Below are 1153433 nucleotides of genomic sequence, written 5' to 3'. Positions count from 1 at the left end.
GGCGATCCCTCTCGCTTATGTGGTCGAGTTGGGATCTGACGACTAACTGGCACAATCTCACACAACCCTACTTCATCGAACGCCGTTGGTAAAGAAGCAAGTGTGTAGGAGCCAGACGATACTAAATACCCATCCTACTTGGTTGGCATTGTACAAAACTATATATGAGAGAGTTAGTTCTGAAAATGTATTGCGAGAGTTCGGCTACGTGCCCGGTACTGGGAATTTGGTTTCATCAGTACCCGCTAAGCTGCGGAGGACGACGGAGGTCCTTCGTAGCTTAGTAGGCACACTGTCTACGTACTGGTTTCGTGGGATCAAACCCCACCGAAGTTCTGTAAATCAATCTCCGTAATGGAGGCAGTTATCGAAGAATAGATGTTTTGACCCCATCTTGGTATATGTTTGTAGTCAAAGTAGTTCTTGTTGTTGTCGAGCTCCAGATAGTCATGAAATAGAGTCAAGGTCGATGGATCAACCTTCTTAATGAAGGCAGTTATTTGAAAAAAAGAAGTGGTGAGACCCCTTCTTGGTATATGTTTGTATTTTAAGTAGTTATTTTCATTGTCGTGAGCTCGTAGCAAGGCAAAATACGTGAATGGAATCCGTATTTTTGTCGAAGAGACTTACAAACTTATTAATAGGTACTTATAAATGATTCATAATAAGCTACAGGCAGTGAAGGGTTAGGCAAAATCAGGGTAGACAAAATCTGGGAGTGACAACATCGGTCAACCTCATCTGAGTGAATGTACGCATTCCTAGTACAGTAGCCGTTCGATAACTGCAACGCACTCTAGACGTCAAACGGTTGTAATCGACGTAGGCAATAAAGTCATCTAAATTGCGCTGCTGTCATTGAGTCTGACATCGGTGAAGTTTAGCGGTCCGATAACTGTAAAACTGTTGCAACTATCGAATTGCAGTTAAAAAGCATTGCAGTTAAATGACTTGCAGTTATCGAACGCTCTGTAGTTTTTGCCATGGTACTAGGTAGTCTATGAACTATATAGGAATGATCTGATCAACCAGAACGGAAGGCTTGGTATATGTTTGCATTTCAAGTAGTTCAAGTTGTCATTAGCTCTGGGAAGTTATTGAAGAATAAACAAGATGTGAAACTTCATCTTGATATATAGCATTCAAGTATTATGTTCTTGTTGTTGTTGGTTCCAGGTAGTATACAAACTTCATTCATATCCTCATATAAAGTTGTCTATTTTTGAAATGTTCACACCACCGTTGAGGGGCGCACAACTGCTGCTTGGATTTAGTGCTGCGTCGCAGCATGCGAAATAATAAAATTGACAGTTGTGCGTTATCGATCGAGTGGTGTGCCTCAAAACGCGAGCACTTTGAAACTTGATTCGTGAGAGGTCTCAATCTATTTTAATATGGTATGATCTTTGCGATATAGCTGTTCCTCACGTTCGCTGAAGTGTATCTTCCAATTTATTTACATTTTTCGATTCGATTCCGTAGAGTGACTTTAAAGACCTCTAGATATTCGTAGTAGAGTCTTACTCCATAAATTTCTAGGATGACCATTAGCATATGCCATGAACGCTTTTATTCTAGAACCCCAAAGGCATGTACCAAATTTAAAACAGGCTCTGGTGTATATCCTAATGCCTTACTCCAGGGTTTTCCTGGATGATCATGAACATTTGAAATGGGTGCATTCTATTCTACGTACCATAAAGGCATGTATAACTATTCAAATAGGCCGAAAGAGCTCTGGTTACGCGTGAAGTTCCTGAGGATTGTTCAAGTGCAATGAAAGCGGTATATTCTATGTACCACAATTGCTGCCAATTTTGAAACAATCCGAAAGGTATCTGGTTACGCGTGAAGATCCTGAGGCCTATTCTAAAATTTTCTTGGAAGACCATAAAGACCATGGTTATGAGTGTAGACCTTAAGGCCTTACTCCAGAGATTTCTTGGATGACTCGGAACATATACTGTGAACGCATTCTATGCTAAGTACCACAAAGAGCATGTATCATTTGAATTTGCATAATAGGCCTTTGGTTACGCGAGTAGATCTTTAGGCTTACTCCAGAGATTTCTCGGATGACTAAGACCTCATTTCAGGGATTTTGCATTACACGAAGCATATACTGTGAACACCTTCAATTCTAAGAAGCGCAAAGAGCTTGTAGCATATTGAAACTGGTTGAATGGCCTTTGGTTACGCGTGTAGACTCTTAAGCCTTACTCAAAGATTTCTTGTATAACCATGGGCATAAGCTGTAAACATTGACAATGAGCAAAAGTATATGAGTTTCTGTTTCAAAACTGTCAAAATTATCCAAATCGTTGAAAATTGTGAAGTTAGGTCTGTTCACAAATTACGTAACGCTTCTGGGGAGGGGAGGTCCAATCAGTTATACTTTGTTACACTAAAAGGTGGGGAGGGAGGTACTCAAATGATACGTAACGCGAATAAAATTAATTTGAACGTCTTTTTTAATCACTTATTGAAGTAATAGCTGTTTATCGTTATCGTATATTAGTAATTATCGAAATCAAGCATGCTGACATAGGGACTGATATGCGTAAAATACTGAATATTGTTTTTCGACCACAGTTGCAAACTATGTAAATGGTTATGATCGCAAATTCTATTTTCGTTTTACTAGCTGCATTCTTGATATCGTTGATTTTTAATCATGTGCGTCCCTATTCTAGTGTTCAAAAATACAAAACCAAATGATTCAGAAGGCAAAAAAATCTGCCTTTAAATTTTACAGTTACGCGTTATATGGGGAGGAGGTTCAAAAACGTTACTTTTTGTTACGAGGGGAGGAGGGGTCAAAACTGATTTTGCGTTACGTAATTTGTAACAGACCTATGAGAATATCAATTTAGTGGAACACGGGTACCCTGTCGGCCATCCACGTGTGTTTTTTTTGTTGGCCGCATAAGGGTTAATAACTCAACAGTCTGGTGCAAGATACAATCATCATTTATCACACCAAACCATTAAATCTTCGGTAAAGTACCGCAATTCGCTACAATGATAAAAGGAGAACATCGACGAAGAGCAGGTTTGTGATAAAACAAGTTTCTTATAAAAAACGATAAACATGTTGATTTTAGGATGCACAACAAGCCTTTCATCAACTATTGGGTTTCTTAGCACAGGAAGAATATCTAAAATTGAAAAGATTAATCTGAACAGCCAATAGGGTCTGATAGGAGAGACTGGGCAGACTTGATCCACTTTTCTCATTTTCGATGTATCTCAGCGATGCACATCTTCAAAATTTTGGGAAGCTTCATCCCATTTATATAATATCATATCCTTTCCGTCGAAAATTGCATCATATTTTATTGCTCACCTGATTCTTTGGCTTATTTAAGGTAAACTTTCTCTCTTCAACTCTCTCTCAATCCTTCATTCAGGCCTTAGGCCTTAAGGCCTAACAAGCCTATTTTAAAAATCCAAAACAAAAGTTGAAAAAATGCTGCACATGTGAACCGGTCTGAAAAATTCACCCGCTGTTCGTTCAAGATCGTTAGTGCGAATGTTAGTTATCCCAATCTTGAAAAACCCAATCAAGAATGTTAGCCCAATCTTGAAAAACAACGCTTTTTAAATATTTTGTTTTAAATTTAAAAAAAAAATACTTAGAGGCGTCAAAAAATATGGGTTCTTTGGGAAAGTTGACTTTAGATAAAATAAGAATCGATTTAGCAAGTTAAAAATTTTGACGGAAAGGTCAATTAGCTACTGGTGGAATGCCAAAGAGCAGCGAGTAGTATATTGGCGAAGTTTCAGAGATCATTTTCCAAGATCCGTAATTTCATTTCCGCCATGAACAAAGCATCATCCGACTTATACATAGAGCTTCATTCAAAATAGTCAATAGTTTCAAAATAGTTGAAAATAGTAATTTTGCGAGAAAAAGTGACTTTAGTGACTTGAGGTCGAAAATAGGGACTTTTAGTGACTTGCCGAAAAAGTGACCAAGTCACTAAAAGTGACCCGCTACCAGGCCTGCGTTACTCGTAAGCACTTTCTCTAAGGGTCCAATATCGAATCGACATTTACGTTAATGTCTCGCGTAACTTTTCAAAGGATCTAAGTAAATTTTTTCATGAATTATTGAATAGCAATCAAGAGCAACATGAAAGCTTTTGATTGCAGTACTCAAATTAATTCACGAAAAAAATGTTACTTAGGTCCTTTTGAAAAGTTAAGCGAGATGTGTTTCTGGATTTTCATATCTTGTCACGCTTTCACCTTATTTGTATGCATCAGGAAGTTCTTCTGATTGTATTAAGTTCGAAAACATAGGTTTAATTGTTTAAAGATATTAAACATTCCTGTTCAATTAGACTATATCCGTTTCGAAAAAGACTGAAGTATTTTAGAATTACATCAAAATGAGCACATGTACACAAATCCGGCCAATGCAATTTTGAACGATAATTCTTTCGAATATCTTCGAATTAATCACAAGGTATGGCACAAAACAGTTGACCAAATTACTATGAAGCTTTTTGCTCTCGCTAAACAATATTGTAGAGTGCTGTCAATACGATACACCGCGCGGCTGTTGTAATGTTTCCAAAAGCGCATTTGCACAAGATTCCATGCGCGTTCCACATTCGAAAGGAACAACGGCACCTTAGGAAATGCCGTAATGTTATCTCCCCATCAGAATCGAGTATACGGGCAGCAAAAAGCGCGTTACGTCGTTTCCTGTGGGGATCGCTGCGTGTACTTTTGAGCAAATGTGTTAATATAATCCTGTAGCAGATAGATATAAAATTAAAGAATCTGACAGAAAAATCTACATAGCATTCGAATTTGGTGAATGCAACTTAGGCAACATTCGCACTCACATCGAAGATTGTATTAAAGAAATATTTTTATAATCCTCACAAGATCTGCAAATCTTGTTCCATTTAATTTTTTGGAGATTCTCTCTTCGAACTCTTTTGTGATTGTCTGGTGTTTAATTAGAATGTTATATTTTTTGGATAAAAAAAACTATTTTAGATTTAGAAACATTCCTGTTTGTGTCAGAAAACATTTCTCTTGCAGCACAATTCAGAACGATTTGGTTGCTTCACGAGTCTCTCCACAATAAAGCCGCTTCCTAACGTGAGCAAGAAAGCGGACGAATGAGTGATAAACTTAGTCAAACATTTTCAATAGCAACCCATGCGCGCAGTGCTTTAAATCGCGTTAGAAAAATACATCTCACCAGCAGGGGCCATGCCCCCTCCCTATCCCTTGAACGAGACTCTAGTTACGCCAATGGCAACCACCCGCGGACGACCGCCGCTTGATCAACAGACGCCGGATTATGTTTTATACTAGGTATAAAGAAACTTCTCTGTTAAAAATCATATGCATAAGGATACAAATAAAACCAGGCAAATTACACAAAAATGAATTTGAGTCTTCCGAAGACGTCAAAACTCTATAACGATGATAATTTTGAGTTATCCAGTTATGTTAGGATTTCCCAGATCCGGTGTGGGAAGGCCCGCACTGAGTGTATGGGGGTCCTTAACAGGTGCTAAGCTCATTTTATCTGCAACGCGTTCGTCCTGAAACCGAACGCTAACTTCGGATCCAAAAGGCCCCAGCAATTCGTTTCAGAAATGGCACAATGTTGCTGGTTTTAGCTGGACGATTGAGACTATGCCTAAGAATGGTACGTTCTTATAACTTTCACTTCTCCATCATTACATTTACATACATGGGTACAGTAATTTCTAAATGTTGTGGAAGATTTTGATGTGAAAAAGGTACTGGAGATAATGGGACTCGAACCCACGACCCTCAGTACGCTAGCTGGTGCCTTTAACCAACAAAGCTACGAACGACCTCCTTCGGCCTTCGCATCTTAACGCTACTGAATGAGTCCGAGATTCTAAATTGGGCATCATACGGCCTTTTGTATGGTTTGAGGTTGGCATTGGCACCCAATAGGTTCCATTTATCCTGCGTTCGCTTTTTGGTACCAAGTTTTTGTTTTGGTCATGGAAAATGAGTTTGTACCTGTTAAACTTTTGGCGATCTTCGATTTAATTAATCTTAATATTTCAATCACTGCGGAGAACGAAAAAGTGTCAAAATACGCTTTTCGAATGTTATTATATTGCTGTTGCTTTTAAATATATTTGGAATCTATGATATCCATTTCATTTCAGTTGTGTGATTGTGGGGTTCCTTAGCCCCTCGAGTTGTCGGACAAGGTATGCTGCTTAATACTTCACTGAGGTTAGAAATTGAGTTTTATATTTCAACCTAAAATTAATTCGTATACTTGTGAGATAAGACAAGAAAGGAATGACCGAATACCGAGTTGGGATATTCCCCTGCAACCAATTTCAAACATATGAGATTTGATGGCTTTTTAAAGCATGCAATTTGCATAATGAGAAAATAATATACAGGAGTGGTGCATTCTCATCGTCACTTTGCTCTCTTCTTGTCCTATAGGTTTTGCGTGCATTCTGCACATCAATGCCGAGTGGTTTTATTTATTTTGATTCTTCCTAAAACGGATGCTACAAAAGAAATTGGAATGATTGACTGGACTGATGGCTTGAGGTATCCAATCATTATTTAATCACAGATATGCAGACATGGCCTTTTTTAACATTTTACAGGCTAATCATGAGACATCTGTATATGGAGGCCCATATACAGATGTGCTCGACTTCGTTAGCGGCAGTATAGCTTATCCCAATAGATCTTCCGCAAAGATAAGTAGTTTTGAATTGAATATTAAAGTTAAAGTACATTAAATACAACTTGAGCTTTTGTTGGCTCTTATGGGCAAAGGGAGATCCATCTACCCAACGTGTGAGGTTGTATACTATTTCGCCGAAAACATTTCGCGGTACGACATTTCGCGGAATGTATCAACTCTCCGAAACACATTTCGGAATGAACTCTTTTCCGAAAGACATTTCGCGGAATGTACCTTTCACCGAAAATCGTTCCGGAATGCCATTTGGCGAATCTAAGAATAATTATCATTCAAATATTTAACGATTTCTGCTTAATTACATGAAATGCAGGCCATTTTTTGATCTTATACAAACTCGAACCGACCTGTACCGAGAATTTTTGATTCGTAAACCCGTACTGAACCGAACCCAAATAATTTAATTATTTAAGCCGCACAAAAATTGTCCCCGGAAAATTCAACTAGATATTTTCTGTGTGTCTTAATTGGAAAAAGTGTCAGCCCAAACAAAGAACTAACTCAAATTAACAAAACTGAATAAAATAATTTTCAGTATTTTATTTTTAAGCCGTACCGGACCCGAACCCGATATTGTACTATTTTTCAAACCTGAATCCGACCCAAACAAATCGGGTTCGGGTTCGATTCGCTGGTGAGTTTCAAAACCTGAAACCCCACCATATCTACTGCCCGGTATAAGACGAAAGGAGTTACAGTCTCTCTTCAAAGAACACTCTCCCGGTATAAGGCGAAAGGAGAAGTAACGCCTTCTTTAAATGGATGCATCTGCCTGGTATAAGGCGAAGGGGCAATGCCTTCTTTAAATGGATGCCTTTGTAGTATAAGGCGAAAGGAGTTGATAATGCCTTCTTTAAAAGAATGCGTCTGCCCGGTTTAAGCGAAGGCATAGTAACGCCCACTTTAAATGGTATAAGGCGATATGGGCTGATAATGTTCTTTAAAAGAATGTGTCTGCCCGGTATAAGGCAAAGGCAGAGGTAACGCCTTCTTTAAATGGATGCATCTGCCCGGTATAAGGCGAAATGAGTTGATAATGCCTCGCAAGTAATAATTCTAGGAATGCTGAATGAACAAAGGCTATTATTATTAATATTCCGCGAAATGATGCATTCCGCGAAATGGTGCATTCCGCGAAATGGTACATTCCGCCAAAAGTCATTCGGCGAAAAGGTACAAACCGCCAAATGTCGTACCGCGAAAAGTTACAAATTGCCAAATGTTATTCCGCGAAATGTTCAACCGCGGAACTGAATTCCGCGAAATAGTTTTCGGTGAAATGTTATACAATCAACATGTAATGTTATATAGAAGATGCCGAATTTGAGTCATGTTTCTCTACGATATTCTAGTTTGAGTAAAATAAAATACGTTTGAGTAACGGGTGGGTTGAATTTTATCAAGGGAGTAAAAGCAAAGTACGTTCTCATCAGCACCTTTTGCAATTTGATAGACTTTTTGACTTATTCCACGAAAAGAAGGAAATATGTTGATATAAACCCAAAGTCTGGTGCTTCGGTTTATCAACATCATAACGCCATTTAACAAAATATAGCCCCTTGCCAACTAAGATTTGTTTTGGATTGGAAAATTTGAAATTATTCTCATTCGGTTTGCGATTAGAGTCTGCATATGAGTTTGTTTTAGTTTTGCCTTCGCCATACAACAAAGTTGTGACGGAGGCTGCAACTAGCAGCACCGGAGTCTCCCCAGCTGTGACAGGGTACAGCCCTATCAGCACGCTCGGCAGGGAACCATCCGGGATGCGGGTGGTCGCCGAGCAACTCGATGATATCATAGTTCGCGAACGTAAGGCAGAACATCAGTAATAAACTGAAACAGAACCTTTGGATGCTTGTCTTGCGACTCGAACAGCCTGGCTTTATCAGGCGGGTGGTGGGAAGAGAGAAGGCCGACAAAGGTGCTCAAACCGATGCCTTCTCCTTCCTTGGAGGAGCAACATGACCCAAGAGGCGATTAATGCCTTTACAGCTAATGAAGAAAGACTGCGCCAACCCGAAACGGCTCAGGCAGCAACTGGGGGCGCTCAGAGACCAAACGACGAACCGTAAAGGTCAAACGTCGTCTGGGTGGGAAGATCGGGGTGCAGAGGAGCCCGCAGGACGTCGACCCGAGAAGGTGGCTTCTCGGCCCAAAAAGGGTACCAGCCAGTCTGTGCCAGTGGTAAATGGTAAATGAGAAAATCCCTGGCAGTTGGTCAGTAGGGCAAACCGGAAGTCGAACGCATCTCGACCCGCAAAGAAGCTAAGGACAGAGGCGAGGCTTTGTTGGTGAAAACTGATAAGGCAAAGTACGCTGAAGTCCAATCGATGCGGCGGCCGAAAAACTTTCGGCGCTGGGTCAGGACGGCGAAGTGGTCAGACGCACCAAGACCGGTGAAATGATTGGTTCTGACACGGAGCGCAGGCTAGTGGGACTGACTAGGAAGCTGGCCCAAGAGGCTTGGGTGACGACGCCGGTGAGGTCGTTGGGGCGGAAGTGACCCTTCAGTGCAAGCAACTGGACGAGGTCACGAACGCGGACGACGTCGTCTCTGCCGTTAGAGACAGTGCGGTACAGAGGTCGACAAGACCTCTGTACGCCTGTCGGTCCCTTTGGCACGCAGGTAGCTCACCTTAGGTTACCGTTGCGGAAGCCAAAGGTAGGAGGAAAGTTGAAGATCGGCTGGTCAGTATGCCGCGAACAAAACTCAGCCCTTCAGTGGAGGTGCTATCGTCGTTGAGTTGGACAAGTCCTACAACTGAAGGCCGACCGTAGCAACCTGTGTCGTCGTTGTGGTGAGGAGGCGCATGAAGTGATGACAAAGTGCCTATTGCGCCAGCAAAAGCAAGCCTGCAACCACGTTATGGGTGAGTCTCGTGTCCCATCGAGAAAAATAAGATAGCCGTGCAAGCAACACAGCTAAATCTTAACCGCACTGTGCAATTGCCCAGCCGCTGCTGAGACAGTCGGTCTCGGAGTCGAGGACTAGTCGCCTCCTGTCGACCGCAACGTCCCTGTTGATAACGCAGCATGTGCTCACTCATCTGTAAAAACAAATTCTCTGATTTTTCCAGGTTGTTGCAGTATTTTTCTAAATATATAATAATAATTTCGTCTCATCGAATTTACTTTTCAATATAGCGTTCAAGATTGATCATCGTGTCGTGGAAGAGGCTTTGTGCATTTTAAGAAGGAGACAGCGAGGATTGACCTAGAGATGATCGTTTCATCAACGTGGTACTGGATGGTAAAAATTTAAAAGTAGAAGAGCTGTGTACCTTGAAACCTAGTGACGTGCGATAATGATGTTACCCGAGATTAAAATGCGTTTTGCAGTGGGTAGGGTTTATTACGTACTTCGTGATCAGCTTAAGTCCAGTAATCTGCGAGCGGTAAACGGAATTTGATTTTTCCTTTGGCTTTATACGCTGCAAACATGGACGTTAAGGGGCTGATCGGTGAGCTTTCGAGTATTCGAGCGTAAGGTGCTGGACTAAACAGAAGAATGGCATCTGGCCAGCAATATACAGGTTTATGGGCTGATATTATGTTTATACAACACGCAACCAAGATGGGCTGGACACGTGTTCATGGAAGAGCACGCGAAATAATATTCAGTAGAGAATTTGAGAACGTAGGCTTGTGGAAGACCACGATGGCTATTTGCAGTAGAAGAGGACCTGAGGGCACTGAACTTCAGAGCGACTGAAAGCGATTGGCCCAGCATCGAGCCCAATGGAGGAGGATACTTCATTCGGCGTACAATACTCGGAGGGAAACTATAAAATGGTGTGTGAGACGCATGGAACCATGAAGCAATACGTAACTGAACGAAGCATGATTAAGCAAACTTGTTAGGAAGAGGACCATTTCCGCGTCGAATAGTGTAAATTAATGCGTCTCAAGTTTTACGTGTTGTTTACTTTTCATTATTTTTTTCTGTGCATGTACCGTTTTTGAATTTGCTCGATAGACCTTTGGTAACTTTAGCAGACCATAAGATCTTATTCCAGGGTTTTTTTGATGACTGAGGCACTTACTCCAGGGGGTTTTGGAGAACCAGGAATATATACCAGAACACTGACTATTCTGTAAGAAGCTGGCAAATGAGTATGCATATATTTGAAACTGCTATTGATAGTCCTTCGGTTACGATATGTGTTAACGAACTCTTAAGCTGCTTACTTTCAGAGATTTCTTGGATAACTATGGACAAAAACTGCAGTCCCTGATAATGGGCAAAAAAGTATATTAGTTTCTGTTTTAAAACTGTCAAAATTTATCAAAATCGGCTGAAAATTGTTAAAGAGATTATGAAAATATCAATTTAGTGGAACTTACGGGCACCTGTCGGCCATCCACGTGGTAAAAAAATCAGATGCCCCTCCCCATCGTCCTCCTCCTCACTGTATCAACGTGATTTTCTCTAGATGGGCCTTACATTTATGGAGTTCTTAGATGTCACCGAAGTTTCAGGCTTTCAGCTATAAAAAATTCATTGAAATATCTTACCACTTGAATTTGAAAAAGGAACACGGGTACCCACGTCGGCACGTATAAGGGTTAACGAAGTTATGATTCCCAGCGCGTGATATTTTTGGTAAAATCAAAAATATTTATTTTCAAATCAGAAATAATGGATAGATTGCATCTATGATTGCACTGCATTCGAAATTGAAAGGCGATACTTTAAATACGTATGGGATCCCCAAGTAATTTTTGCTGTAAGAACATGAGAAAATAAAGGCCATTTCTTCCCTCCCAACATCCACTTCGATCAATATTTTGGAAATTTTTAAAATATATTGTGATGATAATTTATACATTTTGAAATAGCACAAATGTGAAAAGATTCTTCAATTCGATTTCAACTTCCAAATTTCGTTGTAACTGAATTTTCCCGCGATAATTTTGTTTCGTTTTCTATCAAAACGATCCGTACTGATGTCTCCTTTCGCACTAAAAATCCAAAACTGCTTAAATTTCCTATAGCAAATTGCACGTCTTCATAAAAGTAGGTGTTCAGCTTAGTCATTCAGTGGATTGTAATTTTTCCCACTCATTCTCACGCAATAATAACGTTAAAAATAATCATTCTACCGAGAAGAGAATGTTTTATTCAGATTCACGCAGATTTCTGCCTAGGAAATGTTTTCGGGGAAGAAGAAAAGCAGGTGTTATATGAGTAATAATAAATAACCATGTTTCGCTCACTTCCAGTAGCGCAAACGTTTAGTTTGCTCGCAGGACTACTCATAGTTTTTAGCAGTCCTTCTTTTGACTGGATATTTGTGTAAAAAATATCCTTGGGATAAAAGAAGAGGGCAAAAGTTGGCGTGAACGGGATTTTCTTTTCTTTTTCTGGAGTTCTCGTTAGCAAGAGAGAGTGGTGAGTGAAGATGGTTTCCGCCACAAATTTACGAAAAAAAAATTCTTCTCTCGACTCAAGAAACTAGCTTAATTTAGTCTCATCGAGATCGTAGTAAATCCGAAACTTAAAGTCACTATTTGGTCACTTTTCTGGCAACTAGAAAGTCACTATTTGGTCCTTTTTTCGTCAGCTTTTGGTCACTAAAGTCACTATTTTGATGCAGCAATGGTCGCTACCAGCCCTGGTAACGGCTTATATCTAAGGGCAGAAGTTTGAAACATGAAACCACTGTTTCCTGAATCGTCAAATCAATCAAGTACCTAGAGCCAGACCAGGACACAAGAGACTTCTCCGGCAATCCCAGGGTCGGCTAACTACTGGGTAATCAAGGGTTTTTCGCGGTAAACAAAAACTAACACCGGGAACTTTCACTTTCCTTGTATAATTTTATTTTTCCTATTTGTGGCGTGTGCGTGTTGTTCTGTGTTATCAAATTGTAAGTTAATTTATTAAGTGTGACCTATTTTTAATGTTGGTACCGGTACATACCGCTGGTACTCTCGATGTTGAGGCCGGAATAGCCGGCACAGCGACTCCAGTCCAACTGTGCGGCCAGAATTCTCGCCAGAATGACGAGGCGGGTGGCGATGGACGATCGTCGTCCGACGGGACCAGCAGGCGTTAAGCTGGACAATGGCGGGCAGGCGTCTTCCCTCGTAGGCGCGATCGGTCGGCCGTGGCTTAGCCACCTTGGACGGCCGAGAGGGAAATTCCTCCTTGACTATTAGAGCCTACGGCCAGAGGAAACGTCCGGTGAAGGACGTCACAATCCTTGACGGATTAGGCGCGGGAGCTGGACGGAAAAGCAGTCCGAAAACGTCGTAGAAAAAGAGACGTAGGAAAAGAGAGGTCCTAATGGACACAAGAATTAACTTCAAGTTCCACAGTACAGGGTTCAGAATTACCTGAACTCTTTTTTCCCTGAGTTCACACTCAGCTCCTGCTAGAAAAAAGGGGTGCGGTTTCACTTGAAATTCCTGCACTTCACTTCCACTCTCACAGCACACAGACGCCTGATATACTAAGAGGCCGAAATTGGGCAATGGCTACTCTTACTCATCCAACATGGCATTCTTCCAAGCATGATGCCATGTTGGATATTTTATAGCACCCTCATGTTATTACAGCGGTACCAAATCCTTAAGCTTCTGTGGTAGTTCTGCTGGCATTACACGAGAAACGTGAAGGCTCCGACAAAACAACATGACAACAAAACGAAAATCAACAATTTGTAACCAAACGGTTACAAACAAACGGAAATCACACTATACCATGGATAAGAGTCTTTTTTATGAAGTACAGTATCCACCTCGCTAGTCCGACGACTCGTTAGTCCGGATCTCGCTAATTCGGAATTTTCCGGATTAAAAAGTATCAACACCCATTTAAACACATTATGCTGTCAGTTTTCAAATTTGTGCTGTGATTTTGTTTCTGGTTCATTTGTATGGATTTGACAGTCGGATTAACGAGAGAAACCCCGATAGTCCGGCAATACATTTATCGGATCAGCGGGGGTATACTGTAGTGATTTAAAATAAGTTGTTGATTAACGTCCTAAAATTGCAACTTTCTGATAACCCCTCCAAATGCTCACATTTTGAATACTCTCAATTTAATCCAATTTTTATGTTCCGTTGGTTCAATGATCTAATTTCATTGTCATGCATTAATAAGAAGAATATTGTGTATACATGCTCAAATTTTTAACGAACACGAACATGCACGATTTCAAGAGTAACGCATTATAACGCTTACCTTCTTGAACAAACTGATCTCATGAAAATTTCATTAAAATATCATTTTTTTGCGACTAGAATACTAGTCAAACAAATGCAGAACATATTTATTTTTTGAAGCTAGTCAAGGAATAGCATTGCATTGGCATTTCCGGAACGGCATTGATTTGGTGATTGGAAATGAAATTGGACAGAAAATAGCCCTTCGGAAGCACAAGCGTGCGTCGCCTTTTGGTGTGCGGGCCCTCATACAAATCCCGGACAAAACTGGAGATTGGCGTTCAAAAACTTCACCAGGGAGTAATTTTGAAACGTTGAATTCATTTTGAGTGTTAAAAATGGTTATCCGACATATTTTTATGTTATTCAAGGGCTTCCTGCAAGCCCAGGCCCCAGGATCTAGAACAAAGACAGCGCCCTCATCTCTTAACAAGTGCACCAGTCAATTTCCCGCTTTGGCGCAGCTTATGCGCATTTCACCACACTAACCACCGGAAAGTAGACAAAAAAACAATACACAGTATAAAATGGAATGTTACAGCATGTATGCTGTAAACAAAAGAACTCCGTTCTATTTGACTCATTTTGCATCACTTTTTAAAAATTACAGTTCGTCGTTACTATGGAGCTTGTATTCAATATTGCTTACTACAAGAAAAAGTTGGTTGTAAAATTATAGGCTATTGAACACAAAAACATGCGTTCAAATATTTCCAAGGCGTGAAATTTTCAAAATATGGGCTTCACCAATGTTTGTACAAGATAAAGTTTACCCGAGATAAATTTACTTCAAAGCAGAAAACAAGAATAAAATTTTTCACACCCACCGCCAAAGACCACTGATTCCATATAATGTTCATTAGTCACCACGCAGTTGCATTTCGCTATTTTGACATACACAGTTAAAAATTCTGAAAATTACACGCTGTGGAAATAATTTAACGCATAATTTTTAAGACGAGTTAAATAACTCGTGGAATTAAATGGAGTTACTTAACTCGTCTTTAGACGGTTGAATACATTCCATTAAAAGAGCTGTAAAATATTTTGTGTGTTCAATAACTTTTAAATTTACATCCAACTTTTTCTTTGTAGGCCGCAAGCTCCATAGTAACGACGACCTGTAACTTTAAAAAGTGCTTTGGAAAAATGAGTCGAATCAGAGGAGCCTTTTTGTTACATCATACGCTGCAACATTTTTATACTGTGTAGATTCATACTATTTTCTCTTCAATGGTGGTCATGGGCAGAACTGATTTAATTCTAACAAAGTACCTATCCATTTCACTAAGTGCAATAAAGCTAATGCCACCGAGATAGTCCATTTTTGCAATCAACCCTTTCTTTTCAAAAAATGATTTTCTTTCCCCAAATGCGCCTTTCTTATAAATAACAGCAACCTAACGCTTGTCCGAACCTTGCTTAGTTATCCGATGGCCACTCGATAAATTTCGCTAAGACGCCATCATTTAGAATACATTTTTAATCATCGCCTCTTGTGGCGTGGAGCCACAACCGACGTAATTGTTGTATCTCAACCCTTCTCCCACATAAAAAACGGGGTCCTGAAAATAAACCGATTTTATTTTTTACAGCACTCCACACATAATAGCAAATATTTTTCACTTGAAAGACAGTGCAGTGTCTTTCCATTGAGTGGGACTGTTCCAATCTTTGCACACGCGAATAGACGCCTGCACCTGCTCTGCCTTCTAGGAGGGAGTCGTCAGTGTAACACACATTGCTGTCCGATACACTTCTCTCTAAATAGCCAGATGTCCACTCATCCTGCGAAGGGATGTGTTTTTAATGTCCTATATGGTAAACTACTAACGAGTATGATTACTTGGAGCAAGGACAGTTGTTTCCCAATTAACCACAATCGTGTTGAACTGCGGTTTACAGAATTCTCTTCCATGAAGCCGAGTACCTGTAATTAATAAGTACACGAAAATGCTTCTTGTTTGATATGTATCTACATATGTGTAGTGGCCCTGTCGAAAAGAATTGTTAGAGCCTCTGTGGGACTCGAAGGGAACGTACCAGTCATTGCGATCAGGCACATCCAAGATGGCCTACTTGAATTGCCTCCACACAAGACATCCTTAAGCCGAAATTGGTCGTAAAACTGTTGTGTAAATCCTTTTGATATATTTAGGTTAAGGAGCTCAATTTTTTGGCAAGGGTTCGTTGGCATTGGCCGAAAGTCAAACACGGCACTCTTAATATTAGGTGTCCAGGAAAGCTTGGAATCAAGAATGAGTCTCACATACCAACCTTCATCTACCTGAAGAGCGTTTGGCTTTTGCATCAGGTTTGTTTGATCAATGTTTGATAGTCGACGGCAAATCCATAAGTAGAAAAACCGGCATTATTGAGAAGTCGTAATCGCGTCGCGACCAGACGCGTTTTGCGGGACGCTGTATTGTTCAACTTCGTTTTACAACTTTACTACAATTCAAACAGCCTTACAAATACATTTCCAATTTTTTGGGCAATACAATCTATGCGATATGCACTTTGAGATCCAGTTTCAAGCCAAAGTGACGCAATCCCGGTAGGCGTCCCACAATTCGCAGGACGAAGGCTGGTCACATTACGTATATCCAACGACATTTTATAAAAGTGGAGATTATATTTTTATAGACGAATTTCGCGCCAACTCGACCAGCGGTTGGCAGCACCATCTCAGAATTGAATGAAACTTGGTGGGCATGAAGATATGGTATTTTCTAAGCCACTCTGCATACTTAGTTTTTCAAAATTGTCCAAGAGTAACATTTGTTGATGAGGGGCCTAATTTTTTCAGGGATTTTTTAGTAAATCGATGTAACTCTAAAATGACAAGACCTACAAAAAAGTGTTGTATGGCGGACTGTCAAGTGAAATTCCCAGAAGTTTTTTGGAAAATATCCAAAAATAAAATACCGATTTCTACACTGAAAAAATTAGTTTTGAAAATTAAAATCGATATTACAAAAAACCTCATCTCAGAAATCGATGGAAATTTTTTCTGCAGATAGGTATTTTAATTATCTAACTTTTCTAGAATAATGTTCCTGTGACATATTTAAGGAAAAAAAGTGTGTCTAGCAAAAACTTTTTTCATGTCCATATTGAGTGAAAATTTATCAGCGTGTGTTATGCCTACAGCGCCAATTATAGGTTCGGCAGCCTATCATCAACCAACGACACATTTTGGAAGTATAAAAATTGTTTTTAGGAAGCAATTTAGCATAATTCTAACATTAATGTGGACCAACATTTGAAAAAGGCGTATATTTTCCTAAGTTTGCTTATGTCAATGTTACACACAAATGACCTAGATTTTACAAAATTGTGATGTTTGATGGACTATTGTAAATTTGTCTGAACTATGAAGTCTGAAACATAAAAGAGCGTTTCGTTCACCGAGAAAATAAATTAATGAATGTAAAGATTAAAATTGGTTTAGCAAAAAAAAATGGAGGTCGATTTTTTTTATCAGATAAACATTTTGATTCCAAACGATGAAGCTCGGTAGGTAATTTCGCACATTTCGCACGGTAAACGCACATTTAAAGAATAATACATTTTCCGCATTTTTAAATTGTTTTCTTCAATTTTATTTGTTACTACATTTAATTCTTATTTCTACTTGAATACTCATTAATTTGCAAACTTAGTCGAACACCTTTGGGTCTTCATCTGAATTGGAATATTTTTTAGCCAGGATTTTATTATGAGCGATTGGTATAAAAGAATGAAGCTTTTGTGTGCCAATTATAGTTTTTGCTTTTTTGAAAAATTCATCAAACTCTTGTTGTGTACCGCCGTCGGGGGTGACAATGGGTCAAATGGGGGTGAGAATGGGTCACTGTTTCAACTACTTAGAATGCTTGTAAAATGGATGTATCTGAGGACAAGAAGACAAAAATATAAGAAACCTGATAAGAAAATTATTTTGAGCTTTTTAGTGGAATGTCTTCACTTATCCTAAGACGAGTTTATACCATCCCATTGAATTCCACCACTTAATTGTATCTTGACAGATACGTATTTCGAGACCTTTAAGAGACCTTTTTGAACAATTTTGCTCTACGACCACTACATGCTTGCGGTGAGAGCGATGACCCATTCTCACCCCAGACCCATTGCCACCCCGGTGGCGGTATTTCTCATTCGTAATATAACAGAAATGTAATATAGTGATATTTTTGTTTGATTGAAAACGTGCCTATTCGCCCATTCGTACAACTCCCGAGGAGTGTTGATACTATTTCCATAATCTTTGGCAAGAGTTGCTCGTTTGTGTGCCACCAATAGCTTTGCAAGAGCGATGTTGTGCGATGTTGTAAAAAAAAGTGCCATTCTGCTTCTAAGCCATGTTTTAAATTTAAAATACACAGACTTGCAAAGTTCCTTTTTTTATAATGTGCTGCAGCTCACCCAGAAACAAAAGCAATTTTGTAAAATCGTTCGACTGTTTCAAAAAGGTCTATTAATTTTGAAATGAATAAGTGAACAGCTTTTGTGTCATGAGTCATTAACTTCTGATTAATAAAGCTAACGTTTTCTAATTAACCGTTTCTTTTAAAGTAAACTTTGAATGGATGTATTGTTGCCTGCGAATTATTCCAACCTTCAGCAGCATTTTGGATAATGAATGAATAATTTTCAGAGAAATCTAACAGTTCAAGTGTATTGCTGTTTGCAAATAATGTCATAAGTCATAAGTTTATCAATTTTTTCAATAAAATACGATACAAAATCATCTACAGGCTTTATAACGGTCTCTAAATTACACCGTTCAGTGGTTAGCCTTTGCTGAAAACAACATCTTCTTTTCCACTATTACAATTAAATATCACTTCAGTTTCGTTTCGGCAACATTACCCGTTTTCAAAGTAATTATTTTTTTGTAATTGTTTTTAAGTTACTTCGATACAAAAAGTCAAATTAAACATAAACCCTTTTCAAATGTTGGTCCACAATTATGTTAGATTATGCTAAATTGCTCCCCAAACAAATTTTTATACGTCCAAAATGTGTCGTTGGTTGATAATAGGTTGCTGAACCTAAATTTGGCGCTGTAGGCATAAAACACGCTGATAAATTTTCACACAATATGGACATGAAAAAAGTTTTTGTTAGAAAAACTTTTTTCCTTAAATATGTCACAGGAACATTATTCTCAGAAAAGTTAGATAATTAAAATACCTATCTGCAGAAAAATCTCATCGATTTCTGAGATGAGGTTTTTGTAATATCGATTTTAATTTTTTAAAGTTAATATTTTTCAGTGTAGAAATCGATATTTTATTTTTGGATATTTTCCAAAAACTTCTAAAATTTCACGACAGTCCGCCATACAACACTTTGTTGTAGGACTTGTCATTTTAGAGTTACATCGATTTATAAAAAATCCATTAAAAAAATTAGGCCCTCATCAAATGTTACTCTTGACAATTTTTGAAAAACTAAGTATGCAGAGTAGCTTAGAAATACCATATCTTTATGCCCACCAAGTTTCATTCGAATCTGATATGGTGCTGCCAGCCCCATAGAAGGGTTGGCGCGAAATTCGTCTATATTTCGAAATCAGACACGCCCTCATTCCGAACACTTGATCTATCTATGCCGTTTTCGTTCGCAGTTTCTAAGTCATATCTGGGATACTGAATGAGTAAGGCGTGTTCGCTCGTGTCGATAATAAGTTTAGTTGACCAAGATCGAACTTACATAGTACACAGAGTACAGTTCGATTTCTATACCACAATTTCAATAAAGCTGAAGGAACCTGAAGGAATAAAATAGACCTCATCTCGCGGTTCTTAGTTTCTTACCCAGCAACTCTTATCCCTACCTCCCCGTGGTGCTGGCCGGGATACGAGCAACCCTAGGGAAGATCGGGTAACCACCCCCGGTGGGAACTATGGTCGTATGCTGACAGGAAAGGGGGGGGGGGTGCTAGACTTGAATCAACAGGATACACAATACACAATACACAGTCGAGAATGTTAGCCGTTAATACGCTTTTACTTCGTTGTTTTCTTCCACAATCAATTGCACAAATCAACAGTGCACATATTGAGTTTTTCTACATCCACGAAGATTTTTTAACTTGTCCGATGATCTAATGTTCTTCACTGCAATTTTCTTTCATGCCTGCTTGTCCTTCATATCGTATCTGCTCTTGTATTTCATAACATGTACCCAAAGCAATAACAACGGAATACGAAGGATTGTGGTGAAAATTGATTTGTTTCTTATTATTGTGATGTTTTCAGTAGTGATTATGCATGATTACAATAAAAAACGACACAGATTAAGTCGAAATCGTTCTTAGAGAAAATATCATTAATTTCCGAACATGTTGTTAATAAAGGAAGACGAGCTCGGTGGTCTATTGGCTACCTCTTCTGCCTTATAAGCAAGAGGTCGTGGGTTCAATTCCAGGCTCGTCCCTTTCCTACGTTTCTATCTTAGTTCTTTCTGTGTTTCACGTTCTACCTAAACGATTCCTACTTTATAACATAATCCCAAAAAACCTCCCGTGGCATCTATGAGAGGTCGTAGAGTTCTCTGCATCTTTCTTAAGTAGGTGTCCAACTAACCATCCTTCCCCTTCCTCAGCATTCGCAAGGACGTGGCCAGGACAGATCTCGACTATTGGAGGGTGCATTGCTTCCATCTAAGAGATAGTGATTAGTCCCAAATCAATATCTGTGGTAACGGATGAAAGTTATGCTACTCTCATACAATAGTCTTGGCTTGTACCACCTACGAATTTGTGCGAATTGCTCAATGCTAATGCTAATATTATTAATAAAGGAATATACCTACTTTGGACGCCAGGATTTTTTGAGCAGGATTCTTCTCCCAATCCCTTGCAATATCTTGGATTTCGTATTTCACATGATTTTTCAAACATAAACTACAAGCTTTTCATAGTATGCAAATGATGAAATATACATGTAGGTCCGTAAGAATTTTCGCAAAACCGTGAAAAAATCTTTATTAAAAAGAGCGTCAGAAACTTTACGGCCTCTGCGGCCTAAATAAAAGTGTGTAGTCATAATATTACTTTCTTGGCTGATAAGAAAAAGCAGTTACATTCATTTGTGCCAAAAAAATCAAGTCCTTTTTTTCTCAGATCTCTAAAGTGCGGCATCTCACCCGGATTTGTATATAATAATGGAAAGTTACGTAATTTATACCTGTGATAATAATAAGATCGGTTTTGTTGTTTGTAAATCTGATTAATTATTATATCACATTTATTTAATTATCTTAAAGATAAATCGTCAAGCTCCAACCTTTGTAGGGGTATGTGGCGGGACCATCATCAAGAGTCACTACTTATCAAATAAAAGAATAAGTAAGAATATAAAACAGAAGAAAGCTAGGTAAAAAGAATCAAATGGCCACTATGTGTGTACTCATTGTACAAGATAGGCAAAAATCTGGAGCATGAAAAAAACTTCCTTGATAATGAACCAAAATGCAAACGCATGTATGCACACTGATTGAGTGGAATCTAAACTAAGTAAAATGCCCCGTCCTCGCCGCCTTAATTGCGCGTGACTTCATCATCTTCCTTCCTGTACCCAGCGACAGTAATGACGTGACCCAGTTGAGATTTATCGCACCGAGAACCAACCGCGCCGCAAGAATCTAATTTCAGCCGTTACGAAGCCGGAAAGTGAAGGCGTTCTATTATGTCGTTACCCGGCTCTAATCATCAATCGCGCCAGGAAAACTGTGTAACATTGTTGTAATTAATATCAAAGTTTGCTCCATACTTACGATTTGAAGCTCGTCTAATCAACGGCCTACATCAACAGTCACAGTTCGCTATCATCCAGGACAAGTTTGTTTTTGGTTACGACACCCGAAATTTACCAGATTTCGGTTCGCCACATCGCAGAACCGGCTTCTGTCGCCCCCACAGCGCACAAGTTGCAAGCCATCAGTCCAAATCCAGATGAAAGGTCCGGCGACAACTGACTTCATTCATGGATTTTGCAGTGTCATAAAAAATCAGTTATTGGCTGGTGGTAGTTGTCGGCCGCGTTTCTTTTTATCTTGATTCATTGATCCGCATGGCTGGGAGTTTGAAGCGGTTTTGTGAATTCAAGAATAAGATTCTTTCTGTTGGTGGTTCACCGTTGTTGGAGGTCCCGCAGATAAGGCGCATGATGCAGACAAGAATGTATTATGCGCTCTTAGATTATATGCACTCTGCTTCACGATGCTCCATGTCCCTTGGTTTGCACTCCGATAATTTGTTTGCGTCACTTGACGCAAAATCATTGGCGTAGTTAGAGAAAATAAATGCCAGTACTACATCTAAAAAAGTGACGTATACGCCATTTTCCAAAAAATGGTGTTAACGAGTAGTACTCATCAAACTCTTTAACAGGAAAATGACAAACTTGCATGTTGTAAATTGGCGTTAACGTTATTTTCTTAGATTATGGCAGTATTGTACATTGTTGAATCGATTGAAAACAGCCCGGTGGCATCCCTATCTCACACAATAGGTTTGTTTTGCCGCCAACATTACGCGACCGTATCCCACTGACAATTTTACACTGAGATGTTGGCTGCAAAAACATGGCGTCGTGCCACCCACCTGATTGAAAATCGTTGATTTCCTGTAATATTTTCACTGAATTTCATCCCAAGAAAAAATCTTACTACACTAATGATCAGAAAAGCAATAATCGTGTACTCGTTTGATGTTACATAACCCATTGAGTAAGATCGGTCATTCCACTCCGTCAGTTAATTAATTTCTTTCGCGTATTCGTCGGATGGGTGTTTCATCTCCAGCTGCTGATCTGCTTTTTACATCCTCGAGTAATTTGCGAAGATTAGTACTACGATGGTCTCTGCTTAACTCAACAAGCCGAAGCATATTTGCGTAACGATTCATGGTTGATTTCCGGTTTTTATCATCATTCGCGACCGCACTAGGAAGTGGCGTTCTTTTGTACTCCGCTTATCAACAAGCTGTTGGATTCTATAAGGACGGGGTGCACACATTTATTAGGGCGACACGTGTGGTCAAGATTTCTATACATTAATTGTAGCACACGACTTCGCATATGACTAAATAATTCATTTGAATATTAGAATAATATGAGTTCCAAAGTTATTATCGCATTTGTACAAATGTACTGGAACAGCCTTGTCTCTCGCTTTCAAAGAAGCAAAGTGATTTTATCTATTTGGTGATAGGTACAAGTATTCACTGGTGTTATCGATTACAATTATCGAAATTTTAACTACCAGATCATCTGCAATAAGCAAATTGTTGAACAACATTAATTAGAAATAAAAAGTTAGCTTAGTTCTCCCTTCAGCTCTAATTAATGGCTGGCATACGTATTTATCCAAACTCAAGATTAAAGATGGTTTAAGTTAATGAAAATGTTATTTCACAATTTCTGCTTGCTTGTTTACTTTCAACAAACCTCAATAGGAACCGAATTTATCACATGCTGCAGCATCATGCATGTACCGTTTCGACTCAACTCCCGAACATGACTCATATTCCGTACTGATGACCAAGATTGCAAACGAATTCAAGTTCCTATGGAAAAAAATAAACGAATGAAGATAAAATAACCATTCAAAAGCGAGTGTTCGGAATTTTAGTCAAAACGGTAGCAGCCTACCTACATAACGCATTTCTTACAGAGTTGCGACCATACTGCCCGGTCGTTGCCAAACTGGATTACATCATAAACACGAAAGTTCCGCTTCCAATGGCAATCATGCTCGCGGGAATTGTTTATCCTATTTAACCGCGGGAAACTAAAAATAAATCAAACACCCATATACCTAACGGCAACCAACGACCGAATGTTTAAATGAAAGGAAAATCAATCGGATCGTTTCATTGGATACGATTCCGTAGAATTGGTTTTGCATTCGGAGAAAACCGTTTTGGTTCTTTGGTCGAGAGAGATGTACATGAACAATATCGTCAAATTGTCCACCGCATTATCGACGAATGTAACATGACACATCGATTCAATATCGAACAACTAGACACACATCGTGAGATTTTTGAACGAAATTATGTAAGATTTTAAAGATTAAGAACAAGCCTCCCGCAATCCAAAACTAAATACACTCGCGTTTTCAAAGGCACCCCATTCAAAACGGGAGCGCTACTCACAACTGTCATCATTTGCTGTGTCGCAGCATGCGTGGAATAATAAAAATGACAGTTGTGCGTGGCTTCCGTTTTGAATGGGGTGCCCTTGAAAACGCGGGTGCATTTAGTTTTGGATTCCCGGAAGCTTGTTCTTGAAAGCGCGTTTATCTTTCGATGGATTTTTGAGATTTATATATCAATCGATTCGGAAACTCTCCACCACCGTAGAACTATTTAAAAATTCAATTCTTTCCTAACTTAGTACACTCAACCCTCTTTTTAAGGCACTTTTTTATACGTCACTTCGTTTTACGGCCATCTTTTTACGGCATGAGTTTTAGACAATATGGTCATGCAAAAGTAAACCTCTTGGAAAGCACACTTCGAAACCCAAAGAACTAAGTAGCTGTTTTGCATCTTCAACAATTCCGTCATCCGAGAATTCCCTGGAATCTGCACGCGAAACCAAGACCTTAAAATCTACACACATGACCAAAGGGCTAATATCTCTTTTAAAAACTGGTTCATGTCCTATTCGATCTATTGAACCAAATTGGGTACGCCTCCAATAGCTATTCCTTTCCAGATCATAAAAGAATTCCCTAGAGTAAAGGCCTTAAAGTCTACACGCGCAACCAAAAGGCTGTTATCTATTTTTTATAAATGGTTCATGCTCTATTCCATCAGTTCATCCAAGAATTCCCCGGAGTATGGGCCTTGAAGTCTACACGCGTAACCAAAAGGCCCAAAATGGTTCATGTCATATTCATCTAGTGAACCGAATTGGATATGCCTTCAATAGCTGTTCCTTTCCGGTTCATCTAAGAATTCTCTGGAGTATAGGCCTTGTAGTATGCACGCGTAACCAAAAGACTGATATCCCCTTTTAAAAAATTAACCAAATTGGATACGCCTACAAAAGCTAAATAAATAAAACTTGCGACACCGCCAGCATAGTGGGAATGACATAGTAAAAAAAAACTACATGGGACAACTATGCTTGGCACGGCAGTATAAGCCTATAAGAGCACAAATTGTGAGAACCACAGCTCCTATGGGGATGAAACATCCGTAGATCGTTTGCTTATTTATTAATTATTACGCTAGATTTGAATTTTTGATAATAGGGGGACCCTCCTTAGCCGTGCGGTAAGATGCGCGACTACAAAGCAAGACCATGCTGAGGGTAGTTGGGTTCGATTCGCGGTGCCGGTCTAGGCAATTTTCGGATTGGAAATTGTCTCGACTTCCCTGGGCATAAAAGTATCATCGTGCTAGCCTCATGTTATACGAATGCAAAAATGGTAACCTGGCTTAGAAACCTCGTAGTTAATAACTGTGGAAGTGCTTAATGAACACTAAGCTGCGAGGCGGCTCTGTCCCAGTGTGGGGATGTAATGCCAATAGGAAGGAAGGAAGGAAGGGTAGAAAATTGTGTGGTGAATTTAAAATTCACTACATGGCTTGGTTGTATAATCACCTTAAAAATTGTTCATTTCCTATTCGATCTAGTGAACCGAATTGGATATGCACTCAATATCTGTTTCTTTCCTTGAAGTCTACACGCATAACCAAAGTGATGTTCTTCTTCTTCATTGGTTTGACATTGCATCCCCCACTGGGACATTGCCGCCTCGCAGCTTAGTGTTCAGTAAGCTCTTCCACAGTTATTAACTGCGAGGTTTCTAAGCCGTTACCATTTTTATGACCAGGGAAGTCGAGAAAATTTATAACCCGAAAATTTCCTAGATCGGATCGGGAATTGAACCCAGCCACCATCAGCATAGTTCTGCTTTGTAGCCACACATCTTACCACACGACTAAGGAGGGCCTCAACTAAAAGGCTATTATCTCTTTTATTAATTATTCATGTCCTATTCGATCTAGTGAACCAAATTGGATACACCGTGAATAGTTGTTCCTTTCCAGTTCATCCAAGAATTCCCTGCAGTATAGGCCTTAACACTTTCAGGGCAACTTTTTTCACATTGATGTAAGGTACAGATTTGGGGTTTTCCGCTCGATGCTGCAAAAACTATTATAGAAAGCACTAAAAAGGTGAAGATCAAAAGGATGTCCAAATTGTTCTGGAGTACATATCCTCGAATGCATCAGAACTACAGTTCTTTTAGGTTCACAAGAAAGTCCTAGAAACCCTAACGATTGAAGTACTTGATCATCCAAGTCCGTGTATGCAGAACAAATCACAGGTTAACCTCATTGCTATTGTGCATTTTGACTCAAGATTATTTTGGAGCACATTGGATCTCATGTTCATAAAAATATGGATCATATGCTTATTACACCGCACAGATAGAAAAATCCACTGAAATTTACGCTAAAAGTCATGCACATAAATGGAACGCCATTATTAGCGTAATTCCATACGGGATGTAGCCTAAATGTATACAATATTCGACGTGAATCGTCAATATTGCATACAAGTTGTAAGCAATCTTGTTAGCAAGAGGACAATTTCAGCGTAGAATAGCGTAAATTTTCGCATGTCAAGTTTTACGCGCTGTTTATTTTTCATTACTTTTTCTGTGCGGATTGGGAAAATACCGATGATGAGGATATTGCGATAGTCCTGATTGATCTGGAAGATATTATGAACTAAACTCAAGAATATTTCGGAGTGCCTTGAAGATCCCGTTTTCACGATAATTGGGTTTGCATGATGCGTAAATACCTATTGAACAGGAATGGAGGTATACCGACGATAAGTACATTGCAAAAACCTAGGTTGGTCCGGTAGATACCGTTAGCTGAGCTCCAGAACATTTTGGAGTACCTTGAGCATCTCGTATTCAAACAATTGATTGATCTGGTAGATATCATGGGCTGAACTCCAAAACGTTTTGGAGTGCCTTGAGCATCTCGTATTCAAAAAATAGGCTTCTCAAGACGCGTATTAGGGTTCCTAGTACCGGCCCCTTTTTGTAGTACCGGTACTGCGGTACTGAGAAAGTCCAGTACCGGTAGTACCGGGAAAATACCGGTACTAGAGTATTTTTATTGATGTTAGATTTTGATCAGTATAATTTGATCTCTTTACTTAAAAATTTAGAATGACTTAGATGCACGTTCAGTCATGTATAATTTTCTGTTTTCTGCGAGTGGTAATGGCCGCCAACTCACCCGCGGATTTGTTTCCGATTTGACATTTGTAGAGGTCAACTTCACCTGCTATTCCGAGCATTTTATCCAAAGCGTTAAATAAGAAGGTGTTGATGAAATAGGTCTACACCGTCTTATTTACTTCATTGCTGAGATTCGGTGTTGGTAGAATCATACTCAGACCTCAGTCATCGAGGCTTCATGCTCGAGCTAACTCGCTTACGATTATGTAAGGAGAGCATCGCGCTTGAGTTTCTCGGATAGAATCTCATCGCTCATTCGTGTTGTGTTGTCTGCACATGACTGCTTTAAAAAGCTCCTGCAGATGTTCGGGTTCGCAGATTTTGCGGAGTGCCCGGAATGTGTAGGTGAGGTAGAATCGACAGAGCATGTGATGTTTGCATGCCCACTGCTTCTCAGCGGTATGGCTACAACCCCGGACAACCTCGTTGAGAGGATGTGTCGGGAAGAGGTTATATGGAATGCGTTGAACACAGCGTCTCAACAGATTATGTCAAAACTACAGGGATAGTGACGTCTTGAACAAAACCAGCAGCTGCGGTAGAGACTACTGTGATGCAGTGAACACCATGGTCCCCCCAACAACAAAAACGTTACGGGTGGGCTGCGGGGACCTCCATATGTAGATATAGAGGTCATTCATGCGTGGCGTTTATTGTCGGGGTGCTCGTCTTCTACGCGAGTTTATGATACAGACCGAAAGGTTACGATCACAGCTTTCAATCGACGGGTGGTGAGGTTATCACCCTTGAAGTCGATGTTGTGTTATAACGTCGAGTGCGTTAGCATAGGCGTGAGCGTTCTCAATAGTCCTCCCCTGATGTATTGCTTGATTGCGGGCTAGGGGATACGGACTGGCGAAAGGGTTTTGGTTTTAGTGGGTCGGGTGATTCTATCCCCACACTACCTGAGTTAACCTCCTCAGGTGTCTGTTTGCAGATTTCCGTTTACCCTTGCTCAAGAAAAAAAAAATGTCATACTTCTCACTGTGAAAAGGGAGTAGTGCGAAGTGACTAGTGAAACGTCTAACTTCTCACTTCGCACCACTCACTTCACTGACATCTCACTACTCACATCTCACTCCTTATTCCTCACATCTCACTGTAAAAAGTGCGAAGTGAGAAGTGAGTAGTGAGACTTCTTACTTCTCACTTCGCACTACTCACTTTTCACAATGAGAAAAGGGAAATAGGTAGTGAGAAGTGAGACGTCTCAATTTTCACACCTCATTTCTCACTTTTCAAATAATGACATATTCGGCCAATTGACCTGTTTGGCCAAATGACTTATTCGGTCGGATGAATTTCGGCCAGATGGGTTTTGGCCTAGTGGCATTCGGCCGAATGGGTTTCGGCCAAACGACCCTTCCTCATTTCTTAGAGAGTCTGTGCGAAAACCGAGTAAGTTTATTCATTTTTGGCTGTGATACATCGGAAATCAGAAAAGGGGAAGAAGCCTCGCCAGTCTCCCCTATGTGAACTATGAGCTCGAAAGATGTAGCCAAAAAAACATTTCTTATACGCAAACACACACTAAAGAAAACTATTTTTTCGGAATGTCTAATTCACGAGAAAGGCACTAACACCGCAAAGTGGATTGATCAGGATTCTTTTTTATTCCTTCTTCCTATCTCCTAGCTCCTTCTTCCTTTCTGCAAAAAACCCCATGCGTACACTTTCACTAAATTCATTTCCTGAAAAACACTTATCTCTTGCATGCTAATGACTTTCCACTCCTCATATATTCGTCTCCTTAGGATAAAAAACATGTGTACCAAATTTGGATGAAATCAATCAATTATTGAATACATCTTTTCTCTATTCTACAGGTTTGTAACCGAACGGCTTGTGACTGCAAAGGCCTCAAAGGAGCGCTCGGTCAAATTGGACCCCATGGTGTTCCCGGAGCAGCCGGCTTACCCGGAGATTTCGGCCCCGACGGTCCACCAGGTTACTTAGGCGACAGAGGCCCACGTGGCGAATATGGCCCCATGGGAGAGACGGGCTACAGAGTAAGTTGACGCTGCATAACTTCGAGTTGTTAGATGATTCGAGACATAAGGAGTTTTCTTTTAGGGGGACTCCGGCGAGCGAGGACCAGTTGGATATCCAGGCATTCCAGGTTTGCCCGGTGATGATGGACCTCGAGGTCCTCGAGGTATTGATGGGTGCAACGGAACCGATGGTGCTATGGGTATTCCTGGGTTGCCTGGTTGGCCTGGAGATCGTGGTCAACCAGGATTGCAAGGACCTGCAGGTTTTCGTGGTGATTCTGGCGAAGGTGGTATCAATTCTAAGGGAACAAAAGGAGCAATGGGAGAGCCTGGAATTCCGGGTCCAAAAGGCCCTCTTGGTTTCAAAGGACCCCTTGGACTTCGAGGATATGATGGAGATAACGGAATCGATGGAGGTACTGGTTACAAAGGAGATTTAGGAGACGTAGGCGAAACATCAATTGCATTTTGCCCTGGAGAACCAGGTGAACTCGGTGAGCCTTATCACTATTTTTCCAGTAAAAATTCTTCGGTGTTACATGGTATCAAGGGTGTAAGAGGCGATCGTGGAATGGATGGTCTCAATGGATTGCCAGGAAGAAAAGGTGAAGCTGGACCATACGGAGAACGAGGTTTAAAAGGTTTCAAAGGTGAAGAAGGCAATGTTGGAGATCGTGGAAAACAAGGTAAAGATGGTCCACCGGGTCCTGCAGGAGATAAGGGAGAAAAAGGTGCTCCTGGGTATGCTGGATGGGATGGAGAAGTCGGAGATAAAGGTGAACTAGGAGACGAAGGTATCTCTGGTATTCCAGGACCACAGGGTGTAAGGGGCCCACCTGGAGTGTACGATCCTACTCTAGCACCTATCATTGTTGGTCCTGTAGGGCCACAGGGAGATGTTGGACCACATGGAAATCAAGGATTAGCTGGCATACCAGGTGATCCTGGTAAGCGGGGAATGATGGGAATCCAAGGGCCTTCGGGTGATCCAGGTATAGAAGGAGCACGTGGAAAAACAGGCTCCACGATAACAGGGCAACGAGGTGATGATGGTGAAAGTGGGCCTCGCGGTTTAGCTGGAATTAGAGGCATTTCAGGTCCACCGGGACCTACAGGTCCAAAGGGTTACCCAGGAAGAAACCTTCAAGGAGAGAAAGGTGAACCGGGCTTACCGGGTCTTAACGGCGAATTCGGAGAAAAGGGAGAACAAGGTGAACTTGGCGAAACAGGAGACAAAGGTTTACCAGGAATTGGTTACAACATAACTGGACCACCTGGACCCGATGGCATTCCCGGATTGCCAGGACCTGTAGGAGATGCTGGATGGAACGAATTTGCCGGACAAAAAGGAGACAAAGGCTTCCGCGGTGAAGATTGTGGTGTTTGTTCTCCAGGCCCCCGTGGACTGAAAGGTGATGGTGGTGATATCGGACGTCCTGGCTGGGAAGGCTTTGATGGAAATCGAGGTCTACCTGGTCCCAGAGGACCGAAAGGAGCCGCTGGAAAAGTTGGAATAAAAGGAATTCAAGGATTGAAGGGTATGAAACACATAGATACATCTGTAATCATAATTCCATGAATATTCATTTATAGGTAATGACGGTGAGGACGGTGAACCTGGATGGCGTGGCGCAAAAGGTCAAAAAGGAATTAGGCATATCATTGGCAGCATTGTCAAAATATTCGGCGACAAAGGTGAAAAGGGTACTCGAGGTGATCAAGGAGAAAAAGGAGATACAGGACTTTATGGATATCCTGGATTTATGGGTGAACCTGGCGAGCCTGGTGAGCTTGGTGATGATGGAAATCCTGGCTATAGAGGACGTGATGGTGCGCCAGGGTTGCCCGGTCGTGACGGTGTCCATGGCAGAGATGCTGTGTTCAATCAATACACCGTGTGGTCTTTGCGAGGTACTCCAGGAGGACCAGGTGACAGGTATGGTATACTAAGGATAATAGGATAACTCAAAAACTTAAAAATCCAATGACTTCACAAATTGCAGAGGGGTAAAAGGTGAACCAGGTGACCAAGGAAACCGCGGAGAACCGGGTGCTGAGGCAGAATTCTATGCAGAAGCTGGTGATAAGGGTGTTCGAGGAGAACCAGGAGACGAAGGATTCCAAGGCGAAAAAGGTTACAGAGGAGAAATTGGCGAAGAAGGCTCACGTGGATTCGATGGGTTACCTGGTTTCCAGGGTGATACCATTCAAGGCCAAATGGGTTACAAAGGTTACTTTGGTATGCCTGGCGACCATGGCTTGCAAGGTGAGGAAGGTAAACCTGGTATGCCTGGCGTTGATGGTCCTGCTGGGTTACCTGGTTTGAAAGGTCAACGTGGTGATCCGGGAAGAGCTGTCTTATTTGGAGAAATGGGAGAAGAAGGTGAAGCCGGCTATTTCGGAGAATTTGGCGATAAAGGTTACAGAGGACCAGATGGATATCGAGGATCACCAGGCATAGTTGGACCCAAAGGCGAAAAGGGTAATGATGGATTAGTAGGACGAGTTGGTCTACCTGGTAACAAAGGTATGTTCGGTGACGTAATTTATGGAGATAGAGGGGCACCAGGAGCTCCTGGAACTCCAGGAAGCTCTGCTCCTTATGGAGATAAAGGCGAGCGTGGTGAATCTGGAAATGAAGGTCCACAAGGCCCTAAGGGAGAAGTAGGTGATATTGGCCGAGATGGACTTCCAGGATACTCCGGTGACGATGGAGAGCCAGGTGACTTTGGTCAACGTGGACTTAACGGGTATATGGGTGAAGAAGGATTCCAAGGTGAACGCGGTGAAATCGGAGACCAAGGTAATCCCGGTATTACCGGTCGTCGAGGTTACCCAGGTGTGAGAGGAGAAAAGGGTGAATTTGGTGATGATGGTGATATTGGCTTCGCTGGTAGACCTGGTCGTAATGGTACTAAAGGTGGACGAGGTGACTTGGGATTGCCTGGAGAAAGAGGGCTCAAAGGTGCCCCATCATTTAGTGGATTAAAAGGAGATGTTGGTATATATGGTTTACATGGACCACCCGGCTTAGATGGGGCTGTAGGATTGCCTGGATTGAAGGGTGAAGAAGGAGCGGCTGGCGTAGTAATTGATGGTTATCCCGGCTTAAAAGGTCCAAAAGGAGCTCCAGGATATAATGGGTTACCTGGAAGGCCTGGCTCGAAGGGTGAACGAGGTGACGAAGGCACTCTGGGACAAAAAGGTATCCAAGGTGATAAAGGACGAGATGGATTCGCAGGAATCCCTGGCAGACGAGGTAAAGATGGTCCTCGAGGATTGCCAGGACCTCGAGGTCTGTTTGGAAGCAGAGGTGAACAAGGTGAAGAAGGAGAAGTAGGATATTTTGGATTCGTTGGTGAAAAGGGAGAGCGTGGAGACGTTGGGCGGATTGGTTCATCTGGATTGCAAGGTCTTCAAGGAGAGCAAGGTTATCCAGGTTTACCTGGAGAGCTGTTTTATAAAACACCGGAAAAAGGAGATCGAGGTGAAACAGGATATGTTGGATTGGAAGGTATGCCGGGCTTCCCTGGTCTTAAAGGTCGCCAGGGTTACCCAGGTGAGAAAGGAGATCCAGGTCTACAAGGTGAGCCAGGTTTTGCTGGTAGGAATGGTTTGGATGGTCTCAAAGGACAACAAGGAGAACTGGGTTACAAAGGACCGAGAGGCACGTTGGTTACTCCTCCAGAAAAGGGTGATCAAGGTGACTCTGGCTATGATGGATTCCCAGGGCGCTTTGGAATCCGAGGAAGTAAAGGGGCTCCCGGCGATTATGGAGACGATGGTCCACCAGGTCCAAGAGGCATGATTGGATTTGTGAGTGGTTCATTCAAAGGCCGTAAAGGAGAAATTGGCTTTGAAGGTGCGCCTGGTATGGATGGTTTACTTGGGTTACCTGGACCACCAGGCCCCTTAGGATCTCCAGGTGATAAGGGATTACCTGGAAGCATTGGTCTGTCTATACGTGGAATTAAAGGAGAACAAGGAGAAGATGGATTGATTGGTCTTGATGGCATGCCCGGTCCACAAGGTTTCATTGGAGATGTTGGTCCGTTGGGACGTCCAGGTCTCCGTGGTTTACCCGGAATTAAAGGAGAATTTGGAGAAATAGGAGAAGAAGGTTATTTTGGCCGACTAGGGCTTAAAGGCGTAAAAGGAGAACGAGGAGATCCTATTGTACTTGATAACTGGAGGCCAAACCAACCCGGTGACCGTGGTGCATCAGGTAATAAAGGTACTCCTGGTGATGAAGGTGATATGGGACCTCTAGGATATCCAGGGCTGATTGGTCTTAAGGGAGAAAGAGGTCTACAAGGTGCTGTCGGTGAAGAGGGGCAAATCGGATTCAAAGGAGAAGCGGGATTCCAAGGGGCTCCAGGTCGCGACGGTCTGGATGGTTTTCCGGGATCGCGTGGAGAATATGGTGACCCTGCTCCACCCCCACCACCAGCAAAGAGCCGAGGATATATATTTACTAAGCATTCACAGTCGGTGCATATTCCGGAGTGCCCTCTAAATACTGCTAAATTATGGGACGGCTACTCTCTGGTTAGTGTTATCGGAAGCAGTAGAACTGTGGGGCAGGATTTGGGATCGGCTGGGTCGTGTTTGCGGAAGTTCAGCACTATGCCGTATATGTTCTGCGACGTAAACAATGTGTGTAACTACGCAGCGAACAATGATGACAGTATATGGTTGGCGTCTCCCGAACCCATGCCAATGTCTATGGCACCGATGAAAGCCCGCGAAGTCGAAAAATATATTTCGAGATGTGCTGTTTGTGAGACAACAACTCGAGTGATTTCAATTCACAGTCAAACGATGGCTATTCCAGATTGTCCAGGAGGCTGGGAAGAATTGTGGATAGGTTACAGCTATGTGATGGTAGGTTTAATGCGAAAATTCAGTGCTTGACATATATTTAACTTTTTACTACATTACAGCACACAACTGATAATAGCGGTGGCTTCGGTATGGATTTGACTTCTCCAGGATCATGTCTGGAGGAGTTCCGTGCGCAACCGGTGATCGAATGTCACGGTCATGGAACGTGCAACTTCTATGACGGAATCACATCATTCTGGTTGACGATTATTGAAAATGGAGAAGAATTCAACCAGCCGAAACAGCGAACGCTCAAGGCTGATCAAACCAGCATGATAAGCCGGTTTGTACATTTATAATACTATTATCTCCTAAATCAAAGTTCTAAAATATTCTTTTAACTATAGGTGCATCGTTTGCCGCCGAAAGGCCGGATTCTTACGAGTGCTTTCGGAAGGTTCAATCGGAGCATCTGCTCTACGGCGTCCGGATATCGCCACGGTTCCGAAGCCTTATTATCCACCTCCTCCTCCAGCGCAACCACCCAGACGACGAGTGAGACCAGGAGGCCGTTTGCGAAACCGACATCAGGGCTAGATTGTTTTCTATAAATTTAGTCACTAGAGAAGAACTTTACGTCAATAGCTATCAACAACGAATTTAGTGCTGTTATTTGTGCCATTGTTGTTCGTCTCGATCGCATCTACTGCCTCATAGCAAATTTCATTGGTTTGCTCAACAAATACTACCAGCACAACAGCGATATTTATGAAATTTTAACGAATAGCACTACCCTTTAACACCCGAAACTATTAATGTCTACGTAATAATATGAACTATGCTAAGATAATGCGATACCAAAAATAAAGGGGAAAAAGTACGTTTTCAGGTTAAGTCACTTTGCTAAAATGCTTAAGTTAACCCGTTAAATTAGTTTCATTGTACATTTTGTTATTGAACTGCCAAAAGTGTATTTAACGTTAAGGTATACTCATCCGCCAACTTTCCAAGTGACTTTTGATCATTCTTTACTCTTTAGTGTATACAGCACCAATTTACCAGTTCACTGGGAAGTTCGTTCTTTAGCAGCAGTAAACGATTGAAGTGTAAATGTGAGATATACGAATAAATTTTCGAAACTAATGTAATAACGTATTTTGAGATGACATTTCAATTTGAAGGGTCTCGTATCTTCGCTTAATTTCAATACTTGCTATCTATACTCAGTGGGTATTACCCGTTAAGCATAAGTATTTTTTTTATGTCTTTATTAGGGAGACTTTCAGCCCGAGGCCTAAGCATAAGTACATTAAGGGCCAATTTCTTCACCTTCGCTTAACTCTTAAGCGGTGCTTACCCATACGTTTAAACCTGGCTTAAGGCTTAAGCGGAGGTGAAGAAATGGGACCTAAGCATAATGTACGATAGACATAGTGGACGTTAGGCATAAGACGCATACCAAGTTCATACCAACTGCTGTTATCGAGGTTGTCGCTTCTGCTGATTTATCTCGTAACTCAGACAATTTCGAAATTCCCACCCCACATATCGGAGCTCGGATAATTTGCTTTTCGGAACACGGAGAATTTTCATCAGAAAGTGGAAAAAATACTTCTCGGATCTCTGACAATTTATATCGTAGAACACGCTTAATCTGTAACTCGAAGTCCGATCATTTTGCTTCTATGAACTCGGACAATTTGCTTTTCGGTAATTAGAACAAATTAATGGAATAGGCTTTCATCCACGTTCGATTCCCGATATGTTATTTTGGAAGGTAAAAAAATATCATTGAATAGATAGAGACAGAGAGTTCGCGATTGAACATGTTTTTTATCATACGCAGATCCGGGCGTTAGGTTCTGTTTTGTGCGGTCGGACAGTAAATCAATTATTTCGCGATTAAAAGTGGTTCTTACAGCACAAGACACGGATCCGGTCATTTAGCTCTGTTCTTTACAGTCGGAAAGAAAATCAATTAGTGAGTGATTGAACGTGTTTCGTTTTGGACGCGGATCCGGGCGTTTAGTTCTGTTTTGTGCATCCGGAAAGAAAATTAATTAGTTTGCGATTGATCGTGTTTCGTATCAGAGGCGGATCCAGGCGTGTATCTCTGTTTTGTGCGGTTGGAAAGTAAATCGATTAGTTCGTGATTTAACGTATTTCGTATCAGACGCGTAGCCGGGCGTTTAGCTCTGTTTTGTGCGATCAGTAAATAAATCAATTAGTTCACGATTTATCGTGTTTCGTATCAGACACAGAGCCGGGCGTTTGGTTTTATTTTGTGCAAACGGAAAGTAAATCAATTAGTTTTCAATTGAACGTGTTTCGAGTTCTGCTTTGTTATGGTCTGAGAGTATGAGCATTATGACCGCACAATTCGTAGTTGCTACTCCGTGATTGACTGAACTTGCGAAATTGTACAAAGAACACAATGAATGGGGCTTGGGATTAGCTACCCATTCCCAGTGTACACGTTTCGGGAGCTCAAATATTTAAAGTCAATAAAGGCGCCGGCCACGTCCTTACGATCATATAGGAATGAAAGGATTGTTAGTCCGACTCTCGTTGCTACTAGAGACCGAGTATACCTCTGCATCTCCACGATTCGGATAGGATATCGTTTTAGACACAAACGATAATTTATCTGGATTCAATTTGGTAAGCGATGCGATCTATGGGATGGGAAATAACACTAAATAATCTCTTGCATTTCTCTAGAAGTAAGTAAGTAAAATAGTCTGAACTATGGCTTAAAACTATATGGATTACTACAGGAAATTCTTCTGTGTTGAGCAGGAAAATTCTTCGAAGTATTCTATAAAAACTTTTGAAAAAATTTCGAAATTTCCACTTGGATTTTATTACAGATTCTACTAGAATATCTTTTGGTTTTCGTCGGAAACTTCTTTAGAGTGATTCTTTAGAATTTTCACGAAAAAATTATGTCGCAATTTAATGGGGAATTCCCCGAAATTTCCACGAGAAACCCTTTACTGGAGATTTTCTGGGAAATTCCCAGGAAATTTTTCTTAATTTCGGAAATTCTTCGGAATGTTCGCGAGGAATTCTTTGGATAGATAAGCGAAATTTTCGAAATGTCCATGGGAAATTCTTCGTATATTTCACGGCAATTTCTTCGGAAGTACTATTGCGAATTCTTTGGACTAAACAATGGAAAATCTTCGGAATTTCTAGAGTAACTATTGAAAATTTCCACAAGAAATTATTTGAATTTCTCACCAAAAACTTTTTGAGTTTCCGCAAAAAAAAATGCAATTTTTGTAAGAAAGCTTTCGTATTTTCGTGAAAAATTATTCGATTTTTTTACGAGAAATTCATCAAAACTACAACTGAAAATTCTCTATAATTTATACCCCAAATTATTCGGAAAAGTCTTTGGAGTATAGCCATTTTTTTAAAGATTTTTTTTTTCAATTTCCTCATGAATTGTTCCAAATCTGCAAGAATGTAGGAAACCATTCTAAAATTTCACGGGAAATATTTCGGAATGTCCATTTAAACTTAAAATTATCTCGGGAAAAAATTCCAAATTTTCACGGAAATTTACTCGGAATATTAACGGGAATAGTTTTGGAATTTATAAGGAAATTCTTTCGATTTCAACGGATGATTATTCAATGGGATATTACATGGAATTTTCAAGAAAAGCATCGGAATTTTCACGGAGAGTTCTTTGAAATATTAGGGTAACCGTACCCTTAGTGGAGGTAGCATCAATAGTGGAGGAAGTCGGGTTTTAAGGAGATTTGTCATATTTATACACTTTACGATGGTTTTAGTTGATGCGTCGTGCTTTAAATATCCTGTTAAATGCAACTTATCTTAATATTTCGGTTGAAAAACTATTGAAAACAATGATTTTCCTTAACTCTTTTGCACCTATAGTGGCGCAACTGTACCAATAGGGGCGAGTCTCATAAGAAACCAATGGATAACACCACTATGGGAACCAAAATTAATTTTTACCGCCATTAAAGGAACAGTGTACAAATAGTGGTGCAAGCAATATTTGGTAATTGTTGATGTTAAACGACATCTATCTCATTTTTGTTATCAATTTTTTTAGTTTATCTATTGACAAAGATAATAAAGCTGTTAATTTCTCATAATCATCAATTTAAAAAAAATATTTTCTTGGGTGGATCTACTAAAACCTCCACTATTGGTACCGTTACCCTACCGGGAAGCTTTAAAGATTATTAATCGGGATTTTCTACGAAAATTTCCACGAAAAACTTATTGGAATGTAGACTTGACATTCTCGGAATTTCAACTCGAAATTTTTCGAAATTCTGAAAATTCCTCGGGTTTCTACAAACTTGAACCGGCGTGGAGAATTATAGGTCAGATACGTGACAGACTTTTAGCTGTGGCGCGCCGATGCAAAAGTATTGGTAGCGGTGGTGCACACCTCAAGGAGGAGTAGAATTCAACAGAAACTAAATTGATTGATTTTGAGATTTGGTATCAGGAGCTGTGGACAGAGGATTAAATTGGATTTCAATTTTGATTGTCCAATCGCATATGATATTTGGTAAAATATGGAAAAGTCTACGTAGACTTCAAGGTGGTGGGGGAGGGGTTTCGGAAAAGTCTATAAAGTCTATAAAGTCTTGCAAAAAAATCTGGAAAGATCCCTAAAAAAAACAATAATGAACCTTGCACATAGCTGCTTTATAAATTGTTTTTCAAAAAAAGTCTACGTACACTTTTTGTAAACCCCCCCGTCCCCCTTCGTAGACTAACGTAGACTTTTTCGAAACCCCTCCCTCCCCCTCAAGAGTCTACGTGGTTTATGGACAGCCCCTAATATGAGTTAAAAGTTAAAACATGCACGTCCGGTGGCATATGAAAACGGAGGAGATTCGCGTTTTGGACGACCGCACGGAAGCTCAGCACTCTGTACTCACTTGCTCGATAGCTACAGTAAACTATTGAAGAACGCGCTTTTTCTTTTTCGACCGCGCACGATATGCGCATGAGCCACCGAACACAAGATAGACATTTTATTCCTTTCCCGACGACTTAAACACGCACTGTACTTACTTGTTCGATAGCTACTCTTATTACCGGGCGCGCAATGCAGACACAATAATTCGGCAGATCGCGCGATCGTTCTGATTAACTTTATCACCGGTCGCGCAATCCGAGTTCTGCTTTATTCTGGTGAGTAAATTGATTGAAAAGTAATCACACAGAGAAATTTCTCTGTGGTAATCACTTTAGTGCGCGTTTGCTTGTGTTTTCTATCGGACGCAGAATGATCGTGCGATCATCGTGAAATACTTTGACATGGCTTCGCACAAAATAATTATTTGGTCGCATACCAAAGCGACTTTCTATAGATTACCTTCTCATCTAACCGACCATCACTGTCGAACACATTTTTCTCTCCTAATCCTAAATTGACTGTGAGGACGTGGACGGTATCGTTATTGGTCTTGAATTAATGAAATTCCAAAGCATGTACAGTGTTAACAGTTTTATAACCCCAAGACAAGACACACGTTCACACGGACGCTGGATAGTTGCGAGCTCATCTACGCAAGTACAAGGTAGTAATACGAGTACCGTTAACTGGGGGGAAGATGATCATTTTCAAGACAAAACATGCAATAACAATGTGTGTTTACATTTTAAATCGAAACAAATATTTTCAAAACATGTACTGCTATACGTTGCAATAATCAACAACTTTAGTTTTCTGAATCGCATTCGCATTCGCAAAATAAATTAAATTATCACACATTTTTTGAGTAATCTGGTTTGGGGTGAAGTTGATCAAGACAGCTCTACTAAAATCATTATGACCTAGTAGTCAAAATACACTAGGGTATTTGTATGAATGTTGAATTTACTACGTAAAGAAGTCTACGAAGTCAATATTTGAAACGAAAATAGCGTCATTTATGACTATCTCTCTCTTTCTTCCACAAAATATATTTTCATGATTATTATCGAAAAACTCGGATTTCTACCTAGCGGTAACATTACTTGAATGGAGAATATTGTTGACTACCGTTTCATAAAAAAAATTGGCACTTTTGATTGACACATCAAATGATCATCTTCACCTCAATGATCATCTTCCCCCCAGTTGACGGTAAATACATTGACGTAAATAAGAGAGGCATAGGAAAAAATAAGCCCTCCCAATCAATTTTCAACATATACCATAACGAATTACTGAACATTTTTGAAGAATTATCTCCCATATTCACCATATCATAATGAAATGAGTGGAAAACAAATGAGCTTGTTTCTTATTTCAGATGCAGTCAAAGACATGTGGTCGACCATCACTGACAATAGTGGAAGTTTTCCAGCAGACTTCCGCTTGCCAAGCAGTGATAATCTCCCCAATTCCTATCAGCATGCGAGAAGGATTCTCATCAGAATCCGAGAGGAATTCTCATCAGAATCCGAAAACAATGCTAATTGGAATCTCTAAAAAAAAATCTTTCAAAATAAACGAAGCATTCCATGCGGAATCCAGAAGAATTCACACTGGATTGCTTTCGGTATCGTTAAGGAATACCCTTGGGATTCTGTGGGGGATATCCTTCATAATCCATGGAGGATTTGCTTCTGAAACTCTCGTTGATTTGCTTCGGAATTTCTCCGGAGTCGTTCGAAGATTTGTTTCGGAATCGTTCGGAGATTTGCTTCGGAATTCCTTGACGATTTGTTTCAGAATACTTCGACGATTTGTTACATAATCCCCTGAATGTTCAATGAGTCTCTCGACGTTTTTCCTCGAAATCCTTTGACGATCGGAATCCCCCTGACGATTTGCTTCGAAATCCTTTGATGATTTGCTCCAGAATCGCTGGAGGATTCTTTATGGAATCCCTGGACGATTAATTTGCGTCGGGATCCCTAGATAGATTGCTTCGAAATTCTTCGACGATTTGCTTCTACATCCCTGGAACATTGCCTACGAAATCTCTAAAGATTCAGTTGGAATTCCTGGTTGGAACTCCTGGAACATTCCCGTCGAACTCCCTGAAGGATCCCGTCGACATCTCAGGAGGATTTGGAATCCCTAGAACATTCTCTTCCTGGAACATTCCTGTTGGAATCCCTGGTTGATAGCATTCAGAACCCCTGGAGGTTCCCTTCGGTATGCTAGGAGGATTTCCTTCAAAATCTCTAGACTATTTTCCGTCGGAATCGCTAGAACATTCCTGTCGGAATCACTAAAGGATTATCATCAAAATCTTCTATATAATAAAACTCAAAGGTGCAGCCCAATCGGGTTGTACGCAAAGGTGACGTAGAACTAAGTAGCTGTATAGGTAATATACATATTTTCGTTTTGAACCCAGAATGAATCTGTTTTCGTTGTTTATCCTGTGCTCATGAGATTGAGTTAGCATTACGAACCTTAGTGTATGTAATGTAATATTATTTCAAATTACCCCAATACTTATTTATTTTGCATAAGTATGTTCGCGAATTTTGAATCTTTACGTTTTTACAGGAGAATATGATGCAAAATGCCCATACCACTCAATAATCCAACATGATACAATCATGAAAAAATAGAGAAAAAATTAACCAACTATAAATTAAAACTATTTTACACTCGATTCCATACTTTAAACATAAAAATGTTCAACTTATTTGCTCAATTCTTCAGAATACTACTTGCACAAGGTACTGTCTATGCCTTTGTTCGTTTTATATCATTTTCACCCTCGGAATTGTTTATGTTGCATTCGCAGTGCACTCGTATTGGTGACTCAGAAAATATGTGACAAAGATGGCGTAGCTTGTCATCCCCGTGATCAAAACACAATACGATACATGCGATTGAACTTCTTTGTTGACGTTAAATTGGTATTAGTTAGGTTTACATTAAAATGATTATTTTGTGTAATTATCAGTAGACTGCAGGATTTGAAAAATTCAGGGGGAGAAGGTGGAGCACTGAATCCCTACCCCAACATGTGCGACATCTGGATTTGGTTCTAAACTGTAAACAACAGTGTTAATTCTTTACCACCTTTTTGTTATGGCGAGGCAATTTTTATGCACACTTTTGTTTTCGATATTTTATCAAAATTAAACACTCAATCATGCAGCAATATAACGATGTGGTATGCTTGAGATACCTGCATGATTATAGGGACTCGAAAAAGAATTTATTTGCAGTAACTTACCGAATATAAAAATGTTCACATTAACGATTGCGCCCTAACTCCGGTTCTAAGCTTCGATGCAGAGTACACGAGCTTTGTTCGCCAGTGACAGGCGTATGAGGACCTTGGAAAAATTATCGCCGATGATAGGGTAAAATGCCCAATAGTGGACCCCCTAGTAGCGGAATTTTACTCTTCCTGTCATAAGGCTTAGAAATGTTCAACATATTAACTCTGCTTGATATCTAACAACAAGCTCTGCATCCCCTCTTCACGATACATACATAAAACACCCAAATACACGACGTTATTCGTTGAAATTAGCATTTTAAAGTCTAACTGAATTCGCCCTATACTAGACCTCTTGGGGGTCCATAATAGGAAATTGCTTCCCTATAATTGACACTTCATTTGATTTTCATGTCCCGTTTCGGGACGTTCTTCTTCCCTATTATGAACCCCCCAAAATATTCCTATAATGGACACTCTCGTGTTTATTTTTTATAGAATTGTAAAAAATCATCTAATTTGAGTTTCCATAGCATTTCCAATGCATGTAATCAAATCATAGGACTGTAAGGTAGGTTTTCCCGATAGAGTTTCATAGCAAAATGTTGACATTGTGCAATAATAATGCAAAAATGGCTGGAGTGTCCACTATTGGTTGGGGGTCCACTATAGGTCACTTTACCCTAACTCGCCTGCTTTTTACACCTGAGAAGTTATCAAATGATAATTACAATAATTATCGTATGAGAATGATTCAGCACAACCCTGGCGGATAGTGTACCGCGGTGGTCATTTGGTGGTCATCCTATGGAGGAAGCCAGAGTAGACGCGACGAAGAAGTTTGAAAGTTTATTGATAAAAATCATTATTCCTTCGCGTGAGTTGCGTCGGACTTTGCGTTTACTCCGGCAGATATCTAGGAATCAGCAAAACCGACCCGAATAAAGTTTACCAGAACGCATCCACTGCAGCAGTGAATAAGATTCCAAGTCCCTCTTCTTCTTCTTCTTCTACTTTTTCTTCTTCCTTATTGTTCATTAAGTATGTTCATTAAGCATTAAGCACTTCCACAGTTGCTTTGTAGCCGCGCGTCTTACCGTCTTACTGGCATCGACGCAATAGACGTAAGCGAGAAGCTGCCGTCAAACGCCCAAAGCTTTCGTTAGTTAGCAGAAACGAACTGCACCTTAGCTAAAATCCATGTAAGTTGCATTAATTTGACTTCTATGCTGGCTTGAGGTCTCGAGTTAGCCTTGTGAACAAAGGCTCAGAAACCGGAAATGACGAGATCGATTCTTGATCCGGTCTAGGATGTTTTGGGTGGGTGGGTTTTTATAGTGTATCCATTGCATTTGCCACACAAGATACATACTAATGCAATGGCGGGCATAGAAAGCTTTCAATTAATAATTAACGAATTGCTAATAGATTAGTAATAAGTTGAAAAGCAGGCAAAGTTCCAGTTGGAATGTATTGCTATGGAAGAAGAAGTTTGCGATGCACTTATGAGATTGACTGATTTACCGAAAACCGATTGCTGAACTGTTAGCAAGTTTTCAATAGTAAATAATTATCATACATAAATATTGTAACACACTGGAGTAGGTTTTTACGCGGAAGATATGGGCCGCGTAAATTAAAACAACGTAAAAAACCGCGTAAGTCCCAAAATATGAACTGAATGAACCACGGAAATTTCGAAATTCGAGTGAAAAAAATAGCATAAAAAGCGATTCGTGTAGAAAGAACCGCGTAAAAAACGACTTCAGGAATAAAGCGTTGACTCATCCTTGATCGAATGGTCCAAAAATATTGAAAACCCATCGAAAAGCGGCTGAGATACTAACGTTCAAAGTCTATCATATTTTCGTGACGGTCTCGTGATTTTCGCAATCGTAAAGTGTACCCCAATATAGAAAAGACAGACGTAGTCCTACGTCAAAAATGAAATGGTCTGCGTTCGTATCCGCATAACTCGAAAACGGCTGGATGGATTTTCTCCATTCCTTCAGCAAATATGTCCGTTATCGTTTCCGACTGGTTTATATGACATTTCCCCAGTTAAAAATTATTAGTAAAGTTGTGTAAATCATGAAAAACTAAAATAAGGATTCGTATGGAAGTTTCGCAAGGGGAGTTTGCAACGCGCATTTTCGCCTACTATGCAGGACAACGCCTGCCGGGCCAACTAGTATAGAATATTTATGAAATTAGTAAAAATTTCCATTGGCTACCGGTGGGAACCTGACGGCAATTATCGGCTGGTAAACAAACAAACTTCGATACTGTGGGCTACAACGGAAAGCACGTGCTTGAGAAAAGAGAATATGGATGAGTGTGACTGATCTGCAATTGCCTTAGGTGGTTGGACCATATTTATCTCATTACTACTAAACATAGCTTAATGAGGTGGTAAAATGTTCGAGAATTTTGAAAAGTCAAAATAGAGAAAAAGAAAATAGATGAAGGGGCTACACGGGTAAAAATCCGTTCCCGGAAATGAGAAAATAATTCATGATTTCATGAATCCAATGTGTTTGTGTTATGAAAATACACTATGAATATAAATCATGATTTCATGATTTATTTTCGCGTAACGCAACCAATGCGTTACGATTTGGTTGTTGAGATCGAAAAATAAAAAAAAAAGTTCAACAGGGGTTTTGAACTCGAGTACACCGAGTGAGAGTCCGGCGTGCTACCTTTCAGCCGTTCTCACTTCTTGGGAAGGGAGTGTTCGAAGTATAACCGGTTATGCATTTTGTCGACTGTTGAAGATTGCGCAGTACCATGAATAATGTTCCTGAAATCATGAATTATAATCATGATTTCATGAACTGGCATGATTCATGATTTCATGATTTTTTATTCATGATTGTGGGTATGCATTTGTTTCCGTGTATAGCACTCCCTAGGCATCGGGACTAGTTACGCCAATGCATCTATAACATCCGAGAAATTGTGTTCGTCGATCAGCAGGTGTCGCCACTCGAATGTTGCAAGGTGTGTTTGCGGATATCCATTTACTCTCTAGCAGCAGCAAAAGTCACAAGTCGCAGACCATTATCGTTGGTAGCGGAATAAAGGCTTTCCGAACCAATGACAGAGCGATAAAAGCTTTCTCTCTCGATCTGCGCGATTGTTGACAATCTTTACATCGTGTGTTGGGCACTTTCCATAGACAGGCACTCATAGAACGCATCCTTCACTACATCAGGCTTATCGTTCGTTGCGGATGCTTATCAGACCGTAGTTGAAAAATTTTCCCTTCATTCTCAAAACGCTTATCGGCTCCCATTGGATTATCCGCTTCATCTACTTCCCGATCACGATGAAGCCAATTCCTTCTGCTCTGCCACCGTCGCTAGATTAGATGTGGTACTTGTATGAAGTATTTGCGATGAAGTCCACCGCTTGGAATTCACGTTCTCCAGTTTGGGCCACCGTATTTCCTGGATTGCTGCCACGTTCACGCCGACCTTCCGCAGCTCAGGAGCCAGTAGCCCAACACGTGGGGGTCCATTCAAAGTTCTCACGTTTCAAGATCCGTATTTACAATCGTTGTCCTTTATTCGTAGCCGGGTCTGTTGTCGTTGAATCTATCCGTTAGCTCTACTTTTGCCTTTTTTGGTAACTGTACAATCTTCAGGTAGGCTACCTCACCAGGTATCGCTACCTACACCACCTGGAAGGGGCATTCTCGATGCTGACACGATGCAGCAAAATGTACACAGAATTAAAGTTGCTTATGGATGTGGCTTTCTCAAACTGCCTTGAAAAAGGCCGAATACATTCGGCCGAAACGTCGGGTACTTTCAAAATCTAGCCGTTTTGAATATCCTCAGACAGACAAAGCCACATGATTAAGTAACTTACACGCGGAGCTTAACCCGAGCGGCCTCAAAACTTGTCACAAAAACATTTGAATTTGTTTAGCCCCCATCCTTGAGGAGGTCAAATGCATCTCTTATACTGGTGCGAATTCCATACGCTGGGATGGTGGGGCTGGGTACTTTGGATTCTAGCATAGATAATACCGAATTGTGAACACCACAGACATTACAGGATATACCCAAACATGGTGTGAGAGTCGCGTAGGTCCGGTTCGGAACCGAGAGACAACCTGCTAGTCCCTCAGATTAAGTAAGTCAGCCCAACCGGATGTAGTCCGCTTGATTTTACGTGGTGGTGAATGCTCTCCAGTTGCTGCCCCACTTTTTCCACGTTGTTGATTTTCGATGCCAGCAAGGAAGTCCACCGTGGTGTTGCCAGGTCTGTAGTGCCCTGAGATCCAGGAAATCGTCGTATTCGGGCGCTTGATTACGAGAATGTTCTATATTCAGAATTGCTGTGATTACCTACTCACTCTGCAGTGTAGAAATAACACTGGCTGAATTAGTCAGGATAAGGACCAGTTTACTTGATAGGTACCTAGCAGCAATAAAGACCGCAGCAGCTTCACCAGAGAAAATGTTAAGTCTGTTTGCAAAGTTGAGTATGTTCCAGTGACCCCGATACCAACACCACGGCCTGAAACCGACCCGTCCATAAACCTTTGTTTCTTCTATGTGCCGCTGAGTTCTTCCCTCTTCGAAAATGTTGAGCTTAGGAAATAAAAGCTGTGGCTGTAGATGAGGGCTTTGCTTTCCTTGACCCGTTCCACTGGGAGGAGACCACGCCAGCCATTTTTCGTAGGATCCGGTCTCGCGGTCTCGTTGGACAAGTAGTTGGATCATATAATCTCCGTATATGGTTGCGACGAAAGAGGCGGCTTTGACCAGGTTCGGATTAGGTTCACTCTAGTTCTGCAGCTGACCTTGACTTCGCGAAAATGCGGAAGTATGGTGCGACCCCTGTCAATAAAGATTCCGATCACCCTGTTGGAGATGGAGCTCATATGAAACTGAAGTATTTGAAAACACAATTTGTTTTAATTTACCTAGACTAAATAGATTGGGCTTACCCTAAAAATTGTATTAAAAATTGAGCTACACACATTATTGTCAACCCACCAGACACATTACCAGATATTATTAGAATGAAGTTTAGTTTGAACTCGACACTGATCCTGAACACACGGTCGTATAGTCGCTCTAGCGAAAGAAGATCCAACAAAAGGGTGCATCTGTCGTTAATGTATTCCCCGTTCTGTTCGCCAGGTCGTTCGTTTACCCTAAGCCAAAATCCGTTGAATTGTGTTCCCGACAGTGAAACCACGTTAAACTCCTAGTGAGAGGTTGTGCGCATTGACAAATTGCGCCAACACACCCCTTTACTACTTGAGACTATCTTAGACTTACGGGGTTGCTCTCAAGCCTCAAGGCGGATCAACAACTCCCGGTTAATAGCTCAGTAACATGAGACCCCTGAACTGTGTCGCAGGGCCGGCATGCTACTGGGTAATTCGGAGGGGCTACGCGGAACAACGGGTGTAGAAACTGCGTTATTTAAATTTTTGTTATTTAAATATTGCACTTGTGTAATGGAATTGTGTTGTTGGGTATGACTATGGACGTTTATTGAGAAAATCTAATTAGTAGGATAACAATTTATTGGGACTATTGTGGGTTTGATTTGTTCGGGGTGATTATCCGTTGTTCGGTACGTACCGGGGTTTTTCTGGACGACGATGGCGAGCGCTCGCAGCAGACGGTGAGTTGGTTGTCGACGACGGCTTGGTAGGAAGATGGCGGGTTGGTAGCTTGATCGACTCGGGACGATGGCGGGGTCGCGGGATGCCTCGATTGGTCGAGATGGCGGCTTGCCACTCTCTGGACGCTATCGATGAAGCTTCGGCGTGCCCTTCGTTGACTCAATCGACGGACCACGGACGAGACCGTATTGGCCGCGCCGAGAAGGGTACTCTCCGGCGGAACTGTGCCGGAAATCCTTTGTGATTAGACCAAGATCCAACGCGGACGTTGACTCAGTCGATTGTGCTGCGTGAGGTCGCTAATCTAGCGAATTATACAAACGAACAAAAGGTCCTACGGACCAGAATAGTTTTAAAACTCTTCCTCCTGGCTTTACTGGTAGTCCTAGTTACCTGAACGAACTATTAGGGGCCACAAGATGTCGTTCACTGCTATTTAAAAATCACTGAGGCACTATAGAGGCACTCTCACTCACGGCTTACTTGCACGGACGCCAGTTTGCTAATCAGCAATTATCTTTACCCCAGAGGTATGCAGACCTTTTTCTTTTCCATGGAGTTTTCCGCCCAATCGTCCATCCTTCCATTATCCTTACCCACTCCTTCCATGTCGACCAACATGTCCTTCTCCTCCTTTTACCACAGTAGACCAACATGACCCATTCAATCCTTCTTTAATTGGTTTTACAATTCTCACATTAACATTTTTCACATTACAAATTAATAACAATGTTTACACAACTAACTTTTACATTTGATTTTCGACTAATCCTACTTATTTTACACAATTTATATTAAACAAACACAACAGTTTCTAAACAAGACACAAATTGAAATTAAATCTAAGAGATATGTAACTGAACGGTTACATACTTTTAGGTTGGCGATCGGATGTTCTCCCAATTGAATTATCGGTCCGGATAGCTGATGTCTCCTTCCGCACGTCCGTACGAGGATGTCAACGACGACAACCAACAAATTGCCGTCGACGTAAATGAAAATATAAATGTTTGATGAAACCAGAGCGTAAAATATTCATTTTCATAAAGCTACTTCAGTCCGAATTTTGACTAACATCGCATGACAAAACATAGAATGAAATAGTCAGACGACTACTCCACGAACTCATTCATTCGACTGTCACTGAGTGTGTTTACTATGTGCAGAAAAAACATAATTGGCTTTGTTTATATTGATGTTTACCGTTGAAAGTGCCTCACAGATGCAAATCGGATTCAGTTCTATGTGATAAATTACTTCACTCATTTAAAACATGTTTAGATTTCAGATAATTTATCAATTTGTAGAATGTGTATAAATATTCAATGACTAATATTCAATCGAATATTGACAGTCCAGTGCTGACTTTGAATGCGCCTGAAAGTTAGCTGACAAGTGAAGAAAGGTGGACTTCACCAAAAAATTTCGATTATTTTACACTCTGGATGAAACACGTCGTTCATGGCGACGAGGACAAACGGAACATTGGAGTATGCCGATTTCCTTCTGATAAGCCCTCGAAGCTTCATTTACAAAAAAAAAACCTGTGATAAGTCGAGGAACACAAGGTCCGCGTGTTTGCCCTCTTCGACGCGGCGTCCGGAAATCGAATCTGCTGCATGCTTCTAATTTCTCCCGTTGTCGGCGGATCACTAACCCGTCGACGCCCTTGTACAAACGATAGGTCAGCGAGATTGGCCGGTATTTCAATACGTTCCGGGAAGAAACGCTGATTTCCGTAGTTGAGCTAACTAGATTTCGCCTCCACTCACTCGTCCAGGTAGTTTTGGCCAGACCAGGCTTGGTTTAAAATATTTAGAAAAAGGTTTTATCAGTGGAAGGGATGTTTTTCAGCATGGGACTCCCTATCCCATCTGGGCGAAAGGATTTCCCACTACTCCCTATAGTGGCCACACATTCATTTAAAAGAAACCCTGGCAATATGGTTATCAAAATTCTTGGAATTGCTCCGGAAACATGTGTTCCATGTAGTTGAGACCATAGGATGGATATCAACCGGAATAGTCATTCTGGAACAGGTTCCCGAAGGGCCTTAAGTGGCCAAAAACTCATTAAAAAGAAATCCTGGCAATGGGAATAAAAATTCTTGTAATTATTTTAGAAGCATGTTTTCCAAGAAGTTGAGACTGTAGGATGGATGACAACCGGAACGGTCATCTTGGAACAGGTTTCCGTGAGGCCTAAAGTGGCCACAAACTCATTTAGAAGAGAACCTGGCATCAAAATTCTTGGAATTGTTTCGGAAACATGTTTTTCCAAGAAGGTGGGACCGATGCTGGGTAATTAGGCCGAACGGACATTAGGCCGGAAAATAGGATAAGTATCAACATTTTTGAACCTGTTCCAGGATAACCAGTCCGTTGTCAAATCCCATGGTACAATTACTCATCAGATCATGCTTCCGAAACAATTTCATGAATTTTGATACCCATATTGCCAGGGTTTCTTCAGAACTAGTATGTGGCCACTTAAGGCCCCACGGGAACCTGTTCCAGGATGACCAGTCCGTTGTCAAACCATCCTATGGCCTAAAAACACTAAAGATAATGCTTCCGAAACAATTTCATGAACTTTGATGCCCATATTGTAAGGGTTTCTTCAGAATGAGTTTGTGGCCACTTTAGGCCCCACTGGAACCTGTTTCCGGAATAACCGTTCCGGAATTAAATAAAAAGATGTCCCAGTAACATGGTTAAGTTATATTCTTTTAATTTCCAACGAAGTTCATCAGTCATGACGCAAGAAATCTTTATTTGGTTGACTATCTTCAATTTATACAAACTTTGGGACTTGGCCCAGTAAATCCGAAATTCCGGTAACCAGGTAATCCAAATCGGTTGTATGTAACATGTCGAATCGTATAGCGGGTAAGTTCTGAATCCGTAGCAACCAAAATTGTCAAAATCGGTGGAAAACTGACAATGTTATGATCATTTTAAGTCCATTGGTACCCAGGGTTAAAGAGAGCGAAGGATAAAGGCTGTTCAAACGGGGAATTCGGTTAATCTCGGAAGTTTGCCAGAATGGATATGGCCTGGCCATATATGGCTGCAACGGTCCGCTGAAACTCGGCTGAGTCATCGCTAACCGAAACTGAAGCGGCGAAGTAGGATAAAATGACCTATTATGGAGGGGTTAAGCACCGTGTCAAAACAAAATTGATCTCATTTTTTTTTAATTACCTGTTGGTCTTTTTCCGTATTGCTGTAGTCGAATAGGATGCTCGTTAACTATAGTTTCGTAAATATTACGTCAATTGTACTGAACTTATGTTGTTTTGTTTTTATCACAATGAAAACAAACTACCGCAATACCTAATATGACGCAGTTGCCTATCGTTGCGATATTTTTTAAAGGTCAGTCCTATTGTTGCGGTATTGCATGCAATTCATTTGGAGAGCGATACCACAACAATATAGGACATTAGCACTACCGCAATATAAATAGGCTCAAAGCATTCAAATGTTTAATGAAAAATGTTGATTTTTCATCGTTTTGTACGGAATTTTGCCAAACAAAAGCTGTTCTAGTGGTTAATTCGAAGAGTTTTAGCGTATCCACAATTGTTTTTAATGCTATTATATCCAGAATGACCTATTTTAACACTACCGCAACATTGGGACACACCACACCGATAGGAAGTTTTACCCTAGGTATTATCCGAGAGTGTTGGCATTCTCGGGTTGATTGAATATGTTTCGACCAGGCATGTCGAGGTGTATGGAAGAAGATCTGCGCTTACGATTGAGAGAGTTAACTTTCCTCCATAGTTCGGTTGACGGAGTCTAGAAAATCCTCCCATTGTTTCCTCTTGCCTTTTTGTACGACTGACCTGCATTCACAGTGTTTCTATTTCTCTCTAAGTGTCTGCAACGCACTTACCTTCTTTGGATGACCAACAGCAAGCCTTCTGAGCACTCAGAGGGCCTATCTTCTCGCTTTTAACACGCGAAGCTTCAGCTACGTAACAGAAAATCATAAAAATACAACGTGCTCACAAATTATCTGTCATCGATTTCAAATTCGCCTGCAATAAACCAAAACCAGCTATGAGAAGTAATGTACGAAAACGTTTTACCAGACAAACTGACATATTTGGTCCTATGGCTGGCTACGTGCCATTATGCACCGAGCGGAATAGCAAATACTTTTTTCGAACAGTACCTCAACCTCACGTGCCCACCAGAGTAAACGCGACCACGCAATGCGACGCGGAACGACAGTGCAATTTGACAGTTTATTGATAACAATTGTTATTCCTTTGTGTGAATCGCGTCGCATCCCATCGCACGTCGCGTTTACTCTAGCGAGTTCCTTAGCCTGTTACCTTCTTTATAAGTTACCCATTCATTGTTAGTATGAATTGATTCTGGATTATGTTGTCTGTGTAGGTCTATTCACAATCATTCATTCAAGCAGAAATGGATATCATCTCAAATAAAAACTACGAAGTCATTATTCAAACCGAATCAAATACACTTAAATAAAGGTCATCCATGCGGACTGGCTAATTCGGCTTGCTCAATCGGTTCATGTTACATGGTTGACTCAAATTTTCGTACATTTGCATTTCCATGACACATGCTGCAAAAAGGCGTGAATAATTATTTTCATTAATTCTAAGATACTGAAAGTTCAGTTTACATTCCTCATTCAAAATTTATGTTTGCACAAAAATATGTTCTGTTTCCATAGAATAGTGTTGTTAAATTATTCAATATTCTTAAATTTGTGCACGTACGATACTAGCTGATGTGTATCTATCGCCACGTGCTTACCTAAACCTTAAATTCATTTTTCTACTATGTCCAATTGTCATGCCTCTGTGCTGGGCTATCTTTGACTGCGAAATAATTAATTTACTTAATAGCTACCAAATACTTCTCGATTCATAGAAAAATAAACATCATACATTTTCATTCTTTGATTCAAATGCTTCCTTTCGTTTGTACACAGGCTCTTTCTTCATTCTCCACATCCGTTTCCGGTTCGTATTGCACACTCGATGGCCCATTGAATGTTTTTCACATTTCCTTCATTATTATATTTATCATTTGTAAGACCCTAATCAGCATCATTCCCAAGGACTTAATCTGTGGAGTGAAGTGTGGGTCAACGTTTAAGTAGTTTTGCCGCAGGCTGGTTGTATGTTCGCCTAACACAAATACACATTAGTTTATGGATTAAATATTCTTTCGTACAACTATTGTTTTTCATTTGCTCTACATGATAATATGTTGAAGCGGATACGAATAAGTTTCATAACGCATCAGAACTCCGATTCAGTATGGCACAGACCCCAATTCAGTCGGTCTGATTGGAGTACAATTCTTCACGAGATTTTCGTTTTACACTAGATTTAAATACATTAACCATGTGCGTATTGTGAGTGAAAAAGGTTCAACAAACTAAAAGTTAAATCACAGAAATAACGGCTGCTGCTTGGTGAGTAAGGAACGAAAGACTGCCTGTAACATAAGTATGGATAATATTTACGAGGAATGTGTAAATAACAATGAGTAAGAACTGAGCATTTTCAACTGGGAAAGGGAAATCAACAGCCCATTCGGTTATCATTCCGCCTAATATCACTGGTAGAACTAAATTGATTTGACTTACATATATTAGATTCGTCTTATAACTGTATATGACGAACGCTTTCCTATACACATCAGAAATAACCTTCATTTCAACCTACATATACACCCTGGAACTAGCTTCCGATATCGCTTCTTATCCATGTCTTACATCCTAAAAGCAAATTTTGAATCTATTCGAATTTTGCCGATTGTAGTTTACGTTTGTGCTCTGTTTTGGGACATCTATTGCTGCTACTTGGGATTTTAACATATGACACATTCATGATCTTAATAGAGTTTGGTCAGCAAGGTTTTATACATTTTCTTTTGCCCAACTACTGATAGTGTAGATCCCGATGTGCAAATCTCTATTTCAAAAATTCATCTGAGCTTTATACTGAGTCCTAATTTGTAATTTATCTCTCGAGTGAGTGGCTATGCGGCATAAAATGAGCGCAACGTGGTGCCAAACCTTGAAGCACGTGAGCAGGGCATACATCCTGTATAGGCCAAAAAACATGAGGAGTTCTGGGGCTAGATCATCTGCCAGGAGGCGGTCGATTTTGCAGATGTCAAGAGAGACGAGAAGACCAAACGTGAAGCCAGATTCAAGAACAGGAATAATATAAATCCCTGTTGGTATCCCGTGTCCACGATTCGCAATTGAAGCTTTATTTTTTTCGAACCCAAGTTTACCCAAGAAAACTTTACAAGTTTTCGAACCCAAAGGCATGACCAGACGGATGAATTTGAAACGGCAAATTATAGCATTGCGTTTTGATTCCGGCGCAATGAAGGACCAGTTCTTGGAATTCGATCATCTTGTGAGATAATATCGTAGAACAGAAGCTGTGCTTGATAGTTTAGACGATATTTGTCAGATTCTATTCCACTGAGGCCGGCTGATCCCGCCGTCCCGTCAGCACCCAAAACAATGCCGAAGAAGAACTTGTCCTTGCAATTTGTTAAGTGCAGGCCTGGTGGCCGAGGAGATAAAGCAGCGAGGAAGAAATGGGATGGTGTGGCCTTTTCCAGTTCGTGAAATCAACAGAAGGAAAAAGAACTTCAAATGTTTTGGATGTTACGAAGGGCACGAGCGGTCCAACTGTCCAACTGCCAACGGAATCAGCAGCAAGACAAAGGAAACAGCGATCGAATGCGAACGTGCCCAAGTAACCAAAAGTTCCTTTAAGAGTACGTTATTCGCTTAGTCAGCTTCACTGAGCTGCTTAAGCGAAAAACGCACTCTTAAAGGAACTTTTGGTTACTTGGATGGCGCACAACAGACCTGCGTTGTTTGTTGCTTTGGCTAATGGAAGAGAAGTTTCCGAACGACGGCCGTACAGTGCTTTGTGGGCCATTGAATGATTATATTTTTGTGGGGTTGAAGCCACTGGAGACGCCTGTGGAAATTGCAGTAATTAGCTTAAGGACAAGCCTCCCGGAATCCAAAATTCATCTACGCGATCAATCGAAGTAGCTCGTGACGTCGTTTCTGTGGAGTCGCCAAATTCAGAATCGCGAACAAGGATAAAAGGATTGAGAAGAGTGTTTGAATTTGTAAGCCATGATCACGGCACACAAAAAACATTACTGGTTTAGCTCGTATGTAAACATTTAATTTGAATGTATACATGTGACCAAGGTCCTTTCGTATGTATAGGTTAAACGACTTTGTCAGTAGATGGGAATAACCAGCGCGGGGGGGGGAGCATTAATTTTCAGTGCAAAAAAAAACAAACGAGCATAACTTCTTCTTCTTATTGGCATTACATCCCCACACTGGGGCAGAGCCGCCTCGCAGCTTAGTGTTCATTGAGCACTTCCACAGTTATTAACTGCGAGGTTTCTAAGCCAGGTTACCATTTTTGCATTTGTATATCATGAGGCTAACACGATGATACTTTTATACCCAGGGAAGTCGAGACAATTTCCAATCCGAAAATTGTCTAGACCGGCACCGGGAATTGAACCCAGCCACCCTCAGCATGGTATTGCTTTGTAGCCGCGCCTCTTACCGCACGGCTAAGGAGGGCCCCGAGCATAAATTCCATACAAAAATCCAAGATGGCTGAATGGGGGATATTGACAAGTCAGAACTCCCCCCAATAAATGCATCCTGCGTGTGACGTAAGTACTCTCTTCGCACAAGCTGAACTGGGACGATGCTCTACGGTCTCAGCATGCTTACTTTTGCACTCTTTGCACTCTTTTGCTTTCGTAAGGAACCCTTCCAAACGGAATCTCGCGAAGCCTTTTAGGCTTCTGAACGGAATTCTTTTTGGGCTCCAAACATAATCTTTTTAGGATTCCATTCATTCCGTTCGAAAGCCCAAAAATATTCCATTCAGGAACCCAAAATAATTCCATTCGGATGTTCAAAAATATCTTCGTTTGTGAGTTTTAAAGACTTTCTTCGTTGCTTCTGATTTCCTTAAGGAATTATGGAAGCTTCCGAACGTAATTCTTCTGGGTTTACGAAAGGAGTTTCTTCGAGCTTCTGAACGAAATTCTTTTGGACTTCCGAGCGGAATCATATTGGACTCCCGAACAAAATCATTTTGGGGTTCCGAGCGGAATCTTTTTAGGTTTTCGAACGGAATCCTTTTGGACTTTCGAAAGAAATATTTTTGAGCTTTAGTTTGAAGCCTTCGGGGCTTCTGATCATTCTTTTTCTGCTTCTGGATTTTGTCAGTCCATGAGGAATCGGAACCTAGAAGAGTTTCGCTCGGAGGACCAAAATATCTCGACACCCAACAGAAATCCGTTTTGTTCTTTGGGTTGATTATGAAGGCTTTCTAAAGGAATTCTTTTATGCTTCTAAACGAAATACTTTAGGGCTTCCGATTGGAATACTTTCGGGCCTCCAAAATAGAATTTTTTGGGCTTACGAACCGATATATAACTTTCGAATAAAATTATGTCGGGCCTCCAAACGGAATCAATTTAGACCCTCCAAATATTTTTGTACCTCCGAGTGGAGCCGTCTGGGCTTCTGAATAGAATCTTTTTCTGCTTCTATATTGCGAATACCGAACAGAGTCCTTTTAGGATTCCGAACAGAATATTTTTGGAACTTTTTTCGGAAGCCCAGAACGATTCCGTTCGGAAATCAAAAATGATTTTGTTCAGAAGCGCTAAAGGATTCGGTTTGAAAGCCTAAAATAGTCCCATTCAGAATTCTGAAAGACCTCCGTTCAAAAGATCGAACATTCCGATCGGAATTATTCCTTTTACGTATCTTCTCCGAACCGAATTCTTTTGGGCTTCCCATTCGAATTCTTTCGGACATGCGAACAGAATTCTTTTCAGTTATAAAAGTACATATTATCAAAACTTATTCCAACTTTTTGATTATTGACATATCGATATTCTACATTGTAAAAAGTACAGTTTTGAATAATTTTCTAATTCTTGTACCACATAAACCCCATACAGACAAAAACAGACTTTTTTTTATAAGATTGACACATATGCAGAGCTTAAAATATTCATCTTCATGAAGCAACTTCGGCCCGAATTTTGACAAACATCGCATGAATATTCAAAACATAGAATGACATAGTCAGACGACTAATCTTCGAAATGATTCATTCGACTGTCACTGAGTGTGTTTACCATGTGCAGAAAAAACATAATTAGCATTGTTTATGTTGATGTTTACCGTTGAAAGTGCCTCGCGGATGAAAATCGGATTCAGTCCTGTGTGATAAATCACTTTACTCATTTGAAACGTATTCAGATTTCAGATAATTAATCAATTTGTAAAATGTGCATAAATATTCAATGACTAATATTCAACTGAATATTGACTGTCCAGAGCCGACTATGAATGTGTCGGAAGTGAACTGACAAATGAAGAAAAATGGACTTCACCAAAAAATTTCGATTATTTTACACTCTGCACATATGTACTTATAAAAATTGAATCTGGCATCCGTGGAAGCCAGTTGTCGTGAAAAAGCTCGCGAAGATGAACACTACACGAGTTTGACCGAAAATGAGAATGATACTTTGTAACCCGGTGAAGATGGGCAGCCACTTTGTATCGAGGTAAGCGAGGCTAGTTGCTAAAGGATTATCCTGAAGCGTGGTTTCGACTATTCGGAAAGCTATTCTCCGGTAGCTCGGCTGGACACGCTGTGGACAGTACTGGCGATAATGAATTGTGAAGGAATGGTCATCCATCAAATGGACGTTAAGACGGCCTTCCTAAACGGTAAACTGGCAGAAGAAATTTATATGCAGCAGCCAGAGGGTTTCAGTCAGAAAGCAAATCTTGTATGCCGTTTGAAACGATCGCTTTGCGGGCTAAAGCAAACATCGAGGCAATGGAACGAATGATTCGACGCATTTGTCAAGCAACTAGGATTCAAGAGAAGCTACAATGATCTTTGCCTTTACATCCAAGAGAAGCTTGTGCATAGATGGTCAATTTGGGTGAAGTCTGTAATTTTCTTGGGATGAAGATCGACGGAGACGTAGAGCAGAAAGCCATGCGCATCAGCCAGCGTTATTACATGGACCGTTATTTTTAAATAGAGGACTGTCGTCCGATATCTACGCCAATGGAGAGCCACTTGAAGCTAGCGAGAAGAACTTTGAAGCCCTACCGTGAGATGGTAGGCATCGCTCACTTCGAAACCGGATTTGGCTTCAACCGCAAACTACTTCAGTTTTAGGTCTGTCCAACCAATGACCACTGGAATCATCTACGAAGAGTTCTGTGTGGTACTAGCTCAGAATGAATGAATGAATAACTTGAGTGAACACTCACCGTGAGACTCTCCATAATCATCAAAGCAATCTATGTGTTACCTTACTTCAATCAGTTTCTAAACGTCAAGCAGGCAAGACGTACATAAATAGTGTCGGCACAGATTGATTCCTTTTCGTTGGTATTTAGGCACGCACAAGATCTCCGATACATGTCGATCGATATCGGTAGTAGTCTTCAAGGTATTCGGCTCTTGCGTCAGTTGGACATCTAGGAAGCAACCGACTGCGTCTCTATCGTGGCCCTATGCAGTGTTGAGTGCCACAATCATTGGCTTACCCGTGTCTTGCGTGATTTGAAGTGGTCGTCAAGTGAACCAACCCTATTCTTCGAGGACAATCGGTCCGCCATCAAGATCACATCCAACCTCAAAGTCTCGGGCCGATTGACACATGTTGATGTCAACCATTTCTATGTACGGGAGCTTGTAGAGAAAGGCTGCATCAAGATGAACTATTTTCCTTCCAAGATACAGCAAGCAGATATTTTGATAAAAAGTTCACCGGCTCCAGCATTCAGAAATCTTCGTGCTAGTCTATGAGTTGGTAACTGCCATGTTTAAGCGAGTGTGTTAAGTCTGCAAGCCTTGATGCTTTATGCCCCACGGATAGTATTTTCTCGACTACAGCTTTGAATTCTGCGACTGTTGAACGTCTCGCGCTTTTTGCTAACGTATGTATCTCAACAGTAGGAAAAATAAAGAACGCGTTTTGGTTTTACTCCGCAAATGTTCCGGGTTTTATTGTCGTGTCCGTTCCAGACCATAATAATACTTTAGTACGTCCCATCTACTTAAATAGTGATACACTGAATGGCAGCAATTACCAAACTGCTGAACGCCACATATAAGATACTTTTTCAAATGTTATTCCTATACCGTTGACCAACACCAATTATAAGAGTGATCTTGGCACAGTACCAGTAGTTAATTCGTTAATTCATGGGCGAACGCTTCAGTATGGATCAGATGTCGGCCGTACGCAATTTAAAAATAATGTGGCACACTTTCAATAGGATTTTAATCCATTTTTATATTTTTTTTTTTTTTTCAAATAAATCAGAAATTCTTTACGGTAATTACTATCTGTAAATGGAATGTAGGTACCTACATATTTTTACTCTGAGACCCATTCTACCCAACAGTAATTATGATCGAAACATTGCAAACTAAAATATACTTATTAAGACCATTAATACAGATAGAAAAATCCCTGAACAGCAATCGAGTCCACTAATTTTGAAACTAAAGAATAATAGCCCTGAATTTCATCCTTTAGCTAAATATATCCCTGTCTACGATTAAATAACTTACTTTCTGACAACACTTCCATCAGGGTTCCGACAACTTGTTCAATCTTAGGAGCACATGATACTCACTCACGAAATTTTTCACCGAGAATTCGTTTTGTGTAAATAAGAAACGGTCTATGTGAGTGACAAAACTGAAGAACTGAACATGAAATTGTATACAAAAGCATAACTAATACAAAGGAAAAACTCACCATGATATGTCAAACATGGACTTGTTTTCCCTCGTACACTTCGCCACATCCTAGCAAGCGTGTTTGTCCATCCTGTTATCTATTTGTGAAATCTTTCGAAATTAGACCTTTTCTTATGGATTTTAAAAATTTAAAAGAACGAATCTGTGATTGTAAAATCCTAATATGTTGTGAATAATATAAAACGAACGTGCTCACCAACTTCCTAACAAAGTTGCAGTCTAAAATTCACAGCTGCAATTTACGCTGAATTTCCCATTGCTCAACAGCATTTGATTTCGTCTCGTCTAAGCAACAAAAAGGAACCCTGTCATTCATACCCGAGAACGATAAACCTAAAATCATCGAATTCCTGTCCTTTCTAAAATCTCATCCATCATTCTTCACAAAACCATTCTCTAAAAACTCTTCACCTCATCTGTTGTCACTTCTCGAACCACGATGCCTATTTACATCACTACATCTTGAATGCATACTAACATCAGATCGCATCGTCATATATTAATATGTCTTTTTATTTCGCTGATACTGCAACAGTTTCTTATCCTAACACTGAGATACACATTCTACAATTCAATAAATATAATTTTACATAGTGCAAACATAGGAATGCAATGTATGCATGCTTTTCATCTGCATCGCATCCTTTATCACTACACAGCAATATTTTTTTTTGGTATTGTACCTTATTTTGCATGCCGTTAACCAGCAATTGCAAAAATGACTAGATTGTTACTCGATCAGCCAACATTTGACTAACCATGGATCGATGCGCTGATCCGATGGATCGTTTTAGTGGCTTCAATAAATAAAAAAAATACTTCTTTTGTTCTTAACTCAGTCTACATAGTGACTAGAAGCATTTAGTCGACAAAAAAGCGCATTAATCAACAAGTCGTTGTTAAATGCCAGCAACAATGCATCTTAAAATTCGACATCTAGATTTAAGCAAACGAAAAACAAGTCAAAGCATCTTGTGAAGACACATCCGACTAACATTAAACTATGACTAGTTTGGACAACTAAAACGAGTTCGTATTTCTCAAGTACGGCTTCGACATCAACAGAAAATACCTTTACCATAATAATCAATAATAAATAAATAAATAAATAGAATTACCTATCAAAATAACAACATTAAAAAATAGCACTAGAGTTGCACCGACGGCCGCAGATAATTGGTTCGGTGCCAAACCATTTAGAACAGATAGTAATCGATCAGGTGCTGATCCATCGGCGTCACCGGGGTGCTGCAATCGGACAGCGCGTCCGCCAGATAGTTGGTGATGCAGTACGGGAGATTCAGTCTGTCCAGTTTTTCGCGGGTCTTGATGTGCTTGATGATGATCGCCCGACAGCGGTCCTGCAGGTTCACGAAATCGCGGCGCGATTCCGTCAGCACCATCTCCGTTTTGGCGGCCGTCGAGCAGACGATCGGGTACAGGGGCTCGCGGATCTGGAATGAGAAAATAGGTGAATTTTTGCTTACGTTAATAAAAGAGCAAAATTTTCAGATTTTTTAATATTGATAGAGCAATTTTGTATACCTATGTCAATATTTTATACATAATTTTTTTGAGCTCTGGTTGGGTAGACGAATGTAACCACCTCGGGAAATTTCCAATATTCTTAATACGAAATCCAGTGATATTTCAAAATGCTACAAATTTTCTTATACAAGGCATTATTGAAATCTAACACAGTCAAAAGCATCATTTTCTACGTTCTTCAAGCGATACCGATTTGGCTCAGCTTCGATCTCAAATGGAACAAATTTAAAACACGTGAATAAGCAATGTATCAAAAAGCTTCAAATATACCATACATATATTAATTATTTGCCATATTTATACTGTCAAGTAACCACCACAGTAGTACTTGAAGACTCTCATATATATTACACTAGCAGACCCGACGAACTTAGTCTCGCCTAAAATTGCTCAATTATCTGATTTTTTGTTGCATTCGCAATTTATTAGACGGTCAATAAATCTATTCTCTAAGGGCCAATTTCTTCACCTTCGCTTAACTCTTAAGCGGTGCTTACCCATACGTTTAAACCTGGTTTAAGGCCTAAGCGGAGGTGAAGAAATCGGCCCTAAGAGGGTAAAAGGGGTTTCGAACTGCGATAGAAACATTTCTTGTCAATAAAAACCTCCACGTGCCAGTTTTTTTTTTTTCAATTTGCTTGATTACTTCTCGAGTTCTTTAGACATTTGGGCTTCAATTTTAAGGAAGAGCTCTTACCCACCCTTCGTTCGTTACAAGAACTTTTTCTTGCCCAAAAAACCCCGGTTTACGAGATTTAAGTAGTTTCCGAGTCTAAAAGGGTCAAACAGACAGGCCGAAATTAATTTTTATGTATATAGATTCACTTACCTCATTCAACCCCCGAAAGGCAATCCCTAGGCAGACTTCGTCTTTGTAGTACGTTAACGTGCCGGCAATTCCGTCAAACAGAATCCCAATCTTAGTAGCCTGATTTTCCTTGAAGCGTTTGGTATAGTTTCGCGCCGTGCCAGCGTGCCACAGAAGTCCTTTGTGCGAGAGGCCCCATCCGTTCTTATCTTCACCGAGTAGGTTAGTGAAGGCATTCACGTGCAACCGAGCCTTTTTGGTTCCGATTCCAAACATCATACTGGAAAGAAAGGGAAAATAGTTTATCAGTTCATAAGTACCGAAAGCATGTCACTTGATTTGAAGTACACTGACCCACGCACCACACACACACACACACACACACACACACACACACACACACACACACACACACACACACACACACACACACACACACACACACACACACACACACACACACACACACGGGCGTCTCGCAAAAAGGCGCCGCCTACAAGAAGTTGGCGGAGGAAGTCCTAGGCGAGACGGTCAAGGTGAGGGCACTCACGACGGAGGTGAATCTAAGGGTTAAAGACCTGGACGAGATCACCGAAGTCGAAGAGCTCGTCACGGCACTGCGGCGACAGTGTGAAGTGGAGGCGTCCACCGCAGCCGTTCGGCTACGGAAAGGTCCAGCAGGGACACAGGTAGCATTGGTTCGGCTACCTGCAGTTGACGCCTCCAAGGTAGTCAAGTTAGGGAGCGTCAAGGTGGGGTGGTCGGTATGCCCTGTGGGCATATACGAGCAACCCGAAGTTTGCTTCAAGTGCCTGGAACCGGGGCACAAGCAATGGGACTGCAAAGGCCCTGACAGAAGCAAGCTCTGTCGACGCTGCGGATTGGAGGGACATAAGGCACAATGCTGCACGAACCCTCCCAACTGTTTGATCTGTTCCAGCAAAGCTGCGAACAGCAAGCACCCCATGGGGTCGACGTTACGTTCTGGAGCCCTGGCCAAACGAGTAGTTCGAACTGGAGGGTAGATGATGGCTACACTCACAGCGACCACCTGACGGTTCGCTACAGTATCGACTATACGACCAGCATTCAGCGGACGGAAGAAGGGGCGAGGCCTAGTCCTCATATGTGGAAGACATCATACTTCGACGACGAGGTGTTTAAGGAAGCGCTCCGCCGCGAGCACAATACTCTCGGTCTGAGTGGCGAGCAGCTGGTAACAGTACTCTCGCGTGCATGCGATGCCACCATGCCTAGGAAAGTCCACCCTAGGAATGGGAGACCACCGGCTTACTGGTGGACTCAAGCAATTGCGAACCTGCGCCGCGCCTGCCTACGGGCAAGGAGGCGGATGCAGCGAGCACGCACAGAAGAGGAGCGTGTTGAACGACGGGTGGCGTTCGTGGCTGCTAGAGCCGCTCTGAAGACTGAGATTAGATCAAGCAAAAAATCCTGCTTCGAGGGCCTGTGTCAAAGTGCCAACGCGAATCCATGGGGTGACGCCTACAGGGTCGTAATGGCCAAGACACGTGGGGCGATGGCCCCTACAGAGCGGTCTCCAGAGATGCTGGAGAGGATCATCGCGGGGCTCTTCCCACGTCACGACCCAAGCCCCTGGCCTCCCTTCGTGGAGCTGCCAGGAGCCAGGGTGGCCGACGAGGGAAGAGTAACTGTGGCGGAACTTGCGGGGATTGCACAGTCCCTTAGTGTAGGTAAGGCGCCAGGACCGGATGGTATTCCGAACCTGGCCATTAAAGCGGCCATTGCCGAGGCTCCCGAGATGTTCAGATCTGTCATGCAGAGATGGCTAGACGAGGGAGTCTTCCCTGAAGCATGGAAAAGGCAGAGCTTGGTCCTATTGCCAAAGGCGGGAAAACCACCGGGGGATCCGTCGGCATATAGACCAATATGCCTGCTTGATATGGCGGGGAAGGTGCTCGAGAAGATCATCCTCAACAGGTTGTTGATACGCACGGAGGGTGCGGATGGTCTATCGAGTAACCAGTTTGGCTTCCGAAAGGGTAAGTCGACCGTAGACGCTATCTTGTCGGTTACCAAATCCGCGGAGATAGCTATCCAGCGTAAGAGGGGGAGTTCGCTATTGTGCACTAGTGACTCTCGACGTGAGGAATGCTTTCAATAGTGCCAGCTGGGCAGCTATTGCAGATGCGCTCCTGCGTCTTGAATTCCCAGTACCTGTACAAGATTCTCGGAAGCTACTTCCAGAATCGAGTACTGGTATACGACACGGAGGCGGGTCGGAAGTGTGTTGACATAACCTCAGGGGTTCCGCAAGGTTCCATACTGGGTCCGGTGTTATGGAACGTCATGTACGACGGTGTCTTGAGGTTGAAGTTCCCGGTGGGCGTGGTAATCGTTGGCTTCGCTGACGATATTACGCTGGAGGTCTACGGCGAATCGATCGAAGAGGTGGAGTTGACTGCAGCCCACTCGATCGCAATTGTGGAGGAGTGGATGAGTTCCAGGAAGTTAGAACTGGCTCACCACAAGACTGAGGTGGTTGATGTTAACAACCGAAAGTCGGAGCAGCAAGCGGTGATAAGGGCAGGCAATTGCACGATCACCTCTGAACGCTCAATCAAACTCTTGGGGGTAATAATCGACGATAAGCTCACCTTTGGTAGCCACGTCAATTACGCCTGCAAGCGTGCCTCCACAGCTATAGTGGCATTGTCCCGGATGATGTCCAATAGCTCTGCGGTTTATGCCAGCAAGCGCAAGCTTCTGGCTAGCGTTGCTCTGTCCATACTGAGGTATGGGGGCCAGCTTGGGGCACGGCCCTGCGTATTAACTGCTACAGAACGAAGTTAGAAAGTACGTATAGGCTCATGTGCCTAAGAGTTGCGAGCGCGTACCGTACCGTGTCGCACGATGCACTCTGCGTCATCACCGGTATGATGCCTATTGACATCGTTATCGGTGAAGACATAGAGTGCTTTGAAATGCGCGGCACGAGAGGCATCCGCAGGACTGTCAGGTTGGCCTCAATGGTCAAATGGCAGCGTGCGTGGGACAGTTCCACTAAGGGTAGATGGACACATAGGTTGATACCGGAGATAGGTACGTGGGTCAAGAGGCGCCATGGACAAATCACTTTCCACCTGACCCAGGTCCTTGCAGGCCATGGTTGCTTCAGACAGTACCTACACCGGTTCGGACACTCGGCCTCGCCCGAGTGTCCGGTGTGCGTTGGTTTAGAGGAAACGGCGGAACACGTGTTGTTCGTGTGCCCGCGTTTTCGCACAATGCGTGACCACATGCTTGCCACATGTGGTCTGGACACTACCCCGGACAACCTAGTTCGGAGGATGTGTAAAGATGAAGTTGGCTGGAACGCCGTTTTATCGGCTATCGTCCAAATCGTCTCGGAGCTACACAGAAGGTGGCGCGTGGACTCGAGGGATGGCTAGTTCAGGCGCAAATAAGAGGTGGTCCAAGGGTTCGGAGTCGGCTTCATGGGTCATACCGGTGCCCTGTGGTCGAACTCGATCCTTTTATCGAACAAGTGGCCGCGTGAAAAACAACATGGTATCGTCGCTTTCGCGGCGTCGGTCAACCGGGCGGGTTCCGAGCCCGAGGATGGAAAGGGGTCCTCGTCAAGGCTGGGGCAGGCGTAGGCACCGCGTCGGCAAGTCCCTCTGTGTGCTGGCGAATAGGCCCTATCGCAGAAAGGTCAATTTGGGGTGCACGCGGCATCATCATTCTTGATACCAGTCGTGCAGAGGGAAGCAGGCGCGAAGTCGACCCTGCCCACCTTCCGAGGACATAGGGCGTGCTTAGGCCACCTGGAAAGCCGGCAATGCGCTGGCACGATACCATGGTGTTCTTCTAAAAAAGCGAGTCACGATGTTCGATGCTGCAAGGACACGCAGCTAACCTCGAGGGTGCGTTATGCACTGGCCCCCCTTTGAAACATTACTTTCTGGTTGTACCGAAGGGACGATGAGCTTGGCGGCAATGGAAACGGTTTAGCTGGTCGGGGATGCAGTCCTGCCTCCCTCATTGGAGGTGGCCCCTAACCCAGCACTTCCTGGTCAACCCAGGATGTCTGTTGAGCAGATTCCCCCTCCATTGTTTAGGAAGAAGAAAAAAATACACACACACACAAACACACACACACACACACACACACACACACACACACACACACACACACACTGGGGGCAGCAGGGACTTTGCTCCAACGGAGCAGACACAAAAACGGGGGAGACAGTCTCCAGGGGATGAGCTCCCTGGGGCCGCTCCAATACGCGGAGGGTTACTTCCCCGAACAAGGGTAGTGGGGCTGGGAAGCTGAACCCCGGCCAGGTACCTCCAAAACCAGGGGAGGAAGGACCTGGATGACGCATCCTGGACCCTGGTCAAGAACAAGAGGAAACCGAAGACGTCAAGGGCCGAAAAGAAGGCGCAGGCGAATGAGGGTAGCAAGAAGTCTAGGGTAGGCACCAATCGCTCCAGGGGCAATGCCCTAGTCATCAAAACGAACGAGGCCAAGTACTCGGACGTCTTGAAGGCGATGAGGAGTGACGTCAAGCTCGGTGAACTCGGCGCCGACGTACGTCGAATAAGACGAACCCGGACGGGCGAGATGATCCTCGAGCTGAAGCGCGGAGTCTCGCAAAAGGGCGCCGCCTACAAGAAGTTGGTGGAGGAAGTCCTAGGCGAGACGGTCAAGGTGAGGGCACTCACGACGGAGGTTAATCTAAAGATTGAAGACCTGGACGAGATCACCGAAGTCGAAGAGCTCGTCACAGCACTGCGGCGACAGTTTGAAGTGGAGACGCCCACCGCAGCCGTTCGGCTACGGAAAGGTCCGGCAGGGACACAGGTAGCATTGGTTCGGCTGTCTGCAGCAGACGCGTCCAAGGTAGTCAAGTTAGGGAGCGTCAACGTGGGATGGTCGGTGTGCCCTGTGGGCATATATGAGCAACCCGAAGTTTGCTTCAAGTGCCTGGAACCGGGGCACAAGCAATGGGACTGCAAAGGCCCTGACAGAAGCAAGCTCTGTCGCCGCTGCGAATTCGAGGGACATAAGACACAATGCTGCACGAACCCTCCCAACTGTTTGATTTGTTACAGCAAAGTTGCGAACAGCAAGCACCCCATGGGGGGTTCGATGTGCCCGGCGTTTAAGCGTGCTGCAAAATCACAGTGCAGGTAACGCAGCTGGCTTGCTCGGCCTCGCCAGGTGTGCCCACGTTTTCGCGCAATGCGTGACCACATGCTTGCCACATGTGGTCTGGACCAGTGGTGCGAATTCTCAGTATCAGTGACTGAAATTTGTTGGATATTGATACCATTTCCTCTTCACACTCACTTCATAGCAGTGAAAACTGAAAATGATTAGCAGCAACAATCAAAGATAAAGTAAACAAAAGACCTCTCTTCTCACTGCACACGCAGCCCGCAGTGACAGTCCATTCAGTTCACTCGCTGCTGCATGAATGCGACGGCCCTATATAAATGCATGGGTGAATACTATCACTTGAAAGACAATGACAGGAAATTTGTGCCGAATGATCATCAGATTCAGCCCGCTGTTGGCAAACCGAGTTTGCTAAGCTACTCCTGCTTTGTCTTGCTGACTGAAAGGCACCGTCATAGGCAAAGAGGAGCAGAGAAAAATACAAAACAAAAGAATCACACTCAGCAGGCATTGTTGATAAATTGCACCACTGGTCTGGACACTACCCCGGACAACCTAGTTCGGAGGATGTGTAAAGATGAAGTTGGCTGGAACGCCGTTTTATCGGCTATCGCCCAAATCGTCTCGGAGCTACACAGAAGGTGGCTCGTGGACTCAAGAATGGCTAGTTCAGACGCAAATAAGAGCTGGTCCAAGGGATCGGAGTCGGCTTCATGGGTCATACCGGTGGTCATGCTCTGTGGTCGAACTCGATCCTTTTATCGAACAAGTGGCCGCGCGAAGAACAACATGGTATCGTCGCTTTCGCGGCGTCGGTCAACCGGGCGGGTTCCAAGCCCGAGGACGGAAAGGGGTCCTCGTCAAGACTGGGGCAGGCGTAGACACCGCGTCGGCAAGTCCCTCTGTGTGTTGGCGAATTGACCCTGTCGCAGAGAGGTCAATTCGGGGTTCACGCGGCATCATCATTCTTGATACCAGTCGTGCAGAGGGAAGCAGGCGCGAAGTCGACCCTTCCCACCTTCCGAGGACATAGGGCGTGGTAAGGCCACCTGGACAGCCGGCAACGCGCTGGCACGATACCATGGTGTTCTTCTAAAAAAGCGAGTCACGATGTTCGGTGCTGCAAGGACACGCAGCTAACCTCGAGGGTGCGTTGTGCACTGGCCCCCCTTTGAAGCATTACTTTCTGGTTGTACCGAAGGGACTATGGGCTTGGCGGCAATGGAAACGGTTTAGCGGGTCGGGGATGTAGTCCTGCCTCCCTCGTTTGCTGTTGGAGGTAGTACCTAACCCCGCACTTCCTGGACAACCCAGAGCAGATTCCCCCTCCATTGCTTAGGAAGAAAAAAAAACACACACACACACACATATTTAAGAGAAAACTATTCTTTTCAGTTTCGCGTGAAATATCTTCATGTCTATTTCCAAAATTGTTCATAAATAGTTAGTGTGCTCTTATGAGCTCTCAAATTTCTCGGTTCTACAAATTAAAAAAAAAACTCAATTTTATTAGTGCCGCAATCCCCAAAGCCAACATTATAAACCGAAACATATCCGAATGCGGCTTTATAACTTCCCACGAACTCATTCACTACTAGTGACTGACGACGGAAGACTTTGTAGGTGGTATTTAGGGTGGTGATCGCTTGAATTCCATTTCTCCGGTAGCAGTTTTGTTTCCCAGATTCTCACTATCAGTCCGTCAAGAGGCTCCCATCCTTATCACTGCACATCTCGGCTCGCGACACAAAGCCTTTGTGGGATGCGTAAAGCTTCTGATAGAACTTATGTCTTTCTTGAGAACGGCCAAGCGGCTCTGTTTCCTTCTGAAGCATTCCACGTTCTGTCGGGTCCCTTGATGCAGGGCGATAGCCTTCTCCTTTAGAATCTGTTTGCACTCTTCGTCGAATCAATCGCTACGTCGACTTCGTCCCACATACCACATACGTTGCTCTCCGCAGGATCGTTAATGGCTGCTTTAACTTTACTCCAGCGGTCCTCAAGAGAGGAACCCATTGAGCCCACCCTCCTCTGGCAATACTGCTTCGAGATGCTGCGCGTATGCAGTGGCGACGTCAGGTTGCTTCAGTCCTTCAGTCGTTCCGCTGCGGCCGTCGGTACTGAACGTGACGGGTGGTTTTGGGAGATAGATTTGATGTTAGCGCCACGATATGTCCTGATGGCAATAATGTCGGAGAAGTGCCGTCCATCAATCAGAACGTGGTCAATTTGTGATTCTGTCTGCAGTAGTGATCTCCAGGTGTACCGCTACGGAAGGCCAAAAAGTCGGGCAGTAATCCGGCGAAAGTGGTGCTCGACAACGATCCGACGGGAACAAGTAGACGAGGTGCGCATTGATCAGGTGGAAGACCATTTCAGGACCCTCTGTAGATTTCACGGTTGGCGACGTGCAGCCATCGACCGAATTGTATGGAGGAGACTTTCATGTACTGCACAGGTATGTTAATCTGAACACTTTTTAATTCAATTTGTTGATTTTAAAGTCGTTCATATTAAAATGGTTGAAACATCATTTAGCACGTGAGATAGAGAAAAAATTGAGCCAGAATAGAGCCAGAATATAGCCAGAGAGCAGCCAAAAACCAGGGGTGACATTGCGCATCTCGAATCGAATCACTCGATTCGTAAGTTTTTCGATTCGTTTCGAAAAAATTGCGGCATTATGTATTTCGTTCGACTTCATTCAGTCGCAGTACAAGATTTCGAATGGTGTTGTACTAGTTCAATCGAGTATGTTCTGTCAAACGGAATGTAAACAGAGAGAATAAGAGATAGCTGTCTCCGTGTTTAGTATGCCGCCTGCAGAGAGACAACCTTCAGCGCATGGCGAATGTGAGTAAACAGAGAGAATAAGAGTAATTTCATCTGCGTGTAGTATGTTGCCTGTTGGATAGGCATCCTTCATGGCATGAATTGACAGTTAATTTATAAACAAGCAAATTGTGCTCGATGACTTTAAAAAGCAATATTATTTATTGAGCAGTTGCAACCGATTAAAACATTATGCCGATACGACATGTTTTGTAAATTGAGATATTGTTACGACACAAATTATAAGTTTTATGTTTATTCGAATTTATGCCACAGATCCAATTTTGAGCTAAATAATTTAAAGCTAAAGAAGGATTCGATAATAAATTACTTTGATGTTTCTATGTGTTTTAGTTAAATGCACTTGAGTCATCTCATGCGCGTTTTTTTTTATTTAACTCATTTATTTTTACGTAGATTGTGGAATAAACACGTTTTTACGCAGATTTTCCTCATGGATTTTTCACGCGGTTTATCGAAATCGTCAAGAAATTCGTGAAAACTTCGAAAAACCGATTTTAGTTGAAGTCGTTTTTACGCGGATTTCGGGATAGGTAATTAGAAATTGCATATTGTCAGGGAACTGTAAAAGTAGGTATACTTATGACATTGTTTTCCTCAAGAAACAATAATAAAACATTTATTCTCTTCTCGTAGAGAAATAATAACAAATTATAATTAAAAACCTACAGCAAGAAATGACTCTCGAACAACATTCGAAAGCTAAAAAGGTGACGAGTGTTTTTCATTCGACTTGAGTCGTTTTTCAGTGTGCTATCGAGCATCCATAATGCCAAAACATCTCGTTATTCTTGTACCTCCTCGAGCATACTCGAACGATGAGTCGTTTTCGAGATCGAATCGAAACCCGTAATGCCAAACATGTTCGACTCGATAGAATTACGTTCGAATCGAGATGCACAATGCCACCCCAGTTTATCTGATGCTCATAGAGTAACTAGAGGTTCAAATTAAGTAAAGGTAAAGTTAAGCTGTGGCACGATGGGGCACGTGACCCACCAAATCGAATATTTTTTTACTTTAATTACATACGCCAAAATGGTTTTGAAAAAAAATGTTTTCCTAGAATTTTGATTAAATGCGCTGATCAAATACTATCAGAACATCCACCGGAGGTTAAAGTTCACATCTATGGAAATGTTTGTATCCTACCAGTCGCTGGGAATAACGAAACTTTACAATTAATCTTTAACAAGTCTGCAAGTTTAGGACTGAACCAAATTAATCATTTAAAAACAACCAAAATTGCTATTTGAGCTTTTTGTTGGCAAATACTTATAAAGATTTATTTGTAACAGAATCTCTAAATCCATTGTGGAAAAATGAAGCGTTCCACACGGCAATCGAATTTTTATTATTCATACATGACCAACAAAGACTAAACGACTGTGAGTATGAGGATGTCTTTGAGTACAATTTAGCGAATTATGAAAATATTCGAGGTAGGTTAAGCAGTGTAAACTGGCAAATAGTTTAAGGAAAGGAAGAAAATGTCAAAACAGCTGTTACTGCTTTTTACAGATTATTATCTGAAATAATTTCACAACAAATTCCACTAAAGCGAAAACGACGTTATAACAATTATAAAAACCCATTTTGGTATAACCGACAAATTAAGAACTTAAGAAATCGCAAGCAAAAGGCACACAAAATTTACAAAAATCATAACAGTAATGAAAATTTATTAAACTACTTGGACTTATGCAATCAGCTGAATTACGCTATCAGAGACGCTTTTGAAGGTTACAGTTCAAAAACTGAGAGCGAAATGAAGTCCTGTCCAAAGAACTTTTTTAATTACGTAAAAACTAAACTAAGAACTAGTAACTTTCCATCAATTATGCACCTTGACGGAAAAGTTGGAGATAGCTCGGAAAAGAACTGTAATCATTTTTCAGATTTTTTCCAAGAAACCTATTCTACAATTTCTGAAAATGATCGCGACCGCGACTATTTTGCATTTTTTCAGACTTATCAAATCATATAGGAGTAAATCAGCTTCAAGTCCAGGATATTTTGCAGGCGCTTAGAAGTTCAGACGCCTCGAAAAGTCATGGCCCTGATGGAATCACTCCTTTATTTATGAAAACCCTAGCGACGGAACTAACCGCTCCATTGTTTTGTTTTGCACTATAATCTAGAGAATTCCCAAAAATATGGGAAAAAAATCATTGTCAATACCCATTTTCAAATCTAGCAAAAAATCAGACATCCCAAGCAGCACAAGTCTAGTGAAACTGGTTGCAGCAACCTAATTGTGACTAAATCTGGTCACATATAAGTTACTGTGATCCATGTGTAATATGTGTGCTGCTCCGAATAGGTAATTATCGTGGAAAAGCCATTATCTCTTGTATTCCAAAACTGTTTGAGGCCATTGTAAACGAAATATTGTTCCAACAAGTAAAACACCGAATTGCAGACGAGCAGCATGGCTTCTTTAAAAGTGCAGCAATTATCAACCTGGGGTACATGTACCCCTGGGGGTACCTCGGACAAAAATGCATAATAGCGGATGAATAACAATTTTAATCAAAACTCATTGATAAAGTTTTTATTGTTTTAATTTTTTTTATTTCAAAACTTTGTCTTGTACATAATATGCATGGCGATCAGTAAATCATGGACTATTGAATCCTGCCCTCTAGAATCTGTACAATGGATAAAAGGGCAGTAAGACAAAAGATCAAAAGGGCAAAAGCTCGAATGAACAAGTATTAAAAATCTTCTCTGCAATCTTTAGTATACCTGATCAAAACAGAATGTTAAATAATATGTTAAGAATATGATTCTTAAATAAAATCTAGAGTCTACAAATTCAGGGGCCTCCATTTGGGAGACATGAAGACTTTTTCCCGAAAAGCTCAGTTGCTTCGTTGCGAGAGAATTGGATGCATCCTTCTACGCTTCTCGGAAGCCTCCTTCCAAGCAGCTCGGAGGACTCCTTTCAAGAGGTTCGGAAGCCTTTTTTCAAGAGTTTCGGAAGCCTTCAAGAGGAAGCTTCCCTTCAAGTGACACGGAACCCTCATTTTGAGAGGTTCAGAAACTATATTTTAAGAGGCCCGAAAGCCTTCTTTGAAGCTTTTTTTAAAAACTTTATTTTTTTCTGCTTCTTTTAAAAGCCTCGGAAGTATCTTTTCAAGGGGCTCTGGAGACATTCTTCAAACCAAACCGAGCCCTAGTTTAATCTATTGTGGTAATAAGGATTCATTGTATTTAGTCCTCGCTACCAATTGCAGTCTCTGAAATATAACAAAATTATCTTTATCCAGCAGCTGGTTAAAAGGCTCGAGTTTCCTCCGTTTGAGGCTAAACTGTATGCAGCGGAAGTAACTTTTCAAGCACCTAGTATAAAAAAAACTAAAATTCTTGTTACTGAACAGATTCTTTAGCTAGAAATGGTTTTGTAGACAGAGCTAAACCCCGGGTTTGTAGCTTTCCTGATGATATTCTAGAAGGAAGGCGAGGATGTGGCTAAGGCTCCGGCAAAATAACAGTATTACTGTTCTATGTTTTCAAGAAAAGATTGATAAGGGGCGCGCCTTCAATGAGATTATTCTCTTTGCAGGGTCTAAATAGCGGGACCTTGTCATGATCCTCTTGAAAAAACGAAACAAAAACTGTATCGAAACCGATACTGCATTGCTCGACGTGCACTTATACATTAAGGATACTTGGAAGCCTTCTTTATAGAGGCCTGGAAGTATTCTTTTAAGCTTTCTTTTTTACGCTTTCTCTTTTTTCTCTTCTTTTAAAATGCTCGGAAAGCTCTTTTCAAACGGCTCAGAAGGCTCCTTTCAAATGGCTCGGAAGCCATCCCTAAACGAGGCTCGGAATTCTTCTTCAAGAGGCTTGGAACCGTACTCTCGAAAGGCTCAGAAGCGTCCTTTCAAGATGCTCAGAATCCTCATTTTAAATGGCTCGAAAGCCTTCTTTCAAGGGCCTCAGAAACATTTTTTAATTTTGTTTTCATCCAGAAGGCTCGGAAGGCTTACAAAAGGCTCGGAAGCCTCCTTCTTTCAAAAGGCTCGAAGCCTTCCTTTCAGAGGCCCGGAATTATTTTTTTAAGACGCTTGAAAGCCCCCATTCAAGATACTCCGAAGCATCCTTTTGAATGGCTTGCAAGCTTTCTTTTAAAAGGTTTAAAAGACTTTTTTAAATGCTCGGAAGGCTCCTTTCAAGAGGCTCGGAAGCGTCGAATCAAGATACTCCAATGCCTCCATTTAAGTGGCTAAAGAGCCGCCATTCAAGGGGCTTGGAAGGCTCAAAAGTTTTTATTCAAGATACTCCGAACCCTCTTTTCAGGGGCTCAAAAGCCGCCATTCAATAAGCTCGGAAGACTCTTTTCAAGACGCTGGAAAATGGATTGGGGTTGGAAAATAACAAAGCGTGTCTGGAAGACCGCTGGAAAATGGATTGTGGTTTGAAAAATCACAACGCGTGTCTGGAAGATCGCTGGAAAATGGATTGTGGTTTGGAAAATCACAAAGCGCGTCTGGAAGACCGCTGGAAAATGGATTGTGGTTTGGAAAATCACAAAGCGCGTCTGGGAGACTGCTGGAAAATGGATTGTGGTTTGTAAAACCACAAAGCGCGTCTGGAAGACCGCTGGAAAATGGATTGTGGTTTGGAAAATCACAAAGCGCGTCTGGGAGACTGCTGGAAAATGGATTGTGGTTTGGAAAATCACAAAGCATGGGAGACCGCTGGTTTGTGGTTTGCAATACCACAAGGCGTGTCTGGGAGACTGCCGAGAAAAAAAATTGACAATCTAGAAAATCTCAAGGTGGGTCATGGAAGCATTTATTTTGGTTAAAATAAATTTAGTTTGAAATGCATAACTTAGCGACTTTAGTGTACATGAGACTACCAGTTAAGCTAGTTTTAACGAAATCTGAGAGATAAGGAGGTCTATCGCATGCTACAAAGTTGTTTGGAAGGCTTAATATATTATCTTGAAGTTGAAGAATTGAAGAATTTGAATAAAATTAAGTTCGCGTTAGATTGAACAAACCATTATGAATTGCTTCATATCCCATCATTATATTACTTTGAATGGATTGGAAATGATTTGGAATTCGAACGGATTTGGAATAGATTTTGGTTGGATTTGATTGGATATGGATTAGATTTTGATTAGATTTGATTTAGATTTGGATTAGAATTGCATTTGATTGAATTTGGATTTGGAACATATTTAGATTGGATTTAGATCGGATTTGGATTAGATTTTGATTTCAGTGGATTTGGAAAGGATGTGGAACGGATTTGAATTGAATGAGGAATGGATTTGGATTGGATTTAGATAGGATTTGGATTAGATTTTGTTTGGATTTGGATTTGATTGGAATGGATTTGAATTGGATTTGGATTAGATTTGAATTGGATTTGATTTAGATTTGGATTAGAATTGCATTTGATTGGATTTGGATTTGGAACGGATTTAGATTGGATTAGGATTGGATGTTGATTGGATTTGGATTGAATGTAGCTTGGATTTTTATTAGCATTGGATTGGATTTGATTGGATTTCATTGTATTTGACAAAATCTCAAAATTTATTGTTCTCCATTCACTACATAGATCCAAATCTAATGGCTGTGATAGATTTGTGGGACAAAATAGGGACAAAATAATGAATCAAGATTCGTCTTTCGCAACCCATCATTGATCAGCCCACGAACTCCCTGGGAGTCGCGGCCCACAGTTTGGGAACACATGTTCTAAGCGGTTGTTAGCAAGTTCAACATCGATATGTTGAAGGTCAGCTTGCTGGTATTACTGTATATGAAGCTGATAGTTGGATTTAATGAACGGTATAAGATATTTAGATAATTGCTACAATTTAAAATGTTTTTTGTGAGATCAATTACCAATTTAGTTTAACATTTTAATGATACAACGTATTGACTTGCATTTCGTTGTTATGCGATTGAAAACCACGATGATCATACAAGTTTATTTTGGAGTTCAGTTTTCAAAGGAAATCATCGGTTTCTCAAAAGCAATATGTTAATCTTCGTCTCGCGTAAATAACTTTAAAAAATCAATGCGTTCCATGCTAGAGGATTTTTTTTGCCTTTTTTAAGGAGAGAAGAAGGGAAATGTGGGGTTTGAGTATATTACCATCAGCGTGTGATTATACATTAACACCACAGCATGTCGATCAGTGCGCAGCAAGCCATGACTCATCCTCTACACTCCAAATAATCTAAACGTTGTTTCCACCTGAATTTTCAGGTACATTTTACGTGCACACGTAGCTGCAAATGCTTCAGAAAAATTCAGGTGAAACTTACGTGTCCGGTGAATTCTATCCAAAACTCAGGTAGAACTTACCTGATTTTCACGTAGAATGAAATTTCTATCGGAAAATCAGGTAAAAGTTACGTGAATTTCAGGTGGAAAAAACCTACGTATTTTTTCAGGTGGAAAGAACGTGCAGATTTTTTTGGGTGTACTGGTCAGACCTCCGTGGCGTGCACACGCACCCACGGAGAGCTGCTGTCACAACAATTCGCTCCAACCATTTGGGGCCACACAGCTTCCTTTAAGGTGGATCGAAAACCGCCTTTCAAGAGGCTCGGAAGCCTTCTTTCAATACGCTCGGAAGCCTCCAATAATCAAAAAAGTTCTGTAGGAAGTATGAATTTACTTTGAATTGCGTAGTTTCAAAGAAAATAAAAATTTTAGTCAATATTATGGAGAGCCAAATGTTTCGTTAGGCTTTTCCATTTTTCATTTTAGATCCATTTTTCATATATCTTAAGAGCTACGATTATTTTCATTTACAGCAAAAAAAATATAGGGGGTACCTCAATTAATGCAAAAGCTCGAAGGGCTTCTTCTCAAGAAAAAGGTTAAAAAATTGAAAAAAAAACTGGAATTGAGCCTGGACTCCTTCAATGGCTTGAATCCTACTTAACTAATCGCCAATTAATTATAAAATTTAACAACAATAGATCAAAACACATTCAAGTTACTTTCGGTGTTCCCAGGGCTCTCATTTGGAACCCCTATTATTCATAATATATGTAAACGACATTTCCTTTATTCTCGACAAACTTAAAGTACAACCTATGCAGATGATATGAAGCTCTTTTTGGAAATAGGGAACAAAGATGACCTTAACATTGGAAAACTTTTTTTCGGGGTGGGGACCTTTGGAAAAAACAATGATTTTTCAACAATTCCGAAATGCAATGTCCAATCGAGCCAATTTTCAATAGCAAACAATTGAACCGCATTCCCCGTCGAATGCAACTTGGTGCAAGTAAATCGGGTAATGCTATGTTCCAAAAAGTGAGTCTACAAAATTGGACAAAGCCTGGAATGTTGGGGGCTCAACCCTCAAATGAAAGCTTAGGGTATAACAAAAGAAAAATTGTTCTACAACTCTGGGAAATGACGTTTAGGGGTAGCTTCGACACATTTTATGAAAAAAGTGCATTTTTTGTAGGTAACATCGAAAAAACGGTATATCAGAAAAAATCAATGAAACCCATCCATTTTATATTTTTTACATTTAACCTCGGACCTATACTTTATGGTAAGACATTAATACGGCATGTTTTAGCTCCATATATTTTTCACTGATGCTTTAAATGCCCTGAATTGATGAATTTTTCTATATATTTTTCAATTATTGCATCCAAAATAGGTATCCATAATAATGTATATATAGAAAGATATAGGAATTTTATAACGAACATTTTGCTAAAAATAGTAACCTTCTATCTCTATTCGTTTAAAAGTCATCCACGTTTTACTGCAGATTGGAAAAACACTTTTTGCAATTCTGGATCATAATACCTGGTATTACAGTTCGTGATTAAGTCAAGAAACGCCTTCTTTTCCATACCAACGAAATAAGTGCTTTAATTACCATTACAGCACTCAAATAAGTTGCATAAAATTAATTATACACTCATTTGAGTGCTATAATGGGCACCCAACAATGAAACAGCAGTAACAAAAATACGATTTGCTTAATTAGTCTGGATGAGTGTTCAAATTGTTTGATGGATATCATTTCAAAACTATCCAAAGGTAGATTCAGATTCGTTTTATGGGTTGTTGAGCTGTGGAATATTTCTTGATAACATGGAAATTAATTGCTTTCTGTTCCAAACGTTCCAACGTTCAAACATTGAAAAAGCGTCGGAAAATTGCAATGGTTTCTTTTGTTAACGATATAGTTTCGCAGCGTATTGATTCAACAAATATTTTATCGAAATTAAATTTCTACATACCATCTCGACAACTGCGCCATCGACAAATATTTTCAACTAATCACTGTCGCACAAACTATGCCAAATTCGGACCGGTCAATCAGATGATGGCCATCTATAATCAACACTACGAAACTATTGTCTTCTCAATGTATCGGCAGAACCTAAAAAAATATTTTCTCACGATCTGAAACCTACACATGTTAAAATTACATTGCAAAATTATGCACTATTTAACCAGTCTATTTTTATTTTTATACATTACTAGCAGACCCGACGAACTTTGTTTCGTCTAAAATTGATTTATTCTCTGATTAGTTCTCGAGTTATGCAGAAATTTTTGGTTCATTTGTATGGGAGCCCCCCTTTCTAGAAGGAGGAGAGGTTTCAAACCCCCACAGAAACATATCTTCCCTTCCAAAACCTCCATATGCCAAATTTGGTTCCATTTGCTTTATTAATTCTCGAGATGAAAGTGGTGTTTCATTTGTATGGGAGCCCCCCCCCCCCACCTTTCCAAAGAGAGGAGGGGTCTCGAACTATTTTAAGAACCTTCCTTGGCCCAAAAAAGCTCTACATACAAATTTTCACGCCGATCGGTTCAGTACTTTCCGAGTCTATAAGGTTCAGACAGACAGAAATTCATTTTTATGTATATAAATAGAAGAAGAAGAAGAAGAAGAAGATAATAACGTATTTAAAAAGCATAAAAAACATGTATACGGTACTAGTTTACGTCGGTTGACGAAATAAATAAGTAAATTTAAAAATATGAGGTGTACCTATTAATGTGGGACAAAGTGTACAATGATTGTAGTACTGAAGTACAGTAAGTTAACATGTTTCCAAGGAATTTGATTCATTTCATCACTCACAAAACCAAAATATATGCTATTAAAAATAATCCATTCACAACAACAAGTGTTGCACACCCCACTTCTTCCGCTGAAACAGACAACAAAAACCCAACTTAATTCACCGAGTGGCGATACTGCCTTTCTCGCATTTAGCCAAGACACCAACCTTATATGGCGCTTATATAATTCGATTCCATTTTCTTAATAACTTTTAAACGCAATGGTCGATCGTTTTCAAATTCAATAGTGATCAACAAGGCTTTGTCCCCTGTCGATGGCAACTTGTTGCGAGAAAATCGGTTAAGAATAACTATATGAAAAATTGGCTAATGTTTTTCGGTTTTCGTGTGCACACACACACACACATACACACGGACAGACAGACATTTGTTCAGTTCGACGAGCTGAGTCGATTGGTATATAACATCATGGGTCTCCGAGACTTCTATAAAAAGTTCGATTTTGGAGTGAAATGATAGCCTTTCGGTACAACTTTGTTGTACGAGAAAGGCAAAACTGTCGTCATCCTATCGATTTTCCTATTTTCTCCCTATTCCGCTTTCCATCACAACACCACACATCATTCACACAAACACATGCCAACCCGCGTGAAGAAGCATTGCACGCTCATGCTTTCCATCCTTATAATTAGGGAATTTTCTACTCACCTCGTCCCGAACACCCGCTGCGACACACTTAGCTCCCAGTAGTAGCGCCCATTGTTGAGCACCCGAGTGCCCCGAATCCCGGCCGTGCCCTTGCTCCAGTTCGGGTGAAAGTGCACCGTCCGATTGTTGGTGCCACTGAGCCACACCTCCTTCGAGCGGTCCCGCTTGCTCCAGCTCCACTTATCCTCGCAGCCATTTTGCAGAGGCCTCTCCCCTCGGTAGTGGTTGTTGTTATCTTCGCTTGCCGAAGCTGATGTCGCCGCCGCTGCCGCCGCTTCCGCTAGTTCGTTATCCATCTCAGGACGGCTGGAAGCGGTACCGCCGGCAGCCGATCCTGGTTCTCCTGTGGAGCCGGGACCATTACTGGACAAAACGGGACCGCGCGCCGTCACTCTCGCATGGTTACTTGTTCCGACACCGGAAGTGGTAGAGCTGCTCGACGAGCTCGAGCTAGACCCGTGCTGGTTTTGGGTATGAGTGCTGGAGTTACTGCCACGGTTGTCCTGAATGGTCATTGGTGCTCGGTTCGGGAGAGTTGATAATTTAATTCTACGGAAGAAGGAATTCTCTCTAAGCCATTTCATTCAATGAGTATCACCCTAGCAGCCAAAGGTTTCCGTTGCGACAAGTGGTTTTTCACTCTTTCTCCCTCCGAATGGACGTTTGAGTTTGTGCTGGGAAAACGGAAGGTCAGCGAACTTTTATCAATGGAGGATTTAATTCCACTTAAATGCTGGGGTGGTAAAGATCGATTAATGATAATATTTCGATCCGTAATCTGACGAACGTCTATTTTGGTTGACTGGGTAATTCAATTACTATTTTCTATGGTGTCTAACTAGGTGCGTCACGTTTTTAGGCTCTCTTCCATGGGTTTCGCTCAATAGTAGGACTTTCCGTAGCTATCTCTAGCGCCCAGTAATTGTTGCTGCAGCTGTTCGTTGCGGAGACGCCGAGATCGTCTTGGGCGTACCAGCAGGTCCTTATCGTTGTAATAGATTTTATGGTTGCCAACCGTTCGGGATCGATATCGGTTCCCACCGTGCTTACCACCGTTCTCCAGGTGGTTATTATTCGGATGAATCAGGAACGAGTTGTAACAACGCAAAACCAATTTGTTAAAAAATACGCAAATGTTTTTCAAAAACAGCAAAATCAGTATCAAAGTCATACGAATATCCTTTCGTGCGTGGCTGCCACTCGTTTCGGAACAGGATCAACTGGAACTCCTATCGGTTGTGGATGGGAAAACATTATCCTTTCATTCAATTGCCAGGACACGGTGTGCTGAGAAGCAAATATTATTTGATTTTTACGGAGCTCACTGTTTTACGTGATAAAACCGACGCATTTAAATGACATCAATTCTTAGTTTTTGTCAATATATTTCACTAAATATTTATGAAGTGCAGAAGATATTTACACACTCAAGCCTTAGGGAGACTTTCAGCCCAAGGCTGGCTCGTCTCGAAATTTGAGTTGACAGCAGCAAAAAAACTTTGGTTTTAAAGCTTTGCAGCAAAATGTTGATGTAGAAAAGTGACGTATACGCCATTTTCCTAAAAGTAGTAGTACTCATTGAGCTCTTTAACAGAAAAATGGAAAACATGCATGTTGTAATGCGAGAAAGGAAAAGTGAGCAGAGAGAATAAGAAATAAGAAAAGTAAAATTAGAAGTGAAAAGTGTCAAATGAGTAGTGTAGTGAGTAGAGAGAATGAGACGCGAGAAGTGAAAACGGAAAAATGAAAAGTGAGAGTGAGAAAAGAAAAGTGAAAAGTGACTAATGAAAAGTGAAAAATGAGAACTGAGAAATGAATTGTGAGAAAGTGAAGAAGTGAATAGTGATAAGTAAGAAGTGAGTATAAGAAGTGAGAAGTGAGCAGTGAGAATAAGAAGTAAGAAGTGTAAAATTAGAATTGAGAAGTGAGAAATTAGTTGTGTGGTGAGTAGTGAGAATGAGACGTGAGAAAAGAAAAATGAGAAGTAAAAAGTGTGAAGTGAGGAGTGAGAAAAGAAGTGAAAAATGAGTTGTGTGAAGAAATTAATAGTGAGAAGTGAGAAGTGGGAATTGGAAATGAGAAGTAAGAAGAATAAAGTGAGAAATTAATAGTAAGAAGTGAAAAGTGAAAAGTCACTTACTAATTCTTACTCACTCACTCATTCTCACTCACTCATCCTCACTCACTCACCAACTTACTCAATCCCACTCAATCACTTAATCTTACTCACTCTCTCTCACCCACACACTCTCGCTCACTCACACAATCTCACACTCACTCATGCTCATACACACAATCTCCCACATACACACTCATTCTCACTCACTAAATCTCACACATACACACTCACTCACTAGTTCTCATCCACTCACACACTCAATCACTCATTCATCCATTCACTCATTCACTCTCACTCACTTACTAACACTTTGACTCACTCACTTCCACCCTCACCCTCACTCGCTTACTCACTCTCACTCACACGCTCACTCATTTTGTTTTTCTCACTCTCCCACTCAATCTCTCTCATGTACTCTCTCCCTTCATCTCGCTAAATCTCCCTTTTTTCGCTATCTTTTCCTCTTGTCTCTCGTATGTGTTTGTATAAAGAAATCCGAATTAAAACCCAGAAGTGTAAACTGAAGCACGGGCGCGGATTCGCAGATTATCAAAACCCGAAGCAAAATCCTGAAGTGTAAGCCCAATCACGGTAAATGTTTTGACAGTGGAGACTTATCGGCAGAAAAATTTCCCTAAGAATTTCCCTAAGAAATTCCTTCGAAAATTCTTCTAGGAACTTCTCCGGACATTCCTCTCGGAACTCTTCCTTTAATTCCTCCGGGATTACTTCCAGGAAATTCTCCGGGTATACCTCCAAACATTCAATAGCGAAATCATTCCAATCTGGAATTCTTTTCGCAATTACTTCAAAATATCCTTCAAGAAATCCTCTAGAAATATCTTCATGAATTTCTCCTGGAATTCGTCTAAGTATTTCTCCAGAAATTCTTACAGGTACTTTTCGGGAGTTTCTTCATGTACTTCTCCAGGAATTTCTCCAGGAGATTTTCCACGGAAAGGTATTAGAATTCCTTCCGGACTTCACTCGGAATTCACACGGATATCTGAGTTCTTCCAGAAATTTCTTTGGAACAATCCGAAAATCCTCTTCAGCAATTTATTTGGGAATACTTTCATGATTTCATCTGGGAATTTCTGCATTAATTCCTCCTGGTATTTTTCTGGGAATTCCTTCAGATATTTTTTCGGAAATTCCTTGAGGAACTTCTCTAAGAATTATTTCAGGACTTCCATGTGGGAATTCCTCCGGAAGTGCTTGTGGGAGTTCCTCCGGGAGTTCTTCCAGGAGTTTTTCCAATGAATTCTCCGGTAATACCTCCAGGAACTTCACGATAATTGGCAGGAATTTCACGGGAAATGGGATTTCGGCAGTTCCTTCAGCAATATTTTTTCTCTTCCTCTAAAGTATTCCACCGGATGTTCCTCTGAAGTTCCACCTCCAGAAGTTCCTCGGAGAATTTCTCTGGGAGTTCTTACGAGAATTCCTCCGGGAGGTTCTTTTAAGAATTCTTCCAGGAGTTCCTCCTGAAATTCTTACGGAACTTCATCCTAGAATTCTTACGAGAGTTCCTCCAGGATTTCCTCTGGAAATTCTTCCTGTAGTTCTTCAATAAATTCCTCCAGAAGTTCCACCGGCAGTTCCTCCGAGAATTCCTCTGATAATTTCTCCGGGAATTCCTATAGAAAATCCCCCGGGAGTTCCTCCGTAAATTACTCTGGGAGTTCCTTTTCAGAGAAACACCCGGAGAAACTGCCGGTGAAACTCCCGGAGGGGAATTTTCTGGAAGAATTTCTGAAGAAACTTCCGGGAGAATTTTCAAAGGAATCCCGGAGAAACTACCAGAAGCATTCTCGGAAACAAGAGAATTCGTCTTATAGACAAATCTCGTCTAGCTGAAACCTTGTTGGGGTTTGTAGCTGGACCATCATCATCATCATCAGAGGACCTCCCGGAGAGTTCCCTGAGGAGCTCGCTAAGAAATTCCTGAAGAAGCCTAAATAAATTCCAATTCTGCCGAAATTCCCGGAAGAATTTTCAGAGGAACTGCCGAATTTCTGTATAAATTTCCGGTGAAATTCCTGAAGGAATTCTTTGAAATTTTCACAAGAAATTATTCGAAACAATTTACGGAAAATTTTATAGAATTTACACAAGAAATTCGAAGGTTTTTCGTGAAATTCTCAGGAATATTTACTGGCAATTCTGCAGAATTTCCACGGAATATTCTTATTCTTAAAAACTATGGGAAACAGCACGAAGTTATCTGAATTATTGCAGGGATTTCTGCAGAACTTATGAAGAAGTTCGTGAAGATTTTGTTGGAGTAAATAATGGTGGAATTTTCGGATCAATTCCCGGCAAAATTTATGGTGGAATTCCTGAAGACACTGGCGAAGAAGTTGCTGGAGGCATTCCTAAAGAATCCCTGATAGAATTTCGGATAGAATGCTAGGAGCAATTGTCGAAGGAATCCCTGGAGAAAGCTTGCATACTAATTTTTCTGCCTATTTTATAATAAATATTATTTCAGAGAGGATTTGTTTAGAAATTCAGATGTATGGTTCTAGTTTTCCTAAACTTATGGAGGATTTTTATAATAATTGTTATAGCCGATTTTATATTCTTTCTGAATACTAAGTTCGTTAATATTTTTCTCACTTTATTTGAAAATATCTGATGAGCAATAAATCATGCATTTTTAAATCCATTATTGTTTTAATCGTTATTGTTTCGATTTGGTTTGGTTTTGGTTTCATAATATTCATGTGTGTTTATAAAACTACTATAAAACTACGATTTAGAAGACCAAAAAAGCTGAACATAATTTGGTCAAACGACCCTTTCCCGAAAAAATATACACAGTAAAAATAATTTAAATTTACATGTAACGTAATTTATAACATAACCGAAAAAAATATAACACAATTTAAAATGTGATGTATTTTTCCATTCAATATAACTGAAATCCTATCCTATGAACAAATAAAATATTTTTACGTTTGATTCATTTGATTTTTCAGTGTAGATATAAAAATGAATCACAAGTGACTTAATTTTAAGCTTCCATTTTAATTTTCCATCATATTCGTTTGAATTTTACAGGTCTTTCATTGTATTTTTTGTGCTACTGCTTCAGCTCTTATTGACGTTTGATTTCATAAGTGTCGGCAGCCATTTCGCATTGTGCATGTTTTTGAAACGAGGTAATGAAAAATAGTAAAAATGTCGAATAAAATTGAGTGCGCGTGTGGGAATCTAAGTGGAAACCTTGTGGATTTTTTGCAACATATTCGCATCCATCGAAATTCTGGTTATTTCAAGTGTCCGATGGATAATTGTGCGATTATATTCAAGTCTTACTCGTCCTTCCGGAGGCATCTTCGGCAGCGTCATGGCTCAAAAATCATGGTCCAGTTCGAAAATGTACCATTGCTTCGTGTGACTTCCAAGAGACGGAAATCAAAAGAATTTTAAAACATGCCCAGAATCATATATCCAAAGGTCAGCCTGTATACTGCCCTTTTAGATGTCCGCGAAGAAAGCCTTTTGCGACGTTCAATAGTTTGAGGTTACATAACCTCTACGCTCATAAGTTCGATCTCAAACAACTGCGGAACATTCCAGTAACTCCAGTGATTGGTACCAGTTCTGTTCAGCCAGAAAAAATCACGATGTCTATGAAAAAGTGACGATGTCTATGAAAAAAGTGACGAAAACGAAAACGAAACAACTGAGAATGCTTCATTTTCAGTGGAAAGAATAGTGTCGTGCCTTTTTTTGAAACTTCTTACAAAGCATCATGTAACGGAAGTAGCCATACAGGAAATCGTTGATTCTCTAAGTGAAATTTCCAACGTTCAGAATAAATACACTAAACACAAAATCACTGAAATGGTAAATCAGTTGGATTTAACCGAAGTATCCAAACTACGATTATTAGATTCGGTTTGCGATTCGATCAAAAAACCCAAAAATACACAAATCAGCTCCTAATAAATCAGCCGAAAATTATATAAAAGTTCATTTAATCATCGTACAATGTTCTGTGAAATTGTTCTGTAGCATACCAACTGCCGTTTTTGCAATTCTGAGGTCAATCGAGCAATCAGAACCAATTTCCAGATCGAATGAGTGACGGAGGTGTATTTTCCTATACATTTTGGCTGAAATCCCCATACAAACTTCAAATCAAATGCGCCAGCTTATGCAACAAGCGATTGAGCTGAAATTTTCAGAGATTGATTTTCTCACCCAAAGACACAATCCTAGGGGGTGCCCCGTGGAATTAGACAACATTTTTTTCTCCCCATAGTAATCTGGGCCAGTCTACATGCTGCATTTGACTTTGATCACCTTCCTGTGTCATTTGAAATCTCACAAGAATCCATTTAAAATGAAAACAGCTCTACTTTTAGTTATCATAGAGCTGATTGAGATTTGTATAAATCGATAGGAATTTTGATGTCGATATTCTCGGTATCTTCAGCTTACTGATCCATCTTGAAATGTGAGGCGAAGGCAATACCAAAGAACTCGCGATCCCGCTTTGAAAGTTATGTGGCGAGATTTGCAAAATGATCCCTGTTGGATCCCTGTTTGAAACCCTTTTGGAAGTTAACGAAAATTCTTTTAAAAAGAACCTCAAAAGCCAATTCCAATGCTTAAAGAGGGATATAAAGTTTTATTAACAAATGGCAAAAAGGCTCAAAAACTTTCTCACCAGTTTGAGAGTGCCCATAATTTTAGTTTAGGTCTCACTAGGATCAGATCACACGGAGGTCCGAAGACATTCTTATCAAAAAACTTCCTGAGAGTTCTTTATCTTTTTTGGTTAATTTATTTAACAAATGTTTTCAATTGGCATACTTCCCTGATAAATGGAAAAACGCCAAAGTTGTTCCAATTTTGAAGCGGGACAAAATCCAGCTGAGGCTTCTAGTTATCGCCCAATCAGTTTGCTTTCTTCAATTTAATTCGGCTCAACAAATCTGAAGGATATTCGACTGGAGTTGCCCTTCTTGATATATAGAAAGCATTTGACAGTGTTTGGTATGAAGGTTTGATTGTAAAATGTAAAATGAATTTTAATTTTCCTCTGTACATTATTAAACTGATCCAAAATTATTTATCAGATCGCTCACTGCAGGTAAACTATCAGAATACTGGAGCATACTGGGGCCCATATCGTATAACATTTTTACTTCTAACTTACCTGATTTACCACCAGGGTGTCAAAAATCTTTGTTTGCAGATGGCACGGGCCTTTCAGCCAAAGGGCGAAGCCATCGTATCATTTGTAGTAGATTGCAAACAAGTTTGGACATTTTCCCCACTTACTTGCAAAAATGGAAAATTTCCCCGAATGCTTCCATAACTCATTATAGTTTTCCCACATAAGCTAAGAGCGTCTTATTTGAAGCCTTCTAGCAGACTGTGTCTGTCACTATGAATGGGGTTCCAATCAATTGGTCTAGCGAAGCTAAATATTTAGGACTCAAAAATCACATTGAAGCCATTCAAGCCAAATGTAACAAATATATTAAATGTTTACGTCCACTTATAAACAAAAAAAACTTTTATTAATTTTTAGATTAGCCATGTTGTATCCTGTGCCAATATGAACAAGTTACTGCAATACCAGAAAGAAGGCACCTCAGGCACTATTCTGTAGTTGCCTCCGTGGTATAGTACAAATGAACTTTATTATCGAATTTCTAATATTGAGACATTGCAACAAATGTCCAATAAAATAATATCCAATGTTAGACAAAAAGCGTTGCAATTTTCTATTGCAACGATTAGCTCCTTGTACCCTTAGTATAAATTAGGTTCAGTTTAGGAGTTAAAAACTTTGTAATTCCTTCAAAGGAAAATACCTAACTGCAAGAGGCAATAATTAAATGTAATTAATTAAATTAAAAATGTATCATAGCAAATAAGGATAATAGTGTTAAGAAAACACGAAACACCTAGTTTAAGAGATGAATGCATGTATTAGATAATTAGAAAATAAATTTAGTTAAAAAAGAAGTTCGTGTCTGTAAAACCTGTAAAATATTTTAAGTGATGATTTCATCCATCATTGATTTAACGAAACAGCGACCTATATTAGTTCCTTTTTGAACGAATTTCACGTGAAAACATATAATCTCGATGTAATTTTAATAATATTCACTTCTCAGTACAGCGTAAGAAATACACTCCCATACGCCAGGACAAATGTTTACACAAAGCAACTAGAAGTGACGAACCGACGACGTCACAGGGGGTGGAAAGCGATAAAGATGATACGGAAGACGGAAGCCCGGAGAGAAGGATAACGGCTACTGCGCCGACGCGCGCCTGATGAATGCGACCGACGACATCTTGGAAATTTCAAAAATCCTTTTTCTTTCAGACGATTTTCTTCAGGTAGAGATTCACCAATTTAACACTTTAAGTTCGAGTCAAAAATTGATAACTGTGTCACGCACCGTCCCCGGGCCGGCGCTACCGGGTTCACCGAAACACTACGAGGACGAAACACGGCCCAACCGATGTTGAATGGGGTTTTTTTCCCCGGAGCACTGTATAGTTCCCCAAAGTCCAGCCTCGGTGCGATGCAATCAGTGTTCGCTGTGTCCGTTCACTGTGCCACCCTCCTAAAGACTGACAACGCGACAACCGAGGCGCGGAGTTGAGAACGGCCGTATTTGCAAATAGCTACGTGGAAAATCGTACACGGGGGTGAAGTGGAATACAGGAGCATAAGAAAATGCGAACAACGTCGCGACGGCGGGTTGAGGCGCTAGACGCGTTTAAGCACAATGAAAACGTGGCACGTGTTTGCGATGTATTGGTGCCAGGATTGAGAAATGTCCTGAGGGTAGTTGGCTGACTTGATAATTTTGTTCATGCAAGTGAAGTTGGGGTTGGACTCGCCTGTATCAGCAAAACGCACACCCGGACCATGCAAAATAGTTTCGCTGTCGATATAACCGAGGGTTCGAGTTTGTATAACATAAAATCTCAGCTGATATATGTAATAGAGCTATTAATTGCTACTCAGTCGGCACTAGATCGGTTATAAAGTGGTATAAGACATTGATATGAGGCGATGTTGTGCTTGTCGGGTGGAATAAAATGGTTCAGTTAATCTATTGAAAAAGGACCAATAAAGGTACCGAATCGTCGGATCAGAGTCACCTACTAATGCAAGTTATTTGGAATTATCGATGGAAAATTTTCGGAATTTCTAAAGCAATTGTTGAAAATTTCCACGAGAAATTATTTGAATTTCCCACCACAAAAAAATATATTCGCATTTTTTGTGAAAAAGTCTTTGTAATTTGTTTGAAATTTTTACAAGAAATTCATTAACATTTGAATTGAAAATTCTCAATAATTTACACCGAAAATTATTCGGAAAAGTCTTTGGAATGTTCATAGGATTTTTTTTAAATTACCCCAGAAAATTGCTCCGAAATATCAAGAACGTAGGAAACCATTCTATATTTTCACGGGAAATATTTTAGAATGTTCAATAAAATTGCCTCGGGAAATAATTTACTCGTAATATTAACGTGAATACGGATGACTATATTTCTTCAAACCAATAACGATATTCAATTCCAAACATGAGCGAAGTTAGGACCACTTTTGCGCGAAATTAAGAACCATCCTATTAATTTTCATGCGCGAAATAAGGAGCATACAACGGTCTCAGATTCATACCGCAATTTTTTTTATATAGCTGCAAAATTTGCAAGTAATATTTTTTTGAGAACCTAGAATCATGCTACTGCGTGATGCAGTAGCAAATGTTCCCAAATGGACACTACAAGTTTTTCTATGAACGTTTCAACTTTGTCAGATCTTAAGTGCGCGAAATTAGGGTACTTCACGGTATATTGATCTAAAATAGAGACAAATGGAATCTAATTTTATTTTCAGACTCCAATATTTAAAACGAGATAAAACTACTCAACTTCCCACGGCGATTGAACGTGTAAACTGTAAAGTGATAAATTAATTGCCTACCAATAGGCGGATTTCTTGGGTTGAGTGACAACAAAACGAATGATAACGGACTGTACGTCAAGTTGCCTATCTATCAGACGCTCGTGGGATTGAATATCTATTGTAACATAGTTAGTAACTATCATAACGCTGGTAGTAGGTACCTACTCGTTAATCGTTATTTCCAGAGACCTCGATAATTAATTCAGAACTAACTAAATCGGTCATTGATTTGAATGAAACTCAATAGCTTAAAATAATAACATATATTTCGCATTATAAATGCTTTATGTAAAACTAATCGTGTTTAATACCTTAAAAATAAGTGAGATTTATATGGTAGTAATAGTAAATTTAAACACATACATGCAAAGAAGTGGTCTATTTGTGTCTAAAAGCATGCTAATATTTGCTATCTAATTTCCACTGAATAAATTTTTGAAATCCCTTTAAATTAGGGTGGTCTAACCGGTAATACCGAAACCGGTAATACCGGTATTAGCGGTCAATTTTGAGTACCGAAAATACTGGTTTAAGAGACGGAAAATACCGGTATTTTCGGTATTTCTAATTTTGTTGTGTGTATAAAACATCTCGAATAGTTTTCAGTTAAGCTAAAGATTCGCCGGGCCCCAAACACTTACAACAATTGAATGCGCGCATGATTGAACATTTGCACAAGTAAGCATCATAGACGACATTCACGCTACCGCAAAAATCGATCATCATCGTAATTAAGCATATAGGGGAAGTGGGGGTAGCACGCCCATAGGGGTTAAAACGCGCCACCCCTGAATAAGGTTAAATATCCCTATTTTGATAATTTTCAATAGTCTATACGATAAAGCAATGAAAAATATTGCCATTGGATACATATATTTCATGATTTTTCTCTAGTTATACATGAAAAACTCGAAAAAACGATTTTTGCGTGTTTTGATGCAATTCTAGCTCGGTGGAATTTAGTCTTTCTGTCGCTGTTATACATTGATAAATTAATAATTGAGCCATGAGCCATGCTGCTTACTCGTGTTCTTTATGTTCCACACGAAATCGTCGTCAAAAATGGTTTTAAAACGATTTTATGGGCCTTCAAACTTCTGAGGTCGGTGTGGGGCATTACGCCCATGCTCATTTCGTATGACCGAAACAGCTGAAACATTGGGTTAATTGCCTTAATGTAGGCAATTAAAATGAAAATCATTACGATAAGCACATGCGCGTTTTAACCCATCCACTGGCGCATCTCACCCCGCATGGTTTCAAAATCATTTTTTTTCGGGTGCTTTTTAAAAATCAAATTTCTGTGCAATAAAATGGACAATTAGATATCTGTTATCGGTAGTCAGTCGCAGATATGCTGTTCTTCAGTATGCGCTGATGAAAACTGGCTGAAATGGTGGTTTTCATTGATAAAAATGGCATTTTCCTTAACGTGGGCGTCCTACCCCCAGTTCCCCTATGCTGCTCTATTATTTTAGCCATTTGTCAAATTTCCAATGGACGAATTTCGCGCCAACTCGACCAGCGGTTGGCAGCACCATCTCAGAATCGAGTGAAACTTGGTGGGCATAGAGATATGGTATTTCTAAGCCACTCTGCATACTTAGTTTTTCAAAAATTGTCAAGAGTAACATTTGATGAGGGCCTAATTTTTTTTCATTGATTTTTAAAAAATCTATGAAACTCTAAAATGACAAGACCTACAAAAAAGTGTTGTATGGCGGACTGTCGTGAAATTCCCTGAAGTTTTTTGGAAAAATATCCAAAAAATGAAAAATCGATTTCTACACTGAAAAAAAATAGTTTTAAAAATTAAAATCGGTATTACAAAAAAACCTCATCTCAGAAATCGATGAAATTTTTTCTGCAGATAGGTATTTAAATTATCTAACTTTTCTGGGAATAATGTTCCTGTGACATATTTAAGGAAAAAAAGTTTTTCTAACAAAAACTTTTTTCATGTCCATATTGAGTGAAAATTTATCAGCGTGTTTTATGCATACAGCGCCAAATATAGGTTCAGCAGCCTATCATCAACCAACGACACATTTTGGACGTATAAAAATTTGTTTAGGAAGCAATTTCTAACATTAATGTGGACCAACATTTGAAAAAGGCGTATATTTTCCTAGATTTCTTATATCAATAATACACACAAATGACCAGATTTACAAAATTGTGATGTTTGATGGACTATTGTAAATTTGACTGTAAAATCTGAAACATAAAAGAGCGTTTCGTTCACCGAGATAATAAATCAATGAATATAAAGATTAAAATTGGTTTAGCAAAAAAATACTCATTAATTTGTAAATTTACTCGAACAATTTGTAGACATTTGGGTCTTCATCTGAGTTGGAATATTTTTTAGCCAGGATTTTATTATGAGCGATTGGTATAAAATAATGAAACTTTTGTGTGCCAGTTATAGTTTTTGCTTTTTTGAATAGTTCATCAAACTCTTCTGCCATTGTTGAGTATTGCTCATACGAGATATAACAGAAACGTAATTTATAGATATATTTCTGTCTGATTGTGTTACTGCCCATTCGTACAACTCCCGAGGAGTCTTAATAGTATTTCCATAATCTTCGGCAAGACTTGCTCGTTTTGCCATTCGTTTGAGAGAGTCACCAATTATTGGTGGCGATGTTGTCAAATCGACCGTTTTCAACCCTCTCCTCCAACCCTCCTTCAAACTTTTTATATCAATCATTTTAAAATTGTGTATGGATTGTCACACTTATGTAATTCATGGATGTTCATTTAGGTAAGCAGAGTTTAGATTCAGTTAACAACTTCAGCAAAACTAAATTGTTAGTAGTGACCACGGCGACCCCTTCTAGCTTTCAGAGGAAATTTCCCAAATTATCTTTAAATTTTTAACATTCAGATAATTTTAAGATGCATAGTATTACATACCGATCGTCCATGATCGGCGAATTGAGGTGATGTCTGTGTTTTTGAGTGCAAAAAATCTAACCAATTTTGCGGTACTTATCCTTATCCTTATTTGCTTCCAACTGCTTGCATTTAATGAGAAATCCTGTTTCTTATTGAAGCATATTGTTTTGTATTGATAATTTCATTTATCGGACAATTGACTCAAAAGAAATAAAGGCAAACATACTATTTTTTGTACAAAAAACTTAAAAAGTCTAGCTATTTTATTGGCACCTATTCTTAACCATCAAGTTGCAATGCTTCAAGACTGAATCGGACTATAGACTCAAAAGTTTTGGCAAGCATACTATTTTTCCATATTACACCAGAAAGTCACCGATACCGCTAGGTGGATTAATCAATGTTTTTCTCAAATAAATTCTGACTACACCACTGCGAATAAAATAAAACATAAGTTTTTGTCATTTAATTGCAAATTTGATTTTTTTGTGGTGATTCGATTATCCGGAGTGAAAATAAAATCGATACTCCGGATAATCGAGTCACTTCAATTTCGTTTCGGCAACATTAGCCCGTTTTCAAAGCAATTATTCGTTTTTTTTTGTAAACTCAATTGTTTTTAAACTACTTCGATACAAAAAGCCAAAGAAAATATAAACCCTTTTCAAATGTTGGTCCACAAATATGTTGGATTATGATAAATTGCTTCCTAAACAAATTTTTATACGTCCAAAATGTGTCGTTGGTTTATGATAGGCTGCTGAACCTATATTTGGCGCTGTAGGCATAAAACACGCTTATAAATTTTCACTCAATATGGACATGGAAAAAGTTTTTGTCAGAAAAACTTTTTTTCCTTAAATATGTCACAGGAACATTATTCCCAGAAAAGTTAGATAATTTAAATACCTATCTACAGAAAAAATTTCATCGATTTCTAAGATGAGGTTTTTTTGTAATATCGATTTTAATTTTTAAACTAATTTTTCAGTGTAGAAATATTTTTTTATTTTTGGATATTTTTCCAAAAACTTCAGAAATTTCACGACAGTCCGCGATACAGCACTTTTTTGTAAGTCTTTTCATTTTTGAGTAACATCGATTTTTGAAAAAATAAATGATAAAAAGTTAGGCCCTTATCAAATGTTACTCTTGACAATTTTGAAAACTAAGTATGCAGAGTGGCTTTGAAATACCATATCTTTATGCCCACCAAGTTTCATTCGATTCTGAGATGGTGCTGCCAGCCCCATAGAAGGGTTGGCGCGAAATTCGTCAATGACTTTTTTCTTTAATGAAATTGTGAAAACGGTAAGTGCTGTAGTAGTTCTCTTCCGGAGATCAAAATATATCCGTTCTGAATTCGGAAAAGAACTTGTCTTGGCAGCTGACACCAAGTTTCAGGGGGCCGTACATAAAACTTTGTTCGATTTGAAGCTGCAATCCAAACTTATGTTCTGTGGCTATGATTTTTGTTTTCGGTAGGTGAAATAATTCAAGCCTTCGAACCTGTTCAACCTGCTGTAGAACTATTATGTCGTCGTGGTATTTATCAATTAAAGCCACATTAATTGCCGCCGTTACGATGGTCTCAAAGAACAAATTCAAGAGACGATAAGAAAACGCTTATTTGTTTCTTTTCTGAATTATTCTGCAGAAAAATAATTAATCAGACATGATTTTGGCATTTTCTTAAAGACATCCATTTTTGATTAAGCAAGTGGACGAGATCTTGAAGTGTCTAATCATTTGTGCATCAGAGGCAGAATGCGTAGGCAATGCACAATGGTCCCAAAGTCGAATCTAGCAAGACAAAAATGTTTGCGCCAAAACTATTAGTTTTAGATATATAGTGTCTTTGGGAAAAAAATTTCATATTTTTTGATGATTTTTTTCCATGTAGTGAAATTAGGGTGGTACCTATATTTCAGAAGTTCATAATATCAACTTTTTAATTTTTCGGTAAAGACTTGTGCAATGTTCCACAAAGTTGTAGAGCAATGAATTTTGAGCAACTTTGCCGAAGAAACCATTTTTCTATCACTTATGGTTCACAAGTTATGAGCTTTTTCAATAAATACGTTAGGGCGGTCCCTAAAAATCGGTATTCTTCACATAACTTTTCATACATTCATTTCTCGCATAAACTTTGTTGCGAGCACTTTTAGGACTTTGGAAGACGCACATTTTTGTTAAAGAACCATGGATTTATCTCTTATAACAAAAAAGTTATTCGAGTTTTTGTATGAAAAACGTGTTTTTTTCATATGCGTATATTTCAAAATGGAGCAAACCGATTTTCAATCTATTGGTTCTATTCGAAAGCTCGCACTTTTCTGCGTTTATGGTGGAAAAATTGAGAGAGCGTTTTTTGTTTAAAGCGTTTTATTTCATTTTGAAAAAAATATGTTTTTATTCGAAAAACGGCTATAACATGATAAATAAACGAGATAGGTCCATGGGTCTTTAACAAAAAGATGTGCCTTTAGAAGTTCTAAATGTGGTCCATACAAAGTAGCCCTCAAAAATCAATACATAAAAATATATTTAAAAAAACGGTTTTCGTAAGGAAATAAACGTTAGATCGGTCAAAGTAGGCTGGTCGACAGAGCGTATGATTTGTTTTCTACGTTATTGTGCCTTGCAACATAATTTCAACTTTCGTGATAATTTTCCAAAGCTCTCATAGATGTGAACAATTTCTCCGCAGTACAAATAGCACGTGCTATCCAAGCATTGCTATTCAAGCATCCTAGCACCACGTGGCGGCCAAATTTGAAAAAATATCGAAATAGTTTTTTTATCTGGAGGTATGTTTTTCTTAGGCGACTATCTGGCGTATTTCCGTTGCGACCAAAAATGAGCGGAAGAGTTGTTTTTTTTGTGAGCGGTACAGTACATGGTTCATTAACAAATTACATAATGCCGAAAAAGACAATTTTCAACCCCCACCCACCCCTTTTTACAACTTTGATCTCGTGCTTGATGAAGATGTGCGCCGTTTCAAGGTTTTCCGTTCCGGAATTTCTCCTGGTGTACCTACTTAGCCAAGTTTGTTGCGTTCAAGAAATGCTCTTTTTTCTATTACTTACCTTCCATAACATTTCGAACTTTAATGCAAACCTCTGAGCTTTTCACACCTGATTAAGATTTGCTTTTCACGTAATAGTAAAAAAACATTTCAGTAACTTACCACCGGTTATTCTCACTTTCTCCCACTGGCGATAGCGAAAAAAATCTAATCAAAACAAGGTAGGCGTGTAACAAAGGCTATACTTCAAAAGTGACGTACTTTTAACCCTACATATCCAACAGAAAACCAACCATTAGGGTCTCGCCGACATTTCTCACCAACACGAACGCACGGTTGTGGTTGCAAACAGAGTCTATTATATAGAGTTGCGCAAAGAGGATCTTCTTACACTTATTCTGAATAATCTTCTTGTTATTCTGTTTGCAACTTTCATTTTTGTTCAACCCTTAAAGTGACTTCACGGGAGTGTTCACTGCTAAAGCTTTTTAATTCGATAACCAAGTCACCCACAGAGTGCAAACATGTGAGTTTCTTGTTGCTACTTTATTGGGGGGTGTATTGAAGTTTTTTGAAGCTGTTTCTAGAACAAATCTAATACATTTCAATTCATGCGTTTTAATTCGCCAGAATAATCATTAGGCGATAACAATACTTCCACCTTACCAACAAGCATTTGTTTACTTTGCTCGATAGGTAGACGGTTTGACAGTTCAATAGGTAGATTTGGCTTCACTCTTTGCGTAACTCTATATCAGTCTACGGAGGGTCCGCAAGTCATCTTCCACCTGATCGATCCACCTTGCCCGCTGCGCACCTCGCCTTCTTGTGCCCGTCGGATCGTTGTCGAGAACCATTTTCACCGGGTTACTGTCCGACATTCTGGCTACGTGCCCGGCCCATCGCAGTCGTCCGATTTTCGCGGTGTGAACGATGGATGGTTCTCCCAACAGCTGATGCAATTCGTGGTTCATTCGCCTCCTCCACGTACCGTCCGCCATCTGCACCCCACCATAGATGGTACGCAGCACTTTCCTTTCGAAAACTCCAAGTGCGCGTTGGTCCTCCACGAGCATCGTCCAGGTCTCGTGTCCGTAGAGGACTACCGGTCTAATGAGCGTTTTGTAGATTGTCAGTTTGGTACGGCGGCGAACTCTATTCGATCGGAGCGTCTTGCGGAGTCCAAAGTACGTACGATTTCCAGCCACTATGCGCCTCCGAATTTCTCTGCTGGTGTCATTTTCGGCAGTCACCAGTGAGCCCAAGTACACAAATTCTTCTACCACTTCGATTTCGTCACCACCGATGCAAACTCGCGGTGGGTGGCTCACATTGTCTTCTCTTGAACCTTTCCTATCATGTACTTCGTCTTCGACGTGTTGATGACTAGTCCGATCCGCTTAGCTTCCCTCTTCAGTCTGATGTAGGCTTCCTCCATCTTCTCAAAGTTACGTGCCATAATATCTATGTCGTCGGCGAAACCAAATAGCTGGACGGACTTATTGAAAATTGTACCACTCGTGTTAATCCCTGCTCTTCGTATTACCTTCCAAAGCGATGTTGAATAGCAAACACGAAAGACCATCACCTTGCCGTAACCCTCTGCGGGTTTCGAAGGGACTCGAGAATGCCCCTGAAACTCGAACTACGCACATCACCCGATCCATCGTCGCCTTGATCAACCGTATCAGTTTATCCGGAAAACCGTGTTCGTGCATTAGCTGCCATAGCTGGTCCCGATCGATTGTATCATATGCGGCTTTGAAGTCGATGAATAGATGATGTGTGGGCACGTTGTATTCGCGGCATTTCTGCAGTACTTGGCGAATGGCGAACACCTGGTCCGTGGTGGAGCGTTCGCCCATAAAACCCGCCTGGTACTGCCCCACGAACTCCCTTGCAGTTGGTGCTAGTCGACGGCTTAAAATTTGGGAGAGTACCTTGTAGGCGGCGTTCAGCAATGTGATTGCGCGGTAGTTGCTACAATCCAGCTTATCGCCCTTTTTGTAGATGGGACACACGACACCTTCCATCCACTCCTGCGGCAAAACTTCCTCCTCCCAAATCTTGGTAATGACCCAGTGCAGCGCTCTAGCCAGTGCCTCACCACCGTGTTTAAATAGCTCTCCTGGTAGTTGGTCAACCCCAGGGGCTTTGTTGTTCTTCAATCGGCCAATCTCCTCCTGGATTTCCTGGAGATCCGGAGCCGGGAAGATGATGTCCTGCGCGCGTTCTCTCAGGTCCATCACCATACCGCCATCTTCGTCTGCCACATCGCCATTCAGGTGTTCTTCGTAGTGCTGCCACCACCTTTGGATCACCTCACGCTCGTTCGTAAGAAGGTTCCCGTTTATGTCCTTACACATATCAGGCTGTGGCACGTGGCCCTTACGTGAACGGTTTAACTTCTCATAGAACTTTCGTGTGTTATTAGCGCGGTACAGTTGCTCCGTTTCTTCACGGTCTCGATCTTCCTGCTGGCGCTTTTTCCTCCGGAAAATCGAGTTTTGTCTGTTCCGCGCCTGTTTATATCGTGCCTCGTTCGCCCTCGTGCGGTGTTGCAGCAATCTCGCCCATGCTGCATTCTTCTCTTCCACTAACTGCTCACATTCGCCGTCATACCAGTCGTTTCTCTGATCCGGGGGCACCGTTCCAAGTGCAGCGGTTGCGGTGCTACCAATGGCGGATCGAATATCTCTCCAGCCATCTTCAAGAGACGCTGCGCCTAGCTGCTCTTCCGTTGGAAGTGCCACTTCTAGCTGCTGCGCGTATTCTTGGGCTAGTCTACCGTCTCGTAGCCGCCCGATATTAAGCCGCGGCGTCCGACTTCGACGCGTGTTGTACACCGTCGAGAGTTTTGAGCGCAGGCATACTGCAACGAGGTAGTGGTCGGATTCAATATTCGCACTGCGGTAAGTGCGGACGTTCGTGATGTCGGAGAAGAATTTACCGTCGATTAGAACGTGGTCGATTTGGTTTTCCGTTTCTTGGTTAGGTGATTTCCATGTGGCCTTGTGGATATTTTTGCGGGGAAAGAAGGTGCTTCGGACTACCATTCCGCGGGAGGCTGCGAAGTTTATGCATCGTTGGCCGTTGTCATTCGATACGGTGTGCAGACTATCCGATCCGATGACCGGTCTATACATTTCCTTCCTTCCTACCTGTGCGTTTATGTCACCGATGACGATTTTAACGTCCCGCAGTGGGCATCCATCGTATGTCTGCTCCAGCTGTGCGTAGAACGCTTCTTTCTCGTCGTCGGGTCTCCCTTCGTGTGGGCAGTGCACGTTGATGATGCTATAGTTGAAGAAACGGCCTTTAATCATCAGCTTGCACATCCTTGCGTTGATTGGCTGCCACCCAATCACGCGTTGGCGCATCTTACCCAGCACTATGAAGCCGGTTCTCAGCTCGTTGGTGGTTCCACAGCTTTGGTAGAAGGTAGCCGCTCGATGCCCGCTTTTCCACACTTTCTGTCCTGTCCAGCAAATCTCCTGCAGCGCCACGACGTCGAAGTTGCGGGGATGTAATTCATCGTAGATCATCCTGTCGCAACCTGCGAAACCTAGCGACTTGCAATTCCATGTTCCAAGCTTCCAATCGTGATCCTGTATTCGTCGCCTAGGTCTTTGCCGATTATATCGAGTCGCATTATCTCTTATATTGTTCGTAATGATTGGTTTTCTAGGCGGCTTATTGGGCCAGCGCAAACCTCCTGTCTCGTCGGAGGGCCGTCGTGTCAGGGCTGTTTAGCGTCCCACCTAACACCAGGACTTGGGCTTGTGCGCTTTGAGCGGCACACGGTCGCTTTGGTGGGGCCTACTTGCGGAGGTTACCCCAATACTCCCATCAATATCTCCGCAGCCATGTCCATTTTTAAAACGATGACCAATAGCAATTTTGTGATCGATAGCAGAAAACAGAATCAAAATCCGATGCAAGACTGCTGAGCAGTCTAACAAAACCATCAGACGTATCAAATATTTACTGTTGAAACAATTCGATGAAGGTTGAAAGGTGGAAAATTTGATGGTGCGCTAATACAGACATCATGGGAGGGAAAGGATCCAAGGAATTTCTTTTAGTTTCCTAGTTTTCTCAAAATAATAGACTGTTTTTCCTGTTGGAAGATAAATTGTGATTTTTAGATATTATGCCTCACCAATCCAACAACAATGTTTTCTAATTGTTATTTTGAAATTTCCTGCTATTAATTCTTTCTTTTCCTTATTTTGCTTCGAAATGAAAATATTCACTGTCCTTTTTTTCACACTCTTCAGCACATCAACAAACGTTCAGCGTGAACACCCTTCCGTGCAACGTTCTCCTCTTACAAATTTACTGCTTATTCTCCTTGGCGCCTTGCAGAGCTTGAGTCATGTACAGCTTAGCCAACGATTGCGAACAGAATTGTGAAATGTGCTGAGCGTAGGTATTGATTTGACCGGAAACGATCATCGGGTTCAAACGCGACGGAACCGGCAGCGGTCGGAACAGTTTCTGGACCTCATCCTCCGGTACAGTGGTTTCTCCCTTGGCTAAACGGACTGCGTTCTCCTGCGCGTGCTTGGCCAACATTCGATGCTTGTCCTAGAAAAAGATACAAAACGTTCAGTAGGGTGAGCATGACTTCTATTTAAAGATTTGACAATATGACCCGATTATATCAAGTTTTTAACCCTATTTTGTGAAAATTTATTTTTGAAAATTTTTTTTTTTCGTGAATACCGCATATAACAATGATTGACTCCTGTACTGCTTATGATCGAATTTTTGTAACAATCGATATGGAAGAAATCTCGCGCTTAGTTTCATAGGGGCGTAACTGTATAGATCGATTTCTCTTCGTCGATGTTTTCTTTTTAATATTGTACCGAATTGCGCTAGTTTTTTGATGATTTAAAGGCCTGGTGTGATAAAGGATGGTTGTATCTTGCACCAGAATCAATAATCACGGTTGAAGCTTTTGAAACAATTGAGATATTAGCAAAATATAAAATCGATTAAAAGAAATCGATCAATACAGTTACGCCCCTACGAAACTAACCGCGAGAAATGGAGCTTTCAAGTTCGTGATATGCATCAGTATGGAACTCTAATTAATAAAATCTAATTATTAATATAATGTAATAAAATTCCTCATCGCGTTTGAAGTTTGTATGGAAATAAGTAGGGGAAAACGTATACTTTTGCTTTTTTACTCCTAGAGGTTTCAGTTCATCATAAACCAAGTTGCACATTGCGTTGAAGTATAACCCAAAGAATGCCGAAGAACTTTGCTGAAGAAAGTACGTTGCTGTAACGCCCTTAAACATAATTATAACGCTTCGAAGTTGTGTTAACATAATTGATCTTATAGGGCTGGGAAGATAATTGAAGTTATTCGGAATAATTTATAAATCTAAAAATCCGTACAAAAAAGAAGAAGACTTTTGCCCTCTAACAACCATAGGCTACAAGGTAGTGCTGTCAGAAACATTGATTTCTTGTACACTGTTTGAACAATCCATCTTCGAGCGTTATAACATGTTTTGTAGACGTTTCAGCAACATACGTTCTTCAGCAAAATCGTTCGGCATCCCTCAAACTAAGGGAACGGATCGGCACTTCATCCCATAGTTCCTATTTCCAGCCCATCAAAAACAAAGCAATGAAAAGGAATTTGGTTTGTTTCTTATTTTTGAATTTTTTTCCACCAGTGAGCACGCTTGTTAGCAAAAAAAGCGACGAGATTAATGCTGTATTTCTTTATTTTGTGATGAGATGAATATATGTTCAGTGAGATGGAAAACGGAACAGTTCTCCTATATGCAAAGGTATTAAATGACGTGAATGGCGATAAATTGGATCCGATAGGAGCAAAAATGTAAGAAAATTCGTTTTCCTATTATACTAATCTACATTTAAATTTCAAACGCGATGCGGAAAGCGGAGCCCCAAACAATCGAGCCCTTTTTTTGCATAATTGATTGGGGTCACAAAACGAGTAAGAAAAAACTTGATCTCACTTGATTGGATGGAGTTTGCGTTTTTTCCATTCAACTGCTCCCACTCTAATAAGCAGTGTATACTTGTGAAGGATTTTGTAATCATTTTCGACAAGAGATAATGGATACCGTTCACGCATTTTGCCTTTCCAAGGCATAAACTGATTCATATTATTGTGAAATAAATTTAAAAAATTGAAAATAAAAAAACGTTTTTGTCACATGCCCTATTTTATCACCCCAAAATTCATCAGGGGATCATGATATCGGTATAATACTGCATATTGTAAATACACCCAGGTTTTTTTACACGGTTTGGTTTTAGTCGTTTAAGACCTTCAGCGTCAATTAAACAATAAGTTAACCCCACGAAAAAAAAATCCCAAAAAATCAAAGAAAATTCAGGGGGTATTTAAAAAGCTGCGAAAGCTCAGGTTAACCGAGAAATTAATGACTTCCAACCGTGTAAAAAACCTGGGTGTACAACAATACAAATATAAACAATATTTGTTCTGTCTTACCTGCTCCTGACGAATAACAGTTTGCTGATACTTGTTGAACTTGTTCGCCTCCTGGTTGAGCTCATCAACGCGATCCATCAGACAGCGCAAGTGATTTTCCAGCACGGATGCAGTTCCGAGGTCCAAAAAGTGCGTTCCTTCCTCCTCGGGAACCATTTCCGTCATCTCCGACATCATGATGTTACAGAGAGCCGAATTCTTGATCACAATTGGAATTTCGATGAACAGATTCTCGTAACCAACCTTCAGGTTGCGCAGTGCTTCCGGGGTAAATTTCTCCTCCTTGTACATAGCAATGGCCTGCGGTGTTAGCCGATAGGCCTTCAATGTCAGAAACCCGCGGGCCGATTTTTGCGTATCGTAAATCACCACGACGGATTCCTCGATGCTGGTCTGATAGTGATACTGCGATTCCAACAACGGCAACGACAGGAAGTTGCCAACATCGGCGCTTTGGTACCACCCAACATGGAAGTGATCCACATTAACCAACCGCAAACGACGCATCATATTGAGTTGGTACTCTTCCTCGTCGATTGTCTCATCCGACGATTTTGGAAACGGGAAACAGTTGGTGATCTCTAAACGATCGTCCACCACCAATCCCAGCAGGGCACCCTGAGCTACGTCCATTCCACTCAGTGATTCTTCATGACAGTGCTTTACCATCTTCATCGCAGCCTAAAAGTAAAATTATTTGTTATAGCGGCATCAGAATTTACGGCTTGGTATCAGGAGTGTTAAAACGCCAAAGTGTCAACCAAGATGACAAGGGTGCTACGCGTGGTAGAGTAGGGATAGTTTAAAAGCACGATTTCCGTCAAGACATTACGATTGAGCCGCGCAAAACTATCATAAACTGTTGAATAATACTTAATATTGAAGATTTAGCTTACCAGGCCATCGCACTGGACGTACGAGATGGTATTATCGGAATCTTGCGCCGGACGACGATTTTGTACACGACTCGCCATTTTTTAACACACGAAAGAGGAATGAAATGAATGACAGACAAAAATTAATGATGACATATGACAGTTCGTTAATGACTTTTCGCATGCTTTGGTTTTAATGAACATCAACTGTGGTTTTTAAATTGTTTTACGCACACGAACAAAAATTCTCGCGTGATTTTTGAAAACGTCGTAAGTCCAAAAGAGAGGTTCTTTGTTTACTTTCTTTTTCGATTACGAAGCCATAATATTGCGCATAAATCCCAAAATTTTATTCCCACCTTTGGGTTTCCGCGCCAAGCACTCAGCGCCAGACTCGGCGACAAGGGGAAAGTTATAGAGTTGGTAACCCTGATTTTTGACAATTACTGTCGAATGTTTGTGTGAGTGCACCGATGTCAAAAAATAGATTTTTTTATTGTCATATGCAAGTTTTGACAGTATTATTTATGTATGAGTGAAAAACATGTACAAAAGGTCTATCGGAGAAGGAAGGTCAAACGGCTTAAACTCACCACCGGTAATCTTGCTCTTAAGACCTTTACAAATGTGCCTCTAGAAATCGTCACGGCCGAGTACAGGGATGCCAGACATACAGACATTTGGTATTTATACAGACATTTGGTTTTGCATACAGACATCATACAGATTACAGACATTATACAGACTTTTGATTGAAGTTACAGACTTTTACAGACATTCAGTTTTCGAAAACTTTGGTCTGCCAAACAGAACCCTATTGGGCTTCCAATCAAACCATTTTGAGTTGGGGCTCCGTAAGGATTTCTATAAGGTTTCTAAACGGTATCATTTTGGAATTCCGAGCGGAGCCTTTCAGGCTTCTGAACGGGATTCCTTTGTTGACATGAAGTAGTGATAGCCCTCTGATTTGCAAAAGTACTAGGGTGTCTATACCCCCTGGTTATGAAGATGCCAGCTGTATTGTATCACAGAGAACAGACATGGAGGCTCGAACAACATTTCTTGCAAAACATGTGTAAACAAACTAACCGAACCTCAACGCCATCGACGTCGGCATTGCAAATCACAGTCTCATTTTGACAACAAGATGGCGCTGGTATGCTCTTGCATGCATAACGACACTAGCGCACAACGGCATTTTTTGATGACGCTAGCGCTGATTATGCACGGGATAACGGCGACATTCCGAAGTTATTTCAAAATGAACAGTAAAAAGTTATCACAACATAGCGAGTGCAGCTTCAACGTCTGTTCTCTGTGATTGTATGTTTGATTATGAATGCATACGGAAATTTGACGAAGCATAACTTGTTGTGTGTATTTGTGTATATTGTTTGTTATGATTATCATGATTATCAGTCCGTACTATTTTTTGAACGATTAAAGACGTAAGAGAGTAGCCGATGGTCGTTAATTATTTTTCTTCCGAATCACGCTAGTTTCCCGACGGAAATTGTCCGAGTTCTTGAATGTTCGGTCTCGTATTTTTTGAGAAATCCATCATCCTTTTGGGTTCCAAACAGAATCCTTTTGGAATTGCAAACGAATAGATTCTTTGATTCCTTCCGAAAACCTTAAAATATTCCATTCAGAATACCAAAATTCAAAATGATTCCGTATGAAAGCCCAAAAAATTTCATTAGGATGCCTAAAAGATATCCGTTCGTACGGATACAGAGTTATGTGAACTGATGGGATTCTGAACATAATCATTCTAGAATCCCGAACGGTATATTTTAGGTCTTCCGAAAGGAATCCTTTTGGACTTTCCAAAGAAATATTTCTAGACTTTTGACTGGGCCGTACTGGGCTTCTAATAAATCTTTTTCTGCTTCTGGACAAGGTATTCCCATTAGAGTACTTAAGGGATTCCCTATCGAAGCCCCAAAAGAATTTTGTTCGGAGCTGCAAAAGGAATCGATTCAAAAATCCAGGAGAGCTCTTTCCGAAAGCCAAAAAGGGCTACGTCCAGAAAACCAAAAAAAATCTCGGTTCGTAAATCCAACTAAGTCTTTTCTCTGGGTTTCCAAACGACATTATTTGGGATTCTGGAAGAAATTCTTTTATATTTCTGAACGAAATTCTTTTGGGCTTCCAAAACAGAATCCTTTTCCGAACGGAACCTTGTTGGGTTTCTGAATGAAATTATTTTGGAATTTACTACTAGACTTTCGAAAGGAATACTTTTGGAATTCCGAGTGGAGTCGAGATTTTTCTTCTCATCCTGTACAAGGGATATCCTTTTGGGATTCCGAAGTCTTAAAAGATTTCTTTTGAAAGCCAAAAGTATTTTCGAAGTTCGAAAGCGCAAAAAGAGTTCCGCTCGAAAGCCCAAAAAAGACCCAAGGTTCTCCGTCTGTAAACCCAAAAGATGTCCGTTCCGTTCGTTGGATCTCCAAACGGATTTATTCCTTCTGTGCCTCTTCTTCGAACCAAACTCTTTCGAACTTTCCAACGAATTTTCAGTTAGGAAATTGCGTAAATATTATCATATCATGCTAACGTAACAATGAACATATTGATAAGAACATTATACCGCTTGATTGTAACTTTACAGTAACTTCAAGAATAAGTATTTCGAGCTCAACATCAACCTTACTTGTTTCCAATATCTCGTACTTGACACGACTAAGTCTTACACCGACTTTTTGATTATTGAAACATCGATATTCTACGTTGTCAAAAGTGCATAATTTTTGAAGAATTTTATGATTCCTGTACCTTCTTAACTCTATACAGACAAATACAGACATTTTGCTTAAATTGATACAGACTTATAAATATTGTATCTGGCATCCCTGGGCCGAGAAGGTGGGAAATTGATCTGCATGGACCAAAATGTCACTTTTACTTGCGGAATAATCGAGCAGACTATTTTTCCGAAAGTAAAGTGCCAGCTCCCATTAGTTTGCGTGGAAACCTTACAAATTCCATTTTTGATTTTTGTTCTTTTCAGGGGGATACTGTTGAAGAAATTTCATTTCAATTTTTTACTTTTCCAATTCTTACTTACTTACTTATGGATCCTGTACACCTCCGGTGGTGCAAAGGGCCGACTTAAAAGATCTCCATCCTGAGCGTTGGCCGGCTATCGCTTTAACCTGTTGCCAGATTAGATTTCGGTCGACTTCTTTTATTTCTTTATTGAGGCTTCGCCGCCATGAACCTCTGGGTCTGCCTCTTCTGCGATGTCCCGCTGGGTTCCAGTCTAATGCTTGTTTACAGATTTCGTTTCCACCCCTACGTAGAGTGTGGCCGACCCAGCCCCACTTCCGATCCCGAATTTCTGTTGCTATCGGCCTCTGGTGACAACGACGATGGAGCTCGTTGTTTGAGATCCAGTTGTGAGGCCACCAGGTCCGAATTATATACCGCAGGCATCTGTTAATGAACACCTGCAGCCGTTGAGTGTTCTCCACTGATACACACCATGTTTCGCTAGCGTATAACAGCACAGATTTCACGTTAGTGTTGAAAATTCATATTTTGGTGCGTTCACTTATCTGCCTGTTTTTTCCAGATATTTCTTAAACTCGCAAAGGCAGCCCTTGCTTTCTTGATTCGTGCGCCTATGTCGATCTTGGTACCGCCGTTTGGCTACCAAGATATTGGAAGCTTTCAACATTCTCCACTGGTTGCCCGGCTACTGTGAAACTGGAAGGAGTCACCGTGTTTACATCCAACGATTTGGTTTTGTTGACGTTGATGACTAAACCTGCCGAAGAGGAGCGCTCGGCAAGGTCGTTGAGCTTACTCTGCATATCAGAGCGCCGTTGCGCGAGGACTGCAACCTCATCCACCAATTCGAAGTCATTTAGGTGCTCCATGGTTATAGGCTACCATAACAGCCCGCGGTTTGGTTCACGGTCAATCGCATCTACCAGAATCTCGTCGATTACGATGAGGAACAGTAACGGTGATAGAATACATCCTTGCCTCACACCAGCTACGATCCGGATAGCGTCGGACAATACCCCATTGTGCAGCACTCTACACGAGAAGGTCTCGTACTGTGCCTCGATGATGCCGATGATTTTCTCAGGAACTCCCTTGCATCTCAGGGCGCCCCACATATTCTCGTGATTGAGACGGTCGAAAGCTTTTTCGTAGTCAATGTATACCAAGTAGAGGGACTCTTGGAATTCGTTGACCTGCTCCAGAATGATGCTGAGCGTGACAATATGGTCCACAAAGGATCTTCCGGCACGGAATCCGGCTTGCTGCCGCCGGAGAGTCACATCGATCTTCTCCTGAATCCGGGCTAGGATAATTTTGCATAGAACTTTGAGAACGGTACACAGCAACATAATGCCTCGCCAGTTATCGCATACAGTCAGGTCACCCTTTTTGGGCACCTTCACTAAGATACCTTGCATCCAGTCAACCGGGAAAGTTGCGGTGTCCCAGATATTACGAAATAAACGATGCAGTAGTTGAGCGGATGTCATGGGGTCAGCTTTGAGCATCTCGGCTGATATGCGGTCGACCCCTGGGGCTTTATTCGATTTCATGCTTTGGATGGCTGTTTGAATCTCTAGCAGTGATGGAGCTTCGGTATTGATGCGTGTTATACGTCGGATCCTAAGCAGATCATGCCGAGGTGGTGATGGCCTGGCTGGCACTTGAAAAAGTTGTTCGAAGTGCTCGAACTAGCGTTTCAGCTGGTCAGTTGGGTCGGTCAATAACTGATCATTCGCGTCTTTCACAGGCATCGTTGCATTCATCTTCGCCCCGCTTAAGCGTCGTGAGATATCGTAGAGGAGGCAAATGTCCCCGGTTGCGGTGGCTCTCTCTCCTTCGTCGGCCAGAGAGACTTTTCCAATTGGGTCCTAAAGCCCTACCTCGTTTATGGTTGCAAACGATAGTGCATCGGTCAAGAATACTTGAACCGATGTTATAAAAATTCTGGTAAAATTCTAAATCAGTATAAATAATATTTTTGTGTTTAATACATGTTGAAGCAAATTTTGGCCTGTGCAACATTTCAGAACGAATCAACCATCATCCCAAAACGTCAGGCCCATATATTAACTGTCAAAGGTTGAGTCAAGTGCCCTGCGGTGTTTTGTTAGTGCGATTGAATCATATTATTCCGTACGTCAAACAAGACTGAAAATGTCGAGAAAGCATTTTTCACCGATTTTTTAATTTCAAATTAAACAATGTTCCTTTCGATGTTTGAGTCAAAGGAAAAACTGACGCGTTTAGGATGATTAACTTCGTCGTTCCCTGAAAGAAAATCGAATTACGATTCTTCATTTTAGGACCCAATTCAGTAAACGGAATTTAACATGGGATTTGGTTAGAAAAGGGAATTTCTTTTAAGGTGAAGGTGGGTTGAGTACCAAAACAAAGCTTTGAAAGTATTGGTACAATACAAACTGTCATATACTGTAGTAGTATTGGTGTCATATTTATGAAAAAACAAAGAATATTAGTAGGGTGGTTCAAAAAACGACCCAGCTCCACCACGCTCACTTGATTCTGTCCCATGCTCCGAGTGTCCTCCAAAAGCCGATTTGAACAAAAATTGATTGAGAACAAGTTTGAACGATTTAAGTTTGTATGAAAACTATTATGGGAAACTAAACCATTCATTACACTGGCTACAGCTCCTCCCCTCCAAACGCTGGCGAAAAGAGAACCCACATAGTTGAAAGCGACATTCCAAAGACTTCACTGAACGCACCTTAGGAAAGATCCGTTGAAATAGCATTTTATACTCCGCTCACCCCCATGTCACACTTTTTGTATGAAGTATCTAGCTATTTTGTTGAATTACACAAACACAATGTCAGCGGAAGGGAAACGGCAAATTTGACGGAAAATATATGGGCTAACTGTCAAATTTGCCGTTTCCGTTTCTGTTCCGCCGACATTGTATTTGGGGCTTTATTATCATGCTAAAGATTTGCAACCTCGATTAAAATCGACTCCCAACTATTGGAACGTCCATTTAATATGCATTGTCTAAGGAGTTAAAGCTCTTGAATTTCATCCAGTCATATGGTCTTCCCCTCACCAGCGCCCAATCACGGAGTGCCACAATCAGAATAATGTAAAATTCAACCTCGCCATATCAACTGCCATACAAACCTGAAACAACCTGAGCACGGTAAGCCCCTATTCAAACCAACCGAAACCAGCGAACGACACCCAAAATATGAAACATAATCGACTGAGCGCGGCGGAGCAAAATCAGTTTTGAGCCACCCTGTTTATTAGTTTACTGCTATCGGTACCGGTGTTTACATTCGCTCCGCGATCAGTTTTTAGTCGTTTTTTTTCGATCAAAAATAGCAGTTTATATTAAGTTTTCGCGTCAAACAAGTGACTGATTTCATAAAGTGATGTTTCATTTGCATTTCATCAACATTTCGGGGTGCTCATGTGCGGAGAAGTGTGTGAAAAAATTAATTTTTTAATGCCCTTTGAGAAGAAGTGAAGTGCAGTGATAAACCAAAAAAATCGCGGACGGCAGTTAAATTGGCACGAAACTGCTGGTTTAGGCTATATTTCAAGCCGAAATGCATAGGACTTTTTGAAGAAACATGTTAATTATCACGGGAAGTACATAAATATACTGTGAACAGGTTAGTAATCTGAATATTATACTTTTGTTCGATGCTGTTCGATGCATTCGAATGTTGGTGGGAGAGGAGTGCGGGAGGTGTGGGGTTGACCCGTGGAAGGTCCGGTGCCATATTGACTGCCATCGTGGTACTCTTCCAACTATGTCCTTAACACGATACCAACTTCAAATGTGTAAAATGTATCCGCAGTATTGTATACAAATAGCACGTGCTATCAAAGCACTCATCGTCAGAATCCGGCCAAATTTTCAAAAATAACAAAGAAGCTTTTTATCTGAAGGTATGTTTTTCTTAGGCAACTATCTGGCGCTTATTTTTCGTTGCGACTTTAAATAAGCGGGGGAGTAGATTTTTTATGAGCGGTACAATAATATTGAAATAATATTATTCATGAAAAAAATGTTACTTAGGTCCTTTTGAAAAGTTAATCGAGATTTAACACCGAAATCCGGATTTCGAGCGTTTAGATTATTTTCAGTGTATTACAAATCAACTGTGTATTTGTGAAGTGCAACAAGTTATTTCGCCAAATATTTTATTTATCATTTTTCATCTGCGTATCATAAAAGCGCTGATACATGAATAATTATCATTCCATGAATAGACCAATGCAAGATCTTGATCTAACCTCACTTATTTGACAGTTCACAGAGCTTGTTTACAAGGTGTTAGAAGAAAAATCGATGAGGAGAAAATTAAAATTCATATTTTTAGTTTAAAATTGCTGCGATCCGAATATTTCAATGATATTCTTTGCATTCAGCATGAAATCAATCGCAAAGGACATCTACATGCGAATAAAATGACGAAACAATTTTATCGGAAGCTTCGCCAGAGGCTAAGTCCCGGTGAAAAAGCTCTGTGAACTGTCAACCTACGTCATCATGCACTGGTCTATAGAAATTGAACAATTTTATCGATTCGTTGAATGGTTTATTTCTATTTGGAAATTAATCAATAAAAACTGTAATGATATACCTATAATAAAAAAAAGTTGCCTCGTGCGTGACTCGTTTGCGAATGATCATCAGTTGACGGGAAATTCGGAAAGAGTTTGTAGAATTTCCTCGCGATTAGCAACACTGCATTTGCATCATCCGATCCCTCCACTGAAAATAATCGACACTCTCGATCAAAATGTCCTCACCCATTGAACTAAAGTGCTCATGTTTCTTTAAATTGAAATGTGTTTCTGTTGTATATCAATATTTCTACACTTTAAATTCAACGTATTCGACGCTTCGAAATACTGTTTTAAGTCACCCTTTGATATCGAGTTTGTTATTCTTAAATTGAATGTGAAAAACACTTTGATTCGCCCTACTGGACTGTTACAGCGATTTCCAAGTGCAAAACACTTTCGATAAACCTGTTTTGATGTGATGACTCTCACTTTGATGTCAACGGCAAAACAAATTCGATCGAAAGTGTTTTACACTTTAAGTTCACTGTGATAGACACTACCGGGAAAAGCAGCATTGTTGATTAATTTATTACAAAATGGATGTCAGCACATCTATTCCCATACGCAAAATTTTGATTTAAATCGCTTAATCAAGTCTATAAATCTATAGATCTGGTATATGGTTCGCAATAATGCGTCAGATCAATACGTTGTGTTACAACAGGTAAGTACAATCTCATATGAATACGTTATAAAGCGAATTTAGTGTTGAAAATTTCTCTGTTGAAAATTGAAGCTAGAATACAGAGAAATCGCAATTTGTCTCACTTTTGCTGTAGCAAATATTACAAGTGCATATTTTTGATTTTGATTCTTTCCAGAAAACATCATTATTATAAAAAAAATCGGCATGAACTGCAAACTAGCAAACGGCGGTTGAACGAGGTACCGGATCTTCACCATCTTTTGTAGCTGCTGCTTTCAAACGTATAGGAAACATTCTTAGATAATTATCAAGGCCGAACAAGATAAATTGGTAGATTTAAATGTAAAAGGTAACGAAGGTAATTTAGCTGGATGTCTTAGTTCCGTAGCTGTGAATATTAAGCCCCCCTATGCAGCGGAACGGCAGGATTTGATAGTTAGCTCAAACATTTTCTGTCAAATCTTGCCGTTCCGCTGAATTGCGTTTGAGGCTTAGCAATCATGTAACGAATACAAAGTGAATAAGATTTTTTTTTTAAATAAAAGATTCAAATAAATCCAATAAATTTGTTTCAATAAAAATGTCATTTCTAATTCAAATGGACCTAATTTTTAATTTAATTCAAAATCATTTGAATGAGATGGTCGAGTCCTTTGCATTCCAAGAGTTTCACATTTCAATTCAAAAAGAAAAAAACTTTATTTTTACAACTGGGAACCCTTAGTTTGAAAGTGTTTTGCGTTTGGATTTGAAATGGGGCACGCTCGATTTTTCTAAAGTGTTTTGCCCTTCAATTCGAGAGGCTTCGACCAGTGGGACGGATTAAAGTGTACAGCACTTTATAGGAGCGTGTATATTTTTTTGCGTGTCCGATCCGATCGGATTTTGAAAGAAAGTGGTAGAGTGAAAGTAAACGTCAAAGCTGATTATTGAAAAATATAGCTCTCGGGAAAAAATTGGAATATTCTGGTTACGCAGAACTGGTGAAACGTGTAAATCCAATTAAGGATCCATTCGAGCCCAGGATAGCATTGCTAGTGCGTAAAATCGCAGTGATATTCACAATGTGGCACACTTTCAGCAGAAAATATTTCTCCTTGCTTACGGTCCTCTGTGTGGGCTTCGTCCTACTGAGCTTGGCACCGGCCAGCGGAAGTGCCGAAAAGGAGATACCAATCACCAAGTTTAGCCAGAATGTCGGAGGCTACGGTGCGACGATGACTTTCATGTACTGGTGAGTGAATAAGACGGGTTTAGTATCCGGTGTTTGATTTATTTCTTATCTATTGTCTCTCATGACCCTCATGACGTGTTTTATCTGATGGAAAAGAACATCCATCCACAGTTATCACTGGCTTTTCTCATACATACCTACATATTGTCCAATTTTGTTATTAATTAAATTCTGAATTCAGGCCTACCAGGCCACAGATAGATCAATAAATCAATTATGCTATGCTGGTTGAAAAGATGCGAACCATACTAATAAGCCAATGATCACAATTACAATATTTACAGCTACTCTTGTGGCTATCGGAAAGCTTTCGACGAGTACTATAACATCATCCACGAGAAATATCCAGAAATTACGATCCGTGGGGGTAACTATGACCCACCCGGTTTCAACATGTACCTCTCGAAGATCCTGCTCGTCACGAAGCTGCTGATGATTATTGCTCTTGTCTCCAACTTCGATCTGTTTGGATTTCTGCGCCAACCGATGCCGTCCTGGTGGCGCTGGTGCACGGATAACAAGATATACGCATGTATGTTGGTGTTCTTCCTCGGAAACATGCTGGAAGCGCAGGTTTGTATACGGTTTTCTTTGAAATAAAAATGAGAGAAATACTAATCGTGCTTTTTCTTCCCAGCTTATATCATCCGGAGCATTCGAAATAGCTCTGAACGACGTGCCAGTTTGGTCGAAGTTAGAGACAGGCCGCATTCCTGCTCCTCAGGAGCTGTTCCAAATCATCGATAGTCATCTGCAGTTCTCCGACAAGATCGAGCAGAATCCTGATTTTGTGAAATAGGTTCGTTTCCTTTTGTTTTAGTCACTCATTGTAAAATTAGTTCGAACTTTAAGTTGAATGACTTTCCATTATTTTCACTGTACTAGTCCGTAAATATTCAACAAAAACCATAAGCAATCTTGCAATATTCTTATTTTGGTGTTTCTTAGTGACTGATAATTAAATTGTTTTGTGGTGTTTAAACCTCAACTCGGAGGCTTAATGTGTATTGTTTTATAATTGGGAACCAACTATTTCACAAAATAGACAAACATTTTTAAAAATTACCAAATAAAAACATAAAAGGTGAAACACATAAATTGAATGTAATTTGAAACGTTTAGGTCGTTATGTCATTAGGCTACCTCCTGGTTCAGGAAGATTGTAAGGAATAAAATTTTGGTAGCATACTTGATAGAACATTGTAATCAATGGAACGAGGGAATGCAAAAATCAAACGAAATATTCAAGAATAAAGAAATTATGAGAATGATAAGTCTTATTTTTTTACGTATATGTATGTATCCAGGTTGCGGATGGAAAAGAGAGTAAATAACAATGAATACTTTGATACGGTTTTCGTTAAAGTAGAAACGACAATAACGCTCATACATGAAGTCACTCGAAAGGTTAATCAGAAATGTACCTACAACGATCTTCAACACACAGAAAATTAACTTAAGGTGTTCCCTAACTGTCGCTGTCAGCATCTAGGCGCTAACGTATAGATATGTGCGAAAAGGCAGCATCTAATACAAGTTTTCTCAACAGTAGGAACATTTCGAAAAACTTTTGGGTATTATTTAATATTGAGGAAGGTATACGCTACTACGCCTACCAGGTCATTTTTCATAAAGGCGCCTAACTTCGAGAAATCAATTCTTAGAGTAAGATCAGTAGTGATTCAGTATCATTGCAAATTTTCGAAGACTGTTCTAGTTTTAATCTGAAGCAACATAGAACAAAGTCGCTTGTTTTCCCAGCAGTATTTTATCATGTTTGATTTTTTTTAGATAATTAGAATAGTTACGTTGCAAAATATGTCTCTATTTCGGTTCATAGCTGCACGTTACCAACCACATAGTCACGGGCGGTTCGCAAATAATCTTTTACCTGATCGATCCATTCTGCTCGCTGCGCAGCACACCTTCTTATACCCATCGGATCTCCCAAATTACCATCCATCTTTCAAAGACTTCAAGCTCTCAAAAGCTACGAAATGAATCAAATACAGTGGCTGGTTTCCTACCAGCCGCTGCCAGCACCAGGCGCTAACGTATATGTGAAAAATAGCCAGCATGAGTTAACCATCCGAAGTTTGTATGGCGAAAGGCATCTAACGCGGGTTTTCTCAACAGTTGAAACTTCCAACGACAAACTATTTGGTACCAGTTATGTAGGAAGGTGTCCGCTACTACGCCTACCAAATATTTTTTCGATTAAGGTGCTCATTTTCGAGATATTAAACATTAGATGCTTTTCGCCATACTGATTTCCAAAAGTTAACTCCTAGTGTGCCGCTGTAAGCACGCTCAAAACAGGCGATTCATTCTTCACGCACATTCTGACAGTTTCTTACGGCAGTATAAAAACAAAATAGGCACTGGGTGATACTGTACCTAGGTACATCAATTTAAAAATGCTTATTAAAAGAATAAAACATATTTCAAAATCATGGTTTTGCTTTATCTACAGCGGCCTAATCGCTGATGTTTTCTAGATCGTTGAAATTTGGCGTTCGTTGATTCAACGTTTAAAGATCTTCATCGCTCACCAATGGGGGACAACTGAGCGAGGCAAATCACTTGATAACCTAACAATGAGTGTTGTTATCACACGCTGTTAAAAAAATCTTTTCAGACATTAGTAAAATTAAGTCCGCTATGAGAATGGAACTCTGATATACTGCATGGGAGGCTTTGATACTTTCTCTTTTCCATCCCAGCAGCTTGATACCATACCAAGTTTGGCTTGGCGAACTCTGTTGCTCGTTGTTTATGACCCGTTTACATATGAGCTAGTTCTAGCGGACAATCCACTGTCCGACAATACTAGCACGAAATTAGCATAATGTAATGGCCCGTTTACATATTCGCTAGTTCTAGCGGACAATGCACTATCCGACAATACTAGCGCTATATTAGCACAATGTAAACGCTTATTAGCGAGGACAATTCCTGTTTACATTGGGCTAATATCGCGCTAGTATTGTCGGATAGTGCATTGTCCGCTAGAACTAGCGAACATGTAATGGCCCGTTTACATATGAGCTAGTTCTAGCGGACATTGCACTGTCCGACAATACTAGCTCGATATTAGCATAATGTAAACACTATTAGCACATGACAATTCCTGTTTACATTATGCTAATTTCGCGCTAGTATTGTCGGACAGTGCATTGTCCGCTAGAACTAGCCTATATGTAAACGGGCCATAAACGGGCTATAAACAGGAATTGTCCTCGCTAATAAGCGTTTACATTATGCTAATTTCGTGCTAGTATTGTCGGACAGTGCATTGTCCGCTAGAACTAGCGTATATGTAAACGGGCCATTACGCAGCAACGATTCGCTCATAATCGTTGTTTGGTATCCATCTGAGCAAGGCTGTTCACTCACTGGCATAGGATGCTATGAATGAATTAGATCAATGCTCGTCCGCTTCAATACGCTAATGGCTCGTTTACATATAGGCTAGTTCTAGCGGACAATGCACTGTCCGACAATACTAGCTCGATATTAGCATAATGTAAACACTATTAGCACATGACAATTCCTGTTTACATTATGCTAATTTCGCGCTAGTATTCTCAGACAGTGCATTGTCCGCTAGAACTAGCTCATATGTAAACGGGCCATAAGAGAAGAATGAATTCTGTCATCAAAAGAAAAAGTAGAATCATGAAAAAAAATTCACAGCGAGGTATGGGATGCAGCTCTCAAAATAATTTTCAAAATTTCAAAATGATTTTTATTTACAAATAATTTGTAGCGTGAGGTTAGAAATTTGATTATCTACATTATACATATATTAATTTGATTGTTAATGGCCATGAAGTTTTTTCTTGAAATGATTCCGGAGATGGCAGTACTTTTAATGTTTATTGAATTTCCAATCCAGCCTAATAAATCATTTTCAAAAAAATCTCTGTTTGTAATTTTTAAAATTATTTTCAATTCCATTGGCTATACCTTGCCATGTTAAATTTCAGTGATTCTACTTTTCCTCTGATGACAGCGTTCATCCACTTCTCCTCGCGAATGCCTGGTGTCGACATCCGTCGAATATCTGAATTATCATGGACTGGAAACTCACAACCACAAGTACGTCCAGTAGGAACATGTGGCTCTAGTGATATTTACATAATCAATGTACCACACTCTAAATAATCCTCATGTCATATCCACCTGAAAAAACTGATATTTTTGGAAGAAATGTCGATTGTTACTTGACGTTAGTAATATTCACCTGAAATTCACGCCACAATTACTAAAGAAAATAGGTGAATATAACTGTGTGTGTATGTACACAATTTGAATGAGTTTGTGTTAGTGTTACAGCTTGCGTTACGTGATATTCAGGTAAGAAAAAAAATCAAAATGGCGTCGAGTGCGGATTTAATAAATAACCTTCTGACGGATTTGCAATTTCCACGCATTTTACTGCAAAAATTGGACGGTAATTCATGTTTATATTAAGCAAATCAATTATAATATTACTTATTTCAGTTTTAGATTCTGGAATAGGTATACTAAGCCTTATAACTATTTCTGAAGAACAGTTAAGAGATTATTTACGACTTTTGGATCTGGAAGACACTGATTTTGATTCATCATACTACTACGAGCTCTTGCAGTCCTGGAGAGTTCGAAATGTAAGAATATTTGAAAAATTATCGTTTTATGTTTACGTTCAAGTGTGGTTTTTTGTTCCCACAGAAGCCAGCTATACAGCGCTTAGTGAATTGGTGCATATACAAAGATTTTGCAGCGGAACCACCTGCAACTCCGAAGGAAATCATTGACCCACCAGTCGATGTTTCTTGCCGAGCGCCCTGTCAATCCACAGCGTCGGTAATTCGCACTGACATACTCACAGAAAAACAGATTTTTCAGGCCGCAGCGTCCGATACAGCTTTAGTGCCACTGGACATTTCAAGTGGGAACTGTTTTGTGAAATCGACATTACCTGCAGCCGAGGAAGAAAGAATTATTTCGCCATCATCTGGTCAAGCTACTTCTCGACTTAGCCCACCAGCAATCAATCAGATTTCCGTAGGAGAACAATCGCAGCCCTTGTCGTTAATACTATCTGAAAATCGTGCACCGATCGAGAATCTAAGTTCGAACTATTTTGTCATTGGATTAACAGAACCATCGCCAGAAGCTCCCGACTCGACTTGCCAACTCGTCCCGTCAGCGGTTCGTCCTCAAGTATCTGCAGTAGGACAGTCACAGGCACAGCACATAGCACAAGCGCTCTCTGAGAATGTTGTTGAAATCATGTTACACGAGGGTTCATTGTATTTGATAGCACAAATGTGGCGCGTAGGGCAATACAACGAACATTTCTTAGCATATCCAGCCATAAATAGGGTCAAGTTAGTCGAGCTAATTGGTATTGATGTTTTCGACAGCCAGCCCATATCACTGCATCGTATTGATAATTCATATAAGTTTAGAGTTAAGAATAATTATAATGACAATTTTTAAAACGTGTATAATAAATAGAAAACATAATGTATGTCCGTTGAAATTTCCAATATTCAATATTGCCCTCTAATTGGAAAAGGAGTTTTCACGTTTTTTATGCATCCAATTTAATGTGACAGCTCACAAACAAAACTAAATTTTTATTTTGTAGTGATCGATTCATCCTTTGAATTAAAGAGCTCCGCATATAGGATACGATTGCGTTTGACAAATTTCTCATGGGAAAATTGTCAAACGCAAACGTATGCTATGTGCAAGGCTCTTAATAAAGTGCATCGAAATTACGCAAATGACTCCCCCAATTAGTGGGCAGTTAGTGATTTATGTTTTATTTATTTTAAAATCTAGTACAATTTACTGAAAATGCTTTTTAGACATACTGGAATACCAGGTAAAACTTACCGGTAATCATGTAGTTTTTACTAAAAGTTCACGTAATCTGTACGTAGAAATCACGTCAGCTTCACCTAATCGATCACGTAACTATTTCAAACTTTCACGCCATTGGTACGGGGAAATCCAGTCAGATTCACCTGACTTTCCACGTAACTCGTCAGAGCTAAAAAAATTTGAGGTTACGTATCATTCAGGTCAATCTTACGTGAAAAGTATGGTGGATGAGAATAACATTTATTTTCAGGTAAATATGAAGTGAAGATTATTTTGAGTGCAAAAATTCGTATCCGAATCGTTTCTTTTGTCCGTTTCGTTCTGTATATCGAGCTCACATTTAGATAAAGAGAGGCCCCTATGTACTCAGAAGTCGATTGCTTTGTTCAATTTATTTTATTCGAAAACTTCAATTTTAATTTCAATACAATCTGCCACCAACACAATATGCAACACGAAGTTTGAACTTGATTAAAAAAAATGGAAGGGATGTTCAATTTTGATACACATAAGTGCTGTCCAATGAGAGCTTGAAGTAGCTCGAAGTTTCTCCCTGTCCTGCTCTTGCCCATTTGTTGACAAAAAAGAACGAGCAGGACGGGAACAACTTCGAGCTGCTCATTGGACAGCACTATAGTTAAGTTTGCAATTTAACGTGTTTTTATGATATATTGCGAAAAAAGATTCGGCTGCCGATGGGACTTGAACCCACACTATTGCATTATGTACACGGACGTATGATCAATTATACAACAGCTACCCTTGCGAAAAGTTGTTCCATAACCAGCCAATAACGATGGGATATCAGTCAATGAATCGACTACTTTGAGCGTGCTTACAGCGGCACACAAGGAGTTAACTTTCTGAAATCAGTATGGCGAAAGGCATCTAAGGTTCGATTTCTCAAAATTAAGCACTTTAATCGAAAAAATATTTGGTATGCGTAGTAGCGGACACCATCCCTCATAACCGGTACCAAATAGTTTTTCATGAAAAGTTCCTAATTTTAAGAAAACCAGCGTTAGATGTCTTTCGCCATACAAATTTCTGGCGGTTAACTCTTGCTGGCTATTTTGTGCATATACTATAGCGCCTGGATGTGGCTGCGGCTAGTAGAAAATCAGCCACTGCCAATAATTCATTCCCCGTATCCATCTGCTTTGGCAACATTTCACACCTTTTCTCTCTACACTGAGAAAAAAATGTGACAATTGTCCACACCACACAATGTCGGTAGATGCGGGTTTCCCACCCCTCATCAATGATTCTGGAGGAGGGATTTCCAACTACATAGACTGAATATACGCTGGAGCATGTTTGCCTTCGTATATGGACCCGTTCGGCAAGCGCATGGGAAGTTAGCTATATTGAAAATGGAATCAGTAGACGGTAGCGCACGGTAGCATGCCTGATCATCCTTTTGTGGTAAGGCAATCAATCGAAAAATTCATCAACGGTAGGATAGAGGGACCTTTTTCCGAAGCGCAGAGACGTTCTTTCGCGCTCTTCTTCTTCTTCTTATTGGCATTACATCCCCACACTGGGATAGAGCCGCCTCGCAGCTTAGTGTTCATTAAGCACTTCCACAGTTATTAACTGCGAGGTTTCTAAGCCAGGTTACCATTTTTGCATTCGTATATCATGAGGCTAACAACGATGATACTTTTATGCCCAGGGAAGTCGAGACAATTTCCAATCCGAAAATTACCTAGACCGGCACCGGGAATCGAACCCAGCCACCCTCAGCATGGTCTTGCTTTGTAGCCGCGCGTCTTACCGCACGGCTAAGGAGGGCCCCTCTTTCGCGCTCAAAGGACCCGAATAGAAATAAATGGTACGCCGAATGGTTAATATTATTGGCATTCCATTCCACATGTAATCATGTTAAACTGTATGATACTTGTACAATTATATGCAATTATATGATTGACAGAAATAAAACCACGATCATATATAATAATTTGCAGATTATACATGTTATAATTAGGATTACCTGATATCATATTATTGTATACGTATCTCACCATAAATAATTTAGCTATTCACCAACACAGAAATGAAGTTGTTTCTTTTTCAGTGTGATAGTGACAAACGCATCGACAAGAGATCCAACTGCCATTCAAGTTTTTTTTCGAAGTTAATGGCGGTGTGCAATGTGTTTGTGCGAAAGAAAACCTAAAATTAAACGGATTATAATGCATGTAAGTATGAACTATATTATACAAAAAATTGAATAATATATCTTTATTGTTTATTTCCAGAAATTTCAACCTCATACCGGGAAACAGTACGCCATTGCGCGAGCGGATGTGGTTGAGCAGCGAAAAAACGAAGGTGAGAATAGTTTATGATGGGCTTAATAACCATGTAATATAAATTCAGCGGCGTTCTAATTATTCCATGGGGCATGCTTATCAAGAAATTGGGGCATGAAAAATGCACATCCAGGACTGATTTCAAGCTGGTATTCATTGTTTTCTTTGATTTCTTACAGGAACATGCAGCACCATCGAAATCTGCGAAGAGGCACTGATGATAATATCAACATTTCAATATGATATAAGATGGTAAATAATAATTATATAAGAAGATGGGAAATTAAATATAAATAAAACTTCACCTGTCATAAGACGAGTTTAAACAATCCCATTGAATTCCACCACTTAATTGTATCCTGACAGATACGTATTTCGACCTCAACAGTAAGGCCGTCTTCAGTGTCTTGTACTTGTTAATTTGATAAACACACTGTGATAATAATTTGATTTGATAAATTAATTGTTCACAGTGTGTACAAGACACTGAAGACGGCCTTACTGTTGAGGTCGAAATACGTATCTGTCAGGATACAATTAAGTGGTGGAATTCAATGGGATTGTTTAAACTTGTCTTATGACAGGTGAAAACATTCCACTAAAAAGCTCAAAATAATTTTCTTATCAAAATAAAACTTGTTTGATGATCATTTATTTATTATAAACTGAGAAAAAACCTTCTTAATTATCATATCCAGTATCGTAGTTCGTAGAATAATATTATACAACCTATAATACGGTTATCATATAATTAAATAATTATTACACGCTTTTCAATCTGGATTAAACACTGAATAATTATTTGGTCCGGAATTCGTTTTACGAAATCTCATACTACTAATCTTCTTTGTTAAAATCGATTATACTCCGAATCATTGCAAGAAAAAGAAATAATGATAAGCTAATGATATCTGGTAAAATCGCCCAATAAAAATATATGAAAAAATTGGCCTTTTTGAATGGTAACGATACTTAACGGCCCATTGAGTGTATCATCTAAAATCAAATTATTATAGACGCTATCGTGAATATTATTCGTAGTATAATTATTGTTTGATACTTTTTATGATTCCATTAAAAATTCCATTACAATTCGCTGTAATCAAAAAACGATAACTAGAAAAATAGATGTATAATATCATTCTATTCGGGGAGTAAACAGCATATCGATAAACTGCTCTCCATGACCCACTTAAATGATGGCACAATGGTTAAAGTAACCCTTCATCCAGGACTGAATCCTACCCCTTGTGTAATAAGTTGCCAGGCGCTTTTGAAGATCCACGGGGAAGAAGAAATATTGGTATGCTTGAAGGACCAAAACATAATTGATGTTAAACGTATTACCCAGAAGACCAACGAGGGCAGAGAACTAACTCCCACGGTAATACTCACCGTCAGTGGAACAACACGCCCCGAACACATAGATATTGGTTATATGAGAATTAAGACTCGGTCATGCCCATGATGTGCTACCAATGTTGCCAATTCGGTCATGCTAAGGCAAGATGCAAGCAGGAAAACATGACGTGTGGTAATTGTGGTCAGCTACACGTCGATGGGGAACGGTGAACCAATGCTACTTATTGTACACGTTGCAAATCCGACGGCCATGCAATAAGAAGCAGAAGGTGCCCTGCATACCAATCGGAAGATGCTATCCAGCACATAAGGGTTGACCAAGGCATCCAATATCACGAAGCAAGGAAGATCTTTGAGGCAAATATCGGTGTCCGCTCTTTGGCTGGCGTTGCTTCTTTTGGTAAGGATATTAGTTTATCAGACCTCAAAGCCCAAGTTGATACACTCTCTAGCTAAATGACTGAAAAGATGCGACGATTCGGGTACTCCAGACTTCATCACATGGTCTTGGTCACTTCCAGCGTGTGATTGCTTTGATCTCGGCAATCTATTTGAGTTCTCATATCGGAGTGGAGAATGAAACGCTGTCTTAAATGATCATCCTTGTCAATGCTTCTCCCTTCGTAATCCCTTCTACATTTCTACAATGTATCCCACAAAGCACATTGGAGTCCAAAATCTCAACAAGCAAAATCAAGAAGACGTTTCAAATAACAGAAATCAACAACCGCAGCAGTCACCTATTGAATTCGGAGCTCAAATACCCGATGAAGCTGATGGCCATAGTCAGCCAGGATCAAGAATCTCTCATCAGTTCTTGTTAGCCGCCTCCAAAATAAAAGTTAATGAATGCTCTATCGGGTCGCGTGATAACTCTCCTCCATAAGGATTTCCAGGAAGAAAATGTCAAACACATTCATGCACGAAATGGGTCGCGTGGTAACCTCACTCTCCCCCATGTGGACATCGATGGACAGGAACAATTAAACCCGTTATACCAGCAGAATATCCCAAGCTTACCGGAACCGAAGGCCAACTCCCGGTGTTCGTCAGCAAGTGCAGTTGGGAGACGATTATTAACCAATGCTATCCCATCTAAAATCAAGGATTTGGTGGTTATAAACGCTATCCCACTAGATGCTCTAACGGATTCCCAGAAATACGACTCATGGCAGGCGAATGGTCCCAATATTGAAACACCCGTTGCCGGTATGCAAATGGTCACCATTCGACATAGGGTAGTCCTAAAGTTAACACCAGAGGATCAACTTTAATGCTAGTAGTAGAGGCATTGAATTTCATGGTCCTCAACGACGGTTCAATTACATACACCAGTGTGCAAAGAGAATCCTCAAGGGCTCCGCACATAGGATACGTTTGTGTTGCGTTTGACAGTTTTCCCATGGGAAATGTCTCAAACGCAACGCAAACGTATCCTATCTGCGGGGCTCTTCAGTTGATGTATCTTTCGCCAGTGCAAATATGGTCAACAGATTGCTCTGGAACGCTGAGGATGACACCATGGGCAGTGATCACGCAGATCAAAATGGAAATATAACCAAGCCGATAGGACTCTCTTCCGGGAGTCCGTGACTGATTCGCTGTTGAATTCGCACGGAAACAAAATCCAAGGCTTCGTAGAATCTCTTCACCGAGCAGCTCTATCCGCAATTCCCTGATAAAGTCACGCAGAGAAAATCTACCTTTTTGAACTAAAAAATAAAATTATTGAAATATTTTTTAAACCCAAATATTTTATTTTTAAAATCAAAACTGAAATAGGGGGAATGACGGCTTTGGCAGGTTTTGTTCTATTATTGGCAGGGGGGTTTTTTATGACTGACTAGGCTCAAATTTGGCCTAAACATTCTTTGCAAATCAAAGAATATTGTGGTCAAATTTCATAAAATTTGGTCGACAAAAACCACCTGCCAGTAATAGAACAAAACCTGCCAAAGCCGTCTTTCCCCCTATATTTAATTCAAAAATTTTCATTGTTGTTTCTAATGCAATCCAGTAATCATTAATCCAGTATATTATAAACTAGTTTGTGGAGTAAATATTTGAAAAAAAAAATACAAATATAATTATTTTAATTTTATTTTCCACACGAAGCCTACCCAAAAATAAAATAATTGATAATCACAAGACATTTTATATAACATTCAAAATAAATTTTTGATTACAATATTTATTTTTGTTGAATTTAAGAAAAATATTGTTGAAAGCAAAAATTTTTCTTTTTGGATTAAAAATGTTTTTTGTACAAACAAAAAAATATATTGTAAATTCAACAATTTTTATTTTGAGTGCTGTTTTGGAACATTGTAGAAACAACAATATTTTTCGTCTAATCAAATCTGATTTTTTGTTGAATTCAACAAATAAAATTATTAGCCGGGGAACAATAATTATTTTTGTTGTTTTTATACATAATATCATTGAGTTTAAAAAACATTTCTCTGCGTGTAGTAATATAGTATGATAAAGTAGTAAAACAGTAAAGTATCCGCAATTCCCTGATAAAACCAGCTCCAAACCAGGAACTAAATCACTACAGTGGTGGTCACCCGATATCAAGGCTGCAGTGAAGGCTAGAAGAAAGGCTTTGAGGAGGGCAAAACGACTTTCGATGGAAGGAACGCGCTGACTTCAGAGCCAAGCGAAACGAATGTCGCCAAATAATCCGTGATGCTAAAAACGCAAACTGGGAAAATTTTCATAACAGCATTAATGCCAATCAAACGACTAGCGACCTTTTAACAAAGTCAATTCTTTGAGTGGTAAGCGCAAATGCCGCGGAATGGCAATAAAGTTAAACGGAACGATTACACGGGATCCGGACACCTAATGCAATGGGAGAATACTTCGCATCTCTCTCAGCACTCGAAGGACACGATGAACGTTTTTGTCGTATTAAACAAATATCTGCAACCTCTCTGAACGACATCCAAATATTGGAAGATGTAGAGTGTTCAGAGATTAGTCAGCCATTCGCTTTGACCAAATCTAACGGACGATCAAAAAATTACCCCCGGTTGGCAAGATTACATTAGTGCGGCATCTTAACGATTAATGGGAAAGTAACTGTATCCCGAACAGTTGGAAACACAGCCTGGTTGTCCCAATCCAGAAACATGGCACATCCGGTAGAGAGACCAAAGATTTTAGGCCGGTCTCGCTCACGAATTGTATCGATACAGATTGCAGATCTACAAAGTGATGGAGAGGATAGTAAATCGCCGGCTAATTCATTACTAGGAAAATAACGACTATATTAACCATCGTCAGTACGCCTTCCGACCCGGACACGGGGCGGGCACATATTTTGCTACCCTTAATTAAGTACTTACTCCGAGATGCCAATGAAGCTGAACAGCACGCAGAACTTGCCACGTTGGATATAGCAAAGGCTTACAATCGAGCCTGGATGCCCGATGTCTGAGCCCAGCTACAAGAATTGGGCCTCAGGGGACATATTATGCACTTCCTAAAATTTTTTCTTCAGAATCGTTCTTTCCAAGTATGCATTGGAAACAACCGCTCGAATCACTTTCGAGAAGAAACAGGCGAGCCACAGGGGTCGGTCATAACCGTCACCCTGTTTCTCGTTCGAATGAACGGAGCACATATTTCGAAACCTGCCAAAAGAAAAACATATATTTGTATTTGTATATTTGTAATGACATCGTCCTGCTCATTGTGGGATGCACAGTAAAAGCTCTTAGAAGAAAACTTAAGGCAGCCTTGAATGTAGTGTTGCGGTGGACCACCTCCGTAGGCTTTCTCCTGAGTGTGGAAAAATGAGCCTACACGCACGTATGTCCGTCCAATAATCGTGTTCTTCATTCTTCTATTCACATCGATGGTAACATCCTGCCTTTTAGAAAATCGATTCGAGTCCTGGGGGTACACGGATAGATCGACATCTATCCTTCAACGAAAATTTCAACATACAACGAATTAAAGGAGAAATGCCAATCTAGACTCAATCTACTACGAACGCTCACCAAAAGACATCATGAAACGAATCGATCGGATGCGCGTTAGCAAGGCGGCGATCGATTCCCGACTAACATATGGCATCGAATTGACCTGTCTAGCATCCGACAAGTTGATAAGCAAGCTGGCCCCCGTTTACCCTTCCCTCTACTCCGGGAATGACAGCCTGCGTAGAAAGTGGAAGACTACCCTTCGATAAGTTTATCACCTCCATTATATGTAAAAGACCCGTTGGCTTCGTCGAAAAAACTACTGGATCACTGGAAGGAGTTTCCCTCCTGGAGGAGGCGAACAGACTCCTGAGAATCTCTGTCAACCAAGAGCTCCCGCCGGTAGCTGAAGTCTGCTTGTCGACATGGCAATTAAAAACAAGCTCAAGGGCGGATCCATCTCTTTGGCGCTAGTGAGATCCGTACTGGAATTACAACATTCAAAATATGTCAATCATTAAATTCACTATACGGATGGATCTCGAGTGGAAGGGAACGGTGGATTATGAGTATCGGACGCATCATCGGGTATTTCCTATCAACTTCCAGTTCCATGTACCATTTTTTCCGCCAGTGTCCTGACTCTTTGAAACAGCTAAACATCCCTGGATTCAGGAAATCCAGAAGTTGGCACCTAGCGGAACAGCTTTCATTTGGATCCCAGGACACTGCGGAGGGAAAGGCAGTGAAAACGCAGATACCCTTGCCGGGGTCGGCAGATCAGCAAGACTTTATACTAGAGAAGCTCCAGCGCAAGATATAAAAAACTGGATCATGAAAGAGATCATAGATAGGTGGAATATAGAATGGCTGCAATCAGGAATGCACTTCATTCGACGGAGCAAAGGAGAAACAATGCCAATAAATGGAATGTGTGGAATTTTTGCAGTGTAGAAACACATGTTTGTGATTCAAACGCATCCGACTGTTGTTCGTGGTTGTTCTATTCTGATGCACATTAGGGTCTCGCCGACATTTCTCACCAACACGAACGCAGGTTCGTGGTTGCAAACAATCCCATTTGATTTTGCCGTGACAGCTGCTCGTGGTTGCAAACAAACCGAGTAAAAGTGTGAGTGAAACGTGCGTGTACGTACACGATCGCTGAAAACCTAATAGTTGGGTAAAGAGAAAAGGTGTGAAATGTTGCCAAATCAGATTTGATGGATACGGGGAATTGATTGATATCCCATCGTTATTAGCTGGTTATGGAACAACTTCTTGCAAGGGCAGCTGTTGTATAATTGGTAATACGTCCGTGTAATTAATGGAATAGTGTGGGTTGTTAAAGTCCCACCGGCAGCCGAATCTTTTCTCGCAATATCTCATAAAAAAAACAACGTTTTGTGCTGACGTGTGGCTCTATCGCAATGACAGCCCAGCTGTCATGATGGATCCCCACACGGAAGAAATAAACTACCCAATAGTGAGTTTAATTCACCCAACCTCGAATATCCGTACGGGAAGCCAAAATTGACTAAGTAGGGTCGAAGTAGTTTGCCTTTACTCCCTGTTAAAAAAAAGTACCCAACGAAAAATTTATTTACCCAAATGTAAGTTTAATTCACTCAATTTCGACCTCAGGTAATAAAACTCAAAATTGGCTTCCCGTATTGAACTGGCGTCGTTGGATTGTTTGGCTCTTTTGTTTTTGACAACAAAAGAAAGAGTGGATGAAAGAGAAGAGAAAAAATAACTCAAAAGTAAGTTTAAAAATACACAATTTTAGGTACTTTTTTTCTTCCGTGCAGTGGTAAAGCAAGGATGCTGACCGATTGAGGCCGTGCTCCCAGTTCTGCTCCATTCGACCCAACCATTACCCAATCATGTGTTTTTTCCAAATTCTTATAGGGTATAACCCCCCCCCCCCCCCTTATAGGGTATACCCCAGTATAATATGAATCTATAAAATACGGCAGACTTCAGTGAGTTGGTCATTTAGTGCGAATGTCGTAAGAAAGAATAGTGAAAACAATATTCAACAGAGAACCAGATAGGGGCCGGCGACTTCATAGAAGTCCAGGAACACGCTGGCTGCACGCGGTGGAATCGGACCTGAGGACCCTGAACGTTCGGGAAAACTAGAGGAACATCGCCCAAGACCGACGATTATGGAGCTCTACAATACGCCAGGCATAGGTGTATCGACGCTGTAGCCAACTAGGTATCCAGGCAGGTATACCCCCTACGCGACTATGTCCAAGGGCTTTACGACCCCTCCACAAGTGACTGCGAGTAAGGGGCCCTGCTTAGGAGGTGGTGGGCTTAGGAAGTGGGCTCTGCCAAACTTCTTCCAAAAGCCACAAATATCCGCAAAGCAACCGTATGCCGCTTGAAGCGCACGAGCCCAACGGGAGTGCCAATCGGACCATCAGGATCGATGCCAGTAAGATCCTGATTATGGCATACTAGCTGCATGTTATTGTATTGTGCTTTGAATATTGTAATACTGTGAAGCTAGGGCCGGTAGTCTACCTGGACATTCTATTCTCCTAGTAGGGACGGGTGACACCGACCTGGAACGGCGAATAGTCTAATGGTCAGGTTGTCTTCCGTCCCATAAAACCATGGCGGGTCTGTCACACAGTTGTCAAACTGCGTGGGGTAAGCTCAGATGCTCTTTCCTGACTATCGCTGATCTGGCTCGGAACACGAAATTGTCAACCCTCGCATGGCCTCCCTGCATGCCGCATGGTATGCATAGATAACCATGGGATCAATAAGGCGACTACACCAGGATTCAACAGCAGCCCCAAAGGTGGACCCTACAGCAATGATTCTTTCAACAAAATAAAAAAAAGCAGACGGAGGTGATAATGTGGTCTTTGTTATTAGCATGAGCAAACAAGTGGTAGCTTTTCTGGGACCACCATGATGAGTTCAGCTCCGATATCATCTTTACCAGCTGTTGAATGACATACTTAACTTTGCTCAAGGTATGAGCGGGTTGCTTTAGTCCGCTAAACAGTCGTAGCTGTCTCTTCCGCTTCCTTAATAGACCTTCATCCTTGTACATCTCGGCTCGCTGCACGAAGCCTTTCCGGAATGCGTTGACTTTCTGATAGAGCTTGCGTGTTTCTTGAGAATGGCTCAGCTGTTCCATCCCCTCGTACCCCGCTTCTTACAGGTGGCGTTTTTTCTCCTGAAAGAGGCGGTTCTACTGTCTATGTTTCCGTCTATAGCGTTCCACGTGATGCCGGATCCTTATTTACAATGCGACCGCTCGCGCTACGCCGTTCTTCTCCAGAATCTGTCTGCACTTTTCGAGATGCGAATAATTCACACCAATCGTTCCTTCCCACATACTCAACGTTGCTTGCCGTTGCATCGCTAATGTCTGCTGTACTCCAGCAGTTTTCGAAAGGGGCCTCATCGAGCTCATCCTCTTCCGGCATAGCTGTTTCGAGATACTGTGCGTAAGCAGTGGCGACGACATGGTTGCATTAGTCGCTCTATGTCGTACCGAGGCGAGCGTCGGTTCCGACAAGTCTTCATCTTCTTTTTATTGGCATTACATCCCCACACTGGAACAGAGCCGCCTCGCAGTTTAGTGTTCATTAAACACTTCCACAGTTATTAACTTATTAACGAGGTTTCTAAGCCAGGTTACCATTTTTGCATTCGTATATCATGAGGCTAATACGATGATACTTTTATGCCCAGCGGAGTCGAGACAATTTGCCAAAGACAAGACAAGACAAAGTGCCATCCATCAACCAGTTTGTGATTCTTTCTTTCTGCGCGCGCGGAAGAAGGTGCTATAAAAGGCCATATTCTTGAAGGTGGCGACATCAATTAGGGACTATCCACAAAGTACGTCGCACCTCTACGGGAGAGGGGGGGCTCAAAGCAGCGTGACGATCCTTACAAAAAAATAGAGGTTTGTTACAAAAAGCGTGACGAAGGGGGTGGGAGCTGGAAATCGCCAATTCTTGGGTGACGTATTTTATGGATCTTCCCTTAGTCGTAGGCCGTTCGTCAGCCGGTGGGCGCTGACCATTCTTATAGGCGAACTACACGATTCCTGGCGAGCGATGAGCGATCAAATCTCTCATACGAGTGCCGCGTAGAATGCGTCCTTATCATCACCAGTGCTTCCGGAGTAAGGGATATGAACGTTGATTATGCTGAAGTTGATAAACCGGCCTTGCTCCTCAACCTGCACATTCTTCTATTGATTGGTCTACAACAAACACTTTGCAAATACTAACATCAATAATATCGATATAATCGGATCAAATTTATCGATATGATATCCGATATCGCTTGATACAATATCGACTGATATCTTCTTAAAACATAATTTTAATTTAGAAGAGTATTCATATGCGGAACAATTATAACTAGGCGTGGGCGCTTTTCAATTAGGCCGGAACAAATATTATTATATTTTTCTATCACCGCCCCCTCGATTTTTGTAGCTTCATTTTTATTATTCGAGGGGCAAATTTAAAATTAGATTGGAAAAATAAATAAAATATTGAGCTAATCTCAGAAAATTATTTAAGAAAACTGATGAGTTTTACGATTTTATCAATTTGAGTACCCATTTTTTTTACCACCCCCCTTCGTTATCCAGAGACCAACATCGCAAAAAAAGGAATTTATATTTGTACCGGTCTTATAGAAGTTGCCTACATTATATGTTTTATCGGATATCGAACCGATATTCCGTGGATTTCGATTTGCCGTGGATTTTTCTTTTAAGAAAAGGTTTTCTGGTGGCAGCTGCAATAAACAGGGATCTTTTTGGTCAGTTTACTCCACTGTATAGCTACTAGTCTACTTGTTGAGGACATGTGATATCCAAAAGAAAGACGTTTATAGCGTACTCTATACATTTATGCTTTGTTCAGAAACAAGTAGTTACAACAATTTTGTTTGCAAATCACACTTGCTTATTAAAGACTACTGATTGCTAATATTTACTAATGATGTTCGAATGTGTACACAAAAGTCTAGTCATAGTTAAGATGATGTTCTTCTACGCAATTCACTCAAGAAATTTGGTGTATAGTATATGGTAAATTAATCCTCTTTATAGGGTGAAAAAAGATAAAATTTAGAATTCATTCTTATCTATTAAGAACAGTTGTGGTATAATAAAAATAGTCACAATATGACAATGTTAATATTTTGAAACATCATGGTCAATCTAATATCAGAAAATGTTGTTAATTATATAAACTACCTGAATCGAAAAACACTTAAATATTTATTCGTTAAATTACAACATCGCTGAGCAACTATCACAAAGTAGACTATTGTTCGACCCCTTTAGTTTAATGTGTACATAGTTTGTGTTACGTGATAAGGTACGCAGCTTAACTTAAGAGGGAAATTAAACAAAGGATTGAAAGGAAAAGCTCCGCTGACGCACGCTTCGAAACAACGGAAGGGGTGTTTTCGAGACATGAGCTAATTTTATGCGTGAGGGAGACGCGCCGGAATCAGATCTTACCTGCAAAATGAGTCGAAGACTTCGACCAACCGTTGCCGATGAGCTGATTGTTCCGGTACCAGTTGGAGTGGGACTTTTTCTTTGCCATCATGAATCGTCGCAAGAGAGGAATCAAACTGTAGCAAGCTACGACACACTTCCGAATGGCACTTTTCCGCTGCACGGTGGAGGGCGGTTTTTCCATCACTGTCCTGGATAGATGGGTCCGCTTTTCGCGATAGGAGAAGGTTGACGATTTCACTGTGTCCTATGAAAACATTGAGATGAACATTGCATACAATAAAAAAAATTAAGTCACTCACCCATCATTGCGGCTCTATGCAGCGCGGTCACGCCTCCGTGGGTTTGTTCGTTTACTCCGATACCTGCATCGAGCAATACCCGACAAATTATCAGATGGCCACTTCGGGCAGCATAATGAAGTGCAGTATAGCCTGAGTTGTCCTTGACGTGCAACTGCCCTTTATCAATCAGCGATCTTAGTTTGTTTTCGTCATTATCAATAGCTGCAATTGGATGTTTTTTAGTATGATTAAGAATAAATTAAATAGAACCTTTTTTCCACCAAGTATTACGGAATATTATGAACAAATACCTGCAGTCCAAATCCCTCGCTCAAACTCCAGCTCATCCAACGATTGCGACGCGGTGGTTGTTTTACTGCAGTTGCATTGATGTTGCCGCTGCTGATGATGATCTCCGTGCTGCTGGTCGTGGTGGAGATGACGATCCGTTGGTGGCATCACGTGGCTTGTGAGATTTGACTCCGTTGGTCTTTGGCAGCGGCGATGGCTTCGTGTAAGATGAAAATAGGCAACAAGTTCAATTAGACACGGGGTGACGACGCTACACAGCGGGATGCGAATAATTCACACAACACACTAATAGGTAGATAGGTACTATGCAGAGGTGTTACACAAGACTACGTTCTGTTCAAAGAAGATTGTTATTGCGCAGAGAAGATTAAAAGCTGGGTTGCTCCAGTGTTGCTTGATGGCCTTAAATTAAAGGATCCACATCTAGGGTGGTCACCTATCGATTGCTTATGCGTGTTTGCAAACAATTTAAACTATACACAATATAGGGCTCTCTACAGCTCGCGCTGCAGTGTCCATACGACTTCCGCCTCGCCGGTGCTCGAGATAACCTTGTAGCCCAGCTGGGCCAGCGAGTTGATGATCAGAGATGGAGCCACCTTGATGACCACCCCGTTGTCGATGGGAATTGAACTAATCTGAAAGCGTTTCGACAGGGCCTGGACCTCGTCCGTGGAGCAACCGAAGATGGAACTATCCCGGGCGTACAGCGATCCTTTCACGAACACGTACGCATAGGTGCCCTCTGACGGTAGTATCGGAATCGGTACCGTCACCAGGTTGTTCGTGAGGGAGTTCTGATTCGTGGTCGAATTTGGCGATTCCATCTTACAAAACGTACAAAATCACACACGTAGTGGTTATTCAAAGGGTTGCCACAATAGAAATCGGGTCCGTTTGTAAAGTACCGAGAGGGGGGGTTTCCACTAAATACTAGCACCACCACCTTTTTGTCTACTCCGGTACGTCAATCTTATTGCTGGGTGGGTAGTTATTCACCTCGCGGTCAAAGTTTGCCAGGTTATCACGCTCGACGATGGCGGACGAAGTTTCACTAGCGAATGGTTCCGGATCGTGAAACTCCTTGCGCATAGTCCACATATACTCGTTGTAGTCCTGTTTGACCGCAGTCGATGACGAGGCGACCACGCGGTATCCTAGTACCTGAAACGAGGGAAAACAAAAATACTGGGATGAAAATTGTGGTAAAGGGGTGTTCTAAATATGTATCAAATTCTACTACTTTAGGTTCTTTCTCCTAAACTCTTAGCCATTATTGATTCTGTTTAACGTTTAACATTAAATTTTCTCTGTGATTGAATACCCGAAGGAATTCGGATTGGGCGTAAACTGCTGAAATAAATGCGTAAAACACAGCTGTTTTGAGCGTAATTGTAAATTGGGAAAGGTAACATATTTAACGAGAGTTGAGCAATAATTTCATACCCGATAAACTGAAAACAAAGCCTATTTACTAGTCATTATCCCCAATGATGAAAATGGTATCAGTATTGGCTACCACTTATGCTATACACCCCCGGAAATAATTATAACGCATTCGCTGATTTTCATAAAAAATGGTCATGTTTGATGATCAAAAGCTCGATTTCTAGCATCCCGGCCTAAAATGACCTAATTTTATAATTAATGATTGTTTTGCATACAAATGTTTACTGAAAAGGCTAGTGGCTTTATTTATTTAATTATTTCCTACTAAAACGTGCCTTTTCAGTTAACATTTGTATGCAGAACAACCATACAAAAAACAATCAATAATTCCAGCGTTTAATTACACCAATTATTTCGATATCTTTGCAGATACGAATTTCGACCACAACTGTGTGGTCGTCTTCAGTGTCTCGTACTTGACTCGACCGTCTTAGACGGTTGAATACATTCCACTAAAAAGAGCTTAACATATTTTTTCTGAATCAATAATTGAAAATTTAGGTTTGACTAAGATACCAGAAATGTCCTCAATCTAATCGCTAGAAATCGAGATTTTGTGCTTCAAACATGACCTTTTTGTATGAAAATCATCTAATGCAACAACACGCAACGCAAGAGCTGCAATGGCCTTCTTATCTACATAGTTGCGATTTGGCCACGCAGGCTCCGCCTACTATACGACGTTAGTACAGACGGGTGATCGTTCAAACCTGAGTTTGTGCAATGTTCCAGGCACACTGTCATTTTAACACGCTGACACGTCGCACCTTTCAGACGTACCCTAAACCAGATACAGTTGGGAGGAGCTGCTGGACATGTTTCGGAAAGTTAATACAGTAGAAGCATCAGAAGTATATTAACACGCTAGAGGCCCTGTTACTCCGTACCGCATTTGTGATCAACATGATTCAACCAAAGTTACATCGTAATATCTTCTCTACATCTTGTCTTTCTCTCACTCTTCTTTTCACATTTCTTTTCTCTCTTCTTCCTCTCCATCTTATCTATCGGTGCAGATTCCAGCGATACAGTCTGAGATCTACTCTAGTCGAAAACTTCCGTCCTGGTTAAAAAAGAGCTGTGAAATATCAGCGCTTTCGTCTACGTGGATCGACTGTTGGGGAAAAGGATGCAACGATAAGCTCTGGAAATGTATGAATACACCTGTACTTGCCTGTGGGGCACTTTGCCCCACAGTACTAGCTGCTGTCGAAACCATTACACTACAGGGTGACCACTCTTGCCGACAAAATAAATTCCCGGGTTTTTCCGGTTTTCCCGGTAGGTTTTCCAAAATTTTCCCGGAAAAGCCTGATAATGTTTTGAGCACTCTAGTCCATGTTACGTGAAAAATGTATTTTATTTGAACGAAGAAAATAGTTTCTTGGTATGCATATACAATGTTCAATATCTTTTGTAAGTATCGATTAAGTTATTTTATAATAAGCATTGCGCTCTAACATTCCAACAGACTGCTGTAAAAGACTTTAACTGCTGCTTCGTCCAAAAAGCTTTTTGAGATATTGATTGTGGTCTAGAACCTATATGTGGCTAGCTCTGAGGTAGCCTCTATCCATCTCTGGCCATGCTCTATGAAAATAACAAAAACCGCACATGTAGGAAAAAATATAAAAATATTTCAACATGGTTAATTGATGAGTCATTTATCCATTTTTATCTAAATAATGTTCATATGCCTAATTGTTTCTCTGCCTTTTTCATTGATAGTCAAACAGTACCAACAGCCTGTTTGCTCTACCAGTCTTTTGCTGTAAAAAGGCAAGCGAGGACTTCATTTTCAATCAAACTTGAGCTTGAGCTTCTTGAGCTTTATTGACTGACCATGACCATGATCAGATCAGCTGTTCTTGCACAGAGAACAACAGATGTTTTGCTAGGGAAGGGGAGGAATTGATGTTGTATTCACTGACCCACTGCAAACCGATTATACCTCTGCAATTGCCACTAGTTCATGCGGAATTTTATAGATTTTTTTTTTTGGGTGAGGTTGGCGGGCAGAGGTTCGTCTTGGTTCACGAGTTGCCAGTGTGGTAGGAGAAAGCTATTGATGGAATTTTAATTGGATATAGGAAGCTAGCATTCCGATCATTTTCAATTCTAGCAGTTACTGCTAAAATAGTCAATTTGAAGATGTAGGATAGAAATGGAAACGGTATGGAAGTCCATTTCCTGTTCTAGCGATTGTAAGCAGTGCTAGTGTCTTGTCCAAGATTGGTGAGATTTTACGCGTTTTGTATTCGTGTAAATTGCAAAAAAAGGAAAATAATCGTGGTAAGTAGTTAAGTGTAAAATGTCCCTGCTCCCACGAACCTTACGAACGCAGCCAACACTACACTGTCCCATGAAAGGACGACAGTGATACCGCTACTCACCACCAGGGACGCCTAGAAAGACATCGAATGGGCGGCCATGGGGGTGGCGAATTGGGTGGTCAGCATGTGGCGGAATTCATGGGCGACAACGGGTCAACGGTCAGAGGCTTGGGGTCAACGGTCACAAGAACGACAAATCATTAGCCTGGTGATTGTCGAAAGGAAAGGTTGAATTGAGAGGCTGAAAAAGTTATTAAGCTAGCAGAGAAAAGTTATAGAAGTTGGAAAATTGAAGAAGTTGGTAGAAGAGAAAGTTAAAAGGAGTTAGTGTAAAAGACTGGACATCTAGGACCTCGCGGTTTTTGTTTTAAAAACCCCCTTGTGATTTCCCATAAATGCCATTCTGGGAAAGCCGTTACACAACCCGATACCTGCTTTAGTGATGTGTGTTGACCTAGTACTCCAAAAACCCAGGATTTTCCAGCACGTCTACGGACTGCTGAAGCCTTGAGTCCGTTATCATACTTGAGGAGCGCAGGACATAGACAGAGGGTCCACAAGAAGTAACATATACTTTTGGAATATAAATTTAATATAAATTTGAAAGAATGTAAATTTGAGGAAATTCCCGGTAACATGTTCAAATTCCCGTGTTTTTCCCGGTTTTCCCGGATTCCCGGGTGAGTGGCCACCCTGACACTAGTTCGCCAATACCGACAACAGCCAGCATTGGGGATGCGCTTTGTGTAATGCTGTTTCGGTTACGTCCTTATCCAGGCGAGAAAACGGTTCCGGTTTGATGATGACCTGTAATTTTGGCAAGGCAGTATCTGTGTACAGATGAATAGTTCGAGTACTGACCTGTAGGAGGCCAGTGCCCCACAGTACCAGCCGTTACCGAAACTACTACACCATTGATTCCAGATACACCGGCAACAGCCGGTACTGGGGAAAAGCTTTGTGTAGTGCAGGGCTGCCCAACGTACGGCCCGTGGGCCGAATGCGGCCCTCGGCTCCATTTTTTGTGGCCCGCGGCATGTAAGAAAAATAACCTCATAATTGGCCCACCAGCTTTTCTACCTGTCTTCAGAAATTTTTTTTTCATTATTCTTTATTCAATATGTAAGTTTTAAATTAAATCTCGCGCTGCAAAATTATTAATTTTAATTTGAAACGAAAAATAATATTTACACAATTTGAAATGATTGCATAAGCGACCCCAAGACACAATAGGTTGATGTGGAACACGCGTTTTCAATACAGATTGGTCAAAGTAGTTTATGTTCACGTTGAAAAAGGATAGCCTCTTTGCCTAATTTGTTCGGAAAATTTTGCTATATTGAAGAATAAAATCTGAATCCAATTTCTATGAAATATGATATTTGAAAGGGCCCAGGTAGGAAACAAAAGTTGATAGAAATTCAAAGGTTTCATTTTAAATTTCCATTCATTGGTTCAAATTATTGGTACAATGAATTATAGAAGCAACAAACTCTTTTTACTCGAGCTAATACGAAGTCAGAAAATCAGCGGAAAATCAATTGCGGTTAGCAAGATTTTGGCAATACGGATGAATTTGTTCCAGGACGGAAAAAATGTTGAGGAATGTATTTCGGTTGTTGTTGACATCGTGTCCAAAGGAAACAGCCTCCTTCTGTAACATAGTTTGCGTGGAACACGGGGAAGAGTAAAAGTTATCGCAGAAGATTTGAAATCTATGTAACGTGAAAAAGTCATCAGCTTCATATGTTACTCTCTCGCAACCGATTAAAATACCGTCGTGAAAAACGTGGCAAAGGTGGCTGTCTTCATGGTCATTTTTGAATGACAGAAAAATTGGCAACTTTATTCCCAATGCAGGGAACAACTAACGGGGAAAACCTGAGGGCTGTAAAGACCTGTGTAAAGGAACTTTTTTCTCCTTCGAAAACTAAAGTGACCTTACGATTGATAGAACACCAGCAATGACAAGAAAGAACAATGGCGTTGTGTTGTGACAATTCTAAGCAAGGAAAAGCATTCACATAGGTATGGCGATATGTCCCTTCCATTCCATATTTACCAAAAGAATCGATATGCGAAAACGATCAATATTCCTCAAGTATTGACGATCGTTTTTTAGACAATCAACTTTATCAACGTTAGGGAACTCAACCCCCACCAATTATAAATAATGTTGACGGAAATGGAAACCGAATACGGAGACTTGCTGTATTATTGTGAATTTCATTCACTTAGCCTTGATATCATCCTTGAGAGATTTTATCCTTTTGGAAATGACTTGAAATCTGGTACATTTCTCTCATCCTGTTGAAAACAGTGCAAATCTGTTCAATATGCTGGTAAAGTATTGAAATTTCCAATTTTTAACATCCGGTAAACGGTGTGAGTAGATTACCTTAATGTTTCAAATAGATCTCTAATGCAACGACAAAACAAAATAAACAAAAGATTGTTTTAACGCAATTAAATCGTGTTTAGTTTTTCTAGAAAATGAAAATATATTTTTTTGAAAATAATGAAAAAGTTATGAACCAAATATTTTCTGGCCCGCCAGCAAATATGAATTCTAAAAATTGGCCCGTGGCTTGAAAAGGTTGGGCAGGCCTGGTGTAGTGCGATGCGATGTTGGGGAGTAAAACTATCGAAGACCTTGATTAGGGTTTTTCTCCGGTATCTCCGACTCCTCGAAGTCCATTGTCGTGAGGTGGTGGGTGACTGTTTTTTGGCGACGGGCTTGGCTCTGGTGATGTGGCCGGTTTTTGAGTAATGTATTTCGGAGCTCTTCCACGCTTTGTCTCCTGAACGGCTGGGGAGTTATTCCTGGATCGAGTGATGGGGCCTGTCGTTGTGTAGGTTGGTCGTTATTCATGTACGGTTTTTCTTGGCTGAATGTTTCGCTAGTATGGCTCTGTTTTACTTGACCAGCTTGTTACTTCGTTTGTCTGATAAAGGCATGCATTTGATCTATCCGCTTATCTTTTCGTCTTCTCGTAGTTTGTAAATTTCCCCGTCTTTTCGTGTCATGACCGCTTCGAGCTCCTTTAGCCTTTTCTCGAAAGTATTCTGTTGCGCTGTTGCCTGCACATAGCTACCTCCTACATGCTGTTCGGCTCGTTTTCTAGCATCCGGAAAGCTTAAGTTATCACGAACTTTAATTTTGATGACCTCTATTTCCTTTTTGTAAACCGGGCACTGGCGATTGGTCGGTCGATGGTTTCCTTTACAATTCCGACAGAATTATGCTTCGTTGCACTCTTCCTCCCCGTAGAAATTGCCAGAACAGTTAAAGCAGCGTTGCGGTTCAGGGCATCGGACGCGAGTGTGGCCGTAGCTGAAGCATCCAAAGCAAAGCATCAGATCCGGGAAGTATGGACGAGTGGCAACACGCAGAAGGCCTACGTTGATATACTCCGGGTAGATTGTCTTATTGAACGAAAGTATCTCGTTCAAGGTAATCCGCTGGACACGGATGACATTTTCCTTGGTCAGTTCCGCCAGAATATCTTTCTCTTCCATGTGGATCACGTCGTAGCAGGAGATGACGCACCGGCTGACGTTAAACTTCAATGGAGCAACTTCTATTTCAGTTCCGTCGATTAATTTTGTTTGCTTTAGCAGCTTAACAACTTGAATGGGGTCACGGACACTTAGAGTGTACTTGGTCCCTTGCGCATCAGTTTTGGCATTCTCAATTTGACCAGCACATGCCTCTACGGACGTCTATCCGATTACGAGGGGTTTTTCGGGAGTGGGATTTCATTGTTTCCGGTTAGCTGCAAAAATGTCAACTTGCCGAATTTATTCGTCTGGTCCATAAAATTCGGTAGTGTGCGTTTTACGGACCCGCCTGGGTCGCCACTTCTGTCGTCCTCCGCAGCTCAAAAGGCTACCATTTTTAAAACCAACTTTTTCACATGTATTGTTTCTGTGCAATGCCAACCGAGTAGGAGTATTTAGTTATGTCTGGCATCCACACACAGCTTCGTGTCTTATGTATTGATTTGGTTTGCATATTCTCAAGAACGAAAATTGGGCAACTATGAAGAAAAGCAAGAACATCTTACCGCCTTGAACAAACATGTTGATCACAGGATTTGGAGAACCATTAACAATAACTTATGCATCTACTGTTGATAGGGACACGGCAGGTATTTTCGTCTGTTCGTCATAGTCTTGAAAACCAATAAAAGAGACGCTTTTTTGTAAAACTCATACGTACCAAATCGTAAGCTCAGGAGAAACGTTCTAGCAAATGAACGTTGCTTTCGTTGGTTTTAGAGCCCCTACGACGATGGACGGAAATACCTGCCGTGTCCCTACCACACGTTTGAACACACCGTTCGAGACCCATTGGAACACGACGCCTAGACGACAGTGATGTTATGGTAGAATGCTGTCTGTTTTAAATAGTTTTATAGGCAGATTTAATCCGGAAGTTGAGCGCTAGCTCTTCTGCAGCTCCAGTGACCCATTTCGGACTGCCTGGATTTCCATGACCATTATCATTTTTTGCTACCATTATCAAATGGATAATGAATCCATAAACAAACTCCCGGATTATTCAATTCAGCGCGTATTTAATTTTCATTTAGGAAACATATAGTAAGAACAAAATGAAACAATTTTAAGAAATTATGTAATCCATTGCCAAAAAATTGGGAAAGACTCTTAGTTCCCATGCAGCACGTTGCTGTATGCCTATCCGGTGGTTCAAGAAACCTAAAACCGGAAAAACCTAGACGTACCACCAGATAAAATAAAAACTTTAGAATATAAAAAAAGAGACAAAAAATCGCTGTCAGATAGAAGATTCATGAAATATGCAAAACTATCTACTTCCTATGGATGGAAACTTGACATCGATCCGTCACATATTGTCCTTTGAGTGTGCGGGACAAACCAATAGACGCAATAGCCGTACTCTATCAATTTGAATCATTGTAGCATCACACAGTACTTCCGGAATTCATCATCTAGCCACTGCAACCCAGTCGTCAAATTATTCACCGGGACGCACAATCGATACTAGCTGTAAGGAAGCCCCTATTCCTCTAAGCGCAGTCGAGCTCCCGCTGCCAGCAACCAGCAGCCGTCCCGGTCCTGCGTCTAAGTTGGGAGACGGAGTCTTCCGAAATCCTATAACCGGCAAGAACAATCAGTTACCAGTATCTTCTGTATCTAAGAGCGTTCCGATTTCCAGTATTGCTACACCATCTCCACGCCAGTTCAACTGCTTGTTACCGGATGTTTCCAGTGATAGCCGTGCGGTTCCAGAATCTCCGTATATCTTGATATACTACCAGAACATCAGCGGGATCAATAGTTCTCTTGCCAATTATCATTTGGCCCTTAGCGATGGCTGCTATGACGTCTATGCCTTCACTGAAACCTGGCTCAACAATGATACCACCGTAAATCAACTCTCCGACCTTACGAGGTGAACCCGCCCAGGGCCGAAAACCTCATTTATAAAGATAATAATAATAACAACTCTCCGACGAATCATACTGCGTTTATCGGTAAGGTAGGTCATCTTCTAACAGTAACAAAAACACTTGAGGGGTGTTCTGTTAGCTGTTCGCTCCTGCTTCAAATCTCGCTTAGTAAGTCCTCCTGACAACTCGTCGGTTAAGCAATTGTGGGTCGCTGTAGCTACTGCTGATTCATACACTCGCTACACTCTCTTCATTTGCGTTTTTTACATCCCTCTCGATCGAATCAATGATGCGTTGATCGACAGTCACCTCGCTGCGCTTAACTGGTTGGTCTCGCAATCAGGACCAAGGGACAAAATGATTCCCCTTGGTGATTTCAACTTGAGCACAATCAATTGGCAGCGCCATAAGTCGGGTTTTCTCTTCCCGATTGCTTCGAGATCCCTGATAGGCCAGACGTCTCGTTTGCTGCTTGACGTGTATTGGCAGATAAAAGTGTGGTTAAAAACAAACGATCATCATTCGATGAATTGATGATAGACGCGTTCTATGCCCTGATGCACTGTTTCTTGTGTTTAAAGTGGCATAAAATGTTTAATAATGAAAACCCTGCTTTGATTCTCACAATTGAAGTGATAGGAGAGCGTAAATTTTGATTCCAGTTAATGTAATGCCAGTAAAAAGAAGAAGCACAGCTGGACTGAACCAGATGAATGAGTATTGAGAACTCCGCGAGAGCTGTGCGGTTATGCAGGCCCCATCACCGCTCGTCAAGATTGTCATCATCCTCCCGTAAAAATGCAACGCAAGATAAAACCGCTCCGTAGCTTGCACGAACTATCTTAAAGCATTTCATACGACTTTTACAAGGCCAATTTTAACGGTATAAATGCCTTTTTTGCTCAACATGACTGGGATGCGGCTCTTCGAGATTCTGACGTCAACCTAAGCTGCTTCGACCATGTGAAACATATTACTTTACGCCATGGACCAGTTTGTTCCCGTGAGATTCATACCAGAACCGGCCTGGTCTAATTCTCATCTTAAAAGTCTGAAAAGAGTGAACCGTGCGGCCCTCAGACTACACAGCAAGTATTGTACGGACCCTACAGAAGCTAGCTATATCGAGGCCAACTCCGAATATCAGGAACTCTCTATAACGCCTTTCAAAATAGTTTGCAAAGTCGTTTCAAGAATAATCAAAAAAGTTGTTGGCGAAATAATCTGGATTGGCCTTAACGATGACTAACGGTTTATCCGAAGCCCAAACTACCAACGACATTGCTAATTTGTTCCGTACTCAATTCAGTAGTGTATTTACTAATGAATATCTCGACCCGCAAGATGTAGTTATTGCCACCAGGACTGTTCCCAGTCTTCTTGCCTCTAGGCAGCCATTGGTCATCACAAACGATTCATTAATAGCTGCTAGTAAGAAATTGAAATCCTCCACGGGATGCGGCCCAGACGGTATCCCATCGCTTGTTATTAAACATTGCGCAGAGTCCCTTGTCAGGCTGCTTACTGCAGTATTCAACCTCTCGTTGACTTCCGGGGTGTTTCCGGTTTGCTGGAAGCAGTCATATGCATTTCCAGTTTTCAAAAGGGCTGCAAGAGGATCGTATCAAACTACCGGGGAATAGCTGCGCTGTGCGCCGTTTCCAAGCTATTTGAGTTTATTGCTCTTGGCGAACTGACTTCAAGCCAAGCCCATTATATTTCAAACGACTAGCACGTGTTTGTGCCCAAACGTTCAACAACCACTAACCTAGCGTGCTTTACTTTCTTTGTAATAAGACAAATAGAGAGTAGCCATTAGGTGGATGCAATCTAAACAGATCTTTCTGCTGCATTCGACAAAATAAATCACCAGATTGCCATAGCAAAATTTGACAAATTAGGCATAAATAACGCTCTGCTCAGTTGGCTCTAATCTATTTCATAAATATTCTGTCTATCTCCAATGAAATAAAAATGCAACATTCCTTCAGGGATTCCGACGGGAATCCTCCAAGGATTCCGATGAGAATCCTTTAGTGATTTTGACGGGAATTTTCCAAGCATACCGAAGGGAACCTTCAGGGATTCTGAAGGGATTCCGACGGGAATGTTCCAGGGGTTCCAATGAGAATCTTTTAGGGTCGAATGATTTCGAAGCAATTCGTCGAGGGATTCCGATCGTCGAAAGATTCCGATGCAAAACATTGAGGGATTTCGAAGCAAAACTTCGAGAAACTTTAAGGGATTTGGGATTCCGAAGCAACTCTCCGAACGACTTCGAAACGTGGATTATGAAGGGTATCCTCTACAGATTCCCAAAGGTATCCCTTAACGATACCGAAAGGAATCCAGTGTGAATTCTTCTGCATTCCGGTTGAAATATTTCGATGATTTTGAACGGAATTCTTTAGAGATTCCAATTAAAAATTTTCTCAAAAAAAGAGAAACAAGCTCATTTGTCTTCCACACATTTCATTATGATGGGGTGGATATGGGATATACCGTGAGCGTGCCTTATTCTGCGCTGTTCCTAATTCTGCGCACATTGACAGTAAAACATTTTTTAAATTTTATTTATGTTGGGAATTTATTGTTGTCATGGGCAGATAATCTATTTTCTATATAATAAAAATGAGTTGAGTTTTCCTTCCTGACGATTTAACTCGCCAACGAACGGGTTGACCGATTTACAAGATTTTTTCCCTAATCGATTCGTTTTGGGATCCGCAAGGTTTGTATATAGGGGAAATGACGGCTTTGGCAGGTTTTGTTCTATTATTGTCAGGGGGGTTTTCTGTAACCAATTATGCTCAAATTTGGCCCAAACATTCTTCACATATCAAAGACTATTGTGGAAAATTTCATAAAATTCATAAACCCCCCTGACAATAATAGAACAAAACCTGCCAAAGCTGTTATTGGTGAAATATAAAAAATCATTAAAATACAATTTTAGGTCAGCTGTTGAGAAAAACAAAACAAACGCATTGATCTAGAGTGGGGTGCTGCAAATAAGTTCATTGTGACATTTGCAACACCCGGGCAAAGCTGAGTATTTTCCGCTAGTAAGGCATTGATTACGAGAATATCAAGAAAAACAAAATCGGTAAAATCGGAAAATGTCAAAAAATGGCCTCCTTAGCAGCTGCTTAGCAGCAGTGCTAAAACGTTCGTAAGCAAAATATTCTCGAATTTGATCAAACAAAGATTTGGACTCTTTTTTTAAAGCTTAGTGTAAATGTAGATTATTTGCTGCTTCAATATGATGAAAATCGGCTTTCAGAGTATAACGGCTTTCTATCTTATAGAAAGCAATTTATGTTGCGCAGAATATGACACAAAATTTACTTCCTGTTTCTAATTGTCCGCGCGGGCCCGGATTATGAACACAAATAGGACATCGCAACTGTTTTGGCAAGGGAACATATTTTAAAATGTTGGAATGAAAAAAGAAGTGGAATAAAATGCGATGATAAATTATCCGGAAAAAATACAAGGGACATCTGCAACTTGGCCTTGCGCACCACAGCTCCGCTAAGTGTTTTTTTTCCTTCGAGGTATCTAATCGAAATGTGTATATCACGTGGCTAGTACGAATAATTTTCCCTGTAAAATCGACATAATTTTCCACTTGAAAATTTGCTAGGCCGGACTGGGATTCCGACACTTATAAGCAATATTAGTATTTATGTAGGACTGGTCTTATTATTCGCGTTGGATTACATTTATTTCCATTCCATATGAATATTCGATTTGATTGGAATATACAAATCGGACAGTGGCGTAGCCACGGGGGTGGTTTTGGGCATAAAACCCCCCCCAAAGACAAAATTTTTGGAAGAAAAATTTTTTTTCGAAAAAAAAATTGTTCAGAAAACCCCCCCCAGACCAATTTTCTGGCTACGCCACTGAAATCGGATAATAGTCTTGAAAAATGAATAAGTTTTTTGTGCACATACACGCACACACAAACATCATCTCAATTCATCGCAGCTGAGTCGATTGGGTTTGGGTTATTTATATTAAAGTTCGTATTGACGCGGACTTATACTTAGCGTACAAGTACGTTAAAACGTTGTAGTCAGATGGACTTTAAGAAGCCAATAAACATCCCAATAAACAATTTAATCTGAATAAGCCTGATTAGCGAAATAAGCTCTTCATCAGCTTCTAATGTATGTTAGGATGGCACTAAAAACGTGCAATAATGAAATATTTTATTTACGCCAATGCAGGTGGAATAATTTTTTAAATGATCTGCAATATATGAAGATTTATAATGATAAATGTGCGCAATTGCAGCATATTAGGCCAAAGTTTGAGCCCTATACCCTATTACAATTTAAATGATACAGTTTATTTGATATTAAACACATCTGCCTTAATTGCTACAGTGGGTTCAGGTTGCATAATTAAACTTCTTGTACCAGCATAGCTGAAAAATGCTAGCGTGTCAAGCCTCAACTAACTGAGCCGCAGTTAAAGCTCATGTTCGTGCCTAGTTTTGCATGCTATTTTTATGATACATGTGAAACATAAGATAAGAGAAGAGTACCTTAAACACAACACTTATTCGTACCGGTGCTAAACGTTTGAACAATTGAAGCAGCTGATCAGCGAAGATGAAGCAACGAAATATTTCACATACGCAGACTGGCCCTGCCGATCTGAACGATGCTGATGGAAGAGTCTGGGACGAATCGAATGAAGAGTAACTTAGGCAAGTCATTACCCCAGAATTTGAAACGAACGCCATATGATTTCTTAGAATGGGAATTGATGTGCAGTACCCACTTGAACGAACTCACCTCTAGTGCAGTCAATATCACACACGGATGCTGCAGATAGACGATCGTAGACTCATCACTGTATCCACCGCAAGGAAATCGGTTCAGCTGCTCGAGATCGGCCGCTGAAAAAAAAATACATGTTTGGTAAAAACGAACCATCTTAATTAAAGGTAAAGATTAATTATCGGGATATAAATCTTACTATACATATAGTTAAGGGACACCGATGTATATAACATTTTATCCACCTCTATATAGCAAGTACAAGTGCCTAATTAACACCACTTGAATTGACTGAATGCCATTCAATTTAGCTAATAGGAATTTGAATCCCGAACCTACCTTTCAATCCCGAGACCAGCACTCGAAACGGGTACTTGTGGCTGTAGGAAGCTAGATTACCGCGTATCAGAATGTATGGCATTGAAGTTCAATCTGAAACGAGGCGAAAAGAATGTGGGAAATGTAGTAAGAACCATTGAGTGTTAGAGAAAGTGAAAAAACGACCAAATTTGGACATAAAAGATGGCAGAGGAGGAAACCCAATAGTTGGGTAATTAGGCTCTTTATTCATGATTCGATGCGTGAAACCGGTTCCGCCGCGATGCGATGATTGGCGTGGGTGTGTTTCTGCCGGCGATAAAAATGTATTGTGCACATATTATATAGGTATATGCATATATTTTTAGAACCACTGACAAGCTAATATTGCAGCGATACATCGAAAGGCGTGAAACAAGGTTGGGCTTGAATGACAATTGCTTCCGAGCAAAGGGTACAAACTGTGAAAAAAATTGTTTAAATTATGTTCCATTTTTAGCTTATTTTCGAGATTTTCAGAAAATCCACATATTTTATTCCAAGAACGGATTCAGAAAAAAAAAATTAACTTGCGGTACGAGAATTTCAAAAGTATTCAAAATATTCTTTAACAAAACGACCTTACAAAATTCTATAGATTTCTTTGTGCAAAAATGCTATATAGATTACCAAAGTGAACAACTGAGAAGATGCTCTCGAAAATACCAAAAGGTGTGCTGCAATTGCGATTTTTTTTTCTGTGAATTTGAATTTTTCCATTAAAGAGGAAGCAAGGCTATGCAAACAATGTTTCGAATTTACGGTTATATGAAGTTCTGTAGTAGTAGCGCGATAAACTCGAGGAAGTGGGATCGGGAGAACGGTAAAAATAAATATTCGTCTTCAACGATGTTGGTTGTTGAACATAATCCGGTTCGTAACCAGCCAAATCTGGAAATCAAATCTGCTAGAATCCTGTCGGGTTTGTGGCAAACTGAAAGATTTGGGAAATATGTAACACAGTATGACTACGTACACAGGATACAGTTTTTCAAATGGTAAGATAGCAAGAACCTTGCACCTAGCTCTATGGAGCCATGTGATTAGTGAACAAGACTTTAGAGGGAGGTATCTTGCAAATTGTAGAAAACAAAAGCGTTCAATGTAGGGTAAGACGGTATAATATGCCCCCCCTAAGGCAACTCCTCGATAACTTTTTACTTTTCAACGCAATTTATGCAAACTTTGTGTTATTTGGCAGCCCAGGAAGTCGCAAATGCATTGCCCGTGAGTAGTCATATAAAAATATTACAGATTACACGTAATAAAGCTTTTTTTAAAAGTCGTGAAAAAATGAATTTCAAAAAGTTCCTGGGCAATACGCCCCACCTTAACCAAAGAAGTTTCATAGCCCTTCATTAGTATTTTATCAATCCCATAACAAAAAGGCTACAAATCCTTATGCGCTTGACATTAAAAAACCAACGTAGGTCCATTTAAGCAGGTGTGAATTACATTTCCATATTTTCCATACAATTTGGAAGCAACTGCTGCAGGCTCGCTGCCCTTGTGTTCAGTTGGTAAGGGCATATCGTCCTGCCTACACTGGGGCGTTTTGGCCAGTGAAACATGTTTTCGAAAATCGTTACATTTTTGAAGATGGAAGCAATTTTATATCATATTAACCACTGACGTGGACTTACTTTTGAATATCTTCTCAATCTTAATCGAACAGGAATGCAGCGGACAGCCCAATCAGCGAGACGATAGAACGGAATCACCTTGGGACTTTGCGCGTAATAAAAGAAAAGAAACCTATTCGAAAACTGAACTTTATTTCGCGACGGTTTACATTTGAATGAATTGAAACGTGTTACTTTTTTTCTTGACGATGTAGGTAGGTTGATATCCCTTTAGTACATAGGCGGCGAACGGAAAAATGTCACCCCCATCTACACTTCCAACACTCCTCCTGGACATTTTACTCTATCATTGGTTAGCCTGTTCTGCTTTGTTCAACAAGCCGGTCATTTCTGCAAATTTTCTCTGTTTCACAGCACATAACGGTTTCGTCAGAATGTCTGCGGTCATTTCCTCCGAAGAACAGTATAGCAAAGCCACTACACCTGTCTCTACCAGGTCCTTGGTGAAGTAAAAGCGCGTGTCAATATGCTTCGACCTTCTATATAGCCACTCCTTTTTGACAAAATCGATACAGCTTCTGTTGTCCTCCAGTATCACTGTTGGACCGTTTCCTCTAACAGACGCCTCAGCCAGACCACCTCCTTACATGCCTCGGATAACGCAAAATAATCCATACTAAATAATGATACGCTTGCCTGCTTACGACTTGCCCAGCAAACAGTTGCACCTCCCTGTTGAAAAAGATATCCGGTGTTGGATTTCCGGTCGAGTGTATCTCCGCTCCAGTCAGCATCATTGTATCCGATCAACGTAGCCGGTCCGCTTCTTTTTGTTGCCAAACACAGCTTGTAGTGACTCGTTTTGACCAAATACCAGACGACGCGCTTGTCGACGCGTACTTGCCCAGACAACCTCAGTCGTACAGCTCACTTGGCGACTTAAGATAGAAACAGTTACGGCGATATCAGGTCGCGTATTCACTGTCACATAAAGTAGCGCTCCTACGAGATTGTGATAGAGTCGGTAGTCGTCCAGTTTCTTGCTTCCTTCGCGACTGCGATAGTATCCAATATCGATCGGAACACTCGAAACTTTAACATTTTCCAGACCGAAGAAACGAACTGCTAGTCTTTTAATGTAAGCTTCTTGGTCCAAACTGTAGTAGTAGCCGTTGTTCTTGGTCACACGAACTCCCAGGAAGTGACTCACTTCTCCAAGTGATGCACTATGGGGCCTTCCCATACAAACTAGCGGACAAAAATATTTTCTTCATTTTTTCGAGCTTATAAAATGTTTTTAATGTTGTCATAACAGGAAAATATTGTTAAGTATCAATTCCAGCCATTTCGCGACTAACTTTTGAAAAGGGCTTAATATTTTGACTCTTTTATCAATAATGTATATACATTTCCAAACGCCCTCCTTAGCCGTGCGGTAAGACGCGCGGCTACAAAGCAAGACCATGCTGAGGATGGCTGGGTTCGATTCCCGGTGCCGGTCTAGGCAATTTTCGGATTGGAAATTGTCTCAACTTCCCTGGGCATGCAAGTATCATCGTGTTAGCCTCATGATATACGAATGCAAAAATGGTAATCTGGCTTAGAAACCTCGCAGTTAATAACTGTGGAAGTGCTTAATGAACACTTAGCTGCGAGGCGGCTCTGTCCCAGTATGGGGATGTAATGCCAATAAGAAGAAGAAGAACATTTCCAAACGACATCGAATTTTTATTCACAAAATATCAAGAACAAATAGGGAAGAACGTTTATTAATATTAGAATATTGAAATTTGTGTTGCAATGATGCACACTAAGGAAAGATAGACAAGTTTTAGAGCACAAGCGTTTTGTTTTTTCAAATTGTGTTTTCTCAAAATGGCGTACCACCATATTGTTATGCTCAGCCGCTGCCAATAGGATTCGAAAAGTTGTTAAAGTGGCAACTGGCGCAAACACCGCATCATAGTCAACGACGATTCGATGCGAGAAACCTTTTGCCCACGTGCCATTTTTTAGAAGAGATTTGTACTCAGCAGTTATTGCCACTTTCCAAAGGTCCTGTTCCGAACCACTAACCGCTAGCTTGTCGATTCTTCGCGCACAGCCTTCGCAACATCAAAATCGTCAAATCGCTTGAGAAGCACACCACTTGTGCTTAGTTTCGTGTGTGCTAGCTCAAGCTCACAAGCTTGCGCGTTGTCCCACTCGGGTTCATCATCCCATCCTTAAAACTCCTCCTCATTGCTCGCTTGCATCTCCTCCTCATACACGGCTTCTCGATAGAAACTTGGAAATCCAGTTCAACATGATACTCATTATTGCCAGGAACCGGATCACAAGACGACAATGATCTATCTCCAAGTTCTATAAATCGCGCATCGCGACTTATTGTTATTCCATTGGGCGTCGGGTTTTCGGGTCCAATAATCTGTCGATTTTTCGATCGTCGCAGTAGCCGACGAAAAGTAGCCGTTTAGCCTCGCTGTCCAGCTTGAAACAATTATTGTCCGGAATGTGAACGAATGCTCAATGAAGGTTTCTGGCCGAACCATATTTCGTATGGAGTGCTTTCAACTTGCTTTGTTTGGTAATGGTAACGTCAGACTGGGCAGCTTGTTTGGCCGTGGGTCCACCTTACGACTGCAAGTGGTTTTCAAAAATCGATTTGGTCAAAGCATTTCATCAAGTACTGTTGGCAGAGGGTTCCAGATTCATAACCACTTTCGCAACGCATCAGGGGTATTATCGATATAAAAGATTGACCTTCGGAATGAACTGCGCATCCGAGGTCTTTCAAAGCATCATTGAGCGTATTCTGAAGGGAATCAAAGGTGTGCGGGTCTTTATAGATGACATAATGATATTCGCGCCAACAAAAGAACAGCATGACGACACGCTACGTAAGGTTATGGATCGCCTAGATGAGTTCGGAGTCACCATTAATCCGAAAAAGTGCGAGTTTGGTAAGTCGGAGGTAACCTTCATGGGACACGTGCTTTCGGCGGAAGGTATCAAGCCAACGTTGGATAAGGTGGATACAATTCGCAGTCTTCGAGAGCCTAACACTGTTGAAGAAGTACGCAGCTTTTTAGGAACCATCACGTACCTAGGAAGATTCATACCCAATCTTTCTACAATGACCACTCCACTTCGCCAGTTATTGCGTAGGGATTCAAAGTTCGTATGGAGCCTTCCACAACAAGAAGCATTTCAAAAAATTAAGGATGTACTAGTGAAACCGAAGTCACTAGGGTACTATTCTCCGCATGACAAAACAATTTTGATTGCAGACGCCAGTCCGACAGGCCTTGGAGGTGTCCTTTTGCAGGAGAAGGATGGAGTAAAAAGAGTAATATGCTATTTAAGTAAAGGTCTTCCCGATGCTGAGAAGTCGTACGCCCAAAACGAGAAAGAAGCTCTGGCGTTAGTGTGGGCAACTGAACGACTTCAAATCTACCTAAGGGGAATGGAATTTTTGCTATTAACGGATCATGAACCACTTAAAGTGATATTCGGCCCAGGTCACGCCTCTTGTCCGAGGATTGAAAGGTGGGCAATGAGGCTGCAGTCTTTCCGTTTTCAAATTATTCACATTCCAGGGAAAGTGAATATTGCAGATTCACTATCAAGGTTACCGAAATTTAAGGACTGCACAACATATGATCGTGTCGGGGAAGAAACAATACTTGCCATATTGGAGAACGCGAAACCTGTTGCAATGACCATCAAAGATGTTCTGAAACACACGGAAAATGACTCAACGCTGTCGGAGGTCAAGGAAGCCATTCGTACCGGCCAATGGAACCCTGCAGTTAAGAAATATGTACCGTTTAAAGAAGAACTTTATTGCTGTGGCAGTATGTTGCTACGAGGTGAGCGTTTGGTAATACCATTGACTCTACAAAAGCGTGTATTACGCCTGGCACATATTGGTCATCCAGGGATTGAACGATCGAAACAGCGTTTGAGGGCAAAAGTGTGGTGGCCATCGATGGATAAGGACGTTGAGAAAGCAGTTAAGAATTGCTTGGATTGCCAAATAGTCGGAAAGCTGGCACCACCGGAGCCAATGGAAGTACGCCAATTGCCAAAAAATCCATGGGAGGTTTTACATATGGATATGCTAGGTCCCTTGCCCACCGGCGAGTCATTGCTGGTAATCATTGATCCATACAGTCGATACAAGGCAATTGAAGTCTTGAAACAAACGACTTTGAATGACATTATTAACAAATTGCGTCCGTTATTCATGAAGTTGGGAATTCCATGTGTATTGATAACGGATAATGCCAGAAATTTCTCGAGTAAAGCGATGGCGGACTTCTGCGGCGAGTTTGATATAAAGCTTCGTCATACTACGCCATATTGGCCGCAGGCGAATGGCGAGGTTGAACGCCAAAATAGAAGCATCTTGAAGATTCTGAGAATCGCCGAGCTGAATAAGTCAAACTGGAAGCGAGACCTAGAAGAATACAATTACGTGTATGCTCTGACGCCTCATCCTGCAACAGGATACTCACCGGCGGAAATACTGTTTGGCAGAAAGTTCCGCGATTGGATTCCGCATCTATTTCAAATGAATCATGTTAAGGACGCAGAAGTCAAAGACAACGACAAGGCCTACAAGACCAACTCCAAGACATACTACGATGAAAAAAAAAGGAACTGTGCACGGCATACAAAAAACAAGGCAAGCTCATCACGTATGTAAACATTCAGTTTGAATGTAAACATGTGACGTCACTGCTATCTTCGCACAAGCTGGACCGAGACGATGCTCTACGGTCGCAGCATGCTTACTTTTGTACTCCAACATGTGGCGATAAAATATGCGTCACATTGGAAGTGTCATTTTTCTAACGAGCCTACCTTGTTTTCTGTATACCGTGGAACTGTGCATTCAAATCTCGAAGTTGGTAATAAAGTCCTCATGAAGAATTTAAATCCAGCGAATAAGCTAGCAGCAAACTTCCACCCAGAGCCAGCTATAGTTGTTCAAAAGCAGGGAAATTCTGTGCTCGTTGAAACGCCAGCAGGTGAGAGATATCGGCGAAACTCGTCTCATCTTAAGAAGGTGCTTGATGAAGATCGTAATGTGTCCGACAATGATGATCAGGCTGCGGAGCTAAATGACGAGCAAATTGAATGGACAACTCCTCAATCAACCCCTCCAAATCAACAACGTGATGCAACTGAATCAGATCAGCAGTGTTACGGGTCTGCTATCAATTTTAAGGGCATCATTGTTCCTGTTAACAGAAAGCCTCGACGGAATGCCAGGAAGCCATTACGGTTTGATGACTATGTTCTCGATCTGAACCAAATGACGAAGTAACGAGCTTACAGAAAGGGAAATTTGTTATGTTTTCTTGGGTTGCGGTATAACCTGAATCCGCCCCTGGGTAACAGAGGTAAGGAAGGAGAGCAGTGTACAACAAAAAAAGAAAAAGAATAAAAGCGTGATTTGTAACTTCGTATTAAATTCGTATTTTATTTCGGTAATTAAAGTGTAGTTCTAACAGGCATAATTTCGATTAGATCTTCAATTCATAATGAATATTTAAATCGATAAAACCTAAGGTTTGAGCCATATACCATATACCACTGCTCCTACACGGTTAGAAAAAAGTACCTAATATTAGGTACTTTTCACTCAAATCGGGGGTTCAGTGCGGGAACTCAAAATTAAGTAGTTTTTTCTTGAAATTAAGTGAAATTCACCTAATATTAAGTAAAATATACTTAATTTTAGATAGAAACTATTCAAAAGTTAGGTAAATTTCACTCAACTTTTGTAAACATGAGATTACTCAACGTTGGGTTCCACACTTTAATGCCCTTGTTGAGTGGTTTTGCTCTTCATTTTATGACAACAAAGGGAAGAGGGAGGGAGATGCAAGAGAAAAAAAGTACCTAAAATTAGGTACTTTTTTCTAACCGTGTAGAGCTTTTCGTCCAAAATACGATACTTCAAGCATAATTTTTCATAAGGACGTATGTAACAAAAGTAAACAAAACGAGGTTTTTAATACAACATGACAATCACACGCGACTTTATATAATACGCATCGATTCTACTGATGTTAGATCTTAAAATTCTTTAATTTAATCTTTTTGCGAATCGACGTATGTAGAATTTTCTATTTTTGAAGTCTCATTGTTACATACGTCGCTTTAATATATGAGAACTAAGAGCGACCTATGTACCAAAAAAGCAAAACAAAACAAAACTGCAGTTGCGTCAATCGTGCACTATGGAAAACCGGCCAATGTACAGCGACGTATGTACAGTATACCGGTGTATGTATAATTTTATCGTTTTTCACAGGGAATTTGAATTAACTGAGCTATGACGTGAAGCACGCTTATTAAGTACCATGTATTGATGCATGCCAGTGGAAAAAAATATTGAAAAAAGTTTTAGTTTTAGAAAAAGTTTTGCCAACTTTCTGCAAAGGATTTCTCGAATCCCCATAAATGTTACATACGTCGTTATGAAAAATTATGCTTGACTTCTTCCAACCGAAACACTGAGCCCATAACCAAACTAAGTATTAGTGTGAGGTGAGCATCAAAGTATATTCTTGCACAATAGAGATGAGTGACGCTTAGCGCTCACACACTAATGTCCAATTCAGCATATGTAAATACAGGTTTGTTTTCCTTCTGCTCATAACCTCAAAATTGATCAGGTCATCACAATGATTGCAAAGGAGTCAAAGTGATGGAAGAGAATGATTTGAGCTATTTTCAAAATGAGCTAAAGACAATCGCATGGAGACAATTTGATAGCGTCGGTAGACCGTCGTCGACTCGTAAAACTTCTTTGCTGATAATTGTGTGTTGATTTAACCCTTAAATGCGCAATGTTGTTTTAAAACAACAAACCGAAAATACCTTTAATGTTAATGATTTTAATGGTTGTTTACGTTAAAAATATTTTCGGCGATTTCTAAAAAAATCGCCTTGCGCCTTTAAGGGTTAAGAGGTTTATTTTTCCAATGTGTAGTTTTCTTTCCACAATGCACCATTATTTTTGTAATTAACTTTTTCTTCACATAACATGCTGGTCCTGAAAAGACCCGATTTTCTTTTCACAATGCGCCTTTCTAATCACTAGCAGCAAGCCAAGGATGTTATCGATCATTTAGTAATTTGCGTTCGATCATTTAGTAGTTTGTCAATAATTCATTCCAATAATAATGTTGATCTTCTAGCTCTAGCACAACGGCGCTGTGATATGCAGAGTAAGCTGAACGATCTGGCCGAACGCTGCTCTGCAGCGGATCTCACTATAAACGCCAACAAGACCATACCGGAGCATGTCTATACAAATTCCGCTCTAAAGCCTCAGATTTTATATTTAGAGCAATATACATTTCAGCAAAAATATAGGAACAGTCAAACGTTATGGCTGCATCAAAAAATATTCATTGAAAAGTTTAGTCAAATTACATGCAGATGACAATTTACTGTTCTCCATAGCTAGTAATAATAACATGTATGATCCGAAAGATAAAAAAAAATCGTACAATAAAGAGAAGAGAGGCATTTTTTCAAATATTGCATCGGCCTAAATAAAGTTAAAAACAAATTGTCTTAAACTGTAATACTGAGTTGACAAGAACTTGTCTCCAGACTTCGTTTCTTGTTCTTCTTCTTTTTAAATGGCTCTACATGCCAACTGGAATTTGACCAGCTTTTCAAGTATAGTATTCTATTAGCATTTCCTTAGTTATTAATTGAAAGCAAGCGGGCATAGAACCGCCATTCATACTCATGCCCACTATGCCCAGGGTGTCGCAAGGCTACTGGAGACTCCAGTGATGCTATAGCATTTATATTTACATTTAGTCAAATTCAAGTGAATTAATCTTTGTTTATTATACCCAGCCACAAACAAGCAACGATAAACTGCAACCTGGCATTTGAAAACAGCAAATCTCGCAACTGTTCTGGTTATAAATTTAAATCCCATCTCATCAACGAAAACCAAACAACTCCAGACACTGTGCACCGTTCACAGCACAATGCGACTATACTTGCCCGGCCTAGTCGGCGCCGTCTTGTGAACGTCAGCCAACAGCTTGTAATGAAAATAGTGCATCCACCTGTCTCAATATTGAATCGCCGCATTCATTGGAGCTTCGTTCATTCGCTGTAACTCCCAAATTTTAGTTCCTTTGTATTAAGACTGTAGCCACTCTGCCGGAACGAGAAGTAACTTGATAGGTATAAGCAACAGCTGAAGATTACAGCGCGTAGAAAATAAACGCTTGTACACCACAAAGCGCTCATCAGATTACAGGTTTATGCTAATTTACCATTAAAACTGTTTGCGCCGTAGTTCGCAGACAGTCCGGGCCCCGAGTATTAGGTTACACAATGTGACACGGTCATCACTTCACACGCAGCACAGTGACCGAACGCTGGGCAAAATCTTCCTTTTCACTTTTCTGTCACAAAACCAAATCACGCATAATCACTGGCGGATAGAAATCAATGAATTTGAGGCATTGCGGCATAAAGAAGCATATAAGGCGTATATAGGCATAGCATATAAGTAGCTTATAAGGTTAACCCTCAGAAGATGGTATGGCGAAAGCGGTGGAGGACATTTAAACGCAAGTTTCTCAAAAGTCTCGAGAAAATGTTTGGAACCAGGTACCAGCTGGTCGCTACTACGCTTTGCAAACATTGTCTCGAAGAAGGTAAATTTGATGAAATTTAACCACAGATGAGATGTCAACTGATTCCAAATTACTACAAATGTGTTGCTCCAAATTAAAATTAATCATTGACTTATAGCGAATTCGTCAACGACGAAACTCCAGAATAATCCACCTAGCGGTACATAATGAAGCCTTTCTCCTGTATTATAAAATGTAATGAGAAAAAACACATAAGTGAGGTCAAAATTACACTTTAGGGAGATAGATTAAATTATTTCTATCAGTTCACATTTATTTGCGTTCATTTGAATGCATTCCAGTAGTTAAAAAAAACTTATGAAAAAAAACTTTCCAAGCGGAAAAAGCGAGATGAAACAATATTTTTTAATAACAATAGAACACAAAGCCCGAATCCACGTAGAATGCAACCTAATGCGAGCGAATCGGAAAAGGCTCAGTACCAAAAAGTGTGTCTTACATTTTTTTTTGTACACACACACATACAGACATCGCCTCAATTCGCCGAGTTGAGTTGATTTATATATAACACTCCGAGCCTTCTATCAAAAGTTCGGTTTTGGATTGATCCTATAGCCTTTATGTGTACTTAGTATACGAGAAAGGCAAAACTCCAGCTTTTGATGAAATCGTGGCATACAACATCATTAGAATTTGTAAAGATAAAGTACTTTCCGTCAGTATGTCTTGCGAAACATTTGGTCAAAATGTCGGTACGCAATGATCGATCTTATTCGTTTTGAATAGCGAAGAAATGACCAAAAACCACATCCAAAGCAGTTGTGTTGCATATTATAATATACATACAAATATACGACAGCAGCACATTTCGTCATTTTCTGTACAATTGTGGGTCTTTTCCATGTACGCGAAAAGCAAAAATGTCATCAAGATGGTCCACTAACATGTAACAAGCTCGCAATCCGAACGTTTGGCAGCCCACTATCGTGCCATACTGCTTCCTCCCGGAATGGGCCAGTCGTGTAGCTTACACACAAATAAATTTTGTTTAAACAACATGCTGCTTCTAATATTCTATAAACTGTAGCATTTTGTGCATTTACCATTCCCTGCGGTGAAGATTTGATATTTACACTGACTGACTTGCCCACCCGCGTCGTTGGACTTACTTTTGGCAAAAGGCCACAAAATTTAATCAATTATTCACGACGATCGATCAAACACCAAATGTGGTGGGCAGGCTATAAAACTCCCAAGTTGGCACAAATTAGGGCACGTTAACTTCGTTGATCCCACGCGAGTTCAGTACTTTGGTAATTAATCAATCACAATCACACGGATGCAGCGACGGGAAAGGGAGGGCGAAATTAGCTACAGGAAACTGCACCAGGATCACACGAAACCGAAATCGACGCACGCGTCACGAAACTAAACAAAACCAAACGTATACGGCGGTGGGTGATAGTCTACTGCTGAATTGAACCAACCGACGATAATGGAGAAGCCCCAATCCAAGGCGATGTACGCTTCCAATACACCTGAGCGAGAGAAGCGTTTGCATTTGAACCTGTTCTGCCTGACTCAACAGTAAACAACCAAGTTGAACTGGGGAACATGTTTGGCTCTCTCGTGCGCAAAAGAAATCGAAAAGCAATGAGTTCACTTTTAAAACAAAAGATGTGTTTTAAAACAAATGGGGACTATGTCATTGCTCGATTTGTTTGCAACAAATTACATTCAATGTAAAATTAAGTTTTATTTCTTGCTACGCTAAACGTACTATAAAACTGTTATTTACAGAAACTCCAAAATTGACTATACCGGAACGGGAATCAAACCCAGAACTTACTTACTTACCTTCAGCATGGTCCTGCTTTGCAGTCGTGCATCTGACCGCTAGGGTAAAGAAAGCCCTGGTATAAGGTACTAATTGATTAATCTCACTTAAAATGCGATTAATCGTATTTTGATGACCTTCAGCTGTAAGCAAATCATATATGACCCACAAGTCAATCAGGTAGCATAACCATTAGGTGGATAGATCGAGGTTTTTAAAAAAGTTACCTGTTGGGTCGAATGTTGTTTTGGTCAGTTTGCACGCCACCACGAACACGGGCGTGGAGTCTCTCCCGTTCTCTCTCTCTCCGCTCGTTCGTGACTTCCACATGTTTGTTATGCATTATCGTCATAGTGATACATTTTATACGCGACCGCTTCCATACTCTTTTAGATGGACGAGGTAGAAGTAATGGTGGCCAGTAGGTGCAACTATCCTCTATATCCAACACAAGCAAATGAAAATGGGCAAAGCATGTGCTGACCCCCGGTTATTGCAGAGTTTCAAATAGCACAGATATAGATTTCAGATGTGCTGCTTTCAGTATTCCAACCAAATAGCAGTATCATGAAGCTCTTTTTACAAAAGGACGATGCGGTTTACGTCCCTCTTTTTACCAAAGTGGATACTACTTCAATAGCTGTTCGTTTCCAGTTCATCCAAGAATTCCCTGGAGTATAGGCCTTAGTGTCTGCACTCGTAACCAAAGGGTTGATATCTTTTTCCGGAAATGGTTCATGCCCTATTTGATCTATTTAACCACATTGGATACACCTTCAACAAATGTTCCATTTCATGTCATCTATGAATTCCATGAAGCATGAGTCTTAAGGCCAACGCGAGGAGTTTAAGGACAGTTTTCTTTTTTAACAATGGTTTGTGCCCTTTTTGATTCAAAGAGTCAAATTGCCGATCCCTTCAGCAAATTTCATCGAAGAATTCCCTGGAGTACATGACTTCAGTTTTACACGCATAGCCAGAAGTCTCCAATAACTTTAAAAAAATGTTTGATACTCTTGAAATTCATAGAAGAAAAAAACTATACACCTTCAACTATTGCATCCCAGTTCAATCAAAAATTCCCTAAGAGCTGTTAACCTTTTTGATCGTTTATGCTGACAATTTATCGCTAGGGTTTGCAAAAATTGCTCTCAATAGATAACGAACAACGATAATGATGATGATGATGATGATGAACAATGTTGATGATGTTGAAATGCATCATCAGAACCAATGCTCCTCGCGTTTGGAGCTTTTTTAAAAAAATCGTGAGCCATAGCCTGCCGATTCAGTTCTTTATAATGACTGCTTGCAAAACAAGCCCCTCGCGTTATGGTACATGATATCGTAAATGTATTCAGAGATGATAAGTGAAAAACTTTTTCATTCTATTTTGGATTCAATCCCTGTTAATTGCATATTATTCGACAACTCGGCCGTACGAAAATCTTTTTTTTTTGTTAAATATCTTGGCTGCTTTGCGATGTCTTGGAGGGACTCTAACCCTCAACCTCCTACTCTCTAGTTAAGCGTGATAACCCATTCACAGCAGATAGCAAGGACTTGATGATCTCTCCCCAGGCCATCTGCGAGTTGTAGGGCTTGCATAGGATGTGGTGGGGTTTGACAGTGGGCCCTGGTAAATTCCTATAAAAAGCTGCATGTATCCGCAAGTAAGCCCCGCCAAAGCGACCGTGTGCCGCTCGAAGTGCACAAGCCCAAGTCCTGGTGTCAGGTGGGACACAAAACAGACCTGACACGACGGCCCTCCGACGAGACAGGAGGTTTGCGCAGGCCCAATATGCCGCCGGGAAAACCAATAATTACAAACATAAGATTTAATATAAGAGATAATACGACTCGATATAATCGGCAACGACCTAGTCGACGAATAAAGGATCACGATTGGAAGCTTGGAACATGGAACTGCAAGTCGCTAGGCTTCGCAGGTTGCGACAGGATAATCTACGATGAATTACATCCCCGCAACTTCGACGCCGTAGTGCTACAGGAAAGCTGCTCGACAGGACAGAAAGTGTGGAATAGCGGGCATCGAGCGGCTACCTTCTACCAAAGCTGTGGCACCATCAACGAGCTGGGAACCGGCTTCATAGTGCTGGGTAAAATGCGCCAACGTGTGATTGGGTGGTAGCCAATGAATGCAAGGATGTGCAAGCTGAGGATAAAAGGCCGTTTCTTCAACTATAGCATGTTCAACGTGCACTGCCCAAACGAAGGGAGACCCGACGACGAGAAAGAAGCGTTCTATGCACAGCTGGAGCAGACATACGATGGATGCCCACTGCGGGACGTCAAAATCGTCATCGGTGACATGCACGCTCAGGTAGGAAGGGAGGAAATGTATAGACCGGTCTCGGACCGGATAGTCTGCATAACGTATCGAATGACAACGGCCAACGATGCATAAACTTTGCAGCCTCCCGCGGAATAGTAGTCCGAAGCACTTTCTTCCCCCGCAAGAATATCCACAATTCCACATGGAGATCACCTAACCAAGAAACGAAAAACCAAATCGACCAAGTTCTAATAGACGGTAAATTCTTCTCCGATATCACGAACGTACGCACTTACCGCAGTGCGAATATTGAATCCGACCACTACCTCGAAGCAGTATGTGCAGTATGTGTATGCGCTCAAAACTCTCGACGGTGTACACCACGCGTCGGAGTCGTCCGCCGCGCCTAAACATTGGGCGGCTACAAGACGGTAGACTAGCCCAAGACTACGCGCAGCAGCTGGAAGTGGCACTTCCAACGGAAGAGCAGCTAGGCGCAGCATCTCTTGAAGATGGCTGGAGAGATATTCGATTCGGCACTAGGCACGGTTCCTCCCGGTTCAGAAAAACGATTGATATGGACGAGATTGCTGCAACACAGCACGAGGGCGAACAAGGCACGATACAAACGGGCGCGGAACAGACAAAACTCGATTTTTCGGAGGAAAAAGCGCCAGCAGGAAGATCGAGACCGTGAAAAGGCGTAGCAACTGTACCGAGCTAATACCACACGAAAGTTCTATGAGAAGCTAAACCGTTCACGTAAGGGCCACGTGTCACAGCCCGATATGTGTAAGAACATTAACGGGAATATTCGTACGAACGAGCGCGAGGTGATCCAAAGGTGGCGGCAGCACTATGAAGAGCACATGAATGGCGATGTGGCAGACAACGGTGGCGGTATGGTAATGAACCTAGGAGCACGCGCGCAGGACATAGCTAGACCAACATTTGAAAAGGGCGGAACAGCCAAAATGTAAACATTGCAGTTTTTCGTTTAAATGCATAGAATATGGTGTAAACTAGCCCATAGTAATGGAAAAATAATATTTTCTATCAGTAAAAGTTATTTTGAGATTCTTGAAAAAATGGCGTATTTCCATCCTGATTTTATTCACCAAACAAGGTTCTTACGCTATTCTTACAAAAGCATAGGAACTTAACGAAATTGGTGTGGATAAGATAGTTTTTACTTTATCCTTCATATTGAGTCAATATTTATTGCATTTTCAATGATATTTCTTGTAATAATGAGTATTTTAATGAGAAATACGAAACAAGGATTTCCTACCTTTTACTGGAGCTGTTGCTGTAACGGCGCGTACATCAGCCTGTTGAAAGGTTTAGAGTGGAAATACGATTTTCAAAAATAATCAGATGCAGGCTCCCGTGAGAGTTCTGTACCTATAAATTTTTGTTCAATGTGTACACTGGAATAGCATAGTAGTGATTAGATACCATGTTTGTTTCCAATAAACCTTAATAATACATAAAATCATAATTAAATAGATTTTATTAATTTCTTTTTTGGTTCCTTACTGGAAACCTAACAAAAGCGCATTTTCGTCATGAAATCTTAGAAATGTATCTAAATAGCTGCTTTGCGCACATGTAACATAAAATTATTTGGAAACAGATCTTCTTCAGTCAGGTTATGTAAAATGAATTTTTACATCGTTTCTAATGCTTTTCAGTGAGTGGATCAGTACGTTGAGGCAAGCTTTACGATCAATTATTTGAGACACGTTCATTAAGAATCAGTCACCCTAAGAAGTGATTCTTTATATGCTTTTTATACCAGTTTAATTTGAATTAGTAACATCAATTTTATAACGATATAAAAATTCAAAGGTGCAAGTGTACGCAAAGGTGATGCAGAACCACGTAGCTATATGTAATGGATATTATTTGTAATTTTAGTTTGTGAGTCTTTAGTACAATGGTATTTTACTCTTCTCAAAATTTCAGCATTAAGCCTCGGTATCGTTGCGTTTGAATTTTCTGCTGCAACCACTTCCAACAACCGTAATCGATGCTGAAGGTTTACGGCTGCAAACTGAGGAATAGAATTAAACTTGTTGTTGCATTAATTTGACTTCTAGGTTTGGTTGATTTACCGAAACCGATTGCGAAACTGTTAGAAAATTAACAATAGTAAATAATTATAGATATTATTCATTACATTGGATATGAAGCATTGACTCTTCCTTGATCGAATGGTCCAAGAAAATAGAAAATCCATCGAGAATCGGCTGAGATATTAACATTCAAGTCTATCATATTTCCGTGACGTTTTTCGATTTTTCGCAATCATGAAATGTACCCCAATATAGAAAATACAGACGTGGTCCCAAATCAAAACTGTTTTCTCCTAATCTATGATGAGAAGCTTTGAAATTAATGTTTTAATTAGTTTATTTCTTGAGAATAACTTGCCACGCAATTCGAGCGGTACAGAAAATACCAAAAGTAGGCAACGCGAAACGTTGGGCGGAACAACACAGGCAGTTGGTAACAGGACTAATTTCCATGGCGTATTTCCAGTGATACTTTGATTTTGGGCGTTAAGCATGTAATTTCCATTTATGAAGCCAATATGCACTTAGCTGCATATTTTGGCACAGCACATTGAAGAGAAAGGTGGTTTTCATCTATAATATGCAAAAAAATCAATTTTTATTGAATATTCACTAAATAGGAATTGATTTTAAAGCTTAAAATTTGGCAAACCATTTTCTCGGTTTCAAGTTAATAGAATTCCGCCCTTTTCAAATGTTGGTCTAGATAGGACTTCCGGCTCCGAATCTCCAGGAAATCCAGGAGGAGATCGGCCGGCTGAAAAACATCAAAGCCCCTGGAGTTGGGAGAGCTGTTTAAACACGGTGGTGAAGCACTGGCTAGAGCGCTGCACTGGGTGATTACCAAGGTTTGGGAGGATGAGGTTCTGCCGCAGGAGTGGATGGAAGGTGTCGTGTGTCCCATCTACAAAAAGGGCGATAAGCTGGATTGTAGCAAGTACCGCGCAATCACAATGCTGAACGCCGCCTACAAGGTACTCTCCCAAATGTTATGCCGCCGAATAACACCAATTACAAGAGAGTTCGTGGGGGCAGTATCAGGCGGGATTTATGGGTGAACGCTCTAAAACAGATCAGGTGTTCGCCGTACGCCAGGTATTGCAGAAATGCCGCGAATACAACGTGCCCACGCATCATCTATTTATCGACTTCAAAGCCGCATATGACACAATCGATCGGGACCTGCTATGGCGGCTTATGCACGAACACGAATTTCCGGATAAACTGACACGGTTGATCAAGGCGACGATGTATCGGGTGATGTGCGTAGTTCGAGTTTCAGAGGCATTCTCTAGTCCCTTCGAAACGCACAGAGCGTTACGGCAAGGTGATGGTCTTTCGTGTCTGCTATTCAACATCGCTTTGGAGGGAGTAATACGAAGGGCAGGGATTGACACGAGTGGTACGATTTTCACGAAGTACGTCCTGTTATTTGGTTTCGCCGACGACATTGATATTATGGCACGTAACTTTGAGAGGATGGAGGAAGCCTACAGCAGACTGAAAAACGAAGCTAAACGGATTGGACTAGTCAAGACCTCGAGTTTGTATTGGTGGTGACGAAATCGAGGTGGTTGAAGAATTCGTGTAATTGGACTCACTAGTGACCGCCGATAACGATACCAGCAGAGAAATTCGAAGACGTGTCATGGCAGGAAATCGTACGTACTTTGGACTCCGCAAAAAGCTCCGATCGAATAGAGTTGCAAATTGAATATCTTTCGGAAGCTTGAATTGCCCAATCGAAGATCTTTCTGGAAATTTGTTTGAAATTTGCCATTTTTTATACGACTTTTGATCTCTTTCCAAACAATCTTCAAGAAATTCTCCAGCTTCAGAGAGCTCAAAGAAATCCAATAAATTTCGTTAAAAAATCATACAGATTTTCAGGTATTAACGTGGACGCCGAGAAACCTTCATTGGCTCTCAAGTATACTTACCGAGTACAAATTCTTATTAACCCTCTGTGGGATTTTTAAAAATAGTCACGGACTACTAGCAATCCTCCAGATATTCAGGAATACAATCCCAACATTCTACTCACATAAGCTCAGATAAATTTATTCAGTACTTACAGGAAGACACTAACTACTGCAATACTTCAAATACTTAAATCTCTGCCGACGCTGCGGATTGGAGGGACATAAGGCACAATGCTGCTCGAACCCTCCCAATTGTTTGATTTGTTCCAGCAAAGCTGTGAACAGCAAGCACCCCATGGGGGATTCGAAGTGCCCGGCGTTTAATCGTGCTGCAAAATCACAGTGCAGGTAACGCAGCTGGCTTGCTCGGCCACGCCCGAGTGTTTGGTGTGCGCAGGTTTAGAGGAAACGGCGGAACACGTGTTGTTCGTGTGCCCACATTTTCGCGCAATGCGCAACCACATGCTTGCCACATGACGTACCTGCAAGGACACGCAGCTAACCTCGAGGGTGCGTTGTGCACTGTCCCCTCTTTGAAGCATTACTTTCTGGTTGTACTAAAGGGACTATGGGCTTGGCGGCAATGGAAACGGTTTAGCGGGTCGGGGATGTAGTCCTGCCTCCCTCGTTTGCTGTTGGAGGTGATCCCTAACCCCGCACTTCCTGGACAACCCTGGATGTCTGTTGAGCAGATTCCCCCTCCATTGCTTAGGAAGAAAAGAAAAACACACGCACACACACAACACACAGACATCACCTCAATTCGTCGAACTGAGTCGATTGGTATATAACACTATGGGTCTCTATAAAGTTTGGCAATATACGAGAAAGGCAAAAAAACCATCTGAAATTTACCGCTGTTTATGTTTATGAACGACCAAAACTTTCGAACGAATGCGATTAAAATTGTATTTGAGACCAGTGATGGGAAATGTCAAAAAAATGTCATGGCATTGCTATTACTAATTTCTTAATAACTTTTTTCAAAATTCATTTACAGTTCGGATTTTTCGATTAACATGTAGTACTTAAACGGTCCTAGAACTTTGTCGAACAGATCATCGTTCTAAATACAAATTATAAGCCATGTGAGCGAGATTTAAAAAATGTCACGAAATGTCATGCCATTAATGTCATTTGATACTAATTCGGCTCTCACGGCACCAATATCGTATTTAGAGAAATTACCTGTTAGAACAAATTTTCGGGTCCTTTAAGAGCTACATGTTTATATGGAAAAAATAATTGTAAATTACTTGTGAGAAAAGTTATTAGCAAGTTAGTCCCATGACATCGATATGATATTTCCCGTCACTGTTTGAGACTACTAATACGGGAACAATTACACAAGAAAAATTATTATTAGGTATTAATTTATTGCCATATTGAATAAGGATAACCAAGGATTATATCGCATAATGTCATGCATGCAGGGCAGATCTTAAGGCACTAATGGGCATTTTAGTGAGCCCTCATTAGCTATTTTTTTCGTCGAAACACCATGAAGTGTATCAGAAATTGAAAAGATGAATCTAAATCGCCAACAATTCAGAAGATACAGTAGAGAAAGTTTTTTAAAAATATAAGAAATCAGCAGAATTCCTTGTGCCCATCCTACTTCGTTAACTATATACGAATTCAAAAACTGGGGCATAAAATTTCTTGAATTAATCACTGTTCAAAATCCAATAAGAACACCGAGCTAAACGACTGTTCAAGTTTCAGAACGAATTTGAAGTCACGAGGAAGTTAAGAGCAACTTCCGTGCCAAAAAGGAATATTGTGGTCATTCAGTTCGTCATTTCATTTCTGCCATGAACAATTCATCATTCGACGGATACAACGCGAAGCATCACATCTTATAAATATGTTTCTTTTATTCCAGGACGATATACCTTATGAAATTCAGTCAAAAGTTATAAAAAAATTGAAAATAGTGACTTTTTGTGAGTTTCCACCTATTCTACGAACGTAAAAATCAGTTATTCGGGTCGGAATTCGCGCTGATTATGCGCGCTGATGCTATGCCCCATGAAACAAAAGACTTCACATTGCCCCACTAATCATTATTCATGTAGAGTTCATTCACAAATTACATAACGCTAACCCCCACCCAACCCCCTCTGCCAGACACCCTTCCACCCCTTAAAGCGTTATGTAATTTGTGAACGGGCCCGTAAGCCAGAATGGGAAGAACATACCAAACTCCAATGCGTAACGTCGATGCGGTGGCTCGATCCAGCAAAGAGCGTGTGAAGCTAAACCTCATGAAATTCTCCGGAAGAAACCAAAAAACTAGAGTAAACAGTAAGTCGCTTTCCTTGAGATTAGCTCGTAGCACAACAAGCGTAGCTACAACTCGTTTGTATACGGAAAGGTTAGAATAGTGCTAAAATTTGCAAAACGTTAAATCCACCGCGAATGATGTCATTCCTTCTATCGTGGACGCTAGTTTGACCTTCGTACGGTCGAGCCGAAGCGAGTGTAATGTTTGGATACACGACTCGTTGTCGTCTGGTTTGCGATTGGGTCCACAGTTGGGGAGTTAATTAGCTGCTCGTCGAAGAGTGATAACACGTAGACCGTGCTGTGTATGGAACGATTCGGAGCGTGTACAAAGCATATTAACAAAATGCCTGGCGTTCTTTATTACAGACAGTGCATCTTTTTCAGTTTGTCTTTGATGGAAAAGAAAACAACGAACCTGTCGCTTACAATTATCATACGATGCGTTAATGATGGAATGCAACCGCATTCTTATTGTAATTGATACTCTAGAAAATAGTACCACAACATACACCTCGGTGACAAAATGCCACTCTAAACCCCCTAGGAGAGGTTGTTAAACTTTAATGAAGTTGACCAGTAGTGGCACAGGATAAACAAGTATATATCAGTGGGTAATGCTGCTAGCTGATAGCCAACGTCCGCCCGGTTTTCAATCGATAATAATTATAACATCCGGTCCTCTTGGTAGACTGCCAAGAGCTAAGGAAGAACATGCGTAACTGATGGCGACAAAAGGGCTGGTTGTTTTTTCTTGAGTTTCATACAGGGCTTTAGATATTTTTTGGATCTATATATAATATATTATATATTCATTACAAAGTACAACATATTTCCGAATGAATCACAGTACGCTCTTATTATCGGAGATTTGAACAAGAAAAACATTGTGCTTACGTTGAAATGAGTAGATAACTGGACCAACTGGACGATTTACATTTCACATACACACTGTTTTCTCACACGATGAAGAGAAAGAGTGGAATTAAAACATGAAACAGAAATCAATAGCCGTATATTTTTTTCAATTTCAGTAATTCATTAAATTTATTTCCAACCTTAGCGCGCCATGTATTCCAAAACACACTTAATTTGCTTGTGATGATTTTTGATCCTCCACACTAGAAACCAATGAAAATGTGGGTATTAAGTACTAAAATGCCAGTATTCGGAACATTAGTCATGTTCGAAATTCGAGTATAAATGAAAACAGGATTTTTTTCTATTTTTTCAACTGTCACTTTTTAGTTTGTTATAGAGATTGGACGCGCAAATATATTTAACTGTTGTTGCTACTTCATGATGAATCACCTGATTTGAACATTCTTTTGAGCAACAACAGCCATGGCTTCGAATAATTAAAATTTGTTTTTAGTTTCAAAAAGGCGATTTTAATTTTAACCTTGAATTTTAAATCGATTTTGCTTTTTCATGGATTATTATACTACATATAGCCATCTCATGTGATCAGCAAAAAGTACATTCTGTGATTACACTCGTGGAACGAATAAAATAAAAGAAGAACGTCCAGTAGATTGGTGTAAAAGGGATTGTGTGACAATAACTCCAATATAAGTCTAAGATTCCTTTATCCTAAAAATTTGAAAAGTTTGTTTAAAATAAATATTTAAAAGAGTTGCCATATTAATTTCTAAAAATCTAAAAGGTGTTCTTGTATTATATTCGAAGTGGATTTATTAGCTTGAAGATATGTTTTGTAATAAATAACTTGCATTGTAGAAACCTTTGCTAAACGATGGGAATACGTTGTAATACATTGATTGATTGGTTGCAAAGTTGGTTTGTATCACTGAGTTAGTTTTAAGCTACGTAAAAGCCCTTTTGATTCAAAATTTATTCCATAATAGGTATTCATCTACAGTATCACCATTCGCAACAAGCAACAACTGCACGCTTAAAATCAATAACACAGAGATGTGTTTGCATCACACAAAACGGACCTAATGTGGAACATCCTCTAAATGAGCGACAGTTACACAGGCACAAAAAAGCCTCGTACGGTCGTGATAACGGTCCTTTTCAACATGTAAACGTTTGTACAGATTCCTTGTTTCATGAGGAACCAAATACTGTTGAAAATATTGAAATCCTAGCTTCAATAAAACCACACGAGCTATTTTTGTGGCTGTGTAACTATCGCTCATCTAGGGGATGTTCCACATTAGGTCCGTTTTGTGTGATGCAAACACATCTCTGTGTTATTGATTTTAAGCGTGTGGATATTGGAGTTAAATGACCTTGAATTGTCAAGCCTGAGAGAAATATCCCACGAAAACAATCATGCAGCTATTCAAACCAAAACCCACACTCCGCTCGCGATGTGATCCACTGAGAATCAGCAGCTAGCGAGCGAACGAATATCTGAAAATTAGGTCAGAGGTAGGCTCCAACACAAGGACATTGCCATTATTCGAATGATGGATTAATAAAGGGAATGCTACAGAAGCATTGAGTCAGCATTGAATTGGGACTAATAATTTAGTATTAGAAACACACGAATTCGCGCGATAAGATATCAGCTTCATGTATTGATAAAACACTGCGAAAATAAAAATATGATTGATTGACTTACCTTTTGATTTGATGAATCAAGCGATTGGTGGCATAGTCCGAAGAATGCCAGCCAATTTGTATGTAGAGAAAAACGTAGTCAGCAGCTGAAAAATCTAGATTCCTAACTTTTAACACTTGCTTTCAGACAATCACAAACAATCAGAAACACCAAAATCATTCACTTCACAACCGGAATTTTTCGAGCCGGATAATCGATTTTTCCACAGCCTTGAAGGTGCGACGTCGAGAACCGTCCGTCTGTTTTCCGTTTCCAAACCGCGATGAATGGAGAATGATTGCTCTGCGGGAATGACCGACCGGACCGAAGAATGACGACGTTTTGTTTTGATTGTTGCCAACGTTGTTGCTGGTGTTGTTGTTGGTGGTGGTTTCTTGCATGCAAGTTTACTGTCGCGTTTGCTGTCTGTCAAAGCTGCTCCTAGTGAAACAGACATGGAAGCGTGATAGACTGTGCTAGAAGAATAAAGAAACGCTGTTATCCAGAGAAAAAGTAGAATCATGAAAAAATAGTTTCACAGCAAGATATTTATGGGTCTACCTACGATTTTAAAAATCATTCTAGAAACAATAAATTGATTTCTATATGCTCATATATATAGCTCATATTACAATTTTAGACTTTTGACTTTGACATAATGATTTTGACCCTATAGGGCTACCTCTTTGTTTTCGATATACGAAGGTACATTTCAGAATTCGAAAAAAAGTGACCATGACGAAAAAATTATATAATACATATTATATATTATATATTATATTAAATTTTAAATTGCTCGACGAGATTACACGTTTCATAGAAAGTGTGTTTCGTATAAGAAATATGTTACCTTGCCAAATGGAATTTTATCATCAAATCGAGTGACAATGAAGTAGAACCAAATTATTCCTCCTACAAAGTCATAATCTTCACATTAAAATGGAAGGAAGTTAAGTCGAAGCCATCATCGTTTTGGCGGTTCATTGACAGCAGGAAGAACTCGCAGCAGCTTCCTTCGGAAATGTCATTTGGCGACGTTACTTCCAGCGGCATCTAAAGCAGCTGAACTTTTTGCCAGTTTCTTCAAATCTGTGTATAACGTTGCGTCTCCTCTAAACTCAGTTGGCGCTATAGACTTACTTCAATCGTACTACATCAATTTCCCACGCCCGATATTCTCTACTGCAGAAATAGTAAGCGCATTGAGCCCTATTGATCCATCAAAGGGCCCTGGTCCGGATAAACTGCCGCCAAGCTTTATTCATAACTGCTCCGATGTGCTGGGACTTCCAGTTTGTCTTCTGTTCAACTTGTCTCTAATGGAACGTACACACGGTCAAGCAGTTCGACCAACATTGACTCCACCTCCCGTTTATTCAAACATTCATCAATTTTTATCAACACCGACACGAACAATCAATTTATTCGACCAACAATATCACACACGAACGACCGAAGCGCCAACTCGAGCACCAACCATCAAAAAATATATGGGGGTTTGTGCAACTTCACTACAAATGCTCAAACATGTTCGGCGAACCTTGACTCCACCCCCGACAACTCAAACCAAAATCAAACCGTTTTAATTTTTTCCAACCGAGCCGCCAACTGTCAAATGGTTGTTCGAACAACTTCACACACGTTCCAACAAAGCAGCAACCGAAGCGTTTTCTTGGGGGTGGAGTCAATGTTCGTCGAACTGCTTGACTGGTGTGTACGTAGCATAACGCAGGGCATCTTCCCAGATGCGTGGAAGCTATCCGCAGTTACTCCAATACACAAAACGGGTAGCATTCATAATGTTGAAAATTACCGTCCCATATCAATATTGTGCTGGCGGGCGTAGACGTTGGTGCTCATCATCCATGAAAGGCTGTATTCGGCTGCTGTCCCTATCATTTCTGAATATCAGCATGGATTTGTAAAAAAAAAAGTTCAACAGTGACAAATCTCATGACATACACCAGTATGTTGAACTCAAGCCTAGAAAAACGATGTCAAGTGGACACTGGACAGTATATATATAGATTTTTCGAAAGCATTTTATAGAGTACCGCACATTTTGTTGCTTAGGAAGCTTGACCGCTCTGGATTTCCTGATTGGATTATCGAATGGCTCTGTTCATACTTGACTAGAAGATCCGCCTTTGTCAAACTAGGTGCTGAAAAGTCAGACACATTAATGACGCGATCCAGATGATCGCAAGGTAGCCACCTTGGTCCGCTGCTTTTCATAATTTTTGTCAACGATTTGTGTGACCGACTTCGACTACGCTGACGATCTAAAAAAATTTCGAATAGTATCTTCGCTTGTCTACTGCTCTGCTCTACAGCATGATCTCGATACCATAGCCCAATGGCGTGTGCTGAATGGCATGGATTTGAATTCCAAAAAGTGCAAAATCATCAGTTTCAACAGAACAAGGACGCAAATCGATTTCAACTACTCAGATCAGATGGAATTTCACTGAATCGCGTCTCTTCCATCAATGATCTTGGCGTAAGAATGGACAAAAAACTCAATTTCAACGAGCATATATCTGTGACCACCGCCAAAGCTTTTGCAGTGCTTGGTTTCATTCGTCGCAACGGCGCGGAATTCAACGACGTGTATGCTTTAAAAAGTTTGTACAGCTGTCTTGTTCGCAGCGTACTTGAATATGCCGTACCAGTTTGGGCACCGTTCCATGAAGTGCAGTCAGCCCGTATCGAACGAGTTCAACGTAGTTTTTTTCGGTTCGCCCTCAGGAGGTTGCACTGGACCAATCATTTGCGATTACCACATTACGAGAATCGTTTTCAGCTAATACACTTGGAACCGCTCCGCCAAAGACGTGCATATTTGCAGAGGATGATCGCCTTTGACCTGCTAAGACACTGGCTGGACTGTGATGAGCTACTACAGCGTTTCACCTGTCAGCGGCAACTATTTTGGACTAGAAGACATACTTCCGTTTTCGGCCAGAACCATCCGCTAGAAAGATGTATTAACCTTCTCAATGATTTTGATTTTGAAGTTAACAGAACTTCCTTTTAAAATAGAATTAGGCGTCTACTAGATGTAAGTTAATTTTAGAAGCAACAGTCTGTACATTGACGAATACATAGACGGAGGGGTGGCCATTTTTCCGGGCACCACTATATACCCCTGGGGAGTGACGGATTACAATTATTACAATCACTCGACCATTGAGAAGCCCCTCAATTCGAATCACGTCAGTTTGACAACAGTTGTCATTTCCATTTTTGTTTACCTCTGATGGTGTTTCTGATTCAAACATCAGTAGATCACCGAAATCGACCACAAGAAATTTCGTTAATTTAAATAGCAGTGCGGTTGGAATTGCAAATGCCTTGTAGGTATTATCAGGGTATTATATGCCGACAAAAATGAACATGGTAAGATACCCTTATACCCGTAAGATACCTTTATTTATCAGTGATATTTATTTTTGCTATGTATAACAGAATACTACATGGTTCGGCGCAGCAAAAAACCGGAGGTGATCCGATGGTGCACCTCGGTATCGGAAATTGGTGTCACCGGCGTGTGCAACTGGGGCGTCTACGAGAACGGGGTCTACTGGGAGGAGTGCTATTGTGCCCAGGATGGCTGCAACCATGCGGCGAAATCTGTCACCATTTCAGCTGTGAGCCTTGTGTGCCTTATAGGTTTAAGTTTTATGTTCAGACAAATGTTCGCCTAACGGTTTCTCTGTTAAGTACAAACAGCACAAACTGAAAGCCAACAAAATGCATTCCATTTTATCTGATAGAACGACAACTCAGGGAAATTTTACCCGTTGTTTATACACACCTGACTCCGTCCAGAGTATTTTGTTTAAAGAGTGATTGATTGATTGAGTGACGAATGATTGATTGGGTTGTTAAGGCTCCGTCAGACGTTGCAAGCAAATCACTCGTGCGAGCGAATGATTTCTGAGAGCACTCGCAATTGCAGTCACACGTAGCAATTTTTTACTGTAAGCAAATGACAGATTTACTCTCATGCAAATATAAACAAAAACGAAAAACTTGTTTTTCGGCCACAAAATCTAATTTCATTCCTATTTTTGCAGTGCAACACTGCCACCTGAAAACGTTTTCAATTTTGCGAGCGAAAAAATTGCTAGTGCTGCACTAGCAAGCGCAATTTCGTTTCTGCGAGTTGAAAATTTTTAACGCTTAGCAGTCACACATTGCAAGCGAGCGTTTGCTTACGAGTTGTCATTTGTTTGCATGCAATCACTTTCAGTGTAGTCAGACAGGAAATTTTTTGACAGTTGTCGCTTTCTGCGAGCAAAATGCTCGTTGCGAGTGATTTGCTTGCAACGTCTGACGGCACCTTTAGTTGATGGAATGATTGATTGAATAATTGGGTTGATTAATTTATTGATAGTTGATTGAATGACTGATAGATTAATTGATTGATTGAGATGATTGTTGGTTGAGTGATTAATTGATCGGGTTGATTGCTTGGCTTGATCGATTGTTTGAATGATTCATTGATTGATTGATAAATTAATTAAAATGGTTGATTGATTGATTGTGTCTATTGGTTGATTGAACGATTGATATATTGATTGGGTTGATTAATTGATTGATTAGTTGGTTTGATTGATTGATTCATTGCGTTTGTTGATTGAGACCCCCCCTCTCCCACAAGTGCTTACGTAATTAGTGAACGGCGCCTATCATAAACAAAATCATTCGAATACTTAAAAAATAAAAATAAATGATGTTCTCCTCACCAAAATAATAGTGTTAACAGGATATTTTATTCATTTGAATTTAAAATTAAATAAAACGAGCTTGAAGCCAAACATAAATTATACTCAAATAAATAAGATTAATTATAAATTATAATGAATTTGGATGAATTGATAAAATAATTCAAAATAAAACTTATATTTAATTGAAATTGTCTAAATATGGGTAATATTAAATATAAATATATAAATTTTGCTTGTTTTGGTTTGAAAAAAAAAATCAAGAAAAATAAAAAATATTTTAAAAAATATATAAATATCAAACAATAATTTTATTGTTGTTAATACGCATGTTCTACATATTCATTGAATAGAGCGAGTTATTTTGTTGATTGATGATTGGCTATTACTGCATTACCAGCAGTTGGGAGACTCATCATTAATGGCAATACAGGATCTGATGGTATCAATGTCAGGCGAACTGGAATATCATTCAGTTCCTTAGTTGGAAGATCAATCGCAGCAAGCACCGAATCACGTAAACTGACAATAAAAGGATCACCAGGATCCAATAATATATAATATATAGTGACAGCTTGACCCATGATGGCTGCGCCGGATAGTGCCGGATGTTATTCGATCGATCGGTCAAACCGTTGCGACCGGCCGCACCAAGACCTGGAAAATATAATCAAATCGTCAATGAATTATTGGCAGTGGTTGATATTCTACCCGCCGCTGCCACATCCAAGCGCTTTAGTATATGCGCAAAATAGCTAGCATGAGTTAACCGCCAGAAATTTGTATGGCGAAAGACATCTAACGCGGGTTTTCTCGAAACTAGAAACTTTTCATGAAAAAATATTTGGTACCGGTTATGTAGGAAGGTGTCCGCTACTACGCCTACCAAATATTTTTTTCGATAAAGGTGCCTAATTTTGAGAAATCGAACCTTAGATGCCTTTCGCCATACTGGTTTTAGAAAGTTAACTCCTAGTGTGCCGCTGTAAGCACGCTCAAAGCAGGCGATTCATTATGCCATCTAATAATTAAATTTCAATGAATCGACTGCTTTGAGCGTGCTTACAGCGGCACACTAGGAGTTAACTTTCTGAAATCAGTATGGCGAAAGGCATCTAAGGTTCGATTTCTCAAAATTAAGCACTTTAATCGAAAAAATATTTGGTAGGTGTAGTAGCGGACACCATCCCTCATAACCGATACCAAATAGTTTTTCATGAAAAGTTCCTAATTTTGAGAAAACCAGCGTTAGATGTCTTTCGCCATACAAATTTCTGGCGGTTAACTCTTGCTGGCTATTTTGTACATATACTATACTGCCGTTATACGCATATTTGTCCCATGTTTGCTGGGATTCCTTATGTACATGGGACAATTATGCGTAGAACGGCAGTATAGCGCCTGGATGTGGCTGCGGCGAGTAGAAAACCAGCCACTGCCAATAATTCATTATCTAAATAACCTACCAAACTTCAAAGTCTGCGATAGCAACATCAAATACCAGCCCTTGATGCAAAACGGAATATCAGCCTCCCCTTTCGCGTCTCGTTACATTTCCATCTTGCGATTTCTACATCTTGAACGGCCCGTTGTATGATTTTGTCTCCTTTTCCAGTTTATTCGATCAATAAATAGATCGATCACCATTCACCATCACCATTCAGGTCACCATTATACAGTCACTTCCACGAGGATGATCCGGTTACGACAAGTGAGGCAGCATGTAAATAGTATCGAGTATCGAGAAGATCTCTATGTTGGAGTTGTCGGAAAAGTGATTTTTTCTACGACTGGTTGAAGCTTTTAACAACACAACGTACAACTTTATCGGCCTTCGGAGTTTTGCAGTATACTAATGTGCTGGGTCTTTGGCTGCACACGCACAGAAGCGGTCGTCCGAATTCCACGTTGTGAGATGAGAAAATGGCTTCTGCTGTGGAATGTACGCTAATCTAGAATCCGTTGTGGATTGTAACGAAGAACTGTGCATGACCACCGCTTGGAATTCTGTGACAAAAAAAATATTATTAATTTTGAGATAGCGGTAGTGTATCATAATTGAGTTTTACCTGTGAATATGTCGAGTGCGTTGGTACCGGTTGTCTTCTGCAAATATCGAAAATCTGGAAGCCCAGTAGAGGGGTTGGGAGGACTGCTGTGCTTCTTCGTGCATTCTCCGAAAATATTCAATACACACGAGAGTACACTTTGTACGGTACTAGCATGCGCCCTGCACCCCTGCACTGTCCTGGCAACCTCCAGCTGCGGAATTATGAAGTTTAAAATTTTACCGTTTTGGTGATTTAACTGGCCGACCGGTTTTTCTGAATGCTGAAAGACAATCATTCAAGCTCTTTAGTCTGAAACAAGCAATAAATATAAATGAAAGAATGCGTCGAGATTCATTGGTATATGGAGAATGACTGTTTGGGCCTACGTGTCCCCAGCGTTCATGACTCAGTCGTATTCAAATCAAATAACGATGGGCGGAAATAGCGGTGGTGCCCAAATAGTCTCTCATTAGATAATAAACCAAAGGTATTACTTACCAGAAACGAGAATAGCACGGGCGTTTTTTTTGCACTCAGCTGCTTCACTTATCATCATAGACAAGGATTGCAAGGATATTTAGATTTCAGCAGCAAGTGTTACTGGTACCTACGTTTGATATCGGGTGCAGGAAGATGTGACGGAGGGTTGGTGTCATCAGAGCCAGTGAGGACCAGCTCGTGCGACTGCTGATCGACTAACGGATAATGTAAATATGATGGTGTTTTGTGTTGAAGCAACATGACGTCTGATAATTCCGGTGTTCCCTGATAAATATGAGGCAAATAGCACTCGCTCGATAACTATGGACGCTGTTGTGATGGGAAATACTCCGACAAGTGTAGTTCGTCTGCTGACGGTTGTGGTGCCAGTACAAATCATATTATGAAATTAACGCAGTGGGTTGATCAATAACTGTTTTCTTGGTTCCGGGTAAACCGTCATATCATGATTGACTTCCATAACCTCCTCCTCAACAGTGCTCAAAAGAGCAACTTCCACCCGATGTAAAATGTGGAGACCGATCCGTCTCAACGTCTCCGTCTCGGACTTTTAGTATCGGCTATTTCTTCTCAGTTAGCGGAAGGGTTTTCTAATTTCCTGCTTTCGGTGCTGGAAGATCCGAATCGTGTCTTAAGACGAGTATCGGAAGAACTTGTTTCCGGATGTCGTTGTCGTATGTTGCGGATTTTCCTTGTTGTCGGATGTTCCCCGATTTTCAACACCCTGCACTAACAGTAGCATATTTAAACTTCACTTTAAACAAACCTTCACCGGAAGCCTCGCCGGAAGCAAACAGCGGAAAATAACAAAAGATCCTTGGTGCAATCCATCGTCTCCATTTTTAATCTATAGATTTTTTAAAAATAATAAACATAACAAATGATACTTTCAGCAAAATATTCTACTTACCTACAATAAAACACAAAAGATAAAGATATTTAAGAGCATCTCCACGGGAGTCACCATCTGGGTCCCTATCGCTATTTCCGGGCCCTATATAGCGACCCACTTCTACACCGGTAGTATCTAAACGGGAATGTAAAATGAGAACGCAACTCAAAATTAGCCGTGAGTTTCCAAATATAGCGCCCCATACTGGGTTGCTAAATTTCTATACAGGGTTGCAATTCTGTGAAACGTCACTTTAGTATTGATAAAAATTGCAGAAAATCTGTTTTTCTTTTTCAGAACAATTTTCAAACTAGTTAGGGCCCACGATGCCCACGTAGCGTTTTTTCAAGCTGCGTGTACACCGCGTCCACTCAGCTTCAAATGTAGTCGTGCACACGTATATGTGTGCATTACTCAATTTGATGCTGGGTACCTTACGTGACGCGGCGTGCACGCAGCTTGAAAACCGCTACGTGGACATTGGGCCTTAAAAGTCGTCGTATCCGTGGAGTGCACACAATGGCACGATCTGAACTCGAGAATGGCATTTATGTAGGTAGTAGTCAGTACTGTATCAATGAAGTACAAAGTATTTAACTTACCATAATCTATTTGTTCTTCAACAACACCAGTATCAACGGTCATGTCGCTGCTTAAAAGTTCGATGTACTGTGACTCGTAATCCAATACGTTGTCCTCCACTGCGGTGGGGTTCAGCGTTTTGATAGTGGGAACCGCATGCTTTTGTAATCTAATTTTCATAGAATTAGAAAATGTTGAGTAAAACAAAAAAAAAACACGTACCACCAAATATTTTACTCACCCTAAAGATACGATCAATGGATTCTTAAATGCTGTCCTCTCAAAGTGCTTTGAGCATACATGCCGGAACTTGAACACATCCTTGCTTTGTCCTGCTTCACGCATTTCCACCTGATCACAGAAATGAAGCCACTGCGTTAACCTTTAAAAAATAAATACACTGAAATTAATCCACACGCTTAAATATCATTTCGTAGCACAATAAATCATTTTTTCTATGAAATATAGACGAATTCGAGAAGTAAAAATAAAAAAAAACATACAATGGTGAGAAACAACAAAATCCTTCATGTTGAAGTATACGGCGGCGATTTGAAATTTCCCGCGTATAAAATTTAAAAAATGAAATGAGTACCATATCAATTATTGTCTTAATCAAAGATAATCTTGGAATAATTTTTCTTGTACTCTTGTACCATGGTACAAGTACCACAGGTGTGTCCTTAGTATAAATATCGAGAAAAATGGAATCAGCGGAAAAAGTCAATGTTTACGTTTGAAACTTTCACTCTTATGAAACAACAATGTCGTATCTTTCCATGACGTTGTCCTCAAATTTTCTTAACTGCTTAATATTTGGTGCTCTCAGATACATATTCAATTACAGAGTACTTACGTGCCAGGATCGTTCGGAAATCCGTAAAATGAAACCGTATCTCCGGTTCGGCTTCCGCAGCCGTGCACCACACATTTTTTGCCAATTTTTCGGTGACGATGACAAGAGCGAACAGCGAACCAGGTTCCGGTCAAATAAATCCTCTCCGATTTTTTATAATGGAAGCGGCTCTCATTTACTACACCCCGCACAAAGAAACATATCAATTTTGATACGGATTAATATTTATTTATGCGTCGATTCAAAACCGAAACGACGACGCAAGGTGAGGGAGAAAAACAATCAGACAAACTGTCAAAACGTCGAGAGGGGTAAGTCAGCGCTCGTAAAATATTTATGTAATTCGTCACCCACGAGGGGTATTTTCTTCAAAATGAAGAAGAAGACATGGTGCCCGATTTCCTGATGGCTTTGTACCGGACATTTCGGTCTATGTATTCGTCAATGGTCTGTACATCATAGTTAAATAAATAAAAAGTACACGATGCTCAAAAACTGCTCTGACCCGCCTTATATTATAATTACAATTCAATATTAGCTATTCATTATCGCAATATGTAGTGCAAAGATCGAAAAAAAATCCTTTGAATTTTACTGAAATTCATCGATTTGTAATTCTTTCAACTCCCTCGTTCAATCCGCTAAGGTTTACAAACAACCATGCGTTCACCGTTTATTTATCAGGGAAGTGTGCCATTTTGCACCATACCTTGCATTTTGCTACACGCCCTGTTTTTAAGCATATTTTTAATGCTTTTGAGGGCAATTTCTTCACCAATCGTATAGTACATAGGCGGTGCATATCCAATAAATACCTATACGCTTAAACCGAGTTTAACGCCTGAGCGGAAGTGAAAAAAATTCGTCAAATTTGATTAACTCTTAAGCGATGCTTAGCCATAGAGTTAAACCTGGTTTAGGGAAATTAGCTGAGGTAGAATAATTAGATGAATATCTACAAGAGTTGTTGCAAGAATTGCAGGCAAAATCTTTGGGTTGTTTTTAAGGCTGTTCGGCCACATTGAGAGTTGACGTAAAGTCAATGTCAACTTCTCTCCCCGAATAGCCAAGATAGCTGTGTGGTGTCGGCAGCCAGTTATCTGGCTAAGAATAACGCTACGGATTGCCTGTTCCGGTGGTAGAAGTCCACCATACAGGTGACCCCAAATTCTTGGTGTGATGCGGCTTTATGCTTACCGTGCCTACGAATGAATGGTTAGGGGGGTCTAAAAAGAACCTACCCAGTCAACATTTTGATACGTATAACAATTGATATACGTCATCATATAAAAACAATGCATGTTGTATTTAATGCACACAATCGCTATATACCTCCTAAAGTGGAGGCCATATACGTGCTAAACAACGACTTTCCCGAGTTTTCGTAATCATTAATACGATCCTGTGGACATAAAAAAATAATTTAAAAAAAACAACCCTGGTTCGAACATTTAACCTCTGGATCTGAAGGCATATGCTCTATCCCTGTGCTACTCAGCAACTCTTGAAAAGCAACAGAATTTTGACAATCATAATGTAGATAAAAATCTATTAATAACAAAAGCTTCAACGCTTTAGTATACGATACATATTACATTAATACGATTCTAGTACCGTTATAACCGCTAACGGAGCCTGTGAAGCACCAGGACACCCTTCACAGTATCTAGCCCTTACTGCGCTAACCGGAGCTATGGCGTAGTTGACTTTTTGCTTCTCCGAAATAATCGGCTACTCTTATTCAATCTCAACTTGAGGTTAAATAAGGGTGGGATTATGAGCATGTTTTTATTTAGTTTTTCAACAAATTGTCACCTATATGGATTCGCTTTATGCGTTATACACATTGTACTCTGTGTTTCGTCTTCGACTTTCTTGATAAGATACCAATTTGGTTTCATCGTTGCTGTTCATATTAATGCTGAAGTTGTGGAGTGCATTATCTTAATTTGCAATGGCTTCAGTTAAGATAGCTCAAATCAATCTTCAGCATAAAAGAACAGCAACGATTAATCTTTGTAGACTTATGCAAAATGGCAAATCCCAAGTGGCTTTGGTGCAGGAACCCTATTTTCGCAAGGTAGCTTCTACCTAGGTAACCTAGTGAACCCGGTTTTGCTGCTTTCAGTAAAGAAATGGCAAACTCTCGATCAATGCCGCGTGCATGTGTGCTTGTTAACAATGCTATTGTTGCTACACTTATCTCTGAACTAACAACCAGAGATGTATGTGCTGTCACAATTGATGCAACTGGCGGAACCCCCGTCAGGAAATACGTCTATTGTTCGGTTTATCTACCACATGATGAACCATCCCCTACGGATGCTTTCAAACGAGTTGTCCCAGTAAACCAGGCATCGTATATGAGAAGACAAATTTTATCGCATATATTCCTATATTCTGTCACAGTTGTATATGTCTACTTATAAAGATGGTCAAAATATGATTACTATCGTTTATAATTCCTGCGTGCGGAATATTTACGATTGCTTCCTTAAAAGTCATAAAACGATATAAACAATATCAGTTTTATCGGATAAAATCGCAAATGTCGTTTATGCATACGCGTATGTCCATGCAAATCGTACACCGATGTGCATTGAACGTATATGACTTCTTGATTCATCTCGTTGATCTCTGAACCTGATCATTATAATAATTTCATTATTACTTACATCATTCCATCCGATTTTCCTAGGAGCTGATTATTACTGCTATTATACTGCCAATTATTATCACTACAATCACTCCCGACAATGAATAAATCAACTAGAACAGAAATAAAATACCAAATAATAAACGCTCGAGGGTAAACACCGTGAAATGGAAGATGATACTGATTTGACAGTTCATCATCTTTTATATGTGGACGGAATCGTTAGCTACGCTGCGCAATCGTATTTAGGTATAAACGTTATCGGGTTTATCATAGGTTGTTTCCAGTAGCGATTCAAGCCACATATGTACGCACAGCAACACGGTACTAGAATCGTATTAATGTAATATGTATCGTATACTAAAGCGTTGAAGCTTTTGTTATTAATAGATTTTCATCTACATTATGATTGTCAAAATTCTGTTGCTTTTCAAGAGTTGCTGAGTAGCACAGGGATAGAGCATATGCCTTCAGATCCAGAGGTTAAATGTTCGAACCAGGGTTTTTTTTTTATTATTTTTTTATGTCCACAGGATCGTATTAATGATTACGAAAACTCGGGAAAGTCGTTGTTTAGCACGTATATGGCCTCCACTTTAGGAGGTATATAGCGATTGTGTGCATTAAATACAACATGCATTGTTTTTATATGATGACGTATATCAATTGTTATACGTATCAAAATGTTGACTGGGGTCATATATTGCACTTCAAAAGGCCTTCCGCTAATTGTCGGCAGTGATGCTAATGCTCATCACATCATCTGGGGTAGCTCGGATATCAATCTGAGAGGCTCCAGCTTGATGGAATACTTAAGTAGTACCGAACTTAGTTTACTTAACATAGGCAATCGCCCAACCTTTATGGTATCTAATAGAGCAGAAGTGTTAGACATAACCCTTTGCTCCAATAGAATCAGTCACGAATTGACGAATTGGCATGTGTCAGATGAGGAATCGATATCTGACCATCGCTACATCTACTTTGATCATTTGAATGTTACTTCGCAGACCTTGCGTTTTAGAAATCCCCGTTCAACAAACTGGGATCTTTACACAAAGTTGCTCTCTACCAAATTTCATGGATATCTACCTTCAATAGAAACTCCTACCGACTTGGATGATGCAGTTGATACTACAACGTTGCACATCGTGGAAGCTTTCGAAGAAGCTTGCCCTTTACGTTCTGTAAAAACCTCAAGAGGAACCCCTTGGTGGAATTCCGATTTGGCTAAGCTAAGGAAGCAGTGCAGAAGGAGTTGGAACAGACGCCATTCAGCAGGGACGGATTCTTTCAAGTTGGCTCGTAAAGCTTACAAGAAGGCTCTACGATCTGCTGAACGATCCGGCTGGAAAAACCTTTGTGCAAATGTTTCCAATTTGAGTGAAGCCAGTCGATTGAATAAAATTCTTGCGAGATCCAAGGATTTCCAAGTTGGCGAAATTCGCAAGCCAAATGGCGACTACACTTCTTCTGATGAAGAATCGTTAGAGCACTTATTTGATACGCACTTCCCTGGATGTGTCGATATAACATCTTCGGATGATCCTGATGTCTTTTCATGTAGCTATGGGTCTTGGGCTCAAGCACGTATAATCATAACTACTGAATCGATTCAATGGGCACTTAACAGTTTTGCTCCTACAAATCTCCAGGGAGGATGGGATTTATCCCGTTCTACTTCAGAAAGGTTTTGAACATATCAAACATGTTTTGAAAAAGCTTTCAGTATGCAGTTTTGCTACTGGGTATATTCCCATATCCTGGCGGGATGTCACTGTAAAGTTTATCCCAAAAGGAGGACGTGCTTCGTATGAAGAAGCGAAGAGTTTTAGACCCATCAGTCTGACCTCATTTCTTCTAAAATGCTTAGAACGTATTATCGATCATCACATTCGTGATGACTGTTTGACAAACATGCCTCTTCATGTTAATCAACATGCTTACCAATCTGGAAAGTCCACCGTGACTCTTCTACACAAGGTTGTGTACGATATCGAGAAAGCATTCGCTCAAAAGCAATCGTGCTTGGGTGCTTTCTTAGATATTGAAGGTGCTTTCGACAACGTGTCTTTCGATGCAATATTGGAAGCCGCACGTTGTCATGGGCTAACTAATATTATTACCAAATGGATTCACCAGATGCTTAAAAACCGACATCTCTACTCGACATTACGTCAAGCAGCGATTAGGAAATTAAGTGTCTGCGGATGCCCTCAAGGGGGAGTATTATCTCCACTTTTGTGGAATCTCGTTGCAGATACGCTATTGAGGTTACTCAATAATGGCGGTTTCCTACCTATGGTTTTGCCGACGACTATCTTACATTGATAGTGGGTTTGTGCATTACTACCTTATTCGACCTGATGCAAAATGCTCTTCAGGTAGTTGAAAGTTGGTGTCGCCAATATGGCCTTTCGGTCAATCCGAATAAAACATCTATTGTTCTTTTCAAGGAAAAACGTAATCGTAATGGTATTCGTCCATTACATCTTTTTGGTTCTGAAATCAATGTAACTGATCAAGTAAAGTATGTGGGTCTAATTTTGGATTCAAAGCTTTCCTGGACTCCTAACATTGAGTTCAGAATCAAAAAACGTGTATAACTTTCGGCCAATGCCGACGAACCTTTAGTAAAACTTGGGGTCTTAAACCCAAATATATCAAATGGATTTACACAACAGTTGTACGACCAATTTTGGCTTATGGATGTCTTGTGTGGTGGCAAAAGGGGGAAGTGAGGACAATTCAGTCTAAATTAGGCCATCTTCAAAGGATGTGCCTAATGGCAATGACTGGTGCGTTCTCTTCAACTCCCACGGCTGCTCTCGAAGTTCTCTTCGACGTGGCCCCACTACACATACATCTCAAACAAGACAGCATTGTTTGTTACACTGACGGCTCCCTCCTCGAAGGTAGAGCAGGTGCAGGCGTCTATTCGCGTGAGCTGAGATTGGAACAGTCACACTCACTGGGTACACACTGCACTGTCTTTTAAGCGGAAATATTTGCCATCATGTGTGGAGTGCAATCTGCACTGCAGCAACGCATTATGGGCAAAGTAATATACTTCTGTTCAGATAGCCAAGCAGCTATTAAAGCTCTCGCCTCGGCCAACTCAAGGTCGAAGTTAGTAATCGCATGTCGAACTCAAATTGAGGAACTGAATTCAGTAAATACTTTACACCTTATATGGGTACCTGGCCATTCTTCCATAGCTGGAAACGAATTGGCTGATGAGTTAGCTCGTAATGGAGCATCGCATGACTTTATTGGCCCTGAGCCAGCTATTCCAATATCCAAGTGTTGGGTGAAGCTTTTGATCAACTCTTGGGCTGTCACTCAGCACAAATGGCATTGGAGTAGTCTGGATTCATGTCATCAAACAAAATTGTACATCCGGGAGCCATCTCCGGTAGTAGCAAGCTATTTAGCTAATCTGTCTAAACAGAATTGCAGTGTCTTAGTCAAGGCCTTGACAGGTCACTGCCGACTGAACTATCACATGGCAAATATTCAACGCGTTGAATCATCTGTTTGTGATAGTTGTGAATCCGATTATGGAACTTCTTATCATCTAATATGTAACTGCCCAGTCTATGCACAATTGCGCTTCCAAATATTTGGTAAACACTTACTTAGTGAAATTGACTTCAGAAACCTGAACCTTCAGAGTATTTTGTTGTTCATAACCCGTTGTGGTAAGGAGCTATAAGCTCTTGTACGCTAATGCGTTGTATGCCCTCTTCAAGGGCCCTTTTCCAAACATTCCCTTCGTTCTCCCATCCACATTCCTTTCCTTTTGTTCACTTCCTTTTCCGTCAGGTGTGTGATGAAAAAGGCTGTGAATGGCACAAATCTCCCAAATTGAGGTGAACGTGCCTCTGGAGCCGACGTTCTGATACCTGATACCTGGTTTAGGGAAATTAGCTGAGGTAGAATAATTAGATGAATATCTACAAGAGTTGTTGCAAGAATTGCAGGCAAAATCTTTGGGTTGTTTATTGAAACCCGTCGCGCAAGGGGCAGATTTTGGAGAAATTTCCGGTAAAATGATGAATTTCAAAAAGTTCAATATGTAAGTTTAAGAAAAAAAAGAAATTCTTTGGTAGAAAAACGCAAATGAAACATTTGGAGGAATTAATAAAACTGCATAAAGATGTATTGTGATGCAACCTAAGGATAATTTTTATAACGAATTACTTTCTTTAGAATGTCGTTTTGTTTGATGATTGGATGAGTGAGATGAATAAATAATCGGGTTGTATGAATTCCTAAACGGACTTATTTTCGGCATAATTAGTTCAATTTCATATGTCAATTATATATTTCACTTTATTCATGCATCTTTCTGAACATATGTTCTTTTTCAATGTTTGTACTTATCTCACTGACAGATAAGTTGTAATAATAATAATCATAATAATGAAATTGATTCTCATGACTGTTTGACTTTAGAAGGAGTGGAAGGTAAAACGGACAAAACTTGAATGTCTGATTCGATAAAGCTTTGCGTGGAAGATATTAGAATGTGTAAGCTTTTCTATTCCTGAATGTATCTTAAGAAAGGATCATATCGAAAGATTGAAAAACTTCTAGGTCTACCTGATTATTTGTCCGTTTTACCCATACTTCTTCGCATTGTGACAAGTGGAATACACCTTTTCATTACTTTTTTTTTCAACAAGCGCTATCGGCTTTATGATCGGAGTTCTGTTGTTCGATTTTTTTTTAATAATTACTTTCATCCCAACAGAAAACAACTCTCATCTACTATGATCTGATTATGACACACCGATTTTGCACCAAAACATCACATTTTCGTTTTCATACTGATGGGTCTGGGGTTTTTCCGGTTCAGTGTTTCGAGTCTGTCGTATCAGCGATTATAAGTTGGGAAACTTACGCCCAGTAATAATGGTATCCAGTGCTATTGCCAATGTTTGATTTTTACGAATGCCAAAAGGATAAAACAGATTTGAAAACATCTATAGAAAAAGTATTTGCATTTAAAAGATATAAAAAACCTCAAATGCAGAATTTTTTAATGACATCGATGTGCGTGACTTATAGTTGATACATATCTTGTCTCGTTCAATACTCGACTTTCGACAGTTGATTTTTGAAGAATAGAAATTGTTAACACCAGTTGCTTGTAACGGATAAGACACCCTAAGATTTTTAATGTGTATGCACATTCGGGATAGGGGAATAGTCGATATTGGAAAAAAAGATAGTCTGTGTTTCATAACCTTACTACATATGTACAAGTCGGTGTTGGAAACTGTTTTGGACAACTGGCTTACCTCCGACGAGGAGGAATTAATCCCTATTATGCTGATTGTGTCTGACTGTTCAGAATTGTGTCAAAAAATCTCAGAATTTCATGTAGGGACACGGCAGGTATTTCCGTCCATCGTCGTAGCGGCTAAAATCAACGAAAGCAAAGTCAATTTACTAGAACTCCACTATAGCAAAACGTTTCTCTTGATCCTGACTTTACGATTTGGTACGGATGAGTTTGGCAAAAAAAGTACTTTTTTTATTGGTTTTAGAGATTATGACGAAAAGACGAAAATGGCTGTCTTAACCCTACGAAAATTTTCCAACTATTGAATAGCTACAATCGACGCCTATTGTCAAACACCTCATGATGAAAACATGTTCAACTATGGACGAATTTCCACAATTCTAACAATTATAAAGATTTTTAGAATTCAACAAATGGAAGAAATTCCTTGAAATTCTGAGATATTTTGAGCCATTTTGTACCATTACAATGAATCAATGTTCTCTAATTCAACACTTTCAAGCTGTGGCTGACTTCTTTGTAACCAAATTTTAAACTGGAAAAAGTTTGCATCTGCCTTTTGCGACTTTAATTTGGTATTTTTGATTAAGCTTTTACTTATCGATGAACAAGTTTGTGTTTAATTTCCTGCATTTTGTTTTTCACACATCTCGTGAATGAAGAATCGATTTTCAATCAAGATAAGTACATCTATCGGTGCCTTAGTATCTACAACAGTGTAGTGTGATAATATTTGCTGTAATTTCAGTTTTGTATTTTTTGTTACATTGTAAACCTATCTAGCATTATTATTATAATCTACCAAACTAACCTCATTCAACGTTATTCACTATTTAGATCACTAACTTTACAATTTTCGGTTGCACGATCGTGTTCAAATGGCAGATGCAAGCCCTAACAAACAATGATGCCATGAATTTACATTCAGAAATTGAGTTACGGAAAAACTCCAATTCAGACACCGTCATTGGTATCTCACTTATACTAACCTGGATTCACTGAGCCTATTATTTAGTCACTAACAGGTTGAATCAGAATAATACACAACAATTTACGACTGCTGATTGAGTCATTGTATTTCCTCACTAAAATATCACGTTGGTTGCATGTAATTACATAATTAATCTCGTCTTTCTCGAAACATTACACCTTATTTAGTGACGTTTTCCATTCGCTATGTTGTTTCCATTCTTATTTTCAACACATGTTAATTACACTTTTGAGACGCCCGTATTTTCCACTACTGTACACACTTATGATTTTTTTTTCCGAATGTGTTTCAACAGATATGGTTATGCTTGATGAATGCATGAGTCTTAAAACGTCCACCAAGAATATTCTTCAATACATTTTTACCAGAATTTACAGGAAAGAAACAATAAGTTGAATACGCTGTGATCTGTTAAACACATGGTAAAAACTAGCAGTTGCGTCTCCTAACATTACTGGTTTTCGTGTTCGACGAAACAAAAACGGATTTTTTTATATCTGATCGAAAATGAACGGAACGGAATAGCTGATCATGCTTAAATATGAATTTGTTGAACAGGTAGTTTGAGATTAAAGAATTGCCACTGAATGGAATTGAAACATCAAGAATGATATTAGATGTTATGATACAAATCTACATCGTGTTGAATGCGATTTGGTTGTGAATGCGATAAATATCAAATCACTTGCAGGCTTTGTCCTGCGGTGCTCAAGACGAATGGAATGAAGAAGAGCTTCTTGCAATTACTTCACGAATTAAATTTTTGAAAAGCAAACTGAAAATTGTTTTTTATTTATATAGATAGAAGCTACACAGAATTACTATCTTTACCTTAAGTTGTTTAGCCAAACAGTTTTTTTTATTTAGTCGTAAATCAAATGAAAAAGTCTTAAAAAGTGAAAATGGGTAGTTGCTGAAATAATGAAGCAATCTTTGATTATGAAGTTTTATTAATAGTAATCTCGGGCAAGTCCAATGATCTACAGTGTTTATAGAATTTTCAAGATTTTGTATGCTATACGGAGCAACAAAGTATTGAAGAGTAATATGCTATCCAGAGTAACAAAGTAATAAGCGTTTGTTGGCCTTAGAGGAACGGCTCAATCATCGAATGTCTGACATTTAACGACTAAGTATTAAAAATTTCATTTCTTTTAATTTACAATTTCATTCAATTGAAATTTATTTAATGATTTTCTTTGAAAGCTAAACCTTTGTGGTAGAACCAGGTAATTGAAGCAACGTTCTTTCCAAACAGCAGAAATGTGAAATTCTCAAAGGGTAAGCGATAACGCTTGGAGCCGAGTCGTTCATGAAGACAAACACAAACATGAAAAATCGTATTTTTTACCATATTCACAACCATATGGACGCAAAATAAATTGCGCTTTATTCAACGACAATGACTTCTGTTTATGTGACTAATTTCAAACGTTTAGAAACTTACACTTTAATGCATATGGTCAAACAGTTACCGTTAATTATGAGCGATAATATGTCATTCCGGTGAAAAACACACCTATGGCTGTCAGCACGCCGATTGATTGTTATAAAACTGATTTCTTCTGGGCACAGCGAATGTACTACCACGTTTGACAAAAGTTCACAATTATATAGAAATCGCATGTAATGCAAATGTGATTCGGACAAATGGTACACTAATGGTGGTGAAGGGCGTAAGAGTGCATAAAATTCCATTATTTGCGCCCTGTATCATTCCACTCAAAACAGTCAACGAATAGGCGCTGGTAAAACAGAATCTCAAATATTTACGTAGTGTTTTCTATACATACTATCTTCGTTAGTTTGCAGCTTTTTTAATTGTTACAATTTTTTGGTTTACACTATTTGCAATTTTTCATTCTTAAAATTATCATCATTTTCTCAATCTATGATGAACCTGATAGCCTAAAGTATTTTTTTAAACTCATAAATTTCACCTAAAATTATTTGGATACTCTTGGATTGCAACGAAATCATTTGCTCGCGTTCTCGCGTTAAAAAAAGGATTTTAACTAATCGCTTATCATACACAGGTGTAAATTATTGCTAACAGTTGCTTTTAATAAAAAAAATGGATACTGGCAGGGAAAACGTGTCATCGACGTTGTTACCCCCGTTTTCCCGGATCGACTGATTAAAAATCAATTACGAGATATAGTTCGCAATTTCAGTATTGACCTAACCCTAGAGCTGTGAACGGTTGTTCTTTGTTCTTACACACTTTACAATCAGTTTTGTTTGTTCGTATGTATGCATGCTTAACATAAACTAACGTGATTTCATAATAATTGCTAGACTATTCATTACATGTGTGTAATCCATGATTGACCTTGACCGGTGGTAGCGCGGGGATGAGTGCGAAAAATAAGGACAGAAAATTAGTGATGTGTACTTCATGGCCTAGTCTTAGTTTTGCTACGTGGCCCTTTCCGCTTGGTAGGCTTTGCTGGCGAACGAAACGAATTTCCTTCTCTCCCGGAGCCTACACCGACGCCTGTGACTTGGCAACATGCACGACGAATGAAGAAATTGTAAAAATGGAGTTCGAGGGGATGTTTAAAAGGAAATGCATCCTTTACAGTAACTGCGTGTATGTGAGGGGGAAGTATGTGTAGAAAGAACCTCCGCGGTTGGGTTGCTCCTCTCTGTCCGAAGAATTACATCACATCCGGGTGGTTATCGTTGTGGTTGAACCGTAACGTTTCTTCGAAGATTAATCGCTTCAATGTCTCCTTGGGCAGGTCGTCCAGCTCCATGGCAATGCGGAATGGTTCCTCGGCTACGGGCTACGGAAAACGACAGCGAAGAAAGAAAAGCAGTATACACATTAGTTCGAACGACTCTCATGATTAATGGTTGTTGAAAAGTTTATATTCGCACGCCTATGACGAGATGGGTCACGTTCATTGTTCCGAACGAATGTGGTCAGAGTTTTTCCAATAACTGTCAACTGCCGCTGATTAGGACAGAGCTTAATTCCCAGAACGCGACTAGTAACTGGTTATGATAAAGAACTAGACGAAAGCCATTTATACAGAAAATTGTTAAAGTTAGCGTTTCATACTGGGCAAGTACCGATTGGCGGTCGATTTTCATTTCAACCGCACTATAAAATAGTTCTTTCCATAGAACCACTACAATTGATTTAATAAAACCGAACGAAAAAGCCAACCAAGCGAATTTGATAAGCCACTGATTGGTTCGAGTGGTACAGCCCATTCCCCGCTGTTGTGCATCAGCATGCTGCTCTACAGAAACTCGACGCCAAGCATTTTCACCAGTCAACCCATTATGGTATCCTTACTGTTTCGTTTCTCTCAAAATGCACTTGAAAGCACTGCAAACAGAGACAGTTGAACGGTGAAGATCCCTCAAGCCATGGAAGATACAATCAGTGGCACTCTTCACTGAAAGTGAGTAGAACAAATCGTTGCATCATCGAATTCCTGAAGGGCAGTAGCAGCAACTAATGGAGGAGCACATCGCTACACCGCCCTCGATGTCAGTCAGTCCATCAGTCCTTTAGTTGGAGACTCATAGATATAAACGGGTTGTTTCGACGTTGTCAGTTTGTCACTGGTCTTCCTTATGTTGAATGCAAAAGGCAGAAGGCATGAAACCTAATGGAAATTTATTTCAGACGCAATGACAACTAGGTATAGGAAAATCTCCAGTGGACCCCTTTAAGAATTGAAAAAAATCTTTGAAAACATTATCAAAATTAGTTTATATTTCGCAAATTTATACTAATTTGAATTTTAACAATTCTTTGGTTATTTAATTTTTTTGTCGAACTCTTGTAACCAAGTGGGGTGAGAATTTAGTATTGTCTGGCAGTTAGGGAGCATTCCCATCAGTGTCTGGCAGTGTCCAGGATCAATGCCCGGCATTAAGCAAAAGGTAAGAAGTATCATTAGCGAGGTGCCTTCTCCCCTTCTACTTGTAGGAGACATGAACGCCAACCACCGAAAGTGGGGTGTTTGTAGATCCGATACCCGTTGCGTCCTTTGCTAAAAATGGAGGTTGTCTCTGATCTCTACGGAAGCAACCACTACCCAATCCATGTCACTGCGAGCGCCTGTCCAGCAGCTATATACTAAATCGTCTCTGATTCAGGCAGATGATTTTTTAAATGCACGTAAGGCGACTCTTATTTTGTCCCTAATACAGTTGGCAATACCGCCCCAAGTCGACGTTAATCCAAAGATTTATATCCTTTCGATCACAATTACTGTGAATCTCTTCAGGTTATTAATGTGAATAGTCTAAAGTTATAAAAAAGCCTTGGTAAATAACAATTTGTGCTGAATAAAAAAAAAATGCTTCAAACCTTAAATTATGTAACTACAAAATTATGAGAAAAATCGAATTTCAACTAAGCCATCTTAAAATCAATAGTTCAAGAACAAGTGAGGTTGTCAAAGAGCGTTTTTCAGTTGTATAGCCCTTTTACATGATTGTTAACCGTCCCTCGTAATAATAATGTGAATATAATACTCATTTAAGTTGTAATCAACGTTGGCCTTATTATGCCACACTAGGACGAAAAAAGAGTTCAAAAGTAACGATAAATACTTCAAACCATGATACATATTTCAAACGATTCTAACTCGCTGGCAAGTTTTTATCAATTGATAATTTAAAATGTTAATCGACATCGATTTTTTTGAAAGTTCGATTTTCCCATTCCTGCTAAGAGCATTGGAGAACTACAAGCAAAATCACTACGAATGTCCTACGATTATCCAAGATGCCAAAAGGAAGTAGTGGAACTTTCTCAACTTCATCAATCTGCCCCAATTTAAGGCCGTGGATCTTCCCCCACGGCAGCATTTTTGACGTACCATATAAAAAAAATGTAATCGTCTATAAAATGCAAAGCAATCGTCTAAATTTGGTCTCTAGAAATTCTTTAGAATGGTTTTCAAAAAACATCCAATTCATAAATTGTTTCGGGTATTCCTTCGGATACCATCGGAAATTCCATAACCTCGGAAATTTCTCCAGTAATAATTCTTCCGGAATTTTCAGCAAAAATCCCTTCAAATCTCCTGAAGCCATTTTCGACATTAAATTTGTCCAAGAATATCTTTGGACATGCCTCCAAGTATTTTTTTGGAATTTAGTCTAGGGATTTTTCCAGAAAATCGTCTGGAAATTACTTCGGAGATAAATCAGGCAAGAAAATTCATAGAGGCAATAATGGAAAAATCGAAAATTTCTTCTGAAATTTCTTCACGAATTCTTTTAGAAATTTCTTCAGAGATTCTTTTAGAAAATTTCTTTAGGAATTCCTTTTAAATCCCTATATAAAAATTTCTTCGGAAATACACGAGAAACTTCCTCCAGGAAATCCTTCGTAATTTTTATTTTTTTTTTCTTTATTTAGGGGAAACCGCCAAATGTTGAACGGCTAATTTTGCCGCCTATTGTTGAACTCCCACAAGAAATGCATGTGCGCTCAACAACAGGCGAAGAAATTAGCCGTTCAACATTTGGCGAATTACCCTATGTGAATTTTTAAATTTTTAAGTACTTCACTCGTCAAGAGTACCAAGGCCAGGGGTTCCCTCAGGTTCAACCGTGGGACCTTCCAATGGCAAATTTTAATTCAAATGAACTTAATATTATCATTTTAAAACTTTATACTAACACTTTAAAATTTGAGTAGAAGTGGTTAATGACTAAAAGTTGTCAACGAGAGGAAACTATGACGTAACATAACAGACAATGAATGAGAATGATCCAACTACAAGAAAGAAAGTACGGAGAATCGAAGTAAACCATGGTAGCCATAAAATAGGTCCAGGTGACGTTGAGTGCGCTGCTCTCCGAAGCTAATTTAAATGGCTTGAGGTAGGAGACTCACCCCGAATGTCGCGGTCAAGCCTCTTATTTCCTCTGGCCATCCGAATTCGAAATGGAAATGAAATTTCGAAGTTGTTCAATATATCCGAATGTAGTTACAAGTATACAGAACGCCTGAGAATGAATTCAACAATATCAGAATGCTGGATATCAACTTTACCCGCTGACCTTGTTGAATTCGGTGGTTAATGTTGCGAGGGACTCAGAACCCGGGTCACCCGGTCACTGGAGGGGTGGGGACTTATAGTCTTGGGGTAACCAAGGAATGCACGAAAGTCTCGAGTATTGGCAACTTGCTCCCAAGACCCGAGCAGCACAAGTTAGACAAAAATTGTTGCACCAACTTGATTGTGACATGTGTGGAACATGTGTGCTGCTAGGGGATTGATCTCGGAGTCCCAGTGCAGCCGTTAAATTAGTTTATTTGGACCCCCATGTTTTAAGAAAGATATGAGGGCGACGGTGCTAGCAGCGTCGTCGGATAGTGCATCCCTGATGCTAGCCAGTATCCCGTAGGTATCCCTGAGAGCCTGATATTTGGGGCATCGACAGACATAATGTTCCACGGTGTTGCGAACATCACAGACGCGAACAGACACACTAAGATGCTTCGTATCCAGGGGTACTTAGGCTCGTCGCTCTTGAGTGCGGAAATGATGCTGGCAGAGTCGGACAGGACGAAGATGTGTTTCCTTGATGGCGATGAACGCCACGGCTGCTTCGGCCAAAAAGATGGTGCACACATTCGGGAGGCTGTTTGACACAGTGAAGCCGGCCCCGGTGACCCCAATGCCGACTTAACGGCCCGACACCGACCCATCCGTAAACCTGTGTTCATTGTTGGGGAAATCTCTGTTAAGCAGCTCGGCCACCGACTTTCTAGAAGCCATTGAATTGTCACCCCTGCGGGAGTTGCTAGCTATGGAGCTATTTATAGTGGCTGTTGAAGAGTGCCAGCTCCTCAGACCGACGCCAGATATCATGCGCAGTATCCGGTCCCCTTCAGTTAGGAGAAGGATCCTATAGTCTCCGGAAGTGACAGCGGCGAATGAGGCCGGTTGGCGGCAGATGTCCGCCAGCGCACGGTGTCAAAAAGGCAAGATGCCTGCCTCAGTATAGGCAGACTTGGCTGGTGTTGAGGGTAACAGTCCTGAGGCGGCACGAACGTAGAAATTAAAAGTCGGTGACAGAGTTTTGACGAGGTTACGGTGGGCGATACAGGTCAGTTCCAGGCCATAGAATAGGCGGCTATCAATGATAGCCTTTTCGATCTTTAGCTGGAGCTTCCTGTTATTGGTTTGATGAGGCTTAGACAAGGTCCGAACCAGGTTGACTCTGGTCCGACAACTTACTTTGACTTCGCGGAAGTGCGGAAGGAACGAGAATTCCGAGAATTTTCACATTTTTTTGTTGGGGATGTGTTGGTCACAAAATTTAAGGCTTGGTCTAGATAGTTGATGTTTCTACCTGCAGACGTGTCCTCGTAAGCATTTGCTGGCTGTCAAAGTAAAACCTACTGAGTTAGCCCAACGGAGGAAATTTCGAAGAAATTTTTAGAAGATTTCACAGACAAAAATCAAGAATTTCGGAAATACGTTCAAGAGTTCCTTCGGAATTTCCTGAAAGAAATTCCAGCAGAATTACGGGAGCCGATGGTATGGAATACCTGGAAGAATTTTTGGAAGTATTGCTGAAGGAATTCCTGAATGACATTCCGAAGGGGTTTCTAAAATAATCCTTAAACAAGTTTTTAAACGAATTTTCGAAAGAATTCATTAAGGAATTTTTGAAGGTATTTCTAGATTTATTTGCAAAGGATTTTTAAAGAAATTCTTTCAGGACAGAGGAGAAATTCACGATGGAACTCTGAAAGAATTTGCGAAGGTATATCTGGGTGACCAGCCGTTTTTTTAGGTAATTTATGTTAATAAAAACTAATTCTTGGGGGAGGCTTTTCCGAACGAACTTTTGAATAAATTCATGAAATATCAACCAGAATGATTTGACCTTCCTAAAGATTTTGTTTATTGGCTACGCAAAATTTGAACAACAATGACCAAATGCTTTCGTTTTTACACAGCACAAAGCCATAAATGGTCGGGGCTCTGCCAAAACGCATCAAACGGCTTATTGACTGACTTGTGATATTTTTATCACAAAAGTAAAACGGAAATCATTTCATATTAGTTCAAGCATACATTTGTTGTAGAATGTACTTATTTACTGGTCAATTAAATTAATCATTAGTTGGCCGATCGGCCACTCGTGGCGCGCGCTTTGGATTTGCTCTAGTTTGACGTTTGCTCACTACCACCATCTCATTCGTGATTTGCTTAACTAAATGAAATCAACATAATATGGTCGGGGTTCAGCCAAATCACACCAAGCGCCAATAGAAAAATTCCATTTTTTTTTATAAAGTTTTCGTGTAACAGATGCAATTAATTACGAATCGCATCAGACATCGTTCGACGCCATAGCTGAGGATATTTTACAACAAATGTACGCATGAATTGAAATAAAATACTTTCCATTTGCCTTTTGCGAATAAAATATCACAAGTCAGTCTAAAAGCCGCTTGGTGCGGTTTAGTTGAACCCCGACCATATATCGAGTGAATGTTCAATGTGTTATGTCTGTGGTTGAATACTATATTTCTTAGAGAGTCTGTGTGGAAATCGCGTATGTTTATTTATTTTTGGCTGTGATACATCGGAAATCAGAAAAAGGGATCAGTCTCCCCTACTGAAGAAATTTTCGAAGCAACTCCTGTAGTAAATTCCTAAGGAATTCTCAAGAATATCCGAAGAAGTGTGATGACTGAAATCCCGATATTTTTGTTTTTTTTTGGCAAGTTTTAATTCCAGATTCAAAACAGGGTTTTGTTTTACTGCTGTCCGAATTTTCAAAGGACTTTCCGGAGAAAAATCATTGGCGGAATTCCCGAAAGAATTCCTTTAGATGTTTAGATGTTAGATGGATTTTTTTGGAGGAGTTCCTAACGGAAATTTCAAAGGATTTCCTGAAAAAAATCCGTAAGGAATTTCTAGAAAATTTTCGAAGAAATTCTCAAAAATAACTTCCAAAGGAAATTTACGAAGGATTCATAAAAGAAATTCTGAAGAGATCCCCGAAAGAATGCGCAAAGGAAATTACTAAGGAATTTCAAAAGGAATCTCCGAAGGTTTAAAGGAATTTCTGTAAGAGTTGCTAAATAAATCCAAAAGAATAACCGGAATGCCTAAAAGAATTCTTGAAAGAAACCCTGGAGAAAGTTCTAAAGAAATTCCACAGGAAAATTTCAAGATTTTTTTCCTAGAGTTTCCAAAGGGATTTCTAGGTAAAGTTCTTAAAATTTTTTTCGAAGAAATTCCTAAAGGAATCTCCAAAAGAAATCCTATTTTTATCCGTAGGTGTTGTAGGTACTAAAAAAAACCTAAAAGAAGGATCTTTCAAATTTTCCCTCTAAATCCTTCTTTAAATTTTCGAAGGAATATTATGAGGAAATACCTTGCGAAATTTCTTCGAAAATTCCTTTAGAAATTCCCTCGGAAATGCGTCTAGAGACTCCATCGAGAATTCCTTTGCCAATTCTTTTAAGAATTTCTTCCGAAATTCTTTCTACTTAAAATTCTTTCAGTTCTTTGGTAATTCTTTTAGAAATTCCATTGGAAATTTGATTGAAGCCTCTTCAGAAATTCCAGCAAGAATACCTAGTGCAATTATTTCAGGAAAACTTTCCAACTTTATCCGGATAAATTTACATGGGCCTCTTCAGAGGATTTTCCAAAGGAATCCCTGGAGGAATGTAAAAAGGAGTTAATGATGTAATTTTCTAAATTATTCCTGGAGAGAATTCCTGGAGTTGAAAGAATTTCTTAAGAATCTTCTAAAGAAATTATCGAAGAAGTTCCTGGAGAAATTTCAGAATGAATTCTCAAACAATTTTTTAAAGCAAAACCTTAAGGATTTCGGAAAGATTTTGCAAAGAAATTTCCAAAGGAGTTATTTCAGAAGGAATTCCTATAACATGATCCCCTTTTTGTTCATGGGGATCGGATCCTGCTCACGATGATCAGCGTCAGAATCCTCCTATTTGGCTATGGTAAACTGGCACGGAGCAAGAGCTAGAACTCCTCCACAACCCACATACACCGCTCCATTTCGAGGTGCCGTGTTGTACGGTCACCGAGCTGCTAAACATCGAGTTTAGGAAACCGGTAATCTTTCGCTGAAGTCATTTTAAAATTCACGGAAATAAATGGAAAAAAAATAGAAGATGACACTGTCAGTATTTTTGTTAGAGCTTGAGCATGATTGTCAGAATGCAAGTCAATGTATGGAAGGGGGAGGAAATTATTATAGCTTCATAGTCGGCTATTCGCCTACTTGTGTAGTGTATCTTTAATATTACCTTCATTTTTTCAAATGGCCTAGATAGCCGTGTAGTGTCGGTAGCCTATCAATCGGCTAAGAATAACGCTGCGGATTATCTGTTCCGATGGTAAAAGTCCATCATACAGGTGACCCCTAATTTACGGTGTCAAGCTTTCCGTGCCTAAGAATGAATGGTTAGGGGGATCTAACAAGAACCTAACCTCCTACGGAGCCTGTGGAGTATTAGGGCGCTCTTCACAGTATTCAGCCCGAAAAAAACCTTTTCTTTCTTCAAGGGAAATGGTTTGGGTAGTGGACGTTCCTCGACAGAGGTTATGCCGAACATTGAAGGCTACTCTGTTGAAATTAGTTATGAATACAGTAATAGCAACATGCGAATTATTTGCGTTCATAGCCAACTATCAACTCTTCGCCCCAAAAGGGTTTAAATTTTCAAGCAACTATTTTGGTAATTAAATCGTGCTATGAAAGGAAGGCAGTATTACAAGTGCATCTCTTATAGGGTGATGCGCTTTGCGCAATCTGCTGTTGTAAAATGAATTGATAAATCTTTTCATTCTTCAGTGTCTACTCTCATTTATTATGGATATTCACTGATAAACTACATCAGTTCAACCAATGGTGAAAAGCTTCCAGTCGCATTACATTGTCTTATTATTCTTTATATTACACGTTCACTATTTTCGTATCCTAAGGATTGTGTTCGTGTATTCAGTTGGCGACGAATGAGTACACTTTGCTCTTCCAACATCAATTCCACGATTGACTTACTGTCTTATCGTTGTATTTTTTTTCTATCTTTCAACATTTCATTGAAACTTTACTGGATACACCTTCCTGTGGTCGGCAGTTACGCTGGATTAGATTCTGTTGCAAACTATAACTAAAACCACATGTATTCATGTTAATTTATACAAAAGTACATGGATACTTGGTTTATATATTGTACGAAAAGTTTTTTTTTCTTCATTTTGAGAAATGGCTCTTCAAACGAAGTATGAATTAGTTTCTCCATGTAATCTTGTTTTTAGTGTTTCGCACACTTTTGCTATTTCAGAACAGCAGTACAGCATAAGGCTGAAAAAAGAAAATCAGCGAAGCCTTTTGTCTATTCGAGATTAATTCGATGTTTGAACTTAATTGTTCCTGAGTAATATTTGATTAATTAGGCTCTGCTGTCATTGAATCAAGATCTCTCGATTCTTCGAATACATGCGTAATACTGCACTTTGCAGTGATTGACACAGCCAACCAGAGATACCATGATAGGCAGCTTCTATTGATTCTTGTGATAACTTATTAGTTTGCTCCTTGAGCACTCTAATGTTCTATAACGTTATACTTTTTTTAACTGACGTTCCGATAAGTTTGTTGCGGTAATCTTCCGCTGAAGTCATTTTAAAATTCACGAAAATAAAGGGAAAAATAGAAAATAACACTGGCAGTATTTTTGTTATAGAGCTTGAGCATGATTGTCAGAATGCCAGAAAGTCAATATGGGGAATGGTGAAAAAATGATGATGCAATCCACTCGCCAACTGCAAGTCGAATATACCTCTGCACTTGCCACAAGTTCATGCGGAATTTATCGGAATTTTTGGGTTCGGTTCGACGGGCTGAGTTTCGCCTTGGTTAACGAACTGCCAATGTGATAGTAGAAAAAGCAATTGATGGGATTTCTAATTTTATGTAGGAAACGAGCTTTTTTCGTTCACTATTCTAGCACTTACTGCTAGAATAGTCAAGTTGAAGGTATAGGAAATAAATAGAAACGGTATGGAAGTCCATTTCCAGTTCTAGAGATTGCTAGAAAATGAAAAATACAGAGAAAGGTACAAAGTAGAAGAATAGATTTTTTGTGGATTTCTCGCTTAACTTTTCAAAAGGACCTAAGTAACATTTTTTCATGAATTAATTTGAATAGCGCAATCAACAGAAAAACATGAAAGCTTTTGATTTCAGTACTCAAATTAATTCATGAAAAAAATGTTACTTAGGTGCTTTTGAAAAGTTAAGCGAGATTTGTTTGTTGGGTCAACTTAAAGTTTCATTAAATCTAAGGGCCAGAAACAAGAAAAAACAAACAGCACAGAAAACGACTTCAGTGTACGCCCAAATCACGCCCCAAATTGCTATCTTCATCTAAATTATCTTACTTCCAACCCATACCCATAATTCCCATTTGCAGTTCCTTCTTATTAAAAGTGAAACATACAATGTAATCATATTCACGCCTCTTAAACCATTGGGTGTCCTCCGCTTCTCAGCCATAAGTTACACGGCTTGAAATCAAACCCCTGTTGAAGAGAGCTTGGTTCAAGTTCCGGTACAATTAGTGAAACTATCAGCACATCAGTACCAGTCTCACTTCTTTTAGTACATTCAAGTAATCGATATATAACATATAAGAGGTTTTGGGTATTGACATCCGGATAAATGATGGTTCAAAGGCGGATCCTAATAGGATTACAACCACCCCATGGGATCAGCCACTGAATGCAACCGATAATTTGTGCAATATATTATATCATAAGCCATCATTATCGGAGCTCACTAAAGCGGAAGTCGCCAAATCGAGTACTCTTTCAACAAGCTCTCACACAAGACAGGCATATATGACCCCATCTTGACTAGCGATCCAGAGTCACCAGATTGAATGCGAGAAATCTGACTCTCTTCAGGCAATATAGTTTCCACAAATGGTAACCCTAAAGCGCCGTTTTTCTCCAAGAAGAACGAGTGCAAGAGCGCAATCACATCCCTTCTGTTCGTGAAATGGAAGCGAAGTTTCTTCCTCCTACCACGGCACGTCACCGATGGGTTCCTAATCCGTGTCGTAATATTATTGGATGGTTAGCGAAGTCATTCTCGTGCGCTCATATGTTATCGCACAACGACCAAGCCCAGTGGAACGAGCATCATTATGATGATTAGCATATCATCAGCAGCCAACTTACCTCATCGGCGGGATCGTAGTACTGTTCGAGGTACGGATGCGCCAGTGCTTCCTCCACCGAAATTCGATTATGCGGGTTGAAGGTGAGCATTTTTCCGAGCAGGTCCAGTGCGTTCTGGTCGGCGTTCGGGAACAACCGGGACCACGGAACCTTCGGCTTATAGGGCAACGACTGCAGATAGCTGCGGGCTTTCTCGTTGATGATGCACTCGAGGTCCTCCTGGGAGGGCGATCCCAGCACGCCCAGAATGTGGTTCAACTGGTCCAGGTAGTGCTTGCCGGGGAAGATGGGCCGGTTGCTGAGCATCTCCGCCAGTATGCAGCCAACCGACCAGATGTCGATGGATTTGGTGTACCCCTGCGGAAGCAATTCAAACGATTACGATGATTAATGCGAACATGAAGCGCGAGTGCGTTTACCTTGGAATTGAGCATGATTTCCGGCGCTCGGTACCATCTGGTGGCAACGTACTCTGTCAGGAAACCGGTGTGGTCATGCTCCGGGTCAGCCACTCGTGCGAGGCCGAAATCACAAATCTATTTTCGAAATAAAAACATTATTGATAATGTGTGAATCAGACCAGTGGTCGGTGTGTTTTATGTGCAAATTAATGAACAAAGCGACGATATTAATCTACTCGGTACATATTGCTCCAGCTGTGATGGAATTTATTATAGTGAATCATTTAGAGCAGCTGGGTGTCATAATCAGAAAGCAAACAAATAAATTACATCCTTCATTAAATAAAGGTATCAGCTCTATGGAATGTGATTATTTGGATAGACTTTTTGGGGCATGAAGCCCGGGTAGCTCAGTCGGTAGAGCGTTGGACTTTTAATCCAACGGTCTAGGGTTCAAGTCCCTATTCGGGCGGGTATTTTTTTAATGTATTTATTATGTATGGTTTTATGAATCTATATTTGATCTACTCTCGATAGCATATTTGAAAAAACATTTTTAGGTGGGTTTTGAGCTATAGCTTATATGTATTTAAATTATCTCTATAATTTCACTCACTGTCGAAATATCTCAGATAAGCCTATGTAGGAAAGTTGTGATTAGTTCAAAGTAATTAATTTATTTGATACCATTACTCTCTAAATCTCGATTAATTTGGATTTTCTCAATTATGGGATTATAGCCAGATAACTTATTAAAAGATTTTAAACTGAGCAAAATTTTAAATGTATGTAACTCGATATACCTCAACATGTCTTGATTTTTGTGCACCACTTACCTTTAAATCACAAGTCGTATTAAGCAGCAGATTGCTTGGTTTCAGATCTCGGTGTAGCACGTTCGCCGAGTGGATGTATTTGAGACCGCGCAAAATTTGGTACAGGAAATAGCAGATGTGATCGTTACTAAGTCTCTGTGCAGGCGGAGAAAAACAAAGGAAAGAAAAATAAATCCAATCAGTTCGTTTGTTCTTTGTGATAGTGAATGAAAATATGGTGTTGGAAATATGGTAGGAAAATGAGGAAAAGTAAAAGGCTTTTGCTCTGTAACCGGAAATAATAACATAATGAAACGAAATACGACAACATGGCTTAGAAAGAGGCTTGGTGTTTCGACTTTTTTTATAATATAATGGATAATTCAATGGGAACATAACTATTTGTAAAGCTAAACGCCTGGGTTGACACTCGTGCACTGGTTACAACACGGAGTGATAGACTAATAGAATACACTTATACTATACTATACAGTCGAAGTAATGTAGATCCTTAAATATTCAGAAGAGGAAAATGCAGGGCGGTTACAAACTGAGCAAATTTCAATCCGCGAAATCCGCGACTAACAAAATGAAATCCGCGACGGCAAAAACAAATCCGCGACCAGCATAAATAATTACTCAAAACCACATTTCAATGCGAAACATCAATACATTTACTTTTAATCTATCGACATTAAGAACAATAGAAAAAAACAAAATACATAGTTTTGCAATGACATAGTTGACGTATCAATAATAGGTATCATCATGTTACAAAACATCAATGTTCAACGTAAAGGTTGCCAGAAATAAAAAAGTATCATGGAATTCGGAATAAAAGAAACTAGAAATTTCAAATGATTTATACGAACGAACAGGACGAACATGATTTATGTTGATCATAAATCTTGTACGATTCTCCAGAGAGATTCGAAAACCGTACCCAATAAACCTTGGAGAACTATCTGACAAAAGGGTGCAGGTACGGACAGAAACGACTGTAAGATCTGCTGACTTTGACTCTGATCATCTTCCTGTGACGTTTGAAATCTCACAAGATGTCATTAACAATCTAATCAGCTCTTTTATTTATCATAGATAAATAATGAAATTTGTATAAAACTATGAATTCTTATGTTGGAATTGGAAATGAATCATTTGTTTGAGAAACTGCATAAGTCCATTTTACACAATTTCGAGAAAACAACAAAAAACTGTTTTTGGACAAATTGGCACCGAATCTGCGATTTCTTCGATACAGATCAATAGTTTTTGGCAAAACACAACACCCTGGGGCACTTCTGGTGCAAAAACTGTAAGCAGTACTCCACAATTGCTCTTCAAAGTGCGTGGACATATGTAGTTTCTCAAACAAAAGAAAAAAATTTCATACATTCCTGAACAACATTTTTTTTTCGAATTTTTTGCCAGAATACGTATTTTTGGACGAGGATTCAGAATATATAAAAATCTCCTTTTGGCCAAAAATGTTACATATGCAGTTTCTCAAACAAACGGTTCAAATGGAATTTTTATTTTTTACGATAGGAATTTTGATGTTGATATTCCTCTCGATACCAAAAGAGATATTGATAATGCTCTCGTATCTTTGACAAATTTAATTGTCGAAGCCAGAGGGCATTACGAAGTGAGATCTATTACTGGAAAATTTAAAAATATGAAAGCCCCGGGTGATGATGGTATTTTCTACATACTTATCAAAAAACTTCCTGAAAGCTCTTCATCCTTTTTGGTTAATTTATTTAACAAATGTTTTCAATTGGCATACTTCCCAGATAAATGGAAACACTCCAAAGTTGTTCCAATATTTAAGTCAGACAAAAACCCATCTGATGCCTCTAGTTATCGCCCAATCAGTTTGCTTTCTTCAATAAGCAAACTGTTTGAAAAGATTATTTTAAATATAATGATGGTTCATATTAATGACAATTCTATTTTTGCTGATGAGCAATTTGGTTTTCGCCATGGGCATTCAACCACTCATCAGTTATTAAGAGTTACGAATTTAATTCGACTCAACAAATCTGAAAGATATTCGACTGGAGTTGCTCTTCTTGATATAGAGAAAGCGTTTGACAGTGTTTGGTATGAAGGTTCGATTGTAAAATTGATGAATTTTAATTTTCCTCTGTACAATATTAAACTGATCCAAAATTATTATCAGATCGCTCACTGCAGGTAAACTATCAGAATTCTAAATCTGATAGATTACCTGTAGGAGCTGGTGTTCTCCAAAGCAGCATACTGGGTCCCATATTGTATAACATTTTTACTTCTGATTTACCTGATTTACCACCAGGGTGTCAAAAATCTTTGTTTTTAGATGACACGGGCCTTTCAGCCAAAGGGCGAACCCTTCGTGTCATTTGTGGTAGATTGCAAAAAAGTTTGAATATTTTCTTTACTTGTAAAACTGCAAAATTTTCCCGAATGCTTCCAAAACTCAGCTTATAATTTTTCCATGTAAGCCGAGAGCTTCTTATTTGAAACCTTTTAGCAGACATATTGTCACTATGAATGGGGTTCCATTCCAATTAATTGGTCTAGCGAAGCTAAATAATTTAGGACTTCTGCTAAATCAAAAATTAACTTTAAAAATCAAATTGAAGGCATTCATGCCAAATGTAATAAATATATTAAGTGTCTCACACATTTGAACCGGTGCCAGCGAAAGTGGTACATAAACCATTTTTGTCAATTTTGAGTTTTTTACACCAACTACACTATTTGCAAATATCTAGTAAGGAAATAACGAAAAAGAGATTTTTGGCAACTAAAATTGGAGATATGCACATTTTATTTTCTGGTATATATCACAATGGCCATTTCGTTGCTAGAAAAAGTGGTACATGTACAATTCCACCCACTAAAATCAGCTTATTTAAAAGAAAATTCGGCAACATAACTGTTTTCACAACAGATTTTAATCCTATTTTCAATTTGAAGATAGCTTACTCCTGTTTAGAATTATTTCAAAAATGTACATGTACCACTTTTACTGTCAACGTTTTTCGGTTTCTGTTTCCTTTTGTTCCCAATAATATTGGTACATGTGCAATTTGCTTCAATAAACTTGGAATTTGTCATAAACTTCGCTTATGTTTCACTACTACCTATAGGCGCATCAGTCATAACATGTTGGTACAGTTTAGTTGCGAAAAATTGCAAATATGAATTTATTATTCGATGTTTTTGGGAAAATGCGTCTCCTGAAAAATTTACTCAATGTAAGTGGTACATGTTACGATGGCACCGGTTCATTTATAAACAGACAAATAAAACTTTGTCTTAAGATCAAATTTTTGATTTACAAACAAATTTTTAGACCAGCCCTGTTGTATGCTGTGCCAATATGGACTAGTTGCTGCAAAACCAGTAGAAGGCACTTCAGAGAATTCAAAACAAAAATATCAATGTTATTTTGCCAATACTTCATCGTAGACGTCTTTGGAGCATTTCGTTGATTGACATTCAGTCGAATGGCATTTGGTCAAATGACATTTCGTCGAAAGGACGTTTAGTCAAAAGGACATATGGTCGAATAGAAATAGTTTTTTTATTCTTTTCATTGATAATCTTTCTTTCACTCAATATTTTACAGCTCATAAAAAAAATGTACTCTTACGATTATTTATAGTCGCAACGAAAAATAAGCGTCAAATAGTCGCCTAAGGAAAACATTCATCCAGAAAAAAAGCTACTTTGATATTTTAGAAAATTTGGCCGTCATGTGAAGGATTCTGGTAACGAATGCTTTGGTACGTGTTATTTGTACTGCGGATAAATTTTACACATCGGTGAGAGCCTTGAGAAATGATAACGAAAGTTGTCATTTTGTTGCAAGGCACAATATTTGTACAATAATTAGCTCTGTATAAAATGCACTTCAAACTATTCGACGTAATGTCTTTCCGACCTAGTGTCATTTGACGAAACATCATTGGACCGAATATCTTTATAGATTCATCGTTGTTGGTTGGAGGGGTTCGCCAAAGTCAATATCCTGTCTGGAACATTCACCGTTTTCGTTTGTTTTATTATTATTTTTTAAAACCCATCATTCTTTGGACAATATTGGAGCAATAATTCAGTTACTTTTTAAAACACCGTAATAAATAATTTATTTTTTAAACTATTATTATGTAAAGTTCCTTTCTTTGAAATATGCATTCGACAGAACGTAATTCGACTAAATGTATCAAGAATATTCATTCGAAATTCCGCTTTCGACCAAATGTTCTTTCAACCAAACGTCATTCGACCGAATAGGGGAAACTGGATACACATGATCCCCACTTTTTGTTTAGCATATTTCTCGATGTAACATGCACAGATTTGCACGCTTCTAGATGGACTTGATAAAGAATTGAATTAGCTTTTCAAAAACGTCATTGGAAGCAATTATTTGTTCATGAAAGTAACCAAAAAATCGATTTTGCTGAAATATAGAATATTTGGCATTTTCAAAACTTGCGGGAGACTTGATCCCCATATAGGGGGAAATTGATCCCGTTATGAGCTGAACATGTATAGGTTCTTCCAAGTCTAATGAAAGGACGAATTGGTCTAGCATCAAATCCTAACAATTCTTCATAGTCTGTCGTAATAGCAGTCGTGCGAAAATTAAATAATGTTGGTATTAAGTAAGGCAAGTATTTTGATTCTCGAATAGAGTAATAGTGACAGATAGAATGTCTGCTATAGCAACAAAATTGGCATAGTGATGATGATTCATCTGCAAACCATTCACTCCATTAAAAGACAGTGGTCATATCACGACAACCATGATGTGCCCAAGAGGATCTCGTTTTGTGATTGATACAATTATGATTCTAAAAATGGTTGATCGATACATAAATATATCTTTGTAATTTTATTAAATCTCTGAAAATTGGTCACACTGCGAATGCCATGGCCAATGGTAAATATCCCTGAGTATCTGTTTTGAGATCAATAAAAAACTTGTGATACATCGAGATCGCCAGACTATTTACTACCAATACCACAACCGTAACCATACCAGGATGGTGACTTCATACATCAATATGGTACTGTCACGCATCATCATTTTTATAGTGTGTGTTATTATTACACAAATGCGATTTCTCCTAAACAACTGAATAAAAGTTGTTGAATGGGCCTATTATTGAAAAATTCTTTAAGAAGATTTACAAATAAATGGTGATTGTAAGCAAACTTCTCCTTGTTCAAACGGAAAGAATTTAGTACCAGATTGAACAATACTGATTTTAAGCCCTGTGATTTGTTGAGTATTTTGAAAGCCTAATTTATACATTTTTTCATAGAAAATAATGTTAAAATGCATTTAATAAAACTAATCAAAAATAAGTATGTTCAATTACATTTTGTTAGGGTTAATGAAATAAGGCTATTGAGAAATTCAAATAGCGCGTGTATCGTCTGATTGACAAAATTAAAGAGAAATTAAATTTATTTATACTTTTTAACTAGAAAAGAATTTTAACAGATCGATTAGTTACATATACAATATACAACAAACGCCTTAATATATGCTATTTCGGGATCAAGTGTGACCAAACTGTGGGGGATCAAGTGTGTCCATGTTGAGTATTTATCTTGTTTTGTTTTTGTATTCAATGGAAAATAAGCAATAGTTAATTGAATGAATTTATTCAATTCTACAATAATAAAACTTTGTCCAGTAAAAATTTGGTACGTTTTGGTTGGACATATTCAAAGTTATTAAACTTTTCTCTTTTGAAGAAAAAAAGGATTGAGAATGCTCAAATAATAAAACCTCTCTAAAACCCATATACATGAAGTAACTAATATCAAATGTTACTCAGATTCAATAATCTATCTAACGGATCCGTTTGCACATATCACTGGTATGAAAATGTGATTAGTTTTCGAGAAAACAGGGGGGGATCATGTGTGTCCAGTTTCCCCTATAGGAAGATTTTTCAAACTAAAATTTGATTTCGATTGAATGACTATTCGACCAAATTTCCATTCGACGTAGTGTTCTTTCGACCAAACGTCATTCGACCAAATGCCATACGTCTCTAGTGGACCAAAAAATGTATGTAGGAAGATTCTTCAATCTAAAATTTGATTTCGACTATATGTCCATTCGACCAAATGTCCATTAAACGTAATGTCCTTTCGACCAAATGTCATTCGACGAAATAGTTCTTCTTCTTCAATGGCTCTACATTCCAACTTGAACTTGGCCGGCTTTTCAACTCAGTATTCTATTAGCATTTCCACAATTATTAATTGAAAGCTTTCTATGCCCACCAATGCATGAGTATGTATCTTGTGTTGCAAGTGGAATCGATACACTATGCCCAGGGTATCGAGAATGTTTCCAACCCGAAAACATCCGGACCGAGAATCGAACTCGCCATCTCCGGATTGGCAATTCTACGCCTTTGCTCACAAGGCTACTGGAGACCCCAGTCGAAATGGTATAGATACCGATAGGATATTAGGATATTTGGCCGAATAGGACATTTTGCTGAATAGGACATTTGGCCGAATAGGACACTTGAAAAGTGAGAAATGAGGTGTGAGAAGTGAGACGTCTTACTACTCACTTCTCATTCCTTACTATTTACTGTAAAAAGTGAGAAGTGACAATTGAGTAATGAGACGTTTCACTTCTCACTTCGCACTACCCACTTTTTACAGTAAAAAGTTTCTCACTGTAAAAAGTGAGAAGCGCGAAGTTAGTAATGAGACGTCTCACTTCGCGCTTCTAACTTTTCACAGAGAGAAGTGAAAAATGAGGAGTTAGAAGTGAGATGCCTCACTCTTCATTTTCCACGTATGACGGTGAAAAGTGAGTAGTGCGAAGTGAGAAGTTAGACGTGTCATCACTCACTTGTCACTTCTCACTTTTTACAGTGAGCAATGAGAAATGAGAAGTAAGTAGTGAGACGTCTCACTTCTCACTCCTCATTTCTCACTTTTCAAGTGGCATGTTCGGTAAAATGTCCTATTCAGCCAAATGTCCTATTGGGCCAAATGTCCCATTCGGGCGAATGTCCATTTCGGCCAAATGAACCTTTCGACCAAATGACCCTTTCGGCCAAATTACCTTTTCGGCTAAATGACCATTTCGGCCAAATGACCCTTTCATCCAAATGACTTTCGGCCTAACGATCTTTTCGGCCAAATGGTATATTGGGCCAAACAACTTTCGGCCTAGTGCCCTTCCCCGTTTTGGCACATTCGTCCTACGATGGGTGGTAGTGTCTAATTTTCACACCCTTCTAACATGCACTCCTCTCCGCTACGAACCATGGACACGTGCACAAAATGTGCTCAGCCGTTTTTGTCACTTCTGGACTTCTCGGACTGGCCTGTACAGGGACGACCTGAAGTATTGCAAAATAAGTCAAAGTTCAGCTCTTCATGACATCTGTAAATGCAGATCGACACACTTGTGATTAGGCGGTGGTGTGTCCACCTGCACTTGGTCAAATGGTCCCTTCCCCTTTGCCATTTGGCTGCCTTAATATTAATCCGTGAGCATTAACGGTGCCTCTTAAGGCGTGGCACTCCTCGTTTTCCATCAATTTAATGATCATAAAGCCCGCGAGTACGCATTTTGCTCGGCAAAAAAAAACAAATTTTCGCAATTGTTTTAAATTTCTGGAGAACTTTCGAAAGAATTTCTTGAAGCTTTTTCGTTAGAAATTTGTTGCGATTTTAGAGAATTTTAAATAGGAGTTTATTCGGAAATTCCATTTAAAATACTATCGGAAAGTTCTCTGGGAAATTACTTCAGAAATTATTTTAAAAAGAAGGAAGAATTTCATCAGATTTTTATTCAAAGCTTTCTTGGAAAAATTGTCTGCAAATTTTCCGAAAACATCTGCAGGAATAACTTTGAAAGTTTTTTTTATTTAAGGTTGGTTCATAGTTCGAAAAACGGTGTCATGGGATTTGGTCCCCCATGTATTTTCAAAGGGGCAGGAATTTCCCAAATCCCAAATCCCTTAAATCCCGCCCCTTTAAAAATGCATGGGGTTCAAATCACGTGACATGTTTTCTGGCCCGGCTTCAAATCATACGGTAATTTTAGGGAAGTTTTTCTAAAATTGCTGCAGGAGTTCTTTCGAATTTTATGAATTTTATAATAGTTTCTGATGAAAATTATAAGGGACTTTCCAACATCTCCAATTTAATTCCCGAAGAAATTTCTGAAAGAACTCATGAATGAATTTGCGAAGGAACTCCTTTTGGAGTTTCCAAAAGATTTCCAAATATTTTTTTATGGAAATAATAATAATATCTACGACAAAACCATATTTTGCAAAGGAATTTCTAATTCCCGACAGTGTTGGGAAAAACTCAAAATCTCAAAACTCAAGAACGATTCAAATCACGCGTGAGTTGAAACGCACCCAACTCAGCACATAAAAAATCATGCATGAGTTGAATCATCCATTTGAATCATCGTAGGTTTTCTTTTGTTCTCCTTCGTAAAATAACAGTAAATTAACGTTTAACACATAGAACAATGGATAATCTTGCGTGTGTAAACAATAAATTTCCCCCAAATTGATTATAAACGCTTTTTAGAGCGAAATGATTTTTTGGGAAATGAGTGAAATGATCATTATTTTAAAATGCGATGATTCATTATTTTAAAATCGCAAACGAGTTAGTTCGCGCGGGAGCGCTCAATGATTTGAGCTCAATCGGACATGACTTAGGGGTGCCTAAAATTCATCAAAGTTTTGAAATTTTCACTCATGAAAATTTTTCCAAGGGGGGACCAAAGGAAAAGTCGAATATCGAATTTTTGTTTTTGATGCCAAATGACTTAAAAATGCAAGAAACGTTGAGATCTGATGTTATTTAAAAAATTTGAAAAAAAATCGATTTTTTCTCTTAGAACATTTTTGGGACTTTTTCAGATGATGAAAAAAATTTTCATCGAATTTTAACACCGGACGATGCACAAACGTTTTTGTAGCCAAAAATATCCCCCTCTGCAAAATTTGAGCTAAATCGGAGATGATTTATGGTTGCTCAATTCAATCAAAACTTTTTTTTCTCACAAGCGGGAGATAATTTTTCTGTTTTTTGATGCCAAAGGACTTAAAAAAGTATGCAACTTCGAGAATTTTTTTTAAAAGGATCGACTGTTTTGGGACTTCGAAAAAAAAAATCTTATGGCGAAAACAATTTTTCATCGAATTTAAAAACCGGACGTTACGCAAACATTTCCTAAGCCCTTAAATATGCCCCTATGCAAAATTTTAGTTAAATTAAACATTAACATTAAAGTCACTTTGTTGGCTTTTTTCACAAGTTTTGGTTGGATCTGATACATTTTCCGCGTCGAATTTTGTTTTTTTTTTGGGTTTGTTCTTCTTCAAAGGTACTGGTCGAGATAGTTTCTGTAAGGTACAGTTCATTCGTGTCTCCAGGATTCTCATCTATCTCCTCAAAGTCACTGCATGAAATAGTATTTGTGGGTTTACGTGTATTCGTTTTTTGATTGTTGGTCCATTGTTGCTGTTCTTGCAAGTAGCGCATTGCTTGCTTTTCCAACGTGTTCTTCGGTTTACACTTCTGAGGCATTCCACGGGGGCATGTCAGTCGATCCTGAGCGACCATTTCGAAAATATTTGAAACTCTGCACAGTTTTTCAATTTCATCTAAATCGTCATTTTTCGATATCAAATCTTCATATTGAGTCACGACTAACTTTTCAAAAGGGTGTACATATGTGAAAATGGTTCAAAAATATTTAAAAAGCTGCACAGCAAAAACGGAATGTTCGATTGTTATGATTTTTTCAGCAAAGTTAGACAACTAAATGGTGATTCTTAAGAAAACGTGCACAGTAAAAAAAAAATTTTTTTGCCTTTAAAAATATAATTTTTGTCACAAAAACTCAAATATCTCAAAACCCTATCTTTTTTCGAACGTAATTTTTTTAGGGAAAACGGTCCATTATATTAGCTATCTACCATAAAAATTTGGTGATGGTAAACTAATAAACAAAAAAGTTATGACATTTCAAAAATTTCACAATTTTCACATTTAATAAAAAAAAAATTTTTTCTGTGTAAGTTATTTCGAGAATTGCAGTTTGATGCAGATTTTATTGTTAAGGGACGTGATTTAAACAAGTTGTTTTCATGATATTTTGATTTAATTATTCATAGCATCTATAAGAAACTTAGACACGATCCAGTGTTGTGATCAAAAGTATTGATAGTGTCATAATTTTCATTGCACGTGACTGGCGAAAAATTCTTTTAATAGTGTTGAAACCTGTGGATAATAACGTTGATAGAAACATATCAGAAATGTTATTTTAAGACAAAAGCTGCAAAATCAAAGATTTATATACACGTGTACGTCTATAGTTTACCTGCAAAAATATACCTCTTAGAGAATAGACTTTATGATCGGGAGGAAACGGGTATCTTCAACAACAACAAATGCATGATAGGTACATACCATGACAATGCTCACGAAAAGCAAAAAATTACTACTACTAAGGTTGTTAAAGATCTTATAGTAATTTTTTTCTTCAGTCAGGCAAATGACACCAAACTAGTCAGTAAAAACTTAAAAGTGATTTTGTTTATTGAAATATTACGAACAACATGAGTAGCCGCTTTCTCAACTGTTGTAGGCCGTTTGATGGAAAAAAGTGTTCAAAAGAGTTACGAAATCTCACCGAAAGCACCATAGATAAACTGAAAGCGACTGGTTATGCTCCAATGTCCACATTGAATACAAATTTACGCATTTGCACGTCCTGCCGTCTAAACGTTGACAAAAGAGCAATCTGTATATCATCGGTTGAGCAGAGCGCAGGAAGTTCGAAAACGACAGCAACTGAGGAATTGCCAGATGTATCGACAACAACTGAGGAATTACCAGAAGTATTAAGTGCTGAGAGCCTTGCCACCGTACCATCAGCGAAATCTGTTTCAACAAATCAATCGGAAGATGAGTGTATCCAAAAGGTCAACATCGAACGCTTTAACGAGGGCATAGCTGGGATAAAAGTGACCTGATTAAATGGAGTAAGATGGACTACGTTTATTACCCGGAGAAAAAATACCGTGAAATAAACGAAGCTGTACGAAGAAACCTCTTCAAATTAGGACCTGATGATGTGGAAAATACAGACTACGATTAGGTAATTATAAATATGAAGGAAAGGTTCTCGAATGCAGCCACGACAAGGAAAGAAAAATTATTGATTTTGTCGATGCTGCCAAGTTCGTGGTCTATTCAGGATGCCATTGATGAGTTCAAAACCAATAGAAATACAGTAAAAGAGGCAAAACAATTAAAGAATAACCGTCTTTCAACCAAAAATACTAGGTCTAGTACTGCATTAACAGATGAGACAAAAGAAATAGTAGTTCAATATTTTGAAGATGATGAAGTAAGTCGAGCTATGCCTGGTCAAAAAGATTATGTATCAGTAAAAAGATGGAAAGCGTCAAGCAATCCAAAAACGATTAATGATGACGACTTTGAAAGAAGCGTACACACGCTTCAAGGAAATTCACGATAATATTAAAATAGGTTTTTCCTCATTTGCAAGCCTTCGGCCAAGGCAATGTAAGCTTCTTTCCAATTCAGGAACACATAATGTGTGTGTGCACAACCCATGAGAATATTAATCTTATTTTACATAGTTTGAAAAGAATCAATTTAACAAAGGATATTAAAATGTTAACTGGTAGTCTTTTGTGTGAAAATACAACATCAAATTGCTATCTACGATCTTGTTCGGATTGTCCAGATTCTTCATCATTGGAAAATACTTTATTCGCTGAGTTTGAAGAAAAATATATTGATCAGTTATCATTTGAGCAATGGGTGACCACGGATAGGTGTGACATAGAAACTATTGTAAAACCTGTAGATGAGTTTGTGTCATATTTTTGCTTGAAATTAGAAAGTTTAATCCTCACGATTTCATTAAAACAGAACAATCCAGCTTTTTTAAAAATACGAAAAATACATTACAAAATGGTGAATTTTTAGTCATTTGTGATTTTTCTGAAAATTACAGCTTTGTATTGCAAGATGAAGTGCAGTCCCATCACTGGAACGTACAACAAGCTACAATTCATCCATTCGTTATTTATTTTAATGGAAGTACGCAAATTGAACACTTAAGTTTTATTATAATTTCCGAAGATTTAAGACACGATTCAGTATCCGTAAACTTGTTCATTGAAAAAATGATTAACTTTTACGCGTTGATAAGCATAAAGAAGTCAAAAAGATATATTTCATGTCTGATGGAGCAGCGTCGCAGTACAAAAATCGTAAGAATTTTTCGAGCCTATGTCAATTTAAATCAATGTACGGAATTGATGCAGAATGGCATTTTTTGCTACATCACATGGCAAAGGTCCTTGTGATGCTATTGGAGGAACAATAAAGCGCATGGCCACAAGAGCAAGTTTAGCCAAAGAACGTGAGCATCCAATTAAAACTGCGAAAGAACTTTTTGATTGGGCAAATCGTAGAAAAGAAAAAGATTTAACCAAATTATCATTTTGTTTTACTACTACTGAAGAGTACGAAATAAAGGCTTCAGAGCTCAGCGAGCAATTTAATAACGCGAAAACGATCCAAGGAACCCAAAAATTTCACTGTTTCATTCCATTGTCGGAAAATAAAATTAAAGCAAAACTATACTCAAACTGTGCTGATAATAATTCAAAAGTGCTCGATATTTTAAAAAAATTGAATAAAAATAAATAAAAAATAAGTATTAATAAACTGTTTTCATGATATCATAACCCATACCAAAATTCAAACCCAAACTCTTAGAGTTTCTATAACAACATTGTGTAACTGCCACATTTAATTTAATACTTAGGATAATATTAATTCATTTTTATTTAGTTATACATATAATATTTATACATATAATATACATAATATCGATGAATACATAAATATGGAATATCATACAAACAACTTGTTTAACTCACGCAAGGCCCTTAACAATAGTATCAGCATCAAACTGCGATTCTTGAAAAAAAAAATACACGGAAATTTTTTTTTGTTTACTATATGTGAAAATTGTGAAATGTTTGAAATGTCATAACTTTTTTGTTTATTAGTTTACCATCACCAAATTTTTATGGTAGATAGCTAATATAATGGACCGTTTTCCCTAAAAAAAACTACGTTCGAAAAAAGATAGGGTTTTGAGATATTTGAGTTTTTGTGACAAAAATGATATTTTTAAAGGCAAAAAAAATTTTTTTTTACTTTGCACATTTTCTTAAGAATCACCATTTAGTTGTCTAACTTTGCTGAAAAAATCATAACAATCGAACATTCCGTTTTTGCTGTGCAGCTTCTTAAATATTTTTGAACCATTTTCACATACACCCTTTTGAAAAGTTAGTCGTGACTCAATATGAAGATTTGATATCGAAAAATGACGATTTAGATGAAATTGAAAAACTGTGCAAAGTTTCAACTCAATAGAAAATCATGAATTAAAAATTTTCTTAAATTTTGATGCTGTTGCTTGGAATCGCTCTTCTTGCAGATATCGAATAAATCTCCCATCGAATCAGAAAAGTATTGTCTCTTCTCAAACTCAGTCGTCAACATTAGCAGCCTATTTTTCTGTAGATCTCTCCAATTTTTATGGCAACGCAAAATTTTAAATTCAATTGCCCTATTACCAATCACTTGATTAATTTGTTTTCCTTTCCATACAGCTATCAACGCTTCTGTTGTTATTTGCGCACTTTGTTTCTCAGCTCGCAAATGAAACATGAACTTACGAAGAACTTCACCATACGACGGCAAATTAGATGACTTGGGAAACAATGGCAAATATTTCCCAACAAACAAGATATCCTTTCATTTTATGAAAAATAATAATAATAAACAGTGTGACTGCTCTCACTTCTAAAGTTCAAAAAAATACTGGTAATGGGAAAACCTAGAATGGAAAAAAATAAAGCTTTGCAAGGTTAAAAAATTTCAAACTTCCGTTTACTTCCACTATAATCACTAATGTATCATCAGATACGTATTTCGTTTTCTACTTGAAAACTTCTTCAGTGTTTTGTTATCGACTGAAGAAAAACATTGATTTCTAACTTTAAATATGGAGTACAGGTACAAAAGGTATGAATTATGTGGGTACAATTAGGGCATGTCACTTGGATCGGTTCGTCATCGTCTTGTGGTTAGTAATTTAAAGAGCCAGGTGAATCCGTTTCCTTGATCTTTGTTTAGTAAGTTTAATTGTTTTTGTTTGTAAATTTCTAAGCTTTCTGCTACGTAAGTTTCCAAGGATTTTGGATGTGTCTGAGAATTGATATGTTGTCTTTAGTTAAATGGCGATCTTCGAAAAATATATGTTCTGCTACTTTTGATTTGAAATGATAATGTAAACCTTTTTCTGTGTCTTTGGTTGCTTTTGTGACTTCTGCCAAATGTTCTTTGAAATTTGGCAGAAGTCACAAATGCAACCAAAGACAATACTATAAATACAATAATAAAAAATGAATCAGAAATATGATGAGTATGCCATATTTAGAAAACTTCTTTGAGAGAATTTATATGTATAGCAAAAAACACTTCAATAGCTCGGTGAACATAATCAATTGACGACATGACGTTGTTGCATGTAATCTTTATTTTGAGGGGGTGTGGTCGATGTACATTCATGAAATTATTATGTAAGGAACAATTCAAATCTGTTGGAATGATTGAACCAATATTACGGGCTTTAACTTTCTGCAAAAAAAAAATAATCTTGAAATAAATTTAAGTGATCATTTTCCTCCATCAGCAGATAAAAATTCTTGGCATAATATTAATTATTCATGGCAAAGATGTTGCGCAGCCTACAGAAGAAAATTTATTCGTTTTTCCTACGGTAGCTGCCACACCGCCTGAGAAACACGTGGAACCATGCCTAACTTCCTGTAGGTAGAGTAAATGGGCTTGTAGTTGATTGAAATATTTAAAAATTAATCGAATGCTCTCGTTATTTTTCAAACGATCCCGAGTAATAAATGGGATAATATTTTTGGGTGCTTTCTATCTTCCTCCACTTTGTTGTGAGTATTGCGCAAGTATTTGTTGTAAGTATTAATTCATTGCAATGAAGGTTCGTCGCTCGTCGACGCTTGGAAAAATTAAACGAGACTCCGTTCGTTGGTTTCAGCGGAAAATATTTGCTTTAATCGTACCCGTGAAACGCGCAAAAATTAAAGTAATTTAGTGACGGTTGCAATGAACGCAACTGAAGCGCGATCTACCCTACTGCCGGCCTCAAATGGATTAATTAAAATGTTGTCGGACGCAACGTCTCGAAAACTTCCAGATGATGCACAATAATTGTAGCTTTGGCTACTGTTGAATATTCTACTCCTAAGAAATAACTTTTTGCCATTTGCCAACAGCCTTGAGTTTCATTACGACGTTAATGGAACTACTGAATTTTCGCAGCATTTGGACTTTTGTTGAGGAAAGGGAGAGAGGTGAATAATGTCAGTTTGGTACAGCGATACGGAGGAAAAAAATTAAATCAATCGTCAGCTATATAATAAGAGGGTACACCAAATGATTGAAATGTTTAGGCTAAAGCTGTTTTGTTACAGTTTCAAAAGTATTATTTTTTATTCATGCCATCGGAGCTGAAATCTGATAACAAAAGATATGTGCGTTGGCCGGTTTGTGAAACGAATATTTAACCAAGCAAGAAACAACTACCTGGGGTACAATAGACTCCTGTTCGAACGAAACGTAAGCTCGAACGCAGAATAAATGATCTTCGAAGGCGGAGACGAGCCAGCCTCGGGCTGAAAGTCTCCTTAATAAAGACACAAAAAAAAAAAAAGATCTTCGAAGAAATCCGAAGCAATATTGGGTATTTGATAACTCCTAAACAAATAAAATTGACTGCCATTGGAAATTTTAAGATTGTTCAGCTGTCCCGTTACGCTGGGATATGGATACTCTGAAGTAGTACGTAACGGTGTAAATCCGGTCATATCGCCAGACTCAGTTCAACTCTGAATCTGACACTATGACGTTCCAAAACCCCCAAGGTACATGGGGACTGTCCCTACCGCTATTGACACCTCGAGGCATGTCAATGGAGTGTTAGGGTGAGCACCCAAATAAAGCTCACTTGGGGCGAGTGACATTTAGAAAAGCTGCTTCGGCGGCAGGGTGGTAGTGAGTTGAATCCACACACCCACAGTGAGGCAAAAGTGGTGCACGGGGAGTGTCCCCAATTCGGTATGTCAACGCTATGGGTCTCCGAGCCTCCTATAAAAAGTTTGTTTTTGAGCGAACATATGGCCTTTACGTATACTTTGTATACGAGAAAGGCAAAAAGGGATCATATCTTCCCGATATATCGCCGTATATCGCGAAAGGGTGTACTTTATTCAGATATTGCCTCCCAATAATGCTTGTCGACGAGAGTAGTTGAATTGCTCCTCAAACTTGGACAAATGCTGTTCGAGCTACTAAGTAGTTGCTAGGGATTTCAAATTGTTCACCAGTAGGAATAGTTATGACTGTCACATAAGCAACAAAACAGCACACGACGTGAAAATAAACATAAGCGCACTTCTGTTTTCATTTTATCTTGAGGGCTTTATGTTCTGCTACTGCTATGTGTTGCTGCTGCTTAGGTGCCTCCCGGCGCCTACAGCTAGAAACATGAAACCGATGAATTATTCAAAAATTTCAGTGCTTTTGTTTCGGTCGGTAAATACAATACACGTAAGGCACAAAATGGAAAGCCCAGAGGTGAACTTTTTTTCGAAGTTTTCATCTGGCCTACTGACGCTCAAAGACTCAGACACTCATGCCCAGAGTGCTGCTGGCAGACAACAACCGAGAGGAAAATGATGGAAAATTTACGGAAACAAAGGAAAATAAACAAATACAAAAACAGCACAGCAACTCCGAAACTGCCTCCCGGGCTAGGGTAGAGAATCGCAATTCAGGATTGAATGGCCGAACGTAAGGGATGGGTATTGGAATGAGGGAGAAAAGGAGTGATTTTTTCCCGGCCCCTTTCGCCCCACCACTGCTGGGGCGGGTTTCGACCGACACTCACCTGTGTTTTCAGCAGTTTGTATAGATCAGTCTCCATTAAACACTGAACAATATATACATCTTTCATCTGTTCTATACTAGGCACCCGCAGGATATCTCTTATGTCTATGATCTGTGAAAGAGAAAAGGTGGAAATAGAAACGACTATTAGTATTACGGTAGTTTTTTATGTGTTACGGAGGTTTTGGTGTTATGTAGTGCAGGTGAATGAAGACCCCTCGATTTTATATATTAAAACAAACAGGGTGAGTTGATAAAATTATAATCTAATAATCATTACAAACTGTTTTGAATATACGAACATTTTAAATTTAATGAAAGAGCAATATTTTTCAATGGCTCAACCTGTTACAAAACGTGAGCAAACGAATATTCCATAGAGACGCATGATGAATAGCAGGAAATAACGAAATCTACTGATTTACCGAAGCACAATCAGGAACAGATTTTCCTGGCACGTATTTTTGGTTGCATCTCTGGAATATTAAATCACTTCACCGGAATAGATCGATTAGCATTCAGACACAGGTGCGTTTCTAAAACGGGACAATTAGTCAACTTAACCTGCCAACCTACAGTTACAAATATAGCAGTGATCTCTCATTGTCATTGGCTGATTTCCATTTTAATTAATTCTCACACTCTAAATTTAGCTCTGCTTTACATCATTGCAGTGACCCACGAGGGTGAACCATTTCCGCCAGAATTAGGTGAAGATTTTCGAAATAATCTCCGCCATTTGTTCCAGTCTTGGCTTCGCACCAACTTGTAATCATTGAAGACAGCATTTTTCGGAAGCCTGGCTGCTGATGGTATCCCTTGTTTAATCCATTTCTCATTCTTAATTACCCTCCAGGCAAAACAAAAATGAACGTTGAATGCCTTTTGATGAGCTAACGATGCTGCCATGATGGGAGGGAACTGTGGTTGGGTCGGGGTGGGTACGACAACGGACCTATGTCAGGATGTGCGTCGTTTGGTATCGCATTAGAAGCGATCTTTTCTGCTGGAGTTTGAGACGGTAAAAGTTTGAAAAATTTCCCTTTTCAACGGATAAGATAATATGTCAACGCATATTATTTCGTTGAGAAAATCACGTGACAAAGGAAACAGATGTACAATAGAAAATGAATAAACTCTCGCGTAACTTTCTGAAAACCCAGATTGATCCACCTAGCAGTGATTGTGCCTTTCTCATACATTATTGAACACAAACCAAGCCGGAAAATTAGTTGAAATGCTGAATTATTTGTGAGTGTATTTTCAAAAGTTCTAAGTAAAGTAGTATTAGTAATTATTATAGTAAAGTATTATTCGAGTTTTTTTTATTATGCTTTAAAGCTGCAGAAGCGTTATGGCGTTATGAACGTAACTTGCATGCTATCAAAGCTTGTGTTGCATTTGTTGTACTCAAGTCTTGTACTAAAGCGAGTAGAAGAGCTTGCATGGGTTGATTCTACAAGGCATTTTATAGCATATTATGAGTTATTTACAATGTATTATAATTATTTGAATATTTAGTTTTTTTTGAAATGCGCAACCGTTATGAAATTCAATTGTGATCAACTATGCTTTATACTTTGTCGATTGCAACTTGCTGCCAGAGAATCGATTGAGAATTACTATGTGAAAAATTGGCTAATGTTTTTTATGGCACATGTGCACACACACACACACACACATACACACGGACAGACAGACATTTACTCAGTTCGTCATTTTTTTTTCTTCCTAAACAATGGAGGGGGAATCTGCTCAACAGACATCCTGGGTTGACCAGGAAGTGCGGGGTTAGGGATTACCGAGGGAGGCAGGACTACATTCCCGACCCGCTAAACCGTTTCCATTGCCGCCAAGCCCATAGTCCCTTCGGTACAACCAGAAATGCTTCAAAGGGGGGCCAGTGCACAACGCACCCTCGAGGTTAGCTGCGTGTCCTTGCAGCACCGAACATCGTAACTCACTTTTTTAGAAGAACACCATGGTATCGTGCCAGCGCGTTGCCGGCTTTCCAGGTGGCCTTACCACGCCCTATGTCCTCGGAAGGTGGGCAGGGTCGACTTCGCGCCTGCTTCCCTCTGCACGACTGGTATCAAGAATGATGATGCCGCGTGCACCCCAAATTGACCTTTCTGCGATAGGGCCTATTCGCCAGCACACAGAGGAACTTGCCGACGCGGTGCCTACGCCTGCCCCAGCCTTGACGAGGACCCCTTTTCGTCCTCGGGCTCGGAACCCGCCCGCTTGACCAACGCCGCGAAAGCGACGATACCATGTTGTTCTTCGCGCGGCCACTTGTTCGGTAAAAGGATCGAGTTCGACCACAGAGCATGACCACCGGTATGACCCATGAAGCCGGCTCCGATCCCTTGGACCACCTCTTATTTGCGCCTGAACTAGCCATCCTTGAGTCCACGCGCCACCTTCTATGTAGCTCCGAGGCGATTTGGGCGATAGCCGATAAAACGGCGTTCCAGCTAACTTCATCTTTACACACATCCTCCGAACTAGGTTGTCCGGGGTAGTGTGCAGACCACATGTGGCAAGCATGTGGTCACGCATTGCGCGAAAACGTGAGCACACGAACAACACGTGTTCCGCCGTTTCCTCTAAACCTGCGCACACCAAACACTCGGGCGAGGCCGAGCAAGCCAGCTGCGTTACCTGCATTTTGATTTTGCAGCACGCTTAAACGCCGGGCACATCAAACCCCCCATGGGGTGCTTGCTGTTCACAGCTTTGCTGGAACAAATCAAACAATTGGGATGGTTCGTGCAGCATTATGCCTTATGTCCCTCTAATCCGCAGCGTCGGCAGAGGTTGCTTCTGTCAGGGCCTTTGCAGTCCCATTGCTTGTGCCCCGGTTCCAGGCACTTGAAGCAAACTTCGGGTTGCTCGTGTATGCGCACAGGGCATACCGACCATCCCACTTTGACGCTCCCTAACTTGACTACCTTGGAGGCGTCCGCTGCAGATAGCCGAACCAATGCTACCTGCGTCCCTGCCGGACCTTTCCGTAGCCGAACGGCTGCGGTGGGCGTCTCCACTTCACACTGTCGCCGCAGTGCCGTGACGAGCTCTTCGACTTCGGTGATCTCGTCCAGGTCTTTAACCCTTAGATTCACCTCCGTCGTGAGTGCCCTCACCTTGACCGTCTCGCCTAGGACTTCCTCCGCCAACTTCTTGTAGGCGGCGCCCTTTTGCGAGACGCCCCGCTTCAGCTCGAGGATCATCTCGCCCATCCGGGTACGTCTTATTCGACGTACGTCGGCGCCGAGTTCACCGAGCTTGACGTCACTCCTCATCGCCTTCAAGACGTCCGAGTACTTAGCCTCGTCCACCGTGATGACTAGGGCATCGCCCCTGGAGCGATTGGCGCCTACCCTAGACTTCTTGCTACCCTCATTCGCCTGGGCCTTCTTTTCGGCCCTTGACGTCTTCGGTTTCCTCTTGTTCTTGACCAGGGTCCAGGAGGCGTCATCTCTATATCCCTGGTCTGGTGCGGCTGAGAACTTTCAGCCTGCCGTAACCCCTTGCCACCGTCTTTCCTGAGTGGACGGACCTTTCCAGGTCCTTCCTCCCCCGGTTTTGGAGGTACCTGGCCGGGGTTCAGCTTCCCAGCCCCACTACCCTTGTTCGGGGTAGTAACCCTCCACGTTTTGGAGCGTCCCCCAGGGAGCTCATCCCCTGGAGACTGTCTCCCTCGTTTTTGTGTCTGCTCCGTTGGAACAGTCACCCCCGACGTACCCGCAAATACTTGAGCCTCAGTCTGGGTAGACTTTGGCACCACCGTCTTCGCTGGCACGCCTTCGGTCGATTCGACCTTGCCCGAGTCCGCGATGCCTTGGGCCTCAGTCTGGGTAGACCTCGACTCCACCGATTTCACGGGTTTACACTTGGCCGTCCCAGTTCGTCAAGCGGAGTCCATTGGTATATAACACTATGGGTCTCTGAGCCTTCTATAAAAAGTTCGATTTTGGAGTGAAATGATAGCCTTTCGGTACAACTTTGTTGTACGAGAAAGGCAAAAAGGGCGTAAGTAGCAAAGAATTCTATTATTTATTATTTCCCAGATTAAGACCGGAGTGGCCTGTGCAGTAAATAAAAGTCTTCTCCATTCAACTCGGTCCATGGCTGGATGTCGCCAGCCCCGCAATCTGCAGAGGGTACGCAAATCGTCTTCCACCTGAACGATCCACCTTGCTCGCTGCGCACCTTGCCCTTCTTGTGCCCATCGGAACGTTGTCAAGAACCATATTTACCGGGTTATTGTCCGACATTCTGACTACGTCGAAGTCTTTCGATTATCACGGTGTGAACGATGGATGCACACTTCGAAAAGAACTACGTGTAACATTATGTCATTTAAGACCGATAAATGCAAGCCAATTAAAGGACACATTATTGCGTTCAAAATTAGTTTTACAAGGCCTTACAATCTGCAGTTGGAATCGTAGCCGAGGCTTAAGGACAGACGTGTTTTTTGACAGCAAATTTATTTTTCGCTGTTGTCAGACATTTTTCATGACTAGCAAACACCTTCAATTTCTCCATAATATTATTTCTCAGTCGTATTCATATATTTAACCATATAACCAAACCATATAATCTTATGAATATTCAGCGAGCTTGTCTAATCTAACTTTCATGCAACTTCAAGGAAATTAATTTTACCAAATTTGTAGCACACAGATTCTTTCTCCAAACCAAAAGGAAAAACGGCAAACGACCGCAATTTTGTTACCAATCTGCATTTTTTTGGCATGTTTAAGTTGTTTTTTTGTGTTAGAGTTACAGTACGAAATTTAAATATGCGTAAAACAAAGTTTTTGTCACTTACGCCCCATTGTGTTTGACCCACTCAATCTTTATTTTTGGTTTTCCCAATGTGGACTTTCTTCCTTTTGATTTGTCCTCTAGAAAGGCATAGACCACGATTGATTCATCTTGATTTATCTCATTAGTTGGCAATTGAACCGTTTGTTTGAGAAACTGCATATGTAACATTTTTGGCCAAAATTAGATTTTTATATATTTTGAATAAAAATACGTATTCTGGCAAAAAATACGAAAAAAAATTTTGTTCAGGAATGTATGAAAAAAAATTGTTTGTTTGAGAAACTACATATGTCCACGCACTTTGAAGAGCAATTATGGAGTACTGCTTACAGTTTTTGCATTGAAAGTGTCCCAGGGTGTTGAGTTTTGCTGAAAACTATTGATCTGTGTCGAATAAATCGAAAGGTTCGGTGCCAATTTGTCCAAAAACAGTTTTTTGTTGTTTTCTCGAAATTGTAAATGGACTTATGCAGTTTCTCAAACAAATGATTCAATTTTGTTTCCCTTTTGTTCTCACTCGATTCTAATTTTTTTCCATATTGTAAAGCTAGGGCATGTGTCAAAGCCATAGATGATTTGATCTACTCAACATTTCATCCTCTACAGTCTACACCTAGCTACAACAGAGGATTGACGTTTATCGTATTCAATTATGGATATATTTCTTTTTTTCAAATAGGCGTAACTGTGTTTGACCTTGAAATTTGAAATGGCTAATACTCTCTCAATTCAGCATATTTCATTCAGCTTACGGTACTACCAGATAGATCGGAATCTATTCCTTCTGTTGAGCACATAAGTTCACCAAAATAGTTGAATGAATGAGCACAGTCGTCGTTCCAAAAATCAAGCTTAGAATCATGTACGCCCATTTGAAAAAAGTTCCTAGATTTGTTTTGTGTAACCAAAAACTGTGGGCTGCAAAATGATGGGTTGACATCAAGGAAGGAGCGCCCAACAGAGCTCTGGTCCCCACAAGTCCCTATCTCACGCTTCAACGGGTCGTCCGATGACAAAAGACCGCCAGCTAAGGGTTGTGTACTTAGCTGGTAGTGCAGCCTAGGCACTGTTGTCCTTCTGTCATCAGCTAGAGTGACAAGGTACGCCTCGAGCGTCTGTTCACCAGGAGGTGCGGCTCAAACAGCCTCTGCCTGGTACCCAGCGGCTGATTAACGAAATGCTGTATCGCGTCAGCTATACCTAAGGTGGCAGCCCCATCATCGCGATGTAGGTAACGCGACCCCGGTAAGGTAGCTTACTGAAGCCTCTCAAATACCACGAAAAATGGAGATAGAAGAAAAAGAGAACGTTATTTTTGGCAACCGACCCGGCAACGAAATAAGGACTATGATTGGAAACTCGGTACCTGGAATGTCAGGACCCTAAATGAACCTGGACGAGTGAGCTTTCTGGCTCGTGAACTGCAGAAGGTTGGAGTGAACGTGGCTGCTATTCAAGAAGTTCGATGGCCTAGATCCGGAGAACGTGAATTCCGAGCCGTGGACCCCACGACCAATACTGCATTCAAGTATAACATCTATCACAGCGGCGGTGAAAAAGCAGAGCATGGAGTTGGTTTCGTAGTGATGGGCAAACAGATGAAGCGAGTGATGCGGTGGAAACCCATTAGCGAACGAATCTGTGTGTTGAGGATACGGGACAAATTCTTCAATTACAGCCTAATCAACGTTTACGTACCGACAAACGATAAATCCGACGACGTGAAGGACACGTTTTATGAATGTCTTGATAAAGCCTATGGAGAGTGCCCAAAGCATGACGTGAAAATTGTTATCGGAGACGCCACCGCTCAGGTCGGTAGAGAGGACTTTTTCCGTCCCATAATCGGTAGGGAGAGCCTTCACTCCGCTACCAATGACAACGGCCTACGGCTAGTAAATTTTGCTGCTGCCAGAGGGATGGCCATCAGTAGCACCTACTTTGCACGAAAGAACATCCGAAAGCACACCTGGAGACACCCAAATGGTGAAACTTGCAACCAGATAGACCATGTTCTGGTGGATGGGCGCCATTTCTCGGATGTTATCGATGTGCGGACATTCAGAGGTCCGAACATTGACTCTGATCACTACCTCGTTGTCAGTAAAATTCGATCACGGTTGTCAACTGTATCGAACGAAAAATCAGAGCGAACGATGCGTTACAATATCCAGCGATTGTCGGCGGAAGGAGTAACGGCTGAGTACCGCCAGAAGCTCGACGAACGGATAAGTGCAATCAACGTTAGCGACAACATCAACGATCTATGGGAGTCGATCCATGGAGCGATGAGCACAACAGCACGAGAAGTGGTAGGCACTGCACAGAGGCGACCCAGGACGGGTTGGTTCGATGTGGAGTGTCAGAGAGTGACAGACGAGAAGAACGTTGCCAGAAGCCGGATGTTGGTGTCGGGTACCCGATCGAATAGAGATCGGTACAAGGAAGCAAGAGCAGCCGAAAAACGAACCCACCCACGAAGAACAAGTTATTAGTGAGGCGCAGGAAAAAATGGAGCAGAACGATATGCGGAGGTTTTATGAGTCTGTCAATGGCATGCGGAGAAAGACAGCGCCATCTCCCGTCATGTGCAACGACCAACAAGGGAATTTGCTGACAGATAAAACTGAAGTGGCTGCCAGGTAGAAGCAACACTTCGAGACGAGACTTTGTTGAATGGAGGAAGTGACGGTGCATCGGTGAACAGAATAAATATTGGCGACGATGGACAAGCTGTGGAGTCACCTACACTAGATGAGGTTAAAAAAGCTGTTAAAGAGCTGAAAAACAATAAGGCTGCGGGGAAGGACCAGCTCCCGGCTGAACTTCTCAAACATGGTAGTGAGCAGCTTTATGAAGTTCTGCACCATATTATGTCGAAAATATGGGAAGACGAGGAAATGCCTGCTAGCTGGTTGGCCGGCCTCATTTCCCCTCTCTTTAAGACTGGAGTGCGCCAATTACCGAGGAATAAACCTCCTTAATTCGGCGTACGAAATTATGTCCCGTATTCTGTTCAACAGATTGAGACCGCTTGAAGAGTCCTTCGTCGGCGAATACCAAGCAGGTTTTCGTGAGGGCCGATAAACGACGGATCAAATGTTTACCCTGAGACAAATCCTTGATAAATTCCGGGAGTACAACTTGCAGACACATCATCTGTTTATTGATTTCAAGGCGGCGTACGATTCAGTGAAACGGAATGAGTTATGGCAAATTATGCTTGACAGTGGCGTAGCCAGAAAATTGGTCTGGGGGGGGTTTTCCGAACATTTTTTTTTTCGAAAAACAAAATTTCTTCTGAAAATTTTGTCTCTGGGGGGGGTTTTATGCCCAAAACCACCCCCCTGGCTACGCCACTGATGCTTGAACATGGTTTTCCGGCGAAACTGATACGGCTGATTCGTATAACGTTGGACGGGTTCGAAATCAAGCTTAAGGGTTGCGGATGAAATATCGACGTCATTTGTTACCTTAGATGGATTAAAGCAGGGTGATGCACTCTCGAATCTACTGTTCAATATAGCCCTCGAGGGAACGATTAGGAGAGCTGATGTGTAAAGAAGCGGTACCATTATCACAAAATCGCATATGCTCCTGGGATTTGCGGACGATATCGATATTATCGGAATTGATCGCCGTGCCGTGGAAGAGGCTTTTGTGCCTTTTAAGAGGGAGACAGCGAGGATTGGACTCACGATCAATACCAGCAAAACGAAGTACATGATCGCTGGCAATCAACGTGGGTTCATTAGTGGTGGTGGTAGCGAAATGGTGCTGGATGGTGAAAAATTTGAAGTGGTAGAAGAATTTGTGTATCTTGGAACATTAGTGACGTGCGATAATGATGTTACCCGCGAGGTGAAAAGGCGTATTGCAGCAGCAAACAGGATTTATTACGGACTTCGTAACCAGCTTAAGTCCCGTAGTCTGCAAGCGAAAACAAAACTCATGTACCTTATACGAAATGGGCAATTGCGAAATTGTTTGATTCTTATACAAAAAATGTAAGATCACAAACAAAATAGTGTAAGAAGCTTTTAGAATTATAAGATCTTATACAATATTTGTATACGAATCTAGCATTTTTGCATATGTCTAGCTCTTATACAGATTGCGATAGGTTCTTATATAGAATACGCCGGTTGGGTGTAAAGACATGTTGAAAACAAGAATCTGCGTCGAAGGATTTCAATAATGATGGCTATTGATCTAATTCAAAGTTGAAATTTATTAGTCTAATCACGTCAAACAATTCCATAAAACTATCGATAGACTCAAGAATTTATATATCTTGATCTGAATACGTTCGGAGTTAGTTTTTTCTTGATGCGACTTGGTCTAATCGTTTTTCCTACCTTTTATCCATTCTCTCTTGAAATTCATTTAAAGCCAGTAGTTATTTTAAACCACCGACCAAGCCACACTAGAGTTGCTCTAATGACGATTCCGAAGGTCATTCGATCCACTCCAAAGTAGGGTTCTTCTTGAGACTACGTAATCCAATCCGATAGTAATCCAACCATTGTCCGGCACACTTGAGAGATAGATTTTATTTGCCTAGTGCGTGAATTCACCACAAGGAGGTCTGGATTTTTCTGGATTCTGGCAGGGTTGAGAAAAATCAAATTTTCATAAATTCGAGGATGATCAAACTCACCCGCGATCTTAATTTTAAATTATCAAGTGATAAAAACTCGCCAGCGATTAAGAATCGTTTGAAAATCGTATCTTGATTTGAAGCACTGACCGTGCGACACGGTACGGTACGCGCTCGCAACTCTTAGGCACATGAGCCTATACGTACTTTCTAACTTCGTTCTGTAGCAGTTAATACGCAGCGCCGTGCCCCAAGCTGGCCCCATACCTCAGTATGGACAGAACAACGCTAGCCAGAAGCTTGCACTTGCAGAGCTATTGGACATCATCCGGGACAATGCCACTATATCTGTGGAGGCACGCTTGCAGGCGTAATTGACGTGGCTACCAAAGGTGAGCTTATCGTCGATCATTACCCCCAAGGGTTTGATGGAGCGTTCAGAGGTTACCTCGCAGTTGCCTGCCCTTATCATCGCTTGTTGCTCCGACTTTCGGTTGTTAACAACAACCACCTCAGTCTTGTGGTGAATTAGTTCTAACTTCCTGGAACTCATCCACTCCTGCACAATTCCGATCGAGTAAGTGACTCCACCTCTTCGATCGATTCGCCGTAGACCTCCAGCGTAATATCGTCAGCGAAGCCGACGATTACCACACTTCCGAGAATCTTGTACAGGTACTCTGGAATTCCAAGACGCACTATTGAATGCATTCCTCACGTCGAGAGTCACTACTGCACAATAGCGAACTCCCCTCCTCTAACGCTGGATAGCTATCTCCGCGGATTTGGTAACCGGCACGATAGCGTCTACGGTCGACTTACCCTTTCGGAAGCCAAACTGGTTAGTCGATAGACCATCCGTACCCTCCATGCGTATCAACAAGCTGTTGAGGATGATCTTCTCAAGCACCTTCCCCGCCGTATCAAGCAGGCATATTGGTCTATATGCCGACGGATCCCCCGATGGTTTTCCCGCCATCTCTGCATGACAGATCTGAACATCTCGGGAACCTCAGCAATGGCCGCTTTGATGGCCAGGTTCGGAATACCATCCGGTCCAGGCGCCTTACCTAAGGGACTGTACAATCCTCGCAAGTTCCGCCACAGTTACTCTTCCGTAGTCGGCAGCTCCACAAAGTGAGGCCAGGGATTTGGGTCATGACGTGGGAAGAGCCCCGCGATGTTCCTCTCCAGGATCTCTGGAGACCGCTCTGTGGGGGCCATCGCCCCACATGTCTTGGCCATTACAACCCTATATGCGTCACTCCATGGATTCGCGTTGGCAATTTGACACAGGCCCTCGAAGCAGGCTTGTTTGCTTGATCTAATCTCAGTCTTCAGTGCGGCTCTAGCAGCCACGAACGCCACCCCAAGATTTTTTTATGTACAGGTTATCCGACTTGTCAATATCCCCCACTCAGCCATCTTGGATTTTTGTATGGAATTTATGCTCGTTTGTTCACGTTTTGTACAGAAAATGTATGTTTCCCCCCCGCGCTGGTTATTCCAATCTACTGACAAAGTCGGATAACCTGTACATAAAAAAAATCTTGCGCCACCCGTCGTTCAACACGCTCCTCTTCTGTGCGTGCTCACTGCATCCGCCTCCGTTCTCGTAGTCAGTCGCGGCGCAGGTTTGCAATTGCTTGAGTCCACCAGTAAGCCGGTGGCCTCCCATTCCTAGGGTGGACTTTCCTAGGCATGGTGGCATCGCTTACACGCGAGAGTACTGTTACCAGCTGCGTGCCGCTCAGACCGAGAGTATTGGGCTCGCGGCGGAGCGCTTCCTTAAACACCTCGTCGTCGAAGTACGAATGCTGGTCGTATAGTCGATACTGTAGCGAACCGCCACTATGAGAAGCATCTGATGGCTCAAATTCGGTATCTAATGACAGAACAGTGATGTCAATATATTATTTGTTTTAGGTGTCTGAATCAAATATGATACAATGTTATGTTATATTCGGATATGTGTCTTTGCTGATTACGTCAACTTGAAGGGTTGCGTCACCTATAAAATTGATAACATTCAGCGCAATCATTACCTTACCGGTAAACTTGTAACCTGTTTCACATTCAGTTGCTGGGTAAAAGCCTTATCCCTTTAGGTACATGGAGTACCAATGGAAACAATTAATCCAGCATTTACCCTGTCGTTGTCAAAACCAATCTCTCGTATTCTACGGGTTATAAAACCAGGACGATGCGAACGGAAGATCTGCATTATTGTGAACTTTTCGACATTTCAAAATACGAATTTCGTTTTGGTTTAAGAAAGACTGCAGAGTATTTTTTTTGACAGCATCAATTCATTCATCGAAGTTTAGTTAGTTATTTCTGTCTTCCTATTTTCTTCCGCGGAAATATTCGAATTCATAATGAAACATTGAATAATTCTATTCTGCTACCACTTTTAATTATAGCGAAGACCTGTGTTCCCTCCACTGATTTTTCAACTACTAGAGAAGGGATCACCTTCTCCATAGCACATTCATTCGCAATAGTGTACCGCACACAGTGCCTATAAGATAGACAAGTTTAAATCAATTTCCCCCGGAGATGAACGTACGTCACAGATTGAAAAATACCTGGAAGCGCCTTGTACGCAATGGTTGCTTCAGTGCGTTGCCATTTGGCAGCGGCAACATGTCGTATGGTATGACCTAGGATGGTGGCAGTTGAAAAATGTTATTTATTTTCTATTACGCCACTTATTTTGCCATTTTGCAAAGCGGCAAGTCCCAGCAGCAGTGGTCTCAGGTGTGACAAAAAATGCAAAGTTTGTGATTGCAAAATAAAAATTAACGATTTTTATGGATTACCCAACAAATTGTGGAGATTCCACAGCGCAACTATAAAGCCCATTAGCTTTTCCAAAATTTATTTGCAGAAGTCATTTTCAATGAATTCCTAAATACATTCATGTATGAAATATTTTACCTTCCTAGCTAACTGATATTACAGTCGCTTCTTCACATCTTGATATTGAAGGAACCATCATAGGGGGAAATCGAGGAATGGAAGGAAATGTCGTTTCCTATTGTTGATATGTTTGTTATCGTCCAAAGATGGTCTAGTAGCCTAAATATTGAGTGAGAATTCTGAAAAAAATAGGATCAGAACCCATCGAGATAGATTGAAAGGACTGAGCAAACCATAGACATAGAGAGAGATATCGAGATATAGAACATCGAGATGTAGAGAGTCGACTGTATTTTTATTTTTTATTTTTTCAGAAAACTTTGTACTTTGGAGGAAATTCACGTGAGATATCTTTTGGATGAATTTTGGATACTGTCGTCTTCACCAATTTTATCAATGTTCAAATTTAGTTCTCAATTTTCAATGAGAAGCTACCACTGTGCGCCGGAAACGTGACAGCCTGGCGGAATCGGATGACTTCCAATCGAAATTTCTAATTTATCCACACTCCAGAGATTGCAGAGCTGGCTGGGTCTGAAGTGTCCGCCGGGTTCATTTCACGGTACGACTTGACAAACCAAATCGTCGAGATGTGTCAAGTTCAAGCGTGTCGGCTCGGTTTCGTTGCTTGCCGTTGAGCGACGTCATGACACGCTCGGACCGACAGAGGCCCGGAAACGGAATTGAATTAAAACTATGCTCCTGCTGGCTGAGACTGGCGGTAAGTGCTGTTCGAGTGGATGGGTGAGTTTGCGTTTCGAAATGCTTTTGCCGCATAAATGTGATCCTTTTGAATTATGATGTGCTCTATTTTTAAATCCATGGCGTAAAAACCTCGAGGTGACGCACCACTCAGAGCCTGGTATCACAAAGAAACTGCTAATCATCGAGTTGAATTTAAAAAATTGACATGTAGTTTGAACTAATTTGTCAGCAACGGTAAGATGAGTTTCAGACGGGTAAACATCCGTTTAGATTAAAATTTGCTGCAGAAAATCTGCAAAATAACTTCATTGGGCTTTAATACTGGGGCTGGGGTAGACTCCGCAGTCGAGTTTAATCTGGCTAAAAGCATCAATAATTCCCTGTGATACTGTTGCGCACTTTAAAACGTAATCTTCACACCCGCATGATGGGCACGGCTGACATTATTCGCGCGACAGAACCATCGGCACATGATGGATCATAAAATGGTGAAATTTAATTTACGCTCGTAAACGTGTGTTCATGATAACGCATTAACGCACTCCAGGCTAGGATCACCATGAAATTCCAACCGGTACAAGGAATACATCAAATTTTATTCGCACTCGCGCACTTTTCGTTACGAGGAATTTAATCCCCCATTTGTTCCACAGGATCATTGACATGTAACCACTACGTAAATGTGACGACTGCACGTTTTATTCTGTGGTTGAATTATTCAATTTGCTACTCGTAGAATGAGTTCCATGTAATTCAATTTTATTTGCCACGCTGTTAGCAAACTGTAAAATGTGATGAATTTGATAAACAAAAGTGTATTTAAAGTTTTCTATTATTTTTTATCAGTCAATCGTTTTTTGTTGTAAAATCGGCATTGAAGTACAAAAGTACAAAAGAGAGTACTATAAAAATACGACGAATAGTTATGTCCATCAATGCCTGTTTCATGAAAAACCTAACCGTTTTGATGTACAGACTGTTTTTTCAATGAGATGTACAGTGGTGTTCGGAATAATAGCAGCAAAGGACGATCGTTTTTTGACCTTAGAATAGAAAAGTTCTTATACATCAATTTCCATTTTACCTGTTTTTTGTCTTTATTTTATTCTATCTGCTTCTATTATAGATCATTAGGTTATAATATTAATCTTAATGAAAGAGCTGCCATTAAAAACGGGTTCGAACACACATACTCATAATCAAATACACTAATTTATGAACAAAAAAGAACTGGAATAAAAAGCTGGGCGTTGTTAAAAAAAAGCCACTTCACTTCTATTAGGAATGTTCATCGGAAACGTCTCCTACACCATCACGCTAATCTGCGTTTCTACCATTCTCAACTGATTCCTCCATAATCCAGAAATCGCTCAAACCTGGCACCCAACGGAAACAGTCAGTTGATTGAATTTTGATGCATTTCAAATTAAGCCTCTGTATTATTCTGAAGCTTCCACGTAGTCTTACGCAGAGCTGTCCAAGTGTGATGGTTGCTCGAGAAACGAGTAAGTTCCAGTCTTTAGTTTGTATCTTGCAGCTGAGCCCACAGCGAACCATGTCCATCCGGCGAAACTCTATCTCTGCCTTGTTGGATTTAGATACCACCATAACATAGTACGCAATACAGAGATGAGTTCGTACATTCGTAAGCTAGTTTCCATCACCCATGTCCATGTAGATTCCGTGACACAAGATAAACTGCTTTTCACATCTTGCAGATGGTGATTTCAATCTGCTACTGGGAAAGATTATTATTTGGATGAAAAACAAGTACGTGTAACTGGCATTTGATTGTTTTTAAATCTTTTTAGTATCTGAAGGCAATCTAGCCAAAAATGTGTAGCAGATTGTTTTTCATAACGGTCCGAATTGAAAAATCAGATGGAAAGTAAAAACACCTCAAACAACAGGCATTCCCATCATTTTTCACGGTTCGATTATGCAGAAATCGTAAGACGTACTCCAAAAAAACTTGTTTGAACTTAACTACAGAACTTACCATCGTACTAAATTTAGTTTGGTATAAAAAATAATGCCTGATGTTGTAATTATTTCCGTTGATGTATAGATAAATATTGTTTTCTTACATTCTAATACCTCTTATATAGAGCAACAGCTATGCTGCCGCTAACCGCAAGTCAAGCACATCTGTATATGGAGGCCCATATGGTGCAGGATAGGATTCCACGAATTCAAGGATCATTTAATTTGAATCCTTCCTGGATGAGTTGAAATCTTTACATACTTCAGTGTCTCTTTACCCAGAAATTATCAGCTTTGTTCAACTGGTGAAAACTTATTCTGATGAATCATCAATTATCTAAAACATTCTCGATAAAAGTATTTCGTGAAAATATAAAAAGCAAGCAACGAAAGCTAGAACAGAAATGCATCATCACGTTAAAATTAGCATTTTGGGTTTGATCCACGGTGCCTTCATCGGACACGGCTCAAGCAGAAGTTACTCCATTGCTAGCGATGGCTTTTCCGTGAATTGCCAAAACAGACACCAGCGTCACACAAATGATAACAACTTCTTTGAAAATGTTTTCTTTTGGAAATCCTGCTTCAAGCGAAGAGGACAGCGCGAAGCTGCTCTTTTCGCATTTAGTCTACCATGATGCCATGTGATTACGATGTTCCACGAATGGAAAATTACATTTCGCTATGTAATACCTTCTCGGAACTAGGCGGATGTGCGAAAGGAGAAGGCAACCGATTAAACTATGAGATTTGTTTTTACTACCGTAAGGGTTTGGGCCGAAGGGTTTCAGGTTATCATGAATTGTTTTCCACAAGCAGGGTTAATGGACATATAAAAAACTTTGGATAAAAGGATTTTTTTAAGACATCGCCAGCTTTGAAAAATTATAACACTAGAACGAAGCATCATAGAAACTAAATATTTTGGTTAAAACGCCAGCGTATTTTCTAGACCAGCAGCTCTCAACCTTTTTCTTGAAAGGACCCGCCTGTTTTTCACTGTAAATTAAAATTTGCATTACTTTCAAGATAAATGCAAAACGGACCTGAGAACTGTCCAAAAATATGTATGAAATGTTCTTTATTTCATGAAACTTTTCAATTCAGCTTACGTTTATACATCAAGCTTCCTACAGTACTTTGAGGAGTCTTCCAAGCCTTTTAAATGAAGGCTTCCGAGCCTCGTAAAGGGAGGCTTCCAAACCTCTTGAAAAAAATACTCCGAGCCTTTCGAAAGAAAGTTTCCGAGCCTCTTGAAAATAGGCTTCCAAGTCGTATTTAAAGGAGACTCCTGTGCCTCTTAAAAAGAGGTTTCTGAGCATCTTGAAAGCAGGATTCCAGGATACCTCTTGAAGGGATGCTTTCATACTTCTTAGTAGGAGGCTTTCGAGTCTCTTTCCTTTTTTAAAAAGAGACTTCCGAGCCTCTTGAAAGGAGGCTTCCGAGCCACTTGTAAGGAGGCTTCCGAGCCACTTGTAAGGAGGCTTCCGAGCCTCTTGAAAGGAGGCTTCCGAGCCTCTTGAAAGGAGGCTTCCGAGCCTCTTGAAAGGAGGCTTCCGAGCCTCTTGAAAGGAGGCTTCCGAGCCTCTTGAAAGGAGGATCTCGAGCCTCTTGAAAGGAGGCTTCCGAGCCTCTTGAAAGGAGGCTTCCGAGCCTCTTGAAAGGAGGCTTCCGAGCCTCTTGAAAGGAGGCTTCCGAGCCTCTTGAAAGGAGGCTTCCGAGCCTCTTGAAAGGAGGCTTCCGAGCCTCTTGAAAGGAGGCTTCCGAGCCTCTTGAAAGGAGGCTTCTAGAGCCTCTTGAAAGGAGGCTTCTAGAGCCTCTTGAAAGGAGGCTTCTAGAGCCTCTTGAAAGGAGGCTTCTAGAGCCTCTTGAAAGGAGGCTTCTAGAGCCTCTTGAAAGGAGGCTTCCGGGCCTCTTGAAAGAAGGCTTCCAGAGCCTCTTGAAAGGAGGCTTCTGAGCCTCTTGAAAGGAGGCTTCTGAGCCTCTTGAAAGGAGGCTTCCGAGCCTCTTGAAAGGAGGCTTCCGAGCCTCTTGAAAGGAGGCTTCCGAGCCTCTTAAAGGAGGCTTCCGAGCCTCTTGAAAGGAGGCTTCCGAGCCTCTTGAAAGGAGGCTTCCGAGCCTCTTGAAAGGAAGCTTCCGAGCCTCTTGAAAGGAGCCTTCCAAGCCTCTTGAAAGGAGGCTTCCGAGCCTCTTGAAAGGAGGCTTCCGAGCCTCTTGAAAGGAGGCTTCCAAGCCTCTTGAAAGGAGGCTTCCAAGCCTCTTGAAAGGAGGCTTCCAAGCCTCTTGAAAGGAGGCTTCCGAGCCTCTTGAAAGGAGGCATCCTAGCCTCTTGAAAGGAGGCTTCCGAGCCTCTTGAAAGGAAGCTTCCGAGCCTCTTGAAAGGAAGCTTCCGAGCCTCTTGAAAGGAGGCTTCCGAGCCTCTTGAAAGGAGGCTTCCGAGCCTCTTGAAAGGAGGCTTCCGAGCCTCTTGAAAGGAGACTTCCGAGCCTCTTGAAAGGAGGCTTCCGAGCCTCTTGAAAGGAGGCTTCCGAGCCTCTTGAAAGGAGGCTTCCGAGCCTCTTGAAAGGAGGCTTCCGAGCGTCTTGAAAGGAGGCTTCCGAGCCCCTTGAGAGGAGGCTTCCGAGCCTCTTGAAAGGAGGCTTCCAAGCCTCTTGAAAGGAGAATTCCGAGCCTTTTGAAAGGAGGCTTCCGAGCCTCTTGAAAGGAAGCTTCCGAGCCTCTTGAAAAGAGGCTTCCGAGCCTCTTGAAAGGAGGCTTCCAGGCCTCTTGAAAAGAGGCTTCCAAGCCTCTTGAAAGGAGCCTTCCAAGCCTCTTGAAAGGAGGCTTCCAAGCCTCTTGAAAGGAGGCTTCCAAGCCTCTTGAAAGGAGGCTTCCGAGCCTCGTGAAAGGAGGCTTCTGAGCCTCTTGAAAGGAGGCTTCAGAGCCTCTTGAAAGGAGGCTTGAGCCTCTTGAAAGGAGGCTTCTGAGCCTCTTGAAAGGAGGCTTCTGAGCCTCTTGAAAGGAGGCTTGAGCCTCTTGAAAGGAGGCTTCTGAGCCTCTTGAAAGGAGGCTTCCAGCCTCTTGAAAGGAGGCTTCTGAGCCTCTTGAAAGGAGGCTTCGAGCCTCTTGAAAGGAGGCTTCCAGGCCTCTTGAAAGGAGGCTTCTGAGCCTCTTGAAAGGAGGCTTCCAGGCCTCTTGAAAGGAGGCTCTGAGCCTCTTGAAAGGAGGCTTCCTGAGCCTCTTGAAAGGAGGCTTCTGAGCCTCTTGAAAGGAGGCTTCTGAGCCTCTTAAAGGAGGCTTCCAGGCCTCTTGAAAGGAGGCTTCTGAGCCTCTTGAAAGGAGGCTTCTGAGCCTCTTGAAAGGAGGCTTCTGAGCCTCTTGAAAGGAGGCTCTGAGCCTCTTGAAAGGAGGCTTCTAAGCCTCTTGAAAGGAGGCTTCCAAGCCTCTTGAAAGGAGGCTTCCGAGCCTCTTGAAAGGAGGCTTCCGAGCCTCTTGAAAAAAGGCTTCTGAACCTCTTGAAAGGAGGCTTCCCAGCCTCTTGAAAAGAGGCTTCCGAGCCTCTTGAAAGGAGGCTTCTGAGCCTCTTAAAAGGAGGCTTCCGAGCCTCTTGAAAGGAGGCTTCTGAGCCACTTGAAAGGAGGCTTCTGAGCTTCTTGAAACGAGGTTTCTGAGGCTCTGGAAAGGATGCTTCCGAGTCTCTTTAAAGGAGGCTTCCGAACCTCTTGAAAGCAGGCTTCTGAGCCTCTTGAAATGAAGCTTTTGAGCCTCTTGAAATTATGCTTCCGAGCCTCTTAAAAAAGGCTTCCGAGCCTCTTGAAAGGAGGCTCCCGAGTCTCTTGAAAGGAGGCTTCCGAGCCTCTTGAAAGGAGGCTTCCGAGCCTCTTGAAAGGAGGCTTCCGAGCCTCTTGAAAGGAGGCTTCCGAGCCTCTTGAAAGAAGGCTTCCGAGTCTCTTGAAAGGAGGCTTCCGAGCCTTTTGAAAGGAGGCTTTCGAGCCTCTTAAAAGGAGGCTTCCGAGCTTCTTGAAAGGAGGCTTCCGAGCCTCTTCAAAAAAGGACCGAGCCGAGGCTTCCGAGCCTCTTGACAGAAGGCTTCCGATCCTCTTGAAAGGAAGCTTCCGACCCTTTTGAGAGGAGGCTTCCGAACCTCTTGAAAGAAGGCTTCCGAACATCCTGAAAGGAGGCTTCCGAGCCTCTTGAAAGGAGGCTTCCAAGCTTCTTGCAATGAAGCTATTGAGCTTTTCAGAAAAAGGTTTTCACGTCTCTTTAATGGAGTACAGTAATTTCCCGATTTCCCCGTGAAAGTTATTTCATGAAAATCAATGTTGTTTGTGGTATTATTTACGAAAATAAAAAGAATGACAATTTTTTTTGGGGTGACAAAATCGGGTCGAAAAAGTGACAGAATCGGGTCGAAAACGTAATAAATTCGAGGGTAGACAAAATCGGGGAATGACAAAATCGGGTCAACACTGTATTTCGAACCATTAGATTCCATATTATAGTTCAGAAACATATTCTTATCATATTATTCAACATTTTGTCTCGATCAGGTAGATAACAATTAAATTTTTTTAAATTTATCTATTCTACGTTTTGTTCTTTTGATCTCTTGTCCCATAGCCCTTCATACACTGCACAATGGGAAAAAATCAATATCTCGGTTCGGTACCGGCGGATGGCGGATTACACTGAAATTTTGATTCAGATTCACTGCACAAAGCTGCAAGACCTCGTTTTACCCCAATGTCTCTTATTTGTTATGTAATTTGTCAAGAAGTAACAAACATTCGACAAAACATGACACATTTGTCCTCAAATCTAGCCAAAATCGTGTTTTGTGAGCTCTGTCTACTGCACGATGTTGGGAATTGAGATCTTGCTGATTTTACCCCACGTTCTCATATTGCTCAAGTTGCTTACTAATAACCTCACATTAAAGCTATGTCCATTTAGAATCCGGAATAATCAAACCATCTGTATCTCGGTAACGGATTGACGTACAAATAAGGTTTATACATCAAAACAAGGGTAATTCACTGTACTTTAAGAAAAAAAACATTGATACAAATCATTTTTTCTTGTTTCTAGTGAAAATTCGCACCTTCTTCTTTATTCCTCTTATCAAAAGTTGCACACCTCCGGAGTCAACTTCCTTGGCACATTTGTTCCACATTTTGATCATCTGAGTCGCGTCCAGAGCTGTTTTTCCACTTTTGCCACTTTTCTTAAGCTTCAGTTTCATTACTGCCCAAAATGTCTCGATAGGCCGGAGCTGTGGGCAGTTGCGAGGATTTATGTTTTTATCGATGAAATCTTCGTTATTATCGCGGTACCACTGGATGACTTCCCGACTGTAGTGGCAACTCGCCAAATCATGCCAAAACTTCACGGGACCTTTATGGGCTTTATGGAAGGTCGACTGCGGTTTTTGAGACATTCCTCCTTGTACAGCTTCGAGTCCATCGTCTTATTCGTCACAAACACTTAGGTCTTTGCTCCACAGCTGCATATCCCTTGCCAAAATCATCTGTTTTTTTGCAAGTTTGTCCAAAAAGCAAACTTAAACTTCGCAGGAACTACTCCTCGTGCCGTCGCCGAATTTTTGGCTAGCAAGCTGTCCGAAATCCATTTTGACGCAGTTTCTATCGTCGATGAGCAGGATTATCAACGTGGGTGTGCAGATTTTTTTCTCTCCTTTCGGCTTCCATCTGGAATAATTTTTGACACGCTGCACGAAACTTCGTAAAATTTATATCATAGCAAGAGGGCGCCTAGGTAAATAAAGCGCTGTAAAAGAATTCTTGCAGCGGCCACTTTCCGTGCCGCTGCAATACAATAAATGATTCCGGATTCTAAATGGACATAGCTTTACTAGTTTAATCTAGAATTTTCCAGGGAATCGAGTGGAGCTATTTTTGCAAATCGGACGACTAAATAAGCTAAAATATTACTCATTGTACCCCACTTTCTAAATATTTCTCAAAAGGCCAAGGTCTTCCGGAAGCATAACAAATAAGGGGCAGTATGGTAAAAGGTCTTGTAGCTTCGTGCAGTGAACTTAACAACCTTTGCACAATTCTCCAGAAAGGGATTTGTTTCAAAATTTCAGCGCAATCCGCCCGTACCGAACCAAGATATTGAATTTGTTCGTGTTATGGACATTTCTTTCCCATTATGCACTGTGTTGGTTGGGGTCAGCAGGGTTCAGCAGTCTTTCATTTACTGATCGCCATATATGTATAATGCAAAGTTTAAGAAACAAAAATTATTAGAACATTATCAAAAGTTTTCATTCAAATTAATATCCGAGATACCCCTGAGGGCCACTGTTCTAGACTGGAGATTAACTGGAGAAAGTGCTTGCCATAAGACGAGTTTGTACAATCCCATTTAATTTCACCACATAATTGTACCTTGACAGATACGTATTTCGACCTCTATAGTAAGGTCGTCTTCTGTGTCTCGTACTTGACTCGAAGTACGAAACACTAAAAACGACCTTACTGTTGAGGTCGAAATACGTATCTGTCAAGGTACAACAAAGTGGTGGAATTAAATGGGATTGTACAAACTCGTCTTATGACAAGTGAAGACATTCCACTAAAAAGCTCAAAATAATTTTCTTAATAAAATGGAGAAAGTGCTCCAAAAATGTTTCATGATAAAAATAAATTGTAAAGATAATCCGGAAAAATATCAATAAAATCGTCTAAGACGAATTAAGTACTGTCCATTTAATTCCACCAGTTAATTTTCGTTATCTTTGCAGATACGTATTTCGAGTCGAGTCAAGTACAAGACACTGAAGACGACCACACAGTTGTGGTCGAAATACGTATCTGCAAAGATAACGAAAATTAACTGGTGGAATTAAATGGACAGTACTTAATTTGTCTTAGACGGTTTAATACATTCCACTAAAAGAGATTAATATATTTTTCTATCAATAAAATATTTCTTATAAAAGAATTACCAAAAAACTAAAAACTTTCAAAACTTTTATTAGACACATAGGAATATATAGGAAATGTTTAATTTATAATTTTACTTGTACTAGCTTCTACCCCACTTTGCTACGCCTCAATGATAGTTACACTTTCAAGCCAAATTTTTTTCCAGGCGGTATGGCACTGTATTATTGATATATTTTTCATTTGTTTTCATGATTGAAAATTTAAAAATAACAACACAAGTTGAAAAATTGCTTGGTCATCCAAACTGTCCTTGATTCTAGAACTTGCATCCAAAACATCTTCGAGAAGATCAACAGATAAGCTAGAATGATTTTGGAATATCCTGGGTCATTCAAACTATTTTTGAGTTCAGAACATGCAATCTACAGTCACAAAACTAGATATTTTCTTAACTCAGACAGACAGACAGACAGACATACAGACAGACAGACATACAGACAGACAGACAGACAGATAGATAGATAGACCGTGTTCACAATATGCATTTAATTGGGTCAAATCCGGTCTAGGAGTTTGGGTTGGAAATTTTCTCGATTTCCCTGAGTATAAAAGTATCATCGTGCTAGCCTTATGATATACAAATGGGAAAATGGTAACTTTGCTTAGAAACCTCGCGGTTAATAACTGTGGAAGAGCTTAATGCTAAGCTGCGAGGCGACAATGTTCCAGTGGGGATGTTATGCCATTGAAGAAGAATATGGCTTTCCTTTTATAAACAGAATCAGCAAAAGTTCTGCGCTAGTGCTACATCAAACTTGACGGTTCGATAATTTCATCCGACATTTGCCATACAGCAAAATATTTTACTTCGGAGAAAATATAAAAATATCTACTCCTGTAAAGTTTAAACCTCTCCAATTTTCATCCGAATTCGTCCTTTCGACATCCCTCTAATTCGCTTTCGATAATCGATGACGATTTCCACAGATCCCGCCTCTGTCAGTGCTTGAAATTCAATTTGCTAGCTTCTCCCCATCTATCCACATGATGATGATGGCTCAAAGCGATCCATCTCGTGTGCCGCACAGCTCACCAAAGCATATAATCGATAATAATTTGATCTGCTAGGTTAACTTCTACACACCATCAGCATCATCATCGTTATTGGCCATCGCCGAGCGCAAACAAGGCTTTTCCAAGCTCATATTCTACCTATTCCCTCCCTTGGTAGCTGGATATATAAAGCATAACGTTATTTCAAGCTGCACATAGGAGTACTGTGGTCAACTTTCTGGTCAAAAGATTAAAAGTTACTGCTAGGTTCCTCAATGTGTGGAGCAATATTTGTTTGTCATCTAAAAATGGATGTTTCTACAAAAAATCTTCATGTAAAAATGAATGTATGGAAAATGATTCGAAACGGTAATTCTTCGTTCGGAAAACTGTATTGATTGGTCAGTTTTTAAACCGTCAACCCTCTGTGCCCTTCCATCGTTAGCAAATGCACCATCAGACCTCACAATCCGACACGAACCGAAAGCGTCGTTTTCCATTCGAACATATATGATCTTGAAGAATTTGCATATTGGCTTCATGTCGATTTCGTGCAGTTAGCGTTAGCTGAGAAATCGTCCGATGCCGACACTGGCTGGAGACGAATTCCAACCGACGACATGTTGAAATTGAATTGATAGCTCGGAGAGAGGTGGAAAGTAAACTTGAAAATTGAATTCACGCTTAAAATCAATAACACAGAGATGTGTTTGCATCACACAAAACGGACCTAATGTGGAACATCCCCTAGATGAGCGACAGTTACACAGGCACAAAAATGCCTCGTACGGTCGTGATAACGGTCCTTTTCAACATGTAAACGTTTGTACAGATTCCTTGTTTCATGAGGAACCAAATACTGTTGAAAATATTGAAATTCAAGCTTCAATAAAACCACACGAGCTGTTTTTGTGGCTGTGTAACTATCGCTCATCTAGGGGATGTTCCGCATTAGGTCCGTTTTGTGTGATGCAAACACATCTCTGTGTTATTGATTTTAAGCGTGAAAAGTTAAGACGAGAGAAAGGATGCGACGAAACAAACGGACGGATGACAATGTGCACGTGCTGAGCCAATCAGGTGGAAGCAGAGATTGTGGTCCGACGTTGGCGGACAGATGTAGCGGAGGATTGATGATGGCAAAAGTTGCAGCTTTTCCAAGTGGATCAAGCTAAGCAAACTGACTGAAGCCCAGTCAGACCAGTTTGGATATGGATTATGAGAGTTGAGCATGTTGAATAAATATTTGAATTTTGGAAATGGATATTTTTATGGAGCAAAATCGAATAGAATGGAACATATATGGGGAATAGGATTAACTAGATTGGATAAATCGCATGAAAAAAAACGGAATTGCCATTTGGAGCTGATTGCTTTATCCAGACACGAAATGTATGTATGTTTTCATTTATAGCCTATTATTGGAAAAGACGATGTTTAAACAAAGTGAATAGGAAACGCTAACTGCTAACAATAATATCAACAAGATTGCAGCCACAACACACAAGCTAACTTATTTTTTTTTAATATCGTAGCTAGTTACGTGACACATTTACAATTCGAGCTGATTCGCCATCATAACTGGGAATGGATCTCATGCTGTTCAGAATATTATTAGCATTCACCCTTCTCTGTTTGGGATTGACAGTTCAATTCAAATGTCAAATACTGAGCTAACTGAAGCGACGAACTTTTCATAAATGAACCAGAATCAGAAATGAGAAAGTGCAAAATGTTCCATAAATCATAACCAATAAAGCAAATTAATTTGATAACACGATCAGCATTTGAAATTTTATCGGGAAGTCCATGGGTCGCAATGGCAGTTCGAAGCCACATAAAGTGAATTGTGTCTGTCGTTTGTTGATGGATGGGAAAATTCCAGAACTATTTCGAATGCTTCCCTTTGGAATTTTTCCGGAATAAGTGGAAGTTATTTGTACACATGATGTAGAACAGCAAACGATTCCGACAATTCGAACTGTTCAGCCTCAGGAGAGGAGTGTTTTTCAGAGAAATGTCTACGAACAGATGGAGACGCATGGTGCACTTTCAGTTCAGAAAAATCAGACGTTCTCTGAAAGCATGCACTGTGGGATTTCTACATAGAGGAACTGTTCGGCACTTCATCTCATAGCTCCCATTTTCATCCCATCAAAAACAAATCGATGAAAAGGTATTTGATTTGTTTCGTACTCGTGTGATTTTTTTCAGCAGTGAGCACATTTGTTAGCAAAAAGAAGTAACGAGATTGGTGTTGTATTTCTCTGTTTTGCGATGAGATGAATATATGTTCAGTGAGATGGAAAACGGAACAGCTCCCCTACGTCGATTCGTATTTTCGTTAGTTTGTTAATCAATTAATTCGTTGATATAGTAAGTTTGTTAATTCGTTACTTCGTTAATTTCCTATTTCATTAATTGGCTGATTTGATAATTGATCATAAGTAAATCCATAAATTCGAAATCTCGTTAATTCGACAGCTCGTTGACTCGTCAGTTCGTTGATTCGTGAATTCGTGAATTTGTTTATTTGATTAATTCGTTAACTCGATAACTCATCAACACGTTAGATCGTTAATTCATTTGATCGTTAATTCTAAAAATCGTCAAATCGATAATTCGATTCTCAATTTGTCAATTCTTCAATTTATCAGTTGAACAATTTGTTAACCCATCAAATCATCAATTGGTCAATTCGGGAATACGTTAATTCGTCAATTCTTCAATTCTTCAGTTCGACAATTTATCAATTTGTCAATTCTACAATTTATCAATTTGTCAATTCGACAATTCGATAGTTCGCGAGTTAGCCAAATCTCCAATTAGTCAATTCGTTAAATAGTCAACTATGAAGCAACAACAGTATTCCTTCTGATTCTTCGTCTACATGTACAGCTATATATGTGGCCAAAGAATCAGAACGAGTAAATTTTGACTGTTACGCCCTTTTAAAATGTTGGTCTAGAATTAATCAATTTGTGAATTCATAAATTATTTAATTAGTAAGTTTGACAATTTGTGAATTTGTAAATGCGTAAATTCGTCAATTTGCAAATTCGTAAGCTCGTATTTTCGATAATTCATAACTTCGTAAAATAGTGAATTTGTCCATTACTAAACTCGTGAATTTGTTAAATTGTTTAAAAAATTCGCCACTTCGTCAATACAAAAACTCGTCATTTCGCTATTTTTTAATCAACCAATTCGCCAATAAGGCAATTAGACAATTAGGAAATTCGTCATCATGTCAATTATCACTTTGGCAATTCGTCAATTTGTAAATTCATAAATTCACGAATTCGTCAATTCATTAATTCGTAAATTCGCATTGTCGTAAATTAATAAATTCGTAAATCGTAGATTCGTAAAATCGTGAATTTTTTAATTCGTCAATTAATCAGATCGTCAATTCATCAATTCGTCAATTCAACAGTTCGTAAATTCGTCAAATTCGCAACTTTGTCAATACATTAACTCGACGATTCGCCAATTCTTCAATTATTCAATTAGTCAATAAGGCAATTAGACAGTAAGTGAATTATGAAATTCGTAAAATCATCAATTCATCACTTTGTTAATTCGTCAATTCGTAAATTCGTAAATTCGTGAATTCGTAAATTTGTCAATTTGTAAATTCATAAATTTATTAATTCGTAAATTCGCATTTTCGTAAATTTCTTAAATTCGTAATTCGTTAATTCGTTAAATCGTGAATTTGTCAATTCAACAGTTCGTCAATGCGCCAATTCTCCAAATAGTCAATATGTCAAGAATTCGTGAATTAGTCAATCAATGAGTTAGTCAGTTCGTGAATTCATAAATTCGTTATTCGTAAAATCATGAATTCGTTTTTTTTTAATTCGCGTGTTCGTAATTTCTATGTTTGTTAATTTATAAAACTTGGAATTCGTAAATTTGTGAATTTGTCAATTCGATAATTATTTAATTCGTAAATTCGTGAATTTAAACTTCGTTTATTCTCTAATTCGTGAACGAATCATTAATCCATTAATTCGTTAAAAAACGAAAATTTCTTGAAAAAAATTCAACTTGTTACTTTATTGATTCATTTATTCGATAACTCGTTAGCTTATTATTTCACTAATTCGAAAGTACCACAATTCAATAATTCGACATTTTTGCATTCTACATCCCTGTAATTCAACAACTAATTCATTTCTTACTACGTTAATTCGTCAATTCATTAATTCATTGATTTATTGATTCGTTAATTTGCTTATTTGTTAGTTCCTTGGTTCATCAATTTGTTGTTTCGTTAATCTGTTATTTAAATAAGTTTTTTTTATCCTTAATTCGTGCAATGTTTAATTCAATTATTCATACATCCCTTCAATCTACATATATTTTTGCTTTATACATCTAAATAACCTCCCTATCCCGATATATGCATATCACGATGCGTTCTGGTTATATTTTGTTTGGGATTCTCTCTCCCTATTTTGGTATATTAAAATTTCTAAGCAATTAGACCACATTGGGACAATAACAACAAACACATCAAAAACAAGAAATGACATTTGTTATGGCTACTTCTCATAAGACGAGTTCGTACAATTCCCTTAATTTCCACCACTTGATTGTACCTTTGACAGATACGTATTTCGACCTCAACAGTAAGGCCGTCTTCAGTGTCTCGTTTTTGACTTGACTTTTACGACAAGAATAATTCATAATTGAATCATTTGTTTGAGAAACTGCATAAGTCCATTTTACACTATTTCGAGAAAACAACAAAAAACTGTTTTCTGAACAAATTTGCACCGAATCTTTCGATTTCTTCAATACAGATCAATAGTTTTTGGCAAAACTCAATACTCTGGGACATTTTCAGTGCAAAAAATCTAAGCAGTATTCCACAATTGCTCTTCAAAGTACGTGGACATATGTAGTTTCTCAAACAAACGAATTTTTTTTCATACATTCCTGAACAAAATTTTTTTTTCGTATTTTTTGCCAGAATACGTATTTTTGGACGAGGATTCAGAATATATAAAAATCTCATTTTGGCCAAAAATGTTACATATGCAGTTTCTCAAACAAACGGTTCAATTTGATAGCTAGTTGATTCGTTGATTGGTCAATTCGTTTATTTATTTATTCATCAATTTATTAAATCGTCAATTCGTGGTTTCGAAAATTCTCGAATTCGTGAATTCGAAAACTCGTGAATTCGGCAATTTGTCAATTCTAAGTGATGAACTTCATTCAGTAAAAAATCACTATAATAGTTGAAAAAATTGTCAATTCGTTAAATCCTTAAATCGCCAAATCATAAATTGTAAATTCGTCAGTTCGTTAACTCGTCAATTCGTAAATTCATGAACTCGAACATTTGTAACAATTCATCAAATCGTCGATTCGTCAATTAATCAGATCGTCATTTCGTCAATTCAAAAGTTCGTGAATTCGTCAATTCGTAGATTCGTGAACTCGGAAATTTGTTAATTAAAAAAAACCGTAAGTTCAAGAATTCGTCAATTAGTGACTAAGTCAATTCGTAAATTAAACAATTCGTCAATTAGCCAATACCTCAAATTATCTTTTAGTCAATTCGTAAATTCGTAAATTCGTCAATTCATCGATAAGTAAATTAATTAGTCAGTTCGTTAATTCATTATTCGTGCATTCGGAAATTCGTAAAATAAGAGTTCAGTGCGTGATCTCTCATGTTTCGGACAGCAGAACGATCGCGCGGTCGGCCGAATTATTGTGTTCTACATTGCGCGGCCGGTAATAAAATTAATCAGTTCAGTGCGTGATCTCTCATGTTTCGGACAGCAGAACGATCGCGCGGTCGGCCGAATTATTGTGTTCTGCATTGCGCGGCCGGTAATAAAAATAATTAGTTCAGTGCGTGATCTCTCATGTTTCGGACAGCAGAACGACCGCGCGGTCGGCCGAATTATTGTGTTCTGCATTGCGCGGCCGGTAATAAAAATAATTAGTTCAGTGCGTGATCTCTCATGTTTCGGACAGCAGAACGATCGCGCGGTCGGCCGAATTATTGTGTTCTGCATTGCGCGGCCGGTAATAAAAATAATTAGTTCAGTGCGTGATCTCTCATGTTTCGGACAGCAGAACGATCGCGCGGTCGGCCGAATTATTGTGTTCTGCATTGCGCGGCCGGTAATAAAAATAATTAGTTCAGTGCGTGATCTCTCATGTTTCGGACAGCAGAACGATCGCGCGGTCGGCCGAATTATTGAGTTCTACATTGCGCGGCCGGTAATAAAATTAATCAGTTCAGTGCGTGATCTCTCATGTTTCGGACAGCAGAACGATCGCGCGGTCGGCCGAATTATTGTGTTCTGCATTGCGCGGCCGGTAATAAAATTAATCAGTTCAGTGCGTGGTCTCTCTTGTTTCGAAGCGGGCTTGGTAGTCATATGGCTACTTCTTCTGCCTCATACGCAGGAGGTCGTGAATTCAATCCCAGGTCCGTTCCATTCTCCTACTTTGTATCCTTTATTTCTCATGTTCTAGCAATCGCTAGAACTGGAAATGGACTTCCATACCGTTTCCATTACTATTCCTATACCTTCAATTTGAGTATTCTAACAGTAATCTGCTAGAATTGGAAATGAACTTATAGAGCTCGTTTCCTACATCCAATTAGAAATTCCATCAGTTACCTTCTCCTATCTATCACATTGGCAGCTCGTTAACCAAGACGGACCTCTGCCTCTCCATCCTAACCCAGAAATTCCAACAAATTCCGCATGAACTCGTGGCAAGTGCAGAGGTATATTCGGCTTGCAGTGGGCGAGTGATTGCATCATCATTTCCTCCCCCTTCCCTACATTGACTTGCATTCTGACGTGGCAGGCGCCAGTATGACCTAACAAATGAGATCACCAGTACTTGTACATTGAAGATGTGTGCTAGTCCCAAGCAAACATCTGTTGGTTCCCTGTGCAAGAACAGCTGATCTGGTCATAATGGAGTAGCAACTACGAGCAGTCAATCAAGCTCAAGCTCAAGCTCAAGCATTCGGAAATTCGTAAAATAATAAATTATCATTTTAACTATGCCAATTTATCATTTTGACTATTCGTCAATTCGTAAATTCGTAGATTCGTGAATTTGTCAATTTGTCAATTCGTAATGCAGCGGTTCTCAACCTTTTTCTCGAGAGGTACCCCTTCGAACTTTTTAATTAAGCAACATTTTTTTAAGCAATGATTGAGGTATCCCCTCTCGGGTACTTTAGGTACGGGTCAACATGGGTCAACACGGGCTTAGGTACGGGTCTTGAAAAAATAATTCCGAACCCCTTGAGGGTATTTTTCGAGTCACTTAAAAGGAGGCTCCTTTTGCATCTTGAAAGGACGTTTCTGAACCTCTTGAAAGGAGGCTTCCAAACCTCTTGAAAGAATTCCGAGCTTCTTGAAGCGAGGCTACTAAACCTCTTGAAAGGAGGCATCCGAGCCTCTTAAAAGGAGGCTTACGACCCTCTTGAAAGGAGGCAACCTAACCACGTGAAAGGAGTCTTCCGAACCTCTTAAAAAGGGGCTTCCAAGCCTCTTGAAAAGGGGCTTCCAAGCCTCTTAAAAAGAGGCTTTTGAACTTCTTGAAAGGAAGCTTCTGGGCCTCTTGAAAGGAGGCTTCCGAGCCTCTTGAAAGGAGGCTTCCGAGCCTCTGGAAAGGAGGCTTCCGAGCCTCTTGAAAGGAGGCTTCCGAGCTTCTTGAAAGGAGGCTTCCGAGCCTCTTGAAAGGAGGCTTCCGAGCCTCTTGAAAGGAGGCTTCCGAGCCTCTCGAAAGGAGGCTTCGAGCCTCGAAAGGAGGCTTCTGAGCCTCTCGAAAGGAGGCTTCTGAGCCTCTTGAAAGGAGGCTTCCGAGCCTCTAGAAAAGAAGGCTTCCGAGCCGCTTGAAAGAAGGCTTCCGAGCCTCTTGAAAGGAGGTTTCCTAGCCTCTTGAGAGGAGGCTCTGAGCCTCTTGAAAGGAGGCTTCTGAGCCTCTTGAAAGGAGGCCTGAGCCTCTTGAAAGGAGGCTTCCAGGCCTCTTGAAAGGAGGCTTCTGAGCCTCTTGAAAGGAGGCTTGAGCCTCTTGAAAGGAGGCCTGAGCCTCTTGAAAGGAGGCTTCTGAGCCTCTTGAAAGGAGGCTTCCGAGCCTCTTGAAAGGAGGCTTGAGCCTCTTGAAAGGAGGCTTCCTGAGCCTCTTGAAAGGAGGCTTCTGAGCCTCTTGAAAGGAGGCTTCTGAGCCTCTTGAAAGGAGGCTCTGAGCCTCTTGAAAGGAGGCTTCTGAGCCTCTTGAAAGGAGGCTTCCTGAGCCTCTTGAAAGGAGGCTTCTGAGCCTCTTGAAAGGAGGCTTCCGAGCCTCTTGAAAGGAGGCTTCCGAGCCTCTTGAAAGGAGGCTTCCGAGCCTCTTGAAAGGAGGCTTCCGAGCCTCTTGAAAGGAGGCTTCCGAGCCTCTTGAAAGGAGGCTTCCGAGCCTCTTGAAAGGAGGCTTCCGAGCCTCTTGAAAGGAGGCTTCCGAGCCTCTTGAAAGGAGGCTTCCGAGCCTCTTGAAAGGAGGCTTCCGAGCCTCTTGAAAGCAGTCTTCAAAAGTTCCTTTGCAATTCGTTGCATTGATGCAAAATCCAAGGAGCAGGAGAATGAATGCTCCCTATGTGTCAAGTAATCATTGCTTTGATGCACTTGCATCATTTTGTAAAATACAGCATCATTGATTTGATTCCTTTCATTGGATTCTAGGCAAAGGCAAACATGTGGTACGTATTATTAGTAACCGGTTTGCTTTCCACTTCGTTGTTACGTCGCGAAGACGATTGTTGTTAGCAACTGGATGTTTTGTCATATTTTGCTTCTGTAAAAGGAAATTACATTTGAAATAAAATGAGAGGTCAGAGAACCAAAACTTCAATGAATTGGGTTGAGAAATTAATTACCCTACTTGTTTACATTATATAACTCTTTTATTACAATAGCATTAGGTTTCATCCAACAGATAGTATCGCCGTAATCGAAATCAAAATTTCATTACGATGAGCTCTATAGATTTGGTGCTCGGAAGGTTGTTGTCTACATTTTTCGCTGCTGCTGTCAGTTAGAAGTTTTTTTTTTTCGTCAAAATAAACAGTTAGTACGCTCATTCGACACAGCATTACCACGACGTGTGTCCTAACACTTGAATCATATCCATATAATAAAGCATAAAAAACGAAAAAGTTCGACGGAAGAATCAAACTTTCACTCAAGAGATTGACACAATTGAATATGACATCACTAGCCATATAACCACATAGCCACCTTTGAGTTCCATACTTTCAATGGGCAATTTGATGCTTCGATTTACGATTCGGTAGGTCATCGCCTGAAATGATTTGAATGAATGATGCGATATTTCCAATCAAGTGTGCAAAGGAGCAATTGAAAGCGAGGATGTATTTTTTTTTCCAATTTAAATCATTTTTTCAAAGCTTGCTTTTGCGAATCATTCTGAAAAGAGGATGCTCTTTGAAGACTGCTTGAAAGGAGGCTTCTGAGCCTCTTGAAAGGACGCTTCCGAGCCTCTTGAAAGGACGCTTCCGAGCCTCTTGAAAGGACGCTTCCGAGCCTCTTGAAAGGACGCTTCCGAGCCTCTTGAAAGGACGCTTCCGAGCCTCTTGAAAGGAGGCTTCCGAGCCTCTTGAAAGGAGGCTTCCGAGCCATTTGAAAGGAGGCTTCCGAGCCTCTTGAAAGGAGGCTTCCGAGCCTCTTGAAAGGAGGCTTCCGAGCCTCTTGAAAGGAGGCTTCTGAGCCTTTTTAAAGGAGGCTTCTGAGCCTATTGAAAGGAGGCTTCTGAGCCTCTTGAAAGGAGGCTTCTGAGCCTCTTAAAAGGAGGCTTCTGAGCCTCTTAAAAGGAGGCTTCCGAGCCTCTTGAAAGGAGGCTTCCGAGCCTCTTGAAAGGAGGCTTCCGAGCCTCTTGAAAGGAGGCTTCCGAGCCTCTTGAAAGAAGGCTTCCGAGCCTCTTGAAAGAAGACTTCCGAGCCTCTTGAAAGGAAGGTAGGAATCAATCGGCTTTGATTTATTGATCGCATTGAATATTATGTACAAGACAAAATTTTGAAATAAAGAATACACAATTATTAAAACTTTATCAATGAGTTTTGATTGGAATTGTTATACGTCCGCCATTACGCATTTTTGTCCGAGGTACCCCCTAGGGTCAGCGAAGGTACCCCCAGGGGTATATGTACCCCAGGTTGAGAACCGCTGAATTAATGAATTCAAGAATTCGTAAACTCATTAATTCGCCAATTCATCAATATATAAATTAACATGTTCGTAAATTCATAAACACGTAAATTCGTGAATTCATCAATTCGAAAATTAGTGAACTCGTCAAATAGTTGATTCACCAATTTGTCAATTCATAGATTCGTGAATTCGTTAATTCGTAGTTTTTTGAACTCGAAAATTTGTAAGAAGAAGAAGAATTTGTCAATTAGTCAAATAGAGAATTAGTCAATTCGTAAAGTCATCAATTCGTTTATTAGTCAATTCGTCAAATCATAAATTCGTCAATTTGTCGATTCGAAGGTTCATAAATTAGTAAGTTCGTTACTTCGTTATTTCATAAATTCGTAAATTTGTAAATCGTAAATCCGCAAATTTGTTGATTTATCCGACCAGTTAGTAACACATGTTGATATCACAATTATATCAATATGAGTTACAAATAACAATATCTACAATAATTTTGTTATGAATTTTCCCGCATGAAGAAAAGAATATTCCATGATCGCCATAACATGATTATAGCACAATGTGATATAATAATTATAAATAGCAATACTTCTAACACAACCAGTGATAACTCTGTTCTTTTCAATAACATAATTTGTAATTATTTAATTATTTTCCTTACTTTTCATGTAACACATCGAGTTATATTTTTGTTCAATTGACAACATATTTTGGAACGTTTTTGTTTTTGGAAGACTATGAAGAGATAATTCTTAGAGCTATCATCATTGAGCGATGAAGCTCTACAATCTACATGTACTCTAAATTATCTTTGGAATTTGACCGCTTTTTACGAGATAGCATCTATCAATAAACTTTTTAAATACCACCTGATTTTTTTTTTAGATTTTACTGGATTTTTAATGGGGTTATCTAAATGCTATAATACGTGCTATAATGTGCTATAATGCTATAATGATTATCAAAAAAAAACCTATACGGAAATATTTAAAGGAATGTTATCAAATAGATAAAAGTTTGACTCGATCTTCTCCTGATGCTAATTTGTTTTTTTATTATAATATATACCATTTTGGGGCGCAATATTTAACGCAACATTCGAACAGATTAAAACTCACAAATCCACTTCGACATCGAAGCAAATAAGATTCCGGAAAAACTTTTGAAGGTTAATCTCCGTGTTTTGGCTTCTCCCTCAACTTGAAAACTTCCACTCGTTCCGCACGCTTTATTCAATTTCCAAGTTAGACAATTCATCATTCCACCTGACCCCACACTCCGGAAAAGAACTAGAGCAGATTTACATAAACGAACTTCGTTTCGTACCCCGGCCAAAGTGTCCATCCCGTTCCCGGAAATTACGATCAGTGGTTTGGAGCGAAATGTGGTGGGCAAATATTTATTTAACCATCATCGTCATCAACTTACGTTCTCGTGTCTGAACCGGGTGAGGATTTTGATTTCCCGTAACGTTCTCTGACAGTAGGTCTGGTGCTCGAAGGGGGATATTTTTTTGATGGCAACCTTTGTCTTTGTCACAGTGTCCACGGCAGATCTGAAAAAAAAGAGGATAGACGTGCAGAGCGGTTAGTTTGGTGCGGCTTACCGGTGACCATAAGGACTTGATGGAATCATACTGAATCAAAATGTAAACTAATTGCCAAATCAAATAGGAGAGGCGATTACTTAGGCACGTTCTGTTCTATTATTGGCAGAAGAAAATTACCTTCCACAGCCATCGTCACATCTGTTACTGTAATATTTACCAATATGTAAATCCATGAAAAATATAAACACCCAGAAAAAGACATCAGCATACCAACATCATCATGCTTATTTATCTCAGGGACGGGACATGTTTATGATGGGAGCATTAGATATGGCGTAATAATTGCTCTGCGGTGACCAACTAGCCCAATGGCGCAGGAAGTTAGCCAGTTCGTTGGGTTCGGGATCGGGTCAGAGAACAGATGCTAGGCAAAACGAGTAACTTTGTTATCCAATTTACCGTAGTGGAGAGGGTTCACCTATCGCAGGAAAATGCGAAAGGAAAGGTGAGATTCGAAAGACTTGAAAAGAGCAAGTGACACCTTTGCTATCCCTTGCTTGGGGCTAACAGAAACTTTGTGAAGTGGAAATGCGATTAAAACTAAACGACTTAGAGTTCTCTTAGGGTGGGGATAATGGAGAGTTGAAAACAATATAATATCTATGGTAATAAGACGCTTGGGACTTTCTTCAACAGGGAAAATTCAGTGATAAATTATTTGTTTGATTATGATGCCGTGAAGTATCGCAAATTGGCTCACTATTTTTTTCAGGAAGTTGCACCAGTTCGTGCAAATCTTGAATTGGCCTCTTTCCACGAACGATAATCAATGTTTGGCATCGCAAACTCATGAATGAGCACGCATTGCACGAAATGTATACAACACATGGAACCATATCAAGTGCTCTTCAGAAACCGTACAGCACGCGCAACTGTTTCGTTCGGAGAAAGGATATGCGCAAATATGCGTTGTTAACACTGACTGGCTGTGCAGTGCATCGACCAAAGAAAGTAAGCTTCCTGGGTGCCTCCGTTATCGACTGAGCCACTGGCATCGGCACCCCAGAAGGGAAGGATGAAATCTTGCTTCGATTGCAAATGCAATCGACAATAGCCTGGTTGGGACTCGATAGTGCGCAAACACAATACATATTGCAAAATATTGACTGAATAAATCCCCTCCAAGTAGTTCCATTCAACAGAGCGTCTCGATAGAAATATACGCAATCTGCAGTATTATCATTCGATTGCAATTGCACCTCGCGTGGATAGTGTGAATTATTGTGTGGGAAGTTCTGCATGTTTGGAGTGCACTCGTGGTGCAAAGAATCTATTTACTACGTACAATATTTGAATGCATAAGCTTCTTTGCTTTGGTAGCTGAAACTACAACATTGTTTGTGTTTTTACAGTATCCGTATTATGTCTAATAGGTTTAGGAGCGGAAGTATTCTGGCGCTACAGTTCAAGACCATGGTGAACTTTTGTGGCATCTTATCAAATAATACCCGTTGCCTGATTTGATTGAAAGCCAGTGCCTTTCCATTATTAGGGGAAGATGCTCCAAAACGACCTACACACACCCCCACCAAAAAAAAAGCAAAACGCCTTATTGGTATTCCCTAATATTTCTTGTTTTTGAGAAGTTTGTAACAAAACTAGACCTAAAATTATGTAGGTTAGGCGAAAAAAGTGTCAAAATAATCGAAAGAAAGGTAGGACAAAAACCGAAATTTTCCACATTTTGATAAAACATCTAACATTTTGGCGAGGCAGTGGGACTAACCTACAATGTACTACGCGTCTCCACGCACTATCCATACCGGCATTCTGATTCGCCAACGCATGGTGCGTTGTTCCCTAGGAGCTGCTGGATAAAAGAGTTTTCCGACAACAAAATTGCACCACTTTTCTATTTTTTCTTTCCACAATTATTGTAGGACAAAATTTCAACAATGTCCTTTAAATTACTTCGAAGATAAATCCAGATTATTTTTGAATATCTCAAAAGATTCATAGAAGGAAATCGAAGAAAATTTCGAAAATACGGAAATTCCTTTGCAATTTAAAAAAAATATTAATATTTAATTTTAGAAAATTCTTTTAAATTCCTTCGACAATTTCGACGGAAATACCTAAGAAAAATCCTTCGGATATTTCTTCAGGACTACCCACATACATTATTTTACAAAGTATCGACTTATTTTAAATTTCCAGGATAATGAAAAATACGTTAAATAAACACATAACATTTCGCAGCAGCTTTCACGGTTTTATGTTATACATGTTGCAAATTATTTTATTTATTTTTGAAATAAGGTATAAATAAATTTGAAGGGTAAATAGGAAATCGATAATTATAGAAGTGGTTGCCATTATAAGAGCAGAGTAATCAGATAAGCGAATAATCAGCAGAAACGTTGTTTTTACAAAAGCCGGTTGTCACTAATTCTGAAACTATAAAGATTTAATAGTTCATTAAATGCTTAACTTCTCTCTTGGCTCACTTTACGCAGTTTCAAACATTACGAACTTTAAGTAATTAACTGGGAAAGCATCCGGAAGTTCTTTGAAATGTTTCTCTTGGAACATCTTTGGATATTCTAATCAAATTCCCAGGAATTCTTTAGGAGTTTTCTTCACGAGTTCCTTCAAAAATTCGTCGTTATAATATCTTGAAAAAATCACCAAGGTGTTATCTCAGAAATTCATCCTTGAGGAATTCTTTAGGAAGTACATTTGGATTTTTTTCAGGCATTCTATCAGGGATTCATTCTAAAACTCTTCCGGGAATTCTCAGGAATGAATCCATAAATTTCATATAGGAAAACCTTAGTTACCTTGAGAAATTTTTTCGGATATTTTTTTAAAAATAATACGAAGGAAACCTTTGGAAATACCTTCGGAGTTCCTTCGAGTTCCTACTGAAGTTCCTTTAGATATTCTTCAAAAAATTCCTTCGGAAATTATTTCTGGAAATCCTCCGAACCCTCGGAAATTCTGTTCTTTCGGAAATTTCCTAATAAATTTTTAAAGGAGTTCCCAAATAAATTCAAAAGAAAATTCAGAAAGTATTCCTGAAAGATTCCTCCGGAAATTCTCCCGGAAATTCCGTTAAACATGCTTTCAAAAGTTCCATCGAAAATTCTTTTAGGAATTCCATCGAAATTTCCGAAAAAACTACTATAGGAGTTCTTCGGAAATTCTTTTAATATTTACTTCAGAAATTCCTTTAGAAATTACTTTCGAAAATTATTTCAGGAAATTCTAAATGACTTTCAGAAGGGATTTTTTATTTAAAGCAATATCCGAAAGAGTTCCTGAACTAATTTTCCACTGAATTCTTGAAAGAATATCCAATGGAATTCCTGAAGGAAAATCCGGAGAAAAAAATCCGTATGGAAATTCTAAGCGAATATCTGGAGAAGAAACTTAGAAGGAATTTCTGGATTTTATTAGGAATTTTCTAAATTAATTTCAAGTAAATCTTCAACTTTCATTTTCTCATTTTCTTTTCTGCGGGAAGTATTCCAAAAAGAATTTCTGTCGCATTGCTGACAAAATTCTGGAAGAATTTTTGATGATATTTTCCAAAGAGAACCTGAAAGGATTTCCGACAGAATTCCTAAAAAAATTCCAGACATAATTCTTAAGATATTTCTAAATACCTCCTCACTCACTGCTGGCCTATGACATATGCATTATTTATTTTTGCATAACATACGACTCCTCAATTGAACCTTTGAATAAATTATGTAAAAACAACATGTTTATATTTTCACTTGCTGATTTCCCTGATATTTCCAGGTTGACAATAATTCCCTGATAATTCCAGGTTTTCTAGGTTTTTCCATGTAGTCGACACCCTGTTTAAGAAACACCTTCAGTATTCCTTTAGGAGAAAGCCTTCGGAAATTTAATTAATTCTTTTGAGAACTCTTCAGTCCAGGAATTCAGTCTAGGAATAATTTATAAAAAAATTTTAAAAAAGAATTTTTTAAAAAAATTTTGAAAAAGGAGAATTTTAAAAAAAAAGAGGAGTTTCCAAAAGAGTTCTTGGGCAAATTTTTGAAGAAATTTTCGAAAGAATTCCTTAAGAAATATCAGGAGGTATTACTAGATTTATTTGCGGAGCATTTTTAAATAAATTTCTTGAGAAATTTTACAATGAATCAGCATTGGCGTAAATAAGGGGGGGCCGGGGGGGGCCTGGCCCCCTCCAGACATACTTCTGGCCCCCCCCAGAAAATTTTGAAAAGTAATTCCAACTTCAGTTTTTTTCATTTACATATTTCCTACATATTTCTTGATTTTGATTATGAATTCTATAAACATATTTTTTGGTGCGTTATCACATCTATGACCATTTGTTCAGCAAAGCATCGAAATATTTAAGTTGGACCCCCGGGAACATTTTCTCGATTTTTAAGCTAAAGTTGCTAGCTTAAAATATAATAAATTTGTTCTGCTTTTGTTTGACTAGTATCCTGGTCGCAGAAACATAAAAACATAATTGTATTAAAATATAAATATTTCTGTTCTATTAAACTACCATCCGCTTCAAAAAAGACTGAAGCAACTACATCAAAATGAGCACATGTACACAAATCCGGTCAATGAAATTTCGAACGACCATTCTTTCGAAAATCTTCGAGTTAATCGCAAGGTATGCCGCAAAACAGTTGATCAAATTCTTATGGAGCTTTTTGCTCTCGCTATATAATTCTGGCACAGAAAGATATAATATTATAAAACTTAAGAATCTTTGGTACAATGACAGAAAAATCAACAACGCATTTCATTGAAAGTATTAGGACAAAACTTAGGCAACCTTCGCACTCACAACAGAGATTGCATTAAAGAAATATTTTTATAATCCTCAAATATCTTGTTCCATTTAATTTTTTGGCGATTTCATAAGGATCATCCGAAAACTCTTTTGTGCCTGATTTAGTTAGAATTTGTTTTTTAGGATAAAAAAATTTGATTTAGAAACCAGTTCGTCTCAGAAAACATTTCTTTTGCAGCACAATTCAGATCGATTTGGTTGCTTTTCAAGTCTCTTTGATTTTTGCAGAGAAATCTCTCACCTATTCAGAAAACCATAATAATAAAACCTCTTCCTAACGTCAATAACTACTACAATAATTTTATGACTCATGAAATTTATGACTCATAAAAACACTTTAGGATTCCAAATTTGTGTTCATCGGTACTTAACTATTTCAGCACATAGCATACATTTTGGAATTGCATGAATACTTATATTGATTATGACAAAATTTCGTGGAATTTATTCCACATCTAAAGAGTTTCAAAAATTTCAAGTTTCAAAAAAATCGAGATCTTTATGCATTAAGTAATCATGGAAATGCTTGAAAACTTTCAGAAATATACTCATATCGAATTTCATTTATAGATAAATCGAAGAAGATTCTCGAATCTTAGATTACACACTTATCCACATTTAGTAACATGGAGAAGACAAGTTAACACCAGGGTTGTAAATATTCGGCAGCACTGGATGAAGGTGATGTTTTTTTATATCATTTTTTATTTTCTTCCTGCTTTGAAATCAACCTCACATTCCCGGAGAGGCAGAAAAGTAAACAACAGAACTCACATCACCCATAGCGCCACGAAGATGAAATTTACCACAGCAAAATGTACACATTCACCCAGCAAATTGAAAAAATTCACCACGCGTTTAAATGGGCCACTCACAGTCATACGGTAAGGCGCGAACTGAGCAGCTTGTCAGAGCGACTTGCGAGTGGCTGAATGCGAAATTGAATAGTCGGTGTTGGAAATGATTTTTCGGCTGCACCCAGTCGCACTCACCACGGCGGCGATGAAGGTGACAGCAGATTTTACTGAGATCCATGTTTTTCACTGCATTGACTGTGAAATATTTCTACCCTGGTTGACACAGACACAGCGTTTTGAAGCAATCATAGCATCATTGGAAATCAATTGTATTATTCGCGATTTTTTTATGTTAGTTCTAGGACGAATGAGCGATAAACTTAGTCAAACAATTTCTATTGCAATCCATGGGCACAGTGCTTTAAATCGGCTTTGAAAATTACATCCCACCAGCTGGTGCCATGCCCCCCCCCCTAGACCGAGACTCTAGTTACGCCTATGTGAATCAGTAGAGGAATTCCCGTGTTTTTAAAGGTATGCCTGAAAGATCTTCTGAATGACTAACCGAATTAACTCCTGGAGGTATTTTTTACGAAAAAATGTATGGAGGATTTTCCGAACGAACTTTTGGATGAATACTGGAGAAATTTCCGAAGAGGTGAATTCTCAAGGATTTCTTGAGAATATCCGAAGAGATATGATGATGGTTGAACTGCAATTCCGAGATTATTGAGTTTCTCGATATTATTTTGAAGATTTTAAATAAAAATATGTATTCAAATTTTGAAAAAAAAAAAACATAAATAATCATATTTTATTTGAAAAGTTCTTTTAATTAACCTCTCCTGTCAAAAATGTTATTTCGTTTTATTATCTCGTTTTATTATTATTACGTTGTGCATCTGTCAATATTTTAGCTTATATCTTCTTCAACACCTTCCTGTCATTCATTGATTCTTTTATGATCTTTAATTTCTTCTCAGTCTATTTTCAGTTCTTCAGACTTATTATACCTTGACCATATTCTGAGTGTAGTGTATTATAATTGATTTGTAAATTTCTCATGTCGTTACACATCCTGATCTTTTTCTAGCATTGTACTTTATTTGTTTATTAGTTTAGTTTATTTATATGTAAGCAACGTATGACCAGAGATTGGCTGCTGATTGTCTGCATGGAGTTGGACATAATTGCTCACACTCGACACCGGGTCGACAAGTCTTTAGACAAAACTTGAGACGTTTTTATAAAATTATCGATCAAGCATTTTCTTTAGAATTCCGAAAGCTGCCACGAAATGCTATTAGCTTTTTCTCGGAGCGTAGATTACTGCTTTCCATCATCACTTCCTGGAAGACATATAGGCCTGACATTAAAAAAAAATCTTGTTTCTATAGGGTAAATGTCTATTTTTGGACCACTAGAGGAAGTGCACTTCTATTCACATTATACTGTTGACAAGGCCGGATAGTTCCTTAAATTATAATTCCAAAATATTTTTTTAATTCACGTACAAATGGCTCTACGGACGCCGCCGATATTAGAAAAAAAAACCAGCTGAATACTTCGGAATTCAATTGAAACAACAGCACACACTTTCATGAAAAAATGTTGATTGAACTAGCTGTTTTCCAACGTTACACAAAAATACCTATGCATATCATGTTTTTGTTTAATGTTTTACACTAAAATGAATGTACATGATTTAATAAAATGAATACATGGTGATTTTAAACTCCGAAATTTATGAGCATGAGCATGAACATTATGACAGTACAATTCGTAGTTGCTACTCCGTGATTGACTAGAACTTGCGGAATTCCACAGAGAACACAATAAATGGTGCTCGGGACTAGCTACCCATTCTCAATGTACACGTTTCGGGAGCTCAAATATTAAAAGCCAGTAACGGCACCGGCCACGTCCTTACGGACATATAGGAAGGGAAGGATTGTTAATCCAACTCTCGTTGCTACTAGAGACCGAGTATACCTCTGCATCTCCACGATTGTCTTGGGATAGGATATCGTTTTAGTTACAAAGGATAATTTATCTGCATTCACTTTGGTAAGTGATGCGATCTATGGGATGGGAAATAACAATAATTCGCTGTCTCGCCACGAGAAAAAAGTTAAACCATGAAAACTGAGGAGAATCGCGTTTTGAACGACCGAACGGACGTGCAGCACTCTGTACTGTTTTACCGTTTTAAATTTACGTAAATTTTCATAGATTAAGACGTTTTAATCTTTTTAAGCAAAATCAAGTGTAAATAAGTTTTTGAAGTTATTTTTTATTAGTTGAGTCTAATAGTTTCAACGTGTCGTCTATTTTAGTTGAATTTAATATTTGTAGCTTTTGACGTTTTTTTCTTTTTAAGTAAAATAATGTTCATATTCAAATTAAATTCGATACGTGTCAACGAGAAAGCAATTCGTCGACATGGTTTGTGTAATTTCGGTCAAAATTTATTAATGGCGTAATTTTCTAAATTATTCATGGAGGAAATTTCTGGAGTGGAAAGAATTTTCAGAAGAAATGTTCACAGAAGTTTCTGGAGAAACTTCAGAATGATTTCTAGAAGAAATTTCCAAAAGGAAAAACGTGAAAAATTTCCGAAGATTTGCGAAGGAACTTCTGAAGGAATTTCAAAAGGTATTTCAGAAGGAATTCTTACTGAATTTACGATGGAATTTCCAATAGAATTTCCGGTGAATTACCTATTAAAATTTCCAAACAAATTCCTATATTTCTCCAAAAAATCCTTTGAAAATAACTCCAAGAATTCCTCCGGAGGTTTCCACTCCAAAATTAACAAAAATTGGCGGAAAATCAGTTTTTCTCAGAAAAATTTGGCGTAGGTGAAATGTCCCGATCTCCATCTCACTAAACATATATTCATCTCATCTCAAAACAAAGAAATACATCATCAATTTCGTCACTTCTTTTTGTTAACGTGCGTGCTGACTGCTGAAAAAAATCACAAAAATAAGAAACAAATCAAACTACTTTCCATTGCTTAGTTTTTGATTGGATGAATATCGGAGCCATGAGATGAAATCCAGGAGCAGTTCCCCTATATAATTAAATTTCAGGGAAATATTTTATTAGTCTTTGCACTCAAATGTGTTTTGTCAGTGTTTTGCACTAAAATATCTTGATAAGATTTAGTTATGCTATTTGTAAGGAATGATTAATATCAGATGATATTGGCTTGTTGAAAGGATATAATCAAATGATATTTCGGTGCAAATTTTTGATATTGTTGCCTGTTCTTTTATCTCTTATATCAATCAAGTCCATATCATGTTTTGTTATTCTGTTCATGGCTTCTGCCCGGGTAGTTACACTAAAATTAAATCACGAATCATTCTGCGTGGTATCTTTAAAGCGTGTGCTTTAATGTTCACAAATACATTCTCACGCTTTATTCCGCAGTGAGTTGCTGCCAATTAAAACGATAGGATATATGGCTCAAACTTTAGCTTATTATGCTGCGGTTGAGCATATTTATTGCTGTACATTAGCATATATTGGAGCACTAACGAATATTATGCCATAAAGCGACTTGGTTATTATTACTTTTGGTTATTGCGCCAGATAATTAAAAACAACGATAATTGCCCACAATTTCTTATTCACGCCACAAAAAGTGTCGAGCAAAACGGATAAAGTTTTGGCTAATTTTCCCAATGTGAGCTCTATACTGCCGTGAATCACATATCTGTCCCATCTTTGCTGGGTTTCCTATTCATATGGGCCAAATATGCGATTCACGGCAGTATAGGTGGATGCTGTTTTCAGCCTACTTGGGACAAGCGGACGTTGATAAAGATAAAGATGGGTTGCTGTTTGGTTATTTGCTTTTTTACTTACGTTGAACCTAGGTTAATAGAGTGTAACTAAAATGTGCTAGATACACTTTTCTAAAGCTGCGGTGATAAATATTTCTCTACAAAACGATGTGTTATGGTTAAATGATTGATTTATGTGCGTTATGAGCCAACATTTTATCCTATGCCAATATTACCTCCCGTAACATTAGTTATTTGTACTTTACGATTGCATTTTGTAAAATATCCAACCATTATTGAATTTGCTTTTTCTGGTTCTAACTAAGTAGTGATCAACACAGCAAAAATTATATTAATATGCCGCGACGTATTTTCGTGGAACGTACATGAAAATCGCATGTAATAACGAATTTTATGTAATATTGTCCAATATTGACGTTTTATTACATTCCTCGCTGCAGCATTCAATCGAGAAAATTAGTTTTTCAGTTACGTTGATCGAACGCAAAATTACCTGCCAAATTGATTATTAGCGCGGAATCAGCGTTATATTACCACCAACATAAGTGATATCGCTTCACAAAGCATGCTGTAAAATGTCAACAAAGCAAGCTCTACCGTCGGCAGTCAGTCAAATTTTCACTTCATTCGCTCGCATCGAAAAACGATGATTTTGTAAATAAAATTAGTTTAATTGCTTTCAGAAACAAAAGTAAGTTTTTAGGAAGTGAGTGAAATATGAAAACAGTGTTTCCGACATGGTATTGGGAGAAAATCTGCTGTAGGTAAGTTTTTTTATACAGTTTTATTTGTACCCAGTTGGCGTAATGCATCACATCATTTTACAGAGAGACAAATATCGAGAAGGATGCTATGGAGCCGCAAAATACTTCGTTGATACCTACGAGGAATCGGCATTGTAAATAAAATTGCGCAGGTAAGTTTCATATCGATAGTTTTTTTTCGATCGCCCGATAAGTAATTGTGGGATGTTTTTCAGATTCAACATCGTACCCGGGTAATCGATGTCTTTCCAATAAGACGTCAGGCTGCCCTGCGGATCCAATTGCAGATCCAAACTATTAAGATCGTGCCTATTATTGTCCAAAATAGGTTGGATTCTAGATGAGTATGCCTGTTGAGGTACCGTCAAAAATCAACCAGGAGCAGGAAGCAGGGGAAATGAAACCGCGCTGGTAAGTTTTAATTTGTGATCGACTAAAATGAAAACCCCTACCAGTACTGAACGGTGAAAAAATATTTAATATTTGTTGCAGGCAAATTTTGCTTTAGAACAAAACTGTCAGGATCATGCTTCCACTAACTATTTGATGGAGTCCGCTACAAGAGCAATCTGGCAGAATGGGATTACCGGAAGTAGTGGCGATGCAATGGTAACATGCGAGAAGTCTAACAACATCTTATGGCCTTGTCTTCAAAGACGTATGTAAATAAAAAAAAAAAACAAAAATTAAAAAACTGAAATTTTGATATTTTCAAATCTTAAAATCCTAAAATCTTAAAATCCTAAGATCTTAAAATCTTAGAATCTTAAAATCTTAAAATCTTAAAATCTTAAAATCTTAAAATCCTAAAATCTTAAAATCTTAAAATCTTAAAACCTTAAAATCTTAAAATCTTAAAATCTTAAAATCTTAAAATCTTAAAATCTCAAAATCTTAAAATCTCAAAATCTTAAAATCTTAAAATCTTAAAATCTTAAAATCGTAAAATCTTAAAATCTTAAAATCTTAAAATCTTAAAATCTTAAAATCTTAAAATCTTAAAATCTTAAAATCTTAAAATCTTAAAATCTTAAAATCTTAAAATCTTAAAATCTTAAAATCTTAAAATCTTAAAATCTTAAAATCTCAAAATCTTAAAATCTTAAAATCTTAAAATCTTAAAATCTTAAAATCTTAAAATCTTAAAATCTTAAAATCTTAAAATCTTAAAATCTTAAAATCTTAAAATCTTAAAATCTTAAAATCTTAAAATCTTAAAATCTTAAAATCTTAAAATCTTAAAATCTTAAAATCTTAAAATCTCAAAATCTTAAAATCTTAAAATCTTAAAATCTTAAAATCTTAAAATCTTAAAATCTTAAAATCTTAAAATCTTAAAATCTTAAAATCTTAAAATCTTAAAATCTTAAAATCTTAAAATCTTAAAATCTTAAAATCTTAAAATCTTAAAATCTTAAAATCTTAAAATCTTAAAATCCTAAAATCTTAAAATCTTAAAATCTTAAAATAATCTTAGAATCTTTAAATTTTTAAATCTTTAAATTTTTAAATCTTTAAATCTTAAAATCTTTAAATCAATCTTTAAATCTTAAAATCCTAATCAATTTAATAGTGATCGACTAGGCTTTACCACCTCCCGAATGCAACTTGTTGTCTAATGTTTTTCTTAGTTTTTGTGCACACACTCACACACATATACACACAGGCAGCACAGGCAGACATTTGGTCAGCTCGTCGAGCTGACTCGATTGGTATATAACACTATGGGTCTCCGAGACTGATATAAAAAGTTCTTTTTCGGAGTGGCTCAAACTTCTTTTCGGTTCTTTTTCGGTTCTATTTCAAGAATTCCCAAATAATCTCCAGGAGGAATTTTCAGAGAAACTCATACCAGGAGAAACACCAGGAGGAATTTTTGGAGAAACTACTAGAGCAATTGCTGGAGTAACTCCTTTAGGAATTTCTGAAGAAACTGAAGTAATTCTTTAAGGACCTCCCAGAGTAACTCCTGGAAGAATCCCTGGAGAAATTTCCGAAGGAGCACCTGTAGGAGTTTCTGAAATAATTTCCGGAGGAGTTGCTGAATGATTTTCCGAAGAAATTCATGGAGAATTCCTGGAGGAATTTCCGAAGGAAACCTTCGAAGGAATTTTCGAAGGAACTCTTGGAGGACTTTCCAAAAAATAAAACTTTGATGAATTTTGGAGGAACTTAGTAGAATTTCCGAAAAAACGTCTGGGGAAATTTTCGGAGGAACGCCATCGTGTACACGGCCTTCCACGAAGCCTGCGGCCTCTTCCGAGTTCTCTACTAAATAGTATCTTCGCTTGGCGTTCTTCCGGCATACGAATGGGTGAACGCTCTACCACAGACCAGGTGTTCGCCATACGTCAGGTATTGCTTAAATGCCGCGAATACAACGTGCCCACACATCATCTATTTATCGACTTCAAAGCCGCATATGATACAATCGATCGGGACCAGCTATGGCAGCTAATGCACGAAAACGGATTTCCGAATAAACTGATACGGTTGATCAAGGCGACGATGGATCGGGTGATGTGCGTAGTTCGAGTTTCAGGGGCATTCTCGAGTCCCTTCGAAACCCGTAGAGGGTTACGGCAAGGTGATGGTCTTTCGTGTCTGCTATTTAACATCGCTTTGGAGGGAGTAATACGAAGGGCAGGGATTGAAACGAGTGGTACGATTTTCTCGAAGTCCGTCCAGTTATTTGGTTTCGCCGACGACATTGATATCATGGCACGTAACTTTGAGAGGATGGAGGAAGCCTACATCAGACTGAAAAGCGAAGCTAAACGGATTGGACTAGTCATCAACACGTCGAAGACGAAGTACATGATAGGAAGAGGCTCAAGAGAGATCAATGTGAGGCACCCACCACGAGTTTCTATCGGTGGTGACGAAATCGAGGTGGTTGAAGAATTCGTGTACTTGGGCTCACTGGTGACCGCCGATAACGATACCAGCGGAGAAATTCGGAGACGCATAGTGGCTGGAAATCGTACGTACTTTGGACTCCGCAAGACGCTCCGATCGAATAGAGTTCGCCGCCGTACCAAACTGACTATCTACAAAACGCTTATAAGACCGGTAGTTCTCTACGGACACGAGACCTGGACGTTGCTCGTGGAGGACCAACGCGAACTGGGAGTTTTCGAAAGGAAAGTGTTGCGTACCATCTATGGTGGGGTGCAGATGGCGGACGGTACGTGGAGGAGGCGAATGAACCACGAGTTGCATCAGCTGTTGGGAGAACCATCCATCGTTCACACCGCGAAAATCGGAAGACTGCGGTGGGCCAGGCACGTAGCCAGAATGTCGGACAGTAATCCGGTGAAAATGGTTCTCGACAACGATCCGACGGGAACAAGAAGGCGAGGTGCACAGCGGGCAAGGTGGATCGATCAGGTGGAGGACGACTTGCGGACCCTCCGCAGACTGCGTGGTTGGCGAAGGGCAGCCATGGACCGAGCTGAATGGAAAAGTCTTTTATGTGCAGCACAGGCCACTCCAGCCTTAGTCTGATGATAAATAAATAAACAATTCGTGATTCATGCGGCGCCGCCAGATACCGTTCTCCTGTTTACCGCCGAGTATTGTTCGCAGCACCTTACGCTCAAAAACTCCAAAAGCTCTCCGATTAGCCACCTTTAACGTCCATGTTTCATGGTCGTATAAAACCACCGAAAGAATGAGAGTAGTATACAGCGCGAGTTTTGTTTTCGTTTGCAGACTACGGGACTTAAGCTGGTTACGAAGTCCGTAATAAGCCCTATTTGCAGCTGAAATACGCCTTTTCACCTCGCGGGTAACATCATTATCGCACGTCACTAATGTTCCAAGATACACAAATTCTTCTACCACTTCAAACTTTTCACCATCAAGCACCATTTCGCTACCACCACCACTAATGAACCCACGTTGATTGCCAGCGACCATATACTTCGTTTTGCTGGAATTGATCGTGAGTCCAATCCTCGCTGCCTCCCTCTTAAAAGGCACAAAAGCCTCTTCCACGGCACGGCGATCAATCCCGATAATATTGATATCGCCGCAAATCCCAGGAGCATATGCGATTTTGTGATAATGGTACCGCTTCTTTGCACACCAGCTCTCCTAATCGCTCCCTCGAGCGCTATATTGAACAGTAGATTCAATTCATCTTATGGCTCCGATATTCATCCCATGAGAACCAAAGCAATGGAAAGCAATTTAATTTGTTTCTCATTTTTTTCAACAGTGAGCACGCATATTGAAAAAAAGAAGCGACAAAAATGGTGCTGTATTTCTTTGATTTGCGATGAGATGAATATATGTCCAGTGAGATGGAGATCGATACAGTTCCCCTATTAGTTTTATTTCCAGAAGTTTTGAATATACAAATTGCTAATAATTCTACACAGCATAGAAGTTGTTGTTTCCAATATCAATACCAATAATCAAACCCCATTAATTCAAAAGTTAAAAGTAAATACGTTACGTTTATATAAGTCCTACGTCTATTCGCGGTTAGGTTTAAAACATTACTCGTTGCTCGTTTTTCCACCGGAAAAATCGAGGTGGTATGATTTGCTCATATATCATCCAGTGCGAAAAGTACTGACACTAAGTTTCTAGTCCAACCAGAGTACCAGATGCTGATGTCATATCTAGTCGTTTTGGATTTTTATTGTGCAGTTCTGTTTTCTCAATGCGTTCGTCTCGTCACGTCATAACCAACTTAGTTATCTCGGAGCAAACAAAGCAGATTAAAGAAACTGCTGCTGTACCGTCCACCAACAACGTTCAACAACACATAGCCTGATAGGATTGGATTTAAGACTAAATACAATACTACAATACTAATCGAATTGGAAGCACATATATTACCTCAATGACATAATAAATGATGCTGTGTAAGATATTCTGCATAGCAAATCAGAATTTATTTACTCAAGTCACGATGAAGCAAACCATAGTTGAAGATTTTGGGTTTTCATTCAAATGAAATCACTTCTTTCATTTCGCAGCTAAATCCCAAACAATACAAAAACCACAAGCAGTACACGTGAATGTGTCTCCAAGCACCAACATCCCATTCTCCATGGAGTGCCATGAATCTTCTATGCACAGATTAAAATGTTGCTCCAGAGCAAAACGTTGATAAAATGTAGAATATGCGGTATTTCTACTAAATTAAATCGTCTGCAGAATTTGTCCGGAGCCAGAAACGATCCCACTACATTGCATCACAAGCCACAACCCACACTGGAGCAAGCCTCTTAAAATATAGACCAGGACGGACGGACGCCGGCCTCGACCGCTGTCGCCATCGTACAAAATCAAACCTCAATTACCGTAGCGGAGCTTGGTCTTACGCAAGTTGAGACAAGACAAACAAAAGCGCAATTAACTCCCACGCAATTGGGCCGGTTATGCTTCGGAGGGAAAACTTTCGACGATAATGTCCACCAAACAATGAAAGAGTAGTTCTAGCGTCTTATCTTTGGCTGCATGCAACAACGTAGCAATGGCAAAGGCAAAAATATGGCAAGAACTTGCCACTGAGAGGGTGAACATTGCAAGCTTTGGCGACGTCGTTATTTCGACAGGAGTGAAATATTGATATGCTTTACCCATTTTGAATATGTATGAAAAATATTGAAATAGTGTTTATTTATAACGTTTTTAAAGTTTTCATACATCCTACTTTATCATGAATCGTATACATTCAGGCCTTAGCCTTAGTTTAATTTTAAAATACAATTATATTTCAGTCACATATTCAAAGAATCACGAAGTAATTGAGATGATTCGCTATAATCCTATTCAGGACAGTAAAAGAGTTACAGGATCCACCACCCTAGTTGAAAAGTTTTCCACAAGTTCGAAGCATCCATAGCGTCCGTGTGTGGTCGTTGTCGCCAACAGTGCCAATGGTTGGCTGACGGTGGCAGCCCACCTCAAGCCCCATTCTCGGAGTTCTTTTTCCGCGCGCAAACAACTCAACAGGGGCGAATATTGAGCGGTGTGGCATAAATAAAGTGTGGAAGTGCGAGGAACATCAAACGGCGGAAGCGAAAAACCATCTTCGAATGGGTGGAAAGCTATTTCACAACATCATCATCCTGCGAGCGCAACGCAGCACATGACAAACGGAGCAAAGAAACAACCAGTGTTACCAGTAGATGCATTTTTTTTGTGGAATTTTAATAGTTTGACGTCATGCAAACTCGGGAGTATGTGTTTCGTTTAAACCGAAACGAAATTAACAAATTCAAAATATACTAGGTATTAGAACATAGTTTAATAGTAAACACTTTATAGTAACATCCAAACGCGATCACAATTTAAAATCTGGCCTATTCGGTCCACAAACTGGTAACCCGGCACAAGTTCAGAGTGTCGCAACCGCCAACCGAAACGTCCAGCGCACACATCGAACCGATGAAAAATTTCCAGCCATCATCACGTCAAGGGATGTTGCCATTCAACGTTCCCACCGAGACGATTGTTATTTCGACGGTTGGAAATGTGGTAATACCAACCAGAATGGCTCCAAATAGAAGAGAAAGTACGAAAATACGCAGCACTACAACTGGTGGCAACCGATGGCATCGTGGTCATGACCAAGTCAACCATTTGCGCGGATAGTTGAAGTGTCACGTCGACTGCGAGTGGCCGTAAATCAATTTCTGTTGCGTCGATTTCATAGTCAGTTCTCGGACTTCCTTCTGTTTTGGCTTTCTCTTGGACGATCCATCCAATGGTTCTAGTTTTAGAGAGGCTAGTAATCGGAAAAAGGTTTCCATCCAACAACGACGTCTATCAATCACCTTTATTTACGGACACGGAAGATGTATTGTTCCAGAATGGCACCAATTTGGGATGATTTGCCGTGGGAGAATTGTCAAAAGAAAAAGTGATCATGTAGAAAAATAGGCATGAATATCACTATACAATATGATAAAGAATTTATTTAAAAAGTTAGATAAATGGTACTCTGGTTGGACTGGAAATTTAAAGCTTTTGCTTTTGAAGCTTTATTTTATTCTTCATTTGAGTATGATTGTGGTTTTGTGCGACATGATTGAAACTACAGCTTTTCTTCGGTACTGGATGACGAGTTATATTTAAAGAGCTTTTGAGTCTTGTCTGGTCTGTGATAGAGCGTTCCCCATAAATCCCGCCTGGTACTGCCCCACGAACTCTTTTGCGATTGGTGTTAGCCGGCGGCATAAAATTTGGGAGAGTATCTTGTAGGCGGCGTTCAGCAATGTGATTGCGCGGTAGTTGCTGGGCTCTGTGGAATTTCTATAAAAAGCTGCATGCATCTGTAAGCAGGCGCTACCGAAGCCGCTTAAAACACACTAGACAAGCCCTGGTGTGGGGGAACTTTAATCAAACCTGCATGAGCGTCTGTTCCGTCTGTTATGCTGAACAAGAAATGCGGTACACATCACGTCAGCTATTCATAAGATGGCAGCCACATCCATGGGCGTAGCCAGGATTTTGATTAAGGGGGGGGGGGGCAAATTTTGTAGGTCCTCTGAATCGTAGTTTTATAGTAGTTTTATAAAAAAACACATGAATATTAGTACTTGGTACTTTTTCCTTCTAAGCTTCAAACACTTTGAAACCAAATCCACAACCAACAGTAAAGGCTGAATCACAAGAGGGCGTTGCGCGTCAGCGTTGAAGTCAGCGTTTTGTACTAAAACGTAATGCCAATAAACGTGACGCATTCACGCCCGGATTCTTCAGGAATGCCTCCAGCAATTCTTCGGCAAAGTCTTCAGGAATTCCTCCATCAATTTCGCCGGGAATTGACCAAAAATTCCACCATTATTTACTCCAAGAAATCCTCCACGAATTCCTTTATGAGTTCTGCAGGGAATCTTTCAGATAATTCTTTCGTGCTGTTTCTCATAAAAAATCTGAAAAATTGTAACTTTGAATTCCTAAGAATATTTCCTTGAAATTCCGCAGAATTGCCAATAAACATTCCTGAGAATTTCGTGAAAAATCTTCAAACTTCCTGTGTAAATTCCATATTTTTTTCCGTGAAAGTTTTGAAAAATTTCTTGTGAAAATTTCAAAGAATTTCTCCAGGAATTCCACCGAAAATTTATACAAAAATTATACCGAAAATGAAATCAACAATGGAATTTTTGTAGGAATTTCTAGATGAATTCCCAAAGAAATCCTGAAAGAATTCCGGTGAAAACTTCAAGATTTCCACTGGACATCCTCCAGAAGTTTCTTCGAAAATTCCTCCGGGAGTTCCTCCGGGAATTCTTCGATGAGTTCAACCGGCAGATCCTCCAAGAATTCCTCCAGGATTACCTCCGAGAATTTTTCCGGTAGTTCTATCGGCAGTTCCTACGGGGGCTCTTTGAAAATTCTGCCGGGAATTTCTCCAGGAATTTCTCCGGGAATTATACAGAAATTCCTTCAAAAGCTCCTCAAGGAGTTCTTCGGGAGGTCCTCTGATGATGATGATGGTCCTGCTATATACCCCTACAAAGGTTTCAGCTAGACGAGATTTGTCAATAAGATGAATTCTTCAAGATTTTTTTTCCGAGAAGTCTTCTGGTAGATTCACTGGCAGTTCCTCCGGGAGTTTCTTCAGAAATTCCTCCGGGTGTTCCACCAGTAGCTCTTCCAGGAGATCATTCAGGCTTTTTTCAGGAAATTAGCTGGAAATTCCTCCCGAAGTTCTTCCGATAGTTTTTCTGGGAGTTCCTCTTGGAATTTTTCTCCTGAAATTCCTCCGGGAGTTGAGCTACTCCGGCAGTTCCTACGTGAATTCCTCCGGGAGATCCACTAGCAGTTTTTATGAGCATTTCTCCGGGAGTTTCGCCTTCAGTTCCTTCAGAAATGCATTCAAGAGTTCCTCCAAGAATACATACGGAATTTCCTCCCAAAATTCCACTAGAAGTTTCTTCAGTAATTTATGACGGAAATCCTCCGATTTCGCTTAATAATTTCATTTCCGGAGGAACTCCCAGAAGAATTTCTGTAGGAATTCCCGGAGAAATTATCAGAGGAATTTTCGGAAGAACTGCCGGAGGAACTTCTAGATGAATTTATTGAAGAACTACAGGAAGAATTTCCGGAGGAAATCCTGGAGGAACTCTCGTAGGAACTTCTGGAAGAACTTCAGTAAGAATTCCAGGAGAAACTCCTGGAAGAAGTCTTAAATGACCTCCCGGAGGAGCTCCCAGAGAAATTTTACGAGGAACTTCTGAAGGAATTTGTAGATAAATTCTCAAAGAAAGGCTAAATGAATTCCTGAAAGAAAGTCTGAATGAATTTCCGGAGGAACTACTAGTGGAACTCCCGGAGAAATTTGAGGAACAGCCGATGGAATACCCGGAGTTGAATTTCTAGAGGAACTTACGAAATCCCATTTCCCTTGAAATTCCTGTCGAATGTCCTCAAAGAATCCCCTGTGAAGTTCCTGGAGGGATTACTAGAGGAACTTTTGGAAAAACTCCTGGGGGAGCTCCCGGAGGAACTCCCACAAGCACTTCCAGAGGAATTCTCACAAGGTAGTACTGAAATAATTATTGGAGAAGTTCATGAAGGAATTTCTGTAGAAATATCTGAAGGAATTCCCGAAAAAATACCAGGAGGAATTAATGCAGAAATTCCCAGATGAAATCCTGAAGGTATTCCCAGATAAATTGCTGTTCTTTGTTTGTTCTGAAGAAATTCCTGGAAGAATTCTTGGAAGATATCTTGGAGGAACTCCCAAACTAATTTCCGAATGAAATTCTGGAGTAAATTCCGAGTGAAGTCCGGAAAGAATTCTAGGACAATTTCGCGGAAAAAATCCCGGAGAAATTACTGAAGGAAGGGAAGAATTTCGGGGGAAATACTTGGACGAATTCTTGGAGAAACTCTTAAATTTCTAGAGGAATTCTTGAAGGATATTCTGAAATAATTGCGGAAAGAATTCCAGAATGTAATTCTAGAGGATTTCGCTATTGAATTTATAGAGGTATTCCCGGAAAAATTCCTGGAAGTTATCCCGGAGGAATTTAAGGAAGAGTTCCTGGAGGAATGCCCGAAGCAGTTTCTAGAAGAATTTCCGAAGAAATTTTTATAGATTAGCAGATGAAATTATGGAGCGAAATCGGAGGATTTCCGTCATAAATTACTGAAGAAACTTCTAGTGGAATTTTGGGAGGAAATTCCGTATGTATTCTTGGAGGAACTCTAGAATGCATTCCTGAAGGAAATGCCGGAGATTTTCCTAGTAGAATAGCCAAATAAATGTCTAGAAATAAAACTTGAAGGGAAGAAAATAAATCTTCAAGAAACTTCCTCATGAATTTCCTAAAAAAAATTAGTTGGGGGTTTCTAGATAAGGAGAAATTACAATTACAGGAGAAGGATTTTCAAACGACTTTCAGAGGAATTTGTGCATAACTTTCTTGAGGAATTTAGAAGTTCCCAGAGGAGCTTCTAGAAGGGTTTCTAGGAGAATTCTTGAGCCCGAAATGTTTCGAGTTGTTTTGAACTTTCATATAGTATGGATCCTGGATACCCTTATAAGTTTTTTGGGATTTGAATTTCAAAAACCTATTTCTCAATATGATTGGATTGTAAAGGGCACATGTTTAAGCGAATTCATTTCAGTACCCGTTCAATCATTCCACCATTTAGGGGGGGCGACGGCGACGTTTTTTTTTGACTATTCGGCCAAACGGCATTCGGCCAAACGACCCGTTCGCCCAAACGGCATTTGGCCAAATGGCGTTCGGCCAAACGGCATTCGGACAAACGGCATTCGGCCAAATGGCCTGACACCTAATTATTGTGTCTTTATGTGCTCAAAAGACCATTCTTTTCAACGGGAGTTAAATTTGTTTTGAAGTATGTAAATATAAACGAATAGAATAAATTTATTTTTATTATTAGAAACCCTTACGTTACACTGTGGAGTAGGAAGGAGTATGGAATTTACCAAATTTGCGTTAAGTAATTTGTAAACGAACCCTTATTGTTTCATGTAATGAAGTCAACGAGTAACCCTCTAACGCCCAAGATCGAAGTTAGACAGGGGTACTTTGACATTTTTTTTGTAATTTTAATTAGGTCAATCAAGGTTACTCATTTTGCACTCACCGCATCTAAACAACGGCGGCACTGTATACGCATATTTCTATTCGTGTGCTTTTGACAGAACATATCTACGGTGGCGCAATCTGCTAATTTCATAGCGGCAGTTTTTGCTTATTGATTGATCCATCGTTCAGATTTATAAAAGTTTTCGATGTCGATCAATATTATAAAGTTTCATATTATTCAAATCTTGTTAAAAAATAATTCAAAACTAAATAAAGAAAATACTAAATAGGTGAGATTGATGAAATCGTGATTTTAATTTTTTTGCCTGAAATGTGTTCAGATCGGCTTAAGAAAGCAAAATAAAGATTTTGAACGAAAAAAGAAATTTTGGTATTAGAGGGTTAAGTTAACTTTAAACAATAGCGTCTGTTTGAAATATAAGGCATAACACGTAAGAACAGTCAATGATTAATAGAATAAAATCTCCAATCTCTGTCTCTGTCGATTATTTGTTCTGTCTACCTTTTCGGTCTTTCGTCCTTTCGACCTTTTGACCAAGTTATTTCTTCCAACTTTCTTTTCCTTCAACCTTCTGTAATTTTTTCTAGCTTCTTTTCCTTCAGCCCCTTGTCATTTCGACCTTTCGTTTTTTCGACTTTTTTGTCCTTTCGACCTTTTGTCCTTTCGACCTTTTGTCCTTCGACCTTTTGTCCCTTCGACCTTTTGTCCTTTTGACCTTTTGTCCTTCGACCTTTTGACCTTTTGTCCTTCGACCTTTTGACCTTTGACCTTTTGACACAGATTCCAAATTTACTGCATCTAACCCAAAGACCCACCGGAATAAATTCGGATAGGAAGACCACATCACATGTCTTAATATGTATTCTGAATTTTGAGATCCGTACGAGGAGAAAAGAGATAAAATCAGGTTAATACGATTTTCTAGGGCTGAAAGTCTCCATAATAAAGACAACAAAAAAGGTGTCAATACGACAGAAAATGACGGTATGGCAGCAATTTGAATTTTTTCTTCACTGAGGCCGATGCGGGATAACATCGGTTTCCATACGACCAGGGGCGTTTATGATCAATCATTTGTTGATCGGATACTGGGATCGCGGAAATGGGGCCCAAATCGATGCTATGGTGGTCTTTAGAATATTGGGCTGTAGTCAAACGACGGCCTACAAATACTAAGACGATTCTCAAGCAACAATTCGAATAAACGTTACATAATAGACAGAGACATAACAGATGTTTAGCATAATCTAAGTTAGGCATAATATACCGAATAAAACGCCCTAAAGAACAGCCCATGACATAGAAAATTATAATTCTTTAAAAATATTGTAATGATGCCTAATGTAAAATTATTACAAGTTATGAAAACAAGTTTATCGCAACCTGATGCAAAAAAACGATTCTGAGGATCGTCTGTCCATCTCTTTAGTAAAAATTCTAGCTAAGAATCTCATCAGTAATATACAATTCTTTCGTAACGGAAAAGATAGCCACTGCACAGTGGCTAAAATCGTGTTTTGAGCGCGTTTAATTAATAGTATCTTTATTATGCAATTTAGCGTAATGGTGTCTTCGAGACATTTTATCAGAAAGTTTATGCGATTCTTTAGAGGCATTCAGTTTACTGATCTATCGCCCTTAAAGTGAGTTGAAATATTTATTTTTTCCACTTCACAACATATTAGGTTTGATTCGTCATAATAGTTGTAGCAAAAGTTCTACTTAAAAACTTTGCCGAAGACACCAAGTTCGTAATTCCGTTACTTTTGGAGACTTTTTACGTTTTATGCGGACAAGCCCTTAAAATGTGTTTTTTCATCATATCTTTTCATTTTCATTTCTACATTTTGTGCATGTTCTAGAAAGTTTTAGATAATATTGAAATACGCCGTTTGGTGGCTATTGTGACTTAAAAACTTTAAAATAAAAAAGCTATAACAGTTTTATTGGATTTTTCAGTCATATTTGATTTAACTGCAACTTGACAACGGGCAAATTGTGGCAGTCAATCTCATACGCATAACAAAGTACAAGTAATGAACTTTAAATTAATACATGAACTGTAGAGTTGTAAGCGAATGTAAGGAATGTTTCATCAAAAACCATTTCCTACTATGCAAGGTAGTAATCAATCACCCTTCAAGGAGTTGATGAACTAATGCACCATGCGTCTCCATGTGTTTGGTTGCTTATACATCGAACATGCTCAAAACTTGTTGGCATAAAAATCAATAAATCTCCAAAAGTAAAGAAATTACGAACTCGGTGTTTTCGACAAAGTTTTTCAGAAGAACTTTTGCTACAACTTTTATGAAGAATCGAACTTTATATGTTGTGAAGTGCAAAAAATAAATTTTTCATCTCACTCTTAGGGGGATTATTCATAAGGATGAATACCTCCAAAGAAGCTCGTCAACTTACTGATAAAATGTCTCGAAGACACCATCACGCTAAATCACATTATAAAGATACTATTAAATAAACGCGCTAAAAACACGATTTTAGCCACTGTGCACTGGCGATCTATCAAGATGTATAGAGACAAAATCCACATACACACACATATGAAGATTATGCGTTTGGGTTCAACTCTTTGTTCATAAAAAATATTGGGGCTTGTCGAGACACAGATGTTATCACGATTGTGTAGACATACCTGCATATTCTCCCGAATCCCTCGAGCTGGGAAACAGATTCACGGAATTGGAAAATTCAGCTCTCATAGCCCACGGCAGGATACATTCTGCAATGAACATGTCAATGCCGATAGAGACACCCATCAAAAAAAAAAAATCAATAATTTCTGTCAATGGTTAGATAATGCTAGCATTTGCAAGGACAGTCCCTAGAGCGAAATCGGATAATTCTTCTTCCACGAATAATATGCACATGAACTGAGTTGACTTCATCATATGGCAATTACACTAAAATATTCAAAACACTAATTCATCATATTCATCTGCAGCTTTCTCGACTATAATACAGAACCAAAGCACACCAAAGCATATTTATGAAACTCTTGCAAGTAAAAGGGCGAAATCGCAATAGGGAAAACGAACTCTGTTAGTCACTTTCATTCGATCGTAGAGAATGTGAATGACGCCTTTATTCCTACAAGAACTTGAAATAGCCTCCGTCGTACATCTAGTGTTGTGAGTATCAACAGGCATCTGGCATCTCGTTCCCATGTGTTACCATACGAAACCTGGTGCCGGGCGGTGTTTTCTATTTCAAAAGGCAGACAGTAAATTAGCATACGGCATATCACAGCATACTACCGCAAATGGTGTTTGACAGTCAACTGGTCGCAAATGGGCGGAACTCCACGTCTCATGCCAATGACACAGACAACAACGAGCACCTAACGAATAATATCGGATTCAAAATTCTAATTCAAATGGATAAATTTTCGCATATTCAAATGTAAACTGATTCGGGGTAAAACTTTTCTCATCGTAGACTGGTTTTTGACACAGTCATCTATTTTGGATTGCTGGATAATGTGCTTAGGAATGTAAATAAATAGAAGAAGAATAGCCTAGTAGGGTTCTTCAGTTTCAGGTTAATGGTTTTAATTGACTAGTAATCATTTTTAAACGACATTACGTAACAAAATTGTAAGAAAGAATAGGTTTTGTTGTTTTTTTGTTGATGTTTTGTTGTTTTTTTTAATGATTTTTGGTTATTCATACAATACATAAATTAGCCAAAGTAAATAACATCTATTAATATAAACAGTATATAGTTATTTAACATATCGTGTTATAATCATGTCGGGCAAGAACTAGATACAACATTACGTTTCCACTGAAAAAAAATCTGGGTTTCTTTTGATTGTGATTATTACCTTTTAAAAAAGCTCTGGTCAATTCGTCACAGTAAAAAGATTGTTAAATCTCTGATCAGTTTGCATTTGGAATGATACAAACTTGCCATCGCCATATATGAAATGTTTTATCTTACTAACCTTTCTTTCTACGAGATTGTAAAAACTTCTTGATTTTTACCAAGTATAGCGGCCACTAAAACAAATTGTAATGGGCGCCAAATATCAAACTTGCGTACACCAACCTATTTTTTTATTTTAGAATTTTCCAAATTATATGTGGAAAAAAATATTTATATCTATATAGTAAAATAATGACATATTTATGGGAAATATATTGTCGACTATTAATAAGTTAACATCCCTAGTAACATTTTGGTTTAATGCTGGTTTTATCGAAGTCATGTAGAGCTAATAATAATTTTCATGACCGTTAACTAAAAATGTTACTTGACATGTGCCGTTTTCCTGGAATATTTGAAAACGAAACTGAGTATGTAGCTCACTCACATGGGTAAAGTGGGTTTCAGCTCTGCGCTCAAGTGCCATTCAACTATCCAGCAACTAATTCAAATCCAGAGTGTTGAACACAACTTGAACCAACCCACCGTAAAGATACCTCATATCCTCATCCTAAAATACGAAGAAACGACCTGCATAATTAATTTCAAAAGCTCCAAAATTATAACATACAACCAACTTTTATCTGCACGTAGTTTACCGTGACTCTATCCCAGGTAAATTATTATGCCTATGGGAACGGCTTATCCTGCCGTTGCAGCAGCTCAGTTTCGAAAAAAAAACAACCATCCCATAAGAAGACAGATACGTTCTTCTAAACCAAGCTCACACATGTTTACCTAACCACCTCCTAAGGGGGATCGAGAGGAGCACGCTTTTCTCTCTCTCCATTAGTATGCGATGCAAAGGTAAGCTTCCAGACCGACGGCATTCACAAGCATCTTCCGTCCTTGCAATTGTTAAACAAGCGAAAAACTCATCCCAAACTCCCGATGGCCTCCCGTAAGAGTTAGTTAACACTACGCTTCATTCGGCTCCGTCCCCGGTACCGCAGTTGGGGAGCCATTTAAGCTCAGGTGCACGAGCAACTTTTCCACTAAGACAAACATAAATTCTTAACCGGTTTCTGATAGCGGATCCGGGAATCACGTTCCTTTAGTTAAGTCTATCGCTAACCTGGTTGGCTGAAGGAAAGGAGTATAGCCATTTCAAACAGGGCTCGAGCCGTGCCGCTAGTTGACCCAATTCCAAAGCGGAAATTTTGCATCAGGACTGACGTCGCCGCCACCGCCGTCGTTGTAGTCGGTCTTCATATCGTTTAGTGCAAGCAACAAGCAAACAACGAGCGGAAAATGGCGTGACACGGTTTGGTGGGAATAGTGGTACGGGGCGGTGTTGGTAGAAGTCACTTCCGGTTATTTGGGTTGAAACTTTTGGCAGTGTTAAACATGGTATATAGGAGAGAGGTGATCTCGTAATCTAGGGTATGTCGTAAAGTTTCCCCTTTTTGATATATATTTATAAATAAGACACCAATGGGATTGAGAAGACTTAAAAAGTGTTTGCGAAGAGCTACATTGTCCGTAACGGTCACATATTAATAATATTATAGCTAATAAAAAAACTGTAAAATAGTGAGTGATAGCTAATAAAAAACAACACAAAATGTGATATCAGTAACATTCTACAATATAAAATGTTTAATGCATAGAATCTTGGAACATAATGTCGTATAGTTCGTAGCTGCTATCATTGAATAATCAGAACATGCAAAATTGTACAGAAAACCAAATAAATAGAGCTTGAGGGCATAAAATGGATGGACATTTCCAAAAAATTTCATCGTGTTTTACAAATCCAATCGCTGCGGAGTGAAATACCGTAGGCTGGATATTTACAGCCTGGCGCTCAGACGACCGTGTTGCAAATTTACTCGAGGTTCTTATTGCAACATCTTCCTCCGGGTGCAGTCCACTGTCTTTGTAGACCGCAGAATTACTCCCTGGCACAGAACGTTGAGGATCGTGGCCATCTGTCGCCATGATCATCTCAATTACAATCCCTTGTACACAACCGTTCCATTTGCCTTCGTCCTCTATTATCATTATGTCTCCGTTCTTTACTGGTCTAGATTCGATAACAACTTGGACTTCTTCCAGATAACCGGAAGATACTCCTTTTAATCAGCGTTGCCAGAACCGATTGAGATGCAGCTAGATATGACTACATGTTTCTCCAAATGCCTCTTGTTGATGTTTAATGTCTACATTTGACTATTTAACTACTTTAGAACTCTTGTTGTGACAGTCGTCCACTGCATTTATCTTCCATCTTCCTGTATAAACCATACTACATTAGCCATATTACGCTGAAGTTCACAAGAAGTGTGGAGGAGAACTGAAGACCGAGCTTCTTCAGGTGTATCCACTACTGGACAGTGTAAAACTCTGACGGATCCCATCTCCATTCGTCAGCTGTTTGTTTTTGTCTCAAGGATTTCTCCAACTCGATTGGTCACGAACGGCTGATAGTTTCTCGAAGCTGCACGGATCCATGAAATTACGACATAAAGAAGGGAGCCCCTTTAAAGTGAAGTAGGTAGCGCATCTCTGGTAAGGTGGCCTACCGAAGTTTCTACAGTTACCAAGAAAGGGAAAAGTAGAGGGAACGAACGGATTCAACGGCAACAGACTCGTCAACAAATAAAGGACAACGATTGAAAAGTCTGATCTTGAAACGCGAGAACTTTCGAATGGGTCCACACGAATTGGGCTCCTGTCTCGTGAGCTCCAGAAGGTCAGCGTGAGCAGTCCAGGAAATACGGTTGTCCGAAACCGGAGAACGGATCTTGCAACGTCGACATATTGTGAGAGAATATCCACAACTGTGACTTCAACAGCGCAGGAAGTGTTTGGCATTGCACAGCGACTTCATCGAAATGGTTGGTTTGATGAGTAGTGCCAGCGAGTGACAGAGGAGAAAAATGCTGCCAGGAGTCGGATACTATGCGCGCAGCATAGGACTGCGTCAGGCATTTTCTGACAGAGAAGACTATGCTAGTCTAGAAGCCAGGTGGAAGGAGCACTTTGAAGATTCGCTGAAAGGTTAAACGAATATACATTCAGGAGCAGATTCGACATAGTCGACGTCAATCTGTGGAACCACCAACGCTGCATTAGGTTAAGCAGGCTCTAAATGAGCTTGCTTAAACCGGCAAAGCTGCTGGAAAGGACAATATTTTTTTTTAATTTCTTTATTAACCGATTCAATCCGGATGGGTCATATATGACCCAATACGAAAATCAGTTGTCGAAAATCAGTTTTAAGAGATAGAGCCTTGCTTTCTTCAGCAAAAATGTTCAAAATTAACTGTTCCATCCAGGAAAAATATTGCCCAGGTCAGGTTATGGTCACTAGGATGATCTAGAGCATCCAAACTATCCTTGAGTTCTAATTTTGATGTTCTAAGGAATCAACATCATTTTTTACCACATTCTGATTAAATAATTGAAATTGAAATGCTTTATGATAATATCCCGCACCTGTCCTGCAGTATAACAGATCTTTTTCAATACCTAAGATACTCCAAACAGTTCTTGAACTCAGATCTTAATATTCAAATCGGTCAACAAAAAGATCTACGATGTCCCCACTATTTTCATGAGTTGGGACAGCTCCACGGTTCTTCATTACACCATTACAGACACACCACAGAATTCGTTCGGCATCTACGGCACTCCAAACTATCCTTGAGTAAAGATCCTAATGTTCAAATCGATCAACATGCAGATCTTCGATGTCCCCACTAGTTTTATGAGTTGGAATAGCTCCAGGATACCTCGTAACACCATAACAGATACTCTACAGAATTAGTTCGACACCTACGACACTCCAAATTATCCTTGAGTACAGATCCTAATATTCAAATCGATCAACATGCAGATCTTCGATGTCCCCACTAGTTTTATGAGTTGGAATAGCTCCAGGATACCTCGTAACACCATAACAGATACTCCACAGAATTAGTTCGACACCTACGACACTCCAAACTATCCTTGAGTACAGATCCTAATATTCAAATCGATCAACATGCAGATCTTTGATGTCCCCACTAGTTTTGTGAGTTGGAATAGCTCCAGGATACCTCGTAACACCATTACACACTCCACAGAATTCGTTCGACACTTACGACACTCCAAATTATCCTTGAGTACAGATCCTAATATTCAAATCGATCAACATGCAGATCTTCGATGTCCCCACTAGTTTTATGAGTTGGAATAGCTCCAGGATACCTCGTAACACCATAACAGACACTCCACAGAATTAGCTCTACACCTACGACACTCCAAACTATCCTTGAGTACAGATCCTAATATTCAAATCGATCAACATGCAGATCTTCGATGTCCCCACTAGTTTTTTGAGTTGGAATAGCTCCAGGATACCTCGTAACACCATAACAGACACTCCACAGAACTAGTTCGACACCTACGACACTCCAAACTATCCTTGAGTACAGATCCTAATATTCAAATCGATCAACATGCAGATTTTCGATGTCCCCACTAGTTTTATGAGTTGGAATAGCTCCAGGATACCTCGTAACACCATAACAGACACTCCACAGAATTCGTTCGACACCTACGACACTCCAAACTCTCCTTGAGATCAGATCCTAATATTCAAATCGATCAACATAGAGATCCTCGATGTCCCCACTAGTTTTATGAGGTGGAATAGCTCCGCGATACCTCGTAACTCCATTACAGTACAGGTCTTAATATTCAAATCGATCAACATGAAGATCTTCGATGTCCCCACTAGTTTTATGAGTTGGAATAGCTCCACGGGATTTCGTGACACCATTATAAACACAACACAGAATTCGTTTGACATCTACGACACTCCAAACTGTCTTTGAGCGCAGATCCTAATATTCAAAACGATCAACATGAAGATCTCCGATGTCTAAACTATTTTTACGAGATTCGGTACACAGTAAGATATACACCACAGAATTCGTTGAACATGTACGACACTCCGAACTCCAAACAAGCTCAGATCCCTATTTACAAATCGATCAACTAGAAGATCTTTGATGTCCCCACTATTTTGACGAGTTGGAATAGCTCCATTAGACTTCATTAAACCATTATAAATTCATAACAGAATTCGTTGAACATCTATTATACTCCAAACTATCCATGAGTACAGATCAGAATATTCAAAACGATCAACATAGAGATCTTCGATGTCTCAACTATTTTTATGAGTTGTAATAGCTCCACGGGATTTGGTTACACTATTAGAGACACGCCACAGAATTCGCTCGACATCTACGACACTACAAACTCTCTTTGAGCTCAGATCCCAATATTCAAATCGATCAACACGAAGATCTTTGAGGTTTCCACTATTTCTATGAGTGGAAATAGCTCCACGGGACTTCGATACACCATTATAGATACATTACAGAACTCGTTGAACATCGACGACACTCCAAACTGTCCATGAGTACAGATCTCAATACTCATATCGATCAACATGAAGATCTTCGTCACCCCAACCAATTTTTATGAGTTGGAATAGCTCTACTGTACTTCGTTACACTATTATAGACACATTGTAGAATTCGTTGAACATGTACGACAATACAAATTGTCCATGAGTTCGATTCTTTATATTCAAATCGATCAAAGAAGATGTACGATGGTCTATCATGAATCTTACCGCCAAAAATTGTATGGTGAAGGACATCTAGGGAAGATCGATATAGTACGTACAATTACTATTTTCAACACCTCTCTCCCCTTCGCCACTTCTTGTAATGAACCTCTAGTTTTTTTATTATTCGTCATGCACTTTGTGAATAACCACCTTACACAAATTTCATCAATAATGAGAGCATTTCTCGAAAAAAAAAACAATGACCTGTTACCTGTTAGTCTACTAAATATTTTTTCGATGAAGAAGATTATTATTGAGAAACTTAACTATTGATTCCTTTTGGTACACTGCTTTCAAAAAGTTTACTCCTAGTGTGCTGCATGTTTGCAGCAGTGCACCAGAGCTTAACATGTCGATTCGAAAGTTTTACTGAAGCGCCTTCTGTTGACGATCTCGCAGAATCACATCAAATGGTTGCAGAGGAACTGAGAGAGAGATTTTTTTAGCAACATGTTTTAGCTATTACATTTAATTCATTTTGGGATAAGTATGGAGAAAAGCATTTGAAATGAAATTTTGTGATATTATTCATACGTAAATTACTTTACTTTTACATATAAATGTTAGTCTTAGTAACATCCACTTCCGTGCAATACTGAAACCAATTATATTGTCGATTGAATGTATTGCGAGCTTTATTCAGTTCTTGGTACGCAATCCTCATTTATTGGTTAGACTGTCATCTCATGATACCCCTTGGTGGTTTCATTACGTATAGAAATGGTAAACACTTGGGTAAACATATCGTATAAAATATATAATATGTATAATAAGTATGAAACAAGTAAGTATGAGAGTACCAACGCCTTCAGGGTGCAACTTACTCTAATTCTGATCGATTATGGAGTAGCAATAATTCACATGTATAGTCCAGCCGGTCATCAAGAGACGCCGTGGTACCAAGCTTTATACTATAACATTTCTTCTTCTTCTTATTGGCATTACATCCCCACACTGGGACAGAGCCGCCTCGCAGCTTAGTGTTCATTAAGCACTTCCACAGTTATTAACTGCGAGGTTTCTAAGCCAGGTTACCATTTTTGCATTCGTATATCATGAGGCTAGCACGATGATACTTTTATGCCCACGGAAGGCGAGACAATTTCCAATCCGAAGATTGTCTAGACCGGCACCGGGAATCGAACCCAGCCACCCTCAGCATGGTCATGCTTTGTAGCCGCGCGTCTTACCGCACGGCTAAGGAGGGCCCCTCTAAAACACTATAGATGATAAAAGGAACGAAAAAATTGTGGATGCGATGTTTGTGATCACAATAACACGTTTTTTTTCGTACTTACGTATTGTGTACGTAATGATGTCCATTTGAGCAATCCCAAGTAACAAGATTTTTATATAATGGTGTAATGATGTTCCATGACGGTTCTCCAACTAACAAACAAGCTTCAGAATCCATGAATCACTATGTTGGTCTTTTAGACCTCCAATATCTGAACTCATGTATGGCGCCGTAAATATTCCGGGAATGTTATGATTTGTATATACTGGTATATTGATGTCCTATGGGGTTTCTACAACTGACACACACGCTCAGAATCCTATGATTCACTCTGTTGGCCTCGTAGACCTCCAATATCTGAACTCAAAAATCGTTTGGAGTACCGTAGATAATCTTGGAATGTTTCAATTTTCATATACTGATGTAATGATGTCTCATGGGGTTTTTACAACTAACAGCTGAGTTGCCTTTGAATCACTCTGTTGGTCTTGTAGACCCCCAAGATCTGAATTCAAGAATGATTTGGAGTACCGTAGATATTCTGGGAATATTGTATTTTGTATATACTGGTGTAATGATGTTCCATGAGGCTTCTCCAGCTAACACACAAGCTCGGAAATCAATGAATCACTCTGTTGGTCTTGAAGACCTCCAGTATCTGAACTCAAGAATGACTTGGATTACCCCAGGAACTCTGGGAATGCTGTAATTTGCATATTCTGGTGTAATGATGTCCCAAGGGGTTGCTCCAACTAACGTACAAGCTCAGGATCCTATGAATCACTCTGTTGGTGTTGTAGAACTTCAAGATCTGAACTCAAGAAAGGTTTGGAGTACCGTAGATATTCTGGGAATGTGGATGTTTTTATATATTAACATAATCACGTCCCATGGGGTTTTTACAACTAACACACAAACTCAGGAACCTATCAATCACTCTGTTGGTCTTGTAGACCTCCAAGATCTGAACTCAAGAATAGTTTGGAGTACCGTTTATGTTTTGGTAACACTGCGATTTGAAAAAAAAAATGGTTTAATTATGTCTCAAGTAGCAATGCCAACTTCAAATAAGGATTGAGGCCCCGTAAAACGCTTTGTTGTTTATGTAGATCATCAAGATCTGAACTCAAGGAAGGTTTGGAAGCCCTAGAAGATCTCAAAAAAAATATTTTACCACATATTTCTACTTTTTTATGGTTTGCATACGTTTTTGAAGCAGCATGTCCAAAATTTATGTTGAAATACGACGAAAAAAAAATCCGGATTGAATCGGTTAAAGTGATTTTTTCATTATAAATAAAGTTCATCACAAAAAAGAACGATATCCCGGTTGAGTTTCTCAATCTTGGAAGTGAGCAGTTGCCTCAATCGATCCACCACATTATTAAAAAAATATGGGAGCGTGAGTCTAACGAATATCAGGCAGGTTTTCGTGAGGGCCGATCAACAACGATTCAGATGTTTAGGCTGCGGATGATCCTTGATCAGGGTTTCGACTTTTCGTTTCGATGAGACCAAAGCAAGCGTTTTTCGGGCCAAGGAAGAATCTATTTTCGTTGTTTATGTTGAGGAGCATCTTTCACCCATCAATTCTTCTCTGGAGGTAGTTTTGGAAAATAAACGAAAATCGTGCCCATTAGATGAAATTCCTTTTTCGTTTCATCGCTTGCACCTCTCACTAACTTTTCGCGAGAATTATTGCAAAACAATTACAAAAATTGTACGGCCGCGGCCGGATTCGAGCCCAGAATATTAATAATAATGGCCGTAACTCGAGCAGGAGCGAGTAGCGACGATCTCGATAACAGAAATTGGTATGAATTAGCCTTGCATAAGATATAAATATAAAATAGAGTGAGAAATCAAAATTCACATTAATAAAGGATAAAAAAAATATCAAAAATAATTATGCAAAATACTTTAAGCATTATTATGGTTAGGTTAAATACCAAACGAATAATAATAGGTATTAGGTTCCACAAAAGCATTGGTGATGACACGAACAGTACAGAATATGAAGTAAGCGATTTCTTTCTGCGGCAATCGAAATGATAAAATTAATCTACCTAGCGTAGGTGGTGCTTTTCTCGCGCATTATAAAAATGAGAAAACGCATAAGAAAAGCGAAATTGGCACTTTAGGGGGATATATTCCACTATGTATTTCGTTTAATTCATATCTATTTGCGGTCATTTAGCAGCAGGGGCTATGTCCAAGGGCTTGACGATCCCTCCCCAGGCCATCTGCGAGTTGTGGGGCTTGCCTAGGATGTGGTGGGGTTTGACAGTGGGCCCTGTTAAACCTCTATAAAAAGCTGCATGTATCCGCAAGTAGGCCCCACCAAAGCGACCGTGTGCCGCACAAGCCCAAGTCCTGGTGTTAGGTGGGACGCTAAACAGCCCTGACACGACGGCCCTCCGACGAGACAGGAGGTTTGCGCAGGCCGAATAAGCCGCCTTTAAAAACAACTATTACGAACAACATAGAAGATAATATGACTCGATACAATCGGCAACGACCTAGGCGACGAATAAAGGATCCCGATTGGAAGCTTGGAACATGGAACTGCAAGTCGCTAGGCTTCGCAGGTTGCGACAGGATAATCTACGATGAATTACACCCCCGCAACTTTGATGTCGTAGCGCTGCAGGAAATCTGCTGGACAGGACAGAAAGTGTGGAAAAGCGGGCATCGAGCGGCTACCTTCTACCAAAGCTGTGGCACCACCAACGAGCTGGGAACCGGCTTCATAGTGCTGGGTAAGATGCGCCAACGCGTGATTGAGTGGCAGCCAATCAACGCAAGGATGTGCAAGCTGAGGATTAAAGGCCGTTTCTTCAACTATAGCATCATCAACGTGCACTGCCCACACGAAGGGAGATCCGACGACGAGAAAGAAGCGTTCTATGTGCAGCTGGAGCAGACATACGATGGATGCCCACTGCGGGACGTCAAAATCGTCATCGGTGACATGAACGCTCAGGTAGGAAGGGAGGAAATGTATAGACCGGTCATCGGACCGGATAGTCTGCATACCGTATCGAACGACAACGGCCAACGATGCATAAACTTTGCAGCCTCCCGCGGAATGGTAGTCCGAAGCACTTTCTTCCCCCGTAAGAATATCCACAAGGCCACATGAAAATCACCTAATCAAGTAACGGAAAACCAAATCGACCACGTTCTAATCGACGGTAAATTCTTCTCCGACATCACGAACGTACGCACTTACCGCAGTGCGAATATTGAATCCGACCACTACCTCGTTGCAGTATGTCTGCGCTCAAAACTCTCGACGGTGATCAACACGCGTCGGAGTCGTCCGCCGCGGCTAAACATTGGGCGGCTGCAAGACGGTAGACTAGCCCAAGACTACGCGCAGCAGCTGGAAGCGGCACTCTCAACAGAAGAGCAGCTAGGCGCAGCATCTCTTGAAGATGGCTGGAGAGATATTCGATCCGCCATTGGAAGCACCATCAGAGAAGCGACTGGTATGACGGCGAATGTGAGCAGTTAGTTGAGGAGAAGAATGCAGCATGGGCGAGATTGCTGCAACACCGCACGAGGGCGAACGAGGCACGATACAAACGGGCGCGGAACAGACAAAACTCGATTTTCCGGAGGAAAAAGCGCCAGCAGGAAGATCGAGACCGTGAAGAGACGGAGGAACTGTACCGCGCTAATAACGCACGAAAGTTCTATGAGAAGTTGAACCGTTCACGTAAGGGCCACGTGCCACAGCCCGATATGTGTAAGGACATAAACGGGAACCTTCTTACAAACGAGCGTGAGGTGATCCAAAGGTGGCGGCAGCACTACGAAGAGCACCTGAATGGCGATATGGCAGACAACGGTGGCGGTATGGTAATGAACCTAGGAGCACGCGCGCAGGACATGCGACTTCCGGCTCCGAATCTCCAAGAAATCCAGGAGGAGATCGGCCGGCTGAAAAACAACAAAGCCCCTGGAGTTGACCAACTACCAGGAGAGCTGTTTAAACACGGTGGTGAAGCACTGGCTAGAGCGCTGCACTGGGTGATTACCAAGGTTTGGGAGGATGAGGTTCTGCCGTAGGAGTGGATGGAAGGTGTCGTGTGTCCCATCTACAAAAAGGGCGATAAGTTGGATTGTAGCAATTACCGCGCAATCACATTGCTGAACGCCGCCTACAAGGTACTCTCCCAAATTTTATGCCGCCGACTAACACCAATTGCAAGAGAGTTCGTGGGGCAGTACCAGGCGGGATTTATGGGTGAACGCTCTACCACAGACCAGGTGTTCGCCATACGTCAGGTATTGCAGAAATGCCGCGAATACAACGTGCCGCCCACACATCATCTATTTACCGACTTCAAAGCCGCTTATGATACAATCGATCGGGACCAGCTATGGCAGCTAATGCACGAAAACGGATTTCCGGATAAACTGATACGGTTGATCAAGGCGACGATGGATCGGGTGATGTGCGTAGTTCGAGTTTCAGGGGCATTCTCGAGTCCCTTCGAAACACGTAGAGGGTTACGGCAAGGTGATGGTCTTTCGTGTCTGCTATTCAACATGGCTTTGGAGGGAGTAATACGAAGGGCAGGGATTGACACGAGTGGTATGATTTTCACCAAGTCCATCCAGTTATTTGGTTTCGCCGACGACATTGATATCATGGCACGTAACTTTGAGAGGATGGAGGAAGCCTACATCAGACTGAAAAGTGAAGCTAATCGGATTGGACTAGTCATCAACACGTCGAAGACGAAGTACATGATAGGAAGAGGCTCAAGAGAGGTCAATGTAAGCCACCCACCACGAGTTTCTATCGGTGGTGACGAAATCGAGGTGGTTGAAGAATTCGTGTACTTGGGCTCACTGGTGACCGCCGATAACGATACCAGCAGAGAAATTCGGAGGCGCATAGTGGCTGGAAATCGTACGTACTTTGGACTCCGCAAGACGCTCCGATCGAATAGAGTTCGCCGCCGTACCAAACTGACTATCTACAAAACGCTTATAAGACCGGTAGTTCTCTACGGACACGAGACCTGGACGATGCTCGTGGGGAACCAACGCGCACTGGGAGTTTTTGAAGGGAAATTTTGCGTACCATTTATGGTGGGGTGCAGATGGTAGACGGAACGTGGAAAAGGCGAATGAACCACGAGTTGCATCAGCTGTTGGGAGAACCATCCATCGTTCACACCGCGAAAATCGGAAGACTGCGGTGGGCCGGGCACGTAGCCAGAATGTCGGACAGTAATCCGGTGAAAATGGTTCTCGACAATGATCCGACGGGAACAAGAAGGCGAGGTGCACAGCGGGCAAGATGGATCGATCAGGTGGAGGACGATTTGCGGACCCTCCGCAGACTGCGTGGTTGGCGAAGTGCAGCCATGGACCGAGCTGAATGGAGAAGATTTTTATGTGCAGCACAGGCCACTGCGGCCTTAGTCTGATAATAAATAAATAAGTAGGTGGTGCTTTTCTCGCGCATTATCAAAATGAGAAAACGCATAAGAAAAGCGAAATTTGCACTTTAGGGGAATATATTCCACTATGTATTTCGTTCAATTTATATCTATTTGCGGTCATTTAAATGAATTTTTTTGATTTTGGATTTTTTCCCTTGACAAAAAACGATATTTTTTTTTCAAAAACTCTAAAACGCAATGGCCGAACGAGCCAATTTTCAATAGGAAATAACTAAACTGCATTTCGCGTCGATTGCCACTTGTTGCGAGCAAATCGGGTAAGGCTTAGTACCAAAAATCACCCTGGAAATGTTTCTGTAATCATCGTCTCGCAAAGCCATGAAGATAGATACTAGAGTGGGGCAACATGGTCATTTTTTCAAATCAATGGTTTTTCGAAGCCATTCTAGGTCCTGCACAACTGTGCAGAGTTTGGGCCCAATTGGTTGCTTCCTCGCTTTCCGCATCGCGTTTGAAGTTTGTATGGAAATTAGTATGGGAGAACGTATATTTTTGCATTTCTATTACTAGAGGTTTCAGTTCATCGTAAACCAAGTGGCACATTGCGTTAAAGTATAACCCAAAGGATGCCGAAAAACTTTGCTGAAGAAGGCACGTTGCTGGAACGTCCACGAAAAAAGTTATAACGCTTCAAATATTGAGCGTTCAAACCATATGCAAAAAATTGTTTATTCTGCCAGCACTGCCGAACTACGTAGACCAATAATTTAACTGAGTGGTATTTCGAAATAATTGATCTTATAGGACTTTAGAGCTAATGGGAGCTATCCGGAATCATTTCGCAAAGAAGAAAATCCGACAAAAAGGAAGATGGGTTTTGCCCTTCGATAATCATAGGTCGTTCGGTAGTGCTGGCAGAAACATTGATTTCTTGCATATGGTTTGAACAATTAATTTTCGAAACGTAATAACATTTTTTGTGGACCTTCCAGCTACGTACCTTCTTCGGCAAAGTCTTTCGGCATCTTCCAGACTATATGCTAACGTATTGAGTCACGTGATTGGATAAATTGAAGCCGCTAATAGCAAAAATGTAAAAAGTACATTTTCCAATACTAATCTCCATGTAAATTTAAAACGCGATGCGGCATGCGAGGTCGCAACCAATCGAGCCCATATTTTGCACAGTTGATTGGGGTCCCAAAACGATTTAGAAAAACCTTGATCTCACTTGATCGGACGAAGTTTGCGAAGTTTTTTTTTCATACAACTGCGCCCCACTCTAATAGATACCCATATTTGCATCATTCCGATCTGTTATCATTTCATCATATTCTTCTTCTTCTTCTTCTTATTGGCATTACATCCCCACACTGGGACAGAGCCGCCTCGCAGCTTAGTGTTCATTGAGCACTTCCACAGCTATTAACTGCGAGGTTTCTAAGCCAAGTTACCATTTTTGCATTCGTATATCATGAGGCTAACACGATGATACTTTTATGCCCAGGGAAGTCGAGACAATTTCCAATCCGAAAATTACCTAGACCGGCACCGGGAATCGAACCCAGCCACCCTCAGCATGGTCTTGCTTTGTAGCCGCGCGTCTTACCGCACGGCTAAGGAGGGCCCCACAAATCATATTCACGGAACCGTTTTTACGGAAATGGACATACCACTGCGTAGTTTTTATGGATTCTCGATCTACAGCCAGCATTAGTCGGCATATTAGTTCTAGTTTACGGAGAAAAAACATGATGAAAGTAAACGTCACATAAAATGACAATGATACAAAAAATGCATTTTAAACATACTCTCGGAAAATCCGGAACATCTTCGGTGACCAAGGGCCAGTCTGAGGTTCTGCATGGGGACAGTATAGTAGAAGAGTTTCCGCGTCCGATGATCCCGGTTTTATCAAAATCAGATTTTTATAGGCAAAGTTATGCTGATTGAAATTTCAACAAAATTTTGCCTATCTCAACCTTTTTTCTAACCCCTGTACATACACTAGAGTGGGGCACTGTTGAATGGAAAAACGCAAACTTCATCCAATCAAGTGAGCTCAAGATTTTCCTGAATTGTTTTGGGACCCGAATCAACTGTGCAAAATATGGGCTCAGATGGTTGCGTCATCGTATTAGTTTTTTTTACATTTTTGCTCTTAGTGGCTTCAATTTATCGTCAATCACGTGACTCAATACGTTGGCATATAGTCTGAAAGATGCCTAAAAACTTTGCCGAAGAAGGTAAGTAGCTGGAAGGTCTACAAAACATGTTATTACGCTTCGAAAATTGATTCTTTAAACCTAATGCAAGAAATCTGCCAGTGCTACCGCACAACCTATGCAATTAAAGGGCAAAACCAATCTTCCTTCTTGTTGCAATTTTTACTTTGCGAAGTGATTCCGAATAAATAGTACTCAGGTAAATTACTGGTCCACGCAGTTCCGCAGTGCTGGCAGAATAAACGATTTAATGTGGAAAGCGAGGAAGCAATCAATCGTGCCAAAATCATATATATAATAGCCCTGTTTGTCTGTCCGGTGACTAGCCAACCAGACGCAGCACGCGGGAAAATTCTCACAAAAAATAAAATATTTGACACTTCAATTCTTTTTCACTATCAGATGCAGAAAACAAAACCAGTGACAACCTTAGACAACCAGACGCAGCATTTGATGAAAAAAATCACAGACAACATAAGTTGAAAATTTTGTTTTTTTCAATGCAGAAAAGAATCTATCACTCTTAAAAATAAAAATAAAACACTTGCCACGGGCGCTATTGCGTCCACAAATAAACTAGTTCTACATAGTTGTTTGGGACCCAGAATGGTTTCGAAAAACCATTGATTTGAAAAAATGATCATGCTCCACTCTAATACATACCAACATACAGACATCACCTCAATTCGACGAGCTGAGTCGATTGATATATAACACTGCCCAAGTAACATTTTAAGATTTATTATGCTCTATAAAAGGTTTTCATGACCAGTTGCTGATAAAACTAAGAACTCCACCAAAACCTCTTCATAACATCATTAACATAGCCTTCCGGCCAATTGGACCACTCTAAAAGAAGTAATTAAAACTTTTTCTGTATATCTTGGCTGGACAACACATGTTTCGAAATGGACAAATTGATATGAAAATTGCGAAAAAGAATCCACGTGTCATGGAGGGACTCGAACCCTCAACCTCCTACTCTCTAGATAGGCGTGATAACCCCGACACAACAAGACCACTTGTCAGTCAGTGCGCATGCGTAGAAAACAATCACACTCATTAAATGCATTAGTCAAGCAAGCCTTTGGCACAGCAGAGTGTGACTGATTCACACTCTATACAAATCCGCCCAGCCCGTTGTTGGGGCATAGAATGTGATGTTTCTTGAATAATAAACAAGATGGGCTCGCTTGACTGTGGATATACAACAGTAAAGCACATGTGAATCCAAGACACGTGGATTCTTTTTCGCAAATTTCATATCAATTTGTCCATTTCGAAACATGTGCTGTACATATGCACAGCAAGATAATTAACAAAAAAAAATGATTTTCGTACGGCCGAGTTGCCGAATAATATGCAATTAATTGTAATGAATTATTGGCAGTGGCTGATTTCCTACCCGCCGTTTACACATCCAGGCGCTATCGTATATACGCAAATAGCCAGCATGAGTTAACCGCCAGAAATTTGTATGGCGAAAGACATCTAACGCGGGTTTTTTTTCTAAATTAGGAACTTTTCATGAAAAACTATAACAAAATGTCTCCAAAATGTCGATGTGTGGAAGATAATGCTTCTGATTTTACGTGTGAGGGTTGACGATATAATAGGAATATTATTTTAGTGGTTTATGCAACAGAATTGCATTCGCAATCAAATTTACAGTGAATATTGAATTTGTAGTTGAGCTTAAAATCAACCCGCCTCGAGATTATCGAATATTTACATGAAAATGGAATATTCCAAACTGCTCAAAATATTTCAATATCAAATAGTTTGGAATGAAGTGACAGTGCTTACATGAAAAAACTTAGGAAATAATTTTATTCCACCAATAATAGTCCATTTGATCGTTTTGATTTTCTTTTAATAACGGCTATTGACGTTCATCATTAATCCAACATGGCGCCATGCCTTTCTATGAAAACAAAAAAATTGGCGATGACAGGGTGACCACCGAACCGGGAAAAACGTGAAAAGCGGGAAAAAGACGGGAAATTGAAGTCACCGGGAAAAAAGCGGGAAAACCGGGAATTCAGAACATGAACCGGGAAAAAATAAATTTTTGACAACTTACATTCAAAATTCTTCAAAGTTTTTAATGAAGCTGATATAAATGGAAAGATTTACTCTTTAATTTTTATTGTTCAATCGCATTCTAACTGAGTTATTTGATTTTAGTATATAATGTGTGAGGTATAAAAAATAAATAGTTTTTTTCCAGATCCATTTGCCTCTAGATCATTTTGATTCCAATTTCGAGTAATCGGCTTTTTGACTGACTTGCGATATTTTGTACGTATGCGTACATTTGTTGTATGATATCCTCAGTTATGGGGTTGAGGGATATCCTTTAGTATAGGACCTAAACGATTTGTGATTAATTAAATCTTTTAAATAAAAACTTGGGCAAAAATATGAGTAATTTACCATATATCATAAATATTATAAGACATTGTGGTGCGCACTACCAACATAAAAGCATAGAATCGAATATCGAAATATTCATTTTTTCAAATGAATGTTTTCATCTTTAAGTTATTCTTTTAATGTCCAAGTTTGCCTTTGTATGTACTTCTGTTATTTGTAATATCCAATTGCACAGAATTCGAAAAAAAATGAATATGGTAAATAATATATATGTTAACACATGTTCAAGAGTTGTTTGGAATTATATTTGAAAATTCTACAAATCATTGAAAATGGTAATTTTTTAATACTTCGTGAATATGTCTGTAATATTCTAAAGAGTAAAATATCTTTAATTTAGTATTTTTTCGTAGGTGGTACAAGCCAAGACTATTGTATGAGAGTAGCATTACTTTCATCCGTTACCACAGATATTGATTTGGGACTAATCTCTTAGATGAAAGCAATGCACTCTCCAATAGAAGAGATCTATCCTAGCCACGTTGGCTAGGATGGCTAGTTGGACACCTATTTAAGAAAGATGCAGAGAACTCTATGACCTGTCATAGGTGCCACGGGAGGATTTGGAATTGTTAGTGTGGAAGGATTTAACAGTAGGAATTGTTTTGGTAGAACGTAAAACACAGAAAGAACTAATATAGAAATACAAAGTAGGAAAGGGACGAGTCTGGAATTGAACCTACGACCTCCTGCTTATAAGGCGAAGCGTTAGTCACTAGACCACCGAACTCATCATAGTTTAGTATATTTTTCCACAACTAACCTAATATAATAGAATGTTATGATGGTGAAAAGGATACTCTAAGATAGTTTTCTAATTTGTTACACGGGGAATAGAATAGGTTTCATAGCTTAGAGCATTTCAATATACTAATATTGAATGGGAACTTTCAAAGTTTTCAATAAAAAAAATCCAAGATTTACTTTCTAGACATTAATTCTAGAGTGCGTGATCTCTCTTGTTTCAGACAGCAGAACGATTTTTCGATCGGCCGAATTATTGTGTTCTACATTGCGCGGCCGGTAATAAAATTAATCAGTTCAGTGCGTGATCTCTCTTGTTTCGGACAGCAGAACGATCGCGCGATCGGCCGAATTATTGTGTTCTGCATCGCGCGGCCGGTAATAAGAGTAGCTATCGAACAAGTAAGTGCAGTGCGTGTTTTAGTCGTCGGGAAAGAAATAAAAAAATAAAATATCTATCTTGTGTTCGGTGGCTCATGCGCATGTCGCGCGCGGTCGAAAAAAGCGCACTCTTCAATAGTTTGCTGTAGCCATCGAATCTCCTCAGTTTTCATATGCCACCGGGCGTGCATGTTTTAACTTTTAACTCGTATTAATGTTATTTCCCATCCCATAGATCGCATCGCTTACCAAAGTGAATCCAGATAAATTATCCTTTGTAACTAAAACGATATCCTATCCCAAGACAATCGTGGAGATGCAGAGGTATACTCGGTCTCTAGTAGCAACGAGAGTCGGACTAACAGTCCTTCCATTCCTATATGACCGTAAGGACGTGGCCGGCGCCGTTATTGACTTTAAATATTTGAGCTCCCGAAACGTGTACATTGAGAATGGGTAGCTAATCCCAAGCCCCATTCATTGTGTTCTCTGTACAATTTCGCAAGTTCAGTCAATCACGGAGTAGCAACTACGAATTGTGCGGTCATAATTCTCATACTCATGCTCATGCTCATTAATTCTAGAAATTAAAAAAGTAAAATTGAATAATTACGAATCGAATGTTTTGATTGCCTAAAATGTGTATAAATCTTTTTTAGAAAGCTGAAACGCTTGGTCGGAAACGAAGATTGTCTTCGGGTTAAATCTTTGTTCAAATTAGTTAATTGATAATTTAAGTATAAAAGGTATAAAAACTCTTACCCTGATTTTTTTCAAGTTAAATTAAAACCGGGAAAATTTGACAAAAAATGCCGGGAAGAAACCGGGAATTTGAAAATCGAGTTTCAGTGGTCACCCAATAGCTTAATGGTTTTCATGATAGTCTCAATAATTTTCCTTGGTTACTTCATGGCCGTTTTAAACTTGTTATAAAACTTTGTCATGATTACCCTTCCCTACAATAGATGGCCTTTGGTTCGACAACATGCAGTCCAGTGGCTGAGACAGGAAACACTTTTTCATCCTACGACAACGCTGCCAGATCTTTGGAAATTGAATCTATCGACGAACCCGTATAAGAAATCTACGATTGTTAGTAATTTCCAACGGAAATTTGTGTTTTTCTACGAATATATGGAATTCGAAATAACCATCCGTATTTTTAGTGTACTTTGTAGAAATCAGATATATGTAAATGTTACATGTGCATGAGGAACAATACAAAAAATATTCCTTACTTTACTTTCTTATAGAAACCGTAAATAAAAAATAATCGTCAATTAATACATTTTTATGATTCTTTATCGCATCTTGAAACATTTTCATGAGTCCAATCAAATGCATATAGGGGAACTGTTCCATTTCCATCTCACTGAACATATATTCATCTCATCGCAAAACAAAGAAATTCAGCACCAATCTCGTCGCTTCTTTTTGCTAACAAGCGTGCTCACTGGTGAAAAAAATCACAAAAATAAGAAACAAATCAAATCCCTTTTCATTGCTTTGTTTTTGATAGGATGGAAATAGGAGCTATGGGATGAAGTGCCGAACCGTTCCCCTATTTAACGTCTCATTTCCCAAATCAAAATCAAAACTAACATGAAGGTTTCTTATTCTTCTTAATGGCCTTATATCTCCAAGTAGGCCATTGTCGGTTAAAATATGCCAACCTCTTTATGCGTATTATTGCGTGACGCACGTATAAAGTTATAGGTACAGTAACACTGCTTTTCAAATTCAACATGGCGAATAGATTGAGTCACGTTGTGCAGTTTAATAGCAGTGACCCAAATTGGTTTTATGGCGTATTTGAAAGCAATAATAAAATTATTAATAAACAAACTAATAGTTTAGTTTTAAAACAAGGTTTTTATGGATATCTCAAGAGTAATATAAAACCTTTCTTAGTTGACATTGTATATGACTATCGTAAAACAATAGGCTTTCATTAATCCAATAATAAAACCTTATTCAAATTTATGTAAAACCCAACGACCACAGAACTTTTACTTGGGTATGTCCGAGTTCTCTATCAAAAATTCGGTTTTGGAGTGATCCTACAGTTTTTACGTATACTTTGTATACGAGAAAGGAAAAAAGATGGTTATTACCCTGCAGTCTGCTTATATTTCTAGAAAAACGATTTCTCCCCGAAAATATTTGTGAGGGAGCATCCTGTGCTGTGAATGAGTGAGCATTGTGAACCGTGTCCTTGATAAATTCCGGCAGTATAACATACAGACTCATTATTTGTTCATTAATTTCAAAGCAGCATACGATTCAGTGAAAAGAAATGAGCTGTGGCAAATAAAGTCTGAACATGGTTTTCCGGCGAAACTGATTGAGTTGATACGTGCAACGCTTGATGCCTAGAATTCAAGTATTCGGATTACAGACGAAGTAATAATTTCGATTCTAGACCTTAAATGAAGCAGGGTGATGCACTTTAGAATTTATTGTTCAACATTGCATTCGAGGTGAGATCTGGCGTGCAGAGGAACGGTCATATGCTCCTGCTCCTGGTCGCACATGCTCCTAGGCTTTGCGGACAATATCGACCACAATAGAATCGCAGTGTAGTAGTAGAGGCTTTTGTGCCAGTGGAGCGGGAGACGACGAGAATAGGGCTTAATCATAGGTATCCAGGTAGGGATTACAGATGTCGTAAAATCCCGATTAATCGATTAGTTACTAATCGATTACTCTTGATTCTAGTCGATTATTGAATCGATTAATCATTGTATAGTAATCGATTCAAAATTAATCGATTATCACAACGATGAATCGATTAATCGAAATAATCAATTAATTTTCGACATCCTTAGGATGTCGTAAAATTTTGATTAATCGATCAGTAACTAATCGATTACTCACGATTCATCTCGATTATTGAATCGATTAATCGTTGGGTAATAATCGATTCAAAATTAATCGATTATTACAACGATGAATCGATTAATCGAAGTAATCGATTAATTTGCGACATCTCTAGTAGGGATATACGAGATCATCTTCATCTGCAAAAATATCTTCTTCCAATCTGAGCAATTTGCAATCTCGAATTTCCGAAAACGGAACAACACTCCTAGCGATGAAAGTAATAGATCCGGTTCTCTCAACAACGAACTGTTTAGCGAAACGCCAATCATCTTAGCGGCAGCGTCCCATACGATGCGTGTCTTGATGTCTGGTCTATCTGGGCTGGTTACTGCACCTACAGACAGATACGAAAATCTTCCAGGATTCGTTTGGTTTAGCTCGGAAGACGTTAGCTTTCAGCACTGCTTCTTTCAACATTTACCTTTCCAGGCATTCCAGCCTGCGAGGCATTTCAACCACCAAACCACTTCCACAGCAAAGCCGTTTCGAATTTCTTTCACAAATTCATCTCCACCATGCTCCACCAGGTCCAGAGCACGCTGCCCCTTTAAGGATCATATGGTCACGTTCCCTAATCCGGCTTCTTCAATATAGTAGTACTGTTGATAGCTTCGGTCTAAGCAATTTTCGGTTTGGAAATTGTCTCGACTACCCTGGGCATAAAAGTATCATCTTGTTAGCCTCATGGTAACTTGGCTCAGAAACCTCGAGGTTAATAACTGTGGAAGTGTAACACGAAGCAGCGAAGCGGCAATGTTTCAGTGGGGGATGTAATTCCAATAAGAAGAAGAAGTTGATAACTTCATGCAACTGCTTATTCGAAGATATGTAAATTAAACGCTCCACGCCAAAGCCCAGTTTTTACGTCAACTTGTCCGCTACCGTTTCCTTCTATTAACTTCTGAATCAGGGGGACTGCTAATGGTGTTGAAGGTCAATCTTGATCCGATGGAAGTATGTTAATAAGTTCTTGCAGCAGCATCGGATTCGACAAATGAGCCTGTTTATTGGCTGCTTCGATATGCTGGCAAAGGATTTGCACTGCCAAGCTACAATATGGGTATAAACATCATGGTATTGACGAACAAAGAAAACAATTGTGATATACGGTTCCAACGCCTCTAGAAATCAATTCGCTTATACTGGGTCAATGGGCTCGAAATTCTAAATAAGGAGTGCTGCCGAAATTACTAGTGCTGATATCGCATAAGGTCGTGGTTCTGAAGAATTATCCATTTCCTTGCACAAGTTTTCGTGTAGCAGATCTAATTGATTACAATTCGTATCGGATATTCTTCCATCCTATAACTGAGGATACCCAACAACAAATGTACGAATTAATTGATATGAATTCATTTCCGTTTTCATTCTACAAACAAAATATCACAAGTCAGTTAAAAAGACGCTTTGTCAGCAGGAAAAGAGATTTGAACGACGTGAACCGGAACCGGAAAATCAGAGGAGCCAAAGTTCTATCTCCTCAACGATACTTGGGTTTGGAGTTATGATATAAAACCGTAATAAAACTTGTATACAAAGAATCGTTAGCCAAAATAAAATTGTTTCCGCCCGGGATCGAACCGGGGGCCTTCCGCGTGTTAGGCGGATGTGATAACCACTACACCACGGAAACTTCTGTTGTTTTCATCAAATTAATCAGGGTTTGAAACTTTCATTGTATTATTTGAAATAAGGCTACTATGTTATTATAGCATTCGACATCACGCAGCTTCTTATAGCCGTGATCGTCTAGTGGTTAGGACCCTACGTTGTGGCCGTAGTAACCCAGGTTCGAATCCTGGTCACGGCAGTGATCTAAGCTTGGAATCGTTGTCACGGAAGAAGTTTATTCTTTTTGTTAGAAATCATTCAGGTATTTAATTATAGGCCACGAAAAATCATGAAAAAATGTTATAAAACCGTAATAAAATTTGTATATAGAAAGTCAAAATTGAAAATAAACTCGAGACTGCTCAGTTACTGAAACTGGTTTGAGTACTTCGAACAACTTTTTCAAGTGCCAACACTGTAAACTAGGCTACCATGTGTGGTTAAATATGTCATAACCTCGACATGATCTATCCTCTATCCTCGGTCCGACGTACCGTACCACGCGTCAATACCGTCAATAACGGAAGATTCTGTGTCATGTTCCGTATTATAATTCTGTAGCAGGTCAACGAATTCCTTCCCTTAAATAAAAATGCAAATTATTGAAGACAATAACCTTTAAGTACATTTGAATTAAGTTTCTACGAATTTGAGAACATTTGGAATCCGATTTAATATTATTAGAAAATATCCGTAGCGTGTGTTCCACAAGGCAGTAAAACTGCCGCAGAGAAAATGTAATCCAAAACTGATTCAATACAAAAGCATGGAAATCTAGCACAGACTATTGAATTCCCAACCAGCCATTACAAAAGCGCATCCTGCTCAACTGTGCCATACACGCTGATGAAAATCGTATTTCCCGGAAAGTTTTCCCTTCACCACAATCACACGCTTGCAGATTATAATTTCGCAATGATTGCGTGCCCTCGAAAACCGCAAAGCTCGGGCTCGATTATCCACCGACTAACCAAGCAAACGCATTCATTCGAATGCCTCTGAGTTTAAAATGTTATGCTCAGTTTCCCCTTAGCTATTTTCACTTCATCACTGCTGAACCGACATCGGGAACCGTTGGTAGTTCGTCCTCCAGCCTATATTATAATGAATTAAATTGGGACGAGTTGGTACCATGGCATCGGTAACATTTTGGAATACGAAGCAAACATCTGTTACGGGTCCAGTCCCGTTGTACAACTAGATGTGGATGGGGTAGAATTTGATTCGAAAAGGGTTGCCTCCAGTAGTGATTTTTCCGCAAATAGCAAACTCATCTTTGTTTCAAAAGTAATTAGTATCAATGAGAATTCGAAAACATTTTAAAAGGGAAATGTTCTTTGGAATGTTTTTGATTGAATGAGTTGCGGTGAACTTTAGAGTTGCCCTAATTTAATTTGCAAATCTTATAACATGCCAACAAATTCATTATGTTATGATACTTGGATTTATTTTTTAAGGCAATAATCAAAATGTTGTACATATGTACAGGTTGACGAAAAGTCTTTTAGTGTGGGTGCAAGTGATGGTCAAATCATTAAAAATATATATTAAAGCGTAGAGTTTTTACAAGTTGGCGTATTAAATTCATTAACAATCAATATATTCTAAGTAGATGCGATAACCAATGAATCACAATGACACACAATCAATACCCCAACAAACATACAGAGGAAAGCTCCAATCACCAAATTCCATTATGTTTCAAATTAGCTCACCTCAAATCCCTCGTCAAACCAATAACTTTAGTAGTAAAGGCAAAATGGATAAATCACCCACCTCTAGGAGTGATGGTGTTCCCAAGGGAAACGCACTCTTCTCGGAAGTAATCATAAGCCCGTTTGCGGAATGATGATCCTTCGTGTGATATATAAACCTTAAAAGGGGATGATGTTGGTGGATAGACAGCAATCAATCATAGATTAAGCCGATTCGTCAAGCGCAAGTTTCCACCTGCGGCGCGCCGATACGGAATGAAAGAAAACCCTTCCGGGAAGCCTGGACTGTATCCGACAGTCGCTTATCAGAAAAGGAACGAGAGAGGGCTTCCTTTCGACGGATTTGATATCACACTAGCGCCATGAGAGAACGAAGCGCAACAACGGTGAAACGTAACGTTTTCGAAGATTAATTTAGTCAGTGCCAACAAACGTACGGCCCCCGCCCACGAGGGCCTAAAATTTACAGCGTTGTATCTTAGACGGTGCTTCGCCAGGTCAGGTGGTTTACCGGGTGTCATGTAAACGATAAATTTTCCTAATTCAAGGACGTATCGTCGTTGTTGTCTTCTCAAACTTTCGCTCGTGTCAGGTGGAAGAAAACCGCACAACGACTTGAACTCCTCTCGGGAGGAGCATTTGTTGCTTCGAATTAATTCGGCTCCTTGGGTTTCGAGCTTAAGTGGAAAGCTGATGCTAGTGAAACGACATGACAGCAGCAGATGTTGAATATACGTGTGAACAAATTCAAAAGTCATCGCCGGAAGATGGTGTCAACCAGGAAGATTCTGTTTCTCAATGAATGGTGTTTATGGGGTTGTTGATAGATGTGAGATAGTTTAAGGATATTCATTGATACAATTTTCTTCTTGACTCTGGTTGCTTTTTACTGCCCGGGGAGTCAAAGTTATAGGTTCACATAGTAACAAGTTAATGAATAATAAAAAAAAACTTTCGAATAAACTAGAAGTTATGAATTCTCATAAAAGTTTTAGCTTACTATTATCAAATAGTGGATAAAAATTAGCAAAAATGAGATTTATTCGAACGTCTTCTACTACTAAGATTGGAATAAGTTAAAACTTATTCATTTGGTGGTGCTATTGTTTAAGAATTAATTGATTGGGTCTATTGCTATGCGTAAATGAATCTCGTCGAACCACATTAAAATAACTCAGACTATCGTCATTGGCGTAAATAAGGGGGGGGGGGGCAGGGGGGCCTGGCCCTCCCTAGACCCACTTGTGGCCCCCAGAAAATTTGAAAATGGAATTACAAAATACTAAAATTTCATATACTACAAAAATATTTTCTCATTTCTCAATGCATGCTTTTTTGATAAATTTTTCAGCAAAGTATCGAATTTGTCTTTGAAAAATGGCAAGTCCATAGATTTAACAGATTTTTATTGCCAATCGCTTAATTTGCCAATTGTTAATTAAGTGTTTGCAAAGCGTGATAACATCCAAGTTTATTAATGAAGCCAAGTTGAAAAACAATATTGTTTAAAAATTAAACATTCCTGTTCTGACATCTAACTACGGTTAGATTTAAACGAAGCTGGAACTTTCTCTACCACAATTTAAAGAATAATAGTCGGACTGTTTACATATATTATTGGCCCCCATAATTGTCTTGCAAAACTAAATCTAGCAAAAGATATTTATTAATTATTAATGATAATTCTTTTGTAAACCTTTCCAAAATAAAAATACGAGATTAGAATCAATTGGATATTATTCAAGTATTCCGTAACACAGTTGATCGAATTCTTATAAAGGTTTTAAGTAGAATGATCTTATAAGTCCAGATGTTTAGATTTCACTGCTCAACAAAACTCGGCCTTTTGTAACTTAACAGATATGCCTTTTCCAGTCTTACTGTAGAGATATGCAGAACGTAGATAGGAATAAGAAAGAATGGTTGTTTTAATTGACTAGTGGAATTAATATTAACGAACTTATAACAATAAAAAATTACTATAATTTAAAAAATAGTTGAATGTATATATGTTGATTTTAGGGTCCATTCGAATTCCCACTAACTATGTGTAATTACAGAAATTTAAAACTCTGACAAAAACTTACAGGAATTTCTCGCATAATATTGTAGTTCCTGTTAAAACCGAAGTGAGCTCGTGCGTCCTTTATTCAATATTTCAATATGAATTTTCCAAAAATCCATAAAATATTTCCAAATTGCCAAAACAATCACAGAATCGCAAAATTTAGTGTAAATATTAAGATTTTTAACTAGTTTTATTTACTTGGCAAGCTCAATCGTGTATGACGCTTTGTGGAGCCGCAATTATTTAGTTTTAAAATATTACGATTATTAAACTCTCACAATGATTGAGATTGCATTGTATTGTTTATGGACCCCACAATATCAATAAATCATCTTCGTTTCTACCTTTTTTTAAGTGAGGGATTTTCCTGGGCTTAACTCACCGTCTAATCATGTATTTTTTTTTCTTTTAATATAATATAATATTATGTTTTTTTATTTATATGAAGCAGAATGTCGCAAATTTCTCTAAAAAATCGGAATATCATACAATTATCATGAAATTGGGAAGAAAGTACGGAAGAAAGTTTGACAATTGAGCAATTCTCTGTGAAATCGAAGGTCGATTTATTTTTGTATTTTTTGATTTCTCTGAAATTTTGCATATACAATCTTTGTGATGAAAAAACATAATTTGCATCATTGGTTTGCCATTTTGACTCTAGTCTAACTTTTGACAAGGGCCTAAGCAAAAACACCTCGAACCATTAAAAAAATTGTTTAAACATTGAAAATAAAACTTAAAAATCTATTTTCTCAAAAACGAATTTTTCAAATATTATTGATATAATATATGTATTTTTTTGCACTATGAGTCATAATGGAGAAATAATGGACAAAAAAGTTATAACTTTTTTAGATTAGTTGGTTTTTCAAAAATGGTCGAAATATTTTTTTACGTTAAATTTCCAACGGAAAAGGTATACATTATTTTTTTCTAAGTGCTACCGTTTCTGAGATACAGCAGTTATAAGTTAATATACCGATTTTTTAAAATTTCAGTCATTTTCGAATTTTTTTTCGATTCTATTTAACTTAGTTAATCACATTTTACTGAACTGTTGATATTTATTGACAAATTCTAGTAGTGGTTGACCATTTTCATGGTATGAGATGGTGGAGAAAAAAATCTTTACATGATTTCACAGAGAACTGCTCATTTTTGGAAAAGCATCAATAGCAAGGAATGTAATTGTCGCTGAAAAATGCAAAAAAAAAACAAGCAACAAAAGAGAATAGCGATAACTTTTTGTCCTCATACGCAGAGGATAAAGACAATGTTGCGTTCCATTTTATTTGCAACAAACATGGAGAGGTAATTGTTAGCTTTAGCATTAGCATTAGCATTGAGCAATTCGCACAAATTCGTAGGTGGTACAAGCCAAGACTATTGTATGAGAGTAGCATCACTTTCATCCGTTACCACAAATATTGATTTGGGACTAACCACTATCTCTTAGATGGAAGCAATGCACTCTCCAATAGTCGAGATCTGTCCTGGCCACGTCCTTGCGAATGCTGAGGAAGGGGAAGGATGGTTAGTTGGACACCTACTTAAGAAAGATGCAGAGAACTCTACGACCTCTCATAGGTGCCACGGGAGGTTTTTGGAATTATTAGTGTGGAAGGTTATAACAGTAGAAATCGTTTCGGTAGAACGTGAAACACAGAAAGAACTAGAATAGAAATATAAAGAAGGAAAGGGACGAGCCTGGAATTGAACCCACGACCTCCTGCTTATAAGGCAGAAACCACTAGACCACCGAGCTCGTCTAAACATGGAGAGGTAATTGTTGTGAACTTTTCGAACTGCGATAACTTGTATATTTCTGGAGTCAAACACAAATCCTGTCAACAGATGGTTAAGTTTATGTCTAAACATTGATAACTGATACTTATTTACACAAAAAACATCATCGAAAACCGACTACCTCGCTAAATACTAAATGCTAAATGTTTGTTCCAACATTGACGATAGAGGACAATGTTGTTGTCATTGGCAATGTTGTTATTTTACATTCCCTGATCAAAAGGTATTTTTGAAAATCGAAAGAGAAATGATTACTCCTTCTCAAATAGGGTTTTCATCGAAACAAGCCAAAAGAGTAAATGGTTTGGAGCAACGCTTGCATTAAAAAATCGGATGGTGATTAAAACACAAAAAAAAAATACAAATTTTCTTTGAATTCGATTAATAGAAGAACTGTAGAAGAACATGTATTCATATCATCGTGAAAGAGAGAAATGCAGCACCAAGCTCTTCACTTTTTTCTGCTAACATGCGTGCTCTCTGTTGAAAAAAATCACAAAAATGAGAAACAAATAGAATTCACATAGAGATGAAGTCCAGGAGCAACAAGTATATTGAACCTTCCACAAAAAATGCTTCGGATAACCTTACGGCTGTTGGCCATTAACTTTAACCAACTGTATCTCAATTGTTTCCTCAAAATCATCGTTTGTTTATCTGTCGCATTAAGAGGACGTTGGAACGTTCTTCGGCAAATAGTTTGTTTTCATACGTTTTCAGTTGTTTTCCGCCAGCATGCCAATGCTAAAACCACTTTGTAGAAGACGACAAATAAATAAAACAAATTTCTAGACCAATTATGAAATACGCTACACCATCTATCACTATTCAATGGTTGCTACTCAATTGTGTTTCAAAATGACCGGGAAGTATTGTGACAACTATGTACAAAGCGAATTACTTGAATAACAAGAAATATTCTGCATAGAGGTAAGCCATTCCAAAACTCAAAATGGCGTCAAAAATAGTGTGAGTCAGTCGAACATAACGATTATTATTTAATAATAAATTGGACCAGTAAATAATTAGTGAAAAATAGGCTCTTCCATGAGGTTAGGACTTCAAGCAAAGATTTCACTTTTCACATTATTTTCATATTTTTAAAACTTAGCTGGCGTTCATGCATCAATTCCTACCACTTGACTTTGTCCGTTTAGCCCAAAATCCGTTGAATCATTGGTACTTACCTAAAAAGAAAAGGAGAAAAATATAAATTTAAAAAAACAGGCAATACTTATATCAAAACAAAACAAAAAGTAGATTGATGCCTCAAGGAGCGATGGGCATTTCTCGTCTTACAGTACGCTAGGAATTTGTCCAATTGTTCATGAAGATTATTATACGGAAGATTAATTGGAAGACAAATCCAGTAGGGGTGTGGGGTCATAGTACAACGAAGTAGTAGAAGTAAGTAATATGACTTGAAATATGTATGTAATTTTTTTCATTATTTTTCGTAAGAAATTCATTTGATTGCCATTCAAAAAAATCACAAATAACTTCAATAATCATATAACTGAAAAAGTATTTTTTGAAGGAAAGTTTTCGTAAGAACAGTCGGACTGAATATAATGACGCAGATACAGCAAAGTTCTACCGAAGCTTAAACATTATGAACATAGTTTTGAATATCAATTTTGATCATTTTCATCTAATCGAAGTTCGTGCTACAGCCTAAATAAATGTATTATTTAAATTATCCACAAAAAACAGCCAAATAACATGTTACAAGGCCCTAGTGCGAACATAGTATAAGTCCTGTGCTAAGACAAGTTAATTCCATTTGATTCCAACACGTTGTAATTTGCACCGATACGTTTTTCGACATGAACACTAATAATAAGTCTAATAACGGGCTTGGTGGTCATATGGCTACCGTTTCTGCCTCATATGCAGAAGGTTTGTGGGTTCCATTCTTCCTACTTTGAATCTTTTCATATATTTCTCGTGCTCTAACAATCGCTAGAACTGGAAATGGGCTTTCATGCCGTTTTTATCCCCTATACCAACTAGATTAATTCTAGCAGGTAACTTGCAGACACATCATCTGTTTATTGATTTCAAGGCGGCGTACGATTCAGTGAAACGGAATAAATTGTGGCAAATTATGCTTGAACATGGTTTTCCGGCGAAACTGATACGGCTGATTCGTATACCGTTGGACGGATCGAAATCAAGTGTAAGGGTTGCGGATGAAATATCGACGTCATTTGTTACCTTAGATGGATTAAAGCAGGGTGATGCACTCTCGAACCTACTGTTCAATATAGCGCTCGAGGGAGCGATTAGGAGAGCTGGTGTGCAAAGAAGCGGTACCATTATCACAAAATCGCATATGCTCCTGGGATTTGCGGACGATATCGATATTATCGGAATTGATCGCCGTGCCGTGGAAGAGGCTTTTGCGCCTTTTAAGAGGGAGACAGCGAGGATTGGACTCACGATCAATACCAGCAAAACGAAGTACATGGTCGCTGGCAATCAACGTGGGTTCATTAGTGGTGGTGGTAGCAAAATGGTGCTGGATGGTGAAAAATTTGAAGTGGTAGAAGAATTTGTGTATCTTGGAACATTAGTGACGTGCGATAATGATGTTACCCGCGAGGTGAAAAGGCGTATTGCAGCTGCAAATAGGGCTTATTACGGACTTCGTAACCAGCTTAAGTCCCGTAGTCTGCAAACGAAAACAAAACTCGCGCTGTATACTACTCTGATTCTTCCGGTGGCTTTATACGGCCATGAGACATGGACGTTAAAGGAGGCTGATCGGAGAGCTCTCGGAGTTTTTGAGCGTAAGGTGCTGCGGACAATACTCGGCGGTAAACAGGAGAACGGTATCTGGCGGCGTCGCATGAATCACGAATTGTATCAGGTGTATAAAGGGCTGGATATTATTAAGCTTATACAACACGGCAGACTACGGTGGACTGGTCACGTTGTTCGTATGCCGGAAGAACGTCAAGCGAAGATAATATTTTGTAGAGAATCCGGAAGAGGCCGCAGGCTTCGTGGAAGGCCGCGTACACGATGGCTTTTTGCAGTTGAAGAGGACCTGAGGGCGCTCAATGTTCAGGGCGACTGGAAGCGATTGGCCCAGGATCGAGTCCAGTGGAGAAGGATACTCCATTCGGCGTAGGTTCATCGAAGAGCTGTAGCCCATCAAGTATCAAGTAAGTAACTGTTAGAATTCGAAATGAGCGAAAAAGATCGTTACGGCTTCCAATTAGAATAAATCACCCTTTCATCACTTACACCAATCCGTTAACCAAGACGAATAGAGCCCTAACCCCCAGATTCCAATGAAAATCCGCAGGAACTCGTGGCGAGTGCAGAGATGTTCTCGTCTTGCAGTGGGCGAGCTATTGGATCACCAATTCCTTCCCATCCCGGTAGACCGTGAGGACGTAGCCAGCGCCGTTATCGACCATTCAAAATACTAGAACACTCGGACTGTGTACATTGAGGTTAGAGAGCAAATCCCATGCTTCCATCCATTTGCAATTGCAATTGTTCTGGTCAATCACGGAATAGCAACTACGAAATGCGCGGTCATCAAGCTCAAGCTCAAGCTGAACAGTAAGACCGTCTAATTTATCAAAAGAATGCTTGTACTTTAAAAACTGTAGTCCATGGAAGGTATTTTTATTAAGAAAATTATTTTGAGCTTTTTAGTGGAATGTCTTCATTTGTCATAAGACGAGTTTGTACAATCCCATTGAATTCCACCACTTAATTGTATCTTGACAGATACGTATTTCGACCTCAACAGTAAGGCCGTCTTCAGTGTCTCGTACTTAAGTCGAGTCAAGTACGAGACACTGAAGACGGCCTTACTGTTGAGGTCGAAATACGTATCTGTCAAGATACAATTAAGTGGTGGAATTCAATGGGATTGTACAAACTCGTCTTATGACAAGTGAGGTATTTTTAGTTAATTTTAAAAGTTCAACACCGGCTGGGTGAAGGTAGCTATAGATTTCATATGGTATCTTCATCTTCTTCAATATGTTATACATGATTTCGAAAAAGTAGTCAGGGGTCGTCCATGGAATACGTTACGATACTAGGGATGAAGAGTTGTGTTTCAAGAAACTTGATGATCCATATCATATTATTACGATTTTGTACGAAAATTGTGACAATAATAGAGCTATGGACCAAGCAAAATGTAGAGAGCAGACAGCCGTCTGTTTTACCACAACACAATTTACTCTCTAATATAAAGTTTTTCTGTACACATGTTTGGTCGCAGCTGGAAAACCAGTTAAATAACTTATAAGAGTGAAAATATTTACTCAGGGGATATTTTTGGATGGGAATTGAAGGAGAATCGAAAATTGTGTTTCCGGTAAAAAACAAAGTTAAAAAAGTAAAGTTATTTGTTTACTATTTGGTTGGTCGCAAACGGTCGCAGCTGAAATAGCCTTAAAATGACAGATAAGATGGTAAATATTTACTCAGGGGATGTTTTTCGAGGGGATTTGAAGAAAAAACATTCTTTTTTAGCGGATGAACATGATAAAATTTAGAAAAAAAAATGGTGCATCCATTAAACAAACATAGTGAAGTGATTTTTGGGATTTTTTAGCCGTAAGACGCGCAGCAAGACCATGCTTAGGGTGGCTGGGTTCAATTCCCGGTGCCGGTCTAGATAATTTTCGGATTGGAAATTTACTGTCTCGACTTCCATGAGCGTAAAAGTATCATCGTGTTAGCCTCATGATATACGAATGCAAAAATGATACCTTGGCTTAAAAACCTCGCAGTTAATAACTGTGAAAGTGCTGAATCAACGCTAAGCTGCAGGGCGGCAATATCCCAATGGGGAATGTATTGCCAAGAAGAAGAAGAAGAAGAAGAAGAATAATAAGAAGAAGAAGAAGAAGTGAAGTGATTTGTTTATCATTAGCTTTGTCGTGGACGGTCACAGCTGAAATAGCCTTTAAATGACAAAACTGGAAATGTAAATATTTTCTGAGAGAATGATTCAAGAGGGAACTTAGAGAGGAAACATAAGTTTCATGAAGTATGAAAAAAGCTATATAAGCTATTTTCACCACTTTTTTTTGTAACACATTGAGTTATATATCAACCTCCTCAACGGTTCGATTCCCGGTGCTGATCTAGGCAATTTTCGGATTGGAAATTGTCTCGACTTCCCTGGGCATAAAAATACCATCGTGTTAGCCTCATGATATACGAATGCAAAATGGTAACCTGGCTTAGAAACCTCGCAGTTAATAACTGTGGAAGTGCTTAATGAACACTAAGCTGCGAGGCGGCTCTGTCCCAGTGTGAGGATGTAATGCCAATAAGAAGAAGAAGAAGATCCTCAACCTGTTTTGTGCATAAAAATGTTGGTGAGGATTTCAATTCATTCAATTTTTGACCGATTTGTTTTTTTTCAGACATGAACCAGAATTTATCATAGTTTCAGATGATCGATCGATTGGACATATCGGTCCACTGGTTCCGGATTTATACGGAATCTCAGTGGGGTCTGTCGGGTCCGGGTGGCCATTTAGGACATTTTTGATTTTTATGTTTACTTGCGATGCTTCTGAATAAATTTGAAAGTATGATGGCCACACTGAAACCGGTTCCGGGGCTCTAACTGAGGACATAAGTATATCTGAATACTTCGAAATGTATCACGAGGCATATCAATCATCGGCATTTTTTGGCGAAAGTTATTCTGAAACTAATTTTAGGTTTCTACTCTCAATTTTGATCCTTTGATATCCAGTTGATCTAGTTGATCCAAACATTCCGGGACAGCGGGAACCAATTCCGGGAGCCCTGTGGAAGACTTGAATCCGGTTTTTGAAAAGCACAAAGCATGCGACATATCAAACTTCATGATTCACCATGACAAAAATGTAGGATAGCATTTTTTAGATCTTGATTCTACTTCTGGCCACTTCCGGGTAAAAATAGAAGTCGAGAAAAGTGGTTTTGAAGTTTGTTTCATAAGTTGAAGCTCGTTACCAATACTGTTAGTAGTACACACATTTCAACTTTTCGAAATCAGATTGAGAAAAAAACAAAGGTTTGCCTCTAATATAATTCAGATCCTTTGGTTTGGGCCACCTGGCACCACTACACCGGTTCCGGAGTAGACCTGTGCGCCAAATAAAATTTAATCGGCAGCGGCGTCATACCGTCACAACTCCTTCGGAAGTTCCTCCGGAAGTTCCTCCAGGAATTCCTCCGGAAGTTCCTCCAAGAATTCCTCCGGAAGTTTCTTCGTTCCTTCAGGAATTCCTCCGCAAGTTTCTCCAGCAATTCCTCCGGTCTCCGGAAGCTCCTTCAGGAATTCTTTTGGAAGTTCCTCCAAGAATTCCGCCGGAAGATCCTTCAGGAATTCCTCCGGAAGTTCCTCCAGGAATTCCTCCGAAGGTTCCTCCAGGAATTCCTTCGAAGGTTCCTCCGGAAGTTCCTCCAGGAATTCATAGATAATACATAAATAGGAAAATAGCATAGCATAGCATAGTTACGGTGTACTACGTAGATTGGACACTAGTGATACTCATGTTTTTCTTTTGAAATCCTTATTCAAATTGCTATCATGATAATACATAAATAGGAAAATAAAACATAAATAGGAATTGCATAGACACGAGAAATTTCAGTTGAAATTTAAAAGGAAGGCAAATGCCATGGAAATGAGATAAAAGTCAATTAGAAACATATTGCCATATTATTGACCACAAAAGTCTATAGAAAAAGGAAAACATTTCGAATGAATAGAATGCAATTTATTAAAAACACAGAGAATCCTTGAGCTATTCTGAGAACGTCCATTAAATATCAAAATGAATTTAGCTCTATTGATATAAATATCTTTCCACCATTTCCGAAGACATTCCATTCTAGCGTGAAATCGAACGAATATCGAATGATTGAAAGGATTATCCCCTTCAACACCGCTGAATGGCAACATTTTCTGAACACACTTTCCCGGGAGCATTCACATCGCAAAGTGCTTTCATGTGCACATCCCATTGAATTGTATTGCATTTATTGTTATGCGAAACTGGAATTGGATGAAAAAAGCTTCGAATGCATGCAGCAGTCTATACGCCTCAAATAAAAAAGAAGGAGATCTGCATCTCAGTTCTCTTTGTGCGTAACTATTTATGCGCATTAATTCCATTACACCTCTCATGTAGGAGGAGGTAATAGAAATATAATCGGTGTGTTTAAACAAGACTTTTCAGTAACACATCATTTTTAAGTTCTTTTCTATCCTTTTCTTTGAAATATGATAAATGGTATTATCTATCTTCTTTTTTGGACACTTTTATGTTTTGTATGAACATTTTGCATTTTTTGTGAATATTTTATTTGAGTGCCATTCTGCTCTTCAAATGCAATTTTCGAGAGGTAAATCTAATATGCATAAATGTTTCCATCTCACTCAGGATAACGCTCTGCACTCAATTATCTTCTACTCGAAATGTATGCCATTGTGCCATAAGTTTCCACTGAGCGTAGGAAGAAAATTTTTCTTTTCGACATCGTCGTCGGCTTCTGGTAAGATTCTGACTAATCGTCAGCTGCTGGTTCTTATTTTCTGCATGAGGCATTAATATAAAATCAAATTATTGCAGTGGCATGGTAGAAGGTGTAGGCCAAAGAAAAAAATTAAATTAAATGTGCTGGGAAAAGAAGAGAGTGATAATCTTATAAAATAGGTGTTAACTTATATACAGATATAGTTGTCGAACCTAGCAAATAAAGTTGCAACAATTTTTAAGATTTTATATCTTCTACACAAACACTTTACGTTTATGAGTGACAGCTTAGTGAAGAGTAAATTATTTTATTTTAAAATTTCTCCCCAATAGAATGCCACCAAAGTCGGGCTTCAATTTTGGATAGACCAAACGGCGGTGCTTCTGTCAGAACACTTGAATGTCATAATCCCATTCAATGACTGTCAGTGTGGCACAATGTTCTCCCAATTCCCCACCCATTCAATGGCAACTTCCCTGATATGCGTCATTACCACGTACACGTACGCAGCAAATTTCGCATCAGCTCTACCTTGCTCGTATACCCACCACGACAGATGTTCCTGATATCCTTGCGTGATGTTGACAGGGAAATAACATCCCCTCTCAACAGATAGTTGGAGATGAACATTTATGGATGTTCTGTCATGTGTTCGGGCTTCGGGGTTGTCAAGGATGACAACACAAAAAGGACATCATTTCCATAACTTTATGATTCGGTGCGGGTATCTAACCCAGCCCAACTGGAGTCATCAATAATGGACAACACGGTAGCAAAAAAAAAAGTTTGGGACATGTCGTAAGGGGTATTAGCATGTGTTGGAATGTCTCCAAGTAGGAACTTTATCAATTTCGTGTTGAGCCTTCCACAATTTTTATTGACCCCAGTATGTTAATCATAAACAAGCTTTCATCTACCTATATCTGTTATGTTCTAAAATGCATTGAAATTTATATCAAACTAGATGAGCGTACCCAATCTTGCTCGGGTTGTATTTCCTCAAAGGAAATGCAAACTCAGTTTTATATATAGAAGAGATATCTATGAAGTATTTTCGGTTATCATTACCTAGCTTTATGGTACCACCATCAAGAGTGTAACAGCAGAATTATAAAACCTAAAAGACGAGTTCGAGCTAATTAACTTTAAAATAACTGTATTTGTATAAAGACATATACGTATATTTCGACCTCTGCTGTATGACTCGAGTTCAGAGAAAACGATAAGCTAAAGTACAAATAAATTGGTTGAATTAGATAAAATAGGGCAAATACATTGTTCAGACCTGTAAAAGCAATAAACTTAATAAGCTCCAACGATTCAATGAGGCTTCATCGTTGTTAATATGTTTTCGGTTGTCAGCTACCGAAATTGAGTTCATATAAAATTAATCCGAATCGGCACTAATTGCGGTGTCACCGACAGATTGAAATTTCGAGGGTAATACGCTGCGATAATGAGATGTTTCAATTTCTTGTGATTGGATATGCGTATCTGTTGGAGATTGAGCAGGAATAAAGTCAATATTAGCATTAATCGTTTTACGAGCAATAATCTCTAGAACGACTGAGATCTGATCTTTAATTTTATCATCTGAATATTATACTGAAATCACTACGATCATTACCCAACAGCTGAAAATAAGGTAAAGTTAATCCAAAGCAAAATAAAACGTGGAGTTTATCAAAATTTTATAAGTCTATATAGGGGAAAAGACGGCTTTGGCAGGTTTTGTTCTATTATTGGCAGGGGGGTTTTTGTCGACCGAATTTTATGAAATTTGGCCACAATATTCTTTGCTATGCCAATTTGATCATAATTTGATCATAATCAGTCATAAAAAAACCCCTGACGATAATATAACAAAACCTGCCAAAGCCGTCATTCCCACTAACTATTGGACACATTTTTAAAATAAAAAGAAGAAATGAAAAAAATAGCCTTACTTATCCTGACTAGAAAAGCATAACAAAAACTGAACACAATTTTAACACATTGTGATATTTATAACTTATTTTGATAAAATTTTGTTTTTAGTAGTCATTATCTTTCAAATAGTGTAACTAGATTTTTTTTATCATAAAATATGATTTAAAAAAATGCTTAACGTCAAATTTCCCAAAAGCAGGCAATTAAAAGGATGTAGAAAAGTCTCCCAGCACTCTATGGCTGATATAATTTGAAAAGGTTGCCTAATCTGCAATGGACAATCATATTCCAGAAAAATAATCTTGTTCAGACTTGCACAAAAATTTCTGATTGTTGGTCACAATATGGAGACCTACCACGACCTGTTAAAATTACCAACTGCACAGTTAACAATATATTTTGTATCTGATTCTGTTATAAATTTTGAACAAAATGTGTTATTTTTGTGATAAAATTGTAACATAATTTGAAAGTTTTTTGCTTCAAATAGTATAATTTTTTAAAAAAAATTTAGATTTTTTAACAACATCCTGCATCAAGTTTCTAACAAATTTTGTTATAGAAATTTAGTATAACATAATAACATATGTTGATATATGTAACGAATTGCATCAGCTGTTGGGAGAACCATCCATCGTTCACACCGCGAAAATCGGACGACTGCGATGGGCCGGGCACGTAGCCAGAATGTCGGACAGTAACCCGGTGAAAATGGTTCTCGACAACGATCCGACGGGCACAAGAAGGCGAGGTGCGCAGCGGGCAAGGTGGATCGATCAGGTGGAAGATGACTTGCGGACCCTCCGTAGACTGCGTGGTTGGCGACGTGTAGCCATGGACCGAGCCGAATGGAGAAGACTCTTATACACCGCACAGGCCACTTCGGCCTTAGTCTGATTAAATAATGATATATGTAATATTGATATGACCTTCTAGTCGAGATGGTACCAAAACAAAATTTGAAAATGTGAATTGTTCAAAGAACAACAGTACATCATTAATTAAATTCTGCCTATTACTACTTAATAAAATCAGTCCACTCTACTAATAATACTCTTACTCACTTAGGGGAAATATTAACAATATGTGCCTCCTAAGCGAACCTCTGAACACAGGAACATACGGCTCACTCAACACATATTCCATCGTTTTTGACATTTGTACACTAACGCCATCTAGTTACCGCTTGTCCACACTCCACACACAGCGCATTCGGCGGTTAGCACCGGTTCTAAGCAAAACGTCTGTTTCTCTGCCTGATCAAAAAGCCATATTAAAACTAGGTATAACTGAACTATATCGATTGTTATCAGGGATCGTAATACTCACGAGCATACGATGCACAGATTTTCGCACAAAAAAAAACACTTAGTTCTTTGAGTTTCTAAAATTGCTTCTAATGGAGTAAATGGAGTAACGTTCAGCGATGCCTCGGTAATTGTAGTTTGTAGCAAATGTTATTTAATGAAAATGGGTACGGAAGAAAGATGAACGAAATAAGAAGGGAAAAGAATGAATGAAAATGGACGAAATAAGAAAAAAAGAGAAACGGAGGAACTAACTACTCACTTTCCACTTATCACTTCACATTTGGCCTAATGCGAATGAACATTGTTTGGTATAATGGCCATTCAGCCTATGACCTTGGGCCTAATGGCCTAATATCACCTAACTTTATTAAACAGCAAAAAATTGTAATATCACATCGGATTCTATGCACATCATCGCCGTCGTAAATCGCATGTGATATTACATCTGTTTTGTGTTAAGTGTGTTAAAGTGCTTTTTCAAGATTTTTTATTTAAAGATTTTCAGTTTTTCAGGCTTAAAGATTAGTATTTTAAGGTTTTTGAATTTTATGGAGATCTGTGCGCCGATAAAAGTATTGTCGGCAACGGCGTTATAGATCATTTCCAATCGGCGGCGACGACGTGGTTCGACATGGATTAATTTTATACATTTGTTAACATTTGATGTATACTGTACTTAACGAATAATTTCTTTGGAAATTCCTTGAAGAGCTACTCCAAAAATAACTTCGGAAACACCTCCGCAAATTTCTTTCGGAAACTCCTCCATAAATTTTACCAAAAATTCCTCAAGAAGCCCCTACGGAAATTCAGCAAGCATTTCATCCGGAAATTCATCGAGGAAATCCTACGGATTTTCCCCCAGGAAATTCTTCAGATATTGATCCAGGAATTTCTCCCGAAATCCTACGGAAAGTCTGCCAAGAGTTCTTTCAAAAATTCCTCCAGGAGTTCTTCCGGAAATTACTACATAAACTGATTCGGAAACAGCTCCAGGAGTTTCTCCGTAAATTTTACCAGAAGTTCTTCCGCAAATTCCCCCAGGAACTCTTCAAGGAGTTCCTTCGGAAATTCATCCACAAATTCCCTCAGAAACTCCCTCATGAGTGTCTGCGGGAAGCCAACCAGGAGTTCTTTTTGATATTTCTCCCGAAGTTTTTCCGAAAATTCGAGTTCCTTCCTTATTCCAGAAGTTCTTTCGGAAATTCGTCCAGGAGTTCCTTCGGTAATTTCTCCCAAAATAGCATCAAAAATATTTTTCGGAGGAACTGCTGGAGAAGTTTCCGGAGGAACTCCTGGAAGAATTTCCAGGGGAGCTCGTTGGGCAATTGCCGAAGAAGCCCCTGGAGGGTAAGACAATTATTTTAGGCTATTAGTGGAACTGCGTCTTATAACAAGTCCTGGAGGATTTTTCGGAGTACCGTCAACTGGGGGGAAGATGATCATTGAGGTGAAGATGATCATTTGATGTGTCAGTCAAAAGTGCCAAATTTTTTTATGAAACGGTAGTCAACAATATTCTCCGTTCAAGTGATGTTACCGCTAGGTAGAAATCCGAGTTTTTTTATTATAATCATGAAAATGTATTTTGTGGAAGGAAGAGAGAGATAGTCATAAATGACGCTATTTTGGTTTCAAATATTGACTTCGTAGACGTCTTTACGTAATAAATTCAACATTCATACAAATAACCTAGTGTATTTTGACTACTAGGTCATAATGATTTTAGTAGAGCTGTCTTGATCAACTTCACCCCAAACCAGATTACTCAAAAAATGTGTGATAATTTAATTTATTTTAATAAATGCGAACGCATTTCAGAAAACTAAAGTTGTTGATTATTGCAACGTATAGCAGTACATGTTTTGAAAATATTTGTTTCGATTTAAAATGTAAACACACATTGTTATTGCATGTTTTGTCTTAAAAATGATCATCTTCCCCCCAGTTGACGGTAGCTCTTGGTGGTACTTCCGTAGGGATTTCCAGGAAGAATTTCTGGAGAAATTTCTCCTGGAGGAATGTCCGGAGGAATTTATGAAGGAAATCTTGGAAGATTTTTTGGATAAACTCTTGAATGGATTCCCGAAAGAATATTCGAAGCAGATATCGGAGTAATTTTCGGACAAATTCCTGGAGCAATTTCCAGAGAAAATCCTAAAGGATTTTTCGAAGGATCTTATGATGGAATTTCAAGAGTAATTTTTGGAGAAACTATTGGGGGAAATTCCTGAACTGCATGAAATTCCGTTGAAACTCCGCCAGGAGATTCTTCAGAAATTCCTTCAAGAGTTCTTCCGGAAATACTGTCGTAAATTTCAATGAGAGTTCCCCTATTAATTACTCTCAAAAATTCCTAAAGGAATCCTTGCGTAGTTCCTCGGTTCCTCCAGAAAGTCCTTCAGGAGTTCCATTAGCAATTTCTCCGAAAGTTCAACCAGGAGTTCCTTCGAAAATTCTTCCAGCGAAACCTCCAGGAGTACCTCTGGAAATTTGTCCCAAAATTCCTGAATAAATGCTTTTAAGACTTTCTCCCGAAGTTATTCCAGAAGTTCTTTCGGAAATTCGTCCGGAAGTTCCTTTAGCAATTTTTCCCAAAATAGCCTCAAAAATTTTTTTCGGTGGTGCTTATGGAGACATTTTCAGGAGAGCTTTAATAGGCATTAGGAGAGCTGGAGAAATTTCTGGAGGAAGATTTTTTGAATAAACCCCTGAAGGGATTTCCGAAAGAATCTTTGAAAGAGTTATCGGAGTAATTTCCGGAGGAATTCCTGGAGAAATTTCCAGAAAAATCCCAAAGGATTTTTCGGATGATCCTCTGAAGAAATTTCGAGAGTACTTTTTGGAGTAATTAATTTTGGACTTTTCGTAAGAACTATTGGGGGAAATTCCGAAGGAGTTCTTAGATGAATATCCGAAAGAACTCATGAAGGAATTTCTGTTGATGCTCCCTTGAAGAGTTTCAGGAGGAACTTCTGGAGTTTATTTTTCAGAGGAAGTCTTGAAGGAATTTTTTGAGGAACTTCCGTAAAACCTGTTTTGGAACTCCTGGGGGATTATCTGAAGAAATTCCTGAACAAATTTGTGCAAGAATTTCAGGACGAATTTCCTAAGGAACTCCAGGAGGTTTATCTGGAGAAATTTTCGAGGGAACTGGATGTAATTTTGAATGATTTTCAGGAGGAACTCCTGTAGTGTAGGACTGGAGAAATTACTGAAGGTACTCTTTCAGAAATTTTTGGAGTGATTTCTGAACGAACTTCTTTAGAAATTTCCGACGGTACTTCTGGAGGAATTGCTGTAAGATTTTCGACGAATTTATGGAGGAATTGCCGGATAACCTCTTGGAGGGTTTTTTGGAGTAACTCTTGAAGGTATTTCCGGAAGGATTTGCAAAAACAAATCCTGGAAGAATCCCTGGATAAATTTCCGGATTTCCGGATTTTGGAGCAAATCTTGTAAGATTTTTGGATATACTCTTGAAAGAATTTTCGGAGGAATCTTTGAAGGCGTTATTGGGGTAATTTCCGGAGGAATTCCTGGAGAAAATTCCTGAGAAAATTCCTGAGAAAATTCTAAAGGTTTTTTCAGAGGATCATCTGAAGGAATTTCGAAAGTAATTTTTGGAGGAATTCCTGGCGGACGTTTTGTAGAAACTCGTGGGGGGAAATTCCGGAGGAATTCTTGGATTACTATTCGAAGGAATTTCTGTAGATGCTCCTTAAGGAGTTTCCTGTGGATCCTCAGGAGGAATTTCCAAAGGGACTCTTGAAGTAATCTCCTGGAGAAATTCTTACAGAACTGTGTGAAGGAATTTTAGAAGGTGTTTTTGGAACTCCTGGAGGACTATTCGAAGGAATTCCTGGACGAATTTGCGCAGGAATTTCAGGACGAATTTCCTACGGAGCTCCAGGACAACCTTACTTGATCAGTACAATTGCTGATGAAGAATGTGTGTACATTCTAAATACTCACGCTCCTTTAATGTGAACGTGTACTACACACATGTGGAAGTGTTGGCTTGAGAAATGGATTGCGAGTGATTTGACTATGCGTCCAATTTGGGAATTTCGAGCTAATTCAGTAGCCGCTAGGTTGCGAAGGCCGACGGAGGTCCTTCGTAGCTTAGTTGGTTAAAGCACCAGTCTAGCGTACTGAGGGTTCTGGGTTCGAGCCCCATCGAAGGGAAAGTGGTTACCTCCAATACATTTTTCAAATCAAATCTTCCACATAATGAACAAATTCACATATGAGTTTGTATAAATTTGTAAATTAATGTCCAAGTCGGGCAGTTTAATACCCGGAATATAGACAATTAACTTTGATTGAACTGAATATATTCCTGTCAGTTGTTATAAATTAAACAACTTGATCCTGTCACTAATACCACTCTTACTATTACCGAACCATAATTATTGAGATTGTTTCCGATTGCAAGCCGTTCTAGATTTATAGTCTATACGCATTTAATTAACCTACCATCAGTAACATACGAATAAATAAGTAACATAGTCGTTGTTTGCATATATTTTCTGTTCATCCTGGAGTGCTCTTCTGTCGCAAACACAATTATGTTCCTACGGAAAACAGCATGTACTCGAAAGTCAATACAACCATCTGAGTATAATTTGCAGTCACACTTTGTGACACAATTTTAATCGCATCAAGTGATTCCCCAGAAAGACGCAAAGAGGTTAAGTTAAAATCCTCCAGCAAACTATTTTGAAATCATTGAAGAATATCAAACCGGTTCGAAGAATCGAAGTCTTCGCAACTTGACACATCGAGTTGGGTTTGCATTTTCCCTGAAAAGCCTGCTTCAGTTGAATCAATTTTCAACTTAATTTGCTCCTGGCACATCATTATTGTATATCTCTAGCGTATATGTGCACACAAATACATATGTCCTCTGGCCTGGCATCTAACATTGATGATACAAATAGTAATTGTTACAAATTGCTCAACAATCTCGGGTTCATGTCGGTTGCGGAAGCATATTATTAATACATATTACCCCTTACGACATACGATAACCTCAACATGGTACGTACATCTTTATGTAGTTGGTGCCGGCTCCATAGGCAACAGGGAGCAATGATCAAAGACTGGGTGGTGGTTTTCTGCACTGTTTTTTTTATAATTACTTTATTTAAGTGATGCGTTTGTAATGAAGATTCTGACGTCAAATGATGTATTCAAATACATAGTACGAAGCAATATAATCTAATGATGGCAAATGAGAACAAGTCGAGTCAAGTACAAGACACTGAAGACGGCCTTACTGTTGAGGTCGAAATACGTATCTGTCAGGATACAATTAAGTGGTGGAATTCAATGGGATTGTTCAAACTCGTCTTATGACAGGGGACAAATCTAAGTTCAATACGTTAATATTTAAAGTGGGATCTCCAATTAGCCTTGTGTGTAAAGGCATAGGATTGCCAATCCAAAAATGGCGAGTTCGATTCTCGATATAGATTTGTATAGATACTTTGCATATGGGAAGTTCACAACGCACATTCCCGCCTACTGTGCAGGACAACGTCTAGCGGGTCAGCTAGTTGTTCATAGGAGCTACGTGATAAAAATAGGAACAGAAACATAGGAAAAGTTTCAAACTGAGCTTATTCATGTAAAGAAAGTTCCCTGGAAACCGTGGCTACATTATTGATTACATATGTTACAAAACGAGATGAACCAGCCACGGGCTAAAAATCTCGGTAATAAAGATAATAATAATAATACAGTATTGACCTGATTTTGTCTACCCTCGATTTTGCCCACCTCCGATTTCAAAACGTTTTCTACCTGATTTTGTCACCCCAAATTTTTTTTGAAAAAAATATTTAATTAAAATTTTGTCCTACTGTTCTCGGAAACGTCATGGGGGGGTTGGGAATAATAAAAAATAAATAATAAAATGAAAAAATAAAAAAAAACGGATTTGTGAAAAAATGGTTTGAAAATACTCAAAATTATCCGAATTTTATTTTGTTGCCCGTCAAAATATTATTTTTTGGAAAAAAAATCCTAGGGGGTTTTTAAATATTTGTATCGGCCTAATTAGAGGTGTGCCACGCCGCCGCCGCCGACAGTTTTTGGCACGCCGCCGCCGCCGGCATTTTTGCATCGGCGCGCCACCGTTTGAAATTTCTTACGCCGTTGGTCTATAATTTTCCACGCCGATTCAAAATTAAAGAAGTCCGCAGAATTTTCCGTTAAAATTAGGACGATTTATTGAAATTTCCGTAGATTTTTCCGCATTGGCGTAACTAGCCCCGATGTCTAGGAGGGGCAATAGCCCCTTCATCTATTTTCTCTAATTTGAGCTTCTTTTCAAAATTTTTTGAACATTCTACCACCTCATTAAGCTAGTTTTATTGATAATGTGATAAATACGGTCAAACCACGCACCTAAAGCAATTGCGGATCAATCACACTTATCCATATTCTTTTTTTTTTTAAGCATGTGCTTTCTGCTGTAGCCCATACCCGGGTAGAAGCCGTGATATTGATATCAAAACATGACATTAACTTGTTTGAAAAAGTGTAAAAATAACTAGTGAAAATAACAAAAAATTGCACCGAAATATCATAAAAATATCAGGTTTTGCTATTAACAAGAACAAACCAATAGCTCAAGATATTGGTTTTTTCTTGTCAGGAAAGGGGAAAAATCAAATTTTCAAAAAATCGAGGATGATCAAACTCACCCGCGATCTTACTTTTTGATTATCAAGTGATAAAAACTCGCCAGCGATTAAGAATCGTTTGAAAATCGTATCGTGATTTGAAGCATTTACTGTTACATTTTGAACTCTTTTCCTTTACTACCATGAAACCATAATGCCAAATAGAGGATATAACGGGACTGTTGGCAATTAGCTGATATTAGTAAAGATTTTTGAATGAAATCTCTGTGTTTATTATTGTTTGAGTACAAAGTTTGAGAAGTTGTCGCCGGCGACAACTCGCTTACTGTTTTCACGTGAAAAGCTTTCACATGAAAATTGTAATCATTATCGTCTGATAATGATTCTGCACAACACTGGTTCTTGTCATGCAAAACCTGATATTTTTATGATATTTCAGTGTAATTTTTGTTATTTTCGCTTGTATTTTTAATCTAATTTCAAACAAGGTAATATCATGTTTTGTTATTAATATCACGTTCTACTGTTATTGAGCTATTATCGTCGTATATTAATGGATTTCGTAGGCAATATTCAGGAATGTAGGAGCAAATCGTCGAATGATTCCGAAGCAATCTGTAGAGGGATTCCGAAAAAATCGTGGAAGGACTCCGAATCAATCCTCCAGAGATTCCGTAAAGAATTCTCCAGCGATTCCGAAGGGAATCCTCCATATATGTTCAAGTAAATCGTTGAAGGATTCCGAAGTAAATCCTCGGGGGAGTCCGAAATTAATCTTCTAGGAATTCCGATGCAAACCGTCGAAGAATTCCGAGGGATACCGAAGCAAACCGTTAGAGGGATTCCGATCGTCGAGGGATTTCGAAGCAAATCATTAAGGGATTCCGAGGCAAAACGCCGAGAGACTCCGAAATAAATATTCAAGGGATTCTGAAGCAAGTCGTCAAGGAATTCCGATGCAAATTTCCGAACAATTTCGAAACAAATCTTCGAACGACTCCGGAGGAGTTCCGAAGCAAATTAACGAGAGACTCTGAAACAAATCCTCCATGGATTATGAAGGGTATCTCTCACAGATCCCCAAAGGTATCCCTTAACGATACCGAAAGGAATCCAGTGTGAATTCTTCTGGATTTCGATTGGAATACTTCGATGACTCTCAAAGGAATTCTTTAGAGATTCCTATGAGTATTTTTCTTGGATACTGATGGAATCTGTGGAAATTATCATGCTGCTAGGCAAGCGGAAGTCTGCTGGAAAACTGTCATTCCGGTCCGTTATGGTTGACAACATGTCTTTGACTTCTGGCAAAGTATCACGTTTGCTTTGATTGATATTTTAGTAGCTCTCCGTTGTTGTTAATATGCTTTGATGCTTTCAAATCGATTAGATATTGCCTTTTCATAAATATCAACAAGTGCAATTAAGGTACACCGGGGCAAGTTGAAACGGTTTTTTCAAAGTTGAATTTCGAAGTGCTGTACAAAAATCACCCTTTGATATATTTTAAATCCGTTTGCGGTGTTTGCTAATTCGGGTCAAATATTATACATAAAAAATAAGCAGCCTTAAGAAACTTTTTTATAAATATTTTTTTATATTTAAATTATTTTTTTATATGCATCGTTTCAATTTGCCCCGCGAATCGGGGCAAGTTGAAACACTGCGTTATATTCAGACATAAGCTAATTTTGCCGTATTAATAACAAAATATATGTACTCAGTGAGACTCAAGAAGTACGAGGTTGTAAAGGTGACTATAATACTCCCAGAATTCACATAATGTATGCTTTTGACGATTTTGATTTTCTTTCAGAAAGATACTATTTTTTTCTTCAATTTATTAGATTTTTTTGTATTTCTCCATGTAAAACAAGTTTGATAAATTCAACGGCAAATAACTCAAGTCGGCGAAAATAACATGGGACTTTTATGCGAATAAGGACAGTATACAACAAAGTCACAAGCGTGTTTTCAGAGACCAAATTCTGGAGAACGCACTACGCTTATGTGACCAGCAAGCGTCCTGCGCAACGCGGGATGCCTATCTGTATTACGTCACTGGCTTGAAAATTTCATAAAATAAGTGCATTCCGTATAGTTTCGGGCCAAAAAAATATTTTTAAAAAATTGTGAGACCGTATAAATTAATATTACTTTGGAAAATGAAGTTGAAAAATGCAGCGTCCCGCGACGTCCAGGACGTCTGGTCACATTACACTACGCTGAAAATTTATCAAATTGATTTCCTCCTACTGGTGACCACTCGGATTACTATTCAGGATGCTTCATTATTTCGTTCACTTGTATATTGCACAGTTGATTAATTCGGTTGTGGCTTATTCGTAAATGCACATCAATTAACCAGCCATCATATCTCTCAAAAACTCTTCGATTGGAGAAATAGACAACTGGGGAAGTGAAAGCTGGAGTTAACGAAATGCTTACATACTCTATGTTTTATTTTTCTGAGAGTCAGTGCTCAGTGGATTAAGAATCTCCAAACTGAAGTTTAAACATGACCCCTTTTCATTCTAGTGGAGATTGTAGGAGGGTTGCATTCATGATGGAATGGCCGAACATTTAATAAATTTATGTTCAGAAGTTTGCATGCTTTTATAAATTTATGGTTTTCGAATGTATGTATTTACGGACCATGTTGAATTCTGGAAAAAATTACTTTTAATAGCGAGGGTGACGTTTTGAATCGTTGTTTCTACTTGCCCCGCCCCACGCATTTCTATTTGCCCCGATGAGTTGAACATGCAGAGCAATACCCAACAACCAAAATACAAAAATTAAAACGGGTCTTTCATAGATTTTTCATAATCATTATGCTTATTTAACATTGAATGATTACCTATCGTGAAAATTTGATGAAAAAACTCTTCCAAACATCGTTTTGAGGCCTGTTTCATTGGCACGTCAAATAGTTGGTTTGGAATTTGCAAATGGCGAAAAATAAACAATAGCAGGGATTGCTTTTGAAAGCTGCAATCTTTCGGGAATGGCAGTCAGAAGCTGCGTTTAAGCGAGTAGTTCGTTGAAAGAAATTATCGGAGCATTCGGTCATTTCCTATCTGAATTACAGCTTCCGTTTCAACTTACCCCGCATTTCAACTTGCCCCGGTTTACCTTACACTGGCACACAGGAATCTTTCTCAGAAATGAAAAAAGCTCATTTGTCTTAACTTATTTCATATTTGATAGGCTGAATATGTCTTCAAACTTTTGCATTCATTCATTATGCTATATGATGAAAATTTATATCACTGCTAATTATCTTTTCAAATCCTAAGGGGGCTATGTTTTTCTAGGAAAGGGTAAGTCCCCCCTTTATTTGTCAATTTTATCATTTGGCAAGTGTCACTCGGCTGAATTGGTCACTTTGCCAAAAAAAAACCGTTTAGCTGAACAGGTTATTTGGCAGAAAAAGCCGTTTGGCAGCAATGTTTGTTTTGCAGAGCCAAATGACTCTTTCTGCCAAACGACCATTTCTACCAAACGGCATTTTCAGCCAAATTACAATTTCAGCCAAATAAACTGTGGGCAAACAACTTTTTCGGTCAAATTACCAATTCGGCCGAATGAGCCTTTCGGCTGTTTGTCGCTCTCCTCCAAATGTTATGTTCGGTCAAACCGGACCTAATACCGTTTCGGACAAACATTTAATTCGGCCTAATGGAATTTGGCTAGATGACTTTTGGCCTTACCTGATATTCTTGACTTTCGGCGAAACAACAGGTAGGGCAATTTGGCCGATAGACACAAGGCCGAAAGATGTTTGGCCGAATATGTCGTTTGGCCTAACAAACCATTAGTCTAAAACTCATTTGGACGACAATTTTATTTAGCTGAAATGGACATACGGCCGAAAATGTCGTCCAAAAGTCGTTTGATCAAAAAGTTGTTTGGCCGAATTTGTTATCTAACAAACAGGTGGATATTTTTGACCATACTACCCGTTCAGTAATCAACATTTGGTTGTTGTACCAAATGACATTTTTGACCAAATGGCCCTTTCTGTCAAACAACCATTTCGACCGAACGACATTTTCGGCCTTATGACCTATTTAGCCCAACGACCGTTTCAGCCAAACGACGTTTTAAAGAGGAGTGTTTTTTCGGCCAAATTACCAATTCGGCCGTATGTCGCTTTGACCAAATGTAATTTTTGGCCAAATTGTTTTCCGTTAAATAACCGTTTCCGAAGAATTTTCCAAAGAATGCAAATTCCAATGAAAATTTCGACCAATTTTCCGTTGAAATCCAATTTTTATGGTAATGTCCACATTTTGAACTATCTCCCGCGGAAAATTTGAGGAATTTTCAGTGTGAATTTCGAAAAACACTTAAAAGAAACTTTCCGTGGATTTTTCGAAAATTTCCCTGTGGAAACTTGAAACAATTTTCCTTAGAAATTCCATAGTGCTTCCTTGGAAATTCCAAAGACTTCAAAGTAGTAGCCATGGAAAATCCAAAAATAATTTTCAAATGGATATTTTGGAGAAGCCCAAAGAATTTTCGGGAGAAGAATTTCCGTCGAAATTCATAAGATTCTTCCGTTGATATCTTGAAAACATCCAAAAAAAATCTTCAAGAAACGAACGTAAATAAACTCCACGCCGATTCACGCCGCCGCCGCCGGTAAAAACGGCTTCCGGCGTGACGCCGAAAACGCCGCCGCCGCCGACCAAAATTCTGGCAAACGCCGCCGCCGCCAATTTTTGGACCGGCGCACACCTCTAGCCTAATACCGCTAACAACAAAGATTTTTATGAAATAACTTTCACCGCCTGTGGTTTTTTATGAATCATTTCTGAGTACCTATTACGAATTTTGTAAGCCTTTTTGACAAGAAATTACGTTTACGTATTTTACCTTTCCAAGGCATAAAATGAATCATATTTGAAAAATAAATTAAAAAAATTGAAAATATTTTTTTTGCAATTCCTGATCATAATACCTGGTTTACAGTTGGCGTTTGAGTGATAAAACGGCCTACTTTTCCATACCAATGACATGGGTGCTTTAATGAACATTATGCAACTCAAATGGGTTGCATAAAATTCATTAAAGCACTCATTTGGGTGCTATAATGGAAAACCAGCATTAGAATAATAGTTACATGACCACATTTAGCTAAATTGGCTTGGGTGAGTGTTCAAATAGTGTATTCTCTGTGTCACGTAACAAATGAAATAATTTAATGGGCATGACATCAAATTCTCCAAAAGCAGGTTTATCTATCGCCTTATGGTCTGTTGAGCACACAATGAGGCACGATAACATGGAATCTGTTTGTTTTCTGCAGTAACATGATTTTTTGGCAAGAAGTGAATAAAATTGTACCATTTTGGTACAGATTTATCATATTTAAGCCAATTTTTCGTCATTGCAAAAAATAGCGTGGGCAACTCGTTGCAAAACTCGATTTTTTCAGCACTCGTAGTATTTATCCAACTCGGCAAGCCTCGTTGGATAAACGTACAACCCGTGCTGAAAAAATCATCTTTTTGCAACTTGTTGCACAAACTACTATTTTCGATTTCTTCACCTTTTTTATTTTGTCAATATTTTTCTTTTATTTTATCACCAGAGGGATGATAAAATCAGAATATTACTGTAATATCATTTTTATACTCATTATGTAAATCAAGAAGGTTAGCATTCCAAGAAGTCCAACCTACTTTTCAAACTTGTTTGATAGTGCGGCTTCTCATCAACTAACTGTTTACCTGATAAATGCAAATAAACCAACTATTATAACAAAGGTAAACATGAGTCCTCTCAAGTAACTTCCATGGAAATCTCTTATTTTCCGAACTACGATCTGCAAATAAACATATCAACCACAATCTCTCATCGCTGTATTCAAGAGCGCCTTAGCATCAGACACAACTCACAACTAAAATGAAATCGGCAATAAAAACACTGCCTTCAGGTAGCTACGTACGTAGTTCGATTCTCGATCAATCAAAACTTGGACAGCAGAAATAAACCATCGTCGGTCGTTAGTTATTATGAACAGAGCAACTGGCTGGCGGGCATTTTTCCGAGATTCCGTTATCATCACTACCGGGCGGTTGCCATCCGACAGAACAACTTCATCAACAACTAGGTACCTTGGGCAGAACAGTAATCAAAGCTTTTCGCCCACACGCCACAATTCCGTTGTCCTTGCGTCGCCTTCCAATCATCGAAAGCTCTTGATGCGAAGTTTTCCCTCTTCACCTGCGCCACACGCACACACACACACCTCTATATATAGTGGAGAGCAACAAACCCCGAATCGCTTTTATAATGGCAATGAAAGCCAGCGTAATCAAACTTCGCAGAGTGGAACAAATTTAACGCATCCTAGGGTTTTGCTCTTTTTATTAGTCGTTCGTTTCGACGGAGGGAGGCAGGCAGACGTTCGACGGGCAGAGAGGCCAAGTGCCAAGAATAGCATCTCGATGGGAGCGATGATTTTTCCGTATAAAATAAATCTTTTCCCTGGAGAGATGACTGATAGCCGAACTAACTAAGATGGCTTCATCGGAAAATCGATATCAAATTTCAAATTCAACACGTAACCGATGGGAAAGATGGGAAAGAAGCCTTCAGAATTTTCGGAGAATCCCTTAGATAAGAATTTGATCGATTGTTTCTAGGAGAATGATGTCTTCTCTATGAGACACAATTCACAATATTTCTTTAAAAATTGTATGGAAGCCAAAAACCTCCCATAAGACGAGCTTATTACTATTTTTAATTTTCCCACGTTGAAATATTTACAGATACGTATTTCGACCTCGACCTGGTGGAAATGGATTAATAATCAACTCGTCTTATGACAGGTGAACCTTTATCTTCCACGCCATATTCAAGGATGTGAGAGTGCTTTATTTTCATCTAAGAGATTGGGATTAATACCAATTCATTGCTTGTGGTAGCAGAACGAACTGTTGCTTCTCATAAAATAAATATGCCTGGTTTACCTATTCAACTCATAAGATATCTCTAAATCAATTTGTCTACATCTAATAATTCAAGAGAACGCAGCGCAAAAATTGTTGATACAAAATTGATTTTAAATTTAATTACATGTACAATGTACATCCTCTGCCATGTTGATTGAAGAACTTTGCTGCACGAACACATCACATCTTGACATCTTGCTGCTAGTCATTGCATTTGGCGTGAAGGTTCAAAACTCCACTTGTTTTCGGACGCATCCATCAATCAAACCCAACCATATCAACTCCGGCAAGTGCTGCTTGAGCGAACGGAGGGGTAGGAGCTAGATTAACTCGGTAAATGATGCATGACCTAAAATGATTATGTGCGCCCTGGCGCAATTTCTATGAACGGGATGACAATCAGCATGTTCGGATCCAGCATTTTTTTGTTCTGCTAGCAGCACGGTTGCGGTTTTCCGCTGCTGAAGGTGGCGGAAGTTGTTATGGAGACTGCTGACGTCATTTTCGCATAATGGTCGCAACGGCAGCCACACCACACTTGCGAAAAGACTGTATTCGACGAGGATTCAGTGCGATGGAAAGAAATTTGAGTACCGTTTAGCGACACGCGAGCGAGACCCAAAAAGGAGTGGCCTTTAAATAGGACTTGTTTGCTGAATAGCCTCAATATAGGGTATCGGACCATTTGGGCAGCACCCCCCATTACCGTCCGCAACATTTATTACTCCGGCGCATTATAACCAAACTAGTAATGTACATAAAATCAAGTCATATTGCGGATGGGAACATGGGATGCTGCCCAAAGAGTCTTTCTCCCTATACTACTTCCTGTTTGTGAGTGGAAATAATGCTAAAATTAGTGACATTTCCATAATTTAGGTTTCACGAACCATGCAAACCGAAGAAGGCAACAAGTTTTGCTTTTGAATCCAGATGACTTGAAGGCGATAAGAGCTCGAATATTTAGTACGACTTTTTCATTGACCCATTACTCAGTGTCACTGAAGAAATATGAGCTTTCTCACTCGAGAGAAAAAAAACCTTTAACTGAAAAGTGATTGACCACCAATTTGACAAGTGAGCATTGGCTTCTCTGAACCAGATCGTTCCCATAGCATCAGTGGGGTGAAAGAACGGGCGAAGCAAACGAACTTAATTCAACAAACGAACGCAAACTGCCAGCCAGTCAGAAAACGGCTGCAACTTTTTGATGTTCAACCAACGTCAAGCTAATTGCTCCCCAGCAAGGAATATCGTTTCTGTCTGCACTTATGTTTGATGAAACATCGGTACTAAAGGACCTCTTCAAGAGCAGATTCAGAATCCTTTGATCTTTTCAACCATACCTCGAGTTGATGCAAAAGTATTAGATTGCAAGTGTCGCCTCTATTCGCGTGACCAACATCTTTCAGCATCTTTTCATCGGCCTAGCAACTAAAGCACTGGTTCAAACCGACGTTGTTGGTGAAACGAAACATTCACTACAACATGGTACATCATAATCAGCCAAGTTCAGCTCATTGAAGCAAAATTTGGCGAAATGCTATTGATGACTACAGCGCCATCAGCGTTCTAGTACTTATGCTTCTACTATCCGTCGTAGAAAAAATTGCACAATCTGTTGGGTGCATGCTTGTTATGTTGGTATTTTCCCACAGGAACGAACGTATGGATTTTTCATGAGTATTTTCAAATCCCCTTCCACCATAGTAAGACTTTTTCATGCACATTATTTTAATGATCTTTGAACTTTGTGCGTCAAATTTGCAAACTTCATGTACTTATAAACACAACTGATCTCAAGACAAAGAAGAAGATCAGAAGATAAAATCTAGCACTGCTGAACAGGCATTGAAAACGTGAGTGAAGCGGACGAGCATTGATCAAATTCAATCATAGCATCCTATGCCAGTGAGTGAACAGCCTTGCTCAGATGGATACCAAACAACGATTATGAGCGATCGTTGTTGCGTAAACAACGAGCAACAGAGTTCGCCAAGCCAAACTTGGTATGGTATCCAGGGAAGCTACGACTGGAGCAACGACTACGCTTGCTCTACTAGAATAAAACTAAAACACATCAGGTGTTCTGCTTTATTCACTCTGCTTTCAAGTTGCTGGGATGGAGGAGAGAAAGTATCAAAGCCTCCCATGCAATGTATCAGAGTTCCATTCTCATAGCGGACTTTTATTTTCCTAATGTCTGGAGAGATTTTTCTAACAGCGTGTGGTAACAACACTCATTGTTAGGTTACCAAGTGATTTGCCTCACTCAGTTGTTTTCCATTGGTGAGCGATGAAGATCTTTAAACATTGAATCAACGAACGCCAAATTTCAACGATCTAGAAAGCATCAACGATTAGGCCGCAGCAGAGCATCAAGTTGGCATGAATTTAGCCGATTTTTACTCATGATCTGATTTTTTTCAATGCCTGCTGCTGAACACTCAGTACGGCGCCTGAAAAACAATTTCCATGTTCTACGTACTGTTTTTTGACAGTTCTTCCCCCAAATGTTTCATATTTCACTACGATCTGGCGCAAGACAAAACTCGTAAAGAAAGATCCATAGATCCCCTTTCGTACGCTTTTTGAATTGATTCTCTAAAAAATTTGAATGGATCGCCAGGCTTGTCGAAACCCTTCCCCTAAAAGCGTGACGTAATTTGTGGCTGGCTACTTATGAAAAGGCTGTATAAAGTGCAACAAGGGTTGTCTAAATTTCTTATCTCGTCGAGGTTCTAGAGGTTGTTCATAGCCCCAAAATAATGGACGCTCCTTCTTACCTATGATAAGGCTTCAAATTTTGATGATTACGCAGGAGTTTTGGCAAAATAATGTTCCTATCTTTGGTTTTTTAGCATGTGCCGGAAATTGAATTCTGCCAGGAATAGCAAAAGTAACCAAAGATTTTTTTTTTAATGTATGGTCTGGCAAATAGATGTTCTAATTGCATTTGGTTCCTTCGCAATTTAGATTAGATTAGGTCGCAGATTTAATTGATACTTATCTGACTTTAAATCTGAATATGTGCGTATCTCCGTTTGTACATCATCATGAATTGATAAACTTACCTGAAAAAAAAAAGAAAAAAATATATAAAATATAAATTTTCATTCATAGCACACATACTGAAATCAATCCGCCGCTGCCATAGCTATATATCACAGTTTATCGCTTTCCATTTTCACTTATGGCTTCCCCAAACTATTGTAACAGTACGCTGAAATTTATAGTAATTACGCCTATTGGAACAATAACATGGTACACTGGATTTTGTTTTTACACGATTTACACTTTCTTAATTTTTCGCCCATCCTAAATGCTTAACGCATATTAATTACCATGTGATTTTTCATTGAATTATTTAAGATTTTTTTGAAATATGTTGCAAAGCTTTTGGTGGCAAATTGAAGTCACACGAACAAAAACACGAGCGAAAAAAAATCGTGTAAAAACAAAATCCTGTGTACTTTAACACTACAAGTACCGAGCCAAGATTTGTAACGTAAAGTACCAAGCTCGCAAAAAACGTGGAACGGTAACTTTGAGCACCCAGATCTCAGCTGTTTTTCAACCAAATCTCTTGATTTTTTTAACAACACAATCTGTGGGATGTCAAAAATCGGCTATTAAAGACAGATTACATTTTCAAGTAACGGGCACTGAGAACTAGCCGTATAGTTCCGTTCCACGCTTTTTGCAGCCTGTTTGTGGCCAACCAGCATGTTGTATGCAAGTCGTACCACACTGCTTGTATGCAAAATTATATGGAGAAACGTTTGGATGAATCTAAGGACTATTTTGTGATTTCAAAGAATATGCGGAAACTAAAATTCCGAAAAATTCAATCCAAACATCTAAATTTTGAAAATTCAAAAATTCAAAAATTTAGATGTTCAATGCAAATATCGTGACGAATGGAGGCGGCGGTTTGAATATTGCCAATATCCGCGGGATATACGTTATGGATCCTTCTTTATTATGCAGAAAAGAACAATTTTCGAGTACAATATGATAGCAAACAACCGACAAAAAAGTGAATAAAATCTTTTATTATAATTGAAATTGTGGGAAGTAGGTACACAATTAGTTCATCATGCTGTTCAATTTTGCATTGCTTACGAAATCAAAAATCTAATGAAAATTTAAAAAAAAAAGTTTATTCCGGTATCAACATTACGTTGCAAGATCTCTTAGCCGTGCAGTGAAATGCGCAGCTACAAAGCAAGATCATGCTGAGGGTTCGATTCCCGGTCCAATCTTGGGGATTTTCTCGACTTCCCTGGGCATAAAAGTATCATCGTGTTAGCCTCATGATATATGAATGCAAACATGATAACTTGGTTTAGAAATCTCGCAGTTAATAACTGTGGAAGTGCTGATCGAACATCCAACAAGCAATCCAACATTCCAAACATGTTCTTAGAGCCTCTGAAGAAAATTTTAGAAAAGTAAGTTTGTGCAAAAATGTATACTCTTCTTCTTTTCTATCCTCTTCATTTCTTTCTCCTTCTCCTTGCCTTATCTTCTTCTTTCTTCTTCTTCTATATATAAAAATGAGTTTACATTCCCTTTGAGGCAATATAACTCACGAATGGATGAACCGATTAGTATGATTTATGCACGGTTCGATTCGTCCTAGAATGGGCTATATTAACCTTTTGTCTGTGCTCTGGGGTCAATATGACCCCAGGCCACTTTGAGTGGCTGCCATTTTTTTAATTTTCAACCGATTCTCCTATTTTTTGGTAGTTTGGTAAAACTCGCCGAGATCTGTCTCCTAGGTGCAAATTCACTTCAAAAATCTTGGAAATATGCGCTACAGTGTACTTTTTTCAAAAAACTTACGTTGTCTGTGCTCTGGGGTCAAATTGACCCCAAATTGAAATTGCTATAACTTTTTTAATGCTTGGCTAATTTTGGATTTGGATAGGTGGGCGGGTACATCGCGGGGAGGGGTTTTCGTAAAAAGGGTACAAAAATAGTGATTTTTCATGCTTATTTTACTTATATCTGAAAATCCTACCCATTTTGAACTGCACCTTTTCAAAAAGGTTATGCAGGAAGGCGTGTTTTTTGATATGAGGCATTGATTAGTTTAGAGCTTGGTCGCTAGGTGGCGGTATATTTGAATTCATTACTTTGGACTGCTCAAGTAAGTCCTATATATTGAATTTTCCTCATTGTAAATATTCTTATCGCACAAATTTGAAATTTGTAAAGATGACGTCTTTAATAAAGTTCGTCTGGTGGGAATGGACTGTCATGTGACGAAATGAATAATTAGGAAATTTACAAATAGGCGGCGCTAGCGGACTTGCAATATTCTTGCATATATGAAATATTGCTTTAGCTTGAGATCCCTCATACCTACACTCAAGTTGTATTCGGCAACATTGTTCAGGATTTCTAGCACTACAAAGCAGTGCTCAATATAATGAGTACGTCTTCCAATTTTTGAATTTGTGCGATAAGAATATTTACACTGAGGAGAATTCTATATATCGGAATATCTTAAGTAGTCCAAAATAATTAATTCAAATATACCACCACCTGGCGGCCGAGTTCTAAACTTATCAACGCCTCATGCCAGAGCACATGCCTTCCTGCATAACCTTTTTAAAAAAGGTGCAGTTCAAAATGGGTAGGATTTTCGGATATAAGTAAAATAATCATAAAAAATCACTGGTTTAATACCCTTGTTCACTAAAACCCCTCCCCGCGATGTACCCGCCCACCAAAAGTTAATATTTTGTAACGACCTGAAAGATGATTAAATTATCTTTCGAAACAGCCCCAAAATTCCAAAATTGGCCAAGCATTAAAAAAGTTATATCAATTTCAATTTGGGGTCAATTTGACCCCGGAGCACAGACAACGTAAGTTTTTTTGAGCACAGACAGAAGGTTAAAATACATGAACTTTCACGGGGATAGCTCAAAATTATGCTAAAAGTTGTTGAGTTGTAAAGAAATTCAAGTCGATTTTACATAAATCGATCTAGAGTGCTTTGCTGCAATATTTGACATTTACGAAGCAAAACTGTCTATCCCGGGCTACGCAGGGTCCGATCTGCTACACCCAACCGGCGGTTATTAAATTTTCTAACAATTCTGTATAAGAATCTACCAAAACCTGTATAAGAACTGGGCATATGCGAAATTGTTAGATTTTCATACAAAAATTTTAAGAAAAGCTTACAAAATTGTTAGATTTTTATACAACATTTGTATAAGAATCTAGCAATTTCGCATAAGGCAGAGATTCAGGATGAATTTCCTAAAATTCTACTTGGTGCCCCTTCAAAAACTTCTGGAGATCCCCTTTAGGAATTTGCACTGATTGCCTCCAGAAATTCATCCAGAAATCCTCCAGAATTTCATTGTGAGTTCCCCCAGAAATTCATTTTGTATTCCCCCAGGAATTCATTTTGAATCTCCTCAGGAATTCGTTCTGCATTCCTTCAGGAATTAATTCAGAATTCCAACAGACGTGAGTTATTCCTGCAGTAGCTCCAAGATAAGTTTCTGGAGAGACCAGGAATGCACTTTTGAAGAAACTCTATGAGAAGCTTCAAAAGGAATTACTGGATCAAATCCGAGATGAATTGTTGGAGGAACTGCAAAAAAAACTATAAGAAGAATTCCTGAAAGACCTATAGAAGGAATTCCTGAAAGAGCTCCTGGAAATTAAAGGAGAAATATTTGGAAAAAAAAAACCCAGAAGGAAATCCTGGGAGAACTACAGGAGTAATTTCTGAAGGTACTCAAGGAGTAATTTCTGGAGGAGCTCCAAAAAGAATTTTCGGAAGGATTCCCGTAAGAACTCCATAAAGATATCCTGGGGGAATTCAGAATGATTTTCTGGGGGAATTCAGAATGAATTTCTGGTAGAGTTCAGAATGAATTCCTGAGGGAATTCAGAATGAATTCCTGGAGGAATTCAAAACAGTTAACTTCCAACTATGTAGCTAAATAGCGACCGCAGATATCACGACGGGGCACCGGAAATCGTGAAGCAACCAGCGAAGAGTGCAAGGCAATCACAGGGCCAATAGCCCTCGGAAGGAAAAAAACCCCAACGAGCTAGGGGGAAGATATCATCAACCAAGGCACGCCGCGCTTCACCCGATTCTCAATTCTCAATGAATTCCTGGGTGAAGCAGAATGAATTCCTGGGGGAATCAGAATGAATTCCTGGAAGAATCAGAATGAATTCCTGGGGGAATTCAGAATGAATTCCTGGGGGAATTCAGAATGAATTACTGGGGGATTCAGAATGAATTCCTGGGGGAATTCAGAATGAATTCCTGAGGGGAATTCAGAATGAATTCCTGAGGGGAATTCAGAATGAATTCCTGAGGGGAATTCAGAATGAATTCCTGAGGGGAATTCAGAATGAATTCCTGAGGGGAATTCAGAATGAATTCCTGGGGGAATTCAGAATGAATTCTTGGGGGAATTCAAAATGAATTCTTGGAGGAATTCAAAATGAATTCCTGGGGAAATTCAGAATGAATTCCTGGGGAAATTCAGAATTAAATCCTGGGGAAATTCAGAATGAATTCCGGGGGAAATTCAGAATGAATTTCCTGAGGGAATTCAGAATGAACTCTTGGGGGAATTCAGAATGAACTCCTGGGGGAATTCAGAATGAACTCCTGGGGGAATTCAGAATGAATTCCTGGGGGAATTCAGAATTAATTCCTGGGGGAATTCAGAATGAATTCCTGGGGGAATTCAGAATAATTCCTGGGAATTCAGAATGAATTCCTGGGGGAATTCAGAATGAATTCCTGGAGGAATTCAGAATGAATTCCTGGAGGAATTCAGAATGAATTCCTGGAGGAATTCAGAATGAATTCCTGGGGGAATTCAGAATGAATTCCTGGAGGAATTCAGAATGAATTCCTGGGGGAATTCAGAATGAATTCCTGGGGGAATTCAGAATGAATTCCTAGGGGAATTCAGAATGAATTCCTGGGAAATCTCAGAATGAATTCCTGTGGAATTAAGAATGAATTCTTGGCGGAATTCAGAATGAATTCCTGGGGGAATTCAGAATGAATTCCAAGGGGAATTCACAATAAATTCTTGGGAAATTCAGAATGAATTCCTGGGGAAATTCAGAATGAATTCCTGGGGGAATTCAGAATGAATTCCTGGGGGAACTCAGAATGAATTCCTGGGGGAATTCAGAATGAAGTCCTGGGGGAATTCAGAATGACGTCCTGGGGGAATTCAGAATGAATTCCAGAGCTCCTCTATGATTCCTTCCTGGAGTTTCTTCAAAATTTCTTCTTGGATCTCCTCCAGTAGTTTCTCCTCCTCATATAGTTCTTCCAAATACTTCTCCTTTGATTTTTCAGAAGCTTTTCCAGGGCTTCCTTGTGAAGTTTTTCAGGATTGTTTCTTGGAGTTCCTTCAGGAATTCTACCTGGAATTCTTGGAATAACTCACGTCGGTTACAACTTTTAGTGACTAATGTGAGAAAAAAATCATTCGGCAGCAATATTTCATATTTGGAAAATTCAGGTTGGATCTCGAGGAGAAATTTCTAATGGAACCAAAGAAGGAATCACTGGAGAATTTCCAGGATGATATTCTGAAGGAACTCTCAAAAATATCTAGGTGGAGGAACTCCAGGAGGAATTTCTGGTGGAATTTGAGAAAGAATTCTTGGAAGAATTTCGTGACACATTTGGGGAAGGAAAAAATCCTGAATTTTTAATTCCTAAATTCCAAAATTTTATATATCGTCATTACTCTACCAGTTCATATTGCAGTTTTCAGCCTGGCCAGCGCACTTGCGCCGCGATCCAACTGAGTTTCCTCCAGTGGCCATAATCTTATCAAGTGCATAAATCATCCAAATTCTAACCCCTTTTTCTCGGTATAAGAAAATTATTTATTTTTCTTGCTCATTTTTCACAAACTGGATTTTTAGAAACACAGACAAAACTAAATATTGATGAAACATAATGTTAATTTTCATTTGGCATAAAATGTTTGATGGTTTCAATTCAAACGATTTTCATACAAGCAGTGCAGTGTCCCTTTAACTTCCATTTTAAAATTCCCGCATATTTCCCGCATTTCCCGACTCACTGCCCCTCTGAAAATGAGGGCTAGATGTAGCCTTTTGCAATTCTTCACTTGCAACTATGGTAAATATGTATTTGGAAAATAAATTAATCATATAATAGTATTTTCGTTAGCATGTCCCTGGTAAGCGTGATATTGGGGGAATCTAGAACGCACTCTCACAGTCAGTGTGGTAGTATCTTACATGCAACCAATTAGAATCCACGCTCAATAAGATGTTTTGATTTTCTCCATTTGTTTGCATGCTGCCTTTATTCAACGCAAGCAAAATGGCCTGTAATATAAACAGCGACCCATATTTATTTTTCGTATGTTGGAAATCAACAATCACTCGTCCCAAGTGGGCTGAAAAAACATCCACCTGATAGGGACAATGGTGTCAACATTTTGTCCATTTCGCTCGAGACTTTCGTGGGCATCGTCGTTTTTTGCTGTTTGGCGTCAAAACCAAAAGTAAGCAAGCTGGCTGGTGGAGTAATTCTGGTTGGAAATGCAATATATGAAGATTTATAACGATAAATATGCTCAGCCTTAGCATATTGGGCCAAGGTTTGAGCCACATACCCTACGTTGACGCTGTCATGTTCGTTACCGTTTCCGACGGGTTTATATGATATTTACTTATGAGAAAATTACGAATAAGGTTGTGCAAATCGTGATATACTAAAATTAAGATTCGTATGGAAATTTCACGTGGGCTTTTTCGCCTACTATGCAGAACAACGTCTGCCGGGTCGACTAGTGTTTAATACAATCTGTTTCGTGTTTCGGCACGTACATATTGAGAGATTGAGTGAAAACTGCCTATGCCGGGAATTGAATTGAATTATGTCGAAAAAGCAATCGCTTTGCTTTAACTGAAACAAGTGCTGCACCTCGGCAATTTAAAGCATTAAAAAGCTTTTTCAAACGATGCTCTACAAAGACAGCTGTTTTTTTTAGCAGAAGTAAACCCCAATGGAATATTACACGGTCTACAAAATCAAAGGAAAGTTACTCCTTGTCATTAATATCAATTAATTAATGCAGTTGTACGCATGTTATACCGGGAAAGAGTATTTTTAAGAACTTCATCAAACCGAATGCACATTTTTTACCTGTTATGAGCTGTCACGCCACGCCAACTACTGGTAGACTGATGGGAAACTGGACGTGGAAAATCCTAAACTACCGAGTATCGGATTGGTGCTCCATTAGATAGATTTATATTTTGGCTATTACTGGAAATAATTTTGTTTATGGTTTCCATGAAGAGGGAGCATTTGATACTCAATTTGGATTTGCTTCTGTATGAAGGGGTATGTTCACTCCTAAAAACGTTGCTTAAATAGGGGGTGCGGATATACATATGTCTACTGGAGTATGTATGCGAAGCGATACACGTTTCGTTGTTGAGAATCGTTCAATAATGTGCACGACGAGAAAGACACCATTATCGCTAGGTAGATTAATCAGGGTTATCTTCACTGGCATAACATTCCCAACGGTACACTGCGGCATCGTAGATTGATGTTCATCGAGCATGTTAGCATTTTGTATATTCTTGTTACCATGTTAGACGATGATACCGCTGGGTCAAGAGATCGTTAATCGAACCCAGCCACTTTCAGAATACCATGCTGAAGAAAACGCGCATCTTTTCATTAGGCTAAGGAAGGTTATTAGGCTAGGTGGATTAATATTAATTTTTATAGCACAGGTTGAGGTTGACAACTCAGTATAACGAAATTTAGATGAAAGCCATCTAATATTATTTGGGATATTCATATATTAACATATTCTGAACAAATAAAAATACATTAAAATTAAACAACATAACAAACAGTCCAATGTTGATATTTAAGCTGAACTTGTGCACCGTACAGAAAGTAAAGCACATTTCTCCAAATCCCTAATTGGGCTTTGCGAACTGCGTATTTATTATTCCAAAACCTTAAACCCCTGAAGCTTTTTTCTACGAATCTTTCTCGTTCTTCTACAGTAACAATTTATCCCGAATAGCGAAATAATTTACTGTACCTAACAAATGCGAGAGGAAGTGTATCAAATCACGGATACCCCAGGATACGATGGATTGGTTCAGAAGGAAAAACAAACGAGGAAAACATGACTTCGCTTGAACAGACAGATTTGCTTCCCTCGCCCTCGGCATAAATATATTCTCCTGTCATTTGAATGATTCGATCAAAATAAGGAACCTATGGGAACAACAAACATTAAATCATAAAAGCTGCTTTTTTAACTTTAAGGTTAAGTGAAACCGATTCGTGCTTTTGCCTCAAAACATTCATTCCCACAAACCTCCAACCTTGACATTCGAACCGAAGCAGATCACACCACCAGAATTGCAACCAAAAATGATCGGTCTGGTCCGGTGGTTATCCGACAGCTGTACCTACAACATTCCCCCACCGACAAACCGATATCGATTTCCAATTAACAAACGTGAACGTTGAGCTTTTCCTGTCGGGCCAATCAACCGACCCGTACCGAAACACAAAGTGGTGCGAGCGAAGCTCACGCTTGAATCCCGGGGAAAAGCAAAATACCCATGATTGAAAACCGACAAAGGCTGCGACCGACCATGCGAGGGATTACCGGACCGGAGTGCCTCCACATCATGAGATGTGTGTTCTGCTACTCTTTCGTCCGGATCGTGCAAACGGGAGCTGAATCCACTTCAATTCAACATATCCCGATGTGGAGTGTGTGTGGAAAAATGTAAAACCGATCGAACAGGCATCAATCCTGAAGCCTACAGGCAGACGGTGGTGGTTTTATGATGCTTGGATGACACTACAGTACTACTCATTTTATGTATGTATGTTGCCCCCCATAGAAGTATCCAAAGGCTTACCAATTCCACAGTGATGGGGCTATGAAATTCATAGAAAGGATTTCTATTTTTACTAGGAGCGCATTTAGATGACCTTCATCGGAGCATTAGTCGGGAAACAAAGAGCCTGATGGGTAGATCATTAATTCTAAATTCATGTACCGTACAGTGCTTAGCGTATGGTGCTTACCCTATCTACAGCGCAATTGAGGAGTTTGGAACAGAAACTTTTAGTTGTTTCAGCGATTTTATTATTACTTATGATTGGAAATACAACTTATTCATCGGAAAACTAAATGAACCCTTTTTTATTATGCTTAAAATAAACTCGTTTCGATAAAACTGAAAATATCCTGGATTAACCTTCCGGGACTCGCATGGTCCTGCATCACTCACGCAGTCCCGTCGCTCTTGTGAACGACGGTTTGCTTTTTCTTCGAGTGTTGTACTTTTCACGGTGCGATTCCCGGAAGGTTAAGAGCCAGGGACCGTCCTCGAAACTGTTACATGTACACTTATGGCAGCCAGAATAATTAAAAAGTTGTCCCTCGATATCAATTCAATCGAAAATCATGCGAAAGCATGCTTCGCATCACTTAGTCACATTGACGTGGGTTACGAGGTAAAATCTCTACTCAGTCTCGATCTCTGATTGTTTTCTTGTTTATATTTATGAGCAATAGTCGAAAGAGTACGATTCGACAACAATCTACTACCGACAATCTTGTACAGACAAACAGACGTAACAGCAAGAACAATTTCCTTGAAAATTCATCGCTCAATTACTTAAAGGGCCTTTCACAAATTACGTAATGCTGTAGGAGGAAGGAGCGTTACGATCTATACAAAAAAATCAAACCTTCCATACAGTGTTACGAGTGGGAGGGTGCGTGTCCAAAATCATCAAATTTGGCGTAATTTGTGAAAGAAGTACAAAATGCACGAAAGAAAGTTCAGTACGGCAATATCAACTCAAGACAAGCGCGCCTCCAGATGTGAAACTCTTAGATAGTCGAATTTAAAACGATCGTTGAGTTCATGGTCGATGGGTATTTTATCAGTTTTACGTCGGTTTGTCGGTTAAACCGTTAAACGATAGTAGTTAGGAGTGCTTCAATTGCTAAATATATGAAAAATTAATGAGGGAGCACGCGCACTATATGTAAGATCCCGGACTCCAGGTCATCAAAAAGTCTAGGAGAGCTAGGACATGCTGAACAACAACAAAGCTGCTGAAGATCACCGATTGTAAAGAAAGCAACTATAATACATGACTGTTAATACATGCTGAACAACAACAAAGCTGCTGAAGATCACCGATTGTAAAGAAAGCAACTATAATACATGACTGTTTAATGAGTATAAAATCAGGAGATCCTTCGAAAAATATTCTTGTTATATCTCCGAGAATACTTCGCGGAACACCCCTGAGAATTTTTCTCGGAATACTTTCAGGAACTCTTCCTTGAATTGTGTGTGTGTGTGTGTGTGTGTCATCCTCTATCCCTCACCCAGCTGGGGGTGTTGGTCAAGTAGTACTACGAATAATTTGATCATATCTCATGCTCCGTAATGGTGCCCTTTTCGTTATGAAGACTAGTGCTGTAAAAAGGAATCACTGCTGAAGCAAGAAGGGTGTCTTCAGGGAGTGTAGGGGGTGGGGATGCACTAGCTAGCCATAACAGGTACAGCAAAACATCACAAGGACGCCCTTATTCGTACTGACTACTCAGGGAGTAGAAGGTCAAGAAGAGCCACCGCTGCCAACTAAAGCGTGAACCGGATACCTGGGACTCCCACAATATCCGCGGCAATAGTAGCAAGCGATGCCCTGTACGTATTTAGTTTGCAATATATGAAGTATTCAAGAATTCTTCCTTGAATTTTGAATTTATTTGGAAATTCTTAGAGAATATTTCCAGAAGAATCCATCGGAAAATCGTCTAGATAGAAAATCTCCGAATAAAACGCTGGAATCGACGATTTTCTGCAAACTTCCGTCGGATGAAGTTGTTTCATATATTAGGACACCAGTTTCATGCAATTGTTATGGACTAGGAAACAGGAATTTATTTATATTAACTAATTTATAAATGTTAATGCGCTAAAGGGTCCATTACTAGCACACAAAAGGAAGGACCATAATACGTATATAAACAAACTCAACGTTGCTTATTATAGACCCGGGGGTGACCATAATAGGCATACTAGCTCCCTAGCGATATATTTCAGTCGTTAGAAGGTCCATTACTAGCACTCACTCCCTAAAGTCTAAATTATTATTATTGAATATTCCATTCGGATCCCTTTGAAAATTCCTTCGGTTATTCCCTTACGAATTCCATCGAAAATTTTGCTTGAAATTTTTTTTTCGAAGATTTGTTTGAAAATACCTTTTGAAATTTCTGCAAAAAATTCTATAGGAACTGCTTGGAAATCTTCAGGGAATTCCTGTGAGGATTCATTTGAAGATAAGTTAGGGAATTTCCTAGGAAATTCCATTGGGAATTCCCAGAAAATTCTTTTGAAAACTCCTTTGGGATTTTCTCCGGATTTCTTTTGAAGAATCCTTCGGAAATTTCTTTAGATTTTTTAAAGAAAAAAATTCCTCTGGGAATTCCTTCAGAATTTTCTCTACGAATACCTACTGAAAGAAATTCCTCTGAGAATGCAAACCGAAAGTTAACTGCTTTAGAAACTTTTTTGGGAATTTCTTTGAAAAGTCCCTCCAGATTTCCTTCGGAAATCCATCTAGAAATTGCTTCATATGGAAATACTTCTGGAAATTCATTAGGGAATTCCTTCAAAAATTCCTCTAGAAATTTCAAGGCAAATTCCTCCGGAAATTTCTGTGGAGATTAATTCGTAAATTATTCTAGGAATTTACTTACTTATGGATCCTGTACACCTCCGGTGAGCCTCCATCCTGAGCGTTGCCCGGCTATCGCTTTAACCTGTTGCCAGGTTAGATTTCGGTCGACTTCTTTTATTTCTTTATTGAGGCTTCGCCGCCATGAGCCTTTATGTCTGCCTCTGCTGCGATGTCCCTCTGGGTTCCAGTCTAATCCTTGTTTACAGATTTCGTTTCCGCCCCTACGTGAAGTGTGGCCGACCCAGCCACACTTCCGATCCCGAATTTCTTTGCTATCGGCCTCTGGTGACAACGACGATGGAGCTCGTTGTTTGAGATCTAGTTGTGAGGCCGCCAGGCCCGAATTATATATCGCAGGCATCTGTTGATGAACACCTGCAGCCGTTGAGTGTTCTCCACTGATACACACCATGTTTCGCTAGCGTATAACAGCACAGATTTCACGTTAGAGTTGAAAAATTGTATTTTGGCGCGTTCACTTATCTGCCTGTTTTTCCAGATATTTCTTAAAGTCGCAAAGGCAGCCCTTGCTTTCTTGATCCGTGCGCCTATGACGATCTTGGTACCGCCGTCTGACGCCATTTGGCTACCAAGATATTGGAAGCTTTCAACGTTCTCCACTGGTTGCCCGGCTACTGTGGAACTGGAAGGAGTCACCGTGTTTACATCCAACGATTTGGTTTTGTTGACGTTGATGACTAAACCTGCCGAGGAGGAGCGCTCGGCAAGGTCGTTGAGCTTACTCTGCATATCAGAGCGCCGTTGCGCGAGGAGTGCAACGTCATCAGCCTATTCGAAGTCGTTTAGGTGCTCCATGGTTATAGGCTGCCATAACAGCCCGCGGTTTGGTGCACGGTCAATCGCACCTACCAGAATCTAATCGATTACGATGAGGAACAGTAACGGTGATAAAATACATCCTTCCCTCACACCAGCTACGACCTGGATAGGCATGGTCGTAGCCAAGGGGGGGCAGGGGGGGCGTCGCCCCCGCTCCCCTAAATTGTGGAAAGATTGAGCGGGTACTGAAATGAATTCCTTCAAACATGTGCACTTTACGATCCAATCATATACAGAAATACGTGGTTGAAATTCAAAAAATTCCCAAAACTTATTAGGGCATCCAGGATCTATAATATATGAAAATTCAAAACAACTCGAAACATTTCGGGCTCAAAAATTCTCCTTGAAATCCTTCTAGAAGCTCCCCTGGGAACTTCTAAATTCCTCCGGAAAGTTATCCACAAATTCCTCTGAAAATCGTTCGAAAATCCTTCTCATGTAATTGTAATTCCTCCTTATCTAGAAACCCCCCACTAATTTTTTTTAGGAAATTCACGAGGAAATTCCTTGAAGATATCTTTTCTTCTCTCCAAGATTTACTTCTAGATATTTCTTCGGCTATTCTCTCTTCAGGAAGAATCCGGCATTTCCTTCAGGCATGCATTCGAGAGTTCCGTCAAGAATACATGTTACATTTCGCACCTCATTGCATAATACTCAACCCTAGCTATACATCAACCAATTTAGATGTGTAAGGAATAACAACAAAACCTCTTGTTTAGCGAGTGTGGAGGTTCTGTTGGCAAGGAGGCAATCGGCTTCAGACACATCACCGAAATTGTGAGTTATACATTATTTCTAATTATGTAAATAACTATCAATAAATACCTATTATTTCAGCTTTTTAGCTAATGAATTACAAATATGTATTTTATTTGCTGTAAGCATCGGTTAGAAGCCACCAGCCAATAGCTCAGCAACAATACATATGGAATTTCTTCCCAAAATTCTACCAGAAGTTTTTTCAAAAATTTCTGACGGAAATCCTCCGATTTAGCTCCATAATTTCACTTGTAAATCTATACGAAATTCCTTCGGAAATTCTTTTAGGAACTTCTCGGGGCATTCCTCTCGGAACTCTTCCTTTAATTCCTACGGGATTACTTCCAGGAAATTTTCCGGGAATACCTCCAAACATTCAATAGCGAAATCATCTAGCATTCCAATCTGGAATTCTTTTGGCAATTACTTCAGAATATCCTTCAAGAAATCCTCGAGAAATATATTCATGAATTCCTCTTGGAATTCGTCCAAGTATTTCCCCAGAAGTTCTTACAGGTATTTTTTTGGGAGTTTCTTCAGGTACTTCTCCAGGAATTCCTTCAGGAATTTCTCCGGGAGATTTTCCGCGGAAGTGTACTAGAGTTCCTTCCGGACTTCGCTCGGAATTTACTCGGATATCTGCCAAGAGTTCTTCCAGAAATTTCTTCGGAACAATCCGCAGAGATTTTCTTCAGCAATTAATCTGGGAATACTTTCAGGATTTCATCTGGGAATTTCTGCATTAATTCCTCCTGGTATTTTTCTGGGAATTCCTTCAGATATTTTTTCGGAAATTCCTTTAGGAACTTCTTTAAGAATTATTTCAGGACTTCCATGTGGGAATTCCTCCGGAAGTGCTTGTGGGAGTTCCTCCGGGAGTTCTTCCAGGAGTTTTTCCAAGAAATTCTCCGGTAATACCTCCAGGAACTTCACAGGGAACTCCTGGACGATATTTAGCAGGAATTTCACGGGAAATAGGATTTTGGAAGTTCCTTCAGAAATATGTTTTCTCTTCCTCTAGGGTATTCCACCGGATGTTCCTCTGAAGTTCCACCAGTAGTTCCTTCGGGAATTCAATCAGGATTTCTTCCAGGAATTCATTTAGCATTTCTTTAGGCATTTATCTACAAATTCCTCCAGAAGTTCCTCGGAGAGTTTCTCTGGGAGTTCTTACGGGAATTCCTCCGGGAGAGGACTTTTAAGAATTCTTCCAGGAGTTCCTCCTGGAATTCTTACGGAAGTTCCTTTGGGAGTTCATCCTAGAATTCTTACGAGAGTTCCTCCAGGATTTCCTACGGAAATTCTTCCTGTAGTTCTTCCATAAATTCCTCCACAAGTTCCACCGGCAGTTCCTCTGAGAATTTCTCTGATAATTTGTCCGGAAATTCCTATAGAAAATCCCCCGGGAGTTTCTCCGGAAATTACTCTGGGAGTTCCTCCGGGAGTTCCTTTTCAGAGAATCACCCGGAGAAACTGCAGCTGAAACTCCCGGAGGGATTCTCGTAGAAACTGCTGGAGGATCTCCCGAAGGAATTCCCGAAGGAACTGCCGGAGGAGCTCCCGTAAGATCTCCCGTAAGAACTCCCGGAGGAATCTAAGGAGAAACTCCTAGAAGAATTCCTAGAGGACCTACCGGATGAGCTACCAGAGAAACTATCGAAAGAACTTCGGGAGGAATTTCCAGCTTAATTTCTGAAGAAAGCCTAAATGATTTCCTGAAAAAAGCCTGAATAATTTCCTGGAATAACTTCTGGTGGAACTCCCGGAGGAATTTCCGGAGAAACTCCCGGATGAATTGCTGGTGGAATTCCCGGAGGAACTCTCGAAGGAATTTTCTGGAAGAATTTCTGAAGAAACTCACGGGAGAATTTTCAAAGGAACCCCGGGGAAACTACCAGAAGCATTCTCGGAAACAAGAGAATTCATTCTCTAGACAAATCTAGTCTAGCTAAAACCTTTGTTGGGGTTTGTAGCTGGACCATCATCATCATCAGAGGACCTCCCGGAGAATTCCCTGAGGAGCTCGCAGAGAAATTCTCGGAGGAGCTTCTGGTGGAAAATCTATATAAATACCTGAAGCACCCTAAATGAATTCCAATTCTGCCGAAAATCTCGGAAGAATTTTCAGAGGAACTGCCGATAGAACTTCCGGAATAATTCTCGAAGGAAATCCTAGATAAATTCTTGGAGGAAACTGCCGGTGGAACTCCTGGAAGAATTCCCGGAGGCATTTTCGGAGAAACTCCTGGAGGATCTGCTAGTGGAAATCTTCAAGTTCCCACCGGAGTTCTTTCAGGATCTTTTTGGGAATTAATCTGGGAATTCCTCCGAAAATTCCATTGTTAATTTCATTTTTGGTATAATTTCTATATAAATTTTCGGTGGAATTCCTGGAGGAATTCTTTGAAATTTTCACAAGAAATTATTCGAAACAATTCACGGAAAATTTTATGGAATTTACACAAGAAATTTGAAGATTTTTCGTGAAATTCTTAGGGATGTTTTCTGTGGAATTTCCACGGAATATTCTTATTCTTAAAAATTATGTGAAACAGCACGAAATTATTTGAATTATTGCAGGGAATTCTGCAGAACTTATAAAGAAGTTCGTGAAGATTTTCTTGGAGTAAATAATGGTGGAATTTTCTGATCAATTCCCGGCAAAATTTATGGTGGAATTCTTGAAGACACTGCCGAAGAAGTTGATGGAGGCATGCCTAAAGAATCCCTGATAGAATTTCGGATAAAATTCCAGGAGCAATTGTCGAAGGAATTCCTGGAGAAATCTTGCATATTGATTTTTCTGTCTATTTTATAATAAATATTATTTCAGAGAGGATTTGTTTAGAAATTCAGATGTATGGTTCTAGTTTTCTTAAACTTATGGAAGAATGCAGGATTTTTATAATAATTGTTATAGCCGATTTAATATTCTTTCTGAATACTAATTTCGTTAATAATTTTCTCACTTTATTTAAAAATATCTGATGAGCAATAAATCACGCATTTTTAAATCCATTATTGTTTTAATCATTATTGTTTCGATTTGGTTTGGATTTGGTTTCATGTGTTAATATTCATATGTTTTTATAAAACTACTATAAAACTACGATTTAGAAGACCAAAAAAGTTGCCCCCCCCCCTTCTCGAAATCCTGGCTACGCCCATGTGGATAGGTTCGGACAAGACCCCATTGTGCAGCACTCTACACGAAAAGGCCTCGTACTGTGCCTCGATGAGGCCGATGATTTTCTCAGGAACCCCCTTGCGCCTCAGGGCACCCCACATATTCTCATGATTGAGACGGTCGAAAGCTTTTTCGTAGTTAATGAATACCAAGTAAAGGGACTCTTGGAATTCGTTGACCTGCTCCAGAATTATACGGAGCGTCCACACAGGAGAGTGCCGCAGGAGAGCCGCATCGATCATCTCCTGAATCCGGGCTAGGATAACTTTGCATAGAACTTTGAAAACGGTACACAGCAACATAATCCTTCGCCAGTTATCGCATACAGTCAGGTCACCCATTTTGGGTACCTTCACTAAGATACCTTGCCGACCAGGAAAGTCGCGGTGTCCCAGATATTAAGAAATAAACGATGCAGTAGTTGAGCGGATGTCATGGGGTTAGCTTTGAGCATTTCGGCTGATATACGATCGACCCCTGGGGCTTTATTCGATTTCAGACTTTGGATGGCTGTTCTCTCTAGCAGTGATGGAGCTTCGGTATTGATGCGTGTTATACGTCGAATCCTAGGCAGATCATGCCGAGGTGCAGTGTTGGTAAAAACTCAAAATCTCAAAACTCATGGATGATTCAAATCAACCGTGAGTTGAAACGCACCCAACTCAGCACCTAAAAACTCATGGATGAGTTGAATCATCCATTTGAATCATCGCAGGTTTTCTTTTGTTCTTCTTCGTTGAAAACAGTGAAATGACGTTTGTCGCATAAAATGTTAGACACTTTTCAATAAATTTCCCCCAAATTGATTTCAAATGCGTTTTTGAGCCAAAATGATTTTTTGGCAAATGAGTGAAAATGATGTGTTTTAGCATGAAAAATTCAAGCGTGATGCATTCCTTTCAAATCGCAGACGATTTCATTCGCACGGGAGCGCTCGTTGATTGAGATTTATGAGCGATTTTACCAACACTGCCGAGGTGGTGATGGCCTGGCTGGCACTTGAAAAAGTTGTTCGAAGTGCTCGAGCCAGCGTTTCAGCTGGTCAGTTGGGTCGGTCAATAACTGACCATTCGCGTCTTTCGCAGGCATCGTTGCATTCCTCTTCGCCCCACTTAAGCGTCGTGAGATATCGTAGAGGAGGCGAATGTCCCCGGTTGCTGCGGCTTTCTCTCCTTCGTCAGCCAGAGAGTCTGCCCACGCTCGCTTGTCCCGTCGACATGAGCGTTTTACTTCCTTCTCAAGAGCCGAGTATCGTTGACGGGCTAAGACTTTGGCTCCTCTGGTTTTTGATCGCTGTATCGCGGCTTTGGGTTCTCTTCGCTTCTCTTTCCTCCTCCAGGTCTCATTGGTGATCCATTGTTTTCTCTGGATGCGCAGTTCGCCCAGATTGTTCTTGCTGGTGGCGATGAAGGAATTCTTGATGGCGGTCCATTGGTTTTCCACGCTGCCACCTTCCGGAATATCTGTAGCACGCGTCTCCAGTTCTTCAACGAAGGCATCACCGTGGCATCTTCCAGTCGGCGTGTGTTGAACCGTCGTCCAACTCTCTCCTCCTGCCGACGAATCTGCGCAATGTGAATGTAATTCCTTCTTCAGAGGTAGACATTTTCCCGGAATACGGCGATGGCGGGATTGACCCTTTCTTTAAAAATTAGCGTTTGCTCGAATAAGTTAATGGTGACTGTGATTCATTCTTTAAAAATGGACGTTTGCCCGGAATAAGGCAATGGTGGCTTTAATCCCTTCTTTAAAAAAATAGCGTTTGCCTGGAATAAGGCTTCAGTAGAAGTGGTTCCTTCTTTAGAAAAAGGCGTTTGCTCGGAATAAGGCGTTAGTGGATGTAATTCCTTGTTTGAAAGTAGGCGTCTGCTCGACTTGATGCAACGGTGGAAAAAGTGGGTTTTTGTCCGACATAAGACGATAGTAGTAGACGGTAGTTGTAAATTCCTCTTTAGAAGTAAGCGTTCCCCTGGAATTAGTTAATGATGGATACAATTCCTTCCTCGGAAGTAGTCCCGCAGTTTCGTTCTTCCATATTTTCGAAAAATGCCTTACATCAGTCATTATTTTTTAGAATATATCATCGAACTATTTAATTTGGGTGAAAAAAATACATCAAATTAAGCTTTCTATTTCACGGTTCCAAATTATGCCAAATGGTGTTATATCAAATATCTATATATACCAAATAACTTTATGCCAAATGACCCATACCTCCTGAAAATTACATTTCCCGATTTTTTTTTCCGAAAAAAACATTTCAGAGGAAACCACTTTTTTCCGAAAACAGAATTGAAATTATGTGTTTTGGTATGTGTATGTGCGCAAATAGCTTAGCTCACTTTTTGGCACTTATCCTTAACCGCTTTACTCGCAACAGGTTGCATTCGACGGGGAAACTTGACCCGATGTTTTCTATTGAAAATGGGCCTAATCGGTCTATAAGCTCCGAAAATCCCTTGAGAATTCCTTCTAAAATTTCTTTGGGAAATCCTTCTTCCGAAGACTCGAAAATTCAAAATTTCTTTAGAAATTTCTCTACCAATACCAATGGAAACTCATACCGAAATTTTCTCTGTTTTAGAAATTTGTTCAGGAATTCCTTTGAAAATTCCCTTCAGAGATTCATATAGAAATGCCTTCGGAAATTTAATTGGGATTACTTTGAAAAACATTTTTCTTCGGAATTTTCCCGAAAATTTCTGTGGAAATAAATTGGCAAATTTTTTGGAAAATACCTTCGGAGATTCCTTTGAGAATTTTCTCGGAAATTTATTTGATAATTCCTTCAGAAATTCTTTCCTTCTTGGGATATTTATCTGGAAATCCCTCCAAAAATTTCGTTAAAAATTCATCTGAGTATTCATTCAAAAAATCTCCTATTGATATACAAATATGTACTGGTAAGTATAGTTAGCAAAAAGAATAAAAAAAAATGTTTTATATTGTTCATTGTTGTTATTTTTATTATTGATTTAAAATGTTTTTCAAAAGACAAATAATTGGTATATTTTGCTTGAACAAATGTCTCTAAGTGTATCACTATTCAAAGTAATCGTCAAAACAATTTTCCTGTGGAATAAGCAAAACTTATAATCCTGGATAATGCTGGTTCAAACTTTAACAGCGTGATTAAAAATTCAACGAGATGTAATGAACCTTTAAACTAAAAGGTAGAAGTTAGGTGTTAGTTTCAACTAAAAGTTGAACTTATGCTTTCTGCTTTATGCTCCATTGTGAGAAGAAGTTGCTTTGTTAGCCATTTTACTGCTCGTTTCTATACCTTCTACCTTCCCTGAAGGTTGTATATTGTGCGACAAGTTCAGCTACAGGAAGTTAAGCAAATTTCGCACTTGAAAAGTTTTTCAACCAAATCGGAATCCAACCCACCATTCTCAGATTGTCAACCTCCGTTCAAGCTCATCAAGCTATATGAAAGCCCCTTCAGCTGTTTCTGCACCAAATTCCACAGCAACTAAGTTTCGGACAAACAAAGTTTTAATGCTCGTGTTGGAACGTGTCTAGTTTCACCGTTTTCGGTACGGTGGAGCCGATGTTTACACCTCAAATTGGCAGTAAAATGACCACGGCTCGGCAAAATGCGATGACCAGCACCATGAACAAACCTGTGGAAGTTCCATAAACGTTACTTGTGCAATATTAGTTCGTTGGTCCTTGCTAACAGTTACTGCGAGCGAAACGAAAAGACTAGCTTCGTAGCAAGGTGCCATAATGCCACATGCTGGGAACAACATTATCGCGGTGGGCCAAACTTTATTCTTATTGTTTGTTTTACGTGTTTGGTTTCCAGCGGAGCGGTCGGAGTCGGAACTCTCGGAAAACTTGACGTCCTTTTTTTTGTGGAGCCCTCCAGTCGGAATTTTGCATTTCTGTTGACAAGATGAAGAAATTCTTTCCGTTCCGAAACATCCATTGTCGAAGTCGAGGGTTGAACTTCTTGGAAGTGAAGGCATGTTTGAGTTTCAGGTTGAATACCGTAATGATTTTTTTTGCTTAGAGAAATTCAACTGAGAATAACGAACGAAGAAAAAACAATTGAATTGCACAGGTTGGTTCGACGAATGGAATTACTATTTGAGCAAAAGTACATAAATTTATGACAGAATATTAATAAAACATTAATTGTTCAATGTCCCTGCTAAAAATAAAATATTATGAACATAGGCAAACTTGGAAAGCAGACAATTAATAGTGAAGCTAGTGGCAGCGAATAATATTTTTTTTGCTTTATTAATGTGTTTTTTAATTCTAGGATTAAGTTCAACACAGCGAATAATAAATTTTCTTAAGTATTAAATACTGCGGGATTCATTTCAGAACCACATATATTTGTTGGTATAGTTGGATAAATAAAAACCAAAGTTAAACATGAAATTTGGCTATTGTTCAAAAAGCAATTGATTTATTTGTTTGAATTTGAACCCGTTTAAATGTATTTTTCTATATCCTGGATTTTGTCAAATATTTGAACGTTATAACTTCACTGTCAGCAAATTTTGCAGATGGATCTTCTGTTATTGAAAAAAAAATCAACTTTTTGTTAGAGGATTTTCAGCTCAGAGCACACACGAGTTCGCGGCATTGATTCAGCTGTTGCTGTAGATTTTCGATTGTTTTTCCCCCAGAGATCTACCCAATCTGAACGAAGCAGTCATCCATCTGCTTTTTCCGCGAACTCACGTGCACACTTTTGTGTGTGCATGGCTCTCGGAATCTCATATTTGTTCAGGGCTATGGCGTATCTCTTCTCCACGCTAAGGGGGTGTCTCCCTTAAATTTGGGCTCATACTACCGCTTTCGAAGAGGTCGAAAGAATTTTCCGATCAATAGCAACCGTGACACAACAAGCGCGATGTGCCATGGCAGACAGAACTGACAATATTGCTTTTGCCACGTTATGTGCCACGATGGCCAATAACGTTGCAGATTGCCGGAAAACTGTCGCGAACTGGTTGTATCGTTTAGACCATTGGTGGTGCTGAATAGAGATTGAGTTTTCCTATGAATAGAAAAACATTAATTTGTCTCCCGTAAACGACACTTTTACAGCCCACGCAGATGGGACGATTGATTCGACGACAGAATAGCAAAAGGTTTATGGCATATCCAGAGGTGAAACGCATCTTTATTGTTACAGCAAAATGACATTGTTTTCACTGCAAGATAGGTACAAAACATGGCAAAAAGCCAACAAATTATTTTCGTGATATGATCTTGTGATATTGAACGATTTTTCTCATACAAACTGTTGAACTGGTTGAGAAGATGTTCATGTGTATGTTAGAGTGATTTAAATGTGGATTCCCTAGTAGCACAATTCAGATCGATTTGGTTGCAGCAACTCTAATGTGACTGGATTTGGTCGCATATGAGTCACAGTTACTGATATGTGACAAGTGTGCTACTCGGGTTTACTTGTTTAATTCATATACCAGTTTGATAGTACATGCATCATTTGAAGTATAAAAATGTAAAAAAAAAACGATATTCAGCAAGGAAGTATACTTGGCAAATAATAAACTCATTGGCGATTATAAAATGTCGATCTGGTAAAAAGTTTGAGCGATAAAAAACATGGTAGGATACTGAGCACAAGACCACAACCCAACCCAAACAGAAATAAAAAAAATCTTTATAAGCTCAAAATACTTGGTATATATTATCAATAAACGCACATAGCCGCCAGTTGTATAGTCCACGAAGGATCCACAAATAATCTTAATCCCGAATGAGTCTGCTACACTAGAAGTAAAAGCGAATTTTATTCGATATATTTCTAATCTTTTTGTCGAAAAACAAAACAGATAAGCAACTCAGAACAAACTGCAAGTGGATTCATTGTGTATAAACAAATCACGGATAAGCCAAATTCCATGAAAAAAGTTTAGAATCTATTTTACTCAAAATCCAAGTCCTCGATTTTTCAATCAAGTTTGTAAGTAAATTTGGGTTTAAAACTTGGTTTTGCTAGAATAAATATATGTAAAACCTGATAGGTGGTAAAGCAGAATTTGCTTTTACGATATACGGTCTTAGATTATTTCTTCCATGCCGTCAACTTCCTTTTTCTTTTTTTTTGCCTTTCTCGTATACAAAGTATACGTAAAGGCTATATGTTCGCTCCAAAAACAAACTTTTTATAGAGGGCTTGGAGACCAATAAAACGCCATTTTTACAATTTGAGGTGATGTCTGTGTGTGTGTGCGCAAAAATTCTAGCTCATTTTTTAATAATTACCTTTAACCGATTTACTGACAACAAGTTGTTCGACGGGGATACTTATCTCACTGTTTGCTATTGAAAATTGGCCAGATCGGACTATGGGCTTAGAAATTATGGTCAAAATACTATTTATTGTGAAAAAGTCTAGCTCACGTTTTTGGCACTAAGATTTCACCGATTTACTCGCAATAGATTGCATTTGACGGAGAATCCTGTCCCATCGTTTCCTACTGAAAATTGGTCAGATTAGACTATGGGATCAGAAGTTAAGGCCAAATACTTATTTCAAAACTACTGTTGGCGCGACAGGTTCGACTGATCACCCTATGAGCGTTGAAATTTAAATGTCAATTCAGACGAGAAGAAGCGGGAAAGGAGAGTAAATAGTTTGGTTGAACCGAATAGAAGAAGTGCTTGAAGCCTAATCTAAATATAAAAACATATAATTGAATTAAAGTTAATAATTAGTGCGAAGTGATTCACTGAAAATTGTGAGTAGTTATATTGTATGTATTGAATATAATTATAATAAATTGTTTATAGTTTAAGCTGATCCACAAAACAACAAGTGTTTGATTTGCTCTAAAAATTCAGTGCCTTCATACGCCGCAACAAACTTAAAAATTTTCATTATCAACCGCAACCCGACCCAGTAATATGAAGAAGAATCATAATACACAGAAGGTACAAAACAGCAGAAAAATAAACAAACCGTCGGAGGACACTGAAGCGGCTACGGATATTATCACACCAGAAGTTTTGAAACTCCAGTTGAATTACTTGGAAAGAGAGCATGCGATAAAGATGAAAGCGATATCAGATCGTGAAGCTGTTGACTTGGAACATGAACGCAGACGGTATAATTTATTACGATCACTTTTACAGTTCGATAAAGGAGAAGAATTTGTGGAGAAAACTCCTGATGGAACAACTATTGATATGGAAGGCGATATAAGCAACCTGGAAAGTGTTTCCCACCCGGAATCCTTTGAATACACCTCGTCGGTCGTTACTCAACTTTCTAGAACAACCGGTGGCCAATTGACACCTCAACAAATATGTGCTAGGCAGGTCATATCACCAGATCTGCCTCTATTTGCAGGGGATCCAGAGGATTGGCCGGTTTTCTACAGTCAATATAAACATACTACGCTGGCTTGTGGATACAATCATTCAGAAAACTTGGTGAGGCTTCAGAAGAGTATTAAAGGCAAAGCTTTGGAATATGTACGCAGTCGGTTGCTGCTACCAGAACTAGTACCCAAAGTAATAGAAACTTTAAAAATGTTATACGGGCAACCAGCTGTGTTAATCAATTCACTGATTATGAGAGTTCGTTCGATTTCAGCTCCTGATTCTGAAAAATTGGAAACTGTGATTGAATACGGAATGGCAATACAGAACCTTTTTGATCACCTAACTGCAATGGATCAAACGGAATATCTGCAAAGTCCGAGTTTATTGCAAGAGGTAGAAGCAAAACTTCCAGGAGAAATGAAGTTACAATGGATACGGTATAAAAGAAGAAACACACCTGCATCACTAAAAACATTCAATAAATACATGAATGAATTGGTGCAAACAGCATGTGAGATAACGTGTGTGGGATCGAAATCTCAAAGTGGAGCACGAACGAAAGAAAACGACTCCAATCGATTAGCAGTTGTGCACTCAGAGCCAACAAACAATAGTTTTTGTTTTGTTTGTCGGGATAGGAATCACCGTGTCCGAGATTGTCATGTGTTTGAGTCATTTCAAGTTGGTCATCGTTGGAAATTGGTAGGAGAGCTAAAGCTGTGCAGATGTTGCCTCAATCGCCACACTGCAAGAGCTTGTCATGAAGCGTACGAATGTGGTATAGATGGATGCCAACTACTACATCATCCATTGTTGCATCAAGCACGTAATCAATAGAGTGACCAGGAAAACGCGCTTATGGTAGAATTTGGTAAAACTTCATCAATATGAAGAGTTACGTGGGTGGGAATGTTGGCGCGACAGGTTCGACTGATCACCCTATGAGCGTTGAAATTTAAATGTCAATTCAGACGAGAAGAAGCGGGAAAGGAGAGTAAATAGTTTGGTTGAACCGAATAGAAGAAATACTTGAAGCCTAATCTAAATATGAAAACATATAATTGAATTAAAGTTAATAATTAGTGCGAAGTGATTCACTGAAAATTGTGAGTAGTTATATTGTATGTATTGAATATAATTATAATAAATTGTTTATAGTTTAAGCTGATCCACAAAACAACAAGTGTTTGATTTGCTCTAAAAATTCAGTGCCTTCATACGCCGCAACAACTACAAAACAAAATCACTTTCTTGGTACTTATGCTATTTTAGACTTTTCTCATATATTTCTTAACCATTTTGAATGAACGAGAAAGGCACCATTATAGCTAGGTGGATTAATCAGGGTTCCTATCTCTAGAAAAACTAGAACCTTTTACTACCAATTCACATCAGCCTGATCAGCAAAAATTTGAAAAACGATTTTGGTCTTGGTCAAGATCGCAGTGATGATGTGTGATATACGATATACGAATCACCAACGCTTTCCAATTCTGCCGCCTAGTTGGTAACTAGGTGGAAGTTGGGTTAGATGAGAATACCTGACTAATGCCGATCTGGCTCTGAGCATGCGAGTGTTAACCATCTTTCATCAAAACATTTGCAAAATCCTCTGAACAAGTATGAAAACAGTAGCTAATTTTCACTTCAACATAAAAAATATAGTTCAATCAAAGTTAATTGCCTGTTTCCGGGGATTAAACCACCCGACTTGGACATTAATTTACAATGTTGTGAAAACTCATATGTGAATATGTACGTTATGGGGAAGATATTGATTTGGAAAATGTATTGGAGGTAACCACTTCCCTTCGATAAGACTCGAACCCATGACCCTACAGTACGCTAGACTGGTGCTTTAACCAACTAAGCTACGAAGGACCTCCGTCGGCCTAAGCAACCTAGCGGCTACTGAACGAGCTCGAGATTCCCAAATTGGACGCATAGTCAAATCACTCGCAATCCATTTCTCAAGCCAACACTTCCACATGTGTATAGTACACGTTCACATTAGAGGAGCGTGAGTATTTAGAATGTCTGGCGGCTGTACACATTCTTCATCAACAACTGTACTGGTGGCCTAACACTTTTTTCATAAATTACCTCCAGGAATTCCTTGGTTCTTCAAGAAATTGTTTTATTCAATCGAAAATTGCTTCAGGAACTCCAAACTTCCTCCAGGATTTCGTTCAGAAATTCCTTCAGGGGCTCCTTCAGAATTTTTTTGAGAAAATCTTTCGGAAATACTTTCGTAAAACCAGTGGCGTCGCGTAACCTCACTATTTACCTGTGCACTGACCCAAAAGATGAAAATTATGGTATTTTGACAGATCAAATGGCAAATAAAATTATCAGACTCTTTTAAACTAATCAGAATCTAGTTATTGTATGCAATTCCGCACACCAACTTCTCAAATTTAAACCCAGTGCACAGGTAGATTGAGGTTAGGGAAACGCCACTGCGTAAAACACTTTAGAGATTTCTTCAGATTCTTCATTTATTTAGTTTACATCTAAACAGATAACACTGAATCAACAATTTGACGCTACAATACACGGTTCGAAGCCGCATCTCTCCATCCTCGAATACACCCCACGCTCGCCAAGTCGTTTTGCACCTGGTCTGCCCATCTCGCTCGTTGCGCTCCACGCCGTCTCGTACCTGCCGGATCGGAAGCGAACGCCATCTTTGCAGGGTTGCTGTCCGGCATTATTGCAACATGTCCTGCCTATCGCACCCTTCCGGCTTTAGCTACCTTCTGGATACTGGGTTCGCCGTAGAGCTGGGCTAGCTCGTGGTTCATTCTTCGCCGCCACACACCGTCTTCTTGCACACCGCCAAAGATGGTCCTAAGCACCCGTCCCTCGAATACCCCGAGTGCTTGCAAGTCCTCCTCGAGCATTGTCCATGTTTCATGTCCGTAGAGGACAACCGGTCTTATTAGCGTCTTGTACATGACACATTTGGTGCGCTGGCGAATCTTTTTTGACCGCAGTTTCTTCTGAAGCCTGTTACCGGCGGGTAACATTGCGTGTATGAAAAATCATGATTTCGGGAATTTAGGGAAAAAATGTTAAGTTAACTATTGTGACAACGGCCAATTTAAAAAAATGCGCGTGGGCAGTCGATGAAAGCGCCAGGCGCACCAGGTTGAGCAGCAAAATTGGGTTGCTGAGTGGACGAGAGGAGGTTGGCAGATCGAAAACGGAATGAGAAAAGAGATCTTGGCGTTGGGCTTCAAGGCGGGAAGCGACTGGCAGTTGAAGAGTGGATGAGTAGTAGAGCTTAGACAGCCAAGCTAGTAACAACGGTGAAAACGCCAATAAAACGGTGAATAGAAGCCAAGTGGCCATAGAGAACAACGTGTGCGAGTTATAAGCCACAGGCTGTTCGAGAGCCTCCAGTTTTCAGTGTCGACCCAGACCGGTTTATTTGAATTTCCCGGCCCCGGACTCTACGTTCCGAGTTCTTCGGCCTAAGCTAGAGGCGAAAGTGTGAGACACCGATTTTGTCCCGACGTTCTGCGAGAACTCGTCCAACCCATGTAGAAGCGGTTGCAATCTGGGTCGGGTAGAAGAAGCCGAATAGAAGCAACCACCGGAGACTTACCGCTGCCACCACTGCATCTACGACCATTCGCCGCCCTCGTCGTCGCCGTCATCCGATATTCGCCGCCACCGTTCCCCGTCTAAACGCCATCTTTCAAGCCGGATACACGACAGCCTCTGAGCCGCCTCCCCGCCATCTTCCCAGCCAACTACTCGCCATCTTGGAAGCCTACTTCTCGGCGATCGTTGACTACTTCATCATCGTAGTGAGCCCCATTTCCGACACCCGCTTATCCTTTATCGAAGCTACAAGCCGCAACATCCACCCCACCGGCGCGGGCGAGCCCGCCCGCTGACGAAGGTATACGACCTATTCAACGACGTGCATACCAACCGTTTCTTTTACCACCACCCCCGATAAGTCAATAAATCGTTTAAACGTGAGTAGCGCTTGTGTGATAGGATCCCGAAATCCAAAAACTCTATCTCGTCGCACGCCCTGAGACTCGAAACCAAAAGAGGTCTTTCGCACCCACCCCGGAGGCAGCCGTTGGCTCAAGACCAGCTGTCTGGGGTTTGCTGCCGGTTTTCTTCTGAATCCGAGCTCTCTGGTTCCGGGGTCAAAAAAAGGAGGCCTTATAAGCCCGTAGTAGGTCCGACTTCCACAGATGATGCGCATTCATATTTCACGACTAACATTTGGTAGCAAGGATCCGAGGTAGACGAATTCCTTGACCACCTCGAAGGTATCCCCGTCTATCGTAACACTGCTTCCCAGGCGGACCCTGTCGCGCTCGGTTCCGCCCACAAGCATGTACTTTGTCTTTGACGCATTCACCACCAGTCCAACTTTTGTTGCTTCACGTTTCAGGTTCGTACAGTTCTGTCAACTTTGCAAATGTTCGGCCGACAATGTCCATGTCATCCGCGAATCAAATAAATTGACTGGATTTGTTGAAAATCGTACCCCGGCTGTTACTCCCGGCTCTCCGCATGACACCTTCTAGCGCAATGTTGAACAACATGCACGAAAGTCCATCACCTTATCTTAGTCCCCGGCGCGATTCGAACGAACTGGAGTGTTCGCCCGAAATCTTCACACAGTTTTGCTCTCCATCCACCGTTGCTTTGATCAGACTGGTAAGCTTCCCAGGGAAGCTTCTCGTCCATAATTTCCCATAGCTCTACGCGGTCTATACTGTCGTATGCTGCCTTGAAATCAACGAACAGATGGTGCGTTGGGACCTGGTACTCACGGCATTTTTGAAGGATTTGATGTACAGTAGGTAAAGATCTTGTCTGTTGTCGAGCGGCCGTCAACGAAGCCGGCTTGATAACTTCCCACGAACTCATTCACTAATGGTGTCAGACGACGACAGGTGATATCTGGGATATCACTTTGTAGGCGGCATTAAGGATGGTGATCGTTCAAAAGTTCTTACACTCCAGCTTGTAGATGGGGCATATAACCCCTTCCTTCCACTCCTCCGGTAGCTGTTCAGTTTCCCAGATTCTGACTATCAGTTTGTGCAGGCAAGTGACTAGCTTTTCCGGGCCCATCTTGATGAGCTCAGCTCCGATACCATCCTTACCAGCTGCTTTAATATTGGTCTTTAGCTGTTGGATGGCATCCTTAACTTCCCTTAAGGTGGGGGCTGGTTGGCTTCCATCGTCCGCTGAACTGACGTAGTCATCTCCTCCGCTGCCTTGACTCCCACTGCCTGTACACTAAGCGCCATTCAAATGTTACTCGTAGTGCTGTTTCCACCTTTCGATCACCACACGTTCGTCCGTCAAGATGCTCCCATCCTTATCCCGGCACATTTCGGCTCGCGGCACGAAGCCTTTGCGGGATGCGTTCAGCTTCTTGTAGAACTTGCGTGTTTCTTGAGAACGGCACAGCTGTTCCATCTCCTCGCACTCCGCTTCTTCCAGGCGGCGTTTCTTCTCCTGAAAAAGGCGGGTCTGCTGTCTCCGCTTCCGTCTATAACGTTCCACGTTCTGCCGGGTACCTTGCTGCAGCGCGACCGCCCGCGCTGCGTCCTTCTCCTCCAGAATCTGTCTGCACTCTTCGTCGAACCAATCGTTCCGTCGATTTGATGATAGGTCACATCATAGTAGAAAATTATATAAAGTGATTGCCATCAGCAACAATGCGATAATAAAATGAAAAGTGGACTACATTTTCAAATAAGTTTGTTTTTCCAAACTCATGCAATGCCATGAACAGGGAGAACCATCCATCGTTCACACCGCGAGAATCGGACGACTGCGGTGGGCCGGGCAAGTAGCCAGAGTGTCGAACAGTAATCCGGTGAAAATGATTCTCGACAGCGATCCGACGGGCGCAAGAAGGCGAGGTGCACAGCTAGCAAGGCGGAAGACGATCTGCGGACCCTCTGCAGACTGCGTGACTGGCGACGTGCCGTCATGGACCGAGCTGGATGGATAAAACTTGTATGCGCTGCAATGCTAAACTGCAATGTATTTTGACTACTGAACTGAACTGTCTTGTTTCTTTAATCCCGAGATAAAACCTAATTTCTGGCGTCCAGATATTAAGGGAATCGAGGTTTAGGCCGGATCGAGAATCAAACTCGCCATCTCCGAATTGCCAATAATAAACCTTTGCTCGCAATGTTAATTAAGGAATCCTTAGACATAATATATCCTTTGTGCATGCCACACAAGATTCATATTCATGCAATGGCTGGCAAAGAAAAGCTGTGGAAATAGTGAAATTGAGTTGAAATCAGGTCATATTCTAGTTTGAATGTAGATTCATTGTAGAAGAGAATGAGGGTATCTATACCTACCTGTTCTTCGTATAATATTTTAATTACATATTTTATTAGTTGTCGATTATCTGATTATATAAACGGAATAACAGGCTAAAATTAAACAGTGATGAATGAGATGCCCAGTCAGTCTTTTGAGTAAACGGCGTCATAGAGTTTATAAATAATGAATGCCATATAATGTTCTGTAGAGGTTATGACATGTCGGTTAAAAGCTTGTCAACATCTAAACTAAGAATTGCTAAGCCTCATCCGACGACATTCGCTATTCGAGCATCTGTTCCGCCAAACAGGACAGAATAAGTTTTCCAAATACCTTTCAATCAATGTCATGCCAGCCCGCCGACATCTCCGTTCCGATCGATATCCATAAGGTAATCCAGGATACGTGGCTTGCCCAACCAGACCATATTCCTATATAACACCAATGTTCGCTCCGTTGAACGGGGGTTTTCACGTCACACATAAAGATAAATAGCTTCATTGATTCCCGGATAGTATTGTGCAGCCCTCATCCTTGCTTTGTTCTAACAATAGTAGCATTGTCGTTTCATCACGTATGGAAAATGTTCACATTCATTGATAAGTAACGCTTGAAAAAACCACCTAGCGGTGGTGATGCCTTTCTCGATGCAAACATTTGGTTTCGACTTAGTGCGATACCAAATTAATTGCCTTCCTTTTACAGCGTATCATCTATGTTGGATATAACGCAATGTACCTACTTTGAATGGCTTGAGCACCATTTTCTTTATAAAATTTGAACGCAATGACCAATCGTTGTTAAATTCAATAGTGATCAACTAGAGTCGAATGCAACTTGTTGCGAGAAAATCTAGTAAGGATTACTATATGAAAAGTTGGCTAATGTTTTTTTCGGTTTTCGTGTACACACAAACACATACACACGGACAGACAGACATTGCTCAGTTCGTCGAGCTGAGTCGATTGGTATACAACATCATGGGTATCCGAGCCTGCTATAAAAAAATGTTTTTGGAGTGAAATGATAGCCTTTCGGTACAAGTTTGTTGTGCGAGGAAAGCAAAAACAACTATTTCGAAAAGCGTTGTTAATATTTATAAAACTGAGCTCGTACATACATGAATGAATGCATTAGAAATCATAAGAATTCCTCCCGAGAAAAGATTCAATGCAAGCATAACCAAGTTTTACGAAAAAATGTTTTCCTTTTCTGATGAATTCCACACCAACTCGTTGGCATGCTTGGAATCGAAGATTCGAATGATGCTTTATGAGCGTATAGATCTTGTATATAAGTACATATTTGTGTAAGACTCAACAAAAGAAAACAATATTTTTTTTTATGTGAAACTAAAAGTTATTGCAGAATTTTCTCCAAAAAAGGAGTCAAATTTTCCATACCCACAAAATTTCTCCAAAGTCAGAGAGGGTGCGGCCGATCCCAAAGATGAATTGGCGTGGAATCCGTCTTGCACAGTTCGCTCCAACGAAATAGAAGACCAAGAGTTAAGCCAGAATGAAAAGCTATTTCAAGTCGTCCATGCACGCGAAGCAAATGTGCAATTTCTCGCTCGTTAATTTTTCATGAGTTTCGCCCAGTTCGGATCTCAAGGCTGATGCCTTTTCAGGATCGTTTAGGCGTTGTGCACGTGGCGTAGGCAACGATGCGATGCCATACTGGTATGGTAACATAGCGTCGGCTTGACTGTCGATTCGTTTGCGTGTTTGTGAAAAGGAAAAAAAATCACCATATCTTATTACAGCACTTGTTGTCGACAGGATCCTAATGCCCAAGATTATACTCACCTAGCAGCTAGAGAGAACGATAATTAATAGGGTAGTTGATACTATTTTGAATTATGTGATTCAAAAATTGTAGCATATAAAATTGAAGCAACAAAAGGAAAGTGGCATTTTTAAACTTTATTCTGCTATTATCGGGAGCTTTTTAAGAATCTCGTTATTTTTTGTGTTACGACACAAATTAACTTAGGCAAAATATTCTTCAAAGTGAACAGTATTTGTGATGAAGGGCACACCTAATTTTCAATCAATAACTGTAGAAATAGTAATAGAAGAATAAAAGATGGCCAAGTTCCAGTTGGAATGTAGAGCATTGAAGAAGAAAAGGATTCAACTCAGATTAAGAAAATCCAAAATAGTAGTGGCGTAACGATTATTCTCTGAGTAATTTTATTAAGCAAAGCTGTTTTACTTAAGCATACAATATTTAAACTACTCTTTCATGAGACCAATTCCAACTATTCTGTTTTGACTAATTAGCTTTCCAAACATCGTCTCTAATTATCACGAAACTTGCCTAACTAAATAACAAACTCATCCGAACTATTATTCGACTCCAAGAGCCAGCTCATTTTCGCAAAATGTCGTTAGCTTTCAAAATGTATGAACAACACAATTATACACTGCTGTCAAGTGCACAAGAGCACAAACGACCGCTTATGAATGTTGGAGTGGCGTGTTGTTGAGATGCTCGTTATTGTTTCGAGGAAGTTCAACAAATCGGAATTGCACCAAAAACCATTTTTCTTTCCCCCGTGCCATTGGACGTTCACTTACTTGGGAAGAGCGAACTTTCCATAAACTGGGAGAACGTGTGCTAATGAATAAAGTTTGTTCGGATCGTTGTTTGGAAAAGCAGTGCAGCAGAAAAAGTGGAATGAATACCTTTGAGCAAAAAAGAAAAGAAAGATTCACTTTGCGAACTTCATTGGCATTGGCCATTGACGTTTGTTCGTAAAGTTTCTGTTTGTTGGAATTTGAGCTAAGTAATAAGAAATATGACTCTGATATCCATTCATATCTATTGATAAATCAATTTTGGGAATCAATCCAATTATTCAACTTTGTTTTGATGAACCATTCGACAAAGCTCTTCGAAAAATGGATCTCCAATTCATGTTACTGCGAATACAAATTGAAACGCATTTTTGCCTTTCTTCTCGTACACCGAGATGTAACGAAAAGGCTATATGTGCAGTTCCATTTTTTGATATTTATCTTTTGAATCAACCACGAATATTGTTGTTTCTACAATTGGATGCGTTCCATGACGTGAGCAACATTATAGTAGATTCAACAATATTATTGTTGAAACAATCGTGACTTCGATATTAGATCAATAGTACATCTAGGATTGATTCAACAATAAAATATGAAACAAAAATATGGGAATTAGAAGAATGTGATTGTTATTTTTTTATTCGAATACAATAAAACAAAAATAAGTTGAGTTTCAAATTTATTTATACATTAAATATTAAATAATATCATTACAGCTGCGGCGGAAAAAATACCCCACTAGGAAGGAGAATATATTCATAATACGAATTATCATTTTAAAGGCGTTCTTTGTAAGCAAACGGAACTGTTTTCATAAAGCGGTTGATATCAAGGATTCTGCTGCAAATAGTGCAATGTAAATATATGGTAATTTAGAAAATAATACAATAAAATAATATCATTTTTTTACATGCTTGTGTCTTGTGGATTAGTCTTGTGGATATTTCATCATCCAACTACAATTAATGGCTGCGAAATGGTGAGTTGACATCCGGGAAGGGGCGCCTAACATAGCTCTGGTCCTCACAAGTTCCAATACTCACGCTTCCACGGGTCTTCCGATGACAATTGACCGCCAGCTAAGGGTTGCGTACTTAGCTGGTAGTGCAGCTTCCTGGGCACTGTTGTCCTTCTGACATCAGCTAGAGTGAGAGGGTGCGTACTGTGGGGTCTGCCTAGGATGTGGTGGGGTTCGACAGTGGGCTCTGTTGAACTTCTATAAAAGCTGCATGTGTCCCCAAGCAGGCCCTATCAAAGCGACCGTGTGCCGCTCAAAGCGCACTAGCCTAGTCCTGGTGTTGGGTGGGACTTTAAACAAATTTGACCCGACTGATCGAGCGTCTGTCCACCAAGGAGGTGCGGCTCCAACAGCGTCTGTTCTGGCATCCAGCGGCTGAGTATGAAATGCTATTCCCCGGAAGCTATACCTAAGATGGCAGCCCCATCCCGGTGGATAGGGAACCTTGGGCCAACAACCTACTGTTCCCGAAACATCAATTTGTTCGAGAATCCGATAATGAAAGAATACGGACTGATTTTACGGCGACGACTCTTAGCGCGAAACAACGGACACGAATAGGAACATGGAACGTTTTAACCCTAGCCCAGCAGGGTAAATTGGCACAACTTGCCAATGAGGCACGCCGCATGAAGCTTGAGATCCTGGGACTGAGTGAAGTCCGTTGGCCAAACTTTGGAGAACACAGAACGCCGTCGGGACAAGTTCTGCTATACTCTGGTTTACGAGGTGAACACGCTCCCCGGCATCGCGGAGTTGGCTTCCTACTAAGCGCTCAGGCACACTCTGCGCTTATGAAGTGGGAACCTATAAGTGAAAGGATAATCGTTGCCAGATTTAGAACACGGATCCGAAACCTTACTATAATCCAATGTTATGCGCCAACCGATGCTGCCGATCTGCAAGACAAAGAGAACTTCTACAGTCAACTCAATGCCGTCGTAGATAGAATTCCGAAGGGTGATATCAAGATCTGTTTGGGCGACTTCAATGCGAAGATCGGATCCGACAACTCGAACCATGAGCGCATTATGGGACGCCATGGTCTCGGAGAAATGAGCGAAAACGGAGAGCTGTTCGCAGAATTTTGTGGTAATAACGACATGGTGATCGGAGGATCGCTCTTCCCTCATCGACCGGTTCACAAGGTCACGTGGGTCTCCCGTGACGGCTTTACAGAAAATCAAATCGACCACATCTGCATCAGCCGAAAATGGAAACGGAGCCTTCTTGATGTACGGAATAAACGTAGTGCCGATATCGCGTCTGATCATCACCTCCTCATCGGCGAAATACGCCTGCGCATTGCGCGGATTCGTCGGCAGGAGGAAAGAGTTGGACGACGATTCAACACACGCCGACTGGAAGATGCCACGGTGAAACGGTCCTTCGTTGAAGAACTGGAGACGCGTGCTGCAGATATTCCGGAAGGTGGCAGCGTGGAAGACCAATGGACCGCCATCAAGAATGCCTTCATCGCCACCAGCGAGAACAATCTGGGCGAACTACGCACCCAGAGAAAACAATGGATCACCGATGAGACCTTGAGGAAGATAGAGGAGCGAAGAGAAGCCAAAGCCGCGATAGAGCGATCGAAAACCAGAGGAGCCAAAGTCTTAGCCCGTCAACGATACGCGGCTCTTGAGAAGGAAGTAAAACGCTCATGTCGACGGGACAAGCGAGCGTGGGCAGACTCTCTGGCCGACGAAGGCGAGAGAGCCGCCGCAACCGGGGACATTCGCCTCCTCTACGATATCTCACGACGCTTAAGCGGGGCGAAGATGAATGCAACGATGCCTGTGAAAGACGCGAATGATCAGTTATTGACCAACCCAACTGACCAGCTGAAACGCTGGTTCGAGCACTTCGAACAACTTTTTCAAGTGCCAACCAGGCCATCACCACCTCGGCATGATCTGCCTAGGATCCGACGTATAACACGTGTCAATACCGAAGCTCCATCACTGCTAGAGATTCAAACAGCCATCCAAAGCATGAAATCGAATAAAGCCCCAGGAGTCGACCGCATATCAGCCGAGATGCTCAAAGCTGACCCCATGACATCCGCTCAACTACTGCATCGTTTATTTCGTAATATCTGGGACACCGCAACTTTCCCGGTCGACTGGATGCAAGGTATCTTAGTGAAGGTGCCCAAAAAGGGTGACCTGACTGTATGCGATAACTGGCGAGGCATTATGTTGCTGTGTACCGTTCTCAAAGTTCTGTGCAAAATTATCCTAGCCCGGATTCAGGAGAAGATCGATGCGACTCTCCGGCGGCAGCAAGCCGGATTCCGTGCCGGAAGATCCTGTGTAGACCATATTGTCACGCTCCGTATCATTTTGGAGCAGGTCAACGAATTCCAAGAGTCCCTTTACTTGGTATTCATTGACTACGAAAAAGCTTTCGACCGTCTCAATCACGAGAATATGTGGGGCGCCCTGAGACGCAAGGGGGTTCCTGAGAAAATCATCGGCCTCATCGAAGCACAGTACGAGGCCTTTTCGTGTAGAGTGCTGCACAATGGGGTCCTGTCCGACCCTATCCGGGTCGTAGCTGGTGTGAGGCAAGGATGTATTCTATCACCGTTACTGTTCCTCATCGTAATCGATGAGATTCTGGTAGATGCGATTGACCGTGAACCAAACCGCGGGCTGTTATGGCAGCCTATAACCATGGAGCACCTAAACGACTTCGAATTGGCGGATGACGTTGCACTCCTCGCGCAACGGCGCTCTGATATGCAGAGTAAGCTCAACGACCTTGCCGAGCGCTCCTCCTCGGCAGGTTTAGTCATCAACGTCAACAAAACCAAATCGTTGGATGTAAACACGGTGACTCCTTCCAGTTTCACAGTAGCCGGACAACCAGTGGAGAATGTTGAAAGCTTCCAATATCTTGGTAGCCAAATGGCGTCAGACGGCGGTACCAAGATCGACATAGGCGCACGGATCAAGAAAGCAAGGGCTGCCTTTGCGAGTTTAAGAAATATCTGGAAAAACAGGCAGATAAGTGAACGCACCAAAATACGAATTTTCAACTCTAACGTGAAATCTGTGCTGTTATACGCTAGCGAAACATGGTGTGTATCAGTGGAGAACACTCAACGGCTGCAGGTGTTCATTAACAGATGCCTGCGGTATATAATTCGGGCCTGGTGGCCTCACAACTGGATCTCAAACAACGAGCTCCATCGTCGTTGTCACCAGAGGCCGATAACAACAGAAATTCGGGATCGGAAGTGGGGCTGGGTCGGCCACACTCTACGTAGGGCGGAAACGAAATCTGTAAGCAAGCATTAGACTGGAACCCAGCGGGACATCGCAGCAGAGGCAGACCCAGAGGCTCATGGCGGCGAAGCCTCAATAAAGAAATAAAAGAAGTCGACCGAAATCTAACCTGGCAACAGGTTAAAGCGATAGCCGGGCATCGCTCAGGATGGAGATCTTTCAAGTCGGCCCTTTGCACCACCGGAGGTGTACAGGATCCATAAGTAAAAGTAACTACAATTAAACTAATTGAATACTTTAATTCTTAGCAATATTCACGTATAAAAGACATTTCTTCGTTTTAAAAATAACAACAGTACACATTAAAATATACACGCATCATTAAAATAAAGTGCATTCATAACAAAACAAAATAACGTTGAGCTGTATGAATATTATTGTTGAACCAATAGAATACCATTTTTTTATTTTGGAGCAGGGAAAAGTCCCTGGGAGTGGTATTCATAATAAAGCACTTCTCCCAAAGGCATAAAACCTCCTCTTCTTTTCGTTTTTTGTACAATTTTGGTGCAATTCCGATGAGAAAAATTCTCTATTAAGCAAGTACAATAGTTCATTCACAATTCACATATTAATTACTAAGAGCTTATAAACTATACTACTAACAAATTTAGAAAATCAGAATTAATCACTATACATATAAAAATATTCAATGAAAAATTAACATTAACAACTGATGATGAGATGGCGATATTTTGGCAATACAGGCCGGACTCGATTATCCGGAGTGTTGAAAAAAAAATTCACTGAGGATAATCGAACCCTCCGGATAATCGAGCCATTTTTTTGTTGTTGCTGAAAATTCAACTGTTGCTCAAATAATCTTTATTCTAGTTATATAACGTCTAATAAAATATCCCGTTGGTACGTTCATGGGTTCTGATTACCGTTAGAGGTCAGCGCCGATCCGAAAATCGTCGGCGGCGGCGTTTGTCATAATTTTGTTCGGCGATTTTTCTTATTACGTTCGTAACGTTAATTTTTTTTCAGGATATTATTAAGACATTAACGGGAGAATCTTTTTATTTCGCCGGAAAAATCTAATGAACTGTCCCAGAAGATTCTTCCAAGTTTTTCGAAATTTCAACAGAAAATGTTCTAACGTTTTCACGGGAAATTGTTTAGGAGTTTGCCTATGGCACTGGACAGACACGCTTCGATTTTTTTTTCTCATCGAGAATTTTCCGGAGTTTCCACTAAACAAAATTTCCTTGTGATTTTTTTATGTTTCACCAAAACTGTTTCCAACGGAAATTAAAGTGGATTTTTTTCGGAATTTCTTTGGATTTCTACGTGAAATGTTTAATGTTGTCCATTAGTAATCTTCGAAAATTCTACGAGAAAATTTTGAAGAGCTTAGAACATCCGATTTGGACCTATCTAAATTGTAAATCATACGCATTGCCTCTAAGGACCTATATGGACACAATATAGTACTATCGGTTTTGTACCGAGGGTTGTGTGCTGGAACCAATAAATATTTTGAAAACGGGAGCAGTACCTCTGACTTCGGCCAGACGTATACCAATTTCTGTTACCTGGGAGGGAAACTGGCGTTTCCTGCTAACCGTGCGTCTGGTACAGAAACAGGTGTCTACCGCTGACGCAAGCTGGGAGAATCGATGTTTGTTTTACAACGAGTTGAGCTCGAATTGGATACAGGTCGTGGTAAGTACCGTGGAAAATCAAATTTCGGACACACTCAAACTTCGGACGCTTCAATTTGTATGGGAAATTTTCTGAAATATTTCATCGAAATGTTTCACCAAGCTGGGTAACAAGGACTAATAGTTTTAGCTTGTTTAAGTATAGTTACATTCTAATAAGACATGTTAAAACAATGCAACGAAATAATTAAAAGTCAGTCTGTGCTGTGCAGTGAGAATTTTGTTCAATTATTCTTCCCAGTACTGTGTAATCAGGTGTCCGAAGTTTGAATCTTTGTGTCCGAAATATGAATCCAACCCCGCCGGTGTCCGAGGTTTGAGTCAAACAGAAGCCGGACATTTTCATAAATTGCAAACATTCTTCGCAATATCTTGCACATATTAAACACGTAGTCCAAAGATGAATACTTTACTTGATGATTGCAATGGTGATTTAAACAATGTGATTAAAAATGCGAGTAAACTGGATGATTTTATATCAGAAAGTGCTTAAGCGTCCGAAGTTTGAGTTTGCACGGTATGAGCTACTAGTTGACGTACCGTTAAGTTTGCAATCGTATTAGTGTTTTACAGCTTGTTTGAATGTTTTAACATTACGCTCATGTTTCAATGTTATAGGCAGATCATTGAAACATTTTTTGTTGTAATTCGATACCCTTCTCTTAGCCATCTCTGTATTGACTAGAACAGCAGCATTTCGAAGCAAATATCTACGGGAAGCATACTCTTAAACCTGATTATGATGCGCTTCCATGTTATGCATGTTATTGTGGATCTGAAGCAAACACTAGAGCTCTCTTAAGGCAGAAACTGGTAGTATCGATGATGAACTATTTTTGTACAGATCAACCGTTGGATACAACCTTGGTAGATTAAACACTGACTTTCAAACAACGGTTTTGGAATACTTGTAGAGGTTTCAATCTATGTACACTAGGGTGGCTCAAAAAACACTTTTTCAAATTTTTTGATGGGCCCTCTTATTCGGTTCTATTTGATGCCCTGATGCTCTGGACAAAATTTCAGCCAAATCGGTCAACGTTTGGGCGGTGCTAAACTCGTTGGAAGTTTCTATGGAAAAATGTATGCAGAAACATCCAAAAACAGTGATTTGCAGTTGGAAGGCACAATTTACGATCAAGAACCATGATACTCATTCAGTTCTTGTAGAATTAAATACAAAATGTTATGCTGAAAACCGCGAGAAGATTAGAGTTTATTACGCAAAGTTATTAGCACTTTACTGTAGTGTTGTAGAGGTGAATTTATTTCTTTTCAAAGGTAAAAGAAACGAAATTTGCTCAAACCCCACTTCAGAGAAATGCTAATAACTTAGCCGGGCAAACTCTAATCTTCTCGCGGTTTTCTGCATAACATTCTGTATTTAATTCTACAAGATCTGAATGAGTACCATAGTTCTTCATCGTAAGTTGTGTAGTCCAGCTGCAATTTACTGTTTTTGGATGTTTCTGCATACATTTTACCATATAAACTTCCAACGAGCTAAGCACCGCCCAAACGTTGGACGATTTGGCTGAAATTTTGTCCAGAGCATCAGGGCATCAAATAGAACCGAATAAGAGGGCGGCCCATCAAAAAAAAATTGAAAAAAGTTTTTCCCATACTAATTTGAGCCACCCTAGTACACTTTGCTGCAGCTACAAGGTATGTACTGCAATTTTGATTGTACAAACGCGTGGTATATTGTTATCAACGTTTTGCGGGGTAGAAATTTGGAGACCTTCCACAGGCTGTAGGACAAAAGGTCGAAGGTCAAAAGGTCAAAAGTCATAAGGTCGAAAGGACAAAAGGTCGAAGGGTCAAAAGGTCGAAACAAAAAAACTGCGTCAAAAGTTTGAAGGACAAAAGGTCGAAAGGGAGAAAGGTGCTTCGATCTTATTTTTTCTCCCTCCTACCTTCTATTTTCTTCCTTCTTTATTTTTCCTTCCTCGTTCTTCCTTATTAATTCATATGTTTCCTTCCTTCCATTATCCTTGCTTTTTTCTTATTTCTTGCTTTTTTTCTTCCTTCTCCCATATTTCACTTTCCTTTTTTCTAACTTCTTTCTTCAATCTTTTCCTTTTTTCCTTATTCTTTCTTCCTTCTTTCCACCTTCTTCCTTCCTTAATTCTTTCTTCCGTCTTTCTTCCTTCTTTTGCCTTCTTTTTTCATACTTTCTTCCTTCTTTCTTCTTTTTTCCCTTTTTCTTCTTGTTTCCTGTTTCTTTTCTTTCTTGTTTCCTGGTTTTCTTCCTTCTTTCTGTTTTCTTTCTTCCTTTTTTCCTTCTTTCTTTCTTCATTCTTCTCTCTTTCTTCCTTCTTTCTAACTTCTTTCCTTCTTTCTTCTTTCTTCTCTCTTTCTTCCTTCTTTCTACCTTCTTTCTTTCTTACTTCTTGTTTCCTGGTTTCCTTTAGATATCTTTCTTCCTTCCCTGTTACTTACTTCTTCTTTTTATCTTTATTTTTGTTTCCTTATGTCTTCTTCCTTCTTTCTTCCATCTTTCTTTTCTTTCTTGTTTCCTGGTTTTCTTCCTTCTTTCTGTTTTCTTTCTTCCTTTTGTCCTTCTTTCTTTCTTCTTTCTTCTCTCTTTATTCCTTCTTTCTACCTTCTCTCTTTCTTACTTCTTGTTTCCTGGTTTTCTCCCTTATTTCTTTCTTCTTTCTTCTCTCTTTCTTCCTTCTTTCTACCTTCTCTCTTTCTTACTTCTTGTTTCCTGGTTTTCTTCCTTCTTTCTTTCTAGATATCTTTCTTCCTTCCCTGTTACTTGCTTCTCCTTTTTATCTTTGTTTTTGTTTCCTTGTGTCTTCTTCCTTCTTTCTTTCTTCCATCTTTCCTCCTTCTTTCTTTTTTCCTTCATTCCTTCTTTTTCCTTCTTTATTCCCTTCTTCCTTTCTTATTTCTTACTTCTTTGTTCTTTATTTCCTCCTTTTTTCTTTCTTCCCTTTTGCTTGCTTCTTCTTTTTATTTTTGTTTTTGTTTCCTTGTGTCTTCTCTCCTTTTTCTTTCTTGATGTTTTCTTCTTTGTGTCTTATCTCCTTCTTCTTCCTTTTATTTCGTTTTTCCTTCATCATTTCTTCCTTCTTTCTCCCTTTTTTCTTCTTTCTTTCAACCTCTTTTTTCCTTATTTGTTTTTCTTCCATCCTTTTTCTTTCATTCCTCCTACTTTCTTTCTTCTTTCGTCTTTTCTCCTTCCTGTTTCCGCTTTTATTCATTCTTTTCTCTCATTTTCTTCTTTCTTTCTTCCTTCCTGTTTTTGCTGCCTTCTTTTTATCTATCTTTCATCTTTTTGCCTTCTTTGCTTCCCTCTTCCTTTTTTCTTCTTTCTTCTATCTTTCTTCCTTCTATTTTCCTTCTTTATTCCTTCTTTCTATCTCCTATCTTTTTTACTTTCTTCTTTCTTTTTTCTATCTTCCTTTCTACTTTTTTCTTTTTTCCTAATTTCTTATTTCTTTCTTTCTTTATTATTTATTTAATCAGACTAAGGCCGAAGTGGCCTGTGCGGTATATAAAAGTCTTCTCCATTCGGCTCGGTCCATGGCTACACGTCGCCAACCACGCAGTCTACGGAGGGTCCGCAAGTCATCTTCCACCTGATCGATCCACCTTGCCCGCTGCGCACCTCGCCTTCTTGTGCCCGTCGGATCGTTGTCGAGAACCATTTTCACCGGGTTACTGTCCGACATTCTGGCTACGTGCCCGGCCCATCGCAGTCGTCCGATTTTCGCGGTGTGAACGATGGATGGTTCTCCCAACAGCTGATGCAATTCGTGGTTCATTCGCCTCCTCCACGTACCGTCCGCCATCTGCACCCCACCATAGATGGTACGCAACACTTTCCTTTCGAAAACTCTCAGTGCGCGTTGGTCCTCCACGAGCATCGTCCAGGTCTCGTGTCCGTAGAGGACTACCGGTCTAATTAGCGTTTTGTAGATTGTCAGTTTGGTACGGCGGCGAACTCTATTCGATCGGAGCGTCTTGCGGAGTCCAAAGTACGTACGATTTCCAGCCACTATGCGTCTCCGAATTTCTCTGCTGGTGTCATTTTCGGCTGTCACCAGTGAGCCCAAGTACACAAATTCTTCTACCACCTCGATTTCGTCACCACCGATGCAAACTCGCGGTGGGTGGCTCACATTGTCTTCTCTTGAACCTCTTCCTATCATGTACTTCGTCTTCGACGTGTTGATGACTAGTCCGATCCGCTTAGCTTCCCTCTTCAGTCTGATGTAGGCTTCTTCCATCTTCTCAAAGTTACGTTCCATAATATCTATGTCGTCGGCGAAACCAAATAGCTGGACGGACTTATTGAAAATTGTACCACTCGTGTTAATCCCTGCTCTTCGTATTACCCCTTCCAAAGCGATGTTGAATAGCAAACACGAAAGACCATCACCTTGCCGTAACCCTCTGCGGGTTTCGAAGGGACTCGAGAATGCCCCTGAAACTCGAACTACGCACATCACCCGATCCATCGTCGCTTTGATCAACCGTGTCAGTTTATCCGGAAATCCGTGTTCGTGCATTAGCTGCCGATCGATTGTATCATATGCGGCTTTGAAGTCGATGAATAGATGATGTGTGGGCACGTTGTATTCGCGGCATTTCTGCAGTACTTGGCGAATGCACTATGGTCCAGGATACAGATTTACGCGGAAAGATGAATTTTACGCCAAAACTATATTTTTTAGAAAAAACTGTTGTTCTACAAAATTGTTCGAAATAGTAAGGCCATCATTATGGTGCAACCAAAAAATAGGCTGGCCCATCATATAAAAAAAAATTAGAAAATATTTTTTTATTTTTTGGAATATTGACATGTTATGTTCTACAAAGTTGTAGCGCAGCTTATTCCAATCAATTTTGCTAAAAAACTTTTTCTGTAGCTCTTAAGTTGGCTGATTTGGAGCAATTTTACCTAATTGGATTAGGGTGTACCTCACAAAAACAGTATTTTTGATCTACTTTTTTGTTTTGGATTTCTCGAAAAAGTCGTCTTCAGGTGACTTTTAGAGCTCAAAAAAATGCAACTTTTGATGGGTAAATATGCTCAATATCTTCTACCAATCAAAAGTTATAATCGTTTTTCTGTCAAAATTACATTTTTTTCATAAGTTGATATCTCCGGTTAGGGCAGACCAAAAAAATATGTTTACACGGCATTTGAAAGAGAAATTCATATTCCTTATTATGTCAAAAAATTGGAGATATGTTATTTTTTTATCTCAAGTTTTACTAATTTTACTAAAATCATGTTTTTTCAAATAAATTGATATAACTCGACATTGGAAGAAGATACAGACGATATTCTTATAGCAAAACACGCGTTTTGGAAAGCCCCAAAAGTCTTCAGAAGGTGACATCCGTGAAAAATAAAAAATAAAATGAGCAGATCATAAATATTGTTTTTTGAGGGACACCCTAATTCTGATAAGTAAAATTACTCTAAACAAGTGAGATTAAGAGCTACATAAAAAGTTTATATAGCAAAGTTAATTGGAAAAAGCTGCGCTACAACTTTGTAGAACATTTTATGTCCATATTCCGCAAAAAAAAAAAAAAATTACATTTTTATAGAATGGCTTACCCTATTTTTCGGTAACTCTATAATAAGGGCCAGAGTATCCAGAACAACTTTGTAGAACATTTTTTTCTTAAAAGTATGCTTCAGGCCGAAAATGCATCTTTTCTCGAAAATCTTGCAATACGATGATAATAATAAAACTTATAAAAAGTGTTAAAGCTGTAGATTTTTTATTTTCCATTTCTCACAAATGTCACCTTCTGAAGACTTTTAGGGCTTTAAAAACGCGTGTTTTGCTATAAGAATATCGTCTGTATCTTCGTCCATTGTCGAGTTATATCAATTTTTTTGAAAAAACATGATTTTAGTAAATTTGGTAAAACTTGAGATAAAAAAATAACATATCTCCAATTTTTTGACATAATAAGGAATATGAATTTCTCTTTCAAATGCCGTGTAAACATATTTTTTTGGTCTGCCCTAACCGAAGATATCAACTTATGAAAAAAATGTAATTTTGACAGAAAAACGATTATAACTTTTGATCGGTAGAAGATATTGAGCATATTTACCCATCAAAAGATGCATTTTTTTGAGCTCTAAAAGTCACCTGAAGACGACTTTTTCGAGAAATCCAAAACAAAAAAAGTAGATCAAAAATACTGTTTTTGTGAGGTACACCCTAATCCAATTAGGTAAAATTGCTCCAAATCAGCCAACTTAAGAGCTACAGAAAAAGTTTTTTTAGCGAAATTAATTGGAATAAGCTGCGCTACAACTTTGTAGAACATAACATGTCAATATTCCAAAAAATAAAAAAATATTTTCTAATTTTTTTTTATATGGTGGGCCACCCTATTTTTTGGTTGCACCATAATGATGGCCTTACTATTTCGAACAATTTTGTAGAACAACAGTTTTTTCTAAAAAATATAGTTTTGGCGTAAAATGCATCTTTCCGCGTAAATCTGTATCCTGGACCATAGTGGAATGGCGAACACCTGGTCCGTGGTGGAGCGTTCGCCCATAAAACCCGCCTGGTACTGCCCCACGAACTCCCTTGCAGTTGGTGCTAGTCGACGGCATAAAATTTGCGAGAGTACCTTGTAGGCGGCGTTCAGCAATGTGATTGCGCGGTAGTTGCTACAATCCAGCTTATCGCCCTTTTTGTAGATGGGACACACGACTCCTTCCATCCACTCCTGCGGCAAAACTTCCTCCTCCCAAATCTTGGTAATGACCCAGTGCAGCGCTCTAGCCAGTGCCTCACCACCGTGTTTAAATAGCTCTCCTGGTAGTTGGTCAACCCCAGGGGCTTTGTTGTTCTTCAGCCGGCCAATCTCCTCCTGGATTTCCTGGAGATCCGGAGCCGGTAGAATTATGTCCTGCGCGCCTTCTCCCAGGTCCATCACCATACCGCCATCTTCGACTGCCACATCGCCATTCAGGTGTTCTTCGTAGTGCTGCCGCCACCTTTGGATCACCTCACGCTCGTTCGTAAGAAGGTTCCCGTTTATGTCCTTACACATATCAGGCTGTGGCACGTGGCCCTTACGTGAACGGTTTAACTTCTCATAGAACTTTCGTGTGTTATTAGCGCGGTACAGTTGCTCCGTTTCTTCACGGTCTCGATCTTCCTGCTGGCGCTTTTTCCTCCGGAAAATCGAGTTTTGTCTGTTCCGCGCCTGTTTATATCGTGCCTCGTTCGCCCTCGTGCGGTGTTGCAGCAATCTCGCCCATGCTGCATTCTTCTCTTCCACTAACTGCTCACATTCGCCGTCATACCAGTCGTTTCTCTGATCCGGGGCACCGTGCCAAGTGCAGCGGTTGCGGTGCTACCAATGGCGGATCGAATATCTCTCCAGCCATCTTCAAGAGACGCTGCGCCTAGCTGCTCTTCCGTTGGAAGTGCCACTTCCAGCTGCTGCGCGTATTCTTGGGCTAGTCTACCATCTTGTAGCCGCCCAATGTTAAGCCGCGGCGTCCGACTTCGACGCGTGTTGTACACCGTCGAGAGTTTTGAGCGCAGGCATACTGCAACGAGGTAGTGGTCGGATTCAATATTCGCACTGCGGTAAGTGCGGACGTTCGTGATGTCGGAGAAGAATTTACCGTCGATTAGAACGTGGTCGATTTGGTTTTCCGTTTCTTGGTTAGGTGATCTCCATGTGGCCTTGTGGATATTTTCGCGGGGAAAGAAGGTGCTTCGGACTACCATTCCGCGGGAGGCTGCGAAGTTTATGCATCGTTGGCCGTTGTCATTCGATACGGTGTGCAGACTATCCGGTCCGATGACCGGTCTATACATTTCCTCCCTTCCTACATGTGCGTTCCTGTCGCCGTTGCCGATTGTGGCGTCCCGCCGTGGGCATCCATCGTATGTCTGCTCCGGATGTGCGTTGAACGCTTCTTTCTCGTCGTCGGTCTCCTTCGTGTGGGCAGTGCACGTTGATGATGCTATAGTTGAAGAAACGGCCTTTAATCCTCAGCTTGCACATCCTTGCGTTGATTGGCTGCCACCCAATCACGCGTTGGAGCATCTTACCCAGCACTATGAAGCCGGTTCCCAGCTCGTTGGTGGTGCCACAGCTTTGGTAGAAGGTAGCCGCTCGATGCCCGCTTTTCCACACTTTCTGTCCTGTCCAGCAAATCTCCTGCAGCGCCACGACGTCGAAGTTGCGGGGATGTAATTCATCGTAGATCATCCTGTCGCAACCTGCGAAACCTAGCGACTTGCAATTCCATGTTCCAAGCTTCCAATCGTGATCCTGTATTCGTCGCCTAGGTCTTTGCCGATTATATCGAGTCGCATTATCTCTTATATTGTTCGTAATGATTGGTTTTCTAGGCGGCTTATTGGGCCAGCGCAAACCTCCTGTCTCGTCGGAGGGCCGTCGTGTCAGGGCTGTTTAGCGTCCCACCTAACACCAGGACTTGGGCTTGTGCGCTTTGAGCGGCACACGGTCGCTTTGGTGGGGCCTACTTGCGGATACATGCAGCTTTTTATAGAGGTTTAACAGGGCCCACTGTCAAACCCCACCACATCCTAGGCAAGCCCCACAACTCGCAGATGGCCTGGGGAGGGATCGTCAAGCCCTTGGACATAGTCCCTGCTGCTCTTTCTTTCTTTATTATTCCTTATTTCTTCCATCTTTCTTCTTTTTTCCTTCCCTGTTACTTGCTTCTTCCTTCTTTCTTCTTTTTCCCTTCCTTGTGTCTTCTCTTCTTTTTTCTTCCTTCTTCCTCCTCCTTCCTTCCTTCCTTCTTTTTTCCTTTATTTTTCTTTCTTCCATCTTCCTTCTTTATTTCTGGTTCATATTTGTACTTCTGTTCTTCTTCCCTCCTTTCTTTTTCTTACTGTATATTTTTCCTTCCTCCTTTTTTCTACCTTTTCACTTGTCATCTTTATCTCATTTCTTATTTCTCCCTTCCTTACTTCTCACATGTCACTTTTTATTTCTCATTTCTTCCTTTATACTTCTCACTTCTCATTTCTCACTACTAACTACTCACTTCTCACTTCTCATTTCTCACTTATCAATTCTCGCTTCCCACTTCTCGCTTTCCACTTCTCGCTTTCCACTTCTCATTTATCTATGCTCATTACTTTCTTCGTACTTCTTACTTTTCACTACTCATTTCTTGTGTTTTTGTCTTTTCGACCTTTTGACCTTCGCCGTTATGACACATATTCGACCTTTTGACCTTTTGTCCATTCGACCTTTTGACCCTTCGACCTTTTGTCCTTTCGACCTTTTGTCCTTCGACCTTTTATCCTTCGACCTTTTGACACAGATTCCTTCCACAATATACCACATACCGAGCTGATGTTTGTTTTTAGTGTGTTAGTGTGCACTCCACGAGAGTTTCGAGTCAATTACCAAACCAAGGCCTTTGAAAATTTCTACCTTGTCGATCGTAGTCGATTGTACTACTAGGTCTCTGTGCGATACTGCTCCACGGTGCAGTTTCAAATTCGGCAAGTCGTTTATGCAGAGGAGGAACAACAGTGGACCAAGAGTACTGCCTTGCGGAACACCGACGGTTATTGAACGTTGAGAACTATTGTTATTATTCATGTGCACAAATTGAGTTCTTCGAGATAGATAGCTACGGATTAGGTCATTCGATATTCCTCGAATTCCATTAAAAATCAACTTGCGCAATAATATGGCATGGTCAATAATGGTGTCAAAAGCCTTTTTTAGGTCAAGATAGAGTACTCCAACCAGTTTTCTGCAATCTATAGCAGCATATATTTCATCAATAAGATCACATGTCACTGTCAGTGTGCTAGATCCTGTTCTGAAGCCGTAGTGATGGCTATATAGGATGTCATGCGCGTTCAGGAAATTCAGTAGCCTAGTCGCAAGCATCTTTAACAACAGATTTGTCTCCGGATTTAAGAATAGGTGTTACTCGGGCTACTTTCAAGCAGTCTGGAAAATGTCCTGTAGGGGAACTGTACCGGTTTTGGCCATGTTCCTAATTTGGCCAATTTTGCGAATAACTCCAAAAATAAACCACTTCGCAAGGGTTTTATTAGTTCCAACAAGAGACATATCCTTCACCCTTCAACGCTGCTTTCAACTGATCGATTATTTTAAAAAAATATGTATTTTTCAGGGTTGGCCAAATTAGGCACTAAGTATGACTTCATGTTCCGTTGCGGGTCGTAGGAATCAATGGCGTAAGCGTATCATACTTATTAGACCTCTTCATGTTTTCAAAAAGTATCAAAAATTTAACCGGTCAGCCCAAAATAACAATTCTTATGCTGAAATAAGCCTCCTGTTAAATTTTCAGCTAATTCGGATAAAATTTCGAGGTGGCTCAAGTCGATTTAGTGTTTTTGGGCTATTTTCAATTTCGAAAAAAATCTAACAAGAGATATAAACGCCGAAAACCATCGCAACAACCTCTATATGGAAGCTTTTGGTGTGCTCTACAAGTCTTGTGAATATTATGATTCGTTCCGTTCATGTTTTGGCCATGTTAAAGTGATTTTCAAGCTTTAAAGTGCATAAAAAACACTCTTCCCCCTTAAAGTCGTTGTTCTACAAAATACTTGCATTTATGACAATTCATTGCTAATTTATTATATTTATTTTCCTCTTTTTTCACTGGATATTTGAGTATTATAATTGTTAATGTTCAATTTACCGTTAAATTCTTAAAAATCAAAAGCTGAACATTTGTCATAAATTTGCACGCTAGTATTACCTTAAACAAGTTATTCGAACAAAACTTAAATCAAATCATATGATATTTGACGCTTGCAACAAACGACTTCCAAATTTGGTTCATTTCACCATATGTCTGTATGCTTTTAGCATTTAGTGCGTCGTAGTAACAAGTGAATTTAAAGCTTCTTTGTTCGAACAATTTGTTTGACGAAATCCCAACGTGCAAGTTTATGATTAATGTTCAGCTTCTGATTTTTTAGAATTTAACGGTAAATCGGACATTAGAAGTTGTATTACTCAAATGTCCAGGGAAAAAAGAGGAAAATAAATATTTTAAATTAGCAATGATTTGTCATAAATTCAAGAATTTTGTAAAACAATGACTTTAAGTGGAAACAGTGTTTTTATGCACTTTTAAGCTTGAAAATCACTTTAACATGGTCAAAACATAAACGGAACGAATCGCAATTTTCACAAGATTGTAGAGCACACCAAAGTCTTCCATATAGAGGTTGATGCGATGGTTTTTGGCTTTTATATCTTAGATTTAGATTTATTTCAAAATTGAAAATAGCCCAAAAACACTAAATCGACTTGAGCCACCTCGAAATTTTATCCGAATTAGCTGAAAATTTGACAGGGGGCTTGGGGGCTTTTTTGGTTCAACCTTACGAAATTATGCTGCGTGTGCGATGTTTCTTATATGTTACCAATTTTGCTTTCAATTCATTTTACTGCACGGTTGAACCATTTTACTGCAATCGAACCATCAATTTACCGATATATCGATATTGAAATATTGGAAGGTGGAAGTTTTATGTTGTTGTTGTTGTTGAGTCACAAGTTCTACCAAAAAATAAGCACTCCTTCTTCTTCTTCTTCTTATTGGCATTACATTCCCACATTGGGACAGAGCCGCCTCGCAGCTTAGTGTTCATTAAGCACTTCCACAGTTATTAACTGCGAGGTTTCTAAGCCAAGTTACCATTTTTGCATTCGTATATCATGAGGCTAACACGATGATACTTTTATGCCCAGGGAAGTCGAGACAATTTCCAATCCGAAAATTGGCTAGTCCGGCACCGGGAATCGAACCCAGCCACCCTCAGCATGGTCTTGCTTTGTAGCCGCGCGTCTAACCGCACGGCTAAGGAGAGCACTCCATCGTTCTTAATTTCGTGCAAACCCATCTTCAGTCAAACCAATGCATCCGTATAAACTTTTATCAAACCAAACGGAACGGGTCCGCACCGGCATGTGTGAAATTGAATAATAAATTTCCATTTACAATTGCTCCAATGATGAATGGCAAGTGGCACTGCAATTCGTAAGCATTCTCGGCGCGATCCCTGGCCCACTGATTGTGATTCATAGTCCTTCTACTGCAGTACTTCCGCACCAATTGACGATATTATATACACAAATGGAACCATGTCCCGGAAGCAAGGCAGGTTTTCTTCATGTGCCAAACTTGATTTCCTGCAAATGTACGTCTGAATGGGCTTTCCTAATACACAGAAGGAACAATAATAGAAACCGTTCGCCAGCGTTGTCTCTGCAGAGAAAACCGACAATTTGATTAGGAATTACCTTATTTGATATAAATTTCTTCGGTTTTGTTTGGTTGGAATGCCGACCGAAAGAGATTCCATTTGTAGTCGGTACGTCGAACAACAAACATCGCATTAATATTTGAACAAGCGAACCATTTCGACGAAATCCTGACGCGTCGGTTGTCTACACAGCTAGGCAATCTCCACACCTCACCGGATCCGATTTGAGAGTTTTTCGTTCGTTAGCTCCGGTACCTTTAAGACCATTAGACGTTGACTTTATTCTTGCCCGCTGCAAAAAGAAGGCAGTGATCCGCTTCCCGGGATAAGGCAATTAAGCTCCAAGTCATTTATAATTCATCCGTGCGCAATAGGATTCGGGTGGCTCCGAAGTGAACTGCAAGCAAACGGAACGGCCTTCCACGCTTCAACCCCGGGACAAATTGGACCGACAACGTGGATGCCGACGAAAGGTCTGTAGAAGCAAATGGAAAGTTGTGAAAGCTTCCTCTAATGATGTCATAGGTCCGGGCGGAACCTCTCGGCTCGACACGTGTAACGGACATGGCACTCATTCTGGCCGGGTTTATTAATCAAAATTCATTAGTAGAATTGCTATCGGTGTGTAATGCTTGCAGCAGGGGACCCTGGCACTAAATTATTTAATTCGGCGAAGGAGTCATTGGGATATCAGTTTAAACTGAGTTAGGGTAGTACCTACTTTATAGTTATCATTTCTCATGGCTTTGGTGTTGCAATGTAAATGAAAGAGACTAATTTCATATACCTAAGCAAAAATTTTTATGATACTTGAGAAAACTATGCTTTTCCTGATACTTGATTTACTTGCTGAAAAAAGAAATTTTGTGTAAAACTATTGAGCAGAGGCTTCATGTTCTCAAAGCTGTGCACATAGGATACTCAACCAATTAAACTAACAGGCGCGACACAAACGAATTTTATATGCAACGGGCAATGGTCCACACGCCCCTTGGTGTCGCTCATTCAAAACATGTTTTTCACCATGAACCTTAACTTTATTTGTAAATTTCCTCACGGGATTTCCCACGAAGGAAGGGTGCATTTCCAACATTCGTGCATAGAAAACCTTCATACACAGCAAACTTCCATTCGCAGTCGCTTTTCGCCTCCTTCTGTTTCGATTCCGGGGAAACTCATCAACATTAATGTGGCCACGGGCCGCCCAGGCTGAGTTTGCAATTTCGCCAGCCTCCATTCAAGCAGTTTTCTCATTGATAATGAGCTTGCCTCTTGCCACTTGAATAAATATACTGATTGCCACATCGTATTCTGTACACGCCCCTTTTTCCCAGAATTGAGAGGGGCATTTCATGGCTTGGGCTTCACTAATTTTCACTTTCCACATCTCATAAAATTCCGGTAAAGCTCGATGGCAATTTGGTACCTACCTGTTTCAGGGAAGCCGACGAGAGAATTTTACCGTACTTCAGGGGCTTGATGCAAACAAGTACTTTTAGGAAAATAAATCTTATTATCTCCAGGGCGAGAGGGCATCAGGGGTCTGTTGAACTCACCTTTTCGAGGTACACTAAGGGGTTAACTCGAATGAGATGGGGTTTATCTTCTCTGTATGTGTATGTGTAAAGTATGTTCGCAACTTTACCCAAATTTGCTGGAATTTTGGATTAAGGTATTGTACGACCCGGATGGAATAACAAAAGTACTTTAACAATTAATTGCATATTATTCGGCAACTCGGCCGTACGAAAACCATTTTTTTGTTAAATATCTTGGCTGTGCATATCAATTTCATATCAATTTGTCCATTTCGAAACATGTGCTGTGCATATGCACAGCCAAGATATTTAACAAAAAAGTACTTTAGAAACTTTTGAATTGGCACAAATATTGACCGATTCCACCACGTATAGCTAGCGTGTTTGTGACCTTCCACTAAGGCCTCAATCCGGTTCTCTATTGACCCTTTTTTCAACGTAGGATTACGTCTTTCGGGAAGATCGGGAATAATTCGGCAGATTCAAATTTGAAACCGTCACCCGTCTTCCAACCGATGATGGAGATTTTGGTGCCAATGGATCGAAGAACTCCTTAAATTTAGCTTAGCTTAACTTGATTGACAGTACACATCGTAGCTACTTCTCGTGATTGGCCGAGAAACAATAAATATATACAGCTCACCTCACAGAAGGCTATTCATTCTTGGGATTAGAAAAACAGCGGTTCACTCATCCGCACAAAGCAGAGCTAAGCATTTCTATGATCGCGCGATTGTTGATCGACTGACAGAAAACACAAAAACCATTTTGAATGGACGCGTCTCGACATCCATCTCGAAAGGATGCTTCCAAGTCTAATGAAGGAATTCAGACCCTTTTAATAGAAAACTTCCGAGCCTCTTGGAAGGAGGTTTTCGAGCTTCTAGAAAGGGGGGCTTCCGAACATCTCAGTACATCTCGAATGGAGGCTTCCGAACGTCTTGAAAGAAGGCTTCCCGAGCCTCTTGAAAGGAGGCTTCCCGAGCCTCTTGAAAAAAGGCTTACCGAGCCTCTTGAAAGGAGGCTTCCCGAGCCTCTTGAAACGAGGCTTCCCGAGCCTCTTGAAACGAGGCTTCCCGAGCCTCTTGAAAGGAGGCTTCCCGAGCCTCTTGAAAGGAGGCTTCCAGAGCCTTTTGAAAAGAGGCTCCCCGAACCTCTTGGAAGGAGGCTTCCCGAGCCTCTTGAAAGGAGGCTTCCCGAGCCTCTTGAAAGGAGGCTTCCCGAGCCTCTTGAAAGGAGGCTTCCCGAGCCTCTTGAAAGGAGGCTTCCCGAGCCTCTTGAAAGGAGGCTTCCCGAGCCTCTTGAAAGGAGGCTTCCTGAGCCTCTTGAAAGGAGGCTTCCTGAGCCTCTTGAAAGGAGGCTTCCCGAGCCTCTTGAAAGGAGGCTTCCCGAGCCTCTTGAAAGGAGGCTTCCCGAGCCTCTTGAAAGGAGGCTTCCCGAGCCTCTTGAAAGGAGGCTTCCCGAGCCTCTTGAAAGGAGGTTTCCCGACATCCAACCGATGATGGAGATTTTGGTGCCAATGGATCGAAGAACTCCTTAAATTTAGCTTAGCTTAACTTGATTGACAGTACACATCGTAACTACTTCTCGTGATTGGCCGAGAAACAATAAATATATACAGCTCACCTCACCGAAGGCTATTTATTCTTTGGATTAGAAAAACAGCGGTTCACTCATCCGCACAAAGCAGATCTAAGCATTTCTATGATCGCGCGATTGTTGATCGACTGACAGAAAACACAAAAACCATTTTGAATGGACGCGTCTCGACATCCATCTCGAAAGGATGCTTCCAAGTGTAATGAAGGAATTCAGACCCTTTAAATAGAAAACTTCCGAGCTTCTTGGAAGGAGGTTTTCGAGCTTCTAGAAAGGGGGGCTTCCGAACATCTCAGTACATCTCGAATGGAGGCTTCCGAGCGACTTGAAAGAAGGCTTCCCGAGCCTCTTGAAAAAAGGCTTACCAAGCCTCTTGAAAGGAGGCTTCCCGAGCCTCTTGAAAGGAGGCTTCCCGAGCCTCTTGAAAGGAGGCTTCCCGAGCCTCTTGAAAGGAGGCTTCCCGAGCCTCTTGAAAGGAGGCTTCCCGAGCCCCTTGAAAGGAGGCTTGCTGAGCCTCTTGAAAAGAGGCTCCCCGAACCTCTTGGAAGGAGGCTTGCCGAGCTTCATGAAAAGAGGCTCCCCGAACCTCTTGGAAGGAGGCTTCCCGAGCCTCTTGAAAGGAGGCTTCCCGAGCCTCTTGAAAGGAGGCTTCCCAAGCCCCTGGAAAGGAGGCTTCGGGGCTGCTTGAAAGGAGGCTTCCGAGCCTCTTGAAAGGAGGCTTCCGAGCCTCTTGAAAGGAGGCTTCCGAGCCTCTTGAAAGGAGGCTTCCAAGCCTCTTGAAAGGAGGCTTCCCAAGCCTCTTGAAAGGAGGCTTCCCAAGCCTCTTGAAAGGAGGCTTCCCGAGCCTCTTGAAAGGAGGCTTCCCGAGCCTCTTGAAAGGAGGCTTCCCGAGCCTCTTGAACGGAGGCTTCCCGAGCCTCTTGAAAGGAGGCTTCCCGAGCCTCTTGAAAGGAGGCTTCCCGAGCCTCTTGAAAGGAGGCTTCCCGAGCCTCTTGAAAGGAGGCTCCCCGAGCCTCTTGAAAGGAGGCTTCCCGAGCCTCTTGAAAGGAGGCTTCCCGAGCCTCTTGAAAGGAGGCTTCCCGAGCCTCTTGAAAGGAGGCTTCCCGAGCCTCTTGAAAGGAGGCTTCCGAGCCTCTTGAAAGGAGGCTTCCTGGCCTCTTGAAAGGAGGCCTGAGCCTCTTGAAAGGAGGCTCTGAGCCTCTTGAAAGGAGGCTTCTGAGCCTCTTGAAAGGAGGCTTCCAAGCCTCTTGAAAGGAGGCTTCCAAGCCTCTTGAAAGGAGGCTTCCGAGCCTCTTGAAAGGAGGCTTCCGAGCCTCTTGAGAGGAGGCCTCTTGAAAGGAGGCTTCCGAGCCTCTTGAAAGGAGGCTTCCGAGCCTCTTGAAAGGAGGCTTCCGAGCCTCTTGAAAGGAGGCTTCCGAGCCTCTTGAAAGGAGGCTTGCTGAGCCTCTTGAAAAGAGGCTCCCCGAACCTCTTGGAAGGAGGCTTGCCGAGCTTCATGAAAAGAGGCTCCCCGAACCTCTTGGAAGGAGGCTTCCCGAGCCTCTTGAAAGGAGGCTTCCCGAGCCTCTTGAAAGGAGGCTTCCCAAGCCTCTTGAAAGGAGGCTTCCCGAGCCTCTTGAAAGGAGGCTTCCCGAGCCTCTTGAAAGGAGGCTTCCCGAGCCTCTTGAAAGGAGGCTTCCCAAGCCTCTTGAAAGGAGGCTTCCCGAGCCTCTTGAAAGGAGGCTTCCCGAGCCTCTTGAAAGGAGGCTTCCCGAGCCTCTTGAAAGGAGGCTTCCCGAGCCTCTTGAAAGGAGGCTTCCCGAGCCTCTTGAAAGGAGGCTTCCTGAGCCTCTTGAAAGGAGGCTTCCTGAGCCTCTTGAAAGGAGGCTTCCTGAGCCTCTTGAAAGGAGGCTTCCTGAGCCTCTTGAAAGGAGGCTTCCTGAGCCTCTTGAAAGGAGGCTCTGAGTCTCTTGAAAGGAGGCTTCTGAGCTCTTGAAAGGAGGCCTGAGCCTCTTGAAAGAAGGCTCTGAGCCTCTTGGAAAGGAGGCTTCCTGAGCCTCTTGAAAGGAGGCTTCTGAGCCTCTTGAAAGGAGGCTTCTGAGCCTCTTGAAAGGAGGCTTCTGAGCCTCTTGAAAGGAGGCTTCTGAGCCTCTTGAAAGGAGGCTTCTGAGCCTCTTGAAAGGAGGCTTGAGCCTCTTGAAAGGAGGCTTCTGAGCCTCTTGAAAGGAGGCTTCTGAGCCTCTTGAAAGGAGGCTCTGAGCCTCTTGAAAGGAGGCTTCTGAGCCTCTTGAAAGGAGGCTCTGAGCCTCTTGAAAGGAGGCTCCGAGCCTCTTGAAAGGAGGCTTCCGAGCCTCTTGAAAGGAGGCTTCCGAGCCACTTGAAAGGAGGCTTCCGAGCCTCTTGAAAGGAGGCTTCCGAGCCTCTTGAACGAAGGCTTTTGAGCCTCTTGAAAAGAGGCTTCCGGGTCTCTTGAAAGGAGGCTTTCGAGCTATCGAACTTGTTGAACGGGAGCTTCCGAGCCTCTTGAAAGGAGGCTTCCGAGAATCATAAGAGGAGGCTTTCGAGCATATTAAAGGAATACCGAGCCTCTTGAAAGGAGGCTTCCGAGTCAAATACGAAAGGAGGCTTCCGAGCCTCTTGAAAGGAGGCTTCCGAGCCTCTTGAAAGGAGGTTTCCAAGCCTTTTGAAATGAGGATTCCGAGCCTCTTGAACGGAGGCTTCCGAGCCTCTCGAACGGAGGCTTCCAAACGTCTTGAAATGAGGCTTCCGAACGTCTTGAACGGAGGTTTCCGAACGTCTTGATAGGAGGCTTCCGAACGTCTTGAAAGGATGCTTCCGAACGTCTTGAAAGGAGGATTCCAAACGTCTTGAAAGGAGGCTTCCGAACGTCTTGAAAGGAGGCTTCTGAACTTCTTGAAAGGAGGCTTCCGAGGCTCTTGAAAGGAGGCTTCCGAGCCTCTTGAAAGGAGGCTTCCGAGCCTCTTGAAAGGAGGCTTTCGAGCCTCTTGAAAGGAGGCTTTCGAGCCTCTTGAAAGGAGGCTTCAGAGCCTCTTGGAAAGGAGGCTTCTGGAGCCTCTTGAAAGGAGGCTTCTGAGCCTCTTGAAAGGAGGCTTCTGAGCTCTCTTGAAAGGAGGCTTCTGAGCTCTTGAAAGGAGGCTTGAGCTCTTGAAAGGAGGCCTGAGCCTCTTGAAAGGAGGCTTCCTGGAGCTCTTGAAAGGAGGCTCTGAGCCTCTTGAAAGGAGGCTTCTGAGCCTCTTGAAAGGAGGCTCTGAGCCTCTTGAAAGGAGGCTTCCTGAGCCTCTTGAAAGGAGGCTTGAGCTCTTGAAAGGAGGCTTCTGAGCCTCTTGAAAGGAGGCTCTGAGCCTCTTGAAAGGAGGCTTCTGAGCCTCTTGAAAGGAGGCTTCTGAGCCTCTTGAAAGGAGGCTTCCTGAGCCTCTTGAAAGGAGGCTTCTGAGCCTCTTGAAAGGAGGCTCTGAGCCTCTTGAAAGGAGGCTTCTGAGCCTCTTGAAAGGAGGCTTCTGAGCCTCTTGGAAAGGAGGCCTCCGAGCCTCTTGAAAGGAGGCCTCTGAGCTCTTGAAAGGAGGCCTCTGAGCCTCTTGGAAAGGAGGCCTGAGCCTCTTGAAAGGAGGCCTCCGAGCCTCTTGAAAGGAGGCCTGAGCCTCTGAAAGGAGGCTTCTGAGCCTCTTGAAAGGAGGCTTGAGCCTCTTGAAAGGAGGCTTCTGAGCCTCTTGAAAGGAGGCTTCTGAGCCTCTTGAAAGGAGGCTCTGAGCCTCTTGAAAGGAGGCTTCTGAGCCTCTTGAAAGGAGGCTTCCTGAGCCTCTTGAAAGGAGGCTCTGGAGCCTCTTGAAAGGAGGCTTTGAGCTTTCTGAAAGGAGGCTTCCTGAGCCTCTTGAAAGGAGGCTTCTGGAGCCTCTTGAAAGGAGGCTTCTGAGCCTCTTGAAAGGAGGCTTCCTGAGCCTCTTGAAAGGAGGCTTCTGAGCCTCTTGAAAGGAGGCTTGAGCCTTCTTGAAAGGAGGCTTCCGAGCCTCTTGGAAAGGAGGCTTCCTGAGCTCTTGAAAGGAGGCTCTGAGCTCTTGGAAAGGAGGCTTCTGAGCCTCTTGAAAGGAGGCTTCTGAGCTCTTGAAAGGAGGCTTCCTGAGCCTCTTGAAAGGAGGCTTCCTGAGCCTCTTGAAAGGAGGCTCTGAGCCTCTTGAAAGGAGGCTCTGAGCCTTCTTGAAAGGAGGCTTCTGAGCCTCTTGAAAGGAGGCTTCTGAGCCTCTTGAAAGGAGGCTTCTGAGCTCTTGAAAGGAGGCTCTGAGCCTCTTGAAAGGAGGCTTCTGAGCCTCTTGAAAGGAGGCTCTGAGCCTCTTGAAAGGAGGCTCTGAGCCTCTTGAAAGGAGGCCTGGAGCCTCTTGAAAGGAGGCTTCCTGAGCTCTTGAAAGGAGGCTTCCTGAGCCTCTTGAAAGGAGGATTCTGAGCCTCTTGAAATGAGGCTCTGAGCCTCTTGAAAGGAGGCTTTTGAGCCTCTTGAAAAGAGGCTTCCGAGCTCTTGAAAGGAGGCTTCCGAGCCTCTTGAAAGCAGGCATCTGCGCCTCTTGCAAGGAGGCATCTGAGCCTTTTGAAAGCAGGCTCTGAGCCTCTTGAAAGGAGGCTTCTGAGCCTCTTGAAAGGAGGATTCTGAGCCTCTTGAAAGGAGGCTTCTGAGCTCTTGAAAGGAGGCTTCCTGAGCCTCTGAAAGGAGGCTCTGAGCCTCTTGAAAGGAGGCCTGAGCATCTGGAAAGGAGGCTTCCGAGCTTCTTGAAAGGAGGCTTCCTAAGCTCTTGAAAGGAGGTTTCCGAGCCTCTTGAAAAGAGGCTTCTGAGCCTCTTTAAAGTAGGCTTCTGAGCCTTTGAAAGGAGGCTTCCTGAGCTCTTGAAAGGAGGCTTCTGAGCCTCTTGAAAGGAGGCTTCTGAGCCTCTTGAAAGGGAGGCTTCTGAGCCTCTTGAAAGGAGGCTTGAGCCTCTTGAAAGGAGGCTCTGAGCCTCTTGAAAGGAGGCTTCTGAGCTCTCTTGAAAGGAGGCTTCTGAGCCTCTTGAAAGGAGGCTCTGAGCCTCTTGAAAGGAGGCTTCTGAGCCTCTTGAAAGGAGGCTTCTGAGCTTCTTGAAAGGAGGCTGGAGCCTCTTGGAAAGGAGGCTTCTGAGCCTCTTGAAAGGAGGCTTCTGAGCCTCTTGAAAGGAGGCTTCTGAGTCTTGAAAGGAGGCTTCTGAGCCTCTTGAAAGGAGGCTTCTGAGCCTCTTGAAAGGAGGCTCTGAGCCTCTTGAAAGGAGGCTTCTGGAGCCTCTTGAAAGGAGGCTTCGAGCCTCTTGAAAGGAGGCTCTGAGCCTCTTGAAAGGAGGCTTCTGAGCCTCTTGGAAGGAGGCCTGAGCCTCTTGGAAAGGAGGCTTCCTGAGCCTCTTGAAAGCAGGCTTCCGAGCCTCTTGAAAGGAGGCTCTGAGCCTCTTGAAAGGAGGCCTGAGCCTCTTGAAAGGAGGCTTCGAGCTTCTTGAAAGGAGGCTTCCGAGCCTCTTGAAAGGAGGCTTCCGAGCCTCTTGAAAGAAGGCTTCCGAGCCTCTTGAAAAGAGGCTTCCGAGCCTCTTGAAAGGAGGCTTCCGAGCCTCTTGAAAGGAGGCTTCCGAGCCTCTTGAAAGGAGGCTTCCGAGCCTCTTGAACGAAGGCTTTCGAGCCTCTTGAAAAGAGGCTTCCGAGTCTCTTGAAAGGAGGCTTTCGAGCTATCGAACTTGTTGAACGGGAGCTTCCGAGCCTCTTGAAAGGAGGCTTCCGAGAATCATAAGAGGAGGCTTTCGAGCATATTAAAGGAATACCGAGCCTCTTGAAAGGAGGCTTCCGAGTCAAATACGAAAGGAGGCTTCCGAGCCGCTTGAAAGGAGGCTTCCGAGCCTCTTGAAAGGAGGTTTCCAAGCCTTTTGAAATGAGGATTCCGAGCCTCTTGAAAGGAGGCTTCCGAGCCTCTCGAACGGAGGCTTCCAAACGTCTTGAAATGAGGCTTCCGAACGTCTTGAACGGAGGTCTGAACGTCTTGAAAGGAGGCTTCCGAACGTCTTGATAGGAGGCTTCCGAACGTCTTGAAAGGAGGCTTCCGAGCCTCTTGAAAGGAGGCTTCCAAACGTCTTGAAAGGAGGCTTCCGAGCCTCTTGAAAGAAGGCTTCCGAGCTTCTTTAAAGGAGGCTTCCGAGCCTCTTGAATGGAGGCTTCCGAGCCTCTTGAAAGGAGGCTTCCGAGCCTCTTGAAAGTAGGCTTTCGAGCTTCTTGAAAGGAGGCTTTCGAGCCTCTTGAAAGGAGGCTTCCGAGCCTCTTGAAAGGAAGCTTCCGAGCCTCTTGAAAGGAGGCTTCCGAGCCTCTTGAAAGGAGGCTTCCGAGCCTCTTGAAAGGAGGCTCTGAGCCTCTTGAAAGGAGGCTTCTGAGCCTCTTGAAAGGAGGCTTCTGAGCTCTTGAAAGGAGGCTTCCTGAGCCTCTTGAAAGGAGGCTTCTGAGCCTCTTGAAAGGAGGCTTCTGAGCTCTTGAAAGGAGGCTTGAGCTCTTGAAAGGAGGCTTCTGAGCCTCTTGAAAGGAGGCTTCTGAGCCTCTTGAAAGGAGGCTTGAGCCTCTTGAAAGGAGGCTCTGAGCTCTTGAAAGGAGGCTCTGAGCCTCTTGAAAGGAGGCTTCTGAGCCTCTTGAAAGGAGGCCTGAGCTCTCTTGAAAGGAGGCTCTGAGCCTCTTGAAAGGAGGCTTCTGAGCCTCTTGAAAGGAGGCTTCTGAGCCTCTTGAAAGGAGGCTTCTGAGCCTCTTGAAAGGAGGCTCTGAGCCTCTTGAAAGGAGGCTTCTGGAGCCTCTTGAAAGGAGGCTTCTGGAGCCTCTTGAAAGGAGGCTCTGAGCCTCTTGAAAGGAGGCCTGAGCCTCTTGAAAGGAGGCTTCTGAGCCTCTTGAAAGGAGGCCTGAGCCTCTTGAAAGGAGGCTTCTGAGCCTCTTGAAAGGAGGCTCTGAGCCTCTTGAAAGGAGGCCTGAGCCTCTTGAAAGGAGGCTTCTGAGCCTCTTGAAAGGAGGCTTCTGAGCCTCTTGAAAGGAGGCTTCCTGAGCTCTTGAAAGGAGGCTTCTGAGCCTCTTGAAAGGAGGCTTCCTGAGCCTCTTGAAAGGAGGCTTCTGAGCCTCTTGAAAGGAGGCTTCCTGAGCCTCTTGAAAGGAGGCTTCCTGAGCCTCTTGAAAGGAGGCTTCTGAGCCTCCTGAAAGGAGGCTTCTGAGCCTCTTGAAAGGAGGCTCTGAGCCTCTTGAAAGGAGGATTCTGAGCCTCTTGAAATGAGGCTCTGAGCCTCTTGAAAGGAGGCTCTGAGCCTCTTGAAAGGAGGCTTCTGAGCCTCTTGAAAGGAGGCTTCTGGAGCCTCTTGAAAGGAGGCTCTGAGCCTCTTGAAAGCAGGCTCTGAGCCTCTTGAAAGGAGGCTTCCTGAGCCTCTTGAAAGGAGGATTCTGAGCCTCTTGAAAGGAGGCTTCTGAGCCTCTTGAAAGGAGGCTTCTGAGCTCTCTTGAAAGGAGGCTCTGAGCCTCTTGAAAGGAGGCTTCCTGAGCCTCTTGAAAGGAGGCTTCTGAGCCTCTTGAAAGGAGGCTTCTGAGCCTCTTGAAAGGAGGCTTCTGGAGCCTCTTGAAAGGAGGCTTCCTGAGCCTTGAAAGGAGGCTTCCAGCCTCTTGAAAGGAGGCTTCTGAGCCTCTTGAAAGGAGGCTTGAGCCTCTTGAAAGGAGGCTCTGAGCCTCTTGAAAGGAGGCTTCCTGAGCCTCTTGAAAGGAGGCTTCTGAGCCTCTTGAAAGGAGGCTTCTGAGCCTCTTGAAAGGAGGCTTCTGAGCCTCTTGAAAGGAGGCTTCTGAGCCTCTTGAAAGGAGGCTTTGAGCTCTTGAAAGGAGGCTTCTGAGCCTCTTGAAAGGAGGCTTCCTGAGCCTCTTGAAAGGAGGCTTCTGAGCCTCTTGAAAGGAGGCTTCTGAGCCTCTTGAAAGGAGGCTTCCTGAGCCTCTTGAAAGGAGGCTTCCGAGCCTCTTGAAAGGAGGCTCTGAGCCTCTTGAAAGGAGGCTTCTGAGCCTCTTGAAAGGGAGGCTTCTGAGCCTCTTGAAAGGAGGCTTCCTGAGCCTCTTGAAAGGAGGCTTCTGAGCTCTTGAAAGGAGGCTTCTGAGCCTCTTGAAAGGAGGCTTCTGAGCCTCTTGAAAGGAGGCTCTGAGCCTCTTGAAAGGAGGCCTGAGCCTCTTGAAAGGAGGCTTCCTGGAGCCTCTTGAAAGCAGGCTTCTGAGCCTCTTGAAAGGAGGCTTCTGAGCCTCTTGAAAGGAGGCTTCCTGAGCCTCTTGAAAGGAGGCTTCCTGAGCCTCTTGAAAGGAGGCTTGAGCCTCTTGAAAGGAGGCTTGAGCCTCTTGAAAGGAGGCTTCCTGAGCCTCTTGAAAGGAGGCTTCCTGAGCCTCTTGAAAGGAGGCTCTGAGCCTCTTGAAAGGGAGGCTTCCGAGCCTCTTGAACGAAGGCTTTCGAGCCTCTTGAAAAGAGGCTTCCGAGTCTCTTGAAAGGAGGCTTTCGAGCTATCGAACTTGTTGAACGGGAGCTTCCGAGCCTCTTGAAAGGAGGCTTCCGAGAATCATAAGAGGAGGCTTTCGAGCATATTAAAGGAATACCGAGCCTCTTGAAAGGAGGCTTCCGAGTCAAATACGAAAGGAGGCTTCCAAGTCTCTTGAAAGGAGGCTTCCGAGCCTCTTGAAAGGAGGTTTCCGAGCCTTTTGAAATGAGGATTCCGAGCCTCTTGAACGGAGGCTTCCCAGCTTCTCGAACGGAGGCTTCCGAACGTCTTGAAAGGAGGCTTCCGAACGTCTTGAAAGGAGGTTTCTGAACGTTATGAAAGGAGGCTTTCGAACGTCTTGAAAGGAGGCTTCCGAACGTCTTGAAAGGAGGCTTCCGAACGTCTTGAAAGGAGGCTTCCGAACGTCTTGAAAGGAGGCTTCCAAACGTCTTGAAAGGAGGCTTCCGAGCCTCTTGAAAGGAGGCTTTGAGCTTTTAAAGGAGGCTTCTGAGCCTCTTGAATGGAGGCTTCTGAGCTCTTGAAAGGAGGCTTCTGAGCCTCTTGAAAGTAGGCTTGAGCTTCTTGAAAGGAGGCTTTGAGCTCTTGAAAGGAGGCTCTGGAGCCTCTTGAAAGGAAGCTTCTTAGCCTCTTGAATGGAGGCTTCTGAGCCTCTTGATATGAGGCTTCTGAGCCTCTTGCATGGAGGCTTCTGAGCCTCTTGAAAGGAGGCTTCTGAGCCTCTTGAAAGGAGGTTCCTGAGCCTCTTGAAAGGAGGCTTCTGAGCCTCTTGAAAGGAGGCTTCTGAGCCTCTTGAAAGGAGGCTTCTGAGCCTCTTGTAAGGAGGCTTCTGAGTCTCTTGAAAGAAAGCTTTTGAGCCTCTTGAAATAAGGCTTCTTAGCCTCTTGAAAGGAGGCTTCTGAGCCTCTTGAAAGGAGGCTTCTGAGGCTCTTGAAAGGAGGCCTGAGCCTCTTGAAAGGAGGCTCTGAGCCTCTTGAAAGGAGGCTTCTGAGCCTCTTGAAAGGAGGCTTCTGAGCCTCTTGAAAGGAGGCTTCCTGAGCCTCTTGAAAGGAGGCTCTGAGCCTCTTGAAAGGAGGCCTGAGCTCTCTTGAAAGGAGGCCTGAGCTCTTGAAAGGAGGCCTGAGCCTCTTGAAAGGAGGCTTCTGAGCTCTTGAAAGGAGGCTTCTGAGCCTCTTGAAAGGAGGCTTCCTGAGCTCTTGAAAGGAGGCCTTGAGCTCTCTTGAAAGGAGGCTTCTGAGCCTCTTGAAAGGAGGCTTCCTGAGCCTCTTGAAAGGAGGCTTCTGAGCCTCTTGAAAGGAGGCTTCCGAGCCTCTTGAAAGGAGGCTTGAGCCTCTTGAAAGGAGGCTTGAGCTTCTTGAAAGGAGGCTTCTGAGCCTCTTGAAAGGAGGCTTCTGAGCTCTTGAAAGGAGGCTCTGAGCCTCTTGAAAGGAGGCTTCCTGAGCCTCTTGAAAGGAGGCTTCTGAGCCTCTTGAAAGGAGGCTTCTGAGCCTCTTGAAAGGAGGCTTGAGCCTCTTGAAAGGAGGCTTCTGAGCCTCTTGAAAGGAGGCTTCCTGAGCCTCTTGAAAGGAGGCCTGAGCTCTTGAAAGGAGGCTTCTGAGCCTCTTGAAAGGAGGCTTCTGAGCCTCTTGAAAGGAGGCTCTGAGCCTCTTGAAAGGAGGCTTCTGAGCCTCTTGAAAGGAGGCTCTGAGCCTCTTGAAAGGAGGCTTCTGAGCCTCTTGAAAGGAGGCTCTGAGCCTCTTGAAAGGAGGCTTCTGAGCCTCTTGAAAGGAGGCTTCCAGGCCTCTTGAAAGGAGGCTCTGAGCCTCTTGAAAGGAGGCTTCTGAGCCTCTTGAAAGGAGGCTTCTGAGCCTCTTGAAAGGAGGCTTCTGAGCCTCTTGAAAGGAGGCTCTGAGCCTCTTGAAAGGAGGCTTCCTGAGCCTCTTGAAAGGAGGCTTCTGAGCCTCTTGAAAGGAGGCTTGAGCCTCTTGAAAGGAGGCTTCTGAGCCTCTTGAAAGGAGGCTTCCTGAGCCTTCTTGAAAGGAGGCTTCTGAGCTCTTGAAAGGAGGCTTCCGAGCCTCTTGAAAGGAGGCTCTGAGCCTCTTGAAAGGAGGCTTCTGAGCTCTTGAAAGGAGGCTTCTGAGCCTCTTGAAAGGAGGCTCTGAGCCTCTTGAAAGGAGGCTTCCGAGCCTCTTGAAAGGAGGCTTCCTGAGCCTCTTGAAAGGAGGCCTGAGCCTCTTGAAAGGAGGCTCTGAGCCTCTTGAAAGGAGGCTTCTGAGCCTCTTGAAAGGAGGCTGAGCCTCTTGAAAGGAGGCTTCTGAGCCTCTTGAAAGGAGGCTCTGAGCCTCTTGAAAGGAGGCTTCTGAGCCTCTTGAAAGGAGGCTTCCTGAGCCTCTTGAAAGGAGGCTCTGAGCCTCTTGAAAGGAGGCTTCTGAGCCTCTTGAAAGGAGGCTTCTGAGCCTCTTGAAAGGAGGCTTCTGAGCCTCTTGAAAGGAGGCTTCTGGGCCTCTTGAAAGGAGGCTTCTGAGCCTCTTGAAAGGAGGCTCTGAGCCTCTTGAAAGGAGGCTCTGAGTCTTGAAAGGAGGCTCTGAGCCTCTTGAAAGGAGGCTTCTGAGCCTCTTGAAAGGAGGCTCTGAGCCTCTTGAAAGGAGGCTTCTGAGCCTCTTGAAAGGAGGCTTCTGAGCTCTTGAAAGGAGGCTTCTGAGCCTCTTGAAAGGAGGCTTCCAGAGCCTCTTGAAAGGAGGCTTCTGAGCTCTTGAAAGGAGGCTTCTGAGCCTCTTGAAAGGAGGCTTCTGAGCCTCTTGAAAGGAGGCTTCTGAGCTCTTGAAAGGAGGCTTCGAGTTCTTGAAAGGAGGCTTGAGCCTCTTGAAAGGAGGCTGAGCTCTTGAAAGGAGGCTTCTGAGCTCTTTGAAAGGAGGCTTCTGAGCCTCTTGAAAGGAGGCTTCTGAGCCTCTTGAAAGGAGGCTTCTGAGCCTCTTGAAAGGAGGCTTCTGAGCCTCTTGAAAGGAGGCTTCTGAGCCTCTTGAAAGGAGGCTTCTGAGCCTCTTGAAAGGAGGCTTCCTGAGCCTCTTGAAAGGAGGCTTGAGCCTCTTGAAAGGAGGCTTCTGAGCCTCTTGAAAGGAGGCTTCCAGCCTCTTGAAAGCAGGCTTCCGAGCCTCTTGAAAGGAGGCTTCCTGAGCCTCTTGAAAGGAGGCTTCTGAGCCTCTTGAAAGGAGGCTTCTGAGCTCTTGAAAGGAGGCTTCCAGCCTCTTGAAAGGAGGCTTCCTGAGCCTCTTGAAAGGAGGCTTCTGAGCCTCTTGAAAGGAGGCTTCTGAGCCTCTTGAAAGGAGGCTTGAGCCTCTTGAAAGGAGGCTTCTGAGCCTCTTGAAAGGAGGCTTCTGAGCCTCTTGAAAGGAGGCCTGAGCCTCTTGAAAGGAGGCTTCTGAGCCTCTTGAAAGGAGGCTTCTGAGCCTCTTGAAGGAGGCTCTGAGCCTCTTGAAAGGAGGCTTCTGAGCCTCTTGAAAGGAGGCTCTGAGCCTCTTGAAAGGAGGCTTCTGAGCTCTTTGAAACGAGGCTTGGAGCCTCTTGAAACGAGGCTTCCTGAGCCTCTTGAAAGGAGGCTTCCGAGTCTCTTGAAAGGAGGCTTTCGAGCTTCTTGAAAGGAGGCTTCCTGAGCCTCTTGAAAGGAGGCTCTGAGCCTCTTGAAAGGAGGCTTCTGAGCCTGTTGAAAACAGGCGTCCAGGCCTCTTGAACAGAGGCTTTGAGGCCTCTTTAAAAGAGGCTTCCTGAGTCTCTTGTAAGGAGGCTTTCGAGCTATCGAATTGTTGAACGGGAGCTTCCGAGCCTCTTGAAAGGAGGCTTCCGAGAATCATAAGAGGAGGCTTTCGAGCATATTAAAGGAATACCGAGCCTCTTGAAAGGAGGCTTCCGAGTCAAATACGAAAGGAGGCTTCCGAGCCGCTTGAAAGGAGGCTTCCGAGCCTCTTGAAAGGAGGTTTCCAAGCCTTTTGAAATGAGGATTCCGAGCCTCTTGAAAGGAGGCTTCCGAGCCTCTCGAACGGAGGCTTCCAAACGTCTTGAAATGAGGCTTCCGAACGTCTTGAACGGAGGTCTGAACGTCTTGAAAGGAGGCTTCCGAACGTCTTGATAGGAGGCTTCCGAACGTCTTGAAAGGAGGCTTCCGAGCCTCTTGAAAGGAGGCTTCCAAACGTCTTGAAAGGAGGCTTCCGAGCCTCTTGAAAGAAGGCTTCCGAGCTTCTTTACAGGAGGCTTCCGAGCCTCTTGAAAGGAGGCTTCCGAGCCTCTTGAAAGGAGGCTTCAGAGCCTCTTGAAAGTAGGCTGAGGCCTCTTGAAAGGAGGCTTTCAGGCCTCTTGAAAGGAGGCTTCTGAGCCTCTTGAAAGGAGGCTTCTGAGGCCTCTTGAAAGGAGGCTTGAGCCTCTTGAAAGGAGGCTTCCAGGCCTCTTGAAAGGAGGCTTCTGAGCCTCTTGAAAGGAGGCTTGAGCTCTTGAGCCTCTTGAAAGGAGGCTTCCTGAGCCTCTTGAAAGGAGGCTTCTGAGCCTCTTGAAAGGAGGCTTCCTGAGCCTCTTGAAAGGAGGCTCTGAGCCTCTTGAAGGAGGCTTCCGAGCCTCTTGAAAGGAGGCTTCTGAGCCTCTTGAAAGGAGGCTGAGCCTCTTGAAAGGAGGCTTCCAGGCCTCTTGAAAGGAGGCTTCTGAGCCTCTTGAAAGGAGGCTTCCTGAGCCTCTTGAAAGGGGGCTTCCTGAGCCTCTTGAAGGGGGGCTTCCGGGCCTCTTGAAAGGAGGCTTCTGAGCCTCTTGAAAGGAGGCTCTGAGCCTCTTGAAAGGAGGCTTCTGAGCCTCTTGAAAGGAGGCTTCTGAGCCTCTTGAAAGGAGGCTTCTGAGCCTCTTGAAAGGAGGCTTCCTGAGCCTCTTGAAAGAGGCTTCGAGGCCTCTTGAAAGGAGGCTTCCTGAGCTCTTGAAAGGAGGCTTCTGAGCCTCTTGAAAGGAGGCTTCCGAGCCTCTTGAAAGGAGGCTTCTGAGCCTCTTGAAAGGAGGCTTCTGAGGCCTCTTGAAAGGAGGCTCTGAGCCTCATGAAAGGAGGCTCTGAGCCTCTTGAAAGGAGGCTTCTGAGCCTCTTGAAAGGAGGCTTCTGAGCCTCTTGAAAGGAGGCTTCTGAGCCTCTTGAAAGGAGGCTTCCTGAGCCTCTTGAAAGGAGGCTCTGAGCCTCTTGAAAGGAGGCTTTGAGCCTCTTGAAAGGAGGCTTGAGGCCTCTTGGAAGGAGGCTTCTGAGCCTCTTGAAGAAGGCCTCAGGCCTCTTGAAAGGAGGCTCTGAGCCTCTTGAAAGGAGGCTTCCTGAGCTCTTGAAAGGGAGGCTTCGAGCCTCTTGAAAGGAGGCTTCTGAGCCTCTTGAAAGGAGACTTCCGAGCCTCTTGAAAGGAGGCTTCCTGAGTCTCTTGAAAGGAGGCTTCCGGGTCTCTTGAAAGGAGGCTGGAGCCTCTTGAAAGGAGGCTTCTGAGCCTCTTGAAAGGAGGCTCTGAGCCTCTTGAAAGGAAGCTTCCTGAGCCTCTTGAAAGGAGGCTTCCTGAGCCTCTTGAAAGGAGGCTTCCAGGCCTCTTGAAAGGAGGCTTCTGAGCCTCTTGAAAGGAGGCTTCCGAGCCTCTTGAAAGGAGGCTTCCGAGCCTCTTGAAAGGAGGCTTCCGAGCCTCTTGAAAGGAGGCTTCCGAGCCTCTTGAAAGGAGGCTTCCGAGCCTCTTGAAAGGAGGCTTCCGAGCCTCTTGAAAGGAGGCTTCCGAGCCTCTTGAAAGGAAGCTTCCAAGCCTCTTGAAAGGAAGCTTCCAAGCCTCTTGAAAGGAGGCTTCCTAGCCTAATATTATTCAACATTTTGTTTCGAACATTGCTTTGAAGATTTTTAAAATTTGTTCATTCGACGTTTAGTCCCACAGTCCTTCATACACTGTACTGGGGTGGGGTGGTTATCAATTAGTTTTTTTTCAATTGTGATACATCCGCCATTACGTATTTTTGTCCGAGGTACCCCCTGTGGCAAGCGAAGGTACCCCCAGGGGAACATATACCCCAGGTTGAGAACCGTTGTTATAGGGGATGAAAAGGGGCATCGCTCTCACCGACAGTCTGGGTGTCGAATAAGTACATCCTTCTGAAAGGTCTCTTATAATTTAATTTTCTTGATAAAAAATGTTCTGCAAGCATTCTAAGTACTTGAAGCAGTGACCCATTCTCGTATTTGACCCATTGCAATGTCACCCCTGATGACGGTACATTAGAATCGTTTCTAGTTTTCTAGTTTGCTGGGCGTCGGTCTGCACCATTATAGTAGCTCCATAGCTCAACATTTTCACAGAGAGGGCTCTTAGAAAGTCGGTGACCAAACTTTACACGGAATATACAGAAACTATGAATATACATATGTTTACGGATGCGTCGGTTTCAGACCGTGGAATTCGAATCAGGGTCACCGGGAAAAATCAAACGATTTCGGAAAGCCTTCCTACATCTGCAATATTATTTCTGACGAAGTTTTAATCTTGTCCGATTCAGCCAGCGTAATTTGGTGTTGAACTAAATTTTAAGATTAAAAAAACACCCAAATAAAGAGGAAAAAAGCCAGCGTAATTGCCGTACTGAAGAGCGCTAGTTCCATTGGCATCTTGTTTGATCAGTGACAATCATATTTCTTGTTTGAGCAATAAGGTTATTTTTTAGTCTATTGATTATGCTGTTGAAGTGGACAATCACCAAGTAGTCTTATCTTACCATACGGATTAATCATGAGTTAAGAAGAATATAATGTTAATCCGTTAATCACGTGGTCTTTAGTCTCACACGCAGTCTCGCTTTTACTATGAATGAAGGTTGTTTTTTTCCGGTGTTGTTCTTTTTTCAAATGGTGTAAGTCATTTGAAACTTTCCACTTTTGTAAATCAGAAGACTATTGGTACTTACCTAAAAGATAAAAGAGAAAATAAAATGATGTAAGTAACGAAATATGATGGATTAAATTTGTTGCTTTAGTTAAACAATAATTAAATAGGAGCAGATAATTTCCAGATATTAATTCAACAAATTATTTCAATACGTTCTCGTTTAAAAAATGTATCCATGCATTCCCTTCCACACAGAGGTTCTCGCTTCTAAACCACAAAATGCTTTATATAGTCAACCTTGTTTTGAACGAAAAATCCTTTGTTCTTAACTAAAAAGAAATTCGCCCATGTCAAAGACCTCTTGAGAGATCATTGCCATGACTAGTGTTAGCATCTTGAATATTATGGCTACACCGTATAGTCGACAACGATTAATATGAGAATTGTAATCATCATAAACTTAGTCAATGGTAGTTCAAACCAAAACCATTTGGTTTTTGCTTTATCTCTATTCTCTCTATTAGCGATACATGCCATAAAGTGGAATTATAAATATAAGCTTTACCTTTCAGTACCCGCTTCGCTTGTTTCATCAACCATTGAAACAAAACAACAGCCGAAAACAAAATTGTGTAATAAGCTGCATTTGAAACAAGCCAGCTCGATGCGGTTCAATTGAAATGCATTGTAAGCAAGATACACTGTTGATGTTTCACCGAAGCATATTATCTTTCACACGTTTCCGTGGTGTAGTGGTTATCACATCCGCCTAACACGCGGAAGGCCCCCGGTTCGATCCCGGGCGGAAACAGATATTTTGTTTAATATTTTCGAGACAGGATGAATTATCAACGCTACATCAACATCCTCACCGTTCAACCAATTTGACAACCAAACATACATATTTATATTCATCTTACATCCATCAACACAGCAAACTTTCATCCAATTTGTAGGAAAAGGATGCTAACGATACCAAAAACGAGGACTACCTTTTTGATTTTTTTTTTCATTCCAAAGTTAGTTCAACTACCAACGACGACAGAGAAGGAGCTTTGACAAACACCAACTTTCGATCCGAATGGCAACGACGATACGATGATGGCAACGAAAGTCTGATTTTTCTTGGTCCCATCACCGCTTGCGGGAAAAGCTTCGCTCGCTCATAAATTATGCATTATGCTCCTCTGGTTTCGACCTACATTTTACATAGCTGAAGCATCGTAGCGAAATGAACGAAACATGGTTCACGTTCAATGTATCTGTGGTGTCGGTTTACAAGTCCTTCTAAATTTATGTCGGCGGTATCAGGTTTGCCAATTCTAAGGCGAGTTCATAAAAGTCACTGCTCTTTCCCAGAGAGGTCGTCGGTTGTTATCACAACGACCGACCCGATCTTCGATGGATGTTGTTGATGGGTTAACAGGTGAAACGGTAACAAGCGGTCCCGCATAAATATCTCGTTTGAGGAAGGTTGAATTGGCTGTGTCATGCCTCATTGGGTAAGGAAATAAGCCAAAATCTTCACCGCTGTAAGGGACGCGCACATTCCTCCCGGGAGTATTTTTCCATCAAAAATAGCCAAGAATAACCGGTCCGGTTCGGGGAAGAGAAAACCTTCGATACAGTAGCTATCGACTTTTCCGATCGCTCCAAATCAGAACCTGTTGAGCTTCCGGGAAACAAAATCGTTCCAGAACCGAATTATGTATTCCGTCTCGTCGGCTCCTTGCAATGGTAAAAATATGAACCAAAAGTTGCCGGCTGTCTAGGGGACTGTTTGTTCATATTTTTTTTATTGTTATTGCTTGCCGACCGGCGGTTCGTGTAATTTTCTATTACGGAATGGTTTGGTCCCACGTACAGGAATCGATTTATTATTGATGAATGGATATGACGGAAAAGCTCGACTGTTATTAATGTTATTGTTTACCCTTCCGGAGCTTTATTCATGACGTAAATCGAGGCAAAACCCACAATACGATCAGATTCCAAGTCATTTTTCCGAATAATGATGGTAAACTAATGAATATGGTCAAAAGATCATTTCTAATAAACGAAGAAAGAGTTAAACAATAATGAATGCCGTAAAAAATATTGTGTTTGCTCAATTGGGATTTAAAGCTAACTCGAAATACTCTGAAAACTCAGATGTGACTGTGTACATTATGTGGAACATTTTGATTTGAAAAATGTATTGGAGGTAACCACTTTTCCTTCGATGGGACTCGAACCCACGACCCTACTGAGGGACTGAATTTAGATTTGGATTGGATTTGGATTGAATTTGAATTTGATTAGGATTCAAATATGATTAGATTTTGATTGAATTTGGATTTGATTTGGACTGGATTTGGATTGGTTTTGGAGTTGTTTTGAATTGAATTTGAATTGGACTATTGGATTTGATTTGGATTTTTATTGGATTTGGATTGGATTGGATTGGATTTGGATTGGATTTCGATTGAATTTGGATTGGATTGGATTTGGATTGGATTGGATTTCGATTGAATTTGGATTGGATTGGATTTGGATTGGATTGGATTTAGATTGGATTTGGATTGGATTTCGATTGAATTTGGATTGGATTGGATTTGGATTGGATTTGGATTGAATTTGAATTTGATTAGGATTCAAATATGATTAGATTTTGATTGAATTTGGATTTGATTTGGACTGGATTTGGATTGGTTTTGGAGTTGTTTTGAATTGAATTTGAATTGGACTATTGGATTTGATTTGGATTTTTATTGGATTTGGATTGGATTGGATTGGATTTGGATTGGATTTCGATTGAATTTGGATTGGATTGGATTTGGATTGGATTGGATTTCGATTGAATTTGGATTGGATTGGATTTGGATTGGATTGGATTGGATTGGATTTGGATTGGATTTCGATTGAATTTGGATTGGATTGGATTTGGATTGGATTGGATTTGGATTGAATTTGGATTGGATTTGGATTGGATTTGGATTGGATTTGGATTGGATTTGGATTGGATTTGGATTGAATTTGGATTGGATTTGAATTTGGATTGGATTTAGATTGGATTTGGATTGAATTTGGATTGGATTTGGATTGGATTTTGATTGGGCTCGGATTGGATTTGGATTGGATTTGGATTGGATTTGGATTGGATTTTGGATTGGATTTGGATTGGATTTGGATTGAATTGGATTGGTTTGGATTGGTTTGTGTTGGTTTGGATGGGGATTTGAATAGTGTTTGGATTTGGATCGGGAATTGGCTTGCATTAGATTTCGACTGGTTTGGATTGGGCTCGGATTGGTTTGGATTGGTTTGGATTGGATTTTGGTTGGTTTGGATTGGTTTGGTTGGTTCGATTGAATTTGGATTGGTTTGGATTGGATTGGTTTGGATTGGTTTGGATTGGTTTGGATTGGTTTGGATTGGTTTGGATTGGTTTGGATTGGTTTGGATTGGTTTTGATGGGATTTGGATTGGTTTGGATTGGATTTGGATTGGATTTGGATTGGATTTGGATTGGATTTGGATTGGATTTGGATTGGATTTGGATTGGATTTGGATTGGATTTGGATAGGATTTGGATAGGATTTGAATAGTATTTGGATTTGGATCGAAATTGGCTTGCATTAGATTTCGACTGGATTTGGATTGGGTTTGGACTTGGATTGGATTTGGATTGAATTTAGATTGGATTTGGATAGGATTGAATTTGATTTGGATTGACTTGAATTTGGATTGGATTTGGATTGAATTTGGATTGGATTTGGATTGAATATGGATTGGATTGGATTTGGATATGGATTGGATTTGGATTGGAATTCAATTGGTTTGGATTTGGATTGGATTTGGATTGGATTTGGATTTGATTTGGATTGGATTTGGATTGTATTTGGATTGGATTTGGATTGGATTTGGATTGGAATTTGATTGGACTTGGATTGGATTGGGTTTGGATTAGATTTGGATTGGATTTGGATTGGAATTGTATTGGATTTGGATTTGGATTGGTATTGGATTGGATTTGGATTGGATTTGGATTGGATTGGATTGGATTGGATTTGGATTGGATTTGGATTGGACTTGGATTGGTTTGGATTTGGATTGGATTTGGATTGGATTGGGATTGGATTTGATTTGAATTGTATTTGGATTGAATTTGGATCGGATTTGGATTGGATTTGGATTTGGATTTGGATTGGTTTGGTTTGGTTTGGTTTGGTTTGGATTGGTGTTGGTTGGTTTGGATTGGTTTAGATTGGTTGGATTGGTTTGGTTGGTTTGGATTGGATTAGGTTGGATTAAGTTGGTTGGTTTGGATTGGTTTGGTTGGTTTGGATGGGTTTGGATTGGTTTGGATTGGTTTGGATTGGTTTGGATTGGTTTGGATTGGATTTGGATTGGATTTGGATTGGATTTGGATTGGATTTGGATTGGATTTGGATTGGATTTGGATTGGATTTGGATTGGATTTGGATTGGATTTGGATTGGATTTGGATTGGATTTGGATTGGATTTGGATTTGGATTTGATTTTGAATTGTATTTGGATTGAATTTGGATTGGATTTGGATTTGGATTTGGATTGGTATTGGAATTGGATTGATTTTGGATTAGATTTGAATTGGATTTGGATTGGATTTGGTTTGGATTAGGTTTGGATTGGATTTGCATTGGATTTGGATGGAATTTGGATTGGATTTGGATTGGACTTGGATTGGATTTGGAATGGATTTGGAATGGATTTGGATTAGACTTGGATTGGGTTTGGATTGGATTTGGACTTGGATTGGATTTGGATTGGATTTGGATTAGACTTGGATTGAATTTGGATTGGATTTGGATTGGATTTGGATTGGATTGGATTTGGATTGGATTTGGATTGGATTTGGATTGGATTTGGATTGGATTTTGATTGGGTTTGGATTGGATTTGGATTGGATTGGATTTGGATTGGATTTGGATTGGATTTGTATTGGAATTGGATTGGATTAGATTTGGATTAGATTTGGATTGGATTTGGATTCGAATTGGATTCGAATTGGATTGGATTGTGTTTGGATTAGATTTGGATTGGATTTGGATTAGATTTGGATTTGGATTGGTATTGGATTGGATTGGATTTGGATTGTATTTGGGTTGGATTTGGATTGGATTTGAATTGGATTTGGATTGGATTGGATTTGGGTTGTATTTGGATTGGATTTGGATTGGATTTGGATTGGATTGGATTTGAATTGAAATTGGATTTGGATTGGATTTGGATTGGATTTGGATTGGATTTGGATTGGATTTGGATTGGAATTGGATTGGTTTTTTTATTAGATTTGAATTGGATTTGGATTGAATTTGGATTAGGTTTGGATTGGATTTGGATTGGATTTGGATGGGATTTGGATTGGACTTGGATTGGATTTGGAATGGATTTGGATTAGACTTGGTTTGGATTTGGACTTGGATTGGATTTGGATTGAATTTAGATTGGATTTGGATAGGATTGAATTTGATTTGGATTGACTTGAATTTGGATTGGATTTGGATTGAATTTGGATTGGATTTGGATTGAATATGGATTGGATTGGATTGGATTGGATTGGATTTGGATATGGATTGGATTTGGATTGGAATTCAATTGGTTTGGATTTGGATTGGATTTGGATTGGATTTGGATTGGATTTGGATTGGATTTGGATTGGATTTGGATTGGATTTGGATTGGATTTGGATTGGTTTGGATTTGATTTGGATTGGTTTGGATTGTATTTGGATTGGTTTGGTTGGATTTGGTTGGACTTGGATTGGATTGGGTTTGGATTAGATTTGGATTGGTTTGGTTGGAATTGGATTTAGATTGGTGTTGGTTGGTTTGGATTGGTTTGGATTGGATTGGATTGGATTGGATTGGATTGGATTGGTTTGGATTGGACTTGGATTGGTTTGGTTTGGATTGGTTTGGATTGGTTGGGATTGGTTTGGATTGGATTTGGATTGGGTTTGGATTGGTTTGGTTGGTTTGGATTGGTTTGGATTGGTTTGGATTGGTTTGGATTGTATTTGGATTGGTTTGGATTGGTTTGGTTTGGATTGGATTGGATTGGTTTGATTGGTTTGGATTGGTTCGGATTGGATTGGATTGGATTGGTTTGGATTGGTTTGGATTGGTTTGGTTGGTTTAAATTGGTTTGGATTGGTTTGGATTGGTTTGGATTGGTTTGGATTGGTTTGGATTGGTTTGGATTGGTTTGGTTTGGTTTGGTTGGTGTTGGATTGGTTTGGATTGGTTTGGATTGGTTTGGTTGGTTTGGATTGGTTTGGTTGGATTAGGTTGGTTTGGATTGGTTGGTTTGGATTGGTTTGGATTGGTTTGGATTGGTTTGGTTGGTTTGGATTGGTTTGGATTGGTTTGGATTGGTTTGGATTGGTTTGGATTGGTTTGGATTGGTTTGGATTGGTTTGGTTGGTTTGGATTTTGGTTGTGGTTTGGATTGAATTTGGATTGGATTTGGATTTGGATTTGGATTGGTATTGGAATTGGATTGATTTTGGATTAGATTTGAATTGGATTTGGATTGGATTTGGTTTGGATTAGGTTTGGATTGGATTTGCATTGGATTTGGATGGAATTTGGATTGGATTTGGATTGGACTTGGATTGGATTTGGAATGGATTTGGAATGGATTTGGATTAGACTTGGATTGGGTTTGGATTGGATTTGGACTTGGATTGGATTTGGATTGGATTTGGATTAGACTTGGATTGAATTTGGATTGGATTTGGATTGGATTTGGATTGGATTGGATTTGGATTGGATTTGGATTGGATTTGGATTGGATTTGGATTGGATTGGATTTGGATTAGATTTGGATTTGGATTGGTATTGGATTGGATTGGATTTGGATTGTATTTGGGTTGGATTTGGATTGGATTTGAATTGGATTTGGATTGGATTGGATTTGGGTTGTATTTGGATTGGATTTGGATTGGATTTGGATTGGATTGGATTTGAATTGAAATTGGATTTGGATTGGATTTGGATTGGATTTGGATTTGATTTGAATTGAATTTGGATTGAATTTGGATTGGAATTGGATTGGTTTTTTTATTAGATTTGAATTGGATTTGGATTGAATTTGGATGGGATTTGGATTGGACTTGGATTGGATTTGGAATGGATTTGGATTAGACTTGGTTTGGATTTGGACTTGGATTGGATTTGGATTGAATTTGATTTGGATTGACTTGAATTCAATTGGTTTGGATTTGGATTGGATTTGGATTGGATTTGGATTGGATTTGGATTGGATTTGGATTGGATTTGGATTGGATTTGGATTGGATTTGGATTGGATTTGGATTTGATTTGGATTGGATTTGGATTGTATTTGGATTGGATTTGGATTGGAATTTGGTTGGACTTGGATTGGATTGGGTTTGGATTAGATTTGGATTGGATTTGGATTGGATTGGATTAGATTGGTATTGGATTGGATTTGGATTGGATTTGGATTGGATTGGATTGGATTGGATTGGATTGGATTGGATTTGGATTGGACTTGGATTGGTTTGGATTTGGATTGGATTTGGATTGGATTGGGATTGGATTTGGATTGGATTTGGATTGGGTTTGGATTGGATTTGGATTGGATTGGATTTGGATTGAATTTGATTTGGATTGACTTGGTTTGGATTGGTTTGGATTGGTTTGGATTGGATTTGGATTGGATTGGTTGGTTGGATTTGGATTGGTTTGGTTTGGTTGGATTTGGTTTGGTTTGGTTGGATTGGTTTGGTTTGGTTTGGATTGGTTTGGTTTGATTTGGATTGGATTTGGTTGTGTTTGGATTGGTTGGATTGGTTTGGTTGGGTTTGGTTGGACTTGGTTGGATTGGGTTTGGATTGGTTTGGATTGGAATTGGATTGGATTTGGTTTGGTGTTGGATTGGTTTGGATTGGATTGGATTGGATTGGTTGGATTGGATTGGTTTGGTTGGATTGGATTTGGATTGGATTGGATGGTTGGATTGGTTTGGTTGGTTGGATTGGTTTGGTTGGTTTGGATTGGGTTTGGATTGGTTTGGATTGGTTTGGATTGGTTTGGATTGGTTTGGTTTGGTTTGGATTGGTTTGGATTTGGATTGGTTTGGATTGGTTTGGATTGGTTGGTTGGTTTGGATTGGTTTGGATTGGTTTGGATTGGTTTGGTTGGTTTGGTTGGTTTGGATTGGTTTGGTTTGGATTGGTTTGGATTGGTTTGGATTGGTTTGGATTGGTTTGGATTGGTTGGTTTGGTTGGTTTGGATTGGTTTGGATTGGTTTGGATTGGTTTGGATTGGTTTGGATTGGTTTGGTTGGTTTGGATTGGTTTGGATTGGTTTGGATTGGATTTGGATTGGTTTGGTTGGTTTGGATTGGATTTGGATTGGTTTGGATTGGTTTGGTTGGTTTGGATTGGTTTGGTTGGTTTGGATTGGTTTGGATTGGTTTGGTTGGTTTGGATTGGTTTGGTTGGTTTGGATTGGTTGGATTGGTTTGGTTGGTTTGGATTGGTTTGGATTGGTTTGGATTGGTTTGGATTGGTTTGGTTGGTTTGGATTGGTTTGGATTGGTTTGGATTGGTTGGATTGGTTTGGATTGGTTTGGATTGGTTTGGATTGGTTTGGATTGGTTTGGTTGGTTTGGATTGGTTTGGATTGGTTTGGATTGGTTGGTTTGGATTGGTTTGGATTGGTTTGGATTGGTTTGGATTGGTTTGGATTGGTTTGGTTGGTTTGGATTGGTTTGGATTGGTTTGGATTGGTTTGGATTGGTTTGGATTGGTTTGGATTGGTTTGGATTGGTTTGGATTGGTTTGGATTGGTTTGGATTGGTTTGGTTGGTTTGGATTGGTTTGGATTGGTTTGGATTGGTTTGGATTTGGTTTGGATTGGTTTGGATTGGTTTGGTTTGGATTGGTTTGGTTGGTTTGGATTGGTTTGGTTTGGATTGGTTTGGTTTGGATTGGTTTGGATTAGGTTTGGTTGGATTGGATTGGTTGGTTTGGATTGGTTTGGATTGGTTTGGATTGGTTTGGTTTGGATTGGTTTGGATTGGTTTGGATTGGTTTGGATTGGATTTGGATTGGTTTGGTTGGTTTGGTTGGTTTGGATTGGTTTGGATTGGTTTGGATTGGATTTGGATTGGTTGGATTGGTTTGGATTGGACTTGGATTGGTTGGATTGGTTTGGATTGGTTTGGATTGGTTTGGATTGGTTTGGTTTGGATTGGTTTGGATTGGTTTGGATTGGTTTGGATTGGTTTGGATTGGTTTTGAATTGGTTTGGATTGGTTTGGATTGGTTTGGATTGGATTTGGATTGGTTTTGATTGGTTTGGATTGGTTTGGATGGGTTTGGATTGGTTTGGATTGGTTTGGATTGGTTTGGATTGGATTGGATTGGATTGGATTTGGATTGGATTTGGATTGGACTTGGATTGGTTTGGATTGGATTTGGATTGGATTTGGATTGGATTTGGATTGGATTTGGATTGGGTTTGGATTGGATTTGGATTGGATTTGGATTGGATTTGGATTGTATTTGGATTGGATTTGGATTGGATTTGGATTTGGATTGGATTGGATTGGATTTTGATTGGATTTGGATTGGATTCGGATTGGATTGGATTGGATTGGATTTGGATTGGATTTGGATTGGATTTGGATTGGATTTGGATTGGATTTGGATTGGACTTGGATTGGATTTGGAATGGATTTGGATTAGACTTGGTTTGGATTTGGACTTGGATTGGATTTGGATTGGATTTGGATTGGATTTGGATTTAGATTGGATTGGATTTGGATTGGATTTGGATTGGATTTGGATTGGATTTGGATTGGATTTGGATTGGATTTGGATTGGATTTGGATTGGATTTGGATTGGATTTGGATTGGATTTGGATTAGATTTGGATTGGATTTGGATTGGATTTGGATTGGATTTGGATTGGATTTGGATTGGATTTGGATTGGATTTGGATTTGTTTTGAATTGAATTTGAATTGGATTTGAATCCAAATCGGACTATATTTGGATTTGATTTTGGATAGGTTCTGATTTGGATTTAGATTGGATTTGGATTAAATTTGGATTGGTTTGGATTTAGATTGGATTTGAATTAGATTTGGATCGAATTTGGCTTGTATTGGATTTCGATTTGGATTGGATTTTGTTTTGATCTGGATTTGGATTTAAATTTAGTCTGGGATTGGATTTAGATCAGATATGGATTAGATTTGGGTTTGATTTGAGCTTGGGTTGAATTTGGATAGTATTTGGAACGGATTTGGATTTTATTTGAATTTCAATTGAGTTGGATTGAATTAGATTTAGGATCTGGATTGAATTTGAATTAGATTTAGGTTGGTTTTGATTTGGAGTGGAATTCCATTGAATTTTGATTGAATAATGATTGAAGTGGATTTGCATTGGATTTGGATTGGATAATCGTTCGAGTGGATGTAAAATGGATTAGTATTGGATTTTAATATGGTCTGGTTTTAATTATGATTAGAATTGAGATACATTTTTCTGGGCTTGTGTTCTATGTGGATTAGTTTGATTTGAAACTGCAAAAAAATGGTCTTATTTGGATTCTTCAATGCTCCGAAAATAGAAAAAGAATCCCTGCGACCTTGTACATTGCCGTTACGACCATATGGTGTTTCGAGAAAGAATGCTTAAACTCGATTACTGCTTTAGTCACCAATTTACGTAATGAAATTCGATCATGAGGTGCGACCAGCACAAAAAGCGACCATTCCGACCAAACTTCATAACCATTAGCCTTACAAATTTATGTAAACAACCAAACGTATTTTTCTCGAAAGGCCACGTGTAGTGTTCCTCTGACCTCGCTGCCAAGACACCCAGCATGCTGTGGCAATGTTATCCCTGTGCTCGTGTTGTCCTTTCTCGACGTCGACGCGTCTGCAGAAAATTACCGCTTGTAAATTTGCGTTAATAGTAATTGTGTTCGTCCCACTTGTATGAACATGGACACAGTCTACGAGTTTAGACAATCTTAATTTACACATCTAAACCAATTACATTATCTTGGGAGAGGGGGACAATGGTAATCGTTAGTAATGCTTCCTCCAGCGGAATCGAATTGGATTGCTAATTAGTACACCCGATCAGGGTGGTCCAATAAATCAGGATATTTTATGTTGAAAAGAGTAAATTATTTTGCTTGGTTGGCCACATCTGGTTCACTCAATGTGCAGTACTCCTTGGCACACCCTATCTTGAGCGCCAATATCTTTGTTGTCGTCGTCGTAATTATTGACACTTTATTATCAGGATTTCCTCCGGGACCATCTCTCAATCGAGCTAATAATGCATTCCGGTTTCGTGCATTTCTCCTGTCCCTACCAATCAACAGCAATGTGTTCCCCTCGCTTGTATTTGGGAGTATGGTGATATTATGGATGGATGCAGATTCAGCTTCACTCGAACTTCCTCTGATTTCCATATCAATAGATACGAGGATGAGGTCGGAGTAGGGATTTTGCATACTTACTGTAAACTGAAATGGCACGTTCCAGTGTGCTGGAACTTCCTGACCCGGAACTAGCTTACAATTGTCAACAGGAGCTTACGGCAAGCGGGTCAGAGCAGAGTGATAATTGAATGTGTCCGACTTATTTTTGTCACAGCCGGTGCTCACAGCACTGAGAACGTTGCAATATGTCAATGGCCAGTGGTTTCAAACAGAAGTAGCAAATTGGCTGTAGCAGATGAGCTTGTGTTCTTTTTGATTACTATCACTTCATACGTACAAGGTTCATGCTTATGCACAAAATTGTAGATTAATTTCTTGATACCAAATAAAGTGAAATAAAAATAATGAACTGCGATTATAAATGAAGTGGTCAAGTGACACCGTTTCCGATTCAGATTGAGAAGATGTTGGGCTCAATACCAGACTTGTCCTTTTTCGTTCTATTCTATTAATCATTAAAACTGGAAATTGTTGGAATCCTATTTTTTTACCCTGAACTCAACTGCGCATTCAAGCAGTACACTTTGAGCCTCACTCAAAATTGTGTCGAGTCCAAATTTATTTTTTGCTAAAAATGAGACAACAGAGTAGGTAAATAGGAATCTATGACAAAAGGTTGAGGGACAAAAGGTCGAAGGACAAAAGGTCGAATGGACAAAAGGTCGAAGGGACAAAAGGTCGACGGGACAAAAGGTCGAATGGACAAAAGGTCGACGGGAAAAAATGTCGAAAGGACAAAAAGTCGAAGGGACAAAAGGTCGAAATTACAAAATTGGTTAAAATTGAAAAGCCATAGTATTGAGAACAAAACAAATGAAAACTATGATGTGAGTACCGTCATCGGGGGTGACACTTGGCCAAATAAGGGTCAGATTGGCCCATGTTTTCAACAAATTCAGCACAAGGAAAATGTAATATAAGACCCTTTTCGAGCGATTCAGATAGCCGACCTACAGACTCTAATTTCTACACAAAACTCTACCACTAATATGCAATATGCATAAGCACATTCATTCATTTATTTAGCTTACATCTAAACAGAAACCACTGAATCAACAATTTGACGCCACAATACACGAGTTAATAATTCGAGAACACGGAGTTCTGTTTAAAAAAAAAATCATAAGGGTTGTGTACAAGACACGACCGCCCGACGTAAACTACGTAAAACCGTTTGGTGAAATGAAGAACCTAGCAAGTCCCATCATTCATGAATATTACAAAATTGTTCTTTTAGTTACTTTTGAGACAACACTGGTTTCGAGCAATATTCAAAACATAAAATTTGGATACGACAATTAAAAATTAACATTTTGAAAGTAACTGATATATTTATGTAATTAAGTAAAAAATGTTAAATTTTCGAATTTTATATAACATGAGAAGTTTAGTTTTGTTTGTTTATTTTGTTAGGGTTTTCACTTGGAAAAATTCAATTTCATTGTTGTTTTTTCTTATTTTTCGAAAAATCTTCTAAATGAGCTTAACGAAATTTGGGTATTTCTTTTGCAAATAAAAATTGCAATCTTTACTGTATTTAACCAATAAAATGTCAGTAATTAAGGATAATTGCCGTCAAATCGCTGAAAGCGCATCTCGGTGAACAAAGCGCACTCGCGATTTTGCTACTGACGGCATTGTTTTGATTGAACCGTCGCCATCGCCATTTGCACTTTGAATAATATTAGCTTCGGATAAATATTCTCTTATATAAAATTTTGGTTCCAAAAAGAACCGATTAACATAATGTGCAATTCCAATCCCCAACAGCAAAAATGAAAATTTTATTTGTCTGCTACTGATATCATCCATGCATTTATCCCTAATAGGAGCGCTGGGTAGTAGTAGTAAAATTCTTCTTTATTTAAAACATGTTTTGTTCTACAATCATTTTTATACATGTACAGTGATCGGCCGGCTTGGCCCTCCAACTTCAATTTCAATTATTGTTATTATTATTATTATTATGCTATTACTTAATTTTTAAAATATAATGTATCATGACGGCCTTTAGGAGGCGCTGGTGTGTTTTTTAAAATTTGATAACCTAACTACTATGTACACTAATATTTACAATAAAAAAAATTGATAACCTAGATTGGAACTAGCGCCCTAATTGGTGCCTGATCCGAATGCAAGCAACGGACCCTAAACTTTTCTTTACACTCACCAAAGCGTTCATGTAAGGTTTTTATTCCGGCCAGACGGGGGACCTCGGATGTTCTTGTCCTGGGAGGGGTGTTGAGGATCATCCTCAGGAATTTGTTTTGGACCCGTTGAAGTTTGAGGTGGTGGGTTTTAGCGCAGCTCTCCCAGACCGGCATGCCATATTCGATCACAGGGAGGATGATTTGCTTGTAGACAGCAAGCTTATTTTTCAGGGACAATGACGACCGGCGGTTGATCAAAGGGTACAGTAGTTTCAACCAGAGCTGGCATTTCCTCACACACTGTGCACAATGAGGAGATTTTAATACACACCACAGAGAGTGACGCTGATCCTCATCGTGTAACATAGCCAACACGATGAGTGAGGACGAAGACGAAGAGTGAGCGAATTATTCTGGTGAGAGTTGGGCCAACACAAAGTTGTGCCACTTGGTGCAATATTCTCTAAAATGATATTGTTTTCCATAATGCTCACAAAAATACTTTGGAACACAAACATATTTCGGCGGGGTTTCAAGCGTTCCATGCTAAAAAGTATAACATTGGCAAATAAGGGTTGCACAAAGAAGAAGAAGAAGCCAAAATATGATATTCGAAAGGAATGGCACGGGAAAGCAAACGGTGAAATTTTGAAAACGCTTCTCAATAATTCTAGAAGCAATTTAGATAAAAGCGGTTAGGGGTCGTTCACCTAAGGTGACGTTCAAATAATAAGGGTGAATCAATATTTCGACGGCAAACACACAAAAACCCGTTATCAGAGCAGGAGTATTTTGGACATAATGCATCAAGAAAAAATATAGCTCTGAAATGAAATAATGGGACTTAATATAAGTTCCATGTTTTCTGTTTTTGTTTCGATTTCATTACCTGAGATTACCTGACGGAAATTGTATTTAGAAATTGTCAGTAACACATTTTAAAGCGACGTAAAGTGGCGTAATAATGTTGGCAATATAGGCTTCTGAATAGTTTTGCCCACAGACATCCCAAAAGCAAGCAAAAACAAAAACATCTTATTACGCATGAAAAGTATTAACAGCTTCGTTAAACTTTAGCAATGTTTACTTTCATTCTATTCGATTCACCGTTATATCAAAACTCATTGAGGAACACGGTGTGTTTATTTCATCATTTATCCTCAACTCTTCGTGTCTGACAAATGCATTCGCTGCAGAGTAGAAACACAAAGAGGCCTCACTGCGTTGAGGAAGAGAAAAAATGAGCGATAATCGAAACACACTCTCTCCGGTCTTTTTGAGGAGTGCAAAAGACACGCACATTTCGACTACTCTGAGGAGTATGCCAGCCCTGGTTTCAACAAGACGTTACACTTTGTCACCGTTTTGTCAACCTGTTGCCTGAAAATAAGCTTGCTGTCGAGGGTCAGCGCTGGGCGAAAAGGACCGTAACTTATAACAACCTGATGTCCGTGTTGGGGATGCAGGATTTTTAATTGGGTCTGAATTTTTTGCTGAATTTGGAAAGAATATAAATTTCCACTAGTCTAACGTTGATAATCAAAAGTTTCAATAAAATTTGCAAATTGGTGGAGAATTTCCGATGCGTTTGATATATAAACCTCAAAAATTCATCAAAAGATAAAGATAATATTATAAAATCGTACATGACTACGTGACGATCCCCAATTTTGAAATATCCATCTTACACCCTGTATCAGAGTAGTTCACGTCAAAATGCGATCACATTACCAATTTACCATTTATATGAATAAATTTACACCAGCTACTCCTTGTGACGCACGCATGTGATTGCACTTCCGACATCAAACTTCTGCATCGCCATGCGATTATATTTTGTGCTTTTGAGATGCAATTTTTGAGATTGAGATCCTTTAGATGTCATCTTTATGATTGAATTTTCGGATGTGTTTCGCTCTTTGTACATAATTACAAATAACAGCAACCAAATGATTGCTCGAATTTTACTTGCTGCTGACAATAACAACTGGATGATTTCCTACAAAGTACAGACGTCATCGTTGCGTCCCATCGATGATTTTGATTTTTCAAACGAATTTACTCTCAGTCAAACCCCCTTTCTCTCATGTAAAATTTATTGCCCTTAAAAGGACCGTTTGATCTGATCGATGATCGATCATACGGATTTCAAACCACTAGCTCAACAGAAGCTAGTGATCTTTCGATCGATTGTAAATGATCCGCCTTCCCAATCACAAACTGCAACAAAACCTAATAAGAATATTGAGAAGAATTTCACTTGGCTGCCACTGATGCCATTCATACGAATTCATATTGTATAGAATCTCCCTCCGGGGCGCATTCTTGATTTTGCTACGGACGGCAACATTATGGCGTCGCCAATTGGTTAATTTGCTCTTTGAATAATATTCGCCTCGCCTCTTCCTTTGTATAGAATGGTGGTCCTGAGAAGAACCGATTAATTCGCTCAGCAACTCCGCCGATGCTGGGACTGCTTTCCGCGACATTTCAAATGAAATGCACCCGCGCGCGGGCAGGAGAGCAGTTTTCTTATAATCAATAAAGATGGCCCATTAGTCCCACCTCTTTGTTGTCCGGTATGGCTGCGAATATTGTGTAATCGTCACACACTCACGAAAGGGGCGTGGCTACAGGTTCAACTTTATTGATTACAAGAAAGCAGCTCCTCCGCGCGCGCGAGCCATTTCGTTCGAGATGTCGCGGAGAGCAGACCGTGGTACCACCTTCGGCATCGGCGGAGCTCCAACCGGAAATTTTATTCCCGGCGATGGTGTGGGTCGCGCGGTCGTCGTCATCAACAGCAGCGCTCAGATTAAATTTTCTTGTCTGAAGTACCTACTAACGATTGGCTACCACCAACGAAAGTAGCTCTTAAGGGGAAGCTCAGTGGCGCGGCCGATAAAATGCACCTTGGCGCGCTTCCCGATTTTTTAGAATTTTTAGGAAAGGAATTTCAAAATTCTAAACAAATCACCTTCTTTGTTAGATCCTAAGGCTAATTTACGTTGAAAAATATTTTCGATATATGAAAATTTGGGAAAACTGGACTCTCGACAAAATGGAAATTTTGACCGAAAAAGTATCCCCGGACCGACTAGTTTTATGTTTGCACAACATTCTCGGCCAGATATACCAAATTTCCCGATGAAATTTTATATCCGTTGCATTCTGCTACTCACAACGATTCGATTGGTATATAAATTTTACCATATTCCATGGAAAATGTCGAAATTAGAAGCATTTTCCTGAAAGATTGTTGAAAATTTTCATCTCTCACCGCTGATAAACGATGATCGCGCGATGGCGAACACAAAGCCACGCATAGAACAAAAGATCTAAAATATTACAAAAGATTTGCCTTGCCTCTATATCAGCGAGAGCTGACAGAGCATTAGATCGCCTACCCGGAAGCATAGTGCGTCTCGAATCAAAAAGAGTTGTGTAAAATATTGCACCAAGCGGTGATGTGGAGGTGATATGCGCAATGAGGCTTCAGGGCGTATCCTGTTAGCGATAATGTATTTTTTATTTTGGAGTAGTACAATGTCTTTGACCAAATCTGCAGAGGACAAAGACAACACTGGAATAAATTTTATATCTACCAAGTATAATGAAGTATTTTTTTGTGTGAGCGGTTATTTGTAAATTCCAGAAGCAAAACAGAAATCATGTTAACATATTATCATTTTTATACAGAAAATTGACAACTTATAAATTTTTATCCCATTATCATGAACCGATTATTTTAGAAGCGCGACAGGCAATTATTGTACATACTGTTGTTTTGCCGTTCCGGAAATTTGCATGTTGCGAGATGAGTTTATCATAGCATTTGGAAGAAAGTGCAATGTTGTTGTCATTGGCAATGTTTCAGTTTCTCATTTGCTGATGCTCTGCAAATGAATCATGAATCTGACTCAGTCACTCATGTGTCTTGAGATACAGAAGCCCAACGTAAAGATTTCCATCCTTTTCGGCTGCTCGCTCTACCCTTGATCTGGGCCTAAGTCAGATTCCTGTAGACTTCCATCATTTCTTTATCGAGGCTTCGTCGCTACGAGCCTCTGGATCTGCCTCTGCTGCAATATCTTGCTGAATTCCAGTTCACAACCTGATTTCAGATTTCGTCTCCGCTTTTTCGTAATGTGTGGCCAACCCACCTCCATTTCCCAACAAAAAATTTTAGCTGAACAAAGCTAGTTTTTTAGCTGAGGAAGACTATTTTTGGTCATATAAGCGCTTTACTCACCTCCAATGTTTGTTGGGTTACGTAAAGAGGCTGCACTCATAACAAAGAGATGAAGTGTCAAAATTGGAACAGCGCATTTGCTGTCAAATCGGTTGTTCCAATCGAGCACAAGGTTGTTAAAGGTAGGAGTATTGCGTCTCTTTGTTTTTAATCCAGGCTCGTTAGGGTTACGCTCTAGAATTTCTGTTGATATTGGTTTTTGAAAGCATTGTCGATGAAGGTCCGAATTCTAAAACGTAGACATCGGTTGAGGAATACTTGAAATTTATGTGTGGTGAAATTTAGTGCATTGGCTAATATCTTCTTGATCTGTACTCCTTTGTCAAATGGTTCCACCACCCGACGCCTCCTGTCTGGCAAGATATTGAAAGTTTTCGATCTCCTCTACTGCTTGCCCGGTTTCTGTAAAGTTGGAGGGGTTGTTGATTTTGATTTTGTTGACTTTGATTGTGAGACCTGCTGTAAACAAGCATTCGGACAGGTCGTTCTGCTTCTCTGCATACCAGAGCAGCGTTGCGCTAGTAGAGTAACATCATCCGGTGCTTCATAGTAAGAGGATGTCAGAGCATCCCACGGTTCGGTACACGGTCAATTACACCCACTATAATCTCGTCGACAACGATGAGGATGATTGGCGGAGATGGTATACACACATCATTGCCTCACTCCAGCGACTACCCGATTTGGGGTTGACAGGGCTCCGTTATTAGGGAATAATTCTCAGCCGAGACCGAGATAGGTTTTACTTACACGAGAGACCAAGCCTTGAAAAAAGTCGGAACGTTTTTTCCAAATCGCTGTATCTAAGCCGTTAGTAAACCGATTTGAATAATTTCGGGAGTCATAAATTTTCTCGCCCACCAAGATTTGTCTGAGACGTTGAGACCTCCCTAGCAGCACATATGTTCCGCATGTGACACTACAACTTATATGTGACCAGATTCAGTCCCAATCAAGTTGCTGCAACCACTTTTGGCTAACTGGTGCTAACAGATCAAAAATGACCTCTTGATTCCTCAAAACATCAAAGCAAGTCCTAATTTTCATGCAAATTGCATGGTAGGTGTTCACAAGGTCTTCAACTCGATGTTTATGTTGATATACGGAAATGACGGTTTCGGAAGGTTTTGTTCTATTATTGTCAGGGGGTTTTGTTGACCAAATTTTATGGAATTTGGCCAAAAAGTCTTTGATATGCCAAAGAATGTTTAGGCCAAATTAGAAAATAGAAAACCCCTGACAATAATAGAAAAAAAACATGCCGAAGCCGACATTTTCCCTATGTAAGATATTTTAGAATCCGTATGATTTTTAAAGTTGTTTTCTTCTACAAATTTGTTCAAGAGGTCAAAACGAAGCTGTCGCAGATCATATTATTTTGGAAGTCATCCGCTTGGCAGAGCTAGTTTTTATGTCAATACTCGCTGGGTTGGATATTGTGGAATCCGTGAGATTTAGAAAGTTGCCGTCTTCTACAAATTTGATCAAGAGGTCAAAACGAAGCTATTGCAAATCATATTATTTCATAGCTCATCCACTTGGTGGCGCCAGTGTATATGGGAATAAGCGTTTGGTTGGATATTGTGGAATCCCTAAGAATTAGAAAGTTGCCATTTTCTACAAATTTGTTCTGGAGGAAAAAAAGAAACTGTTGCAGATCATATTATTTTGGAACTCATCCGCTTGGCGGCAGAGCTTTAAATAATCGAATATTTTTGGTGAAGCTCATCGGCCTTCTTTGTCACCCTCACTTCGTAACATATTCATATTCGGCTGAACACTCACAATTTCCGATCGAATATAAGTCAGTGAGTATTTATTTAGATTTCGTAAATTAATCAATTACTGTAAAATATGATGTAGGACCGGATTTAGCCGGAAGGGGGCCCCGGGGCCGACGGTATGTGGGGGCCCCAAAATGTACAAAAAAGGTTGGTTCTGGTACATAAGATTTGTGGGGGCCCGGGGCCACGGCCCCCCCGGCCCCCCCATAAATCCGGCCCTGGATGTTTAAAACAATAATCTACTTAGATCTGACCCCGGAGTTTAACTGAGGGACATTTTTGCACTGAAAGTAAATATAAACAAGGCTAATTATGTTTTCTTCGAACGCAGTGACCATTCTCAGTATCAATCATATGAATAATCTGCGGAGAACAAAACTGAGTAAGTCATTCTATGTTTTGAATAGTCATGCGACGTTCGTCAAAATTCGGGCCGAAGTTGTTTCATGGAGGTGAATTTTTTATGCTCTGCTTGGTGGAGCTAATGTATGTGGGAATAAGCGTTGGGTTAGATATCGTGGAATACATAAGATTTTGGCAACTTTCATCTTCTTCAAATTTGTTCAAGAGGTCAAAACGAAACTGTCAAAGATCGTATTGTTTTGAAAGTCCTCCGCTTGGCGGCGCAAGTGATTATCATTACTCGATCCGTTTTGACCGATATCCAAGCTCCTTTGGGATATCTTCCAAAAATACCTCTGGAAATACCTCCGAAAGTTTATCTGGATATTCAACCAGAAGTTCCTTCAGAATTCCTCTGGAAGTTCTTCAGATAACTCCTTCGGTAGTACACACAGAAGTTCTTCGAAAGTTCCTACGGAAGTTCCTTTAGAAGTTCTTACGAAAGTTTATATTGAAGTTTCGATGGATGTTCATAAGAAAGTTTCTTCGGGAATTCCTCCGAAAGTTTTTCACGAATTCACCCAAGAATTTCTACGGAAGTTCCTTTGGATGTTCCTTACGGATGTTTCTTTAGGAAGTTCCTATGGAAATGCATTCGGAAGCTCCTCCGGAAATTCCTTCGGAAGTTCTTTCGGAAATTCCTCTAGAGTCCTTCGGGAATTCGTCCAGGAGTTTCTTTTGGAGTTCCTCTGGAAGTTCCTTCGGGAATTCCTCCGGTAGTTCCTTCCGGAATTCCTCCTGAAGTTCCTATGGGAATTCCCTCGCAAGTTCCTTCTACAACTCCACCGTATTTTTTTCGGAAATTCCTTTAGGAACTCATCTGGAAAAATCCGGAGGAGTATATCCGGGAATTCCTCTGGACGTTTCTTCGGGAATTACTCCGCAAGCTCCTTCGGAAATTCCTCTGGAAGATTTTTCAGAAAATCCTTTGAGAATTTCTACCGAAGCTCTTTTGGAAGTTCGTTACGGGACTTTCTTCAGGAAGTTCCTTAATGAATTCTTTCGGAAGTATCATCGGGAATATCTTCGGAAGTCCCTTCAGGAATTCCTCCGGAAGCTAGTACGGGAATTCATCTGGAATTACCTTCGGGAATTCCTCCGGAAGTTACTTCAGGAATTCCTCCGGAAGTATCTTTGGCAAATTCCCCCGGAAGTTCCTTTAGGAATTCCTCCGAAAGTTCCTTCAGGAATTCATCCGGAAGTTCCTTCAGGAATTCCTCCGGGAGTTCTTTCAGGAATTCCTCCAGAAGTTCCTTCGCGAATTTCTCCGAAAGTTCCTTCGGGAATTTCTCCGGAAGTTCTTCGGGAATTCCTCCGGAAGTTCCTTCGGGAATTCCTCCGGAAGTTCCTTCGGGAATTCCTCCGGATGTGTCTTCAGCTATTCTTCCGGAAGTTTCTTCAGGAATTCCTCCGGAAGTTTCTTCAGGAATTCCTCCGGAAGTTCCTTCGGGAATTCTTTCGGATGTTCATTCGGGAGTTCTTTCAGGAATTCCTTCGGGAACTCTTTCAGAAGTTCCTTCATGAATTCTTTCGAAAGTTCCTCCGTGAATTCTTTCGGGAGTTCCTTCAGGAATACCCACGAAAGTTCCTTCATGAATACTTCCGGAAGTTCCTTCAGGAATTCCTACGGAAGTTCCTCCGGGACTTCCTTCAGAAATTCATCCGAATGTTCAATCAGAAATTCTTCGGGAAATTCCATCAGGAAATCCTCCGGAATTTCCATCTGGAATTACTCCGGAAGTTCTATCAGGAATCTCTCCGGAAGTTCCATCAGTAATTCCACCAGAAGTTCCATCAAGAATTCCTCCGGAGGTTCCATCAGGAATTACTCCGGAGGTTCCATTAGGAATTCCTCCGGAAGTTCCATCAAAAATTCCTCCAGAAGTTCCATCAGGAATTCCTCCAGAAGTTCCATCAGGAATTCCTCCAGAAATTCCTTTAGAAATTCCTTCGGAAGTTCCTTCAGGAATTCCTCCGAAAGTTCCTTCGGGAATTCCTCCGGAGGTTCCATCAGGAATTCCTCCGGAAGTTCCATTAGGAATTCCTCCGGAAGTTCCATAAGGAATTCCTCCAGAAGTTCCATCAGGAATTCCTCCAGAAGTTCTATCAGGAATTCCTCCAGAAATTCCTTTAGAAATTCCTTCAGAAGTTCCTTCAGGAATTCCTCCGGAGGTTCCATCAGGAATTCCTCCGGAAGTTCCATTAGGAATTCCTCCGGAAGTTTCATCAGAAATTCCTCCAGAAGTTCCATCAGGAATTCCTCCAGAAGTTCCATCAGGAATTCCTCCAGAAGTTCTATCAGGAATTCCTCCAGAAGTTCCTTTAGGAATTCCTTCGGAAGTTCCTTCAGGAATTCCTCTGGAAGTTCCTTCAGGAATTCCTCCGAAAGTTCCTTCAGGAATTCCTCCGGAAATTCCATCAGGAATTCCTCCGGAGGTTCTATCAGGAATTTCTACGGAAGTTCCATCAGGAATTCCTCCGGAAGTTCCTTTGGAAATTCCTCCGGAAGTTCCTTTGGGAATTCCTCCGGAAGTTCCTTTAGAAATTCCTCCGGAAGTTCCTTCAGGAATTCCTCTTCAGGAATTCGTCGGGAAGTTCCTTCAGGAGTTCCTCTGGAAGTTGCTCCAGGAGTTCCTCCGGAAGTTCCTTCAAGAATTCCTACGAAAGCTCCTTGAGGAATTCCTCCGTGAGTTCCTTCAGGAATTTCTCCGGAAGTTCCTTCAGGAATTCCTCCGGAGGTTCCATCAAGAATTCCTCCAGAGGTTCCATCAGGAATTCCTCCGGAGGTTTCATCAAAAATTCCTCCGGAGGTTCCATCAGGAATTCCTCCGGAAGTTCCATCAGGAATTCCTCCGGAAGTTCCTTTGGGAATTCCTCCGGAAGTTCCTTTGGGAATTCCTCCGGAAGTTCCTTTGGGAATTCCTCCGGAAGTTCCTTTGGGAATTCCTCCAGAAGTTCCTTTGGGAATTCCTCCGGAAGTTCCTTTGGGAATTCCTCCGGAAGTTCCTTCAGGAATTCCTCTGGAAGTTCCTTCAAGAATTCCTCTTTAGGAATTCGTCGGGAAGTTCCTTCAGGAATTCCTCTGAAAGTCTCTTCAAGAGTTCCTCCGGAAGTTTCTGAAGGAATTCCTACGAAAGTTCCTTGAAGAATTCCTTCGTAAGTTCCTTCAGGAATTTCTCCGGAAGTTCCTTCAGGAATTACTCCGGAGGTTCCATCAAAATTCCTCCAGAGGTTCCATCAGGAATTCATCCGGAGGTTTCATCAGAAACTCCTCCAAAGTTCCTTCAGGAATTCCTCCAGAAGTTCCTTTAGGAATTCCTCTGGAAGTTTCTTCAGTAATTCCTTTGGAAGATCCTTCAGAGATTCCCCTGGAAGTTCCTTCAGGAATTCCTCTGGAAGTTCCTTCACGAATTCCTCTGGAAGTTCCTTCAGGAATTCCTCTGAAAGTTCCTTCAGGAATTCCTCCGGAAGTTCCTTCAGGAATTCCTTCGGAAGTTCCTTCAGGAATTCGTCCGGAAATTATTTCAGGAATTCCTCCGAAAGTTCCTTAAGGAATTCTTCCGGAAGTTCCTTCGTGAATTTCTCCAGAAGTTCCTTCAGGAATTCCTCCGGAAGTTCCTTAAGGAATTCCTCCGTCAGTTCCTTCAGCAATTCCTCCGGAAGCTCCTCCGGGAATTCTTTCGGATGTTCATTCGGGAATTCCTTCAGGAGTTCCTTCGGGAATTCTTTCAAAAATTCCTTCGGGAATTCTTTCGGATGTTCATTCGGAGTTCTTTCAGGAGTTCCCGTTAATGAAACTTCCGGACGAATTCTGAAGGAACATCCGAAAGATCTTCTGGAACATCCAAAGGAATTGCCGAAGGAACTTCCGGAGGCATTCCCGAAAGAAGTTCCGAAAAAATCTCCGAAGGATCTAACGGAAATATCCCCGAAAAACTGGCGGAGAAATTCCCGAAGGAACTTTTGTGTGATGTTCCGTAGCAAATTCGAAGGAACTTCCAGAGAAACTTCCGTAGGTGCATTTGAAGGAATTCCCCATGGAACTTCCGGAAATATTCACGAATGAACTTCCGAAGCATTTCCGTAGATACGGGGGAATTCCAAAAGGAGCTTCCAGAGGAATTCTCGAAGAAACTTCCAGAGGAATTCCCAAAGGAATTTCTGGAAGAATTCTCGAAAAAACTTTCGGATGAATTTTCAAAGAAACTTACTTCGTAGGAACTTCCGGAGGAACTTCCGTAGGAACTTCCGGAGGAACTTCCGGAGGAACTTCCGTAGGAACTTCCGGAGGAACTTCCGTAGGAACTTCCGGAGGAACTTCCGTAGGAACTTCCGGAGGAACTTCCGTAGGAACTTCCGGAGGAACTTCCGTAGGAACTTCCGGAGGAACTTCCGTAGGAACTTCCGGAGGAACTTCCGTAGGAACTTCCGGAGGAACTTCCGTAGGAACTTCCGGAGGAACTTCCGTAGGAACTTCCGGAGGAACTTCCGTAGGAACTTCCGGAGGAACTTCCGTAGGAACTTCCGGAGGAACTTCCGTAGGAACTTCCGGAGGAACTTCCGTAGGAACTTCCGGAGGAACTTCCCTAGGAACTTCCGGAGGAACTTGACTTCCGGAGGAATTCGTGAAGAAATTTCCGGAGGAATTCATGGAGGGACTTCCAGAGGAATTTTTGAAGAAACTTCCGGAGGAATTTCTGAAGGAACTTCCGGAAAAAACCCGGTTGAACTTCCGTAGAAACTGCCGAAGGAAACTCTAAAGGAATTCACAATGGTATTCCCAGATGAACTGCTGGAGGCATTGCCAGAGGAGTTTACGACGGAATTCTTGAAAAACTTCCGGTGGAACTCCCGGTGGAATTTTCAGAGGATTGTTAGGAGAATATCTTGAAGGAACTTCCGTAAGAATTCCCGCAGGAGTTTTAGTGGAAATTCCCGAAGGAACTTCCGGAGAAATTCCAAAATGAACTCCAGAAGGAATTTTCGGAGGAATTGCAAGAGGAACTTCTGGCAGAATTCCAAAGGAATCCAAGAGAAAAAGGAGGAATTCCAAAAGGAACTTCCGAAAGAATTTCAAAAGGAACTTCCTGAGGATTTCTAAAGGCACTTTTGGAAAAAATCCTGAAGAACTTCCGGAGGAATTTCAAAAGAAACATCCGGAGGAATTTCAAAAGGAACTTCCGTAGCAACGTCCGAAAAAAAAACTTCATTAGGAAACGTCTACGGAAGTTTTCACTGAAATTCATACGGAAGTTCCTTCGAGAATTCTTCCAGCAGTTTTTTCGGGAATACCTCAGGATGATTCTGAGATGTTCCTTCGGAAGAAGAATTTCTTCGGAACTTCCTACTGAAGTTCCTCCTAAAATTTCTACGAAAGTTCCTACAGCAAATCTTTCTGAAGTTCCTTCGGCAATTACACCGAGAATTCGCCCGAAAGTTTCATCGGAAGTTCCTTCGGAAGTACCCACGGAAGTTTTTTCGGAAGTTCCTACGGATGTTTCTTTGGAAGTTCCTTTTGAAGTTCCCGGAAATTCCTCTGGAAGTTCCTACGGAAGTTCCTTTGGAAATTCCTTTGGAAGTTCCCTCTGAAGTTCTTTTGAAATTTCTAAGGAAATTCCTTCGGAGATCCTACCGAATACCGAATATTCTATAGTATTTCGAATGGTTTATACGGGGGTTTATAATGTTCTAACGGTCTATTGGGAATGAAAAGGGGTATTGATGAAGCAATCACTCGCCCACTGCAAGCCGAGAACATCTCTGGACTCGCCCCAACTTCATGCGAAATTTTATTGGAATCCGAGGGTTAGGTTCTGTGACAGAGGTTTGTCCTGGTTATTTGGTTCCCAATAATATAGTAATCGATGAGTAGTATCGTCAAATTGGACGCCGTAACGAGTTTTCTTGATCATTTCAAAATCTAACAGTTACCTGTTATTAGTCAAGTTGTAGGAATAGTATAGCAGATGAAAACGGTATGAAGGACGTTTTCCAGTTTTAGCGATTACTAGAATATAAGACATATATTGAAAGATACAAAGTAGCGCTGCTCTGCTTCACTGCCATGCATCGATGTGCACTTAAGCGAACTTGAAATCTGTTTGCCTCTTTTAAAACACTATTGAAATAGCGAACATGAAATCTAATTGAATTGTCAATGCGTAAAACGCGAACTCTTGGCGCGGAGATAAAATACAAAACCTAATCCAATTGAATAGTCGCAACCACGCTGCTTTGCTTCACTTCCGCCGCAGTGTACTTTGCGAACATGAAATCTAATTGAATTGCGCATTGACAAAATGCGTAAAACGCGAACTCTTGGCGCGCAGATAGAATACAAAAAACAACCCAATTGAATAGTCGCAACCACGCTGCTTTGCTTCACTTCCGCCGCAGTGTACTTTGCGAACATGAAATCTAATTGAATTGCGCATTGACAAAATGCGTAAAACGCGAACCTTTGGTGCGCAGATAGAATACAAAAACTAATCCAATTGAATATTCGCAACCACGTTGCTCTGCTTCACTTCCGCCGCAGTGTACTTTGCGAACATGAAATCTAATTGAATAATTGTCAATGCCTAAAATGCGAACTCTTGGCGCGCAGATAGCATACAAAAACCAACCCAATTGAATAGTCGCAACCACGCTGCTTTGCTTCACTTCCGCTGCAGTGTACTTTGCGAACATGAAATCTAATGGAATTGCGCATTGACAAAATGCGTAAAACGCGAACCTTTGGTGCGCAGATAGAATACAAAAACTAATCCAATTGAATATTCGCAACCACGCTGCTCTGCTTCACTTCCGCCGCAGTGTACTTTGCGAACATGAAATCTAATTGAATTGTCAATGCCTAAAATGCAAACTCTTGGCGCGCAGATAGAATACAAAAACCAACCCAATTGAATAGTTGCAACCACGCTGCTCTGCTTCACTTCCGCCGCAGTGTACTTTGCGAACATGAAATCTAATTGAATTGCGCATTGACAAAATGTGTAAATCGCGAACTCTTGGCGCGCAGATAGAATACAAAAAACAACCCAATTGAATATTCGCAACCACGTTGCTCTTCTTCACTTCCGCCACAGTGTACTTTGCGAACATGAAATCTAATTGAATAATTGTCAATGCCTAAAATGCGAACTCTTGGCGCGCAGATAGCATACAAAAACCAACCCAATTGAATAGTCGCAACCACGCTGCTCTGCTTCACTTCCGCCGCAGTGTACTTTGCGAACATGAAATCTAATTGAATTGTCAATGCCTAAAATGCAAACTCTTGGCGCGCAGATAGCACACAAAAACCAACTCAATTGAATAGTCGCAACCACGCTGCTTTGCTTCACTTCCGCCGCAGTGTACTTTGCGAACATGAAATCTAATTGAATTGCGCATTGACAAAATGTGTAAATCGCGAACTCTTGGCGCGCAGATAGAATACAAAAAACAACCCAATTGAATATTCGCAACCACGCTGCTCTGCTTCACTTCCGCCGCAGTGTACTTTGCGAACATGAAATCTAATTGAATTGTCAATGCCTAAAATGCAAACTCTTGGCGCGCAGATAGCACACAAAAACCAACCCAATTGAATATTCGCAACCACGCTGCTCTGCTTCACTTCCGCCGCAGTGTACTTTGCGAACATGAAATCTAATTGAATTGTCAATGCCTAAAATGCAAACTCTTGGCGCGCAGATAGAATACAAAAACCAACCCAATTGAATAGTCGCAACCACGCTGCTCTGCTTCACTTCCGCCGCAGTGTACTTTGCGAACATGAAATCTAATTGAATTGCGCATTGACAAAATGTGTAAATCGCGAACTCTTGGCGCGCAGATAGAATACAAAAAACAACCCAATTGAATATTCGCAACCACGCTGCTCTGCTTCACTTCCGCCGCAGTGTACTTTGCGAACATGAAATCTAATTGAATTGTCAATGCCTAAAATGCAAACTCTTGGCGCGCAGATAGCACACAAAAACCAACCCAATTGAATATTCGCAACCACGCTGCTCTGCTTCACTTCCGCCGCAGTGTACTTTGCGAACATGAAATCTAATTGAATTGTCAATGCCTAAAATGCAAACTCTTGGCGCGCAGATAGAATACAAAAACCAACCCAATTGAATAGTCGCAACCACGCTGCTCTGCTTCACTTCCGCCGCAGTGTACTTTGCGAACATGAAATCTAATTGAATTGTCAATGCCTAAAATGCAAACTCTTGGCGCGCAGATAGAATACAAAAACCAACCCAATTGAATAGTCGCAACCACGCTGCTCTGCTTCACTTCCGCCGCAGTGTACTTTGCGAACATGAAATCTAATTGAATTGCGCATTGACAAAATGTGTAAATCGCGAACTCTTGGCGCGCAGATAGAATACAAAAAACAACCCAATTGAATATTCGCAACCACGCTGCTCTGCTTCACTTCCGCCGCAGTGTACTTTGCGAACATGAAATCTAATTGAATTGTCAATGCCTAAAATGCAAACTCTTGGCGCGCAGATAGCACACAAAAACCAACCCAATTGAATAGTCGCAACCACGCTGCTTTGCTTCACTTCCGCCGCAGTGTACTTTGCGAACATGAAATCTAATTGAATTGCGCATTGATAAAATGCGTAAAACGCGAACTCTTGGCGCGCAGATAGAATACAAAAACCAACCCAATTGAATAGTCGCAAACACGCTGCTCTGCTTCACTTCCGCCGCAGTGTACTTTGCGAACATGAAATCTAATTGAATTGTCAATGCCTAAAATGCAAACTCTTGGCGCGCAGATAGAATACAAAAACCAACCCAATTGAATAGTCGCAACCACGCTGCTCTGCTTCACTTCCGCCGCAGTGTACTTTGCGAACATGAAATCTAATTGAATTGCGCATTGACAAAATGTGTAAATCGCGAACTCTTGGCGCGCAGATAGAATACAAAAAACAACCCAATTGAATATTCGCAACCACGCTGCTCTGCTTCACTTCCGCCGCAGTGTACTTTGCGAACATGAAATCTAATTGAATTGTCAATGCCTAAAATGCAAACTCTTGGCGCGCAGATAGCACACAAAAACCAACCCAATTGAATAGTCGCAACCACGCTGCTTTGCTTCACTTCCGCCGCAGTGTACTTTGCGAACATGAAATCTAATTGAATTGCGCATTGATAAAATGCGTAAAACGCGAACTCTTGGCGCGCAGATAGAATACAAAAACCAACCCAATTGAATAGTCGCAACCACGCTGCTCTGCTTCACTTCCGCCGCAGTGTACTTTGCGAACATGAAATCTAATTGAATAATTGTCAATGCGTAAAATACGAACTCTCGGCGCGCAGATAGAATTCAAAAACCAACCAAATTGAAAGTCGCCAGCACGCTGCTCTGCTTCATCTCCTATATGGTGCGCAATAAAACGTAACACTCCGAAGTACTTTCGTAACTCACAAAAAATAATCCAACAGAATAGCCACGAACACGCTGCTCTGCTTGACCGTCGTCCTAGTGAACAACATGATTGTTATCATCATATCGTGTAAAATCTAAATCACTTCAATAAAGCAAATCTAATTCTTTTATCTTTTTGTTTTCTCCCGTTCGCCTCTGTCCAAGGTCATCGTTCGCTGTTGTTGATCAGCGGTGAGAGATGAAAATTTTCAACAATCTTTCAGGAAAATGCTTCTAATTTCGACATTTTTCATGGAATATGGTAAAATTTATATACCAATCGAATCGTTGTGAGTAGCAGAATGCAACGGATATAAAATTTCATCGGGAAATTTGGTATATCTGGCCGAGAATGTTGTGCAAACATAAAACTAGTCGGTCCGGGGATACTTTTTCGGTCAAAATTTCCATTTTGTCGAGAGTCCAGTTTTCCCAAATTTTCATATATCGAAAATATTTTTCAACGTAAATTAGCCTTAGGATCTAACAAAGAAGGTGATTTGTTTAGAATTTTGAAATTCCTTTCCTAAAAATTCTAAAAAATCGGGAAGCGCGCCAAGGTGCATTTTATCGGCCGCGCCACTGAGCTTCCCCTTAATCTCACCGATGGTGTGGGCCGTGCGGTCGTCGTCATCAACATCAGCGCTCAAATTAAATTTTCTTGTCTGAAGTACTAACGATGGGCTACCATCAATGAAAGTGGTTCTTAAGGAGCGTCCACAAATTACGCAATGCTAAGAGGGGCAGGGGGGGGGGGTGTTGGGCGAAGTGTGACGACCCATACATAATTTTTAGATGCTTCATACAAAAAGTGTGCCATAGGTAGGTGGGGGGGGGGGTTGAAAATGCCCAATTTTTGCGTTACGTAATTAATGGATCTTCCCTAAGGTGACTCGGGGAGGCACTACACACCGTGTTATTTTTCCTATCTTTTGTCTCTTTCTAACATTGTCACCTCGTAATTTTGGAGTGGCGTATTTCGGTTTTCATTTGTTTGATGTAACTGTAAATGTATCAGCATGTAGATTGCAAGTAAGCACGCGCCGGTGATACTTTTTCAAAATCATATTTGTTGCAGAAAAAAAAATTAAGCATTTATGATAATCAATAGTATCAAAAGAATTGGAAAATTGCTGAAGGGTTTCCGAATCGATTGATAAGCAAATGTCGAAAATCCATAGAAAGATAAAGTCGCTATTAGCGTTTGAAATCTATCCTAATTTTTGTGACGGTCCCGAATTTGGAAATTTCCGTTTTACACCCTGTATCTTAGTCTTCCCCTTAGATGTAGTTTAAGTCAAAAATCTGCAGCAAACATCAATACTGACGCCATACAATTTTCTTCAGTCATAATGCGAATCAATTCTTTGCATGGTCTCCTTCCGATACTTGCTTGGGATTCAACTACCGACGTTAGCGTTGCGCTTTGAATAAAGTTCATCTCGGAACCGATTTCTTTTTCAATCATCAACAGAAAAAATACAAAGTTAGAGTCTCGCGGGAAAATTTCATGTTGTGCCGACAACATCCAAATCGTTGCAAACGCCACATTAGTGAATAAATTGCTGTATCAATCTTCCGCTGACAGCCTATGCTCGGACCGGCACTAATGCTATGATTCCGCTACCGATGCCAAACAGTTATGCTTTGTTCTATGAAGAAAGTTCGTCTAATATCAACATTTTCAATCACTAAAATCATATAACTCTGAATTACGCTAGAAAATTTCACCGAAGAATTTTCCAGTTCCTAACGGTTGCACTTTAGGAAAATTATTTCAACTTAACCTTCCTCCCAAATATAATGATGGTCCTGAAAAGAACCAATTAATTGCCACTTATGTGCCTTATCAGCAGCCACTGAGCTGCGCGACCGCCATCCGATGATTCGGCTCAACGAACGCCGTCGATTGCCAGATCCGCCGAAGATGGGACACGGATGAAAATGATGTGCTGCTGCTTCCACGACCGCCAGCACCACCGGCCGAAAAAAATTCATCCGCACCACCACACCGCTGAGACAGCCGTTGTCACTGGGACCGCCATGGTCCGCTCACCGTGACATCCAGAATGAAAATGACGCGCGCACGCGAAACATGGGGCTTTTTATACACAGGGAAAACGAAGCAGTGGATCAAAAGGCCCGTACCTTACTGCAATCTGATGTCCGTGTTGGGGATTTATGAACGGAATTGAATTTTTCACCCGGTTTGGAAAGAAACAACATTTTCAATAGTTTAACGTTTATAATCAATAGTATCAATATAATTGGCAAATTGCTGGAGAGTTTCTGAATCGATTGATAAGCAAATGTCGAAAATCCATCGAAAGATAGAGACGCTATTAGCGTTTGAAATCTATCCTAATTTCGTGACGGTCTCGAATTTGGAAATTTCGGTTTTACACCCTGTATCTGAGTCTTCCCCTTAGACGTAGTTTACGTCAATAAACGTCTCACTACCTTCACTGTACACAACCAACTGATTTATTATCCTTAACTTAACTACATTACAAGTATGCTAAGTCTGCACTGGCTCGGTAGGTACAGGTTTGATGATCGCCAAGTCGTTTTACACTTGGTCTGCCCACCTCGCTCGCTGTGCTCCATACCGTCTCATATCTTCCGGATCGGTAGCGAACACCATCTTTGCAGGGTAGTTGTACGGAATTCTTGCAACATGCCCTGCCCATCGTACCCCTTCTAGCTACCTTCTGGATATTGGGTTCGCCGTAGAGCTGGGCTTGCTCGTGGTTCATTGTTCGCCGCTACACACCGTCTTTTTGTACACCGCCAAAGGTGGTCCTCAGCACCCGTTTCTCGAATACTCCGAGTGCTTGCATATGCACAATCATGATTTTATCCTGAAACACTAATGCAGGATCGTTCAGCGTACCATGAGAGAGATTTTTTCGTTAATGTTATGTTATGTACGGCTAGTCTTTGTGTACATGATTCAGTGTTTATTTCTTATTTAAAACCAATAATAACGTCACGTTGAATTAAAACCAATAATATTCCCATCTAATACATGACGATGAGTGGAAAATGAATTTGACACACATATTGTGTTGAACTTAATGTAAAATTTAAAAAAACACACAAATAAAGACAAAAAAAAAAAAAAAAAAAAAAAAAAAAATTTGACACACATTTATACAAGAGACTTCTGATTCTCCATGATCGACATCGGAATGTAATGTATAGGAATGTATAGGAAGTCGCGTTGGTGAAATAATTAATTATACGACACTGAATCAAAGATACCAAAACCAACGTATTTCACTCAAACATGCACTCGAAGCGACACGTATTACAAGAGCACGATCTAACAAGTTTTAATTTTTCAGTTCTCGAACTAATCAAAATCATACAATGCTCGCCCTGGCTGTTGAATATTCACCGTAAATTGATTAAAGAACTGCCCATGAAATAAAGAAGGAGAAATCTCTGGGAAATGTAACAAGCTAATTTTTTTTCAGAAACATGTTTTCAAACTTGTCGTATATTTAGTATTTTTCATGTATACAGAATTATAGATTTTTAAATTTTGTCCATTCGACTTTTTGTCCCTTCGACCTTTTGTCCCGTCGACGTTTTGTCCCGTCGACCTTTTGTCCCTTCGACCTTTTGTCCCATCGACCTTTTGTCTCTTCGACCTTTTGTCTTTCGACATTCTGTCCCAAAGCCGGTAAATAATGTTGATCAGGACTTTAACTTTTCGTTTCAATGAGACCAAAGCAAGCGTTTTTCAGGCGAAGTTGATGGCACCGAAAAAGCTCAGATATGAAGTAAACGAGCAAACCAACTTTCCGCGGCAATGGAAGTGAGCGAAAAATGGTTGTCCCTCTCCAGACTGTTTTTCTTTCCTGGGAAGCGATTTCTCTCCGAAATTTATTGTGAGGGAGCATCCTGTGCTCCTCAAATTGAGGCATTAAGAACCCTTCTGCTGATTTCCACAACGATAGTTTCACTAGAACCGTGGATCATGTCGCAGCAAACATTGTCTGCCGCTATTATTTTCCACGAGCCTGTATCATTTAAGTTGGAAAACATTGTTTCATTTTTATCGAGTTTCGTTCATTATCAATGTACAAAAGCGAAACAAATTTGTTTGAATTTAGATTTTCCGATGGAAGAACCACTGTGACTTGGATTAGGTACTAATTTATAGTAGCCATCAATAGCTTTGTGAACTCTGTTCTTCATACTGTACTACGAACATAATTCAAAGCATCCCCACATTGGTCTGATTTCAGAAGCTTAAAGTTCAAGTGCCGGTCGAATGCCGTCGTACAACAATCATAACATAACACATTCCATAGATCGAACAAATTCGGCTTTCAAAAAGCACTAGTCTAGAAAGCGGATGATATCGCATGGGCTTCGCATATCTGATTCTGATTGTAGCGTCTCTATCTCGGTCTCTATGTTGTACGGCATGCACGATAATCAATTAGTATTCCACTGGCATGCTGCTGAACTCGAATGTGGCCGTACAATAAATAAAGTTATGAATCGAGCGATCCAGCGCTCGGGAGGGGGGACCCCAACGATGAAAGCTAACTCAATAGAATGCGAATACAAATTGTATGTGAGTGTTGGTGCTGAGAAACGGAAATGACGATAGACTTTTGCAAAATTTAATGCATCTGACGTTATCAGCATATGGAAATGTGATTTGACTCACAAATGCGACGATAATACTCAATTTGTTGAGCTAGGTTTTCCGTTTGAGTCATATTTGAAAGTGGTGCTTTGCATTTAGGAAGTTTTGAGATAAATTAGCGGAGCTGTTTGGTTACATAGAATATTCCACAATGTTTGAAACGATGTGGCAAATGCTGGATATATTCAATGTTTGCATCCATCAGTGGAATACAAACATAGAACGTAACTAAAATAAAATAACGTCGGACTTTTTCTGCATCTTTTATTTGTCCTATTGTCTCAACATATTTGAACAGTCCATTATCAGAGCAACAATTTGATTGTTTTACGTGATTTTTGAAATATATTGCTATAGGTTGCCAAAATTTCAAAACTCAGTCGAATTTTCTACATAAGTCAGAAGTTCTCTAAAATATTTCAAGTGGAAAGCTTTTCCATTTTCCCAAATGATTGAAAAAAAAAAGTTTTCTATTTAACCCTATAGTTCAAACAACAAACGTGAAACGCAAAAAGGAAAACGAGGAAAACAAACCAACAATGATAAATTCCCATTTCGTGCACCATCTTCCGCCTTGAACATTGCTTGGCGATGCGATAGAACGTGGGATAGATTCGTAACAACGGGACAGTGGTGATTGCTAAAGGTGACAGTTTTATGAAACACGAAGAAAAAAGTTCTGCTCATGTACCAGGCAAAAACGGACGGACAGGTCCCGAAAACTAGGATCGACATCCAACAATGCAATCATGATGGCAAAACAAAAGCAGCAACGGCGAAGCTGCAGGATGTGTGACAAAAATTCAATTGGAATTTCAATCATCTGACATGGCAACTTTCAAGATTGATATGACGATGCAATAATACGGAATAGTAATGGTGTCACAAAGAACCTGTTTTGAAACGCCTTTATTGGACGTCATTTAACTGACAAAATATTTGAAAATCCCGACGTTTGCAATTCATTAACCTATTTACTGTCGGGGTGGACATGCCGAGATCATGTATGTACAGTACAACGATTTGATTTTGTTGGCATTGATGGAAGAATATTGCACGAACCAAGATCTCGGATATGACGATGAAAAACAATCGTGATAGAAATTAGTTGAATACATCCTTGCGGTACTCGGGCAGCAATCCTAATTGGGTCGGAAAAGTATCCGTTATGCAACATTTCGCTCATGGAAGGGGCGTATTGCCGTTTATATATGAGACCGATGAGTTTCTCAGAAACCCCCTTTTGAAATTCGTGATTGAATCGGTGCAAACAAGTCCAAAATCTACAATCGACCGGCGTTTATATTATATCATCCATCAATCTAAATATGTACCATATTTCGGCAACAAATTAGGAACGTCACCAAGTGTATTTTTGCTGGCAAATTGTGTTTACATTTCATTTTCGAAACTGGCAATATATCGAACTGACGGACTTGGATGACGACAGTGACGCGCGCGACCACAGCAAGGTAAATGTTTGGACACGTCACGACCATTGAAATGAAATTTATAACCATGATGATGACCGACTGCAAAGTGGAAATGACGCCTCCGTTGGCAAATGTGAACACAACGGACGAGTCTACAGTTTCATCTTACCAAAATATCGATGGATGACTAGTATCGGTGCGGTACTTACCTAGAAAAGGAAAAGAACAGAGAAATATGCCATTATTAGAAAATACATCACAAAGTTATTGACATTATTATTGCTATTTTGTAAATGGTTGAAAAAACATTGCATTCGGCTTATTATCAGCTCGACAAGACATAGGTTCGCAGGGTCCCTGAACTCATAAAAATTGCAGAACAAGATTCAGATATATCAGACAACACTAGTCGAGTCAAGTACGAGACACTAAAGACGACCTTACTGTTGAGGTCGAAATACGTATCTGTCAAGGTACAATCAAGTGGTGGAATTAAATGGGAAGGTATGGCGTCTTATGACAAGTAAATATTTCTAATACTGCAAAAATTCTTCAGGCACCATGTTCAGCCCAATTTCAGGTTTTACAATCAATAATCTCTTATAAAATATCACCCTCAAAGTTCCGTACTACATTGATTCTCAATTTTTTTTAATTAGGTAGAGAAGAAAAAGTACCCAGTCCTCATATATAAAATACCCGACCAGTAGATAGTAACAGATTTTTATCAGACCTTGTTATTCTGTTACAGCAGTTTTTTATAACAGCGGTTGTTATAAAACATGTATCATTAGTAGTTAAAATAACAAAAATTGTTCTCTTCTAGTTTTAACAAAAATAAGGCTTGTTCGCGACAAAATCTGGACACATAACTTTAAGAATAAAAATAAACTGCTGTTGGTTTATTTCGGTACGTTTTTCACTTCAAATGGCTTCATTCCTTATCGATGCTTCGATGTATGCACGAAACTTGGTGACATTTGAATTTTCTAAGAAATAATACGTGCCGAATGATTTGACATCCTCAGTAGAATCTGTTTCTAGCTCGTATTTTTCTGGTGGCTCATAAAATCCGTCTTTGATCAACTCTCTGATGCTTTAGATATTGTCAAACAAGCATCAACATATTTTAAAACGCTTTGAGCAGTGTTCACATGAAAACAAAATGTTTTTAGACAGTTTCTGGATCGAGAGACCCGAATTTCAATGGCGACTGCACACAATTCTTTCCGAACCTACAATTTCTTCGACGCCATTATTCACTACGAACTTGTAACACTTTTAAGAAATATATTTTCAGAAAGTACACACATACATTCATCAATCTACGAAATATTTCACTCGTTGATGTTCTATTTCAAAAGTTATACGTGTTTAAAGGTGTCCAGATTTTGTCGCGTACAAGCCTTATTACTAAATATGTTATTTATTGAACGGAAATATAACTCGTTGTGTTACATAAAAAGTGGTGAAAATAGCTTATACTAGAACAAATTATGTTCTTGAAAATATTGTGGTTATCCATGATGTAGACAATTAACTTTGTCCAGCTGGTTCAACTTTGAATGTAAGTTCATGTTATACTGAAGGTGGTACCTTCGTTTTCTTTCCAATTCCTTTCTACCAAAAATGTAGGCAATTTTTGACAGAGAATTTATAACAAAATTATTGCAAGTTTTGTTATTTGTAACACGTATTGATATAATTGGGATAAAATTTTGTTATGACTAACTGGTCGGGTATATTTCGTTTTCAACAATTCTGTTACACAATTTTGAAACTTGATTAGTTTCAAGTAAACAACAGACGTTTCCGTGGTGTAGTGGTTATCACATCCGCCTAACACGCGGAAGGCCCCCGGTTCGATCCCGGGCGGAAACAATTTTATTTTAGATTGATTGTCTGCACCGTCAGGCGGATCCTCTTTCAAGTCTGGGGGCGGCTGCATTGGATTTCACTCAAGTGCTACTGACGCCATTGGTGGATATCTGCGAACTTTACTCACAAAACGAGAAGTAGGCAATGCAAAAGACTCGCGAACATTTGTTTACCTTTTTCTTGCCTACCTACTACTTGCGGAGAAAACAAAAAAAAACGAACCCCTAAAAATGTTCGTGAAGCTTCGCGAGTCGACGGGTTAATTTGCTAAAAGTCAAGAAACAACCTCGGAACATGTTTCTCACATGCTCTGGCAATAATCCTTCCAGTGTCCTAATTCCCGGCATGAGAAGCATGACTTCTTTAAAACTTCATGGAATATTCTTCCTTTTGCAATTAATAATATGTATCGTAGGAGGAATATCCTGTTTTCCCGAATGATCCAATGCACTTCATCATCCCCAAATTCAGCTTAGCTTAGCTTAGTTTAGACTTCAGCAGCTCGCAAATTTTGATCGATAGCAGTGCCGGCCAAGTCCTTACAGTCAATTGAAGAAAAGAATGTTAATGTGTAGTTATTGATGCTACTGGAGACAGAGATTACCTTTGCATCATCACAATTACCATGGGAAGGAATAGGATAGAATCAATAATATACAAATCTATGTAGTGTAGAAATAAGTATTATACTTATTTACAGTTATAGCGTTGCTATATTTATTTATTTATATACAGATTAAGGCTGGAGTGGCCTGTGCAGTGAATAAAAACCTTTTCCATTCTTCAGCTCGGACATCACGCCGCTTCTTAAAGCCGTGATCGTCTACTGGTTAGGACCAGGGTTTGTACAAACCACTCTCAATAGATAATGAACAATGATAAAAGAAAGGCAAAAACTGTTGCGAATCATAACACGCCATGATAACAAATTTATCAAACTTGTACACAAGTGCAAAAAAAACAGAATCGGATTGGCAGTCCCCACAGAAAAGTGATGATTCTCGCTTTGTTCTCGCTCATTTTGTGTTGAGGACCGCACAGCTGTGTAGAACAAGTTGAAATGCATCATCAGAACCAGTGCTTCCCGCGTTTGGAGCTTTTTAAAAGAAATTTATCATGAGGTATAGCCTCCCGAATCAATTCTTTATCATAACAGCTTGGGAAAAAAGTCTCTCGCGGTATGCTACATATCGTATATGTATACAGAAATGATAAGTGAGAAAAATTTTCATTCTCTTTTGGATTCCATTCCTGGTTAGGACCCTACGTTGTGGCCGTAGTAACCCAGGTGCGAATTGGTCACGGACACAATCTAAGCTTGGGACCGTCGTCATAAAAGAAGCTTATCCTTTTTGTTGGAAATCGGTCAAGTACTCAATTATAGGCCATGATAAATCATGAAAATAATGTTATAAAACCGTAATCAAACTTGTATACTGAGAATCGTTATCCAAAATAAATTTGTTTCCGCCCGGGATCGAACCGGGGGCCTTCCGCGTGTTAGGCGGATGTGATAACCACTACACCACGGAAACTTCTGTTGTTTTCATCAAACGAATCAGAATTTGGAATTTTCATTATATTATTTGAAATAAGGCTACTTATATGTTATTTTAGCATTAGACATCACGCAGCTTCTTACAGCCGTGATCGTCTAGTGGTTAGGACCCTACGTTGTGGCCGTAGTAACCCAGGTTCGAATCCTGGTCACGGCAACGATCTAAGCTTAGAACCGTTGTCACGGAAGAAGCTTATTCTTTTTGTTAGAAATCATTCACGCACTCAAGCATAGGCCATGAGAAATCATGAGAATAATGTTATAAAACCGTAATAAAATTTGTATACAGAAAGTCAAAATTCAAAATAAACTTATTTCTGCTTGAGATCGACCCGGGGCTCTTCGCATGTTAGGTTCATTGTTCATGATTTATTTTCTAAATTATGATATAAAACCGCATAGAAACTTGTATAGAAAGAATCGTTATCCAAAAGAAATTTGTTTCCGCCCGGGATTGAACCGGGGGCCTTCCGCGTGTTAAGCGGATGTGATAACCACTACACCACGGAAACTTCTGTTTTTTCATCGAGCTAATCACAATTTGGAATTTTCATTCTTATAGCCGTGATCATGGTTAGGACCCTACGTTGTGGCCGTAGTAACCTAGGTTCGAATCCTGGTCACGGCAACGATCTAAGCTTGGGACCGTTGTCACGGAAGAAGCTTATTCTTTTTGTTAGAAATCATTCAGGCACTCAAGCATAGGCCATGAGACATCATGAGAATAATGTGATAAAACCGTAATAAAATTTGAATTTGAACACAGAAAGTCCAAATCCAAAATAAACTTATTTCTGCCCTGAGATCGAACCGGGGCTCTTCCGCATGTTAGGTTCATTGGTTCATGATTTATTTTCTAAATTATGATATAAACCCGCATTGAAATTTGTATAGAAAGAATCGTTATCCAAAATAAATTTGTTTCCGCCCGGGATTGAACCGGGGGCCTTCCGCGTGTTAAGCGGATGTGATAACCACTACACCACGGAAACTTCTGTTTTTTTCATCGAGCTAATCACAATTTGGAATTTTCATTATATTATTTGGAATAGGGCTACATATATGCAATTATAGCATTAGACATCACGCAGCTTCTTATAGCCGTGATCGTCTAGTGGTTAGGACCCTACGTTGTGGCCGTAGTAACCCAGGTTCGAATCCTGGTCACGGCAACGATCTAAGCTTGGAACCGTTGTCACGGAAGAAGCTTATTCTTTTTGTTAGAAATCATCAGAAGCCATGAGAAATCATGAGAATAATGTTATAAAACCGTAATAAAATTTGAATACTGAAAGTCAAAATCCAAAATAAACTTATCTCTGCCCGAGATCGAACCGGGGCTCTTCCGCATGTTAGGTTCATTGGTTCATGATTTATTTTCTAAATTATGATATAAACCCGCATTGAAATTTGTATAGAAAGAATCGTTATCCAAAATAAATTTGTTTCCGCCCGGGATTGAACCGGGGGCCTTCCGCGTGTTAAGCGGATGTGATAACCACTACACCACGGAAACTTCTGTTTTTTTCATCGAGCTAATCACAATTTGGAATTTTCATAATATTATTTGAAATAGGGCTACATATATGCAATTATAGCATTAGACATCACGCAGCTTCTTATAGCCGTGATCGTCTAGTGGTTAGGACCCTACGTTGTGGCCGTAGTAACCCAGGTTCGAATCCTGGTCACGGCAACGATCTAAGCTTGGGACCGTTGTCACGGAAGAAGCTTATTCTTTTTGTTAGAAATCATTCACGCACTCAAGCATAGGCCATGAGAAATCATGAAAATACTGTTATAAAACCGTAATAAAACTTGTATATAGAAAATCAAAATTGAAAATTAACTTATTTCTGCCCGAGATCGAACCGGGGCTCTTCCGCATGTTAGGTTCATTGGATCATAATGGATACATAGGACATGATTTGTTTTCTAAATTATGATATAAAACCGTGATAAAACTTGTATACAAAGAATCGTTATCCAAAATAAATTTGTTTCCGCCCGGGATCGAACCGGGGGCCTTCCGCGTGTTAGGCGGATGTGATAACCACTACACCACGGAAACTTCTGTTGTTTTCATCCAACTAATCAGAATTTGAAATTTTTATTGGATTATTTGAAATTAGGCTACACATATGTTATTATAGCATTATTTGAAATAGGGCTACATATATGCAATTATAGCATTAGACATCACGCAGCTTCTTATAGCCGTGATCGTCTAGTGGTTAGGACCCTACGTTGTGGCCGTAGTAACCCAGGTTCGAATCCTGGTCACGGCAACGATCTAAGCTTGGGACCGTTGTCACGGAAGAAGCTTATTCTTTTTGTTAGAAATCATTCACGCACTCAAGCATAGGTCATGAGAAATCATGAAAATACTGTTATAAAACCGTAATAAAACTTGTATATAGAAAATCAAAATTGAAAATTAACTTATTTCTGCCCGAGATCGAACCGGGGCTCTTCCACATGTTAGGTTCATTGGATCATAATGGATACATAGGACATGATTTGTTTTCTAAATTATGATATAAAACCGTGATAAAACTTGTATACAAAGAATTGTTATCCAAAATAAATTTGTTTCCGCCCGGGATCGAACCGGGGGCCTTCCGCGTGTTAGGCGGATGTGATAACCACTACACCACGGAAACTTCTGTTGTTTTCATCCAACTAATCAGAATTTGAAATTTTTATTGGATTATTTGAAATTAGGCTACACATATGTTATTATAGCATTAGACATCACGCAGCTTCTTACAGCCGTGATCGTCTAGTGGTTAGGACCCTACGTTGTGGCCGTAGTAACCCAGGTTCGAATCCTGGTCACGGCAACGATTCTAGCTTGGAACCGTTGTCACGGAAGGAGCTTATTCTTTTTGTTAGAAATTATTCAGGCACTCAAGCATAGGTCATGAGAAATCATGAAGATAATGTTATAAAACCGTAATAAAATGTGTATACAGAAAAAAAAATCCAAAATTTACTTATTTCTGCCCGAGATCGAACCGAGGCTCTTCCGCATATTAGGTTTATTGGACATAAGGGATACATAGGACATGATTTATTTTCTAAATTATGAAATAAAACCACATTAAAACTTGTAAAGAAAGAATCGTTATCCAAAATAAATTTGTTTCCGCCCGGGATTGAACCGGGGGCCTTCCGCGTGTTAGGCGGATGTGATAACCACTACACCACGGAAACTTCTGTTGTTTTCATTAAACTAATCAGAATTTAGAATTTTTATTGAATTATTTGAAATAAGGCTACACATATGTTATTATAGCATTAGACATCACGCAGCTTCTTACAGCCGTGATCGTCTAGTGGTTAGGACCCTACGTTGTGGCCGTAGTAACCCAGGTTCGAATCCTGGTCACGGCAACGATCTAAGCTTAGAACCGTTGTCACGGAATAAGCTTATTCTTTTTGTTAGAATCAGGTACTTAATCATAGGCCATGAGAAATCATGAAGATAATGTTATAAAACCGTAATAAAATGTGTATACAGAAAAACAAAATCCAAAATAAACTTGTTTTTGCCTGAAATCGAACCGGGGTTCTTCAGCATGTTAATCATAAAGGATACATACACAGTATAAAAATGTTACAGCATATATGATGTAACAAAAAGGCTCCGTTCGATTCGACACATTTTTCAATCACTTTTTAAAATTACAGGTCGCCGTTACTATGGAGCTTGTATTCAATATTGCATACAAGAAAAAGTTGGATGTAAAATTAGAGGCTATTGAACACAAAAATAAGCGTTTAAATATTTCCATAGCGTGGAGTTTTTAGATTTTTTAACTGTGTAGGACATGGTGGATTATCATCTAAATTATGATATAAAACCGTATTAAAACTTGTATACAGAGAATTGTTATACATAATAAATTTGTTTCCGCCCGGGATCGAACCGGGGGCCTTCCGCGTGTTAGGCGGATGTGATAACCACTACACCACGGAAACTACTGTTGACGTAAACTACGTCTAAGGGGAAGACTCGGATACAGGGTGTAAAATGAAAATTCTAGACCAACATTTGAAAAGGGCGTAACAGCCAAAAAATATTCTTCTGATACATTGTCCACATATATAGCTTTATATGTAGACGAAGAATCAGATGGAATAAATTTTGGCTGTTACGCCCTTTTCAAATGTTGGTCTAGAATTTCAAAATTGGGGACCGTCACGAAATCATGTAAGATTTGTAACAATAATAGGTCCTTTATCTTTCAATGGATTTTAAAGATTGATATATCAATCGATTCATAAACTCTCCACCAATTTGCCAGTACTATTGGAATTTTTTAGTATCAACGCTAAACTATTGAAAATTTCAGTTCTTTCATGCCTCATGCATCCCCTATGCAGCGCGTTCCAATCCTTGGTAATTGCCTACTTTTAGGGTATTATCAATTGTTGAACTGGGATGTATGAATGGGGTGGCCCAGCTGCTAGACAGTGGATTCCCTACTCCCTCCGGGGTTCCCTACGTTGTGGCCGTAGTAACCCAGGTTCGAATCCTGGTCACGGCAACGATCTAAGCTTGGGACCGTTGTCACGGAAGGAGCATATTCTTTTTGTTAGAAATCATTCAGGTACTCAATCATAGGCCATGAGAAATCCTGAGAATAATGTTATAAAACCGTAATAAAATTTGAATACAGAAAATCAAAATTGAAAATTTACTAATTTCTGCCCGAGATCCAACCGAGGCTCTTCCGCATGTTGGGTTCATTGGATCATAAGGGATACAAAGGACATGATTTGTTTTCTAAATAATAATATACATCCGCAATAAAACTTGTATACAAAGCATCGTTATCCAAAACAAATTTGTTTCCGCCCGGGATCGAACCGGGGGCCTTCCGCGTGTTAGGCGGATGTGATAACCACTACACCACGGAAACTTCTGTTGTTTTCATCGAACTAATTCGGGTTCAGAATTTTCATTGTATTATTCGAAATAAGGCTACATATATGTTATTATAGCATTAGACATCACGCAGCTTCTTACAGCCGTGATCGTCTAGTGGTTAGGACCCTACGTTGTGGCCGTAGTAACCCAGGTTCGAATCCTGGTCACGGCAACGATCTAAGCTTAGAACCGTTGTCACGGAAGAAGCTTATTCTTTTTGTTAGAATCAGGTACTCAATCATAGGCCATGAGAAATCATGAAGATAATGTTACAAAACCGTAATAAAATGTGTATACAGAAAAACAAAATCCAAAATAAACTTGTTTTTGCCTGAAATCGAACCGAGGTTCTTCAGCATGTCAATCATAAAGGATACATAGGACATGGTGGTCTATCATCTAAATTATGATATAAAACCGTATTAAAACTTGTATACAGAGAATCGTTATCCAAAATAAATTTGTTTCCGCCCGGGATCGAACCGGGGGCCTTCCGCGTGTTAGGCGGATGTGATAACCACTACACCACGGAAACTTCTGTTGACGTTAACTACGTCTAAGGGGAAGACTCGGATACAGGTTGTAAAATGAAAATTTCAAAATTGGGGACCGTCACTAAATCATGTAAGATTTGTAACAATAATAGGTCCCTTATCTTTCAATGCATTTTAAAGATTGATATATCAATCGATTCATAAACTCTCCACCAATTTGCCAGTACTATTGGAATTTTTGAGTATCAACGCTAAACTATTGAAAATTTTAGTTCTTTCATGCCTCATGCATCCCCTATGCAGCGCGTTCCAATCCTTGGTAATTGCCTACTTTTAGGGTATTATCAATTGTTGAACTGGGATGTATGAATGGGGTGGCCCAGCTGCTAGACAGTGGATTCCCTACTCCATCCGGAGTTCCCTACGTTGTGGCCGTAGTAACCCAGGTTGGAATCCTGGTCACGGCAACGATATAAGCTTGGGACCGTTGTCACGGAAGGAGCATATTCTTTTTGTTAGAAATCATTCAGGTACTCAATCATAGGCCATGAGAAATCATGAAAATACTGTTATAAAACCGTAATAAAACTTGTATATAGAAAATCAAAATTGAAAATTTACTAATTTCTGCCCGAGATCCAACCGAGGCTCTTCCGCATGTTGGGTTCATTGGATCATAAGGGATACATATGACATGATTTGTTTTCTAAATAATGATATAAAACCGTAATAAAACTTGTATACAAAGCATCGTTATCCAAAATAAATTTGTTTCCGCCCGGGATCGAACCGGGGGCCTTCCGCGTGTTAGGCGGATGTGATAACCACTACACCACGGAAACTTCTGTTGTTTTCATCGAACTAATTCGGGTTCAGAATTTTCATTGTATTATTCGAAATAAGGCTACATATATGTTATTATAGCATTAGACATCACGCAGCTTCTTACAGCCGTGATCGTCTAGTGGTTAGGACCCTACGTTGTGGCCGTAGTAACCCAGGTTCGAATCCTGGTCACGGCAACGGTTCTAGCTTGGAACCATTGTCACGGAAGGAGCTTATTCTTTTTGTTAGAAATCATTCAGGCATTCAAGCATAGGCCATGAGAAATCATGAAAATACTGTTATAAAACCGTAATAAAACTTGTATATCTTCTTCTATATACATAAAAATGAATTTCTTTCTGTCTGACCCTTATAGACTCGGAAACTACTGAACCGATTGGCGTGAAAATTTACATGCAGAGGTTTTTGGGGTCGGGGAAGGTTCTTAAGATGGTTTGAGACCCCTCCCCCTTTTGGAAAGGGGGGCTCCCATACAAATGGAACACACATTTCTGCTTAACTCGAGAACTAATCAGAGAATAAATCAATTTTAGGCGAAACAAAGTTCGTCGGGTCTGCTAGTAGAAAATAAAAATTGAAAATTAACTTATTTCTGCCCGAAATCGAACCGGGGCTCTTGGATCATAATGGATACATAGGACATGATTTATTTTCTAAATTATTATATAAAACCGTGATAAAACTTGTATACAAAGAATCGTTATCCAAAATAAATTTGTTTCCACCCGTGACAATCCAAAATAAACTTGTTTTTGCCTGAGATCGAACCGGGGTTCTTCAGCATGTTAATCATAAAATATACATAGGACATGGTGGATTATCATCTAAATTATGATATAAAACCGTATTAAAACTTGTATACAGAGAATTGTTATACATAATAAATTTGTTTCCGCCCGGGATCGAACCGGGGGCCTTCCGCGTGTTAGGCGGATGTGATAACCACTACACCACGGAAACTTCTGTTGTTTTCATCGAACTAATCCGGGTTTGGAATTTTCATTGGATTATTTGAAATAAGGCTGCATATATGTTATTAAAGCATTAGACATCACGCAGCTTCTTCCAGCCGTGATCGTCTAGTGGTTAGGACCCACCGTTGTGGCCGTAGTAACCCAGGTTCAAATCCTGGTCACGGCAACGATTCTAGCTTTTAACCGTTGTCACGGAAAAGCTTATTCTTTTTGTTACAAATCATTCAGGCACTCGAAAAATCATGAAAATAATGTGATAAAACCGTAATAAAATTTGAATACAGAAAGTCAAAAACCAAAATAAACTTATTTCTGCCCGAGATCGAACCGGGGCTCTTCCGCACGTTAGGTTCATTGGATCATAAGGGATACATAGGACATGATTTATTTTCTAAATTATGATATAAAAACGTATTAAAACTTGTATACATAGAATCGTTAGCCAAAAAAAGTTTGTTTCCGCCCGGGATCGAACCGGGGGCCTTCCGCGTGTTAGGCGGATGTGATAACCACTACACCACGGAAACTTCTGTTGTTTTCATCAAACTAATCAGAATTTGGAATTTTTATTGGATTATTTGAAATAAGGCTACACATATGTTATTATAGCATTAGACATCACGCAGCTTCTTACAGCCGTGATCGTCTAGTGGTTAGGACCCTACGTTGTGGCCGTAGTAACCCAGGTTCGAATCCTGGTCACGGCAACGATTCTAGCTTGGAACCGTTGTCACGGAAGGAGCTTATTCTTTTTGTTAGAAATCAGTTAAGCACTCAAGAATAGGACATGAGCAATCATGAAGATAATATTACAAAACCGTAATAAAATGTGTATACAGAAAAAAAACAATATCCAAAATAAACTTATTTCCGCCCGAGATCGAACCGGGTTTCTTACGCATGTTTGGTTCATTGGATCATAAGGATATATACATGATTTATCGTCTAAATTCGGATATAAAACCGTAATAAAACTTCCTTTTTCGAATTCTGGTCACGGCAACGATCTAAGCTTGGGACCGTTGTCACGAAAGAAGCTTATTCATTTTATTAGAAATCATTCAAGTACTCAAACATGGGGCATGAAAGTCATATTCCAAAATAAACTTATTTCTTCCCAAGATCGAACCGAGGTTTTTCTGCATGTAGTAGCTTTATTGGAGCATAAGGGAAACATAGGACATGATTTATTTTTTAAATTATGATATAAAACCGTAATGAAACTTGCATACAGAGAATCGTTATCAAAAATAAATTTGTTTCCGCCAGCGTGTTGGGCGGATGTGATACACCACTTGACTGATTGCTAGCAATAAAATTAAGCCTCTTCCGTGACAACGATCCAACGCTTGGATCGTTGCCGTGACCAGGATTCGAACCTGGGTTACTACGGCCACAACGTAGGGTCCTAACCACTAGACGATCACGGCTGCAAGAGTCATATAAAACAACATCAACGAAACAACCTCAAAAATCAAGTCGAGCTTCAACTAGTCAATTAACAATAAAACCTCAATCGAAAGAAAACTGCCTTAAATAGATATAATTTCGTTGCATCACTCGCCCCTTCTCCACTCTATTTCTTTTTTCGCTGTGGATCGAAAGCATAGGAGTATTTGCTGCGGCAAATTGAAACCCCTTCTACCTGCTGCTAAGTAGTTATTTTTCAACGATCCGCTGCACCCCAGCCATGTTTAACAGTGAAGCCCAGTTCGGACCGAAGGCTTTGCTCCGATTTGACAATTGCCTTCAATAAAATTTCACTGTTTCCATATACCGACATGAAAGCACCATGCAACAGATTGCCGATCGAAGCTAAAAATAATCACCTTCGGAATCGACTCCAGCGGTACAGTTCATACATACATTCGAGGGTAGCGTACGCAAGGAAAACCCAAAAAAAAGCTCCACATCAATGTTGGCGACAACTGGCAGCTGGCACAAATTCGTCGAAAACAAACCCAGCTAAATTAATTTCGGTAGCTAACATAACTTTGGTACCGAGCAGCCTTTTTTCCGGATCCCAGATGTAAATACCAAATAAACCCCATCCATTACGTTGAATGGGAAAAGGGGACCCGCACAAAAAAAAATACCAAACCCTTCCAAAGACACCGCGTCCCGAACTTTTTTGAGTGTAACTTGTGTTGCCAAAATTCCTCTACAATCTGTTGTACTGTGGTTGAAACGGGAAACGGGATCTATGGAAAAAGTTCATTCTGTATATTATCCGGATCTTTTCAATTCAAATGTTTATACATTTGGGAACGGTTCGGCACTTCATCTCATAGCTCCTATTTCCATCCCATCAAAAACAAAGCAATGAAAAGGTATTTGATTTGTTTTTTTGTTTTTGTGATTTTCTCAGCAGTGAGCACGCATGTTAGCAAAAAGAAGCGACAAGATTGGTACTGTATTTTTCTGTTTTGCGATGTATCTTCAATGCGATGGAAAACGGTACAGTTCTGCTAGTTAGTCGCGAAATTCACATAAAATATATTAAAAATCTCAAAAATGTCTATTCAACTCCGCGACATTTTTTTTTTTGGATTTTTAATTAGTGTTCTGGTTACTCGCATTCTCATTGTAATGAAGAAATTTATTAATATTTCCCAGATTAAGCCGTCTGTTGATCAGAAGTAAGCGAGAGAATACAATAAAGATAGCCAAATGACAAAGAGATTCGGATTTTTAGGAAAAGCGGAACATAGAAATTTGTAGAAATTTTTCTATTTTTTGGAATTTGTTCGAATTCATTCGAAAAAAAAAGATTTTTTTCGGAATAACAATAATAACACGATAAGAAAATTATTTTGAGCTTTTTAGTGGAATGTCTTCACTTGTCATAAGACGAGTTTGTACAATCCCATTGAATTCCACCACTTAATTGTATCTTTACAGATACGTATTTCGACCTCAACAGTAAGACCGTCTTCAGTGTCTCGTACTTGACTCGACATAATACACCGTGTCTTTGTCCAACGAGGCTTATTTTCAAAAAATCAGTATCTCTCAAACACCCACTACACGAAAGTATAGGTTATCCACTTTCACGTAGGTGCATTTTTAAAATGTTCTATCGGGGGTCATTTTTCCATACATTTTTGGAGGGGTTAAATCGGCTATCATTTGAGATTTCTATGGATTTTGCACCAAAAATAGTGAAAAAAATAAAAATTGTTCTAGTTCCCTCGATAGAACATTTTAGTTTACCCACCATATGAAAGAGGAGAGCATATACTTTTACGTGGTAGGTGTTTCAGAGATACTGATTTTTGAAGGATATTATATCCCCATACAGACCCCGTGAATAACAATGGAATATTTCGGAATAACGAAACTAATTCTGAGATTGAAAAATTCTGAAGTTGTAATGGAAATTAAATGATTCTAAAGTGATTCTTGCGATTTCAAAGAATTTAAAGAGTTTTGAATTGCAAAGTTTGGTAAGGGAACTGCTTATTTATTTCTTTGGTAGTTTTCTACTTACCCATGGCTCTGCACCCCTACTGGAGCTGGGCTCTGTTTTAAACTTTGTGCACTTCCCAGCGTTATTTTCAAACTCAAAAAGCGAGATTGAAAATTTGGCTGCAAGGAATTTTGCGATTTATCTTTAAATATTACAGCTCTTTTTTGTGCACAACTTTTTATTTTATGTGTAAAAATCAGGCATTGCAATACCATCTGAACACAGGATATTATCTTCCCTCATGCAAAGATATTACCACTAATAAAAGAGCACTCTAGAAAGATTGTATGATTTGCGTGTTTGACGATAGCTAGCCCAGTTCAGAGTATGTTCATGTTGCGAAGGTATTGCAACCATAAAAGCTGTGAAAAATGCTTCTCCATGGCAAATCTTATAGATAGATAGCTAAGATCAATATCTTATTATTTCATCAGTATCTTATCAGTATCAGTAAGCTAGTTTAGTTTGTTGTAGGATACCCTCAGTAATGGGGTTGAAGGACTATTTGCGGTCAAATAAATCCACTAAACGAAAGCTTAGGAAGAAAAATGGAAAAATTTTGGTTGGCGCTTGGTGCGATTTGGCAGAACCCCGATCGCGAAACATTTGGAAATCGTACATTCGATCGTGTCCCGTGTGGTCAACTCGTTCGAGGAGACGATCTAGCGGCAGTTGACAGCGAAAGAAAAGCGAAGACACCGACCCCGTGAACGCTAGGAAAGTGAGAGATTACTTCAAGCGCAATATGAACCATTCGATTAGGGACTTGGCAAAGAAGGTCAATTCTATCGCTTAGTTCGTCCAGCAGACAATGAAGCAGAATGGACTTAATGTCTTCAAAGTATAAGGAAGGCGCCTAACCATGCCAATAAATAGAACACGGTGGTCAATTTTCGCGTGAGTGATTGGTGCAGCCGAAATGCATCGTAATGAATGACGAGAGACACCAAACAGACCCGAGCAGGAGAAATTGGCTCAATAATACTTAATTCTGTTATTGATACTATACTCTGTTATGAACTAGCCCTGCATAAGAGGTAAAATACCAAAGGAATAATACCAAAAACTAATATGTACAATACTTAAGCCATAACAAACTCAGTTATTCAATTGAATTTCAATACCAAATGCATAACCAATTATTATTCGTTTGGTATTGAAATACCATACCATGAAATAGCATGTTATCCCTCAGGTATTCTGCATATAAGTTTTTGGTATTATTTTTTGGTATTTTACCTCTTATGCAAGGCTAGTTCATACCAATTTCTGTTATCGAGGTCTTCGCTCCTGCTCGGGGATCTCCAGCCAGCATTTTTTTTATCGCCAAGTCCCGCCTGAATGCTCCGGAAGAAGAAAGTCAACAAATCTGTGGCGATTGGCGATCTGCTGCCTCCGGTTCCAGGAAGATGACACTCTGTTTTGACTGGATCGGTGATGCAGCGGTACAAAGCCAACGATGTTATTTTTGTGTCGAAAGTGCCGAACTTCGCCCAATAGAAAAATTCTGGGCGATTGTGAAGGACAAACCCCGGAAAGCAGGGAAGATCTTCAAAAACGACATCGAAAAAAATGGTGGGTAGAAGTGTATAAAAAAGATGGCGCAAGTGTTGCACACAATTTGGAGACATTTAGCCTAGGATAGAAAGTTGAATGTACCAAATTCGCAGAAATATAGCTAATATAAGTTTATTTATTCTCTGAGAGTTTCGAAAATATCCGACCTAAAATATATTTTTGATGGCCATTTTTTGCCTTTTTTTTCGAGTGCAATCTTTATTTTCAATTGAAGGCAATTTCAGTTTGAATATTTAAATTATACGTCTTGGGTACGAAAGTTTTTTCAGCGCAGATGCTATAGGTTTGAAAAACCTTATTCTATATAAAATTAACATACTACTTTACATAACTGGTAACTCCTATGCATGGAAAACACTATTTTTGGCCCATATGACATAAAAAAATAATCCTCCTCCGTGACAATGATTTAAATCATTGCCGTGACCAGGATTCGAACCTGGGTTACTACGGCCACAACGTAGGGTCCTAACCACTAGACGATCACGGCTACTGGAGATTGTGTCAATCTGCCGATAAGTACTAAAAATGAATTAATCAATTTTAGCCACACATTGCTGTTCTACGCCTTTGATTTTCCATTAACTCTGTAACGCGCCGGCAAGTTCATCATTGAATTATGCATATTATAGTCATCGAATTGAAAATGTCAAGCACATTTTTGACGTAGGACTACGTCTGTCTTTTCTGTATTGGGGTACACTTTGCGATTGCGAAAAATGGAAACCGTCACGAAAATATGATAGACTTTGAACTTTCATATCTCAGCCCTTTAAAACTTTTTTTTATTGAAAACTGGCAAACAATTTAGAAGTAGTAAAACAACCAATCCCGTGCATGCATCGCAAGCACAAACATCAAAATCAAGCAACTTGCATGTGTGGATCTAATCCTCAGTTCGATTAAGATTTCACATAGAGTGGACGCATCTGAGCAGAAATAGCAGTACGATGGCACTGGAGGCATTTTCAACGGAAAACCATCGCATTTATGGTGGTTGTCTGCGTTGTCTGGTCATCATTCAACCTCAACGAACCAGCATTATAAGTGAAAAAAGGATTGATTGCAAAACTGTCGTCTGGTGCGATCCCGCGTGATGCTGAAAATTTATTCCAAATGGTGGCGTCTTACCGAAAAGTCATCGAGTTTGGTTGCAGTTAATTATTGGAAAAGCTTATTGGGGAAAGAAACTTGGATTTTCTCAGGACCAGCATTTTCTGGAAAGAGATAGGGTTGATTGCTAAAATGGCCTGTATCTGTGGCATCGCCGTGATAGCTTGGTTGCCGTTAATGATTCCATCCATTCAGAGTTCGCATCGCTCACTCAACCTCAGGAGCACAGGTTCCTCCCTCATGAAAATTTTCGGGGAGAAATCACTTTTCGGGAAAGAAAAACAGCTTGGACAGTGATAAACATTTTTCGCTCACTTCGATTGCCGCCAAACATTGGTTTGCACTTTTTCTTTCATATTCGAGTCTTTTCGTGGCATCTTCAATGCGAATGGTAGTAGCTTTTTTTTTTGTCTATTAAGGAGACTTTTAGCCCGAGGCTGGCTCGTCTCCGGATGGTAGTAGCTTATGTAGAACAAATAACTTAATGCTTTCATACAGATAGCGTGGTGATGTGGCTAGAGTAAGCGCATCCCTACGGCTATTATTGTTACTATTCTGGGTTCGAATCCCGGTGCGGCCATACAATTTTGTAATTGTTCTGCGATAATTCTCGCGAAAAGTGAGTGAGTGGGTAAAAGTGATGAAACGAATAGAATTTTCATCTAATTGGCAAGGTTTTCGTTTATCACCCAAGTCCAATTGTAGAAAAAGATAGATGGGTGAAAGATGATCATCAACATAAACAACGAAAAAAGATTCTCCACTGGCCCGAGAAACGCTTGCTTTGGTCTCATTGAAACGAAAAGTTGAAACCCTGCATCCATTCGAACAAATTTATTGCCTCATCTCCCTCCGACGCGCGCTTGTGATTCTGCTACCGAATGGCAACTTTCTGTTTTGCACTTTGAAGCAAATTAATCTTGGATCAACCTTCTTTTGTATAAAATGGCGGACCGGAAAACATCGATTTCATTTTCAATGACTAACAGAAACAAAATCAAATACTAACAGAATCAAAGAATCTTGCCAGAAAAGTTCACTTTCAGCGGACGACAGCCAAAACGGTAAAGACGATACTTTAGAGGAAAATTTTTACAGCATTCACCCACCCACAGGCGACCGTTGTTCAGACCGACAGACGCCAAGCAATTATGTTTTGTACTATGAAGAAATTTCGTCTTGGGTCAAATTTGTTTTGTTTTGTTGAAAAGACAACACGTATTTTGAATCATTAACAGCTCATAACCAAATTCAGCATCTTGCGAGAAGATTTCACAACATGCTTTAAATTTCCAGTCTCTCCCATGCTTCGGGTCAGCTCTCTGTTGAATTTCGATCAAAATGGCTCGCACGTTCGGTAATCGTTATGAGTGCACATCATATTTACACCCATATCAGATCACAAAGGGGCGGGGCTAACGGGCTTACTTTATTGAATACAAGGAAGCTGCTTCCCGACGCTTTTGATCGGGATTCCACAGAAGCGCTGGTAGCAGTTTCAACGGAAAACACGCATTGGTGGTGGCGTCTGTAGCGATCCCGCGCCACCAGTGGCGATGCTGAAAATGCATTCCAAATGGTGGCATCTTAGCGAAAACTCATCGAATGGCCGTCGGACAATAACAGCACGAAGTGAAATTCCAACGCAAGGTTCCGACAAGCGTTTGGTTGTTGTCGTTAGTTATTGGCCAGGCGCATTGGAGAAAGGAAATTGGTCCTTCGGATGACCAGCAGTTTCTGTACAGAAAGGGTTGATTGCAAAAATGGACTGTTTCGGTGGCATTGGCGTTTGGCGTAGTCGCTCGGTTGCTGTGAGTTCTTGTGAAAATTGTATAAAATGGTGACCCGGTTTATCGATTACATTTTCAATGACTAACAGAAATAAAACCGAACAATCTTGCCAGAAAATTTCACATTCCGCTGACGACAGCCAAATCGATGAAAACTGACACCATCTTAGTGGAAAAAAATCGTTTAGCTGTTCTAGTGTTTGAAACGGCGGATTATTAAAAATGAAGGATCTTTTCAGAATCGTCATTGTCTTTTAAACGAATAAATTCGAAAAATTAAGCCGAATAGTTTGTTTGTCTTGAAGTTCTTGAAGTTCCTGTTTCTTTGTCACCGGCGCCATAGAAAACACGGCATACCGATACGAGATACCGAACGTTGCAAATAAATATATTTGTATTTGGTTTCACGCCTCTTCTGATTCTGCTTATTTTTCAATTATTTCGGACATTTTTTAGGATGGTATCTTTTAGGATTGTGATGTCCTCAACTGAAAGCCAGACGAGTGGCTTCAGCGGCAATGCGGCCGACGAGTCGTGTTAATCCCTTTTCCACGGTTGGTGACTCAAAATTCGTCTAACTAATCGATCGTCGTTGTAATCGAAATCCTTTGAAGAAGTTGTCTTAAAACTTAATCATTTTTAAACAGTTTTGTGTTGCACTGACATGCATTAATGAAGAGCACGTAATAAGTGTGATTCACATCAAAGCCCTATCTTTTTTTTAAATTGCCATGTCATGTCAAAAACTTTGTTTTGTTTACTATTGGAAGATAGGTTCTTTGTGACCTTGAGTGACTTTGAGAAGTGTTATTATATAAACGGCAACATTACATAGCACTAAATTGTACATCAGTTTCCGTGGTGTAGTGGTTATCACATCCGCCTAACACGCGGAAGGTCCCCGGTTCAATCCCGGGCGGAAACATTCTTTTTTCAAACATCAATGTTTTGCATTTATGTACAAAGAATAGCCAAGAAGTTTGAGATAGGAACGATGAAATTCAAATTAGCATATTTTTGCCTGAAATAATCCGATTTTATAAAAACCAAGACTTCCTAATTTCTGTCCCCATCCTTAATCTTAGTGGGAGTTCAAAAGAAGACACAGACACAAACATTGAAAACTTGATTCGGAAGTTGGAATTCGAAAGAAAGTACAATGTACAAAGTTGAAAATTATAAAATCGTCATTTTTTAGACATTTGAAAAAGGAAAGAAAGGAAGGAAAAGGAAATTCGAGTTTTCTGTTTTCGATGGAAACTAGAACGAATTTCCCACGGCCGCGGAAAGTTGAATAAGTTCCGCGGAATTTAAAAAGAATTCCCCATGGAAATTTGTATTTTTTTTGAAAATTCTTAAGAACTATTTCCCGCAAGAATTCCGCGAGAATTCCTCATGAAAATTCGGAAGAATTTTTCATTAAAATTCGCAATAATTTTGCATGAAATCTATCAAAATCTAGCAATCTATCGGAATTCGAAAGAATTGTCCACCCATGGATATTTGAAATAAATTCCCGAGGAAATAAAAAATAAAAATCTAGGTTAATAAAGTCACAAAACTAAGATTGGGACTTACTGACGCAATAGCGTCAGTGGTGTTTCGAACTTCCCTCATTTTCTATACGAGGCAAAAGGTTAATGAGGTATGCTACAGGTTAATGCGTTAGTTTTGTATTTAAAAATACTTGTGTGTGGTTTTTTGAACAGCACTTCTAAATATCTCCATTATTTAGATATCCTTTATCAAATAGCAAAAGGGTTGTAAAAAGAGCGTGTCCATATGGTTCATCCACTTTTATCAATAAAACGTGAATCGAAGCATTTATCGCCTTTTTCTAGCTGTCACCAGTCAATCTGAATCTGTATTATGAAACATTTTTTACTGCGGTGTCTAAAATTAAGAAAAAACAAAAAGTCGAGCTGTTGTCGAGGAGCACTTCTCTTAAACGTGTGCCCTCCGGGACTTCAAGTAATTCGGGTAAAAAAAACAATCAAATTAATTAAAATTAATTGCCATCCATTTCTCATTTAGCGTATCTTTGATCTCGTATTACTTCCTTCCGGGATCAGTAATTTGATACTTCCCATCCATCAATGTAATAGCAAGTGTACTAATCTAAACAACCGTTCGCGAAATTGCCAATTTGTTCCCTTGCTACCATTAGTTCAATTAAAAATACAGTTAGATACCTTGCTATTGCGACCAAAAATAGAAATTAATGACTCTTCGGACTAAAAAAGCAGATGAGATTGACGCAAAACTTTACAACGTTTTTTTGCCTCGCTAAACACTCCATTTGATAAACCTTAAACAGATTTCTTGTGTTTTATTTTGTTAATTATGCAAAATCAAATTCAAATAAGCAAACTGCTTAGCTTTAATGAATTATTTTCAAGCAAACTATTTGCATGAATGAGTGCTAAGAGTTGGGCACGCCAACCGGTTTGTGTTGGATTTGTTTCAACGATTTTTGGGAAGATAGATCCGGATGATTCAATTTTCTGTCCCAGATTTCCTCGTCCGAACATCACACAATATAATTGTGTTTGAGCTAATCTCCTTTTCCAATCGCAAAATTAGAAAATATTGTCGACCGTTTCGTTTCAGCGCGGCCCGGCCCGGCTTGGATAATTCCCAGGAAATTCAATTAAATCCTCCGCAAACGACACACTTCGTAGAACGAGTGGCTTTTGGAAAACTTGATAATCTACCATAATCGCATCCCGCCCGAGTCCGTCACCGGGGGTCCAGAAACGGGTGCGGCCGAACCGAAAGTTTTGTAGGTACCTTTTTATTTAGACGGTAGACAAATTATTCAATCGGCAAAAAGTCAGCAAACCGGAAACGAGATTGCTCCCGATAATAAATCATTCCCGCGTGAATACAACAACGTGCTTGATGCTGTCTCGCCACCACGGAAAGGATTCGAAAGCGATTATTTTCCGGGAGCCCTGGAGCGTGCGAACAAACATCATCAGCAGAAGTAGGAGGGTGGGAGCTTTATCCTTATACTGTTACTATAATAGTGCTTGGCTGAACAGCTTTAATATTCTTATATGAATTTCAGTATTACGCGAATTCAGAGTAAATTCTACAAAGAAAAGCTCCGAAGGATTGAATAAATCTGGTCTTCTAAGGATAAAGTCGATATCTTATTGAAATAGTTGTAGTTTTGTTAACAATATTTGTATTTTATGAAAAAAAATTCGAAGAAAATTTGAAGAAATATTCTACCTAGAATAATCGATGTTACTGAGTAGATTGAAGGACTATAGAAAAATCCTTAGGATTGTGAAGTTTCAAATATCATGTTTGGGAATTATCTAAAGGGATGAATAATTTTAAGTGTCCTATTATTCGTTTATATGATAGCGAAAATTACACACCTGTTAGATCACCATTTTTTCGTTCATTTATTTCTTCTACAGTTCATTTGTACCAATTAACTAATACGTATTTCATTTCATACATTGCAAACTGCTTCAGTGTTTTTTTTTAAATCGAATGTTATCGTCCTTCACAAAACAATGAAGAAGTATCTAAGAAACGAAATATGTATCTGTTAAGTAAATGACAGATCTAATAATATTTTTAGCGCCTCGGACTGAGTTTTGAATTCTAACAAAAGTTGAAAAATCCTTAAAGATGGTAAAGTTAAATATGAAATTCGGAATTTTCACTAAAATAATTTGAAAAACTCTCGTTCTTACTCAAACTTTCCGGTTTGGTTTCACGATTGTTCTTTCTTCTCTAATTTCTTTCGGTTACTTCTGGATTTATAATCTATTGATCTTCTTTTTCTTTTTAATTCGTGTATTCGTACTTTTTTCAAAATATTATTTATTCTTGGTGGAATAATATCAAAAGAATTTATATCAAAAATGCGTATCACTGAAGTTGGATTTCCTATTCTTCTTTTTACCGGGAGCTGAAACGCTTGCACTTGCAGGCAAAACACCCCGTGCCATAACAACATTCAGCGAGCAGCATTCAACAGCTCTGCTTTCTGCACCATAACAGTAGCAGCTCTTTTTGTCTAAATACCCGAGGCTGTTGTACAAGCGCGCGTCGTCAGAATGGCACTCTGATGAAAAATGAAAATAATGGGATCTTCCCTTCGGGGAAAAAATGATGCCATTACAGCAGATGGACCATCACCACTCTCGAGTTACGACAGTTCAGGGATCTGGTTATTAATTGTCACGAGAAATTCACAAACCACAAGTTCAGTAGAGTTTCTTCTGTTTGCTCTTAGAACATAAAAAAAAACTTTTTTAATTGTAACAACCCAGCCTTGGTCCAGCGTTGCTGCGAAGGCGACCCCACTGGTAATAAGGAAAAATGTCCAATCAAGTTTCCGTGGTGTAGTGGTTATCACATCCGCCTAACACGCGGAAGGTCCCCGGTTCGATCCCGGGCGGAAACAAAAACTATTTTTACAATTCAAATGAACCTCAATTGGGCAATTCTACTTCCCTTTCACATCGGTTTAGTTTCGTAACGTTGTCTTAATATATTGATATCTTCCCTTTAAATGCTTAAATTACACAAACTGGTACAAAATTTCCCTTTACCAGTGTAACTTCCGCTAAAAAAATCAATATTTCATTATCTCATGTTGGACACACATAGCAAGTCCCAATCCCAGTCAATGGTTCTATTTTGGGCGGTTATCCTCAGTTATGTTGTTCTCTGTGTTATACTTCGATTGACCGTAGCGCATGGAACGTTTCTCTTGCTTTGGAGAACAGTATAAATGGGATAGGAATTATTCACTTCGCGACGCGATTTACTCTGACCATTAGTCATGTTTTGCGATGCTTAGAGGTAGGTGAGGGGTTCAGTAAGCCGATTTTCCAGGGATCGGATCGGGCGGGAAAATTGGACGAATAGATTTCCAGGTCATGTTTCTGCACTTTTTTTATCGCGCTAGATTGAACATGTCAACATCATTAATTTCGTTTGCTTTTACGCCAAATGTAGAGATATTTCAGTACACAAAAGCAGCATAAGCATGATTGATGAATAAGACGTACTTACAGGGAAAAGGTCGGTCCAGTCAACTTTTTACTATTTTAAGGCGGCTGTGTTCCACGAAGAAATGCCAATTTTAAGATGCCATTTAAGGTTGGGGTTGGGAGCATCCCTTAGGCACCTCGGCAATCATGCTAAAATAATAGTGTCGTTCTTTCCTCGAATCTGTAAGGCGATCTTCTCTGGTGAAATGCGAGTTAAATCGGTTGGGCTACTGAAGTGGGTGTATTATGAGAAAAAAGGCAAAGTTATTGCTGCTGATCCTCGTAATTCCAGCGATAGAACTCTAAAAGTGGTTTATAGGACTTAAGGTTGATTGATGGCTCACTTGAATTATATTTTAGAGCCGTTTTGAAGACTGTATTTTTATAGCATATCTCGAGGAGCAATTCAAATCATGCTTTTATATCAATTTAAAAATAACATTATGTAACTGAGAGTGAAGTCAGCCATAACTTTTCTACATCAATCTAAATAACATAACTAAGTATATATTGCTGGTCCCGCTGCAAGTACGTATAGTAGATAATGTATTGCTGGCTTTGAATATTTTCTAAGTTATAGGAGAGCATGCAATTCATTCGAAGTTATAAGCTACCTTACTTCATCAGACGACAGATCCGATAAGCCACAACCAGCTTGTCTAACATCGCCCATTCTTCTTCTGAATGTAAGAACGATGTGTCGTACATTCATTATTTCTATATTACATCTCACTCGGATGGAAAGCAAAGTATTGTTATTTTGAACAACAATTTCCATAGAATACGCAGCTTCCTTTGTACGGCCCTAGCCGCAAGAAGTCGTCAAAGCAGCTGGATTGAATTTTATATCCCTCAATTCAGCTTGGAAAATTGAACCGGTTCGACTTTGCAACAGGCAGCGTCGGAAAACAACATGAGATGTGTTTATTCTTGGGCCAACCATGACTATAATCCAACGCAGCAACTTGACTTCCTTCATTCGGATAGAATAATATAATATATCAATCATGTATTAAAATGTCATTTTCATTACATCAAATCTCTGTGTGAGCAAAAACTGAGTTAGCTCGTTAAAATTATAACTACCACGTTCACCATAACAGGCGAACTCTTTTGATAAATAACTCCCGGGATTTCGATATTAAAACTCTGTTTCCGACTAAGGGGCAACACTCCAAATTGAGCCGCTCATCCATCATCCATGACCTCATTGGAGCGAATCTGAGAACGGTACTGAATGCATGCACCATTCGCAAAATGAAAAAATCCAGATTAATCCACCTAGCGGTGACGATGCCTTTCTCAATTCAATCGTTTGGTTTCGCCTTAGTGTGATGCACATCATAAAAAATTGCCTACATTACGGCTCTTGCAAACGCTGTATAGCGAATCAACCAACCAAGCTTATATGGTGCAACGCACAATTTTCTTTATAACTGTTGAACGCAATGACCGCTCGTAATTATATCCAACAGTGATCAACTAGGGTTTGTCCCCCGTCGATTGCAACTTGTTGCGGGAAAATCGGGTGAGAATTACTATATGAAATAGTGGCTAATGTTTTTCGATTTTCGTGTGCACACACATACATACACACGGACTGACAGACATTTGTTCAGTTCGATGATATGAGTCGACTGGTATATAGCATCATGGGTCTCCGAGACTTCTATAAAAAGTTCGATTTTGGAGTGAAATGATAGCCTTTCGGTACAACTTTGTTGTACGAGAAAGGCAAAAAAACCTTCTCTTCATAAAAAGTGGCATGTTAAATTTCATAATCGACGTCATCATCGTTGTCGTCGTTGTCAAGGATCACGGGTTACAGTGAAATTGTTTTATTATTTGCGGCTTTACCAACTTAGAGTGGCAAAAAAGAGTATGGTCTACATACAGTCCCCTTCAATAGTAATATTCGCTAAATTGCCACCAGGTATTATTTAATTGATCGTTCCCACTGCTTTGCGTATTAAGTATTAAATGAGGGGGTTAGAAGCAGAGGGGTGTAGGTGACATTTTGGTCAAAATTGAGTTGACTACGGCAAAAAAATATTTTGTTTCCAGAGCTTTGCGGCAATATATTGATATATCGTACGTTGGTTAATATATCGTACGTTCTTTATAAAAAATGTGGAAATTCACAGAAAATTTGTTATTTTTGGCAACTTACATACATTTTGTATGAAACGAAGAAATATTGAAATTCATTGCATCCATTTTTTGCCACTTACACCCCTTCACGTTTGACCCCTTCAAATATAATTTATATTACAGTAAGAGTTTTCCTGAAGAAGGTTCGTTGAAACGATAGTCAGCTCTTCTAATTTACTCAGAGGAACTGTTTCGGTTGTGTGCCCCAATTGTTTTTGGTCCATAGCTTTGGCACAGAGAAACAGACGTCTCACTCACTTAGAACAAAAAGCGATCAAAATCATCGTCAAATGGTCGTTAGGTTGAATAGTCATTAGGTGAAATAAGAAGTGAGACGTTAGAAGTAAGAAGTGAAAAGCAAGAAGTGATTAGTAAGAAGTGAAAAGTAAGTGAGAAGTCAGTTCTTCCTTCTCCCTTCTTTCTTCCGCCATTCTTTTTTTTCTTCTTCCTATTTCTTTCTTTTTTCTTGCTTCCTTTCTATTTGCTTGTAACCTCTTTCATTACTCTTCATTCGTATTTCTTCTTCCTACTTTCTTCATTTCCTTTCATCATTCTTCTATTTATATATGGAAACATCCATAAATTACGCAACGCTTAGGGAAGTTGACGGAGTAGTGACGATCTATACAAAATTTGCAGACGCCTCATACAAAAAGTGTTGGGGGTTAAAATTGTATTTTTGTTCTACGTAATTAATGAATCTTCCCTAAGAATATACACGGTTAGAAAAAAGTACCTAATATTAGGTACTTTTCACTCAAATCCTCCTTCTTCTTGCTTCCTCCTACTTTACACAAGGTACTCTCCCAAATGTTATGCCTTCGACTATCACCAATTGCAAGGGAGTCCGTGGGACAGTACCTGGTGGGATTCATGGGCGAAAGCTCTACTACGGACCAGGTGTTATGCCGCGAATACAACGTGCCCACACATCATCTATTCATCAAATTCAAAGCCGCATATGATACAATCGATCGGGACCAGCTATGGCAGCTAATGCAAAAACACGGATTTCCGGATAAAATGATACGGTTGTACGGGGCATACTCGAGTCCCTTCGAAACGCGCAGAGGGTTACGGCAAGGTAGTGGTTTTTCGTGCCTGCTATTCAACATCACATCACTGTGGAGGGAGTAATACGAAGGGCAGGGATTGACACGAGTGGTATGATTTTAACGAAGTCCGTCCAGCTACACTCAACCCTCTTTTTACGTTACTCATTTGGGGGACGTAAACCGAATGTGACGTAAAAAGAATTTTTGCTAAAATTTCTAGTATTTCACTTAATTTATTGATCTTTGGATACTTTTAAATACTTGCGTCTTACATGAGGTATTGTAAGATTTCTCCAAATCCAGGCATATGAGATGTTATAAGATCTCCAAATTGTCCTGGAGTTTGAATCAAATTGTCTTTCAGTTACGTCTCAAATACAGCCATATGAGATATTGTAAGATCTCCAAATTGTACTGGAGTTTAAACCAAATTGTTTATCGAATCAACCAAAGCCTTCATGATGTCCCAAGCCGTGGCACAGTGGCGGGCCCTCATACAAATCCCGGACAAAACCTGAGATTGCGTTCAAAACTTCACCAAAGAGTAATTTTGAAACGTTGAATTAATTTTGAGGTTAAAATGGTTATCCGACATACTTTATGTTATCCAAGGGCTTCTGCAAGCCCAGGCCCTAGGATCTAGAACAAAGACAGCGTCCTCATTCTAACATTGCACCAGTCAATTTCCCGCTTTGGCGCAGCTATGCGCAATTCACCAAACTAACCACCGAAAAGTAGACAAAAAATAGATTTTAATACATACATAATATCAGATATTTTCGAATCTTTCCTAAAAAAGTTTAGACAAATTTTATTTTCCCATACATATTTGTTCGGGAGATACTTTACGGAATGAACTTCAACAAGACACCAAAAATTTAATGTACAAGTTACAATCAAAAAGTTTTGGAACTAGCTCATTGAATATATATGTTAAATTAAAAAAATATGGGCTTCACGAAAACCACGAAAAAAAATTTGAGGTTGTGTCCGGCTTTCCGCCACAGTGCGTGGTATCAACTCGATTATGTCCTCCAAGGATGTGTCTTTCACTTGTGTCTCAAAACAATACATATGAGGTGTTGTAAGATCTCCAAATTGTCCTGGAGTTTGAATCAAATGGTCTATCCAATCAACAGAGGCTTCCATGATGTCTTCAGTCGCGGTATCAACTCAATTATGTTCTTCGAGTATTTGTCTTTCATTTGCGTCTCAAAACAAGACATATGAGGTGTTGTAAAATCTCCTAATTGTCCTGGAGTTTGAATCAAATGGTCCACCGAATCAAACAAGGCTTTCACGATGTCCCCAGCCGCGGGGCCAACCCAATGTTGTCTTCTGAGTATTAGTCACTCACTTGCGTCTCAAATTTTAGCATGTAAGATGTTGTAAGATCTCCAAATTGTCCTGGAGTTTGAATCCAACAGCCTTTTGGTTACGCGTGTTGATCGTAAGGCTTATATTTCAGGGATGGATGATATTTATAAATGATCTGCAATGGACCAATAGTTAAATCCTTATTCACTTTGGTTCTATGGACCAAAAAGGGCATGACCCATTTCATGTGTGATCGGATTTAGTCACAATCAAATTGCTACAACCATTTTTGTCTGACTTGTGCTGCTCGAGTTGTTACCGCGGCTGGGAACATCATGAAGGCCTTGGTTGATTCGGCAGACCATTTGATTCAAACTGCAGGACAATTTGGAGATCTTACAACATATTATATGCCCAGATTAGAGACGCTAGTGAAAGACATATATACGGAGAACATAATTGGGTTGATATCGCGGCCGTTGACAGCATAAAACCCTTGGTTGATTCGGTAGACCATTTGATTCAAACTCCACGACAAATACTCGGAGGACATAATTGGGTTGATACCGCGACTCAAGACATCATGGAAGCCTTGGTTGACACGGCAGACCATTTGATTCAAACTCCAGGGCAATTTGGAGATCTAAGAACAACTCATATGCTTGGGTTTGAGACGCGAGCGAGAATTAAATACTTGGAAGGCATAATTGGGTGGTTACCGTGGCTGGGGACAATTTCGAGATCTTAGGACAACTCATATGCCTGTATTTAAGACGCAAGTGAAAGACAAATACTCGGAGGACTTATTTGGGATGAAACCGCGGCTGTGGAGTCTAAGGAATTCATCGATGACCTGGAAAGGAAGGCTGCTTAAGGCATATTGAGTTTGGTTGAATAGATCATATAGGGCATAAACCATTTTTAAAAAGAGATAACAGCCCTTCGGTCACGCGGGTAGACTTCGAGACCTATACTCAAGGGAATTCTTGAATGACCTGGAACGGAATTTGGATTAATATATCAAATAGGGCATGAACCATTTTTCAAAGGAGATAACAGCTCTTTCGTTACGCTTGTAGACCTTAGGTCCTTGGTTACGCGTGTAGACTCCAGGAACAATTGTTGAAGGCAAATGATGAATATACAAAGCATCTACTTTGTTTTTTGAGTTTCTAAGAGTGCCTTCTTATAGGCTTACTTTTGGATGTCAATAATGTTTCAAATTCTTTTTACGTCACGTGCCGTAAAAAGGAGGCCGTAAAACGAAGTGACGTATAAAAAACCGCCGTAAAAAGAGGGTGTATTTGGTTTCACCGGCGACATTGACATTATGGCATATAACTTTGAAAAGATAGATGAAGCCTATGACAGACTGAATGGGAAAGCTAAGCGGATCGGACTAGTTATCAACACGTCGAAGAAGAAGTAAATGATAGGAAGAGCCTCAAGACAACGTGATCCACTCATTACGAGTTTGTATCGGTGGTGGCGAAATCAAAGTGGTTGGGTAATGAAAGTATTTGTTCTCACTGCATAATGGTCGGAAATAGACGAAATTTGGCCAAAACTATCGTTTTTTACTAGATTGTCTTATCTGGATGCCGTACTCGTAACACTGGGTAGATCACTTTTCCGTAATGTGTTACGAAATAAGATCTACTAAACAGAGCCATAGCTTCATCCATTTTTTCGAGCTAGGGCAATAAGTTGTGGTAATTAAGTATTGAGTCCTCGCTACTAACAGCAGGCTCATAAACAAAACATAATTAACTCTACCCTGCAGATGGTTGAAAGACTAGAATTCGAACTTCGTTTGAGGCTACGTGAGCAATGGTAGTAGGTGAACATACGGAAATACTTGTTACTGAACAAATTTAAATGATCTTGTAGATAGTGATAAACCCCAGGTTTTCAGCTAGACAAGAATGTGGCTAGGGCTCCGATGCATGGTATAACAGTATTACTGTTCCGTTTTCTCAAGAAACGATAACATTTTCTTGTCATAAGACGAGCTATGACAAGTGAAGACTTTCCAAATAATTTTCTTCTTGATTTGCTATTGGTAAGGAGCGCGCCTTCAATAGAAGCAACTAGGCTTACCTGAATTTTAACTCACTTTAAAGTAAACCCAAATATTGTGGTTCCATTTGAACACAATTTTCTCGAAAAATCTGGTTGCTATTCGGAAGAAACTCTTTCAAAATAATAAAAAATCTATTTAGTATCGCGCGATAGCTTCGAGCTTAGAACTGTAAGTATAAATGTTTTAAATCACTTCATTTTTTTGTTTTAAGAGACCAATTACTGGTTTGAAAAAAAAAGACGCCTGATAGATTAGATAATGCCCAAAAATCGCCGCAATTTGTGGATTAAAGAGTCTTAAAAGCATGTATATATCATCCTTGTTTTAATCTAATAATAGATCGGATGTGTTCAACTTTCTAAGACGAAAGTTGTAATTCAAGATTTGAATTTTGAAATATTTCGTTTTTACTACCGGATTGATCATGAGATGGCGCAGATGGCGAGAATAAATGCGTATTTACACTGTACATATTAAATTTCATTAATTTTATTTCAGGGTTACAAATGTTCAATTCATAATTATCAAAAAAAAAATTAAAACACTGAATTAGAAATTTTTGGTACGAAATTATAATAGTTATTTTTTTACAAAATCACTTTGAAAGATACAAATTATCTCTTCTAATGCAATCTAATGTTACTCTCTTCTAGTGGCGTATTGTAACCCAATTTTTTACCGTTCAACGATATATTTTTTCTGTATCAGCCAAAATAGAAAATCAAATTAACAGAATCGTTCAAACTTATCAAAATCTATTTATTCCATGCATTCACGAGGATAAATATCGTAAATTCAAATTGAACTGGTAAATTGGGGTTAAGGATTGGTTTAGCTCACTTCTGAAATAAGGCGATATCGTAAAAAAACTGATAACACATTTTAGCAATAAAATGAGCTTCAGCAAACTGAATTCGTGCTAGTCAAAAACGCTTCTGGCTACAATACATTGAGTGGTCATAATTTCCAAAGCACAGAAGTGACACCGATGATGATTACAACGAGGTCTGATCCGCCACCAGCAAGAACCATGGAACACATATGTTCGCTCGTTCCGAATCGAAATGGACGACATGTGCGACAGCTCGGGGTAGGATTTACTAGATTTACTATTTTTTCCCTCATTCGCAGTCTGCAGGGACAACGCCGAGTACGACTGACGGGATATTTATTCCTGAAAGCTTTTACTCGCACCGCAGGGGGGTGGGCACAGAATAATCGTCCCGCCGCGACCGAGATGACAGCGGAATTGATAACAGCGACGTCAAAAGAGTAGGATGATGATGACGATGATGTCATATTTTACATCAACAGCCGCACCGCCTCGCGCCGCCGTCTTTGGGTGACTCACTGGATTTAAGCTGCTTTCCCTTAATGAAATAAAAAATGAATGAATGATAGCAACAATCAAGATTGTATGCGTCGGAAATAGGTCTCCTTCCGGGAACTTGAGCCCTCTAACGTTGAAGGAGGAGGCCACCGCACGATGATGGTCGGACGATTTGAGGTTTATCTTTTCCAGGCTGTTGTGGAAACTGGGACAAAGTTTTCCTAGGAGACGCACATCCGCTTCGGTCAGGCATCTCCGCTAGATTATGCGTTGCCATGATGTTTGGTGGCATCCATATGAGATGAAAATTGAAATTCCTTCTTGTTACTAGGGAGTGAGTGAAGAGGCTTTCCTTGAAAACTAATAAATGTTGATTTTGTGCAGTCAGTTATATAAACATATTTTCGTAGAACAATTTATGGCCAAAACGAAATTGAATGCATCTTGTGCTAAACCGAACTAACTATGGTTGAGTTGAGCACTAATTGTGTGTATAAACATGCGAAACAGTTTCAATAACTCCACATCGAGGCTATCATAAAAATAATATGAAACAAAATCACCCAATTGCCCTAGAGTTTTGCTTCATCGTGTAAGGTCAACAAGCAGTTACCTACCTACATTACAATATTATTGTGTTTCGGCACAAATTGATTGCGTTATCACACTATCTTATCTGCTCAGTAGGTTAGCTGATCGTCATTTGAGCTGTCTCGTAATCAATTGAATTTCACCAAACAGCATAGTACCTACTGCATTATAGATTACGGCCTATTGCGGTACCGCCCAACGTAAATAGATGACAGATACACATCGGTTTGTTTGTATTTCCGATATGGTCTGCCCTTGCCTGCAACGAATTGGTGTCATCGAATCATCGTGTTTCTTTCTCGAAATATGATTAAAGCAATAATTCTGATATTATGTAGGTATAGGCCCTGGAGATTAATTCTACTAATGGACACCTGATACCATCAAGCTGTCGGCGATCTTTGTCGGAGAACGCATATGCTTATGTTGCTAATGGGGAATGTTTTTTGAATAACAAAACATAGTGTGAAATAGAGGCCTGAATAAGAGAAACGCGGATAGAAAATATGACTCTGCCAACACTGCATTCAATCTTCTTTATCAAAGAACAACACATGAAAAGGAAGAAATGGTTTATGTAGATAAAATCTCACAATCCGCTATTTTATGTGTCCACACCACCTAACAATAGAATCCAATAAACAATGGAATTTTATTTCATAATCTATAAATGACTTGCATATATTATTGCAAACTAATGTAAAATACATTCAATTTTGTTTATTTAAAAATGGCATTACATCGAATTTGGCCGTATTCAGTATTTGAGCCAATATTTTGGCTGCTTGACAGGTCTCCTACTCGATTGGCTGCTGTTTTTGACGGTTCGATTGGCGGCACATACCTATCCGCGTTTCTCTTATTCAGGCCTCTAGTTTGAAACTACTATTTGATTAATCATGGAATCAATAATGACTTTCTTTATACATTTTTTGTTACAATTTATATATTTCAAATTTATCCGATTTAGGTAATTATAAACTATGGACTTTGTTAATTATGACATGTGAATTACACTCAAAGATGTACCTTTACCAAGCTACTCACAAATTCTGCCAGCACATTAATAAGCATTCGAAATGTTAAAACTAGTTATCACACTTGGAACAAATCATAGGTTTCTTTTGTTGGCGTCCACTAAATAAACGGTCCGGATGGTGAATGGGTTCCGTTCGCAGTCTTAGGATTTTTTCGGGTGGAAAATTTTTGCTTGGTCAATCGCCATTGTAATGGCGACATTCCGAATGCTGTTTGGAATGCTAGAGATTCTCATCAACTCTCTTTTAAGAAAGGTGCGATCGTTATCGACACCCATAGTTGACCATTTTTAAGTCGATAATCGACATTGGAGTATTAGTTCAAAACCTGATCGATCGAACTTACCCTCATGTAGTCGGAGCTACCTACAAGCGATCGGGCTGTAACGATCTGATTATCATTGGTGGAAACCCGATGTGCCGTTTTTTGGTGTTGATGGAAATCATCTGTCGGTTTTGGGAAAGAAACATCGCAGGTTGTGGTGATATCTGCGAAAGACTCGATCAGCAGACAAGCAATACCTACAAATGATTTCTCGCTTAACTTTTCAAATAGACCTAAGTAACATTTTTTTCGTGAATTAATTTGAATACAGCAATCAATAGCTTTCATGTTGTTCTGTTGATTGCGTTATTCAAATTAATTCATGAAAAAAATGTTACTTAGGTCCTTTTGAAAAGTTAAGCGAGATTTCTCTGACGTAGCTAACCGAGGCACAAAATCGAAGTACGTAAAATGGATGTTGCAATCCAATCAGCAACAAGATTCAAAATTCGGAAATTTCAATTCAATGCACCAGAGTTGCCTGTAGCTTTAGGTGAATATGAAGAACTATCAGAAAACCCAATCAAGGGAGAAAAACAAGTCGTCGATGATCGTGTACTAAACCTAATATGGGATCCAGCTCAAGTTGTTTTCATGTTAGATGCATCTTGTATTGATACTCAGCAACTGCTAGTGTAATACCCAAAAGATGACAAGTACTGCGAGTAGTGATGAGGATACTCGACCATCTGGGTTTCGTGTGTCACTACACAATACATGGAAAAATTTTAATGCAGCAAATTTGGAAATGAGGAAGCAACTGGGACGAACCGATATTCGACCAGCTTCTGGATTTTCATTGCTGCTGGTTAGAATACGGGTAGAAATGTTTCAAAGTCAATGCATGGAACTCAGTTTATACGGTCGCATTCATTGTCGCCGTGGTGAATTGACTGTGGCATGGCAGATTGTTAAGTTTGTGTTTCACCGCATGAATGTGAGCCATCTTGCGTGCTTTTACTAGTATTTTTTCAAGAGAATGAGGAGTTGATGCACCAATGCACGAATGTTCCATGCTCGTATGCTTAGGATTATTAATTACATGCTCCTATATCAATAACATTCGCCAAACAGGCAATTTAGGCTCAATTTGTGTTATGTTTTGTTGTTATCCGGCGTGCTTACTGCTGAAAAAAAAATCACTGAAATGAGAAATTAAACAATTTGCGCACCAATTCTTTGTTTTCTAATGGTATATTGATTTGGGTACATGATAAGAAATTCAAGGAGCAGTTCCCCTATATGATTTTGCACATTCTAAAATGATGCTGCCTGGAAAGCCAATGTTTTCTTGAAAAACACAAACATATAAGATTGTCGGAAAAACTCAGCATTTAAACTTCTATAAACATGTATCACCCGAAGTGACTTAAACGCCATATAAGTGACGAACTCCACTATTTTGTGACCAAATAGTCTCGGACTTTTTCCGATCAATTAACTATCACCAATCATCAGTCGATTTCTGCGGTCGTAAACTATAAATGCGGCATGTGAGCACCGCTTATCTTGTCTTGTCTTGCCTTAGCAGATGCACAGCCAGTATTGAAAGGCGTCCTGGAACTGTGTTTCAGAGCATTTTCTTGTCAGCATTAATATTTACAGCATATCATAAATATGACACAAATATTAGAATGGCGAGGCCCACCGAGCAGGCTTGAAAATTGGAAGACAAAGGCATGTGAGCACCGCGTATCTAAACAAATCTTATTTTGTAGTCGAGTATGATGATCTATATAATAGCATTCAGAAACCACGTAAATTATTCATCATTGTTTGCATAAATCTTTACAAATAAATTTTAAAAATCTATAACAGATATTACAGAGCCCAATTCTATTTATAGCTGCTTTTAATAAGACAAGACAAAGAGCAGAATCAAGCGTAAATTCCTTCGGAAATCCCAGGGGAATATTTTCAGGAATTCAGAAGAATAATTTGCGTGAACTCCAGCAGAAAATAGTCCGTTGTTTGTGCGTTATTTCTCCTTCAATTCTTACAAGTTTTCCTAAAAGTTCATGCAGAAATTTTTTTGACCGGTTTTACTAAAATTTCATCTAAAATCTCCGAGAACTCCTGCAGAAATTCATCATTTGTGCGCAGATTCTTCCCAAAAAATTCTGCTCTTAGTCCTCCGGAAATTCTCGCCGAAGTTTTCCTGGAAATGTTTGCAGAAATCCAACTGCTCTTGGATCTGCTGATGTGCAGAAGTCGCTCCAAAATTGTCTGTAGAAATTTTTCCGAGAACATTTGTGGGAATTCTTCCTTCCCCTGGGAAATTATTCTGAAACTCATTTAGCAATTTTGTCGTGAGTTCAAGGAAATTCTTTAAAAACAACCTGCGGAAAATCTTCAGAGCTTACTTACAGAAATCCCTTTATGAATTCCAACGAGAATCGCTTTAGAAATTCTTGCAGAAATTGATTGGTTACTTCCTGCGGAAAAACTCCTTTTGAGGACATTTTACAGAAATTCCTTAAGAGGACTTTTTACAAAAATCATCGCTATCCGTAGGTTTTGATCGCTTCACGGCGTGTGCTGTCTTATCGCGCGTGGGACTCCGTTCGTTGTCCGACGAGAAAAGGGGCAAAGTCATGGCCTGCTATTCACTAGTCAATGTTGGCAACCAAACCGTTATACGATATTTGCATATCTGTCATCAATGCACGCTGAAAGTGGATTGCCCAATTCCTAATATATCTCACCCTCACATTCCCCTTCTTCTCTCACTAAAAAAGAGAAAAAAAAACCTTTGACTTAGGATTTTGATAAACAACTATTAAATTTTTTTTTTATTTCGGCCTAGTCTAATTTTACAATCCAGTATCCAATATCCGTACTCAATTCTCGTATTCAAAATCAGCCTAATTCAAATTTGAATTCAAATATTTCAATACGATTTTCCAATCCACAGCAGCTTCGACATCACATGCCGAAACTGATGAGGAAACAAATAATTTATGCTTTTTTAAGTCGAAACCTTTGAAAAACAACACATTTTTCAATCCAGCGCCCTTCGACATTATAAGTTTAAACCGACGAGCAAATCATCCAATCCGACGCTCTTCCCGGGCGTCTTCGACACTACAAGTCGAAATCGATGAGCAAAAAATCATTCATTCCGACGCTTTCCCAGAGCATCTTCGACATCACAAGTCGAAACCGAGAGGCAAATCATTCATTCCGACGCTTTCCCAGAGCGTCTTCGACATTACAAGTCGAAACCGATGAAAACATGTCCCAATCACGCCCACAGGATACTTACAAAACAATAACTTCCAACCAGGAATAACCAGGCAGGATCGCCAAATGTGCGGCCCAGTTCGACCGAACGAGCTATCCGTGGTTTTGATCGCTTCACGGCGTGTGCTGTCTTATCACGCGTGGGAGACTCCATGGCCTGCTCTTTCTATTCATTTGTCAATGTTGGCAACCGTACCGTTATGCGATATTTGCATATCTGTCATCAATGCACGCTGAAAGTGGATTGTTCAATTCCTAATATATCTCACCCTCACAGTTTCTTTGTTTTCTGCTGGTAATCCTGTAAAATACCATCGAAGTTATCCGACAATATCACAAAAAAATCCGACAGAAATACCTTTTGAGAATCATCTTATAATTTTTGAACTACTTTCTACGGAAGAACTTATTGAAATGAGCCATCTGCATCAAATCAAAGAACATTTTAATATTTTCAATTGTTGTATACACCCTTATTCGTTCTAGATGAATGCTATACAAGAAATATAAAATGTTCCAAGAATTCTTGACAATTTTTTTTTTTGAAAAATGCTAAGTGGTCTGTCGTAAGAGAAAGAACCAATCAGAAACTGACAAATATCTTCGAATTACAAAGAAATTGACAAAATCGGAATGGGTGTTCATGTTCTTCAATAGACATGGATTGTGTGCGTGATGGTTTAGTATGGATTAAAAATGACAACAAGTGGCGTACCTCTCATCATAACATTTGTTTAAAGAATGCTTAAGAGTGTAATACATGCCATTCATTCAAGGGCTTGGAGATATCCGAATAATAATGTTAACAACCTTCAAACGTAAATTTGTTCTCAGCAGCATTCGGTAATAAAAATAAAGCCCATCTAGATGGATATAAAACTAATTTTCAAATAAACTTTCTTAGATTTAGCATTTTATGTATTAAATTTCTACCTAAATTAAATCCGCGCCAAATCCGCACGAAACTCGCCAAATCGTAACAACCACAAGTAACATTTTTTCAGAATTTAATTTGAATATTGCAATCAACAGACAAATATGAAAGCTTTTGATTGCAGTACTCAAATTAATCCATGAAAAAATGTTACTTAGGTCCGTTTGAGAAGTTAAGCGAGAATTGTAAATTGAAAGTTGGTGTCGGCATTGATTTTTTCTCGGCGCTACAGTCCCACTCACGACGGCCCCAATGAGATTGACTTTAGAATATACTGAGATCCATGTTTTTCACTGCATGACTGTGACATATTCTCATATATTTGACTGCTTCAAACATCCTCTATCATACATGTATAGATATCTCATAAGATGGATGGATTTAGGTGTTGTACGGATTTAGTTACCTTATGGTACTTTGCACTCCACATTGTTTCTGAATCCAGTTATGTTACAATGGTTTCATAGTTTGGTGTTTTTGAACTCTAGAACTAAAACACTGATGTTAGCTTCAAGAAATATAAAACTATATGCAAATATTTTGGCGTTTATAGAGAGTTCGGCTGCACGGTTTTCCAACAACAAAAAACTCATCGGATTTCAAACATCATCTATGTGCGAAAATGGGTTGCGCATGACAAAGCCCTTATTTCGAAGAAAATCCGCGTTTTCTCCACTTTGTTATTATGTTAAAATGAACTCTCAAAGTACCAAAACAAGCTCCGTCGGAGGGTAGTTCCTTTTAGAAGTAGACGCTGTGAATTATTCAACAAGCTCATCATATGCAAGTGTATCACAACTGTGCTAAAAATGAAAATCAAGGTTTGTTTCATCATTTTTTTAAGCTTTAAGCCGATTTTGACAATTCAGGCATGCCTGAACTAGAAAATTAATGCAGTTTCACGGTATGACTATGGAACCGACTATGGCCACTGGATTCCGGAGATATTGCGGGGTTTTCGGAGGTAGGTTCAAAACCGTGAATTTGAGTTAGATATTAGGATAAGTTGTGGTTGAAAATTGAAAAATATTAGTAACCACAAATGAAGTAGGGCTCTTGCCGATTAGAACCATATATTGGGATTTGGAATCGGACCAGAATCAAGTGAGATATGGCCATTTCTTTATAATCGGTTCCGATCGATACTTATCAAAGGGGTCAGGCCACAACTTCATATGAATCTCGATTTTTGATAGTTATTCCACTATAATTTTATTCCAGAAGGCTTCTAATGTGTTAAGAATGAAAAATCAATTGAATAGACGGATCCTGGAGACGCTGGGATGCCCTTGGGGAACCTGTGAATGGGGACATTTTAGTTTTAGCACCAAAATCATTCATTTGACGGCTCTTTTTTCATGGTTTTCGATCAGGAAGCGAAGTATGAATATAAAATGACCGCTTCCTGGACCTACGAATTGGCCCCGGGGAACCTGTGGAAGGGGACATTTTAGTTTCAGCACCAAAATCAGTCATTCGACGGCTCTTTTTTCATGGGTTTCGATCAGGAAGCGAAGTATGAAAATAAAATGGTCCATTGACGGCTCTGACCGCTTTCAGGGCTTACGGATTGGCCCCGGAAAACCTGTGGAAGGGGACATTTTAGTTTCAGCATCAAAATCACTCATTCGACGGCTCTTTTTTCATGGTTTTCGATCAGGAAGCGAAGTATGAATATAAAATGTTCCATTGACTGCTCTGACCGCTTCCAGGACCTACGGATTGGCCCGGGGAACCTGTGGAAGGGGACATTTTAGTTTTAGCAAAACAAAACAACAGTCAATTACTGCCCTTCATTCATGGCTTTGGATCAGGAGGCGAAGTATGAATATTAAAAGGGGCTATTGACATCTTTGACCGCTTGCAGGACTATTGAACTACCTTAGCCTAACTTGTTGAAAGGATCATTCCAATTTTAGCATCAAAACCAGTCACTCTACGACTCTCAGTTCATGGTTTTTTATCATGAATATAAAATAGATTCCTGATATCTTTTATTGCATTCAGGTTGAAGGTTGAAGCACAATTTCGACCAATTCAGTTGCATCAACTCATATATGACTGGATTTGGTCGTACATAAGTGACAGCAACTCGTTTATGACATGTGTGCTGCTTGGGTAGTATCATCTGGCAGTAACGAAACTGAGAAAAAAATGATTCGGGTAATTTTTTAAAATGATTCTGGCATTTTATATTCATACCTCGTTTCTAGATCGAAAACCATGAAAAAAGAGCCGTCGAATGACTGATTTTGGTGCTAAAACTAAAATGTCCCCTTCCACAGGTTGCTCGGGGCCAATTCGTAGGTCCAGGAAGCGGTCAGAGCCTTTAATGGACCATGTTGTATTCATACTGATCGAAAACCATGAAAAAGAGCCGTCGAATGGTTCCCCGAGGGCATCCCAGCGACTCCAGGATCCGTTTATTCAATTGGTTTTTCATTCTTGACACATTAGAAGCCTTCTGGAATAAAATTATAATCAAAAAGCGAGATTCAAATAAAGTTGTGCCCTGCCCCTTTGATATGCATCGATCGGAGCCGATTATAAAGGAATGGCCATATCTCACTTGAATCTGGTCCGATTCTAAATCCCAATATATGGTTCTAATCGGCAAGAGCCCTACTTCATTTGTGGTTACTAATATTTTTCAATTTTCAACCACAACTTATCCTAATATCTACCTCAAATTTACGGTTTTGAACCTACCTCCGAAAAACCCGGAATATCTCCGGAATCCGGTGGCCATAGTCGGTTCCATAGTCATACCGTGAAACTGCATTAATTTTCTAGTTCAGGCATGCCTGAATTGTCAAAATCGGATTATAACTGACATAGTTACAACACTACTAATTTTACCCAAAATTTGCCTATCCTAATTATTTTGTCCATCCCCTGTAGACTTTTTATTTTGAATATCCTATGGTAAACCGACTGTAGTGGTTAACTTGCTAATCGGGCAAAACCTGCAGGATACCTTTTCTTGTGATTGCCTAAATGGCAGAATTTTCTTCTGGAGGCATTCATCCTTATCCTTGTGAAAGTTTTCCTTCCATACCTTTCGTCCCTTTCCACAAATTCGAAGGCATCTGCAGCTTACCAGCGAACAAATTTAAAAGTAACCCTCGTCGCATTCCCGTTACCTTTAACAAGGTAAAAGTTTTGACCCAGGATTTATCCGAAGTTCATGTTTACATATGTTACATCCGCATCAAATTTTATCCATTGGTTATAGTTGGTCGTGTCTTGCTCGTACAGTTTTACACGTTTTATGAAAGCCAATTCAGCATCCCTGTTGAAATGTTTGCTGGCATATGGCACGACCGAAAACCTTCTCATTTGAAGATCTGTATTACATTATTGTGCGCCTAATTTATGTTTTAACGAATTAAATGTGTAAACATGAGGATATATGTGGCGTTTAGAGAAACAACAGGTGTAATAAGGACCTCTCTGTCACAGTGACGAAGCCTGCCTTGGTAGCACGAACACCGCGGGTGCAAACGTTTGGTTAAACTTAGTATACCAGAAAGGCAATGGAATTAATAATCAACAGAAATTTGATTGCACCTAGCGTTAAAGCTATACAGAAGAATGAAAATATACATAACTGATATATTTAGAATCTGTAATATATGCATAAATAAAATAAACTGTGATTTTATTAAGATAAAACATCAATATTTGGTTTGATCTCGCTTCGGGGCTTCCCCTTCACCCGTACACTTGCAGGTAACTCAACAAGTTTCTGATTTCCATCTCATGCCTCTTGATTGTGTGACGCTCATTGACGAAACGTGATGCACGCTTTATTTTAATCGCGCACTCCCGGCAGTTTCGTCCATGATATCATCTTACCGCTAGAAGAAGAGTGATTCTTGATTGCCGTTGCGACGCGACCCCATACGTATCTCCTAGGGGGGCCCAAACCCCCAAGACAAGAACGTAGGCATATTGCCAGTAATGAATACGTAAGCCATCATCGTACTTCGTGCTCGATTGCTTTCGGCGAAAAAGGCACGTACATGAAGTAGCTACGCTTACGTACACGCACTTCATATGGTTGTTCAGCTTACTTCTATTACAATTACCCATATTGCGAGTCCCGTTGGAGGAACATTGATATTCTAATGAAACCAAAATCATTTGTTTTCTAGCAGTTTCAGAGGGAAATAGCAAAATAGTTAGAATTAATAAATAACGATGGAACAAATTTTTAGATTACCAGCTGTACAATTTTTTATGGCGTTTCTCAAAAGTCAAAATTGCAAGAGTATTCCGTAGTGGCTTAGTACATAACAAGGTTTTAGTATAAAATACGTCCTTATGACTGAAAAATACTGACTGAAAACTGAAAAATAAAGGTTTAATAGCGTTAGATTCTTTTGATAATACTGTCCCATTAATGATAAGAAGTTTTTCTCATGTCTCAATTTGATATTATTAGTGCACATCAGACCACACCTGAAGCATTGAGCAGCAATAAAGTATCGACTACTGTTTTTCCAAGATGCATCGGATGGAATCAATTACCATAACAAGATTCCGCTATTTGAACCTTCGCAAAGAGTTATTCAAATCTAGGTAAGGAACTCAGGGAAACATGAACCCGCTGTATAGATGAAGCCCATCTTTAAACTGTGGCTACTAATCATACAGCATAAAGCGCTATTTTCTCTTTAAGACATATCCACGGATTTTGTGAAAATAAATCCATCTTTCCCTTATATCTTCTGATTACGCAATGATCCCTACGTCCACTGATATAAATCGTTTTATATCTTCATCAGACACTAATATAGACATATGGTCGAATTATGTTTTCATTACCAGTGCACTGCGCATCTTAATCACTGCTGGTGGGAAGATCATGGTCATGGTGATTTTCACAGCTGATTAACCAGCGACCGCGATATCCATCCATGTTGAGTTCGTCTTTCAATTAATCAGCGGTCGGTGTCTTAGCTGACAGTGAGTGTTCACCCCTCCGCACGATTCGCCAAGGATGATAGAGGCATTCGCTTGGGAATGATGGCCACACGATAAAGATGGTGCTAACGATATGGCGTTCCACCGTGTCCTGGTAGCGGGCGTTATCATGTTTCTTTCAACTCGGCTTCAGCCCGACGAAGTTTTGCCCCGAAAAGGGCTCGCCTGTTCGCTGCTCGTTTATCAAGGCCACACACCACCCACTGGAGTGAAATGGAACGTCCTGCTATTATTACACACTGCCTCCCCATTCGCACCTCCTCACCCGTTTCTGTAATCATGGACCACATCGTAGACCACAGTTCAGTTGGACCACCACCCGTGTTTCTCCCCGGCCGATTCCTGGTAATGTGCTAATGTAGCATAATGAGATAATTTTCCATGTGTGTATTTGTTTGCAACCAATTTCAAACGAGTGTTGAGCAGAGCACACAATTCTTGGGAATTCAATCCCGTTGATTAACCAACCTCCAACGGATCAAGTTCTGCTCTGTTTGGCAGGATACCGACCGGGGGTTGGAAACAAATATGCGTGTGCACGTGACAGAAAGCAGGCTTTCGTCGTCCTCTCAATGTCGAAGACGACCACAAAAGTGCGAAGATTGATGAAGCGCATCTCATCCGTGCCCGATGGTTCCCTTTTTAGGATTGACACATGTGAACCGAAAAGAACTCATGTTGTTTAAGATGGCACAGCACGTCTTATTTGGGAGGGCAATGACGATTTTGCAAGATGTCATGGTGTTTTGTCAAAAAATAAATAAATAAGAACTTCATGGAGATCAAAGCACGTTTTGTACCTATTTCCGACCCATCGTTATATCGTTGTTTTTTACATCTGAATCTTTTGACGAAGGGAATCATGTGAAAAAGTTGATTCATTTACAAAATTCATATTATCCAACTTTGATCATTTAGGTGGTTTCACTGTTGCGATTCAGACATCTATTGTTAAATTTGAAGCTACAGTAATGCGTAACAATCATCAGATATAACATCAAAACCCTTCACCACACGACCGTCGTTTTGTTCCACAAATGTAACCTGTTCCCGATTCCCTTATCGCAGCAAAGTGTAAAAGACACTTTTCCACATAATTTGATAATCTCTGTTAGGAAGCACGATCAGCCGGCGAATGAAACGAAACGAAAAGCGCCACATTTTCCATCGAATCCTGAAAAGCGCCACGACGAACGCGCTTCAAACTGGATCTTCTTTTGAAGTAGGTAGCAAGCAATGCCAATTCAATTCTCATTCAGGCGCATCGTATTTCCACCACCCCATCATGGCACGTGTTTCCCTACACTCTGTGCGACGGCGCTACGGCAGGCTTCGGGCCGGGCTTAAAGGAAACCAATGACGACGACACGACGACGGTGGCGATCGGCACCATTAGAAAAGGAGTAACCATGGCATCAAACCACCAAGAGTCCATATCAATCCGTGCAACAACCAACTATAGGGACGACGACGGGTCGCAATTCAGTCAGAGAAAAAAGGCATAGAACCAACCCTCTTTCAACGCCAGATGATTGTGACTGGATTTGGAAGACGGTGTTGCTATACTTTGCTTCAAAACGAAAACTGTAAGCAGGAGATTTACAGCTTGAGGGTTAGGGCTTTCAACATCTATGAACTAGGTTTGAATTTTTAAAACGATATTCTCTATTATTCTACGGTTCTCCTGAAATAGTTTTTTGACGTAAACTACGTCTAATGAGAAGACTCGGATACAGGGTGACAAATAAAATTTTCCAAATTCGAGATCGTCACGAAATTAATAGCTTCATTATCTTTCGATGAATTTTCTCCATCGAAAGAAACTCTCCAGCAATTTTTTAAGCCCATTGGAACTATTGATTATCAGCGTAAAAACATTGAAAATTCCAATTCTTCACAAACCCAGTAAAATCTAATAGTTTCGTTACGACCGCCGTCTGGTGCAGTTGGTTCTTGCGCTCTAGTTTTGTGAAGTGATTCGCACAAAAACTAGAACAATAGAACCAAAAGCATTTAATCGCCATTTATTAGGCAATTACCTTCGAGATGCATTAACCATTCTAAGTCGAACAATAGTCGGCGAAAGGCATCATCACCACTGGGGAATGAATTTGGGTTTTTTAAGTGAAAATTTTAAGTTGTCACATCCAATTATTTTCATATTTTGAATAATACGTCAATTTTGTTCGAAACCAGTAACATCTTCCTCTATATATATAAAAATGAATTTCCGTCTGTCTGAACCTTATAGACTCGGAGGAAACTACTGAACCGAACCGATCGGCGTCGAAATTTGTATGCAGAGGTTTTTGGGGCCGGGGAAGGTTCTTTAGATGGTTCGAGACCTCTCCCCACTTTGGAAAGGGGGGCTCCCATACAAATGAAACTGAAATAACTCGAGAATTAATCAGAGAATATTTTTTTAGGCGAAACGAAGTTCGTCGGATCTTCTAGTAGGTAATACAAAAATTGGTACGCGATCGAACATGATTTAGATGTGCAGAACAGTCTCAAGACTCGCTTTATTTTGTTCTGCTGTGTGCGGTCGAAAAGTTAATCGCAGGATCGATTATCCCACTTAATTCCACTACTTGATAACTTTAACAGATACGTATTTCGTCCTCCAAAGGTCGTCTTCAGTGTCTCGTACTTGTTAGTACTTAAATACAGTCGACTCTATACATCTAGATAACCTCCCTATCTCGATATCTCTCTATCTCGATGTGTTCTGATCATATTTTGTTATGGATTAATCTCCTTATGTCGATATGGTTTAATTTTTAGGTTACTAAAACATCTTTGGACAATAACAAACATATCAACAACAAAAAATGACATTTGTTTTGTTGTCGTTTTTCATAGCAACGAGCAACTAGATGTAGGGGAGAAGGTTCGATTGAGGGCACCCTTGTGAATTTTGTCCATAACTTTGGTTATAGTTGGTCGATTTGGTTATTTTGTCGATTTGAAACATTTTTTGACAATTTCGCAAATTCGGCATTTTTGGACACTTCAGTTTTATGGTTCGAAGAATAACGAATGAAATCCAGCCAGTTTCAAAGAAAAAAAAGCATTTTAATAGCACTTTAGGTAGTTGGATTTAATTTTTTCCATCAATTTACATATATTGCAATCATTTATATACATCGCAGGCAAAAAATGTTTTTTTTTTAATTTCGCGTTCCTATGAAAATAAACGATAATTTGTCAACATCTTCAGAAGGCAATGTCTAAAAGATCAATATTTCAATGGCAACAATAAGACTGAATTCCCCGTCGAATGCAACTTGTAGTGTGTAAATTGGTAACGGTTAGTTCCAAAAAGTGCATATACAATGGTTAGATACAAAATTCCAATAAACTATGACTAAATAATTCGAAGAAAATGCATAAAAACGGCATTAAAAGTTTGTTGATTCGTTTGTTGATAACCTCAGTGATATTGAACGATTTGTCAATAAAAACAGGGTACCCATAACCAAACCAATAAAGGTGCCCACAACCGAATTTAGCACAAAAGGGTGTATTCGATAAAAATGGCACACCGAAAATCTTTTGTAACTTTTGAACCGTATGAGTAAAAAACCTGAAAATTTGAGCAAATCTTATTCATAGTGTATTGTTTACATCTGCAGAGTTTCATAGTTATTCATACAGTGGTTCCAATCATGTCGTCGGAACAAGAAATTGCCAGGGAAAAAAATGTGCATCTACCAAAACAATCCGGAGGCGTCCCACCGATCGATCGCTAACAAGCTTGGGATTGCAAATTCAACTGTATCTCGTTTAATGAGAACCTTCAAGAAGCGTCTGAGTGTTCGAATGAAGGAAATGAATGGTCCAATGGACAATAAAATGGCCAGGACTGGTACAACAGCTCAAGAAGATTCAAAACGTGTCCATCTGAAATGTCGCCAACAAGTCCAAGGTGTCGGTTGGTTTTGTGCAGAAAACCATAAAGCGTGTTAGGTTATATGTTTACAATGTAAAAAAACCTCAAACCGAAATGAGAAGCGAAACGTCATTGCAAAAACCCGCCCGGAAACTTTACATGAAGTTGTTCACCAAATCGTGTTGCATCGTGATAGATGATGAAACCTACGTCAAAGCTGACTTCCGTAAACTTTCTGGGCAAGAATATTTCGTTGCAAAGTCTAAGTTCGATATTCCGGAGGATGTCCGAATGGAAAAAATATCAAAATTGGCAAAGAAGGCAGATAATTTGCGGATGTGGTGAAGTAAGTGCTCCCTTCACTACTTCTAGAGCATCAACGGAACAATCTACAGCGAAGAAACCTCAAGAAGCGTCTTTTACTATTCATAAGAAAACACAAAGTATCAACTCTGTTTTGGCCTGATCTGGCATCCTGCCACTACGCTCGAAACGTGTTGGAGTGGTACCGAGCTAACGGAGTTAAATTTGTGCCAAAATATATGAACCCACCAAATTCACCGGAACTTCGCCCAATTGAAAAATTCTGGGCAATTGTGACGACAAAACTTCGCAAACATCCCAAAATTAGTAAAATAGAGCTGGAGTTAAAGAAAATTTGGGTAAAAACAACAAAAACACTGGGAAAATCGATTGTACAAAATTTGATGGGTGGAGTGAAAAGGAATGGGCGCGCATTCGGAATGGGTGATGAAATCGAATAAAACAAATGTTGTAAATCATAACTCATTAAAAGTTTTTCATTCCCTGAAAATTTCAAGAAAATCCGAAAATCCGAAGATAATCCGATGTTTATAGTTCAAAGTAGAGGTGTCCATCTAGTTTGGTATTCTGCACAAAGCATCGTGTTTCAATAGCAAATAAATGACAAATGTCGTGCTTTCTGTCAAAAGATACATGAGGGTGCCCACAACCGAACCACTTCCCCTACCCATTCCAATTTTCCTTCCATTTCTCAATCTCTACCTTAGGGCTGGTAGCGGTGAGTGCCGCTCAAAATAGTGACTTTGGTGACTAACACTGGCGAAAAAAGGGACCAAATAGTGACTTTCAGCTACGGAATAAGTGACCACACAAAGTGACTTTTAATTTCATTTGTAGTGCCAAAAATGTAATCCATATAAGGCCGATACAAATAATATTTTTGATAATTATGTCTCCCTCTAATATCTTTTGGCCGAAAATTCCAAATTGAAGAAGTAATGAATTCCGCGAAAAATATGAATTGCCAAAACACTATTCAATAAATCCGATGAAAAGAAAACCGTGTGCTTATTTAGTGGAATGTCTTCACTTGTCATGAATTATTTAATCCCATCACTTTTCAATCTTTACTAGAATACGTATTTCGACCTCAACAGTAATGACGGTGAAGACGTCTTTAGTCTCTCAAGTCGAGTCACTAATCAATGTTTACATTGTGATGGAATTAAATGGAATAGATCGTCTTATAACAAGTTAAATTGGATGGGTTATTTTGTTCTTCATATTTTTTTGTGGTAAAGCTATGTCCATTTAGAATCCGGAATCATTTATTGTATTGCAGCGGTTTGTCTACCTAGGCGCCCACTTGCTGTGGTATAAATTTCACGAAGTTTCGTGCAGCGTGTCAAAAATTATTCCAGATGGAAGCCGAAAGGAGAGAAAAAATCTGCACACCCACGTTGATAATCCTGCTCATCGACGATGGAACCTACGTCAAAATGGATTTCGGACAGCTTCCTAGCCAAAAATTCTACATGGTGACGGCACGAGGAGTAGTTCCTGCGAAGTTTAAGTTTGATTTTTGGACAAACTTGCAAAAAAACGGATTGGCAAGGGATATGCAAATGTTGGGCAAAGACCTAAGTGTTTGTGACTAATAAGATCATGGACTCGAAGCTGTCAAAATGATGAGAGCTGGGGACATAACACCAATTACAATAAAACTGGGCATGCGACTGCTCAAACTTCAAGAAAACACATCAGGAGCTCAAAGAATTCGATTTGCAAGTGAAATTTACCTTCTGAAATTTCGACCAGGGTCGGATTCAGGGGTCAAAATGCGGAGAACAGCACCAATTACAATGAAACTGGGTTGCTCAAACTTAATGAAAATACATAAGGAGCTCAAAATATGCTATTTGAACTTGAAAAGAAATTAGAGGGAGACATAATTATCAAAAATATTATTTGTATCGGCCTTATATGAAGTTATATAAAATGAAAATACATAATGAGCTCAAAATATGCTATTTGAACTTGAAAAGAAATTAGAGGGAGACATAATTATCAAAAATATTATTTGTATCGGCCTTATATGAAGTTATATAAAATTTAATTTTTGGCACTACAAAAAAAAATTAAAAGTCACTTTGTGTGGTCACTTTTTCTGTAGCTGGAAGTCACTATTTGGTCCCTTTTGTTAGTCACAGTTAGTCACCCAGTGTTAGTCACTAAAGTCACAAAATCTTTTGGTAAAGGTAAAAAATCAAAATCATCGCTAGTGTTTGAAAATTGCACTTTTTATGATAGAACTTTATCTAAATAATTTTTCGATATAGATTTGATTTGAATCACATAGTTTATAAATCTGAAGCCCAAAAATCATTTCAAAACCTCAAGTATTTGCTTTGAATTTAAAAAGCCAAAACAAGAAGTTCGAGCTGCACACCCGTTTGCAGACAAACAAACTCAAAAAAAATATAAATTTTTAAAGAGTCACGATTTTTCTTGATGGAATAACCAAAATTTATGCAGTTTCAAATGTCTAAATTGTAATCCGAATATATTTTGGAAAATTCTTAGCAGATGTCGGGAGATCATTTGTTTTGCTCTTTACGGAAAAAATAAGGATTTTTTTTTCTTATGGGGGATCCCTTACGTAATGTTCCGCCTTCAAAACCCTTAGCAGTATCATGCAGATTCATTTTTTTTTTCATTTTGGTTCTAAAATAAATATTTTTACGTTTCAATATATATTTTAAGTATATGAGCATTAGAGCAAGCTCTTGCTCACTAATGGTTTTCCCGAAACAACAGGAAATGTATCTAAAAATGTGTAGGATTGAAATGAAAATATCAGAACTTCATTGATAAGATAAATCTGAATACTCAACAGTTCAATTGATAAGGTGTAGGGTGCAGTGTTGTCCGACACTCAGTGCAAAAAAATTTGCTCTTTGATTTTGCTTAATTAATCTTAATTAAATAAGTGCAATTAATAAAGGGATATTTAAGTTTTCGAAGAAGGTTTTAAAATAAGCAGGGTCTGAACACTGAGATTCAGAGCGAATTTGAAGTTAGTAAGAAGTTAGCGAACAGCTTTCGGGCCCAAGAGTACCATTTTTCTAAATCCACAGAAATAAGCATCATCCGACGGATAAAACTTCAAATTTTTCAACTTTTTTTTTATTCCGCGACGATACTGTTAACGAAACCTAGTCAATAGGTTCAAAATAGTTGAAAATAGTGACTTTTTCCGAGAAAAGGTGACTTTATTGACTTGAGGTTGAAAAAAGAGACTTTTCGGTGACTGACCCGCAAAAGTAACCAAGTCACTAAAAAGTGACCCGCTACCAGGCCGCTAACTATCTCGACGACCTCTTTAATATCGAGATGTGGAGAGGCTACTGTAGTACGAACTCGTCTTATAACAAGTGAACGACATTTCACTAAAAGCTCGAAATAATGGATGTGCAGAACAGTCTCGCGTTATTTTGTTCTGTTGTGTGCGGTCGAAAAGTTAATTACAGTCGCCTTACCACATCTCGATATTGAAGACACGGCGTGTGTATGGGGGACCTTTATGACAAAAAAATGAGCATCGCCAAAACTTTCACTACGTGAAAATATAGCTCTTAAGCTTTCATTTCGTGACTATTTGGAGGAAATCTACCGAGGGGTCTCGAACAACTTTTTTTCTCCCTGAAACGGATCTTTGTAGTTGGAAGACCAACGATTATTATTTATCGCGTCCCATTTAAAATGAGATTCCTGGATTTTTTTATTCCAATAATCGTATATAAACTCAGGGGTACCGAAATTACCAAGTTATAGTCTAAATTAATAGTTTGTTGGAGCTCAAGCGTCAAAGTGCATGACGAAGCCGAACTCGATATATTTATGTTATCCCCTGCAAACAGCTAAGAAAGGCTTGGATGGAGATTATGCTCTGCATCGTCATCTTATGTACATATACACCCAATTCTTTCCCAAATATATACCAAAATTGAAACTTTGGTGGTAAATTTGATGGTAAAAAAATGGTAACATGGTTAAAATAAAATCTCTTCTGATTTCAACAAAAAGTGACATGGGTATAAAAAAAACTTAAAAATATGTACTGTATTTTGTCCTAGAGATCATATCGCTGCGATGCATAGTTGATGAGAACGAGTGATTCATCCAGACAAGCAAATTCATTTTACTACAAAATGTTGTGGTAAACATGCAACTTTCTATGATATTGCACTGCGTGAGCTTGGAGAAATACTCATTCGAAACGATTATTTTCACTCGAAATTCATTATCAATTTAAAAATTAGTCCACTTTTCATTGTGTTGTCGCATTATTGCTATTTTGCTTTTGGCAATCATTTTCAATAACGTTCAATTATTTGGTCAAGCCGAATACCACCAACATAAAACGCAAACTCAAAACCTGGACGATCAGAACCAGGGTAGTTTTAGAAGTTTTTGGAGAAGAGTTTGAATTTTTAGACACAAAAATCGTGCTGAAGGGATGACTCTAATAAAATCTAAATAGCCTAAGAGTTCAGAAAAGTTAACCAGTAAACGAAAATCAATCTCCTGCCCTATGCATCAAATGCATCTTCTTCTAAAAAGACGCTTATTTTCATGACTCATGGTACAACCACCAGACTTTGAAGTAATCGATGAGCTTTACTTTTATCTATCTAGTAGAAAAAATCTAGCTCAACAATGATCAGAAGCGTAATTTAGAAAAGCTTTACTAATTATTAAGCCCCGTTAATATTTATAAAAACTCCATAGAATAAAATGTATTCCTTACTTTCAAAACCAAAAATATCTTTATAAAACCATCCCACATAGAAATGCCGAGGAAATGTCCAACCTAAACATTTCCTAGACCAAACCGGGAATACAACTCAGCCACCTGCAGCATGGTCTTGGCATGCTTATCTCGGTAGGATAAAATAGTTTTATATTATCTTGGAAATGTTATAAAAAATCATTAGGTTTTCAGAAATCGTTATGCCTTCAATGTCGGAATCCTGTCGTTTTTTGAGCTCAAACAATCAATTTGAATTTTCTCAATCATCTGGAATAATTTCTACGAATTTAGCTAATTTTCATTTAAATTCAAAAAGTAAAAAATTGAAACTAAACAAACACTGTTAAAAATATTAGTGGGTTCAACCCTTGCGAAGCAGTATGTTTGCTAGCCAAATGTTGAACTTAATAATTTTGGCTCCGTCATGCTTTTCCATATTTGAGCCTTTTAAATTAGGTTCAAAATAAAATAACATGAAGAATATTCATTCCTTGCATTTAATTCATGAAAAATAGTTTAAAAAATAAATGACGAGTCAACTCGTGAGGGACTCGTGACTGGCAGATGGTATTAGATTAGAATGCAGGTTCCATTTGGAAAGGAAAAAAAAAGTTGTTCGGGACCCCCCGGTAGATTTTTTTAAAATACCCAGGAAATGAAAGATAAGAAGCTATATTTTCACGTAGTTGAAATTTTAGCCATGCTCATTTTTTTGTGATAATATTGTTCTACTGAACACGCCGTGGAAGAGACTATCGAGATAAGAAGAGATCGAGGAATGGAGGGAAAATTGAAATGGGTACTAGATAAAAAAAAGCTCGTTGATATGAAAAAGGACAACAAAACTAATGTCATTTCTTGTTGTTGATATGTTTGTTTTGTTCAAAGATGGTCTAGTAGCCTATAGAAATTTGAATACATCGACAGAGAGTGAATCTTGAACAAAACATGATCAGAACACAGAACATAAAGATACCAAGATCGGGAGGTCATCAAGTAGTAGAAAGCAAAAATGTATGTAGTTCATAAGGACCGAGAAAACTACGACATAGGGAGATATATCGAGATATAGAACATCAAGATATAGAACATCGAGATGTAGAGAGTCGACTGTAATTGGTGCGCGATCGGTACAGAACATACTCGCGAAATACTGAATCGCAGGAAATTCAATTTAACACGCAAAATAATAACATAAATATCAATAATGAGCAACAATCCGATCGCTTCGCAACAATAACTGTCTTACATATTAAGAAAAAATTCTATGAAGTCTTCGGGTTGGCTATATTTAAATAGGGTAGAATACGGCATTGGCAGGGTGCGACCGTTGTTGGCACCCTCAACAATATTTGCGTTTTCCAGCAAACATACACTATTTATGAACATAATTTTGATTCAATCACACAATTTCAAGTCTAAGCTTTCATTTGAATAAATTGTTTGTGTAATAGTAGCAAGATTTGATGAGTTAATCACCGAAACAAATTTGCACCTACGAAATCCTTGCCGTTTTGCATTGCCAAAGAAAGCAGCGCACGAAAAGCAAACTGTTACTTACTTTTTTGGATCGCCTGTTTCTCCTCTTAATTGCGTATGACACGACAAATTAAGTACGTATACTACTTTTTACACTTTATCACCACTTGATTATCACCACAAAGAGCAAATTTATGCAATATTTGCTCTATGTTTCACTAAATAAAATCGGACTGTTTGTTTTCTTTGACAGCAGCAAACTTCGGAGTAGAGCGAGAGAATGTGTTTGTGAGCATATCAAACACACGCTAAAAAATACCACGCACAATTCTATATCATTTGATTTTAGCAAAACTGCGAACAAAATATCCGGCGTTGCATTTATTTTGAATAAGTGTTAAAATACGAATGCTTCTATTCAAATTTTTACGCAGACCATGAATTATATCAATAGGATAGCAACACCGTATATATTTAAACCCTTATGTGGCTGACAGGACCGTTTTCCTTTGCATCTTCAATACTTTCCAAGCTCATAAAAAAAATCATAACCATTCCCGTTCCTACATAGCGCATTTCAACCATAAATAAATGCCTACTTTTAGGGTATTATCTATTATTCAACTGTAGTGTAAGAATGGGGTGGCTCCAGCGGCTAGATAGGATAGTGCTGCCCATTATTCAACATAATATTATGAAGACTCGCGAATATATTGTTAATATACTATACTACCAGAATCGACGTGCTTCGTTTCACCTAAAATTGATTAATTATATTTTTTTTACATTATTTAAAAGACGGTTAACCCTTTATAAGGCAGACGAATCTAAACAATAAATTAACAAAAACAACAATAGGACACAATGTTGACATGGTATTAAACTCAAATGTATGTTTGTTATACATTAAACAGTTCAGAAACATTGAAAAATTGGTGGCAATATAGTTGCCACTGCCCGCGAAGCAGGACAACATTGCGGTAACAATATAGTTGCCATTGCCCGGCAAGCGGGAAAACAGGCAACAACAAAAATATAAAAGATGTTTAAAATTTGGTTTTACGTAGAACCAGTCAAATCAAGGTACGTTACATTTTTTGGTGAAGAGTCCTAGTCAGAAAACGCATTATAAGTGAAAAAATTTTTTTTCGCGTTTTTTCTCCCAATTTCGTCAAAAATCCAAAAACCAAATATACAGAAAGGCAAAGCTTTTTTCACGCTAATCACGTAGTAATCTAACACAGGAGATTCAAATTAATTGATACCAACGGGAAAAAATATATCTTTGTCGTTTTTTTAACGAATTATAACTGAAAATCCTTCTTCCACTCGAAACTTACGATCTGTTCGTAAAAAAACTGTTCTCAAATTGACATTTCAATTTTTTATGGTTCAAATTCATCTGAAGTGTTACTAGGAAGCAAATAAAGTCACTACATGTGATATAATAAGTAGAGCTCTTGTTAATAAATAGAAAAACATATTATTTGTTGGTGGCAATATAGCTGCCACTGCCTTAAAGGGTTAAGTATTCGAAATTAGTAAATTTTCGATTAAAGCAGAAATTTGTACTTTATTTATATGGGAGTCCCCCTTCCAGCAGAGGAAGGGTCTAATACCATCATAAGAATCTTCATCGTTCCCAAAAACCTCTACATACAAATGTTCAAGCCGTTTCCTAGTCTATAAGGGCAGACAGACAAAAATTTATTCTTATGTATATAGATTTGGTTTTACGTAGTTTACGTCGAGCGGTCGTGTCATGTACACAACCACTATGTTTTTTTTTATGAAAAAAACATATCATGAAAAACCGCAAAGAGCAAGTTGTATATTTGAAACTGGTTGATAGACTTTTACTTACGCGTGTAGACTCTAAGGCATTACAAAAGACAAAAGATGTAAATCTTGGCAGCGGACAAAAAGCATATAAATTTCCTTCTCCAAAATGGCCAACTTTATTCAAATAGTTTTAAAAGGTAAAAGTTATGAAAATGTCAATATCTGGGTACACGGGTACCCTATCTGCCATTCACGTCTGTTTTTGTTGGCCGCATAAGGGTTAAAATTGTTTTACAATGTGTTTAAATGCTTTTGCCTATCTATCTACAAGACATGAAATTGATGCCAAGGCTAAAAATTAATGTTTTGTTTTAATCCAGTTTTGATAAACAATAAAGTTTGTTCCAAAATTGAGTGACGCGAGATGAGCGTGCGGCCGATTAATATGAATGAATTTTACTACTGGAGGATATAAACAACTAGCATTTGGCACCAATACATTACCAGTTTTCTACTTCCATGTCTAGTTGCTAAAGGGAGCAAATTCATTGCTGATAATAGAAATTGCTATGCCAATAGAAGAAATGTTGACCTGTTACTTTATATTTAATTTACTGAGTTTGTGGTAAAAACTGTTATATTTAGTGATCACCAATCATCAAAGAAAGAGCATACAAATGTATACCAGTACAGTTTAACCTGTGTTTTAGTGTAATTATTCATTATTTTTATCATTCAATTTGGCGAATGTCTTAGACTGCCAAGAATAGGTATTTTCCCCTAGTTAATGATGGGCATCCTCACGAAAAGATCTTACAGTCTTAGATCTTAGTAATTTCCATACAAGCAGGGTTTCGACTTTTCGTTTCAATGAGACCAAAGCAAGCGTTTTTCTGGCCAAAGGAAAATCTTGTTTCGTTGTTTATATTGAGGATCATCTTTCACCCATCAATCTTTTCTCTAGAATTAGCATTGGTAGATGAACGAAAATCTTGCCTATTAGATGAAAATCCTTTCTCGTTTCATAACTTTTACCTCTCACTCACTTTTCGCGAGAATTATCGCAGAACAATTACAAAATTGTATAGCCGCGCCGGGATTCGAACCCAGAATAGTAACAATAATAGCTGTGGATATGCGCTTACTTTAGCCACACCACCACGCTATCTGTATGAAAGCGTTAAGTTATTTGTTCCATATAAACTACTACCATTTGCATTGATGATGCCACGAAAAGACTCGAATATGAAAGAAAAAGAGCAAACCAACGTTTAGCGGCAATCGAAGTGAGCGAAAAATTGTTATCACTCTCCAGGCTGTTTTTCTTTCCCGAAAAGCGATTTCTCCCCGAAAACTTTCGTGAGGGAAAATCATGTGCTCCTGAGATTGAGTGAGCATTACGATCCCTGCATACAAGTATCAAGCTGCTCGTTCTCCGTCAAATTGCAACCAATTCAGTTAAAAATTTAGGAGGTTCATTAAAATAGCAAATGTTATCGTTCAAACATAAGCGAGCAAAAAAAAATTCAAAATTTTAATCACTCTAAGCTCATGCTCAAACCAGTGAACATAGGCAATCAAATGAATTATCTTATAATGTGTTTTACGTAGTTTACGTCGGGCGGTCGTATCTTGTATATAACCAAAGTTACGGAACAAGTTTGCCCAGGGCCGGATTTAGCCGAAATGGCACGACAGTAGAATATAAGGGCGACTACCTTGGCTTCACCTTCGACAGCAAGTTCATTTTCAGGCAGCAGGTTGACAAAACGGTGACAAAGTGTAACGTTTTGCTGAAACTACTTTACCCCTTGATCAAATCGGTCGTCATTGTCCTGAAAAACAAAGCTAGCTGTTTACAAGCAAATCATCCTCCCCGTGATCGAATATGGCATGCCGGTCTGGGTGAGCTGCGCTAAAACTCATCATCTGAAACTTCAACGAGTTCAAAACAAGTTTCTGAGGATGATCCTCAACACTCCTGAGGTCCATTGTCTGGCCGGTTTTAAAACACTACACTAGCGCTTTGATGAGTGTAACGAAAGGTTTATATTTCATTGCGATTTTTCGGACCAACCAGCGATTCGTGCACTGATTCCCAACTAGATAAATTATAATTGTAAATAGTAGTTAGGTTATCAAATTGTAGATGTAAATGCAAAACAAAAAAACAATGAAAGGATATGATGTTAATGGGAGTCTCTGAAATGAAAACTTTAAAATACCTATCAGCTAAAGGTGTATTTATTGAAGATAAAGTGCTTACAGTCAAACATTAAAAACTTTTTTTATCGTAATTTTTTTAGGATAAGTTTATCACGTAAACACTTTTTTTTTGGATCAGGTTTAATTTGTTCTGATTTTTTTTTCACTATATATTTTTTGTTTTATTGACAAATATTCTACACGGGTTAGACAAAAAGATTGAGATAGGCAAAGCTTTGTCGAAATTCATGCTATATTCCGATTAGTACCATTTATCAAAATCGGATTAGTCTACGCAAAGTTATATAGAATTTCGTCAAAATTTGGTTGAGATACCTTTTTGACTAGTCCCTGTATATTGTCGAATATTGTATATATCGACACAAGTCAAGTCAAGTACGAGATACTGGACACGATCTTACTGTTGAGGTCGAAATACGTATCTGTCAAAGCAACAATAAAGTCGTTATTCAAAATGTATTTGATAATTGTAATAATCAATACGACTTTAAAATAAATTTATATTTGTGGAGCTACATCTGAATGACCCAACTTCCCAACATGGAAAATACAGTTCTGTGAAGAATATTACCCACCAAGGCACTGCCCTGCCAGCAATGACGTTCGTAGCTTTTTGCGATTATATCTCGACTTGTGGCCGGGAAAAATTAACACCGCACTGTCACGATTTTCCTCATTCACACATATGTACCAACACAGAAAAAAAAATCCCCGAACAGTCGCTCTGGCGGTCATTAGCGAGTTGCCCACCAGCTTGAAGCCCTTGTTTCTGAGTTGGGCTTGGTGGTGGATTCAGCGGATTTATGTCACACCGGTGTTCTGGCATTGCCTTTTTTTTGCCAGACAGAAGTATACAACTTCAATGAAATAACACTTAATTCACGAGGGAAATTGAGCAAAAACTGTGATGGAAGTATAAAAGAAAGGTTTTAATTGTCTGCTCATGACATGCGATTAAGGTAATAATTGTTGGCTATTTTCCCTACACGGGACAATTGTGTGACCCTTTTTATTGCTATAGTTTTATCAGAATACAGAATATGCAACTGTATAGCAAAATGACAAAAGTTTTACATTTGAGTATACTGGGTAAATTTATTGGCAACTTTAAAAATAATACTTTTTAGCAGGAAATATGTAAGTCTCTGCAAAACTAGTCCATAAATTGTGTATGATCTGATGAAGTATACTTACACAACCATTCCGTAGGCTCCCTCGCCGATGTACGCCAGCTGGTTGTAGCGGGGTCCCACCTCGAACAGCTGACCCCGGATGACCTCGGCGTTGGGGTTGGTATTGTTGATGCCGTTGTTGGAGGTGCCCCCACCGCCGGCGGCTTGACCGGCTTGGGCGGCGTTGTTGTTTTGCTGACCGGCGGCTTCCGCCATTTGACACCAACTAATTTCTACGGCGAACGCGAAACGCACGAGAAAGACGAAGAAACACGCTAACTACTGGTAAACCGGCCGGCTCAGTTGCGGTGTGGTTTGTTTTGACTCTGCTTACTTTTCGCTTTTTTTCTTCTGCAACCCGCCTTGATTACGTATTTCGTATGGAGTTGCACTTTTCAAAGGGCAACCGGCACTTTTTCTTCGTACTCACACACGCAATACCGGTGGGTGGGGAACTTAGCGCCAACCAAAATGATTTTTTTTTTAACTTTTCGGGATTTTACTATCACCTTTCTTCAATGCATCCGCCACTTTTATGTTGAATCTAAAATACATTCAACCACGATGTTACACGGTACTGTTTGTGGAAGAGAAGAAAGAATATTGATGATAAGAAAATTATTTTGAGCTTTTTAGTGGAATTTCTTCACTTGTCATAAGACGAGTTAATACAATCCCACTGGCCTTACTGTTGAGGTCGAAATACGTATCTGTCAAGATACAATTAAGTGGTGGAATTCAATGGGATTGTATTAACTCGTCTTATGACAAGTGAATATTGATGAGTTGACAATCATAAAAAAAATCGATACTATGTATCAACAGGAACTTTTTAGAAATTTGGAAGTTTATTATTACATGGTAAAAAATTAAAAATAAAACAATTCCAGCACTGTAAGCATATTCACAATGTTGATGAAATTTGAATAGGAGAAGTAGGGGCAATATGAACATACGGGGCAATATGACTTCTTCTTCTTCAATGGAACTTGGAGTGCATTTTATCAGTTATTAATTGAAATCTTTTCTATGCCCGCAATTGCATGAGTATGCACACTTAATTTTTTTAACCGGGATCTCAGCAAAATGGTCAACTTTTACCGAGATTCGCACAGCCGTGCCCCAGCAAACATGTTTTTTGCCGAGATTTCTGTCAAAATTGCTGGAAATCAGCAAATAATTTGCCGAAAATCAGCTAACAAACATCATTTTTGCCGGAATATCAGTTATTTATTTTGCTGGCGCACGGCTGTGCGGATTTTTGCCGAGCTGCAGAAATAAAAACTAAGTGTGTGTATCTTGTGTGGCAAGTACAATGGATACACTATGCACAAGGTGTCGAGAAAGTTTCCAACCCGAAAACATCCTAGACCGGACCGAGAATCGAGCTCGCCATCTCCGGATTGGCAATCCTACGCCTTTGCTCGCAAGGTTACTGGAGACCCCAATATGGGGGCAATATGAGCCACCCTCAATTTGAGCTTATTAACAAGTTTTATCATCTCAAAGTTATATGATCTTTAAGAGAATGCTCCACATAAGCCTCAACGTGAAAACCGCATTAAAATTCAATTCAAACATGAAAATACACTTGAAAATGTAAATTTTCGCTGCATAGGCAAAATTATTATAAGTTTTTAAGTTTATAAATATAAATAACTGATTAAAATACAGGTCAAAAATGTACCACAATCAATAGATGTATTATAATTGAATATGTTTGTACTGATACAAATCTGAATTTATCATAAAACATTTTTTAACCAAAACCACTCTCTATGGGGCAATATGGGTATACATATTAGGTACTAATATACGAACAAGTTCAAATTTCAGTTGCCGAATACAAGAACATTATTATCTATGTTAGATTCATTACGGATAAATTACAATATCGTATCACTGCGATTGGTACAGAAAAAATGACCATAGACCAATTGAAATGTGTCTGCGCAAACGGCGAAGAGTGGCAAATCGATTCGGTCCGCTGTTGCGCGGCTTATTAATCTCATTTTGTATGCAATATCATATTCATCCACATTACGACACTTTTCTCTCCCAAAAGAACGTTTTGAATGGGTGGCCCTTATTGAACCATAAAGTCGGGAACCCACAATAAAAACAACACATTTTCAAAAGTGCATTCCAACCATTTCTAAACGCATTCTTCATCATTCATCGACGTAATATGAAAGGTAACACTCCCTAGTATAAGTCAACTACATTTGAATGACGATTTTTGGAGCTTTTCAGCGCTTTTCGGAACAATTTCCTTAGGTGGCCCATATTGCCCCGATCACCCCTACACAACGTAACTTCTACATAAAGCAGGCCTGCCCAACATTTTCAAGCCACAGGCCAATTTTCAAAATGACCACTTGCTGGCGGGCCAGAGATATTCGGTACACATTTTTTGTACATTTTCAAAATAAACAAAGTAAAATACTTTTTTCCAGCATGGCATTTAGTTTTCCAGAATTGTTTTGAATAAAAACTATGCACGAACAATCTGCATGTTTTAACAATCTTTTTTGTGTGCTTATTTTCTTTTTCTTTTTACATAACAGGACATGGAATTGTTGACTTCCTTTCATTACTCGACGCATATTGATTTCGCAATCGGTGATCGAATTTCGCAAGCAGATAATGAAGATCAACAATCAATTTTTTTCTGCTTTCATTATTTATGAGAGTTGATCACAAGAAAGTACATATCCTGAGAAGGAAAAATATTTTACGGAAGATGTGTCTTTCTGAAATTTTAATTTGAGCACGCATTGGAGGTCAATTATCTCAATTTGAAACATTCCAAATATATTATTAACATCAATAAACGATGTTGAGGAACTGTGTTCTCAAAATTAGCGAATAGGCTTGATTATTTCTGTTGAAAGGCTTGGACTATTTTCTAGAGGATTGAAGCTATCAGTTTTCGACGATCAATTGTGGTAAATTGTTTCAATTTTGTTTAAATAGCTTGCTTGTTGGATAAATAAAAGGTAGACGCGATGATCCCTGATTTGCAACTGTATGTTCAAGTCATTGAGATGTTTGGTGACATCTACTATAAAGGCCAAGCCACTCACTTATTCAGGATCATGCAGCTTGCGCATTGGTATTCTGCTTCCATTTTCGTCAACATAATTTGGAGGATTTTTTTTTTGGCTTTCTCAGTCTTATATATTCAAAACGATGAGTTTTGTTTTGCCCGACGATTCGAATTCTAAGTTGGTGCTACGCCGACAATATTTTCATCGATTGTAAGCAGGTAAAATCAGAAGCAGGGTGCTTTTTCACGGAACGTAATCTTCAAGTCTTTTGTGAAAACTCTTATTCTTCGCCGTGCTTTACCACAAAATAATACTACTGAGGTGAGCCAGCCCAGGGCTGAAAACCTCTCTAATAAAGACACAAAAAAAGTTAATACTACTGAAGGAGGCTTTTTTTTAAGAGCACACCATATCAACAACAGCCGATATGCATTCCCTAATAAGTTTTTCGTCCTGGAAAGGTTTCATTTGTATTGCCAAAATCGAAAAAAAAAAAAAGCAAAACTGGCCCGTGCTGCATCATTCGACTTCGTGCTTGCCCAGATTTATTTTTTTTTAATAAAAAAAAAAGAAGGAGCTTCCTGAGCCCGACAGATAAGCTTTCGAGCCGGTTCTTCTTCTTCTTCTTCTTCTTATTGGCATTACATCCCCACACTGGGACAGAGCCGCCCCGCAGCTTAGTGTTCATTAAGCACTTCCACAGTTATTAACTGCGAGGTTTCTAAGCCAGGTTACCATTTTTGCATTCGTATAATATCATGAGGCTAACACGATAATACTTGAACCGTTTGTTTGAGAAACTGCATATGTAACATTTTTGGCCAAAATGAGATTTTTATATATTCTGAATCCTCGTCCAAAAATATGTATTCTGGCAAAAAATACGAAAAACAATTTTTTGTTCAGGAATGTATGATTTTTTTTTCGTTTGTTTGAGAAACTACATATGTCCACGTACTTTGAAGAGCAATAGTGGAGTACTGGATACATTTTTTGCACAGAAAGTGCACCAGGGTGTTGAGTTTTGCCAAAAACTATTGATCTGTATCGAAGAAATCGAAAGATTCGGCAAATTGGTTCAAAAACAGTTTTTTGTTGTTTTCTCGAAATAGTGTAAAATGGACTTATGCAGTTTCTCAAACAAATGATTCACTTGTATGCCCAGGGAAGTCGAAACAATTTCCAATCCGAAAATTGCCTAGACCGGCACCGGGAATCGAACCCAGCCACCCTCAGCATGGTCTTGCTTTGTAGCCGCGCGTCTTACCGCATGGCTAAGGAGGGCCCCTAGCCCCTCGAGCCGGTTATGAAGTATTTTTTTCTTACACGCCACGGGCCACGAGCCAAAGGCCGCATCCGGCCCACGGGTCGTACGTTTGGCAGCCCTGACATAAAGCAACGAAACAATAAAAACCAACTTAATTCACCGAGTAGTGATACTACCTTTCTCGCATTTAGCCAAAACACCAACCTTATATGGCGCTAATACAGTTTTATGTACCATTTTCTTAATAACTTTCAAACGCAACGGTCAATCTTTATCAAATTCAATAGTGATCAACTAGGCTTTACCACCTTTCGAATGCAACTTGTTAAAATCGGTTAAGGGTTACTATATGAAAAGTTGTCTAGTGCTTTTCTTAGCTTTTGTGCACACACATACACACACACACATACACACAGACAGACATTTGATTAATCCGTCGAGCTGAGTCGATTGGTATATAATACTATGGTCTCCGATACTTATATAAAAAGTTCGTTTTCGGAGTGAAATGATAGCCTTTCGGTACAACTTTGTTGTACGAGAAAGGCAAAAAGTTGGCTTATAACGAGGCTGACCTGTATCCCGAGTAGACGAAAATACCTCAATAATATCAAATGTTGATAAGATAGCAAAATGAGTCATTATTTTGATCTTATCCATAGCATATATTGATACTTAAATGATATTACGGAGAAAAAACAAAATTTGGAAAGCGCGGAAATAACGCGCAGAAGGCAATCTCCGCATAGAACAAATCATAGATAGTGTGCGTTGAATCAATTGTCTTAAAGTTCCAACAATTTGAATGCTGTGTACATAAACATGTAATAAATAATTATTGCAACACCAATGACTAAATAATTAGTCTTTGTCAGTGGTATACCAATGTATAAACAGATTTAAGAGAGAATTGATCCCTTGGCCCGTTGTATTATGAAAACCACTATAGTAAATTTAAGTTTACCCCAAAAGTATTCCTGATTATATTGCTGTTGACTGCATAAAAATCTAATATACATTGGTTCAGTGCTTCAGTGGGGGCCCTCCTTAGCCGTGCGGTAAGACGCGCGGCTACAAAGCAAGACCATGCTGAGGGTGGCTGGGTTCGATTCCCGGTGCCGGTCTAGGCAGTTTTCGGCTTGGAAATTGTCTCGACTTCCCTGGGCATAAAAGTATCATCGTGTTAGCCTCATGATATACGAATGCAAAAATGGTAACTTGGCTTAGAAACCTCGCAGTTAATAACTGTGGAAGTGCTTAATGAACACTAAGCTGCGAGGCGGCTCTGTCCCAGTGTGGGGATGCAATGCCAATAAGAAGAAGAAGAAGTGCTTCAGTGCTATATTTTCATGTCCTAAAACTCTTATATAATGATTGATTATGGACGGCCTAATGAACCTGGATAAACTGCCTTACCACGAGGCCACCGTATCAAGTCTGTAAAGAGAATACTACCCAGCACCAGGATTCATCAGGCTAATGCGCTATGAGCGAAGCACAGTCGGTGAGGTGGGGTCTGCATGCAGATGCTGCTTTTCATATAAGCCCGCTGTCAAACCGCCCAGCTAAGACAGTGGCCAGGCGTGGCGCATAGTCCTCGCTCCCCCCTAAAACTCCCAATCTTTAACTTATGAATTTCATTGAATAAGTCTCTTCTGTTCGGTCATTCGTGCAATAAATTATTTTTGTTTCGGAATTGTGCGTTTCCCCACTGGCAAATTTCCAGTAGGAATGTAGCGCCATCGAATAAGAAGAGCTTTAAATATCCTCACTAATCCTGTTCCTCTTCAGAAATGCCAAAATTATAAATATAAACAAAACACAGTGAATTTAGCATAGCTGTCTTCGATCACTAACCAGGAAAATATTCATTGGAGGCGCTTTGAATTTTCCAGGATTCCAATTTTTTCTTGCAATGCGTAATATTTCGGTGTAAATTTTTGATATCGTTGCCTGTTCCTTTATCTCTTACATATATCAGTCAAGTCCATATCATGTTTTGTTATTCTGTTCATGGCTGCTGCCCGGAATGCTATGAACAAAACAATAAAGAAGATCGATGTGACTTCTCAGCCTACCAGACTGTATTCTTTGTTGGAATATTTTAAAGCAATATTTTGCGACGATCGCATTGTTATGTTAAGCTTTGTTGCATACTGGAGAAAGGCAATAAATTCCACTTCAAGAATGTCCCTGATAATCTTTGACATATATAAAAATACTGACCGATTTGAACACGGAAATATATCAGGATGCAATTAGTCCTAATCCTAATCCTAAACCAACATTTGCAAAAGGCGTAACAGCCATTTATTCCTTCTGATTTTTCGTTCACTTACACTCCCGGCCAAAAGTTTGGGCTCACCCTCAAAAAGTATAGGCAAAAGTTTTTGGCCGTGTTTTCGCCGACTTACATCCGATTTCGGGTATTGTTAGCTCAATACAAAGAATATGAGTAGATCTTGCATCGTAGGTATTTTAAACTAACAATTTTTAATTTTTATGTGCTAAAATATTACATTAAGATACACATTTTTCTTATATTTATGTTGTAAAAATATGTTGATTTTTCTCAAAATTGAGCCCACAAAATTTCGAAATAAAAAGTGGAACGGAACCCAATTTTAATCATCTTTGAGATGCATTGATGAAATTTCGGCGAAAAAATTTTGTTTTATTTTTAAAAAAACAAAATGTTCACTCAAGTGCATGGTATGCATCGGCCAAAAGTTTGGGCCTACGATGCAAAATCTACTCATGTTCTTTGTATTGAGCTAACAATCCCCGAAATTGGTTGTAACACGGCGAAAATACGACCAAAAACTTTTGCCTATATTTTTCGAGGGTGAACCCAAACTTTTGACCGGGAGTAAATATAGGTTTATCAGAAGGAATAAATTTTGGCTGTTACACCCTTTCCAAATTTTGGTCTAGGTATTACCAAATTAGGCAATTTACCGCATTTTCAAAACCGTCTAATTGCGCATCTACTGGCTAATCCTTCTTTTAAAATGGTTGAATTGGACACCTGGGCAAATTTATCAACTGACCCAATTAATTAAACGATCGATTTGGTTAATGAAACAGTTCGAAATCTAAGATCAAAATTGATAAACAATCCGAGAAAGGCTATAATAAGGGAAGCGCCAACAGTTATAAAACAAAATAAAGTAAAACTAGAATTGTGCGGCACAATTTTTGCCATAACTTACAATCATGCAGGAAACAAACGGAATATTACTAATTAGTACCACATAAAACTCAAAGAATCATTTTCAGTTTTGAAACAGGGTGGTCGAAACGCGCATAAATAAAAATTATGCGTTGACACAGAGCAGCTACGAAGTTTTACCTTGCCACATTACGACTGGCATTACGCCAGAATCGCCAAGTTTTCCGGAATTATTGACAATAAATTTCGTAGTACTGACATACATAAACTATATTTATTTTTTATACAAAAATAAAAAGACGAAAAGTATCAAGACGTGCGGTAAAACGCACGGCTACAAAGCAAGACCATGCTGAGGGTGGCTGGGTTCGATTCCCGGTGCCGATCTAGGCAATTTTCGGATTGGAAATTGTCTCAACTTCCCTGGGCATAAAAGTATCATCGTGTTAGCTTCATGATATACGAAGCAAAAATGGTAACCTGGCTTAGAAACCTCGCAGTTAATAACTGTGGAAGTGCTTAATGAACACTAAGCTGCGAGGCGGCTCTGTCCCAGTGTGGGGATGTAATGCCAATAAGAAGAAGAAGAAGAAACATGTGACATAACTATTACCCCAATGATAACTAATTGTACTGGGGGAAGTGGAAAAGGAAAAGTTGAAGAAAAAAATTTAAAAAATAATAATTAAATAATAATAATAATAAAATTAAAAAAATAATTGTAAAACCAGTTTGAGTGATCTAAATGCAATTAATCATTATGGGTCGCTTGAAATTTATGGAAAAAGATTTGAAAATTAGGAGTTGTTTTTCCACTTACCCCAGTGGAATGGGGTAAGTGGAAAATCCAAATTATCTTGACCTTCAATTGTGATTAGTAGTGACATATAATTAAAATCAAAAGGGTAAGTGCTCTGAGTATATTTTCTTGAATAATTTTGTTGGATTAACAGAATAAGTACCCAAGAAATTCTTGTAATAGCTAGGGGGCTGATTTTGCCTTCTCGAACGCTAAGTGTATGTAAAGTATATATGTTCGCCCCAAATATGAACTTTCTAGATCCAGAATGAGACGTAGAGTGTTATAAACAACGATTCAGTTTATCGAATTGAGATGATGTCTGTGTGTGCGTGTTTGTATGTATGTGTGTGTGCGCAAAACACGTACAAAATTATTACCCATTTCCATGCACTTATCCCTAAACGATTTGATCGGAACAAATTGTATTCAACGGTGAAACTTGTTATGAACATAAATAAATGTTTATAATGGAATCTATTCACCTATCAGTGCTATGTTTTATCATTCTTATACGTTTTTAGTATACATATCTAAACACTAGAAAGGCATCAATGCCGATAGGTGGATTAATCAGGCGTTTTCTTATTTATATTAGTCCAATCACCACTGAAAACATCATGATAACAAAGAAGAAACATATTAAGATTAACAGCTATTGAAATAAACCCTGAAGGGAAGGAAACATTTGCGTGATCAGAACATTACCCACTTCCCCCGCAGTTTTTTATACCAGGGGTAAGTGTAATATCACTTCATTTGCTATCATTGTACAAACCACTACAAATTGAATGTGATTAACTGATTAGTTTAACTGTATTATAATGGTCACCTGTGACATAAATTCACTGGAAAAAGAGGCAAATTGCGCAAATTAGAATTGATTTTATTAAAGCAAATATGGTATTAGTGTAGTATAGTATAGTATTAGTGAGAACATTGAAGTACATTTTTGCACAATGTTATGGTGTGTTAAAAACTGTAAAATATGTACAATTCCAATTTTTTGAGTCGATTTTTACACTTTTCCCTTTTTTCCATTTCCCCCAGTGTACATTATAAACGACGTAGTTTAAATTCAGTTTAGTTCTTCTACGTTAATAAATCACCTTTTGCAAATATTGATGCACCTAGTCATTCGGTATTAAAATATAAGACCATCATATCAGCAGCATTCGGAGCGTTGTTATCCAGTGAATCATCACACTATTCAGAAACCTCACTGTTAGGTCTTTTGTGTACAACTGGCACGTAGCAGTTATTATCGTACTGTGCATTAGAGAATCTACTTGTAAGATTAGGTTGCATCGTAGTAGAAGCAAAACTATGTATAATAACGTTCCTATTCCGAGAAAAATATGGCTTCAAAATGAGGGCAAATAGGGAACATATTTTGATGAATGAAAATATTCTTATAATCTGTTTAGTGAAATATCGTCACTTGTCATGAGACGAGTCAAAACTATTTCATTTGGTTTATAACTATAACAAATACGTATTGCGTCCTCAACACTAAGGTCGTCATCAGTGTCATTTCTCGAACAGTGTTGTGCTGAATCATTCTCAAACGATATTTAATGATTGCAATTTTCAGATGAGAACAGTGCGCGAATTATCACAGAATTATCATTCAAATATACTGCCCTTCTACGCATAATTGTCCCATGTTACCCTTGATGAAAAATCTCAAACTCGAGTCAATTTGTCCCACTGAAAAAATTAAGTTGTTGTCTGATGATAATAGAGGCTGAAAACCGTTTAAATAAGTAGGGATTCGTTTTATGTCCTGGAAAAGTGTTGCCTACGCTCATAACATCCCGAAAATATTTGATAAATTTGAGAATCGAATCGATTCTTAAATTGGTGGGACAATGTGACTTGAGTTTGAATTTTTTCATCAAAGGTAACATGGGACAATTATGCGTAGAACGGCAGTATAAACCTTACTAATGCGGAATGCCAGCAAAGCCTTAGCCTCTTGCTCTTACCCAGCAATTCCTATCCCTACCTCCTCGTGGCGCTGGCCGGGATACGCGTCGCATCGCACGTCGCGTTTACTCTGGTTTGCCGCTTAGGGAGGACCGGGTAACCAACCCCGGTGGGAACTATGGTCGTATGCTGACAGGGGAGGGGGTCGCTCATCTCCGGAGGTGCAAATCTTACTGAGCGTCTGTTCTCCATATTTTTTGTTGGAGCGTAGAACCACTGCGTCCATTGAGTTGAACTTTTGTGTTAGGGGCGGCTGATCATCGTCCGAGTGCCAGTGCGGGACTCTAAGTGAAACTATGCCCCAAGGTGCACCGGAAGTAAGGAGGCAAGCCAGCCTTTCACCGTCTATCCATGTATATGTTAATATACAGTGACCGGCATAATAAAAAGCCCACTAGCCGTTTTTCATACAGAATGGTCAACTTTGGAGATCTAGATCTCGATTGCGTGTGTACCAATTTTGCTGAAAATTTGACCAGAGCACAGATATAACAGCTTGAATTTTACTACACCTGAATTTCGACCATATTGATTCATAGACTAAAAAATGATTGCGGTATTACCAAAATGATTTTTTGGCAAAAATTTATTTTTTAAATATCTTGAATTCTAAAGGTTGTAAACTGATGACTTATTCATCAAAAACGCGAATTTTGGCAATACAAAAAAGTTTGCGAAATAAACTTGTACACTAAGGGCCGATTTCTTCACCTCCGCTTAGTGCTTAAACCAAGTTTAAGCGTATGGGTAAGCACCGTTTAAGAGTTAAGCGGAGGTGAAGAAATTGGCCCTAAGAGTTGTAGTTTTCAAGATATTATAAAATCAATTTTTTTGCCAAAAAAATCATTTGGGTATTACCGCGATAATTTTTTACCCTATGAATCAATATGGTCGGTGGTGGTGTGGTGGTGGTGTGGTAAATTTCAAGTTATATCTGAGCTCTGGTCAAATTTTCAGCAAAATTGGTTCACACGCAATCGAGATCTAGATCTCCAAAGTTGACCATTTTGTATGAAAAACGGCAAGTGGGCTTTTTATTATGCAGGTCACTGGAGCACATATAAGTTTGACTGTGGTGTTATGAGTAGCTCGACGATGCACATAGAGTGGACACTGGACAGTCAGTGATAGATTGGACGCAGCGATGCCAGATCCACGGGAATTTCCATAGATAAAAACTACAGATATTTAATTTTTTTTTGCAGAAATCTACGGATTTCTTTACTAACACATTTTTTTTTAGTTTCAATTGGTGTGGTTTCAAATTTAGTTCAAGTTGAGTAAACTATATGTAAGATCCTGATATATGGATTTCTATTTAGAGAGAAAGATCGTTACAAATATTTGTTGATAGTTATGTTCTATTGGTCTCCGAAAGGTCAAGGGGGATAATAACAATTATTTTTAAAATGAAAAAATCAGAAACTCCTTGGATTTGTTAAAGAATGTTCTGAAAATTCTAAAAAATGGAAATTTTATTGTTGATCCATCAATTTTTTAATTTCAGACAAAAATAATCAGAGGGGGACATGTTTTTTCGAATCTCTTTGATTTATGGGATGTGTAAATTACTGCTGCATAAAATTAGCCGCATTTAACAAAGATAAGGAAATACTAATATATATAATTCTCCAAACTCAGATATACATTTTCATGATAGAATTTGAGGCGAAAGTATAGAATTGATAGTTCCTTTGAGATACGGTAGAATTTTTTTATATAGAAGTGGATTTTAAAAAGCGAGCCGTGGGCAATTTGCGTTACGATTTGAATCGAACGAACTTCTGTCAATCTTCCATTCGAAGAGAAAGGGAAGAGTATTAGCGTTGAAGAGAGATCAATTTCCACGCTGATACTCTTCCCGCCCTCTCCTTATGAAAGCAATCTTGATTATTTTTTTCTGGTCGATCATTGATTACCACTGCCTAAAGTCCAGTAAAGAATCACATTGAAAATAATTGTTGTGTATGATACATGTATCTTGTTGCAAATAACCAGTTCAGTGAAGTCGAACATGCTATTTAAATTCTTGAATAACACTCTTGCTCTTGTGTTTTAATCCTGAAGCTAAGTTTAAACAGCCGTGTGTGCAATATTTGTGGGATTTAGGATTCACCCTCAACCAGTTTGAAGACAGTAAAGGAAGGTCCCACTGATTGAAACGAAGGAGGTAAGCCGGCTACCCAACATTTGGTCCTCCGAACCGTATAGTTTCTTAATAATCAGGCTCGAAGGACCATTATGTTGAATTACCGTACCCTCTTCAACACAGAGAGAGATAATTAGAGTGCGCTGAAGTAAACGTAAGTAATTTCAAGGCACAAGCAAGCCCAGTCGTCTGGATTTTTGACTGCACAACTCATAACACATCTCAAACATTCATTAAACATGTTTTTACACATACATCATTGCTTAAAAAATTGATACTGGCGGAGTTCAACTGGGACACAATGGTGCACGCGACCCACAAAAAAAAAGATTTTTCGCCAATTTTTATAAATCCTGGAGGAAATCCCGAAAAGATTCCTTGAAAAATCTAGGCATTTTTTTCAGGAAATTCCATTTGACATTTCAATGTAACGAAAACCCTTCAGGGATTCACCCGGAAGTTCCCGAAGAAATTCGTTTAGAAACTCCTTCGGAAATTCCTTTAGCATTTCTCTCAGAACTTTCTTTAAGAATACTTTTCGAAAATCCATTCAAGTTCTCCTTCGGAAAATCCTTCAGTAATTCATTTGTAAATTCCTTCAAAAATCCTTAGAAGAATTTCCAGAAGAATTCTTTACGGAACTTACTAAGGTTGTCCTATAAAATTTCCGAAGGAATTTGTGGGGAGTTAGTGAAATTCGAAAGCAACTCCTTTAGGAAGTTCCGAAGAAGTTTCTGAATTAATTTTCGAAGGATTTTCCAAAGGAAGTCCTGTTGGAATTTTAAAATGAATTCCTGGAATACTTTTTGATGGAATATGTAAACGATTTCTGAAGGAATTCAGTTGGTATGCCTAAAAAATGTTTTGGATGACTTACCGAAATAATTCCTGGAGGTTTTTCCCATAGAATTGTTTAAAGTATTTACAGAAAAATGTCTAGAAGACTTTCCAAAAAAATTCTGGATAAATTTATGAAATACCACCATTTCAAGATTTTTTTTCGATGAATTCCTGGAGGAACTCCTGGATTAAAAACTAAACGCTAGAACGCACCAAGCGACCTTTTGACTGACTTGTGATATTTTGATCGTAACATTTCTATCTGTCTAGCGTACTGGTTTCGTGGGATCAAACCCCACCGAAGGGGCGGTTACCCTCCAATACCTTTTCCAAACTAAATCTATCACATGTTGTGCATATGCATAATCGAGTTTCAGACATAGTAATTAATTTCCACTCCTGGTGGCTTAATACCCGGCATATAGGCAATTAACTTTGAATGTACGATTTTTAGTAAAAATAAATATGCTAAGCGAAAACTTGGGCAGAAAAATGGGTATTTTTTGTCGGCGCTTGATGCGATTTGGAAGAACCCCGGTCAAATAGAAATATTGATAATGGATGGATTGTAATCTCGATATTTTAAGGGTTTTCTTCGTTTGCAATCTTAATTTCAGTGTAAAAATAGGGTTTTGTTTTACTTCTGTACTGGATTAGTTCTGACCTTATAATTCTTATTTCTGACGCCAAATTATGAATGAGCTTATTACGTCAAAATTGTTGGTGAACCAACACTACCACTACTATGGCACCATCATCGCTACAGCTCAATAATTTGAATGTTCTGAAAAATAAGAAGTCCATAATATTAAACTGATTCTATGTTGAAATTTTCAACAGAGTTCAATAAATAAAATGTGAAAACGATAGTATCAGCGTTGGAAACAGTTACTGTCAAAAATATGTATAGCAACTGCCATTAGGGCGAGTGTGTGTATAGGGCACTATGCCTTGAATCTATTTCTTTTTGGTTTTTCATGAAAGTTAGGATATAACAAGACCAGTTACAATTAATATTGACGGTTAGTGGTCTTCTTGTTATCTAATTTATATGCATTGAGAAAAGTTAGAGATCAGTCGTGTAATGTGGAGGAGCGCCGAAATAGGGCCAGCCAAAATTTTTGAGCGAATCTATGACCGTACAATTCGTAGTTGTTGCTACTCCGTGATTGACTAGAACTTGTGAAATTGTACAGAGAACTAACTGAATGGGACTTGATGCTAGCTATCCATTCTCAAAGTACACGTTTCAATAGCTCATATATTTTCAGTCAATAACGGCGCTGGCCACGTCCTTACGGTCATATAGGAAGGGAAGGATTGTTAGTCCGACTCTCGTTGCTATTAGAGACCGAGTATACCTCTGCATCTCCACTCTCCAGCCAGTGGAGATATATCAGCTCCCACACTGATATTCTTCCCTCCGCCTTCATACGGGAGTTTGGCAGAAGGAAGGTCGTGCGATATACCCCATCACAAATATTGCTCTCCGCTTGCTTTCAAATCGACTTCTATAAAAAAAACATTCTTCATGCCTGCCGTATTCTAACGGAACTATCAATTCTATACTTTCGTCTCTAATTCCATCATGAACATGTACGTTTAAGTTTGGAAGATGATATTAGTATTTACAAATTGATAGTCGAAGTCTGGATAACTAAACAGCTTAGAGGAGTGGAAGGAATATTTTGCTTCAATAATATCCTTCTACTTATAATATTTATCAAGGTCTCATATTTACAAACTTCTTTCAAACCTACATATATTTTGTTAAAATTTAGGCATAATGCCAAGAATTCCATCAGTTGCTTTAAATTTTAGGAATGTGTTCAATAACCTAACAAATAGGTGTTATGAATATTAGATTTTTCTTTTAAACCGATACGTTGTAGGAATCTTACCAAAAAACGTTCTTAAATCAATGTTCTTAATTTGACCTGGAAAAAAAACATTTGAACTCTTCCCAGGGTGTCGAAAATGTTATCCGCCCAAAAACACCTTAATTCGGACCTACAATCGAACTCGCCATTTCTGGATTGTCAATCCTACGCCTTTGCTCGCCAACTGGAAACCATTGAACACAAGACACAAATAAATATGTATAGTAAACAGAAAAAAACAAAGATGAGGAAAAAACTGTTTTTGTCTCAGTGTAGTAACAACACTAATCAAGCACTGATTATGCTAAGGTGTTTTGCGTGCATGTATTGCAGCGCTATTTGATGATAGACACAGCATAGAACGACACATCCGACTGTGGGTCTATTTTCGGGGGAGGGCTTTTCGTTCAAATGCAACACTATGAATGTTGTCATCGTCGTCAACTACAAACTAATTGAACACAATTTAGTGTGGAATTATCACCGACTATCAGCTCTTCTTCAAAGCCATGTAAATATGACACTATCAGTATTAATAGAAACTTGTTTGGCATCTTCTTGATTCGATAGCATTTTGATCTTCTGATTCTTCCAGAGGGCGGACGAATTCTGTCATTTTCTTTACACACTTTTACTTTTACAACAGAGGGAACAACATTTTTTGATATTGTTTCACTATTCTTTTGTAAGCTCAGCGGCTATCGGACTGCCAAACGACACTACTCAGTTTGATGAGCAATTTTAAAGTATCAAATTACATCTTTTGAAAGATTGACCAACATGTTCTCCTTCGTCCAAGCAGCAGATGCTTTATTTCGGCTCCTCTTGTCAGCAGTTGAAGTAGAAGGAGATGACTCACAAAATTACTTCCACTTCAACACTTTTCCTCTTTTTTGCATATTACTTTTTTTTGCTTCTCACACCAGCACATTCTGTTTTGCATTTGTCGATTATTAGCACTTCCTTCTGCGGTTCGCTCAAAAACTTCACCATTTCTATAACCCAGCACTGCTTTGTGATTTGTGCCAGTCCAACACTGGGTTGTATGAAAAAATGGGCGGAACCGGGGCTGGGCTGCTCACCGACAATATTCAATCCCCCAAATATCCTTTAGCTGTCGTCACCATTTTTATTTTATTTTAAGACACTGTTGCTTCTTATCCTGGAAACAAAATCATTCCATCACCAGCTGTCACATCGTAATTTTTCCTCCCTCTTTTGCCTTTTTTTTCGTCGTCAGAATCGGATTCCAACCCGCCGATCACACCTCCACCGAAAATATCCCCACAGAAATTCCGAAACACACAATTAGGAAACCAACCTCGATGCTTCTTCCAGCAGAGCAGCACCTCACAGCTTCCGGTGGCAACAATTCACTTAAAAATCTGGTTCCAATTTTCTTCCCGAAATTGACAGATCCTATTACCTCGGATCCCCAAGGATTGCACAAGGAATTTCGATTGGAGCAGCAGCACACTCACACCGAACCGCCGACACACGGAAAACCCGTACCGCACCGAAGCACTTTTGGAACGCAAATGAGCGACCGAACCGACGGCAAGAGCTTTTCCTCTGAACGGATGCTCGAAGTGAAGCACAAACTCTGGAGCACTGGACCCCGTCCGACGACAGACGATTGCAGCAGCACGCGAACCGACACAGCACAGAGACACACCACGGTCCTATAGACTCAGGACAAAACACAGGATCGACGACCGACGAGAAGCTAGGCGCAAACGTGATTGAGACGAAACACCAGCCAGACAAGACCTCCAGCAGCAGCAGCAGAAAAGATTCCGAAATCCGTGTTTGAACCGGGATGAGGACGATAAAGAGACGAACGAATAACGCGCAAAATGTTTGGATGTGTGAGTGTGCTTTGTGCAAAAAAACACTGAAATGACAGTGACAGCTGTCATAGCTGCTGAGTGCGTTCAATACCAGAGATGCTAAAGGATTTTGAGCACTGTAAAAAACATTAAATGAATAAATTTTATTTCTAACAGCTTTACAGAGTTGTCTTGAAATCAATCCCATGAGCGAAATTATCTCGGGAATTATTAAAACGGTTTACGTTCCACGTTGAACTTAAGGCCCAAACGCAATACCAGCGGAACGGTGACGGAAACGGCAGATTTGACAGAAAAGAGGGGGGATTGGCTTAAGGGTTACTGAAAAGATATTTTAGTTACCAGATAAAGATTGTCGCTTCGGTGTAACTAAAATATCTTTTGGTTGCTGACATTTAATCACCTTTCTCTTTCAAGCGCATACACGTATAAAAATAACCTTATATGTAATGGCAAAAAACCATTCGAAAATACTTATACTCTTCATTATGCCACCTAATGAATGATCCCATATCAAAAAGCTAATAACATTCATAAGTTAATGAAAAGTATAAGTTTTGGAATGATTGAATGTGTAAACAATCAGAATGAGAAAGTTTCGATCACATTAACGGACGTTCTTTATGCGCCAATGTTGAAGGAGATTTCGATATCAAAACTTGCGAAGAAAAATGTGAAAACTGAAATCGATGATAAGCAATGTAGGATTGTGCTTGAAGGGGGGATTATCGCGACTGCTGAAATTGTGAACGGACTCTATGCGATGAATGTGTGGAAAGAAAGTGCGTTATTGATTGCCGGTAGCCAAGCCGTGGAATCGTCGGGAAAGAAATCAAGCCGAAGGGACATTCTTCATACGTCGATACAGGAGTAAAACTTGGAGATAAAAGCTTACCAGATATGATGACTGTAATGAAGATTCGGAGACCGTTGATGTTGAGGAGGAGTGTTGGAGGAACCAGCCTTTAATACAACATCACCGTGTTGCTGGTAACGACAGTATGCGAACGAGAGCGGTTGTTATGGGTATACGTGTACGACACTCATAATCGCAGCAACCTACTTAATTTTATATAGATTTAGTTCCATCATATTCAAATAAACTCTTTCTCTTTGCGTTTAGTCTCGTAGCAGTACGCACGTCTTTTGTTCTTCCTCTACCGAACCTGACCCAGACTCTGCTAGTTCTCGAACAGAATCATACTTAAATCTCAATCACCGATGCCTCATGCGCGACCCAACTCGCTTGTGATTCTGCAGGGAGACCATCACGCTTGGGCTTTTCAGGAAAGATCGCATCATTTCGCTCATTCGCCGAAACATGGTTTCGCTCAAAAAGGCGTCAAAAAACAATCGAGGCGTACTTTTTTGTTTACATATGGTTTTATTATGGATTGTTTTAAATTAAGAAAGCAAATTCCATTAATCGAACAAAGAAGAACATGTGAATATCGTGCAATGATAGGAATCGCGAGTCGAATCATGAACGACTCTCTGGGCTATGCGCATAAACATTGTTTGATACTGACCGCACACAAAGCGAACGTGACTGAATGATCGTCCCATGTTACCAATTCTAAATCTTATCACCCGAAATCCCATGTCCGGGTTTTTCCTTCCTTCTACTACTAACAATGTTGTCTCAGAAAAGAACACGTACTTCCCACCTGAGCTGCAATTCTAAGCTCGCTTGCCCGGCTTATTGGCCTGTATCTAGCGAAAAGTCCCGTTAGGAAATAGACGCCAGCAGCGAGCAACAAGCGTAAAATAGAAGAAGCCCTTCTCGAACGCGTTGATGATGATGACGCTTTGGCTGACAAAGAAGCGGGATACAAGACACTAGCTGATTGGCCCACCAATTGGGAAGCAGAGAAGATTCAAAATAAGGTATAAAAGAAAAGTGCATTCGCTCGCAGAGCATTCAGTCTTTTTTATACCATTACTAGAAATTCGCGGTTATTTGAAAAGATCATTTTCTTACTTTTTGCACTTAGCCGAAGCAAGCAGCATTTTTCAAGGCTCTAAGAGTTAAAATAATGTTCTCCTACAGTCGCTATTGGGTCCTAAAATGAAGAATCGATATTCGATTTTCTTTCAGGGAACGATGAAGTTAATCATTCTAAACGTGTCAGCTTTTCTTTAGACTCAAAAATCGAAAAGAACATTGTTTAATTTGAAATTGAAAAATAGATGAAAAATGCTTCCTCGACATTTTCGGTCTTGTTTGATGTACGGATTCAAACGCACTAGCAAAACACCGCAGGGCACTTGACTCAACCTCTGACAGTTAATATATGGGGCTGACGTTTTGGGATGATGGTTCATTCGTTCTGAAATGTTGCACAGCTCAAAATTTGCCTTAAAATGTTTTAAACAGAAAAGTATTATTTTTACTGATTTAGAATTTTACCAGAATTTTTATAACAACGGTACAAGCACAGATAACAGATATTGAGGCTGGCATCCGATACGTGTGTAAACATCCGCAACCGTTAATTCAAATGTATTTCAAATTGAAACCGCGTTTGGCAATCGATTGGAGATGGTGCAAGAATCATTGTTATTGAAAACGCAGCCCGAATGCGGCTGTCAAATGCATTGGCTGCGTTCGAATGTTGTTAATCAGCTGCGTCCGTATGTACTGCCGCAATCAGTTGAGTAGATGGCAGTAGTGGGCCAACGTATATCAATTCAAAAGTTTACACATGATTTTCAATAAAATTTGTTCTAGCATAAATATTTGTTATCTGTGGTACAAGTATTCTTGACCGATGCACTATCGTTTGCAACCATAAACGAGGTAGGGCTTTAGGACCCAATTGCACGGATTAGAAGGCTCTTCAGTGGAAGGGCTGAGATACAGTCTGCATCCCCTGCTGAGCCAACTTGTGGTTTATTTCAGGCAGTCCTTCAGTGGGAAGGTTACCACTGTCGAGGCTAATATTTCGTGACCGGACAGATACTTCCTGAATTTTTTTTTATGATTCTTGTTCGAGGTAGATTTGATTTCTGTGTCGGTTTGATGAGAAGATTTTGCCAAGGAATGGTATGCAACGCCGATTATTTATCCAAAATAGTTGATGTGAGAAATTTGGACATATTATGTATCTTAAAGGCATGGTCAAGTCAAGTCCTACGTCCACTTAGCGGTTGTCACAGACATTACCCACTGTTCGTTTTTTGATCCACCCTAATGGATAATGAACTTACACGGATAAAAATTAAAAATGTTTTTAGCTTAATTTTTAATATTTTTCGAGCTTTTCTAAATTTTATTCTTCTGAGAGCATACAAAATAAACGTTTATTTATTTATTTTAATCATTGTAATGCTTTTCGAGTATTTAATATCGAGTTTAATATTATCTCTGATTTTTCGTTACTGCTGGGACTTGTCATTTTTTCCCTTCATTTAGTTCAAACTGTTCAGGAATATTCACTAGGAGACTGCAGGATTAAAAATAAAATGAGCAATGATGACCTATACGGTGAGTGTTATCCTAAACCAAATACGACGAGGAGTATTATATGAAAACATATTTTGATTTCCACAGCAATAAGTCCAAATATGCTCCAACGTGTGTTGTACATGGTGATGATGGGAGTGGAGCCGGAACAGATGGATTTGGTTCACGGGAATTATTTGATCGCACCAGGAATCGCATGGCGGAAGATGTTGGTAAATGACGGAAACAGCACCTTTGAATGGGTCAAATCAGGTCGTCCGATAGTGATACGGAATAAATTTGGTATTACGTTTCAGACTGTAAAGCCCCCTAAGTGAAAGTGAGCGCAGCGGAGTGCTTCGACAGAAAATACATCTAATAGATGTCAGAACACACCACTGCGCTCATCATTTGTTGCACAGAACGGAAACGGCAGGATTCCACCGTCGCCGTTCCGTCGTTTGAGATGGAAAATCCGGAATAGTCGGGTCACGACGGATATTTTTTTTTAGATTCGAACTGTTTTTCTTTCATTGTTACCTCTCGCTGTTACCCCACAATGTCGAATTTAATACTGTTTGTATATTTATTGCTCATATATTCAATAAATAAATAAAATTTTGAAAACATGTTGTTTATCTTATTTCTGAAACGTCAAACCAATACTTTCCAATGAATAAATGATTATTAATCTCTGTTGGATATTTTTGAAAAAACCATTCCAATGATTAAACTTTGGTTAAGCAAGTTAACATTATTGTCTATCTAAGCTTTTCAATGAGTGGATAGACCAAATATGGTTTTAGATTAAAAGATAATCTATTTAGCTTTTTTATTTTTATCCGTGTACCTTATATGTATTAAATAAAAAGCTTTTCGTCAATATCTCTAAATGGGTGTAATGCTTAGTGTAACGCATATTTAAATTATTGTCTATCCGGAATAAATTTATACCGCTTTTTATACCGAAGTTTGATTTTTCTCCAGATACAGGCAACTTTCCCAACTTCGGAAGTAGTGCACTGGATTCGCCTAAAGATGCGCTAAACAATGCATCAAGTAGTTTGACAAATAAAACTTCGGAAGAAAGTTCGGTTCGGAAGTCCCGACTTCCGAATTCTAACTTGGTGCTATGCCGACAATATTGTCTGTTCCCTTGGTAACAAATCGCGCCGACCATTTTTTAGGCACTATCAAAATCGACGCCAACATCTTTATTCTAAAATTATGTTAGTTTTATTAGAAAATAATGTCAATCTGCATTAAAAACAGGGCTCAATTTTGGGAAATAATGTGATTATTGAGTATATAAAATTTAGTTCACAGTTGATTTGACAGGTCTTATGGCCATTTCTGCTGGCGACGATTTTGGCGTCAATTTGTTTTGCGACGATTTCAAATCGTCGCGGCCGATAAGGTGGAAAATTGATAATAATTAATGGTGCACATGGTCCAATGCACCGAATGAACACAATGACGTTTGAGACACTTGCACTTGCACTTGGACACTTGCATGCTGAGACGAGACCTGCAAAGACGCTGCTTCTTTTCTCTTGTTTTGACACTTGTTCTTCTTTTCATCACAGTTGACCATCAAGTTTCAACTGTTTACTTGACTGTTTCACCTAAGCCCCAGGTGGACCCTTCTGAGCACAATAAAAGTGTATCCAATTCACGAATTAGTAAATTCATATTCATAAGGATTTTTATACCGGGAACAAAACACAGGTTTATTACTGATTATTAACAAGCTAAACGGATGGTTTGGAATACTCGTTAAAGTAAAAAAGTCTTCGTAAAACAAAAATGATGTGGAATATTTTATTTGGGATACCAATACTTTCACTCAAAAAGCTGCTGGCTGCACCTGACAGTTCGTGACAGCAGTTGACTGGCAGCAGCTGAAGTTACATTTTTTCCTCTTTGCAAGTCCCGTCCCAGCTTGCATGAACTCGATGAATGAAAAAGTATTCATTCTTAGTAAACAGCGCACCGCTCAAACGTCAATGATGAACTCGGTGCATTGGACCATTGAATAAAATTAAAATTGTTTTCCAACCAGAACTGATGGAACTGTCACACACGAAAAAATAGCTACCAAATTTTCTAACTTCGGCCAGGGCCAGCGCTGGGTAGGGTACAATAACTTTTATGGTATTAATATGCTCACTTACGTTACTCGAAACTGTTGAACTGTTTGAAGTCCATTATTACAACGGTAACCATACCGTTTATGGGTAACCATTTCTCATAAGCTCTTGTTACATTATGAACTGTTCAATGTGCGGTATATTTGTATGCGGGGATATATTTTATGAAAATTATTAACACTTAAAGGCCAGTATCGACTTAAAAAGTAGGGAGGTTACGGAATTTTGATCAATATTACCAAGAGGAATTTTGACAACTGATCTGCATGGAGCAAATTGTCACTTTTACTTACGGAATAATCGAGCAGAATATTTTTCCGAAAGTAAAGTGACAGCTCCCATTACTTTGCGTGGGAACCTTACAAATGCCAATTTTGTTTTTTGTTCTTTTCATGTGGATACTGCTGTAAGAATTTTGTTTCGATTCTTTACTTTTCCGATTCAGTGAACGGAATTTAACATGTGATTGAGATAGAAAAAGAAATTTCTTTTGAACACGATACCAACCTTAAAATAACATCTTTCCGAACTATAATTGAAAACTTTCGAGCTCATTGCGGCATTGGCCCTTATGAAACAATTGTGTCGATTAGTCGTAACAAATTCAGCACCATTAGCATCTCCTTTTATCAGCATTGAACGTACTCGTTATTGATTGTGACAGGATTCAAAAACAAAACAAAAAGTTAAAGCGTGCCTAGCGGGAGAAGCATTAATAGATCGCAATTTCGCGAAATAAAAATAAATTTAATTTGTTTAAATCTAACTAATTTAGGTAACAATGAATGCACCACCTACATTCGAATCATTTTTGCTTTACGAAGGCGAAAAAAAGTAAGTACATATAATTTGCTGCTATGGGCGGGAATAACAATAATTCTACCTTCCAATAGAATCATCAAAGAACTAGACACGAAAGTTCCGAACGCCGCAATCTTCACCGTCAATAAGGAGGACCACACTCTCGGAAACATGATTCGCAAGTATGATTATAAACTACATTTTCGGGAAAATAAAATAAACCTTGCTTTTTTCCTCTTCCGACAGCCAACTGTTGAAGGACCCAAACGTGTTGTTCGCCGGCTACAAGCTTCCTCACCCGCTGGAGCACAAGTTCGTCATCCGGATTCAGACCACTTCAGACTACTCGCCCCAGGAAGCTTTCATGAATGCAATCACCGATCTGCTTTCGGAGCTATCGCTGTTCGAGGAACGCTTCCGCGAGGCGTACAAGGAGAAGAAGGAGGGTGTGGATTAGTGGATTGTTTCTCATTATTTTCCTTCGATGAAAAAAGGGCGAGGCGTTTTGAATTGTGTTTTAATTTTTAAAGTATATTCCTATGTGATCCCTATCTAAGCTTCGACTATCGACACTTCACTAGTTGGTACCTATTTTCGACGTAACAAATGTAATAAAGACTAATTACAAGAAACTGTTGTAGTTATTATTTCCCGGAATAGGATGTAATAAAAATCGAAGATGACATTTTTTGACCTCAACTGTGAGACTACGGATTGAAGACATCAAGTATGCTAACAGGACGATGCTATGATTTGTCGTCAAAAGTTTGGCCGTTCTTATTATTTTCTTCATAATTGTATTCTATCTTCCACTGGGACATTGCCGTCTCGCAGCTTAGTGTTCGTTTACCACTTTCACAATAATTAACTGCGAAATTTTTCAGCCAAGTTACCATTTTTGCATTCGTGTATCATATGGCTAACATGAAGATACTTTTATGCCCGGAGAAGTCGAGAAAATTTTCTACCCGAAAATTTCCTAGATCGAACCGCGAATCGTACCCAGCCACATTCAGCATGAGCATGCTTTGTAGCCGCGCGGCTATGATAATGCTTTTACAAAAATAAACAACAAAAATTAATTTCTTTGAAATGTTATAACTTACGCACTCCAACCATCCATGGTATTGAAATGATTGAAGGGGAAAAACACACTTTAAATTAAGGATGAGCAGCACAAAATGAATATCCAATAATATGATATTTTTTTAAAAACACGATTGAGAATATTGAGATCTTTATGCCATGCATTTTAATCACTGAAGAATTTTTAAAACAACCTATTCTGGCAAATATTTTCAAATTTAGAAAACTACTCAAAGTGATATCGTTTGATTCTACCGTTATGATCGTTAATTAACTTAATAGGTGCAATAGCTATTTTGGCCTATTGTTTTCTCGTTCAACAAGTAATATTGATTACAAATTAAAATAAATAGTTCGTGGGTTTTGTATGTATTTGAAAACAACAACTATTGCTTTTTGCCTAAAACGAATAATATTTAACTGCCTTACTTTCCCTAACCGCACAACGGGAAAACCATTCAGTCATACTGATATAAATTAGGTATTGGAAATAATAAATTAGGGATTTACACATGGGGTGCCGTCTCCGCTTCAAAGCATGCGCGTTCCTAGCCTAGTAGGTCTCATCGTCGGGGCATTCGCCTAGCTCGTGGCCAAACACTATGGAAAAATACATTTGAAAAATTGCGAGTCAGTTTCAAACAAACAAATAACCCGCATGGCATACCGTTATTATGAATAGGTATACTATTTTGAGTTATAAAATATGTAATTCAATTTTAATTTTTCATGATGAATGAATGAATTAAAAATACTCTTTGGTCTCAGTTTTAAAGTTGATTATAATTAAGCCAACGATTGACTCAATATCTAATAATTTAATCAAATTATGTTTTAACATAACTTAAAAAAAAGTTAAACAATTTTATGCCATACGGGAAATTCCTCTTGCAAATACCTCTTACCTTCACATCCTTCACAGTACTTCCGGGGTGGTGGAATCTTTCGTTCCTTTGCTTCCGCTGACGGGTGCTTGAGCGACTCCGGTGGACTATCTGAACATTGCTTCGGACAGTCTTCGGTTTCATGCTGATCGAACTCATCGCAAATATCACAGAACACCCTCGGAGCCGGTTTCCGTTTGCTAAATTCAAAGCTTGTGTTGGGACCCTCGATGCTGGTTTGCTCCAGCGCTTGTATCCTCAGCGTCAGTTTGTCATTCTTTCGCTGCATATCGGCGATGATCGAGTTGAGGAAATTGATCTGCGCTCCAGTGTCCCCATCTGTACCATCTGTGCTCGAAATTAATGGAGCATTAGACGAAGCATTTGCCAGTTCTTGCGAGAGCTTTCTTATTTCACTATCCTTTGAAAGGAGCTGTGAACGTAACAAATCGGCCTCTTTTTGCAGTTTTCGGGTCGTTATCGCCATTTCAGTTTCACGCAGCTCCAATTCCTTCTTTTCGCACTCCAACTCGTACTGCCGCTTTTCTACGGAACGCATGCTTCCAACCGTTTTTGCAGATTCTACCATCTGTGTTTCAAATTTGTTCATGGTTTCTGCCAATTTAGAGCTTAGTTCTGAGATTTCAAGTTGTTTGATGTTTTCAAGCTCCAGCAACTTTTGATTCATCTCATGTAGCTTATGAGAACTTTCGGTCTCTGAGGTTTTCTTCTTGTTTAAAACTTCCTCGAACTGTGTACTCTGTGCGGATAATTTTATTTCTAGCTCATCTATCTTCCTATGCTGTTCTTTCATCTTTTCCTCTTGTTCTTTCACAACTGCTTTTGTTTTGTCTAATTCCTCTTTCAAACTATTAGCTACAGCTGCTGTTTTTTCTCCTATTTGATTTTTCTCATTAAGGCACTGCTCCGTAGATTCGAGCTTTTCTGTAAGTTGCCGTACCTCATCTTCTTTCTGTGTTAACTTTTCGTGAAGCTGATTGAGCGAAGTTTCAATTTCGTGTACATTTGTTTCCTTCTCTATGATTTGCTTATGCAAACTCTCCACGTCAATACTTTGTTTTTGTGCTTCTTGCTTTTGCTGTTCGATAATTTGATCCTTAGACGCAACTTGTTTTCGAAGGTCTTCCGTTAATTCGACTAACGGAGATAGATTCTCAATCTTCTGTTCAAATTCAACAATCGATATGCTCTTCTCCTCAACCAAAGCATTCAATCGACCCGTTTCATCTGCCAACTTCTGCTTCGTCATCTTTAATTCTTCCTCGATTTTAGTTGACCCAACATTTGCTGCCTCCAGCTGCGATAGATATTCGCTTCTATCCTTCTGGACACTTTCCAAAGCCGCTTTCAACTCCTTCACCTCTTCCTTGAGACCTTCTTTTCTGCTTACCAGATCAACCTGTTCCTCTTCCATCTCGTCATACTTCAGCTTCAACGACGCCAACTCTTCGCTAACCAGCCTGAATGAACCCTCCACCTTCGCCTTCTCACCAGACAGCTGCTGAATATCATTCAGATTATGTTCAAGTTGCTTCAGCAGATCGGAATGGGTTCCCGCGTTATGTTCCAATTGTTGAGTTAAATCAGAAACCTGCTGTTGCCTCTGTGAAAGCTCATCCTGAATCGTTCGCAATTCCTTTTGAAGCTCGGCGATTTGCACATTCTTTGAATCCAGCTGGGACGATGCATCGTGACTCCCCTTCTCCATAGATTGTCTCAAATCGGCAAGTGAAGTCCGAAGAGAACATTCTTCCTGTTTCAATTCGTTGAATTCCTTTTGTAACGTCGCTTCATTCTCCCTTTGCTGTTTCAATTGTTGTTCAGCCTCCTCGCGTTCTTTCAATGAGCACTCTTGCACTTTCTGTAATTCCTTTTCCAAGTCGTTCACAGACTTTTCTAAACTTTTAACCTTCCCACTGAGCTCCTTCTTAACGTTCTCAAACTCCTCCGTCTTCACCTCACTCTCCTTCACCAGACGATCTCGTTCCTCCTCGAAGCTCGCCTTCAAACCGGCTATCTCTCGCACGAGGTTCTCCTTCTCAACTTCGGCCGTCTCCTTAATCTTCGCCAGCTCTACATTCAGTTCATTCTCTCGGTCGATCTTTTGACTGGAAATATGTTGCATCTCGTTCCTCAGCCGCTCGATCTGTTCGCTCAATGTCTGATTCGTCTGATTTGCTTCGTCCAGACGTCGTTCCAAATCGATTTTACTGCTGTTGAATGTATCCTGCAGCTGTTCCAGTTGTTTCTGTTTGGTCTTCAACTCGTCGGCCAGCTTCGAAAGCTCCGAATTGGAATCCAACGTGGATGACCGCAACGAGTCGATTTCCTTCTCCAGGTCGACTTTTTGCTGCTGAAGTTGCGTCGATTTCTGCTCTTGTGCTTCCATTTTCCGTTTCAGATCAGCATGCTCAATCTCTAGCTTACCGAATATCTCTTGTTGATCGAGAAGCTTCGCTTCGGTCGTTTCGAGTTTTTCACTGGTGCCTGTCAAGGACTGATTCAGTTTTTCGATGTTCTCTGTCTTGGTGGAGAGTTCAGTCTTGAGTGTCTCAATTTGTTTCTCCAGCTGCTGATTTTCTCCGCGTATAGCGGATAGTTCGTCGCTTGTAGTTTTCTGCGAGGCCCCTGATTGATTCAATTGGAATAAAATTTCGGACTTTTCTTGGCGTAATTTGTCTACAGCTGCCTCCAGTTCAAGAGCAATCTCATCTTTTGCAGCAAGTGCTTCCTCTTGTGCTTTCGTTGCCTTTTGCACGTCGTCTTCGTGCATCTTTTGTGCATTTTTCAATCTCTCCTCCAATAGTGCAATTGCTGAAGCAGATTCCTTCTTCGACTTTTCCAATTGCTCACTAAGCAGCAATCGTTCTTCGTTCAGTTTTCCTAAAGCGCTGTCGCGATCGGCGAATCGTTTTGTCGTGTCCTCCAGCTCTTGCACCACATTTGCTTTGGCCGCGATGAGTTCTTTTAGTTCAGTTTGCAGGGAACTGATGTGGACCTCGTTGTCCTCCAGTTGTTTATCTTTGGCAAGTTGTTCAGTCTCAAAGTTGGCAAGTTTGTTGAGCAAATCTTCCTTCGACTTCGTTTCAAACTCCATACTCGCACGCTGTTCGGCGAAGCGAGCATCCGCATCTTTGACGGTGAGTTCCAGTTTTTTGGTCAGCTCAGCGATCGTGGACTCCAAGTTGGTTATCTGGAACTGTTTCGCCTCGATCTCGTGCTGCTTTTGTTCCAGCTCGGTTTCCTTGGAACGCAACAAGACCGATTGCTGTTCGCTTCCAGCTGAACTGTTCTTAAGATCGTCTTGAATTCTAGCTAGAAGGGATTCTTTTTCTTCTAGGCTCTTTTCTTTAGCTTTAATCGCGTCTTCGAGCACTTGTTCACCTTTTCTTGCTTCTTTGAGCCCATCCTCGAGCTTCTTCACGAGTTCTTCGCTAGCTACAATTTTGGCATTTAATTCTGTTAACTTCTTGTCTCTATCGTCAATTGCCACTATGGCACTTTGTTCCTTAAGTTTCAATTCCTCTAATTCTTTATTCAATTTCCCGATTGCACCATCTTTCTCCCCCAACACAGCTTTCAACCCAGACTCGCCTTCCAGCAGCTTAACATCCCGCTGCCGTATGTCGTTCAGTAGCCCTTCGATCTCACCCGTCAGTTTCTCAATCTGTTTGTCCTTCTCCAACACGAGAGATTCCTTCAACCTTAAATCGCTCTGAAGATGCGACACCTCCTCGTCCAGTTGACCTTCGGTGTTTTTCTGCTCCAGGTACTGCTTCTCCAGATCGGCATCCTTAATCGTCAGCTCGACACCCAACTCATCGATCCGATGCTCCAGGTAGGCAATCTTCTCTTTGAGGCACTGCTCGCTGATATTGTAGCTCGATACTTTGAAGTCCAGGTTCTTTTCCGTTTCGGCGAGCCGTTCGTGGAGCTTGGCGATTTCATCTTCGAGCGATTGCTTAGACTCCTCGGATAGGTGCAGCTTTTGGTCCCGTTGCAGGATCTCCGATTTGAGTTTGTCTATTTCGAGGTTTAGTTGAGATGTGGCATCAACTGTTGTTTTAGGATAAATAGAATGTTTTTCTGAATTTGGTAAACTTAAATGGTGTTACTCACTTAATAACACGACCACCTACCTGTGTCTTTGGCAGGAAGTCCCTGCTCGGATTGGGATGTGCCCTTTTCGCCCAGCTGCTTTTCGAGGTCAGTTATTCGCTCTTTTAGAATTTGTGATTGTGCCTTTTACGAGGGAGAAATGCATAGAAATAAATTGTGAGTTGAACATGGTAACGTATTTTAATACGACAAGTGACATGCATTATGGTAAAACGTACTAAATATGATATTACATGCAGCATGCTTTAAAAATATGTGAAAATTGTTTACAATTGTTTACATTTAAGCTGGCGCTTGGTTAGAATTTCAGCAGCTTCTAGGATCATTAAATGCGTTTTTATGTGTTTATTTTTATTTACTTTTCCGCACATAAAAAATCTACTCCTAAGCGTAGGTCGCAACAAAAAAAAAGGCAGAATAGTCGCCTACAAAAACACACCTCCAGAAAAAAAAGCTACTTCGATATTTTTGAAAATTTGGTCGCCACGTGGTGGATTCTGGCGGTGAATACTTTGATAGCACGTGCTGTGGATAAATTTCACACATCTATGAGAGCCTTGGAAAATGATCACGGAAGTTGGTATTAATAAATAATTAATAAAAACAAGAGGAGGGGTGAGTATCTGAATTCTCCACTTCCTTCTAGTGTCGTTTTCGTTTTTGCGGTGTAGCTACACTCGTGCTACACTTATGCACCGAAAATGTTCGTTTTTGATTTTCGTGCTACACTAGTGTAGCATTTTTCTTGCACTGAAACAAGCAGTGTAGCACCAGAAAAAATCAGAGTGTGCCGTGTAGTGTAGTTTGTTGTCAAGTTTCTCACGTTGTTATTGTTTTCTTTTTATGGTATCCAACAGGTATCCATAACAAACAAACCCAACTGCACTCAAAACGTTCGTTTTTGCCGTGCAAAATGCTGCACTAAACGGTGTCGCTACACCTCAAAAACGAAAACGACATAAGAAACAAGGTTTCAAGACCGTCCTGCCAAAGCGCGGAAAAAATAGAAGGAGACTTCAGATGTTCCTTCTATGGCAGCTAATGCACGAAAACGGATTTCCGGATAAATTGACACGGTTGATCAAAGCGACGATGGATCGAGTGATGTGCGTAGTTCGAGTTTCAGGGGCATTCTCGAGTCGCTTCGGAACCGGAAGGGGGTTACGGCAAGGTGATGGTCTTTCGTGTCTGCTATTCAACATCGCTTTGGAAGGGGTAATACGAAGAGCAGGGATTAACACGAGTGGTACAATTTTCAATAAGTCGTTCAGCTATTTGGCTTCGCCGACGATATAGATATTATGGCACGGCAAATGCTGGGTAAAGCGTAGCACTTCACTTCACGTACCTGAAGGAATAAAATAGACCCCATCTCGCGGTCCTTAGCCTCTTACCCAGGAACTCCTATCCCTACCTCCCCGCGGTGCTGGCCGGGATACGAACAAGTTTAGGGAAGATCGGGTAACCAACCCCGGTGGGAACTATGGTCGCATGCTGACAGGGAAGGGGGGGTTTGCTCCTCTCCGGAGGTGCAAATCTTATTGAGCGTCTGTTCTCCATGACAGGATCGGCTCACAAAAGCGTCTGTTCTCCATGTTAGGGGCGGCTGATCATCGTCCGAGTGCCAGCGAGGGACTCTAAGTGAAACTGTGCACCTTGGTCCACCGGAAATAAGGAGGAATGGTCCTCCGGAAATTTAGGGGGTTTGGTGTCAGGCCCTGCAAGCCAGCCAAAAAAAAAACTCACGCAACGAACAATCAACAAGAGAGTACGGACCGGAACCATCGGCGAAGACCACTGCGACGAAAAGGGACTAGCGATTGGAAACTCGGTTCGTGGAACTGCAAATCTCTCAACTTCATCGGGAGCACACGCATACTCGCCGATGTGCTTAAGGACCGCATCGTAGCGCTGCAGGAGGTTTGTTGGAAGGGATCAATGGTGCGATCGTTTAGAGGTAATCATACCATCTACCAGAGCTGCGGCAACACACACGAGCTGGGAACAGCATTCATAGTGATGGGCGACATGCAAAGGCGCGTGATCGGGTGGTGGCTGATCAACGAGAGAATGTGCAGGTTGAGGATCAAAGGCCGGTTCTTCAACTTCAGCATAATCAACGTCCATAGTCCACACTCCGGAAGCACTGATGATGATAAGGACGCATTCTACGCGCAGCTGGAACGTGAGTACGATAGCTGCCCAAGCCACGACGTCAAAATCATCATAGGAGATTTGAACGCTCAGGTTGGCCAAGAGGAGGAGCTTAGACCGACTATTGGGAAGTTCAGCGCACACCGGCTGACGAACGAAAATGGCTTACAACTAATTGATTTTGCTGCCTCCAAGAATATGGCCATTCGCAACACCTACTTCCAACACACCCTTCCGTATCGGTACACCTGGAGATCACCACTGCAGACAGAAACACAAATCGACCACGTTCTGATTGATGGACGGCACTTCTCCGACATTATCGACGTCAGGACATATCGTGGCGCTAACATCGACTCTGACCACTATCTGGTGATAGTTAAATGCACCCAAAACTATCCGTCATCAACAATGTTCGGTACCGACGACCGCCGCGGTACGACCTAGAGCGGCTGAAGCAACCTGATGTCGCCACTGCATACGCGCAGTATCTCGAGGCAGCGTTGCCGGAAGAGGGTGAGCTCGATGGGGCCCCTCTTGAGGTATGCTGGAATACAGTTAAAGCAGCCATTAACGACGCAGCGGAGAACAACGTCGGGTATATGGGACGAAGTCGACGGAACGATTGGTTCGACGAAGAGTGCAGACAGATTCTGGAGGAGAAGGACGCAGCGCGGGCGGTCGTGCTGCAGCAAGGTACCCGGCACAACGTGGAACGTTATAGGAGGAAGCGGAGACAGCAGACCCGCCTTTTTCAGGAGAAGAAACGCCGCCTGGAAGAAGCGGAGTGCGAGGAGATGGAACAGCTGTGCCGTTCTCCAGAAACACGCAAGTTCTACCAGAAGCTCAACGCATCCCGCAAAGGCTTCGTGCCGCGAGCCGAAATGTGCCGGGATAAGAATGGGAGCATCTTGACGGACGAACGAGTGGTGATCGAAAAGTGGAAGCAGCACTACGAGGAACATTTGAATGGCGCTGCGAGTACAGGCAGTGAAAGTCAAGGCCGCAGAGGAGATGACTACGTCAGTTCAGCGGACGATGGAAGCCAACCAGCCCCCATCTTGAGGGAAGTTGAGGGAAGGAAGGATGCCATCCAACAGCTAAAGACCAATAAAGCAGCTGGTAAGGATGGTATCGGAGCTGAGCTCATCAAGATGGGCCCGGAAAAGCTAGCCACTTGCCTGCACAAATTGATAGTCAGAATCTGGGAAACTGAACAGCTACCGGAGGAGCGGAAGGAAGGGGTTATATGCCCCATCTACAAGAAAGGCGACAAGCTGGAGTGTGAGAACTTTCGAGCGATCACCATCCTTAATGCCGCCCACAAAGTGATATCCCAGATCATCTTCCGTCGTATGTCACCATTAATGAATGAGTTCGTGGGAAGTTATCAAGCCGGCTTCGTTGACGGCCGCTCGACAACGGACCAGATCTTTACTGTACGGCAAATCCTTCAAAAATGCCGTGAATACCAGGTTCCAACGCATCATCTGTTCGTTGATTTCAAGGCGGCATACGACAGTATAGACCGCGTAGAGCTGTGGAAAATTATGGACGAGAACAGCTTCCCTGGGAAGCTTACCAGACTGATCAAAGCAACGGTGGATGGTGTGCAAAACTGTGTGAAGATTTCGGACATTGTCGGCCGAACATTTGCAAAGGTGGCAGATCTGTACACCCGCCTGAAACGTGAAGCAACAAAAGTTGGACTGGTGGTGAATGCCACATGCTTGTGGGTGGAACAGAGCGCGACAGGGCCCGCCTGGGAAGCAGTGTTACGATAGACGGGGATACCTTCGAGGTGGTCGAGGAATTCGTCTACCTCGGATCGGATCGGCTGATAACAATGTTAGTCGTGAAATACAAAGGCGTATCATCTGTGGAAGTCGGACCTACTACGGGCTCCAGAAGAAACTGCGGTTAAAAAAGATTCGCCACCACACCAAATGTGTCATGTACAAGATGCTAATAAGACCGGTTGTCCTATACGGACATGAAACATGGACAATACTCGAGGAGGACTTGCAAGCACTCGGAGTATTCGAGAGACGGGTGCTTAGGACCATCTTTGGCGGTGTGCAAGAAGACGGTGTGTGGCGGCGAAGAATGAACCATGAGCTCGCCCAGCTCTACGGCGAACCCAATATCCAGAAGGTAGCTAAAGCCGGAAGGGTACGATGGGCAGGGCATGTTGCAAGAATGCCGGACAGCAACCCTGCAAAGATGGTGTTCGCTTCCGATCCGGCAGGTACGAGACGACGTGGAGCGCAACGAGCGAGATGGGCAGACCAGGTGCAGAATGACTTGACAAGCATGGGGCGTATTCGAAGATGGAGAGATGCGGCCTCGAACCGTATATTGTGGCGTCAAATTGTTGATTCAGTGTTATCTGTTTAGATGTAGACTATTTTTATAGGAATATTTTTTAGCCAGGATTTTATTATGAGACTTTGGAAAAAAAAATGAAACTTTAGTGTGCCAGTTATAGTTTTTGCTTTTTTGAAAAGTTCATCAGACTCTTCTACCATTGTTCGAGATATAACAGAAATGTAATTTAGTGATAATTTTGTCTGATTGTGTAACTGCCCATTCGTACAACTCGCGAGGAGACTTAATAGTATTTCCATAACCTTTGACAAGACATGCTCGTTCCGCCATTCGTTTACGAGTGCCACCAATATCTTAGCAAGGGCCTTATCCGTGCGATGTTGCAAAAAAGTGCCATTCTGCTTCTAAGCCATGTTTTGAATTGAAATTACACAGACTTGCAAAGTTCTTTTTATTTTTATAATATGCTGCAGCTCCACCAGACACAAAAGTATTTTTTGTAAAATCGATCGACTGTTTCAAAATGTCAATTAATTTTGAAATTAATAAGTAGACAACTTTTGTGTCATGGGTCATTACTTCTGATTAATAAAGCTAACGTTTTCTAATTTACCGTTTCTTTCAAAGTAAACTTCGAGTGGATGTATTGTTGCCTGGGAATTATTCCAACCCCCAGAACCTTTTTTTTTCACTTTGACCTAAAGTACTATTTTTCTTTTTCAAAAAAGTGTATTGCTGTTTGCAAATAATGTCATGAGTTATAAGTTTATCTTTTTTTTTCTATAAAATACGATACAAATTCATCTACAGGCTTTATAACGATTTCTAAATTACACCGATCAGTGACAATTTTTTATAGGTCCAAAATGTGTGGTTGGTTGATGATAGGCTACTGACCCTATATTTGGCGCTTTAGGCATGAAACACGGTGATAAATTTTCACTCAATATGGATATAGAAAAAGTTTTTGTTAGAAAAACTTTTTTTCCTTAAATATGTCACAGGAATATTATTCCCAGAAAATTTAGACAATTGAAATACCTATATGCAAACATTTTTTTTATCGATTTTTAAGGTGAGGTTTTTTTGTAATATCGATTTCAATTTTTAAAACTATTTTTTTTCAATGTAGAAATCGGTTTTTTATTTTTTGGATATTTTTCCAAAAAACTTCAGGGAATTTCACGACAGTCCGTCATACAACACTTTTTTACAGGTCTTGACATTTTAGAGTAATATCGATTTTTAAAAAATCAATAAAAAAAATTAAGCCCTCATCAAATGTTACTCTTGACAATTGAGCTTGAGCTTGATTGACTGCTCGTAGTTGCTACTCCATTATGACCAGATCAGGTGTTCTTGCACAGGGAACCAACAGATGTTTGCTTGGGACTAGCACACATATTCAATGTACTAGTACTGGTGATCTCATTTGTTAGGTCATACTGGCGCCTGGCACGTCAGAATGCAAGTCAATGTAGAGAAAGGGGAAAGAAAAGATGCAATCACTCGCCCACTGCAAGCCGAATATACCTCTGCACTTGCCACGAGATCATGCGGAATTTGTTGGAATTTTTGGGTTAGGTTCGAGAGGCAGAGGTGCGTCGTGGTTAACGTGCTGCCAATGCACAGTGGGCCACGTGGTGAAATTAGAAGAAAAAAATTATTTTCACCATACTGATAATATTTTAGGATCAAAGTGTCTTCAGCAAAGTCAAAGCTTATTATTTAAGCTTTATTTTGAAGTTTGTTGCAATAGGGTGGCCCCACTACATTTTGAGATAATTTTTTTTACTTCTATATTTCTAATTTTAGCATTGTACGATGTTCTAGAAAGTTGTTCATTATTAAATTTTGAGACACTTTGCTGAAGAAACCATTGCTGTACGTCGTTTTTATCATTTGTTATGATAATTTTAAACAATTATGTTAGGGTGATCCTAAAAAATCAATATTTTGATTGTAACTTTTTAGTTTTAATTTTTATCGAAGTGACGTCTTCTACAAAGTTTTAGAGCATACAAAAATGCACGTTTTGGTTACATAACCAAGTAAATTAATTGGTGGATTGCAGATATACCACTGTTTTTCTTGAAAAAATCCGTTGTTTTCAAATGCCTGTATGAATGGGGGAAAAAGGGGGATCCATTTTTCCCAGGTTTAGACAGAGGAAGGGCTAAGGATTGCTCTTCATATTTTGGTATTGGGGAATTTGAGGGAATTTGAGGTTTTTCCATCATTTAAAAAATGGCTTTATGTACGACGAAATCAAAATCATCAGTTCTAGAAGCGTTATAAAACCGAAAATTCCGCCCAATTCGTCAAAAACAAAATTATAGTAATCATAACTTCCTTATATATTTCCAGCGCATCTTCACTCAATATACCGATTGGTAGGATAACATGTTCAATAATATCAACGCTTATCAACGTGACAACTTCACTGAACAGACCGTAATCGTAGGTTGTTTACATCACTCGTTCAATCGATTTTACTTTTAAATCGCTAGGGTGGTACGGAAAATTAGGTTTTTCGAGCGTATTTTTTTATTTAATTTTGCTAGATATATATTAGGGTGGTTCAAAAATTCTATTTTTCTCCACACCGATCACTCAATTCTGTTTTTCAAGAAAAACAGTGATATCACGGTGTGTCTACGGGGAAATATTATTTTTCAAAAATCAGTATCTCTGAAACACGTGAAAGTATATGCTCTCCTCTTTCATATAGTGGGTAAACTAAAATGTTCTATCGGGGGATCTAGAACAATGTTTATTTTTTTCACTATTTTTGGTGCAAACTCCATAGAAATCTCAAATGTTAGCCGCATACCCCCATAAAATGTATGGAAAAATGACCCCCGATAGAACATTTTAAAAATGCACCTACGTAAAAGAGGAAAACCTATACTTTCATGTAGTGAGTGTTTTAGAGATACGGATTTTTTGAAAATAAGCCTCTTCGGACAAACACACCGTGATATATCTGCAATCCACCAATGAATTTACTTGGTTATGTAACCAAAACGTGCATTTTTTTATGCTCTAAAACATTGTAGAGGAAGTCACTTCGATAAAAATTAAAACTAAAAAGTTACAATCAAAATATTGATTTGTTTGGATCACCCTAACATAATTATTTAAAATTATCATATCAAATGATACAAACGACGTACAGCAATGGTTTCTTCAGCAAAGTGCCTCAAAATTAAATAAGGAACAACTTTCTAAAACATCGTACAATACTAAAATTAGAAATATAGAAGTTAAAATTTTTATCTCAAAATGTAGTGGGGCCACCCTATTGCAACAAACTTCAAAATAAAGCTTAAATAATAAGCCTTGACTTTGCTGAAGACACTTTGATCCTAAAATATTATCATTATGGTCAAAATATTTTTTTCCTCCTAATTTTACGACGTGGCCCAATGTGCAATGTGATAGGATATATGGGAGAAAGGCAATTGATGGAATTTCTAATTGGATGTAGGAAACGAGCTCTATAGTTCATTTTCAATTCTAGCAGATTACTGTTACATAATACTCAAGTTGAAAGTATAGGAATAGTAATGGAAACGGTATGGAAGTCCATTTCCAGTTCTAGCGATTGCTAGAACATGAGAAATATAGAGAAAGATACAAAGTAGGAGAATGGAATGGACCTGGGATTGAACCCACGACCTCCTGCGTATGAGGCAGAAGCAGTAGCCATATGACTACCATGCCCGCTGAAAATGTTACTCTTGATTTTTGAAAGACTACGTATGCAGAGTGGCTTAGAAATACCATATCTTTATGCACACCAAGTTTCATTCGATTCTGAGATGGTGCTGCCAGCGCCATAGAAGGGTTGGCGCGAAATTCGTCAATATCTTGATGCATTCCCAAAAAAAAATCTGGATCTATCTCCGATGTTATTTCCTGAGAATTTGCCGAAAGAATCCCTGGAAGAAATTCCGAAGGAATCTCTTCCAGGGAGGATTGCACAAAGAAAGAGAATTTCGAAAATTCCTACAGGAGCTTTTTCGGACATTTCTTTAGGAATTCATTCGGAAATTCCTGAGAGAAATTCCGACGAAATTCTTTCGTAATATCTCCCGAAAGGCTTTTTTAAATTTTTTCCTGAAATTCCTTTAGTAAAACAATGTAAAATTCCTGCAGGTATTATTCCGTATATGTTGTTGAATTAGATCTTACAGAAAATTGTGGAAGAATGTATTTACTTACGGAAATTCCAAAGGATTTCGTGATGGAAATTCATGAGGAGTTTTTAAGGAATTTGAGAAGAGATTGCTCAAAGAAAAAGTGCAAAAGGAATCTCCGAATGTCTAGCAATTTCTGTAAGAGTTGCGAAAAAAAATCGTAGGGATGACCGAAGAAACTCCTAAAATAATTTTCGAAAAAAAAATTCTGGAGGAAGTTCTGAAAAAAATGTTGAAAATTTCGAAGGAATTTTCTTCCTAGAGTTTCCAAAGGGATTTCTTGAGAAAGTACTTGCAGAATTCTTAAAATAGATTCCGAAGAAATTCCTGAAAGAATTTTCGAAGGTATTCCTAAATAAATTTCGAAAGTATTTCTCCTAAAGGAATTTCCGAAGGTTGTTGTTGAAAAGATATTCCTAAAAGAATTTGTAAAGGAATTTCCAAATGAATTTTTAATTTATTCCTATATTGTCGTTCTATATCTACGTCGTTGATAAAAAATTCAAACTAGCGTCAATTTGTCGAATTCACGAAGGATTATGAGGAATTTCTGGATTTATCTCCGAAGTAATTTCCGGAGGATTTTCATAAGATATTGCAAGAAAATCTAAAAGAATTTTTGGAAGAAAGTCCAATAAAGTTTAAGAATGACGGAAATTCCTTCAGGATTTGATTTGGGAGTACCCAGAAATACCTTTGGAAAATCCTTCGGAAATTATTTCAAGAACACTTACGAAAGTCCAAATTATTTTCGGAAATATCTTTGGAAATTCCTCCAACAATTCCTTTGGAAATTCTTCTAAGTATTCCTTCGAAAATTCCTTTACAAATTCTTTTTGGGAATGATTCTAACATTCTTTTAGGAATTCCTGTAAGTATTGCTAAGGAATGTCACTTTTGAATTTCTTCAGAATTACAACCAGAAATACTTTCAAAAATTCCTTTAAGACTTCATTCGGACATTCCTCCGGAAATTAAATTAGAAATTCTTTAAGACCTTCGGATATTCCTTTAGCAATTCTTTCGGAAATCTCTTCAGAAATTCTTTTAGAAATCCTTCGTTAGAAACCCGTCCGAAAATTTTATAAGGATTTTCTATTTCATTCATTTATAAGATTCTGGAAAAAAATCTTCTTCGGTGTTGAACTTAATCTAAAATTTAAAAAAAACACCTTAATAAAGCTTAAAAAACATTTAGAGGAATTTAAGACGAAATTTATAATAAAATTTCCGGAAACCTATTAGAATTGCCAAAGAAATTTTCTAGATTTCCCAAAAAAAAATATCTAAAATAACTCTAAGAAATTCCGCCAGTGATGGAAGGTGACCAGTGACAAGCCTGGTAAGGACAAAAAATGCTTTTAAGTAAAAATAACTATAGAGAGTCTTTTAAATTTTACAAACCATGTGAAGTACATGTACTACATAAATTTAATGCTTATTCGAACATTTTCGCTTTCATATTTTATGTATAACATTGATGATGATCCTAGAAGTTAGAGGCCTAAAAAGTCATATGCAAGTGCAGGGAATTTGACGACTAATATAAACGTAACATTTATTTTGAAACATTATTTAAAATATCATGCAGAAAAAATTATAATAAAACAAAGATACAGATGAAACCAAGCGAGCCAATAAAGAGTTAGTTCCAATTATTTTCTAGCCAATATTGTGTGTCTTTCTTACAACCGTTCGATAACCATTGACGCCAATTATAAATAATAGAACGGCTGGAAGAAAAATACTTTCAGGAATGCGACAAGCAAAAGTTTTACAAAAATATGATTTACAACCAATCACCAACTGAAGGCGCAGTGCATTCCTTTGAAGGTATCGTATACTTACATCAACCGAGTTTTGAATTTTTAGCTGTTTTGTTTTTGTTTATCCGATGGTGCAGAGGAAAAGGTTGATACCGAAATGAAACAGAGAAGATGGAGAAGTTGGTTTACAAAAAAAATATATGAGCCAATGGGATTAATTATTAACTCGAAACGGACATTTTAACTGAACCCATATTACCCAATCAGAGAATGCATATCTTGAAGAGTGATAATATCTTACAATTTGGAACACCTTCGTGATATGTTGTCTTTGATTAAACGTAGTAGATATAGTGATAATTATTATGATTTTATAAACTTTTACAAATAATTTAAAATAAAATTTATATGATGAAATATTAATTATATACATTCTACATGCACTGTTGAATTTAATTATGATGTTTTAATATGAAAACTATGTGTATGTACATATTTTTCTTATATATACCCTAATTAATATAATAGTTATTGTTAATTCTAAACTTCCGTATTACTACTTTACAGTAACCCTGCGAAACCCTCAATAAAATTTAATTTTAATCTTCATTTGTTTGTAGAATCAACTTGTATCAACAAATCATGTATTATATTTAGTAACTTAAAATGCTTGATCCCAATTTTGACCCGAAAGTTGATAGTTAATAGGATTTACACAGGGCTCATCCATAAATTAAGTAAGAGCCTCGAAGTGTCTTATTCTCTCGCGCTTCAAACATTTTTAGAAAAATAAAATTGTTTAAAATCTCACTTCCGGTGGGTAGGCAGAACGATCTCTCACGTAGTTTTATGGATGATACCCCTGCTAATTTATTGAAGCTAATTCCCCTTAAATTAATCAGGTTAGGTATCAATTAAAAGGTACTCACGTTCAGTTCCTCTCCGCAGAAGGTAACCTCGTCGACGTTGAACTGCAGGTCCTCGTTGCGACGCTTTTCCTCGGTCAGCTGCGTTTCCAGTCTGGTGAGTTTATCTTTTAGCTACACGTGCCACACAAAATAACAAAGCCAGAAATAAACAAATTAAAATTTAATTCCCGAAAGGTAGCAGCTTAAAACAAAAAGGATTGAAGAATTTCAACGCTCGGAAAACAGAGGGAGAGAGATAAAATATGTCACCACCCAGGACAAACCTAATTGTTCGTGTGATGCCCGTGTTTTTATTATCTTATTGCTGTCCTTCTGGAGAAACAGATGTAAAAGTCGAGTAGATTAGAAGTTACAGTCAATAGCGAATTCATACCACGTGCATTTTGCAACGTACATTATGTTTCAAAGTATTCGAAAGTGAAATTAGTTTGTAGAACAACAATTCTATAATTCGAGTACTTACCTTCCATGTAAAAAAAACTCACCGTAATTGTTGGCTGTCAAGATTTTCAACGGTAATCCCAATTATCTTTAGCTCTCTCGAGGCTTTGATACCTCACCTAATAATAACAATATTCTTTAACTTTCAACACGCACACAACTTTAGCTAGCACAGAACGGAAGGGTGTTGACGAGAAGGTGACGAGTGAACAAAAAGGAAAATGGTAAGTATGACAGAATATTCTGTTGATTGCATTTGCTGGTTTCTGCAGGACAGTTTTTGTTGAAAATAGCCAGCGTTCACATTCAATGGAGGCGCATGGTGCTTTTCTATCTGGAAAACTAATCTTCTGAATGCTGAGAAGAGATGCCCTTGTTATTCTAATCGCAAGGCATCAATAGCACTTGCATCCCTGATGATTCCACGACTAAGCATACGGTGCTAATAATGCTATAATGCTTGTTTACGTATCATATCTGGTAAGAATTCGATACCATCGGTGTTTGAGTTAAAAATAGTGCTGGTATAGTGCGCTGTTTAGAAAGCTCGAATAAACTCGAGCCTTTTAAAACGGGTGAAGATCTGTAGTAGGCCATTGCATGGTATCCCAGCGTCCTTGGGCGCTGTTTGTCACGGACAGGAAGCCTTGGAGCCGTTTAAAATTAAAAGAAATTTATCATGGGGTATAGCCTCCCGAACCAGTTCTTTATAATGACAGCTTACGAAAAAACGAGCAATGGGTAATGTTTTTAACATAACCGCGAGTAGACGTAGGACTTGTATAAACTTAACGTATTTACATTTGACTTCTAACTTTTGGATCTATGGAGTTTGATTAAAGGTATCGATATTGGAAACGACCACTTCCATGCTGTATAGAATTATTAGATATTTGTTTATTCAAAACTTCTGGAAATAAAACTAATAATTAAATACATAATTAGAATTGCTTTGTTTCTAACTATTAAGCCCTTATTTACTCAAACAAATGTAGGGCATTTATAGATTTCTTATTGATGATAGTATTTGAAGTTTAAAAATTCTATTTATAAAATTTTCAGACTTGGGCAAATATGCTATTTCAGGGGAACTGTCCCGCTTTCCAAACAAAGAAATACAGCACCAATTTCGTTGCTTCTTTTTGCTAACATGCGTGCTTACTGCTGAAAAAATCACAACAATAAGAAATAAGTCAAGGAGCAGTAACTCTACTAAAATAGAGGAGATACTGCCAATATGTCAACGAAAAATTATTTAATGTTTTGATTCCAAACTCCGAGTCTACGTCAAGTTTAAATATTCTTTTGGAAATAATTTTTTGCGAACTTTTTAAAAGCATTTACATGTAATACAGCGAAATTTTCTAATCTGGATATTAACACTATTGCTGACTGTGTATCTTTAATTGCTAATGCCTTCTATGAATAGAGGTAAGTAATTATTGCAATCAAATATCTATTTTCATCAGTGTAATTGATTTTTTTTTTGCTGGGGAATCAGAACTGTTATAGTATAACCATGTTTTTATATACGTGTCGTTTAGTACCAAGCACAACTTAACATATGGTCAGTCAAATGACATGACTCATACCCATCCCGGATGAGCAGACCAAATCTCTAATTTTATTCTTCTTCATCCACCACCGCTACCCTCGCTGCCTCATCCATCATCGACCTCCTGCCGTGAACTGCAAGCGATGCGATGGGCGATTACATCCATTGCAACCGACACCACCGACCATCATCAAGCACAGAATGACAAAAAAAAATGTGCCCACTTCTTTCATGCATATTCGCAGACCCACCGGAAGTTCTACCGCTGGTGACTACATGCTATCGCTGTGTAGGTAAACAGCGAACGAACAAACGAACGAAAAATGCGCGAGCAAAAAGCACGTCAGTACGCGCTGCTGTCACAAATTGTAATGACTCGCACACTGCAGGCACTGCTTCTTTTATACACAAAGAAAATCTTCCGGTAGACCCGAAGGCCCGTGACATACCGCATTCTGATGTCCGTGTTAGGAATGTACGAGATTGGTTACATATGAAATTTTTGCTGGCTTTGACAAGAATTGAGATTTTCAATAGCTTATCGTTAATTATCTTAAGTTTCAATGAAATAGGCAAAATGCTGGAGAGTGTCCGAGTCGATTGATATATAAATCTTAAAAATCTATCGAAAGATAAAGGCGCTAGTAACGTTCAAAATCTTCCCTTCCAGCGTAACGCTCTCGATTTCCAAAAATCTAAATGACACCCAGTATAGTAAAGAAAGACGTAAGTCCTACGTCAAAAGTTTCTTGCGGTATCCTACATATCATATATCTTCTTCTTCTTATTGGCATTACATCCCCACACTGGGACAGAGCCGCCTCGCAGCTTAGTGTTCATTGAGCACTTCCACAGTTATTAACTGCGAGGTTTCTAAGCCAAGTTACCATTTTTGCATTCGTATATCATGAGGCTAACACGATGATACTTTTATGCCCAGGGAAGTCGAGATAATTTCCAATCCGAGAATTGCCTAGACCGGCACCGGGAATCGAACCCAGCCACCCTCAGCATGGTCTTGCTTAGTAATCACGCGTCTTACCGCACGGCTAAGGAGGGCCCCATATCATATATAGAGAGACGATAAGTGAGAGACTTTTTAATTCCCTTTAGATTCAAACCCTGGTCACGGATGAATATTATACCGCGCATAAAGAATCCCCTCCGCTTATTTTCAGTCGCAACCAAAAATAAGGACCTGTGTCGCTTGAAAAAACATACCTCTAGAAAAAGCTGCTTTGATATTTTTAAAAATTTGGCCGCCACGTAGGGAACTGTGGCAATGAATGATTTGATAGCACATGCTAATTGTAGCCTTCTAGTAGTGCCTTGGGGATCGTACACTAATTACGTAAGCATTTTTTCTGGGTTTTTCCCATTGTGCAGTTTGTCTTCGACGTGTTGATGAACGTCCGATTTGATTCACTCTTCAGTTTGATGTGGGCTTTTCCCATCTTCTCAAAGTTGCGTGCTATAATGTCCATGTCGTCGACGAAGCCAAGTAGCTGAACGAACTTCGTGAAAATCGTACCACTCGTGTTAATCCCTGCCCCTTGCATTACTTCGTCTTAAACCATGTAAATAGCTACCACAAAAAAACCGTCATCTTGCCGTAACCCTCTGGGCATTTCCAAGGAACTCGAACGTACGCACATCACCTGATTCATCGTTGTCTCGACAAATAGTGTCAGTTTATCCGGAAATCCATGTTCGTACGTTAACTGCCATAGCTGGTCTCGGTCTATCATGCCATATGCGGCTTTGATATCGATGGTATAATAAAAAACCCAAATTAATCCACCTAGCGTTGCGTTGGTGGTGCCTTTCTCGCGCATTATAAAAATGAGAAAAACATATAAGATAGGTCAAATTTGCATTTTAGGGGGATAGATTTTACTTTTTCCTTCAATTTATGTCTATTTGCAGTCATTTGAGTGCATCGCAGCGGTTTCTGTAGATTTTTTTTCTCGATTTTGAAATTTTTGTCCAAGGGGAGACCGTTCAAACCAATTTTCAATAGGAAACAACTAGACCACATTTCGCGTCGATTGCAACTTGTTGCGAGCAAATCGGATAATCTTAAGTACCAAAAAGTGTGTCTTACACACTTAAAATAAATCGCAGATTTCTGTGAAATTTCACCGAAATCTCAACAGCAGAACTGTTCGGTGAATAATTTTACAGATTTTCGGTGGTTTTGACAGTTGAACAAAGGAAAAATCGCCGAAAATTTGGTGAAATAATTACCGAACAAATCTGCTGTTGAGATTTCGGTGAATTGAAGCAAAATTCACCGAAATCTGTGAAATGATTTAAGTGTGACAACAGTACCGAAATCATGGTGGAAACAAAGTAGGAAGCCACCAGTTTGTATTCTATACACTCGAACTGACCATACCAGGTTGATACCAGGTTCTAGGTAGGTTGTTTAGATGGCGTTGGGTCATACTTAAATCACAATTTGGTTCATGATAATTTTGAAGAGCAATAACTTAAAATGTGTTAACTATTCAGAAACCCAGAGGACTAGAACCCTTAAGAACTCGATTTTGCCAAACTGATTCTCCAGAGAGCTCCAAGAATCCTACAAAAAAACTTGAAGAACTCTCTGATAAATAGATGCAGAAGCGGATAGACTACTTATTAAAAAAAAAAGTTTAAGACAAATTAGTCATATGACATACCGATGATTTTTTTACAACACGAGCAAACAAAGAATCAAGGAATATTGGATCGTAAAAAAGGCAGAAACGTTTTTAACCGAAAAAATATCTAACCAAGCAATGATGGTAATTGACCTTTCCCATCAAAAATGTTTATTCGCTCAAACGATTCTTTAATTTACTTAAGATCAACTTTAAAGCTTAGTATGCAGTTCTCAAGGAAAACGGTCAAGGAAAATTTGATCTTATTACCAAAGTAATTTTGGCAAATGGTAAACGCAATTGAAATAGTAGGCGAAGAAAAAATTTTTGGTGTTTATTCATCTGTCAATTTGGTAAAATGCTATCAAGCAGGTAAGCAATTAAACATAATAAATATTTAAAAGCTTAATTTTAATGTTCTTTTGCTCTCTCGTAGGAAAATATATGCATGACCCGAGGGACCTGATACGAGAGGTGCGACGATACCGGGATAGCCTCGCCGCCTTGAGGCTAACAAATTGATTTAATCTGCATATGATCGGTAGTTGAAATACAGCGGAACCTGTACGCAAAATCACACGAACAGTTCAAGATGAAATATTTTTACAGATCTTTACTCGTACTAGCTGCGATTGCGCCGCAGGAGCGGTATAATTTTCTACGGACACCAATTTGCCCCTGGTTGTATTGAGCAGTACGTCACTTGCTGCATGGTTTAAGAAGGTTGCAAGCATGTTTGTTATATTTTTTCATCTTTCCAGCTGGGAAATCTTGAACATCAGAGTCATGAACAGATACATGCAGTAACCAATCAATGAACTCATATTTGTTGACCCCTCTGACTATTTTTAAAATTCTAACGAGAAATCAAACAAGTGTTGTTTTTCAAACTTGGCCCAACATTCGCCCGATTTTAAACCAACATAAGGCGAATCTTAGTTTAGCGGCAAATCATCATGTGGAGGGCCAGCAGCAACACTCAAGTGAAGGTATCTCCCGATGTTTGGAAGGACGCACGAATAAAAGTAAATTTATCCTTTTCAGGGCCAAGAATTTCAAATAGGATGAGTAAAGAATCAAAGTAACCCGGATTGACAGAGTAAACAAGATTTGACAGAAAATATATTGGTTAACTGTCAAATCCTGTCGTTACCGTCCCGTTCCGTTACATTGCATTTAAGGTTTAAAGCTCGATGAATACTGCAGAGAATTCAACCTCAACGATTGTAGTCTTCTGCAGTTAGGCAGTAAATTATCGAGTGATCGATCGGCACAACAGTGACATAATTTTAATAGGGAAGATCCATTAATTACGTAACGCAAAAATTGGACTTTTTCAACCCCCTCCCCCCTATGTCACACTTTTTGTATTATATACAAAATCTATAAATTTTGTATGGATCGTCACACTTCACTCAACCACCCCCCCCAAACCGTTACGTAATTTGTGGACGTTCCCATAGCAATGATGTAGAAAGTAAAATTTTCTCGCGAGATTCAACAACTTGCTGTTAATGGTTGAAAGGCGCATTAAGAAGTTTAAACCAGATACTTTCAGACAATTCTCCCTTAACTTTTCAAAAGGACCTAAGTAAAAAATTTTTCATGAATTAATTTGAATACTGCAATCAATAGCTTTCATGTTGTTCTGTTGATTGCGCTATTCAAATTAATTAATTATTATTCAGAAAAATTCAAATATGCTGTAAGTATTTGGGAAGAAGAATTATTAAAATAAATCAGACCTAGTTTATTGGATCGCAACGACAAACTCGGGAAAAGCGCAAGAAGTTGAATTTTGTTAACTAACAGAGATTAATTTTCAAATTTTTGGCATTCTGTGTTCATTTTTGATTCAGTGAATTCAAACAAGTGTAAATTCAAAACAATCATTAGAAATCGATCTAGAGTGTCGCGATTTAAGGTGAAGCGTTGTGGGTGATTGTTTGACTGTGTTGGTAAGCCGCAAGGCAGCCATTCTGAATGACATGTATATATGTATACTGAATGACAATTAACATACAATGAACAAAGATAGATTTTTCTCAACACCGCACACGCAACCCACAGTGACCGTCCATTCAGTTCAATCACTGGTGCCTGAAAGTGAGGGCCTTAAATAGATGCAGTGAATACTATCACTTGAAAAAAAAGACAGGAGATTTGTGCCGAATGATCATCAGCTTTAGTCCTCTGTTGGCAAACCGAGTTGACTAACCTATTCTTGCTTTGTCTTTCTGACTGAGGCTGTGAACCATTCCACCGATTTGTTTAACTTTTAGTTTAAATTTGACAGTTCGATGGTTATTTCTCTGTGGTTAAAAATAACCCTGCTCCGGAGCATGTTTAGATTTGAAAGTTCGATAGTTAAACTTTGTTTGCGTGAAAATTGGCGCCAAATCCATTTTATTCTAAATAACTATCAATCTGTCAAAACTCAAATGGGTCGGCTTCGGGATATAATTTTAACCATGATGGGAAAATAGCCATCGAGCTGTCAATTTTTAAGTAAAATATTAACGAATGGATGGAATGGTTCACAGCCTGAAAGGCACCTCTATCGGCAGGAAGGAGCAGAGAAAAATACAAAACAAAAAATCGCACTCAGCAGGCACTTATGCATTTTGCACGAGTTTTTATTTTTTTTAATCATCTTATTACCTATATATTAAACCATTTCTAATAGAATTTCTCTCACATGAACATGACACGGACATGATCGAGATGCTTTGAGCCAGGAAGTTCAAACGAATGTTCCGTTATTATTATTTATTCAGACTAAGGCCGAAGTGGCCTGTGCGGTATATAAGAGTCTTCTCCATTCGGCTCGGTCCATGGCTACACGTCGCCAACCACGCAGTCTACGGAGGGTCCGCAAGTCATCTTCCACCTGATCGATCCACCTTGCCCGCTGCGCACCTCGCCTTCTTGTGCCCGTCGGATCGTTGTCGAGAACCATTTTCACCGGGTTACTGTCCGACATTCTGGCTACGTGCCCGGCCCATCGCAGTCGTCCGATTTTCGCGGTGTGAACGATGGATGGTTCTCCCAACAGCTGATGCAATTCGTGGTTCATTCGCCTCCTCCACGTACCGTCCGCCATCTGCACCCCACCATAGATGGTACGCAGCACTTTCCTTTCGAAAACTCCAAGTGCGCGTTGGTCCTCCACGAGCATCGTCCAGGTCTCGTGTCCGTAGAGGACTACCGGTCTAATTAGCGTTTTGTAGATTGTCAGTTTGGTACGGCGGCGAACTCTATTCGATCGGAGCATCTTGCGGAGTCCAAAGTACGTACGATTTACAGCCACTATGCGTCTCCGAATTTCTCTGCTGGTGTCATTTTCGGCAGTCACCAGTGAGCCCAAGTACACAAATTCTTCTACCACCTCGATTTCGTCACCACCGATGCAAACTCGCGGTGGGTGGCTCACATTGTCTTCTCTTGAACCTCTTCCTATCATGTACTTCGTCTTCGACGTGTTGATGACTAGTCCGATCCGCTTAGCTTCCCTCTTCAGTCTGATGTAGGCTTCCTCCATCTTCTCAAAGTTACGTGCCATAATATCTATGTCGTCGGCGAAACCAAATAGCTGGACGGACTTATTGAAAATTGTACCACTCGTGTTAATCCCTGCTCTTCGTATTACACCTCCCAAAGCGATGTTGAATAGCAAACACGAAAGACCATCACCTTGCCGTAACCCTCTGCGGGTTTCGAAGGGACTCGAGAATGCCCCTGAAACTTGAACTACGCACATCACCCGATCCATCGTCGCTTTGATCAACCGTGTCAGTTTATCCGGAAAACCGTGTTCGTGCATTAGCTGCCATAGCTGGTCCCGATCGATTGTATCATATGCGGCTTTGAAGTCGATGAATAGATGATGTGTGGGCACGTTGTATTCGCGGCATTTCTGCAGTACTTGACGAATGGCAAACACCTGGTCCGTGGTGGAGCGTTCGCCCATAAAACCCGCCTGGTACTGCCCCACGAACTCCCTTGCAGTTGGTGCTAGTCGACGGCATAAAATTTGGGAGAGTACCTTGTAGGCGGCGTTCAGCAATGTGATTGCGCGGTAGTTGCTACAATCCAGCTTATCGCCCTTTTGTAGATGGGACACGACACCTTCCATCCACTCCTGCGGCAAAACTTCCTCCTCCCAAATCTTGGTAATGACCCAGTGCAGCGCTCTAGCCAGTGCCTCACCACCGTGTTTAAATAGCTCTCCTGGCAGTTGGTCAACCCCAGGGGCTTTGTTGTTCTTGAGCCGGCCAATCTCCTCCTGGATTTCCTGGAGATCCGGAGCCGGTAGAATTATGTCCTGCGCGCGTTCTCCCAGGTCCATCACCATACCGCCATCTTCGTCTGCCACATCGCCATTCAGGTGTTCTTCGTAGTGCTGCCGCCACCTTTGGATCACCTCACGCTCGTTCGTAAGAAGGCTCCCGTTTATGTCCTTACACATATCGGGCTGTGGCACGTGGCCCTTACGTGAACGGTTTAACTTCTCATAGAACTTTCGTGTGTTATTAGCGCGGTACAGTTGCTCCGTTTCTTCACGGTCTCGATCTTCCTGCTGGCGCTTTTCCCTCCGGAAAATCGAGTTTTGTCTGTTCCGCGCCTGTTTATATCGTGCCTCGTTCGCCCTCGTGCGGTGTTGCAGCAATCTCGCCCATGCTGCATTCTTCTCTTCCACTAACTGCTCACATTCGCCGTCATACCAGTCGTTTCTCTGATCCGGGGGCACCGTGCCAAGTGCAGCGGTTGCGGTGCTACCAATGGCGGATCGAATATCTCTCCAGCCATCTTCAAGAGATGCTGCACCTAGCTGCTCTTCCGTTGGAAGTGCCACTTCCAGCTGCTGCGCGTATTCTTGGGCTAGTCTACCGTCTTGTAGCCGCCCAATGTTAAGCCGCGGCGTCCGACTTCGACGCGTGTTGTACACCGTCGAGAGTTTTGAGCGCAGGCATACTGCAACTAGGTAGTGGTCGGATTCAATATTCGCACTGCGGTAAGTGCGGACGTTCGTGATGTCGGAGAAGAATTTACCGTCGATTAGAACGTGGTCGATTTGGTTTTCCGTTTCTTGGTTAGGTGATCTCCATGTGGCCTTGTGGATATTTTTGCGGGGAAAGAAGGTGCTTCGGACTACCATTCCGCGTGAGGCTGCGAAGTTTATGCATCGTTGGCCGTTGTCATTCGATACGGTGTGCAGACTATCCGGTTTGATGACCGGTCTATACATTTCCTCCCTTCCTACCTGTGCGTTCATGTCACCGATGACGATTTTAACGTCCCGCAGTGGGCATCCATCGTATGTCTGCTCCAACTGTGCGTAGAACGCTTCTTTCTCGTCGTCGGGTCTCCCTTCGTGTGGGCAGTGCACGTTGATGATGCTATAGTTGAAGAAACGGCCTTTAATCCTCAGCTTGCACATCCTTGCGTTGATTGGCTGCCACCAAATCACGCGTAGGCGCATCTTTCCCAAAACTATGAAGCCGGTTCCCAGCTCGTTGGTGGTGCCACAGCTTTGGTAGAAGGTAGCCGCTCGATGCCCGCTTTTCCACACTTTCTGTCCTGTCCAGCAAATCTCCTGCAGCGCAACGACGTCGAAGTTGCGGGGATGTAATTCATCGTAGATCATCCTGTCGCAACCTGCGAAACCTAGCGACTTGCAATTCCATGTTCCAAGCTTCCAATCGTGATCCTGTACTCGTCGCCTAGGTCTTTGCCGATTATATCGAGTCGCATTATCTCTTATATTGTTCGTAATGATTGGTTTTCTAGGCGGCTTATTGGGCCTGCGCAAACCCCTGTCTCGTCGGAGGGCCGTCGTGTCAGGGCTGTTTAGCGTCCCACCTAACACCAGGACTTGGGCTTGTGCGCTTTGAGCGGCACACGGTCGCTTTGGTGGAGCCTACTTGCGGATACATGCAGCTTTTTATAGAGGTTTAACAGGGCCCACTGTCAAACCCCACCACATCCTAGGCAAGCCCCACAACTCGCAGATGGCCTGGGGAGGGATCGTCAAGCCCTTGGACATAGTCCCTGCTGCCCGCGAATGTTCCGTTACTCCTCAGCAAAAGACAATTTACGACACTCTGATGACGGGTATCGAAAATCAAAATGGAGGTATTTTCTTCATCAATGCGCCTGGAGGAACTGGCAAAACGTTTCTCATGTCTTTACTGTTAGCTTCAGTCCGTTCAAGAGCAGAAATTGCGCTGGCGGTTGCGTCTTCAGGAATTGCAGCCACATTGCTAGAAGGAGGTCGAACGGCTCATTATGCGTCTAAGCTACCGTTAAATCTTCAAGTGACTGAAGAACCGACGTGTAACATTTCAAAAACTTCTGTGATGGCCAAGGTGTTTCAAAGATGTAAAATTATTATCTGGGACGAATGCACTATGGCACACAAACGAGCACTGGAAGCACTTGATCGCACAATGAAAGATCTGCGTGATAATTCAAGACCTTTTGGAGGCGCAATGATTCCGCTGGCGGGTGATTTTCGTCAAACACTCACTGTCATTCTCGGGTCAACGGCAGCCGATGAAATCAATGCTTGCCTAAAGCTTTCGTATTTGTGGCGTTATGTGACAAATTTGCTGTTGACAACAAATATGCGAGTAACGTTTCAAGATGATCCTTCTGCCGAACTATTTTCGAACCAATTGTTGGCGATTGGGAATGGATCGATACCAGTTGACGCTGCCACCGGATTGATATCTTTTCAACCATACTTTTGGCAGTTCGCATTAACGAAAGAGGAGCTTATTTCAAAAGTGTTTCCTAACATCGATCAGAATATTTCAAATCATGATTGGCAATTCTTGCAGCGAAAAAAAAATGAAGTGGATTCTTTGAATTTGATAATTCAAAATGCAATTGTTGGAAACTTACATTCTTACAAATCGGTTGATATTGTGACTAAATTTGGATAAAGCAACCAACAATCCAACGGAGATCTTAAACTATTTGGATTTGTCTGGATTACCACCGCACAATTTGCAGCTTAAAGTTGGAACTATCATAATGGTGCTACGAAATCTGAATCAACCAAAAAAGTGCAACGGAACAAGGTTGGTCGTGAATCAACTCAAGAATAATGTCATTCAAGCAACGTTGTTCAAAGGAAAATTTAAAGGTGAAAAAGTGCTAATCCCGAGAATCCCGATAATTCCAACTGATTTGCCGTTTGAATTTAGACGTATTCAATTTCCAATTGGAAGTATGTGGATTAAACCTTGAATCCCCATGTTTCTCTCATGGGCAACTGTATGTGGCATGTTCACGCGTAGGCAGACCTTCAACGTTGTTTGTGTACGCACCGGACAATAAAACAAAAATTTTGCGTATCGAGCAGCATTAAATTAAACTGAATTTAAGTAATAAAATAAATGTAGTTTTAATCGAAACTAAATAAATGTATTGAGAAGTGTAACGTATAATTCCAAATTCGTCTTCATATGTTATCAATTACCTCCTGTATCGGTACACCTGGAGATCGCCACTGCAGACAGAATCACAAATCGACCATGTTCTGATTGATGGACGGCACTTCTCCGACATTATCGACGTCAGGACATATCGTGGCGCTAACATCGACTCTGACCACTATCTGGTGATGGTTAAACTGCGCCCAAAACTATCCGTCATCAACAATGTTCGGTACCGACGACCGCCGCGGTACGACCTAGAGCGACTGAAGCAACCTGATGTCGCCACTGCATACGCGCAGCATCTCGAGGCAGCGTTGCCGGAAGAGGGTGAGCTCGATGGGGCCCCTCTTGAGGACTGCTGGAATACAGTCAAAGCAGCCATTAACGACGCAGCGGAGAACAACGTCGGGTATATGGGTCGAAGTCGACGGAACGATTGGTTCGACGAAGAGTGCAGACAGATTCTGGAGGAGAAGGACGCAGCGCGGGCGGTCGCGCTGCAGCAAGGTACCCGGCAGAACGTGGAACGTTATAGACGGAAGCGGAGACAGCAGACCCGCCTTTTTCAGGAGAAGAAACGCCGCCTGGAAGAAGCGGAGTGCGAGGAAATGGAACAGCTGTGCCGTTCTCAAGATACACGCAAGTTCAACGCATCCCGCAAAGGCTTCGTGCCGCGAGCCGAAATGTGCCGGGATAAGGATGGGAGCATCTTGACGGACGAACGTGTGGTGATCGAAAGGTGGAAGCAGCACTACGAGGAACATCTGAATGGCGCTGAGAGTACAGGCAGTGAAAGTCAAGGCAGCGGAGGAGATGACTACGTCAGCTCAGCGGACGATGGAAGCCAACCAGCCCCCACCTTGAGGGAAGTTAAGGATGCCATTCAACAGCTAAAGACCAATAAAGCAGCTGGTAAGGATGGTATCGGAGCTGAGCTCATCAAGATGGGCCCGGAAAAGCTGGCCACTTGCCTGCACAAACTGATAGTCAGAATCTGGGAAAATGAACAGCTACCGGAGGAGTGGAAGGAAGGGTTATATGCCCCATCTAAACGAAAGGCGAGAATCTGGAGTGTGAGAACTTTCGAGCGATCACCATCCTTAATGCCGCCTACAAAGTGATATCTCAGATCATCTTCCGTCGTCTGTCACCATTAGTGAACGAGTTCGTGGGAAGTTATCAAGCCGGCTTCGTTGACGGCCGCTCGACAACGGACCAGATCTTTACTGTACGACAAATGCCTCCACGGCAAATGCCGTGAATACCAGGTCCCAACGCACCATCTGTTTGTTGATTTCAAGGCGGCATACGACAGTATAGACCGCGTAGAGCTATGGAAAATTATGGACGAGAACAGCTTCCCTGGGAAGCTTACCAGACTGATCAAAGCAACGGTGGATGGTGTGCAAAACTGTGTGAAGATCTCGGGCGAACACTCCAGTTCGTTCAAATCGCGCCGGGGACTAAGACAAGGTGATGGACTTTCGTGCCTGTTGTTCAACATTGCGCTAGAAGGTGTCATGCGGAGAGCCGGGTGTAACAGCCGGGGTACGATTTTCAACAGATCCAGTCAATTTATTTGCTTCGCGGATGACATGGACATTGTCGGCCGAACATTTGCAAAGGTGGCAGAACTGTACACCCGCCTGAAACGTGAAGCAACAAAAGTTGGACTGGTGGTGAATGCGTCAAAGACAAAGTACATGCTTGTGGGCGGAACCGAGCGCAACAAGGCCCGCCTGGGAAGCAGTGTTACGATAGACGGGGATAGCTTCGAGGTGGTCGAGGAATTCGTCTACCTCGGATCCTTGCTAACGGCTGACAACAACGTTAGTCGTGAAATACGAAGGCGCATCATCTGTGGAAGTCGGGCCTACTACGGGCTCCAGAAGAAACTGCGGTCGAAAAAGATTCGCCACCGCACCAAATGTGTCATGTACAAGACGTTAATAAGACCGGTAGTCCTCTACGGACATGAAACATGGACAATGCTCGAGGAGGACTTGCAAGCACTCGGAGTATTCGAGAGACGGGTGCTTAGGACCATCTTTGGCGGTGTACAAGAAGACGGTGTGTGGCGGCGAAGAATGAACCATGAGCTCGCCCAGCTCTACGGCGAACCCAGTATCCAGAAGGTAGCTAAAGCCGGAAGGGTACGATGGGCAGGGCATGCTGCAAGAATGCCGGACAGCAACCCTGCAAAGATGGTGTTCGCTTCCGATCCGGCAGGTACGAGACGACGTGGAGCGCAGCGAGCGAGATGGGCAGACCAGGTGCAGAACGACTTGGCGAGCGTGGGGCGTATTCGAGGATGGAGAGATGCGGCCTCGAACCGTGTATTGTGGCGTCAAATTGTTGATTCAGTGTTATCTGTATAGATGTAGACTAAATAAATGAATGAAAATGAAATGAATGTTATCAATTGGAAATGATTGATCAAAAATTGTGTAAAAGTAGAATGGTGAATGTTGGTAACCATTCAATCAATAAATTTTGGGCAAGACGAAGTTTGTCTGGTCCGCTAGTTAATAATAATTTACACTACAACTTTGCCAAAGACACCATATTTAAAAATCGTTTATTAAAGAAGTTACCTTTTGCAGCGCCACCTGTGGCAAAAATTGGAACTACAACTTTTCGACATTCGATGGACCATATTTTTCTAAAATTTATTCCCGAAGACACCGATGCCAAAAAATAACACCCTAAAGTGGTAAAACAAAAAGTTCACGATTTTAGCCAAACGCACCACTGTGCACTGTCGATAAATTGCACCACTGACATACACCCCTGAGTGGGAGGGGTCTCAAACCACCTAATGCAACGTACACACCAGTCAAGCAGTTTGACGAACATTGACTCCACCCCAAGAAAACGCTTCGGTTGCTGCTTTGTTTGAACGTGTGTGAAGTTGTTCGAACAACCATTTGACAGTTGGCGGCTCGGTTGGAAAAAATTAAAACGGTTTGATTTTGGTTTGAGTTATCGGGGGCGGAGTCAAGGTTCGCCGAACATGTTTGAGCATTTGTAGTGAAGTTGCACAAACCCCCATATATTTTTTGATGGTTGGTGCTCGAGTTGGTGCTTCGGTCGTTCGTGTGTGATATTGTTGGTCGAATAAATTGATTGTTCGTGCCTCTGTTCGTAAAACTTGATGGATGTTTGAATAAACGAGAGGTGGAGTCAATGTTAGTCAAACTGCTTGACCGTGTGTACGTTCCATAATGCAGCGTACACACTGGTCAAGCAGTTTGACGAACATTGACTCCACCCCTCGTTTAGTCAAGCATCGACCATGTTCTACAAATTGCGACACGACCACTCAAGTTATTCGACCAAAAATATCACACACGAACGACCGACGCGCTTACTTGAACACCAACCATCAAAAAATATATGAGCGTTGGTGCGACTTCACTACAAACGCTCAAACATGTTCGGCGAACTTTGACTCCGCCCCCGACAGGTCAAACCAAAATCAAACCGCTTTGATTTTTTCCAACCGAGCCGCCAACTGTCAAACGGTTGTTCGAACAACTTCACACACGTTCAAACAAAGCAGCAACCGAAGCATTTTCTTGGGTTTGAGCGTGTATACTAGGGTGGTTCAAAAAATCGATTTTGCTCCACAGCGCTCATCTGATTCCTTATCATGTTCTGAGTGTCCTCTGAAAATTTGAGCTCATTTTGATTAAAACTGATTTAGCACAAGCCGTTTCAAGTTTGCATGCAAATTAGTATGGGGAAATTTATTTTTTCATTATACTGTTAATGACACTTCCCCATTAAGCGCAGGTTAAAAGAAAACCTACATAGCTAGAAGGAATACTCAACAGCTTTCACCCAACGAAAACCGCATGTTGATTAGCAACACACGAGTGAGATCAATATATCACAAGAAAGCAATTTTTATCTGTAATCGATTGACATCATCACACAATTGAGAAAGAGTTTTAAATAGTTAAAATAGTAATATTTATACATGGTAAAAACTGATCATGGTTTGAACTAAAATGTATCGTGGTTTGAACTTGTAAATGCAGTCATGTTCTGCTGCTGAGCGCAGCATGCACCCAGCTGGAGCATTTTGTTTACATTTCCAAAAATCGCAATTTTCATATCGATAATTTAGACGATTTTCACACGTTTTGAGTTACTAATCTAATGCGAGAAGATGAATAATAAAACAAATTTGCTTTTCTATAGATTTCCTCAGCGTTTCATGCATGTAATTAGTATTATATTTAGGAGCTGCTGCAATAGTTCAAACCATGGTACGAATTTAGTTCAAACCATGAACAGTGTAGTTCAAACCATGGTACGAATCAAAGTTATGTAATTATTAAGTTTTTTCATTGAAACTAAGCATAAATATGTGCACCCAGTATGTTTTTAGAAAGATATTGAACTAAGCTTCCATATAAACTAGAAATCGCAGTTGTAACATGTCTCTTTAATGAAATAAATCAACTTTGTTTTGACAGCTCATCTGGAACTCGCCATTTGGTTCAAACCATGATTAGATACCGTCAACTGGGGGAAGATGCTCATTTTTAAGACAAAACATGCAATAACAATGTGTGTTTACATTTTAAATCGAAACAAATATTTTCAAAACATGTACTGCTATACGTTGCAATAATCAACAACTTTAGTTTTCTGAAATGTGTTCGCATTTATTAAAATAAATTAAATTATCACACATTTTTTGAGTAATTTGGTTTGGGGTGAAGTTGATCAAGACAGCTCTACTAAAATCATTATGACCTAGTAGTCAAAATACACTAGGTTATTTGTATGAATGTTGAATTTACTACGTAAAGAAGTCTACGAAGTCAATATTTGAAACGAAAATAGCGTCATTTATGACTATCTCTCTCTTTCTTCCACAAAATACATTTTCATGATTATAATCGAAAAACTCGGATTTCTACCTAGCGGTAACATTACTCGAACGGAGAATATTGTTGACTACCGTTTCATAACAAAATTTGGCACTTTTGACTGACACATCAAATGATCATCTTCGCCTCAAAGATCATCTTCCCCCCAGTTGACGATACCCTATAAAGAAAATCTCGAAGCATCGCCAAGATAATAATCGACCAAAAATCCTGAGTGAAATCTTAAATATTCTTAACGGAAAGCCTAGTTTCTAGATGGTATAGTCCTTCCTGCCATAGAAGAATCTTATTATCTGAAGTAACCCATTAGATTTCAGAATTTACGTGTTTTCGCAATTATGTTCACTAAATTACGACTCGACTGAGAATTGCATTCGATGTATCTTACTCACGGATCTCCAAAGGTGTAGGATTGCCAATCCAGAGATGGTGAGTTTTCGGGTGGGAAACATTCTCGACTCCTTGGCCACAGATTATAATCAGAATAATTATTCATTGTACTTGCCACACAAGGTACATAGGTACTCAATGAGACAAAATGCAATATCGCATTACTCATGCAATATCGGGCATAAAAAAGCTTTCAATTAATAAATGAGGAAATGTTAATAGAATACTTGAGAAGCAGGCCATGTTTGAGTTGGAATGTAGAGCCATAGAAGAAGAAGAAGTATCTTACTCACAAGGCTAACTTCAGGCCCAAAAATACAAAAAGCAATAAATTCTATGATTGAAAACTTGGCTTAAGGGTACGATGGCGAGAATTCATCCCTGAATGCGTATCTCAGGGCACTCCAATGGGGCTTCAAGTGCTTCCCAGTTCCAATGTGTATCGATAGCAAACACAAACTGCTTCCCGTAGCATTGGCTAGTATCCATTCGCACGCGCCACCCAGAGCAGTAAATTTCCTAAATACAGCTCAAGATAATGCTCATTCGGGAGCCAACTGGTATTAGCCTTTTGCTGGCACTAGTCAGCATCCGTTCGATCCCAACGACTGCCCTCCTCTGTCGACATTGTTTCAGTCTAGTTGGATGGGACGACTGTGACAGGACGGTTCGGGACAACCTCTGCACGGCCCAAGCAGTTAACGCTTTCCACCGTACATGGTTGCACGAAAATCCATCTCTACCGGTGGGCAACCACAGCCGGTTCAACTGCTTCAAGTTCGCTGCCTTGGTAAATCTACACAACGATAAAGGACTCGTCACGGTGTACAGCCGGGGATGCACGTTCTCGCCGAATGACTTTTGCAGCGGATGGAAACCTTCAGTGGCGGTAAAATCGTGCAATTTGTGCAGTGATCGTGAAATGTGCAATTCCGGGGTTAGGAAAGGTTCCGCTTTGAATGCAATATTTTCTCTGCTAATAACGTGTGCTCTGATGTATCGATGAATAAAAGCACGTAGAAGTAAACATTTGGATTTTATCACCAATATCCCTAAATCGAATATGGTAACAGCACGCATTAGTATGCCATTCGGAGCCAACTCATAAAATGCACTTGTCGAAATCGAAGCACATCGACACAACTGGAACTAATCAGCCGAACAACGAACGTCTTCTTCTTCTTCTTATGGCATTACATCCCCTACTGGGACATGACCGCCCCGCAGCGTGTTCATTCGCATTTCCACAGTCATTAACTGCCAACAACAGTTATTCTAAGCCCAGTTACCTTTTTTGTATTCGTATATCATTAGGCTAACACGATGATACTTCTATGCCTAGGTAGATCGAAACAATCCTACCCGAAAATTCCCTAGACCGGACCGGGAATTGAACCCACCCGCATGGTCTCGCTTTGTAGCCGCGCGGCTAACGGAGGCCCCGCACAGTGGACGTGCACAATGTGTATACGATCCGGCCTGAGGGCTTTATTGTGAGATTATGCGCATAGCTACATTAGCGCAACAAGGACCGTCCCGGGATTACTGGGTCGAAGTTTTTCCAATAAAAGAACAATTGAGTCAGTCGTGCGAGAAGGTACATAATTCCACCGCAATGTCGGAATAAAAATAAAGACATCTCCTGCCAGTTATTTTTTGTTATAGATAATGTTTTCAATGAACCCACCATTATCTCAATTAACTAGCATAAAAAAGATCAGGAAGGTTCTTAACTTAATGAACAGTTATTTCAATCACAAACTTTCATCTTCATGAGCATCAGTTGTAGAGCGAGTGGTACATCAAATTATAAAAAAGCCAAGTTTGTGATACCTCGTTTCACAAAAAAAGCATTTCAAATTATAACAAAACCAATATACTACTCGGTAGTATAATTTTAATTAACTAATACTATTTCTGCAATTATCTCAAAACTTATGTTAGCGTCCGTATCAATCTTGAAAACACTAACACAGATAACACATTATTTATCCAAAGCCACGTTCAAACAGCATATCTGTATAATAAAATCTGTATAAAAAACATAATCATCCCCGTAGTAGTGATGATGCCTTTTTCGTGCGTTATAAAATGTATGAAGAACAGTACATAAGATAGCTCAAATTAGCACCTAGGGAGATAAATTCCATTATTCCACTCAATCCATATTTGATTGTATAAGGAATTTTATGAGACAGATCGAAACAGCTGTTTTTATCGTGTTTATCTACTTTGACAAATAGTGGGAGCCCGTTTGTTTGGTTGTTTCGCGCTGAACATTTCAATGGGTCTGATCATCAATTTTACCTATTTTACTTTTCGGTTTCTAGAGCTTGAGAACCAAGCTTTTCGTACGATTTCCAATACGTGTTGCTGGATAATTTATACCATAGCATTCTAAGCATAAAATGCTGAAGAAAACATGAATTAAAAGTAAAACGTTAGAAAATTTATTTTGTGTTTGGACCTAACGGAATGTTCACGCAGAATCATACCAAAACAAAACATTAAATGTAAATAATCGGGCCGCCGCGAAACGTCTCATAAAATACCTTATTCATTGCTATAAAGATATTTTTTTTTTCGATTATTTATGAAATTTTTGTTCCAAGGGGGGATTTTTTGGTGATTTGGCTCCGGAGCGCAATGACCGATCTGGCCAATTTTCAATAGAAAACAGTGGGACCGGATTACACGTCGAATGCAATTTGTTGCAAGCATATTGGTCAAGGAAAAGTGGCAAAAAAATAAGTGAGTTTGAGCAAATATAGAGCTTTTACTCGTACTTAGTGTACTGCCGTTCTACGCATAATTGCCCCATGTTATCTTTGATGAAAAATCTCAAACTAGAGTCAATTTGTCCCACTGAAAAATGAAATTGTTGTTTGATGATAATAAAGACTGAAAACCGTTTAAATAAGCAGTGATTTGTTTTATGTCCTGGAAAAATGTCGCCTAGGCTCATAACATCCCAAAAATATGTATTACATTTTAAGATACAATCGATTCTAAAATTAGTGGGACAAATTGACTCGAGCTTGGATTTTTTCATCAAAGGTAACATGGGACAATTATACGTAGAACGGCAGTGTACAAGAAAGGCAAAACGCGTGTTGAAAACTACTCTTTGGACTGGACTCCAACTGGACCTGGCTTCAATTAACTGTTCTATTAGCATTTCAACAGTTTTTAATTCATATACCTGCCATTATTGCATGATATCGTATTTTGTGTGGCAAGTACAAAGGATACACTACGCCCAGGATGTAAAGAAAATACCCTAGATCGGAGTTGGAATTGAACTCGCCATCTCAGGATTGCCAATTGCCAGGATTGGCACTCCCAACGGAAGAGTAGCGAGGCGCAGTTTCTCTTGAAAATGGCTGGAGAGATATTCGATCCGCAATATGTCCCCGGATCAGAGAAACGACTAATATGACAGCGAATTCGAGCAATTAGAGGAGGAGAAGAATGCAGTATGGCCGAGATTGCTGCAACACCGCACGAGAGCGAATGAGGCAAACAAACGAATAAACGGGAGCTGGACAGGCAAAACTCGATTTTCCTCGAGATAAAAGCGCCAACAGGTAGATCGAGACCGTGAAGAGACGGAGCAACTGTACCGCGCTAGTAACAAGCGGAAGTTCTATGCATGATATGTGTAAAGACATAATTAAAAAATGACACCTTTTTTTATAGATTCGTTCAAGAATTTTTGCAGCAATTTCGCCAAGAGTTCTTCGTCTTCCGATGGCTTCTCCAGAAAAAAAACCTCTAGCAAAACTTCATTTTGGACTTTTTTTTTATTCGTATATTTATTTGGTAAGCACTCTGTGTTCTTAACCGCTACTGTGCCGTGATCTACTGTGGTACTCTGCTGTACAGAGTTCACACAGAATCTATTTTTAGATGTCCATAATTCGTTATTGTTGTCGTTGCCAGTCCATATCATCGTGAGTCCATTGTGTTCATTTGTCCATGTGGTGAATCCAGTGATCGTTGCTTTGTTCGGTTGCCATTAATCAAAGTACGTTGGAGGAATGCCTCCGAGAAGAACAGATTTGTCAGTCGTCATTAGGCAGCCGTGTCGGTGAGGCGCGTTCCCCAAAACGCCACCGTACGGACTGCGCTTCTGGCGACTGGCAAGGGTTTGGTGGAGGGGCTGGGAATCGAACCCATGACCATTCGCTTATGAGGCGAACGTGTAGCCAACTACGCTACGGGACCCCCCTTCATTTTGGACTTATTGAAGGAGATATTTACGCTTTTTTGGATGAACCCTTCAAATAGTTCCTCCTGGAATTTTTTCATCAGTTCCTCCAGTAGTTCTTCCAAGAGTTCTACCTGGAGTGTTTCAGAAGTTTCTAAATAAATTCCATCTGAAGTTCCTTGAGTTTTTTCAAAACAGTTTATGAATTTTTCCTGGAGAGCTTGTTGAAGATCCTCTGAAAGCTTCTGCTGGTGTTTATTTTTTTCCCAAGTTCGTATTGGATATATGCCGGAGTTTCCCAACAGTTCTGGATGTCATCTCATGTCAGTTCTCTGGATGTCATCCAGCAGTTTCTCGCGGAGTTCTTCCAGAAGTTTTTCATGAAGTTCACAACGGAGATATTTTAGGAGTTCTCGCATGAGCCTTTGAACAGTTCTGCCTTTAATTCTTTCACCAGGTCCTTGCGGAATTTTTCAAGAATATTTACTGGAATTTTTCAGAAGTTCTTCCAGAAGTTCTTGGTATTGGAAAGCTCTTCCAGAAGATTTCTTTGGAATTGATCCAGTAGTTCCTATCAGAGTTCCTCTAGGAATTTGCTTTGGGATTTATTTTGAAAGTTGATTCCTATAACTCCCAGGAACTCCTCTTGGAGGAAAGAAAATCCGTTAGTTTGCGATTGAACGTGTTTCGTGACAGGAGCGGATCAGGGTGTTTAGTTCTTTTCTGTGCGGTCGGAAATGAAAGACTGCGCGTTTGCTCGGGTTTTCTAACAGACGCAGAACGATCGCACGATCATAGAAATGCTTGGTTATGCTTTGTGCGGTTGAGACAATTATTTTGACATAATTTCGCACAAAATAATTAAATGCTGTCGCTTACCAAGGCGACTTTTTGTAGATTAGCTTCTCATCTAGCCGACTATTCCTTTTCCGTGGCAATCACGGAGATGCAGAGGATTCCTCGGTCTCTTGTAGCAATGAGAGTCGAACTAATTTTCCTCTCCTAATTCTAAATTGACTGTGACGACGTGGCCGACATTATTATGGGTCTTGATTAAATGAAACTATACATAAAGTGAAAACAGTTTTCTAGACACAAGAAGGCTATTTAGTTGGTGAGCTGTGTATATTTGTTGTTTCTTAGCAAATCACGACTAGCAACTACAAAGTGTACAGTCAATCAAGCTAAGCTAAGTTCTTCCAATATAGACGTTCCTCAAATTTTCCCAGAAATTCTTCCTAAATTTTATCATGGAATTCTTTCTGATTTAAAGATTCCCCATGAATTTCTATTGTAATGTTCTTTGTAATGTTTCTTCAGATATTCTTTTTTAGAAGTTATTTAAGAAATTCCTTTAGTAATTCTTCTGGACCGTACTTTTTCTAGTAGATTTTCCAGAGGTTCCCTCAGGAAACCTTTCTGGCTTTCTTGAAGGATTTTTTCTGGAGCTCTCCCAGGAGCTCTTGCGCTAGTTCTTACATCAGCTTCTCTTAGCAGTTCGTCCTGGAACTCTTTCAGAAGTTCTTTCCCGAATCCTACCAGTACTTCTTCCTGGAGTTTTTCCAAAAAAATGTTGAAGTTCTTGAACGAGCTTGTCCACGAATTCCTTCTGAGATCTTGCATGCGCTGTTTCAGCAGATTCTTCTGGAGTTGGTCAAGCATTTTCGCTCCGAGTTCTCCTAGGAGTGGCCCATGGATTTTTTTTTTTCAAAAGTTTAACCATAAAATGTTCTTAAAAGTTTTAGGGCTTTCTTCTTAAGGATTTACTCCTACAGCTCTTTCAGGAGTTTTGCTAGGAAGTCCAAGAGTTCTTCCACTTCTTCCGAAATTCATAATATATTCTAAGGATTCTTCCAGCAGTTTTTCCTGGAGTTCATTCAACTGTTCCTCTCGAGTTCTTCCAGGAGTTGTGTTAGGCGTTCTTGGAATTCTTACAGGAGTACATACTGGAGACTTTATAGGAATTTTCGAAGGTTTTCTTGAAGGAATTTTTGGAAGAATTTCTGGGTTAAATTAACATAAAAATTCTGAAAGCAATTTTAGGAGTATTGCAGAAGAATTTTCTGGAAAAAATTGTGAATGATATCTAGAAAAATTCCTGAAAACATTTCAGAGGTTTCCGGAAATCAATTATCATTTACCAATTTTGTAGAAGTTTATTCTTGTACAGCCAAGCAGAAAGAAAAAGTCAGCCTCGGGCTGAAAATCTCTCTAATAAAGACAAAAACGATGTCACATAATATGTTTTGTGAAGTGTCTTCGTGAAAAATTAAAGGAAAAAAGTGGCATGGCCCATTTTGGGCTTAACATGGAAACATGGATTCCAATGGAATATGCTGGGAGTGGCTAATGGCATTGATGATGCTGGGTCATTAGGACGAAGGTCATTAGGCAGTGGCGTTTCCCTAACCTCAATCTACCTGTGCACTGGATTTAAATTTACGGAATTGATGAGCGGAAATGCACAGAATAACTTAATTAAACGACTTAGTTTAAAAGACTCTGATAATTTTATTTTCAATTTAGGCTGTCAACATATCAAAATTTTCATTTTTTGGGTCAGTGCACAGGTAAAAAGTGAGGTTACGCGACGCCACTGTCATTATGCCGAAGGCCATTAGGCCGGACTGTCATTAGGCCGAATGCGAACTGGGGAGTGAGAAGTGAGTAGAGCGAAGTGAGGAAAAAGTAGACCGGAAGAAGAAATAAGAAGAAGAAGGAAGAAGAAAGAAGGAAAAAGGAAGGAGGAAGAAGGAAGAAAGAAAAAGGAAGAAGGAAGAAAGAAAAAGGAAGAAGGAAGAAAGAAAGAATGAAGAAGAATAATGGACGACGGGAGAAAGAAGGAAGAAATAGAAGGAAGAAGAATGTAGAAGGAAGAAATCGAAGAAAGAAGAATGTAGAAGGAAGAAATCGAAGGAAGAAGAATGTAGAAGGAAGAAGAAAGAAGGAAGAAAGAAGAAGGAAGAAGGCAAAAGGAAGAAGAAAGAAGGAAAATGGAAGAAGGAAGGAGGATAAAGGAAGAAGGAAGAAGGAAGACGGAAGAAGAAAGAAGGAAGAAGAAAGAAGGAAGAAGGAAGGAGCAAGAAGGAAGAAGGAAGAATGAAGAATGAAGAAGGAAGAACGGAGTAGGAAGAAAGAAAAAAGAAAAAAGAAGAAGAAAGAAGGAAGAATGATGAAAGAAGGTGGAAGAAGGAAGAAGGACGAAGGAAGGTGGAAGAAGGAAGAAGGAAGAAGAAAGAAGTAAGAAGGAAAGAAGGAATAAGAAAGAAGGAAGAAGGAAGAAGAAAGGAGGAAGAAGGAAGAAGGAAGAAGGAAGCAGAAAGAAGGAAGAAGGAAGAAAGAAGAAGGAAGAAGGAAGAAGAAAGAAGGAAGAAGGAAGAAGAAAGAAGGAAGAAGGAAAAAAGAAGCAGGAAGAAGGAAGTAGGAAGAAAGAAGAAGGAAGAAGGAAGAAAGAAAAAGAAAAAAAGGAGGATGAAAGATGGAAGATGGAAGAGGGAAGAAAGAAAAATGAAAAGGAAGGAAAAGGAAAAGGAAGAAAGAAGAAGGGAGAAGGAAGAAGGAAGAAGGAAGCAGGAAGCAGGAAGAAGGAAAAAGGAAGAAGACAGATAGAAGAAGGAAGGTGCAAGAAGGGAAAAAGAAGAAGGGGTAAGGTGAGGAAAGAACTTCTCATTTTTCACTTTTTGCTTCTTTTTGCTAATTCGGCCTAATGGCCATTCGGCCTAATGACCGTTCGGCCTAATGACCATTCGGCCTAATGACCGTTTGGCCTAATGACCTGACACCGGCATTGACTGCTAGGCTTACCGTAACTAGACTATATTCGGAAATTTGGAATCATTGAAGAGAGGATCGCCTGTATTTTGATTGTTGATATTAAAAAAAAAGACTCTCACTGCAAAATTTCTGAACAAGAAATTCAGAATCAGAATACATCTTTGCAAATCAATTCATAGTTGTGTCAATTGGATTTGCGTGTTTGCTTAGAAAAACGATCCAATTGACCCTGGAACCAATTATTTCCACACAACGATGTAAGCTCCCCTTGTTTCTGTTCTATCTCAGCAACTTTTAATTCGATAGTCCGTTTCCGTAGCTTCACCTTCCTGTATACTTCCGCATCACATGGACATGCCACAATTTCTGGTATCGGAATGGGCGGTCCCCGTCCGCCATGGTCTGTGTGCCATTGAAATATTCCAATGCAAAGGTTAATTGCATCGCAACCGGTATATTGGCGACGATGCAGCCAGCCGTTTCAATGCAAGTTTCCATGGAACTGTCGCTATCCCGGCTAGTTAGCATTTCATTATGTATGGCTTAGTTATATGAAGCCTTCTTCTGAACCCTTTGCGAATGAGGATTCTAGGGAATGTCTAATGAACCGGAATGAAATAACAAGGAAAAAGGAAGGATTGATATCGAAACGATATCCTATCCATCGAACTTCCTTTATAGATGTTAACTCCAGAAACATTGTTTCCAAATGAAAATAACACTGCACAGCGTTTTATTTCGTCATTTTCACGATCGAAATACACAAACTCAAAAAGTATTGATATTGGATATAGGGTTTGTTTACCGAAGTTCCTACACGACACCCAACCAGCGACTGTTTACGTATAAGAACCTACCAAAACTTGTATGAGAACTGGGCAAATTGATAAATCCTTTACAAAAAATGAAATCTCATGAACAAATATTGTAAGGAAAGCTTGCAAAATTATAACGTCTCATACACTATTTGTATATGAATCTAGCATTTTCGCATATGCCCAGTCTGGGCATGGTAATACCATGCCTAAACAGATTTGGATATCTGAGGTTTTTATGCATTAATATTTATATTATGGTGGGAATCTCAACCTGCAGCTATTTACCATAAGAATTTCGGCTTGATTGAATTTGATACAACTACAATGACTTTGCAAACAGAACATAAAACTCAATCTAAACAGTCGTTAGAAATTGCTTTCTTCCCCATCGACCTATTATACGTACAGCCTGGGAGGTTTATGTCCTTATGCTTCATTGCACACCATACCATCGTCATTATACGCTGTAATCTGTTCCGTTCGGAATAGTCCTTTGTCTAGCTTATCCTGTTGTTCCAGCTATTTCAGATATATGTGACAGGAGGATCCCAGCAGTGCAGTGGGATACGTTTTATATCAGGCAGTATTCTTTAAAGTTCAATCTTCAATATGTGAGGTTAGAAAAACAAGCAAAGATGGGTTCAGTAAAATTGAAACCAGAATAAAACAGTTCAAACAATTTTCTGTTATTGTTTTCTTGTGACATTTATGAGAAAATGGTTGGGAACAATATGCTGGAGTAGAAAACGGTGGAAAGTAAAATCAGTTCTATGCAATACCTAGGAAACGTGTCTATAGACCAACGAATGGAACAAATAAAATAATGGTCGAATGAACGATCCACCCAGTAACAATAAATGCCTTGATAAATGCTTTCAACTAGACGCAAATTCATAAAAAATTTAAATTTCTGATTACATTGTAAGTACCAAAAAATATGTAGCCCAAACACATAAGTAATGTGAAATTATATGCCCTATCAGTTATATTTTGTATGAGAAAGCTAATACCAGAGAAAAGCAAGAGGCCCGCAAAACTATATTGCATTGTCGCCATAAAGTGACATCCGGGATTCCGAAGTGCATATGGTCGACTGAACCACACATTCAGTGGTGGTGTAAAAATGAGATCATGTGGCGACGACAGCGATTAGGTTGCCCAGCAATGACCGCACGGTCCACAGTCGGTCACGGATCTAGCTACTAATAAAATGTACACACAGGATCTAGAAAGTCCGGCGGACCCGGGATGCGGAGACAAATGTCCCAGTATCCGCCAGGGGAATAGAGCATGGCAGACAACGGAGCATTAAACGTATATAAGAACGATTATTGCATTCTGTGAAAAGGCAGAGGCGTCACGGCATGTAGCAAGCTTAGTTTTAGGTTGGCGATGTTGGGTAAGAGTATATAATGTTTTTAGTAAAAAATCGTTTTATTATATATTTAAAATTTTAGATTTATTGCGATTTTTCTCGGAATACTTCCACAAATTCTTACCAATATTTTCCCAGATCTGATAATTACCTCTGGTTAATAATATTAATAGGACTGCATTCGTATAGAAAAAAAGTGCTAAAGTTATGTAGTTCTAATTTATTTTATCCAGGAATTCGTAAGACTTTCAAGAGATTTGTTAAGACCACAAAACCATGTGTGCATTAATTATTTTTTGTGTTCAAATTGTTGCCCCTTCCAAACTAAATCCTACCATGCCAGAAAGCTGCTCAGTTAAGGTGATTATACAATCAAGCCATGTGGTGAATTTCAAATTCACCACACGGTTTTCTACTTCTATTATTAAAAGTTCAAATCTACCGTAATAATTTTCGTACATTGCTGAAATTAAAGTCGATTGTTTTGCATAAGTAAGCAAACGATCTACCGATGTTTTATCCCCATGGGCGTTGTGGTTCTCTCAATTCGTGCTCTTGAAAAATCACTAGAAAAAGCACGTGGTTTCCAAGATGGCCGATTTGTGGCTTTGTTGTATAACCACCAACTGAATCAAAAATTCCACAGGCTTTAGAAAAACACAAAGAATTTTCAGTTATCACCTCACAAACGGCCCGCCATTGCATGAGTATGTACCTTGTGTGGCAAGAACAATGGATAAATTATGCCCAGGGAGTCGAGAATTAAGCATCTTAATCGAAAAAATATATGGTAGGCGTAATAACAGCTTCCTCGCTCAACGGCGCTCTGATATGCAGAGTAAGCTCAACACCCTTCCAGTTTCGCAGTAGCCGAGCAATCAGTGGAGAATGATGAAAGCTTCCAATATCTTGGTAGCTAAATGGCGTCAGACGGCGGTACCAAGATCGACATAGAAGCACGGATCAAGAAAGCAAGGGCTGTCTTTGTGAGTTTACGAAATATTTGGAAAACAGGCAGATAAGTGAACGCACCAAAATACGAATTTTTAACTCTAACGTGAAATCTGTGCTGTTATACGCTAACGAAACATGGTGTGTATCAGTGGAAAACATTTCACGGCTGCAGTTGTTCATCAACAGATGCCTGCGGTATATAATTCAGGCCTGGTAGCCTCACAACTGGATCTCAAACAACGATCTCCATCGTAGTTGTCAACACAGCAACAGAAATTAGGGGTCAGAAGTGGGGTTGGGCCAGCCACATCTTACGTAGGGGCGGAGACGAAATCTGTAAATAAGCATAAGACTGGAACCCATTGGGACATCGCAGCAGAGGCAGCCTTAGAGGCTCATGGCAGCGAAGCTTCAATAAAGAAATAAAAGATGTCGACCGAAATCTAACTTGGCAAAAGGTTAAAGCGATAGCTGGTACCAAAGATTTCGTGGAAAACTGCTACTTTTGAGAGATCCCACGTTAGATGTCTTTCGCCATACAAATTTCCTGGCGATTAACTTTAAGCTCCTGTTCGTGCATTTACGTTAGCGCCTGGATGCTGGGAACTGCGGGTAGGAAACCAGCCGTTGCTTGTAATTTATACACTGCCTAATCAGCATTAATGCACCGACTAGCGATAAATCGGACGATTTGAAAAACACTTTTAATAAATGTGATGAAGCCTATGGAGAGTGCCCGAAGTCGGAAGGGATGGAATCAAAATTTTTACGTTTTCAAACCCTCTTCCGCCTAGTAGACTTTCATTGACTTTACCGATCTCTACCACCACCACATCCCCCTTTTGAGGATTGTACCCCGTTTGGCATGAAGTCATTTGGCATAATGGCCGTTTGGCATAGTTGTTATTTGAGCTGTGTAATGGAAAAGTAAGATTTGTTGAGCCATTCAGTAACGTGATTTCCTTCATATGGGCAATAATTTGGAACGGAGTTGTACGGTGTGACAAATTAAGAATAAAGAAGCTTTCTGTCAAAACGGGACCATTTGAAATGTTGACGCACCTACCAGCAAGAAAGATCAGCATTAACTTAAATTGATTTCTTTTTTCATGTAAGGGCAGGCCAGAGAACTTGCCCAATTCTCCCTTTTATGAGCAAACGGCTTCTTAAAAAGGATCATATCTCCCCTTGCATTGAACCGAGCGAACCAAATGCTTGAATTGAAAGAAGGAGTCATAACCAGTCTGGCTTCTGCTGGGCAAATGCATCCTTTCAAAGAAGGAATCATTATTTCCTTTTCCTTAAGCCGAGCAAATACCTGAATTGAAGGAAGAAATCATATCGTCTCTTGCCGTCTGCCGGGCAAATGCACCTTTTAAAAGAAAGGAAATATCTTCCCGTGTCTTAAACCAAGCATATTCCTGAATTGCAAGAAGGGACCTTTTCAACTCTATGACACTACCCATATATCCATTACCCATAAAGCCATTACCCCAAAGGCGCTACCCCGAACGCCAATACACCGAATTAGTGCCTACTCCCAATACCATCACCCCGAGTGGGACACTACCCTGAATGAGCCAGTACCCCAAGTAATTCTGATTTCAAGTTTATAATTTATTTCAGTAAACAAAATAATCAATAGAAATTTATTTATAATCCATGTGAATAATTACAACTTGTTTTACGACTTATTCAATAGCACAATTTTTACAAGAATTTTTATCGTTGATTCTTACTTATTTTTCGATCCTTTTACAAGGTTCACCATGTTGGACTCTCGATTTGTTTAATCAAACTCGAACTGTTTGAAAATAATATAGAACGAATAGTTCTCGGACCAAAAGCTCCCATTACATGTCATGTGCTACCTGTGAAGACTGTTTAAGCTGAGGTGAGAATTTCGAAGCACGTTCTCATGCTCAATGCAGGGAGCTAGAGGAAATTTCAGCCCACGGCGATTGGGCTTGAGACGGCTCGCGAACATGTATTTAAACAGAATAAAGGGGTAGAAAAAGTTGCTTCTGAAATTTGCCAGCGATAAACCTTACTGTGACAAGAAGGGCATGACGACAAGACCCTAGAATGAAAAAATCTCTTCTGTTCGTCGAATATGCTTGTTCCTCCCATGGCAAGGAACAGGCATAGTTTCGTTATACCTTGCAAACGCGATCATTTAAAAGAGGTGTTATCTCTTCTGTTCGCCTCTTACCGGGCAAACGCGTTTTTTAAACGCAAGCATTTTAAACTATGTTCGTTTTAAACCGAGCAAATGCGTTCATCAAAAGAAAGCATCATCTCCTGCGTTTGCCTTAAATCGGACAAATGCGTTCCTTAAAAGAAGGCATTATCAACTATGTTCGCCTCATATCGGGCAAATGCATTCATCTTAACAAGGCATTATCATCTCTGATCGCATTTAACCGACAAAAGCGTTCATTTAAAGAAGGCATTATTTCCTATGTTCGCCTTATACCGGGAAAATGCGTTTATTAAAAGAAGGTATTACCAACTTATCTAAAGAAGGCATTATCAACTCTGCCTTAAACCGGGCCAACGCATTCATTTAAAGAAGGCGTTATCTCCTATGTGCGCCTTATCCCGGCGTTCCTTAAAAGAAGGCATTATCAACTATGTTCGCCTCATATCGGGCAAATGCATTCATCTAAACAAGGCATTATCATCTCTGTTCGCATTGAACCGACAAAAGCGTTCATTTAAAGAAGGCATTGTTTCCTATGTTCGCCTTATACCGGGCAAATGCGTTTATTAAAAGAAGGTATTACCAACTTATCTAAAGAAGGCATTATCAACTCTGCCTTAAACCGGGCCAACGCATTCATTTAAAGAAGGCGTTATCTCCTATGTGCGCCTTATCCCGGCAAATGCGTTCATTAAAAAAAGGCATTATCAACTCTGTTCGCCTTATATCGGGCAAATGCGTTCATCTAAAGAAGGCATTATCACCTGTGTTCGCCTTAAACCATCATCCTCTGTTAACTTTATACTGGACAAATCCATTCATCTGAAGAAGGCATTACCTCCTATGTTTGCCATAAACCGTTACCGTTCATTTAAAGAAGGTGTTATCTCTTCACTTACATCATTTCGTAGGATAGAACTTTTCCAGATAATAGTGGCGTAGAATGATAATTTAATTAAATAATGTTTATTAAATAGAAGCTTTATTGCGTTTCTCTAAGTAACTCTAAGTAGTATATACTTTTATTCTAAACAAATTCTTTTCAAAGATTGTCATTTTACGGTTCATCGGTATCTGTGGATGTTAAAAATAGTAATAGTAGAAAACTACAGATTCGAAATGTAATCGGGATTTTCGGGGTAATGGATCTCGGGGTAGGGTCCCATTCGGAGTAATGGCTTTCGGGGTACAGAGGTGGAGCCACCATTTCCTCTCTTGACTTCTGCCGGGCGAATGCATCTTCTGAATGAAGGGATCATATATTCGTTCGCCTTAAACCGAACAAACGCCTGAATTAAATAAAGGAACAATGTCGTCTTTTACCTTTTGGCGAGAAAATGCATCCATTGAATGAAGGAATCTCATCTTCCCTTGCCACCGGGTAAATGCTTGAAATGCAAGAAGGATCCATATCATCTTTTGTCTTCTACTGGACCTTCTGCCATCCTCTGAAAGAAGGGATCATATCTTCCCTCGCATTAAACCGAGCAACCCAACAAACAATTCAAGCTGAACAAGCTAGTTTTTTTTAGCTGAAGAAGCTCATTTGCCACGAAACTAGCTCATCTTCGCTATCTTTGCTATTTGACTTTCCGTATTTTGTAGTTTGTTTTAATCAAAAACGATCTTGCTGCTGCCACGAAACTAGCTCATCTTCGCTATCTTTGCTATTTGACTTTCCGTATTTTGTAGTTTGTTTTAATCAAAACCGATCTTGCTGCTGACCCAGAGGTAAAAAGATTTTAAATGATATAGGGAGATAATAACGAGTACCAAAGTACCTTCAAGCAGTGATTTGATAGAATCTGAACTTTAATTAAAAAAAAGTAATTTAAAACATCTCTCTTATAATGCTAATTGACAATCATTATAAATAATTGAACACATTATGCATAAGCTTCGAAATTTATGATTACACAACTATTATGTCAAATGACCATTATACCAAACGGCCGTTCTACCAAACGACATTATGTCAAACGACCTTTATACCAAACGACCTTATGCCAAGACGACGGAAACCCAATGACAAATAAAAGTGGGTTAAGAGTATGTTTCTATTTAGTTTTTTTTTTTAAATAATTTATCAACTTTATCGATTGATAATATAATATCATGAGTTCGCGATAAATTAGAAGTTTATGATGTATGAAAAAATAATATTATTCCTAGTAGTTTTGGTTTTCTTGTATTATGATATTTCTATTCAACTATTCAACAATTTGGCAAAATTATGATTCATCTTTATAAGGAGTATAAGCAATTTGCGGAAAAATAAAATAATTATAACCTCGCTTCACTCTTGAAGACACCACTGGAAACTTCTACCAAAATCTCTAACACTTTGTTTGATAATGATTCAACAGCTTTGAATATCGTAATGAGCTTCTCTGGTGTTGAAATCTAAGGAATTTTATTTTAATATAAAGTTATGAAAGCAGGGCAAAAATAATAAAAGTTGTAAACATTTTAGTATAAGTTTTAAGCTAGGAGATTACTACGTTTTTTCAACTGGGTTATAGAGTTATAAGAGAGTTATATTTAAAGGCGCATAATCAAAGATTGTTTTTTTCTGGATAGTTGCAACACAGTGAAATATTCAGTTGTGAAACAAGTTGTGCTGTTTGGGTATCATAAGCTGCTGCAGACTGATTGCGTTAGAGACACTTGCTTCGAGGCGGACAAACTTACAGAGGCTTTTTGTCTTCGATTTGCTATGTGGAAACCTGGACTTCGTTCTTAAACTTTTTCATACGATTAAACAAATTAAATTGAATATGGCCGACGTTGAAACTGCACAGTGTCGAAATTATATATTTATTCCCAAGTAACATTCGAGTGCACGATGCATCACTATTTGGTGAAACGGTGAACGGTGTAGTTTGTTTCTGCAGTGCAGTGATAAATAAAAATCAATTAACGTGTGAAATTGATCAAGTGCCGCGGGAAATACATTTCCTTTGCGTGCCCAAGTGTTTTCTGCATCGAAATAACTAGCCGACAGGTTGTCGCTGCTGGTTATTTTCGTTTAATTGTGGATTTTCTGCCCCAGCAGCAGCTGGCGGCCGGTAACATTTTTGCGCCTTTATTGTTTCTTTGTGTCTTGTGTCGTCTGCTTTGGTACCGTTTGAGCTGTGTGAAGGTAGTAGCGAGATGGTTGAGTGCAGTGAGTGCGGTATGGGGGTCCTGCCCAGCGATTTGCCTATGAGTTGTTCGGGTTGTGGTTGCGCTAAAGTGTACCACTACAAGTGCACTTCCATGACCAAACCATTGGCAAAGCTGGTCACGGAGAATGTAAATGTTGTGTTCAAGTGTGATCAATGTTTATCAAGCCAGTGTTGTGGCGAGCAGAATATTCTGTTCTCGAACACACAAAAGTTGGAAGAAGAGATGAAGAAGATTTCTTCACTCTCTGATTCGATCGGTGGTATTCGAGACAATATTGCTGCTCAGATAAACATCGCGTTGAAAGACGGGATGGAGCAATTGGGGAAAAAGGTACAAAATGCCTTAGACAATGCAGTCTTTGGTTTTCGGGATTTAATTGGAAATGAGTTGGAAAATATGAAAGGTTCATTTTTACAATTTGATGCGCGCAGTAAACTAGATGCAATGAATGTAATGCAAGGTTCATCTCGTTCGACTTCGGAGTCGGCACTTAATCCCAGAGGTAAAAAGCGAAAGGTTCAGGAAGCAGACGACGCGTCTGATGATGTTTTTAATGAAAAGGTTAGTTTCGCGGATATTGTTAAGAAGAAGTGCACTGGGATGAAAAGTAATAGTAGTAATAAAGCTAAGACAAAAAGTACGACCGCTAATGATGTGAAGGTTGTTCGTAAGGCTCGTCCGGTTATAGTGATAAAACCGAAAGAGTCCAACCAGAGTAGCGATGATACTCGGAAATTTTTGACCACCAAATTAGATCCAAAAACACACAAAATCAGTAACTTTAGAAACGGGAAAAACGGCTCTATTATTGCTGAGTGTGCAACAGGATATAGTATTAATGTTGTGAAAGAAGGCATTCAAAGCGAGTTGGGTGAAAATTACAATGCTGTTGTTCCCTCATCGGTGCCAAGGTTAAAAGTGATGGGCATGAGCGAGAAACTTTCCTCCGATGACTTCATTCAGATTTTAAAAGATCAGAATGAAGACATCGCTATCAATGATGTAAAAGTAATACGGGTGTTTGAAAATCCTCGTTTCAAATACAACAAGTACAACGTTGTGATTGAAGTCGATAAAGACAGTCATAGCTGTTTGTTGACCGCGAAGAAAGTAAATATAAGGTTTGATCGGTGCCTTGTTGTTCCTGAGATTAGTATTCTTAGGTGTTTCCAATGTGGAGAATTTGGGCACATGAGCACAGATTGCAAAAACGCTATCGCGTGCTCTAAGTGCAGTGGACCTCACAAGACATCTGAATGCACGTCATCTGTATTGAAATGTGTTGATTGTAATAAAATGAATCAAGAGCGTAAAACGAATTTGGACGTTAAACACGGAGCATTCAGTACTGAATGCAAAGTGTATAAAAGATTAGTTGATCGCAAAAAGAGCAGCTTGCATTTCAATGAATAGCAACCAAGTTCTAGTATGAATGTAAATAAATTCGATATTTTGTATTTGAACATTGCAGGTCTCTCTACAAACTACGTTGCATTACGTCAGCTTGTAGAAGATAAACGTCCATTTTTAGTCTTTCTATCTGAAACGCATATCGTTGACAGTGATTCTTTCGAACAGTACAGTATCCCGGGTTACAGTGTAGCTGCTTGTTTATCACATTCAAGACACACTGGCGGTGTTGCTATTTATGTCAAAGAATCGGTTCAATTCAAGCTTCAATTGAACGAAGTTTGTGATGGTAACTGGTTCTTAGGCATTGCAGTTGAACGTGGCATGAAGATGGGTAACTATGGAGTTTTATATCACTCTCCCAGTTCAAATGACCAGCGATTTGTTGAAATTTTGGAGAACTGGTTGGAGATATTCATAGATCCTAGTAAATTAAATATACTCGCTGGCGATTTTAATATCAATTGGTGTGACATCCATAATTCGAATCATTTGAAACGGTTAGTTCATTTGAAACAAAAGGTCTTCGATTACACACGTATTTCTCAGCACAGTAGAACTTTAATTGATCATGTATATTCTAATTTCGATTCCGTTAGTACGGTAACGATTTGTGATTTGAAAATAACCGATCATGAAACTCTAGTAATTAACGTAGATGATAATAGTGATAATAATAGTGATCTTATCAAATTAAAGTGCTGGAGAAAATATTCAAAACAAGCTATCTCGGGTCTTGTCGCAAGAAACGTGGATTTTCAATCAAACGTCGGTTCGTTAGATCAAAAATCAGCTGTTCTTACTGACGTTTTGAAAACCTGTACCAATAATCTAATAGAACATAAATATGTATCTCTGAAAAACTCGAACAGCTGGTACAATCTGGATCTTTTACGATTCAAACGTAAAAGGGACAATTTGTACGGAAAATTTTGTAGAAGTAATAATGCTATTCATTGGAAAAGGTATCAGGTCGCGCGTAATAAATATTCGCATATGTTGAAAAAACGAGATGCGAATATATTCAGAGGAAAATTGATCAGCATCAAAACAACAGCAAAGAGTTGTGGAAAATTTTGAAATCCTTGTTAAAACCTAATAGTAGCAAACCGCGATCCATAACCTTCGATGGCACATTAGAACAGTCAGAACAAGTTATTGCAGATAAATTCAATCAATATTTCGTCAACAGTGTCTCACTGATTAACCAGTCAATTGAGTTAGTTGATGAGCCTGACGAAATAAAACAGCCGATTAATTTTAATTGTAGATTTGATGGATTTCACCCAATAACATTAGAAGAACTTGAAAATATTTGCTTTTCAATTGGAAAAACGGCTGGAGTCGATAATGTTAATGCCAAGGTAATACAAGACTGCTTTGATGTCATCGGACACAACTTGCTGGACCTTATAAATGAATCTTTACGAACTGGGCACGTGCCACAAGTTTGGAAGGAATCTCTAGTGATTCCGATTCAAAAAGTTGTTGGGACGATTAAAGCCGAAGAGTTTCGTCCTATCAATATGTTGCACACATTAGAGAAAATTTTGGAACTTGTAGTAAAAGGCCAGCTGCTTGAGTATTTGAATAGAAATAACTTGCTGATACCGGAACAATCGGGATATCGAGAAGGTCATTCTTGTGAAACCGCATTGAACTTGGTATTAGCTAAATGGAAGGAAAATGTAGAGCGTAAAGATACGATTGTTGCTGTGTTCTTGGATCTAAAACGCGCTTTTGAGACAATTTCTCGGCCCTTATTGTTGAGCACAATCAAGCGCTTTGGAATTTCGGGATCTGCATACAATTGGTTTGAAAGCTATTTGTCTGACAGATCTCAAAGGACTGCTTTTAATGATTCTGTTTCTAGTCCCGTGGAAAACACGCTAGGAGTGCCACAGGGAAGTGTATTAGGGCCTATTTTATTCATTATGTATATAAATGACATGCGACGAGTCTTACGATTTTGTGATATAAATCTTTTTGCTGATGACACCGTGATATTCATTGCAGCTAAAAATTTAGCAGATGCCGTTTCACGCTTGAACGAGGATTTACACTCTCTAAGTAGATGGTTGAAATACAAGCAATTGAAATTGAATATTAATAAAACAAAATACCGTGCAAACTCAAACTTCGGACGCTTAAGCACTTTCTGATATACAATCATCCTGTTCACTCGCATTTTAAATCACACCGTTTAAATAACCATTGCAATCACTGAGTACAGCATTCATCTTTGAACTACGTATTTGATACGTGCAGAATATTGCAAAGAATGTTTGCAATTTATGAAAATGTCCGGCTTCTGTTTGATTCAAACCTCGGACACCGGCGAGGATGGATTCATATTTCGGACACAAAGATTCAAACTTCGGACACCTGATTACACAGTACCGGGAAGAATTATTGAAATCAATTCTCACTGCACAGCTCAGACTGTCTTTTTTATATTTCGTCGCATTGTTTTAACATGTCTTATTAAAATGTAACTATACTAAAACAAGCAAAAACTATTAGTCCTTCCGTTCCAGCTTGACGAAACATTTCGATGAAATATTTCAGAAAATTTCCCATACGAATTCAAGCGTCCGAAGTTTGAGTGTGTCCGAATTTTGATTATCCACGGTACATGGTAATTTCGCGAACCCGAGTAAATGAGGATGTCTCTGTTAAAATTGATGATGAGACAATTGATCGCGTCCGCGATATTAAATATCTTGGCGTGATTATTGATGACAAGCTAAAATTTGACATACATATTGACAATGTTATCAAGAAAATAGCCAAGAAGTATGGAATGCTCTGTCGATTAAAACACGATTTGACTATTGGTAGCAAAATACTCTTGTATAAATCAATCATCTCTCCTCATCTGGATTTTTGCCCTTCCATCCTTTTCTTGGCTAACGAAACACAAATATCGAGATTGCAGCGCTTACAAAATAAAATAATGCGTTTGATTTTAAAATGTGATAGATTCACTTCCTCAACTTTCCTGTTGGACGCCTTACAATGGCTGTCAGTGAAGCAAAGAATAGTGTACTTGACTATGGTGTTCATTTTTAAAGTAATAAACGGTTTACTGCCTCGATATTTGTGTGATCGAATTGAAAGAGGAAGTGATATTCATAGTTATAATACTAGACACGCGGATAATGTGAGAACACCCTATTTTCTGTATGGCGCTTCACAAAACTCTTTGTTTTTTAAGGTATAAATGTTTTCAATTCGATGCCTTCACACATCAAACGTGCAGTCACGCTAACACAGTTTAAGAGACAATGTATTTCACACGTCAAAGCTGCCTTTTGAACAGCTACCCGGCAATTTTTTACCCGTTAACACATGTATCTTGACGAAGTTTTTAACAACGGATGATTTTTATGGACCATTTTTTATTTTTATTATTTATTGAGGCATTAATAAGCTATAACGTTCGCCTCGATGATGATGATGGATTTTAATTTATTGACGTAGTTATTCTTTGTGTAGTCTACAGAAGTTTGAGCATCGCGCGCGGATTACAGATATGAATGATTTTGAATTTATTTAAAAACTTGCATATTTCGAACTGTTGAATCATGCTCTTGAATTAGTAGTAAGCCTTCTGGTAGATTATTTTGTACTCGCGGTTGTTCCGAAACTTTTGTTATCGACGGAGCGGTTACACAAGTTTTGATGTTTGGTTGTCGAACCTAATGATCCATGTTCAGATACATGTGAGTTTTAGATTGCGATATTGGTTTGTGAAAAGAACGCGATGTTTGGCGGAGCTTTTGAAATCTGTGCGAGAGGTTTCACAAGTTTAGCTTTTGATGAGCTCCATGTATCACTACTGTTGATTACAAAAATTCTAGGTGTAGTTCTTTAGTTCATTTTACCAATTTATTTTTGCTGTACAGTATGGAATTTTATTTTGGATTTTATATCTGTATATACAATCGGATCGTTTGTTTGCAAAACCGATTACATTATCCTTATTTAATTATCTTAAAGATAACTCGTCCAGCTCAAACCTTTGTAGGGGTATGTGGCGGGACCATCATCATCATCATCATCATCATCTGTTTTTACATTTCATGTGCAAATTGTTGAATTTATGAGGAAGTTTGTAAGAAACACTGTAGAACATAAATGAGCCTTAAACTGACTATACCGTGTTTAGCGAACAGCAATCAATCTACTTTATGTCAACTTGCTAGTATCGTCGATGTCGAAGTACGCTAATTGTTCGCAAATTGGAACACAACATCACCCGAACTCGAAGCGAAATTGCACCATGCGTCTCCATATGCAGAGTGTAAAATAATCGAAAATTTTTAGTGAAGACCATTTTTCTTCATTTGTCAGTTCACTTCCGACACATTCATAGTCGGCTCTGGACAGTCAATATCCAGTTGAATATTAGTCATTGAATATTTATGCACATTTTACAAATTGATAAATTATCTGAAATCTGAACACGTTTCAAATGAGTAAAGTGATTTATCACACAGGACTGAATCCGATTTTCATCCGCGAGGCACTTTCAGTGGTAAACATCAACATAAACAATGCTAATTATGTTTTTTCTGCACATAGTAAACACATTCAGTGACAGTCGAATGAATGAGTTCGTGGAGTAGTCGTCTGACTATGTCATTCTATGTTTTGAATATTCATGCGATGTTTGTCAAAATTCGGACCGAAGTTGCTTCATGAAGATGAATATTTTAAGCTCTGTCCATATGTCTCGTCGTATGAAGAAAGCGAAAAAATATAATCTTCGTCATAACATTGTACGACGTGACACCTATTCGGTTTCTTCGCGCCGCATGTTTACCACGAAGAAGTCGCGTTGCCAAAAGTTATGACGATTTCCGTCGTCACTTCTTCACATAATTGATTGCACGTCATTATAGACGGAGCGGTTAAAAACATAATGGCGTCTAAAATAAACAAATAGTACGAACTTTGGTAACATAAATGTTTCGATAACATTTAGAACGTCTTCATACTTTACTTAAAATTCATTATTACAAATAATTAATAAAAATCTTCGCATGACAGCTACCCCTTGAAGAACAATGGTATGAAGTCTTCGTTCTTCGATGTCGTCATTACGATTTACGTCGTTATTACGAAACTAACGTCGTGCGCGTCATTGATGATGCGGCGTCGAGTAGCAATGAAGACAATACAACTCGTCGGCTTTTCTTGCTGCGACGATAACTATTGTCAGCCATGGCTTTATATGATGATGAGTATTTTTAAACTGGGTGTATACAGGGGTTAGACAAAAAAAAATACGTAGGCAAAACTTTGCCAAAATTCAAATCTACATAACTTTCTCTAATCGAATTTTGATAACACTTGGACTAACGAACCCGAAAACTCTTTTAATATTCTGTCCTCGTGGTTAATTTCCGGTCGCTCTACGGAAACCGTAGATGTTTCCGGGTTTTCCAAGGGTATGTTAAAAATGATTTTTTTTCTTATGTTTATAATAATTTGTACGTGTACGTGTATTTACTGCGTTCGATTATCCCGGTTTTATAAAAATCCAATTATTTTTTGCAAAGTTATCCCAACTTGAAAAATTTTGCCTATCTTATCCTTTTATTAACCCCTGTATAATAATGGTGACATAAACATATCAGATTATTAATAAATTAGTATTATAACTTCTATTAACGTAAGACATGAAAATGACTTCAACATTGAGTAAAATTCACAAGCGACGAACCCTTCTATGCTGTGACCAAATGACATCGAAGTTTTTCAAACCAATGAATTAACGCCAGTCATCAGTCGATTTCTGAGATCTTGAACTACAAATGCGGCACATGGGCACCTGAACTTTGGATTTTCGGTTTGGAAATTGTCTCGACTTCCCTGGGCATAAAAGTATCATCGTGTTAGCCTCATGATACAGGCCGGACTCGATTAACCGGAGGCTCGATTATCCGGGGCTCGATTATTCGGAGAAAATGGCTCGATTATCCGGAGTAATATTTTTACCCATCTTACAAAAATAGAAATATGTATTATCAGTGTGTATTCGTAACGTATCCAATATGTGCAATAGAGTGATTCAAATTTTGACTTTTTTGCTCCCCGATGCTTAAAGGATTGCATCTGCCATTTTAATAATGCTCCAAAGTTTTTAGCTAATTTTGATGTTATTTGAGTGAGCACGCGCGGTTTGAAGTTTGTATGAAAATTACTATGAAAACAGTAACTTTTATGGAAAACCGTTCCCCAATGCTTCCCATAAAGGTCTAAAAACATATGAGTTTATCGGCAACATAGGACATTTTACAAGGAAACAGGTGGTCTTTGTTGCGAAGCGATTTGATGCTCGCAAGAAAAGTAATTAAAGAAATACTGAATCGTGGGAAATTTAATTTAACACGTAAAAGAATAACATCCATATCAATAATGGACATTTTTGTTATATTCATAACTTTGCTTCCAATCGCTTCGCAACAACAACTGCCTTTCAGCTTGAGAAATATTCTGTCTAGTCAATTTATTGATAATATTTTAATAGTTCATGGGCCATCTCACGGAATGGTCTTTCATATAAGGGTCAGTTTTCATAGTAATTTCCATACAAACTTTAAATGACGTGTGCACAATCAAATTACATCCAAATTTGCTAAAAATTTAAGAGGATTATTAAAATGGCAAATGCAATCGTTTAAGCATAGGGGAGCAAAAAAGTCAAAATTTGAATCACTCTAATGTGCAAGACACCTAGTAATGATAGTGACTTTCAGTTTTTAAAGTAAGTTTGTAGAGGACGAACGTAAAACAAAAAAGTGTTCTTCAATCACTAAGAAAGTCCAACAAGTATGTCTGGCCAGTCCATCAAAGTCGTTAGTTCGTCAAGGCGTTAGTCCGTCAAGGTCGTCTAGTCCGTCAAGCTCTGATGTTCTGATGTTCGAAGTCCGGATCCGTCACACCATGTTCTTTCAGTCCGTCTATTCCGTCCAGTCCGTCTATTCCGTCCAGTCCGTCCATTTCGTCCAGTCCGTTAATTAATCAAACTCGTTATTCAATCTGTGTGAAAATCCGAGTCGTCCAGTTAGTCCCACCAAGTCCGCCCAATTGCCACGTCATGGAAGACAGCGGTCACCACATGTGTGGTGTGACGGATCCGGACTTCGAACACTGGACTTCCAAAGCACCGATATTTTTTTAAGCATTCGTATGTACATTCTGAATACAGTATTGACATTGTGACTCATGCTAATAAATGGTCCTCCGGAATATCCTTAGTTTGAATAAATCAAATGAAATAAATTCCGTTATTTTAACAACGGTCAAATGATGCTATGCAATGAAATTAATTATTTTTTGTTTTATTTCACGGATATTCCGGAATTTTTGGTAGCAGACAGCATGTATAAGCCACAACATTAAGTGCATACTCATAATACAAAAACAAATGCATCAGAAAAATCTTGGTGCTTAACGATAAAATTTAGAAGTTTACATTTTTTGGGATCCTCCAGATTCCCGGAGGACCACACGGTGGTTAGAGGTGTGCGCCGTCACCTTCGACAGTTTACGGCAATCCAGTTGAAACTCCAGAGGATTTCTCGTGAAAAGGCTATTTTTCTTGAAAATTCCTTACATTTTTTCGTTTAAAAATTGAAAAAGCTTTTCGTGAAAACTAAGAACTTTTAATGAAAATTCTGAAGAATATCCTTCGAAATCTCGAAATCACTACTGTTGAAAATCTGAGTAAAATTCCTTAAAAATTAGGAAGGTCTTCACGTAGAATTTAAAAGAAAGAAAGACAGGATCACCATCTTTGACCGGAGATTGCACAGAATGAATACTTAACAATTAGCTTTAAACAACGGACAGGACATTCATACAGCACCTAGTGAACAAGTGGAGCGTTTTCCGCTTCACGAAATGTTTTCTCCTTACTAGGGCGGGAATCAAACTCATACTCCATGGCTTGCAAATACGCTTAGACGAATGACGCCACTAACAATGCAAATTCCAGAGAATCTCCCGTGTAAATTATAAAGAAATGAAATCAAATGTTTTGACAGGGAAGGGCCGTTTGTTGTTTGGCCGAATATGTCATTAATCTGAAACTCGACTGGCATAAAATCAATTGGTAGAAATAGACATATGTCCAATAATGTCGTTCGGCCGAACAGGTCATTTGATTGAAAAGTCGTCTAATCGAATAGGTCATTTGGCCAAAAAGACCTAGATGCTCCGACAGCTCATTTGTTCGAAAATGGCGTTTGGCTGAACGGGTCGACGTTTTTCGCCGTATAATCCGATCAGCCGAATAACATTTTCGGTCAAATTGCCCTTCCTGTTAAACTACCGTTTCGGTCAAATGGAATTTTGCCTATTCGACCAAATGACCTGTTAGGGCATACGGATTTTTCGGCCAAATGATTAGTTTGGTCGTACCGTCAAACCATTTTCCACATAATAACTGTATCGGACAAATGGAATTCGGCTAGATAGCTTTCGGCTTAACGTATTATTCGGCCATGTGGTATTCGGTCAAATGACTTTCAATCAAACGATCCTTCGTCTTTTGAAAATTTTCTCGTAGAATAGATAACATTTACTAATAGATAACATAAGGAATTTCCCGTAGAAATCCAAATAAATTCCGTAAAAAATGAAATTCCGTTGGATCAGTTTTTGTGAAACTTTAAAAAGATCACACGGAAATTCTGTTAAATTCGAAGCATGCATGCCCGGTGGCATATGCAAACTCCCAAACAATTTCCCGTGAAAATTTCAAAGAAATTCCCGTGAAACCTTTAGAGCAATCCCCATTGAAAATTCCAAAAACTTGTAATCTCCTGGAACAGCTCATTAGATTTTTCCGGGGAAATTAAAAGGATTCTCTCGTTAATGTCTTGAAATATCCTGAAAAAAAACTTTACGTTACGAACGTAATAAAAAAAATCGCCAAGCCATCGCCGACCAAAATTATGACAAACGTTGCCGCCGACGATTTTCGGATCGGCGCTGACCTCTAACGGTAGTCAGAATCCATGAACGGACCAACGAGATATTTTATTAGATGTTATATAACCAAAATAAAGATTGTTTGAGCAAAAGTAAAATTTTCAGCAAAAACAAAAAAATGGCTCGATTATCCGGAGGGTTCGATTATCCGGAGTGAAATTTTTTTCAACACTCCGAAGCTACGCACCCTTGTATCAGTGAATACAAACTAAAGCAAGTATTGTCACAGAATCGACGCCCATGGTTATAAAGTATAGCCTGGCCATCTAATACGCCAGGATGCAGGATGTAATAAAACCGAAGAAAAAGTTATCATGCAATACTGCAGCAGCACTACCGGCACTGTAACGGCTGCTGTTGCTGCTCCGGTTGCGGTTTATGAGCCTGCCATTTGACCCAACCGCACACGATCAACGAGATGAGGCGACGCGACGACGGCATGAACGGTGACGGAACTGAAAAGTATCGTAAAGCCGGAAATTACAAATAAAACAACAAAATGTGCTATACTATGGGGGGATGATTCGCCCCATTTGCTGCGAAATGGATGCCGACGGAAATTTTCCGGATGATTTGGAATTCAATGTTGATTGTTCTGCAGACACGGGATCCGACGGAAAGCGAATAAAAAGGATTGTAAATACTTTGACAATAAGTTTATTGCAAATTGACATAGTTAAAAAAAACAGCAGACAAAATATTGACAAGCCCTATTGTCTAGTAATACATTTGTTTTTGTAAACTAGTTCGTGGCTTACTAACTACATACTAATCTAATAGAATAAAACAAAAGCAAGGTATTGCAATTTTTATTGGTCAAGCTCTTTTTTCTCTAGAGACCGTTTCCAATTGTGTACAGCAGTGCATAAAAACATCATTAAATAGCCATCCGCCTTAAGTTCTGGAAATACTTCATCATTTCCGTTTCTACCTCCAAATGAGCCTTGATTTCTTGGGTGCATCACAGGTTGCCGTGCTCTGCCATATTCTTTTCCGCTGCTACTTTCAGTTCGCTATCAGCTACAGTTTAAAAATGATTCATTTCTTCCTGTTATCCGTCCATCAGACTTGTCGAGCCGGAGAGTTTTAGTTTCCATCAACTCTACCCGTTCAAGCCAGCAGAACATCGTGCAGGATGCAGTGCCGTTCGTGATTGCCGTGCCAACCCTGGAATTCACGGCGCAAGTCGGCAATCCGAAGGGCCCGTCGACGTACCAAATCGGCCCAACGGCCTATTTCGCTGTCGGTGTCACGCTAGAAGAAAAATTAAAGTTCCGTCAATCTTGTGAACTGGAGGATAAACGTGAAATGGAAAATCCATATCATAATCTGGAAATAAAACTTCGCTTCGTTATGGACACATAATGTCGGGCGCATTTTCTCTCTCCCTTTTCCGTCGTTTGCCACAAAGTGCTTCCTTTTCAATGTTACCTGTTGCACGTTCTTTTGGTACATGATTGTCTGATTGGCGGTTTCCTCCCGGTCGATTTCCCGCTCCCGCATCAGCTGCTCAATGTGGTTCTGTTTTTCCCGGAGGACGTCCTGTAATGTAGATTGAGAAAGAGAGCGGAGAAGCAAAGATGGAATTAATCCAGACGTCAATCAGGATCATGGATGGAATAATAATTGAAATAGGATTGTTAGCGAAATTCAGTTCCGTATTAGCAATTGCAATGGTTTAGGATGGAAGCAGAACATGAATAAGTAATCAATCATTGTGTTATCTGATGATGAAACTTGGATTTGCAATTTCTACAATATTTATTGAAATAAATCATTAACTAAGGATCCAGAGTTCCTGTTATTGCCGAATGGAATTTGTTAAGATTTGTACCAAACTTGACCAAATGATTGAATAATGTACATAAAAAAAGATAATCACATAGTAAGTTGCCACGAGAAAACAAGACGTAGTCCTGCGCAGTGTTGGTAAAGTAATTCACAAATTTCAATCATCGAGCTCTCCTGCGCGAGAAAAATCGTTGGAAGCAATGCATCACGCCTGAATTTTTCAAATTTAGTCACACCATTTCACTCGTGTTTCCAAAAAATCGTTTCACTTCAAAAAGCGTTTTGAACCAATTTGGGCGCAATTCTAAACGCGATTCTATCGCTTGGCGACTACGATTCAGTCGCCGCTGGTATGGAATCGTAAATGGAACATTGTCTGCAGCGACCCAACGATAGAATCGCGGCGACTAGTTGACGAATCGTTTAGGTCCGGGGAGCCTTTAATGATCGAATACGTTTAGATTACCGAAATATTTTATGAAAATTCTCAAACGCTACATGCTAAGCAGACTACAATCCATTGCAGGAAAACCCTCGATAGTAGCGAGCCAAATGAAATCATTCATTTGTGATTGGCATGCAATTTATCTTGCTAACTGACCGACTGCTTCCACTGCCTGTCAAGTTCACGTTAAATCCATTTCGTGAAGTCAAAACCAACCAACTTTTTCCCACAATTTGTGTATCCATTAGCATCTGCTGCTCGAGTGTTTGGTATTGTTAGGGAAAACCGAGAAATCCAACTTCATGTGCAAACTTTGGACATCAACAACAAACAAACCCGCCCCTTTTTTCGCGCGAAGGTCAATGTTGATGTGTGTGATTTTCCTCGCATCTGTTCAAGTTTTTCTCCCAGAAGGCCTGACATCCGCAGTTCCAACATTCAGAGTTAGCACTCCCGGGCAACTCGGGAAAACATAACAAACCAGTGAATTAGGAATGATTTTTGTTTTTCATATTCAAAAATTCTGTCCCAACGCTTATGGCTGGTTTGCAGAATGAAAATAAATGGCATCGCATAGCATAGCATGAATACTTGCACCAATCGTAGAATGAAAACAAATCGGGTGCACAAAATGGTGCCAACTTTATTCCGCGTCCACTTTTATGCAATTTATTCAACTGGCTTAAACGGTGACTGAAAGCGACACCCATATGCTTTTTCATACTTTACCACCCACTTGGAGGATTGGCCGATGGTCTATACGCGATGGTGCAATGTTTGGCCATAAATCAGCCAGCTCTCGGGGTCGCTGTGATGTTTGCCCGAAGCATCAAGCTAAAGTTTAACTCTTCTGATAATATTCCAGTAGCCTTGCGAGCAAAGGCGTAGGATTGCCAATCCGGATATTGATAGTTCGATTCTCGGCACGGTCAATGATGTTTTAGGGTTGGCAACATTCTCGACACCCTGGGCATAGTGTATCATTTGTACTTGCCACACAAGATACATACTGATGCAATGGCGGGCATAGAAAAACGATCAATTAACAACTGAGGAAATGCTAATAAAATACTAAGTTGAAAAGCAAGATCGTACAACTCGTGCTGAAAAAATCATCTTTTTGCAACTTGTTGCACAAACTACTATTATGCTGCTGATAAGTTTGACGAAAATAAAAAACCATCACCACGAAACAGTCACGAATAGAATTCGTCACGTTTTGTATCGCCGCATTTGTTGTTAGCAACGATAGGAATATTTTGTATATTACCAATAACATTGTTGGAAACAATGTTCAAAACAAAATAAATTGACCTAATCAATTTGATTTGTATCGTACCTTGATTCAGTTGGCGTGCTTTTTAATAGGGGATATGCCAATGGGGATCAAAATTTGAAGTCATAATCTCGTTGATGTTTCCATTATTCAACCTTAAAAGCAAAACTGTCGATACGATGTCTGATTCAAATAAAAAATATTCTTCTCCATGACAACAGTCCAGACCATGACCAGGATTCGAACCTGGGTTTCTACGGCCACAACGTAGGGTCTTCCCCACTAGACGATCATGGCCTTCGAGAAGGTATGGCTACTAACTTTTCAAAATAGTATACTACAACGTTATTACACCATCGGTCGAAATCAACTACGAAACAAATTGTATGCTGCTGATAAGTTTGGCGAAGATATAAACCATCACAACGAAACAGTCACGAATAGAATTCGTCACCGCATTTGTTGATAGCAACGATAGGAATATTTGTTATATTACGAATAACATTGTTGGAAACAATGTTCAAAACAAAATAAATTGACCTAATCAATTTGATTTGTATCGTTCCTGGATACAGTTGGCGTGCTTTTGAATTGGGGATACGCTAATGGGGATCAAAATTTGAAGTCATAATCTCGTTGATGTTTCCATTATTCAACGCAGAAAGTAAACGGTTGTCGAAAATTCCCCAATTAGTGAACGGCATTCGCTAATTGGGGTGCGGTCGTGCCCGATCACTGTATTTAAAACGAAATCGTTGATTGAGTTATTATATTTGTTATAAGAGTAAACAAGTTTTTCCGTTTTCCGAATCCCATTTACCTTTAAAACGGAACATTCGGAAAGACACAATTAACACAAATTAAAAAAGAATGCTCCTCTCTAGAAGAATACCGTCAACTGGGGGGAAGATGATCATTTTTAAGACAAAACATGCAATAACAATGTGTGTTTACATTTTAAATCGAAACAAATATTTTAAAACATGTACTGCTATACGTTGCAATAATCAACAACTTTAGTTTTCTGAAATGCGTTCGCATTTATTAAAATAAATTAAATTATCACACATTTTTTGAGTAATCTGGTTTGGGGTGAAGTTGATCAAGACAGCTCTACTAAAATCATTATGACCTAGTAGTCAAAATACACTAGGTTATTTGTATGAACGTTGAATTTACTACGTAAAGAAGTCTACGAAGTCAATATTTGAAACGAAAATAGCGTCATTTATGACTATCTCTCTCTTTCTTCCACAAAATACATTTTCATGATTATAATCGAAAAACTCGGATTTCTACCTAGTGGTAACATTTCTTGAACGGAGAATATTGTCGACTACCGTTTCATAAAAAAAAATGGCACTTTTGGCTGACACATCAAATGATCATCTTCACCTCAATGATCATCTTCCCCCCAGTTGACGGTACTCACTTTTGGACTTTAACATGACCAGGATTCAAACCTGGGTTTCTACAACCACAACGTAGGGTCCTTAACACTAGACGATCACGGCTCTTGAGAAGATATGGTTGCTAGCTGTTTGAAATTGTATATTTTAACGATATTACACCATCGGTCGAAATGTATCATGGTAATCAATTTCGTGCTGCTGATAACCATGCATAGAAGCACCAAAATTAAGCCTGGCTAATTGTGGTATATTCTAAAATCGTCTACTTTTACCCGAAAAGATAAAAATATACACTTGAATCAAGAGTGTTGTAGGAAACCTGACTTTACGAATGAAAATCCGTATTACAGACAAATCCCATGCGGATTACCGCGGTAAAAATAAAAATGTTAAGTGCTGGTTTATCTAAACAGCAGGGTTTGTAATGCTCACTCAATCTCAGGAGCACAGAATGCTCCCTCACGAGAATTTTCTGGGAGAAATCACCTTTCGGGAAAGAAAAACAGCCTGGAGAGTGATAACCATTTTTCGCTCCCTCCGAATGTCGCCAAACGTTGGTTTGCTCTTTTTCTTCCTTTCAATGCAAATGGTAGCCATCAATGCAAATGGTAGTAGCTTATGTGGAACAAATAACTGAATGCTTCCATACAGATAGCGTGGTTGTGTGGCTAGAGTAAGCGCATCCGTACGGTTGTTATTGTTACTATTCTGGGTTCAAATCCCGGCACGGCCATACAATTTTGTAATTGTTCTACGATAATTCTCGCGAAAAGTGAGTAAAAGCTTAGAAGGGATGAAACGAACAAAAATATTCATCTAATAGGCAAGATCATTCGTTCATCTTCAAAAGCTAATTCTAGAGAAAAGATTGATGGGTGAAAGATGGGTGAAAAGGGATTCTCCCTTGCCCCGAAAAACGCTTGCTTTGGTCTCATTGAAACGAAAAGTAGAAAATTCGACTCAAAACCCTGCTAAATACCTCAATAACCCGACAATACATCAATAACAAACAATGCTCAAATCAATGCATTTTGATAAAATTTATACAACACCCGCAAATTAAAAAGTCTGTTGAATCAATAGTTCACAGTTTTTAGGGGAAGATGTTCGGTTGTGAGGACCGTTCGGTTATGGGCACCTCTACGTATCTTTTGATAGATAACAGATGCTGTTATTCTTTCAACCGTCATTTGATTGCTGTAGTAACATGATTTTATGATTGCTGTAGTAACATGACATTGTGAGCCACCCACCGCGAGTTTGCATCGGTGGTGACGAAATCGAGGTGGTAGAAGAATTTGTGTACTTGGGCTCACTGGTGACTGCCGAAAATGACACCAGCAGAGAAATTCGGAGACGCATAATGGCTGGAAATCGTACGTACTTTGGACTCCGTAAGACGCTCCGATCGAATAGAGTTCGCCGCCGTACCAAACTGACAATCTACAAAACGCTCATTAGACCGGTAGTCCTCTACGGACACGAGACCTGGACGATGCTCGTGGAGGACAAACGCGCACTTGGAGTATTCGAAAGGAAAGTGCTGCGTACCATCTGTGGTAGTCGCGTGTGGTCATCACGAGAGTATATATAAGACTGAAACCTTGATTGACTCAGCTGTATAGCAAGCACTCACTATCGCACCGCTGGTCACTGGTCAGCCAGTGTGACGCATACAGATGTGGTACAGTATGCGTACAGTACGAGCCGGGCCCAATAAGTATAAGCATCAAGAATATTATAGCACCAGTCACCACATCCCCCTTTCTTTGAAATGAAGATGTTTGTTAACTTAATACTTGTGTATAGGTATGCCAATGTTTAAGAAGCACACCTAGTGGAGCACATTGTACTTCATTCAAGAGTTGTTACAAAATGTAAAGAATAGAAATATTAAGTCAATTAAGACAATCCATTTATCATTAACTTTATGTTTATGTTTATAGATACAGTGAGTTGTGGTCGCTGGTTCATATCCCTTTTTTCAGCCAAAAATTTTTTTTTACGAAACTTACAAATTATTATAAGAAAGTCTGGATATCTCCCATCGACATACGCGGATGGTAATTACGATCAACTAATGTAATATTGCTAGATATATCTTCCTCGACAAAGTTAAACAGTATAAACCTGATCCTATTTACTACTATTCGTATATCATACTATTTGTGCTGATATCTACCACTTACCGATAATACATAGAAATCAAAAATATTGTATCATAATAGTATGCAAAGTGATCAATCAATAAATTGTGAGAGTAAACATCTCACATGGACAGACAAGGTTATAATTAGATTATTAAATCAAGCTGTTAATAAAACGTCCAAGCAGATATGCATCTCATTCAATACTAAATTCGGAATAAATAATTCAAGTATTTTAGGAGCTATGGAAATACCACAAACATGTATGAATATGTTATATATTTTTTCAATATCGCAAACAATGTGTATTATCATGGTATTTCCATGACTGATATGAATATTCCTTTGGCAATCAACTTTCATGCATTTTATCTCTTGTGTGAGTTAACGGAAGACCTAGGGTCTCTTCAAAAATAAAAACCGAAACGAGTTTTCCGTTAGTTAGAACTAGACTGATTTATTAAATCGATTCTAATAACCATGAAACCTATTTGTCCCTAGCTACATGATGACTGTCCAACGGTCGTGATGTCGACTCAGCATTACGGGATCCCACGGTGCAATGTTTATTCAGAAGTCACGTTGTTTTCTTCCCACGGGAGTTAACTTGCACAGCTCTCCATTTTATGGAGTTCTCACTAATTATATTCATTTTTTTCCTTGTTATAAGGTACTGGTGAAAAGCGAGGTATCAAAGCCTCTAGCAATGACTGATGTACGTTTTCTAACTATTAGACCCAGAAGCCTACACGAAGGCGTCAGTAATCAACATTAACCCTTGCCGCATAACTATTTAGGTACATATGTCCTGTTTTCTCATATCGCTTTTGTTGGCATAGCCTTCTACATGAGGTTAGAAGTATGTTTCAAAACTGCGCACGGCATCTGTTCTTCCACTAGATTCTGCAATTTGCTGAGCAACAGTACTACTGTTTACATAGACTAGAATTATTTATATCACAATCTTATAATAAGATTATTGTTTCTTTTTCTACTGAGTAGTGATACTATGAAGTAATACTGTAGTTCTAAATTACAGCTTCGTGTTTCGAATAAAATCTATCATTACGCTTACCGATTATTTTCAGTGAATTCATTCATCATTATCCACGGCTCTTTCAGTAAACTTAGTGGATTAAATCACAGCGCGTTCTACGCACTCTCGGCTATTTTAATCACTTTTCAACCTCTGAGTTCTCTCCGTCAATTCAATCCCAACAGGACTTCTAGGCGAGTGAATTCACTCTCAGCATTCATTATGTCTCTTCAGTCAAGTTAACCACAGCGCTTTTACACGTTTGCAGTAAATTAAGTCAAAACGTTCTCTGCACACTCTAGGTGAATTTAATCACAGCTCTCTTCAAACGCTCTCAGTGAATTTAATCACAACGCTTTCTCTGCATTCTCAGTGAATTTAATCACAGCGTCCTCTGCACGCTCTCAGTGAATTTAATCACAGCGTTCTCCATACGCTCTCAGTGAATTTAATCACAACGCTTCTATGCGTTCTCAGTGAATTTAATCACAGCGCTCTTCAAACGCTCTCAGTGATTTTAATCACAACGCCTTCTCTGCGTTCTCAGTGAATTTAATCACACCGTCCTCTGCACGCTCTCAGTGAATTTAATCACAACGCTTCTATGCGTTCTCAGTGAATTTAATCACAGCGCTCTTCAAACGCTATCAGTGAATTTAATCACAACGCGGTCTGCGTTCTCAGTGAATTGAATCACAACGCCTTCTTTGCGTTCTCAGTGAATTTAATCACTTATTCTTCCCATATGGATCAAATTAATTCAATCCACAAAGAAACTAAACCGACTTTTTCTTTTTTTTTCGATTGAGATGTTTTTTCTCCTCGTCGCCACTTGTGGTAGTCGCGTGTGGTCATCACGAGAGTATATATAAGACTGAAACCTTGATTGACTCAGCTGTATAGCAAGCACTCACTATCGCACCGCTGGTCACTGGTCAGCCAGTGTGACGCATACAGATGTGGTACAGTATGCGTACAGTACGAGCCGGGCCCAATAAGTATAAGCATCAAGAATATTATAGCACCAGTCACCACACCATCTATGGTGGGATGCAGATGGCGGACGGTACGTGGAGGAGGCGAATGAACCACGAGTTGCATCAGCTGTTGGGAGAACCATCCATCGTTCACACCGCGAAAATCGGACGACTGCGGTGGGCCGGGCACGTAGCCAGAATGTCGGACCCGGTGAAAATGGTTCTCGACAACGATCCGACGGGCACAAGAAGGCGAGGTGCGCAGCGGGCAAGGTGGATCGATCAGGTGGAAGATGACTTGTGGACCCTCCGTAGACTGCGTGGTTGGCGACATGTAGCCATGGACCGAGCCGAATGGAGAAGACTTTTATATACCGCACAGGCCACTTCGGCCTTAGTCTGAATAAATAAATAATAAGTAACATGATTTTTTGTGCTCCATGTCAACCCAAATAGACATCTCTTCTTGAAACTAAGAACAAATCATTTTTTTTTACAAGAAAAACAACACGAAAGTTTTTTTACTTTTTGATTTAATTTAAAAAGTGAGTACCAATGCGTATTTATACAGTAAATTTAATCTATTTTGAGATTCAATGGCGATTGCCATCAAAATTTTAGCGAGAAATTTGTTTCCATCATATTCCAAAAAGGCTGCGAAAATCGGTTGTGGGCACCTTTATTGGTTCGGTTCGGTTATGGGAATTCTCATTTTATTGACAAATCAATCAATATCGATGTAGTTGTCCCCTAACTTATTTCTAATGATGTTTTTCTGCAGTTGTTATACAATGCTATGGAAATGCTAATATCATCTTCTAAACTTAGACATGATGGAATTAGAAGCGAAAGTATATATTAGATAGTTCCGTTAGGATACGGAAGACATGAAGAATGTTCTATCCAGATTTCCGCGAGCAGCAATGGCCGCCAGATTTCCTGCGGATTATTCTCTGATTTGACGGCACTCCCCGATGAAGTGAAGTCTCAAGCCTTCTTATATACCATATTGATGCAGTGGACCTCCTCAAACGTCAAATCAGAGACTAGCCCGCAGGCAAGCTGGTTGCCATTATCGCTCGCGGGAAACTGTCCGAGCAGCACACATGTTGCACAAAAGTTTTTGTGACTTATATGCAACCAAATTTTGTCACATTAGAGTTGCTGCAACCAAATCCGTCTGGATTGAGCTTCTAGGGTGGATGGAAGTGCATTTTATAAGGCGGGCGGAGGGCAAGATATGTGATGGTATAAATCTCACGACCTTCCTTCTGCCGAACTCCCGTAAATGTCTATTTTCCCGGACTCCCGACTTCCGATTTGATAGGATCGCTCGGTTCAACACCAGGGAAGGAGTGGCCATCGCATTGCATCTGAACATCTGTTGTCGTCTGGTGCCAAGTTTTCAGCTGAAAATTATTAAAGCCGTGGGAGATGAGGAAATCACTCCCGTCGGCAAAATCACTACCCCAGCCAGCGGCCTACTACCAAAATAAGCAAACATGCGGATGAAGACGTAGAACTGAAACAACTGAGTGTCCAGATTTGTGTGCTTCCGATCCGATCGTAGGGATAGCCATCGGCCAGGCTTATCTCAACAAAACTATTTGAAAGGGCAACCGTGCACCAACCGACGCGAGTAACATACATGCCCAGGAGATGTCTATAAAATGTCTGCCGACGAAACAGTGATCAGATCAGCACCTTACTACTTCATAGACTCGTTAATCAATTATCGATCTTATCGCTAAAACAAAAGTTCGGTTTTCATAAGAAAATGTGAATTCCTTGAATACAGCATGCCGATTTGTTAGCAGTAGCGCAAAAACACATCATTTGAAGCCTTAGCGCGTACAAAATTAATTTCTCCTGCTGGATGATCCTCAAAACTCTTCCTAGTAAAGAACAATAATAAATTATTTAGATAGACTTCAGATCTTTTTTTTCACGCTCTGGTGAGTTAAAAAATCGCGTTTGAGGTCGTTTCGAGTATCTGACAATCAGGTCGTCTGGGATAAAGCTCCCCACCCCTAGATTATCAAATATAGGGATATGTATAATCAAATATCAATCAAATCTCAGGCATCATCAAATTTACCAAGAAAATCACACAAGAGAGGGCTGAGGTGAAGGTGAACCAACCCAGGGCTGAAATCCTCAATAATAAAGAAATAAAAAGAAAAAAAACACAAGAGAGGAGGCCCCTTATCCTAGATTCAATAATTTCCATAACTAACTAACTGTCATAAGACGATACTTGATAACTATTCCATTTAATTCTACTACGTTGTTATCTTGTGTAAAGAACTGGAATCTTGGAAGAATGCAAAAAACTCAAAGGTGCAGCCCAATCGGGTTGATAGCAACGGTGACGTTGAACTACGAAGCTGTATGTAATGTACAGGTTTTCGAATTTCTGTTCGATGGGACCAAAGCAAGCGTTCTTCAAGCCCAGGGTAAATTTGTTTTCGTTGTTTATCATGTGCTCCTGAGATTGAGTGAGCATTATTAACCCTAGCAAAGTCTATCATATTTTCGTGACGTTTTTTGATTTTTTGCAATCGTAAAATGTATTGAAAAGACAGTCGTAGTTCTACGTCAAAATACGTTGGAAGAGTAAAGGAGTAATTTACTCTTTTGCCTTTTTCCGGGCAAATGTGTACTTTTGAAGAAGGAGTAATCTACTTTTTTGCCTTATTCTGTGCAAATGCATCCCTTTGAAGAAGGAGTCATCTACTCTTTTGCCTTTTGCCTGGAAAACGCATACTTTTAAAGAAGGAGTCATCTACTCTTTTGCCTTATTCCACGTAAATACATTCTTCTGGGATGGAATGGAAATCATATATTCTTACAATTAACCTTTTTTGTGCCAAACGGCCTATTGTATCTGATACATCTTTTCAACGATTATACCAAATGGTCGTTATGCCAAATGGCCTCGAGGTATCCAACAAATTAAGTCGTTATGCTAAATGGCATTATGACAAACGGCCTTATGCCAATCGGCATTATGCCAAAAGGGCTTCCCCCAAGAGAACCGAAATCCAAGCTCTCTAGAAAACAACTTGAAACGGATTCTGAAACTTTCAATACTTGGCTCTGCACCGACCCTGCTGCAACAGTAGAAGAGAAGTAGTAGTAGAGGGAAATATGAATGGATTGGTAACAATGGATTGACATTTGAGCAAAGATCAAAGAAATCTACAGGAAAAAAAAAACAACAACTCAGTTGCATAAAACACCCTGATTATAATCTGAATAACGGTAAAAAGTGCATTGAGGTACGTGAGCCGAAATAGTCCAAACGAAATTCAGCAGTTTCTTGACAATATGGATACTAGAGGCAAATCAGTTAGCAATCATTAGATCCTATCTGCGAAGACTTCCTTCCCTCAATCCAAAGCATCGGTTTTCAGAAATCGCTTCCATTAGATAATGAACAACGATAAAAGAGAGAAAAGAACTGTTTCGGATTATTGCAAGCCATGAAACCAAGTTTATCAAACTGGTATACAAGTGCGAAACATTCAAGCCAAACCAGTTAGCAATCATTAGATCCTATCTGCGAAGACTTCCCTCCCTCAATTCAAAGCATCGGAGGAGGCGCATGACACGACTTTCAACAAAGATACTTTTTCGACAACTCAAAGTAAGCGAAAAAGGAACCTACACAATTGACAGAGTCTTCGCCGCCAGAACTACTAAGTGCTTTATGGTTTCCTAATATCCTAAGCGGAGCCTCGACAATATCTCTCCTGATCAGGGTTGAAAGGAATCGCTCTAATTAGATAACGAACAACGATAAAAGAAAGTGCAAGAACTGCTTCTATTTATTACAAGTCATGAAAACAAGTTTATCAAACTTGCATACATGTTCAAAAAAAACAAAACAATCGAATAGGCTGCCCCCATCGAGAAGTGATGATAAAATGCTCATTTTGTGTTTGGACCATATTTTTTCGCACAACTGTGTAAAACAAGTTGAAATGCATCATCAGATCCCTTCGCGATTGATGCTTTTTTAAAGAATTTTACCATGGGGTATAGTACCCCGAATCAGTTCTTTATCATGACAGCTTGCGAAAAAAACTCGTAACTCGTAAAATGTGTACATAGATGATAAATGAGGGAATATTCATTCTCTTCTGGATTCAATCCAGATTACCCCAGAAACCTCAAGATGGCTCAAGAGTCAATATTTGCAAAGGAAGAAGTAATGATAGTTCACTTACCAGCCAAGCCTCTCTTCACAAATACCATCAATGCTTCACAGCCTCAAACGTATCACAACCAGAAATCCTATGCCGTTTCCTGGACCGAACAGCCACCCCACCTTAGACGGGAAGTCAACACCAATCAACGTGCCGCAGATAAGAACGTACCAAGAAGAACTTCAGTGTGAACAATCATTTTTCATATTTGCTGCGTTGCAGCTGTATCAATTTTTTGATATTTGTGCCATCAACAAGAAAAATCTAGAAGGGCCTCGGCGTTTGGTATAGAATTCTGGACGAACGTGCTGAAGATAATATCGTGGCAATAACCCATTCGAAACACCCGCCTGCTGTATAGCTCCCAGTGCGGACGCCTTTCCCACATGAAACAGGAAAATACCCCTCGGCGCATTAAGAGAGGGTTGGAAGGGAACGAAAAAGCAGACAGCTAGGCAGTTCACGACATTCAACAGACTGTGCCGCCTACTATCGGAAGTAAACAGACAAAATCTGGATCCCATCCAGGGTCTTAAATCTCATCTCCCAGTATCTCGGTATCTTAACCCTTTCAGGACGACTTTTTTACATGGATTTAACGTACAGATTGGGGTTTTTCCTCCCGATCCTGCCAAAACTAGTATAGAAGGAACTGAAAAGGTGTTGAAATTTTTTTTTCGGATGTCCTAAGCCGTTCAAACTGTACTGGAGTAATATATATCCTCAAATGCATCAGAAAATATCTCTAGAAACAAAATGTCTAAAGCTGAGAATATGTCCAAAATTATCTATGTGATCATAAAACATGAAATTATCGGGTTTTGAATTAATGTAACCTATTTCTCCAAAATGACCTGGAGTTCAGAACATACGATCTACCCGATCAATTAAGCCTATGTATTCGTGCAGCGCTCAACATCCTAGCAGGTCCATTGAGCCGATAGGATTTCACTAATTTCTTTTACAAAATTCTACAGGTCTTTCTGGTTCTTCAAAACGCCCAAGAGTTCAAAATATATGATCTGTCCGATCAACCAAACCCTGAACGATGTATTCGTGCAGCGCAAAACATCACAGTAGGTTCATTGAGCAGATACGATATCATTCATTATTTTCATAAGCTACAGTACGCCCTTCATGATTCGATGTTCTACGACTCAATATCGACTCGTGGAAGCAAATGATGCCATACTAAAAATATTTTCTCAATTACTCTTATGGTTCTTCCGAACAATTTTCCAGGGAACTACTATTCCACATAGCGAATCATAGAGGTTCATGTGATCTGTCCAATGAACCAACTTATGAATGGTGTATGATGAATATGATATCGCAGCAGGTCCATTGAGTTGATATGACTTCAATTATTATTCAAACAAGTTACTACAAACCTTTTAGGCTCACCAAAACCATGAACGCGCTGCTTCTAAGCCCTGACAAAAGATCAAATCGCAGGTTAACCTTATTGTCATTGTGCTTCTTGACTTGAACCGGATAGGATGTATACCGGCGATGAGGACATTGCAAAAACCTTGGTTGGTCCGATAGATGCCGAGGCCTGAACTCGAGAAGGTTTCTGAGTACCTTGAGCATCTAGTACTCCTGAAAATTAATCACAGGCATAACTTTCAGGATAGCTCAACTTGGTTGGTAGATACCGTGGGCTGAACTTCAGAACGTTTTGGAGTACCTTGAGCATCTCGTATTAAAAAAAATGGAATTTTCATGATGCGTATATGCCTATTAAACCGTTCTGGGCGTATACCGGCGATGAGGACATTGCAAAACCCTTGGTTGGTCCGATAGATGCCGAGGCCTGAACTCGAGAAGGTTTCTGAGTACCTTGAGCATCTAGTACTCCTGAAAATTAATCACAGGCATAACTTTCAGGATAGCTCAACTTGTCTAAGTATTCAGAACTATAAAAAAAAATATGATGTGAGATTCAAACATGTCAAATTCATTTGCATGCTCTCAGAAGCGAAATCTTCCCAAGGATGCGGATATCTGGGTCTTCAGGGTATAGTCAAACTTGACCCCCCATATTTTTCCTGCAAAGCCAACATTCTGGTGAACAGTTTTGCGAAATAAAGTAAGGACCTATCTCTCTTCTGTGATTTTACACAGCCAATCTAAAATGCTGGGCATATACGACCCATCCGTCCTGAAAGGGTTAAGACCTCAATCCGGTTCTCAGTCAGCTAGAGGACTCCAGCTTCCGCATAATTAGGTTGATCAACTCAATATCAGCGACTTTAACGGCTATTTTCTGGATTCCTCAACGTTATGTCTCGCTAACTTAAGATATTTTGACGTAGGACTTTTTTCCAACTGTTATAATTGCAGGGTTGTTCCGGGGATCCTGAAATATTTTCCGCGCCAAATCCGCGCCGACCAAAATCATGTAAATTCGTTTTTGAACTAAACTTCCAAGTAAAAAATATTTGAGTTCATTTCCCAATAAAAATAATTTAAAATCACTTGCTCAGGTTTCGTTGAAGGTTCTATTTTGTAAAATATAAAACTCTCCTGAAGAAAGTTGTCATGCCGAAGTCCAACAAGATTTTTTGCAGAAATTTCTCCAAGGGTTATTTAAAGAAATTCTACTGAAAATGTAGCAGGAACTCCTGTGTCAGTATTACTTGAATTTCATTGGAAATCTCCAAGTGTATCTGCACCAATTTTCTACAAGATTCCTGTGGTAGTTTGTCTGGAAATTGCTGCTGTAGATCCTCCGAGAATTTATGCAAAAATTCATTCGAATACTTTTTCATCAATTCAATCTGCAGGAGGAGGAATTCGATCGATCTGGAGGAATTTATCCAGAATAATCCGCAGGATTTTTTACGACAATACATGCGAGAATCCATCCATGAATTCCTGTTGAAATCGCTTTGGATTTTTTTACATAAATACGTTGGTAAAAACACAAGAACTTCCGGGAATTCTTCCGTAAATTCAAAGCGGAATTTCTGCGGATTTTTTACAGGCATTCCTGCTGTCATAGCTTCAGGAATTTCCGAGGAAATTGTCACGGGAATTCATGAGAAAACTGCTCCAGAAGTCCCTGCACAAATTTCTTTGGAAATTTCTTAATAAATCGCTTTGGGAATTCCTGAAGACTTTTTTTTTATTAATTCCTACTAAAAATCAATTCTTTTCCAAATTCAAAGTGGAATTTTTAAATTTTGTCTGTTATTATCGCTACAGGAATTACTGTAAAAATTCCTCTATGAATCTCTCCAAAACATGTTTACAACTTATCATAGCAAAATTCTGCAGAAATCCTCTCCAAGCTGTGGAAGTTTATTTATTAAATTACTCATAGAATCCTTGAGGAAATTTCTTCGTAATTTTTCAGCTGGAATTTCGAAGGAAAAACTTATATAATAGTTATCCGAAAATAACGCAAAAATTTCTTAACAAGTCCTGTGGATTTTTTTCCGAAAATATCTGTGGAAATTGACCTTTCATTTGCTGAACAAAATTCCTCTTTAATCACTGCGAAAATTATTATTATAATGAGACATCTGCATCAAATCAAAGAACATTTTTGTTTTTTCAATTGTTGTATATAGAGAGCGGGATGTAATGCCAATAAGAAGAAGAAGATATAGGGAGCGGGACCATTTGGGCAGCACCCCCTATTCCCGTCCGCAGCGTTAATATCTCGACCGCGTTCCAACCAAATGGCTTGATTGTTCGTACATCACTAGATATCGATAGAAACTAACCATGTACTAAAAAACAAGTAATTCGGTTGTAATCCGCTCGAGTAATGAACGTTGTAAACGAAAATAGGGGGTGCTGCCCAAATGGTTCTCTACCCTACTCTGATTCATTCTAGAGAAATGCTATGAAAGCAACACTATAATAGAAGAAACTAAATCCCGGCGGAAAAATTTGACGAGATAAAAAAATGCTTTTTAGGAATCAATATTTTATGACCAGAAGTGCGGGCATCCTCTTATAATACTTGTTGAACGATTGAATAAAAGTGTAATGCATGACATTCAATAAGGACTTGGAAATGTCCTAAAATTTGTGGGAGTATGGACTTCAAACGTAAAGTTTATTCTCAACATTATCTTGCTATAGAGAGGAAGCTCCATGTGTTACATCCAGATTTTTTAGTTAAATTTTACCTAAAACTAAATCCGCGCCAAATCCCCGCGAAGTCTTCAATCCGTTATGTAAATCCGCGCCAAATCCGCGAAAACCGCGTAGTCGTAACAACCCTGTAATTGTCTCTGGTAAAGAAAAAACAAGTTGCAGAATAAACTAGTGTTTGTCTTTACACAGCTAAAAATATTGTTTAGTTCTGCACTTATTTTCACGCACATATTTGAATCCTTGAAAAAGGCAACATTCAATTGATCTGATCGATATCTTGAATCAAAATAATTCAAACGACACTTGCGTGTAAGATTCAACACATTTGAATATCAAATGTTTATTTGTTTGCCGAAAAGAGCTACTTTCTTGCGTAATACAAAATTTAGATAATACCTATCGTGTACAAATTTATCTCCAAAATAAAATCTCGACATTTGATACTGTCTTTGGAAAATGTTATTTTTGTTTCCGTACTGAAACTACACTTTCACAAAATGCTAAAAACAAGCAACAAAAGAGACTAGCGATTTTGTCTTTGTCTGGTCTTTGTCAGCAGTTTGTCAGTAATACCAGAGAAAGACTCAGTTTTAGAAACAAAACTTAAATCATGTTTAATGGTGATTGCTGTTTTGACCATCACCAAACTATTCTTGTAAACATTTTTATTGGCGATTCTTATAAATTAGTGGCTATTTTATGTGAGTAGCATAGCTTCAATCCGTTACCACAGATGACGATTTCGGACTAATAACTATCTCTTAGACCAGCGGTTCTCAACCTGGGGTACCTTCGTTGGCCCCAGGGGGTACCTCGGACAATAATGCGTAATGGCGGCTGTATTACCATTCCAATCAAAACTTATTGATAAACTTTTGATAATTGTGTAGTTTTTTTTATTTCAAAACTATGTTTTGAACATACTATGCAAGGCGATTAGTAAATCAAATCTGTGCGATAAAACACCAACAGGACAAAACGTTGAATGAGCAAATTTAAAAAAAACTTCAATGCAATCTATCTTATCGAAACAAACTATCTTGCGGGAGAATTGAAAGCATCCTTCTACACTTCTCGGAAGCTTCCATCCAAGCAGCTCGAAGCTTTCTTTCAAGAGACTCGTACCTCCTTTCAAGGGTATCGGAAGCATCCTTTCAAGAGGCTCGAAAGCCTCTATTCAAGGGGAACGGAATCCTGCTTTTAAGATGCTCGGCAGCCTAATATCAAGAGGCTTGTTATTCTTCTTTCAAGAAACTTGAAAGCCTATTTTCAAGAGGCTCAGATGCATCTATTCAAGGCTCAAAAACCTCTCTTCAAGATGCTCGGAAGCCTTCCATCAAGAGTCTCGGAAAGCTGCTTTCAAGAAGCTCGGAATTCTTCTTTCAAGCTTGGAAGCGTAGCTTTCAGATGATCAGGGGCCTCCTTTTAAGCGGTTCGAAAGCTGCCTTTCAAGAGGCTCTGAAACCTCCATTCAAGATGCTCGGAAGCCTCCCTTCAAAATACTTCAAGAGGCTTGGAAGCCTCCTTCCAAGGGTTCTTTCTAAAATTACGTAATGCTAAATTTTGTGATTTTGGACCCCCACCCTCCCCCTCGTTACACTTTTTGTTTGGAAGGTTTATTTTTTTTGTATGGATCGTAACGCTCGGCTTGAGCCTTTCCCTCCCCCTTCAGCGTTACGTAATTTGTGAAAGGCCACAACCGAACTACCTCCAAGAGGCTCTTAAGTCTCGTTTCAAGAGGCTTGGAAGCATCCTTTCAAGAGGTTCTTAAGCCTCTTTTTAAGAAGCTCAGAAGCCTCTTTTGAAGTGGCTCGAAAGCCGCCTTGCAAAAAGATCGGAAGCCTGCCTTCCAGAAGAATCGATTCGAGAGGCTCGTAAGCTTCCTTTTAAAAGGCTCGTAGGCCTCCTTTCAAGAGGCCTGGAAGCTTCCCTTCAAAAGGCACGAGAATCTTACACCGAGAGGCTTCGAAGCGTACTTTCAAAACGCTCAGGAGGTTTCCTTTAAGTGGCTCGTAAGCCGCTTTCAAAGGGTTTGAAGCCACCCTTCAAGAGGCTGTGAAGGCTTCCTTCAATATGCTCGAAAGCCTCCCTTCAATATGCTCGGATGCCTTTTCAAGAGACTCGAAAACCGCCTTCCAAGAGGCACGAAAGCCTCCTTTCAAGTGGCTCATAAGCTTTCTTTCAAAAGGCATGAAATTCTTCTTCCAAGAGGCATAGAAGCGTACTTTCGCCCCTTTTAAGAGGCTCTCAAGCCTTTCTTCAAGATGATCAGTAGCCTCCTATGAAGAGCCTCTGAAGTTCGCTTTCAAGGGCTCGAAAGCCGCCTTCCAAGAGGCCCGGATGCCTCCCTGCAACAGGGCTTGGAAGCCTCTCTTCAAGAGGTACGGAAGCCTTTTTAAGCTTCCCTTGGAGACTCGGAATTCTTTGTTCAAGAAGCTTGGAAGAACACTATCAAAAAGCTCAGAAGCTTCCTTTTTAGTGGCTCGAAAACGGCCTTCAAGAGGTTCGGAAACTTCTTTTCAGGGTGCTAGGAAGTCTTCCTTCAAAAGGCTCAGATGGTCCCTTATGATAGGCTTGAAAGCCCCTCTTCAAGATGCTCGGAAGTCTTCAATAGACAAAAAAAGTCCTGTAGGAAGCTGGATATATAAATTAACTTTGAATTGGAATTTTTGCACGGAATAATGAAAATTTCATCCAACTTCCTGAAGAGTTAGTTCCCGTTAGTTTTCAGGTCCGTTTTCATATATCTAATCTACGTTTATTTTCATTTATAGCAAAAAAATAGGGGGTACCTCAATTAATGCAAAAGTTCGAAGGGGTACATCTCAAGAAAAAGGTTGAGAACCGCTGTCTTAGACTGAAACAAAGCATTCTACAACAGTCTGGATCTGGCCACGTCCTTGTTAAGGCTGGTTCGTTGAACACCTGCATAAGAAAGGTGCAGAGAACTCTACGATATCTCATAGGTATCACGAGAAGTTTTGGAATTTGTATGAAAGGTATAACCAAAAGTATAATCCACAACCTCCTGCTTATGAGGTAGAAGCGATAGATACGTCTCCAGTTAATTTTTCAGTTAATCGGGTGCGTCTTTAGATACATAACAAATGTTCATGTAAGGAGTTGGTATGTAATCTTGTGGCGGGTTAAATTCCTACTGACATGTACAAGACAGTTTAATTAAACTGACAAAACATGAGATTTTTTTTGTCGTTGAACCGATACAGATTTGTGAGTTGTATTTTCTTAAAACTGAAATGATCTTTGGTGCTGTTGTGTTGCTATGAATCTTGGCCAGTCTTCCTTACCACTCGAAAATATCAACCAAACTGGAGGTAAATCAAAATTACGTTTCCAGAATCCTGATTCCAATCAAATTGAAATATCTTCAAAATCAATGTTATACGTAGGAAATCAACAATCCTTCACGCATCTCACAATTCGTGTTGCATTCAATATTTGAGAACCTAATCCTGGTTCACCCAAAGCCTCAACTAAGCTAACATGTGATCTGAGCACAATAGGAACTATGAACAAAACACATCCAGAATTTCCAATTAAACAGTGTTATCACAATAATATTTATCTACTTATGAAACATTTAAAAAACATTCTGGGAATTTCCTAATGTAATAAAACAACACAAAACCACACATCCCAACTTATTTTATTACTCAAAAGACACACAACACTATACTGAAAACCCTGCGATCACAATAATTCTAAGCACCTGCTTCAGAAACAACGATCACTTTGCAACCTTTCCGCGTCAACTCTTCACTGCGACTAACGCTCCATAGACAGAACCCGATTCAAATGACACCAAAGTCAGCCACAAAGAGATACATATAATCATAAGCGACCTTAAGTGTTCCACCTTCTTGCCTATCTATCGAAGGGGCTTAAAAATTGAAAATTACCAATTTAGGACGCGTTCGAAGGAAAGGAGGCGCCGATCTTCGTTTCCTATAAGACACCAGGCCAGGCACACGGAGAGGCCTACCCACAGCCTACGGCTAATCACTAATGCGAATCCACCCCCGCAGCAGCAAAAAAAAAAGAAACGATACGGTCCAGATACCCAGCGAGATCGTTACACCACACGCGTCCAAGTCGGTTACACTCTAGCTAGAGTACGGTATTGGATATTGTCACAAACAGATCGCAACCGGGGTTCGGAACTACCGCTGAGGGAACAGGTTTTTCTCCATCACAAACACACGACTCGGATTAACATCAAACGCGGCCAAACTGAGTTGCGTTACGTATGCTAATGAAGGATTAAACGCTTTTATTGCGATGGCTATGAAAACAACACTCCGGCGCTGTTGGCTCATGTTCAATTGCCGACTTAATTGCAGTTTAATGTACATAGAATCACTTGCAGTCGACTCAGGTATGAGCAGGTAGGTAATTGCATTTTTAGAATTTTGGTATTAGCAACAAAACGAGTTAGTTTTTCTTATGAATTACTTTCTTGGTCAATAAACTTTGACATCAATATATATGCAATTTGGTGCTCAAAAAAGTAAGATGCAAAAAGAGATAACATGATACCAGTTTGTTCGAAATAACGGAAAACATATTTATAAAAAAAAATATCTAATTAAACGTTCTAACCAGTCAAATAATCGGTAAGGTGAATAATTCTCGAAATCTCAACAATGCATGGGAAATTACAGCTATCTGCAATAATCCCACACAGTTTAGAAAATCACATGTTCGACGGATTACGAATGCAATGGCCTAAATCAGCAGGCTTTTTGTCAGACCGCATCGTGCTTTCGTGCTGTGCGGTTCTTTCTCTCTTTGCGGAAGGAAGTTTTTAATACTACCCGAAGCTATTTTAATTTCAACGGTGCTTCTTAGCGCTATTTGTACCCACTGATCCCGTTACGATCTTTGCAAGGACCCGTGCCTTCGTTTTACGTTGGACCCGTTTGCGGAAGTAAAATTCCGACAAGCGGTGGTAATCCTGCAGGGACACCGTTCTGGGAAAAAACCTCTTAGAAGGTCACGTCTCCACGCTCAGCAATGAGTATTAACAAAAACAAGAGGAAGGGGGAGTCTCTGAATTCTCCACTTCCTTCAAAGAAACAAGGTTTCAAGACCGTCCTGCCCAAGCGCGGAAAAAATAGAAGGAAGCTGGAGAATTCAGATGTTCCTTCTAACTCTAATATCGGAAATAATTCTTCTCCAATCGAACTGAGCAATCAGTTCCCCAGTGATGACAAATCACTGGATGAGATTAAAATTGAAATTTCTCAATTACTTGGATTTTCACCAGTCCAAGTAATTAAGATGAAAAAGAAATTCCATTCTGGAACTTCCCAGAGGGGCATTTCTCAAGAATTTTATTTAGTTCATTTTAACAAAAGTGAACTAAATAATATGAAAAGTTGGAAAAGGCCTGTATTATGTCCCATGTCCGTGTTACATGGGAACATTTCCGCAGGCCTGGGGAAATTTCAAAACCCCACCCAGTGCCGTAAGTGCCAAAAGTGGGGTCATGGAACCAAACATTGTCACATGGATGCTAAATGCATGATTTGTGGTGGAACCTCTCACGCCAAGGACGCATGTCCTGTGAGAGAAGATTCCAATAAATTTAAGTGCGCAAACTGTGGGGCAATCATAAATCCAATTTCTGGGAATGCCCTTCACGCAAAAGTTTTGAATTCCGTGCAAAATTGATGACGGAAATTCCAATCGGATCCCAGATTCGACGGGTAGAAATTTTTCAAACGCTCAAATTTCGAAACCGGTTACCGGTCGAGCAATTCATACCCACCACAATTCACAAACAAATTTTGCCGCTCGTCAACGGGTAGCAAGCACTTCAGTAAATTCCAATTTTTCCAATGTACCTACGTATGCAACCATCGCTGCTGGTAGACCAAATTTCTCTTCTCAAAATGAGGTTTATACCCATGTCCCAACGGAAAATAACGGTCATGTTGCCGATTCAGGTAGCATGACTGCTTCCGATTTTGATTTTTTAACTGAACAATTGCATCACATGATTGATGCAATGTTCAAAGCAAATACCATTCCTGAAGCTGTTCAGGTTGGTATAAAGTACACACAAAAAATTGTTATCGGACTCCGTTTCAATGGATCTAAATAATTGTGTGAAAGTTCTAAATTGGAATGCCCGCTCTCTAAAGGGTAAGGAAGATGAATTTTTCAACTTCCTTTCAGTTCATAATGTGCATATTGCCATTATAACTGAAACGTATTTAAAACCAGGACTCTCCATTAAAAGAGATCCAAACTATTTTATCTACAGAAATGATCGTCTTGACAGCGCCTGTGGTGGGGTCGCCATTGTCATTAATAGACGTATCAAACATAAATTATTTTCTTCGTTTGAAACCAAAGTTTTTGAAACCTTGGGAGTTGCGGTTGAAACGAATTTTGGGCAATTTTCATTCATTGCAGCCTACTTGCCTTTTCAATGCAATGGGCAGCAAAGAATTTGTTGAAAGCTGATCTTCAAATTCTGACTCGCAACAAATCAAAATTCTTCGTAATTGGTGACTTCAATGCCAAACACCGTTCATGGGATAATGCTCAAAGCAATTCCAATGGTAAAATTTTATTTGAAGATTGTTCTGCGGGATATTATACTATTCAATATCCCAATGGACCAACTTGTTTTTCTTCCAGTCGAAATCCTTCTACAATTGATTTAGTTTTAACGGATTCAAGTCAGCTGTGTGGCCAATTGGTAACTCATGCTGACTTTGACTCTGATCACCTTCCTGTGACATTTGAAATCTCACAAGAAGCCATTTATAATCCAATCAGCTCTACTTTTAATTATCATAGAGCTGATTGGGATTTATAAAACGTATATCGATAGGAATTTTGATGTTGATATTCCTCTCGATACCAAAAGTGATATTGATAATGCTCTCGTATCTTTGACAAATTTAATTGTCGAAGCCAGAGGCATTGCAATTCCGAAATGTGAAGTTAAATTCAACTCCATTATTATTGACGACGATCTTCAGCTACTGATCCGTCTTAAAATGTGAGAAGAAGGCAATACCAAAGAACTCGCGATCCCGCGTTGAAAGTTATTTGGCGAGATTTGCAAAATGAAATTAAAAAACGTTTCGCTATTCTGAGAAATAGCAACTTTGAGAATAATGTCTCGAAGTTGGATCCCAGTTCGAAACCCTTTTGGAAATTAACAAGAATTCTTAAAAAACCTCAAAAGCCAATTCCAGCGCTTAAAGAGGGAAATAAAATTTTATTAACAAATGGCGAAAAGGCTCAAAAACTTGCTCAGCAGTTCGAGAGTGCCCATAATTTTAGTCTAGGTCTCACTAGTCCAATTGAGGATCAGGTTATACGGAGCTTCGAAGACATTCTCAATCAAGAGAATGTTTTTGACCCTTCGTTGGGAACCAATTTGGATGAAGTGAGATCTATTACTAGAAAATTTAAAAATATGAAAGCCCCGGGTGATGATGGTATTTTCTACATACTTATCAAAAACTTCCTGAGAGCTCTTTATCCTTTTTGGTTAATTTATTTAACAAATGTTTTCAATTGGCATACTTTCCAGATAAATGGAAAAACGCCAAAGTTGTTCCAATTTTGAAGCCGGACAAAAATCCAGCTGAGGCTTCTAGTTATCGCCCAATCAGTTTGCTTTCTTCAATAAGCAAACTGTTTGAAAAGATTATTTTAAATAGAATGATGGTTCATATTATTGACAATTCTATTTTTGCTGATGAGCAATTTGGTTTTCGCCATGGGCATTCAACCACTCATCAGTTATTAAGAGTTACGAACTTAATTCGGCTCAACAAATCTGAAGGATATTCGACTGGAGTTGCTCTTCTTGATATAGAGAAAGCATTTGACAGTGTTTGGCATGAAGGTTTGATTGTAAAATTGATGAATTTTAATTTTCCTCTGTACATCATTAAACTGATCCAAAATTATTTATCAGATCGCTCGCTGCAGGTAAACTATCAGAATACTAAATCTGATAGATTACCTGTAAGGGCTGGTGTCCCCCAAGGCAGCATACTGGGGCCCATATTGTATAACATTTTTACTTCTGACTTACCTGATTTACCACTAGGGTGTCAAAAATCTTTGTTTGCAGATGACACGGGCCTTTCAGCCAAAGGGCGAAGCCTTCGTGTCATTTGTAGTAGATTGCAAAAAAGTTTGGATATTTTCTCCATTTAAAATGGAAAATTTTCCCGAATGTTTCCAAAACTCAGCTTATAATTTTCCCACATAAGCCGAGAGATTCTTATTTGAAACCTTCTAGCAGACATATTGTCACTATGAATGGGGTTCCAATTAATTGGTCTAGCGAAGCTAAATATTAAGGACTTCTGCTAGATCAAAAATTAACTTTTAAAAATCACATTGAAGGCCTTCAAGCCAAACAAATATATTAAGTGCCTATATCCACTTATAAACAGAAAATCAAAACTTTGTCTTAAGAACAAACTTTTGATTTACAAACAAATTTTTAGACCTGCCATGTTGTATGCTGTGCCAATATGGGCTAGTTGCTGCAATACCAGAAAGAAGGCACTCCAGAAGATTCAAAATAAAATTTTGAAAATGATTCTGAAGTTGCCTCCGTGGTATAGTACCAATGAACTTCATAGAATTACTAATATTGAGACATTGCAACAAATGTCCAACAAAATAATTTCAATTTTAGACAAAAATCGTTGCAATCTTTTATTGCAACGATTAACTCCTTATACCCTTAGTATAAAATAGGTTAAGTTTAGTTTAAGTTGAAAACATTGTAATTCCTACATGGTTCAATTCAACCAGAGGAAAAAATTCTAACTGCCAGAGGCAATTGAAATGTATTAATAATAACTAAAAGCGTAACATAGCAAATAAGGATGATAGTGTTAAGAAAACACGGAACACCTAGTCTAAGAGATGAATGCATGTATTAGATAATTAGCAAATAAAATTAGTTAAAAAAAAAAAAAAAAAAAGCAGGCTTTTTATCAAATCGGATTTGCGGATACCGTCGTTTGGGGTGACAATGGGTCAAATGGGGGTGAGAATGGGTCACTGTTTCAAGTACTTAGAATGCTTGTAGAATAGATTGAATGTATCTGAGGGCAAGAAGACTAAAATATAAGAGACCTTTTTGAACGATTTTGCTATCCGACCTCCAGGCTGCCGGTGAGAGCGATGACCCATTCTCACCCCCCAGACCCATTGTCACCCCCGATGGCGGTACATAAAAGTTTCACTGAACAGAATCCAAACTAATCCAAATTTCTAAGCACCTTAAAACGTCAATCTTAATTAAAACTGCAATGACAATACGTAAAGTGTTCATTTAGCAACAAGAGCTAAATATAAACATGGGGCTCGTGTTGAATGAAAATCTGTTGAAATAGTGTTCTCGAGTACGTGAGATGGAACAAGATCGGTTATTTTTACTATTTTTCGATGCTGCCCTTTTGGTGAGACCGTCTTCAACGGTAGATTAAGACTATACATCCCAAATTGACATTTATTGCTGTTTGGGTCATCCCATAATGTTCCAAAAATAAACACAAGGGGTTTTGAGGACTGCGATTAAATACAAATACTTATTGTCGAACACGTCCAAACTAAGACCTCAATGGAATATTCCAAATAATCAAAGCTCTACAAAGAACGTGGGTTCATAATTTTCGACGGATTCATCGTACATGTTACGATTGATTAAAATTAGTGCTCTGCACAAACAACCCTGCATTTATCGGGATATCTCGCTAAAATGGCTCCCAGTGACTGGTGCTACAATGTTCGAAATTAAAACAAAAAAAAATCATAAATTTGTCATTAAGCAAGCATATAAAAAGGCAAACAATGATTTAAAAAAGTTTGAAAACGATTTTTTTTTCTAAAGGGTAATCGAAATAGATGTAAAAATTGTCATGTCTAGGAAATCACCAATAGGATATTTCCACCTATGCATATGCACGAAATAATAGTTAATTAAAAAAAATCTTAATCTTAACTTTTCCAGGGAATTGGTAAATTCCAAACATTCAGTTGAAATGCATCTAAATAACATAATTTTTATATAAATGATAAGTAATATTTCACATTCTGTACATCAGTATAGAACACAACTGGAAATCCTAATAAATCCAGGTTTCAAAAACTGTATGTTTACTGTTGTCCCGGTGATTGAAAACTATCCCTGAATCTCCTTGAATAAAAAACATACTGTATTCATAAAACGCTGTATTCATGAACCACTGCTCAACATCACAAGTTCAACTATTTAATGATGTTGACAGAAAACATACCAACGCGCATGGATTCCACATTGCCTTATCCCTAAAAAGGGAAACGCCATCTCGATGAAATCCCATTCAGAATAAATTGCGGATTTCATTCCTCCCAACCGTTGACGGCGACAAAACTAATATGGATTTCCCATTCAATATAGTTTTCCTGCATAATCAACCCATGAGTAAACCTCGCATCGTTTAGTAACACACGGACTCCGAATCACTGGGCGCGAGAGCTCGTGCGAATTCTACGTTCACATTTACGGTCAGCGCTGGGCGAGCTCGATTACGATTCCTACTTGGTAGGGCACTTCCTTTTACGGTAGCTTGCTCTCAACCCTTGTAACAAACAAAAAAAAATCGTGCCGGTGTGTATTGTTTTTACTGCGAACATCGTTTGGAATGTCAACCGATACGTACCCACTACGTTACCATGTTAGTAACGATAGCACATTATCATCGATAACGATGATGAACAGATGAATTTCAAACTAGTGACTGCCGGCACGAAAGATGACTGAGCGCGATTTTTTCAATGACTTGTTGAAGTGGGCGATCTGACCGTGAGTAATGGTGATGGGCACACAATATGTAATGTCTACTAAACATATGGATAACGGTCGTTTGACAAACCAACGCTATCTTACAAGCAAAAGTCACACGCATATTGATGAAGTGTTTACTTTGTTCCAGTCGATGGTGACGATAGAGGAAACCGTTGTTGGCGCAACATAATTGAGCATATTGGCTTTCCTTCCTAATGTTGAACAGATAGCCATCACAGTGGAATGACTATCAGAGGGTGTTAATCCAAAATCGGATGATTAATGGTCATAAGATCATCATTTGAACTAAGTCTAATCCAAACACCACCTACATTTCCATTAAATAAGCCATCCAGCTGAAAGTGTCTAAAATAACAATAAATTATTAAATAATCACAATAATCCATTAGATGTTACATGTAAGGGATGTTTAGCTATTTTATTTTGTCTTCATAATCAAATCACGTTTGATGATTGCGACGATGTAGTTTTGGGCAGGAAAGATTATGTTGCGAGGAGGCATGTTAATTTCTGGCATGATACAATTTTTTAAATAAACATTTTTTGAGCTTGTTTTGTAGATTTTCTTCATTTGTCATTAGACGAAGAACTTTTCTATTTTATTCCGCCACTCTATTGTAGAAATGTTTTGACAGCTCTTTTGTTAGACCCAAAGTTTAATTAAATCTTACCGCCTGAAAACAGATCGGTGTACTCAATTTCAATGATAGCCTAGACCTTGACACCATTAGACCATCAATCCATTACGGATTTGTTTAATTTGTGTAGCCTCAATTTCCAACTCCGCTGTACAGATTGTCCCCTTAATCGATGGCTTTATGATGGGATGTACGAACTGTGGACGTATGACTACGTAGATTCAAATAGAACCGGGCCCTACTAAAATTGTACTCAACCTCAAATTTACAAAACTGGTCACATATCATATTGATCTTCAACTCAAAGAAATAGCCCTTTGTAATACGTTATAAATATTAAAATGGCAAGCTCTTACAAGATCAAGTTTTATGTGTTAAGCTATTTTGCCCTGTAAGTGCGTTAAAGACCATTCTTCCCTACCCATTTACCCTGCCAATTAGTTCCATTATGAAAACTGATAAACGAAAACAGAAACTCCGAAACTGATAGAGTGGAGTGAAATTATAATTGACTGATTGTGGGAACAAAAACAAATAGTGCTTGAGAATAGAGCACAAATCAATTGTTTACTATTGAAAATGATAAGATATCAAATGTGAATATGAATCTCTTAGAAATCCGTTTAGAAATGATCGACTTATCATTCTCCAAAACCTTCAAACCCGTGAAGATCTATTTTTTCCCAATTCTGTACCACCACATACATATCGAAAAGAAAGTCGTAGTCCTACGTCAATAATATAATTGAATTTCTATTATAAATTCTCTGAAAAACTCAAGTTACATTGAAGAGGCTTTCTACATAGATTGCCATTTTTAATTATTTGGTTATTTTATTATATAGTAGAACACCATCTTTGACCAGAGGTCATACTGACTGAACACTTCACACCTAGCACACAACGGACAGGACACATACACCCAGTGGACCAGTGGGGAAACTTTTCGATCACGAAAAGTCTCCTCCTTATCAGGGCGGGAATCGAAGCCACACTCCTAGACGATTGACGCCGCTAACGACCATGAAGCCAAATTTTTTTGTCGCAAAATAGAATCTGTAATTTTTTTACTGAACAGTTCTGCTGTTGAGATTTCGGTGAAATTTCACAGAAATCTGTGATTCATTTTAAGTGTGTACGTCGTTTCTTCTCAATGTACAGGTTTCGGAAGCTCATATGGCCGGGGTTCTGTTAAATCTCACCAAGCGCCGATTAAAAAGCACTCATATTTTTATGTAACAGATTTAACTGATCACAAATAACATCGGTTATTCCTCAACTATTGAGCATATCCTAGCCTCACGAGTAAGAAGAGAGTGTAATTGGATCTACCAAACAACGCCACATACGCGCGATCCAACTGCCTGCAGTTTTCTAGTGCATGCTTTGTTCGCAAGTATGAGCAGAGCAAAGGCAAAAAATATGGCAGTGTTTTGTTCGCGATTTAAAAATCACGGTCACAAGTTTTTGTGGTTTCTTCGAATAGAATTTATTCATTCAGCATGAGCATGAGCATGTGATGACCGTGCATTTCGTAGTTGCTACTCCGTGTTCGACCAGAACAATCGCAATTGCACAGGGAATCAATGGATGGAAGCATGGGATTTGCTCTCCAACCTCAATGCGCACAGTCCGAGAGCTGTTTGGATGGAAAGTGTTTTGGATGGTCGATAACGGCACTGGCCACGTCCTCACGGTCATCGGGGATGGGAAGGAATTGATGATGCAGTCACTCGCCCACTGCAAGCCGAGAACACCTCTGCACTCGCCACGAGTTCCTGCGGAATTTTATTGGAATCTGGGGGTCAGGTTGGTTAACGCTTGGTTAACGGGTTGCCAGTGTGATAGTAATGGAAGGGTAGTGTATAGTCAAATTGGATGCCGAAACGAGTTTTTTTTTGCTCATTTCGAATTCTAACAGTTACCTGCTAGAACTAATCAAGTTGTAAGTATAGGGATAGAAGATGGAAACGGTATGAAAAAGCCCATTACCAGTTCTAGCGATTGCTAGAACATGAGAAATATATGAAAAGATACAAAGTAGGAGGAATGAAGCCTAGGATTGAACCCACGACCTTCTGCGTATGAGGCAGAAGCGGTAGCCATATGACCACCAAGCCCGTTTCTTCGAATAGAATTTATTCATTTGAGATAAACACAATAACAATAAACGAGTGTGTTCTTGCTCAAAGATCCGTAAGAAACATGTTCCGAGATTGTTTTATACTATTTAGCATATTAACCCGAATGACTCGCGAAGCTTCACGAACATTTTCCGGGGTTCGTTCTTCTGTTTTCTCTGCAAGTAGTAGGTATGCAAGAAAATGACAAAACAAATGTTCATGAGTATTTTGCATTGTCTAAGGGAGAACGGTCCAAAATGCATCCCTGGGCAAAATGGCCTCACTCATAAAATCACTCATATAATCTGTTGTAGTACATTTATGAACGAATATTACCATTACAATCCATAATTAGTTATCCATCATTGAGCTCCATTGGAAAAAATTAGCAAAATCCCTTCATATTCACTCAAATTTAACGATTTGCTATTCTTCCACCACATCCGTAAGATTGTAATTCAATCCACTAAGAAAAACCAAACAACCATGCGTTCACTATCATTTTACATGCAATTGAGTCATTTTAGACCACCATTCGGGCGTTATGCCCCATGCCTATTTTTAAAACATTTTTTAAATGCGTTAGAAAATCATGAAAACCTATTTTTTATTATTTAATAGGAGATCATTGTGTAATGTAGCTGGGTTTGTAAATTTTGCACCTATACGTTGAAATGGTTGGGTATTTTTGTTTATATGCGCTAAAACATCGAAAAAGCCTAAGGGGTGCATTTTGGGCCGTTCTCCCCTACTTCTTGTTTTGTGAGCAAGACTCACAGATTTATACCACTGCCTAAAACAAGTGTACTACGCATGAATTGATAAGAATTAGTTTGCGAACAAAATATCAAAATTCATTCAAAACACCGCTAGGTGCGGTTTCGCAGAACCTAGACCATACATTTTCAGTCAATAACGATGCCACGTCCTTACCTTAGTAACCTCTACAGATTTATTGTGGTTTTATAGTATACTTGAAGAACAATCGAAAACATTAACGACGGTACAAAGCCGGAAAAATATTTTACATATTAATTTACAACAAAACAAGATCAAACGCGCATTAATTAATTATTTTACCGACCTCACAGATTAAAGTTTTTCTGACGATTGCGCGATTGTTTTACATTTTTTAACATAATAAAACGCACTCTTCGGGTCTGCTTGCTCAATTATCTACTTGCTGCACGAAAAATAAAACGATCAAACTCGTAGTAGCGGGAATGACGGCTTTGGCAGGTTTTGTTCTATTATTGGCAGGGGGTTTTTTATGACTGACTATGCTGAAATTTGGCATAAACATTCTTAGCATATCAAAAAATATTGTGGCCAAATTTCATAAAATTTGGTCAACAAAAACCCCCCTTTCCCCCTATTTAATTTTTACTTTGACCGCGCAAGGCAAAACAATCCCTACCTGATCGCGGAAAGTATCTGCTCGCAGCAGACAACACGAACAAACGCACATTAATTTATTCTTATGTTGATCGTGCAGAGCATAATAAACCCGACCGAGTCGCATGAACTATCTGCTTGCTGCACACCATACGATCAAACGCGCACTAATATGATCGCGCGAAGCAGAACAAACCCGACCGAATTAGGTAAATTTTTGCTTGCTGTATAGAACACGATCAAACGCACACATATTTATTTTTGTTATGATCGCGCAAAGCAGAACAAATCCGACCTAATCGCGTGAACAATCTGCTTGCTGCACACAACTTGATCAAACGCGCACTAATTATTTTTATTTCGACAGCGCAAAGCATAAGGAGGAAAAAATGCAAAGTCATTGAATTTGACTTGAATTAGGTAAAAGTTTGATGTGGCGATGGATCGTAGAGATGTTTTTTAAAATATATAAATTCGATAAGTTTACTAACAATCATTTCTAATTTAGCCATCGTTTCGCAGCCGCAAACAGAAAAATAACTTTTTGTTAGAAATTAGTCTACGAACTCGAAGCTGTACATGGAAAAGACTCTGGAAAACGCATTGTAGCATTCTACAATAATAAAGGTTAGTAATTGAGTAAGGATTCAAAAAGAACGTCAATCCATCCAATTGCTGTTAATTTCACTAAATCGAAAAATGTTGGGCAATTTGACCAGCAAATGATGTAAAATAATAAAAAAAATTACGCAAGATGCTTCCCAAGCAATGAAATAAACAGTGCGTCCAGATATTAGGCGACCAGGGCTTTACACCAATCGGTTAAGATCGATGAATTGTTTTTTTTTTTCAACATTAAATTTATGTTTATTTTCTTATTATGTCTCATACAATTATTCTATACATATCAACTGCCCAAGCAGCCCAAGTCTAATGAAACTGGTTACAGCAACCTAATTGTGACTAAATCGGGTCACACATAAGCCACGTGTGTGCGAACAAAAAACAAAAATATGAGTCAACTTGAGAATTTCAAATTGAAATACCGTGATTTGCATCCTCGGCCGACTATTGCTCCGCTTCATCTCTACAAATCTCTACATCTCTGTCACCATTAGTGTATGAGTTCGTGGGAAGTTATCAAGCTGGCTTCGTTGACGGCCGCTCGACAACGGACCAGATCTTTACTGTACGGCAAATCCTTCAAAAATGCCGTGAATACCAGGTCCCAACGCATCATCTGTTCGTTGATTTCAAGGCGGCACACGACAGTATAGACTGCGTAGAGCTATGGAAAATTATGGACGAGCACAGCTTCCCTGGGAAGCTTACCAGACCGATCAAAGCAACGGTGGACGATGTGCAAAACTGTGTGAAGATTTCGGGCGAACTTTGGACTTTCGTGCCTGGTGTTCAACATTGCGCTAGAAGGTGTCATGCGGAGAGTCGGGTGTAACAGCCGGGGAACGATTTTCAACAGATCCAGTCAATTTACTTGTTTCGCGGATGACATGGACATTATCGGCCGAACATTTGCAAAGGTGGCAGAACTGTACACCCGCATGAAACGTGAAGCAACAAAAGTTGGACTGGTGGTGAATGCGTCAAAGACAAAGTACATGTCTGTGGATGGAACCGAGCGCGACAAGGCCCGCCTGGGAAGCAGTGTTACGATAGCCGGGGATACCTTCCAGGTGGTCGAGGAATTCGTCTACTTCGGATCCTTGCTAACGGCTGACAACAATGTTGGTCGTGAAATACGAAAGCGCATCATCTGTGGAAGTCGGGCCTACTACGGGCTCCAGAAGAAACTGCGGTCGAAAAAGATTCGCCACCGCACCAAATGTGTCATGTACAAGACGCTAATAAGACCGGTTGTCCTCTACGGACATGAAACATGGTCAATGCTCGAGGAGGACTTGCAAGAACTCGGAGTATTCGAGAGACGGGTGCTTAGGACCATCTTTGGCCGTGTGCAGGAAGACGGTGTGTGGCGGCGAAGAATGAACCACGAGCTCGCCCAGCTCTACGGCGATTCTTTGACCGAGTTTAGGAAACTTTGTAGTCAAATCGCACATGAAGCTAAGTTTCATTAAGTGGTCTTGTGGTTTGGCAACAAGGAATGTTCAGGAAATCTTTCCAGAATGAAGATGTCTCAATTTTGGAGAAAACTCGCGTTGTACTGCTCTTTAAAAGATGCCAAAAGAAGCCAACGATTGGGAAAACATTTGGTCGAACAGACATTACGTCAAATGGGGCGTAGGACATTTGATAGAATGATGTTTGGTCGAATAAAGATTTTTCAGTCGAAAGCAGATTTTGAAATGAATAATTTTTGAACATTTGGTCGAAGACGATTGGTCGAAAGAGCATTACGTCGAATGGCCATATAGTCGAAAGCAGATTTTTTAATTAATAATCTTGGTACATTTCGTCGAATGACGTTTTGTTAAAAAAGATATTCGAAAGAAGTAAACTTTAGTCAATAATAATTAAAAACTAAATGATTTATTGCGGTGTTTTGTAACATAATAAATGCTCCAATATTGACAAAAACTGATGGGAGAAAAAATTAAATAGAAAAACTTCCCGACAGGATATTGACTATGTCGAACCCCTCTAACGATGAAGCTCAGGGTGACCACTCTTATCGAAAAAATTAATTCCCCGGTTTTCTCGGTTTTCCCGGTAGGTTGTCCAAAATTTTCCCGGAAAAACTTAAAAATATCTGATAATGTTTTGATCACTTTAGTCCATCTCATGTAAAAAATGTATTTTATTTGAACAAATAGAATAGTTTCTTGGTATATACAATGTTCAACATCATTTGTAAATATCAATTAAATTATTTTATAATAAGCATTGCACTCTAACATTCTAACAGACTGCTGCGAAAGAGTATAAGTTCTAACTGCTGCTTCATCCCAAATGCTTTTGAGATAGTGATTGTAGTCTAGAACCTATGTGGCCATACTCCATGAAAATAATGAAAAGCTCACATATAGAGGAAAAAATATAAAAATATTTCAACATTGTTCATTGATGAGTCATTTATCCATTTATATCTAAATAATGTTCATATGCCTGATGGTTTCTCTACCTTCTCGTATTGATAGTCAAACTTCTCATCTTGGTTCACGAGTTGCCAGTGTGGTAAGAGAAAGCGATTGATGAGATTCTAATTGGATATAGGAAGCTAGCTTTCCGTTCATTTTCAATTCTAGCAGTTACTGATAGAATAGTCAATTTGAAGGTGTAGAAAAGAAATGGAAATGGTATGGAAGTCCATTTCCTGTTCTAGCGATTGTTAGAACATGATAAATATATAAAGAAAGAATACAAAGTAGCAGGAAAGAGACGAGCCTGTAATTGAAACTACGACCTCCTGCATATGAGACAGAAGCGATAGCCATATGACTACCAAGCTCGTCAAAACTTTATTTTCAGTAAACCTATCTCCTAACCCCAGATAGATTAATCCACCTTGGCGTTGGTAATGCCTTTCTAGCACGTAATTTGAAAAAAAAATAATAAAAAGCCCTCAGAAAGGCAAAAATAACAATTTAGGAGGATAAATTCCACTATTTCCATCAATTCACATCTATTTGCGTTCATTTGAATGCATTGCAGCAATTTATGGGAAAAAAAATCGATGTGTCTAAATTTATTTCCTAAGGGGAACCCTTGGTAAAAAAAACAATGTTTTTCAATATCTTCGGAAGGGAAAAACTAAACCGGTTTTCGCGTCCAATGCAACTTGTTGAGAGCAAATAGTACGCTGTATGCTTAATACCAAAAAGTTTCTCTCACATTTTTGTGCACACACACACATACAGACATCACCTCAATTCGTTAAGCTGATTCGATTGGTATATAACACTATGGGTCTCTGAGCTTTCTATCAGAAGTTCGGTTTTGACTGGTACAATAGCCTTTCCATATACTTAGTATTATAATACGAGAAATTATGATATGTTTGAAAAAGGCAAAAAGGGTCCTCTACTGTTCTGTACTCGATACTGTCGAAAGATCTTATATTTTTGCAATACCTTTGGCACATCTTTCTAAGGCGTACCTTCTTAGCTAAACTGTCTTTTTCTTTAATTTCAAATAGATTGTGAAATGAAGATAGGATGGTTGAACGGTTGATTTCATTGTTTTTTTGAGCGTGAGAATAGAGAGTATTTTTCCATCGGTAGGGTAAAACGTCCTATCGTGTGGTATGTCCTAATGTTGCGGTAGTTTTAAAATAGTCCATTCTGGATATAATAGCATTAAAAACAAATGTGGATACGCTAAAACTCTTCGAATTAACGACTATAACAGCTTGTGTTAGACAAAATACTGTTTAATTGATGAAAAATTCAATATAAAATTTAATTGATACAAATTTGAATCCTTTGAGCCTATTATTGCGGTAGTGTTAAGGTCCTATTGTTGTGGTATCGATCTCCATAAGAAAAACATGCAATACCACAACAATAAGACTGACCTTCAAAAAATTATGCAACGATAGGCAACTGCGTCCTATTATTGCGGTAGTTTGTTTTTATTGTTATAAAAAGAAAACAACATAAGTTCAGCACAATTGACGTAATATTTACGAAACTACAGTTAACGATCATCTTATTCGACTACTGTAATGTGGAATAATATCAACAGGTATTTTTTAAAAGAATTTTTGAAATCAATTTTGTTTTGACACGGTGCTTAGCCGCTGCATAATAGGTCGTTTTACCCTACCTAACATTTTGCTATTTCTGTAGATTTTCAATCTTTTCATAGTCCACCAGACCAGGGTCTCCAGAAGTTTCAGTTTACTCAAGCGAGAATCCCTCATTAGCGTTCTTCATGCGTATTCGTTTCTTGCGCTATTGATCTATTTTCCCCACGTCTACTGAATTCCTCTAATCAGTTCATTCATGTATCTTGAGGATTATTTCATCAAATTTAATCAAAATCCAATGACTAGGGGAACTGCTCCTTGAATTAATACCATGTACCCAAACCAATACCATTCGAAAACAAAAAAATGGTGCGCTAAATGTTTTATTTCTCATTTTTGTGAATTGGAAAACAACAAAACACGACACAAATTGAGCCGAAATTTCCTGTTTTGTGAATGTTATTTATATAGGAGCATGTTATTAATAATGGAACAGATACCCTAATGATCCATTTTTCTAAATTACCGACCTATTATGCTGAAATTCACTTTCAACATTGGACTTAATTTCCATTCGGACAAATGTCCATTCGACCAAATGTCATTCGACGAACTGTCTCAAAGCCGGTCAAAAGAGCCCCGTCCAACGAAAATCCCTTTTCTGGCGACCATATGGACGTGGTCCTTGTTATAGAATCTACGACTCCAAAAACATACACAATAAAGAGTGATTGATTGTCCCAAATTTCATTTGCCGGGTCCCTAACCAGTAATGAAATAGCAATTATGAATTGGTCTACATGTAAAAATTATGCGTAAGAAAACGATAAACCCCCCCTCCCCCATGAGTGCTTAAGTAATATGTGTTTCTTCAAAATTATACAAAGCTAAGGCATTCCATCAGAACTCCCTATTCCCATCTTCAAAGTTTATCACTCAGCCACTTGAATTTCATACAGATCAAAATCAATACATTTCTAGGGATGCATAAAAAAATCATTAGGTTATTGTTGAAAATACACAAAATGCAAACCTTAAATTAATCAGATAACACAATATTGACTCGTACAGCTTTATTTACAACAATATATAGCATAAGAATAATCGATTAGTTTCATTCAGTCGTTTTAGTAATCAATGGTGCCGATATAAAGGGCCCAAAAAGTTTTCTTATGAAACTAACTAAATTGGCACAAAAGTTATAATTTTTTTTAAAGAAATGATGCATAGTTTTGGTCATTTATTTAACGAACAAATCAGTGCCTACCTGCAGCGAGAAGGAAGACTTGGGTGTCGAAGGCACTGCGCTGACCGATGATTTTCTCTGTAATGGGAACGGGGGATGTTACAAGAGCAATGAGGACGTTTGGTTAGTATCGAGGGATTATATTCTCTTAAATTTTGGTTAGCAGGATTGGGAATAGAACGGGGGAGCAAACTAGCAAGGTTAGAGAGCATAAAATCAAAACGGGGGAGTTCCGCTTGCACGGAAGTTGCTTCCGACATGCAGCACGCATGGGATGGAGAATGTTCACCAAGCTTCGAGCGATACCTGTGCGCTCATGCGGAGTCTGGAGGTGGCCGTGGTTGCGATTGAGCTCATCGTTCCCACCGACGTCAGCGATTCCTTTGATCCGGACCGGGACAGTCGCGCTTTCCGGGAAGAGGGCGACAGTGTGACTTTGGCAATCGGGACGAATATTCCATACTTGTCCAGGCAATCGAAATATCTGTGCAACATAAAAAAAAATCGTTAGGTTTTTTTATCGGAAGGGACGGTTTTAGTTGTCCTTACCTGACTCCGTCAACGGAGCCGTCGTTTTTGCCACTGGCGTCATCAAGTTGAATACCACACCAGGTTCCACTGGCAAACTGTGTCTCGCCAAGGTATTTCAAGATGCCAGGACGTGAACCGAAGCCGGATGATACAATCACACGATCACCAACTGTCAAGGTGGCTGCCTCTGCGGAACAGTAAAAAATCAAACATTAACATCGATTGAAAATAAAATTTAAAAAAAACTTACTTCCAGCGGCTGGCGATTTTGAAATGAAGCTGGACACGCTGTGCGTAGGCGACACCGCTCCGGAACGAGACGGCGATGTCAACGACCGCAGGCTCTGATCCATCGAAGTGTCCCCCGCGCTGGACGATCCAGCTCCGGTAGGTGCGCCCGGCATCGGATCACGTGTCAATCGTGTCAGCCGCGAGAACACACCCTTCTTTGGCTCGCACTGAAAGTACCTCTTCCCGGAAACGGACCCATCGTTTTTCCCGTTCGGTTCGTCGAGCACCACCCCGGCCCAATCGCCGGGGGCAAAATGTGTCTCGCCGATGTATGCGATGTGTCCCGGCCGGAGCCCTCCTACCCAAACGCGCTGACCGATGATGAAGCTGTCCGTGTCGGTTGTCAGGACAACACCTTGATCTGCAATGGAATCGGAATGCACCGAAAGTGCGGTGCGTGGGAAATTGAATGTCATTATCAATGGGTCTGGCTGAGTGGAATAAATATGCTTTTCATCATGTGTGGGCAATTGCTTCAGTGAATAGTCGACAGGCGGCACAAGCAATGATGATGAAAACGGAATATGCTAGCTTCAATAAGCGACGATTGGTATGGAGGCATGTTATTGTCGTTGGTGTGATTAAATTTAATACATTTGTTGGAATTATGTGGAGCATAGCTGTGATTTTATATGACTTGCAGATAAATGCTGAGGTTATGGTTTAATTGATGTTGATTATTTAATAATATTGCTGTGTTAAATATGAATATAAATTATGTTTCTAGAAACATAGTTTGATATCCGTTATTGCGTTTGAAATTGGAATAGAAGCATGTAATCATAATTAAAAGTTAGTGAAAATTATGTAAATAATTCTTCGAATAAATATTTAGCTTATCTATTTTCAGAGTTCATTGCTTGTTCCCCAAAAATGCTTATTGTCTTAAAAATTGTTTGTTTATAGAATCACCTTTGGCGTTGCACGAGCATAAAGGGTATCTAGGGCCAGCAATTTGTAGGGCCCCATAATAATATTATATAAATTATATTCACATTTCTACCCAATTTTTGCAAATTGAAATTACAGGGGCTTTCTATTCAGGCAATCAGTTAACCACAATCAACCATTTTAATTTTGAATATTCTACTGATTTTGCACGAATTGCCACAACTTCAATTAAAGCTTTACAAACTGAAACATCGCGAAATTAAAACATTCATTGGAGCAACGAACATCTAGCACGGACATTTACAATTCCATTAAATTAAAAGACATTGAAATAGTTCTGCAGTATTCAATATCTACATGAGTCTCTGGAAAATATGACTAAAATTACTGAAAACAAATCCGAAAATTAATATTTTAGGCGATTTGTTGAAGAACGTTTTAAAAACTAATAAAGTGCCCATGAAATTTATTATTTTTCCCCAAAAACTAAAGTTTTATAATACCATCTCTAGTTTTCAACAAATAATAGTTACTAATATTCAACATGCTCATATAAATAACTGAGTAATATATACCACTCCACGTTTTATAGCCTGTTAGCATTTGTGGTGATAATAAGCAAATGGCTCATTAATATTTTCTCAAATGGCTCATCAATATTTCATCAGTCACTTTTCACATAAAGCCTGCATAGTTTACAAAGTGTCTATCAAAGTAAATTGCCTGTCCTGACAGACCTAATCTACCAAATGCACATAAATTCACGTGCATCCCCTAGTGCTTTCAATTCCCGCACATCTCCCGGATCAACCAAATGTTGTTCACGTGAGGCTCGAACGGTCCCACTTGCATCAGTGCAGTTCTTCCTCGCTGCTGCAGCATGTAGTTTTCAACCGAACACAGCACCACGTAGCTGGGAAAAATTTACAGCTTTCCACCGCAGCACGAACTCCCCCGGATATTAATCCCCCACCAGCAAGCAGCACCGGAAGCGACCAAGAACATCAACCCTACCACCGGTAAACTACAACAACAACAGGTGTGAGCTTGCATCACCTTCACCGGGCCGAGTTTGGTTGGTTAGTCCTCTCACCGGAAACTTACCTTGAGCTGAGTAGTTAGCTGTTGTTAGAAGCGCTACATGACTAATGCTTTAATAAACTGGGACATCCTTCCCGCCGCTTAATGCATATTTCATGCCGGCAGAACGGGGTGAGAAGATATTGCACCGCACAAATTACCTGAGCTCCTGCGTCGTCCGGTTGCTTCCCAGTAGAGATCCGAACCGGTGGTCGAGGCGCCTTCACCGGATTGCAACCATTCGTGGAATGTGGTGGAATGGATGGAGGGATGCGGTGCGAAGGAATGGCGACATGATGTGGTGCACACGGCGAAGTTTATGTAACATGCACGTGAATACATTGGAGGATTTGTAATCCATTTGGTGCGGTGCATCAGGATCGGGGTGCATATCAGTTCGTAATACACGCACACACACGGAAACGCACAAAATTAGGAATGTGTTCAAGGAAATAAAATGATGCAGTTTTTACAAGGATACGATCGACAACGGGTGCAAACAGATGAAGAAGAAAGAAAAAAAAATAGAAAAGGAAAATTTACATTTGGACAGTAAAACAAAATGAATGAGAAAAATATTTCAGTTCGCGAGAAATCAGTTTTTATTAATGTACACCTGTGTAGTAGACAACCTTGACAGTGATATATCTAAAAAAATTGAATAAAATTTGTTTTGGAACATGACAAGAGCTGCTGTTTCTCCTTTTAATTTAAATCAATTTTGTACATTAGAGATTCTCTAGATATGAGTGATGATTCGTGTACTACCAGTGTTGAGAAAAACTCATACATGATTCAAACCAAACCAGAGCATAAAATATTCGCCTTCATGAAGCTACTTCGGTCAGAATTAAATTGGTAAACGTAGCAATGATTATTCAACACATAATATGACTTCCCGATTCTTTTTTTTACACGATGCATCCGTGTTTTTTCGAGAATCCGTGCTATTTCGAGAAACCGTGTAAAAAAAGCCATGTAAAAAAATATTCGAGTAAAAAAAAGTAACTGAGTCTTTGTTAATATGGAGATGCGTTCAGTGTAAAAAAATCCGTGCTATTTAGAGATTCGTGCAAACAAATCCATGTTATTTTGAGAATCCGTGTAAAAAAAAACCGTTTAAAAAAATCCGTGTAGAAAAAGAATCGGGTGTACTGAGAATAGTCACTGCGTTTGGAAAAGAAACAAAAGTGCCTGTCAGATTTTTGTGAGTAATTATATTATCAGAAAAGTGGATATTTTGAAGAAATTTATAAAAATCTAAATAGGGGAATGGTTCGGCATTTCATCCCATAGCTCCTATTTCCATCCCATCAAAAACAAAGCAATGAAAAGGAGTTTGGTTTGTTTCTTATTTTTGTGATTTTTATCATCAGTGAGCACGCTTGTTAGCAAAAAGAAGCGACGAGATTGGTGCTGTATTTCTTTGTTTTGCGATGAGATGAATATATGTTCAGTGAGATGGAAAACGGAACCGTTTCCCTAAATACACACTGACCCATATTAATTCGGAAATTGACAGTAAACAGCCGAATGTGCATATAAAACGAAATGAGGTTTTTTTTTTTATTTCTTTATTAAAGAGGCTTGCAGCCCTAGGCTGGCTCACCTCTAGGGAAATGAGGTGACGAAGAATGCCGATGAAATTTATCGAAAACAATCGATTATTTAAAGCTTTGCACAATGGGGAAATCCGATTCCAAAGCTGGAAAAAATTGATAACTTTCTTCACGAACAACTTACAGAAGAGATCAAGAGCTTATTCGAAAGGAAATTTTGTAAAGAATTCAGTGAGTGCTATCTCATGGACGTGGAGCGCTTCTGTATGTAGTTATTGAGCTTGTTTTGCCCTAATGCCCCATATATCGCGAGTTTCCAAACTATTTGTCATTTTATCTTTAAGACATTGTTCTAAAATTGTGTTTATCTATTCACTGTGGATCCACAGAAGGGCACTAAATATATTTTGTTGGTAAAAGTTGGAAATTTAAGGGATTTTGGGGTCAAATAGGCATCAAAGTGCATTTTATGTGCAATTTTCATATATTCTGTAAAAAATAGTAATATTTACAGATAAGTGTTGATATTATTGTCTCAAAGTGTTGAACAGATATTGACAAATGTTTGCCGAACAAAAATTAATGAAATAAATCGTTTCACAAATGTTTTATTTGGTTATTTATTGAGTAAAAAACGATTTTTAAAAACTTTTGAATAGCACCGATGCCAAACATTTCCAAACCATACCCGATAGCACAACTAGGCAAGAATAGTCATATGTTATGAGTCTTGATGTGATCATAGATAGGAGGTGATGGGAGATAGTCTTTTTTCATACCTTTTTGCCCAAATTCCCCTATGAAATAATATAGCTCAATGATTCTGAGCAAGGAAATGATGTAGTAATGTTAATTTAATTGATATTTTCAAATGATATAATGAAAATAACAAATCATCATATAACATTGATAAATGTTTGTGAAACAATAACTAATGAAGTAAATCATTTCGCAAGTGTTTTGTTTTGTGATTTATTGGGTAAAACTATATTTCAAATGCTTCTGAAAAGTGACGATAGGGTAGATAGAAAATATTCTTTTCTCATGACGTTTTACACAAATTCCCCTTATGAAATAATATAGCTCAATGATTCTGAGTTAAGAAATGATGGAGTAACATTAATTTAATTACTATCTGTCAATGATACAAATAAAAAATAACAAATATTTGTATATTGCATTGAAAAAAAAACCAAGGGTTCAGGTCTCAGAACCTTTTTTAATACATAATTAATGATTATTTTCACTTATTTGTCCCATAATGCCTTAAAAATCCATATTTAATGTAATATATGGATATTTGTTTTTTTATGGTATCAATTTCTTCAAAAAATTATGACAATAATATCAACTATTATCTGTAAATATCTGAATAATCAATAGGCTGTAGAATTCGCCAAAATTGACCATATGTAGAGCTACACCAATGCTTACAAGCAGAGTGTAAAATAATCGAAAATTTTTGGTGAAGGCCACCTTTCTTCATTTGTTAGCTCACTTCCAAACACATTCATAGTCGGCTCTGGACTGTCAATATTCGGTTGAATATTAGTCATTGAATATTTATGCACATTTTACAAATTGATAAATTATCTGAAATACGTTTCAAATGAGTAAAGTAATTTTTCACATCGAACTAAATCTGATTTCCGTGCGCGAGGCGCTTTCAACGGTAAACATCAATATAAACAATGCTAATAATGTTTTTTTCTGCACATAGTAAGCACACTCAGTGACAGTCGAATGAATGAGTATGTGGAGTAGTCGTCTGACTATGTCATTCTATGTTTTGAATATTCATGCGATGTTTGTCAAAATTCGGACCGAAGTTGCTACATGAAGATTACTATTTTAGGCTCTGCTTACAAGTTTCCAAATCACCGTATATTAACCCTAAATGATCATTCGACGTAATATAGTGCAAATGATTTCTTGGATATTATTATTTTTTTACAGAATACATGAAAAATTTACATAAATTCACTTTGATGATAATTTGACCCCAAAATCCCTTAAATTTCCAACTTTTTCCAACAAAATATGTATAGTGTTATGTATGGATCTACAATGAAGAGGAAAACAGAATGTCAGTGTAATTTTTGAAAGACAAAAGTACCAAAATATGAAAAATGTTGGTGTATGGGACATTGGGGCAAAACCATCTCTACAACTACATACAAAAGTGTCTCGTGTCTATAAAACATAAAACTCCCTGAATTTCTTGGAAAATTCGCTTTCGGATAAGCCCTTAACCTTATCTGTGAGTCGCTCGTGAGAAAAGTTATTCTATTTTTGTATAAAAAGTTACATTAAATGAGCTGTATGACCCCTAAATCACCTATAATTCAATATTTTTAATGAATTATATGATTATTTGGTATTTTCATTATTTCATTGGAAAATATCAATTAAATTAACATTACTACATCATTTCCTTGCTCAGAATAATTGAGCTATATTATTTCATAGGGGAATTTGGGCAAAAAGGTATGAAAAAAGACTATCTCCTATCACCTCCTATCTATGATCACATCAAGACTCATAACATATGACTATTCTTGCCTAGTTGTGCTATCGGGTATGGTTTGGAAATGTTTGGCATCGGTGCTATTCAAAAGTTTTTAAAAATCGTTTTTTACTTAATAAATAACCAAATAAAACATTTGTGAAAAGATTTATATCATTAATTTTTGTTCGGCAAACATTTGTCAATATCTGTTCAACACTTTGAGACAATAATATCAACACTTATCTGTAAATATTACTATTTTTTACAGAATATATGAAAATTGCACATAAAATGCACTTTGATGCCTATTTGACCCCAAAATCCCTTAAATTTCCAACTTTTACCAACAAAATATATTTAGTGCCCTTCTGTGGATCCACAGTAAATAGATAAAAACAATTCAAGAACAATGTCTTAAAGATAAAATGACAAATAGTTTGGAAACTCGCGATATATGGGGCATTAGGGCAAAACAAGCTCAATAACTACATACAGAAGCGTTCCACGTCCATGAAACAGCACTCACTGAATTCTTTGCAAAATTCCCTTTCGAATAAGCTCTTGATCTCTTCTGTAAGTTGTCCGTGAAGAAAGTTATCAATTTTTTCCACCTTTGAAATCGGATTTCCCCATTGTGCTTTGGTTGAAACACACCGAACTCATCTCTCAAAAAATCATTCAGGATTTTTGATGTTTTTTTTTATATTGAAAACAGTGATTTTCTTATGGATGGATATTCTTGCAAAAGTAAGCGAAAAAATGCGACCCGATCTGTTTCAAACGCTTTAGGAGCGAATTTAATTTAATTTTCGGCAAATGTGTGGAACAACATGATTTTGCATAAAAAAGTCAAGCACGATGTCTTCGCTAATCTGACATGCAAAACGAAATACGTTTCACACGCACTAATTGTTGATTATGCTGCTCAGGCAAAAAAAAATTCTCTATTGTGACGTTCAAAGCAAACCATGTTCTAAAATATAAAATATAGATCTACTAAATACTATTCCTGCAGTCCGAAGCAGAAAAAATAAATCCTCGCTCGCAAGTCGTGACGATACCAATTGAACTGACGTGCACAACGAAATGCGTTTCAACACCTCCTACTTAGTAGCTATTCCTGCTGTAGCATAAAAATTAAATTTGTTTCAGGACTTTCCTAGTCCGACTATTTGCAAATCGAAAGACGTACCAATTATTGTTCTTCATGCCTGAAGCAGAATATGAACCATCACTGGCGTTGTTTAAAATCCGGCTCGGTAATAAAAAAAAAACTTCACCAACCAGCCAGAGCCGTAGCGTGGACTCCCAGAGCTCTTGGCGAAACCGTTATTAGGCGCCCCTTACTTTCATGCATATTCAATGCAAATAAGAGCTGGGATATTTTTAAAATCAATTGGCCTGGATCCATTTCATTGCTCGATCCCGGGAAATGAGAAAGTGGACTCTTTGGATAAGTTGGGCGCTATGGAAGGTGATGTTTACGATCGGAAAATCACCTTCGATTATTTTGTCCTATTAGTTCGTCAGGAAACCTTGAACAGCTGGCAGGAGAAATGGAAAAATAGGGAGTTGTGTGTATGACTGTATTAGATTCGCCTGCAGGTGTCGAAACGACCATGGTTAAAAAAAATTGAATATGGGAGGAGACTTCATTCTAACCTGAGAATTCGAATCATCTGTTGTCTAATGTCCAATCACTACATCCTAAATGCACATCTTTTCAGAGTGAGGTTTCCGGAAGGCAAGCTCTGTGTTTGCAGCGAGGAATTTCAGGATATTGATTACGTCGGGTTGGCATGTGAGGAGCATTTCGGCCCCAGATCTACGCTATATGAACATCTCCGGGTCCGAGGAAAACAACCAAAGCCTTTTAGGGAAGTGTTGGCGGTTCTTGATCTCGATTACATGTCCCTTGATCGCAAGTTTTTGAGAGTTGCTGATGTAAGATTGTAATCATAGTCCGCCCATCCTCTTGTCTGCCATACCCCATCACGAATATCTTCCTCTTTTTTTCATTTTGATGTCTTCCGCTTCTCTTTCACCTGTCTTCCTTTCGTTGGTTGAAAATAAGAAAGTGTTTGTTCGTCCCGTTACAGTAGTGGATCATTGTTAAGAATGGTAATTTGGTGAACATCAGCATCGATATTACTAAAGCATCATAAATTCCCTTCCTTTCTTACTGTATTATTGTATTCCATAACCAAATCACGGGTCTTTCGGTTCCTCAAAACTAACATTAGTGCATAAGAATCATGAAAAATTGTAATTAAAACATGATTTTGGCTCCATAACGCTTAACGGTAAATGAACCTTCCAAATAAACGAAAGTTAATTTTTTTGAATCATTTTTTTTTTGCGTGGAGGATCTAATAAATGTTTACTTTATGAATTCCTTAAGCCTCTATAACCTGCATATTTTTTAAAGACAGAATCACCGTCTTCGACGAGGTCGCACAGACTGAATACTTAACATCTAGCATGAGACAACGGACAGGACATTCACACAACACCCAGTGGACCAGTGGAGCATTTTTCGCTTTACGAAAAGTTTTCTCCTTACCGGGGCGGGAATCGAACCCACACTCCACAGCACATGCGTCTAAACGATTGACGTCGCAAACCGCACGCCACGAAGCCCACAAGTCGGAAGTAAGGATTCTTAAAATGACCAGCATCCTAAAAATCCATTTTCTAGAAATTTTATCGATTTTCTGATAGATTAAATAAACCTACGCAAATATAAAAACTAGATCCAATAGTGCGTGTGTTACCGATAAAAATCCAGATTTCCATGTTGTGAATTCACGCACTAGTGGATCTGTCGTTAGTCGCATCAAGAAAAACCCTTATTGGAGTGGATCGAATGACCTTCGGATTCGCCATTAGACCATATGGTAGGTGGTTTGAAAGAACTACTGGATTTGAAATAAAATTTAACTTTGGAGAGAATTGGCAGAAGGTAGAAATATCGATTGGACCAAGTCGTATCAAGAAAAAATCAACTCTAGGTTCGGATCAAGAGGTATCAATTCCTGGAGTGGGTCTGTCGGTACTTTGGTGGCATTGGTTGACGTGGTTAGGGCAATAAATTTCAACTTTAAAGTTGCTATCATTACTGAAATCCCTCGATGCACGTTCTCGTATTCAGCATGTCTTTCCATAAGTGATTCGTTTAAATCTTTACCAGATTGTATGGACCCAAAAGAAAAAAATCAAATTAAAAATAAAATATCATCGAATATTCAACGCCTTTGCTGTTTTTCTACCATCATACAAGTGTTTGGTTGAAAATAAAATGTCACTGGATTAAATGCGATCGTTATGGTCCGTTTTTGAAACTCAAATAACTTGCCTACATAAAATGAGAGAATTTATTTTAAATTCAAACAAAAATTCTCACTACTCCCGAGTATCTATTATCTGAAAATGGCTTAGATATCTTAGGGCCTATTTCTTCACCTTCGCTTAACTCTTAAGCGGTGCTTACCCATACGTTTAAACCTGGTTTAAGACTTAAGCGGAGGTGAAGAAATTGGCCCTTAGTCACTAACAGAAATTATACGCGGTTTTTTTACAGTCCACTCTGTGTTTCGCCTTTGGCGTATTGAAGTCCTCATCTTTGGCTTTTTCCCCAGTAACTCCATTCTTCTTTTTAATTGTGATCAATTCAAGTGGTATTCAACCACGTAAAAAAACCTTGAAGAGATGTGTCATCATTTCTCATAGATCTGGATCTCGGCGCTCTTGGCGGGGGCCAACCTGGTCAACCAAACGCTACGGTGCTGACACCAGCACACAAATCGAGGCACGATGACAGGTGCTCTTGAGGCAAAATTTGATGATACTCTGAAGTTTAGGGTCCGTCTCATTTGGAAAATTAAACCTAAAAGTGTCATTTCAATAATTATCAAATAACCCTGCTCGCAGGCCAATACTACTTTTGACAGATATTGATTCATTTTTCATCGGTGTCTTATTAGAGTTGCCGGGTAGCACCAGCCATTCTTAAGACCGGGTGATTTTTTAATTTTCGAACTGTCACTTTTAAGTTTAAGTCTCCAAATGAGACAGGCCCTTAGAATGAAAATTAATTGTCTAAGGGCCGATTTCTTCACCTCCGCTTAGTGCTTAAGCCAAGTTTAAGCGTATGGGTAAGCACCGCTTAAGAGTTAAGCGGAGGTGAAGAAATTGGCCATAAGTCTAAGACCATAATGTTTGTTTTCGCTAAAAATGATTATTTGCTTCCTAAAGTGTATTTAAGCACGTTTTGGGCAATCAAAACTTCTATCTCCGCGATTTAAACAGTTTCACATTTTAAAATTAAGATTTTTTTCAGCTTTTTATCTATTAACCATCTAACGGTTTTGGCTTTCAGATGGTGTACTTTAATAATATAAACTTCAATGAATGGTTATGAGTGGTTGTAAATAAATTTCAAATTTCGACAGATTTATAAAAAAAATATAAAAAATTTAACGTGGTTGATGGTAATATGGTTACCACTTCTGCTTTATACGTGGGTTCAATCCCAGGCTCGTTCCATTCTTCCTACATTGTATCTTTTCATATGATTATCATGTTCTAGCAATCGCTAGAACTGGAAATGGACTTAAGTGTACGATCCCTAATATTTTTAGATCGATTTTAGAAAGCAAAACGATCGAAATCAAAAATTTGAGCCTTCAAGAGTAAATATATTTTTTTTAATCTATTCGCCTTTTTTATTTCTAAAATATAAAAAGTTTAAAAATTCCCATTCAATGCTGAAATATTTAAATTTCAAAATTTTAGTGCTTATTTTTACCAAACCAAATTAGAGATGTCGTAAAATCTCGATTAATCGATTAGTAACTAATCGATTACTCTCGATTCTTGACGATTATTGAATCGATCCATCGTTGAGTAGTAATCGATTCAAAATTAATCGATTATCACAACGATGGATCGATTAATTGAAGTAATCGACATCTAAGCGTTGTCGTAAAATCCAGATTAATCGATTAGTAACCAATCGATTACTCTCCATTCTTGTCGATTATTGAATCGATTCATCGTTGGGAAGTAATCGATTCAAAATTAATCGATTATCACAACGATTAATCGATTAATCGAAGTAATCGATTAATTTGCGACATTTCTTAACCAAACTACAAATACCGTTTTGACTCAAATTCCGAACATGTCTCATATTACGAACACCGGCGCTTACTAAGCAAACAATTTTTATCGGGTTTTTGATACGTAGGATGAAGATTACAAACGAATTCAATATCCTATGGAAAGAATTATGTGAATTAAGATGAAAATGCCTTTTAATAGTGAGTGTTTGGAATATGACTAATATGAGTCATGTTAGGAATTTGAGACAAAACGGGATTTCACTCTTCACAAAAACACGAAGGAACATTTTTTTTTCAATAATGTTTTAAGAGTTTGTAGAATTCAGAAATTTATTTTTTAATCACTTCTAAGCATGCATTGAATTTCAAACTATTGAAAAATGATAATTGCAAAAAAAAAAAATAATCAAAGTCCCCATTCTTGAGCATTCCATTGTTACCTTTCCTTGACTTTTTAGATCAATTAGTCTGAACTCCAGAGTGATTTGTAGTTCAGAGAATCGGATTTTGACATATCTAAATAGTAGACCTCTTCATGTTTTGAAAAAGTATCAAAAATTCAACCGGTCAGCCCGTTCCGTTCACGTTTTGACCACGAAGCACTCGATGGTAGAGGCATACAGACATATGATGCAATGGACCAAATTTGGAAGTCGTTTGTTGTAAACATCAAATATCAACGAAAACCAATGCTTTTTTGTTCGAATAACTTGTTTGAAAAAATCATAACGTGTTAATTTATGTCTAATGTTCAGCTTCTGATTTTTAAGAATTTAACGGTAAATCGCACATTAACAATTATATTACTCAAATGTTCAGGAAAACAAGAGGAATAATAATATAATAAATTAGCAATGATTTGTGATAAATTTAAGATTTTTTTAGAACAACGACTTTTAAAGGAAACAATGTCTTTATCTTGTTTTTTCTGCACTTAAACGCTTGAAAATCACTTTAACATTATCAAAACGTGAACGGAACGAATCGCAATGTTTGCAAGACTTATGAAGCACACCAAAAGCTTCCGTTTAGAGGTTGTTGCAATGATTTTTGTCGTTTATATCTAATGTTAGATTTTTCAAAATTGAAAATAGCTGAAAAACACAAAATCGTCTTGAGACACCTCGAAATTGTATCCGAACCAGCTGAAAATTTGACATGAGGCTTATTTTAGCATAAGATTTGTGATTCTGGGCTGACCGGTTGAATTTTTGATACTTTTTGAAAACATGAATAGGTCTACTAAATAGTAAACCATCCACATGGCCATTATGGACATCATAGGTTACTATTGGCTTTGTATTCAGTCCACTTGACTTCATAGACCAATTGGTCGGAACTCCAGAATGATTTGGAGAACTTGAAAAATCCCTTTTGGATATATCTAAATCGTTAATCATGCGCAAGGTATCTAAGGGCCTGTATGAACACCATGGGTTTCTAGTGGTTTCGTACCAAGCGTAATTGACCTAGTAGACCATGATTCTGAACTCCAGAATGACTTGGAGAACCTAGAACATCCGTAGAAATATTAACTGCATTCGTTATTCGTCATCTCTGAAACAGTTTTGGGCATATTTTCGAAAAAAAAAAACAGTAATAAAATCGTTCATGTGCGGAATTATTGTGCAATTTTCGTCCATATAAAAATGGCCAACTGACGATCCTTCCTCCAAAGATTACAAGATGTAGGTGTGGCCGATCAACAATCTGAGGTCAGTTTCGGAAAATTTATGAGCTCACAAATATTTTGGGTATATAAACATGTGAATTTGGCTAAGCAATGCCTGAGATATTGCTAAGTCAAATCCGGGTGACTATGACTCGAACACCGAACTCGAACACCAACACGTTCTGGAACAAAGTTTTTCAAAAAAAAAAAAAAATAGGGAAAGTCAAGAAGTTTGAGACGTTTACATTGTAGCGTTAAAAAGTTATTACAATGTACAATCACCAAAATGATGTGTTTTGGGGCTGTGTTGCAGAATGCGTCATTCTTCGGTTAAAAATCAAACAAAGAGACGTCCTAATTCATCGCGTTTCACGTTACATAGATTGTGAGCTCTCCAGTCTGCTGTTCAACATTGTTTAGGGCCATTCGGTCATTTGATCAAAATCAATAATAACCTTCAGGATAGAAAATGAAGTTAAACTTACTTTATCGATCAAAAAGCTTTTTAATTTTACAAGCTGTGGGAGAAAAAATATTGTTCACCTTTTTATTTTCCTGCCTTCTATACTATGGTCAAATAAACATGTCACAGAATCTAGAACCAAATTAGATAGACTGCAAATAAGTAGTTACAAGATGAAGATAATGCATAGCCCTTATATGGGAATGCTCAAAAACGTTTTACACGTGCAGAACCTTCAATTTGTAATAAAAAAATCGCCTAATATAATTTGATGCCTGATTAAACCTAGAAGCAGAGTGGCCATTTACAAATTAAAGTCAAAACAGGTCGTGTGACACCCCAAACTCAAGATCTACGAAATGAACATTTCCTAAATTGAGTCAAAAAAGGTCGTGTTACACATCAAACTCCATGATACGGGCCACAATAATCGGGCTATATCGGCTACAATTCGGAGGACCTACGGAATGGACATTTGTACTAAATTAAGTCAAAATAGGTCCTGTGACCAATCATACTTCATGACAGTGATGATAGGAATTGTGTTGCCATCCCAAGTAACAATTCTGTGGCCGTTGGGTTTTATATGAATTTTAATAACGTTTTATTGAGGGAATAATTAAAGCCAATTGTTTTATGGTGGTCATAAACAATGCTAACGAACACAGGTTTTATATCACTCTTGAGATATCCATAAAACTCTTATAAACCATGTTTTAAAACTCTACTTTTTGTTAGCTTGGAAGTTTTATTAATAGTTTTATTACTGCTTTCAAATGCGTCATAAAACCAGTTTGGGTTACTACTTTAAAACTACTCTACGTGACTCAATCTATACGCCAAGTTGAATTTGGAAAGCAGTGTTGCTGTATAACTTATACATGAATCATGCAATTAAACGCATAATGACAATGAGGTTAGCATATTTTTACCGACATAATGTTAGTGACATGTGTTTCTGATAAACTTAAGATGCTTTTCATTTCCCAATTTTAAAATAAATAACTTTAAAGCGACAGGTAAAAAATCTCCTGGTCACAAGAATCTCCGGTGTTATCCAATAATACCAATAAAGGTTTGTCAAAAACAATTCGATTTCTGTCTACAGTAATTTTGTTCTATGAGCAGGGTTATTTGAAAATTATTGAACTGTCACTCTTGTGTTAGTTTTGATTTTGATTTGGAAAATGAGCCACGTTAATATGATATGCTGTTAAATATATGCACTTAATTGGATTGCGGCTTTTCATGAAAAGCCGATGCGATGAAGAATTATTTTAATTCACGATGATTTCGAGCTTCCGGTTTCTAAAAAAGTGAAGGAGGAAATAATTTTTGCATTTTTCCTCATGCACATGTCCTCCTGATTAAAGAATTTGCCCTTGTAACATACACACATATTTGATTCCACCAAAATACGAATGGGTAATATTCCATATATTCGTAGGTTTACGAGCACTTTAATTTCCATAGAATTGGCATCGTTGTCCGTAGGATGAAAAAGTGCTTCCCGTCTCAGCCACTAGGCTGCATGTTATCGAACCGAACGCCATCTGTTGTAGAGAAGTATAATCATGACAAAGTTTTATGACAAGTTGAAAACGGTCATGAAGTAACCAAGGAGAATTATTGAGGTTATCATAAAAGCCATTGGGCTATTTATCGCCAGCTTTTTGGTTTTCTTTTTATGATGTCGCCATGTTGAAATAATGATCAACGTCATAGCCGTGATTGAAAAAAAATACATCAATTACGATCAAATAGACTAGTCCTTAGTTGAATTAAAATATTTCTGAGATTTTTTAGATAGAAGCACTTACTTTTTTAGGTTACTTTTTTACAAACTATTTTAAATTGAAATATTTTGAGCAGTTTGGAAAATTATTTAATTTCCTTTTTTCATGCGATTATTCGACAATTTGAAGGCGCGTTGATTTTAAGTTTCTACAAACTCAATATTTACGATAAATTTGGTTGCGCATGTCATTCTGGTGTATAAACTACTTAAATAATACTTCATTATCAACATCAACCATTACAAGTAAAATCAGAAGCATTATTTTCCACACCAGCTCTACATAGGGGACATTGACATCTTGTGAAAATAAAAACAAAGTTGGATGACATAATAATAATCCATAATATGAAATTGAAACAGTTTTATTGTTACTCTTATGATGGTCACGACAACCTCTTATAGAGTATCAACAAATTCAATACAATGTTTTATTGCAGTTTTATTACCACTCTTAATACGGTTTTAATAACTTCTTCTAGATTGGTCCATTAGGCCGGAAGGCTATCTTAATGATGTTATGAAGAGGTTTTGGTGGAGTTATTAGTTTTATTAGCAACTGGTCATGAAAACCTCTTATAGAGCATGATAAATCTTAAAATGTTACTTGGGATGTTTCCTTGGAATAAATTCAGTCATGTTGGCCTACTCAATTTGATAAATTGAGTCAAAACAAACTTTATGGAAATGATATTTTGAAAACTTCCAATACTCATGGTATGCGTTTTAGAAACATTCGGTGTCTCCTTAGCAAATTATCACGGGGAAGACTAGCCATCATGTTGCGGATTTTCTAGGATTTATCTAGGCAAGTTAGAACTCATCTTTTTATCTTGAAATGGTTTACCCTAATTGCAATAAGAATACGGTTTTGCTGCAATATATTAATTTGTCATGAATACCAAATTGGGAACAATGTTAAGGTATTTTATTATTCATATTTACTTTTCGTAGATTTCCCGGATTGCGCCCAACGTCACCGGTTTTGTTTCGGACCCGGCCACTTTTTCGTACCCCAACAGAATCTGAAATAATTCTGGAACCGTACTGTGGAATAAATCGGACACAGCATGCTACATTTGTATCTATCCGGAGGGAATACAAGTTGTTGCGAAGTAATCGGTCTAGAAATGTGGTTTAACACCAGTTTTCATATTTACAGCATTTAAAAAAAAACAGACGTCAGGTACGTAAAAGTAGAAACGTTTGCAAGTTTTCTCAGGAATCTTTATGAGACTTTTTCCTTAAACATTATTCCTTCTGACGGAGCCGTCACGAGAATCTATTGGTCAGTGATATTGATTTATAATTTATGGAAATAACTGATTTTGAATCATGTACTGGTTTCAATACTACAAACACACAAATAATACAAGTAAAAATGGGAATTCAAACAAAACTGATTTCTTGCAACAGAATATCTAACAAACATACAAACAATACATAATGAGCACAACATGCAAAAAATACTTACTTGACACTTTGCGGTCCTGAGATGTTCGATTGCTCCTGAAACCGGAGTCGGGTGATCTCGATGATCTCGTTGATCGTTCGTACGCCAGTTCGGTTTCGCTTTCCTCGTAAACGTCTAAATGTTTGGCATTGGATTTGCAGTTTTGTTTTTTGTGGTTGAGGTAGGACAGACAATAATATGACATGCAATACGAACAGAAAGTGATGATAGTACACGCAATAAAGGAGAAGAAAGAAAAGTTCAAAAAACACATTTTAATATCTACAAACACAAAAACCAAGAGTGTAAATGATTGTAACTAATGAAAGTAATAAAACTACAGAACAAACATCGATACACATGCAAAAATACAGAAAAAATACTTAGTCTAGACTCACAAATCAAACAAACAATAAACTACAGTGACTAACGTGCCTTAAAATATGATTCCCAGTTCCAAACAATCTACCGAATGAACTCAACCCCGATTGATTTAAGTTGCCATTGTTCGCATATAGTACCAAGTAGCCGTTCGGTCACGCCGCTAGTTTTAGCTCTATCTGGATTGTTGATCTCATTTTGCCCTAGAAGGAACATAAGTAACAAAACAGCCCCAGTATGGAACGCTGGTATGGCGCGGGAACGAGCCATTAAAGCCCCCTGTGCAGCTGAATAAGCTTGGCGCAAGTTTTATAGCCATTTGGAAGTGTGGGAGCAAACAAACTCGTTGCGGTTGCGGGTCCTGCTTTATGGAACTTGCGAAAATGCCAACTGTGGGTCTCCCATAAAAGTGAGTCATTGAGGGTGCCACCGACCGTCTGTCTCTCACATATGATTAAATTATTGGTCAAAAATAAATAAAAAAAATACTTTTTAGGATTTACGATTTGAAGAAATGATATACAGCACAGTAATTGTTTCAAACTTTTCAAACTTCTTTTTTTGCATTAAATTTGAGCCTGAGTAATAAATGTAGCTACCATCCTTCTCACTTGCATAGGAATGAAACAAATTAACTTTATAGTTACGACTGGAGTATTAATCGGTATAATAAGCAAATAAAAAATGATAATAAGGTGAACGGAGATCCTGTTCCGATACTAAAGCAGTGCTACAGCAGCGCAGTCGGTCCAGTTAAGTAATCCGAACTATTTGAATAATAATACGAAATAAGAGACAGGATCTCACGTGGCGATTAATCAACTTTTCTCTAATCATGTTGGACAGACTGCTACCGTTGTTGGTATGGGCGCTTTTCATAGTGTAGCGATCATAATTAGTGGCACGTGCATTTGTGGCAGCTTAGTCACGTTCACTTAGCTTGGTCCAAAAAAAGGAAAAAATAATAATAATGAAGCACGAAGCCTTGTGAATATAATCCAAACTGTGACAATAGAAATAACTACAACCAGATGGACTACAAACAACATAATCTACGATATAAAAACGACGAAGAAATTTAAATAGCTGCATAATATAACTTTTGTTCATCTAACCCAGTGATCCTCAAGCATGTTTCTTGAATTGCTTATATCTCTATTCCTAGATAGAATTTCTCTGGTATACAGCCGTCACGTGTGGTTCACGAGACGCACTTTGGTGATTTCTGATCTTACCATTCAATGCCAATAATGCCATTTCACTCAAACTTTAAACCGGTCTAACTATCCCAACCACAAGCGCCAGCTCAGTTTACTGACCGTACGACCAAATCACAACGACTGATGATGGGAGGTTTTTCTTGGTACATGTCGCAGAGCAAAACGATTAATTTACAGTCCATTGATTATGGTGATTGGTGGCTGTCGCATTGACTTGAATCCCTTCAAACGCGCATTACTCGTGGGTATACATTTTGCTGCTGCTGTAACGAAACGCGCAGCTTGGCGCATGTCAGCGGGATCGTTAATTGATATCTCTACACCAAAGGGAACTGAGTTCACAAATGGTGTATGTCTTTTTGAAAGTCGAAACTCAGGTATACCGGATGGGAAACGATGACCAGTGCGAATTTGAGTAAGAGGAAATGTACTATCGACAGTAGCATTGCGACATCACGCACCATTTTTTGGGGGCAGTACGCAGTCTATGGGAACCGGAACGATTATTCGAGTGGGTGGAACTATTCAACTTTCACTTTTCTGAGATCGTAAATATAAATCGTTTTGTTTGTGAAGATATAAAATTTGTGGCGATAATTTAAAAAAGAAATTCGATGCAAGACCATCAGCAGTATGATAAATGCTGTAAATTATGCACTAATTTTCATAATAGAAACTTCAAGAGAAATGAGACATTTTATCACCTTTTTGCATATACGTAAAAATTGGCCGAAATAAGTTAAGAATGTAATGGATATCGAGTTCTAATTACAATTACAGCTCTGTCGGCCTATGAAGTGACTTCTTGTTATTAATGATTGTCGCAAATCTCTCACTGTGGATCATAGACTTGTTACTGCAATTAGTGAAGTCTGGTTCGCATGCATTTTATTCTGTTTTTATCATCCCTGTCGACAGATATAGTATTTTTTTTATTAACTTATATAAATATATAATAATTTCTATTATTAACTTATTAAAATAAATTTCATTTGCAGAAAGGCAATTATGTGAAATCTCTCTATATAGTTACGCTTCTATGATACGCAGCGCAAGAAATGTCTTATACTTGATGCTACTTGATTATGAAAGCAATTCGAGTGCTTTAGATTTGAGTTTTTTTATTCCAATTCGCCACCAGGTATTTGGACTACACTTTTCAAACTTAACAAAAACAGAAAGCTGTTTCATAAACTCCACTTCTAATAACAGCATCTTCGATAAACCGGCGAAGCTTCCAAGATCCAAACCACTTGAAAGCATCATAAATAATGTAGCACGGAAATTAAAAGCATCGGTCGCTCAGTCGACACCTTCTAGCTTCCACCCATTTGCCCACACAGCATTTGCAGAAGTATGAAACTGCAAGCATCGAAAAGGTGTGTCCTTGGGGTGTCTACCGGGCGGAGGTGTCTGCGAAGCAAACTCATTACCATAAACCCTCTTTTCGGCTTCGGGAGAAAAGAACGGTTCCTCTCACAGGATATCTGATACTGTATATAGAACATCGTCGCCACTCAGTGTATCAGGGAAGAAATTGTTATTTTTCCAAACTGACATCAAACGGAGCAACCCGATCGGGAACCGATTAAATTGGGAACTTGTCGAACTTTTCGAGGTTAGCCCCGATGTGGGATTTACTGCATAGGTATCCGGTTTGAGTGAGGGTAGCTTTACAAAGTAGCTGAGTTCGTTACTTTTTGAGACAACGTTCCAGAACGGGCGTGTGTGCGGGTTGCCCCTTTGTCAGTAATCCCGGGTGGGGCAATTGATTTATGTGAAGAAGTACATCGCCAACCGACCAACCGAGAGCCTGCAAAGGTGAAATAAATAACTTCTAATAATGGCTGGGGCATAAATCTTGCTTCGTCGGTGTTTTCCTCCGCCATGGTCGGTTGCAGAGATGGCAGTAGTTGAACCATCAGTGGTGGCGTCATGCTTACTTTACAGAACGATTGAATAGAGTAGCCGATGATGAATGAGAGGTGTTGACCTGGCAGTTACTTCAAAACACTCAAAAATGCTGATGTATGTTTTTGAACTATAGAATGGGAAGGACCAGCAAAAATGAATAGATTCATGGTTCGTAAAATCACTATGACGGTAGCTGTTGAGCTTTTAACCTTTTTCGTCTAGAGCTAACGAAATCTACCACAAAGGTATTTCCTCGTATTAGTAGATTTTCAATTTTTTTATTGCCGTAAGTTTGGATAGTATTTTTCTTTGAAAAACATATAGATTTTCTTTCCTTATTAGACAAGCTGATTGGATTAACATGCAGTCATATTTATAACGAAATCATTTTATGCAGAACCGCAAATGCATGCACAAACACTTTTTGCAGGTCAAATCATCGGCAGCTATATCTGCATATTTGAGTGCAAATCAATTGTGCTAATTTTTGTTCAAGGAACATGGCACACCGGTGAAATAATTTTCCAGTGTTACAATGATGCGGTAACTATGCTCGATGTTACAAAACAACTTGGTAGTTTTTTCAAGATTTTTAGAATAAACTTTCACATTTCACCAACTTAGATGAAAGAACTAACAATTTGAAGACAATTCATGAGCCTAACTCAAAATCACAAAAAATGCAATTGTTACAAATATGCGATCATGGGCAGTACGAGAACTATTCACAACAGAACTTACAGCTGATTCAGTAATGATGAGAACTGCACGAGAGGTTGTATTGATTCTTTATATGAATGCAAGAAAGCTCAAAACTGTCACACGGCTCAGTTTAATTTTTTCGCAGACTGAGCCGAATTCAAAAGATTTTCATGTCAAAATTCAGAAGATATGGAAGAACATGGAAGAATTAATCTTCCATGGAAGTTGGGAAGATTTTCTCGTGAAAATTATAAGAAATTTTTTATGGAAATTCGAGGAAGTGTCCCACGGAAAAAAATCCTTCGCATTTGTAAATTTTCTCGGGAAATTCATTCAAATTACCTCAGCAATTTCCTTCGAACTGCCTCAGCAATTTCCTTCGAACTGCCTCGGGAAATTCCTTCGAATTTCCTTGGGAAATTCCTTCGAATTTCCTTGGGAAATCTCTTCGAATTTCCTTGGGAAATCTCTTCGAATTTCCTTGGGAAATCTCTTCGAATTTCCTTGGGAAATTCCTTCGAATTCCCTTGGGAAATTCTTTCGAATTCCCTTGGGAAATTCTTTCGAATTCCCTTCGGAAATTCCTTCGAATTTCCTTGGGAAATTCCATCGAATTTCCTTGGGAAATTCCATCGAATTTCCTTGGGAAATTCCATCGAATTTCCTTGGGAAATTCCATCGAATTTCCTTGGGAAATTCCATCGAATTTCCTTGGGAAATTCCTTCGAATTTCCTTGGGAAATTCCTTCGAATTTCCTTGGGAAATTCCTTCGAATTTCCTTGGGAAATTCCTTCGAATTTCCTTGGGAAATTCCTTCGAATTTCCTTGGGGAATTCCTTCGAATTTCCTTGGGAAATTCCTTCGAATTTCCTTGGGAAATTCCATCGAATTTCCTTGGGAAATTCCATCGAATTTCCTTGGGAAATTCCATCGAATTTCCTTGGGAAATTCCTTCGAATTTCCTTGGGAAATTCATTTGAATGGCTTTGGACGATTCTTTCGAATTTCCTTGGGAAATTCCTTCGAATTTCCTTGGGAAATTCCTTCGAATTTCCTTGGGAAATTCCTTCGAATTTCCTTGGGAAATTCCTTCGAATTTCCTTGGAAAATTCCTTCGAATTTCCTTGGGAAATTCCTTCGAATTTCCTTGGGAAATTCCTTCGAATTTCCTTGGGAAATTTCTTCGAATTTCCTTGGGAAATTCCTTCGAATTTCCTTGGGAAATTCCTTCGAATTCCCTTGCGAATTTTTTTCGAATTCCCTTGGGAAATTCCTTAGAATTCCCTTGGGAAATTCCTTCGAATTTCCTTGGGAAATTCCTTCGAATTTCCATGGGAAATTCCTTCGAATTTCCTTGGGAAATTCCTTCGAATTTCCTTGGGAAATTCCTTCGAATTTCCTTGGGAAATTCCTTCGAATTTCCTTGGGAAATTCCTTCGAATTTCCTTGGGAAATTCCTTCAAATTTCCTTGGGAAATTCCTTCGAATTTCCTGGGAAATTCTTCAATTTCTTGGGAAATTCCTTCGAATTCCTTGGGAAATTCCTTCGAATTTCCTTGGGAAATTCCTTCGAATTTCCTTGAAATTCCTTCGAATTTCCTTGGGAAATTCCTTCGAATTTCCGAAATTCCTTCGAATTTCCTTGGGAAATTCCTTCAATTCCTTGGGAAATTCCTTCGAATTCCTTGGGAAATTCCTTCGAATTTCCTTGGGAAATTCCTTCGAATTCCTTGGGAAATTCCTTCGAATTCCTTCAATTTCCTTGGGAAATTCCTTCAATTTCCTTGGGAAATTCCTTCGAATTCCTTGGGAAATTCCTTCGAATTCCTTGGGAAATTCCTTCGACTTCCTTGGGAAATTCTTCGAATTTCTTGGGAAATTCCTTCAATTTCCTTGGAAATCCTTCGAATTTCTCCTGAAATTCCTTCAATTTCCTGAAATTCCTTCAATTCGAATTCTCTCGAATTTCCTTGGGAAATTCCTTCGAATTTCCTTGGGAAATTCCTTCCAATTTCCTTGAAATTCCTTCGAATTCCTTGAAATTCCTTCGAAATTCCTTTCCTTGGGAAATTCTTCGAATTCCTTGGGAAATTCCTTCGAATTCCTTGGGAAATTCTTCGAATTCTTGGGAAATTCCTTCAATTTCCTTGAAATTCCTTCGACTTCTTGAAATTCCTCGAATTTCCTTGAAATTCCTTCGAATTTCTTGGAAATTCCTTCGAATTTCCTTGAAATTTCTTCGAATTTCCTTGGGAAATTCCTTCGAATTTCCTTGGAAATTCTTCGACTTCGAATTTCCTTGGGAAATTCCTTCATTCAATTTCTTGGGAAATTCCTTCGAATTCCTTGGAAATTCTTCAATTCAATTCCTTGGGAAATTCTTCGAATTTCCTTGGGAAATTCCTTCGAATCCTTGGGAAATTTCCTTCAATTTCTTGGGAAATTTCCTTCGAATTCCTTGGGAAATTTCTTCGAATTTCCTTCGAAATTCCTTCGAATTTCTTCAATTTCTTGGGAAATTCCTTCGAATTTCCTTGGGAAATTCCTTCGAATTTCCTTGGGAAATTCCTTCGAATTTCCTTGGGAATTTTCTTCGAATTTCCTTGGGAAATTCCTTCGAATTTCCTTGGGAAATTGCTTCGAATTTCCTTGGAAAATTCCTTCGTATTTCCTTGGGAAATTTCTTTGAATTTCCTTGGGAAATTTCTTTGAATTTCCTTGGGAAATTTCTTCGAATTTCCTTGGGAAATTTCTTCGAATTTTCTTGGGAAATTTCTTTGAATTTCCTTGGGAAATTTCTTTGAATTTCCTTGGGAAATTTCCTCGAGTTTCCTTGGGAAATTTCTTCGAATTTCCTTGGGAAATTTCTTTGAATTTCCTTGGGAAATTCTTTCGAATTTTCTTGGGAGGTTCCTTCGAATTTCCTTGGGAAATTCCTTTGAATTTCCTTGAGAAATTCCTTCGAATTTTTTTTTCGAATTTTTTTTTCCCAAGGAAATTCGAAGGAAGTTCCCGAGGAAATTCGAAGGAATTTCCCGAGGAAATTCGAAGGAATTTCCCAAGGAAACTCAAAGGAATTTCCCGAGGAAATTCAAAGGAATTTCCCGAGGAAATTCAAAGGAATTTCCCGAGGAAATTCAAAGGAATTTCCCGAGGAAATTCAAAGGAATTTCCCGAAGAAATTCAAAGGAATTTCCCGAGGAAATTCAAAGGAATTTCCCGAGGAAATTCAAAGGAATTTCCCGAGGACATTCGAAGGAATTTCCCGAAGAAATTCGAACGAATTTCCCGAGGAAGTTCGAAGGAATTTCCCGATGAAATTCGAAGGAATTTCCCGAGGAATTGAAGGAATTTCCTGAGGAATTCAAAGGAATTTCCCGAGGAAATTCAAAGGAATTTCCCGAGGAAATTCAAAGGAATGTCCCGAGGAAATTCGAAGGAATATCCCGAGGAAATTCATAGGAATTTCCCGAGGAAATTCAAAGGAATTTCCCGAGGAAATTCAAAGGAATTTGCCGAGGAAATTCAAAGGAATTTGCCGAGGAAATTCAAAGGAATTTGCCGAGGAAATTCAAAGGAATTTCCCGAGGAAATTCAAAGGAATTTCCCAAGGAAATTGAAAGGAATTTCCCAAGAAAATTTGAAGGAATTTTCCAATGAAATTTGAAGGAATTTCCCAAGGAAATTCGAAGGAATTTCCCAAAGAAATTCGAAGGAATTTCCCAAAGAAATTCGAAGGAATTTTCCAAAAAATTGAAGGAATTTCCCATAGAAATTGAAGGAATTTCCAAGGAAATTGAAGGAATTTCCCAAGGAAATTGAAGGAATTTCTCAAGAAATTGAAGGAATTTCCAAAGGAAATTGAAGGAATTTCCCAAGGAAATTGAAGGAATTTCCCAAGGAAATTCGAAGGAATTTCCCAAGGAAATTGAAGGAATTTCCCAAGGAAATTGAAGGAATTTCAAGGAAATTCGAAAGGAATTTCCCAAGGAATTTCAAGGAATTTCAAGGAAATTCGAAGGAATTTCCAAGGAAATTGAAGGAATTTCCATGAATTCGAAGGAATTTCCCAAGGAATTCGAAGGAATTTCCCAAGGAAATTCGAAGGAATTTCCCAAGGAAATTCGAAGGAATTTCCAAGGAAATTGAAGGAATTTCCCAAGGAATTGACGGAATTTCCCAAGGAATTGAAGGAATTTCCCAAGAAATTGGAAGGAATTTCCCAAGGAAATTCGAAGGAATTTCCCAAGGAAATTGAAGGAATTTCCCAAGGAAATTGAAGGAATTTCCTAAGGAATTGAAGGAATTTCCTAAGGAATTGGAAGGAATTTCCCAAGGAAATTCAAGGAATTTCCCAAGGAAATTGAAGGAATTTCCCAAGGAATTGAAGGAATTTCCCAAGGAAATTCGAAGGAATTTCCCAAGGAAATTGGAAGGAATTTCCTAAGAAATTCGAAGGAATTTCCCAAGGAATTGAAAGGAATTTCCAAGGAATTGGAAGGAATTTCCCAAGGAAATTCGAAGGAATTTCCCAAGGAATTGAAGGAATTTCCCAAGGAATTCGAAGGAATTTCCAAGGAAATTCGAAGGAATTTCCCAAGGAAATTCGAAGGAATTTCCCAAGGAAATTCGAAGAAATTTCCCAAGGAAATTGAAGGAATTTCCCAAGGAATTCGAAGGAATTTCCCAAGGAATTCGAAGGAATTTCCCAAGGAATTGGAAGGAATTTCCAAGAAATTCGAAGGAATTTCCCAAGGAAATTCGAAGGAATTTCCAAGGAATTGAAGGAATTTCCCAAGGAAATTGAAGGAATTTCCATGAAATTCGAAGGAATTTCCCAAGGAAATTCGAAGGAATTTTCCAAGGAAATTGAAGGAATTTCCCAAGGAAATTGAAGGAATTTCCCAAGGAAATTGAAGGAATTTCCCAAGGAAATTCGAAGGAATTTCCCAAGGAAATTCGAAGGAATTTCCCAAGGAAATTCGAAGGAATTTCCCAAGGAAATTCGAAGGAATTTCCCAAGGAAATTCGAAGGAATTTCCCAAGGAAATTCGAAGGAATTTCCTAAGGAGGACATCCGAGGAAATTCGAAGGGATTTCCCGAGGAAATTCGAAGGGATTTCCCGAGAAAATTCGAAAGTTTTCCGATGAAATTCAAAGGAATTTCCCGAGGAAATTCGAAAGAATTTTCCGAGGAATTTCGAAGGAATTTCCCGAGGAAATTAAAACGAATTTCCAGAGTAAATTCAAAGGAATTTCTCGAGGAAATTCGAAGGAAGTTCCAAGAAATTTGTAAGGAATCTCGGAAGGATTTTCCGTGGAAATTCGGAAATAAATTCCCGTAAGAGTTCAGAAATAAGATTTTTTCGCGGAAATTCAAATCATTTTAAAAGTAATTACCAACTTTGAAAGTAATCATCATTGTGCTTCGTCATTTTCATATAAAACGACATGGACATTGAACTGTGCCGCTTCGCAGATTAGCACTTCCACAGTTTTTCACTGCGAGCCACACCATACAAAAGTCGTATATTAACCATGCATTAACTGCAAGTCGACAATATTTTCTCCGCTTTGATTTCCACAGCACTTATATGAAACATCCAGATTTAAGAAGTCACAGTAAGTAATTATAAATCTTTGCATTTTTCTATTGCCGCACTCTATATTGTAGCATAGTGAATGTTTTAACCATCAGGTGCTTTCTAAAAGTTAACGTATCTGAAGATTTTTTTTATCTTGTGTTTTTATCTACATTACCTGAAAACCTAAAAAAAAACAATCTACTGTCTATAACAGTAGTAGTATCTAAAACACTCACCTGGCAAGTGTGACTTGCTGTAGTCGGTATCGCTTGGTCGTCTCATCCTGCTGCTCAGACTGATGCTCGAGGCAGTATCCGAGGAAGAATCGTCTACATGTGTACATAGCCCAGGCCACAAAACAAAAAATCAAGTCGGGCAGCAATTGACAAACAAAACAATTGTTATTCCAGTAGCAGCCGCAACATCCACAGATGATACCGATGACGTTCGTTTGCGATGGTGACGATGACGAATGATTGCCAATTTGAGATCGTGAGTAGTCGACAGCATGGCATGACATAACGATTGGTGATTTGCATTTTGGGGATGCGGGCGTGCCAAAAAGTAAAGGAAAGGAGAAAACAAACAAGCGCAAAAATTAGTGAGGCACAAACGCAACAAACAGCTTAAGAAACTAGGATTAATTTAGCGTACTTAATCTACAAGATCATCGACTTGGCGAAACGAAATTTAATATCTTTCGGGTTTCTTCTATCAAAATGGAAATCGTTCCTAAATGTGTCAATAGCAGTGCAAACAGGTTCCCACTTCTCACAACAATCTGCACTTGACTCCAAGGGGCAAAAGTCGCCGTTGACCAGTTTCGGGTCATTTCTTTCTGCTTGTCATGGTCGGTTATGGACGCGTAATATTACTCTCGTCCAATATAGCAAATTGCGTTTGCTATGGCTCTCTGTCCATTTTCTAGACTATCGCTAGAGGACATCACGTCAAGCGCAAGACTTGTGAATTGGCAAAACAAACAATGAAAGGAAAACAGAGAAAAAAATAGTCATGTAAAAGTTCGCAACACGAGGAGCGCAGTGCGGGAAGTGGAATGTACTGTAAAATTCCATGTCCAATGTGTGCGGACAATTGACACACTTGACAGCTATTTATCGGCTGGGTTGGATAGACAACGGGTTGGTTGAGAGGCTTTCCAAATACAGATAAAAAATATTGGCGAGAAATTGTCACTGCAAAACACAACGAAGGTCTGTGCTGGTGTTATGACACACAAAAAAACGGAAAGACGATGATGAAAAGATGGAATTTCTTTTATATTTTCTTTAGACTTTAACCACCCGCTATATTATATCAAAATCAATAAAATCCTTTTTATTTGATATTTAATCCGAATTGACACTAGTTGCACAATTACCTGCTGGATAAAATTGTATACTTCCCACTTAGAATTGCAGTTACCTACTGGACTCAGTTTAGTTGCTCGTATCGTTTAGCGTTAGAGCACATGTGCAATTCTAATTAGCCGACGCGAGAAAACTAGCACTCGCTTCTATCATGGTTCTGCCGTAGGTTCTAGATTAAAGCAACGGTCGGTGTGAACTTGTTACGCCATACAGTCTATTGAAGTTTAAATTAAACGAATGACGACAATCGATTACCCTTACCACCTACCCTGTGGGCAAACACCCTCCCTTCGCACCACTAGTATGTACAATAGGAATAGAACATCAAAGCTTGGCGCAACTAATACGGATATAACTTGCTAATCGTGTTCTAGCTCAGCTTCCGACCTATCATCGATTCTAATGAATTATTCAAAAGTTTTGCCCTTTCAGTAGACTCTCTGAAGCGCACTTTGAAGCATCTCTAAAATAGGAAATTCGCTTGCTGGAGATGCGTTTGATTGAAGTTATTCACCAATCACCACCAAGATCCCATTCATTCATTCAGTCATGTATAAATCAATTCAAACAACCAATATCTTTAATTATGCTTTTCTCCCCCAGGGAAGAAAGTTGTGCGCGGTTGATATTGAAGCGACGTTGTCATTAACAAGATTGATGATTTTATTAGTGTTGGTTGGGGTCGTAAATTGTGCTTCGTTGGAATTGGAAAGCTGTTTTTTCCCTTATCAGGAGGTGCTCGAGCTATGCCCAGTTGCGGGAATGTGCCGAAATGGTGAACTTAATTGGAATGTGTTGCAATCTTCACACAAAAATTTAGGCTCAATTTGTGTCGTGTTTTGTTGTTATCCTACTGAAAAAAAAAACACAAAAATGACAAATAAAACAATTTGGGCACATTTTTTTTTGTTTTCGAATGGTAAAGCAAGAAGTAAGATAGTCATTCTAAGATAACATAAAAAAAGGTTTCGATCAAGCTCCGGCTACGGCGCAGCAAGGCGGTCAGCAGTATCAATGTCAATCACTTCGCTGAGCGTCTCCTCATACTTCACCACTGCGTACCGCGTTACAAGCAACTCCAGGGAAGAGAGTGACAGTTTGTTATTTGAACAACTTCCGTATTCACTTCCAAAGACCGACGACCGGAAAGTGCTTTATTGGTCGTACTTAACCTCGAAATAGTTAACTATTCGGAGGAGGTGCGCGGTTGAGAGGGGGTGCCAGAGTTCCGACTCGTTCCGCTATCACTCATTTGTAAGTGTGTTGCATTCCGATTGCCGTAATCGGTTAGTCTTTGCGCGGAGAACTAGTGCCCCCTCCTCCCTCTCAGCAGCGTGTGTTGTCGAAGGCGGTAAACCGATCGCGAAGGATCAAGTAGGTATAAAGACATAGAGGCATACGGTTTTCAAATTCCACCGGTTTATTATCGTTCCACCGGAGTGGTGTATGACGACAGCGTTCACCGTTTCGGCCGGACAGCAGAATGAAGGCAATGAAATCAATCACACGGTCCGATGATTTTCTGATCATGTATTGTTTGTTATGCAGACTACGTGTCGGTTCTTCGAAAGGTTTTTTTTTATTATTTTAAATTAACTAAATGACGTTTGCTGGTTTTTAGACTACAAACTAAACAAGTTGCCTTTCCGTGCAACGATTTGAACAATCGGATTAAAAATACTACCTTTAAGGTCAAATTGAATTAGCTAGTCAAATTGCATTCATTACAGAACTAATCAATCGTAACACGCCCCTTCAAATTAAAGCGTTTTGTAAATAATCGTTTTATAAATGAAATTAATCTTTAATGAGGGTACAGACTGTTGATCAAAACACGAATATGTGGAATTTATTTCTATACACCAAGGTTTTTTACACGGTTTGCTTTTAGTCAATTAGCGTCAATGAAACAATGAATTAACCCCCACGAAAAAGCCGTGAAAGTTCAGATTAACCGAGAAATTTATTAATTCCGACCGCGTCAGAAAAACTGGGTGTAATTATAGCAAGACAACCATTGAGCAATGTTATTTCTTACGACAATCGAGTTTATACAATCCCATTCAATTCCACCACTTAATTGTACTTTGACAGATACGAATTTCGACCTCAACAGTAAGGTCATCTTCAGTGACTCGTACTTGACTCGACTTATGACAAGTGAAGACATTCCACTTTTTTAGCTCAAAATAAATTTTTTAACAGGGAATGTGACAAAATCGGAAAAAATAGTATTGTATAAAATAGTATATAGCTTGGGAATGCAAAACGCCTGTTCCTGTTCATTTTATATCGTAAGGACTTACAAAAGCCTTGAAAGATGATTATATTTAATTTCATACCTAATTCTATTTTGGCAACATTCGATTTGGTCAACAAAGCCATTCGACTTTGGCAACCAAACCATACGATTTTAACAACGCAATTTTTTATTTTTAAAATTGCTTTTAAACCCCCAACCCCCTTTTAGACCCCTAAACCGAAACAAAAAAAATCGAGCAATTTTTTTTTTCTTGGTAAAACTTTTAGATTTCAAAATCCGCGTAAAAAGTGTCACAGTATGTCTAGTGTCACAATAAGTGAAGAAATGTTAAGTACCGTCGTGCGGGGCTTCTTTTGATAAATCAGGGGCTACTTTGGACATTTTAAAACAAGAATTATAACGAAAATTACTATAAAATTGTCATTATCATAAATCGGGTGTCTTGTTGATAGTTGAATGGTAACTTTCTGTTTCAAATTTGGTTTTTTTTCCAAAAAATCAAAAATCCAAAGTAGCCCACGGAATCAAAAGCACGACGGTATTCGATTTTGGCAACATAAATGTTCCGAACGTGTTGCCAAAACCGCATGGGGTCTGTATAAACAATTGACGGTAAAACTTATTTTATAAAAAAATGTTAGTTCCTTATACTATAATTCCCGAGAATAGAAACGACGACTTAAGGTTTAGAAATTTTCATGGGTGACAAAATCGGGTCGTTGAAATTAAGTTAAAAATTTAATTTAAAATTTTAAAGCTAAAATTTAAAATTTTAAGGTTTAGGAACAATTTGAAATTTACAACTTAAAATTTGAAATTTAAAGTTTTAAACAAAAACTTAATTAAAAAAAAATCCGGATTTTAAATCTAAAATTTTAAACTAAAAATTTAACGCTGGGTTTCGTGGTCAGGCAGTTAGCGACGTCAGTCGTATAAACACTTCTGCTTTGGAGTGTGGGTTCGATTCCCCGCCCCAGTAAGAAGAAACCTTTTAGTGTTACGAAAACCTCTCCACTCCGTTGTTTCATGCTAGGTGTTAAGACGAAGATTCTATCTTTTTAATTTGGCCGTCACAAATCTATATACATAAAAATTAATTTCTGTCTGTCTGAACCTTATAGACTCCGAAACTACTGAACCGATCGGCGTGAAAATTTGTATGCAGAATAGACTGGCCCAGCTTAGTATGGGGATAAAAAAATGTTGTCGAATTCCACGCCCCCCCCCCCAGGATTGTGTTTTTTTGGTGAGAAAATCAATCCCTCAAAATTCCAGCTCAATCGCTTGTTGCATAAGCTGGCGCATTTGATTTGAAGTTTGAATGGGGATTCCAGTTAAAATATATAGAAAAATACACCTCCGTCACTTGTTCTGTAACATATCAACTGCCTATTTTGCAATTCTGAGCTCAATCGAGCAATCAGAACCAATTTCCAGATCGAATGAGTGACGGAGGTGTATTTTCCTAAATATTTTGGGTGAAATCCCCATACAAACTTCAAATCAAATGCGCCAGCTTATGCAACAAGCGATTGAGCTGAAATTTTGAAAGTTTTTTTTTTTTTTTTTTTTTTTTTTTTTTTTTTAACTAATTTTATTTGCTAATTATCTAATACATGCATTTATCTCTTAGACTAGGTGTTCCGTGTTTTCTTAACACTATCATCCTTATTTGCTATGTTACGCTTTTAGATATTATTAATACATTTCAATTGCCTCTGGCAGTTACGATATTTCCTCTGGTTGAATTAAACCATGTAGGAATTACAATGTTTTCTACTTAAACTAAACTTAACCTAATTTATACTAAGGGTACAAGGAGCTAATCGTTGCAATAGAAGATTGCAACGATTTTTGTCTAAAATTGAAATTATTTTGTTGGACATTTGTTGCAATGTCTCAATATTAGAAATTCTATGAAGTTCATTGGTACTATACCACGGAGGTAACTTCAGAATCATTTTCAAAATTTTATTTTGAATCCTCTGAAGTGCCTTCTTTCTGGTATTGCAGCAACTAGTCCATATTGGCACAGCATACAACATGGCTGGTCTAAAATTTGTTTGTAAATCAAAAGTTTGTTCTTAAGACAAAGTTTTGATTTTCTGTTTATAAGTGGATATAGACACTTAATATATTTGTTACATTTGGCTTGAAGGCCTTCAATGTGATTTTTAAAAGTTAATTTTTGATCTAGCAGAAGTCCTAAATATTTAGCTTCGCTAGACCAATTAATTGGAACCCCATTCATAGTGACAATATGTCTGCTAGAAGGTTTCAAATAAGAAGCTCTCGGCTTATGTGGGAAAATTATAAGCTGAGTTTTGGAAGCATTCAGGAAATTCTTCCATTTTGCAAGTAAGTGGAGAAAATATCCAAACTTTTTGCAATCTACTACACGAAGGCTTCGCCCTTTGGCTGAGAGACCTGTGTCATCTGCAAACAAAGATTTTTGACACCCTGGTGGTAAATCAGGTAAGTCAGAAGTAAAAATGTTATACAATATGGGCCCCAGTATGCTGCCTTGGGGAACACCAGCTCTAACAGGTAATCTATCAGATTTAGAATTCTGATAGTTTACCTGCAGTGAGCGATCTGATAAATAATTTTGGATCAGTTTAATAATGTACAGAGGAAAATTAAAATTCATCAATTTTACAATCAAACCTTCATACCAAACACTATCAAATGCTTTCTCTATATCAAGAAGAGCAACTCCAGTCGAATATCCTTCAGATTTGTTGAGCCGAATTAAGTTCGTAACTCTTAATAACTGATGAGTGGTTGAATGCCCATGGCGAAAACCAAATTGCTCATCAGCAAAAATAGAATTGTCATTAATATGAACCATCATTCTATTTAAAATAATCTTTTCAAACAGTTTGCTTATTGAAGAAAGCAAACTGATTGGGCGATAACTAGAAGCCTCAGCTGGATTTTTGTCCGGCTTCAAAATTGGAACAACTTTGGCGTTTTTCCATTTATCTGGGAAGTATGCCAATTGAAAACATTTGTTAAATAAATTAACCAAAAAGGATAAAGAGCTCTCAGGAAGTTTTTTGATAAGTATGTAGAAAATACCATCATCAGCTTTCATATTTTTAAATTTTCTAGTAATAGATCTCACTTCATCCAAATTAGTTCCCAACGAAGGGTCAAAACATTATCTTGGTTGAGAATGTCTTCGAAGCTCCATGTAACCTGATCCTCAATTGGACTATTGAGACCTAGACTAAAATTATGGGCACTCTCGAACTGCTGAGCAAGTTTTTGAGCCTTTTCGCCATTTGTTAATAAAATTTTATTTCCCTCTTTAAGCGCTGGAATTGGCTTTTGAGGTTTTTAAGAATTTTCGTTAATTTCCAAAAGGGTTTCGAACTGGGATCCAACTTCGAGACATTATTCTCAAAGTTGGTATTTCTCAGAATAGCGAAACGTTTTTTAATTTCATTTTGCAAATCTCGCCAAATAACTTTTAAAGTAGGATCGCGAGTTCTTTGGTATTGCCTTCGCCTCACATTTTAAGACGGATCAGTAGCTGAAGATCGTCGTCAATAATAATGGAGTTGAATTTAATTTCACATTTAGGAATTGCAATGCCTCTGGCTTCGACAATTAAATTTGTCAAAGATACGAGAGCATTATCAATATCACTTTTGGTATCGAGAGGAATATCAACATCAAAATTCCTATCGATATACGTTTTGAGAGAATCCCAATCAGCTCTATGATAATTAAAAGTAGAGCTGATTGGATTATAAATGGCTTCTTGTGAGATTTCAAATGTCACAGGAAGGTGATCAGAGTCAAAGTCAGCATGAGTTACCAATTGGCCACACAGCTGACTTGAATCCGTTAAAACTAAATCAATTGTAGAAGGATTTCGACTGGAAGAAAAACAAGTTGGTCCATTGGGATATTGAATAGTATAATATCCCGCAGAACAATCTTCAAATAAAATTTTACCATTGGAATTGCTTTGAGCATTATTCCATGAACGGTGTTTGGCATTGAAGTCACCAATTACGAAGAATTTAGATTTGTTGCGAGTCAGAATTTGAAGATCAGCTTTCAACAAATTCTTTTGCTGCCCATTGCATTGAAAAGGCAAGTAAGCTGCAATGAAGGAAAATTTTCCAAAATTTGTTTCAACAGAAACTCCCAAGGTTTCAAAACTTTGGTTTTGAATGAAGAAAATAATTTATGTTTGATACGTCTATTGATGACAATGGCGACCCCACCACAGGCGCTGTCAAGACGATCATTTCTGTAGATAAAATAATTTGGATCTCTTTTAATGGAGAGTCCTGGTTTTAAATAGGTTTCTGTTATAATGGCAATATGCACATTATGAACTGTTAGGAAGTTGAATAATTCATCTTCCTTACCCTTTAGAGAGCGGGCATTCCAATTTAGAACTTTCACACAATTATTTGGATCCATTGAAACGGAGTCCGATAACAATTTTTGTGTGTACTTTATACCAACCTGAACAGCTTCAGGAATGTAGAGTTTGTTTTGAACATTGCATCAATCATGTGATGCAATTGTTCAGTTAAAAAATCAAAATCGGAAGCAGTCATGCTACCTGAATCGGCAACATGACCATTATTTCCTGTTGGGACATGGGTATAAACCTCATTTTGAGAAGAGAAATTTTGTCTACCAGCAGCGATGTTTGCATACGTAGGTACATTCGAAAAATTGGAATTTACTGAAGTGCTTGCTACCCGTTGACGAGCGGCAAAATTTGTTTGTGAATTGTGGTGGGTATGAATTGCTCGACCGGTAACTGGTTTCGAAATTTGAGCGTTTGAAAAATTTCTACCCGTCGAATCTGGGATCCGATTGGAATTTCTCGTCATCAATTTAGCACGGGAATTCAAAACTTTTTTGCGTGAAGGGCATTCCCAGAAATTGGATTTATGATTACCCCCACAATTTGCACACTTAAATTTATTGGAATCTTCTCTCACAGGACAAGCGTCCTTGGCGTGAGAGGTTCCACCACAAATCATGCATTTAGCATCCATGTGGCAATGTTTGGTTCCGTGACCCCACTTTTGGCACTTACGGCACTGAGTGGGATTTTGAAATTTCCAGGCTCTGCGGAAATGTTCCCATGTAACACGGACATGGGACATAATACAGGCCTTTTCCAACTTTTCATATTATTTAGTTCACTTTTGTTAAAATGAACTAAATAAAATTCTTGAGAAATGCCCCTTTGGGAAGTACCAGAGTGGGATTTCTTTTTCATCTTAATTACTTGGACTGGTGAAAATCCAAGTAATTCAGAAATTTCAATTTTAATCTCATCCAGTGATTTGTCATCACTGGGCAGACCTGTCAAGACGACTTGGAACAGTCGCTCAGTTGTGTCGTCGTATGTGAAGAATTTATGGCGCTTCTCAGTTAAATACTGGAGCAGACGTTTGCGTTCGTCAAGGGAGCCGGGCAAAACGCGGCAGTCACCCTTCCTAGTTATCTGAAATGAAACCTTGATCCCCTGAAGGTTACTCAAGATTTCATTCCGAAAGCCAGAAAACTCGGCAACAGATACCACAATTGGCGGAATCCGTTGTTTCTTCGCATGAATCGAATCACCTGGGCTAGAGGTAGATTCGATTTCCTCAAATTCGTCATTAATCAAACCGAACTGATTGCTCAGTTCGATAGGAGGGGAAATAATGTCAACGTTAGATTTAGAAGGAATATCTGAAGTCTCCAGCTTCCTTCTATTTTTTCTGCGCTTGGGCAGGACGGCCTTGAAACCTTATTTCTTAGAAGGAAGTGGAGAATTCAGAGACTCCCCATTCCTCTTGTTTTTATTAATACTCATTGCTGAGCGTGAAGACGTGACCTTCTAAGAGGTTTTTTTTTCCAGAACGGTGTCCCTGCAGGATTACCACCGCTTGTCGGAATTTTACTTCCGCAAACGGGTCCAACGTAAAACGAAGGCACGGGTCCTTGCAAAGATCGTAACGGGATCAGTGGGTAGAAATAGCGCTAAGAAGCACCGTTGAAATTAAAATAGCTTCGGGTAGTATTAAAAACTTCCTTCCGCAAAGAGAAAGAACCGCACAGCACGAAAGCACGATGCGGTCTCAATTTTGAAAGCTTGATTTTCTCACCAAAAGACACAATCCGGGGGGGTGCCCCGTGGAATTCTACAACTTTTTGTTTCCTGGGCTTTCTGGGGCCGGGGAAGGTTCTTAAGATGGTTCGAGACCCCTCTCCCTTCTTGGAAAGGGGGGCTCCCATACAAATGAAACATCAATATCTTCATATCTCGAGTGTTAATCAGAGAATAAATCAATTTTAGACAAAAAGAAGTTCGTCGGGTCTGCTAGTGTTTAATAAATCAAACAACTCCTCGGATTTGATCAAAAATATTTCGAAAATCATCGCAATTTTCCGATTTTTTCTGTTGTTCCATCAATATATTATTTTTGAGCAGAAAGAAATCGAAGGGAGCATTTTTTTAAATATTTGTGTCGGCATAGAACAAGAAAAAGGTCGAAAGGTCGAAAAAAACGTCGAAAAGATAAAAGGTAGAAGGTCAAAAGGTCGAAGATCAAAAAGTCGAAATGACAAACGGTCGAAAAAAGATAAGGTCGAAAAAATGACAAAAGGTTGATGGAAAATAAGGTTGAATAAAATCTGGATCAAAAGGCGGAAAGGACGAAAGATAGAAGAGACAAAAGGTCGACAGAAAAAAAAAGTCGAATAGGCAGAGATTGGAAGTTGCATTCTATTAATCATAGACTGTCCATAGAGGTTTCTGGGGCCGGGAAAGGTTCTTAAGATGGTTCGAAACCCCTCCTCCCCTTGGGAAGGGGGGCTCCCATACAAATGAAACATCAATTTCTTCATATCTCGAGTGTTAATCAGAGAATAAATCAATTTTAGGCGAAACGAAGTTCGTCGGGTCTGCTAGTATTTAATGAAACTTAGGCTTAACTGGTTTCCAAAAGGTCAAGCCCCAAAAAATCAAACAACTCCTCGGATTTCATCAAAAATATTTCGAAAATCCTCAGTTGTTCTCTCAATATATTATTTTTGAGAAGAAAAAAATCGAAGGGAGCATTTTTTTAAATATTTGTGTCGGCATAGAACAAGAAAAAGGTCGAAAGGTCGAAAAGATAAAAGGTAGAAGGTCAAAAGGTCGAAGATCAAAAAGTCGAAATGACAAACGGTCGAAGATGGTGAAAGATAAGGTCGAAAAAATGATAAAAGGTTGATGGAAAAGAAGGTCGAAAAAAATCTGGATAAAAAAAAACAAAACGTCGAAAGGATTAAAGGTAGGTCAAAAGGTCGAAGATCAAAAAGTCGAAATGACAAACGGTCGAAGAAAGATAAGGTCGAAAAAATGACGAAAGGTTGATGGAAAATAAGGTTGAATAAAATCTGGATCAAAAAGCGGAAAGGACGAAAGATAGAAAAGACAAAAGGTCGACAGAAAAAAAAGTCGAATAGCCAGAGATTGGAAGTTTCATTCCATTAATCATAGACTGTTCTTAAGAGTTCTGCCTTATATTTCAAACAGACGCTATTCTCTAGAGTTTACTCAACCCTTCAACACCCAAATTTATATTTTCACTCAAAATCACTATTTTGCTTTCCAAAACCGATCTGATCATATTTTAGAAAAAAAAAAATTTTTAAACTTTTTTCTAATTTTTTAGTTCTAGATCACTACAAATTTAAATTCGCAATTCTATCAATTTCACCTTTTAACATTGTTTTAGAACTTTGGTTCATAGTTTAGAAATAATTTTTAATTAAATTTGAACAAGCATTGAAGTTTATATTATTGATCGACAGAAAAAACTTTTTGAAGTCTGAACAATTAAAAATTTAAAAACAAGTAATTCGGTTGAAATGCGCTCGAGTAATAAACGTTACGGACAGTAATAGGGGGTGCTGCCCAAATGGTTCTCTACCCTATTGTCACCTTTTGACCACTCGACCTTTTGACCTTCGACTATTTGTCCTGCAACCGTAATTTCTATCTTTTGTTCTTTAGACCTTTGGTTTGTCCGTTGCCCCTACCTTTCGACCTTTTGTCCTTCGATCTTCTGACTCAGATTTTTTGTTTCGACCTTTTGACATTCGACCTTTTGTCTTTCGACCGAAAGTTAGTATTAATTTATAAAATATTGAATAAAAAAATGAAAAAATAATGAAAAAAATCAACATGAGAAAATTATAAATTTTAAGATTAAATATTAGAAATTTAAAAAAAAATGAAAATAAATAAAATTTTAAATAAACTTTTAAAATTTAACATTAGAAATAAAAAATTGAAAAATTTAAAGCTGAAAATAAAAAAAAAAAAAAACTTTCAATTAAAATCAAAAATTTTAAAATAAAAAATTGAAAAAAATAAAACAAATTGAAAATTTAAAAATAAATAAGAATATGAATAATCTAAATAAAACAACTTAAAATTTTATATTTTGAATCGAAAAGTTTTTTTCGAATTTGATATTTTAAATTGAATTGAATTGAAAATTTTAAATTTTAAACTATAAAATAACAATTAAAATTATAAAATGGAAATAAAATATTGAAAATTAAAATAAAACGAAAACAATTGAAAAAACTTAAAGACAATTTAAAATTAAATAATTGTTAAAAAAAATAATTTCATTTTTGAAAGTAGGTAATTTATAATTTAAAATTTTAATTAATTATAAATACAAAAATTGGAAATTTTAAATTTAAAATAAGAATTAGAAATTGAAAGTTAAAAATAGAGAATATGAAATTATAAGTTTAAAAAAATGGGAAAATACTAAAATATAAAATTAAAAAAAAAACAGATAAAATTTAAAAAACTAAAATTTAAAATCTAGAGTTAAAATACGAATTTAAAAATTTAAAATTGAAACTAAAAAATAAAAACTAAAAACTAGAAATCAAAATTCTAAATTTAAAATTAGTCTGGGTTCAGCCTAAACGCACCAAGCGGCCTTTTGACTGAATTATGATATTTTGTATTCAAAAGGTAAACGGAAAGTATTTTATTTCGATTCTTGTGTACATTTGTTGTAGGATATCCTCAGTTATGGCGTTGAATGATGTCCGGTGCGATTAGTGATTAATTAAATCTGTTACACGAAAACTTTGGTATAAAAATTAAACATTTTTCATTGGCACTTGATATGATTTGGCAGAACCCCAATCAATTAGAAATAAAATTTAAAAAAAAATAGAGGTTAAAAATTATTAATTCTGGTTTGCTTTGAAAATAGGTCGTATGTGCAAAAAGAGTCTCTCTTTGCTTGCGCTCTCTTTCGCTAATAGATAAGATAATTTTGCATTTTTGCTACATTTCCACTTCAGCACGCTTGACAAACCCAAGCAGCACACATGTTTCACATAGGTTACTGCAACTGATATGTGATTAGATTTAGTCACAACCAAGTTGCTGCAGCCATATTTGTCTGATTCGTGCTACTCGGGAAAGCTAATGGTTTTGGATATCTGCCAAGAAATCCGATGTAAACTTTAGTATAGTCCTATCCCTAGCAGCACACATGTTCCACACAGGTTACTGCAACTCATATGTGACCAGATTTAGTCACAATCAAGTTCCTGCAATCATTTTGTCTTACATGTGTTTCTCGGGATAATAATCGAAAGAGAATGAAAGTCAAGAGAGACTCTCTTTTACACATACGACCTATTCTCAAAGCACTCTAAAACTATTGAAAATGAAAAAGCTAAAAACTAAGAATTAAAAAATCAAAACTTAAAAAGGTAAAAATTTAAAACAATATTTTGTTTCCATGTTCGTTTATTTGATAGGCTCAGGCGTATATAACACTTTACGGAGCAACGCATTTTTGTCATATGTACAACAGCGAAAAAAAAGTTTTTTGATAAGTGAGGATTTCTTAGCGTATTTTTGTGTATGAAAATCGTATTCTGGTCATAACTTTTGCTCCCTTACTCCGAACTGACACATTTTCAATGGGAAACAATAGGAAAGGATTCTCCGTCGTATGCAAATTGCAAGCAAATCGGTTAAACATAAAAGGGCCCAAAAGAAACGTTTTATGAATGTCTTGAGAAAGCAGAGGCGACCCAGGACGGGTTGGATCAATGTGGAGTGTCAGAGAGTGACAGGATGTTGGTTTCGGGTACCCGATCGAATAGAGATCGGTACAAGGAAACAAGAGTAGCCGAAAATCGAACTCACCGCAGAAAGAAGCAATGATATGAAGAACATGTGATTAGCGAGGCGCAGGAAAAAATGGAGCAAAATGATATGCGGTGGTTTTATGAGTCTGTCAATGGCGTGCGGAGAAAGACAGCGCCATCTCCCGCCATGTGCAACGACCAAGAAGGGAATTTGCTGACAGATAAAACCGAAGTGGCCACCAGATGTAAGCAACACTTCGAGACATTGTTGAATAGTGGAAGTGACGGTGCATCGGTGAACAGAATAAAATATTAGCGACGATGGACAAGCTGTGGAGTCGCCTACTCTAGATGAGGTTAAAAAAGCTATTAAAGAGCTGAAAAAAAATAAGGCTGCGGGGAAGGACCAGCTCTCGGCTGAACTTCTCAAACATGGCAGTGAGCAGCTTTATGAAGTTCTGCACCATATTATGTCGAAAATATGGGAAGACGAGAAATTGCCTGCTAGCTGGTGTGACGGCCTCATTTGCCCTCTCTTTAAGAAAGGGCACAGACTGGAGTGCGCAAATTACCGTATTCTGTTCAACAGATTGAGACCGCTTGAAGAGTCCTTCGTCGGCAAATACCAAACAGGTTTTCATGAGGGCCGACCAACGACGGATCAAATGTTTACCCTAAGACAAATCCTTGATAAATTCCGGGAGTACAACTTGCAGACACATCAACTGATTATTGATTTCAAGGCGGCGTACGATTCAGTGAAACGGAATGAATTATGGCAAATTATGCTTGAACATAGTTTTCCGGCGAAACTGATACGGCTGATTCGTATAACGTTGGACGGAGCAAAATCAATTGTAAGGGTTGCGGATGAAATATTGACGTCATTTGTTACCTTAAATGGATTAAAGCAAGGTGATGCACTCTCGAATCTACTGTTCAATATAGCGCTCGAGGAAGCGATTAGGAGAGCTGGTGAGCAAAGAAGCGATACCATTATCACAAGATCGTTTATGCTCCTGGGATTTGCGGATGATATCGATATTATCGGGATTGATCGTCGTGCCGTGGAAGAGGCTTCTGTGCTTTTTAAGAGGGAGACAGCGAGGATTGGACTCACGATCAATACCAGCAAAACGAAGTACACACAGACCGACATCCCCTCAATTTATCGAGCTGAGTCCATTGTGTTATATCTAAAGGTTTCCAGGCCTGTATGATTTCGAACCTCTTCGTAGACTGTATGATTTTAAAGTATACGCATTTTTGACCTCATGCTAAAAGCTTTAACTGAAAAGTCATTAAAAGTAACTCTCGTATTTATGATCTTAACCTTGAATCAGATTTTCAAAACCAAACTTCATCTATTGAAATTAAAGCGAAATGCTTTTTCGCGAAATGAAAGTCGAGGAAAGTCGCCGTCAAGTTTAGCTTCATGCAAATAAGGTACTTTTTCCAACACAGATGGTCTTCGACAAGCGGACCAAGCAACAATACCAAAGTGCCTGTATGTATCTCGCTCTTTATATCTAAAGCATTTAATATTTATGATGAACCCACGAACCTGTCTCGTTAGGTGCGGGAAAATGGTTTCCCATTCAACGTGCTGCGACCACTCGATGGTGCTTCAGACCAAGGTACGAAAGATCCACTTCTCCAATCCGAGTGCGAATAATAATTTATTATTGAAGGTCTTCCAAGATGACGCTGCCAAGATCGCTGGTTTCTAATTCGCTGGACTAAATTGAAAATTGCCAGCACCTTGAGTTCGCAGAGAATTAGCAAGCAAATTCAACCACAATGGTGTACCTCATCATCCATTGGCTCTTATTAATTCGCAGCGTTAAAATTGCTTTCGATGTTGCAAATCATCCATGAGGTAGAGGTGCAGCACCTGCAGGTGAATGTTTCGGTTTGGCGGCGCCACGCCCAATCATGATTGTGTGAGTTAGTACCAGGCAATCAAATTTCAATCAAATTGACGGCAATCGAGAAAAAGTTTCGCAACCCCCCCAGCGGCCAACTGGAGATTAGACAGATAAAATCATCATTATCGTATTGCGTCTATTATTTTACGAACCGTCTTATCGTCGTTGGTTAGGTACAAGGTTGCCGTTTCCGTGGGAGAGCAGCAACAGTAGTGCTCCATCTGGGTAAGTTAATTAATGTCTGTTTAAACTTGGTCTCGAATGGTTTGCTGTCGTTTGGAGCGCAAGAGACCGACGATAACGACCGACCAGCGATGATGGGATCCGGGGAAAGAAATTGTTATGGAAACGCCCTTTGGGGGATTGAATTTCCACCGCTCAGAAATAGGAAATTGACTTGCGGATATCGAACTGTTTGGGGGGTTGTCTTATTCCAGCCCGAATCGGCTTCTCCACTCCAATTGATTGTTATTGTTATGAAGGTAAACAACTGCAAACGACGAACCGTTCGTTAGACGAGACGGCAAAGAATCGAAATATGCAACAAGTCACCGTCATCGGGTTGCCGTTGGCAATCCAGCTACCGTCCAAATGAGCAAATAGGCAGGTACCGATAACAACGGATCGTTGGCAATTTTGCAAGAAATCGCGGAATGGAATCCAATTAAATTTGCTTCTACCCGACCTGTTGGGAGCGGTGAAAGAGCTTTACATAAGGACGTATCCCGTTGATTCTGCCAAAATAAAATCTACCCAGTTATGATAGGTTATGATCACTTGACTCGCAATAATGGTGAATCCGAATAAATTACCTTATTAACTTCTCTTGATCGTTGCAAATTATCACCAGTTATGCTTTGTGTTGCTTGAGGGGCATATATTCCTACGCTACACTTCGGCATTATTTATGAAGTCTAAGAGAAACCCGTTCTTCAAGAACCACTTGCCACATTTGGAACTAGATCAGTAATATCAGTCGATTGGTTGATTGGTTATTTGCAGCTTCTATTGACCCACACCATATCGAGATCAAATCACAAACAAAAGATCACTTTACTCTCGTGCTTCCACCCAGAGTAAACCGTTAAGGAATACTCGATCGACTTCACATTGAATTACAAGTGAGCTAATTTACATTAAACTCCATCTGTGAATCAGTACGATCGTGACCTTAGACCATATTGGAGCAATTCATGTCGATTTGTGCTTTATGGCATTTCGATGTGAGTCGTGTATGTTGCTTTCGATCAGGTGCACGGTAAATGCGTATCTAATTTGTGTTGGTATACCGAATAAATAATCTGACACTTTAATGGTATATCTTCATAAAAAAATAAATAAATCAGAGAATAGATTTATGAAATGAATTTGTGTAATGTTTTTAGTTTTTTTCAGGGTTGGTGATTTTCCAGATATTACTACGAAAGGTCATTCAGGGATTAGCTGATTGACTAAAGCATTTTATTGAACAGATTCACTTCTCATCGTACTGAAACAAATTCAAATTGGATGCAAACAAATTGCTTTTGCTTCCTTGGTTTGGATAAATAATAGTAGCTATGAGATGAAGAGCCGAAACAGTAACCACATACACATTCATCACCGGTAGCGACAAAAGTGAGGTTAGGTGAAAAGGATAGAAATTGGTTTCAGCTATCTCGAGCAACAAACATGTTGTTAATAAGCATAGCATAGCATATTTACGGTGCACCTCGTAGATTGGACACTAGTGATACTCATGTTTTTCTTTTCAAATCCTTATTCAGATTGCTATCAGAAATAAAGGTGAGCTTGATTTAAATCTAGGACCACAGAATCACATGAAGCATGAGGATTACTACACCTGGCCACGCCCATCTTTACCGTTACTTTGGAGCGCAAGGAAGACTTAATGAGAGGCCCCCGATTCTGCGACACCCTCATAACACGGAGTTGGATATTGGGGGAGGTGTGACCATGGTAGATTTTACACCGTAACACACCACGCAAAGGTGTCTACCCAGCGTTAGGGGTAATCAACAAACATGTTGCATGATGCAAACACTTCTTTATATATGAAATTTGGTCTAGACTATAGACTAGATAGACTAGGTCACTTTTAAGTTGCTGCAACTAGTGATTCAATTTTTGAAACACTTAGATAAAAACCCAATAAGGAATGAGAAAAACTAAAGAAAACAATAGCGTGTCTGCATTCATACCCCTCTCTCCCATGTCGGGACAAAGGCACAAATGCACCGGTGAGTTCCAGATTTCGAATCCTACTTTCTGATGAACTAATCGTGCCAGCTTTATGTCCCCGTGTATTGTGTGGCTGACTGTTCTGCGTTCCGGTTTTTACAAAATGCGCATATCCAACCACACAAATGTCGCTACGACCGTAACGTGAGCGCTTAGTTGTTCTTCCGCGGATTTACGGAAAACGAAACGCTGCTTCTGCTTGTCCTCAGTTCAAATGGTGGAAGACCTCCTTCATGTCGCTACTAAAGCCAAACAATTCGCGGAAACCGGAGAGGACTTTGACAATATTTGTCCGCCGTACGACTTGATTGGCAGCCTCCGGCAGCTCTTGGCAGCTCGTACAGTGTAGCAAGTTCTGATGCAGCTTTCCAACTTTCTTACCGATACCTGTGCCCGATGCCCACAGATTCATTTTCCACGAGTCCTCTCCACTAACGACTAAGGATTTGATAAGTTACGGATTTATGAGGTGCTGCGTCAGAGTTCTTCTACCGTATTTCCGAATGTGACAAAGCTCCGGAAGTTATCATGCGATAATTTTCCCGACAACTTCGGGAGCTTGTATGTCAGCGGCCAGCTGGGGCTTTGCCAGTCCGATCTGCTGTTGCCCTAACCCATCTTGGAATCTTGCACCATTCGCCTCCTGATTTTCCACGAATCACGCTATTTAGTTATTTGGTCCAGTGGTGACTCAGAGATCCGGCTACATGATTCCGTTTCTTCTTCCTCAGCGGCATACTCGACCTGCAGGACACTGAAGACCTTGTTGTCCTCTGCCAGTATCTTGTGAGTCAGCTTCAACACATTTTGTTGGATTTGGCTGAAACTTCCCGCTCGTGAATCGCCAGCTACATATTTCGAGGACGGCTTGGGCACCTTGACAGTCAAAAGCTCCGCTATTTCCTTATTCATGGCCGCCATTTGCCTCTCGAATATCTTCTGGCTCGCCTTCATTCGTTCCATCTCTAATTTTTACTAGGCCATCTGCTATTCTTCTACTTCGGTGGCACACATTTTCAGATCCATCGCCCTTCAGTGCACGCTGTATCTCCTTCTTCCGTAGCTGCACTTCTACATCCAGTTCCTCCATCGGGCGAGGTGAACCAGCCAAGGGATGAAAGCCTCTTTAATAAAGAAGAAAAAAATACTTACCCAACACAAATGTTCTGATTTAAGAAAATCTCTCTCAATTTCGACCCTTCTTAACCCTTCAACCCTTCTTAAGATTACAGTAGTCGAATAGGGTGCGCTTTAACTCTAGTTTCGAACATATTACGTCAGCGGTTCTCATCCTGGGGTACATGTACCCCTGGGGGTACCTTCGCTGGCCCTAGGAGGTACCTCTGACAAAAATGCGTAATGGCGGACATATTACAATTTTAATCAAAATTCATTGATAAAGTTTTGATAATTGTGTATTTTCTATTTCAAAAAAATATTTTGTACATAATATGTAATGCGATCAATAAATCCCAATTGACACAACCAGCACAATGTATGAAGGGCTGCGGAACAAAAGATCAAACGAACAGAACGTCGAATGAACAAATTTTTTTTTCACTAAAACTCGGTTACTTCGTTGCAAGAAGATTAGAAGCATCCTTTTACGCCTCTCGGAAGCCTTATTCTTCTTCGTTGCAAGAAGATTAGAAGCATCCTTTTACGCCTCTCGGAAGCCTTCTTCCAAGGCTTCCTTCAAAGAGGCTCGGAAGCATCCTTTCAAGTGGTTAGGCTGCCTTCTTTCAAGTGGTTAGGCTGCCTTCTTTCAAGAGGCTCGGAAGCCTCATTTCAAGTGCTTCGGAAGCCTCCTTTCAAGAGGTTCGGAAGCCTCCTACCAAAAGGTTCGGAAGCCTCCTTCCAAGAGGCTCGGAAGCCTCCTTTCAAAAGGCTCGGAAGCCTCCTTCCAAGAGGCTCGGAAGCCTCCTTCCAAGAGGCTCGGAAGCCTCCTTCCAAGAGGCTCGGAAGCCTCCTTCCAAGAGGCTTGGAAGCCACCTTCTAAGAGGCCTCAGCCTCCTTCCAAGAGGCTCGGAAGCCTCCTTTCAAAAGGCTCGGAAGCCTCCTTCCAAGAGGCTCGGAAGCCTCCTTTCAAGAGGCTCGGAAGCCCCCTCTCAAGAGGCTCGGAAGCCTCCTCTCAAGAGGCTCGGAAGGATCCTCTCAAGAGGCTCAGACGCTTCCTCTCAAGAGGCTCGGACGCCTCCTCTCAAGAGGCTCGGAAGCCTCCTCTCAAGAGGCTCGGAAGCCTCCTCTCAAGAGGCTCGGAAGCCTCCTCTCAAGAGGCTCGGAAGCCTCCTCTCAAGAGGCCTCAAGCCTCATCTCAAGAGGCCTCGGAAGCCTCCTCTCAAGAGGCCTCAAGCCTCCTCTCAAGAGGCTCAAGCCTCCTCTCAAGAGGCCTCAAGCCTCCTCTCAAGAGGCTCGGAAGCCTCCTCTCAAGAGGCCTCAAGCCTCCTCTCAAGAGGCCTCAAGCCTCCTCTCAAGAGGCCTGGAAGCCTCCTCTCAAGAGGCTCAGGCCTCCTCTCAAGAGGCTCAGGAAGCCTCCTCACAAGAGGCTCAGGCCTCCTCTCAAGAGGCCTCAGGCCTCCTCTCAAGAGGCTCAGGCCTCCTCCAGAGGCTCAGGCCTCCTCTCCAGAGGCTCAGAGCCTCCTCCAGAGGCCTGGAAGCCTCCTCTCCAGAGGCCTCAGGCCTCCTCTCAAGAGGCTCAGGAAGCCTCCTCCAGAGGCTCAGGCCTCCTCTCAAGAGGCTCAGGAAGCCTCCTCTCCAGAGGCCTCAGGCCTCCTCTCCAGAGGCCTGGAAGCCTCCTCTCCAGAGGCTCAGGCCTCCTCTCCAGAGGCTCAGGCCTCCTCTCCAGAGGCTCAGGAAGCCTCCTCTCAAGAGGCCTCAAGCCTCCTCTCCAGAGGCTCAAGCCTCCTCTCCAGAGGCCTCAGGCCTCCTCTCCAGAGGCCTGGAAGCCTCCTCCAGAGGCTCAGAAGCGTCCTCTCAAAGGCTCAGGCCTCCTCTCAAGAGGCCTCAAGCCTCCTCTCAAGAGGCCTGGAAGCCTCCTCTCAAGAGGCCTCAAGCCTCCTCTCCAGAGGCCTGGAAGCCTCCTCTCAAGAGGCCTCAGGCGTCCTCTCAAAGGCCTCAAGCGTCCTCTCAAGAGGCTCTGGAAGCCTCCTCTCAAGCAGCTCAAGCCTACTCTCAAGAGGCTCGGAAGCCTCCTCTCAAGCGGCTCGGAAGCCTACTCTCAAGAGGCTCGGAAGCCTCCTCTCAAGAGGCTCGGAAGCCTCCTCTCAAGAGGCTCGGAAGCCTCCTCTCCAGAGGCTCGGAAGCGTCCTCTCAAAAGGCTCGGAAGCGTCTTCTCAAAAGGCTCGGAAGCCTCCTCTCAAGAGGCTCGGAAGCCTCCTCTCAAGAGGCTCGGAAGCATCCTCTCAAGAGGCTCGGAACCCTCCTCTCAAGAGGTTCAGAAGCCTCCTTTCAAGAAGCTCAAAAGCCTCCTTTTAAGATGCTCGGAAGCCTTCTTTCAAGAGGCTCGGAAGCCTCCTTTCGAGAGACTCAAAAGCCTCCTTTCAAGAGGCTCTGAAGCCTTTTTCCAAGAGGATCGGAAGGCTCCTTTCGAGAGGCTCGGAAGTCTCTTTTCAAGAGGTTTCAGGCTCGTAAGCCTGCTTTCAAGAGGCTCGGAAGTCTACTTTCAAGTGGTTCAGAAGCCTTTTTTCAAGAGGCTCGGCAGCCTCCTTTCAAAAGGCTCGGAAGCCTCGCTTCAAGAAGCTCAGAATACTTCTTTCAATAGGCTTGGAAGCATACTATCAAGATGCTCAGAAGTGTTCTTCCAAGATGCCACGGAAGCTTCCTTTTAAGTGGCTCGAAAACCGCCTTGAAGAGGCTCGGAAGCCTTTCTACAAGAGGCTCTTCTTCTTCTTCATTGGCATTACATCCCCCACTGGGACATTGCCGCCTAGCAGCTTAGTGTTCAATTACCACTTCCACAGTTATTAACTGCGAGGTTTCTAAGCCAAGTTACCATTTCTGCATTCGTATATCATGAGGCTAACACGATGATACTTTTATGCCCAAGGAAGTCGAGACAATTTCCAATCCGAAAATTGTCTAGACCGGCACCGGGAATCGAACCCAGCCACCCTCAGCATGGTCTTGCTTTGTAGCCGCGCATCTTACCGCACGGCTAAGGAGGGCTCAGAAGCCTCTAATAAAGAGGCGCGGAAGCCTACTCTAAAGGGACTCAAAAGCTTTAAAGAGGTTCCCTTCAAAAGGGCTCGGAATTATGTTTTCAAGAGGATTGCCCTACTTTCGAGAGGGGGTACCTCAAATCATGCAAAAGTTCGAAGGGGTACCTCTCAAGAAAAAGGTTGAGAACCGCTGAATTACGTCAATAGTACTCAGTGGCGCCGGGAGTGGGTAGGAAAAACCGTAATAATATCCTCAAAGAACGCACATTATCAAGGAAAAATGTTGATATTTGGATATTTTATAGAGGAACTGCTCCTGGATTTCATCTCATGGCTCCGATGTTCATCCCATCAAAAATAAAGCAATGGAAAAGTATTTGATTTATTTCTTATTTTTGTGATTTTTTTCAGCAGTGAGCACGCATGTTGATAAAAAGAAGCGACGAAATTGGTGTCGTATTCGTATTTCTTTGTTTCGCGATGTGATGAATATATGTTCAGTGAGATGGAGATCGGGACAGTTCCCCTTTATGGAATTTTGTCAGATAAAAGGTGTTCTAGCGATTATTCCGAAAGCGGATCCACGATTGTTTTTGATGCTATTATACCCAGAAAAGAATATTTAACACTACCGCAACATTAGGACACACACAACGGTGGGACGTTTCTCCCCACAATTATTTGAGTATTTACATCTACATCTACAACCTTAATGAATGAATACAACGAGCAGATACAATGGACTTGATGTTAATATTGATAATGAAATTGATAGCAATGAAAGGTAGATGAGTTATCACGGTTCTAGAAAAGCGAAAGAAGCTTCAAACACATGTTCTGTCTCCTAAGATAATATCGGCAAAACTCACAAGTGTCCCCTCTCATGACAAATTCCTAGAAATTCATAAGTTTTTTTATCGGGGTCAATATCTAACGCTTGTTCTCAAACAACAGTGAGCTCTCTTCGTTTTGCAAACACGAGCGGCAGCAGCTGTTTGCTCGATGTTGATGATGACCGGTCGTGTTGACACAAACCGAAACGGAATTTGGTTTGGCATTTCAATTAAAACAAAACACAACAAACTGGAAACTTCGTGATTGTGTTTTCGTTGTCCATTAATTGATTGACGACAGTTCTGAGACGAATTTAGCAGAGCCGAAAGATCTCAAGATCAAGCGATATTCTCACACCACCGACGACACCCACCAGTATTTAGGAGGACTGACTGAAAACAACAGAACAATCCATCCCAAGCCCATTCACTAAATATAGTGCCGACAAAGAAACTCGAATCTGGCGGATGCGTGCAGCCAAATCGTCAGTGAGGCGAGGGTTAGTGCAGGAATTCGTCGAATCAACCCTGTGACGGAGTAATGCACTTGAGTCGATTGAATAGAATTCCAATGAACAAAGATCATCTAATTATGTTTTTAATTACTAAAAATACAGATAAATATCAAGGTTGTGTCACGTCGAAGTTTATTATTGTAGATTGTAATATTGACTCTAGATTTGAAGGTAACAAATTCAATAGAGTTGTTTACTCTTCAAAATTTTGTTTGGGTTGGATTTCATGTACCCAAGATAATCATACTCAAAAATGAATTATTGAATTGCAAATATTTTTTGCATCTGTTTAAGGTGTTTAAGTAGTGGCACGCATCACAAAAAGCGAGCAAAGGCGTAGGATAACCAATCAGGAGATGACGAGTTCGATTCTCGGTCCAGCCGAGGATGTTTCCGGCTGGGAAACATTTTCGACTCCCTTGGGCATAGTGTATCCATTGTATTTGTCACATAAGATACATACCATGCAATGGCGGGCAATTAATAAGCTTTAAATTGATAATTGAGGAAATGGTAATAGAAGTAGATCAAAATTCATCTGGAATGTAGAGCCATAGAAAGAAGCATCACAAAACAAAAACCAAATACCTAGAAAAAAACGGAAAAATGACCCAAAGAATCTGTTTGAATTTCATTTTTATGGCAACTTTTTATTAGCAAAATTAATTAACTTAACTTTTGAAGCTATTTTATTCTTTTCAAAAAGCTTCATTACAGGGTTTATACACCACCTTGCCGCGGTTTCCCATGGAACCGATGTGAAACGAAACGCGAAAAATGGTAAAACAAAACAAAAAGACCAACGCCACCGCTGCTGCTGTCAGTAGACGCGCAGAACGTGCATTACTGCGCAGCGCACGGCTCGCAAATCTCCGTGTTGATTTGCGTAATTGGTCTATTGTTGAAGTCACGGATCAAAATGTCATCGCGGATCGACGACTCACTGTCTGAGTTGAGTTATTTACCGCCGAAGCTGGCTTAAGTTTGGCTAATTTTATGTGAGCACTTGGAGGTAACCACCTGAATGACATTTACGGCCTGGTAATGGCATTATCTACGGATGGTAAAAACCAAGCCGCAGTTAATCCAAAAGGAACGAGAGCATTTATGCATCAAGATTCGCAACAGTATAGTGTATGGTGTCCAACAAACTTAAGTTGATAGTTTCATGAACCGGAACCAAATTAGTTTTACGACGGTGATGATGGTTGAATGATTGTTTAGAGTTAATGAAATGAGAATCAGCTTCGTGGGTAGATTGTCATGTTAGATATTGATTTCCTGCAATGAATGAATTTGATACAATTGAAAACCAAGAATAAGTTCAAGGACCCTCGGGCAGCATTGTGGTTGCAACATGGTATCCTGTATATAGCATAGAGCTTAAATCTGAAACAACAGCACCTCTGCATTGTTCAATTGTATTTAACTTATACTGGTCCTTGGCTAAATTTGTTTGGGAATCGACTAACTGCATGTCTAGTAGAATAAACGTCGATTGGTATGCCACAGTTTGTTCGCTATGATCAGAATGCAAGGAAGAGTTGTTTCTGCTTCGTTGCACAGAAAATAATATAAACATTTTTTTTAAAAACTTCTGCTTTGAACAATTGATTGTTTATCCTAATGAAGGATGGCAAATCAAGTAAAATTGGACCGGAAACATGGATACTAATCGAATTCTTTTAAACATATATTGTCTCTCCACGATTCTATATTTTCGTAGGACAAATTCCAATACTTTGATCTTGGCATTCTTAGATAGAATACTGGTTGATCGGGATTTATGAAATCTACTGTAAATATTGAATATTTTTTAGGGATTTTCCTGGCATTCCATAATTTTCTTGAGATTCCGAAAATACCTTTGCTCTCAAAACAAGATGCTATCATATTTGCAAATAGTGAAACGAAAAAGAATACATATTTGGATGGTGAATTCCGGAGCTGACTCCAGCAGGTTTGTTTCAGGTCCAGAGGGCTTTTGATCTAAGCGTTGCCGTGAGGCGTTGTGGAATCCCATACAGGATTATTTGTTCTCTTGCGTAGTAGTCCTAATAAACTTTCGATCTGGCTAGACCGGTATGCTCAAATACAGCATCGGAGATATTGTTTTCAAATCAGCGACACTTGTGATTATAACAACTTCGGAAGAAGAATGGCTCTTGGAATACGGAAAATAGTAATTTTGGCTGCTCCGAAACAGTTTCTCCTCAGGCATGTCAATAAGTTCAAGCATTTTTGTCCGTCCTTACGTAGGAAGTGTTGTTTGAAGGGTAATTGGGAATCAATCCAGATATTTAGTACTTTATGTACTACAACAAATTCAATAGGTTCCAAAATGAAGTTGTGGTTGCTGACGTTTGTGGAATCGTTTGTGACAGATGTGCATGGCGACTGTTTTGGAGAGAAGACTCTTTGAACCCCGTTCATCTGCTCCACAATTCCATTTACTTCAAGACCATTTGAATCATTTGTTTGAGAAACTGCATATATTCATTTTACACAATTTCGAGAAAACAACGAAAAACTGTTTTTGAACAAATTGGCACCGATTCTTTCGATTTTTTCGATACATGTCAATAGTTTTTGGCAAAACTCAACACCCTGGGGCACTTTTAGTGCGAAAACTGTAATCAGTACTCCATAATTGCTCTAGAAAGTGCGTGGACATATGTAGTTTCGTAAACAAGCGAAAAAAATGTCATACATTCCTGAACAAAATATTATTTTTATTGCATTTTTTGCCAGTATACGTAGTTTTGGACAAGGATTCAGAATATATATAAATCTCATTTTGGCCAAAAATGTTACATATGCAGTTTCTCAAACAAACGGTTCATTTGGAGTTTATAGCGAGTATGAAGTACGTTCGTCTGGTAATAATAATAAAGAAGTACGTTCGTCGGCGAACATCTCCAACAAAGTGGTTAATATATTTCCGCAAGTAGAAAGAAATGTAAGGGCTTAAACGGAACCTTGTCGTAGTCCGTTTTGTAGAACTTTGATCGATGAGATATGTATGTTAATCGTATAGCTCAGGAATTTGAATTTTCTGGCGGAAGTGATTATGTAGCACCATGAAAACGCGTGTATTAGTCTTCAACAAACAAACATTTTATTAACTAACTTAACATTCGAATTTACTTCGCGAGAACCGCACTCTTCAAAGTCTTCTAGTGGACTGTTTTCTGTTGCAATATGCTTTGCGTTCACATTGCCTATTTTCGGGTACTGTACTTCCCGTTTCCCTCCACTCTATCTAGCGAGCTTTCAACTTGGCGCGCGAATAAAAATCTACCCAAGAAAGCTCATGTCAAAAACTGACACTTGCGGTGCTCTGCAGCATGAATTTATCGCTCAAATAATTTACGGCGCTCCAATTATTAAAACTCAATAAAATTATTGTACATTGTTCATTTTTCTCTAACATTCTCCCCCCGTTGAGGCCTCTGGCTCAACAGATGGAAGGAATGCAACCTTAGTTATTGCTCTTTTGTACTCTCCAGTCGTAGTTCGAACAGTCACCACTCGTACCGCTCCGTCGTCACCAGGATGAGCTGCAATAACCCGTCCTCGTCTCCATTGCTGTGGGGGCAGATTTTCGTCCAGTAGCAGTACCAATGCGCCAATATGGACCTGCTTCACACCGCTGTTCCACTTGTGTCGGGTTTGCAATTGATGCAGATATTCCTTGGACCATCGGGACCAAAAATGCTGTTGCATCAATTGAATGTGTTGCCATCTACTCAGTCGACCCACCTTCTCGTCGTGTAATGCCGGTTCCGGAACTGTCAATCCCAAACGCCCAATCAAAAAATGGAATGGGGTTAGAACCGACATGTCGTTGGGATCATCGGATACTGGTATCAATGGTCGCGAATTCAGTATCGCCTCCGTTTGCGCCAAGAATGTTGTCAACTCTTCAAATGTCAATTTCACTTCACCGACAACTCGTTTGAGGTGGTATTTCATAGATTTAACACCAGCCTCCCAAATACCTCCGAAATGAGGACTTCTCGGTGGAATGAAGTGCCAGCAAATGCCTTTTACTGCACAAAATTCCTCGACCTTCTTCTGATGCTGCTGATCTTCAAACAATTGCCTTAGTGCCACCAGTTCGTGATTGGCACCTACGAATGCTGTTCCGTTGTCTGAAAATATATCACTCGGCAGACCTCGTCTGCCAACGAACCGATGCAATGCAGCGATGAAATTGTCCGTAGAGAGATTCGAGACAACTTCAAAATGAATAGCCTTCACCACCATACACACGAAAACTACCACATATGCCTTGTAGAGCTTTGGACTTCTTCCTCCTAGCTTCAACATAAAGGGTCCAGCGTAATCAATCCCAACCTTTGAAAACACTGGCGCTGGTTTAACACGAGATTCCGGAATATCTCCCATGAACTGACTTCCTATGGCTGGATTGCATCTTCCACAAATTTGACACATTGATATCACTTTCTTGATGATCGTTTTCACCTTCACTGGCCAGTAACGCTCTCGTACGATGGCCAGCATTCCTCCTTGACCGACGTGATGATTCTCTTCGTGTAGCTTCCTTATTAATATTACTGTCACGTGGTGCTTCTCCGGAATTAGCACCTGATGTTTACCATCATATGGTATCGCCGAATATTTCAGGCGACCTCCAACTCGTATGAGGCCATCTTCTCCGATGAACGGAGACAGGTTGGATAGACTATGTCGCTTGCCTGACTTCGATCGTAATAACTTCAACAGTTCAAAAAACACTTCTTGCTGAACCAATTTTAATATAACTGTTTCCGCCATAGCCATGTTTTCTGCATTTATACTAACGTTCATCTTTTCTTTCTTTAGGTGAATGAATCGCAGCACATACACCCACGCTCTTTGTAGCTTTCTATAATCGCTTATGCGATCAAATGAAATTGACGGAACTTTGCTGATAACTGCTAAACTCTTCACTATTTTCAGTTCCGGCAACTGTTTTTCTTCAAAAGCTTCCAGTTCTTGCACATCGTATGCTTGTTGCCACAGAAATTCTGGACCGTTCCACCACATTTCATTCTGCAACAAATCATTCGGCATCGCACCTCTCGAAATGACATCAGCTGGGTTCTCTTCGGATCGAACATAGTTCCAACTGCAGCCTGGCGTGAGCTCCAATATAGCTGCTACTCGATTGGCCACAAATTGGTTCAACGCCAACGGAGATTTCTTCAACCAACATAATACGATCTGCGAATCACACCACAAATTAACTTAATTGAAATGGAGCGCCATCGACGTTGTAACTTTCTGCACCAACTCTGCCAACAACTTGGCGCCGCACAACTCAAGACGTGGAATTGTTAACGGCTTCAATGGTGCTACTCTGGATTTGCTAGCAACCAGATTTACTTCCACTGTGTCATCTGCTGCTATGCTCCGAATGTAGACTACTGCTCCGTACGCCCGCTTGGAGGCATCACTAAAGCCGTGTAGTTCGATCCAAGTAGCCTTGCTTTGAACAACACAACGTCGTTTCTGCTTGATGTTGATTGCTGGTAATTCTTCACGGAAATTTTGCCAATGATGCATCAACTCATCCGGAAGTGTTTCATCCCAGTCCAGTCTGAGACGCCAAATGTCTTGCATGATCATCTTGGCCAATGCAATTATCGGTCCCAGTAATCCCAACGGATCGAAAAGCCGACCAATATCCGATAATACTGCACGTTTTGTGGACGACACACGTTCTTTGGTTACCGGTTGGACGTGGAAAGCGAAATAATCTTGATAAGGATTCCAAATCAAACCAAGAGTCTTGATTGTATTATTAATCCCAGATTCCTCAAAACAGACTTGTTGCTCTTGAAGCTCTTCTGGAATCGCTGCAAGTACTTCATGGCTGTTCGAGCAGAATTTATGAACACCAAATCCTCCTCGGCTCAATAGCATAGAAAGCTCATTGTACATGGCTTTTACTTTCATCACTGTTTCGCCACCGGTCAGAAAATCGTCAACATAGCTGTCCTTCTGGATTACCGCAGAAGCGAAAAGAAACTGCTCGCCTTCATCTGCAACCAACTGCATCAGCGCCTTCGTTGCGTGATACGGTGAACTTGCTACGCCATACGTAACTGTCTGCAGCTCAAATATCTTCATCTCGTTCTGTTCGTTGCACCACAAAATCCGATGATACTTGCAGTCTTCCGGATGCATACCGACCTGTCGGTACATTTTCGGAACATCAGCTGTCAGTACCACTTGATGACCACAGAATCGCAATATTACTTCAATCAAGTCACTTTGGACGGTGGGTCCAACCATTATAGTGTCATTCAGCGATACTCCGGAAGTCGTTTTAGCCGAAGCATCGAAAACAACTCTCGTCTTCGTAGTCGAACTAGATGCCTTATACACCGCGTGGTGTGGTATATAATACCCGTCTTCGCTGGGATCATCAACTTGCTTCATATGACCAAGAGCGAGGTACTCTGCCATAAACTCGGAATACTGCATTCGCCTTTCAGGATTTTTCGATAAGGAGATCATCAGCCGCTCGTAACGCTTCTTCGCCCCAACGAAAGAATCACCAAGTTGACACTTTTTGTTGAAAGGAAGTCGCACCACGTAACGACCGCACTCATTCCTGGCATGAGTCTGCTTGAAATGTTCTTCGACGACTGCCTCTTCCTCTGATAAGTTAGAACCAAGACGAACATCCTCGATTTCCCAAAATCTTGCCATAGTTTCACACAACGCTTGTTCTTGGCGACCAAACTGGCATATGCGTGCACGCGGTACACTCTTCCTCATTTCCACTGATCCTGCAACGATCCAACCAAACTCCGTTTCTGCTAATGTAATCGCACTGTTCTCTATTTTCAGGCGCCCTTTCTTCACCAAGTCGAAAAATATCTCGTTGCCGATGATGAGGTCAATTTCTCCTGGCGAATAGAATGATGGATCAGCCAGTCGCACTCCGGTTGGCAGTTTCCAGGACTTTGTGTTGATTTCCACTACTGGAATACTCGATGTTATACTCGGCACAATCAAGAAATCCAACACGTTCGTTGCGTACGAGCTGATTCGAGAAAGAATCTTCGTTGATAAAAGATGTTTCACTTTCGTTTGCATGTCGTTGAGACCGCTGATTGGTACGTCGACACGATTCATTTCCAACATCAGTTGGAAGCAGCACTTGCCGCTTCGCTGATCCAATCTTCGCACACATTGCAGTTGCACGCAAACCTGATTCCTGTTTGTTGCCTTTATCCGTTGTAGACTGTGGCTTCTCATTGCTCTTCGGTAGACTCGCTTCGTATTTGGGATGCAATAGACTATGATGCTTGCGACCACAGCCTTCGACCTTGCACCCTTGGTCAGACTGACATTCACTTACCCGATGTTTTTGCTTCAAACAGTTATAACACAAGCCTGACTTTGCAGCTACAGACTTGCGTTCCTGGACATCCATGCTCTGGAACCGACTGCACTTGTAGATGACGTGCTCATCCTGACAACACGGACACATGTCCTTAGCCGTTTGGATGAACGACTTAGATGGCTGTGCTGATACCTTGTTACCAGCTATCACGACTCGCTGTTTCCCTTGGACCGTTGACTGCTGTGGTACCTGTTGCTGCTGCGAGCGGTTTGTACGTTGCAGAACACGTCCTCGTTCACGCAGGAACTCCATGAACGTTTCTGTAATCAGGAACCTCTCCTCGTGGTACCTTCAGCTCCCACTGCTCTTGTGTTTCCTTGTCCAGTTTTTGTAGAGCACATTCAACAGGATCAGCTCACCTAATCCGTCAACAAGATAATTGTGCCCTTCCAAAGCGTCGACATGCTTCGAACATGTTTCAACCAGTTGCGAAATCGACTTTCCTCGGTTGTCCTTGCTAACCCTTGCGCAATCAAGAATAGCATCGACGTGTGTATCCAGTATCAGCCGTTTATCTTCGTACGCATTTTCAAGAATCTTCCAAGCCTTCTCGTAGTCGTTGTTGTTGACGACGTCTTGGTCGATCTTGTCTCTCGCATCTCCTTTCAGGGAATGGCGCAAGTGCAAAATCTTCATTGCAGGTGTCTCGTTTGGGTACTTCGCCATGATGCTTTTGAAGAGGCTCTTGAAACTGTACCAGTTCTCCGGTGTTCCATCAAAGGTTGGAAAGGGAGCATGCAACTGTGGTGCTGCTGCTTGTACCACAATCGGCTGTTGGATACCTGGAATACTTAAACTATTTGACGTACCTTGATTTACGCGACGTGCGTCTTGCGCTTGGGTTTGCAAGTCAACGAGTTTGCAAGTCAACGTAAAGTTCGTTGCGTATCTCCTCGAATGCCGCATACTCCTGGCGTATTCCAGTTTGTTGTTTCTTCGCCAACAGGGCGGACATGTCGGCATGAATTTTATCAAACTCGTCCACGCAACGCCGCAATGTTTCAAGGTGAAGGTTCAGCAAATGTATTCTGACACCTTCCCCTCTCAACGTCTCCTTCATGCGTGTCAGCTTCTCCTTGATGAGATCACGCCGATCCGATAACACTTCTATTTTGAATTCCATCGCTTTCTTCTCCTCGCGCACTTGCTTTGCAATCTTCTGGTCTGCCACCGACGGAACTAGTGGCTCTTCTTCACTTTGCGTGCCCGTTAACGCTTCCAAAATGTTTCTTTTAGTTATTTGTTTAAACACTCCACGGGGTGTTTCTTCTTCACTCATGCTCAATCGTGTTCACTCTTGTTCAATCACGCTCGCGACGTGTCACGGACACATGTGCCGCAGGAACACTTTTGAAAGTTCACTGTTTTTTGTGGCCTCGGCCACGCTACGCACCCGGTGCGCTCAATTGGTCAACACTCGATTTAATTACAGCCATGGGCTGCACCACGCGCACGACGACAACGGCTCAACTCACAGCGCTTAGTCACGGACTAAACTCGCTTCGCTTTGCACACGGTGCAATCAGCTTCGGAAAAGCGCACTTTACGATTTTGGCAATTACGCACACGGTGCGTCGGATTTTGCCACGGACACAATCCAGCCAATCATCGATCACGAACCGACACAAATTTCAATTTTTCGCTACGAGCAAAAACGAAACGCGGATCGGCCACATGCCGCACTACTGCACACGATGCAGTCAATTTTCCCGAATACTATGCCATGGGCATAATCGTCGTTGTTCTTCCGGTCACGGACCGCACTTTCACACATGCACCAGCTACAACTTCCAGAAACTTCCAGAAAATCCAATCACATCATCCGGCTCGGACGGACCAAAATGTTAATCGTATAGCTCAGGAATTTGAATTTTCTGACGGAAGTGATTATGTAGCACAATGAAAACGCGTGTATTAGTCTTCAACAAACAAACATTTTATTAACTAACTTAACATTCGAATTTACTTCGCGAGAACCGCACTCTTCAAAGTCTTCTAGTGGACTGTTTTCTGTTGCAATATGCTTTGCGTTCACATTGCCTATTTTCGGGTACTGTACTTCCCGTTTCCCTCCACTCTATCTAGCGAGCTTTCAACTTGGCGCGCGAATAAAAATCTACCCAAGAAAGCTCATGTCAAAAACTGACACTTGCGGTGCTCTGCAGCATGAATTTATCGCTCAAATAATTTACGGCGCTCCAATTATTAAAACTCAATAAAATTATTGTACATTGTTCATTTTTTCTCTAACAATGTACATTGTACAAAACTCGGAATATGCATTGCTCTAGGGATTGCAGTGGAATTTAGCAACTCGGCCACCGATTTTTGCTTCAAACAACCCTTCTAGATTAAGCTGACGTCGGGTTTTATCGTAGGCCCTTTCGACATCCAGGAATAGAACTTCGGCACGTGACTTGTTGTCAGCTGTTATTCGTCAAAACGATCGATTTATACCAACGTATCCAAGGATTGTTTTTTCGGAAGACAGCTTGCTATTGGCCGAAAGTATCCTGTTCTACCAATGCATCAATCCATCTTCGATTAACCATCTGTTCGAAGAGTTTGAGAACACAACTGGAACGATAGATGGGGCGCAAGTTGTTGGGGCTGTTTGGATTGTTGATGGAAACTCGTAAGCAGTCCAAATGTAATTTTAGGAATCCAGAAGTTTGCTGTTGTCGTAATAATGGAGTCGTTGGAGCATTGCGTTGTGTACCTCATCCAGTCCTGAAGATGTACCTACGAGTTAATCAATTTGATACAGGAGTTCGTGAATGCTGAATTCCCTCGCGTACCCAGACTCGTCCGCAAAGAACGATAAGCAGCCTTTTCAACCTGTTCTTCCTCCAACAATTTTTTTCTCAAAGTGAGAAGACAGATACTCTGTCAACTGTTTAGGGTCAGTGATAATTTCGTTGGTAGTTTGTACAACTCGCAAGTTTTTGCTTGATCATTTTCTGCACATCGTACCAATTTTAGACCACATCTCTTTCACTGGGGTAAATGGGTTGAAGGACGACATGTATTGCTCTCATGATCTCCGCTGTTCGTCGTCGATGATTTTTCTGGCTTCATTCGGAGCCTTTCACTGTTTCAGCTATTCGTGTACACCACGATAGAATAACACGATTTGAAGGTGGAATTTGTGTATTTCGGTCTATTTGCATACGATTAAAAAAAAAGAAAAATGGAGAAAAAAAAACTTTGAGATTGCGAAAATCGAAGATATGATAGACTTTGAACATTAATATTTCAGCCATTTATCGATAGATTTCCAATTATATTAAAAACCATTCGATCAAGGATGAGCCAACGCTTATTTGTATTTATCTGAAAATACTGATTTTCATCTATTTATTATCAATAATTGATAAAAAAAAATAGAAGTAGGTAAACCAACCAATCACGTACATGCATCGCAAGCACAGACATCAAAACCAAGCAACGTGCTGGTTTGGATCTAATCTTCAGTTTGAACAAGATTTCGCGCAGAGCGAACTCGTTGGAGCGGACGCAGCGAAGTGGACACAGCATCACAAAGGCGCTGGTATTATTTCCAACGGAAAACCATCGCATTGGTGGTGGTCATCGGCGTGGTTGCTGCAGATCATTCAACCTCCAGAATTTTATATGAAGAAAGGGTTGCTTACAAAAAAGGCGTCTTTTGTGATCCCGCGCCACCAGTGACAATGTTGATTTTTTTTTTCAAATTGTGGCGACTTAGCGAAAAGTTATCGAGTGGCCTTCGAGCAATAACAGCACAAATTGAAATTTCAAAGGTTCCGAAAACCGTGTGGATGCAGCTAGTTATTGGAAAGGCACATTGAGCAAAGAAAATTGGTTCTTTTCAAGACCAACTAAAAAAGAAAGGGTTGATTGCAAAAATGGACTGTTTCGGTGGCATCGGGGTTCGGCGTGGTAGCTTGGTTGCTGTTAGTGATTTCATCCATTCAAATTGATTGCATCATCTCCATCAGACGACCGACACGCGATTCTGTTCACGAACGGCAGCTTTCCGTCGTCGCCAAATGATTATTTTTGCACTTTAAGGAAACTCTAAGATCCTTCCCTACATTACCTTGTGTAAAATGATGATCCTTCAAAGAACCGATATATTTTCAATAATGCGATTTTCAGTCCTAAACAGCAAACAAACACTTAAACAAAACAAAATCAGAATCTAGTGACTAAATTTAATTTTACTGCTACTGATGCTATCCATTCGAACAAACTTATTGCATAATGCGCGCTTGCCATTCGTTCCGATCCGTCGCCAAATGATTAAGTTTCGCACTTTGAAGAAAATTCATCTCGGATCAACCTTCTGTTGTATACAATGGTGGCCCGGAAAAAAATCGATTTCTTTCCCCACCTCTAACAGAAATAAAACCAAAGAATCTTGCCAGCAAAGTTCACTATCCACCGACGACAGCCATATCGATAAACACGCCACCTTAGTGGAAATTTTCTACAGAAACCACCCATCGGCGACCATCAGTCGGACCGACAGATGCCAAGCGATTATGATTTGTACTATGAATAAACCTCGTCTAACAGCTCATTACCAAATTCAGAATCGGTTCGCTCTCTGCGGAATTCCGATCAAAATGGCTAGCGCGCACAGGAAAGCAGCTTACTTCCCGAGTAGCACACATGTTGTAAATAAGTTTATTTTACTCATACACGACTTAATTCAGTCATATACGAGTTACTGCAACCAAATCGGTTTGTGCTGCTGGGGTTGTATCTAATGAAGTAATCCCATTAGCTCTGCCCCCTCGTCAATCGTTCCAGAACCAGTTCTCAAAGGGGCGGGGCTAATGGGCTTACTTTATAGAATACGAGAAAGCTGCTTTCCGTCTCACGCGAGCCAGTTTGATCGGGATTCCACAGAGAGCAGTTCCGATGTCGGCATAAGGGGTGGTCTTCATCCATTCGAACATATCTATTACATCATCTCCCTCCGACACGTGCTCCGATTCTGCTACCGAATGGCAACTTTCTGTCATCGCCAAACGATTAATTTTGCACTTTGAAGAAAATGTTAGGACCTCCCTTGTGTAAATGTGCCCTCAACTGAAAGCCAGACGAGCGGCTTCAGCGGCAATGTGGTCGAGTCGTGTTAATTCCTTTTCCACGATTGGAGACTCAAAGTCCATCCAACTGGGAGCTGCTATTCGGCTTCTTGATTCGAGTTGATAGAGAGATACAAACTATGATGACAAATACCATCCATTTCGGATAGCTACGTAGTCCTACGTCACCTTTGCGAACAACCCGATTGGGCTGCACCTTTGAGTTTTTAGGAAAGAACGTCGTTTCTGTTTGGAGGATGTGATGAAGCCTCCGATGACTATGGGTATGAGACCCGCATTTTGGACTTGACTTCCTACTTCAGGAATTTGGATAGTCTTTTTCTCTGAACTGGACCGGAGCGAACTGATGATCATCTGTTGCGAGATTGTTGCTGCTCACAGTTCTTTTGCTCATGACTTCAATGGTTTTCGCTTGGCTCTGCATCATCCGCTCCATTTTATGGAAGCTATCTTCGATAGTTCGATTCTTCTCTTCTTCACTTGGCGCTACATTTGCTTTTTTTTACAAACAATTTAATCTTTTCTCCATTTCAGCAACTCTTTTTTTCTTTTTTCTTCGATGCTGCTTCCTTCTGCTTTAATTCTTCTTTGTTCACTAGTTCACTAGATAGTAGGGTGGTTCAAAAAATCGATTTTGCTCCATAGTGCTAATCTGATTCTTTACCATGTTCTGAGTGTCCTCTGAAAATTTGAGCTCATTTGGATTAAAACTGATTTAGCACAAGCCGTTTCAAGTTTGTATTCAAATTAGTATGGGGAAAATTATTTATTCATTATACTGTTAATGACGCCTCCCAATTAAGCGCAGGTTAAAAGAAAACCTACATAGCTAAAAGGAATGCTCAACAGCTTTCACCCAACGAAAACTGCATGTTGATTAATCGCTCCAATAATTAGTAATCGAATTTAATCTATATCGTGGTTTTCTGGAGCTAATTGCACAACTCATCAACAGGCAACATTGCTGCTCGTGGTGCGAAAGATAGCACACACAAATTCAGGCTACTATGTTGCACTGCACATTTCAGTGATGCCCTCAAAGAAGTTTAACGATCATGGCTAAAGATTCGCAACCTGTCTTAAAATCGATTACTAATTATTGGGGCGATTAATCAACATGCAGTTTTCTTTGGGTGAAAGCTGTTGAGTATTCCTTTTAGCTATGTAGGTTTTCTTTTAACCTGCGCCTCATGGGGAGGCGTCATTAACAGTATAATGAAAAAATAAATTTCCCCATACTAATTTGCATACAAACTTGAAACGGCTTGTGCTAAATCAGTTTTAATCTAAATGAGCTCAAATTTTCAGAGGACACTCAGAACATGGTAAAGAATCAGATGAGCACTGTGGAGCAAAATCGATTTTTTGAACCACCCTACTAGATAGACCGGTAGTAACAACGGCGTTGAACATCGGCTGATCGTTTATTTTAATCATACGTCAAGCGGCCACAGGGGACAAATTATTGTCAATTTTCAGACGCACTACGCTTTCTTCTTTCCAAACTATGTCCAGCTATGTCCATAGTTGAGTTGTGGAAGGATCAATATCTTTTTCTAGAATCCCCTTCAGGTCTTCGCTTTTGGACTTCTTGAATATTGTGATTGTGATGAAAGTCTGCCTGAATAAATATTTTGTCAGTTGTTCCCTACATGATTACGTACCAGCGATGAAATTCTTCTCTACTCAGAATGGATTTGCGCATGCTCCAATGGATTTGCCGACAAGGAAAATACTCTTTTCACTTGGAGAACCTGATGACATTTCCAGAACTCAACAACGGAGGGCAAACATAGATTCGCCGCTGCTGGATGCCATTCCAGGAGGCTATCCCCTGAACGTCCTTCGCTCTCTTGCAATATCGGTCGTACACTAATTACGTAAAAGCAATTTTTCTGGATTTTTCAAACCCCCACAACCCATGTAAGATTTTTTCCGTACAAATATATTTTTATTTGTATGAAGCGTAAGAAATTGCAGACCCCCTCTCCCCATAAATGCTTACGTAATTAGTGTATGATCCCTAGCTGTATGTCTTCATCTGCGAAGGTGCACTAACAGCTCCAATACAAGCAAACTTTTGATATGTACACTTTGGGATGAGACGATTATTCTCGCTATAATTGCTCTAATATCAACTCTATTGCCATTGCATATTGTGTATATTGTGTGGCAAGTACAATGGAAACACTATGCTAAGGATGTCGAGAAAATTTTCAACCCGAAAACATCCTAGACCGGACCGAGAATCGAACTCGCCATCTCCGGATTGGCAATCCTACACTTTTGCTCTCAAGGCTACTGGAGACCCCCAGGACTCCAAAAGTAGATCATCCGATAAATCCACTATTTAGGAAAAATAGTTTTGAAAAAATAGAAAGCGCCATTCTAATTTTATCAAGGCTAGTTCTAATTATTCCAAAGCAAATTCCAATAATAAAAACAATTCACAAGACGCACAATTCAATGATATGTATCTAGCAGAGGTTATGCGAAAACCACGTGAGTTTATGTATTTTTGGGTATGATACATCGGATAACTTAATAATCAAATATAAGTTATAGACTAACATTATTGGTATAACAATTATTAGTATTAAAGTATTAAAAGTAGGTAGAGTATGAACCTATCTCGTATTCCAAACCATGTTCCATTCAACAAGCAATTGTCTCACGGAATTGTACACAATAATTTTTAATTGCGAATTATCATCGTTTATGCCTTCTTGTCGTTTATTATTTATTAGCTCACCCGCTATGAATATTAAACATATAATCGAGTGGCAGCAGTTTTTTTAAATAAGAAAATCAGCAAAAAGTAACCGTCTGCTGTTTCCTATCTTGAAGATAACAGATACAACCCTTTCCCAATTAGTAATTGCACCTGAGGCCAATCATTCGCAACATTGGAGAAAATCAATTCAATTGCAATCACATTAGTGCCTTCATTGAGAGAAACTTCCAGCTTCAATTGACATTCACCATTCGTAGACGGAGGACGATCGTATCCGCTTGGAGTCTCTCACCGAGTAACGAGCTGCTAACGGTGGTTCACCCAGAGATCTTGACATTGATTTCGGATCGCTTCTGTGATGATTTACATTTCCACAAATGTGCAAAACATCGTGAAATACCAGTTAAGCTGCTTGTAGCGGCTTAGGCGACCATGTACAAACTTATTTGTACCGATTGCCATTTGGACCAGAACCTCATGTGCTTACGCGGCACACCGTGCTCGGGAGGTATGAGCTTCAAAGCGACACGACACGGCAAACTCTGCTAATGGATGTTTTATGGCGATAGCTTGGAGGCACTCGGCGCTGGGAACTGATGTGTTTTGCGATTGCGCTTGGCGCGATATAAAATCCTATGTTTTCCATATGCATATCGGAACGAGGTGTAAATTTTGTTGCCGGTATCGTTGCTGCGTTTACTACACATTGATTTCGATACTTCAGTTGTGCCGCAAGATAAAACTCAGAATGCTTACCAGCTGAGGCCAATTGGATTTGAATAATTCAGTTTGTGGTTCTATATTAATCTATGTTGTAGCTATAGATAATCATTATCCTAGGATAATGATCATTTTAATAAATTGTTTATACGCCGAATCAACTACAAAAAGTGTACCGATTTCTTTAGTCACAATATTTTCTTCTATCACAGATAAAATGTGTAATAATAATATGATTGAGTTTGAAGAACTGTATTTGGTATATTTCCATAAGCTCAAAGATGATCTTAGTCTAAAACATGTTCATTGGGTTAAACACTTTCATATTATGATAAAATTCATCAAGAGCTTGAATGGTTTTGGAATGTTTTCACGAGACGCACAGAATACCCAGATTAAAATAATTTGCTGAAATTAAATAAATGAAAATCATATCTTAAAGTTGTTGTTCCCATTGAAATTACGTCCATTGTCATTAACTTCAAACATTGTAAATTTTACAAAACACGATAAAAGTTATAATATTTAAAACTAGCATAGAAAATCGCTCGAATTCCGGTAAACTGCATAATACAAATATTAATGGGAATAAATGCCCTCTTTGGATTTATTAGTTGTTACTGTAATATCATTCTGCAAGATACTATTCTAGTATTACAAAAAAAGTAAAAATACTAGAAAAACTATAGAGTAGAAAGCAAAACAAGACACATTGAAATTTGAGCTTTGAAAGCATTTCTTCGTTCATAAATCAGTCTGACAGTCACAACCACGGAAAGGAACTGACTAATAAGAGTAACCACGGTCACCACACTTTCCAGTTTGATGGATTGCAGTTCGCTCACGGATCTGCGGTTTTCACCGTCGTAGTAACTCCAGCTGGTCAGCGAGGAGCGATGTGATGCGAGATATGCAAAACTTTTCCATTTTGAAATACGACGATGCCAACTACGCCACCCATCGCGGTCACCTTCACAGCAGAGGACTGTAGGTGGATTTTCGTCAACTACTATCCGATGCGGGAGAAGTGCGTTTCCGTTCCGTAATTGTTCATTGTTCGACTGGGGTAACGCAAAATTGGTTCCGATTTCCCTTTCAAGTTGACAATTGTTTCCATTTTCGACACGATTTCAAAATTAGGAATGCGATGCGCCATTTTGACAGAAGAACCGAAAACTTAAAACCAGTAGCAATGGGTGATGAAAATGCGTGACATTACCTAGCGGCTTGAATTAGGTCGAAACGATGATGGCAGGCGGTGCCAAAAGATGCTTACCTGAAAATAGACAAGAAACGGAAAATGAAGCCATTAGTTAATGCCATTATAGTCGAGATGAGTGGCGCAACCTGCCAGTCAACAGAGCGCCTGTTCATCAAAATGAATGAGGCCAGAGCAGAAATTGGAAACAATAAACGCCCGAAAGCGCAAAGACAAAACGGCTGATTAATTTCACTTTTACCACGACCTGTGCAGTCCACAGTGGCTACTTTCGTTGGAGAGGCGGTCATGAATCTATTGCTTCGAAAGATTGACGAATTGAAAAAAAAAATGATTTTGCTATCATAGAAAAATAGAAGAAAAAACAGAATAATTCGTCTGGTATACAAATGATCTGCGTGATCATTGGAACGTGCCAAGCTGCTGAACATAAAACAACACCGCACATAATATAATTTAATTCACCTGCAACCTATGCTTGAATTTATGGCTCACGCTGTCATGGATTGGGGTGATTAATGGTGAGTCTGCAATTGTGTTATCAAAATATACTTATAATCATTCGAAAGGCGAAGGCTTGAGAATGTTTTATAGCAATTAGTATTTTCAATGCAAAATTTTATTCTTGAGATTTAGATTATCCTTCGGTAGAGACCACACTCTATACAGATCTCAGAGATCTTGAAATCTTGAGAAAAAATGAGACCAAAATAACTCATAATTGAACTTTCAATGTCATTTTTTAATTAGCTTTCTTAGCTTAATCAGCGTTGAAAACATACAACAGCATAACATTTGCTACAGAAGTACACGACAACTGCTTTCCGTTTATGGCCATTGCATGGTAACATGGTGCAGCATCGACAAACAGCGTCTCTTAGTGAAGACATCGAGAATGCCATCTACGGCCCGCAAACGAAACGGAGTCATGTTAGCGATCTTGTAGCTACACCACCTCCGCACCGCAACGTACGGCAAAACAGCCATGTCGGATTTACCGTCACCGTGGCTGTCCGTCATAACTCGCAATTTTGTAGGGTTTTGTTCGCATAAACCTACATTTGCACGCGAACTCATAAATCATAGCCGGCCCGTCGTCGCTTGCCATTTTTGTAGCAAACATGCATGACGACGATTGTTTCCCTGGGACGAGCGTCGATGATGGTGCTGGTAGGGCTTGACAGTACAATTTTCGTTTTTGAAATTACAAAACAACAACTCTCCACTGATGACGGAATTGAAGAGCACTTTTCATCGAATGAATAATGGCGGTGTTTGCGGGTGGCTTGTGTGGTTCAACAGAGCGCAACTTAGATATGGTGATTTGGGCAGGTTTGCATGTAGAATTCTGGCCTCGTAACAATAAGAGGAAAAGGAACATGGAGTTTGAAAATTACTCAACAAGTTATTTATTGTGCAATAGTAACAGTCGACGAGTTGAATAAGTTTTTCGAAATGTTGATTTTTTAATAACAATTAATTATTATCGAGTCAAAAAGTAATATTATTATAGCAATTTTGCATATTTGTTCAGTTTATTATATTAAAAAAATCCCTTTTTCATTGCAACTTTACATTAAGAATGGCTAATATCTTTTCGGGTTTCGACAAGTACTCTTATTTCTAGGAAATGCTCCATTATTTCTGAAAACGTTATATTTGAACATTTTCCATTATTTCTTTATTGGCAATTTCTACACTGTCTAATAAAAACTCTATTTCCTTATAAAGAGTCATCATTGACATCAACGAAAGCGTTATATTGCTAATCCGAAGATATCGAGCATGATTCTCGCATGAAATATTTATTGCAACACTGAAGGTATACCAAGTTTCAGTTCAAACGTAGAACTATGGAAGTAAAAGCGTTTGACTGCTCTACTTTTAAATACTATTAACAGCCTAAACTGTCCTTATACGCATAACTGTCCCATGAACATAGGAAATCCCAGTAAACATGTTCGTACAAGTAACAAGTTAACGTATTGCTAGTCTTACAATCCAGGCCCACCCACTTCCAAATAGGCTGTTTTTTATCATCATCAGCGACATCGAAAGCACATCCGGTCGCGCCGAATAAAAGTAATTTGCATTATTCAATTGGATATGCGATACCTCGGGCTAATAAAAGCAAAAATATTTTCTTCTCGTGAGAACAATTATTGCACACATACAATATATTTATGTTACGCCCTATTAGAGATGTTCACACAAAAAAATTAAACGCAAATTAGTCATTATTCCGTTTAATCCCAGACTCATTCCATTATTCTACTTTTTATCTTTCTGTATGGTAATGCACTCCATGACGCTTCCATCTCTCTTATAACTCTTACTTTACTAATGGAGCTGTACTGGTCTACTAGAACTGAAAGTGGACGAAAGCTCGATCATGTGGCATAAGATCATTTGTCACAACAGCAGATTACGCAGGTTTTTTACTTATTGTTATCTTATATCATACAGATGTTTGTCACAAAAAACAAAAAGAATCGTATCTACCAAATATTACATTTTATCTGACAAACGAGCGATTTCCGCGGAGGGATCACAGTTCTTATTTCCACCGGGCAGACGTTTTAGAATTGGACGTTTGGTCGTACTTCGCATATGACGCAAAACGTTCCAATCTATCCAATCTATTGTGTGCAGAAATGCGCCTTTGATTGTATTTCTTTCAGGGCGCAGAAAGCTCAACAGAAATTCGGGATCGAAAGTTTCAATCCAGTAATCTCACCGTGCATGCTGTAGTTGGTGCGTTGAAACGGTAAACGGAGCATGGTCTTATTTCTCAAAGACCGAGGGGAAACGTTGATGTTCGTTTGCCCAAGAATAGTCGGGCAATCTAAGCGACCATGAAGAGCGTCGGCAATACACAAAGCCCTCACCGTATTCCTACCTACGTACAGATACTCCAGATGAATTAGTTGGCAACGATCGTGGTAACTCGGCAGCTGAAGACGGTTTCTCCAAGGTAACTTGCGTAGTGTGAAGCGCAAAAACCTGCATTGTACCGACTCGAATCTTTCAAGTGGTTCCAAAATAACCAGCTCGAATAATTTGGACACAGCATTTAGCGAAGTGATCCCACGGTAGGTAATAATATCCAAATGTATTTTCAGAAGAACCAAGGGAAATCCGTCGGGTCCCGGAGAAAAGCTACATTTAAGCCGAGAAGAAGCGCTGATAATAATCGTTGCATCAATGTCGATGGCGCCAAGAGTTTGGTTGACAGTCGGAGCAGTGTTCATAGCGCTCTCGATTTCCACGACTATTAATACCTCTTTCGAGAACACACTCGAAATATATCGGAAAAGAATGAACAAATGTCCTGGATTGTAGATGCCGTGTTGTCATTAAGGGTCATGGAAGGGTGTTGCTCGTTGACATATTGCCAGAAGCGTTTAGGATGCGACTTGAGGTTGCGTTTAATATTGAGCTGATATCGAGAGTAACACTCCTTACTGGCTCGCTTGTACTCGTAATTGAGCTTAACATAATGATTGCGAAGTGAGAGTGAACGATGCTTGGTAAACTGCCGCAAAACAGCTCTTTAAGTAGTTTTCAATCGTCGCAACAAGCTAGAGTACCAAGGAGGACTAACCATCTTACGAAAGATTTCCTTTGGAACGTGTTGATCAATGACATACGCCAAGACGTTAGAAAAAGTTTGTGCTGTGAATATTAACATCTTCTAGGTCCAGAATGCTACGCCAATCTATGGAAGACAGTAGCTCAGCGATATTATGATGGTCGCCTTTGCGAAAATTAAAAGATGTGGATTCATGAGAAGTATTGAAATCATGCGTCAATCCACGGCTAACGAGCAGCGGTGGATGGTGTGCCACTGATTTTACAAGTGGTGCAGGTGCAATCAATGAAGATGTAGCTGAGCTATGAGCACTAATGAAGGTCCAGGCGACGATTATTCGCGATAACTTGAGTTCTATAACTGTCGAGTAGCTTTACCGTTCCTATGTGTAAAGTTGCATGATCAGTATCCAGATACAGATAGCTTTTGGGTGAAGTTATCCACGTTATGCTTGGTAGATTAAAATTCCCCAGAACTATGACTTTATCAAGAGCAGTTGCTATTTCTAGAATATAGAAAAGCAAACTGCAGTGAGCTTCAAAATATGCTGCATGAGCATCCCGGACTCGGTCGGGTGGGATATACAGCGCACACAAAAACAGTTTCCGGTCACTAAGTTCGATCGTTGTCCAAACCTGTTCGAGGCAGTCCCACGAAGAGTTTACGACAGCTTTTGATTTGATACTGGAATTCACGGCAACCAGTACACCGCCTCCTATGGTTTTACGACAGGAATTTTTGTCACATCAAAAAACGAAACATCTGGCTGCAAAGCGTGTCAGCCAAGTCTTAACGAGGACGATGATATCGAAGACCAGACGCTTCAAGGAGGTAATCCTCGACCGTGGAATTAATGCCACTTACATTTTGGTACCTAGTAAAGCAGCAGTCGTTGATGTAGCTTCTGGAGCGGATATGTGGAACTGCAAGCGGTGAGCGAATCAATACGGGAATATTGCAAAACATTGGGGAACTTGCCTCCGCGAGGATTTTGGAAGACCTCCTCACCGACACCATTCGCAGGCTGCAGGTCGCTGACGGGAAGGGCTCGACAGTGATGGGTGGCTTAGAGGCTTCCATAAAGCTTACAGCGAGCGTGCTATTTTCTTTTCTATTATTATTTCGAGCGTATCTATTTTCGACACAGTGTCCTTTCGGCCAAATGTTCTACGTCCATAGAAATAAAATTTATTTTCGACTTAATGTTTATTGGACCAAACGCAGAGGCGCTTCTTCTATACGTTCTACTTGTTCATGGAACAGGGAACCATTTTTAGTTCAGAAGTATGTAACATAATGTAAACTTACAATTAATTTCTTAGCAATTAATTATTAGGGCAAATAATTACTCAGTAAAATTGTTTAAACAAAGTTTCACGTAATATTTCCGTAATTTTCGTAATTTTTTTGACATCTAACAAAACAAAATATTGCGTAGAAAGAACAACTCAACGCCACAAATTGCTGCAAAATATAGTGCTGTCCAAGCTTGAAGTAGCTCGAAGTTTCTCCCTGTCCTGCTCATGCCCATTTGTTAAGAACAACTTCGAGCTACTTCGAGCTGCTCATTGGACAGCATTTATGTGTGTCTCGGATAGCACCCCAACACATCATTAGAAAGCTTTTGCCAGTCGTATGATTTATAGGGTAAACTGGGGTAAAATGCACCCCCGGGGCAAAACGAACATTTGGCATTTTTGGCGGTGTTTCAGACATAATTTCAAGAATATTTACTGCTGGATTTATAGTTCGAGTTCCGAACTACATGTACTGTTGTGACTACTCTCAAAAAACTGCCGAAAATGTCCTCAAAAACGTCAAAGGGTCGTTTTGCCCCGGGGGTGCATATTACTCTAGTTTCTCTTAATAAAGAACCAACAGCAGCGCTGCCAGAAATTTAAAGTTTTGCGCCATGACAAATGTTTTGAAATAATTTCCTCCGTGGTATGCTCACTCGTTCTCCGAGCGCAGAGAACGAGCGTGCGGGTTGCCAGTTTTCTCCGTTTCTTCACATCATCCTCTTTCGCATGCGAAGCAGGCACGGATGCTAGTTCTGCTATGTTGCGCAGGAGCCCTACCCGTTCGACGCCCTGCGAGAACAATCAACGACGGACGTACCTTCGATAAAATTCGGTAGGAGTGTCGGGCTGTGCTGTGCTGAAAAGCTCACGCTTTCGTTCATACTCCGATGATTGGAAACGGTTTGTTTTTCTTTTTTCTCCTGATGAATATGCATCAAAACCAATTGATCATCAAGAACAATATTAAATTAATGTTTGAGTTTTCAAAAGAGACATCCAAAATTACTTTTTTAGTATTTTTTTGCGAATAAAAACATAGAGAAAAAGGTAGGTATAGTTTTCACTAAATTTGACAAATTGAATAACTGGAAAACATTTCAACTTCTAAATGGGACTCATTGGTCATCACAATCTGCGGTCGCATAAAATGATGATACTAATAATGGTTAATAACATTTCTTTCATAACAACAAACTATGTGAAAATTATAATAATCCTTAACAATCCTATAACATCATATAGTAATCTTTAGCCGATTTTTTTGCCACAAATTTTATTCGACAAAGGGTAAGGCCTAATTGATCACTATTGAATTTGATAAAGATCGACCGTTGCGTTTGAAAGTTATAAAGAAAATGGTACATCGAACCGAGCCGTATAAGCGACATAAGGTTGGTGTCTTGACTAAATGCGAGAAAGGCAGCATCACTACTCGGTGAATTAAAATGGGTTTTTATCTTAGGAATTGGATTTCAAAAAAATCTGTAGATCTACCATAACCTAATACCACAAAATCACATTTGTTGTGCTTCCAAAAAAGAAGAAGCATTTATGTTTCATTATAACAGGCACATAGGGACGTGGTTGGCAACGGAGCGGATGATGGATGATCATGGGTTTTATTTCCAAATGAGAATCAAAAGTGAAAAATTGATCCATCTTCCTGGCTTCTTCTTTTTCCTTCTTCCTTATTTATTATTCTTTCTTTATTCTTCATTTTTCTTCTTCTGTCTTCTATTCCATTGTTTCTTCTTTTGTTATTATTTATTATTATTTTTTTACTAGTTGTATGTACCTGGCCTTGCTCGGAGTTGCCAGTTTGATTCGCAGTTTTTTCTTACAATCGGAAAATAATAAAACAAATTGGTCAACAGGATAATTGTATTTTGTTATTGATAGTTCATCATTTGACTTGTCAGACAGACTCCACTTTCGGCAACATTGACTGATTTTTAAAGAAGAAATCAAACCCACCATCAACTTATTCCGGACAAATACCTATTTAAATAGAATGAAGAATTCTACAATCTCAAAGAACCTCAAATGAACTAAACAATATGAAATTTAAATTATGACTGACATATATTATGTCTAACGTTATTATGCTTAACATACTTATGCATAAACTCGCACTCTTCACCACCCACCCACTTTCCTCTTTTACCAATGATTGCCCCACCTCATCTATAATGCTAAAGTTAGAGAATATATGTCCCAATATTTGTAGAAATCGCTTAAATGGTTCAGAAGTTCTACTGAATTGCTCGTATTCTAAACAATACCCACCCCCAATAACCTACCGTATTTCAAATCCTTCCAAACTCTCTATAATTGTTTTCTTTGGGTAGCAAATACATGTTCCAAATTTGGTTGGGTCTTGAAGTAGACGCTTTTTTATACCCTCCCGTCATTTTTTTGCCTGAAAAAAAATTATTTTACGGCTTACAGCTGGTTTGAAAAATTCTGCTGATTCTGGAACCTGAAAATGCCTGAGGAGTTCTTCTAGAATGGACTTAAACCCGCTAAGCAACAGTTAAGGAGAAGCAAATTCCCCTTGAGGCGTATAAATTCCGACTGCAGTTCCGCGAAAATTTTAGTGAAAGCGCACCACATGAAGATATAAATGAATCAAGAATAGGACGGCAAGGATGATCCGGATTGTGAAATATTAAATCGAAACATCGGTGCCGTCCCTCCTAAATGTACAGGTTTTTGGTATTCGAAGCTTGAATATCTCAAATCTGAACACAAAGTTACAGAACGCTGTACTGGTGGACATGGAACGGAAGCATGATGATTGGATACGGAAAAGATGCAGCTTATAGTATGTGTAACTACCAAGATTAATACGTAAGTACGTTCCTTTTCTCGTTCATGCTTGGGTTGGAGGATTTGTCCACCCAGGAACATTTTCAATCTATCATCCTATCTGCCACGTTATAGAAACTTGTATTTGAACCATTGATCAATGTGAAAGAATAATTCGAATAATTTGCATTTAATGTTAAAAGTTATTACGGAAATCTTGCTATTAAATATTGCATCACAATCAATTAATTGTGATTTTATTGGCATTTATGTTGAACAAAACAGTGTAACCATTTTATTCTTACATGTCGTTCCGAATATTTCCTCTTTTACTCATTTCAGTTTATATTAGGAATTCGGTCAATGTGGTCCTCGTGGTATATGGACAGGCCGAATATAATTATTTTCACATTGTTCAATAAATGTTCATATTAGTAGTTTCAGTCGTACAAATTCTTCTCTAAGAGATTTTTTTTTGTATTGTAATACATATTGGATAGATCGGATGCGTTTCGACTTAGGGAAATTAATATGGGGGAGGATATTTTTCTTTATTTTTCGTTTCAGAGAGCGAGCAATGGCGCTTAAACCTAGGCTTATTAGCCAGGGCAAGTTTAATAGCTTCGCCCCATCCCAGAGAACCATCACCCACGAAATAAAGTGATTTGCTTATCCCCCCTAAATGTGAAACGGTTGGTACGGCTGTCCCCGTTTCTTCCTTTCGTGAATTCAAAACTGTTCGTTGATCATGTTATTCATTGCTGAATAAACTGATTGCCGATAAGTTAAGAATTATCTTCCAATTCCAAGCCTGCATGGTGGGCCTGGCCGATTTAATATTTGTGTCATATTTATGATATTCTGCAAATATTAATGCTGACAAGAAAATGCTCGGAAATACAACCGACATTTCCAGGATGCGTTTCAATACTGGCTAAGCATGTGCTAAGACAAGACAAGACAAGACAAATACATGTTCCAAATTTGGTTGAAATCGAGGCATGCATTAAAAAGATATACAAAACTGTTCGTTTCATAAATATGCCCCCTCTCTCATTCCTTTGTGATACTCTACCCAGTCTAAAAATCTTTTTTTCCGCATTTGGCTGAACTCAGTCAAGGGGTTCAGGAGTTAAACTGAGTTTATTATTTTTATTTTATGGTTACCTTCAACTGACGTATAATCTCAATGAAGTTTGATGAAGGAAAAACCAGTTTGAGGCGGTCATAAAACGCATCCCTCAAACTGACATAAAAACCATGTTTTTGCCTTTTTTCAAGTTTATTTAAGTTGATCATTAAGGTGACTTGCGGTGGCACTCGAATATCTTTGTAGGTGTACCATAAAAATCATCAACTCAATATTAATAGTCGTGAGAAACTTGACACAGACAAACTTGAGGCAGACAAAAATAAACCCTTTTTTGTTAACATCCGATCACCGTAAACATTGCATTAATGTGATCGATTTCAGTCTGAGTTGCACTCAGAATTACGCAATACGGTTTAACTATGTCATAAACTATCGAAATGTGTCCGAAAATCAACAGATTTGCTTTGATTTACGTTGATATTTATGTGTTATGTTTTCATTATGCTAGCTGTTTATGTTCACATATTGCGACATTGTTGCCAGCTCTTGAAACACACAAATAGCATAATTGAAATTTACCGCGTTTTCTCTTTCATTTTTCAAGACGTTCCAAAGTAGAATAATAATGATATAATTAAGTCATTTGTAGATAACAGGTTGGAAGGAGATTTATTATTTTTCGATATTTTACATGTTTTCACTATGATTTCACAGTATTTTATGTTGACAGCACTGTCTGCTGCGATAGGGAATGATTAATGATTGCTAGCATACGACGCTGCCGGCGACGTGCAACCGTCAACAACAACGCATGCGCGGTGGGAGAAGGAGTTTTTTTCACTTAGTTTTATTTTTATTGAATCGACGCTAAATAAGCGCTGAATGATTTGATAATTTATCAACATGTAGATTGAGATTCAAACTTAGTTCTGATACTTTTTCTAGTGAAAGAATAATCAGGTGTAACGGATATAAACTGCTTAGTGCTAATCGGTGTGAGAAGGTGGGTAATTGTAAGATTGTGGTGGTGAGCCGCAAGGTAGCCATTCTGAATGACACCGTAAGAGGCCTTAATCATTAGGGGTCTCCAGTAACATTGCGAGCAAAGGCGTAGGATTGCTAAACCAGAGATGGCGAGTTCGATTCTCGATCCGGTCTATGATCCACCCACTTCTTATCGTCGTCTCCTTAAAATAAAGAATATGTGTTCCAAATTTGGTTGAAATCGGCCAAGGTGTTCAGAAGTTACACTGAGTTCATAGATAACTAAACAATTTTGTCCAGGACATTTGGCCGAAATAAACATACGGTTTAAAGTGTCATGGCACTTTCGGCCAAATGGTCCTTTCTGTCAAATGACCATTTTGGCCAAACGGCATTTTCGGCCAAATAACATTTTCTACCGGCTGACTTTTTCGACCAAATGAATGTTTCGGCCGAGCGACATTTTCGGCCGTATATCAATTTTAGCCAAATGAGTTTCGATATATTTCGGCCCAATGGTTCGTTAGGCCAAATGATATAGTCGATTGAATAGCATTCGGTCTTGTGGCCTTCGGTTAAATGATATCAGCCAAACGGCCCTTCGCCATTCAAAATTTTGATTTCAACGAGAAAATCTTCGGATTTCAACGGGAAATCTTTAGGAATTTCATTCGAAATTGCGGATTTTCCGCTGGAAGCTCTTTATAGCTTTTACGGAAACAAAATGAAATTTATTGGTTAAGATTTGTTAGAAAATTGACTAGTCTGCATAAAAGCTCAGGTGAATTCTACTGACGAAATTAAAATGTAATTTACTCATAAACCCTTCTGAAATACTGCAACATATTCAGTACAAATCTTCAGCATAAACATCCACGTGAATAAGTAAACAAATATTGTCTGAAAATGTACGCAATAACCTTCTCTCGATACGCATGTTATTGCTCGGATCCTATGTTGGGTCATTTGGGGAAATTACCATTCGCTCCAATAATTCAATCCAAACTGCGCTTGGTCGACGTTGCGCTTGTGCGCAACGAAGACGGAATATACGGCAACGGTAGTCAACATTCATAAGCCATCATTTCCAACTGAGCAATCCTGCGTGCTTTATTGCCAGATAGATCGGATGCAATTTGTACCGTTCATAAAATTTTCATCGTCGTTCTGTCGGTGTGTTTTCCACCTCACTACACTCGATCGGTGGGAACGAGTGATGCAATCACAAAGCCATAGGAGAAGGCTCCTTCCTAGGGTCACGGATTCGGGTCACAGCAAAAAGCGCAAACCTAGTTTGTCACCGTCTGTTGTGACAGATTGCCGTTCGTTCTAAAGTTGCCCATCGCAGAAATTTTCCGATGAATATGACTTTTTTAATGCTGATCGGAAAATCCGTGCGATGGATTGCAAAAAAGATCCCCGGAGCTCGTTGCGTCGCCCCTGTCGTTATGCAATTAAATTTGCCAAATGAATTAGCACGCTTCAACGAATGATTAATGAAGCATGTCACTGAACGTGATGGCAAATATTATTCTAGTTGGGGCTTTTTCTCTCCATTGGATCACCCTGCGGCAGCAGCTGCAATCAGTAGCCGAAGCCGGAGAGAAGCAGCTCACTCAATTTGTTCCTATCAGATCCAATTAATTAGGACTGACGTTGCTGCATCGGAAAGAAAAGAAACGGAACAACTGTGTTAGCCTGGAAACACATCTCCGGGCAACAGGATTGCTCATTAGATAAATTGCAACAGTTTCGTTTTTCGAACGAACTGGACTCAGCAGATTTGCTTAGAAAAAAATGGCAACAGTTTTATTTTGTCCACACTACGCGATAAATGACATCATTGATCGGAGGGGGGCATTTGGTCTCTGCGATGTCAAGTTTAGAATTCTGCTTTGCAAGGTGACTATTTTGCGCATTAGTTACAAGCAGCACATCAGGTGACGCGGTTCTTGCGATGATGACGGCGACGCTCAATCGGCCCCCAATCAGTCGGTTGTGGAGTGATGACCCAATCGCGTATAAAATCACGACCAACTAACGGCAGTATAATAACATTCCATTTGTCATGGGTCGGTGCGTGGGTTCAATTGTTTTTTATTTGTGATATTCTCGAAAAGTTCCCAATGGAATTTGAATGGGATGAGTTTCTGGTAATAGGATTTACATGATTTAAGGCTTTTTAACCAGAGGCATAATTTATTGGCTTCACACGAAGAATGCACGACAAAATATACTTCAAATCATCTGAAGCCTGGTTGGAAATTTGTGTTGGTCTTTAATTTTACAGTTGCAACAATATTTTGCATCACGCACAAAGTAGAATTTAATATAATAGAAAATCTTATCAATTACACCCAATGTAATTAAAATCCAAAAGTAATCATGTTGAATATGAAATGCAATCCACGTTTGATTCAAATGAAAACCATAACATGTCCAACATCAATATGAACCATTCTAAAAGGAATTCAATCCAATCTGTATTGTTTTAAGTTTTTTCCGGTCAATATTCATCTAAGCGAAACAGTTTTGGTTATTATTCTTCTCAAACTGGCAGACGACCAGCAACGCAATACAATTTCTTGATGCTATCTTATTGTATTGGCCTGAGAAGCTAACGAGTGCCGTAACGCGATATGTTTATGATGTAGCAGTATATGGAGAAAATTTGCACCAGTTATGACAACAACACGACACTGTTGATATTCGCCATCAACAGGACGGTGTGAAGTTATGCAACAATCACAAGGGTTGAGTAGCGTAGTCACTGTCACCGGTAGTCAGTTCCATTCGGGTAAGTTTAATCACTTCCAAGTGCGGCACAAGTCTAATGCCTGTGAAGTCATACTTGCCGATGATGGCGACTGAGGAGAAAGTTTATAATTAGTTACTGGGTCACGGGCGGTGTTTAGAATTTGAGAAGAAATTTGTTATCTTGTTGAGAAGAAGACTAATAAAGCTAATTTACGTTACTTTATTTGAAGCAAAGTTGTCATATTTGAATAAATAACTTGTTGTTAGTTTTCCTTGCAGAGTGCAATGCGCCATATTAAGCATGAATATATTTTTGTTTTGTTTTTCTGCTTCCCAAAATGTTCATTTCGTAGATAAAAACAGATTTTCCAGTACATCATGCTATCTATCAATGGAACGTGCAACTGTTTAAATTTAAGAAAACAGCAACAGTTTGAGAACATTAACCATTCTGCAGAACAACACACATCCATTTGAATGAAAAATGATAAAAGTAATCCAATTCAAATTAATTGCATTCATCCGTCACGACAATTACAATTGAAGCCGGTTTGCGCAGCACTGAAATATGAGACCAATATTTGTTTTTCAATTTCAATGCTCCCATTTGTTTTCGGCGAAAACGAATTTGTTTCCACCCATTACAAATATGTTTTAACTGTGCTTCGTGTTGGTCTCTCAAAACGAATGTACATATACAGAAATCAAATCCCAAATTTAAATGTTCGATTCAAAATGAACGATTTGTACATATTATAGGGGAACTGTTCCATTTTCCATCTCACTGAACATATATTCATCTAGCTATCTAGCTATAAGATGAAGTGCCGAACCGTTCTCCTAATTGTTATATGTTCATATTGGGATTCTCTGAACTCTAAGAATCAGCTTATTATTAGCAATTTCTCATCTCAAACGGTCTGTGGACTGTAGAGCCCAAATATTGAGTTTTCACTGAAGGAAAAATCACATGTTAATTAAGCAATCTTAAGCACGTTGTCTATCCTTTAAATTTATTCATTCAACAAATAATTACTCAGTATTTGGTAACTCTTGTCCCATTACTTCCTCCTAAAAGTTTGCTATCGAAAACTATTTCCAGTTGAGTTATTCTGTGAGGCCTAAGTTAAAAATCGGTACTTATCGTACTTGTATGAATTTCAAAGAATCCGATCTCATTTGCACCCCTGTCACATAACCGATGTTTAAGCAATCTTATCGCTCACTCGCTTGGACACGCTTTGATTTGTTTCTTCGGAGACCGTCCACAGGCGCATACAATAACGGTAGCCTATTTGCATTCCGAGTGCAAATCGCCGTGCAACTCGATCCGCCATAATCAATGATTGCAGGTGCCTAACAAGAAGCTCTACTGACGGTGGCCGCAATGTGTTGCGTCGTCCGTTCAATACTTGAAGGAACAACCAACTCGAAATTTCCACATCAACCGGGCACACTGAACAATAAGGTTCGATGTTCGAACCGGAGGCTGGAGGTCTCTAACGATGTCGGAGCGCATTGACCGAACCGTTCTACGTACATGTACTTTACTGCGACGACGACGATGAAGATGATGTGATTCCGCAAATGGACGGATTTCGAATTATGGTCATTGTTGCCGTTTCACACCAAGCTCATCATTATTATTCATTGTACGCCGGGTTGAACCGGACCGGAGCAAACCGGGTGAGTTTCTAGTTAGTCGCAAGGGGATTCTACGCGGCTAAGCCGTGCCGGTAGCATCGCCAGCGATGCAAGCGAGCTCAAAGACTACATTCAAATTGCATATTACCAACTAACAAGCATCACATCACCGCGCGCTACTATGAATCTGATGGCCGTTCATTGAGCTTCACCGATGATTATGATGCTGATGATGGTTGGTAGTTTAATTAAATTTATTAGAATTAAACTCCAGAATGCGTAATGGTTTCTTCATTGGAGTTGGCGCTGTGACAGTTCGTTGTTCGTTGAATGGCATATTTATGCAGGAACGTAAACGTCGGGAAGACCGTTTTTCGCCCACGCACTTTGTGGCCTTGACGAGAACACTTCCGGTAGCGACAGTAAATTTGTAAAGTATTAACTGTTCAAACAAGTTGAGTTATAATAACATTTTTCAAAAGCATTTTGATGGAATTTAAATGAGATTATGACGGAATTACAACAAGGACAATAAATTATTAATGAAATTATGAGAAATTGGAAGCGACATATACTGATTCAGTAGAGCTTCGATATGGTTTTATTTTATTATAAGATATCGATTGAATAAGGATATTTTTTTATGTTTAGATGAAAATACGTTGTAGATAGAATAAATTATCTTTATATAAAATTCAATTTGAATTCCGATGAGACGTCAATGGAATTGAAATCAAGAAACATCCACAACGAGAGAATGGTCGATTATTTTGGAATTCTGTCATTAGGATTCCATAATAATCGACCATAGTGTACTATTCTATAGAATGGAGAGGAGATGTTTCGGTGGGCGAGAGAGTGTAAATTATATAAGGATGTGTATGGGGTGTGCCAATATAATAAAGCGCTCATACAAGCAAACTAGATTGAATGAATTATTTTTATATAGGCGCCTTAAATAAACTAGCTTTAATTATTTTTTTAAATTTGTTTCCCTATTTAAAAATGCGTCTGAATTATTCATGAATAATCAAGTTATCAGGTAAAATCTCCCTCGTGAATTTGGAATTGTCGAACAAACTAAAAAAATGAGCAGTGATAAATGAAAACAAAAAGGAGGGTCCCGTGGAGTTGTTGGCAACATGTTTGCCACATAAGCAAATGGGCATGGGTTCGATTGGCGTACGGTGCAGTTTTGCGTAACAGCCTCACCGACACGGCTGCCTGATGACGACTGACAAAAGTGTTCTTCTCGGTGGTATTCCTCCAACGCAGCTCGATAAATGGCAATCTAACAAAGCAACAATCATAATATGCTCATAATATCCACACAGAATCAATTTTTAGATAACAGCAATACGTTGTTCATCTGATCGTGAGTCCATTGCGTCCATCTGTCTATATTATAGACTCACGATCAGATGAGCTGGCAACAACAACAATAACGAATTATGGATATCTAAAAGTAGATTCTCTGTGGATTCAGTACAGCAGAATACCACAGTCCACGGTAGACCACGGCACAGTAGCGATAAGGAACTCCGAGCCACCAAATAAATATATGGATGTAAAAATTGAAACAAAGACAAGAAAGCACAGAATAAACAGTGAGATGTGGCTAACAGAAATGAAAATAAAGAAGCTATACATAATAATATGTAAGTCACGAGAAGATCAATGTTAATATCAGACGATTGTCCATAAATGCATAACTGTCCCATATAGCTACCAAGCAGGGAACAGGGAATTTTTATGCATTTATGGGCATGATAGTCGAATATAACCGTACGAAAGTTAAATGAAGAAGTGAAGGGAGCATCAAGAAAAAAAAACAGAGAAGTTAGAAGCAAAGCGAGAATTGAAAACTGAAAATAAAGTGATGGATATGAAGAAAGCTATGTATTGAGAATTGAAAGTTGGAAAAGGATATAATCAAAAGATAGAAGTGCAGTTTGGAATGGAAGTTACCGGAAGGTTATAAGCAAGAATTGAAAGAGTAAAATTTTCCATTCTACGTGATTTAAAGATACTGTCTTCGCCATCGCACTGAACCTCGGAAATTGAAACTAGTTCAAAAATCGACCGTCCTACATTAGATAACAGCAGAAATAATCCCTAACGAGCCGGCGAGTTAAGCGGCAACACGATCCGACACGCACTGATTAATTTTTAACAATTCAAAACAGAACACTCTCTTCCACAGATCGCAAAACTTTCGATCTGAATTAAGGTTCCCCCAAACACACGCGACGCAACTATCGCCATCGCTGGGTCGCTGAACGCAATGTTCTATGCACTTCTATATCAACGGCGACAGAATCGTAGGCGATAGTCGCGTCGCGTATGTCTGGGGAAACTTTGACAGCACATAAGCAGAAGTACATCCAGGCATTGCAATATCATCTGAGCACAGGATATTATCTTTGCTTATGCAAAGATATTATCCCTAACCTAATCAAAGAGCACTCTGGAAAGATATTAGGGGTATACACTTAACGGCGTAGGTCGCTGCGTATCTGATTATAGAAATGTTTCACACTCAATCACAAGGGACATATTTCAAATCGCCTATGAAACATTTCCATAAACAGATACACAGCAACCTACGCCGTTAAGTGAATCCCCCTATTATCATTTGAGCATTTAATGATGATCCAGATCAAGATGAATACACAACTAGGTGTTTCAATGTGCTCAGTTTATGGACGAGAAGAAGGCGGGGGTGAAAAATTCATTTTCGGTGCAAAACATAAACAAACCGGCTGGCTCTCCCATACTAAAATCCAAGATGGCTGAATCGTGAATTTGGCAGATTGGAACACCTAGTGGTGTATTCATCTTGATCCAGATAGCCAGCGTGTTTCGGGGTTTGTTCACGTTGCGAGGGCGTTGCTACAACAAAAACAGTGAAAAAATGTTTCTCCATGGCGAATATTGCACTTTGTTTACTGAGCAGATAGATAACTAAGATCGATATCCCTGGATATCATCAGTATCTTTGCTCAGAAGATCGAATGATGGGATAAAATGCAATGCCTGAGTACATCTCATAATCATACGACTTTGCTTACTAAGTGGAAAAATCATTGGGCTTTGGGACGTTTGATCCAATGACATATCGTCGCAAGTCAAAAGTGAAAGCAACTAGACCTGTGTGCCGCCGCCGCCGATCTTAATTTGTCCACGCCTATGATTGATCGCATTAAAACAAAAATCAATTTACTTGAGTCGAGTCGAGTAAAGTACGAGACACTGAAGATGGCCTTACAGTTGAGGACGAAATACGTATCTGTAAACCATTATAACGTGGTGGGATGAATTGAAATAATACTAAACTCTTCTTATGATAGTTCATAAATGTTGTGAAATTCGACAGAATTCAATTTCAACCCGGATAAAAAATACAATAGAGTTGCAATGAAATATCATAAAAGTACAATACATTTTATTTATGAATATTACATTCTATTGTTTTTATATCATACCAATTAAATTGCCATATTGTTGTTCCAATAGACGTACAATAGATTCTATTGCCAGTAAAAAGTTGGCAATAGAATCACAATAAGTTCAATTGTAATTTGTTCGAGAAAAAACTTTTTTTTTATTGTAACGATACATAATAACCCTTATTTTTTATTGTAAAACTGCCATTTACAATAGGCTTTATGGTGGAAAACAATATTCAGGTTCAAAGATAACGCTGATGAAATTCCAGCTGAAGTTGCAAATGCAATCTCAAACTTCATCAACTACAACAATCAACCTCGCCATCACCAACAGGAGTGGATCGTTAAAGATGTAGGAAAGAGTAAGAAATTTCTCAAAGTTCACCCAAACCTTCTAATGACCAAAGCTGACAAAGGTAACAAGACGGTCATTTTGTCATCCGATGAATACGTCGAAAAAATGGAAAAAAAATGCTACGAGACGCTAACACCTATGAGTCAATTAGATTTGACCCAACAGCGAGAATGTCCAGAAAAATCAAGACAATCCTTGATGAATGGAAAAATAACAAATAGGGTAAAAGACCCAATAGTGGAGGAACTAAGCACGTTCCAACACTAATTTCTCGATTACTTCTAATTTATATTTCATTTCCCTTACCTTGAGAGTGCATCGGAAAGCTCATTACTTCAATTTTATCCAGAGCGGGCTATAATTCCATCAAAATCCCTTTTTGTTACCTGAAAACAATCCTCCAATTATTGGTGCAGTGTTCCAAAAGTTGCGGTATTTTTTTATTCGTGTTCCTATAGTTGCGAATCCCATAGGTTTTATATGGGATTCGCAACTATTGGTACACTACCGCAACTATTGGTGCAAGGGAGAGAAAAAAATAAAGTATTTTAAAGATACTTTACCAGTTAAAATGGAATTCCAACGTTGTTTTTGTCTCTATCGTGTTATGACAGGTCAACTTATTGACTGATAATGTGGGTTACTGCGTTTAATTTGTTAATTCCCTGCAAACCGCACTACCGCAACTATAGGAACACCCACGACTATCGGAACTTTTACCCTACATCGATTTTCGAACGCATAAGAAGCTAAACATGTCGAACTGCAACACACCTCGGATATATGGACTTTCCAAAATCCATAAACAAGGTAGGCCGTTGAGACCGGTTGTGTCAACTATAGGATTCACAACATACAAATTGGCCCAATTTCTGTCGAACATCCTTGGGAAAATTGTTGGGAAAACGGACGCCCACGTACTGAACAGCTTCACTTTTGCAACGGAAATATCAGGAGCACAGATAAATGAAAAAGAAATAATGTTCTCTCTTGACGTCACATCGCTGTATACCAACGTACCGGTGGACTACGCAATAGAGTGAATACACCAACGCTGGGACAAGATCGACAAACACACACCTAGTATTAGACTCCACTTTCTTCACGTATAAGGGAATCTTCTACAAGCAGACCTTCGGAGTACCAATGGGTTCCCCTCTATCACCAGTAGTTGCAAATCTAGTTATGGAACGTCTGAAAGCAGGAGACCATACACAAACTGGAGGAGGAACACATACCCATGAAGATATACCGCCGTTACATAGGGCACATAGAGACGATTGTGGCTACCTTCAATGACTTCCATGAAAAGTTAAAATTCACGGTAGAAAAAAGAAGACAACCACAAACTGAAATTTCTCGATATGACACTACACCGAGTACAGACAAAAATTCACAAAACATGGACACCGAAACAATGCAATGGAAGGTATCTGGATTTCAACTCAGAGAGCCCATTTCAGCATAAACACAACACGGCGATCGCGTTAATCGACAGACATGTTCCAGAGGAATCAATAAATTTTTTTTTTGAAGTAATTTCCGAGGGAATTCTTAAAGGAATTAATGAAGAATTTGCTAATAGAATTCCAGATGAAATGCCTACTGGTATTTCAAAAGTTATTCCTAGATTTCTCCAGAAATTCCTTCGGAATTTTTCCCAGTAATTTATTCGCAATTTCCTGCAAAAATATAATGCAATAATTAAAAAAAAATCAGAATACGAAAACATTAAAAATAGAAGTATTTTAAACTTTAAAATTCAGCCACTTTTTTCCCACATTTCCCCGCGGAGATATTTAGTTGGGGATCATATTTGGGATGTGTACTTTCAGATTCATACGGGAAATCTTGCCATTTTGAGAAAAAGCGATTTGGAAAAAAAAAACGCGTTCGGCCCAAAACTTGTATTTTTTTTCCGTAGTGTGCATCATAGCACATAGAGGGAATGACGGCTTTGGCAGGTTTTGTTCTATTATTGGCAGGGCGTTTTTTATGACTGACTAAGCTCAAATTTGGCCTAAACATTCTTTGCATATCAAAGAATATTGTGCCCAAATTTCATAAAATTTGGTCGACAAAAACCCCCCTGCCAATAATAGAACAAAACCTGCCAAAGCCGTCTTTCCCCCTAATAAAAGTTCTGCTCTATTTGTTCTTGATATTTTATGATTAAAAATTCAATAACGTTTAGAGATTTATATATATTATGGTTAAAGAGTCAAAATATTAGGCTCTTTTTAAAAGTTAGTCGCGAAATGACCGGATTGTTGCTTAACAACATTTTCCTGTTATGACAACATCAAAAACATCTTATAAGCTCGAAAGAAGGAAGATAATATTTTTGTTCGCCCGTTCGTATGGGGAGGCCCCATAGTGCATCTTAGATTTAGGCGTAGGTAACTTTAGGAATAATTTCTTGAACATTTCCCAACATACTTCATTTCTTTTGATTTTTTTCGGGATCTCTTAGGAAATTTATTTAAAACTCCTTTAGAAAGTTTTTCGAAAATTTGTTTGAAAATTCCTTCTAAAATTGATTTCTGGATTCATTCCGAAATTTTGTTAGTACATGTATCTGAGGATTTCTTCGAAATTTTCCTAACCTTTTCTACTGATTTTTCTTCGAGAATTCCTTCAGATCCGAAAGTACTTCCGGAAATTCCTTTAAAAATTTTGCCGGAAACGCCTTCATAAACTCTTTCAGACATTACTTCAGGAATTGTCTCGGAAAGTCTTTTAGACATTCTTTTAGAAATTCCATCGGGAACTAGTTCATTTTCGAATGAATTTCTGCAGAAATATTGTCAATGGGTCTACACTATGCCCAGGGAGTCGAGAATATTTCCAACCCGAAAACATCTTAGACCGGACCGAGAATCGAACTCGCCATCTCCGGATTGGCAATCTAACGCCTTTGCTCGCAAGGCTACTGGAGACCCCTTGGATATTGGATCACGTGGGTGGCGAATCTATAAAAAAAACTTGCAACTGTTTCTATGAAATAGGAATAATTTATCGTCATATTTAAATCAGAATTACTTGAAAAGGATTAATTTTATCTTATAATTTATAAATCTACAGAATATTTAGAATACTTTGCATTGTTTGCGGTAATTTTTTAAACAAACGTGCGTTTAGGGTGGCGAATTATAATGATTCTACCCTATGTCAGAAATGAAGAGTGGAAAATGTAATGAGTGTAAAGTAAAAAGTGTTTAGTGAGAAGTAAAGGGTTTTTTGTGGGATATTAGCCACGAGAAAATGAACTGAGAAAGGAGAAACTAGGTATGAGAAATTATAAATGAGAAGTAAGATGTGGGAAATGGGAAACTAGAAAAAGAGCAAAAAGTGTACGAACTATAAAGAAGTAAAAAGTAAAAGTAAGAAGTGATAAATACGAAATGTTGAATAAGAAACTAAGTGATAAATTAAAAAAAACATAAGAAAAATTAGATATCAGAAGTAGAAAATGACCAGTGAAAAGTTAGAATTAGAGGGAGGAAAATATGTAGTAATGAAATTTGTGTGAATCTATTTGAGAACGCGCAATTTTGACTTATATGTTTTTATGAATAAAATCCATATAATTTATTTCGATATATATATTTTTTTCGATATATTTATCAATATTATAACAAAATACGGTGATATGTTTTACTGACAGATGCTTTTCTGACTGATTTACTATTACTTTTCATTTCGCTTCAGAAAAACAATTGAAGAAAAAAACATCGGCACTAGTGCCGTTGGCCTGCAAACGGTACATCCCATCTAACTCCAGAAATTTGAAAAGGTACAGAACAGTAATTATACCCATCTGCATAAAAATAAGACATGGAAACCCTCATAATTAGGCACAATAATATGAATTAGTCGAAAACCCTGTGTTACCACAAACCCTATATCGACAGAAATCCGGGAGCGTCGTTTTTCTTTTAATTGGGACATAGTGATGTATCAGCATCACATATAGTAAAGTATCGTCACAAATCATTTCGAGTACAACTCAAAACCCGTAGGCACTGCGACAACAAACGGGTGACACCAAGCTGGGTGCTCGCTGTCGAGACAATTCATGTCAAATTCAAAAACATCATATAAGCCCCAATTCATCATTCCCGCTTGAGAATCGCAGTTCCAGCGAAGATACAAACCATCAAAATCCTCAAATGATATGCAGTGCACTTGTCAGTCCTTGGCATGAAGCTTTTGAGTGGCATTTGTACGATTGTCTTGATAATCCATGTATATTGGTTCATTCCAGTATTCTGGTTGATTGGGTAGGCTACACCGCTTTTATTTCCACGATTGATTGAGTTCGGATGATACCATGATGCTGAACGGGCTTTTCAGTCCGTCAGACATTTGATTTGTGAGTTGGTTTCATTTTTCAATTAATTTGTGCATCTATTTACATTTATTCTTTTGTTTCGTGTAACCCTGTGGTAGGTAAATTACTATTTGAAAACCAACTTTTAACATTTTCCAATAACTTTTATCTAGCGGTCTTTGAAACGCAGCAATAAAACGATTACAATGCACTCCAACAAAAGTGCATAGTCAAGCTGAGAGCATCCTCTATCTAACAGATGGAACTCCCGCACAAAGTAGTAAATCGAACGTATGAATTACAAATTATAATTAGTGGTCCGACAAACCGGTCCTCTCTGAACAGCACTGGGAATTCATAAATGATAATTCCATCATGTGCTGCTTCTACCACCCTCAAAAAGTACGTGTCATCATTCACTTATTCAACCCCCACTTGATGATCATGCCAATACGCCGCGAAAAGGTTGGGCTAGGGAGGGATTCTAACTGTTACTGATGCCGCCACCGCAGTCCGCGCTTGAGAATCTTCACCACTCCCAAAGCTCCCTAAATGCGTATCCAATTGAAGCCGGTCCCGTGTAGGCGTTCGCGACTGCGGCATGTACAAATGAGTACAATACCGGCTTTGCGGAGAAAATGACGCGCTGTTGTTTGTTGTACAGTATGTGTCTTAATTAACAGTAATATTTGCCAAAATTCAAATACCGGTCCTGTGGATCACAAGTAAAAATGTTATAAGATTTCTCATCACGTGGAAGCGTGGAATATTGATAACAGTTAACGGAAATTCTACAATGCTTCTATTCGCGTAAAAACCGACCTATGCATTATAACCATGCAATTATAACGAATAACAATAAACCTTTTTTAAAAGTGCTATGATATTGCATTTTTTAAATGAAATTCAGTACCTTTTTGATAACTTTGCACTTCATGGGTTCTTTGAAATTGGGAAGTAAAAGTATTCGATACTTTTTTTTTACATTCTGGTGAAACAACCTATTACAGCAAATATTGTGTATCCATTCATAGTCGATATCTTAGATTCTCGGTCGGTGTCTGGAAGACATTTGCGTCGCACTAATCGCTCAACGCTTCCGTTTTTGACGTCGAGCTGGCCTGGTGTCATCACGATAAATAATGGTAAATATGGCTTTTTGGATAATAGCGATCGGGGGAGAAGTGTTTTCAGCGCGTGTCATCCTTTATTTTATTTTTTGCGCGCTCTCGTTGGCTCTAATATCTGGCAAATTGTTTTGCAAAAAAGTGTGAGTCAACTGTTGTGAACCGTGCCCACTCGTGTGGGATTGCATCTAGAACAGTAATGCCGCATTATATGACTAGTGCGGGGGCTCGTAATGGTGTGAGCTTTATCTGGGTATAATATAGTTAAAATATGACAGTGATGACCTAATTAAATTAACGAGATGGAACGAATTGAGTGGATGTGTTTTGGGATGCGTGAGATGGATTTCGAGATAAACTCGATAATCGCATTGCTGAAGTATATGTAGGAACAGTGGAAGCCTGCGGTTTCGCGAAGCCCACGAGGGTCGCAAAGTTTTTCTTGTATGCTATAAATTCTAAGAAGTCCTGAAAAATTGATCAATGTATGGAAATTGGAAATATTTTATAGAAATTCATATAGATTTTTTAAATTCTGTAATGATTTCAATAATCAGTTAAGAATTAGTGGAAAATTAATATGCTTCCAAAATAAACTTCCGAAAATACTACAAAATACGCGAGAACCATTCGTTCCTAAAAGTATTCAACATTCCGAAAAGGCAGAAAGAATGGAAGGACCTTTATATATAATTTCTACCAAATTGTTGAATCTGAATAGAAACACATACATACTACAGTAAAAGTGGAAATGGATAATGTCAGAACTATCATCAGAATCTAATCATTGAAAAAAGGTCATCTATAACCAGATGAATGGATGTTATCCTCTCTGACTACACACCCTCCTCCTATCTTTCTTTATCAACCATGCTCTCCTATCATATAAGTTCATTGAACTTAATTGTTATATTATAAAATACAATCAATTATAAATTGAATTTTCATGTCCGCTGCTTGATACAGTATCAATCCTCCACTGACTTCCCATAGTCCGACTGCCTTGTGCTTGCCCCCAGCAGTCGGTGATGAGTAGCACAACCGGCGTCTTTGCGATTCCGCTGCGTATCAGCTTACAAATAATGATGCCGAATACTTTGTTACGGAAAAGTACACCCCAGATACCTCCCGGTCGAAGCTTTTGTTCCACATTTTCAATAACATCTCTTTCTTTTTTTGCTATACACTCTTTTTATTTTGATCATCCAATTCGCCCGTCAGCATCAGCGCTCTTTGTGACGACCTTCAAATCGTTTTTCCTTCATTGTTATTATTTCTCCATTTCATGATGGAAGCTTTTCTTTCTGCATTACACTGACAAGATTTTCCTCCATATAGCAGGGCTCCATTCGCGCTTTGCAATTTTGTAATAATAATTGTTATTATGTCAGTTGTTGGCTGTCAGCCATCATCATCTCGCATCGGGACGTTGTTGTTGGTCTCGATCACTTGCAGCAGATGTGGGAAAATCGTATCAATATAACAGACGCACATAAACAGAGTGTTGCGTAATTCAAAACCGCTGGCACATGTGAGAGAGAAAAATTGAACAACGGAAACTTTTACCTTATTCGTTTGTTGTTGTGATGGTCGGTTTGTTCGAAAATGAGCTTGACGCGGGAGCGAAAATAAGAAACAAGTTTTATTCATGCTCAACCTTTGCAACGATTTTCGTTAGCAACATCACAATTATGCGAACTTTTATAAGCGTCTATGATAATGCGCTATCATTAATTATGGGTGGCACCTCATTATGAAATTTTCGAAAAAGGTTAAAAATAAATCTCATCATGCTGTTATCATAGCACCGATTACGACGGGGTAGAATCGTGTTTATCAGGGGGGAAATATCATGTAACCGGTTATTCGATGATGTTTGCAATACATACTACGCGAAGAAACTCGTTTACTTCATTTAAGGTGATTATAGAATGAAGCCCGTGGTGAATTTCAAATTCACCACACGTTTATTTACATACGTTTCCAAAAGCCCAAATCTGGCGTAATAGTTTTCGCACAGTGCCGAAACACAAATTATGATTGTTCAGCATGACTAAGCAAACGATCTACCATTATTTCAGCCCCATACGCGTTATGGTTCTTTCATCTCGTGCGCTTGGAAAAAATATTGGAAAAGCACGTGGTTTAAAAAATGGCCGATTTCTGGCTTTATTCTATAATCACCTTAAGGATATTTTTGCTCTGCTATCTCTTTTGTTCTGCAGGGAAATTTTGAAGATTTTAAGAGAATTCAAGACAAAATTTTCAAAACGACTTATCTGCTTTTGTAAACAAAGATTCAAACGATGATTTGACGAATCTGATAGCTCTCCCACGCAAACCAACACCATCAACAGGTAGCGTAAACATTCAGCTACCTATTGATGGTATTAGTTTGCGTGAGAGAGCTATCAGATGCGTCAAATCGTCGTTTGAATCTTTGTTTACAAAAGCAGATAAGTCGTTTTGAAAATTTTGTCTTGAATTGAAGTAGTTATACTAATTCTCCCAATCAGTATCATTTTCAGAATAGGGGAGGAGGTTCCGTTGTGGGCACCCTTTTTTGTTTGGTTCATAACTTTGGCCCTGGTTGATCTCATACCGACATTTGCATAGCAATGGAAAACTAAACGTAAAACTAAACGTAGTAAGGTTTACTAGCAAAGAAATTAGTATGATATCATCGATTTGGAAAAAAATATTGACAATATAGAAAATTTGACATTTTTGGACATCTTCATTTTGTGGTTCGGTTGTGGGCACCCTTGAAAACTTAGCTAAAAATAAAGAAGCATGAATAAAAAATACTTCAAGATTTAAAGACAAGGAATAGTTTATTCATTCTAAAAGCCAGGAGACACAAAAAACTCAAATCAATTCACCTAGCAGTGATGATGTCTCCCTCGGTGCATAAAGGAGGATATTGAAAAAAAAAAACACGTAAGAAAGGTTTAAAATAGCACTTTAGGTAAATGGGTTTCAATTTTTCATTGATTTACTTTTACTTCACTTTTTAACTAGACATGCCCAATATTGAATGATTTATCAATAAAATGAGGGTGCCCATAACCAAACCAATAAGGGTGCCCACAACCGAATTTCGCAGCCTTTTTGGAATGTGAAGAAAAAAAAATTCGCGCTAAAATTTTGATGGCAATCGACATTGGGCCTCAAAATAGATTAAATTTACTGTGTAAATACGCATTAGAACTCACTTTTTGAATTAAATCACTTCAATTTATGACACTTTGAAAAAGACCAAAAAGAAATGAAACCAAAAAGGTTTCTAGTTCAAAGTAGAGATGCCCATCCGGTTTGATATTGAGCACAAAACATCATGCTATTATAGCAAACAAATGACGGTTGACAGATTGACAGCATCTCTTATCTGTCAAAAGATACATAGGGGTGCCCATAACCGAACGGGGCCTACAACCGAACCTCCTCCCCTATTACTTATTGATCTCGTAAAATTTTCACTCCATTAAAATGGTCGGTTAGTTCATTCCTTGAATCGCTAATTAGATAACTGAATACACTGGGTTCCGTTATCAGAATTCCCGGCAATCTATATACAGTAATAAAAGCATAATAAAAAGCCCACTTGCCGTTTTTCATACAAAATGGTCAACTTTGGAGATCTAGATCTCGATTGCGTGTGAACCAATTTTCCTGAAAATTTGACCAGAGCTCAGATATAACTTGAATTTTACCACACCTGAATTTCGGCCGACCATATTGATTCATAGGGTAAAAAATTATGGCGGAATGCCAAAACGATTTTTTTTTTGGCAAAAAATTGATTTCATAATATCTTGAAAACTACAACTCTTAGGGCATCTTTAGTAATGTTATAGTTGTAGTTATACTTCTTCTTCGAATTACAGATTTTACAACTGTCAAAAATATGAAACAGGATATGCATCTTCAATAGCAGTTATAAACAACACATGTTTTATATCGAAAAACAAAAACATAATAATCCGAGGCTAATTAAAATGTCAAACTGCTGTGATGTCGATGAAACTGAATTTTTTGAAGTTGATGAAGTGACTTCTTTTGTTTTGAACAAAATATAACTCGAGTAAATTCTGTTGCAAATTCGTGCAAAAATACAACTGAGCAGTATTCCAGTTATAATTTTTCTCACGAAACTGTTCGAATTTTTAAAACTACAACGTCTGTTGAAGATGGCATTTTTACAGTTTCAATTTCATTTCCTAACTCCAATACAATTTATAACTCTACTAAAGATGCCCTTAGTGTACAAGCATATTCCGCATATATAACTTGTTTGTATTGCCAAAATACGCGTTTTTGCTAAATAAGTCATCAGTTTGCAACCTATCGAATTCTTATAAAGAAGTCTATAACTCGGAAACTACTGAACCGATGGGCGTGAAAATTTGTATGCAGAGGTTTTTGGGGCCGGGGAAGGGTCTTATATGGTTCAAGACCTCTTCCCTCTTTGGAAAGGAAGGCTCCCATACAAATGAAACACCAATTTCATCATAACTCGAGAATTAATCAAGCAAATGGAACCAGATCTGGCATGTGGAGGTTTTGGAAGGGACGATATGTTGCTGTGGTGGTTTGAAACCTCTCCCCTTCTGGAAAGGGGGGGGGGCACCCATACAAATGAACCATAAATTTCTCCATAACTCGAGAACTAATCAGAAAATAAATCAATTTAAGGCGAAACGAAATTCATCGGGTCTGCTAGTGATGAATAAAAAGCCTCATGAATACAACTAGCGGCGATGATGCCCCTCTTGATTCAATTGTTTGGTTTTGCCTTAGTTTGATACATATCAAAATAATTGCCTACCTTACGACGTTTGCAAACGCTTTATAGTGAATCAACCAACCAACATTGTAGGTAAGGTTCAATATACCATTTTCATAACTTTTGAACGCAATGACCGATCGTAAACAAATTCAATAGTGATCAACTAGAGTTTGTCCTCCGCCAAATGAAACTTGTTGCGAGAAAATTGGTTAAGGATTACTATATGAATAGTTGGCTAATGTTTTCCAGTTTTCGTGTGCACACACACGCACACATACACACGAACAGTCAGACATTTGTGCAGTTCGACGAGCGGAGTCAATTGGTGTACAACATCATGGATCACCGAACCTGAGTTTGATTTTTGAGTAAAATGATAGTCTTTCGGTACAACTTTGTTGTACGAGAAAGACAAAAATCTCGGCTACACAATAATTCGATAGTTCATCAATTCCAAAACTCTTGATACTTGAAACAAAAGACAAAATACAAAGTTCAGAAAATAGAATAACAAATACTGTTTTTACACGAAAAAGGAAATAAAATCAATGAAGCACCCTTTGTCCTGTATAAGTCAAAAAAGTATACGCTTCCATCTTCAAACGATGGATTTCTCGGGAATATGGCAAAAAATATACGATTCCTTCCTAAAATTAATACATACGCTCGATTCAAAGAAAGGGCAGATAAGATTCCATATTTTCAAGGATGCATTTGCCCGGCAGAAAGCAAGAAAAAATATGATTCTTTTTTTAAATTCAGGAATTTGTTCGGTTTGAGAAAAAGGATAAGATAAGGATAAGATATGATTCCTTTCTTTTAAATGGTGCATTCACCCGGCAGAAGGCAAGAGAGGATATGATTCTTTCTTTTAATAAATAATCCTTAACCGATTTTTCTGCAATAAGTTGCATACGACAAAGGACAAAGTGTAGTTCAATACCAAATTTTCAAAACGACTTATCTGGTTTTGTAAACAAACATTCAAATGTTTATTTGTTGAATAGACCAACGCAAAATGAACTTCCCTAAGAAATTATGACGTTTGAGCGGGTCGTAAATGAATGCAAAATGAACTTTTGTTCGAGTGAATACCCCGCTCAAGTGTCAAAATCCATTAAGGTGGTTATACAACAAAGCCACAAATCGACCATCTTGGAAACCACGTGTTTTTTCTAGTGATTTTTCAAGAGTACGAATTGAGTGAACCACAACGCCCATGGAGATGAAACATCCGTAGATCGTTTGCTTACTCATGCTAAGCAATCGACTTTAATTTCAGCATTGTACGAAAATTACTACGCTAGATTTGAGCTTTTGAGCAATGAGTAGAAAATCGTGTGGTTAATTTGAAATTCACCACCTGGCTTGATTGTATTATCACCTTAAGTGAATGAATTTGAAGAACTCCTGCACAGGTCTATTTGAGAGCACTCCCACCAAAGTACTCCCAAATCAACACCATTAACACATAGGCGAAGACTTCGGCTACCTGTTGATGGTAATAGCACAGACAAACAGACGTAACAGCTTGAACATTTTTCTGAAAAATCCATCGTCCAATTTCTCTACCACCATCTTGCGAGCATGTTACACAAAAACAAAGTTTCGTATGACAATGTCACCAGAAGGCGCTGGAGTGAAATGTCAAATTCGAAGGATTACGACCCTAGCGCCTCTATAGATGTGAAGCGCGCAATCAATCAAATTCAAATTGATCGTTGAAGTCATGGTTGATAGTAATTTCTCTAGTGTTACGTCTGTTTGTCTGTGGTAATAGTGTATTGAACCATACAGGGTTAGTGTCTTGGCTAAATGCGAGAAAGGCAGTACACCCAGTTCTGTTTTTAAACGGATGGGTTCTAGTCGATTATGGCTTTTACCGTCAATGAAACTATTAGTTCACCCCACGAAAAAATTCACAAAAAATCAAAGAAAGTTCAGCTGGTAGGGTATCTGTTCCATTATTAATAAAATGCTCCCATATCAATAATATTCGCAAAATAGGCAATTTAGGCTTAATTTGAGTCGTGTTTTGTTGTTCCCTCCCCTCGGATATGTGATCTTGCCGCGATGGGTGGGCTTACGCCATTAGCACTGATATGGCAACCAAAGACATATCCTGTCGTGGTGGTATCACATGTTGATTATTTTGTTTAATGCCGCGTCACAATTTAGCATTGACGCACTGATTTTACGGATGTGCATGTGAACCAACGAACATCGTGTCTTGGAGCTTGGAATAGTAATGCAGTGAGGTGGGCCTCTTTCCTCAGCAATAATGAAGTGAGATCCCCTCCTTTTTTGCAATACGTTTCTGATGTGTTCTTTGATGATGATGAGTCGTAGCTACGCTTAAATCTAGAGAAAACGTAAACAACTTTATCGACATTAATAGGAAATTGACTTTAATAGGATTCACTGAGTAGAAGTTTTTCCAAAACTAGGAGCGTGGCGCCTCTCTTATTTTGTTATGTCTCAAATTAAAGAGTCATAATATAAAATACCACACATGACAACTATGGTATACAAACAATCTAATAATGGCTTCATTTTCGATAAATTTTATTAACAGATAGGGAATAGGCGTGATGAAGCTTTATTTTGCCACCGAAAAGTGAATCCTATAGCTGAGGTGAGCCAGCCTAGGGCTGAAAGCCTCTAAAATAAAGACAATAATAATAATAATGAATCCTATAGCTGACTACGACTTACATAATGATATTTATTTTACACTTGCTTGTAGGGATTTAAGACGATTAGAATCGGTAGGGCAAATTTCATTATCTTCGCTCAACTTTTAAGCGATGCTTTTTCCAACTTTTAGACTTGGGTTTTCATTTATGCGGAAACGACCCTGGGAGATTAGTATTAGACAAATAAAATGAGGGAACGACGCAACATAATTTATATTGAGCATCGACTTAATCTGAATTACGTAGAGAACACAAAAAAACTAAGAAAGACAATGTGCTAGGTGAATTAGACAAGTTAAAACAAAATGACATCTTACGAAATATTAGACAAAATTAGAAGCAAACTTACTGTTTGACTATTAAAAGTTGTAATACCAGACATCAATGCAATTGGTAGAAGACATAACGATAGGCATCAAGACAAGGGAAGCTCTTAGATTAATATTTCGATTCATTATAGCATAACTTGTAAAAACACCATCAGAATAACATTTCCCAATTTAAGTGTTACTTTGAGGTGGCAATAGTATCACCCGTTGTCAACATAGACTGCTATTAGATATTGAATGTCGGCTCCAAGAAACTTTAAACACAATTTTATATTTAAATTCTCTACAAATTTCTTGTGTCTTTAGAGCTTCCATTATTTGTTTGGTTAATTATTGACAGACTGACGATAAATAGACTGGAGGGAAAAGGGAAATCTATACAAAAACAGAAATTTTGAGATTCTACTAGCTTCTACACTGCCGTTCTACGCACACAATTTCCCATGTATATAGGAAATCCCAGCAAACATGGGACAAATATGCGTATGACGGCAGTACAATACTCAAACAAATAGTGTTCAAGCGGTCAACATAGACTAGTGCTTCTAAGTACTGGTCCTAGTAGAGGCAAAACTTCTGTTCGGGTCCAGTCTTGACAATTTAAGCTACCATGTAGCTCCAGCTGGACACCAAAAAAAAATTTAGTCTTGTTTTGTTGTTATCCGGAGTGCTGACTGCTGAAAAAATCACAAAAATGAGAAATAAAACAATTTGCGCACCAATTATTTGTTTTCAAATGGTATTGATTTGGATACATTGTATGAATTCAAGGAGCAGTTCCCCTAGCTTGAGCTTGAGCTTGATTGACTGCTCGTAGTTGCTACTCCATTATGACCAGATCAGCTGTTCTTGCACAGGGAACCAACAGATGTTTGCTTGGGACTAGCACACATCTTCAATGTACAAGTACTGGTGATCTCATTTGTTAGGTCATACTGGCGCCTGCCACGTCAGAATGCAAGTCAATGTAGGGAAGGGGAGGAAATGATGATGCAATCACTCGCCCACTGCAAGCCGAATATACTTCTGCACTTGCCACGAGTTCATGCGGAATTTGATGGAATTTCTGGGTTAGGTTGGAGAGGCAGAGGTCCGTCTTGGTTAACGAGCTGCCAATGTGATAGATAGGAGAAGGTAACTGATGGAATTTCCAATTGGATATGGGAAACGAGCTCTATAAGTTCATTTCCAATTCTATCAGATTACTGTTAGAATACTCAAGTTGAAGGTATAGGAATAGTAATGGAAACGGTATGGAAGTCCATTTCCAGTTCTAGCGATTGCTAGAATATGAGAAATAAAGAGAAAGATACAAAGTAGGAGAATGGAACGGACCTGGGATTGAACCCACGACCTCCTGCGTATGAGGCAGAAGCAGTAGCCATATGACTACCAAGCCCGCTTTATGAATTCAAGGAGCAGTTCCCCTATTTCAAAAACTGTGAAAGTTTAGGTTAACCGAGACAAGTATAAATACCAACCGTGTAAAAAATATTGGGTGTATCACTACAAGGTGCATTAAATTGCGAGCGAGATATGATTCTTTCAAAGAATGCATTTGCCCGGCAGAAGACAGTGTTCCTTCTTTCAAGTCAGACTTTATTCGGCTTAAGGCAAGGAAGATATGATCCCTTCTTTCAGAGGATGCATTTGCCGGACAGAAAAAAGGCATTTGATGCCTTCTTTCAAAGATTGAATTTCCAGTTGGTGAGATAGGATATGATTTCTTTTTGAAAGGCTTGCAATTTCTCTCTCTTCGATTTTCTGTTAAAACGTGCATCACTCCAGTTTGAAAAGAGAACTGTGAAAAAACTGTCTGAAATGAGATTAACATTGTTGAATATCAATATAGGGGAACGGTTCGGCACTTCATCCCATAGCTCCTATTTCCATCCCATCAAAAACAGAGCAATGAAAAGGAATTTGGTTTTTTTCTTATTTTTGTGATTTTTTTCAGCAGTGAGCAGCGTGTTAGCAAAAAGAAGCGACAAAATTGGTGCTGTATTTCTCTGTTTTGCGATGAGATGAATATATGTACAGTGAGATGAAAAATGGAACAGTTCCCCTACTTAGCTTGATAAATATAACTGATGTCTGTCAACGTAACTGAAAGACTCGAAAAATCGTAATCATCAATCCCAACGCTCTAATTTCAATTATGCCAAATACAATCGTATTATCATTTATCAATCGCATTTCAATTACTCAACAAAATTGTATATCTAGTAATAGAATTTTTTCAATGAGAGTCTGCATATGTGACACTTCTGGCAAACCAAAATTTGTTCTCGTCGGCAAAAAAATAATAAAAAATCTGATTTGTTGAATAAAAAATAAACTGATGTGTTATTGCCTTTCTTAAGGTGATTATACAACAAAGCCACAAATCGGCCATCTTGGAAACCACGTGAGATTTTGATTACATTGGGGCATTACATTCCCCACTGGGATATTGCCGTTTCCCACATATATTAATAGCGAGATTTTTAAGTTACCATTTTTGCATTTGGCTAACACGATGATACTTTTATGCTCAGGGAAGTCGAAAAATTTTCAACCCGAAAATTTCTTAGACCGAAAATCGAACCCAGTCATCTTCAGCGTGGTCTTGCTTTATAGCCGCGCATCTTACCGCACGGCTAAGGAAGGCCCCGAAGAAACATAAAAAATAGCACTGGTATATGGATTGTTATTCGTATTTGGTTTCACTCATTACAAGAACCCCCGTCGACTGCAACTTGTTGAAAGCAAATTGGTTATAAGTGCTAAAAAATATTTTAAACAAGTGTATTGCGATTGAATCCACGCAAAAAATGATCAGTTACACAAAATCCCGTTCTCAGAATTCTGATTTTATTTTGACACATGAGTGGCACAATAGAACTGTAATAATTCCAAATAAAGCATTCTTAAGATACTTCTTGATCTAACATTCTGATACTTTATTATGTAATAAAATAACATGTTATTCACTTTGAAAATTGCTGGGGATAATATTTCCAGTGAAATTTGATTGATTTACAAATTTCTTGAAAAATCCCAAACTGTTACAGAATATATTTTCCATATCATAGAAAGGTATAAGAAATCTGGAAAATCTCTGGGAGGGATTCAAAGAAACAAGACTGCGTCAGTGTTGGCTATATGCAATGGCCGACAGGTAAATTTACTGACAGACATGACATTTTGGTGGCAGCCAGGTGGAAGGAGTTTTTGGGTTGGGAAGGAGTTGAGGGTTTGTTGAACAATGAAACCGAAGATGTATTAAGAAACAGGATGAACACAGTCGGCAACTGTAAAGCTGTGGAACCACCAACGCTATATGAGGTAGGCTCAACATACCTACCCGAATACCTGGTTGGCAACAGCGTCGATACCTTTATGTCTGGCATATTGTGGAGCTCCATAATCGTTGCTCCTGGGCTTTGCGGACGATACTGACCTCACTGGAATCGATCGCAGGACAGTAGTGAAAACTTTTGTTCCACTAAAGAGGGAGAAGGCGAGTATAGGCTTAACCATCAACTCTAACAAGACAAAGTACATGGTTGCGAATAGAAATAGAGGTAGACCTAGCGGTGTTGATGCTGAGTTAGTGCTTGATGGAGATTTGTTTGAAGTTGTTGAAAAATTTGTTTACCTTGAAACGCTTGTGACATGTGACAGTGACGTTTTCCGTGGAAGGGCGTATTGCTGCCGTAAATAGCGAATTTACGGATTACGAAACCAGCTTAGGCCCCATAGCATGCACACGGAAACGAAATTTGCTCTGCATAAAACTCCAAATCTACCAGTGGTCCCTTACGGTCATGAAGCGTGGTCGTTAAAAGAGACGGACTGGAAAGCTTTCATACTCTTTGGGGAATTAGGAAATGATGTGTGACGCAGACTTATAAATTGTTGGTTGTTTCAGGTGTAAGAAAAAGAAACTATTGCGAATTGTATAAAATACTGTAGACTCTAGTGGGCTGGTCACTTAGTGCGAAGGCCGGAAGAAAGAATAGCGAAAACAATATTGAACAATGAACCGTTGATTTCGTGGAAGTCCCGAGCATAACTTGAGAGCAAATCGATAACTTGTTTTGATGTTTTGAAATCGCCGAATATGATTACTTAATTTGATATCGTTTTGGTCGTTTTAACGGTTAAAATAACAAAACGTATAGCAGAAAAATCTTACTGTGACATCAAATTGAAAACTAATCCTTCTATCGATGAGAGAAAATCGAAAACTAATTTTGTTTTTGGTTTCGATAACAAAATAAGTACACATTTTGATGTCAGATCATACAATTTAGAAATCAACAGAAAATTGAGATCAAAATATGTAATCAGTCATGATGATCCATATTTGAAAACAAATTATGATTTCAATTTGATATCAATATCAAAATATGTTTTCTATATGCCCTCATTATGTTTTCAGACTTTGCTCGGGTACCTGGGACCTAGGGACCTTAAATGTTCGAGGAAACTGAAGATACATTGGGCAAGACCGGTAATCATGGAGCTCTTATATACGACAAGCATAAATGTATCGACGCTGTAGCCATCCAGGTATCCAGGTAGGAACTTTTCTCGGCTTATTTTTATATCATATTTTTTGTTATTTTATTTCAATTACTTTTTCTTTATGCATAGCTGCCTTTCTTTGCCTAAACTTAATAATAATTCCCAGCAACAATAATTGAAAAATCAAAAAGCATTTCCTTCAAAACAGGATAGCGTTATTTTATGTAGAACATGCATTAGTTATCCGTGGCACCAGCTATCAAGTAGTCAAAGGAAAAAAAGTTATATGACTTGGAATCATCTTGTTCTATAAATACAATTGAATTCCTCGAACCTGAAGATATGTCAGGGATTTTATATTAGATTGGATTGAATGATGAACGAAATTGTTCTCCAAATATTTATCGAGCTACGCCTCTTGCGGATAAAATAAATATTATGTTGAGTGTTTCCAGAAATCTGATTTAGTTATTTATCTACGAACTGTGAATGAATACTCATTAATAAATGAATTAATCAACTGTTCCCATACAAAGCTATCGGCAACCTTCAACCGCCCTGGACGATGCTAAATAAACAGGACACTCGATGCAAATTGAATCCAAACATCCATCAAAGTTTCGATGATCAAAATTCCGTCACTTGATATGTAAAACGATATCCCTCTTCAAACAATACCGGCTTCTGTCTGTACACATACAATTGAGCATCAGTTTCCCGGAGTGCAATCGAACGGCCCTCTTCTGCAAGGGGAAACTGTTTAATTTTCACACCTGACCTTACACACTACATACTGACTAACTCAATCAATTTGCCATTCTCGCCCACTCGTACCACTTTATCGTTGCCCGCTGTTCTTCGTCCGGATGATACGCTCGATTGACATCAGGCAAAAAAGCCATGCGTATGTGACCGAGCAACCATTCAGCAGTTGTGCCCGAGCCAAAACTAAATAAGTTTTTTCGGAGGCTTAATTGAATTCTACATCGGGCAAAGGCAGCTCTTAATAGTGCGTTCAATAAAATCGTCGAATACCCAATAAACTTTTTTTATAGTGATCATCATAAACTCAAAGGGTGTGGATCGCTGTTCAATATATGCTCAAAAAGGTGTGCAGTTTCAGAAATAAATTACTATTCAACAAAAATCGATGTTGCATTTAAATTTTAGCAAGAATGAAAGTTTGCTGCATATATTTTCTGCTCGGGTAATCAGTTGAAAATATCAGAAGAACATACGTCTAGTTTCACATGTGTGTCGTATCGTTTGAAATGCAAATTCATTACGGATGATTGCCATTTTTAATTACCGTTCTTGTGTAAGTGATACGAGTCAGTTTTTATAACCAATACTGCCCAAAGGCATTTGACGTTCCAAGCAAACGATAAATTTCGTTCATTCGATCCATCACGTAATTCATTAGAACAATGTAAACCGGCGTGCACGATTAACATAGCGTTGCAAATTCACAAGCTTCGATAAAGAACCACCTGTCAATCATTCAACAACATTGCGCCACCTCTATTGAACTATATCTAATGCAAAAAGCGGCTGTTCCGCTTGGTGGTACCGCGCCATCATCAATCACTGTCTTATTGATCCACTATTTGCGACTATACCAGGACGACAACGTCGACGGCGACTATTGCCGGACTGAATTCCCCAACGTGGAAGAAGTGAAGATATTTTAGGCTTGTTGGATAAACAGTAGATTAATAAATGATCGTGTCGAGCAAAACATACGTTGCGATTATATTTCTTTTATTCAAAGTCAGCCAATCAGTTATCGTCTTGAGCAGGGATAAAAGAGATCAGATACATGATTGATAGCTCATAATCAATTGCATCATTCTCTTAATTTGTCTGACTGTAGTCGGAGCAGGGCAAAGTGATTGGTTCACCAAAACCTAAAATGCATCCTCGTGGTACTGAATGAGATATGTCAACCTTTGAGAAGATCGCATATATAACTCAGGGATTTCCTTAGTAGGGCAGGATTTTTTTTTTCAATGTCAAAATTGCTGATGAAATCAATATTTTATACGGATGATCCCGTTGCACATTGGGCCACGGAGCGGAGCTAGGCCGACAAAATACCTTGGAGCTTAGGGGATGCGTAATTTTGAGTTGGTGTCTTCGGAAGAGTGTCGTGTTTTGAAAAAATATGAAGCTCAGCGTCGAGCATTAGTTCAAATTTTCGCCGCATAGGTGGCGCTGCAATACAAACTTTTTTGTTTTACAGTTTAGAGCCTTGGTGTCTTCGGCAAAGTTGTAGAACGTGGAAAAATAATTGTAGTTGCCGAAGACACCTAAGCTGTATTCCTTCTATTTGCAGAGATATAGTAAAAATTGTAAAGTTTCATCGTTTTTTCGATTTTTTTTGGACTATTAACGAAAAATGTTAAAAAATAACATATTAAAACCTAGTAGTCTGTCACAGTCGATAGTGCTCATGGTTTATGCAAGAGTTTTTGATATTTCATCAAGTTGAAAGAGAAATATTAACCTGAATATTGAAACATATCATGTTTTTTTGGTATCAAATATATTAAATAGTTTTAAAGTTTGGTACAAAAGTAACATTAGTGGGTCAAAGCAAACAATTCATGGCTAACCAAGAAAACGAGTTTGCAAACACAATACACTTCAGTTGCCTTCTATTATTTTTCCCAGACTACAACTTTTATTGGACAACGTGACATATGAAGGAAAAATAATAAAAAATGACTAATCTACAAACAATTATGAAAATGCTTCTATTTGCACACTTCAATATTTGTTGCACTGATTCTGGGAAGAAATCTCTGGCCGTTTGAGGAAACTGTTTTCTCGACAATTATTGTTCGTATGGTGATACTGGATACTGATATACTAATTAATGTATGATATGTATAAACTGATTAAAATAACTTACCTTGAGCCATATCGATTATCGGATAAAAGCAAAAAAAAAACACATTCGCTATAATGTTTAACAAGAAAACCATAATTAATGAAGATGAAATGTTTTGATTTTGAAATCTCACCTGCATAACCCTCGGTAAATATGTATACTAAGATCAAGAGCATACGCTTTGCCTACTACGATTCTTAATCGATATGTTATGGCAAATATTTGCAGAACACGTTATCGTGCATCGATTATCAATATTAACTATAATTGGGTTGTTTAGTGGTATATATGTTTTTACATATTCTGAATCTGCTTAAAAAACTGAGCCTAACCCCAATTTTTCAGAATTTTTTGAGCCCCGGAACTATTTTTAATTTGCATTTTAAATTTATATGGGATTAAAAAAATGTTCTTATGCTGCATGGGCCAACTGTCATTCTATGAATGTTATTGTCATTCTATCGATTGAAATGGCTTATTGTTTGCTGTATAAAAATGTAAATAAAAGGTTCACAAACAAAATAATAATTTGTTCGAGATTAGCTAAGCATGCTTTTTATGTTAGACTATAAAAAATCTCATATTTTTCTTTGCTAAACAACCCAATTGAACATCCTAGTAGTAGGACTGAATTTATGGTAAACAAATATATATGACTAAAAATGTCAATCATGTTATGCGTTTAGATTGCATTAACTCATTGAAATCGATCTATATCCGATGATTTGTACTGTATGTTTTGTTACTCGATAAAAATATGGACTACTCTGATCGGTTCCTTTATCTTAATATGATAGTTTAATGTTTCGAATTCAATAACTTCCCCAACTCTATGATACTTTTATACCAAGTTACAGTAAAAACAACTCAAGCATGGACCATAACCATAATCAGTTGAGTGAATCAGTTAGTTCTGCTAATCACACGAGCTTTTTTTTTGCAATTTTGGGTAAAATAGTGCGAGAAATATAAAAATCAATGAAATTTTACAATTTTAACTATATCTCAGCAATTTGAAGACATAGAGCTTAGGTGTCTTCGGCGACTACAGTTATTTTTTTACGTTCTACAACTTTGCCCAAGACACCAAAGCTCTAAAACGTAAAACAAAAAAGTTTGTATTGTAGCGCCACCTATGCGGCGAAAATTTGAACTAATGCTCGACACTGAGCTTCATATTTTTTCAAAACACGACACTCTTCCGAAGACACCAACTCAAAATTACGCATCCCCTAAGCTCCAAGGTATTTTGTCGGGCTAGCTCCGCCCCGTGGCCCAGTGTGCGTTGTATACACTTATTTATATGACATACATAATTGTAATCGGACGAAAGAAAAAGTCATCACCCGTTCCGCCAAAATTCTATGGCAAGATGCTGGGCCTTCTATGGCTATGAATTCAAAGAAGCAAGCATCTATTTTGCTTTGATCGAGGAGCATCTACTAGTTACTAGTTGAGAGAGAGCCTATGGATCTAATAAAGTTTATCAAAAATTATTATTTTATTATTATCGAAAGCACTTTTTAGGTAATTGATGTACAAAATCTATTCTTTTCTGGAATATAATTCATATTGAGGAAATGCTTACAACTACCATTATAATAATGGAAAGGATAAACATTCAATCATTTAATCATGCAACACTACTTACAATTCGTTTTGTGGAAATCGCAGTTAACTAGCATAAATACGAGTATAGTAGTTTGTGCAACTAGTTGCAAAAAGATGATTTTTTCAGCAGGAGTTGTACGTTTATCCAACGAGGCTTGCCGAGTTGGATAAATACTGAGTGCTGAAAAAATCGAGTTTTGCAACGAGTTGCACACGCATTTTTTTGCAATGACGAAAAATGGGCTTTAATATGATAAATCTATACCAAAATTGTACAATCGAATTTACTCCACATGATCATTCATGCCAATAAATTATGTTGCGGCATAGAACAATAAGATTCCATCTTATCGTGCCAAATTGCATAGCTTGGAAAGCTATGAAGCGATGGATGCAATTGCCTTTGGAAAATTGTGATGTTATGTCCAACAAACCTTTCATTAATTACAAGACGCTTAGAGTACACTATTTAAACACTCACCCAAACTAATTCAGCTAAATGTAGTCATGTAACTACTGTCCCAATGTAGGTTTTTCATTATAGCACCCAAATGAGTGCTATAATGAATATTATGCAACCCATTTGAGTTGCATAATGGTCATTAAAGCACCCATTCTGTTGGTATGGAAAAGTAGGCCGTTTTATCACTCAAATGACAACTGTAAACCAGGTATTATGATCAGGAATTGCAAAAAAGCATTTTAAAATCTTTGAATTGAAACACATATTTAGGTTTCAGCCTTTCATGTTATTGCACCCATACTTGCTCCACAAAAGAAAATTATTTATTGTTAGATTTATTCAAGCACTAAATTCAGTAAACTAAGCCGAATATTTTATGCTGTAGATCAGGGCTGCCCAACGTACGGCCCGCGGGCCGGATGCGGCCCTCGGCTCCATTTTTTGTGGCCCGCGCAGCGTGGTAGAAAATACTTCATAACCGGCCCACAAGATTATCTTTGTGGCTCGAGAAGCTTTTTTTTAAATTTATAAATAAATACTGTGAGATATCATGGTTAAAAGAAGTGTGGTAATCATTCCTTTTATTCGCATTTGAAACAAAAAAAAATTACCCAAGTGACCCAATGAAACGAAAGGTTGATGTGGAACACCACGTTTTCATGTTAAACAAAGGAAAGCCGGTTTGCTTAATTTGTTCGGAAAATGTTGCTGTGTTGAAGGAATATGATCTGAAGCGACATTACGAAACCAAGCATTATACAAAATACGATATTCCCACTGAACTAGGAAGACAGTAAATGTTAAATTAGATTTCCATTATTGATTTTATTTATTAGTGGAATAGTGGATTATCGTAGGTTGGGGAAAAAGTCTCCTTCACTAGCATTAGTTTGCCTCGAAACACTGCGAGTTAAACTTCATGCAGAAGATTTAAAAACTACGTTACTTGGAAAATACACCTACTTCAAATTCTACTCTCTCGCAATCGATGGCAATACTGATGTTGAAAACATGGTGCAAGAAGCTGTCTTTATAAGGGGAGTTGATGATCATTTTTAAATCACAGACGAATTGGCAGCTTTGATCCCAATGAGTGGAACGACTACCGGAAAAGACCTGAGAGGAGTTGTTAAGACCTGTATGAAGGGGCTTGACACTCCTCTAAAAACTTAAGCGACCTTACAACTAATAGGCCGGCACTGACAATGACAGAAAAGAACACTTGCATTTTGACACTTCTAAGAAAGGAGAAGCAATCACAGTACTGCCCTAATCTGGCAAAGTGACGTATACGCCATTTTCCAAAAATGGTATTAACGAGTATTACTTATCGTACTTTTTAACAGAAAAATGTAAATCATGTATGTTGTAAAATGACGCATACGTCATTTTTTCAGATTACGGCAAAGTAGTATGGTTATACTTCTCCACACATATTGCATTATTCACCATGAGAATCTGTGGGCGAAAACAATTAGTACTGACGCTCGTCATTAAGTTAATAAACTTTATTAACGCAAGGGATTCGGGGGTAGCGGAATACGGAGATTTGTTGTATTTTTGCGGAGTTCGTTACCTGAACCGTAGAACCAGGCTCAAGAGAATTTATTCTCTTCGAAACGAAACCGCACTATTTTTTAAACATAAAGAAACCCTAATGTCCGAACTGAATGATCTTGAATGAACTTAGTGACTTAGATTTTCTGGTAGATATTACCAAACATCTCAATGACTTGAACTGCAAGGAACAGATGAACACGTCGAACTTTCATTATCCAACATTAAAGCTTTAGAAACGAAATTGGCGCTTAACATTTTGGCACAGTTTGTTGCTGAAAACTGATACATTTCCCTAATATTGTTGATTTTATAGAACACAGTTACCCATTATCCATTTTCTCAACATTTATAAAATGTATCCGAAATGTTTCAAATGCGACGAGCCAATTCAACGACGAGCTCAAATCTAAATTTCAGAATGAAAACATATCTTATCTCAACACATTTTAAGACTAAAAGCAGTACAAACTTCGAATCCTGTTTGCGATTTTTTGTTATTGATTGTGCAAACAATATCCGTTGATTATACGATAGTAGTCAACATTTTCATGTTTCTCATTGAATTTTCAATCAAAAGATCTGTTACGTAAAAAAATGAATTTTGAGCGCAATTCAATAGAGTTTACTTTTTTTTCGGAAGATTTTTTGCCATTCTAGAAAAATGAGAAAAAACTCAAAGTTTGAAAATTTTAAAAATATATTTAAAAAAATTATCGACTATTTTTTGGCCCGCCAGCAGTTGTTAATTTTGAAAATTGGCCCGTGGCTTAAAAAGGTTGGGCAGGCCTGCTGTAGATTATGGAAACATGAGATGGAAATAGAACTCAACGATATCACAACCTTTCAACCATAAGGTGAAGGTAAACATGCTAATCGATTTTGCACCTGTTCGAGATGTGCTTCAATCCGCTAATGGCACTTTCCTCATCCGCGGCACTGACTGCACTTGCACCACGATGGTTACTTGACGCTTTGCTCAAATATGCTGCTTGTCAGCAGTCAGCAGTTGCGTCGTCGTCATCGTCATCGTTGTGCGATCCAGAAAGCATGTCAATAACAGCAGCCGATCCATTTTGAGTTTGTTCAAGCCGTACTCATGCTTTCGTCTCGCATCGAACCATCCATTGCTTGCCGGTTCGCAACGGTGCACTCGAAGACAGACGGATGCTTCAGGGCTGAGCGGCGCCCGCCAGTCAGCGAGCAATCACCAGCATCTCCAAACGTGAAGTAGCTCCCAAAAGTGCATTCCAGTGTCGCGGAAATCGCACTTTGCGTTTCGTTTTGCAACCATCACGTCGGACTCAATTAAAAGCTCCCTCTTATATCAATTGTCGATTACGTGGTGCCAACTGCTACCTTTGAGAAAACTGTGCGGTAGGTTCGTTTCTACGTGGACATCAACTTGCATCGAATGTGTCAAATGTACCACTCAACAACGGTTAAGTAAACGATGCGAGACACACGTCTGTGCGGTATTAATCGGCGATGACAAGATCTGTGGTTTTCGGAAGCGCACTTCTGACGCACCGCAAGCTCACGATGATCGATTCTTCTCCAGGTTACACCCGGATCGAACATTCTGAGCATGCGGCAAATAGTTTCTATCTAATACTTTGTTATCACTGACTGGTCTTGGAAGAATGTGCTAAAAGATCGATTGGCGCCCGTGTCATCGATTAGATAACCACAGGGACCGGATACGATTACCCACGACTGACTTGCTTCTGACGGGACGTCAACCGCCTGTCGACACGAGTGTAACCGAAGAACAGTTCCGTCTGCGGTGGATGTATGGATTGTGGCTAAGTTTCGAGTTTTGTAGACATTTGTGAAATGGATATTGATGTTATTGTATGTATTGTAATTGTACATACGTTAAGTGCTCTCATATAAAAAAATGAACGTATTAGACGCAAAACAGAACTACTATACATATAGCTAAGTGATATACAAAGCTTAGCTTAGCTTAGCTTAGACTGACTGTACATATCAATGGTTGCTACTCCGTGATTGATCAGAACTGGTGCAAATTGCACTACGATCCAAGTAAATAGTGGTTGGGATTTACCATCTATTCTCGAAGTGCACGTTTCAGCAGCTCGCAAATATTGATCAATAACGGCGCCGGCCAAGTCCTTACAGTCAGTTGGGAAAGGGAGGGAATGTGAGTGTGTGGCAATTGTTGCTACTAGAGACCGAGAATACCTCTGCATCTCCACATTTACCACGGGAAGGAAGTAGTGTTAGTTGAGTGGGGTAATCAGTAACATAGATCGGGATTCACCATGGAAAGTGATGTGACCTATGAAACTTCTACACAGCAGTATTAGCATTTCCCTAATTTGTTCAATTGTTCATTCTTCGCGAGAATAAACAATCAATCGCTCAAAGTGAGCGATTGTTCTTTTGAATTTCGGATTAGGCGCCCGCGTTATCACTTCATTAACGTAAGAAAAGTAAAAAAGAAACGGGATTGAAAATAATTGATAGTAATCGGAAAGCTAATGTTATTCAGCAACCCTTATTTTATCTCTATTTGACGTTAAGTAAGAATGTAAATTTACGTTCATTTTACATGTCGTTTATTTTGCATTACGCGCGCGTGTCTGTCACTTGCCTTGACCAGTATACCGTAATCAGGATCTCACTGGTATTAATCCTGATGTGCCGGTTGGCACTCGTGTTGGGCTTGTGCGCTTTGAGCGGCACACGGTCGCTTCCCAGTCTACATAAAATCGCACATGGTGCAATACAAGATGCTAAATTGGAGACGATATACATACATGTTGTGTGGAAAAGTACCTCTATCGCCTGCACTTCAGCATCCTACACGACACCATATACGTTCATGTGTTGACTGGGTTTGATAGGGCCTGCTTATGGACACATGCAGCTTTTTGTAGAGGTTTAACAGAGCCCACCGTCAAACCCCACCACATCCTAGGCAGGCCCCCTAACTCGCAGTGGCCATGAGGAGGGGTCGTCAAGCCCTTGGACATAGTCCCTGCTGCCCCTTATACATATAGCTAAGTGATATACAAAATATAAAAAGTATCATGAGAGTTAATCTCTCCATTAAAAAGTGTTCAATGCTCACCCGTGATATTTCAAGAAAGTTGTTTTGAGTTTGCAGATACGTACCTGAAAATAGAAAAAAATAATAAATGAATCTGGTTTCACAAACAATTAAGCTGTAATTGATGCGTTACGACCTATATCGTACATTAAAGGTATATAATATAAATAAAGTGTATGATCAAAAATAAATCGAGACAGACTTTCAGGAACTTGGTATGATCTATTTGTTTGCAGCAAGCAGCGAGGAACCCAATTGAAAATATAATAACTTCACAAGCTATTAATCAGTTCATATTCTATATTTGATCGTAGAAAAGCGGTATAAAATAGTACCAAATATGTTGAGCACATACGGAAACAAGAGAAATTTTAAAACTTTATTATACGACAAGTCACGGAAATTCTGTTACTCCGGTAGGGAGACTCATCTGTTAAACAAGTTTTTCTAAGAGCAAATTTTTGTGCATTTTTCAAACTTTTGTTTCCCTGCGATATATCATGATTTGTATAGAAACTTAATCAGAACTTATTTTTGAAGCTTTCGTAGTAATTCGTAATTTGATACTGAAATAAAACATCGAACAATAAAGAGTAAATGTATAAACAATACTTTCAAAGAAACGGCACAGTTCCAAAATATTGATAAAAAACAGCCTTATCCATCTTGCGGCGATAATGCCTTTCTCGTGCATCATAAAATGTATCAAAAATATCACATTGGAAAGCTCAAAAAACACTTTAGAAGATTGGATCGCATTTTTTCGCTCATTTTCCATGTTCTTGCATTAGTATATGCATTGTCAACAGCCTTGAAGATTTTTTTTAGTTTTTCAATAATTCCGAAATGCAGTGTCCGATCAGGTCAATTTTCAATAGCAAATAATAGGACAGCATTAAGAATTGTTGCGACTACATACACACATACAGACATCACCTCAGTTCGTCCAGTCGAGTCGATCGGTATATAACTGGGTTTCCGGGCCTTCTATCAAAAGTTCTTTTTTGGTTATGGATGTGGCTTTCTCAGTCTGAGAAAGCCACATCCATTAGCGACTTTAGTTCTTTTTTGGAGTAATCCTATAGCCTTTCGGTAGAACTTTGTTGTATAATGTATGAGGAAGGTAAAAACCCAGATTAATCCACCTAGCAGTGGTTGTGCCTTTCTCGTGCATTATTTAACAATAATTATATTATCGGGAAATTAATTGAAATGCTGATTTTTTTTCCTTTCCAATGAGGGGAGTGGTCTCGAACCATCTTATGAACCTTCCCGGCTCCAGAAACCTCTGCATACAAATTTTCACGCCGATCGGTTCAGTAGTTTACAAGTTAGACAGACAATTTCATTTTTATGTATATAGATTCTTCTGGAAATTTTTTTTTTCGGACTTTTTAAAAACATTTCCATGTAATACGGCGAAATTTGCTAATCTAACATGGATATCAGCACCATTGCACATTGGTCTAGGTAGGAGACAAAGTGGTAATAAGTCTTTCAAGCCGAAAATAGCAGAGATAGACAAAAAACTTTGTTCTACAAAGTTGTTCCTAATGGTAAGGGGCTTATTGAGGTTTTCATAAAAATTAGGGTGGGCCACATTTAAAAAAAAAATGCTAAATAAAACTTTTTTTATTTTCAGAGATACGGGTATACAATATCCCGCGAAGTTGTAGTTCAGCCAGATTCCAAGAAGTTTGCTGTAAAAAATATTTCTCCAATTGACTGATTTAGAGAAATTTTCCCAGCAGTTTTTTTGCTCTAACTTTTTTGTTTCAAATTTCTCAGCCATGTGATGTTCAGACCACTTTTTGAGCTTTGCAGGGCGCAATATGTCATGCAGATTTCATGTTGCCATATCTCATGCGGATCAAAAGTTATTGCGGTTTTTTTTGAAAAAAAAAACGTTGTTTTCTAACAGCTGTATCAATGAATGGCGCAAACATTTTTTCAATCTATTTTCTCAACCTTATTCTACTACATTGAGGCTTCATTTCAAGGTGTTTAAATCAAGGGGATAGTTGGAAATAACCCCATATTAATGCATTGAAAAATTACTGTTTTTTTTTCATTTTCAAGCACTATATTGCATTTTATGTGTTTTGCTTCCATGGCATACTTTGTGACATGACAAACGCCACACCATTTTGTTATAGAGCCTGAGCAGAAGCTAATATCTTGAAAACAGCAGTTCGTATGAACTTGATATGAGTAAGAAGTAACATGACAAAAATAATAACAAAAATTAATATCCAAAATACTTTAGGCACAACATTATCTGATATTTTAATACAAAACGAAAAATAATTTTGTTATTTCTTTGATACTGTAAAAACAAAATATGTTATGACTGGAATATTTTGTATATTAGTTTTTGTTATTTCACATCTAATACATGTCCATAATAGTGTTGAGAATCAATAACAAAATTAGGTATTATTGAGTTTTTTTCTTTTTGCTCGGGATCCCTGCCACCTTCAGCATGGTCTGGCTACACTGCTGGACAATATAATAGGTGGCCATTCTCAATAAAAAAAATATCGAGTTTGACGGCCTGGTTCTCAGAAGTCCAACAATCGATTTCGTTGTGATTTTACATAAGTTTGGGTATATAGTCAATTTTTATTTTATCTGTGAATCCGACTTTTTCATTCGTATAATCAGAAGTAACAGAGATTGTACGAAAAGGGATTTTTAGTAGTAAAAATGTTTTGTAAATATTGTGAAAACTATCTTCTATCGATTGTACCACTTCTGAGAACCAGGCCGTCAAACTCGATAATTTTTTTTTATGGAGAATGGCCACCTATTATATTGTCCAGCAGTATAGCCAGACCATGCTGAAGGTGGCAGGGATCCCGAGCAGAAGAAAAAAAACTTAATAATACCCAATTCTGTTATTGATTCTCAACACTATTATGGACTTGTATAAGATGTGAAATAACAAAAACTAATCTGCAGAATATTCCAGGCATAACATATTTTGTTATTACAATATCAAAGGCATAATAAAATTATTTTTCGTTTTGTATTAAAATATCTGATTATGTTATGCCTAAAGTACCGTTTTGACTCATGACTCATATTCCGAACTCTGACGTTTTAGCACCCTAAAACCAAAAAATCCATCGGATTTCAGTTCTGAGGATCAAGTTTACAAATGAAATTCAAGTCATCATATGGAAAGAATTACACGAATAAAGCCAAAATGGCCATTTAACAGCGAGTGTTCGGAATATGAGTCATGTTCGAAATTTGATTCAAAACGGTATTTTGGATATTAATTTTTGATATTATTATGTGTCATGTTACCAACCTGGAACAACACAACGAACTGCTGTTTTCAAGATATTAGCTTCTGATCAGCCTGTAAAACAAAATGTTGTGGCGTTTGTCATATCACAAAGTATGCCATGGAAGCAAAACACATAAAACAGCAAATTAGTGCTTGAAAATAAAAACAACCCAAATTAATCCACCTAGCGGTGACGATGCCTTTCTCGCTAAAATCAAGATATACTGAAGGTGGTAACTTCGTTTTTTCCAATTCCTATCTACCAAAAATGTTGGCAATTTTGTTTTTCTGTAAAATAAGCATAATGCATTATGTTATAATCAAGTTATGACGATCGTGAAATTTTCTTTCATCCATTTTTGACAGAGAAATTATTTCAAGTATTGTTATTTGTAACACATATTGATATAATTGTTATGACTAACTGGTTGGGTTGGTATATAGATCTGTGCAGGAGTTCATCAAATTCACTCACCCGATGGACTTTGACATTTGAGCGGGTCGTCTTCTCGAACAAAAGTTCATTTTGCGTTCATTATGCGACCCGCACAAACGTCATAATTTATTGGGGAGTTCATTTTGTGTTAGTCTATTGGCCCTGACGAAAGCGAGAAAACAAAATGGGGGCCGGCTGATGTTTTTTAATTTCACCCAGCAAGGGATATAGGACGTCAATTTTAAAATACTTATTAAAGCGTTAAAACACATTTTAGCCTAAAGTTGTTCACTTTTTTGGGTTAGAAATTTAATTTACTTTCATATAGGTAACACGAAAGTTGAATTATTTTGATTAAAAAAACATGTGTAGATAAGGAGCCTAACATGTAGTTTTTCAAAATTCTAATCCTACGTATTAAAAAGTTTTCAACATATCACTGTTAACAACATTTTAAAAGCATTTTAAAATATACTTCCTACTTCACCATGTTGAAAAACAGTGATTTCACGCACACGTCCGTCGCCGCTAGATGGCAACAGCGCGGCTGCGTCAAAGATCTCCAAGACTTCTAGGGTTAAAAATGAAATGTACACGAACATTTTGAAAATGAAGGCATTAATTCTCAAGGCCGACTAGAATATGACGTCAAATACATTTAAGATTATTTAACCAACGACACCCCCACCCCCCTTCGTCAAGGCCCCGATGCAATTTTTGAACGATTTTTAAATATAAATAGAAGACTAACAAAACCGCATACATAACATAATATGGAAATAAGGAGATGTATAACACGAAACTATAATCAAATTTGCACATGAAACACCACAACTTCAATATAACTCCACACCACCCAAACCAAACAGCATGTTGAAGCATCAATGAAACCCCTCTTTTTCCCCTTCCAATGTATGACACAAAACAAACGCAAACACCACCATGGCCACGAGCGTACCAACCAGCAGTTAATCGTGTCGTTATCGAGTGCAATTTCTGTTGCCAACGATGAAACTTACAACTGTGTTGGTGCGAATGCTCCGATAAAGTATAATGACAATAAACATCATCGAGTCAACTCTAAACTTAAAAGCGCGTACGTTGTTCGTCGATTAATTTTCGTGTTCAACACGTTCCACATTGCAAGCTTAAAAAAGCTTTGCTCGTTGCGTTAGCGTTATCGACATTGCCGTAGCGAGGTTTCTAACCCATCGAGCGAACGTAATTTATATTATAGCATGTTATACTATCGACAGACATATGATTCCTGCACAATGATTTTCGTATCACGCTGTACGCGTACAGTGACATAATGACACACATCTTTTCTTTCCACCGTTGTATCTATTTGACAGCTTGTTTTGAAAAATGTATAGAAATCATATACTGTTACTATAATTTTGATGAGTATTACACAATATTTGTGAATTCGCGTCAGCAGTTCATTCATCGATACGAAAACGTCATAGTTTTCCAATTCTTCATATAGGTATTTTAGCAGAAATATGCGAGTTCTTGCAAATATTCAGCAGGGCAATTATTTCTGCGGACGTTAGGGTAAGACGGTATAATATGCCCCCCCTAAGGCAACTCCTCGATAACTTTTTACTTTTCAACGCGATTTATGCAAACTTTGTGTTATTTGGTAATCCAGGAAGTCGCAAATGCATTGCCCGTGAGTAGTCATATAAAAATATATCAGATAACACGTAATAAAGCTTTTTTTTAAAAGTCGTGGAAAAATGAATTTCAAAAAGTGCCTGGGCAATACGCCCCACCTTAACCAAGGACGTTTCAAATCCCTTCATTAGTATTTTATCAATCCCATAACAAAAAGGCTACAAATCCTAATGCGCTTGATATTAAAAAATCAACATAGGTCCATTTAAGCAGGTGTAAATTACATTTCAATATTTTCCATACAATTTGAAAGCAACCGCTGCAGGCTCGCTGCGCTTGTGTCCAGTTGGTAAAGGCATATCGTCCTGCCTACACTGGGGCGTTTTGGCCAGTGAAACATGTTTTCGAAAATCGTTACATTTTTGAAGATGGAAGCAATTTTATATCATATTAACCACTGAGAAAAGTTATTTTGTTGCCCAACTGAGTGTTCCAGTGTAAGTTTTGCGGACAGTATGCCAGAGTCGCTCCAGAATGTTGAGCAAACAAACATCAAAAGTTACATCAAAACTATAACTTTTTGTATTTTGCTATTATTTTCATTGTGTAATACAAAAATACTTCCACATTCACATAGTAATGATGGGTTTACGAATACTTATGGATACCAACTGATTTTGACCCTTAAATAGTTATAGTTTTCTAGAAATCAATGGGGGGCGTTTTGGCCAGGTGGGGCGCATTATACCGTCTTACCCTAATCACTTTATTCTATGGTTTGTGGTGATTTCAGTGCAAACCGCACTGATCGTTTAATTCATTTGGACATTTTGAAAGATAAAGCCAGCACCGTTTAATTAGGTCATAGATCCTGTAACAGGTTTATTCGGACACGGAACTCTGGGTTTTTCAAACACTTATTTACTTCGCACTGACTACCGTTTATTTCTGCACTCCACTTTTACCTCCACGAGATCCTCCTCTCCTCTCCTCCCTCCCTCTCCAAACACTACAGATCCACACACTTAAAATAAATCGCCAAATTCGGTAAAATTTTACCGAAATTTCAACAGCAGAACTGTTCGGTAAATAATTTAACTGATTTTCGGTGATTTTAACAGTTGAGCAATGGAAAAAATTACAAAAAATCTGTAAAATAAATTACCGAACAGTTCTGCTGTTGAGATTTCGGTAAAATTTACCGAATACGGTGAAATGAGTTAAGTGTGCAATTTTGAATTTGTCCAAAACAACGGTACAAAACATTCTTCCCATCTAAAAAAGTAGATGCGGACTAATGGCAAATCAAAGAGCCCGCATCCTTCCCAATCCCCAGACCTCATTTCAATTAAAATCCATGGGATCCTTGCACAAAATGTTCGAAATCACACGATACAGAACTGAAACCATTGTATATCATGCAAAAGTGACGATAGATCTTTCCCGGATACAACCCAAGAACTGGCAAGAACTGACAATCCAAGAACAACCCAAGAAATCAATAGGAAGACATCTTCAGAGCGTAATTATAGCAAATAATGGGCTTACGAGTAATTATTTTACCAACGTTGTGAAAAATATCATCCGGAATTGCAGAAAAACGAATTTTACTCAGTCAGCTTGCAAATGTTTGTTTTTATTTCATATGTCAAACGGCGTATTTGACATTTCAAAACAACAAATTATGTTCTGTTTCGTACAATACAACGGTCGCAGGGCAGGGTACGGAAATCATCGTGCCATCGTGATACCAGCGTGATTCTGGGTGACAGACATATGATTTTATGCTGTACAGTGATATTGGTATCATATATGTGTCACAAGTATTAGCTGCTCAATGCTCGTAGTCCCGATTATATGGGAAAAGATGGAAAACTGCCTAAACCATTTTCTTTGTCAGCTGCGAACGCATTAATCAATCTTGATGAAATTAAATAGCATGTAATTAGAAGAGTGGCTCTGCGGAATGCAACTTGTTGTGATAAAATCAGTTAAGTCTAAGTACATGAAAATTGTGTGAGTTTTTGAGTTTGAAAAAGTGACCATACAGACACACAAACATACACACACACAGACATCATCTCGATTCATCAAACTGAGTCGAATGGTAAAAGAAACTTTACTATCAGATGTTCCTGTAAAAAGTTCGTTTTCAGAGTGAAATGATAGCCTTTCGGTACAACTTTGTTGTAGGAGAAAGACAAAAACAGTAATTTTTCAATGCTTTTTCTTCCTTGGGGTTATTTCCAACTATCCCCTTAATTGAAATGGAGCCTGAAAGTGGTAGAATAAGGTCGACAAAACAGATTGAAAAAATGTTTGCGCCATTCATAGCCGTTAGAAAACGTTTTTTTTTTCGAAGAAAAGCCTCAATAACTTTTATTCCGCACAAGATATGACCACGCTTAATCCATGAAAAGTTGCGCCCTGCAAAGCTCAAAAAGTGGTCTGAACATCACATGGCTAAGAAATTTGAAACAAAAAAGTTAAAGCAAAAAACTGCTTTTTTAAGGGTCATCCTAAGTAAACTTGGGAAAATTGCTCTAAATCAGTCAATTTAAGAGCTAGAAAAATATTTTTTTGGGCAAAATTCTTGGAATCTGGCTGAACTTTGCGGGACATACACCCGTATCTCATCAAATAAAAAAGTTTTGCCTTTCATTTTTTTCAAACGTGGCCCACCCTAAATTTTATGAAACCCCCAATAAACTGCTTACCGTTAGGAACAACTTTGTAGAACAAAGTTTTTTTCTATCTATTCTATTTTCGACTTGAAAAACTTATTACCGCTTTGTCTACGGTAATTGACGAATCCAAGAGATAAAAAGAAGAAGACATGCGATGGTGAGAAACAACAAAATCGTTCATGGCGAAGTATACGATGTCGATTTTAAAATGCTCGTATAAAATTCTAAAGGTGTTCTAATTAAAAACTAATAAATGTAAAGTGCGAGAAAAATGAAAAGCTAGATTTAGAACACATTATTCCAAAAAAATCTTTTTTCGTTTAATGCACCTAAAATATAGATTTCCATTTTTCTCGCACTTTACATTGATTAGTTTTTAATTAGAATTGGTTTTTAATTTTATACGGACATTTTAAAATCGCCGCCGTATACTTCGCCATGAACGATTTTGTTGTTTCTCACCATCGCATGTCTTCTTCTTTTTATCACTTGGATTTGTCAATTAACGTTCGAAATCTTCCCTTTAAGCGTAACGCTCTCGATTTCTAATAATCTAAATGACACCCAGTATAGTGAAGAAAGACGTAAGTCCTACGTAAAAAATAAGTGTGTAACAACACATTATTTTCTTGATTGATGACTTGTGAGGGAAGTCGGATTTTTACTTTTTTGATGAAAAGATGTTTAATTTTGATACACATAGTTAAGTTTGACATTTTAAGGTGTTTTTATGAGATATTGTGAAAAAAGATTCGGCTGCTGGTGGGACTTAAACCCACACTATTCCATTAAGTATACGGACGTATTACCAATTACACAACAGCAGCCCTTGCGAGAAGTTGTTCCATAACCAGCTAATAACGATGGGATGCAATTCCCCGTATCAATCGAATCTGCTTTGGCAACATTTCATACTCTGCTCTTCTCTCTATCCAACTATGTGTATTAGAATTGTTTTTGATAACACAAATTGTTCAATCAAAGTTAATTGCCTATTTCCGGGGATTAAACCACCCGACTTGGACGTTAATTTACAATGTTATGAAAACTCATATGTGAATATGTACGTTATGTGGAAGATATTGATTTGGAAAATTTATTGGAGGTAACCTCTTTCCCTTCGATGGGACTTGAACCCATGGCGGTCGGGTCTGAGCTTGACGACCGACTGGCAAATAACACAACCTCACTTTATCAGTACAGTTGCTGATGAAGAATGTGTATAGCCGCCAGACATTCTAAATACTCACGCTCCTCTAATGTGGACGTGTACAATACACATGTGGAAGTGTTAACTTGAGAAATGGATTGCGAGTGATTTGACTATGCGTCCAATTTGGGAATCTCGAGCTCGTTCAGTAGCCGCTAGGTGGCGAAGGATGACGGAGGTCCTTCGTAGCTTAGTTGATTAAAGCACCAGTCTAGCATACTGTAGGATCATAGGTTCGAGTCCCATCGAAGGGAAAGTGGTTACCTCCAATACATTTTCCAAATCAATATCTTCCACATAACGTACATATTCACATATGAGTTTTCATAACAACAAAAATTGTTTTTTTTTAATCTAACATTTTAGGCGGAATATCACTCCTCAAAACATTAAAAATACCAAAATATAATAGTGAAACACCTGACACATAAGTGTTCAAAGTCAAACTCACTGGTGTTTACTACATGGATGGAAATGGTAAACATTTCACTATAATAATCAAATAGTAAACAAGTCACTATTTTGGCAAAGCAGCCATACAAAAATACAATCTACAACTACAGCAATAGCTGGCAGTGAAACGGCGAGATAATAGTCGATCTACTTCATCAAATAATGCATTCGTATAATAATTTAATTTAACGAGGTATGATTAATTAAAAATAAAACATTTCCTCAAAAAAACATTACCCAAAACTAATATTTACAAAAATATTATTACTTTGAAAATAACATTTGCTCGAAAAAAACATTTCCTCAAAAATTACATTTTCCGGAAAATGACATTTTTCCCTAAATAACATCTCTTCGAAAGTAACATTTCCCAGAAAATGATATTTGTTCGAAATTGACATATCCACGAAAAAGACATTTTCCCGAAATTCATATTTCCTCAAAAATAACATTTTTCCGAAAACGAAATTTATCCGAAAATAATGTTTGCTTAAAATATTTCATCGAAAATATAATTTCCCCGAAATAACAGCTATGGCAGGTAATGCATGAATACGGATTTCCAGATAAACCAATACGATTGTTAAGAAAATTCTTTTGAGCTTTTTAGTGGAATGTCTTCCCTTGACATAAGACGAGTTTGGCTGCGATCACTTTCTTCAAGTCGAGTCAAGTACGAGACACTGAAGACGACCTTACTGTTGAGGTCGAAATACGTATCTGTCAAGTGGTGGAATTAAATGGGAAGGTGCAAACTCGTCTTACGACAAGGGCAATACGATTGGTCAAGGAGACGATGGATCGAGTCATGTGTTTAGTTCAAGTTTCAAGGACGCTTTCGAATCCTTTCAGAAGTCTGCTGTTTAATATCGGGATTGACACATGCGGTCGATTTTTACAAGGCTCGCGCAGCTACTATCTGATGACACTAAATTTAAGGCGAGATCATGGTGGGTGGTGACTTCGATTCGACCGATGATGTTGCGCAATTAATATGCACACTAATATGCAGATTAAACTAAACGACCTGTCCGCCGAACGCTCTTTTATGACAGGTCTCACCATCAACGTCAACAAGATCAAATCGTTGGATGTCAACACGAACAATCTGTCTCTTCTCCCGGGCAATCAGTAGAAAAGGTCAAAAACTTCCGATAACTTGACAGCCAGTTAGTATCGAGTGGCGCCAGAAGTTGGAATCAAAATCGACATCGAGCACGGATCAAGAAGGTTTGGACTGCTTTTGCGAGGTTATGAAATATCTGGAGATCCAACCGGATTAGTCAACTCACCAAAATTTGAACGTTTAGCACTAGCGTAAAATCTGTTGAAGAAAATTATTTAGAGAGAGTATTTCAACCTCAACAGTGAGGTGTCTTCAGTGTCTCGCACTAGACAGAGTCAAGTACGAGACACTAAAGATTGTTATTGTGAAAATATAAAAGAAAGTGATTTTATTTAAAAAATAACCAACATAGGGTATTTGTAACTAACGGATCAGTCTATACGTGGAAATATCGTTGAACACCGTTTCTAATACAGGAAACGTAAACCTGCTTAGGCACCCATTGATACACGGGCATATTTTCGCCAAAACACAATGATCACGAATTCCTATTTGTGAAAACCCATTTTATCACCTACTTGTCATATACTCTTTCATAAAGTGAACAAACTAAGTCGTAAACATGTTCGGCGAACCGCTTATATCTGCTAACTGTACACAGTCATGATCTCCGAAAACCATAGGGGCATCGATAGTATCGCGACATATGTATCTTCCACCGTCTGTCGCCGTATGTGATTCAATCGACTTTGATTAGTCATTACGAAGAAGCGGGACGTAGTTGTACACGTGTATGGTTACAATTTGAAAGTTTCGCCTCGCCGACCACACATTCATTGTCACAGGAACAAACAACGTGCTTGATGTGGAACCACCTAATTAACTGCAGGTAGAGGTGTGCTGAACGGAACGGAGCTAGATATTGATGCCTATCGGTGCTGTATCCACGTATCCATCAGAATATAGTGAGGTTGATGAGGGCACTGTGTCAGACAAAGTTCAATTTTTGCAACACGAAACTGTTTTAATGATAGAGTAACCTCCGGGAAGTGGTTGATTGATTTATAGGCGAAATAACACATGTTATGGAGTATATGAAACCCTCAAGGAAGAAGGTAAATACCAGTTTTGAGACACGATGTAAAGAGGATTTTTTAGGAAAAAAAATACTTGGAGGGATGGAAGTTACAATTCATGCATACATTTAATAAATCCCTTTATCGGTTACAACAATATAACACGCATTAGGAAAACCGGACATTGCGCTAATTTATTTATCATTCGAATAAAAAAACGTAGCATCCGTGAGATGCCGTCGCTGATATTTAAATGATCATAAAATAGCTCGCGCCAAGCAAAAATTTCAATAAATAACCCTGCTGAAAATGAACTTTCTCGCTGCTCGCTTTTGGATTGGGTCATCATGGCATTTTTATTTATTTTATTCTTCATCTCTTTGCAAATTCGAACGAACGAACTATACTACGACGCTACCGCAGCTGTGGCCATTGTAATTTCATAAATTTAATAAAAAGCGCGATCTGTTTAAGCAGCGTGAACTTTTCCTTTCCCGCGCGCGGTTCCACGAAGCACTTAGCCACACGCTGCTGGCTGGTGGGTGGGTGTATGGGAAGGGATTGAAGTTGAAGTGCGAACCACACGATACCGGTTTTCCAGGGGACACATGGGTAGTAGCCAGTCGAGCGGAACGCTTCTGCTAGCTGCTGATATGTCACCGTACGTACTGTGGTGCTCCACAGTGGCAGGTTTACGTATAAAAGTTAGATAATTTTGAGAGAATATGCACAAAACTTTATCGAATACTGGTGTATGGGGATTGGTTTTGAGAAACTACCAAAGTAGAAGCGAGCTGGACATGCCAAATTTATGAAATCAAAATGTTACAGAGAAAAGAAAGTAATATCATAAAGTACTATCGAGTAAATAAATCGTTTCAATGAATTTTGTATAGAAAAGGGCGTAGAAACATGTCATATTTTGTAAATTTGATAACAAGATCACTGTAGTGTAGCCTCCACTGTGATCTTGGGGGAAATGGCTTTCCAACTTTACCATTTCGTTTCAATGGATGGATGGATGGATGGATGGACGGAAAGAAATGCAACAGCACTTACGCTTATTGAAACGATATAAAGCTTTTGGGTGACATTGGGGACAACAAATAGCAGGCGGAGGCATCGTCGTCCGGGAGGAAACTGAAAGTGCGACAGTTGATGACATTGGTTGAGCGCGAGCTGCAACATTGAAACACTTCGGACGAGCTTTCCGACTGAAGGTGGTTGATCTGCGGTGAGAGTACGTCATGAAGGGAAAAGTGAAATGGTTCGAGAGGGATTTACGACTTGGTTATTAAAAAGCAATAAATCTAGTGAGTGATTGGAATAATTAGAGGGATGTCGAATTTGATAATAAAAAAGAAACTGAAATCTATCAATTTTAATTTACTGGCTTAGAAAATTCTGCTCATAAAGTTGTAGTTGTTAAGTGAGGAAATAAGGAATAAAAAGCCCTAATCGTAACTCTGTTTTTTTAACGGGTACATAAAGATAAAAACGAGAAAAAAAACAATCCCATATCTCACTGATAAAACGATCAAACGAATCGAATATTGTTTGTAAATTCAAATCCCAATTTGTATAAACTTACTTTATCTGAAATACAATTTTATCGCACGCATGACAACAACCAAAGTCGCCGATAACAACTTACTGTATTCAGCATAACTGAACCGAATCGAAAATGGGTTACCTGGGGAGCAACAAAAACGATGCTAATAAACCAGTTTTGAGTTTTCAAGTCGTCATTGTGGTCGTCATCGAGGGTATCTTCAAATGGATATAGAGAGTTGAGCTCATACCGAAAGTGGATTCGAAGTACGCAAACTGAAAAAGACGAAAATGTCGTGGAAGATAAACAGAAGATTCACCGACAACCCAGTACTTTTTTTACATGGTTGGGTTTTAGTCGATTAAGACCTTTAGCGTCAATGAAACTATGAGTTAACCCCACGAAAAAATTCACAAAAAGTCATAGAAAATTCAGATGGTATTTGCAAAGTTGTTAAAATTCAGGTTGACCGAGAAATTAATGGATACCAACCGTGAAAAAAAAATTGGGTGTATAACGCAAGTGTGGAAATGAATGTAACATTGAACCATGACAATTAAACATTCATGAAGATTTCCTTTGTCATTAGGAAGTGGTACAGTAATATCTCGATTTTATAACCTCCTTGTGCTTTTTGAAGTAATAAAATAGGAAATGTGAAAAAATCATCCAATGTTTCAATTGTCTTAACAAAAATGAATCACTTTATGCTTTGGAAAGTCAAATACGTGATCGGAACCCGTAATTTCTTGTCTAAAAGGCTCCAAAAATTCTTGACAGGTACTCACAAATGATTCATAATAAAACACAGGCGGTGAAAGTTATTCCATGAAAATCATTGATGTTTGCGGTATTATTTAAAATAAAAACCTAGTGGTGATGGTGACTTTCCCGTGTATTATAAAATGCACATAAGAGAGGTTAAAACTGCACTTTAGGGAGATAGATTCAGTTATTTCCGTCAATCCATATTTATTTGTGTTCATTTGAATGCATATTGAAGCAGTTTTTGAAAAATTCGATTTTGACCCTTGTGGGAAAAATGGGGAAAAAACAATGTTTTTTTAATAACTCCGGAACGCAATCGCCGATTGGGCCAATTTTCAATAGCAAACAAAATAGGAAGGACTCCGCGTCGATTGTAATCTGTTGCAAGCAAATAAGGATAAGGCTAAGTACCAAAAAGTGTGTTTGACATTTTTTTGTACACACACACATACATACATACATACACACATACAGACATCACCTCAATTAGTCAAGCTGAGTGGATTGGTATTTTTAATTCCAATGTTTTTATTCTTTCGTAAATATGAATCAGTTTATGCATTGGAAGGCCAAAATGCGTGAACGGTACCCAATATTTCTGGTCGAAAAGGCTTACAGAATCCTTCACAGGCACTCGAAAATGATTAATTATAAGCCACAGGCGGTGAAGGCAACTCACATCAGTTGCATAATAGTAGTTTGTGCAACTAGTTGCAGCAATATGATTTTTTTCAGCACGGGTTTTAAGTATACCCAACGTTTTTTTTTTGACTATGATGTAAACAAATGAATAAAATAAACATGTAAATTAATGAAAAAATTTATTTCGTCTACCTAATGCACGCGAAACGCATCATCACTGCTAGATGGATTAATCCGGGTTCAAAGTGCCTCATTGCTATCAAAATAAATTAATTCCTTTTTGCCTTTCTCGTACAACAAAGTTGTACCAGAAGGCTATAATTTCACTCCAAAAGCCAAATTTTGATAGAAGGCTCGGAGACCCATAGTGTTATATACCAATCGACTCAGCTCGAAAAACTGACCACATGTCTGACTGTGTGTGTGTGTGTGTATGTGTGTAGCCCCGGGATTTTTTTATTGTTAAACACGTTTTATGTAGAAGGACTTGACCGATTCGAGTGCAACTAGTTTCATTCGACGGAGAAACTTTCCTAGTTGGACACTATTGTTTTTGTTTGCTAATATCTCATGCGGTTTGAATAATATTTCTATTTTTCTTTTATCAAATACGCTGTGTACATGCACATTTTAAATCATTAATCAATTTAGCCGTGACGCAATCCATTACTCTCATAGTTGAGTTATTTTTAAGCAGCGTGATATAATCGCATCAAAGCTATTAACCGCCTAAATGTAGGCAATTTACGTTGCATTTACCATACTAATTCGAATTCAACATATTGAATCGAGAAAGGCATAATCACCACTGGGGGATAAATTTGGGTTTTGCCTTTCTCGTACAACAAAGTTGTACCGAAAGGCTATCATTTCACTCCGTAAACAAACTTTTGATAAGAGTTCCGGAGACCTATAGTATTATATATTAATCGATTCAGCTCGACGAGCTGAACAAATGTCTGTCTGTCCGTGTGTGTGTATGTGTGTGTGTATGTGTGTGTGTATGTGTGTGCACAAAATGCTATTACATTAGCCAATTTTTCACAAAGTAACTCTTAACCGATTTTCTTGCACAAGTTGCATCCGACAGAGACTAAAACGCTGTTGATCACTATTGAATTTCATAACAATGAATCGACTGCTTTGAGCGTGCTTAGAGCGGCACACTAGGAGTTAACTTTCTGAAATCAGTATGGCGAAAGGCATCTAAGGTTCGATTTCTCAAAATTAAGCACTTTAATCGAAAAAATATTTGGTAGGCGTAGTAGCGGACACCATCCCTCATAACCGGTACCAAATAGTTTTTCATTAAAAGTTCCTAATTTTTAGAAAACCAGCGTTAGATGTCTTTCGCCATACACATTTCTGGCGGTTAACTCTTGCTGGCTATTTTGTGCATATACTATAGCGCCTGGATGTGGCTGCGGCGAGTAGAAAATCAGCCACTGCCAATAATTCATTGCGAATCGCATAAAAAAGATAATATTAAAATAGTGATGAGACATATCACATAGAACAATAATGTGTTATGAAAAATGCCTTGCATCTACGAATATTTTTGAAGTTTATCCGTGGCTTGCTCCCATTAAGAGTTTCATCGTACTATAAAGATGCTCGTGTTGCACGCATTTAGGCGTAAGTATGCTCTTCGTTCAGTTTCACAGTACTATGAAATTGTCCGAAAGTCAAAATTCGAACATAGGAAATTCGAGAAACTTTTGGCAGCGCCATCTGTCGTCTACTAGTGTAAATTTTCTATCATAACATTAGACGGTGTAACTGTTTTGCCTTTCTTGTACATCATCGAGGTGTAAGCGTAAAGGCTACATTTATTACCTTTTTGCGCGAGAAAGGCGCCATCACCGCTAGGTGGATTAATCTGGGTTTTTTATTTAAAACTGGGCAGCTTTTATTCATTCTTCTCCATTTTCAAGGGTGCCCCCAATCGACCCACAATAATGAAATGTTCAAAAATGTAAAATTTGCACAATTGTCGATCCTATTCTCCAAATCGACGAAATCAACCTTATTTCTTCGCTAGCGGTAAGGTTGTTTGTCTAGCTTTCCAATGGTATAGAAATATCGGCATAATTTCAACTAGCCGAAGTTATGGCACAAAAACATAAGGGTGCCCACAACGACCGAAATAAAAACTCCCCCTAAAAAATAGAAACTTTTCCTAAAAAATAGGAAATTTCCAATAAAAAAAATCAGGGTATAATCAATGAATAAATATAAAATTTCCACAAATAATGCAAAATTTCCATAAATAATGAGGAAATTTCTGAAAAACAAAAATAAATTAGCTCTTTAAGGAGCAAAAATTGCAATTAGAAAAGAAGAATTTTCCTTAAAACAATTACAAAATTTTCTACAGAATAAATATAAATATAAAAAGCAATAAAACTGAGCATTTTTCCATAGATGACAGATGGCGTTTGCTTTTTTATTTTTTTCTTATTTTTCATTGCTCTTTATAAATAATTTAGTGGATAATATTGATTTTTTCATTAAAAAAAATTGTGTAAAATTTTGTAATTGTTTATTGCTAATATTTATTTATTTATGGAAATTTTGTATTTTTTCCATGGAATATTTTAATTTCGTTAAGAAAAAATCTTCTATTATATTTGCAATTTTCGATTTTAAAAGTGCCATTTTTTTGTGAAAAATTCTCCTTTGTTTATGGAAATTTTGCATTATTTGTGAAAATTTTATGGAATTGGAATTTTTATATTTTATACTAGCAGACCCGACGAACTTTGTTTCGCCTAAAATTGATTTATTCTCTGATTAGTTCTCGAGTTAAACAGAAATGTGTGTTCCATTTGTATGGGACCCCCCCTTTCCAAAAGGGGGAGGGGTCTCAAACCATCTTAAGAACCTTCCCCGACCCCAAAAACCTCTGCATGTAAATTTTCACGCCGATCGGTTCAGTAGTTTCCGAGTCTATAAGGGTCAGACAGACAGAAATTCATTTTTATGTATATAAGATACCCTGATTTCTTCATTGGCAATTTCCTAATTTTTATGGAAAAAATTCTTTATGAAAATTTTATTTTGCTCCCTGCCCACAACCGAACTTCTTCCCCTACTATTTTTAAATTACTATTTTTCATTTCAACTCATTATAAACCTTCTGTTGTAAACAGTACGTAAAAGTGAGTTATATCTTAAGTCAGATGACAAATTTGCATCAAACCACCATGTATTCCTTACAGAATTAGCCTTCATAAAATGAAAAGAAATCAGAAGTGATTCGGTAGAAGGCTCGGGTAAATATTACTGAATGAAAGGCTCAGGGTGCATAGGGGAAAACTGACCATTAATAAATTTTTTTTTTTTTTTTTTTTTTTTCGAGAGTTGACCAGTTGTAGTCTTAATAGACTGGTATCTCGGCTGGGCTCTCCATGTGATACACAATACTAGCAGACGACTCAAGCTATGTTGCTCACTAGGTCACTGCGGCCTGGGTTTGCATTGTGATCATACCGATACATTATTCTTTCTATCTACAGTCTGTCAATTATAAACCGAACAAATAATGGAAGCTCAACATGTACATAGATGTTTTCTGAATAAGTAGTTAACATGTAAATTTAATTATTAGTTACTTGGAGCCGACATTCAATACCTAATAGTAGTCTATGTTGACAACGGGTGGTACTGTTGCCATTTCCAAGTAACAATTTCGAATAAAGATGTAATGATATCATTCTGGTAGGGTAATTTCAAAATAGATTAATTTAAGTACTATTTTAATAAATGGACACATTGAAGAGCTTCCCTTATTTTAACACGGTTGAGTATCGGATGTTTGTCAATACGTCGTCGAGTTAATTGTATCCTATCAATCACAGTAATGTCATATGTTAAAGTTTCAGTAGTCTAATAGTGATCATTATACAAAATTTCTGTCCAGTTGTTCCGTAATTGCTTTTTTTTGGTCAAGTTCTATTCCCTTTTCTAATATTCAAACCTTTATTATTTATTAAAATAATGAGGTCTAAAATTCAGTTATTCAGATTCAGGGTATACAATATTCAATATAATAATGGATGAACGCATCATATGGTCTATCCTCATTTCCGTAAGTGGTCAAGTTATTAGTCTTGTAGCAATAATAGTGGTACTAGTTATTCTCTATCTTGTGAGTGCAATGGTCTCAATTAACTATTCTAAACAGAACTCTGTCTCTTGTCTTTCTGTCCACCGATGGTCATGTATTTATTTTCGTTTTTTATTATTTATTTGATATCATTAAATTTCAGTCATTTATTTTACTATCGGTCATTTATTTTATTATAAGGTAAAGGTCAGCGAATTTGTCTTAATACGAGAAACACTAAGTCATGTCCCCTATATATCCGCTAATTTTTCTAACTAACCTAATAGAAGGAAGAGAGAAACAGTTTTTTGCGTTGATCCATGCAGCTAGAGAGACTAAAATAAAAAGATTATCGAGAAGATATAATAGATACATTCACTATCTCCAATGCCAAATTAGTAAATCTACAAATTCTACTTTTCACTACTAAAATTCTACTTCAGCTATAATACTGCCGTCATACGCATAACCGTCCCATGTATATAGGGAATCCCAGCAAACATGGGACAAATATACGTATGACGGCAGTATACGGGTACAAAATGAATTATTGTTAGCTACTACTACAAGTATAAATAGATGTATGCTATTTGGATAAGCGTTTGTTTCAGGGTCTTGTTAGTATTAGAGTTATGTTAGTTAGACCCCTACTGAGCCCTGCCGGCACCTCCAAATTTACCAATAGGCAGTTGTTGTTAGATCGTGCGACACTAACCATTAGTTAACTTGGAGGCATGGTACCTCAAGTGTTTGGTATAACTGTTGACCTTATTTAAGTAAGATGTGATAAAAGTTTCTCTACGGAGCTTATTTTCAAACCATTACCATTAAAATAACGATATTCTTGTGAAGGAGATATAAAAATGGAAAAATATCTTAATTTTTTAATTTAGTGTTGAACTTAACCTTTGTTTGAAAAAAGCACTCTATTAAAAAACAAAAATAAAAATAAAATAAAAATCATTTTAAGACACTTGAAATATCAACGTCAAGCCCTTTATCCATGGACAGGAAAAAAAAAAAAAAAAAAACTGACCATTAATAAATTATTCATTTATCCTGAGGTAGCACGTTTTTCTCTAAATCATTTCCGACAATGACCGGGAAGTTATTTTACTATTCTCACTCATCTAGGACCGCAGTAACTGTCCATTAATACAATTAATTTGTAAAGTTCGTGTTCTGACAATGATCCCCTTCTTCATGGTTAGCATGACATCCTACCGGAACGTTGCAGTATTACAGTTTTCCAACCCTAAAATTTCCTGGACTGGACTGGGATTCGAACCCAACCATCTTCAGCATGGCATTCCTTTGTAACTGCGATGATAATAACAAAATGAGGTATTCGGGAAATATTGAATACCAAATTAAAACATCGTTAAGTTATTCGATGATAATTCATTGTACTTGTCAAGGCCACGTAAATTCCTGGAAATAATTACGAAGTTATCATACCTACTTGAGGTACGTATAGTAAATTCTTTTTTACACGGTGTACTGTAACTCAATGTAAATCCTGACTTCTTTTTTAAACTAATTTGAAAATTTCACCACTCTAACTAGATATTCTTTCCTACATGATTGTCCTATCAATATCGAGTTAGAGAGTTCACTGTATTGCCGTCATATTGAAAAGAAACGAAGCAAGCCTAATTAATTTAGTATTAATTTAATTTAGTATTAATTAATATGATGCTAGAATCTGTTACTCGGGATGCTTCAAGCGAATGAATTCTAAACTAATTAGTTTGGTTTTGTAGGTAAATGGTTTTGTAGAAAGGAGCAACTCTCTCCTATCATGAGTTATCTTACTAACCCGACAGTGTCATATACACTAACACCACCAAACGGACGCACTCCATCCAGACAAAATAGTTTTTCAACATATTGGTTTCCATTCCCCATAGTTTGATTAAGTATTCATTTCTTTAGAATTCTTGGAAATGAATCGTCGCACCGTTTATTGAGAAAATTCACTATTTTCATCAGTGTTCCGTTCGCTCCAGGTCTTCCAGAGGGCCAGTATGTGATTAATTGGAACTATAAAATGTCCCCAATGAGAGTATCTACTCCCTAGTTCAATTTGAATATAACGAATAAACAAAAAAAAATAAAAAATTAAATTTAAAAAAATCTTATTTTGAATTTAAAATATGCTCAAATGAATCAATTTACTTTTACATGTTTAATTCATTAAATTCTAATCTCGTTTATTTCCAATGCCATATTTTGTTGGTTCCGTAACGCACAATGGCAAATGGTTTTTACTCAACGTTTAGACAAAAAAAAAACATTAACAGTTTCATCCACCAATTAAAAATCTCGGTAATTGCACCATCAATACACAATTGAAACTCTATCAATTTTCAATTCCATCTATTTGCTAATCCATCTATTGTCAATGATATCCAGTATCTAAAGAGCTCCATCTGCTTCCATTTCTTTCCATTTTTCTATGCTGTCCGTTATTAAAATCTATTTTCCATTCAACCGGTTTCCAATTCCACACTCATTGTCAATTTCAATTCTATAAAAATGTCCAAGCATAAAAAAATTATCCATCACATCAAAAAAAAAATTATCCATCAAAAAATAAAAAGACATGGTTGAAAACTGAATGAGAAAGATAGTGAAGGACAAGGGTTTAAGTGCCAAAAATAAAGAAAAGTAAGATAAACAACCAAATCAAAGAGTAATAAATAGAGAAAGAAAAACAAAAACATAAAAAGATAATCAGAAATTGGACATTCTTAATTTCAAGTTCAACGTATTCCTAATATCCATGAAAAGTGGTTCGCATCCTGATGGGATGCAAATAGGAGACGAATGGCCTATGAATTGTATCAGCTGTTAATGATAAGTTCCATAGTTCATGCCAATAAAACCTGAGTCTATCGGACTCTAATCTGAGGAAAACTAGTAGAAATCCAACCAGTATATGTTTTATATTTTAAGTGTCACTTATTTCCTGAATTTTTAAATCCACCTATTCCTAATATCTTCAATTTGTTATTTGATATTATTGTCAATCCCTTTTATTTCCATTCCAATGTGTTACCATTTCGACCTGTTTTTAATGACAACAGTTTCCAATCCAATTTCACTCTATTTTAATTATATTCAAATCCAACTTTATCCATTTCCAAATACATTTTACAATTACAATTCTATCCTATATCTATTCTACAAAATTATAATTCTATCCATTTCCAATTCTATTCACATTCATTTGTAAATAAAATTTTTATCGTTAACAGTTCCCCGATTCATGAATCGCTCGAAACAACATTAATTATTTATATTAAATCGCTTTAAGATGAGACTGTTATATTTTGTACTATTTATATCCATACAACAGAAACATAAAATGTTGTGTGCGGATTCGGAAATGATTTTAATATTATTTGAATTATTGTTAAACGAATGCTATTATTGTAATATGGTGGAGAATAGTTTTTTTTTCTCAAAAAATTATAATTTTGCATAACGATTTAAAACTATTTATAAAATAAATGTTTAACAATTGTGTATTCTATTACCATTAATCTATTTCACCTACCTAAAGTTAGTTGATTACTAATGATCTTGTACTCAATCAAGAGCTTGTGGGACTGTTAAAAGGTCCGCTCCGTGCGCGCACGCGTGGAATATAATCCAAAGGGGTGCAGCCGAAAAGCGCCGTACCGGTGTATTGCAGATCCTCGTCGCCTTTGGTAGGTCGTGACGAAGATTGATCTGCACGATTTGCCCCCAAATGCGAATGAATACAGCGCCAATGGATAGGCGTTGTGCAGCTTTGCTTCTGATATTTTTTTTCCTATGGAGGCACGAAACTTTGTTCACTTTTTAGGCCAGTACACCAGACAGCGAAATGCGATCGCAATTATTCTGTCGTTGATTTTTTTTGTGAACTTTTTTAGCCAAAACACGAACAATTCTTCTAACAAACAAATTTCTCACAATTGCACAACAAATTGGAAAATTGCTGGGTTGTTTTTTCTTCAATTCCGTAAAAAAATCACAATCACTTGTCTTCCGACGAAACAATCGATGTGAACAAAACAGCAAACATCAAATTCAAACGATTAAGCTAATAATGATGATTCTGTTGTGCGCCACGAATAGACACGCGATTTCTGAGCTCGCTTGCGCACGGTCACGGCGGCGGTGCGGTTGGATTAGGTTTAGACGTCGAAAGCCGGGTTACTTGTTAACAGGTTGCTGTCCGAAGTGGAACTGAATCGTGCACCACGGCGCCGCCACAAGTTGTTGTTCGTGTTGCTGCGGTGCGCTGCAGAAAGCTCAAGTCCCGCAGTCAAGTCGACGCGCGCGCGAGAGTGGAAAACTAACCGTGGGGAGCGTTTCGGCTCAGCAACCTAAAGCGGGTTGGAGGTTTTGTTTTGCTGCGGGTTTTCGTACCTAGCCAATACATGTTTGTGTTGTGGTAGTACGGGTAACGAAAAAGATCAGCTGTGTATTGAACGGAGCTTTTCAAATGAGGGCGGTATGCAGTCCTTCATATGTAGTTTTTATTGTTTAATTTTTGAACACCATTCACTTTGACGTACATCCAGGTGTTTTTACACGGTTTTGTTTCAGTCGATTGAGACCTTTGGCGTCAATTAAACAATGAATTAACCCCAAAAATCACAAAAAAATTAAAGAAAATTCGCATGATAAGCTGTGGAAGTTTATGTTGACCAAGAAAACAATGAATTTTAACAAATAGAACAACATCAGAGTTCTAGCAGTCAGTTTACAAAGATGTTGCAACAACAATTCTTTGTATCGCTTGCTCCCTTTTCTTATCTGTTGTTGGACATTTCTAGACCAACATTTGAAAAGGGCGTAACAGCCAAAATTTATTCCTTCTGATTCTTCGTCTACATATATAGCTATATAACAAAGAATCAGAAGAAATAAATTTTGGCTGTTACGCCCTTTCCAAATGTTGGTCTAGATTTATTTTCAAACAAATTCCCTAAAGCCGTGGACTTCTTACTATGTCTGAAACTCGGTTTATGCACATGCACAACATGTGATAGATTTAGTTCGGATGAACAGCGGCAATAAACTTTGAATGAACTGAACTCGAGCGGCGATCTCTCTTCGCTTATGTGGTCGTGTGTGGATCTGACGATCAACTGGCAGAATCTCGCACAACCCTACTTCATCGAGCGCAGTTGCTGATGACGCAAGTGTTGAGGAGCCAGACAATACTGAATACTCATCCTACTTGGTTGGCATTGTACAAAAATGCATATGAGAGAGTTAGTTTTAAAAATGGATTACGAGAGTTCGGCTACTTGGTGCTGGGAATTTGGTTTCATCAGTACCCGCTAAGCTGCGGAGGACGACGTAGGTCCTTCGTAGCTTAGTAGAGAAAGCACCCATCTAGCGCACTGGTTTCGTGGGATCAAACCCCACCGAAGGAAGTGATTACCCTCCAATACCTTTTCCGTACTGTGATGGATCATGTTGTGCATATGCATAATAGGGTGGGAAAAAATTTCATTTTCAGTTCCTGCATAGTTTTTGTTCCAGCATCACTGCCATCTGCTGGTTGCTGTTGTTTGCACGAGGCACCACTTTGCGTGGAGAAATCGTTATGCATGAATGAAAAACGGGTTACTAGGGATACGTTTACTGGCCTTGCTGTTTTCGTCCAAAAGGTTCTAGGTAGGTAGGTAGAAGAAATTCAACCAAATATCAATGAAGGTGTGATTAATAAAAAGCAGCATGTAACGCACACTTTTCACACATCATGCAACGAAGCGATTATAGATGCGAGGTATTAGTTGGGGCCTCTCAATCGCGACGTCAATAGTTAGTCTGAACGGTTTTTTTTGCTACGATAATATTTTTAAAATTCTGTATATTCCCAAATTCTAGCTTTCGAGAAGCTTTCCAGTATTTCTAAAAGACTTAGATAAGATACTTGTGATACTAATTTCAGAAGAGAATAATTTAATGAAGTTGCTCTGCTGCGTTGATACTTGATTGATATGCCGATAATTCAAATCGAAGACTTACCGGGTTAGAGACACTTTTTGCAAAGTTGTGTATTTTCTAAATCGTGAAATAGTTTAGAAGATTTCTATATTTGTTTTGCCTCGGGTTGTAAATCTCATAATCTGCATATATCAATTAACAATTAACTATGAATGAAGTGGACTTCTTACTTAGGGTAAAACGACCTATTATGGAGGGGTTAAGCACCGTGTCAAAATAAAATTGATTACAAAAATTCTTCAAAAATTACCTGTTGGTCGATTTCCATATTGTAGTAGTTGAATAGGATGCTCGTTAACTATAGTTTCGTAAATATTACGTGAATTGTGTTGAACTTATGTTGTTTTGTTTTTATCACAATAAAAACAAACTACCGCAATAATAGGACGCAGTTGCCTATCGTTGCGATATTTTTTGAAGGTCAGTCCTATTGTTGCGGTATTGCATGTAATTCTTATGGAGAGCGATACCGCAACAATAGGACCTTAGCACTACCGCAATAATAGGCTCAAGGGATTCAAATTTTTAACGAAAAATGTTGATTTTTCATCATTTTGAACGGAATTTTGTGAAACAAAAGCTGTTCTAGTCGTTAATTCGAAGAGTTTTAGCGTACCCACAATTGTTTTCAATGGTGTTATATCCAGAATGGACTACTTTAACACTACCGCAACATTAGGGCATACCACAACGATAGGACGTTTTACCCTAGTTGTTTGTGAAATATGTGCTTGCAAGGTTTAGGGTCATGTGGCCGAAAGCTTCTTTTGGTCGAACGCCATATGGCCGAATACCGTTCGACCGTACAGTTGCAATCTGGGGTGGCATTGTACACCTCGACTCGAAACGAGCAAACCATGCAAATTTTCACACGAAAGAGCTATCGAAAGGATGCGCAATGAGGCCCCTGTTTTCATCTTAAGTGTGGAAAGTGAGAAAAAGGTAGCACGTAGTGAAAATTTGGAGCTCAGATGTTTAAAGTTAGAAATAAAAAGTGATTAGTGAATAGTAAGAAATGAGTGGGAAGTGAGAAATGAGTATCGACGAATGAGAAACGAGTAGTGAGATGTGAGAAGTAAGAAGTAAGATGTTCGTAGTGGAAAGTGAGTATGAAGCGAAAATGAAGAGTGATCAATAAACTGTGAGAAATTTCATGTTCGAAGGGAGTGGTTAAAAGTGAGATGTGATAAGTGAGAAGTAAGATGCGAGTAGTGAAAAATGAGAAATGGGAGATGATAACTGGGAAGTAAAAAGTGAGATGTTCGGAGTAAAAAGTGAGTAGCGAAAATGGGCTGTGAGAAAATTGATGTTCGAAAAGAGTGGTGAAAAGTGAGATGTGATACATAAGTGAGAAGTAAGATAATATGTGAATAGTGAAAAATGAGAAATGAGAGATGATAACTAGGAAGTGAGAAGCAGGACTTGAGAAGTGAGAATTGAGACTGTAGTAAATAAATTCAGTAAAGTAAATTCAGAAGGAAGAAGAAAAGTGGAGAAAGAAGGAGAAGAAAGAAATAAGAAAGATGAAAAAAACAGAAATAAGGAAGAAAGAAAAAAGATGGAAGATAAAGAAGAGAAAGAACAAAAAAAAAGAATAAAGGAAAAAATAAGAAAGAAGTAGGAAAAAAATATAATACAGAAAGAAGGTAAAAAGAAGGATTAATGGAAAAAATAGAAAAAGGAAAAAGGAAAGTGAAAGTAATAAAGATTAATTTCTCACTTTTTGATTCTTATTTCTCACTTTCACTTCTCATTTCTAATTTTCACGTCTGACCACTTGAACCTCACTCCTAATTCTTCGCTTCTCACTTACAACTTCAGGTTTCCTACTTCTCACTTCTATCTTTTCATTTTTTAGCTCGCATTTCTCTCAGCTGATTAATCATTGCTCACTTATTTATATTTTTCCATTTCTCACTTCTCATCTTATTTTTCATATCACACTCCTCACTTTTCACTTCTGACTACTTGCTTCAAATTTCTCACTACTCAATTTTCACTTCTCACTTATCAATTCACATTTTTCACTTCACACTTCCCATCTCCTTCTGAACTATTCATCGCTCATTTGTCATCCGACTTCTTTCTTTCTTCTTTTCTTATACGAAGAAAAGAATGTGAAATGTCTTCATATCGCTCACTTCTCGCGTCACAGTTCGCAGCTTCCACTACTTATTTCTCACTTTTCCCTACAATGAATACTCCACGAATCAATGTTGAGGGAACCATCCACTCATGGAAATATCAAGATGTCTAACGGTGTCTAACAGTTGACAGTTGATAGGAAATCGACATTGGTAGCATATAACGTGTTTAGTGTTCAGATAGTGTGTATTATTGACATTCGAACTCTAGGGTGGATATTAGGTTTTAGGATTATTTCGTCGAGCTGAGTGTTGATTTTTTTTTGTGTTACGTATAAACAGTAACAAGTAAGAAGCAAAGAGTAGCTATCAAGAAGTGAGAAAAAAATGATGAAACCAGAATTCTCGTCTCTTACTTCTCACTTTTGAATTCCAAAGGCTTACTTCTTACTACTAAGGTAACGTCTCGCTTCCCAACCAGTTAGACATAACTAAATTATATGAAAACTATATCAATATGATAAGAAAATTATTTTCAGCTTTTTAGTGGAATGTCTTCACTTGTCCTAAGACGAGTTTATACCATCCCATTGAATTCCACCACTTAATTGTATCTTGACAGATACGTATTTCGACCTCAACAGTAAGGCCGTCTTCAGTGTCTCGTACTTGACTCGACTTCGAGTCAAGTCGAGTCAAGTACGAGACACTGAAGACGGCCTTACTGTTGAGGTCGAAATACGTATCTGTCAAGATACAATTAAGTGTCTTGGTCGTCAAAACGAGATTATAACAAAATATGATATAATTAAAACGGTTAGCAATACTTTTAACACAACCAATGATGACTTTTTTCAATAACATAAATTGTTAGATTTTTAGTTTTTTTCGTCACTTTTCATATAACACATTGAGTTATGTGTTTATTCAATTGAGAACATATTTAGTAACGTTTTTGTTAAAACTAGAAAACAAATTGTTACAATTTTTGTTATTTTATCTACTAATGGTACATGAAATAGCGAAAAGAAGACTTGGAAAAAGAACAAAGAAAGATAAGAGAAAATTGTGACCTTACGGTATAGTGCGTCACCCGTGTATGCGCATTTGCGTGCTATGGAGTGTGGGTTCGATTCCCGGAAAGGAAGGAAATTTTTCGAGATGTTTAAATATAATATCTGTTGTTTAGTCTGTAAAACCTCTGGTCGAGGACGGTGACCCGTTTTTGAACGAAAGCAGAAAGAATAAAGTAGAAAAAAGCTAGAGGAGGGAAAAACTACTTATTTTTTAATAAGGAAAAACGAAATAATTATAGAAAAAATCCATTAACAAATGCAAAAGGAGCGATCACGATAATAAGTCTTGTTTGGAATAAAATTAGAAATTAGAAAGAACTTTGTCTCGCTAAAAATTGATCAATTGTCTGGTATAATTTTCGGCATATACAATTTCATCTAGATGACAAAGTTCTTCAAAATGACTTTCCATGTTTTACAGTTTTATCATAAATTTTTCCTATTAATTTAGTAAACAAAAACAAATTAGCACAAATCGATCTTTCTATTATCGAATGGTAATGCCAACTTCGTGGTTTATATACAGATGAACAAGATTTGAAATTCGCATGAGATAATAAGAAAGTGCTTAGAAAGAAAAAAAACATTGAAGACCTTAGAAGAAAGGCCATCAAAGAATGTAACATTAACCCTTAAATGCGCAATGTTGTTTTAAAACAACAAACCGAAAATACGTTTAATGTTAATGGTTTTAATGGTTGTTTACGTTAAAAATATTTTCGATGATTTCTAAAAAAATCGCCTTACGCCTTTAAGGGTTAAGTTCTTCTTTTTTTTTTATTATTTTTAAGACTTGGCTAAACGGCATTTGACTAAATAACACTTGGCCAAATGACCTTACTACTACCCAGGATGAAAATGGTGAAAATTGCTCAATTTTAGGACAACATTTTTCCCCTAGTACGTCTGAAACGTTAACAAAGTTGGCACAAATATTTTTTTTCGAGTTTTACATCGAGTTGTACACACTACTTTTACAGAGATGATAAATGGTTTGTGCGGCCATGAAACTTTAGCATCCAAGAAGAATTAAGGTGCCCTCAGACATTCATTTTCATTTTCATTTATTTAGTCTACATATATACAGATAACACTGAATCAACAATTTGACGCCACAATACACGGTTCGAGGCCGCATCTCTCCATCCTCGAATACGCCCCACGCTCGCCAAGTCGTTCTGCACCTGGTCTGCCCATCTCGCTCGCTGCGCTTCACGTCGTCTCGTACCTGCCGGATCGGAAGCGAACACCATCTTTGCAGGGTTGCTGTCCGGCATTCTTGCAACATGCCCTGCCCATCGTACCCTTCCGGCTTTAGCTACCTTCTGGATACTGGGTTCGCCGTAGAGCTGGGCGAGCTCATGGTTCATTCTTCGCCGCCACACACCGTCTTCTTGTACACCGCCAAAGATGGTCCTAAGCACCCGTCTCTCGAATACTCCGAGTGCTTGCAAGTCCTCCTCGAGCATTGTCCATGTTTCATATCCGTAGAGGACTACCGGTCTTATTAACGTCTTGTACATGACACATTTGGTGCGGTGGCGAATCTTTTTCGACCGCAGTTTCTTCTGGAGCCCGTAGTAGGCCCGACTTCCACAGATGATGCGCCTTCGTATTTCACGACTAACGTTGTTGTCAGCCGTTAGCAAGGATCCGAGGTAGACGAATTCCTCGACCACCTCGAAGGTATCCCCGTCTATCGTAACACTGCTTCCCAGGCGGGCCCTGTCGCGCTCGGTTCCGCCCACAAGCATGTACTTTGTCTTTGACGCATTCACCACCAGTCCAACTTTTGTTGCTTCACGTTTCAGGCGGGTGTACAGTTCTGCCACCTTTGCAAATGTTCGGCCGACAATGTCCATGTCATCCGCGAAGCAAATAAATTGACTGGATCTGTTGAAAATCGTACCCCGGCTGTTACACCCGGCTCTCCGCATGACACCTTCTAGCGCAATGTTGAACAACAGGCACGAAAGTCCATCACCTTGTCTTAGTCCCCGGCGCGATTCGAACGAACTGGAGTGTTCGCCCGAGATCTTCACACAGTTTTGCACACCATCCACCGTTGCTTTGATCAGTCTGGTAAGCTGTCCAGGGAAGCTGTTCTCGTCCATAATTTTCCATAGCTCTACGCGGTCTATACTGTCGTATGCCGCCTTGAAATCAACGAACAGATGGTGCGTTGGGACCTGGTATTCACGGCATTTTTGAAGGATTTGCCGTATAGTAAAGATCTGGTCCGTTGTCGAGCGGCCGTCAACGAAGCCGGCTTGATAACTTCCCACGAACTCGTTCACTAATGGTGACAGACGACGGAAGATGATCTGGGATATCACTTTGTAGGCGGCATTAAGGATGGTGATCGCTCGAAAGTTCTCACACTCCAGTTTGTCGCCTTTCTTGTAGATGGGGCATATAACTCCTTCCTTCCACTCCTCCGGTAGCTGTTCGTTTTCCCAGATTCTGACTATCAGTTTGTGCAGGCAAGTGGCCAGCTTTTCCGGGCCCATCTTGATGAGCTCAGCTCCGATACCATCCCTACCAGCTGCTTTATTGGTCTTTAGCTGTTGAATGGCATCCTTAACTTCCCTCAAGGTGGGGGCTGGTTGGCTTCCATCGTCCGCTGAACTGACGTAGTCATCTCCTCCGCTGCCTTGACTTTCATTGCCTGTACTCTCAGCGCCATTCAGATGTTCCTCGTAGTGCTGCTTCCACCTTTCGATCACCACACGTTCGTCCGTCAAGATGCTCCCATCCTTATCCCGGCACATTTCGGCTCGCGGCACGAAGCCTTTGAGGGATGCGTTGAGCTTCTGATAGAACTTGCGTGTATCTTGAGAACGACACAGCTGTTCCATCTCCTCGCACTCCGCTTCTTCCAGGCGGCGTTTCTTCTCCTGAAAAAGGCGGGTCTGCTGTCTCCGCTTCCGTCTATAACGTTCCACGTTCTGCCGGGTACCTTGCTGCAGCGCGACCGCCCGCGCTGCGTCCTTCTCCTCCAGAATCTGTCTGCACTCTTCGTCGAACCAATTTTTCCGTCGACTTCGACCCATATACCCGACGTTGTTCTCCGCTGCGTCGTTAATGGCTGCTTTGACTGTATTCCAGCAGTCCTCAAGAGGGGCCCCATCGAGCTCACCCTCTTCCGGCAACGCTGCCTCGAGATGCTGCGCGTATGCAGTGGCGACATCAGGTTGCTTCAGTCGCTCTAGGTCGTACCGCGGCGGTCGTCGGTACCGAACATTGTTGATGACGGATAGTTTTGGGCGCAGTTTAACCATCACCAGATAGTGGTCAGAGTCGATGTTAGCGCCACGATATGTCCTGACGTCGATAATGTCGGAGAAGTGCCGTCCATCAATCAGAACGTGGTCGATTTGTGATTCTGTCTGCAGTGGCGATCTCCAGGTGTACCGATACGGGAGGCTGTGTTGAAAGTAGGTGCTGCGAATGGCCATATTCTTGGAGGCGGCGAAATCAATTAGTCGTAGGCCGTTTTCGTTCGTCAGCCGGTGAGCGCTGAACTTTCCAATAGTCGGTCTAAACTCCTCCTCTTGGCCAACCTGAGCGTTCAAATCTCCTATGATGATTTTGACGTCGTGGCTTGGGCAGCTGTCGTACTCACGTTCCAGCTGCGCGTAGAATGCGTCCTTATCATCATCAGTGCTTCCGGAGTGTGGGCTATGGACGTTGATTATGCTGAAGTTGAAGAACCGGGCTTTGATCCTCAACCTGCACATTCTCTCGTTGATCGGCCACCACCCGACCACGCGCCATTGCATGTCGCCCATCACTATGAAAGCTGTTCCCAGCTCGTGTGTGCTGCCGCAGCTCTGGTAGATGGTATGATTACCTCTAAACGTTCGCACCATTGATCCCTTCCAACAAACCTCCTGCAGCGCTACGATGCCGAATCCACGGTCCTTGAGCACATCGGCGAGTATGCGTGTGCTCCCGATGAAGTTGAGAGATTTGCAGTCCCACGAACCGAGTTTCCAATCGCTAGTCCCTTTTCGTCGCAGTGGTCTTCGCCGATGGTTCCGGTCCGTACTCTCTTGTTGATTGTTCGTTGCTTATGATTTTTTAAAGGCTGGCTTGCAGGGCCTGACACCAAACCCCCTAAGTTTCCGGAGGACCATTCCTCCTTATTTCCGGTGGACCATGGTGCACAGTTTCACTGAGAGTCCCTCGCTGGCACTCGGACGATGATCAGCCGCCCCTAACATGGAGAACAGACGCTGTTGTGAGCCGATCCTGACATGGAGAACAGACGCTCAATAAGATTTGCACCTCCGGAGAGGAGCAAACCCCCCTTCCCTGTCAGCATACGACCATAGTTCCCACCGGGATTGGTTACCCGATCTTCCCTAAGGTTGCTCGTATCCCGGCCAGCACCGCGGGGAGGTAGGGATAGGAGTTGCTGGGTAAGAGGCTAAGGACCGCGAGATGGGGTCTATTTTATTCCTTCAGGTACGCGAAGTACCAATGGTACGCTTTACCCAGCATTTGCCATGCCCTCAGACGTAGCAAGCAAATCACAGAAAGTGACATCTGACTAGCAAATTTTTCGTTCGCAAAAGTGAAAACGTTTTCAGATGGCAGTGTTGCACTGCAAAAATAGGAATGGAATTAGATTTTTTGGCCGAAAAACAAGTTTTTCATTTTTGTTTATATTTGCATGAGAGTAAATCTGACATTTGCTAAAAGTGAAAAGCTGCTACGTGTGACTGCAATTGCGAGTGCTCTCAGAAATCATTCGCTCGCACGAGTGATTTGCTTGCAACGTCTGACGGAGCCTTTATCGGAGAGCTTTCAGAGTATTTGAGCAGAAGGTGCTGGAGACAATACTTAGTGGTGAAATTTGTCGTCGACACGTGAATTAAAGTTGCATCAGGTCAATGAAGCAATGGATATTGTTAAATTAATACAACACGGCAGTCTATGGTGGCTGGACATTACGTATGCCAAAAGAACGCCAAGCAAAAACAATTACAGCATAGAAACCGAAAGAGCACCTGAGGGCACTAAACGTGTAGGCCGAAATTGTCTTTGAATAAGACATAAAATCAACTGATAAATATTCAAATCATTTGTTTGAGAAACTGCAATTATCCATTTTATACAATGAGAAAAAAAAAAACTTTTCAATCGAACTGGCAACGATTCTTTTGATGTCTTCGATATAAATAGTTACCGAACAAACTCAACGCTCTGCGGCACTTCCAGTTCGAAAACGGCCGTAATTGCTCTTTAAAGTGCGTGTACAGATGAAGTTTCTCAAACAAACGGAAAAACGGAAAAATTTCAATACATTTCCGAACAAAGCATTTTTTATGAGAAAAATTATTTAAGCTGCAGTGGAATGTCATCAACTGTCATAAGATGAGTTTAGTACGTGTTTTTTTATGAGGATTTGGAATATATAAAAATTTAATTTTGGTTCAAAAATTCACATATGCAGTTTCTCAAACAAACGGTTCATTTGTATTCACTCTTTTCGACTGGACTACTCGGAATACATTATTCAAGGTATTTAGATCCCATAATTTCCCATAATTTAGTCAATAATCACACCTGATCGATCTCGGAAGTGAACAAGTACCCACATCGCCCAGCTATACGCCTGGCTAACAAACGACAGTTGCCACTAATCCACTTATCTGTCTGATAATCCGGTTCCCAATCGATTTGCATAAGGCAGCCTCTGTAGCAAATCGAAACACTCATAAGTTTAATTGGTTCCGATCCGAAAGCCAAACACCTCTGGATTAGTAAGAAGATTAAATCGATCAGGTTCAGTCGATGATCTCAGAAAGATGGAGAGTAAAGAAAACACGCCGATTGCGTAAGGACCTCAACTCAACTCAATTTCGTCACGTTCGGGCCGTTCAGGGTAGGTAATAATGAAGTTATCTCTCAGACTGATTGATGCTGATTGTCCAACTGGTTCAAGCGCGGCCGCCACTTAGTAGCGAGCGAGGTGCCAATCGGTGGTTAATAAATTAATTTTGACGGAACCAATAAGTGAGCAACAATTTTCGACTTCACGCGGTAAGCGTGGGTCAATGTTGAGGAGCGCGACTTAGTGTCATGTTCAATTAGCTGCTACAGTTATTGTTTTTGGCGTGTGTGTGGGCACGAAGTGACACAGAAGTTGTATTGAGTTGTTTGTTGAGCTGCTCTATGATACCTTTGATATTGAAAGTGCATAATTGTCATAATTAAAACGACATTGATGAAATCAAAACATATCACACCAAAAGATCATTTCAGAACTAAAAAAAATAACTTTGAACGCCTCAATGAGAAAAGGGTTGTTTGTAGCTTAGCGGTAAAATGCGAGGCTACGAAGCAAAATGTTAGTTTCACAATTTTTTAGAAGACTTGTGAGGCGGGAGTGCCCTGATTTGGGCATGCGATCCCAGCAACAAGAAGGAGAAGAAGATTGATTGTTTATACAAGCAAAAAGTACAAGCATATAACAGCAGTAAAAAATCAAGACCCGTAAAAATATATATTTTTGAATTTAAAAGATTATTTATAATTAAAAACATATTAATTACTATAATTTAGAAAACTATCTGCGATATCTAATCGAGAAGATAAAGTTAATGTAGATGTGTAGTGATCGAGGAAAGAGGAATGGAGATTACTTATGTGTACTGCATAGGCAACTTCTTTGTTTTGAAACTAATAATAATAATAACGACAATTATTTCGCTTATGGGCGGTATATTCAACGGTGTTATAATTGATTGGACTTGATCGGATATTCTAATCACCATAATATTCTCTATTTTTAGAACATCAACCGCTGCCGCAATGAACATCATGATCTAATCCATGAATTGGCCATTGTTTGTGTCACGCACGTTCGTCTACCCGACTAGCGCTTTAAAAACAATTTCGAGCCATTAAACCAATTTCGGAATAGTACTTTTCTTGCCCTCCAACACATTTCTAATATTAAATAGAGAGACGTGTGATTACCACGCTTATAATAATTGATTACCGCCTGTCAGCATTTGACTGCCTCATTCGGCATACCGAAACACGACACACATTGATTAACTCGTCATAGGCGGCACGCCTCCCGTGGAAGCGATTCTTCGAGATTGGCAATGCGAAAGAACTTAGCTTGAAGATTGTGATAAACATGGCTAATCTGTCTGATGCTTATGGAGATTAACTTGTTTGGACGATTACCATCCGTATCGTAGGTATCGAATGATCGTCGATCAGTAACACAAACTTCTTCCTGGTTTGGCTTATTGGTATCCCAATCAAACGACGACGTGTTCGCGTTTGTGAAATGGACCTACCGCCTCCGTAGAAAAATGTTCATTCAATTATTTAAAGTTTAGACTATGAAGTCACATAATTTGAAAGGGAAGTTGAGATTTATATTGAAGTTCATGTTGTAAATTCTTTGTAACTTGTCGTTTCAATTGTAAACAATATTAGGGATCAATTTTGTAGCGCGTCGAAATATTTTTTAATGATTTATGCAAACTTTGGATACTATGTGTGTTCGACCAAAGTTTGAACAGGTTTCATCATATCCAAAAGAAATATTAAACGTATTCCGAATATTTTCCAACAGCTGGTAGCTGGGTTAAAAGCTGGAGTCTTATCGAACACATGCCCTCATCCTGTCAGAATTCAACCTGAGAATTCCATTAGCATCAATTAATTTTAAAATAAAAATCGGACGTATCGCCGTTTCTGTGACGCAAATAAGGCATTACCAGAAGCCGAAAACGTTCATATTCCGTTCACGAAATAGAGAAACACCTACAGAAAACTCTACGATCTGTTATTAGCGCCATCCCGGAAGGTTTGGAATTGTGTCGCAATTATAAGAAATTGTTATTAGGAAAGAGGTAGCACAGCAAACATAAAAATAACGTTAAACACATAACACCGCAATAATTTCTTACCCTGTGAATCAATATGGTCGAAAGTTAGTTGGGGTAAAATTCAAGTTATATCTGAGCTCTGGTCAGCTAAATTGGTTTACACGCAACCGAGATCCATATCTCCAAAGTTGACTTTTCCATTTTCCTAACGTCGTATCCACACGATACACGATAGTGATTAAGAAATAGAGACTAACAAACGAGAATTTAGCAATCTTTTTACAATGATCACTTCTCACTTCTCTCTGTAAGAATCTAGAATTGGAACAATAGAACTAAGAAGTATGAAGCAGGACTCGAGGAGTAGACATTCTGAGAAGAAAAAGCCAAATTAAATTACCTAGTTAACCATACCACCTTTCTCGTAATTATCCAAGACACCAATCTCTTTGGTTCGACACACCATTTTGACGCAGTGGCAATATGAGAAGTTAGCCAATATGTTTTGTATCTTTTTTGCACACACGTACACTCACATATTCGCACAGAAAGACAGATATTTGCTCAGTTCATCGAGCAGACAGAAAAACCAGATTAAGGCAAAACAGAAAAAAGACATAAAAACATACCACTATGGGTCTTCGAGGTTTTGGAGCAAAGCTATTAGCCTTTACGTACTTAGTATACGAGAAATCCAAAGAAAGGAGATATAAACAATAATAAATAAATATAATAAAAATAAATAATAAGAGAAAGGCGAAGAAAAAAAGGAAAAAAAGAAGAAAATAGCAAAACAGTAAAAAGGATAAAAAACAAGAGGAATAATGGAAGAAATAAGAAGAGAGAAGGAATAAGAAAGAAGGTAGAATTAATGAGGAAGGGAGATAATAATAATAATAATAAACACGGACGAGCACTGGCGTTTGCACCTACACAGAAAAAATAAAGAACCTAAAAAAAAAGTTTAAAGAACTCAACTTTGAGTACGAAGTTCAAATTTTTAACTCAATATTAGGTAGTTTTCTCACTCCCTCTCATGAATGATATTATAAACAAAGAGAGCTGCATCGACCCAACGTGTGCTGTTCCATGGAAGAAGCCAAATTTGAGTTGTTTTCATCATAGTCTCGATTGAGTGAAAGTAACATAGATTTCAGTTAGTGAAACTTCATAGTGGGTGAAAATTCAACACGGGAGTAAAGGCAAGTACTCACCGGATTTTTTCGCTCTTTACTTATTTTTGGCTTCTTCCACGCAAGGGCGGATTTGAGTGAAAGGAACCGTCAAGTGAGTTGTTTCGCGGTTCCGTGTAGCTATTCAGCGGGTCTGGGTCATTTGGCATAAAGCCATTTGGCATAAGGTCATTTGGCATCAAGGCCATTTGGCATAACGGACATTTGCAACAAAAAAGTGGGTCATTTGCCAACTGTGTTGGAACTGTTAAAGGGAAAGGGAAAGAAGATCGAGGATATGATCTGATAGATTTAGACTGACGATAGACATTTTTCGGAAGGACGGACAAATTAAGCGGCAGACCTATACTTCCGAGAAAGGGATCACATCCGCCATTGACTTATTCCAGGAAAACGCATATAGACCGTTCCGATAATAATAAATACACTTTGTTTATTGTATATGTATACATTCATTCTCAAGTAATCTACTATTCTATGGTTACATATGGCCTCAAATTGTATTCACTTTCATATAGCATCGAGTATTCGAGAATGTTTCGAATATTTATCATGTTCTATGAATGTTTGTTTCCCATTGTTTTGAGAATTTTGCACAACATGTTTTTCAGCTATTACTCATTTTTTTCATAAATATTTCTACTTACTCCATACGATCTGTTTTTGGCACTCATTTAACAAGCATTATGAATTTTTAAAATTAAATAATTGCAAACGGACGAGAATTAGAACAATTTAAAATTAACGCGAATAGCCTAAAAAAACATTAAAAATTATTTCGAGCTTTCGTTTTCACTAATGCAACCAGTTGTTTACATTTTGGAGCAATGTGGTCTGTGTCATTAGTGTCCAAATCAATCTCCAATATATACCGTACCTGAAAACATGGGCGTAGCCAGGATTTCGAGAAGGGGGGGGCAACTTTTTTGGCCTTCCAAATCGTAGTTTTATAGTAGTTTTATAAAAACACATGAATATTAGCACATGAAACCAAATCCAAACCAAATCAAAACAATGATGGTGTTCGGATTTTTCTTTTAGAAAAGGTGCACTATATTTTTTGAGCAGCTTAGTAGTAGCAGCTAAAACTGTAAATAGTTGTTTGTATTAGTTTTAGTAATAGTATAATGGTATTTCAACTTACAATCAATAGTTTCTTCCTATCGCCTCGTGCTACCAATGGTTTGTAAGGGTTCGCTAGTTGATAGTTGGATCTATATATTTTAGTTTAAAGTTAGCATTCATTTTTTGATTAACATAAAGTAATTACTCACGTAGAGCTTTGGATTTAGTTTACTAACTCCTGTTCTAGTGTTTAATACTCGTACTAGCTTTGTATGTACAATAGTCCTAGAAAATCGTACTTAGTTATCAATTTAAATTAATAAATTTGTCAATTTAAATACCACACACCACTCTGATTTTACTCACACATGAACCAACTATCGCTAATCGCTAATTCACTTTTATTGTAATTTTAAGATAGTTTAAGGAAATAATAGAATTTAAGAATGATGATTTCAGTAGGTTTGTTTTGTTTTACACCGCTTTTACATTCTTCCTTCTTGACTTTTTTATCAACGATGTTCGATCTACGCTAGACTGTAAATGACAAATAGAGATGCCCAGTACCTTATACCTGCCCTGTGGGAATTCCGCACACCCCAACCCGTAACTCCGGTTCCGGTCTAACTCAGGAATCGCCGGATTTACAGGAAATTTCAATAACGGCTATGTTGCTAACAGCTCTCCTGGATACGCCCTTTGTAGTTCGTACACTCACCTGACGGATTCGTCCATCTATTCCTTCAAACACTTCCTCAATGATTCCTCGGATCCAGGTCTTCCGTTGCCCGTCGTTTACAATGAACACCAAGTCCCCAACTTGAAGCTGCTTCCGGTCATCAACCCATTTCGGACGATAGTTTATAGTTGGGAGGTATTCTTTGCACCAACGTTGCCACATTCGGTCGGCCAGATATTGCGACTGCTTGTACGTGTTCCGTAAAGCTTGTGCGAAGTCGATTGATTCATCTACAGGTAGGTCAGTATCCTTAACTAGACCGCGTAGAAAATGATTTGGAGTTATTGCCTGGATTTCGTCTGCCTCCTGTGGCAGGTATACCAGGGGACGAGTGTTGATCGCGTCCTCTGTTTCAGACAATGCGGTTAATAAAATTTCATCCGTCAGTTTACGCTTGTCGTTCAACGTTTTCAAAGCCTCCTTCACTGACCGCACCATACGTTCCCAGACACCGCCCATATGAGGAGTGTTCGGGGGAATGAAATTCCATTTCAGGGTGGAACTCGAAATGCTGTTGGCACAATTTTCTTGGATCATTTTCATTCTTGCTAACTCGTTACACGCACCTTTAAAATTAGTCCCATTGTCGGAGAATATTTCGTCCGGTGTCCCTTGCTTACAGATGAACCTCCGAATCGCCATTAGACACGCCTGAGTAGTTAAACTGTGCACTACCTCCAGATGCACTGCACGAATCGCTAAACAGGTGAAAAGAGCAATCCACCTTTTTTCCCATCGGCGTCCAACTAACACTTCAATAGGCCCCAAGTAATCTACACCTACAGCGCTGAACGGACGAAGATGTGATGTCACTCGTTGCACCGGAAGAGGTGCCATCATAGGCATTTGTGGAAGACACCGGTTGACACGACACCACATACAATTCTTTGTTGCCTGTCGGATGGCTTGTCGTATTTTTGGAATGTAGAAACGCTGGCGGAGTTCATTGCACACCGTCTCTCGGTTGGCATGGTGGAACCTCTCGTGATAGAACTGAATTAACATGTTTGTCCCTTAGGGAGAATTACTGGGTGCTTCATATCGAACGATGCGAATTCGGCTTGCTGTAGTCTGCCACCAACGCGTATAACTCCATCCGTGTCCAAAACGGGACTCATCTTGTAGAGCGAGCTTGATTTTGAAACTCTACCCGGAGTTTCTTCCCGTCCCTGGTTTCTTTTCAGGATCCCAAATTCCTCAGTGAAGTTATCGATTTGAGCCTGTCTCCATAAAACCGCCTCGGCTGCCCGAAGCTCTTCCTGCTGCAGAGGTTGCTGGATCGATTTTTGTTTAGCTTTCAGCATATTTTCCTGGCCAGTGGTAGCTTTGGAAACTACTATTGGAACGCCTGCTTGTTTCCTGCGACAGTTTGCTATGAATCGAATCACGTTGGCTGTACTTCGAAGAAGTTTAACTAATCGGTTTGTTGAATTGACATTGATAATCGGTTCGAAATGTATCGCTTCGTGGTGTAGAACATTCGCACGCATTTCTTCGTTTGTATCGGCAGCCGGGAACTGCCCCTTCGGCCACTGATTTTCGGACTCCGAAAGGAACTGTGGCCCTTTAAACCACATGCTGCTAGACTCCAGTGGAGGGCCTTGCCCCCATTTTGTTAGTACATCAGCGACGTTAGTTTTTGTTGGTATCCAACGCCAGTCGGAAATGTTGGTGTGCTCCCTTATCTCACCAATACGAAACGCTACGAATTGCTTATATTTCCGATGGTCTGAGCGGATCCAGCTTAGCACGGTCTGGGAATCTGACCAGAGAAAATGTTTGTTTATCGGCAGGGAGTGGTGTGATTGTACCGTGCGTAGCAACCGCGAACCCAGAACCGCTGCCATCAATTCAAGACGTGGGATGGATTGCCGTTTCAAAGGTGCTACTTTCGAGCGTGACGTTACCAACGAAGTCCTAACACGACCACCCACTACAACCCTGAAGTACGCAACACAACCGTATGCATTTTCACCTGCGTCCATGAATATATGCAGCTGAAGTGACTCTATTTCCGAAGCGGATGCGTTACCGATATAACAGCGAGGAATTCGGATAGCAGCTACCTGCGGCAGCAGCCGTGTCCAGCGTTTCCATTTCTCCAATGCACTGTCGCCGATTTCTTCGTCCCAGTCGCAGCCCGTTTGCCACAGTTCTTGAACGAGTATTTTCCCATGCATGGTGAAGGGCGTCAGAAGTCCTAGTGGGTCAAAAACCCCCATTACGCAGCTTAAATTATCCTTTTGTTGGCCGCTGAATACCGTCGATGAATGGTTTCAAGTCGGGTCGGTGATCGGTGGCAAATGAAAATGTATCCTGTTTCGGACGCCAAATTATGCCTAGAACGCGTTCATGATCTGTTGTCTTATCAACGTTGAAATGTACGTCTTTTACTGTACGTTTCTCTCCCAGACTTTGAATCACTTCGGTAGAATTCGATACCCAGTTCCTCAATTCGAAACCCGCCTTCGAATGGATTAGGCGCACTTCCCTTGAACGACGAATCGCTTCCTCTTCTGTGTCAATACTATCATAATAGTCGTCGACATAGTGCTTGTTGATGATGGCAGCTGCTGCCTCTGGATACTGTGCTGAGTACTCTGACGCATTGAGATTTTTAACAAATTGAGCCGAGCACGGTGAGCTCGTTGACCCAAACGTTGCTACATCCATAACGTACACGCTTGGTTCAACATCTTGAGAGTTTTTTCTGAATAGAAATCGCTGTGCTTGTCTGTCGGCTTCTCGGATTCTTAATTGGTGATACATCTCACGAATGTCCGCTCCAAAGGCAATGCGGCGCTCCCGGAAGAGACTGAGTACCGCCGTTAAAGGCGTTAGCATATCAGGACCTTTCAGTAAATGACTATTGAGTGACACACCCTTTACCATTGCGGCAGCGTCCCACACCAAACGAAGTTTGCCGGGTTTGTTGGGGTTCTGAACATAGTTCAGCGGAAGATACCATTTCTTCAGAGGATTTGTATCTGTCAACTCTTTCGGCGTTGCAAGATGAGCGTATCCTTTACGCTGATACTCTAAGATCTGCTGCCTTATTTTTTCGTATAAACCCGGAGATTTTTCGAGTCGCTGTTCTAACTGCTTCAACCTTCGAGAGGCCATTGGAAAACTTTCTGGAAATGTAGGATCATCTGTTCTCCACAATAAACCAGTTTCAAATCGGTCGCCGACACGAGTGGTTGTTTCCTCCAAAATTTTGCGCGCTCGCTTATCCTCTTTTGTATCCTGAACTACCGCCACTACAGATTCTTCGATGGAGTAATGTTGCTTCAATAGATTGTAGAGGTCTTCGTTGCTAGCTCCGTGGTGATGGCACACAATATTTGCACCACCAATACAAGTGGATGTTGGACCGTAAACCGACCAGCCAAGTTTGGATCGTACGGCTATCGGTTCTCCAATATTCCGGACCTTGGCTTCAATTGGCGCAATTGTGTGGAGGTTATTCAATCCAATTAATTAGAATACCGGGATGATGATTTGGATACGAAGATATCGCTAGATTACGTAGGTGGCTGTATTTGACCGATATTTCGGCGACATTTAACGACTGTTTTGGAAGAAGCAATTTCTCAACAGTTTGTACCGACTGTAGAAGATGTTTTTCTTTGTTTATAGTATCAGAGATCCACAAATTCATCATATGGGAGTTCGGTTCATTTCGTGTGATGTCGGCGGTCCATTTGATGGTGAGCGGCCACTTGACTCCTACAGCGTTCAGTCGGTCAGTGAGTGAGCGTTCGACCAAGGTAATTGATGAGCCTTCATCTAGAAAGGCAAGCGTAGTGACATGTTCATCCCCGCAGTGTAAAGTCTCGGGAACCATCCGAAATAAGATAGAGCTAGATGCGCGTGTGTGCGTGTTCATAACTACGATGTTTCCGATTGGATGAAGCAGCGGATGATGCCTTTCTCGACATTCCCCAACATTGCAGTGCATTTTGAACTTGCATGGAGCGCTACCGTGATCGTTGAGGCAGACTTTGCAAATTTTACCTTTTCAACTACCTTCATGCGATCTTCAAAGCATATCGCTTTGAAATCTTGACAGAAACGAAGACGATGGTCCGTTCTCTTACATGCTCTACAAGGTTTCAACTTTTTCATCGACGGTATGATTTTTCTTTAGATTTTCGGTAACATCGTGTGCATAAACCGCTCCTTTCACTTTGTTCCTTCCTCTTGTCGTTTGCCCTAGGGACCTTGTCTTCGAATCCGCTTGGTTCTCGATACTCACGTTCGCAGCACACGCCTCAGAAACGATTTTTGAAAGGAAATTCGAGAATGTCCTTAACGTTACAGTTTTCTTCTTACTCCGGTACCGAACCCATTCTCGCTTGTCGCCTGCTGGTAATTTGTCTACTAAATCCTGGATGAGAAGCGGATTAATCAAGTGCTCCTTCATTCCAGCAACCTCCAGGTGATCGCACAATTGTTCCACCACATTTCCAAAGGGAATGAATGATTCCAATTTATCCGCTTTTGGAGGATCTAGCCGTTTTACCTTTTCTAAATGACAATGTAGTAATTGTTCTGGTCGTCCGTAGAGTTGCCGGAGTTTACTTATAACCTTAGGTACGGACTTGGGCAACAGTAACTGTCCCCGAACGCTCTCCAGCGCAGGTCCCTTTAGGCTCTCTTGAAGACGTATCAAGTTTTCCACGTCGTTAAATCCGCAGGCCTTATTTGAGGCTTCGAAGCTGCCGATGAAAAGAGGCCACTCTTCAGGCTTCCCTGTAAACACAGGGAGCTTTTTAGAAAGACCATTTCGCGCTGCCAACTGAGCTTTCGTCGGCCTCTCAGGCTTTCGCCCCAACCCGTGTGGAGCCGGCTTAACTTTTTTCCGCTGCTGATTTTCTTCAGATGAAAATGATCTTTCGGATTGGTATTCTGATCCATCGGTTCTATCTTCATCCCCAAATGAATCCGAATCGCTTTCACTGTCGCTTTCTTCATCGCTGATCTCATCCACAGAATCGTCCTCGCCTTCCGAGCATTCCGAATTATCGAACAATTGGTTTTTTTTCACAACTTTTCGTTGCTTTTCCGGATTCATACGAAGTGAAACTCCCGGATTGCGCAACGGTGTATTTAACACTTTCTTCAGCTGTAATGAACAACCTTCTCCTGGATCCGATAAAGGCTTTTCGATTTTTGCTTCAGCACCAGCAGATGGTTGAGGTCGCATTGACATGCTTTTCACATCTTTGATAGCCTTTTCATACGATTCCCGCATCTGCTGCATTCGATCGGCGTGGGCCTGTTCGTCACAAAGTGCCTGTTCGAATATATCCCGCTCTACCTTCCTTTTTTTTTCCCTAAGCTCATTTTCCATTTTAAGCTTCTTCTCTTTCAAGATCCGATCCATCTCGATCCGTCTCTCCCTTAGAATTTGCTCATTCGTGATTTCCAGTTCCTTTGCCTTCTGTTCCTTTTCCAAAGCTTTCAGCTGTTTTTCCAGTGCAGAACCAGATTGGCGGTCGGATTTTACGCTGGATTTGTCCCATTCGTCCGGGGCGGATGATTTTCCTTTGGACTTCGTTCCTTTCTTTCGTTCCTCGGGTTTTTTAAGTATTTCGCCAGTCTTCTGACATGATTCAGAAGGGCAGAACCACTTCACCAGGCCTTCAAGGGATTCTTCGGACACCTCGACGCAACGGAAATGAAACCAGAGGTCACATGCATCGCATCCCACCATACCTTCATTGGTATCCGATGTTTCTAAACAAACTCCGCAAGGAGTTAATGTGAAATTTCCCGACTTTACCATTGTATTTGAGGTTAAATCCAATTATTGATTTTTTAGTTTGTTCGGATTTTTCTTTTAGAAAAGGTGCACTATATTTTATGAGCAAGCTTAGTAGTAGCAGCAAAGCTGTGAATAGTTGTTTGTTTGTATTAGTTTTAGTAATAGTATAATGGTATTTCAACTTACAATCAATAGTTTCTTCCATTCGCCTTGTGCTACTGATGGTTTGTAATGGTTCGCTAGTTGATAGTTGGATCTATATGTTTTAGGTTGACATAAAGTAATTACTCACGTAGAGCTTTGGATTTAGTTTACTAACTCCTGTTCTAGTGTTTAATACTCGTACTAGCTTTGTATGTACAATAGTCCTAGAAAATCGTACTTAGTTATCAATTTAAATTAATAAATTTGTCAATTTAAATACTACACACCACTCTGATTTTACTCACACATGAACCAACTATCGCTAATCGCTAATTCACTTTTATTGTAATTTTAAGATAGTTTAAGGAAATAATAGAATTTAAGAATGATGATTTCAGTAGGTTTGTTTTGTTTTTCACCGCTTTTACATTCTTCCTTCTTGACTTTTTTATCAACGATGTTCGATCTACGCTAGACTGTAAATGACAAATAGAGATGCCCAGTACCTTATACCTGCCCTGTGGGAATTCCGCACAGATGGATTTAAAATGCGTGATTTATTGCTCATCAGATATTTTTAAATAAAGTGAGAAAAATATTAACGAACTTAGTATTCAGAAAGAATATTAAATCGGCTATAACAATTATTATAAAATCCTGCATTCTCCCATAAGTTCAAGAAAACTAGAACCATTTATCTGAATTTCTAAACAAATCCTCTCTGAAATAATATTTATTATAAAATAGGCAGAAAAATCAATATGCAAGCTTTCTCCAGGAATTCCTTCGACAATTGCTCCTGGCATTCTATCCGAAATTCTATCAGGGATTCTTTAGGAATGCCTCAAGCAACTTCTTCGGCAGTGTCTTCAGGAATTCCACCATAAATTTTGCCGGGAATTGATCCGAAAATTCCACCATTATTTACTCCAAGAAAATCTTCACGAACTTCTTTATAAGTTCTGCAGAATTCCCTGCAATAATTCAAATAATTTCGTGCTGTTTCCCATAATTTTTAAGAATAAGAATATTCTGTGGAAATTCCGAATTTCTTGTGTAAATTCCATAAAATTTTCCGTGAATTGTTTCGAATAATTTCTTGTGAAAATTTCAAAGAATTTCTCCAGAAATTCCACCGGAAATTTATACAGAAATTATACCGAAAATGAAATCAACAATGGAATTTTCGGAGGAGTTCCTAGATTAATTCGCAATGAAATCCTGAAAGAATTCCGGTGGAAACTTCAAGATTTCCACTGGGAGATCCTCCAGGAGTTTCTCCGAAAATTTCTCCTGGAATTCTTCCAGGAGTTCCACCGGCATTTCCACCAAGAATTTCTCTAGGATTTCCTTCGAGAATTATTCCGGTAGTTCTATCGGCAGATCCTCTGAAAATTCTTCCGGGAATTTCGGCAGAATTGGATTTTATTTAGGCTTCCTCCAAGAATTTCTCTGCGAGCTCCTCAGGGAATTCTCCGGGATGTCCTGTGATGATGATGATGGTCCAGCTACAAACCCCAACAAAGGTTTCAGCTAGACGAGATTTGTCTATAAGATGAATTCTCTTGTTTCCGAGAATGCTTCTGGTAGTTTCCTCCGGGTTCCTTTGAAAATTCTCCCGGGAGTTTCTTCAGAAATTCTTCCAGAAAATTCCTTCGAGAGTTCCTCCGGGAATTCTACCAGCAATTCATCCGGGAGTTTCTCCGGAAATTCCTCCGGGAGTTCCACCAGAAGCTATTCCAGGAAATTACTCAGGCTTTTTCAGGAAATCATTTAGGATTTCTTCAGAAATTAAGCTGGAAATTCCTCCCGAAGTTCTTCCGATAGTTTCTCTGGGAGCTCATCAGGGAGGTCCTCTAGGAATTCTTCTAGGAGTTCCTCCTGAAATTCCTCCGGGAGTTCTTACAGGAGATCTTACGGGAGCTCCTCCGGCAGTTCCTTCGGGAATTCCTCCGGGAGATCCAGTTTAACCTGCAGTTTCTCCGGGTGTTTCTCTGAAAAGGAACTCCCGGAGGAACTTCCATACTAATTTCTGGAGGAACTCCCGGGGGGTTTTCTATAGGAATCTCCGGAGAAATTATCAGTGGAATTCTCGGAGGAACTACCGGTGGAACTTTTGGAGGAATTTATTGAAGAACTACAGGAAGAATTTCCGTAGAAAATCCTGGAGGAACTCTCGTAAGAATTCTAGGATGAACTCCCAAAGGAACTTCCGTAAGAATTGCAGGAGGAACTCCTGGGAGAATTCTTAAAAGAACCTCCCGGAGGAATTCCCGTAAGAACTCCCAGAGAAATTCTCCGAGGAACTTCTGGAGGAATTTGTAGATAAATGCCCAAAGAAATGCTAAATGAATTCCTGGAAGAAAGCTTGATTGAATTCCCGAAGGAACTACTGGTGGAACTTCAGAGGAACATCCGGTGGAATACCCTAGAGGAAGAGAAAAAATATTTCTGAAGGAACTTCCAAAATCCCATTTCCCGTGCAATTCCTGCCAAATATCGTCCAGGAATTCCCTGTAAAGTTCCTGGAGGTATTACCGGAGAATTTCTTGGAAAAACTCCTGGAAGAACTCCCGGAGGAACTCCCATAAGCACTTCCGGAGGAATTCCCACATGGAAGTCCTGAAATAATTCTTAGAGAAGTTCCTAAAGGAATTTCCGAAAAAATATCTGAAGGAATTCCCAGAAAAATACCAGGAGGAATTAATGCAGAAATTCCCAGATGAAATCCTGAAAGTATTCCCAGATTAATTGCTGAAGAAAATCTCTGCGGATTGTTCCGAAGAAATTTCTGGAAGAACTCTTGGCAGATATCCGAGTAAATTCCGAGTGAAGTCCGGAAGGAATTCTAGTACACTTCCGCGGAAAATCTCCCGGAGAAATTCCTGAAGGAATTCCTGGAGAAGTACCTGAAGAAACTCCCGAAAAAATACTTGTAAGAATTTCTGGGGAAATACTTGGACGAATTCCAGGAGAAATTCATGAAGATATTTTTAGAGGATTTCTTGAAGGATATTCTGAAGTAATTGCCAAAAGAATTCCAGATTGGAATGCTAGATGATTTTGCTATTAAATGTTTGGAGGTATTCCCGGAAAATTTCCTGGAAGTAATCCCGTAGGAATTAAAGGAAGAGTTCCGAGAGAAATGCCCGGAAAAGTTCCTAGAAGAATTTCCGAAGGAATTTCTTATAGATTTACAAGTGAAATTATGGAGCTAAATCGGAAGATTTCCGTCAGAAATTTTTGAAGAAACTTCTGGTAGCATTTTGGGAAGAAATTCCGTATGTATTGTTGCGGGAGCTATTGGCTGGTGGCTTCGAACCGATGCTTACAGCAAATAAAATACATATTTGTTAGTTAGTTAGTTATTTACATAATTAGAAATAATGTATAACTCACAATTTCGGTGATTTGTCTGAAGCCGATTGCCTCCTTTCCAAAAGAACCTCCACACTCGGTAAACAAGAGGTTTTGTTGTTATTCCTTACAAATCTAAATTGGTTGATTTATAGCTAGGGGTGAGTATTATGCCATGAGGTGCGAAATGTAACATGTATTCTTGACGGAACTCTCGAATGCATGCCTGAAGGAAATGTCGGATTCTTCCTGAAGAGAGAATAGCCGAAGAAATATCTAGAAGTAAATCTTGGAGAGAAGAAAAGATATCTTTAAGGAATATCCTCGTGAATTTCCTAAAAAAAATAGTTGGGGGTTTCTAGATAAGGAGGAATTACAATTAGGGGAAACCGCCAAATGTTGAACGGCTAATTTTGTCGCCTATTGTTGAACTCCCATAAGAAATACACGTGCGTTCAACAATAGGCGAAGAAATTGGCCGTTCAACATTTGGCGAATGACCCTACGTGAGAAGGATTTTCGAACGATTTTCAGAGGAATTTGGGAATAACTTTCCGGAGGAATTTAGAAGTTCCCAGGGGAACTTCTAGAAGGATTTCAAGGAGAATTTTTGAGCCCGAAATGTTTCGAGTTGTTTTGAACTTTCATAGAACTATATTATGGATCCTGGATACCCTAATAAGTTTTGGGATTTTTTTTAATTTCTACCACCTATTTCTGTTTATGATTGGATCGTAAAGTGCACATGTTTGAGGGAATTCATTTCAGTACCCGTTCAATCTTTCCACAATTCAGGGGGGGGCGACGGAGCCCCCCTGCCCCCCCCCCCTTGGCTACGCCCATGCCTGAAAATCGTCTGTGTGTAAAGCCATATCCGTACTCATGAGGAGTATTTTAATTTCGAAATATTTTTTTAGGTTTTTCGGAATTTTTAGGTCATTGAAATCATTTTTTAATCAGATTTCGTCGTTAATGCGACAAGGCAGACATTTTTATGTATCTCAATTGAAAATTATATTGATTTAACAGTTATACGTTTTTTTCTATTTACCAAAAAAAAACACATTCCAAAAATAACAAATTTTGTGAAAAAAAAATTTTGGTCAAAAATCAAACCTTCATATTTTTTTAATTTTCAGCAAAAAATTCGGAACTAATATATCACGTGAAAGAGTAGGATGTAATCTATAAGAGGAATCGACATTTTCATGAAATATCAAGCGCCATTCCAATTGCCGACTATTTCTTAGTGTATTTATAATTATCGGAACGGTCTATACATCCAAAAAGAGAATCTTGATTCCCCTTGTTTGATTCCGGACAAACAGCTACTTTCGAAGAATGGATTAAATCTAACATTGTCTCAATCCGTGCAAACGCCTACTTTCAAAGAAGAAATCACTTCCACCATTGCCAACGCCCGGGATTAAATTCACTACCTTGTTCCAGGAAAATGCCTACATCCAAAGGACCATTGCTTTAATCCAGGCTAATCTATACTTTTAAAGAAGGAATCACATCTACCCTTGCCTTAATCCAAGCAAACGCCTACCTTTAATTAAAGAGCTCATATCCACCATCGCCTTCATTAAAAAAAGAGATCATGTCCACAATTGTAGTAATTCGAGCAAGTGAATACTTATAAAGAAGGAATCACATCCACCATTGCCTTTATTCAGACAATCGTCTTCTATTAAAGAAGAGATCACATCCACCATCGCCTTAATCCGAGCAAACGCCTTCTTTTGAAGAAGGAGTCACATCCACCATTGCTCTAATCCGCCATTGCCTACTTTTAAAGAAGGGATAACATCCACCTTTGTCTTAACCCGGGCGAACGCATCTCGATCGATGCTTTATTACCAATAGACAGATAACATTTATCATTGCTTCATACTCGACTAATGCATGCTTTCTTCAAAAGGATTGTGTCTTTTAAATATTACAATTAATTGCATATTATTCGGCAACTCGGCCGTACGAAAACCATTTTTTAAATATTATTATCAAGCTCTCCATTTCGGGTTTTTCTCAGCACCACTTACTAGTAAAGTAAGTAATTTCATGAACACAAAAAAAGTTATGCCATATATCCGTTATGCCAAATGATCCTCACTTTTGTCGATGTTCTCAATTATGCCAAATGTCTGTTATGCCAAATGACTGTTATGCCAAATGGTCTTTATGCCAAATGACCTTATGAATTAAATAACTTTACAGAATCCGTAGCTTCCGGGAATGAAAGCAAGCCTAGATATGGAGTTACTCTCAAGAAGAATACCACCCATGCGGTTGCCCGAGGAGGAAGCCCTTACTGGAGCTGGTCCTGGGACGGGGGACGGAGCGAGCGGCCAGCGGCTAGACGAAGGAGAGGTGCAACAGCGACCCTCTAGTCATCGGGCACAGCCCGTTCCGCCGAGACAGGACAGAAACGGCAGCAGAAGAAATCACCAAGGCAATGCTGCACCTGCTGATGTTGCTGTGGTTGATCGACGTCAATCACTCACGTTAGCTGGCCGCCGATGGCAGCGGATTATGTGGACAAGGGAGATGAATCAATACGTGATCCGTTGCTACTACGTTCGCACCAGGATGGAGACGGATATGTCCGGCAGACCGGCGATGCTGGAGATGTTCAATGAGATTGCACCACAGCTTGTCCAGAACAAGTTGTAAGCACGCCAGAGAGCTATTATATCACATAATATGCTGACTCCAGAAGACGTATAGAGTACATCAAGCGGGAAGTGCAGAGGGAACTAGGAGAGGAGGATGGAGTTGCAGTACTCCTATCGGTTGACGAGTACAGTAAGCATCCTTAACCAGGATATTTTGCCACAGTACTTAGAAGCCGTGGAGAACCTTGAGGAGCTACAATTCGTCGTGTATTCGGCTGCAGTAGCTGTTGCAAGGACGTTGGGATTGCGAACGCACCACAAGGTGAGAGATTGGAGATTGGAGAAGTCACGCAGTTTTGGTCCAATCTATCGGAGAACCCCGTCATACACAACATCGATGGGGTGTGGATGGCAGAAGAAGAGCGATATTGTGGTGGAATTGGATACATGTCCGCTATCAACGTGACCGTCCAAGACATACGTGAGGCTACCCGGTATACCAGGAATTGGGCTGCACTAGGACCCGATTTTGTGCATAATTTCTGGTAGAAAAAAAAAACTCACAACGGTCCACGGGCGGATGGCGGAATGCTTCAACACGGTACTAGATAACCCCGGGAAGCTACTGGAATTCATCACTAGGGGTGTCACTTATTTTCTGCCGAAGGATCGGAACACTTTGAACCCAGCCAAGTACAGACCAATAACGTGCCTCTCGAGCAAAGTGTTGTGGGTGGTGAAGTGGACCCCGACTGACTTGGAGGCGTTAGAAAGAGCAGTTCGAGTGGCGTTCACTAAGCATTGCATCCTAAATCGTCCATTGAGAGTCACCCTGCCACGTACAGTAAGAGGAAAAGGCGTGACTGATATACTAGTACTATGTGTTTCCCAGATTTAACAGTTGCGGATATACTTCGTGGTGAACCAGAACCGCCACGAAATCTATCGCGCCGTATGTGAAGCTGACCACGGATTCAGTGCCCTGCATCTGGCGCAGGAAGACTGGCGCAGGAAGACTAGGAAGACAGGAAGCAGGAAGAATTCAGTAGGAGAGATGATCAAGCATATCGTGTTCAGCCTTAGCTGATTCAGTCTATCTCGGTCGTCATAACGAAGTAGCCAAGATTGTGTACCAACAGCTTGCTAATTTATCCTCCACTTTTTTATTTCCAAGCCCTATATAACACGATTGGCCATAAATCCCAATTCGTATATTGATCCAATTTCCATGCAACTTTGGTGATCAAATTGAAGTTGAAAAATGTGCCTGAGATTTCGGAAAAGCTACTCATTCTTCATCATAATAATGTTCGTATCACTGAAGTACCTGCCATGTATCAGTTCAACAGTATTATGCAAAATCGCTCTTTGGAATCGTGCACCCGCCGATCACCGCCTCTCTATTCCAATTAAGCACCGTTTCGATCCGAGTCAACTTACAAATCCCTTTCAAAACCTTCGCAATCAATCCAATCCATATGCCATCGTCTGTGCCCGGGCTTCAGTGATCAACCACAGCAGCGAGCATGCTCATGCTCAACCGATCCCGGAAGGGTCAGCAGAGTAAAAGCTTTCTCAGGAGAATCGATTCAGTCGGTCAATTCGAATCACACGGTGCGGCACGTTATGGAACAGCAAATGCGCCCTCTGTCTGGCAATAATTATTGGCGAATGTAACCTAAGCCGAGTTGCCGCCTCTCGTATTTCGCAATAATTGTCGACAGACTCTGACTGTGTTTAAAAACCTTCCTTACCATAGCATCTTCTTGACATTTGAGAATAGAGAGTAGGGTGTCTAAAAATCATAAATGTTTTGCTCAGTGTAGTAACGAACTCAAACCCGAATTGTTCATAAGGTGTGAACTTCCCAGAAATGGTTGCTACACATTTGTTGATTGATAGGGTCACACAAGGGATTCTATGTGTAGCAATGTATGAAATTCAATATTTCCAAAATTCACTTGTTTCGCAAAAAAAATTCATCAACTTTTTTTTCCTTGAACATCCTAAGACATACCGACGTGCAATTGCCGCCTATATTAGACAAATGGATTGTCGTCTTCATCATCGTCGGCATAACCGTATTCTCCAGGGGCGCAATATAATTTCATCCTCACTTTGGCGAACACATTATGTCACGGTGGATCACTGCGAGCAAGAAGAAAGATGCGGGGATGCACTTTGGAGGTGGAGTTTTGCTAATGCTGCTGGTCTGTTCGGCTGCGGAGTCAGCGAAATCGCGCAAAGGGCTTTTCTGTCCCACATGGGGGGTTTGCTTCGTAAATTACTTTGCCATTACAGTCACAATGCTAGAAGCAATCTCTTGTCGGCTCCACAAGTCGCGAAGGAGAACAATGGCATAAGGCAATTTTACGCTTGTTTGTATCATAGTTCTGACATAATGTGCTGAAGGAAAATGGACTATAGATTATTGGTTTATTTAAGTTCAAAAATAATTATCAATCACAGTTGATACGAATGAGCTTGTGTCTTACCTAACACATCGATACTCTCCTAGAAAATACTTCGGTATCTGATCACAAACTTAACGCGGATTGATGAGTAATCATTAGTGAGACGCATAACAAGGTGTGCCCGAATCAAAATCTAACAAATTGCGCTTCAGTGCGAATTACGAGAACCTGATCACAGCATAGCGCTTGTTCATCACTACGCGGGAGTTTGAAACGCCCACACTTATCGCACCGGAGACCTATCATCTCCCGAGCCATCTGGATCCAATTTTCATCCGTTTAAAACTATCTAAACGACACTATAAACTACGTATGGTTTCGTTCTATTTGGTCAAACCACATCCCACTGGGATCATCTCCGGCATTAGTGGTCTCGCGAAAAAGCGGCATCTCCCAGCGGTAATTGAGCGCTCGCGTTTCGGAGCTTGGCCACTGGAAGCATTTTAGCACTTTCGGATTTAGGGTTCACACCCAGCTCGAGCTTAAATCAACATTTATTATAGATACGGCAGCTCAAATTTGGTCAACTCAGCACGGCGGCTCGCGGGTAATTATTTTATAACCGAATCCTAATTCAAATTATAATAAATAATAATAAATCATTCCCACGAGCAGACGAGCAAATTTTAGCCTTAGAGTGATAGTAAGTCCTCAATCACACCGTCTCCAAATTTGACTTTTCAAGCTGGTTTGGTGCTAATTTTCAAAACAACTCATATCTTCGCATGCTTTTTTTTTGGCTGGTGAATTTTTGTTGTTGTTATTAGCGGTTGGGATGCTTCGCCCAAGAAGCAAAAAGAAGAGAAACAATTGCCATCATTATCTCATCAGCTATATTTTACCCCCATGTTCAACAAATTGCAGGATGCGGGAAGCACATTAAACAAAACAAAGAAATATAAAAAAATGCTAATGGACGCGCGTTCTCGATATTTGCGCTACCAAAGTCACCTTCTGTCTAATTTGGCGAATGGAAAGATACAAGATTGACACAAGTTTACCATTTAATGCTTTTCATTAATAGGGCGTGCGTGTACAATAGTAAGATAGACCGCGTTGATGACGGGACGTCTGGTAGCCCAGTCCGGATGAGGAACGTTTGTGCCAAGCCGGGCATGGTGGGTTCAATCCTCGGTTTTAGGAATTCAATGGATACCTTGGGGTTTGACGTTTTTAAGAATCTTATGTGTATTTTATAGATTATCATTTGGTGTGGCACATATGGTAAAACGGTATAATACGCCCCCCTCCAAGGCAATACTTAAATAACTTATTTCTTTTCAATGTAATTTATGCAAGCTTTGTGTAATTGAGCCGAAAAAGCCGAAAATGAGTTGTCATATGAAAATATCACAGAGAACATGTAATAAAGCTTTTTTGAAAAGTACTAAAAAAATGGGTTTTAATTCCAACAATTGCCTGGGCAAAGCGCCCCACTTTATTGTAACAAAGACGTTACGTATCATTTGGAAACATCTGCTACTGGGTACGCCGCGCTTGTGTCCAATAGACCTGTGCGCCGCCGCCGGTGGCATTACTCACGCCCGCTGCCGCAGACGATTTTGGATCGGCGCGCCGCCGATCATAATTTTGACTAATCTAATAACTACTAATCGCAATAAAAAAACCCTGAATAATCCGCCTAGCGGTGATGGTGCCTTTCTCGTGCAAATAAAAAAATGTATTTTGTCCATAACTTCCGAGTCCATGGTCCGATCTGGCCAATTTCCAATAGGGAACAATGGGATAGAATTCTGCGTCGAATGCAAGTTGTAAGTTGTAAGTAAATCGATTAAGGATAAGTGCCTGAAAAATAAGTGACACTTTTGCCACATTTTTTTGGGTGGGTGCGCACAGACATACACCTCAATTCGTCGAACTGAGTCGATCGGTATATAACACTATGGGTCTCCGGGCTTTCTATAAAAAGTTTATTTTTGGAGCGATCATATAGCCTTTACGTATACTTAGTAGTATATTCAATTAACTTTAGTCGAGTAGAGTCAAGTACGAGACACCAAAGAAGGCCTAACAGTTGGGGTCGAAATACGTATCTGTAAGGCAATACTCGTCTTATGACAATTCACAAATTAACATCATTTGTGAATTGTCATAAGACGAGTATTGCCTTACAGATACGTATTTGTTGCAACTGGTCTGAATTACGTATACGTTGCAACTGGTCTGAATTCAATTTCAAATCTACCTCAAGTGATGGTGTCTCAAAGTCGGTGTAGTGACATACATCTTGGTTAATGAATAAGTTGGTTGATTAGTTTGTGAGTTTGAATGAGGCTTTATCTAGTAAAATAATATTGAAATTGTTTAACTGGTTTTTGGAATTCGTCTAAGCAGGGCCTCATTCAGTCGGGCAACTAAACTAATAGGTGACTCGCAAAATATGTTTGATTTTGTACATAAGCTTCTGTGAGGACCTGGATACATGCCCAAAGTACCCCACTACCCCAAATTCTTATAGGATCTGGCTTTGGATTATTTTTTTATTTATTAAAATCAACGAGGCCAATTTTCTTTGTTATTAGATTTGTGTTATTAGGACAGTCGACTTATTTGGAAAAATTTAGCAAAATAATTTATAAATCCCTACTGTGAATGGTTTTCCAGTTTTTGATTTTTTTTTTAACTAATTTTATTTGCTAATTATCTAATACATGCATTCATCTCTTAGACTAGGTGTTCCGTGTCTTTTTAACACTATCATCCTTATTTGCTATGTTATATTTTTAATTATCATTAATACATTTCAATTGCCTCTGGCAGTTAGAATTTTTCCTCTGGTTGAATTGAACCATGTAGGAATTACAATGTTTTCTACTTAAACTAATCTTAACCTATTTTATACTAAGGGTACAAGGAGTTAATCGTTGCAATAGAAGATTGCAACGATTTTTGTCTAAAATTGGAAATTATTTTGTTGGACATTTGTTGCAATGTCTCAATATTAGAAATTCTATGAAGTTCATTGGTACTATACCACGGAGGCAACTTCAGAATCATTTTCAGAATTTTATTTTGAATCCTCTGAAGTGCCTTCTTTCTGGTATTGCAGCAACTAGTCCATATTGGCACAGCATACAACATGGCAGGTCTAAACATTTGTTTGTAAATCAAAAGTTTGTTCTTAAGACAAAGTTTTGATTTTCTGTTTATAAGTGGATATAGACACTTAATATATTTGTTACATTTGGCTTGAAGGCCTTCAATGTGATTTTAAAAGTTAATTTTGATCTAGCAGAAGTCCTAAATATTTAGCTTCGCTAGACCAATTAATTGGAACCCCATTCATAGTGACAATATGTCTGCTAGAAGGTTTCAAATAAGAAGCTCTCGGCTTATGTGGGAAAATTATAAGCTGAGTTTTGGAAGCATTCGGGGAAATTTTCCATTTTTGCAAGTAAGTGGAGAAAATATCCAAACTTTTTTGCAATCTACTACAAATGACACGAAGGCTTCGCCCTTTGGCCGAGAGACCTGTGTCATCTGCAAACAAAGATTTTCGACACCCTGGTGGTAAATCAGGTAAGTCAGAAGTAAAAATGTTATACAAAATGGGCCCCAGTATGCTGCCTTGGGGAACACCAGCTCTTACATGTAATCTATCAGATTTAGAATTCCGATAGTTTACCTGCAGTGAGCGATCTGATAAATAATTTTGGATCAGTTTAATAATGTACAGAGGAAAGTTAAAATTCATCAATTTTACAATCAAACCTTCATGCCAAACACTGTCAAATGCTTTATCTATATCAAGAAGTCAACTCCTGTCGAATATCCTTCAGATTTGTTGAGCCGAATTAAGTTCGTAACTCTTAACAACTGATGAGTGGTTGAATGCCCATGGCGAAAACCAAATTGCTCATCAGCAAAAATAGAATTGTCATTAATATGAACCATCATTCTATTTAAAATAATCTTTTCAAACAGTTTGCTTATTGAAGAAAGCAAACTGATTGGGCGATAACTAGAAGCCTCAGCTGGATTTTGTCCGGCTTCAAAATTAGAACAGCTTTGGCGTTTTCCATTTATCTGGAAAGTATGCCAATTAAAAACATTTGTTAAATAAATTAACCAAAAACGATAAAGAGCTCTCAGGAAGTTTTTGATAAGTATGTAGAAAATACCATCATCACCCAGGGCTTTCATATTTTTAAATTTTCTAGTAATAGATCTAACTTCATCCAAATTGGTTCCCAACGAAGGGTCAAAACATTCTCTTGATTGAGAATGTCTTCGAAGCTCCGTGTAACCTGATCCTCAATTGGACTAGTGAGACCTAGACTAAAATTATGGGCACTCTCGAACTGCTGAGCAAGTTTTTGAGACTTTTCGCCATTTGTTAATAAAATTTTATTTCCCTCTTTAAGCGCTGGAATTGGCTTTTGAGGTTTTTGAAGAATTTTCGGTAATTTCCAAAAGGGTTTCGAACTGGGATCCAACTTCGAGACATTATTCTCAAAGTTGGTATTTCTCAGAATAGCGAAACGTTTTTTAATTTCATTTTGCAAATCTCGCCAAATAACTTTCAACGCGGGATCGCGAGTTCTTTGGTATTGCCGTCGCCTCACATTTTTAAGACGGATCATTAGCTGAAGATCGTCGTCAATAATAATGGAGTTGAATTTAATTTCACATTTAGGAATTGCAATGCCTCTGGCTTCGACAATTAAATTTGTCAAAGATACGAGCGCATTGTCAATATCACTTTTGGTATCCAAAGGAATATTAACATCAAAATTCCTATCGATATATGTTTTATATAAATCCCAATCAGCTCTATGATAATTAAAAGTAGAGCTGATTGGATTATAAATGGCTTCTTGTGAGATTTCAAATGTCACAGGAAGGTGATCAGAGTCAAAGTCAGCATGAGTTACCAATTGGCCACACAACTGACTTGAATCCGTTAAAACTAAATCAATTGTAGAAGGATTTCGACTGGAAGAAAAACAAGTAGGGATATTGAATAGTATAATATCCCGCAGAACAATCTTCAAATAAAATTTTGCCGTTGGAATTGCTTTGAGCATTATTCCATGAACGGTGTTTGGCATTGAAGTCACCAATTACGAAGAATTTTGATTTGTTGCGAGTCAGAATTTGAAGATCAGCTTTCAACAAATTCTTTTGCTGCCCATTGCATTGAAAAGGCAAATAGGCTGCAATGAAGGAAAATTGACCAAAATTTGTTTCAACAGAAACTCCCAAGGTTTCAAAACTTTGGTTTCAAACGAAGAAAATAATTTATGTTTGATACGTCTATTAATGACAATGGCGACCCCACCACAGGCGCTGTCAAGACGATCATTTCTGTAGATAAAATAATTTGGATCTCTTTTAATGGAGAGTCCGGGCTTTAAATAAGTTTCTGTTATAATGGCAATATGCACATTATGAACTGTTAGGAAGTTGAATAATTCATCTTCCTTACTCTTTAGAGAGCAGGCATTCCAATTTAGAACTTTCACACAATTATTTAGATCCATTAAAACGGAGTCCGATAACAATTGTTTGTGTGTACTTTATACCAACCTGGACAGCTTCTGGTATGGTATTTGCTTTGAACATTGCATCAATCATGTGATGCAATTGTTCAGTTAAAAGATCAAAATCTGAAGCAGTCATGCTACCTGAATCGGCAACATGACCATTATTTTCCGTTGGGACATGGGTATAAACCTCATTTTGAGAAGAGAAATTTTGTCTACCAGCAGCGATGTTTGCATACGTGGGTACATTAGAAAAATTGGAATTTACTGAAGTGCTTGCTACCCGTTGACGAGCGGCAAAATTTGTTTGTGAATTGTGGTGGGTATGAATTGCTCGACCGGTAACCGGTTTCGAAATTTGAGCGTTTGAAAAATTTCTACCCGTCGAATCTGGGATCCGATTGGAATTTCCGTCATCAATTTTGCACGGGAATTCAAAACTTTTGCGTGAAGGGCATTCCCAGAAATTGGATTTATGATTGCCCCACAATTTGCACATTTAAATTTATCGGAATCTTCTCTCACAGGACATGCGTCCTTGGCGTGAGAGGTTCCACCACAAATCATGCATTTAGCATCCATGTGACAATGTTTGGTTCCATGACCCCACTTCTGGCACTTACGGCACTGGGTGGGGTTTTGGAAATTTCCCCCAGGCCTGCGGAAATGTTCCCATGTAACACGGACATGGGACATAATACAGGCCTTTTCCAAACTTTTCATGTTATTTAGTTCACTTTTGTTAAAATGAACTAAATAAAATTCTTGAGAAATGCCCCTCTGGGAAGTACCAGAGTGGGATTTCTTTTTCATCTTAATTACTTGGACTGGTGAAAATCCAAGTAATTGAGAAATTTCAATTTTAATCTCATCCAGTGATTTATCATCACTAGGGAGACCTTTCAAGACGACTTTGAACAATCGCTCAGTTTTGTCGTCGTATGTGAAGAATTTATAGAGCTTCTCAGTTAAATACTGAAGAAGACGTTTGCGATCGTCAAATGATCCCGGTAAAACGCGGCAGTCACCCTTCCTAGCAATCTGAAATGAAACCTTGATCCCCTGAAGGTTACTCAAAATCTCATTCCGGAAGCCAGAAAACTCGGCAACAGATACCACAATTGGCGGAATCCTTTGCTTTTTCGCATGAATCGAATCACCTGGGCTAGAGGTATATTCGATTTGCTCAATTTCATCATTGATCAAATCGAACTGATTGCTCAGTTCGATTGGAGAAGAATTATTTCCGATATTAGAATTAGAAGGAATATCTGAATTCTCCAGCTTCCTTCTATTTTTTCCGCGCTTAGGCAGGACGGTCTTGAAACCTTGTTTCTTTGAAGGAAGTGGAGAATTCAGAGACTCCCCCTTCCTCTTGTTTTTATTAATGCTCATTGCTGAGCGTGGAGACGTGACCTTCTAAGAGGTTTTTTTCCCAGAACGGTGTCCCTGCAGGATTACCACCGCTTGTCGAATTTTACTTCCGCAAACGGGTCCAACGTAAAACGAAGGCACGGGTCCTTGCAAAGATCGTAACGGGATCAGTGGGTACAAATAGCGCTAAGAAGCACCGTTGAAATTAAAATAGCTTCAGGTAGTATTAAAAACTTCCTTCCGCAAAGAGAGAAAGAACCGCACAGCACGAAAGCACGATGCGGTCTGTCCAGTTTTTGATTTGTCTCGAGTAACTAATTTTCATTTTGAAATCAATTTTTGAATATGATTGGCAAAACCACCTGGTATATTGCGAGCATTAGTTGAAAACGATTCTTATTTTCTTATTAACCATCACAGTAACCCAGAACTGGGATGTTGTCGCCTCGCCGCTTGGTATTTAGTAAAATTATTTAGTTGAAACGTCAGGCGTTTAGGTAACGTCATTTAAGATTTCCTTCGGAATTTCCTTCAAGGATTCCTTTGGAAAATATTCCAGAAATTTCTTCGGAAATAAATCAAGAAATTTCTTTGGAAATTCCTCCGACAAATTTCTTTAAAAAAAACCTAGAAAATTACTTCAGGAATCCTTCCGAAATTTTATTTTTGTATTTCTTCGGAAATTGCTTACGAAATTTCTACGAAAATTCCTTTAGAATTCCGATTTCTTCAGAAAATCTTTTACGAATTTCATTCAGAATTCTTTAAGGAATGCATACGAGAATAGTTGCATGAATTTCTACGAAAATTCCTTTCGAAATTCCTTCGGAAGTTTATTTAAGAAATTCCGTTAGTAGTTTCTCCAAAAAATTTTAGGAAATCCTTTATCTTTTTAAGCAACAACTTTGAACATTTCTTTGAGCATTCCTTCGGAAATTTCTTGAATTCCTTAAATAAATTCTTCAAGATAATGCAAAAGGAATTCCTTCGAAATTTCTCTAAGATTTGTTTTTCAGAACTTCTTCCAGCAATTCCTTTAAAACATTCTCCTGGATTTTTTTCAGAGCTTCCTGCAAGAATCCTTCGAAAATGCTTTCATGAGTTCTTTCCGAAAATCTTTCAGTAAAACATTCGGATTTTTTCAATAATTCTTTCTAAAAGTCTTTCAGTATTGATTTTAGGAATTCTTTTAAAAAATGATTATAAGTTTGCTACTTCTACATCACACATTTTGCACTTAAACGCCACTTTTTACACTTTATTACCTCGGCACAATCGAACCACTCGCAACCGATGACGATAAAATTTTCTCAAATAGCGCAGACCAAGTTGGGTTCATGTAATTTCCCGTCACTCTACACCGAAAAAAAGTGCACTGCAACACAAATGTATGTGCATGTGGTGAATTTCTTTGCCGAAATATAAAATTGTGATATCTTAGATGTGAAATTAAAATTTCATAATCTTTAGATTTGTGTGCGTCAACTGAAACGTAAAATTGTGTCGATTTCAGGGTTCGGATTTCTCACTCACGCGACAACAGAAAAATCACACTTCGCTTAATGGATTAATCTCAGGTTTCTATTCATATGAGTGAGAATTCCAAAGCCTGGTCAATTCCAAAAATATGTCTTCAAATATATTTTTTTCAAATTCCTACGTCTAATTTAAAATATATTTTTTTGATGTGTAGTAACGACAGTAAATCTTTTCAAGTTCCCAAATTAATTTTTGGAGGTGTTTTTTGAAGAAATTCATGGAGGGTTTTGTGCAGGAATTTCCAAATGAATTTTTGAAGGCATTTCCAAAAGTTTTTTCAAAGCCATTTCTGAAAGGCTTCCCAAAAAATTCCTAAAGGAATTTCCAGAGAAATCCATAAAAAAATCGAATTTTTTTAAAGGAATTTCCGGAGGAATTCTTAGAGACATTTACGAAGAAATTCCTAATACAATTTAACCATCCGGGACTCGCTTCATACTGGACCGCTCACGCAGTCCCGCCTGCGTTGTGAACGAGAAGCGTGCTTTTATCGGAACTGTTGTACTTTTTACAACGGCGCGAGTCCCCGAAGGTTAAGAGGAATTGCCCAGTGTTTTGGGAAAAACTCATGGACAATTCAAATCAATCGTGAGTTGAAACACACACTTTTGTTCTCCTTCATAAATTAACAGTTCAACACAGAACAAAGGTTACTCTTGCGTGTGTCAACAATAAATTGCCCCCAAATTGATTTTAAAAACTTTTTGGAGCGCAATGTTTTTCTGGGAAATGAATGACATGATCCGTATTAGCATGAAAAACTCAGACGTGATGCATTCCTTTGAATTCACAAACGAGTTAGTTCGCGCACAAGCGCTCAATGATTGAGATTTATGGATAATTTTACCAAAACTGGAAATTGATTTTTCCCCCCTTTTCGCACTTTTCTCAAGAAATTCCTTTGCCGATTCGTCCGATTATTCTCTTGGAAATAGCCTCAAGGAGTTCTACATAAACTCCTCCGAAAACAAATTCCTGAAAGCCTATCGGAAATTCTTTCGGGTATTTCTTCCATTTTTTTTTTCTTCCGGATTTTCTTCCAAGGCTGTGAACCATTCCAGCGAATCGTTTAACTTTTAGTTAAAATTTGACAATTCGATGGTTATTTCTCCGTGGTTAAAAATAACCATGCTCCGGAGCATGGTTAGATTTGACAGTTCGATAGTTAAACTTTGTTCGCGAGAAAATTGGCGCCAAATCCATTTTGTTCCTAATAACTATCAATCTGTCAAAACTCAAATTGGTCGGCTTCGGAGTAAAATTTTAACCACGATGGGAAAATAACCATCGAAAATATGAAGATATTCTTCAGAAAATACTTTCAGAAATTCTTCTAAGAACTCTTTTGGAATTCCTTGCAATGTTCTAGGACGAAATTCTAGTAAATTCCTCAAGAATTCCTGAACAAGTTCCTGAAAGGATATCCATCAAGTTTTCAAAACAGCTCCTGAAAGAACTTTCGACAATCTTAGATTTCTCCAAGAATTCCTTGATATTTTGTCAAGACTTCGTTCAGAAATTCCTCTAAGGATTTCTTCTCAAAAAATTTAAGAAATAAATCTAGTAATTAAAAGGATTTCTAAGAACCATTTCAGAACTTCCGTCAGGAATCCTTTAAGAACTTCCTCCAGGAATCCTTTAGGAAATTCCTTTGGAATTGCTTCAGAAATTCCTTCTTTTGTTTTAGAATTCCTCCAAAAATTATCTAAAAATTCCTTCTGAAATTCATTTATGGATTCTTTCGAAAGTTTTTTTTTTAGGTTTTGGAAATTAGCTTAGAATTTCGTCGGAAAATACATAATTTAGGAATTCTTTCGGAAGATTCTTCTAAGAAGTCCTTCGGATTTTTTTAGAAATCACTTCGGAAATTTCTTAGAAATTCCTCTAGGAGTTCCTTAGCAAGCTCCTTGGCATTTTTCCTGAAATTTTTACAGGAATTCTTTCAGAACTACCTTAAAAAATTTCTTGGGAAATTCTCCGGGTAATCATCTTTAATAAATTTCTCCAGTATGTTTGGTCTCTTTTTAGGAAGAAGTTTTTGGGCATTTCCCCCAGGAATTCCTTTACAACATTCTTCAATTCTTTTGATTTTTTTTTCGGGGATCTCTTCGGAAATTAATTCAAAACTCTTTTAGATTTTTTTTGGAAATTTCTTTGAAAATTGCCTTTGGGATGCATTCGGAAAATCAGTTGATTTTTTTTTAAATGTCTTTAGGGATTTCTTCGAAATTTCCTCAAAAGGTTGCTTCTGATTTTTCTTCGGGGATTCCTTCGGTTCACCAAGTTCTTCCGGGAATTCCTTAAAAAAAGTTTACTTCTGAAATTCTATTGGAAAGTCCTTTAGGAATCTTTTCGATTTTCGAGGTTCTTCAAGAAGTTCCTTCGGAATACCATCTGCTTTATAAGCAGGAGATCGTGGGTTCAATCACAGGCTCGTCCGTTTCCTACTTTGTATCTCTATCTTAGTTTTTTCTGTGTGTCACGTTCTAGGTAAGCTAGTGTCCAGTAGGTAAGGGCATATCTTCCTGCCTATATGGGGACGATTTGACAAGTAAATCATATTTTCAAAAAAAAACACTGTTTTTGAAGATAGAAGCTATATTATATCATATTTAGCAATGAGAAAAGTTATTTACAAACATTGAAAGTTACATCAAATCTGTGACTTTTTCAATTTTGTTTTTATTTTCATTATGTAATTTAAAAATACTACCACGTTCACATAGTATGATGGTCTTACAATAATTTAAAGGTACCAACTGATTTTTAACCTTACACAGCAAATAGTTTTGAAAATTCAACGACGTGTAAAATTGCAGCTAACCCTTTCAAACGAATGAACATTCAATATTCTATTAACTTTGATTGAATTTTACAAGCAAGAGCAGTTTAAATTTATTTCGATTTAAGAGAACAGTGAGATCGATTGAATGTTACGTTTATTTGCATGTTCCAAATATGTGCATGAAAATACATTTAAAATCACAACATATTTTTATCTGTGTAGTTTGTTATAGTTTTCTAGAAACCACACAGGGGTGTTTTGGCCGTCTTACCCTACTTCTTATATTGACGTTCTACTTATGAATAAAAAAAGACGGTTGAGAAAATGGCATTTAAAATTAAACCCTAATTTCCATCGCTGACGTCCTACCTGTTAGGCATTCGGAAATATTACATTACAGGACTATTCATAAAAATCATTTTCAATCATTCTCAAATAAAATTTACTATCATGACAGTGAAAATAGTATGAATGCCGTTTAAACTTTAGTGACCAAAGATGACGATTAAGTAATTCTCATGTTTGTTACCTTTCCTGATTTTGATAACATTCCAGATTTCAAACGAAAAACATATGAGTATCACAAGTTTTTAATCTACAAATTATACCATGCTAATGTAACTATCTGGTTATAAACATCAAACATCGTCATAGTCCCCTCAAGTTATTATTTTTGAGTAAAAAAAATCCGAGGGGGGGGAAGAGACATAGATTGTTCAAACATTTATATCGGCCTTTTTTTTAACTTATATCTTTATTCAAATCAACTTAAATTTCCGAAGGACACTCTGAACATGATATAGAATGAAATGTGCGTGTGGAAGTAAAATCAATATTTAAAACAACAACCTATGAAGAGTTAAGTAGAGATGAAGAAATTTATCCTAAGTATCTACAGTAAAAATGAACAGACTTGAAGTATCGTAGCGATGAGCACTATGGTTGGAACTGGTTCCGGCGGATCGGAGTAAGCGGCGCGTGATTGACGTGTTTTTTCGGTGCTGAAAAAAATGTTAAGCTGCTCCTTTTGCAAATTCGGATGATATTCCAATGATCCAGTCCTTTTCGGAAGTCTTGGAATCTGGCTTACAGAGGATGGAAATGAATTGTGGTGCAGAAAAACATAAACTTAAGTGGACAGATCAATATCCAGAACGAAGAAAGAAGAAGATATCTTTGGTGAACGAAGAAAACTTACGGTGCCTAATTCATCCAGATTTAATCTGGTCTGGAATCATCGGAATCATTAAGTTTAATTTAAATTTGACTTAGTTAATGCTCTACTATTTTATTCAATTCTAGTATTATTTTGTAGATTTTTTACTTATCCTAATTCATGGTAGTGACTGATAGTAGCTCCCAATTTTGGAATCTTATAATCTACGAAACCATATAAAACATATCCCAAAAATTATTTCGGCACATTTAAATTTCAAACATGTCCCTCTATAAACTTAGGGATCTCAATCAATAACATGTTTTCAAACTACTCCAGAAATGACCAGAATTGTATCTAGTTTAGGAAAACAAAACAGTCTCTCCTTGAATCTGACTTACAAACCGGGAGCGCTTGATTATTTTGAATGCAGATTTTTATCCTAACAACCCCTTCCCCATTTCCACAATGTGGCTCTGTCAGGATCCAAAGATAGATGGATCCCTGTGGATTATAGTATTGTGAATGGATTTTGGACTATTTAGAGACGGAAAACGACAATTTTGTGGATTAAGGCATGTCAAGCTGACGACTGTTGTTTTAGTCTACACCACCGTCGAATTAAGTCAGCTATCATCCATGGATTTCAGAGGTCGAATCCGCAGAGTAGCGTTCAACCCATTCCCTATGATTCTCCTCTTGTATCGATGCATTGACGAGAGTGCTCTGGATGTGTCGGTAAGTTATAGGAGTTTCTACTTCTAAGGCTCGAGATCTTGTCTCACAAGGTAGGTGGTTTCATCTTCCAATTATATTTATTATTATTATTGATGTTGTCAATAGTGCGATACCAATGTTATAGTAGGTTTGTTCATTCCTCATTACACGTCTGGTGAGTTATGACTGTATGACGAATATAAAGTTGGCGATCACCCGAATAATCTGATATTTTATATACATTGGAGCTATGAGATAAGGGCCATGAGCTGTAACTTTATGCGTTCTCTGAGCGTTTTTGTTTTTAATAATTACTATTTTGCAGAAATTTCTTTCTCCAACTAGACGTTTTTGAATAAGAGCATTTCCTAAAACTTCTTTGCTCATTTATCGCATATTTTCGATAAATAGTTAATACAGTCAACGGGGTGATTATTGGCCTGGGATGATAGTAGACTATAGCTCTCATAAACAATATAAAGTTCAGATAACTAAGTCGTTAAAAAGGTCTTTAGTTTTCCTGTCCTTTGATATATTATTCCTGCTCTACAGACATTTTATGTTATTGAAACAGTGGCGCACTTTCATTCCTATTCACACCATTGCCACAAACGGTACTTCTTCAATTATATCTTGGAATTTTTTTTTGTGAAATTTAATTGAAAAATGTCTAATTTTTTGGCTCCTGTTCTATAAATAAAAATTAAGAATTTGAACCATCATTAGTTTTCTATTTACTTTATAAAGACTTCAATAAGAATAATTTAAATGTTCTACCCTTTTTTTCTACCGCCATTGCATTTTTCCAAAAATGGTTAGATTTAAAGTTTAGATGAAATAATCATGATCACCCGGCGATAATGAAGAAAACCATAGAATATCTACTTCTTCTTCTTCTTATTGGCATTACATCCCCACATTCGAATAGAACCGCCTCGCAGATTAGTGTTCATTAAACACTTCCACAACCACAGTTATTAACGGCGAGGTTTCTAAGCCAGGTTACCATTTTTGCATTCGTATATCATGAGGCTAGCACGATGATACTTTTATGCCTAGGGAGGTCGAGACAATTTCCAATCCGAAAATTGCCTAGGCCGGCACTGGGAATCGAACCCAGCCACCATCAGCATGGTCTTGCTTTGTAGCCGCGCGTCTTACCGCACGGCTAAGGAGGGCCCATAGAATATATTGATTTTCAAACAAAAGCTCTAATATTGTAATGTTTGATACTGCCGTCCAGAGTGTAAAATAATCGAAATTTTTTAGTGAAGTCCATTTTTCTTCATTTGTCATTTCACTTCCGACACATTCATAGTCGGCTCTGGACAGTCAATATTCAGTTGAATATTAGTCATTGAATATTTATGCACATTTTACAAATTGATAAATTATCTGAAATCTGAACACGTTTCAAATGAGTAAAGTGATTTATCACACAGGACTGAATCCGATTTTCATCCGCGAGGCACTTTCAGCGGTAAACATCAACATAAACAATGCTAATTATGTTTTTTTCTGCACGTAGTGAACATTCAGTGACAGTCGAATGAATGAGTTCGTGGAGTAGTCGTCTAACTATGTCATTCTATGTTTTGAATATTCATGCGATGTTTGTCAAAATTCGGACCGAAGTTGCTTCATGAAGATGAATATTTTAAGCTCTGCTGCCGTCTTCTTTTCGTTTAATCGTTTCAGGATTCAAGAATTCTAATTTTCAATTTTTGAACGCTTCCTATTTTCAAATGTTCGAAGATATTGACTCAATCGTTAAACGCACTAGAAGCACTATTAATGCAGCAGCAGCCATGACAGTAACAACAATTCTCGGGTACTTTTTCAAAACGGCGTATGTCGCAAATTGTAAACAAACCCGTTTTCAACAGCATATGGCATCAAATTCATCTAAAAATGTGTAAATTTTCAAAGCTACATGAAAATGTGTTTGTAAAAATGCAAATCAATTTTTTGCAAAACGGTGTAACATCATTGTTGAAAATATTGCACATACACCGCTTAGCAGAAAATGTACTTTAAATAGTTTTTTCGAACAACTAAATAGTTTAAAACGTGCGTCTGCTTGTACTTTTTCATCACTGATTTCAAAATTAAGCATGTTGCTTTAATATTCTGATTTTCGTTAAGAAAAACATTTTACGTTGTTTTTCTGCAGCAAATGTTGTTACGTCGTGTTGTAAGTGTTGCAATTTTTCGTCGCATGTGCGTGAAACGTTTCAACTTGACGCAACATTTCGACGTATCAACAATGCAGCGTACGAAGCAGCGTAACATTTCGACGAAAGTAGCATGACCTCGGTCATGCTGACGTATCAAAACGACGTATGTGATTTATCTTTTGCAGAACGTTGTAACATATATATTTTTATCAAAATAACTAAAATGTTCACACGCAGTGCAGATTTCAGAAGTCAGTGACGATGAACCTTTTCATAATGTATCGTTGAGGTGTATTCAATTGCAATAAAAATTGATTAGTTTCTATATAGGAATAAAAATGAAATCTGAAAACTTCCAAGCTCAATTTCTCAGCTTGATCAAAATGTTACATACGCCGATTTGAAAAAGTTCCCGAGAATTGAACTTCCACGGGTCACAACCGCCCAATCAACCACAGTTGGGACAAAGACTGTTGGGCTTTACGACCACGTTTTAAATGATAGGAGGATCATAAATGCAAAACTCTGGACGAACTAAATTGGTGAGCACGTTCCAGTTATCTACTTTCCTTCTCTAATTGCTTCACCAATATATAAATTCATAAAACTGAACACTAAATACGTACAGGGCATCGTTTGCTGCTATTGCCGCGGATATTGTGGGAGTCCCAGGTATCCGGTTCACGCTTTAGTTAGCAACGGTGGCTCTTCTCGACCTTCTATTTCCTGAGTAGTTAGTGCGAATAAGGGCGTCCTTGTGAAGTTTTGCTGTTCCTGTTATGAACAACTAGTACATCCTATTCCCTACACTTTCTGAAGAAACCTTTCTTGCTTCAGAAGTGAATCCTTTTTGTTATTGTGTTGAACTTAACTAAAAATTAATTAATAAAAAAAGTTTTATTGTTCTAATATGGCCAATACGCATTAAAAGCTTTTTTATATTGGTGCTGTAATACATTTCCGTCAGGAAAATATTTTTTAGAAGGGTGTCCTTCTTGCCCCGTAGGGATACTCATCTTGCCCCGTAGTACATTTGAATCAATCAAAAACAGAGGTTTAGGTAAGTCACATTTAACAGGATTACAGTACAGAAATTCACGCTCTAATCTAAATGTTAGATAAGATGCAACAAAGAAGAATTGTTGTATTGTAAAATAGAAAAGCATACTTGTTGAGAAGGTATTAAAAATCATTCTTAGGGTGCTTATCTTGCCACGTCATGCCCTATCTTGCTTCCCAATTCTTTTATCAAGACTTTTATTGGATCCCGAAAAATCACAAGGCGGATTTGACAATCAAAGATTGTAATGTATTCCGTCATCGACCTCCTATTATCGCTGATTATTATCCTTGATGTAGATTGTGATGCAGCTAACGCTGTTTTTACTATTACCGGCGAGCGTTTAGGCTCTTTTGCAGCCGTTTTAATTAATAAAATTGGTTCCAATACTCCTCAATTATGTACTCTTTCCGGAGACGAGCCAGCCTCGGGCTGAAAGTCTCCTTAATAAAGACACAAAAAAAAATGTACTCTTTATTAGAGGACAGTACTTCGCTTATTAATAAGTTCCATTCATGAAAAAGAACATCATAATTGATTTCCATAATTAACTTTCATGTGCTTGAAAATATTTGATAGCAGGTAGTACTGTTGTACTGTTGTAGGGTTGTGCTGAATCATTCTCAAACGATAATGATTGGAATCATCAATTATTGATAACTTCTCAGGTGTGAAAAGTAGGCGGGTTGTCGTTGGCGATAACTTTTCAAATTTTAGAATCCATTGATAAATTATTATCTAGGTTTACATCTTACCAAAACCAATAATTTAATGTCAAAAATGAAGTTCAATATGATGTTTGGCATTGTGTTTTGATGTTATGTGTAGAAAAAAGTTCAAAAAGTAACGGTAAATGCTTTAAATCGAGATACAATTATCGAACGATTCTTACTCGCTAACGAGTTTTTATCAATTGATTATTTGGATATGTTATCGCGTGAGAGTAGTGTTCATCCTCGATTATTTTATTGTTTACAATCTGCGGTGTGACTTTAGTGAACGTTTTCCGAAACATCTTTAGTGACTTTTGGATGCAAATAGTGACCAAGTCACTAAAAAGTGACTCGCTACTAGCTGTCTTATTTATAGGATGCTGGAATGATATAGATTAACAGGACGCCAAAAAATACATCATTTGATTGTTTGGTGTTTGCACTAAAGTCCCACTAAATTTATTGATTTGAAAATAACTACCACGATCGACCTATTTCTCTCCAGTCCATATGTCATTTATGAGTGTATACTGAGATGATAAATTAAAGATTTTTCTTTTCTCTCTTAATCCCTGCTTGTTTTTGTGAAATGTAGGGAAAAATACCTATTCTTGGCAGTCTAAGACATTCGGAAAATTGAATGATAAAAATAATGAATAATTAGACTAAAATACAGGTACAGTTCAACTGTTATACAAATGTATGCTCTTTCTTTGATGATTTGTGTTCACTAAATATAACAGCTTGTACCACAAACTCAGTAAATTTAATATAAAGTAACAGGTCATCGATTCTTCTATTGGCATAGCAATTTCTATTATCAGCAATGAGTTTGCTCCCTTCAGCAACTAGACATGGAAGTAGAAAACTGGCAATGTATTGGTGCAAAATGCTCGTTGTTTATATCCTCCAGTAGCAAAATTCATTCATATTAATCGGCCGCACGCTCATCTCGCTTCAGTCATTTTTGGAACAAACTTTATTATTTATCAAAACTGGCTTAAAACAAAGCATGAATTTTATGTCATGTAAACAGATAGGCAAAAGCCTATTATATTTATTATTATTATTAGACCCCTCTTCTTCTGGAAGGGGGATTCCATACAAATGAAATACATTCTTACACTACGTTTCACAGTTGAATAATAGATAATACCCTAAAAGTAGGCAATTATTTATGGTTGAAATGCACTATGTAGGAACGGGAATGTTTATGAATTTTTCGATTAGCTTGGAAAGTATTGAAGTTGCAAAAGGAAAACGGTCATGTCAGTCACATACTACGGTGTTGCTATCACTTTTGATATAATTCATGGTCTGCGTAAAATCTGAATAGAAGCATTCGTATTTTAACACTTTTTTAAAATAAATGCCAACGCCGGATATTTTGTTCGTAGTTTTGCTAAAATCAAATCAAATAGAATTGTGCGTGGTATCTTTTGAGCGTGTGTTTGATATGCTCACAAACACATTCTCTCGCTCTATTCCAAAGTGTGCTGCTGTCAAAGAAAACGAACAGTCCCGATTTTATTTAGTGAAACATAGAGCAAATATTGCATTCATTTGCTCTTTGTGGTGATAATCAAGTGGTGATGAAGTATAATAAGTAGTTTACGTACTTAATTTGTCGTGTCATATGCAATAAAGAGAAGAAACAGGCGATCCAAAAAACAGTTTGCTTTTCGTGCGCTGCTTTCTTTGGCAATGCAATAATGGCAAGGATTTTGTAGGTGCAGATTTGTTTCGGTGATTAACTCGTCAAATCTAGCTACTTTTACACAAACAACTTATTCAAATGAAAGCATTGACTTGAAATTGTGTGATTGAATCAAAATTATGTTCACAAATAGTGTATGTTTGCTGGAAAACGCAAATATTGTTGAGGATGCCAATAACTGTCGCACCCTGCCAATGCCGTATTCTACCCTACATTGAAAGAGACTGCTATTTAAAAAAAAAGTCAACAACTGCAAAAACGAGCTTGTGACAATCATGCGTAGAATAGTAGTTCAGTAATGTTATACCCAGGAAGACATGAAATACATCCTTATGTCTGAGTAAATCCTCATAACCAGACTTATTTTATTATCAAGAACCCTTTAGTTTTGAGCCTAGGATATCAAAGCATTAAGTGAATGAGTTATGTTGCAGTCTTGAAACATGCCTTACTGGCCAGAAATCTCATCAATTCAGTGCATGGGATAACCTCAAGAAACCTGTCCAGAATGACAGGATGCAGTTCTTCACAGTTCGTTCGAGAGTAGATAATACGGTTCAATTTCAGGTAGTCGGATGAATGTATTTAAATCGTGAATAAAAATTTTTTTTAAAAAAATGGACGCTAAGGTATCACATGCCTTAGCAAAATCTACTATATAGATGGGATCTACTTGTCGCCTTGTCAAATTCGCCAATCAAATTCCATTGGATAGCTATTTCCCGATTTCATGCAACAATTCCACCGGTAAAAATAATTGAATTGCCAGAAGTTTTTTTTCTCAATGAATGGATGAATGAACCTAAATGATAGTAGCCAGATAATTCACACGGAACTGTTATCAATTTTACTTTTTTACGCTAACAAACGAAACAGCGGAACGATTGGTAAATCGTTGCTTTTGATTGATTGTTTTGAGATCGGAGAAACAAACAGATGGGACGTAACAAAAGGAAGCTTAAGTACTTACTTTTAGATTCCGGTGGCGGTGGGCCGGCTTTGGGTGCGTGATGTCCCATGCAGGGCCTCCCAATTCGACTGGCGGTAGTTATTGGTGCCGCCGAACTGGTGCTGGCCAGCGACGTAGTAGACGAGCTGTGCGACATCGACGACAGCGACGGGGGCTTGATACCAGACGGTTTCGGTATCGAGCGCACCCCGATTTTGCTGCCCGGTGCCGGAATACCGCTGGTGGGCTTTGCCGCCGGCGGTTGATCCGTTGTGGTTGTTGAGCCATTTGTTTCTAGCTTTTCATTGCTGGAACTGGGCGGCTCGGCTCCGTTCGGTGGAGCCGGTGCAGCACCGTTGGATTCACTCATTTTCTTCTGATCACAAGAATGCACAAAACACTGGATATTTTTTTCTTTGACACAAATTTCTATATGCTCTGCTTTTTATCTCTTCATAAATTACATTAAATTAAATTAGGCACAATCACTTGACTACAACTTGATTCGACGAATGCACAAACGAAATGCAATAATATTAAGATTTCTTCCTTCTTGCCGAATTGAGAATAACAGAAAACACCTTTTTTTCACCCGATTTCTCGTGATCGACAGACACATTAAATTTTGTTTTCGCCGCGAGCAAAAACAGAGGAGAGCCATTTGCGTAAGCGTCTTTCCCGTGACGCGATTGGACCCAGGTTTGAGACGTAGCCAGGATTTGAAACAACGAAACACATCGCAATGATTTTCGATTGGATACGCCTCTGTTAAACGATTGGGGCGCCAGTCTTTAAAATACGCAAAAAGTCCAAATACAGTGTAAGACATGTGATTTATAAGCAAGAGACAAAGAGAATCATAAAACTACTCACCTGTTGGCAGCTTGTCGCGGACTAATTACGTTACGATAGATGGGAAAACAATACGGATCATAAAAAACAATATAAATCAAAAACTCAGTCAAGCGTAGAAACGCTCGTCAAATCCCATCCCAGCCCCAGGCCCGCAGTACACAAGCATTGAGCAAGTGCACCGGTGATTGAGCAACCATGAAAAGTGTATCTTTTTGCGGTCTGTGAAAATGCGATCGTACAACTTGATCATGAATGAATGCCGAATGGATGGGAGTCACAAACGATGCTATTCAATACGACGGATGAAGCCTGGTAGAAAGTAAATTTGGGATCCTTATATTGTATGAGATTTTTGCCATTGAAACGCGAGTTTGGGGTAGCCCATAACAACTTTCTCGGAGAATATAGAACAAACATAATTCGAAAATAACTGAAATTATTTTGTTCTGATAAAAGTTATAACAGGAAATAAGTTAAAGGATTTTTTGACATTATTACAGAAGATTGCTAAAAAATCAGCATTAACTATGGAAGTTTTACTCGGCCAAATTTAGTTCTAACCAAGCTTCGATGCAGGCACCGTGAATCATTCAAGCGTTGAATGAGCAATCGACAAGGGAAATATTTTAAACGTCTTGAGGCATGATGACATTCTTATTCCCTACTCGAAAGAATAGCTGTTGGCCGTTTGAATTTGGTCAATATGCTGAAACTATTTTTGGATCATGATGACATCGCCGCCACTAATCAAACATCAGATAGACAGGCAGTACAACATGTCCATCGGTTCCGCTACAAGTTTAAAAATAACCCTAAACCATTCATGTTGAGTTCAAGCAGAAGAAATCGAATTGGCTGCCCTTGAACCACATTTGCAGGCCACCGTGTATTTACAAACATTGACTTTATTTATAGACGAACGGTCCCCACCCACTTTGTGGTGGCCCAGCATGGGAAAGTTCTTAATCATCGTCATCGAATAACGGGCACTTGGCCAATCAATCAGACGCAGCAGCATGCCATCATGGAGATTCCTCAGCGCGCCACCAGGCGAATGTCGGTTCACATCTCCCGTCTCGCGAAGTTTATCTTTCTTCGCGGTCTGCTGGTGGTTGCGGGAGAGAGACAGATCAACTCTCACACTCGACGACGATCAGCTTTATTGCTTTTCTAGGTTAAAATTATCAATTTATAACTGTTTATTGAATTCTATTTTGCGTAACATTTTCCCGGGGATAAGCTGGCCAGCTTAAATCTTCACTTCCGGGACCTATCAACAAACCAATTTGCTTCAGATTTCACTCAAATTCCAGCACACAAATCACTCCCGAAATCGTGAGAATTTCATCTCGTCGCGGATTTATTTCGATTTTCCCCGCTCATGCAGGAGGCGACAGCAACGACACAATTTCTTACCGATTGAACCCCGGAGTGACCGTAAATATCGACACACTTTACACAACTTTGATCACTTTCAAAACTCACGGAAGTACAGAAAATTTATTTTACGCACGACACAAAATCTCCGACGAACGAGCAAGTACAGAAAAAACGTTCAACGTAAACTTTTTCAAACGTCAAACCGTGTGAACGAACTTGCAGCTGATGGTGTTTTTGTTTGCAAGGTGTCAGATTTACAGCGATTAGCGAGCGGGTGCGAGAAAAGGATAAAGTGAAGAAAGAGCAAGAGAAAAAGCAAAACAGTATAAAGCATGGGCGGGTGCAATCGTATCCCATGAATAGGGGCAGGGGAAGACGGAAGAAAACGGACACTACACAAGTTGGAAAAGCTGGAGTACACTGGCTATAAATAGTATTTAGTTTGTTCAACTATTGTGTATTCGGAATAAATTTATACCGCTTTTTATACCGAAGTTGGATTTTTCTCCAGATACAGGCAACTTTCCCAACTTCGGAAGTAGTGCGCTGGATTCGCCTAAAGATGCATTAAACAACGTACCAATTAGTTTGACAAATAAAACTTCGGAAGAAAGTTCGGTTCGGAAGTCCCGACTTCCGAATTCTAACTTGGTGCTACGCCGACAATATATAGGGTAACCAACTTGATTTGGACCCCTACACATTTTGGACCCTCCTGGCGACATTTTTCTGATTTCTGAATTAAAAAAAACTCCTGACGGAATCCAAGATTAAAAGTGCTCGCGTTTTCTGGGACACACCACTCGATTCAGAGGCGGCGCACAACTATCATTTTTGTTGATTTAGCTTTGCTGCGTCGCAGCATGCGTGAAATAATAAAAATGACAGTTGTGCGTTGCTTCCGTATCGAGTGGAGTGCCCCCGAAAACGCGAGCACTTTTAATCTTGGATTCCGTCAGGAGTGACCTTAACATTGTTCAGCATCTATTTCACTGGTTTCTCGTGCGAAAAAGCGATATTTGGATGAAATTTCGAGGAAATTAGTTTGTTTAAGAAGGCGAGCGTTACAATGCGTTATTACTCTTAAAAGTATACATCACTGAAAATCTTAGAATGTACACAATGAAATTGTGAATTTAAAACGCAGGAATCTTCTCATTGATGCATGCCAATAGAAAGTGGCTTCGACTCTATTGACCAGGGTAAATTAGAAATTTGACTTTGAAGAGACGTCTCTTAGTACTAAATTGGGGGTGTCCAAAATGTGTACATTTGGGGGTCCAAAATATGTTGCTCTGTCCAAAACGAAGAATATTTTCATTTCGGAAAATGGCAAATTTCACTGATTTATCAATAACTGAAGCTCATTTCGAATTTCTATTTCATAAATAAGACTTTCATCTTTGAAATGGTGTCATTTCCGCCCATATCGAACCTGTATTTCAATAGATATAAGTATATATTGGGATGCACTTCCTCTAGGGGTCCAAAATAGGACAGTTACCCTATAGTGATATAGCAAAAAGGTAATTTTTGCAGCACGAGTTGTATACGTATCTAACTAGTTGTGCGCCGCCGTTAAAAAAAATTGTCACACCGCTGATCTACACACAGAGAAAAAAAAAGTTGGGATTCCAACATTTATCTAATTTCATTCTAAAAGTAAGGGCAATTTGGTATTTTTAAGAGCTGAACCTTTCCACTCAAATGCTAAATTGATAGATTTGAAAGTTTTTCTTTCAGTATAGAGTTCTGATACTGACAATGAAACTCTTAGAACAAAATAGAAAAAATGGTCAAACTGGCTTCGCAATTTCACTTTTTTGGCCGCACTGACGGGCAGAAACAATGTAACTGGCAGCCCACGACCATCCATCAGTTACAGTTGGAGGAAAAATGAAGCAAGTGCTAGCGGCAAGAAACATTTTCTTTTCACTTGAACAGGTATTTACTTAGACAGTTTTTTATAAGGAAGAAGTAATTTAATAAAGCATGTTATCTAATTTTTAGTACTGCACTTCGTCAAGCCGCTGTTTATATTCCCGACATCCTGATGACTTCCCCGTGGAACTGAAGATGCCCAATACGACACAGAACGGCATAATCGAACTAATTCAGCATCACAACTACGATCCCCATAAGGATGATGATGCTTTCTTCGATGAATCGGCGAAGGTGGCAGCGAACTTGGCGTCGTGGGAAAGATCGTAGTCCTGGTGGCGTAGTAGCTCGATAATCCACATGATGTAACATGTCAACGATGCTTCCGGAGCGGTATCAATCGCAAAATAAGTGGTATGAGAGCAATAGGGGAAGTCCCATGTAAATAAATCTCAATAAGGAAAATAAAAATAAAGAATTTCAAACACACATAACCTTTTACGAAATAATTTCATTTGATAATTTTACAATTGTATTTTACCAAACACACTTAAAATGAACATTCCCATCTTGTTGTTTTGAGAGCATAACTTGTTGAAATAATAGATAAAAACACATTTGGATTTGAGAGGAAAACTTTTATTTTAAATAACAGTTGGGTTTTGCCAAAGTAACGTTTTTTGCATTGGTAAATTTAACAGTCTTATACTTTCTACTGAAAATCACTAACTCATTTTCTTAATTTCACCAACGATTCTTTTAATTTTACCAACGATTTTTTTTTGTGTGGCACGCTTAGACCAGTTTACCTATAAATAGGTACTTGATTTACCCATATTTGAGTAATTCATAGAATACTAATAATATGGGTGTAATTCACCAATAAAATTGGTGAACTTTACCTATAATCTAAAGAAATTGAATTTACCCAAATATGGGTGAAAATGTTTACCCATATATGGATGAAAATAATAACATTTACTTTTTACTTCGTTTGGAACAATTTGTTTTTTTATTGATAAATAGAAAATAATTTAAAAATCGAAGAATATTAGTTGTTTTTTAATAAGGGTAAGTAAATAGGGTGTTTTAGGTTTTACTGAAAAATGGGCAAATCATCAATTTAACTAAACTTGAATGATTTCTTTAACAGATGTTTGGAAAACGGAATATTTTCGTGTAAATAAGAGTACTTCGGATCGAGCTTCGGATACTCCAACACTGAAATCAAATCGCCATTATGTTTTATGTGCGGTTATCATATAAAATTAGCTCGACTGGCTTCAGCTCCATTGTATTTGAAGCATTTGAATTTTATTTGTGGACATTGATTTTCAAAAACTGAATTCTTACAATATAATGGTGATATATTTAAACTTTATTTGATCTGACAGTAAATTTTATGTGCAGCGACATATAGCTGATAAATATTATTACCGGCACATAAAATACAAATGCGCACAATGAAAAGCCTATTTATGCTTATATCAAAATGGCTACTTGGCGACGGCTCAGAAAAACTGTGGATCCATACACAAAACAAGGTAAGCTGGTTAATTTCATCATTTATCTATAACATCTGATCATGGTCTTTCTCCTTCATTTTTCAGCATATAATTTCTTCATCCGATTATATACAGGAAGGACTGATGCAATGGACACAATTTAGAAAGTGTCGAATGGAAATGCGGACCGCTTGAGCGATACACGAGCAAGCGCCGATAAAACGGAGAAACGAACATTTTTACCCGCTTCGTAAGTACATCCGATGTCAAGAGGAATACCACGAGTTTTTCAAGCCGAAAAATACAGAATAAGACGGTACACCCCGCTTTTTTGCGACGACAACACCCGCACGAGTTATGCCGTATTTTTGGGATTTTTCGGCTTAGAAAAACTTATGTCGTTCCCCTTGTTCGATACGACAGGTCGATTTCCAATTTTCCTCCTTCGTTCGTCGGAGGTCCGGAACCATTCTACATTCTTCCGCCTTATCTGGAAATCATTTTCCAGGTCTCGGAGTACAACCAGTTCAGATGCCCAAGGCAGTTCCTGACAGCATACAGACGATACGGTCGATGTTGTGAATAGTGCTGCAGCAAGGCATCGAGCTGGAATCAAACCCAGGGAATTATTATTTCTACGACACTCTGTCTAAAATTATGTTTAATTCCTTAATAAATGCAAAATATATAATTAGTAGCAAGTTTTTCTGTTTTCTTATTTGCGGTTAAAATGAAAAGCCATAAACATAATCCATCTAGATAATAAAAGAAATGCATTTGAATAATATCGGCAGCCGCACATAAATTATATTGGAAGGACCATTTATTTTTTATGAACATTGCACATATAATTAAAAGGTCAAATAATCTCCAGTTTTATGTGCAGAATTAATAAAGTTTATTTGCAAAGCTTGATTGCAAAAATATATGTGCATTGCACATACAATTTAGATGCAAATTCAGCTCAGTGAACGGCAGATTGTTGCCGGCGAAGTTTGCTGGTAAGTTCGATTGTACTGCTGCTAATAGTGCAGGTTGTTAAACCTTCTCAATATATTTCATTACAGGAAGAGTCTGGTGAAAAGAGGAAAAATGATATCCGGAAGAATGTCCTTGTTGAGAACATCGAACAACAGTAAAAAACAGTTTGGAAGTGTAAATACGACAGCGTACATGTATCAAGTCTCGCGTGATTTTTGAAAACGTCGTAAGTCCAAATGAGAGACCCTCTTTCATTACGCTCTCTTTAATATCAAGGTTAGTTTAAAATTTGTAGCAAAATTTTCACCTCAGCACACTAGACAAAGCTATTTTCTTCAGATCGGTACTGGAAAATCCAATGTAAATGTTAGTATGGCTGTGTAATAATCGAAAGAGAAAGTAAACAAAGAGAGCCTCTCTTTTGGACTTACGACGTTTTCAAAAATCACGCGAGAAGTATAAGTTGCCCTGAGAAGGCTGTGTGTGTCCAACCCCGTACTGCTAACCGTTTTTAATTAAATTGCTTAATTAAATTAGAATTTTTGAGAAGAGTTTTAAAAAACTTCCCGTATGCTTCCCCATGCAATATTTCTCAGATATCATCCTTCGACTTCTTCTTCTTCATGCAACCTTTAATCGTCAATAAGGAACTTGTGACTGGTAGAAGGAATGCTTAACGTTGACTTTCGAAAATTGAAAGATCTTTCGAGAGATCTCTTTCTATAGATTAATTAAGACGGCTGGACTAGAGCCAACGTTAAAACAGAATTTTTTTCGGAATATCCGCGGAGATTTCTACGAGAAATTCTCCGGAATTTCCACGGAAAACTTTTCAAACTTTCAGCCTTTCAATGGAAGATTGTTCAAAATGTAGATTTCAACAAAAATATCTTTGGTTTTTAACAGAAAAATGCTTGGAGTTTGAAAGGAATTTCTTTGGATTTCTTACAGGAAATTCTTTGTATTGTCCATAAGAAATTCTTGGAAAATTCGTTTAGCCGAAAGCGACAGACGGTCGAACTGCCGTTTGCCCTAACAGGTCGTCTGGCCAAATCAATCGTTTGGGCGTAGAAGTCATTAAGCCGAAAATGCCGTTTGGCCATTTCGCCGAAAATGTGATTTGGCATACGGCCTAATATCAATTACTGAACGGATCATATGGTCAAAACTGGCCACTCGTTTGGCGAAATGGCCTTTTTGACAAATTAAAACATTAAAGATAATTCCGTAACCTTTACTTTTTAAGTCGATACTGGCCTTTAAACCAAAAGTCATCTAGCCAAATTCTACATACCGCCATCGGGGGTGACAATGGGTCTGGGGGATGAGAATGGGTCATCGCTCTCACCGGCAGCCTGGAGGTCGAATAGCAAAATGGTTCAAAAAGGTCTCTTATATTTTAGTTTTCTTGCCCTCAGATACATTCAATCTATTCTACAAGCATTCTAAGTATTTGAAACAGTGACCCATTCTCACCCCCGACGACGGTAGCCGAGCCGAACTGAACGTTTATCTGAAACTGTTATTAGGTCGACAATGGTTTGTCCGAAAAAGTAGTTTGACCGATAGCGACATACAGCCAAAAGGAACATTCAGCTGGACTGGTAATTCAACTGAAAAACTTGTTTGCCTCTACAGGTCAATTGACTGAAAATGCCGTTCGGCCGAAAAAGTTTTTTGACCAGATAGATCATTTGACCAAAAATGCAATTTGGTAAGAATAATCATTTGGCAGAGAGAGCCATTTAGCCCAAAAACGTTTCAAACAACCATTTCAGCCAAATGGCATTTTCTGCGAAAAGTGTCGTTCGACTGACTTGATCATTTGACCAGTCGATTAAATCATTTGACAGGAAATGCCGTTTGGCCAAAATGGTTGTTTTGCAGAAACGGGCCAAATGGTTATTTCTGCCAAATGGCCATTCCTACCAAGCGGCATTTTCTGTCAAATGATCTATTTGATCTGACGATTTTTAACGGCCTAATTACCAGTTCGGCCGAACGTCCCTTTCGGCTATATATCGCTTTTAGCCAAACTACATTTTTGGACAAACCATTTTCGACCTGATAATAGTTCAGGATATGCGTTAAATTCGGCTTAATAAGATTTGTTTAGATGACTTTTGGTTTAAGGTTCAAATGTCATACATCAAATCGACTTCTTTTTCTTGCTGTTCGCTTCTTTTTTTTGCGGAGAGCCTACTCATTCGCTCAGATCTGATTTTGTACAAAGTACACAAACATTTCAAAAGGTATCAAACTCTATATATTTCCACAAAATATTAACTTCCTTTTCAATACATGTACAGCGCATAGATTATAGTGATACGCATAAACAACCTCAAACATCCATCTGAGATTGATTTGTTGTGCATCCTTCTCCTAATTACATAATTTCCTACATGCATTTTACATGAATGTAAAATTATGATGCAGTTGACTACCTTCTCAAATGTTCGTCCAGATTCAATGGATTGTTTACATGACCATATAATCGGTCTTCTCTCTGTGTACATGAAAAGTGATGCCGTTTTAGCATTACATTACATTATCAACATTGAATAATGAAAAAATAAATAACCTGCGTTGCTTATGAATGCTTGCGTTTTTACAGTTCTAGCTCACATCTAATATTTAGTGTCAATATATGGCATGAAAACCATCATTTTCATAGATTATTGCTTGATGTTTACGTACATATTCGAGAAAACAAGCATAACATATAGAACAAATCAACACGCAACACTGAACGATGATTTTCGAGTATCTGCAAAGTATAAGAGAGCGTGAGAGTAAATCGACGGTTTCCTCCTGGAAAAATATTTTTCAACTTTGCAATATTTTCTGCAAAAGGCAGTTTTTTCAAATAATATTACAAAATTCATTCAAATGAAGCATCACACGGATGTATTGAAGTCACCACTATATGTTGATGTGTGTGTGTGTGTGTATCTGTGTATCTTCAATCTAACCCCCACTGTCCGGCAGTGGTATTATGGAAGAAAGCTGTCTTTAATAAAGTCAGCTTTAGCCCGGGAGTTAGAAGGTGTTAGCTCTACTGCAGCTCCAGTGACCCATTTCAGACTGCCTGGTAATTCACGTCCAGTCCGAGGTAACTTTCACTTGCAATAAGCCCCGCCTGTTTATGCTACCTTTATCAATTGGATAATGGATCCATAAACAAACTTCCGGAGTTTAAATACAGTGCGTATTTAGTTTTGGAATCATATAAAACATATTGAAACAATCTCACCAAGTTGATGCAATTCCGTATAAATGTACTGAGGAATAGAAGACTACAACTAGTGTCCACTAAAAAATCACTACTCTTCCAGCGCTAATCCGAGCAATTCGTTAATGATCCATATTTTTCTGGTATTATTACCCATTCAAACATATTTTTACCAAACACATCCGCGTATACAAACTACACAAACGATTTCCGCGCTCTAATAAAAATACACTTGAGTAAATGTCTCCAAACTCGTAAATATCAAACTTCAGATAACTAAAACTTTTTTTTTTCTAGTACATATGCAAAAAATATACATCTGCCGAATCTATTTCTTGCGGAAACGAACAAAAACGTGACAGCAAATTTAAAAGCAACCATCCGCGCGCATCAGTCACCACTATATGTTGATGTAGTTTTAAAACAAGAGTGCTTCCCCGATTCAGCGGGGGAATGCATTTTCTCCTCAGTGGGCAGATTTTTTCCTGGGGGTGGTACAAGCACGTGGCTGTTTTCTTGTCAATGACTGGATTACGGTAATTTGGGCCTTAAAGGCCAGTATTGAGTTAAAAAGTTGAGAGGTTACCAAATTTCGTTCAATGGTCGTTTGATAAAAAGGCTAATTCTCCGCATTCTCGAGCTGATGACCCAAACGATCTGTTAGGGAAAACTACTTTTTCGGCCATATAATTAGTTCGGCCGAATGTCTCCTTGCTTCATGACGCTTTCGGCCAAACTATATTTTCGACCTGATAACAGTTTCGGATATACGTTCAATTTGGCTTAATGGGATTTGGTTAGTTTACTTTTGGCTTAAATGCCAGCTGTCTAAGACGAGTTTAGTACTTTGCACTAAATGAGCTTAAATATTTTTCCGTTAAACGACAGTATCGACTTAAAATGTAGAGAGGTTACGAAACTTCGTTCAATTTGACAAAAAAAAAACCATCTCGCCGTAAATGTCATTTGGCCAAACCGGTGGACATTTTTGACCATATTATCCATTCAGTAATTGACATTTCGCCGTATAACCCGTTGGGCCAAACGACATTTTCGGCCAATTGGCCCATACTGTCAAATGAACATTTCGGTCAAACCGCATTATCGAGTTGATGACCCATTCGGCCAAACGACCTATTCGGGAAAACGGACATATTTTGTTTTTAGCCAATGGAATTTCCCAAGAATTTCTTATAGACAATACACTAGTCGTTAGATAACTGCAACATGCTTACGTTTCAGTTAGCGAATACCGTTCGATAACTGCAACGTATTCTAGACGTGATTACTTGCAGTTATCGAACGTCTACTGTACCAAGAACTTTTCGTAGAAATCTAAAGAAATTCCTTTAAAAATCCGAGCAATTTTCCGTTGAAATCCAAAGGTTGTTTTAATTGAAATCTACATTTTGAACAACTTTTCGCGGAAATTCTAAAGAATTTTCCGTAGGAATTCCGGTGAACTTCTCGTGAAAATTCCAGAGAATTTCCCTTGAAAACACCTCTTCCGCGGATATTCTGAAGAATTTTCTGTTTTGACATTGTCTATGACAAACTAGCCGACTTAATTAGTCCTCAACAAGCCAACATTGAAACACAACATTGGTGGCGAACCCAGCTTTCAGAAGGTAGCTAAAGCAGGATGGTACTATGGGCAGGACATGTTGCAATAATGCCGGACATCAGCTTTGCAAAGATGATGTTCGCTACCTATCCGGCAGCGAGCGAAGTGAGCTGCCCAGGTTCAGAACGACTTGGCGAGCGTGGGGCGCAATTGAGGATGGAGAGATGTGGCCTCGAACCTATAGACACTGTAGATTCCATAGACGAGCTGAGGCGAAGGCGAGTGTAGCCAAACGAACTGTTAGTGTTGCTAAAAAGCTATGGCGTCAACCTGTTTATTTAATGTTAAATATACTCAATTAAGTTGAAAGCCGGAATAGAGGACTAGCGAAGTTGGATTTTTCTCGCAATCCGTACGTTAAACCTAACTTTGCTAGTGACGCGCTAGTCTAATTAGGGCCTAATGAATCGCCTGCTTTGAGCGTGCTTACAGCGGCACACTAAGAGTTCACTTTTGGAAATTGGTATGGCGAAAGGCATCTAATGTTTAATATCTTGAAAATAAGCACCTTGATCGAAAAAAATATTTGGTAGGCGTAGTATCGGACACCTTCCTACATGACTGGCACCAAATAGTTTTTCGTGAAAAGTTCCTACTGTTGAGAAAATCCGCGTTAGATGTCGTTCGCCATACAAATTTCTTGCGGTTAACTCATGCTGGCTATTTTTACATATACGATAGCGCATGGATACGACAGCGGCTTACATCCTTTCCGGGTTTCAACTTGACTAGCGAAAAGTAAATGAAATGAATCATCACGACTAAGATTGGTAGATAGAGTTACGTAGAATTGGAAGTATATTGGCGTTTCGATCAAATGAGGCAACGGGTTTTGTATTGATTTCTCTTTATGAATATTTGTATTCACTCCAACAACTAATTCGAAATACAGAGTAAAGGCGGGTTTTTAATATTAAACAGTATCGAACTTGGACCTCATGGCCGTTGAAATATTGCAAAAAAAAAACTCTAATACTGCCTACCAAAGCGGGCAATTCATTATCTAACAAAACTTCTTTTTATCGACTATCGATAATTGGCAAACCTATGGGTTGTGATCGACGTTCAGATTCGGATTTCAATCATTATGCAATAAAACTCTCACCAGAATGAACGCAGGATTTTCGTTATTCTAAAAACAAATATCAGGAAAGAGTTTCTACATCTCTTACATGCTATACTAAAAACGATGAGACAAACACGATTTGTTATTCTGTTGATACACACGCTAGCGGTATATAAGTAAATATAATCATATATATTATTCTGCATGAGTTCGTTTGACGGAAATTGTATATTAAAAACTCTCTTGACATGCATGTTTTCCCATTTTCCAAGATCTTATTTCTCTCATTGTTATATCTTAATCTGGGTATGTCCTAACCAGTTAATTGTACTCACTCTCGTAAGCAATGTCTCTTACACGTTCTACACTGCAATTTGTTCCGATTGGTGTGCATCCTAACTTACGCAATATATATTTTCTTGTTCAAACGAGACCTCTACTCGAAAATCAACGACCCGGAGGCATAGCTGACGCTGGAGTCTTTCTTATCACAGCACTGATTGCTTTGGTCGTACTTGAGAAATTTGAAGCTCATCCGATAGCCACGTCGCTTCAGCTCTTCCACGGACTGTTTGGGAGAAGAATTTTACACTCAGTTTCTAACGAACTACTTTATCCATACTGACCTGTAGCAGCACACCGATCGGGTGCCGGCCGCAGATGGTGTTGTTATACTTCCGCAGATATTCGCCGAAGCTTTCCGGCTTCAACGTTTCAATCAGATCCATACCCATCTTGTCGAGGACCTCGATCCACTTGTAGATCGGACCGTGTCCATCCTCGTAGTACGTGTACCGGAAACGCGCACCCCAGTGGCAGAAATCGGACGAGATGACGAAGAGGTTCTGCGGATCGGCCAGATATGGAGCCAGAATTTTTCCGTACGTTTCCTCCCAGTCGTTGCTGATCGAGCCGACCATGATTGGCACGATGGTGAACTGGTCACGGAAGCTGCGGGAAGACAGGTTTTTTTGTTCAATATTTAGAAATAGTTTATGATTAAAAAATAGATACCAGCGCTAGGAAGAGATTTATTAAGAACACGACCTCCAATATTATGAAAATCTTAGCAAAGCGCCCTCATGCCTAAAAGGGCCCCGTTAAGGAGAATATCCCCTGTTATCCATATAACCGACCTTTACCCGTTCCTGTGGCACCTTTTAATCTAAAAATGAGAGCAGCAAGAACTTCTTAAAAAATCTTAAATGAATATCTGAAGGTCTAAAGGAATTTCTTATTAAATATCCGGAGTAATGTCCGAAGGAATTAAAAAAAAAATAAAAATTCCTGGATGATGTTCTGAAGAACTCCGTACTTTCGTAAGAACACCAATAATAAACGGAATAAAGATAGTGCCGATATCGCGTCTGACAATCACCTCCTCTTCGGCGAAATACGCCTGCGCATTACGAAATACGCCACCAAAATACGAATTTTCAACTCTAACGTGAAATCTGTGCTGTTATACGCTAGCGAAACATGGTGTGTATCGAAAAAGAACACTCAACAGCTGCAGGCGTTGATCAACAGATGCCTTCGGTATATAATTCTGGCCTGGTGGCCTCACAACTGGATCTCAAGCATCGAGCTCCACCGTCGTTGTCACCAGAGGCCGATAGCAACACAAATCCGGAATCGGAAGTGGGGCTGGGTCGGTTACACTCTACGCAGCAGAGGCGGCGAAGCCTCAATGAAGAAATAAAAGAAGTCGACCGGAATCTAACCTGGCAACAGGTTAAAGCGATAGTTGGGCATAGATCAGGACCCAAAAGTAGGTAAGTCTTATAATAATAATAGGAATATTTGGAGAATTTATTTAAGAAATTCCTGAAATAATTGCTAACGCAATTTCCAAAAAAAAAAGTTCGAAGGAATTCCTAAGCCAATTTCCGAAGAATTCATTTCCAAAGAAATCATAACGAAATTTCCTAAGAAATTCTCCTAAGGGAATTTTGGAAGATTTTCCCGAAGCAATTTCAGATTTCCTAAGATTTTTTCATAGAAATTCCGACTAATTTTTTAAAGCAATTTCTGATGGAATTTCTAAAAGAGTTTCCGAAGAAATTCTTAAAATAATTCGTTAAGGAATTTTCTAAGAAATCTCGGAAGGAATTTCTGAAGAAATTCTCAAGACGCGAGTATTCCTAAGGATTTTTTGAGGTTTTTCTAAAGGAATTTTTGAAGGAATATCTTGATGTATTAAAAAAATCTGGATCTATCTCCAAAGTAATTTTCTGAGAATTTGCCGAAAGAATCCCTGGAGGAAATTCCGAAGAAATTCTTGGAGGATTTCACAGAAAAATACAAAAAATTCGGAAAATCCTTCAGGTGTTTAGGAATTCGTTGGGAAATTCCTGAAAGAAATTCCAGCGGAATTACGGGAGCCGATTGTATGAAATTTTCCATACCTGGAAGAATTTTTGAAAGTATTGCAAAAAGAATTCATTATGGAAATTGTGGAGGGGTTCTAAAATAATTCGGGTCTTCCACGAAAGGCTAAATCACGTAAGGCTGAAAACTCATAAGGCTGAACACGAAAGGTAAAGTAAAAATCTCACATAAGGCTGGAAAGGCTGGAAAATAGTGAGAAACCAATTTTAGTGGAAGAATTTAAATTTGACGTTAATAGGGGCACAAACTCAAATGATCCAACCTTCTTGCGCCTTCTTGTAATCTTTCAATTTTATATGGAATTCTTATATTTGAGTCTACACAGCTCAACACATTTTGAGGTAACAGAGAAAGGAACAAGATTTTATTGTTCTTGGTTCTTGTATTTGGCTTTTAATTCCTGCCAAGATTACTTTATTTTTTATTCTTCTCCCTTCTTCCATTTTCTTCTTCTTTTTTTTCCCTTTTGTTCTCCATCTTCCTTGTTTCTTCTTGCTTCATCATTATTCCTTCTTCCATCTTTATCTTACTTTTTTCTTCTACCTTCTCTTCTATGTCCTTTCTTCAATATTTCATCTTTTTTCCTTCTCCCTTCTTCCATCTCTCTTCTTCCGTCTTCTTTCCTCCTTCCATTTCATCTGTGCAATTTTTATTCTTTATTCTTTATTCTTTGCATTTTCACTCATTACTCTTAAACCTTTAGAGTAAAGTGGGGCAAGAGTGCGCGTGGGGTAAGAGTACGTTTTCGATTTTTTGAAGTAATGAAAAAAGATAAACTAAACTAGACAGGTATTCTGGCCAACTATTATCATGTGTAATTGTAAACGATTTGAATAAACAACAAGGGAGATATGGAGTTAGATAACTTTTTGGTCATTTTGCTAAAAATAATTTGATTTCCGCAACTAGTATTTCATTACCATATATACTTTCAATCAGGTGAACATTATACCATTTCGATTAGCTATTCTATAGAGTACTTTATCTTTATGGTACAGAACACCAATCCGGTTGGTTTTCCCAAAAGTCAAAACCATTACTTGACTATTTTTTGGCACTGTGGGGTAAAAGTACGCAGGAACCGGTGGGGCAAGAGTACGCATATGAATCTTCAAGTTATGATGTCAAACCCGTATCTCCGGCCGAAATAAGACTTCTTCCAAAGCGTAAAGATCCACAACTAAGAAAAAAGGGACAGAATTCGAATTTATCACAAGTTTTTAGGATAAGTTGAAGTAATTCGGTGTTAGAAAGGAATTAGCGAACAAAGCACTGAAGCGAAATAATGAAATTGTATAAGGACTTGTTGTACACCTAAACATAGTACGAAAACACAATTTCATCTAAATGATAATTTCATTTAATCAAAAGAAACATTAATAAATTACGCAACGTTTAGCTGGGAGGGGTTGCGAGATATGTGACGATCCATATAATTTTTAGAGGGGGGGGGGGATGAGTGATGAAATAGCCAAATTTTACGTTACGTGATTGGTGGACTTTCTTTAAGGAAAATGCCTTTGTATACACCACGCGAAACCTGATAAATATTTTTACCTCTGTAGTTTTTTGTATAAGGTACACTGGGGGAAGTGGAAAAAGGGGGTAAGCGTAAAAATCGACTCCAAAAATTGGAATTGTACATACTTTACAGTTTTTACCACATCATAACATTATGCAAGAATATACTTTGATGCTCACACTAATATTATGTTGAAATTTGTATAATTCATACACTAACACGGTTAACGCTTGAACTGTAATTTTAGGTTTCGCGAAAAGTTGACTTTTGCATTCCTAAAATCAATTCTTTTTTGCACCAATTGTTCTTTTTGCGAGTGAATTTATATCACAGGTGACCATTATAATACAATTAAACTAATTCCATTCAATTGGTAGTGGTTTGTACCAAGAAAGCAAATAATGCAAAGATTTTACACTTACCCCAGGAATCAAACACTGCGGGGGAAGTGGATAATCTTCTAATAACGCAATTTTTTTTCTTCCCTCCAGGGTTTATTTCGATAGCTGTGAATCTTAATATGTTCCTTCTTTGTTATCATTGTGATTCCAGTGGTGATTGGACTCATATAAATGAAAAAATGCCTGATTAATCCACCTATCTGTATCGATATCTTTCACATGTTTTACATATGAAAAAAAGTTATAAGAAAGTTAAAAATAGCACTGATAGGTAAATATATTGTATTATTCACATTAATTTTTATTCACAACAAGTTTCGCCGTTGAATGAAATTTCTTTTGCGAACAAATTGGTTAAGGACAAGTGCTTAAGAATAGCTGATAATTTTGTACGTGCTTTGCGCACACACATACATACAAATACGCACATACAGACATCATCTCAATTCGTTAAACTAAGTTGATTAGTTTATAACCCTGTAAGTCCAATTTTTCCTTTAAAAAGTTCATCTTTGGGGCGAACATATAGACTTTACGTACACTTAGTGTTCGAGAAGGCAAAACCAGCCCTCCCCTAGCTATTACGAGAATTCCTTGAGGATCTATTCCGTTAAGGTAATGAAATTATTCCACAAAAGATACTCAGAGCAATTATCGTATCGATTTTAGTTATATGTAACTACTCATCACTATTGAAGGTCAAGATAACATGGGTTTTCCACTTACCCCATCCGACTAGGGTAAGTGGAAAAATAACTCCTAATTTTAAAATCTATTCCCATAAATTTCAAGTGACCAAAATGGAATGAATTACCACACAGTTGGTGCAAAATTGACTGTTTTTGATAGCCCATTTTGATTGAACGCATTTAAATCATTTAAACTGGTTTTACACTAATTCAAACATGCACTATCGATTTTTCCTTTTCCACTTCCCCCAGTGTACCTTATATAAAAAACAATGGTTGTTCGAATGAAAGTGCACATTTTTAGGACCCCCTTCCCGTTTAAGAGTTACGTAATCTTTAAATATTCCGTAATATATGCTCATTAAACATCAATTAAATGTTATTATTTGTGTTAATATATACTTAAAGCACATGATTGGATAAATGCGTACTCTTACCCCACCCGATGCGCACTTTTACCCCACCGGTGAGGTAAGAGTGCGTTTTTCACTTGTCTTGCAATAAGGGTTATACTAAAACGAATCTCAATAATTTCAATATTTTTTCCACTGGGTAACATAAAGGAAGAGTATATGAATCATCGACACTGATTTGATATGCAGAAGCTTGCTTCAGGGGCAGCAGGGACTATGTCCAAGGGCTTGACGATCCCTCCCAGGCCATCTGCGAGTTGTGGCGCCTGCCTAGGATGTGGTGGGGTTTGACAGTGGGCCCTGTTAAACCTCTATAAAAAGCTGCATGAATCCGCAAGTAGGCTCCGCCAAAGCGACCGTGTGCCGCTCAAAGCGCACAAGCCCAAGTCCTGGTGTTAGGTGGGACTCTAAACAGCCCTGACACGACGGCCCTCCGACGAGACAGGAGGTTTGCGCAGGCCCAATAAGCCGCCTTTAAAAACAACTATTACGAACGACATAGAAGATAATACGACTCGATACAATCGGCAACGACCTAGGCGACGAATAAAGGATCACGATTGGAAGCTTGGAACATGGAACTGCAAAACGCTGGAAGCTTCGCAGGTTGCGACAGGATAATCTACGATGAATTACATCCCCGCAACTTCGATGTCGTAGCGCTGCAGGAAATCTGCTGGACAGGACAGAAAGTGTGGAAAAGCGGGCAACGAGCGGCTACCTTCTACCAAAGCTGTGGCTCCACCAACGAGCTGGGAACCGGCTTCATAGTGCTGGGAAAGATGCGCCAACGCGTGATTGGATGGCAGCCAATCAACGCAAGGATGAGCAAGCTGAGGATAAAAGGCCGTTTCTTCAACTATAGCATCATCAACGTGCACTGCCCACACGAAGGGAGATTCGACGACGAGAAAGCAGCGTTCTATACGCAGCTGGAGCAGACATACGATGGATGCCCACTGCGGGACGTCAAAATCGTCATCGGTGACATGAACGCTCAGGTAGGAAGGATGCAATGTATAGACCGGTCATCGGACCGGATAGTCTGCATACCGTATCGAACGACAACGGCCAACGATGCATAAACTTCGCAGCCTCCCGCGGAATGGTAGTCCGAAGCACTTTCTTCCCCGCAAGAATATCCACAAGGCCACATGGAAATCACCTAATCAAGTTACGGTAAACCAAATCGACCACTTTCAAATCGACGGTAAATTCTTCTCCGATATCACGAACGTACGCACTTACCGCAGTGCGAATATTGAATCCGACCACTACCTCGTCGCAGTATGTCTGCGCTCAAAACTCTCGACGGTTTGAAATTTGGGTTGTGTCGTCTGACACAAAAACGATAAATTTTCATCATCATGATGATTAATTCATGATGATGATGATCGCTACGATGTCAAACGACACAAGCCAAACGTCAAATCGATTGCACCCTACCAGAAAATGAGTTAAATTTTGGCGGCCATTATTGCTCGTAAAATGCTGGATTCACGGCATTTTTGAAGGATTTGCCGTACAGTAAAGATCTGGCCCGTTGTCGAGCGGCCGTCAACGAAGCTGGCTTGATAACTTCCCACGAACTCATTCACTAATGGTGACAGACGACGGAAGATGATCTGGGATATCACTTTGTAGGCGGCATTAAGGATGGTGATCGCTCGAAAGTACTCACACACCAGCTTGTCACCTTTCTTCAAATATACTCTATTACCAATATAGTCCACTCTGGCTGATTTGAAGAGACAATGCAGTAGCGCCGCGGTGTCACAAAAGGCAAGCAATGTAGTGAAGAGACATTCCGAGGGGTGCTTAAACGTATAATTCAATATGCAACATAACATTTCAAAATGATATGCTAGAAATCATCCCATGACCCCATTTTGATATCTGAGTTTAAAAATAAAATTTAAAAAAATGTAATTCAAATTTTCAAAAATTGTAAAATTAGTGTAATTTTCGCAATTAACGCACCCCTTGGCTATCGTTTTTAGGCGTTAGTTGCCTTTTGTGACGCAAGATGGTGTTAATGTGCTGTCTCTTGCCTAATATATGGGGATTTACGAAGTGGACTATATTGTTAATATACTATATTTGCTTTCTTGTAGATGGGGCATATAACCCCTTCCTTCCACTCCTCCGGTAGCTGTTCAGTTTCCCAGATTCTGACTATCAGTTTGTGCAGGCAAGTGGCCAACTTTTCCGGGCCCATCTTGATGAGCTCAGCTCCGATACCATCCTTTTTTTTCAATCGTTTGTTTATTAGGCTCATTTGTTTAATAAAAAAAACTCTACGGAGCCGATCATCATTTTGATATTTTAACAATTCATTGAGTTTATTTAAAAATAGCTTCTACGCGCACACTTCTTCTTCGAGCGGGAGCCTGAAGCAGTTCCTGAGCTGGACCGTGATGCCGCAAATTGAGCTCGCCGCTGAGTAGCATCTGGGCTTGACATGGCCTTTTAAACTGCCTCCTCCAGTTTCTTCACATTTTCTTTTCGTTGTTTTTCCACAGAATCTGGTCCGGTATCATCATCGACTAACAAAACATCTTCCGCTTCCGAATGTTCGATGATTTCCTCTTCAATCAAATACTCCGTCCTATCTAACGATTCCAGCGCTTCTGGTTCAGCATGCGTTTCTGCAACAACCGCGGCATATATATCGCTGGCTACCCCTTTTTGTTGCCTTTCTCCTGCTTATTACGGACGCGTTGTGGACAAGATTCTTTCTTGTGACCAGGTGCTTCACACAAAAAACACTTGTCCTTAAGACCGTTATAATAAACTCGTCCTTTTCGGTGCCCCACCTCGATCGTCGGTGGAATGTTGGTTTTCACATCCAGGTATACACCACGCACTCCGGTATGCATATGACCGAGACCTGATTCCGTCGGGAATTGTTCGCGAACAACACGTTCGACTTTTCCGTATTGGCCTAGCGTCAATGATAAAATATCATCGCTTAGCTTCGGAAGCAAATCGAAAATACGAACGTACTGCACATTTGTTCCTGCGACGCGCATGCACACATCCACTGACTTTCCATTTTCGTCTATAAACTTTCTTGGCTCTGCATTTTTTGCAATGTCTCTGTCATTGATTCCGGAGTTACGAACTTCACGAAGAGGCAGCGATCCAAGGCCGTTCTATACGCCGACTCCATTAATAGAACATCCGCATTCAACTGCTTCAGGAACATCGCAATTACTTCCCACGAAGGCCAAGAACTGCCCGTGGGGAATCGCAACTGTACGGTGTTAACGATCTCACACATTATGCTTCTAATGGCAAAACCGAATGGAGCAGAAGTTAACGACCGCGAAACAAAGCGTTTGCGGGATGCGTTGAGCTTCTGATAGAAATTGCGTGTTTCTTGAGAATGGCACAGCTGTTCCATCTCCTCGCACTCCGCTTCCTACAGGCGGCTTTTCTTCTCCTGAAAAAGGCGGGTCAGCTGTCTCCGCTTACGTCTATAACGTTCCACGTTCTGCCGGGTACCTTGCTGCAGCGCGACCGCCCGCGCTGCGTCCTTCTCCTCCAGAATCTGTCTGCACTCTTCGTCGAACCAATCGTTCCGTCGACTTCGTCCCACATACCCGACGTTGTTCTCCGCTGCGTCATTAATGGCTCACCCTCTTCCGGCAACGCTGCCTCGAGATGCTGCGCGTATGCAGTGGCGACATCAGGTTGCTTCAGTCGCTCTAGGTCGTACCGCGACGGTCTTCTTCTTCTTCTTCTTATTGGCATTACATCCCACACTGGGACAGAGCCGCCTCGCAGCTTAGTGTTCATTAAGCACTTCCACAGTTATTAACTGCGAGGTTTCTAAGCCAAGTTACCATTTTTGCATTCGTATATCTTGAGGCTAACACGATGATACTGTTATGCCCAGGGAAGTCGAGACAATTTCCAATCCGAAAATTGCCTAGACCGGCACCGGGAATCGAACCCAGCCACCCTCAGCATGGTCTTGCTTTGTAGCCGCGCGTCTTACCGCACGGCTAAGGAGGGCCCGCGATGGTCGTCGGTACCGAAGATTGTTGATGACGGATAGTTTTGGGCGCAGTTTAACTATTACCAGATAGTGGTCAGAGTTGATGTTAGCGCCACGATATGTCCTGACGTCGATAATGTCGGAGAAGTGCCGTCCATCAATCAGAACGATTTGGTCGATTTGTGATTCTGTCTGCAGTGATCTCCAGGTGTACCGATACGGAAGGCTGTGTTGTAAGTAGGTTCTGCGAATGGCCATATTTTTGGATGCGGCGAAATCAATTAGTCGTAGGCCGTTTTCGTTCGTCAGCCGGTGAGCGCTGAACTTCCCAATAGTCGGTCTAAACTCCTCCTCTTGGCCAACCTGATCGTTCAAATCTCATATGATGATTTGACGTCGTGGCTTGGACAGCTGTCGTACTCACGTTCCAGCTGCGCGTAGAATGCATCCTTATCATCATCATCCCGACCCCTTGGAAAGTGCTAATGAGTCCTAGCGGATCCTCCATGTAAAGAGCCCCGTGACCTTGGCTAGGGAAATTCCTTCTTTGAAATTTCGAAGGAATATTATGAGAAATGTACAAAGAAATCCCAAGACATTCCGAAAGGATTGTTGAAGGAATGTCCAAAGAAATTCAAGAATGTCGGAAATTTCTACATAACTCAATTTAGAAATCCCGTTCGGAATTTCGTCTACGAATTCTTTTAGAAATTCCATTGAAAATTCCCTTAAGAACTTATTTAGAACATTCTTCGGAAATACCTATAGAAAATCCTTCGGGAATTCCATCAGGAATTGTTTTAGGAATATGTACCTTCAGAAACTGTTTTAGGAGAAATCGTTCAGAAATTTCTTTTGGAAATCGTTGGAAAGTCCAAATTATTTTCAGAAATACCTTGCGGAATTTCTTCGAAAATGCCTTTAGAAATTCCCTCGGAAATGCTTCTAGAGATTCCTTCGAGAATTTCTTTCCTAATTCATTTAAGAATTTCTTCCGATTTTTTTTTTAAATTCCTTCGGTAATTTTTTACAGAAATTCGTGAATTCCATTAGAAATTTGTTTGGAATTCCTAAGGAAGCCTCTTCAGAAATTTCTTTAAGAATATCTACGGAAACTGTTCTAGGAAAACCTTCTAAAATTTCTTTAGAATTCTTTTTTTGAATTGCTTTTTTTTTTCTGAAAATTGGTTTAGGAATTCCTGCCGAAATTGAATTGGGAACTCTTTCAACTCATCAGCAAATATTCCAGTACTAATTAATGATTTGAGTGTACTACTTCTACGTTAAGTTGAACGATTTACAATGATATGGAAATGCTAATACAGGCATACCTCGATAGTACGTACACCTGCGTAATTTTAGTGTACGTACTATCGAAGCGTACGTACTATCGAAGCAAAAAATAAAGCCGAACAAAAAAAAATGTTTGCCTTTTTGTTTATTTAGGAATAGCAGAATGTTGATAAAACCATTCGGAAGACGAAATTTCGATAGAAGGCTCTGTATTCTAAGCATATTTGTATATGATAGAGTACACAAGGACCACCAGGACCTTGAAATGGTGCCTACATGTAGCATTGAGCTAAATTATCGGCACAGGACTCCTTTTTTACACGATTTTTTTTTCGTTCGTGTTTTTGATCGTGTGACTTTAATTTACCACCAGAATATTTGCAACATGTTTCAAAAAATCCTGCATAAATCAAAGAAAAATCACATGATAATTAATATATTTCAAACATTTAGGATAAGTGCAAAATTGAGAAAATGTACCTTGAAGAATCAAATTTCGGACACACTCAAACTTCGGACGCTTCAATTCGTATGGGAAATTTTCTGAAATATTTCGTCGAAATGTTTCGTCAAGGTGGGTAGGAAGGACTAATAGTTTTAGCTTGTTTTAGCATAGTTACATTCTAATAAGACATGCTAAAATAATGCAACGAAATAATTAAAAGACAGTCTGTGCTGTGCAGTGAGAATTGTTTTCAATTATTCTCCCCGGCACTGTGTAATCAGGTGTCCGAAGTTTGAATCTTTGTGTCCGAAATATGAATCTAACCCCGCTGGTGTCCGAGGTTTGAATCAAACAGAAGTCGGACATTTTCATAATTTGCAAATAATCTTCGCAATATCTTGCACATATTAAATACGTAGTTCAAAGATGAATACTTTACTTTATGATTGCAATGGTGGTTTGAACAGTGTGATTAATAATGTGAGTAAACAGGATGATTATATATCAGAAAGTGCTTAAGCGTCCGAAGTTTGAGTTTGTACGGTAAATTGAGTAAAAACATAATCCAGTGTACTGTATTTTAATGTTTAAGAACATCCATAAATAACGTGACATTTTCAGGAGTAATGTGTCATATATGTGTTACACATCGTACATGATTATGCATGTTACTACAAAAAGCAACGATTGGGGGTGGTTGATAGATCGCTTAGTTTTTACGTGACGTATTCTATGGATTTTCCCTATACATTTTATAGAAATAAAAAGCTTTAAGGTTGCCGTGAACTATCACTATCGTTGCGACTCTATTGACTCCAATGACGCTTCCTTACCAAAGCGACAAACTACCAGCCATACCAACAGTCGCATCGCGTTGGTTTGGAGGAAACTTCATTATGATTTGTAATTAGGGAAGATCTATTAATTAAGTAACGCAAAATTGGATGGCAAACTACTAAACATAAACATACTTTTTTTCTGAAAATGTGGTAAATGTTCTTCAGGAAACAATTGCTCCTAAAACGCCCCCTGAAATTCCTACCAGAATTTCTTTCGTATTTCATTTATTTATTTGAAATTTGTAATTTGTAGAAATTTGTAGATTTAAAAATATTTTCCTCTGAAAATCCTTTATGAACTTCATTTAAATAAAACTTTTTTTTTAGATTTTCTCCTAGATTTGTTTCCGATACTCTTCTAGGAATTCCTCTGAAAATTTCTCCAGGAAATCCAAAAAATCCATCTGGGATCTCCTCCTCCAGGACTTACTATAGGAAATTCTGCAGAAAATCCTTTGGGAATTCCTTCGAATACTCCCACAAAAATTCCTTCGAAAATTCATCATAAAAAAGAAACTTCCAGGAGCAATTCTTGAAGGAATTCCATGCAGAATATATTGAGAAATTTTTGTGGGGACTCCGAAACGAATTCCCGTGGAATTCATTAAAAAAATCTGGGGAAAAGGGATTTCTGGAGAAATTCTTGACGAAATTTTTGGGAGAATTCATGGAGGAACTTTTGAAAGCAAATTTGGGAGAGTTTCCAGAAGAATTTCCGGAGTTATTGTTTTAAGATATTGCTGCTAATTTCTGGAAAAAAAATTCTCGGAAAATCATGAAGGAATTTTTAGATGATTTTTTGTAGACATGTTAGAGGAGGTACCCGCAGAAATTTTGAGAATACCGGATGTTTCTTCCGGGAGAATTACTTCAATAATTTCAATACAATAATAAGAAGAATTTCGAGGGGAATTTTAGGAGGTCCAAAAGAGTTTTAACGAAATTTTCGAAAGAATATCTGAATAAATAGCCAGATGAATTTTCAGACGAAATTCTCATGGAATTTCCGGGAGAATTCCCGAAAAAAATAATTATGAACAATTTCTCGGGTCAGTTCTTGTAGCAATTTTTGGAGGACTTCTCGGGGCGTGAATGGGAAGTGGCTATCGAAGGCTTCTACGTGAGTTTATAAAGAAATTCATAAGGAATTTCTGGAAGAACTCGAAGTAATTAATGAGAGATCTTCGGGGAATTTCCGGAGTAACTTCAGTGCGAATGCTAGAAGGAGTTTATATGGGTATTTCTGTATGATTTTCTGGTGACATTTCTGAGAAAGGAGAGGTAGAAATTTTTAAAGCAGCAATTTAAGATGGAATTTTGAGAGATTTTTGACAGGATTTATGGAGACATTTCTGAAGTAATTCCTATGAGTCCTAGTCGAACTCTTGGAGGAACTTCCGGAGAAATTCTTGGACGAACTTCTGGAAGAACTTTCGGAGGAACTTCTGAAGGAAGTTTCGGAGGAACTTCAGAAAAAAAAACCTGGGGGAACTTTCGGAGGAATACTTGGAGGAATTTGTGGAGGAATTCTTGAAGGAACCTGCCGATAAATTCCTGAAGGAGCTTTTGGAGAGATTCCTGGAGGAGCTTGTGGAGGAATTCCTGGAGGAGCTTGCGGAGAAATTGTTGGAGAAACTTCCGAAGGAAATCCTGGAGAAACATTCGGATATATTCCAGAAAATTTCAATGCACGAAATTGATTCACATCGCCGCAAATCACCAGCGGCATGACGCCGCCACCCCGCTGGCGCTGGCTGAAAATTATCTGGCACGCCACCGCCGATATAATTTCAATCGGCGCACAGTTCTTGATTGAATATCAAGTGAAATCCTGTATGGAATTGTAGGGAAGAACCCTTGGAAGAAACTGCGGTTCCAAGATAAACTTCTTCTGGGATTCCAGTAAGACGTCTTAGAGGAATTTTAGAAGGAACTCCTGATTGAATCTCTAGTGGAATACAGGGATGATTTTTTAAGGAACTCCTGGGAAAAGACCATAATTATTATATCAAATAAATAACTGAAAAACATAACAAAATAAATAAAATAAAAATATCTATTCAACCAAAAACAAATTATCTTCATTTTAGTAACGCAGCTAATTTGTTTCTCAAGAAAAATGTTGTCACCGACAAGTGAATAGATTGGAACTAAACTTACTGTGAACTAAATTAAACAATTAAACATTATTCCGATTAAGGATTTAATATACTCCTCGGGAAAATGTTGTCTGGTCTATTAGGTGAATTAATGCATGGGGACGGGTACTAGAACTAGAACTAACTTCCTTGATTGATAAAATATATCATAAACATAATAATCGTTCCATTAAGTGCATAGCTATTCTGCTTTCTAAGAAAATCATCTATACATACTCATACAATTACAATCATTGCTGATAATATTTTTAGTGAATGTAATCAGCTGTTTCAGATGTTCCTTGAATTGTTTAACTTAATAGGATGATGTGTGCTACGTAAGACTGTCAAACATTCATGACACGCTGCTTTTTAAAAGTTCTGCAACTAAATTCGTTAAAAGCTCATGATGGTGTTTAAATCAGATGTAAAATGATTACGTAACATATGGAGGACCCCACGCATGTGCCATGATCAAAACATATCAAAATTTTAACTAGAATCGTACAGAAAATAGAACGAAAAAAATATATTTTTTTTGTGTACGTACTATCGAGGTAAAATGTACGTACAATCGAGGGTACGCACTATCGAGGGTACGTACTATCGAGGTATGCCTGTATCATCTTCCAAACTTATAAAACTTACTAAAAGCAAGAGAAAGTTCCGAAGGAATATTCGGATGAATTTACAAATTTCAGAATTCCCAAAACAAAAAATCCAATGCAAAACTTTAAATATTTGGGAAAGATTTTGCAAAGAAATTTCTAAAGTTATTTCCGAAGGAATTTTTACAGGAAATTGCGAAGGTATTTCCAATAGATTTTGTGAAGAAATACCTATCAGAAAGAAATTCTAGGGAAATCAATTTTTTCCAGAGTAATTTTGGCGTATATAAATAAATTTCAGAGAATACATTCGATTTTGTGGGTCACGTGCCCCAGCTCAACTCCGCCAGTCTAATACCCATCATTATAAACTATAATATAGGTAATCTGTAACCATATTTATATGGTTGATCGTTGATCGTATCAGTAACATGCTGGACCTACAAACACTCCCTCATCTGGAACAATTCGTTACTTACTCTTCCATCACTTTGGCCACATAGGGAAGATGCATCTCAATGCTGTGCTCATCCTCGTCCGTTTTCTGATCCATCCACTTGAAGTGTCCGGTAGCCTCCAGCTGGGCATTGATCTCCTGGTCGACTTTTAGGTCGTACAGTGGGGTACGACAGTACTGGGCAGCCGAAAGGGCACACCGGGACAACCGGACGTGATGCGATGGACCCAAAATAAACACACGCTTCCTGAAAGGGGGAAAACGAACAAGTTACAACATCAGGAATTCAAGTATAACATAAATTGGCTATATTTACACAACAGCTGGACTAATTTGTCGGTAGGCCCATGCCCCGCATGCTCCGCAGTAGCGATATCCGGCGTGCCTGTTTGTACGGGGAAGAATGTGAAGAATTTATTATTATTCGCAAAAGGACACCGCTTTTGGGCGATCGACACGAATTAAGCGGCAAAGAAAAACGTGAAAATAATTACGGAGCAATAATTGCACGGGCCGGTCCGAACGTCAGATCAGCGTCGTCCAGCCATTTAGAGAGTTGGCGATTCAGATCGGTACCTGGAATAAAAACATAATTCCCACGTTATGGGGACATAATTAAATTTTAATAATAAGAGCAAGAGGTGAAATCATTCAAAATGTGAACACCATATTCCCTACATGGCGTATTAAGTCAACTAAATGATCAATCAATCAATTTTTGTTTGTATGTATAACAAAACACAATAAATTTTAGATTTCAAGTTATCAGATACAATTTCGTAAATAATATCGTAAACAATGATTCGCAATAACTTTCACCATTATGTGGTATTTTATAAATCGTTTCTGAGTATCTGTCAGGACTTGGGTAACTTTTTGCGACAAGAAATAACAGATAGGTATGCCCAACCTAAGCATAAAATGCTTCATATTTATGAAATGTATACAAAAATTGATTTTTTTCGATCTTTCCACATTTACTATCTATCACCACAAAATTCACAAAGAGAGTGATCAGAATGGGATATTTTAATAGGTAGATGAGAAAGGTACACTCAAATTATTCTGATGATATAATGTATGTGCGAGACCCACATAGAACTCGATAATCGAGCTGATTTTTACTTCTATGTGCGCATTATGAAATACATTTTTAACCCTATTGAAAACATAGTCAATCAAAATAAATTGTATGTGCAGTTTCGCATAAAATGAAACTATGATCATACGCACATATAATTTATAACACTCTATTGATTAAAAAAAAAACTGGCGGCAAACTCAAACAAAACAGAAGCCGAGACAGAAACGTATAGGGAACTGGAAATATTTATATAAGTGATTGGTAAAAAAAATCATCTGCTTAACTTTTTCCTGCAATATTCGGATCGTTAATAAAAGTAAAGGTGAGTTTAAGTAAATTATAATGATGTGCATTGTCAAAACAAAGTGATTTTTTGGTTTCAGGCTTGGTTTCAGGAGGCTACCACACCTGTTTGATTTCCACATCTTGTGTGAGGACCATGTCCGATACGACCGAAGTCGGTATAGGTATGTGTATACCTAATGATAAAATTATCAGTTTCGCACATGAAATTCACAATGATTGAATCGATAATTATCTATGCAGCTTGCACATCTTCTTCTTATATATAAAAATGAAATGGTCTGTGTTCGTATCCGCATAACTCGAAAACGGAAACATTCGTTATAGTTTCCGACGGGTTTATATGATATTTCCTAATGGGAAAGTTACGAGTAAAGGTGAGCAAACCGTGAATAACTAAAATTGTGATTCCTATGCGAACTTTACATGGGCAGTTCGGAATGCACATTCTCGCCTACTATGCAGGACAACGTCTGCCGGGTCAACTAGTATTTTATAAATGCAAAACCAACTGGTCATAAATTATGTGCAGGGCACATATTACCAATATGCATATTATCCTCAGTGTATGATTGAAGAAGTGACAAGCAAACATATCTCGCTACCAGCCCTGGACTTTTGTTTTCAAAAAAATAATCGGGATTATTGACGTGATAAAGTTTAATTATAGTCGTATATTTTTATTTAAATGGCATAAAAATAACCGACATAGACTAAATTTACGTCACTCTACTTTTAGAATAGCTTTCCAAGATACAGTTTAAAGCATCTATTTACAATCCGAAAAACAAAGTTCAATTAAACAAACACTTTCAACAATTTACCTGAATCCGTGTACCAACTCCCAGCGTGAGAAGCCTCTCGATAGGTCATCTTGTCCTTGCGTCTAGAGCTGCTTCTGCTCGATACTTCCTAAAACGATTCTCCTTTCTGGTTTATTCGCGGAACCAGTAAAACAAAACTTTTCTCTTGTTGACGTCTGGCTTAGGGCGATTATCTTTGTTGACCTTTCCCTTTCGCACTTTTGGTTGACGAAGCTGAAGGGCCACTTTCGTTCACTTCTCTTTCACTCTGCTGTGGCGATTCGAGGAGAAACCTTTCAGCGAACCGTACGATTTTTCACTTAAAAATTTTGCGTCTTGTGTCACTTTTTAAAGGTCAACCGTAAGATCTACACTTGCCTCAGTGCCTAAAGCAAACAATTAACACACTTTTAAATTGCTATTTTCGAAGTAACGATGCAAAAATGTAGCACAAACAGCGCTGTGATGATTTTTCCCGTCCTTTGTCTTTGCTCGCTGTCTGATGCTGCCTGTCTGATGAGGAGAACCTGCTGGGCTTGCTTCCACTTTGCTTTTTTGTGCACCACCTCACCATCACAACTCAACAAAAACAAACAAAACACCAGTGCGATGCAACGGATGCAACGTCAGTGAAGTGACAGTGACATCTGTAACCGTGACGAAACAAACAGCTGTCATTTTGACGTATGGTAGCGTGACGAGCGTTATTTCTCGCTTAATATGTGAAAAGGCCTACATCCTTAGCGTAAATATTGAGAAAAATGCCGTTCGAAAAAAATGCATCACAATTTTAAAGCAGAAAATATATGGGCTAACTGTCAAATTTTCCGTTTCCGTCGCCGTTCCGTTGTATTGCGTTTGGGGCTTAACTCCCATTTTGTGTCTCGTTTAATTGTCTCAGTCGATTCTTTGGCTTTAAGGTCAGCTTTTCCAAAGAATCCATATTTTTTTAAGCCTCTAACTATTTTTAAAATAGAAAACAAAAACCGGAAAAGTGCTGCACGTATGAACCGGCCTGAAAAATTAACCAGATGTTCGTTCAAAATAGCTCGGTCATTGGACCGGATAGTCTGCATACCGTATCGAACGACAATGGCCAACGATGCATAAACTTTGCAGCCTCCCGCGGAATGGTATTTAGTTCGAAGCACTTTCTTCCCCCGCAAGAATATCCGCAAGGCCACATGGGAATCACCTTAAGAAACGGAAGACCATACGTTCTAATCGACGGTAAATTCTTCTCCGACATCACGAACGTACGCACTTACCGCAGTGCGAATATTGAATCCGACCCCTACCTCGTTGTAGTATGTCTGCGCTCAAATAACACGCGTCGAAGTCGTCCGCCACAGGTAAACATTGGGCGGCTACAAGACAGTAGATTACCCCAGACTATGCTACAGCCTAACATCTGGATGTTGCACTACTGTTCAGGCAAGGCAGAAATCAATTCATCCGCAAAGGAACATAGGAGAACAGCTGGATTTGCGGAAAATCCCGAAGCAAATGACCGAATCCGGAAGAAACTCAACGTATAGATGGAATTGATTTTCAGCAGAACGTTCCCCACGTGAGATTGTTGAACTGGGTTCCAGATCAGGTCAGTGCATGCGATGGTTCCGGTACAAGTTGCATCGAAAAACAGCAGCAAAGATCCGATAGCCCAGAAGAGATTCATTTTGACGAAACAGGATATGACAGAATACCGATTTGATGGAACAGGAGAATGTATGCGAGACGCTGCCTAAATATGAGTTTTCTTGGAATTAATGCGAAAGCGCAAAATTTGAGACCATAGTGATGGAAAGAAGCTTTGAAAACAATGCACAATGGTCCCAGAGTCGAATCTAGCAAGACAAAATGTTTGCGCCAAAACTATTAGTTTTAGATATATAGTGTCTTTGGGAAAAAATTCATATTTTTGACGATTTTTTCCATGTAGTGAAATTAGGGTGGTACCTATATTTCAGAAGTTCATAATATCAACTTTTTAATTATTTGGTAAAGACTTGTTCAATGTTCCACAAAGTTGTAGAGCAATTAATTTTGAGCAACTTTGCCGAAGAAACCATTTTTCTATCACTTATGGTTCGCAAGTTATGAGCTTTTTAATAAATACGTTAGGGCGGTCCCTAAAAATCGGTATTCTTCACATAACTTTTTATACATTCATTTCTCGCATAAACTTTGTTCCGAGCACTTTTAGGACTTTTGAAGACGCACATTTTTGTTAAAGAACCATGGATCTATCTCTTATAACAAAAAAGTTATTCGAGTTTTTGTATGAAAAACATGTTTTTTATATGCGTATATTTCAAAATGGAGCAAACCGATTTTCAATCTATTGGTTCTATTCTGCGTTTATGGTGGGAAAACTGAGAGAGCGTTTTGTGTTTAAAGCGTTTTATTTCATTTTGAAAAAAATATGTTTTTAATCGAAAAACGGCTATAACTTGATAAATAAACGAGATAGGTCCATGGGTCTTCAACAAAAAGATGTGCCTTTAGAAGTTCTAAATGTGGTCCATACAAATTATCCCTCAAAAATCAATACATAAAAATATATTTATTTAAAACGGTTTTCGTAAGGAAATAAACGTTAGTTAGATCAAAGAAGGCTGGTCGACAGAGCGTATGATTTTTTTTTTGACGTTATTGTGCCTTGCAACAAAAATTACAACTTTCGTGATAATTTTCCAAAGCTCTCATAGATGTGAAAAATTTCTCCGCAGTACAAATAGCACGTGCTATCCAAGCATTCACCGTTAGGATGCACCACGTGGCGGCCAAATGTGAAGATTTGATTTTAACGTAATAGTAATAAAAACATTTCAGTAGCTAACCACTGGTCATCTTCGCTTTCTCCCACTGGCGATACCGAAAAAAATCTAATCAAAACAAGATAGGCTTGTAACAAAGGCTATACTCAAAAGTGACGTATTTTTAACGCTACATATTCAACAGAAAACCAAGCTACTACCATTAATATGCATAGTATCCTGATTTTCTGTTTGATGTTTAACATGGCACACAAAAGACATGGCAGGCTCAAAGCGTATGTAAACATTCAATATGAATGAACCGGTGAACCGAGAAAATGCGCTCTCTTGTTCAGCCTACTTTGATCGATCTAACGTTCATTTCCTTACGAAAACCGTTTTTTTTTAAATATATTTTTATGGATTGATTTTTGAGGGATACTTTGTATGGACCACATTTAGAACTTCTAAAGACACATCTTTTTGTTGAAGACCCATGGACCTATCTCGTTTATTTATCAAGTTATAACCGTTTTTCGATTAAAAACATATTTTTTTCAAAATGAAATAAAACGCTTCAAACAAAAAACGCTCTCTCAGTTTTCCCACCATAAACGCAGAAAAGTGTGAGCTTTCGAATAGATCCAATAGATTGGAAATCGGATTGCTCCATTTTGAAATATACGCATATAAAAAAAATATGTTTTTCATACAAAAACTCCAATAACTTTTTTGTTATAAGAGATAGATCCATGGTTCTTTAACAAAAATGTGCGTCTTCAAAAGTCCTAAAAGTGCTCGGAACAAAGTTTATGCGAGAAATGAATGTATAAAAAGTTATGTGAAGAATACCGATTTTTAGGGATCGCCCTAACGTATTTATTAAAAAGCTCATAACTTGCAAACCATAAGTGATAGAAAAATGGTTTCTTCGGCAAAGTTGCTCAAAATTAATTGCTCTACAACTTTGTGGAACATTGCACAAGTCTTTACCGAAAAATTAAAAAGTTGATATTATGAACTTCTGAAATATAGGTACCACCCTAATTTCACTACATGGAAAAAAATCGTCAAAAAATATGAAATTTTTTCCCAAAGACACTATATATCTAAAACTAATAGTTTTGGCGCAAACATTTTTGTCTTGCTAGATTCGACTCTGGGACCATTGTGCAATGGCGTTTCAATACTGCCCTGAAAAACAATAAACGCAGGGCCCACTTGATTTTTTTTAGAAAGTTGGTTAGACTTTTCGTCACAAGTTGGCGTTGGTGTCGGAACAATCTGTTCACCAAATGATAATATGGGATATTGAGAAGTGGGCTATCTTGTACTTAAATTTCTTTGGTACCATAGGGTGGGGTGCAGATGGCGGACGGTACGTGGAGGAGGCGAATGAACCACGAGTTGCATCAGCTGTTGGGAGAACCTTCCATCGTTCACACCACGAAAATCGGAACGACTGCGGTGCGCCGGGCACGTAGCAAGAATGTCGAAGAGTAATCTGGTGAAAATGGTTCTCGTCAACGATTCGACGGGAACAAGAAGGCGAGTAGCGTGGTTGGTTGGCGACGTGTAGTCATGGACCGAGCTGAATGAAGGAGACTTTTATGTGCAGCACAGGCCACTCCGGCCTTAAGGCTGGTTTACAGTTCGGAAAACGTGTCCCGGGATTTGGTCTCCCATGTAATTTTAATGGGAGCGGGATTTGCGTTTCCCGTGACAGGAGCAGAAGTCTACACGAAAACATATTTTCCTGAAGTGTAAACCAGGCATTGCAAACTATCCCATCATTCGATCTTGTGAGCAAAGATACTGATGAAATAATGGGATATCGATCTTAGTTATCTATCCGCTCAGTAAACAAAGTGCACTGTTCGTCATGGAGAAACATTTTTTCACAGCTTTTGTTGTAGCAACACCTTCGCAACGCGAACAAACCCCGAACCGCGCTGGCCATCCGGATCATCATCAAACGCTCAAATGATAATATCTTTCCAGAGTGCTCTTTGATTGGGGATAATATCTTTGCACAAGCAAAGATAATATCCTGTGCTCAGATGATATTGCAATGCCTGGTGTAAACCCAATCGCGGGAATAGTGTACGGTTAAAAATCCCATGTGTAGAGATGCAAATCCCGCGGGGAAACAATTCCGTTTGAATTGTTTCCGCACGGGAAATGTGTAATCTATGACGGAAATTGATTATGGGAAGAATTTTGTGAAGTGGATAGTGAAAACTGAGAAATGTGAAAAGTGTGAAGAGAAAACTAAGGAATGATAAGCGAGAAATGAAAAAATGAATAAGTAAGCAATGAGCAATGAGCAATGAGCAGTGAGAATAAGAAGTAAGAAGTGTACAATTAGAAGTAAGAGTTGAGTAGTGAGAAATGAGTAGTGTAATGAGTAGTGAGAATGAGGCGCGAGAAGTGAAGAGTAGGAAGTGAGTTATGAAGAGTGAGAAAAGAAAAGTGATTAATGAGAAGTGAGAAGGGAAGAATGATAAGTGAAAAATTAGTTGTGAGAAGTGAAATGAATAGTGAGAAGTTGGAATTGAGAATGAGAAGTAAGAAGAGTAAAGTGAGAAATGAGTACTAAGAAGTGGGAAGTGAAAAGTGCTCTAACTCATTCTCATTCACTCGCTCTAACTCATTCTCACTCACTCGCTCTAACTGATTCTCACTCACTCGCTCTAACTCATTCTCACTCACTCGCTCTAACTCATTCTCACTCACTCGCTCTAACTCATTCTCACTCACTTTCTCTCACTCATGCACTCACTCAATCTCACTCATACACACACATTCTCACTCACTCGCTCACTCACATTCACAACTCTCACTTATTCACTCTCACTCAATCACTCACTAACTCTTTCTCACTCACTCACTCTCTCTCATTCACGTACTTTCACACACTCATTCTCACTCACTCACTCAACCTCACTTATTCACGAATTCTCACTCACTCACTTTCACTCAATCATTTGTTCACTCACTCACTCACTTTGACTTACTCACCCACTCTCACTTACTCATTTTCACTCACTCGCTCACTCATTTCCTCTTTCTCTCCCACTCAATCGCTCTCTCTCACTCATTCTCTCCCTTTCTCTCGCTATATCTCCCTCTTCTAATTATCTTTCCAACTCTTGTATAAAGAAATCCGAACCAAAACCCCGAAGTGTAAACTCAAGCACGGGCGAGGATACGCAGATTCTCAAATCCCGAAGCAAAATCCTGAAGTGTAAACCCAATCACGGAAAATGTTTTGACAGTGGAGACTTATCGGCGGAAAATTTTCCCTGACAAAACCCGGAGCAAAATCCCGTAACAAATCCCGCGGACACGTTTTCCGAACTGTAAACCAGCCTTTAGTCTGGTAATGAATAAATAAATCGTTCAAAATAGGGCCAATCTTAAAAAAACAGCACTTTTCGATTTTTTGGGAAAGTTGATCTTCACAGAAAAAAATAAAATTGTACCTTTAAAAATTGTGCACTTTCAATCGGAAAAGTTGCAAATTTTCGTAAAAATAAAAGTGAAATAACATTATTGCTGATTTCACCAATTTGAAGAGTTATGTGTAGATTGTGATTTGCCCGCTTCTTTTTCTCACACTCACTCTCATTTCGGGTTGATCGATTTTTGTTACTGAAATTTACCCAATTATAACCCATTACACGTGAGTCACATGTAAGCGTGTACACTAAATCGATTCCCACCATGACTTGACGTCTGTTTGTTTTCAGATTGAGCACTCACACACAAATATTATACACGGAAAATCAAACTTTTTTGAGTGTATTGAGTGTGAGAAAAAGATAACTGTGAGAAAAAAAATCTCGCAGAACTCTTATAAAGTGCAAAAAGCGCAATAATAGAAAGTTATGCATTTCATTCAAATATGTTTTTTATCTTTCCTGAGTGTAATTTTAAAAGTTCAACTTCTTAATTTCAAAAACTGTTAAACTATCAAAAAATTGTTCATCTGTCAACAAAAAGTTTTGAACAAAACAGAGAAGAAGAAGAAGATGGTTTCGAAATGGTATACGGTTTTTGTTTTTGCTGCCGGAACATTTTGTGCAGCTGTCCTCCAGAATTAAAAAATAAAGCTGTCCTCCAGAAATTAGAAATAAAGTGACATCGTGATCGTGAACGACCTATTCTCAAAGCAATCTAGAATATAGCGAACTCTAGTATCCATGATTAGGGCCGAAAAACCAACAATGCTGAACCGAGAAAAATGAGGTTCATATTTTCTATGAGTAATTTATTTAATTTATTGAAGTAGAAGCTCATTTCATTCCAAAAACCATGTCAATGTCATACGTAATGGTTATATTATAACAGCAGATAAGATTAATTGAAAAACTATTCGAAATCTTCAAAATTTCAGCTAAAACAAAAATCGCGCCGTTTACTCGCATTACCGGCAACACGTCTGGTTTTTAAGCCGTTTGCTCAAAGCTTGTAACACCATCGGATTTGTTTAGATTTGTTAGCCAGAGTAGTTCTGCTATGCGATATATCAAAAACCTAGTAAGAATATACATTTTGAAACTTGAAGCTAGTTTTTCTAAATAAACAATATAAAGTGAACGGCCTAAAAACCAAAGCAAACATTCCGCATGGTAGTTAAGGGCTCCAACAAAGGACCTAAAAACCACTATGGTGCAAATGGTTCATGAGACGTTCACTCAAAATAGCAATAAATGTGTTTCTTAAGAGATATCAAGTACGGAGTTTTACCTAGGATGAAGAATTGTTTTCAAAGCAATCGTTTAAGTTAGAAAATGAAAAATCGTGATTTTGGTTTATAAGCCGTAATCATATGTTACGCGAGGTATTATCAATTTCCCACCTTATCGGCCGTGACGACTTGAAATCGTCGCAAAGCAAATTGACGCCAAAATCGTCGCCAGCAGAAATGGCCATTTAAGATCTGTCAAATCAACTATGAACAACATTTTGAAAACTCAATAATCACATTATTTCCCGAAATTGAGCCCTGTTTTTCATGCAGATTAATATGATTTAGTGTCCTGTTAACACAGGTTTAGAATATAGATGTTGGCGATAATTTTGAAGGTGCCTAAAGTGGTCGGCGCATTTTGTTACAAAGCGCAAACAGTCAATAATAAAAATACCAGGAGGGTGAAACGCCTGTCATCCGCGGTACAATGGCACTCTACCCAACATCGTTTTTGGTACTTCTGTTTTTGATACCCAGTTTCTGGGTAGTATACCCGAATTCAGCGCTCATTTTGGGTAATTGGTTCGTACGCAGTTAGTGCTAATTATCGGCAATTAACTTCTCCTGGCGAAAACTTGCAATTAGTTGAGGCACATCGAGCCTTTTGTGTTTGTATGGCTTCTTTATATCGAAAAATAGCTTGTTAATACTTCCGAAGTTTTGTTATCATGAATTAAACGAAATAAAAACAAAAACATTGTACGCCATATTGAATGAATGGTGGGTAGGCGTATTAGCCTTCTCTTCAGTCCCCTGAAAAATACGATGTTTTCTCAATGTTTACTTTATGGTAGGTCCTTTTCAAATGTTAAGCGAGATATGATGCGTTACGGTCTGTTACGGTGTCAAATATTTCGTTTAACGCCGTTTCGCGGGTTCGTTTGTAAACATACGCTGTCTCCTTCTTGCACAAGGAAAAGCATACGACGACCCATCATAACGGCAGGCGTCCGGCGTGCACAGCAAACGGCAAAATTTTGTGTCGCGCAACGAACCAGCAGCGAAGCAGAACAGACAACAGAACAGTCCGTTGAGAGTCTTCGTGGAGTGATGTTGTTGTCTGTGGGTTAGCAAGTGCGGTTCTTTTTCGCTATCAGTCTACAACCCTAGAAGTACTTTTTATCAAACAAACGGCTGTTATTTCAATAGATTTTCTAACAGCGCTCTTAGTTAGAATTCATCGATGAACATATGTTGTGATAATACCGAAATTAGTGCGAATCCAATCGAGAAAATTGAATGCGAATATTCCGTAAATCTATTTGAGGAGTGTTCTATTCTTCAAGTCGAAAAGGCACGGCCCCGCAAAGCAAAGCAAGGTGCCGTCTCCGTGTGTGCGTGTGAGTGCGATTTCCTCCCCAGTGAACCGAACGAGGAAGGAGTCCCAAATCCAGAAGGGCTCGCTAGAAGAGCTGTGAAATACAGTCACCCCTCAATAATGAATCAACAACTGAGGCGTTAACAAGTCAAAACAGTAAACGATTAGGAGTCGGAACAAACTTTTCTGATCTATGTTGCATCCAAAATTCACAAAAACGATTTTATTTTCATAATTTATTACTATACAGAAGCCACAAATAATAAAACTTCATAAGCTGGTTTAATCGAAAGAGAGTTCAGCCAATTAAATACTGTTATTGAGAATAATATTGCCAAGATTAAAAGTATCAATAGTTTTGAAAGTGCCGTTTGCGAATTAACAAAAATGATTACAAAATTGCTATAGAAAGACTTTTATATTTAACCACTTCTTATACATATTCCTTATTAAAAATAGATCTTTGTCGTTCCTGTATCGTCATAAATGATTGTAATTCTATATTTACCCACTAATAAAACGAACAAATTCTGGCAAAAAATGTTAATTGTTTGCTTCTGTACCAATTAGATACCCAGATCCAGCAATTTGATCTAAAAGTGCGAAATTTTGAAAATCAATCGGATAATAACCATAGTGTGAAAATAGTGTCTAGAATACATCGCTTTTGCGCGACCTCTCGGAAGTGTAGGTGTATGCGTGCTTGAAGAATAACTGCTGGGGTCGATTCCTGTCGCGAGCTCCCCTACTCCTATTAGGTGCGGTACGAGTGTAATTCGCAGAAAAATAAAAATCGTGAGAAGTTCGACCTTCCTCGGATTTGACACGGTGCTTCTGTTCGCAGCAGTTTCCGCGGGTGGTGTCCTTCTGTTGTGTGCTGAACGTTCGCCTGTTAGGAGTAACACAAATCCGAAGCGCATGGCTCCGATGAATCCTCACTAAAATATGGCCGTGGCGTGCGTGAAGACTTCCGGTCAGTTTTTCGGGTCATCCGCGTCCTCTGGGTCAGGTTCGTCGGTGCTGTCCGCATCGGTCGGAAGTGCTGTCGGTGGGATTAACGTTAACGGTGGAGCTATGAACGGAGGCGGTGGTGGACATTTGCAGAGCCAGCTGACGCGCTCGCTAGAGCGCATCCTGGAGGATGCGAACCTTAGCGGTGAGCTGAAGCTGAGTGGGAGGAAGCTGAAGGATTTCCCAAAGGCGGCTGGGAAGTACAACCTGAGCGATACGGTCATTGCAGGTGAGTGTTGATTTGGAAAATGTTTTGGGATGTTGAGGCAAAAATGTAATCAGTTGAAACAACAAATGCATATCAGAATGCAAAAATCTCCAGAGAATAAGATAGATGTTTTTAAACCACTGAATATTCCAAAACTAGCGTCTTCAAGGACAAGTTAGAACTATTCCATTCAATTCTTCTATATTATCTATAATCTGGATAAATTTGTTTCTTCAGAAAAGGTCCTACGAGTAATGTTCAAAAGGGACTATTCTTAACCATTTCCTTGCTATGGTCTACTATTCGCCATCAAATTTTGCATCTTCCAACATTCATCGAATTCTTTATGGTTTCTATTTTCAATAGTAAAAAGAAAATTAAAATTCAATATCAATAATTGTTGAGTGATATGAATAATATGAACATAATGGAGGCACAAGTTAACACTAATTATTTATCGTCAAGATATGTTGTAGCCTTGCAGATACTTATTTTTCTACATAATTCGTTCAAAACTTTGAATTTTCAGCACCAATACTTTATTGCTTCGTTTTTTGTCATCACTCGGAATGTTACACACTTTCTGCAATTTCATACATTTTTTAGTATTTAATGTTTTCTTTTAGAGTTGTTTAAAGTTCAAAATAAACAAGAACAATAATCTGCAGAACAACAGATGTAGCAGCAGCTTTCATTACAATTCAGATCCATATCGTTTCACGGACTTAATACAACATAAACCCACCCACCGCCGCAAGGAAGCCAACCAGAAGCGGTTACAGGTGTACAGCAGCCTTCAACCTGTCGTCTATAGCTGCAAGGTACCAACCACTGCAAGTTTGTTACCAACAACTGTTCCACCTTTTCCATCAGCGTAGGTTGCGGTTGTCCTTCCATGCCATGCCATCTCTCTTGCGCCAGAGCTTACCCTCATGGCTTTATGCAACCGAACAACTACACCAGAACGGCACATATATTTACCGCGACTCTGACTGCCACACTTCGAACTTCGACAGAGCACTGGCTGGCTTGCAACAAGCGACTTTGGCTGCTAGCTGGACGAACTTGCCGCGACGGCAAGGATCAGACATAAAAGCCATTAGCCTTGGAAAACGTGAGTGTGAAAAGAATAAAAATGGTCAGGGGTAGCAGAGTATTCTGCCAAGGTAGCCAAGAGGTGGGAAAGGGACACAGGGAAGAGATGGCGTCGTCAGGATAACGAAACGAAAGTTAAATTTACGGAAGGAGTTTTTTAAATAATATTTCATTTGATGTGAAATGTCTTAGAAAGTTTGCCTTACAGGTGATAACCTTCCGTTTTTTATTTAAATTATTTGTTTAGAATTCGACAAGGAATTCCAAGAATTCCGACAAAGAATTCCCAGAATTTCGACAAAGCATTCCCAGAATTCCGACAAGAAATTCCCAGAATTCCGACAAGGAATTCCCCGAATTTCGACAAGGAATTCCCCGAATTCCAACAAGGAATTCCCCGAATTCCAACAAGGAATTCCCAGAAGCCCGACAATGAATCCCCAGAATTTTGATAAGGAATTCTCAGAATTTCGACAAGGAATTCTCGGAATTCCGACAACGAATTCTCAGAATTCCGATTAAGAATTCCCAGAATTCGGAAAAGGAATTCCCAGAAATCCGATAAGGAATTCCCAGAATTCCGACAAGGAATTCCCAAAATTCCGACAAGGAATTCCCAGAATTCCGACAAGGAATTTCCAAAATTCCGACAAGGAATTCCCAAAATTCCGAAATGCTCAGAATTCCACAAAGAATTCCCAGAATTCGACAAGGAATTCCAAGAATTCCGACAAAGAATTCCCAGAATTCCGACAAAGCATTCCCAGAATTCCGACAATGAATTCCCAGAATTCCGACAAGGAATTCCCAGAATTCCAACAAGGAATTCCCAGAAGTCCGACAAGGAATTCCCAGAATTCCGACAAGGAATTCCCAGAATTCCGACAAAGAATTCCGAAAATTCCGAAATGCTCAGAATTCGACAAAGAATTCCCAGAATTCGACAATGAATTCCCAGAATTTCGACAAGGAATTCTCAGAATTCCGATAAGGAATTCTCAGAATTCCTATAGGGAATTCTTAGAATTCCGATAAGGAATTCCCAGAATTTCGATAAGGAATTCCCAGAATTCCGATAAGGAATTCCCAGAATTCCGATAAGGAATTCCCAGAATTCCGATAAGGAATTCCCAGAATTCCGATAAGGAATTCCCAGAATTCCGATAAGGAATTCCCAGAATTCCTATAAGGAATTCCCAGAATTCCGACAAAGAATTCCCAGAATTCCGACAAGGAATTCTCAGAATTCCGACAAGGAATTCTCAGAATTCCGACAAGGAATTCTCAGAATTCCGACAAGGAATTCTCAGAATTCCGACAAGGAATTCTCAGAATTCCGACAAGGAATTCCCAGAATTCCGACAAGGAATTCCCAGAATTCCGACAAGGAATTCCCAGAATTCCGACAAGGAATTCCCAGAATTCCGACAAGGAATTCCCAGAATTCCGACAAGGAATTCCCAGAATTCCGACAAGGAATTCCCAGAATTCCGACAAGAAATTCCCAGAATTCTGACAAGGAATTCCCAGAACTTCGACACGGAATTCTAAGAATTCCGACAAGGAATTCTCAGAATTTTGACAAGCAATTCCCAGAATACCGGCAAGGAGTTCCCAGAACTCCGACAAGAAATTCCCCGAATTCCGACTGGGAATTTCCAGAATTCCGAAAAGGAATTCATAGAATTCCGAGAAGGAATTCCCAGAACTGCAACAAAGTATTCTCAGTATTCCGATAAGGAATTCCCTGAATTCCGACAAGGAATTTTTTTAAATCCGGCAAAAAATTTCCAGAAATCCGACAAGAAATTCCCCGGATTCCGACATGGAATTCTCCGAATTCCGACAATGAATTCCCAGAACTCCGATAAGAAATTCTCATAATTCCGACAAGGAATTCCCAGCTCTCCGACAGGGAATTCCCAGATTTCCGAAAGGGAATTCCTAGAATTCCGACAAGAAATTCCCAGAATTCCGACACAAAATTCCCAGAATTCCAACAGGGAGTTTCCAGAATTCCGACAAGGAATTCTCAGAATTCCGACAAGGAATTCCCAGAATTCTGACAAAGAATTCCCAAAATTTCGTCAAGGAATTCCCAAAATTCCGACAGGGAATTCCCAGAATTCCGATAAGGAATTCCCAGAACTCTGAAAAGTAATTCTCAGAATTCCTAGGAGGAATTAGCAGGAATTTCCGACAAGGAATTTTCAGAACTGCGACAAGGAATTCCCAGAATTCCGACAGGGAATTCCCAGAATTCCGACAGGGAATTCCCAGAATTCCGACAAGCAATTCTCAGAATTCCGACTAGCAATTCCCATAATTCCGACAAGGAATTCCCAGAACTGCGACAAGGAATTCTCAGAATTCCGAGAAAGAATTCTCAAAATTCCGAGAAGGAATTCCCAGAATTCCGAGAAGGAACTCCCAGAATTCTGAGAAGGAATTCCCAGAATTCCGAGAAGGAATTCCAAGAAGGAATTCCCAGAATTCCTTCTCAGAATTCTGGGAGTTCCTTCTCGGAATTCTGGGAATTCCTTTTCGGAATTTTGAGAATTCTTTCTCGGAATTCTGAGAATTGCTTGTCGCAGTTCTGGAAATTCCTTGTCGGAATTCTGAGAATTGCTTGTCGGAATTCTGGGAATTCCCTGTCGGAATTCTGGGAATTCTCTGTCGGAATTCTGGGAATTCTCTGTCGGAATTCTGGGAATTCTGTCGGAATTCTGGGAATTCTGGGAATTCCCTGTCGGAATTCTGGGAATTCCTTGTCGGAATTCTGGGAATTCCCTGTCGGAATTCTGGGAATTCCCTGTCGGAATTCTGGGAATTCCCTGTCGGAATTCTGGGAATTCCCTGTCGGAATTCTGGGAATTCCTTGTCGCAGTTCTGAAAATTCCTTGTCGGAATTCTGGGAATACCTTGTCGGAGTTCTGAAAATTCCTTCTAGGAATTCTGAGAATTACTTTTCAGAGTTCTGGGAATTCCTTGTCGGAATTCTGGGAATGCCTTGTCGGAGTTCTTGAAAATGCTTGTCGGAATTCGAAGAACTCATTGTCGGAATTCAGGGTATTTCTTATCGGAATTCTGGGAATTCCCTGTCGGAATTTTGGGAATTCCTTGACGAAATTTTGGGAATTCTTTGTCAGAATTCTGGGAATTCCTTGTCGGAATTCTGAGAATTCCTTGTCGAAATTCTGGAAACTCCCTGTTGGAATTCTGGGAATTTTATGTCGGAGAGCTGGGAATTCCTTGTCGGAATTATGAGAATTTCTTATCGGAGTTCTGGGAATTCATTGTCGGAATTCGGAGAATTCCATGTCGGAATCCGAGGAATTTCTTGTCGGATTTCTGGAAATTTCTTGTCGGATTTCAAAAAATTCCTTGTCGGAATTCTGGGAATTCCTTATCGGAATACTGAGAATACTTTGTCGCAGTTCTGGGAATTCCTTCTCGGAATTCTATGAATTCCATTTCGGAATTCTGGAAATTCCCAGTCGGAATTCGGGGAATTTCTTGTCGGAGTTCTGGGAACTCCTTGCCGGTATTCTAGGAATTGCTTGTCAAAATTCTGAGAATTCCTTGTCGCAATTCTGGGAATTGCTTGTCGGAATTCTTAGAATTCCGTGTCGAAGTTCTGGGAATTCCTTGTCAGAATTCTGGGAATTTCTTGTCGGAATTCTGGGAATTCCTTGTCGGAATTCGGGGAATTCCTTGTTGAATTCGGGGAATTCCTTGTCGGAATTCTGGGAATTCATTGTCGGAATTCTGGGAATGCTTTGTCGGAATTCTGGGAATTCTTTGTCGGAATTCTTGGAATTCCTTGTCGAATTCTGGGAATTCTTTGTGGAATTCTGAGCATTTCGGAATTTTGGGAATTCCTTGTCGGAATTTTTGGAATTCCTTGTCGGAATTCTGGGAATTCCTTGTCGGAATTCTGGGAATTCGGAATTTTGAGAAAGAATTCTCAAAATTCCGAGAAGGAATTCCCAGAATTCCGAGAAGGAACTCCCAGAATTCTGAGAAGGAATTCCCAGAATTCCGAGAAGGAATTCCCAGAATTCCAAGAAGGAATTCCCAGAATTCCGACAAGGAATTCCCAGAATTCCGACAAGGAATTCCCAGAATTCCGACAAGGAATTCCCAGAATTCCGACAAGGAATTCCCAGAATTCCGACAAAGAATTCTCAGAATTCCGAGAAGGAATTCCCAGAATTCCGAGAAGGAATTCCCAGAATTCCGAGAAGGAATTCCCAGAACTCCGAGAAGGAATTCCCAGAATTCCGACAAGAGGAAGGAATGAAGGAATTTCCAGATCTTCGAGAAGGAATTCCCAGAATTCCGACAAGAAATTCCCAGAATTCCGACAAGGAATTCCCAGAATTCCGACAAGAAATTCCCAGAATTCCGACAAGGAATTCTCATAGCTCCGAGAAGGAATTCCCAGAATTTTCGAAGGAATTTCCGAAATTCCGACAAGGAATTCCCGAAATTCCAGCAAGGAATTCCCACAATTCCGACAAGCGATTCCCAGAACTCCGACAAGGAATTCCCAGAATTCCGACAATTCTCGAAATTTCGACAAGGAATTCCCAGAATTCCGAAAAGCTTTTTCCCAGAATTCCGACAAAAATTCTCAGAACTCCGACAAAAAAATCCCAGAATTCCGACTCGGGATTCCCAGAATTCCGACAAGGAATTCCCAGAATTTCGACAAGGAATTCCCAGAATTCCGACAATGAATTCCCTCAATTCCGACAAGCAATTCCTAGAACTCCGACAAGGAATTCTCATAATTCCGACAAGGAATTTCAAAAATTCCGAGAAGGAATTCTCAGAAGTCCGACAAGGAATTCCCAGAATTCCGACAAGGAATTCCCAGAATTCCGACAAGAAATTCCCAGAATTCCGACAAGGAATTCCCAGAATTCCGACAAGGAATTCCCAGAATTCCGACAAGAAATTCCCAGAATTCCGACAAGGAATTCCCAGAATTCCGACAAGGAATTACCAGAATTCCGACAAGGAATTCCCAGAATTCCGACAAGGAATTCCCAGAATTCCGACAAGGAATTCCCAGAATTCCTATAAGGAATTCCCAGAATTCCGACAAAGAATTCCCAGAATTCTGCCAAGGAATTCTCAGAATTCCGATAAGGAATTCCCAGAATTCTTATAGGGAATTCTTAGAATTCCGATAAGGAATTCCCAGAATTTCGATAAGGAATTCCCAGAATTCCGATAAGGAATTCCCAGAATTCAGATAAGGAATTCCCAGAATTCCGATAAGGAATTCCCAGAATTCCGACAAGGAATTCCAGAATTCCGACAAGGAATTCCCAGAATTCCGACAAGGAATTCCCAGAATTCCGACAAGGAATTACCAGAATTCTGACAAGGAATTCTAGAATTCCGACAAGGAATTCCAGAATTCCGACAAGGAATTTCAGAATTCGATAAGGAATTCCCAGAATTCCGACAAGGAATTCCCAGAATTTCAGGTGATAAGGAATTCTTAGAATTCTATAGGAATTTCAGAATTCTGATAAGGAATTCCCAGAATTCGATAAGGAATTCTAGAATTCTGATAAGGAATTCTAGAATTCCGATAAGGAATTCCAGAATTCCGACAAGGAATTCAGAACTCCGACAAGGAATTCCCAGAATTTCGACAAGGATTTCCCAGAATTCCGAAAGGGAATTCCCAGAATCCCGACAAGGAATTCCCGAAATTCCGACAAGGAATTCAGAATTCGACAAGGAATTCCCAGAATTCGACAAGGAATTCCCAGAATTCCGACAAGGAATTCCCAGAATTCCGACAAGGAATTCCCTAGAATTCGACAAGGAATTCTCAGAATTCCGGCAATGAATTTCCAGAATTCTGACAAGGAATTTTTAGAATTCCGACAAGGAATTCCCAGAATTCCGACAAGAAATTCCCAGAATTCCGACAAGGAATTCCCAGAATTCCGACAAGGAATTCTAGATTCCTGACAAGGAATTCTAGAATCTGACAAGGAATTCCCAGAATTCCGACAAGGAATTCCCAGAATTCGACAATAAATTCCCAGAATTCCGAGAAGGAATTCTCAGAATTCCGAGAAGGAATTCTCAGAATTCCGAGAAGGAATTCTCAGAATTCCGAGAAGGAATTCCCAGAATTCCGAGAAGGAATTCCCAGAATTCCGAGAAGGAATTCCCAGAATTCCGAGAAGGAATTCCCAGAATTCCGAGAAGGAATTCCCAGAATTCCGAGAAGGAATTCCCAGAATTCCGAGAAGGAATTCTCAGAATTCCGACAATGTACAGAATTCCGACAAGAAATTTCCGGAATTCCGACAGGGAATTCCCAGAACTCTGACAAGGAATCCCCAGAATTCCGACAAGAAAATATTAGAATTCTGATAAGGAAATATCAGAATTTTGATAAATTTTTTCGGAAATCTGAGAAATGAATTCCAATAATTCCGTCAATGAGTTCCCATAATTCCGATAGGTAATTCCCAGAATTTTGGTAATCATCATCACCGACAATTATTTCTCAGAATTTCCCAAAAAAAATCATAATTTTCGTGAAGAATTCTTAGAATATTTTAGTTTCACCATTCCCAGGGTTCAAAAAATTTAGGTGTTGAATCCCAGAATTTTGACAAAAAATTCAAATAATTGCTCAAGGAAATATTCCAATTATTTTGAGGTGATTTAAAATTCCATTCTTGATAAAATTTATTAAATCCCCGTGTGAGGTCTGGATTTTTCTATTAACGGAAGATTCATAGAACCTTACGATCTTATAAGAGACCGGAAGGTTTTGCAACTGTTGGTCTTTCTTAGCCGTGCGGTGAGATTTGCAGCTACAAAGCAAAACCTTGCTGAAGGTGGCATCGTGTTAGCCTCATAATATACGAATGCGAAAATAGTAACTTGGTTTAGCAACATCGCAGTTTATAACTGGAAGTGCTAAATGAACTTCAAGCTGCGAGGCGGCAATATCCAGCGAGGGATGTAATGTCAAGAACAAGAAAAGGGTATGAATGGCATAACCGCAAGAAAGAACTCCAGGTTGTGCGACTGGTCGAGTCAAAGTATTTTTTGTTTGGATGCATTTACTCCAGTCCTGGATTAGCACAGACAGCAAATGGTTGTCGTGCTCAAAAAGCGTGTTAAATGCTGTATAGTTGACGTTGTGAAGGGGTTAGTATTTCGCGAGGAACGGAAAAAGAAACCTTGCAAGAACTGAGGATTGTTGTTTTTCGACTCTGCGTTTAATGACTTGCCTGCTAACGGGCTTGGTGGTCATATGGCTACCGCTTCTGCCTCATACGCAGGAGGTCGTGGGTTCAATCCCAGGCCCGTTCCATTCCTCCTACTTTGTATCTTTTCATATATTTCTCATGTTCTAGCAATCGCTAGAACTGGAAATGGGCTTTCATACCGTTTCCATCTTCTATCCCTATACCTACAACTTGATTAGTTAGTTCTAGCAGGTAACTGCTAGAATTCGAAATGAGCGAAAAAGTTCGTTTCGGCATCCAATTAGAATACTATACCACCCTTTCATTACTATCACGTTGGCAACTCGTTAACCAAGACGAACCTCTGCCATAAAACCTTAGCCCCAAGATTCCAATAAAATTCCGCAGGAGCTCGTGGCGAGTGCAGAGGTGTTCTCGGCTTGCAGTGGGCGAGTGACTGCATCATCAATTCCTTCCCATCCCCGATGACCGTGAGGACGTGGCCAGCGCCGTTATCGACTATCCAAAAAATACTAGAGCTCTCGGACTGTGCACATTGAGGTTGGAGAGCAAATCCCATGCTTCCATCCATTGGTTCCCTGTGCAATTGCGATTGTTCTGATCGATCACGGAGTAGCAACTACGAAATGCACGGTCATCATGCTCATGCTCATGCTCATGCTCTGCGTTTAATGACTTGCCTGCTATCAGAGAATTCGATCAATGGGACTGAATTTATGAGGCCCACAACATTCTGTAATCTAACAATAGCCATCGCAGATTCATGATAACCATATACATCGATTGGTTTGCTAAACAGTTGCGACGAGGTGTGGAATATTCCGAGGAAAATAAGATACAACACCGCAAAGGTAACCGAATTTGCCTTTTTTGCAGATCCAATCGTGGGAGACCACTGTCACAAACAAGAGAAAGAGCGATTTTGCAACTGAATTGACTATCGTGATTATATTGAACATCCAGGACATATTTGAAGCTATTCGGTTTATCAGAAATTTGGTTATCCTAGTTTACAACTCTGGAAAAAACCTGACAACAGCTTATTTTTGAAATGCTAGAAAACCTCTATTTATATTTATAGGAATCCAACCACTCATGTATTAAAAAACAAAACCGTATCGAAGTCTAGCGGCGTTGCGACTTCAAACACGTTGGTAAGAAGGCATTATGTGATCATAATTAATCGAAATTGACGCTTTCCATTCAGTTTGAGCTAACTTGTGGAAGTCTGCAGATCCTATAGAATTCTAAGAATTAATTATGGAAATGGAGCTTGAGTCTAACTTGCTTTCGATGTCCTACCACTTGTAATTCTCTCGACGTTAAATTGTAATCATAGGTGCAGTACTAGAAAACCGATTGGTAACAAAAATCCGGAAAGCACTTGCTCCATTTAATCGACCAAAAGATAATGAATTCGATGTCTAGGTACCTATAATTTATTACAAATCGAACAGTGACCGATTTAGATAAGAATGGAGCCATGGAGGTGCATTCAATTAGATTGCTTTACCAAATATCACCGATAACTGAGCTACTTTTTCGTTTCGATTTCACTTGAACCGAACGCCTCAAGTGGCCATTTCATGCGTGACCGTCTTGGTAGTTCTGGAGAAGCAATGCTGTTTTTTGTTTATACAATTTAATCTTGTTTTCTTGAACGAGAGTTGAAGGCGTCGCACGCGTCTGTTCGGTCGGGTCAGATTTGTCCGATCAGGCGTAGGTGTAGCTGAATTTCGTGGAAAGATCGATCTTCTACGCATTTTCACACTGGATCGAATTTTGTTATGAATGGGAGAGCAAATCATAAAACTAATCTCAAGCGTGTAAACAAACACTTCAACCGGCACTGATAAGTCGCTTTTACCGTTTTGATAAATGTTGTGTAATATGTTGATGTCGTTGTCGTGTATCGCAAAATTTGCCGGAAAGCCAATAATTGGCCAACCAATGAATCATCATTCCGCTGAGCGACCATATGCCAGCTGTACTAATGCGAGTAAAGGGATTATCCTTTCGTGGAATTTCTGCACTTGGTGATTAAGTTGTCCCATATGTTGTCGTCATTGTTGGCTCGTTGATTCGAATCGGCTGTCCGTCAGCTCGATGATGGTGGTGGTGATCTCATTTGTTTATTCTCGATTTCCGGTACTGGCCGATACCACATATGGGCCGTAGAATGCAGTTCGGCTTCGTTTCGATTCTTTGCGAAAAGAACAGCTCGCTGTTATCAACAACAACTGTGCTCGAGTACCTACGTTCTTGCTTATGGTGACTTTTGAACTTTTCAATTTATGGCGATGCTTTGCAGCGAGCAAATCAGTTGTTTTGAAAGCTGGTGGAGAATATAATGGAGACGGTATTTTTATATTACTGTGTGACCAATGTTGCAATCTGTTTTTTGGTACCGTAAAATGTGGTTTCGATTATGCGTGAAGCCAACATACCTTACTGAATCATACCTACTTATCATGATTACCGGAACAAATATAATCAAAACGTGCTAGACATCGTTCTCTTGCGCAGAACTCGAAGAGTTATTCACGCAGTTGAAATCATAAAAAAAATGTTTGTCAAATCAATTGATACAGTCGAAATTAGAGGTGTGCGAAAGTCATTTTTCAAATTGCTGTATTTTATTTTTTTAAATATTTTTCTTGCTCTTTATAGGTAATAAAACATTGTAAATTACTTCTGTTGTGTCAATTTGACGATATTATGTCTATTGGGGTATCATTAAAGTTGGCATGAAAACTGTGTTTTATTCCATTGATAATATATAAATTTTTAATTATGATATCGTTGCAATATCTTTCAAAATTGTTATTGAATCATTTCAAACTCAATACATTTTCAAAGTTAACATAATCATTGTATGAATTGTATCACATGAAATAGTAATAAAACCATATTGAAACAATCTCACCAACGGTATTCACTTTCGTGAAACTGGGTCCACGGTGGACAATTAGTTGGACATATTTTTTTTTGCGAGGAGCTCCGGATGTGTACCTACTCCACACTCGATTCGTATTGCACCTGCGGCTCCTGATCACACATACGGCTAATTCAGAGAAGTAATCATCACACACACATTTCCACTAAATCATTATATTACCATAATCACTAACGCATATTAGTCAATTCTTTATTCTAAAAAATGTACCCTGCGTTGCTCGGGTTTTTATACATTTTACGTTCAAAATGTCATTTTCTGCGTTGATTTTGACGCCGCACTCTAGATAATTTTTTGCACGATCGTATTGGGTTTTCTCACAAATCGGCCCAATATTGTATTTTCACAATTTTCCAATTTTCCTCCTGAACCTGACTAACTCTTTGTATATTAACACAGCTGATCCAAAGACAAATCGATTAGTGTGGTAATCCTGCAAATCGGTCCTCCCGTTAGGGAGTTATATTGCCTCAAATGAAATGCAAACTTATGTTTTATATTTAGAAGAAGATAGAAGAAGAGAAGAAAAAGAAGAAGAAGAAGAAGAAAAATTACAGTATGAACTATCGTAAAACATCAGCCAAAACAGAAAAAAAAATTGAGCGTTGAAAAAAAATGTCATCCGTCGCGCGCGGCTCACTACGCTTCTTCATCTTTTCCACGATGACAACAAAGAACCTACCTATCAAACACGCGTGTAACCTAAAATACAACCAAACGCGTATTGGTTAATTAATTTAACGGCCGCACAAACGAACACGCACTCTTTATTCAATCACCAACCGCACAAAGCACAATCCCAGATTTCGCGACTATTTCGCGTACTAATACGAACGCATCAAATCATGCACTAGTTTATTTGCTCACCGACCGCACAAAGCACAATAATAGTGATGAACTTTATCGATTTAAAAAATCACTCAAATAAAGTTAAAAATAAAAAAAACACCACCCCGGATTTCACGACTCTTCTATATAGCATACGAGTTGCCATGAAACCCTTTTTTTTTAAATTATCACGGAAATTCCTCCATATATCATCAGAATTTCCACGGAAAGTTCATCCGAAATAGCAAGGAAAAATTATCTAAAATCCACGAGAAGTCCATCAGCATTTCCACAAGAAATTCATTCGAAACGAAAATACATCCGAATTTCAATCAGAAAATCTTCCAAATTTCCATCGGAAATTCATTCAAATTTCTATCGAAAATTCATTTGAATTTCCATCGGAAGCTTATCCAAATTTTCATCGGATATTCATCCAAGTTTCCATCGGATTTTCATCCAAATTAAATCGGAAATTCATACAAATTCTCATCGGATTTTTTCACCCAAATTTTAATCGGTAGTTAATTAAAATTTTCATCGGAAATTCATCCAAATTTCTGTCGGAAATTTTTTTGAATTTTCATCGGAAGCTTATCCAAGTTTTCATCGGATATTCATCCAAATTAAATCGAAAGTAGATCAAAATTTTCATCGGAAATTCATCAAAATTTCCATCGGAAATTCATTTGAATTTTCATCTTATTCAAGCTTATCCAAATTTTCATCGGAAGCTTATCCAAGTTTTCATCGGATTTTCATCCAAATTATCATCGGAAGTTCACCCAAATTTTCATCGGAAATAAAAAAAAAATTTCATCGGAAATTTATTAGAATTTTCATCGGAAGCTTATCCAAATTTTCATCGGATATTAACCCAAATTAAATCGAAAGTTCATCCAAATTTTCATCGGAAATTCATCCAAGTTTCCATCGGAAACTCATCCGAATTTCCATCGGAAGCTCATCTAAATTTTCATCGGAAATTAATCAAAATTTTCATCGGATAGTCATCCAATTTTCTATCGGAAATTCATCAAAATTTTCATCGGAAATTCATTTGAATTTCCATCTTATTCAAGCTTATCCAAATTTTCATCGGAAGCTTATCAAAGTTTTCATCGGATTTTCATCCAAATCATCATCGGAAGTTCACCCAAATTTTCATCGGAAATTTATTAGAATTTTCATCGGAAGCTTATCCAAATTTTCATCAGATATTAACCCAAATTAAATCGAAAGTTCATCCAAATTTTCATCGGAAATTCATCCAAGTTTGCATCGAAAACTCATCCGAATTTCCATCGGAAGCTCATCTAAATTTTCATCGGAAATTCATCAAAATTTTCATCGGAAATTCATTAAAATTTTGATCGGAAATTCACCAAAATTTGCATTGGAAATTCATCCAAATTCGAATATACATTCAAATTTTCATCGGAATTTCATCCAAAATAAATCGGAAATTCATCCAAATTTCTATCGGAAATTCTTGAAAAATTTCTTCGGAAATTCATTAAATTTTCATCGGAACATCACACAAATTTTCATCGGAAATTCATTAAAATTTTCATCGGAAATTCACCCAAATGTTCATCGGATATTCATCCAAGTTTCCATCGGAAATTCATTTGAATTTCCATCGAAGGTTATCCAAATTTTTAATTTTTCATCGGAATTGCATCCAAACTTTCATCGGAATTTCATACAAAACAAATCGGAAATTCATCCAATTTTTCATCGAAAATTCATTAAAATTTTCATTGAACATTCATCCCAATTTCCATCGGAAATTCATCCAAATTTTCATCGGAAATTCATCCAAATTTTTATCGGAAATTCATCCGAATTACCATCGGAAGCTCATCAAAATTCTTTTGGAAATTCTGAAAAAAATCTTCGGAAGTTATTTAAATTATCATCGGAAATTCATCCAAGTTCATTGAATTTCCATCGGAAAGTTATCCAAATTTTCATCAGTTACTCATCCAAATTATCATCGGATATTCATCCCAATTAAATCGGAAATTCATCCAAATTTTCATCGGAAATTCATTAAAATTTTCATCGGAAATTCATTAAAAATTTGATCGGAAATTCACCAAAATTTGCATTGGAAATTCATCCAAATTTTCGTCGGAAATTCAGTCGAATTTTCATCAGAAGTTTATCCAAATTTTTATCGGCTATTCATCGTAAATTCAGTAAAATTTTCCTCGAATATACATCCACATTTTCATCGGAAAATCATCCAAATTAAATCGGAAATTCATCCAAATTTCTATTGGCAATTAATACAAATTTTCATCGGAATTTCATCCAAAATAAATCGGAAATTCATCCACAACTCTATCGGAAATTCTGAAAAAAAAATCTTCGGAAGTTAATTAAATTATCATCGGAAATTCACCCAAATTTTCATCGGAATTTTATCCAAATTAAATTAGAAATTCATTCAAATTTGCATAGGAAATTCATTTAAAAAATTACCGGAAATGCACCCATTTTCATCGGAAAATCATCCAAATTAAATCGGAAATTCATCCAAATTTCTATCGGATATTCATCCAAATTTTCATCGGAATTTCATCCAAAATAAATCGGAAATTCATCCAAATTTCTATCAGAAATTCATCCAAAATTCTATCGGAAATTCTTAAAAAAATCTTCGGAAATTCATTAAAATTATCATTGGAAATTCACCCAAATTTTCATGGGATATTCATCCAAGTTCATCGAATTTCCATCGGAAGGTTATCCAAATTTTCATCGGTTACTCATCCAAATTTTCATCGGATATTCATCCAAATTTTCATCGAAAATTCATCCAAATTATCATCGGAAATTCACACACAACTGTAGAGTAGAGTGGGGCAAGAGTACGCACTTAGTTTTCAATCGATCGTGTGGCCCTTTATGAAGCTTCTGCATATCAAATCATTGTCGATGATTCATATACTCTTCCTTTATGTTACCCAGTGGAAAAAATATTGAAATTATTGAGATTCGTTTTAGTAGAACCCTTATTGCAAGACAAGTGAAAACGCACTCTTACCCCACCGGTGGGGTAAAAGTGCGCATCGGTGGGGTAATCATCGCATTTATCCAATCATGTGCTTTAAGTATATATTAACACAAATAAGAGTTAATAACATTTAATTGATGTTTAATGAGCATATATTAGGGAATGTCTAAAGATTACGTAACTCTTAAAGGGTCCTAAAAATGTGCACGTTCATACCAAAAACCATTGTTTTTAATATATACAAAAACTACAGAGGTAAAAATATATATCAGGTTTCGCGTGGCGTATACAAACTCATTTTCTTTAAAGAAAGTCCGCCAATAACGTAACATAAAATTTGGCTATTTCATCACGCCTCCCCAACCCCCCATTCTTACACTATTTGTATGAATCGTCTAAAAATATCTGTAAAATTCCTGCGTACTTTTACCCCACAGTCCCAAACATTATTCAAGTAATGGTTTTGACTTCTTGGAAAGCCAACCGGATTCGTGTTCTGTACCATTAAGTACTCTATACAATAGGTTATCGAAATGGTATAATGTTCACCTGATTGAACTTACATATGGTAATGAAATACTAGTTGTGGAAATCCAATTATTTTTAGCAAAATGACTCCATATCTCCCTTGTTGTTCATTCAAATCGTTTACAATTACACATGATAATAGTTGACCAGAATACCTGTCAAACTGATGCAGTGCTGCTAGTTTATCTTTTTTATTACTTCAAAAAATCGTAAGCGGGCTTGGTAGTCATATGGCTACTGCATCTGCCTCATACGCAGGAGGTCGTGGGATCAATCCCAGGTCCGTTCCATTCTCCTACTTTGTATCTTTCTCTTTATTTCTCATGTTCTAGCAATCGCTAGAACTGGAAATGGACTTCCATACCGTTTCCATTACTATTCCTATACCTTCAACTTGAGTATTCTAACAGTAATCTGCTAGAATTGGAAATGAACTATAGAGCTCGTTTCCTACATCCAATTAGAAATTCCATCAGTTACCTTCTCCTATCTATCACATTGGCAGCTCGTTAACCAAGACGGACCCCTGCCTCTCCAACCTAACCCAGAAATTCCAACAAATTCCGCATGAACTCGTGGCAAGTGCAGAAGGTATATTCGGCTTGCAGTGGGCAAGTGATTGCATCATCATTGCCTCCCCCTTCCCTACATTGACTTGCATGCTGACGTGGCAGGCGCCAGTATGACCTAACAAATGAGATCACCAGTACTTGTACATTGAAGATGTGTGCTAGTCCGAAGCAAACATCTGTTGGTTCCCTGTGCAAGAACAGCTGATCTGGTCATAATGGAGTAGCAACTACGAGCAGTCAATCAAGCTCAAGCTCAAGCTCAAGCTTTATTACTTCAAAAATCGAAAACGTACTCTTACCCCACGCGCACTCTTGCCCACTCTATTCTAATCCCCGACACGACACCAAAACACCTTGTTTTCTTTGACTCCCTTACCAAGCTCTGAATTCACTGTCTCTAACAGTTGGTAAACGGAACAGAACAGGCACAACAAGAAACCTTTTAATTTTTTCGGAAGCGCGCACAGTTAAACTACCGCCGCATAAGAAAAACGATTTGACAGCTCCCTGTACAAACAAGCGAAACCGGAAACCAACTGGAAAGGCAAGAAAATCTCTCGTCCGTAGTCGCCAACAAGATAATAAATAAATAGCAAAGATAGACGCGCTGGATAGGAACCCCGTAGGAAAGTATACCAAATCATCCAACCATAAAAATTAATTAACGGATATTTATATCGAAAGCAAGCACTGAAATCGTTACAAATAGGCTAAATACTCAAATAAGTCTTTTTTCGCCAAATTTGAAGCACCGGTACAATTTTAATATGTTTAATGTTCTTGGAGCGACCCCACGATTGGGCGCTAAGGGGGGATTCTTCCAACCCCTCATTTTATCATATTGTGTTCAACTTAATGTAAAATTAAAAAAAAAAACCAACTTAATTCACCGAGTGGTGATACTGTTTTTCTCGCATTTAGCCAAGACACCAACCTTATATGGCGCTTATATAGTTCGATTCCATTTTCTAATTAACTTTCAAACGCAATGGTCAATCATTATCAAATTCAATAGTGATCAACAAGGCTTTGTCCTCTGTCGAATGCAACTTGTTGCGAGAAAATCGGTTAAGAATTACTATATGAAAAAGTGGCTAATGTTTTTCGGTTTCGTGTGCACACACACATACACATTCACACAGACAGACAGACATTTGTTCAGTTCGACGAGCTGAGTCGATTGGTATATAACATTATGAGTTTCCGAGACTTCTATAAAAAGTTTGATTTTGGAGAGAAATACAACTTTGTATTTCTTTGTTATACAACTTTGTTGTACGAGAAAGGCAAAAACACACAAACAAAGATATATATAAAAAAAAATCGGAAATTCATCCGAATTACCATCGGAAGCTCATCAAAATTTTCATCGGAATTTCATCCAAAATAAATCGGAAATTCATTAAAATTTCTATCAGAAATTCATTTAAAATTATATCAGAAATTCTTTAAAATTTTCCTCGATCAAATTTTCATCTGAAATTCATCCGAAATTCGATAGAAAGTTCATCAAAACTTTCATACGAAATTCAATTAAATGCCACCGGAAATTTATTTGAATTTCCATTAAAAATTCGTCCCAATTTGGGTCGGAAATTCATCCAAATCATCCATTGAATTTTCATCGAAAATTAATCCGAACTTCCATCGGAAATTCATCCGATTTCCATCAGAAGTTCAATCGAATTTCCATCAGAAATTAATCCGATATTCCGTCGGAAATTTATTCGAATCACAAAAAAAATCATTTGAATTTCAACAGGAATTCATCCAAATTTTCCTGGGCAATTCATTCTAATTTCCACTGGTAATCTATTCGCATTTATTTTTAAAATATTGAATATCAGTATTATCTTGGACACTACATTAGTTCCAAGATTCCTATTTATAGTTTTTGTGATAGTTTATAGTTATTGTGATACTTCATATTATTGCAAGACTTTATTTCGCAACCAAGTTCCATTCCGGAATATTAGATATTTCTTCCTATTGATGTCCTCAATGTCCATAATTTTCCCCGGTATAACAAATATTGGTGTGCTGTTGCAGTATTCCATTTGGATTGGTAATTAGTATGAACACAAATATTTAAATAAGTCTTGGGTTCTTTTCAGTATCGGGTTAATGTGGAAGCTTATAACAGTAGGAATCGTTTTGGAAAAACGTGAAACGCAGAAAGAACTAACATAGAAATATAAAGTAGGTAAGGGACGGACCTGGAATTGAACCACGACCTCCTTCTTGTAAGGCATAAGAGGTAGCCACTAGACCACCCAGCTGCTCACTTCATAAACATTCTTCACCTATAATTCACAAAATAAACAAAGTGAGCAAAAATGAATGACTTTCCCCAGCTGTTTCCCTAGGAAGTCAACAAAACACAAACAATAATTTCATCGTATTCAAGTGGTTCCCTCTTGCAGTAGTAAGAATTCTTCTCACGAATGGCACCCAAAGTATACCGACAATCGCGCTCCCATCTTGATAAAGCGCGCGCGCGCGTTTAGCGTTGCATCTATGGAACGAACGACGCATTAGCTCGCTAGTTTAGCCAACAAAATGTGCAGCTCCGTCGTTTGGGCGTGCGAGCAGCCGGCCTGGCAAATAGTTTACCAAACATTAAAACGGTTTTCAAGTCGCTCAAGCCCCAAGGGTACGACCAAAGAAGACGCGACGCGTCTGTGAACTTTGACAATTAATTGATGATAATGAATCGCCTGCTTTGAGCGTGCTTACAGCGGCACACTAGGAGTTAACTTTCTGAAATCAGTATGGCGAAAGGCATCTAAGGTTCGATTTCTCAAAATAAAGCACCTTCAGCAAACAAGTATTTGGTAGGCATGGTAGCGGACACCTTCCTACATAATCGGTACCAAATAGTTTTTCATGAAAATTTTCTTATTTTGAGAAAACCCGCGTTAGATGACTTTCGCCATACAAATTTCTGGCGGTTAACTTTTGCTGGCTATTTTGCGCATATACTATAGCGCCTGGATGTGACAGCGGCGGGTAGAAAATCAGCCACTGCCAATAATTCATTGATATATTCCTTATCGCGGGTTGTTTGCGTCAAATCGCGTGACGTTCATTCTATGGCAGCCACCTAAGTCGAAGAACTAGAAGAAAATAAGACGAAGACCACGCGGCGTTTGTTTACATCCGCCGCTCGCTCGGTCGGAGATGGCGTAAACGTTTGCTTGCATCAAACTTATTGCACTCGGTTAACATTGGAGAGTGTGTTAATCAAACAGAAGAAAGCGAAGCCGAGCATATACATAGGAGGATGCAGAGCGGGATGTATCCGTTGCCTTGATGGTCGATTAGAACTAGAAAGTCCAATTATCACAAATCGTACGGCTAGTGTTATGTTGCTGTGGCTGAGCCGGAATATCAGACTGTGTGCGATTGGTCTTACTCGGAATCGACGAGAATAGAATCAATTATTGTAACGAGAGCGCAGTTGGAGATTTGTTAAAGCGATCGCCCAATGGCTTTAAGAGTGGGTGTAATAAATCTTGGCCCCCTTCCTCACAGTTTTCTCTGGCTAGCTTCGGATGCATTCGTCGGTGGTCCACTTTCTTTCACAAATTTATGCAATCAAGCAAGAGTTTGGATTTGTTTTGTATACAACACATTTACTAATTCGCTTCAATATGAAAAATCGTAAAATAAACCATTGGCAGATCATGCTAACTAAAACTCTGTAGGACAACTATTGAAATCCATAACGTCCATAACTTTGTTATACCTACTCTCTTAAATCAATTCGCAGATTGATCAAAACATATCTCATCAGCAAAAAAGCTGATAATCCGTTTACATATTATCTGAAAACTATTTGGTTGAAATATAAAATATATAAAATAAGCCAGCTCAGTCAAGTGTGTACTAAAATTGAAAATGTATCATACTTTAAACCAAATTCAAAGACTACTTAAAGATCTACTCAATCGACATGTAAAACAAAGATTTGTGAAAAAGATGTCTTTTTAACTATTATCATAGATTTTTTATAAAATCGAAAATCAAAGAACATAACTATAATATAACAGTCGCAGTCTCAAAATAGAACCTTCAATGTTACTAATTAACCCCTATCTATAAAGTGCAATGTTCAGTTCAGCAAAATTATAGTGTTTGGTTGAATGCCATCGCCTGTTTTTATCGTCATCGTTTCTGCCCCTTTTGATGTTATAAAAGGATACATCAACAGACACACATACATAGTAATTGACATACACATACTTGACACCGATAAAACCCCGGCCGGCTATCAAGACCACACGCGGAAAGCCGGTAATCATCGTGATCATTTATCATCCTGATTCCCCACCGTTTTTCTCTCCTCTGTGGGGATACTGCATAGAGGGTAGCGTTTTGCCTTCCGTTAGGCCACTGGAAAAGCTATCCAATGGCACCATATGTGGGTGTCGGCGAGTGCTTTTTTTTCCTTTTAAATGGAGCTTGATTAGATACCGGGAGGAGCTCAATGGCAGCAGAATAAAAATAGTAATAACGGGGGATTACAAAGCGGAAAAATCTACCGCAGTGCGTTTCTTTGAATGATTAACACATTTCCTGCGCATTAGCTTTGTGTCCTACAATTGTTAGAATTCGTGAAAATCTGTTGGCGAAGTTCCAGTTGGAATGTAGAGCCATTGAAGAAGATGACACTCAATCATATATTCGCTCAGGTAATAAGTATTTATAAATAAAGGTGTATGCAACATTTGCCCAACTTTTTCAGGTTACTACCCAATTCTTTCTATCAACTTCGAACCGCGGCCCGGAAAACATAGTTAAACAGATTTGCATAAAGAATATAACTTAAATGTTAAATAAAATATCTAATTTCTTTATCTATATTTCTTATTCTAACTTTTCGATGTAATACTTCCAACTACCAAAATGTAATCCTTAATCTCCTATATACAATTTATTTGAAATAACTCTTCCGCTTACCAGAAAAATCTTCGTGTTTTCACAGTGATATTATGCATTAATATAATTAATATTTTTTCTTTCTTTTTCTTTTCTGAATATTTTTCTTCTTTCTTGGTCTGAAGTGAGTTGCATTTAGAACCGAATTTTAATACATTTTAATAAAAAAATCAAATGTTGAGTAAATCGTATTTGCCAACTTGAAATTGCCTAGAATTAGATTTGAACAGTGAACCTATGGATAAACTTTGGGACTAGTATTCCATTTTAGTTTAATATGTTACCACTTCGATCTCAAATGTGAAACTTAAGTATTTTTTTTAACATAGTCACAATGTTATATGGCACGTATTGAACTAGTTCGAACAGCAATCCAGATCGAAAAGTTTGCTACTAAATAAAGCCACGATGTAGCTGTGGTATGATATCGCAACCCTCAATCACAAGTGATTTGATGAGGAGCAAAATTACATCAGGAACGTTAACAGTAACGAACGACGTCTACCACTGATTCGAAGTCACACGGATCCTGTATCTTCTGACCAGGTCTTGCGTCTTGCTATAACACAGAACGGTTGAAATCGTTACTTTTGTTCCAAAAGACATGAATCCTTCTGATTCGCGAGCAGGAGCGACTTCCCCGATAACAGAAGTTGGTATAAAATGAACTTAGGTTGCATAAGAGGTAAAATACCAAAAAAAATAATACCAAAAACTAATATGCATAATTCTTTGGGCATAACAAAATCAGGTAGTTTATTACCAAACAAATCATTATTTGTTACGCGTTTGGCATTGTAATAACATATTATGTTATGCCTGAAATATTTTGGATATTATTTTGTTTTGCATTTCTTTTTTGGTATTTTACCTCTTATGGACACCAAGTTCATAATTAACAGTGTTGGGTATCACTAACAGAATTAAGTATTATGTAGTTATTTTCTCCTGCTCGGGTTGTCATCACTTGCCGAACGGACCGAATGGAGCATTGATTATTTTTTTAATAGCTACACTCCCACCAAACATTCTGTATTATTTATTTATGTTAATAGAAAGCGTGTGGTACGGAAAGTTCATGCTTTCTTCCTTTTTCCCTCGATGGCTATGTTTAGTAATTCTGAAATCATCTCTGCGGCTTACTGCGTACCTAGTTGACCTGGCCGTTTGAAAAAAAAATGATGATACTTAGAAACCGTCATTTTCCAGGATCCCTAGAAAACATGTCTCGGCAATAATCTAAATAACTACCCTAGTGAACATTAGCCACGCCAACGAACCAATAGCAACACTCGTCCAAGCAGACATCTCGAAGAATATTACTGCTTGCGGTAAAAAAATGTTTCATTTACGACGCTTTTCGGGAAAATGCAGTCAAATGCAGGTTCGGAACCAGAATAATCTGCACTTCTTCCAAGTACCTTTTCCGGAGAGACAGCGCATATAATCAACTGGAAGAGAGAAAACGTGACTCTGGAAGAGTCCACCTGATTCATAAAGTTTCACAAATACAAACTTCAAGTACCTAGCTCTCTGAGACGTCAGACACATCCAACCAACCAAAGAACATTATAGATGTTATTTTAAAGACCCGACTCAGTCCGAGAATAGTTTTCACGCTCCCTAACCATGGCGTATACTACCTCCACCGTCTCAATTCAAACAGTGGAGGGGTTTTCTTTTGCAATAGGATGGATCTGGGCACAGACATCGGCAAACGGGGTTGTCTAATTTCCGCCCTGTTCATGGGCCGCATTTTTTCTGGAAGGGGCCCGTGTGAGTACGCTATCGTAACTAGTTACCCACTAGCTGCAATCCTTCTGAACTAGTTGCCCACTAGTTATCACCTGCCGAATGTTACTCGGCCCATCAGTTGCGCTGCAAGATGCAGGCAATCTTAGTGATAGCAGTCCAAACCGTATTCAACTTTCCACCTCTTGACGCATCCTCTCGATTATATTATCCGTAGTGTAGGTAGTGTCTCACATTCCACTCCGCGACGAAATGAGAACCCACAATTAGTACGTGCTCGACAGTTCCGTCAACCTCTGGACAGTAGGGTGCCAATGAAAATCGACTTGGAAAGATCCATAAAGTACGTCACGCAAAAAATGGTAATTTTCAACCCCTCCCCCTTTCATTACGTTTTTTGTATTATTTTCTAAAAATTTGGTAAGGATCGCCCTCAACGCGTGACGTACTTTGTGGATGGCCCCTTTTCGAATTTCAAAAACAGTTAGTGCTCAAAAGTTTCGTCTCCTCGAAAAACAGTCCCTATGCAGAATTTCAGCTCTATCGGACTTCATTAAGTGTTTGACCAAAGCGGTCAAAGTTTGAAACACGAAAAATTTCCCAAGAGGGGGTGTAAAGGGGGGGTGGGGAGCTTGGTTCGGGTAAATTTCAAAAATCGATTTAAATGTTTCAAAAATGTATGGAACGTCGAGATCTGATGCCAAACCGAAAAAAAAAATTGGAAAAATTGACATTTTGGGACTTTTAGGACATAGACGAACTCGGTGGTCTAGTAGCTACCGCTTCTGCCTTATAAGCAAGAGGTCGTAGGTTCAATTCCAGGCTCGTCCGTGTCCTACTTTATATTTCTATCTTAGTTCTTCCTGTGTTTCACGTTCTACCAAAACGATTGCTACTGTTAAAACCTTCCACACAATCCCAAAACCGTGGCATCTATGAGAGGTCGTAGAGTTCTCAGAATCTTTCTTAAGTAGGTGCCCAATTAACCATCCATTCCATTCCTCAGCATTCGCAAGGACGTGGCCAGGACAGATCTCGACTATTGGAGAGTGCATTGCTTTCATCTAAGAGATAGTGATTAGTCCCAGATCAATATATGTGGTAACGGATGCAAGCGATGCTTCTATCATACAATAGGCTTGGCTTATACCACCTACGAATTTGTGCGAAATGCTCAATGCTAATGCTAAAAATAATTCGAAAATCTAGAGGAGTTCTCTGGCTTTGAAAAAGGTCCTCAAGAAACCCTTTTTTTAGAAAAAAAAATCTACGAAATATAGCCGATAAAATATCAGTGGAGAATCAGTGTATCAGTGGAGAACACTCAACGGCTGCAGGTGTTAATCAACAGATACCGATACAATGCCGCTAACCGCAAGTCGAGCACATCTGTATATGGAGCCCCATATACAGATGTTCTCGACTTGCGGTTAGCGGCAGTACAGGTTATCCGATTTCGTCAGTAGATGGGAATAACCAGCGCGGGGGGAAACATACATTTTCAGTGCAAAACGTAAACAAATGAGCATAAATTCCATGCAAAATTCAAGATGGCTGAGTTGGGGATATTGACAAGTCGGATAACCTGTACATAAAAAAATCTTGCAACTAGGGTAAAACGTCCCATCGTTGTGGTATGCCCTAATGTTGCGGTAGTGTTAAAATAGTCCATTCTGGATATAATACCATTGAAAACAATTGTGGGTACGCTAAAACTCTTCGGATTAACAACTAGAACAGTTTTTGTTTGACAAAGTTCCGTTCAAAATGATGAAAAATCAACATTTTTCGTTAAAAATTTGAATCCTTTGAGCCTATTATTGCGGTAGTGCTAAGGTCCTATTGTTGCGGTATCGCTCTCCATAAGAATTACATGCAATACCGCAACAATAGGACTGACCTTCAAAAAATATCGCAACGATAGGAAACAGCGTCCAATTGTTGCGGTAGTTTGTTTTTATTTTGATAAAAACAAAAATACATAAGTTCAGCACAATTGACGTAATATTTACGAAACTATAGTTAACGAGCATCCTATTCAACTACTACAATGTGGAAATCGACCAACAGGTAATTTTTGAAGAATTTTTGTAATGAATTTTGTTTTGACACGGTGCTTAACCCCTCCATAATAGGTCGTTTTACCCTAACCATCCTTCCCCTTCTTCAGCATTCGCTTTCCACAGATCTCGACCAGTGTTGGTAGAATCTTGCTCAAATCTCACTCACCGAAGCCTCATGCACGACCTGACTCGCTTGCGATTCTGCATGGAGAACATCGCGTATGAACTTTTCATGCAGAATCGCATCGTTTCGCTCATTCGCCGAAAAATGATTTCGCTCCAAAAAGTGTCAATACCCAATCGAATCGTATTTTATGTTTACGTATGGATTTGTTATCCATTGTTTTAAGCAAAGAAATTCATTCCGATGAATTTAACGAAGAATAACACGCGAAAATCACGCAATGATGCAAATCGCGAGTCGAATCATGGACGATTCTCTGGGCCATGATTCGGGTGAGATTTGACTCGCGCTTGATTTGAATCGTGGATCAGATTTAAGAATTTGAGATTTTACCAACACTGATCTCGACTATTGAAGAGTGCATTACTTCCACCTAAGAGATAGTGATTAGTCCCAAATCAATACCTGTGGTAACGGATGAAAGTGATGCTACTCTCATACAATAGCCTTGGCTTGTACCACCTACGAATTTGTGCGAATTGCTCAATGCTAATGCTAATATCATGTGTCATTACTTTTTCTTATTCATAGCATACCTTCATCTTAAAATGATATTTCGGTGCAAATTTTTGATATTGTTGCCTGTTCTTTTATCTCTTATATCAATCAAGTCCATTTCATGTTTTGATATTCTGTTCGTGGCTTCTGCCCACTAGGTTGTTTTCTGTGGTAACTAGGTAACGTACGTATCGTAACCTCTACGAGCGTTCCTATTATTAAATTAAATCTAGCGAAATTATATCGCAACACCTCTACTCGCTTGAAAACAAAAAAGCTTCTCTTTCCGCAGCACTTAGATTTGCCATAGCCATAGCCAACGCCAAATTCTTTGGAAAATCCGCGAAAGACTCTAAAGAGTTTTTTTTTTCAGGAAGGACATTTTTGAGCCAAATGGCTCTTTCTGCCAAATGACCATTCCTACCAAACGGCATTTTTTAGGTCATATAATCTATATCTTTATTCTATAGTGATGAACTCTCTAATTAACTGTAAAATCACTCTAATAAAGAAAAAGAATCGATCAATAACAGTTTCGCCCCACTATGCCAAACTAGCCAACGTTAAATCATCCATTCTACCAGTCGCAATCTCCTACAATTATGATGAATTGTGGATAGTCCGAACATTTTCTTGTAAAAAATTGGAAAAGCTTAACGTGAAAAAAAAATCCCACATGAATATTCTGGAAAAGCTTGAAGAATTTTTTGGAGAAGTTTATCAGATTTTTCCGGCGAAATTCGAAGATTCTCCCGTTAATGTCTTGAAAATATTCAGCCGAGCGACACTTTCTGCCAAACGACCATTTTGGCCAATTGAGCTATTTGACCATATGACATTTTCGGCCAAATAACTTTAGTTTAGATGGGTTTCTACCAAAAGGTCTTTTCTGTCAAACGACATATTTGGCCAAAAAACTTCCAGTCTTGTGGCCTTCGGCCTAGAAATGGTTCTCTGCTGAACGACCCTTTGAACGTAAAAATCTATTAATACTAGTAATTCCTTGATTTCAACGAAATGCTTCGCATACTCCTTCCGAAGTTTTTCTTAGTCTCTACGGTAAGCTTTTCGGAATACAAACGGAAAATTTTATAGGTTTCAAGGAAATAATTAGTCACGAGAAATTCTCTGATGTTTCAACGTGATGTGTAGAGATCAATCAGGAAATTCTACGGAAATTACACTAAATCTTCTCAGGTATTCCACTGAAAATCCTGCAGACTTGTTCAAATTTAAATTTGAGTCGGCGTGCGAAATTAAAGATCACCGGCGTGGCATGTTTTGCAAATATGCAAATATGTCGTCGGCGGCAGCATGGAGCGGCGGCGCACACATTTATGAATGTCATGTCTTGATCCAGTGTGACTCCCTAATCCTTAATCCGATTCACTCACTCAAGAATAGTACCAGAGATACAAAAGTCAGAAGCTATCGGCTGAAAGGAAATAACATAACATTTTTGAATACTGAGCGTCAAAATATTGGCAGAACACCAGTTCGCCATTCTATCCACACGCGATTGTAGTTCTTTACAGTCCTCGATGCTGTTGGTAATCATAGAAATTTCAACAACCAGGAGGTAGAAGTCAGAAGAGTTTGTCGATAAACTGCGTGTACAAGAGAGGTCCCAGATAAGTTCCTTGTGGTACACCAGAATTATTCAGACTGCCTATATCCAATTTTCACAGAAAGCAAACGATTGGTCAGATATGATTTAAGCCAGCACACCAGATAGGGAAAAACTCTAAGTTGCTCTGGGACTCAGTTTGAAATTTTATCAATATATTCGAAAATTTGGCTAATTTTCTGATATTCACCCATATAACATTGTTTGTAGAATTCACCATTTTTCGATTACATCCATTTGAAAAAATCGGTAAAAAAAAGTTTGACCCTTTTCAAAAATTGTCTAGATCAATTTTGGAAAAACTTTCATTTTCATACGAAATAGCCAACTATGGCATACTGTAACTTTTGTTCCCCGATGACCGATTGATCTGAAATTTTAGTAGTGAACATATTTGTTGAAATTGACATACACGAAATATCAAATTTGTTGAACAGCTTATATAATATAACATATAACTAGTATAACATACTAGTTCAAATTGTTTGAAATAATAGCAGTGCTTTTTTTATATATATTGGCCGATTTCAATGTCATATTTTATAATTTATATTATTTATGTAATCTACTACACACTTAAAATAATCGTGAATTCGGTAAAATTTTACCGAAATCTCAACAACAGAACTGTTCGGTAAATAATTTAACTGATTTTCGGTGATTTTGACAGTTGAGCAATGGAAAAAATTACAAAAAATCTGTAAAATAAATTACCGAACAGTTCTGCTGTTGAGATTTCGGTAAAATTTACCGAATACGGTGAAATGAGTTAAGTGTGTAGGTATCCTTTATCACCTACAATAAAGTTAGTAACTATTCATTTAATAGTGTTCCAGATATTTACAAAACAAAAGCTATTTAAATTAATTGCATATTATTCGGCAACTCGACCGTACGAAAACCAGGAGGTAGGAGGTTGAGGGTTCGAGTCCCTCCAAGACACGTGGATTTATTTTCGCAAATTTCATATCAATTTGTCCATTTCGAAACATGTGCTGTGCATATGCACAGCCAATATATTTAACACAAAACAAAAACTATTGTTTTGCTGTTATTGTTCCGAACACCACTGTAAGTATGCAAAGTAACTTTTTGTGACAAACTCAACATGTCCAAAAAATTTCATTGAAATCTGATAGGGTGCTGCTAGCTGCGAATACGATTTGGCGCGAAATGCGTCATTTACAGAGTTCTCCTAAGTTAAGCTTCAATGATTCAATTGGTGAAGCCTATTCATAATTCCATGCCTCATCAGTAACATTTTCACTGCTAAACTACTTATCTTCACCTTCATAGTTTAATAACTGTTCCAAAAGTTCAAGGCTTTAAAGCTTCGGTGTTACTTCCGTCACGCGAATAAAATTCCATACCCATAGGCAAATAACACAGCTTGAATTGCAACACAAAGAGAGCTATGTAGTTTGTTTTAAACACCATACCCCCACAGAGCCCTCCATACCAGGTATCTACCCCATTTGAGGCATCCAACTTTGAAGCAAAAATTGATTGAGTCCCATCCATCAAATGCAGACGTTTCACCAGCACGAACTATCTACTTCTAGCCGAGCATCGTTCTTTTGATGCGATGGTGGAGGAAGCATGGTGGCTCCTCTTGTCTTCTAGTGAACAGACCTCTACCGACGGGGCGACGATTCCCGCCGGTAATATGGCGGCACTGGATTTTCGAATAAAATTAAAACACCACTCAGTTCGGTGGTACAAATAAGACTCTTTATTAACTTACATTTAACTTACAGCTAACCTACTTTATGTTGACAATTTTCTCTCTCTCTTTACTTAATGACTCTCTCACACATAACGGTTCATTTAGAACCTTGCCAAGTGCTGTATTTTGCTTATAAAGCAAAAGTAAGCAGACTTAAATAACAAAACCCTGTTGCTGGGCGCAAAACTCTTTTCTAGCGTGGGTCGGTGCCAAGGTAAACTGACTCCGCATAAAAGATTGTGACGAATTCCCTTAAGTAGTTGGGGTTGTCACATTACCCCCTACCCAATGAGTTGAAAGTGTACTTGAAAAGATCACTTTCAATTGAAAGTAGCGGGTTGAGTTCTAAACTTTATAGCAACTTGGTAGAACTTGCAATATTTTTCCCTTTTTGGATAACTTTAAGTATCCAGATCCATACAAAATTCTATAAATGTTTAATTTGTTTAATTTTCTGGAGGGTGTTTTCCTCTCCCATAATATCCTTTTTAAGGAGGCATAATTCTTCTCCTGTAATATCTCTTTTTATTTCTTTCTATAGGAGGCATGACTCTTCTCCTGTAATATCTCTTTTAATTTCTTTCTATAGGAGGCATGACTCTTCTCCTGTAATATAGTATTATTTCTTCAAATAATAAATCTTTCTATAGGATTATATCCTCCTTCATTATTTTCCCTTATTAAAATTTGGCAAACTAATGTGCCAATATGAACATTTTCATATGTTGTATATAAAACCCACTTTTAGAAAAATGTACCATGTTGTTGTTTTCAAAAATGGCACATGAAAAATACTGCAACTCTACCATATTATATGACTTTCGAACATTTATCCAAAAATTAAAAATGTGATGGCTCCCTTTTCGGTCAAAGGCCAAGCAGAGTCATCGCATCACCCCCTTCCCAATCAGCTCGTGGTGGAATATGAGGGTCCATTTCCCTTTCTGATGATGGAATGTGAGAGTCCATTTCTCTTTCCCAATTTAAAAGACAGCTAAAGTAATGGTTTTGATTAAAAAACCAAGCTAGCCGTCATATAAAAAAAGATTGTCCACCAAACTAGCGCTTTAGGAGGATAGATTCCAATGTTTCCATCAATTCATATCTATTTATGGTCATTAGAATGCATTGCATTATAGTAGTAATTGCGGCTTTAGCCGAAACGAAGCCGAAGCGCAATAGCCTGACGGAATACCTGCCGATTCCCTGTTCCTCCTTTGAAAGAAGAAAAAATTAGCAAAAGATTCCTTCTTTGAAAACGTTATAGTGAAAACCAAGGCTCAAAATAGTCCGTTATTAAAAACAAAAAGGCTTGAGAGAGACTGAAATTTCAAAATACAATTAGTCAAGATCCATTTTTTTAAGAGAGAGAAAATTGTTCACAGTTTTTTTTGTTTTGAATAATTTCATAATTTTAATTTTTCAATAATGTGTTCAACAATAATATAACAATAATTTTTTTTTTTTGAATCGTTCTACATGCTACGAATTATACGCTGAATGTTTTAAACTGTTTAGTCTTTTACTGTTTGAGTTCTTCAATGTGTGTTCGTTTGGGGCAATAATCTGATTAAATTCTGTTAATTAATAATAAAACTCAATAAGCAACGTGCTCGACGTCACATACACTCGAATGATTTTTCTGTACATTTGTATCGCGTAATTCCGCTGCTTTTTACTTTCAAAATAAATTTTCTCGATTAAAAACACTTATTCTTATATGCTAAATGTTGGACTCAACGTGCTTCTGTTTCTTTGCAATATCACTTGAACGCATAAAAAGATTCACTTTTACACACAACTTTTGTTGTTGAATTTAAAAAGATGTTTCACTAGTAGATAATAATAATAAGCGTCAAAAAATACGCGCAAACGAAACAAAATCCGCAGTTAAATTATTAATACAAAAACTTATTATAAGACGTCCAGTTGTAAACCAAATGCATATTTTTCTCTGAAACTTATAAGAAAATACTCGCGTTCAACTAATGAAAGTATCGCACTACACTTAGAAGATAAAAGAAGACAAAAGGCATACTTATCATATATATTTAAATCACTTTCTCCGCAAATCCTATCGAAGTTGAAACTACCAGAAACCACATCCAACAGAGATCGGAGCATTCACCAGGCTTACGTTGCGTGCTGGAACCTTTCTTCTCCGTCGGTAGCTAGACGTTTCCTCGTGGCCGCAGACCCTCAACCAAAGAGTGCACAGTTGAACCATCTTTTTGTCGCAAAAGCACTCGTTTCTTCCGTGCGTACTACGCAAGCGAATCAGTAACTCGACCAGAGATCTACATCACCATTCACATTTGTTGGGTGTGATATCCGGAACGTAGGACAATTCCCGGCTTCTTCACCTTTGCATATTAAAATCCACTTAGCTGTAGTTCATTGTAAATCAGGATCTGATGAAAACTCAATTTTTTGTCGTAGAAACAAATGCCCGTGGTCGTTTCGCAAGCGCCACTTTTCGCTTATCGCCATTTCAAAACAATTACACTCAGCTGTTTTCGTCGCAATTAATTGATGATCCAATTTTACACTCAAGCTTTGCACAGCATAAAGGCTCTTCGCGCTTCGTTGCTTCTTGTTTGCTCACTTCAAATGTTCTCTTTGTGAAATGTTATCCTTGGGGTTTTCATTGGAAACCCGATCATGCAGGACACCACATTCTTTGTCACTAATGTTCACCAAACTCGAAACTCACTTAAATCCATATAAGTCATTATTTTCGCACCGCAGATTTTTTCTGGCGTACCGGCGCTTCACACGAAGCGCTTTCCGCTGTCACCACAATGAACAGACCTCTACCGACGGGGCGACGATTTCCGCCGGTGGGCCGCAACTGCAGCACTGGATTTTCGAATAAAATTAAAACACCACTCAGTTCGGTGGTACAAATAAGACTCTTTATTAACTTACATTTAACTTACAGCTAACCTACTTTATGTTGACAATTTTCTCTCTCTCTTTACTTAATGACTCTCACACATAACGGTTCATTTAGAACCTTGCCAAGTGCTGTATTTTGCTTATAAAGCAAAAGTAAGCAGACTTAAATAACAAAACCCTGTTGCTGGGCGCAAAACTCTTCTCTAGCGTGGGTCGGTGCCAAGGTAAACTGACTCCGCATAAAAGATTGTGACGAATTCCCCTAAAGGAATTTAAGTAGTTGGGGTCGTCACACTAGCACCACATCACAATAGAGTGGATTCCTACTCTCCCGTGTGCATGTCGTCGTATAATGAAACGCAAGGAACGGTGCAAACACTCAATCTCGCGCAAAAAAGCATCAATCAGAGCGCGCCCGCCCCGGCCAATTGTTTGACCGACATTCAACAACAATCCACCACTCTGCTGGCGCGAGGGGAACGCCGTTCGTCATCGCGAGTCGCGATCGCTGAGCGCCACACCACCACCGTCCGAGACCGGTCGGAGGAAGTGAGTTTCCTCCGCTTCTCCACTCGATCGCACAATGTACGAGTGCGTGTTTGCTATGCTGAACGGAGGCAATTTGCAAACAATGAACCAAGTGTCGACGGGATGCAGAGATAGCGTGGTCCAGTGAAAGAAATTTGCATACGAGTCGAACATTTAGCAGCAATGAAATGGAATATTGTGCTACACTGTTAAAAACGTCGAAGAAAAGCGGGATTCATTAGAAAATTGGACAAATTGATTTGCATTCGGTTCATCAGATTATCATTTTGTACATTACTTCCAATGAAATAATTCTCGTTGCTGCTAAATGTTCGATTAAATACCCCTTTAAATCATGAAAAAAAAACACCAAGAAATAATACAAAGCTTTAGCCTTATTCCAGGTTTGTGCTGGAACAGGCAGAAACCTCATTCGGAGCTCATCTGCATTCAAATCAAGTCACTCGACATTTCAGTTTCATCCTGATTAAATGCATTGAAGAATAAACGCAATCCGGTCGTAAAAAGCAATTCTGCTCGATGCAACGGCGACGACACGTCATTCATGCTAATTATGTCACAAACAAAGTCTTTAGGGAACGTTAAAAACAAACGAAATCGCTTGTGGGAAGTGAGGGTGAAAAAATACTATAAAATTGTAGACGTATTATTTTTTTTAATATATCACAAAGTGAAGCTGTGAGTGAGCCGTGCAAAAATAAATTTAAGAACATTTGCCAAATCGGTAAGCATGTTATTTATCAAAATAGATGTTATTTTAATATGTATAGGTATGTATTCTCTTAATTTTTGACATATACTACGTCTAAGGGGAAGAATCGGATACAGGGTGTAAAATGAAAATTTCCAGATTCGAGACCGTCACAAAATATTTCAAATTGTTTCTTATCACACTTGAGAATTTAATCCACCTCTACCCTACGCAATGTATTTTATGTCATATAAACCACAACGATGACAGGAACATCTCTCTAAACGAAATCAAGACATTACGGAATGAAGAAGTCACGCTACTTTTTTAATGCACGAACGAACAAGCAAACGAAAAAAAAACACCAATCTCGAATATCACTGCCACGTGTTGGAAGTTGAAAAAAAATAAAGAAGATAAAGAAAGCGCTGCGGCTTCTTACGAGAATATTGTTTACAAAGCATTATATTAATCAACTCGAAAGGCGCGGCCGGCTGCAACGACGCGGTTGCGATACACGGGTAATAGGAACGAAATACGGTATCGTCGCCGTCCGTCGTCGGTGCACATAGAAAACGAAACTCCATTGTTGAGTTGTTGGAAATTTTCGAGGAATGTTGTTGATTGTTGCACATTTTTTTTCTCGGGATTGGGAAGTGACACAGACGAAGCTTTCTTTTTCTTAAATTATGTTCATGCGCGGATGCATTAGGCACAATTTTTTTATCTGTTGTTTCGTATTTATTCATATATTTAGCTGCGGATTAGATCGAATTTGAATAGAATTTAGATTCTATTTTGAGTGAGCATTTCATGAAAGTTACGCCTGGTGAGAAACAGGTTTACTTCTCTTTCGGAGTGCATTTTACGGAAAACAGATCCCAATTTAGTTTATTTTACTTTTTACAATTTGACAATTTTAATGAAAATTAGTGGAATTCGACTCAATTTTGAGTAGATCAAGCTTAGAGTGCAGGGAAAGTCTCTCAGGATCCATGAAAATGACATTTCATCGTCAACGTCTTACGTTCCATATTAAATTCTGTCAATAGTTTCTCTAGTTTATCTTTTTTTGCCTTTCTCGAACAACTAAGTATGTAGTACCGAAAGGCTATCATTTCACTCCGAAAACGAATTTTTATAGAAGCCTCTGAGACGTATAGTGTTATATACCAATCGACTCAGCACGACGAGCTGAGCAAATGTCTGTTTGTCCGTGTGTATGTATGTGTGTATGTGTGTGTATGTGTGTGCAGCTACGAAAAACATTAGACAACTTTTCATATAGTAATCATAATCCGGTTTTCTCGCAACAAGTTTTATTCGACAGGGGACAAAGCCTAGTTGATCACTATTGAATTTTATAACGATCGGTCATTGCGTTTCAAAGTTATGAAGAAAATGGTACATCGGACCATATAAACCCCATATAAGGTTGGTGTCTTAACTAAATGCGAGAAAGGCACCACCAACGCTAGGTGGATTAATCTGAGTTTTTCTTCAGGAATTCACCTTGACCTTCACTATACAGGGTGCGTGACGAATGTTTGCAGTAATTGAAAAATTTAGCAAATTTACATCAGTTATAAATAACAAGCAATTTGCAGTAATATCTGAATCTTTTTATGCAATCATAGGCAAAATCTGAAATTTATGGCAAAAATATCCACTGCCGTCAGATATGCCTGAAGCTTGTCATGTCTTCATTGGGATTACATCCCCCACTGGGACATTGCCGCCTCGCAGCTCAGTTTTTTATTAAGCACTTCCACAGTCATTAACTGCGAGGTTTCTAAGCCAAGTTACCATTTCTGCATTCATATATCATGAGGCTAACATGATGATAATTTTTCCAATCCGAAAACCGGGAATCGAACCCAGCCACCTTCAGCATGGTCTTGCTTTGTAGCTGCGCATTTTACTGCACGGCTAATGAGGGCCCCTGAAGCTTGTCATGCTTTCTAAAAAAAATCCGTCTTGAAATATGCAGCACATTTTCGTTACGCACCCTGTAATCCCTTCAGGAGATTTGAAATTTTATTCGAGAGTTTTCGCAGGGTTGCTGGAAATAATTTCAAGAGTATGTAATTTACTGTGTCTTCAAAAACTCGAATCCACAACATTTTTCGAGATTTGAACGATCTTTTAAATTAATTTCTGAACAATCCCGTATGGAATGGATTATTTCACGAATGAATATTTGAGAAACTTTCAGCAGTTATTTGATAATCTATTAATACATATTTTCTTTCTTTCATTTCAGGTACGGTTCTGATTATTATAAAAATATGGATAAGTATGATGTTTTATTCTTAATTTTATCTAGCTTCTGTATCTATTCTAACTAATTCGTTTTTCAGCCTAGTGTACATTTTTGAACATTTTATTCAAAAAGAGTACAAACCCTATTGTTAAATGCTTTATCACAAGTACCTTAACTTTAAAAGCGCTTTATTACAAGGAGTATAAACCAGGACTAGAAAGAATAAAATTTTCAAAAAATCGAGGTTGATGAACACTCACATATGTGAACTTATTTTTAAATTATCATCGCCAGCGAGTAAGAATCTTTAAAACTTGTATTTTGAATGAAAGCATTTATTGTTAATTGATGAATTATATTTCCTTCATATCACGAAACCATAACGCCAAATAGAAGATTCACCGGGATTGTAACATTTTGCGGGTATTATTAAGGTTTAAGTTTGAATAATAATCCTGTTCTTATTTTCGTTTGAGTCCCAAATTTGAGAAGTTATCGCCGGTGACAACTTGCCTGAAAAGCTCGCAAATGAAAATTGCAATCATAATCGTTTTAGAATGATTCAGCACAGCACTGGTATAAACTATTTTTCAGAGCAAAATATTTCTCTTTTTAAAGCTAGTGGAATCCGATCGCGGTGGAAATGATTAAAATATCTACATTACCAAGCTTCCGCAAAACTACTTTTATCAGCCACGGCATGGTTTCACTAAGTACACATCATCAATTACCTTCGGGGCTTTGGGCCGACAATAAAAAACAGACCAGGATACATAATTCCATCCTACTTTAGAATTACCTGCTCACTCATACGACGGGATGGATAGAGAACCAAGTTCCGTCCGTGGCCACAGAATCAAACCATCGTCGTTTTACGACGTGCGCTTGTTTGTGCGATTATACACAGAGCTGTCACATCGGAGCCTTGTGCCCGGACCAGAACCAGAAAACAAGACACGTCAATGGCAGCCGGGCCCGATAGAACGATGAGCTTTCTGCTTTTTGCTTCTGGGCTGACTCTGAATAGGGCTCCAGCCAGTTCAGCTTCTGCAGCATACTTTTTTTTATGACGCTGGCTGGTGCATCGCTCCAAGCATCATTATTTCACACACCAGACTACACGCTGGTTGTTCGCTGGATGGAGGAAAAAGTCTTTGTCGAGCGGAAAGTTGAACGTCGAGTCACTTCCGAGATTCAATGCAGAAGTGTGTGTTCGGTCTGCACCAGACTGGAGGACTGGAGTGGAGACCGGTCGTCGCCTTTCTAGTGGATGCAGTTGTGTGCTCCTTAGTCGGGCAAGTCGGGCTGTGTTGTGGCTGCCCGCAGCTCTTACCCCTAATGACAAGGGCAATGGCATTATTGGATGGTTGACCACAAGTGGGCCGCCCCATCCATGCAAATTGGGGATCCATTTTACTCCTTCCGGTTCGGGCAAATTGAATTTGATAGTTTTTCAATTGGGTCACCGCAAAATTGCGGCGGACAACACCTGAAGTACGCCACGCGGTGGAATTTGGTGAAGGTTTTTTGTTGGGATGCAATGAACCGCTTTTACGATAACGACGTGTTTCGGACTTGTTTCGGGGCTGACAAGTTTCCTTTTATGGCAACTTGAAAGGTTGCGCATCGAAAACTTCACATTCTGCAAGAGTGATTCAAGGGAATGAGCTTTAATGAATATGTTACGTGACATACAGCAAAAGACTTTAAAATTTAATACATCAGGTGAAATCCATCCGGAAGATGTCCATGAAGAATAAGTGACACAAAAAAAGGTTGCATCAGTATAACCAGAAATAAACTTCACAGTAATTTCTAAAAAAAAAACAGTTTTTATCACAGTAATCTGAAAGTAAAAAAATACATTTATGACGTCACCTTATCCGAAAAATCCGAAAATTTTAGATCTATTTCTCATCAGGATGAAATCATTGTTTGGGCTCAATTGTTACCGTAAGTTGCAACATACTTGAAACAAATAAGATTATGCTTTTTCTAGATATATTTTCCCACGGAATTTGAGTAAAATTTCTGTAGCAGATATAGACGGCAATACAGTTTTACTTAATCACCGAGTAGATGAAAGTTGGCGTGTAGATCTTCCGAAAGATTTCATTATCGTTTTCAGGACGTTCGCCCACTGGAAATTTCTTCAGCTTATTCAAAACCATTCAAGATAAAAAAAATGATCTGACTTTTAGAAATATTTTTTTTAAGTTGTTATTATTGAGTTATTATATAGTTATATAGTTATTTAGCATAACAGAACCGAAAACTTAATTTATAGTTGATTGACAACATTATTGTATGCTCATCCGAGAAGATTCCTCTGTCCTTAGCTCCATGGAGCGTGATGGGCTTTGGGACAGTTTGTCGAATGACATTTCGTCGAATGGACATTTAATCAAAAGTCAAGTACAGCATAGGTTTTCTTATTCTTTTCATGTATACTCCATCTTTTACTCAATATTTATACCATAAGGCTGATACAAATATTTAATTGAAATTATGTCATACTGGTTTCCGAAAGGTCAAAAATAATAATGGGTAAGTATAAAAATTCACTTCAAATCATAACTCGGTAATAGTTGGCCGAAAACTTAATTGCGACCAGGACATATGACCTAATGTCGTTCTGAAATGACGAAACATAATTCGATTGAATGTTTTTTTTTGTGGATTAGAGGGGTTTGCCAAAGTCAATATCCTGTCGCGAATATTTGCCGTTTTCCTATTATTATTTTTTTATGAACCCATCATTTTTTGGACAATATTGGAGCAATAATTATGTGACTTTTTGAATAACCACTATAAATCATTTAGTTTTAACTATTATTGACTAAAGTTGCTTTCTTTTTGAATATCCATTTGACGGAACGTCATTCCACTAAAGTACCAAGATTATTCATTCAAATTCTGCTTTCGACCAAATGTCCATTCGACCAAATGTACGAAGATACTTCTTTCTAAAATCTGCTTTCGGCTAAATGTCCATTCGACGTAGTGTCCTTTCGACCAAATGTATAGTTATGGTTTGTTTTAATGTTCTGCTGCATCTGCTTTCTGTGTTTTTCCTCTTTTCCCGATCGATCTCGTTTCCTACATGTGTTCTATAGCTCCAGATTTTCTTACCACAGGTAATAGGTAGACGTTTTTCCTTTAGGTCGATCCACCAATCCTGTCCTAGGAAAAACAAAATTGACAATGGAAGCGTCTTTTCTAAAGTCCGCTGTAACACCTTTGCTTTCCACTTTGAGATCTCTAACGCTGAGGAGATATCTTTCTCGATATGAGGAGACGCCGGTAAAAAAGTGATTAAGGTCAAGGTTCGAAGGAAATTTTTCTCGAATAATCTTATTAATCTTTAACTTGCCATGATAATAACTCATCAGGAACCCAGAGGGAATATCGTATATTCGTTCATAGTCAATAGCTGTTCTAGCGTCTATGGGTAGCGAATCTTTATAACCTCCAGATTCTGCGGATGAGTGTGGTACATTGCACATTCTGACGTATACTTGATGCTCATGCTTCGGCCGGTTCCGTTTTCCATTTCACTGAACATCATTCATCTCAACGCGAAACAAAGAAATACGACACCAATTTCGTCGCTTCTTTTTGTAAACATGCGTGCTCACTGATGAAAAAATCACAAAAATAAGAAACAAATCAAATTCCTTTTCTTTGTTTTTCGTGGGATGAATATCGGAGCTATGAGATGAAGTCCAAGATCAGTAACCCTATATTTTAAACGAGCCGAAGTTCAACATTCTTAGAAAACCGTCAATTTCTGTCCAGTACGTAGAATAACAATCGTCCCACAAGCTATTCCAGCGAACAATTATTACATACTGCACAACTTTTTAGGATTTTTTTATTGAGCGAATGGTACGAACAAATCAACCACATGGTAAAAAGACTACAGCTCTAGTGCCATCGTAGTATCGTGTCTACCGATCTCTGTTACATCCCACCAGTCCGATGTTGACGAGTGCAGAGAAGAAATTGGCCTCTAGATGAATTTCAAAATATTCGGAAAGCCATTGAAAATCATCGCTATAGATTAGAAGAACAATTTTTTTTACTTTATTTATATCAGTGATCGGATGGCTTAGTGATGATGGTCCCGCCATATACCCCTACACCGAAAAATTCTTTATATTGAATATATTTGTCGCATACATAAATTTTTGCAATTTGGCGACCCAAATATATGCAATTTGTACCCACATAAATTCAATAACTGCATATAAGAGACCACACATACATTTTATTTGAATATAGATTCTATTTGTACTTCACGTGCAGAGTGGTTATGTGTGCACTAATTAGAATCATGAATTAAATTAATGGATTTTTGCCAATAAAATGTGCGGAATTTTTGTAGTGTAGTTAGACGATTTTAGTTTAAAATAATTAATTGAATAAGGCTGATCTGTTTGTACATCGTTTGGTCAAACGCCTTTCAGCGGAAGAGTTTCCCTCGCATAGTGTTAAGTAAGAAATAGGAAGTAAAGAATGAGAAGCGAGACGTGAGAGTTGGGTGCTTTTCCTATTTTTCACTTGCCTTTACTCTGCGTTAGAAGTGCGAAGTGAGAAATGAGAAATAAGAAGAGTGGAAATCTCATTGGTCTCTTCTTTCTTCTTGTATGTATGTATCTATCGAGAGATACTCGTGTCTATTTTTTATTTTTCACTTTACCATTCTCATTTTTTAACAATGAGAGGAGACATTTCATCCCTCACTTTTCATTGTGATTACTGGAACGTGAGACGTCTCATTTCTCACTTTCAGAAATCCGGAGTAAGTATGAGGAAAGCAAAGCATGCAGTAGGGCATGATAAGTGAGGAACATGAAATAGGACATGACAAGTAAGAGCATTAAGTAGGTCATAAGAAATAAAGTAGAAAGTAGCGTGATGGAATAAGAAAGTAATTAGAAGGAACATAGAAAGTAACAATTAAAGAAGAAATAAAGAAGTAAGAGACAAGAGAAAGTCAAAAGAACCCCTGATTAATCTACCTAGCAATGTTAGTGCCTTTCTCGAGCAATATAAAACCGGTGGATAGGCCCATTATTCATATCTAATTAAACTCAATTCAAGAAGCTCCGTCTAACGTCGAACTTGTTGCGAGCAAATCTGATGAGTATATGTGCTGAAATAGCTATTTATACAGTAAACTCCCCGTAACTCGATGTTCTGTAACTCTATATTTTTCCTTACTCGATGAAATTTAAAGTCCCTTGAATTTAGCATACTGCGTTACCTCCGTAATTAGATATCTCCCTCTCCCTACTCGATATTCTCTAAGTCGAAGTAATTTTTCAAAGCATTTTCATCTCGTTTACTCGATGTTCTCAGAATCAGTTCACATGTTCAATATATACGATGTCGGGTCATTTGGCCGAAATCTTAAAACACTTATAGGGGAAGTGCACCGGTTTTGGCCACCTTAGTTCCTAATTTGGCCAACCCTGAAAATACACATTTTTCCAAAATAATCGGTCAGTTAAAAGCAGCGTAGAAGCATGAGAGATATATCTCTTGTTGGAACTAATGAAACCCTCGTGAATTGCTTTATTTTTGGAGTTATTCGCAAAATTGACCAAATTAGGAACATGTCCAAAACCGGTACAGTTCCCCTACTGTGAATAGTGAAAAGTGAGTAATGAGAAGTGAGTAGTAAGAATTACATGCAATGTGCAGTGAGAAGTGAGGAATGAGACATTTCGCACATCTCATAAAAATAATATGTGAGAAATAGGGAATGAACAAAAAATTAAAAGTGAGAAGTGAAAAGTAAGAAGTGTTAAGTTAGAGAGTGAAATGAAAAGTAAGGAGTGAATAGTGAAAAGTAAAAAAGGAGAAGTGCGAAGTGAAAAGTAAGAAGTGATGAGCAAAAAGTGAAATAAATAGTGAGAAGTGACAAGTGTGAGAAGTGAGTAGTGAGACATGAGAAGTGAACAGTGAGAAGAGTGAAGTGAGAAATGAAAATAAAGAATTGAGGGCCAAAGAATGAGAAGAGAAAAGTGAGGTAAAAATTGGGTTCTATCACAAACGCCCGAATGACACTCGCCCGAATTCCATTCGCCCGAATGACAAACGCCCGAATTCCATTCGCCCGAATAGACCAAACGCCCGAAAAGACCAAACGCCCGAATGGACCATTCGCCCGAAAAGACCATTCGCCCGAATGGATCATTCGCCCGAATAGACTATATGCCCGAATAAACTCTTCACCTTACTTGATGAAAAGATTTTTTGTGACTAATAAAAAGAAATAGTATATTTGATTTTCTACTTATCTCATATCATGTAAACATCTCTCACATGTATCTAAATATTCGTTTCGTTTATGTGTGAAATAATTATAAAAATAACGATGTTATGTATTTTCTTTTTCATAATATTCAAATAATGACTTGATTTCTTTAACTATGTATGCATAAAATCCTTTAATGTAGCTTCACATCTCGGGAATTCGGCCCGCATTTTTTTTCCCCAATGCACAGGGACCAAAATCCACAAAAAACTTTCCTGATGTGTAAAGCACCATTTAACATTGATTATAAGAAAAATATATTAAGCTCTTTTAGTGGAATGTATTCAACCGTCTAAGACGAATTATGTACTCTCCATTTAATTCCACCAGCTATTTTCGATAGCTTTGCAGATACGTATTTCGACCACAACTGTGTAGTCGTCTTCAGTGTCTCGTACTTCTACTCATCACTGTCTTGCAATCCATTCACATAGAAAAAAAAGTCAATCTCAATCGCTCAGCATTGTTGAGAGAATCAGATATTAAAATATGTTTTATGTTTGCTGGTCACCTATACCGGTCCATAAGCATCCTGAAATGAATGAAAATCTAATAATTAGAGCTGTCGCGAAAAACAACGTTGCAAGGGTATTTATCTAAACCAATTGCAAAAATAAGGGAGCAACTAGGAATTCGCCCTTCTTTTCTTCATACCGTGGATAATCAAATTTCGGACACATTCAAACTTCGGACACTTCAATTCGTTTGGGAAATTTTCTGAAATATTTCATCGAAATGTTTCGTCCAGCTGGATCGGAAGTCATAATAGTTTTAACTTGTTTTAGTATAGTTACATTCTAATAAGACATGTTAAAACAATGCGCCGAAATGATTAAAAGACAGTCTAGGCTGTGCAGTGAGAATTGTGTTCAATTATTCTTCCCGATACTGTGTAATCAGGTGTCCGAAGTTTGAATCTTTGTGTCCGAAATATGAATCCAACCCCGCCGGTGTCCGAGGTTTGAATCAAACAGAAGCCGGACATTTTCATAAATTGCAGTCATTCTTCGCATTATCTTGCACATATTAAATACGTAGTTCAAAGATGAATACTATGCTTAGTGATTGTGATGGTGATTTAAACGGTGTGATTTGAAATGTGAGTAAACAGGATGATTGTATATCAGAAAGTGCTTAAGCGTCCGAAGTTTGAGTTTGCACGGTACATTGTTCTTTCTAAATGTATTGAAGACATGATTTCTTCCCTAAGTATTGTGGTTCAAGCAAAATTCGTTTTTAAGATAAGCAAAAACGAGCCACGTCGTATAATATAACGCCGGTGACGACGTGATGTACCCTTATAACCATCAGAATGTGACGATATATATGTGCATATCGACAGATGCTATATGACAACATTGGACGCAGAACCTTTCTTGCGATCGACTATCCATGGTAATGATGGGACGATCTTGCTATTTCCTTCAACACATCATTCAGTGTTGTAAGCACAAGCCAAGATTTGGATAATTGACGGAACATTCTCAACTGCTCCACAACAATTTGCTCAAGTGTTCACAATTCACGGAACTGTAAGCGAAGGTCAATACCGTCGATTCGTTCCCTTGGTATTAATGCTAAAACACGGGAGCGTATGATACAGCCTTTTGTTCATTAATGGAACATTTTTTTTCAATATACGTTAGATCCAGAGTAAACATCAGTGATTGGGATTACAATCGGCATACGGGAAGGATTACAAAATACAGACTTCAACTTGCCTATAAAAAGTTTGTTACCTTAGCACTTTTTTCATGTTAAGATATAACAAAGGCATTCAAGGAGGTTCGAAAATCTTGCCCGAAGAAACGTATTTTTTTTCTATGTAAGCAAGTATTATGTGAATGGGGTGTACCCGTTAGGCATAATGGACGTTATACATAAATGACCCAAAGAACAGCCTATGACATAAAGAAGGCAGAATTATGCCAGACAACCATTATGCCTAACGTACATTATCCTTAACGTCCGTAATGCGTAACGTCCATCATGGCTAACGTACTTATGCCTAACGTAGTGGACTCATGTGAATGGTCGCCAATCAACGCACAAAAAAACCACTAGAGACCCACTTTTCTCCCCTTCACTATGGTCGGTCTATGAAAATACCCTAAACAGTATTCCTCGAACTTCCAAAAACATAATAGGGAGGCACAATAAGTGGAATACGCTTTTGAAACGAGGAAGTCTTACGTTTTACAGCGTTCCAAAACAGTTACAACTAGAAGAAAGAAATGCGACCACTGATACCCTACGACCACTGCAGGCTAAGAAGATATCTAAAAAAGCAGAAAAGAATGAAAAACTAGACAAACAGGAACGCTCATATATTCCAGGTTATTGGCATATATTTTCTTTTAATATGATTAGAAAAAATAACATGTTGGTATAGAATCTGGAGGTATATATGACCTATTCGGGCGAACGGTCCATTCGGGCGAGTGGTCCATTCAAGAATGGTCTTTTTGGGCGTTTGGTCTTTTCGGGCGTTTGGTCTATTCAAGAATGGAATTCGGGCGTTTGTCATTCAAGCGAGTGTCATTCAGGCGTTTGTGATAGAATCAAAAATTGAACCTAATATTTATTCCTTCCAACTTCCGTCTCCTTTTTTTCCTTTTTTCTTTTGTTTTTCTACCTTATTCCCTCTTATTTGTTTCATCCTTTCTCTTCTTTTATTCCTTCATAATTTTTCTTCTTTCCTTCTTACTTCATTATTCGGCCTTTCTTCTTCATTTCTTCTTATTCCTTATGCTTTCTCTTTTGTCCATCTTCCTTATTCTCACTCTTGCATTCTTTTTCTTCTTTCTTCCTGCTTATTCTGTCTTCTTTCTTCTGTCTTATATCTCACTATTTACTTATCACTTCTGAACATAGCACATTACGCATCACTTCCTTTTGTTTCCTCACTATTCACTTCCAACTTCTCACTTCACAACTAGCACATCTCACTTCTCATTATTAACTTGTCACTTCTCATTTCTCATCCCCACTTCTCACTTATTACTGAACACATCTCACTTCTCTGTACTCACTTTAAACATCTCATTTCTCGCTTTTCACTATTCACTTTGAACATCTCACTTCTCATTTTACTTAATAAGGAAACCCATTTTTTTACTATTCGACCAAACGACCCTTTCGTTCAAATAGAATTCTGTCAAATGACCCTAAACCATATTTCTACATGTTATGAAAAGTGATTGATATTTTGGCAAAAAATGGTTTTCTGTATCTCTATACCTACCTAACTCGATGGTCTCTTCAATATCGAGTAAGGGAAAGTTCACTTTATTATACACGTTTGAAATTAATATTTTGAATATAACTTTATAGTCCGATCCGGATTATTTTCAACAGGAAACAATGGGACAGGAATCCATGTAGAATTCAACTTGTTGCGAGTAAATCCGTTAAGGTTAAGTGCCTGAAAATGGGCGATATGGCGTGAAAAAAATAATTTTGGCCATAATTTCTGATCTCATAGTCCGATCCGGCTAATTTACAAAAGGATATAATGGGAGAGGATTCCATGTAGAATGAATATAGTTGCGAGCAAGTCGGTTAGAGGATTGTGGTTGAAAATGGGCGAGATTTCTACGCGTTTCTGGCGTGAAAAAATGAGTTTTGGCCATAACTTTTGGTCCCATAGTTCGATCCGGCTTATTTTTGATAGGAAGCAGTGGGACACGATTCCATGTCGAATGCATTTTATCGCAAGCAAATCGGTTGAGAGTAAGGACCTGAAAAATTAGAGAGACTTTTTCACGCGTTTCTGGTGTAAAAATGAGTTGTTGTCATAACTTCTGATCCCGTTGTCCAATCCGACAATTTTCAATAGGAATCAATGGGACATGGTTTCCACGACGAATGCAACTTGTTGCGAGCAAATCGGTTAAGGATAAATCAACTTGCGAGCAAATCGGTTAAGGATAAGTTTTCTACAAAATCTTCGACAATTCGGTATTTCAACTTGAAATTCGTTGGAGATTCCATGGAAAAATCTTTGATAATTGTACAGAAACATCTTTGGAATTTCCCAGAAAAAGTCTTTAAAACATCCAACGGAAATTGTTTTGAATCTCCATGGATTTACCGTTTTGATTCGAAATCCGGACACATAAGCAAAGCATTGCTCTAATTTTAGTTCAATGTTTCAAACGGAATTCAAACGCTCTATCAAGATTAACTTATCAAGTTTGCTGTAATTTTGTGAAATATTCAAATACCGGACAGTTTTGCTTCGAATTCCGGACACTTGGAGTTTTGCTGTATTGATGCTCAAATCATCAATTCAATCTGTTTCAAGAATCTATGATATAGAAAACTTTGCATAGGGGAAGATCCCTCAGCGCCGGACACCTCCCAATACCTGGCACTTCTCATCACGGCACTTACAGAGATCCCTCCACATTCTTAAGTAGTACAAAAAAAGCTATTGAAAAGTCTTTTACTTGCATGGAATGTCAGATCCTCATGTACAACATTGACAAAAATGTTCATGTTTCGCATTACTTCAGAAGGTTTGAATCAACAATATTAAAATCAATCGAATGCATTCTGATTATGACGAGATGATCAGTATTAGTCATATTTCAAATAGCGATCGTGATGCAATAGTGTTTGGTACTAGGAGACATCTAAACCGTGAAAATTTTCACCAAAATACATCGTCGAAAAACTTGTTCAAATCATCAAATATACTCCCAACCATTAACAACTCGCATTAATTTGCGACATATGCACAGTAAACGGAAGGCCCTTGCATTAGGTCTCCGGTCACGAGAAAATAAGAACTGGTTATGTGTTTGTGTCTACATTGAATCTAATTTAACACTCCCCCATAGAGGAGTGAAAAGCCGTTTACTTCAACAACCTCAGCAACCTTACAAAAAATAGGGCAAAGACAGGATGATCTACGATGAATTACATCCCCGCAACTTCGACGTCGTGGCGCTGCAGGAGATTTGCTGGACAGGACAGAAAGTGTGGAAAAGCGGGCATCGGGCGGCTACCTTCTACCAAAGCTGTGGCACCACCAACGAGCTGGGAACCGGCTTCATAGTGCTGGGTACGATGCGCCAACGCGTGATTGGGTGGCAGGCAATCAACGCAAGGATGTGCAAGATGAGGATTAAAGGCCGTTTCTTCAACTATAGCATCATCAACGTGCAATGCCCACACGAAGGGAGACCCGACGACGAGAAAGAAGCGTTCTACGCACAGCTGGAGCAGACATACGATGGATGACCACTGCGGGACGTCAAAATCGTCATCGGTGACATGAACGCGCAGGTAGGAAGGGAGGAAATGTATAGACCGGTCATCGGACCGGATAGTCCGCACACCGTATCGAATGACAACGGCCAACGATGCATAAACTTCGCAGCCTCCCGCGGAATGGTAGTCCGAAGCACCTTCTTTCCCCGCAAAAATATCCACAAGGCCACATGGAGATCACCTAACCAAGAAACGGAAAACCAAATTGACCACGTTCTAATCGACGGTAAATTCTTCTCCGACATCACGAACGTCCGCACTTACCGCAGTGCGAATATTGAATCCGACCACTACCTCGTTGCAGTATGCCTGCGCTTAAAACTCTCGACGGTGTACAACACGCGTCGAAGTCGGACGCCGCGGCTTAACATTGGGCGGCTACAAGACGCTAGACTAGCCCAAGAATACGCGCAGCAGCTGGAAGTGGCACTCCCAACGGAAGAGCAGCTAGGCGCAGCGTCTCTTGAAGATGGCTGGGAGAGATATTCGATCCGCCATTGGTAGCACCGCAACCGCTGCACTTGGCACGGTGCCCCCGGATCAGAGAAACGAGGGGTATAACGGCGAATGTGAGCAGTTAGTAGAAGAGAAAGATGCATCATGGGCGAGAGTGCGTCAACACCGCACGAGGGCGAACGAGGCCCGATATAAACAGGCGCGGAACAGACAAAACTCGATTTTCCGGAGGAAAAAGCGTCAGCAGGAAGATCGAGACCGTGAAGAGACGGAGCAACTGTACCGCGCTAATAACACACGAAAGTTCTATGAGAAGTTGAACCGTTCACGTAAGGGCCACGTGCCACAGGGGGAACCTTCTTACGAACGAGCGTGAGGTGATCCAAAGGTGGCGGCAGCACTACGAAGAGCACCTGAATGGCGATGTGGCGGACGAAGATGGCGGTATAGTGGGTCCATCACGCGCGCAGGACATAATTCTACCGGCTCCGGATCTCCAGGAAATCCAGGAGGAGATTGGCCGGCTGAAGAACAACAAAGCCCCTGGGGTTGACCAACTACCAGGAGAGCTATTTAAACATGGTCCTGAGGCACTTGCTAGAGCGCTGCACTGGAGGAAGTTTTGCCGCAGGAGTGGATGGAAGGTGTCGTGTGTCCCATCTACAAAAAGGGCGATAAGCTGGATTGTAGCAACTACCGCGCAATCACATTGCTGAACGCCGCCTACAAGGTACTCTCCCAAATTCTATGCCGTCGGCTAGCACCAATGGCAAGGGAGTTCGTGGGGCAGTACCAGGCGGGTCTTATGGGCGAACGCTCCACCACGGACCAGGTGCTCGCCATTCGCCAAGTACTGCAGAAGTGCCGCGAATACAACGTGCCCACACATCATCTATTCATCGACTTCAAAGCCGCATATGATACAATTGATCGGGACCAGCTATGGCAGCTAATGCACCAACACGGTTTTCCGGATAAACTGACACGGTTGATCAAAGCGACGATGGATCGGGTGATGTGCGTAGTTCGAGTTTCAGGGGCATTCTCGAGTCCCTTCGAAACCCGCAGAGGGTTACGGCAAGGTGATGGTCTTTCGTGTCTGCTATTCAACATCGCTTTGGAAGGGGTAATACGAAGAGCAGGGATTAACACGAGTGGTACAATTTTCAATAAGTCCGTCCAGCTATTTGGCTTCGCCGACGACATAGATATTATGGGACGTAACTTTGAGAAGATGGAGGAAGCCTACATCAGACTGAAGAGGGAAGCTAAGCGAATCGGACTAGTCATCAACACGTCGAAGACGAAGTACATGATAGGAAGAGGTTCAAGAGAAGATAATGTGAGCCACCCACCGCGAGTTGGCATCGGTGGTGACGAAATCGAGGTGGTAGAAGAATTTGTGTACTTGGGCTCACTGGTGACTGCCGAAAATGATACCAGCAGAGAAATTCGGAGACGTATAGTGGCTGGAAATCGTATATACTTTGGACTCCGCAAGACGCTCCGATCGAATAGAGTTCGCCGCCGTACCAAACTGACAATCTACAAAACGCTTATTAGACCGGTAGTCCTCTACGGACACGAGACCTGGACGATGCTCGTGGAGGACCAACGCGCACTTGGAGTTTTCGAAAGGAAAGTGCTGCGTACCATCTATGGTGGGGTGCAGATGGCGGACGGTACGTGGAGGAGGCGAATGAACCACGAGTTGCATCAGCTGTTGGGAAAACCATCCATTGTTCACACCGCGAAAATCGGAAGACTGCGGTGGGCCGGGCACGTAGCCAGAATGTCGGACAGTAATCCGGTAAAAATGGTTCTCGTCAACGATCCGACGGGAACAAGAAGGCGAGATGCACAGCGGGCAAGGTGGATCGATCAGGTGGAGGACGATTTGCGGACCCTTCGCAGACTGCGTGGTTGGCGACGTGTAGCCATGGACCGAGCCGAATGGAGAAGACTCTTATATACCGCACAGGCCACTTCGGCCTTGGTCTGAATAAATAAATAAATACGGGTGTTGATCCCGGACCCTCCACGCTTAGTGCATCTAGACTGATGCGCTAACCAACTGGACCATATCAGGAAAGATGCGACCAAAGGCAATCATAATCCACGTTTCATGCTATGTGGATGTGATAATCATAATATAATCTCAAGTGGAAGGGTAACAGGGATAGCAATGAGTGATACGAGTGGAATAAGCACCATGCAAATTTGTGTCCTTTTCCGTCATCAAGCTAAATGGAATCGGGAAGATTGTGTGGGTTAAAGTTATATTGCTGTACACGATTCATATACTTGGTCTAGGAGGAGCCAACGAGATTCGTTTAGTTGTATTGATCGAAACCAAATAAACAAACTTAAAGCAATGAGCTGGTATAACAAGTATGACATTCTCTGATCAGTTTGCATGCGAGATTTGATACTAAACGTTTTATACAAAGAATGTTACACAAAATTGTTTTGCGTCTTCGACCAGAGGTCGTACAGACTGAACACTTAACACCTAGCATAAGACAACGGACAAGGACACATAACACCCAGTGGACTAGTGGATAATTTTTCGATCACGAAAAGTTTCCTCCTTACCGGAGCGGGAATCGAACCCACACTCTATAGCATATGCTCCGATTGACGTCGCTATCCGCTCGGCAACGAAGCCTACATTTCCGACATTTACCGTTTTTACTCAGCTGTTTTGAGCTGGGCTATTGTGATACGAATGTGTAAAGTATCGAGGGTAAGCATGGCAGGTGATGTGTCTTTCGTTTTTTTAAAGTGTGGAGAAAAAAATCACGTTACTATTGCATGGCCCCAGCATAATATTATCTATATCCATCCAGTAGACTCGTTCCATAGTGTGAATTTGATCCTATACCATCGCATGGCCTTTCTGAGCGAAATGATGAGCACTCAATTGCTCTCGACCCAAGTGACAATGTCAATGATACAATCTGATTCATGCTCGCTCACATGCTTCGTACCAATTTAACCTAATAAAGGCTTCGCCGCGAGATGGGCACTCCGAGACGGAAAAGAAGAAGGGGTAAAATGTGATCATCGCGCGGCTTTATGCGATGCGATGATGCCAACATTTCCTCCGCTGGCGTGTTGTTTTGATCGCAAGCTCAAGTACACGTACCGATGGAACTGCGAAGATAATTATGGAAGGCTACGACGGATGATGACATAAGATACTTGTTCTACCGTTTGCAATTGTTGACTTCGTTCGTCCACAGTCACAACTTATGCTGGTCTGGTTCTTATACTCTGGTGGTTGATTCCGGTGGAAGAGTGAAGGCTGATACCGTTAGCTAGATCCAGATCTTCGCCGTCCAGGTCCTGTTCTTCTGCCCATGATGACCGTATGTTTCCAAGAAACTAGCCTTTGGTTTGCTGTTTGTGATAATTTCAAGATTGACGCAGAAATCACAAGCCAGCTGAAAGCTGTTTCTGGCATATTATGTGTGATGCACAATTACGAATACGGAAAACTCAACTACCATCTGAAGAAAATCAGAAGTGACATAATATGAAAGCATCAACGAAAATTCATTCGCACCTCAGATATAGAATTTGAAAATTAGCTGATGAAAGATACCGACTAGTCTCGATTGTTGAACAAGGTGGGCGAAATCATAGTTTTAGATAAATTACTTCACATAGTTCGTTTCCTACATCCATTAGGAGGAAATAATGCTCAGCTGGCATCTGGTTTCTTCCTATTTTATTTTTCTTGAAGCTGTGGTGGCGAGAAGTTTCGCTTTACCAACCGGTGGTGTTGAACTTCGACTAATGGCGTGAAAATAGGAAAAAAAATCCGAACGGATTATGCGCCGGCGCACGTTTTATATAGTGTTCTTATAAGTGTCGTATATTGAAAAGCAATGTCTAACAATTGTAGTTTTCTAATGCCAATGAATGGGATAAATTTGATATTCAAATTCCACAAATTGTAAGGAGGCAAAAACGTTATTATCAGTCTTATCAGTCTATTGTACATTGAGCGTCGATTAAAAATACGCTGACTAACGAAAAGTAACTAATTTATGTTACACGCTGTTTGGTTTCCCAAATTGACATAAATTTCTCTTACCAACGGATTAAATCTATATTAATTTTTGCATGGCTACTTTCCGCAACATTTTAAATTATACATTTTGCTCACCTTTCCATCCATTAACATCATGTCGAAAGTCAAATATTTTAACCACACTCCCGCTGTGAGCACTCTGCCAGATGACTATGCATTGTTATGGTGGTGCGCTGATACTCTACACGATGCGGAGGAGTAGCCCGTACGAAAAGCAGACGCTCGCATCACGATAATGTTGCAACTTGCAACCGAGCGATGCAACTATGGGTCGATGAGCGAGACGAAACTTCATAGTCGCTAAACATCCACAGCAGCAGTAGCATTTTACTTTCGTTGGACCGTATCTTAATAAGGTGTATAATTTCGCTTTTAAAGTTGCAAACAAGACAGACACGAGTCTTGTTATTATTAGATCGATGCTGCTGAGTCATCTGTGGGCCCTGCGGCACGTGCCAAATGCAAGCACACGCAAGATAAATGCAGCATGGTTCCTCCAGTTGGCAAACTGACGACGCACACTCTGAACGGTAGTTGACGCGTTGTGGTTGCAGCATTTTGGCGACAGATGTTCGGTTGCGATATGGCATGAAGTTTATCAAACCGAAACAGAAGCACCATTCATCGCCACATGGTGTTTGTATGTGGTTGAACATCGTCATAGCTTTTAGGCGTTGAATCATGTTTGTTTATTTTTTTTTGCTGGACACAAAACAGACACATTTTTGTATACCATAATGAGATATGTACCAGTGGAGATGTAAACAAACAAAAATTAAATATTACTTTTTACCAAATATTGGACGTAATTGCAGCATGGAATTGGATTGAAATTAAATTAGATTAGAATATTTAGCATTATATTTGGATTCGTATTACTTATGTTTAGTTTGTTTTAGATTTCAAGTAGTAATAGATTTATAGTATTATGAACTTCTAGAACGGAATGAACTGAAATTGTATTGTATTTGATTTAGTTCCAAATATGATCAGATTGAAGTTGGATATGGATTGGTCTATCAAACTTCACTTTGAAGGGCAGGGATTGACACGATTATATTGATATTGATATTATGGCAGGAAGGCAAAAGCTGGAGAAAGCTGAAAAGAAGAACCCAAACGTCGAAACGAGGTTAATAACAGGAAAACGAACAAGAAAAGACAACTTTAGATACCCATCACGGGTTTGTATCGCTTTGAAGTCCTTCGCAGTCCTTTCAAATTGACCTTCCCCAAAACGCTCATCAGACAGGTGTTCCCCCACGGACACGAGCCTCGGACAGTTAACGTGGATAATCGACTCACACTTGGGGTATTTAAAAAAATGCTGTGGACCATCTATGGTAGAGTGCAGATGAAATATGATACGTGGAGGAGGCGAATGAACCATGAATTGTTGCAGCAGCTTTTACAACCATTCATCTTTCGTATCGAAAAATTCGGACGACTGAGGTAGGCCGGAGACATAGCCAGAATGACAGATAAAAACTCAGTGAAATTAGTTCTAGATAGCTAGATCCGACGGACTCAAGCGAGGTGCGATCGGTGCGGTGTGGACTGCGAAGCTGGAGAATGGAGAAATGGAGCGGAATGGAGAAAATCTTTTATGTCCTCACAGGTCACTCTCTGGCCTTATTCAGAATAGATAAATAATAATAATATACCTGTATTAAATTAAGATTGGATTAAAATTCGATCTATAAACAGTGTTTTTATTTTCAAACTTTGATTCAGTTTGGTTTTATCAGATTGCAATCTGTTGAATAATAACCTGTTTATGGAGAAACAACTTGTAACATGTGATGGCCTTTTCTCAAACTTACACATTTCCATGAAACGACTGAAATAAAAACAAACATTAATCAAAATATCAACTTTTCACTCTCGCTTTTTTTTTTCTACGCCCTAAAAATAGTCTCTGTGGTATATATTTCATTTGTACACGGTATTTCGTGTACACAAAACACCTAGCTGGCCGTTAAATTGTTTAAGGTGGCCTATTATTCCTTTTTTCCTTTCGTTTCATTGAGCAATCTGTGGTTTTTATGTGTTTTTATTATAATGCAAATGCTACCGAGCCTCTGTTGGTCCCAAGCGTAATGCTCCTTCTGGATCCCCAATTGCGGGCGGGTAATTAAATATTTCATCAAAAAGGCAATACATGCTTGTAATTATTCATATTATGGTCTGGACACCGATCGTGGGTGCGTTTCGTCGAGATTGGAGTGGAAGCATCTTCGTGGAGCATACGGCTTTTGATGTTGAGGATTAGTTTGGTTGTTGTGGTTGCGCCATGTGGGTGTTTGTTTTTACCCAGACGCGGAGGGGTTTCCATTCCACACGCTTGTTGGTTAATGAATGGTGGTGATTTGGTGGGGACTTGAGGCTAAGCGTCGAAAGGGGTCGATGACTTTCTGAATGTCCGACGCAGAGACTGAGTTGTTCCACGTGGTAAAGCACCGCAGCAAAAGACGGCGTCAGTGAAGAGAGCCGACTGACGACCCATCAATTTAATGGTTATGCGTCCATCTTCACATAATGACTGACCGGGCACGGACCGAGGCTAATCTCTTTTCTACACCGTCTTTTATTACTTCTGGTTGTTCACTGTATGGCTTGACCGGCAGGAAACAGACAGACGGCGCGCTTCCTATGTATCTATGTTTATGGACTCAACGACATATCAGTCATTATGAAATTGATGATTGTATCACTCATGCGTGTTTCCGTTTTCTCTTTTCAGGTGAGTCTGACAACACAATTTTGGACTTGATGCTTTTCCACCCGCCAAAAAGCTCCTGCTGCAAAAGTTTGCATCTACAATGGCGTGCCCTTGTTCATAGAAAGGTATTTTACGATCCTTCCAGCGATAAATCCAATTATACAACAAGTCATAACTAAAAAGAACCGAATGCAAAGACCGGTGGCAGCAAACGGAACAATTTAACATTTCACCGACAGTGAAAAATTAGGCAAAAAACTGCTCGCAACACGAAACATTCTGACGGTGTGATACCACTATGGCCCCGATGCGACGAGATGGCCAAAGCAAGTAAAAATAGCTGCGCCCCTGTTTTGGCAAGTATATCGCGTGCCAAACGGAAGCACCGTTACTACAGACCTAAATACAATTTGTTGCCACTCTCTATAAGCACGACGACGAGGCAAATCTTTACGGGTGAAGACAGTGGAGCAGTCGAAGGGACTTGCCCTGAACCTGAACTCTATAGCCAGCCGGTCGATGGAGCGTCGTCATTGAAAGACTAAGCTGTTCCAAAGCCGCGCGGCTTGTTGGGGATGAGGAGTTTAGCGTGAAATAGGATAGAAAATACGAACTTGTGCAGAAAAGTAGAGTTCGATTTTGGTTTCCAATGGGATCGTCTTGTTCGAGGTGGACATAGAACCACCTACAGTAATTAACTTGTCATTGATTCTGTTATCGTGAGCCCCCTGATGAATGATCGAAATGCTGATAGAAATGTTAGTTTATGGGATTACATCCAAAAGGTGTTCCATTGGATACTCTTATCAATTTTTTATGCTCTGGTTCTATATTCGTATATCGATTTATTTACGAAAGTTTGAAATCATGGATGAACTGTAGGAAAAATCGTAAAGTTGATCAACTATAGCTCCGAAATAATCGAAATGTATTGTTTCTTTGTATGATTCACTACTGTTAGGTTGTGAATCATACAAAGAAACAATACATTTGGGTCAATCCTGAGTACGGTGTCAGAATTATTCCAGAATCCGTTGGGGTCAGTTGTCCCCGGAAAAAGTGGTCATTAACAAATTTCAGTCAAAACAGGTCGTGTAACAATGGAACACTAACTTCATGATTTCACAAAACAGTGATATGAGTGATATAAGTATATATATAGTATATAAGTATATGAGTATATGAACAATGATCGGAATAATATTTCCAGGCTTTCCTAAAAATATCATTCCCAACTCAATTTAGGAAATGGCCATTCAGGAGGTCTTCCGGATTATGGCTGATGTGGCCAGATTGAATCCGAGTGGTCCAGGAATTCTAAAAATATCATTCATATCATTATTTTGTGAAATCATGAAGTTTGAGGTGTCGCACGACCTATTTTGTCTCAATTTAGAAAATGGCCATTCCTGAGGTCCCATGGATTGTGGCCGGATTGAACTCGAGTGGCCCAGGAACAATGAAAATATCATTCATATTATTGCTTTGTGCAATCATGAAGTTTGAGGTGTCGCACGACCTATTTTGGCTCAATTTCGGAAATGACCCAAGTGGTCCAGGAACCCTAAAAATATCGGAGACAACTGACCTCAACGGATTCTGGAATAATTCTGAAACCGTACTGATGATTGACCCATGATTGAGTTTTTACAGCAGTTTTAATTTTTGAAAGCCCTTTAAAACAGACGTCAGGGACGGAAAGGTTAAAATAAGCTTGTTGATAAGTTTGTTGAGTAAAAGTAGGGTGCCCATAACCGAACTAATAAAGGTGCTCACAACCGTCTGAATGCGATTAGAACTTTCGTTTTCAATTAAATTATTTCACTTTATGGCACTTTGAAAAAGGTGAAACAAAACTTTCGTGTTGATTTTCATGTAGAAATAATTGATCATAGGACAAAGTAGAGGTGTCTATTTGGTTTGGTTTTCCGCACAAAACATCGTGTTTCTATAGCAAATAAATGACAGCTGTCAGAATGACAGCATCTGATTGCTGTCAAAAGATACGTGGGGGTGCCCACAACGGAACCACTTCCCTTACTGTTTTAAAATAATACAAAATGAACTATAAAGAACTGTACTGAAATCAGCCACCCGCTGGTTGTGTGTTTCATCAAAGTCAAGCTTTCCCTGTTAGCCAGTTTGTCAGAATGCGCGATCGTTCTGCGTTGTAATCCAAACACAATTTAGTGCGCGTTTGCATTTTTATTCATCGACTGCACAAAGCAAAACACAAACCCGAATTTCGCGAATGATTTGTGTCCTACTCGAAACACGTCCAATCGCGCACTAAATTCCTTGAGGGCTGGGTGATGCTTTTTTATTTCACCCAGCAAGACATATAGGACGTCAATTTTAAAATGCTTATTAAAACGTTAAAACACGTTTGAGACAAAAATAGTTCGATTTTTCGGGTTAGAAATTTGATTTACTTTTAGATTATTAACACAAAAGTTGAATTATTTCGATTTAAAAAACATATGTTGATAAGTAGCCTAACATGTAGTTTTCCAAAATTCTAACCATACATATTTAAAAGTTTTCAGTATAACTCTGTTAAAAACATTTTAAAAGCATTTACAAAAATAATTCCTATCTTCACCATGTCGAAATACAGTGATTCCACGCACACGTCCATCTGCGCGAGATGGCAGCAGCGTGGCTTCGCGCGGATTTAGTTTTAGACGAAAATTTAATAAATAAAATGTTAGATCTGGTTTATTCGAAAATTAGGTTTACGTCTATCTAGATGGGATTTTCATTAGCAAATGTTGTTGGAAACAAAACATACGTTTGAAGGCTATTAACATTACTTTTCGGGTATGTTCAAGCCCTTATTGAATGGCATGCATAACACTCTTAAGAGGAACGCCATTGGTTGTCATTTTGAATCCATTCTGAAACATGATGCATACAAAACATGTCTATTGAAGGACATGAACCCCCATTTTTTATATCTTTATTAAAGAGATTTTCGGCCCTTGACCACCGGTTCATCTCTAACATCCATTTTCGTCCAGCCAATTTCTTTATAATTGTATTTGTCAGTTCCTGATTATTTCTCTTAAGACGAACCACTTAGCATGAATTATCATATCATTTTAAAAAAGTGCTTACGCAAAAAGTCGTTCAAAAATTAGAAGATGATTTTCCAAGATGATTTGATGACTTTTTGTGATATTTTCAGATGTTGGTATTTTTACTGGATTACCATCATAAACCAAAGAAACCTCCAAAATATATCCCTATGAGACCGTGTGAGAATCCTTGTATTAATTCCTTGTAAATACATTTCCACAGCCTAAGAGGATTTCTGTAGCATTTATTTTTTTTTAAATGAGCATGATCATGAGCATTATGACCGTATACTGCGTTGTTGCTACTCCGTCATTTTCCAGAACTTGCGAAATTGTACAGAGAACCAAATAAAAGGAGCTTGGAGTTAGCAATCCATTTTCAATGTACATGTTTCGAAGGCTCAAAAATTTTTAGTCTATAATAGTGCCGACCACGCTTTTACAGTCATATAGGAAGAAAAGGATTTTTGGTCCGCCTCTCGTTGCTACTAGAGACCGAGTAAACCTCTGCACTTTCAAGATTGTCTTGGGATAGGATATTGTGTTAGTTATAAAGGATATTCTATCTGGATTCACTTCGGTAAGCGATGCGATCTATGGGATATACTCTACTCACATTTATACCTATCAAACCGGTGTGTAACCTAAAATAGGATCATAAGCGCGCTTGTCAACTAATTTGACGGCCGCACAAAGCAGAACAAATTATTTCGAATGATCGCGCGATCGTTTTGCGCACTTCTCGCACTTCTGCACTAACTAATTCATTCACCAGCCGCTTAAAGCAAAAACACTATTTCGAATTATCGCGCGATTGTTCTGGGTTCTTCTTGAAAACACGAACTCGCACTCTTTATTTGTTCACCGACCTCGGATTTCGCGATTATTCTGTGTCCTAACACGAACGCGTCCATCGCGCGATCGTTCTGCGTCCAATGCAAAACACGAACAAACTTGCACTAATTGTTCCACTTTTTAACTATTTTACTCGCACGTCAGAACCGAACATTTCGATAACCGCGCGATCGTTCTGCGTACAATACAATACACGAACAAATTTGCACTCTGTAGGATTTAAAATCCGAAAAATTAGGAAGATATTTTCAGAGGAATTTCCACGGAATTTCTTGGAGCGGTGACCGCAGAAATGACTGTAAAAAATCCTCAAGAACGCTGCCTTGAATTTACAAATTCAAGAAGTTTATTCGGTTATAGCGATAATCATAGAAATTTCTGTAAAAAGTCCTTAAAAATTACACTGCACTATGGTCCAGGATACAGTTTTACGCGGAAAGATGCATTTTACGCCAAAACTATATTTTTTTTAGAAAAACATGTTGTTCTACAAAATTGTTAGAAATAAGAAGGCCATCATTATGGTGCTTGCAAAAAATAGGGTGGCCCATCATATAAAAAATAGATTTTTTTTTTATTTCTCGGAATACTGACATGTAATGTTTTAAAAAGTTGTAGCGCTGCTTATTCCAAAAAAATGTGCTAAAAAAGTTTTTTCGGTAGCTCTTAAGTTGGCTGATTTAGAGCTATTTTTTTATTGGATTAGGGTGTACTTAAAAAAAAAACAATAATTTTGATCTACTTTTTTTGTTTTAGATTTCTCGAAAAAGTTGTCTTCGGGTGACTTTTAGGGGTGACAAAAAATGCAACTTTTTATGGGTAAATATGCTCAATATCTGTTTTCCGATCAAAAGTTATACAGTGTTGACCCGATTTTGTCACTCCCCGATTTTATCACGTTTTCGACCCGATTTTGTCACCCCAAAAAATTTTGTCATAATTTTTATTTTCGTAAATAATAGGGGAACGGTTCGGCACTTCATCCCATAGCTCCTAATTTCATCCCATCAAAAACAAAGCAATGAAAAGAAATTTGGTTTGTTTCTTATTTTTGTGATTTTTTTCAGCAGTGAGCACGCGTGTTAGCAAAGTAAGCGACGAGATTGGTGCTGTATTTCTTTGTTTTGCAATGAGATGAATATATGTTCAGTGAGATAGAAAACGGAACAGTTCCCGTACCACAAACAACATTGATTTTCATGAAATAACTTTTACCGCCTGTAGTTTATTATGAACGACTTCTGAGTACCTGGAAAATATTCTGTAAGCAATTTCGACAAGAAATAACGGGTACCGTTCACGCATTTGGCCTTTCCAAGGCATAAAATGATTCATATTAGTGGAATTAAATAAAATTTTTCATTAGTTGATATCTCCGGTTAGGGCCGATCGAAAAAATATGTTTAAAGGGCATTTGAAAGAGCTTTTCATATTCTATATTATGTCAAAAATTGGAGATATGTTATTTTTTTATCTCAAGTTTTATCAATTTTACTGAATTCATGTTTTTTAAAGTAAATGGATATAACTCGACAACGGAAGAAGATGATACAGACGATTTTATTTTAGCAAACCACGCGTTTTGAAAAGCCCCAAAAGTAACAGGAGAAGGTGACATTCGTGAAAAATGAAAAATAAAAAATCTACAGCTTTAACACTTTTTATAACTTTTATAATGTTTAGACCATAGTGCACTGGAAGTTTTTCGGCAGGAAGTCACCATTGAATTTCAGCCAGAATTTCTAAAGAGATTTCCGCAAGATTTCATGAAGGGATTTCCGCAAGTAGGTTCTGAAGATTTTCCGCAGATTTTTTTCGAAGAACACAAACAAGCTGCCAAACAACTTGCGCTACAATTGAAGAAGTAACGAAATTGTTTATTGTGGACACTGTGAACACTGGCGAAGTTTAACTAAGGCTCCTGCAAGAATTGACGAACGAATTCCCGGAGGTATTTAGAAATATCTTCGGAACCTCTAATTGGAATTACTTCTGGAATTTCTTTAGGAATTCTTTCGGAAATTCCTTCAGGTTCTCCTTGAAAAATATCATCAAAAATTCTTCCAGAATTTTTTCAGCAATCCGACGGGAATTCTTTTTGGAATAGGGTAAAAGTTCCGATAGTCGTGGGTGCTCCTCTAGTTGCGGCAGTGTTGTTTTTACACAATCTACGTATTTAACGCTGCAGCCCATATAGTCTATTAATTTGTTGAGATGTCGAAATAAAAGAAAACAAGTTGAGAATTGCACTCAACATGCACCAATAATTGGAGGTATCATTTTAGGTAACAATGATGGGTTCTGTAGCGAATGGAGCACTCTTCGTTTAAACTATAATTGATTACTTTTGGGATACGTATTTAAGGACATGCTGTAAGTGGTTGAACAAGCTTTGTTCCTCCACTATTGGGTCTTCTACCCTACCTCCTGTTTTTTTTTGGAATATTGCTCCTGAAAATTTACTTAGAAGCTATTATGGAAACCTCCGAAAATTCCTTCGAAGTTTCTTCTCCTTCTCCAGGTATTCGCTTAGAATTTCTATACGGATTTTTTCCGGATTTTCCTTCAGGAATTCAGTGGAAAATTACTTCAGGAGTTCTTTCGGATGTTTTTTTTAGAGAATCCTTCTAAAATTTCTTCAAGAATTTCTTTGGAAATACATTCCAAATATAGGGGAACGGTTCGGCACTTCATCCCATAGCTCCTATTTCCATCCCATCAAAAAACAAAGCAATGGAAATAAATTTGATTTGTTTTTTTTATTTTTGTGATTTTTTTTTCAGCAGTGCACACGCATATTAGCAAAAAGAAGCGACTAGTTTGGTGCTGTATTTCTTTGTTTTGCGATAAGATAAATATACGTTCAGTGAGCTGGAAAACGGAACAAATCCCCTACGTTTAAAAATCCCTTTGGAAAGTCATTTAGAATTTCCTGAAATAATTTTCGATGGAATTCGTAAACAAATTTCAATAGTTATCCCTAAAAAACTATCAGAAATAATTTCCGAGGGAATTTTTAGAAAAAATACTTTTTTAGTAGGAATTCCTGAAGAAAATTCCGAAGGTATTTTCAAAGGTTTCCTTCGGAGTATTTTGTAAAGAAATTTCCTTAAGAATTCCTTAAGGATATACCTAAGGTTTTCCTAAATGAATTTTCGATGAAATTTATAATGAATTCATAAAGAATTCTCGGAGGGGTTTTAGAATAAATTCCTGATAAAGTTAGAGTCCGAAATAATTTTCAAATTCCTGAATGTATTGCCTAAAGAATTCTTTAAGGATGAATTTCTGTGATAACACCATGATGATTCTTTCAAGATAATTCAGAAGAAGCATTCCTGGAATTTGGAAAAGAATATCCGAGGATGTTTCAAGAGAAACATTCCAGAGAATTCCCGGTGGTTTTCCCAGTTATTTACTTAACCAGACGATAAAATAAAATTATTAATTCGTGATTTTTTAAACTGCCCATATTGAGCCAAGAAAGAATTCAAGCATTAAATATTATCAAATCAGCAACAACGTTTCTTATGACTATTCGCTTATCTGATTAATCTGCTATTATAATAGCAATAACTTCTATAATTATCTATTTCCTATTTGTCCTTCAAATTCCCTATTTATTATTCAAATTAATAAAATAATCTGCAACTTGTATAACATAAACCGTGAATGAAATCTTTTGTGTTTATTCAACGTTTTTGTTATAACCCTGGAACTTAAACGAAAACCCTGGATAATTAGTGAATTTTTATTTTGAAAATAGTTGACATTCTGTTACAAGAATTGAAGGAAAAATAACGCACAAATAACGGACTAGTTTTTTCTAAAGTTTACACAAATTATTGTCAGTACATTCAAAGTTAATTGCCTATATGCCGGGTATTAAGCCACCCGGAGTGGAATATTACTATGTCTGAAACTTGATTGTGCATATGTACAACATGTGATAGATTTAGTTCGGAAAAGGTATTGGAGGGTAACCGCCCCTTCGGTGGGGTTTGATCCCACGACCCCAGTTCGCATGACAGGTGCTTTCCCTACTAAGCTACGAAGGACCTCCGTCGTCCACCGCAGCTTAGCGGGTACTGATGAAACCAAATTCCCAGCACCAGGTACCAGCCGATCTCTCGCAATACATTTTCAGAACTGGTTTCATCAGTACCCGCTAAGCTGCGGTGGACGACGGAGGTCCTTCGTAGCTTAGTAGGGAAAGCACCTGTCATGCGAACTGGGGTCGTGGGATCAAACCCCACCGAAGGGGCGGTTACCCTTCAATACCTTTTCCGAACTAAATCTATCACATGTTGTACATATGCATAATCAAGTTTCAGACATACAAATTATTGTGTCAAATTCCCAAAGTAATTTATGCTGAAATTTCCGGAAATATTCCTCTGGAAAATTCGAAGGAATTTACGCTTGAAACTCAAGATTCAGACTGATAAATCAACGGAGCTTGAGCAACTATATTAGATTTTGTATTATTTGTATCTTGATGCGAATTCAAAGAATTGTTTTACAGAAGTTTTGTTTAAAAAACTAAGCTGCATTGTCTAATTCCATAATATCTATGTATGTTTGTCTTGTGATCAATAATTACAACAAAGCTGCATAATTTATTACTTCAAAAGAAATTGAGGTTTTGGCAGATTTTTTTTTAATTATTTGCCAAGTTTATCTATAATCAATTAATGCTCAAATCTGGCCTTAAAATTCTTTGTATATCAATGCATTTTGTGCCGTATTTTATAAAGTTTGATCAACAAAATTTCCACTGACAATAACGTAACATAACATATGCCAAAACCATCATCTAATCTGAAAAGCGGTGCTTATTGAAATAGTTTTGGTTGTTTAGTTCTTGTTCACTTAGCTTCAGTACTTCTAGTGGTGAATAGGGCCATCTATAAGGGTTGTAATACTAACTGCGGGTTTCTTAGTCCTATTTTTAATTTGGTACAAATCCATGTAAAGTTGCCAGGCCATAATATAAAAACCTTGATTAATCCACCTTGCAGTGTTGCTGCCTTTTTCGTTAAAAAAAACAGTGTTTTTAGCGTTTTTTGTGCTTAAGAAATAGCATTTTGGCCATAACTTCTGATCCCATAGTCCGTTATGCCGAATTTTCAATTGCAAACAATGGGATAAGATTCCCCGTCGAATGGAACTTGTTGCACTTGTTGCTGTAATTCTGCCGATGCTAAGTTCCAAAGAGTGTGTCCAAAAAGTTTTGTACACACTTACATACTTACATACATACATACATACCCGGCTGGTTGGCTTCGGTGTGGGAGAGACTCCTTCGCCGGGGAATTCTCTGTCGGAGTAGGCTAGATCCGCCCTCGAGGACTAGACCGAGTAAAACGCGAAGAATTAATTGTTTAAAGTCGTCGAGACACCAACCACTTCAAAGTGGAGGCCAAGGAGAGGTGCTTAACAGCACAACAGGCCGACTTCTCCGAAGTAAAGCAGATTGGTGGTACCGGAGAAGTGCAGGCATCGACACAGAAAGATTTGATGATAAGCTTGAATGAGCTCGTAGTAGAAGACGCATCCTGCGGTCCCGGGGAGGAGCAAGATAGCAAAGCTAGGAAAGGAGGTTTTTTCCCTCATTTGAGGTTTTTCCTCCCATCACAGTGAAAGCAAGATTCCATAAAAACAAGGATTACCTAATTATAGGTAACATAGCAGGCTTGAACCCCAGAGCCCAATCCCCCTAGCAGGCAGCAAGGGGTGATGGTGCATGTTTCCAAGCAGTTTTGCGAGGAAGTGCAGACATTAGTGTCATAACTCAATAAAAAAAACATTCATACATCTATAACAGACATCACCTCAATTTTTCGAGCAGAGTCGATTGGAGAAAGGAAAAACGAACTAGAGAAGAAGTTCAGTAAATTTGTGTAAAAAAAGATATTTCACATGTATTTGCTTAGTATTTAGTAAGTCATGCGGATTTGACGCGGAATGGATTTTATGTCGCGCAGAAATGGTGCGGATTTGATTTTAGTCGGCGAGGATTTGGCGCGCATAGTGTTTCAGGATCTCCGAGACAACCCTGTCTCATTATTGCACACAATAAATGTGCGGTTTCTGATGTTGTTGAGCCTTCTTCGATTTATTTATTTTTTTCCATTCTTATATTGACTTTTAAAAGTAGGGAACTGTTCCGTTTTCCATCTCACATACATATACATATAAAGAAATACAGCACCAATCTCGTCGCTTCTTTCTGCTAACACGCGTGCTTACTGGTGAAAAAAACCACAAAAATAAAAAAACAAACCAAATTCCTCTGCTTTTTTTTGATGGGATGCGAATAGGAGCTATAGGATGAAGTGCCGAACCGTTCCCCTATTTAAATTTCATACAACATTTTTTTATTCCTTTCTTTATTTGATAGGCACTCTGTGTTTCTTATCCGCTATTGTGCCGTGATCTACTGTGGTATTCTGCAGTACAGATGCCACACAGAATCTACTAGACATTCGTTATTGTTATCATTGCCGGGTCCAATTGTATCCATTTATCCATATTGTGAATCTGTTTGCTCATAGCATTGTTCGGTTGCCATTTATCCCGGTACGTTGGAGGAATGCCTAATAGTCAGTTGTCATAGAGCAGCCGTGTCGGTAAGACGCGCACCCTAAAACCACAGACAAACAGACGTAACAATGAGGAAATTCCCCTCGACCATGAGCTCAACGGTCGTTTTAAATTCAACTGCTTGCGAGTTTCACATCCAGGGGCGCGCGCATCGCATACCTTTCTATTTGACATCTCACACTAGCGCCTTCTGGTGACATTGTCGTACTAAACATTGTTTCGTACAACATGCACGTTAGGTGGTGGTAAAATAGCTGGGCGATGGATTTTAAAACAAATTGTTCTAACTGTTACGTCTGTTTGTCTGTGATAAAACGGTACCGTTTTTGGCTGTACACCTCCGTCGACTGACAAGGGCTTGGTGGAAGAGCTGGGAATCGAACCCATGATCATCCGTTTATAAGGAGAACGTGTAGCGAACTACGCTACGGAATCACCATGAGATACAATATTGTTTGCAATTTTTGTTACAAAATATCAAGATTGACCCTTTGTGGGAAAGGTTACACCGCGGATCAAATTGTTCAAAACAAAAGTCAAATGACGTAAACCACAATCCGTACCATTTGGCGTTGACCTGCGACCATAAGGTGCACATTTATGCAAACTAATTAAAGTCGGTACAATCACAAACGCCCCGACCCGTATGTCAACAAAAATGCAAGCCAATTAAAACACACAAAACAACCCGACTGAACATTGACCGTGGACTGCCGCGAAGCACAACAACAATCAAGCGGACGAATGTGATGTGAATGTGAACGCACGACGGACATATGGCCATTGCTAGTGGGGACCTTTCGCCCTCGTCTCTGTTGCGTTGGTCCAAAATATTACTTTGACATTGAAGGCAATTATCATCTGTGTCACACCGGAGGGACCTGTCCGGAGCGGGTGCTGTGCACTATGGGACTGGGAACAACATTTCTACTTTCTCAAAATTTCATAAGTTCTTGTTTTTCTTTTTCAATTTTGATATCCAATTTCGTCGTAAATTTCAGGTTTTTGCTTTTGATAGTGAAGTTCAATTTTCAAATTATTTGATGTTCGCTCATATGTTGATGCTTTTGCTACGTGATGTCCCATAATGCACTGTCTCGCGAAACTAAATAAATGATAAATAAAGTGAGACAATTTAACAAACTGATGACAAAAAATAACGAGTTCGATTTGTCATCCGTTTAGCCTATAAATTAATTGAAGCAACATTTTGCTTCATTCTGAATAAAGTAGAAAGATGATAGCAATTCGCACGATTCTGATTAGTATTCCGTGATTTCGTATGCGTGCTAGACATGAACAGAACTTTGTTCATTCCATTCGCAATCCTCATTAAACGTTTGCGTTCCCAACTGAGGGAGCATAGATCCTTGGAATCCCCCACAAATATGCGTGCCGGCTGACATTCTATCAGAAACCGTCACGGCGACGTTTGATGGTTAGGGGGGGAAAACAGTCGCGTCGTCTGGCTGTGGATTGACGTTGGTGTTGGTTGGTCGGTCGGCCGTTATCTGTCGGGCTCAACAGAATGATTAAAATGTGGAATTGGTTGCGTGATTAGTTGCCAACTATGACAGCACAGGCAATGATAGTTTCGCAATAAGCAAATTAGACGGGACGGTGACGCATTATACTGATTGATTTACATAAATGGTGAAGGAAGCACTATTTATGACATAATCAAACAGTTAGGAGCGCTTTGGGAGACTATAGGCAGTTAATGTGATTATTTTTAGCGTTTCAAAGAACCGATGGATCAGAGCCTTTTTAATATGGGTTGTCTCTGTGAGGAAATTCCCTCAGCGCTGCATAATTTTGCAAGTTTGCTTACAGCAATTCTTAGCCAAATTTTCACATTAACAAACAATTAATGTTCAACGAGTTTAATTACTAAGTGATTGTGAAGAGGTGCCCAACGCAAGCCGAAACGAATTACTACCATTAATTTTCTATACCCCTGCGGTTGGAGGCGCACTTGTTCAATGCGCGATTAGGCAATTCTTTCCATACAGCTTCCAAATTGTTGTATTCACACTTTCGTTGCGCTACCGACCTTTAATTGCGCCACAAGTTCTCCACTGGATCCGCTACATTTTACGGGGCAGGCCAATTTCGTTCGCATGTTGCCGCATGAGTAAATGAGGTCATACTCTCAATTATTGTGGTGCAGCGCATCTTTGTTTACTTCTCAACGGTTTTGTTGTAGGTAGGCAATACCAACTGTGATCGCAACCGCCATCGTAGTTGTAATTATTTGGAAACTTGCAACGAACTAGGTGATGACAGTGCTTGACAGAGAGCTGTCGCCCTTCCCATGAAATTTTCCTGCGGTGAGGGGGAAGGAGAAAATTAATGACCTTCGAGTCAATGGATTTTTGTTTTTCGAACACGAATGAACAGCATTGATTGCATTTTTCTCCAAATTCTTAGCTTAGAACGTATGTTTCCGACGAAACAACGACTACCAAGTCGAGGTCGAACGGTTCTTGATTCCTGCAGCAGATGCATTCCACAAAAGCGAATAAAAAATGCATAGGAAGCGAACTGTCTTCCTTCATTTCTGGTTAGACGCATCGACAACACTATTTATAGGAAGGTGATCGTTGCTAGAGCTGATGTTGCCGCTGCGGTTGCATGTGTCGAAAATGGTTCAAATTGGAGAGAAGGGTCTGTGTGAATCATTTTCCTGTGGGAAGCAGAAGTTCAAAACCGGTGAGCAGTCGAGTTTCTTCAATCTAAGATTAGATGCAAAAGAAAAGAATCAAAACTATAGAAACTGTCACACGGACAGTGACCGCGATGGACTAACTGCTAGTATGGTGCAATAATCATGCGTAGGTGTTTGAATGGATAGAGGGGCCCTCCTTAGCCGTGCGGTAAGACGCGCGGCTACAAAGCAAGACCATGCTGAGGGTGGCTAGGTTCGATTCCCGGTGCCGGTCTAGGCAATTTTCGGATTGGAAATTGTCTCGACTTCCCTGGGCATAAAAGTATCATCGTGTTAGCCTCATGATATACGAATGCAAAAATGGTAAACTGGCTTAGAAACCTCGCAGTTAATAACTGTGGAAGTGCTCAATGAACACTAAGCTGCGAGGCGGCTCTGTCCCAGTGTGGGGATGTAATGCCAATAAGAAGAAGAAGAAGAAGGGCGTCGCTCTCAATCGCATAGGGGAGTGTCAGTCAGGTCAGAGGAACAATAAAACATCATTTTTATGATTTTTAAATTGTAAAAACCTCTCAACTATCATGCTTATTGTATGTAATAAGATGTAAAACTACCGTCGTGCGGGGCTTCTTTTGACTCCGGGGGCTACTTTGGATTTTTGATTTTCTAAAAAAACTAAAAGAAAAAAATACCAAATTTGAAACAAAAAATTGCCATCCAACTATCAACAAGACATCCGAATGGTGATAATGGCAATTTGAGAGTAGTTAACGTTGTAATTCTTGTTTCAAAATGTCCAAAGTAGCCCCGATTTGTCAAAAGAAGCCCCGCACGACGGTATTCAACATTTTTTTCCTAATTTTACAAAGTTTTATCGCAGTTTTTCTGTTATGCTGGAGAGTGGAGAATGATTGATATTTCAAATTTATGAATTGTATCTCTCTCCACAATATCAGTCTTGAACAGACTAAAAAAACAGTAAACCTAGACTGCTTATAACAAATGAAATAAATAAAAGGTACCATATTGATGGATACATTTTTGGCCCTTCTTCTAATTAGGGAAAACTATGATTGTTCAGATGAACTTGTAAACGCTCAATGCATGTTTACTGATGATGTTATGAGTCCACTTCTCAAACTTCACGTCAAACCAATTCGACCTTCTTTTATTCAACACTACGTTTCACGCAGAAAATTACATCTTAGGTTATGGCAGTAACCAATTTTTTGCGCATTCGCTAAGCGAATTGCAAACAATACCTCGCTCAAGGTCACGGCAAGCTCCAATTAAACATTTTTTGCATTCCACCTTCTTCACAAAACTCTTCGCGCGAATAGAACCCTGTTACTCAATTAGCCCACCAACACTCTTGACCGAGCCGGCGGCATAATTGAATAATTCGATTTAATGCCCACATTATTAGAGCAAACAACCGGATCTAGCGCAAAATCCATGATCAGCAACCCCCGCTCGGCTCATTCAGTTATATTCCGACAAAACTTACTACGGCGCTGAATCTCGGGTATGGCTTCATACCAGTTCAGTTGGGGAACAAATCCTCCCGAAGCGTTTATAATTCACAGTACGGCACATGACTGCTGCGCCACGAATGCGTCTGTATGGCGAGGAGCTTCTTGCGTTGCCTTCTCCCATCGAATATAGCAACACAACAAAAGTGTTAAATTGAATTAAAATTCAGCTCCATGCAAGCCAAAAGGGTGCAAAAACTCCCGGCTAGGCAGCATCAGTTGGCATTATGTACATCATCATTGTTGGGCACGTGCTCTTATTAAAAAAGCCCATGTGTTGTCTCCTTCCTTTTTAGTGATATGTATGTGAATGCAACTGTTTTGCTAAGAATGAGCGTAACTGAGCATATTTAGAATGCTGTTTATTTGTCTTCTGTGTTTGTTATCATAATGGTTTAAAACTGTGAGACCTTGTTTGTGAGCTCAGCTAGCGTATTTTTTTGCTTTTAACCCAAAATTACTGATAATGAATTCTTGGAACGAAGTCTTGGGAGAACTTCTAGAAATTGCACCGGTGGAAATAAGTATAGAGACAAACTCAATTTGGGCTGATTTTTCGCCAGCAGGCTTAAAATTTATTTGATTTTTTATGCACGTTTTTGTTGGAAATAATTATAAAGACAGATATGCTGTAAAAAATAAAATGGTGTCTTTATAATTCTTTTCAGATTTAGAAGTTAAAATCAGGAGAAACGTATACAAATCACTCAAAGATGGAAGGTTGTAATTGAAAACAGGTTTCTATATAGAACATTTTAGCGAAATCGAATTGCTACGAATCGAGATTTCGAATTCCAACCATGATGAAAATATATGAAAATCGTTCTTGTCTTTTTACTTTTTTCCGGCGGTATATAAGGGACCAGCTGTCCAAATAATCCACAAAGTGATCGAAATCATGCCACGTAGATCTCCTTATGGAATTCCTTCAAAAATGTATTTATACACCTCATGAAATATTTTCGGAATTTTTTTCCGGAGGTTACTCCGGTATTTTATTCAAAATGTCCTTAACAAGTACTTCCGAAATTCATTCCGGATTACCTTCGGGAATTCATTCTGGATTTTCTTCGAGAGAGATGGAATCCTTCAAACATTTTTTTTGAAGTCCCGGAAATCCGCTTGCAATTCTTCCTGGAATTTCTTCTAAAATTCATTTATGATTTCCTTCGGGAGTTCCTTCTGAAATTATTTCAGATATCTTCCCTAGAATTCTTTGGGGAATCATTCTTAAAATTCCATCGGGAATCGCTACTGTAATTCCATCGTGAAAATTTCTTCCGGCAGAAATTCCTCTTAGAATTGCTTCGGGAATTCCTCCTGGAATTACTTCGGGAATTCCTCCTGGAATATCTTCGTGAGTTTCTCCAGGAATTTCTTCGGGAACGCTTCCCGCAGTTCCTCTGGGGATTGATTCGGCAGTTTTATCGATATTATTTCGATAATTTTTACTACAATTTATTGAAATTATTTTCGTCTTTCATTTGAGAAATCTTCTCGCTATTCATTCGGCAATTCTTCTCACGGTTCATTCGGAATTTCTTCCAGCAATACAATTGGCAAGTCTTCCCTCAATTCATTTGCAAAGTTTTCCCGCAGTAAATTCGGCAATTCTTCCCGCAATTCGTTCGGCTATTCTTTCCACAATTCATTCGGCATTTCTTTCCAAATTTCATTCGGAAATTCTTTCCGCAATTTATTTGGCAATTCTGCCCTAGATTCATTGGGCAAATTTTCCCGCAATTTGTTCGGCTATTCTTCCCACAATTCATTTGGCATTTCTTTCCACAATCACTTCGGCAATTGTTTTGGTAATTCTGCCATCTATACATTCAGCAATCTTTCCCGCAACTTATTCTGCAATTCCACCCGAAATTAATTTGACTTTCCCGCAATTCATTCTGCTATTCTTCAGACAATTCATTCTACATTTATTCCTCCAAATCAATCGGCCAATTTAGCCATTCTTTTCTCAATTCTTCCCGCAGCTCATTTGGCAATTCTTCACTCTTCACTCACTTAAATCGGAAATTCGTCCCGCAATTTTGGCAATTGGCGATTATTTCCGGTATTCGTTCGGCAATTCTTGATACGATTCATTTTTGCCTTTCTCGTATACTAAGTATACGGTAAAGGCTATATGATCGCTCCAAAAACAAACTTTTTATAGAAGGCCCGGAGACCCATAGTGTTATATACCGATCGACTCAGCTCGACGAATTGAGGTGATGTCTGTGTGTATGTGTGTGTGTGTGTGTGTGTGTGTATGTGTGTGTGTCTGTGCGCACCCCACCCAAAAAAAAATGTCACTCATTTTTCAGGTACTTATCCTTAACCGATTTACTCGCAACAAGTTGCATTCGACGCAGGATACTCTACCATTGTTTCCTATTGAAAATTGGTCAGATCGGACTATGGGCTCGGAAGTTATGGCCAAAATACCACTTTTTTTATAGAAAAAAAATTAAAAAATGTCACTCATTTTTCAGGCACTTATCCTTAACCGATTTACTCGCAACATGTTGCACTCGACGCAGGATACTCTACCATTGTTTCCTATTGAAAATTGGTCAGATCGGACTATGGGACCGGAAGTTATGGCCAAAATACCACTTTTTTATAGAAAAAATGAGTAAAAAAATGTCACTCATTTTTCAGGTACTTATCCTTAACCGATTTACTCGCAACAAGTTGCATTCGACGCAGGATAGTCTACCATTGTTTCCTATTGAAAATTGGTCTAATCGGACTATGGGCTCGGAAGTTATGGCCAAAATACCACTTTTTTTATTAAAAAATGAGTAAAAAAATGTCACTCATTTTTCAGGAACTTATCCTTAACCGATTTACTCGCAACATGTTTCACTCGACGCAGAATACTCTCTCATTGTTTCCTATTGAAAATTGGCCAGATCGGACTATGGGCTCAAAAGTAATGGCCAAAATACTATTTTTATAATGCACGAGAAAGGCACCATCACCGCTAGGTGGATTAATCAGGGTTTTTTTATTAATTTGGCCATTCTTCCCACTATTCGTTCGGTATTTCTTTCCTCAATTCTTTCGGGATTCGCAATTCATTTGACAATTTTTCCCTCGATTTATTGGGCAATTCTTATCGCAATTCATTCGGCCGTTCTTCCAACAATTTATTTGACAATTCTTCCTGCAATTCATTTGGTAAATGCTCCCGCAATTAATTTAGCAAATCTGCCCTCGATTCATTTGGCAATTCGTCCCGCAATTCGCTCGACATTTCTTCCCATAATCCATTCTGCAAATCTTCCCGTCATTCATTTGGTAATTCTTGCAGCAATCCATTCGGCTATTCCTCTGGAATTTTTTTTTTGCTATTTTTCCTGCATTTCATTCGGACATTCTTCCTACAGTTCATTCGGCTATTCTTCCTGCAATTCATTCTGCAAATCTTCCGCAATTAATTTGGCAATTCTTGTCGCAATTATTTTGGCCATTCTTCTCGCACTTCTTCCAGCTATTATTTCGGCAATTCCGCAATTCGTTCGGTTATTCTTCCCGCAATTTATTCGCCAATTTTTCCCGTAATCATTTTGGCAACTCTTCTCAAATTCATTCGGCTGTTTTTCATGCAACTATATGGCAATTCCTTCCACATTCGACAATTCTTCCCACAATTAATTTGACCATTTCCCCCTACAATTCATTCGACAATTCTTCTCACAATTCACTCGACACTTCATTCGGTAATTCTTCTCTCAATAATTCGTTCCGCTATTCTTTCCACAATTCATTCGGCATTTTCCCGCAATTCATTCAACAATTCATTCGTCAATTCTTGTCGCAATTCATTCGCCAATTTTTCCTCAATATTTCGTTCGATTATTCTTTCTGCAATTCTTTCGGCTATTCTTCCCAGAATTCATTCGGCATCCTTTCCACAATTCATTCGTCATTCGCAATTCATTAGACACTTTTTTCCTCTATTCATTTGGTAATTCTTCCCGCAATTTATTCAATTTATTTAACAATTCTTCCTGTAGTTTTTGACATCTTCCCGCAATTATTTGGCAATTCTTGACGCAATTTATTCGGCTATTCCCCTCGCAATTTTTTGTCACTTCTACCCGTACTTGGTTTGGAAATGTTTCCTACAGTTCATCCGGCATTTATTCCCGAAATTCATTTGAAAATTTGGCCATTCTTCCAGCAATTAATTCTACAAATCTTCCCGCAATTTATTTGGCCATTCTTGCCTCAATTCATTCGGCCATTCTTCCCGCAATCTATTGGGCACTTCTTCCCGCATTTATTTCGGTAATTCCGCAATTCGTCCGGCTATTCTTCCCGAAGTTATTTTGACAATTCTTCTCAAATTCATTCGACTATTTTTCATGCAATTTGTTTGGGAATTCTTTTTATATTCGAATTGTCGAATGAATTGCGGAACGAATTGCAGAATAAAATCTGCAATTCGTTCCGCGATTCATTCGACAATTCTTCCCACAATTTTTTGGCAATTCATGTCGAAATTGCCAAACAAATTATTGCGTTTCGCTATTTTTTCCACAATTTATTCGGCATTTTTTCCCGCAATTTATTTAACAATTATTCCCTTCATTCATTCGTCAATTCTTTTCGCAATGCATTCGGTAATTCTTTCCTCGATATTTCCTTTGATTATTCTTCCTGCAATTCTTTCGGCTATTCTTCCCAGAATTCATTCGGCATTTTTTCCACAATTTATTTGGTATCTTTTCCGTCTATTCATTCAGAAAATCTTCCCACAATTCGTTTGGCTATTTTTGTTTTCAATTCTTCCCGCAACTCCTTTGGCAATTCTTGAATTTTGAATTCTTTCTGCAATTCATTCGACATTTCTTCCCGCAATATTTGATTTTTTTTTTTCGTCTGATCATTCGGCAATTCATCCCACAATTCGTTCGATATTTCTTCCCACAATTCATTCTGAAATTCCTACCGCAACTGATTTGTCCATTCTTTCATCGATCATCGATTCATTCGGCAATCCTTCCCGCAAGTCAATCGTCCATTTTTATTTTTTTTATTATTTTTTTTTTTGACTAATTTTATTTGCTAATTATCTACTACATGCATTCATCTCTTAGACTAGGAGTTCCGTGTTTTCTTAACACTATCATCCTTATTTGCTATGTTATATTTTTAGTTATTATTAATACATTTCAATTGCCTCTGGCAGTTAGGATATTTCCTCTGGTTGAATTAAACCATGTTAAACCATGTAAACAATGTTTTCTACATAAACTAAACTTAACCTAATTTATACTAAGGGTACAAGGAGCTAATCGTTGCAATAGAAGATTGCAACGATTTTTGTCTGAAATTGGAAATTATTTTGTTGGACATTTGTTGCAATGTCTCAATATTAGAAATTCTATGAAGTTTATTGGTACTATACCACGGAGGCAACTTCAGAATCGTTTTCAAAATTTTATTTTGAATCCTCTGAAGTGCCTTCTTTCTGGTATTGCAGCAACTAGTCCATATTGGCACAGCATACAACATGGCAGGTCTAAAAATTTGTTTGTAAATCAAAAGTTTGTTCTTAAGACAAAGTTTTGATTTTCTGTTTATAAGTGGATATAGACACTTAATATATTTGTTACATTTGGCTTAAAGGCCTTCAATGTGATTTTTAAAAGTTAATTTTTGATCTAGCAGAAGTCCTAAATATTTAGCTTCGCTAGACCAATTAATTGGAACCCCATTCATAGTGACAATATGTCTGCTAGAAGGTTTCAAATAAGAAGCTCTCGGCTTATGTGGGAAAATTATTCAATCGTCCATTCTTTCCGCAATTCGTTTGACGATGCTTTCCGTAGTTCAATTCTTCCCGCAATTCGTTGGACTATTCTTCCCACAATTCATTCGGAATCTCTTTTCGCAATTCATTAGGCCGTTCTTCCCGCAATCTATTTGCCAATTTTCCCCGCATTAAGCTATTCTTCCCACAGCTCATTCGACAATTCATTTGGTAATCCTGCCCTCGATTGATTCGAAATTCTCCCGGCCATTCTGCAATTCGTTCGATTATTCTTCCCACAGTTCATTTGTCAATTATTCCAGGATTTTTTCCTGCGGTTTATTCGGGAATTCCTTTTTGATTTCTATAGAAGATTTTCATGGCGAATATTCTCAAATTTCTTTAGGAAATTTCATCGGGAATACCTCTCGTTATTCGTTCAGCATTCCTTCTGAAATCTCTCAAAAATTCTTCCTGAAACTCATTCGGGGATTTCTCCTGGAATTTCTTCAGATATTACAACTGGTGGCATTCTTTAGCCGTGCGGTAAGATGCGTTGCTACAAAGCAAGACCATGCTGAAGGTGGCTGGGTTCGACTCATAATTGCGTACATCAGTTTATATTAATCCTAAAATAAATTTATAATGATTCTATCTTCTTTTCTTGTTTCACAAATGTATTGTAGACATTTGGTTAACATTTAACAGTTTCTATTCGATTTGTCTTACTTAAAAAAGTTAGTTCAGGAAATTTGATCAATACATCATCAGTTTTGCCTCTAAGTTTTCTAGGATCTAATTTACGAATATTTGCCTGTGTTGCCTGTCATTGTTCTAATTTTTGTACATTTGAATAACTTGTGATCCAGATTCTCACTCACAGTGTTGCGTTCAGCACAATACGCAGAGGAGATTCTTTTTTGGCGATACACCATTTCCTTACATACTAGCAGATTGATTTTTGAGCTGATGGAAGATTTGACTTATTTATGTTATTGAAAATGTGTGTCCAAGAATAATTTGGAAAATCTCTCATTATTTTTGGCAATGATAAATTATCAACAAATTTTCCGTAAATAGTGAAAGATAGCTAAGAATTATTATTTGAAGTAGATATTTTACGTAACTCCAGCATTGCTTTATGAAGATAAGAGAAGGTGGAAGGAAGATATTTCATAGGTGTATGTCCAATAAAATCATCCATTTCCACTAATCGTCTGTCCCTTGAAAAATGAAACTTATTTATAAACAAAGATTTACATTTAAGGTCAGGATTATGAAGATTCAAACCTTCTTTTTCTTCCGGAAGTGTTATTTCATTGAAGGCCACCGTAAGTGGATGTCCAAATAAATGGATGTAGACAAATAATTTGACTAACAAGTTGAACTATTTTTTTTACAAGTAGGGGAAGAGGCCCCAAAACGCCCCCCCCCCCCCCCCCCCCCCGAGGCAAATCGCCTTTTGTGGTTTTGTGGTTTTCCTCATATTTGCCGTCATTAAGATGTCCGTTACACAACTAGATCTAAAATTATGTTCTTCTTCTTCTTCTTATTGGCATTACATCCCCACACTGGGACAGAGCCGCCTCGCAGCTTAGTGTTCATTAAGCACTTCCACAGTTATTAACTGCGAGGTTTCTAAGCCAAGTTACCATTTTTGCATTCGTATATCATGAGGCTAACACGATGATACTTTTATGCCAGGGAAGTCGAGAGAATTTCCAATCCGAAAATTGTCTAGACCGGCACCGGGAATCGAACCCAGCCACCCTCAGCATGGTCTTGCTTTGTAGCTGCGCGTCTTACCGCACGGCTAAGGAGGGCCCCTAAAATTATGTAGGTTAGGCGAAAAAAGTTTCAAAATAGTGTATGGGAAGGTCGGAAAAACCGAAAATTTCCACATTTTGAAGAAACATCTAACATTTTGGCGAGGCAAAACGCCCTAGTGGCACTAACCTACAAAGTACTTGCGTCTCCACGGACTATCCATACTAGAATGCTGATTCGCCGACGCGTGGTGCTTTGTTCCCTAGGTGCTGCCAGCTAAAAGGCGTTTTGCCTCATGAGTTTTCCGGCAACAGAATATCACCACTTTTTTAAATATGATAAATAGTAAAATAGTTAGACGGTGGGGTAGAGTGAACAGTCTTGTATATAAGCAAATAAGTCGTTCCATATTTTTTAAACCAAATACATATCCCTAATAATATGTAATGTTAACTTTTGGGTATAAAACCTTCGTTTTATCCCAATCAAGCAGACGTACAAGGGGTAGACAAAATGTTTGGGTTATCATAATATATTATCAACATTCAACATTCAAATGGCAGGGTTCCGTGAGAATTTAATCTAGTTTTGGAAAACTGGTGTAAAATCATGTTCCAACCGCAGGATACCGAAGACATTTCGGTTTACTTGGCTTAGGGTCATTTGGCCGAATGCCGATTGGCAGAATAGTTAAAATGAGTTTTCTTATCAAGTGTGCGAAGTGAGAAGCAATATGTGTTAGTAGTGGGAAGCAAAAAGTGAGAAATACATATTGTAAAGTTATTGGTAATAGGTGGGTGATACGTGAAAGTGATAAGTGAGATAGCGAGTAGCAAGCAATACGAAGCAAAAAGAATTTCTGGAAGAATCCACATAAATTTGGATTTATATTTTCAATAAAATGATGATGTCGGGTCTTCCATATGGTCTCCAGAATCGCTTACAAGAATTAGAGCTTTCAAGTGGATTGTCTAACTCGTCTTATCACAAGTATAGCTCATACCCGATAGAAGTTATATCGAAGAACCGAAGAATTGCTTCCTTCAATTTCCGGAAATAGGCAGTAACAGTAAAACAAGTGATAGTGAATGACAGATGAATATAGCAAAGCAAAATCATAATGAATCAAACTTGAACTTGGATTAAAACCGCATATGTTGAATTGCTGTTTAGAAGAATCCCACCACAATACTAAAATAGCTATTTTTCCTTGGGATGATTGACTTTTCATAACTATGAACGACTGACGTCGAAGATACACATTCGCAACCATTTCGACCGACCGCAAGTTTAACTAAACTGAATGACTGCTTCGAGTCAAGCAGAAACTTAACGGCGCCTGCGGTTTGTAACTGCGAGCATAATCATCGACCGTGCATGACTCATTGGTTTATTACCATAAACAAAGCGACTACTCACACATACACACACGTTCATATTTAAGTCGACCTCTCTGCAATGGACATATGCTCTAAGATCACGTTTTTTTTGCGCCTCACTTCGCGCCCCGCAGTCTCTTCCTTTCCACCATAAGAATATCGTAAGACTATAACGCGTAAGTCGGTAGTAGTAAAAATATCAATGGATCAAGAAATATTTTCCCGGCTGTGTAAATCAACTCGCCCCAGGGAGTCCGGAAGAGTATCTGAGAATCGGAACGAAGCGGACGTACAACGGGGGGAGGGCGTGCGGCTTCATTTCAATTGATTAATTTCCATTGGTTTCCCATACGCGCGGGAAGAGAGGGGGCGACCTGGCGGAGTCACGACGACGCCGGAGATCACTCGGCTGTAAAAGCACACCACTCCGTGAAAAGTAGCAATATGCGGTTATTATTGCCAATAGAAACACTTTGGCCAAGCCAATCGAGATATATAGTGGCGAGCAGCGCACGTTCGATGATGGTTCCTCTGTTTCGTTATGGCTTGTGGAATTAGCGGCGGTGGGAATGCTTCTTCTAAAATTTGCTCAATGGAAACCAGATATCTGTATTAATCGATGTTCGCTAGTTTCACTTTCGCAATCGCAAAACTAAAAATGTTCAATTCATGTTTTATTCGATTCGCTTTGCAAAGATTGCACTTTCGTTTGGTTTTCCAGTCGGTCAAGCTTAGGCGGAACAAGACACTGTTCAATCAATTATTTGATGACTGTTCATTTGTTCGCTGGTGGTGACCAATCAGTGCACTATGGGGTACAGAGTGGTTAATAATCAAAAGCAGACTTATTTCAGGTGTAATAAAATTACGGATTGTGTTCGATATGTGATCTTTTACAGTTGAACAGTAATGTATTATAGCAAACCTCGAATCCCCAAAATTATGTATAGTTTCCTAAAACATTTTTGTGATAATTTCAGGAAGAACAACTATACAAAGGAACAAGAAACGCAATTGAATCCGAAGCTTTGCTAGTTTGTTAGTGATGTTCTGGTCACCTCACATATGAATCATATCCATAGTGCAGTCAACAGTTTAAAGCCAGTATTTATGCTGGGGTAATCTAATTTCACTCGGCTCATGTTAGCCAGTTAAACATATGAACTCACTTTATTAGACCACTACGAGAGAGTTATGTGACCGTTATTACATTTGTTTAGCCATTAAATACATATGAGAAATTGCAGGTGGTTAATGTTGCACTCAGGAATTCATTGCGATGCGATTTCTCGCAAGCAATTTACATATGAGCTTTAACTTTGTTTTCAAGACCCATGAAATATATTCGCCACAAAAATTCCGCTTTATCAAAGCTGAGCCACCATTTATTATTTTTTTGCACAGAAACTGTTTAACAACTATCCATCCATAGAACCTATTGAAACCGAGTACTCCATTAACCACTTATTCTATGAATGATCTATATTTATCCGGAAAGGAAAAAAAACTACCACTTGGCGCTCGTCGTCTCTACCATGGGCCAATGAAAATGATGCCACACACTGTGTCCGCCAACTTTGTGCAAATGGAGAAGCATCATCCTGAAAGCCCACTCACTTTATTGCTATACCTACTGTCAATTGACCCACTTTCAGTGGAGCGCCACATTTTCCGAGCTTCTGCATGCATGTAGGTAGCTCGTCAACTAACCAAAGCTAGTTAGTGGGCAGTCGATCAGCAAGAACGTCATCCACTTGTAACGCACAGGTATATCTCGATTGGTTGAACATTCAATTTTGAAATTTTGGTAATATTTTTATTTTTAAGACGTTTTTAATATTTTTTTGATTATCTAAAATTTCTTTTGATGTCCTGTAGAGTTCTGAGTCGCTAAAATTCCATTTGAATTCTGGAAACTGAATAACCGTATGGGATTCATAGTGCTCTAGATTGCTAGAAAACTTTTTATAATTACGGAAGCTTATCCTTTGGAAAAAATGTGCTGGATACGCTAATTTATATGAATTATGAGACTTTTTTGTATGGCCTTTTCTTATTGTATTCTTTTTCTCTAATGAGGTCTGGACAACTCGTAGTCAGCACTATTTTTTTTTCAAATTGACCGTCCCAATACAGAAGGGGGTGACATTATGAATTGAAGCTTGTAACGAATGTATTGAGCTCTCCACCGTTCGCAGCTTAAGCGCCACTTCCGTCTAAGGAAGATCGTACTTTTAGTCCGGCTAGAGTCTCTACTCTTAGGGCGGGTCGATCGAATGGCTCAAACACTAATTTCCAAATGGACACCCACTAGCAAGAAGACTCCGAAGATTAAAAAACCGACTAAGGTTCCAACAAGGTGAAATTAGGTAAAAATAGCTAAGAAAATAAAATTCAAATTGTATCTAACGAACCGTTCACTTCGGAAAAGATTATTATTACCAAAGGATAAATTCAAGAGTCAGCTTTTACATCTGTATTCAGGATATTTTGCTCCTAGCGTGTCCCGGGACGAGAGATTGGCCCTATCAGCTTAACTTAGGTTACAATAGTTTGTTCTGACCTGTTTTTAGTTGCTAACTCACAACCTGCACGAAGTCCCTTCCTTGCACGGTGCTCTCCAATGACGTCACTCTTGACTTAACCGCCAGGTGGCAGTCGATTGCAATGCTAGTTGGGCAGCGCCTTGGCTGATCGGGTCGATGTAACACGTGTTATTGGCGGGTAACGCTTCACCAATGGATTACGTCCTAGCTAGCGAGTAGGACCAACTGTGTCGTCATAACTTGCGTCCTCGTACAGTTGACTACCTCGGGCTCAGTGGGTGGCGTTATTGCACAACGGTCGTTGGGGTTTTTGATACGGAAATATTCGCTGGGTTTTCCATCTAAGGGGTTTATCAATGCGTAAAAATGCACGTGCTCGAATATACCCAACAAAAACCCACGAATTATAATCGTTTTTTTTGTTCTTACATCATTATTTAGAAATATTTACCTCAAAAACCAATATTCTGGTCCAATTTTAATGGAATTCTGCCAGTTTACAACCGATAGTCGATCTTTTAAAGCATATATCGTTACTTAGTATATTTTTTTGTGATTCCATGTGCACACTTACAAGGTAAATTTGGAGTATTTCTCCCACTTCCACTATTTACCGGCGTTCGGTTAACTTTTCACAACTTAAATATCAACTGGTCAACTAATTATTTGTCGACGGTACTACCACGTTTTCTCTAACTTTGGTTTTTCACAACTCCGTATATACATCCGAAGGCTCTAACAATCTCCGATGAAGTGATTTTTTCAATCTCAGACGGGTCGAATCGCGAACAAAGACCTATTTTTCATCATCCTTTCTTTCGTTTGGATTCGCATCCCCATTGTCTCCCCACGGATGAGTATTGATTTGGAGTTCAGTGGAGTACGCGTTTCAGTATATCGCATTCTTCGTATTTGACATATAGGGGCCACTGCTGGCATGCTGGCAGTTTTGAGGAAGATATTCATCGTTACAAGCTCAACATAACATCATTGAAATTTTTCAGAATTCCCTTCTACAGTTTTTCCAAGTTTATTTTGTGGATTTCCAACGCTTTTATTTTTTAAATTCCCGTTTCGTTTTAGAATTCTCCTCAGAATTATTTTATAATTTCTTTGATATTATCTTGAATTGAAATTATTTTCTGTTTTAAATTACCTGACTTTTTGAATTTTAAAGAATTTCCTTTTCAATTCTATATACTTTTTTTTTTAAATTCCTCTTACGCCCGAAAATGAAGTATTCTTCAAAACTCAAATTGATTTCTTTTTTGTTGTACACTGGGTCGCTTTTTACGCTGGTCGTTTTTCACGCGGATTTCGGAATTGACCGTTTTTTTACGCTGATTTAGGAATGTTGGCGGATATTTCGTAAAACCCGATTTTTCAAAATGGTCGGCTATACGAAAAAAAATGTGGAAAAATCGATGAAGTCGTTTTTACCCGGTTTTCGGAATTAACGCGGTTTTTGGATGTGCACGGCTTATTTATACGTTTTTTCAAAGTGAACCGTATCTCCAGCGTAAAAACCGACTCCAGCGTATTTGCTAAGTGATTCTTTGGTACAGTTTATGCCTAACGTCCATTATGCCAATCGTTAGTTATGTCGAACGGCCATTATTCCTAACGTATTTATGTTTACCATACTAATGCCTAGTGTGGTATACCCATGCAGGACAACCTTGATAGTTTTTAATATTTTTTTAGTTCGGAATTTTCTTCATTCGAGATGTGCGCCGGTCCGAAAATCGGCGGCGGCATTTGCTAGAATTTTGGTCAACGGCGGCGGAGTTTTCGGCGTCACAACGAAAGCCATTTTAGCCGGCGGCGGTTTGAATCTGCGTGGACATTTGTTTACGTTCGTTTCTTAACCCTTAAATGCGCAATGTTGTTTTAAAACATCAAACAAAAAATACGTTTAATGTTAATAATTTCAATGATTATTTACGTTAAAAATATTTCCAACGATTTCTAAAAAATCGCCTTACGCCTTTAAGGGTTAAAGATTTTTTTCTGCTTTTTTCAGGATGTTTTCAAAACTTCGACGGGACATATTTTTAAATTTCGTCGGAAAAATCTGATAAACTTCTTCCGAAAATTCTCTGAGCTTTTCCAAAATATTCATTCGAAAATTATTTTTGGAAAGTGTTTGGTATTTCCGTGGGAAATTCTTTGAAAATTACATGAAAATCTTTTCATAATTTTCACGAGAAAAATGATCGAAGTTTCTACAGGAAAATACTCGGAAAATCCACGTACAGTTGAGTATTATTTGGAATTCTTCAGATTTTCTGCCAGAGATTGTTCAACAATAAAAAAACTCAGATTAATCCACCTCGCAGATGCCTTTCTCGTGCATTATAAAAACTCACATTAGAAAGGTCTTAAAAGCTCTCTAGGGAAATAGATAATTTTACAGGTTTTTGCATTTATTAAAATACATTGCCACTATTTAAAAAAAAAATCGCTTTTGATTTTTTTTTCAAGTGGGGGACGCTTAGGGAAAAACGATGTTTTTTTTTCCAAGCAAACAATGGGATCGCATTCCTCGTCGAATGCAACTTGTCGCGAGTAAATCGGATAATGCTAAGTTTCAAAAAGTGTGTCTACAAAATTTGTACACATACACACATACGCACACACACACATACATACACACATCACCTCCTCAGTTTGTCGAGCTGAGTCGATCGGTTTATAACACTATGGGTCTCCGGGCCTTCTATCAAAAGTTCTTTTTTTGGAGCAATCGCATAGCCTTTCGGTACAACTTTGTTGTACGAGAAAGGCTAACTTTGGTTTCAACGGCGAATTGGTAAAAATTCGTTGGAATTTGCACGGGATTTTTCAAAGTTTCTATGGTAGATTCTTAGGAATTTCCACGAACGACATTTTCGGCCGTATGTCCATTTCGGCTAAATAAAATTGTCGGCCAGATGGGTTTTGGCCTAAAGTTTTGTTCGGTCAAATGACATATTCGGCCAAACACCTTTCGGCCTTGTGGCTTTCGGCCAAATGGCCCTACCTGTCGTCTGGCGAAAGCAATTTATTCGAATGCCACTTGGTTTAATAATACGTTAGACCGAAAGCCATCTAGCCAAATTCCATTAGGCCGAATTAAACGTTTGTCCGAAAGGGTGTTAGGTTGAAAATGTTTTGATCGAAAACGGCATTTGGCCGAAAGGCACATTCGGCCGAAATTGTATTTTGACGAGTGCCGAAAATGCCGTTTGGTAGAAAGCGTCGTTTGACAGAAAGGCCCGAAAATGTCGTTTCTGCAAAACAATCAATTCTGCCGAACGGCATTTTCGGCCAAATGACCCTTCCTGTCACACGACCATTTTAGCCAATTGAGCTATTCGACCAACTGTTTTTTTTTCAGCCAAAGGAACTGTTCGATCAAATGACATTTTTGGCAAAATAATTTTAGCTTAAGCCACATGGTTTGTTTGATCAAACGACATATCAGGCCAAAAACCTCCAACCTTCCCAACAAACAGTTTTAGTTATATAGGCTGTAGAGGTCTATGTTTGGTCATATAAGCGTTTTATTCACCTCCAATGTGTGTAGGGTTGTGGGTTGTGGCCTTCGGCAAAATAGCTTTCTGCCGAAAAACTCTTCTCCGTTCAAAAAATGATTTCTACGAGTATTTTTTGGATTATCTTTTCGTCTCACTGGAAGTGAGCGAAAAATGGTTATCATTCGTTTGGCTTCTTTTCCTCTCCCACAAAACGGTTTCTCGGCGAAAATCTGTCCGAGTAAGATAAAAAAGTAAGATTACTAATATAATATATAAATATTTGATCATATCAAAGTGCCAACTGTGACATGAAACAGTAAAGCGAAAATATGGTTGGGGCTCTATTTGATTTTTTTTATTAAGAAAATTATTTTGAGCTTTTTAGTGGAATGTCTTCACTTGTCATAAGACGAGTTTGTACCATCCCATTCAATTCCACCACTTTATTGTACCTTGACAGATACGTATTTTGACCTCAACAGTAAGGTCGTCTTCAGTGTATCGTACTTGACTCGACTTGTACAATCAAGTGGTGGAATTAAATGGGATGGTACAAACTCGTCTTATGACAAGTGATTTTTTAATTGATTTATTTGTTAGGGTCAATTGCTTATTGCGAAACTCTACGGAGCCGACTTTTAGAATATACAAAATTATTCTTACTGAACAGAAAAAAAAACAATAATGAACGAATGTTCCTTCGACCCTGAGGATGCGAATTGAGCTCGTCGCTGGCTTGCGTTTCAGTTCTTAAACCACTTCTATTGTTGCTATCGCTTCTACTAGCTTGTCCATCCAGGCCTTCTTTACATTGTTTCTCACTATCTTTGCTTGCGTTTGCCGCGCATTCAACCGAATGCAACTCCATCTTGTCCGTCGTTTCCAAAGATTGTTTGACAACTTTGACATCCGCGACACGATGCTCCGATAACAATTCCTCCATTGCGCTTGGATTGTATTGCATTCTGTTTATCTACGTTCTGGAGTTTTCGTTCAGGGCAGGAATCTTTTCGGTGCTCATCAGCCTAGCACAGGAAAGGAGTGTCCTTCGAATCGTCGTGAAACACTCTTCCTTCCTGTCCACCGACTATGATTGTAAGTGGAATTTCTTTCTCAATATCGATGTAAATTCCCCGAACTCCAATACGTACATGGTCAAGTTCTTAGTCAGTTGGACACTTTTCATGAGCTAGTCGTTCTACTGCTGTACCAACGGACATCAATGCGCCTTTCAAAATTAAATTGTTTGTTTCAATTGCGTTACAGAAAAGTTGAGAAAATATTCATGTTTTATTTAGCATCGCAACGTTTCTATAACACAGAGTTCATTTCGGTGATAGAGTGGTAGAGAGAAGAACTATCAATCGCAAGATCCATGTGTCGAATCCAGTTTTATATTTTTGTTTTATTTTTTCCGCTGTAGTATTTTACAACATTATTGCAATTCGAATTATGTAAATTGCAAGAGAGTTCTATTTAAAGGTGCATAATCAAAGTTTTTTTTTCTCTCGGTTTCGTCTCCTTTTTTCATGAATTTCTCTTAGATTTTTTTCAAAATTGCTCCAGAAATCTTTTAAATTTTCTTTCCTTTAAAAAAATATCGTAGATTTGAATTCGCATTTCTTTTTATGTTTTCCTGAATCACAAAGTTGTACAGATTTTTTTCTGTATTTAAGTACCATCGTACTCCAAAAGCTACTTTGTATTTTTGATTTTTTCAAGATAATTAAACGAAAAAAAATATCAAATTTGAAACAGCTGCCATCCAACTATCAACAAGCCACCTTAATGGTGATAATGACATTTTGATAGTAATTTGCGTCATAATTATTGTTTCAAAATATTAAAAGTAGCCCCCGAATTGTCAAAAGAAGTATTTTTCCTTCTTAGGTTTTTGTATATTCCGTCGAATTCGTAGGAATATTCTGATCGCCCTGATTTCAATAGTTTTGATAATCGAGTCACACATGTATTCGTCCTTCTTCGCTCGCAACGAATCTATTGAAAGTTAAATTAGTTTTCCGGAGCCTAAATGGATTCATGATTAAGTGTTTTCCCCCATCGCTTTCCTCTCCCAAATATTTAACCGGCTCCGTCTGTCCTTTCGAAATCGATCGAATTGGAGCTTCCCCTCCCTACCAGCTGGTTTGTTACGAAGTCATGGTGGGTGGAAAAACTAACGGGCAACAAGATGCGATAAATAATTTTCGGAAAAGAACATAAACAAACAATTTTGCTCTCGACCTAGGCGCTGCTGCTGCTGCTATCGTTAGATTGCTAGCCAACCAACCCAGCAGCGGTCTATGTCATGACAAAGTGCTGCTTTCTCGTTCGCATTAGGTCCCTGCTGAAAGAGGAGCGAAGATACCTTGTGTATTTGCAGTTAAAAATAGATTTTTTCACGACATTCCACTGCCAAGTGCCAACTGTGGCCCGAACGGGAAAAGCAAAGGGTATGGCTGGGGTCGCATTTGGGGAAATATTCAAAACATAACCTCAAACAAATGGAATCAGGGTATGGATGCGCAACGAAGACGCTACGCGTCGCAGCGGTTAGATTCGTGTGCCAACTGCATACATATGGGGATGGACGTCGTCGATGCGTACCCGAGTTGGAAAGGATTTCGACGGCATACTGGACTTAAAAACATATGTTATGTTATGCTTTTGTGTTTAAATATCAAACTTTCTTCCACACTATTTAAATGAAGTATTTAAATTCTATGGTGTAGTTAAATATGCTTATATTAAGTTAGAATAAAATATATATGCTGCAGTTGAAGATCAGTTATTTCGCCCTACTCGGGCTACGATGAATCTTCCCATACTTCTCCTCCTTCGTTGTAGGAAAGGGCAGCTCTGATGTCATAAAAATGCATGACATGGTGGAATTTATTGGCAAACGGTGGCGATTTGGTTTCTGGCGAAAAAGTCAATAATGCGGACAGAATGTGATGTTCATTGAGACATTTAATTTTTTTACGAATAGAATGACAAACAACGAACGCCCAAAGCTTGTCGTGAAATTGGGTTAGCTGGTGGAAGATTGATATTGAAATTTAATTTGCCGTTCAAAATTATAAATTTGATTTGATTTCCATCGATAGATTTATTTATAACTGGATATAGGATAATCGTTTTTGCTACAAATGGTGTCTTACTTCCTAAGCGCAAGTAGCCATTAACAAAACTGATGTGAAATAAAAAATGCTGAACAAATACAAAAAGGAAGGGTTCTCATGGTTGGCTGTTAATGTTGCTACAGACTACATAACCCTTCGATTGCCGTCTTTGTTGTCTGAAATAGTTTTTTCTATCGATTGCGAAGTCCAATCCACTGGCATCGCATGCAAAGGGAAACGCAAAAATGCATTTTCATTCTTGAAGTACGGAGGCGCCACTGCACTCTTCGGATATTTCCCGCCCCCGATAAGCAATTCATTTTTTCGGTTTCCAGACGCGCTTCGGAACCTTCACCACACACTGTTTCGGCGAGATTTCTTCCATTCGCTAACGTCCAAACACTCAATTGAAATAGTTTCCCAACCGGGCGGCGGCGAGGAGCGATGGCACCAATTCCAACTACCCAATAGGCAATAACTCATAGCTTAGAGGGATGAAAACCGGAGGAATCGCACGCCATTTAATTAAATTTTATTGTTCTGCTAGTTACCGCGGTTGAGCTCTTCTAAACGAGACTCCATAGTCACTGCAACCGAATAGACCTGGTCGGGAGAATCGACAATAAGGCGGCTGCTGGTAAACGATGAAGTTATACGAACGACAAGGGTCTTCGGAATCAATACCCAACGAACAACTTCTTATCACCACCGCTGATGCTCTCGGTTGTAACGAACGCTGGAGGCTTCCGTGCTGCTAACAGCAATCTCGTTCAATATATTTCAATTATGGAATAATCTTCGGGCTGGAAGAATGTTCCACAATAAAGTTTAAAATTCTTTGAAAATTTTTATCTGAGAAATAAGAACCAAAAACAATTTAATTTTTATCATATCAACCTCTTTCGTCTAATTGCAGTTATCAAAATTCACTTAATCTTATTGAAACATGATTGTGTGTTTTTTTGCATTTCCATTAAATATGTTTTATCATGGCACATCTATATTTTTTTTATTAAATATACTATCCGCCTTAGCTCACAGAGCGTGCCATTTGGTCGGCGATGCAATTCAATTTATCTTAAACGGAAAAGTAGTGCATTACCAACGATTTGTTTCCACATTGGAGGGAAAAAGGCTAGGAATGAGACACTATCCAGCTGACTCGAACCGATTCCTCAGTTGCTTAAGTAATGCTTTGCCGGGGCTGATGGTGAAATTTCACCAACTTAAATTGACGTTGAAGTAAAACAAACTGTTTGCTAGCTGCCGGTGGATGATGATGGTGAAACATCACCGGCCTAGAGCATTAGCAGCAGCAGCAGAGGTCAGGGCAGAGCTGTTAACGCGCTTACCTGTGATAATTCATGGCACACGCAACCAGCGGTTAATAGCATTAGCGAAGCATGGAAGAAGGCTTTATTACTTCTTCACTTGGAATGATAATTGTATTAATGGATTCTGATTCGATGCGGTTCATTGTTGAGATGCGATAGCGCAGGAACAAGGAAAGGTGCGCTTCTCGCGGTTTGCTGATGGAATTATTTTGAAATTTAATGAAGAACGACTGCTAAACGCTATCATTTCCGCTTTCGGAAGTGTTTTCACAGCTTTTGGGAGGCGATATACAATTTAGAGAAAGTAGGAAAATGGAATTGTACGAACTCGTCTTATGACAAGTAGGAAAACTCGCTAAATGTTGAACGGATAAAATTCTCTCCTATTGTTAAACATCCCATCGATTGTTGAACAATAGGTAATAATTTGAGTCGTTCAACATTTAGCGGATTATATTACCATTTCTTACTCAAAACGATATTTTGGCAGCAATCTATTATTTTTGCAGCACAAAGGTTTTTTGTATTGAGAATATTAAGATGAAAATAGATAAGTGCGTATAGGATCATGTTATGTTTTGTACACGGCATTTCCTTTGGAAATAGTACGAGTTTCTAATTCGTTTTTGAACTCTGCAGTATATAAAATTCCAGAGAATTTTGCGTGGAGATTCCGAAAACTTTCCACGAAAATTCCATAACATTTCTCACAGAAATTTGGTCTGAATATTTCAAAGGATTTGCCGTGGAAATTCCGTACTTTCTATGTAGAAATTCCGAATAATGTCTGTGGTAATTTTGAGGAATTTCAAGTGAAAATTTTGAAGTCGGGCTTGGTGGTCATATGGCACCACTCCAGCCTCATACGCAGGAATTTGTGGTTTCAATCCCTGGCCTGTTCCATTCCTCCTAAATTTGTATCTTTCCATATATTTCTCATGTTCTTGCTATCGCTAGAAATGGAAATGAATCTCATGCCGTTTCCATCTTGTGTCCTGTCACTACACCTTGATTAATTCTAGCCGTAACTGTCAAAATTAGAAATATTTAAGCGAAATAGCTCGTACCAGCATCCAATTAGAATATACCATCCTTTTATTACTATCACCAAAAAAAATCCACTTGAACTCGTGTCGAATGCAGAGGTGCTCTCGGCGTGCAGTGGGCGAATGATTTCATCATAAATTCCTTCCCATCCCAGATAGACCAAAAGTTATTTATCTTCAAAAATTCTAGAACTCTCGGATTGTGCACATTGCAAATCATCCCATGCCTCCAGCCATTGGTTGCATGTGCAATTGCAATTGCTCTGGTGAATCACGGCGTAGCCACTACGAAATGATCATCATGGTCAGAATTGAATTGTGTAAATTCTTAATTTTTTACATGTTACATTTTTAAATTGGTATTTTATTTTAAATTTGGAAATATTTAATTTTCAAAAAAGGATATCAAATTCTTAAATTTTAAAATTTTCAAATGTCAAAATTTTGTTCAAATTTTATATTTAAACATTTTTTAAAATTTTTAATAACATCTCATAGCTCCCATTATCCCATCAAAAACATAGCAATAAAAAGGAATTTGATTTGTTTTTTAATTTTTGTGATTTTTTCATCAGTGAGTACGTTAAGTATGTTAGCAAAAAGAAGCAACAAGATTGGTGCTGTATTTCTTTGTTTTGCGATGAGATGAATATATCAGGCCCGGTAGCGAGTCACTTTTTAGTGACTTGGTCACTATTTTGAGTCTCACTTCTTCTTCTTCTCTTCTTCATTTGCATTACATCCCCCACTGGGACATTGCCGCCTCGCAGCTTAGTGTTCATTAAGCACTTCCACAGTTATTAACTGCGAGGTTTCTAAGCCAAGTTACCATTTCTGCATTCGTATATCATGAGGCTAACACGATGATACTTTTATGCCCATGGAAGTCGAGACAATTTCCAATCCGAAAATTCGGGACTGATTTGCGATTTGGGCGTAACTTATTTTGTAAACAAACATTGGAAGGCGAATTCTAGCTACAGCAAGCATTTCCTGATAAAACCACGGTAGGTATCTGATAGAATGAGCTTTCCTCTAGCAGATAAGGCAATTAATAATGGAGAAAAATGCTTGCATTCTACGGAATAAACAAAACAATGTTTGTTTACAAAATAAGTTACGCCCAAATCGCAAATCGGTCCCGAATTGTCTAGACCGGCACCGGGAATCGAACCCAGCCACCCTCAGCATGGTCTTGCTTTGTAGCCGCGCATCTTACCGCACGGCTAAAGTCACTAAAGTCGTTATTATTTTTCGGAAAACGGTCACTAAAGTCACTATTTTTGCATCGCCTATCTGTATAAATGCTCAAAATAAAAATCATTTGTATCTACTACCTACTTATTATCATCAACCAAATGTGAATTTGGTGGCAAAATATAAAATTTGGGAAATATGCTCTTTGGAGCCAAGCATGTTGTGAAAATCGTGAGGTAAGGTATTTCCGATTCATGTCAACTATGAAATTATTAAAATGCGAAGTGCTGACCTCGAGTATAGAGTACAGAATTGAGGATTATCGGGAGAATTGAGGATTATTACGATCCTTAAGGATAATAGTCTCGAAAAAGAAATTGTAAAGGAAGTTATGTCAGAAGTAATTCTGGCACAAGCCAGGCTAAATGCGTTTTGACCTTGCGTAAAAAACAGGTTTTGCAAGTGCAGAGGTCGTGAAAGAAGATTAACGCTATGGTGGTTTAAAAATCGTCATTGCTTCACCACGCTCATTCGACTTTTTATCATCTTCTGAGTGTCCTCCGAATTTTGTATAATGACTTATTTGGATCAGAAATGTCTTGCTACTTTGTGAATTAACCGGCGTGAAAAAAGGACTCTGATGAGATTTGTAAAGAACATGCGCGTATGAAAAAGTTCGCCAATTAAATTTGCGCAAAAAAGGATCATGGTGTCAATCAAAACTTCTATTTAAATGAAACTATTTAAGAAATACCACATTTTCATAAAGAGATTCTGTTTATTAAAAATAAAGAATAGATACCCTAAAAAACTGGTGTGGAGGTAAATGAATTGGTCGGATTTAAAAAATCTAAAAAAAAAACAAAAAACTAATTCAATTTGAAAGACATTTTTACTCAAGATTATTTGTCGTTTAAGTTACCATTTTTGTATTAACTTCAATACTAAAGTCTAATAAGAGTCCTTGGTCTAATTGGTGCTTCAAAATTTCCCTCGGAATGCCACGACGTCGAGTTCAAAATCTCAAAAACTTCATATACATTTGTTATTCAACCCTGGACAAATAGTATTTTATAATTTTTTTCATGATTTCAATTACTTTCTGGTTTTCAAACAAATGATCCTCCGCTTGGATGTCTTGAAAGTCGAGTCAAGTACGAGACACTGAAGACGGCCTTACATTTGAGGTCGAAATACGTATCTGTCAAGATACAATTAAGTGGTGGAATTCAATGGGATTGTACTAACTCGTCTTATGACAAAAGAAATGATCCTACTTATAAGCTTTGTGAGTCCAAATAATTCTCGGCCTAAGAATGAATTAGATCATTTTATATTATTATTTTGCTGTTTTACAGAAAACTTTGAGCTCATATCTACTCAGTGGTACTTTATAAGGGTGTCGCAAAGTCACTGGCCTCTTGCTTCCATCCTCTCCCTACTGACGGTGTAGATAGGCGTGGCCAGTAACAGTAATCCTCATGATTTTGTTATTTAGAATTTTCCTGATTCCTGATAGCATTCTAGATAAGGATTTTAATATTAAAACACTGGTTTCCATTCAACGAATCACACCATTACAATGCTAATGCAATTTGTAGCCCAATACGCGATTAAAATCTTCATACAAAAGTCACTTTTTCTGCAACTGGAAGTCTCTATTTGGTAACTTTTTCGTCATCGTTGGTAACTAAAGTCACTATTTTGAACGACATTAATCGCTACCAGCCCTGATATATGTTCAGTGAGATGGAAAACGGAACAGTTTCCTTACTTTAATTTTTAAATTGTTGATTATTATATTTTTAACTTGTCAATTCTTAAACTTTAAAAATATTAATTTCTTGATTTTTTAAATTTTTGAGTTCAATGTTTTTAAATTTGTGAATTTTAAATTATTTAATTTTCAAACTTGTAAATTTAAATTTTGTAAATTTTTATTTTTTTTTACCATTTTTTAATTTTTATAATCGAGACGAGCCAGCCTAGAGCTGAAAGTCTCGCTAATAAACACAGATTTTTTTTTATGTTTTACGATTTTTAAACTTATGCTATTTTGTAAATTTTAATTTTTAATTTTTCTAGATTTTTAATTTTTCTGTTTCTTAGCTGTGGCATCTCTAATTTGTTTTGAATTTTATAAATTGTGTAATTTGAAGTTTTTATTTAAAGCGGCTATTTTTTTTTGGTAAATTCTCAAAATTTTGTAATGTGTTATTTTTTCTTCAACAATATTCATACTTTTAAATTTTATTTTTTCAAAATTAATTTTTGAATTTTTAAAGTTTGTAACTTATAAATTTATAATTTTCTAAACTTCACTTTTTTTAACTTTTATTTCCTCTCTCAAAATTTCCTTATTTCTGAAAAATTTAAAATTTTAGTAAATAAAAAAATATATGATTGAGTATTTTGAATTAAAACAATATAAGAATATATAAAATTAAAGAAAAAACTATAAAATTATGACTTACTATATTTAAAAAAAGTTTGCATTTTAATTTTTTTTCATTTTTTACGTTTTTTTTATTTTCTATTTTTATAAATTTCCAATGTTTTTGAACATTAATTGAATTTATTTTCAAGTTTTCAAGCTATAATTTTTTGGTTTTTTATGTTACATTTTTTAAAATATTTGAAAATTTTAAAAACCCAAATTTGTTAATTAAAATTTAATCATTTATAAAATATATAATTAAACATTAAAAACAAAAAAAAATGAAAATATTTTTCTTATGTTTTGTTTTTCTTGTACAACAAACTTGTACCGAAAGGCTATATGATCACTCAAAAAAAAGTTTTTTGATAGGAGGTTCGTAGACCCATAGTGTTATATACCAATCGACTCGACGAACTGAGGTGATGTCTGTATGTGTACAGTCACACTTTTTGGATCTTAGCATCCGAAATACTCGAAACAGGTTGCATTCGACGGGGAATCCTGTCCCATTGTTTGCTATTGGAAATGGGCCAGATCGGACTATGGGATTAGAAGTTATGGCCAAAGTACAGGCCTGGTAGCGGGTCACTTTTTAGTGAATTGGTCACTTTTTTCGGGTCAGTCACTGAAAAGTCTCTTTTTTCGACCTCAAGTCACTAAAGTCACTTTTTCTCGAAAAAAGTTACTATTTTCAACTATTTTGAAACTATTGACTAGGTTTCGTTGAGAGCATCTTCGCGGAATAAAAAAAAATGACGGATTTAGAAAAAAATACCTATCACTTAGTACTTTTTGGCTTAAAATCTGTTTGCAACTTCTTAGTGACTCCAAATTCGATACGAATATCGGTGTTCTTAGGGGTCGTACACTTATTACGTAAGCAATTTTTCTGGTTTTTTCGACACCCCCTCCCCCCATGTAAGATTTTTTTCATACAAATGAATTTTTATTTATATGGAGCGTAAGATATTGACCAACCCCCCCTCCCCTCATAAGTGCTTACGTAATATCTGTACGGCCCCTTATTAGATTTACAACAGCGATTGATTCAAGGGGTTTTGTGTCACAGTTTATGATTGAGAATCTAAATATATTCACAAAGCTGCATTCACAGACCCTGCTTATTTTGAAACCTTTTTGAAAACTGTTAAACTCTACACCTTATCAATAAAACTGTTGAGTACTCAGATTCAGCTTTCCAATAAATTTCTGATATTTTTATCTGAATCCTACACAATTTCAGATACATTTCCTGACGAGTTAGACATCGGTAACTGCATAAACTTTGGACATTCCATCATGAAAAATCGTTAATTTTTTAAAGATTTCTATTATCTTGAGTTTGACTGACTCACCGGTTGCTTGCTCGAACTTTTATTATTGTCATTATCAACGAGACTTTCGGCCCTTGGCCGACTCATCTCGTATCTCGAATTTCTTGTTTAGGATTTTTGAAATCCAAAAACAAAAAATTATCGAAATGATTCTTAGGCTTCAGATTTATAAACTTTATGAGCCAAATTAAATCTATGTCGAAAAATTATTTAAATGAATTTCTATCATAAAAAAGTGCCATTTTCACACACAAGCGAAGATTTTCCGAATAAGTTCGAACCCATATTAAACATTATTGCACCATATTCTGCATGACTTGCCTTTTAATTCCATCACTTTGTAAACTTTGATCAGTGTCTCATACTTGACTCGACTTGAAAGACTAAAGACGTCATTACCGTCATTACTGTTGAGGTCGAAGTACGTATATGTACTTGTAAAGATTGGAAAGTAATGGAATTCAATAATTCAGGACAAGTGAAGACATTTCACTATATAAGAACACAATTTTCTTTTCATCGTTTTTGTTGAATAATGTTTTGACAATTCATAATTTTTGTGGAATTTATTGCTCCTTCAAATAGAAATTTTCAACCAAAGATATTAGAGGGAGACATAATTTTTGAAAATTATTTGTATCAGGCAGTTTTTGTCACTGCAAATAAAATTAAAAGTATCTATTTGGTCACTATTTCTGCAGCTGGAAGTCACTATTTGGTACCTTTTTTCACCAGTGTTGGTCACTAAAGTCACTATTTTGAGCTGCATTGACCGCTACCAGCCCTGAAAGTATTATTTTTCATGTCCAAAATAGGCTAAAAAACTCATCTTGATTTTTTTTAGTATTTTTTGCACGAAAAAGGCAATATGGCGACACCGATAGGTGGATTAGCCAGGGATTTTTTTTAAATTTCATTTTTTGGTTTTACTGCCTTTAGTTTATTTCCTTTTAATTTTTTGAGGGCTTTCATATTTTTAATCTCTATTTTTAAAATTTCAAATTTTCAACTTGTTTTTCTTAATTTCCTGAATTTTCAAAACTTTTAAATATTCGCCTTTCGGATTTTTTAAATTTCAAATTTTTAAAATGTGCAGTTTCAATTAATTAATTTGAAGATTTTTGATTTAAATTTTTTAATCTTAAAATTTTGAAAACTTCCAATTATTATTATATTTTTCAATTTTTAAATTTTTCATCGAACTTGTCATCTCTGGATTGGCAATCCTACACCTTTGCTCACACGGCTTACTAGAGAACCCAGCTTCAATTCCAAAATTTTCAATTTATTAATATTTTAATTGTTATTTTTTGTAATTTTTAAATAATTAAACCCGAACGGTTTTCAAATTTTTTAAACTTTCAAATTTGGCCGTTACAAATATTTAATTAAAATTATGTTATACTGGCTTCCGGAAGGTCAAAGGGGGATAAAAAAATATTAAAATGAAAAAATAAATACAATAAAAAACTAAAAAACTCCTCGAATTTGTTAAAGAATGTTGTGAAAATCCTCAAATTTTTTTTTGGGTTACCCCTCTAAACATTGTTTTTGGGCAAAAAATCTTAGTGGGGAGGAGATACACATGTTTTTAAATATTTGTATCGGGCTGATTTAAATTAAGTTTATTAAAATTTTTAATTTTTAGTTGACGAGCTGGGTGGTCTAGTGGCTACCGGTTCTGCCTTATAAGCAGGAGGCCGTGGGTTCAATTCCAGGTTCATCCGTTTCCAAGTTTGCATTTCTATCTCAATTCTTTCTGTTTTCTACCATAACGATTCCTACTGTTATAACCTTTCACATTAACAATTCCAAAAAACCTTAGTGATGCTACTCTCATACAATAGTCCAGGCTTATACCTACGAATTGGTGCGAATTGGTCAATGCTAATGCTAAATAAAATTTATATTTTTTATTTTTTTTTCAAAATTTTAAAATTTTAATAGGGTAAGTGTACCGATTTTGGCCACCAGTGCCTAATTTGACCAACTCTAAAAAATGCATATTTTCCAAAAACTATCGATTAGTTTCCACAGCGAAGAAGCATAAGGGATATATCTCCTGTTACAGCTAATATAACCGGAATTTGCTTTATTTTTGGAGTTATGCGAGAAACTGGCCAAATTAGGTGCATGACTAAAACTGGTACAGTTACCCTACTTAAATTTTTAATTGGCCGTTACAACTACTACTGGTCTCCGAAAGGTCAAGGGGGGGGGGGGATAATAAAAAATAAATATTAAAATGAAAAAAAATCCTCGGATTTGTTAAAGAATGTATTGAAAATCCTCAACATTATCCGAATTTTATTTTGTTGCCCCCTCAAAATATTATTTTTTGGCAAAAAAAAGTCCGAGGGGGGGGGGTCATTTTAAATATTTGTATCGGCCACATGAATAAAAAAAATCAGAATGAAGAATAATAAAAAAAAACAAATATAAACGTTTAAATACTTAAAATTAATAATAAAAACATACAAATTTAGAGTTTTTCAAATCTACATATTTATAAATAAATAAATTAATATCTAATAATATCTTATTAGATAGAATCTAAAAAAAATCAATAAAAAATTGTGGATGCTGCATACAATAAGTGTGACATAAGGGAGAGGGAGGTTGACATTGACCATTTTTTGCGCTATGTAATTAATGGATCTTCCCTTATGTGGATATTGATTTGAAAAATGTATTGAAGGTAACCACTTTCCCTTCAATGGGAATCGAACCCACGACCCTCAGCTCCACTAATTGAAATGGCGTCTGTCTGAGTGTGTGTATGTATGTGCACAAAAAAAACTCACTCATGTTTTAGAAACTTACCTTAAACCGATTTGCCCGCAAGAAGTTGTATTCCACGGGGAATCTTTCCCATTGTTTTCATTGTTTGAAAATTGGTCAGTTTGGACTATGCGATCAAAAGTTGTGGCCAAAATACGATTTTCATTTTAAAGAAACACGCTAAGAAAATCTCACTTATTTCTTCTGTATACAATCTCATGCACGAGAAAAGCACAACACCGCTAGATGGATCAGTTAGGGCTTTATTAATATGAACAAAAACACATTTTTTAAATCCATGAGTTTATTCACGGAACGTTTAAGATATAATTTGTTCTGAAAATTTTACCACTGTTAATATCCCTGAAGCACAACCATAGTTTAAATTGTTTTGTCTAGAAACCGAACAAAAAGAGAATTTAAAAATGGCCACCTGGATCACTTTGCTTGCTCCGCCCGCATTACACATTTTTATAATGGCATCGAAAGCCTTATCTGCAACCTAATATACACATACTGCATAAACACTAAGCCAGCCTCATGTTAGTTGCGCAATGATGCTGAAATTATGCAAAAAAATAGAGCCTTATCACTGTTCCTATAATTTGCCCATTATCGTGTCAATCATTTAATGGATATTATGGCATGATTACATCGCTACTGATAGATACCTGTTTACTCACTAGATGCAATATTATTTTTATTTCTAAGCCATGCCATAGCAGAAGGGAAAATATATTTAATGTCTCCATCACAACGCGGCCTATGATACATATAACAGATGCCGTGCCACCGTAACCAAAGCCACAATCTTTTCAATTCACCGGATTAGACGTAAGTAGTAAGTATAATCACCCGTGCAGAACCGATTCCATTCAATCTGTCGATATGACGATGCAATTAAAGAGAGCATTAATTATCTTCGGGAAAAGTCCCACCGCACCACCACCGGCCGGCAACAGGCAATTCAGCGATACGATATGGCAGTTCAATTATTCTAATTAGGTTTGAAATTTTCTCGGCTTTCTAAAGGCGGGGAGCGAGCGGTTTCTTCAAATCCACAACTGAAAAATTGCAATCGAGGCCGGATAAGGCCCAATTGTTGCCGCATGGAAATGGGAACGCGCCGCCACCGCCGCCGCGTCAAACAGGTGCGCTTTGTAAACGATTGATTGGTATCAAAGTCAAGCGAGTACAGCAACAAAACTAAGGTGGGTGGTGGCGAAGGCTAATAACAAATTATGAGCTGCGCGATTCATTATTGGTAGCAATGGGTAAAAGTTGCATCGTCACTATTAGTCACGGCGAGTGGAAGAAGAGCGAAGGTGGGCAACCCCCAAACCAACCCGTAATAATGCGCATATGGATTGGATCCGTGGATGCATGGCTGGATGGTTAGATGACCTTATGCCGTCCATCCGTCCGGCTTCGGTTATTGAATCGGACCTGGGCTTTCACATTTTTGCACTTTAATGCAATAGAAAGGCTGATGAGTAATTTTGAAAATTCATTTCCTCGCAGGCGGTTTCCACTTTTACCCTCTCATACGTCGAATGGTGGTGGTGGAAGGGATTAAACTGTTGCTGCGAAACGGAGCGGTTTCCAAAACCAAAACTGGTTGTCTGGAAAAGTTTAGATTACGAAGACTGACGGATTGTCAGTTAATAACGGTTCCATGATGAAGGGCTCTGAAGTAGTCTGTCCGACTAAATATGATGATTTTCATGAGAGCAACTGGAACGGGGCATGTTTTTGTTTGACTTTCGTCCCTGATAGAATAACTCGACCAACATCCATCACCGGAGGGATTTCAATTTAGAACCTCACTGAATAGAGCTGTCTGTTTGCTGAATGGACGGGGGATGCTAGTTGCCGGACTTGAAAGCAGAATTTGCGTCCCCATGGGGGATGGTATGTTGATGGGCCTATTTTTGCACCAAACGTCGAGGGTGGCAACTGATGGCTAATGAGGATTGTCACAGTTAGATGTACCGGAAATTCAATACGAGGGATTACTGCCGCCGTTGGTAAACATTTAACAACCCTCGTCATTGTGGTGAAAATGGACAACCAGTGCTGGTTTTCATATGTACGTTGCTGGGAATTATGTCTGCGAAATTCAGCTATTAGACGTGCAACAATTTTAAGCTTATTGGTTCGTTTTCCGATTAGGGTTAATTTCAATACGAAGCATTTATAATATTGATATTATTGATTCAAATATTTCGGTTCCTTACAAAGCAAATTATTCATTTTATCAAACCTCAATAAAAGTGTGCAAATACTGAACGCAGAAAATGTGTATGAATTATTAAATGCCAAACAATAGAAACCTTAACGTAATAATAATAATAATAACCAAGCTGGCTTCTGGTACTGCTGCATCATCAGCATTCGTTCATCCACCTAAAATGCGCCTGGAGCAACAAAGTCCCCCTTTTTCCATGAAACACTGACTGTTTATGTGTTGACACCAGCTGGTCGCATTTACCGCTCCTCCATAAATTGGCACCAAAAAGTGTAAACCAAATCGTGCTATGCCGGGAGCTGGAATTTGCATTTCTTCCGCAGCCTATACATAGGGAGGCATTTGTTTGGGGGATTGCTTCTACGCTTAGCCGTGATGTTGGTTGGCTATAATCAGATAAAACAATTGCCAGCAGGCAGATAGTCGGCCGTAAACCACACACATTGTATCCGATTCCGGTTCAGGATTTGTAGGGATTGGAGTTCGAGTTTTCTGGAGTTGGGTGTTCGTTCACCGGTGGAACAAATGGGATGAAGGTTCTTGAGCCCTGCAGCAAATCCGCCCTGTTATTGAGTGAAACGTGCGGAAAATCTACAGAATTTGGTGACAAATAACTGGCTGAAACGATTTGAGCAGCTCCGCTTCCTAGAAATGTTCGATTATTTACAAGCTAAGACTAGAGTGGGCTGTGCAGTACGTTTAGGTTCTCTTCAGTCTGCTCGGTGCATAGCTGCCTGTTAAAAGCCGTGCAGTGTGCAGTCTACGGAGGGTCCGCAGATATTATTCCATTTTAAAGATCCTTCTTTCTAGTTGCTCGCATATCCGTCGGATCTATCGAGAACAATTTTTCTCCAAATTTTTGCTTTGTGTCTAACCTCTTGAATCGAATTTGTAGAAATGAAATACTATTTGACGAACGTACAATTAATATTAGGAAAGGAAGAAATTGCAATCAATATTAAGAAATGTTTCTTAAAATGATTTTACTTAGTAAGTTGTTATTTATCAATTAATTACACAGAGAACTGAATGATTGAGGCTAGATTAATGTTCATTACGCGCTTCCTCAACTGTAAAATTCCTTTTCATCCTTATTTTATTTTTAAAGACATTGTAGGATTTATTATTTTCATATGAATTTTAATTGGATTTATTTGAAAATTCCTTTCAAGAGGCTCGGAAGCCTCCTTTCAAGAGGCTCGGAAGCCTCCTTTCAAGAGGCTCGGAAGCCTCCTTTCAAGAGGCTCCGAAGCTTCCTTTCAAGATGCTCGGAAGCCTCCTTTCAAGCGTCTTGGAAGCCTTCTTTCAAGGCTTCAAGGCCTCCTTTCAAGAGGCTCGGAAGCCTCCCTTCAAGAGGCTCGGAAGACTCCTTTCAAGAGGCTCGGAAACCTCCTTTCAAAAGGCTCGGAAGCCTCCTTCAAGAGGCTCAGGCCTCCTTTCAAGAGGCTCAAGCCTCCTTTCAAGAGGCTCAGGCCTCCTTTCAAGAGGCCTGGAAGCCTCCTTTCAAGAGGCTCAGGCCTCCTTTCAAGAGGCTCAGAAGCCTCCTTCAAGAGGCTCAGGCCTCCTTTCAAGAGGCTCAGAAGCCTCCTTTCAAGAGGCCCAGGCCTCCTTCAAGAGGCTCAGAAGCCTCCTTCAAGAGGCTCAGAAGCCTCCTTTCAAGAGGCTCAGAGCCTCCTTCAAGAGGCTCAGGAAGCCTCCTTTCAAGAGGCTCAGAGCCTCCTTCAAGAGGCTCAGAAGCCTCCTTTCAAGAGGCTCAGGCCTCCTTTCAAGAGGCTCAGGCCTCCTTTCAAGAGGCCTCAGAAGCCTCCTTCAAGAGGCTCAGAAGCCTCCTTTCAAGAGGCTCGAGCCTCCTTTCAAGAGGCCTCAGGCCTCCTTTCAAGAGGCTCAGAAGCCTCCTTTCAAGAGGCCTCAAGCCTCCTTTCAAGAGGCTCAAGCCTCCTTTCAAGAGGCTCAGGCCTCCTTCAAGAGGCTCAGAAGCCTCCTTTCAAGAGGCTCAGAAGCCTCCTTTCAAGAGGCTCAGAAGCCTCCTTTCAAGAGGCTCAAGCCTCCTTTCAAGAGGCTCAGAAGCCTCCTTTCAAGAGGCTCAGGCCTCCTTTCAAGAGGCTCAGGCCCGGCCTCCTTTCAAGAGGCCCAGAAGCCTCCTTTCAAGAGGCTCAGAAGCCTCCTTTCAAGAGGCTCAGAAGCCTCCTTTCAAGAGGCTCAGAAGCCTCCTTTCAAGAGGCCTCAGAAGCCTCCTTTCAAGAGGCTCAGAGCCTCCTTTCAAGAGGCTCAGAAGCCTCCTTTCAAGAGGCTCAGAAGCCTCCTTTCAAGAGGCCTCAAGCCTCCTTCAAGAGGCTCAGGCCTCCTTCAAGAGGCTCAGAAGCCTCCTTCAAGAGGCTCAGAGCCTCCTTCAAGAGGCTCAGAAGCCTCCTTCAAGAGGCTCAAAGCCTCCTTTCAAGAGGCCTCAGAAGCCTCCTTTCAAGAGGCTCAGAAGCCTCCTTTCAAGAGGCCTCAAGCCTCCTTCAAGAGGCTCTGGAAGCCTCCTTTCAAGAGGCTCAGAAGCCTCCTTTCAAGAGGCCTCAGCCTCCTTTCAAGAGGCCTCAGAAGCCTCCTTTCAAGAGGCTCAGAAGCCTCCTTCAAGAGGCTCAGAAGCCTCCTTTCAAGAGGCTCAGAGCCTCCTTCAAGAGGCTCAGAAGCCTCCTTCAAGAGGCTCCAGCCTCCTTCAAGAGGCTCAGAAGCCTCCTTTCAAGAGGCTCGGAAGCCTCCTTTCAAGAGGCCTCAGAAGCCTCCTTTCAAGAGGCTCAGAAGCCTCCTTTCAAGAGGCTCAAGGCCTCCTTTCAAGAGGCTCAAGCCTCCTTTCAAGAGGCTCAGAAGCCTCCTTCAAGAGGCTCAGAAGCCTCCTTCAAGAGGCTCAAGCCTCCTTCAAGAGGCTCAGAAGCCTCCTTTCAAGAGGCTCAAGCCTCCTTCAAGAGGCTCAAGCCTCCTTTCAAGAGGCTCAGAAGCCTCCTTTCAAGAGGCCTCAGAAGCCTCCTTCAAGAGGCCTCAGGCCTCCTTCAAGAGGCCTCGGAAGCCTCCTTTCAAGAGGCTCAGGCCTCCTTTCAAGAGGCTCAGGCCTCCTTTCAAGAGGCTCAGGCCTCCTTTCAAGAGGCCTCAGAAGCCTCCTTTCAAGAGGCTCAGAGCCTCCTTTCAAGAGGCTCAGGCCTCCTTTCAAGAGGCTCCAGCCTCCTTTCAAGAGGCTCAGAAGCCTCCTTTCAAGAGGCCCAGAAGCCTCCTTTCAAGAGGCTCAGCCTCCTTTCAAGAGGCTCAGGCCTCCTTTCAAGAGGCTCAAGCCTCCTTTCAAGAGGCTCAGGCCTCCTTTCAAGAGGCTCAGAAGCCTCCTTCAAGAGGCCTCAGAGCCTCCTTTCAAGAGGCTCAAAGCCTCCTTTCAAGAGGCTCAGGCCTCCTTTCAAGAGGCTCGAAGCCTCCTTTCAAGAGGCTCAGAAGCCTCCTTTCAAGAGGCTCAGAAGCCTCCTTTCAAGAGGCCTCAGAAGCCTCCTTTCAAGAGGGCCTCAGAAGCCTCCTTTCAAGAGGCTCAGAAGCCTCCTTTCAAGAGGCTCAGAAGCCTCCTTTCAAGAGGCCTCAGAAGCCTCCTTTCAAGAGGCTCAGAAGCCTCCTTTCAAGAGGCTCGAAGCCTCCTTTCAAGAGGCTCAGCCTCCTTTCCAGAGGCTCGGAAGCCTCCTTTCAAGAGGCTCGGAAGCCTCCTTTCAAGAGGCCTCAGAAGCCTCCTTTCAAGAGGCTCGGAAGCCTCCTTTCAAGAGGCTCAAGCCTCCTTTCAAGAGGCTCGGAAACTTCATTCTGGATCTTTATAATTAATGTGTTTGCTAAGATTTTTTTCTACGGATTTTGGTTACTTACAAAAAAACTAGTAGAAATAAAATAAAATAAAAAAAATAGGTTTAAAAGGTTACATTATCCCTTTTATTCCCTATTCTCGAAAATTTACAACTCTTATGAATAATTATCAAATGACAAAATAATAACAACATGGCTCAACCGGGCCAATGAAGGGTGAAAAGTTAATTGTTCATTTAGTAATTATGATTTAATAACGTAAAATGGATCTACCACCCCTTTTTTCTTGGCAAACATTTTTAGCTTGCAAAATTTCATTTATTGGGGAACCAAATTCATCCTCGTCGAGGGGGAGTTTCTCTAATAATGACATTTTTCCAGCGCTGGTAAACAATAGTGTCGCACAGGGCAGGATATTCAACGAGTTCTGCGTGGGACAGAGTAAAATTAATGGCTCCGGAGAACAATATGATGCCAGGAAATCGTTGCATTTGGGGGGGAGTATTTCGATGCGAACAAAGCCCTTGAAATTGGATGTTTGGATATTTTTCCATGCTTCGCCTTTCCGCCGTCTGCAGGCACATCGATTAACGTAAAATAAAAATTTCTTCATTAACCTCTCAACCGTTCTTCTTTTCTGGGTCCTGCAAATCATGTCTTTGTTTGATGGGAGGTTATTAGCTATATGTCTTTTCATCCAACCTCGTCCCTCAAACTGCTGCCACTCGAACTTACCCTCCACTAGACATGAAACACATAGAAGTTAATGAATGTGCTCATGCTCATCTCATGCTCTTGCTCAGATACAACGTCAATTTGAGTTTTGAGTAATCCCCCTAGTGCTAATGAAATCTTTTTCATCATTGCTATTGAAATATTCCTACTTTTTTCAAATCCAGACAATGTGCCAGTTGTGAGATTTTATGCAAATTGTGAAAATATATTGGTATAATATCTCCCAAATGGGACAATTTCCTACTGATGTATGCCGGTTCGGAATTCTTCATCAAAATAAAAATATATCAAATTAAAACCGTATCACATAATAATTGACTAAATAATTTGCCTTTTCTCCGTCTTATATAACTGACTTCCGCCACCACTTGAACTTAACTAAAAGTGAGTGTATATGCAACTGAAGGCATAGCCTTTCAGTTATTTCGGTTGACAAAAACCGTAAATTTAATACCGAAAAAGCAACACGAAACTTGAGCATACTGTTGCTGTGTTTAATATTTTGCCCATCATCATCCCCGTAGTAATATCCGAATTTCACTTAACCCCATGCTCATCACATCCACGCAAACTGGCAATGGCTCTGAAGCGGCTCTTGAATACATCGTACCTAGTCACTGTCATTGTCATTACCCATTTCAGTTGATATCCGTCGGCTCGGTCCGCCGTATGAAGTAGGGGAAGAGCGAGCTTGGAAAGTCTCGAGACTCCTTACACCTTTATGCTTTGGTTGGAGAGATAATCGTTCGATGGTGCTTCGCACTGCACTGGATACGGAAACAAAAGGAGCTCTTTCAATTATGCGAACAAGTGCCATTTATTGATTAGCTGAATGGGACTGGAACTTGAGAGGTAGCAATAGTTGAAAAGCATTCTATGAATGCTTTTCATTTGAAAAGTTTTTCTTGGTAAGTGGCATGTGACCATCGTCGTACTGTTTGCCACGGCTTGATATCAATTCTTGCATTTAGGTAGCTATTACGGAACTCCAATTTTATGTCGGTTCGTCAAAAAATGCAAGTTGTGGCCTAAGCGCTGGGTGAAAAATCTCACATCGTCGAGTGCGTGTCGCAAGTCAGAAGTGTAACGAACGTGACTGAATGTTCGCGGAACCAGTTATACTATTTTCGCGTTAAATATTTACTGTATGCCTTTTTCTGATGGACTGAAGAAACAATTAGTGGTTCAGCGATTAACACATGTAGACCGTTTTGAAAATTTGTGCTAGAATTAGTTCCATACAGGGATGATAGCAACATGGATCGCACATTTCAAAACCGCAAAAATGACAATTCATGTGAAATTGGTGTCCCAAAAGTTTTCCAAATGCACTAAACACGTTATCGTCCCGAATTTAATTTCACTCATCCTACGCTCCGAAACCCAAAACCGCCACAATCGCATCCAATCAATCGATCGATCCAATCGTCTCTCAACGTGGACGACGACAATGCAGCGCTGTTTCTCACTCTTCGGTGACATGGTGCTGCCGCCAGTCAATGCGGCATAAATTGATTCAATTTATACTCAACCATTGGAACAAATTGTTCGGTTCAGAGTTCGTTATCCTTGTCCGGCACCTTGATGGTGTTGTCGTTGGGGGATGCGGATTTGATACGCATTGTGTTCTGACTGATGGTATCAGAACGAACCGATGCTCAAATGTTCTGATATGACTTTCGATTTCGATCGAAAAATACTCTTGCTTCGGATCTTATTCATCCTATCGTAAGCAATCTCTTACAACCTGTCACCCTATCATGACATGTTTTGATTGACATCTACATTTGGGAGGCATTTCAACATTGAATGATAATTATGATAATTCCTGCTTTTCTGATTCGAATCAGTGAGTGTATTTCTTCGCGCGGTTTTTCCTCACTTTGTAACAATGGTACATATCTATTCCCCATATGTATAATTTGATCTCATTTTCCGTAATATACCTTACAGGTTAGTTAGTTAGGGTTAGTCAATCGCAATCTCACAATTGTCTACAATTTTCTCGTTCGCACGACACATTAACTGATCTCATTCAGAAGTTTGTCGTAAACACTACAATTGAGGGTGATTATCTGTGATAATAGAACTGCAACATATTACAAGTAAAAAACATGAAAAACTATACCGACATTTGTATCTTGAATGGTGTGAGATTGCCACTTCGAACGGACTAGTCTCCGTCGTTGCTTCGGTTGTGTTATCCGTTAACAACGTGGCGGTGATACGAAATTGTGTGAACTGTGGCGCCAGCACGAGACAATCGCGTTTATTGTTTTACAAACGAGACCCAATGTAGGCTGTTAACTGTGCATAAATTTTAGTTCAGATTTCTTTTCCCATTGGGCGATAAAATTGCAGTTTAATTCAATTGCATTTAGTGATTCATACCGGAACTGGTGGGAAATTTGACTGTACTTATCAAGAATTTAGATCAACATCGACTGGAGAATCATCGTTTGTCTTAAAATTTCGCCGCATCGCCGTTTTGAATATAAAATTCTCATCACCATGCGCCCTGTTTATGATGACGGTTATTGCTCTGCAGTAATAATCCATACATCTGCCGTCGACATGCGTTCGGATCGGAAAGGATCCGCCTAAAATCGACAACGGTCCTAGTCCATCCCCTAATTGCGCCGCTGTGCAGCTCTTCTGTTCTCATTCAAACTCCGAAAATTACAACCCGTGATCCTCGAACGAGCGGCAATATTGCCATCGGAAATCAACCCCAATTGCACGCCCTAAAGTAGGCATTTGCCGTTTTTCGTGACAGCACCGCGTGTATTGTTGTTCAACTTTTCAACCGTGTCATCTCAGGCTATGTAGATTGCAAAACCCCAGTGCGTGGCAGTCAGTCAGTGCTATTCAACTTTTTTTTCCCGTTGTTCAAAACTTTCGAAGGGTACTGTCAGGCCACTTGCTCTTTCGAGTGCGGTGCATTTTCCCTTCATGCAAGGTGGCTTTTTTTTCCTGCCGGATATTTTCAGTGTGTTTGTGTCACCCGGGCAAGGAAAATATTTTCCACCCTCGAGAAGTAGCAAAACAGACAGAGGAAAAGAAAAATAATGTGAAAATTATTTTCTAGCTGAACTTGACCGACCCTTTTTCTAGATAGTGGAGTAATAACATGGAGGCTATGATCTTATAATCTTCTAGGGTGGTTTTCTCTTGTATATGTGAAAGTGATTACAGTTGGATTCCTCACGCAATTGAATGCAGAAATCTAGAATTATTATTCGATATCATTATTCAGCAGTATTGGTGAATGTTCTGTCACTGTTGTTAATCAGCTGACAACATGCGATGAGTGAGTGACCTATCCATGGAAATCAATCAAATTCATATAAAAAAAACCCTGATTAATCCACCTAGCGGTGCCTTTCTCGTGCAAAACAAAACTAAAAAATATGAGTGAGTGTTTTTTAGCGTGTTTTGCGCATAGAAAACAGTATTTTGTCATTGACTTCTGTTCCCATAGTCCAATTTTACCAATGTTCAATAGCAAACAATGGGACAGGATTCTCAGTAGAATGAAACTTGTTGCGAGTAATTCGGCCAATGCTAAGTTCAAAAAAATGTGTCTACAAAATTTACAAAAAATAATATGCATAGCGATAAGTAAATCAAAGCCAATTGAATCCTGACCTTCACAACCATAGGCTACGGTTACAAAAGATCGAACGAATGAACAAATTAAAAAAACGTCTATGCAATCTACCTGATCGAAATAAAATGTTGAAGAATATGTTAAGAATATGCTTCTAGAACTAGAACTAGAATCTAAAATTTAAAGGTTAGTTTGCCTTCGTTTGAGAGGCATCAAGGCTTTTTTTTTCGAAAAGCTAGGTTTTTACGTTGCAAGAGGATTAGAAGCATCTTTCTACACTTCTCGGAAGCGTTCTTCCAAGCTGCTCGAAGGCCGCCTTTCAAGAAGCCTGGAGGACTCCATCCAAGAGGTCTGGAAGCATCGTTTTTAGAGGTCCGGAGGCCTCCTTTCAAGAGGCTTGGAAGTTTCCTTTCAAGAGCCCTGCCAAAAGTGTTGAACAGATATTGATAAATGTATAATTTTTAATAATTATAACAGAGAATGCCTCCCTGTAAGAGGCTCGCAACCTACTTCTAAGATTCTCTTATCAAGACGCCCGCAAGCTTCCTTTCAAGAGGCCCGGAAGCCTCCTTTCAAGAGGCCCGGAAGCCTCCTTTCAAGAGGCCCGGAAGCCTCCTTTCAAGAGGCCCGGAAGCCTCCTTTCAAGAGGCCCGGAAGCCTCCTTTCAAGAGGCCCGGAAGCCTCCTTTCAAGAGGGCCGGAAGCCTCCTTTCAAGAGGCCCGGAAGCCTCCTTTCAAGAGGCCCGGAAGCCTCCTTTCAAGAGGCCCGGAAGCCTCCTTTCAAGAGGCCCGGAAGCCTCCTTTCAAGAGGCCCGGAAGTCTCCTTTCAAGATGCCCGGAAGCCTCCTTTCAAGAGGCCCGGAAGCCTCCTTTCAAGAGGCCCGGAAGCCTCCTTTCAAGAGGCCCGGAAGCCTCCTTTCAAGAGGCCCGGAAGCCTCCTTTCAAGAGGCCCGGATGTCTCCTTTCAAGAGGCCCGGAAGTCTCCTTTCAAGAGGCCCGGATGTCTCCTTCCAAGAGGCCCGGATGACCCCTTTCAAGAGGCCCGGAAGCCTCCTTTCAAGAGGCCCGGAATCCTTCTTTCAAGAGGCCCGGAAGCCTCCTTTCAAAAGGCCCGGAAGCCTCCTTGCAAGAGGCTCGGAAGCCTCCTTTCAAAACGCTCGAAAGCCTCTTTTCAAGAGGCGCGGAAGCTTACTTTCAAGAGGCTCGGAAGCCTCCTTTCAAGAGGCCCGGATGCCTCCTTTCAAGAGGCTCGGAAGCATACTTTCAACAGGTTTAGAGCCTCCTTTCAAGAGGCTTGGAAGCCTACTTTCAAGAGGTTCGGATGCCTCCTTTCAAGAGGCCCGGATACCTTCTTTCAAGAGGCCCGGAAGCCTCCTTTCAAGAGGCCCGGAAGCATCCTTTCAAGAGGCCCAGAACCCTTCTTTCAAGAGGCCCGGAAGCCAAAAATAGTGTGTCAAAAGTGTCAAAAATACGGTTGTTGTAGCCTCTGCTGCTGGGTCATTAGGACGAATGGTCATTAGGTCATGTGTGCTTCACGACTGTGCGGTTAGTGACTTAACTCGTCTAGGCACATATGCGTGCTGTGGAGGTTGGGTTCGATTCTCGCCCTAGTGAGGAAAAAACTTTTCGTAAAGTGGGAAATATTCCTCTGATCTGGAAAAAAGTAGGAACAAAGAAGAAATAGGAAAGGACAAACAAAAAATAAGAATGAAGAATGAAGAAATAGAAAGGAAGAAGGATAAATGAAGAAGGAAGAAAGATGAAAAAAGAATAAAGAAGAAGGAAAAATTAAAAGTTATTAAATATAAAAAGGAAGAAGGGAAATTGGAAGCTTAAAAAAGATAAAGAAACAAACAAAAAGGAAAAAAGATTGAATAAAAGTAAGTTAGAAGAAGGAAAGAATGAAGATAAAAGTAGTTAGGAAGGAGAAAGAAGAAGAAAGAATGGAAAGGGAGACTTCAGACTGACTGACTTTCCACTCCTTATTTTTCATTTCTCATCTATTTACTTTTCGGCCTAATGACTGTGCAGCCTAATGGCCTGCAGCCAATCACGGAGTAGCAACTACGAAGGGTATGATCATCATGCTCATGCTCATATTTGCCTGAAAAGCCAAGAAGTAAGAAGATAAAAAGAAGAAATAAAAAGGAAGAAGGAAAAATGAAGAGGGAAGAAAGAGGAAAGAAGAAAGATGTAAGAAAGAATAAAGAAGAAGGGAAAATGAGATATAAAAAGATAAAATGAAAAACTGAAAACTCAAAAAAGAAAGAAACAAAAAGGAAAAAAAAATAAATAAAAATAAGTTAAAAGAAGGATAAAAGTACACTAAATTCTGTTTCAAACGATTTTTTTTACACAATTTTATTTTACACGATTTTCTTTAAATTACACGATTTTGATTTGCACGATTTTCTCGGAGTTACACGATTTTCTTAAAGTTACACGATTTTCAAAAAGTTTTTTTATTGTGTCTTATCAGATTGTAAAGAATATGTTCATGTCATATGTTCATGGTTATCCAAGAAATCCCTGAAGTCAGGCCCTAAGATCTACACACGTAAAAAGCTGTCTATTGTCCAGTTTCAAATACTCAACACGCCCTTTGTGGTACGAAGAATAAAATACGTTTATGACATGTAGGTATGGCCGTCCAATAAATCGCTGAAGTTAGGCCTTGAAGTCTACACACATATTCAGAGATCTATTGACCAGTTCCAAATATGCAACATGCCCTTTGTGGTACACAGAATAGAATGCGTTCATTATATGTGGGTATGGTCGTCAAAGAAATCCCTTAAGTCAAGCCATAGGGTCTACACGCGTAATCAGAGATCTATTAGATAGTTTTGAATGTGGAACATGCCCTGTGTGGTACATAAAATAAATTGCATTCATAACATGTGGACATGGTCATCCAAGAAATCCCTGAAGTTAGGCCTTGAAGTCTACACACGTATTCAGAGATCTATTGATTAGTTCCAAATATGCAACATGCCCTTTGTGGCACACAGAAATAATGCGTTCATGATTTGTAGGTGTGGCCATCCAAGAAATCTTTTTAGTCAGGCCTTAAGGTTTACATGCGTAAATCAGAGATCTATTGGCCAGTTTTAAATGTTGATCATGCCCATTGTGGTACAAAGGGGAAATTGCGTTCATGTCATGTGGGTATGGTCATCCAATAATTTCCTGAAGTCAGGCCTTAAGGTCTACACGCGGACCAGAGATCTATTGACCAGTTTTAAATGTCGAACATGCTCTTTGTGGTACATATAATAAATTGCAGTCATGTCATGTGGGTGGGGTCAACCAAGAATTTCCTGAAGTCGGGCCTTAAGGTCTACATGCGTAACCAGTGATCAATTGACTTGTTTCGAATGTGGAATATTCCCTTTGTTGTACACAGAATAGAATGCGTTCATGACATATGGGTTAGGTCATCTAAGAATTTTCTGAAATCAGGCCTTACGTTCGACACGCGTAAACATAGATCTATCGGTCAGGTTCAAATGTGGAACAAGCCCTTCGTGATGCTCAGAACAGAATGCGTTTATGACCTATAGACATATATCTGCCAATGGCAAATGAGCCTGTCAAATCAAGGATTATAAAATTGATGCGGTTTATATATAACTTCATAAATAATAAATAAATAAAATTTTGACAAATTCGATTTTTCTGTTAAATATCTTGGCTGTGCATAAGCTTAGCACATGTTTCGAAATGGACAAATTGATATGAAATTTGCGAAAAAGAATCCACGTGTCTTGGAGGGACTCGAACCCCCAACCTCCTACTCTATAGATAGGCATGATAACCCCTACACAACAAGACCACTTAAAGGTCACGTTTGCGGAAAAGCCATCAGAAATCGAGTACTAACCTCCATCGCGGTTAGCTCTTTTTTTTGCAAATTGAATATCTTTCGGATGCTTGATTAGTCCAATCTTCACATGTGCTTTACTGTTGTATATCCACAGTCAAGCGAGCACACCTTGTTTATTATTCGAGAGCATCATACTCTATGCCCCCAGCAACGGGCTGACAGTGTGTAATATCTGGTTTGATATTGTTTCTATTACCATTTACAACTCGGTGATTTAAAGACATATGTTTGATCAATCGACTGTTCATTGTTCTTGGCATACCTCAAAAACAAAACACAAATTCCCTTCAGGAGTGCTTTTCATGCGAAATAGATCAAAGAGACTACGATATTTTCGTTCGGTCGCCTAAAATAGAAAAGTGCATTTTGCTCGCTGGCTCATGATGATCATGACGTTACTGGAGACCCCGTATTTGTACTAATAAAGAAGGTCAATACAGTGGTGAATCCCTAAAGAGCTCCATTCCCCCATTAGTTCCCATCTTGTTACACGAAATAACGCACGGTTGTTTACTTAGTTAGAATGTCGGAAAAAGTATTACAAAAACAAGAGAAACTGGTCGATGAAGACTTTCACTGAAAACCCTTCTCCAGAAACCACTCAAACCACGATAAATCCCGGTCTCAATAACTGGGTAATATCTCCGAAGGGTGCTCGGAACATTTCATTCATAATAAAATGGTATATAGCTTCGACAACTTCATACTCGTTTAATTATCTCCTTAAGCATGGTGATCTCGTGCTTAATTATACACATTTTAGACATATACGCACTTCGTGATTAACCAAACTTGTTTCATACGTTCATACTAAAATGAGAGCAGATTGTTCCATTTAACATCGTTTGACGGATGGAGGACGAACCAAGCAAAGTTCTTTGAAAACATGCCGCTGGCCGCCTTCTCACATGCTGCGCCAGTGCATCGGCCACTGCCTCGTAAACCAACATCAGTTTCAACCTGTCGACACCCGGTTCAACACATTCCAAACAATTTAGCTAAACATTTAACGTGTGTCCGCTGCGCTGTTTTTTTTTTCTGTTGGGAGATCGCGGAAAAAAGTTGTTGGCAGAGTACATTCATGCTGGTAGACCTATACATTTTCCCCCCAAACACTATGCATCACACCTCTCATGGAGAAGATGTAATCAACTACTGGCAACATGCAGAAGGATAGATCGAACACGCGTCAACAACATAACCGTGTCGAACTAGTTTCACGAATGCATTCCAACAGAGTAAGAACACCTCCTATGCGTTGAAAACTACAAGCATCATTTTTCCTTTCAGTAACGTTCCAATATTTTAAAATCGAAAAACATGGCTCTCTACATTGTGTCACATACGCAGAATACGCGTTGTAGGTAATCAAACATATTCAGCGCCGTAGACGCGCCGGCACAGTACAACATGACCTCAATATTGTGACTGCACCAGTAAAACTAGCGAGACAGTTTTATGTTTTTCTTTTCGTTGATAAATAATTTCTGATACCGCCTACCTACCTGTCCTCTGGTAACGGAAACTTCGTTGCAAAACTAAAAAAAAAAATCGACTGCTAGTGGCTGTGTAAACCATTTATTGCGAGCGGCCAACGAACCTCATGGTACCGCATTTCTAGCCAGATAGTTGTGTAGAAAATTCAAGAAAGTTGTTGTAGATGTTTTTTTTACATTTTGTATCGCTGTTTTTCGAGACGGAATATCCGCAGATAGTTGATAACTTGTTCAAATTGTTTGACTTGTCGTCTGAGTATCCGTTCCATGATTATTTAGTCAGTGGTAACGACACAAGATGAGGAAGAATTATAAAATTAGTTTTTTTTTTTCAAAGATAATGCCAAAATGGAGATAGAATTATTTCTTGAACAATCGTTTTGGATTTCAACACTTTATTTATATCCGACTTGTAAAAATACTGTAGGTATCTGTTTTTGGAGACAGAAAAGTGCGAGAATTTCTTCGATGCTTTCAGTTATTTTTGTCGAACCATCTAATATTACGTTTGCTTCATTCTTAGAAAGTTTTTCGATTGAAAGAAAAGATTACAAAATGGACGAATTTGAAAGTTTTCCATTTCTAAATGATCTAGCCTTTATGTAATAGACTTTGGATCCTGAAGAACTGACATTAACAGAAGCCTTAATTTCTTAATAGGTGTTTACCTTTCTAACCTAAGTCGATTTACAATTTGTTCATGTACAGCTTATCGAATAATATGAAGAAAAAATTATAGCTCCATAAAAAATACCTCATGTAATCTATTCTAATGATTCTTCTTTTTCTCCTTTCAGGTATGCTCGAATTACTACCATCCATGATTGAGTAACTAATAAGTGTGAGTATGGAATTGAAATTGACCAATTTAATTCATCCTTGATCAACGCAAATCGTGAAAAAAATAAATAAATCGAATTCAATAGCCGTTATTAACGGAATGATTCTTCATTTTCTCTGACCTTGGTCAAACGCATCATGGACTGAGAAGAACCTAAGGTTAATTATCTAATTTTGGTATCCGCTGAAATTGTCATAGCAATGGCACAGCAATTACTATATGCATTGCAACACGCATTCATTTATTCATTTAGTGCTGAGCTCTAATTCGTGATCCTTTATTTCGTCTCGTGAACGGCATGATATTCGTGATTCTGAGTTTGCTTCAAACCGTCCGTTCGGTATAATTTTGGATGAAATGAAGCAGACGACATTAAAGAATTCCACACTTGGTTCCCATCTAATTTGCATCAAATTAGCAACATGAATCGCACATCTGCCTGACTCTGATCTGTCAGTCATCAGCTCTGCGGTGGCTAGAAAATTATATCCACTTATTCGGAGAGGGGGGCAGAATCGACTGATGGGGGTCTTATTCGGTTTTTGGTGCTTCCTGACGCGACTCACTTCAGAGCTCCAGATGGCAAAACTGAAGCATGATGTTGCTATAACATAGGTGTAAGCATTATTCCGCGAGTGATTACTAAGAGACTCTTGACAGCGTCGTATGACTTAATCGTATCTTATTTTTTATATTCCAATCAATCCAGTTTTCAAAGCTTTCAAACCAAAACCAACAGTTGGTGAAATTATGGAAAAAGCGAGGTTAGGTTACTTAGTGATTGAATTCTCCAAACTGGTGGTTTGGATTGTCCTTGCTCTCGAAATCCCTCCTCGCTGAGTGTGTGACGTACTTTATGCATGATCCTTTAGCCTCCCCCCTTCAATACCAGCGCCATTTATGGACGAGGCGTGTTCTCTGTTGATGACTCGCCTTCATCATTGTCGTCTCTGCTTGCGCGTATAAATTGCCTCCTAACTCTGCTGGCGGTTGATATTCCAGTGCCAGTCTCACTTCCTTTGCATTATTCTTAGGTGCTCGCGAGCTCGAGCGCCCATTCCAATGCCATGTGCGGATTTAACCTTAAAGGCGAAAGGCGATTTTTTTAGAAATCGTCAAAAGTATTTTTAGCGTAAACTACCATTAAAATTATTAACATTAAACGTATTTTCGGTTTGTTGTTTTAAAACAACATTGCGCATTTAAGGGTTAAAGTGTCGTTCGCTCGTGTGAGGAAATGACTGGATGTTCCGTAATTACTCTGACACAGACGGCTGTGTCCCTCAACCGTTGAGGGGGTAAGGGAGCAAAGTCTTGTGTGTTAAAGCAGAAGCAAAGTCGCTCCTGCTCCGATGGAGCAAACAATATGCAAACATTAATATTCAGAGTATCAACTCTTCTTGTATCCAAAGCTCGCCAAACGTTGAATGAAGAGTTATCTTTTTTTAGTTGAAACGTCCGGAGTAAGAGCATTTCATACGTTTGAAATTCTTTCTTATGCGGCAGTTTCAAGTTTTACTATAACCAAACATCCTTTAAAAAACTTCATGTCAAAACTGTCGGCTAGCGCAAATCAGTAAAACAAAGCTATTCAGTGCTTTTGTTCTTTTTGCAAGTAAAAAATGAGTCCAACACCAGCTCCACCGACGGTTAGTCAACTCAGTCGGTGGCGATATGCCTGCTGGTGGGTTACCCCGCTCAGTCAGCATGGCTGGATGCTGTCAGATCCATGATCGGTTGGGGATCACTCGGCGAGTGTTTGCTAATATGTAATTTCCCCTTGCTGTGGTTAAGCATCATGTGTTCATTATTTTCCTGTTGCAGCATACGTGAGTGTTATAATCATATCCGCTCGTTCGTGAGTAGTGGATTCTGTTTTGTGTCGGCATCGAAGTTTATGCGACTTTTAGGAGCGGGACAGCAGAATCAGTATGTTGGCACAGAACTTTAGTTCGAACATACAGAAAACGAAGGTTTTTGTGCTCGTAAACCGGTCATAGATTTAGAATAAGGACAGGAAACTAGAAGCTTTTATCAAAATCGGATTAGTGTAAAAAAAGTTTTGCTGATTCGACTTTACGAGACGAGATAGCCTTTCCGCCCCTACGTAAGGTGTGGCCGAGCCAGTCCCACCATCGATCCCAAATTTCTGTTTCTATTGACCTCTAGTGACACAACGTTGGAGCTCGTAGCTGGAGATCCAGTTGTGGGGCCACCAGGCACGAATTATGTACCGCAGGTATCTGTTGATTAACACCTGCAGCCGTTGAGTGTTCTCCACTGATACACTTTTTTGATCTTTTATCGACTATATTTCGTAGATTTTTTTTTCTAAACCTTTTTCTAAACCATTTTCAAAACTTATCCAAAACTTATCCAGAGAACTCCTCTAGATTTTCGAATTATTTTTGCACAAAAATTACAAGATTGTCGTTTCTAGAAATTTCACTAAAAGGTTTTGCTCTAAAGCTCTTTTTTGAGCTACGGACTTTTTGTAAAGTTAGATATTTTTTTATTCCTGTGATGTGTTTTATTATAATTAGGAATTCTTGTTATAAAGTTTTGTTTAAATAGAGAGCAAACGAAAACGAACTGTGTTTCCTAGAACAAATTTTACAAAGGCGTTTGTCGCAATTCCGCTAGGAAGCGGTAGCGTTTGCGAGTTTATATCGAAAACCGAAAGTCGGCAGTGGCTAAAATCGTGTTTCATCGCGTTTATTTAATAGTACCTTTGTTATGTGATTTAGCGTAATGGCGTCTTCAAGACATTTTATCAGTAAGTCGACGCGCTTCTTTAGAGGTATTCAGGTAAAAGTAAGATAAACAATTTATTTTGTCCACTTTAAAACATGGAAGGTATACGTCTCTGTGAGAGTTGTAGCAAAAGTTCTCCTGAAAAAAATTTTCGAAGACACCAAGTTCGTAATTTAATTACTTTTAGAGATTTATGGATTTTTATGTCAACAAGTTTTGAACATGTTCGATGCATAAGCATACAAGCATATGGAGTCGCATGGTGCATTAGTTCATCAACTCCTTGTGCTGGGTGATTGATTTCTCCCTTGCATAGTAGGAAATGGTTTTTGTTGAAACATTCTTTACATTCGCCTACAACTCTACAGTTCAGGTATTAATTTAAAGTTTATTACATGTACTTTGTTATGCGTATGAGATTGACTGCCACAATTTGCCCGGTGTCAAGTAGCAATTAAATCAAATATGACTAAAAAAAACAATAAAACTGTTATAACTTTTTTATTCTTAAAGTCACAATAGCCACCAAACGGTGTATTTTAATATTATCTAAAAATTTCTAGAACATGCAATGTAGAAATTGAAGTGAAAAAGATATGATGAAAAAAGCTTTTTAAGGGGCTGTCTGCATAAAACGTAAAAAATGTCCAAAAGTAACGGAATTACGAACTTGGTGTCTTCGACAAAGTTTTTCAGGGGAACTTTTGCTACAACTTTTATGAAGAATCAAACCTAATATGTTGTGAAGTGGAAAAATTAAATTTTTCATCTGCCTTTTAGTAAGCTGAATACCTCCAAAGAAGCGCATTAACTTACTGATAAAATGTCTCGAAGACACCATTACGTTAAATTGAATAATAAAGGTACTATTAAATAAACGCGCTCAAAACACGATTTTAGCCACTGTGAAGTGGCAAATTTTTTTTTGCGATTGTTTCTACGGGAATTTTAGCAAAAAAAAATCGAGACTTTACTTTGCTAAAATCTTCTAAAATTCAACGAGAAGATCTAATTTATTTGCCCAGAATATTTTTTTTTTCATCCAGAATTTCCCTATACAGGGTTGTTACGAAAATGCAGGTTTCGCGATTTTCGCGAATTCGGCGTGGATTATCTTAACGATTTTACGGTTTCGCGCGGATTTAGTTTTAGATGAAAATTTAATAAATAAAATGCTAGATCTAAGGACGTTTATTTGAAAATTAGTTTTATGTCCTTCTTGATGGGCTTTATTTTCATTAGCAAATGTTTTTGAGAACAAAACTTACGTTTGGGGAGTCCCGTAGCGTAGTTGGCTACACGTTCGCCTTACAAGCGAATGGTCATGGTTACGATTCCCAGCCGCTCCACCAAACCAAACCCGGATGCGCAGCCTATGCGGTGGCGTATTGGGGAGCGCTCTTACCGTTACGACTGCCTGATGACAACTGACAAATTGTTCCTTTCGGAGGCATACCAAATAAAGAATGGAACAAAAAACTTACGTTTGAAGGCACATTATTTTTCGGATATGTCCAAGCCCTTATTGAATGTACTACACTCTTAAGCATTCTTCAAACAAATGTTATGAGGAGAGGGACGCCACTTGTTGCCATTTTTAATCCATTCTGAAACATCACAAAACATGTCTATTGAAGGACATGGACACCCATTTTCACCTTGTCAATTTCTTTGTAATTCCGAGATAGCATGATATAGGTATCATATCATTTTTCAAACGTTTTTTCGTCAGGAATTCTTCAATAGTGTTGGAACATTTGATATTGCTTTCAAAACATTCATCTAGAACGAATATGCGTTTATACAACAATTGAAAACACAAAAATGTTCTTTGATTCAATGCAGATGCTTCATTTTAATAAGTGCTTCCGCAGAAAGTCGTCCAAAAATTAGAAGATGATTCTGAAAAGTTATTTCTGAAGTTTTTTTGCGATATTTTTGGATAACTCCGATGGTATTTTTGCAGGATTATTAACAGAAAACGAAGAAACTTCCTAAAGAAATTTTTACATTTGAGGATCCTTATATAAATTCCTTCTAAATAAATTTTCACAGCCTAAAAAGGATTTTTGCATCATTTAAAATCCAAAAATTATAAAAGAAATTTTTGGAGGAATTTCCGCGGATTTTCCATTTTCTGCAAACAAATGTAAAGCGATTTCCGCAGGAATTCATGAAGAGATTTCCGCAAGTAGGCTCTGAAGATTTTTCGCTGGTTGTTTTTGAAGAATTCACTTGAACTTACGTCAAAATTCCCAAATAAATTTCAGAATAATTTTCCATGGGAGCTTTTGTACAATTATGGAGCGACTTCTACAGCAGATCCGAGAGCAGTTGGATTTCTGCAAACATTTCCGTTAGAATTCCCGGAGGAGTAACCACAGCAATTGCTGGGATGAATTTGCACACGAATAATGATTTTCTGCAGGAATTCTCGGAGAAGTTTTCGCAAATATTCTAGGAGATTTTGGTTGAAATTCCAGTACGGTCAACATAATAAAAAACGGTCAAAAAATTGCAAATTAATTTCCACTAAAAATGTTATCGGAATTCATGCATGGACTCTTAGAGAAACTTGTTACAAGAATTGAAGGAAAAATAACTCACAAATAACGGACTAATTTTTGCTAAAGTTTACGCAAATTATTCTGCCGAATTCCCAAAGAAATTTCTGCTGAAATTTCTGAAAATATTCTTCTGGAATTTCCGAAGGAATTTACGCTTGAAATCCGGATTCTGACTGGCAAATCAACAGAGCTTGAGCAACCATGTTAGATTTTGCATTATTTGTTTCTTAATACGAATTCAAATAATTGTTTTACAGAAGTTCTGACCGGACCTGCATTGTCTAACCCGAGTAGACGAAAATAGTTCAATAATATCAAATGTTAGCAAAATGAGATATGGACATGATTGATATAAGAGATAAATAAACCAGACAACAATAGCAATATGTTGCACTAAAATATCATGAGGATATCATGTTATGCTATTTGCAATTAGAGATCAATATCATGTGCCATTAGTTTGTTCTTATTCATAGCATATCTTGATATTTAATTGATATTTAGGTTCAAATTTTTGATATTGTTGCCTGTTCTTTTATCTCTTATATCAATCAAGTCAATATCATGTTTTGTTATTCTGTTCATGGCTTCTGCCCGGGAATTCCTTAATATTTTTTTATTATTTTTTTAAATTTCTATTATTTGCCAACTTTATCTACAATCAATTATAATCAAATCTGACCTGAACATACTTTGTATATCAATGTATCTTGTGCCGAACTTTATAAAGTTCGTTCAACAATAAATCAGCTGTACTTCAGTACTTCTAGTGGTGGATAGGGTCGTCTAGAGTGGTTGTAATACTAACTGTAGAGGAAATGCTAATAGTATACTAAGTTGAAAAGCAGGCCAAGATCCAGTTGAAATGTATTGAATAAAAATATTATAAAAAGCAAACTTGAATAGAAGACGTTCAGTAAATTGTGATAAAAATTTGATATTTCACGTGTATTTGCTTAGAATTTAATTTAAAGTCGCGAGAATTTGGCGCGGAATGGATTCCATGTCGCGCGGAAATGGCGCGGAAAATATTTCAGGATCTCCGTAACAACCCTGCCTGTAGACAAGTTCTTGATTTTCCCGCCATATTCATTTTAATATCCGCGTTTTTTTCGTTATACTCTCCATTCGAATTACAGAAAATTGAAAAAAAAAAGACGTCAGGAGAGTTTATATTCGAACTTCAAAAAATTGAAAATTTTGTTGTAGAACATGCTTCTTGAAGAAAATGCAGATGAAAATACTGGGGAATGTAAATTGAAATGCCTCCGGAGATATTTAAAATAAATTTTCTTAAGAATTTTCACAAAAACTTCTTCGGAGAATGTCATGTAAAGTTCTTCGGATGTGTCATGTCATTGTCATGTTTTCCGGAACTTACACGGATGTTCTGAAAAGTTTTCCTGAGGAAAGTTTTTGGAATTTTCATGGAAAAATCTTTCACATATTTACGAGGAATCTTTTGGATTTTCTACCATTTTTTTTTGTAGAATTTCCACGTGAAAATTGAGTGAAATATCCACAGGAAATTCTACGGAATTTCCACGGCAAGTTCTTCAAAATTCCCACGAGGAATTCTTCAGCATTTCTATGGAAAATTCTTTCCCGTGAAAATTCCAAAAACTTTTCTATGGAAATTCTGGAGAAATTGCCGTGTAAAATACTGAAGAATATGCCTTGAAAATTGCAAAGATGATCCCGTGAAAGTTATATTGAATTTCCCATGGAAATTACAATTATTTTCCTTTAAAAATTCGAAAGATTGTCTCGTAGAAATTTCGAAGCATTTTTCGGGGGAATTGAAAAAATAAAGGCGAAGAATTTCCGGTGAAAATTGCGAAAGATTTCCTTTGAAAAATCCGGATCATTTTCGTGGAAATTCCGAACAAATTCTCCTGGAAATTCTAAAGAATTTCCAGTGGAAATTCTATCTCGAAAAGTTACCCGTAGAAAAACATTTCGAAGAATTTCCCGTGAAATTGTGGAAAAATTTCTCCTGTAAATTCCGAAGAATTTTCCGTGAAAAATCCGAACAATTTTCCATGGAAATTCCGAAGAATTTTCTATGGAAATTCCGATGAGATTTCCATGGAAATTCTAAGATTTTTTTTTGAAAAATTTCCATAGCATTTTCAAAGAAAATGAGGAAAAGTTTCCTGTGGAAATTCCGAAAAGTTTTCCGTGGAAATTCCGTAAAATTTTCCTTGAAAAATACGAAGATTTTTCCGAAGAAATTTCGAAGAATTTCCAGTGGAAATTCGTAAGAATTGTTTGTGGAAATTTGTAAAAATTTCTCTTGAAAATTTCGGAAAATTCTTGTAAGCTTTCCCGTTGGAAATTCTAAAGAATTTCCCTTGAAAATTACGAAAAAAATTTCATGTAAATTCCGAAGAATTTTTCATGAAAATTCCGATGAGATTTCCATGGAATTTCGAAAAAAATTCTTGTGAACATTTTGGAAAAATTCTGTGAAATTTCCAAAGTTTCCCGAGAAAATGCGGATACAATTCCTATGGGAATTTCGAAGTATTTTCCGTGAAAATTGCGAAGAATTTCCGTAGCAATTCCGAAGAGTTTTTTTTTGAAAATTTTGAAAGAGAAAATAGGGAAGAATTTCCGATAGATACTCCGATTAATTTCTCATGGAAACTTCAAAACATTTTCCGAAAATTTTTCTCTGGAACTTACTTAAAATGGAAATTACTAAGAATAATCGTGGATATTTCGAAAAAAAAAATCCTAGAAAATTCCGAATTAATCGTCCGTGGCAACTCCGCAGAATTTCCCGAGGAAATTCCGAAGAACATTCGGAATTATGTTTTTTTTTTCATGGAAATTCCGAAGAATTTTCCTTGAAACTTACTAAGAATGGAAATTCCTAGGAATTTTCTTGGATACTTCGAAAAAAAAAATCTTGGAAATTCCAAATTAATCGTCCGTGGAAACTCCGAAGAATTTCCCGATGAAATTTCGAAGAATTTTCCAAGGTGATTCCGAAATATTTCCCGAGGAAATTCCGAAGAATTTTTTTTCCAAGTTAGTTTATTTGGTAGGCTCAGGCGTGTATAACACTTTACTGAGCCATGGTTCTTTGACAATCAATATTATTTTATTTTATTATAAGTTAGTAAGAGAGGGGTAGAAGCCAGCGTACTCGTGGTGACTCGAGGTTAGTTTACAATGTTCAAGGATGGGCCGGGTTTAGAATTTGGGATCGGGGAATTTCAGCTTTTCATCCGGGCATATGGCATCTGAAGAATTTCCCAAAGTAACTCCGAAGAATCTTCCTTGGAAATTCCAAAAAGTTTTTCATGGAAGTTCTGTAGAATTTTCCAGAAAATTACATAGAATTTTCAGTGGAAATTATGAAGAATTTTTCATGGAAATTTCGAAAAATTTCCTGTGTAAATAAACTACTGGCCGTCGAAATTTTGAAGAGTGTTTTCCTAGAAATTTTGATTTCTTTGTGGCAATTCCGAATAAATTCCGGTCCCTGTGAATTCCGAAGAATTTCCCGTAAAAATGTCGAAGAGTTTACCGAGGAAATTTCGGAAAATCCCATTGATATTCTGAAATCCCGATGAAAAACGCCTTGTAAACTATTAAAAATCCATTGCACAATGTAATAACTTGAAAACGAGTTTTTTTATGCAAAATTAAGTAAAACTTTACCTGTACCTGTACCTATGAAGGTCGTACAATCCGTGTTATCCGAAACAAAACCGATTGTAGTCTTGTTCCAGGTCGCTCGTTCTTGGGTCGCCAGTCTCCCTGCACGCCTGCCAGACGCGCATCTTCCTTGATTGCACACAACCAGCGAGTGCGTGCTATACCCCGAAGCTGTCGTCCTCTTCCAGGTTTACTTCTAAACATAACTATTGCTGGTCTCTCTTACAGCATACGTACATTATGTCCAGCCCACTGTAATATGCCGTATTTTATCAGCATGCCTATGTCTGCATTTTTGGACATTTAGCAAAACTGATTCAATCGTCTGTGCTAATCTCAATTTTCCATCACAATGCCAAGTATTGAGCGCAGTATTTTCCACTCAAACACTCTCAGAATTCGATGGTCTGCATCTTTTAACGCCCATGCTTCATGGCCTTACATGGCTACGTCACGATATGTACAAACAGCAAATAATTTTGAAAATTCAACGAGGTGTAAAATTGCTGCTTATTCAATTTAACTAATAAACATTCGATATTCAATTAAGTTTGACTTATTCAAATTTTGGCTTTCTCAGTCTGTTGAATTAAGAACGATTATTTGTATACATTCCCGACGTTTCGGCCGATTGGTTTTGGCCTTTCTTAAGGGTCGTAAGGTCTATCGTCTATCGTTAGATGCGGTTCTCCACTTCAGTTCCTCCGCATCTAACGATAGACGATAGACCTTACGACCCCTGAGAAAGGCCAAAACCAATCGCCCGAAATGTCGGGAACGTATACCAATAATCGTTCTTAATTCAACAGACTGAGAAAGCCAAAATTTGAATAAGTGTAGCAAATCCAGTCGGTAACGCCATTACAAATTAAATTTGACTTAATATTAGAAGCATGCACAGTTTCAATTTAATTCTATTTAACACACCAGTAAGATCGATTGAATGTTACGTTTTTTTGCATGCTCTAAATATGTGCATGAAAATACATTTAAAATCACAACATATTTTACATATTTACATCTGTGCAGAGCTAGCTTTGTCCGTGTTTGTAGGGTCCAAGCTGGCTACGCAAATCGTAGAAAGTCCTACGTGCAGCCGCAACTCGTATTTTCACCTCGCGGTCAACGTCATCATCACAAGTAACGAGTGTTTCAAGATAACGTCGACAACCTCAAATCGCATCTCACCCATTTATCCTCGGGACCAACACCGTTTGGGTTGACACACTCCCTGCCAGCCATCAGGTACTTAGTTTTGTTCATGATCAGTTCTATTCTTCCAGTCTCCTATTTAAAAGATTCTTCCACTGCTTTGCGATCTACGATGTCGATGTCATCCGGAAAACCAAGGAGCATATAAGACTTGTTTATGATGGTTCCCTTTCTTTGCACACAAGATCTTCGAATTGCACCTTCCAGAACTACGTACAGTTATTGCACTATATGTACAGGGGAGTCCATTTTATTGAGAAAAATCATTGTTTTCAATCGGTTTTCAAGGAAAATTTTAGAATAAATTGTATTGAGCATATGCATCAACTGAAACTATCGTAGAGTGTATAATTACAAAAAAAGTCATACTACCTCCACTATTGGTGCTACCTCCACGAAAGGTGCGGTTACCCTATTGCTTAAAAAAATGCTTATATTTTGTAGGTATAGAAATTTAATTGATTTTACATAAAAAAAACTCGTTTTCAAGTTATTACGTTGTGCTATGGATTTTTAATTGATTGATAGCTCGAAAATACCACCAACGATTTTTTTTTGAAAATTTGTCCAGAAGCGTAGAATTATAGTATGAATCGAATGGCGGCTGCCGACTGATGGTATATTTATTTTCATAATAACAGTAAGTAAATGAAGCACCGTGTAGAATTACTTCAAAAATTTGTTGTTTGATGGACAGAAATTTTTCTGGTAATTGCTTACATCATTCATGAAAACGATTTTTTTTCATATTTGTGTTGAAGAATCGTTTACGTTTTTTATAACAGTAACGAGCAATTACAACGCAAAGGTTTTCTAAGGAATTAGGGCTATGATAATCTCTCAAAACTCTCTATATGTTTCTCTATAAATCTTGGATAAGTAAACTATGAGTTGTAAGTCGCTGCAATAACAAGCTGGAAAGTTAGTTATGGGCCCATGAATGACTCGCCGTGCTTGATTACGCTTATTTGTAGCATTTCGAAGTGATCCTGCGATACTCACAGTGATAAAAAAATTACTCGGAATTTAAAAACCCTCATAATCATCATTGCTTCATCACCAAGGTTTCGACTAATTTTGACAACCAGTTCTAGGTGGCAATCGCACAAATAGTATTGTCAACCATCAAGATTGAACTTTTCGGCCGAAGGAACTTACTTGTACAGGTAATGTACATCTAATCAAAATTAAAACTATAATGTTTTGTCACCTTATAAAATAGAGATTGAGGCGCCTTCTGTGCCACTTCAAGTTTTCCTTGCTAGCAAAATAAGGTTCACATATCTTGATGGCATTCAATATTGCAATTCTGCACGACTTTGTTTCCTCGAAACTTCTGCACTCATAATTCGTCGTATCCTGGCTTCTTCTTCCTCGTTTGTCTTTGGGATAGCCATCATTGAAACTTTCCTAAAATCGTTTGACTACGGTATGTAGTCGGAAGCCTTTAGGATCGATTTCACTGAAAAAAAAAGACAGGCTTTATTGCTGGATTTAATTTTTACAATCTATTTCAAAAGAATATGCTACACTCGATCCATTTCTGCAAAATTACCTAAAACAAAGCTCTATTTCATCAGTTTTTGCATTCAACTTCACTTTCCAGTTGTTAGCAACTGACTGAAATTCGAAATAAAAATCGGCCAATATTATAATATTATTTTTTTTTATATATGTCAATGTAATGCACTGAAAAATTGTGAAACAGAATGTTCTTAATTTAAGAAAATATTAGTAAAAACATGGTGGTGCTATTTTTATTTCTCTCATTGTAGCAAATTTTTTGGGGTTTTAGCAGGACATTCTTTATAACATTCACTGATTTTTTTTAAATTTTGTCGGAATATTCTTCGGATTTTTTACGGAATCCTTTTAAGGCGTAAAGCGACGAACGTACCTTAATTTAAATAAACTGTGTTTAACATCAAATGTTATGCTTAATGATTGAGTTTTATGAATGATTTTACCAACACTGGTAACGCATTTTCATGTCAAATTTACGTTGCCCGGAAAACGAAACTCAAATGGCTGTTTTTGAATGTGTAATAAGTGCTCCCATCGTTTATTTGAATAATCGTTTCCGCATATGCTGAAAAACGTGCTTTTGATGTTCATCCATTTTTCCTTGTTCCACTTAGTATAATCGTGCCTACAAGAACATTACTATGCTCAGCTCATTTCATCAAATCCACACATTACACCCGGCATCAATGTTCCGAGAAAAGAAACGACACCTCAATACATAAGTGTATACAAAGCAAAATCCAATGTTCCACAAGTCACTCTCGTTCGGCCTTCTTTTTTACACCGGTAAACCTTCTCCGCACCTCTCTTGGCAATAGTAAGCTAAACCAAGCCTCAACCATAGGCAGTCCAGCTCTCGCTCAAGTTGAGTGAGAATTAATACCAGGTTGCGTTAAATTCAAAATTTCCTCCGATCTTTTCCCGCTTTGTCGCTGGCGATCTGTTCCCGAGTAGATGGAACAACTAATTTTATATATTAACAAGTTTTATCGCTTGATTCCATTGTTGCTAAAAATTAATAAATGTATAATCGCGGAACTGTCAAGCGGAACTGAAACCTGTACAATTTCAATAAAAAATACCTTTCAAGTTTTGAATTTTCTTCACTATATATCTTTATTTTGCAAACAAAATGTTTGTGTAATCGCATGAGAACTTGGACGTTTATTACCCACATCTACTCGGGCTTACCGACCAAACCTGCTGCTGTTGCCTCATGATTGTTGTTGATGACGAGGAGACCTTCAAGTTCTTGCGTCGCGGGATAATAAAAGAGCACGGAATGAAGTAAAAGAATGTTTCTGGCTGGAGGAAACATCTTAATGCTCTCGGGGTTTCCGTCGACCGACTTTTATTGTATAGTGTACACGTTTTGTTACTTTTGAGCTGCGGGAGCGGCGATGCTGGTGGACTCAATAATCCAGTGGGATTTCTTTCAAAGAATTTCGAGATGTTTCGATTTTTATTGAAAATTTTATTAGGTTGTGGCTTTCTACAACCGGTAATACTATCGTGTACATTAAATCAAGATCATCAGTCTCTTATCAGTTATCATTAAGTCGAAATTCGAGCTTGGTCTTAATACTAATTGTTCTCACATTTTGTTGATTGTTCACTTCGTCTATTTCACTATGTAGATTGTGAATTTTGTCAAATTTCTATTCTTATGGCAAACCAAATGGGATTATTTTTGCATAGAACAGTCCTAAGCTATTTATTTCCTTATGCCAGCATCCGAAGATGTAGGGGAAGTAGTTGGAACGATAGGGTGTTCTGAGCTTATCAGCTAATAGTAGTGGCAATGCCTGACCTGGGTCACATGATCATCTATATATTGCTGATTCCGGTGTCGTTGCTCCGACTGGAGGTCGTCGATTTCGAGCAGTAGTTTTCGAGTTTCTCGAACTCGGTAGATCTGGTGGGGGTGGCAGTCGTTGCGGAGGACATGTTCATCATCATGTTGTAGTTTCGCTCCTTTTTGCACACCAAAGGATAGCAGATGAAGCCCCAGTAGGCTCCGGCACCGATCATGATCACAAACATCACGATCGAGATGATCCCCCAGGCGGAGATGCGGTTCGTTTTGGGAGCGGCCGTAGATTGCTGGCTGGGGGTCGTCGATCGGTATCGGTTCGGGTCTTCGGGGTTGCCTAGTCCTGCTGGCATGTAGAATCGTTGTGGAGACATATTGCGGGAGAAAGAAGCTGCTGAAGGAGCACTGTTCGCTGCAGACAAACCGCCATAGTTGTAGAGACCCCCTCCGGAGCTGCCAGTACCAGCTGAGCAGCACACGGTCACGACTGCAAAGGAAAACAAGTTTTTGTTCGTTTGATCAGCGATTATAACTTTGAACCCAGATCACATTCTCGCAGTGAGACAAAGGGTTCCAGATGCACAAAGCATAAATCAAGAGAAAATCATCCAATCGAGACATGTAGCTCGGGCAGCAGCCTAAAGGTGATGTGGGAATTCACCCACACCTATGTAGAACGGTAGAACAAAAGACTACCTGTTCCCATGGACTGGCCATAATTCTGCGGTGCAAACCGGGACAAATATTATTTTTTCAAATTTAAAGATACTTACATCCGCTAAGTAGAACCCACGAAATAAGTTGTTTATTGAGCATCTTGTCCGAGCTTTTGATATGGTAGATTCTTGTATTTACACGCTTTGCACACACTTCAGTGGGCAAGACGGTTCGTTTCACAGCACGCACACGCACACACTACCCAAAATCACCCCTTGAGTATCGTTCTTCCTGCTGCAGTAAAGGGGCTGCTAGATTGTAACTGCATGAGACTACCAACAAGCTTTCCTATGGCCAAGATCCTCTCCAATGTCCTCTTCGTGGTTGTCGTTTTCTTCTTCTTCGAATTCGTTGCAGTGGTTGCTCTTATGCTCCGACCGAAGTGGTGATCATCACTTTCATTACCTTCGCCTACGTTTGAATCTACTGCCGAAGAAACTCCTCAAACACATCAAATTGCTAGCTTTTAATGTCACCGGTATCGCCGGACAGATGTCAGATAAGCGAAATCACACTTTGTCAATCGAAATTCGCCGAAAAACGACGACCTCACGGTTAGACGCTTCCTCACTGCAACGCGATAGCAATAACCCTGACGCATATACTGGAAGCACTACTCACACTCACTGTGGTGCGGACTCTGAACTCCGGGTCGTCTCTGCGTTGGCTCGAATCGGTGCTGGCAGATCGTATCGCCCTGTAGCAGCGACATTCCAAACTCTATAAACGCTTCTCAATGGGTGACCAGCAGCGAGGCTGAGTTGAGTTCCTCTTATTGCTGCTGCTGCTGTTTGCAGTCATAATAATCTCCCCCTTTTATGCTGTCAGTCGCCTCAGACTATGCGACCGACCGACGACGGTCCGACTAAACATATACATAAGTTATCGAAGCAGGGGTTTGCGTGGACTGGAGAGTGCCGAGTTTGCACCACAACATCGAAGGTGGTTCTCAGACATAATACTGGGTCTTGTTGTTGTCATCGTCGTCGTCTTTGCTGTCTTTACGGATAGGTGGTTTTATGTTTACGTTCATGCCCTCCGTTTTGTTTGCCTTTCTGCCTGCTTTTCATATTATGGTGATGACGATGACGATTATTTCAACGTCGCTTATGCGGGTGTAGATGCAATGAATCGTTTTGCCGGGTAGCTATTGCGATTTGAGGTTTCATATATGAAGATGATGATCTATCAACAACACCATAGAACGGTAAGCAATATTTCTTCGAAGAACATTTTTTAAATCTTTATTTTAATAAATTTCATCATTGCGTTGCGTTGCGTTGCGTTGCGTTGTAGCGGAGTATTTCGTAGATTGCATACTGATAGTTGTCATGTATATTCTTTACCTTTCTTACCCCAATTGCTTATGGATTTCCATTTGGGATTCAATGGAAATCCAATTGGGGTCCAAAATGATAAAACATGAAAGCTATCATTGCCGGCCACGCCCATCTTCTCCGTTACTAGGAAAGGGAAGGAAATGATGATATGACATCTACTTAACGAGAGGCCAGCGACTCACCGACGCCCTCATAGATGTCAAGGAATTGGATGGTGGGTAGGGTATGTGGTTTAGGAGTATCATTATAAGCAAATGATAGAAAATTTGTGGAAATACGTTGGGAGTGACTTTGCTAAGAAATTTATGTCACTCCATTATCCTTGCCGATGATTTTTCTCGGATGGGGCGAAGGTATTAGCCTTGCCCTGGCTAATAGCCTAGGTTTAAGCGCCTTTGCTCGCTCTCTGAAACGAAAAAAGAGCAAAAAGAAATTAAAGTCCCCTCCCCCCCTGATATGATAATGATTTTGATCAACAAATGAATTCTAAGTGGATGAATAAATGATCAAACGGCTGCAAACAAGCCTCTATTGTCGTAGCAGAAGCAAACCCGCCTCAATACGACAGGCAGAAGCACATGTTTGTGATTCAAACGCGATCGACTGTTGTTCAATTTCGATACACATAGTTGGGTAGAGAGAAAAGATGTGAAATATTGCTAAAGTAGGATTCGATGGATACGGGGAATTGACTCATATGTCACCGTTATTAGCTGGTTATGGGACAGCTTTCTCGCAAGGGCAGCTGTTGTATAATTGGTAATACGTCCGTGTTCTTAATGGAATAGTGCGGGTTTAAGTCCCACCGGCAGCCGAACTCTCCCTCGCACACCTCATAAAAAACACCCTCCAATGGCAAACCCAACTATGTGCATCAAAACCAACATCCCTTCCAAAAGCAAAAAAGTAAAAAATAAAAAATATATGTGTAACAAAAAAAATAAAAACACAGTAAAAAGAGTATATTTACATTCTTACACATAAAAACTAACGCAAAGTGTATGATGCTGTCACATTTTCATATGATGCATAAACAAATTTATTTTTGATCATCTTGTTTTAAGATCATGAATGCTCCATAATTCTTCAAGAAACAATAATTAAAAAAAAAATCATTGGATGCTCCGTAGCAGTGACTCGGTATTGCAGTTACAACAGACTTGCAGACTTTTATGGCAATAAATAGGATTTTTCTGTGAATTAGTGTACACGGTCTTATCCCATTTCCTAATAATTTATTCAATATGTTATAAAATGCAACAGATAATTTGTTTACTTAAGATGGAATTCAGAGGCCATAAAATTTTAATTGAAAATAACGGATTTAATTGTAATATCAGTCTCTTGAATAAAAAGGATGAACTGTTTGTTCTGCAACAAATATGATATACCTTTTAAAACAATCCTTCTCAGTTATTTTTTTTTTTTGAAAGATTTTAAGCTCTTGGAATTACCTTGGTTTTACATATGTCAATATAGTAAGGTGAATATTTTGATACATATTTTAATATTTATATTGTAAATATTTGTCTTTTGATTAAAATCATACTTATGGAATGAGCTTTCGAATCAAAAGATAAACGAGCACACAGATCTAAGCCCATAAGGAATTATTAAATACTAATCCACTTGCCATAAGACGAGTCTGCACAATCCCATTCAACTCCACCACCCAATTGTGTCCCGGCAGACACGTATCTCGACCTCAACAGTAAGGTCGTCCTCAGCGTCTCGTATTTGACTACAAGTACGAGACACTGAGGACGACCCCACTGCCGAGGCCAAAACACGCATCCGCCAAGGCACAACCAAGCGGTGGAACCAAACGGGACTGTACAAACTCGTCCTATGACAAGTGAAGATATTCCACTAAAATTTATTTTAATAAATTTCATCATTCTTCACAAATTCTTAAAATTTATCGTTGGCACATTGATGAGCTATCAAAGAGAAAATTACATTTGTTTTTAACCTCTTTTTTTATTGTAAAAAAATAGCGCATGCAAATTGCGTGATATTTATATTATGCTACAAACGTGCTACTCGTGCTGAAAATGCATTCGCCCATGTTTGGCTAATTATGGAGACGCATGGTACATTTTTAACCTTTTATAAGGCATTACGATCTGTTCCTGTCCTCGATACTGCCCTCAATTTTTTTTTTTTCAAATTTTGCCTGCATTTTTTTCCTTTTTTTTTTCAATTTTCCTTGTTATAGAGTTATGTTTTTACCGATTTGGTGTCGGGGAAAAACCAAAAAAATCCACAGGAATGTTCTTGGAAAATAAGCATCCTAGTTTCTAAATTTTATTTTTGTTATATACCCTGTCTGTGGAGCAATTTCCATGAAAAAAATCCCCAACTGATCATTTCGCCAAGAAGGTCATTCGGTCAAAAATGGTGCTTAACCGTGTAGGTAATTTAGTTGAACAGGTTTACGGTCGAGTTGGTCATTCGTTCGAAAATGTTGCATGGTCGAACAAATAAAACTGTCGATTGTGTTATATTTGGCCAGAAATGTCATTTGACCGAACGGATCATACCGCCAAAAATGTCATATGGCTGAAAAATTAAGTGGGCTGAACGAGACACACGGCCAAAAATATCGTTTGACCAAACGGGCCAAAAATCTTGTTCAGCCGCATGTTATTTTGAACCAAGACCAAACATTCGACCAAATAGTTCGTTCGAAGAGATGAGTCAGCCTAGGGCTGAAAGTCTCATAGAAAAACAATATTAATAATAATACCGACCCCATTCGATTTTGGCAACAAAGCCAATACATTTTTTAAATATATTTTTTTAAATTGCTTCAAACCGCTTAAATTTCAAAACCTCTGTTAAAAAAACTGGCTAGAACCCTAAATCGACGTAAAAACAATTTGTAAAAAATCGCGTAAGATCTGCTTAAAGTAAAAACGATTAGATTTCAAAATCCGCGTAAAGAATCGTCACGTTGTGTCCAGTGAGTGAGTAAGTGGAGCAATGTGAAGTATCATGGGAAACCAAAAGACATTTGGTTTTGGCAACATAAATTTTACGAACGTGCTGCCAAAATCGAATGGGGTATGTTGTCCGTTTCACAGAAAAGTCCATTTCAGATTAAGTCGAACATAGTTCCAGATCAGATAAAAACAGATGGGGATAAAAGTTAGAAATGACAAAAGGTCGAAGGGACAAATGGTCAGAATACTCAAATAAAAACTCCCCCTAATAATTAGGAATTTTCCAATTAATAGAAATCAGGGTATAAGCTATAAATAAATATAAAGTTTCCAAAAATAATGCAAAATTTCCATAAACAATTTAGAATTGTCCACAAAACAAACATAAAGAAGCACTTTTAAAAGCGAAAATTGCAATAAAAGAAGAAAATGCCATAAGAAATCAAAATGCTCCATTGAAAAAAAAAAAAACAAATTTCCATAAATAAATCAATATTAGCAATAAACAGTAGCAAAATTTTCCACAAAATAAATATTTTGTCCATATAAAAATTGAAAACTTTTCACAAAAATTCAATAAATAGCAATTAAAAATATGAACATGTTCATAAAGAAATATAATAAGCGATAAAACTGAACATTTTTTCATAGATGACTCTTTCTTTAAAAGCGTTTATTGTTCATAGGAAATTTGATCAACTTTATTGCTTTTTAGTTTTTTTTTTATGGAAATTTTCTTATTTTTTATTGCTCTTTATTTTGTAGAAAGTTAGACGAGCTCGGTGGTCTAGTGGCTCCCGCTTCTGCCGTATAAGCAGGAGGTCGTGGGTACAATTCCAGGCTCGTCCATTTCCTACTTTGTACTTCTATCTCAGTTCTTTCTGTGTTTCACGTTCTACCAAAACGATTCCTACTGTTATAATCTTCCACACAATCCCAAAACCTATCGTGGCACCTATGAGAGGTCGTTCTCTGCATCTTTCTTAAGTAGGTATCCAATTAACCATCCTTCCCCTTCTTCAGCATTCGCAAGGACGTAGCCAGGACAGATCTCGACTATTGGAGAGTGTATTGCTTCCATCTAAGAGGTAGTGATTAGTCCCAAATCATTATCTGTGGTAACGGATGAAGATGATGCTACTGTCGTACAATCTTGGCTTGTACCACCTACGAATTTGTGCGAATTGCTCAATGCTAATGCTACTGCTACTGCTCTTTATTTTGTAGCAAGTTTTTAATTTTTTATCATTTTTTGGAAAAATTTTGTAATTGTTTATTGCTAATATTGATATATTTATGGAAATTTTGTTTTTATTCCATTGGAATATTATGATTTCTTTGTAGCAAATTCTTCTTTTATCATTGCAGTTTTTGCTTTTAAATGTGCTTATTTATTTGTGTTTTGTGGAAAATTCTCAATTGTTTATTGAAATTTGGATTATTTGTGGAAACTTTATATTCATTTGTTGCTTATATCTTGATTTTTTTATTGGCTTTTTCTTAATTTTTTATTGAAATTTTTAATTCTTTTAAAAGTGCTTATTTATTTGTGTTTTGTGGAAATTCTCAATTGTTTATTGAAATTTGGATTATTTGTGAAAACTTTATATTCATTTGTTGCTTATATCTTGATTTTTTTATTGGCTTTTTCTTAATTTTTTATTGAAATTTCTAATTCTTTATGGACATTTTATTTTGCTGCCGGTCGAAAAGGTCAAAATGTCTAAAAAGACATTTCGTCGAAAGGACGTTTGGTCGAAGGAACATTTGATTGAATGGTCATTTCTTATTCTTTTCATAGATACTCTGTCTCAAATTAAATTTTACTGGCATGTCGGTCTCGATGCTGCTCGTATAGAGGAATTAAGCAGCATGTGTGCAAAAGCAGATGGGAAAAAAATGGAACTCGAAATTTATCGCTTGGCTGCGACAAGTTTGAAAATGGTTTGAAAGGTGTTGAAGTATGCGAGGGCCATTTGAGAATAATTAATTATCGAAGCGTCCTTCTTTGCCGTACATCATTTTTGGGGATGGCTCAAGCAGTGTGTTACTGGCAGCACTGCCCGTCGCGATGCACCCATGGATGACACAGGAGGGGTCGGAATTGCGCAAACTGCATAGTGTCAAAACTGATTTCGCATCTTCGCTCAAGTTCGCCCGGTTCGAATCAGTTCAACGGAAGTAATAAAAAACGAAGCAAAAATTTTCATTTCCGGTAGAAAACGTTTTCGCTTCAGACGTAGCTAGAAGAGTAAAGTCGCGCAGTGTTTCGTAGTTGAAAATTAGATAGATTAGAAACAAGACTCTGTTTGAATTGGACACCTGTTTATTCCAGTGGCGATCTGGATCTATTCGAATCTATAAAGTCAAACTAGCCGAAAACCGTAAGCTTGTAGAATTTGCTTTTTTTTCTAATCTAACCTATAAACACATAACACAGGAATACGCGTGGGAGATCAGCGATTCTGTAGGAATCGAATAATCGAGTGTGTTGTAGACCGATTGATGTAAGACTATAAACTATTATCTTTGTAAAGTTCCTAAACAAAATTTGAATTACAGCTAAAAGCATTGCAAAACATAAACTAGTGTTTGTACTAGCTCTAAGGAAGTCGGTGCCCACTCCCATCTCGGTTGACGGAACAAATCTTTTAGATCAATCGCACAATGATGGATCATGGCGATATGGAAACACCAGTTGCCGGAGAATCAAGCTGCGTCAACTGCGATCGCTCGGACAGGGCGGACAACCTCGTACAATGTGATCACTGCGATTCATGGTGGCATATGTCTTGCGCCGGTGTATCGCCGGCAGTAGAAAACCGACAATGGTTATGTCAACCGTGCGTTAAAAAATTCAACAGCATTCGGTCGGTTACGCATACGGCTTCATCTAGACCATCTCGTTTGGAACTACAGTTGCGCAAACTAGAAGAGCAACATGCTCTGGAGCGAAAATTTATAGAGGAGAAGTACAAACTTCTCGAAATGGACTGTGACAGGACGGAAGTCAGCAGCAGAATGAGTGAGCGAACGAATTATGACAAGGTGAGGCAGTGGATTGACACGTATGTGGCAGATCAAGCAGGAAATGATTATAGTCAAATCGAAGATCCGTTGATGATGACGCATACGACACGCAATCTTGATCAGAGAATCCCGGAAAGACCGATTGGCAACGAAAAACGAATCCCGATAGAAGGAGCTGGCCGATACAAGGAGGCGGATGTAAACCAGCAGCAAATTGAACCGGAGACATCACGGCAGTTTAATCCGATGGAGCCAACTGGTCCCACTATATCCAATGACTACCAGTCCACCAGAATGGGACCAACACCGGTCCCGAGACCAAGAAGGTTGACGTTTGAGGAAGGCAAGATCGGACGGCAGAATGCAGGTAATAATGTTCCGATTCCCCCCGTTCGGTCACCAGGTAAGTCACCTTATGATCCAATGAAAAACGAAACAAAACGAAAACACGTTGATATGAACCATCTATGTAGACAATTCAGGGACACTAAAATTGAAAACCCTAATCCGCCATTTTGTGAAATTTCACAACAAAATTTCATAAACTCTAATCTCGATCCCAGTGGACAGTTCTTTCCGACTAATGAACTACCAAAAGTAACTTCTATGGGTTTAAACCCCGTCTATTCTCACGCTTCAGAATTCGCGCTTACCCCTTCGCAGTTGGCCGCCAGACAAGTTATGTCTCGTGACCTACCCACATTCTCGGGAATTCCAACCGAATGGCCTGTGTTTATAAGTAGCTTCAAGAACTCAACACTGGCTTGCGGCTACACGAATACCGAAAACCTGGCACGGCTGCAACGTTGTTTACGCGGCCAAGCGTACGCCGCGGTACAAAGTCGACTACTATTACCAGATTCAGTTCCGTATGTCATCGACACCTTAAATTTGTTGTATGGCAGACCAGAAATATTGATCAATGCTCTGCTCGAAAAGGTTAGATTGGTCCCAGCGCCCAAAATCGAGAAATTAGAAACTCTGATCGATTTTGGTATGGCCATTCAAAGCTTGTGCGATCACTTGGAGGCAGCAGATCAGCGCGCACACCTGTCAAACCCATCATTGCTCTCGGAATTGGTAGGTAAATTGCCCGGACATATCAAAATGCAGTGGGGCGCTTATCTCCAGCAGTTCCCGAAAGTCAACTTGAAGACCTTTGCGAGTTTCATGTCGGGTATTGTCTTGTCTGCGAGTAAAGTGACTGTGTATTCAAGTGTCAAAAATGCTTCAAACGAAAAGTTCAATGCCAAGTTTCGTGGAACTCTGAACACCCACACCGAAGAAGGAGAAGTCAGCCAGGAACGGGAAAAATTGTGCAATGCGTGTCGAAAACCAGATCATCGGATTGCACAGTGTGGAAATTTCAAGCAACTTGCGGTAGAAGACAGATGGAAGCTGATCCAGGACAGAGAGCTTTGTCGTACGTGCCTCAACGATCATGGAAGAAGGAGCTGCAGAAACTCTAATCGTTGCGGAATTAACGGATGCCAATACCGGCACCATCCACTTTTGCACTCGTCGCCATCCAACGATACCGTGCCATCACTGATTACAACCGCAGAGAATTTTTCTCATCGTCATACTGTAAACCTGTTACTATTCCGCATTGTTCCAGTAACGCTTCATGGACCGGAAGCTTTTTTTTTTTTTTTTTTTTTTTTACCAGTTCATTTATTTGGTAGGCTCAGTCGTGTGTGACACTTTGCGGAGCCGCAATTCTCAAGTATGATATTTTTACATGGTATATCATCTTATCTTAACAGTTAGTTGGGAGGGACATAGACCATAATACTCGTGGCGACTCAAGGTTAAAAACTTAATACAGGACGGACGGGGTAGGGATTTGGGTTTAGGTTATTTCAGCTGCTCATCCGGGCGTTTGACGTTGAACGTTGAAAACGATTTTGCGTGGCGTCGTGCTCGATTTTGGTTCGTCAGGAGCATCTTCCGGATGGCCAGAGCTTCGGGTACATGGTATAGAGAAACAGAATCGGACAAGAAAAAACTGAGAAAGAGAAGAATATAGGCATTAAACTTTGATGTCAGCCAAGCAAAGGAAGGCATAGATGGCCTGCATATATATCACATCGCGATCTCCCAAAACACCTCTTATATCCCGGAAGGGTTGTTTACCTCGGGCCACAAGGGTATCCAATAGTTGCTCTCTGGAGGCGTCATTTTCCGAGCTGACCGGAAGCTTCAATTGATACCTATGCTTTCATGGACGATAGTTCTTCAATGACTTTGATCGAAGATAACTTAGCGAAACAACTTGGTGTCGATGGGGTCACGCTACCGCTATGCTTGTTGTGGACAGGTAACGTCTCACGAATGGAGAAAACTTCCCGTCAGGTCAATCTTAGCATCTCTGCGATACACAGCAAGAATCAACATGAATTGAATGACGTCCGTACAGTGGATGAGCTATCGCTGCCTCGGCAAACGCTCTCGTTTGATAATCTTGTGGAAAGATATCCTCACCTCAGGGGATTACCAGTGTCAAGTTATCACGACGCAACACCAAGGATACTGATCGGGGTAAATAACTTGAATGTTATGCTTCCACTACGCGTGAAGGAAGGCCTACGACAAGAGCCGGTGGCTGCGAAGACCAGGCTGGGGTGGTGCATTTACGGCGGTGGTGCAATGGATGGTCAGTCGCTTTCTATCAATTGTCATTCTTGCAGCTGCAATAGAAAACTAGATGCAGATGTTAATGATACACTAAAGAGCTATTTTGCCTTGGAAGACATTGGAGCAAAAAGTCGTCTGAGTACACGCGACCGTTTACGTAAAGGCAATCAAACTCATCAAATGCTTTAGCCAAGCAAGCCTTTGGCACAGCAGAGTGCGATTGAATTCGCATTCTATACCGTCCCGCCCAGTCCGTTGCTGGGGGGCATGGAGTGCGATCCTCTCGTTTAATAAACAATGTGCACTCGCTTGGCTGTGGATATACAACAGTAAAGCAAATGTGGAGATTGGGCAAATCAAGCATCCGAAAGATATTCAATTTGCAAAAAAGAAAGCTAACCGCGGTGGAGGTTGGTACTCGGATTCTGATGGCTTTTCCGCAAACGTGACCTTTAAGTGGTCTTGTTGTGTAGGGGTTATCACGCCTATCTAGAGAGTAGGAGGTTGAGGGTTCGAGTCCCTCCAAGACACGTGGATTCTTTTTCGCAAATTTCATATCAATTTGTCCATTTCGAAACATATGCTGTGCATATGCACAGCCAAGATATTTAACAAAAAAAGCAAAAAGTGAGGTAACTGTTGCTTCTAAGCAGGATGAACGAGCTATGCGTATCCTTGAAACTACAACCGTTCGCATAGGAAGTCGCTTTGAGACAGGGCTTTTATGGAAAAGCGACCAGATAGAATTTCCCGACAGTTATGGAATGGCAATTAGACGACTGGAATGCCTGGAGAAAAGGATGAGAAAGAATCCATCGTTACGGGAAAGCATACAAAATCAGCTGACAGAATATGTAATAAAGGGTTACGCACATCGAGCTACGCCAGACGAAATAATCGAAGCCGATTTGAAAAGAGTGTGGTATTTACCACTGGGCGCAGTGTTCAATCCAAGAAAGGCTAAAGTTCGTTTGATTTGGGACGGTCGAGCTCAAGTAGATGGTATATCTTTCAATTCCTTTTTGCTTAAAGGGCCTGACCAACTCTCCTCGCTTCCAGCAGTGCTGATGCGCTTCCGACAATTCAGAGTGGCCGTTTCATCTGATATTAGAGAAATGTTCCACCAGATATCTATTCGGTCCGAAGACAGACAATCGCAAAGATTTCTTTGGCGCACAAACGAGTCTGGACCTGCGGAGATATATGTAATGGACGTAGCGACCTTTGGGTCCGCCTGCTCACCAGCATCAGCTCAATTTATCAAAAATAAAAACGCAAATGAATTCATAAATGAATTTCCACGAGCCGTTGAGGGAATTATCAAGAATCACTATGTTGATGATTCCTTGGAAAGCTACGAAAGCATTGACGACGCCACACGGATCTCGAAGGAAATGCGTATGATACACGGATACGGAGGATTTGAACTAAGAAACTGGATGTCTAACAGCATTGAAGTTTTACACAACCTGGGAGAGGTCGGCTCGTTGAAGGATAAACAATTCACCCTAAATGATGATTACGGATGGGAACGTGTTCTAGGATTACTGTGGATGACAAGAACTGATGAACTGGGGTTCTCTACAGATGTTAAAGAGGAAGTAAAGCAGCTTCTACGATCTCAGGAGCGTCCGACAAAACGTCAGATGCTGCAATGTCTGATGGCTTTCTTTGACCCCTTAGGGTTGCTTGGTGTAATTCTTGTACATGGAAAGATATTATTACAAGAAGTCTGGCGCTCGGGTACACTCTGGGACGAGAAAGTACATGATGAGATTTTCGAGCGATGGGGGAAATGGATCGCAACGTTGAACAAGATCAGTGATATACATATTCCCCGTTGTTACTTCGATGGTGCGACCATGTATCATTACATTGGTCTTCAGTTGCACATTTTCGTAGACGCAAGCGATGCGGCCTACTCAGCGGCGGCATATTTTCGCATTACAAACGCCCGAGGAAATGGAGAATGCAGTCTGGTTGCCGCGAAAACTAAAGTGGCACCCCTTAAGCCGCTATCCGTTCCCCGCCTTGAGTTACTAGCTGCGGTGCTTGGTGCTCGCTTAATGAAATTTGTCGAAAGCAATCACACTCTGAATATCCAACGATGCTTCCTCTGGAGCGATTCAGTAACTGTCTTGTCTTGGCTGAAATCAGATGCTCGAAGATATAAGCAATACGTGGCTTGCCGTATCGGAGAACTTCAAACGTTGACCAATGTAGAAGATTGGAGATGGGTGCCATCTAAACAGAATCCAGCCGATGAAGCCACCAAGTGGGGTAAGGGTCCGTTGTTATCGGCAGACGGTACATGGTTCAAAGGCCCAAATTTCCTTTCGCAATCAGAAGAAGATTGGCCAAAGCAAGGTATCGCAGTACAACCCGTTTATGACGAACTACGTCCATGCCATATACATAGAGAATTGACTGTGCCACAACAAGTGATAAATTTGGATAGATTCTCAAAGCTGTCCAGGTTAATCAGGGTTGCTGCATTTGTGCATCGATTCGTAAACAACCTGAAAAGGAAGAAAATTAATGAGGAACCAGTCAAAGGACACCTAGGAACAGAAGAATTGCAAAAAGGAGAATATACACTGATTCGTCTCGTACAGTGGCAAAGTTTCACGGATGAGCTCGTGCAAATAACACGTAATCAGAAAAAACCGGTGGCTCAGCAGGACCATTTGGAAAGGTCAAGTAGCCTCTATCAACTTTCTCCAGTGATAGATGATATTGGTGTTCTACGAATGGATGGAAGAATTGGAGCGGCATTAAATGTGAACAACGATGCCAAGTTCCCGATTATTTTGCCACGTAACCACCGGTTCACATACCTAGTGATAGAGGACTATCACCGAAAATTCCGCCATGCAAATACAGAGACTGTCGTTAATGAAATCCGTCAACGGTATTACATTCCCCGATTGCGTTCCAGCGTGAAAAAAGTAGAGAAAGATTGTCAGTGGTGTAAGGTGTATAAAACTATTCCGCAGATCCCACGCATGGCCCCTTTACCATATGCTCGTATGGCTTCGTTCATCAGACCGTTTACCTACGTAGGTTTGGATTTCTTCGGGCCCCTCATCGTCAAGGTAGGTCGTAGCAACGCCAAAAGGTGGATAGCATTATTTACGTGCATGACGACCCGTGCAATCCATGTGGAGGTAGCCTACAGCCTCAGTACAGAATCATGTGTGAAATGCGTGCGCCGCTTTGTTTGCCGCCGTGGCTCGCCATCTGAAATATACTCAGACAATGGTACCAATTTCGTGGGTGCAAACACGATGCTGGATCAACAACGGAAGCAGATAGCAGAGGACCTCAACGCGACATTCACTAACGCCAACACAAAATGGTTGTTCAACCCTCCAGGTACACCACATATGGGAGGATCCTGGGAGAGGTTAGTTCGTTCAATAAAAACTGCTCTGGAAACAGCCTATAACAATAACAGAAAACTTGATGACGAAGGTTTGGAGACTCTAGTAGTAGAAGCCGAGGGAATCGTCAATAGCCGCCCTCTTACGTATCTGCCACTCGATTCAGAAGAAAGTGAGGCACTGACACCAAATCACTTCCTACTCGGAAGTTCAAGCGGAATACGTCAACCAGCAATGGAGCCTACAGACCCGGGATCTGCGTTGAAAAGTTCATACAGCCAGATTCAAATGCAGTTGGATATGTTTTGGAATCGTTCAAGCGGAATACGTCAACCAGCAATGGAGCCTACAGACCCGGGATCTGCGTTGAAAAGTTCATACAGCCAGATTCAAATGCAGTTGGATATGTTTTGGAATCGTTGGATACGAGAGTATCTGCCAACTCTTACTAAACGACCAAAATGGCACACAGACGTTAACCCACTAACTGAAGGAGATTTGGTCGTTGTGGTAGATGAACGCCCTAGAAACAGTTGGACGCGAGGCCGTATCGTACAGGTTATCAAAGGAAGCGATGGCAGAATCCGACAAGCACTTGTTAAAACTGCGAAGGGGGTTTTGCGTCGATCAGCTGCCAGATTGGTGGTATTACAGGTTCAAAGCGTTAGTAAAACTGGATCAGGTGACGGTGATCAGTGTTACGGGGGGGATAATGTTACTGGCAGCACTGCCCGTCGCGATGCACCCATGGATGACACAGGAGGGGTCGGAATGGCGCAAACTGCATAGTGTCAAAACTGATTTCGCATCTTCGCTCAAGTTCGCCCGGTTCGAATCAGTTCAACGGAAGTAATAAAAAACGAAGCAAAAATTTTCATTTCCGGTAGAAAACGTTTTCGCTTCAGACGTAGCTAGAAGAGTAAAGTCGCGCAGTGTTTCGTAGTTGAAAATTAGATAGATTAGAAACAAGACTCTGTTTGAATTGGACACCTGTTTATTCCAGTGGCGATCTGGATCTATTCGAATCTATAAAGTCAAACTAGCCGAAAACCGTAAGCTTGTAGAATTTGCTTTTTTTCTAATCTAACCTATAAACACATAACACAGGAATACGCGTGGGAGATCAGCGATTCTGTAGGAATCGAATAATCGAGTGTGTTGTAGACCGATTGATGTAAGACTATAAACTATTATCTTTGTAAAGTTCCTAAACAAAATTTGAATTACAGCTAAAAGCATTGCAAAACATAAACTAGTGTTTGTACTAGCTCTAAGGAAGTCGGTGCCCACTCCCATCTCGGTTGACGGAACACAGTGAATGAAAGTCACTGTTACTGAGACTGTCCTTTTGTCGACCTATCGTCCCTTCGTCGACCTATTGTCCCTTCGACGAAATGTCCTTCTGACCAAACGTCACTCGTCAAAATGTCATCCAACTAAATGCCTTTTGACCAAATGGTATAGATGCAGATTGAAAGGAGGTGGAGGTAGAAAAAGACTTCTTTCTTTTTTTTTCTTCCTTTTTTCTCCATTATACTTCTTCCTTCTTCCATCTTCCATCTTACCTCTTCCTACTTTCTCATTCTTTCTTCTTTGTTCTTTTTTCACCATACTTCTTCCTTCTTCCATTTTCCTGCTGTCTTACTCATTCACCCTTTTTCTTTCTATTTTCTTTCTTCCTTTATCCTTCTACTATCTTCTTTCTTCTTTCTTTCATCTTTCTTCTTACTGTTTCCTTCTTCCTTCTTCTCTCCACTTCATACTTCATCTTTCTTCTTTCCTCCTTTTCCTTGTTTTTTGTTCCTTCTGCTTTCTTTTTCTTTCTTCCTTCTTTTTTCTTCCTTCTACATTTTTCTTTCTTCCTTTTTATTACTTCCTTCTCTCTTTTTCTTCCTTGCTTTTCCTTTGTTTTTCTTACGTCTTCCATCGTCCTACTTCTTTTACCTTTCGTCCTTTTCAAGCTTTTGTCTCTTTCGACCTTTTGTTCTATTCGACATTTTGTCCCTTTCGACATTTTGTCCGTTTGGATAGTTTGTCCCTTGCAACCTTCTATCTCTTTCGACCTTTTGCTTCTTTCGTCGTTTTGGCTTTTCAACCATTTGTCTTTCCGACCTTTTGTCTTTCGACATTTTGTCCTTTCGACCTTTCGTCTTTCAATCTTCTGTCATAGATCCAGGCTTGGAACCGATCACCGTCCATAGCTATAGTCAAGCAATAAAGATCAACATTTGACTTGCATTATCATTCAATCGCAAAAGGGCTCGTTTAATTACAAAACCCCGTTGTCAGGATGGGAACATAATTTGCCTGCCTCTGGTTTAGTTACGTCGCAAGCCATGTGCGGGAGATGTCTCTTTATTGAATGAGCACGTCTCGTTACCATGGATAACGCAGACGATGTTTTCCAGACAGTGGATAGATGAAAGACGGTCGCGAAGTTCACTCTGCAGTGAATAGGTTACCCACGGCATGAAGGCAAAGCTACCTGTGATTTATTTGTCATATCATAGTCTTTTAGTGCACAACCTTCACGGATCTAAATTGGTACAAATGCTAGCATTTCAGCCAGAAGTTCTTGAGGTTCTAAGTTCGATCCTCCAGCATACGCTTTAATATTTTTTGTTATAATTATTTCAATTTCTAATTGAACCTTATCTTTGAAGATATTGATTAGTTTCTTGACAAATTAAACTAGCGCAAGATGTAGCTCACATTTTTTGTACGACGTAGCAAAAGTGTTTACAAAGTCATAGGGGAACTGTTCCGTTTTCCATCTCACTGAACATATATTCATCTCGAGCTTGAGCTTGAGAGCTTAATTGACTACCCGTAGTTGCTACTCCATTATGACCAAACCAGCTGTTCTTGCACAAAGCACCAACAGATGTTTGCTTGGGACTAGCACTCATCTTCAATGTACAAGTACTGGTGATCTCATTTGTTAGGTCGTTCTGGTGCCTGCCACGTCAGAATGCAAGTCAATGTAGGGAAGGGGAAGGAAATGATGATGTAATCACTCGCCCACTGCAAGCCGAATATACCTCTGCACTTTCCACGAGTTCATACGGAATTTATTGGAATTTTTTGGTTAGGTTCGAGAGGCAGAGGTCTGTCTTGGTTGACGAGCTGCCAATGTGATAGATAGAAGAAAGCAACTGATAGAATTTTTAATATGGGAAACGAACTTTACAATTCATTTCCAAGTCTAGCAGATGACTGTTAGAATACTCAAGTTGAAGGTATAGGAATAGAAACATAAACGGTATGGAAGTCCATTTTCAGTTCTAGCGATTGCTAGAACATGAGCAATATAGAGAAAGATACAATGTAGGAAAATGGAACGGACCTGAGATTAAACCCACGAACTCCTGCGTATGAGGCAGAAGTAGTCTACCAAGCCCGTTTACTGAACATATATTCATCTCATCGCAAAACAGAGAAATACAGCACCAATCTTGTCGCTTCTTTTTGCTAAAATGCGTGTTCACTGCTGAACAAAATCACAAAAATAAATAACAAATCAAATACCTTTTCATTGCTTTGTTTTTGACGGGATGAAAATGGGAGCTATGAGATGAAGTGCCGAACCGTTCCCCTAAGGTCATTTCTGAATAAGCGATAAGCGAGAAGTGGGATGCTAGAAATGAAAATTGATGACTGAGGAGAGAGAGATCTTACTTCTCAATTTTCACTCCCATTTTTTTTATTTTTCGCTTTTACTAAATATTGAAAAGCAGCAAGCTGTGAGACATTTATCACTTCTCATTACTCACCTATCACTTTCCGTTGACAACTCAAAACGTAATGGATTTTTTCAACTTTTCGACGAAACGGCATTTGGCCAAATGGCCCTACACAATATGAGCAAATTTGCGCGAGATTGATCCGTGTCAAAGTGTTACCAACATTTTAATTGAAATTTCAATAAGCAACATTAGGTAATTTATTAAGTTTTTTCATTCTATCGTGAACGCATTTTTCATCTAAACTCCATCCAAAAATTATTGACCTTGTGCCTGGTGGGACGCAATCAATTAGAATTAGAGGATTCTGCTGGAGGGTCGCATGTTCGCAAAGTTTGGAGGCCTGTTAGAGCAAGAACATCATCGAAATTTGTTAGCGTATTTTATTCTACATTGTATATTGTATCGGTGAAAACAGGAGTTGATATTTTTCAAATGGAATATTTCTTCCCAATCCGAGCCAAAAGGAATTTTAATTGAACTTTATCCGGTGTACCAAAATGCAGGACTTCCCACTCCCTTTCCGGCTGAGCACATGTCCCAATCTGTAACCATTTCCGATTGACTTTCAACACATTACGGTCCCAACTTGGTCTTCCTGCGAAATAGTTAATAAAATATTCATTCATTCCAGTTTGTTTCACAAATTGCCGCTGTTCACCCCTTGGTGGCGGGGTGTAAAAATGTACACTACGAAGCAAGCGAAAGGTAACGCCCGGCCCGCAGAACAACATGAACACACATTTCCCAATTTTGCATTTTCCTCTGCTTCTTCATTGCTTCCGTGTACAGACGACGACGACGACGATCGACGGAAGACGGAGTGATTTATTTCTCCGAGAAGCCACCTACGAAAATCGATTTCAGACATTTTCAACCCTAGATTTTTCTTTCTTCATGTGTGCCGACAGCTGAGTGGTCGATTTAAAGAGCGACGCGTGGTTCTAATTTTGGGGGAAATTTGGTACAGTAACTCGGCTTTCTCGTATTCCCCAGATGCTTACTTTAACCCAGTACTACCCCCACTTCTTCTGTCAAGGAAAGCCTCAAATATTGACGAATGGGATTTGCACGCAATCCTCAATTTAGGGAAGAAAAAAATATGCCGATAAGAGAAAAACCATCAGATTTTCCACACGCTTTCGTGATAAAGTAGCAAGAAAAGCGTTCCACATAGTAAGTTTATTCTAACATAGGCAAAGATTTATGGGAAACCATAAATAGGGGAGTATCACGCAGTCATGAATATGGTAATTGACCGATGGTTATTTGGAAATTCGATCGAAGTCCAACCTGTAGCCTTTCGAGATTCTTAAAGCTGATAGCGACGAGCAGCGTGTGTGCGGTAAATCCGATTAGTAACTGCCAGCCACGAAAATTGATTTGTATCGAGTTTCCTCAACCGAGAGGCTTTCTCTTTGTGGTTCTTCAAACCCTACTGTTGGTTGACCATGGAACTATCAATGGAACGGTTGGAAGCTCCTGTTTTCCACTTGTTAATACTACTAATGCTCGACGGGGTGTGGTCTTCCGTTAACTTAGCGAGCAAAGGGGTTGGATGGTATTAATCCGGTGTCGAGAGTTCGTTTCTCTGTCCGGTTTGTCAGGTGCAAAAGGTTCTCAACTCCCCGAACATAGTAAATCTCTGTGCTTGGCATACAAGATACAAATTTAATATCTGTATCTTGTAGGCTGAGATTAAATAAAAATTTGATTATTTGTCTGTATTCCATATTATCCATATATTGGGGTGATTCCTTTAGGTTGCTCGAAGAGAATCAATTAGAATCATCTTCCGTTTATTGATTCCTTGGAAGGATTCCCTTGTTTATTTGGCCTCTTGGCTCACAATCATCAAAGGCCTCTCTGAGTTACGGATCCAACTTGCATTACAATTCCCCGACATTTCATGAGCTTCTAGCGAAAATTCTGTACCTACTGTATCCAATGATGCGATGGTGGTCGATGTTTACATTCAATTTCATCAGCTTTCCGAAGGGAGTACAAGTTCATTTGTAGTCATTTTGCGTTAGGGGTTACCTTGCTCATTTAATTTCCTCTCGAACGATGACTGCTTCATGTTTGTGTAAATATTTGTCTTCCTCGTTGCGCTTTATTTCAAAATTTGTTAAATTTCTTATTATCCAAAATTTCTGATTAGAAGGCAAACACAACCTTCCACGTTGAAAAATGTCTGGACTACGCTTTATCGATACTCCTGTAGAGCTCTTAATAACTATGGGTGTCCATTCAGTTCATCTGGAACACTTAACTGTAAATTTCCTTACGTAAAAGCACTGCCCTTGTTTCATATGGGGTGATCTTTGCCCTTTAATGGTATTGAGAAACGATGTCAGAGAGATATTATCACGTTATTATCCAGCTGAGAGTGCAAACACACTTCTTGGAAAATGATACAACTGCAATCACTGTTGCACTAATTTATGCAAGGAATTCCCAGGAAGTAAAGGATTGAGATGAATTATTTCTATAAATACAGACCAAATATTTTCAGAAACTGAGACCAAGTTCAGACGAGTTTCTTTTTTCCTGTAATTTAAACAAATTTCTTTCCATAGTTTAAAGGAATTATTCCCCGGAATCCGGATGAAACACTTCCCGAAAATCGGAATTTAAACAAATCCTTCTTAGAATTTAGACAGATTCCTTAACGGAATTCAGATATTTCCTTCTCGGAATTCAGAAGAATCCGTTTTGAAAATTCTGATAAATTCGTCCTCGGTTTTCGAACGAATCCATTTCATGAGTTCAGTCGAATTTCTTCTCAGCATTTGGATAAATTTCCCTCTCGAAATTCAGACGAATTCTTTCTCAGCATTCTGAAGAATTCAATTCATCAATTCATTTTGTGAATTTAGTCAAATTTCTTCTCAGAACTCGGAGAAATTTCATTCTCGTAATCCTGACGAATTCTTTCTTCTCGGAATACTAATTAATGATTTTGAGTGTATTACTTCTACGTGAAGTTAAACGATTTACAATGATATGGAAATGCTAATATCATCTTCCAAACTTAGACGTACATGTTCATGATAGAATTAGAGGCGAAAGTATAGAATTGATAGTTCCGTTAGGATACGGCAGGCTTTCAAATCGACTTCTATAAAAACATTCTTCATGCCTGCCGTATCCTAACGAAACTATCAATTCTATACTTTCGCCTCTAATTCTATCATGAACATGTACGTCTAATTTTGTAAGATGATATTAGCATTTCCATATCATTGTAAATCGTTTAACTTCACGTAGCAGTAATGATGATGATGATGATACTACCATCTATTGTAGCAAGGCACCTGCCGATAGCACTGGCCATATCTGACAAACGATTTGATCATGATTATATTATTGATTGTATTTCATCAGACTTCTGTATAAAGGGCCAGAAATGGATGGGGTGGTTCCATAAGCAAAGAGTTTAACTTCACTTAGAAGTAATACACTCAAAATCATTAATTAGTGTACTACCCCTGGTGGGGGCATCCATCAATTCAGCTGTTATTAGTCGACGGTACAGCAGCAGTACCTTTATCTGCTTGGTTCGCTCCGAGACAGCTAAGTTGGTTGAGACGAGACGGACGCATGGAGAAAACAAAACTGTGCAATAAAAATCTTATTCTACTAGATGCTGATGTCATATTAGAAATTTGGAGACAGTACTCGTCGATAGAAAATCCTTCCGCACGCGATGGCATATGAGCAAATCAAACCACCTTCCTTTTGCCAGTGGAAATATATCAGCTTCTAGCTATTTCTTGTAATTAGGACAAATTCTCTCTCGGAATTCTGACTGATTCCTTCTAAGAATTGAGACAAAACTATTCTCATAATTTGGACGAACCGTCCAAATTCGAACGAATTTCAAATTCAAACGAATTCCTTCCCGAATAAAAAAAAATCTCCTAGTCATTCAGACGATCTTCCTTCGAATTCCTTCCCAGAATAAATAAAAAATCTTCCCCGAAAATCAGAAGAATGCATTTTTGAAATTTGAACGAAATTCTTCTCGTAATTCAGACGATTGTTTAGTCGAAATTCGGATTATTTCCTTTCGGAATTCGTGTAAGATTTTGTAATTCGATACATTTTTTCTCTCGGATTTCGACGGATTCCTTTTTGGAATTCAGATGAATGTCTTTTTGTTATCCGGACGAATTGCTTTTTCGTAATCCTGGCGAATTTTTTCGAGGAATCAAGACGAACTCCTTCCCATTTTTTCCTTCTTGGATTTTGGACAAGTTTCTTCTCGGACTTCGAACGAATTCCCTCCCGAATCAAAAGATTTATTCCTTGGATTTCGAACGAGTTTCTTCACAGAATCCTGACAAAATTCTTCTAGGAATTGAGATGATTTCCCGGACATCTGACGAAATTCTCCCAGAATTCGAACTAATTCCTTTCCGGAATTTTGAGGAATTCCTTTTCAGAAGTTTGTAACATTTCGGAATTGAGACACAATCCTTTTCATAATTTGAAAGAATCGGTCTTTTAATTCGAACAAAATCCTTCTTGAAATTCTGTGCAATACCTCTTGGATTTCTGGTAAGCTCTTTTTCGGATTCCGATGGATAAATGAAATTTAGACGAATTCCTTCACGTAATTCAGAAGAATTCGTTTTCGGAATTCTGACAATTCTCAGAATTCGAATGAGTTTCCTTGTCGGAATTTTAAATCTTTCTCGAAATTTGGACGAATCGTACTTGGGATTCGGAAGAATTTAAAATTCGAACTACAGGGTTGTTACGACTACGCGGATTTCGCGATTTTCGCGGATTTCGCGGTTTTTGCGGATTTGGCGCGGATTTACATAACGATTTTAGGGCTTCGCGCGGATTTGGCGCGGATTTAGTTTTAGGTGAAAATTTGACAAATATAATGCTAGGTCTAAGGATGTTTATTTGAAAATAATGTTTATGTCTATCTATGTGGGCTTTAATTTCGTTAGCAAATGTCGTTGAGAACAAAATTTACGTTTGAAATAAATTACTCATATTATTTTTCGAATACTTACAAGCGCTTATTAAATGACATGATTACATTCTCGAGCATTCATTATCAGCAGAGGGTGCCACTTTTAAACCATTCTAAAGCATGACGTATACAAAACATGTATGTTGAAGCGTTGAAGGACATGAATCTCCGAGATATGTGTCAGTTTCTGATTGATTATCGTAACAGGAACCACATATATATCATATCATTTTTCGAAAGTTTTTTCGTCAGGAATTCTGATATGCAGCCTGTCCACGTTAAATTTCGGATACCCATCTTCCAATGCGATTTTTTTTAAATTCTCACAAACCGCAAAAAAGATCAGTTTTCACATAGCTGAATCTATCCGCTTTATGTGATGCATTTAGCACGTTTTCATCTTCGTCCAAATTTATAAAATGGCTAAAAAACATTTGGATATTATCTCAGTGTCCGAAATTTAACGTGGACAAGCTTTAGTGTTGAACATTTTATATTGCTTTCGTTGTATTCATCTAAAACGAATAAGGGTTTATAAATAATTAATAAATAATCACTTCAGCAGAAATTCGTTTAAACATTAGAATGTAATCTTCAAAAGGCATTTCTGAAAAAGAACCCAGTAATTCTAGGAGCATTTTTTTGCGTTATTTTCAAATAACTCCGATGGTTATTTCGCAGGAATACTCACCGAAAAATTACGAAACCTCCTGAAGAATTTTAACAAGGATTCTATAAGGAATTTAATAAATATGTAGCATTTTAAAACCAAAAAATTATAATGAAGCTTGTGGAGGGATTTCCGCGGAAATTCTTGGAGCACCGACCACATGAATTATTGTAAAAAGCACGCTGCAATGCCATCTTGAGGTTCGAAACAATTCTCGGAAGGTTATCCACAGGAATTCACTGAAGAATTTCTGCAGAAATTTCCAAAGCGATTTCCACAGGAATTCATGAAGGAAATTCAGAATGTGCTTAAAGAAGAATTTTTACAGATTCCGAGAGAAATTTCCGCAAAAAAACACGTTGTGATTTCCTCAGAAATTCCTGTAGCGAATGAATGTCTGCACGAATGGAGATTATAGTTGAAATTCTAGTAAAAACGACACAGGAATGCTTGCAGGAAAATTACGAAAAAAAGGTTGTTAAAAATGTAAATTTGCGGAATTTGCTGCATGAACTCCTAGACAAACTTGTCACAAGAATTGAAGAAAGATTTTCCGTGTTAATTATTTATATTTTTTTCGGTGTAAAACGTAAAAAAATCAATAAACCGAAAAAAATCAACAAACCAAAAATATAAAAATTCACGGTGACCAAAGCCCCATTAACTTGTTTATTATTTGTTTCTCAATACAAATTTAAATTGAGATTATGTTCAATTAATTGTGGTAACCAAAATTGATATTTCACGTATATTTAAAAAGTCAGTTCTAGGTCGCGCGAATTTGGCGCGGAATAGATTTCATGTCGCGCGGAAATGGCGCGGATTTGATTTTAGTCGGCGCGGATTTGGCGCGGAAAATATTTCAGGTTCTCCGTAACAACCCTGGAACTAGTTCCGCCTTGGAATTCAAACGAATTTCCACCCGATGTCAAACGATCTCTTTCCAAAAAAAAAAGACAATTCTGGCGTCTTTTCGGAATCTAGATCAATTCTTTCTCGAAATTCAAACAAATTCTTTCTTGAAATTCTCGTAACCAATTCAAAAACAATTTCTTCTAGTAACTCTGACGAATTCTTAGTTGGAATTCGGATTACTTTCTTTCGAAATTCGTCTTAGATTTCGGGATTTTAATTTCAATGGAATTTAGACCCGTAATGCTGGATAGACACCTTTACGTGGTGTGTTACGGGGTAAGATCTACCACGGTTACATTGCTAGCTACACGCAAATTCTGACCCAACGAATGCCTTCCTCATTATCCAATTCTGTGGTACTTATGAGGGTGTCGCTAAGTCGGTGGCCTCTCGTTAAGTAAGTACCACATCAACACTTCCTTCCTCTCCCTAGTTACGGTGAAGATGGGCGTGGCCAGGAGTAGTAATCCTCATGCTTTTGTTATTTTTCTCTAAGACTGGAATCAAGGACCACTCCCCTTCTTGATTTCTGATAGCATTCTAGACAAGGATCTCAAAAGTAAAACATGAGTATCACTAGTTTCCAATCTACGAATTACACCGTAACAATGCTAATGCTAATGCTAATGCTTAATTTCAATGGAATTCAGACGAATGTTTTTTGTATTCGTGAGGAATTCTTTCCACGAATAAAGACTTCTTCTCATTTTGTCCATCTTGGAATTTGGACAAGTTCCTCCTTGGACTTCGAACGAATTACTTCCCGAAACAAACGAATTATCTCTTGAAATTCGAACGAACTTCTTCTCATAATCCATATTTCCAGAATTTATTCTTAGAATTGAGATGATTTTTTTCTCGGACTTCTGACGAAATCCACCTCAAAATTCGAACAAATTGCTTTCTGAAAGTTTGAGGAATTCGTTTTCGGAAGTCTGTCAAATAACATGTCGGAATTGAGACAAAAACCTTCTCAGAATTCGGACGAAAACCTTATTGAAATTTTGAGAACTAACTACTTGGATTTCTGATAAACTCCTTTTCGGAATTTTAGATGAAGAAATGAAAGTTAAACGAATTTCTTGTTATATTTCAAATAAAATCTTTTTCAGATTTCGGACAAGATTTCTTCTCAGAATTCTATCAAAACTCCTTCCCGGAAATCAGTCGAACTATTTCTTGGACCGTGGAAGAGATCAGAAAGCTTGCTGGAATTGGAACAATCATACTCATACTCGAAATGTGGATAAATTTCTTCTTGTATTTCGGTATTCGAACAAATTTCTTCATGGAACGCGGATGTATTCCTTTTCGGAATGTCTCTTCATCTAATCCTGATGAATTATCTTTAGGAATCCAAATGAACTGAATTTCTGAAGAATTTCTTCACAGTATGTATTTGAACGAATTCCTCCATCAAATTTTTACCAAATTCTCTCTCGGAAGACTGTCGAATTCCTTCTCGATATTGAAAAGAAATTATTATTGCGACGAAGCGTTCTTCAAATTCGGACGAAATTTGAATGAATTTTCTCTATGATTTCAGACGAATATCTTCTTGGAATTCGAACAAATTCTTTGTTGGATTTTTAAGGAGTATCTTTTTGGAAAATGATTTTTTTAATAGGGACAAATTCATTTATAGGATTTGGACGAGCTCCTCAAAATTCAGAATAGAGTCTTTACGGAATTTCGATTATTGATTTTTTTTGGGATTCGATTAGATTAGATTCCTGACGTTTTTTCTGGAATCCAGTCGAACTTTTTCTTCTTGAAATGTCTTCTTTTTCGAATTTGGACGAATTCCTTTTCAGAAATCGAAAGAATTCAAAGGAATTCTCGAATTCAAAGGAATCGTTTTTTAGGAAAAGGAAATTGAGACGAATTTTTTCACGGAATTCGTCTAATTTTTTTTTCGGTACTCAGATAAATTCCTCCTCAATTTTTACAAAGAATTCGGACATTTGCTTCTTGTAATTTTGACGAATGTTTTTGTGGAATCATTAGAAATTCTTTTCTGGTATCCAGGCGAGCAGACTTCTCAGATATAAGTCCAAATTCTTCCCAAATTTAGACCACTTGTTTTTGGAAAACGCATGATTTTTTTTTTAATTTGGGATACGAACGAATTCCGTCATGGGATTGAAACGAACTCATTCTCCGGACCCGAATGAATTCCTTCTCGAAATTTAAAAAAAATCTCCTAGGATTTCAGTCATAGTTTGACATTTAATGTCTTTTCAGAATTGATGAGAAAATTATTTTAGGTATTCATAAGACGTCATAAGACGTGTTTGTACTATTCCATTTAATTCCACTACTTTATTGTACCTTAGACAGATACGTATTTCGACCTCAACAGTATGGTCGTCTTCAGTGTCTCGTATTTGACTCGAATTGAAGAATTGGATTGAAAAGAAATTACTTTTAGAATAGCGATGAAGTGTCCTTGAAATTTGGACGGAATTTGAATGAATTTTCTCTCAGATTTCAGACGAATATCTTCTTGGAATTCGAACAAGTTCTTTGTTGGATTTTTGAGGAATATCTTTTTGGGATCAAAATGATTTTTTTTAATATGGACAAATTTATTCTCGGAATTCGAAAGTATTTTTTTAAAAGATTTTAGACGAGCTCCTCAAAATTCAGAATAAAGTCTTTATATTTCGATCAATCTCTTTTTTTTTTCAATTCGATTAAATTCGATTTTAATAAATGCCTTCTTAGAATTGTGACAATATCCTTCTCAAATTTAGACAAATTATTCTTGGAATCCGCAAGATTTTTTTTAGATTTAGAATACAAACGACTTCCGTCTTATTCTCAGAACTCTCGAGAACGATCGAATCCCTTTTGTAAATTAAAAAAATCTTCTAGGAATTCAGTCAAATGTCTTTTCGGAATCCAGATCAATACCTTCCCGAAATTCAAACAAATTCCTTCCCGGATCCCAGTACAATTTCTTTGCAGGATTGTCATTTTTGGAATTTGAACGGACTCTTTTTAATTCCGTCTTGAACTAATTCGGTGCTATTTCTTCTCCTAATTCAGACAAATTCCTATTCGAAATACGGATTATTTCCTTTTTGGAATTCGTCTTAGATATCGGACGAATTTCTTTTCAGGATTCTTATACTTTTTTCTCGGATTTCGTAAGTATTCCTTCTCGGAATTAACAAGATTTTTTTTTGTAGTCCTGACGAAGTTTATCTTATTTATTTTTTCCTAAAATGTAGACAAGTTTCTTCTCGGATTTCGAACGAATATCTTCTCATATCAGAAGAATTTTTTTAGACGAAAAAATTACGAAAGAATTGAGTTTTTTCTCAGAATTCTGATGAAATCTTCACGGAATTCGAACGAATTGTTTTCCGTAATTCCGACGTTTTTCTTTTCTACACTCTGTTAAATTATTTTCGGAATTCGAATGAATTCTTTCGCGGATTTCGAACGAATTCTTTCACGGAATTCAAACGAATTCTTGGAACTGAGATGAATTTCTTCTTGGATCTGACCAAGATGAATACACTACTAGGTGTAAACTCGCTGGCTCTCCCATACTAAAATCCAAGATGGCTGAATGGTGAATTTGGCAGATTGGAACACCTTGTGGTGTTTTTATCTTGGATCTGACGAAATTCGTCATGGAATCCGATCGCATTTCTTCCCGAAATTCCATTTCGGAGCTTTGACGATTTCCTTCACGGGATTGAGATGGAATGTGTTCTTCGTAAATGGACCAATCGTTCTTGGAATTCGTACGATATCCTTCTTCTACATCTGATGATTTTTTCCTTGGATTTCGGAAGATTCCCTGCTCAAAATTAGAACGAATTGTTGGGATTGAACCGAAATTCATTCTCAGAACTTAGAAGAACTTTCAAACGATTTTTTTTTTCTGAATTCGAATAAATTCCTTCTAGAATCAAGCGAATTCTTTCTTGAAATTCGAACGAATTTCTTTTCGGAAATCGAATGAATTCCTTCTCCAAATTCTGACGAATTTCTTCTCGGAACCGAAATGAATTCTAATGAATTCCTTTTTAGAATTTTGACGAATTCCTTCTCGGAACTGAGATAATTTCTTCTCGTAATTCTGGAGATATTTCATGACGGAATTCGAACTAATTCCTTCTCGAATGGCTAAAAAGTCCATTCCAGAACTCCTTTTCGGTAGTCTGTATAAATTCTTCTCTAAATTGAAACGTAATCCTTCTCAGCATTTGAATGAATCGAATTTTGTCTTGGTTTTCATGCGAATTCTTTTTTGAAATTCAAATAAATTGCTTGTGTTCGGACAAATTTCTTCCTGTATTTCGGACGAGTTCCTTCTAATAGTTTAAAACGACTTTCTTCCAGAAATTCAGACAAATTCTAGGATTTCAGACGAATTTGTTTTCGGAATTCAGACACATGTTTTTTTCAGAATACTGACGAATTCATTGCCGGAATCGACACGAACTTCTTAAAATTTCCTCTTTTTTTATTCGGACAAATATTCTTTTAGAATTTGAACGAATTACTTCTCGAATCTAACGAATTGCTTCTTGGAATTTGAACGAATTCCTTTCTGGAGATCGAATGTATTCCTTTTCAGAATTCTGACGAACACCCTTGTCGAATGCTGAAGAATTCCTTCTGGGAACAGAGATCAATTTCTTCTCGGATCTGACGAAATTCTCCACAGAATTCGAACAAATTTCTAAATAATTTCATTCTAGAAGGCTGGCGAATTCTTTCTCAGAAGTCTGTCGAATTCCTGCACAGAGCTGAGATGGAATGCTTCTTCGCGTTCGAACGAATCGTTTTTGAAAATTTCGGATTTCTATTAATTTTTTATCAAGCCTCGGACAATTTCCTTTTTAAAATTCGAACGAATTGAGTTTGTATGTACGTGCGAAAAAAAAAAATCTCGTTTTTGGCACTTATACTTTCGGCAGTTTAATTATATAATATCCAAATGTCTTTTCCTAGATTCGAAAGAATTTCTACAGACGAATGCTTTCTCCAATTTTCACGATTGTATTCGTAAATCACGATTGTATTTAGGAATTTGGACGAACTTTATTTATGTATTCCAATCTTAAATTCAGGTAACGCAATTTTTTCTTTTCGAAATTCATCTATTTCCATGAATTCCGGTAATTTTTTTTCCAGGAAAGATCAGACGAATTTCTTTTAAGCTTTCATTCCATCAATTTCCATGAATTCCGGTAATTTTTTTTCCAGGAAAGTTCAGACGAATTTCTTTTAAGCTTTCATTCAAGTTCTTTCAAACTCCTTGTTCTTTCTTCTTTCAAGTTCTTTATTCTAGAAATTCAAACGGAAATTCTCAAGCGATCTTCGTCCGGATACCCAAAACAAATCCATTTCAGATATTATTCCTGAAATCAACACTTTTTCGCCAGATTCATACATTAAACCTTTCTTCTATATTTTAGGCAGCGCACCTTTTGCTGTCTGAATCATTTAAAAGAAGATTGATTCAGATGAGAAGCAATGAATAGTACCCAGCATAAAGTAAAAATTGTTGTTTGTGGTGCAAATTTATCTACACCATGACCAAACGAAAGTAGTTGACATTCAATTAAAAGTTGAAACCGCAACTTCTTGCCTGATCGAGCTTTCCGCAAATTTCACACGATGCGATAAAACTGCGGTTTCTGATTGAGTTGGCATCGCGCACGGTGACGACGATGATGCTAACTCGAACCGATGGATTTATCCATTGCAGGGCGAGGCGATTTGTCATCTTCTCCAGGAGTTTTCCACCTCGATGTGTCGAGCACAGAGGGGATTGAAAGTTTTCGCCAGTCACTGCACCTTCCGTTATGATGTCACTCCACAGTCAACCCTCCTGGAAAGGCTACCACGTCATAAGGTTGTACCAGCCGAACTAGGGATTTTGTTTCATAAATATTAAAATGGATACCGACATCCATCTGCATGGGGGGATTTGAGCTGGAGCCTCAGGTGAGAAATATTTATGAATATTTCAGTCGTTATGGGTTCTGTTGGCTGTTATTGCGGCACAACAATTCCTGTATCTATGAACCTGATTGCCTATTATTTCCAGACACAAGTTTTAAATTATTTATAGAAAATATCTGCAAAATTCGCAGGTCCGTCTCTTCTTTGTTAAGTATTTTTTGTATGTAGCTTGGACACAAGAAGTAGATTTAGATTAGTACATTAGTAAAAATAGGCTTGTGATTCACTTCGGTATATGAGAAAGTCAAATAACCTCCTAGTCCCGTTTATTACTCGGGCGAATCACAATCGAATTATTTATGGAGTTGTCAACGTTCCGGTTGCGAATAGAATGCTTCTCAAATGATCCTTTTTCGTATGTTCACTTATTTAGTACAAACAGTATAAGAGTTTTTGCCAAAACATTTTTTATAGATCGAAAACGGTTGAATATGGGTCAATTACAAAACATATCTAATTATTTTTCACAGCTGAGCTGAGAGGCATTAGCCGTTAACGACCGTTGTCTCCGCAGCCAAATGTGGTACACGATCAACGACAATCACATTCCCCGAATCGTAGAAGCTCCACTTCCAATCAAATGTCTATCATTCCTGCCTGCAGCAATGCGCCTGAGGCGAAACCAATGCCAAACATCGATTTTCGAACAAATGTCACAGTGTCCGTTCACATCAAACTGAACTCAATCCCATCCCCATCTGGGTTCCATCGATCGACCTAGCAAAAGAAGCGGCGACCCTGCCAAATGGGCACAATCACTTTTCAATGGCATTCTGATTGCTGGCGTTGCTGCTGTTGTTGAAGTTTCTCTCATTTTTCCAAAACATTCCAACATATAGCGGTTTGTTTATGCTTCCCTTCGTGTCGTTGCCCAATTGGTCCCCACCGAGGGCGTCCAGAGCGTGGGATTCCCACACATGATTTATGCTTCTGGACGCCAACTCGTTATAATTCGATCGGTCGTTTGTCGACGCCTGCACACAAAGTCTTCGACTACTGCTGGCCATCGTCGTCACATATGTCTCGGTCGGATCGTTTCGATTGCGTTCGGATACAAATTAGAAACCTGATTCTTGCATGGCGGCATGTGGCTGATCAACGTGTTTCGGTTTTGGTTCTCATGTAGTATCATTCAGATATAGGTATAAGTACTAGAGAAACCGGTTCCAACGACGCCTTCGCAGATTTCATTCATAACTTTTTCCTCTCAGTATGTCGTTGCATTCACTCTGATTGCAATCAACTGTAATCTTAGCCGAGAAGATCAGGTTTGGTGAGGGGAACGTGAATCAGATGGAGAAGTCCTACATATGCGTAATTATGATGACATGTGGGCACATTTGCTAGAATGAATTCCACTTTTGGTTCGGTAATTTAGCTAGGAAAAACAAAACTGATTTGACTATGAACTATTATGTATTTTTGGATGGGATGTTTTTATTGCATCTTTAAGTTGTTAACTCTTAAAATGAAGTTATTTAAACGTAGATCTTGAATCGATTCTCAATTGTTTTGAAATTTCGATATAACCTCAAACGGTGTTGTACGGACAAAGGAGTCTGCTGCACTCCGCAGATCATTTGAATGAAATATGTATTTCACAAAAACCCGCATAAATCAGTCTTTTGCCGCTGTTGTAGACACTGCACTTGGTAGAATCATGAGAAAAAAGGAACACAATTCCGAGTTTCTTATTTTATGTTAATCAGTGACGTGAAATCACAGAAAATGGATTACTCTTTGCTGTGGTAACATTCCCTCCGTATTCATCGGTCGCCGATGAAAAAGTCATAAAGCAAGAACCTTGTCAAGCTCCACCATCATTATGTCACAATGAATCTCCAACCCGGCATGGACAGTCTGGCAGCAGGAAAATTGAATCCACAATTGCGCTGACAGTGAATGCCATATATCTGGTGCTTGGGATAAATGCGAAGTGAAACTTCTGCGCTCGGCTGCAACAGTCAGCTAGTGGCGCTGGTTGTGCATAGCCCATCGACTCGATTTGGATGGAGCAGAAATAAGGAAATCAAGAACCAGAACAGTGAATGGAAATTCAGTTCTCGTAAATTGTGCTCATTGTGAAGGGAGGGATTATCAATAACAAAGATATACGAGGCAATTGCGAGCAAGAATTGTTTTCTTGCATAGTTTCCAAGTAAAACTGTGAATTGTATCTATTTACATTCTACAATCAGGGCCTACCTTAGCCTAGTGGCAAGATGCTATAGAGCAAGACCATGCTGAAACTTTTGGGGCGAAGCCAGAGTAAACGCGACGTGCGATGCGACAGTGCAATTTGACAGCCTGTTGATAATGATTGTTATTCTTTTACGTGAGTCGCGTCGCGTCGCATCGCGTCTACTCTGGAGGGCACCTTGGGTTCTGAACAGTGCTTGAAATCACGGAAATGAATTCGTAGTATAGTATTCAGTTGACCATATAGGCCTTTAAATGATGTTTGTGTGTCTAAATAGAGGTTCGGTCCGAGGAGTCCTCAAAAGCGGCACACTTGAGCTCACCTTCTTACGGTCTATTAGTCGTAGGTCGTTTTCGTTCATCATCCAGTGGGCGGGCGCTGGGCGGACTCCTCCTTTTGGCCAACCTGAGCGTTCAAATCTTCTATGATGATTTTGACGTCGAGACTAGGGCAGCTGTCGTACACACGATCAATCGGCGGGTAGAATGCGTCCTTATAATTGCTTCCGGAGTGTGTGCTATGGACGTTGATTATGCTAAAGTTGAAAAACCGGTCTTTGATGCTTTTGGTAAACCGATCTTTAAATAAATGAGAAAATTGGGAATGAGTCTTATCGGATCATATATTATCATCAACGTTGTTAGGTCTTAACCGTTTCGTAGGCATCCTGGCACTAGAAAGTAGTGCTTCGACAACTTGAAAGTAAATGTGTCCGTTGTGGTATCCCACGTTTCGGTGGGCATTTGTGCATGGAGACTCATAATCTCCTACTTGGTGTCAAAATTGTGCAAGCTTCCCACGTCCATATTGGAGTTCAATAATCAGTTGCGAATTTCAAAGTCTCCTTGAGCATGGATAAATCGATCATTCCTGGAAAGGATCGAGATCATTCTTTGGCTTCAACACTCTCTTTGGAATTTATCAAGGAATGTTCTTAGAAAATTTCGTGGACCTACTATTTTCCAAATTTGAATTAAACTCTAAATACTGAACTATTGTACAACTGAATTTTTTGCTTCTCAGTACCTCTCTCTAATGATTTAGGGCATATAGGGACCGAATTTTGCAAAACCGAACTGACGGAAATTTTCAAATTTTCTAATGGTCATTTTGATGTAATAAAAAATATATATAACCGCATAAAATTTTGAAGGAAAGTCTTTTTATTTCAACCAAGTTTTACAAATTCCAAATATTATTACAGAAATTTCCATTTTGGAAGACCAGCCAACAGCACGGCAGGAAAGGAGCGACGAGAGCGATCAATTTTGTATCTAGAGTGACACTAGAAAATAGAGCATTCACATGTTGAACACGAATCTACCAAATATGTACACCTGTGTTCAGAATAATAGCAGTGGAAGCCGTTTTTCATACAAAATGATCAACTTTGACAAGCTGTAACTTTGCACCCCGATGACCGATTGAGCTGAAATTTTGGCAGTGAACTACAAATATGATGAAATTTACACATACTAAGTATCAATTTTTTCGAATGACGCGTTCAAAAATTACGCACTAGGTCAAATTGTTCAAAAAAATAGCAGTTTTTATTTTTGATATATTGGCCAATTCAAATGTCAAATTCAACAATTTATATTTTTTAAATTATAAACTTAGTGTCTCGCAGCACCTGAATTCAAATTGATAACATTCCAATTAATTGTTTTCCTGATATTTCCAAAACAAAAACTGCTATTATTTTGAACAATTTGACCTAGTGCGTAATTTTTGAACGCGTCATTCGAAAAAAATGATACTTAGTATGTGTAAAATTCATCATATTTGTAGTTCACTGCCAAAATTTCAGCTCAATCGGTCATCGGGGTGCAAAGTTACAGCTTGTCAAAGTTGACCATTTTGTATGAAAAACGGCTTCCGCTGCTATTATTCTGAACACAGGTGTATATAAATAAATTGAAATCATATGTAGGAAAGGGACTTAACAAATAAGACAAATAAGTGAAATAAGACAAATAAGACAATATTCAACCAGGAATTCGTCCGGATATTATTCCAGAAATATATTCCTCCGGATAATACTCTGTTAGTGTTAGTGTTAGTGTTAGTGAAAAACTGAAGTCATTTAAAAAATTCACTGAATATAAAGAAAAAAAAAATCTTCCTGCGATTCAATCAGGAATTCCTCCGTAGAATAGAACAGGAATTCTTTCAGGTATTTCTCCTGGAATTCTTTCAGATAACCCACCAGGAATTCTTCCGGATATTAGTTTAGGCATTTTCCCGGATATTCTTCCAGGAGTGCCTCCGGATATTCCTCCTTAATGAAATTTTGATTTTTGGTATAAAATATTGGAAATCTCAGGACCTAAATATCTTAGGAATCACTTTTTAATTCCACGATTTTCACAATATTATTATTCTTCTCAAAAGAACAGGATTTATTCCGGATATCAGAATTTCGATTCCAAAATTATTTTGTTATGTCAGTTATTATTTTCGTTCAATCAATTTAAAAAAATCTGTCTGTTCTTATTTTTTTTCAACATTTGAAATCTATTCATTGCTTTCGGAGTATTTTCACAGTTTAAAAATTGTTGGGTGGTATTTGAATACCAAACCTTGAATTCAATCTACTACCACGAAGCCCTTCTAAAATATATTTTGAAGAAATTGTTTTAAAGTTGCAGAGATTTTAAAACTTTGGACATTCGTCATTGCAAAATTGAAGAAACTGTTGTCGGAATTCTGGTATGAGTCGTAGAAAATCCATCTGAATTTGAGAATCCTTGTAACATTTTTCATAGTTGATTAAGATTTTCTATTAAAGGAATTCCATTTCTAAAGAATTTTCTTTTTTACATATTTCAAGCATGCTATTCCTAAAATGTAGATTTAGCATCATGATTAGGATCTTTGATTCCAGTCTTAGCAGGAATAATAATATCATGAGAATATCTACTCTCGGCAGCGCCCTCTCGGCAACGAATTTTCGAAGAACTTCCAGAAAAAGTTCCGTAGGATTTCCAAAGGAAATTCTGTAGAGTTTCCCGAAGAGTTTGCATAGAGTCTCCTAATGACGATTTGAAGAATTTCCGAAGTAAATTGCGAAGTGGACGTGGATATTTCGAATTATTTGCCGAGGAAATTCAGAAGATTTTTCTGAGGGAATTCCGAAAAAAAATGCCAAGGAAATTTCGATAAGTTTTCCAAATAAAATCCAAAGAATTTGTCAAGGAAACTCTCTAGAATTCCTGAGGAAATTCCGAAGAATTTCCCAAAAAAAAAAAGCCAAAGTAATACCGAAAAAATACCGGACTTAGTTTAAAAGGATTTTCTGAGGAAATTTAAAAGAAAATCCCGAAGAGGTTTGAAAGAATTTCCAGAGGAAATTTTCCGAAAAAGATCCATAAAATTTGTCGAGGAAATTGCGGAAAATTTCTCGAAAAATTCCCAAAGAATTTCCTGAGGAAATTTTGGGGATTTTCCCGAAGAAAATTTCAAACAAAATCTCTAAGGAATTTCGAAAACTTGCCGAGGAAATTCTGGAGATCGCTAAAGAACTTCCCAAAAAACATTTTTAAATAAATTTGAGGATTTTTTGAAGGAAATATTCGAAAAATATCCCGTAGATGTTTCAAAGACTTTCTACAGGAAAATTCGAAAAAAATTGCTGGAGAAATTCCGAAGGATTTGACAAAAAAATGCGGTTGAAAATTCCGAAGATTTTTTTTAAGAATTTTCCAATAAATTTCCCGAAGGGGCTCCGAAGAATTTTCCGTTGGGATTTCGATGAATTCCCTTAAAATAATTGGGATAGTTTTGATATTTTAACAAAATTTAGTAAATAAAATCCTGGAAAATCCTTAAAAAGTTTTCTTCAATCAAATGTTAAAAAATTTCCGATGAGATTTCGATGAATTCCCTTAAAATAATTGGGATAGTTTTGATATTTTAACAAAATTTAGTAAATAAAATCCTGGAAAATCCTTAAAAAGTTTTCTTCAATCAAATGTTAAGTAAAAGTATTGCCACGCCGATTTACGCCGCCGACTAAAAGCAATCTCGACTTGACGCCGATAACCCCGCCGTCGTGGTTCCTGGACCTTTATTTAGTTATTTCTCATTATTAGCTAAGACAAATTATGCAATAATTTTAATGAGGTTTATCAACCAATAAAATATAATATTTTTAGAGCATGTGCAAATGTATACCTTTGCATGAGCAAATGTATACCTTTTTTGAATAAAGTTTCTGTGAGAGCAGTTGGCTTACTTTTTCTGATAGTTCAGTTTTAACACGAATTTGTGCAATGCATCCAAAAACCTATTCGTTGATCATATCCCATTTTTGATGCACCAAACGTGGGGAAGTTTCAATATGTGAACCGGGAAAACCGGGAAAAACCGGGAATTTGAAAATGGAAATTGAGTGGCCACCCTGCTCCAGCAATTCCTTTGGATGTTCATCCAGAAATCTTTTCGGTATTCGACCAGGTATTCCACCGGATATTTCTCCAGGAATTCCCCCTGATGTCCTTCGGATATTTCTGTAGGAATTCTTGCAGAAGAATTCCTAGAGGAATATCCGCGGGAATATCCTGAGGAACTCCTGGAGAAATATCCGGAGGAATTTTTGAAAGAAAATTCAAAGGAATCCCCGGGAGACCATCAAGAGGTACTCCTGGAGGAATATCCTAATGAATTCTTGGACATACTTCATGATTATTTCCGAATCTCCGGAGGAATATTTGAAGGAATGTTCGGAGGAATTTCTGGAGGAATATCCGGACGAATTGCTGGAGGAATATCTGGATGAATTTCTGGAAAAAAATCCAGTGAAATCTCTGGAGGAATTCCTTGAGAAATATCCGAAGGAATTCTAGGACGTGTATTCGGACAAAATCATGGAAAAATTTCCAAAGGAACTCCTGGAGGAATATCCAAACGAATTTCTGGAGGAATATCCGAACGAATTCCTGGAGCACTATCCGGACGAATTTCTGAAGGAATATTCGAAGGAAGTCCAGGAGGATTATCTGGACGAATTCCTGGGGGAATATCCGGAAGAATTCCTGGACCTATAGCTGGAGGAATATCATGAAATAAATATTTGTTTAATTGGTTTTATTTGTTTTATTTGTCTCATTTGTCTTATTTGTCTTATTTATATTATTAGTCTTATTTGTTTTCTATCTTATCTGTCTTATTTGTCTTATTTGTACTATTTTTCTTATTTGTCTTACTTGTCTTATTTGGTCTGTTTGTCTTATTTGTCTTATTTGTCCTATTTTTCTTATTTGTTTTATTTTTCTTATTTGTCTTAATTGCCTTTTGTATTTCACATCCATTTTTTATCAGCACCACGATCATCACTCAAATCCTGTTTATTTGTAACATTGTATAATAAATCTTTTATGATATTTTCCAATGCTGTTCCAGAAAACGCACATGTTTTCATATTCCTAAATCAGCTGGTGTTTGTTCATTTTGATCTCCCCAATCCGTGATTGGTCTACACTGCTGTTTTTCTCACGTCAATCCGCTGAACGGGTGATAATTTTCTTCCCCATTGTTGCCAGTCCCTTTTGTTCTCCATTTACTTCAAATTCTTTAGCAATTCTCGCTTAACTTTTCAAAAAGACCTAAGTAACATTTTTTTCATGATTTAATTTGAATAGCGCAATCAACAGAAAAACATGAAAGCTTTTGATTGCAGTACTCAAATTAATTCATGAAAAAAATGTTACTTAGGACCTTTTGAAAAGTTAAGCGAGAATTGTTAACTGAACAATAATGAAATAATTTTGGCAACACTGACAGCTGCATTCTGGCGGGCTAAATCGTGCGATTCTCTCTCTCTAAAAGAGAGCTACCACCAGACCTTAAGGTCACTCCTGACAGAATCCATACTTCAAAGTGCTCGCGTTTTCGGGGGCATACCACTCGATACGGAGGCGGCGGGCAACTGTCATTTTTGTTGATTCCGCTTTGCTGCGTCGCAGCATGCGTAAAAAAATAAAAATGATAGTTGTGCGCTGCTTACGTATCGAGTGGTGTGCCCCCGAAAGCGCGAGCCTTTTGGAATTTGGATTCTGTCAGGAGTGACCTTAAATAGCTTATAACTTTTTAACGCAATTAATGCAAACGTTAGTCCAAAAAGTCGTGTATGCCTTGCCTGTGAGTTGATATATGAAAATATTACAGAGAATACGTAATAAAGCTTTTTCAAAAAGTCATGAAAAAAATGGGGTTAACCAATGGCCCGAGCAAAACGCCCCATTAGGGTGGACACCCATCATCCCATGTGATTTTTTTAAATTTTCACAATAAATTTTCATAACACGGATTAAAGTAATTATATAATTCAGTTCTCACATTTTTTTTTTCGACATTTTTCACGAGTTCGGACATACCTACCTAGTTTTTCGTTTTAAGGTTTAATTTTTTAATTTTTATTTTTTTCTACTCGAAATCCGTTTGTGGAAAAAAGTTCTTTCAAACCTGAGACCCTTCGAGCTTTTGAAGAATTTTTGATTCAATGTTACTTATGATCGATTTTAAAGATCAATCAATCCCGATGAAATATCTGTTTGTCTGTGATGGAAACAGCGCAATTCTTGTTGTCTACTATGCGTACTTTATCAGTTGATGGAATTAACGACTGCTGGCGAGACGCTGTCATCGCCGGTTCAGCAGCGTGTGCTGCTAACATCCATTTTTCTGCGACACTTCGCTCCGAATTAGCATTGCTAATTTTATTGATTCTTGGGATTTAGAATATATGTTCGTCATAAACAACAAAGGGGTCTGATGAATTTGAGTTCACTTATTCGAGCGGGATTGGTGAAAGATGATCACAAATCAATATCCTGTTACGCTATTGGAAAGGATAAATCCATGTTTAGCATCATGTTCATAGTGTCATCGCTTCGGTCAGGTCTTATGTCAAACAAGGCCATGTTACAACCGAGATTATGTTGTTCAGTAGTTAAGCTATAAGCGGCTACGTTGTGGATATATTTGCAAACATTCAGCTGATGACATTCGAAATAAGGAACAGGTTGTTACGATATTTTTTCGTCATTCTTCGGAGAAAGTCGATTTTTATTGCTTCAAAATTCGTAACAATATGAAAGTCATCTTTTAGCATGGTTTTCTCGTCCTCATATACACGAATTCAATTTTTTGGTCGATACTAAGTAGTTGAAACAGTGACTAATTCTCAACCCCATTTGACCCATTATCACCTCCGATAACGTTATTCCTAAAGGAATTTCGTAAGTTTTTTTTTGGTTCTTTTAAACAAATTTGAAATAGTCTCACTTCTGATACATTTTAGGTTTCTAAGGAATAGCGTTTTCTACACTACGACTACGCAAAGTTTATATTTGAATATTAGATGTCTGTTGAATGTCTCAATATATATTTATTCTTCTAAGGAGGAGCTAGAAATGTATTAGAAAGCAAATAATTATTGCAAGCAAAATAGTTCTGTGAGAAAGACATTTTAGCTACGCGTTAAATTATGATAATTTGCAACTACCAAGATTTGAAAGCATTATTTACGTACATTCTCCAATAAAAAAATTCAAAAAATTATTGCTGTTTTTTTAGCAATAGGAATATGTCCCCGACTACGACAGGCGATGCTAAAAACAAAACCATAACTATAACAGCGACGAACGTATCTCTTGATTCGATTAATTGAGGCCAATCGGATTTTCATTACATCGTCCGTCCGTGGCGGCATCGTTATTTTTCCGTGTGTTGAAATAGGAGATGGCTTTCATTGGTTTGTTTTTACAAAAATAGATGGGCGTCCCTGTTCTCGTTCGAAAAACCAATGATTGATGATGACATTTGTTTAATGCTCCATCATAGTGGTTTGTTCCTTCAAGGCTAGAAGTCGGACTCGTATTATTCAATTAAAATTCTCTACGTATGTGCACATTGACATATACGTGAATTTTGATCTCAGCATTATGGTCATGTTTCGTATTTCGGCTTTCTAATTGAAATTTCGACGATCAATTTTGTAAACTATTGGAAAATAAAACAAAAGAGATTTTATTAAAACATAAATTAATCATCTATTCTAGGTTCTTAACTTCTTAATCCTTTTTGTTCATTAATGGTCGTCCAACTGTACGGCAATATAATCATAGAACACAACTCATAAGAGCAAAGCCGTTCAGATTTTTCTGATCGGAAATTAATGATCAAGTCTACTTAACCCTTTCCCGCCCACGACTTTTTTCAAAGATTTCAATAGGAAGGAATCATCTTTGAGAAAAATCCTAGAACAAAGATGTTTGGCATAGCCAAAATTAGTGGAAAACGAAAAAAAGTTTTTGATTGTAAATCAATAGTTAATTGATTGTTTTCAATAGTTTCACTATTTGTACTCAAAATTGATTATATTTCCAGTCTAATGGAACCATAAACATGTGTCCAATATTCCTTTTTGTTGTTGAAACAATTCGATGAAGGTTAGAAGGTGCAAAATTTGATGGTGCACCACAGACACCATGGGCGGGAGAGGGTTAATAACGCCACTGCTACCCGTTTCTCGGAAGACGTAAAACTATAAAAATAAATAGTCATAACTTAGTTTCGCTTTGATCCATTTCCATAAGGCACCGGACGCTGCGAGTTATGGTGTCGATTGCAAGTCACAAACGACTTTGGTTCGGTTAACTTTTTGTGTATTTTGAAATAACGCTTCGCTTAGCCGCGCTCTGAACTGTGGCTTTGTTTATGTCATGTACGTGACAGCACGCACCCCCCTGCTCGAGACACATTTATAGTCAAATCGCGTGGCCGGCAGATCCTTCCGACCCGATATGCAAAGTGTTAGTGTATGGAACCTCTATTTTTGCATGCCAAAGAACTGAATCGATTTGCCCTTATCGTATCCTTCATGCCCATCTGATATTCAATGTTTCTATATTTATCGGTCGGTTCATTCTTCTTCTTTCGCAGATTTGTCCCGCAATCGGTTTTGCGAGCTGCCGGAGGACATCACATCGCTGGCCTTCCTCGAACGGTTGCTGGTCTTTCACAACACGATACGCTCGATACCGGATACGATTCGGGGACTGCACTCGCTTACCTACATAGATTTAAGGTAAGTCTCGTATTCGTATTATATGCTACCAGAAGCTGCTGGAGCGGTTGCTATAAATATTTTATTGATCAATTAAATAACTCTTTGGCATTTAATACTGCTGAAGGTCGTCGAGAAGGCTTGCAACCAAATATCAATAGAATACAAAATTAAAATGTTGATATGGTAGATCGTCTTTCCCGCTTACTTGTTCTTTTTTTAGTCACTTTAAGAAATTTTTCACAAATATTTCGATAACGATAAATGCAGTAAAACAATTTCTACTGACCGTTTTTTTATTGAGTTGCAGAAATAAGTCTGTTTTAGGTTACTGTTGCCAAATATTTGTCCTAAGAATAACTATCCACCTTAATGGAATTCAAAAACAAAACTTTTGGTATGGAAAATTTTCGTTTTCTTTTCCAGTCAATAATATAATGAATCGTCTCACGTAAATAATACTTTTCCTTGAAAAGCAACGATTTCCCACGCAAAAAGTTCGCAACTCTAATCGACTGTTATTCTAATCCGTTTACATCGATGAATCGACTGTTTGTCTGCAATTATCAATCAGCACCATTGATTCTACCCTACATGTGTTCTCTCCCAGCATTCACGTACGTGTACGTACGTCGTCGTAGAAAACAGTGCTAACGAGAGAGACTCGGTAGATAGCACAAATTAATTAACTGTAATTAATTGCCCCCTCGACCCAATTTAGTTTCCTACTACGCATACTATAACTGCCAGGCCAGTTCGATTTCTAACGATTACACCCCACCTCTTCGCATTTCCTAGAAACAATCAATTGGCGGTACTGCCGCGCGAAATATGCTTCCTGCCACTGCAAGTGCTGCTGTTGTCCAACAATCGGCTCGTCACGCTTCCGGACGAGCTCGGCCGGATGGAGGAACTGACCGAGCTCGATGCCGCCTGCAACCAAATTACGCACCTTCCTCCCCGGATGGGCGACCTGCGGAATCTCCGGTCGCTCACCCTGCGCAACAATCAACTGGTCTACCTGCCCCGGGATCTCACCTGTTTGCAGTTGGTGTTTTTGGACATCAGCAGTAACAAGATTGCCACCCTGCCGGTGGAGCTTCGACTGATGAGTTCGCTGGTCGATCTTGAACTGTCGAACAATCCTCTCACTTCCCCACCCGCCAGTGTAAGTTTCTTTTGACACTCTATTAGAGGTGTTTTCTTGATAATTAAATTTCTTTATGCAATTGCAGCTTTGCGTGCGAGGTCTGGTGCACGTGTTCAAATACCTCGAAACAGCGGCAGCCAAAGAGGAAAAGTCCAAGTGCGGTCTGGATGGTCATGCCACATTACGGAGATCGGCACTGTCATCGAAAAATTCATCCGGAAGCCTGCTGGATGGGACGCGGAATCGACGCGCACACGTTGACTCTGGCTACAGTACCAGTGATGGTGGATTTGATGGTAAGCGCTGGTCGCAGGACGATCCGCACGACTACGGCACCGGTTCGCCCAAATGGTCACCCATTCCAATGCACACTGGTTTTGCTGGTAAACCTCCCCCAGCATCATCACATTCGTCTACGGCACAGATACCCCAATCGAGCGGGTCCGGTTATTATAATCTGTTATCATCTGCAGGAAACGGTGGTTTCGCAGGTTTGCTGGGTAACGACTACCACGGCGGTAGCGGCAGTGGAACGTTGGAGGAAGAATTTCGGAAGGGCGTCGCGCTGCTGGATCAGCAGGAACGGAAGAAATTGTCGAATAATAACAGGTTGGATTAATGTGTTTATATAATAGAATCTTTATATGATAAAGTCTTCATTCCAGCAACGACATTTCTCCAGAAGGGGATGTTACACCAGATGGCATAAGGGCTGACGAAAAGATGCGATCACTGGGTAATATTCAAACATACAGGTACGATCAAATTCCACATGTTTTGGATTATTCTTCTAAATTATGCATTCAATTCTTTAGGGAATACAAAGAAGCACTTCGTCAGCAGCGTAGCCAGAACGACGTCTACCGACCCAAAGAGCAGCAGGCACAAACACCAGATAGTGGCGGATCTGCTGGCGATTCGCCGCTTAGTAATTTCTCTCCTTACAATAAATCCTTAGCCACCACTCCTTCCCCTTCCGTATACAGTAGCAGCAACCAAAGTTCCCCGCTCTCTCCCCATCACACTAACATCCACAAACTGAACCAAATCAATGCCAATAGCAATCATAACAATAACAACAACAACAACGGTTTCAATCCGGCCGGTCCCGGTTCTAGTCCGCTGCTGTCGCCCAACCGTAACATGGTGGCACCGTTTGAGGAATCGAACAGCAGCACAAGTTCGACGCCGAACAAACGACCGGTCCAGAAGGTCATACCTTCACGCAACATTACCTCAACATATCAATCCAGCCAATCGCCGACGCATCTCAACGGGAATCACGCGGGCACGGTTTCCAACGGGAAAATTCCCATTCCGAATGGCACGCCGGTAAAAACAGCGCTCTCCAACAGTAGCTGCACGGAGTACTCTTACGTGAAGCCCAACAGTCCCTGTAAGGCGTCCAGCGGTATCCTGACGCACAACAATGTTCCTTCTTCGATTCCGAAGCCAACTTCAACGACGACGACGGTGAACGGTAGTGGTTTACCGCCGACGAATGGCAGTCATAAACCGCTGACGGCCACCGTTGGCTACGTGAATAATGCTAAACCGGGACAGAAAACGAATAAGTATGTCGCAATGGCGGATGTACGTTTGTTCAAGTAATAGTTGTCTCATCGTTTCAGAACTGTCTCATGGAATCGGGATGTGCCCACGGATAAGCTAAGCTTTACCATGCGACGCGAATTCGATAAGCAGAAGGAGGAAACCGAACTGATCGAGCAGCTTCGACAGGTTCGACATCTGTCCTTCCGGATCTTGAGGTTCCACATGCTAAAATAATGCGTTTGTTTCTCCCGTAGATAATCGAGACACGGTTGAAGATGACCTTGCCGGAGGACATTGCCCCAGCGCTAACGGATGGGGTTGTGTTGTGCCATCTAGCGAATCACGTGCGGCCCCGTTCTGTGGGCAGCATACACGTCCCATCGCCGGCTGTGGTGAGTGACACGCGGTTGAATGTACTTAACCCTTGAACTTAGATGCTTTTTTATGCGAATGGTCTTCTCTATTTACTATAGATCTTCAGTATCACACTCTAATTTAATGAAGATTATTTATTTAAAGTATTTTTGTGCATCGAAATAATTTTACATTTCAAACCATTTTTGATGTTATTCAGAGCCAGGGGCCCTTGGTAGGAAAGGGGACTAGAAAATTGCCCTAAGGTCCAATCTAAGGACCTTCAATAGGCAAAATTTAAATTACAAAGTAAAGTGGGACGGAAGACGGCGGTTTTGAAATCAAACGCCGGCTAGGAGGTCTGCCGTAGTGTTTACCAGGTATTCTGCAGTGTGCCGGGATCCTAGCAAATGTCGTATTCGGAGCTTTTCAGCAAAATACTTCAGGGGTGTTTAGGCATCTCTCTCTGTAGTGTGGAAATAATATTTGCAGAATCGTTCAAGACAAGAACGAGTTTCCTTGACGGGTAAGTGGCGACAATAAAGGCCTTCGGCGAAAAAGATACTACAGATGTCCGGGAGGCTGTCCGAAACAGCCATGTTTGTCCCGGTTACGCCAGTGCTCGTGGTTACTAAATTCTCTATTTTGAAACTTAGCCACCGACTTTCCAAGAGTCACTGTGTTGTTACCCCTGCAGAAATTTTGATCTACAGAGCTGTTGATATTGGCCGTAGATGAGTAGCTAATCCCTCCATGCCAATGGACCCTGACAACTGAGGGGAGACCGACACTGGCCATCGTGTGCAGAATCCGGTCCCCTTGAATAAGAAGAGAGATCCTGTACGGTGACCGTGGCGAATGAGACGGCCTCGTGGCTGATGGCCTCCAGCACACGATGACGAACAGGCAACATCCCAAGTAACCAAAAGTTCCTTCAATTAAAGGTACGTCGCCTAATCAGCTCAGTCAAGCTAATTAAGCTAAACACGTATTTTTGAAGGTACTTTTCGTTGGGATGCCTGCCTCAACACAACACAGGCAGACTCGGCTAGACTAGAAGCGGCTCAAACGCATTGGTGGAGGGTCGGGGACAGAGTATCGATGAGGTAACGGTGGACAATGTAGGAGAGTTCCAGGCCGTAGAGCAGGTGGCTTTCGATGATGGCCTGCCTTATCCTTAATCGTAGCATCCTGTTGTTAAAACGATGTGTTTTTGAGAGAGTCTGAACCAGATTGATTCTCGTTCTACAATTAACTTTAAGTCGACGGAAAGGCTGCAGGAAGGTGCATGAGATGTTACTTAATACAGCAACAGTTCGCTAACTGGGCGCTTTTTAACTGGACTGCTTTTAAACTGGGCGTTCGCTAACTGGGCCAAAGCCCAGGTAAAAAGCGGTTATTCGCCAAAATCAAAAACAAACACTAGACTGCGAGGGGAGTCTAAATGGTTTATTGTTGTCGTTCCATGAAAAACATTGATCATAACAATGCATCGTAAATCCCCTCGACAGCCCAGTTAAAAAGCGGCGCTCGTTAACTGGACTGATGTTTTAGCCCATTGTACCTACTTTGTCTGGACAGCTGATATCTTCATCTTCCGACGTGTCCTCAGACGCACTACTGGCAGTCATTGAGGAACCCATTAAGCTAGCCCAGCGGATGGCAGCGCCAAGGATTAGTATCACCAAGGATAACTAGTAAGATGGCATCAGCGTAGATAAAGATGTGGTTGCGGGGGAGTGAAGGAAACACACCGTTCATGGCAACAAATAACTCGGCAAAATCAAGGACGTTGCCGGAAAATCTCCACGTGCCAAACTGATGGAGGGCGTAAGGGGCCCATGTCCTATTAAAAGCCTTGGAAATATCAAGGGATAACATGCCCGCATATTTGTCATCTTTGTATGCGTATTGGTAGAATATATTCCAGATTCGTGAAGCAGATATCTGTATGTAACCCGGGCGGAACACGCACTGTCGGAAACCGAATCGTGTAGCCGCCGGTTCACCAACCTCTCGACGACCTTGGATACGCAAGAGGTCATTGAGATAAGTCGGTATTTTGTGACGTCGCGAGAGGAATTGTCCATCTACTTGTTAATGGTGCTGAAGCAAATGAAGCTAGTGCAGTTTACCTCAATCCACCTGACTGTCCATCGTGTGTCCAATGCTTCACTAGACAGGGTAACTAATCTCGAGCCCTGATGAAGATCCAAACCCCCGGATCGAAACGTTGGCAATGATTTGAAATCATCAACATTTTCATGTGACTTAAAGCCGACAATCCAGTTTATTAGCAATGTTTTCTCTTAGCTTCGAGAAATATTGACCAGAATTCGCATTGTTTTTATATGCCTAAAGAGCACATAGCTTGTCAGGATGACCGGCCTACTAAGCGCTCGAAGGGCCTTCTTCGCGCATTAACCACACGACGCGTTTTTGTTTGCTGGATGAAGACAACGGCGGTATCAAGGATGGTTTTGCTGAGATCGGGAAGGGTTGTGGGTGTGCTTCGTTTTAACGTGCATTTAAGGTGATGGCGCCATCTTGGCCTACGGGTGATGTTCGGGGGCGAGGCAAGGCCGGTGACCGAGTTCGAATAGTGGTTACTTGATGCCCAGTAGAGAGCTGCAAGAGATGTTTTCCACGCTTGCTGTCTCGGAGACGGACTCCGACAACTGGGAGGCCTTCCTTGAATTGAAGTACGTCGAACGGAATATCACCACAAAATGCTGGATCCTGGAACCTACCTTGGTGGCCCACCGTTCCTCCAAGGGAGCGGTTCATGTGACCCGATTGACCTAGGTAGGTCAATGATCCACGGGAGCTGCCGTGCGTTACAGCTTCAAATTGGGAAGTTTATTCAAGTAATCATTAATATTCCACTGCGGGCAGATTTTGATCTCCAGATGAAGAGTCGGGTAGGAAACAGTGCGGACAGACTGCCTCGTTCCAAAGGTAGGACGATGACATTTATGTATGCCCATGAAGGCTAGAAATATCCACAGCATTGGGCATTCTACCAGTTGATCGATAGATCTATTTGGTTGACACATTGCTCCTTGCTGCCTTGACTCCCACGTCGTCCGTCGTGCGAGAAAAAACTAAGCGTCCCAATTACGCCTAATTCGAACGTTAGGTGCTCTAACGGAATTATTATGGTATTTGCCGATCGAAGATTCCTCAAAAGGTCTCAGTCTCAGTCATTTTCACGGGGTTACTATCCGACATTCTGGCTACCTCCCCGGCCCACCGTAGTCGTCAGATTTTCGCAGTGTTATGGACGATTCTCCCAACAGCTGATGCAACTCATGGTTCATTCGCCTCCTCCGCGTATCGTTTGCCATGAATGCTACGCAGCATTTTCCCTTTGAAAACTCCAAATGCGCGTCCGTAAAGAAGTACCGGTCCAATAAGCCGTTTTGTAGGTTGCCGGGTTCAGGTAGGAGTCCACAGCATCACAGGTCTCTAATGCAGCTGCTGGTTTTGTTCAAAACGTTACCATCGCTGCACCTTCGACATAATCAGTTGAGCCACTGTGTTCACCGCATTCCAAATATCCTCGTCCCGGCACATCCTCTCAATGAGCTGACAAGCAGCATGTCGTTTCGTTGTGAACCCGAACCTATGCAAAAACTTCTTGAAACAGCCATGTTCAGGAAACACCTGTGGAAGTTGATCTGACCCAACACGATACATGGGAAATTAGCCTGTGGGTCCAACGACCTCTGACTGCGGTATCTCATGCTCTTTGCCATTTGAGGCACGAGACTGCTCTCCTGCAACGTCACACTTGCACCGAGTCCCTTTTGTCCCTCCCTCCAGAAGGATGTCTACCGGCATTATGTCAGCAATTACTCAAACAGCCGCATACGATATGGTGCGGTATGCGCTTGCGACCCGTAGACACATCAGTGTAGTCTTCGCCCCACAAGTCGCAGCACACACGGGAGGGGTCGCCAAATCCCTGCTGGTCACGAATTGGCAGTCTAATGTTGCATGAAGAAGAAGAAACAGAAAAGATGATATTCGAAAAAAATTGCACGGGGAAGCATACGTAGAAAATTTTGAAACTCTTTTTAAAAATTCTAGAAGCAATTTAAATAAAAACGGTTAGCAGTACGGGGTCGGAAATTTCTTATATTGTATAATAACCACATCATTTCGATTTAAAATTTTATTTAGTGATATTGCACTTTATACACAGTATAAGAAATTTCCGACCCCGCACTGCTAACCGTTTTTAATTAAATTGCTTCTAGAATTTTTAAAAAGAGTTTTAAAATTTTCTTCGTATGGTTCCCCGTGCATTTTTAATATCATCTTTATGCTTCTTTTTTCTTCTTGCAACGTTTGTTCGCCAATTGTCTTGACCAATTTTATTGATGTACCGGCAACAAAAACGAAAAGTAATCATATTCCACGAATAGAGCAAACCATTGTAAATATCGTGCATCACATTTTGAAGTAAGTGTTTCTTGAAGTTTCAACGATTATTGTTATTTATACTTTTCAGCCCAAACTTACAATGGCTCGGTGTCGTCGGAATGTGGATAACTTCCTGGACGCTTGTCGGAGGATCGGTGTCGATGAGGTGAGTTCGATCAAGCATTTGATATTTATTTTTGATAAACGATTGTACCTAAAGATTTTCAGTTTCTTCAGTAGTTTCTAACCCATGATTTGGTCCTAATAGTAGAGGTTTATTTTCGGTTGCTCTTTCAATTCTGTATTTTTTTTCAATTTTGAGGGTGGTTCTTTCTTTTACTAACTTTTAATTAGAAGTATAACTTTTTGGCTAACTGAAATTTTCCGGGTAGATCTAACAAAACCATCACTCAAAAATCAACTCAAATGCACCTACTGTTGAGGTAGCACACAATCTGATCTGAAAAACAATACCCATCACTTTGTATATACAATTGGAGCTATTTGCGCATTAGATAGGGTTGGCTTCTTACACATTTTCTACATACCTTCACTTTCGATATCATACATCATTGTACATAGTTTGTCGGAAAGGAAGGTACTTTGTCTTTTTTCTGTTGTGTACTTGTATAGATGTAGTCCTTTGCCAATATATACACAACCCTAAGGTCTAAGCTGAAACTCGTTCTGATCATGCGGAACTAACTCTCTCTCCTGTTGTTATTGGTGTTGGTTGCAGGAGTTGATATGCTCCTGTCAGGATATCGTGCCACCATCCCCGCCGCCACCACCAGCAGCAGCTTCAGCAGTTTCGGATGTACCACCAGATTTTGAACAGTCGCAAATCGAACCGGAACTGGATAACGTCCAGCCGCCGAATCCATCGGCGATGTTTCGTACGGTATTTGCGCTGTTACATTGTGCCGAACTGATGGCTCACGGCCCGGTACTACGCCCTTCATCTCCTCCTCCACCCCCACCACCTTCCATGACCATCAACAACAATAATAATAATAACAACACCGGTAAACCCAGTACACTCACTGCAGCCAACACCAATACAACAACAGCAGAGGCAGATAAAGTTCACCATCATCATCCCAATGGTTGCGACGGCGAGGAGCCGAACGGTAACTACCACCGAGCTTCCCCGAATCCCTTGCATAGCTTTGCTAATAACCATTTGCTACGTAACACTTCTGCCCCGAACACCAAATGCGCCAATCCAGAACTAGACTACCACTATGATCAGGAGATAGAGGCACTGGCCGAACGGGAGGACGTTATGAGGGTTCAGGCTAGGCTTAGGGCCGTTAGTGCTAGCGATAGTGAGGTTGATCGGTACGCGAGTGCGTCGACGAACGTCGGAGACGGAGGTGGGGATGGAAGGAACGTTCCGGATTCGCTGGATCTCAGCGCTGGAAACAACGGCGGCGGCGGTGGACGCCGGAAGCGCAAGTTCCCCAGCACCAAGTTCAGCGCCAACAAGCGACAGGACCAGTCCGGAGCAGGTCTGAACGAGATTGTCGAGGAGTGCGAATACGACAGCGATATAGGGAAGTTCCGGTGCCGTCAAGGCGATGACTACGAAGACTCCGAGTCCAGCATGAACTCACTGGACGAGGAAACGGCGTTCACGCCGACGAATGCAAACCAGGGCATAAACGATCTGAACAGCACCCCGACCGGGCCGGAGACGAAGACGGTGGTTGATTTCAATATCAACTCGGAGGAGGACGATCCGGCTGCGACGGGAAGGAAGATTGTGAGCAAGAGAATCGAATTTTGGGAAAGTAATGCGGGAAGCGGCGATAAGATCGTCAACAGTCCTCTCAGAAGAAGCATCAGCGAAGAGGACAATCAGTTTAAAGAAGAGAAAAATAGGAAGGCAGATCATTCGACCCTATCAACGTTTCTTTGCTTGGGAACGTTCATTTTTACGGTCGTTTATTTATATTTGTTTCCACTTCCCAATTAGTAGGGTAGAGCGAAACTAATCATAGTTTGTTACAATTTTGTCAGAGTTTTCATATTTTTGTTGATTTTTAAGAGAGAACTAGAATTCTTATTTTTTATATCTTGGTACAACTTGTTTTAGTTGAATACGTACTTAAAATTTCAACTTATTCCTTAGTTTGTAATTTTATCAGGCGATCCGAGAGTGAATTGATTTTCTTCGAAATTCGTTTCTATTGATTATCATAATTATATGCGGAGAGTTGAAGTTGAGGGAAAAAAAGCTGATTGGCGAATAAAAATACATGATTTTTCATTCCTTTCAAAGTATGCGGGAAAGAAACTGTTAAAATCGTGAGACTCTTAAAAATGATTGGCTTTAACTGGTAAGTTTGTCCTACCAAATAAAAATACAAAATTTGTTTTAATCGTTAAACTATTCGCAATATAAGGCCATTTCATTTGGTAAAAACAAACATTTTTCACAAAATACTCTCATGTCAGCATATCTCATATAGTTTTAATGTTGAAGTAAATCATTTCACTGCTCTGTGCGGTTATCGCCCCCACAACACAGATCCATTCCGAGGCTTAGGTTTGAGTTTTGAACCGCTTAAATTACTACGTTTGAGTGTGATTTTAATTGCATTGATTTGTTTGAATATGTTCTTCAAAAGATGTACCTTTGGTTGTAATCTCATTTTGTTTTTAATCTTCATACATTCATATTTATTTACCATTTCTCAAATATTTTAGATAACATAAGATATCGTTAAATATAGATTTTACATTGTAGAATAGTAATCATGTGGAAATTATAATCAAAATTACGAGTTACTAAAATACAAAACAACTACTAGGAAGAATTAACACAGAAATGGATCGCATACAATCATGGAAACGCATACGAATAACAATATAACATACCACTAAACTGATCTAACAGAGATGGAAACAAACTAAATATCGGAAAGAACAAGTTAAGAAAAGCAGTTGCCTTATTTTTATGTGAAACACACTACTAACCTCCAGTGGTCTGATTACGACTCCTCGCTTTTCTCTCGCATTGCCAACCGTGAAACGGTTGACCATGGTCAGAAAGTAGGATCACACAAGTTAGAAAGCACACTTCGAAAGAGTAATAAAAGCACGTACATGTAACCGAACAATGTAACACCTTTAAATTTGATGAGTAGTAGATGTTACACACCAGCAAACAATACAAACACAGTGAACGAAGAGATATCTATTTTATTATGTTGTTTATCTGAATGTGAAATTTAATTCACACAAACCGAACGATGATCTTACACGCTCTCGATGTATCTATTTAGACTTAGGGCAGCTTTTCACTTCACAACATAGACTGTTTACTAGTAACTGTAATAACATGACACCTGAACGTGATCGAGTATATCAGCGTACTTACTGGAATCTCGCAATGAAAAAAAAGAAGAGAAATCTATTTCTCTCACCTTAAGAAACAAAACCGTAACTTAAAACTCTTGAAGAAACGATCATTTTGGTCTAGTCATTCTTTAACAAACAACAACGAGAGTATTTATTTTATCTTTATTGAATTTTAAAGTTTTTTCATCCGTTTTGAATACCTATTTTATGGCATTTTATGGTTTAAGTTCAGTGAATCAATTCATAATTTACGGCCAGATTTATAGAATTCATGACTTAATTTTTTTATGGAGAAATAGATAGGTAGAGGAAATGACGAAATACTATTCCAAGGGCTAATTTGTACAACCCAGATTTGTTTGAAATGCTACTTGCCCATACGCTTAAACCCGGTTTTAATTAAAGATTTTCACATTACACATCATATATTTATTTTCGGACATTGTGTTTCTTGGAATCTCAAATGGCACATACATAAATTTAATTAAGATCAACTATGATTTCATCGAAATACTTTATAAAGTATATTAGCGCAGCTTGTAAACAGCATAGTTGCTAGTCGTGATTAGCAAAGCAACAATAAATATGCACGGCTCAACAAATACACTGAAGTTGGGTTTTACGCGGAGGATATGTACCACGTAAAAAAATCGTTAATCCCAAAAACCGCGTAAAAAACGACTTCGTCGACATGCAAACTCGATGGAAATGCCATCGGTCGCTGAAGGACCATCTACAAAAATTGAATCCACCGTTAAGAAGGTGGACGATAGATTATGTGTTGAGAAAGACGTCTGTTTCTCTGCGCCTTGGGGTTTCTCGAGATCAATGCGAAAACTCTTTTTTCGTGATGTAAATTAAGGCTTTGCTAATAATATGGAAAAGCGTTCATAGGTTTTTTTTTTAGCAAGGGTAAACTCAGTAGGAGGTTAACTCAGGTAGTGTGGGGATGGGCTCCACCCGACCCACTAAAACCAAAGCCCTTTCGCCAGTTCGTATCCCCGACCCGCAATTAAGCAATACATCACGCTCACGCCTATGCTAACGCACTCGACGTTATAACACAACATCGACGTAGATCGCAAGCTATGATAGTAATCTATAACGGGTGGCCACTAAATAGCGGGAATGAAAAGAATGACGTTGGCCTTAATCTTTAAACTTAATTTAATGAATAATAGCATATGGTCCGTAGTCCGCCATGCGGCGTAGTTTAATCTTGTAGGTATCACATGACCGTTGGACGGCGGTCACTTCCGGATAATGCTTCTGATCCTATTGATGAGTTGCTTCGTGTCTTTGGCCTTCCAATCATCTTTGAATACAATGGAGCTTAGTCTGCTTAAAATCTTTTTACAGTTTTCGAAACATTTTCTTGTTCAAAATTGTCTACCGTGTACTTTTCCCACAATTTTTTTTGCTTGAAAAAAATGTACAATGCGGCGCGCATCCTTTCTGTTTTGACGGCATGTTTGAAACAACTGAACATGTTGGAGTTAATGTTTGTGGGCGATTGAATATTCTAAGCATTCATTGACATAAGGAAATATTTCTCTGAAAGCAATAATGTTCTCATAGAAAAGTATTGAAGTATTAAAACTCCCGTTTTTTGGTGACCACCCGTTAGGAGGAAACTAAACATTCGATTTTCATAACTTCATTCGTATGAACGAGTATTTCCAACCCTTGAAATCCTTTCCATACTGTGCATATGTAATGCAACGTACACACCAGTCAAGCGGTTTGACGAACATTGACTCCGCCCCCAAGAAAGCGCTTCGGTTGCTGCTTTGTTTGAACGTGTTTGTATTTCATAAGGCGACCAATTGATCTTTATACAACACGTTTATGAACTTCACAACATAGTCAATGTAAAAGCGAAATGGCCTACGAACAGAAGCTGCTGTCGAGTCTTAACAAATCGGCTGAAGCTTTGCTTGTAATCAAAGGATTTTTTAAATAAATGAATTTGAATATTAAATACCTATTGCTATCAATATTGCTGTGGAGCAAACACAGCGGCTTTGATCTTTTGGTCAAAAGTGCAGATTTGTGGTGCCTTATCCAACGCTGAGGGTAAGTAGCGAAAAATCTCGATAATTATGACGTATATGAACGTGGCTTTCTAAGGCTGTGAACCATTCCAGCGATTCGTTTAACTTTTTGTTAAAATTTGACAGTTTGATGGTTATTTTCCCATCGTGGTTAAAATTTTACCCCGAAGCCGACCCATTTGAGTTTTGACAGATTGATAGTTATTTGGAACAAAATAGATTTGGCGCCAATTTTCTCGCGAACAAAGTTTAACTATCGAACTGTCAAATCAAACCTTGCTCCGGAGCAAGGTTATTTTTAATCACAGAGAAATAACCATTGAACTGTCCAATTTAAACTAAAAGTTGAACGAATCGCTGAAATGGTTCACAGCCTAAGTGGTCCGAACAAAACGTAAATTGTTTATAATTTTTGTTTACTCAATTTTGTTTGTTTGTATTCTACAGAATTTGAAACAGACCAACATACTTCCGTTTATCACTGAGATCATAAAACTGGTTAAGACAAACATAGTACTAGATATCGTATTTCCTTATAAAACAAAATGAGAATCACAATTAAATACTTCAGGATTATGATATATTCATATGAGCACAGTATGACTCTCATATTGTTATAAATCATTTATCATACGGAGCGTTTATGAAATCCATTATAATTTATTGTAAAAATCACACATGATGATTATCTCGTGCGTTCATACGACACTCGTTTGTAGTGTAAGGCTAGTCGAAGTCAAACATTTTCCTTCTCATTTTGCGATCTTCCCGAACGAGTGTGGTAGAAATATGAAAGGCGGTATTATTAAAGGATGAATTTAATAGTGCCTTTGTTTTAGCTGTCGTCTGCTTGGTGGAGACGAGCTTGGTAGTCATATGGCTATCGCTTCTGTCTCATACACAGGAGGTCATGGGTTCGATCCTATTCCTCCTACTTTGTATCTTTCTCTATATTTCTCATGTCTCTCTAGCAATCGCTAGAACAGGAAATGGACTTCCATATCGTTTCCATTTCTATCCTATACTATTCTAGAAGTAACTGCTAGAATTGGAAATGAGCGAAAAATCTCCTATCACATTAGCTGGGCAACACGGTAACCAAGACGAACCTCTGCCCGTCGATAACCTCACCCAAAAATTCTAATAAAATTCCGCTTGAACTCGTGGAAAGTGCAGTGGTATATTACAGTAGGTGAGTGATTGCATCATCATTTCCTTCCCCTTCCCTACATTGACTTGCATTCTTACGCGGAAGGCACCAGTCTGACCTAACATTGAAGATGAGTGCTAGTCCCAAGCGAACATCTGTTGGTTCTTTGTGCAAGAACAGTTGATCTGGTCATAATGGAGTAGCAAATACGGGCAGTCAATCAAGCTCTAGCTTAAGCTTTAGCTGTCGTCTGCTTGGAATGGTCTCAGAAGTAATGCAAGCAATAAAATAATTTATTTTTTGAAAGCCTGCGTCTGCTTGGTCTTGGGCACAATAAAAAACTGATCGCAGTGGTAAAAATTAGGGCTGTGCACATTGAAGGTTTATCGATATCGGCGATATTCATTTGGTGTTATATCGGTATCGGCGATATATCGGGATTGAAAATATTGGATATCGGATCGATATCCGATAAATAAAAAAATAAAAATACAGTGTTGACCCGATTTTGTTTACTCCCTATTTTATCACGTTTATGACCCTATTTCGTCACCCCAAAAACATTGAAAATTTTAGTCGTTCTTATTCATTCCGGTAACAACATCGCAAACAACAATGATTTTTATGAAATAACTTTCACCGCCTTTACGTTCACGTATTTCGCCTTCCAAACACTTAAAAACAATATTTTTTCACTTTTTGGAATCGAGAGAGCCTTAAATAACATGATAGTGTCAACGTATTAGACAGTATTCCTATTAACGATGAAGGCATCGCGGTGCGGCTAGAAGTGATTTCTTGTTCGTTCCTTGTACGTTATGATGAAATTGGAAGGCTTTGAAAATAAAAACTCGGGTCAAGGAAATTGCACGGAACTTTACATTTGGAAGAATTAATAAATGGCAATAGGTATTAAGAGGTTGTTGGTTTAGTTCTTTTCTAATGTATTGTTCTCTTGAAGCTTTTTTGAATGATGAAATAAAAGTTTTGGCTTTGATCTCAGTCGGAAGTCTATTCCAGATCGACATTCCAATGAAATTACGGGTCCGATCCAGCTGGCTTCTGGGAAAGTGTTGTTTGACATAATCAGACACTACGTTATTCCATACTTGTCTCATGAAACAGCAAGTAAGAAGGTGATAATTATCAGGATTACAGAGTGTCGACTACCTGGAAAAACCTGGAAAGTCAGAGAAAGTCAGGGAATTTCATTTTGGACCTGGAATGTCAGGGAAAGTCAGGGACAACAGGGACAGGGAAAACTCGAGCAATATACTAAACTAAGGACACTTATGACAATGCAACTCTGTACCAATTCTAATCCATTGAAAAAGGACCAATAAAGGTACTGAAACGTCGGATCAGAATTAATATAGACTGCATAGCCGATAAACAATACACCGAGGTAGTTACAGTCGACAACCACCTCCACCATCAAGCTATAAAGCTTATTTTTTTGTGTGGCAGTTCTCTAGGGAGTCTCTAGACTTAAGTCTACTCCGGGCCCTTTTCATGTTCCCCATGGTAATCGAGTTGGTTTCTATTCATCACTAAACAATAACAGAGGTTCCATAGCCACGTTGCTCAAATGGTCACTGTTGAGAACTGATCCAAATAGTTTTTTTAAAGTCCTCTTTAATATTTTAGATTATTTAGTTCAGTGGTTTTGTGTCGGAGTCGTTTTGAGTTTTTTGAAGTTTTTTAGCATTTGAGTCATGTTCCCATCAAACAAAAGAAGTACGAAAAGTTCTTTTGAATACTTAATCATCAATCGCGAGAGTCATTTCTTATAAAACTATTTTTGTGTACCTATGATGTAAGAAAATTTCATTTAATGCGATATATTTTGATAGACTTAAATTGCTGACTACTGCTAATATCAGTCAGTAACCAACTATAATGAAAAACCTAATATATCACATAACCTTTTGATGAAAATGTAATGCCCAAATGTTTGAAAATTATCTAAAGCAGTCGAATCTGAATCAAATGGCTGAAATAGGCCATAGTTCAGAACTATAACTATGGCCTATTTTAGCCATTTAATTCAGATATTTGAAAGCTTGTTAAACGAAAACCCCGAATAGTATCTTTGTTGACCTGTGACGGCACTCTACAGCATCGGCATAATCCTTAAACAAGATTCTGTAGGTAATTCAGAATTCCATTTGATGATGAGCTTATAAAGTCATTGGTCGATCCTCACGTCCTTAGGTGGTCAAATGAATGGTCATGTAGAGATAATGACAGTGTATTAAAGCATCATATGGTCTACCTCATGTACGAGGTGGCGATGGTCTCAATTAAACCACATTAAACCTCGCTTGATACTCCATAATTACGCTCGGACGCAAGTTGTTGTCAATAGTAATTTTTCAGTTTTACATTCGCTGCTTTTGATGTTTATAAAACAATTTTATCAGGAAGTATTCTGGTTGATCTTTAATAATTTTGTCCAGAAATTACTTCAGAATTTTGACTGAAACATAAAAAAAATCCCGTAATATTTAAAAAAAGCTGTCATGATAGTTTTAATCCTGGAGCTCCTCGATGGATGTTCAGTATATATTTTTTAAAAAGCTCCGCTTCAAAACTTGGTATATTGTATCGTATTCACTCAAGTTTAATTTGAATGTCTTCTTGAAGGGATTCATATAAAAAATATGCAAAGGAATCTTCTAACATATTTCCACGAGTTCTTCAAAAAACTCTATTTGATGTTCCTTATTACGTTTCATTGCTTGTTGCAGTTGTCTGACATCTAGTTGATAGTAGTTGAACTTTCTATAAATAAAACAATGCTGGAACTCCAAGACCATTTTTGAAAAACAACTAAAAATCGATAAAATAAATAGAGTAGGTGTAGCTCCCCTTAGCGTTTGAGACTAGTTATGCCCCTTCTTAAAAAAACGACCTATTTTTTTTGGATATTTCTCCATGGGACCATTGCTTTATTTAAACCGAAGGCCACAATCGACAAAATTAAACGACCTCAGTGTGTTCAGACCAAATTATTTCAAGTATTGCAGTGGTTACAATGTTTTGCTGGGCTTACTATAAGTGCTGCATAGATTTATGTGAGCTTGTAGGGATTGTATTCTTAATTTCAAGCAGTCCTCAACTAGTTTTAGAAGTCCATATACTCCACAGACAGTGAATAAGAATTCTTACTCCGTAAGTATACTTAAGAGCTAATGCAGGTTCCTCGATGTTCACGAAAATACCTAATCCGTAAATTTTTCTTAATGGCGTTAGAAGGTTTTCTAGAAGCGATTATTTGGAATGAGTTCAAAGGTCATGTCAAAACATAAAAGATCTCACACAAATTTCCAGAAAGATAATAAAAACTTCAACGATTTGAAGAAGTTCTTCAGTAGTAAGGTAAGGTCTATTGCGACTCCAGGGAGTCCGTAAGAATTCCCAATGGTGGATGAAGGCACCAGAAAACTTATAACATTAATTTTGGAAAGATGTGAATTATGAAAATCTTTCAGAAGGACCAGAATTGCCAACGATATTCTACAAATCCGTAATGTTCTGTTTCTAGAAGTGATTAGGCTTCCAATAGCTCAGAAACTCATATGGACTTCAAAGATTTACACATGCAGAGATTTTTATACGCTTCTAGGAATTAAAAAAACATTTTACATACCTGGAATTTTTCGAGGAATGGTCTGGAAAGTCAGAGAAAGTCAGGGAATTTTATTCTTAGATTTGAGTCGACACCCTGAGGAAGAAATTGTTCGAATATTACGTTTCTCACAGGCACAGTAGTTGTACGGCGAGTCATATTAAACACGAACCTTAGAGAAGCTTCGAAACATCTGTGGAGGCGCTCTTTGAGTGCTGCGGAGAGACCTGAATGGTAGACAATGTCACAATACGTGAACATCGGCATGATTACTGCCTGCACCAGTTTCAAAAGGACTGCGGTAGACAGGACTGCTCCAAAACGACGAAAAGTTCAAAGTTGGGCAAAACGTCCGAGAGAACCTCGTGAGCTTTTATATAGATTTCTTATTTTTTAGTTATGAAAAATCATGATTTTTTTTTTTCAATCGGCGTTTGCATTGTTGGTTTGTAGAAAAAATAATCATCAACTCCTGTTGTATGGAAGGATTCACAACATCAAGAATATTTAAGGAGGAAATAAAATTGACATTCAACAATCATCTGTTTTAAGTTTTAAGTGAGTGTTTGCACTGCCGCTCGGTGCATTTCTTCTTCTTCTTATTGGCATTACATCCCCACACTGGGACAGAGCCGCCATTTTTGCATTCGTATATCACGAGGCTAACACGATGATACTTTTATGCCCAGGGAAGTGTCGAGATAATTTACAATCCGGAAATTGCCTAGACTAGCACCGGGAATCGAACCCAGCCACCCCCAGCATGGTCTTGCTTTGTAGCCGCGCGTCTTACCGTACGGCTAAGGAGGGTGTTGCACTATCACAGTTATAATTTTGCGGAAGACGAAAAGAGACAAGCGACACGCCGTCAATGATGGTCCGATCGGAAACCTCTTTCCTTCGTCAATTTTTTGTTGCCCCTTAATGAATTTGGATGCTTTTGATGGGTTTTATGGATGACCATTTTTTGAGCAAATTTTGTGGGATTAATTTGCGGGTTGTTGGTAGCCACTTCCAGTATGACTTTTGCCGGCATTGATTTGTTTTCAATCTATAGTATTTAATCCAGAAGGTTGGGTTCATGAAAGCGCTTTTTCTTTTTGAAACCGGAAGTCAGACGCTCCTTACAATAATTTTCGCTTTGCTTGCCATGCTTGTTGAGCGCATTCCCAGAAGCATTTTTTTGTCTGGAATGATACTAAAAATATATCAAATCTATTTGGAAAATGTTGTTATAATGTACATACCTGTTTTGGCAAGTATGTATTAAAAGTAGAAAAAAGATGCCGACAGCAAGCTTATTTTTCTGGACCAAAGGGTGCAACAATTCCAGCAGAGGATTGAACTTGGTGTCTGTTTTGTCCACCTATTGTACAAAAATCAGCTTGTTGTTTAGTGTCACCATTTACATTGGCCCGTTCCTCCCAGCGCGCGCTGTACCGCAGTGCGAAACGCACCCATGGGTCAAAACCACTCATGTAATCTTTTGTATTACATTTCGTAATGTACAGTGGGTCCAAAAAGTATTCGTCTAGCTGCATATTATTTACTAAAATGTAAAACATAGGCGTGATAGAAGTGAAATCAAAAAGCTTTCTTCTAAATATGGTAGAAAACTTATCAACACATGATTATTATTCAAAAACAAATAGAAATTTCAATTACTTTTTCTGGTATATGGAGAATATCTAAATTTCGTCAATTTCGCTTGCTCAAAAAGTATTCGTCTATTCAGAAAATAATCGAGTGAAACACGAATATAATAGTTTTATTCGCATGTAGTTACACTAGCACACTCTAGTGGTATCTAGCAACATTTTGTCAATACTCAATGACAGATCAAATAAGGGTTTTGTTCTGTTTGAACTTGGCGCGGAAAAAGAAGCACCATGGGTGGGAAAAGTAAAAAGATGAGCCCAAATGAAAAAAAAAAATTTACGCCTGCATAATTAGTGAAAGTTGACTTAAGACTTTGCAAGAAATGTGGGTAGACCAAGGGTAGCAAGAATTCAACCATTTAATTGGTGATTGATCGCATCAGCACTACAAAAATCTATCAAAATAAATAACAGAGTAATCGTCAGCGATGGTAAACTGATAACGATGAGCGATTTATTGTGCGAAAAATAAAAAAAATCCTTAAAAACGAGTTCACCCATATAGGCAAGTGAGTTGGAGAGAAGAAGTGCTCAGATATGAACAGAAATACCTGTGAAAAGTATGGGTATAATGGGCGAGTATCACGAAAGAAAATTCAAGTGAGCCATCAAATTATCAATGATGACTTTCGGAATCAAGTCATGTTATCTGACGAAAGCAAGTACAGCATATTTGGATCAAATGGCCGATGTATGGTATGGCGGAAAAGGAATATTGAGATACAGCCGCAAAATCTCTTTTGAGCAGTAAAGCATGGTGGGGGCTCCGTCATGGTCTCTGAGGTGCTTGAGCGCAACCGATGTGGGAAAATTTCACATTATTGAGGGAATTATGTATCACAAAATGTTCATCCGCATTTTGAAAAAAATTTGAACGCCAGTGCTGAGAAATTGGGCTTACACGGAACATACATCTTACGGAGTGATAATTACCTCAAGCACACAGCCCAAAGTACTAAGCTGTAGCTACTCTATAATACCCCAATCAAGTCAAAACGCCTCCTCAGAGCCCAGATATGAATCCAGTTTAACTCCATTGGAAGGTTCTGGACGACAAACTTTTCGTGAAATTCGTGAAAGTCATATTTCGAACAACAACGAATTGAAATTAGTGTTGAAAGGAAAATGGAAGAATATTCCGCCCCCCATTACGGCTAATTTAATCAGTTCCACGCCACAAGAACTACAGTTCGTAATAGATACACAGAGGAATCCAACGAAATATTGAATTCCATTCTACAACTCCTGTTTTCGTTTCAAAAGCGCGCTAAAGCTGTCTAGACGAATACTTTTTGAGCCCGTTTTTTATGAATTGTTATGTTTTGTTACCTTTGTTTTTGTTATTGTTTTATTTTTTTTGTTTGATTTTTAACAATAAAGATGTATTGATCAATTTACTACACAATGTAATCGATAGTTTTATTTTTTGAGCTTACTAGATTCTATCTTTGACATTTTCTAGAAAACATACAACTAGACGAATACTTTTTGGACTCACTGTAGCACAAAGATTAGGAAAAATCCTCAGCAATATGTGGTTCACTCAATTAACCCGAAAGATTTTTGGAAATTAGATAAGAAAGATCTTTTAAACCCAATGCCGTTCAATGGTCAGAATTGCGGAAATAATATAAATTGGTAAATTTAAAACTGTATCAGAGTCATCAATTTTTGAACACATTGTAGGTTCTATTATTTATTACTTATGCTTTTAGGGTTTTCTAATCAACTATGATTATCTTCTAAGCAGATTAACTCTGCACTCAATGCACACAATGCACCAAGAAGAAGCTCATATGGACTGCTTTATAAGTTTAAGAGGACCCGTAACTGAATTGATTCACTAAACACATCGTATACGTACTTTAATATTATTCGTATTGTCGAATCTTTTACTCGTAATATAAAAGTGTTCTATTAAAACTCATGTTTTAAGTACTTTTGTTTAATATTGCTATTCCTTGAGAATTATTTCCAAATATATTATTTTAACAAAATTTGAAAAACATGTGGATACCAAAACAGATCTCTAAAGATAATCGATTGAATTTCCTACAAATAGTTTTAAGAAATTGAAAAAGAATCATCCAAAACACATACACTCTCACACACTTTAAAACAAATACAATAACAACATGTGTTATGCTAATGCTACAACTACGTTGATTAATTACAGCAAACTTAAATAGTTTTTTTTGATAACGCATACGATTATTATACGAAATCATTTCATATAAAGTAGGCTATTTATTATAATAAAATCAATTATGCACATTCATATTTATTCACCGACTTGGCTATTGGCAGCTTGGTTTGCGCAGCCCCGACCTTATATATCCCAATACTGAAAAGAAAAGCTAGTTTAGTATAAAAATTACGCCTACCGCATGAGAAGCTTGAAAGCTGAAGAAAATAGAACGGAAGGACTTGTTAGGCTGCACGTGGTTGGGTATGAATACCACTCTGGAGAAGCCGCCATCGTGCAGCATTGTAGGAATACCGAATGAATTTGAAATGAGAAACAACTTGGACTGTTTATGCCTGATGCAATATATGCGACTTTTAGAACACAGTGAAACAAAAAAAAATCATTATAGGAATCCGATACTAGAGAGAGTTAATTAGTGACGTAGGAAAAAAAAAGGAAAAGTATTAGAGTGCAAGTAAAAGAGAAATGCTTCTTACTGTATTTGATAGCTGATTTTAAATAGACTTACTTACTTACTTATGGATCCTGTACACCTCCGGTGGTGCAAAGGGCCGACTTGAAAGATCTCCATTCTGAGCGATGCCCGGCTATCGCTTTAACCTGTTGCCAGGTTAGATTTCGGTCGACTTCTTTTATTTCTTTATTGAGGCTTCTCCGCCATGAGCCTCTGGGTCTGCCTCTGCTGCGATGTCCCGCTGGGTTCCAGTCTAATGCTTGTTTACAGATTTCGTTTCCGCCCCTACGTAGAGTGTGGCCGACCCAGCCCCACTTCCGATCCCGAATTTCTGTTGCTATCGGCCTCTGGTGACAACGACGATGGAGCTCGTTGTTTGAGATCCAATTATGAGGCCACCAGGCCCGAATTATATACCGCAGGCATCTGTTAATGAACACCTGCAGCCGTTGAGTGTTCTCCACTGATACACACCATGTTTCGCTAGCGTATAACAGCACAGATTTCACGTTAGAGTTGAAAATTCGTATTTTGGTGCGTTCACTTATCTGCCTGTTTTTCCAGATATTTCTTAAACTCGCAAAGGCAGCCCTTGCTTTCTTGATCCGTGCGCCTATGTCGATCTTGGTACCGCCGTCTGACGCCATTTGGCTACCAAGATATTGGAAGCTTTCAACATTCTCCACTGATTGCCCGGACACTGTGAAACTGGAAGGAGTCACCAACATCCAACGATTTGGGTTTGTTGACGTTGGTTACTAAACCTGCCGAGGAGGAGCGATCGGCAAGGTCGTTGAGCTTACTCTGCATATCAGAGCGCCGTTGCGCGAGTAGTGCAACGTCATCCGCCAATTCGAAGTCGTTTAGGTGCTCCATGGTTATAGGCTGCCATAACAGCCCGCGGTTTGGTTCACGGTCAATCGCATCTACCAGAATCTCATCGATTACGATGAGGAACAGTAACGGTGATAGAATACATCCTTGCCTCACACCAGCTACGACCCGGATAGGGTCGGACAGGACCCCATTGTGCAGCACTCTACACGAAAAGGCCTCGTACTGTGCTTCGATGAGGCCGATGATTTTCTCAGGAACCCCCTTGCGTCTCAGGGCGCCCCACATATTCTCGTGATTGAGACGGTCGAAAGCTTTTTCGTAGTCAATGAATACCAAGTAAAGGGACTCTTGGAATTCGTTGACCTGCTCCAAAATGATGCGGAGCGTGACAATATGGTCCACACAGGATCTTCCGGCACGGAATCCGGCTTGCTGCCGCCGGAGAGTCGCATCGATCTTCTCCTGAATCCATTTTGCACAGAACTTTGAGAACGGTACACAGCAACATAATGCCTCGCCAGTTATCGCATACAGTCAGGTCACCCTTTTTGGGCACCTTCACTAAGATACCTTGCATCCAGTCGACCGGGAAAGTTGCGGTGTCCCAGATATTACGAAATAATCGATGCAGTAGTTGAGCGGATGTCATGGGGTCAGCTTTGAGCATCTCGGCTGATATGCGGTCGACCCCTGGGGCTTTATTCGATTTCATGCTTTGGATGGCTGTTTGAATCTCTAGCAGTGATGGAGCTTCGGTATTGACACGTGTTATACGTCGGATCCTAGGCAGATCATGCCGAGGCGGTGATGGCCTGGTTGGCACTTGAAAAAGTTGTTCGAAGTGCTCGAACCAGCGTTTCAGCTGGTCAGTTGGGTCGGTCAATAACTGATCATTCGCGTCTTTCACAGGCATCGTTGCATTCATCTTCGCCCCGCTTAAGCGTCTTGAGATATCGTAGAGGAGGCGAATGTCCCCGGTTGCGGCGGCTCTCTCTCCTTCGTCGGCCAGAGAGTCTGCCCACGCTCGCTTGTCCCGTCGACATGAGCGTTTTACTTCCTTCTCAAGAGCCGTGTATCGTTGACGGGCTAAGACTTTGGCTCCTCTGGTTTTCGATCGCTCTATCGCGGCTTTGGCTTCTCTTCGCTCCTCTATCTTCCTCCAGGTCTCATCGGTGATCCATTGTTTTCTCTGGGTGCGTAGTTCGCCCAGATTGTTCTCGCTGGTGGCGATGAAGGCATTCTTGATGGCGGTCCATTGGTCTTCCACGCTGCCACCTTCCGGAATATCTGCAGCACGCGTTTCCAGTTCTTCAACGAAGGACCGTTTCACCGTGGCATCTTCCAGTCGGCGTGTGTTGAATCGTCGTCCAACTCTTTCCTCCTGCCGACGAATCCGCGCAATGCGCAGGCGTATTTCGCCGATGAGGAGGTGATGATCAGACGCGATATCGGCACTACGTTTATTCCGTACATCAAGAAGGCTCCGTTTCCATTTTCGGCTGATGCAGATGTGGTCGATTTGATTTTCTGTAAAGCCGTCACGGGAGACCCACGTGACCTTGTGAACCGGTCGATGAGGGAAGAGCGATCCCCGATCACCTTGTCGTTATTCTGCGAACAGCTCTCCGTTTTCGCTCATTTCTCCGAGACCATGGCGTCCCATAATGCGCTCATGGTTCGAGTTGTCGGATCCGATCTTCGCATTGAAGTCGCCCAAACAGATCTTGATATCACCCTTCGGAATTCTATCTACGACGACATTGAGTTGACTGTAGAAGTTCTCTTTGTCTTGCAGATCGGCAGCATCGGTTGGCGCATAACATTGGATTATAGTAAGGTTTCGAACCCGTGTTCTAAATCTGGCAACGATTATCCTTTCACTTATAGGTTCCCACTTCATAAGCGCAGAGTGTGCCTGAGCGCTTAGTAGGAAGCCAACTCCGCGATGCCGGGGAGCGTGTTCACCTCGTAAACCAGAGTATAGCAGAACTTGCCCCGACGGCGTTCTGTGTTCTCCAAAGTTTGGCCATAGACTAGATAGACTGAACATCAATAATTTTGAACAGGGTGACGGACATGTTGTGTCATACTTTTACAAGGTCTACTTTTATTCTGCGCGCAGTTTCAGAACAATATACTAATCTCGTAACGAGTTGGGGTGCGACATTAAATGTAGCAACCGATACCTAATCAGTATTTAAGATATCCTTGATCATACAACTTATAATTGCCTGCAAAGATGGGACCGTTATATGATTATAATAGGCAGTGTAAGAAATACCAGCTATTACATGCAGTCCGGGTAACTTTCTTCTTGGAAATTAGAGCTCTTTTGATGCGCAACCAGCTCGTTATGAATTGTTTATAGTTAGCAAGTGGTAGTTTTAAACCGTTTACCTACATGAACCCAGTTGAGTTTACAAGAAATTCCAAAATGAAGCCAAAAACTAATTTACAAGATTTCATACATGAATTTATTTAAAAAAAAAGATCTACAAACACACATTCACACACAGGACAATAGGCATCATCCACAATGCTTTGTGACTTACTGTTAAGGCTGCCTGAACATTCATTTTTCCATATGTAACGTAACATGATACGTAAGTAATCCTATTTTAATGGAAGTTAAGATAAAATTTAGTTATTGGATAATTTTACCTGCAAAAACACTTTCGAGTTCATCAAAATTCAAAATTGGATAATTTACGCAAATAATATGCATTATTTGATGTGCTTCAACTAATCCGAACAATGTCAAAGGTTAATAAATTGATTGAAAACTTCCTCAGAATAGTTTGTGTGACTTCGTGTTAGCGCCTCCAAAAATCTATTGCCCCGAATTTCATCTATTTTTTCTTCTTCCATCACTTTCTTCCGTTTTATCGCTCCGCAGAATCTCCTTTGCTGCGCCGCTGATGTGCTGGAAGGCCGCGGTATAGTTCAGGTGGCGATCACCGTGGTGGAGGTGATGAAGTTCCATAATCCGGCAGCCCATGTCCGGTCACCGACGCGGAGTTACTACAGCGGTGGCCACAGCCCGTCCGGCGGCCATCCGACGACCCATGTCGTCAGCAGCACCAACACCGGCGGGAGCAGCAGCAGCAGCAGTAGCAGTAACAGCAGTGGACCAAAGAGTGCAACCTCGTCGCCCATTTCGACCACCTGACCTTCGCTGGCGGGAGGGGAGCTGTCGGTGGCGGTCGGAGGGACGACGACAGTGGAGAACAGTGGCGCTAAACCGATGACGACGTTGGACGATGAGGTCTGGCGAATCTAGACTGGTGGAACTCCACGGTTTTCCGAAAGTTGTAAGTTGGCAATTTTTTTTATTGCGAATCGGTATCTCGATTGTATGCAATATTCTTCGTAGAGGAATCGGATATTGTATACCGACTGTATGTGACATAGGTTAATCCAAAAATTAGGCTCGTTATTTTCGCTGGTATGTAGTCTCTCTATTCGAGAGGTATTCTGTAGGTCAGGAAACCAATTGTATTTAAAAATAATGACTGTTTCTGATTTGATCGTTTTCTATGTACATAAGACTTATAAGTAGATACATGGATAGCTCTGAGAAATTTATTCTCACCTACCCATTCATAATCCATCAATTGACGTGAATCCTTAGATTGGTTCATTACCGGTTAAACGCACATTTTTCGTGCTCAGTTTAGTTTAGTACACTGATTTTGTTATATTTGGAACTGTTTAGAAATTGCAAAATCGAATTAATATATACTCATTTATAATTGAATTAATATCAATTGTAAATGTATTTATTATAATCATCAAACAGAAAAGAGATTGTGAAAGCTCTATTACCATCTAAAATAATATTTGAATAACTAATGGAAAGGCTGAATTAAGGGCAGGACGTGGGTCCGAAGTTAAGAGAAATATGTGTGAGAACTAACTTTACCTTCCCTCACTCATGACTCCTATGCACCCTTAGGGGTATGTCGGGTTAGGGACTTTTGACTTCATTTTTTTATTTGTTCCGTTTTGATTTTACAATATTTTATACATGTTAAAAGTTTGGCCACAGAGTCCTTCAACTTTAGTTTCTTTTATTCAAACATGACATGCTGTATTCAAATGATATTTTCAAATTTAATTTTACATAAGGGCCTAAAATAGGCACTGATTTGTACGAAAATTTAATAGCCTATCTACTATTTACAACTATATACAATAAAAATTTGATATTCTAGTTGGGGACTAGCGTCCGTATTACAGGTTGGCCCGAGAGACCACATCGAACCCTAAGGCCCGATGCCCACGTAGCGTATTTTCAACGCTGCGTGCACACGGCGTTAAAAGGACGCATATGTGCATCGGGAAAAAGCGGTAACGCAGCGTCGCCGCACCGATACACACCTGCGTTTTTTCAACGCCACGTGCACGCAGCGTTGAAAAAACGCTACGTGGGCATCGGCCCTAAACCTCTCTTTGCGCACACCAAAGCGTTCATGTAATGTTTTCATCCAGTCCGGACGGTAGACCTCGGATGTTCTTGCCCTGGAAGGAGGATCTTCCTCAGTTTTCATGAGTTTTGGCGCAGCAGTAGACAGCATGGTCGAAGCAAAATTCTTCACACAACCAATGACAGTTCTTTATGGGTTTTTACAGTAGAGCAACAGAGAGGAGGAGATGGCGGTCATCTTTCACTCAAACTCTGACAGATAGCAATGGGGTGGGTTTCCCATAGGAAGGAAGAGCAGAATTTGCTTCGACTTCGCGAATGACGACCAATGGTTGATCAAAGGGTACTCAGAGCCGAAGCGTGGCTTGACTAAACCTTTATTCAGCGCCCTTACTAGCTACGGGGAATAAAATGCGCAAATTTTACAAATAGAAAACAATGCATCTTACATCTTACCTAAAAGAAGTGAAATAAAAAGTTTAGATGCTTCAAATAACTTTCACTATTCAGGGGTGTACAGGAACCTGGTATCTGGAAATCTATGTGGATTGCAGAAAATCCTCTTAAGACTTTTTGGAATTTTATCATAATTTTTGATTAGCAGATAGCCAGAGCTGTGCTAGTAGCACATGAACATTTCTGAAAGTTCTCTACGGCCGTCTCTAACGCACATCACAGAGGGAAGCTTTTAAAATTATACAAAAAGAAAATAGATTTTTTGCGTGATGCATTTAATTAATCTATTTCCTTTATGATTTTTGTATTTTTGCCTTTCTCGTACAACAAAGTTTTTTTTTGTAATAATTTGTCGGTCGATGAATGGAATCGTCATCAGACCTTTTCGGATTAAGAAAAAATTAACGACTGGATCTAGTTGATCCCATGATATCCAGAAGCTCTGATGTGGGTTGATCGATGTTTGGAATCGCTATCGCACCTAGTCGAATCAAGAAAAATCTAAATCTGGTTAGGGTTGGTCGGTGGTTAAAAAGGGGCAATAAAACCATAATCTGGAGTGAGCTGCTCGATGGGCAGAATCGTTATTAGATTTTGTCGGCTCAAATAGGTTAGACCAGCGGTTCTCAACCTTTCTCTTGAGAGGTACCCCTTCGAACTATTGCATTAATTGAGGTACCCCTCCTGAAAGTAGAGGCGTAGAGAAAATAAGAGGCTTAGAGAGAGTAGAGAAGATAAGAGGCTTCTAAGCCTCTTGCATAGCTTTCAAGCCTCTTGCATGGCGGCTTTCGAGCCACTTAAAAGGAGGCTTTCTTTGCATCTCGATAGGACGCTTCTGAGCCTCTTGAAAGTATGCTTCCAAGCCTCTTGAAAATAAGCTTCCGAGCCTCTTGAAAATAGGCTTCCGAGCCTCTTAAAGGAGCCATCCGAGCTTTTTGAAAGAAGGCTTCTGACACTTTTAAAAGACGGCTTCCGAGCCTCTTGAAAGTAGACTTCCGGACGCCTTAAAACAAGGCTTCCGGCCTCTTGAAAGTAGTTTTCCGAGCCTTTTGAAAAGAACCTTTCGAGCCTCTTGAAAGGAGTCTTCCGAGCTTTTTGAAAGAAGGCTTCCGACCTTCTTGAAAGGAGGCTTCCGAGCCTATTGAAAAGATGATTCCGGGTATCTCAAAGCGAGGCTTCCGGGCCTCTTGAAAGAAGGCTTGCAAGCCTCTTGAAAGGAGGCTTCTAAGACTCTTGAAAGGAGTTTTCCAAGCATCTCGAAAGGAAAAAAAAAACATCTCGAAAGGCTTCTGAACATCTTGGAAGGAGGCCTTCGAGCTGCTTGATTGAATGCTTCCGAGAAGCAAAGCGCTCCGATCGAATTGATTTCGCCGCCGTACCAAACTGACTATCTACAAAACACTCATTAGACCGGTAGTTTTCTACGGACACGAGACCAAGGACCAACGCGAACTTGGAGTTCTTGAAAGAAAAGTGCTGTGAACTATCTATGGTGGAGGGCAGATGGTGGAGGAGGCGAATGAACCATAAGTAGCATCAGCTGTTGGGAGAACCATCCATCGTTCACCCCGTGAACATCGGAAGACTGTAGTTGGCCGGGCACGTAGCCAGAATGTCCGACAGTAATCCGGTGAAAATAATTCTTGACAACGATCTTACGGGAACAAGAAGCCAAGGTTGAATGGAGAACACTTTTATGCACTACACAGACCACTCCGGCCTCAGCCTGAAAAAAAATGCATATTATGTACAAGATGAAGTGAACGAAAAATACACAATTGCCAAAACTTTATCAATAAGTTACGATTGTAATTGTAATACGTCCGCCATTACGCATTTTTGTCCGAGGTACCCCCTAGGACCTGCGAAAGTCCCCCCAGGGGTACATGACCCCAGGTTGAGAACCGCTTGGTTAGACGAAAACGCCACCGGATCTATTTGGATCGAAGAAAATTCAACTCTGGAGTGGGCCTGTCGGTAATTTGGGGGCAGTTGAGTTGATATAACCCGAAGCAGAAGTAGGTTAGTCCACAGATAACAGATTTCATTGAAAATCTTGTGTAAATTTTAAAACTGTTATACGTTGACTTATTACCGCCATCTATTCAACTGATTGCGGAAGTACATTCGGACGCAATCGTTGAACGCAGGCTAGACGTTTGACAGTCGCATTGGGCTGCGTTTCACACAACAGTGATCGTCACACCATCTCCAAACGATTGCCAAATGCGTTTCTAATGTTCAATACAATGAAACCAACGGTTGCGGAGGTTTGCACACACATCGGCTACCAGTCAAAATATATGTTATCTGTGGTTGGTCGAAAGTCGGAATCGTTGTTGGAGACAGGGTCAAGAAAAAAATCTTAGGATCAACCTAGATTTGATGATTTTTTTTTAAGAAAAGGATGTTGGCAATGAACACTGATAGCCTTCCAGGACGTCCTTCTCCAATCAATTATAGCCCTACTATCAAGTTTAACAAAGCAAACACAGAGGAACAGACGTCTCACTCTACACTTGTTCCACCGTTCGCCTTTTTAACGATTACCGATGATTTGCTTGTGTTAGACGTTTGCACATTACCGCCATCTGGATGCTCACACACACAGCGTATTTAGCATTGGGCGATGATGTTTCCGTGACAATGATTTCGATTGCATTTTGTTCTAAGTGAGACGGCTCTGGGGCACTCGATGCAGATTTCGATGTAAATCTATGTAATTCAGACTACAGCGACATGCTGGATAAAACGCGCAAATTCATTTCAAATCTACTCAAACCCATACCACTACTTCCTGGTATTAGTTATTATAGCAAAAAGATCCTTCGAAACTTAATCAATTGGTTGAAGGTCTCCAACTGGAAAAGCTGAAACCTTCCTTCGCTATTCATTACTGATTACTTGGCGGGGGCCAACCTGGCCAATCGTGTGCTACGGCGCTGGGTACAGTAGTTTCAATAAGACGTTACACTTTGTCACCGTCTTGTCAACCAGTTACCGGAAAATAAGCTTGCTGTCGAGGATCAAGCCAAGGTAGTCGGCTTCATTAGCCCATTCCACTGCCGTGCAGTTTTCAGGCGGAACATGTTTGGGGGCAAATGATGGCCTGAGTCTTCGCAGCGTTGATACAGATCTTCCATCTGGAGAAGTACTCTGCCTGGGCATTCAGGCCTCGTTGGAGTTTTGCCACTAGCGCTCTGAGCACTCATTTGCGAAAAGAGACAGAATACCGCCTTCTGGAGGATCTGGCATATCGGAGGTGGGCGATGGGACGCCTGCAACCATATCGTGCGCATTGGAACTCGCTCCGCTGGTTGAGACCCGGAATGTCCTTGTCTGACAGGTAATTGTTGATGATTTTCACCCAGTAGTTGGGAAGATTGTAGTGATGTTGTAGTTTGTACACCATGTCATGCCATACATTCAAACTGCTTGGATAACCCTGAAAGAAGGATGAGGGGCGATAACTTTTCGGGAAGGAAGCTTCGTTATCAGGCTTCCGGATGGGGATGACTTTGGCTGACTTCCAGGACAATGGGAAGTAGCTGAGACGAAGGCACTGATTTAAAATCCGCGAGAGGTACTCGAAGAACAGAGTACACATGTGTTTGAGTTCGAAGCCTGGAGCCTTAAAGTTTGTAGATGATATTATATAGGCAATCAATTCGCCAGCTGAGAACTCCGACTTCTCCGAGAAGTCATTGGGAGTGAAATGGATGTTGTTAGCATGCTCGTTGATGACTGCTTCGTGTGGACTGACGATGTTCTGTCTGTCCAAGATTGTGTCAGCTGACTAAGTGTCGACCTATTTCGGCAACCTTCTTTGCAGGAGTTATCAAGCGATCCTTAGATCCATTGTTGTCTTTTGTCAATTTCAAGAACGGCTTAGCACAGCCTGGAAGGGCGCGGAAATTTTTGGAGAAATCACTATTTCTGAGGTACGCTATTCTGACCTGGATGATTTTTGTCAAGCGATTGCAACGTATCATAAGCGCAGGCAGCCCAGTACGCTGGTACTGCCTGCGAGTGACATTTCATAAACGGATTAAATCTTTGGTGAGTGTATCAATGGTTAGGGTGTTGCTTACCTGTCGAGCTTTTGACACATAATGCTCACAGGCCAAGGTGCATTCCAACAATACGAAAGGTAACACTCCCTAGTAACTACATTTGAAGGATGATTTTTGAGCTTTTCAGCGCTTTTCGGAACGATTTCCTTAGGTGGCCCATATTGCCCTGATCACCCCTTAACCACAACATTTAAGATTTTCTTATTCAAGGGAGAGGGTGGTAATATGGCACATTTGGGATCATTTATCTTCTTCTTCTTATTGGCATTACATCCCCACACTGGGGCAGAGCCGCCTCGCAGCTTAGTGTTCATTAAGCACTTCCACAGTTATTAACTGCAAGATTTCTAAGCCATTTCTAGGCCATTTTTGCATTCGTATATCATGAGGCTAACACGATGATACTTTTATGCCCAGGGAAGTCGAGACAATTTCCAATCCGAAAATTGCCTAGACCGGCACCGGGAATCGAACCCAGCCACCCTCAGCATGGTCTTGCTTTGTAGCCACGCGTCTTACCGCACGGCTAAGGAGGGCCCCATAATTACAGGGATCATTTATAGGGAAGATTATTTCATACTACGTAATAATGTTTGATGTTGAAAATCGCTTTTCAAACATTTTTGAGATAGGGGAAATGACGGCTTTGGCAGGTTTTGTTCTATTATTGTCAGGGGGATATTTGAACCGTTTGTTTGAGAAACTGCATATGACATTTTTGGCCAAAATGAGATTTTCATATATTCGGAATCCTCGTCCAAAAATACATATTCTGGCAAAAAATACAAAAAAAAAATTTTTTGTTCAGGAATGTATGAATTTTTTTTCGTTTGTTTGAGAAACTACATATATCCACGTGCTTTGAAGAGCAATTGTGGAGTACTGCTTACATTTTATGCACTGAAAGTGCCTCAGGGTGTTGAGTTTTTCCAAAAACTATTGATCTGTATCGAAGAAATCGAAAGATTCGGTGCAAATTTGTTCAAAAACAGTTTTTTGTTGTTTTCTCGAAATAGTGTAAAATGGACTTATGCAGTTTCTCAAACAAATGATTCATTTGTTGACCAAATTTTATGAAATTTGGCCATAATATTCTTTGATATGCAAAGGCCGAATTTGAGCCTAATTGGTTGTATCAGATTATTAGGGAGGTTGATAATAAAAGAACAAAACCTGACAAAGCCGTCATTTCCCCTACAGCAGGTTGGATGATTTCGAAGGTTTTACGACTTAGATAGTTTAGTTAAATTCAGCTAATTTCCATTTGTTTTTCAAATGTTTGAGAGCAGTTATAAAATCTAATCCAAAAATTCGCTAGTCATGCAATGAAAATTATCTTTTTCGATGTTCGATGTTGATAAGAATTCGATCTAGTAATGTTACACTTAAAGGTACTTCCATGTGCTATTAAACCATATTGTAAAAATCAATTACCTAAGCATAATAATTGACCACAGTCACACACAAACACAGCCATGGCAGATACAACTCACACAGGTGCACTATAATTAAAATATTTTATAAAGTAGACGTAGAGAATACAAAAAAAAACTAAACAAATCCGTACCGAACTGCTATTGGAACTGAAATGCGGGCAAGATTCAATGAGTAAAAGACTATAGTATTTTTTATGGAAATCGTCTCTACAAAATATGGAGATAGGTAACTTGCTCATCGGTGATCGTAAAACATTAACTTTTATAGATCCGTGAGTTTCTGTCGGATTGCTCGCTCTCAATTTTAAAACATAGCGCAACGTTTGCAATGTAACTTTTATAAACCGGATTACAAAGTGAATCTTTCATGTGCGTGTATGGCCAGGAAATTTTTGAAACCATGAGTATCTGAACATGACAAGAAATCACATAAGAAAACGAACGTTGTAAGAATGGGGAAAAAAGCGTGTATATTTGAGAAATGGAAACAGGTTTTAAATACATATATTAAATTTATATCGAAAAACGTGCTATGGCAATATGTAGTGAAGTTGAAAAACAACATTAGTTCACAAAGCATGTAGGAAAAAATGTAAATTTCCCTTCCAACTCTCAAGGTTCTCTCGATGCAATAGTCGACAGCTGTTTGTTCATACCTAGCTACCATACAGAATATTAGGATTATTTGTAATTAATGGTTTTGTTCCGTATAAAACCCAAACATCGAAGTGATTGATCAATAATATTTTTACAAGGGATGACACTCACGTGAAGAGCAAGATATAGTCAGGTTTGTTTGCTATAAATTATTAAATTTAAATTATATTCAATATTTTGTCTTCAAGTGGTGATACTCAATATTTGCTTTCAGTTCGTCGTATGTTATGCACAAAATTAAAGGATTGAATAATCAATCGCAAATGTTAGGTTAGATTTTTTTCTGTTGTATAATGAAAGTAAAAATAAATTTAAAAAAATATTAAGCATGTTTTGTAGCATAGCAACATATGGTAGTAATTTATGCCAAATCTAGTAACTGATATTCTTCAGCAAAAAAAAAACAAGTCTCATACCAGTTGAATTCAAAGTATGTATCAAAATATCAATATGGGATAGATCGAAGTTGATTTTTGATCAGTGAAAAACGTCGAAAGATAAAGCCAAGCAAAACTCCAAATAAATATCTCAAAAACTTAATCTTTTTAGAAAATCCTATTTTCGCTTGGTTTATGATGACTCACCTTTTTCTCACCCCGTAACAAATAACACTTTTCTCACCCCGTAACATATAAAATACGTCGAAAATTTTTTGATTTGTTTATATTTAGTGAAATAGTGAGAAACATCTAAACAAATGTTTAGATTTACCTCTTGGAATTAGAAAATTAATTTGTTCATAACTCTTACATTTCTAGACCAACATTTGAAAAAAAGGCGTAACAGCCAAAATTTATTCTTTCTGATTCTTCGTCTACATATATATAGCTATATATGTGGACAAAGGATCAGAAGGAATAAATTCCGTTCAATCAAAGTTAATTGCCAATTTCCGGGGATTAAACCACCCGACTTGGACGTTAATTTACAATGTTATGGAAACTCATATGTGAATATGTACGTTATGTGGAAGATATTGATTTGAAAAATGTATTGAGGTAACCACTTTCCCTTCGATGGGACTCGAACCCATGACCCTACAGTACGCTAGACTGGTGCTTTAACCAACTAAGCTACGAAGGACCTCCGTCGGCCTTCGCAACCTAGCGGCTACTGAACGAGCTCGAGATTCCCAAATTGGACGCATAGTCAAATCACTCGCAATCCATTTCTCAAGCCAATACTTCCACATGTGTATTGTACACGTCCACATTAGAGGAGCGTGAGTATTTAGAATGTCTGGCGGCTATACACATTCTTCATCAGCAACGGTACTGATCAAGTGAGGTTGTGTAAGCATTTGCCAGTCGGTCGTCAAGCTCAGACCCGACCGCATTGCGTAGGCAAGAGCACGCAACTCAGGTTCAGTTCAATCAAAGTTAATTGCCTATTTCCGGGGATTAAACCACCCGACTTGGACGTTAATTTACAATGTTATGGAAACTCATATGTGAATATGTACGTTATGTGGAAGATATTGATTTGAAAAATGTATTGGAGGTAACCACTTTCCCTTCGATGGGACTCGAACCCATGACCCTACAGTACGCTAGACTGGTGCTTTAACCAACTAAGCTACGAAGGACCTCCGTCGGCCTTCGCAACCTAGCGGCTACTGAACGAGCTCTTGATCAGTACCGTTGCTGATGAAGAATGTGTATAGCCGCCAGACATTCTAAATACTCACGCTCCTCTAATGTGGACGTGTACAATACACATGTGGAAGTATTGGCTTGAGAAATGGATTGCGAGTGATTTGACTATGCGTCCAATTTGGGAATCTCGAGCTCGTTCAGTAGCCGCTAGGTTGCGAAGGCCGACGGAGGTCCTTCGTAGCTTAGTTGGTTAAAGCACCAGTCTAGCGTACTGTAGGGTCATGGGTTCGAGTCCCATCGAAGGGAAAGTGGTTACCTCCAATACATTTTTCAAATCAATATCTTCCACATAACGTACATATTCACATATGAGTTTCCATAACATTGTAAAGGAATAAATTGTCCAATTTTAGCTCATGAAAGTGCATATGAAGCACAATAAGTCTAAATTTATGGCATGGTGATGCAGCACTAATGTATTACATACAATTATTTTTGAAAATTTAATTAGAAGCTAAATTATATTATTTTTTTTCATATAGGGGAACTGTTCCGTTTTCCATCTCACTGAACATATATTCATCTCATCGCAAAACAAAGAAATACAGCACCAATTTCGTCGCTACTTTTTGCTAACAGGCGTGCTCAATGGTGAAAAAAATCACAAAAATAAGAAACAAATCAAATTCTTTTTCATTGCTGTTTTTGATGGAATGGAAATAGGAGCTATGGGATGAAGTGCCGAACCGTTCCCGTATTTGGAGGAAAATTTCACTATATTGTTAAATATTTAATATAAATTTAGCCACTAACTACAAATTTTATATCTGGACAGTAAGCCAAACTTTGGCCCGTTACGCTGGGATATGGATTTTCTGAAGTAGTGCGTAACGGTGTAAATCCGGTCATATCGCCAGGCTCGGTACAACACTGAAATTGACAATATTACGTCCCTAACCCCGAATCCCAAGGTGTCAGGCGATCCGTGCTGAGGGGATGAATGGCCTGGGGGTGAAACAATTAGCCAGGCAGTTAACGGAGCCTTTAATGCTGGGTAGACACCTTTCGTGATGCATTACAGAGTCAGATCTACCACCCTGTGGTTTAGTTCTTTTATTACTATTCTTGTTAATACTTATGAGTGATGGTCGGAAGAGTATGGAGCGAACATAATTTGCTTTTAGATGACCCTTTTTTGCTCCTTTTGGATGGAGTCAATGGAGTAAATTGTAAAACGTAACTCAACCTTAGGTGCCCGCCAGAGTAGACGCGACGCGAATAACAATCATTATCAACAGGCTGTCAAATTGCACTGTCGCGTCGCATCGCACGTCGCGTTTACTCTGGCTTCGCCCTTAGGCTGGGTTTTGAAGCCGACGACATGAATCTCCAAGCTCCAGAGCGCTGATTAATTGGGAAAGAAGCAAATATGAATTTGGTGGATCTGCTGAACCCTCTGATTGATTAGAGCTCTGTGTAAAGGTGAGATTCGGAAATGCCAAACCATGTATCTGGCAACCCCAATCCTACCCACTACGTTTGACCAGAGTTGGAATAGCGCACGCACGATCCACGCAGAGCACACATCTTCCAACAATTTGTGTGTAGAGCGCTGTTTCTCACTACTGCGAACAAAACCAGCCACTCACTCCCATGCTTCATGACGCTGCGCGAGAGAAGGTTTGTGTGAGCAACTAAACATTTTGTGTGAGATCTGCTGCGTTGCGAATGGCTGCCTTCGGTTCTGCGTCGTATCTGAGCGGGAGCAAATGATGGCTCAGTGCCGCAGCGCTGCGCGTACACTGCTGCGTGCACTTTTCTGTGCTCTCGCAGTGTTAAAGAAAAAGCTAATGAATCGGCGTGGTAAGTGCAGTATATGAGCGTCGAACAAGCTGGTTTGCTTGTTTGGTGTCTTTGCCAATGGATTATTTCCGTGAAGATGAAGGTCCCCCGGTTTAAGAAATGTGTTTATAATTCAATGCAGGTAAACGACATTGCTTTTTTTTATTTTTTTGTTGAATTAGAAATGAAATGAGAATTATTCTAAACGTTGAAGAAATGGACTTTTGCGCTTTTACTGTTTTTCCGTAAATAATAATTTTGACTTTTGGTTAAAACTAATTTAATTTCAAACGTGACAACAAGGTTGTATGCCGTCAAATTTCCTGGAAGCATAAATTATTATATAACAATTATTATCTTCTTCTTTTTCTTAGGGGAATAGGTGGTAAAATAAACACGTTAAGGACTTGCGTTAAATTCAATCATAAAACGAGGATAATTTGCTAGTTTTACAACTTGGTTTGGCAATTTAACTCATATTCTTATTGCACTGAACAATTTTTCGCTAATAAACATTGTTTTATAGAGTTTTCATCGAAATAAAAAACATCGAAATTTCGTATGTACAAAAATAGTGCAGGTAAAATGAACATTGCCTGGTGGTAAAATGAACATCGCTTCTTAAACCCTTTTGGAACATTTAATTTTCTTTTTTACTCTGGCACTGTCTATACAACTAATTGAGATTACGGGAGCCTTTTGAAAAATCTGGTATAACTTTTGAAAAGCTCTTAATTATCAAAATAATAAAAAGATGGAAAAAAGTTTGAAAATATCAATTATTTTTTAATTAAATTTACATATTCAAAGTTTTATCTTGGTTATTTGATATGGTTTGTTTCTTGAACTTCCGCTTCACAATCGCACAACTTTTACCATAAATTTGTGAAAGTTTGATACAAGTGTTCATTTTACCCCCATACGTGCCTTGTGATAAATAACTTTTCCTCCAACTATGCAAACCAATAATTTTACTATTTACCCCTGCAACATCTTTGTGAAGGTTGTCCTATTTGCCGCTGTGGTTAGAACAGGTTTAAATCAATGTTATTATGAATTTATTAAGAATTGAAGCTTTCAGAAAAATGGTTAAAAATTACATCAGACCCTATTTTTACGGCCTCGTTTGGTATTTTGGATAGTAATAGCTATTCGTTCGGTCTCAAAACCAAAATTTTAGCTCAGGTACCTTATTTTATTTCGAGGAAAACGTGTGCATGATTAGCATACGCCTAAATAGTGTTTTAATATAAATATAGCCAACTGTTCATTTTACCACCTCTTCCCCTATATAGAAATGAGTTGATCTGCATTCTTATCCGCAAAATGGCTAGATGGATTTTCTCCATTCCTTCTGTTCTGTTAGTTATTACCTCCAATATATATTTAGGTTCTTAGGTTATTTTATCATGTGAAAATCACGGCTGAAACCGACAATATTGCGAAAAAAAATCTGATTCGTATGGAAATTTCGCATGTGCTTTTCACAACGCGCATTTATTTTCTTTAGCACTGTATTTCGTTCAACAACTTTCGCTTAACTTTAAAAAAAAAACCTCACACTAATGTTTTATTGCTGAAATCCAACAAAATCTTGCTGATTTCAGCAAAAAAATACTGACCAACCAACAAAGTTGAATCTAAATGAATGACAGTTTGTTTGCTGAACCTTCAGCAATAAGGAATATCAAGTAGCTGATTTATCAGTAATGTATTTCCAGCAAAAAGATTTTTTTATTCGTATATATGATTGGTAAGTAAGAATTCCACGAGAAATAAACACTGGTTGTTTTGTTACTGTGCATACATTCGCACATTTTCCTTTTCTTTAACAAAGCAAATAAATTGATCACTTGTCATAAGACGAGTTTGTACAATCTCTTTTAATTCCACCACTTAATTGTACTTGACAGATACGTATTTCGACCTCAACAGTAAGGTCGTCTTCAGTGTCTCGTACTTGACTTGACTCGAGCCATGCATGAAATGGGTGCTTCAATGAATATTATGGAACTCAAATGGGTTGCATAAAGTCCATTTCACCACTCATTTTTGTGCTATAATGGAAAACCAACATTAGAACAGTAGTTGCATGACCACATTTTGTTCAATTAGCTTGTGTGAGTGCTCAAATAGTGTATTTTTTGTGTCACGTAATAAATGAAATAGTTAGATGGACAAGACATCAAAATTCTTCAAAGGCAGGTTTATCTATCGCTTCATGGTTTGTCGAGCATGCAATGTGGTACGATAACATGGAATCTGTTTGCTTCTGCTGTAAATTAATTTTTTGGCAAGAATGACCATGTGAAATCAATCAGGCTGATACGTTTTGGTACAGATTTATTATGTTAAAGTTTTCTCAAAAAATGCGTCTGCAACTTGTTGCAGAACTTTATTTTTTTCAAGCACTCATAGTATTCATATAGAAACGTAGGGTATCCAATCATGGTTTGAACCAAATGGCAGGCATGAGATGAGCCGCCAGAACAAAGTTCATTTATTTCATTATAAAGACATATTACAACTGCGAACTCTAGTTTATATGGAAGCTTAGTTCATTATCTTTCTAAAAACATCCTGGGTTCACATATTTAAGCTTAGTTTCATTGAAAAAACCTAATAATTACATAACTTCGGTTCATACCATGGTTTGAACTACACCGTTCATGGTTTGAACTAAATTCGTACCATGGTTTGAAATACTGGCAGCAGCTCCTAAATATAATACTTATTACATGCATGAAACGCTATAGAAAAGCGAATTTGTTTTACTATCCATCTTCTCGCATTAGATTAGTTACTCGAAACGTGTAAAAATAATGTGACCAGCAAACGTCCTGCGAAACGCGGGACGCCTATCTGGATTGAAAATGGATCCTCCAAAAATGCATTTCGCATAGATTTTGGCCCAAAAAAAATTGGAAAAATATTTGTAAGGCTGAATGAATAAATTTGTAAAACGAAGTTGAAAATTGCAGCGTCCCGCGAAACGCGTCGGGGGACATTATGTAAAAACCATCTAAATTATCGATATGAAAATTGCGATTATTTCATTTGGAAATGCAAACAAAATGCTCCAGCTATGCGCATGCAGCACTCCTAGTGGACAGCAGTAGAACATGGCTGCATTTACAAGTTCAAACGATACCACGATACATTTTATTTCAAACCATGATAAGTTTTTACCTTGTATAAATGTTGCTATTTTAACTACTTAAAACTGTTTCTCATTTGTAAGATGATGTCAATCGATTACAAATAAAAATGACTTTCTTTTGATATATATTGATATATCCGACTGATTTTAAAATGGTTCAAACCATGATGCGCTTTTCGCTAGTTCAAACCATAATTACATATCCTACAATTCGTGCTGAAAAAATCATCCTTTTGCAACTAGTTGCACAACCTACTATTTTACGATAACATAATCTCGTAATGATAAAACAATTAAACTTATCGTCATATCGCAAAATCTGTTAAACAATTATTACGATACTTGGTTATTTTAACCCGCTCGCGCATATAGTACTACGCATTCGTAAGTATAATCGTGGCTATCCTTTTCATTGAATAATAATGAATAATAACAATAATGTTGTTCACTTACGCATGTATGGGGGTTATATGAAATATTTTCCTTTATATGAGTTTAAGAGCCAGTTCGCGAGAAGCGCGACCCCCTCTTGTATCGATATTCTCCGATTTGGATGAAATTTTCAGGGTTTGTTCATATATGTAAGAGAAGACATTTAGAGAATTTTCAGATTTTTTCATTGAAGGGAAGTGGGGTAAAACGGCCCTTCAAAAATTATTGTTCAAAAATCGCTAAAACCAAAAAAATGCAATAACTTTGGCAATGAGTGACCGATTTTGTTTAAATTTTGCACGCTTTTTTAACTCAATTAGTACTTTATACCAAGTGGTTAATAGGGTTATAAAGTTGTTTACTTTAGGAGAAAATTGACGAAATTGCTCATTTGTCGTTAAGAATAATTGTTTTTTTTCGCATAGCTGTAAAAACAACATCACTACCGGTACCCACAGTAATTGTAGCTTATTCAAAAAAATATAAACAAGCACGTTCCCTGAATTCGTTCACTTTTGTTTCAGCTTGCGAAAGACGTGCTAATGTTTAAGGCACTTATTTTGGTCCTATTTTACTTCTGTTGAAAATTGTTCTGCAAATAGTTTGCTATCTAATATAGATCAGCGAAGGATATACGTATCTATAAAGACGAAAAATATAGATGAATTGAAAGGAAGAAGAAATAGTGTTTTTAAATTTATGTATTTTCTGCTAGAACTCACATAAAAAATTGATGTATTTTTTGACATTTCTCGCTTAACTTTTCAAAAGGACCTAAGTAACATTTTTTTCATGAATTAATTTGAATAGCGCAATCAATAGAACAACATGAGAGCTATTGATTGCAGTATTCAAATTAATTCATGAAAAAAATGTTACTTAGGTCCTTTTGAAAAGTTAAGCGAGATTTATTTTTAAAAGACTATTTTACCCTACACTCCCCTAATAGAAAATTCTGATTTTTAATTTCAACTTATACAAAAAAGTTTGGACAGTTTTCACCAGATCGGAAAACATCAACATAAATAGGGTCGAAATTTGTGCGACCTTTCTTTTAAACAAACAGTGCTGCAGAAAATTGCGATTTTGTTAGATATTTTTGAGTTGGCGCTTCTGAATTATATACGGGATAAAAGCTCTTTAGTTCCTTAATTGCCTTACGGGTTTAGTTTTTATCCTAGATCTGTTGGTGAAAAATATTCCCTTTGGAAAAATGACCATTTTTTATCGAAAAAGTCAATTTTCTCCTAAAGTAAACAACTTTATAACCCTATTAACCACTTGTTATAAAGTACTAATTGAATAGAAAAAGCGTACAAAATTTAAACAAAATCGGTCATTCATTGCCAAAATTATTGCATTTTTTGGTTTTGGCGATTTTTGAACAATAATTTTTGAAGGGCCGTTTTACCCCACTTCCCCTCAATGAAGAAATCTGAAAATTTGCAAAATGCCTTCTCTTACATATATGAACAAACCTTGAAAATTTCACCCAAATCGGAGAACATCGTTGCAACCTCCCTTGGAAAGGGGGTCGCGATTCTCGCGAACTGGCTTTTAAAAAAAACGTTCACAGAATCAGGCCCTGTGTGCGCAGAATAAGATACTTCTGCGATAATGTCTTATTAGCTCAAAATATCATGCGTAATTGAGCTTAATCTAGAATTAAAAAACACAATAATAAAGATTAAAAAAAATCAAAATATCACGCAACGCTTTCTGCACCCTATTTACTTGATTCTTTTGGGAATTATTATTCCCTAACGGAACCGCAAATCAACTTTGGGTTCATTTCATTTGAATCTGCCTTCACAGTGGAAAAAGCCCAATTTAAGTAAAATGCACAAAATCGGAGAGTACCAACTTTGCCCACCACAACCTACCACAAGGTTTTATCAATTCAAATTTATATTATTTTACTTTCGACATGAGCTTGAACCTCTAAGGGTTCGTTCACAAATTACGTAAGGCTTAATTTGGCAATTTTTGACCACCCTTCGTAACACTTTTTGTGTAAGTGGTTTCATTTTTTGTATGAATCGTAATGCTCGGAGTGATCTCTCCCCTTATCCCCTCTCCCCGTTACGTAATTTGTGAACAGCTCCTAATGGTTAAAGTCTTCTAACCGTGTAACACAAAATCCACCGTTTTGTAGCTTCCATTCATATAACATTTGACTTCCATTCATATAACATTTTATTATCGCAGTGACTTTATTAGACATCTTCCGTCTTCTGCAATGAACGAACTCTACTCTTTATCTCAAACATAGCTAAGCGCAGTGTGATCTGCGTACGTTGCTCTGCGCACTCAGCGCTGCGCGCTTAACTGTGCTCTTGTTTTATTTTATCTGATGTGTGGGGATTTTTGGCTCCTTCTCACTTTTGCTTTCGCACACATTCGATGCGAACTGTGGAGCAACATAACAGCGCGCACTCCCTCTCTCACTGAAAGTAAATGTGTGCTGTGTGCGAAATCTCTTGCTCTTGATACGCACTGGGGAGTATGCCATCTCTGCGTTTGACAATAGCCAACATCTTTGAGTTTCCCATTGTTCTATTGAAATTGGGTTTCCCACTGACAATTCTATTTTGTAAACAAACCACTATTCCGAAGTGATTTTTTTCCAAACGGACGTAATTATTTTTCATCATTTTTCAAGAACTTGTGCGAAAGTATGAATGCGAGGTGCTATTTCAACAAGAATATTGATGCCTTTAATAAATTTTCATATTTCAATCGGCACCAAGCGCTCTACTTCGCCAAAATATCACGATATTCAAAATACATTTTCAATAACAGCTTTCAACAATAATGATTACGCCTTCGTATTAAATTAATCGATGATTTTGATGCTGGCATCAGAAACATGGCCGCTTCGCAGACCCCTGTGCCAAACGCAATGAAATCAGATCTCTATACAAAAACGAATTCGGAACTCATAAGAAGAAGCAAAAATATGTTTGAACTTCAGTGCCGATGCATGGTCAAAATCAGTATTATCCCACTTATTGTTGAGCCGAAACTGATTGAGGTGCGCGCCTTTGAGAGTTGGTATAAGCCATTTTTCGAAGGGTATAAATAGCAATACCTTAATCTAAAGAGGCCTACTACTTCTGACTACTTCATTTCTTCTCAATAGGAATGGAGCAGAAAGGCATGCACTAAACAAATGACACGGGTATAGTATTACGCATTGCAAGAAAAATTTGGAATACAGGATAATTCAAAGCGCCTCCAATGAATATTTCCCTGGCAAATGATCAAAGACAGCTATTGTGAAATTTGCAATGTTTTGTTTATATTTATACTTATGACATTTCGTCCTGAATCGTTCGACGCGTAATGAAAAAGCTCAAAATAAAAATATTTTACTGTACAAAAAACGATGCCTTGCAGAATATAAAGGGGAAATTCAGTTATATTTAAAGTTTGTGAGTTTTCGGGGCAGCAGGAACTATGTTCAAGTGCCTGACAAACCGTCCTCTGATCACTGCAAGTTGTAGGGATTGTTTAGGATGGGATTGGGTTGGAAAATGAGCTCTGTTCAATTCCTTTAAATCCTACATTGTATTTACAAGTAGGCTCTACTAAAGAGACCGAGTGTCGCTAAAAATACGCTAACCCAAGTCTTGGTATTGGGTGGAACTTGACTCGATAGACCGGGCCTGACTCAGCGAGAGGGTGCAGGCACAATAAGCCGTCTGTAAAACCAACCTATACGACCTATAGTATAACAAGCGTAAAAAAGACTCCAGCGTTCATCAGCACCTCAAAAGAAAAGTATTATGCGTTTCGGGTTAGTTGACTCCTCGGCCAGGTACTGATTATTATTAAATCTTTTTATATCTGTGTACGTCAAATCATTGCACTTCACGGCAGCAGATTTGTTGTTATGTCGATTCAACGCACACTATGTGGGATTTGTTCTATGCGGGGATATCCCTCTGCGCGTTATTTCCGCGAAGCTATCCAAATTTTTCTTTTTCTCCGTAATACAAAAGTTCAATGAAATGGACGCAGTGGTTCATCCCGAACAAAAAAAAAGCCATACTCATTGGCTTTTATATGCTTCCAGGAAAGCACAACTCGTACTAAAACAGCTTGGATATAGTGGAAATACTATTTTTCGGGGGTAAACCCAAACTTATGGTCGCCACATTATTACTCTGGATGAATCCAAACTTTTGGCCGAAGCAAATTATACCTACCCGTAATTATATACTACTAGCGAAAGAAACCCAGCTTTTCCCGGGTGTTGCAAACGTCACAATGAACTTATTGCAGCATCGGACTTTAGATCAATTTCGGTGCGATTGTTTTGCTTTCTTGAACAGCTGACCCGCAATTGTATTTTAATAATGTTTCACCTTTCCCATTTAATTCAGCCACTTTTTGAATATACAAACCCCAGATCCCAAAACGATATATTACGAACAATATTTACGATCAATATAAGAGATAATACGACTTGATATAATCGGCAAAAACCTAGGCGACGAATAAAGGATTACGATTGGAAGCTTGGAACATTGAACTGCAAGTCGCTAGGTTTCGCAGGTTGCGACAGGATGATCTACGATGAATTACACAGACTGATATGTGTAAGGATATAAACGGGAACCTTCTTACGAATGAGCGTGAGGTGATCCAAAGGTGGTGGCAGCACTACGAAGAACACTGAATGGCGATGTGGCAGACGAAGATGGCGGTATGGTGATGGACCTGGGAGAACGCGCGCAGGACTTAATTCTACCGGCTCCGAATCTCCAGGAAATCCAGGAGGAGATTGGCCGGCTGAAGAACAACAAAGCCCCTGGGGTTGACCAACTACCAGGGGAGCTATCTAAACACGGTGGTGAGGCACTGGCTAGAGCGCTGCACTGGGTCATTACCAAGATTTGGGAGGAGGAAGTTTTGCCGCAGGAGTGGATGGAAGGTGTCGTGTGTCCCATCTACAAAAAGGGCGATAAGCTGGATTATAGCAACTACCGCGCAATCACATTGCTGAACGCTCCACCACGGACCAGGTGTTCGCCATTCGCCAAGTACTGCAGAAATGCCGCGAATACAACGTGCCCACACATCATCTATTCATCGACATCGACTCGCGGTTCATTCGCCTCCTCCACGTACCGTCCGCCATCTGCACCCCACCATAGATGGTACGCAGCACTTTCCTTTCGAAAACTCCCAGTGAGCGTTGGTCCGCCACGAGCATCGTCCAGGTCTCGTGTCCGTAGAGGACTACCGGTCTAATGAGCATTTTGTAGATTGTCAGTTTGGTACGGCGGCGAACTCTATTCGATCGGAGCGTCTTGCGGAGTCCAAAGTATGTACGATTCCCAGCCACTATGCGTCTCCGAATTTCCCGCTGGTATCATTTTCGGCAGTCACCAGCAGTGTTGGTAAAAAATCAAAATCTCAAAACTCATGGATGATTCAAATCAAGCGTGAGTTGAAACGCACTCAACTCAGCACCTAAAAACTCATGGATGAGTTGAATCATCCATTTGAATCATCGTAGGTTTTCTTTTGTTCTCCTTCGTTAAAAACAGTGAATTGATGTTTGTTGCATAAAATATTAGACACTTTTTTATGTATAAGCAATAAATTGCCCCCAAATTGATTTCAAATGCGTTTTTGAACCAAAATGATTTTTTGGCAAATGAGTGAAATGATGCGTTTTAGCATGAAAAATTCAAGCGTGATGTATTTCTTTAAAATCGCAGATGATTTCGTTCGCACGGGAGCGCTCGTTCATTGAGATTTATGAGTGATTTTACCAACACTGGTCACCAGTGAGCCCAAGTACACAAATTCTTCTACCACCTCGATTTCGTCACCACCGATGCAAACTCGCGGTGGGTTCCTTCCTATCATGTACTTCGTCTTCGACGTGTTGATGACTAGTCCGATCCGCTTGGCTTCCCTCTTCAGTCTGATGTAGGCTTCCTCCATCTTCTCAAAGTTACGTGCCATAATATCTATGTCGTCGGCGAAGCCAAATGGCTGGACGGACTTATTGAAAATTGTACCACTCGTGTTAATCCCTGCTCTTCGTATTAGGGAAGATCCATTAATTACGTAACGCAAAAATTGAGCATTTTCAACCCCCTCTCCCCCCTATGTCACACTTTTTGTATGAAGCATCTAAACATTTTGTATGGATCGTCACACTTTGCTCAACCCCCCCTCCCCCCTCTAAGCGTTACGTATTTTGTGGACGTTCCCCTACCCTTCCAAAGTGATGTTGAATAGCAGACACGAAAGACCATCACCTTGCCGTAACCCTCTGCGTGTTTCGAAGGGACTCGAGAATGCCTCTGAAACTCGAACTACGCACATCACCCGATCCATCGTCGCTTTGATCAACCGTGTCAGTTTATCCGGAAATCCGTGTTCGTGCATTAACTGCCATAGCTGGTCTCGATCGATTGTATCATATGCGGCTTTGAAGTCGATAAATAGATGATGTGTGGGCACGTTGTATTCGCGGCATTTCTGCAATACCTGACGTATGGCGAACACCTGGTCTGTGGTAGAGCGTTCACCCATAAATCCCCCCTGGTACTGCCCCACGAACTCTCTTGCAATTGGTGTTAGTCGACGGCATAAAATTTGGGAGAGTACCTTGTAGGCGGCGTTCAGCAATGTGATTGCGCGGTAGTTGCTACAATCCAACTTATCGCCCTTTTTGTAGATGGGACACACGACACCTTCCATCCACTCCTGCGGCAGAACCTCATCCTCCCAAACCTTGGTAATCACCCAATGCAGCGCTCTAGCCAGTGCTTCACCACCGTGTTTAAACAGCTCTCCTGGTAGTTGGTCAACTCCAGGGGCTTTGTTGTTTTTCAGCCGGCCGATCTCCTCCTGGATTTCCTGGAGATTCGGAGCCGGAAGTCGCATGTCCTGCGCGCGTTCTCCCAGGTCCATCACCATACCGCCATCTTCGTCTGCCACATCGCCATTCAGGTGTTCTTCGTAGTGCTGCCGCCACCTTTGGATCACCTCACGCTCGTTCGTAAGAAGGTTCCCGTTTATGTCCTTACACATATCGGGCTGTGGCACGTGGCCCTTACGTGAACGGTTCAACTTCTCATAGAACTTTTGTGTGTTATTAGCGCGGTACAGTTCCTCCGTCTCTTCACGGTCTCGATCTTCCTGCTGGCGCTTTTTCCTCCGGAAAATCGAGTTTTGTCTGTTCCGCGCCCGTTTGTATCGTGCCTCGTTCGCCCTCGTGCGGTGTTGCAGCAATCTCGCCCATGCTGCATTCTTCTCCTCAACTAACTGCTCACATTCGCCGTCATACCAGTCGTTTCTCTGATCCGGAGCCACCGTGCCTAGTGCAGCGGTTGCGGTGCTTCCAATGGCGGATCGAATATCTCTCCAGCCATCTTCAAGAGCTGCTGCGCCTAGCTGCTCTTCCGTTGGGAGTGCCACTTCCAGCTGCTGCGCGTAGTCTTGGGCTAGTCTACCGTCTTGTAGCCGCCCAATGTTAAGCAAACATAATGCAAAAGAGGGTAAAAACTCTGCGTTGTATATTGCAGCGCAACCACCAAATCGGAACGGGCGTGTGCGACACGCGGCATGAGACTGATATCCGAATCAATTGTCAGAATCAGTGGTGCAATTTATCAATAATGCCTGTTGAGTTTGATTCTTTTGTTTTGTATTTTTCTCTGCTCCTCTTTGCCTATGACGATGCCTTTCAGTCAGCAAGGCAAAGCAGGAGTAGCTTAGCAAACTCGGTTTGGCAACAGCGGGCTGAAGCTGATGATCATTCGGCACAAATTTCCTGTCATTGTCTTTCAAGTGATATTATTCACCCATGCATTTATACAGGGCCGTCGCATTCACGCAGCAGCGAGTGAACCGAATGGACTGTCACTGCGGACTGCGTGTGCAATGAGAAGAGAGGTCTTTCGTTTACTTTATATTTGATTGTTGCTGCTAATCATTTTCAGTTTTCACTGCTAGGAAGTGAGTGTGAAGATGAAATGGTATCAATATCCAACCAATTTCTGTCACTGAGACTGAGAATTCGCACCACTGGTCAGAATGACATTTGTCATTTTTTGTTTTGCTTAAAACAGTAGCTTTTTTCACATTTTGTAAAATGAACCTGGCACCGCAAATGCTGGGTAAAGCGTACCATTGGTACTTTGCGTACCTGAAGGAATAAAATGGACCCCATCTCGCGATCCTTAGCCCCTTACCCAGCAACTCCTTTCCCTACCTCCCCGTGGTGCTGGCCAGTATACGGGCAACCTTAGGGAAGATCGGGTAACCAACTCCGGGTGGGAACTATGGTTGTATGCTGACAGGGAAGAGGGGGGGGGGGGTTGCTCCTCGCCGGAGGGGCAAATCTTACTGAGCGTCTGTTCTCCATGTCAGGATCGGCTCACAGCAGCGTTTGTTCTCCATGTTAGGGGTGGCTGATCATCGTCCGAGTGCCAGCGAGGGACTCTAAGTGAAACTGTGCACCATGGTCCACCGGAAATAAGGAGGAATGGTCCTTCGGAAATTTAGGGAGTTTGGTGTCAGGCCCTGCAAGCCAGCCTTAAAAAAACATACGCCACGATCAATCAACAAGAGAGTACGGACCGGAACCATCCGCGAAGACCACTGCGACAAAAAGGGACTAGCGATTGGAAACTCGGAACTGCAAATCTCTCAACTTCATCGGAAGCACACGCATACTCGCCGATGTGCTCAAGGACCGTGGATTCGGCATCGTAGCGCTGCAGGAGGTTTGTTGGAAGGGATCAATGGTGCTAACGTTTAGAGGTAATCATACCCCCAAGCAACCAGAAGTTCGGATAAGAAGGGCTATTTTGGCTTAATCAGCTCTCATTTTAAGTAAATTTTAGCTTGGTGGGAGCGTAAAAGTGAACTTTAAAGTTCCGTTAAGGATGCTTGGAACTTGATGTGAACCATACACACTCAGTTTTTATTTCTGCAGCTCGGCAAAAATACGCACAGCCGTGCGCCAGCTAAATAAAAACTGATATTCTGGCAATCCTAACGTTTGTTAGCTGCTTTTTGGCAAATCTTTTGCTGATTATCCCAATTTTGACAGAAATCTCGGCAAAAAACATGTTTGCTGGGGCACGGCTGTGCGATTCTCGGTAAAAATTCAACATTTTGCTGAGATCCCGGTAAAAAAAATAAGTGTGTAGTGAATCAGTTAGTTCGGTTAAGAGTAAGTTAAAGTAAAATCTGAACTTCTGGTTGCTTGGGCCATCTTCCAGAGCTGCGGCAACACACACGAGCTGGGAACAGCTTTCATAGTGATGGGCGATATGCAAAGGTGCATGATCGGGTGGTGGCCGATCAATGAAAGAATGTGCAGGTTGAGGATCAAAGCCCGGTTCTTCAACTTCAGCATAATCAACGTCCATAGCCCACACTCCGGAAGCACTGATGATGATAAGGACGCATTCTACGCGCAGCACCTACTTCCAACACAGCTTGTAGCGGCCAGGAAATTTGCAAGTAATTTAGTAATAATAAACATACTAAATTCTGTAAATATTGGAAATAGTTGTGAATTGATCGGTGGCATAAACTACAGATCGCCAATAATTTAGAATAGCATATCCCTTAACATAGGCAAGCGGGCATTTAACCAATTAGCCAAGCTCTCCAAGGTCGAGGCCATTTGTTTTTCGGATAAGGTGGGAGAGGGAAAGCAGCACAACTTTCGTGTCAATTATCCATCGTGCCAATAAGGTCACGATCGTACACGAAGGGAGTCGGGAAATGACGTATTTCCGGTTGTGTCCGAGCCCACCTTCCTTGATCTGAGGACTCACGGGCTCAATCATTTCGTCCGTGATCATCCAATAAGTTGGAAGTGTCCGCGTTTGTCAGTTATTATTGCGATTGTTTTAAACAAGTAGGCAGAAAGTGTGCGTTTAGATTTTGTGTGCGACAGTAGGCAAAGGGAACCTATAGCTAAGATTGGCTTGATATCCTCCCACCCGCAGCAAACTATCGCACCCAAGCGCGACGAGACCACCCCCCCCCCTCAAACGGACGGAATATTCCTGGCAACCACCAGCCAGCCAGAAGCGGACCGATCCGTTACCATATCGGTCTGGGAAGGCACGGGGACTTCCACGTGGACGAAGCCCACTAGCCGGTCCGTCAAACCGCCGGCAAGCAATCGCCATCGCGCCGCGTCGGCTTCATTGAGAAGCAATCACCAGCGTCAACAAGCCGGGAGCGTCGACCCCACCGGCAGGTCATCGACTGGGTCAGTAAGCCAAAACAAACCGGTGAGTCACCAAACGCTTTTTTTGATTGGAGTGCGGCGTCCGAGGAGGGCGCCGCGGAGGAAACGTTTTTTGTGCCAGTCTTAGACTGAAGAGCCATCTAATGTGCTAATAGAAGCCGAAACAATCTTTCGCAAAAGTCGGAGTCGCAATCCACCGACGACCGCTTGGGTCCGCCACCACGGACCCGTGAAAACATGCGTGCGTGAGCCGTTTTCGCCACCACCAAAATACCGTCAAGTAGCAGGAGCGCAGACTTGGTAGAAGCTGAGCGCCCTACAAATCCGCAACGTCACGTAAACATTAGGCACAGAGCACAAGTGAGAATAGAGTAGGAACTAGAAGAGATAAAACCGCACACAAGCTAGGGAGTAAGAAGTTATGAACGAACACAAACACTAAAACGAACAAAACACAAACCCCGAACCAATATGTGCCCCTGTTAGAATTAAGTTAATAAATATGCTATGCGTTTGTCTCAATAAAATGTTTCTCTGTAGTCCCCCTAGCCATTCGATTGATTGATTGTGTTTAACGTCACAGCGCGAATTGTTTGTAGTTTCGAGTCCCGTCCTCCAAATGTTGAGTTTGACTGTTGGTTGTTTATGTTTCTTCCAGCTCATTGATGGTTGTTGGTGAGAGGAGAGAGTCTGCCGATGATGAGAGGCGCACTCCCCCTTAGAGTGTATTAGGTTCTGGTGGGCTCTCACCGACTCTTTGAGTGTATGGTGTGGCTGTACGGTATCGAGGGAAGATAGGGTGGACCCGATTTGGCACTTTTCGTTGTTGCTGGCTGGACCGATCCATAAATCCTTATCGGGAAAATTTAAATGGACTCGCCTTGAGAGAGTCTCATCCGGGCAAATTAAATTGGGCCGTGGTCTCCCTTGTGGAGTGGCGCTTAAGCCACGTGCTTTTTACGACGGATCGCTCCGTGCCGGCTACAAGGTTCCTGTATCGGTACACCTGGAGATCACCATTGCAGACAGAATCACAAATCGACCACGCTCTAATTGATGGAGGGAACTTCTACGACATTATCGACGTCAGGACATATCGTGGCGCTAACATCGACTCTGACCACTATCTGGTGATGGTTAAACTGCGCCCAAAACTATCCGTCATCAACAATGTTCGGTACCGACGGCCGCCTGATGTCGCCACTGCATACGCGCAGCATCTCGAGGCAGCGTTGCCGGAAGAGGGTGAGCTCGATGGGGCCCCTCTTGAGGACTGCTGGAATACAGTTAAAGCAGCCATTAACGACGCAGCCGAGAACAACGTCGGGTATGTGGGACGAAGTCGACGGAACGATTGGTTCGACGAAGAGTGCAGACAGATTCTGGAGGAGAAGGACGCAGCGCGGGCGGTCGCGCTGCAGCAAGGTACCCGGCAGAACGTGGAACGTTATAGACGGAAGCGGAGACAGCAGACCCGCCTTTTCCAGGAGAAGAAACGCCGCCTGGAAGAAGCGGAGTGCGAGGAGATGGAACAGCTGTGCCGTACTCAAGAAACACGCAAGTTCCATCAGAACGTGCCGCGAGCCGAATTGTGCCGGGATAAAGATAAAAGCATCTTGACGGACGAACGAGTGGTGATCGAAAGGTGGCAGCACTACAGCACTACGAGGAACATTTGAATGGCGCTGAGAGTACAGGCAGTGAAAGTCAAGGCAGCGGAGGAGATGACTACGTCAGTTCAGCAGACGATGGAAGCCAACCAGCCCCCACCTTGAGGGAAGTTAAGGATGCCATCCAACAGCTAAAGACCAATAAAGCAGCTGGTAATGATGGTATCGGAGCTGAGCTCATCAAGATGGGCCCGGAAAAGCTGGCCACTTGCCTGCACAAACTGATAGTCAGAATCTGGGAAACTGAACAGCTACCGGAGGAGTGCAAGGAAGGGGTTATATGCCCCATCTACAAGAAAGGCGACAAGCTGGAGTGTGAGAACTTTCGAGCGATCACCATCCTTAATGCCGCCTACAAAGTGATATCCCAGATCATCTTCCGTCGTCTGTCACCATTAGTGAATGAGTTCGTGGTAACCCAACTAACATTTAATGTCAATGTAAATGTTATTTCAACTCGTCTATACGGCTTCAAGCTGAATATGTGTGCTATACATGTGATCAAGAACTTCTATTCAATTATTTTACCAGCAAATCTGGCGAATCTATTCAGCTGTTTTTGACGTGCCTGCACAACTATTTTAAGGCATGTTACACAATTTTTTCTCAATCTTTACTAAACCATTTAGTAATATAATTCGCTTCAGTGGCGCTTATTCAGATGTTTTGAATCTGTTAAATAAGTTTTATACAGCCACTGAATTCAATTCGATTAAATATTATTTGAGAGGAGAGTAAATTTCTGAGTTTATTTATTGTTTTTTTTTTTGTGAAAACTGAAATATCAATTTTGTTGCTACCTAGATTCGAACTCCTGATCTCCTGATTCAATGGCCGCTGCTCTCTCTTCATCGTCACTTTGACATATGTAAATAACAAAGAAAATTATGGATGTGCTTCTTCGCATACCCCATAGGTTGTTTTACTAACGCTATTTTCAGATTCATGCTGTATAAACGTTAGAAAGAGGCCTACATGCTGCTTTTAGCACATAAGCTTAAGAATTATGCTTTCAGCATTATTTCAACCATTATTCAAACATCTATCAGCATGTTCTGTTGGCTAACATTTATGCATAATCAATCGCTGACATACATGAGGTCTTAACCGATAAACTTTGTTGCTAATTCAGGCATAGCTGTTTTATGACTATATAAAAGCTGCAAAAACGATAAAAGATGAAATATTTTCGGCACAAACTGACTATTTGATAGATATTTGGGTAATAGTCGAGTTGAAGTTTAAGGGATTATTTGCGTAGGCTTTTATTTTATTCAGCAATGGCTGCTTTTATTCAAATATTATACAACTAAAGGCTAGAAGTTGAAGCTTTTAGCACCAAAATTGTTAGTTGGGAAGTTATCGAGCTGGCTCCGTTGACGGCTACTCGACATCGGACCAGATCTTTACTGTACGGCAAATCCTTCAAAAATGCCGTGAATACCAGGGCCCAATGCACGATCTGTTCGTTGATTTCAAGGAGACATACGACTGTATAGACCGCGTAGAGCTATGGGAAATTATGGGCGAGAGCAGGCTCCCTGGGAAGCTTACAAGACTAATCAAAGCAACGGTGGATGGTGTGCAAAACTGTGTGAAGATTTCGGGCGAACACTCAAGTTCGTTCGAATCGCGCCGGGGACTAAGACAATGTGATGGACTTTCGTGCCTGTTGTTCAACATTGCGCTAGAAGGTGTCATGCGGAGAGCCGGGTGTAACAGCTGGGGTACGATTTTCAACAGATCCAGTCAATTTATTTGTTTCGCGGATGACATGGACATTGTCGGCCGAACATTTGCAAAGGTGGCAGAACTGTAGAGTAGAGTGGGGCAAGAGTACGCACTTAGTTTTCAATCGATCATGTGGCCCTTATGAAGCAAGCTTCTGCATATTAAATCAGTGGCGATGATTCATATCCCAAGTAACACAATAAAACATATTGAAAATTGCAAAGTTTCAACGGTTGTCATATAAGCGTCACAATGACGTTCTAGAGGAACAATTTGGTCATTTAACTGTTTTCAAGGCGTTTTTCTAAAACAATTTATTATTTGTTTTTAAAAAACTGCTTACAAACAGTTTAATAACCAATTTGTTTTTCCAGAACTTCAATATGACGCATATTTCCATGATATGTTTCATTCTATGAATTGTTTTAATTAAGAAGTCATACATTTGTTTTTCATCTTGTTCGATAATAAGTTAGATTACGCTTCATGTCCAAGCTGTGCAACCAACGAGTATGGAAAATTATTATAATCAGTATTAGTCTCATGTAGGCTATATTGACGTTCAAAAAGACATTATTATGTCACAGGACATATTTTCATTTTTCAACAGAACAAACTATATCAAAACGTTGTCATGTACAAGTTTTTCAACAATAAGTAGTCATGTATAAGTTAATAAATTATTTTTATTCATATTCCATAAAACACAATTCATACCAATATTTCTTCATCAATTTTAGGAATCCATGTCTTCAACACGTCATTTAGCATAAATAAATTTTGTCATGATTCTCACTATATGTCAAAATCGTAAATTTAGACTTATTTGAATCGATCACATTTCTCAACATATGAAGTTAAATGTACAACATTTTCTCGTCAGCTGTCACGGTGCTAAGTTCAGTTTTCCAAAATGAATCACGAAATACAAATATCTGAAGCGGACAGAAAGTTATGGCATAAAATAAAAAGGAATGGACACTTTCGAAAACGAAAACTGAATTACTTAAAATATTCCCACAAAAGCTTTGCGTAGTGATATTCTCGTGGTTGAAGAATCAGATATTGTGAGCTCGTACGTGGTTAATACTGACCTAACAGATTCGCATGAATACAAAAACACCTCAATTGCTGACGACGAATGGAAAGCTACTCACCAAGAAACTGATGATAGTGACCCAGAATTTGAAACTATGCAGGCTGATCCCCAAGCTTTCTGTAGCGAAATTAAAAAGTGGGCCATCGACTTTCAAATTAAGCATACTGCGCTAAATGCTCTTTTATGCATCCTTAAGAGTCACATGCCAGAGAATGTGCTTCCAAAGTGTGCTAGAGCTTTAGTTAATACTCCGAGGCACACTGATATTTCCTCTGATGACAGACTTGACGGGAAGTATTGGCATTATGACCTGCAGAAAGTTTAAGTGGACCATCTATCCGAAAAAGAAAATCTCCCAGGCGACCTATCTTTGAATGTCAAAATAGACGGCTTGCCCGCGTTTAAAAGTTCTTCTACTTCTTTTTGGCCTATTTTGGTTAATATATACGAGTTAAGAGAAGTTCTGTCGCCATTAATCGTAGGAGTTTTTTGTGGAGGCAGTATGACAAACGTAAAAAAAATTGAATATTTTTTTAAAAACTACTAATTACAGCAAAACCCAAAGACGCATTTCTAGAGCCATTCGTGGACGAGTTAAATGCTGTTCTACGTCACGGAATCGAACTCGCGAATGCAGAAGTGAAAGTTAATCTACGTTGCTTCATCTGCGATACTCCAGCAAGATCCATGCTCAGAGGTAAAAAGTGAAAGCCTTTCTCAATACCCTTTTAACATTTGAAAATATTTACAGGAGTAATCGGTCACAATGGATATAATTCATGTTTGAAATGCGTCACTGAAGGGGAATACTGTCACACATTCAGAACTATGACATACCCCGATATTAACGCACCGCTCAGAAATGATAAGGACTTCAGATCACGAATTTATGAAGGCCATCACAAGCATGACTCCATATTGGAGACGATTGTCGGATTGGATATGGTAAACGATTTTCCGATTGGAGACGTTTTACATCTACTCGATCTCGGTATAACAAAATGATTTTTGAATGGTTGGAAGTGTGGGTCGTTAAACAACCATGAAGCGAAATGGTCAGCCAGTCAAACTGAATCCGTTTCGAAGTACTTACAAAGTTGTAAACTACCGCATGAAATCAAAAGACCTGTAAGGAGTCTAGATCAGCTGTCACGATGGAAAGGAACTGAATATAGATCATTTCTTCTGTACCTGAGTCCTATTATCACTGTTGAAAAATCAGAAATAACGGATCACTTTCTGAACTTCTTTTGTGCAGTGCAGATATGTTTCAGGCATGACCAGACCGATGAAAACTACTCGATTGCCAGGGATCTTATTAAAGACTTTTAGCATGGAACAAAAATATTGTATGGTACACAAATGTTCTGCAGTAACATGCATAATCTGTCACATTTAGTAGATGACGTTGAAAGATTCGGCCCGTTGGACTCATTTGACGCGTATCCATTTGAATCCAAGCTGTACTACTTGAAAAGATTGATTCGTAGTGGTAATATGCCCCTATCACAAGTTGCGAATCGAATTTGTGAGATTCAATCCAATGTCTCCAGCAAAAAGTTTAAAAAAATTAAAAAAACAACACCCACTTGCAAGAAAAAATGCACTGGTGTCATTGACGATGACCTATCTTTCATTGATTTAACTAATTCCAATCTCTATTCATTCATTGACCTTGAGAACTTTTGCTTGGATACTGAATCTGTTGCAGACTCATGGATTCTGACGGAAAAAACTGAGATTGTTTGCGTTAAGTATGTAATACAGAACAAAATTAATGGTAACATTCAGTTATGTGGCACTCCTCTATGTAAAATTTATGATTTTTTTCTAAAACCAGTGCGATCCTCATTACTGTACATATTTGCCACTGACTTACAATTAAAACCGCTGCAGCTATACTCTTTACAAAAAGTTTCATGCAAAATGGTCAAAATTGATTGTAATGATAGTAATTTACCGAACAGTGTCTTACTTCCGTTAATTCATACATTGTAATTTGTTACGGTCGTGTCATATATCATTCGAATAAATATAAAAAATATTGAAAATACAAAATCGAGTTCTTTTATTGTTCTTATCAACCAAATATGTCTACAAACCAAGGTCTGCTGATAAAATTATTCGTCCAACGATTCTAGTTGTTGTGTGTTGTCAATAAAAATTAAATCTTGTTGTTCGAGATTAGCTCCATTGCAGTTTTTGGTTTTTCCAGGATTATCCTTTCTCGCGCGAGTGCAATGGGATTGTCTTTGCGGCTTCCCATCCAAAAAACGTTGTAGCTCAATGTTCTTTTGCCGAAGCAATTTGCTGAAACATTCGCCGTTCGCTTCTGCAGTGAACTCAATGTCGGCGGCACATACTATGCGTTGCATTAAGTTTACAAACTTCGGAAATGTGTCCTTAAAGCTACGGTTTTCCACCGCATTGTCGGGACCAGGTATCTTCCTCGATTGCCCTTTCCATGAAAATGGTTGTAGCACTGTTGGCGCTAGAATTCTTCTCACAACGATCTTAAAGAAGGGATTACCTTCTCGTTTTCCGTTCAGGCAATATTCAATTTGGAAGAAACGGTATAGTTTGTCCGCGAAAACCTCACACTTCAATTGAATTTCAAAGCAGCCATCTGAGTTTCTTCCTTGATAGGAAAAGCTTCTCGAATTCAGTGAAGTCTTCATATTCTCGCTTTTTCTCCGATGTTGAACTTCCTGAATGTTTCATTGACATAAACTTATTTATATTGGCCATGAAGAGAAGTATTTGATCCATTTTGGCTTCGATTGCATCCAATCTTGACTTCATAGCAGCAGCAATATCATTCTGAAGCTCGCACAGCGCACGAAAGGAAACATCGTTCTGTTCTTCTATTAGTTCATCCGTTAGATTTCCTGGTATCTCATTCTCACCCAGATCGATCTTTACTTCGTCATTCTCTGTCGACTGCGTCTCCCCTGGTAGCTCGGCGTAGCAATCATATCCCATTTCTACATATTTCCGTCCGTCACTGCCTTGGATGATCTTCGACGACTGCATTGTATCATCGATCTGTTATAATAAATGGAAAATCGTGCATTAATGGATGAGATAATTATTTATTATTTGAATAACAATAATGAAAGTTTATTGCTAAGTATTTCATGTATGGAACTATAGCATAGGTTGAGAACCACTGTATGGAAAGTAAAGCTCTTAATGCAATGTATACACGTATATAGAGGCCTGAATAAGAGAAACGCGGATAGAAAATATGACTCTGCCAACACTGCATTCAATCTTCTTCATCAAAGAACAACACATGAAAAGGAAGAAATGGTTTATGTGGATAAAATCTCACAATCCGCTATTTTGTGTGTCCACATCACATAACAATAGAATCCAATAAACAATGTAATTTCATTTCATAATCTATAAATGACTTGCATATATTATTGCAAACTAATGAAAAATACATTCAATTTTGTTTATTTAAAAATGGCATAAAATCGAATTTGGCCATTTTCAGTATTTGAGCCAACATTTTGGCTGCTTGACAGGTCTCCTGCTCGATTGGCTGCTGTTTTTTGACGGTTCGATTGGCGGCACATACCTATTCGCGTTTCTCTTATTCAGGCCTCTACACGTATATATAGGTCGGGAGATGAAACAGAAAGACAAAAACAATGATGCATCGATATTGATTATTGAATTGGTCGTCTCTGTGGAAGTACTTATGCGTCAATTGTCGTGCCTGATTGCCGGATGCACTCTGTGTATTACTATTATTAGGCCTTACTGCATTCTAATGTTATGTTACAACTGGAACAAATTGGAATTCATCTGTGGAAACCAGCTACACAACTTACTAGCAACCATCAAATTAGCATACGGACTTATTGTAGATGGCACTTCGAGGCAATTTCTTCACCTTACGATTAGAAATCTTTCTTTTGCACTTCATTTAAAATACGGATAACAGATATAAACAAACTTGCTTGCTGTGTTAAGGCTACCTTACACCTCGGGAATTTGGTCCGCGGTTTTTTTCCCCATGCATTTTTGCATAATTATTATGCGATGTTTTCGGAATTTGGGCACGGAAAATCAAAATCCCGGCTCCATTTAAAATGCACTGGGACCAAAATCCGGCGGAAAAATTTTCCCGAGGCGTAATACTAAGGACACACCTTTGGTACTTGTACCATGGTACAAGAGGACAAGAAAATTATTTCAAGACTCTCTTTGATAAATACAATAATTACATAATACAATAAACAATATAATACAATATAATACAACATAATACAATAAATACAATCAACAAGAAAAAACAATCAACGTAAGCGTCATCTGAAAAGACTAAATTTTGTTTTGCGTTTTATTGTTGTTATATTGCCTTCAACAATTTTCTTACTTGACACACATATTTTTCGAATCTGTTTCTCCCTCCCAGGTGCTACCCAGCAATTCCAATAAGACATCGATGCAAAATGATTCGATATCTGTTAAAAGTAATCTTGCTCTGCGAGCAGGGTTATTCGATAATTAATGAAATGTCACTTTTAAGTTTAATTACAGCTTAATTCTTTAAATGAGACAGACCCTAAAAGATGTTTTAGTTACAAGATAAACATTGTCGCTGTCGTCGCTGTCCGCAACATCTTTTGCTGGCGAGGATAGGGGATCTAAATGTCAATATCTAAATGTCAACATACGATTTTACAGTTAGGTACCACACATGATTTGGACAGCAGAACAAAGGGAACCGAAGCAACAATCTTTATCTGGTAACTAAAATATCTTTTGGCTGACTTGACAAATATTTGTCATTACAACAAACAGTGTACTACCGGCTTTACGTCTGTTTGTCTGTGGTGGAACTTCCATATAGATTACATCGAGCTGTTATGCTACGTTTAGACGGTTCAAGTGAATTGAGCAAATCACTTGAATTGAACGTCTATAATCATCATCATTCAACTAACTTGAACGAAAAGAAAGATGATCATATTTAACCTTTGGCAAGTCAATTTAATTCAAATGAGTTGTTCAATTTACTCGCTCTGTCAAACGTAGCATTATTTCTAGAATCCAATAAAGCATTGTTGACGTCATAATCAACTAAGTTCTTATAACTCAGTTGAATTTAATTAACAGTTGAACATGTTCAACTTTCTGTTCGTTCAAGTATAAGATAGTGTTTAGACATTCAATTCCTGTTCAAGTCAAGCGATTTGCACAATTCACTTGTCTTGTCTAAACGTAGCATAACATTATTGAATTTCCTTATTCGTTCCGCCAGACTATAGTCAAGTGACGAACCGGTTGACATTCCGTCAAATCAACCAAAATCATCGAACGTCATCAGACCAGTGTAAAAGACTCCAATCAAAACAAACTTACAGTTTTGCATCGCGTTTCGTATTTTATAAATAGTAATAGTGCTTAAATAACTTGGAATCGTTTGTAAAACAATTCCGAATTTAAGTTAGACAAAGTTCAATACCAATGGCCAGGAAGCGTCGATATCTAAAACCATCGATGAAAGCTTTAAAAGGACTCAGGCACAGGTTTTGATCATTATTATCATTTTGATAAGTAGTGGATGCTGCTAAATCTCAGGTACAAGCACTGGCTATCGCTGCAAGGATTAGAAGGCCTTTATCCTGATCCAAAAGGGATAGATCTTGTGCACCTCGATGTCGCCAGCATAAAAAAAATATGCAATTTAAGGTGAGTTTTTACTAGTATTACCTGATCCATTAGACGTGAACCATAATCCTACTGTCCATCAGTCACATTGGGGGATATTCAAATTTTGATTCTACGAAGACTATTCTATCAGAAATGCTTTTCAGCCGATAAGTATAATGTTGCTTTAGGGAATATCCTTAAATTACGTAACACTTAGAGGGGGAAGTGGGGCTTGCTTGAAGTGTGACGATCCACACAATTTTCAGATGTTTCACACAAAAAGTGTGACATAGGGGGGAGGGAGGGTTGAAAATTGCCAATTGTTGCGTTACGTAATTAATGGATCTTCCCTTACAAGGAAAGCAAAACAAATAGTACACAAAACAAGTAAAATAAGTACCTTGTTCACACTAGACTGGGATGTCTTCGCAGCAATAGGTGTCATTGCCCTTGAGCTACCGGCAATTTGATTAGCATGACAGGCGGCGTTGAATGACGACGATTCATTAGGATTTCCTTGGGATACGGTGATAGTTTTCAACGGAAGTTGGTTCGATATTGGTGTCGACATAACTTCAGCCCCACTTGATAGTGAAGTGTTAACATTTGAAGCCGTGCCAGATAATAGGATCGAGTCTCCTGAGTTAGGGTACTTTGTTGGGACAACTGGTAACTTTCCAACGTACCTGATGCCGAATATCCTGGAATAACTTCATATTCCAATAATCTATCGTTGCGAACCGGCGTATTCGATTCATTGGATGGCGCTGATGCAGATTTTTTTCGCTTGTAGGACTTGTGACCTAAAATGTATTAATCATTACCTTTCAATAATTTTACAAAAATAAGTTTCTTACGGCGACTTTTTGCTTCTTAGGCGGTTGTAGATTGTATGATTTTGATTCGAATTTGTCCTTTTTTTTAGCAGGACGCCCTCGCGTTCCTTGGGTCATGTTGACGGCATCCTCTGAGTCAGTTACCATTTGCAGACGATTGACTTCGTTTTCGGCATCTCTGAAAGTTTTTGTACGCCCCACTGCTTTGCAAGCTTGCTTTGTCCAAGTTTTATAATCCGGAATGGTTGTTTCATCCGTCGAAAGGGAGATGAAATTATTCGGTGGCCACCAAACTTGATCGTTTTGAACCCAGTTGGACGGAACGATGGTTAAAATCGGTTTACTTTTTTTAGTTTTCCGAGTTTGCACTACTATGAACGCCATGTTAAACCTTGTCACTGAAAAACTTCACTGGCTTCTTGTTACGTTAGCTTAATAAACTTGTCCAAAAATTGTCATTTTTATGTTTTCTAAAGAATTTTCAAAACATTTATCAAACATGTCTTATAATTGTTTATAGCATGTTTTCTATACGTTTTCTTAGCATGTTGTAAGACTTATTTTGATGATCGTAATGCCATCTTGAATTTAGCATATACATTCAAATTATTTTACAGTGCTGGTCAAAAATAGTGACAAATTCAAGATACATACGTAATGAACGTAAAAGCCACGAATAAATATGTTTTTTGACAATTTGAAAACAATTGCGGATTGGGCGTTTATGATTTTGAAAACATTGATTTGTTCATTTTATAAAATATAAACGCTTCTCTGCAAAATTAATTCCCTTATCTGATGAAATCACATTAATTATGTCCTGATAATTTGTTTGTTGGACTTGTTGGTGAAAAGGTATGTTCTACGGAGAGTTGTGCAAAGGGAATGAAGATATGGGAATATATACGGTTTCCTATTGAAAATATGGCAGGTCGGGCTCATGACCAAAATAATAATTTCAAATCCTGAAAAGGAAAATGCATTGTTTTGGCATCTATATTATTCGGATTTGTTCTCAACAAGTTCCGATCGATGTGATATTTTACAATGCTTTTAAACAAATGCGAAAATTATGAGCTGTCTACCTATCAGTGTTAATTTAGACTTTCCTATATGCCTTTCCATGAGGCATTATCATTGCTAGGTAGATTTATTGGGGTTATTTATTTAATTTATTTGAGCTTATGAACGAAGAAAGCTTTATACCAATGCCTTCGCTTGGTTAAATTGATTTTGTATTTGGGACATTTTGGGTCACTTAAACGCAAAATTATTCCACATACTGACGTCATAATTTAACGTACTCATTCGTTTTCAACAAGACAAACGGGCGCCTAACTAAATCGTAGTTCATCCAACTAGTAAAAGTTTAATATTTTTAAAACATAGTGAACCCAACTATTGCAAATAAAGTTTTATTTTGGATATTTATATTCAATTTCATTTTCACTTAGGCACATATTAACCAATATAAATAAATATATATATGAGCATAATTTGAGTGATACAATGCATAGCTTAAAATCAGTGTTCTCAATTTCCCTTTGCGTGATTGTAATACCAGAAACATTAGCTTCTATTGTATATTTTTAATCTCTGTGTAGAAAGCTATCAGAAATCAGGTAAGAAAGGATTCTTTTTGTCAATCTAGGACAAAGATAATAAAATATTGCTATTCCCCGGCAACGCTTTTTTCATCATAATATAGGAATGAGTCACATTAGACCAAGAAGTAGACGCGATCGCGCGATGCGACAGTGCAATTCGGCAGTTAATTGTGGTTTTACCTTTATTGTTAATTCACATAATGAGTACATGTCTTCAACGTTACTAACAGGAATGAAAATTTTAAAACTACAATATAGGTTGTTTAGGCCAGGACTAACTTAATACTGACAATGTGCTCATGTAAATCTTGTTGCGCAATACACGTATCTATTTCATCTATCCACTGTATCCAACGTTACGAGTTACTTTTTGCTATCACATGTGCTCTGTTTGAAGAAGGTGAATCATAAACAGAACTTCGGGCAAAATAGCGGTTTCAGGATTTACGCAGAACGTATTCCTTACGTAATAACCGATTTCAGCGTATTGATATTTTTACATGACCGTACAAAATCCGTTTTATATTTTTGGTCTAGAAGTTTTTTTTCGTCACTGTTAAAGTTATTCGATCCTACCAATAAACGCCATTTTGATTCATATTATAAAAAACCTGAAGCGGACAGCAAAATCTGGAAATTTTTATGCATTATTTAACTCAAATGCATGGCGCATGCATTTTTTGGAGCTAAAATGTTATGTTTCACCACAATTTTTTTCTCGCATTAATGATTTAATATAGAACACATATAAATATAAACAATAAAAGAGCTTTAGTTTGTGAACGGTTTGTCGATTTTGGGTGAAGGTTCTTCATTTTTTTCCTCTAAGCTATTTATTTAAATTTTATTATCAACAGCAACCAAAATATTTCTTTTTGTTTTGGTCTCACACGATTTTCATGATATAGGTTACAATTTGGCTGAAATTTGTTTGTGTTTACGCTTGTCATACAAACGACACTTTACAGGTTATATAATATATTTTCAAACAACAAGAGAACAAACCAATTTGTCCTCATGATGTTTAATAAAACAACTCCCGAGACTAAAATATGTTTTATTAGACATTATTTTTTGCGCTTTTTAGGGCATATAGAAGTTTGGTTGTTTGTCACGCAAACGAGTATTGATAACTTAAATATGTTTCTGAGAAGTGTAATAAACATTTCTGTTACAAGGTGTGTTACTTGGGATACTCTTCCTTTATGTTACCCAGTGGAAAAAATATTGAAATTATTGAGATTCGTTTTAGTAGAACCCTTATTGCAAGACAAGTGAAAACGCACTCTTACCCCACCGGTGGGGTAAGAGTGCGCATCGGGTGGGTAAGAGTACGCATTTATCCAGTCATGTGCTTTAAGAATATATTAACACAAATAAGAGTTAATAAGATTTGACTCATGTTTAATGAGCAATATTTATATTTAAAGAATGAATATTTAAAGATTACGTAACTCTTAAAGGGGAGCGGGTCCTAAAATGTGCACTTTCATACGAAAAACCATTGTTTTTGTATATACAAAAACTACAGAGGTAAAATATATATCAGGTTTCGCGTGGCGTATACAAAGGCATTTTCCTTAAAGAAAGTCCACCAATCACGTAACGTAAAATTTGGCTATTTCATCACCCTCCCCTATCTTACACTATTTGTATGAATCCTCTAAAATTATATGGATCGTCACACATCTCACAACCCTCCCAGCTAAACGTTGCGTAATTTATGAATGTTTCTTTTGATTAAATGATATTATCATTTAGATGAAATTGTGTTTTCGTACTATGTTTAGGTGTACAACAAGTCCTAATACAATTTCATTATTTCGATTCAGTGCTTTGTTCGCTAAGTCCTTTCTGTAGAGAATCAATGAACTCGGTAAGTAAAATGAAAAGTGAAAAAAACAAGGACTAAAACAAATAAAAAAAAACAAAATTTAAAAAATATATTGATTGTATATTGCCGATTTCACCAATTTGAAGAGTTATGTGTAGATTGTGATTTGCCCGCTTCTTTTCCTCACACTCACTCTCATTTCGGCTTGATCGATTTTTGTTACTGAAATTTACCCAATTATAACCCATTAGTCGTTAGTCACATGTAAGCGTGTACACAAAATCGATTCCCGCCATGATTTGACGTCTATTTGTTTTCAGATTGAGCACTCACACACAAGTATTATACACGGAAAATCAAACTTTTTTGAGTGTATTGAGTGTGAGAAAAAGATGACTGTGAGAAAAAAAATCTCGCAGAACTCTTATGCTATATCCGCACTACGATCGAATAACATGTTATTCGCGCTTTGGTGTTATTCGGCCAATAACATGTTTTTCGAAGGTAATATTCCCATACATTTCTGACAGCCGAATAACACTTTTGAATAACATGTTATTGCGAATAACATGATACAACTGATCGAATTTGCTGCTCGAATGAAGGCCGAAGGCCCTGTGCATGTTTTCTAGCATTCAAGTGGTTGGTCATTTCACGTGTCCAATTGGATTATACGGCAATGTCATTTTGATTTCCTATTCGTTTTCTATCGGATTCTTCAATCAGCTGTGTAGAACAACGGAGCTGAAAATTGGCAAGGTATACTTCATGATGGACTGTCGCATTTAATATTTAAAATTCAATATTTAATATTTAATGTTTAATATTTAATATTCAATATTTAATATTTAATACTTAAAATTTAATATTTATAAATATTTAATATAAAATATTGAAAATTAAATATTAATATAAATTAAATAAATATTGAATATTAAATATTTAATTTAAAATTTAAAATATTAAATATTAAATATTAAATACTAAATATTAAGTATCAAATTTGAAGTAATGAATATTAAATATTAAGTATCAAATTTGAAGTATTAAATATTAAATATTAAATATTAAATAATAAATATTAAATATTAAATTTTAAATATTAAATATTAAATACTAAATATTAAGTATCAAATTTGAGGTATTAAATATTAAATATTAAATATTAAATATTAAATATTAAATATTAAGTATTAAATAATAAATATTAAATATTAAATATCAAATATTTAATATTAAGTATCAAATTTGAAGTATTAAATATTAAATATTAAATATTAAATATTAAATATTAAATATTAAATATTAAATATTAAATATTAAATATTAAATATTAAATATTAAATATTAAATATTAAATATTAAATATTAAATATTAAATATTAAATATTAAATATTAAATATTAAATATTAAATATTAAATATTAAATATTAAATATTAAATATTGAATATTTAATATTAAATATGTATTTATTATCAAATATTAAATAATTGATATTAAATATTAAATGTGTAATTAATATTGAATGTTAGATAATTAATATTGAATATGTAATTAATATTAAATGTTAAATAATTAATATTAAATATTTAATATTTAATATAAAATATTGAAAATTAAATATTAAATACTAAATATTAAATATTAAATTTTAAATACTAAATATTCAATATTAAATATTAAATGTTCATTCGCTCAACATAATATGATCTGTAAATGTAATACAACAAAAGCTGTTGACAAATGTCTCATTTCAAATAAAAATATTTACAGGATTGGATGAAAAAATACATGCAAACATTTTTTAGAATTCCATTTTGATAAAATAATTTTGAAATACATATTCATGTGGATCATAACTACATATCTTCTAACTAAGGGCCGTACACTAATTACGTAAGCTTTTTTTCTGGGTTTTTCAATCCCCCCTGCCCCCATGTTAGATTTTTCCAAGATAAGGGCCCATTCACAAATTACATAACGCTTTTGGGGGTGGGAGGGTGTCTGTCCGAGCGTTACGGCCCATACAAATTTTAGAACCATTCCATACAAAAAACGTTACGAGGGGGTGGGTGGGGGTTAAAAATGGTCAATTTTAGCGTTATGTAATTTGTGAATGAACCCTAAATCATTTTATATTTATATGGAGCGTAAGAAAATAGCAGACCCCCTCCCCCCATAAGTGCTTACGTAATTAGTGTACGACCCCTACACAAATGTCAAAAAATGAACATGTTAATTGTAAGTTCGAGAAATCATCCTGGCGACTTGTTTTATGTCTAGAGAGTGTAAAACAAAACATTTTGAAAAACCAAACAAATATCAAAAAAAAATGCATGTTATCAGAAAGTCGTGAGAATGTAATACAAAACATCTTCTATCAATCAATAAGCTGTAAGTTTAACAGAAACTTTTTCACAACTTACTTCAAACACGTTATACAACAATTTTTAAATTCGGTATTACTTGGGAAACTTTCATAAATAATTTTAAAATTCAGAAAAAATAAAGCTAGATTAAAAGTGAATTGAATCCATAGTTAATAAAAACAAGAATAGATTTTCAGGTTGCTTACATTTTATTTGAACCATCTATTCATCTGTCATAAGACGAGTTTAAACAGTCCCATTGAATTCCACCATGTTTGTACTTGACTCGACTTTTAAGTCGAGTCAAGTACAAGACACTGAAGACGGCCTTACTGTTGAGGTCGAAATACGTATCTGTCAGGATACAATTAAGTGGTGGAATTCAATGGGACTGTTTAAACTCGTCTTATGACAGGTGAAAGCATTCCACTAAAAAGCTCAAAATAATTTTCTTATCATCTATTCATATTAACTTGAATATATTTAGCCCTTAAGCTATCTGCCTTCAACTGAATGCGTAGGACTGCGAATCCAGAGTTAACAAGTTTGATTTTCGGTTAAGTCTAGTATGTTTTCGGGTGGAAAACAATCTCGATTGCTTGGGCATAATGTATCCATTGTACTTGCCAAACAGGACATACACTTATGCAATGGCGGGCATAGAAAAGCTTTCAAATTTTAACTGAGAAAATGGTGGAGGATACCAAGTTGAAAAGCGCGCCAGGTTCCACTTGGAATGTAGACCCGTAGAAGAAGAAAAAGAAGAAGAAGAAGTGAATGCGTTTGAATATCTTTATTTCGTTTGAATCATTTTACTCTAGTATCTATTTTAGTTAGTACGATCCCTTCCTAGCGAAACACAACAACGTAGTTCCGTGCCTGGCCTCATTCACCTAAATTGAGATATAAATGGAATGTGATGAATGGTTTTAGCTGATTTTGGCAACTAATACCATCTCCTCTGATGATGATTACGTGCGATATCATCCTGCGTTGTTTAATTGTTATTTTATTATAAAAATTGGAAGTTACTTCGTACATCCTCTTGTGGGTGAAACGACGGTGGGTTTCTTACTCTTAAAACCAATTATGATACTATCACTACCGAAAACTTGTGGTTTTCCGATTGATGACCTTTTGAGCAAAACTGGATCTACAAAATAGGTGCAGAATAATCCGATCAATGATACAACCAAATAGGGGAGGACAACCAACACTGATGACCCTATGCCTGTGTAATATTTATGGAATCCTCGACTTCACATCCCGTTCACCGGTGACGAAACCTAAGACAAACAATACACACTATTTTATATAGAAAGCAACCTCAGTAAACAAGCTAATGAAATTACCTACTTGTAACCATAGTTCCTAGCAGATTTCCGAAGGAAAAATGAGCAAAATAAAATTCAAACGAAGCACACAAATACTTCTGGCTTTTTAGCGCACACTAATCACTAGGGGAGATATGTATAAAATGCGCTGGTTGGGTAAATTGCGCCACCCCCTTTTCTTGTTTCATTTCCAAAATTTTGTCTCAAAAAAGTAGGCAGCTGAAGCCAGAACCAATTTGTATGCCGTCAAACGAAAAAACTCAGTCAACAATTCTGTATTGAAAATTAAAAAAATAAAACATTATTTTGGCATTATATAAAACATTATTCCAACGCAATTTCGGCGTTTCTGTCCGCAGTGCTTTTCTGTAGATACAACAAATATTTCCACATCATTACCATCAGTCTGAGACATTGACTAACTGAATGGATAGAGTTGACACTAATTTTGTGCAGAATAGTTTGAAAATTTTGGGGAAAAATACTGGAATATTTTGTTTATCATTTTTGGGTGGCGCATATTGCCTTGCATCTTTCATTTTGAATTGAAATTCACAATTTTGGAATAAAATCGTTTTGTTGCAATATTGCTGGTTTTACATGGAAATTTTTGGACCATATAATGACTGATATGTTAGATTATTGGTAAACACTTCTAAAATACATGTTTTCTGAATCCATTATTAACCATTAAATTAAGTGATTAGCTTAGGGAGCGCATATTGACCGCATCTCCCCTATCAGTTTCATCCCATACTGAACTCACGCCTTTGGAGTTTGGTCCGCTTCTTGCAATTACGAAGAAAATAGCAAATTAATAAATCTGATTACCGCTGAACAGTTCTTTAACAGTTCAAACAGATTAATTGTTTAATAATAATTGAATTCTAATTTGAAGAATCTCGCTGCATATTTGTAAACAAACAACAAACTGCTCGAAAAAATTTGGCGCTTAACACATGCTGTCAGCTGTCAAATAGTATTACCTAAAATGCTAGTGCGAACGGTTTTGTTATTCAGAAGTAACACCTTCGAATAACATGTTATTCAGCTGTAATCTGAACAAGGCATTATAAAGTGCAAAAAGCGCAATATATATATTGTATATATATATATATATATTGTCTACGACATTTTCTAACACCGAATTACTTCAACTTATCCTAAAACCTTGTGATAGTTTCAAATTCTGTCCCTTTTTTCTTAGTTGTGGATCTTTACGCTTTGGAAGAAGTCATCATAACTTGAAGATTCATATGCGTACTCTTGCCCCACCGGTGCCTGCGTACTTTTACCCCACAGTCCCAAAAATGATTCCAGTAATGGTTTTGACTTCTTGGAAATCCAACCGGATTGGTGTTCTGTACCATAAAATACTCTATACAATAGGTTATCGAAATGGTATAATGTTCACCTGATTGAACGTATATATGGTAATGAAATACTAGTTGCGGAAATCCAATTATTTTTAGCAAAATGACCAAAATGTTATCAAACTCCATATCTCCCTTGTTGTTTATTCAAATCGTTTACAATTACACATGATAATAGTTGGCCAGAATACCTGTCAAACTGATTCAGTGCTGCTAGTTTATCTTTTTTTATTGCTTAAAAAAATCGAAAACGTACTCTTACCCCACGCGCACTCTTGCCCCACTCTACTCTACACCCGCCTGAAACGTGAAGCAACAAAAGTTGGACGGGTGGTGAATGCGTCAAAGACAAAGTACATGCTTGTGGGCGGAACCGAGCGCGACAGGGCCCGCCTGGGAAGCAGTGTTACGATAGACGGGGATACCTTCGAGGTGGTCGAGGAATTCGTCTACCTCGGATCCTTGCTAACGGCTGATAACAATGTTAGTCGTGAAATACGAAGGCGCATCATCTGTGAAAGTCGGGCCTACTACGGGCTCCAGAAGAAACTGCGGTAAAAAAAGACTCGCCACCGCACCAAATGTGTCATGTACAAGACGCTAATAAGACCGGTTGTCCTCTACGGACATGAAACATGGACAATGCTCGAGGAGGACTTGCAAGCACTCGGAGTATTCGAGAGACGGGTGCTTAGAACCATCTTTGGCTGTGTGCAAGAATACGGTGTGTGGCGGCGAAGAATGAATTATGAGCTCGCCCAGCTCTACGGAGAACCTAGTATCCAGAAGGTAGCTAAAACCGGAAGGGGAACGATGGGCAAGGCATGTTGCAAGAATGCCGGACAGCAACCCTGCAAGGGTGGTGGTCGGTTCCGATCCGGTAGGTACGAGACGACGTGGAGCGCAGCGAGCGAGATGGGCAGACCAGGTGCAAAACGACTTGGCGTGGGTCTTATTCGAGGATGGAGAGATGCATCCTCGAACCGTGTATTGTGGCGTCAAATTGTTGATTCAGTGTTTAGATGTAGACTAAATAAATGAAATGAATAAAATTAACCTGGGTTATGCCCCGTTTACATATGTGCTAGTTCTAGCGGACACTGCACTATCCGACAATACTAGCGCGAAACTAGCATAATGTAAACAGGAATTGTCACCTGTCATAAGACGAGTTTAAACAATCCCATTGAATTCCACCACTTAATTGTATCTTGACAGATACGTATTTCGACCTCAACAGTAAGGCCGTCTTCAGTGCCTCGTACTTGACTCGACTACGAGACACTGAAGACGGCCTTACTGTTGAGGTCGAAATACGTATCTGTCAAGATACAATTAAGTGGTGGAATTCAATGGGATTGTTTAAACTCGTCTTATGACAGGTGAAAACATTCCACTAAAAAGCTCAAAATAATTTTCTTATCAGGAATTGTCATCTGCTAATAGTGTTTACATTATGCTAATATCGCGCTAGTATTGTCGGATAGTGCATTGTCCGCTAGAACTAGTTTATATGTAAACGGGGCATTAAAACGCTAAATCCTATTATACATAACGTCCGACGACAGCATGCCAGTATTAACACAGTGTACCATGCTCTTTATGGACACTATTTCCTTGGCATTTCGAAAAAAGAATTGGCTACAATCTACGTGAAGGCTGTTTCAACAATCTACGATTGGGTTTTACGGTACGAACGTGATGGAGTGTTCCGAAGGAAACAACGTGACCGTATTTACAGAAAATTCAACTTCGAAAAGAGGGAATGGGTCGTGAACCCCTACCGGAATGAACCAATCCTATTTCTCGATGAAGCCAAGCAAGATTTCAACATCATTTTCAAATTTCCATCAATGCTTCTTCAATTTGCACTATCTTACTGTGTAGTCCCAAATGGCTGGAGCGAATTGTTATGACAGCAGCACTCCGTGGGTGCGTGTGCACGCCACGGAGGTCTGACCAGAAGAGGACGAGTCATGGCTTGCTTAGAGATGTCGCAAATTAATCGATTACTTCGATTAATCGATTAATCGTTGTGATAATCGATTAATTTTGAATCGATTATTAACAAACGATTAATCGATTCAATAATCGAGAGGAATCTAGAGTAATCGATTAGTTACTAATCGATTAATCAGGATTTTACGACATCATAAGGATGTCGCAAATTAATTGATTACTTCGATTAATCGATTCATCTTTGTGATAATCGATTAATTTTGAATCGATTACTATCAAAAGATTAATCGATTCAATAATCGACAAGAATCGAAAGTGATCGATTAGTTACTAATCGATTAATCGGGATTTTACGACATCTCTAGGCTTGCTGCGCACTGATCGACAGGGATGCCAGATTTGAAGACATGTCTTCATTTTGAAGACATTTGAATCTCTGTGAAGACATTTATTTCATGAAGACATTTTGAAGACTTTTCAAAATATTTGAAGACTTATCTTCTTATTTAAAGGTACTTGAAGACAATCAATAAGCTAGTGATGAACTTAATTTTAAAATTAAAAAATCACTTAAATAAAGAAGAAAAAAAATAAGCCAGTGAATAGAAAATATAATTTGAATACTAACTTATAAATTCTGCAACTTCTATATGCAGAGTATATAAATATTACAAAAGTTATACATAATGAACTAATGTCCCGGGCATAAAATCTTAAACGCCAAAACACATTTACACTGGCCGGTTGATAAGGTTGATAACTGCAACACTTTTTAGACGTCAAACGTACTTTTTTTATGCGTACTTTTTGTGTGCTGGTTCAAAAATTTACGATTGCAGCATTCGTTTTAATTTTCCTTGGAAGCGGTGGCGTTTTCGACGTGTCTGTTAAAAAGGACTTTGATCATTGCTTCTGAATCATTGCGTTCAGAACCAACCGATCTTATTTAATCTAAACGGCAAAAAAGACAGAATTCTACAATGGCTTGATTAAATCTATATTTAACTGTTGGACTAGAACTATTTTTTTTATTTCTTCATATTTTATCTGATCTTTTCGTATGGGCAAATAAAGGAATTCCTCCAAAATTTAAACATGTCAAAGATTCATGTCAATTTCCACAAGATTTTGTTTAAGTTCTTGCGGGGAAATCATCTGAACTACCACAACGAATATTTGAAATTTTAGGGATGTCTCTTCAGATTTTCCATATACCACATTTTCATAGAAAGTTCTAAATTTCAACAGGAAATTGTTTTAAATTTTCTCAGTAAATTTTCTTAAGTAAGGTACCCCGGGGCAAGTGAAAATACGGGGTAAGTGGGTACTATGGCTGCCGATGAATCGATGAACGTTTGTAATGGTAACAATGTTATAGAAAGAGTAAGCAGGACTATCAACGAATTCTCCCGACACAAAAATATTTGGAATTAAAACCATTTGAGTCATCATGCTAATGCTATTGCTTGATCATGACTTTAAACTACCGAGAAAATCCATTACTTTTATTTTGATTCAATGGATTTCCAACAGTATAGTCGTTTCTCAATTTTTGATTGACGTGGAAGGTAAAAAGTTTGAGCAATTAAATTATTGTGTGACATTGAAAACGATTTAAAATTTTTAAATAAAGCCACAATTTGCAATTTTTACTTGCCCTTAAGTTTTAACATACATGGGGCAAGTGGGACATACTTGAACAGCATTTTCGATAGAACAATTTTAACTGTTTTTAGATATTAGTCTAGTCAAAAATAACTTCGACATTCATATTCCATATGGCTTTGATTCAGATGCGGTTTGATATCGTTAGTTTCGTTATTAAAAAGTATTGTACAGTTTATTAACATATGTGTATTTTACATTCTAAAAATTAGCTCCCAAATGAAAAAGCACTATTGGTTACTAAACGATATTTTTCCGTTTACAGTGTAAATAATTGATTTATTCTACAATAGGTCAGCAGGTTTTGTTTGGTGTTTTGTTACTTTTAAACTTTGCATCAGATTTACAGATTTTCTTTTATTTAATCTACAATAGGTCAGCAGGTTTTGTTTGGTGTTTTGTTACTTTTAAACTTTGCATCAGATTTACAGATTTTCAGATAAATAAAGTGCTTAACACATTAGCTGGCAATTTCGTTCTATTACAAATTTCGAACATTGCGCAATTACTGAATAAAAGCATTTCTTTGGAAGTATTAATTTATGTAATAATTCCTGTTCAAAACAGAGAAATATTAATTCGAATGGTGAAGAAAGATTTGCTTATCCTTCCCACCTAAAACATTTGGTACACAAGTAAGCTAATGGAAAGCAAGACAAGAGACAATTAAACAGTAAGTCGGGCATTGTCTTGTTTTCATTATAACATTATAATCTCTTTCTTGTTGCTAAAACACAAGTCCGACAAGTAACCAACCTCCATCCATGATCTGAAAATACTACGACTCAGAAATAATACGAACATTTATATTCCTTTAATAAGTTTCGTTCGATAGCAGAATAGGTCCCACTTGCCCCGTTTGAAGGGTTAAGTGCGTCCTACAGGTGAATTTATTTCTATCACTATCAAAATTTTTTGAAATTGAATACATGACTTCCAACACGTCTACACTTCAACAACGGAAGCATATTATGATGTATCTGTGGTTGATGTTCTGAAATACCCTGTTTTCTAAGTATGAATTAACAATTTCGCTGAACTCGCGTTTTTTTAGGTCCCACTTGCCCCGGGGTACCTTATCCATGATCGAAAATTGTTACGAACGTCGACAAGATATTGAAATTGTTCTGGTGTTGGATGGCTATTTTTTACAATTGCCACGGTAAATAATTTGATGAATAAAATCAGAGAAATTTCATAAACAAATCCGCCAGAGTAGAAATTTCAGGGAACACTCGTTACACTTTCTCGTTGAATTCTTCCTTGAATTCCTTTGGTATATTTTCTAGAAATATCATTGGACACTTTTCCAGATTTTTATCTGGGAATCCTTCTAAGAATTTCTCCAGTAAATCCCTATCTGGAATTATTTCTGAAACTCGTATTCGTCCGCAAATTCCTTCAAATATTTTTCAGAAAATTTCTCCAGAAATTCGTTTAGAAGTATTTCTAGGAGCTTCTCCATAAGTTTGTCCAAAAATTTCTCCGTAGGATCCTCGAAGAATTCCGTCGGAAATACCTCCAGTCGTTTCTCCAGTCATTCCTCCACAAATTGTTTCTTTCACGACTTCCTCCACCGAATCTTCCTGGAATGCCTCTCAAAACTCCTGCCGGCATTCGTTCGGAAATTCTTCCAAAAATCCCTTTGGAAGTTTCTCCAGGAATTCCTCTTGATGATTCTCCAAGTATGTTGCCGAAAGATTCTCCAATAGTACCTCTGAAATATACTCCGAAATTTCTCTGTTATTTCCTTCAGCAATTCTTTCGGAAATTCCTGCAGCAATACCTCAGGAAGTCCTCCTCCAAAAAGTTATCCAGAAGTTCCTCCGGAAGTTTCTTCAGAAATTTCTTCAGGAGCTCCACTGGAAATCCTTTCAGTAATTGCTCAGGAAAATCCTTCAGGAATTCTTCGGGAAAATCCTTCAGTAATTCCTCCAGAAAATCCTTCAGTAATTCCTCCAGAAAATCCCTCCTGAATTCCTCCTGAAAATTCTTCTGCAATTCCTAAGCAAGTTCCGTGCCAATGGAACTAGCATATCACCCGGAAGTTCCTTTAGAAATTTTTCTGGAAGTACCTTGATCTAAATGTTCTAACAGTAATTCCTCCGTACCTTTTAGGAGTTTCTTTAAAAATTCTTCCGAAAAATCCATCAGGCAGAAATTTCTTCAGAAAATCTTGTGGAAATTCTTCCGAATACCTTCAGGGAATTCTTAAAAAAGAAACTCAGAGGAATTCCACATGAAAATTCGTTTGGAAAAATCCTTTAGATTCATTAGAAAATCCAAGGGAAATTCACTGCCCTTATTCGTGAAGATTTGAAGGAATATTCTCTTGAATTCTAACAATTTGAGAGTTAATGCTACAAAAAACAAGGAGATGCTTGAAATTACAAACCTGTTGGATTTTGAAATTTCTCATTGATAATCGTAATTTTGATATTGAAGACATTTGAAGACATTTTTACTCGACTGTGAAGACATTTGAAAATATCCCCTGGCATCCCTGCTGATCGACACGCTGAAGTGTTAATGTATAATCACACGCTGATGGTAATATACTCAAACCCCACAATTACATGAATCAGGGCTTAGCTAGAAAACGACAAATCCGAGACTCTGAGATAATTAGATTCGTCAAGGAAATGCTCTCCATTCAATGGGACTTATATAATTTAGTTTTTCTGGATGAAGTTTCCTTCGATAACAAGGACATGCTACGCAGGAAGGGATATGGAGTGGTTAGATAAAAACTGATCTACCGTGGGGAGTTTTCTAGGAAACCAAGCAGTGTTGTGATGAATCATTATCAGACGATAATGATTGCAATTTTCCTGTGACAACTTTTCACGTGAGAACAGTAGGCGAGTTGTCGCCGGCGACAACTTCTCAAATTATGTACTCAAACGATAATAAACACAGAATTTTCATTCAAACATTAATTTTTACTATGATCAGCTAATTGTCATCAGTTCTGTTATATTCTCTATGTGGCGTTATGGTTTCATGGTGGTAAGGAAAAAGTGTTCAAAATGTAACGGTAAGTGCTTCAAATCAAGATACGATTTTCAAACGATTCTTAATCGCTGGCGAGTTTTTATCACGTGATAATTTAAAAGTAAGATCGCGGGTGAGTTTGATCATCCTCGATTTTTTGAAAATTTGATTTTTCCCAACCCAACCAAGAGTTTCTTTTCTATGTTTTCTCGGATTAGGGGGAATGCTGGATAGTTTTTGGACAGAAGGAACTTTTAACAGAAGGATTTTTTTTACGTTGGAGAATTATGTGTGGGCTATAAGCCTATGCCTGCCTTCGCTCGGTATCGTTTTCTTTCAGTTTCCATTTAGGTTTCGTCTATCGCCTGATAGATGTCTTTGTTGCGCAAGACGCTATCGGAATGTGCTAACGTGGCGTACCTTCCCCTAATTCATTTGCTGTCACAACAATTTCTGTTTCGAAAACAAACGTGTTCACTCTTATCAGTTCGCCAAACGCATTCGGGTTGATAAAAGAACAAAATTGTTAAAAAGTGGTTAATTTTACACAAATTCAAGAAAGTCGGTGGTTGGTAGCATACTTTATAATTCAAGCGAACCAAAAAGCTCATTTGAAAGACAAGAAAAAGGAAATGCAAGCTTGAAAACACGATTTGCCGCAACAATGACGCAAACCGTAGTCGAACTGCATTGGTTTCCCAAGTATCCGGATCGATTTCTTACGGCAGCCGGATCGGAGATTAATCTTTACCAGGTCAAAGATCGCCATCTGGTCGACCATGGTATTCATAGCAGTGAGTTAATAAGGTTCTTATTTTTCAAAATTTTGTATTGTTTTTCGAATACTTTTTTTTGCAGATATTAACTTGGACATTTCCAAAAGCACCACTGCCACGCTGATTGCCTTCGAGACGCGCTACCAATTCATCCGCTCGGTCGCACCATCCTTTCATTCAACTGGAGAGATACTTTTTGCAGCTGGGTTGCCCAATGGAAAAGTTGCATTGTGCAATTTTGCTACTGAGAATAATGTGGAATTCAGTAAGTGCTACCTCATTCGTTACTACAGTAAAGAAAAACATCTAATTTTATTGCAACCCCTGAACAGCGCCTAGATTATCACGTCCGTGTACTTGCCTTGCTTGGAGTGAACTGGAGCCAAGTCTGCTAGCGATGGGTCACGACCGGAATCGTTCCGATCACTGCATCACCATATGGGATACGGAACGAGGGGCTCCGAATCAGTCATGTGAGATATTCATGTGGAAGTAGTATTCCAGATTTAATTGAACATTTTTTTATTGTCTTGTTTTGCAGCAATTCTTCAGCTTATTGGATTATCAGAAACTGCGCATTCCATATGTTGGGATAAGACGTTTCCGCAGGTTTTGATAGCAGGAATGAGCCACAAACACATTAAAATGATGGACTTCAGGCGTAAGTGTTCAGATCCACGAAAGATTGATCCGGTAGTTAAATGATTATTAAAATCTTACAGAAAATCCACCAATCGTAACGTTGGCTAATGCTCGCACCGTGAACGGGCTTTGCATTGCTCCAAACGGTCGCTATATGTCCAGCTACGTGGACAATGTGATCAACTTGTGGGATCTTCGCTCGCTGGAGAAACCAATCAGCCAGATCCAGATGCAGAAAAACATCACCCATCTATCGTGGTGCCCAACGCGATCATCGGTACTCACCACGCTGCAACGAGATTCACCTTTGATCAACCTAATTGACCTGCACTGGCCCGGTTCGGAATCGGATGGAGGGGAACCTCATTCCATCAAAAGATTTGTTTCACCGTTCCAAGCTCGAAACCGGAACCGTATGCCCACCATGGGGTATCTTTCATGGCATCCGTACGATCTGGAGCGAATACTGGCCTTGTCCGGAACAGGAACGATTTGCGACTATCGAATTCCACAGCGGGTGGCAATCTCTTGGGACAACAACAACAATCTATATGGAAACAATGGGAATGAGTTGCAGCAGTTTATTTCGCCTTCGCCACCGTCATCCCCAACGGATTCTCTTAATCAGTGGGACTGTGGCATCGATAGTTACGAAGAGGATGTTGCCGAGACAATTCAGAAAAGGGCTTTGAATAATTATGGACTCACTGCAGAAATGCATCGGAACGGAGACTTAGCTGGTAATGCAAATGTGAAGGGAGTGTGGCGTCTACTCGGACACATGATTAAGGAAGATTGCAAGCTTGGGCTGAACACAATTCTCGGAGTATGCAGTGCTCCAGATGGGCCAGCCATGTCTCGTTCCGACCCTGTTATGATGAAATGGATGGATTTCAGCATTGGAAGCGGCTTGGTAGTTTATCGAAGCGAACATCGAGACACGGCTCAACTGCTTTGCGGTTGGACGTTCGATCGTAGTAAGGAGTCGTCGTTCCTTTCCTTCATCGATGAACTTTGCTCAAACAAGGAATATACCCGCGCCGCTCTGGTTGCTTGCTTTCACTTTCGAATCAAGCAAGCGATTGACATTCTCGGCCGTGGAGCTGAACAATCGTCAGACCCTAGTTCTTTGTTGCGTGTAGCTGCCATAGCCTTGTCCGGGTTCAGTGCAGAACGTTCTGGCCTATGGCGGAAGCAGTGTGGGGCTGCGAGAACCCAAATTGATGATCCCTATCTTCGATGCATGTTCTCCTTCTTAGCACACGAGAAAGACGGCTTCGAAACCGTTACAAACGAGACAGAGATCTCCCTGTGCGATCGAATGGCATTCGCCTGCAATTTTCTATCCGATCTTAAATTGGCTGAGTACATTAAGGGTATGGTCGCAAACTGTATCGAATCCGGAGATCTAAACGGCCTTCTTCTGACTGGCGCTACTAACGATGGCATTAAATTACTTCAGAGTCACTTGGACCGAACGGAGGATGTTCAAACAGTAGCTCTGATCGCAGCACGTTTCCTCACATCAGATCTGCTAACCGACTATCGTGTTCAGTACTGGATTTCTACCTATCGCGACCTTCTTGACATCTGGGGTTTGTGGGAGCAACGCGCCCAGTTGGACATTACTCTGGGGCGAACACGCTCTCCCCCGCAAAACCCACGCTCCGTGTTTTTGTTGTGCAACTTCTGCGGTAAAAACGTCTCGATGGCTCTGCAGGAGGATGCCCGATTGCGTAACAACGCTGCAGTCATGCATAAGCTCTCGTCTTGCCCTAACTGTCGGAAGCCACTGCCGCGATGCGCACTTTGTCTGCTGCACATGGGAACAACGATGGGTGCCATCTCGCAGGGACACGCCATTCAGGGACAGATCGGCTGGCAGTCGAAGCCGTTCTCCAAGTGGTTCTCCTGGTGTCAGACATGTCGGCATGGTGGCCATACGGAACATCTGGCAGAATGGTTCAAGTGAGTATGCATTTTTTCAGTACCGTGAGAAGGGGACCGCTTTGTTTTGTCCTTTAGTTGTTTTGTACATTTCCAGACCAAAATTGCCTTTTTTCATTTTCTGTGTGGGCTTTGTAATACATGAGTTCAAATGACTATTGCGTACATCTGGTTACATTTATTATTACTATTGTAGAGGAGAATGATCTCATTGTTAAAACCTCTATAACAAAAAATAATAGGCAATAATAACTTGTTTCAACAGGTAACATTTGTAATTATTTGTTCGATATAGAGCATAAAAAATTTAGGCTAGCTATTATTAAATTAGGGATAGTTTGCTAAACGGTCGTTTCGAATGGGGTAGTCGATATTGGCAAACGCACTTCTGCAAAGACACTCACGAACGATGTGTGCAATCGCTGAAACCAACGATAAGCAACGGAAATCAGGAACTGCGTAGAAGATAATCACCCTATTCTTGTTTACGGATGAACGAAAATTTCGAACGAATGCTGTTCGTTTGATTCGTTTCACCATTTGATTTTGCTGGTGTAAGCGAGAATGCGCATTAGCTTTCGTTCGTACAGTCACTCTCAAAATTGAGCGTACAGTTTGGATTAGTTGACTACATTCGAAAATTTCAAAGGAAATTAAATGGTTAGCTCGGTTGTTTTTAATGCATTTCAATAATCATCCCTTCCTTCAATGTATGCGTACATAAAATTGTTGAAAATTTTTCTCTAAAGTTCATTTATTTGAAAATAATCTGAAAATACGCCTATTAGATGTGACAAAATTGAGCGTACAGCTAATGTTTTTCTATAAAATTTCTTATTATAAACACGATTAATGTATTTTAATATTGTTTTTTCATGATTATATTTATAATAATAAACATCCGCTACTTAAACATTCAATGTTTTGAAATTAAACCATGTTTTGGTCAAAATGGCGAACAAGTCAAAGGTAAGAACATTGCTATTTAACAATTCAATGCCTGTGGGCAAAATAAATGCTTTAATTTGTATGTTTCACCGGCATCGTATCTTATATATGATAGATAATCGAAATCGAGCGAGACATACGATTAATTTGTCAAAATTCAGTCGGTAAATGATGAAAACAGATGGAAATATACAGAGAAAACGATAAATGTTAGGAATGACATAATTCAAATTTAGTATATCTTTAACTTAAATTTGTTTTAAAGCTCGATTATTGTCTCAGGTCTATCATTAAGAGTAATATTATTGAATCCAATCATTCACAGTCGAATTCTAAAAGTACAAGGTGCATGTTAAGGTACCGAACATAAAAACAGCTTTTCAATCGCGTAGAGCACTTCTGATTGAATATTGAAAAGATAGCTTAAAATCGTAATTTCATAATTAAATTTGGATTGAACTCCACGGTCTGCTACCATAAGGGATACAATTGGATAATTTGACTTGTTCGCTATTTTGACCAAAACATGGTTTAATTTCAAAACATTGGATGTTTAAGTAGCGGATGTTTATTATTATAAATATTATCATGAAAAAACAATATTAAAATACATTAATCGTGTTTATATTAACAAATTTTATAGAAAAACATTAGCTGTACGCTCAATTTTGTCACATCTAATAGGCGTATTTTGAGATTATTTTCAAATAAATGAATTTTAGAGAAAAAAATTCAACCATTTTATGTACGCATACATTGAAGGAAGGGATGAATATTGAAATGCATTAAAAACAACCAAGCCAACAATTAAATTTCCTTTGGAATTTTCGAATATATTCATCTAATCCATGCTGTACGCTCAATTTTGAGAGTGACTGTACGCAAAAAAGAATAAGGGTGCATAGCTGGGGAGACGAGATCATTTTCAGCCAGCGGCGGCGGCGTGGGTCGGCGTGGGCTTATTTTATGCATCAAAAACTCCGGATTTTTTCGGAAGCTTCCAGGAGCTCCCCCGGAAGTTTTCCAGGGAGAACTTATTCGGAAGTGCCTCCAGCAATTCTTACGAAAGTTCCTCCAGCAATTCCTCCAGAAGTTTCTCCAGGAATTTCTCCGGAAGTTCCTCCAGGAATTCCTCCGAAAGTTCCTCCAGGAATTCCTCCGGAAGTTCCTCCAGGAATTCCTCCGGAAGTTCCTCCAGGAATTCCTCCGGAAGTTCCTCCAGGAATTCCTCCGGAAGTTCCTCCAGTAATTCCTCCGGAAGTTCCTCCAGTAATTCCTCCGGAAGTTCCTCCAGTAATTCCTCCGGAAGTTCCTCCAGGAATTCCTTCGGAAGTTCCTCCAGGAATTCCTTCGGAAGTTCCTCCAGGAATTCCTTCGGAAGTTCCTCCAGGAACTCCTCCGGAAGTTCCTCCAGGAATTCCTCCGGAAGTTCCTCCAGGAATTCCTCCGGAAGTTCCTCCAGGAATTCCTCCGGAAGTTCCTCCAGGAATTCCTCCGGAAGTTCCTCCAGGAATTCCTCCGGAAGTTCCTCCAGGAATTCCTCCGGAAGTTCCTCCAGGAATTCCTCCGGAAGTTCCTCCAGGAATTCCTCCGAAGTTCCTCCAGGAATTCCTCCGGAAGTTCCTCCAGGAATTCCTCGGAACTTCCTCCAAGAATTCCTCCGGAAGTTCCTCCAGGAATTCCTCCGGAAGTTCCTCCAGGAATTCCTCCGGAAGTTCCTCCAGGAATTCCTCCGGAAGTTCCTCCAGGAATTCCTCCGGAAGTTCCTCCAGGAATTCCTCCGGAAGTTCCTCCAGGAATTCCTACAGGGAGTTCTAACAGAAATTCCTCCGGGAGTTCCTCCAGGAATTCCTCCGGAAGTTACTCCGAGAATTCCTCCGGAAGTTCCTCCGGAAGTTCCTCCGGGAATTCCTCCGTAAGTTCCTCCGGAAGTTTCTCAAGGAATTCCTCCGGAAGTTCTTCCGAGAATTCCTCCGAAAGTTTCTCCAGGAATTGCTCCGGAAGTTCCTCCAGGAATTGCTCGGAAGTTCCTCCAGGAATCGCTCCGGAAGTTCCTCCAGGAATTCCTCCGGAAGTTCCTCCAGGAATTCTACCGTAAGCTCCTCCAGGAATTTCTCCGGAAGTTCCTCCAGGAGTTGCTCCGGAAGTTCCTCCGGAAGTTCCTCCAGGAATTGCTTCGGAAGTTCCTCCAGGAATTCCTCCGGAAGTTCCTTTAGGAATTCTACCGTAAGCTTCTCCAGGAAGTTCCTCCAGGATTTCGTCCGGAAGTTCCTCCAGAAATTCGTCCGAAAGTTCCTCCAGGAGTTCCTCCGAAAGTACCTCCAGGAACTCCTCCGGAAGTGTCCTCCAGGAATTCCTCCGAAGCTTCTCCAGGAATTCCTCGGGAAGTTCCTCCAGGAATTCCTCCGGAAGTTTATCCAGGAATCGCACCGGAAGTTCCTCCAGGAATCGCTCCGGAAGTTCCTCCAGGAATTGCTCCGGAAGTTCCTCCAGGAATTCCTCCGGAAGTTCCTCCGGAAGTTCCTCCAGGAATCGCTCCGGAAGTTCCTCCAGGAATTCCTCCGGAAGCTTCTCCAGGAATTCCTCCGGAAGTTCCTCAGGGAATTCCTTCGGAAGTTCCTCAGGGAATTCCTCCGGAAGTTTCCCCAGGAATTCCACCGTAAGCTCCTCCAGGAATTTCTCCGGAAGTTCCTCCAGGAATTTCTCCGGAAGTTCCTCCAGGAATTGCTTCGGAAGGTCCTCCAGGAATTGCTTCGGAAGTTCCTCCAGGAATTCCTCTGGAAGTTCCTCCAGGAATTCCTTCGGAAGCGCGGCTGAGGACATCCTGCAAGCCTCAGTAGATTCGGTAGACCATTTGAATATAACTCCAGAACAATTTGGAGATCTTAAAACATCTCATTATCCTGGACTTGAAACGCAAGTAAAAGTCAAATACTCGAAAGGCATGATTGGGATGATACCGTGGCGGGGGGTACCATGGAAGCCTTGGTTAATTCATTTCACCATTTGATTTAAACTCCAGGACAATTTGGAGATCTTACAATATCTAATATGCCTGTATTTGAGACGTTAGTAAAAGACCAATACTCAGAAGACAAAATTGGGTTGACACTGAGGCTGGGGACATCGTGGAAGCTTTGGTTAATTCTGTAGACCATTTGATTCAAACTCCAGGACAATTTGGAGATCTTACAACTTCATACATGCAAGAATTGAAGACGGAAGTGAAAGACAAATAATCGGAGGACAAAATTGGGTTGACACCGAGACTGGGGACATCATGGAAGCCTTGGTTGATTCGGTGGACCATTTGATTCAAACTTCAGGACAATTTGGAGATCTTACAACACCTCATATGTCTTGTTTCGAGACGCAATTGAAAGACAAATCTTCGGAGGACATTAGTGAGTTGATACAACGGCTTGGAACATCATGAAGGCTTTGGTTGATTCGGTAGACCATTTGATTCAAACTCCAGGACAATTTGGAGATCTTATAACATCTCCTGGATTTGGAGAGATCTTACAATACCTCATGTAAGACGCAAGTGAATGTATTTGAAAGTATCCTCACTATCAATAAATTAAGTGAAGTACTAGTAATTTTAGCAAACATTCTTTTTACGTCACATTCGGTTTACGTCCCCCCAATAAGTGACGTAAAAAGAGGGTTGAGTGTATTACTTTATGTCAGTTACTTTAATCGAAAAACAGGTATTTGAAAATTTATGTTGAATGGACATCCCAGGGTAGTGTAGACAGGCATTCAAAAGCATTGTGCTGTGGAGTTGGGTTTAATATCCACCTCGGACGCAAAACTTTCCATAAAAAGGATATAGGAGGACTGCGGGTACAATGGATACCCTAAGGAATCGCGTCATTTTCACATGGAAAACGTTGTAATATTTGAACCGTTTGTTTGAAAAACTACATATGTAACATTTTTGGCCAAAATGAGATTTATTCTGCATCCTCGTCCAAAAATACGTATTCTGGCAAAAAAATACGAAAAAACAATTTTTGTTCAGGAATGTATGAAAAAAAAATTCGTTTGTTTGAGAAACTACATATGTCCACGTACTTTGAAGAGCAATTGTGGAGTACTGCTTACATTTTTGCACTGAAAGTGCTCCAGGGTGTTGAGTTCTGCCATAAACTATTGATCTGTATGGAAGAAATCGAGATATTTCGTGCCAATTCGTTCAAAAACAGTTTTTTGTTGTTTTCTCGAAATAGTGTAAAATGGACTTATGCAGTTTCTCAAACAAATGATTCATTTGGGACCTAAACCAATTACGTGAATCTTAAATAGAAGCACTACAATGTATTACATTCAATTTAGTGGAAACAACAGATTATGACAATGAAAAACGGGATGTAAAATCCGGGTTTTAAAGTATGCTTGTGAAATGGACATAGTGTGTGGGTAAAACGGACATATTAAAAAATCAAGCTTAAAACAATGAATTTAGTTGATGAATTGTGTGCATAGCATCTATGAAATGTGACTCTTGAGATAAAAATGTTGAATAATAATTGATATATTGGTAACTTACAACGATTCTGCTAAAAAGCATGATATATATATATATATATATATATATATATATATATATATATATAAAATCATTAAAAAATTTCATTGGCCTGAACAAAACTCGGAAACTAGAATTTCCTTATAAAGGTAAACGATGCAAACTTTCCAAAATAAATTTTTGGGGGAAAAAAATGTAAATACTTCATATGGTCCATATTACACACAACAGAACGTGTCCGTTTTACCCCACCATAATCCAATTTCTAAAAAAAAAACGAATTGAATTTTGAGATAAATCATCAATTCAACCCGTAGACAATCTTTGAATAGACTACACGGAACCGCGAAACAACTCACTTTACGGTTCCTTTCACTCAAATCCACCCTTGCGTGGAAGAAGCCAAAAATAAGTAAAATGCGAGAAAATCCGGTGAGTACTTTGCCTTTACTCCCGTGTTGAATTTTCACCCACTATGAAGTTTCACCAACTCAAATTTATGTTATTTTCACTCACCCGAGACTATGGTCATAAAGCTGGAAGCGGAAAAAAGTGCTCTAAGGTTAAAGAGAACAAAAACACTGCTGTCGGGAGACCTTACGGGTCACCTCAGCATATTAAATGAATTTGCCATAAATCCCGCAATAGGAATTTGTAGTGACTGGATGGAAACGGTAGTCAATTATGACTTACCTTACGATGTGTTCATTCCTTCCCGCCAGGAGTGGGAAGGAGGTGGACCCAGCGTTCCAACAGGCTCTATAAATTTCTTCACAGATGGTTCGAAAATGAATAATCTGACAGGATCCGGAATCTATGGCCCTACAACAAAAATTTCTGTCCACTTAGGACAGTGGCCCACAGTATTTCAGGCGGAAATATATGCAATATTAGAATGCGTGTTATTATGCCTGAGGAGAAAGTATAGATTTGCAAAAATATGTATTTTCTCTGACAGCCAAGCGGCACTTAAGTCGCTTAATAACTACACTTGTAACTCAAAGCTAGTGTGGGAATGCATTCTGGCTTTGAAAAACTTATCCATACGCAATCGAGTCTACCTATATTGGATCCCAGGACATACGGGTCTAGAGGGAAACGAGATTGCTGATGAGCTAGCCAGGAATGGATCTAATGAAAGGTTCATTGGCCCTGAGCCCTTCTGCAGGATCTCAGACTGCTCTGTAAAAATGGAACTGAACAAATATATGGTCAGTCAAATCACATCAAACTGGAATGCACTTCCCATACGAGCCAATCCAAAAGGCTCGTAACGATTAACCCCAAGAAAATCCAACAACTATTAGGTCTCAACAAAAGGGATCTCAACATCTACACCGGTCTAATAACTGGACACTGCCCCTGCAGATACCATCTACAAAAGATCGGAGCAATCCAAACCTCGAATTGCCGCTTCTGTGACGAGGAGAGAGAAACATCAGAACACATCCTCTGCTATTGCAGTGCACTCACCCAACGTAGGTTCAAAGTTCTCAGCAAGCCCTTTTTAGGGCCTGCTGACATATGGATCTTATCCCCCAAGGACGTGGTTGGCTTCATAAAGCTAGTCTCGCCAGAATGGGGGAGTCACATACTGTAACTCAGGAGCTCTATTCATCAATAATAGATGGTCTTGAGTTCAGTGACAAACATGTTACTGAGATAACTTGCGTATTTCACAGCAAAAGGGTATATCACAATAGTCCTAAAATCTGGACGCAGTGATCTTCACCCGACAAACGAGGAAAAAAAATGGTGAAAACAACTCAAATTTGGCTTCTTCCACGGAACAGCACACGTTGGGTCGATGCAGCTCTCTTTGTTTATAATATCATTCATGAGAGGGAGTGAGATAACTACCTAATATTAAGTTAAAAATTTGAACTTCGTACTCAAAGTTGAGCTCTTTAAACTTTTTTTAAAGTTATTTATTTTTTCTGTGTATGTTTAAGATTCTCGAGGGTCATGCGGATTAGTTTTGCCGATTTCTGTTTTAAAAGCTTAACTCGACATCAATAGAGATGTCGCAAATTAATCGATTACTTCGATTAATCGATTCGTCGTTGTGATAATCGATTAATTTTGAATCGATTATTACCCAACGATTAATCGATTCAATAATCGAGATGAATCGTGAGTAATCGATTAGTTACTAATCGATTAATCAGAATTTTACGACATCATAAGGATGTCGAAAATTAATTGATTATTTCGATTAATCGATTCATCGTTGTGATAATCGATTAATTTTGAATCGATTACTATACAATGATTATTCGATTCAATAATCGACAAGAATCAAGAGTAAGCGATTAGTAACTAATCGATTAATCGGGATTTTACGACATCTCTAGACATCAACATTTCAAAAGGGTGAAACTGCCTTTGTAAACAAGAGCTTCACACGTCACTGGTGGGCAAATGTGTGCCCATGGACGCAATCCAGCGCCATTTAATGAAATAAGGGGGTTCGCTGCTTCCATCAGTGCATGGCGTTGGATTGCGTGGGTAGGCACAAATTAGCGCACCAGCGACGTGAGAAGCGCTTGTGTACAAAAACAATTTCGCCCTTTTGAAATGTTGGTGCCGAAATACCGCACATCAAAAATTACATCACCATGGCACTTCAGCCATTACATGGTATACATTAAATCATCAATAAACAGAATAGTTTTTATTATTTGAATGTAGTAGGGTAAAATGCCTAATAGTGGACCCCCAACCAATAGTGGACCCTCCAGCCATTTTTGCTTTATTACAGCATAATGTAAACTATAGATAGTGGAATATATAGATGAGTGAAGATAAATCCACTGTCTCCAAACGAACTGTCAAACGTGTCTCCAAACGAGCATGACGTCACAATTTCAATGGAAACGTTAAGGGCTGTGACGTCATATGCGCGTGTGCACGGGCAACAAAATCGACTCAGCCATGCTTTCGCTCATCTATAGATTCTACTATCTATAATGTAAACATTTTGCTATGAAATTCCATCGGGAGAACCTACCTTATAGTCCTATGATTTGATTACATGCATTGGAAATGCTATGGAAAGTAAAATTAGATGATATTTTAAGATTCTATAAAAATAAACACGAGAGTGTCCACTATAGGAATATTTTGGGGGGTCCATAATAGGGAAGCAGAACGTCCCGAAACGGAACATTAAAATCAAATGAAGTGTCGACTATAGGGAACCAATTTCCTATTATGGACCCCCAGGGGTCTACTACAGGGCAAATTCAGTCAGACTTCAAAATGTTAATTTCAACGAATAATGTCGTGTATTTGAGTGTTTTAAGTATGTATCGTGAAAAGGAGATGCAGAACTTGTTATTAGATATCAAGCAGAATTAATATGTTGAAAATTTCTACTCCTTATGACAGAAAGAGCAAAATTCCGCTACTAGGGGGTCCACTATTGGGGATTTAACCCTAAACATGTCGTACTCATAATTGGAAAGACGTTATCGCCATATTTCATAATAAAGTTTAATTCATTTGGAACGTGAGTCCCTTCAAAGAAACAATAGTTTCACAGTAATAGAAATTGTTGTCACCGTTTTTCTAGATCAAACGTTTTGACAATTAGAAGAAATTAACATTTTGGGCAGGTTGTGTTCTATTACTGTTATGCTAAAATTTCACCATTCTTTGCATTTCTAAGTAGCTTACGGCCGTATCTTAAATATACGGGAAATCGACCAAAACTACAAAATGTTCTCTAATTAACGTTATAATCCTTTTCAGTGAAAACACCGAGTGCCCAGTAACGTCATGCAGCTGCAAGTGTTTTGCCAAAGATCTCCCGATGCCGCAGTATCCCCGTGAGAAAGATCCACTTTCCTGATACCAACTTGCCACGTTGTTCTAGTTTGTGACTTTAAATTCTTGAGCTTCATTAGTCAGGTGCGAATAAGCACCGTTTTTATTCCCTATTTGCTGATTTGTTTCTTAAATATTGTTATCGTGTACAAAGCGTTACTAGGCTAAGTTAGATGACTTTTATTCGATTAAATGTTTTATTCAAAGATCCCAAAACTAATTGAATGAAACGGGCTATCAGAGATCAGAGTTTTGTTTTTTTAATCCGAAAGCACATAACTCAATTTTAAACAGGGGTGTTCAAAACGTCTAAATCTAATTGTATGCTGCATGGTGCCATCCTTCATATTGGATTGTGCTCACCACGCCCCCTAAATGTATAGCATTTTTCGCCTGCTTCGCGAATGTTTCGGAAACGAGACAAACGATCTGCGTTCATCGTGGCGTTTCTTTCACACAGCTCGTACCACCACCATTATTCAATTCAGCGAGTCAGGAGAAACTGCACATGTATTGGTCAAAATATTACCAACTCATACATATTTACGACATCCAATTTCGTTGGACATGGTTAATGAAACAGACAGTCGCATATTACGGCTCGAGTTTCACCCGATCAAACAAGGCAGAAGGGGGTTTACGTGGAATAATTGATTTAAATTTATCATTCATTACTGCGGCCGCGGCGCCGGCGTTGCATTGCACGCAGTTTGTCCTCGCTGGTTTGCGTAATGTAGATTGCCGCGCGTTATTAGATTTATAAAGAGCCGGTTATTTACCGGCTCCCTCTAATGCAAGGACGGGTTTGTAGGCAGCGTTTTTGATTAGAGTTTATTAATGTAGTTATAGTAAATTATAACAATTTATTGAATTTCAATACTTTGTGAAGTAAAGGCTTTATACGTACGCTAATAGTTTCCAATTTATGAAGTAGGTATGCGAAGTAAACTAATCCGTAACAATGATATGTTATTCTATGCTAATGGATGTAGGCATGCCGCACTAAAATTTAATTAAAATACTAATTTGAATGAGTTATAAAATATCGCTTTAATGGTTCAAATTTTGAAGATTTTCACAGCATTTTCATTCGATCTCATCAATTAGGGTCAGGTGCTGATCATGTTTTGGGATATTATGTCAGTTATTTTGGTCATTTTTTATACCAGTTAATTGATCACAGATGTTATCTCATCATCTCGTTACCCAAATAAGCATAAGCATGAGCACTATGACCGTACAATTCGTAGTTGGTACTCCGTGATTGATTGGACATTGTGAGAAATTGCACAGAGAACCATGTGAATGGAGCATGGGATTTCCCGACCAGTAGATAGTAACAGATTTATATCAGACCTTGTTATTCTGTTACAGTATTTTTTGAACCATAGGTTGTTATAAAACATGTACCATTAGTAGATAAAATAACAAAAATTGTAACAAAATCTCTTCTAGTTTTAACAAAAACATTACTAAATATGTTATTCGTTGAACAAAAATATAACTCGTTGTGTTACATAAAAAGTGGTGAAAACCCGACTAGTTAGTCATAACAAAATTTTATCACAATTATATCAATATGTGTTACAAATAACAAAACCTGCAATAGTTTTGTTACAAATTCTCTGCCAAAGATGGAGGAAAAAAAAATTTTATGATCGTCATAACATGATTATAACATAATGTGTTATGTTTAATTCTACCGGAAAAAATTGCCTACATTTTTGGTAGATAGGAATTGGAAAAAACAAGTGAGGTACCACCTGCAGTATAACTTGAATCTACATCCAAAGTTGAACCAGCTGGACAAACTTAATTGCCTACATTATGGATAATCATAATCTTTTCAGGAACATAATTTGCTATTGTACAAGCTATTTTCACCACTCTTTATGTAACACAACGAGTTACATTTTTGTTCAATTAATAACATATTTAGTAATACTTTTGTTAAAACTAGAAGAGATTTTGTTACATTTTTTGTTATTTTAACTACTAATGGTACATGTTTTATAACAACCGCTGTTATAAAAAATTTCTGTAACAGAATAACAAGCTCTGATATAAATCTGTTACTATCTACTGGTCGGGAATAGCTTGTACTATAACAAATTATGTTCTTGAAAAGATTATGATTATCCATAATGTAGGCAATTAACTTTGTCCAGCTGGCTCAACTTTGAATGTAGGTTCGAGTTATACTGTAGGTGGTACCTTCGTTTTTTCCAATTCCTATCTACCAAAAATGTAGGCAATTTTTTTTTCGGTAGAAATAAACATAACACATTATGTTATAATCATGTTATGACGATCATGAAACTTTCTTTCCTCCATCTTTGGCAGAGAATTTATAACAAAATTATTGCAAGTTTTGTTATTTGTAACACATATTGATATAATTGTGATAAAATTTTGTTATGACTAACTGGTCGGGTTGCTATCCATTCTCATTGTACACGTTTCAGAAGCTCACGTATTTTAAGTCAATAACGGCACCGGCCTCGTCCTTACGGTCATATATATGAAAGGCAGGATTGTTAGTTTGACTCACGTTCCTACTAGAGACCAAGAACACCTCTGCATCTCCACGATTGTCTTGTGACATGGTATTGTGTTAATTGTATAGGATATTTTTTCTGGATTCACTTTGGTGAGTGATGCGATCTGGAGGAGTGGATTATATGCAAAAAAACGCGCATTATTTGATGTACTTTTCGAACAGTACAGAGCTAAACAAAATAATATTCAGTACATTCAAAGTTAATTGCCTATATGCCGGGTATTAAGCCACCCGGAGTGGAAATCAATTACTATGTCTGAAACTCGATTATGCATATGTACAACATGTGATAGATTTAGTTCGGAAAAGGTATTGGAGGTTAAACGGCCCTTCGGTGGGCTTTGATCCCACGATCCCAGTACGCTAGACAGGTGCTTTCCCTACTAAGCTAGTCCTCCGCAGCTTAGCGGGTACTGATGAAACCAAATTCCCAGCACCAGGTACCAGCCGAACTCTCGCAATACATTTTCAGAACTAACTCTCTCATATGTATTTTTGTACACATGTCAACCAAGTAGGATGAGTATTTAGTATTGTCCGGCTCCTGGGGTCGTGGCCTTTTTCTTATCATCTTGTTATACAAATAAGGTAAAATTAATTTACTAACAGTTTAGTTTCGATTTTTTTTTCGATATTTGGATACATGACAGTTTGATAAACTACATAATTTGGTACTAGCGCCTCAATTGGGTCCTAAAATGAAGAATCGATATTCGATTTTCTTACAGGGAACGATGAAGTTAATCATTAATCGACATTTTCGGTCTTGTTTGACGTACGGAATAATATTATTCAAACTAGCAAATCACCGCAGGGCACGTGACTCAACCTTTGACAGTTAATATATGGGTCGGACGTTTTGGGCTGATGGTTCATTCGTTCTGAAATTTTGCCTTTTCAGCAACAGAAGCTGCACAGTCCAAAATTTGCCTTAAAATGTCTCAGACACAAAAATATCATTTTTATTACTGATACAGACAACCACCAGATTTTTTATAACATCGATTCAAGTATTCTTGACCGATGCACTATCGTTTGCTTTAGGTAGGGCTTTAGGACCCACTTGCAGCTTGGTCTAGCCACGAACTCTGAACTTTTCCTTACACGCACCAAAGCATTCGTGGAGAGTAGGGCAGTTCAAATTTCAAAAATGTTCGAAAATTCCAACTCCCATATGCCTATTAGCATCATTTTGATAATATAGGAGCCGTGGCAAAATTTCAGGCAATTCGGTGGCCATTTAGGGGTGGCGCGAAGTCAATTTATGTTTATATGGAAATTTGAATGGGATAAACTTTATTCAAGTCTCTCTACAACTGTCAAATCGTGATGAATTCGAATAAACATCCTCAACTTCCCTGTTTGGAATCTATATAAATGAGACCTCGGGATAACACATTAGTTGTGAGTGACATAAATTGACTTCGCGCCACCCCTAAATGGCCACCGAATTGCCTGAAATTTTACCAAGACTCCTATATTATCAAAATGATGCTAATAGACATATGGGAGTTGGAATTTTCGAACATTTTTGAAATGTGAACTTCCCTAGTGGAGAGTTTTAATCTCGACCAGACGTTGAACTCGAATATTCGTGTCCTCAGGAGTTCGTTTTGAACTCATTGGATTCGCTGATGTTGGGATTGTTCGCACCTTTCCCAGACAGGCATGACGTATTCACGATCACGGGGAGGATGGGATGATACACCCCCATACTAATTTAATCAATATCCAATCCGAATTCTACCTACTCCACCAATTTCCAATCGAATCCAATTTCATTCGAAATCCAATTAAAATCCTACACGCATTAAAGCCAAATGCGATTCAAAGCAAATTCAAATCTAATTAAAAATTCAAATCTAACCAAATGTGTCATGTACAAGACGTTAATAAGACCGGTTGTCCTCTACGGACATGAAACATGGACAATGCTCGAGGAGGACTTGCAAGCACTCGGAGTATTCGAGAGTATCCAGAAGGTAGCTAAAGCCGGAAGGGTACGATGGGCAGGGCATGTTGCAAGAATGCCGGACAACAACCCTGCAAAGATGGTGTTCGCTTCCGATCCGGCAGGTACGAGACGGCGTGGAGCGCAGCGAGCGAGATGGGCAGACCAGGTGCAGAACGACTTGGCGAGCGTGGGGCGTATCCGAGGATGGAGAGATGCGGCCTCGAACCGTGCATTGTGGCGTCAAATTGTTGATTCAGTGTTATCAGTTTAGATGTTAACTAAATAAATGAAATGAATAAATTGCAGTACACAATCAAAGTCCAACCCGGATCCGATTCTAATCCAAATCCAAACCACATCCAATCCAAATTCAATATCAAATCCCATTCAAATTGAATCCAAATCCAACCCAACCGACCCGCGGGGCTAGTCACAGTTTTGAGTAGTCCTCCTTATGACGGAAATTGCATAAATTTCTTATTCAGTGACAGAGTAGATAAAAGTTAGCCTGTTGAATCAACAAAGCTACCATCACCGCCAAGGATGCCATTATGCCAGATGAATCTATGACGAAAGGTTGAAAGACAAAAGACAAAAGGTCGAATGGGACAATAGGTAAAAGCAGAAGGAAGAAGTAAGAAGGAAGAAGCAAAAAAGAAAAAGAGAGAAGGGAGAAGGAAAAGGGTAAAAAAGAAGAAGGGATGAGGAAGAAGGAAGAAGGAAAAGGAAAGAAGGATTAATGAAGAAGAAGGAAGAATGAAGAAGAAGGAAGGGAAAATTAAGAAGGTAAAATAAGAAGGAAGGAAAAATGAAAAAGGTAGAAGAAAAAGGAAGAAGAAAAAATTAAAGATAAGAGTGAACGGTTTTTAGGGATATTACCAAATTTGCTGTTTTGCAAACATTTTTTTTATGTGACCATGTGGCGAGTACGTGTTTTCGTTGAATATAACTATAAAACACTTAAGCATTTGATCTTACATACAATAGCGACAAAAGACTACACTAATTTTTAATTGCTGGGCCTGTGTGTTAAATTTTATAAACTTATGATGGAATGAAAAAGTGTATTGTTTACGCTGGTAAAATTCGACCACAATTTGTCAGGTGGCTTTGGAGATGGTTTCGAAACAAGAGTAGAAAACATTACGTCTTGGAAAAACCGACTACGCGCATGATGGATGATGGGAAACGGTATGAAGTTGTTACGGTGTAACGAAAATTTGTCATACCCTAATTACCTTTTCATATTTCATTCATGGATAAAACTATCTGAAACATGGAAAGATAAAACTAAAAGCTTTCAGGAAGCTTGTGCTGCCACCTACCGGCTAATAGGGAAACTGTGATAGCTGAAGTTTCGCGCACTGTATTGAGATCCACTCACAACGATTCATCTAGTCATCCGATCATCCAAAGGCATATTTTAAAACGTGCGTTTGATTATACTCGAGCAATACGGTTTGCAAGGAGGGATCGAATGCTATTATTCAAAATTTCAAAAGGAAATCTTTTAATCCTCGGTCCACCGAGTAGTCTTTTCCTACCTATGATGAGTTCCCTATACAGAGGGGTACAATAGTCCCTTTGACTATTATAATCGCATTTGACCAGAGATTGTCGATAGTATCGGACGATTAGTACGAATTGGTCGTTAAAACTTGTGAAGCGTTATCTAATAGTGAGATACCTAAAGTGTGCTAAGCAAATAAATACCGTGTAGCAACTTGAGCAGGTAAAATCGTAAGAAAAGCTTCTAAAACCTAGTAAATTAAGCTTTGCCTTTCTAGTTCTCGTGCTCAGAACAATTTGTATTTTGAAATCATCCACGTGTTTCAATAATCCACGTGTTAGGCTACAACCAGTTAGGCTCAGGTAAGGCTAATATTGTGAACCAAAGTGGAAGAATCTTAATAGTCCCGTTGAATAGGAACCCCTACTCGACGTGGGGTGTCGGTGCGGACACGATTCGATGCACCCAGCCTTGAGCGGTGTTAGCTGTGGAGGTGCACCCCGTGCTTAGTCTGCCAGAGCCTTAACTCGGACTGCGAACCGACCCCGAATGCTTGGGACCTTCAGTTCAAGTCCATACGAACCCCTACAGCCTAGCCGAACGACCTTTGTCGATTCCTGTGTGCTATTTGGAGACCAACACCAGCTCGAAAAGCTTAGCGTGAACTAGCGTATGCACAAAACGTCTTCACGCGCACGTCACTCGAAATTGGTCCTAGTCAGTTGTCGATCGCCTGGACACGACGTTCATCCGGCGTTTTCCACCCCGAGGGTGGTCACCAGGAAAATCTAGTCGACTAAAAGCTTTTACGCCCGTTCATCTGGCGTGCTCGAAACTGACCGAGTGCTTTTCAATAGCTTCGTTTCAACCAGTGGTTTCGGCCGTGGGTTCTACCAGTGTGGGTTTAGGCGTAGTCAACTGCAAGACTGTAAGCACCAGCTATTCGAGAAAAGCGATCGCCAACGAACGACGAACCTGCCACCTACTTCGACCTAGCGACGTGGAAGCTCCTCGCCGGAGTGAAGATAAGAAGAAGAATTACGGTAGGATAGTAGTAAGGACCTCTTCCCTAAAGCTTTGTAATCCCTGAAAGAGAAAACTCGTATTAATACAATCACACCCAGTCCTTTTTATCTAGTATCTTTGATCAAATGTTTTAATATTTCTTTTTTTCCATTTTCCGGTTAATTTGATATCAATCCGTTTGGGTTTAAAGGGTTTCCACCTGTGTACTGTGCCTGGAAGTTGGATGATGCTGATGATCGAGAGTGTTTGAACCATTTTGACCCGCCTTTAGAGAAGAGTCTCAGCCGGACTCAAACGCACGTCAGCAGTCTCCCCTGTCGCGGGAGTGGCGCATAAGCTGCTGAACGGTAGTGGGTACAAATAGCTTCGTTTCAACGGTTTATTTGATTCCTCAACAACTGATTTACAACTTTTCGTCGGGGTGCCATATTACCATAAATTTTAACAAATATGCAAAATAGATAAACAGTATCACAACAATCAACAAATTAAAATAATTGACGTTCTCTCTGTGCTCCGAGAGTCGTCCAATGTGTTACCCATTGCGAGATATGACGAGGTTTCCTTATAAGATTTTGGTCCATCAGTCAAATCCCACAAAATATGCTTGGTTAGCGCATTGCTTTTTGTCTACAACAGTTAAACTGCTGTATTCATAGCTGGATTTGGTGTAGGATTCTTATCCTATATGGGCACCAATAGAAGGATGAAAAAGAAAAAATAAAAAAGAAATAAAGAAGAAGAAGTATGAAAAGGGAGGAAGGGAGAAGAATTATAAATAAAAATGAAAAAAGAAGGAAGAAGGAAAATGAAAAAAATGGGGTTGTATACAAGACACGACCGCTTGACTTAAACTATGTAGAACCAAATATGCATAGTACACTGAACCAATAATTCCACTCTATATAGAGTAGAAGGAACTATCCCACCGACACTAAAGTCACTAGATATAAAGACAAAATTTTCAAAACGACTTATCTGCTTTTGTAAACAAAGATTCAAACGACGATTTGACGAATCTGATAGCTCTCCCACGCAAATCAACACCATCAATGGGTAGGTGAAGGATTCCGTTACCTGTTGATGGTGTTGGTTTGCGTGGGAGAGCTATCAGATTCGTCAAATCGTCGATTGAATCTTTGTTTACAAAAGCAGATAAGTCGTTTTGAAAATTTTGTCTTGATATAAAGTCTGGCGGAGTGAAAACCGTGAGATTTTCCAATCAGAAAAATTCTTGTTAGATTTTGGCAGCCTATGAAAAAGTTCAAGCTCTCGCACGATTATAAGTTGCTTTCACAAAGCAAAAACACTTTTTCCACATTTTATTCGCAAAAAATCAAATAGATTGTTGTTCAACTAGTAAATCCAAAAACAAATTCCTTTACCTTCTTTTTGGCTTTGTAGCTTTTTATATTTTTGGAATAATTTTCCAATATATTTATCAGCACTATCTCAATACTCTCCATTGCTTCAAGCCCATTTGAAGCATCATGTTCGATTGGATCCCGCAAATGACAGTTCGATTGGTGACCTGTCAGTGTCTTCGCCAGACTTTCCCAAGTAACATTTTAAGTTTTATAACGCTCTTGAAGTCCATAATTTACTCTTCAAGAGTGTTATAAAACCAGCATAAAACCAAAATGATACTAGGGTTTATATCTAGTGACTTTAACCGACAAGCTTTAGCAGCACCTCTCACTCCTTTTGGGAGTAGGGACCCCACTATCTAGCAGCTAGGCCACCCCATTCATACACCCCAGTTCAATAATTATTAATACCCTAAAAGTAGGCAATTACCAAGGATTGGAACACGCTGTATAGGGGATGCATGATGCAAGAAAGAATTTTTTTTAAAGTTTAGCGTTGATAATCAAAAGTTTCGATACTACTGGTGGTGGGTAAAAATTGGTGGAGAGTTTGCGAATCGATGGGAATAAAAATATTTAAAATTCATTGAAAGATAAAGGACCTATTAATGTTACATTAATGTCGCTCCTTAGCCTAGCGGTAGAACGCGCGGGTAGGTTATGTTGGAAAGGCATACGATACGTTATACTCAGCTATCACAATATCGAAAGGTTTCTCTTGACAATCCTTTTAGAAATGCCATGCATTTGTAAGGGTTATGTTGGAAAGCTAGAGGTCATAGGCACACTTTAAAAAATACTCGCAATGTAACCATAAAAATCTTAAAGAATTGAGGATTTGCTGATAAATAAAAGTCAAGATTTGTTAGAAATTTTTCGGTAACCTATGCATCCTGCTTAGGTTGAACCTCCTGCTCAAGTTAAACAATTTTATTTCTCATGTTGTCTTCTATTACAGGCAGTTTATTATTTTACTTGAATTTTCTTTATTCAATCAAAATCTCAACTATAGTATTTGTTCTGTTACTTCTATTATTTATTCAATCAGCATTGAATCAGCATGAAAATACAGTTCCAGCTCCAACATTTATCTCGACATAGTCCCAAAATGACTGTAACCATGTCCGTCCTCTCTCATCTTGGCTCATTTCTCATTTGGCAGCACAAATGTCAATGCATAGATGATAAGCACATCTAAAAAACATTTTTGTGCGTACTGAAAACGAGTTGTGTTTTGGCGTTATGTGCTTTCGAGAGTGTAATTTACTTTAGAAATTAGATTCGTACGCAATTCACCTTAAGCAATTATATGTTTGGCTGAGAATAAAAAGAGCGTAATATCCTTCGTGTTTAGCATTCCTAACCCAAGATATATCAATTTTTCGAAGTAGAACGCGTGGTGCGACAAAAATTCTCAGCGGAATCGGGTCTCGGACACATGTTTACCGGTGTACGTGGAGTATACTTAGACGTGAAAACGGACATTCCACCAATGATTGACGTCGGTAATCGAAAAGGAAAAGTTTATTACAACGGTTTAAAGGACAAGTGTTTTTTGTGCGAAGCGCATGGCCATAGGAAGGAATCATGCCCTCAACGCCAAGTTCGGAATAACCAGGAAAAGACGCAACCAAAAAAGGGTATCGAAAATTCGTATGCTGGGGTCGTCGCAGGAGTACATGCTGTATCAGAGGTGCAGGAATCGTTGGATACAACGGAAGATTTAATTAAAATCATCGAGGAGGAAATCATCGAATCGGATGCGGGAGATGTATCGCCAAGCGGCGATGAAGCCGAAGCTGAATAACGTAGAGAAAATATTTATAGAGAAACTAAAGGAGGCTGCCATAGCCATTCAGGAGGCAATGACAAGCCCACGTGCAAATCAGCGCACACTGGTTCAGAAGCCCCCAAAACGTGCGTTTTTTAGTTATCGACCTGAAAACTACATTTTAGAGTAATGATGTCTTCAGAAGAGTTGAAGGATGTTTCTTGGGCTTTCTTTTGATAAGAAAATATCAATGATCTATCCACCTTGAAGGGCGGTATGGAATAAAAAATCTACGCAGATGTACAAAAGCAGTGGTTGTTCTCTGCAATGTTATAAAGAATGTGAATTGGAACATCTTTTCTGAAGACACAATATTGGACAAACGGTTTTGTAAGGAATTAGAGCACGTTTTGTATGAATGACCCCCAAAAATCATATTTTGAGCATAACTTTTTTGGAAATTATTTTAGCACTATGGTTTATTCTAGAAAGTTGTGCATAATGACAAAAAACATGTTTGTCTAGAAGACTACTTTGATCTATCTTGAAACCTGTCAAAGTTATTAAGGAATCTTTAGAAAAAATAGTCAATTTTCACATCAACACACCATGAAAAACGGCAAGAGGCGGCAAGCCAAACAGCCACCATCTGAAAGATTCGGTTTTAAGCTACCGAATGCACAATGTTTTGTTTTGTTCTGTCGTGTTTCACTATTGTTTTGAATCAACTTAAAATAGTCCATAATGTACGTTTTTCAGTACAACTGGTTACGTAAACAATTAAAAAGTGGCTAACATGATTAGTTATTTATTGCATGGGTACAATCTGGACAAATGAAAGCCATTCGTCTTAAATGTGGCTGTTTCGTCTTGATGGAGATTGTTACTATGCAATAAATAACCAATCATGTTAGCCACTTTTTAATTGTTTACATAACAGTTGTACTGAAAAAGATACATTAAGGACTATTTTAAGTTGATTCAAAACAATAGTGGAACACGACAGAACAAAACAAAACATTGTGCATTCGGTAGCTTAAAACCGAATCTTTCAGATGGTGGCTGTTTGGCTTGCCGCCTCTTGCCGTTTTTCATGGTGTGTTGATGTGAAAATTGACTATTTTTTCTAAAGATTCCTTAATAACTTTGACAGGTTTCAAAATAGATCAAAGTAGTCTTCTAGACAAACATGTTTTTTGTCATTATGTACAACTTTCTAGAATAAACCATGATGCTAAAATAATTTCCAAAAAAGTTATGCTCAAAATATGATTTTTGGGCGTCATTCATACAAAACGTGCTCTAATTCCTTACAAAACCGTTTGTCCAATATTGTGTCTTCAGAAAAGATGTTCCAATTCACATTCTTTATAACATTGCAGAGAACAACCACTGCTTTTGTACATCTGCGTAGATTTTTTATTCCATACCGCCCTTCAAGGTGGATAGATCATTGATATTTTCTTATCAAAAGAAAGCCCAAGAAACATCCTTCAACTCTTCTGAAGACATCATTACTCTAAAATGTAGTTTTCAGGTCGATAACTAAAAAACGCACGTTTTGGGGGCTTCTGAACCAGTGTGCAGCGGCGAGCTCAATTTGCGGCTTCACAGTCTTATTCAGGATCTGTTTCTGGTTCTCGCCCGAAAAAGAAGTGTGTCCGCAGTACGAATTATTAGTAATAATGAATTGTAAAATATTTTAATTTATCTGATTATCGGCTCCGTAGTTTTTAATTAAACAAACAAATAGCCTAACAAATAAACAAGTAAAAAATATTATTCTTTTTAGAAAACACAAGTGTCTGTCACAGCCTTTTACATATTTGGAATTTCACTGGATATTATTCATCTTCATTTAATAAATAACTTTTATTTGGATGTGAATGATCCTTTATGAGTCCGTCCCACATATCGTGATTTTTTACTCCCGTAAGTGGGTTATATATTTTCAATCCAGCTTTTTACGCTTGTCATAGTTCTTTTATGGTAATTTAGTTTTGACATTATTTATACCTTGTACAATTGTTCTATCAAAATTATAATTGCCATGCTAAACATTGTATCTCAAATGTGTTCATCTAGTTTTTTTCTTGTGCTTTCCGATATCAATATCCGATAGTTGTTAACAATTTATTATTTATTTATTTTAATTTATATTTAAAATCTATTTTATTATTTTAGGTCCGGACCAGTTTAAGATTATTCCTTATCAATTGTGGAATACAAGATTTAATTACGTACCTTCGACGGATTTCTCGCTTAACTTCTCAAAAGGACCTAAGTAACATTTTTCTTGCCTTTCTCGTACAACAAAGTTGTACCGAAAGGCCATATGATTACTCTAAAAACGATTTTTTTATATGGGCCCGGAGACCCATAGTGCTATAGACGAATCCAAGTAAAAATAAGAAGAAGACACACGACGGTGTTAACTTTGACAGATCCTACAGCTCAGCATAGGGAGATCATTTTAAAATGGTTATAATAAATTCTAGACCAAATGTAATTAAAATCTGATTGATGTATGATACGGAAAAAGTTCCGAACTGTATGATAGATACATTTTTGGAAAATATTCAAAAAATTGAGATAAGCTTTCAGATATGTAATTCAGAACTTTTTCCGTATCGTACATCAATCAGATTTTAATTACATTTTGTCTAGAATTTATTATAACCATTTTAAAATGATCTCCCTATGCTGAGCTGTAGGATCTGTCAAAGTTAACACCGTCGTGTGTCTTCTTCTTATTTTTACTTGGATTCGTCTATATATCAGTCGACTCAGCTCGACGAACTGAGGTTTTGTGAAATCATTTGAGTACTGCAATCAAAAGCTTTCATATTGATCTGTCGAATGCAATATTTAAATTACACTGGCTACGTGCATGGTGCATAAAATTTGGTTTTACCAATACCCGCTAAGCTGCGGAGGACGACTGAGGTCCTTTGTAGCTTAGTAGGGAAAGCACCTGTTTAGCGTACTGGTTTCGTAGGATCAAACCCTACCGAAAGAAGTGGTTACCCTCCAATACCTTTTCCGAACCAAATCTATTAACCAAATCTATGAGCATTACAGGTTTTGTCAAGTGATTTGACTATGCGTCCAATTTGGGAATCTCGAGCTCGTTCAGTAGCCGTTAGGTTGCGAAGGCCGACGGAGGTCCTTCGTAGCTTAGTTGGTTAAAGCGTCTAGCGTACTGTAGGGTCATGGGTTCGAGTCCCATCGAAGAGAAAGTGGTTACCTACAATACATTTTCCAAATCAATATCTTCCACTTAATGTACATATTCACATATGAGTTTTCACAACATTGTAAATTAATGTCGAAGAGGTCGTACACATATTACGTATTTTTACGCATTTTTACGCATTTTTCCTGTTTTTTTTATTACCCCTCCCCAGGGGGGTGATATGCGGTGCATCGCGCCTCCTCAGCATGTAGTATGAAGCAAATGTAAATAAACAATCCTACATTTTTTCGTTAGTCATCAGCAGTGCAGATCTACCAATATCCTACACGATTCCAATTAGAACAATGTTACACTTGCCAAGCGGGGTGGCCCGCCTTTTCCAAGCGGCGAGGCCCGGATAATACATGTTAGGTAGGCTTGATTTGTTCGTGGATGACAGGCTTACTCCCCCCCTGCCCTTCTCTCGTGTAAGGTTTTATTCATACATATATTTTTATCGATAACTGTATGCAACGCGGGAGTGATTGTGTTGTGATGAGATGGAAAAAGGTGCAAGTCGATTTTAATTCATTTATTAGAGAAATTATGGACATAAACTACGATATTTCAGAATATTGGATTATTCTTTGATTATAACCAAGCCTGTTTCTGGTAATTTAATGACCATCGAATATAGTTTTCATGTGTTATTGACGTCATATACCCTATTTAGTTGTACATGTTCGTATCACCTCCACCCTAACGAATAGGGTCCCCCAACCTATCTACTTGGTGATGACTGTCGGTGGCGGTGCACTTACTTAAACGAAAAATGCGAAAATGAATGGGAAGAGGAAATTGCTCGACGTTGGTTGCGCTGCAATGGCTCTCCGCTCCGTTGTTAATTAAATCCGTTTTCATAAGTCTGATAAATATTTGCCCACTTAGGAATTGCGGATCGGGTAACCGTCGCGTCGTCGTGTAGTAAAGCAATTGCAATATGGAGACGACATGCAATAGTAGGATGGCCTCAGTCGTGGTACGATGATGGTTGTTGTGCCGTTCCCCCATATTCAATCGTATACTCGGCTCGGGCAGTGATTGGTGCGACGGAGCAGAAAGACACCGACGAGAAAATGCGGTAGCCAGCGGTAGGAGGTTTAAGCATTTAGTTTTAGCTTTGTACTTATTACAGGCATGGCGTTGGGTAGTGTCCTCCCCTATTCGGTTTTCGGTACACGGCGGGTGAGTGTAATTGAGACGACAACACATGCCCTGTGGTGTGCGCATAATGATTTTGGATGACAACTTGGTATTTTAATTATTGTTTTATAAATTATTATTATAAAGTTTGTTATATCTGAATAGGCTAATAGTATTCAAATGCATTTATTATGTTAACCCTCTGATGCCAAGCCCGCCCTTATGTGGGTTATAAAACATAATTGTAATTTTCAATTGTACAATATTCGAAGAGTTTTTGATTTAATGCTTTAATATGAACTTCAATGCAAGTTTGAGAGTGGTTTAAAATTATATTTCGTAATACTAGATTACCGAATACGACAACAATTAAATAGGCAGACAAGTAGGTTGCACTACATTGATCAAACTAACGAAACTAATCAAATTGACATATTGTGAATTTGTAACCGTTATGCTATTATTCTACTTCAAACGTGTAAATTAATTAGTATCGCAACTAAAAGATGACTCGTCTCCGTTGAGATAAATACCCCGGAGGCAATCCGAAAGAAACGTGGTTGAATCGGGATCAGTTTGCTGTGAATAATAAGTTAAGATAAGTCAGTCAGCAGTATGTGCGCCAGACAGTTTGTTAAAATCGACGCCTAATCCGTGTAGCAGCATTTTCGAGCCAAGTGGTGAAACCGATGGCGGTATCTGATCATCGTCAAAAGCCTACTTCGCTCTTGTTCCTATATACAGAAAAGTTATTCATAGTAGTAGTAGTAAAATTCTTCTTTATTTAGTCATTTTTTGTTTTACAATTTTTTTGTTACATGTACACGTACAGTGATCGGCCGGCTTGGCTCTCCAACTTCGATTTGAATTTTTTGTATATTGTTATTTCAGTTTTAAGATATAATATTGTGCGCTAGTGTGTGTTTAACATTTGATAACCTAACTTACAATATAAATTTGATAACCTAAATTGGAACTAGCGCCCTAATTAGAGCCTGATCCGAATGTAAGCAACGGACCCTAAACTTTTCTTTACACTCACCAAAACGTTCATGTAAGGTTTTTATCCCGGCCAGATGGTGGACCCCGGATGTTCTTGTACTGGAAGGGGTGTTGAAGATCAACCTCAGGAATTTGTTTTGAACCCGTCGAAGTTTGAGGTGGTGGGTTTTAGCGCAGCTCTCCCAGACCGGCACGCCGTATTCGATCACAGGGAGGATGATTTGCTTGTGGACAGCAAGCTTATTATTCAGGGACAATGACGACCGGCGGTTGATCAAAGGGTACAGTAGTTTCAACAAAACGTTACATTTCGTCACCGTCTTGTCAACCTGTTGCCTGAAAATAAGCTTGCTGTCGAGGGTCAAGCCAAGGTAGTCGGCCTCATTGGCCCATTCCACAGTCGTGCCATTGAGGATGATTTTACAGTCCCCAGGCGGAACATGTCTAGGGGATTTAGAGTGGGGGAAAATGATGACCTGGGTCTTCGCCGCGTTGATACAGATCTTCCAGCTGGTGAGGTACTCTGTCAGGGCATCCAGGCCTCGTTGGAGTTTTGCCACTAGCGCTCTGATCACTCTACCGTTGTAGACGATGAAGGTGTCAACTGCAAACAGAGACAGAATGCCACCTTCTGGAGGTTCTGGCATGTCGGAGGTGAACAGATTGAAAAGCAGGGGCCCGAGGATACTGCCCTGGGGGACGCCTGCGACGATGTTTTTCACCGATGATTTTCACCAGGTAGGACGTTGGTAACTCGAGTCAGTTGATGTACAGTTGACCGACCGTGTCGGAAACCAAACTGTTTCTCGAGCAAGATGTTGAGATTTTCGGCAGACTCAAGTAAACAGTGATGAATAGCTTTTTCGAATAACTTGGATAATCCTGAGAGAAGGCTGATGGGATGATAACTTTTGGGGTAGGAAGAATCCTTCCCAGGCTTCCAGATGGGGATGACTTTCGCTGATTTCCAGGACGATGGGAAGTAGCTGAGCCGGAGACACTGATTAAAGATCAGCGAAAGGTGTTCAAAGAACCGAGCACTCATGTGTTTGAGCTCGAGATTCAGGATGCTGTCGAAGCCTGGAGCCTGCATGTTCTTCGATGATTTGATATAGGCCGTCAATTTTCCAGCTGAGATCTCCAACTCTTCCGAGAAGTCGTTGGGAATCAAATGGATGTTGTTAGCATGCTCGTTGACGGCTGCTTCGTGTGGACGATGTGTGAGCTGACGAAGTGACGACCTATTTCAGCGACCTTCTCTGCAGGAGTTATCAAGCGATCCTTACAGCCATTATTGCCTAGTGGGATCAAAGGTAGAATGGACCGAGGATTTTAGTATTTTGGTCATTTTCCAGAACGGCTTAGCATAATCTGGGATAGTCCGGATCTTATGCGAGAAATCGTAATTTTTGAGGTCCACCATTCTGGCCTGGATCATTTTTGTGATTCGATTGCAGCGCGCCTTAAGCTCAGGCAGTCCAGTACGTTGAAACTGCCTGCGAGTGACATTCCGCAATCGAATCAAATCTTTGGTGAGTGTATCGATGTTTAGGGAGTTGCTTACCTGTCGAGTCGTCGGTACATGTTGCTCTCGGGCCACCGAAATTGCCTCTTCGATGGCGCACAGCTTGCGGTCGATACTTTCCGGCGTCTCCGGACGCACCTCGTAATCGATGGTGTTGTCGACGCACTGCTGGAACCGCTGCCAGTTCACTCGATGATAGTTTCGCCGGGTGAGCACGTGCCGATTCACTGAAGTTCCAACTTCCGCCACCACCGGATAGTGGTCCGAGCTGAGCTCTTGGAAGACGACCGGCTGGGCTGCGTTCAGGTCTCCGGCGATGATGAACTGCCGCCGAGTAAGCTTGACTATATCCCTTCGTAGCTCGGCCGACGTGCCATCGTCGACTTTGGCTTGTGTGGGACAGTATGCCACGATGAAAGTCGCGAAAGGTGAAAGGTGGTGACTTCCACTCCAACGGCTTCGATGAATTTGAGCTTGAAGTCCGGCAGCAGGTGACAGGTGATGTTGCTTCGTAAGGCGATTGCTACTCCTCCCCCTCTGGAGCTTGTTCGATCGAACCTCACCAGCCTAAAACCCGGAATTGTTGCACTTACTTACTTCGGGCTTCAGGTGGGTTTCGGTGGTGAAAGCCGCGTCAATCTCCTTCTCCTGAAGGAAATCGCTGAGCTCGACGATTTTGCTCTTGAGCGAGCAAGCGTTCCAATTTGCCAGACCCAACCTAGTAGCCATTTTCAATGACGAAAAGGCCCAGAGTGTAGATCTGGTCGAACCGGGATTTGCAGCTTCGAAGCCGAGCCGCAAGTTGGCTGAATATTGGAGCCAGCTGCTCCGGGGTGTAGAGCGGAGCGGAATCCTCCGGGGGTAGAGGATGCTCATCTTGATGTCGGCGGAATCCAGGAGGAGGGAGCGGGGGCCATTCGCTGGAGGATGGAGCCGGCGGTGCTGGAGCTTGAACCGACGCAGCTGCTGCTGCCAATCGCTTGTGCGGTTGTAACGGTGGGAGGATTGGAATCGCTCGACGGGGAGCCGCGATGGCCGGATAGTTCACCTCGTTGACTACAGGAGCACGGTTCTTCTTCGGAAGGTTTCTGGTGGAAGCCTTCTTCCGGATTTCCAGGAACTCGGTTCGCTTTGGGCAGCCCTTTGTGGTGGCCCGATGTTTGTCGCCACAGTTGGCGCACTTGGGATCGGCCACCTCCATTTTGTTGCACTCGTCAGTTGGGTGGGGTTCACCACAGTCTCTGGTTCCGTGCCCGAAGTTGAAGCAGTTGGTGCATTGCGTAACTTCGCAGTGCACTGGGCGATATCGTCAAGTCAACGACGGTATGGTTGATTATCTCAACCAGCTTCAGGTCCTTGAAGGTGGTGGAACCATGCTCCAGGTGGACCAGATAAAGCTGGTCGCGATACCTTCTCGTCTTGTCGTGACGAGCAATTTTGTGCACCGCGACTGGTTTGAGTCCGCTGCCTTCCAACATTTTCCACCATATCATGGAGCCCTCGCAGCAAAACCTTGAGCGGCTTCGTGCCGGGGAGGTTATGAGTGTAAAACTCATATCTGTGGATCTCGAGGAACTCCACGACTGACTTGTGATGGTCCGTGTTGGTGGGCATCACCTTAACGCCTTCACTGCAGAGCCGAAATGTGCAGTTTAGGCCTTTCGCGATCAATCTCCGGAGCTTTGGTCGCAGTTCCGGCGGGTCGCTTCTGATGAAAACCGGCGGGCACTTCTCCTTCCACACTGGTTGAGTTTGTGGCAGCTGCGACTGCTGCTTCTTGCGCTTCTTCGGCGGATTGCCGGTGTCGTCAAGTGGCAACGACGAGTACACGTTGCTCTGCAATAGTTGTTTGGAGGGGTTACCCGCTTAGGCACTTTCCCGCGACCGAATCGGCCACCGAGTCTCCCATGACGGGTGCGGGAGAAAATAACGCCAACGTTATTAATCTCTCATCAATTGACTTCCAGTGGCGCCTGTTCCAGGGCGCTAAGTAGGAAATCCAATCCTCGGGCCGTTGTTAATCTTAAATTATATATTAAATAATGAAGTTCTCAATTTATAATAAACATGAGTGAACCTCTGAACATATATGAACAGCTTATATGGTCTTATGCAAAGCTAACATTGTCTAAGTAGTCATAACTCGATTTCAGATAATATGCGCCATAAACGACTCTTCACCCTAATAAGGCAACAGACAGTGCGCTCGAATGACACGACAGGCTCGAAAACCTCGACCAATGTGATACAGTTTCACTGCTTCAGAGTCTCCATCTTGGTTCTCCCAACATAAAACTGATAGCTCGATAGATCCATTTACTTCTTCAATTATTCGTAATTGTATTCCACAGAAAAACAATTTCAGCTACACTCCGGGTGGCGGTGGATTAGCGAAGTCCATTCTGCATTATCATCTTTGTCGGTTTTGTTTTATTATGGTATTGAAAAACGAGATATCAATGGCTGGCGCGAAGAAGTTGGTGGAAGAAACTAAAAATGAAAACTTCAAGTCCAAAAATAATCGGAGGAAGCGCCCCGTTTATGGGTTAGGGATAAGTAAAAAGCCACATTATGAGACATGGATCCGAAAGAATGATCATCACTTTGCGCGTACTGCGTATGACTTATTATTATAACTCAGGTGAGTGGTTAGTCACTTAAATGAGTTTGTGGAAGATAACATTGTTGAAGATAAAAAAAGTTGAACGGACGGATTCGGCTAAAGATTTTAGTTTATTTCTCGGGAACTTTTTCAAATCGGCGTATGTAACATTTTGATCAAGCTGAGAAAATGAGCTTGGAAGTTTTCAGATTTTATTTTTATTCCTATTTAGAAACTAATCATTTTTATTGCAATTGAATACACCTCAACGATACATTTTGAAAAATTTCATCGTCACTGACCCTGAAATCTGCACTGCGTGTGAACATTTCAGTTATTTTGATAAAAATATATGTTACAACGTTCTGCAACAGATAAATCACATACGTCGTTTTGATACGTCAGCATGACCGAGGTCATGCTACTTTCGTCGAAATGTTACGCTGCTCCGTACGCTGCATTGTTGATACGTCGAAATGTTGCGTCAAGTTGAAACGTTTCACGCACATGCGACAAAAAAATTGCAACACTTACAACACGACGTAACAACATAAAATGTTTTTCTTAACGAAAATCATGATATACAAGCAACAAGCTTAATTTTGAAATCAGTGATGAAAAGGTACAACCAGACGCACGTTTTAAACTATTTAGTTGTTCGAAAAAACTTTTTAAAGTACATTTTCTGCTAAGCGGTGTATGTGCAATATTTTCAACAATGATGTTACACCGTTTTGTAAAAAATTGATTTACATTTTTAAAAACACATTTTCATGTAGCTTTGAAGATATACACATTTTTAGATGAATTTGATGCCATATGCTGTTGAAAACAGGTTTGTTTACAATTTGCGACATACGCCGTTTTGAAAAAGTACCCTAGATTTGTAGATTATAGGTATTATGGTAACATCGCTATAAGTTGAAGTGTATTTACAGTTAATTAAGACTTATTTCAAAACTGGACAAATCAAAGAGCAAATGATGCCAATAGTTCATTAGTTAAAAAATGGGGAAATGTTCAACAAATATAGCTGTTTAGAACTCATTAAACTTTTAAGCAGCATTTGGCAGCCATTTTTATAAATTAATTATTGTGCATTTCATCAACTGTGATATACTACGTCGAAAAACTACTATTTCGTACAAAATAGATAATGATTTGAGATATAATTAATAAACAAGTGAAGCTTCCAACTATGTTTGATATTTCAACCACAGCCCATCTCTTCTAGGTCAATAGCTCCAAACTAGCCATACCAATATAATTACAATAATCGGTTTATGCCTCTACCACTAACAGAAGTAACCCGATTCGTAATTGAATCGAAAGAGCTGCAACCTCATTACCTACCGTTAAAACGTAGCTCAAAAGAAAGCTTCACCGAAGCGGCACCAGCCGACGACGCCGGCTTCGTCGCCTTCGGTGGGGTCATCTCGTTCGGACCGCAAATAGGCCATAAAAGATAATTTAATGGTCCTATGCGCTGACGGAAATTGTTCTTATCTCGCTTCTCGAAGGGGAAGGATACTTAGCAGCGAGAGGCTGATTGTAAGTGATCTCCTCGCGGGCGCGAGAAGCTCAAACACAGAAGCTACAACCTTCGCACAAGTCGTCATTCCTCCGTTGACCGGGAACCAAATTGGAGCGTTTATTTTATGACCTCAAACCCGGCCACAGCGAGTCAGCTTGCGAGCAGTCGGCGGGCCTTGGAGTTCGCCACCAGCAGGTTAATTAGCTCGCAGTAGGAAGGGTTCGAACGATCATCACGAAATTGAATTCAATTTCGAAAAATTCAATTTCGTGATCAGACACTTTGTATTTAGTCCACATGAAGCTGACGATTATGGGACGATCACTGGTATGTACCCGCTTCGGACCATAGAGGTTTCGTTGTCCGTAGCTTCTGGAAGTGGATTGATTAAAGAGCAAAAGTCCAAGTCCGGCTAGGCTTTGTTTGTGTGAACCCGCTTGCAAGTCCGCGCAGGAAATGGGCACAATTAGGACAAGTGTTTTCTGGAATGGAAGTTGATCATCGAAGGTAATATAATTTGGTGCATCAGGCCAGGCTTTGTTTTCAATTCTGTTCTCCTAAAATGGAAGGTGCGTCCGTATACCTAAACCGTTTATTATGGCTAATGTTATTACCGAAATTTCGCACCTTCATCGATTATTTGGAATGAAATTGATTTGCAGCTGCACTATATCTAAATATTTTACAAAATAACCAGTAATAGCGACAAAGGCTAAAGGTGTTTTCTAATTTATTATTATGATTGTTATTTTTTTTTAACTTCACAGTCACACGTTGAGAATATTGAAAATACACATTAGATATGTATAAAATCAGGGAACAACCAGATATCCTGTTGCAGATTCCCCCTGATTGACCAGCAGCCCGAAGACCTCTATCCCCAGGGGAAGTCACGGAGCTCATCCTGAACCTGTTTCGCCTGCTGCACAGCTAGATCTTCCAGCTGGTGAAGTATTCTATAAGAACATTCAGGACTCGTTTGAGCTTCGATACAGCCCTGCTTCAAGCCTTATCCTGCGGTCCGTGAAGGATTCCAAATAATACACAGATGTGGGCCGTTAATAAGCATTACATCACAATATTACATGTCAAGAAAAACTTTTCATCGTGCCCATTTTTCGTACTTTGGGAATCTGTCAAGTTCATATTATTATGTTGATGTTAGAGCATGCATCGTTTTACAGTCATCACCAGCTCCAAACATATTTCGAAGTTGTTGCACCTAAATCTATGAAAAGCAATTAAGTTTTTTTTCGCAGAGTACAACGAGCTAAATGTTTGATTTCGGTCAAAAATAATGTCATAAACCGTTTTTTCTTCAATAAGAATGCTTTCATTTTTTAAAACAGGCCAAACTCAAATAAGAAATTGCTGGATTATTATTCCAGAGAATACGTTGACTATCCACTTTCAACACAACGTACTTTACTGTCGTTGGAACCATACCTGGTCGGGGTTCAGCCAAACCGCACCAAGCGGCATTTTCGGCTGACTTGTGATATTATGTTCGTACAAAGATAACGGAAATCATATCATATCAATTTAAACGTATATTTGCAGTAGTTATAGTTAGTTATGGGGTGAAGGGATATCCAATACGATTTGCGATAAATTAAATCTGCTAAACGAAAGTGTAAGCAGAAAAACTGGTAATTTTTTCGTTGGCGCTTGGTGCGATTTAGCTGAACCCCGACCAACTGTTCCATACTGATGTGGGACGTTATGCTTTCGGCGAAAGTTGACGCTACTAAAAACGAAATCAAGATTTTTCCATGACCAGAGTTGTTGGAAGAAAGTTCCAATAAAATTCAATTCATCGGAGAAATGAAAAAGCAGAGGTACTTACACTGCTGGTAAATTTGATGTCCGTCATTATGGATTGTTCTCCATCTAGCATACAAACATAAAGCCAAAATCTTAGATCGGTCAACATACGAGAATTTTGAAAAATAGCTTAGAATATCTGGTTTAAAACATTCTGTTCAAATATATAAAAAAAATCGGCATAGAATTAAATATGAAATAAAAAATAAATGTTCCAAATATTCTGCGGCCCACTTCAACAGTTCAGAATTGCTGTGGGGCGTTGATGGTATGCATGCTGGGGATCACATTGTAAATGGTGTTACCGATGAAAAACCGTTGTGTTAACGAGAACGACCCTTATCCATTTGCGGGCATTAAACTCAAACCGACATGCTCAAGTTGCATTCGATGGAGAATCCTGCCCCATTGTAGCCTATTGAAAATTGGCCGGATCGGACTTTTATGGTCAAAATACAGTTTTTATTATACAAAAAACGCTTAAAATTTTTTCACAATTTTTTTTTGCACTTGTCATTTCTCCGATTTGTCCGCAACAGCAGGGTGACCATCAATAAACCGAAAAAAAAACGAGAACAAAGCGAGAATAAAAATCATAAGGGTTGTGTACAAGACACGACCGCCGACGTAAACTTCTAAAACAGTTCGGTAGATTGAGGAATGTATTACCACCATGCATAATAGACCTGTTCACCATTTTCCAAAGTATTCCAAATTCAAAGTGCCACCCGTCTATTTCAACGAGTATCTTAAATGGAGTCTCCTGATTTTCCAGACTTTCTCATAGAAATGTCGTCTGAATGGATCAATTTTACTCCACATAATAGAAACATTAGTCCTTAATAGCTTCTTAATAGATTATTATCTACCACTTTGTCATTGATACTAGGATGTTTAGAGGGCTTATTCTATGACTTTTTAGTAGATTTAGCTGAAAAAAAAATGTATAAACACCAGAAAAATTAATTCAGGTGCTTCTGGGTGCGTAAAAATTTTCAATATGCGCCCAATTCAATTTTTCCGTTCTTTTCCTTCGAGTGTTGCGGAAGTTTCGTCCATACATCACTTTATTCTGAAAAATAATCTTCGGCATGTAATACTCAACATTTGAATAGGGTAGTCAAGCAAGACCATTCCCTCCATGCTAGATCAAAGTTAACTATGATTTATGAGCAATGTCATCCAGTATGTTCAACCCACTGGTATAGATCTAGAGTGGGCTATGTGGTAGTGTCAGGGCCTACAGATCAAGAGGTCTACGGTTCGAGGCGCAGAGTAGATAAAGATTTTTTCTTGTCAAATCTTTTGGAAAATGCCATGTTTTCAATTTCAATATCCTTTCGCGGTCATTAACGCGGTAATTAGAGGGGTGGCACTTTGAATCTGGAATTCGTTGGAAAATGGTGAACAGGTCTAATGCATAAACATTATTAAATAACTCTATTGATTTCTTATGACACCGATTTCGAGCAATATTTAAAATATAAAATTTGTTGAATACGACAATTGAAAATATACTTTTTTTTTAAATTACTGATATATTCAAGTAATCAAGCCAAATTTGTTGAAGTTCGTTGAATGAGTACGTCAGTTTTGTTTGTTTAATTGTAATCCTTGACAAAAATTCAATTTAATTGTTGTTTTCCGAATTTATCGAAAAATCGTCTAAATGAGGTTTAGGTACTAAATTTAATCAAGGATAATTACCGTCAAATCGCTGAAGACGCACCTTGGTGAACAATTTTTTGCAGCGACCACTCGGCAAAGCGAATTAGTAATTTCGCTACCGACGGCATCTTTTTGATTGAACTGTCGCCATCACCAAGCGATTGTTTTTTGCACTTCGAATAAAATTAGTTTCGGATGAATATTATTTTATATTAAATTTGATTTCGAAAAGAACCGATTAACTTTCGATAATGCTCAATTCCAATTAGTCTTGTGGGGTTGGGTCTGCAGTTAGCCTTGCAAGCACAGGCGTAGGATCTTCCATACGGAGATGGAGAGTTCGATTCTCGGTCTGGTCTAGGATGTTTTTGGGTGGGAAACTTTCTCGACTCCCTGGGCGTAGTGTATCCATTGTACGTGCCAAACAAGATACATACTGATCTAATGGCGGGTTTAGAAAAGCTTTCGATTAATACTGAGGAATTGCTGGTAATATATTAAGTTGGAATGTAGAGCCTTAGAAGAAGAAGAATGCTCAATTCCAATCCCTAATAGCAAAAGTGAAAATTTTAGTTGACTGCTACTGATGCCAACTATGAAAATACATTTTCTGACTAACCAAAATTCTCCATAATTAACCGAAGTTCATCTCGAGTCAACTTTCTATTGTTAATCTTTTCAATGATGATTTCAAAATCATTAACAGTTTAAAATCTCGCTAGAAAATTTCACTGGACGCCCTTAATTTGCTGGTCACTTGCGGTGGCTCCTCGGAAAAAATCCTCTCAACTTAACGTTCTTTCCAATGTAATGATGGTCCAGAAAACAACCGTTTTATTTTTTTGTCTCCAATCACTATCAGCAAGTACCGCGCGCCACTCCAGGATCGATGACGCCATCGCTGCGGCAGCCATTGCCGCTGGGTTCGCTAACCGTCGCTGTGCTCAGTTCTTCACCCTTACCCATTTTTTTGAAGTTCAGCTGGATATCTCATTAATAAGTTATGTCCCTAAACGTCAAAAATGGGTTACTGCAGGGAGGAAGAGATAGGTCATAAAAGTAGTCATTAATGGCTAAACGAAAATCTCGGTGTAGTGAATAAATTTCTGTCGCAACCACCCGCCGACAGCCGATACTCGGGCCGACACTGACGTTATGATTCCGCTACTAAAGTTCGTCTAAAATCAACTTTCACAATCACTAACAACATTTAATCGAACACAATATCACGCTAGAAAATTTCATTGGAGAATTTTCCAGTTCCTAGCGGTTGCTCATTGGAAAAATTATTTCAACTTAACCTCCTTTCCAAATATAATGATGGTTCTGAAAAGAACCGAATTTCTACTTATGTGCCTCACTAACAGCAACCACTGGACTGCAAGTATGTTGCATACATCAAGGGGTATCATTTGAGAAAAAAATATATTTGATTAATTAACCTACAAGTGAGATAGATTTTTTTTTCAAAATTCGTTGAAACAAAATGGCGTCTTTGGGAAAGTTGTCAGAAATAATGTACAGAAAAACTTTGTAGAAGACACTACGGGTCTATCTATTGAAACAAACAAAATATGACTCAATTTTAGATAATAGGTTATTTAACCCTATAAAAACTGGTATTCAATGAATAACTTTGCATGATCGAATTTTTGAGCTCAACATCGTTCTAGAAACTTATTCAGCACATAAAAATACAGTATTCAACTACTAAATCATAACAAATATTTCAATTGTTAAATTCAAGATTTATGAACAAAATTACACATTTTTCATACCAAAATATCTCACAAGGTTGCAAAAGGTTGCAGCCAAATCAATACACATTCAAAAGATAAGCTTCAAAGCTTTCTATTACAAGTGGTTTTATTTGTATTTCATTGTATCCTCGTCAGATATTTGTTATTGAAAAATAGCTAATTTTTATAGTTAAAAAATCAACTGATTAAAAAATCAATGTTTAAAAAATCAACTGGTCTTAATTACTATGTCTGAAACTCGGTTCATGCATATGTTCAACATGTGACAGATTCAGTTCGTAAAAATGTATTGGAGGGTAACCATTTCCTTTTGGCGACGATTCATCCCACGAGACCAGTAGGTACGCTAGACAGGTGCTTTCCCTACTAAGCTACGAAGAGTTAGTTTTGAAAAATATATTGCGAGAGTTTGGCTACCTACCTAGTGCTGGAAATTTGGAAATTTGCATACTATCCATGTGTGAATTTGTATGCAATTAAGTATGTGCCGACACATGATATCCATATTTCAAAATACATGGATTTTTGCGATGGTATGTGTCGATTTTCCTGAGTGAACCTGTCTAGCATACTGGTTTCGTGGGATGAAACACTACCGATGGAAGTGGTTACTGGTTACTCTCCAATACATTTTCGAACTAAATCTATCACATGTTGTGCATATGCATAAATCGTCTTCCAGAAATAGTAATTAAGGCCAGTTGATTTTCTAAAATATTTATTTTATATCAAAGACTTACCCGAACATGTTGAAAAATAGCTATTTTTCAATAACAAATATCTGACAATAACAAATATCTACAAATAACCACTTGTAATAGAAAGCTTTGAAGCTTGTCTTTTGAATGTGTATTGAATTGGCTGGCTCTTTTCGCAACCTTGCGAGATATTTTGGTGTGAAAATGTGTAATTTTGTTCGTAAATCTCGAGTTTCCTTCTAACAATTGAAATTATTGTTATGATTTAGTAGTTGAATGCTGTATTTTTATGTGCTGAATAAGTTTCTAGAACATTGTTAACCTCAAAGATTCGACCATTGTATACCAGTTTTTATAGGGTTAAATGACCTATTATCTAAAATTGAGTTATAGTTTGTTTGTTTCAATAGATAGACCCGTAGTGTCATTGGCAAAGTTTTCCTGTACATTATTTGATTAAATGATACCCCTTGATGTATGTAACGATGTCAGGCCATTCTGCCGAAGGTCATTGGGCCGAACGGCCGAATTGGCAAAAAGAAGCAAAAAGTGAAAAATGAAAAGTTCTTTCATCACCTTACCCCTTCTTCCTTCTTCCTCCTTCCCTCATCCTTCTTCCTTATTTTTCTTCATCTTCATTATTCTCTCTTCCTTCTTTCTTCTTCTTTCTTCCGTTTTCTTCCTTCTTTCTTCTTCTTTTTTCCTTCTTTCTTCTTCGTCCTTTTTTCTTCCTTTTTCCTTTTTTCTTTTTCCGTTCTACTTCTTCCTCACTTCACACTTCTCACTTCTTACTCCCCAGTTCTCTGTGTTTATTCGGTGTTTATTGTGTGGTTTCATCAACAGACTACAATTGGCCCTAATGATGTATGTAAATACTAATTAATACTAAAAAACGCACATAGTCAAGAAAATATAACATAGTAGCATTGTCAAGATAAAACAATTAAAACAAATAAAATGCAGCCTTATCACATACAATCAACGAAAAAATTCAGAAAATCTACGACGAAGAACATTCCGCGTCAAGTTGAAGTCGAACATGGAAGAAACTCTATTAAACGTTCTCTGGAGGCCGTAGAAAGCAGTTTCTGCACCATAGTTAGTGCGACGAAGGGGAGCCTCAGCATCGAACTGTTCCATAGCGGTCTTGGTTGAACGTTCATGTTGACTAGACTGGCCCAGGAAACAAAAAGTTGGCTAATTCCACGGGGCACCCCCCAGGATTGTGTCTTTGGGTGAGAAAATCAATCTCTGAAAATTTTAGCTCAATCGCTTGTTGCATAAGCTGGCGCATTTGATTTGAAGTTTGTATGGGGATTTCAGCCAAAATGTATAGGAAAATACACCTCCGTCACTCATTCGATCTGGAAATTGGTTCTGATTGCTCGATTGACCTCAGAATTGCAAAAACGGCAGTTGGTATGCTACAGAACAATTTCACAGAACATTGTATGATGATTAAATGATCTTTTATATAGGTTTCGACTGATGCGATTCGATCAAAAAATCCAAAAATACACAAATCAGCTCCTAATAAATCAGCTGAAACATATATAAATGTTAATTTAATCATCATGCAATGTTCTGTGAAATTGCTATGTAGCATACCAACTGCCGTTTTTGCAATTCTGAGGTCAATCGAGCAATCAGAACCAATTTCCAGATCGAATGAATGACGGAGGTGTATTTTCCTATACATTTTGGCTGAAATCCCCATACAAACTTCATATCAAATGCGCCAGCTTATGCAACAAGCGATTGAGCTGAAATTTTCAGGGATTGATTTTCTCACCCAAAGACACAATTCTGGGGGGTGCCCCGTGGAATTCGACAACATTTTTTTCTCCCCATACTAATCTGGGCCAGTCTAATGTTGACTTGTTGTAAAATACTTTCGCAATCTATTCTTCCTTGTAGTACATCATCTACACATAGGTCTCTGCCCACATCCCGGTGGATACGCAGTGGCTCTAGTCTTAGGCAATCAAGCGACAGCGCTCTTCGTAACTAGGAAGATGCAGCGGGTCTCTCCAGTTTAGTCTTCGAAGCGCAAACCGCAGGAAACGCCGTTGAATAGATTCAATACGTTCTACGCCGTTGTTGTAATACGGGCTCCATACTGACGAACAATACTCTAATGTAGAGCGCACCAAAGAACAGTACAGCGATTTCAGACAATAGACGTTCGTAAAATTTTTCGCTGTTTTCATGACAAATCCCAGGGTTCTAGACGCTTTGTTGACAACGTATGAAAGGTGGTGTGAAAATGTCAGTTTGAAGTCTAAAACCACACCCAAATCTTTCACGTGATTCAGCCGTTAGAGTGTAGTTCCCACCAAATGGTAATTGAAGATAATCGGCTCTTTTTTGCGTGAAAATGTGATAACGGAACATTTTGTCGGATTAACAACCATCCGGTTCGTAGTGCACCAATCAGCGGATGCATTGATTTGACCTTGGAGAGTATGGCAATCAGTAACCGAGCAGATACGTAGGAATATCTTGAGATCATCGGCAAATGATAATTGTGGACCCTTAACAGCGTGATGGACATCATTGAAGTACATGATAAAAATCAGCGGTCCTAAATGGCTGCCTTGTGGTATACCCGACGTTGCACGAAAGTACGTTAATCGGTTGTCGCCTAATGCGACCGTTAATTGGCGGTCAGTAAGATACGAGCGAAACCATTTCAAAAGATCCCCACCGATACCTAATCGGTCCAGTTTTGCGATCGCGATGTCATGATTCAGCTTATCGAACGCAGCAGAAAGGTCTGTGTAGATCACATCCGTTTGGGCTCGAGTGTTCATACTTTCCGTGATGTACGAGGTTAGACACAGTAAATTCGTAGTTGTGGAGCGCCCAGTTACAAAGCCATGCTGGTCTGTGTTGATGTGTTGCTTGCAGTGTGCACTGACGTAATCAATGATAACAAGTTCAAATAGCTTCGATACGGCGCATAACGATGTAATTCCCCTGTAGTTATTAACATCGCGCTTGTTACCCTTTTTATATACAGGAAACATTTCGGCTATTTTCCAACAGGAAGGGAATACTCCGCTGGAGCCAGTAGTCATTCGATACTTCTTTTAATAATACAGGATGGCACCCCATCAGGACCGGGCTTATATGAACCCTTGAGTTGAGATGCGTTGAGTTGAGTAATAAGTTCAGCACTCACGTCAATGCTAACCAGCTGTTGGTTAGCCAAGCGGACGTTCTCGGCTGCGGAGGTGATAGAGTCGGCGAACAGTAGCTCTTCTTCGAACACACTGGAAAATTTAGCCGAAAAAAGGTTGCAAATGTCCTGTTGCGTGTCAGCAGTTTCGTCATTGAGAAACATGGATGAAGGCAATCCGCTTTCCTTGCGCTGTTCATTTATATAATTCCAGAAAGATTTCGGGTGAGTTTTTAGGCATTGTTGGATCCTTCTTTGATAGAGTCGGAAAAGGAACCGACTTGAGCGCTTGTACTGATAATTTATACTGAAATAGTATCGTTTCAAAGAAAGTGAGCGGAATTTAGTGAACCTTTTTAGAGCAGCCTTTATTCCTTCTTAACGAGCGAAGCTTGTTAGTCATCCACGGAGTGCGACTGTCAGACTGGACAATTATTTTTGGGACATGCCTATCGATGATGTATGCTAAGACATGAGAGAAAATTTGTGCAGCTATGTTGACATCGATCGGATCCAAAATGCGATCCCAATCCAGTTCTGAAAGAACTTCGACAATACTGCGATAGTCGGCCTTTCAAAAATCATAGGTCACAGTGCCAGAAAATCCACGGCCAGCGGTTTCCTTAACGGTAATTACGAGACCTGGGTGATGAGCGACAGATTTAACCACAAGGACCGGTGCCTTGGAGATAATCGGAGCAGTTTCACGAGCGCTAGTAAAACAGAGATCAAGCGAACGACCGTTCTCGTTTACATCTTCATTGATTTGAGCTAAGGTAGCCATACTATAATTATCCAAAAGCTTCGTGGCACCAACGTGAAAAGATGATCTTTCAAGGTCGAAGCCGTAAAAACCGCTGTGAATTCGTGTCCATGCGATTCCCGCGAAGTTGAAGTCACCAAGTATCAGCAATTCGTCGCACGGAGCGGCATCGTTCGACACAAATGAGAGAGACTGACAGTGTGTGTCGATAAACTCCAAATCACGCGTCCGGTCTGGAGGAATGTATAGTGCGCAGATAAACAATCGACGATCGACGAGTTGAATAGCGACCCCACACTTAAAATAAATCGCCGAATTCGGTAAAATTTTACCGAAATCTCAACAACAGAACTGTTCGGTAAATAATTTAACTGATTTTCGGTGATTTTGACAGTTGAGCAATGGAAAAAAATACAAAAAATCTGTAAAATAAATTACCGAACAGTTCTGCTGTTGAGATTTCGGTAAAATTTACCGAATACGGTGAAATGACGTAAGTGTGAGACTTGCTCCACGGCCTTCCAGGTATTGTCCTCGATAGCAGTCACTTTTAGTCTGGAGCTTACAGCGATAAGAACACCTCCTGCTGTGGCTTTCCTACTGTTGTTCGAATTGCGGTCGTAGCGAAATATTTGGTAACCATGCTCAAAAACATAACTTGAGATGGTTCTAGAATCCAGCCAGGTCTCAGTCAGAACGATTATATCGCAACAAAGATCGATAACGGCCAAGTGATAATCGTCCAGATGCCCGTTTATTCCGCAACGTTCTGATAGTAGTTGGTGATGACGGATGATGCTGGCAGGACGACACGTTCACTGGAGAGCGAAGCAATATCAGATGCTGGAAGTTTTACTGGGTAGCCATACTTGCCGACAGATGGAGGTCTGAAGCTCCTGTTTCCTGTCTCAAACACAGGACCGGGATGGCTGTTTGTCGCTGGCAGCAATAGCTCGACTATGCTGAGTGGATAGGGAGCCTCCTCAAAGCAGGCAGCAGTTGTGCGTCCCAGTGGATGGCTGAATCGAGGAACAACATGCGCTTGACATGGTTCTGAGTGGAGTTCATTGATAGAAACAGGACACGACGGATGTATACTTTGCAGTCGTGTTAGTTGTCGGTTCGATGTGCTGAAAGCCGAGACACTTTTAGACGATGAAATGGTTGTACTTGCCGGTAACAGGAATTCGGAAGACCCCTTCTCCGACCTCATTCGCAGGACCGGGACGACTGTTGGGCGCTGGCGGGAAGAGCTCGACTGCGATAAGTGGTTCGGGGCCTTCCTTGAGGCAAGCGGAAGTGTTGCGTCCCGGGAGACGGCTGGATACATTATGGTATGGGAGGCTTGTGGAACTAGCGTTATTGTTTGGTCGCAGTTGTGAACAAGTGGTCGAGCTGAAAACCGAAATACTTTCAGGCGAGGCAATGTTGGTTCGTTGATCATACTTGCCGATTATTGAATCTCGGAAGACCCCGTCTCCAAACTCAGTCGCAGGGCCAGGACGGCTGTTGATCGTTGGCAGGAATGGCGCGACTGCAACGAGCGGATAGAGGTCTTCCTCAGGGCTGACGGCTGTATGGCGTCCTGGCGGTTGCTTATGGCGTACATCGTTTTGTAGTATCTTGTTGACTGAATGCAAAGGCTGGAATTTAGCTGGAGAAACTCTGGAAACGTTGGAAAAATCAGGGTGCGAAATGCTCGGCGATGAACTATACTTGCCTGTAGAAGGAGTTCGGAAGATCCCTTCTCCCATCTCAAGCGTAGGGCCGGGACGACTACTGGCCGCTGGCGGGAAAGGCGCGACTACGATGAGAGGGATAGGGACTTCCTTAAGGGTAGAGGCAAGTGTGCGTCCCGGAGCAGAGCTGACGTCATCTATCATATCACTTATTCCATCAATATAACTTCGTCCATCAATGTGCTCAATGGATCGTCGGATACTGCAGCAGGTCCTGGTCGCCAAAAATTTGCTCCCGATCTCCCGATAAACTACTCCTCTCGCCACGTAGAAGTCGATAGAGCCTTGGACTTCAGGTCCAGGTTCATACCGACTTTGAACGAGACAAATGACAAAGTATTTATATCCCTTCCTTTAGCGACCAGTCGAATCACTTGAATGTCATCTGAAGCGAGGCGTCTCATGGCGAGAGCGCGAACTTGATCTGTGGACATCTCGCAATACGGGATAAATACAGCCAAAACTTCGGTTGAGTAGGCGGAATAGTAGCTATCCCCATTGACGGAGAAGGAGTGCTTCCAGTTCCAACTTGTAGCGGGGGCTGTGGAATAGGTTCTACGTTACCGATCGTGCTAAAAAGCCTCCTGCCCTTGGTAAACCTAGGATGGATGTCGGTGGGCTTCGAACATTTCGGAGTAAATGAGCTAGAGTTTATCAGCTTGGCAAAGTTCGTGTTAATGCAAATCACTTAACTCGCCCGTCGATTGTTGATGAATTTTCTCAATTTCCGAATTCACTACGCGTGATTCTTCACTGCAAAAGTATGCCCCACGTAACCGTTATCGATAAAGCCAAAGAACGCCACTTTCAGACCGATTTTACACGTACTAATTTGCAATTAACAGCAGGAGAAAAACGCAAAACGATGCAACAGTAAACAAACAAACACCAAAAATCCATTCGGCCTAATGGCCTTTCGGCCACGAGTTCATACCGAATAAGCTGACGATCACGTATTTCGGGATTTTAACCAATGTGCAGTAATCCCGTACCAGCCGTACCTTATATCAATCTGATGTCCGTGTTGGGGATGCATGAACGGCATTGATTAATTCTGAATTTTTTATCGGGTTTGGAAAGAAATAACGTTTTTAATAGTTTAACGTTGATAATCAATAGTATCGATGAAATTGGCAAATTGCTAATGAATTTCTAAATCGATTGATGAGAAAATCTCGAAAATCCATCAAAAGACAAAGATGCTATTAGCGTTTCTAATTTCTCCTAATTTCGCGACGGACTCGAATTAGGAAATTTTCGTTTTACACCATGTATCCAAGTCTTCCTCTTAGACGTAGTTTACGTCAAAAATCACCGAGAAAATTCCGGGAAATATGCGGAATTTCTAATAGACACCAGGAGAATTTGAATTAATATTATTATTTTTTAAATATAAATTTTACTGTGAACGTTTTTTGGGCAAATTTATTTTATTACATATTGTTTGAACCTTCCTTCATCGGTTCCTTTTAGGTTGTCCAATTTGTCCAAATAAATATATTGTATAGGGGGAATGACGGCTTTGGCAGGTTTTGTTCTATTATTGGCAGGGGGTTTTATATGACTGACTAGGCTCAAATTTGGCCTAAACATTCTTTGCATATCAAAGAATATTGTGGCCAAATTCCATAAAATTTGGTCGACAAAAACCCCCCTGCCAATAATAGAACAAAACCTGCCAAAGCCGTCTTTCCCCCTACCTCCTTTTCATTTTTTTTTTAAATAGGGAACATTTCCAAAGCCATTAAAAATGTTAATAACGCCTTCGTTTTCAACAATAATCTTGTTATAGACGTTTTTTGTATTCAACAGAAAATTCTAATTTGCCTTTCACGATACTTAAGTTACACCAAAGAGTTGTGATGATGGTGATTTGGTTAACAATTACCCATTCAAATAATTTGTGACTTCACAAAAGGTTTAAATTGGGAAATTAAAAAAAATATATATCTGTATTTTTGTTTACGTACAAAATATACTTTCGAGCGTTAATAAGAATATTGATGTTTAACTAAATAGAATATTGTTCATATGTTCTTAGAAAGTTATGTTACGTAATAAACGAGCGCGTCTGCACCTTTGCAAGGTCTTGTTTATAATTCCTTAAAAAAAATTGCCATAAGAGATAAGCTTCGGATTAAAATATGTTCACAAGAATCACAAGTTGTATACTAAATTCAGTCTTGAAAGGCCCTGTTTCTGATGGCGCATTGGTGAACACAAATAAAAATTCAAATAATTGTTGTATAGGGGTATGTATGGCAAGTTTCATAAAGTAGTGAAACAATAAGCTTTATTTTTATGTTCTCTGTTTTTGTTGTTTTTCTATGTACATACAAACAAATATTGTAAGAAATGCTTACGCTACGCTACGCTTTGATAATGTATACCGATTATTGTTTTTTTTAGTTCTTTATTAGATTTTTTAATATTTGACTAATTCATCACTGACGATTATTGGGTCGAAACACCACATGTTTTTCATCCGTAACCACTGAATTTGGGCCTTATCCACGGTCTTGTGCGTTCTTGTTTTATTCGATCAAAGTCCAAGTTGTGTTATCCGATAAAGTCACAAAGATTCTTCCTCCTTTTGGTTTAGGTATTTGCATAATCATAATTAAGATTTTTAGAAGTTTTTATCCTTTTTTTTCCTTTTAAGTAAAACAAAGGATTGCTGATGATATTACGTGACGTTCCAACGTAGATGTTGACAATTTTGTTTTCTATTTCCGAATGTTGGCCTCATGATCATATCTTATAGACTCACCGCTTTGTCGGCTTAGTTTCAAAACTTCTAAAGCTTTCTCCGAAATCGTATAATGATCAATGCAACCCGAATGCATCTATCAACATCTATCAATAAGTCTACAATGAAGCCTTTGTAGTTCCTGCCGATTGGCTCGTACCGAAAAAGGTTGGCTTCCGGTTAACACGTAATTATAGGGTCTTCTTTTCTGGCAACGACGACTGCGTCAAAGTCCGACGACGCTACGCTACACTGCGCACATGCTGCTCCCATCCGGAAAGATCCTAATGAAACGGACAAACCCACCAAGGAAGTTTGTTGACTTTGCACGAATGGGTGCTAACAGATGATGATTTGCGCAGCGGTTCCTTGTTAAAAATGGATTATATAACCAATCAATCGGTGGATGGGGGAGGGTTGCTTTTGGCGCAGTCGGCGTGCCTCTTTGTGCGATAGAGGTCCGCCGTTCTAACGGTACTTCGGTCGATTTGGGTCATATCCATGAGCTGGTGGCGAACATGTGCGCTATTCCTTACTGCAAGCCCAATAGATCGAAGGGTTCATTGATCGATTGAATGAATTTTAAATTAAGGTTTTCTTTTCGAGTTGAATGAAAAATGGTTCGTTCGAACGTTTATCGTTTTTGATATTTATTGATAAACCATGTTTGACCTCGTCCATAGGTGAGATGATTATTCACCCTAATGGGGTCTTTGGAAACATGTCCGTTGTTAGGAAATGATGCTGTTTGACATTTATTTCAGCCTAATGGCTCGTTAATCATCCTAGGGGAGTCTGGTTAAATTTTGATGCTTCCTCGAAAGACGAGCCATTCACCGCCAAACAGCACAACAGGGGGCGCCTCGGCTAATAGGACACGTGAATCACAGACCAATGAAAAACCAAAAATCGTGCCCCACTCATAATTGTATTATAATGAGTTTTTAGTTTAATGGCCGCCCTCATCTCCCTTTCTACTGCGTCGTTTCCAATGCCACAATAAACCTGTAACAACGAAAATACGAGAACATTAAAAAATCGATCATAATGGCCATATTTGCATTTCTTTTTTTTTTCGCTTACAACGATCAACCATCACCGTCCTGAAGGCAAGCTCATCCACCTTCCACCAGAGGCTATTGCCAGTGAGTTGGATTGGTTGGAAAATAAAATAAATCAGAGAGTTGTGATAATTCTATAATTTATCTCACTCGATTACGGCGGTGGTGGAGCCATGCATAGGTATGGATTTCCATCTGTCCGGGCGCAGGATGATCACGCGAACGATCGAGGGGATCTGGACCTGAAGCCTTTACCAACCAACAACCGAAGCCACAAAATGGATCGACTCCACGACTCTGTCTCGACTGTGACTGCTCTGGCGCAATCATTGTGGCGATTGGAGAATAGACTGGCCCAGATTAGTATGGGGAGAAAAAAATGTTGTCGAATTCCACGGGGCACCCCCCAGAATTGTGTCTTTGGGTGAGAAAATCAATCTCTGAAAATTTCAGCTCAATCGCTTGTTGCATAAGCTGGCGCATTTGATTTGAAGTTTGTATGGGGATTTCAGCCAAAATGTATAGGAAAATACACCTCCGTCACTCATTCGATCTGGAAATTGGTTCTGATTGCTCGATTGACCTCAGAATTGCAAAAACGGCAGTTGGTATGCTACTTAGCAATTTCACAGAACATTGCATGATGATTAAATGAACTTTTATATAGTTTTCGGCTGATTTATTAGGAGCTGATTTGTGTATTTTTGGATTTTTTGATCGAATCGCATCAGCCGAAACCTACATAAAAGTTCATTTAATCATCATACAATGTTCTGTGAAATTGTTCTGTAGCATACCAACTGCCGTTTTTGCAATTCTGAGGTCAATCGAGCAATCAGAACCAATTTCCAGATCGAATGAGTGACGGAGGTGTATTTTCCTATACATTTTGGCTGAAATCCCCATACAAACTTCAAATCAAATGCGCCAGCTTATGCAACAAGCGATTGAGCTGAAATTTTCAGAGATTGATTTTCTCACCCAAAGACACAATCCTGGGGGGTGCCCCGTGGAATTAGACAACTTTTTGTTTCATGGGCCAGTCTATTGGAGAAGCTGGGCCACGTGATCGGCTAGAAGAGGCGAAGGGTGGTGTCCGCAGATCCACACTCTGGGCGTCATCATAATCAATATTTTTCCAACACAATAATGTGGCCGTGATTTGAGCGGTGGGATGTGGTTTGATGCAGAGGTGTACTTTTGGAAGGAGATAATTCAAATGATGTTGAGATATAAGGAATTTATTTTATTCGAATTTTGTTTGAATGATTAGTTGATTTTATTTTAAAGGATGATGAATCATTGTTGATTCTGAATCTGTTATAGATAGCAGTCTCTCGTAAAGAAAAATCCAATGAAGGAGTAGTGATTTCCCACACCTGTTCAAGTAAGCTCGACTAAAGCAGGAAATCCTCAAGAAGGTGTTTTAAAGAAGGCAGGAATAACCATATTTATAATTTGTCTTAAACTAAGCACAAAGCATACTTAATTAAAGAAATGATTAGGTTTGGCCGGTAGACAGGTACGTCTATGGTATTTAATACCGAGAGAATAGGATGATGATAGGTAGGGGAAACTGGACACACATGATCCCCACTTTTTGTTTAGGATATTTCTCGATGTAACATGCACTGATCTGCACGCTTTTTGATGGAATTTAATTAATTATTCAAAAACGTCATTGGCAGCAATTATTTGTTCATAAAAGTTACCAAAAACTAGATTTTCCCGAAAAATAGAAAATTTGGCATTTTCAAAACTTGCGGGAGACTTGATCCCCATACAGGGGGAAATTGATCCCTTTATGAGCTGAACATGTTTAGGTTCTTCCAAGCCTAATGAAAGGTCAAATTGGTCTATTCTCAAATCCTAACAATTATTCATAGTCTGTCGTAAGGGCTGTCCACAAACCACGTAGACCGAAATTTAGCATTTTCAAACCCCCCCGTCCCCCCTAGTAGACTTTCGTAGACTTTTTCGAAACCCCTCCCTCCCCCCTTTGAAGTCTACGTAGACTTTTCTAAATTTTACAAAGTATCATATGCGATATTAAAAATGTAGAGATCAACCACGTTTCAAGCATTTTAGCTATTCAAATCAATTTCAGTACGTAAATATTACAATAAAATTCGAATTTCAAACATAGCTAAATTGAACTGAACAAAATCCAACAAAACAAAAATCAATTTGAAACGTAATCAAATTTAATCCTTTGTCCATAGCTCCCGAAACCAAATCTCAAATCCAATTTAATTTCTGTTGAACTCGATTCCTCATAGAGGTGTGTGCCATCGGTGTCGACACTTTTGCATAAACTCTCTAATAAAGACAAAAAAAAACTTTTGCATAGGCTCGCCATTGCCTCAAATCTGTAACGCATCTGAACTATAATTCTCCACGCCAGAACTTCGAAAAATTTTGAGTTGAAATTCCGAGAATACCAAGTCAACATTCCAATTAGTTTTTCGTGGAAATATCGTAGAATTTCTTGATTGATAACCTTTTCAGTTTTCCGATAATACTCCAAAGAACTTTCCGTGAAAATTTCGATGCTTTTAATAATATAATAAATATTATAAATATTTATAAATTCCATGCAATATCTTGTTAAATAATCCATTGTTGAAATCCCAATTTCCTTCTGAAATCCAAAAGTTTTCCCGTTAATAGTAATTTACAGTGAAAATTTAAATTTATTTCCCGAGGTAATTTTAAGTTTAAACGAACATTTCGAACTATTTCCCGTGGATTTTTAGAGTGGTTTAATACAATATTTAAAAAAATCTTTTTTAAGTTTGGAGCAATTTCCACATTCCAAAGAGTTTCCGAATAATTTTCGATGGAAATTATTAGGAATTTTCAGTTGAAATTTTGGTGAATTTCTCGTCAAAATTTCAAATAATATTTCGTGAAAATTGTAGACTTTTTTACAAAAATTGCAAATAATCTACTGAAATTAAGAAAAGTTTTCCAGGTACTTTCTAGAAAACCTACAGTGGTTTCTCGCGGAAATTTCGAAGATTTCCCCTTACAAGTTTTAAAGAATGTCTTTTGGAAATTCAAATGACTTTTTCTTTGATACTTCAAAATGCTTCCTTTGTAAATTCCAAAGAATTTTCCGTTGAAATACGACATAATTTCGCATGAAAATTTTTAAAAATCACTTGTCGTTTCCATAGAAGTTCCTGCCGGAAATCGTGCAATAAAATCCGAGTGGAAATTTAAAAAAAAATAGAAATAGAAAAAATAGAAGTTTTTATAGTACACTTCGGAGAATGTTCCTGCTCAACATAGAAGAATTTCCGGGTGAAATCCATGGTAGTTTCAAGCCGTGGTCCAGCAAAAAAAAATAGAAATCTTTAAAATCAAACAAGTTAACTTCCCACAAAGCTGCTGCATAAATTGTTATCCAAAAAAAGTCTACGTGGACTTTTGGTATACCCCCCCGTCCCCCTTCGCAGACTAACGTAGACTTTTTCGAAACCCCTCCCTCCCCCTCAAGAGTCTACGTGGTTTATGGACAGCCCCTAATAGCAGTCGCGCGAAAATGAAATATTGTTGGAATTAAGCAAGGCAAGTATTTTGGTTCTCGAACAGAGTAATTGTGACAGATAGAATGTCTGCTATAGCAACAAAGTTGGCATGGTGATGATGATTTATCTGCAAACCATTCACTCCACTGAAAGACAGTGGTCATATAACGACAACCATGATGTTCCCAAGAGGATCTCTTCTGAAAATTGGCCACACTGCAAATGCCATGGCCAATGGTAAATATCCCTGAGTGCCTGTTTTGGGACCAACAAAAAAAGTCTGTAATACATCGAGATCGCCAGACTACTTCTTCTTCTTCTTCTCTTCTTATTGGCATTACATCCCCACACTGGGACAGAGCCGCCTCGCAGCTTAGTATTCATTAAGCACTTCCACACACTGACAAAAAACTCCGCATTATATTCATGAGTTCACACATGGATTTTTGCAATGGGGGTAGCGAAATGGATTCCATATTTTCGACACATATATTCCATGCGCCCGCATGCATTACATGAGTGTTCACACATACTTTCCATGTGGGTCATAGCATCCATGTGAGAATTTGTATGCAATTAAGTATGTGTCGACGCATGATATGCATATTTCAAAATACATGGATTTTCACCATAAAGTATGTGTGGATTTTCCTGAGTGCAGTTATTAACTGCGAGGTTTCTAAGCCAGGTTATCATTTTTGCATTCGTATATCATGAGGCTAGCACGATGATACTTTTATGCCCAGGGAAGTCGAGACAATTTCCAATCCGAATATTGCCTAGACTGGCACCGGCATCATGTTGCATCGTGTCAGCATCGAGAAGGCAGTCCCTTCAACGCGATCTAGAGAACGCAACCCTGGTAAGGTAGCCTACCGAAGATTCTACAGTTACCAAGAAAGGCAAAAGTAGAGCAAACGGATTGATTCAACGGCAACAGACCCGGCAACGAATAAAGGAAAACGATTGGAAAGCCGAATCTTGGAACTTGAGAACTTTGAATGAACCCGCACGTGTTGGGCTCCTGCCTCGTAAGCTGCAGCAGGTCGGGGTACCTAGAAGCTAAATCCAGGAAATACGGTGACCCAGAACTGGAGAACGTTAATTCCGGGCGGAGGATCCCATAGCGAACACTTCAAGTATCACATCTACTATAGCGGCGGTGACAGAGCAGAACGAGTAGTTGGGTTCATGGTGATTGGGAAGCAGATGAAGCGACCGAATTTGCGTATTGAGAATGAAGGGCAAAATCTTCAATTATAGCCTGATCAGCATATATGCCCCAACGAACGATAAGCCTAATGACGTGAAGGATGAGTTCTTTGAGAGCCTTGATTGTCATCGGAGATGCAAAAACGCAGATCGGAAGAGAAAGTTTCTTTCACTCTGTCAATGGTACAGCCTTCATTCCGCTACCAACGATATGGTCTGCGACTTGTAACCTTTGCTGCTGCTCGACGAATGGCAATAAGCAGTACCTACTTCGTACGTAAGAATATCCGCAAACACACCTGGCAACATCTGAGTGGAGACACTTGCTCACATATAGACCACGTGCTGGTCGACGGACGACATTTCTCGGATGTTATAGATGTAAGGTCCTTCAGAGGTCCGAACATCGACTCAGATCACTATCTTGTAGTTGCAAAAATTCGGGCGCGACTTTCCAGCGTCACGAATTAACGAAACAACAGAACGATGCGTTTCAATAGCCAACGCTTGTCAGTTGAAGGAGTTGCTGAACAGTACCACCAGAAGCTGGACGAGCGGCTAGGAGATGCCACCGGATCTGGCGACGTCAACAGATTGTGGGAAAATATCCACGAATCTATGACTACAACAGCGCAGGAAGTGCGACAGCGCAGGGACTGCACAGCGACGCCAACGAAATGATTGGTTTGATGAGGAGTGCCAGCTAGTGACGGACGAGAAAAATGTTGCTAGGAGTCGAATGCTAGTAGCGGTACAGTGTAGCAAGGGCAGAAGAGAAACGAATCTACCGCAGGAAAAAAGGCAACACGAAGAGAGTGTGGTAGCTGAAGCGCAGGAGAATATGGAGAGAAACGATATGCGGAGGTTTTACGCAACTGTCAATGGCGCGCGGTTGAGACTGCGCCAGTGCTGAGACTGCGCCAGACAAGACTACCCTAGCAGCACACATGCTCCACATAGGTTACTGCAACTCATATGAAACCAGATTTAGTCACAATCAAGATGCAGCAACCATTTTTGTCTGACTTGTGCTGCTCGGGTATGGTGGCAGCCAGGTGGAAGGGGCACTTCGAAGATTTGTTGAACGGTGAAGATGCATTAAGGATGGACATAGTCGGCGACGATCAAGCTGCCCAGCCAACACAAAGTCACATATGCCAGCGAATAAGTGTACAAGGTGGAGGTGATATAGGCGTATTCTTCCATTTGACTGCAGGCAAAGTGCACGTATATGGCACTTTGTACACTTATTCGCTATGATATACGATCTTGTGTTTGCTGGGTGTGGAACCAGCAACGCTGGACGAGGTTAAGAAGGCTCTAAATGAGCTGAAAAATAGTAAAGCTGCTGCGAAGGATGAGATCCAGGTCGAGCTTCTCAAACACGGAAGTGAGCAGCTGCATCCGGCAAAACTGATTAGACTGATACGCCTGATGGCTGATGGCCTAATGGCTCGAAATCAAGTATTTGGATTGCAGCGTCAACCTCGCTTGTGACCTTATACGGATTGAAGCAGGGTGATGCACTTTTGAATTTATTGTTCAACATTGCACTCGAAGGCGCTATTATGAAATCTGGCGTGCAGAGGAACAGCACTATCATCACACGCTCGCATATGCTCCTGGGCTTTGCGGACGACATCGACCTTATTGGAATCTATCGCAGAGCAGTAGTAACGGCTTTTATCCTACTGAAGAGGGAGACGGCGAGGATAACGTTAACCATTAACTCTACCAAGACAAAGTACATGGTGGCAGGTAGATATATAGACCTAGTGGTGTTGGTGCTGAGGTAGTGTTTGAAGTTGTTGAAGAATTTGTTTACCTGGGAACGCCTATTACATGTGACAATGACGTTTCCCGTGAGTGAAAAGACGTATTGCTGCTGCAAATAGGGTCTTTTGCGGATTACGTAACCAGCTTAGGTCCCGCAACATGCAGACGGAAACGAAATTTGCTCTATACAAAATTTTAAATCTACCAGTGGCCCTTTATGGACATGAAGCATAGATATTAAAAGAGGCGGACTGGAGAGCTTTCGGGGTTTTCGAGCGAAAAGTGCTGCGTACAATACTCGTAGGGAAACTAGAAAATGGTGTGTGGCGCAGACGCATGAATCATGAGCTGTATCAAGTATACAAAGAAGAAAATATTGTGAATCGTATAAAATACGGCAGACTTCAATGGGCTGGTCACTTAGTGTGGATGTCGGAAGAAAGAATAGCGAAAACAATATTCAACAGAGAACCAGATAGGGGCCGGCGACTTCGTCGAAGGCCACAGGCACGCTGGCTACAATCGGTGGAATCGGACCTGGGGACCCTGAACGTTCGGGGAAACTGAAGGAACATTGCCCAAGACCGACGATTATGGAGCTCTACAATACACCAGACATAGATGCATCGGTGGGCCCTCCTTAGCCGTGTGGTAAGACGCGCGGATACAAAGCAAGACCATGCTGAGGGTGGCTGGGTTCGATTCCCGGTGCCGGTCTAGGCAATTTTCGGATTGGAAATTGTCTCGACTTCCTTGGGCATACAATTATCATCGTGCTAGCCTCATGATATACGAATGCAAAAATGGTAATCTGGCTTAGAAACCTCGCGGTTGATAACTGTGGAATGCTTAATGAACACTAAGCTGCGAGGCGGCTCTGTCTCAGTGTGGGGATGTAATGCCAATATGAAGAAGAAGAAGATAGATGTATCGACGCTGTAGCCAACCGGTATGTGTCCACACCGGATGTTAGAAGTCCTCCTAATCATTCTGGAGCTCAGGCCCATGGGTCTACCAAGACAACCGGGCTCGATACTAAGCCAATAGCAACCCATGGTGTCCATACAGGCTCTTAGAGGCGATACGCCTGATTAACGATTTAGTTATGTTCAAACTGTATGTTCTAAGTTCTCCAAATCATTCTGGAGTTCAACAAATTGGTCTACCAAGGCAACTGACCTCGATACAAAGTCAATAGCAACCCATGGTTTCCATACTAATACTATCTTTAATTCAAACTTCCAAATTACTTCTTTACTCTTGCAATAAATTCGCTATCAATCAACTATTCTCACTTCGGCCATTTGTTTATCTTTTTTCCCTCTACCTCTTTGACGCAGGTTCTTCTCGCTCGCTTTATTTTCTTACTCACTCTCACCGTCATATCATCTGTTAAATCGACATTTACCTAATCGGCCAAATATAGGTTATGACGCGGCTGCGTCTGGGCAGGGTTGCCAGAACATTCCCCGGCCCGTAACTCTGCCCCGGAGGCCACTTCTGGCTCAGGGTTACCTCCCTCAACTTCTGGATACAACACTTCCGATTGGAATTACTCTCAACATAAACTTCCGCTTGCGGTGATCTCAAGTCACCGAACCTTTTTAGCACCTGTTTCATCTTCTCGGACTTATTTGAATTATTTTCCCTTTGTTTCCCGTCCGTCGATAATTCCTGGTTTCTCCACGTTCATTTCTCCACACCTTAAATTGTCCAACCAATTCTCGAGCGCACGGCAATCGGTTCATTCGATTTACCTACACGAGACTCTAATGATGCAAACAAATGGAGGTTATCCAATCCAAGTAGAATAGTTGGCACTCCCTCCGGAAACTCTTCAATCGGCGTCTGCAAGATGTGTGTAGCGCTCCATCAATTCTCGATACCGTACATTTTGCTTGGGTAGCTGTAGTTCAGACACTGTACGAGCGTTGATCAAAGAGAATTTCCTGTCGGAGCCTTTTGCGGACATCATCAGCTGTACGGTTTTTGATTCGCTTTTGAAGCGGTCCACGTTACCATGAGTGGTTCAGGAGTACCATGTGCCTTCAATCGTTTGGCTACTACATCGTCCACTAGCGTTGCCGATACATACAGCGTTACCGGCATCGTACGAAAAATCACCGAATGGCTGGACTTAACTTTCTGCAGCTGTACCGACGCTTCCACTCGATGAAGAAGAGTATGGTGGTATCTTCGGCATCCAGTTACCATATACCGAGCAGTTGAAAAGCAGTGATTGTCACCATGCTTTGTTAGACAGGCCTCATAAATTTTTTGCCTCCTGATTTCCCTAAG

The 1153433-nt window shown here is 39.3% G+C and overlaps 17 protein-coding genes, 4 long non-coding RNA genes and 31 other non-coding genes across 82 annotated transcripts in view; 24 read left to right on the top strand and 28 right to left on the bottom strand.

Annotated features, from left to right (window-relative positions):
- Positions 1 to 35163, top strand: part of LOC134213088 (collagen alpha-1(IV) chain) — a 209423-nt gene extending 174260 nt beyond the window's left edge. Inside the window, exons 2-7 of the mRNA XM_062691669.1 lie at positions 29032 to 29214; positions 29279 to 30734; positions 30790 to 31132; positions 31200 to 34080; positions 34140 to 34363; positions 34428 to 35163. Coding sequence (XP_062547653.1) covers positions 29032 to 29214; positions 29279 to 30734; positions 30790 to 31132; positions 31200 to 34080; positions 34140 to 34363; positions 34428 to 34617 — 5277 coding nt within the window. The 3' untranslated portion in view covers positions 34618 to 35163. The remainder of the gene's footprint in view (positions 1 to 29031; positions 29215 to 29278; positions 30735 to 30789; positions 31133 to 31199; positions 34081 to 34139; positions 34364 to 34427) is intronic.
- Positions 35164 to 52400: 17237 nt separating this feature from the next.
- Positions 52401 to 88579, bottom strand: LOC134213089 (SPRY domain-containing SOCS box protein 3). 3 transcript variants are annotated; one of them, XM_062691674.1, is made up of 4 exons: positions 88156 to 88579; positions 79864 to 81092; positions 62109 to 62367; positions 52401 to 61185 (listed from the first exon to the last, which is right to left on the bottom strand). In XM_062691674.1, the coding sequence occupies exons 2-4, from the start codon at positions 80445 to 80447 to the stop codon at positions 60928 to 60930; spliced, it is 1101 nt and encodes a 366-aa protein (XP_062547658.1). In that variant the 5' UTR covers positions 80448 to 81092; positions 88156 to 88579; the 3' UTR covers positions 52401 to 60927. The 3 variants fall into 3 exon arrangements, with proteins under 3 accessions (XP_062547658.1, XP_062547654.1, XP_062547655.1); XM_062691670.1 differs by having other exon boundaries at positions 88174 to 88579; XM_062691671.1 differs by having other exon boundaries at positions 88198 to 88579.
- Positions 88580 to 99996: 11417 nt separating this feature from the next.
- Positions 99997 to 103445, bottom strand: LOC134213086 (eukaryotic translation initiation factor 3 subunit H). The gene is made up of 3 exons (XM_062691668.1): positions 103287 to 103445; positions 102391 to 103071; positions 99997 to 100472 (listed from the first exon to the last, which is right to left on the bottom strand). Exons 1-3 carry the CDS (start codon positions 103362 to 103364, stop codon positions 100221 to 100223), a joined length of 1011 nt encoding a protein of 336 aa, XP_062547652.1. The 5' UTR covers positions 103365 to 103445; the 3' UTR covers positions 99997 to 100220.
- Positions 103446 to 112392: 8947 nt separating this feature from the next.
- Positions 112393 to 114036, top strand: LOC134217247 (thioredoxin reductase-like selenoprotein T homolog CG3887). Its single transcript, XM_062696018.1, has 3 exons — positions 112393 to 112762; positions 113047 to 113335; positions 113400 to 114036. Exons 1-3 carry the CDS (start codon positions 112593 to 112595, stop codon positions 113559 to 113561), a joined length of 621 nt encoding a protein of 206 aa, XP_062552002.1. The 5' UTR covers positions 112393 to 112592; the 3' UTR covers positions 113562 to 114036.
- Positions 114037 to 117139: 3103 nt separating this feature from the next.
- On the top strand, positions 117140 to 118309 carry LOC134210122 (uncharacterized). Its single transcript, XM_062686148.1, has 3 exons — positions 117140 to 117218; positions 117269 to 117414; positions 117479 to 118309. Exons 1-3 carry the CDS (start codon positions 117140 to 117142, stop codon positions 118250 to 118252), a joined length of 999 nt encoding a protein of 332 aa, XP_062542132.1. The 3' UTR covers positions 118253 to 118309.
- Positions 118310 to 120155: 1846 nt separating this feature from the next.
- LOC134217246 (uncharacterized) lies at positions 120156 to 121259 on the top strand. Its single transcript, XR_009980960.1, has 4 exons — positions 120156 to 120476; positions 120720 to 120843; positions 120904 to 120976; positions 121137 to 121259. It is a non-coding gene; the product is annotated as an uncharacterized LOC134217246 (long non-coding RNA).
- Positions 121260 to 131131: 9872 nt separating this feature from the next.
- LOC134213083 (ankyrin repeat domain-containing protein 39) lies at positions 131132 to 133502 on the bottom strand. The gene is made up of 4 exons (XM_062691665.1): positions 133368 to 133502; positions 132368 to 132564; positions 132075 to 132278; positions 131132 to 132019 (listed from the first exon to the last, which is right to left on the bottom strand). Exons 2-4 carry the CDS (start codon positions 132513 to 132515, stop codon positions 131769 to 131771), a joined length of 603 nt encoding a protein of 200 aa, XP_062547649.1. The 5' UTR covers positions 132516 to 132564; positions 133368 to 133502; the 3' UTR covers positions 131132 to 131768.
- On the bottom strand, positions 132525 to 133195 carry LOC134213085 (uncharacterized). The gene has a single exon (XM_062691667.1). It carries the CDS (start codon positions 133193 to 133195, stop codon positions 132863 to 132865), a length of 333 nt encoding a protein of 110 aa, XP_062547651.1. The 3' UTR covers positions 132525 to 132862.
- LOC134213084 (uncharacterized) lies at positions 133323 to 170327 on the bottom strand. Its single transcript, XM_062691666.1, has 4 exons — positions 169985 to 170327; positions 146721 to 146813; positions 146397 to 146500; positions 133323 to 133532 (listed from the first exon to the last, which is right to left on the bottom strand). Exons 2-4 carry the CDS (start codon positions 146800 to 146802, stop codon positions 133323 to 133325), a joined length of 396 nt encoding a protein of 131 aa, XP_062547650.1. The 5' UTR covers positions 146803 to 146813; positions 169985 to 170327.
- Positions 170328 to 178561: 8234 nt separating this feature from the next.
- On the bottom strand, positions 178562 to 179951 carry LOC134217244 (uncharacterized). Its single transcript, XM_062696017.1, has 4 exons — positions 179576 to 179951; positions 178961 to 179101; positions 178740 to 178888; positions 178562 to 178666 (listed from the first exon to the last, which is right to left on the bottom strand). The coding sequence occupies exons 2-4, from the start codon at positions 179062 to 179064 to the stop codon at positions 178572 to 178574; spliced, it is 348 nt and encodes a 115-aa protein (XP_062552001.1). The 5' UTR covers positions 179065 to 179101; positions 179576 to 179951; the 3' UTR covers positions 178562 to 178571.
- Positions 179952 to 186548: 6597 nt separating this feature from the next.
- LOC134213082 (mitogen-activated protein kinase 1) lies at positions 186549 to 516189 on the bottom strand. The gene is made up of 8 exons (XM_062691664.1): positions 515654 to 516189; positions 499209 to 499763; positions 254731 to 254857; positions 220098 to 220208; positions 202997 to 203131; positions 202179 to 202295; positions 201760 to 202116; positions 186549 to 191322 (listed from the first exon to the last, which is right to left on the bottom strand). The coding sequence occupies exons 2-8, from the start codon at positions 499400 to 499402 to the stop codon at positions 191194 to 191196; spliced, it is 1170 nt and encodes a 389-aa protein (XP_062547648.1). The 5' UTR covers positions 499403 to 499763; positions 515654 to 516189; the 3' UTR covers positions 186549 to 191193.
- On the top strand, positions 202560 to 202632 carry Trnak-uuu (transfer RNA lysine (anticodon UUU)). The gene has a single exon. It is a non-coding gene; the product is annotated as a tRNA-Lys (tRNA).
- On the top strand, positions 264848 to 265723 carry LOC134217243 (uncharacterized). The gene is made up of 4 exons (XR_009980959.1): positions 264848 to 265076; positions 265140 to 265228; positions 265292 to 265487; positions 265569 to 265723. It is a non-coding gene; the product is annotated as an uncharacterized LOC134217243 (long non-coding RNA).
- On the bottom strand, positions 302604 to 302676 carry Trnav-aac (transfer RNA valine (anticodon AAC)). Its single transcript has one exon. It is a non-coding gene; the product is annotated as a tRNA-Val (tRNA).
- Positions 302782 to 302853, top strand: Trnah-gug (transfer RNA histidin (anticodon GUG)). Its single transcript has one exon. It is a non-coding gene; the product is annotated as a tRNA-His (tRNA).
- Trnav-aac (transfer RNA valine (anticodon AAC)) lies at positions 405923 to 405995 on the top strand. Its single transcript has one exon. It is a non-coding gene; the product is annotated as a tRNA-Val (tRNA).
- Positions 442655 to 442727, top strand: Trnav-aac (transfer RNA valine (anticodon AAC)). Its single transcript has one exon. It is a non-coding gene; the product is annotated as a tRNA-Val (tRNA).
- Positions 444187 to 444259, bottom strand: Trnav-aac (transfer RNA valine (anticodon AAC)). The gene has a single exon. It is a non-coding gene; the product is annotated as a tRNA-Val (tRNA).
- Positions 444368 to 444439, top strand: Trnah-gug (transfer RNA histidin (anticodon GUG)). Its single transcript has one exon. It is a non-coding gene; the product is annotated as a tRNA-His (tRNA).
- Trnav-aac (transfer RNA valine (anticodon AAC)) lies at positions 444722 to 444794 on the bottom strand. The gene has a single exon. It is a non-coding gene; the product is annotated as a tRNA-Val (tRNA).
- Positions 445202 to 445274, bottom strand: Trnav-aac (transfer RNA valine (anticodon AAC)). Its single transcript has one exon. It is a non-coding gene; the product is annotated as a tRNA-Val (tRNA).
- Positions 445383 to 445454, top strand: Trnah-gug (transfer RNA histidin (anticodon GUG)). The gene has a single exon. It is a non-coding gene; the product is annotated as a tRNA-His (tRNA).
- Trnav-aac (transfer RNA valine (anticodon AAC)) lies at positions 445726 to 445798 on the bottom strand. Its single transcript has one exon. It is a non-coding gene; the product is annotated as a tRNA-Val (tRNA).
- Positions 445907 to 445978, top strand: Trnah-gug (transfer RNA histidin (anticodon GUG)). Its single transcript has one exon. It is a non-coding gene; the product is annotated as a tRNA-His (tRNA).
- Positions 446281 to 446353, bottom strand: Trnav-aac (transfer RNA valine (anticodon AAC)). The gene has a single exon. It is a non-coding gene; the product is annotated as a tRNA-Val (tRNA).
- Trnah-gug (transfer RNA histidin (anticodon GUG)) lies at positions 446499 to 446570 on the top strand. The gene has a single exon. It is a non-coding gene; the product is annotated as a tRNA-His (tRNA).
- Trnav-aac (transfer RNA valine (anticodon AAC)) lies at positions 446873 to 446945 on the bottom strand. Its single transcript has one exon. It is a non-coding gene; the product is annotated as a tRNA-Val (tRNA).
- Trnah-gug (transfer RNA histidin (anticodon GUG)) lies at positions 447054 to 447125 on the top strand. Its single transcript has one exon. It is a non-coding gene; the product is annotated as a tRNA-His (tRNA).
- Trnav-aac (transfer RNA valine (anticodon AAC)) lies at positions 447426 to 447498 on the bottom strand. The gene has a single exon. It is a non-coding gene; the product is annotated as a tRNA-Val (tRNA).
- On the top strand, positions 447607 to 447678 carry Trnah-gug (transfer RNA histidin (anticodon GUG)). Its single transcript has one exon. It is a non-coding gene; the product is annotated as a tRNA-His (tRNA).
- Positions 448194 to 448266, bottom strand: Trnav-aac (transfer RNA valine (anticodon AAC)). Its single transcript has one exon. It is a non-coding gene; the product is annotated as a tRNA-Val (tRNA).
- Trnav-aac (transfer RNA valine (anticodon AAC)) lies at positions 449138 to 449210 on the bottom strand. The gene has a single exon. It is a non-coding gene; the product is annotated as a tRNA-Val (tRNA).
- On the top strand, positions 449319 to 449390 carry Trnah-gug (transfer RNA histidin (anticodon GUG)). Its single transcript has one exon. It is a non-coding gene; the product is annotated as a tRNA-His (tRNA).
- Positions 449681 to 449753, bottom strand: Trnav-aac (transfer RNA valine (anticodon AAC)). Its single transcript has one exon. It is a non-coding gene; the product is annotated as a tRNA-Val (tRNA).
- On the bottom strand, positions 450482 to 450554 carry Trnav-aac (transfer RNA valine (anticodon AAC)). Its single transcript has one exon. It is a non-coding gene; the product is annotated as a tRNA-Val (tRNA).
- On the top strand, positions 450663 to 450734 carry Trnah-gug (transfer RNA histidin (anticodon GUG)). The gene has a single exon. It is a non-coding gene; the product is annotated as a tRNA-His (tRNA).
- Trnav-aac (transfer RNA valine (anticodon AAC)) lies at positions 451446 to 451518 on the bottom strand. Its single transcript has one exon. It is a non-coding gene; the product is annotated as a tRNA-Val (tRNA).
- On the bottom strand, positions 451987 to 452059 carry Trnav-aac (transfer RNA valine (anticodon AAC)). The gene has a single exon. It is a non-coding gene; the product is annotated as a tRNA-Val (tRNA).
- Positions 452168 to 452239, top strand: Trnah-gug (transfer RNA histidin (anticodon GUG)). The gene has a single exon. It is a non-coding gene; the product is annotated as a tRNA-His (tRNA).
- Trnah-gug (transfer RNA histidin (anticodon GUG)) lies at positions 452891 to 452962 on the bottom strand. Its single transcript has one exon. It is a non-coding gene; the product is annotated as a tRNA-His (tRNA).
- Positions 456998 to 457069, bottom strand: Trnah-gug (transfer RNA histidin (anticodon GUG)). Its single transcript has one exon. It is a non-coding gene; the product is annotated as a tRNA-His (tRNA).
- Trnav-aac (transfer RNA valine (anticodon AAC)) lies at positions 460335 to 460407 on the top strand. The gene has a single exon. It is a non-coding gene; the product is annotated as a tRNA-Val (tRNA).
- On the top strand, positions 463839 to 463911 carry Trnav-aac (transfer RNA valine (anticodon AAC)). Its single transcript has one exon. It is a non-coding gene; the product is annotated as a tRNA-Val (tRNA).
- Positions 516190 to 522425: 6236 nt separating the features above from the next.
- On the top strand, positions 522426 to 523210 carry LOC134213081 (DNA-directed RNA polymerase II subunit RPB11). The gene is made up of 3 exons (XM_062691663.1): positions 522426 to 522611; positions 522671 to 522760; positions 522825 to 523210. The coding sequence occupies exons 1-3, from the start codon at positions 522559 to 522561 to the stop codon at positions 523033 to 523035; spliced, it is 354 nt and encodes a 117-aa protein (XP_062547647.1). The 5' UTR covers positions 522426 to 522558; the 3' UTR covers positions 523036 to 523210.
- LOC134213078 (restin homolog) lies at positions 523079 to 811356 on the bottom strand. 23 transcript variants are annotated; one of them, XM_062691641.1, is made up of 16 exons: positions 811171 to 811355; positions 809773 to 809793; positions 808921 to 809398; positions 650109 to 650201; positions 640091 to 640204; positions 625657 to 625716; positions 623484 to 623885; positions 623252 to 623420; positions 623009 to 623186; positions 622724 to 622780; positions 585797 to 585907; positions 540068 to 540178; positions 539221 to 539244; positions 528709 to 528811; positions 524570 to 528655; positions 523079 to 524264 (listed from the first exon to the last, which is right to left on the bottom strand). In XM_062691641.1, the coding sequence occupies exons 3-16, from the start codon at positions 809267 to 809269 to the stop codon at positions 524218 to 524220; spliced, it is 5904 nt and encodes a 1967-aa protein (XP_062547625.1). In that variant the 5' UTR covers positions 809270 to 809398; positions 809773 to 809793; positions 811171 to 811355; the 3' UTR covers positions 523079 to 524217. The 23 variants fall into 23 exon arrangements, with proteins under 23 accessions (XP_062547625.1, XP_062547626.1, XP_062547627.1 ...); XM_062691642.1 differs by having other exon boundaries at positions 808921 to 809350; XM_062691643.1 differs by lacking the exon at positions 811171 to 811355 and adding an exon at positions 811037 to 811134 and having other exon boundaries at positions 808921 to 809350.
- On the bottom strand, positions 780846 to 781221 carry LOC134217242 (uncharacterized). The gene is made up of 3 exons (XR_009980958.1): positions 781044 to 781221; positions 780905 to 780980; positions 780846 to 780868 (listed from the first exon to the last, which is right to left on the bottom strand). It is a non-coding gene; the product is annotated as an uncharacterized LOC134217242 (long non-coding RNA).
- Positions 811357 to 821187: 9831 nt separating the features above from the next.
- Positions 821188 to 839376, bottom strand: LOC134213077 (protein MEMO1). Its single transcript, XM_062691638.1, has 6 exons — positions 838834 to 839376; positions 837117 to 837198; positions 836939 to 837007; positions 836645 to 836869; positions 822050 to 822374; positions 821188 to 821991 (listed from the first exon to the last, which is right to left on the bottom strand). The coding sequence occupies exons 1-6, from the start codon at positions 838880 to 838882 to the stop codon at positions 821860 to 821862; spliced, it is 882 nt and encodes a 293-aa protein (XP_062547622.1). The 5' UTR covers positions 838883 to 839376; the 3' UTR covers positions 821188 to 821859.
- Positions 839377 to 847323: 7947 nt separating this feature from the next.
- On the top strand, positions 847324 to 1044571 carry LOC134213075 (leucine-rich repeat and calponin homology domain-containing protein). 7 transcript variants are annotated; one of them, XM_062691636.1, is made up of 12 exons: positions 847346 to 847667; positions 848216 to 848885; positions 1017836 to 1017980; positions 1018758 to 1019127; positions 1019195 to 1019405; positions 1019583 to 1019718; positions 1019775 to 1019864; positions 1019925 to 1020683; positions 1020741 to 1020849; positions 1020918 to 1021055; positions 1025534 to 1025611; positions 1026185 to 1028275. In XM_062691636.1, the coding sequence occupies exons 2-12, from the start codon at positions 848591 to 848593 to the stop codon at positions 1027421 to 1027423; spliced, it is 3570 nt and encodes a 1189-aa protein (XP_062547620.1). In that variant the 5' UTR covers positions 847346 to 847667; positions 848216 to 848590; the 3' UTR covers positions 1027424 to 1028275. The 7 variants fall into 7 exon arrangements, with proteins under 7 accessions (XP_062547618.1, XP_062547617.1, XP_062547616.1 ...); XM_062691634.1 differs by having other exon boundaries at positions 847324 to 847401; positions 1019195 to 1019718; XM_062691633.1 differs by having other exon boundaries at positions 847345 to 847646; positions 1019195 to 1019718.
- On the bottom strand, positions 975966 to 977794 carry LOC134217241 (uncharacterized). Its single transcript, XM_062696016.1, has 2 exons — positions 977099 to 977794; positions 975966 to 976812 (listed from the first exon to the last, which is right to left on the bottom strand). The coding sequence occupies exons 1-2, from the start codon at positions 977139 to 977141 to the stop codon at positions 976340 to 976342; spliced, it is 516 nt and encodes a 171-aa protein (XP_062552000.1). The 5' UTR covers positions 977142 to 977794; the 3' UTR covers positions 975966 to 976339.
- On the top strand, positions 990714 to 991684 carry LOC134217240 (uncharacterized). Its single transcript, XR_009980957.1, has 3 exons — positions 990714 to 991429; positions 991485 to 991551; positions 991607 to 991684. It is a non-coding gene; the product is annotated as an uncharacterized LOC134217240 (long non-coding RNA).
- Positions 1044572 to 1076237: 31666 nt separating the features above from the next.
- LOC134210121 (uncharacterized) lies at positions 1076238 to 1080068 on the bottom strand. Its single transcript, XM_062686147.1, has 2 exons — positions 1079695 to 1080068; positions 1076238 to 1076669 (listed from the first exon to the last, which is right to left on the bottom strand). The coding sequence occupies exons 1-2, from the start codon at positions 1079863 to 1079865 to the stop codon at positions 1076238 to 1076240; spliced, it is 603 nt and encodes a 200-aa protein (XP_062542131.1). The 5' UTR covers positions 1079866 to 1080068.
- A 15655-nt stretch (positions 1080069 to 1095723) lies between these two features.
- On the top strand, positions 1095724 to 1108189 carry LOC134217239 (GATOR2 complex protein MIOS). The gene is made up of 6 exons (XM_062696015.1): positions 1095724 to 1096061; positions 1096126 to 1096308; positions 1096376 to 1096516; positions 1096585 to 1096704; positions 1096766 to 1098653; positions 1107868 to 1108189. Exons 1-6 carry the CDS (start codon positions 1095932 to 1095934, stop codon positions 1107965 to 1107967), a joined length of 2562 nt encoding a protein of 853 aa, XP_062551999.1. The 5' UTR covers positions 1095724 to 1095931; the 3' UTR covers positions 1107968 to 1108189.
- Positions 1108190 to 1153433: the final 45244 nt, after the last annotated feature.

This window comes from Armigeres subalbatus, chromosome 2 (assembly GCF_024139115.2).
Source record: "Armigeres subalbatus isolate Guangzhou_Male chromosome 2, GZ_Asu_2, whole genome shotgun sequence".
In the NCBI taxonomy this organism is placed as follows: Eukaryota; Metazoa; Arthropoda; class Insecta; order Diptera; family Culicidae; genus Armigeres; species Armigeres subalbatus.
The sequence above is the reverse complement of the archived record's forward strand: the minus strand, read 5'-3'. Positions and strand labels throughout refer to the sequence as shown.

Coding starts and splice junctions, on each gene's coding strand:
- LOC134213089 (XM_062691674.1), bottom strand. CDS start 80,447: ATGAAATGGCTTAGAGAGAATTCCTTCTTCCGTAGAATTAAATTATCA. Junction 62,368..79,863: donor CAGCGGGTGTTCGGGACGAG/GTGAGTAGAAAA, acceptor CTTTCTTTCCAG/TATGATGTTTGGAATCGGAA. Junction 61,186..62,108: donor CCTTTCGGGGGTTGAATGAG/GTAAGTGAATCT, acceptor TTCTCATTCCAG/ATCCGCGAGCCCCTGTACCC.
- LOC134213086 (XM_062691668.1), bottom strand. CDS start 103,364: ATGGCGAGTCGTGTACAAAATCGTCGTCCGGCGCAAGATTCCGATAAT. Junction 103,072..103,286: donor ACGTCCAGTGCGATGGCCTG/GTAAGCTAAATC, acceptor TTTTACTTTTAG/GCTGCGATGAAGATGGTAAA. Junction 100,473..102,390: donor CTGTTATTCGTCAGGAGCAG/GTAAGACAGAAC, acceptor ATCTTTTTCTAG/GACAAGCATCGAATGTTGGC.
- LOC134217247 (XM_062696018.1), top strand. CDS start 112,593: ATGTGGCACACTTTCAGCAGAAAATATTTCTCCTTGCTTACGGTCCTC. Junction 112,763..113,046: donor ACGATGACTTTCATGTACTG/GTGAGTGAATAA, acceptor CAATATTTACAG/CTACTCTTGTGGCTATCGGA. Junction 113,336..113,399: donor GAAACATGCTGGAAGCGCAG/GTTTGTATACGG, acceptor TTTTCTTCCCAG/CTTATATCATCCGGAGCATT.
- LOC134210122 (XM_062686148.1), top strand. CDS start 117,140: ATGGCGTCGAGTGCGGATTTAATAAATAACCTTCTGACGGATTTGCAA. Junction 117,219..117,268: donor TTTACTGCAAAAATTGGACG/GTAATTCATGTT, acceptor TACTTATTTCAG/TTTTAGATTCTGGAATAGGT. Junction 117,415..117,478: donor AGTCCTGGAGAGTTCGAAAT/GTAAGAATATTT, acceptor TTGTTCCCACAG/AAGCCAGCTATACAGCGCTT.
- LOC134213083 (XM_062691665.1), bottom strand. CDS start 132,515: ATGCCACCAACGGATCGTCATCTCCACCACGACCAGCAGCACGGAGAT. Junction 132,279..132,367: donor GCGAGGGATTTGGACTGCAG/GTATTTGTTCAT, acceptor ATCCAATTGCAG/CTATTGATAATGACGAAAAC. Junction 132,020..132,074: donor GCATAGAGCCGCAATGATGG/GTGAGTGACTTA, acceptor ATGTTTTCATAG/GACACAGTGAAATCGTCAAC.
- LOC134213085 (XM_062691667.1), bottom strand. CDS start 133,195: ATGGAATCGCCAAATTCGACCACGAATCAGAACTCCCTCACGAACAAC.
- LOC134213084 (XM_062691666.1), bottom strand. CDS start 146,802: ATGCCATACATTCTGATACGCGGTAATCTAGCTTCCTACAGCCACAAG. Junction 146,501..146,720: donor GCTGGTCTCGGGATTGAAAG/GTAGGTTCGGGA, acceptor TTTTTTTTTCAG/CGGCCGATCTCGAGCAGCTG. Junction 133,533..146,396: donor TGATATTGACTGCACTAGAG/GTGAGTTCGTTC, acceptor CCCTCGTTTCAG/GTACTAGGATACCGCGTGGT.
- LOC134217244 (XM_062696017.1), bottom strand. CDS start 179,064: ATGCGTGAAGCAGGACAAAGCAAGGATGTGTTCAAGTTCCGGCATGTA. Junction 178,889..178,960: donor CCATTGATCGTATCTTTAGG/GTGAGTAAAATA, acceptor TATGAAAATTAG/ATTACAAAAGCATGCGGTTC. Junction 178,667..178,739: donor TGAAGAACAAATAGATTATG/GTAAGTTAAATA, acceptor TCTCGAGTTCAG/ATCGTGCCATTGTGTGCACT.
- LOC134213082 (XM_062691664.1), bottom strand. CDS start 499,402: ATGGCGGAAGCCGCCGGTCAGCAAAACAACAACGCCGCCCAAGCCGGT. Junction 220,209..254,730: donor CCCGGTTCAGACACGAGAAC/GTAAGTTGATGA, acceptor TCTCTTTCACAG/ATCATAGACATAAGAGATAT. Junction 202,117..202,178: donor AAATCATGCTCAATTCCAAG/GTAAACGCACTC, acceptor TTGCTTCCGCAG/GGGTACACCAAATCCATCGA.
- LOC134213081 (XM_062691663.1), top strand. CDS start 522,559: ATGAATGCACCACCTACATTCGAATCATTTTTGCTTTACGAAGGCGAA. Junction 522,612..522,670: donor CTTTACGAAGGCGAAAAAAA/GTAAGTACATAT, acceptor ACCTTCCAATAG/AATCATCAAAGAACTAGACA. Junction 522,761..522,824: donor CTCGGAAACATGATTCGCAA/GTATGATTATAA, acceptor CTCTTCCGACAG/CCAACTGTTGAAGGACCCAA.
- LOC134213078 (XM_062691641.1), bottom strand. CDS start 809,269: ATGAGTGAATCCAACGGTGCTGCACCGGCTCCACCGAACGGAGCCGAG. Junction 650,202..808,920: donor ACCGCCACCGGAATCTAAAA/GTAAGTACTTAA, acceptor GTACACATGTAG/ACGATTCTTCCTCGGATACT. Junction 640,205..650,108: donor CAGCAAGTCACACTTGCCAG/GTGAGTGTTTTA, acceptor CCAAACATTTAG/ACGTTTACGAGGAAAGCGAA.
- LOC134213077 (XM_062691638.1), bottom strand. CDS start 838,882: ATGACCTATCGAGAGGCTTCTCACGCTGGGAGTTGGTACACGGATTCA. Junction 837,008..837,116: donor GCCCGTGCAATTATTGCTCC/GTAATTATTTTC, acceptor CCGTACAAACAG/GCACGCCGGATATCGCTACT. Junction 836,870..836,938: donor CAAATTAGTCCAGCTGTTGT/GTAAATATAGCC, acceptor TCCCCCTTTCAG/GAAGCGTGTGTTTATTTTGG.
- LOC134213075 (XM_062691634.1), top strand. CDS start 848,591: ATGGCCGTGGCGTGCGTGAAGACTTCCGGTCAGTTTTTCGGGTCATCC. Junction 1,019,865..1,019,924: donor GGTAATATTCAAACATACAG/GTACGATCAAAT, acceptor TCAATTCTTTAG/GGAATACAAAGAAGCACTTC. Junction 1,025,612..1,026,184: donor GGAGGATCGGTGTCGATGAG/GTGAGTTCGATC, acceptor TGTTGGTTGCAG/GAGTTGATATGCTCCTGTCA.
- LOC134217241 (XM_062696016.1), bottom strand. CDS start 977,141: ATGCTCAATAAACAACTTATTTCGTGGGTTCTACTTAGCGGAT. Junction 976,813..977,098: donor GTGGGTTCTACTTAGCGGAT/GTAAGTATCTTT, acceptor TTTCCTTTGCAG/TCGTGACCGTGTGCTGCTCA.
- LOC134210121 (XM_062686147.1), bottom strand. CDS start 1,079,865: ATGTCGACACCAATATCGAACCAACTTCCGTTGAAAACTATCACCGTA. Junction 1,076,670..1,079,694: donor CCCAGTCTAGTGTGAACAAG/GTACTTATTTTA, acceptor TTATTATAACAG/ATCGATGATACAATGCAGTC.
- LOC134217239 (XM_062696015.1), top strand. CDS start 1,095,932: ATGACGCAAACCGTAGTCGAACTGCATTGGTTTCCCAAGTATCCGGAT. Junction 1,096,062..1,096,125: donor CGACCATGGTATTCATAGCA/GTGAGTTAATAA, acceptor TTTTTTTTGCAG/ATATTAACTTGGACATTTCC. Junction 1,096,517..1,096,584: donor AGGGGCTCCGAATCAGTCAT/GTGAGATATTCA, acceptor CTTGTTTTGCAG/CAATTCTTCAGCTTATTGGA.